General features: G+C 39.3%; 13 protein-coding genes, 3 non-coding genes and 2 pseudogenes across 43 annotated transcripts; 11 read left to right on the top strand and 7 right to left on the bottom strand.

Annotated features, from left to right (window-relative positions):
- Positions 1–39,744: 39,744 nt before the first annotated feature.
- LOC115863947 (U6 spliceosomal RNA) lies at positions 39,745–39,844 on the top strand (annotated as a pseudogene).
- A 9,691-nt stretch (positions 39,845–49,535) lies between these two features.
- SLC1A1 (solute carrier family 1 member 1) lies at positions 49,536–112,141 on the top strand. The gene is made up of 12 exons (XM_030877094.2): positions 49,536–49,883; positions 74,086–74,226; positions 90,267–90,359; positions 92,030–92,144; positions 93,817–93,859; positions 95,285–95,383; positions 98,023–98,207; positions 99,328–99,435; positions 101,281–101,403; positions 101,792–101,986; positions 107,630–107,764; positions 109,886–112,141. The coding sequence occupies exons 1-12, from the start codon at positions 49,793–49,795 to the stop codon at positions 110,130–110,132; spliced, it is 1,575 nt and encodes a 524-aa protein (XP_030732954.1). The 5' UTR covers positions 49,536–49,792; the 3' UTR covers positions 110,133–112,141.
- A 4,713-nt stretch (positions 112,142–116,854) lies between these two features.
- Positions 116,855–179,433, bottom strand: SPATA6L (spermatogenesis associated 6 like). 9 transcript variants are annotated; one of them, XM_070045744.1, is made up of 15 exons: positions 178,887–179,433; positions 178,053–178,107; positions 170,352–170,452; positions 164,942–165,079; positions 160,526–160,574; positions 156,175–156,216; positions 146,653–146,777; positions 138,553–138,630; positions 135,866–136,105; positions 133,687–133,789; positions 130,934–130,968; positions 129,993–130,189; positions 123,930–124,023; positions 122,732–122,834; positions 116,855–118,726 (listed from the first exon to the last, which is right to left on the bottom strand). In XM_070045744.1, the coding sequence occupies exons 1-14, from the start codon at positions 178,971–178,973 to the stop codon at positions 122,745–122,747; spliced, it is 1,434 nt and encodes a 477-aa protein (XP_069901845.1). In that variant the 5' UTR covers positions 178,974–179,433; the 3' UTR covers positions 116,855–118,726; positions 122,732–122,744. The 9 variants fall into 9 exon arrangements, with proteins under 9 accessions (XP_069901845.1, XP_069901846.1, XP_060156874.1 ...); XM_070045745.1 differs by lacking the exon at positions 170,352–170,452 and having other exon boundaries at positions 179,264–179,433; XM_060300891.1 differs by lacking the exon at positions 170,352–170,452.
- Positions 165,342–168,951, top strand: PLPP6 (phospholipid phosphatase 6). Its single transcript, XM_030877110.2, has one exon. The coding sequence runs from the start codon at positions 165,407–165,409 to the stop codon at positions 166,277–166,279; it is 873 nt and encodes a 290-aa protein (XP_030732970.1). The 5' UTR covers positions 165,342–165,406; the 3' UTR covers positions 166,280–168,951.
- A 96-nt stretch (positions 179,434–179,529) lies between the features above and the next one.
- Positions 179,530–204,127, top strand: CDC37L1 (cell division cycle 37 like 1, HSP90 cochaperone). 2 transcript variants are annotated; one of them, XM_030877107.3, is made up of 7 exons: positions 179,530–179,785; positions 185,104–185,385; positions 188,282–188,375; positions 195,239–195,354; positions 195,717–195,839; positions 199,579–199,743; positions 203,524–204,127. In XM_030877107.3, exons 1-7 carry the CDS (start codon positions 179,654–179,656, stop codon positions 203,623–203,625), a joined length of 1,014 nt encoding a protein of 337 aa, XP_030732967.1. In that variant the 5' UTR covers positions 179,530–179,653; the 3' UTR covers positions 203,626–204,127. The 2 variants fall into 2 exon arrangements, with proteins under 2 accessions (XP_030732967.1, XP_060156884.1); XM_060300901.2 differs by having other exon boundaries at positions 179,575–179,705.
- A 2,975-nt stretch (positions 204,128–207,102) lies between these two features.
- AK3 (adenylate kinase 3) lies at positions 207,103–234,910 on the bottom strand. 5 transcript variants are annotated; one of them, XM_060300903.2, is made up of 7 exons: positions 234,597–234,719; positions 233,538–233,631; positions 222,360–222,552; positions 221,586–221,705; positions 220,230–220,402; positions 219,465–219,583; positions 207,103–210,065 (listed from the first exon to the last, which is right to left on the bottom strand). In XM_060300903.2, exons 2-7 carry the CDS (start codon positions 233,595–233,597, stop codon positions 209,945–209,947), a joined length of 786 nt encoding a protein of 261 aa, XP_060156886.1. In that variant the 5' UTR covers positions 233,598–233,631; positions 234,597–234,719; the 3' UTR covers positions 207,103–209,944. The 5 variants fall into 5 exon arrangements, with proteins under 5 accessions (XP_060156886.1, XP_060156887.1, XP_030732971.1 ...); XM_060300904.2 differs by lacking the exons at positions 233,538–233,631; positions 234,597–234,719 and adding an exon at positions 227,953–228,177; XM_030877111.3 differs by lacking the exons at positions 222,360–222,552; positions 233,538–233,631 and having other exon boundaries at positions 234,597–234,910.
- A 205-nt stretch (positions 234,911–235,115) lies between these two features.
- On the top strand, positions 235,116–612,887 carry LOC115863861 (tyrosine-protein kinase JAK2). 7 transcript variants are annotated; one of them, XM_060300897.2, is made up of 33 exons: positions 235,116–235,452; positions 248,302–248,407; positions 279,649–279,720; positions 282,729–282,904; positions 288,433–288,507; positions 289,452–289,576; positions 301,823–301,948; positions 305,998–306,154; positions 311,576–311,679; positions 451,543–451,621; positions 513,663–513,912; positions 539,872–539,995; positions 547,977–548,094; positions 563,469–563,614; positions 573,654–573,975; positions 574,757–574,876; positions 576,713–576,870; positions 578,936–579,047; positions 580,903–581,089; positions 581,775–581,902; positions 583,409–583,543; positions 584,664–584,751; positions 586,334–586,461; positions 587,611–587,749; positions 588,648–588,799; positions 588,948–589,098; positions 589,849–589,985; positions 592,232–592,421; positions 594,043–594,167; positions 594,339–594,511; positions 607,423–607,540; positions 609,078–609,191; positions 609,447–612,885. In XM_060300897.2, exons 4-33 carry the CDS (start codon positions 282,845–282,847, stop codon positions 609,552–609,554), a joined length of 4,149 nt encoding a protein of 1,382 aa, XP_060156880.1. In that variant the 5' UTR covers positions 235,116–235,452; positions 248,302–248,407; positions 279,649–279,720; positions 282,729–282,844; the 3' UTR covers positions 609,555–612,885. The 7 variants fall into 7 exon arrangements, with proteins under 7 accessions (XP_060156880.1, XP_060156881.1, XP_060156879.1 ...); XM_060300898.2 differs by lacking the exon at positions 248,302–248,407; XM_060300896.2 differs by lacking the exons at positions 235,116–235,452; positions 248,302–248,407 and adding an exon at positions 265,250–265,515 and having other exon boundaries at positions 609,447–612,887.
- A 10,303-nt stretch (positions 612,888–623,190) lies between these two features.
- INSL6 (insulin like 6) lies at positions 623,191–636,727 on the bottom strand. Its single transcript, XM_030877117.2, is given in 3 exon segments — positions 623,191–623,257; positions 623,259–623,532; positions 636,454–636,727. Coding segments are annotated over 3 exon segments (615 nt in total).
- A 30,912-nt stretch (positions 636,728–667,639) lies between these two features.
- LOC115863937 (prorelaxin) lies at positions 667,640–673,230 on the bottom strand. The gene is made up of 2 exons (XM_030877195.2): positions 673,020–673,230; positions 667,640–667,980 (listed from the first exon to the last, which is right to left on the bottom strand). Exons 1-2 carry the CDS (start codon positions 673,228–673,230, stop codon positions 667,640–667,642), a joined length of 552 nt encoding a protein of 183 aa, XP_030733055.1.
- Positions 673,231–701,461: 28,231 nt separating this feature from the next.
- On the bottom strand, positions 701,462–751,744 carry PLGRKT (plasminogen receptor with a C-terminal lysine). Of its 4 annotated transcripts, XM_060300910.1 has the most exons (7): positions 751,625–751,744; positions 750,404–750,531; positions 748,460–748,546; positions 706,638–706,833; positions 706,149–706,279; positions 705,467–705,576; positions 701,462–702,073 (listed from the first exon to the last, which is right to left on the bottom strand). In XM_060300910.1, the coding sequence occupies exons 4-7, from the start codon at positions 706,671–706,673 to the stop codon at positions 701,952–701,954; spliced, it is 399 nt and encodes a 132-aa protein (XP_060156893.1). In that variant the 5' UTR covers positions 706,674–706,833; positions 748,460–748,546; positions 750,404–750,531; positions 751,625–751,744; the 3' UTR covers positions 701,462–701,951. The 4 variants fall into 4 exon arrangements, with proteins under 4 accessions (XP_060156893.1, XP_030732980.1, XP_030732984.1 ...); XM_030877120.2 differs by lacking the exon at positions 706,638–706,833; XM_030877124.2 differs by lacking the exons at positions 706,638–706,833; positions 751,625–751,744 and adding an exon at positions 751,488–751,554.
- A 2,394-nt stretch (positions 751,745–754,138) lies between these two features.
- On the top strand, positions 754,139–784,906 carry CD274 (CD274 molecule). Of its 5 annotated transcripts, XM_030877119.2 has the most exons (7): positions 763,903–763,984; positions 769,091–769,156; positions 770,047–770,388; positions 776,851–777,135; positions 779,158–779,265; positions 780,713–780,772; positions 781,862–784,906. In XM_030877119.2, exons 2-7 carry the CDS (start codon positions 769,105–769,107, stop codon positions 781,882–781,884), a joined length of 870 nt encoding a protein of 289 aa, XP_030732979.1. In that variant the 5' UTR covers positions 763,903–763,984; positions 769,091–769,104; the 3' UTR covers positions 781,885–784,906. The 5 variants fall into 5 exon arrangements, with proteins under 5 accessions (XP_060156890.1, XP_030732979.1, XP_060156892.1 ...); XM_060300909.1 differs by lacking the exon at positions 780,713–780,772; XM_060300908.1 differs by lacking the exon at positions 781,862–784,906 and having other exon boundaries at positions 780,713–780,950.
- A 23,016-nt stretch (positions 784,907–807,922) lies between these two features.
- On the bottom strand, positions 807,923–809,050 carry LOC115863875 (thyroid transcription factor 1-associated protein 26-like; annotated as a pseudogene).
- A 2,189-nt stretch (positions 809,051–811,239) lies between these two features.
- LOC115863951 (U6 spliceosomal RNA) lies at positions 811,240–811,346 on the top strand. The gene has a single exon (XR_004043736.1). It is a non-coding gene; the product is annotated as a U6 spliceosomal RNA (small nuclear RNA).
- Positions 811,347–816,077: 4,731 nt separating this feature from the next.
- PDCD1LG2 (programmed cell death 1 ligand 2) lies at positions 816,078–876,579 on the top strand. The gene is made up of 7 exons (XM_030877141.2): positions 816,078–816,197; positions 828,934–829,002; positions 837,796–838,101; positions 854,056–854,322; positions 861,867–862,004; positions 866,602–866,651; positions 876,187–876,579. Exons 2-7 carry the CDS (start codon positions 828,948–828,950, stop codon positions 876,190–876,192), a joined length of 822 nt encoding a protein of 273 aa, XP_030733001.1. The 5' UTR covers positions 816,078–816,197; positions 828,934–828,947; the 3' UTR covers positions 876,193–876,579.
- A 6,348-nt stretch (positions 876,580–882,927) lies between these two features.
- On the top strand, positions 882,928–883,034 carry LOC115863953 (U6 spliceosomal RNA). The gene has a single exon (XR_004043738.1). It is a non-coding gene; the product is annotated as a U6 spliceosomal RNA (small nuclear RNA).
- Positions 883,035–886,377: 3,343 nt separating this feature from the next.
- Positions 886,378–886,450, top strand: TRNAG-CCC (transfer RNA glycine (anticodon CCC)). The gene has a single exon. It is a non-coding gene; the product is annotated as a tRNA-Gly (tRNA).
- A 29,312-nt stretch (positions 886,451–915,762) lies between these two features.
- Positions 915,763–1,052,134, top strand: RIC1 (RIC1 homolog, RAB6A GEF complex partner 1). The gene is given in 28 exon segments (XM_030877129.2): positions 915,763–915,813; positions 915,816–915,869; positions 915,871–915,924; positions 953,228–953,335; positions 976,227–976,306; positions 997,206–997,313; positions 1,001,870–1,002,012; positions 1,002,326–1,002,462; positions 1,007,510–1,007,601; positions 1,012,386–1,012,474; positions 1,017,793–1,017,937; positions 1,018,845–1,018,893; positions 1,020,520–1,020,672; positions 1,022,343–1,022,546; positions 1,027,440–1,027,478; positions 1,027,800–1,027,910; positions 1,028,758–1,028,847; positions 1,029,469–1,029,629; positions 1,030,578–1,030,713; positions 1,035,143–1,035,259; positions 1,035,752–1,036,480; positions 1,042,237–1,042,395; positions 1,042,478–1,042,614; positions 1,044,423–1,044,709; positions 1,045,572–1,045,763; positions 1,048,159–1,048,336; positions 1,048,491–1,048,679; positions 1,049,519–1,052,134. Coding segments are annotated over 28 exon segments (4,266 nt in total). The 5' UTR covers positions 915,763–915,777; the 3' UTR covers positions 1,049,808–1,052,134.
- A 2,963-nt stretch (positions 1,052,135–1,055,097) lies between these two features.
- Positions 1,055,098–1,107,870, bottom strand: ERMP1 (endoplasmic reticulum metallopeptidase 1). 2 transcript variants are annotated; one of them, XM_030877136.2, is made up of 15 exons: positions 1,107,458–1,107,869; positions 1,105,812–1,106,113; positions 1,101,860–1,101,987; positions 1,101,120–1,101,225; positions 1,089,925–1,090,071; positions 1,089,171–1,089,263; positions 1,086,528–1,086,740; positions 1,085,444–1,085,664; positions 1,082,289–1,082,463; positions 1,081,692–1,081,882; positions 1,077,764–1,077,916; positions 1,075,456–1,075,658; positions 1,074,762–1,074,877; positions 1,058,109–1,058,272; positions 1,055,098–1,057,982 (listed from the first exon to the last, which is right to left on the bottom strand). In XM_030877136.2, the coding sequence occupies exons 1-15, from the start codon at positions 1,107,799–1,107,801 to the stop codon at positions 1,057,818–1,057,820; spliced, it is 2,721 nt and encodes a 906-aa protein (XP_030732996.1). In that variant the 5' UTR covers positions 1,107,802–1,107,869; the 3' UTR covers positions 1,055,098–1,057,817. The 2 variants fall into 2 exon arrangements, with proteins under 2 accessions (XP_030732996.1, XP_060156894.1); XM_060300911.1 differs by lacking the exons at positions 1,101,120–1,101,225; positions 1,101,860–1,101,987 and having other exon boundaries at positions 1,107,458–1,107,870.
- Positions 1,107,871–1,153,433: the final 45,563 nt, after the last annotated feature.

Here is a 1,153,433-nt window from a genome sequence, read left to right on the forward strand (position 1 = left end):
TATGCATTTTAAAACAGTATTCTGAGAAGGGGTCCATAAGCTTCACCAGATACCAAAATGTATCTTGGCACAAAATGGTTATGAATCCTTGCCCTAGTAAGAGATATAGCCCTTAGAGAAATAATCACACCAATATATAATTGAAAACAGTGCTAAGAGCTCTTTTAAAAAGTCTAGGTGTGAGAGATCCTTATAGTAGCAGACATGCCCCCCAACCCCCCAGTTTTCTAGTCCAGTGGGACCCACCTAGATTCTGCTTCCATCTCTCCTGTGCCAGGCCCTGTGTGGGCCCTGGGGATACAGCATCTGTGCCTGCCAGTCTAGTGGAGGAAGTCAGAGCCAACCACACATAAGGAAATACATAACTGAGATGATTTCTGTTAGAGAGCAGAGCCCTGAAGAAAATGAACCAGGGTAATGAGATAAAGAGCAAATTCCAAGAGGTGCTATGGGACATCTAAGGGGACAGGGAAGGTCTCTCGGAGGACACAAGTCATGCTGAGATCTGGAGGAGGATATCTGGGGAAGGAATTTTACTGAAAGATAGGACAAAGGACCTGAGATAGAAACAAGTAAACTCTCAGTTCCCTTGAGTTAGGAGTAATTGTTTCCCTGCCATGCCCTGTTTTTTGGAGAAAGAAACAAATCACAGGAATCAGAAGAGGAAATTTGGGGTGGCCAAGGGTATGAGATGGACACAAGTGGTCAGAAACAGCAGTGGGGATGTATATCGAGGGCCCTCATATATGCCATGTCCAGATTCTCCACATGTGGAGTACCGAAGGCAGGGGGCATCACCTTTTTACCTCTGAACAACCCTGAACCTTCCTAGACCAATTCATAAGTCTGCCTTTCAGACAAAAAGTTGCTATAATCAGAGGTCCCGCCTCATTCCTGGAGAGGATCCACAACTATGTTTCACCTGATATCATGGGGCCCACACCCCTGATATCATGGAGCCCACACCCCTGATTTTGAGAGGCCTGCAGCAGTGAAATAACCTCTCTATTATAGGGATTGGGGAACAGCAACTATTTGCCTCTAAAATGCATCTCACTTTTACCTTCCAAGGCCTGCCAGTGGGTACAAGAGTTCTATTCCACACATCTTCACATCTTTTCCCAGCTGGATCCAGGGAAAGCTACTCGTTTGCCCCTATTGCGTTGACCTTTAGGAGAATCACTCTTTCCTAATGAAAAAATGACATCAAAGCTCCTGTCTGTGAGCAGCCTCTACGACATCACTTATAGCTTATTAAAATCTACAAAAATCCTACCCAGTTGCTATGAAACAAGCTCATATAAAGGATTTATTTTTAAAAAACCAGTAATTTCAGGGGATATCACAAGGTCATTGAACATTCAGCCCTATGCCCTATAATAAATGTGGGCTAAATTACTGAACAAATGCTATAAAGGGCACATGGAACCATTTTTATTGAAAAGTGGACCAATTGCTCCTATCAGACTACCTTTCCAGATACTTCTAAACCTTCAGTTGCTTTATTCCTTTTCATAGCGTCCCCCACACACATACTTAAAATGTCACAAGAAAATCAGTGAAAGTTTGACATCTCTTTTAAAGTGTTGCTAATCTCTTTCCTATACAGTCTATATCTCCACTTAAGTCTGTGGTCAGACAATAGACCTAACCCACTGTAAAATCATGCATACTTAAAGAAAAAATAAATTGCATCTTGAATAAAGACAATAAATGTTATAAGTATTTCCTCAAATCAAGAGTTGAGGTAAAAGGACTTTTGGCAGCAAGTTCAGTTATAAGAATATCCCCAAATCCTTACATTTCCAGTGAAACATCAGTGTAAATTTTTTTCCTTCTACAGCAATATTTTAAAAGAAAAGAAGCCCAGGGTAGCAGAAAGAGCCTTGGACTTGAAATCAGTTGACGTAAGTTCCAGAACTAGCTCTGCACCTGGTTCTCTGGGTGAACTTGAGCAGGTTCTACACTGTACTGTTTTGTTTTGTTTTGTTTTGTTTTGCGGTACGCGGGCCTCTCACCGTTGTGGCCTTTCCTGTTGCGGAGCACAGGCTCCGGACGCACAGGCTCAGCGGCCATAGCTCATGGGCCCAGCCGCTCCGCGGCATGTGGGATCTTCCCGGACCGGGACACGAACCCGTGTCCCCTGCATCGACAGGTGGACTCTCAACCACTGCGCCACCAGGGAAGCCCCACTGTACTGTTTTGTCTCTCTGGGCCTCTGTTTCCTAATGTGTAAAATTACTGGGTTAGAAGAGATTATTTCTAAGACCTCTTGCAGCTCTGAAACTCTGCCTTTCTAATTAGAATAGGCACACGTGGCACTAGGCAATAGATTCCTAACAGGAACATAATCCTAGCAAATATCTTCAAACTTCCAACATGGTCCACTAAGGGATGCATGATCACTATGACAATCATATGGGATTTTTAGGCAGCTGGTGGATTTTTCTTTTTTTAATTAGACATTTACTGATTGAAAGAATACATCTGGCATTATATTTTTGATCGTTTCCATGCCACTTGACTTTAGCCTCTCTGGGGTAATTTATATCATTTCTGATGGGACCTCTCCTAGGAATGGAGTCCCCCCAAGAGAAAAGGAAGAGAAAGAGAGGAGCATCGCTTCCCACATATATTCCAGGCAGCCTCACCCCGTGAGAGCTCCATTGTTCTCCATTACACTTTTTTCAAAGGATTTCCAGATCAAAGGAATTTGAGGAGTGCTCCACATGTTTTCCTCTCGTGAAGATTTACAGTGAATACTAGCACGTTAAAGAGTCTGAGAAATCCTGCAGTAAAAATTCCTGCCTAGCTTTAACTCAGAGTTTCCCAAACTCATTTGCCTGCAGCCCTCTTTTTCACAACACCTACTGTCTCAAGGAACCAGTGTTACATGGACACAGTTTGGGAAGGCTGGAGTGCAGATCAGGCTCCCACTGAGAAAGAGCTCAATCAGGAGACATTCTCATTGGGATACCCACCTGCAGTGAGTTCAGTGGTGGCCTCCAAAGGATGTGTCTACCTGAACCTCAAAATGTGACCTTCTTTGGCATAAGGGCTTTTGCAGGTGAATTAAGTTTAGGATCCTGAGATTAATCATCCTGGCTTAGTGTGAGCCCTAAATCCAATGATGAATGTCCTTATAAGAGACAGAAAGGACACACAGAGACACAGGGGAGAAGGCCATGTGAAGACAGAGGCAGAGATTGGAGCTGGGCTGCCAGAGCCAAGGAAGCCTGGAGCCACCAGAAGCTGGATGCAAGGTCCTCCTCTAGAGTCTTGAGTGTGGGCATGGTCCTGTTGACAGCTTAATTTCAGAATTCTGGCCTCCAGGATGGTTAGAGAATAAATTTCTGTTGTTTCAACTTACCCAGTTTGTGGTAATTTGTTACCGCAGTCCTAGAAAACTACTACACCACCCTTACCTTTCTTTGACACCACCCACTAGTTGAGTTATTTGACACAAATTAATGCCTTTGATCATCATTTTCTTCATCTTCAAAGTGACGAAAGAACACCTACTCTGTACACCTCCAGGGTATTTTTGAGTCTTGAAAGGAAAAATGGACACAAAGGTGCCATTTAAAGAGTTCCTGGATATGAGTCTTACCCTCCATCTGGGTATCAGACCCAGCTACTAGGATTGGGACCTCAAGGAGAGACAGGACATTGAATCAGAGAACATTGCTGGTCAGACCTCCCAAATGTTCATGTGTTCATTGTTCCAGGCACTGTCATAGGCACTCGGGATACAGAAATGAACAAAACATACCAAATCCCTGCCCTTGTGGAACTCATATAGTCAGTAAAGGAGTTAGACAGTGAATGTATAAGTAACCCGCTTAATGTGTCAGAGTGTGACGGAAGGTGTCTTGGGTTCTGATGCAGCCTGTAGCCCTCACTTCCAGGTCACCGTTAATTTAGCACATGGTAGCACTTTGGCTACAAAGATGCATGGGATAACATGCTTGATAATAGCAATGTGGTAGAGAAATTAGCATCCCCCTCTGCCCCTGTACACACTTTCCACCTAGAGAAGATCCTGAAAATACGTAATTTAGTGGTGCTGGAGACATTTATCTTTGACAACAAAATAAGCAGGTATCAAAGGCCAGGGTGACCCAGTAATTCCATTCCTTCGAATATACCCAAGAGATATGAAAACACAGGTCCATGCAGGATTGAAAAGAGGTATTCAAAGAAAAAACTCATGCACAGATTCTCATAGCAGCATTATTCACAATAGCCAAAAGGGGAAAACAACCCAAGTATCCATCAATGGATGAATGGATAAACAAAAAGTGGTATAGCCACACAATGGAATATTATTTGGTCATGAAAAGGAATTGAAGTACCGATAACATTTTACAATGTGGATGAACCTCAAAAACATTAAGCTAAGTGGAAAAAGCCAAACACAAAAGGCCATATATTGTATTATTGTTTTATTCAATTTATTTGAAATTTCCAAAATAAATCCATAGAGACATAAAGCAGATGGTGGCTGCCAGGGCCTGGGAGGAAGGGGCACTTGGGGAGTGACGACTTAATCAGAACTACTTAATTGGGGCAAAGAAAATGTTTTGGAACTGGATAGAGGTGATGGTTGCACAACATTATGAATGTACTATATGCCATTAAATTGTACAATTTAAAATGGCTTCTGTGAATTTCAACACACACACACACACACACACACACACACACACACACACACAGTCAGTGTGTTCCTTTTATGTTGCTCCCTGGTCTAGGGATGGGAGGGGCAGAAACATCCCAAAGCTGTCACTACAAGTATGGGATCCACTATTGCTCAAGTTCAAAGCCAGAGCCCTGCCAATAGGGAAATAGGAGACATGTTCTTACTTAAAGGGCACTTAGTATGGGATTTGGCAGGCTCACAGCTTGCAGTGGGAGGGCTGGGGCAGGGGTACCATGAAGTGTCCATGACACAAAACAAAGATGGAGAGCCTGGCCAGAAATTGAGGAGCATCCTTGGAGGGTTGGGGACAGCCCCCTTGGGCAAGCCCAAGTCTTGAAGTACCTTTCCTTGTATGATACAAAGAAAAGTTCATGTTAGCCACACCACCCTGGCCTTTGTCCTTTTTGCACTGTGAGTCCTTTCTGAGATTTTCCCTCCTGTTTCAATAAAGCATAAAAAGGAACGAAATCGAGTTATTTGTAATGAGGTGGATGGACCTAGAGTCTGTCATACAGAGTAAAGTAAGTCAGAAAGAGAAAAACAAATACCGTATGCTAACGCACATATATGGAATCTAAAAAAATGGTACTGAGGAACCTAGTGGCAGGGCAGGAATAAAGATGCAGATGTAGAGAATGGACTTGAGGACACAGTTGGGGAAGGCGAAGCTGGGATGAAGTGAGAGAGTAGCATTGACATATATATACTACCAAATGTAAAATAGATAGCCAGTGGGAAGCAGCCGCATAGCACAAGGAGATCAGCTCTGTGCTTTATGATGACCTAGAGGGGATAGGGAGGGTGGGAGGGAGGCTCAAGAGGGAGGGGATATGGGGATATATGTATACATATAGCTAATTCACTTTGTTGTACAGCAGAAACTAACACAATATTGTAAAGCAATTATATTCCAAGATGACAAAAAAGAAATTCACATGAACGTTGCAACAAAGCATGTTAGGAGTAGGGTATGCACTAGCTTCCTATTGCTGCTGTAACAAACTACTACAAACTTAAGGACAAACAATATACGTTTATTATTTACAGTTCTGTAGGATAGAGGTCTGATATGGGTCTTGCTGGGCTAAAATGAAGGGTTTGGCAGGGCTGTGTTCCTTCTAAGGCTCTAGGGGAGAGTCCATTCCCTGCCTTTTCCAACTTCTAGAGGCTGCCTGCATTCCTTGGCTCATGGTCTTCTTCCATCTTGCAAGCTATAGCAACCTCATCACTCCAACATCTGTTCCATCATCATATCTCCTTCTCTGACTCTCTGTCTCCCTCTCCCATATTTTAAGGACCCTTGTGATTACATTGGGCCCACTTTGGTAATCCATGATTATCTCCCCATCTATCAGTCCTTAACTTAAACACATCAGCAAAATTCCTTTTGCCACGTAAAACAACACATACACAGGTTCCAGGGATTAGGACATGGACATCTTTGGGCCATTATTCTGCCAACTACAGAGTAGCTGGGGAATGAGACATCTGCTATGCAGAATCCCTGATGACCACCAGCAGAGAGACCCACAACCTGGAGGGCACAAGAGAAGAACTAAGTGAGAGAGCCCAAACTTTTTTTTTTTTTTTTTGTGGTACGCGGGCCTCTCACTGTTGTGGCCTCTCCCGTTGCGGAGCACAGGCTCCAGACGCACAGGCTCAGCGGCCATGGCTCATGGGCCCAGCCGCTCCGCGGCATGTGGGATCCTCCTGGACCGGGTCACGAACCTGTGTCCCCTGCATCGGCAGGCGGACTCTCAACCACTGCGCCACCAGGGAAGCCCCCAAACTTTTTGATTGCTCCCTAAATTAGCAAAAGCTACCCTAATAGAATAGAAAAGGAAGAACTCAACAAGATGTGATTATAAGAATAAAAACCAACATGGATGATGCATTTAATAGGTACTAGCCTCTCACAAAAAAAATATTGTATGTGGTATGTGCTATTATTAAGCCACATTTTATAAATGTCAGAGAGATTAGTAGAAATTACCTGAAATCTCACAGCTAGTAAGTACTGCATGTGGCATTGGAATCTAGTTCTATCTGATGTGAGAGCTGAGCCCTCAACCTAGTGTTGTATCAGAGCAGGCTACTTACTGAACACCCTCATACTAGAAGCTTAAGATGATAGAAGTTTATTTCTTGTTCATGTAACAGTCCAGTGTGCATATTTGGTGGGCAGCTTTCCTGGGGTGATTCTGGAGCCCAGGCTCCTTCCACCTGTGGCTCTGCCATCTGATAGGCCTCAGGATCCCTTGCTTCCAGAGGCAGGTAGGAAAATAGGAGATGAAGAAAGCATGCTTGTTTTTTAACCACCTCTTCCCAGAAGGGATGCATCTCCTCTGCTCACATTCCATTGGCAAAATCTGGTCATATGGGCCCACCTCTATGGTACAGGCTAAGTCTAGCCCCTAGCTGGACAACCACTTCCCAGGAGCAACTCTATGCTTTGAATAGGAGGCATAAATGTGGTGAATAGCTGACCATCTCTGCCATGACAGTACTGATACCTGAATGAATGAGTGAGTGAATGAATGAGTGAGTGAATGGAGAAATCTTGCTTCTCACACTCCTGCTAACAAAAATAAAGGATGCTATCTATTTAAAGGTGCCTTTCATGGCAGGAGGAGAACTAACTAAATAACCTAAATACATAGAGGAGTATCCAGGCTTGCTAAGGTCTCTAGAGTTATCAAAACAGCATCAAAACATTTCATCTTTTCTGAGGACACTGTAAGAGACATCTAATTGTCCATATATGTATGTATGGAATAGGGCCCCCAATATTTCACTGGACACTTGGACGCCCATATTGAAGACTACATTCCAACCATCTTCACCACTAGTTTCAGCCATTGTGTTCTGGACAATGGGATGTATATGGAATTGAAACTTCTGAGGAAGTGTCCTTAAAAGAGGGGGCTCCTTTCTTCCCCTCTTTCTCCTTCCTCCAGGCTGGAGGTTGAGGAGCCAGTAGCTCCCTAGGTTTGAGGAAGGAATAAACTAGAGGGAGCCTGGTTTCCTGCTGACCATGGAGTTGCCAAACCAGACCCAGATTGCCCAACTCTAGATTTGGTTTACATGAGAGAGATATCAATATCTATCATGTTTAAGCCACTGTTGTCTTCAGTTTTCTGTCACCTGCAGACAGTCCTAATCGTGACTAATACACACCGGACTCTGTTTCTCTTTATCAAAGAGTATCATTATATAAAAACACAACACTAATGACCAAAGTGGCCTCCACCACAGCTATTTCTGCAAACCAAAGGATTTACCTGGAAACCTTGTTTTCATCACTGGCATTTCTGGCTTCCCACCCTCAGTCGCCTCAGCTGGTGTCACTGATGGCAGGGCCTGCTGGGCAAGCTTTGCAAACAGGAGGAAATGAAGGGTTTTCTCATAGGCCTGGCCCACAAGTTGACAATTGTCAAGGCTGTTTTACTGTTGAGTGACTCCGGTGGGTTGGATTAAAAGTGCAATGGTAGAAATCCTTCCAGACAGCTGTCATCTGCCTGGAAATTATAGCTTCCTATTACCCTTGTAAACATCCAGGGGCAGAAGCTCAAAAGTGACCCAGTTCCTATTGACACTTTCACAATGCGGTTTGCTTTACCTAATACCTTCCTGGTTAGGACTGCTAACCAAGATAACCTGCAATCCTGAGGCAGAGGCTGACACAAGGCAGGCCTCTACTGATTAATGGGGATGATATTTCTGTGGAAAGTTCTGCTTATCAGTGGGGAATTCAAACTCTCAGTTTTGACTTCTGCAGAATCTCAAAGTTTCAGGATACACAATAGGACATTGGTTCCAGTTCCTGACTCCGAGGAAGGCCCCAATGAGATCGTTGCTGACTTTCTCTCCTTAGACCATCATAAGGTCTAAGGACCTTATGAATGCTTAGAGAAAGTGATGCATCTTATGGACCACCTCCCTAGACATAAAGCATATATGTTCATGCAACACAAAACTTTGCCCACGATTTCCTGAGGTGCCAGGCCCTCTGAAGCCTATTCATGAGTCCAGAGCCCCCAGGCTAAGAAGTCTTTTTTTTTTTTTAATTGGGGTATAGTTGATTTACAATGTTGTGTTAGTTTCTGCTGTACAGCAAAGTAAATCAGTTATACATATATCCACTCTTTTTAAGATTCTTTTCCCATATAGGCCATTACAGAGTATTGAGTAGAGTTCCCTGTGCTCTACAGTAGGTTCTTATTAGTTATCTATTTTATATATAGTAGTGTGTATATGTCATGCCTTTGAACCTCAGAGCAGATTTCAAAACCTCTGAAGCCATCCAATTTTTTTTTTCTCCACTTCTGCTCTCAAATGAAAGTAGACCAAGTCAATTCTGGACGCTTCAATTGTTCATGGGCTTTACGTTATTTATGACCAACAATGAAAAGAATGCTGCACACCCCTCCCCACTTCCTGCTCTGAAGTCCTTTATCTGAAGTTCAAGTCCCATCTACCTCTCCTTTCCTGCATTATCTCACACAAACAGCCCATACTTGGCCATGTTGGACTGTTTATTTGCTGTTTCCCAAACATGCCAAGGTGCCTTCTTGTGCCCTCTGCCTTTGCGCAACAACTTCCTACCCCTAGACCCTCTTTGTTCATCACTATCTGTCAAAATGCCACTCATTCTTCAAGACCATGGAAGAATAAACTTCTTTATAAAGCTTTTCCCAAACACTTCCTTTGTGCTCTCAGCCTGAGCTTGAACATCTGTTAAGGTATGAATATCTTCTAACATGGATTATTTGGGCTGCCATACAGCAGAATATTTGAACTCTTGACATCTGAAATCAGAATGATTGGGTTTCAATCCCGACTCAGTGTCTTTCTTGCTATGTAACCTTGTATACATTTCTTAACCTATCTGTGCTTCAGTTCCCTCACTGACAAAGACAATAACAGCCTACTTCGTAGTGTTAAGTGAGCTAATCCATGTAAAATTCTTAACGCAGTGCCTGGCACACTGAAAGCATTTGATAAGGGCTAGTTATTTTTATTTTAATTGTATGCTTTTGTCCTCACCCTCTACCATTAGGCTATAAAGTAGTTGAGGGTAGACCCTGGGTCTTAGTCACCACTTTATACCTCATAGAACCTAGAAAGAAAAACAAACAAACAAACCTTTGCACATAGCAAATAACTACTATATGATATTTGAATTTAAATGAATCATCCATAAACATGTAATCTAAGAACCAGAGATAGCACGGTTGTCATCTACATTTTATGAATAGATTAGATGCCAGGGAACAGTAAGATGGATGCTATATTGAGACTACAAATCATTCTGGGTCTTGAAAAAACATCCTGATTACATCTCTCTCTCCTAATCCCAGGATTTTTATTACACCATGAAGGATATGCCAAGAATTCCCATCTTCTCCAATTAAAATTTTTTCAATTCCTTTTCAATTATACAGACATCTCTTCAGCAACTCCTGGGTGCCATACACTGTGGTAAGGGATCAGAAATGTCCTTCTTGGGCTCCTGCAAACTAGCTGCTCTTTAGCATTGGAATTCAAGCTTAGGACCCAGGTCATATACAAATTTTCATATTCTAGAAGCTTGAAGCCCAATGCCAGATGGCAACCACTCTGCAAGATTTTCCTCTTTTGTGACAAGAGATGTATACTTATGTCAAATGGCAGAATACCGGGCTTCCCTGGTGGCGCAGTGGTTGAGAGTCTGCCTGCCGATGCAGGGGACACGGGTTCGTGCCCCGGTCCGGGAAGATCCTACATGCCACGGAGCGGCTGGGCCCGTGAGCCATGGCCGCTGAGCCTGCGCATCCAGAGCCTGTGCTCCGCAACAGGAGAGGCCACAGCACTGAGAGGCCCGCATACCGCAAAAAAAAAAAAAAAAAAAAAAGGCAGAATACCGTGTCATACTTCTTATAAAATAATTCTAAAAATATAAAATTACCTGGACCACTTGTGACCACCCAGCCCACTGAGCTGACCCAAATAGGCCCCTTGCCACATAACCACATAGAAATACTAGATACAATGTGACAAAAAATACCTTCCATGTAACCAAGTTTGATTTTTAAAAAAAGGAATTTTCAAGTGCCAAGAATAGCATGAAATCAAGTCAGAGGAACAAATATGAGCGGATATCAGGAGGAGGCCACAGGAGTTTCAGGTGGAGTTACGGACACCCTGGGGCAAGGGAGCTAGACTTCTAACACCTACAGAAAAAAAAAAAAAAAAAAGTGAGTTCAGGCCCAAAGGAGGGAAAGAATAGAACTGAACTCCCTGCATAAACACATTATCTGCCTGGGGTTTTGAGAGGGGTAAAAATAATTACCTGTGAAAATCAAAACTCTGGGCCCACATCACACAGGTTTGGGGCCTTAATTTATAAAACATTCATAATGTGGAACCTCTAGCTGATGATTTAACATAGCCTAGGGTCATTCATCCCCCCAGGAATCCAGCTAAAGCCAAGGCAAGATATTTCTGTAGAGACACTTTCAAAGTTCATCTCCTTGGGGTTGTTGTTGCAAAGGCACTTTGAACTGAATGTGGAATCGTCCCTGCTTACCAAACCTGGTCATCTGCCAAAGCACCCTACTCATGAATGACACCACTTCCCATTAAGGCACACAAGTCTGGGAGTTGTCCTTGATACCCTGCACCAACCATCACTAAGGCTCACTGATTTTTACCTTCTAAATATCTATCCGATCTGTCCATTTTTCTCCATTTCCAATGCCCCATCCTAGTCCAAGCCACTAATCATCTCTTGCTAGCCTCCCATCTGGTTTACCCCGCATCCCCTTTATCAGGTGGAATCCTATGAAATTGCCATCTTATAGGACAAATAGTCTACATGTGGCAACTTCATAGGATTCAACCTGATATTCCTTCCATCTGATTTCCACCCTACAAATAGAGTTACCTTTTCATAAAGCAAATTTTATCATGTTGTACCTGCCCCCTGCTTAAACTGTCCACGGCTTTCCTACTGCTCTTAAGATAAAGATTAAGCTCCTAAGCATGGCCTACAATGCCATTTGATCCCTACCTCCCCCAAGTTTTCTGTTTCCCACTCTTCCTCTTTCCCTCTAAACCTGACCCACTGGATCTCTTCTAGTGCCTCATCCCTTCCATGTTCCTCCCCGACAGAGCTTTTATACATGCTGTTCCCACTGCCTAGAATATTCTTCTAAACCCTCTTCAATTGTACAACTCCTTATCCTTTAGATCTCGGAGCCTTTTCTGACTTCCCTGGCCTCATCAAGGGCCCCATCATATGTTCTCTTAATGACAAGTTCACCTCCTTCATAGAGTTGCCCCAATTACAATTTTATGTTTATCTGTATGATTATTTGATTTATGTCTGCCTCCCCCATTAAAGCTGTAAGTTTCATAAAGAGAGTGACTGAGTCTGTTCTCACTGACCGTTGAATCCCCAGCCCAGTGCCAGAGTAGGTGCTCAACATGTAGGTGCTCAACATGCTTTTGAGTAAATGAAACATTAAAAACCATGGAACAGAGGAGTGAAGAGACTGGATGCAGGGTTACCAAGGTGGAGACTGAGGCAATGGTCTTGTAGGAGAAGGTGAGCGACTGAAACCAAGGCCATTTTTTTCACGCATTACCTTGGCTAATCTGAAAAACTATTCTATCTTTTGCTTCAGGCATTTTATAAACAAGGAGACTAGAGATATCAAATGACTTGCCCAGAGTCACAAAATGGTAGATCTAAGATGCCTATCAAGGTTATCTGACTCCAAATCCAGCCGTCTTTCTATTTAAAACAATTGAGATAAGCAGAGGAGACAGCAAGGAACCCTGGAGTGAGAACCAGGAACTCCAGTGCCGACAGGAGCTGGGCAGGTAATGTAAAGGCTGAGGCAGGTCAGAACCAAGATAAGACAGAGTGTTGGGAACCACATCCAGCTGGAACGTGCATATAATTCTAGCTCTAAACTATTATTGGTACACAGAAATGCAGGCCCAGTATTTTTAGGCTGTCCTAATTTTTAAGAGAAGTTCAAACCTTGACTTTTGTGTGCAGTCATTCTGATTTTAAAACACTATGCAGACCAAAGAGAGCATGTCTGCAGGAGGAACGTGTACTGTGGATATCAATTTGCAATACCCAGTCTAGATGCATGGGAGAGTAGCAGGAAAGACGCACCATTGTCAGTACACACTTATGCTTGTACCGTGCATGGAAAATATTTGGGTAGGGCCCTCATAAATAATCTTAGCAATAGTTATCCAACTTGAACTTTGATGGTTCTGCAAAACTGAAAAGTTAGGATCAGTTAATCTATAACTAGCTTTATTGTTCCAAGATCACTATGTTCTGTTAAAGCAAAGAAACAACCACCACAGGAGGATAAACATCTTCCTCCCATGATCCTAAGGAAGGCAATGGGCAAGGAACTCAAATGGCCACTGCTGGAGAATGTATAGATTACTGACTAGGCTACTCTCCTTCCAAAAAAAATATAGTCCAAAGATAAGCTGATAATGGCCCTTAACTTAATTCAAATTCCCAATAGGAATTGCAGTCACTTTCAGTATGCCAGAGATCATGGGAAAGTTCATCTTTATCTCATTCCGGGTTCCTTTCCTAGCATTTTTCATTGAAGGAATAAAAAGATGTAACAAACCGCTCTTCCAAGAGAGAAGCTATGATCAAATAAGTATCTGCTTTTTAGTTTCAGTTCCTCTAACTCTGGAGGGACCTGGCATGTAGAAGAGCTTCACAGATTTTCTCAATTTGACCTTCCCCACTCAAACACCAGCTAAGTACATGCCTCAGAAATTGTTGGGATCTTTCTTCCTATGGTGTTTATTTACTTAGTTAAATCACTAGCAACTCAGTTGCCATGGCGTTTGTGGAAGTTATTTTGTGAAGCATATCCTAATTTGAAGTCCTAGAATTTTTATATTCATTTGTAATTTTTAAAAGGCATCAGAAGTCAATAGAAGAAATCAGCAACACACTTCACATATTCCTGGATCCTGGAAAGAGGAATCATTTGATTGCTGTCCTGGAGAGACAGCATATTTACATCACTTTAGTGAGGCTAGGCTAACTACTAGATCAAGTAACCCAGAACTTTTAACATACTAACAGAATAAAAATTTGTTTCTTACTTCCATCGCAGTTCAATGCGGGTTGGCGAGGCAGGGGAATGAAGAGTTCCGCTCCACATGGTTAATCGGGGACTCAGGACCCTTCCATCATGTGCTTTCACCATCTCTTAGTCCAGGGGTTGGCAAACTTTTTCTGTAAAGAGCCATTTAGAAAACATTTTAGGCTTTGTGTGTCATATGGTCTCTGTCACAACTATTCAGCTCTGCCACTGCAGCACAAAAGGAGCCAGAGACAATATGTAAATTGAGGACTTCCCTGGTGGCGCAGTAGTTAAGAATCCGCCTGCCAATGCAGGGAACATGGGTTCGAGCCCTGGTCCGGGAAGATCCCACGTGCCGCGGAGCAACTAAGCCCGTGCGCCACAACTACTGAGCCTGTGCTCTAGGGCCCATGAGCCACAACTACTGAGCCCGTGAACCACAACTACTGAAGCCCGTGTGCCACAACTACTTTAGCCCACATGCCTAGAGCCCGTGCTCTGCAACGAGAAGCCACTGCAATGAGAAGCCCGTGTACCGCAATGAAGAGTAGCCCCCACTCTCTGCAACTAGAGAAAGCCCACGTGCAGCAACAAAGACCCAATGCAGCCAAAAATAAATAAATTTATATAAAATAAATGTAAATAGATAAGTATGGCTGTGTTCCAATAAAACTTTATTTACAAAAACAGGCAGTGGGCTGCAGTTTGTTGACCCCTGCTCTAGGACCTTGTCCCTCTCTGCATTCAGACAGTAGATAAAGAGTGAGCACCATGGAAGAGGCACATGTAAAATTAATGCCTATCCCCATATAACTGTCCTGAGGATTATATTAAACAATGTTTGTAAAGTGCTTAGTGCAAAGGTCAGTATGTAGGATTTGCTCAATAAATGGCCCCATCATCTTTTGTTTTTAATACAGGAATAAAGTACCTTTGGTATTTATAGGAGGAAGTGGTCATACTTAATTGAGGGAGATTAGGAAAGGTCACAGTTGATTCTCAAAGGTAGGATAGGATTTTAACAAAGAGAAGTGGGGAACAGCTTGAGCAAATGTGTGGCAGCTGGAAGCATTGTAGGTTTAGTAAAAGCACATGTAGTTGAGTTTGGTTGTAACACAGGGTTATTTGGAGGAATCAAGGGACATAAGTCTGGAAAGATAAAAAGGTTTTGAACACCAGGTTTAAAGTTTAGACACATAGTGGCAATAGAGAGCCATTGTAAGTTGTTGAGAAGTATACACACAAATCTTGGGTGCCAAAAATCTGTTTGTAAATTTGTTGTTTGAAACACAGACTGTTTTCTGACACACTATAAGCGATGGGAGTTAGAGGCCCAGATTGGTCTACAGAAGCTTGTTTCTCAGGTGTTTATAATTTTTAAGTATCTGCAAAGAAGAATTGTTTTACTCAACCAACATATACAGAAAGTTATTCAGCTATAGAGGTATATAAATGTTGCTCTGATTCTCATTGTCTTAATCTAAAATAAGCTTTCCTAGGAAAAGTTCCTCAGTTAACATGTACAGAGATTTATAGCCAACTATTGAAATTCCTGGAAGGGTATGCCATGATAAAATATAGACTCAAGTTTTTTGCCAACTCATTTGGATACTGAGAAGTAATTTGCATAGAGGTGGAACCACGAAGTCAGAAGCTTACTTAGCTGGGCCTTCATTTCTAGATCCCTAAAAAGAACTACTTACCCCTAATTGACACAAACCTGTTGGGCTTGTTTTTCAGAACCCATCTGTGTTGAAAGCATTGATTTCAACTGCCTTCTGTGCAGGACTCCCTGCTTCCACCTGCTGCTGGAGAAATCTGTTCTGACATTCATGTAAGGTCTACCTAGACTGCAACTGAATGGAAGCCTCAGAATTGGGAGCACCCAGTGCCAGTGCCTCATTCTGACATTTAATGTTAATAGTCATTTATTCACTCATTTATTCCACAAATATTTATGAGTATCTGCTGTGTGCCAGATACTGCACTGGTGCCAGAGGTAGTAGAGATAGCCCGTGAGAGTCACACTGCAAACAAGTGTTTATACTACAGTATTATACTTTATTTTGTGGGGGTATGTCCAGGTCAAAGTGGTACATAGGAAAAGAGGCATCTAAAATTGTCTATAGGATCAGAAAAAGCTTTTCTGAAAAGATAATATCTGAGCTGAGATGTTAAATATAAGCTTTAGAGAGAATGGGAAGACAGCATCTCAAGTAGTGAAAGTATTTGATTACAGAGCATTGTGTATATTCAATGAATATTTGCTAAGGGAATGGATGGATGGATGGATGGATGGAAGGATGGATGTGAAGAAACCTTTGGAAACCCTGTACTGTCCTCTACACAGAGTAAGTTAGTCTTTCTTCCATACAGACCTCCAGTGTGCATTGAGGTTTAATTCCAATTCCACCTCCAGCTCTAGAGAAGACATTCTAGTTTATCTCTTTCTGTTAAACTAAAAATTTTAAATCTTGAGAATGAGAGATTTTCATCCTATTGCAAATGTAAGCAAATGGGATACTGAATACAACCCCATACTCACTGTGAGCCCAGTGTGCTGGGGAGAGATGCCAAAGGAGATTCGATCCAGGCCACCAATAAATTATAATGTCACTAGAGAATCAAGATTTGCATTCAAGAAATAAATCAGAACAAAGCCAGCAAGTACCAAATTGTATGATTTGTACTCAAAGTTATACAAGAATTTGGGAAGTTCACAATCATTAATACAGCTGAAGTTGAGATTTATGTCTCTCACAATTATCTGAAACAATTTGTGGAGATAAACATCTTTGAGCCTGTTGAGAGGGTTTGAATATGGCCAACCTAAAGAATTTCTCGAGTTTTCTCCCTTCCATGACAGTATGCCTAGCCTGGCAAACACTTTCTTTTCTTGCTTCTTTCCTTCTTCTCCTTTCTCCACCCCCTTCATTTTCCCCTCTCCCCACTATCTGTTTCATACTCAGAATTACTACTGATAGTGCAAACTGAATGAGATTATGAAACTCAATGGCAGGAGGCAGGCGCAAGGAAGGCTGGATAAAATCCCAGAAAGACAAATCAAAAGGTAGAGTTTCCAGGAGCTGAGCAGATTCTCTCATTTCTTCATTGGAGAGTGGGGAGTATGCCTCAGACAAGTGTTTCTTTCCTTCTCTGGGTCTCCTGACCATTGTCACAGGACCCTCAAAAGGCATCCTCTTACAAAGGTCCTTTCATATTAATTTTATCTGATCCTGGGTCTGCCTAGTATTTAATGACAGATTTGCTGTATCACTGAAAAGGCTCTTTAGTTTAAATCTCTGCCAAAAAGGTTAAGACAATAGCCTATAACAAAAATCTCCCCCCAAATTTTCTGTGGATTATAGCTATCCTAAGGATATTCGGTATAAACATGAATACTTGAAGAAAACTCATTTGTGACACACAACACTGGTGCTGATTTTTTTTTTACTATAAAAAAAAAGCCTTAGATATTTGGTATATCCTTGAACCCGATAATGCCTCTTCTAAAAATTTAGATATAGGGGCTTCTCTGGTGGCGCAGTGGTTGAGAGTCCGCCTGCCGATGCAGGGGACACGGGTTTGTGCCCTGGTCCGGGAGGATCCCACATGGCGCGGAGCGGCTGGGCCCGTGAGCCATGGCCAATGAGCCTGTGCGTCCGGAGCCTGTACTCCACAACGGGAGAGGCCACAACAGTGAGAGGCCCACGTGCCGCCAAAAAAAAAAAAAAAAATTAGATATAAACATAGATATAGCTATGAGGGGGCTCAACAAAGCTTTGTTTATAGTAATAAAAACTTGGAAACAACTATAGAGAAATGGGATACTATGCAAAGAAAACGGTGTTATAGAAAAATATCAAAGAAACATTTGTAATACATTACATTAAAAAGTTGGTTTCAAATTAATGTAAACTATGATCTCATGTTAATAGGAAATACGATAAAAATTGTAACATTGTAATATTCACCTTCTTCCTCCCTCTATCTCCAAAATGAATCCAGTCTTTGCCGGCCCAGGTTACCAGTACTGCTGCCTCCATGACCCCCAGGCTACCTATACCATCCCCATCAATGACATCTTACCTTAAGAAAAGAGTTCTGTTTTTCTCAAATTCTTTGGTGTAATCTGGGTAATGGAGACAGAGACAGAACTAAAGAAGAAGAAAAAGGAGGACTTACATCTAAAAGGCAACTGAATCTACATAATAAAGTGCTAATGTAGAGAAAAGGTATCTTGAGCTGGGGAAGAGGAAGAGTTTCCTAGGGGATGTAGAACAGCATCAGGGTGTGAGGAAATGGGACAGAAGATGAAAGTTGTGAAAACTTAGTATGGAAATGTATTTGAACCCCTTCATGGTTTTGTAGAAGTGGCAATAAAGAATTAGATTTCTTAAATATTAATTTTGCTTGCTGGACCCAAAACTGCATGAGGGGCTTACATTTATTAGGATTATATTTATATGCACATCCACAAGGAAAAAGAGATGCCGGTTTATCCACTAAGATATTAATATGATGCAAATGACATGGTTTTATTCTTTTTACATATCTATATTTTCTAAATTCTCTAGCTTTGTGTGCATATATACAGAATTTTTTTCATTTACTCTTCAAGTACCTCTTTGAAGTAGACACCATTATGACAACTATTTCACAGATTAGGAAACTAAGGCATGGAGAGAGAGGTTTGGCAACTTGCCCAAAGTCACACAGTCCCGTAGTTGAAGAGTTAGGAAATGACCCCAACCAATCTGACTCCAGAACCAGTGCCCCAAACACTGACACCAACTACATAGCTTCTTATTCTTTTTTATTTTATAAATTTATTTTCAAATGAAATATTTCCATTCTACAACAAAGTATAATAATGAGACTGAAATAACCAACATTCAGATACCCATCGTGGCACCCTAATAAATCCTAATGTTTTGCCATATTTTCTTTAGATACACATGTTTAAAGAAAAAAAAATTACAGATACAACTAAAATGTTTGTTTTAGTAGTGAAGACCATATTAATTAAAAGCAATGAAAGGCCAGATAACTAGTAGACTATTTATCCATATCCCACTGAAGTCTGCCCACCTCGTAATCAACAACAGGAAGCTCTGAGGATATGGTGACTGACTCTCATTTTCCTAAGGGAGGTGGAATGAGCCAAAGAGAATGTGAGATGGTGGCAATGGAAGTATTTTTTACCCTAACTTCGGCCCCACTTCAAACGAAGCAACAGCTTATCTTGAATCTGGTGTTTATCATTTCCTTGCATATTTTGTATAATCCTACCACACATGTAGATTTTCATTAAATATAGCATTGTCTGGCCTGCCTTTAGGAATTATATACATAGGGTCATAATGTGCCATCAAAATGTACACAATGGTCAGTGTTGGTCCCTCCCTCTCAATCTCAGTCTATTGCCTCTTCAACATGCTTTAATTTTTTTGTACCTTTTTCTCTCCGTGCTGCATTCTGAGTGAATTCTTCAGTACTACTTTCCAATTCATTAATTCTCCCTATAAGTATTTATATAAAGAAATTTTGTATTTCAAAGACTACAGTTTTTTTCTATTTTCCAGGATTTCTAATTCATCCTTTTTCATTTCAGATTTCATTTCTGTTACATTTGTTCTACAATGTCTTATTTTCAGTGAATTTTATTTCTTCATTTTTCTCCTTGAATACCTTAAACATTAGTATTAAGGTATTCAAGGTACTCAACTAACTATTCAAGTTAGTTCAAAGTCTTTGTCAGATAAATTAATAAAATAAAATTAATAAATCTCATCTATAATGAATTCATGTCTTTCTTACCATTAGATTCCTTTATATGTTTACAGTTATTAATTTGCAGGTTTAGTTTAAATCAAATGGATTTTGTTTTCATTTTCTCTTTCTCCCACTTTGCTGTCCCTCATTCTAAGTTTTGAAGCTGCGTCCACATAGTGCTCCAGACCCCAATCCAGAACGCAACCTCATAAGAATAGTTTAGAAATGCCCTGGGGGGCTTCCCTGGTAGCACAGTGGTTAAGAATCTGCCTGCCAATGCAGGGGACACGGGTTCGTGTCCTGGTCCGGGAAGATCCCACATGCCATGGAGCAACTAAGCCCGTGTGCCACAACTACTGAGCCTGTGCTCTAGGGCCCACGAGCCACAACTACTGAGCCCGCGAGCCACAACTACTGAAGCCCGTGCGCCTAGAGCCCGTGCTCCACAACAAGAGAAGCCACCGCAATAAGAAGCCTGTGCACCGCAACGAAGAGTAGCCCCCACTTGCCGCAACTAGAGAAAGCCCGCGTGCAGCAATGAAGGCCTAATGCAGCCAAAACCAAAGTAAATAAATTTATAAAAAAAGAAAAGAAGAAGAAGAAGAAGAGAGCTTCCCTGGTGGCGCAGTGGTTGAGAGTCCGCCTGCCGATGCAGGGGACACGGGTTCGTGCCCCGGTCCGGGAAGATCCCACATGCCGCGAAGCGGCTGGGCCCGTGAGCCATGGCCGCTGAGCCTGCGCGTCCGGAGCCTGTGCTCCGCAACGGGAGAGGCCACAACAGTGAGAGGCCCGCGTACCGCAAAAAAAAAAAAAGAAAGAAAAAAGAAATGCCCTTGGGTGATAATTGGGATATTTCCAATAAAGTCACTGAGTCAGCAGGCGGTTTGGTTCGGTTGCTGGTCAAACTATTCAGCTTGGGATGCCCGTCCAACAATCAGCATCTCAAACATGCAAAATCTCTTCTGCAAAATAATGTATACCACTTATGTTAATTCACAAGAGCATCATAATAACTACTCTGCCTCACATACACAATTTAAAGACAGCTACGTAATGCCTTTCTGTTTTCCCAACAGAAGTGATACATAATCACATGCTAAGCTGTCCTCTCACCTTTCTGTCTGAGTTAGCAACATTTTCTCAAGTATCTTCCGGTTCACATACTTTTCTTGAATGAACTGGAGTGATGAGCTTTTGGCTCTGGTCTCTCTTTCATATGTGAATCATTAAGCCAGACTCCTGTAATTCTATTGTGTATCTGATGTCTCTGCTTTCCAGCAACTTCAAATTCACCGGTATGAAGCAAAACATCTGGTTGCTGGACATGACTTCACAAGTCTGGTATTCTGGTTACCTTGTCAGTTATCATGAAGACAGCAAGCCATCCCATCATTAGAAGTCTGGCTTCCTCTCATTTATTTTTCTTCCCCTCCCCTACCTCTCCTTTTAGATGAACACATAAGAAGAGCCAAAGCCTCTAGTGTATATGAAACCAGTGACATTTGCATTCCCTGCAGGCACACCCTCTTACCTCACTAGCCCTGGCTTTATTGCATCTGAGGATTGAAAACTTGTTTTCAGACTTGATTACAAAATTGTTTCAAAGATGTTATGCTTGAATAAATTGTCTGAAAAGAAATGACTGAAAACCTTCTTAATGGGCACAGTTTTAGCTCCTTCTTCCCCAAGATGCCAAAACATCTTACAAGAAACATGAGAGTTAAGTATATTGTTTGTCATATGGAATCTATCCCATTGCCTTAGAGTTACATTTCATACGTTTTATCTCATGCTAGTGGGTTGCATTTCATTATTTTAATCAGTATGCATCAACCCTGGGGAATACTGGAAAGAAGGAAATTCAAGCACAGCCTTACAGTATAGTGCAGTGTGAGAGAAAGGGCGCAGGATTTCTTAGCCTCTATGGATCTCAGTTTACTATCCATTCAATCAGGAATGTAGTACTTTTCTCACAGGAGCTGTGACAAATGTATACAAAATCTTTGAAAACTAAAGGGCTAGAGCATTTTTCATCACTGTTTTAATTATAATAAAATTATACAATAATGGCGCAGGAAGGGACCTTGGGAATAAACTAGTTAGGATTTAAGTGATGGGGAAACTGGGGACCAGAGGGATTAAACGACCTACTTGTAGACATACAGCATGTTGGGGGCAACTCAGACTTTGAATCCTTCTCAGATACTCTCACTACTACAAGGGCCATGCAGATAAAAAGAGAGAGAGACTGGCTGCCAGTTGAGGAATCAGTGGAGTGTACTGGAACTGGACTGTTGGGAACTGGAAATGCATATGCCCCATTCAGAGAAGACAGATAATATTTGTTTCTGGGTAATTTTTTACCATATCACCATGTAGGTCCAAGATTGCCAGATCTTTTAATTATTTCTAGAAAGATCAGAAATCTAGATTTTTTTGATATGTAAAACCTCCTAATTTTTAAATATTTCTCTTTTTTTTTTGCGGTACGCGGGCCTCTCACTGCTGTGGCCTCTCCCGTTGCGGAGCGCAGGCTCAGCGGCCATGGCTCACGGGCCCAGCCGCTCCGTGGCATGTGGGATCCTCCCAGACCGGGGCACGAACCCGCATCCCCTGCATCGGCAGGCGGACTCTCAACCACTGCGCCACCAGGGAAGCCCTTTAAATGATATTTCAATTTTCTAAATAATGTTGTGTAGGTCAAACAATATCCGAGGGTCAAAATTAGCCCATGATTTACCAATTTGCAACCTGTGGAAATGTCCTAATTCTTTCTCATGGTATCAAAGGCCTTTCGTGATCCAGCCCCTGCTTCCTTCTCAGCTCACTTTCCAACTGTCCTTGCCTGTGCTTAGGCACCAGCAGCACTGAACAGCTTATAATTCTACAAACACACCTACTGATTCTAACGAACATGCCCACTGACTGTCACTTGCTCATGTTGTACCTTATGCCTGCAATGAACCTTTCTCACATATTATATCTTATCTTTCTACCGGGAACTAATCTCTGAACAGTCTCCCCACCACACCACCACACAATGTGTTCATCCATTATATTCTTACAATGTCCTGCATGTATTCTTGCATTTACCTCATAGTATGACAAGTACTTATTTTATGTCTGTTGTTCCAATCAAAATCTCAACTAATGTTGAGAAATTAAACTCTTCATTCTTATTCTAATGTGACCATTGATCACCCTTCCTGAACCTCACTCTGCTTCTTGACTGGCCTTTGACTCAAAGTACTGCTGATCTGCTGAAAGAGATGTTGAAATCTTCTCTCCGTGGATGACTTCATGAGGGACACCCTCCCCAAGGACCCAGGTAACTTTATCTCTTCTTCTGATGGGAGGTTGTGTAAAGCAGTCCACCTCCTGAGCAGAGTCCTCCGTTCAGCACCTGAGGCCAGCGTATTCCATGTTCAGGTCCTGCCCTTTTATGTTGTTTTCACTTTTGTTCCTGTCCTATTTGTCCTCCAAAGTAGTGAAGCTTTCCCTAACTGGTACTGGTCACTAAAGCTAACTCTTGGAGCTCTCATCTGATTCACTGCAGTTTGGGATCTCACACAGAACTATGATCCTTCACTGCAACAATGACAGGTCAATGGAGGGGGGAAGTGGAGGGTGAGGTCAACTCTACCTGAATTGTATGGAGCTATGGGGGATGATAGATTGATCAAAGGAAAATCGTGGTGCTGTTAACTGAAGAAAGGTAAATGAATGCCAGACAGACAAATACACAGATAATCACTGCACTAGATCCTCTTAATGCCCAGTCCAAGATTTCCTCCACAGCTCCCTATTATCCCAATCTGAGTGGCTACTTGATTGTCTACCTTCAGATTCTTGATGTTTCGTCAGAATAAACTCTGATTTGGGTTGTTTATCATAATAAAGCCTTTGATGTACAGTTGGAAATAATTCACTTTAAATTGGCAGGACCATGGACAGCACCCAAGTTTGCACCATAAATTCTTTTTTTTTTAAATTTATTTATTTTACTTATTTATTTTTGGCTGTGTTGGGTCTTCGTTGCTGCGTGTGGGCTTCCTCTAGTTGCAGCAAGCAGGGGATACTCTTCATTGCGGTGCACGGGCTTCTCATTGCGGGGGCTTCTCTTGTTGTGGCGCGCGGGCTTAGTTGCTCCATGGCATGTGGGATCTTCCCGGACCAGGACTCAAACCTGTGTCCCTTGCATTGGCAGGCGGATTCTTAACCACTGCGCCACCAGGGAAGCCCTAAAGTCTACTCTTTATCATCATAAATTGATCAATAATGGGGTGCGCAAAGACTATGTGTTGCTTGTACCTTTTCAGATCTTGAAAATGTGTATTTATAAGGAAAGCGATTGCACCCTCTGCAGATGTTTAGCAAGTTTGGTAGGAAATCATTCACATTTGACACCCTCTGTGTCCTTGTTTCAAGTGGATTTTGGCACTTACATCTTTGGCCCTGTAATCATATAAGGGATTTGAACTGCAGAAATGCCTGGTATGATGCTGGATTAAAAATCCAAGACCTGGATTCTGGACCTGTAGCTCCTTCTGTATATATGACTATGGTGTACAGTACTTGTTAGGACTCTGGTGGATACAGAAACCCAACTCAAGGCCACTTAAACACCAAGGTCCATAGATTCTACGGGAGAACTGAACCACCAAGCTGCAGGAGATCAGAAATGCACCTGAGCACCTGGAAAAATCAGGGACTCAGGCTCAGTCAGGACGCACCTTTCACCTGGTCTCTGCTCCTCCCAGAATGCTGGCTTTGTTCTCCTTTTTTCAGACTGGTTTTCTCTGCCTTTCTCAGCTCTATATTGTTACATTTACTTATTCACTCAATAGTTGTTGCCTTTCAGCCTGACTGCATGGCAGGCACTGCTCTAGGCACTAAGGAAATAGTAGTGACAAGGAAAATGTCTGCCCTCAGGGAGCTCGTGTTCTCGTGGAGTGGAGAAAGTCACAGAACAAACGAATGTACAAATAATATATAAGGTAGTGTTAACTGCTATGGAGAAAAATAACCAGTATAAGGCGTTAGGGAGTGCTGAATGGTTGTGGTGGTAGTGGTGGTGTGTGTTATTTTATAAAAGTGGTCAGGGAAAGTGTTCTAATATTTGGTTATAAATGAACAAACCATGAAGTTAGGGAGAAAGTAGTAAGAATATTTGGTGGAACAGCAAACACAAAGACTCCTAAGTGGGAACATACTCTTGACATGTTCAAGGACAAGCAAGGGGCCAGTGTGCTAGAGTAGAAGTGGGAGAAAAGAAGAGTGCTAAGAGACACAATCAGAAAGGTAACAATGCCCAGACTATATAAATCCAAGATCGTTGTACGGATCTGGGTGTTTACTCTGGGATGGAAAGTCACTGGAAAATACTGAGCTGAGAAGTGAAAGGATCGGATTCATGTTTTAGTAGAACCACTCTGGCTGCTGCATGGAGATGAAACTGTAGGGGGGCCAAGTGGAGGCCTGGGGCCTATTTAGGAGGCTATTTCAATAATCTAGATAAGAGATAACGTGGTAGAGTGGGTGAGACATGGTCAGAGGCTGAATATATTCTGAAGGTAGTCAACATGATAGGCTGAAGCATTGGATGTGGAGGTAAAAGAGGAGAGAACCAAAGGTAGCCCAAGATAGACAGTAGAAGAAGCCTGGACTGAGCCCCAGATGTCTTCAACTGTTGGAGATTGGGATCTGGGAACAAATCTGCAAAGAAGGCTCAGAAGGAATAGTCAGCAAGGTAGGAGGAGAAGCAAGAGACAGTGATATCCCACAAGTCATCTGGAGAAAATGCAGGAGGAGGAATTGATGAACCATGCTAAATGCTGCTGAATGGTGGGGAGAAATGAGGCCTGAGAACTGACTACTGGATAGGACCACAGGGGGTCATAGGTGACCTTGATAAGAGCTGTTTCCAGTGAAATAATGGAGACAAATGCTCTAAAAGCTGTACCACTGAAGAGGTGCTGAATTCTCAGTTCTAGTTTTTAAAATCCTAAAGATGGACCCTGATTAATGTGGCTCAGATCAAGCACTCACCTTTAGACCAATAAACTATGGCCAAGGGGAAAGGTAATTTGATGGGTTAGTGGTAGACTGATCAACAGTGGGGGTTCTCAGGCTGTAATGTAGGAACATGGGCACCTAGGATATATGTGCAGATGGAGAAAGGAGAAAGGAAGGAGGAAGGGGAGGTCACCAAGGCTCTCCCCAATATTGGGTCTGTAACTTAAACTTTAATTATAAAATGGGGTTAAAAGTCCCAGTTTTACAGAACTGGTGTCAAAATCAGATCAAAAAAGAGAATGTGATGAATGAGCTCTGCACATACTGTAACTTCTATACAAGCATGATAGGTTACCACAACAAGCATAATTGGTTACCATCATGATGACAAAATGGAAGTGCAGACCCATGTGGCACATCTTCAGGCATCACTCCCTGGCCACATTGTGCCCCATAAAGAAGCATATATATTTTAAACAACTATAGCTGGGTGTTCTGGCTAGAAGAACACAATTCTTTTCCCCAAGTTTAAACACTGGGAGCTCTTAGGAAAATGTACTCCTACTAGCTCTCAAAGCAGAAAATTGAAAAAGCCATCCCAAGAGTAGCATAAGTCAAAAAAGACAGAAAGACAGAAAGAAAGGAAGGAAGAGAGGAAAGAAGACTGAAGAAAAAGAAAAGAAATGGGAAAAGAAAAAAAAAAAGAGAAATCATTGGCAAGGAGGGAAAGGGAAGAGGCAGATAAAAGAGGGAAAAAAAGTTGATTTCATTCATATATAATATATTATTTTATTTATAATTATTCTTATATATAAATACATGTGTATATATACATTTATATACGTACATGTGTATATGAATAGATATATGTATATATTCATAAATGTGTGCATAGGTAGAGGGGTATGTAATCTGTCCCACACTGGACTATGAAGAAAAAAGATTAAATTTTATGTCCTCCTCCTAAATCATATAACTGAACAGTAAACTGCTTGTTATACTGCAAAATACTGTGTTTACTAATAATATAAATCAATAAGAATGAAAGACAATGAAAAGTAAAAAAAATTAAAACTAAAAAAGAAGAAGAAGAAGAATCCCCTATATGCACTGGGGATTTGTCCTTATTCTTTCTTTCTATTTCTGACAAGGCATTTCAAATCTGAAGTCATTTAAAGATAAAAGAGATCTTGAGGAGCACTAGCTCCAAATGAGCCCAATTACTCCATGACTGTATGTTATGAGCTTAAGGGGGCTTATTAATTCTTTGATATGAATGAGCCCTGTTTTAAGAAAGGTTTGAGGAAACTTCTTTCCTATCCTCAGAGAATTAATAATTTTTAAGAACTGCTAAGACCTGTCTGACTTCTTCTCTGGGAATTGTATTTTACCAAATCAGGAATTCTCTGACAAATTCAGAACGTGAATATGTTACTCTTTTTCTGTGATATTCTCATCTTCTAAAATGAACCACACGGGGACTTCCCTGGTGGCGCAGTGGTTAAGAATCTGCCTGCCAATGCAGGGGACACAGGTTTAAGCCCTGGTCCAGGAAGATCCCACATGCCACAGGGCAACTAAGCCTGTGCACCACAACTACTGAGTCTGCATTCTAGAGCCTGCGAGCCACAGCTACTGAGCCCACGTGCCCCAACTACTGAAGCCTGCACACCTAGACAACGTGTTCCACAACAAAAAGAAGCCACCGCAATGAGAAGCCTGCGCACCGCAACAAAGAGCAGCCCCCACTCACCGTTAACTAGAGAAAGCTCGCGTGCAGCAACGAAGACCAAACACAGCCAAAAAAAAAAAAAAAAAAAAAGAACCACACAAATCAAGATAAAAGACATTGAAGTTTTGAAACCTCAGACATAAAGTGAGTTAGTATCATATTAGACTTTATTATCTTCTGTGTTTCCTTTATAATCATGCTTATTACTATGTCATCCCTATATACCCAAGAGAGATAAATTCCCATGATGTTTCTCTTTTTTAATATAAATTATCTATACTTCTTCCATAGGGGATACATTTTCCACTTATGACACCTAAAGAACTAATCTCATAAGAGCCTTTAAGACAGAGTAAAATAAAGAATTAAACTGTTAAAATGTCCATACTAGCCAAAAACATTTATAGATTTGATGCAACCCCTATCAAGATTCCAATGGCAGGACTTCCCTGGTGGTGCAGTTGTTAAGAATCCACCTGCTAAAGCAGGGGACACCAATTTGATCCCTGGTCCAGGAAGATCCCACGGAGCAACTAAGCCCGTGCACCACAACTATTGAGCCTGCGCTCTAGAGCCCGCAAGCCACAACTACTGAGCCTGCATGCCACAACTACTGAAGCCCGCGCACCTAGAGCCTGTGCTCCCAACAAGAGAAGCCACTGCAATGAGAAGCCTGCGCACCGCAACGAAGAGTAGCCCCTGCTCGCAGCGACTAGAGAAAGCCCATGTGCAGCAATGAAGACCCAGAGAAGCCAAAAATAAAAAATTAAATTAAATTAAAAAAAGAAGAGAAAGATTCTAATGGCAATTTTTATAAAAATAGAAAAAAAATCTTAAAATTCATATGGAACCACAAAAAACCCTGAACAGTCAAAACAATTCTCAGAAAAAAGAACAAAGCTGCAGGCATCACACATCCTGATTTCAAACTATATTACAAAACTATAGCACTCAAAACATTATGGTATTGGCATAAAAGAGACACATGAAACAGAATTTAAAGCCCAAAATTAAACCCATGCATGTACAGGCATCTCATATTTGACATGGGAGCCAAGAATACTCAATGGAGAAAAGATAGTCTCTTTAATAGACAGTGTTGGGAAAGCTGAATATTCACATGTAAAAGAATGAAAGTGGACCTCTATCTTTTTTTGTTTGTTTCTTTTTTTGTTTGTTTGTTTTTTGCGGTACGTGGGCCTCTCACTGCTGTGGCCCCTCCCGCTGCGGAGCACAGGCTCCGGACGCATAGGCCCAGCGGCCATGGCCCATGGGCCCAGCCGCTCCGCGGCATGCAGGATCCTCCTGGACCGGGGCACGAACCTGCGTCCCCCACATCGGCAGGCGGACTCCCAACCACTGTGCCACCAGGGAAGCCCGTGGACTCCTATCTTACACCACTCACAAAAATTAACTCTAAATGGATTAAAGACTTGTAAGACCTGAAACCATAAAACTCCTAGAAGAAAACATAGGGAAAAAGCTCCTTGACATCGGTCTTGGCAATGATTTTATGGATATGACACCAAAGCACAAGTAATGAAAACAAAAATAAACAAGTGGGACTACATCAAACTAAAAAAGCTTCTGCACAGCAAAAGAAACAATCAACAAATGAAAAAGCAACCTACAGTATGGGAGAAAATATCTGCAGACAATATATCTGATAAGGGGTTAATATCCAAAATATATAAGGAACTTAATGGCAAAAAAAACAAATAATCCAATTTTAAATGGGCAGAGACCCTGAATAGACATTTTTCCAAAGAAGATATTCAAATGACCAACAGGTACATGAAAAGGTGCTCAATCAACATCACTAATCATCAGGGAAATACAAATAAAAACCACAATGAAATATCACCTCCTACCTGTTAGGATAACTATTATCAAAAAGACAAGAGATAACAAATGCTGAGGAAGATACAAAGAAAAGGGGATGTAAACTGGTGCAGCCACTATGGAAGACAATATGGAGGTTCCTCAAGAAATTAAAAATATAACTACCATGTGATCCAGCAATACCACTTTTGGGTATGGATCCAACAGAAATGAAATCTCTCTCTAAAAGGGATATGTGTACCCCAGATTTACTGCAGCATTATTTACAATAGCCAAAACATGAAAACAAACTAAGTGTCCACCAATGGATGAATAGATAAAGAAAATGTGGTGCCTATATGTACATATACAATGGAATATTATTCAGCAATGAGAAAGAAGAAAATCCTGCCACTTGCAAAAACACGAATGAACCTTGAGGGCATTATGTTAAGCAAAATAAGTCAGAGAAATACAAATAATGTATGATCTCACTTACATATGGAATCTAAAAAAACAAAAAACAAACTGAAATAGAAACAGCAGATTGGTGGTTGCCGGGGTGGTGGGGTGAGGGAAATGGGTGAAGGTAGGTACAAACTTCCAGTTTTAGGATTAATAAATTCTGCGGATGTAATGTACAGCATGGCAACTACAGCTAACAATACTCTATTGTATATTTAAAAGTTGCTCAGAGAGTAGATCTTAAAAGTTCTCAGCCCACACAGAAAGAATTGTAACTATGTGAGGTAATGGATATGTAATCTAACCTTATTGTGGTAATCATTTCACAATATATACATGTATCAAATCATAACACTGGACACCTTAAACATACACAATGTTGTATGTCAATTATACCTCAATAAAGCTGGAAAAAAAGACTTAAATGTTCTCAAACTGGTATTAAAATTAGTATAAGTAATTTTATCTCTCTTAGTTACAGACTAGATTCCCTACACTTTGAAATGCCTCTCTACCCTTTTTCCCAACTCTCACTCAGATTTTAACAGTATGTGTCATAGGTGTTATTAGTTTGAATTCTTTGCTGCCCCTCCTTCCAGGCCCCTCCCTCTGGAAGGTTATCCCTTGACCCATGGGATCCCTTGACCCATCCCTGACCCCTTGACTTCAGGGTTGGTCATGTGACTTGCTTTGGCCATTGAAATATGAGAGAAAGTAATGTGTACAATTTGGGTAGAGCTTTAAGAGTGATCACATGGCTGCCATCTTCTCTTTTCCCTGACCACAAGACCAGCAATGTTCCACCTAGACTGCTCTCTTACTGTGAGTCCTAAAATGAAGACAAATTGGAGCTGAGCTTAAATGGACCCCTTTTGGATACACAGCATGAACAAGAAATAAATGTTTATTGCTATAAAGCTCTGAGATTTCAGGGACCATTTGTTACTGCAGCATAACTTAACCTGACAGAAAGTGCTTTATAAATTATTTTACACATTATGTTTATGTAATATAAGTATTACAATAATAGGCAAAAATTATAAGATCTCCAAACTTTCTGGGCTCCTAATTTTCTGGTAGAGTTTTTAAAAATGAGAATAGCAATAAGAGTATGCCAAGTGAGTTGGAAAATTTGTGTTACAAACCAATAATTCTTAGATTTTTCTCCATGAACCACACTGTTAATATTACATTTATTTTAGGTCAATAAAAGGACTCCCCAGGGCTAGAGGGGTCTTGTCATTTTATAAGAGGAACTCTCAGAACACACCTACTAGACCAGACTACTCAAGTGTAGTCTGTGATCTTTTCTTCATCATTCTTCAATGAGATAAGCCCAGAAATTAGGAGTGTGTGTTTAGAAGCTGTTATAGCAATTTGACATTACCAGAACATCCAAACTAAAGGTTATTCAAATTGTCTTCTTGAGTGAGGTAATAGAACAGTGTGTGCATTGTCAGAATGATGTGGTGAGTCACATGTGGCACAAGGTGCATACTAAGATTGGTCTTCCACAGATCAGACACACACACACACACACACACACACACACACACACACACATCCCGGCTCTTCACCACAGACAATTTGAAAAGCATTGACCCAGAAGCTGCCTGGAAGTCATCAGAACAATCATTGCACTTAGCGTGATAAGAAACCTAATACAGGACCTAAACCACGCAGAAACACTATAAAGTTGAACTGTCCTCTTGGGAAAATCCATGGCTATACTAACAATCTTCCTGACATTATCTGTCCCACTGGATATTTATAAAGGCAGACAGTAGTAATAACATTTCTTAATTACCCACTGTGTGTGGAACACTGTACAATTCTTAGGTTATGAAATACTGTGTCACAGAATGCAGAATACATTTTCTCTCAGAAGCAATTTTACTAATGGTGGGGAAAATCCTAGCCAGCTGATTCACTTTGCTATAAAGCAGAAACTAACACACGTTGTAAAGCAATTACCCTCCAATAAAGATGTTAAAAAAAAAAAAGTTGACTTGATCTAAGAAGTAGCTGAACTCTATAATTTTTTATACTAATTTAACTTGTGGGTCTCTAGAACAGAAATTAAGGTGATAGGGTAAGAAGGAGGGGAAAGAGAAATTGTTAAACTATGGTAAACTTTTCTTTTAGATTCTCTCACCTTCTTTTATTATCTTCTATCTCTCCATGCCTTCTCAGCCAACCCTCTCTCCTCTTATGTTCCCCTAGTCTTCCAAAACATACCAGTCATCAAAATTATTTCATTCCCTTTCCTTCAGTGTAGGCAATTTCAAGTATTAAGGAAATAAGTAGATTGGATTATTTTACACTTAGGTGTAGATGACTAATGGCCTCTTAATCCTTCTAGAGGTATCTATCTTTTTTAGAGAATATGCTTATTTTAACTCAAACCTCAAAGGAGAAGTAAAAGGAAATGAAAAGAATATGTTTGGGAAAACAGAGGAAACTATTCTAGGTCAAGGAGGCAGGATGACTCTTGTCCGAGTTACCTCCTGCCAATCACTTCCTGCTTTTCACAATTTCCCCCCTTTTTCTATTTCTTACATAGAATCCCCAAGTTCTTTTCATACTGACTCTCAACACTAAAAATGGAGGCAGTCATTGGTAAAAAGGAATCATTTGTACATGAGGTATAAGGCAAGGACAGTTTGCATGAGTGAGAACTGAGGGAGGAAATACACAAATAGTTGGAAGAGAAAATATCTGGAACACCATAGATGTTGAAAGCTGAAATCAGAGACCTTAGAGATTATCTGACCCAGTATATCCCTGAAAGACAGCAGGCCCTGGGCTCAGAGTCTTCAATAGGCAATGATCTCTTTGTAGCATTTAAATTAAAACAAATTGTTTTGTTTTCATTCTTTTTTATTTTTACCACGATCTTGGAAGGTGGTGTTGCTTTTCAATTTGTGATAGTGATAATTTTCTTTTAAAATACATTAATTTAGGAAAAATAAAATTAGTTCAAGGAAAATCTTAGATAAATAGTATAAGTGGTACATAGATGTGGAAAAGAATTATGAAGGTGGTATGCAGAATCTTGAAGCTGGGGAAACAGTGATCTAGCCTGAATGAACTTCACACTTGAATTTAAAACTGAGGAGAGAGATATGCATGCATATGGGGGGGGAAAGGGGCAGGGGTGACCCAGAAATGGTATTAAGATAACACACAAACCTGTCTTCTGTAGGTGGTGTAAATTCCTCCAAACAGCCCCATGTGCAGAAACTATAAAGGAATGTTAGAGCTTATAAGCTGCAGTGACACATCACTTAGGAACCTCTGTTATATTTGCACACTCATCCTACAGCATTACCAGAATCAAGGCATCTTTTTACCTCTTCCTCCTATGAGACAACCCTTAGGGATTTCCCACTATTTACAGATTTTCAGCACACGTTTCTATTTGTGGCCAGAAAAAGGATAATCCTATAAGAATAATACAGGAAGTTTACACATGATATTGTATATATTTTTAGTCTAAATAACAATAATAAACAACAATTCAGCAGGATCTGGCTTAATTCAGGTGTTGCCAATAACTATGGGCATACAGTATGAATTCATACTGAGTCAGTGTGTAAGAGTTTTAACCATTCATGTAAAATAGCTTTGGTTGAGCTCAACAAAGGTTTATTAAAAGCCAAAATATGTTCCAGGAATTGTGCTAGGTGTTGAGGAATCATGATCAAAAAGACTCAGTCCCTGCCTCCAAGGCATCCACAGCTGTACAAATTAAATATGAGCCATGCTATACTCATGACATTTTTCATAGTTCATAAAACAGTTTCACTTTGGATTACTTAATACTTACAGAAGCACTGGGATGTAAAAGATATTACTGTTATCCCCACTTTACAAACAAGGAAACTAAAACTTAGTCAAGTTGACTTGCCCAAGGTTGTTAACAGCACTATCAGTAAGCAACAGAGAAAAGTCTGAACCCAAGAATCCTGCTTCCAAATCAGTGCTTTTCCAGCAATACCAGCCACCTGAAATTATTTCTCTCACGTTTCTGCTTCTGGCTGTAATGAAGCAACATGTGCTCCTGTTGAGAACAACTTGAAAAGCCAGAAAAAAATACAAAAATGAAATCTACTTAAAGGCAGTAAGTCTATTTGACATCATTAGAAAATTGCCTTAGCAGCCACAATTTCAGAGTACAAGATCAGAGAGATGAGGGGACCCCAAAAATGTGGTCTACCAGCCAGAAAAACAGTGTAGAAAAACAATGAACCCAAAATCTAGTTCTACTTGGGGGGGACTGATAAATTCACAAGTTCCTACCCAGACTGATCAAGAAAAATATGAAGAGAAGACACAAATTACCAACATGAGGAGTGAAAGAGAGGACGTCACGACAGACCTAAAAGATATTAAGGATATAAGGATATATTATGAACAACTATTATTGTGATAACATAGATGAAATGGACACATTCATTGAAAGACACATATTATCAAAAATTGACCCAAGGGGCTTCCCTGGTGGCGCAGTGGTTGAGGGTCTGCCTGCCGATGCAGGGGACACAGGTTCGTGCCCTGGTCCGGGAAGATCCCACATCCCGCGGAGCGGCTGGGCCCGTGAGCCATGGCTGCTGAGCCTGCGCGTCCGGAGCCTGTGCTCCGCAACGGGAGAGGCCACAACAGTGAGAGGCCCATGTACCAGAAAAAAAAAAAAAATTGACCCAAGAAGAAATAGAAAACTTGAACAGCCCAATTTCAATTAAAGAAATTGAATTCATAGTTAACAGCTTCCACGAAGAAACTCCAGGCCTAGAAGACTTCACTGGTGAATTCCATCCAACATTTAAGGAAAAAGTAATACCAATCCAAACACATATTTTTGAGAAAATAGAAAAGATAGAAACACTAAATCATTTTGAGGCCAGTATTACCCTGATTCCAAAAACTGACAAAGACATTAAAAGAAAATAGAATTACAGATTATCCCTCATAACATAGATGTATAACTTCTTAACAAAATATTATCAAATTTAATCTAACAATATATATTTACTATATTGGATAATATATATCCAATAGGGATAATATGTCATGACAGAAGGGGTTATCCTGAGGATATGTGTTGGTGTATCATTCAGGGTCTAACCAGTAGAGAGAAATCACACAGTAATTTAAATGGGGAAAGTTTGATTTTAAAAAAAATCACTAATTCAACAGGGGAGCAACTATAAATATATAAAGAGAATGCTAAAGAATAAACCAGCCCTGACAAAAGTACCCAAGGATGGACAAATTTAGAAGGTCCTTTCCCCAAGGCTGGGACGCAGACCCAAGCTGGAGAAGATATAGTTATAGCCTACTCGACAGTGAAAAAGTTCTCTGGGTTGCCCAGGCAAGAACTGGTCCACAGTTACCAGGTAAGCAAGAAACACCCTCCCAAGGTTCAGATGGGCCAAAGCTGGTATGCGGACATGAGGAGGGAGTTCGGCGTTAGGAGCCCAGTCACTAAAAGGGCAGCACGAGGCCTGGACCATGAAGTGTCTGCCCTGGGCCAGAGTAGGATCTAAGACAAAAACAAACACGTTCTTTGAAAGAGAACATAAAATAAAGATACTTCCAGACAAAGACAGTTCATTGCCATGAGACCAACACCACAAGAACTATTAAAGGGAATTCTTCAGGAAAATGAAAAATGATCCCAAGCCAAAATACAGAATGCAGAAAGGCATTAAGAGCACCAGAAAAGGCAAATACATGAGTAAACCTAGATGAATACTGACTATATGAAAAAAATACTAGTATTACTACTATTAATTCTGTCTTGTGGGGTTTTTATGTAAAATTAAAAATGCATGACAACATAAACATCAAATGTAAACAGAGTTAATATGTTCTAAGGTCTTATTATGTGGGAAGTGCTCATTTATATTACACACTAATAACTCAAGAATGGATGTAGTAATCTCCAGTATAACCACTAAAGGAATAAAGACTGTATACCAACAAGTTGATTGGAATGATAAAAAATACTTGATTATACATATATATATATATATATATATATATTCTTTTTCAGATTCTTTTCCATTATAGTTTATTAGAAGATGCTGCATATAGTTCACTGTGCTATACAGTAAATCCTTGTTGGTTATCTATTTTATATATAGTGGTGTGTATATGTTAATTCCAAACTCCTAATTTATCCCTCTCCCTGCCCTTTCCCCTTTGGTAACCATAAGTTTGTTTTCTATGTCTGTGGGTCTATTTCTGTTTTGTATACACGTTCATTTGTATCTTTTTTTTGGCTGTGCCGCGTACCTTGTGGGATCTCAGTTCCCTGACCAGGGATGGAACCCAGGTCCTCAGCAGTGAAAGCATGGAGTCCTAACCACCGGACCACCAGGGAATTCCTGTCATTTGTATCATTTTTTAAAATTCCACATATAAGCGATATCATATTTGTCTTTCTCTGTCTGGCTTACTTCACTTAGTATGATAATCTCTAGGTCCATCTAGTTGCTGCAAATGGCATTATTTCATTCCTTTTTTATGGCTGAGTAATATTCCATTGTGTGTGTATACCACCTCTTCTTTATCCACTCATCTGTCAATGGACATTTAGGTTGCTTCCATGTCTTGGCTATTGTAAATAGTGCTGCAATGAACATTGGGGTGCATTATCTTTTCAAATTATGGTTTTCTCCAGATATATGCCCAGGAGTGGGACTGCAGGATCGTATCATAGCTCTATTTTTAGTTTTTTGAGGAACCTCCATACCGTCCTCCATAGAAGCTGTAGGGAGCTTGTTAAATTAACTGTGGGTTTATTCACGCAGTATAATATTCCGTAGCAGTTCAAAGGAATGAGGAAGATTTCTTTACAATAAGACCTGCACAAAGGAGTATTGAACAGAAAAAGGAATGAGGAAGATCTCTGTACGTAACACTGAGTGAGCACCAGGATAAATGAAAAAAAGTGAGGCCTAGAACAGGGCTTGTAAAATGTCACCTTTGTGTAATAAAGGGAAGGAGACTGTAAATATAAATATTTCTTTCTATTTCCTAAAAAGAAGCAACTAAAGGATAAACCAAATAGTAAGAGATATGTGCTAATTGTTACATATGGTGGGAGGTAGGGGAGTAAAGGAAGAAAGGAGATGGAGAATTCTCTGTGCTGTTTTACAGTTTTGATTGAACTATGTAAAAGTTTTACATATTTTAAAAATTACTGAATTTTTAAAAACCAATTTCTAAAATTTGAAAACCACTTCCCTGGCGGTCCAGTGGTTAAGACCCTGAGCTTCCACTGCAGGGGGCATGGGTTCAATCCCTGGTGGGAGAACTAAGATCCCGCATGCCACGCAGTGTGGCCAAAAAAAATATATATAAAAAAAATTGACACCAAATGGAAACCTATGATTCTAACTGTATATCAAATTGATGGCATAAATACACAGGGCAAATAATTATTTCAAGTGACTTTTTTTAATTCAATTGTTTTATTCAGGTAAAATTCACATAACATACAATTAACCATTTTAAAGTGTACAGTTCAGTGGCATTTGGTGCATTCACAGTGTTGTGCTGTTTTATTATTTTTGACTCTTAGGTCGTTTTCCTTGGAATTCTACCCATGGGGTTTTTTTCCTTCCAGTTTTGTTGAGGTATAATTGACATACAGCACTGTGTAAGTTTAAGGTGTAGAGCATCATGATTTGACTTACATACATCATGAAATGATGACTACAATAAGTTTAGTGAACATCCATCATCTCATAGAGATGCAACATTAAAGAAATAGAAAAAGATTCTTTCCTTATCATGAGAACTCTTAGGGTTTACTCTCTTAAGTTTCACATATAACGCATAGATGTGTTCATTATATTTATCATATTGTACTTATTTATCTTATAACTGGAAGTTTGTACCTTTTGACCACCTTCATCCAATTCCTTTCCCCCCCACCCCCAACGATCACAAATCTGATCTCTTTTTGTATGAGTTTGTCTGTTTGTTTTTGAAGTATGTTGACCTACGACACTACATTAGTTCCTGGTACCCAACATAATAAATCGATATTTCTATACATTTCAAAATGATCACCATGATAAGAATAGTTATCATCTGTCACTAAAGATATTACATAATTATTGACTATATTCCTCACACTATACATTTCATACCTGTGACATTTACTTTGTAACTTAAAGTTTGTACCTCTTAATCTCCCTCATCTATTTCTCTCATCCCATCCCCCCAACCCGAGGAAACACCTGTTTATTCTCTGTATCTATGACTCTGTTTCTCTTTAGTTATGTTTGTTGAGTGACTTTCAAACACAGAAATTTGACTATATATCCCTTGTGGTATATATCTGGGTGACAAAAGAACCACAAAGAATTCTTAAGCTGCATTCAGTGGTCTTATTATTAGAAGTAATATTGATACTTTTTAAAAACTATTATATATACATTATAAGATTAGGAAATAAATACTTCAATTAATGTCTTTGGGAACCACGATTTTCGAAGTAAAGAGAAAATTGATATGAGTAAAATCAAAGAAGTTTAATCAAAACTCTGTAATCTTAAACTTGAATTGATTCATACCCATTAGGATACCTACTATTAAGATAACAAGTATGAGGATGTGGGGAAACTGGAACCCTTGTGCTTTGCTGGCTGGAATGTAAAATGGTGCAGCCAATGTAAAAAATGGTATGGCAGTTCCTCAAAATATTAAACATAGAATTACCATATGATCCAGCAATTCCACTTCCAGATATATACACAGAATTGAAAACAGGGACTCGAACAGGTATTTATACACCCACTATCGCAGCAACATTATTCACAATGACCAAAATTTGGAAACAACCCAAGTGTTCATCAACGAATGAATGGATAAACAATATGTGGTATATACATCAATGTATACATAATTCACCCTTAAAAAGTAAGAAATTACATGCCACGACATGGATGACCCTTGAGGACATTATGCTAAGTGAAATAAACCAGCCGCATAAGGGAAAATATTCATAAATATAGTAAGTAGAATGGTGGTTTCCAGGAGCTGGAGGAAAAGGGAGTGGGGAGTTAGTGTCTAATGGGTACAAAGTTTCAGTTTAGGAAGATGAGAAAGCCCTGGAGACAGATGGTGGTGATGCTTGCCGAACAATGTGAATGTACTTAATGTCACAAACTCATACATTTAAAAATTGTTTACATGGTAAAATTAATTATGAATATTTTACAATAATAAAACAACTGTACAGGAAACATCAGTATGAACTCATTATATATTTGTCTCTTACCATGAAATATGTATTTCTGAGGGCTGTCCACTAAAAAGGTCTAGAAGCATTGACAACCTAGTAGCAATGAGCCCCCCCATCACCAAGATCATAGCTTCTCAATACTATTCTCTACCAAGAGGAACCCGGACTCTTTTGAGAAATGGCTGATTCTAGCTCCAGGGCAAGAAATGTAAGAGATGGTCTTGGGACATCTTGCTGACCCAGAAAATAAGGACACTACTGAAGACAAATAGTTCTGTCAAAAGGACACAGGAGTCAAAATGAAGGGGCTCCCATTGACCAAAGATGGGACAATTTGAGCAAGGAAAAGAATCATGATTATAAATGACTGAAACACATAAAACCATCCACAACGCATAAATTCATGTGTTCATAATAATACTAACAAAAAATAAGAACACAAAACCTCATCAATCACCATTGGATGTTTCTAGTGTACCAATTCATTACTGAGAAAACCAATAAAGGGAGGAAATTAAGCATGAATCCTGCCTTTTCCATACAAACTCTTTTTCAGGGTAACCAAACAGTTGATGAGGTAGAAATTCTTTTTACGGAAGAATCTCAGCAAATGTGTTCAGAAGGAATGATAGAATTAGAATGAATTAAACAAAATGGTATTAAGCAACCATCACCAACAGATGCCAAAACAATATTCAAAAGGGTTGATGGGTGAATTTATCACGGATGAATCAGGCTGGCAACATCAGAAGCCACTGTTCAATCTTAGCATTGCTAAACATCAAACCTCCAGATCTAATCACCAGCTTAGAGGTAAGAGTGGAGGTAGAGAAACAAATTAATTGCCACCATGAAGACACACATATACTAAAATTGGAATGATACAGAGAAGATTAGCACGGCCGCTTTGCAAGGATAACACACAAATTCGTGAAGCGTTCCATATTTTAAAAAAGAAAGGAAAAAAAAGAAAGAAACAACCAGCCAAATCCAGAATATGGGGAATTTTGTAGGACAAATGACCCCTGAACAAATGAGATGAGGAGCATCTGTTGTAGAATAAAAGAGACTATGCAAAATTAACAACCCAGTGTAATGTGTGGACTCATTTGGATCTTGGTTTCCAGAGCACTGTCCTCTGTGTTTCTGGTTGGAACTTGCCCTGTGGGTCTTGTTGGTTGAAATCTGCTGCTGTGAAGATGTATTTCTGTCCTTTCCTTTACTTTGTTAGAGCCAGAGCCAATGGGCATCTACCCACAGCCTCCGTCTCACCTCAGCTATCGCTAAGTAACAAATAAGTGAGTCTCTCTGCATGAGGCCAGTTCACATGGTTTCCCCCCAGACTCTAAGAAGAGTCCCCTCATCCTGCCATGACCATTCTGTAACTCTCAGCTCAGCATCCCTGCCACCAGGAACAGAGAGTGGTTGAGAAGTGAAATCTCAGAGCCTCTTGCTGCCTGATCACACTGTCCTGCCACATTTGCATTGATGTAGTTGCACCCCAGGTTGGTAAAGGACAGCCTGGGAAGCAGCCTCATAATAGGGAGTAGGGGACAGCTGCTACCCCCTTTTCTCTAACATACACCCCCTTCCTGGATGAAGTCTGCCTGGAGAGAGAAAACAGGACCAACATCTCTCCTTCTCTCCGTTTCTTCCTCCCACCATTCCCTTGACTAGAAAGTGGTAAGTTTTTCTTCTAATTCCCCTATGTCTTAACCTCCTGCTCCAGTAGAGTGACAGCTGCTATAGATAGAAGGGTATCGTTCCTACACTACAGGAAAATTCTGTGAACTGGATCTTTTGATATTCTAGTGGGGAGATGAAGGAATATGGAACATTCTTTCTCACAATTATTATTATTAATATTATTATTATTTATTATTATTATAATATATAATGCAGAAGTGTAATGTTAGTACATTTTTATTTCCTTTAAATTCCTTCTATAACAAATCCTAATCTCCTAAGCATATGAACACCTTGGCCTAGCAGGGCAAAGAACATATGCTCAGAAAGGAAAACGAAAAAAGCACATTAATAACTTTCATATCACAACTCTTACACACATGCGCACACACACACAGAGACTTACTTGGAATTATAATATGCATAGTTTAAGTTTTATCTTTTTAGGTTTAAAAATAATAAATGACTACATCTTCATTGTAAAAAGCAACCCACCCACTGTTTATTAATTTTGCTATCTCAAAACATAGTGGTATGTGTGTTTACCATTTTCCCATGTAATTTAATATTCTGCTAAAATATGCTTTTTAATCCCTGAGTGGTGTTCCATTGTCCAGTGTATTTTTACACACTTAATCAATCTTTAGCCAATCCACTATACTAGACAGTTAAGTTGTTTCCAACTGAGTTGGGATGAACAGCCCTGTAGTATTTTTTTGGTATAAATTTCTAGAAGTAGACTGGTTGAATTAAAGAATACAAACACTTTTGATGGAAAGATTACAAAATGCCTAATTATCCTTAGAAAAATCATAGCATTTTCCAGGTCCACCAGCAGTGTGTGACACTGCCCATTTTTCCTTACCTTCTCTAAGTTTATAATTAAAATGTTAAAACTGTAAATTTTATAATTGTGAATTTTAAAATATTTTATGCTATTATATACAATGGAATATTACTCAGCCGTAAAAAGGAACGAAATTGAGTTATTTGTAGTGAGGTGGATGGATCTAGAATCTGTCATACAGAGTGAAGTAAGGCAGAAAGTGAAAAACAAATACCGTATGCTAATGCATATATATGGAATTTTAAAAAGTGATACTGATGAACTTAGCGGCAGGGCAGGAATAAAGACACAGACGTCGAGAACAGACTTGAGGGCATGGGGGGGAAGGGGAAGCTGAGATGAAGTGAGAGAGTAGCACTGACGTATATACACTACCAAATGTAAAATGGATGGCTAGTGGGAAGCAGCTGCATAGCACAGGGACATCAGCTTGGTGCTTTGTGATGACCTAGAGGGGTGGGATAGGGAGGGTGGGAGGGAGGCTCAAGAGGGAGGGGATATGGGGATATATGTATACATGTAGCTGATTCACTTTGTTGTACAGCAGAAACTAACACAACATTGTAAAGCATTTATACTCCAATAAAGATGTGAAAAAATAAAATAAAATATTTTATGTTAAAATATCTTTGTTCAGCTGGTAAACAAATATTTGTTTAAATGTTCATTTCTTCGAGTACTAGTGAGATTGAAAAATTTTTCATATGTTTCAAATACATATTGACCATTTGTATTACTTTAAATGATATCTTCAGATGAGAAAATTGAGGTTGAGAGAGATTAAATGACTTGTTCAAGGACACACAGCTTCTACGAAGCAGATAACTTATTTTTTTCATGTTTTAAAATGAAACGGAATTGCTCTTCAGTTTGTCAGAGTAAGCAATAAAGCCTATGGGGCAAAGTTCTGTTGAATCCAAGAGTTCAAGGATATCTAACTAACATGTAAGTCTCTTCAGGCCAAATCATCTTTATAAAATATTGCTTGGAGAACTATTTCGAAGATTTAATGAATTACAGTTCTTTTACTCCGTAATTTTTAATTCCAAGAGAAATCCAAATCAAGATTGGAAGATAAAAAAGAGATTGCTAAAAAGGGCATCTGAATATGCTGACAGCATCCTTCTTACCATCTATCAGTCATGAATGGCTGCACAGCTGTAGATGCTGAAGGAGACTCTGGTACCCATGACCTCCTTCTCCCCATTACCACAGCCTGAGGACAAAGCATCCAACTGCATATGTTTTATGGTGGTAGAATGCAACCAGCATATTATTTTGAGAGATGCTCAGAAGCTGATGCCTTCCTTTTTGTTTCTGAATGCCCCTTTCCATTTCTATCCCAATTAATATATAAGGCCAGGTTGTCACCTGCTCATTTAACCTTGTGTGGCAAAGTCGAAGTCTCCGTTCTTTAATTACTAACAAGAGAGTCCATGAGTTAACAATTTAAAAGGGGGGGTGGGGAACAATAACAATAAAGGAAATGGCATAGTTACTTAAATGGCAGAAAGAAAGGAAGGAAGGGAGGGAGGGAGGGAAGGAGGAAGGAAGGGAGGGAGGGAGGATAAGAGCAAGCAAGCGCACTGGCAAAATGTAATCTAGTAAGAACTGGCCAAAGGTGTATTTCAGCAGGATAAGGAACGTGAGGGACCTGGAAAAAGGGAGGTGTTAACATCTACTGGAGGGGGTAAAATTCTAACACTTCTTTCTACTTGGCTTTAAGATCTTATCCCAGGGGAGTGAAGTTTTTGTTCCAGGAGCTGAGTGGTCAAGATCCCCTCAGGTAGAGTTTACAAGGGAGATGCCTCTTCACTCTCGTCGAATTTGTGATCATTTGTGTCCATGACTATCCCAGGCTAAGAAAGTAAGAAAGAATGGAACTTGAGCACTAGGGGTCTCCAATTTCCCCCCTTCCCAAAGTGATGCTTCCTACACCATTTCTTGTCTTAGGCAGAGAAATAACATAGAATTATTAAGTTCCAGTAGCAGCAATGGGGAGAGGATTCTAGAGTTCAACCACTGCCCCATAAAATGTATGCAGTTTCCACTTCAGTACAGCACTGTAGGACACCATAGTGTCTCTTGGATGTGAACGGAGGGATTCCTGAAGATCTTGCATAAAGTAAAATTCATGTAACTCAAGAGTAATTTTCCCATAACAATTCTGTATTTGATCCTCATATAAGAGGTGGTGGCTTAATGCAGCAGTCCCCAACCTTTTTGGCACCAGGGACCAGTTTTGTGGAAGACAATTTTTTCACAGACCGGGGTGGGGGTGGAGTGGGGGGGGGATGGTTTCGGGATGATTCAAGCTCATTTATTGTGCACTTTATTTCTATTATTATTACATTGTAATATATAATGAAATAATTATACAACTCACCATAATGCAGAATCAGTGAGAGCCCTGAGCTTGTTTTCCTGCTACTAGATGGTCCCATCTGGAGGTGATGGGAGACAGTGACACATGAACTGTGTTGCTTAAGTCCAGTCTACGCCGTAATCTCGTTTTGGTTGCTGTCACTGCAGAAAACCCTGCTTCACAAAGACAGGATGTTGGAAATGGAAGCAGGCTTTTCAGTTCTTTTGTGGCAATCTCAGGATATTCCGCCTTGACTTTAATCCAGAATGTATGGAGATTTGAAGTTGTCTCAAACATACTTTTAAGGCCACCATCATTTGAGATCTCAAGCAGTTGATCCTCTTCTAGCACAAAGTCGATTCACCTGGCTTATTCACAAACCGGTCGCGGATCCATTCCTTCCCAGTTCGGGGGTCTTTTGTGGTTGGGAAGTAATGCTCAAACTCTTCTGAAAGCTGAGATAGGTGATCATGCACCAGCTGGGAGAAAGAAGGCCCTGGCTCAGTCTCTTTCAAAATCTCTGCTAATGTTTGAAACATGTCAAAAATCCTAATGTTCACTCGTCGGCCCCGTAATTCCAGTTTGGCTTTGAATGCAGCCACTTTATCTGCCATCTTGAACACAGCTGTCATTCTCCCCTGAAGTGACAGATTGAGTTCATTGAGCAGGTTGAATATGTCACACAAGTAAGCAAGTTTTGCGACACATTCTGTGTCACTGAAATGTGAATGTGCTGCCAGGGGTGACTTTATCTAAAAGAAATTTCTGGAGCAGCTCTCGTAACTCAAAAACTCTGGCCAGTGATCTACCTTTAGTAAGCCATTTCACTTCTGTGTATAAGAGAAGACGTGTGTGCTCTGCGTCCATCTCCTCACAGAGCTGCGCGAACAGACGTGAGTTAAGGGCATGTACTTTAATGTCGTTGATAATTTTAATCACATCCTGCAAAACACTGTTAAGTTCAGGTGACATTTTTTGGCTAGCCAGCATTTCTCTATGGATGACACAGTGCGTAGACTCACACTCAGAAGCGACCTCTTTGACCCGAGTAGTGAAATCAAAAAGCCATCCAGTCATAGCAGCCACTCCGTCTGTGCATATACCAACACAAAATGACCAATTCAGTTTTTCTGATATGTAATCATTCAAAGAACTGAATAGTTCTGCAGCTGTGGTGTTGGTTGGCAACAAAAGTGCACATAACATGTCCTCCTGCACATCCTCCTGAAAAATATATCGCACAAAAACAAGCATTGTTGCCTTGTTGTCAACATCGGTAGACTTGTCAACCTGGACTGTGTACCACGGTGACTCATTAATCCTAACAATTGTGCCTCAATAGCCTCTGCTATTTCATCAGTTCGTCTAGTTATGGTGCTATGTGAAAGAGGAACATGTGCCACCTTTTGAACTGCAGCCTCTCCTAAAAGTTCATGACAAATGTCCTTAGCAGCAGGCAGGATCAACTCTTCACCAGTAGTAAAGGGCTTCTTAGCTTTAGCAATGCAGTTAGCCACTAAGGACCATGCTGTCGGTGCAGACACATTTGATGAAGTGGTGGCCTTCAATAATTGCTTCTGTTCTTCGTGTTCACGTTTCTTTCTTTTGAAAAACTCCAAAGGTTGTCTTTAAGGCAGGGTGTTTGGTCTCCATGTGACGAAGCAGTTTTGAAGATTTCTTGGCTTCGTTGGAGAGCCGGTCACCACATATTATACAAAGCGGGCTTGGAGAATGTGAATCACCTGTTGCAATGAACCTGTAATTTAAGTAGGACTCTTGGTATTTTCTTTTAAATGCAGCTTTCTTTTTGTTGGCAGTCTTAGAGTCTTCTGCTGTCTCATCATTGGGTCTTTACCCCTCTTCAAAGAGGCTCTCCAGTGATGTTTGTTTTTTACTCATTTTGGCTAGGGTTAGCTTGTGGGCTTACCAAAACTGTGACTGAGACAAGTGTGAGTGTGGGAAAGAGGCACGGACGGAAGTGGTACATAAAATAATGGGTGGGCCAAGTGTGGACTAAAATAAGTGTCGGATTCTGACTTAAAGCCTGCCACCAGATGCAGCTGTACGCTGAAGTACATCAATTAACTTGCCACTATAAAGCCTGCCACCAGATGCAGCTTGTCACTTGCCCCTCACTGATAGGGTTCTGATATGAGTCTGCAAGCAATTGATTTATCATGGTCGCTGTGCAGTCAAACTTCTCTGCTAATGATAATTTGCATTTGCAGCCACTCCCCAGCACCGCCTCAGCCCCCCCTCAGGTGATCTGGCATTAGATTCTCATAAGGAGCGCGCAACCTAGATCCCTAGATCCCTCGAATGCACGGTTCACAGTAGGGTTTGCCACCGCTGATCTGACAGGAGGCGGAGCTCAGGCGGTAATGCTAGCGATGGGGAGAGGCTGTAAATGCAAATGAAGCTTCCCTCACTTGCCTGCTGCTCACCTCCTGCTGTGCGGCCCAGTTCCTAACAGGCCATGAACCGGTATCATGAACTGGTACCAGTCCGTGGCCCGAGGGTTGAGGACCTTTGGTTTAATGCAGTTTGTGCATTTAGCTTGAGCAAGACCACCTAGTTCAATCCTTGATCCTTCTCTTACTAATGGAGGGAACTTAAGCAAGTTACTTAACCTCTTTTTGCCTTAGATTCCTCAGCTGTAAAATGAAGATAATAATAATACACAGTATCTCACTTGATTCTTCCAGCAGCCCCATGAGGTAACAATAGTCCCTACTTCATTAAGTTGTTGTGAGGACCAAAGTGGTTACTACGTATAAAGTGGTTAGAAGGGTGTCTGGCAAATGTTAAGTGTATTATAAGTGTTTGCTTATTAATTACCTTTTATTACCAGCTAAAGTGGACCTGCCATGTAGCAATAGCATAAACATAGTTTATAATTCACTTGGCCCACATGCTTTGAACTTCTTCGATTCTTGACTTTTATTTTTAATTTAGGAGATTTTAATTATTTCAAAATGAGTGTATATGTTTAGATTCTATTTTTCTTTTTATATTGCACTATCCTAAAATTGCATAATTTAAATAAGCATAAAATGAATATGTACTATATGGGCTTTAGGTGTGAAAGTACAATAGATTCAGGGTCCACTGATTGTAATTCTAAAGGCAATTACTATTGACCAATATACAAGGGTTCTAGTAATTGTGCAATTTGCAGAGATGTGGATGGACCTAGAGACTGTCATACAGAGTTAAGTCAGAAAAACAAGTATCGTATAATATTGCTTATATGTGGAATCTAGAAAAATGAACTGATGAACTTATTTGTAAAGCAGAAATAGACACAGACATAGGGAACAAACATATGGATACGGGGGGGGAGAAGGGGGGTGGGATGAATTGGGAGGTTGGCATTTACATATATACACTACTATGTATAAAATAGATTACTAATGAGAACCTACTGTATAGCAGAGGGAACTCTACTCAGTGCTCTGTGGTGACCTAAATGGGAAGGAAATACAAAAAAGAGGGCGTATATATATACATATAGCTGATTCACTTTGCTGTACAGCAGAAACGAACACAACATTGTAAAGCAACTATATTCCAATAAAAATTAATAATAAAATATATGTATACCAGGGTTCTTGTGGGTGTGAAGTGGCTCAGGGTGTGTTCATGACAGGCAGGCAACGAGAGGAAGTAAAAAGATGCCTGTCCAGGTTGACCCCCAAGTAAAACTCATGATGACGCTTGTATGCCAGACACTGTTCTAAGTCTTTTACATACATTCTAGTATTCAGTTCTTACAATACCCTCATGAGATAAATACTATTAATGCCCCCATTTACCGATGTAGAAACTGAGACACAAAAAAATTTAAGCAACTTGCCCAAGGTAACCCAGCTGGTAAATGGTAGTGCTGGGATTTAAACCTAAATATCCTACTCCCAAAACCCAGGTGTAATTATCTCACTACATACACCTCAAAAAATTGTGATGTACAAAGTCTGCTTAGATTCTTCCACGCTTTTCTCTTTAGGACCTCTTTATTTCTTAAATACAGCCCTAGCCACACTGTAATGGGCACAGGTATGCTTATGGTAAACACTTTAGAAAATACAGAAAAATAGAAAGCAAAAAGATTCAAGTAATAATATCACCCCAAAATGACCACTGTTAAAATTTTGTGTTTCCTTCTAGACTTTTTTCTAAGTACATGGTTTTGCTCTAGGTTTGTTTTACATAGTTGTGATCACGTGATATATACAATTTTCATCTTCCGGTTTTCCCTCATATTATGACATGTGCTATCCTATGCTATTAGAAATTTCATAAACTTCTTTTATAGACGCTGCATAATGTACAGTTACGTGGCAGTTCCATAATATATTTACCACTATTCACCTTGAACATCTGAGTATTTCCAGCTTTTTTACTGTGGGATGGATGTCTTTGTCCCCTCTTTCTCAATAGTTTCCCTTCTTCTGACATTTCTTCAGATCTTTCCCAGGCACACAGTGACATTGGTGTCCCTCTAGCTTTCATTCTCTCAAAATTTATTTTTTAGAAAGGAGCTGATAAACTCATTCATACTAAAGTGTACATGGTTCATAAAACTTATTTTCTCTTCAAGGACACTTCTGTCAATTTAAGCCAAAGGAATGGAGCTCTAATTGTGAGGGGTTAGTCACCAGAAAATCTAGCTGGGAGATTCCCCCACCCTCACCAATCAGAGGAGACTCTACAATAGCAAAAAGGTGCAGGGCTGACTTAACGTTAGGAAAGCTAATGAGAAGGCAGACTGGAGCTGCAGAGGTGGTGGCGTGGTAAAAGGGAAGGAAAAAGTTTTGTATAAGCGAGGGTGAAAAAACTGGGTAGAAGAATGGAAGAGAATTAGAAAATTCACTTAGCTGCACTTACCTAGTTTCTCCACCTCTCCTGTGTCTGCCTTTCCAAAGCATCTGGCCTTAGGGATGGGCCCGCCCACCTTCTCCTCAGAACTGCTCGGTCGGTTTCTCAGTCCCAATCATTCTGCCAAGTCTCACAGCTTTGGGGCCTTGCGCGGCCACGGAGCCGGTCGCAAGGAGCGGCAGTGAAGTTCTAAGAGGGCCCATTCCAAGCCCTGGGTCCACAGACCATCCTGTGGGAGCGTCACCTCCCTCGGCTTAAGGAGGAGAGTTAACAATACCTGTGGGGGCAGGGGAGTTTGAGGCCTCGTGTGAAAGTTCACAAAGTCCTGTCCTGCTCACCGCCCCCCCAGCACTCTTTTTTTCCCCCTCCTCCTAGAGGCTTCTAGGAGGCTTTCCAGGCTGCTGGCCAATCCGAGGCTGCAGTGGAGAAGCAAATGGGACCCAAGACAGAACTCAGTTCCCCACGACTCTCCCCACTGCGATGCTGCACTGGCAGTGGCTGGTATGGAGAAAGAGGAGGCGTGCTGGTGTGCCGAATGAAGTCCAAACCAAAGGGGCCAGCGACTCCGCCCCTCTGGATTAGGGAGAGGAGGAAACCATAAATCCGAAAACCTAGCCTGACCAATTAAAAAAAAAAAAAAAAAGCGAGAGCCTCCAGCCTAAGGCTGGGGAGGAGCGCAGCGGTCCCTGAGTAGCCGTCCCCGCTGCAGCCACAGCGTGGGAGCCCTCCCACGCCTGCTCCACCGGGACCCCCGGGCGCACCACGCACGCACCCACCCGCCCTCCTCCCTGGGCCGGCCGCTCCTCCCTCTTTCCTCGCTGGTTGGCCGCGGCGCCGCAGAGCGCGGCGGCGACAGGAGGAGCCGGGCGCGCCCGCCACGCACGGCCACCGAGCTAGCAGGGGCTGCAGGCGCGGCGCGCGAGCTCAGGTGGCGGCGGAGGCGGCGACAGCGGCTGCGGCAGCGGCCAACGCACACCCTCTCCCCAGCGCGGCCGCATCCCTCCTGCACTGAGCCGCGGAGCCGCCGGCGGTCCCCGGGCTCCACTGGCCCCCGCGCGCACGGCCGAGCCCCACGCACAAGAGCGGCCGCCTCTCCTGTGGTTCGGAGCCCGGGCGCCAGCCATGGGGAAGCCGGCGAAGAAGGGATGCGACTGGAAGCGCTTCCTGAGGAATAATTGGCTGCTACTCTCCACCGTGGCTGCGGTGGTGCTAGGTGAGCTGCGTGGCGGGTGGACGACGCGCGCACCCTCACGCCCTCTCAGCGCCCAGGCCGCGTGCGGGGCGGGCGGGTGCGAGGGTGGGCGCGAGGGTGGGCATGGCGCTGGCGCACCCGATGCTCGGGTCCCTCGGCTCCCCCTCGGCCTCGGACACCACGCGGGGGCTTATCCTCGAGGGTGTTGATTTCTGCGTGCAAAGAACAAAGCTCCTCCGGGACTCCCGTTTGGGTGTTCCGCGAGCTGCGGGTTCCTGCTTTACCCAAAATGGTCAAAGGGGCTTGCAAGGGAGAAAGGGAAGCAAGAGCTCTCGGTTCTTCCCGTGTGTGGAAGCAAATGTGGTTTAATTTTTTAAATCCTATCTGCTCCCCCCTTTTTTTCCTGAACCATGCGTTGTCCGGACAGGGATTGAGTGTGGATGATGGTTCCCGATTGGACTGGAAGAGGCACCTGAACCTCAGGGATGGTCCGGTTCCCGGGGGGAGGGAGGAGGTGGATGTTACCTTCGGTCGGTCACCCTGGGCAGTGCCTGGAAAGTGCCTTCCCACGCGGCTAGCCGCTGCCCGCACTGAGGCACGGAAAACCTGCCAGATTCGTGCTTGAATTCAGGAGTATGTAGTTGTGGCCCGCAGGATGTCAAGGGGAAGAGAGCTATCAGATTTCTCCCTTTCCCCCGTGCAAATCTACCGAGGTAGCCTCCCTGAGCTTCCTTGCTCTCCACATTGGTTTTGTATTGAAAGTAATTTTTAAGTCATATGTGCTTGTTTTTAAACAAGGTGTATTTAAGTGATTCATTCCTGAGAAATCACTGGACTAGGTGAATGTCAGATCCATTGCTCAGAGGTATGAGTTGTTCCTATTTAGACTCTGAATTTCTGCCAGGTTGTCTGTTTTACACCTTGGGCCCTGGGATGCTCCTCTTTGGCGTTGGCGCCTGACTGCCTCCTTTCCTCTTAGAGTTGGCACAGGTGGGGACACCCAGCAGGTGAGGCTCCTTTGAAAACCCCACCTTCCATTTGGAAACTGGAGCTGGGGAGAGAGTTAGCCTGTACCTCTCCCAGCCTCATGCACTTTTCTCTCCAGCTGCTGCTTCTGAATCTCAGAATATTTGGTGTTGCCTGCTCCCCCTCTTGGTGCCCAATCCCCCGCCCCCCCAAAAAACGTCTGTGGAGGTTAATGGATTCCTCAGGGTCGGATTTGTTCCTCCAGATCCTTATGCAAAGTCAAGTCAGGTTTCTAGTAAATAAATAACATTCTGGAATTACCTTAGCAGAGGCCACGTGTGGGAGGAAAAGAGAGAAGTAGAGGAGCAAGTCTTGACTGCTTAACTCTTTTCCCCAAGAAGAACCACATGGTTTAGGGCATTTGTTTTGTTTTGTTTTGGTTGGTTGCGTTGGGTCTTCATTGCTGCACGCGGGCTTTCTCTAGTTACGGCGAGCGGGGGCTACTCTTCATTGTGGTGCGTGGGCTTCTCATTGCGGTGGCTTCTCTTGTTGCAGAGCACGGGCTCTAGGCATGTGAGCTTCAGTAGTTGTGGCGCGCGGGCTCAGTAGTTGTGGCGCACAGGCTTAGTTGCTCCGTGGCATGTGGGTTCTTCCCGGACCAGGGCTCGAACCCGTGTCACCTGCATTGGCAGGCGGAGTCTTAACCACTGTGCCACCAGGGAAGTCCCTGGTTAGGGTGTTTTTAAGGGAAGAGTTATCCCACCCCATCACATTTTAAATAACAGATGCCTCAGAGAGAGTGATTTCTTTTCCCCACAGCCAAATAGATGAGATGGCCTTGTTTGTTTTCCTAGTGACAAGATTCCAGAATTAATTGTTAAATCCCTTTTTAAGGATGGTTTTGGGTAGCCTGGCATTTCCCTCCCAATCCCCCATGGGCGTGAAATGATCCTGCCTTTTCAGCTGTGGGGTTTTCCAGAGATACTCACCTATTAACCAAGTGTGGCACACCAGTGTTGAGTTTACCGATTCACTGGAGGCTGGTTTGGCAAAGATTTTGAAAATTGTCCCCTGGCCTTTGGAACTTGTTGCATAAATACGTCTTCAGAGTCACGGGAGATAACATGTCTGTTTTGCAGATGTGGCCTTTGGTGTCAGATGGGCAATTTCCTCCAGTTTTAATGTGGGTAAGCCCCAGGAGCTTGATTCAGATACTTTGCTCCAGAAAGGAAAAACACCATATAAAAATTGTAAGCGCTCAACTGAAGTCTTTCAGCACATTTGCAAAAGGAGCAACATCGGGCAGTCCCTGAGCATTTCAGCTCCTGGTCTGAGAAGTCAAGCCTACACCACCCTCAATGTGTCCATCACAAGGCACTTCCCAGAGTCCTCCTCTTTTCCTCATTCTTTGGAACACTGGGCTTGAGTGCAAAAATCATACCTCTGTCTGTGTAGTCTGTGCTAACTCATTCTGGTTTAAACCCAGAAGTGAAATTGCAGCTAACTCATAACAGGGATGCTAAGTCCATCCATAAGCCCTTTAGGCCATGATAGTAAGTTTATTTTTATAACAGTCTTGATTGATACAGAAGTCACAAGCACTCTCATGTAGCCTCCTTTCTGAACCTTTCAGTATGTGGATCTTAAAGAAGAAAAAACAGTTAAACTTATTTATTACCCTGACAGAATATCATCTTCTGATTAAAATTGAAATGTTTTGTCCCTGCTATAATTCAGCAGCCCTGACACTTTAAAATATTTTGATTTTTGAAGTGAGGGGCAAAGGTTTTTCCCAGCCATCTTAAAGCCTCTGATTTTTGAAGACAGCATTTGAGGGGAAATGAAATTAAAAGTCATCTTTATTAGGTGTAAAAGTTAATTTCTTTCATGGACAAGGAGATGCTAAAAGCTAAATACTTCCTCATATTCTTATTCATGAGATAAAGGGATTGAATAGTTAAGTGACCATCTTTGTTAATTTCTGTGAAACCCTACAAGGTCCTGGAAATAATATCTTGGATTTTTAGGTGAGAGGCCTTTACTAAAATCTGATTAGGAACAATTTTCATTGCATCTATTACAATTCTTTCAAGCTTTTTCCCTGCTTCCGTAGTGTAGTAGTATGAGCACAGAGCCTGGAGTCAAGAGTTCTAGATTTGAATTCTGATACTGTCATGTTCTACCATTTAGACAAAATCTCTGATTCTCTGGAATCCTCAATTTCCTCATCTGGAAAATAGGGATATAGGTCATTACCTCATTTGCTATTAGAGTTGTTTAAGATAATGTGAAAATATCTAGTTGTGTGACTGGCATATAACAAGTACTCAATAAATGTCATTTTAAGATGATTTGAATAATTTCATTGTGAGGAAATTAATATTTTCTTATAAAATAAGGTCTCTCGTGGTCTTTCTCTGTTCTGCTTGGTGTCCAGCCTAGAATTCTGAGTCCAAGGTGATTCAAGTGTTTTGATGACGTGTTCTGTCTAGGTGAACACCAGCCTCCAGAGAATTATTTACTGTTTTAAAAGGATATGGAAAGGATTAATCATTTTGTTTTGTGCCCCATAGCCTGATTCTCATTTCACTTAACAGGGCAGAAATTATGAGGGAAGAATTTTAGTGCTTTCAGTGGGAATTCTGTGCAAGCAGAATCTGTGTGTGATAATTCTGTGTCCAAGCGTTGTGATTCAAGTCAGCCAGTACTGATCATAGCGTGTATAATGTTGGTAAAGCACTCATGGAACCCTCACCCCGTTCACAACATAAAGCCTGATCTTTCTGTCCAGGTTGTGCTTTATCTCAGTGCTTTATTTCAGTCGTTTGAAAAATCTGATTTCCAGGTTGTGGATTTTCAGGAAAGGAAATAGCTGTTGTTATTTACAGGACAGAGCTGGCAAGCTTATTCATCCGGAATAATTTTCTTTGGAGCACTAAAGAAAGGGGTCATTTACAGATTCAGATTCCATTGTCCAAAATCGAGAACAATTCCTTCATGTTCTTAGTAATAACCCTTGCCCTACCCAGCCTTACGTCTCCTACGCCGGAGCTCTTGTATCTGGCAGTGCTAATTTGAGTCATGGTGTAAGCTCTCTTGCTCAGTTTCTACGTGTCTGTGAAGCTCCTGAAGATCGGGGATCGGGCGGGGAGACGACTGCAGCTCAGCGTTCAGAATGTATTTTGTTATCATGAAACTCGTGCTCTGGCAGGTCTCAGGCCTGGTGCTGCTGGGCGTCTAATCAGCTCAGCCTTGGAATATACCTGTAGAGTAACCGATGCTTAAATCATTCGCTCATTCAACAAATATATATTGGGCACCTACTGTGTGCCAGGGAATGTTCTAGAACCAGGGCACATAACAGTGAACAAAATAAAAAACCCTGTCCTCATGGGACTTATGTTCAAGTGGAGACAAGCAGACAGTAAACCGGAAAAATAGGTAAACTACAATGTAGAGTATGTTAGATGGTGAGAGTGCTCCAGAGTAACAAAGCAGAGAGGGCGCTGGGGGATTGCAGGTTGAAATAGGGAGAATGGGAAGGCCCTGCTGGGAAGGCGAGAATTGAAGTGAGACTGGAAAGAGGTGAAGGAGCACAGATATCTGGGGAGATCCTGATGTGTTTAAGGAAGAGCATGGGGGTGGAGTGAGGAGGTGGGGGGAAGAGGCAGTAGGATGGTGTGAGTTCTTATAAGGACTTTGACTTTTACTGGGAGTTGGGAAACGATTAAAAGGTGTTGAGCAGAGCAGTGACATGGTCTGATTATCTTTTAATCAGCTTTCCCTGGCTGGCTGCTCTTTTGACCACAGACAGCGGAGACAAGTGTGGAAGCAGAGAGACCAGTTTAGGAAGCTAGTACAATTAACCTGCTATGTATTTTTTTTAATTAAAAAAAATGATTTATTTTATAATTGTTCTGTATAAGAAAGTTAGGATCTTGTTCTGCTATGTATTTTACACTTTTCTAATCTCATTTCCATCATGGCTAGTGAAATCTTAGGAAATACTTAAGAAAAAGCAATGAAAAACATATTGCAGCTATAAAGTGGGCCTTATTGTTCACCGTTACATGGACGAGGAAACAGACTTGGAACAGTGCAGAACTCGCTCAGGATCACTCAGATAACAACTGGCAATGCCCAGTCTTCCTATACTTTTCCTTCCTCCCCCTTTGGACTGCTGTCCTCTGTCTTGTTCCCCATCTCCCTGTCATATTTGGTCCTTGCAGACCCTCCTGGAGACCATGGTGGTCTGGCTGTATGCCACATCAGGATAGGGTATGAGGATTGTGTAGTGTGCACTTTGGGCTGTAGTTGGCGCCTTTCTCCCCTGAGACTGAGAAGGGGCTGCAACATGCCTCCACAGGACTCTCGGAATTGCAGTGTGTGCCCTGGAGGAACACTGCTCCTGTGGGATTTGCCAGACTGATCAGCCAGACTGGTCTCCACTCTAGGCTCAGAGCCACCCTTACACCTCTGTCCATGAGGCTGCCCTGCTATTCTTTCCACCTTCAAAGCCTGCCCTTTCTACCTTGTAACTAAGTGGCTTGGTGTGACTGGCACAAAGGGTGTGATTGAGGGACATGGGGGGAGAAAAAGCAAGGCTGCCACGGAGGTTGGCGGCCAGATCCTAGAGAGACTGGAATGCCATGCTGATAAGTCCAGACATGCTCCTGAGGACAAAACTGGACAATGACATAGGCAGGACTGTGCTTAGAAAAGATCCTTGAGGCAGATGGATGTGGAAAATGGATCCGAGAAGGGTGATCTTGCAAGTGGGCAGATCACCCTAGGGGATTACTGTTAAGGTCCAGGCAGAGAGAGAGAGAGATGGGGGCCTTAGCAGAGCAGCAGCATTGAGAGTGGAAAGGAAAGGACAGCTCTGTGAGGTGTTCAGCAGGTTAATCTGATGCGGCTTGGCTAGGTTTAGTCCTCGGGAGAAGGAGGTGGTGATGTCTGGCAGGAGAGGAAGTCCTGGAGGGGGCAGCAGCTTGGAAAAGAACTATCACGCTCTCCCACTGTACAGAACCAATGTCTACTTGCTTTTTGTAACTGTATAGTTAGAGTGTATTCTAATTTCCTGCCTTCCCCACTGACCCATGAGCCCTTGAGAGAAGGAATTCTGTGTTGCCCCTCTCTATACCCACAGCACCTGTCACAATACCTGGTGGGCTCAATACATTTGTTAAATTGTTGTGTCATTTATGACTCAGAGAGATAGTTAGACGTTATCCTTGTTTATTGAATGAGTAAATGAGCCCAAAGCTAAGCTTGAATTCCACCATACATTCTTCTCTGCCTACTTCAGCCTCCTCTGATCTGCATCATTAAGACAGATTAACACTTAGTTTACATATACTTATCAAGCATGTTAAACTTTTCTTCTTCAAAACTAGATTATAGACCCCTAGAGGGCGAAAGCATTCTGATTACCCTTAGCAGGCACTAGAAAATGAAAGGAGACCTTAAAGTAATGAGACTGACTCTAAAACACTATATAAAAAAGTGAATCTTTGTTTCTTGTCAGAAGGAAGAGAGGTTTGGATTAGCTGGAAGATCAAAGAGATTTCATTCATGTGCCAACTCCAATTTATAGGTAGTGGACTGTCTGGCGTGATATGTTTGTTGAGAAAGAAAAGTTCTGAAATTGATTACTGATGTCTGCCAAGGGCTTAAGGTCAGGAAATAGTGGCCTGTGTGCTGCATACTTGTTGACCCTGGGTCAGAAAGTCCCTGAAGTTCCTTCTAGCTTTAAAATCCCTTAGCTCTATGCTTGTATAGTCATTCCTCAGTTCATTGCTGGGAGTTAGAGGAAGTCTTCCTTAGGGAACTAAGGAAGGGTTAAAAGTCATTACTAGAGGGTAAAATGACCTTGATGTTGAGTCATTTGTTCTACATCTGTGACTTGGGGTGTAAAAATGTAAATTGTGTGTGGGACTGTTACCAGGGTAATGTTCTATGTTAGCCTTAAATTATTCATCACAACAGTAATGTGAGGTCTAATAAACTTACGTTGTTTCTATACATGTATATATATCTTGCATGTATCTGCTTAATTAAGTACCTTTGAGAAGCCATCCTTTAGCTGACTTGTCCCTAGTTCCACATATTGAAGGATTAGGGAAACAATTTTGGGCTTTGAATGCCTATGCCTGGTGCTTTCAGTTTTTAAACCAAATCAGAACCCACCAGAGTTGGGGAATCACTGAAAAGATTCTGATTTTTGGCTGATCAAACTTAACCCATCTGTCAAAAATTTGAGCAGTGGGCATAAGAAATAAAGGAAGCTTCAAACGACGACATAAGATGTAGAAAATTATCACATGCCAAATTTGGATTTGGTGGAGCTCATATAGTAGCTCAGATGAGTAAAAACCTTGGGTTGCTCAGACCCGGTGTAAATAAATGGGATTAGGAATTAGCTGTTGGAGAGCATATGCGTGCTCATATGAACACTTGCTTATTAAGAGAGAAAGCTTTCCATGTTAATTACTTGGGAGAAATTGTGATTACCTTTAGCAGAACTGAGACTGAAAATAGCTGTCCTATATAGAGTCAGTGACATGCTGGCCTGGTGCCAGGCAGCTCTGTTCACCTGAGGAACTGCAGATCTCCCCCATGTTGATGTCGCTGGAGATCTGGGGTCACGAGTACCGTGGGGACTCCAGCACTCTCGAAGAAAATGAGCTCATCTTAGACGGAACTGAGTGGCCCACTTAAACTCCCCCGCAGCAATGTCTGTTAAAGTAGCAAGTCTTTTCAATGGCCTTTCCTATTTTGAATGTTAAACATACATCTAATAGAAGACAACATTGAAGACAGTTACTATTAAGCCAATAATTCACTTCGGAGCTGTAGTTTAGCACAGCAGATAGATTTAGAAGGAGCTGATTCATTATAGTTGCTGAGGAAAACAGCCCCAAACTGCGACAAAGAGTGCTCTGTTGTAATTAGAACGCTCCACAGTAACACCTCTGTTAATGGAAAGGAAGTGTTTCAGTGACTCACTCATTGCCAGAAATGTTACTACCCTACCTTTGAAAAATATCTGCCCACTGCCTGTTCCATTACCAGAGGTAGAATATTTCCTTTCCAGCAAATACTCCTGCACTTTCTGGGATGGGCAGACCTTGTCCCAGCTCACAGACACTTCATGCTGTGTGTCCTGGGTGGTTCCTCTCCCAGGCCCAGCCCCAGTTGTGTGAGCTCTGGGCAGTGGTCCCCGCTCTGCCAGGAGAGTGGGGACTCTGTGCCTTGTTCTCTACCACGAGACCCAGAACCAGCACTGAGGAAACAAGACCCTCCCACCAATCCCTCCACACTCAGGCTAAGGTCTTTGTTCCCAGAGCCCTTGTTGGTCAGAGTCCATAACAGGGTCCACAAGCAGAACAGTTGTCACAGCAGATTTTCCTGTGTCCAGGAAGGGTCCTGATACCAGCATCATGTGACTCTGCTAGGTCTGCATATTGAAGCAAAGTGGTGGCCTTTGGGACTGGAACTTCTATTCAGAAGTGACCTCAGCGGGGGTCTGCACTGTGTGTTAATTTTTACAGCTGCATTGAGACAACTATGCTCTCAGGGGGTTAAAACTGTACTTACTTACTTGGCTAAGGAGGAAATCCTTAGAGGACAATGCTTAATTGAGATTATAAAATTAAATTATTTTTCTACCACTTGAGAGTTATCTGGTTACTTATAATTCAGTAAAGAATTAAGTCAACAAAAAAATGCACCATCACCAGAAATGCCAAACCACAAAAAGCCTAATCTCCGAGCATTACTGGAAAATAAACTGATTCTGTTCTATTTCTGTGGCTATTTCATATACTTAATTGTTTTCTGAGCCACGTAACCACTTTACAAGTTTCATATAAGATTTCCCAAATTATGAGACAATGAGGGAGACACATTTTCTCCTTTGAAAATATGTTTTTCTGTGGGTAACCAAGCCTAATAGGTAATATTTATTGAGGGCTTATTATGACTTTTATGCACATTATTTCCCATTTGAGCCTTAGCACAATGAGGTAAGAAGTGTACTTTTTTTACAGAAAAGGAGACTGAAACTTACAAGGCTTAAGTCACGTGAGGTCACAGTCAGAGCTGGGATTTGCACCCAGGACTGACTCCAAAACTGCAGTTCTTAACTATTAAGCAAGGCTACTTCCTAATGAACCTTGATACACCTAATTGATAGTTCAGAGCATTCTTGTAGACTTCACTCTTGTACAGTAGCTAAATAAAGCCTAGTAGCCTCCTTCTTACTCCATCCCTTGTCTGTCTCTTGGCTTTTCTTTATCATGTCCTTCAACCTGAGACATTCTACAGTATTTAGTCCTTCCCCTATTCATCTCCCATATAAACCTTCTATTTGAACTTATTCTAGTTGAGCTTGTCTAAGAGTTGCTTTCCCAGGATGTGTCATACTCTCCTGCCCTACTGCTTTTGCTCATGTGTTTCACCCACTGTTATCCTACCCATCCTTGATGGTGGATCTAATTTTCACTTTTATCATATAGACTTCTCTGACTGCCAGTCAGAGATGATTTCCCTTCTCTGTGCTCATATAACCCTTAATTTATTTTCCCAAATTGTACTGCATTTGAACCACTACTCCTAATCCTGCCCTGTGGCAGACATCACTAATTGACTATAGGCACTCTTTACCTTGGAGCTTTGTTATGACCTCAGAATCCTCAAAACTCTTCTCTAGGCAACTACTGTTAATCAAAGGGAACTGGCATGTAAGACGAAAAATATTGTCCATTGCTGGGAAAATCTATTCATTTTGCAGTTAATTTAAATTGAACAAGTGTTGATGTTAACGGGCAAGAGATGCAGAGTTGAAGTCTGTGTTTTGTCTTAGTCTGTCAGGCAACATGTGCACAGAAATCACTAATATGAGTGTAAGTGTTGTAAATGCTGCAGGAAAGCTACAACACGCCTTGGGCCTTCAAAGAAGAGGGGGAATTGAGAAACAGGTGGAAATGGGAATTGGAGGAGGCCAGGAATGGCCTTGAGCAGGTGTGGTAGGATTTCTGGGCTTGAAGATTGGAAAGACGACAAACCCAGGTAGAGATAATGATATGAGTACAGGGGTCTTTATCTTGTGTCCGATTTCAGTATTGTATGAAACTATTTAATATATGTATTGTTATGTTTTTACAGCTTCTCTTTCTTATCTCAGTGTCCTGAGGGTTAAAAAAAAAAATGCTGTCTTATATGGGTCTGTCACACTCATAGCATCTAACCTGGTACCTGCTTCATAAGAGATGCTCCCAAATATTTTTGACTGATATAGAACCTTCTTCATTGAAGAAGAGGTCAATCCTTGATGAGCCTATCCCATCGACCCCCTAGTTACCCAGTAAGTTGCATGGGTTTTTGAGTGAAGACCCTGAGGAACTCTTATCCAAGCTGGGGTCATCTGAAATATACTTTACTCCTAGTTTGGGGGCCCCAGAAGAAGGGCAAGCCTAAATCACTAACAGTTCTGAAGCCATTTTAGTGTGAGCTCAGCATGACCCTGGAGCTTTCAGAATGGAGAGCATCTTTCTACCCTGAGGAAGATCTGACCTTCTCAGGAAACCAGCACAGGAATGAGCCTGATCTCCAGAGAGTTCTTTGGACTAATTAGACTAACTAATATTTCCATACAATACTGAAACTGGACAGAATTAGAGAGATTGGAAGATCCATCTGGCTTCCCAAAGTTGGGCCATGGCATGGAGCTGAATCACCCTTGGATGGTAGAGTCTTTTTGAATGTGGTATTTGGCAACTCCTATGTCTTTCAGTGAATTTTTTTCTAGGTTTTCCCCCTCCACACATCGTTTCACATCCCTGTCCAAATTCTGCCCATTTCTGTCCCTGTCTGGAGATTATTTCTATGATAAGAGATTAATTAGCCTGTCTGTGCTGCTTGTTCCAGTAGACCTTGAGCTTAAACAGCTTGGACAAACACTAGACTTGGTTGTTAAAGATTCTGAAGATGAGTTTTTACTTTTTTTATTAGCAAAAGTTAATTGTCAACCAGGAGACATAACAGGTTTGCTCCATTTCTGCTTCCGCTTCATTGATTTCTTTCTCACACCTAGAGAATTTCCTGAGGTTTCATCACATGGGAGAAATTCTGAGTTCCACAGAGTAACAGAGGTTGAGCTCTTGTTTGTTGCCAGTGCAGAACACACAGTCCCGGAGAAACATGCCCAGGTCTTCTCTGTAACTGGTTTGCCATTTGCATTGAATGTAAGTATTTGCCAGTAATCTCTAACTAGCTTGTTTTTTTTTGAAAAAAAAATTAGAAGTTTACATCTACTGTTGTTTAAGTGGAAATGATTGGGTAAGGTTTGGCTGCGTTGGGTCTGTGTTGCTGTGCGTGGGATTTTTCTAGTTGCGGCAAGCGGGGCTACTCTTTGTTGTGGTGCATGAGCTTCTCATTGCGGTGGCTTCTCTTGTTGCGGAGCACGGGCTCTAGGTGCGCAGGCTCAGTAGTTGTGGTGCACGGGCTTAATTGCTCCGCGGCATGAAGGATCTTCCTGGACCAGGGCTTGAACGCATGTCCCCTGCATTGGCAGGTGGATTCTCAACCACTGTGCCACCAGGGAAGCCCCCTTGGCTGCTTTTTAAATTGCAAGTAAGTAACCATAGAAGACTAGATTTATTGAATCCAAGATCAAGATCCTGCAGTGCTCATCGCTGAGTTTTTAAAGGCTTTTTGAATCCTGTTCAGGGCTCTGTGTTCTAGGGGAAAGTGTTGGTAGATCACAGTGAATTTTGCAGTGAGGTTTGCAGCTGTGACTTTTTGCTTAGATTCTCTCTCTTTCTCCCCTTTTACAGCCTCTCCCCATGCCCTGGAACATCTGTTCATGAGGGCAATACTGAGAAAGGAGGCTGAAGATCCTCACAAACGTAAAACATTCCAAGATTCCAAGAATAAACGAAATCCTCTAGTATTACTGTGAAAAGATTATACTCACCATGTTTGTTTCTTTTTTTTTTCTTTTTTTGGTCTCTGCCAGTCATCTTAAATGCATTTATACTTATCTCTAGACCTTAAATCTAATCCATTGTTTTTATCAAATGAGCTAAACATGTGGAGGTACTTTATAAAACTATAAAGTGTCTTATAAATGTTTGTTATTGTTTCCCATAAACAAAGAAAAAAGGGAGTCATGCAAATTGTAAAACTTGAGTCCTGGTTACAATGTTATTCCTTGAAGACACTAATATACAATGTTATCTTCGTGTGTTTTCTAGGGCCCAACTCTCATCCCTGTGAAAAGACATCTGGCCCTTTTTAGCTATATGACATGTTTAATATTCTATACATGAGTGTTCTTTCCTTTCAGAGGTAATAAACAAGCTGGTCTGTCTTTGCCTTTTTTCTTTCAGTTAGGGTTAAGAGAAGCATCTGAGGTATTTAGAGACAGAAATCCCTGACCCAAACTTTCAACACTGGGTACCACGTTCATTTTAATTTAGGAAATATTATACAGTTCTTCAAATACACCTTAACTCATTTGAAGATGAAAGTAAATATTTCTGCAGTCCTTCTGGGAGTGGGGAAGGAGAGGTCAGAGTTAAGGCTCCATAGAAGTTAGGAGAAGAGAGGGATAAACAGTTGGCAGGCAGGAACATGGTAAGAATAAGCAGGTGACACAATTTTGAGGCAGAGGTGAGGAATGGGCTGAGAAAGTTGGGGAGTCCCAGTTACTTAGACTTAGCACTCTGGATGCAGGGTTCATCAAGATGGGAATTCCAGGCTTGTGACAGGTCTAGAAAATCCAGGATGACTGGCTCCCTTCTCTCTCGCAGAGGTCCATCTCTTTCCTGCTCTCAAATTGCCCCTGACTAAACCCCACTGTGGGGTAGATGGTCAGATTTCTTTTACACATGGAAAGAAGCCTTCCTAAGATTGTGTAATGAACCAAGAAGGTGTTTATGGGAGTTGTAAAACTGGTTACTGTAAAGAGGTAGGGTTCCCGGATAATCTGGTGTTAAACCCGAAGAAAAGGTGTGTCCTTCAAGCAGAGGATTCCAGGGCCTCTCCAAACTGTGTACGTCTGAGTGAGGAGACTTGTCATTCCTTCAGGGACTTGGAGACCAAATATTTGCCTGGGTACCAAGGAGGGGAAAGAGTGGAGTATGGCCACAAGGTAGATGAAGATCTTTCACAGGAATGTATAAAATAACCTGATCGGTAGAATGACCCATGAGTTTAGCAGATGTGAACCATTTTAAGACGGAAAAAAAAAAGTAGAATAAAAAAAGTCAACCACAGGTAGGAAACGGGAGATTTTAGAATCCACAAGTCAAGTCATAGATAGGTATCTCAGGAAATAACCCAAACACACATATGTGGGACTGACCCATCTTTAGGGGGGAGGGACAGTCTGGTTGTTCCTAGCTTAGAACAAGCTGGGCCTCTAAGCCAGTTGAATGCTTGCTGTAGAGACTGGATTCCTGTGGGTTGGTCCTATAACCAACCTTATCCTCACTTGAACCCAAGGGACTCTTTGGACTCCAGGGGCTCCAGAAGCCTGGGAGAAGTCCCAAGGTGTAGGAACCAGGCACCTAACTTCTCATGGGTACATTACTATACCCATTGTCCATCACTGGAGAGGCCATATTTATGATGCCTCTCTGGGTTTGATGGCCCTGGGACAACATGGCAGAATTGTACCCACATTCCTATAGCCCAGTTTTCACGCTCTGCTAATGGTACCCTATCTCAGCTATTTTCTCCTGCCTTTTGTAATCAGATTTGATGAGTAACGAATAGAAAATGCAGTGGTTTCCTGGGCATATGCATTAAATAGCAAAATGGTTCACTTCAGTGCAGCAGGTATTGGCCAAACATCCATGGAGTGTCAGGCACTGGTGCCTGGGACATTACAGGGGTACAAAAGTGAGCATACAATGCTTATGCCTTGGGAACTTGCGATGAAGGGAGGGGCTGAGATAGAGGTCTTTTAGAGGGGACAATAGATGAAGATGAAGCTCTGAAGGACCCAGAGAAGAGACTCATCTCACCTGGGGAGAGACCCTGGGAAAGGCTTTCTGGAGGAGGTGACTCTGTTTTGAGGGGTGATTAGCACTTCACTAGGCAAAGATAGTGACAAAGGGTTTCCCTTGGAGGGGGATCTGCGAACAAGCGCACAAAAGCAAGGAGCATCTTTAAGAAACAGCAAGGAGTTTATTGTGACCGGACATGATAAGATCAATGATGATGAAGATGTGAGGGCCTATATCAGCTAGGGCAGACCTGGCAGAAAACAGATGATCCACTCTCTCAAAAGTATATAACTGAACAGACTGTAATCAAGGGACTACTTACAGAGTTAGGTGGGGTTAAGGAATGGTGAGGCACCCAGGGCTAGTAACTGTGGGAAGCTGTTAACTCTCCTATGCCAGAATGGTCAAGGGAAGCGGGGACAGTGTTATCACAGTCCATTGGGGGCTGGGCTGCAACAGAGTAGCTGCTTGATAGGACCTGTATGGCCACAGAGGAACATAGCCACTACCAGAACCATGGCAGGACAGGGAAGGAATGAAGACAACATATATCCCAACTTTTCTCTCTCTGTCCTAAGATCCACAGTTAGTGCTTCTCCTTGGCTAAAGCCAGAGGGCAAGGAACCCCAGGTTACATAATTGGTAGAGATCACTCTCCCGGGACACAAAGCGGGGCAGAAAAGGACAGAAGGTAAATCTAAAGGGCAAAGGGAGAATAACGGGCACAGAGCCACATGGCATTGAATGCCATGCTAAGAGGTTTTCTTGGGACACCATTATCAAGTTCTACGAATGATGGTAGAGAAGTTAGTCTGATGGTGTCTGGTAATACTGGAGGCCTCTGCTATGGGCATTTTGAGAAGTAAGTGTATAATGACTCCTGTATCGTCTGTAACCATGTACCAGCATGACCATTCTCCTACCTTGCCCTATCCCACAGGCCCATCCCCATGGCTTCCACAGCTAGAAGGCCTTGCCCTCACATCAACCAGCTTTTCTTTCATGCAAAGAGGGCCAGCGTGGTTGATCGAGAGGGCACCCAGAATATCAGTGACACTTTCGCTCTCCCCACTCTTCTAATTGGAAGTGACAGAAAATCCCAGTTGAACAGGCTTAAGTCAGAAATGTGGGGGGTTGGCATAGAATTTATGGTTCAGAGAATTTAAGAGCTCAGAAATGGTGAGTGGTTTCAAGTACAGCTGAATTCAGGGGTTCAAAAATATCATTCTGTCCTATTCTCTCTTTACGTGTAATCTCTGCACTCTTTGTGTTATTTTCACTCTCAGGTAAGACACTCCCACTGGTGGTGAGATAGCTGCCAGCACAGTTCAAGGTTTCCATATCCCTGCTTCATACCCAGCAGAAAAGAGAAAATGTCTCTCTGTTCAAACAAGACTCTGGGGCCTTGGCCTGAGTTTCACTCAGTCCTAATTGGGTCAATGACCATTCCATAATCAGTCTTGGTACTAAGGAAACGAGATTATCTGACGGACCAGGCCAAAGTCACTCCTTCATCCCACCCTCTTCCCCTAACTTCTGAATTAGTTATAACTTGAGCTGGACCTGAAACAGATTGAGAGTTGGGAGATATGCTATTAACAGCAGAGACAATGGACATTGGGTGGCAGTTACAGCAAATGTTTTGCCTTTTATCTGTTGTGCTCCTGAACTGTTTCCTGAATGCACTTGGTGTATACTCATTGCTAAGCTTTATTGAATTCATAGCATTACAGAAACATTTGAAGTTGTTTAGATAATAAACACATACTTTGAAAATAATTAAGACAGAAACTACTTTAAAGCCTGAGGGAGGAGAAGGAAAATTAAGCAAGGCCCACAATTGAATTTTTGCTTTAAACTCTTAAGAATTTTAAAAAAACAACCCCCCGAACCCCAAAAACCCAGCCTATTGCTAGTGTCATATTTAGTGATGAAAGTCTGAATGCTCTCCCCTTAAAATCAGGAATAATGCAAGGATGTCCACTCTTACCACTTCTATTCAGTATCTCACTGGAAGCCTGATCCAGTGCAATACAGCAAGAAAAAGAAATAATGAACATAGATTGGAGAGAAATAAAACTTACCCTGTTCACAGATGGCACGGTTTTCTACATAGAAAATCCCAAGGAATCTACAGAATAACTCCTAAAACTGGTAAGTGATTTAGCAAGGTTGCAAGATACAAGATTAATTCCCAAAAAAGCATTTGTTATTTCTATATACTAACAATGTAAGATTGGAAATTTTAAAATATTATTTAAAATAGCTCCAAAAAGTAAAAGATCAGGTATATATCTAACAAGATGTATGAATAGGATCTATAGTTGAAAATTACAGAACACTGATGAAAGAAATTCCAGACCTAAATAAACAGTCATACCTGTTCGTAGATTGGAAGATACATCATAATGATGATGTCAGTTCTTCTCAAATTGGCTTATAGTTTTAATGCAATTCTAGTCAAAATCCTGGAAGTATTTTTTGTAGATGTATCAGACAAACTGATTCTAAACTTTATATGGAAAGGCAAAGGAATAACAAGCAATTTGGAAAAAGAAGAAGAAAGTTGGAAGAATCACAGATGACAGTAATCAAGACTTTGTAATACTGGTGAAGGGATAGGCACATAAGTCAATAAAATGGAATAGAGATTCCAGATTTTTGACAAAGATGCAAAAGCCGTTCAAAGAAGAAAGTAAGTCTTTTCAGCAAATGGTATTGGAACAGCTAGACATTCACATGCAAAAAAAAAAAAAAGAAGAATCTCTACCTAAACATCATATTTTATACAAAATTAACTCAAAACGGATCATAGATCTAGAAGAAAAGTAAAAAAAATTTTCAGTCTTTGTGACCTAGAGTTAGGCAAAGAGTTCTTAGATATTATGACCAAATAGAATTCATAAAAGAAAAAATTGATAAATTAGACTTTATAAAAAAAAGAACCTTTGTTCTATGAAAGACACTGTTAAGAGAATGAACACAGCAAATCATAAAGTTGTACACCTTAAATGTATGCAATTTTTAATTGTCAGTTATATTTCAATAAAGCTGGGTGGGGGGAAAGAGACTGAAGAATCTTACATACTAGGAAAAAATAATTGCAGATCACATAGCCAACATGTCTGCACTTGTATCCAGAACATAATAAGAACTTTCAAAACTCAGTAGTGAGAAAACAAATAATCCAACTTTAATAAGTCACTTCATCAAAGAGGTTGTCAAGTAAACACACAAAAAGATGTTCAGCATTATTAGCCATTAGGGAAATGTAAATTAAAACCACAAGGAGACAAGGAAAAATTTTTTTTTCTGTTTATTTAATTTTGTATCTATGTGAGATGCTGGATGTTCAGTAAACATCTTGTGGTCATCATCTCAATGTATGTAAGTCAAATCGCTGTGCTGTGCACCTGAATCTTATATAGTGCTGTATGTCAATTAAATCTCAATAAAACAAGGATAAATTACGAAAAAACACAAGATGCCACTACATGCTTATTAGAATGACTAAAATAAAAAAATCCAGTACTGAGTGCTGGTGAAGATGTGGAGCAACTGGTCCTCTTAAACCTTGCTGGTGGGGATGTAAAATGGTACAACCACTCTAAAAAACAGTTTGGCCGTTTCTTAGAAGTTAAATATACACTTACCATATGACCCAGCAATCCTACTCCTGGGTGTAGACCCTAGAAAGAGAAAAACTTATGTTCACACAAAAACTTATACACAGATGTTTATAGCAGCTCTAGTCATAATCACCCAAAACAGGAAGCAACCCAGATGTCCTTCAGTGAATGAAAAGATAAATACTGTCCACCTATAAGAGGTGATCCATTCATCAAGAAGAAGGAACATATTATTGATATGCAGAAAACATGGATGAATCTCAAGTGCATCATACTTAGTGAAAGTAACCAGTATTAAAAGGCTACGTAGAGTATGATTCTATGTACAAGACATTCTCAAAAAGAAAAAAACATAGTGGAGGAGAACAAATCAGAGGTTGCCAGAGGTTAGGGACAGGGTGTGTGTGTGTGTGTATCACTGTAAAGGTATAGCATAAGGGAGTTCTTAGGGGTGATAGAACTATTCTCTGTTCATATCCTAATTTTGACGGTGGTTGTAAGAATTTTAACACGTTAAAAATCATAAGACTGTGCATTAAAGTTCAGTCTTATTGTATGATAAATACACTTAAACATACACACACACCTTAAGAGTCTGGCTGGTACAGACAGGCCCAGTGTTTCAGGAGGTGTTCTATGTTTAAATGGTGTGAGGAATTCCTTCTTTCTGGTGTCTTTTCATTCCTGTGAAGAGCAAAGCCTCCAGTGGACTGATGCTGCCCTCCTACGGAGGATATCTGATCTGATTGTTTTTGGTATTTGGGGGCGTGGAAGATAAGGGATCTTCTTAACTCCACACCTGCAGGGCCAGCCAGGGCCTGCCTTGTTACCTGGACACACGTCACATAGAGGAAGTTGGGAAGGCTTTCCAAACACCCTTGAGCTGAGGTGTTTTTGTTTTCGTCTTTTAAAATAAATTTATTTATTTATTTATTTTTGGCTGCGTTAGGTCTTTGTTGCGTGAGGGCTTTCTCTAGTTACTGCGAATGGGGGCCACTCTTCGTTGCAGTGCGCCGGCTTCTCTGTGGTGGCTTCTCTTGTTGCGGAGCACGGACTCTAGCCATGCTAGCTTCAGTAGTTTTGGCACACTGGCTCAGTAGTTGTGGCACATGGGCTCAGTAGTTGTGGCTCGCAGGCTCTAGAGCGCAGGCTCAGTAGTTGTGGTGCACGGGCTTAGTTGCTCTGCAGCATGTGGGATCTTCACAGACCAGGGCTCGAACCTGTGTCCCCTGCATTGGCAGGTGGATTTTTAACCACTGCGCCACCAGGGAAGTCCCTTGAGCTGAGTTTTGAAGTAGCTGAAATGGTAACCAAGTAAAGTCAGAAAGCAGAGGGCCTATGTGCACAGGCTCAGAGACCTGGGCACTGGGGTGGGGCTGGGGGTAGGGCGGACCAAGGAGCTTGCATGCCACCCCGTGATGGGAAACCATTGAAAGGGCTTTAAGCAGGAAAGTAACTCAGCCAGATTTGCATCTCGGAAAGATCGTTCTGGCTTTGATTTGGAGGATGCATTGGAAGAGGCAAGACCAGAAGCAGAGAGAGTATTAGGAAGTTGATGAAATAGTCTTGGTGAGAAATGAGGCCGACCTGAACCAAGGTGGTGGCAGTGAGGATGGCAGGGAGAGAGACAGATTGGAGAGTTGTTTAGACAGTAGAATCAGCAGAACTTGGTGGCTGTTCGATGTGGGCCTGGGATGGGATGCAGAGTTGTCTAGAATGTCCCCAAAGTGTACCACTTTAGACCCAGACTGCTTCGGTATCTCAGCTGTGTCACTTATTTCCTGTGGACCTTGGGCAAGCTACTTTACTTCCTTGTGCCTCAGTCTCTCACCTGAAAATGAAGTCACCTCACAGAGTTGTGAAGATCAGTCAGAGTTAATTTTGCTTAGAACAGTACCTGACCATAGTCTACACAGCCCTCAAAAAATGTCTGCAGTTACAACACAATTTAGGAAGATAGGGAACTCTTCCAGGTATCTATTTCTTTTTTTAAATTAATAAGCCAATTAATTAATTTGGTTGCGCTGGATCTTAGTTGCGGCAGGGAGCCTCCTTGGTTGTGGAATGCGAACTCTTAGTTGCAGCATGCATGTGGGACCTAGTTCCCTGACCAGGGATCGAACCCGGGTCCCCTGCATTGGGAGCTCGGAGTCTTAGCCACTGCACCACCAGGGAACTCCCAGGTATCTATTTCTGTGTAACTAATTACTTCCAAAGTTAGTGGATTAAAATAGCAATCATATTATTATCCCTCGTCGTTCTGAGAATTATTTGGGCTCAGCTAAACAATTCTTACTTGAGGTCACTTTTGTGATTGCAGGGATATGGTGGCTGGGCTGGAGTCAACTGAAGGGCCATCACTCACATGTTTACTGCCTGGAAGACTCAGACAGCTGTTCTCTCTCTCTGTCACTCACTCACTCACTCACTCACTCGCTCTCCCATGTGGTCTCTCCAGCAGGGCAGCTTCAGGGTAGCTGGACTTTTTACATGGTACCTCAGGGCTTCAAAGTGAGTGTCCCAAGAAGAGAAACCATCAAAAGCCACCCCTTTTCTAAGCTAGCCTCAGACTCCATGCAGGCTCATTTCTGCTGTATTTTCTTTATTAAGGTCATTACAAAGACCTACCCAGGTTTAAGGGAAGGGGACAGAGACTCCATCTCCTGATGGGAAGAGTGTCAAATAATGTGTGGACCTATTTTAAAACCACCAGCTAACCCAGGAGGAAAAGTCAGAAGTCTTCTGGGAGAAGGAAAGATAGGTTTATTTTTAGTATGTTGGGTCCCATGTTGAGTTATATATATCTAGGTAGAGATTGCCTGAAGACCTGGAACTTGGGAGACAGAATGAGGCAGGAGATAGAAGTGGAAACTGAATCTATAAGAGCAGATAAGATTACCCTAGGAGAGTGGACAGCCCATGAAGAGGTCAGAATACAAACTCCTTGGCAAACACCAGTATCAGTGTGGAGGGGAATGTCCAGAGGTGGGGAGATGGAGAGCTTACTCAGCCTGGCTAGGTTCCTCCAGACATCCATCCGGTTTCACTCGTAGGATGTTGCAGTCTGAGAATTCTTTCTCTGGGTCCTAGCATCCTCTTGGTAAAGAGTTATCTTTTCAGCCAGAATGGACTCTTGGACCCACGTTGAGCATCCTCTCCCCCTCTCCCACCAGGCTGCTACTGTCAGAATCTCCTGCCCTTCCTGGAAGGCCAGGCGGTGCGTGCAGGAAGCACAGCATTCTGATTGCTTCTTTCCTGTACATTTTCAGTATGGGGCAAGGAATTAGATCCTCCTCCCTCCTTCCAGTCAGGTGTTTTCCCTGAACTGAAAGATTACTTGAGCAAGTTGTTAGGAAAGTCACTTCTCTTCAGCCACCTAAAAATGTTTTTTTCTGAATTCAAGCCACGTCCCTGTGACTGGCCTTCAGTTCCAGATCCTTTTAGAGAACCGCTCTGGTACTAGGGCTAGCCTGGTTCCTCTTTGGAGTTGCCACAAGGAAAAAGGAAGTGACTTGCGATTCCACAAAAGAGCCAGGTTCCAAATCAGATGTGTCTGACTTCAGAGCTGAGCCCTTCACCCCAGGCAGCCTTCTAAAGACACCACTGTACACCTACCCTGAATGGCCTGAACATTTGGACAGTTTCCTACGTATCTCAGCCCCTACATACCTCAGCCAGCTTTATCTCCAATCCAGGCCCACCCCTATGCAAACATGTTCAATGGCTTCTCGTTATCTCTACTAATAGCTAATCTTGGTATATTACGTTATAGTGTAACACATGGTTTCTCTTGTTTAATCTGCACAATGACCCAGTTATCGGAAGGGACCTACGCTTAGGGAAGTATAAATTCTCCTCGCTGGCATTCTAGGCCTTTCATTGTGTGCCCCAACTTAGGTTTCTGTCTCAGTTCTCTAAACCACGCCTCGAGCACCAGCCAAACCACTGGCCAAACACATCCTTGTAACCTCTTCATGGAAGGAGCTGCACTTTGGGGTCTGACAGACCTGGTCTCAAGGCTGGCCATATGACCATGGGCAAGTTTTCTAACCTTTCTTGTACGTATTCATTGTGCTACATGATTTTATATAAGGTACTTGAGCATCCTTGGATTTTGGTATATGCAGGGGCTCCTGGAATCACTCCCCTGTGGTTAAGTAATGCAGGGACAACTGTACATTGTAGAATAAAGGCTTGTTAGGTTAGATGACTGTAAAGGTGCTTAGGACAGAGGCACTTGATGAGTGTTTCTTCTTCCCCTGACTCCTCTGTCTTTGGCTGTTTCTCCCACTTTCCTTCTTCTTCAATAATACCTGCCTTTTGAATTCCTATTCTATTATGGAAGGTGCATCGGAACCTCTCCCTTTCTTAATCTAGCCTAATGGGAATTTCAAGAAAGTCTTGAATTCCTACAAACTCTGGGGTGGCGTCCTCTGTAGACTCGCAAGCGCTTCTGACTATCATTATTGTGCATGTCCTGTCCTGCCTTCTAGAATGTAGGCTCTTGATGGCAGGGGCAGCATCCTCTCTTTGGCCTCTCTTCCTGTGTTACGTGCAAGAAGTTAGATAACACTTGCAGGATTCACTCAAGAACATGGGAGGCTGTATGAGGTCATCATGATCATTTCCTGGTCCCTGTGGTGTTTGCTTTCTTTTGAACACAGCAGCTTTCCCTCTTGTGTTTTATCATGTTCCTATACTGTCTTCAGTGGGAAAACCAGAATAAAAGATGACAGCTCAACAGGAAGTTGGCTTGCAGAAGTATTTAGTGTGACCTCACAGAGCTTAACAATTGTTTTTAAGCTTTCATTAACATTTAAAAATTGAGTGGTTTCACACAGTGACCCAGATTCTTAGTTTCTCTGTAAAAAATTCAGAAGATGAGGCCACCCTGGACCCTCACTTCCATGTGACACTGCTTGGCTGGAGCTGTCAGGACCACCACAGGCCCCTCAGGCCTGTTTCTCACACTTCTGCCCGGACTTCTGGCCTTGGACATTTACAACCTTTGCTGTAAACTGTGAAAAATCATTAAAATATATTTCAACTCTATAATTAAGAATGGTGGACTTCCCTGGTGGTGTGCAGTGGTTAAGAATCCGCCTGCCAATGCAGGCGACATGGGTTCAAGCCCTGGTCGGGGAAGATCCCACATGCCACGGAGCAACTAAGCCCTTGAGCCACAAAAAAGCTTTCTGTCAAGTTTTCATTACTAAATATAGTAACCTATTCATTGTGCTTGTCACCTTTGATTGCTTTTAAATGATTCCTCTTGGTGACTTTTATGTCTCCCATAAAAACCCATATCCAAGGCTTCCCTGGTGGCGCAGTGGTTAAGAATCCACCTGCTAATGCAGGAAAATAAAAGGAAGCTAAAGATAAGGTTACTACACAAATGTATCTTATGTGGTTCATCTATTTGGTCTACTAGTGGGCATGAGAAGTATACCAGAATTGAAATGAAAACTCTAGTATTGATTATAATTCACATCTCTTTTCATTTGCCCTAGCATTCTTAACTGTACCCAAATAACTCTAAGTTTTCACATACTAGTTATTTGAATTTGTGAATTAACATATCCAGTGATATCCTCCTTGAATCTTCCTGTCCTCTAGTCATTTTACTCCCAATTAGCATGTCATCCATCAGAGGTTGATGAAGAAAAAAAAGATGTGTGAGTCATCCCAACCCAATTTCTTTCTCGGTTAATAAAAGGTAGTAGGGAGTGAGGATTCCTGGGGATGGGGGGGAGTAAGCCAATTAGATGTTATTAGAACCATTTGGAAGAGGATAAAGAAGAAATATTTATTGATAGAATTTGTGATTTTTAGTTGTCAGAGTCATCACAAGTGAAGAAGTTCATATTAACATTAAGGCAAGCTTTCAGAGAACGTATGTTTCTTGATATGGAACATTTCCTTGCTATATATAAAATAGATAACCAACAATGACCTACGGTATAGCACAGGGAACTATACTCAATGTCTTCTAATAATCTATAAGGGAAAAAAAGAATCTGAAAAAGAATATATATATATATATATATATATATATATATATATATATATATATAACTGAATCACTGTGCTGTACACCTGAAACTAACACAACATTGTAAATCAACTATACTTCAATTAAAAAAGAGAAGAGTATTTCTAAAATTATTATTAAAAGAATATGAGAAAAATACAAACTGATATGTAAACTATAAAATATGTAAAATATCTATAGGTAGACAGAATAAAAGTGGTGTGTAAAAACAATAGTTATATTGGGTTGACGAAGATGAACTTTTTTTTCCTTCTCACAGTATTCTTAGATGTTTTGTCATGATAATAAATATAATTGAAGGGGAAGAAAAGAAATGAAAACAAAAGCTTTCACACGAACTATACTTTTTCCAGATTTGCTGAATAACGTGTACTTGTACTCTTTACCTTTTAAAATGTGATTTGTTTTTTAAGTCTTAACATTTACAGACTCATGGGAGATCATCAAAATTGTTTTTCTTGCCACTAAAATTTGCACTGGGGGTGGTATTTTTCCGTAGAAATTTATACAGAAGAACTCAATGTTGTTCCTTTCTTCTTTCCAATTCTTGTTTTTCTTAGGGATTGCCATAGGCGTTTTGGTTCGAGAATACAGCAAGCTCTCCAACCTGGAGAAATTCTACTTTTCCTTTCCTGGAGAAATTCTAATGAGAATGCTGAAACTCATCGTTTTACCATTAATTCTATCCAGCATGATTACAGGTACCTTGAGAAAACTGACATTCTCCATGATTATTTAAGGAGCCATCCCATCACCTGAGTTGTTCTTTTCTTATTATGGAAAAAGTCAAAATGCACTTGATGCATCACACACACACACAAACACAGACACACAAAACACCCCTCACTTGGAAAGTGTACATTTGCTTGAGTGAAATATTTCATTATTCACAAAGTGGCATTGCTTTGTGGCATTGCTCTGCCTGTAGCACTGTCCACCGCAGCTCAGATCTTCATTTGACCAGCCGTATAATGTCTTATGAGGAAGGAAAAAAAAAGGCATATTTGGTCAATGAGATGTCAGCCAGTGTCCTCAGGGAAAATGTGGTTGTCAGTCTTGATCATGTTTTCAGTAGTTTACTCGTTTGTTTCTCAGCTGTATCCTGCCCCCTACCCTGTCAGCGGCAGCCTGCAGAGTCCTATGTCCCCTCTTCTCACTCACATCCACTTCTCCACAGAACTCAGAACTTGCTACATACTTGCCTTGGAAATTTGCCCAGGGGACCAGCAGTCACATGCTGTGGAAAAGGTTTAATGATGGCTTGGCACCATATTTTAAAAACCTGGTTTTCTTAAATCTGAACTTGTGATGCAGTTGAATTTGGAAATGATTTTTTCCTTATAGATCATTATATTGCAGGGTCTCTTTAAAGAACAAGCGCCTTGATGTAGATAGAGATTAATTTGGCTTACAAAAATGTCATTTGTCTGGGTATGGTAAGCTTCTCTGTGCATTCCATAGTTTCTTGTCCTTATCTTCATTCTGGCAGTAGGTAAAATGTGGCAATCACTAGTGTTGCCAGCTTGAAAATCATGGTTTTATACAACCAGGCAATTAGAGTTCTCGACATGGCCTCTTCTAGAACATTTTTCTCTGCTGCCACTAAAGAGACCTAGGACTGATCTATGTAGAGTACTGGACATTGGCTGGGTTAAGGGAGGGTGGGTGTCAGGATCTTCTGCGTTCAGCAATGCATTGCTTGAGCTGTGGATTTGGCCATTGACCTTTTGAAGTGCCAAACTCCAATCAGACTAGAGTCCCTTGGGTGTTGGTGTTCTTGGCCTATTACAAACCTAAAGAGAGTATAATTATGTTTTGAAATGACTGGCTTCTTTTAGGCCCTGCAGCCAGAGGGCCAAATCAGCAGACCAGTCATTTGTACCATATAATGTTTGTTTATTTGTAGAAGTGATTGTAAGCATTTAAAATTTGGAAGACTTCATGTAAGCATCCAGATTTCTGGCTTCCTCTGAAAAAAAAAATAAGATCAGGAAACATTGGAGCCATGTTCCCACACACCAACAGTGGTTTGGAGCTGAGAAACAGCTACTCTGTTTACTTGGAGCAAATGCATTTGAGGATGCCACAGTCCCCACCACTCCCTATTGCCTAATACCTCATCTACTTCACTCATTTACATTACCTGCCTTTCCCTGTAGACACTGCCATTACAACCCCTTAGAATTTTCTCCATATTGAAGAGTCTTAATCTCTTCTTAGGCTCCTTTGAGAACATGATGAAAGCTTTGGACTCTCTCCCAAGAAAAGTGTTCACAATTGTACATATATACTGTATTTTACATGCGATTGCACGAAGTTCATAAACTACTTAGTGATTGATACTTACGTCTATAGACTAGTTGTAGGATGTTTGAAAATATATACTGCTCTTGGTATTCAATAACTAGTGAGATTTTTGCAGTCTGGCTGTTTTGGGTGCTAGCTCAGCCTTGCAACCCTCAGCATTCCATTCACATAGCCTAGCTGCTTTTTGAAGGTGTAGCACAGGTCTGGAAATTTCTACAATTTTCCTTCACCAAATCCCCAGCAGTTAAACAGGAGTTAGAAAGCAGAACAACTACCCATTCTTTTGACATAAAGTGATAAAATGATCAAAGATTCAAGGGACATGAACAAAGCAGAATGGAAACGATGATGCTATATTTGTGTTTTAAATTGTCAGATTAAAAGGAAAAAATAATAACAATATGAAGGCAAGGTTATGGGGAAATGGGCTCATTCATTCACTTTCAGTTACTGTATAATTGGAACAAACTTTCTGGGGGCAGTTTGGAGCACGTTCTGACCTTTCCACGTAGTATTTCTACTTTGATGAATTTACCGCAAAGAAATAACCAGAGATATGTTCAAAGATTTAGGTACAAGGATGTTCATGGTAACATTTTTTTAATAATGGTGATAAATTATAAGCTGTCTAAATGTATGTTATACCTGTAAGTTAGGATTCTATGCAACTATTAAACACTTTGTTTTGGAAACATAGTTAATGAAGGTGGAAATGTTCCTGATACAATATAAAGTAGAAGGATAAAACAAATTAAACAACAAGATATTGTGTACAATCCAAATTTTATTAAAATGTATATACATTTTAAGAGTTGGGATCAAAACCAAATGGCTAACAATGATTAGATCCTGATACTAAGAAAAAGTGATTCACTGAGCTTTCTTTGCATTTTCAAGGCAAACACACGTTAGTTTTGTTTTGTATTTTCTTTCTTCCTTCCCTTCCTTCCTCTCTCTCTCTCCCTTCCCTCCCTCCCTCCCTCCTTCCCTCCCTCTCTCCCTCCCTCCCTCTCTTCCTTCCTTCCTTCCAGAGGAAGAAAGTAGGATGGATTCTGCTCTGTGCTCCTCCAGCCTTCCCTCTGGTAGTTTCCCTCCCACTCTCCTCCCCAGCTCTGCTCCCTGTTCCTGCAGCTCAGCACCACCTTCACCTGGTGTGTGGTCCTTCCCCCAAACCCTGCAGTGGTCCTCAGCCTCCCCACCCAGCACAGAACCAGGAGAGTAAAGCAGAAGATGGCTATGGAAAATACACAGGAAGAACAGTTTTCAAGTTTTGAAAGCCTTTATAAATCCAGCAGGTCAAGAGCTTATTTTATACATTTATTAGGACAAAGGAGAATACATGTTGGAAGTGGGAGAGAGTTGAGTGAGTGCCCTAAGGATACATAAATTAGTGGTAGAGACAAGCAAAACTGAGACCTAAGACTAATGATCTGTGCTTATGCATAATCTTGCATAACACGTAGGAAAAAATCCTCTGCCATCAAAGCCTCTGCTGATGTAAAACTACTTACTTTATAGCTGTTTTAACAGGAAGAATATCTCTTTATGTGATGATGAGGATCAGATGTCACATTAATCAGGGAAATTTGAATATACAATGGTTATGAGATGGTATCAAGAAATTGTTGATAATTTTGTTAGCGGTGATAATGGCATTTAGTTACGTAAGAAAATGCTCTTTTATCAAAAGTGTGTGGAATTATGTAGGGATGAAATGACATAATGTCTGGAATTTGCTTTAAAACAGAAAAAAGAAGGACTTCTCTGGTGGCACAGTGGTTAAGAATCCACCTGCCAATGCAGGGGACATGGGTTCGAGCCCTGGTCCAGGAAGATCCCACATGCCACGGAGCAACTAAGCCAGTGCGCCACAACTACTGAGCCTGTGCTCTAGAGCCCGCAAACCACAACTACTGAGCCCATGTGCCACAACTACCGAAGCCCATGCACCTAGAGCCTGTGCTCCCCAACAAGAGAAACCACCGCAATGAGAAGCCTGCACACAGCAAAGAAGAGTAGCCCCCTGCTTGCTGCAACTAGAGAAAGCCGGCACACAGCAACGAAGATGCAATGCAGCCAAAACTAAAAAATAAAATAAAATAAATTAATTAAAAAGAAAAGAGAGAGAGGAGGCACAATAGACATAATCTCAAGGCATTTTCAGAGGCGGATAGTGTGGGCACCAACAGAATCCTACCCTTAATTTACATCCTGAGGGACACACTCGTGCCATGTGCAGAATATCAGTGCTTAGGCTCTGTTAACATTAGGGTCTGTAAGCTGTATTTATATCACACCACCAGGGAAATAGCAGGGGAAATGGCTTTTGGCCATGCCTGAGAATTGTGGCTCTGGAAAATCCTGGCTCATTCTTATCAGCCAGTGAGTTTAAATTCAGGTCACATTTTCTTTGATATACAAATTATAATGACTGGAGCCTCCAGCACAGGAATGGAGCAGCTCCTTGGCGCCTGCTCCAAGAAATTCCCTGAGCATCTTTCCAGAATGCTGTCTTACTCCCCTGATGCAGAAGCTGCAATGACAACCATCTGATCTCACCTCCAGGGGCAAAGGTTTTCCATTACTGGTTTAACGAAGGCTTTGATTTAAACAGTATTTATGAAGCAACAGCCAGTTTTTATTAAGGCTTAGATATAAACAGTATTTATTAGAATATATGTGTGAGTAGGTTTCCTTTCAAGCAGGGATCTGGAAGCTTTTATTGTAAAGGGCCAGATAGTGAATATTTTAGGCTTTTGAGCCATACTGTCCCTACCCAACTATCCAACTGGTTATCACAGAAGGGCAGCAGTCAGTAATATGTAAGTGATTGGGCCTGGCTGCGTTGCCAATAAAATGTTTATTTACAAAAATCATAGGAGACCAGCTGGCAGCTGACCTCTGGCGAGATAAATTTAAGACTAGATTCTAACTCTCAAGATACAGTCTAATTGGGATGGAATCTGAGTGACAAACCAACACACCAAGCAAATACTACTCATAAGAAGTGAAGACACACAAGAATGAAGGATGGAGCAGATAAAGTGAAGTATCAAGGTATTTGGAGACTCCTATTTTTATTTTTATTTTTGTTTAATATTTTTTAAAATTTATTTTATTTTTGTCTGCGTTGGGTCTTTGTTGCCACGCAAGGGCTTTCTCTAGTTGCGGTGAGCGGGGGCTACTCTTCGTTGCAGTGCACAGGCTTACTGCGGTGGCTTCTCTTGTTGCGGAGCACGGGCTCTAGGCGCGTGGGCTCAGTAGTTGTGGCTTGCAGGCTCTAGAGCGCAGGCTCAGTAATTGTGGCGCACAGGCTTAGCTGCTCTGCGGCATGTGAGATCTTCCCAGACTAGGGCTTGAACCAGTGTCTCCTGCACTGGCAGGCGGATTCTTAACCACTGTGCCACCAGGGAAGCCCAAGATCCCTATTTTTAAATTCAGAGTTTGCAGGTGGTGACATACTGGGATCAGCTAGGCTGGAGAGGGCATTTTTTTTAAGGATACGTTTTCATTTACTCATAATCGGCTGTGTACCGGGAAGCTGTCCCACACCCTCCAGTGGAAAGAATCATGGCATGTGCCTCCCTGAAACAGGTTCAGTTTAATTCAGAAAACACTGGTTAACTGTGTGAAAACAAACTAACCCTGTGAGAGGCTGAAGTTCCTACCATCCACCTGGTCATGGATCCCAGGTCTTCTGCTAGCCACGCAAGTCCATGAGTCCCCGTGTTGGCCAGAAGGTATAAGAGTTGAAGACTCACATATCACTTGGCTGTACAGCTTGCTGTTAGGTAACTAAGAGCATCCAATATCAGCTTCATCTATGGGGGAAAGTATGCATGCTTTTCTTGAAACATTGGTGGCTTTTTTATATAGTTTAGTCTCTACGAAAATTGCCACTTCAAGATGGATTATAAATTTAAAACTTACTGCTGGAGCTTAAAATCACACAGGCTGAGAATGAACATCTTACCTCATTTGCACCATCTGGAACCACTGGACTCTGCCTGCATTTCAAGAAGTGCCTCCTTTCTCTTTTCCCAGATTTGTTTGGGAACCAAGAAAATAAGATGGCCTAAAGAGCTTTGCACACATGAATTAAACACTCCCCTAAGACCAACAAGAAACTTTTGTCGTGTTAGAACACAGTTATTGAAGCCAGAGGACTTATTATATTAACTGGGTTTCTACAACGTGTTTTCTCCAAAGAAGGAAGGGGTACATTGTATACATAAGGAATGGAGTTCCCATAATGAATGTGCCACTGGCCACAGTAATAAAGAGAAAAGCAGGAAGAGTATTCCCTGCTTCAGTCTCTGACATAGTGAAGCCCAGAGAGTCCACCCTGAATGAGCTTTCCTTTTGCCTAAACCAGTGCTGCTAGACTGGTTCACAGCTCTGTTCAACTGAGTTAACCTGGTTTTGTTTCTTAAAAAAAAAAAAAAAAAAAAAAAAGGAGTGAGCCTCATATACTTGAGTCACTTTTCCACAATTGCCTCAATTGCCTCTCTTTGTCAACCTAATGTGAAAGCAAGTAGGTTTTGCCATTTCTTTGGGACTTCATTCTTTATGAGGGCTTCCATGTCCTGTAAAACTTGTGTTAAATAAATGTGTATACTTTTCTCCTGTTAAAAAAAATAGAAAAAATGAGTGCGAAATCATGCGAGGATTCTAAGGAACCTCCTTTGTGGAGTACATGGATCTGGGAAACGACATTCATTCATTCATTCATTTCATCTTCAATGTCCCAGGCTCTGTGCTGGGCATACAAGATATAAAGAGAAGTCCTGTCCCTCAAGAAAGGGAAACTACATTGCAATGCTATGTGATAAGTGCTTTGTGGGAATGAGGACGGGGAAGGGACATTGGGTGGAGTTTTGAAGAAGAGATAGGAATCAGATGAAGTGAGGCAGGCATTCCAGGCAGAAGAAAATAGCAGAAGGCATGGCATCTTGGGAGGACAGTGAGACTTGGACTGGAATGCTGCAAACCTGGGGAGGAGGCATGAGAATGGAAGGCTGAGGGCATGGCTTCATGTGATTTGTGCACCTTCCTGGGAGGTCACACGAAGCAAGTTAGAGCAGTGACTCCCACCTGTGTCATTATCTCCAAAGGAACACCCTGAACAAGCGAGGAAGTATTGTTTAAAAGAAAATTCAGCGACAGTCCAAGATGGTAAGGCAGACTTTATTCCATCATGGTAGGTAGAGGTACCACTGCAATGGGATTTTGCAGTGGAGGAAAGAGAGTGGGTTCAACTCCAAATGAATACAACATGAGCCACTGGGAGTTGATAGCCAAGAAACTGAGTAGTGAGAACAGTGGATGGAAGGTTACTGTGAGGAAACGTCGGAGGTAAGCGGGATTCTGCCTAAACTGACCTCTAACAGGATTCTTGCTGGAGACAGGCCAGGTTAATCAGATATCCCCTGAGGGGTGGTGGAGAATGAGGAACCTGATTAGATATGGAGAGTGATCAGATATTGAGGTATGGGGGTTCTGGTTAAACTGATTTAGCAGGGTTCTTGCTAAAACTAGATTTTACAGTGAAGTCCACAGTTAGGCCTAGGAGAAGGTTCAGGAGCCTGACTAAAGTGTGGTCAAGCAAAGAATCTTTGTCAGTATCAATCACAGAGGAACAGGAGAGTCTACTGGTTAAGAGCCAGACTGCCTGGGTTTGCATCCTGGCTCTGCCATTTACTAGCTGTGAAACCTTGAACAATTTACTTAACGCGTCCTCAACTGTAAAATAGGGATAATGATAATACTATGTCATAGTGCCCTGGAAGAGCTATATAATTTCTTAACTTACTCTTTTTTGTCTGATACTATCAGAGGTTTCTAGACAGTCCCAACGTTGGCATCAGAAGCTACAGGGTCAATATTAGAATCAAGCCCACACAGGTGAGTTCACACAGTGCGTTCATTCTGGAAATGAAAATAATAGGAAAAGGCTTGCTCTGCCAGCAGTGTTAAGTTCCTCAGCATACAAACAGCCTCTACCCAGATGCCTGAGCTACCAGCTTTGTAAGGTAAGGAGAAGCAAAGAGAGAGCTCGGTAATAATTAGCTTGCGGTAGAAAGCCAAAAAAGTCTCACTGAGCTGTTAGTTATCCTGATGTCAAAGCACGGACTTTGAAGAGAGCAGCTGAGCTCCTTAGATCCTCTGAGGTGTGTTTAATGCTTATTGAACAAGAAGCCTCCTATAAAAGCTCATTGAATCTTCTGAAAAATTGGCCCAACTACAAATACCGCTGTCCTCTATGATATTAAAAAAAAAAAAAAGTTAAAACAGCACCTGGATTGCTGAAGAACCAGGAGACCAGCCCATTGCTTCTTGACAGATGTTTTGAACATCAAATGTGGACCTGCTGAGAAAGGCTGCAAGTGAGAGCCTTTAGTTCATTTGCTGGGGACCTTTTTTTTTTTTTTTTAACTTCAAAGAATAGTCTGGGAGGTGATAGAACCTATTTCAAGGCAGTTCTTTGTATTAATGTCTCTAAGGAAAATAGATGTCATAAGTGAAGCGTGCACAGAAATATATTTTGCATGCTCCCCTCTGCCTTTTCTCTTTCCCCCTTTTAACATCCCAGGAGTATTAATTCAGTCCCCCCTGAATCAACAGAGTGAGAGCATAGCCAGCCTTGTTTTCTCTGGGGAATGAACTTACTTCTTTATCCTCATGGCAACCCAATGAAAGTAAGTAGGACCTTACCTCTCTATCTTCAGAGATGAGGAAACAGGAGATTGAAGAGAGATTCAGCCAATTTTCCAAGATTACACAGATCATAAGGGCAGCACCTAGGACTGACGCAGAGTCTCGGGCTCCATTCTGGAACCTTCTGCTGCCTGGGCACCAGAGCCTGGGAAGAGGTGCCTGGGGGCAGGCAGCCATACATAGGTTTTCTATTTTACCTTAAGTGCAACGAGAGGCTTATACCTGCATGTGAAGTGGCCTGATTTATGTTTTAAAAAGATCTCTTTAGTGGCCATGTGATGAAGGAATACAGAAGGATTATGGTAGGAGTGAGGGAACGAACGAGTTAACACTTGTGTAGTGCCTTCCATGTGCCCAGTGACACATTTCATATTGATCATTTCATTCAATAATAACGGAGGCTATTGACTGAGTAAAATTTAAGTTCTAGGCGTGCTATAGGTACTGTTTCTGACCCTTACAACAGCTGTACAAGATGGGTTGTTCACTTTGCTCCTCACAATTACACTTTACGAGGTAGAGGCATTTAAAACCTCCATTTTAGGGACTTCCCTCGTGGTGCAGTGGTTAAAAATCCACCTGCCAATGCAGGGGACACGGGTTCGAGCCCTGGTCCGGGAAGACCCCACATGCTGCGGAGGAACTAAGCCCGGGTGCCACAACTACTGAGCCTGCACTCTAGAGCCCACGAAGCACAACTACTGAGCCTGCGTGCCGCAACTACTGAAGCCCACGTGCCTAGAGCCCGTGCTCCACAACAAGAGAAGCCACCACAAGGAGCCTGCGCAACGCAACGAAGGGTAACCCCCACTCGCCGCAACCAGAGAAAGCCCGCGCACAGCAACAAAGACCCAACGCAACCAAAAATAAATAAATTTATTAAAAAAAAAAACACCCTCCATTTTATAGATGTGATCCCAGGGGGTCCCACCGAAGCCCATACTTGTTTCTCCATGTGCCGGTGGCCTCTCTGCTGGTGATGGAGAGACAGGAGTCCTCTGGATAAGAGGATGCCCCAGTGCAATGAGTTTCTTGAATGATGTGTCCATTCACAATTGTGAAGCACCATCAGATGCCAGACCCAAAAATCTTCCAGTAACAGTTAATTCTGATACCTTAATGGCAAGGTGGGGAGAGATCATCATGAAATTTTGTTCTCAGGTGGGTGGTAGCTTAATCAGAGAGCTCTCAGAGGAGTCTTTTGCCCTCAGTTGTTTATCTTTAAAACATACTATTGTTTAGCCCACGCTTCCTTTGCAGTGTTTTCATAAAAAAATTCTAGTAGATTGTTACTGCTTTGGTCAGGAGCCAGCACCCCAGCTCATCCAAGCCTCCTCCGGAGGTGAAAAAACAAGTGTGGTTTCTTAAAGAGCTAGCAGGTGCCCCTAAATTCCAAGGACTACCTCTGTTTCTAGGCCACAGCTCAGCCTTAAAACTATCCCTGTTTTTAAAGGACAATCCTGGACTCACTGGTAACTGGACTTGTTAAAGAAAAGAAATTCGGTGATACTTGTTAAAGATGGTAAGGCAGACTTGACCTAGAACCATAAAGACAAGTGTAGGGACCACTACAATGAGATTTTGCAGTGGAGAAGAGAGACTGGGCTCAACTCTGAATAGAGCATGGAAATGGGAATTTATAGCCAAGGAGCAACGGGGGTGGGGGGCACGGGATGGATAATTATTAAGAGAAAACATCAGGGGTAAGGGGGATTCTGGCTAAACTGACCCAATAAGATTGATGTTGAAGACAGGCCAGAGTAATCAGACATCATCTGGGAGATGGTAGAGGATTAAGAGACCTGATCAGATGTCTAGGATGATCAGATATCAAGGGTAGGGGGTTCTGGCTAAACTGACTTAGCAGGGTTCTTGGTAAAACTGTATTTTGCAAGGAAGTACACAGATGGGCCTAAGAGAAGGTTCAGAAGCCTGACTAAAGTGTGGCCAAGCAAAGAATCTCTGTCAGAATCCGGCACATCTTGATGCTGCCTGCTGCGAGTTGCTTCTGGTCACCTCAGCCTGGTGACACCTCTGGCTCCTCTGAAAGCCCATGGTACCAGGTCTCTGCACCAGTGCTTTACAGAGCATCCAGTTTTTAAAGTGGGTGGGAAAGATCCAGTTTTTTAAATTTCCAATCTGCATGGATCAGTAATCTTTGTAAACTATAATAGAAATGAATTACTAGGAAGAAGATATAAAAAACAAAGACACACAAAACACTTGCCCGACTTTTTATTATTACATTCAACAGACATAAAATTCTGTTCAATTGCTATAAACTTTCAAACACTTACCTTTGATTTCTGTGCAGATCCTGTCGCACCTGCTTTGCAGTGTATTAGTGCACAGTTCCCTCTCATTTGTCAGTTGCTAAAGGGCAGGTGTTAGCTTCCAGAAGAATTGAGTTTTGGGAGTGGACCGTAAGGAGAGGCGGTCCTCTAGACTTCACCAGGCATGAGGCGTGGCCTGAAAGCCAGGAATCCAGGAGGCTCTTTAGAGTAAAACCCACCATGCTATGGTGATGTTTCACCTGTAAGAGTTTTAAATTTTTAAAATTATTTTTAATTGTGGTTAAAGTACACATAACATAAAATTTACCTTTTTTTTTTTTTTTTTTTTTTTTTGGCCATGTCCTGTGGCATATGGCATCTTAGTTCCTCGACCAGGGATCGAACCTGCACCCCCTGCTTTGGAAGCGCAGAGTCTTAACCACTGGACCGCTAGCGAAGTCCTAAAATTTACCATCTTAACCATTTTTTAGTGTATAATTCAGTGGCATTAAGTACATTCACATTGTTGCATAACCATCACCACCACTCATCTCCAGAACTCTTCATCTTGCAAACTGAAACTCTGTACTCATAAATAGCTCCCCATTCTCCTTTATCAAGGGGGCCATATTCTCAACCACTGTCTCATACTAGCCCCATGCATGTGCTACAAAATCTAGTCCAGCGCTGCCCAGTAGACCTTCCTGTGATGATGGAATTGTTCTCTATTTTTGCTGTCCACTGCAGTAGCCACCAGCTACATGTAAGAGAGCACTTGAAAAGCCCTGTCTTCGGAGTCCAAGGTCTGGATTAAGTTACCATTTGCAGGACAACATCCATTGAGCTAGACCACACATTCTCAACAGGAGCAATATGGCCTCAAGGCAGCAAAAGCTGGTTCCTAGGGTGGAGGGGGGACTTACTCTTCTCATGTAAAGAGCACTTATATACATTTAGTACGTGAACAGATGAACAGTTTGTGCTATTAAAATTTCATGGGATGGCTATGAGGAAAAAATATCTAAGACTGGAGGAGGGGCGAGTGGGGTGGAGCACACAATAATGAAAAAAAAAGAAAAACACTAAGATGCTAAATATGTTCTCACATGGAGGTCTGTTATGGGTGAAAAGTATTTTTGTTGGCCGCTCTGGGAACCATACCAAACTGCCCTGTATGAGTGGTTTTTAAGATTACCTGCCAAGTTCCTAATCTCTTACACAGGAGTGGATCTTTGAAATGGGCTCCCTTTGTAAGGAGAGGAATACCAATAAGAAGTGCAGTTTTTTCTGTCACATGGAAAGCATCGAGTACAAAATTCGTAAAGCATCTTATTTAATACACAGAGGATCCAGAAAAGAATAAGCCTCTGGCCTTAGAGCACTATGGTCAGCATGGTGATGGAAAAGCACACCAAGAGGTGATGGCTGATCAGGTTTACCATTATCCTCTCCACCGCCCCTGTGCTATCAAGGTACAGGTTGCACTGAATTTCTTTTTTTAATACATTTATTTATTTATTTATTTTTGGCTGCATTGGGTCTTCGTTTCTGCACGCAGGCTTTCTCTAGTTGCGGCGAGCGGGGGCTACTCTTTGTTGCGGTGCGCGGGTTTCTCATTGCAATGGCTTCTCTTGTTGTGGAGCACGGGCTCTAGGCGCATGGGCTTCAGTAGTTGTGGCACACGGGCTCAGTAGTTGTGGCTTGCAGGCTCAGTAGTTGTGGCGCACAGGCTTAGTTGCTCCGCAGCATATGGGGGTCTTTCCGGACCAGGGCTTGAGCCTGTGTCCCCTGCATTGGCAGGCGGATTCTTAACCACTGTGCCACCAGGGAAGCCCTGCACTGAATTTTGTAACATATTTAAGCTTGAGTTTATTCATTCAACATTGCTGAGCACCCACTAAATGCTGGACATTCTGGTAAGGTCTAGAGATTATGCTGATGTCCAGTATGGTAGCCATTAGCCACATCTGGCTATTTATATTGCGATTAAAATTAAGCAGAATTTAAAATCAGTTCCTCGGTCACACTAGCCACATTGCAAGTGCTCACTAGCCATGTGTAGCTGGGGCTACTGCAATGGACAGCACAAACCAAGAACATTTCTATCATCACAGGAAGTTCTACGGGCAGTGCTGGTCTAGAATTTTGTAGCACGTGGATAGACCCAGTATGACATAGTGGTTAAGATCTGGCCCTTGGGGTCAAACCTGGGTTGGGATCCAGCTCCACCCCTCACCAGCTGTAGGACCTTGGCATGTCACTTAGCCTTTCTGAGCCACAGCCTTCTCTGTAAAATGGGAGTAATAAGGCCTAGCTCACGGGGTTATACAGTAAGCATAAAAGGAGATGATGCACTTAACATGCTGTCGTTGCTCAATACACAGTGTCTATTAACATTTTCATTTTTATTATCATTATTACTGGCAGGTGGGGTGTTTAGACCACCCATCCAGACATTTTATATTCATGTTAAGTTCAGTAATGTTCCTGTTATAAAGGTTTTCAAATATTAGGCTGTTTCCCTGCATACGTTCCCTCCCTTTATGGCAGTCACCCACCCCTCATCCTCAACACTGTTAAAAATTGTTGAGAACCTGGATTTGAGTGCGAATGCTGCCCCCAATCAGTGGTGGCTAGAAAGAGTGGTAACTCTAGAGAGGTGGGGAAGTATGACTGTTGATTTGAATACACTTCTGATATATCCAAGAGAACTGTAGGACCTAGGTAGATTTGAGAAATGGGGAACAAAGCTCTTCCTGAAAGTAACTACAAGAGAGTTGCTGTACTCCAGCAGAGAGGAGCTGGCTGACTGCTTTGGAGGCTGTATTTGTTTAAAATATTTCCACCAAGAATCTCATTATTATGAAGCCTTTTATTGCCAGCTGGGATCTGGAATAAAAGCAGAGGCACCAGCCCATGACCAAATCATTAAGACAAATTAAGACATATCCATATATGCCGGAAACAATTACCCACATAGCTTTAATTCGTTTCACTGCTGGAAGAAAATCCTGAGCGGGGCGGGGGGGGGGGGCATGAAACACATACCTGAGAGCAGTTCTGCAGCCACCCTGTGAGCCTGTCACTTGTCAGCGCCTTAGGGACTGGGAGATGCTTAAATTGGATGTCTGACAAAGGACAATATATCTGAAAATACATCTTCTGTTAGATCAGGGATACAGGTGTTTGTACCGGTTACTTGGAGTGCTGTTAAGTTGGTGATTTTCTTTTTTTTAACCCACCATTATTGTTATGAATAATAATTATAATTGTTTATCAAAATAATGTATGGAGCTCAAAAATGGAATAGGAACATTTTATAATCAAATAATACACTTAGCAAGCTTATATATTTGCATTATTGTTTGCTCTTTTTTAAGAGACCAAAGCTAAATATGAGATAGTTCATTGGTTTCTGAGTTGCAGCCTTCAGTGTCTCTTAATTTTTTTTTGTTACTGTTTCTTGTAGAATTATTGTTTTTAATTGTCTTAACATTAGTAAAAGAAAGTCTGCTCAGCCTACCACATTCTTTTTCCCAAAGAAAGAGAATAGGATCTATCATCCAGGTTATTCTAGTATGTGACTGCTGCAGTATACCCATCATATGGTAACTGCACAATCTTGCTCCGGAGGTTGGTTAATGAGCCCTTAACAACATCCTGGGGTGACTGCTAGAGGCCAGAGCCCCTTCTCTCAAAATATTAACTTCATAAGGAGCAATCAACAGCCAGAGGAATGGCGTGTTTAGAGTGAGAGATGACTTTTTCTGTCATCATCATCATGATAGCTTCCTTACAGATTTTTCCTGTACGTCAACTATGTACGATTATATTTGAGGAGCATAATCCCCTAGTCACTTAAAAAAAATGGATAGGCCTTTTATAGCATGAGGAGTGAATATAAAAGCTACTTGTGCTTGCTGATAGCCTGCAGGTTTACGACCTTTTCCTCCGGGTTGTCTCATGACAACCTCTTCGTTTTTCCTGCTACCCTGTACTTCAGGTTTTGCAAACAGTTATGGAACAACTCGTGTGTTGAAGACTCAAAAATCACTTTCTATGGTGATGGTTTGATTCAAAATGTGATTCTCATTTTGGAAGTCGGACAGGGTAGTCTGAAACCTTCAAATGACGGTTTGCTGAAAGATGACTTGGTCGCTTCTGAACCTGCCTCGTGTCCCACGTAGAAGCAGTCCAGTTAGAGAGATGCATCATTTGATTCCATTTATATGAGCATCTTTGATGGAACGCAGAGGTTTCTAGCAAGGAGGGATGTGTGCCTTCCACCTCTACAGCTATCCTTAGCACTCTACACAACCATTTCAAGTCAGGTAACATTCAGTCATTTTACTGGCAGCCAAAGACCATCTGAAACTAGATCTAACAATGTGGTCCTAAGTCTCTTTGATTACCTGTGCCCTCGGAAATTTTTATTTATATCCCAACTCCAACTGGGATTGTAAGGAGTCTCACAATCAAAGCCATACAGAATAAGGTTGTAAACATAAAAGCAATTTAAAAATCATGAAAAGAAGGAAATTTGCTAGCCAGGATGGATAATGAAATTACTGTGATTTATAATTGAATTTGGCCCTGAGATTGTCTAAAGATCCATCATTAAGTAGATGATTAAATACCTGTGGTACAGCCACATGACAGAAGATTATGTAGCCTTTAAAATTATCTGCGGGGTGAATTTGTAACAATAAGAAAAGATGCTTATAATACAGTATTTAGAAGAGAAAGGATTAAAAACTATCAAATTATCTCAGCCATGTTTACAAAAAATTGAGAAAAAAATATGGGGATAAAATTCATCAGAATATTGACTACAGCTGATGACATGAAATGATTTTTGTTTTCATCTTTATGTTTTTTCTTTTCTTCAGATAATTACAATGAACATATATATTATAATCACATGTAAAAGTTATTTTTTTAGTTGACTCTGAGATTCCTGACAAAAAAAGGCAGAAAGGGAAACAATCATGAGTTACATGGTTTTTGTTATGTGATGAAAGAACTTTCTCAGTTCTTCAAGGTAAACTTTTCCTTGATACTGAATCCCAAAAGAATGTTGAGTGATAGAATGTACAAATCTTGATAAAGGTCTTAGAGCGGATGCAGAAGGGGGGACTCCTTTTACTGTCTCATGACCCCCCCCCCAAGAGCAGCCAAAGACACAGCACTCACTATGGGCTAAAGTAGTGGGGATTAGCCAGAGGGGAACTTGCCTCCCACTAGGCTTCTGTCTCTTAATTCTGCATTTGGAATGTTGAAGTGGTTCTTTTGCCCATTGCAGTTATTCAAACAAAATGTGTGAGATAGGCCTAGCAGATGCAGACACAGCTCTCACCTCTTTTTTTCACACCTTGAGGATTGAATCACCACCAGTCCTGGAAATTTTTTTGAGTAATATAATTTGATTTCTCCCCCCTTTTCAGGTGTTGCTGCACTGGATTCCAACATATCTGGAAAAATCGGTCTACGTGCTGTCGTGTATTATTTCTGTACCACTGTCATTGCTGTAATTTTAGGTAAAATTTATTTCTGGATCCTTATTTTTCTGTATAATTGTGACTTTCCAGTTAAAAGTAGTTGGCTTTTAAAAATGCACACTTTTTTAAAATCAGAAAGTACAATTGTCAAACTACTATGAAGCTTTTTGGCTTGAAGTCAGCACAGCACATTTTATATGAACAATATAATACTGACTGAATTTCAGCCGTGGTACTGCTTATTAGTGTCTCTAGTAAGAAACAGAAAGAGGGTGACAGTTCTGTGCCATATCTACCTTATCAGGTAGAAAGAAATGAAGCCAAGATCTAATATAATCTTTAAACTTGATAATTAGTCTATAATAGTGGCTTTGAGTATAATTATAAAGTATTTCCAGAAAGACAGCATTTCATTACATTTCAAATTTCATGTAGTAGCCAGAGCTAACGGAGTCTTGCCAAGTATAAATTCCACTTGAAAGAGGGAGAATGTTCTAATGAGGGAATATGGTTGCTCTTACACCTTTGGCACTCTTTTGTGAAAAAAGTATGGTCCATCCTTCGGGACCTAGCGTAACATCTTAAGAAGGATGCCCGGAGTGGGAAGAGAGGAGTGTACTCAGATGTTGCAGCCAGTTTGACCCTTGCAGCTCTGCTTTAATGAACTGATAAAAGGTGATGAAGATGTGGTGACATTTTAGGGGTATTAGTCCAGGGGACTTAGGAGGGCCTGAACCCCGCCTTAACTCAAAGCTACATCTCCTCATGAGATTCCTGAGGGAGGCCAACGCAAAGAACAAAGCTGGGCTTATCTATTTTCTGCAACCCTGAGACGGAAGAGTGGACCACACCCATTCATTGCCCCTCTATTGCCCAGTGACTCCTCCCATTAGCAAAACTGACCCATTCAGCATCCTTAAGTCCCGCCCCCTTGGACTAGCATTTCTCCTTGGGAAGAGTGATAAAGGGCATGGGGCCTTTTCTTCTTCACTCCCCTCCAGTCAAACAACCTGGTCTTTCCTAAAACCTCCCACCTCTGCTTGAACACCTCAAGAGGAACCCATTACCTCCAGAGGCCAAAATGGGGCTTTCAGATGCTCTCCGTTTAGACATTTCTTCTTTACAATGAGAAGAACTATCTCTCCTTGGAACTCCTGTCCTCATTCCACCCCCTAAGAGTCACACGGAACAACACTTCCTGACCCAAATCCTTTTGTGGGTTACACAACAGCTTTCCAGATATTTGAAGGCTTGTGATATGAAAGGAAGATAAGGCTTATTCTGTATGAGCCTCAGAAAAATAAGCAGCAACTGTGGGTAAAAGTTACAGAAAGATGTTGAGTGAGTGCCCTGAGTTGGAAAATGAATTATTCTCACCCTAACCCCTGCCTAGGCTGATCTCATAAGCTAAAGAAAAGAAAAAAAGCGGATTCTCATCAGCAGGTGTTTCCAGAAGCAGTTCTGGAATGCAGCCCCTTCATTTTTTAAAAACACACATGAAGAGTTCTTTCTGCTTCATTTAGTTGGAAAAGTAATAAAGGCAACTGCTGAGGTCCCCACTGAGGCTTGTTGTTTTGGCTGGACCTCAGGGTCCCCATCCCAGTATTGCCCGGTACCACCAGGCCTATTGCTTCTAAAATGGATCCACGAGGGGTGTCAGGTGCCCTGGGAGGTTCTTAATGCTCTGTGGGTGCTATCTTTGGTCATAGGTATCGTGCTGGTGGTGAGCATCAAGCCTGGTGTCACCCAGAAAGTGAATGAAATTGACAGGACAGGCAGCAGCCCTGAAGTCAGTTCAGTGGATGCCATGTTAGACCTGATCAGGTGAGTGTCTGGCCAGCAGGTGGCTTCATAGGCATGCGACCTATGTGGTCGCACAGGGCCCCATACTTGGTTTAATGCTCTGCTGTTGCTGTCTTGAAATTTTTAATAATTTTTGAATTATTATACATGTTCATTTTGCCCTGGACCCTGCAAATTACACAGCCAGTCATGCTTACCACGTCATGGTTCCGAGAGGGAATGGAAGGAACAGCGTTCTCTGTCAGGGTTTAGGATGGACAGAGATACCTAAAGTATACTTGTTGCGTTAAGATGCCGGGCTGTGTTAGGTGGTCAGTTCTGAAGCATACTTGAAGAAATACATTTATTAATTGTACAGGAGAAACGCTCTTATCTGAAGCAATCAGGGCTGGAGATTGGTCAGTTAATTAAAAAAAAACAGCATTTAAAGCAGAGAATCGTAAATATGCATTACATATTTTGTTTACACTTAAAACTTAAATGCATTTATTTGCCAATTTTTTTATGTCGGGCCAAGGTCTTCTCTTAGAGTGTGTCAGTTGATTTTTCATATTCCTGTTGCCTAGGCTGCCTTTACAAACGCATCATCTGCAATTTCCAGATTCAGTTTCCATGAAGTGGAGAAACAAAACCCTTAGAAATAGCAAAGAAAGCTGAGTGCCGAGTTCTTCCGGTTGTTTTTTATTTCAATTGTCTTTCCTTACCTAATGCAACCACAGAAGTTTTACTCACTTGCCTCGATTGAGTTTCCAGGCATTCCAGCTTAGTTTTTTTTTTTTTTTTTTTTTTTTTTGCAGTACGCGGGCCTCTCACTGCTGTGGCCTCTCCCATTGGCGGAGCCCAGACTCCGGATGCACAGGCCCAGCGGCTATGGCTCACGGGCCTAGCCGCTCCGCGGCATGTGGGATCTTCCCGGACCGGGGCACGAACCCGCGTCCCCTTCATCAGCAGGCAGACTCTCAACCACTGCGCCACCAGGGAAGCCCCCAGCTTAGTTTTTACGGAAACTGCTCCTTCCTTTTCACACTTATAATGCATTGATTTACATAATTTTTAATTCAATAATGATTATTTGCAACTGGCATAAAGAATTTGGGAACAAGTGTAGTGGACTCTCATTATCAATGAAAACAGAAATGTGGAAAATATTAAAGAAGTCTCTTAACTGTGCATGTCTACCTGCCAGTGTGAATTTCACCAAGGACAGCAGGCATGTCAGCTACTCGGTGAATCAGTTAAGCATGACAGGTGGTTAGGAGAGCTTTCTATCTATCCCTGGTTGAAGCTCAGCAGGGAAAAATAAGTCTTAATACAAGGAAGTATTATGTAAAGGAGAGGCCAGAAGAGAAACCAGAGTACTAATTCTATCGCATAATCATTTCCATCGAAGTATTGGGTATGACCAAAAAAACCCCAAAAAACAAAACAAAACACTTTTGCCTTGGGCTTCCCTGGCGGCGCAGTGGTTGAGAGTCCACCTGCTGATGCAGGGGACACGGGTTCGTGCCCCGGTCCGGGAAGATCCCACATGCCGCGGAGCGGCTGGGCCCGTGAGCCATGGCCGCTGAGCCTGCGCGTCCGGAGCCTGTGCTCCGCAACGGGAGAGGCCACAACAGTGAGAGGCCAGCGTACCGCAAAAACGAAACAAAACACTTTTGCCTTAATGTAATACTGCTTGTCCTGTCTCCAACAGGAATATGTTCCCTGAGAACCTCGTCCAAGCCTGTTTTCAGCAGGTAAGAATAATGACTTTTGCCCTCAAGTTGCTCCCCTCTTCCCCCTTGCCAATTAAGATTTTTTTCCTGCTATGACCCAAGAAATGGAATTAGCCCGTCAAAAATGACAGGAAATGCACCTGTGAATGGAGGAATATCAGGTGACCTATTTCGTAACCCTAGTATTTCCAGGCACAGTGACATGCCTGTTGTAGCTCCTCCGTTTTCCCTTAGGCTTTTTTTTCTTTCCTCCAAAAGGGCTCAACTGGAGCAAGTCAGGAACCTGTCAAATAATGAGTGTTTTAAAATGTGGCTTCTAGTACCTATTTTTGGAGAACCACATTATATTTGTGAAGAAACTTAGACTATCTACAGATATAATGCAGTTAGAAAAGTAGCCCTCCACCTCTTCTTTCCTTTCCCTCCCATGGTGGGAAATCAGTATCTGACCCACATGGGTGGTTAGTGTTCCTGGCATTTGGTCTTTTCTTTCATCTTTACATGCCCATTGCTGGCACTCTACAGAGCAATATAACAAAGCCAAGATTTTTTTCCTTTAGGAAGTTTAACAATCTCTTCACTCCATTTCCTTTAAGGCTTTTTCCCTTGTTTATCTATGCACTTTAAGACAGCTGAGTCTATCACAAGCTGCTGAATTCATTTACATAATTACAGGAACACAGACCTCTGTGTAGACCAATAAAAATGGCAATTAAATTGCTCCCTGCCGACCTCCAAGAGGTACAGAACCACCTCTATTTAGGGAGTGCCTTTGCAATTCAGCCACAGTGGTCATATGTAAGGTTCCTGGTGTTGGCAGAGCCTCGTAAGAGTGACATTTATGCCTGGCGTGATGATATACTAGCTCTTTCTTAAACATCTCTGCTGAAGTCCAGCAGAATCAAACAGGGCTGAAGAAATTCAACAGAAATCTCACTCACGTAATAGCCCTAAAGGGACTATTGACTTTGGAACAACCGTATAGTTGTGGATGTTTGTTAAAGTCATGGTGACTACATTTATCCAAATGATGAGGTTTTGTTTTTCCAGATTAAAAATAATAAATGAATGAATAAATAAACAGAAACAAAAATGATTCATAGGATTCCTATAGAGTCTGTCTGGTAAAGCAACTACAAATAAAACCCATGCTTTCTTTCACATTATTGCTCCATTAATTGGTCCCTTATTACAGAAGTTAGAGAGCATTTTGACACCATTGAATGGTGGCTGTGGAGGTCAGGAGGTTGGATTTCTCAATTCCATTTTTGCTTCCAAAGCCTCATGGGAGGTACCATCCAAACCTGAAGCCAACAGAGGCCTCGGAGGTGGAACCTTTCAGTGACACTTGTCTGGCCAAAGTAATACTCCTTTAGCCTCAGAAGCTTAAAAAAAAAAATCTCTTTTTGTTTGTTTCTTTGACCTTTTTTCCCCTCCAACGTGCAGTACAAAACCACACGTGAAGAAGTGAGACGTCCCGATGAGCCAGGGACTAACAGGACGGAGGTGTCTGTCACAGCCATCATGACAACTGCTATTTCCAAGGTACAATTTCCATCCTGTTGTTTGCTCCCTTCCCTGGTAGGCGGTGCCGAGCCATGAGTGAGCAGGAGATGGAAATAAGTAGATCCTCATTGTTCGCAGATGCCACGTTTGTGAATTCACCTACTCACATTCACAGACACACAAAGAGTGGTGAAAGTTTTAAGTTGCCCAATGCACATGTTCCCCGCTGAGGCTGAACAAGGCTACGCTCAGCCTTCTTGGTTCAGCTCTTACACGGTAAATAAGTGTCCTTTGTGCGGTGTGTTTATGCCACATTTTTCACATTTTTGTACTCTGTCTTGGTGATTTCGCTGTTTGAAATGTCCCCCAAGCATCATGCTGCAGTGCTGTCTAGTTAGTTTTCCCAAAGGCAGGCAGGCTGATGTGCCATATGGGAAAATACATGTGTTAGATAAGTTTCATTCAGACATGAGTTAAAGTGTGTTGGCTGTGAGTTCAATGTTAACAACTAAATAATATATATTAAATAAGGTGTCTTTGAACTGAAACACAGAGAAAACAAGGTTTTATGTTGATTATTTGGCAAAAATGTTGTGACTGTGGATTCCCAGAAACCTAATCCTATATTTCCCCTAGGAACATTGATTCAATATTCACTAATTCAGTGTTCACAGCCACTTTATAGAGTGTCACTTCTGAGAATAATGAGAAGCAACTGAACCACGCAGAGAAAAGAATGAGCCCTCTCACTTCTGTATCTCTGCCACCCAGAGTTGAGTTGGGCACCTCTGGGAACTATGTTAGATTTGCAAGACTACTTAAACTGCAGGCCTACAGTTCCTTATCTGAAACTCTTTGCCCATATTTGATACTGAGTTCAGAGCTTTTCACTTTAGAAGGTCCAGGTGGTGTATGTACTATATGTTATACAGCATCCTTAAGTGGAATTGACAATAACATTCTAGAATCAAGCACATCAGTATTTCTGCAACTAACTTGTGAATGTTCTACCAAGTAAGAAAAATAGGCTATATGTAGCCTCATCTCAGTTCGGGATAGGTTTTGCCACCAAGAGTTTGCCATAAATTTATCAATGAAATCAACAGGCTTTGAGAACTTTGGGGATTTCGGCATTGGAGATTAGATCGTGTGGGCCTAAAGTAGTATATCTGTAGTCCTGTAGCTCGCTCCTGAAGGTACTGTGCCTTCACACAGAAAGGAAAGATTCAAGGAAAAAAGAAATACTCAGTAGACTTAAGAGTTCAGGTTAAGTAGGCCACAGTTAGCTCCCTCTTTCTTCCTACAGAAAGCCCTCCATGACCTAGCTCCTCCCTGGTTTCCCAGCTTGTTTCTTGGTGAGCCCAATCTATTCTATCCAGATCCACCTCCTCAATTAGTTTCTATTCCTGCTTTTTGATATGGTTCCATAAAGATTTTCTGAGCACCCTCCATGAGCCAAGCCCTGCTGGGCATTGGGATTACAGTAGAGAAAAGACAGATGTGACTTATGCCCTCATGTGAAGAGTGATGAATATTAAAACAGGGAAGAATAGGGTACTCTGGGGCATTCAGCAGGGAGGTTTAAATTAGTGTGGGGTCCATCAAGGATGAGTAGGAATTATTCAAGCAGGGTACAGGGACCTGGTGCGTGATGACTTTTGCCTTTCCTTACATTTTTCTGGACTGTGCTTTCATCTCCTGGCTGCCTACTGCTCAGGCCTAGCTTTCCCTAACCTCACAGCCCTCATTCATGTCCCCAGTCTCCATATGATGTCTGTAACTCATAGCTTGGCTGTGCAGCTAATTACACACCACCTTGCTATCATTGGCTCCCGTTTCTCACAGTTAGTCTTGTCTATCCAGCTGCGTTTTAAGACTTTATGCTGTAGCCAATGCAGTTAGCACACTAACTGCTCAATAAATATGTTTGATCACGTCAGATCATAAGTAAGAAATAATCGGTACCCCAGTGGCTCGTCCACGTAATTCTTTGTAAACCTGGTTTGCACCACTCAGAATACGTTATCTCCCTGTGAAATCTCTCAGTAAATCTCAGCTGCACAACGCAGATTGAGTTATCTCTCGGTATATCTCGTGCTCTTCTTACCCAGCATAAAACAAAGACATGGTTCACAGTAGTATATGTCTGGTTAATTTTTATGTCTCTAAAATCCTATTGGTCATCCAGGATTAGAGGCAGAAAAGAATATTCCTGTGTTCATTATCAGGATAAAACAGATAGTAAAGTGTCCTAAAAATGTCCACACTGGTAAATATTTTGAGCTTCCTGCATTATTAATCTGTATCTTTTTATGCAGACTCCAAATGTAACTGGTAGTTAAAATAACCCTGAAAAGTGCCTTGATTCTAAAGTTCTTATTAAAAATTTAAAACACCCCAGAATAAGAAATCTTCAAAAGAAATATTCAAATATGGATTTGTTGAAAGAAAGGAAAAAAGACACACTTTAAACTTCAGTGGCAGAGGGTGGGGGGCAGTAAAATTTGACCCACGCGTAGGTGTTTGTGTTTTTAATTATGTTTCCCAAAGTTGTTGATCCAGAGTTCTTGCTAGAGCCACTGGTTTGTTTGGCTATCATATCTTTCTGTTTCAGGGTCTATGCATTCTAACAAGATTGTACTCATGCATCAATGTATTTTCTTGGTTTTGATCCACAGAACAGAACAAAGGAATACAAAGTCATAGGCATGTATTCAGACGGCATAAATGTCCTGGGCTTGATTGTCTTTTGCCTCGTCTTTGGAATTGTCATTGGAAAAATGGGAGAAAGGGGACAGATTCTGGTGGATTTCTTCAATGCTCTGAGTGATGCAACCATGAAAATCGTTCAAATCATTATGTGGTGAGCACACGCCGGTTAATGCCATCTTGCTTCCCCTGACCCTTCAAAATTAGCATGAAGAGATTTATGTTTCTCAGTTGACCTCACCTTAGAAGAGGGTATCCAGACACTGGAGTATTAAATAATTCCATGTATTACTTAGGACTTAGGTCACTAACAGAAGTCTAGATATCAGCCATTGTCTTTTCTACCAAAGTCCTTGATCATCTTGCAACCAAGCAACATTTATGTAAGCAATAACTCTTAAAGGAGTGATTTGAAAGAGTTTCCTGCACATCAGAACACAGGTGCTTTCCTTCCCAGGCCCCAGGCAGAAGGGATATTCATAATATTTACAGTTGGTACGACATGGGCCCTAACACATCCAAATAAAAGCTGCCATTGGTGAGCATAGCAGTGGCACCACCTGAGTATCTGCCCTGTCCCTAGAGATGCCAAAAAGTCCACCTTTCCTAGGAGACCTCTGCCCCGCTTATCTCATAGCAAGTTGGTTCAAAGTATAGACATTGACAGTGACATTTCAGTCACTTAATCCTGCTGAACCTCAGCTTCATCATATGTAAAAAAGGATAATAACGTCTGCCGCTAGAGCTGGGAGAAGTACATTAAGTGAAATGGTGCATGTAAAATTCTTAACCCAACACAAAGCACGTAATGACAGCTCCACAAACAGAGCTATTATGACGACTTGCACGACTAGTTCTACTGCTCTGTTGCTGATACCACTACCTGGGAAACAAGACAACCATGTCCAGAAAGAGCCTAGTGGCCATATTTGGACGGTCAAGCTAAGGAGAGATCTGCAGATGTGACAGTAGGCAGGGTGTTTGTGTACCAGAAGCAAGGCACGGGGTATGTACCAATTTAACCACACCTTCTAACCAAGTGTACCCCTTACAGTAGCTTAGGTGGGTAGAAGTTAAGGTGCACAGGGGTGCTGAAACCTGGTGCCAATGTGGTCCAGCAGGGCTGAAAGTGAGACCTTAGCTTCACTGTGGACTCCCAGCTGAGGGCACATGCCAAGCCCAGGTGCATGCCCTGGCTTGTTTCTTCCCCAGCATTCCCACCCTGAGAAAATACTTGATGACAGAAGTGAGTCTTTCTTATGTTTACTTTCTAGCTACATGCCAGTTGGTATTTTGTTCCTGATTGCTGGGAAGATCATAGAAGTCGAAGACTGGGAAATATTCCGCAAGCTGGGCCTTTACATGGCCACTGTCCTGAGTGGGTACGTCAGACTCGAGGGAAGAAACAGAAACATCATTTGAGCCAGTGGATTTCTGCTGAGAGCCTGGGTTTCAGTTGGTTAAAATTGGCTTCTCTCCCACGTGCAGGGAAAGATGGGGTTCAGAGATAAGAGAGCAGCAGGGAGGAGGGCTGCCCTTTAACGGCTGAACTGGAGGTGGATCACACTGTGCTAATTTCCAGATCTTGGGAGAACAGCCTGGACCATGCTTTGTCACTGCCTTTATTAGTTGTCTTAAAACAAGAGAAAACCCCACTGGTGGCCTCTCTTGGTCTGCTCCTGGCCTTAACTTCTTCAAGGATGTAAACCAACCAAACCAATAAGAACAGGCCCCACGTACCCCGAGTCTGAAAGAAATTAAGCAGGGCCTAAATTAAGTCAGACTGGAGCAAGGAGGAGTGGGATGGCTGGTTGGTTCCACTCCTGTTGGTGGGGCTGGTAGGCACAGTCACAGCCTGCATCATTGGAGAGGGTGCTAGGAGAATCTTTAGATTGGTAGGAACTGTGCGAAGCAGGAGGGCAGTAGGAGACAGGTTGTGTGCATCTTTATTGTGGCCCACTTATTGGTTCTTGAGGGGAGATGTGGTGGGATAGGTTATGAGTGGTGTGCCCAGATATCTAGCCGGGGGCAGGATACATCACATGTGCTAAGAAATGTGGACCAAGGGAATGACTAAACATCATCAACTTGACTCCCATAGGTCCTTGCCCCCAAACACCCAACTGGAGCAATCAGCTCACCTATTGGAACTCAGATGCACTGGGGACTTTCCACGGCACAGCATTTGGTTCTTAATCTGTGTGTACCAAAAGCATAGCCCTGCTGGTCAATGGAGAAGAAAGCCACAATCAAATCCCAGGGCCCCAGTAGTAATGGAGGTGGGACCATGCACCTTACTGGAGGCCAGGGGCTGTGTCCAGGTCACGGTGTGGCTGAGGTTTATGATGCTGAGCTACTTCAGAATGGGGTTCTGCTGGTTTCTGCTCTATTGACCTATCTAGGTTTCTAACAGAAAACAAAGTCAGTTTCTCATAGTTCTAAGCCACAGGCTTTCTGTCTATAAGATCCTCTTTCCTGACCTCCAGGATCTGTATTTTCCATGACCATTTCTTATTATTTCAGCTTCACATAACTGATCTGTAAACTCTAAGCTCCCACTTACATGGCATCTGCTAAATCAGTCTCATTTCTTAAGCCCCCTGGCAAGGAATAGTTTGGAAGGTAGGAATGACAAAGAAAAGAGGGTCAGTCCTGAAGTATGACTGTGGAAAAGCAGGGATTACTTCCTCCTTATTGCACCCTGATTCTCCTCTTAGGTGGTGGGTGCCATCCAGCCAGACAGTGGCGTGGCCCAGGCTGAGTGCTGTGATAAGGGCTATAATACTATTGGCCACAGAGTCACCAAGGAGGGAAAGGTCAGCTTGACCTGGGAAGGTGAAGGAAGGCTTCCCAGAGGAGGGGCAAGTTTTGCTGAGTCTTAGAGGAGGAATAAGAATTCAACAGCAGAAGGAAGTGAAAGCACGTTAACACGTATAGCAGGAAGCGCAGGTACAGGGCTCAGCAGCATGACACAACTTGTTCTGTGAGCTCCTAAACATGGGCTCAGCTACTGGCTTAGCCATTAACTTTGACAAGATATTTGATTTGCTGAGTCTCTTCTTCCTCATATGTGCACTGGAGACATATATTCCTGTCCTCTTTTTCATATTCTCATTGGGTCATTATGAAAGTTGAATGATATATCACGAGTAAAACTGCTGTTTGAAAAAAAGAAGTAGTATGAAAGAATGATATCATCTATGAACCTGTTTCTCTCCTGTTTACAGGCTTGCAATCCACTCCATTGTAATTCTCCCACTGCTATATTTTCTAATTGTACGAAAGAACCCTTTCCGATTCGCCATGGGAATGGCCCAGGCTCTTCTGACAGCTGTCATGATCTCCTCCAGGTAAATAGAAGAGGGGTGTCTGGAAGAAGTCTGTGAACCAAGCCTTAGCAACTCTCACCTCACCTGATGAAGCACTGGCTGCAGCTGGTGGGTTTTGTAGCTGCCTTTAATTTGAGAAACGAAGTCCATAGTCTCTGCCCATGTCCTTACACATATTCCCTCACCTACTGGATATTTCCTGCCCTCTTGGCAGAGCCTGCAGCCCGGCAGGGGTTATAGTGTAGCTGGGGGCAGTGGCAAGCACAGCGCCTTCTGATTCCTGGACCTGCCAAAAGTGCCATCATGCTTGGAGATCTCGGTTTAGTTTTTGGAACAGAGGTATCTCTTCAGGCAGGGATCGAGGACCAGCATTCCTAGACCATCAGTTCCTTTCTCTTTTATCACACAGTTCAGCAACACTGCCAGTCACTTTCCGCTGTGCTGAAGAGAAGAACCGGGTGGACAAGAGGATCACTAGATTTGTGTTACCCGTTGGTGCTACAATCAACATGGATGGGACTGCACTCTATGAAGCAGTGGCAGCTGTGTTTATTGCACAGTTGAATGACTTGGACTTGAGCATTGGGCAGATTGTCACTATCAGGTGGGGCATGAAATCACACTCCTTTTCATTTCTGTTACTGGAATTGCCTCAAGTGAAAATCATCTGTGAAGGGAGATCAAGGATGGTCCAGTGATAGGATGATTTTCTTGGTCTACAAAGTCCCTTCCCAAGATTAAGCACAACTGTATTACAAGTAGTGGGATCGTGGTACATAAAACTGCTTCAGGTCTGGATAGCCAAAGGCATCCCTGTGTTCTCAGTCCAGTGCACCCACTAGGTGCTAGGCACAGAGTAGGTACCAAGGACTCAAGGTGGAATAAGGACCAGTCCCTGCTTTCAAGGGGTTCCTGGTAGAAAGATAAGGTATGAAGATATCTAAATAAGTGCTGAGTGGTATGGTAAAGGCTATAATAGAGGTCTGAGTTGAGGGGGCACAAAGGGAACTGAAGAAGAAAGGGTTGGCTCTACCTGGGAAGGCGAGGAAAGGCTTCCTGGAAGAAGGGAACGTTTAGCTAAGTCTTAGAAGAGGAATAAGAATTTAGTAGTAGAAGGAAGGAAGCTAAAAGCATTTTGGAAAAAGGAATAGCATTAACAGGGGTCTTGATGTAACTATGGCCTAGTTACAGAGTACAGATTATTTGGTATGGTTGACATAAAGAGTACAATGTGAAGGCAGGGATCATATCCTGAAGGGCTTTGTGTGAGGAGCTCATGGAAGGGTCTTAGACAGTCTTTCATATTATGGACAGATTTGCATTTTAGAGAGGTAACTGGTAATATGGTGGATGGCCCCAGTGGGGGCAGGAACCATAAGCTAGAAGACCATTTAGAAGACTATTGCAAGTAAGGTATGAAAAGGCCTACATTAAGGTACTGACACGGGGGATGGAGAAGAGCTAATGAATTCAAGAGGCATTTACTGGATTCAGAGTGAGGGACAGAGGAAGGCTAAGATGACCCCCAGGATTGGTGGATGGTTCTGGATTGATGGATGGTGCTTACCAGAACAGGGACTAGTATAAGAGAAGCAAGTAGAGGTGGGAAGGTAAAGAGATTACACTTTTTGACACATTGAATTTGAAATGCCTTTAAGACATGCAGGTGGAAATATGCGGTGAGAAATGTGGTCACAACTGCAGATACAGAAGTCAGAGTCATCAGCTTGATGGTGCTCATCAAGCATGTGGGTCGTGAGTCAGTTATGTATTTGACCATGATTGGCTGTGACCTTGACCAAGTTACTCGAATTCTCTAAGCTTCTGTTTCTCACCTGTATAAATGAGGATAATAATAGTACCTACATTTTATGCTAGTGATAATTAAGTCAGATGATGCATATAAAATGCTTAGAACAGTGCCTACATCCTGAGCACTCAGTAAATGTTGGGAATGGATGACATTACGTAGGGAGAGTTTGTAGAGAAGAGAAAAAGACGAAGGACTGAGCCCTAGAAAAGCCTGATATTAGAGGCAGGCAGAAAGGGGAAAACCCAACAGGAGAATGAGGAGGAATAGAAAGGTAGTAGGAGAGCCATGAAACCATGGTGTCATGGAAACCCAGAGAAGAGAGATTTTCAAGGATGAAATGGTCAACAGAGTAAAATCTTGCAGAGGATTGTAGTCAAATGAAGACTGAAATTGTCTGCCCAAGTAGATGGTGAAAACGTCATTAGCGAATTTTTAAAAAATTTATTTATTTATTTTTGGCTGCGTTGGGTCTTCGTTGCTGCTCGCAGGCTTTCTCTAGTTGCGGCGAGTGGAGCCTACTCTTCGTTGTGGTGCACGGGCTTCTCATTGCAGTGGCTTCTCTTGTTGCGGAGCATAGGCTCTAGGTGTGTGGGCTTCAGTAGTTGTGGTGCACAGGCTTAGTTGCTCCACGGCATGTGGGATCTTCCTGGACCAGGGCTCGAACCCATGTCCCCTGCATTGGCAGGCGGATTCTTAACAATTGCACCACCAGGGAAGTCCTCATTAGTGAGTTTTGCCAGAGATGTTTCTCTGGAATAGCACTGTTCAATATCGTAGCCATTAGCCACACACACAAATTGGACAAAGCAGACAGCGAAGGTTCTGTCATTGTAGAAATAGATGCCATCATAGTGGAAAACTCTACTGGACAGTGCTGCTTTGAAGTAGTGGGTTGGGATTAGAGTTAATCCTGAGACTTCAGTTTAGAGTAGAAGTTTAAGACTAAACCGGGTCCCCAGGCCTACACACAGTTGAATCCGAACCTTTCAGAGCTAATTCACTCTTGCATCCTCAGCACTTGACATAGGCATAAATCCCAGGCATAAAGTAAGTTCTTGCAGCATTCTAATGCAGTAAATTTTTAAATCTTCCCAACCCTAAGTCATAAAGTATGTACTGCAGTTTGCTTGAAATTAACTGAAGACAAGTACAAACTAGACCATTTGGCACACCAGCCAGGAAGCTATACCAGTGCCTCCTGATCTGTAAAATGTATTAGTGGCTATGGAAGCTAGACCCCAAGGAGCATGGATAAAATTTTGTAATTTGAGTAGCAGCGAGTATGTTAAAATTGAAACCCTGAATCATGCCTGAGAAAGTTCCACAACAACTGTAGTTCCAGCAGTTGTTACTTTTACAAGTAACAAGTGCCTTTTCCCACCTCCCTCACCACAGCCTGTGGAACCCAGTCTGTGCTTAACTTATTTCCAAGGAGTGGTTGTATGAGGTACCAGTTCTTTTGGGTATTTGCCATTTGGGGGATGAATTCCCTTCCTCTGCCTCAGTCATAAGTTTCCTAGATGTTTCTAACCCTTTTTCTTTTTTTTTTTTTTAACCTCACTGCTAGAGAAATAAACTTTGGGCCTAGAGACTAAATAATCAATTCACATGAAAAACCTCTCTCCCTGCTCTGGTGTATTCTTTTTTTTTTTTTTTAATTTATTTATTTTATTAATTTATTTATTTTGGCTGCATTGGGTCTTCGTTGCCACATGCGGGCTTTCTCTAGTTGCGGCGAGCGGGGGCTACTCTTCGTTGTGCTGCACAGGCTTCTCATTGCGGTGGCTTCTCTTGTTTCAGAGCATGGGCTCCAGAATGCAGGCTCAGTAGTTGTGGCACAGAGGCTTAGTTGCTCCGTGGCATGTGGGATCTTCCTGAACCAGGGCTCAAACCCGTATCCCCCGCATTGGCAGGTGGATTCTTAACCACTGTGCCACCAAGGAAGCCCCTCTGGTGTATTCTTAAATCATACTTGCTGATAACTACTGGCCCAGAGCAAGTAACAACAACTGTGAGGCCCAGAGTAATCATTGACTTAAAAAATCCTCTGGCTCTACCTGGGAGAGAATCAAGTAATAAGTGGTTTTTTTTTTTCAATTTTACAAGTTACAGTTGTGGCTCATGTGGTTGATGGTTACAGAGATTTTTGGATCCATAGTTTATCTCTTTCTGTGGTCCTTTTGGACTGGATATCAAAGAAACCATCCACCTAAAACATTCCCTTTTGTGGTTTTATCAAAATATTCACTTATCAAAGGTTACAACTGATTGAAAATGGGATAAAGTTTCTTATAACAAAAGATAATTATGGGATTTGGGGCCTAGAAAGAGCGTAGAGGGAAAAAGTAGCAGCAGTAGTAACAGTAGATGTTTTTATGATAATTTTAATAGTAATACTAGCAGCAGTAGTAGTTGTAACAGCTGCTGACGTAGCAAAATGGCATCAGTTTTAAGCATCTACTACATCCAGGTGCTATACTTGATGCCTTACATATAATACCTCATCTAATCTTAACAGCAGCCCTGAAAAGCAGACATATTCTCCCCATCTTACAGGCAAGAAATTGAGACTCAGAGAAGTAACTTGCCTAAGGACACACCGTTAGTAAAACAGCAGAGCTGGATCTGTCTGCCTCTAAAACCTGTGCTCACTCTAGCTCACGACTCAGTCCCCAACCTGTATGGAGAGCTGAGTTTTAAATGGCCTGACCTAAAACTAGATCTCAGTGCTAGGAAAGAACTTTCTACCAATGATTATTGTGTTTTCTTCTGTGAAACCCTCTTAAGTCAAAGTGGGGTATGTTCAAGAAGAAGAAGTAGGTTTTTTATATTTTTACCCCCATCTGAAGATTTATAGTTCCAAGTTTCAGACCTAAGCCAGGCAAATGGCTGCAGTTTAATCAGCAAGGTCAAGGCTCAAGGGCAGAGTTTTCTTTGACTAAATGGATTTTGAGTTTCAAGCCCAGCCTCAATCCATAGGGACATGGTTAACTGTGATGTGTTGGGTCTTCCAAGAGGGATCAGTGGGTATGGACACAAATCACTTCTGACAAAGAAAACCCACTGATGCATTCACTTTAAATGTTTTCGACCACTGACATAAACTTAGGTTTTCCAAAGACTACTTAAGTCAGAACAGATCTAAAGGATTATGCAAGCCTGAAACTTTTAGAGGAATTGGGACAGCCCCAGAAATCTCTAATTAACTGTAAGTTGGTGATCACAGCCACTGAAGGAAACCACACTTGTCAAAGAACTCTGGCCTGTGTTTGAGCGTGCCCTCAGAGACCACCTGTGACACATCACTAGGCAGATGAATGAACAGTAGAATCAGCTTGGTGAGAACTCTGAGGCTTTTTTAGCCCACAGAGTATAGATTTGTATATCGAATCAGGGATTCTTTTAGTTTAAATTGACAGTGTCTCCATCTTCAGCTTTAAATCCAATGGCATCCTTGGCCCAAGGATGAGAAGGTGTATCCAGAAAATATAGGGGTCCCCTCAAGCTCATTCAAATCCAGGGACATTTCAGGGCAGGGCAAACCCTTGTTTTCTCCAAAATGACCAGATTTAAATCAGGAAGATGTTGCTGATGAAAAACTGCACATTCCAAAGAGAAAAATCCCTATTGCCACATTTGATCTGCGCAAGAGGGATCTTTTTAAATACAAGGTAACGAAGTTCATTTGGCTGCCTCTCCTGGATTCCAGATCTTTCTTCCTTTTGCACAAAGTGCATCCACTGGCAAAAAGGAGCAGTCGGGAATAAACACTTGTACCTTGGACAGGAGTCACAGCTATTTCTCAACTCAGTGCCCTAAAGGGCAGCTCCCAGAGAGGTCAAGAGACTTGTGATGTAAAAGAAAGTACAGTGAAACCTGTTTGGCCAGTGCCTCATTCCTTTGCCTTCACCTGGAATACCCTTGCCCATCCACCCCCATCCCTACCCCTTCATCATCCTTCAAGGCAGTGTAAATTCCTGGCACACATTAGATGCTCAATAAATGATTGCCTGGGTGAATAGATGGAGGAAGGGAGGAAGAAAGCAGGTGGAGAGGTACTTGGCACTTGTTTAGGATGGACGGCTACATGGATGGGTGGATAAAGCCCTCCATTAACACCTCGATTGGTAAACTCTTGCCTTCCTGGTAAGTGTCTCTCTAGCTCATTTTTTGTGTGCCACTCACGCAGTTCCTCTCCACTTCCTCATGTTAGAATGACTTGCCATATCTCCCCCCTGGAAAAAGATCATGCTCTTCTCAGTCTTCCACAGCTGTCTAATGAGGCAGAGCTTGTGCCCAGCCGAGAACAGATTCTGACTGGCCAGTCTAGGGACAGAGCAGTAACAGCCAACAGGACTAACCGTTTTGGACCAGGGCCCTTGAAGGGAGAAATGGGTGTCTGACTCCTTTTGTGTTGGTGTGTTGTGTCTACAGTGTCACGGCCACAGCTGCCAGCATCGGAGCTGCCGGTGTGCCCCAGGCCGGCCTGGTGACCATGGTGATCGTGCTGAGTGCCGTGGGCCTGCCCGCTGAGGATGTCACCCTCATCATCGCTGTTGACTGGCTCCTGTGAGTTGGGATAAACACACTGCCTCTGGCGGATGGGAAGGCAGGCTTCCTAGCCATGCATAATCTAGCCATGCAGTCTGTCATCATTCTCCCCTCAGATTGCCTAATGAGCCATCTGTTGCTGCTTTAATTTCCCTCTGACCAGGCCGTCTGATAACATGCTTAAAAACTAACTCCTCATAACTGCAAGCAGTGATTTTATAAAGCTTGTGATCTCCGTTAACTCATTATACCTGGTAATGCTCAAGGTTAGGAGCTGGGTGTGGGATGAGATAAACATAAAATAATAAGGTGAAGAAGCTGGGCAAGGCCCCAGACATTCCAAACCCAATAGGCCACCCTAGCCTATCCCAGCATCATAGGTTCAGAACCACCTGGTTCAACGTCAGCCTACCTTCCCAAGATCGTCAGCACCATCAGGGCAGTAGCACAAGCAAAGGCTTTGGGATAAGACTAATTTGGATTTGAATCCTGGTTCAGTGTCTTACTGGCTCTTTGACCTTGAGCAAGTTCCTTAACCTCTCTGGGGGCCAGCTGCATTACCTATGAGATGGGAAAGATTCTGTCTAGTTCATGGGGTTGGTATAAGGACTGAGTGAGCTAAAATGAGAGGAGTGTCCAGAACAGTGTCTGGCTGGCAGTATGTATTCAATTAACAGCAAGTTTAATTGTTATGATTAGAATGAGTTGGACCATTCAGGCCTGAACCAACAATTCATTCTCTCTCTCTCTAACAACAGACACACACACGCACACACCTACCTAAGGAACACAGCAGAACATCTGGGTAAGAACATGCCTTTTGTGACCCCCCCAAGGTTAAAGTTAGAATGAGCCTGGTTCCTGGCTTTAACCTTGACACCCACTCTGTGCAGTGGTCTTCCAGCATCTGGGTGTGGCTCTGTCCCCTGGCCATCAGGGGATAGTTTGCTCCATATTGAGCCTTCACTCAGAACCAGCCAGCTTTACTGGGGAGTACAGTGCTATGTAGTTTGCAAGTAGCAGCTGAAATAGTAGAAAGGGAAGCAGAAACATTCCATGTGGCTTTGAAGATACCATTACATCCCAGAAGGCAGAAGCTTCTGCACTTGGGAAGCTGCTATGGGGCCCCCTCAGCAGCTAGCTGGTTCTTCAAGGCCCAACTGAGGTGGCACCTTTCTTGCCAAGATACCCTACCATTGAGGCAGGTGCTTCAATTTTTCTTTCTAGTGGTGATGGTGGATTTGCACTTCTCTCCTTTCCCTGGTTCTTCCTGAAACACAAGTGACCTTCACTTCCAAGACATCCAGAGAAGTCAAAGGCCTGACCTGATCCACGGACAAGAAGACACTAGCTGGTCCACACCAGGGTCTAGTTCAATCCATGTTCTAAATAGCAGGAGGGCACCCAGAATGGACGTGTGTAAGCACGTGCGTAAGCGTTTTCCGTCCTGCAGGTGTAGCTTTCACAGTATTCATGTACACATTTCCTAGCAACAGTGCTCCAGCATCCAGGATGCCTCCTTCACCTACTCGGCTTCCTGCCACCAGCCTCTCCTCTGGGCTGTCTGGGGGGTACCACTGGCTGAGAGTGCCACAAGGAGTGAGCTTTTCCCAGGCTGGCTGGGGTTTTGACCCTGTGCTCAGTGGTGTCCCTGTTGGCTTGCTCATGGAGTGACCTTGTGTGGGAAAGAAAGGAGCACACCGGGGACACACACACCACCCACAAAACATCCAAGTTCTCTCATCTTAGCCAAAAGAAGGCTCAGAATTGCCCATAAGAAAGAGGTTGGGTGAAAGACTAATGAATCCTGACCCTCCCTCAGCTCCCCCCAAATACCTGTGAAGACGGTGTTCACATTTCTTTGGGAGGAGAGGAGGGAATTTAGGGAGCTCAGTGCTGAATTCAGGAGATTCACTGTGACTGACGGGGACCCAGGGCAGCCTGTGTGCTCGTTCTGTGCCTTTACAAACCACCTCTGGCCCAGGCCTGTGAAGTGGAGAGCCTCTGGTCAGCCAGCCCTGGGGACAGCACTTTGTGCTTTGCTTAATTTGTAATTGAATTCCTTGGGTCCTTTCCCATCTCCAACTTGAAGGAAAATGAAATCCGGGCCTTCTGTCTGACTTCCTCTGTCCTCCCCAGGGATCGGTTCAGGACCATGGTGAATGTCCTCGGCGATGCATTCGGGACTGGCATCGTGGAGAAGCTCTCTAAGAAGGAGCTGGAGCAGATGGATGTTTCATCTGAGGTCAACATCGTGAACCCCTTTGCCTTGGAATCCACGACACTCGACAGTGAAGACTTGGACACCAAGAAGTCCTATGTCAACGGAGGCTTTGCCATCGACAAGTCCGACACCATCTCATTCACCCAGACCTCACAGTTCTAGGGCCGTGGCTTTGGAAAACTGGGAGTGGTGAAGGACCTCTCCAGGAGAGTCATCTCTTAGCAAATTCAAACATTAAGTAAGGAAAAGAAAAACACTAACAGCCAACTGTACATTTGATTTGATATACAGACCTCTGGATTATTTTCTATATTTGGATTCACAGCTTTTGCTCTCCAAGTTCTGGGATTTGGGGGTGGGGTAAGATGAGAGAAAATTGATTGAAAGGAAAGCTGTATTATCTGGAATTTTTAAATCCTGTGGGAGACAGAGTTAGGAAGTATTTAAAGTAGTAACTGTTTTAATTAGGTAATATCAATAGATGTGAAAGAGAAACTGCTTTCTCATGCACAGACCAGTGTTTTGGTTTTTTTAAAAAAATATTCTGTCATTACTCAGGCTTTATTGCCATGGATTTCCTTTGACCTCTCACATTTTTATAGATTATAATGCATCTAAACACCCCGCCCCCCCGCAAGTTAATGTGCCAAATTGTCCACTTTGAACTCATCTCAGGCCAATTTCAAAGAAACTACTCTGAAAGAAAACAGACCAGCACGGTTCTGCAGTAACAGTTTTAAGATGTATATGAGGTCTGGGGAGAAGAGAGAAGGGTTCTTTTTTTCAATGTACTGTATTGGGACGCTGGTAACTATTAACCCAGTGTTCAGTATAGAGCTAGATATAGATATATATATATATATATATATATATATATATAAATATGTATATATTTATTATTTTCATATAGTTTGCCAGACAGAGATCACAATTGAACTGTCAACGTGAAATACAGAGCTCTCCTTGTACTTGAATAATAACTACAATTTCAATCCAGATCTGCTTTGGGGCTTAATCAGAACCCCTCTCTCATAAGCATAAGAATGAGAAATCATGTTGTTTGATCGTTTCACGTTTGTGTATCAGCCCCAAAGCAGAGATGTTATTCTGGTGATACTCTGAGGTGGCATGGCCCACTCATTTACAACTTCCAGATTCTACTTCTGGGAGGGAATCCATATCAGCTCTATATAAGACTATATACAAAGTTGTCACTCATATAAGGTTGGATGTGTTTTTATCCAACTGGATGTGTTTAATATAATAATTATATTATCCAACTATAATTCTTCCAAAGTCAATTATACCTGCTTAAAAAGACAGTACTTTGCCCTTTCCTACCCACCAGGCCCAAACAACAATGGCAAGCTACCAGCTAAGTTGTATTTTAATATGGGTTTGATGGACTGAACAAGCCACATTGGCCAGAAAAGCACTGTCCCTACCCTAGATTCTTGCAGAGTAAATCCCACAACATGAGACATTGGTATCAGTGGTTCAGGGAAATTCTTCCGTTGTATGAAACTTGTGTCCTCCTCCAGGGAAGTTTGTTCTAACTAACTAGTAGTCTAGTAATCTTGGCCCCTGCTCATTAAAATCCGTTGCCTGTCATTCTTCTGCTCATTTGTGAAGACAGCATATTGAAGTCTGTGCTCGGCTCTCATCTTGTAAATAATGCTTACCATATACTTGTGTTTACACCGAGATCCAAAATAGTCCTGTTTCTGCAGTATTGCGTAGCCAATTTAAGCCTGTGCTTTTATATTTAAGAAACCAGAAACTGTGCCAAAGATCATGGAATAGTAAAACAAAATGCTCAGTATTGACCACCTGCACCTGAAATCTACAAGAGGATGATACCAAATGGGTCATGTACACATAAATTATGGACCCATGATTCAATGTGAATTTTAACATGCAAATATTGTGTTGTTGTTTAGGAAGTAAATATAAATACAGTTGAATCAGTAATTTATCTTGGGCTGAATGGTTCTACCCCCTTGGCAGCCTGCTCTGATTTGAGGCACTGGAGTTGACAGCCATTCGTGAACTGCAGGTCATCCTTATTTTGGAGTGAGTTTGTAACCAGCCTCTTAACACACTGTGCTGTTAACTCATAAAAGAGAACAATGTTCCATTTCAGTCTCAATAAACATTTCCATCATTCTTTCTTCTCTGCCTTTTCCTTCCCTAATCTGTTCTTTTATCTCATGCACTCCGATGGGTGTGGGAAGGGAGAGACCTGGTCAGTTGATAGTCACACGTGAAACATCTCATTGCCCTAGTAATTCCAGAGACTGCAGGAGGCACAGGTTGTATCTTACACTCCTTAGCATATCTCGTCCCATACCCCCCAGGGCACATTACAATACTGAGCACGTAGTATTACTAAAAACAAACTGATATCTCATTGTAGTTTTGATTTGCATTTCTCTAATGATTAATGATGTTGAGCATTCTCTCATGTGTTTGTTGGCAATCTGTATATCTTCTTTGGAGAAATGTCTTTTTAGGTCTTCTGCCCATTTTTGGATTGGGTCGTTTGTTTTTTTCATATTGAGCTGCATGAGCTGCTTGTAAATTTTAGAGATTAATCCTTTGTCAGTTGCTTCGTTTGCAAATATTTTCTCCCATTCTGAGGGTTGTCTTTTGGTCTTGTTTATGTTTTCCTTTGCTGTGCAAAAGCTTTTAAGTTTCATTAGGTCCCATTTGTTTATTTTTGTTTTTATTTCCATTTCTCTAGGAGGTGGGTCAAAAAGGATCTTGTTGTGATTTATGTCATAGAGTGTTCTGCCTATGTTTTCCTCTAAGAGTTTGATGGCGTCTGGCCTTACATTTAGGTCTTTAATCCATTTTGAGTTTATTTTTGTGTATGGTGTTAGAGAGCGTTCTAATTTCATTCTTTTACATGTAGCTCTCCAGTTTTCCCAGTATCACTTATTAAAGAGGCTGTCTTTTCTCCACTGTATATTTCTGCCTTCTTTATCAAAGATAAGGTGACCATATGTGTGTGGGTTTATCTCTGGGCTTTCTGTCCTGTTCCATGATCTATATTTCTGTTTTTGTGCCAGTACCATACTGTCTTGATTATTGTAGCTTTGTAGTATAGTCTGAAGTCCAGGAGCCTGATTCCTCCAGCTCTGTTTTTTTTTTCTCACACCAGTCAGAATGACCATCATCAAAAAATATACAAACAATAAAGGCTGGAGAGGGTGTGGAGAAAAGGGAACCCTCTTGCACTGTTGGTGGGAATGTAAATTGATACAGCCACTATGGAGAACATGGAGGTTCCTTAAAAAACTAAAAATAGAACTACCATATGACCCAGCAATCCCACTACTGGGCATATACCCTGAGAAAACCATAATTCAACAAGAGTCATGTACCAAAATGTTCAGTGCAGCTCTATTTACAATAGCCAGGACATGGAAGCAACCTAAGTGTCCATCGACAGATGAATGGATAAAGAAGATGTGGCACATATATACAATGGGATATTACCCAGCCATAAAAAGAAACGAAATTGAGTTATTTGTAGTGAGGTGGATGGACCTGGAATCTGTCATACAGAGTGATGTAAGTCAGAAAGAGAAAAACAAATACCATATGCTAACACATATATACGGAATCTAAAAAAAAAAAAAAGTCATGAAGAACCTAGGGGCAAGACGGGAATAAAGATGCAGACCTACTGGAGAATGGACTTGAGGAGGATATGGGGAGGGGGAAGGGTAAGCTGGGACAAAGTGAGAGAGTGGCATGGACATATATACACTACCAAATGTAAAATAGCTAGCTAGTGGGAAGCAGCCACATAGCACCGGGAGATCAGCTCGGTGCTTTGTGACCATCTAGAGGGGTGGGATAGGGAGGGTGGGAGGGAGGAAGCTGCAAGAGGGAAGAGATATGGAGACATATGTATAACTGACTCACTTTGTTATAAAGCAGAAACTAACACACCATTGTAAAGCAGTTATACTCCAATAAAGATGTTAAAAAAAAAAAAGTGATTGCAAGCAAGGCTACAGAACCAGTTCAGTTAATCGTCAGGGCTGGGACCATATGACTCAATGAACAAAGGATGTCATCATTCGCCATGTTGAACTCCCCTCATGCAAGGACAAACGAGCTTTCACAACAAGGAGTTCTCACCATGAATCCAGCACTTCCAGCAATGACACCTATTACAGTCTTTCCTAGAAGTCGTCCCACTAAAATAGGTGTGATATTTACCTCAGTTCAAGATATCAGTCTAAATAAGTGCCAGTTCCTGGAGGAAAAGGAACAGGGATGTTGATTTTGGGGTGGGGGAAGGGGGGGTGGTTTCCTAAAAATGCTGTTTACAAACATAATACTCCAATGACAGGAAATGAGAGTAGAAAGCATCTCTTGTTGGCCTAAGCAAGAAGTGATTAACCTCATCCCAACTCCTGTCAAGAGACCTTAGTTGCCCTGTCACTTTACTGAAGGACTCTGAATTCATTTTTTTCAAACCCTTGAGGTTGAATTATCCAGCATGCACCAGCCTCAGGGACAATCAAGTGACAACCAAGGGGTGGCAGAAAGTAGCAGAAAGGTCATGAGGTTTGGAGACAGGACAGACCAGGGTTTGGAAACTGGCTCGGACACTCAGCTTTTCTGAGCCTAAGTGTCCTCAGCAAAAAAAAAAAAGGGGGGGATGGGGGGAGGGGAATGCTTTCCTCAATAATTAAATGAGATGAGCATAATAACAGCTAACACTTACTGAGTGCCTGTTTTGTGCCAGGCACTGATTTGAAGGGCTTTAAATGCATTAACTCATTTGCTTATGACAACAACATTATGAAATAGGTGGTACCATTGACTCCATCTCACATAGACGGACACTGAGGCGCAAAAAAAGGTTATGTTATTTGCTCAAGTCACTCAGCCAGTAAATGGTAAAACCAGGATTCAAATCCAGGTGCTCTCACTCCAGGGCCCTCAACCTTAACACCGCCTACTAATGCCCTTGGGAATCACCTGATACAGCACCTGGCAAACTGAGGCAGTAAATACAGGAATAAAAGAGAGAAAAAGAGGGGGCAGGAAGAAGGAAAAAGACCTTTACTCCATTTCTCTCCTGGGATTCCAGGTCTCCCAGAGTTAGTTGGTAAGGTCTTTAAAAGACTGTAGCTCGGGGCTTCCCTGGTGGCACAGTGGTTGAGAGTCTGCCTGCCGATTCAGGGGATGCGGGTTCGTGCCCCGGTCCGGGAAGATCCCACATGCCACAGAGCGGCTGGGCCCGTGAGCCATGGCCGCTGAGCCTTTGCGTCTGGAGTCTGGGCTCCACAGCGGGAGAGGCCACGACGGTGAGAGGCCCGCATACCGCAAAAAAAAACCAAAACAAAACAGACTGTAGCTCTCCCAAGTCCCTGGACGTTGCCCTTGTCCTGGCCTCCTCTGTGGAAGGACCTAGAATAAACCACTCCACACCCCCACCCAGGCTGAGCAAGACGTGCAGTGACATACCTTGGCTGAGCCAAAAGCAGCTCCAGCCAGTCAAAAACCAAAGACCCATCACATATGTTTCAGCTCTCCTACCTTAGAGCGAACTCCGCCCTGCCAGAGGTCTCCCTTCTTCCTCTTCATTTGAAAATCCTAATCCTGGTACCTGAGCCGCCTAGCAGCCCCCAGTTCCCCACACCGTCTCTGAGCAGGCATGGTGGCCCTCAGTGCTGCCATCTCAGAGCTTCTGGAATTGAGACACACAAAACAAACCCTGCCACAGAATATACTGTATTCCTTCTGCCCACAGCGTCTTGGAGAGGCAAAGCTGTGGTCACCACAGAGAGCAAATAAATGAGCCCTGGCAGGTGATTCTCATGGTGAATGATGAGGAGGGTTGATATTATACTATGGGCTACAGGGTACTTTTAAAATAAAGATAAGAGAAAGAAAAGTACATAAATATACATTTATGAATATAAAAATACACTTACGGGGGTGCTGCAGGATCACTCTAAAAACACAGAAGCCCAAGGGAGAAATTTCGGACTGCTGAAGAAGCTCCGACAAGCCAGCCATCCATTTGCACCAGGGTAAAGCGCCTGTCCTAGGTATGACCCTGCTTTTGCCAAATTTCCTAGTTCTGAAGGTGAAACCAAGCACAGGCTCTTTCCTCTGATGATCGAAGTAACTACTGCTTCCCCTAGGCCCCATGTGGAGGGGCCGGGGGAGCAGACCAAGGAGCAGTAAGATTGCAGCTCCGCTCACTGTCAGCAGGGTTCCCACTCCATGGGAAGAGGCGACGGAGTTCTCTCCAAGACCTGCACATCCCCCAGGAGTGCTGGGATGGGCCCCCCATTCAGGGAAGGACAGCAGTCCCGTCAAGCAGTACTAGCAGGTTCACTGGTCACACATGGATTAGAGAGCACGTCCTTTCCTCGGGCTGCCCTCAGAGAGGTCAGAGGGCTCCTTTAATGGAACTAATCAAGAACAGCCATGACTATTAGTAAGAGCGGCCAGGCATTCAGGGGCTAGGTGAACTTGCATACATAATCCATCAGTCCTCCCCAATTATGCATTTAAAACCGACCAACTTCTCTTATGTTAAACATATCATGTACACTCTCATTTTTAAAATCTTATTTATAATTCAGGGTCTATAGGCTTCAGCTAACTTTGGGTCAGTCCGGTGACAATAGGGAAATGGTCTTACTGTATGGTGGCTTTTGCTTGGAGGGCCCAGGCTCCACCAAGGAGATTTTCCCAGGAGCCTCTGTAAACCCAGACCCTGTAAAATACATTTGTAAAATACGGTCCAGGCTTTGATAGATCTGCCGCTGTGAAAGTCAAGAAAACAGTAATAAACTGAAGCAAGACAGGTGGGGATATTTATTATGTTTAATGACACAGATCTTCCCAAAGTAATCCCCAATAAGTCACAAAATTATTCACATTTTTATATATTCCAAAAGCAAAATCCTGCTGCAATCCTGGCCCCAATGTAAGTCCTCAAAACTGAAATAACTCCTTGAGAAATAAAAAGATAAAATAGGAATAACTTAAACAATAGAGTTAGCAGATTAGAAAGTGAGCAAAAGGCAGATTGATTTGCGAAAGAAAAAAAAAAGACTTTAAATAAGAATGGGCATTTAAGATCTTATCCCTAAACTGAATTAAGGAGTTATGCTCAAACCATAAAAAAAGAAAAAAAGGACAATGAGTGTCACAGTGGGTATCTGAACAATAACTGCCACTGGATACCAATTCATTAGAACTGATTTCCTTCAGCTGCTTATATCCTTCCTAAGTGGCCCTTTTCTGAGAACTCTACCATAGTCTTAATGTAATACAGTATTTTTTATTATTGATGACTACTTAGACCTCAAAATAACAAACTGACAACTATAGTTTCAGACACACTGAAAACATACAAGCAGGTGTAATTTAAGCATACTGTCTGTCTTTCAAAGGTGGAATACTTGTTGTGATATATACCTTTATTAGGCTGAAATTCTGAGAAGGGATAAATGAATTTTGTTTTATTTTGGCTTTTGGACTTTTTTTCTCCTTTAATTTTAAATTTTGTTTTCTTAATTTACCTAATGAACCAATTCCTGTGGTAATAATGAGAAAAGGAAACTTGATTCTCACTGAATCTTGTAAAAACTGAAAGGGTTTTAGGGCATGGTAGAGGAAAATGCTCAGGATATAGCATGAAGGAAAGACAAAGGTTTCCATTTTCAAGCCCTCTCTTCTCTGGGTCTGTAGACCCATGAAGACAAATGTCCACTTCAATCCACCCCCATCCTCTTCTTGATCCTCAAACTGGGTAACCATTTCATAAAGGCACCCTTCTACTAATTTTAAATCTGGTTTTGACAGTCATTTCTGCCAAACTTAGTGTAGTTATTTATTTCAGAAAAATATTTGAAGGTTTTGTTCCTCATATAAATTTATTTAAGAATTGTTGGAAAAAAGGAGGGGTAGGTGACAGAAGGAGTGGTTTAAACAACAAACAAAAGAAATTAGCCTCCTCTTACAAATGCAGCATGGAAATTAAACCCTTAAAGCAAGACCTGAATTCTCCAGAAGTAATGCTCCCTCTTCCTAGGTTTTCAGTTGATATCATGTAAATCAAGCCTAACACTAAAAAGCAAACAACCACAAAAAAACAGATTTACCAAAAATGGAAAATCAGGTGACAGTCTTTTTCTAGAGGATATATCAGTTTATTCCTCTAGATAGCAGCTTCCTCGAGCTTATGGAAAATGTAAGAGGAAAGGGAAGGAACAGGAAGGGACAGGAAGGAACGGGAAGGAAAAGGAAGGGAAGGGAAGGGAAACAGGTAGAGGTGGGGGAGGGGTGAGGACAAGCGGGAAGGAGAAAAAAATGAGGAAGGAGGGAAAGAAAAGAACTTTTCAAGAACACATCCACTGCCCAAAATGAGGAACACCTGAAAAGGCATCTTGACGTCTTCATCAGAATTTTAAGAAGCGCTTTCCAAATGAAAAAGCACCTGCCACCCAACTATTATTTTCGTTTTCAAGCTCAAAACAAGCATACAAACAAACTAAAACACAAATTTTCCAGCTTGACAAGAAAACTTGAGCCCCAAAGAGCAGACACTTTAATCAATGGCTCTTACCTGGGTACAAAAGACTGGGTGGGTACAGGTTTGAGTTAACGGGGGTTAGACACTGGTGCTTTGATACACGGGACAAAAATTGTTGTTCAGTTGGCTTGATGAGTGAGCTCTTCATGATGCTCCTCCAGCTTTCATTCAGTCTCCCCTGTGAAATGTGAAGACACTTCATACACTACATGTGGTACCGAGAAAAAGCCCATCAATAAACACAACCAAGGAGAAGAAGATGGTTTCCCTCTATCCAAATCTTGGCATGTAGCTCTACGTGTAGGAATGAGGCAATGTTAGGTTAGCAAGACAAACACTTGTGTGACCTTGGGCAAGTTACCTGGCCTCTTTGTATACTATCAGGATGATGACAAGCAGAGTATCTACCTCTTAGTGTTACTCTGAGGAGCTAGTACAGTCCTTGGCACATAGTAAATGTGCAGAAACTGCTAGGTGTTATTGAGCTGAACTGTTAAACATGACCAAATCAATTCTATTCCATGGAACAATTATTTTTCAGAGTGGAGGGGGTCAGTATAGGATTTGGGGGTGTTCTGAGTCCCCCATTCTCAAGACATTTGCAGCTTACTGCAGAGATTCTCGGTGCTAAATGTGCATTAGAATCTCCTGAAGAACCTTTATAGAAATACCGATGCCAGGCACCACCCACAGAGATTCCAATTAAGTTGGTCCAGAGTGTGACCTGGGCATCAGTATTTTTCAGCACCCCCAGGTGATTCTAATGCTCATTGAGGATTGCTGACCCAGGAATCTGCCATGTGATTTGGGTGTATGGCCACTGCCTGTGTGGTCTGTCTGTTAGACTCTGACAGGACCAGGAGCCCCTGGGATGAAGGGAGGTGTGTCAGTATCCATGTGTCAATCACCACAAACCATCAAATGACAAATCCCTCCGAAGCTGGTGAGCAAATCAGAGAGGGAGGGCCTCGAGGTTGGAGCTTGGCATCTGTAGGCTGGTTTGCTTTTTGCTTTGGTTGTAAGGGAGGTGAAGGGGCCCCGTGGGAGGAAGTAAAATGGCTCCTGCCTGCCCAGCAGAGACGGTAAGGTTGGAAGCCACAGCAGCCCCTCCCTTTGGAGCTGGAGGCCTAGGGAGCTGTGACAGAATCAGAAACCGGCATTTTAATTCACTGTTGTCCTTTTTCTTTCCTTTTCTTGGTTTATTTCCTTTTTGCTATTCTTTAATTTTAGAAAAGGTTTTGTGCTACAGTTCTTGTCTGTGTCTGAGGACGTCTGGGCCTGGGTTCTTTGCCCTTCCTCAAGTTGGGAGCATTACAAGTGGACCAGCTCCCGCTGCAGGCTGGCCATGGCGGCAGCAGCTGGGATCACGGGAGCTGCTCACAGGGATGGGAGGGTCGGTGGGCCAGAGCTGGTGCCATCTGCTCAGTCTCACATCCCTTTGCAGAGACCTCCCTCCAGTCCTCTGCCCTCTTCTTGGGAGAGTTTTCATAAGGAAAACCAACTACAATACAAGGCTGAAGGAATGAAGTCCTTAGTGGAGGCATGTGGAGGGGCAGAAGGCAGAGGGCCTGAGTCTGCCTGAGGGACCAGCAGGTTTCACAGAGGAGGCCTTGTAAGCCCAGCCTTGAAAGTGGAATCTCAGTGAGCACACACCAGACGTGGGCAATCAGCTCTTGATAAGGACGGTGACACCGAGGCAATCACACCTCACAGGAGAACTAGGGATAACGGGTGTGTGTGTGTGTGTGTGTGCACGCTTATGGGACTTTTTTAATGGTAAAATTCATATAATCTAAAATTCACCATCTTAAAGTATACAAAGGATCATCTGTTTTACACCAAAAGTATCAAGGCCCAAACCATCCTGAGTAAGGAGAAACAGATGTATTCCAACCCCTTCCACCCATCTCTTCCACACATTCCCTGGTCAGACAATTGGACTCATTGTTTCTGGTCCAAGCATCCCTAACTTAATCCCTAAGTGCTAAGAATCTACTTTTTCATTTCCCCTGGATCTTGAGGTCACCAGAAAACCAGGAAAGGGAAAGATGATGAACAGTGAAAGAGCAGAAGTGTAGAAGGGAAGGACAAGCACTGGTGCTGTAAGCAGGAGAGTCCTTGAGAAAAGCAGGGCAGGGGACATGGAGTGGAAACTCACTGGGTCTTCTGCCGAATGCTCCTCTCTGTTGCTGTCTACCCAGCCCATAGGCATGACGGTCCCGTTTTAGCTGCTTGACCTTGCTTGTTTGGATCTTCCCTGGATTCACTGAGACAGCTTCATTCTACTAAATGCCCTGTTTGCTTAAGATGAGTCAAAGTCACCTGGGTTCTTTACAACCATGAAAACTTTCACTGACAGTCCTCCAGGACCCCTGCCTCACCAGGAATCCATGACCCGAATTGGGACAGGAAGAGAATGGTATGGAGAGCTTTCATAGAAGGCCTATGAGCATATTCCAAACCACTGAGTAGGAACTCATGTTACAAAGGAAACCTATTTACTAAGACGGATTTTTTTTTCTTACCTTCTATCTCCTCACGTCAGGGTCCACATATCTGCCGGTTCAGGGCTTTATGTAACTTGATGTTAGCCATGTTGAAATTCAACACAATTTGGCATTTGGTAATTACGTGGGCCACGTTCCCTAAGTGGTAATTAAGTGGGCTGTGTTCCGTATAAACACCTAATAACTGCCTAGATGACTATTTTGGCAACCGGAGATTATGTGGCCCAGAAGCCATCCCTTAATCTACCAAGCAGAACGTTCTAAGGTAGAAGCCTGCAAAGTGGGAAATTACTGAGCTGTCCTCCACATTCCTCTGTGCTGAAGGCGGGAAATCCTGGCCAGCCCTGGGCAAGGCGATGTGTGCCCTAAAGCATGAATGACCCTCAAACCAGAATTTCAGGAGCCTGAGGACAGTGAAAACCTAGCACATCATCCCACACTCCTTTATTGTTTAAAAAGATTCGTTAATTATCTTGATGTTGTTAGAATGAGGGACTACATGATACAACACCATAGGACTCTCTGGGGGATGTTCAAGGGCAATGTCCACCGATTCTGCTTAGGTTCCAAAGGGCTCTGCTCTTTCTCCCCAGGGTTCTCCTATCACACACTCCAGTTTTGGAGAAAATGGAATGTAATGGTTAAAAGCCAGATCACCTGGCTTCAGACAGCAGCTGAGCCATTCACTAGCCATGTTACCTTGAGCAAGGCACTTAACCTCCCCTTGCCTCAGTTTCCCTGTCTGTGAAATGGAACTGGTGATAGTACCTACTTCACAGAGTTGTTGTGATAATTAAATATTAGTTCATTTAATACAAGTGAAGTATTCGGGCCAGTTCCTGGCACTCAGGAAGCACTTAAAAAGGAAGAGCTATTCTTATGCTGGGCCTGGGTAGGAAGGGAAAGAAGAGAAAACCTGAGAAATGACGACAGCCCTGAAAATGTCAAACTTCTTACCACACACCTGAATTCAAGGGTTGCCTCATCACCTCGTTCAACAGCCTCCCACAAAAAAATATTTACTGAGCACCAACCGCAGTGGAAGGTCATCTGATGCAAGGGTGGCGACAGGGTGGTGGAGGGAAGGAAGGCTCTTGTTCAGGGCACACACCTGGCATGTGTGGTTCAGTTCACCTAAGTTAAATGGGATCCCACTGTAATTCCGGCTGTAAAATAGTGAGCAGGACGGCAGAGTCCCTGACCTCGGGAAGGTGTCATTCAAGTAGAAGGAGCAGACCTTTAAGCAATCAACCCACATAAAAATATAACAACAAACTGTGTCATACTGTATGAAAGAAAACTGCAGAGGGCTAAAAAGGTGTACCTCAGAGCAGGAGGGGGTGTCATGGAAAGTCATGAGACCCGAAAGGTAAAGAGAGTGACCCATACAGGGTCAGGAAGAAGTATTCCAGTCAGAGAGCACATGTAAAGGCCCCACAGCCGGAAGGAGCCTGTGTTTGAGGAGCTGAAAGAGGGACCATTAGGTAAGGGGGTAGGGGGAGCATACAAGAGGCAAGACTGCTGGCAGACCCGCATATGTGCTGTCTGAAGGAAGAATGTGGCTCTTATCTCCTCCTTGACTCCTGTCCGCCACATTTTCTAGGTACTTTATATGGTAGCAGGAAGCTGAAATTATTTGAGCAAATCAACAAGAAGCACTTAAGCTGCTTACTTACACAGGACAGCAGTTTAAAAATATCTCTGTTTATGCACCGGATATTTCTTCAGAGGGTAGTTTGGTCTTTCAAGGATATTCTTTACTTCAGAGATGGAGTCTTCCTATATAACAAAAACAAATCCAGCAATTGCATTACTCATAATGTAATACAGATCAAGGATATCTGGATGTGTAGTTTTGCATTTAAGAGGTCTATGAATCCCATATATGCCGTATATATTGTGTTCATGATACATGTGTGTATACAGATACTATTCCTTTTTTCCCCCTCCCTCCTTCCCTTTATCGCTCTTTCTTTCTTTCCTCTTCCTTCTTCTCTCCCAAGCCCCCTCCCTCTTCCCTTTCTTCCTTTTCTTCTTTTTACATTTTAAAGGGATTCCCTTACTTGAAAAAACTACGAATTAACAAAGCAAAGCAAATGACTGTGCAGACAGACGTAAAGTAATCCACGACCCTGGTGATTAGGGGAATCAATATTCATTTAAATAATTCATTTAAATGCCAGCATTTAAATAAGTCAAGATGACCAATTCAACTACATGGTATAGTTAAATCCAACCAGAGGGGGCACTGTCAACCTTCCATTTGAATTTTTTTGAACTGGTGACAGGTCACAGCTAATGGCTGTACATCTGCAGTAGACAAAGTGCTGGGTTTATCTATCTATGGATCAGAAACACTCCCCTCACCCCCATAAAAGTCAAACAGTGAAAAACACCTTATTCACTTTGAGGAAAACTTTTTGCCATGTTGTGAGCTCATGCAGACCACACACGTCCCTAGATTCTTCCCTGGACAGGGATTCCTGTCCAGAGCAGAAGGAAATGTGCTTCGGGCCAGTTACACTATCTTCTCTAAGTTCTTTGACAGGACAACGCTCCCTCTTGCTGTAGGACCTCTGCTTGATGTGTGCTGTTCTCCAAAGTAGCTGCTACTCATCACTCGTAGCTACTACTCATCACTCAGATTGAAGCTCCACTGTCTCTTCCTCAGGGAAGCCTGCCCTGACTGCCAACCAAGTCCAATACTCCTTTTCATACACTCTCAGGATACCATGTAACCTCCTTGATGAGCATCACAATTTTACATTTATTTCTGTGGTTACTTGATTAATGTCTGTCTCCCCTGCTAGACTGTGAGACCCAGTCCCCATATTATTTTGTCAGCAAAGATCTAATTCCATCAGAAGCCCTGACCTTGTTTAGGTGTTGCTGAGATCTGTGGGACGTCAGACGACTGCAGACCCTTTCGTGGATCTTCTTCCACATGGACTGGGACGCAGGGTGGAACCTGCTCAACAGAGTAAACAGGGTGGAGTATTATGCAGCTGATAAAAAGGACACTTAGAGTGCATAACAATAAGGGTCGATATTTATAACTTAAAGGTGAGAAAAAAAAGCAGCAACATGCAAAACAGTGTGCATAGCATGGTTTCAATGTCTTTATTAAGCCTAGATATAGGAAAAGCACTGGGAATAAAAACAACCAAGATGTTAAAAGTGGTGTGTGTCAGGGTGTGTGACTCTTTTCTTCTTTGTAATTTACTGTGTATTTTAGATATTTCTCTAAAGAACAAATCCTGCTTTTACTTTTAAAACATGTAACCCCAAAATTTTTAATACAAAATTTAATCCCAACTTTTCTACCAGGGGTTTTTTATGTGTCATTTACTTTAGGCCACCCAGACCCAAACTTAACCACAGATCTTTCAGTGTCTTTCAGTTCCTCAAACAGGCTGCATTTTCTCCCTTCCATAGGCACTTGCCAGCACTGCTCCCTCGAGTAGAATGCTGCCACCCCCAAGCCCCATCCCCGCTCATGTTGAGTCCTACCCACCTTCAGAGCTCAATTCAGTTACTGATTTCTCAGGAAGATCCTTCCTGAGCCCCTTCCTGTAGAGCAGTGGTCCCCAACCTTTTTGGCACCAGGGACCGGATTTGTGGAAGACACTTTTTGGCACCGGGGTTGGGTGGGGGGGAGTTCAAGCGGTAATGCGAGCGACGGGGAGCGGCAGATGAAGCTTCGCTTGCTCGCCCGCCACTCACCTCCTGCTGTGCGGCCCGGTTCCTAACAGGCCATGGACTGGTACCGGTCCGTGGCCCGGGGGGGTTGGGGACCCCTGCTGTAGAGGGAGCTGGCTTCCCTATTTCATGCACTTGGAATCCATTCACCTCTCATTCATAGCACTTCCCCCAGTGGACATTTTGTCATTATTTGGTTAATGTCTGTCTCTCCTCCTAGACTGAAATTGGGACTGAGCCTCTTGGGCTAATAGCTCATCTCAGGGCTTTGAATATCACAGTAGGAATTTAATACATATTTCTTGAGTGACTGAATTCATCCATTCATTCATTCATTTTGGGGAGGGAAGTGAGTACCAATTCTTAAGTTGAGGCAGAATTTGCAGTTTGATTATGAAAAGCACAGATATTGTTTTCTTAAAATGCCTAAAACTTTTAGCAATTTGGATAAAATCGTTCTCTTTAACTAATATACAGTAAACACTGGAAATGACAGAAACATGTGAGAATCAATCCAGTTGTTGTTATGGCCACCACACTAATGAGTCCCTGTGCAGTTGCCCCTCTGCTTGGTTTGGGACCCACATCCAGGCCACCCATCCTGGCTCCCTGTAACAAGCATGTACCCTCTGGTTTCCAGGGAGACAAGACCAAGAGAATGACTGGATCTACACAAATCCATTACCAACCCAGGAAAATGACTCACAGCAAATGAACGAACCACCAAAAGCACTGCCCATGTTTAAGAAAAGGCCAGGTACATCATTTCTACACTCCTCTAAGAATTTTTAAGATGAAGGAATAGAAATATTTTGAAGCTATAAATAAAATTGGCATTTAAAAATAGCCACCAAATGGACACTGCAAATGCTTTTTCATTGGTCTTGAGTAACCAGTGCCAGAATTATCCGTACACTTGTTACCCTTATTACTATATACAATCAACACTATATTTGAAGACCTCTGAGAATGATGAGTCAACAGGCAAGAGCAGTGCTCTGCCTCCTTGTGCAGTGGGACAACTGCGGATGGATGCTGAACTGAGGATGGATGCTGAAGGGATGTGACTCTATCCGGACACTGGAGCTAGGGAACCGGCTTGAGAGTGTTTCTCCCACGTTTGGGACTACCATTTCCCATGCTGCTAGTTAAAAGGGTTTTCCACTTCCTCCATTAAAACCTTGGGCTGATTCTCACTCCAAAACTTGCCTCGCATCTCATCCTTGCAAACTTGGCCCTTGCTGATTTCAGTATTAAGTCAGCAGAAACTCAAAAGGTATTTCTCATGCACTTCTGTGATCTGAGCAGAGGGAGACTGGTCCCAGTGGCTCATGTGAAAAGAACGGTGAGTGAGGCAGAGCCTAAGCACTGGTAGTGAAACTACGCCCCTTATGGTTGACTACCAGAAATTCTTGAGCTTGACTTACAGAAGATAAGGAAGCAGCTTGTTAAAAACCCCTCTTCTTACAAACTGCCTTTACTGATTAAGCTTGCTTTAGTTGTTTTTATTCTTTTTTCCTTTCTTTATTTGCATACCCTCCAAGCTTCACATAGCCTAGGGTAATATATCACAAGACTTCTTAACCGTCCCTATAGATAAAGCCTCTGACATCACAGGTCACTATAGTAATGGTGGGCTTAAGTTGTTTTACAAGAACATGGAGTTGGATCCTGTCTAGTTCAAGCTGGCTAAGACTGGTTGGGATAACTAACCCTAAAACTGTGTCTGCACAGTTATCTGATGAACAATTTTTTGACTTCAGAGGGCCAAAAACTCCACCCTCAGATCATGCTAAGTACCTCCATTTTTGAACATGCATCCCATGAAGAAGGATGTAACCCAGATATGCCTGGGCAAAGTACCGATTACTTCACCTTTTTTCTACCTCCAATCACATTTCCTCATGCCTAAGACCACCCTGCTTCTTTATCCCATAAATATCTCAAGCCCCTTGCCTTTGGGGAGGTGGAGCTGAGACTTGTTCTCCCATCTCCTTACTTGGCTGCGTTGTGAATAAACTTTCTCTGCACCTCAGCATTTGGCTTGTTGTGCATAGGGCAAACGAACCTGGTTCGATAACAGTAACACCTAGTGTTCCAAGGGCTACCTCTGTGAGGTCAACGGGGAATGGATTCTTCCACAGGGGCTACACTGAGGTCAATGGGGAATGGATTCTTCCCCAAGGATACAAAGGGATATCCTTTACTCAAAACAGCTGCCTTAAAATTATTATCTTCAGTGCCACTTCCCTGGAGGTTAAGGTGACAAGCTCTCCTGGATGCCTGGAACTAAGAGGTTTCCCACAGTGCAGGACTTTCAGCTATAACCAGGACAGTCTTGGGCAAACCAGATAGCCTTTGTGTGACCATGTTATACTTTGTCACCTTATTTACAAATTCATAGTTTGATTAGTTCCAAACTTATCAGTTTAGAGTGACTTTGGACAGAGAATTTGCTGACTCATCAGAGATAAATGATTAAAACTCTGGTCTGCAGCCAGAGTCATCATTCTACAGTCAACTGTGCTAATTCCTGTGAATGACTTGCAAAAGCTCCCCACTGCCTTCCAACTGAGCCCAAATTCCTTAGCTTGGTTTCCACAGTTCCCCTCAGACCCTCAGCCTTGGCACCCACTTCTCCCCAAGCCTGCTCTAACTTTTAGAACCTGACAGCACCCGCTGCCTTCTCACCTCCCATCCCTCCCCTCCATTAACTATCACAATCCAATCCCCTCCCCTCTGGGCCCCCATGAAAATGCCACCTCCTCCATAAAACATTCCAGAGTACTTTCCTTCTCCTTTATACTCTGATAGCATTTGGTCTGTACTGTTCTCAAAGTTCTGCCTTGTAGAAAACTCTCTGTGTACATTTTTTTTTTTTAACATCCTCTGCAAGTTCTCAGAGATCAGAAGAAATGTCTTAAATGTTAGCATTTCTATTCCAGGACTAGCAGGTTGACTATCAATCCTGTTTTCCTTCTGAGGCACTGTTTTTTTCCCTTGTGTCAGCAAGTATTTATTGAATGTCTACTAAGTGCCATGAATTGGTAACTGATTCTTCATGTGTCTTTTTTTTAAATTGAGGTATAATTGGTGAGGCACACTTTTAATCACAGAGATACTACATTCCCCTCCACACACCCAGTACTAATCTCAAGGATTCTGACTCAATATGAGGCAATTCTTCAGTGAGCCAGAGTTGAGAATTACTGTCCTGCTGCATAAAGATACTCAGGAAAGACTGGTTGAATGAATGCATAAACCATCTAACAAAGTTATTTAAAAAGAAACGAGGCCTTCCTAGATCTCCTTCCTAATGGAATTAACCTCCTCTTGCTCTGCCTTTCCCCTACATTTCGATTATACTTCTGTTAAGTGCACATCATAATCCATCTCAAATTTAGTGACATGGGGGTATGCCTGCCACCCCGTCTAGTGTGTGAGCCACTGGGAAGCCAGGATGTGTCACGATCACATACACTGCACATAATAGGTTATCAATAAATGGATGCTCAATTCAGTCCCTCAGAAAAGCTTGCTATGCTGATTATAAGGAGTTTGGGTGATGTACGAAAACAAGGCACATGGGCAAAATCCATGAGCTTCTTCCAGTTCTGGCAGCAAAGAAGCACTTTGGGCTGCAAGAGGATGGATCTTTGATCACTAAACCCCTTTTACAGATGAGGAAACTAAGGTCTAAAAGGCTGAGTACTTGTGTGAGATCACACAGCACTTGGAGACAGGTTGAGCAGAGCTCAAGTGTCCTGACTACCACCAGTTGAAGGTTCCTCCCCTTCTCTGTTTAAAATAAATTCTAAGTCTTTACATCTGGGGTAACCCCCTACCTGCTCTGTCCACCTGTTAAGCTGCAGGCTGGTAGAAAGAGAAGAAGCCAGAAGAGAAGGGAGACCAGGCCCAGAGACGGGTGTAAATGTGTCTCTCACCACCTGTCTCTGGGAGCCAAGGCCAATTTTTAAAAATCTATGTTGTGTTATTTTCTTCCAATACAGTAACTAATCAAGGACTCACCATTACTTAGTAGATTTTATCAAAATATTTTACTTGGTTTCCTCAAGTCCATTTTAATATAAAGGTATTCTATCATTTCTGAAAAATGTCTAAGAATGCATTGTCACTTTCTTATAATTCCTACTAAAAATTCAGTGCCACTTTTGTTCTGGGATATTTACTACAAGTCTCTTTGTTAGCAACTGTATTATTTTTATGTGGAGATTTCTTATTCTCATCACTAACAATGCAGGGAAAAGCAGGCCGGCCTATCTTTTTTTTTTTTTTTTTGTGGTACGCGGGCCTCTCACTGTTGTGGCCTCTCCCGTTGCGGAGCACAGGCTCCGGACGCGCAGGCTCAGCGGCCATGGCTCACGGGCCCAGCCACTCCGCGGCATGTGGGGTCTTCCCGGACCGGGGCACGAACCTGTGTCCCCTGCATCGGCAGGCGGACTCTCAACCACTGCACCACCAGGGAAGCCCAAGACTGGCCTATCTTTCATTCAAAACAACTATCTTAAAACTATTATCTTTTGTGCTACTTCACTGGAGTTGTGACCAACTGTCCTGGTTTGCCTGGGACCAAGAAGTTTCCCAGAATGCAGGATTGTCAGGGTTAAAATTAGGACAGTCTGGGGCAAACCGGATGGTTAGTCACATCAGCTGGGAGCGCAGTTTGGAAAATAAAGTTTCCTGCTCTCAATCTCTGGCCTGCCCTCCAGACATAGGCAATTGTGGGTTTGTGTGTGTGTGTGTGTGACAATAATATAAACAAGCCAACAAACCATGTCTAGAAAAAGAGAAAGAAAATACACCCACATATTAATCATGCTTGTCTTTGGGTGGCAGGACTATAGGTGATTTTTTTTTTCACTCCTTTTCATTTGTCTATAATTTCTAAACTTTCGATAGTGAGTTCTTTTATACTGGTGAAACCAAAAGCTTGAGTTCTAAAATTTATGACCGATAATAATGGATAGATAAATAGTACCTATGCCAAGTTAGCTGTCTGTCCCATTTTCAACAAGCATTCTGAGATATGCTTTCCAGGGTAAGAGAAAAGTCTCAATTCTTACTTTTGGGATTATTTTTCAAGGAATAATAATTTTTCATATCAAGGTGTCCCCAGGTGAATATTCCTAAGGAAGCAAACTGATGAAGTGACCTGACTTTACTCCTGCCAGACCACAAGGCACTCTTCTAGCAAAGAGATGGGTGCTTGCTGCTGACCTTTCTCGGAGAAGGGGCTGATCCAGAAGAGGGCTGGGAGTTCTGGAGTGTTGGGAGGTGGCAAATGAAGTTTCCCAGTGGAAATCGGCATCCCCTTGATGACTGTAACTGGCCGAGGGCTTTCCAAACTTACTTGAATCTAACGATAATGGTGATTCATTCCTTAAAACAATCCGTTCATCTGGCTCTTTGATAACCTGAGTGACAATGTGCATTAATCGTTAGTTGTAGTTTTTGCTTTGGTTTGCTTAATTTAGAGCTGGGGGCCGGGTGGGACAGGGAAGAGAACTGGGGGCAAGATGATAGAATACCTGCCGCAGGGATCTCCTGCAAATAAAAGAGGGGTGGGAATAGAGAAGACTAGAGACAAAATGCTCAGCAGTCAAGGGCAAGGAAAGATAACCAAAATTCTGTACATTTGGCATATATTCACAAGCCAAAATCAACTCATGCTCTGAGCTTTGGTTTGTGAGGATTGGAGATTATTGGGTTTGGGAAAGACATAATTTTTTAGACGAAATATTTAACTGCTATGGCAAAGGAAGCTCAGTGTACTCCATTTTCTTTGCATATATCCATTCTCATGTTGTAACATGGAAGTCTGCACCTTCACGTGAATAAACCAATCAAACTTTAAGAACAAGTGATTTACCATCGCATATAAAAAGGTACTCGACTAGAGAAAGAGTAATGAAAATCCCTACTGATAGAGTAGATATTGGGCCTACATACACCCTCACTGGTGATTCATCCTACAAATGAAAAGAGTTTATGTGAGGGGAATAAACCAACTAAAGCAAAGCAACTCAAGTTAAACTACAGGAATTCCATAAGCAGCATTAGCTAGAAATATACTTTCCACCACTCATGGGAGAAAGCACAATAATTGACATTAGACAGCTGGAAATAAATCAGTTTACAAATGCTACTTCTAAAATTACCTTTACGTTAGCTGCAAGGCTGTCAAGAGAAGAAGCTAGAAGAAAGAGGAACAGGTGTTTCAATGACTCATTATTACCAGTTACCCCTAAAGCTGCTGTTACACTTATTCCACAGCAGTACAAAAATATTACACAATGAATGAATTATCAGAGAACTTAAATGCTCCCTTGTAAATTATACCATCACCTTTAAGTCTTCCTGAAGTCACAGCAATTTATCTATTAGTTTTACTGTCCTCTTGAGGTCAACAATGAGGTTATATTAATGACAGCATGTATGGATACAGGAAGAGTAAACGGGAGTCTAAAGTGAAGCAATAACTTCAGTAGCCCTTGGGCAGCCTGGAAAACTCTTATTTGCCCAGGTGCCCAGGGCCTAAAAGAAAGCCATTTGGCTCAATGTAAAATTCATACCCTCTGCCTCTTCTGGCATTCCCTTTATATTTGGTTTACATAAAATCCTACTTATGCAGAAACTCTTGAGTGTACTTGTCCAAGGTAGATACAAAAATGAATACATAAGAGCTTGGAAAAACAACACAGCAAAAGTGTAAATCATTATGATTACCCAAGTAATCATAATAAGTAAATAGACCTAATGCCAGAGAATGGTAAGAATTACTAGAAGTAATACACACAGATAAAACCAAGAATAAATGGGATTTTTCCAGGTTCAAAATGCTTTTGAAATGAGTATTTGCAAGACTATGCTAAGGCCACTGTGGCTTCCCCCAGCATGACTGGGGCTTAGGCAGTGACAGGGGTCTGCTGATTCCCCAATGCCACTGGCAATAAGAAGGAAGATATAAAAAGGGATTTTTAAAAGCATGCTAATTGTCATATCCTCTGGGCATGCACATAGGTGTGTGGGCATCTTGTCCTAGAAGCTCTCTTCCACCCAACTCCCAGCTGAGCAGGGAATTGGTAATGCTTAGCCCCTTTTCAGCTATAACCATAAATCTGCCTTGTTGCCTAGGAACCCCCTTGCTACTGATTTTTGAACACTCCCTTTCACGGGGAGTTTGCCCTTGTTTCCTAGCTTCTCAAAGTGTAGTCCATGGACCAGCTGCATCGGTATCACCCGGAAGCTTGTTAGAAAAGAGGGATTCCAGGCCCCACCCCAGCCTTAGGGAATCAGAATCTGCACTTTAACAAGATCCCCAGGTGATTCGAATGCACACTGAAGTTTGAGAAGCACTGCTTTATTCTACCTTAGGCCTGAATGAATGAGCTGACAGGTGACCTAAGGAAAAGTCTGGCTTGGAAGCTACAGGGATTCCAAGGATCTGAGCCCCGAGGTCTGAACTTCTTCTCTAAATGTAAGTACACCAAAAACTTGGTGTGTGACCTGTACACACTCTGTAACCTCTCTGGAACCTTAGTTGTCCACCTGCCAGGATTAAGAAAGACAAAGGCTGAGACCAATGTGATATATGAGTCCCGTTGTAATTGAGCTAGCATTAAGCCCAAATGTCCTCCCTGGGAAAGGACATTTCCTGTTGCTTGATTTCACAGTAATGGGGAAGACAGTGCTGCTTTTATGGGCTACATGGGTGATTTTCAATCCAAAGGACTTAAATGTCAGAGGTGATGAAGCACTTTCTGCTTCAAACCCTGTCTTCTGTCCTTGGTTTGCTGCTGTAGAACAGTCACAGTGATTCAAGGACACCGGCTTGAGTTACCACAAGAGAATGTGCAGCCCCTTAAAAGTATAAACCTTTCAGCCTAACATAGGAAACCCTGTTGTCAGGGATGGTACAGGTCCAGTCTCACCAAGAGTCAAGAGAATGGGCCACCACCATCCCTTTCTAGCCTAAGAATTTTTATTAATTCAGGAATAGTTGAAATTCACTGCCCTGACCTTCAGTATTGACATGGTTCATGTATTTCAATCATAAAGTAAAGGCCTCCCAGGGAGGCCTTAACCCAGTGCCTCTCAGTGTGTGATCCAGGGGCCTCCCCATGGGTCTCTAAGACCTTTCAGGAGCTCTGCAAGATCAGAACTGTTCTCCTATTAATATTAATCTCTTTTTCACTCTCTTTCTCTCACAACTGTATAATGGAGTTTTCCAAAAGCTACATGATATGTCATGATGTCACCACTCTGATGGTTAATGGAATGTGTGCTTGTATATTCTTGTATTTTACAAATTTCTCAGTTTTAATTTCTAACACTAAATATTGATAGATATCATCTGCATACACAAAGTTCATTGGGGTCTTCAATAATACTTAATGCAAAAGGGTACTGAAATCTAAACATTTGAGATCCCCTGCCTTAACCTCACTGCTTCAGACAAATTGCCTCTCCTCCTTTGCTGACATGGAATCTTGTAAAGTAAGTGTTGCATCTCCTGATCTCCGACAATCCCCTGCTGCTTCCTATCCAGAGAAATGGAGAGTCCTGTATGTTAGCTATCAGTGGTGCCTTAGCAAGAAGATTCCACCAGGACAAGGTGCTCCCTGCTTTTCCAGCCCAGCCAGGGAACAACCACAGCTAGAGCACGCTCAGTGGTCACACTACTCAGAGCAGTCTCCTTCAACAGCTAGGGGAACTCTGAAACAGCTTCTCAGCTGACTCTGCTCATGGGAACTCCCTCCCTGGAAACTCCACAGCGGGAGGGCACCTGAGAATTAGGCCCTGAATTTCCAAAGAAACATGTGATTCCTCAGAATGAAGAAGACTTAGAGGTAGGTAGAATGCATTCGTTCCCATGGGGAAACTGTATAGGAATAACAAGAAACTCAAGTACCTCTTCTCACTGGAAATGGAAAGTTTGAAAAGTCAGATTTTCTTCTAGACTTCTGGGAATGATGCTCTGAACTGTTCTCACCAAAGGGCTTTGCACTGTCCACCTGAAAGGAAAGGAAAGGAATGAGACTTGAACCCACTGTAGCTTGTATTACCCTCTCCTCATTACCTGTAATGCCTTTCTCCCCCTCAGTCACAGTCATGCAGGTGAGAAAAGAGGTTGGGAACAGATTAAATCACAGTCTCCAAGTATATAAAATGTTATACCCAATAGGGAAACCTGTCTGTCCCTACCTTCACTGAGGTTAGAACACGAAGACATGGCCTAGCACTAGGCACAACTCATATTCTAACCACTGGTAAGGCTCCAGCCCAGAAAACAGCAAGTGACATTTACTTCACATTCTTTTAGAACCAGACAGAGTTTCATGTTCCTAAACAGTCTGAGCAGTACTGGCCTAGGTGTGGTCCTCCCTGAAGACAAGGGATTTTCACAAGGCGACATTTCAGCCTTCCACATCCCCTTCCAGTCTGAGTGTCTATATTCTTGAAAAAAAAGAATAGTGGTGACTGTATTATTTTACTTAAGGTAACCGTATTTTCCTACACTGGACAACATGCCAAAATACTTGAAATAGAGACTCTTCCAGAATATGTACGACATAGAGTTGCTGGAGTTTCTTTGTAACATTGTTTATTTCTGTTTTTTTTTTTTTTAAATTTCAAGAAAGCATGTTATAATATTACTCTTCAATCTACTTCAAGAAATACTTTGATTAGAATTTACAATCTTGACAACATCAGGTCCTCTACATTTTAATGCTGCTACTTAAACTTCAGATATCAGGAAATCTGGCTAAATAAAAGAGCACTTAGGAAAGAGCTTGGCACATTAGTAAAGACTGTATAAGAATTTGTTAAATAAAAGTATCAAGCAAGTTTTAATTCCCTAAGAAACCTTCCAAGATTTTAAGCTTATTTAGCCCATAATGGCATACACTAAAGTTGTATTTTATAAAAATTTATGTCAAATGATATAAATCAGACTTAGTAAACTCAATTCAGCAATATTTGTATGAAGCCACGTTTAAAGAGTGATTGCTGGATTTTGCCAGACATTTTTACCCAGGTCACCATGAAGAAAACAGCTATCCTGTACTTTCTAGCCAAACAACGTCTCTGTTCTACCTACAAACCAACTCTATATCCAGTCATCTCAAAAGCACCTTGCCTTTGAGATTTACCATGCTTCATTTCTTGTGTCTAATGCACAAACATCATCATTAAGTCAAATTATCAACTTGACAATAATATCAATAGTTAACATTCTGAAGAATAAGTCATGAACTAGAATGTGGAATGGTATTCATGAAAAATATGAACTAATACTGGAAGTGTTTTTAATGTAATATTAACTGTAAATATCAAGAAACAAATCGGTATATACAGTATAATTACAACTTTGTGGGAAAAAATAAGGCATTATGAATACCAAAAAAAGGCAAAAGAAAATGTATCAAATTAAACAATGATTTTATTATTCTGGTGAACCTGTGGGCAATTTTTGTCTTGAACTCTTCTACATTTTCCTTTACTTTTATAGTAGTCAAAAAATCTTGAGACTATGAGAACAAGTGTGATTGAATTTGCCTACTATTTCCTGAGGGCTAAATCTAAAATAACTTTAATTAAGGGCTTTGACTGTGGCACATCATTGCATCTTCCTGCAAACATATGTTTCCTGCTCTTAAAAGTGTGGCCATTAAGCAACGATCTCACTAAGAAAACTCAAACCAGTTTTCTTAAAACAGATGAGGCTTTGGTTTCAGATTGGTACAGAGTATATGCCAGCCTTTGATATGCATCTTCTACCACTGACAGTTCATTGATTTTTCTGGACAGTGGCAGGTTATCATATGTAGATAACACTCTCTATTAATAATTTTCAGAAATTAAAAATAGGGATGGCAGACATTTACTAAGCAAGTCTTCTGCATAAGACATCTTTCCTGACAATGACTCTAGGAAGTGAACATAATTTAATCATAGCTGTCATTCAATTGGAGTTTCCTCTATTTACTTACTTACCCATTTGTTTTCATGGTCCAACCTTCCTTTATTCCACCCTCATTCACACCCTCACCATTCCAAAGGACTGTGAAAAATAATTTGAGGCTCACATGTCTTACTACAAATGGAGGTTTGCTTTCTCCAGGTATTTTGAAACTATCTCCAAGATTCAGTTGAGCTGGCTGGTCCTGAAAGAAACGCCTGGTGAAATATGGAGAGGGCGGCCGGGACTGCATGCCTTGGGGCAGTCTGTCGAGATTACTCTCCCTTGGTTTCATCTTTATACTACTTAAGGGGAATTTTGGTCCATTTGATGTGGATAAAGGCCTTCGTGACTCACATCTTTCTTCCTGAAAACCCAAAAAAGAAACAATATTTTTAAAGAAGAAAACTCAATCAGAATATAACTGTGTTTAATTGAACTTTAACTAAGGTAGAAGACTGAACATCTCAGATTTATAAAACATGAACTTAAGGAAGGGCATTTTAAAATTTTTCTTCAGGTCAGGTTAGTATCACTAGTATATTTCAACTATTAGCAGTGAGATTTATTTGCATTATGAGAAAGTTGGAAAGTATCAGATACCCCCACCCCCACCCCATCATAGACAGATGATTGACAGATGTAGAAATATAGTGAGAGAGAGAGAGAGAGAGAGAGAGAGAGAGAATTTGGCATAAACTTGGGTCCAGCAATTTCACTTCAAGGAATTTATTATAAGGAAATAATTATGGCTATATGTATAGCTACAGAAATTCTTAGAACACTTCAAAAATTAGAAACCAACTATATTGGTGAGTAAGCACTTTCCTTTCAGCTCCAAACCCACCTTTCTACACTCAGCTTTATGATACTGGACCTGGCACTCTGCAAACCCCCTTCGGTTTTTCCAGCTGTTTTGTTAGGCTCCACCACTAGAGGGCGCTAGAGGGAGACCGTAAGACTAGAGGAGGAGGAAAGGACTGGGGACTTCCAGTTTTGCATTCTGTTCTTGTCAGCATCACCCCAGCAACCATTCTTCACCTTGACAGCAGCAAATGGCTCCAGTTTATAGTTTTTTCCTATCATAATCCAAAACTAGCCTCACAGCACCAGGTGGCCAGAGAGCCCCTTGCTCAGAGATTTGAGTCTAGCCCCACAGGATCCTTCCTCCAAGCTCCTGGGACAGCAGCAATGAGCAGTGTCCCTCCTTAGAGATCTGAGTCCCAGCTCATCAGAGTCTCCCCTCTGAAATCATGAGGAAACACCTGGGAGAGAAGCCCCTCCCCACATGTCTGGGTGCCCTTTCTATGGGGTTTCTTCCTCCAATTTCTATGTTCTTGATGATCCAACCTCTTCCCTTTGGTCCCCCAACGCTAGAGGTGGAAGCTGCTTCCTGTAGTTACTATCTCCATCACTTCACTGTTCCCCTTTTCCTTTCAGTCCTCCAACCCTCGTTTAGCCCTCTTTTTTTTTTACATTAAATCTTTCTGTTAAAGTAACAGGTATGGTTTGTTTTCCAGACTGGACCCTGACTAATATATCAGCTTAGTACCCAACAACAGAAAAATGAATTGCCAAAAATTATGGTACTTCTGTACAATGGCATGGTATGAAGCCATGAAAAATTGCCTGGTTTAAGCATACTTAAGGACATGAGAACACGTTCATGACATTCAAAGTGAAAATATGATATGAAATAATATCATATTATTGTAGTATGGTCCTAATCTTCTAAAATTAAAACAATATGTGTATGTGTGTGTGTGTACAGAAGAATATATTCAAAAAAGTAGTCATGCTCATCTCTAGATAGTAAGAATAACAGGTTATTTTTATTTTGTCCTTTTTCTTATCTGTATTTTCTAATTGTATAAAATAAATGGGATACTTTTGTTATAGGAAAACAATGAAAGCTATTATTTTTAAAAGTTAACACTTAAAAAAGTTAATATAGGAAGACCTATATTAGGAGATTAAAACAAGATTAAAATGGTGGAGTAGAAGAAAAAGAATAATAAACTGAAAGATCACTGTGCACACTTAAACAGATTGGAGAAAACAGTGGGTAAATAAGGAGAGACTAAAAAGCAGCTATTGCCTTCCTGAAAATTAACCACTGGCTTCCCATTTATGAGTTATGGTGCCCAGGGGACCGATGGACTTGCACAGATTAGTGACCCTTCTCATTCAGTACCTCTTAACCCAAAGCCCACATTTTCAAGGCATTTTCTAGGACTCCAGGTGAGGTCTACAAACTATATTCATTAACTCTCTATATCATTTTAGAAACGATTTTACACGGTTGCAAAATTATGGACAATAAGGTAAAACAAAAACAGAAAGAAATCAGGGTGAAGGGGAAATTAGGGCTGAACAAGAGAGTAAAATGAAGGTAGTGCTCATGGATGCCCCAAGACCCTCACTGTTACCAAAGGTGGCCCACAAATACAACTCTGAGCTTCAGCCTCAGCACAGGAAAGAAGGAAACACTACTGTTGATAAAATCAAGAGTAAAAGTCATGGAACAACAACAACAAAACCTAACTAAACGACACATCAAGCTTGTGATTGTAGCTTCTGGATCATTCTGTTCCACCAATTATGCCATGATGAATACATGCCAAACATACTCACTCTAATGTGACAGGCTGAACAAACAGTTTAACTATGGAAATTCAAACCTAGTAATAAGTTTCCAGGTTTCTGTTTGTCCAGTTGCATCTAAACTTGGTAAACCGAGTTTAGGCTGAAATTCTTTAAATTTGTGGAGAAAATTTCTATCATTTCTATCACTGGATTCTCGATTATACTTACAAGAAATCTGTGTCTATGCAGAAACACACGTTCTCTGATGGCTGTCCTCGTAGAAAACTCTATTTTGGGAGCAATGCCCTGAAAATAAAACAGCATAAAAGAAACAAATAAAATGGAAAGAGGGTCTTTGCTCATCCTATACTAACTTGAAATCATCCGAGAACCTGAATGCTCTTTTCTGTAGTTGGCATAATCTACACACATTATCTAAAATACATACATAATGAATATATATACAGTGAAATATTATTCAGCCTTTCAAAAGAAGAAGATCCTGCCATTTGTGACAACATAGAAGAAAACAGAGGACCCTATATTAAGTGAAATAAACCAGACACAGAAAGGCAAATACTGCATGTCTCACTTATATGTGCAATCTGAAACAAACTCATAGAAACAGCTAATAGAAAGCTGTTGCCAGGAGCTGGAGGATGGGGGAAATGCGGAGATGTTAGAGGATACAAAGTTTCAGTTAGGCAAGATGAACATATTCTAGAAGTGGAATGTACAGCAATGTGACAACAGTTAACAATACTATATTTTATATTTGAAATCTTCTAAAAGGGTGGATGTTAAGTATTTTCACCACAAAAAAGAAAAGAAACAACAGTTTACAATGTTAAATGATGGATATGTTAATTAGCTTGATTGTGGGAATTCCCTGGCAGTCCAGTGGTTAGGACTTGGCACTTTCACTGTCGGGGCCCAGGTTCCATCCCTGGTCAGGGAACTAAGATCCCACAAGCCACACAGCACGGCCGGAAAAAAAAAAAAAAAAAAAAATTAGCTTGATTGTGGCAATTATTTTACAATGTATATACAAAAATAAAGGTGTATACCTTAAATATATACAGGTTTTGTCAATTATACACCAACAAAGCTGAAAATAAAATACATACATAATAAGAATAGCTAAACACATATAATACTACATATTATGTGCCAGAGCCCAACCAAAGGGCTTTGCATATATTAACTCATCTAACCCTCACAACAACCCTGTGAGGTTGGTCCCAGTAGTATCTCCACTTTGTAGATGTGTGAGCTAAGGTACAGAGAATTTAAGCAACTTGTCCAGCTAGTACTGGCAGAGCTGGTAATTGAATCCAGGCATTGCAACTTGTGTCCCCGCAGTTAGCTACTCTATTTAAAACACTGGACCATGGAACTGAATGAGATTACCTAGGGGGAGGGATGGATAGAAGTTCTCCTTCCCTGCCTACCTGCTTTGAAAACATGCTTTATATCTCATACAAAATATTTATACTCATTTCCAAACTCTTCATTTTGTTTCATTGATCAATACTTCTTTTTCTGCTCGGTACCATCCTATCTAAAACATGGTGATACATACACATACATACACATATATATACATACACATACATATACCCTATCCTACTTAATTCTCATAGTGCTATAAGGAAAGTACAGTTATTAACATCAACCCACTTTATAAATGATAAAACTGAGAACTGGACAAAAACTTGAAACAACTCTAATGTTCTTCATAGGTGAATAAACTATGGTATATCTATATAATGGAATCTACTCAGTAATAACAAGCAACAAGTTACTGATACACACAACTACATGGATGAATCTTAAAAACATTGTTCTACGTGAAAGAAGCCAGTCTTGAGTGGTTACAGACTATGTGATTCCATTTATGTGACATTCTCAAGAGGAAACAAAGTTTTAATGACGGAGAACAGATTAGTGGATTATGGCGGAGGATGTGTCTATAAAGAGATAGCATGAGGCAGATTTGGGGAGTGATGGAACTGTTCTGTATCCTGATTATGATGGTGGTTTCACAAATCTATACATGTGTTAAATTTATAGAACTGTGTATCAAAAAAAGTCAATTTTACTGTATATTTAAAAAATACAATTATGTTTCTTTAAAAAAAACTGAGGCAGAAAGAGATATTAAGCAATTTTCCCAAGGTCACATGTCTTGTAAACGTCAAAACAGGGATAGGACTTGGAGCTGAATTACACTGTCTCCAATTGACCCCATCCAGTCACCTGCAGCCCCTCTGAACATGACCCTTTGCTCTCCTCTCCCCCAGAGAACACCGCCTGGCCAGGTACCCCTTTGTTCTGGGGGCACTTTACCTTCCTTCTTGTTGCCCATCCAAATCCTACCTGTCTCTTGAAGCCTGGCCTAACCCTCTCCCCTCCAGGCACACCCATAGTGACTTCTCCCTCCAGTTGCTAACAGCTCATTTCACTTATATAACATACTCCAAGTACCTGCAAGAAGAATTTGCATCGGCCGAAGCCCTAGAGGGAAAAGGAACCAACATGCACTGCATGTTTAGACAGGTACCAGGTGCTCCTAGAGGCTTTCACATGTGCGATCTCATTTAATCCTCATACAACCTGTGTAGTAGACAATTTATCCCACTTTAAATGTGAGGAAACAGGCTTGAAGAGGTTAGTCTGTCCAATGTCACACAGCTGGGGATCAGTAGAGCCAAGAGTTGAAACTCTGTTGGACAGCAAAAACCATCCTCTTTCCATTACCTCATGCTACCTCTCAGGGGGCTTCATGGATGAACTAGTCAGCGCAATTCCTGTGCATTCATTCATTCCGATGCACATTCAGTCCTGTACATTCATCTTGTCTACAGAACAGGTCCTCACAGGCACAACCTACCTCCTCAGCTCCCCCTCCTCTTTTTTTTTTTTTTTTTTTTTTGCCTCTAGAATGCACAGTACGCCCATAACAGTGTTAGGCCCAGACTGGTGACTCAAGATTTCTGGGCTTATAAACACAAGAGCCCAGTTGCTGCACAGAGTTGAATAATTGGGGCGGGGTGGGGGGCGGCAGGGAGGTGGTGTTCCATAAAGAATGCACAATAACATGGCCGGCACAGCCTCACCTCCAGTTATCAAGACTGCCCACATGAAGAAGAGGGTGGGGGAAGGGGAATTTCGGGGTCCACAGCACCACTGGTGGAAATCCAAAACCTCATGTGTGCGCGAAGCCCCAGGTCCCCAGCGGCCCAGCTGCCTGAGCCTGAACAAGTTATCTCTTAAGCCACAGACTGGTGTAGTCTTCTTAATGCCTCATGGAGAAGTAGTATTAACCCTTGAATGACAGTTTAATAAAATATAACAGCTCACATTATTGTGCACTTAACTATATACCAGATATTATGCTAAAGACTATACATACATTACCTCATTTAACTCTCCTAATAACCCTATAAGGGAAGAACTATTACCAGTCCCATTTTACAGATGAGGAAACTAAGCTACATGGAGATTAAGTAATTTACCCAAAATCACACAGTCATTCAGTGACAAAACTGGGCTTGAACCCAGACCACCTGAGTCCACATGTAACCGCTATACATGCAGCTCCACTTTGCCTAGAGAAGAGGAGGAGGGTCCCCTACCAGTAAGGAATCCACAGCCTGTAACACCATCTTGTTCACCTATTTGACCTCCACTCCTGGCAGTGACTTCCAGACAATACGGAGGAAGGTATTTTTCATAGAAGTACTGATTTTAGCATAACAGTTTAGAGCTGAAATTTACAGGCTCTATCTTGTGCAATCCCCTCAGCAACGGGATGGTGGTGATGATGGTTAGGTCAATAAATGTATTTAACAGTAGGATTTTCCTAGAATCACTGCACTAAAGAAAAATGGAAATTATTAACTAAAAATTAATAATTAAAAAAATATTGTTTCCACTTAATTTACAAATTCAGCCTTTACCTAACAAAAAAACAGATTATATTCCCCTCCTCAGAATTCTTGACCTCAGCAGGAAAAGGAGGCAAAAAAGGCTGTTAGCATAACAAGTGAAATGAAATAAAATATGGAAGTACAAAGAAAAAGTCACATTTTATTGGAGGAAATAAATCTAATTCTTAATGAACTAAGAAGAGAAAATAAATGAAGTGAATGATTTGCCTGACACGCATATGTCATTTATTCTCATATCCTACAACATTAATGAAAAGAAATTGGACCCTGGGCTGAAATAAACATGAGAGAATTAGCATCATGCAGTGACCGAGTGCAAACTTCGAAGCCCGACAGGCCAGCATGAGAATCCCTGCTCCATTGCTCACCAGGTCTGTGACTCTGAGTACCTTTGATAAATTCTCCATGCCAGCTTCCCCATGCCTAAGATGAGGAAAATAACAGTAGCCACCTTGCAGGGTTAAGGAGGATTGAACAAGATCATCCATGTAAGGAGCTCAGCACAGTGCCTGGCATCTAGTGAGCATGCAATGAATGTCAGCTATTAGTAAAGCTTCAGCAATTGGTTTTATTTTGCTTTATAGAACATAGAGAAATTGAGCTCCTCTATCTTTTTACAAATTGTTTAAAATATACTTTCATTAACTTCATTGTAAGAATTGATACTTTACCTCTAATGCATGAAGATGTTTCCCTGCAGTTTTAAAGCTCTTTCACTTATGATTACCTGCATTTATGAATAACTACAAACACAACTTCCGTAGGTTCTTCTCCCTACTTATGCCCATAAAGTTAAACAAAGATAACATTTGGGAAAATATGAGAAAGTGTGTTTCTTCTTGTCTTGATACTTAGCTGGATACCAGCCCAGTGTTTGTAGATAGATTTTATTTAATAGAAAACTTGGGCAAACCAAAGTTAATATAAAGAGTATCTCCCACCTAATTCTCACTAGTTTTTATCCCTTTTTGCTTCTGAAGAGCAAAATCCCAATAACTTAACATAATAAAGACGAGCATCTCACAAGTACCATGGGTATAAGTGATACACAAAGAACATCTCTGAGAAAAAAAAATGATGTCAGTTATATTCACCAAACCTTCAAAGATTATTGGAGGACTTAAAGTTATGCTCATTAGGAATTCAGATTAGGAGAACTTTTGATGAATGCTTGCTGTTTGAAGTATTAGAACTAGAAGTCCTGTCATCATAAACATCCTAGAAACAGGGGTCCTGCATGTTATGTATTCTACACAGTACTCTCAACAAAATGGAGACAATAACACTTTATTAAATTTTAATAATGGTGATTCATGGGGCAGTAACAGAAAAGTTGAGTATTAAGTATGCTTTTTATAATTCACAAGGATGTGGCCCTTAAAACAGAGGTCATCCAAGTGACATAAAAGTAAAGAAAATTGTCAGAGTTTCTGCAGTGTTAAAAATCATCCCAGATAACATCAAAATGAATATTTTGGGGCTTCCCTGGTGGCGCAATGGTTGAGAGTCCGCCTGCCGATGCATGGGACACGGGTTCATGCCCCGGTCCGGGAAGATCCCACATGCCGCGGAGCGGCTGGGCCCGTGAGCCATGGCCGCTGAGCCTGCGCGTCCGGAGCCTGTGCTCCGCAATGGGAGAGGCCACAACAGTGAGAGGCCCGCGTACCGCAAAAAACAAAAAAACAACAAAAAAAAAACCAACAACAAAAAAAATGAATATTTTGAATTTGGGTTCAGATAATGCCCCCCAAACAGTTAGATAATCAACTAAATAACTGCTGTATCTTTTAAGATCCTTCAATAATATCAGTCTGTGAACCTCTGACAGTTTCCCCTCCATTAAGTAGAGACCATAATATCTGCCTTGGCTGACTTAAAAACTGTTATGAGGAAAATAAGATATCACATGAAAAAACCCAAGCACAAAATAAATGAGAGGTAGCATTATTAATATCACTACTCTATTTTACTATTATTATTACTAAAACAATAGCTATGATTAAATAAACTGATATTAAATCTTTCAGTTAGTCTGCATTAAGAGGAGATGAGAAAACAGACACAGAAAACAAATTTATGGTTACCAGAGGGGAAAGGGGGTGGGGGAGGGATAAATTAGGAGTTTGAGATTAGCAGATACAAACTGCTACATATAGAATAGATAAACAACAAGGTCCTACTATATATAGAACAGGGAACTATATTCAATATCCTGTAATAGGGACTTCCCTGGTGGCACAGTGGTTAAGACCACCTGCCAATGCAGGGGACACGGGTTCGAGCCCTGGTCCGGGAAGATCCCACATGCCACAGAGCAACTAAGCCCATGTGCCACAACTACTGAGCCTGTGTTCTAGAGCCCGCGAGCCACAACTACTAAGCCCACGTGCCACAACTACCGAAGCCTGTGTGCCTAGAGCCCATGCTCTGCAACAAGAGAAGCCACCGCAATGAGAAGCACACACACCGCCATGAAGAGTGGCCCCGCTCACCACAAGTAGAGAAAGCCTATGCGTGGCAGCAAAGACCCAACCGAGCAGATAATAAATAAAATTAATTAATTCAAAAAAAATCCTGTAATAAACCATAATGGAAAAGAATCTGAAAAATATATATATAAATAATAACACATTATTATATATAATATATATAAATAATAACATATTATATATAATATATATAAAACTGAATAATTATATATATATTATATATATAACTGAATCACTTTGCTATACACCAGAAACTAACACAACATTGTAAATCAACTATATTTCAATAAAAAAATTTTAAATTAAAAAAAAGAGGTGAAAGAAGCAATGTTTTTATAACTATGTGATGGTGTGAATATGGCAGTGACTTAGAATGGTTAGATAAGACTCCCACATCTCATGCCTGACAGACCTCCATGGCTTACGTTATACAAGGATAAAAATCTGAACCAGTGGAAGACTTCGGTGCGTGGATTCTGCAAATTCCTTTTTCTAAAGTTTAAGTTCCCTATTTAACAGAAGAAGACTATGTAATGCTTAACTCTTTCGGAAAACCTTGGTGATCTCTTCTGGGTGGCTGGAGAGATCAGGGAGCCAGTGCTGAGTTAGGCAGTAAATTAAGACATGGGCAGGGGCTTCCCTGGTGGCACAGTGGTTGAGAGTCCGCCTGCCGATGCAGGGGACACGGGTTTGTGCCCCGGTCCGGAAAGATCCCACATGCCGCAGAGCGGCTGGGCCCGTGAGCCATGGCCACTGAGCCTGCGCGTCCGGAGCCTGTGCTCCGCAATGGGAGAGGCCACAACAGTGAGAGGCCAAAAACAAAAAGACATGGGCAGCTGATGATTAATACCTGTGTGATCCAGTTAATAACTTGGAGCCATGAGAAGCACAAAACTAAACTGGTTTGGCTGCTCCCACCCTTGGTAGCAGTAGCAGTAGGAGCAAGGTAGGCTCGGCCATGACCAGAAGGGATGTATGCGTGTGTATGAATGTGCCTGCTCACTGGCCTGCAGTCACAAAGTGACGTCTTTAAGTGTGTGAGGTCCCACAGCCTGAGACCTGGCCACATTTGGGAGGGTGAAGGTGAGCTGTGCCATTTGCTTTTTTTTTCATGGTAAATTGAAATTTATTACTGGGAATGGTGGAATGGGTTAGTAAGTATAATTGAACTATACAGAGTGGTCGTTAAGCCTGGAGATAATAGACAATTATAGTGAAAAGTCATATCAGCAAGCCATTTATTACGTATATCTCTGTTCCCAGGCCTTTATGGCCATCTGTATATTTCCATATTTTGAATGCTCATTAATAGTGAGGGAGAACACTGACCACAGCTTTATCTCATTCTTGTTGATTTCTTGGGTGTAGTTGTGGCACAGGGGTGAACTCGCCAAAACATGGGTAATCCAAGGAAAGGATACGGGGTTGGAGATAACCACAGTCTCAGCAATCTTTTCCCCAGTAACCAGGGGTGGTTGAGCTTAATTTTGAACTTTAAAATAATTTTTTTGTACTTAAGACCTTTTATATAATGAAAAATGCCTTGATCTGTATTCTTATAAATGGTGCTAAAATATGGTACTCCTACAGGAACCAGGGCAATCCACAGTAATGTCAGTTACTTTGAGTATTTCGATGTGGGAAGAAAGCCAAAATGAATGTATTTAATGAAAAAAAAAAAGACTCCCACATCTCAAATCAATAGTGGGAATCAGTATCATTTATTATTTTGAGTGGGGCATCTAATCAGGGCTGCTGAAGAGAACATCAGGGGCACTAACCAAGATGAAGTGATCTGCCCACAAACTGGTTCTGTCAGGAATAAAATGTTCAGGTCCCGAGAATTCCTCTCCCAACAGAAGCCCAGCTGGGCACAGATCACTTACCGGAAAACCTTCAACTGTCTTCATGAGCACCTCCCTACACAGCCCAGGGTACGAAGGTGTCAGCCTGGGTACAGGGAAGAGAAAGTCCCTCGTGTTTTCTTCATAATAGGCCAACTCTTCCCATGCTAGAAACAAAGGAAAAAAGGCATAAGCAGATTTATGTTCTGAAAATGATGTATCTACAACCCTGAGTTCAACAAAATAACAGCTTAGACAAGTGATGGCAGAGATGGCACTCAGATAAAAATAGACATTTTGATCACAGCACCTGTTATTCAAGAGGCAACGACTTCTACTACTTTTTGTCTCATGCATAATTTTTTAAAGCCTTCCCAAGTCACTGCAGAGAAAAAGACTACCTAAAGGGTTGCTCCACAAAACAGAACAAAAGGGAAAATCTTTCCTTCCATCTCTTTCCATCCAACATCGACAAATGTTTTCTAAGGAGACAAATGTTTTGTAAGGACATACCGTGGGCCAGGTCCTAGGGATAGAACAGGCAGACAATGCCCTGTTCACTCAAAGGTTACAGTGTAGACTAGGGTTCCATGTGTTCTGTGATGTAGGAATGTCAGCATCCCAATGGCTCAGAGAACAGCCTGAGCTGTGGTTCTCAGCAGTACTGGTAACAAACCCAGGGACATTTTGGAAATTTGTGGAGAAATTTCACAGGCAGGAACCAAAGTTCAAGGTATCCTGCAATGCTCAAGACACTCCTGCACGACTTTTTAACACCCTACCAGACATTCTTTCAGGCAAGAAAACTTTTTATAGTTATCTGAGCCTGGAATCTAACTGTTACATATAAACACAAAGCATTTTTTTGTACAACTTAAAAATACACTGAATTTTCAGGAATACAGGTACCAGGTAAATTAAGGAACAACTGTACTTTGCTTTGTTTGGATATTTACCAAGATCCTTTTGGCATTTTGAAAATCATATCACATCCAAATATTACATTTTGCTCAACATCTACATATTAGTATACATGTCATTTTATTTTAAATCACTTTCCTTTGTATTTCTCCTTTATATTATGGCTGGAATACTATATATTTTTTGCAGTGACCTATATAATTGGTTATATTAACTGTGAATATTATTTCAGTATGGTAAAAGAGATAGTATGAAATACTCATTACCAAAAGATCATCTTGGGTGTAATATGATTAAGAATCACTGAGCTAGGGCTTCCCTGGTGGCACAGTGGTTGAGAGTCCACCTGCCGATGCAGGGGACACGGGTTCGTGCCCCGGTCCGGGAAGATCCCACATGCCGCGGAGCGGCTGGGCCCGTGAGCCATGGCCGCTGAGCCTGCGCGTCCGGAGCCTGTGCTCCGCAGCGGGAGAGGCCACAACAGTGAGAGGCCCGTGTACCATAAAAAAAAAAAAAAAAAAAAAAAAAGAATCACTGAGCTAAATGATGGGGAAGGTGCCTTCTACAAAACAGGTGCTATACAAGTGGTTTGGACCAAGAGTGGCCCCTGTACAGAGCACCACCAAAAAATTAACTGTAGTCAGTGAGGTAGCTTTGATACTGACCAGGGTTCCTGGCCTTCCCTAATCAATAGCAATTGACTAGAGGCCAGATAAGAAACTCAGGCAAGGCTTTATTGGGGTCCCTGCGACCTCAGGTGGGAGCAAAAACAAATGTTTCCCTTGCTTGCTCGGTCCCAGACGCCAGACGAGCTGGTTCCTTATAAGGGGGTGAGGGTAGGGGTGTGTCCAGGGATCAGGCCAGAGGGTGGCTTAAGTGTTTTGCCCACCCCTCCAGTGGGGTGTATTGAGTGCAGGCGGCATGCTCAGGACCCTGCATTTGCTCCCCGACACCCTGTTTTTGCTCCAGTCTCTTCAGAAGTGGCAGGTGGGTTTTTTGGTCTCTTTGTATCTTTTGTCCAGAATTTGCCCCAACTGCCCATGCACTCAGTTATTTTTAGTCCCATATAGTTTCTTTGTATTTCGTTGCTGGAGGATAGATGTGTCCAGGTGCAGGCATTGTAGCAAAGGGTCCCAGGTCCCAGCCTGTCTCAACTTTACTGTTTTGTGACTCCTATTTTATTTGTCTGAAGAATTCTGATGAGGGTATATTTTGGTGCATCAACTGTAGAAAATAACTGACCTTATATCAAATAATATGATGGATTAATTTCTTCCTACTTATTCCATTTAATATGAATGTTTGGATTCTAACAAGGATCAAAGTGCAAAAAGAATGTGTTCTACATTTTTCATCATATTTCTTTCTCTTCTTCCCTTCTCAGACATGCTCCAGCCACAAAGGACTGATGATGTGTCTTTCCCTCATCTGCTCTGCACTTCCTCAGCTTATGCTATTTCTTACAAAACATCCTTTTTTCCTCCCCATCCTGCTGAAATTCTATTCATCTTTCAAGTTTCACCTTAAGTGTCTTATAGTATCTCCAAAATAACAGGTCCAAAATAGAACTCTTGACTTTTTTCCACAAATCAGCTCTCCTCTACCTTCCCATCAGAGGAACCAGTACTAGTTACTCAAGCCAAAAATCTAGGATTTATCCTTGATTCCACTCTCCTTACATCAATCCATTAGCAAGTTCTGTTGACTATATCTCCAAAATAAATCTAAATTTTGTTCCCTTCTCTCTATTATTACAGCTACCACCATGGTCCAAGCCCCCACCCTCCTCTCTCCTGGACTGCTGCCATGACCTCCTAGCTGGTCTCCCTGCTTCCATTCTTCCTGAACTCAAATCTATTCCCTACACACTGTGAGGTTACATCAGATTGTGACTTTCACGTGGTTAAACCTTCCAATAGGCTTGCCATCATATTAGAATAAAATCTAAGCATCTTATCCTAGCCTTTAAGACTCTGTATAGTCAGGCCTCTAATCACCTCTCCTACTTCCTTTATTATCACTCTCCTCCTTGGTCATTCCATAGCATCCCTGATGCCCTTCTTGCTGTCCCTCAAACACACTGAGGTCATCTCTACCTTAAAGATTTGTCCGTCTTTGGACTTCCCTGGTGGCACAGTGGTTAAGAATCTGCCTGTCAATGCAGGGGACATAGGTTCAATCCCTGGTCCGGGAAGATCCCACATGCCACAGAGCAACTAAGCCCGTGTGCCACAACTACTGAGCCTGCGATCTACAGCCTGCAAGCCACAACTACTGAGCCCGCATGCTGCAACTACTGAAGCCCGCCTAGAGCCTGTGCTCCACAACAAGAGAAAACACCTCAATGAGAAACCCGCGCACCATAACGAACAGTAGCCCTAGCTTGCCGCAACTAAAGAAAGCCCGCATGCAGAAACAAAGAACCAACACAGCAAAAAATTAAATAAATAAATTTATACATATATTTAAAAAAAGGTACTGGATTTAGGGCTCACTCTAAATCCAGGATAATCTCACCTTGAGATTCTTAACTTAATTAGCATCATACATTCAATGATCTGTGATACCAGCTCAGCAGTGCTCCCCACACTACGCTGGTCTGCACAAACATCGTGTGTTTTCGATTGTATGTTCCTATTGGGAACAAACACCTGGTATGATGCTCTACACAGTGGGCTTTTCCTTTTTCCTTTCATATGTTTTTGGCTAGTTCTTGTCACTGCATCCAAAATGATAGCTATTACTTACTATTCCTACATTTAGCAAGAATTAAGATAAAAATGAGAGGTCCGAGAATTGGAAGTGAGTTATCTGCTATATTTGGAATCACTGGAATAAAAAAGAAACTGAAATAGGCTTAGAGAAACAGAAGGTTGTGAAGCTTCTCAATTCTATCTCTCTGGTTTGGTCATTTTCTAAAGATCCAAACTACCACCCAGTGTGAAAATGTCAGCACACCAAGGGGATGTTACAGCAAAAGCCTAGGTTATAAATAATAAATAAACATGTGCACAGGCTGAGCAAGTCTCATAAGCCAAGTAAAATGCCTGAAAGAGCTTGGTGTTCTTAATAGGCTAACGGCACAGACAGGGACATCGTCAATGCCATTAGTGAAAAACTTCTCCCTGAAAAAGGAAACAAATGAGAATTTAAGAGAAATAATAATTTTAATAACGATACTGCTTCTAGAAATATCTAATATTTAGAGAGCATATCAGAATTGACAGCTTGCTTCCCCATATGGAGTCTCACTTGATTCCTTCTTTACAGATAAATGAGGCTCTGAGAGTTGAAGACACTTGTCATGATGCCAAATGGCAAAGCAGGTATTCAAAACCAGATCATCTGAGGCAGGAGTTCTTTCCTTGCTGATGCCTAGTAAACATCACTATGAAGTATAAAATCAAGCTCTGGGGCTTCCCTGGTAGTGCAGTCATTAAGAATCCACCTGCCAATGCAGGGGACACGGGTTCGAGCCCTGGTCCGGGAAGATTCCATATGCTGCGGAGCAACTAAGCCCGTGTGCCACAACTACTGAGCCCGCACTCTAGAGCCCGTAAGCCACAATTACTGAGCCCGCGTGCTTAGAGCCCGTGCTCTGCAAGAAGAGAGGTCACCGCAATGAGAAGCCCGCGCACCACATCAAAGAGTAGCCCCCACTCACCGCAACTAAAGAACGCCTGCGAGCAGCAACGAAGACCCAACGCAGCCAAAAATAAATTAATTAAAAAAAAAAAAATCAAGCTCTGATTCATGGAATGGGTGCCCACTAAAAAAGAGCATTTTACAGCTGGACTGAGCATTTTACAGCTGGACTGAATATACATGACTTATCCCAAAGTAGAAGTTTCTGTGTAAGAGGTCAATAAAAAAAAAAGCACCAAGCTCACTGTCAAACAGAATTATGCTGCCCTCCTGTGTCTATTTGCTTTTTCCCATCTTTGTAAACTGAAGACCCAGAGGAGTCTTTATTACTTCTAAGCCAAATCATTGGATTTCTTCATTCTTTAGAAGTAAAGTTGTATGCAAATCTGAGGTACCTGTATCACAAACTTAATGGTCATAATATGTCTTTTGATTATAGTAAATGTGTTTGAAAGTGCTATGAAACAATATCAAATACAGTAATATCTACAACAAAATGAAAAGGTAACAATTCGGCCAAAGAAGAATTGTTCCCTGAGAACCTAAATGTGGCCCATGGGACCCCACAGCACAGTCCACTTGAGACTTTAAGCAAATCATTTTTACTTAATTAGCTAGTATCAAGAACCAGCAGATCAAGGCGGCTCACCATCACCACTCTGTACCTGGTGCCACTGGCATACCACCAGGAAATGGCACAGTGTAGGGCATTTTCTAAGTACACCTTCAATAAACATATGTTGGACAAATTAATGGATCAATCTGTAATGCATCTGAAGCTAAACAAAATTAATTATATCAAGCAATTCAAGTTTAATTCCACTAAAATTACAATCTGAAACTGAAGGATTGTAGACAAAAGGAAGACAAGTACAATAAAGCCCCCACTTTGTATCTGATTAACTTCTGAGTTATAACCTGTAAGCATGCACCCAGCTTCAATATTCTCCAGTCATCACAATTTTGAACCATTCTGCAACCTTCTCACAGATGGATTTCCGGTCAAGTAAAAAAAAAAACTGGCAGTCAAAAATATACCAAATTTTAAAAAGTTGCAGGAAATATACATTCAACCTATATATATACATATATACATTAAATATACATATACTAAATATTAGACATATTTAATATTTATGTATATATATGTGAGTGTGTGTTTGTGTATATGTCTATATATTTCAGAATTGGTTGAATATACTAAATGCATTATACATAATAAATGCATTATAAAAGGCCTAAGAAAGATATACAACAAATTCTTAATTGTAATTATTGTCAGAGGTTGTTGATGAATGTGAATTTTTACTTTTTGTTTTATATTATTTTGTTATTTACAACTTTTACAGTGAGAATATTTATTATAGATATTGGGTAATCTTTTTAACTCACAAAAAATTAAATAAGATCAAAATGGTCCTGCTTCTATTTTGTTAGCATACTAAAATATAACTTGCCAGTTAACAGTGACATACATTTGAACATAAAATTGGGTCAAATAAAAAACTTATGGAATGGGGCTTCCCTGGTGGCGCAATGGTTGAGAGTCCGCCTGCCGATGCAGGGGACACGGGTTCGTGCCCCAGTCCGGGAGGATCCCACATGCCGTGTAGCGGCTGGACCCGTGAGCCATGGCCACTGAGCCTGCGTGTCCGGAGCCTGTGCTCCGCAACGGGAGAGGCCACAACAGTGAGAGGCCCACGTACCGCAAAAAAAAAAAAAAAAAAAACTTATGGAAGAAAACTCAATGCCCTGATTTTAGCCTGTTACTTTTAGGCTAAAAAACATTCAGTGAGAATTTCTGAAAAGCAGGTAGGAGGCATCTCTGATCTTCCCTCTGTTCTGCCTACCTAAGAAAGCACTGACATATACAAGTGTGTCCATCCCTAGACCCACCGAGAGTGGGGTTCTTATCTGTTTTCAGGACATGCCTCTGCCAACAAACCAAGCAGCAGAAGAAAGAACTACAGACTCCTGGGTCCACTCCACTCCATTGGGGTTCTTGACCTGCTGCAGAGCAGCCACAGTAGGCAGGCCATGATCCTCATAAAAGCCTCCACAGCCACCTCTGCTTTAGCTGAGGCATCTGCCAGACTCACCTTCCTTCTCCTATGCTTTCTTAAGAAAAAGAAAGTTTCACACAATAAAATATCAAAATAATGCAACAAAACAGGGGAAATACATATGTGTTAAGCATAATTGATTTAAAACTTTGGTGAAAATACCAGGAATTTATACCAAAATGCAATGTTAATATGCAGACATCACTCTACAAGTAATCAAAGGACACTGACAGTCATACTATACAGAAGGAAAGAAAGAAAACAAATTATAATATGGGAAAATGGAAAATTTCTGAAGTAAATTTAAAATGTTAAGGTTGTCACAAATCATATCTAAAAAGAAGGGACTGGAAAATATGGTGAAATATATTTTAAAGAATTATTACACACTTTATAAACACAAAAAATCCAAATGATAGCATCCAGCATTAGCTAGGATATGGGGAACAGGCACTCTATACAGTGCTGAATGCAGTAGAAATAATGGAAACTTGCTGGGGATCAGTTTACTCTCAGGTTATAAGATATAGTTCAATCTAGCAATTCTATTCTTTACAAATATATCAAGAGAAAAAAATAATTGTTATAAATATATGAAAGACAAAGAAATCCTAATGAGCAACAATATCAATTTAAGATTGGTAATAACACTATGGAAAATACATACCTATTGAAAATGACAAATAAGTTACCTACAGGTAACAATGTAGAGTGAAAAAGTAAAACCCCAAATATTATTTACAGACTTTTTACAGACCTATAAAAACACATAAGTAAATTCATGAAATTCTTCATGATACCAAAAATAATGCTTTTTGATATGTTTTTAAGAATTACAGTATAACAGTAACATATAATTGGGTAAGTTAGTAAGAGAAGAAAATGTATGTGACATTATTTATGTAAAAATTCCATATCCATGTGTTCTTCTAACCACAGAGAAATAGCAAGAAACATGTTCACCAAAATATAAATAAAGGTTTCCTCAGCATTTGGGGATGGTTTTTACAAGTTAAAACTGTGAAGCTGGGAAGGGAAAGGGCAAAGCTTATGTTAGCAAAGATGAGAAGAGTATTAGAAATGTTTCTGAGTTTTAGGTATCCTCTCTCTCTCTCTCTCTCTCTCTCTCTCTCTCTCTCTCTCTCTCTCACACACACACACACACACACACACACACACACACACACACACACGCACACACACACATACACGCAGACTCTAAAATCACCAGATAATCAGCCACATTGAGAAACTCTAAGAAGTGGTGTCACCAGGTGGCAGTTCCTACTTGCTCTCACTAGCTCAGGTCTCTTGCATAACACAAAACAAAGTCATCACAGAACAGTTTCCTCCTAAAGTCCCATGATTCCAGCACAGAGGTCTCAAACTTTTCCTGCAAGGGCCAGAGAATAAATATTTTAGGCTTTTCAAGCCATATAGTCACAACTACTGAACTCTCATTCCAGCACAAAAGCAGCCATAAACAATACTTCTATGAATGAGCATGGATAAAACATCACAGACGATGAAATTTGAATTTCATATAATTTTCATGTATCAATAAATATTCTCCTTTAAAAAAATTTCTTTCCAACCATTTAAAAATGTAAAAGCCAAAGACAGTTTGGCAGTTCCTTAAAAAGTTAAACATGAAAAAAAAAAAAAAAGTTAAACATGGAGGGCTTCCCTGGTGGCACAGTGGTTGAGAGTCCGTCTGCTGATGCAGGGGACACAGGTTCGTGCCCCGGTCCGGGAAGATCCCACATGCTGCGGAGCGGCTGGACCCGTGAGCCATGGCCGCTGGGCCTGCGCGTCCGCAGCCTGTGCTCCGCAACGGGAGAGGCCACAACAGTGAGAGGCCCGCGTACCGCAAAAAAAAAAAAAAAGTTAAACATGGAGTTACTATGTGACCCAGCGATTCCACTCCTAGGTATATACCCAAATACATACCCAAGAGAACAGAAAACACATATTCACACAACTTGTACATGAATGTTCACAGAAGTGTTACTCATAATATCCAGAAGGGGAAACAACTCTAATGTCTAGCAACTGATGAATGGATAAACAAAATTCGGCATATTCATATAAAAGAAGATTATTTAGTCATAAAAAGGAAGGAAATACTGATATATGCTTCAACAAGGATGAACTTTGAAAACATTTTGCTAAGTGAAAGAAGCCAGACATAAAAGGGCACAAATTGTGATTCCATTTACATGAAATGTCCAGAATGAGCAAATCAATTAGAGATAGTAAGTAGATTAGTGGTGGCCAGGGGTTGGAAGGAGGAGGGAATGAGGAGTGACTGCTAATGAGTACAGGGTTTCTTTTGAGGGTAATAAAAATTCTAAAATCAGATAGGGTGATGGTCACACAATCTTGTGAACATACTAAAAACAATTGAATTGTACACTTGAAAACGGTGAATTTTATAGTATATGAAGTAAATCTTAATTCTTAAAAATGTAGAAGCCATTCTTAACTCACAGGCCATACAAAAACAGACTGCAGGTTGGATTTGGCCTGGGGGCTGTCGTTTGCCAACCCTGTTCTAGCATCAACAGAGAAGATGGCTTTGGGTTTCACACACACACAAACACACACTGGCACTCACTCACTCTACAAATTACAACACAGCCAAAAGCAAACACTTGAAAGAAGCTGAGCCAGGACTGAAAAAATTATTTGATGATTATTAGATAAAATTATGAAAAAATGGAAAGTCAAAGAACCTGTTTAAGCTATGCTTACTGCTTTTTCAAACCCATAAAGTTACTCTTCTGAAAGTGGGCAAAATTCAACAGACTGGTGGGGGTAAAAAGCATGTGTTATATAAAGCACAGCTTTTAAATGCCAGTCCCCATTTTGTCATGCCAAAATCCTTTTAAAATTAAATTAAACTAATTTAGAAATTCATTTATTGGCACATTACCTGGAGGCACTAGCTGTATTAACTCAAACCTGGTTAGAAAGGCTAAAAAGGAAAAATGAGATATTAATACTTTAGAATACTGTCATAGTTTTTCATTAATTACTAAGTTTAAAACTGACATAACACCCCATTTACATTACTACTACTGATAGTAAGTGGCATACCAACAATGATTCAGGTATTTCTAGACCCAGTAAATTGGGGGCATGGGGTGAGAATAACTGAGTTATAAACATAGCATTTAAAACAAACAAACAAACAAAAAACACAGCATTTTGTCTCCTGAAAAATATTGACAAAATATGATACTTTCTCTCTTAAAGATGTATTCATAAATCACGGAAATAACAATATACTACTGTTCATTTAAAAAATTCAAAATACAACTGTTATCCATCAACCTATAAAAGCTTATCTTGCTTAAAACAGTATGCTATATGACTATATAAATTAGACATAAAACATTTTTTTATATTTCCTGAGTTCAAAATATATTTAGAAATAGTGAGCCCAAAGAAGATATACAGATTGCCAACAAACACATGAAAGAATGCTCAACATCACTAATCATTAGAGAAATGCACATCAAAACTACAATGAGGTATCACCTCACACCAGTCAGAATGGCCATCATCAAAAAATCTACAAACAAACAAACAAACAAACAAAAAAATCTACAGGGCTTCCCTGGTGGCGCAGTGGTTGAGAGTCCGCCCGCCGATGCAGGGGACACGGGTTCGTGCCCCGGTCTGGGAGGATCCCACATGCCGTGGAGCGGCTGGGCCCATGAGCCATGGCTGCTGAGCCTGCGCGTCCGGAGCCTGTGCTCCGCAACGGGAGAGGCCACAACAGTGAGAGGCCTGCGTACCGGTAAAAAAAAAAAAAAAAAAAAAATCTACAAACAGTAAATGCCAGATAGGGTGTAGAGAAAAGGGAACCCTCTTGCACTGTTGGTGGGAATGTAAATTGATACAGCCACTATGGAGAACAGTATGGAGGTTCCTTAAAAAACTAAAAATAGAACTACCATATGACCCAGCAATCCCACTACTGGGCATATACCCTGGGAAAACCATAATTCAACAAGAGTCATGTACCACAATGTTCACTGCAGCTCTATTTACAATAGCCAGGACATGGAAGCAACCTAAGTGTCCATCGACAGATGAATGGATAAAGAAGATGTGGCACATATATAAAATGGAATATTACTCAGCCATAAAAAGAAATGAAATTGAGGTATTTGTAGTGAGGTGAATGGACCTAGAGTCTGCCATACAGAGTGAAGTAAGTCAGAAAAACAAATACCTCATGCTAACACATATATGTGGAATCTAAAAAAAATAAAAATAAAAATGTTCTGAAGAACCTAGAGGCAGGACAGGAATAAAGATGCAGACGTAGAGAATGGACTTGAGGACATGGGGAGGGGGAAGGGTAAGCTGAGACGAAGTGAGAGAGTGGCATGGACTTATATATACTACCAAATGTAAAATAGATAGCTAGTGGGAAGCAGCCACATAGCACAGGGAGAGCAGCTCGGTGCTTTGTGACCACCTAGAGGGGTGGGATAGGGAGGGTGGGAGGGAGACACAAGAGGGAGGGGATATGGGGATATATTTATAGGTATAGCTGATTCATTTTGTTATAAAGCAGAAACTAACACACCATTGTAAAGCAATTATACTCCAATAAAGATGTTAAAAAAAAAATAGTGAGGGCTTCCCTGGTGGCGCAGTGGTTGAGAGTCCGCCTGCAGATGCAGGGGACACGGCTTCGTGCCCTGGTCCGGGAGGATCCCACGTGCTGCAGAGCGGCTGGGCCCGTGAGCCATGGCCGCTGAGCTTGCGCGTTCGGAACCTGTGCTCCACAATGGGAGAGGTCACAACAGTGAGAGGCCCGCGTACCGCAAAAAAAAAGAAAAATAATAGCGAGCCCATGTTCAATGTCTATAAGGCCAAGAATAAAATTTAAATATTAAAAGTAATTTAAAATACAAATGGTATAACAAAAAATCAGTAAAGATAATTTCCACAACATATTAGAAAAACATTTTAATATTGACAATAATGGTGATTATAGTTAATACTGTAGTTGAAAGTTACTAAGAGAGTAGATTTTAAATGTTCTCCCCACAAAAAAGAAATGGTAATTATGTAACGTGCTAGAGGTGTAAGCTAACACTACTGTAATAATCATTTTGCAAAATATCTGAGTATCAAATCAACATGCTGTTACCTTAAACTTACACAATGTTGTATGTCAATTATATCCTCAAATAAAGCTGAAAAAAATATATACAATAAAAAAAATATATAAAAAAATAAAAAAATTCTCCCTTTGTAGATTTATGAAAAACATTAATACATGAGGACAGAATTTTAAATGCCAAGAAACTTAAAAGCCAAGACACCCCATAATTTTGGGTTTTCCAAACAGGAAGAAGGACTATATCTTTTCCAACCATCACCCCAATGGTAATGTAAAGCGCTTAAGCTATCTCAGTCTCTAAATTCCTTACACTCAATTAATTCTCACCACGTGTCATGTCATGAATTGGAAGACTTAATATTGTTTAGATGGCAATATTCTCCAAACTGATCTACAGGTTCAATGCAATCTATCATTGCCTATCAACATCCTAGCTGGCTTCTTTGCAGAAACAGACAAGCTGATCCTAAAATTCGTATGGCAAACTAAGGGAACCCAAATACAAAAACAGGCTTGAAAAAGAAGAACTAAGTTGGAGGACTCACACTTCCTGATTTTAAAACTTTCTATAAAGCTACAATAATCAAAATAGTGTGGCACTGTAATAATGATAGATTTATGAATCAATGGAATAGAATTGAGACCCCCCACCCACCCCCAAAAAAACACCTCACATTTACAGTCAATTGATTTTCAACAAGAGTGCCATGACCATTCAATGGGGGAAAACTACTCTTAGTAACAATGGTGCTGAGACAACTGGATATCCAGATGCAAAAGAATGAAATTGGACCCTTAGCTCATGCCATTTACAAAAATCAACTCAATATGTATTATAGACTTAAATGTAAGAGCTAAAATGATAAAACTCTTAGAAGAAAATATAGACATAAATCTTTGACTTGAATTACACAATGGTTTCTTAGTTATGACATCAAAGGCAGAAGTAACAAAAGAAAAATAGATAAAATATAATTCATCAAAATTAAAAACGTTTGTGTTTCAGAGAACACCATTAAGAAAGCAAAAAGATAATCCAAAGAATGGGAGAAAGTATTTGTCAATCATACATCTGATATGAAAGTTATATCTATAATATATAAAGAACTTACAACTCAATAATAAAAACCCAATTAAAATATAGGGAGAGGATCCGAACAGACACTTCTCCAAATAAGATATACAAATGGCCAATAAGCACATGAAAAAATGCTCAACATCATTAGCTATCAGGGAAATGCAAATCAAACCCACGAGGTACCACTTCATATCCACAAGGATGGCTACCAATCAAAAGGATAAACAATAACAAGTGTTGGCCAGGATGTGGAGAAATCAAATCTCATATATTGCTGGAGGAATGTAAAATGATACAACTCCTTTGGTATAATCTGGAAATTCCTCAAAAAATTAAACTGAGTTACCATATGACCCAGCAAGTCCACTCCTAGGTATACACCCAACAGAAATAAAAACATGTTTACAAAAAAAACTTGTACACAAATATTTATAGCAGCATTATTCATCATAGCACCAAAGCAAAAATAATCCAGATGTCCATCATCTGATGAATGGATAAACAAAATGTGGTTTATCCATAAAATGGGACATTATTTGGACATAAAAAGAAGTGAAATCTTGACACATTCTATAGCAAGGAAGAATTTTGAAAACATTATGCTAAATGAAAGAATCCAGTTATAAATGACCACATATTATATAATTCCATATATATGAAATATCCAGAATACGCAAATCTATAGAGGCAGAAAGATTAGTCAGTAGTTTCCTAGGGCTGGAAGGGATGAGGAAGAATGGGTATAGGGTTTCTTTCCATGGTGATGAAAATGTTCTAAAATTGATTATGGTGATGGTTAAACAACTCTGTTAAGATACAAAAACCATTTAATTGTAATAAAACAAACAGAATCATACCATCCAGTAAATGCCATACATATCTAGAAAAGGGTTTGTAATTGAATCAATGACATGATTGAAATTTTACACAGGCTATCTTGAACATAAATATGGGGTAAATGTGGAAGTATCACAACTTAGAAAATAGAATTTTATATCTGTGAATTACATATACAAAATAGTCTCTCTCTCTTTTGTTGGGGGTGAAGGGGGGAGTACCTACTTTCTAAAATGTGTGCTACAGCTCCAGGATCTACTGCATTTTCAAATACCTGCAGGAAAAAAAATGGGGAAAATAAATCTTCAAAGTTTTATTAATATATACTTATAGAAAATCTAGATCATATTCTTCCAAATAATTAACACATGTCAAATCTAGCCATATAATATTTTAGGATTCAACAGGAGTACCTTTAACAGGTATGTGGTTAAAAGTTCAACAAATGACTATAGAATAAATGAATGAGAAGTAACACAACACCAAGTACAAGGAAAATTTAAGTTAGCTGAATCTACCACATGTTCAAAACGTCATCTACTTGACCTAGCCCCACAGTTTGTTGCTAAAAGCACATCTGGCATCTACCTGAAAGAGTCTTGTTTGAGTACCTAGAAAAACATCCTGAATACAACAGATACTTATTACATGTTAACTGAATAAATGACTTCTCTTCCCAAGCCATTGGTCGTGCTAAAAAGGAACATAAATAAAAATTCTATGTGCAACACAAAAGAAAAGCTAAGTACTCATAGCTAGACTCCCACAGAATCCAAAAATAATAAGAGAGAGAGCCTCATAAGTTTTAGGTGTATCATGAAGCACAAGAAAAACACTGTGATACCTGTCTACCCACAGCCAAATATGTTTATTTTGTCCTTGAGATAAAAGGGCCTAGGGGACTGAGGTAAAGGCATAACATGACCCTCTCCCTGAACTCTAGAACCCTGTAAGAAACACAAGTTTTCAGCAGAGTTTGTTTTCAGGCATTAAATTTCTGATTTAAACGGTGTTTAACCTTAGCATGATTAAAATCTGCTCTTGATCCAAAACCAGGTCTGCTTTAACCACAAAAGTGGAGGCTGTCCCCTGTAATCCATTTCTGTCTTACTGACTTGGATTTAACAAGCAAATGTGAGTGAGCTGGGGATTTTCCCAAAATTATTCCAGTAATATTAGTTCATCCCTTCTCTTCATCCATGTCTAAGAATTTTCTCAAGGATGATCGTGGGGAATAAATGATCAACATGAACTGCTCAAACACAATGGCTCATACACTCTTTATGAGTAATTTCTTGTTTATCTGAATGCTTTAGAACATTGAATTCTGAATTATACAGAAGGTCCAAGGAGGAGAAAGTGTTTTCGCTACTCCCTGCAAGTATTTGCAGCTAGAGAATGGACAAGATACAAGAAAGCTAGAGCCAACTGGTAGAAAGCTTGAATATGAACTCAAACAGCTCACACAAGAAGGCAACTTTTCAAAATTTAAAATAAAGCATTTATTTAATTGCACTTTATAAAATGAAAAATGGTCTGTGATATCTAGTAATCTCAAATACACAGCTTTGTGACATCTAGAGTGTGACTCTGACACTCATTCTCCTCTTCTGCAAGTCAGGGAGCTTGGACTAGGTGACCTCCAAGGTCATTTACAGATTGATTTACAGCTTCTACAATTTTACATCCTTGGGCTTCTTATAAAAAGATTTTTAAAGTCTTCTAGAAAAGCAAATTTACAATTGATAAAACTAATAAGGAAATTCTTGGGGGAAAAAAATAGACTGGATTTTCACCACCCACTTTTTAACTATGACCAACATTGAAATGGTTAGAACTAGGTTCCTTTGGATTCAGACTGTATGTTCCAAGGTAATATCCATTTATTCCTCTCTTATCCAACCAGTTTGGAAGACTATTTAAATTAACAGGCTGGCTCAGAAAGAGAAAAACAAATACCGTATGCTAATGCATATATATGGGATCTAAAAAAAAAATAAAAATGGTTCTGATGAATCTAGGGGCAGGAGAGGAATAAAGATGCAGATGTAGAGAATGGACTTGAGGACACGGGGAGGGGGAAGGGTAAGCTGGGACGAAGTGAGAGAGTAGCATGGACATATGTACACTACCGAATGTAAAATAGATAGTTAGTGGGAAGCAGCCACATAGTACAGGGAGATCAGCTCGGTACTTTGTGACCACCTAGAGGGGTGGGATAGGGAGGGTGGGAGGGAGACGCAAGAGGGAGGGGATATGGGGATATATGTATACATATAGCTGATTCACTTTGTTATATAGCAGAAACTAACACAACATTGTAAAACAATTATATTCCAATAAAGATGTTAAAAAAAAAAAAAGAAAAGAAACCAAAGGTAGCAATGGAGGTTGGATTAAAATGTATGTTGGAAAGGGATCAAAGCCTTTGGAAATGATGCCATAAATGTGTATTTAATGATACACAAAGGAAGTAATGATCAATATTAAGTAATAAGGCACATTATAACTGACTTAACAGATGAGAATTTTTTGGTGTTGTTGCCCTATTGTATGTGTGTTTCTATGTTTTAAGAATTGTGTGGCTATAGTTTGTTCTCTCCCCACTCCTTACATAATACTTATATTTTATCACATCTATAAAGTGCATTAATTGAGGTAAAAATAAAACAAGGGAAACATAAAAAAAAAAGGGTACTGATGAACCTAGTGGCAGGACAGGAATAAAGACACAGACATAGAGAATGGACTTAAGGACATGGTGGGGGCTGGGGAAGGGGAAGCTGGGACGAAGTGAGAGAGTGGCATGGACATATATACACTACCAAATGTAAAATAGATAGCTAGTGGGAAGCACCTGCAAAGCACAGGGAGATCAAGTGCTTTGTGACCACCTAGAGGGGTGGGATAGGGACGGTGGGAGGGAGGCTCAGGAGGGAGGGGGTATGGGGATATATGTATACATATAGCTGATTCACTTTGTTATACAGCAGAAACTAACACAACATTGTAAAACAATTATATTCCAATAAAGATGTTAAAAAAAAAAAAGAAAAGAAACCAAAGGCAGCAATGGAGGTTGGATTAAAATGTATGTTGGAAAGGGATCAAAGCCTTTGGAAATGATTCCATAAATGTGTATTTAATGATACACAAAGGAAGTAATGATCAATATTAAGTAATAAGACACATTATAACTGAATTAACAGATGAGAATTTTTTGGTGTTGTTGCCGTATTGTATGTGTGTTTCTATGCTTTAAGAATTGTGTGGCTATAGTTTGTTCTCTCCCCACTCCTTACATAATACTTATATGTTATCACATCTATAAAGTGCATTAATTGAGGTAAAAATAAAACAAGGGAAACATAAAAAAAAAGGTACTGATGAACCTAGTGGTAGGACAGGAATAAAGACACAGACATAGAGAATGGACTTAAGGACACGGTGGGGGCTGGGGAAGGGGAAGCTGGGACGAAGTGAGAGTGGCATGGACATATATACACTACCAAATGTAAAATAGATAGCTAGTGGGAAGCACCTGCAAAGCACAGGGAGATCAAGTGCTTTGTGACCACCTAGAGGGGTGGGATACGGAGGGTGGGAGGGAGGCTCAGGAGGGAGGGCGTCTGGGGATATATGTATACATATAGCTGATTCACTTTGTTATACAGCAGAAACTAACACAACGCTATAAAGCAATTATACTCCAATAAAGATGTAAAAAATTAATTAATGGGCTGTGATTTATAAAAATATTACACACAGCCCTAGCCCTTTCAGAAATCAATCCTCATCTCCTCTGCTACTCTGTTTGAAATAGACAGGTCATTTTCAGGGCACCACCATCCAGACCTTTAAAAGTGACAGGCCCTACCCTGAAGCCTTCCAATTCTCATCCTCTCCCCAATAGAACCACCTCAGTGATATTTTTTGGGACAAAAATCATAGGCTTATCAAGGTTAAAACTGATTCAATCTCTAAATTCCAAAACAAAAACTTCAAGAGATTGTCAGTGATTGGATAGTAATGAAATTAATGTTCCATTAAATATGAAAGTGGGAAGAGGGTTGGTAATGTTTTGGCTACTTATATTATGATCACATTCACTGGAATGGAATCTAGCTTTTATCACTGCAGCTAAATAAACCAGATATGACCTAAGGAAACTCAGTAAATCTAAAAAGCCTTCTTGTTTTGTTACAGGATTTCAGATACAGGATTTAACTAATTTGGTTAGTCTGGGGTATTTTTCTGAGTCTAAAAAAGTTTGTTTCTAAGGTCTGCTAGTTTATTGATAATCTCTGTCAGAATGTACACAGCTGCCTCTAACACTTCCAAGAACATTCAGAAAATGCTCTCTGTTCCAGTTAGAAAATGCCATGGGAGTTCCAAAAATAGAAAACATCTACCAGGGTACTTAGCACTAATTTGACAGAACTTGGCTCAGATCTGGGATGCAAAAGCAAGTCCTCCAACTATGATTCTGCACTGTGCTGAGGTGCCTTCATGTAATTTCTTTTTTAAAGAAAATTTACAAAATAACTTTATAAAAGCCGTGTTCTTTATAAGAACCACTAAATGATCCTCAGACAACAGAATTTGAATTTCTCTATTTAGCAATGAGAAAGTCAAGATCACCTTTTCAAACCTCATGCTCCGCTGAATCATAATAGGGAACACGGAAGGAAAGCAGTGTGTCTCCAGGTACTGATTCAGGAGGTAAACCCCAAGGAACACATCTTGCTTGCCAGGAAGGCACACCCCTGGGCAAGAAATCTTAAAAACAAAGAAAAAAATAGAGAACAGGGTTTGCGTTTTGCTTTGTAAAGGGTCTATTTCCCCTAACCTCCCACAAACAATATCAAATTTCCCCCACCACCGTAACCCTCACCTCTCTCCCATAGCACTACCCTCCCCTCTCCTCTCCTCGCTCAAACTGGAAATTCAGTTTCCTCCCAAGTCTCCGCCAGGTGTCACAATCGTCCTCTCGCTGGCTCCTCTCCCCGCCCCTCCAGGATGGCAGTGCGGAAGCGGAAGAGGCTGCAGGGCCGGGAAGCTGCTTCTTAGGCTGGCCGGGTCCTGCGGTCCGGGCCGCCCGCCGCGATGCCGAGCCCCCGGAGGAACGCCGAGGGACGCCCGCTAGCCGCCTGCGCCCCGAGCAGCAGCGGCAGCCCGGCCCATGGCGGCGGCGGCGGCAGGTTCGAGTTCCAGTCCCTGCTCAGCAGCCGCGCGCCGGGCACCGACCCCACCTGCGCCCGGCTCCGCGCGTCCGAGAGCCCAGTGCACCGCCGCGGCTCGTTCCCCCTGGCCGGGGCGGGCTCCTCGCCGGCGCTCCCGTCCCCGCTGCCCGAGGAGGACCGCATGGACCTGAACCCGTCCTTCCTGGGCATCGCCCTGCGCTCCCTGCTGGCCATCGACCTGTGGCTGTCTAAGAAGCTGGGGGTGTGTGCGGGGGAGAGCTCATCCTGGGGCAGCGTGCGGCCCCTTATGAAATTGCTGGAGATCTCGGGACACGGCATCCCCTGGCTGCTGGGCACCCTCTACTGCCTGTCCAGGAGCGACAGCTGGGCCGGGCGAGAGGTGCTGATGAACCTGCTCTTCTCCCTGCTGTTGGACCTGCTGCTGGTGGCCCTGATCAAGGGGCTGGTCCGCAGGCGCCGCCCGGCCCACAACCAGATGGACATGTTTTTCACCCTTTCGGTGGACAAGTACTCCTTCCCTTCGGGCCATGCCACCAGGGCCGCCCTGGTCTCACGGTTCATCCTGAACCACCTAGTGCTGGCCATTCCACTGAGGGTGCTCGTGGTACTGTGGGCCTTCATCTTGGGCCTCTCCAGGGTCATGCTGGGGCGGCACAATGTCACCGACGTGGCTTTTGGCTTTTTTCTGGGCTACATGCAGTACAGCATCGTGGACTACTGCTGGCTTTCACCGCACAATGCTCCAGTCCTCTTTGTACTGTGGAACCAACCATGACACCATCTCATTTGTTATGGCACCAGCTCTGAAAGTTTCTACACGTGACGATGCTGACATAAACCAGCAGCCATCCTGCTTGCCCCCCTAAGGATTTCAGGCTTCCTTTTGGGATTTCAGGTGTCCTACAATCTTGACGGATTGCTAGGCTAGAGCACAGTGCTGACCATTACTGATGACAGCCATATTATAGAAAGCAACCCCCCCCCATTATATACCTATTCAACAACTTTTTATATCTCCAGGACAACTGCAAAGAAACCAAGTTGAGGTGATTATAATGCTGCTTTTTAAAAGTTGGCATCAGAAAATTTTGTTTTGTGTAATCCTGTAAGTCAACATATCACTTGTAAACTGAACTTTGAAAAAACAAATCACCTTCATTCTGTAAATATACAGGCAGATGAGCCACATACTAATCCTAGTTCTTTTCCTGAGGTAGATTTTAAACAGTACTTTAAGAGTCTAAGACATAGGTTATTCTAATTTATCCTCTGAAGATCTGTTACCACAGTTGGGAAGATTTATTCTTAATCCTAATTTTCTTGGTATGCTTTCTTAGTTTTGTCTCTTATATCTTTGCGCATCAGGTAGTGAGAAGAGAGATTACAGTACATATTTCTCTCCTTTTCCTCTACCTCCTCAAAAGATCTTTAAAAAGATATTTATTTCCCACTAATTGTTTTTCTGCATTCAGAGAACAAACCAAGAACTTACCTGAAGAAGAAACACTTAAAGGCGGGCATATGGACAGTGCCCATAGAAAAGGAAAGATGGGACTATGGCCTCATGCTTAATTCTGTTGACAGCAAATAGCATGGCATGACAGAGGACAGAAAAGCGAAGCTGCTGAGGAGATCAAAGGAACTGAGAGTCTGGGGGTAGGCTCACTACATACTTTGTCAGTGGCCCAACATGGAAGAAGATGGGCCCTGCTGCCTACCATCTCTACTGAATAAAGAATAATGCTTCTTTAATGAGGTAATAAAATGGAAAAATAACTTGATTCTTTGCAATGCAACAGCATAAGCTTTCAAATATATACCACAAGGATGACCCTGTATATTATATTTTTCATATGGAATTCCATTTCCCTGTATACAGCACACTTTAGGTAACAGTATTTAACTTGAAATTCATCAAGTGGAGCCTACTGCTATACCAGGCACAAAGTATAACTCCTAAATTTCCATTTATATTGACCCTCACAATTAAAGCAGTTTATCGATGGTGCCTCCCCGAATCACAAGACCAAAAACCTCCAAATGCAGGGTGGACTCTGCTCATTATTCTTTGATCAGGAAAGATGGAAGAGGGTGTGTGCTTTAAATGCTGCTCTGCCTGAAAATATGAACCTTTAAATTACCTATGGAACTGGTGTCTTTAGATAATCTTAACAACCAATTATTTTGACATTTATAAATAGAAAGGATTATGGCATTTGATCTGTCATATAGAGATGTACATAGGAATCCAGAGAATGGCTGTGACAGGTAGGCTCTGATTGGGTGGAAGTGTGAACTTTCTGAGCGTGAGAGGAACACTGAAAAAGGAATAGCTACTTTTCAAAATGAAGCAAAATTATTTGCATTTCCACAACATCCTGAACACAGACTACATCTTCACTTCCTGAATCAGCCAAACTACGACACTCTAAGTGGTTTCCTTTATTGTTTAGACTTAAAGAGATCCTTTATTTTAATTGCAGCAATATTCAGGCCAGATATTTGGAAGCAGTTTTTCTTCTTGCAGCATCTACAAGTCTGAATACTGGGAGATCAAAATTAGGCTCACCTCCTTTCTGGTTATTTTTCTGGAATTCCCTATCTTGGTTGCTGGGGCCTGAGTTTGCTGGCTTTTAAAGCACAGATCAATTCACCTGATTTTTTTTGAAGCATCGTAAGTACTGTAGAGTAAAAAAAACTGATTCCACTGTTAATTAACTGTACACTGAAGAATACCATTTAAAAATCAAAATAAAATTAACCAGTAATGTTGAATGAAGTGAGATGAAAACTTGTTTAATTTTTGCCTTAATGAGTAGGAAGACAGATTTATCACTCAACGTCTCAAGAATTCCTTCATCTTACTGCACAATTGTGAGAGGTCACAGTTGATATAGCACAAATGATATAGTCTGGTACTATTTACTGTCAGCAAAATCGGTCAAATCCAGGAGATTTCCATCTTTGTTTCAGAGCTGCACTTAGGATGAAATCACAGCATCTGTCACTTGTATGGAGGCTAACCAGATTTTCCACAGCCGTAAACTGTTGGTGTTCTGCTTATAAACCTGGCCAGTAGAGAAGCTCCTTATAGCTTTCAGGTAAAGCTGCCTGACAGTCTGTCACCAACTACACATGGAAGCTGAAATAAGGAATAACTGACCCCAAACAGGAACAATGGAGTCACTCTGCCACAGCACCTCACATAAGCAGGATTCAGTGGATAATTATTAAACAGCTGTTGATTGATCCCTTTTGGAATTAGCAAGCCAGAGCCATCTGTAGGGGAAGTATCTTAGAAAATACTTGATTGGTTTATAGAGGTGGCAAATTATCAGGGAAGTGACCTGGCTTTCTGAAATTAAGATCTTCCCTGGTTATTTAAAGGGGCTTTTTAATCTTCACAAATCTGTATCCCGGAAAAGAAAATAAAATCCTTCTTGGACTTAATGCAAGGTTATTTTAAAAGAACAGAAAAATTCCAGATAAAGCCAAGAAACAGGCTTGGGGGCGGGACGGCGGGGGGGCGGGGCGGGAGGGGTGGGAAGAGGTTGAATTGAACTAAAGGTTAGAAAGTAAGAAAAGACCGATGTGGAGAATCTTAGGGACACAGGTAGGATTAATGATGTGTGTGGGGCGAGGGGTGGTGAAAACGACCCAGAACCATTTTAGAACCCTGGGGAAAGAGTCTGATTTGGGCCAAAGAGGAGAGGTTCGTCGATCTCTCTTACCGCCCGGATATGCAGTTCCACCACCACCTCCAAAGGCATAGTTCCCTACGTGGGCGAAAGGACTGGAATGAAAAGATCCTTTTGCGCTGAGCCTTGGACCGATTTTTCTTAGTTTAACTCAATCCTTGGAGCAAATGTTCCCAGTAGTTTCCCCAGCTCCCCACCCCACTGAACTCCCATCAACTCTCCCACCAACCCAGGTCCCTCCCACCGGTACGGGTCTCATACTGCGTGAGCTGGAGCCAAGGCTTCCAGAAGGCTGAAGCGTCGCGTTGCTATGGACACTCAAAACACGCAACCTTCCACCAAGGAACGCTTGCGAGGCCCCCGGCGCCGCCAGAGTGTGAGCCTCCTGTGCTCCACTTGGAACGACACTGGCTTCCAGACTGTGCACTAACGGGAGAGAATGTCCTAGTGTATATGCCCTGGTGGCCGGATCACGAGATGCTAAGAGCCCTAGCTTCCTTTCCACCATGCTTTCCATCCACTCTCTTTAGGGCCCCAATCACTATGTTAAAATGTTTATTTTACAGTGTCAATTCTAAAAGTCGAATGTGATCATAGCTCCGTTACGATTTAAGCCCTGCCCATTTTTAGTATCTATACGACCCCCAAGCCCTGGAAATTCTGTAACAATTACAATTAAAATAGTAGTATGTCCCTAAAGGTATTCTCATGCTTATAAAAATCATGCTTATGAAATGTTACGTCCTCATGTTTGGTTCAGAAAACATGCCCACTGTCAATAAGAAATGAAACGTGTGCTAATTAAAAATACAAGGACAGGGCTTCCCTGGTGGCGCAGTGGTTGAGAGCCCGCCTGCCGATGCAGGGGATGCGGGTTCGTGCCCTGGTCCAGGAGGATCCCACATGCTGCGGAGCGGCTGGGCCCATGAGCCATGGCCCCTGAGCCTGCGCGGCAGCGGGAGAGGCCACAACAGTGAGAGGCCCACGTACCACAAAACAAAACAAAACAAAACAAGGACAATTCCTAAAGAGGTTTAAAAGTTACGTATCCTGTTTTAGTCCCAATAGAAATATTTTTCAGTCTCTTTACTGGGGTTTAGTTAACTTAAGGGAAGCAATGAATTACATTATCTCCCAATGTGTACTTACCATAGTTGCCAAAGCCAGGGTTACACAGTAAAAACCGTCAGAGGTAGCAGGCAGGGCAAGAGTTCTTAACCAATAGAAGAAATTGCATTTTTTCCCATTCACTGTATTTAACAGACAAAAATGAAGGAATAAAGGAGGGAGTGGCCGCTTCTAGCCAATCAGAAAAATCTGGGAGGGCCAATGCTGTCTCTAAACAAAACAAATTTTATTGGAATTAGTCATTTATTACTAATATTTTGCATTGGAGATTTATGCAGTTGCAGAAATGTGAGTGCAGAAAGATGTCCTGAGACAAGAATTAGGTATTAATTTTGGTAACTGGAGTGCCTTTCCCTGAAAGGGAAAAACTCAGTGTGATGAAGGAAGATGTACTATGTCCTTACCCAATCCTCGATGATCTGTCTGTCAGCATAGCAAGAGGCACACCAGTGGATGCTTGGCTCCCTAACCAGAGCACTGACTTGTCAGCTCACAACAACTTGCTGGCACCCTTACTAATGCATTTATATACAGGGACAGGACCTGCCTTGACCCTTACAAGTACGTCATCAACACCAATGCTAAGACATCAAGGATAGTGACAACCAAAACATAAATAAGTGGTCAGACATAATGGAAGGGAGGAATCAATCTTTATTGAGAACCTACAAAATGGTAGGGATATTGCATATGCTAATTAACTTCATCCCCACAGTAACTCTTTCAGGGAGATATTATTATTCTTATTTACAGGTGCAGAATCTGAAGCCAGACAGTCTTTTGTCCAATGCCACACATCTAAAGGGAAGGAGCCACACTTGAATCCAGGTGTGCCCTACCATGTCTCTGCCATTGCAACATAGACAACCTACTGATTCCGAGACACAGTGTCCCATTCTATGCTCTTCCTAGCCTTAACTGGACTCTCCTTGCTTAACTCTCCTTGATATAACTGGAATCTCCTTGCTTGGCTCCTAGGGCACAGCCCTTTTCTGGTTTCCCTTCAACTCTCTGGCCATTCTTTCTCCTCTCCCTGGCTAAGCAGTGTTTCTAGTTCTTTCTTTTCCTCCCTCTATATCCTTTACCTAGGGTGTCATCCAATGTAGGTATGGATTAGCAAATGTATACAGATTTACATATCCCACCCAAGCCTCTCTTATACTTTCCCAGACAAGGTAGAATCTCACTACTATTTATTTACACACACACACACACACACACACATATATATCCTCTTTTTAGCAACTGTGACAATAGCAGTTTTACATTTGCTCCTGCGATTGTTGATTACTATTTGTCTCTATAAACTGTAAGCTCTGCATGGCTAAGAGTTTGTGTCCTAAATACCTAGCAGAGTAGATGCTCAATAATTATCCTGAATAGATGTTAATTTCAGAGATGGTCAAGCCAGGCTATAGGGTTTAATGTATGTACATGGGTAAGGGGAGGTCCCACCACTACAGTGCAAACTAAATATGCAAAATGAGAAAGGACCAGGCAGAAGCTACTTCTGCTAGTCGGGCATGGGTGTATTAACTGAGTTGAGGAAATATTTACACTCTGTTAATTTCCCCCACCCCAGTCACCTGAGGCACTCAGCTGCCAGGGAGATGCGGAAGTTGCTACATATACAATGCCTCTGGCCCATCTTGCAAAGATTGAGGCTGCCACCTCCACTGGAGGTCAAGCAAAGCCATTGGACTATCACCACTTACAGACACTGGCTTTATTACCTGTGTAGGTACCTGTGTAGGTGGCAGAAAACAAATCTCATTAAACAACTCTTAGTCCCAGAGTATTTCTGCAGTGTAGGCTGATCAGCAGTGACAACAGCATTGCAGAAATGACACATCAGTCACGCATACTGCTCACATCCTGGCCACTGCCAAGAAAATGGCACATGTCCCAGATGGGGATTTTCCAAAAGAGTTAATTATAATGAGAAAAGAACAAAATATTACAGATAATTATAGCTGAGATTTTCCTTTTATCTAAAAAAATACAGGACACTAAATTGTAAACATTTATTTTCAAATAACATTGGAAGGAGTATTCATATGAGGGGAGGACAATATATTAAAAAAAAGGCATCACTAATGGCAGGGATGTGGGAAAATACATTCATACATTGTTGGTAGGAGTGTAAATACATAAAGTGTATTAATTTTCTATGGCTACTATAACAAATTACCACAAACTTAATGGCTTAAAACAAGACAAATGTATAATTTTTGATTTTGTGGATCAGAAATCCAACAGAGATCTTTAAAAGCAAAATGTGAGGGCTGCATTCCTTATCTTTTCCATTTCCTTGCTTTTCCAGCTTCTAGGGGTCTGCCTTCATTCCTTGACTCATAGCTCCCTTCCTTCATCTTCAAAGCCAGCAACATTGAACCAACTCCTTTTCATGCTACCATCTCTCTGGTTCTTTTAAGGACCTTTGTAACCATATAGAGTCCACCAGATAATCCAGGATAATTTCCCTATTTTAAGGTCAGCTGATTAGAAACCTTAATTCCATCTTCAAGTTAATTTCTCTTTGCCATGAAAGGTAACATGTCCCCAGGTTCCAGGTACTAGGGCATGGATATCTTTGGGGGTCATTATTCTGTTTATCACATGTAACTTCTCTGGAGAGCAATTTGTTAATATCTATCAAAATTTTTCATTTTACTCAGGAATTCCACTGCTAGGAATAGGTATATATGGGTATACTTTCACAAGTACAAAAAACATATGCTGCAGCAATATTTGTAGTTTAAAAAAAATACTGGAAACCATCTAAATGTTCATTAAGTATGGTCTGATTAAATCAATTATGGTTAAGCCTCAAGATGGAATAGTATGCAGCATGGGAAAAGAATAAAGCAGAGCTCTAAGTCCCAGCAGTAAAAACTCTCTAAAATATAGAGCTAAGAAAAAAAAAGCATGGAACAAAAATGTGTAAACTGTGCTGCCATTTGGAAGAGACAAAGAATATGATATAGACATATATGCTTAGAATATTTCTGAAAGAAGAAACTAGAAACTGCTAATGGTGGATGCCTCTGGGGAAAGGACCTGGAGTAGAGACACAGAGAGAAAACTTACTTTTCATTGAATAGCCTTAGATACTTTTAAAATAGTTTTGCAAAGTATTTGCATTATTTGGTCTAAAAAGGAAAATGAATTAAAACAAGTAGAAAATATAAAATAATAGAAAGGATAAATCTGGGAGGATAGGAAGGACCAGGAACTGGCTTCTTCAGCATTGGGGCTCCATCTTGTATACCGCATACTGTGAGAATATCCACGCAAGTGTGTCTGATACTTTTGCTTCCAGTGCAGGGTGTCTTATGCTGTGACCCCTGGATGTGTCAGGGATCCTAAAGGCCCTGAGATGATAGGAAACCTTTCATGCATGTGCATATGTACATTTTTCTGGGAAGAGAGCCTGTAGTTTTCATTGGAGTCTGGAAGGGGTAGAGTTAGTCAAATCAGGTTTTGGAACCACTGTCCTGCCCTCAGTTCCCTGCTATAGCAAAAAGAAGGGCCACCCATGTTACCTGACAATGAGCAGATAAGGAAAGAGGGGCTCTTCTCTCCATCACATTCATGCCCACTTATTAGAGCCAGCTGTCTCTCCAATGGCAGCTGGATTCAATAATAAGTGAGAAAGATCTTCAAAGTCCTGTTCTAGGCCATTATTTTATGTCTGGACTCAGACTCATTTGTTAGGCCCTACAATCTTTTGTGCCAGTGAATTATTCATTAGCAAATGTGAATAACACCAGCAAACTGAGTTTCCAAAGCGAGTTGTTCATTAGGATTTGGGAGAAATGCCTCGGTGCAGGGGAACCTCAAGTACCTGAAACAATCTGGATTATTTCAGCCCTAAAGCAATGGCAGATTACTGATTTTTTTTTTTTAAGTGTAGACCCAGCCTCAAGACTCAGGAACTAATTGTGTTTTATGTTTGGCCTTCTTCAAAGTCTTTCTCTGAAATGTTCTTTAACAGTATAGTTTCCTTAGAGTCTGATGAGAAAAGTTTACCTTTCTGACTTTTACTATAAATGTATAAAAGAGCTCAATGAGCTATTTTGGGCTCTTTCCTTGGTTCTCAAAAACTGCATAAAGATGAAGTTTATATTTTTTTTAAATCTTAATGTTAAAATCATATCCTTTGGGGGAACTCCATATTAGAGGGATCAGGGTGTCACCATATGAACCCACTGATCAATCTTAACATCACTATAGGTGACATCACATGTCTTCTTCATATGTGATTCATAGGAAGCACCTATGAAGCACTTTTGCCAAGAAAGTTGAAGTTTAACCTGAGCCACTAGAGCTGCATGATCTAGTAAGGTAGCCACATATGGCTATTTAAATTTAAATTAACTAAAACTAAATAAAATTTAAAATTCATTTCCTCACTCACACGAGTCACCTGTAAAGTGCTCAATAGCCACAATGGCTAGTGGCTACTGTACTGGATAGTGCAAGTAGAATATTTCCATCATCACAGAAACATCTATTGAACAGTGTTGTTCTAGAGCTAATTTCACTTCCTAGAGGATAGAGAAACATGTTGATGACACCACAAGACAGCAAACAGACATATCTAGAATGTGAAACATTCTATAGGACAACTAACCCAGTTAGCCTGCAACAAGTCAAACCCTGCAAATTAAAAAAAAAAAAAAAAGGAAGGGGGGGAGGAGAAATGTTCTAGATTAAAAGATACAAGCCCTGACAACCAAATATAATATGTGGACTTTGTTTGAACCCTGATTCAGACAAACCAACTTAAACAGAATATTTAACACTCTTAGGGAAATTTGATTATGGTTTGGGTATTAGATAACACCAAGCAATTAATTAATTAATCAAAATTAATTAATTTTGATAGGTATGATAATGTCCCTGTGTTTATGGAAGACAAATATCAACATTGTTTAGAGATGCATATTGAAGTATGTAGCAGAAATGATCTAACGCCTAAGATTTTGTTTCCAAATACTCCAGCAAATTAATAAAAGAAATAGATAAAGGAAATGTAGCAAAATCTTGATAATTGTTGATCTGGGTGATGGACATATGGAGTTTACTATAATAATATACTTTTGTGTATTTAAAAATATTTATAATAACAATTTTAAAATCTTTAACACATACTTAAATAAGAAAAGTAATCATATCCTTATGTAAACCTCATTCTGTCTTAAGATAGCCCATCAAGAGGATTCTTGGTGGCATCACTATGAATTTCTTTGACAGAAGTCCTACATACGTTTGGGACTTCCCTGGTGGCGCAGTGGTTAAGAATCCACCTGCCAATGCAGGGGACATGGGTTCAATCCCTGGTCCGGGAAGATCCCACATGCTACGGGCAACTAAGCCCATGTGCCACAACTACTGAGCCTGAGCTCTAGAGCCCGCAAGCCACAACTACTGAAGCCAGTGTGCCGTGCTCCACAACAAGAGAAGCCACCGCAATGAAAAGCCCGCCCACTGCAACGAAGAGTAGACCCTGCTCGCTGCAACTAGAGAAAGCCCGCACACAGCAACAAAGACCCAATGCAGCCAAAAAAAAAAAAAAAAAAAGTCCTACGTACATTTAAAGAAAAAATATGGTGGATCTATTCAACTCAAATTCAGATAACAGAAGAAAATTATTGTGGTGTGTAATACTTTACAAGTAATTCAAAAAAGCAGCAGTGTATTATAATAACTGTGGTCTCTGCATGAATATCCAAAACAGGAGCTGGCAATTTGCTTATTTCTTTAAGCATACATACTTCTTGAGAATTTTCCCCAAGTATCAGGAATGCTTCCAGGGAAGGAATTAACTTGCAGTTGAACAGCTTTTAACAATCTTGAAGTCATTTGGGATCTGGACCCACACATGAAATCTATTTCACAAACTATATTAGAGGTCATGAGTCAAACTCATGTTACTCTTTGGCTTCTGCTTTGACTGACTGGCTTTTGTAGGCTCAATACTTACTTAATGATACCACACAAAACCTTCCACAAGGACTGCCCTTGGGCATTCTGGACTACGTACACAGTGCATATCCTTCCATTTTAAAGTAATTTCTCTTCAGGAAAAATTAATTTGCTCCTTTGCATTTCAGCTGGCTAGTTCTATGTCCATGGGAGTAGTAGGATAACTATGACCCAAAGCAATTTCCAAGGAATTATATTATCCGATATAAGAAAGCAGAAAAGAGTATGACTTAGTTCCAAGACTTGTAAAAAGTGTCCACTGTATTTGGGCACAGGATTCAGGCCCCAAAGTCGGCCATGGCTAAGATGAGGCTACTTCTGATGTCATTATATCCACCCTTTCTTCTCCTACCAAAATATAACTCTTCCCATTCCCGTTTTACCCTCTTCTGTCTGTGTGTAATCCTACACCTTTCCTTTTATCCTTGTTTCCATTCATTTGTTCCCTATTCATCAATTCAACACATATTATTGAGTACCTACTATGTGCTAGGTACCGTTCTGGACCATGAAGGCATAAGAGTGAACAAGAAACAATCTATGCCCTTGTGGACCTTACATTCTAGTGAAGTAAGATATAAAATAAATAGGTGAACATAGATAATAACAGTATGATAAATGCTAGGGAGGAAATATCCAGGGGGGTGAGATAGAAAGTTACACGTTAGAGGGAAGAAGAACCTAATTTAGACCCAGTGGTCAGGTCAGCCTCTTTAAGGGTATGACAGTTGATCTAAGACCTAAAAAGAAAAGCATGACCACTAACAAGACTTTTAAAGAACAAAGAGAAAAGACACCCAGGCAAAAGGAGCAACAAATGTAAAGGGCCATGAGTCAGGAAAGAAATCGATATGTTTGAGGAACTGAAAGGAGGCCAACGAGCATACTAAGAGAAAACTGGGCAGGGGGTAGAGGAAGTTAAGAAATGACACTCAGGAGTTAGGCTGGCACTAGATGGCACAGTTATGGAAGAACTTAAACAGTTATGGAAGACAATGTGATTGCCTCCCTAAGAGCCATAAGCTCTTCTTCCTTGCCAATGGAATCCCGGTTTTGTGCGGGTGGCAATGCATTTAGGTCCAGGGAATGAATCAATTTATTTAAGCCAGTTCTGGCCAATAATATATAAGGGGAAGTCACTGGAAGTTTCTGAGAAATGTTCTTCAAGTAGTAAAAAGCCACAAGTGAATAAAGCTGTTTTTGGCTCCTCTCCCTTCCTGCTTTAGCTGCTGTCATGTTTTCTCCTATGGCTTTCACTCTTAAACTCAAAAGGTTCAGGCACAGTGCTCCTCAACTTTTATTTGTAATTAGTTACTAAGGTATAACGTATAGTCACTGGAAAATACTGGAACAGCATAATACAGGAAAACTAAGAGTAGAAAGTAAAGATGCTCAGTGATTTCCTTGGCAGTCCGGTGGTTATGACTCCCCACTTCCAATACAAGCGGCATGTGTTCGATCCCTGGTCTGGGAACTAAGATCCCACATGCTGCGGGGTACGGCAATTAAAAAAAAAAAAAGAAAGTAAAGATGCTCAGAAACTTTCCTCCCCAGCCTTACCCACTAGGAGTAATCATTAATAATTCTTGTTTACTTTCCAGGAATTTTCTATCACATGTACACACACACACACAGAACTGTTTTTACACAAACTGGATTACTGTCTCTCGACAGATACGTATAGCTATATAAATATACATATAAGAAAGTAAGTTGCCTTTTTTTACTCACATTTTGGAGATATTTCTATATCAGCACAGTTATATATACTTTCTGCTTTTTGTTCCTTGCCACAAAAAAAAGAAAAAAGAAAAAAGCTGCAATAAACACCTTTGCGGATAAATCACTAGTTATTGGTGCAAAAATAACTGTTGGATAATTTCCTGGTAGTTAAATTGCCGAATCAAAGCACTTAAACCTCTGATACTGTCAGGTTACCCCACCCGAAAGATTACCCAAATGACATTCTAACAGCATCTCCTCACATCTTGCCTACACTGGGTATCGACAAACTTCAAAAGATTGAAAAAACGGCGTCTCGTTATTTTTATTTGGGTCTCTAATTATGAGTAGGGCAGCAATGCCTGATTGTTAAACGTGCACGTTTTGAAGTCATACGCCCTGGGCTGATCCTACCTCTTCCCCTTAAAATGTGTGACCTTAGGCATAATGGGGTCTATTTCTTCTTCTCAAAAAACGGGATAATGAGAGCACAAATCTTTACGATTTAAACGAGATACGTAGAAATACACTGAAGCCCTTCCTACACATCCGCTATTAGTGGTACTGTATTTTTTTTATAATTTTTGAACTTTATTTATTTTACACAGCAGGTTCTTATTAGTCATCCATTTTATACACATCAGTGTATACATGTCAATCCCAAACGCCCAATTCATCACACCACCACAGCCCCCCCCACCACTTTCCCCCCCTGGTGTCCATGTTTGTTCTCTACATCTGTGTCTCAATTTCTGCCCTGCAAACCGGTTCATCTGTACCATTTTTCTAGGTTCCACATATACGCGTTAATATACGATATTTGTTTTTCTCTTTCTGACTTACTTCACTCTGTATGACAATCTCTAGATCCATCCACGTCTCAACAAATGACCCAATTTCGTTTCTTTTTATGGCTGGGTAATATTCCATTGTTTATATGGTACTGTGTTTTTTAAAGTCCTGCTCCTTCCAGTACTCTATCTTTGGCATACTCTTCTTCCCAGCCAAGTTTCGCAGAATCCTCGTTGCTCGTAACTCAGAACGAGAGAAAAGTTGTCTCTGTTTTTAAAATTTCTCTCCACTTCAACTGCCGCCACCCTCACCCCCGCTTCAGAAACTGGTTTACATATCAGTAACGAGTACAGGAATGAATTACAGTTTTTACACAATACGCAGTGGACAACACTCGGTCCGAACACCTCCCGGCCCCTAGGACCCACCGTTTACTGCGTAGGAAACTCCAGACAAGTATTTAATACTACATGACCCTCAGCGCCTGGAGGGTAAACTGGCAGCACTGAAAGGCTTCAGAAAAAGTAGTTTTAAACAAGAAACCATTCCAGACCCACACCCGCCTCCCAAACTCCGGGACGCACCTCCCTCGACCTACGCCTTCCTATACGGAAGTGACGTAACAAGTGGAGTACGTCTTTTTCCGCCGTCCGCCGGTGGCGCGGCACAGGCTGGCGCCGGGCGTGCGTCGGCGTCGCCGCCGGCAGAGGGATTCTGGGTAACGGCCCCCCCGGCTGGGGCGGCTGGCTCCGCGCAGTAGGTTCCGCTCACGGGAAGTCTGTTGGCAGTGGGGATTGTAGGGCCGGGGGTAGCCGGACATGGAGCAGCCGTGGCCGCCGCCAGGACCTTGGAGCCTCCCTCGGGCAAAAGGTGAGGCTGAGGAAGAGAGTGACTTGGACGTGTCCCCCGGTTCTCCTCGCTACCCGCAGCTGCCCGGAGGCGGCACCCAGGTGAGAAGGGGCCCGTGTTCTGCGGGGGGATGGAGAGGAGCCGTCACCAGGCCCCCAGAGCCCTCTGTCTCTGCGACCCTCTTCTGTGCCCTGTTCTGAGCCCCCACCTCTCCCTTCTCCCGCCCCTGACTCCCGACCCCCAACCTCGGGCGTCGGGAGCCTGAAGCCATCCCATCACTTTGTAGCATCTACTGAGGTCTTCGAAGAGGGTCTGGCCATATAGCCCCAACCTTCACCTCCACGCACACCTTTTCACCTTGGCTAATTCCTCACCCTTGGAAGAAGTTTCTCCCCTCCACCCGTCTTCTGACGGTACCCAGATTTGGGACAACTCACTCTATAACATTGACCCTTTGTCCTCTTGTGCCTGCTCTAATCCGAGCACTTTATTCTTTTGAAGGCACTAATATTTGTGCACAGTTGATGGGAACAGTGAATGGTTGTGTTTCAATAATTCACTGAGCTCCTGACATAAAGATTTGAGATCCAGTTTATTTCACTGACTTTTGACATCTGAGCAAATTCTGTAAACCTTGCTATTGATGCTGGCGTAAATCTCGCCCATTCGCGTGGCCATTTTCCCCTTACGTTTCTGATTTTAGTTTTGCTTCACACGATTCTTCAGTAAAAATATATAGGCACACGTTTGCCTTTTCCTTCAGACTTCTTCCTCAGATTCCTGCCGCTACTTGTGGTTTTCAGCCCAGCCTTCTTTCCTCTGAAACTTATCCAAATGTGATATACTGCCACTTAGGATTTTCTTGGTCCTATCTTAGGGAGTGCTTAGGTACTCATATCACCTTGTCCCGGTTTTTCTCCTAACCTGAGTGTTTTCGAAGTATATTTCAGGATCACGGACTAAACACTAATAGGTTCAATGAAATGGATTATAGGTATTTGCCTTCTAGGCTTCTTGCAAAATGGGATCCCCCAGGGCTTAACTGAATTAAAACTGTTTTTCTCTAGACTCATCTTGCTAGCTGTTAATGAAAATGAGTGATTTAAATTGTTTGCCAATAAGTGTAGGGTCATCGATCCTATGCCCAGCTCACAGGGTTGGTTGGCTGCACAGAGAAAAATGCTGTTTCATAACCACAGACTGTACTTCGGCCAGCCAGTCACTGGGAAAGTACAAGACATTTTTTTAGGAGGACAGAATGAGAGTTGATAGGTTGGTAGTCACCCACTAATTATGGATCACTGGTGTCATCTTTATATACAAAATGTGTTATATAAGCACATAATGAATGTGTTACAGAGATAGAAAAAGAATGAACAGCAGCTGCCATTGTCAGTTTTGAAGGAGTATAGAGAGGATAGAAAGGTCTCAAGAATTTCACTGCATTGTGGTTGAATCTAAAGAGTAACCTAAGAGAAACTGAATTTTAAAAATAGCTGTATATTAATTTATAAGCTTATTTAGCTGAAAGGAATTTTAGAAATGATTAGGCTTAAATCCTACATTAAAAGTGATTTCCCTGAGGCCATGTAGCTAGGCAGTGGCAGAATTAAAACTAGAATCCACTTCTGACACCTAGTACAGTGTTTTTTCCCACCTACTGTACTGCCCATCCTGTGATGTAATGTAAAATTTTATTTGTCTGAAACTAACTTTGAATGGTACTAAGATTTGCAAAATGATTTCTAATCCTAAATTAGTTCATGTGTTTATAACAAACCTACTTACTTGTCTTGCTGGATTTAAGTTTTAGAACTTAAGTTTTTCTTTTGGAATATTTGGAAAGAATAAAATATTTAATTCAGTTTATAAACATTTTATAATCTTTATAAAAACAGCCTTGGTGTAATTTTACCAAATATAGGGAAACTAGCTATATTAATGTCATGTGTGATATATAGTTCTGAGATCCAGTTAAATGCAGTTTGGAACTTAGAGATCCTGTTTGGGAATTTTTTTTATGTAAAGTTACATTAGTAGACCTTAATGCTAACAGTTCTTTTTTCAAATCTTTGTTTATTAAAATATAATCAATCATCTCAATACATGTTGGATAGTTTACTCAAATGCCCAAACATAGTCTGTGTAGTCTGTGCAGAAGGATATAAACATAAATCATTTTTAGAATTTAGAAATAAGATTTCTGTGTTTGATTTGAGAGGTGATTTGAGAATTTGCTCCCGCATAATTTGACAATGCAAGATATTTCCATTTGTCCTTACCTTTCTTAGTATTTCTTTGTCTTTTCTTACAAAATAAATTATATAGCTTCATTTTTCTCCTCTTCCTAGTCCCTTTTTAAGCATAGCTAGTCTGCAGTTATTCTTAACCCTATTCTAAGGTAGCAAAAAGTAAAAATAAATACCTTACTTGGTTGGTTAGGACCAAGTGGTATCTGGGCTCCAAACCTGCTAAACAAGTAAAACATCTGAATAGCAAGTGTCCACATTCCCTCCAATAGAAATCTAAGTTTGCCTGAAGACTTAGCTAAAAAAGAAGCCTTGCATGCTACTTGTCTTAGAATTCCTAACCACCACTAGTCTATTCCAAGAAGTCGAGTCGTTTATTCATCTAAGATTTATTGCATTCTAGCCCCTCAAGAAGCTGATAGTTAAACAAATAAGCACAGTATTGTGTGAAAACACCACTGTAGAAATATGCATAACTTGGGTGGAGAGGGACAGGGTAAGAGGGAAGGGACATAATGCTGGAATCTGGGATGGAGATAGGAGGTTTAGGGATGGGGGAGTTGTCACATTGAATGGGGTGGAGGGGTGGGAAGGGGATGTAAACAATAAGCAAACAAGTAGAAGAGTGACTAGGACTGAGTCTAGAGAGATAATAGGAAGTGAGATCATGAGGGACCATGCCATGCCACAGAGTTTGCGCTTTATCCCAAGACTCTAAGAATCAGTAAAATTATCATATTTGTTTCTTGGAGAAATCACTCCAAGTCTAGAAGAGTAGAGAATGGCTTGAAATGAGAAGGAGTATATTTATATAATTAAAGTGTGAAATTACAAGGGCTTGAATAGTGATGCAGATAAGGGAATAGATTGGAGTAAAATTATTCTGAATACCTAGTTTGAAATTGATCTACATTTTGGCTAAGAAATCATAAAGAATGTGCCTTTAGCTTTTGTTTGATAGAACTGAGGAATATAAGGAATTAAACATCCGTCACGATGCTTTACACGTGGTGGTTCAACAAACGTTAAAAGTGGGCTTCCCTGGTGGCACAGTGGTTAAGAATCCACCTGCCAGTGCAGGGGACACAGATTCGATCCCTGGTCTGGGAAGATCCCACATGCCGCGGAGCATCTAAGCCCGTGTGCCACAACTACTGAATCCTGTGTACCCAGAACCCGTGCTCTACAATAAGAGGAGCCACCGTGATGAGAAGCCCGCGCACCACAACGAAGAGTAGCTCCCGCTTGCCGCAACTAGAGAAAGACTGCACGCAGCAACAAAGACCCAGTGCAGCCAAAAATAAATAAATAAAATAAGTTTATTTAAAAAATTTTTAAAAATAAATGTTAAAACTAATTACTGTTGATTCTTAGTAGAACAGAGTCACCACCTAACAAAACTTAGAAGCTTTTGCACAGCAAAGGAAACCATAAACAAGACGAAAAGACAACCCTCAGAATGGGAGAAAATATTTGCAAATGAAGCAACTGACAAAGGATTAATCTCCAAAATTTACAAGCCGCTCATGTAGCTCAATATCAAAAAAAAAACAACCCAATCCAAAAATGGACAGAAGACCTAAATAGACATTTCTCCAAAGAAGATATACAGATTGCCAACAAACACATGAAAGAATGCTCAACATCATTAATCATTAGAGAAATGCAAATCAAAACTACAGTGAGATATCATCTCACACCGGTCAGAATGGCCATCATCAAAAAATCTACAAACAGTAAATGCTGGAGAGGGTGTGGAGAAAAGGGAACCCTCTTGCACTGTTGGTGGGAATGTAAATTGATACAGCCACTATGGAGAACAGTATGGAGGTTCCTTAAAAAACTAAAAATAGAACTACCATACGACCCAGCAATCCCACTACTGGGCGTATACCCTGAGAAAACCATAATTCAAAAAGAGTCATGTACCAAAATGTTCATTGCAGCTTTATTTACAATAGCCAGGACATGGAAGCAACCTAAGTGTCCATCAGCAGATGAATGGATAAAGAAGATGTGGCACATATATACAATGGAATATTACTCAGCCATAAAAAGAAATGAAATTGAGTTATTTGTAGTGAGGTAGATGGACCTAGAATCTGTCATACAGAGTGAAGTAAGTCAGAAAGAGAAAAACAAATACCATATGCTAACACATATATATGGAATCTTAAAAAAAAAAAAGGTCATGAAGAACCTAGGGGCAAGATGGGAATAAAGACACAGACCTACTAGAGAATGGACTTGAGGATACGGGAAGGGGGAAGGGTAAGCTGGGACAAAGTGAGAGAGTGGCATGGACATATATACACTACCAAACGTAAAATAGATAGCTAGTGGGAAGCAGCTGCATAGCACAGGGAGATCAGCTCAGTGCTTTGTGACCACCTAGAGGGGTGGGAGGGAGGGAGACGCAAGAGGGAAGAGATGTGGGGACATATGTATATGTATAACTGATTCACTTTGTTATAAAGCAGAAACTAACACACCATTGTAAAGCAATTATACTTCAGTAAAGATGTTAAAAAAAAAAAACAGAGTCACCAGGGTGTACCAGTGACTTTTTTTTTTAAACAACTTTGTCTGTTTTGATTAGGATTAAGTTAAAGGTTATCTATCTGATGTAGTCAGTTTTAAATAGAAATTTCCAATAATAAGAACTCAGATTACCAAGGATTGGGATAACACAGAGAGAAAATAGAAACCAAGAAGTGATTACTTCTAAATAAAAGGTTCTTTGAGTGAAGAACTTGCAAAGCAAAGCTCTATAGAGGTCTGCTTTTCACCATGTTGAGTGATAAGATGATGAACTAGATTTAAGCTTTTGTTCTTATTATTCTGTTTCAGGATTATGAAGACTATAAATCAAATGTTTGTTGAGGTCCCGCTGTATGCAGGACACTGTGCTAGTTGCCAGGCTTTTTGTTGCTGTTAGTTGTCAGGGGAGAGGCACAAATTAACAACGAAGCTTAGAGTCTAGTTGATGAAACAAGGTCTATAATATAAAACTCTTAACTGCAAACACAGAAGGCTGGATACCTGTGTACCAAAAACATTGTACAGAAATCCGTGACTAATAGAAATTTGAACTGTGCTACATAAACATACCTGTTCTGTTGCCTTCTTCATTTCTTAAAAATACTGTTTTGTTTTGTTTTTTAATACAGATATATAGCCATGGAATTGAAATGGCTTGCCAAAAGCAGAAAGAGTTTGTGAAGAGCTCTGTGGCGTGCAAATGGAATCTCGCTGAAGCTCAGCAGAAACTTGGTAGCTTAGCACTGCATAACTCTGAGTCCTTGGATCAGGAACATGCCAAAGCACAAACAGCAGTATCAGAACTGAGGCAACGGGAAGAAGAATGGCGGCAGAAAGAAGAGGCTCTAGTACAAAGAGAGAGAATGTGTCTGTGGAACATGGATGCCATTAGCAAGGATGTTTTTAATAAGGTACTCTCTTTTATTGGACCGTAATGAAAGAAGGAAAGACTGAAGTGTTTGTACAAACCAGTTGTGCATATCTGTTAACAAAGCAACAGAATCTTATAAACAGTATTCAGTGTTGACAGTTTAGGAAAAGTGATTGTTACAGAAATGTGTTATCCCCAGTAGTGTCTAATGTGGGTAGTCCTTAATCCAATTATATGGCTACAGCATAGCACACTGAATATAAGCATGGGTTCTGGAGTCAGACTGCCTCAAATCTCAACTTTTCACAGGCTGGCTTTTGACCTTGGGCAAGTCACTTCTCTAAGGCTCAGTTTCATCAACTATAAAGAGTGGGTATGAAAACTAAATAAGGTAACATCTTAAAAGTAGATAGCATGGGGTCTGGTATGTGGTAAAGTTCAGATGTTACCAGTGCTTTCTCATGTTGCTATGCTTATCAGCTTGCTTTCAATTTTGTAACACTAATGTATAGTTACTGGTTTTATCAAATAAAACAAAGTCTCTCACTGTTATTTACCAGTATGTATTTAGTAAACCTCAAGACAGTAATCTGGTCTTAGTGTTACAAGCATTATTGCTGAAAGGAGTAGTAAAATACTTTTGCCAAGTTAGTTTATTAAGAGCGGTCTTCTGTTTCTCACTGGATTACGTATATAGGCCTTATTCTTTGACTTTTGTATCTGAAAAAGAAGTGGGCAATGAAATAAAGTCATTTTCATCTAATGTCTAAAGTAGTACTCTTTCTATTTGTACTAAACTTAACTCTCAAGACTTAGGTATGGACTGCTCATTCTTGTCTAAGTCCGCATTCAGTTTATCTTTAACCGTCATTATTCTCTACACGTAGTGTTTAACACTACTTGTTTCTGCTCTGGCATCCACTCTCAGCACTCCCCCCGAAGCACCTTTAATTTCCTTCCCCTGGACTAGCTCTGGTCCTGCTACAGCAATAAGTAATACACACAGGTAAATGTCTAGTACCACTAGCCCTATCAGTACTTCTTTCTTTAATGGAGATAAATTGTAAGAGTACAACATGCTTCTTGTAAAAAACAAAAACGTAAACCTGTAAAGTAGAATTGAAAGGCTTCCTTCATTTCCATTTCCCAGAGATGACCACTGTTAACAATGAGTCATATCTTTCTAGACTTTTTCTGTGATTGTACTAATTTATATATTTTTCTTTCCCCTCAACAGAATAATTCTTTCACTGAATGACTCGCTGTCTCTGTATATGTTGTTCTAAGGGATGTGTCATCTTAAGTATTACTTTATTTCTGGTTTGCATTTATACCCCAAAACTATTTAAAATAGTTTTTTTATTCCAGAGGGAATTGTCAAAACAATGTTTCTTTGTTTATAAAGTTAATGTCTCTTCTGTTAACACAGTGGTCACAAAGAAAATATTTTTCTCTCTTCTTTTAATTGTTTTTTTTTAAAGTTGGATTCTAACATAGCTTACATTTATACCACAAATTAATTAGGACTCTCTTTATGTTCCAGTCATTTGCTCAAAATCGTACATTGATTTTGTCTGGGAGCTTGAGACTTGAGAGGACTGGTCTAGGTCTGCGCTGTCCAACTTGATAGCCACTAGCCACATGTGCCATTGAGCACTTGAAATGTGGCTAGTCCGAATTGAGATGTGCTGTAAGTGTAAAATACACGCCAGATTCCGATGGCTTAGTATCAAAAAAAGTAAAATATTCCATTAATAATTTTTTTGTGTTGCTTACATGTTGAAATGATAATATGTTGGATATGTTGGGTTAAATAGATATGTTATTAATTTCATCTGTTTCTTTTGCTTTTTAATGTGGCTGATAGGAAACTTTAAATTACATTTCTGGCTTGGATTATATTTCTATTGGACAGTGCTGGTCTAGATGGAGAATATATAAAGAAAAAAATGCTTTTATTTTGAAATATGTAAACTTGTGTGTTTCCTGATTGTAAACTGTCAGAGAGCTAGTTTTCAATTTTCATTTTTGGCAGTGATGATCTCAAGGTTTAAACGTGATCACATAATGTTCTGAGAAATTGTTCTGCCAGTTTTTCTGGCCAGATAAAAACTTCATCTTCGTCTGTTTTATGACTTATTTAACTGAAAAGAAGCACTTCCTTAATAGAAATTTGTACTTGATTTCAGAATCGAACTGTTTAGCCTCTCCTAAAAAAAGTTTACAGCAAAGGTCTGTTTTAGGTTTATGTCTTATCAGAAATTTTGTTGTAACTATACTCTATATGCTTTGAATTTCTGAGTTTGTTTCCAGCAAGAACTCCAAAGATGACAGTAGAGCTGCAAATATTTGATGGAAATGAATAATGCAAAACATAAATTATGCATGTAAAGGATCTTTCTATACCTGCCTTTGATAGGGAAATTCAGTTTTACAGAAGAGTTAATTCATTTGTTTTTCTCTGTTGATTTCTAAAATAATTGTATAATTTTCTACATATATATCACTTTAAATAAGACTAATGAAACTTCATTACAAGAAAATTTTAATTTTTTTTTTTTTTTTTTTTGCGGTACGTGGGCCTCTCACTGTTGTGGCCTCTCCCGCTGCGGAGCACAGGCTCCAGATGCGCAGGCTCAGCGGCCATGGCTCACGGGCCCAGCCGCTTCGCGGCATGTGGGATCTTCCCAGACCGGGGCACGAACCCATGTCCCCTGCATTGGCAGGCGGACTCTCAACCACTGCGCCACCAGGGAAGCCCAAGAAAATTTTAATTTTTAACAGAGTTTTACAGATGAATTTAATGATGTAATATGAGTTTACTACATCACCTTTTTATGGTGTGTATGCGAAGGATTGCTAGGCATTCAATAAGTGAGAAAGAAAATCCAATTAGAATATAAAATCTGATTTTAACTTCAAAATTTTTTCCTTAGAGTTTTATTAATCAGGATAAAAGAAAAGAAACAGAAGATGAAGATAAATCAAAATCATTTATGCAGAAACATGAGCAGAAAATCAGACATTTTGGTAAGTCTACTACTTGAGTTTCCTTCTTTTGTAATGTTTGGTATCATAAATATGTGTACAAAAGGTGGATTTATAAAATGGGGACCAAAAAGAAGACGAGTGACAAACTCCAGTTGCATAGCTGCTTCTGGCACAGTTGTATAGCTCTTGTTTTAGACTTTTTTTTGGTCGTAAAAAAATAGAGTGACAGAGTAAACTGAATTGTGAAGAAAAGCAAAATTCAATCTATTATTATATAATCCTACCCTCTAAAACATGGTCTTTTTTACTACCTAGATTCTTTCCATTTCCCAACTAGTCTTTGCTTTTGTCTTTTTTCATCTTTGCTTCCTTTGTATCTGATTATTTTATGGTTGTAAGATTAGCATTCATTTTTTTCAGGTTTTGGATATGATGCTATACAATTTATGTAGATCCTTCAACTGTTATTCAGATAAATAATAAGTAATAGAATATAATTTATAATAAATAGTAAGTAATAGAAATACATATACAAAGAACTGAAAAATAGTTTTCTCTGTTGGGGAAAAGCAGTGGGATGGGGGTTGATTTTAGTGAAAGCTTCCCAGAGGAGAAACGTCTGAGTTAGATTATAAGGAACGTGTAAGAGTTCTCCATGTAGATAAGGGAGGCAAGGCAACAGCATGTCCAAAGGCAGAGTCGGGAAACAGTATGCTATGTTCTAAGAATTATAAGCAGTGACAATACTGCTGGAGTGAAAATGCTACTGGGAAGTATATATGTGTCAATTTAGTAAACATAGTTTTTATTTGGAGTATGTTAATAAGCTATTTAAATGACATTTTGAGACCTTTTTCCTATTGGTGTTTCTCTCCCAAAGTATTTAGAATTTCATTCATCCTTATGTCAGTATAACGGATACTACTTGAGATTTTTTTCCTTTTTTTGCAGTTTATTCATAGAATTATTTCATAAAGTTTATTCATAAAATTTATTCATTTTTCTCATACTTTTTATTTTTAAATAAATTTATTTATTTTTGGCTATGTTGGGTCTTCGTTGCTGCGTGCGGGCTTTCTCTAGTTGTGGCGAGCGGGGGCTACTCTTCGTTGCGGTCTGCGGGCTTCTCGTTGCAGTGGCTTCTCTTGTTGAGGAGCATGGGCTCTAGGCGCACGGTCTTCAGTAGTTGTGGCTCGCGGGCTCTAGAGCACAGGTTCAGTAGTTGTGGTACACGGGCTTAGTTGCTCCATGGCATGTGGGATCTTCCTGGACTAGGGCATGAACCTGTGTCCCCTGCATTGGCAGGCAGATTCTTAACCACTGCACCACCAGGGAAGCCCTCATACTTTTTATTTTTAAAAAGTGAAATAAGTTACGTATTCTGTTTAATTCAAGAATAGTGTCTGAAGAAGTAAGCGAAGTTTATTTTTGCAAATATTGTCATTCCAGTATTATTTATAATAGAAAAAATGGATATACAGTCATCCCTTGGGTAGATGTTAAAATCTTTAAATAAGCGGACCCCTGAATTATAAGAATAAAAAGCAAAAATTTTGTAAATGCATCTTAGTTGTGATAATGTGAGTTGCAGCTCCCACCTACAGCCCTTATTTCCCAGGCCTGCGCGTTCTGTAGGAAAAGGAGTACCATGTACTGATTACTCTTTCAGAGCATGATGCATCTGGTAGAATAGCATCCCTCAAGGTGCTTTCACACAGCTCGCATTCTGTAGGCCAGTTGCTTTGGAGCCATGGGAAACCTAGTGCATGTAAAATAGTTCCCTCACTTTTGCTATAAACTGAGTGCTGTGGTCAGAAAGAATTTTATTTGGGAAAATATCCCTACCTCACTAGGTGTAGTAACCCACCTGGCACTATAATTATGTGGGTCTTCAATAAAACATTTCACTATCCTATAAAACCTACTGCTTCTGTGTAGTAATGTTCATAAGACCAGTGAATTTCGTGAGCCTGTTGTCTTCATTTCTTTTGCTGTAAATTGAGTTTGGGGATCAAGAAATAATGTGGTATGGGGAACAACTCATTTAGTAAGACCACAGATGCATTACTGGTAGAAGCATGGCAAAGAGGGAGGGCAATACCAGATCTCAAATGGTCTTGTTCAAGTGAGGAACCACTGGTTCCTCCAAAATGAAACGGGACCAAGATTATCAACCTATTACTTGATGGTTGGCTGGTCCTTCCAGCTTGATGGTTGGCTGGCCTCTTCAATATTAAGGTTTCAGCACTGGTTTCTGCTACTGGTAAATTAGGTATTCAGTGGCTAACCTGGAATACCCTTGATGAAGAGATCCCATGCTGTTGAATCTCTGCATAATCTCAAATATACCACCATGACTCCTTAGTTTATAAAATATTGTACAAACAATCAGATGGCTGTGGAAATATGTGACTAATAAACAGTTGTTTTGCCATTGCATGAGTGGGCTTCCATGTCTCATCCTTTAATACTAACCAGAGCCTTACTGTCTTCAAAGCCAACCAGACCTGACAGCCATTCCCAGATTCACATTGTGCCTGTTTCTTAGTGGAAATACACTTGACTTTTCGCTTTGGGCAAGATATCCTACTTGCCACAGCCCATTGGATCCCCAGAAATGTTACTAAGGTAGTAAGTAGGCTCCCAAAATTTTCCTGTGTTTTTATTTCCCACTTTCTGGCATGTTTGTTTGTATCATACCGAGACAAATGGGATACCTGCTCCTTCTTGCTCACCAAGTTCCATCAGAGTGCAGTAGACCAGTTTGCAGTCATGTGGGATGATGAGATAGTCAAAGTCTCTGGGGACTAAATTATGGCACAGAGTTGATGGAGAGACCTGAGGCAAGACAGTGAAAGGTTAATAATTGTCCCACCTGGGTGGAAGCAGATGTTTCTGGAGTTGTGTGCTTGTTGTAATAGAGGAAAAAAAGGCATTTGTCAGAATAATGACTACATTCATATAATCCTTTGAAGTAAACGCATTTGGAATAGCAGCTGTGATTAGAGCTTCTAGCTGGAGGCTTTCCAAACTTGGTTTGCATTCCAGACTCTTGGAAGACATGGGCCTAGAACATGGGAGGTTGTGAAGGGCTGCAAAGGCTTGACACTGTACTACTTTGTGGTCTCATGCGTATGTATATTCTTCAGACTTCCTCCTAAGTTTCCCTTATGGTATCTTTTGATATTTTTTGACTGTCTTTCTTATATTGCTTTTATTACCCCTTGTAATTAGATGGAATTTACCATCTAATGATTAATGGTACAACCATGTCATGGAATATTGTGAAGTACTGATTTTTTCTCCCATATTTATGTTTACTTATTAATTTAGTTAATTCATGTTTTATAAATATAAAATACCAATTTAGAAATAAAGTCTGTTTTCTTTTAAACTTCACAGAACAGTTTTCTTCAAAGTCATATGCATCTTTGACATCACTGTCTTTATGATGATCAGAGCTGATTTTTGGTGATCTAACACAGTTTTTCATGGCACATCATCTGTTCACTTCCAACCAAAGTTAGCTGTGATTCAGCATTTTTTTGAATCTGTGTGGGATGTTGCCACTGGAGATTTTGTTAAAAGCTGTAAATATTTGCATAGATACTATGTTAGAATCAGTTGTGCTGTAGGTGGATATTCAGTCTCTTCAATGTAATCACTTACATATTGCTTTTCAAAAACACAGCAGTATCCTATTTTTGAAAAACATTTAATAAAAGTACTCTTAGAATGTGAAGTGAAATGAGTAGGAAATTAATATGTATGATATGATTCTAATTTTGTTTCTCTAAAAGTCATTAAAAAATAAGCCAGAGGGAAAAATACATCAGAATGTTAACATTGATTACCTCTTGTAAGCATTGCAGGTGGTTTTTATTTTCTGGATTTTTCGAATTCTTCACAATGAATATACTTTATTTTTATAATCTGAAAAAAATATTTTTAAAGAGTTTATCCTAAGAATTCAAGGATGGCTTAACATTAGAAGACTCATTAATGTGATTCACCATATTAACAGATTGCAATAGCATAACCACAGGACTTAGTGATAAGTTTGATGTGGGAGGAATGGAAATGTCAGAAGAATCTCTGAAATACCTGATTGGGTGACATGGAACCTAGGAAGCAATGTAGATGGGCAGGGAGAGAAGAATGGGTTCATTTTCAAATAAGATGAGTTTATGTGCAGGCATGTAGGTAGAAGTAGCTGTCTGGTGGTAGGTGATTGGGAATACAGGAGATCTGGAGCTCAGGATATATTGAAAAATAGGTCATATATCATTCATTAAGAAGTTCACAACCTAGTTGGGTGGTTTTTGGTATATTGACAAATTAAGATACTTAGTATAATTCAAAGGATTGAAATCTTATCATTCTATCAGTATAATGAAAAAAGGAAAGGGAAATAAATAATGAAGTGTATTTGGGGACCATTTTAGGAATCAGATGGAATATTGAGAGCTAAAGGGTGGATTGGGATTTAGACATTCACCAGAAAAAAATATATGGGTGAAGATACATAATTAAAATATTTTAATTTGTCAAAGTAAGGTTTTTCAAGCATTCAGAGAAGTTCGTTGGCTAGTTTAAATGACTAGATTATCCTTAACCAAAAGATTAGCTTAGGGCTTCCCTGGTGGCGCAGTGGTTGAGAGTCTGCCTGCCGATGCAGGGGACACGGGTTTGTGCCCCGGTCCGGGAAGATCCCACATGCTGTGGAGCAGCTAGGCACGTGAGCCATGGCCACTGAGCCTGCGCGTCTGGAGCCCGTGCTCCGCAACAGGAGAGGCCACAACAGTGAGAGGCCCGCGTACCGCAAAAAAAAAAAAAAAAAAAAGGATTAGCTTAATATTTGATGGATGAATGAATGAATGAATTGTTCATATTGTGTTAATAATACCTAGTATTTATCAGGTGTTTACTTTCTGTCAGGTACTGTTTTAAGTGCTTTATATGTATTAACTCCTTCAGTCCTCACAAAAATCCTATGAGTTATTTGCTGTTTTTAGCCCTCTTTTACACATGGGGAAACGTAGGCATAGAGGTATAATAGAACTTGCCCAAGGTGTGGTAAGGCCAATACTTGAACCTAGGCAGTTTAGTCCTAGAGTCATCATGTTAGATTGTGTTACTCTCCATTTGATTTTAAGTTTCTTTATAAATTCCAAAGTAATATGTGTACTTTCTGGTATGTTCTGTTCCACTAAGCCATTGATTCTCTTGATATATTTTGTTCATAAAATTCCACACTCTTCCCACAGAGGTCTTAATGGACTACCTGTAATGTAACTTCTCAATTTCATAATAATTTAGTATGCATTTTTGAAATCAAGTATTGACAATTATTTTTCAGATAAAGAAAAGCTATGTTAAGTGTTAATTTTGTCTCAGTTATTAAGTAGTTTAAAACCTTTAACGTTTAGTGACACCCTTCTTCACGGCCCCTACAAGTGTCACTAACCCTTTCGTATATATCTTTCCTGCAAAAGAAACCAGAATGGGTAGGAATTTGGTGCCTGAGTAAGTCACAATGCTGCCCATGGAGAAGTAAACGGAGAAGCAGTGATCTCTCTGAATGGTTGATAGAGTTAAAAATATTCCCTCTTCAGAAGTTTAACAAAGCTAAGGCAAAATTGCTTTATAGGATTTATTTTATGGCTTCAGGTATAAGAAATAGAATTATGCTTTCTTTAGCTCTGACCACAGAAATTATTAATTAGATTCTTTATATAATTTGAGAAGTAGTTTAAAGTAACTTAAATAATCATTGTTTCTCAAAATTTAAAATGACCTAGTCACTGTATCCAAAGTGTTGGGGAAGTAACTCTCTAAAGCTTGTAAAACTCTTTATGAGAAAATGCTAAAATGCTTTTTTCCAATTTTTTAAATGAGGAAAAAAAATCATTATTTTTATTTAATTTCCATGTGTTGCTGTGTATTTCTCAGAAAGACATTTGTCCTCAGTTTTGTTTTTACTTGTGTTCTGATGTGGAACTTCAGAAGTTCATTTTGTGTCTAGAGGAAAGATTTATTGCCAGACTATTGAGATAGCCTTATAAAATTTCCATGATGACTCAGTAACTTTCTTGGTTGGACGAGTCTAAATAAAGCTCAACACTTTGCTGGTTCTGTTAATTACTTGGGTGGTATCAACTTTTTGACCAAATTTCTTAACTAATTTGGGTAAAGATGACAGTACACCTTTAGTAGTATTTGGACTGGTTTGGTATTCTGAAGCAAAATGGCAGCTATTTTCAAATATGCTTAACTAATTTTAAAAAGATTTTGTTTTCTATGTATAAACAGTCATCATGACTAAATGGTTAACATCACTAAAATGGTTAGAGTATATTTACTATTATAACACTTACTGGATTGGTTTCCCATGCTGTTGACATTTTACCATATTATCTTAGACATATTTTAATAAATTAGAAGAAATGTAGTTTTTCTGAATCTTTTATTAAGTCTTTGTTTGCTCAGTGTAGTTTCTTGAGGTTTTGCTTTCTTATGCATCTTTCTAACAGAAAAATTTGTATTCTCTGAATAAATAATATTGAATCTCCTGAAATTATCTGTACTTACTTTAGCCTAGAATGACCAGGAGTCTCTATTTGCCTGGGACTTCGGGCATTCCCCAGATGTAGAACTTACGGCTTTAAACCAATCACCCTACTTTAGCCTGACATTATTTGAAATAAAGTTTGCTATGAATTTTGAAAGCTATTTCCAATATGCTGGGTATTGCTTTCTTATTGCTCTTCATTTGCTCTTTTACCATAACATACTGCTATGGTAATGTGAGTTGTCTTTAAAGAGAATCATTTTAAAATACCATTTCTTTGCTTACAAGAGGAAAGTATTTGACATTCATGGTTTAATTCTTTTTTTTACAGGTATGTTAAGTCGATGGGATGATAGTCAGAGATTTTTGTCTGACCATCCATACCTTGTATGTGAAGAAACTGCTAAATATCTTATTTTATGGTGTTTTCATCTAGAAGCTGAACAGGTATCATGTGAAACTTGAATTTCTGGGAACATTAGTGGAATTCTGATTTACTTTTTTCTTTTGTTTTTTCCGTTACTTTAAATGAAAGTAGGAAGGTCATTAAATGAAATTATAATTTTGTTTTGTTTTCACATCTACTTGAGCTTACTGTTGGAATTTTTTTTAGTTATTTCAGTTAGCATAGGGAAACTTGTTTCCAATGTGCTTTCCCTGCCTGCCTGCCCCCTCACCCCTCTTGTTCCCATGTATTGATACTATAAACCTTTTTCTTTTTTAACCTATTTAAAAATCATATTTTAAAAATCCAAATAGTAATCACAATATTAAATATATTTCTTATAATTTTAATCTGTTACTTTCAGAAAGGGGCTCTGATGGAACAAATAGCACATCAAGCAGTTGTAATGCAGTTTATTATGGAAATGGCCAAAAACTGTAATGTGGATCCAAGAGGATGTTTTCGCTTATTTTTCCAGAAAGCCAAAGTAAGTAGCTATTTGGTATTGTTAAATGGGAAGGCTAGGTTTTAGCTGAGACCTCTTTTGTCCATACACATCAATGGAAGCCATCCAACCAGGATGCCACAGGCTAAATTCTGTAGATTTTATAAGGAAAAGAAAAATTATATTGTTGTTTTCATGCTAATATAGATTTAAAGGAGCTATATAAGAAGCTATACTATACAGCATGTATGTGAAATTGAGAGCCATTCACATGAATGTATGTATTCAGGAAAATTAGAGGAATGGTTAAAAAAAAATCTGTAGTACACAGAATATTATGCAGCCATCAAAATTATATTTATGAAAAGTTTTTAACCTGAGAAAATGCTTTGCTATAAAGTCAAAAGAAGTGATACATGTTTATATATACAGGATGAAGTCAGCTATATTAAAGAAAAATAGGTATGTCTAGAAAGATTAAATAACATTTCACACTCACTAAATTTACTAATTTAAATTATTACTATAATTTAAAAGTTGTACAAGAAGTAGAGCAATAAGAATTCACATGCACTGACTCTAGGAGTATAAATTGGTATAACCTCTTTGGAAAATTTCCTTGTAAAGTTGAACAAGACAAGTGCTTACAGCGAGAAATTATCCAAGGTATATACCCTAGAGAAAAATGTCTCAACATGTGGTCCAGGGACACTTGAGGGTTTTCAAGACCCTTTCCATTAGTCCTGAGTCAAAACTATTTTCATAATAATACTAAGATGTTATTTGCCATTTTCACTCTCATTCTCTCATCAGTGTACAGCATAGATTGATACAGAAGCAGATGTGTGAATACAGCTATCTTCTGTTAAGCCAGACTTCTCACTAAATTGTTTGTTTTGAAAATAGTTTTTTTTTAAAAAAAGTATGTTATAAATGTTAACATGTAATGAGTTTGTTATTATATTTCAGTTAATATATATTTAATTCCTCAGTTTTAATTTCTAACACATAAGTATTGATAGATATAGCCCGCATAAACAGGAACTCTTTAGGTTCCTCAATAATTTTCAAGAGTATGAGGGAGTCCTTTGACTATAAAGTTTGAGAACTGCTGCCCTAGAGACACTCATGTATGTGCTTAATAGAATTGTTCATAATAGCAAAAAGTCTGGGAACAACCCAAATGTCTGTTAACAGTAGAATGAATAAATTGTGGTATATTCATTTGGTAATATACTAATCAGCATTGGCATGGATAAAAAGACAAGAAAGCAAAAAAAAACCAAGTCTTAGAATGATATATCTGGTATCATTTTTTTAATTTTATATTTTTTATAAAGTTCAAAAACAAGCAGAACTAAATATATTGTTGATGATACATAAATTTTAAGCAGTAAAACTGAAGAGGCAAAGGAGTGATTAGGACAAGTTACAATAATGGTAACCTCAGAGAGAGATGGAATGCTCTTTGAAACTCATCTCTAAGATACTAGTAATGATCTATTTCCTAATTTTTGTGGGTACATAGTGGGATTTTTGCCCAATAAATTGTACGTAAATATTTTACATGCTCTTTTTTGCATATATGATACATTTTAGCATACACAGTTAGAAGTTAGAAGGAAATATACCGAAAGTTTAATTTTGATTATACCTGCGTCGTAGAAGTATAAGTGATTTCCATTTTCTTTTTCATATACTACAGTCAACATATTTCCTTTTATAGAGAAAAACATTGTGTTTTTAAAATAAAAAAAAGTAGTGTGGCAGCAGTCCTACCTTCTACTTCTACTGTTAAAATACAAAATTTTCCCAAGACAGTAGTTTTAATGAGTAAACAATTTTTTAAAAAAATAAACTTATTTATTTATTTATTTTTGGCTGTGTTGGGTCTTTGTCGCTGTGCGCGGGCTTTCTCTAGTCGCAGTGAGCAGGGGCTACTCTTCGTTGTGGTGCGCGGGCTTCTCATTGCGGTGGCTTCTCTTGTTGCAGAGTACAGGCTCTAGGTGCACAGGCTTCAGTAACTGCAGCACGCAGGCTCAGTAGTTGTGGCACCCAGGCTTAGTTGCTCCACGGCATGTGGGATCTTCCCAGACCAGGGCTCGAACCCGTGTCCCTTGCATTGGCTGGCAGATTCTTAACCACTACACTACCAGGGAAGCCCTTAATGAGTAAACGATTGAGTTGGTATTTTAGTTAGGCTTCTGATGACTATTCTAAATTTTCACTTGACACATAGGCATTAAAAAAAAAAATCATACTTTCTTTTTTCATCTTACATTAATGGATATGTTTGAACTAGTGCTTAGTAAGATAATGGAACATAGTCAAACTATATGTATCCTTGAAATTTACTTTGACAAAATAGAACTGAACAGCTATGCAGTCTTAGATCTTAACATTGTGCTCTTAATAATTTCTTTTAAATTAAGGAATAACTTTCATGAGGTGCTTGCTTTGTGCCAGGTATTATTCTAGGCACTTTACATGGATTAACTCATTAAATCCTCATAACATTTTATAAGGATTTTTATTTCTTTTTTACAAACGAGAAAATTAACATAGAGAAACTGAGCAAGTGACCCATAGGTTGCTTAATAAAACAAAAATCAATCAAGTCTCTCTAGATCTAAATCCCTAGGCCTTAGGCATGAAGTAAGGTCAGCAGTTGTGTCACTTGATTCCTTTAATGGTTTGCTACATAACCATTTCAGAAGGACTACTTTTGGATATGAAGGCTAACATTGCATGTGTCCACACGAGTACCATATATTGACTAAAGTGAAATGCTGTAATATAATTAAAGAAATGATTCCTAAATTCTTAAAAAGACAGAATGGCAGCACAGAACATTGTCTGCATTATTTGTATAGATATTGATGCTAGTAACTAATCCATAGGTTTTAATCCAGTTACACAACGTAAACTACATTAAAGAAAAAAATCGCACTGCAGACGAATGGGCCCATTGATATTCAGGAATGAGACTTCGACAAAATCTCTTCCACCACTTGAACTTAAATTCTGTGATCTATTGTGTAGGATGTGCTCTGTGTCATTTTTTAATCTGCAAAGGAAACGTTTATAATTGGAGGCTACTGCCAAAAGGATGTTTTGCGTTAAGAATTTTGCTTTATATTATATACACCTTGGGAGAGAATTCCCTTCCCTCAGCATAACTCATCGTACTTTTTTCTTTCCATAATCTTGAAAAGAAGGTACTTCCTTAACTAAAACACTAAGGTATTTTCATAACGAAGTTGAATGTTGAGTTTAATTGGCTTTCATGGCTTTTACAAATAGGGATTTTAGGGTCAGAGAATTACTAATAACAATAATAGTGTTCCCTCATTAATTGGTAGAGAATTAGAAGGTTTAAAGAATATCCCTTGGCTGTTGCTTGGCAGTGGGAAGAGGAGAGGAGAAAATGAGAGGTTAAATGAGGACTATTTTGGATCCTGTCAAGAATATAGATAAATCAAGAGAAATACAGAGGAAGCCTACCTTCTTTCATTTTATTAGTGTGTATGTGTAAAGACGGGTTGTTTCTTATTAGTTTGTTTTATTTTGCTGAAGCAGAGGGAAATGGAACAAACCAATCTTTAATATTCATATGAAACAGGCAGTTTTCAGAAATCTGACAGAGATCTTGGTGGTTTTTACGTTGAAACTATTCACCTCATCTTTACTTCTTCCACTTCAGGCCTAATATATGCTTGCTAGAGTTTACTCTGGTCTGGAAGTCTTGAAAAACACAGTCTTTATTTTTTGTGTTTTCTAGGCAGAGGAAGAAGGTTATTTTGAAGCATTCAAAAATGAACTTGAAGCTTTCAAGTCAAGAGTAAGACTTTATTCTCAATCACCAAGTTTCCAACCTATGACAGTTCAGAATAATGTTCCCCATTCTGGTGTTGGATCTATAGGTTTATTAGAATCCTTACCACAGGTAAGTTGGAAAAGTAAATATTTATTTTATAAATGTATTAGTTTACATAATTTTTGTTCTTTTGAACTTCTCTTTCTTCTTATACATTATATATGTGTGGTCATTTTAAATATTCTTGCCTCGAAAGATAACTCTGAGTTTCATCTCATGCCATGTTTTAGCATTAAATCTTGTTCATCTCTTAGGTATTTAGAGAGATACCAAATTCCACTCCTTTAAATACAGAAGGGATGAGGACCACCTAAGCATTCTTAAGGGCAAGTGTTACCTATTGATCATCTCAATCATAAACTTCTCAAGATGGCTCCTGAGGAACATCTCCATTCTAAGTAGAACTATACTGTTAAGATTTATTGAGATGAATTAGCTTCAAAGCATATGTCCAAGTAGCAACCAAGATGATCTGTTGCATGAGTTTAGTAGTATTATCTTTTTGAATGTTGGTGTTGCCTACCAGATGTAACATTTTACTACAAATTAATGTAACTTATGCTAAGCTGTTCTTTATGGTAATATTGGCCAACTCTTTGAGCCCCTTGGAAATCTGCTATTAGAATAAGCTAAAACCATGTCACTAGTGTGAAAGAATTTATGTCAAAGAGGAGGTTGGACCACAGGTCTGCCTGATTCTACTTAGGATTACTGTTTTAAGTTATTAAAAGTTACTGCCCATTTTGGTTCTAGTAGCATTTAAATTGAACCAGTCATCTCTCATTTCTCATTTTCAGGCCCTAAGATTTTAGGAACAGCTTTAGCCAGTTTAGCCTGTTGCCTACACAGTGAAAGGGAAGTCTCACTCAAAAGGCAGTGTGGGGCTTCCCTGGTGGTGCAGTGGCTGAGAGTCCGCCGGTTTGTGCCCCGGTTCGGGAAGATCCCACATGCCGCGGAGCGGCTGGGCCCGTGAGCCACGGCCGCTGAGCCTACGTGTCCGGAGCCTGTGCTCAGAGTGGTAGAAATTGAGATTTTCAATATCTTGACCTTATGTATCTATAATTTCACTATTCTGGTTATATGTATTGTAGGCCAAAGGGACAATTTAAGGAAAGCAATTGATCACATTCAACTCAGCCAAAAATATTATTTTCAAGGATAGAAATAATTAAGGTCCGATTTTTAAATAATTAGTAATGTTAACCCTTAGTTAGACATGTAAGCAATATTCTCTCTCAATTTGTCCTACACATTACCTCTTAATGCTGTTTAAATAAAATGAAAATTTTCTCTTCAGTTCTGTGAGAAATAGCCCATAGGGACGCAGTCTTTCCAAAGGAATTTTATGACTAAGTCTCTGTAAGTTCAACATATAAACCTCCTAAAACTAAGGTGTTACATAATGAATGCAGAGGAAAAGACTTTTGAAGGATGTTGTTGATTCTAAACGTAAGAGGGAAAAGATAAGATTTCAGCTAGATCCACAGAAACACTGTTATTTGAGAGAAGGATAAGATGATAGATAGGATAAGATGAGAGACAACCTGAGGGACTAAGTTGTCAACTGAGAGATTTGGAAGAAGAGCTTAACCATAACAATAACATCCCATTTTTATTATATCAGTTTATAAATTGCAAAACACTTTTACATGGTGTCTCATTTAATCTTCTCAAAAATGCTGTGACACATTTTCATTCATTTTATGGATGAATAAACTGAACCTCCTGGAGGTTAAGTAATCTACCTGAAGTCAATACAGTAAGTGATGGAGCTAATATTGCTAATCCTGGATTTCTGTTCTACTCCATTGCTCATTCATTCTCCTACATCAGGGGTCCTCAACTCCCGGGCCGTTGACTGGTACCGGTCCGTGGCCTGTTAGGAACCGGGCCGCACAGCAGGAGGTGAGCGGCGGGCAAGCGAAGCTTCATCTGCTGCTCCCCGTTGCTTGTATTACCGCCTGAACCATCCCCCCACCCCTACCCCGGGCCAGTGGAAAAATTGTCTTTCACAAAACCGGTCCCTGGTGCCAAAAAGGTTGGGGACCACTGACCTACATCATAGAATATTGTTGAATCATATGCTAGAAATAGGACAAGACACTCAGTTGTGTGCTCTTGGGAGGAAGTGGTCTCTGGGACAAGAAATGTTTTGAGTATGTTATTAGATGAGAATATAGGGTAATCAGTGGAATTTAAGTGTACATTAGGTTAGGTATATTGATTGCTTTTTGTTTTCTTAAGTCTCCTCATGATGATGTCTTCAGTTCTTAAGGAGGTGGGTAGATGAATTCTAGAGAATCTCTTTAGCCAGTTCTAATACTCAAAATTCTCCATGAAAATCTGGAGCCTAGTCTTAATAGAGAGTAATTGTAAGCTCTGTTCTGAAGGCCTTTGGAATTGGGCCTGGATGGTCAGAAAAGATCTTAGCACTCTGTTTCTTTGGAGAATGGGATAATGTAACAAGATTATTAATAATTTTTTATAAAACTTAAATTTGGATAACACTTTAGCTTTTAATCTTTTTTTAATTGACAGCAGTCTCGTGAAATAAGCCAAATACCATTATCATTAGCTTTGAGAGAACTAAACCAAGGCCTCTTGGACAGAGATATAAGTAACAGTTACCTTAGGCTTATCCTGTATACTAGCTTTTAATGTTATTAAATTTTGATGAATTATTTTCTCTTTGAGGATGGCATTATACTAAGTGGAAGAGGCAGGGTTAGAACTGAGGTCCAAAGTTATTTTAGTGTTCCAGACCTCAGTCAGTTATTTGTGCCACTTCCTTCATAAAAACCTGATTGAGAATAATCCAACTAACTTCTGGCTTACTTTTTGATTTTTACAATAAAAGAATGACAAAGTATTGTACTTTATTAAGGAGACCTTTTGAAAACCCTGCCTCCCTTTGGTATGGGGAGGTTTAAGATATCTATGCCCTGTGTGGACTGTTTTCCTCATTGATGTTTATTAAATAAGATAAACAGATGAAAGTAGGTGATACATAATAAAACTCTAAGTATGAGCAGATATTCAGAACAACTGATAAAACTGAATTCTTGGGGAAGAATTTCCTAAAGTCCTAGGTCTTAAGGGCTTTATTCATGGTCTCTATTCATGATGCTGTAATAATAATGGGTTTATTTTTGCATTTATTGAATAAAGTTTTCTGTTCCTAGTTTTAGAAATGAACAAATTAGAATGTTTTTGAGTTCTGCTGTTTAAAAAATAAACAAAACCTAAATTAAACTGTTCTTTTGTTTTCAACTTTTTAAATACGAGTCTAAGTACCTTTCAAAAGATTAACAATTTCTCACTTGGGTTTGTTTTAACCTTTGAGAAACCAAAATAGACTCTGAAGATAGCTATAATATTTACTTAGTAAATATATTTTTTCCTTATTCAAGTGTTTTTGTAATTTTAGTATTTACTGTTATAATTAGTAATCTTCGTAATACATATAATACATTGCTGGCTTAAAGCCATGTTTATCTTTTAAATTATCAGTAGCTATGTACATATAATCATATGGAAGATATAGTCTTATATGATTAAATAATTAAAATTATAGAGTTTTGTTAAACAGAGGAAAAAGGTAGTGTTTATTACATTTCTATTTTTCACATACATCATTCTCTCTTTATCACATCTCTTTGGATTAAGTGGTAATAATCTATTTAATTTTTTTCTTTATCTTCTTGGGTTTCAACCCAAGTCTGACTTCAAAGTCCATCTTTTTTCCTGTTCTGCTATACTGCAGAGAAATAGAGAATGCAAAACTGAATATGCAACTGCATATACTGGCATAAAACTGATTATCATTCATTCATTCTTTTTTCTTTTCAGAATCCAGATTATCTTCAGTATTCTATCAATACAGCTCTCTGCAGTTTAAACTCAGTGGTACATAAAGATGATGATGAACCCAAAATGATGGACACTGTATAATTTGGTTAAGACTGCTGAAGCCAAGTGCTATTTTGTTACAAGAAAGGAAGAACTTGGCTATTTTCTTGACACTTTTATGGGTGCTGCACTTTATTTTTGTTCGGTTTTTGATGGGAGGGAAAACAAAGAGTACTGAAACGTTTTGTAAAATTTTTTTCATGTGCTGCTAGGTTTTTTTTTTTTTTTTTTTTTTTTTCTGAAGAGAGGAGTGGTACCACATGTTGCAAGAAGTCAAACTGGACATTATTTTGGTTTTTTTAGCTACTAAATTTGCCTTTAATCTTATTGTTCTCAATTTTGGAATCAAAGTATGAAAATCTGCACAAATGCAATGTTTACAAGAACTGGTTGATTCTAGGAGGCATCTGCTACAGTCTTTTTATATGGATATGTACATGTCCTACTCTACAAAAATGATTAAAGATAAAAATGTACTTGTATCCTATTGCTAATTTAGCTGTCAAATCTGGTGTTTCATCATATTAAAAGCAATAAATCAGTAGTTGATAATCTACTTTACTAAGTAAGTGGGGTGGTACAAATTAAAACAAAATATTTCTCCTTAAAATAATATTACATTTGTTTTTTCGGCACCATCAGTTAAATCCTTGACTATAATATCAATTTTATATAGATACTAAATTTATCCCCAAGTATTCTCAGAACTATATTCCTTAGTAGTTGATTTTACCCTGTTGACATTTTAATATTAGGGTTATATAGTGATATAAAAAGTGATAAAGCTAATACAGATTTTTTTTTTTTTTTTTACTGAGAGGAACTTCAATCTCACTCTTAATTTCTTTATTTGACATAGTCTGGGATCTCTCAGGGAGCAAGTTTTAAAAGAATACTAATGGCCTGTAAGAACAAATAGGGAAAAATAATCTGATTTTTAAAATTGTGGTTATTGTTTGTTTTACTCTGATATGGCCCAAAGACTTTTTTAAAAAGGCAAGAGAAATCTTTTGGAGCTAACTACATATTTCTAAGAATTTGGTGATCCTTACTGGTAATGATGGCTTTTACTACATTTGTCATTCCTCTCTTTAGCTCAGTTACCATGGAATGCTTCTGAGCTTTACTACTTCCTATATAATTCACTTTAAATATGCCAGGATATTTGATTATTCATTTTATTTGGAATGAGATGACAATGTTAATTATTCTATCCTTATTATTTGAGGATTAACCTTCTGACTTATAGGAACATGAGCTTTGATTTGAAACCAATGTAGTCTTTGGCTCAGTCCCATTGAGACTAGTGCAAACATTTAGAAGATGACTAAATGGGATTTGGACTACGCGTCTCAATTTGAGAAGCCAGGTAACGCCAAGGGACCCACATGGTGATCAGACCTGTTATCTTGGCCTCATTTGCACCTTGTTTTAACTAATCTGAGGTGATAAGGCACTTAGTACCCATAGAAATGGACTGGAATTACTGAATCTACATATGTAACATCACAATCTTCCTGGTTTTAAGAATAAAGCTGTTTTTGTGCTTTTGATATAAATACATACTCTATAATAAAATGTTTGACTAATTTATATGGTAGTATTCATCAGCCTGAATTTTTTTTTAACCAATGACCTAGTTATAGAAGTTTTTTTTGTTGTTGTTTTCTGTTTTGGAGCAAGCTCTTGCTTTTTCCTATCAAATGGAGAATGAACATAGGAATAAAATCCCCAGTTTCACAGAAATGTAACTTGAACCATTACTTTTCATTCTTCTCACTTTTCCCCAGGATTTGCCTGTAAGCTTTAAAATTGTTTTGAATTTCATTTTGCCTTAGGTTAGAGGTATTAAAAACTGAAGACTGGAAGGAGAGAAATTATCAACCAACTGAGTAAACTATTCCGGAAGGATTTTTTGGCTTTTGTTTTCTAAAACAGAAGAACTATTTAAAATTTGGCTATGTGTATTCTTTTACTTTCAAAGGGAAGTGTTGTATCAGTGTGAAAGTGATTGGATTTATTTTGGGAACTACTGACTGATGCCATAATTTGCAATAACTTACAATTTAGCAGTACTATAGTACTCGGAACAATAAATTGATATCCTTTTTATTTTTCTTTATTTTGCTTTACTACTAAGAACTAACTCCTATTAGGAGAAATGTCTTCTGTTTCTTAAATAATAAGAGTATACTAAGCAAAGGAATAATTTATATTTCACGTTAGACAATTTTCTCCAAACTATACAAACCATGGAAAGTCCAAACAAATAAGTGAAACACCTTTGACATCAAAGTGTCCATCAGAGATTATTTCATTTGATAAAATTAATCTTCCAATAAAAGATTTTTTTAAGATTTTTAAAAAATAGTTTTCACTATTCCCTGTTAACTCAGTGTCATTTTATTAATGGTGGTGGAAATAATACTGATTTAAGATTATTCTCTAGGAGAGAAAGACGAGTAACATTCTTATCCAATTGTACCATTAGTGGGCTCTTTCAAATATTGCCTAAAAGCTCACAATCTCCTGTAACTTCTCTCTAGGAAAATCGGGACTTCTGTCCGCCTGGCATTCCTATTACCCTTTTAAAAGTGAACTAATTAGATGATGCCCGAAGAACATGGATATAGTTTAGTTAAGTAGATTCTCTTACAGGATGAAGACATTGTGGGTTTAGGCAAAGTGATCCTGAAGTTAATCTTGGCATAGTTTCAGAGAAAAATAAAAAGATGTCAGTTTACTGTTCTCAAAGTCAGTCATGTATTTCAGTTCTTAAATTGATTGGGACAGAAACGTACTTGTCTCAGCTGAGGGCCAGGCTTTTCATTTCATTGCTGCTATATCATATGCATTTTAAAAGTCTATGCATTCATTTCCCATCTGTAATGGACATGTACGTACTATTTCACAGGTCTTCTAAGAAGCTGACTCATCCAGTAAGTATTTATTTGCTTGCTTACTATGTAAGCTAACTGGGGGGGAGGATACAAAGATGAATAAAAGTTGATTATGAATTGCTTACCATCTAATAATGAAGTTGAAACCATTCTCATAAGGCTTGAAGAATTAGATTTAAGGTTTGATGTTTTCTAAGTATGAAAATGATTTTTAAAGATTCTCACATATTTCACTTGTTTCTTTAAATGGCATGATTTGTCATGCTATTTACTCTTCAAACACTTAAGAGTCCTTTGGTAAAATATGACACCACCAGACTGATTTACACTTTGTCGTGCAATTTGACCTGCACGACAGTTTAACTTTTTACTCAATGCTATATGGAAAAACGTGATCATTAGTGAGCTAAAGAAAAAAAAAAAGCTAGAGCTGGGTGTGGACTCTGCAAAACATATGGGCTTTCACCAGAAGCTTTAAACACAGCTAGACTATTCTGTGTTTAAAATTTTTATAACTTCTAAAATCAGAATCTTGAATTGCAAAGATAGGAAGGCTGTTTCTGCAGTTTACCGGTGTCTTGGAATATTTTCTTCTGTTAATGAAAAGACAACTTATAAACATGTTTTAAAATACAAATTTATTGTTGTTGGTTACAGTATTACAGAAATTTAATATAATCTGAGGTCTGTAATTACCATGATTTATTAACTTACCTTACATAGGTAAGTTTTGTCACAAAGTATGAATGTCCAAAATATTTTGCTCAAATACCATTGTAAATAGCTGGAGGGGAAGCAGCTGTGGGGTAGGGTTTAGAAATCTGAACTATTTCAAATGGAATTAAATAAGATTTCTGGATGGTACTAACCGCCACTTTGCATTTCCCACAGCACATTCTGCTTATGAAATGTGTACCAAAATAACTTGTGGTACTCTAGAAAATAAGGTAATGGGTTGAAGTCTTATTAGTTTTAACTAAGGCATAATAGCTTCTGGCAATGGCATTCAACTCCAGACATATTTTCATGTGACACATAAATCATAATGATAGTTATTATAGCAGAAAACAAATTCTTTTTTTAATAGTGTGGGCGTCTCCCAAAGTAATGGATGTATGTGCAAAACTTTGGGTTGTTTTGGGAGTGGGGAGGGAATGATCACAGGAAGAAGGGTCTTAATTTTCATAGCTATGTTCTTCTATCCCTCTTTTTGATTTCTAAATCTCCTGAAGGTGTCAAGAAGGCCAGTATGGCTGCAGTATTATGGCAGGAGATAAAGTGTAAAATGAAACCAGCCTATGTATCTAAAATAGTACTGTTTTAAGACAATTATTATTTAGAAAGCAGACACTAATTCAGAAGCAAATGAGACATCAGGGCAGCAGAAGGGAAGGTGAGATAGAGTGGGCCCTGTGAATTACCAAAGACAATGTAATATCCACAGTTCTAAACTTTCATTTAATTCTAATACACTGATATTAATGTATGTTTGATAATTCATAAGTTTAGTAGTTCCCAACATTTTTAGAATGCACATAATATTAACATTCAAATAAGGCATTAAAGGAAGTTTCGTGAAGGATGAAATGTTTACCATAATACTTTAAAGCCTTGGTACACTTTTGAAAGATCAATATTGAATTTTTAAAAATCTAAGAAAAGTAAGTTTTTTTCCCCCACAAGATATGTAAGAATCGCTTGCTGGCATTTGTATTTGCAGTGACTAGCATAAAACGGGCCAAATTTTCAAAGGCAGTTAATAATTGTTTATACGATGACTTGTTTCATTTCATCTAGCACCAAGTAAGAGATTGAAGATATTGTCGGATTTCTCCTTCACCTCTCATTGCCCTGCTCTTCCTAAGAGGCCACCGTGTAAGCACGCATCCCGTTGCCCCACTAAGGAATCAAATCATTTTTTGTTTTAAAATGGCTGCTCAGATTACATTCACCGGCAGAATTCTTCCCCATTAAGGTAGGATAGCAGTTAACACTAGTAGCTGTCAACTTCCTTGATTAGGAATAAAGAACTCTTCCAAGCAAAATCAATCAGTTTCCTGTTTTTTTTTTTAACATGTCATGTAAATCCTTTTAATTGCTACACCTTTACTAATCATGATTGTTATTTATATCAAGGGAATTTTCCCCAGGCAAACATGATTGATTTCCTAATGAAAAAGTATGCTTCTTTTACGTAGTGCCATGGGTTTTCTCTTATGCTTCTTTCTTTCCGTCTGTCTCTTTTCTTTCTTTCTCTTTGTTACTCATCAAGGCAGATCATACATTTGGATCAAAAAGAGAAACTGGCAAGTAGATCCTAAATACACATTTCTTAACCTGAGTAACACCTGAAAACATAAGAGTTTAATTACATATTCTATTGAAAATTCAACTTTGGTGCTTTTGCAAGAACTTATGCTGTCAATTTCTAACAAATCATATCCCTCAGTACACAACTATTTTCAAAAGAAAATAAGTCATAGAAAAATATATTTTCCTATATGCTAATTGATACTTTTATAGCAAATCGAAAATCTGGAGTAAACTGAAAGTATGTTTAACAACAAAATATAGCATATATGGCTACTATAAGTTTGCTAGTGTAAAGTATAAAAAAATAATAGACACCTCAATTAGAGTCAGGAGACCAGAAGGGGGAGCTCTCATGACTTGTGAAGATAGTAGAGCCCAACAGAAGAAGACAGACTCTCCTTTCCTGGCAAGGACTCAGCCAATGAAAAGCCACGGACTCTGTTTACTATAGCCCTCCCAGCTTCCTTTTCCCTCTATAAAAGCATTCTCCTTCCCTTGCTGTGAGGAGGACTTGCACATGGCTCACCATGGTTGCAGACCCCAAAATGCAATTATCTGCTGACCTCGATGTTGCTGGAGAAATATCTGGCAGTCTGTTTGTTTTAGGTCAATAAAAGGCAGCAGTGAATTTGCATTCTGCAACTAATCTGTAAATCCCGTTGCTTTTTTTCTGGAATTCTGTAGACACAGTGTCCCACAAAACTGTACCACAGTGCTAGAGATCTCTTTTTTAGCATCAGTCTACACAAAAGCCTCTGATAAGACACTTTGCACAAGTGACATGGAATTTTTTTTTTTTACTTTTCAAGAAAAATAAGGAAACTTTATCAACCACTCCTCTTCTGAACAAAACTTAGATTATTACCAACTGCTCTTTTAATTTTGCTCAGTAATTTTCAAAAGTTGAGACATCTCTGATGTTTTTTAATTGTGCATCCATAGAAGATAACTGGATAAAACACAATAGACATTTCAAAAGATGAATCTTCACGTCTGACTCATTTGGCACATCCTTAATTTCCAGAATAAAATCAAAAGAAATAAAACACAATTTTCAAAGAATTTATACATGCCAGAGTCTTAGGACAATGAACTTCTAAATGCACAGACAAGGAGCTTCTCATCTTACTAGTTATATGCACTTTTCCTCAAGGAGTAACTGATGCATTCTGGTTTATTTGTGGAACTTTTGTTTGTAGGAAAGCATATACACATGGCCAGATCTTGTTGGTTTCTGTTCCGGAGAATGTTTCCAACACCCCTTTTTTCCTAAGGATGAAAAACAAACAAAAAAAAGACAGGTCTGAGGCATAAAAAAACAAAATCACGGGCCAATATCACTGATGAACACAGATGCAAAAATCCTCAACAAAGTATTAACAAACCAAATTCAACAGTAAGGATCATATGCCATGATGAAGTGGGATTTATCCCAGGGATGCAAGTCTGGTTCAATACCTACAAATCAACGTGATACACCACATTAACAAATTGAAGAATAAAAATCATACGATTGTCTCAATAGATACAGAATAGCTTTGGACAAAATTAAACACCCATTTATGATAAAAACTCTCAACAAAATGGGTATGGAGGGAACATACCTCAATGTAATTAAGGCCATATATGACAAACCTACAGCCAACATCATACTCAATGGTGAAAAGCTGAAAGCATTTCCTCTAAGATCAGAAACAAAACAAGGATGCCCACTCTCACCGTTTTTATTTAACATAGTATTGGAAGTCCTAGCCACAGCAATCAGACAAGGGTGGGGGGGGGGGGAAGGAATCCAAATTGGAAAGAACTAAAACTCATTTTGCAGATGACGTGATTCTATATATAGAAAATCCTAAAGATACCACCAAAAAACTGTTAGAGCTAATAAATGAATTCAGTAAAGTTGTAGGATACAAAATTAATATATAGAATTGTTGCATTTTTTTAATATTTAAATTTTACTTTATTCTTTTATACAGCAGGTTATTAGTTATCTATTTTATATGTATTAGTGTATACATGTCAATCCCAATCTCCCAATTCATCCCACCCCCACCCCCACCACTTTCCCCCCTTGGTGTCCATACGTTTGTTCTCTACATCTGTGTCTCTATTTCTGCCCTGCAAACTGGTTCATCTGTACCATTTTTCTAGGTTCCATATATATGCATTAATATACGATATTTGTTTTTCTCTTTCTGACTTACTTCACTCTGTATGACAGTCTCTAGATCCATCCATGTCTCTACAAATGACCCAATTTCATTCCTTTTTATGGCTAAGTAATATTCCATTGTATATATGTATCACATCTTCTTTATCCATTCGTCTGTCGATGAGCATTGAGGTTGCTTCTATGACCTGGCTATTGTAAACAGTGCTACAATGAACATTGGGGTGCATGTGTCTTTTGAATTATGGTTTTCTCTGGGTATATGCCCAGTAGTGGGATTGCTGGGTCATATGGTAATTCTGTTTTTAGTTTTTTAAAGAACCTCCATACTGTTCTCCATAGTGGCTGTATCAATTTACATTCCTACCAACAGTGCAAGAGGGTTCCCTTTTCTCCACACCCTCTCCAGCATTAGTTGTTTGTAAATTTTCTGATGATGCCCATTCTAACTGGTGTGAGGTGATACCTCACTGTAGTTTAGATTTGCATGTCTCTAATAATTAGTGATGTTGAGCAGCTTTTCATGTGCTTCTTGGCTATCTGTATCTCTTCTTTGGAGAAATGTCTATTTAGGTCTCTGCCCATTTTTTGATTGGGTTGTTTGTTTTTTTTAATATTGAGCTGCATGAGCTGTTTATATATTTTGGAGATTAATCCTTTGTCCATTGATTTGTTTGCAAATATTTTCTCCCATTCTGAGGGTTGTCTTTTTGTCTTGTTTGTAGTTTCCTTTGCTTTGCAAAAGCTTTTAAGTTTCATTAGGTCCCATTTGTTTATTTTTGTTTTTATTTCCATTACTTTCGGAGGTGAATTAAAAAAAGATCTTGCTGTGATTTATGTCAAAGAGTGTTCTTCCTATGTTTTCCTCTAAGAGTTTTATAGTGTCCGGTCTTACATTTAGGTCCCTAATCCATTTTGAGTTTATTTTTGTGTATGGTGTTAGGGAGTGTTCTAATTTCATTCTTTTATATGTAGCTGTCCAGTTTTCCCAGCACCAATTACTGAAGAGACTGTCTTTTCTCCATTGTATATCTTTGCCTCCTCTGTCATACATTAGTTGACCATAGGTGCGTGGGTTTTTCTCTGGGCTTTCTATCCTCTTCCATTGATCTATATTTCTGTTTTTGTGCCAGTACCATATTGTCTTGATTACTGTCGCTTTGTAGATAGTCTGAAGTCAGGGACTCTGATTCCTCCAGCTCTGTTTTTTTACCTCAAGACTGCTTTGGCTATTCAGGATCTTTTGTGTCTCCATACAAATTTTAAGATTTTTTTGTTCTAGTTCTGTAAAAAATGCCACTGGTAATTTGATAGGGATTGCATTGAATCTGTAGATTGCTTTGGGTAGTATGGTCATTTTCACAATATTGATTCTTCCAATCCAAGAACATGGTATATCTCTCCATCTGTTTGTGTCATCTTTGATTTCTTTCATCAGTGTCTTATCGTTTTCTGAGTACAGGTCTTTTACCTCCTTAGGTAGGTTTATTCCTAGGTATTTTATTCTTTTTGTTGCAGTGGTGAATGGGACTGTTTCCTTAATTTCTCTTTCTGATCTTTTGTTGTTAGTGTATAGGAATGCAAGATATTTCTGTGCAATAATTTTGTATCCTGCAACTTTACCAGATTCATTGATTAGCTCTGGTAGTTTTCTGGTGGCATCTTTAGGATTCTCTATGTATAGTATCATGTCATCTGCAAACAGTGATAGTTCTACTTCTTCTTTTCCAATTTGTATTCCTTTTATTTCTTTTTCTTCTCTGATTGCCGTGGCTAGGACTTCCAAAACTATGTTGAATAATAGTGGTGAGAGTGGACATCCTTGGCTTGTTCCTGATCTTAGTGGAAATGCTTCCAGTTTTTCACCATTGAGAATGATGTTTGCTGCAGGTTTGTCATATATGGCCTTTATTATGTTGAGGTAGGTTTCCTCTATTCCCACTTTCTGGAGAGTTTTTATCATAAATGAGTGTTGAATTTTGTCAAAAGCTCTTTCTGCATCTATTGAGATGATCATATGGTTTTTATTCTTCAATTTGTTAATATGGTGTATCACACTGATTGATTTGTGTACATTGAAGAATCCTTGCATCCCTGGGATAAATCCCACTTGATCATGGTGTACGATCCTTTTCATGTGTTGTTGGATTCTGTTTGCTAGTATTTTGTTGAGGATTTTTGCATCTATATTCATCAGTGATATTGGTCTGTAACTTGCTATTTTTATAGTATCTTTGTCTGATATTGGTATCAGGGTGATGGTGGCCTCATAGAATGAGTTTGGGAGTGTTCCTTCCTCTGCAATTTTTTGGAAGAGTTTGAGAAGGATGGGTGTTAGCTCTTCTCTAAATGTTTGATAGAATTCACCTGTGAAGCCATCTGGTCCTGGACTTTTGTTTGTTGGAAGATTTTTAATCACAGTTTCAATTTCATTACTTGTGATTGGTCTGTTCATATTTTCTATTTCTTCCTGGTTCAGTCTTGAAAAGTTATACCTTTCTAAGAATTTGTCCATTTCTTCCAGGTTGTCCATTTTATTGGCATCGAGTTGCTTGTAATAGTCTCTTATGATGCTCTGTATTTCTGCGGTGTCTGTTGTAACTTCTCCTTTTTCATTTCTAATTTTATTGATTTGAGTCCTCTCCCTCTTTTTATAGAATTCTGCTGCATTTTTATACACTGATAAACTATCAGAGAAATTAAGAAAATCCCACTAACAATTGCATTAAAACAAAAACAAAAAACCCTGGGAATAAATCTAACCAAGGAGGTAAAAGATCTGTACTCAGAAAACTATAAGGCACTGAAGAAGACCCCAAAAAATAGAAAAATATACCATGTTCATGGATTGGAACAATATTGTTAAAATGACCATACTACACAAGGCAATATACAGATTCAGTGTAATCCCTATCAAAATACCAACGTCATTTTTCATAGCACTAGAACAAATAGTTCTAAAATTTGCATGGTTACACAAAAGACCCTGAATAGCTGAAACAATCTTGAGGAAGAACAGAGCTGGAGGCATCATGCTCCCTGACTTCAGACTATAATACAAAGATACAGTAATCAAAACAGTATGATACTAGCACAAAACCATATATATAAATCAATTGAACTGAATAAACAGCCCAGAAATAAACCTGCACTTGTATGGTCAATTAATCTATGACAAAGCAGGCAAGAATATACTATGGGGAGAAGGCAGCCTCTTCAGTAAATGGTGTTGGAAAAGCTGGACAGCTACATGGAAAAGAATCAAACTGGATTACTCTCTCACACCATTTACACAAAATCAAGAAGGATTAAAGACTTAAATGTAAGACCTGAAGCCATAAAACTCCTAGAAGAAAACAGAGGGAGTATGCTCTTTGAAATCAGTTTTAGCAATATATTTTTTTGGATCTGTCTCCTCAGGCAAGGGAAGCAAAAGCAAAAATAAACAAATGGGGCTACATCAAACTAAAAAGGGTTTGCACAGCCAAGGAAACTATCGACAAAACGAAAAGGCAGCCTACTGAATGGGAGAAGATATTTGGAAATAATTTATCTGATAAGGGGTTAATTCCAAAATATACAAAGAACTTACACAACTCAACATCAAAAAAATAAACAATCTGATTAAAAAAATGGGCAGAGGACCTGAACATTTTTCCAAAGAAGACATACAGATGGCCAACAGACACATGAAAAGATGTTCATCATCACTAATCATCAGGGAAATGCAAATCAAAAGCAAAATGAGATATCATCTCGCACCTATCAAAATGGCTTTTATCAAAAAAACAACAAATAACAAGTGTTGGTGAGGATGTGGATAAAAGGGAACCATCATGCACTGTTGATGGAAATGGAAATTGGCTCAGCCACTGTGAAAAACAGTATGGAGGTTCCTCAGAAAATTAAAAATAGAACTACAATATGATCCAGCAATTCTACTTTTGGGCATTTATCCAAAGAAAACAAAAACACTAACTCAAAAAGCTATATGCACCTCCATGTTCATTGTAGCATTATTTATAATACCTAAGATATGGAAACAACCTAAGTGTCGGGAGAATGCATAAAGAAGATGTAGTATGTATATAAAATGGAATATTATTCAGCCATAAAAAAGAATGAAATCTTGCCATTTGCAAAAACATAGATGCACCTAGAGGGTATTAAGCTAAGTGAAGTAAGTCAGAGAAATATAAATACTGTATGATTTCACTTGTAGAATCTAAAAAACAAAACAAATGAACAAACGTAACAAAAGAAAAACAGACCCACATACAGAAAATAAATTGCTGGTTGCCAGAGGGGAGGGATACAGGGGAATAAGGGAAATAGGTGTGGGATATTAAGAGGTAGAAACTTCTGGTTATAAAATAAATGTCATGGGGATGTGATATACATCATAGGGAATATAGTCAATAATATTGAAATAACTGTATGGTGACAGTAACTAGACTTATTGTGATCATTTTCTAATAAAAAAATATTGAAGCACTATGTTGTACATCTGAAACTAATATAATATTGTAAGTCAATTATACTTCACTTTTTAAAAAATGAAAGAAAAAACCCCCACAGGTCTGAGTTTTCCTAATGAGCTTTTCAAAATGATTCTTAAAAGATGATAGTGTAGATTTAAGGGTGTCAGTAAGTATAGGTCTGTGTGATCAAAAGAGAAAGGCACTTGGCTGGGTGTTGGAAAACCTAGATTTTGGTTTCAGTTGTGCGCTCTGGCTAACACAAACGGTCACTTTTAAGATGCACCTATCATTTTTTGAGCATGTGCTAAGTGCTAATAATTCACTTAATCCTCTTTAAAGCTCAAGTTTCCTTATTTTACTGATAAAACTATGTGTTAGGGATGTAAAGCAATAACCCAAATCACCAAAATGGTAGTAGGTTTCCAAACACAGGTCCTGCCAAACACCAGAACATCCTTGGCTTTCTCTGTCTTCTTACCCCTTTGCATGACAGCTTTCTAATACTTGATTATCCTTCCTTCTTTCACTTGGTTTATTTTTTCTCTATGCTCTCCTTCTGCATTTTAGGGAAAAGGGAATTTTAAAACGTTGTTTTTATTGTTTCCTATTGGGTTTCTCCATTTCTCCCCAGGCAGATTTCTCTGGCTTGTTACCATGCCAGCATCCAAAGTCTATTCACTCCAGTTTCCTGAGGGTTCAGTGGTGAGAAGTATCAGAATCCAGGGGCTGCTTTTCAAAACAGATTCCTGCCAGAGATTCTGGCATTCCTCTTATTTACTGTCCTCCTCCAGATACTCATATACACACTGGCTTAAAGGCTGCAGAAGAGCAAATGAAGAACTCTGGTTTATTACTTTCTAAAAACAGGATCTGTCATACTTCTGCAACCTTTTCACTAGATTTTTTTTTTTTTCTTTTTTTTGGCGGTACGCGGGCCTCTCACCGCTGCGGCCTCTCCCGCTGTGGAGCACAGGCCCTGGACGCGCAGGCCCAGCGGCCATGGCTCACAGGCCCAGCCACTCCGCGGCACGTGGGATCCTCCCGGACCAGGGCACGAACCCGCGCCCCCCGCATTGGCAGGCGGACTCCCAACCACCGTGCCACCAGGGAAGCCCTTCACTAGATTTTAAGATGTTTCACTGGGAACAAAAGCATTCCTTTCTGGATACCTCATAAGATTTGCCAGTTAAGACTAAGTTAAATAATTCCCACTATTTTCTTGGTAAGAAACATCTGCTAAAGCCCTCCTGCTTCTAAATTCACAGACATCTTGTAAAACTTTCAAGAGAACAAGCTTCTTCACTGTTGTAAGCCTCTTGAAGAGCCACCTTAAAGTCAAGCCAATGTCAGAAGTGGGTTAATTACTGAAGGAACAACTATAGGCACCTATTCAGTCCTAAAGCTGTGTACCTTGGACGAATATGTGTCACCTTAATTTCTACGTAATAAAATGGAGCCAGCTTCAGCTATTGTTCCTCTAAAAAGTAAAAGCTTGTAAACGCAGACTTAATTACACTATCAGATGTCCCACAGCTGAGAAGTTTTAAGAGCAACAATACAACTGTCAGTATTTTAAAATAACAATGCAGACTCTAAGGCTGCTGCAAATACCACTTTTAATTGTTGGTTAAGTCTAGTCCTAGTTTTATGTGCAGGAGCTTAGACGGAAATGCTTTGATTGGTGGCAAGAGGTAGCAAAAGCCAGAAGCCGAGAAAGACTAGGTTACCTCCTAAGATAGGGACCCGGGCCATACACTTCATCTCTACGGTCTTCCCCAAATTCCCTTCCCACATTTTACAGAACTAATCCCTACAGCCACTGTATTTCCACTGCATTCTGTTATTACCTCTGTTAATAGCCTCACAGTGTTGTTATCTGCTCAGCAACAATGTGTTCTCCCTTCTTCTGGTTACTTTTGAACGAATAACAAATGCCTTTTAGGGAAACAGCCTTTTCACCAAACTCAGTCTGTGAGATTCAGATGGTACTGTCCCTACTTCCCAGACTCAAGTATGGACATGATCAGAGCTAGTTAGTGCTAACTCCAGGACTTTTGCAGGCAAAGAGGCTCTCTTTTCTGCTGGGGTAAACTGGTAGGAGGTAAGCTGGAATGTTGAGGGGCTCACACAGGGAGAGCCCACCTGAGATTGAAGCCAACATAAGGAAGTGGAGTGACTAAGGCCTGATGACACTGTTTGAACACCTGGACCCAAACTATCTACCTTTGGACCCTTTAGTTACATGACCAATAAATTTCCCTTTTGCTTAAGCTAGGGTGAATTAGGTCTCTGATTCACATAGCACGTATCACATTGTATGATGAATATTGTTTACCCAGCACTTTGCCTCATAAAGAAGGTGAGTTTCTTTGGGGCTGGCAGGGACTGGGTCTAATTATCTGTGTGGACCAGGGGCCTAGCTAGCACAGTGTCAACCGAGTAAATTATAATCATTACCACTGAGTGATTTAACAGTGCCAGGACTGCTGTAAGTCTTTACAGGGGCTCTCTCACTTCACTCCCTTAACAACCCTATAAAGTGGGTACTATTTAATACTGCTCTGATTTTACAAATGAAGAATTTGTGGCACAGAAGTTGAAACACCTTGCCCAGGGCCACACAGCTGGTAATCTGCAGAGCCAGGCTCTTTATATAATCAATCACAAAATTATAGTAACAGCTACTCCCTTGTAATTTCACCCTCCAGAAATAACTATTAAAATAATTTGGAGACTACTGCTTCAGAATTCACTGCATAGTTACCCCATTACAACAACAATAATAATAGCTAATAATCATATAGTGCTTAATGTGTGTCAGACACAATTCTAAGAGTTACACATATTAACTCCATCTTTCAACCCTTTAGTCTCATCCCCCTTTTACAGTGGAGAAAACAGAGGTTAAACAAGAGGTTAAGGTCAAGTTAATAAATGGTGAGCTGGGATTTGAACTTAGGCACTCTGGCTCCAGAGTCTGTGCTCTAACCACAGCACTGTCATGTCCTAATGCTGAGTCATTTTTCAGTAAGTGAATGAATGAAAGGAAAGTGAATGTAATCAATCCTCTGTTAGGAGAGGGGAAGGCTGAGTAAAGAAACGGAATTATTTCTTAGCCTGAGTCAATTATTAATTCAGTAGAGTTCCCATATTTGTGGTGGGATATGACTTCCCTTAAGAGTTAACAAAACTCTGTTTGAATATAAACTTCTAAAGACTGTTTGGCAAATAAATGATCTGAGGATTATGTCCTTTGAGAGTCTTCTGTGCTGTAGTGTCCTCTATTGTCACAGGGAGTGGGCACCATTAGGTTTGCCTCCCCGGCATTCATTCCAGCCCTCCCTCCACTAGATAACAGAGTTTGGGTGAGACTGACCCACTCCCTGCTCTGGGTGTGGACCAATGAGTGTAATCTCTCCCATCCCAGTGACTGGTTCAGGAATGGGCAGTAACCTAGGCCTAGAATACAAAGCATTCCCTGACCACAGTGGCTGTTCAAGTTGGTTCAATCTAAGGCTTTTGTTCACTGGGGGGAAGGCGACCCCTCAGCCTTTCATAAAGAGAATGCTGTGGCTGTTCCTGGCAACCATGTATAACTATGCAGGAAGCCTAAAGACAGAGCCAATACAAAACAGAGAGAAGAGCAAAATTCTGATCAAACCTAGGGGCAAATGAAGCCCAAACTACCTTCTGGACTTCTCTGTTACACAAGCAAATACGTTTCCTTTATTTTTTTTTATTTTATTTATTTTTTTGCTAAGAGTCTATTTTATTGATTTCCACAGCTATTACAATGAAAGCAAATGAAAGCAAAAAACTTTCTTTTAAGCTTAAGCTTTTGTTTTGATAGACAATTTATCAAAGTATACAACATTTTAACATTTCCTTTATTATTTAAGCCAATTTCAGTTGGATCTTCTGGTATTTTAGCATTTTGGCTATAAAGCATGGATAATCAGAAAATGATTTAGTGATTCATCATACAAGAGAAGTTGTGAAAAGTGACCAACTCACCGGTAGTATTCCAGGACGGGCTCTGTTTGGGCTTCGTAAGCCTTCAGTCTCTTGACAACCGTCTCTGGTCTATCATCCTCACGCTGAATGAGAGGCTCCCCAGTCAGATCATCAATGCCCTAAATGGGAGTTAGAAGATGCTGGCATCAAATATCATATTTTTGAAGGATATTTTTATAGGTAGTTAACTGATTTTTAAACAGACATCTATGCAAGCAGCAAACAAAAATGTGTTTTTAAATAAATGGAATCAAATCCAAATCCAGGTCATTGCAACACAGAGCCATGAGACCCCACGATCATTTCCACAGTGTCAATCACCTTCTCTTTAGAGCAAAAGGTTTTCTAAGCAGCCTCTAGATAATTTTATATTATATATTAATGTTATATATTATTATTATATATATTACATTAAAAACATATATATACAAAAAGATTCAGCTACAGACTGGGGATCTCAACTGCAAGCCCTAAATAACCCAAGGTGTCATTAATCCCTACTGCCCCAATTTCTAACACACTCCCTGACACAGAGTAGGAAATCAATACATGCTTTTGAAGGAATAACAACCCCCCGTTGCTCCTGGGGATGCATTTACTACCAAGCTGACTGGACTAGACCAGTTGACTACACCAAGTAACCTGAGAACATGCCCTCAGGAGTTCTGGTCATCCGAAGGTATCCAAGGTCACCTGTGAGTGCAAGAGGACTGGAGACAATTGGCTACGCGTAAGGCCAAGTCAGTTCCCCCCCTAAATACTCACCATGGTTTTGGGAGGGTTGAATTCCATGTTGTAGACACGGCCACTGCCTGGATGGATCCAGCGAGCAGTGAGGCGTTGCTTGATGACCTCAAAGGGCACGTTCAGATTAATCACTGTGTCTATCTGATAAGCTCTATCCAGGGCTTCTGCCTGTGGAAGTGTCCTTGGAAAACCTTTACAAAGTAAATTAAAAATGAACAAAGGGGGCTTCCCTGGTGGTGCAGTGGTTAAGAGTCCACCTGCCGATGCAGGGGACACGGGTACGTGCCCCGGTCTAGGAAGATCCCACATGCCGTGGAGCGGCTAGGCCCGTGAGCCATGGCCGCTGAGCCTGCGCGTCCGGAGCCTGTGCTCCACAACGGGAGAGGCCACAACAGTGAGAGGCCCGCGTACCGCAAAAAAAAAAAAAAAAAAAAAAGAACAAAGGAAGAAAGAGCCATGGGGAGAAAGGGGAGAAGGAAGAAAATTAGTTAATATTGAGCAATCTGAACAAAAGCAGTAACACCAGGAAGGCTGATGACAACCTTGTTGTAGTTGTAGGGCAGCCGTGATAGTTAATTTTATGTGTCAACTTGTCCAGACCACAGGTTGCTCAGATATTTGGTCAAACAGTATTTTGGGTGTGTCTGTGAGGGTGTCTTTTGGGGTGAGATTAACACTTAAATCAGTTGACCGAGTAAAGCAGATTGTTATCCCTAATGTGGATACGCCTGGATAGAATAAAGTTGCTGGCCTCACCAGAAGATTAAGGGGAATTCCTCCTGCCTGACTGCCTTGCAATTGGGACATGGCTTTTTCCTGCCTTTGAACTCAAACTCAAACATCACCTCTTCCTGGGTCTCATCTGCCTTCAGACTGGAACTACACCATCACACCACCGGCTCTCCTGGGTCTCCAGGTTCCTGACTTGCTTTGAAGATCTTAGGACTTGTCCACCTCCATAACTGTGTAAGCGAATTCCTTATAATAAACACCTCTCTCTAGAAACTAAAAATCAACATATCCTCAAGGATCCCGCCACACCTCTGGCTGGGGAATGTTTACAGCTGATTTTAAGTTACTCTCCAGTCTTCCTTCTTCCTTTTGTGATCCTCCCTTATCCTAAATATTCTCAAAAAGCGGGGAAGGAACAAAAAGTCATATCTGAAGGAGCTTAGAAATCATGCAGTCCACTTCCCTCTTTGCATTTAAAAAAAGCAGGCCAGAGAAGATGACTGGCCCCCAAGGCCCCAGGGTGGGGAGTGGCAGCACTCAGGCCCCCTGCCCACCATCCATGTCTGTAGCACATGAAATCCTCACTCTCCTGTCTGCACGCATCCTTTTGGGCAGTTGAAATATTCTCAATATTCCACTTACCATCCAATAGCCAGCTATATTGGGTGAGATTTTTCAGCTCATGAAGGACCAACCGAGTCATGACATCGTCTGGGATGAGCTTCCCTTGGTCAATGAAAGTCTTGGCTAACACACCAATTTCTATAGCAGAGGCGGGAAAAAAGAAAAGTCAGCAAGTGCATCTATTCTCCCCCATTCTAGTCCTCTAGGAAATTGGTTACCTAAAGACACCCCCTGGATAACACACTCATTTGAAAATGTGCATCATCAACTTTTGTGATAAAAACAGAGATTACAAAATAATCTACGCCTATTTCAAAATCTCTATTACATAAAAATAATGGAAAGCTATAAACCAATATGTTAGCAGTAGTCATCTCTGTGACAGAATTGTTCTCTTTTCTTTTTTTTAACATATTTTCACTTTTCTGTGTTTTTCTAAATTTTCTATGGGTAAAAAATATATATACTAACTGAAAGTATTTTCTTTTTAAATAAGAAACTGAAATAGTCATTATTTTTAAGTGGCTCAGTTTAAGTGCCGGCAATCATGTCACTATAGAGATTTTTCTAATCCTCTAAGAGATGCTGCTGTCACAATTCAGTTTTTGACCAGATCAGCACTGTGATCATGTTATATTTTTATTAATGAAATACATGCAAAGAATTTATGAACAACTTTTATATATTACCTATAATTGTATGTCATTCTTACACAACAGTATTTTCATTTCCTCATCATCTCTTACCAAACTATTTACACACATTCAGAATTTTTCATGCCACTGTAACAACCTGTGTACTGGGCTTCCCTGGTGGTGCAGTGGTTGAGAGTCCGCCTGCCGATGCAGGGGACACGGGTTCGTGCTCCGGTCCGGGAAGATCCCACATGCCACAGAGCGGTTGGGCCCGTGAGCCATGGCCGCTGAGCCTGCGCGTCTGGAGCCTGTGCTCCGCAACGGGAGAGGCCACAATAGTGAGAGGCCCGCTTACCAACAAAGAAAAAAAAAACAAACAAACCTGTGTACTTATAGTTTAGTGCTCTTTTTTCACTTAGCATCATTTTGTAAATATTTTTCAGTGATTTTATATAGTCATTTAGTCATTTTTGGTAACTAATACTCCATCAGTATGTATCTATGTTTGATAAAAATATACTCTTTTGGACTTCCCTGGTGGCACAGTGGTTAAGATCCGCCTGCCAATGCAAGGGACACGGGTTCGAGCCCTGGTCCGGGAAGATCCCACATGCCGCGGAGCAACTAAGCTCGTGCGCCACAACTACTGAGCCTGCACACTAGAGCCCGCGAGCCACAACTACTGAAGCCTGCGTGCCGCAACTACTGAAACCTGCACAACCTAGAGCCCATGCTCCGCAACAACAGAAGCCACCACAATGAGAAGCATGAGCACAGCAACGAAGAGTAGCCCGTGTTCGCCACAACTAGAGAAAGCCCACGTGCAGCAATGAAGACCCAACGCAGCGAAAAAAAAAGTCATCAAAAGAACTCTAAAAAAAAAAAATTAAAAAATACTCTATCATGGCAATATATACTGTTAGACATTTAAATTTTTAAATTAGTCTTGATTTTTCCCTACCACTTCCGCTTTTAAAGATCTTAACACTTTTTTTTTCTTTTTTTTGGGGGGGTGCTTCTGAGTTATTTCTGATGGATAAATTCTCAGGATTCAGAGATTAAACAGTCAAAGTTTATGACTGTTTTCATGGATACCAAGGGGGGAGAGGGGGTGGGATGAATTGGGAGATTGGGATTGACATATATACACTACTATGTATAAAATAGATAACTAATGAGAACCTACTGTATAGCACAGGGAACTCTACTCAGAGCTCTGTGGTGACCTAAATGGGAAGGAAATCTAAAAAAGAGGAGATATATGTATACATATAACTGATTCACTTTGCTGTATAGCAGAAACTAACACAATGTTGTGAAGCAACCATAATCCAATAAAATTTTTTTTTTAAAGTTTATGACTGTTTTCATAATTTTTGGTATGGACTGACATACTGACTTCAGAACATATCCTAAATTGTCAAATTCATGAAACTTTAGATTTCTAACTAAGCACATTAACTACATGGAAATTGGCTGCCATTTGACAGGTGTACTGCTTGGGTTTATAAACGGCATCTGGAAGAGGCCCTGGGTTCTGAGAGCGCCCAGGACTCTCTAAAATACCCTCTTGGAAAGGTCCACATACTTAATGTGTGCACCTCTCTGTTGTCAGAGTTTTGACCACTGCTCTGGGGAACATAGAGCTCAAACTCAGTATTGAGGAAAATCGTAATTCTCCAGGGCTGAGTCCCTAAAACGAGTATTGGTCCCTCCCCTCCCCTCTCACTCTTCAGGACAAGCCCTCAACTAATGGCAACAAATGGATTGAGATGATGGGATTAACTAATAAAGTACCTAATTTTATATTAAGTATAAGAATAGCCTTAAGAAAAGATGATCTGTTCTTGCCATTTCAACGCTGTACCAGAGACTGTAGCCAGGGCAATGAGTCCAGAAAAAGAACAAAAGGCATCCAGAAAGGAAGAAGTAAAATTATCTCTATTTCCAGGTGACATGATCTTGTATTTAGAAAATCCTAAGGAATCTACTAAAAAACTATTAGAACTAATAAATGAGTTCAGCAAAGTTTCAAGGTACAAGATCAAAAGTATACAAAAATGAACAATATGAAAATGAAATTAAGAAAATTCCATTTAAAATTGTATCAAAAAGAATAAAAAACTTAGCAATACTCTTTTAAAAAAGCACAAAACTTGGGCTTCCCTGGTGGCGCAGTGGTTAAGAGTCCGCCTGCTGATGCAGGGGACGCGGGTTCGTGCCCCGGTCTGGGAGGATCCCACATGCCGCGGAGCGGCTGGGCCCGTGAGCCATGGCCGCTGGGCCTGCGCGTCCGGAGCCTGTGCTCCACAGCGGGAGAGGCCACGGCAGTGAGAGGCCCGCGTACCGCAAAAAATAAATAAATAAATAAAATAAAATAAAATTAAAAAAAAAAGCACAAAACTTGTAATCTGAAAACCACAACATTGTTGAAAGAGATTAAAGAAGACCTAACTAAATGGAAAGGTAGTTTATATTCGTGGATTAGAAAAGTTAATACTAAGATGGCAAGACTCCTTGAAAATGATCTACAGATTCAATGCAATACTATCAAAATTCCAGCTGGTGTCTTTGTAGAAACTGACAAAATGACTGTAAAATTCATATGGAAATGCAAGGTATCCAGAATAGCTGAAAACAATCTTGAAAAAGAAGAACCAAGCTGGAGGACATACACTTCGGATTTCAAAAGACTGTTTGTACTGGCATAAGGATAGACATAATGTTGCTATGAATATTCATATATAAGTTTTTGTGTGAACACATGGAACAGAAATGAGAGCCAAGAAATAACCCCTCACATTTACGGTCAATTGATTTTCAACAAGGATACCAAGCCAATTCAATGGGGGAAGAAATGGTCTTCTCAACAAGTGGTGCTGGGAAAACAGAATATCCATACACAAAAGAACAGGTTAGGTTAGGTGGGCCTCTACCTAACACCATATTAAAAAATTAACTCACTATGTGTATCACAGACCTAAATGTAAGAGCTAAAACTACAAAACTCTTAAATGGACTTCATTAAAATTTAAAACTTTCATGCTTCAAAGAACACCATCACCAAAGTGAAAATCCAATCCACTGAATGTGAGAACATTCCTGTAAATCATATACCTAATAAGGAACTTTTATCTAGACTACCTAAAGAATTCTTATGACTCAGCATTTAAAAAGGAAATCCATTTTTTTAAACGGGCAAAGGATCTGAATACAAAAAAACAGATATATGAATGGCCAATAAGCACATGGAAAGATGCTCAACATCATTAGTCATTAGGGAAATAACAAATGGAAACCACAATGAGATATCACTTCACACTCACCAGGATGGCTGTAATCAAAAAGACATAACAACAACAACAAAAAAGACAAATGTTGGCAAGAATGTTGAGAAATTGAAACCCTCATATATTGCTTGTGGGATTATAAATGGTATAGACAATTTGGAAAACAGTGTGGCAGTTTTTCAAAGGTTTAAACAGAGTTACTACATGACGCAGCAATTCAACTCAGGTATATTTTTCCAAGAGAAATAAAAATGTAAGTTCACACGAAAACTTGTATGTGAATGTTCACAGCAACGTTATTCACAATAGCCAAAAAGAGAAAACAACCCAAATCTTCATCAAATGACAAGTGGGTAAATAAAATGTGGAATATCCATACAAAATTATATTGTTTAGCCATAAAAAGAAGTGAAGTACTGATACATGTTGCAAAGTGTATGAACTTTTTTTTTTTTTTTGGCTGCGTTGAGTCTTTGTTGCTGTGCACGGGCTTTCTCCAGTAGTGGCGAGCGGGGACTAATCTTCATTGTGGTGCGTGGGCTTCTCATTGCTGTGGCTTCTCTTTGTTGTGGAGCACAGGCTCTAGGCACGCGGGCTCAAGTAGTTATGGCACGCGGGCTCAGTAGTTGTGGCACACAGGCTCAGTAGTTGTGGCACATGGGCTTTGTTGCTCCGCAGCATGTGGGATCTTCCTGGACCAGGGCTCGAACCCGTGTGCATTGGCAGGTGGATTCTGCACCACCTGGGAAGTCCCAAAGTGTATGAACTTTGAAAACATGATAAGTGGAAAAAGCCAGACACAAAAAACCACGTATTACATCACACCATTTATATGAAATGCTCAGAGTAGGCAAATCTAGAGAGACAGAAGGAAGATCAGTGGTTGTCCAGGGCTGGGAGCATTGGGGGAAAATGGAGAGTGACTACTAATGGGAATAGGGTGTCTTTTTGGGGTGATAAAAATGTTTTAAAATTGATTGTGGTGATGGTTGCACAACTCTGAATGTAATTGAAAAAAAACACTGATTCATAGTTTAAGAGGGTTAATTTTATGTAATGTGAATTATATCTCAATAAAGATTTTTTTTTAGAAAAAGTAGGACTTCCCTGGTGGCACAGTGGTTAAGAATCCGCCTGCCAATGCAAGGGACACAAGTTCAAACCCTGGTCCGGAAGGATCCCACATGCCGTGGAGCAACTAAGCCCACACACCACAACTACTGAAGCCTGCATGCTCTAGGGCCCGCATGCCACAACTACTGAGCTTGCATGCTGCAACTACTGAAGCCCGCACACCTAGAGCCCATGCTCTGCAACTGGACAAGCCACTGCAATGAGAAGCTCACGCACCGCAACAAAGAGTAGCCCCCATTCGCCACAACTAGAGAAAGCCCGCACACAGCAACGAAGACCCAACACAGCCAAAAAAAAAATTAAAGATGAAAATTACCTGGTAAGCAAAACAAAACAAAACAAAAAAAGCCACTCATAAAACCAACACTACTCAGGAATAATTATCATCAAAACTGATAATATAGGGCTTCACTGGTGGCACAGTGGTTGAGAGTCCGCCTGCCAATGCAGGGGATGCGAGTTCATGCCCTGGTCCAGGAGGATCCCGCATGCCGCGGAGCGGCTGGGCCCATGAGCCATGGCCGCTGGGCCTGCGCATCCGGAGGCTGTGCTCCGCAACGGGAGAGGCCACAACAGTGAGAAGCCCGCGTACCACAAAAAAAAAAAAAAACTGATAATATAAAAACCTCCAAATATTTTGTTTTATGAGTAGATAGTCCCATGCATAGTCTAATAATCATTTTCATATCACTAACAACTTTCTATACCACTAAACACAATAGTTATCAAAATCTGAAGCCTGTAATACTTCCATTTAAAAGAAAAATAAAAATGATTCAACTCTCTACGTCATAGTCTAAGCAGTTTGTTTATTATATTTCAAGTTTTTACTCCCTCTTAAAATTACGCAAGGACTTTTGTCTAGCATATTCTTTGGACATTTAGTAAATTTTTATTCCCTTGATTGCCAATAATTTAATGTTGTATCTAAATAGACTCCACATTAAAAAAAAACATTTCCTTTTTTATTCAAAAAGTTAACAAATTCGGGAGCTTCCACACCTACAAAACACAAAAAGCTAGTTTAAAAGTAAATCATTCAAAATAAACTGATTTTCTATAAAGTTATTCACAAATAAAAACAGAAAAGGAAGCTTAAAAGGGAATAGGAAGGGTTAAAACCAGCTTTTGATTTTAAGGATAATAATCAGAAATTCTAAAACACAGATACATTAATACAAAAAAACCATTTTTAATTCTATATCTCCTTTTAACATCTGGTCATTCTTATAAGACTACTCAAACCAACCACACCTCACATCCGAACTAACTGGAAACAACTTATTGTTTGAGCAGCTATGAAGTACAAAAGAGGGCCTGACCAACCTGTAAATACAGTTCTCTTTTATATATGCCAAGAGAAAGGGCTACAGAGAATTAATCTAGTTCCTGCCAAAAGTGCTTTCAGCGCTTCCCTGGTGGCGCGGTGGTTGGGAGTCCGCCTGCCGATGCAGGGGGTGTGGGTTCGTGCCCTGGTCCCGGAGGATCCCACGTGCCTTGGAGCAGCTGGGCCCGTGAGCCATGGCCGCTGGGCCTGCGCTCCGCAGCGGGAGGGGCCGCGGCGGTGAGGCCCGCGTACCGCAAAAAAAAAAAAAAAAAAAAAAGTGCTTTTAGCATTGTTATATTATAATGTACATAAAACTTTACTTTAAAAACATGTTGAAATAAAACTAGGAAAACAACAGGAATGAGTCAAATGATAGCTTTACACCCAATCACGGGCTTAAAAAAAAAAAGAAACTTTCTCAAATAATAAAGACTGAGTCAACATAGTGGTTACCTCTGGGGGGGCAGGAAGGAAATGTGATGGGTAGGCACATATGGGGACCCCAAAAGTACTGGTTTTCTGTCTGATGGTGGGTAAATGGGTGTTCATTTTATTCTGCTTCTAACCATCAAAGAAATTATAATACTTTCATGCATAGGATATTTCACAAGAATTATACTGAAAATCAAAACATCCCTTGACCCTGGTCCTCCCTCCAACCATCACTCAATCTGACTCCTCCTCAGTGAAGCACCTAGAAAGAATTCCCATTCCAGGTCTATGTTCCTCCCCTTCCCACTGTGCTTCAGGATAGAATGTCAACTCAAGAACTGTATAAAAGTCCAAGTGGGTCTGGCCTCATCTTATCTCTCCCCCACCTACCTCCCCACCATTTCTACCCAACCATCAAACTATGGCCCCAGCAAGGAGCTCCACATACTCTGGGTCCTCCTAGTCTTTGCACACGCCTCTTTCTCCTCTCTGTTGCCTGATAAGCTCTCACTCACCTTTCAAGATACATCTTAAAGGGTCCTTCATGATGAGGTGTCCCTCAACCTCCGAGGCAACCAAAAGTTCCTCCTCTGGACTTCCATAATGTCACAGGCTTATCTCTGTTTCAGCACTTATCACACTGCTGAAACCACCTGTTTACATGTTGGTATGGACTGCATTGTGTCCCTTAAAATCCATATGTTGAAGCCCTGACCCCCCAATGCGGCTGTATTTAGAAATGGGGCCTTTAAGGAGGTAATTAAGGTTAAATGAGGTCATAAAGGGGAACTTTAATTTAATATGACTGGTGTCCTTACAAGAAGAGGAAGAGGAAAGACCACATGAGGACCCAGTGAGAAGGTGGCCATTTGCAAGCCAGGAAGAAAGGCTACACCAGAAACCAATCCTGCTGTCACTTTGATCTTGGACTTCTAGCCTCCAGAACTATGAGAAAATAAATTTCTATTGTTTTAAGTCACCCAGTCTGTGCTATTCTGTTATGGCAGCCTGAGTAGACTTATGGCCATCGGCCTGCCCATGTTCCAACTGTGAGCACCTGCAGTGAAATATATTTGTCTCTGTATCTCCAGTACCCAGCACACATTGGGTGCTTGACAAATCCATGGATGGATGAATGAATGGATAGCTAGAGAGATGAGCTGCCTGGATTATCCTGGATTCTTTTTTTTTCCCCCCAATAAATAAATAAATAAATATTTATTTATTTTTGGCTGCATTGGGTCTCTGCTGCTGTGCGTGGACTTTCTCTAGTTGTGGCGAGCAGGGGCTACTCTTTGTTGCAGTGTGTGAGCTTCTCATTGCAGTGGCTTCTCCTGTTGCAGAGCATGGGCTCTAGGCTCGTGGGCTTCAGTAGTTGTGGCTCGTGGGCTCTAGAGCGCAAGCTCAGTAGTTGCAGCACACAGGCTTAGTTGCTCCGCGGCATGTGGGATCTTCCTGGACCAGGGCTTGAACCCATGTCCCCTGCATTGGCAGGCTGATTCTTAACCACTTAACCAGGGAAGTCCCTATCCTGGATTCTAGCCATGGAATTTTAGAAAGGCCTAACTTACCTTGTTAGAAAAAAAGAAATGGAGCAATCCTCACAGAAAGCAATATTGTTAAAGGTAGAAAACTGTACTTACAGTTTACTATCACTTGTGTAAAAAAGAAAAAAAGAACAGAGGGAAGAATAGGTAAACTCTGGGTTGTATGTGCATGAAATACCTCTGAAAGGATCTTTTCACTAAATGTCCTTTTAAATTTTTTGGAATTCAAAACCATGCAAATGTATTGCCTATTTTCAATACAAATCAAAATTTTTGCCATTACAAAAAAAATTTGCTCTGTCAATATCATTCTAATTAGGCACATCTATGCTGCCTGTGTCTACATAATAGAAGTTTTGTTAGACATACAGAAACTTGGGAGCTGACAGAGGCTTTGAGGATTACCTACTGAGTTCAACTTCCCCAACTTACAAATGAGAACAAATGAGATCCAAAAGGGGTAGCCATCTAGTCCAGGATTGTCTTTGAGAAGCACTAAGCTGCAGTGCAGTTTCTCAAACTTTGGGCAATCACATGGCAACCTTACAATTTCTGCCATAGCTGAACTATTATTTACTGTATAATTTTCTTTAAGGTGACTCAGCTTTTTAATTTTTTAAAAAAATTATTTATTTATTTATTGGCTGCATTGGGTTTTCATTGCTGTGTGCAGGCTTTCTCTAGTTGCTGCAAGTGGGGGCCACTCTTTGTTGCGGTGTATGGGCTTCTCATTGCGGTGGCTTCTCTTGTTGCGGAGCGCAGGCTCTAGGCACGTGGGCTTCAGTAGTTGAATCACATGGGCTCAGCAGTTGTGGCTCGCGGGCTCTTGAGTGCAAGCTCACTATTGTGGCACACAGGCTCAGGTGCTCCACAGCATGTGGGATCTTCCCAGACCAGCGATATCGAACCTGTGTTCCCTGCATTGGCAGGCAGATTCTTAACCACTGGGCCACCAGGGAAGTCCAGCTTTTTAATTTAATAAGCTATAATGTTCACAAAATTAAAGGGTTGGTGTGCTAGTTATCATTTTTCAAATACACTTTGAAATAAAAAATTTTATTTTTTATTTGCATTTAATTTTTGAGAAAAATTTTTGAGAAATGTTTTTGTCTACCTAAAATTATCTCATGAACCTCAATTTTGGAAATGTTGCATAATGGAGAGAGTAATTTAATTGGCATACAAGGAGACCTGGGTGTCCACTTTTGTCTCCCAGTGACTGAATTTTATTATTGAGCAAGTTCTTTAACCTCTCCTGAACTCGGTTTCCTCATCTCTAAATGAGAGGGCTGGACTAATGACAAAGGGGCAGGCTCAAGTTTCCTGACTGCAGGGTTCAGTGGTGGTCTACAGTTACTCCAGGTTTGCTACAGTCAACAGGTTCCCACATATTTCCAGTGTCTTTATCGCATCTGCTGGGATGATTTTAAACTTTAGCTATAAAATACAGCCATGGGTTATATAATACAGCATCATCATGAAATGGTGGTTGGAAAGTAAATTGGCACCATCCTTCCTTAGCATATCTGATGGTACTGTATTTATAGAAATTCATCACTAGGGAATTTATTTGAAGCAAATAAGTAGAGATGCTGCCAAATGTTCGTGTACAAGGATAGTCATAACAGTATTAATTATAACAAAGAATGGTTAACCACATAAGTGTATAATAATAGGAAAATGTTTCAATTAACAATTGTGCAATCTTGATGAAACTAAAAGACTGCTTAGTGATGTGTGAACATGCTCACATAAGTGTGAAAAAAGGTATCTAAGCAATTATTTAGACTACAACAAGTCTGCAAAGACATACAAATGCAACAGAGAAAAAAAGAGAGGGACTTCCCTGGTGGTCCAATGGTAAATCTGCCTTCCAATGCAGGGGATACCAGTTCAATCCCGGTCAGGGAAATAAGATACCACATGCCACGGGGCAACTAAGCCTGCACACCACAACTACTGAGCTCGCGTGCCCTAGAGCCTGCGCACCGCAACTAGAGAAGAGAAAACCCGCACGCCACAACTAGACAGAAGTCCGCGCACCACAAGGAAGAGCCTGTGCTGCAACGAAAGATCCTGCATGCCTCAACGAAGATCCGGTGTGCCGCAACTAAGACCCAACACAGACAAAAATAATAAATAACATAAATAAATATACATTTAAAAAAACAAAAGAAAAGAAACAATAAGGAGAAAGAAAAAAAAGAAAAAGCACCAAAGGGTTAATTATAATTGTCTCTGGGTGGTAGAACTATACAGGACTTCAATTTTCTTTTTTATACTCCCATGAATTGTTTTCCTTCCTTTATAGTAAATATACTTTACTCTTGGTATCAAAAAACATTAAGCAGTTATTTTTTAAATAAAAGGTTACACGTCTCCTTTGGCTATGATCCTGGGGGAAATATCCAATGCATTCACATATATTTTTTGAGAATATATTCTTAGTCCTGAGATACAGAACATCTGTAATAACAATCTCATGACATCTCCCTCAACTCCATTTTCTGTTTTCTTTGTTAAAGAATTGCCTGTAGAGACTCCAGAAAGAGCAGGCATCTAAAACAGGCTGCACATCTTTCCCAGTGATCCTCTCCTCCCTCCCTCTAGCCTCTCTTTTCATGTTGTGGAGTCAGGAAGAGGATGGCGGGCTTGTCATGGGATGTTAAGGATAAACAAAGAGGGTTGTTTCTTAATTTAAAATAAAAGTTTACTTAATTTGCTTTAAATTTAATTTTTTTCAATGTTTTGTGTTTTCCCAAGTTAACATATCTTTAACTCTTCACTGAAGGTGTTCTCTAACATGCAATTATGCCTCACTGCTGAGTTATTTTTCAGAGAATCGCTTAAGTATTCTTTACTCCTTCCCACTTTGAATAACCTTGCCCCAAGCTGGTGCAGTATCGGGGGTTGTTTATTGTTACCTAATGCAATCTGTTGCATCAAGAATACTACGAAGTGAGCCAAACAGTTTAACCTTCTGAAGTTTAATACTTTATGATTTTTTTAAAGATCAATGTTAGGAGAAAAATAAAAGTAGTAATTCACCAGATTAGGTGATAAACCAAAGAACTCCACAAGACAAGCTAAAAACAATTTTTTCATTTGAATGTCAGTATTCTGAAACAAACAAAAAAAACCCACCTAGAAATAACCTATATAACCCATCAATAGGGGATCGGTTAAATAAACCATGGCAGATCCAGCAAATAGATACCTATACAAATGTTAAATAATGAAATGGATTTCTGTGTTTTCGTGTGGAAAAATATCCTAGATATAGTGAAAACACACTGGTGCAGAACACATATTTAGTAGGATTACATATTGCATAAAACATGGGATATACATATACCCTGTATGTGTTTATACACAAATACAGATTTCTAAAAGCAAGCACGAGACACTGCTCCCCTCTGAAGAATGAGACTGAGGCAGGGAATGAGAGAGAGTTTTACTTTTAATATTATGTACTTCCATACTGTTTCCAATCCTTTTTTACCTTGTGCAAGGGGTTAGTCCTAATTTTTAAAAGGAGCTTCAAAATGACTTTGTTTTGGAAAGTAAAGGTTAACACTTTTGAGAGAGAGAAAAAAAAAACTCACCTTGCTGTTACTTTTGGAAAACAGCTTTCTTAAGATATAATTTACATAAAATCCATCCATTGTAAAGTGTACAGTTTGTTGACTCGATTTCGTGCTGAGTTGCAAGAATTTTTTTGGCATGAGAAACAAAACAATCTTTCAGATAACCATGCACAAGAACAGCTTTCCTGTCTAAAGATCTAAGCCAATTTTGCGACAGCAAGGAGGGTAAATAATATTGGCCTTCAGATTATGGGGGAAAGGTCAAAACCAGAAAATTCCATAGCGTTTAACAAACAAACAAAAAGTTAAAAAAGAAAGCGCTGGGCTTCCCTGGTGGCGCTGTGGTTAAGAATCCACCTGCCAATGCAGGGGACAGGGGTTCAAGCCCTGGTCCGGGAAGACCCCACATCCCGCAGAGCAACTAAGCCTGTGCGCCACAACTACTGAGCCTGCGCTCTAGAGCCCACTCGCCACAACTACTGAGCCCACACGCTGCAACTACTGAAGCTCGCTCACCTAGAGCCGGTGCTCCACAAGAGAAGCCACTGCAATGAGGAGCCCGAGCACCGCAACAAAGAGTAGTCCAGCTCGCCACAACTAGAGAAAACCAGTGCGCAGCAACGAAGACCCAACAGAGCCAAAAATAAATAAATAAATTTATAAAACAAAAAAGAAAAGAAAGAGAGCGCTAACAGTTCTCCAAGCGCAAGGGCTGGCAGAGAATAAGCCACACACAGATCATGGACCCTTAGGAGCAGCTGCGACTGGGGCTGGACATACCTCTCAAAGCCATGTGGTTTTCTTTAATCTTTGAGCTTCGAATGTGTCCTAACTTCCTAGTGCCTTCCCTCAATAAACCACCTGAAGCTATCCACAGAGGCCAGAGGTTTCGGGGAACAGTATCTCAGCAGCTCGAGGACTTCCCCACCCCCACCCCCCGGGCGGCAATTGGGAGATGCTGCGCCCGCACCCCTGGACCCGCATTCCTGGGACCCACTTCCTGAGCCCCGGTCCGTCCGCCCACAAATCCCCACCGGGACGACAGCGCACAGCCACACCTCCCGCCCGGGCTCCCACCTGTGCCCCGAAGCATATTGTCTCGGAGCAGGTCCCCGCTGGAGAGGTGCTTCAGCTCGAAGTGTTTGGTGATGCGCGAGGACACGGTGCCCTTGCCGGAGCCCGGCGCTCCCATGATAGCTGCGCGCACTAGCCGCGCAGACGCCCCCATGGCCGCCGAGAGAGCCCGGGGCCGCGCGGAAGTGGGGCTTCGGCCTGGCTGTGCGCTCACCCGCTCCGCAGGCCGGGGCCGGCTGGCAGCGCTGCAAGAAAGCTACGGCCTCCACGCCCAGGCGCTCCCGGAAGTGAGGCGACAGCCTCCAGGCCAGCCCCACCCAAGCCCCGTCGGGCTGCCGCGCCCGCCCCTGGCGACCCAGGAACCCCCACCCCCCATCCCCCGCGCCTGATCCCGCCCGGCCGCGCAAGCCGCGCCCCCTCGGCACTCCAGCAGCGACCCTTGCGAGCGACTCGGCCGCCCCACGCAGCCCGCGGCCCTCCGCGCCTCCTCCCCACCCGCCAGCTCCCCCCGCATCCCCTTTGCTTTCCTCCGCCTCTGGGGGCCCTCCTCCGTGACCTCTGAATGCCCCCCACTTCCCTCAGATCCACACCTCGCACCTGTCAGTGCCCCGCCCCGTCCTGCCCAGTCCCAGGGGATCGACAGCGCCCGCCCAGGGCCTCTCCCAACCCCAGCGCCGTACTCCGCTTGGCTCCCACTTGCTGCCCCCTCGCCACCACCCGTGCCCCTCGGCTCCCTGGGTCGTCAGAGGTCCCCCTCTCCTCCTCCCAAGCCCGCAGTTCCCTCCCCTCCCTTCCCCTCTCCTCCTCTGCTGCTGAGCGACTTTTCCTGCTCCCTCGCATTCTCACGCAGGCCGTTAAGGTACGTTTGTCTAGGTAGAGTCCCAGTGGGTGGCAATGAACCAAAAGGGCCTTCCTCCTCATTTCACAGAAGAGGAATCCCGGTTGAAAATGAGTGAGGTGCTGTAAGTCACAGGTCTGTTGAGGGGTGTCTCTTACTTCCCAGGATCACACTTTCGGATTCAAAAGGAACTGTTGCTTTTACGCAGCCGAGCCTAAAAGTACTGGCTCCTCCTCAGGCTCCACTGTTTGCATTGATGCCATAAATATTTATTCAGTAAAATTCCTGCTCCTTGGATTTGAAAGTCTAGTGGTGGAAGCAGGTCATAACAAGGAAACAGATAAATGAGCAAGGTAATTTGAGATAGTACTATGAACAAAATAAAATACAATGTGTATATATATGGAATTTAAGAAAAAAAAATGTCATGAAGAACCTAGGGGTAAGACAGGAATAAAGACACAGACCTACTGGAGAACGGACTTGAGGATATGGGGAGGGGGAAGGGTGAGCTGTGACAGGGCGAGAGAGAGGCATGGACATATATACACTACCAAACGTAAGGTAGATAGCTAGTGGGAAGCAGCCGCATGGCACAGGGATATTGGCTCGGTGCTTTGTGACCGCCTGGAGGGGTGGGATAGGGAGGGTGGGAGGGAGGGAGACGCAAGAGGGAAGAGATATGGGAACATATGTATATGTATAACTGATTCACTTTGTTATAAAGCAGAAACTAACACACCATTGTAAAGCAATTATACCCCAATAAAGTTGTTTTTTTTTTTTTTTTTTGCGGTATGCGGGCCTCTCACTGTTGTGGCCTCTCCCGTTGCGGAGCACAGGCTCCGGACGCGCAGGCCCAGCGGCCATGGCTCACAGGCGCAGCCGCTCCGCGGCACGTGGGATCTTCCCGGACAGGGGCACGAACCCGTGTCCCCTGCATCGGCAGGCGGACTCTCAACCACTGTGCCACCAGGGAAACCCTAAAGATATTTTTTTTTAAAAAATACAATGTGTAGAGGGAGGGTGTCTTAGATTGGGTGGTCAGTAAAGCTTTGAAGAAATGGCATTTGCTCTTAGCACTGAATGGGAAGGTGGAGGGAGAGGGACAAAGTCAAGGGGAAAAGGCCCTAACGTGGAATGTTTGTCATGTTCCAGGAATAGAGACACAAAACAAAAATTTCCTACCTATTTCCTCTGTAAAATGGGCATGGAAGATTAGTATGGAGTCGTTAAAATAATGTGTGTAATGCCAGCTACAGGGTAAGTGTTCAATATTACATTAAAGTCATCCACTATTATTATCGTTTCTTTGTGGAAGGACACTATGCTAAGGCAGAGAGAAGGCTCTGTGAAAATAAACACAGTTCCATCCTCCTCAGAAGTTGTCGAATAAGTGGCCCCAAACTGCTTTCAATTTAAAAGATAGAAATTATTTCAGAGTGAGGTGGTAAGGGAAATCTTGCTCCCCAGTGAATCTGAGCTGGGTGAGTGGATGGGGGGATTTAATAGGTAGACAGTGCTGTACTTGGAAAGAAATTAAGTAGCTCATACGTATTTATTACTAAGAAAGAAAGAATGAAAATAAATGAATTAAGCATTCAACTCATATAGTTAGAAAAAAGACATCAGAATAACCCAAGGAAAGCAGAGGAAGGGATTAAGTAAAGAAAAAGAACATAAATGAAAGGATCAGAGAACTTAAGAAACAGAACTAACAAAAGAATGAAAAGGTCTGGACAAGTACAAGTTACAAAACACTAGAGAACTAGGTACATAGAGAGTCCTTCTGATCTCCAAAGCTGGGAACATTTGAGGGTTTAGCTGCAAAAGAAACCTGAAAGAAAATCCTGGGGATATTTGGCTTAGAAAGAAAACCAACAAAATAGCTGAGGAATCATCCCATCACTGGGGAGGAAAAGCTGAGTGTTGTGGTCACATCACCAGGCCCCACAAAATGCCAACTAACTGCAACTTTGCTAAAGTTTGTGGATTATGAATGAGGAATGAATAAGTAACTGCCAAACTGAGAAATCTCCTGGCAGCTGGGCTTGGCACAGTCATTTGGCCATGCACACACATTTGTATGGGCTGGTTCTTCACCCTTGAACTTGCCCCAGTGGTAAAGACACTGAGCTCAAATAATACATTAATACAACAGAAAGTGTGAGTCAAAAAGAGCTTTAAAATGCTTGTATGTTGGGGCTTGCCCTCTAGAACTCCTGAAGAGGCCAGATCCAAAGAAGTCTGAGAGAAGACCATGTGGAGAGAGGGCCAGCGATCTGAGTCGGTCCAGCCATTCCAGCTGAGCTGCCAGTTGTAGCCACAGGACTCTCTAATCCACCACCAGGGGTAGGTGGATTAGAGAGTAGAGAAAGAATTTCTCCTTGAGCTACTAGAAAAATAGAACTGTCATTACCTGAGATTGGAAAAACTGTAGGAGAAACAGGTTTGGGGAGAATATCAGTGTTGTTTGGGGTAAGTTAAGTTGGAGATGCCTTTGGGACATCCACAGGAATTGATAAGGAAACAGTTAGATGTACAAATTTTGACTACATAGTAGAGGTCCAGGCTGGAGATGTAAAATCTGGGAGTTGTTGATATATTTAAATTCATGAGCTAGTACAAAGTCACTTAGGGAGTGAGTTTAGACGAGAGGAGAAGAGGTCTGAAATCTGAGTTCTGGGGTTCGCCAAAATTTTGGGATGAGGAGGAAACACTGAAGGAGTCTGAGAGGAGAGGCAAGTTAATTAGGAAGAAAACAGGTGAGTGCAGTATCTTGGAAGTCGATGGACTGTATTTCAAGAAGGAGGGAGTGATTAAATGAGTCAGATTCTGCTGATAGGACTGAGAACTGACTGAAATTATTTCTAAGCGTAAAAAAAAAAAAGATTATTTTTCATTTACAATGCGTAGATGAAAATATCAGAGAATAGTTTTGCCAAGAATCCCATAGCTATTCAACAACTGAATTAGTAATTTCAAAAAATGTTAGGTGAAATATAGAAAATGCTTTCTCTGAGAGGGAATTCTGGGAGTAGAATTCAAACTGTCCAGAACAAGGATATTAGAGAAAAAAGAAAGAGAAGATCTAGACAAAAGTAGGGGAAGAGAAAAGAAGAGGCACAAAGAAATGAAAATAAAGGGCTCTATTTAACAGCCCTTGAAAGAGCCATATGAAAAGATGTTAAATCATACTTATGACAAAGGAAATGCAAATTAAAACTATAGAGAGATACTATTTCTCAACTATTAGATTGGCAAAAATCTAAGTTTGACAATGTAATGTGTTGACAAGGTAGTGAGGAAACAGGCATTCACATCTTGCTAGTGGGAATACAAAAATGGTACAATCCATGGAGAGAGAAATTTGGCAATATCTAGCAAAATTTCATATACGTGCACTTGTCAATCCAGAAATTCCATTTCTAAGAATCTAACCTAAAGATACACTAGCAAAAATACAAAAAGATATATACATAGGGTTGTTCAATGAACACTATTTGTAATAGCAAAAGAGTGGAAACAATCCCAAAGTCCATCAGAATGGTCAAATAAATGAGGATCCACTCATATATTGGAATACTACGCAGCTGTAAAAGCAAATGAGAAATATCTCTGTAGAGTGCTATGGCATGATTGCCAGTGAAGAAAAGGCAAGGAGGCAAAGCTGAAGGTTATATACTACCACTTAACCAGAGGGGGGAGGAAGATATGAATATATCTTTATGTTTTAGAAAAATAGAAAAAAAATTTAAAAATAAAATAAAACATTAAAATTTTTATTTTATTTAAACAAACAAAAACTGATTACCTCTAGGGGAAGGAAGAAGTGGGGCAGAAGGAATGGGGCAGATGGAGATCAGACTTCTCTGATTGTACTTTGGTTTATACGCGTGACTTTGTTAAGTATGTAGCAAGACTTAATTTTTTTTAATGTTTCCAAAAGCAAGCCTTAAAAGTTAAAGGCAAAATGAAACAAATGAACATGGCTGTGTAATGACTTGGTTCTGTCTATTTTTATAAATTGCTACTGCTCTTTGAATACCTTGCAGAAATCTAAGTTGCTTCCTTTGTTACTGAGGTAACGCATGTTCTGAAGTTTTTTCTTGGAATTTTCCATACCATCTCACATAGCTCACTTTGTCGTTCCTGCCAGACGACAAATACTGTAACTTGGCCATAGAACATACTTCCTCACTGTTTTGTCCTAGCCTGAGGCATTGCTTGTCCTTTAGGACAAAACTACTCCTATCAGAGCACTGACTTCCCTCCAGAGAGGAGACACTGTGTTATTCCCCTAATCATGCCTCGTCGGTTCTGAAGTTGTGGTCCATCCAGGGCATTTCTGTCCCGGGACCCAGGGATAGGGTAATCATATGCCCCTGAGGGTAGTCCTCCTCCTTGAAATTCAAGAGTTTTCTGGGTCACAGGATTTGGAGCTGCACACAGCTAAATTTGACTCTCACAAGCTGAGGGACCTTGAGCAAAATAATTAACCTCTCTTAGCTTCAGTTGCCTCATTTATGAAATAGGGGGAGGGTGATATTAATCCTATGGGGTCGTTGTGAAATTTAAATAGGGTCGTGTACGTAAAATGCCAGGCATATGCTAGGTGCTGCTTCTCTTCTCCTTGCTCTGCTTCCCTCCTCTTCTTTCCCACCTTCTTTTCATTCAATCTTCCCTCCACCTTTTTCTTCATTAAACAAAATAAATTAGACTAGGAAACTTTTAAGGTTCTTCTCAAACTCTGAGGTCCTTAGAAGTATGGATGAAGTGCAGTGCATTCAGATGGAGGCTTGGCCACTAGAATTAGAAATTCAAAGATAAATGTAGTAGAAATGTGGGTGTAGAGGTCAATGGTGATTTTAAGTGAAGAGGCTTTTAGGGGTTAAAAGCACAGAGGAATGGGTTTCTTGGTGGAAATACTTTAGTCCCAATAATATTATAATTGTGCAGATTTGTCCAAGGGAAGAGAGGAAGTAGGGAAATAAGGGAAGGACAGAAGGAAAGAGAAAAATTGGAAAGAAAGGAGGAGGTTAACATTTAAAAGTCAGATAACAACAAGTGTGGGTGAAAATATGGAGAAATCTGAGTTTTCATGCACTGCTGTTGGAAATGTAAAATGATTCAGTCACTTTGGAAAACAGCCTGATAATTCTCAAACAATTAAACATAGAGTTATCATATAACCCAATTTCACTCCTAGGTACACATTCAAGAAAATGGAAAACATATGTGCACCACACAAAAACTTGTACATGAATGTTCATAGCAGCATTGTTCATAATAGCCAAAAGGTGGAAACATTTCACATGTTCATCAATGGATGAATGGATAAATGAAATGTAACATATTCATACAATGAAACTTTTTATTTGGCCATAAAAAGGAATAAAGTACTGATACATGCTATAACATGGATGAATCTTGAAAACACTATGCTAAGTGAAAGAAGCCATATATTATATAGTTCCATTTATATGTAAGTCCAGAGTAGGGAAATCTATAGAGACAGAAAGTAGATTAGTAGTGTTTGGGGCTGGGGAATATGGGGAACAAGGAAGATAGGGTGGTAATAACTAAAAGGTACAGAGTTTCTTTTTGAGGTATGAAAATGTTCTAAAATGGAGTGTAGTGATGATTGCACACCTTTGTGAATATATTAAAAACCACTGAAGTGTACACTTTAAATGAGTGAATTGTATGATGTGTGAAATATACCTCAATAGCCATTAAAAAAATCAATCAATATAATTCACCATATTATCAAATTAAAAAGAAAAACCATATGATTATCTCAATAGAGGCAAAAAATCATTTTATAAAGTTCAACACCCATTTATGATTAAAAACTCAGAAAACTAGGAATAGATGGGAACCATCTCAATCTGATAAAGGGCATTTATAAAAAACATAAGCTAACATCACAGTTAATGGTGAATGTATTCTCCCAAATGTGGGGAACAAGTCCAAGATATCTGCTGTCATCGTGTCTCTTTAACAGTGTTCTGGAGCTCCTAGACAGTGCACTAAAGCAAGGAAGATTGAAGAAGAAGAAACAAAACTGTCTTATTCACAAATGAGCATGTATATAAAAAGTCATAAGGAATCTACAAAAAAAGCTACTAGAACTAATGTGTTCTGGATTCAAAGTCAAATACAAAGCAACATTGGTATCTCTACACACTAGAAACAGACAATTGCAAATAAAAAGTTTTTAAGATGCCATTTGTAATAACATCAAAAAATATTTGGGGGTAAATCTAAGAAATTGAATACAAGAACTGAATATTGAAAACTACTCATTTCAGAGAAAAATTATAGAAGATCTAAATAAATGGAAAGACATACTATGTATATGCATCAAAACACTCAGTTTGGGGCTTCCCTGGTGGCGCAGTGGTTGAGAGTCTGCCTGCCGATGCAGGGGACACGGGTTCGTTCCCTGGTCCGGGAAGATCCCACATGCCGTGGAGTGGCTAGGCCCGTGAGCCATGGCCGGTGAGCCTGCGCGTCCGGAGCCTGTGCTCCGCTACGGGAGAGGCCACAACAGTGAGAGGCCCGCGTACCGCAAAAAAAAACCCAATAAAAACAAAAAAAACACTCAGTTTGGTTACAATCTCAGTTCTCTCCAAATCATCTATAGATACAACATAGTCTCAATCACAATCTCAAAAGTTTTGTTTTTTAAATGAAAATTAACAAGCTGATTTTAAAATTTGTAGAAATAAAAGGAACCTAGATTCGCCAATACAATTTTGAGAAAGAACAAAAATGGAGAACTTTACCTGATTTCAAGACTTACTATAAAAAAAAAAAAGACTTACTATAAGGCTGCAGTATTTAAGACAGTGTGGTGTTGATGTAAAGATAGGTATATGGATCAATGGAACAGAATAGAGTCCAGAAATAGACTCATACATAGGGTCAATTCATTTTTGACAAAGGAGAAAAAGATAGTCTTTTTTTTTTTTTTTTTTTTTTTTTTGCGGTACGCGGTACTGCTGTGGCCTCTCCCGTTGCGAGCACAGGCTCCGGACGCGCAGGCTCAGCGGCCATGGCCCTCGGGCCCAGCCGCTCCGCGGCACGTGGGATCCTCCCAGACCAGGGCACGAACCCGTGTTCCCTGCATCGGCAGGTGGACTCTCAACCGCTGCGCCACCAGGGAAGACCCAAGATAGTCTTTTTAACAGTGTTGCTGGAATAATAGGATATCCACGTGGAAAAACATAAACTCAATTCTTACCTCATGCCATATGCCATAATTAACTCAGAATGGATCACAGACCTCCATGTAAAAGTTTAAAATGATAAAACTTCTACAAGAAACCTAAGAGAAAATCTTTGTGACTTTTGTTTAGGCAAAGATTTCTTAGATAGGACACAAAAAGAATGAACCATAAAAGAAAAACATTATAAACTGGAGTTTAACCAAAATTAAAAATTTATGCTCTTTGAAAAACAATGTTTAGAGAATGTAAAGGAAAAACATACACTAGGAGAAAATCTTTGCAAAATATATATCTAATAAAAGGCTTGTATCTAAGATATGTAAAGACCTCTTACAACTCAATAATAACAAAACACACAACCTGATAACAAAATGGGCAAAAAATTTGAACAAATACTTCATCAAAGAAGCTATATGATTGAAAAACAGGCATATGAAAAGATGCTTAATATCACTAGTCATCAGGAAAATGTAAAATAAAACCATAATGAGATACCAGTGTATACCACCAGAACAGCTAAAATTTTAAAAACCAGGTCACACCAAATATTGAAGAGGATTTGGGATAACTACAACTCTCATACATTGCTGATGTGAATACAAAATGGTACAACCACTCTGGAAAAGTTTGGCAGTTTCTTGTAAAGTTAAATGCACACCTACCAAAAAACCCAAGCAGTCTCTCTCCTAGGCATTTACTCAAGAGAAATGTAAACATACTTCCAGCATTAATCTGCCGGGGTGCCGTAACAAAATACGATAGACTGAGTGGCTTAAATATTTATTTTCTTACAGCTCTGAAGGCTGGAATTCCAAGATCTAGGTGTCATTAGGATTGGTGTCTGGTGAGAGCTCTCTTCCTGGGCTGCAGATGGCCACTTTCTCACTGCATCATCACATGGCCTCTTTTCTGTGTGTGCATGCCATCATGACAGATGTGACATGTTGATTTTTTTTACTTTTCTGTTTCATTTGAAAAAAATTTTAATGAGCATATATAATTTTTACCCCCCAAAAATCACCTTAAAAAAAACCCCCAACAAATCCCATCTAATATATCACCTTAAAAAAAAAAAAAAAAAAAAAAAAGACAGGGCTTCCCTGGTGGCACAGTGGTTAAGAATCCTCCTGCCAATGCAGGGGACATGGGTTCGAGCCCTGATCCAGGAAGATCCCACATGCCATGAAGCAACTAAGCCCATGAGCCACAACCACTGAGCCTGTGCTCTACAGCCTGTGAACCACAACTACTGAAGCCCGCGCGGCTACAGCCCATGCTCAGCAACAAGAGAAGCCACTGCAATGAGAAGCCTACACACTGCAACCAAGAGTAGCCCCCACTTGCCGCAGCTAGAGAAACAGAGAAAGCCTGCACACAGCAACAAAGACCCAACGCAGCCAAAAATAAATAAATAAATTTATTTAAAAAAAAAGACAGTGGATTTTCTTCAGCTTTTTAAAACTTTACTGAAGTATAATTGATGACATCACTCTTTTGTTATTCATGAATTAATTTTAATCCAATTAGCATTTACTGATGTTCTAGGAATGTAGCAGCAGTGAACGCAGCAAAACGTCTATACTCAAGTTTTCTTTCCCGTATATGGAAGGGAAAGAGGATAGTAATGAGTACTGTGAAAAAAATAAAGAAGAAGAATAATAATAAAGCAAAGGAAAATTTAAATCTGCAGGCAATTCTTTTAAATATCACTATCTCTTCAGTGAGCATTTGCAATATCTGCCTCATCAAATACTCTCTACAACAGAATGAAGTGACAAAGAATGAAGTGCAAAGTAGAAGAGCTGGGTCCTAGTCCTGCCTCAGTCACTCATTAGCTCTGTAAACTTCGGCAAGTACTTGACCTTTCTGCGCCTCACTCTCAACAGTAAAATGGAGATCACGCCTGTCCCAGAGTGGTGGTGAGGCTCTTACTTAGGATCTTAGTGATGTGGGCACGTTTTATCATTATGTAAACAAAGACTCTGTCTCCAAATTATCTCTTTAGGCAAAGCTTGTGATTTGAAATTGTAAGTCTCTTTCTCTTTATTCGCTACCACCCCCATTTTCGACTCAAGGTTTTAAAGGTTGCTATTAAAAACAAACGTCTTTTAAGATAGCACATTAAGATACTATCACCTAAAATATATTTATTATAAAACAGGTTTATTAAAAAATAACTTTTTAAAAGTCAGTTATTCAAGTTAGTCTAAGCAGCAGAACTGTGATGCCTCAGGGCACAGTGAGATTGGGGTTTGGATATGGTGGCGGAGAATTCTAAGCTGCTCTGAAGATCCTGTGCCCAGACTAAGCCAAATTGAGGGATGGGAGAATGGTGACAAAGAAACCAGGAGGAAAGTTGTAAAGCAACTGATGATGGAAACCTGAGATAGGGGAAACCTGTAATGCCTGAGGCTCCAAATCCCCACTCTGCATGAAGGCTGCCCCTCAGTCATGTGTTGCAGTTCCTGAGACACGCAGAAGGAGGCGCCATTCCTGAATTATTCCTCCTGCTCCAACCCCCCAGTAATCAAGTTCCTAGTGATAGGACTTATCACTTCTATTTCATTTTACAGTTTTGTGAGCACTTTCTCATTTGGTCCTTATAACTAGGTGATAATTAGAGGCTGGTTCTATTATCCCCATTTTACAGATGGAAAACTGAGAGTCAGCCATTTTAAGTGAATATTCAATGTCAGACAGGCAGAGCTAGTCTTTCAACTCCTGATCCAGTGCCCTTCCCACTCTGCTGTCTAGAGTAAAGGAGGATTGACAAATATAGCTGAGAAATGGAGTTTTATTTTTTTCATTCTTTTTTTAAAAATTAATTTATTTCATTTATTTTTTTATTTTTGGCTGTGTCGGGTCTTCGTTGCTCTGTGCGGGCTTTCTATAGTCGTGGCGAGCAGGGGCTACTCTTCGTTGTGGTGTGCGGGCTTCTCATTGTGGTGGCTTCTCTTGTTGTGGAGCACAGGCTCTAGGCACACAGGCTTCAGTAGTTGTGGCTCGCGGGCTCTAGAGCGCAGGCTCAGTAGTTGTGGCGCATGGGCTTAGTTGCTGCATGGCATGTGGGCAAATGGATTGTCAAATACAAGAGCTCCTGACAAAGGGAAAGAAGACCCACTCTAGTAGCCAACCTATGCAGAGAATGGCTTTGGGAATAGTGCTGTTCTTAGGAGAGTTGGAGGTCAAGTTGAGCTCACCCCCAGGTTTCAAACATACAGTTAAATTTAGCTTTGTTGGGTTATTCTGTGGTCAGGGCCATGAGTTGAGCTTGGTCAAGGGGAAGGAAGGGTATAAGCAGAAGTGGGTTGGGCACCTGCCACTTTTCCGGCTCAGTGCCTCTCTTCTGTGGACATGAAAACACCCAAAGTAACCCCTCGGTGGCTACCACTTGGGAAGCCTCTAAAATGATTACTCTTGACAAAGGCTGAAAAGGCCTGGTATATTGTCAGAGATCTAGGATGCCTAGGCAGCCTCTGCTTGCGAGGAACCTAGTGTAGAGACACAAAAGTCTCTGAAACAGTGTAAAAGTTTGGCCAGAGAATGTTTTCCCACATCAGTGTATTAGTTTGCAATTGTTACCATAATGCTCTGTAACAACAACACTCATATCTTAGTGACACACAACCAGAAACATTTGTTTTCTTGCTCACAAGTCTACAGGTTGGCTTGGCCCCCTCTGGGTTGAGGCTGCTCCCTGGTCTTCATCATTCCAGGCCCAGTGGCTAACAAGGTCATGGTTGGTGAATGACATAAGCACAAAAGAGCAAGCCAAACCTCACAAGCACCTTTAAAGCCTCTGCTTGTGTCACAGTGTCACTAATACTGCACTGGCCAGAGCAAGTCCTGGATGCCAAACAGGGGGATGTACTCTAGCCTAGTGCAAAGTCCTTTAGCAAAGGACGTGGATGTAAAATTCTAAAACATGGAGAGAATGAAGCATTGGGAGCAATGACCCAATGTTACCACAATTAGTAATCTGGCAATAAACATTATTATGAATAATATATAAAAAGTAATAAAACGATAGCTAACATCTACTGAGTCTTATTAAGTGTTGGGCACTTTTGTTAAGTACCTTGCATGTATTAACTCATTTAATCCTCACAACAACCCTATGAGGTAGATACTAATACGATCTGTATTTTACAGACGAAACAACCAAGGCATAGTGGGGTTAAGGAAGAATTAAGATCACACAGTAAACGGCGGAGGAGGGCAATGACAATTATATTAGAAAGGGACACTGTCCATTTCCTCTCTCCCTTTTGTGTCTCTCCTACTCTTCCCTGCCCCTCCCCAACCCTGTCCCTCCTTTTGTGTGTCTTGTCTTGGGAAATGACATCTGGTCACCCAGACCAGAACCCTTGGACCCCTCTCACCTGCTGCCTGCCCCGTGTGTCAGCCATTAGGTTCTACTGTCTGTACCTTCTTAACTCCTCCCGATCTGCTCCCTCCTCTTCATCCTCTGCCATTGCTTCCACTCACAGTCCTGCCACTTCTTTCCCAAGGGACGCCCTGCTTTTAGTCCTGCACCCTGAGTTTGCTGCCAGAGGGATTTTTGCAAAATGCAGATCTGGCTAGGTCATTGTCCTGCTTAAAAAGTTTCTGTAGGGCTTCCCTGGTGGCGCAGTGGTTGAGAGTCTGCCTGCCGATGCAGGGGACATGGGTTCGTGCCCCGGTCCGGGAAGGTCCAACATGCCGTGGAGCGGCTGGGCCCGTGAGCCACGGCCGCTGAGCCTGCGTGTCCGGAGCCTATGCTCCGCAACGGGAGAGGCCATGACAGTGAGAGGCCCGCGTACCGCAAAAAAAAAAAAAAAAAAAAGTTTCTGTATTCCCTGGAGCTTTTAGGATAAAGTTAGCCTAGTATTCCAGGCCTTTCATTTTCTGACACTCTGCCACACTTCAAACCAGCTTCCCACACTACCTGCAGTCCCACGAAGTTTCATGACCTTTTGCCTTTGCATATGCTGCACCCTCTGCCTGGATCCTCTGCTCCCCTTCTTCACCTCATCAACTCCTGTGTATCTAGAGTCTTACCTTTTGGGAAGCCTTCTCCAGTCTCATCCCTGTGCTGATGAGACATCTTTTCTCTGTGCCTCCAGTAGACCCTGCCATAGTATGTGGCATTTACCAGGCTACAATTCAATATTAGATTCCACTGTCTGCTTCTCCATCATTATATATATAATTCGTGGACCCCCTGCTTCAGAATCACCTGGGAAGTTTGTTGAAAATTCAGGTTCCTGGGACCTATCTTGGTCCCACCAACTCAAAATCTTCACAGGGTAGAGCCCAGGAGTCTGCATTTAGAAATTTCCTGAGAAGATTCTGACTTGTGCCAGGATCCTGACCACACTAGACGAAACAGCGGCCATGCTTTCTTGTACTTCCAGCATCTAGCATAGTGCCTGGCACAAAGTAGGCACACAATGAATGTGCTGCGAATGAATGAGTGAAATGGGCAGCACTGGTCAAGGCAACACAAATAAAAAGCGAATATTCGGCTACTGCGATTCCAGATACCAGCAGATGGCGCTGTGACGACATACATGCTTTTACGCCGGGGAAATTTTGTTTTACAGGAATTCAAGACTAAACTGCTGAGTAATTTAATTTATTTTTTCCTACCCAGTTTGTCTACCATTGTCCCACTTGCATGAATAAATTGCTTTCTGAAGGCATGAAGACTTAGACAAGAAAAACAAGTGGAAAGAGGCTGGTCACAGAAAGCTGAGCAGGTAATGAAAGAGAAGGGAAGGATATTCTAATTACCCCTATTCCATCCTCCTGATGGAAAGCTGCTCCCAGCGAGCGCTAAGTGTTGTGAAATTACCCAAAGCATTCAAAAGAATAAGCCATTTCAGTAAGAGGGTGGAGCCATCCTGTAATTCTGTTAGTCATCCACGTTTCCTTTACAGACTGTCAAATGCCTATGTGACTAACCTTTCAAAGTCGTTTCCCTTGCAATGCAACGTCTGAAAGCCTGAGTCTTCCTCCTGGGCTGAATACTTGATTCTCCCGAGGTGTTGGAAGTGAGCCTCACAGTCTAGAAGCCAGGGGCCCCATAGCCCACTCTTGCTCTCCTTTCCAGCCTCCCCTCTCGACCCCCAGGGGCATCCACGTGCACAGAAGTGATAGGGCTGGTGTGGGGCCCTGGGAAGACTATCAGGCAGGGCCAGAGCTAGAGGCTGAGCTGTTTTCCTCCCAGCACGGAGCTTTCCACCGGAAGCCCTCGGCAGGGAGGGGGGCGGGGTAGGGGCTTCTGCCCGAGGCCCTCCGCGGGGAGGATGGCTGGGGAGGGGCTTCCCAGCGCTCTGCAAAGCTGGGGGGAGCAGTAGACACAGTGATAGACGCAAAGACAGAGAAGCAAAACCCCTGCCCTCAGCGCAGTCTCAGTCTTATTGGGAAGGCACAATTTAAAGGCATCACAGTAGTTTCGACACGGTGGGAAGAACTTTCAGGTTCTGAGTGACCCAGCATAAACTAGATGGAAGTGCTTAAAAGGAATGAGAGAAGATACAGTTTCCCTTTCTCTTTCTTTTTACTCCTTGAACTGTCAAGCTCAAAACTCATTAGGTGGGGAGCTAAGCAAGTTGGGACTTCCTGGCCGGCTCCTGGTCACAGCAGCAGGTGGGAGCATCCTCCCAGGTCTCCCACGTGGGTTTGGTTGTCCTCATGATGAGGGGTAGGCCCACAGCCACCTTTGGATGGGGCCAGTGGCTGGGAGGTTGGAGACCACCAAGAAGGAGAGTGTCAGGTGGCAGATGTTCTTGTCTTTGTCCAGTGTCCCCTCCCCCAAACCGGGAGGAAGGGCATGTCTGGGCCCAAGGGAGCTGTCCCCTGGAAGCAGGAGAGCCACGTCTGCCCCAGCTGTGGGCAGCACCGATGGTCTCTGGCCAGAGTGAGCCCTGGGTGTCAGGGAACATGTTTTACAGATTCTGGGCAGCCTGAGTGGTAAATGCAACAGCACTACCAGTAACCTTTCTCTCCAGGAAGTCCAGGGCCTTGCCCTGGTGGCTGAGTTGAGAGTAAGCAGCTGGGGGCAGGTTCCAGGGGCCACACAACACAACAAGTGATGCATCAAGGGAGGCAGATCTGGCTCATGTTGTCCAGGGAGGGCTGCCTGGAGGAGGGCAGGAGGCCAGCCAGCCGGAGGCCCCATCCACACTGGCCAGCGATGCCAGGACTCAGCCTCAGGACGGCCGTGGACCCGTGAGGGGCTGACGTTGGCGCTCTCTGCTCATAGCAGGGAGAGCACATCCTCCAGATCAGAGAGAGGAAGCTAACCGTCCTCCTGATCAACAGGGAATTGTGGAGAGCAATGCTTCCTCCTGGAAGGGATCCTACCCTTGGAAGGTTGGGAGGGAGGAGCTCCCCTTCTGTTGCGCAGCAGTCTAGAGAGGGTGGCCCTGCTGCATGTGGGAGCTTTTGGAGAAATCTTCCCTTAAGCCAGGGGAGGGTTAGGAGCAGGTGCTGCAGGGGAAGCACCTTCCTGCCCTGGAGGCTGTAGAAGAGAAGCTCACCACTCTGTCAAAGCTGCCCTGGGCTGGGTCCCCAGCTGGGATAAGGATCAGCCACTGGCTGCCCAGAGGATTGGGTTCTGTCTGGGAGAGCTGGGTTTAAGGGATGGGGTCACAGGAGCCTGTTGCCCGGTGGCTGTTACTATTGTGATCCTAGGGCTGGTTCCTCCATCTTCTTAGATGGTTGAGTCGCTGCAACATGGAACTCCTTATTTTAATCCCCCAATCCACTCTTCTTTCATATTCCTCATCTCAGAACTGGTACTCCCATCTGCCAAATTGTTTAAACCAGAGAGCTAGACATGATCTTTGATTCAGACCTTCCCTTTCATATCAAATCTGTTAGCAAGTCCTATCATTTCTACTTCTTAATCTCTACTATGACCACTTCCCTCTCTCTCCACTGCCACCACAATAATCCAAACAATTGTCATCTGCTGCCCAGACCATGGGAGAAGCCTCTTTGTTGGTCTCCCCACTTCCTCTTTCAGCAACCCCCTGCCCCCAATCAGTAGACCCTCCCTGTGATTCTTGGGCACCCTGGTCATTTCCTTCAGAGCATCCGTCACAAGTTGCATGCTTATCTTGTCATGCAGTTTATTGTCTGTCTCCCCCACTAGATGCAGCACCAGGGGGCAGGGAATCTTGTCTGTTAAATGCATCCTTGTATCCTTTCTGCCTAGCACAATGCCTGGCACAGAGTGAATAGTTTTAAAATGAATGACATTAGGTCAAATAGTTTAGATTTTAGTCAATAAACAATGAGGAACTATCACACAGTTCAGAAAAAGGACCGATAAAACATAAGGACGTGTTGGGGGAATAATGGAGGCAGCTGGATGGACATTAACTTGAATCCTCTTACTAACATTTTCCCGTTGATGAGGCCTAGTGTGGTGTCAAGATAGAGTTCTAGACAATTTAAAGGAGAGTTCTTTTTTCCCCCAGTTTTATTGAGAAATAATTGACACACATCACTGTACAAGTTTAAGGTGTACAGCATGATAGTTTTATTTACATATGTTGTGAAATTATAACTAAAGTAGGTTTGGCTAACACCCATCTTCTAATAAAGATACAATTTAAAAAAGAAGAAAAGAATAAAGGAAATCTTTTTCTTCTTGCGATGAGATAAAGGGAGAATTTCTATCTTTGTGAATATGTAGGGAAGAAAAGAGAAAGGCATTGATGCTGTAAGTCTGGTGAACCAGAAAAATAACATTACTTCATCTCTTAAAAAGAAAAAGGATGGGACTTCCCTGGTGGCACAGTGGTTAAGAATCTGCCTGCCAATGCAGGGGACAAGGGTTCAAACTCTAATCTGGGAAGATCCCACACGCTGAGGAGCAACTAAGCCCGTGCACCACAACTACTGAGCCTGCACTCTAGAGCCCGCGAGCCACAACTACTGAGCCCACGTGCCACAACTACTGAAGCCTGTGCACCTAGAGCCCATGCTCCGCAAAAAGAGAAGCTATCGCAATGAGAAGCCCGTGCACAGCAACGAAGAGTAGCCCCTGTTCACCGCAACTAGAGAAAGCCCACGTGCAGCAATGAAGACCCAACGCAGCCAAAAATTAATTAATTTTTTTAAAAAAAAAGGAAAAAAAAAGAAGTTTTTTTCCATGACTGGAAAAAAACCTCAGATTTTACTGGAAGAGTTCAGTTTTTAGATATGTTGAGTTTGAAATGACTATAAGTATTTCTTATGGGCCATTGAAAACAGCCAAACTGGGAAACTTCTTTGACAGTTTAGTCAGCCATGAAGTAGTCATCGGGTTTATTAATTAAGGAATTACAATAAATTATTTAATTCTAGCAGAAAGGAGAGAGTTAAAACTTGAAAATTATGAATCCTGTGTTTAAGGACACAAATAATTTTGTGCCATAATTTTGTTACATAAAACATGACCATTAATAGGTATGCTGTTGTCTCTTGACTGTGGAATGATTTTATTGTATGAGTACCTGTCGCATACGATTTAATCTCTACTTATGTATATTTTTTCATGTTTTCCCGTTTTTTTGATAATGTATAGTATTTTATAAATCAGGAAAAAAGTAGGAAACATTTTTTTAACTAAAAAATAAAGACTCACTGTATCTACTTCTGAATGAATATCTTTGGGGTGAGCACTTGCCTTTACACACCAAACATACGTAAATACAGAAGTTACTAAATGTACCCAGAACTCACTGGAGATCTCCCTCCAAGAAGTACGCACATATTGATGTTTCTTGGAATTCCCTACAGCTGGTTTCCATTCTCCGGTTTCCCTTCTCTGGTTTTAGACAGCTTTGGTCCCCAAAATCAATGGGCTGGAATTATGCAATAAGCCCATTGTTCCAGTACTTCTGCCTGAAGGCAAAATTCAGGGATTTGTCCTTTTTTTATTATTCTAGTCCCAGACCTAACTACTAGCTCTTCTACTCTGTGTGGTTTTGATCTCCTAGAGGATTGTCGCAGCAAAAGTGCCTTTTATGGGTTTTACTATGGGAGGGCTTCCAATCCTGCAGCTACCAGCTTGGGAAGGTGGCAGTGGGGAGGAGCGGGCAGGGGAAGTGAGTAGAGACTAGTGCATGTCAAATTCAGAGTCCTCCTGATTATTAGACTGAAGAATGGTCCAGAGGTGAGGGACTGGGAAAGAGAATGGTCTGGAAATAATGACATTGAGGAACAGTGCAAATGAGCTATTAATTGCTGCAGTGTTGCAATAACAAAACCCTGGAAACTGTTGTGGATTGTTTAATAAAATGGCCCATCCACACAAAGGAAGTTGTAAAGAGAAATGAGAAATAACCCTATGTATTGCTGTGGAGTGATTTCTAACATATATTTGTCAGTTGAAAACCGACATGAAGAAAATTCCGTGTGATACGGTACTGCTTATCTAAGAAAGCTGAAGGGAGAGGGAATAAAATTATATTTTACAAAATAAGGATTAACTAAAAACTTTAAAAAAATCAGTCTTTTATAGGGGGGAGGAAAGGGACAGGGTAGAAAGGATGGAGATAGTAGCTACATTTTTATATATATGCAATGTTTTGTAAATTTTATATAATTGTGAAACAAAGTTAAAAAATTTTTTTAAATTCCTAAAAATTGGAAGCAAAATGAAACAAATAAGCCTAAATCTATATTGAGTAGATAGCACAACTACACAGAACAGAACTATTCAAGACTTTTAAAACACAGTAAATTCACTATACATCCCTCCTGGAGTATACTCTGGGGACAAAAAAATATTGTAAACTCTTTTCTGTAACTGTATTGTTGGTGTTAGTATTGTTGTTCTGAGACTAGTTTAGTGTTTTGTGGGATAAAGCAAATGAGTAATTATGTTGGGGTCCTTGGGAACCAAGTTTTTTTTTGCAGTGGGAGCAAAGAGATACAAATGTAAGAACAATGAAGTTAACTTAAATACCTTGAATCCTGAATTTGAATGGGAAGTGCCACTATGAATTCACAGTATATTTTATCTTAAAAAAGAAAATGTGTTTCTCTGCTTTGCCTACTGAAAAAGCCTAGAAACAAGGACAAAGTAGCAAAGAGTGCCCAGATTATGGCCTCTGATTCCCACTAAAAGAAGTCAGAGTTTCTTGGGGAAATGGTTGATTCCAGATTAGAGACAGAAAATATACAAGTTGAGGCTGGAACATCATCTCATCCAAGAAAGCAAGGAAGTTATCAGGATACACTTGAATAATGCAAAAATCCTCAGCAACCAAGTTCAAGAGTCACATCTTGGAGAGAGGGGATAATTTGAACATTATTAAGAATATTAACTGCAATGGATTGAAACACATCAAATATGTTTAACTTAATGAGCTCACACACCCCCAAATCCCCAGTGGACTCCTTTGAAGAGCTCATTATTTTGAAAATTGGTAGATAAATGAAAAGGAACAAACACACATCTTACCTTTCCTCTATGAACTGCACCTCAGGTAACCAAATAGTGGATGAGAGTAAGTTTCTCTTTATGGAAATATTTGAGATAATAAATGAAAAATAAATAATTGAATTTGAATATTAGCATTTTGCAACCTCTAATGAATTAATGGAAGTAGGCAGTGCTCATCAATGGCTGCCAGCAGGCAAAAAGAAGAGACATCTAGACGTTACACGCCTTATGACAGAAGTGCACATCCTACCTGTAAAGTATGCCTCCTGTTTCGTAGCCCCCTCCAAATTTGAACTTGAATCTTCTGAGTCGTCCAATATCAGTTACTCCTAGGAGATATTTAGCAACATCTGGAGGTTGTTTTTGGTTGTCACAATTGGGAGAGGGAGTGCTATTGGTGTCCAGTGGTTAGAGGCCAGGATTGCTGCTAAACATTCTACACCACATAAGACAGCCACCCACAATGAAGAAATATTTGGCCCAAAATGTCAATAGTGAGAAAACTGAGCCTGAGGAAACCCACTTGAGATCAAAAAATCAATTTATATATAATTATATATACTGTGAACAGAGGAACATGTCAACTGACATCTTAGGGATGCAATCGACAAAATCCAGACTGTGGGAAACTCTACATGAAAGACAATCAAAATAGTTCCTTCAGCAAAGAAATTGCAAGGAAGAGGGGAGAGAGAGAGAGAGAGAGAGAGAAATGAGGAGCCATTAAATTAAGAGACCTATGAAACCAAGCAATTAATACTGATTCAAACAAACTAAACAAATTTTAAAACCTTTGAATAGTGACTGGATATTTGACAATATTAAGAAATTATCCTTTTAGGTGTTGTAAAGGTATTTGTTTATGGTTTTTTTAAGTAGATTTATTTATTTATTTTATTTTTGCCTGTGTTGGGTCTTTGTTGCTGTGTGCAGGCTTTCTCTAGTTGTGGCGAACGGGGGCTACTCTTTGTTGCAATGTGTGGGCTTCTCATTGCAATGGCTTCTCTTGTTGCGGAGCATGGGCTCTACGCACGCGGGCTTCCATAGTTGTGGTTCACGGGCTCTAGAGCACAGGTTCAGTAGTTGTGGCACACGGGCTTAGTTGCTCCATGGCATGTGGGATCTTCCCGGACCAGGGCCCAAACCCATGTCCCCTGCTTTGGCAGGCAGATTCTTAACCACTGTGCCACCAGGGAAGCTCTGGTTATGTTTAAAAGGGGGTATTTATCTTTCAGAGATACGGATCTTTTAGAAATATTTACAGATGAAACGTTATGTTGTCTGGAATTTCCTTAGAAATAATTTAAGATGGATATGGATGGATAGATGTGGGTCTAGATGAAATAAGATTGGTTGTGAATTAATAATTGTTGAATTAGGTAGATAAGTACATGAGGGTTCTTTCTCTGGTATGTTAAAATTGTACACATTAAAACGTTAAAAGATTTTAATCATGTATTTTATAAAATGATGGTTATAATAGATGGTAGTTTTTTTTTAATGTCCTTTACTTTAAAATAAAAGGGTGGCATCTTTTTTTGTCAGTGTATTAGCTACCTATTACTGCATAACAAATTATTCCAAAACTTTGCAGGTTCAAACTTTATTATCTCTTATGGTTTCTGAGTGTTAGGAATCTGAGAGCCGTGTAGCTGGGTGATTCTGGGTCAGTATCTGTTACAAGGCAGTAGTCAAGATATTGGCTGGGGCTGCAGTCATCTGAAGGGTTGACTGAGCCTGGATGTTCCTCTTTCAGGATGGTTCACTCACATGGTTGTTGACTGGAGGCCTCAGTTCCTTGTCACATGGTCTGTCTACAGGGTTGCTGGAGTGACCTAATGGCATGGCAACTAGCTTCACTCACAGCGGGCAATCCAAGAGAAAGAACAGGCAGAAGGCTGCAGTGCCTTTTACGACCTAGTCTTAGAAGTCAAACTGTCACTTCTACCATATTTTACTCATTAGAAGTGAGTCAGTGAGTCACTGAGTCCAATCACACTAAAAGGAAGGTTAATTAGGATCTACCTATTGAAGGGAGTATCAGAGAATTTGTGGACATTTTAAAACCACCACAATTGGTCTCCTTTTTCCTTTTAATTTTACAGGTCTGTAACATCCTAAAGTGATAAAACTATAGTCTCAGAAACTCTCCTAATATAAAAAAGACTACAGAGATGGTTTTCAATATATTGAAGGACGGTACCTACCTTTTACTCACGAGGTTAAGGTGCCTTCTTACTTATGATCAGAAGAGTCAATCTAAATGGAACCCTAGTAGTAGATAATAGTAAATTAGTTTTAAAGGTGAAATTATATGTTGAAACAATTTGAAAGGAACATATAAGGATGAAGATTTTCAGTTAAGAAAGTACTGAAGGGTAGGATAAATTCTGAAGGGTAAACTCATTTGCAATATCACTAAAAATGCTCAGTGGAATTACAGGAGAGCAAATATACAGGATTGTTACAAGTAATGAATGAAGCCAGCTCTTAGCTTCTCATCTCTCAGATATCCCCAGGCTCGTCATTATCAGAAACGTTCACAGTAGGCTGGATATAATCCTATAGTTTCCTTTATTGAAAACCCTGTCTTGTGCAAAATGTGTGATATAAGCTAAACAAGGGCACTACTTCCTCTGTACCGCTCAGACATTCGTATTGGTCATATAGCTACTCTCAGATGCCTTGTATTTTCCTTTTTGCATGTCTTTCTTCATCATATCAGAGAATCTCAAAGAGTAGTTCCTGAACCCCGTGCAGCATGAGCACCTGGGAATTTTTAAAGACGTATTTCTAGAGCCAATCCCACACCTAACAAATCAGAAAATCTTAGATTGTGGCCCAGGAGTATGAATTTTTAATAAGAGCCCCAGGTGAATTTTTTGTACAATAAAGTCAAGAATCAATAGATTAGGCTGTGAATATCCTGGAAACAGGGTCTGAGTCTTTCTCATCTCTACATTCTTAGACCTTTATCTTGTATCCTTTTACATTTCTTGGCATGGCCAACCTTGGCACTCTAGTAGGTGTTAGATAAATTTTTATGGAATTGAATTGAGTTGGGAAAATATCCACATATTGTGAAGTTTTAACTCCACAAAGTCATGAAGAGATTCTAGGTAATGAGACTCCTGGGCTTTGCGTGGGTTTGGTGAAGTTGTCATGTATTGTTTTTGCCTATCTATCATCTGTTACCTCTTGTGATAACAGAACTTTAATTTTCCTTAGGGGAGCCACTCCTCTCTCTTGCTCCATTCTTGTAGTTTGAGAGACACTGATACTACTTTTTGTACAAAGGAGATGAGAATGTGACTCAGATTTGGCCAATCAGAGCACCATACTCCTCCAGACAACCGTGGTCAGTTCAGAAATGAGTATGTGATCCAAGCAGGGCCAGTGAATGCTCTACTCCACATTTGCTGATGCTGCTGGGAAAGAGGTGGCTTATTCATAGTGGGTTTGCCAAACTGGTAGAACATGAGTCTGGATTTTCTAATGACCATGTTTGTCTCCATCTAATGCACTTTCTGTCTCTATAGATTTGCCTGTTTTGGACACTTAATTTAAATGGAATTATACAAAATGTGTGTGTGTGTATGTGTATAGCTTCTTTCACTTGGTATAATGTTTTCAAGGTTCATCCATGATGTAGCATGTATTAGTGTTTCATTCCTTTTTATGGCTGAATAATATTCCACTATGGATATACTCTATTTTGTTTATTCATTCATCAGTTAATGGACATTTGGATACCCTTTAACTTTTAATGAATCAATACACTCCTTTTTATGGTTAAGCACTTTTTTTTTTTTTGCGGTACACGGGCCTCTCACTGTTGTGGCCTCTCCCGTTGCGGAGCACAGGCTCCGGACGTGCAGGCTCAGCGGCCATGGCTCACGGGCCCAGCCGCTCCGCGGCATGTGGGATCTTCCCAGACCGGGGCACGAACCCATGTCCCCTGCATCGGCAGAGGGACTCTCAACCACTGCGCCACCAGGGAAGCCCGTTAAGCATTTTTAAGACAGTGAAAGATGTCTTATAGATGGTTCTGAATCAAATATTGGAACATGTGATTTGTTGAGTGATGAGTGTTATTTGATGGAGATAGTGAATAAAATATAGGAACTTAAGACAGTCCTAGAAAATCAGGAATGTATCATTTATGTAACAATGCCACATTTGTGTATTAGGCGTCAATTAACATTTGAAGTTTCATAGTTATAAATCCTAATATTTAATAATTATGATATGATGGCTTCAAGATTGGCAACTTGTGGGACTTCTCTGGCAGTCCAGTGGTTAAGACTCCGTGCTTCTGCTGCAGGGGGCATGGGTTTGATCCCTAGTTGGGGAACTAAGATCCCACATGCCATGTGATGTGGCCAGAAAACAAAAACAAAAACACACAAAAAAAGGATTGGCAGCTGGTGCCTTAAAAATTCTGCTGTGATTGTTTATCACCTGCCGATCATCCACTTCTCTTTCACTCTCACAGTCAATGAAGAGAGTTTATGATTGTGAAACAAGACTGAGGTCCCCCGCCCTGCTCCTCTCCCAAAGGCTCTGAAACAAGCACAGAAACTTTTTCAGCTTTTATCAGTGTTTTAACTCTTAACAATTATAGAAAAACAGAGGTTAAATATCACAATCAGGGTGTCTCTGAGAATTATAAGCATCTTTAAAAGTGTTAGTTATGGTTGTCCCTAGTCATCATATAAATATAAATGGGACTCAGGGTGTTGTCTTATAGTTCCCAACCTGTTGTCTTATGTCCCAACCTTCTTAGACAGGGGTCCACGACCCCTGGGCCACGGACTGGTCTGGTCTGTGGCCTGTTAGGAGCCCGGGCCGCACGGCAGGAGGTGAGCGGCGGGTGAGCGAGCGCAGCTTCACCTGTATTTACAGCCACTCCCCATCACTCGCATTATCACCTGAGCTCCGCCTCCTGTCAGATCAGCGGCCGCATTAGATTCTCCTAGGAGGGCGAACCCTCCTGTGAACTGCGCATGCGAGGGATCTAGGTTGCGTGCTCCTTAGGAGAATCTAATGCCTGATGATCTGAGGTGGAGCTGAGGCTGTGATGCTAGGGCTGGGGAGTGGCTGCAAATATAGATTATCATTAGCAGAGAGGTTTGACTGCACAGAGAGTATAATAAATCAGTTGCTTGCAGACTCATATAAAAACCCTATCAGTAAGTGGCAAGTGAAAACAAGCTCAGGGCTCCCACTGATTTTGCATTATGGTGAGTTGTATAATTATTTCATTATATATTACAATGTAATAATAATAGAAATAAAGTGTACAATAAATGTAATACACTCGAATCATTCCAAAACCACCCTCCACCCCCGGTCCGTGGAAAAATTGTCTTCCACAAAACCAGTCCCTGGTGCTGAAAAGGTTTGGGACCACTGTTCTTTGATGTTCCCTTGGGAGAGGGGCATCTGTTTGTCATAGAGAGGCTGGACCATATGACTTGTGTTTCTTGAAACTTGGAAAGTCTATCACCTCCATCAACTCCTCGGTTAACACCTTTCACAAGACGTTTAATCAGGTGTAGGAGAGAGAACACAGACTTTGGAAGCCAGACAGACCTGGGTTTGAAAACCAGTGTAGTAATTTTTTTTTTTTTAAAGTCGTAGGACTCTGGAGATGGACAGGGGCCTGGGGGTCTCTAGGTCCACCTGCTCACCTTTTATTTATTTATTTTTTTAAGATGTTGGGGGTAGGAGTTTATTAATTTATTTATTTTTGCTGTGTTGGGTCTTCATTTCTGTGCAAGGGCTTTCTCTAGTTGTGGCAAGCTGGGGCCACTCTTCATCGCGGTGCAGGGGCCTCTCACTATCACGGCCTCTCTTGTTGCGGAGCACAGGCTCCAGACGCGCAGGCTCAGTAGTTGTGGCTCACGGGCCTAGTTGCTCCACGGCATGTGGGATCTTCCCAGACCAGGGCTTGAATCCGTGTCCCCTGCATTAGCAGGCAGATTCTCAACCACTGCACCACCAGGGAAGCCCCAGTGTAGTAATTTTACAAAGCTGTGTAACAAATTACCACAAACTCAGTGGCTTGAATGCATACTAATTATCTCACAGTTCCTGTGGGTCAGGAGTTCAGGCATGATTTAGTTGGGTTCTGTGCTTCACAGCCTCACAAAGTTCTCATCAAGGTGTCAGCCAGGACTGGGTTCTCGTCTGGAGGCTCCACTTCTAATAAAACTTCAACTTCTAAAGTAGTGACTTTAACTATTTGGATGTGTAGATTTATGCATTTCATCAAACTTCGGAAGTTTTGCCCACATATTCTTTCTGTCGCTGTCTCTCTCTGCTCTCCTTCTGGGACTCCCATTCTGTGTATGTAAGCGTACGTCTTTTTTTTTTTTTGGCCGTGCTGCATGGCTTGTGGGATCTTAGTTCCCAACCAGGGAATCGAACCTGTACCCCCTGCAGTGTAAGTGTGGAGTCCTAACCACTGGACCACCAGGGAATTCCACCCCCCCCCCTTTTTTTTTAATTTTCTCAAAGTGTGATCCTTAGGCCAGAAGCATCAACATCACCTGGGAAGTTGTTAGAAATGTAAAATCTCAGGCCCTACCCCAGATGTACTGAAGAAACTCTGGGGATGAGGCCTAGCAATATGTGTTTTAACAAGCCCTCCAGGCAGTTTTGTTGCATGATAAAGTTTGAGAACCATTGTTTTAGACAGTTTGAGTTTATTGATTTAGGCTAGCCATGTGTGTTTTAATTATAGTCACACTTACTAAACTAGAATTAATTATAGTCACACTTATTAAACACCTACTAGGTGCTAAGCACTGGGCATACAATGATAAGACGATTTCTGCTTTAAGTGATAGGACACAGTCCTCACACTCACTGGATCACAAAGTATTGTTAGGTAGGCTGCCACATAAACAGGTTTCAAGAGGTTATAAGGGGATATATATGGGGGCTTCCCTGGTGGCACAGTGGTTAAGAATCTGCCTGCCAATGCAGGTGACACGGGTTCGAGCCCTGGTCTGGGAAGATCCCACATGCCGCGGAGCAGCTAGGCCTGTGTGCCACAACTACTGAGCCTGCGCTCTAGAGCCTGCAAGCCACAGCTATTGAAGCCCGCGTGCCACAACTACTGAAGCCTGTGCATCGAGCCCATGCTCTGCAACAACAGAAGCCAGCACAATGAGAAGCCTGCACAATGCAACAGAGTAGCCCTGGCTCGCCGCAACTAGAGAAAGTCCATGTGCAGCAACAAAGACCCAACGCAGCCAAAAATAAATAAATAAATAAATAATTTAAAAAAGGACGATATATATGCAGAAATGTACTTGTGAATAGTTATTGTGGGAGCTCAAAGGAGGAGCACAGGACACAAACATTCATCCTAAAATTGGAGTGGTGTAAGCATTAGTTCCAGGCTGAGGTGAGAAAAAGCCCATTGAACCATTATGATTTGAATAAAGGAGATGATGAGATAGCAGAGTGGGTAGAAGTGTGATGCTGAGTAACTTTCTTTATGGACTGGGAAGAATCTGTTTCTACTCTGGCCCCCAAATCCACTACTGAGCCAAGCACACTTTTATCATTATTAAAGTGCAAGTATTTGTGGAAGTGATTACAAAGCAAGGTATATGTCATTTATCATTTAGTGTGAAAGAAAAATCTATAAGCAGATTTAAAAAATTGTAATGGATGATTTTGAAAATAAACAAAAGTAGAGAGAACTGTATTATAAACCCCTATGTACTTACAACCCAACTTTTGAAGTAGTTGGTGTGAGGACCAAATGAGATCATGTGTGTAAAGCCTTTAGCATAGAGCCTTAATTTCAGTAGGTTTTCAGTAATGGCTTGTGCACTAGTCAGGGTTCAAACAGAAAAGCAGAACCGGGCTTCCCTGGTGGCGCAGTGGTTGAGAGTCCGCCTGCCGATGCAGGAGACATGGATTCATTCCCCGATCTGGGAAGATCCCACATGCGGCGGAGCGGCTGGGCCCGTGAGCCATGGCCGCTGAGCCTGCGTGTCCGGACCCTGTCCTTTACAACGGGAGAGGCTACAACAGTGAGAGGCCCGCGTACCGCAAAAAAAAAAAAAAAAAGCAGAACCACTCACTAGAGGTTTATTGTAGGGATCTGACCTTATGCTATTGTGAGGGCTGGTTTCACAGTCTGTATGAGGCTGTCGTCTTTGCGCCTGGTGATAGAGCCCAAAGTCAGCAGGATGAGCTGGAACTTGCATCAGTCTCTCACTGACTCCAAGCCTCTGACTCCAGTGATGGGAGTGACCAGCAGAAGATGGTGTCCTTTGTCATGGAGGTAGATACGCAGCTGGCCTAGGAATCGGAGTTGCTAAGTAGGATCAGGTGGAAGCTGGAGGAGCTTTGGGCCTGGCTGCTGCTCCATGCCAACAAGGTAGCTACGTGAGCTGCAAGACAGCCTGGTACCCTGCAGTGACCTTTCAAACATAAAAAATGTGGCTGTGACTTCAAGTTTGCCTTTGAAATCTCATGCAAGATGTTTCTTGTGGTTTGCTAACCCAGAATTATGCAGGGAAGGGGATTCGGGGATATGTAGTTTCATTATCTATTACTGTGTAACAAACTACCCCTGAACCCATAGCTTAAAATAGTAACAATCATTTATTTAGCTCAATTTGGGCAGGCCTCAGTGAGGATAGCTTATCTGTGCTCCATATGGTGTCAGCTAGGGTGACACCAAAGACTTGTCAGAGGCTGGCTGGGGACTGGAATCATCTGAAGGCTTCCTCACTCCCATGTCTGGCAGCTGATGCTGTCAGCTGGAACAGCTGGCACTAAATCTTTGTGGTCTCTCTGGCATGGCAGCTTCATGGTAGCCAGACTTCTTATTAGAGGTTCAGGGTTCCAAAGATATGAGATGACAGAGACAGACAGACAGTGACAGAGAGGCAGACAAAGTTTTTATTCTGGTTCTGCCATTTATTAGTGATGTCACTTTAAACAAGTCATTTATTCTCTCTGAACCTCAGTTCTCAAATATTAAAAATCAGAACTTATATTGGAGGTGCCCAGAAGAAGACCCTGAGGCAATAATTTGAGTGAAAGTAGTTTATTTGAGAATTAATCCCACGAAATATCAGAAGGGAGCTAGGAAGGATACGGGGAAGGGAAGGAAGCCAGTAAAAGGTACTTAAGCAAGTAACCCCTGTAGACCAGCGCTCACCAACATTTTTGGCACCAGGGACCGGTTTCGTGGAAGACAATTTTTCCACGGGGGATGGTGGGAGCGGGATGGTGCAGGCAGTAATGCGAGCGGCGCGGAGCGGCAGATGAAGCTTTGCTTGCTCGCCTGCCGCTCACCTCCTGCTGTGCGGCCCTGTTAGTAATGGGTCTCGGACCGCTACCGGCGTTGGGGACCCCTGCTGTAGGCAACTGAAGATTAAAATCTCTGAAGGTCCCTCGGGAAACGCTGTAGAATCTATGTCTCAGAGCTATCTCACTCAAAGTTTAAGGGCGCTGGGATATTTATACATCAACTCCCATCAGCCATTGGTTGAGGACTCTGGGGGTGGGGGGGCGGGGCATTAATTCCCCAGCACCTTTGCCCTGCTGAGTTCCATACAGGTGGGAAAAACCCTCAGACAAAGAGATCTAGGTGCTGTTGGAGGATAATTAAGCACGTTTGCACTGAAAATAGTAAGAGCTGAAGGGATATGAACAGGGCACAGACAGGGGTTGCTACAGAAGATATTAGTTGTTTTTTAAGGTTGTTGAGTAATTAAGATGAGATGATATACAAAACATACACTCCTGGTGTGATGGTTCTTTTCCTTGCTTTGGCATCCTCCACAGCAGGATTCAAGGGAGGCCCTCAGAGGTCCTGGAGTTTTCAATACTGTCAACTTCCTAAAAGAAGTCTCAAGAAATGGCAATAATGTGCATGGATTACCCACCTCCCTCAATGAACTTCAGGGCTGATTCTGTTAAACTCAACATACACCTCTAATAACCTGTCACCCTATAGGAGTTCAGACCTTCCAGTGGTTCCTCATAACTGAGTCTTACCCACATAACGCTAGCCACCTTCTTTAATCTTACTCAAGCTCTGACCCCTTCCAGAACCCCCTCTTCCCCCATGTGTTCTGGAACTCATAATCTGGTGACATTGTCCAAGAATCGCTACAAACCAACCGTATTATGGTATTGGACTCCCAAGTTTGTAATCATTTTATAGATAACTGCGTTATCTTTGAAGGTTGTTGAGCAGAGGAGTGACATAATCCAATCTTTGGGAAGCTTTTGGTGTGCAAGATTAGAAGAGGATGGGAAAGAGGGAAGACCTGTGTGTGTGTGTGTGTGTGTGTGTGTGTGTGTAATTTATTACAACTATCCATTTTGAGGCATGCAAAATGGGAGGACCTGACTTGGCAAAAAGCACAGTGGCTGTAAAGGGAAGCCACTGATGTGAAAAGGGCAAAGCTTGGTGTCTCATAAGTAATGGCCTGGTGTTGGAAGACTTTGGTTCCTGTGCATGCTGCCACTGCCAGCCTTGCAATGTTCCTCGAGTCTTTCCCCAAGTGTAGGGCGGGAATGGCACTACCTCTCAGGATTACAGCGGGCGCGAGGGCATAGGGCCGGCTGCGCGCTCAGCACGGTGTCTGAAACAGGGTAAAGCGCGCCAATCCTGTTTTCTCTTCTATTAAGAAAAAGGCGGGGGAGCTAATAGCATACACATCCCAGAGGTTGCCGTAAGTAGTGTGGCTAAGTACCGGGCATGTAGGAGAAACTCAAACCCAGTCCACCGCCTCCCCTTGCCCCCACGCGGGGAAAGACCCCGCGGAAACTGGTGGGGAAGGCGTGCTCCATCGCCTCCGCTCCCAGGCCGCTCCCCCGTCCCGCGCTCCTCCAGCCAAGCGCTGTTGCCGGGGCCCGGGCACCGCCCAGCTCCAGCGCAGGCCAATGGTAGCGTGGCCCAGGCACCGCCTAGCCCCAGTGCAGGCCTATAGCGGTGCGCCCCGGGCACCGCCCTGATCCTGCACCAGCCAATAGCGGAGTGGCCCGGTGCGGGGTCCGCCCCCAGCCGGGCCGGGAGGCGGAGAGGCGGTCACCGGCTCCGCCCCACTCCCCTCTGACCCGGTGTATCGTCTCTCTCCCTTCCTGTTCCAAACCACGTGGACGCGCCTGGGGCTGCGGGGCTGCGGGAGGGAGCCCGGGCCGCCACTGCCGCTGTCGCCGTCGCCGCCGTCGCCGCGATACCCGCGCCCGTCCAAAGTCGCCTCGCCCCGGCCGCCCGCGCCGTTGCAGAGGGCGTGCACATGGCGACCCAGGCGCACTCCCTCAGCTACGCGGGCTGCAACTTCTTGCGCCAGCGTCTGGTCCTGTCTACTCTGAGCGGGCGCCCTGTCAAAATCCGAAAGATTCGGGCCAGAGACGACAACCCCGGCCTCCGAGGTAACTCCGGGGCGGGCAGCGCGCAGCGTGGGCGTGGGGCGCGAAGGGAGACCTAGCTGATGCCCTGGGGGCCGGCGCACAAGGAGCCTCCGGGGCACGTTGGGGAGGGCTCATTGCGTGTCGCCCCCACACCCGAACGAACGCGCAGGAGGCTGTGTGGGAGGCGGGGCCGCGCACCAGGGGCTGAGCTCTTCTGCGCTCGGCGCTCGGCGTCTCCCGGGAGCTGGTAGTAAACAGCTACACGTTTTTCAGCCTTACGTGTTGCAACATATCCCAGACATCGCCCCCTCGCTTGTCTTGAGTCCCTCTTGCTCTCGCTGTAAACCTCGCAATGGAGAAAAACAGTTTGTTGGACCGAAATGTGGTGAATCGGCAGATGTAAAGATGGAAAGAAATTTGGAGAGAAAAGTACCACTGGTTGGTTTTGTCCCGTCCCAAAACAGGTCTCAGAAGCAGCTGCCCCCTTGGACACCACCGGCTGTCCCTGTCGTCATGATTTCTCGGCAGCCCCCACACATCTCCTTGGGTGTGGATTAAAGAATCTTTTAAAATTATGTGTTTTTTTCCAGCAGTGGCTGTGATTGATTTGTGCAGGACAGGAGCTTTGAGATAAAATTTTAACAATCATGGGCCTAATTGCCTGGACTTTAGTAAAGGATTGGTGACAAGTGCTAAACTATAGGCTTCCAAGTTCTCTTTTTGCCCTGCGAAGGTGGATAGATGAAAAATAAGGCCCCATTTAAACCTATATGAAGTTGATTTGTCTCCGAGTTTCAACTGGCCCCCTGAAATGACTCATATATTTAAAAGCTTCTGTCTGGTTATCCCAAATTGGGAAAATAAGTCCAACAAAAAAAAGGAAAAACCTATCTGCAAATTGAAGGAGGAGAGGGTTTGTGGTTGGTCCTCAAAGCTTTCTGGGCCCTGTTGATGTGTTTAATTTTGCACTGGCTCCTGTACAAGGTGGCCAGCCTATTTCATCATCAGTCTGAATGCACCTTCTGGATGGTTACATTTCTGCTTCTCTTGAATGGTGATTGGTTGCACATAAGCGGAAAATGCCATGTCATTGATGGAGATAGAAGATTAGGAAGGAAAGAATCAGATGAACCTCTGTACCATGGAGAGGAACCAGGTGACAGTAACAAAGGCTTGTTTTGGTGCATGATTGTTACTGCCCTCACTGTACTGCTCAAAAACACTGAAGAAGTTGAGGGACCCCTAGCATGGTTTATGCCAGGTGCTCTTCCTCTCAACATTCCTTGCCTTTATTTTGAGTCTGGCCCTTGGGCAAAGCAATTGCTTGACTGCTCTACTCTCTGGCCTTCCCAGCCAACTCTCCCCTTCACCCCTAAATTAGCCTAGAGAACTCACCACTAGCTGGTTGTGGTAAGAAGACAGGCTTCTACTTCTGTGGAACACTGGGAATAGCTTTTTTTAAAAAAGAGAAATAGAAGTACTTTAGCCTGGAGACCTGCAATTTCTAATGGAAATATAGTGCCCATAAGATACAATTTAGTGATGTTTCCCTTTCTCCCCCGTGCACTGTTCATGAGCATCTCTTCACTGCCACACACATGAACGGGGCTTGGCCACTTGGCATTTTCCTGAAAAGATACCAGGCTCTGGTACCTGGGGAAGGTAGTACTGGTTGGCACATGTGCTGGTATTTTATGAGGAATACTGTGTATAGCCTTATTTGCCTTACCTTATTAATATACTAGGGGGAAAAAAGAGACTCCTAATTTAGACTTCCTTGGCTGGATTCAAGGCCTCAGGAACACTATAGACATTTGCTTAATTTCTAAAGAGGGAACTGAGGTATACGTATATACAGGCGTTCATAGACATATATATGTGTCTTTGTATACATACGCAAGTGTAAGTATAAGTGTATATACATGCACACATATACATAAATACATGTAGCCCCTGACACATGATATGTGATCATAGTCAAACGAGTCTGTGGTAGCTTGATTGGACATGTAGCCAACGGACTGTCTTATCTGTCATATTCCTTTCTGACTCTTCCTGACTCAGATTCTGAGAGTTGGAAAAAACTCAGCATTTGCAAAAAAATCTTCAGCTCAAGTGCAAGAATTATATCTCCTGAAGGTGCTTGCTTAAATATCCCCTCTGGTGTGAGCTTTGGAGGGTGGGGGTGGTACCTCTGGAACAGTCATTCAGAAAAGGTTTATTGAGCCCCAGCATGTGCAAGGCTTTGTGGAGTTGTAAATGAGAGAAGCTAGTTGCCGCACTCTTGAGGAGCTTTCTAAGGAAGAGCTGAGAGAGTAGCCTGAGTACTTTGAAGTAGGAAGTTGTAAAGGGGCTCAGCAGAGTTAGAGCAGAGGCTTCCCCTGAGGTTATGAAGGAAAGCTCTATGGATTTTCTGATCTGAACGGATAGAATTGAGATGGTGGCTGCAGGAATCATTGTTGGTGAAAGAAACAGCTTTTAAGTCAAAAAGTTCTTCATTTTCTTTATTATGTGGAGGTAAAATCTTCATTTGTTATGGTCATAGTAGCTTGGGAGTTAAGAGCTTGAGCTCAGTTAGATCTCAGTTTGAGATGGGGTTCTGCTTTTGCTATTAGCTGTTGGACCTCCTGAGCCTCAGTTTTTCATCTGTAAAGTGGGGCCAATACTACTGACTTCAGAGGGTTATTGTGACGATTAAATAATATTTGAAAGTGTACTCAACAGTGCCTGGCGTGTAGGAAGAATAGATGTGAGCTGATTTTACTATTATGTAGCTTCTGTCCACTGGTATAGTTCTATTCTCTGATATTTGAAATCTTTTCCTGCTTCTATATGGAAACTTTTCAAATATTTAAAGAGAATTACGTCTTTTCTGTTTTCTTTTCAGTCTAAAGGTTTCCTTTTAGGTGATGGCTTCCAAATATTTGTGTGTTATATGTATAATGTAGTGGTTCTTAACCAGGGGCAGTTTTGTTCCCCAGGGGATATTTGGCAGTGTTTGGAGACATTTTTGGTTGTCACAACTGGGAGGCTGCTCCTGGCACCTAGTGGGTGGAGCCCAGGGATGCCACTAAACATCCTACAGTGCACTGGACAGCTCCCCACACAAAGAAGTATTCTGTCCAAAATATCAGTGCTGATGTTGAAAAACCCTGGTCTACTAGACTTAATTATTAACCTTTTTCTTTTCCTTGTATCCCTAATGGTTGGGAATAGCAGCATGAGGTACTAAGAAAACTGCATGAAGATTCAGAAGGGGATGAGACACAGGTCAGACTCTGTGACTTCTGACAGATTTGTTAATCTCTTAAATAAAACTGCTTCCTTTGAAAGAGGAATTGTAAAGAATGAGAAGAATTTGAATCCCAAAGAAAGATGATCCTGGAATGGTTTTTATTAATTATGCAGCCACATGTGTAATTTTTACTTCACTCTTGAGGAACATGAAGGATTATATTGTCTCATTAGACTCTTTCCATCAGTGAGGACGAAATAAAATTTTTTTTGTTGCTGTTTTACTGAAGGTAAAAAAGGCAAGACATAGTTAAGTAAGATAGCTGGTGAAGTTGAATATCCAGTCAGTGACAGAGCTGGAAACAGACGGCAGCCAGCTCCAGCCTGGAAGGCCTGTTCTCCCATCTGACTGCTTGGTGGACTTGAGTGTTCCTCAGATTATAAAGCAGCTGTCCAAAGTGCTTCTGTTTCTGGGTTTCATGAGGGCTGTATCTTGCAGGGTTCAGTTGAGTTAACATTTTCTGGATAAGGTGAGGTCCATATGGAAAGAATTCCACAAGAATGATAATTTTTTAAAGTGGGACTACAGAAATGATGGACTTGGGCAAGAGCCCTGGTTTATCAGTTAGGACGCGGGACTGCTGCTACCCAAGTCCCTGAGTAGGTCACATGACTAAGCCTCGCTGTGAAACTGGAGAGAGGAGTTATTTGGTCTTAAGCAGATGAGATTCTGAAAAAGGAGGGGTAAGTGGAATTTTAATGAAAAGAATCCTTTAAAATGTGCCACACAGAGATCCTTAAAGGTAAAATATCTTTTGGCAAACTGATACATTGTTTTGGGGATAAATCTGGCTGTTCATAAATTGGATCTTCTAAAAGGAGGATTGTAAGGGAAAACTATTTTTATCCTCTACTTTCAATACTTCTGACACCAGATGTGTGGGTTTTTCTCACCACACCAAGTAATTCTCCAATTCTCAGTGGATGTTCACTGGTGTCCTACAAATTTAACTCAATTCTGACACTGTCTCGGTGGTGATAGCATCAAATCCCACAGGTTAAGGGCTCAATCCCACAAGACTGCCCTCCACCCCCTCAGGTGCCAGTCACAAGTCGCAGTCGTAAGTCCAGGTCACTCATACCTCTGGTTTCCCAGACCGCCTCCTGGGATCTGATATTTTGCTAAAATTATGTTTCACGAAGCTCAGGGAAACATTTACTTACGTTTACCAGTTTACAATAAAGGATATTATAAAAGATACAGATGAACAGCCAGATGAAGAGGTACATAGGGCCAGGTCCAGAAGAGTCCTGAAATAGGAGCTTCTGTTATTGTGGAATGGGGTTTTGTTACTCTCCCAGAATGTGGATTTTTTTTTTTTTTTTTTAACCAACCTGGAAGTTCTCTCCTTGTTCAAGAGTTTTTATGGGGCTTAATCTCTAGGCACACCTTGACACCCCCCCACCCCCGCAGAAGTCAGTGAGTAGGACTGAAAGTTCTAATCCTCTAATCATTTGGTTTTTCTGGTGATTGGCCCCATCCTGAGGCTGTCTAGGGGCTCCACCCTAAGTCAACTCATAGCATAAAGTCAGGTGTGCTCAAAAGGGCCTCTGTATATGAATAACTTAAAAGAGACTCCTGTGGCTCTGGAGCTTTCAGGGGTTTTAGGAGCTCTGTGCCAGGAACAAAGACCAAATACATTTCTTGTTATACCACAAGGATGCACCTATACTTTATTTCAGTATTGTTTGGGACTCAAAGTCGTTGATAACTAGAATTGGGGGAGGCCTGACGACTATACTAATGATAAGTGGAGATTTTATATTCCTACCAGCAATGTAGGCATGATTCAGTTTCTCTGCATTCTTGCCAGCATTTGGTGTTGTCACTATTTTTAATTTTAGCCATTCTGATTAGTGTATACTGCCGTCTTCTCGTTTAATTTGCATATTCCTGATGGCTAATGATATTAAACAACTTTTCATGTCTTTTGCTATTTTCTAGTAAGATTGTTTTCTTTTTCTGTTAGGTTTTGAGAGTTCTTTACATATTCTAGTCCTTTGTCAAATATGTGGTTTCCTAGTATTTTATCCCACTCTATGGCTTGTCTTTTTATTCTCTTAACATGGTCTTTTGCAGAGGGAAAGTTTTAATGAAATAGAATTTATCAAAGTTTTCTTTTATTGCTTGTGCTTTTGGTGTTAAGAACTGTTTGCCTAGCCCTAGATCCTGAAGGTTTTCTTTTTTTTCCTAAAAGTTTTATAGTTTTACATTTTATATTTAAGTTAATTTTTTTTGTATGAGGTTTAAAACTTAGGTTGATGTTCATTTTTTTTTGCCTATGGATGTCCAACTGCTCTAGCACCCTTTGTGGAAATGGCTATCTTTCTTCCATTTAATCACTTTTGCACCTTTGTAAAAAACCAGTTGGGCATACTGTGTGGGTCTCTTTCTGGATTCTCTGTTCTGTTCCACTGATCTATATGTCTATCCCTTTGTCAGTACCACAACTGTCTTGATTACTATATGTATATAATAAATTTTGAATTTGGGTAGGCTGATCCCTCCAACTTTATTCTTATTTTTCATGATTGTTTTAGCTATTCTAGTTCCTTTGCCTTTTCATATAAAGTTTAGAATAATCTTGTCTTCATCTCTACAAAAAAATCTTGTTAGGATTTGACAGGAGCTGTGTTAAACCTATATGATAACTTAGGGAGAGTTACCATCTTTACTGTATTTGAGTCTTCCAATTCATAAACATAGTATATCTCTCCATTTATTTAGATCTTTGTTTTCTTTCATCAGCATTGTGTAGTTTTTAGCATATAAGTCCTGTACATGTTTTGTTAATTTACACCTAAATGTAAATTAACTTTTTTGAGTTAATTTACTTTTGTAATTTACTTTACAATTGCTCAACTTTTTTGAGCAATTGTAAAGGGTATCTAATTTTAAATTTTGGTCTCCATGTGTTTATTGGTAGTATATAGAAATACAATTCATTTTTTTTGGATGTTTGTCTTGTGTCCTGCAACCTTGCTGAATTTACTTACAAGTTCATTTTTTGGGGGGCTGCATTGGGTCTTTGTTGCTGCGTGCAGGCTTTCTGTAGTTGTGGCGAGCAGGGGATACTCTTTGTTGCAGTGTGCGGGCTTCTCATTGTGGTGGCTTCTCTTGTTGTGGAGCGTGGGCTCTAGGAGTGCAGGCTTCAGTAGTTGTAGCGCATGGGCTCAGTAGTTGTGGCACACGGGCTTAGTTGCTCCATGGCATGTGGGATCTTCCTGGACCAGGGATCAAACCTGTGTCCCCTGCATTGGCAAGCAGATTCTCAACCACTGTGCCACCAGGGAAGTCCCCTACTTAAAAGTTCTAAGTGTGTGTTTTTGCTGTTGTTGTTGTTAGATTCTTTGGGATTTTTTTATGTAAACAGTCATGTCATCTGCAAATAGGAACAGTTTTATTTCTTCTTTTCTGAACTTTATGCCTTTTATTTCCCCCTTACTGCAGTGGGTAGGACTTCTAGGACTATGTTAAATAAATGTAATGAGGGCAAGCTTCCTTACCTTGTTCCCTATCCTAAGGAGAAAGTGTCCACTGTTTTGCCACAAAGTATAATGTTAGCTGTATATTTTTTTCGATGTTTTTTTTATCAAGTTGAAATTCTCTTCTATTCCTATTTTTCTAAGATTTGTGTGTGTGTGTGTGTGTGTGTGTGTATGTGAATGAGTGTTGTATTTTGTCAAATGCTTTTTCTGCGCCAATTGATGTGATCATGTGATTGTTCTTCTTTAGTCTGTTAATATGGTATATTGCATGGATTGATTTTCAAATATTGAAGCAGCCTTGCATTCCTGGAATAAACCCCACTTGTTCATGGTGTGTAATTCTTTTTCTATATTGCTGGATTTTATTTGCTAACATTTTGTTAAAGATTTTTGGGTATATATTCATAAGTTATACTGATTTGTAGTTTTCTGTTTTGTACTGTCTTTGTCTGGTTTTGGTATTTTAAACTATAATAATACTAGCTTCAAATGAATTGGAAACAGTTTCCTTTTGGTCTTCTAAAAGAGATTGTGTAGAATTGATTTTAGTGCTTTAAACATTTGGTAGAATTCTCCAATGAAACTATAAAGGCCTAGAGATATCTTTTTGGGGAGTTTTAAAAAATATGCTTTCAATTTCCTGAATGGTGATAGGGCTATTTAAATTATCCATTTCATTTGATGAGTTGTGGTAGTTTGTGTTTTTTGGAGAAGTGGTTCATTTCATCTAAATTGTTTTATATATGTAGAGTTCATAGTATTCCCTTATTATCCTTTTGATGTCTGCAGGATCTGTAGTGATATTCCCTGTTTCCTCATGTTGATTTGTGTCTTTTTTTTTTTTCAGTCTTGCTAGAGGTTTGTCATGTTATTTATCTTTTTAAAGAGCCATCTGTTTCACTGATTTTTCTCTATTTTTCTGTTTTCAATTTCATCTGTTTCTGCTATTTTTATTATTTCCTTCACTTCCTTTGGATTTATTTTGTACTTTTTCTAAGTTGAGTGAGACAGATTATTGGAAACCTTTTCTCTTTTCTAATGTAGGCATTTAGTGCAATAAACTTCCCTCTCAAGACTGGTTTACCTGTCTCCCACAAATTTTAATATGTCATGTTTTAATTTTCATTCAGTTCAGTGTGTTTTTTCTTGCCTTTAAGACTTCCTCTTTGAGGGCTTCCCTGGTGGCGCAGTGGTTGAGAGTCCACCTGCCGATGCAGGGGACATGGGTTCGTGCCCCGGTCCGGGAAGATCCCACATGCCGTGGAGTGGCTGGGTCCGTGAGCCATGGCCGCTGAGCCTGCGCGTCTGGAGCCTGTGCTCCACAATGGGAGAGGCCACAACAGTGAGAGGCCCGCGTACCACAAAAAAAAAAAAAAAAAAAGACTTCCTCTTTGATCCATGGATTATTTATAAGTGTGTTGTTTAACTTCCAAGTGTGGGTATATTTTCCAGTTACCATTTTGTTATTGATTTCAGTTTGATTTCATTATGTTTGGAGAACATGCTCTGTATTCATTTCAATTACTTTAAATTTGTTGATATTTTTTAATGGCCCAAGATTTGGTCTATCTTCATATATGTTCCATAGGCTCTTGGAAAGAATGTATATTCTGCTGTTGTGAGTTGGGTGTTCTATAAATGTTGATTGGATTCTGTTGGTTGATGGCATTGTTGAGTTCTCCTTTCAGTTTGAACAGTTTTAGTTTTATATATTTTGCACCTTCGTTGTTTGGTGCATTTAGGCTTGCTCTGTCTTCTTGGTGGATTGGCCCTTTTATTATTGTGTAATGTCCTGCTGCATCTTTAGTAATTTCCTGAGGTGGAGGAAATACTCTAGTGCTTTAGGGTTAGAGAAAGGTTAGGTTAGAGAAAGGAAAGGACTAGAACTGAAGATATTGGATACAAATAGGAAACTTGAAGGTGGTAAAAACAGCATAAATCAGAGAAATAAGTTGCCCTTTGTTGAGTTCACTTCTTTTACAGGTTTTTACATAAGCAAAATAAAATATCTAGGAAAATTTGAAGGTATGGGGCAAAAAAGTAACCTTCAGTGATGGTTATCATACGTAAAGCAGCAGTAAAAAAATTTTTTGTGCAGTAGTCTAGCATATTTCTATTTCTGTGGGATAGAGTTCTAGATGTGGAATTGGCAGGTCAAAAATTATGCTTTAAAATAAAAAATGGGAATGTGGGGTCAAATCAAAGTGTGTGAAATCCTTTTGCTTAATTGGTAAGATAGCCTCTCCCTCAATTGTTATTTCTTCCTTGTAGTGACACTGTGTTTTTTTGAGGTATATTTAATCACATTTCTAATATCATGGTAAATTTGAGAGATGATTGGGTTTCTTTGCTTTTCTCATATTTTAAAAGATGTTATTACTTTGAACTTGATTTTTTAAAATAAACTTATCAAATTATACTACACATTAAGAAAAGTGCACAAGCTTAATGAATTGATGAATTATGACTAAGTGGATATACCCAGGTAGCCATTATGCATGTCAACAAATAAAACAAGACCAGCAACCCACAAAACCCCTCTCATGCTTGCTTCCAGTCACACCATTTCCTCCCATCCCCAGCATAAACATTAAATTGACTTTTTACACCATAGATTAGGTTCCTAAAATATTAACCATGGTTTATATAGGTGGAGTCATAGAGTACGTATTTTGTGTGTGTCTGGCTTTAATTCTGTATTGTTTCTGTGAGATGCATCTTTGTTGTCGCAGCGATAGTTTGTGGATTTACATTGCTGTGTCATGATACTACATTTTATTAATACGTCACAATTTATGTACTCTATGTTTTTTTTTTTTTCTTTGTTTGTTTTTTTGCGGTATGTGGGCCTCTCACTGTTGCGGCCTCTCCCGCTGCGGAGCACAGGCTCCAGACACGCAGGCTCAGCAGCCATGGCCGACGGGCCCAGCGGCTCCGCGGCATGTGGGACCCTCCCGGACCAGGGCACGAACCCTTGTCCCCCGCATCGGCAGGCAGACTCCCAACCACTGCACCACCAGGGAAGCTCCTCTACCTATGTTTAAATAACTTCATCAGTGCTCTTTTCTGTTTATTACTTGATAAATTTTCGCATTCCCTTTGTTTTGGGTTTATCTTTTTGTGCCTGTTTTAAAATTTGTTTTATCGGTTTTGATTTGTTATCTTTTTACATAACCATCCATTTTAATTCCAAATGTGTCAGTAAATAATAGAGAATAGTCTACCATAAAAGCTTTCAATCTTTTGTATTAATTATATTTTTTATTTTATTAATTCACATTTTCTTTCCTTTTACAAATGAATGAGGATATTGATTTGTGTTGTATTTTTTTCAATGAATTAGCTTTTTTTCTGCTATGTTTTCCATTTTGTTTATCTCTTCTTTTGAGATTATTATTGTCATTTATTTTTTAGCTTGAAATTTTGTTCCATTTCTAAAATCTCAGTTCATTGTTCTCTTGCTTTTCTTTTTCTTAATTACTAAAGTGTTTACAGTGGTAAGTTTTTCTTTTGTAGACCCCCATATATTTTGATAAAATTGATATGTCTCTTTAATATATTTTTCTTGACCTATTCATAATTTAGGAAAGATGTTTTGTAAATATTTCTTTAAGTTAAAATATAATTTATTATCTATCACATTATGCATAATTACATAAAATACGTAAATTTTTTATATGTACCTTATTTTCAAGTGAGCAGACATCTTTTAATTTATTCTGAGACTTGGGTATATGTAATTTCTACCTTTTTGGATTTAATGATGAAAATAATGACTCCTAATTTCACGTGGTAATAGTTTGCTGTCTTACCTTTTAGTTATCTCTAACGAAATTGAAGTCACACTGTATATATCCCTTAAAATTTTTTTCCTTAATATAGTGTGAACATTTCCCTATGTAATTAAGCAGTTTAAAAAAATAATGGCTATATTGTATTATAAATATCTTTCATAGGCTATTTAATGAGAGCATTGTTTATTGGCTCTTTAAATTGTTATAATACCTTTATTTGTATTTTTCAATTTAATTTTTATGTATTTTTTTAAAATGCGTACACATGACATGAAATTCAAAGGGAACAAAATGGTTTACAAAGTCTGTCTCTGTTTGTCTGTCTGTCTCTTTCCCAATCTTCTTTCCCTGTGAAGCAAACAGTGTCGTTGGTTTGTTGTGTTTCTTTTCAGGGCTGTTTTTCCCATAAATAAGCAAGTACACACTTTTTCCTTTTGCAAAGACCATCTGCATCTTACTTTTTTTCCACTCAGTATACTATGGAGATGTTTCATATCAGTATATTAAAAAATACTTATTAATTTTATAGCAGCAGAGTGTTCTGGTATGTAGATGTGTCATAATTTATTTAAGCAGACTAATATTTCTAGAATTTGAGTTGCGTTACAATACTTTTAAGTGAAACTGCTTATTGAGATTTTTTTTTAAAAAAAAATCCTTGTTTTTAAAGTATAGATCTTGTTATAAAGTATAGATCTTTAGATTGTATTCCTTCTCTTGTTCCCCTTCTTGGAGACATGGTTTTGCCTTTCTTAGTGAGGAATGGGTCGGGTTGATGACCACCACTAAGTCTTCTAGAAGTTACCAGCCCCTTTAAAGAAATGATGCGTTCACTTCTTTGGGGGCTAGGGAAGCGGGGAGGGCAGTAGGTATGGGAGTTAGTATTTTAAAAAATCCCGAAACTGATGGTCCTGATAGTACAGATTTGTTTAAAATATGAAATACAATAACATAAAAAATTCATAAGACATAAAACTAGTCTTATAGGATTATAAAATGAACATCTGTGTGATCCCATCCAGGTCAAGAAATAGAACATTGTGCACACCTGTGTGCCTCTTTCATTCACCACTCCCTTCCATGCCCCTAATGGTAGCCAGTCTCCTGACCATTATGGTCTTCATGTTGATTCTCTTTCTAGCTGTGTAACCTAATTATGTATTCCTAAACCATCCAGTAAAATTGTGCCTGTGCTTATTTTGGGGATTTTTCCCCCTAATGTTGTTATAGATATCTGACGTTCTGTACTCTTAGGAGCAGTCTTGAAGAAGTGAAGGGGCAAGGAATCCTATACATCTTGTCTTAATGAAGTTAGACACTTCAGTCTGACTCTTATTAGGTGAACTTGAGATCTTTTTCATACCAGGTGATGCAGCTATATCTTCACTGTTACCAGGATTCTGGAACTAGCTCTGTGTTGGTTCTTTGACGTACTGCTTCTGAAGAACCTGTTTACTGTGACCAGGGGATGGTCCTGCCTGGAGGTCTGTTTAGGTGCCCATTCTCTTCCTACTCATGTTCCTCTGCTGGGCATTTTTAATTGTGTTCATGCTCAAGAGCCCCTGTGGATTACAAAAAGAAAAAAAAAAAACAGCCCAAAAAAACTACTTCTAAAGTAGTTTTGTTTTCTTTTCTTTCCTAATCTGTAAAAGCTATGGAGTTGATAATCTTCGGCTTTATCCATAAATGCTTGCTCCTGTCTCCCATTTAGGCACTGTGAAAGCTTGAGCAAATCAAGAGTTTTCCTTTTTTGTGCAGAATACCTTGCATTTTCTGTAAACATAAGTAGAAAGTGGCATTGTGTTATATAGATGATGCCTACTTTTTAAAAACGTAGAATATTCTATATAAAAAGACCATAGAAAGCATTTCTAGTTCGATTTTGTAGTTGAGTTACTTTTGAACTTTTGTGTTGCTACTTATACCACAACCTAATACACATACAAGTATATGTAAAACTGAGACTAAAATTTCATAAACAGCACCCTTACTATGTAACTCTGATATTGTTTATTCTGTTCTAATTTCATTAAAAATAAATGTAGACTGGGAACTTATTAAATCATCTGCAGGGTCCTTCAGTTAAATCATTGCCTACAGTTGAAAGGTACCATAATTTTCTAGAGGAAGAGGTTGGCTCTGAGGGATTAAACTGAGTTATGGTGTGGTTCAGAGCATGGACTTTGGAGAAGGACAGGCTTGGGTTCAAATCCTGGCTCTGCCACTTGCCAGTTGTTTAACCAGGGCAAGCTAGAGGGCATTCTTGGGCCTCAGCCTTCTGTAAAATGGGAAACACTTCCTGCTTACTGGTTATAAGGATTACATAGGTAAGCATTAATACACAGCTGCTGTTATTAGCCATTATGCCTTGTTTCAGGACTTAAGGGAGTTTCTCTGACTTATGGCCCAGTGCTCTTTGTACAGATTGCAGAATCTCCTATGACAGGAGTTATGGGACAGTGTTAAGTAACAGAGCAGGTAGATGGGAATTGCTTAGCCGATCTGCTTCACCCTTTGGGATCAGTTTAGGTGACTTCTAAGGTCTGTGCTCTCAAACTCTACTAGTCTATTGTAGGACTAGGAACTGCCTGAGAGCGTCAGGCAGTCACCATGCCTTCAGTGCAGAAGGCTTGGTCTTCCTTGTCCCCGTTCATGGGAGGGAGGTTGAAGCTAAAGCGTGTGTGTGTGTGTGTGTGTGTGTGTGTGTGTGTGTGTGTGTGTGTGTGTGTGTGTGTAAAATCTACCGAGGAGGACAGAGGATGTTTAATCCTGAGTCTTCACTCTACCCCTTCCCATATTTCACATTTAAAATCTACCCTCCCCCACCTTGTAAAGAATAACCAGCTTTTATATTCTAGATACCAATTTATTCATAAAAGTAATTGAAGCAAATTTACACATTAAAATTTAAATAATAAGACTAAATTCTTATAAAATCCTACTATGAAGAGAAACTAACACTTTGTATTTTTTCTTCCAGTCTTTTTTCATGCATTAAAAAAAGGTGGCAGTAATACTGTATATTCAGGCACCTTTGTAATAAAATTAAAAACTGAACTGATTAGATAGCTTCTAGATCAGTAAACGATAGAGGAAAGGAGCCAGGGATGCTTTGTTGAATGGGAGAGACGGTAACCTCTTACTGCCTCTGAGACTGAAGGGTGGTCCTCGATTTAATTTTCCTTGTCAGGTGTTCTGCAGCAAGTAAGAATTTGAGTTTAAAACTCTTTCCTACTTTCTGTTCTTTCTCCCTTATTTGGCACACACTGCTGAGGTCAGGAGGACAGGTGGGTGTTATTCTGCTAAAATTAATATCCCATTAGATTGCTGGTAGAATTGCTATTTTTTGGTGAAATACGAAAACTGAGTTGTTTCTAATAGTTCTACTAAACATATATATGCTAGTCAGTGCTTTTCAACTGCTTCAGATTCCTTAGCCAGTGAGCCACCCAGGTCCTGAGAAGAACCCAGGTATGATGCAGGAAGTAACCTACCCTGCACTGCAGTACTTGAATGGGATGTGCTCTGGAAATGGTGACCTAGCATGAGGCCAATCTGTTTTCTTTTCTCCCCACAGATTTTGAAGCCAGCTTCATAAGGCTGTTGGACAAAATAACTAATGGTTCTCGAATTGAAATAAACCAAACAGGTAAGCTCCTTTTCTTCCCATTCCTGAAAGCACCTACATGTAATACTTAAATATTCCTCTGTTATTCACTCTTTTTGATGGTATAAATATTGTATTTGGATGGAAAGACCCAGTTTCCTATCTGTGATACAATTGTCTGGAGATGGTATGTGAAATCTGCCAATTTAAGGAGAATACACTTGATTTAAGTAAGTTAGAAGAGTGAAAATTTCAGATCAACAGACGAGCACCTCTTCTTTTTAAACAATAAAAACACTTTATACCTAACATTTATATACAACTTTTCAATGTCCATTTAACTTATGTTGTCACAATAAAATCTTCTAACAAACTGTCTGAGGTAGTTGTATGTGCTGAATTTTTTTTATTTTATTTTGTCTTTTAAAGCAAGTTTATACAAGTATATGCAAAAAATGTGAAAAATCCCTTCACCCTGTTTCCTCTTCCATTCTCTCTCCCAGGGGCAGCGGTGGTCACAGTGTGGGGACTGTGTCCTGGTCTCCTTTATGTGCATTTGCTTACGTGGGCACTTTTGTATGTCAAACCCATCAACAGGGTCATGCTCTTCATGTTGTTCTGCAGCCAGTTTTTTTCATTAGCACAGGTGTCTCAGGGAATTTTCTTGCCAGGCACATGCAGGTCCATCTCAGTATTTCAGTGGGCCTTATATTGTATTCTACTGTATGGAAGCATGATAACTTATTTAACTGTTCCCTACTGATAAACATTTAGGTTGTTTCTAGTTTTTTGTCTGAGTGGTTTTTTTGTTTGTTTGTTTTTGTGCTGTTGGAAACTCTTTTTTAAAAAAATAAAATTAATTAATTTATGGCTGCATTGGGTCTTCGTTGCTGCACGTGGGCTTTCCTTAGTTGTGGCGAGCAGGGGCTACTCTTCGTTGTGGTGTGCGGGCTTCTCATTGTGGTGGCTTCTCTTGTTGGGGAGCAGGGGCTCTAGGTGCGTGGGCTTCAGTAGTTGTGGCACACGGACTCAGTAGTTGTGGCTCATGGGCTTAGTTGTTCCACAGCGTGTGGGATCTTCCTGGACCAGTGTTCAATCCCGTGTCCCCTGCATTGGCAGGCAGATTCTTAACCACTGCGCCACCAGGGAAGCCCCCTAGAAACTCTTTTATCTACATTGTTAGACGATCATGGCAAGCATCCTTTGGCTCCATTTACTATGTGCCTTTGCTCATATATTCAACAAAGGAAACTGAACTTTTCTGTGTGTTGGCTCTCTTAAGAAAGGAGACAAGCTTGGCTTCATAAGTGGCCATGGGACTTGTTGATCTGTAGCAGGTTTCAGGCATAAAACATCAGATGCCCTTTGCAAGCTATGATTCCCTTAGTCTTCCTTGGCTTGTTTACTTTGAAACTGCTGGGGATTTTTTTCAGCTATTTTTATTGGTGATTCAGAGAGAAGGTAGTTCTATTCTTTTCTGGTCATTTCTGCAACTTAGGTTGAGAAGTAAGACATTTACATGATCCTGCTTCTTTCCACCTCATGTGTCAGTCCCCGCTCCCCCCACCCCGGGAAGCCTTCATTCTGATGATCTGGTCAGTTTATCATTTGGTTAATTTGCAGGCGTAACAGATTTGCAGAGTTCAGTGGTTATAGAGTCTTTTCTGGGGGGAGGGAGGAGAGATTTTTGACCTAAAAGAAAGATTGTTTTGTGACTTTAATAGTATTTAGAATAACCGATGTAGAGTTTTTCCCACTTTGATCAGAATATGATTCTGATCGTGATGGTTGGGATTTTGGTTTTTAATATAGTAAAACCTATATTTATTTTATGAAACTCCTAAGAGCTGCTTTTCTTTTCTTTTTTTTTAAAGAATGTAGGGATTTTTTTAAATGTGTTTTTAGTTCTTTTTATTTATTTTTAATTTATTTATTTTATTTATTTTTGACTGTGTTGAGTCTTTGCTGCTGCACGTGGGCTTTCTCTAGTTGCAGTGAGCAGGGGCTGCTCTTCGTTGTGGTGTGTGGGCTTCTCATTGCAGCGGCTTCTCTTGCTGCGGAGCATGGGCTCTAGATGCACGGGCTTCAGTAGTTGTGGCACACGGGCTCAGTAGTTGTGGCTCGTGGGCTCTAGAGTGCAGGCTCAGTAGATGTGGCACACGGGCTTAGTTGCTTCGCGGCATGTGGGACCAGGACCAGGACCAGGGCTTGAACCCGTGTCCCCTGCATTGGTAGGCAGATTCTTAACCACTGCGCCACCAGGGAAGCCCAGAGCTGCTTTTCTTTTGGTGACTAAACATAGTTCTTCCTCTAATGTTAAATTTCTTTATTGGTAAATTGTGCCAGAAGACATTGGCCAAAGATTATTAACATCAAAAATACTGTGTTCACTTATTCATACTCCCTGAATCATCTATTTTATTTGGTTCTTCCTCTAATATGTAAACCTAGTAAGAAACTTTTTAGATGATGTGAATATTTGAAAGAATAAATAAAGATAACAAAGAGTTTCCACTAAAGCTGTTCAATAATTTTAGCCATTTCCATTTGTTACTATTAAATTAAAATAGCTACTATTAATGGAAGTAAGTGCCATAAAGTACTTGCCTTCTCTAGGTACCTTGTTTGGTGAGTGTGGTATATGGGGAATTTCATTTCCCGGGCCTAGAAGCAGCTGATTGCTGGCATGATGATTTCAGAACATCACGTGTAAACCCCACATCAGCACAGTCTGAGAGTGTGCTGTTGGGAGACTAGGGTGCCTGTTAGGATATCTCCTCTGTGCCCTGCCACAGCTTTGGCAGTTCAGATGGCTCAGGGAGGGGTTTAATTTATTACTGTTTATTAAATTACACTCACAGTTTATTATTGTTACAGGGGCTTGAGAGTAATGAGTCAGCTTTTGGAGTGAAGTATGTGGACTCTTAGGAATGGCATTTTGAACTCTCTTGGATGCCCTTGCCAGACTTTCCCCTTGGGACTTACTGCCTTCGTTGCCTTTGTGACACTAAGTTTTTTTTTCCTGCTGACTTTCTTTTCTCCGGTGTAAGGAACCACCTTATATTATCAGCCTGGCCTCTTGTATGGTGGGTCTGTGGAACATGACTGCAGCATCCTTCGCAGCATTGGGTATTATCTGGAAAGTCTTCTCTGCCTGGCTCCATTTATGAAGCACCCGCTGAGAATAGTTCTGCGAGGAGTGACCAATGACCAGGTGGACCCTTCGGTGAGTAATGAGGCCATACCAAGATGTGAGTTTTATTTGTCTCTTGTCACAACCCAACATTTGAGAAACCAGTTCCTGATAACACACAGGCGTATTGTAGAGAGTGTTTGTTTTGTTATTTACCTAGAAATTTAGAGGTTGATCACTCCAGGAGGGAGATGAGCCCAGACTCATAATCACCACATTCAGTCACGATGGTTAATGTTCGTCAAGGTGCCTTTCGTTGTCACGTCTAAGAACCTTCAGAACAGATGCTTGCCGTCTCATCGTGGTTGACATGAAATATGACTCTGTTGGCTGAAGTGCATGAGTGGAATTTTCAAAAGGTCGTATGATGGTTGAGGTTGGAAGGCAGCAGACCAACATTTTAGGCCGAGAATAACATCTCCTTGGCATTGCTGCAGCATGATCTGGACTCAGGCTTCAGCCATACACTTTAGGACTTCCTTCTCCTGAGAAGAGTCCGCAGGTGTAGAAAAAGGGCACGAGGGCAGGGAAGGTATATATGAGCGTTGCTAGTTTTGGGGCACCAGCATACTTCTTATTAAGCGTGCTAATTTTCCTGCCTGTGTAGGGAGGATAGCTTAAAATACAGATAGAGTAGTCATTGTGGCTACCACAGCTGTCTTAATGCCAGTCTGGGATGGGTTTGTTTTGTATGTGTGTGGGAGGGTGAAGCAGAAGGTGAGGGAGATTGACTGATTAGAGCAGGCCTGCCTTAGGCCTCTCGTAGTGGGGCAACGATCCCTCCCTTCGGCTGCTCTGCTGTTCAGAGAAGCTGTCTTCAAGCTGAGGGCCGTGATGTGAAGTTCCCACTGAGGATGCTTATCTTCACCTCTGCAGACATTGGACCCAAACCACTGAAGGGGTGGCTTCTGAGGCAGAATGTAAAGTGTGTGGCTTCCCTAACCAGGGAAGTCCAATTAGGTGGTGCAGTTAGCCCCAAAGTGGAGACTGCTGGTATTTACCAGGGCACTAACTAGGGTATAAACACAGTTAATATGTTCTTAGGCATTAAGAGAATTATTCCCCAATTCTTGAATTCAGGTGCATAAACTCTTCTCAGGATCCTGAGTACAGTGCAAGATCTGAAATTCTTAGCTGTATAGGAATGTTGCATAAACTGTTTAGAATTTTAAAGTAATTTCAAATGATTGCTTTTTTCCAGAAGATTCTAGGAAATGCGTCCTTCAGTTAAAAGTATGAGAGGAGATCTCTACCATTTCCAATTGGGATGGGAAGGGGAAGGTGCCTTGAATGTTGGGAAAAGGCCCTGAAGCAGACAGGAGACGCTGGCACTGTGTGTCCCAGTTTTGTTCTCTTTCTGTAATTGCCAGTGATCTTAAAAGCTTTTATCACTGGCAGTATTAAAATTTACATATTAACAGTGACAAAGATTAATTGATGAATTCCCTAGAAAGGGTACTTAATTCTTTTTTTTGCAGAGTATTAAAAATGTTTTTTTGTTTGTTTGTTTTCACATGCCACAGGACTTTCTGCTTTTGCTAGCTGCATGACTAAAATGACCTTGGTTAGTACCTGGCTCCAGCCCAGGATAAAATAAATACATCTAATCCCAGATAAAGAGTAACTTCTTCAACCTGTGGCTTCTTCATTTTGAACTTTCTCTTTAATGTGTGGTTCCCCCATCAGTTTATGTCCACATCTACTGTCTGCACACAAGGATGAATATGATGAGTTCTGTCCGTAGGGAACGTGGTCTCATGGGGTGGACAGCTGTGAACACAGCTAGGGAGGCTGCAAGGCTGAATACCTCTGGGCTCTGGTAGAAGCACAAGCAAAGTGCTGAGGGCTAGGGAGGGCTTTCTGGAGGAAGGGAAGCCCCAGAGTCAGTCATGGTTTTAGGAAGATAACTATGGAGGTTGAGAGAAGGATGAATTGCAGAGGTGCCAACTAATTTGAACATTATGCAGAAGAAAGTGGAAGGGTAGGGACAGATATGAAGGGCAGTGTAGAGGGAGGGACTTCATAACTATATAACTAATTGGAGATGGGATAGGAGGAAGGGATCATAAATAACTCCATGATTTCTGTCCTGGTTGACTTGAAGGATAGTGATCAGAAAGAGGAAAATTGTGGTGGGGTGATGGATGATGTGTTTGATTTTAGTCCTGTTTCCTGAGATATTGGTGGGACATCCGTAGGGGATGTCCAGTTGAAAGTTGGAAATTATTGTCTGGAGCCTCAGAGATAGGTCATCAGGATCTTACCTACTGACATTTCACTCCCTAGGAGACCGAGATTGACCAGTGCCGAGGCTGCACACTGGCGGCTTTTTGGCTCAGTTAATCTGACAGGTGTTTTTCCTTTGGCCTGTACAGTGTGCTGGTAGTGGTGGTGGTGTGTGTATCTGAATTGGTTGTTCATGTTTGAAACCCCAGAGTTTACATGGTAGTAGGTTGGTGTGGCAGTGCTGGATGGCTATTTCTCCACGACAGCCATCTGTTGGAGCTGAGGAGCACCTGCCCTCTTTGGATGAGGCATGAGATCTTCAGCTGGATACAGGTCTTAGCTGACCTCATCATTCATTTACCTTCCCTTTTTGGCCTCTGTGGGCAGTAGAATTTTGGCCCCATGGTTCCAGGGACTGAGAATAATAAAGAAGATGAATGAGTGTGTAAGGTGTCAGTTGGGGGAACAGGAGCTGCAGACAGTGACTGTGGAGATAGAAGTATTTGGAGAAGCCAAGCAGGAGTTGAATTCTGAGAAGCCAGGGATGATCCAAGAGTCAATCTTTGCAGGATTTGAGTTGGAATTGGGCAGGGAGATTCAGCAGTGAGAAGTTTTATTGACCTTTGAGAGAGCAGTGTCATTGGAATGCAAGGGCAGGCACAGGTTCAGAATGAGTAGGAAATAGAACCATGGAAGGTTAGGAGATTCTTCCAGAAGTTAGATAGGATGATTCCTTAAGAGCTGAGGTTGGGAATTTTTAAACGAACAAAACTTGAACTTGTTTGTAGGCTGAGGCGAAGGTGTAATGGAGAAGGAAAGAGTTGAAATAAAAAGGGTAGGGGGGGCTTCCCTGGTGGCGTAGTGGTTGAGAGTCCGCCTGCCGATGCAGGGGACACGGGTTCGTGCCCCGGTCTGGGAAGATCCCACGTGCCGCGGAGCGGCTGGGCCCGTGAGCCATGGCCGCTGAGCCTGCGCATCCGGAGCCTGTGCTCCGCAATGGGAGAGGCCGCAACAGTGAGAGGCCCGCGTACCGCAAAAAAAAAAGAAAAAAAGGGTAGGGGGATTTAATAAGGGTAGCTCTGCAGACATCCAACAAGGATGAGAGTTGAAAGCGGCAGCGATGGGATGTGCCGTATAAAGGGGTAGGGACATTTTTCCTTGGAGGCAAAAAGATAGGAAATGGGGAGAAATTTTGAGAAGAAAACTTCTAGGAGGTCTCCTTTGAATCTCGGTGATTTGATATTAGAGCCCCCAGTAGATATTTACTGGTGCCAACAGCTGGCCAATTGGTGTGCGAAGAGTCCATTCTTTTTTAGTACTGTCCTGAAAGGGTCAAGAAGTCTACTGTGTGCTGGGCACTGTTCTAGGTGTACTTACGTCTGTATCCATATTTATTTGATTTGTGAGGGGAGGTGGGTGTTCTTATCACTGTTTCAGACAGGGAACTGAAGAGCAGGTTGCTTCCCTTTTTCTATTTGGTGCGGCCTGATCATATTTCTACCTGTTGATTGACTGACTGGACTGTAAGGGTGACATCTTTGCCCTGAGCTTCTACTTGGGTCAGACTTCTGCCTTTCCTCTCTGAGCACAGCCCAGTTTCCGTTAAGCAAAACCTACAGACCACCCTCGCCCTGCTAGAACCAGTGTGTGGAGCCAGGGGAGGCTGTGGAACTTGTCCAGTCCAGCCCCTCTTTATACAGCAGGAAGCCAAGGCCTTGGGGAGGTAATGTCCAGGTCTCAGAGCTGGTAAGAGGCAGAGTGGGGCTTCAGCCCACAACTGCTTTTCCAGCCATTGTCACACTGAACCGAGTTGCCTGCCTTCCACGTCAGATGGAGAGTGACTTAGGAGACAGGACCACATCTGGAGTTACACTTGGGCTCCTGGCTGACCCTCAGAGTCAATTTGACCTCATCCTTTATGGCTCCAGGGATATTCTGTTCTCTTGCGCTTCTCTTCCCCAAGAGAGCTGGAGGCTGCCTAGTTCCAGGAGTCATGTGGGCAAGAGTGCCCTGCATTCTTGCAGCCCTCACGTTTTCCAGAATCTGGCTTGGCCTTCTCCTCAGCTGCCCTTAACAGTAGCCTAGACTGATTCATCTTGGTTCTGGCAATCCCAAATGCATATTTTAAGTTTGTGGGTGTGTGTAGCTTTAATATTTAATTGAAATGAGCTCAGCTCATCTTTAATGAATTTTCCCAGTAACTGCTTCTGCCCCACCTCATCCATGCTGAACATGTTCCTAGGCTTCATAGGTCATTGCTACCTCTGGTTAATTTTCTGATATGAGAATATTTAGCTGGGGCGCATTCTCTGCTGTAAAGCCTTGCTGGAGTATCGTTCTATTGACCCTTAGCACATTAGAGTTGGTAGCAACTCGGAGACAGGCAGGCTGAGCTCCTTACCTTAGAGACAAGGAAATTTAGACAGTTGAGATTTTCTTGTTTGAGGCCACGCAGCTAACTGGAGACAGAGCCTGGGCCAGGATCAGGGCTTTTCCCTGCAGCCTCTGCTTGGGCCGCTTGTGCCCTCAGCGCCTCCTGCTATAGAGTCAGCCCCCGCAGGGCCGAGAAACATCTCTTGTTCCATTGGGAACAAGCAAGGGATTGCTGTTCTTTCGCACGTTGCCATTGATTTGAATGTCACCTTCTCCTCTATGAGCAATCCACAAATGAACAAGGGGTTTTAATTGAGGAGGAGATAACAGTTACACTTGGCACTGTCTTGTCATCAACTGTGGATGCTGTCATTGCACTTTGGGGTTTGTGTTGCTTCATGCAGTTTGAGGCTGTCCTTCCCCCGAGGCCCTCACTGCCTTGTAGAATCACCACCTTTAAATACCTTTGTGGTGGGTGTCAGCAGGATTCTTAGGTAGGACTCTTAGGTTGAATAGTTCATTTGATTTGCTTTAGTCTCGAGTGCCACCGGCTCTAAACATTAAACAGTCATGTTGGAAAAAGAATACTAAAACAGGTGATTTTCTTGCGTAGTGTTTATACCTATTAAGACTGAGCACAGGTCTCTGTTTTCTGTATGAGCCCAGCAGTTTCTTGGTGCTTTTTGCCTGATGCACGTGATGCTCATGATGACTCATAAGGTAGGTGTATGATATTGTAAATGTGGAAAAGGGGCCCACAGGAGCCAGTGGCTTATAAAGTCACAGTCTATACTCGGGAGCAGAGCCGGCCCACACCCTCAGTTGTAAGCCAGCCTCTTTTCTCTTTACTAGACTGCTTCATCTACCTGGAGGCTAAGCCGTCCCCTCCTTCGCGGGCTCTTTCTTCTTTCCATCTCTCAAGGTTTAACTAAGCTTTTTTTTTTTCTGAAATAATTCTACAGGTTGATGTTCTTAAGGCAACAGCGCTCCCTCTATTGAAACAGTTTGGGATTGATGGTGAATCGTTTGAGTTAAAGGTAAGAATGTACAATTGTTAGTGGTATATATCAATGTGAAAGATTTTCTTACCAACTCATTGGAAGAGCTATATGCCTCACGTGTGTGTGGCACATTTGCAGTCGCCATTTATTAGAAGTCCCACAGGATTCATGAACCAAACATTGCAGACTTTGAGCTGAAAGGGACCCTTTAGTAATGACAGGAGTAGCCAGCAGTTATACTGCACTTACTTCATGGTAGGCGATGTTGTAAGCATTCTACATGTATTAACTCCTTGGCTCATAACAACTCAGCTAATAAGTAGTAGAGCCAGGATTCTGACCATGCTGCCTCTCTGATCTAGATCATTTATCTTAATTTGTGTCTGGAGCCTCCCAACGTGAATGTTCCTGAGAATTTTTAGTACGTTACTTTCAAAACTTAGTCGAAGTAATTTAAGCATCTGTTTGTTTGCTATTTAAGGGAATTACATCAATCCAATGTGATAACACTGGATATCTTAAGCTGTTTAGCATCTCTATTTTTTAAAATGATGTTTTTAAACAAGGAAAATGACTTCATTTTTATTTAATCATGTAGAGTTTTGATAGATCAGTTAATTCCAGAGAAGGAGAAAAGGGTTCCTGATGGTTAAGAAGTGGGATAAGTTGATGAACTAGGCCAGTCCCTCATTTTAAGGTTGAACAAACAGGTTCTGGTGGTGAAGTGACCTGTCTGGCTTTGACTGGGCCATGCAGGCTCTGTGTCCACTGCTCTTTCCGACATACCACACGGTGTCCTTGTTTAGCACATGCCCCCGTGGAGCTAACATCAGGTGCTATTCATCTTGAAGGGATTGACAAGTTGTGTATGAAAGAGCTTGCTGCTTTCTAATGGTGGTTTTCATTCTTGGTGTAAACCAGCCAGGTTGGGTGTCATCCACTCTACTGAACCCTCACCTCTTCTTTCTCACTTGGTGCAGATTGTGCGACGGGGAATGCTCCCTGGAGGAGGAGGCGAAGTGTTTTTCTCATGTCCTGTAAGGAAGGTCCTGAAGCCCATTCAGCTCACAGATCCAGGAAAGATCAAACGTATCAGAGGAATGGCGTATCCTTTGCATTTGCTTCAGATTTCTTATTTTTTTCTTGCCTCCCTAAGATAAGAGTAACTCATAACAATTTACTTCTTCTCAGGGTTATTTACATTTTAGACAACAATCTTGGAAAAGTCTTAATAATTAATTTATAATTATTGGCTGAGATAGGATATTTTATTACCTGCCTCACCATAACTAGATTGACTGATTGATTCATTTATTTTTTCAGTTAACACTTAAGCAAACAGCTCCAGTGTATGTGACACTGTCCTGAGGGCTTCGATTTGGGGGCCACCAGTGCGTCGCAGTTCCTCCCTCAGAAGAGCTCATCGTCGGGTGAAGGAAACAAATATACAAACACATAATTCTGCTATAATGTGTAAAGTGATATAGATGATGTGCAGTGGGTTGGGGAAGCTAAGAGTAAAGAGTAGCAAATTTGTCTGGAAGATGTGGGAGGAATGAATAATAATGAATAACATCTGCCATTTATTAAGTGCTTACTCTTAAGCACTTAACAATGGACATGTAGGTTGCCTTCATGCCTTGGCTATTGTGAATAATGCTGAAAAGGGTATAGAAATGTGTGTATATTTCTTTGAGATCCTGATTTCAATTCCTTTAGATATACATCCAGAAGTGGGATTGCTGGATCAAATGGTTAGTTCTATTTTTAATTTCTCAAGGAATCGCCATACTGTTTTCCATAGTGGCTACACTAACCTATATTCCCACTAACAGTATACAAGGATTCCCTTTTCTCACCAACACCTGTTATTTATTTATTTATTTTTTGATAATAGCCGTCCTAATGGGGTGAGGTGATATCTCAGTATGGTTTTGATTTGTAGTTCCCTGGTGATTAGTGATTGTTGAGTACCTTTCCATGTTCCTGTTGGCCATTTGTATGTCTTTTTGGGAGAAATGTCTATTCAGATCTTTTGCCCATTTTTAAATTGGGTTGTTTGTTTATTTTGCTACTAAGTTGTATGAGTGTCTTATATTTGGGTATTAATCATATATATGAATTTCAGACATTTTCTCTCATTACATAGGTTGCCTTTTCACTTTGTTGTTTCTTTTGCCTGTGTTTTGGTATTCAAGAAATCATTGCCAAAGCTAAAAAGCTTCCCCACTATGTTTTCTTCTAGTTTTACAGTTTCAAGTCTTATGTTTGTCTTTAGTCCATTTTGAGTCCATCTTTGTATGTGGTGTAAGATGAGTCCAGTTTCATTCTTTTGCATGTAGGTATCCAGTTTTCCCTACACTGTTTATTGAAGAGAATATTCTTTCCCCATTGTGTATTCTTGTCATCCTAGTTGAAGATCAGGTGACCAGATATGCGTAGGTTTATTTCTGGGCTCTCTGTTCTGTTCTGTTTGTCTATATGTCTGTTTTTATGCCAATGACATGCTGTTTTGATTTTTGTAGCTTTGTAATATATTTTGAAATCAGGACCTGTGATGCCTCCAGCTTTATTCTTCTTGCTCAAAATTGCTTTGGCTATTTGGAGTCCTTTTTGGTTTCTTGTAAATTTTAGGATTGTTTTTTTCTATTTTTATTAAAAAGAACATTGGGATTTTGATAGGGATTGCATTGAATCTGCAGATTGCTTTGGAAAATATGGACATTTTAACAATAATTCTTCCAACCCATGAACATGGACTGTCTTTCCATTTAAAAAGTCTTAAAATGTCTTTCATCAGTGTTTTATAGTTTTCAGTGTATAAGTCTTTAGCTTCCTTGGTGAAGTTTATTCCTAAGTGTTTAGGTTCTTTTTTTTTTTTTTTAAGGGACACAGCACATTTATTTATTTTTTTATTTATTTATTTTTGTTGCGATACGCGGGCTTCTCACTGTTGTGGCCTCTCCTGTTGCGGAGCACAGGCTCCGGACGCTCAGGCTCAGCGGCCATGGCTCACAGGCCCAGCCGCTCCGTGGCATATGGGATCTTCCCGGACCGGGGCACGAACCCGCGTCCCCTGCGTTGGCAGGCGGACTCTCAACCACTGCGCCACCAGGGAAGCCCTAGGTTCTTTTTAATGCTATTGTAAATAGGATTGTTTCCTTGATTGTCTTTGCAGGTAGTTTGTTGTTAGTGTGTAGAAATGCAACTGATTTTTGTATGTTGATTTTGTATCCTGCAACTTTATTGAATTCATTTATTAGTTCTAATAATTTTTCTTTTTTTTTTTGATCCATTCTTTAGGGTTTCTACATATAAGATAATGTCATCTGCAAACAGATAATTTTACTTTTTCCTTTCCAGTTCGGATGCCTTTTCTTTCTTTTTCTTGCCAAATTACTCCGGCTAGGACTTCTAGTACTATGTTGAGTAGGAGTGGCAAGAGTGGGAATCCTTGCTTTGTTCTAAATCTTATAGGAAAAACTTTCAGTTTTTCACCATTAAAGATGATGTTAGCTTTGGGCTTTTCATATATGGTCTTTATTGTGTTGAGGTAAGTTTCTTCCATGCTTAATTTGTTGAGAGTTTTTTTTTTTTTTTTTTTTTTTTTGCGGTATGCAGGCCTCTCACTGCTGTGGCCTCTCCCGTTGCGGAGCACAGGCTCCAGACGCGCAGGCCCAGCACCATGGCTCACGCGCCCAGCTGCTCCGCGGCATGTGGGATCCTCCCGGACCGGGGCACGAACCCGCGTCCCCTGCATCGGCAGGTGGACCCTCAACCACTGCGCCAGCAGGGAAGCCCCTGTTGAGAGTTTTTATCATGAAAGAATGTTAAATTTTGTCAAATGCTTTTTCTGCAACTATTGAGACAATGATGTAATTCTTATCCTTCATTCTGTTAATGTGGTGTATCACATTGATTGATTTGCATTTGTTGAACCATTCTTGCATCCCAGGGATAAGTGCCAGTCTATCATGTTGTATGATCCTTTTAATGTGCTGTTGAATTCAGTTTGATAATATTTGTTGAGGTTTTTTGCATCCATGTTCATCAGAGATGTTGGCCTATAGTTTTCTTTTCTTGTATTGTCTTTGTCTGGCTTTGGTGATGCTGGTTTTGCAAAATGAGTTTGGAAGTTTTTCCTGTTTGATTTTTTAGAAGTTGAAGGATTGATGTTAATTCTTCTTTAAATGTTTGGCAGAATTCACCAGTGGATTCATCTGCTGAAGCCATCTGGTTCTGGGCTTTTCTTTGTTGGGAAGTTTTTGATTACTGATTTAGTCTCCTTACATGTAATTGGTCTGTTCAGGCTCTGTGTTCTTGATTCAGACTTGATAGGTATTAGGTTTATTCATTTCTTCTAGGTTGTCCAATTTGTTGGCATGTAATCATTCATAATAGTCCCTTGTGATCTTTTTCAATTTCTGTGGCATCAGTTGTAATGTTTCCTTTCATTTCTGATTTTACTTATTTGAGTCTTCTCTTAGTCTAGCTAAAGATTTGTCAGTTTTGCTTATCTTTTCAGAAAATCAGCTGTTTTGTTGATTTTTTTCCTATCGTTTTTCTGTTTTATTTATATCTACTCTGATCTTCTGCTAACTTTGAATGTGGTTTCTTCTTTTTCTAGTGTAAAGTTAGGCTGTTTATTTGAGATCTTTCTTCTTTTGTAGAAAGAATGTAAGCACTTATCACTATAAAATTCCTTCTTAGTATTCCTTTTGTTGCATTTCATAAATTTTGGTTTGTTCTGTTTTCATTTGTCTCAAGATATGTTCTAATTTCCCTTTTTGATTTCTTTGACCCAATATTTGTTCAGAAGCATGTTTCTAATTTTCATGTATTTGAATTTTCCCATTTTCTTGCTGTTATTGATATCTAGTTTCATTCCATTGTGGTTAGAAAAGATACTTGTGGTGATTTCACCCTCCTTAAGTTTATTGAGACTTTGTTCTATGACCTACCATGTGATCCTAGAGAATGTTCCACGTGTGCTTGAGAAGAATGTGTATTCTGCTACTGGTGGCTGGATGTTCTGTATATGTCTGTTGGTTCTCTTTGGTTTATAGTGTTCAAGTCTGCTGTTTCCTTACTGATTTTCTTTCTGGTTGTTCTATCCATTATTGAAAGTGGGGTACTGAAGTCTCTTATTATTATTGCATTGCTGTCTATTTCTCCATTCAGATTTGTGGATGTTTGCTTTATATATTTAGGTGGTCTGATGTTGAGTGCATGTATTTATATAACTGTTATATCTTCTGGTTCAATTGACCCTTTTACTGTTATATAATAACCTTTGTCTCTAGTGACTTTGAAGTCTTTTTTGGCTTAAAGTCTATTTTGTTTGATATAACTATAGTCACCCTTGCTCTTCTTTGGTTACCATTTGCATGGAATATCTTTTTCTGTGCCTTCACTTTCAGCCTATTTATGTCCTTATATCAAAAGTGAGTCTCTTGTGGACAGCATGTAGTTGGGTCTTGTTTTATTCATTCAGCCACTCTATGTCTTTTGATTGTGGAGTTTAATACATTTATATTTTATATACTTTATTCTTAAGCCTCAAAGTGAGTTTGAATTCTCTTACATCCTGTTTTGTAGATGGGGAAACTGAGGCTTCAAAAGGAATTTGCTCCCACATCACATTGCTAGTAATGGTAGAGCTGGAATTTGAACCCTGTCCCTGTTAAAAGCCCAGGCTTTTAACCTCTGCTTTTTCCTATAGAGAGGACAGGGCATTTGGACTGAGCCTTGAAGAATAAAGGCTTGTAAAATGGGGCAAAGAAGGCGGAGTTCTTCAGGCAGAAATGTGGGCCTGTGTGGAGGGAGCAGTGCACATTGGTTCTGGGGAGTGGCAGGCAACGTGGTGTGGCCTGAATGCAGGTCGGTCAAGGGTGTTTGGTAGTAGAAGATGGGACAAAAAGTTGGGGCAGGAGCCTGTAAAGCTGGGAGGCTGTGCCGAGGAGTCGACCTTCATTCAGAGTCAGTAATTTTCTTTTGGAGAGAGAATTTGCACATCAAGCAGATAACTCTGGTGGTACCGAAAGAACTTTTGGCTATTTTTGGCTCGTTGTAGAAATTTTGGTAGGTGCAAGTTAAAAAAAACAAAAAAACAAACAAAAAACCATCTAATCACCTGATGGCGATCACTTAGAGGCAAAGATAGTGGGGAATTATCATGCCCTAAAGAGAGCCGGTGAGGGTAGGGGCTGGGGGACAGGTGAGGGCTGCTAGTTTATGGAGGTCCTAGAGGCAGGATGGATAGGATGCAGCAATCACCTGGGTCTGTGCTAGAGGAACAGGGAATCCTTGAGTGTGACTTTGATGTTTCTCACTTATGCACCTGAATAGACATATTTTGTTCAGATAGAAGCTACAAATGTTTGGAGTGGGGTGTGGCCGTGTGGGTGGCGGTGAAGATAAGTTTAGTTTTATTCATGTTGGGTTTGGTGGTCCCAGGTAGGTAAGTGGATAAGTCTAGAAAGGACTTATTAGAAGTTAGGAATGTAGAACTGTAACTGAGGGGCCAGGAGAGCTAGAAATGAAAGATTTGGAGTCAGGTACCATGTAGAAGGCAGGGAGGAGGGTGGAACCGTGAGAGGTCACTAAGACTTGAAAGCAAAAGCAAAGTAAGTGCTCCCAGGAAGGAAGACTAGGGAAAATCAGAGAGTTGAGAGGAGAATAAGGAAATCAAATAACTATATTTCATTTTAAAAAAATACATAAAAATAAAAAAAATTTTTTTAAACTACACTGAGGTACCATCTCTCACTAATCAGACTGGTAAAAAACTGAAGTTTGACATCCTATTCTGTTGAAAGGCTGGTGGGAAGGTGAGACAGTATAACCCCTATGGTTAAGAATTTGACAATATCTAGCAAAATTCCCAGAAATCAAGGAAGCTGTCAAAGGCTACTAGAGTCATGTCAACTAGACACAGAAGCCAACTTGAAGAGGCTCCTACTAGCCAAAGGTGGGACAATCCAACCACCAGTAGGAACAATTACAGTTGATCGAAACACATTAAATAAGTTTACATCCACAAATTTATTATGATACTTAAAAAAAATAAACCTTTATTCATCCCGCTTGGAAATCAACTCATTCTTTTGAAAATTGGTAGAGACAGGCATTTATTCTGCTTTTCCTGTACAGACTGATGAAGAGAAGTTGGTGAGGGAAAGTCTGTGTTTAGCAGGGATGTTAACTCTTTGTTTATGAATAAATTGCAAATCGTTTTTTTCTAAAAAGAGGTAAAAAAGAAAATGTAGCTTCTTGGAAGCCCACCCAGGTCAGCGCCTTAGAAGGGCTCAGAGGAGTCAGCATTAGGATGGGGGGCAAGCTGAGGGACTCACAGCAGGCTGCCACTGATACCCCTGGGAGCTCTTTCCAGAGGGTGGTAGAGGCAGAGGCCAGATAACTAGTTCTCGGTTGCAGAGTGATGGAGGGAAATGGTGAAGAGCAGAGGCCACTCTTTCAAGAACCTTGACAAGAAAGAGAATAGAAGGAAAGATAAGGTGGTGACTTGAGGAAGAGAATTGAGAAGATTCCCTTCCTTTTTAACAAAAAGGTTGGTGATGATTTGAGTATTTTTGTAGCTTGGGTAAAGTAGATTTATATATGAGAGAGGGAGACTGATAAAGCAAGGTAACAAGGTGATTAAAGCACAGGTACTAGAGTCACACAGATGTGGATTCTAACTGGCTTTGCCACTCACTGGTGGAGATGTTTGGCCCCAAGCCTTGGTTGACACATTTATCATTGGGCCCGCTTACAACTACTGTATGGGGCTGTAAAGAAGGTTAAATGAGGTAATAGATGTATGATACAAGACACTGGGGTGGCATATAAGTAAGTGTTTGGTAAGTTGTGGCTGCTGTTATTTTTATTATTCTTTGAGAGGGGATGGATTGAAAATGGCAGGTATATGGTAAGGATGGAGCAGTCTGACGATGATTGGAAGCCAGTGGGAGGAGTTTTCAATTTTACTGAGTTAGGGTGGGTTCTAGGATAAGGGGATCAGCACAGGTATGATAAGGGAATGTAACAGGGGTGGTAAAGATGTGCCGTCACAGTGTCATAGGGGCCACTATTGGGGGTGGGGTGCCCATAGGGACATAGTAACTAAAGATAAGAAAAAGGCTGTGGGACTTCAATAAGGGCTCAGCTGAAGCGAAATGTTATCATGGTGCCAGCTGCATGGCCGTGGGTCCAGCAGCAGTTGGCAGCCTAGAAGGAGAAGTAGAGGAGGCAAGAGGGCCATTTTCATCCAGGGCTGGGTGTGGATTGACAGGGTGAGTGGGTTATGCAGAAGGACGGGTTAGAGGGCGTATTGGTGAGCGTGGCATTGGAGTGACAGCCAGTGCACTCCTTACTGAGTAATGCAGCAGGGGCTCACCAGCCTGGAGAAAGCACCTGGTCATGGGTTTGGAATCCTTAGCAGGTTTAATGGAAGTAGATATGTGTGCTGTGTAGAAGAACAAGAAATTATGTTTAGGGAACTGTGTTTTGGGGTTTCAGATATTAAGAGTGGTAGAATTCTAGGTGCCAACAAGATCTGGGTGAGGGCAAGTGTTAGAGGCGGGGTGGGGTGGGGGCTGGATGGGGTTGGGTGTGGCTTTCCTGGTGGGAATTTGACACAGTGGGGTGGACCAGGATGTATGCTTCTTGGGGTGATAGGGGCTTAAAGTCAAATTTTGTATTTCTCAGGAGGTTTTGGGGTGGTCCTTCTTGGAGGAAAAGAAGTATGGAGTGGACTAACTTTTCAGAGGCCTTGAGTAGATTGAACAGTGAGTGGTGAGGGCACGGCATGGGGGCATACCGTGGGCAGAGAGAGCCATTGATGAGATAAAAGATCAAACTTGGGGTGCTACCTGAAGTTCTTTGTAGGCATCATCAAGAACAGAGGAATTTATAACAAAGCTTCTTCCATGGATTATGGGTCAAGACCTGTGTATATGAGGAGAGAATGGGGGAGAAATGGCTCCTGTCCTGGGGAGCCCCCAGGTTGATGGATACTTCCATTGATGACCCAAGGTGATGTTCAACTCTCAAGTTCTCCGATTCAGAGGCGGTAGAAACAGGTTATAGAGAAATGGAAATGTGATGTGAGTAGGTGGGGGTTTTTTTTTTTTTTTTAATATGCCTGTTCTGCTTGACCCGTGTCAGTTACTTATAGCTCAACCTCATTCTCATTAACATTGTATTTCACTATGTAAAGAATTCCAAATTAAACCCTGTTGATGGCCATTGGGGTGTCTTCTGTTTTTCACTGTTGCCAAAAATGCTGTGGTTAATGGGTTAATAGCCTTGTACACGGAGTTCCTACACACTCTCAGGACTATTTCGGTTTGTTTTTTCTCTTTTGAGATTTGTTTCCTCAATGCTACGTTGTGGCAGTGAACTCTGCTTGGAATCCATTCTCTCTAGTTTGGAAATGTGATTTCCAGCATGTGTTCTGTTTGTTTACCACAGTCCTGTGGTAACAACATGGGTTTCACAGAGGCAGTTACAGTGGGATCCCACCTGTACTCGCTATACTGGGTGCAAAAGCCTTGTGAGAGTTTTGAAGCCTTTGATGAAGACGACGGGAAACGGGGTTGTACAGTGTTTTACATAAAAGCTGAGAGAGCTGTTATGCCCCGGGCACCTGGGGTGGCAACATTGTTCCTCCCCGGCTTCTCTCTCGTGTTCTTCGAGCCTTCCCTGTGTAGACTCTGAGCCAGAAGGATGCCAGTGAGGTCCCAAGCCCCTCACCTTCCTTGAGGCCGGGGGTAGGACACCTGAACGCTGCCCGATACAGCCCCGACTCTAGAGCCTTCCTCTGAACTCCCCAGGAGAGTTGACACAGCGCCCTTGCCCAGATCCCTGTCTACAAACCAAACGTTCCAGCCACTGGTCTGCAAAGCTTCCTGTTTCTCGAACACCTCAAAGGAGTGTGGGTTTGAATTGAGATCATCTTCTTGGCCAGCTTTGGAGCCTGGGAAAAAAAAAGCTGCCTTTGGAAAAAGCTTTAGCTGGTTTTGTGGTTTGTTACTTGCAAGGCCGGTTAATGGTTGGGCTGAGCTTGGAGATTGTATTCCCCATAGGAGGGCTCAAGCTGGGAGCCCTGGGAGCTGGGAGAACTAGCACCGCTCTCCGGTGTGTGTTTGTGGTTTTAACTGGGCTCCCCGCTGCCCCCTTCCAACCCCCACCCCAACCCCCCAGCCCACCCACCGCAGCAGAGTGCATCTCTCTGACTGATTGGCCAGGGATTGGGAGGGAGCTGGTGTTCCTGCCAGCAGCTGTGACTGGACAGTGTGGTTGCCTTTTATTTACTGCCACCCACTCTCATTCTCCCCCTGCCTGAGAGAGAAAGGAACACTGTGTTTTAGTTTTGTGATGCTGTCCCAGTAGCTCATGACTGGGTACATAAGAGTTAAGTGAAGAAGCTAGAGTAGAGGCAGAAGAGGGGCGTGAGGTAGAATTTGTTGGACAATCTGGTTTCCTTTCTCTAACTATAGGGAAGATACTTAGAGAATCAGTCTCTTTCTTTGTACACACACACACACACACACACACACACACACACACACACACACACACACACACACACACACACACACACACACACACACACACACACACACACACACACACACACACACACACACACACACACACACACACACACCCCTTAGCTTTCTCCGACTTGTAACACCAGGGAGGGTGAAGGGCAGGAGTTCCATGTGGGCTGTAGCCATGAACTTGTGTTTCTTGGATATGAGTTCTCAGCGTGGTACTCATAAATGGCCTTCAGGACATTCACCATCCCCCCAAATTGTCTGCAAAATTATGTGTTCACGTGTTTCTTGGGGGAGTGTTCATAGCTTTCATTAGATTCTCAGAGAGGTCTCTTACTCCTGAGAGGAAAGAACCTCTGCTTTGGGATTTGAATCTTGGACTACCAGTAGGAAAAGCAATAGTTGACATCCACTGGGCTCCGACCACACACCAGGCACCGCTGAGAACTTTACGCGCATTACTTCATTTGAGCCTCCAGACCCTGTGAGGAGAGTATTATGATTATCCTTTTCTTACTGGTGAAGAGGTAGAGGCACCAAGAATAGCACATTAGTCCCAGAATGATGCAGTTTGCTGGAGCTGACACTTAACACAGATAATCTGATTCTAGAACCCTTAGCCAATCATGGTAGGGCCTCCACACCGAGCCAGATAGCTCCATAATGACTCTGGGATTCAGCCGGCTTTAAAGTCCCTTTCCTTCTTTACTCCACTGCCTGAATTCTAGTATATGCTTCCACTGGCCCTCATTAGCACTGTTGTTAGCCACCTGGTTTCCACATCCCTGGAAGGGTGGGGGAAGAAGGTTGTCTCTGGGAATTCGGATCTGTTTAATTTTGAATCTTAGTTCCGTGACCCAGCTGTCCTAAGTGTGAGCCCTGGAACCAAGAATATGTGGCCCTTGCCTCAGGGTTACCGTGAGCATAAAATAAGATGATCATGTACCTGAAAGAACTTTGGAAGACATGAATGCTGTGGGCTTATGTGTCAGGATAACGACATCTGTATTTTCCCACACAGGGTGGGCAGCTTCAGACCTCAGAAGGATAGCACCCTCCTGGTCCAAAGGGTATGAGACCTGGGACTGTTTGTCTAAGCTGCCTGTGGTCAAAAGTACATTCTGGACAGAAGAGGTGGTGATGTAACTGGGCTCTGTGTGTGTATTGAAAAATCCCTCTTTGCTCTTTCCTCATTTCGGGTTTGTCCTTTGAGTCAAGTCAAATATTTATCGAGCATTTCTGAGTACAAAAGTAGTGTATTAGAGACTTGTGAGGGATACAGAAGTAGAGCCCCTTTCCTTATGGAGTGTGCGGTCTCATCGAAGAGCAAGGACAGCATGAGTGTATACGAAGGGAGACGTGTGGTAAGTTCAAGTGCAGGCCACAGTCGGTGCTGCCCGGAGGATTTCAGGAGAGGGGGGAACTCTGGGTTGAAGAATGAAGGCAGGCAGATCAGGCCGAAGGCTTTGAACACTTTGGTTGGTGGAGCTGGGGGTGGTGGTGTCGGTTTGGGGATGAACACCGAGCAGACTAGGGGGTCCAATCTCAAGATCTGGGAGGGCCCGGAGTTACTGGGAGATTCTCCCTAGCATGAGGAAGCTGGATCTTTTGTGGACGTTCAGGATGGGTCAGAAAGGGGAGCCAGATGCCAGTCAAATGCTTTGCTCAGTCTCTGAGCATATTGCTTCTGCAGCTCAAATGAAAATTAAATGTGTTATTGACAGGAATTTTCGAACACTTGGGCGAGGCTGGGCAGACTACACACCTTGTTTTCCCTGTTGGACTTGCTGCATGGCGTTTGGGTCAGAGTAGTGGGAAGATCACATGTTGTTACTTCTCTGTTTTTGGTAGCCCCTCGTCCCACATACGCAGCTGCCCCTTGACCGTACAGTGAACATCGGAAGTGCTTAGTACATACTTACTTTTTATTTGGTAGGTGGAATTGGGGAGAGCCAGTCTCTGTAACAAAGTCTAATTTTAGGTAATAGTTTCCACTTTCTCAAGCACCAGCCTTTTCATTTGAGTTGCTAATATCTTTCTCCTTTCCTTTCTGAGGGTGCCCTGTTGTAAAAGTGCTAATTACTAATATTCTGACCACAGGGTAGCAGTTGTGAGGAGCCTGTATCATCCATAAATAGAATCATCAACACTTAAGTAACTGAAAGTAGGCTCTTAAGTTAAACACAAAAACCTGTTTATACCTTTATAAACAGCCCCACCATGCTCTTTCACTAATGTTTTTCTGCCTTTCCTGTCAGCCTACCAGGGGGTGGATTGGGTCACACAGGGGCCCAGGTCAGTCCCAGTGTGGTGTCTGTTCTGGCCTTAGGCTCCTAAGAGAAAGACTCAATGGTTACAACAGTGGGGATGGTCAGAGAATACTTCAGAGGGAGCCTGGCTCATGCCCTACAGGGGGGCAATTGCCTTTACTTGTTCCAAAATTGAGGTGAACCATTTCTAGGGGAGGAGGGATGGGTAGGCAGTCTAGAGCAGGGTTGACAGCTTTTATTTTATACTTTCCAAGTGTCTATATTGTTTAGATGTTTTTCACCGAGGGCTTTTTATAACAATACAAAAAATTATATAATAATACAATAATAATAAATAAAAAGAATAATGTAAAAATTAAGTTATGGTACTACAAAGTTAAGTAATTAAATACAGGTGGAGAATAGAATGGATTAGAAGTCCCAGTTTGTTATGACAGTTCTACAAATACTCGCTAGCTTTATGACTGACTTTTCTCTGTTGTGGAGTCCAAGCAGAATGACACCCTTAACTCCAGGTTGCAGGTATTCAGTACGCGTATCACCTCAGATGGCAAACAGGATTGTGGATTCTGCAAGGAGCATCCTCAACAAGTTTATACCCGATATCTATATTTACACAGACCACATGAAAGGAGTCAACTCTGGGAGGTAAGTGTCTGTGCGTTTTTGGAGCCTAATCCCCTAGCCACCCTAGCCTTTGTCATACTCCTGGTCTGATTGAAGCTAAAGTTGCCAGCTCTGAGGTTGGGCAGCCAGAGGAAGAATGATTCACAGTTTTTTTCCTTCCAACTTACCGCCATTGTCAGCAACAGGCATCTTTTGAGCACCTATCACATGGAAAGCGTCACGGTGCCCAGTGCTGGGTGATGAGGGGTTGAGACGCCAGCCTAGGGGAATTAAAGCCCAGCTATTAATAAACAGTGCCACAAGCTTTAAATCCCATCTGTCCTCTGTTCCCACAAAAAATTAAAGTAAACAAGTTCTTCCATCCTGTGTGAATAACAGTTTAGGGGAAAAAATCCTTTGTTGGTTTAAGTGCCAGTCGGCTTCTCTCTCCATCAAGGGGAAAAACACCCCTAGAGCCAAAGAAAGTTGTTATTGCAGATTTGAGTTTGGTTTAGTTAGAGCCTTTGCAGAAGACCTTACTTTAGAAAATAAAAAGTTAATGATGATCTGTGTAATGAAAATACCTGTTTTAGGCTTTGGTTGTATATTTAGAAACCAGCGAGTTAGGGAAGCAATTAAAACCTAATTTTTTATTATGAAAATGTTAAGTATACAGAAAAGTTGAAAGGATAATACAGCGAACACTTGTATATTCCTACTACTTGTAGTTAACAATGAATATTTTGCCAAATTTGCTTTCCTTGTGCGTGGGTTTTCTTTGTTTTTGCCTAACCATTTCGACGTGAATGACAGTATCTTTACACTTTGAATCTGAAGTTTTCAGGTTGTTTCTTCTAAAAATAAGAACATCAGAGACTGACTGTTGTGGGATAAAAAATCAGTTTTTTCCTAAGTTGTACCACAGCTCATCCTTTTTCATAGCTCTTCTGTCTGAGCTTTCTTTAACTTCAGGAAAAGAAGGAAAAAGAGGGTAAAGGAGGGGTGAGTGTGTTATGGGATCTCAGACCTTCATGAAGCCCAAGGGAAAGATGCAGGTGACTCTTCAGAAATGCAGCGGTGGCTCATAGTCCAGAGCAACAGAGGTGGTGATGTCAGAGGTTAGAGTTGGGAAAGGGTTTGTGTGCAGAGCTGGCCCTTTTTCTGGGACTTGGAAACGTCAGTGATGGTCCCAAACCTTTGGTGTATTGCTCAAATACCATCAGTGTTTTTCCTCATTCATAATGTGGGAGTGATAACAACTGCATCCCTAGGTTACTGTAAAGATGAAAAGGTCACATATGTAAGCCACCAGTGCAGTGCCTGGCACACAGTAGGTGCAGCAGAAATGGTAGCTGCTAATGCCGTTATTTCCTTTCTCTTCTCTTCTTGGCCACAGGCCTGGAACTATGTGTCAGCTGTTTTCTGGGGAGAGGGGATTACGAGGGATGGGGGAGGATAGGTAGCGGTAGCAGCTGTCTGAATGGCCTGACTCGATAGTGCCTTGTCGTCCGGCCTCTCACTCTACACAGAAGCAGAGCAGACCTGAAGGCCATGCTGCCTCCAGCTAGAGTGTGGCTTTTTATAATGCCATCGACTCAGCAGACCCTAGTGCTGGTCAAGGCGCATACTTGCTAATAATGAGTAGGAAGCTCACACGTGGATGGAGATGTGGGCATAATGTAGCCTTGTGTTATCAACTCCAAGCTCCACTTTAAAATTTACCTCTAAAACCAATGCATGGTGTTAAGTTTGTGTTCCGTTTTCTAAATCTCAAGCTACAGTTGACTAACGGTGATCTTTCTTCTCCATTATGAAATTATAAAGTCATGGGTAGGTATTCTCTTCTAATTCAGTGAAGTATCCACGTAAGTTAGGCTTATTGAAGTCTGGGAGTGAGAGTTACGTGTGGCCATGGCCTGGAACCTTGGTGGCCAGCAATTTTCGGTGGGCTGTGCCAGCTCTTTGTCCAGTGCACACTTGTCCAGTGTGGTCCCATTTTGATTCTCACAGTCATCTCTCAGTCATGAAAAATCTAGTCCCTCACCAGTTGGAAAGTTTTGGAGGCTGTCATTTGCAAACTGTACCAATGTGCATCTTCAGTGAGGTCACTGGTGATCAACTACATTGTCAGCATAACTTGAAATAGGCCTGATAATACACATACCCCAAATTGGGGGGCGGGGTGGGGATTGGTGTAGAGTACATAGAGCTTAATATGTTATTGTGTTGTTTTCTGTAAAACAAATACAATATCAAATGGAACGGTCTTGATTAAATATGAAGTTCATTGCAGTAAGTACACACGCCTCAAAAATTTCACATGCATGGAAAAGTTTAGAAGTTCTTAGGAAATGCGTGTAAGTGGGTTAGAGCAGTGATGGTGGCTTATCTCCCTGCATTTTCTCCTCTTTATTTTGGCATGCCACAGCCTCTACTGATGAGCTGGTGCCCAATCCCTCCTCCTGGTCAAGTGACTCATCAGCAACTTGAGATTGTGCTTTAAATGTCCCATGATGATGCTTGGTGGTACGGTGTTAGATTGTAAGTGTGACTCAGAGTGCCCTGGAACCGGCATTCTCACTGCACCTTCTTGCCTTGGCAGGTGTTATTAATCCTTGGCTACATAGACAATCACTTTTTTTTAAAAGAAATTAAGGACTGACCAGTATAGTTCCTCCCTATTGTGAGCTCATATATAGTACATTTGAAACATAAATTTTATGCGTCGTTTTTCTGAAACAAATATTTTGGCTGGTTTTGTGCTAGATGCATAGAAAGTGCTTCATGAATATGTATGTTGGATTGTGTTAAAGGAGGCTTTATTAAAGCTGTATTGTGCTTGCATGTGGAGTGTACTGCTGGAAAGTAGGTACAGTCGACCCTGGAACAACGCTAGGGTTAGGCGTGCTGACCTTCCCCGCAGTCAGAGGCCTGCGTGGGACTTAATGCCGTTGACCCTCCACATCCTCGGATTCAACCAACTTAGGATCACGCAGTGCTGTAGAACGTATTTAGTGAAAAAAGTCTATAAGTGGACCTGTGCCGTTCAGACCCGTGTTGTTCAAGGGTCAGCTGTGTGTGTTTAAGAGGCACCGGGCAAGGTAGACGTGAGGTGTCAAATCTGGAAATTTTGTGGAGAGATGCTTGTTTTTATTGTTTGTGGACTGATTTTGTTTTGCATCCAACTGGTTGTCACTAAGCCTCGTGAGAGCAGGGACTCCTGTGCTTACCATGGCGCCCCAGTTCCCGGGTCTGTGGAAGCTTTCCCCCAAATGTTCGTTGGATGTACACGTATGTGAGTCATTTGTGGTCCTGGACAGGAAGGGTGTTAAGGTCTGGCTGTTGGTGGTTGAAACACACAGGCGAGAGCATGGTGCTGGCTTGTTGATCATATTAAGTGAATTCTGAGTTAGAGATGTCCCTTGGGGACAAAAACATAAAAGTGTGCCTTCTCTAGGCCCTTTCTCCTCGTGTGGTATTTCTCATCACGGGGGAACAGCCTGCTGTCTCTCAAGGAGAGCTATAATCAGATGGTCTCCAGGCTGCTTGTACCTCTGGGCTGGTTGTGACTGAGGGCTGAGCGAGTGCCGTGGTGGAGAACTTGCGAGGGCTTTGGAGTCTGGAAGATCTGTGTTTGAAGCGCATCTCAGTCTCTTTCTAGCTGTATGGACTTGGTGCAGGTCGCTTGATTTGTCCATTTCCTCAGTTGTAAGGTGGGGATGGTATTACTCACTCTGCAGAATAGTGTCGAGCCCCTACCTCAGAAACTAGGGGCTCTATATGTTGACTGTTACAAACTGTCACAGCAGGATGTTTTACAATGTAGTGAGTGGGGAAAGGTAAGGGAGAGCTAGGGGAAGGGAGGGCTGAAAAGAAAAGCAATGCAAAATTTGCATCACCTTTGGTTCTGTCACGTGTGTGCCCTCACTGCGTCATGTATATGTCCAGTGTGAGCTGGGAGGGACTCTAATTAATAAGACCTGATGTGACCAGACAGAATGCCATCAAAAAGATGTTTGTCTTCTCTTTTTACTGGTGAATGTGAACCCCACTTCGTGTGCTACTCAGTGTCTGTGCCTTTGAATCCCCAGGTCTCCGGGCTTTGGACTGTGGCTGGTCGCTGAGACCACCAACGGCACCTTCCTCAGCGCTGAACTTGTCTCCAACCACCAGGGCCAGGGGGCAGCGGTGCTTCCCGAGGACCTCGGCAGGAACTGTGCCAAGCTGCTCCTCGAAGAAATCCATAGGGTATGTCCTCTGCTTCTGCAGGTCCGGGAGAGGAGCCATCAGGAAGCAGTTCTTTGTCTGTCACTTTTATTCGTTAGCAACTTTCTTCCTCTTTTAAGGGCTTCAGTCAAGGAGTTAACCTCTTCCTACCCTTTAGACAGTTTAGCATTAACTAGCTTAATGGATTGGCTAAACTAGTCAGTGAGCAGAGGCCCAGCCCCACTGGTTTGTTACATATGGCAGGTAAGTCTTTTTTAATATATAAATTTATTTATTTTAAATGTTTGGCCGCGTTGGGTCTTCGTTGCTGCACGCGGGCTTTCTCTAGTTGCGGCGCGCGGGGGCTGCTCTTCGTTGCTGTGCCCAGCCTTCTCATTGCAGTGGCTTCTCTAGTTGCGGAGCACAGGCTCTAGGTGCATGGGCTTCAGTAGTTGTGGCTCGTGGACGCCAGAGCGCAGGCTCAGTAGTTGTGGCGCACAGGCTTAGTTGCTCCGCGGCATGTGGGATCTTCCCGGACCAGGGATCGAACCCGTGTCCCCTGCATTGGCAGGCGGATTCTTAACCACTGCACCACCAGGGAAGTCCTGGCAGGTAAGTTTTAATGATCGGGAGGGCAGAGAACTGGAACAGAGTCATACAGGAGAGAGAAGGTGAAAAATGAAGCAGGTTAGGCAGTGATTGGCCAATTGAAGAGCACACATCCCCTGGAGCAAAGCAGGGACCTTCTCTCAGCCCCGTGTCGTTGCCATAGGGGGATGGGGGCTCATTCTTTTCAGATTTTTCAAGAGAAGCTGGAAACCTGCATTTGTGTGTGACGTTTAATTCAGATAGAAAACAGTGTCAACAGGCTCGATTTTGTAGGGTGCTTGGGAGCACATAGAAGAGTGTCTAGGGAAGGCCAGCCTGTGTCAGAGCACAGTAGGGGCTTGGGAAGAGGGGACAAAGAAAAGATGACATGATGCTGAGGACAAGACTGCACTGATTACCATTTTGCTTCTGCTGCCCTACTGGTGGGACACGGCGTAGACCAGTCTGGCCAAGCCTGTCCCCTCAGTTGCTACAATCCTTTTTCTCTGTTGATCCGTAAGAGCAACATGCACATATGTACACACACACTTTACTCTGTTTCCCAGGGACAGCTGAGGCAACCCAAAATAAGCAAGGAGGAAATTGGAAGAGAAGGAAAGATGATGGCAGGAGAAGTAAGATAAGCTGCCTGAAAATTCATTCTTTAAGATCCCATATACTTGGTTAGAGGAGCGTCACAAACCTGTCTCCAAGATTTCTGTTAGTCTACACCTCAGGAAGGGGAAACCTTTACCTTGACATGCAGAATCCAGGACAGGCTCCAGGGATGTTCAGTCCTCTGCTGTGGATGCACACTGGGGCCCACATTCTTAAACTGAGCACTAGCAAGAATTGGTGTCCACAGGTGATTGGTTCCAGGACCCCTCCTCCCCCCAGTGGATACCAAAGTCCCTGGATGCTCAAGTCTGTGTTTCATTACTCCCCCCCTGCCCGCCCCCCCCCTCCCCCCCCCCCCCCCCCAGTATCCACAGGTTCTGTATCCGCTGATTCAGTCATCTGAAATTGAAAATCAATCTGGTTGGTTGAAACTGTGGATGTGGAGGGCCGACTGTACTCTGGGTGATTCGCTATTGGATGGTGTAGAGTGTTTGTAAATTGTCTTTTTTCTCCAGCTGAAGAGCTGAAGAGCCTTTCATCTCTCTACTATCTGTGTATTTATTCTCAGTTATTAGACATCTCTGTGGTTCTTTCCTGAAGTCTTCTAGGAAGTTTTGCTCTGTTTAAAGTCGCAAAAATCACACGTGAGCCCAGTGAAATAAAATCAGTAAGGCTGGTACAGTGGTGATTTTGTTCTTTAATTCTTCCTTTTGCCACTGTAATTTATTAATCAGTGTGGCAAGGTGATGCCTGGGTCATGGGTATTGATCCCTGCACAGGCCTCACTAAGGAAAACAGCTTATTGCCACAGTCTACTCCCCGGATCAAAGTCAGCATTTTTGAAAATATCTCATTGGTCACAAGGTGGAGCAAGTAGGAATGAACTGTTTCAAAGTTCATTAAAATTTCCAGCTTATTTAGTGTCTATCTAATTAAATGGAAGAAAAAGGACCTATAACTGTGTCCTCAGTAGAGGGACCTCATTCCCTCTACTCACCATTCAGCTAGGAAATAGTGGAGGAAGGAAATAGTCTGTCACAAGAAATCCCTCTGAGCGAGGAACTATGTTCTAATAATTCTTGAGCAGTCAAGATCTGGCCTCAGCTTTTTCAATGCAAAGTCTTTCCAATGTTTGATGCTAAATTTAGTGATTTTTGAAAGATGGATAGTAACTAAAATTTGGGAGTAAATGGAGTAAATGACCAAGAGGTTGCCGTGCCAGTTACTCAGTTCAGGAAGTTTGTCATCTAGATATTTGTGAAGAAAGACTGCTGGAGACACATGTGGGTCCCTCAGCTGCTATTGACTCATGCGGGTTTCCCTGCCTTGGTCCTGGGGTGGCCGGCAGGCCTTCTCTCTGACTGTGGGGACACATCCCTCTCTTTCCAGTGGACCTGGGGGATTTGGATGTATCCCATTACAGGATAGCCCAGTGGGAGCCCCCGGACACAGCTGGAATATGGGTTTTGTATCTCCGTAAATGGCAGAGTAAAAGCCTCAGGGTGAAAGCACAGCCCACCAGTCCCCAAGAGCGAAAACATGCAATCTGGATTAGGTTATTTTATTTTACTTTTTCTATACTCTAGTTAAGTTCTGCTTTAAACCGTTCAGTAGTGGCTGGACTGAGTTTTTTGTTTTAAGTCATTAAGAAAACTTCTTTTGTGTGTGTCTATGATCTTTAATTGCTAAAAGGATGAAAATGCATGCAGTTTTTATAATAATTCTTTGTAAGTCTGTGATGTGACATGGTTTAAATAAGTAATAAAAATCCATCCCCTTTGGTACCGTTTATTTATGCCAAAGTTTTAATCCTCTGATCTAATTCCTCTTGTTCCATTTTTGTCTCATCAGTTACCAAGCCCTCTTGATTCTGTCCCAGGCTTTCTGGAACTGCCCTTTTCTATCCTTCTCTCTGCCCCCATCTCCCACCCTCCTCCCTTCCGTTCCCCCCTCCCCCGATATAGGTACTGGCTCTCCCTACTTGCAGAGGGGAAATCCTTTCCATACCCTCTCCGGCATCCTCTTCAGCCTAAATCTCCCCCTAAAGCTGCGATCTGGTCTTGGTACTCCTGTGCTCAGAGACCTTCACCAGCTTCTCACTTCCCCAGGATAGAGTCAAAACCCGTGGCCCAGTTAGAAAAGCCCCACCTCAGTCTGCCTACTCCACCTTATCCCTGCAATTCCGCATACTTCTCCGCAGAGAGCAGACAGCCACTCTCAGGCTGGCCTCCTGGTCCTTGCCAGCCCTGGGTTGTATCTCCCCCATCCTCCTGCTCTTCCTCCCTCTCCAAACCCTGCTTATCGCTCCAGGGCCAGCTCAAGTCCCCACCTCCCCAAAGCCTCCCTCTGGTGCCAGGGGAGTGACAACCCCTCTCGCACCACCTTGGCAGTCCCGGTGCCCACAGCCCCCAGCTGCCGCGTAACTTCATCTTCACCTTCACTTGTTACTGGTTCCTGCTCATATTTTGTCTTTGTAATGAGATTGAAGCTACTTTGCACAAGGCTTGTGTCCTGCTGTCCAGGTGGCCCCACCACTTCCTCTGTTGTATCCTGTACACAGACCCTAATATATTTACTGCAGTAAAATCTTGGTTCAGTACATAATAAAAATCAATTGAGGGCTTCCCTGGTGGCACAGTGGTTGAGAGTCCGCCTGCCGGTGCAGGGGACACGGGTTCGTGCCCCAGTCCAGGAGGATCCCACATGCCGCGGAGCGGCTGGGCCCGTGAGCCATGGCTGCTGAGCCTGCGCGTCCGGAGCCTGTGCTCCGCAATGGGAGAGGCCACAACAGTGAGAGGCCTGCGTACTGCAAAAAAAAAAAAAAAAATCATTTGAGAATAGCAACATAGTGCTATGAAGCGGAGACTGAAGAGAACAGTTTAATTTTAGGCAGTCTTATGAAAAGGAGCAAGTTCTGTAAAACAAATAGTTTTGTTAAATCTTCTTATATTAATATATTTTATTATATATTCTTTTATTCTCCATGGGTCAGGTTTTCCGTTTAGATGGAAATATATGTGCTGGAACTCCTCTCGTCCTAAAATTTGCTAAATGAGATAAATATTGTTCTTTATTAACTCAGGTAGATGAGGAAGAGCAGTAGGTTTCATAAAGGCTGGCAGTAGGCTCCACTTCTGATTTTCCTACTCCATTGTCCTCAGTGAAGTCTAACAGCAGAGAATGAGCGTCTGTACCTGAGAATCAATTTATTCCCTACCCTACGTGCATTAAAAAGGAGAGAGGTGTACCCACGTAAGCAGCAGCGGGTGACCACTTATCCCATTCCAAGTCTGGGAGAGTGTAGCCTTGAACAGTGATGTGCCATGGTTAGAAACTGGATTTCTTGTTGTGAAATATGCAAAGTATGTAGACATTCAAGGTCATCCTGCTTTCAGTACGTACAGTGTAAATTTAAGTTGTTGTAAATAAAGTTATCCCAGAGAGGATGATCTGAAATAAAGACATTCTTCAAGGCACAAATGGAAGCAGCAGTAATGCCTGCATCAAGCAGAAGCAAAATGGCTGAAGTGGTTGAAAAATTTGAGAATGAAAGAAGAAAGGCAACCAAAGCAGTTGTACTTCACGAGAAAGTTTTTGAAGAGAATTTTGTCCTGCTTATTGATTTGGAAGAACAGGGAAAATGGGGGAACATAATGCATAAATAATAAGAATGGAGGGATCTGGTCTGAACAGTTCTCCAGTTCTAAGGCACACAGGAAGGGTTAAAGAGGGGAATCTAAAGTGACATGGCAGGCAGTTTCTGAATGTCATCGAATGTGTTGTAGGTAAGACCCTTGAAAGGGAAAGGTCCTCTCATGTCAGATTAGCTGTGGTGTTCTATGACAGATTAAATAAGTAGAAATGTCACTCACTTAACCCTTGGTAATTATGCATTGCCTATAAATGATTATGCTTTTTTGCTTTTATGTCCTGCTATGGCTTTAATTACAAAGGCAAAGTTTCATTTTTCACTAGATATACCTCGGTAAACTTAAATGTCTATTCATTCTGATAGTCTCAGCTCTTACAATTGTTTTGATTAACTGTTAGTTTAACCCCCTACAGTTACTTGATATGAGGATAACTCTTTAAAAGACACTTATTCTGTTTTATTATTGCTTGAATTTTGCCGTCTGCTCTTCTGTGGTTCTGATACTCTGGGCATCTGTGTCTGTTTTTTTTTTTCCCTCTGTTTTGTTGGTTTCCCATTATCTGGTTTGGTACAATGATTAATCCTTAAAGTGTTTGTGTTTACAGGGTGGATGTGTGGACTCGACCAACCAAAGCCTGGCTCTGTTACTCATGACCCTTGGACAGCAGGATGTTTCCAAAGTCCTTCTCGGACCACTCTCTCCCTACACGTGAGTTGTTTTCTTTCAGCCCCCTTATGCTCTCCAGTTTAATCCTCCAGTCGAACAAAATGATGAGCACTATCCTGTTCCCACCTGATTATGCTGATCCTTAAATGCGCTGGAGGTTGTCGCTTTCATCTGGCGTTTAACAAGGATTTTGCTTTCCTTTCTTTTCTGCAGTTTCTTCCTTCCCAATTGTCATTTCTGTGTCATTAAAACTGTGTGATCTATACTAGACAGTTCTGTCTGTGCTTTAGATATTGTTTCCATTTTGGAGGTAAACTCCTGCTTCTGTTATAGCTTGGGTTTTATTGTTAGTTTTTAAAAATCCCTCTTTTTCCTAGCTTTAGCAAAAAGGACTGCCTTTTTGTCCAAGAGGCAAAGTCCATAGTAACACCACTGGACTAGGAGGGAAATGCAGAGGTGAGTTTGAGGCCATGAGATGTTATCAGAGGTTGACTGTTGGGGTATTAAAGCAGGCATTCTCCAAAAAAGAGCAGGTCCTCAGAAGACTTGAATTCTAAACAGCACAGTGAAAGAAGCACTCCTGTTGATAGTCAGTGAGGTTGCTGTGAAACAGCCTGTTTGAGCACTGACATCTCTGTACATGTGTCTATATACTTGAAGATCATTCTGTGGCCACCTGTGGGTGGGAAGCTGGCGGAGGGAATGGGCCTTGGGTTCGAGGACATATTCAGGTAGATATGAGACTGAACTGTCCTTTTTCGGTTATCATGGTACCGATGCTGTATATCTGAAAGGTACAGTACTGTGATAACTGAAGAATGGTGGTGCCATCACATTGAGAAAGGGGCGGGCACTGTAGAGGGGGCAGTGTACCATTGGACCCGGGAGCTGGGAGTGTAGAGACCAGGAGATCCTTTTGGAGGCTTTTTTTTTTTTTTTTTTTCTGTAAGTTGGTGGTGGAAGGCTTTTTGGAACAAGGAAATGGAAGAGAATACGTTGTTAGCATTGCGGGAAGACTGAAAGCAGGAAACTGGTGAGGACCACACTATCTCCCTATAACTTGTGTAAAGTATTTCACAGGACAGGAAACCTGAAATTGAGTAATCCTAAGTGGCATGCTGACATCAGGAATCAACATTGCCCAGAGAGACTTTGTAGTTAAGGCACTTGGAGAGGAGGTGAGGGCTGGGTGCACGGCCCCTTAAGTGTAGAGATTGGCTTCCCAGCGAGTTTGCTGCAAGTGGCTGACAGCCGTGTGGCTGCCACAGTGCCCTTCACCCTCTTAGCTGGTCTCATGGCTGCTGCTTTCCCAGCCTTGGCTTCAGGGCAGCAGAAGGCCTGGCTGCTCGGGCAGCATGAGGCGGTGTCTAGAAATGTGTGTGGTCGTGGGGCATGGGGTTTGGCAGAACATTATGTGAAAAATGGAATGTATATTTTTATTTTTCCTTGACACTTTTTTTTTTTTTTTTTTTTTGCTTTTAGAGATTTTTTTTCAGTTTGGCTACAGGGCCTTGTATAATCTTTTTAAGTCAGCAAACTCTGTGGAGACCATCAAGATGTGACTGGACATTTTTAAAAGTTCCTGTGTCCTTGACACACCCCCTCACCAAACATTAATTGCAGTGTCTTGTCTTCCAGAAACCTTGCCTAAAATTACACATCTCCTGGGAAAACAAAGTGGTCTGCTCTGAATGGAGCTTTACAGGAGTGGGACAAATTACAAAATTTTGTGTTTTGAGCCCTGGGGCTGGGACTTGCAGGACAGTCTTCCTCTGGATTACCTGCCCCCCCAGGGCTTCCTGCAAGAGGGGCGGCCAGAGGCTTGGAAAGGGCAGCCTCCCTTCTTTCAGTAAGCTAGGGCAAGGGAGGAGGAGGGAGTTTCTTTTTGAAAGCTGTATCTATTTGGGACCCTTCTTGCCCTTAATCATTGTGGAAAGCTCTAGAAGCCCAAAGAGATGAAGGGCAAAGGCGGGAAGAAATAGGCGTGCTCCAGGACAGGCAAAATTATCATCGTGCGTTTGCATACAGTTAAGGGTAAAAGGACAGAATCCACCGTCAGGATGATCATGGTGAGGGAACAGCTTATCCTAGTTGGATTCAGGAGCTTTGGAGACCATGATATCACACGTATTTTTATGTGCAATTAAAATCATAAAAATCTGCTTTCTGTAACCTCAGATTTCTAAAGAAAACCAGAAGCAAGACCCTCCTTGGTTTAAAGAAATGTATTTTTTTCTGGCAGTTTGCATGTTTTGATTTGTATAAATAGCTTTTTAAATGTCTATTTACAGAGCACTGGGATTAAGCAGGATAGTGTTTTCTAGCAGTGTTGCTTTCAAACGCTTTCTGGAAAATAAGGGTCTTTCTGTTTTTCCCCTTTCCTCTTCTGTTTTACTGCAGGACGTGGCTGGTAATGGTTTTCTGTGTTCCTTGAGAAAGTAAGTCTATATGTGTGAAATTCTTTGGGAAGGCCAGAGAGGTTTTTTTTCAGTAGAATAAAATAGTATTGGATAACATGCTGGTATGTGGAGAATCTGTTTCTTTTCAATTTGCGGAGTTTTAGGTGGTTTACAGGTAGTGATGGTGGTTCTGCTTGCCCCTGAAAAAGCTTAATTTTACAGTTTAAGGATGATGTATACTTTATTTGAAAGTAGGAGTATATATCAACGAGTGTCTTAATTAGCACTTTCAGAAATTGTTTATGATCAGAGACTGCGGTGACCGGAACTTTCTGCGTTCTGCCAGTGCACAGGTATTGGAGTCCAGCCTATCTGGATTTCAGCTCTGGCTCTACCTTGCAGCACTGGGAGACCATGGACAAGGTCTTTGGCATCTCCGAGCCTCAGTTTCATCCACAGAGAAAGTGAATGGTCCTGAAGTCATGGGCTTGTGAAGGTGGAGCGAGGCTTAAATGCGGTCGGGCACTTAGCTCTCCCAGCAGCGCGGTGTGCCTGGCAGAGCTCCATCAGTGCTGGGCGCACACGGACATCCAGTCTCCTGTGAAGTTCACTTTGAACACCAGGAGGCCTGGTAAACTTGCTTTGGGTAACCTCAGGCCTGAAGTCGGCTGTAAATCGTCTGCTCATCTATCTAAATCTGTATCCACTAATTTTTATTTTTCTTAAAGATTTTTTAAATTTTTATTTATTTATTGTTTTTTAAAATTTTTGGCTGTGTTGGGTCTTCGTAGCTGCACGCGGGCTTTCTCTAGCTGCAGCGAGCGGGGGCTAGTCTTTGTCGCAGCGCGTGGGCTTCTCATTGCGGTGGCTTCTCTTGTTGTGGAGCACAGGCTCTAGGCCCACAGGCTTCAGTAGTTGTGGCTCGCGGGCTCTAGAGTGCAGGCTCAGTAGTTGTGGCGCACGGGCTTAGTTGCCCCACGGCATGTGGGATCTTTCCAGACCAGGGCTTGAACCCGTGTCCCCTGCATTGGCAGGCAGATTCTTAATCACTGCGCCACCAGGGAAGTCCCTGTATCCACTAATTTTTAAATTTATGACTAACTTCCTGCAGTTACATTACTAAACAAACTACACACATCTTATTTACTGTTCCTGAGAATTCTGTAAGTGGATGTTTATTTAACAACACTTAACAGTGTTCGCTGTGGGCCAGATGTTGTTTTATGTACTTTACAAACGCGAACTCTTTCAGGTTTCATGATAACCCCACAAGGGTGGTAAAGTTGTGAAGGCAGGCACACTCCATTTTACTGGTCAGCGGATTGAGACACAGAGTGGTCAAGTCGTGTGCCCAGGGTCACACAGTCAGCACCTGGGGTTCGGACTCTGACGTCTCATCCAGAGTGCACGCTTCCCTGACCCACTGTGCTGTTTAGTAAAAGCTGGGATTTCACACATGTTATTGGACTCCAGGCACCTCCCTGCCTGAGCCCAGGGTGCCCTGCTGTATCTTTTCAGAATCCTCGTTTCAAATTGTCATAAAATGATCTCCTTCTGTCTTTCATTGGAAGTCTAAAATAAACTACGTCACTTTGTTTTATTCTAGTTTTAATAAATGACCTCTTTTCACTTTTGTGACGTGCTGGGGAGCGAGAGCCCAGGGTCCTTGTCAAACACGGACTGATCGGGGTAGTTGGCTCACCCAGTGTGTAGCACAGTGATGTGAAGATCAATGAGATGCTGCTCTTTGGGTTCAGTTGCCCAACTCCTCTCTGGGAGCAAGCACAGCACACGCCACCTTACATCTGGGAAATGGTTTAAATGCTGCAAAGCCCAGTCTCCTTTATTATGTTCTTTGAGCCGCAGGACATATTTGGCATATGGTAAAACAAGTGATATCCTTACTTTTCAGATGACAGAGAGGTCTGTCACCTGCTCATAGTGAGTTCTTGGCTGAACTTGGCCTGGTATCCATGTCTCCTGAGAGTGCAGCCAGCCTGGCTCTCTGTTTCCTGCTGCCTTTATAACGGAATTTAATAACTTCATTCCTGGAGCAGAGGTCAGCTGGTCTTTGGGAAAACAGCTCTTCGGCAGAAAAAGTACCACCGATATATTTAAAAGATGCCGTGTCGTGACTACAGGGAGCCCTGTTGAGCAGATTCTCTTCCCACCCCCAGATCTTCCATCCCCTCAATTTGCAGAGCAACTCCTTAGATCTGAGAAGTAGGTGACCCCAGTGTCCAGGTGGCTTGGTGGAGCAGGAGGCGGGGCCCGCTATCATGGTTTGTTGTTGTAGAGCCGCCAGAGAGAGCGCGTCGTGATCCCCGTCACCACCACGCTCTAGCAGGCTTCAGAGGGGGACCTGGTATGAGGGGCTGTATTTTAAGGGGCAGGGCCGGGCAACCTGGCAAGTTCCAGGCAGTTGGGATCCAATGGGCAGATGACTGTGAGCCCAGTGGCCTTCACCTGTTGACCAACAATGGTGGTGGGAACAACCCACTCTTGGAAAATACACAGGAAGAATTACCTCTGTGCTTCAGGATTCTCTGAAACCTGCTTGTCAGATGGACTGGAGGTGTTCAGGAAAAGTAGGTTGTTGGTGGTTTTTTGTTTTTTCATTTTTTAAAAGATATAAATCACTTTGTTCTGGGGGAAGAAAGCTCACTAAGGATACTTCTCTTAAGTCAGGAGTCCCAGTTGCCTAAAAGGGTTAGTCGGAAAATCTTCCAGTCACACTGTTGCGGGTAGAGGAGCAGAGCTGCCCTCGGTGTCCCGGGGGTGCCTCTTCTGCCTGGCTCTGTGGCTGGGGAGCTGTGTCTAGAAAGTGTGGGTCTACTGTATGGTGTTCGGAAGAGAAAGAAAGGGGAGCGGTGCCGCGTGGGGCTGTGGAAAAGGACACGGACCGGCCCTGGACCTGACTTTGTTCAACTGCATATAGATGTGGGTGAGTTTATTCTGTTTGGTTTTCATTTTCTTAAGGATACTGTTAGTATTTCATATCGCCTGAGGTTATTTCTCAGCTTCTGAGCATGGTTACTTTACGCTATCCGAGCCACAGGAGACTTAGGGAGAATGGGGCTGGCGGTGGAGGGCATCATGAAATGTACCTTAACTCAGTCCTTACACAGTCTTCCTCAGACAGGCTGAAGGGTTGGCAGAACATTATGTAAAAAGTGGAACTGACTTTGCTTTTGCTAACGATTCCAAAGGCTACAAATACCCCAAAGCTGCAACTATGCAGACCTGCACACTCAAGCCTGTGTTTCTCCCCTCCTTCTCCAAGAGATCAGAGGCAGGCTGCGGCCTCTTAGGAATTCTGCCAGCTGGGGAAGGTGTCTGCTTTTTCCAGCACAGTTGAACGATTCAGGGTGAAGTATGAAGTAGGCTGGGGAGGCTCTGGAAGCAGAGCGTGCCTCGGGCCTGTATTAGAACCGAAGCAGCAGCGAGAGAGAACAGGCTGTTTCCTCCTTAGAATGCAGACAAGTGGGTGAGATGGCTGGCTTTTTCTGTGTTGCTGCCAGCCGGAAGCTATGCCCACAGATGTGGACTGTTTATCTATGGTTTTTTTTGATGTGTTTGTTTTCTTTCTTTCCTAGGGCAGGGTTAGGGAGGTTGTGAGGCTGGGACAGAGCAAAAACCTGAAAATTTGAATTGGTTAGTAAAATGAGAAAGCCAGCAGGGGAAGAATTGACTTCCCTTAATTGCTAAGAATGTTGAAGTCATTTCTCAGAAGTATCCCTGGGGCTTCCCTGGTGGCGCAGTGGTTGAGAGTCCGCCTGCCGATGCAGGGGACACGGGTTCGTGCCCCGGTCTGGGAAGATCCCACACGCTGTGGAGCGGCTAGGCCCGTGAGCCGTGGCTGCTGAGCCAGCGCGTCTGGAGCCTGTGCTCCGCAACGGGAGAGGCCACAGCAGTGAGAGGCCCGCGTACCGCAAAAAAAAAAAAAAAAAAGTATCCCTAAACCCTAACCTCCACATTCTGTTGGGTGCCCCATTCCTGAGTGCCTTATATATAGTGCCTAGCAGGTGTAATGGGTTAAGGTCATTGCCCTGGAGGTGCTTATATAATTTACCAAGAGTGGGGCCAGGGCAATTGTGAGACACTTACACATGAGCATTTCATTAGACTCCATAAGCAGAGCCAAGAATGCTATGGAAACCCAGAGGGGTTACTGGCTAGAGAAGGCTTCGTAGAACAGGTGGCAAATGGGACGTTATTTTAAAGATGGAGATGAAGTAGCACAATCCAAGGTGGAAGAGAGAGCAAAGAAGTGAGGAATTTTTCTGTGCGCATGCAGCCATCACCGGGACTCCTACCGTCCAGGCTAGTTACTGTTCCATCTCTTAGCCCATCTCGGGCAGACAGGATGCGGAATTGTTCAGACTTTCTTTCCCCCTTTTTGCTTTTTCCTCCTTTGACTAGATTAACTAGGATAAAGGGACAGGAGAGGGTGGAAAATGCATTGCAGTAGGCTTTATACTTAGTTTGGTATATACTGTGTGAGGACGGGAGCCATGTATCAGTTCTTTTTTTTTTTAACTTCACAAATAAAATAGTTATTTTAAACAACTTTATTGAGATATAATTCACATACCACACAGTTTACCTATTTAAAGTGTACAATTCAGTGGGTTTTTAGTATATTCACAAAGTTGTGTAAATGTAACCACAGTCTAATTTTAGAACATTTCCACCACCGTGGAAGGAAACCCTTTTGCCCATTCACAGGTGTTCCTGATTCCTCTCACTGCCCCCAGCCCTAGGCAACCCCTAATCTGCTTTCTGTCGCTATAATAGATTTGCCTGTTCTGTCCAATTCATATAGACTCAAACAATATGTGGGTCTTTGTGACTGGCTTGTTTCACTTAGCAGAATGTTTTCAGGGTCCATCCATATTGTAGCATGTACTAGTACTTCATTCCTTTTTATGGCTGAATAATATTCCATTGTACAGATAAACCATCTTTTGTTTATCCATTCATCAATTGATGGCCATTTGAGTTGTTTGTACTTTTTGACTGTTATGAATAATGCTCTTATGAACATTTATGTACAAGTTTTTGTGTGGATGTATGTTTTCATTTTTCTTGTGTATATACCTTAGGGTGGAATTGCTGGATCATGTGGTAACTAACTCCTTGTGTAACATTTTGAGGAATTGCCAGACTGTTTTCCACAGTGGTGGTACCATTTTACATTTCTACTAGCAGTGTTTGAGGGTTCCAATTTCTCCTCACCCACACTTTTGTTATTATCTTTTTTTTTGATCATAGCCTTTCTGTTGGTTTTGATTTGTGTTTCCCTAGCAACTAATGATGTTGAGTATCTTTTCATGTGGTTATTGCTATGTGCATATCTTCTTTAGAGAAATGTCTATTCAGATCCTTTGCTCATTTTAAAATTAGATTATTTGGTTTTTTATTATCGAGTTGTATGCATTCTTTATATGTTCCAGATACCAGACCCTTATCAGATAAATGATTTGCAAATATTTTCTACCATTCTGGGGGTTGTCTTTCCACTTTCTTGATAGTCTCCAGAAAAGATTTTAATTTTGATGAAGTTCAGTTAATCCATTTTTTCTTTTATCACTCTGCTTTTGATGCTGTATCTAAGAAATCATAGCTTAACCCAAGATCATGAAGATTTACTCCTGTGTTTTCTTCTTTGAGTTTCATAGCTTTAGCTCTTCCATGTAGGTCTTTGATCCGTTTTGAGTTAATTTTTGTGTGTGATGTGAGTAAAGGGTCCAGCTTCATTCTTTTGCGTGTGAAGCACCATTTGTTGAGATTATTCTTTCCTCTTTGAATTATCTTGGCACCTTTTTGAAAATGAGTTGACCACAAGTGTGTGGGCTTATTTCTTGACTCTCAATTCTGTTCCATTGACCTGCATGTCAGGATCAGTATTTTGAAAGCTCCTCGGGTGATTCCATGTACATTCTGTGTGAGAACTGTTTGTATGGTTTGATTGGGAGGCAGCACAACACAGGTTGCTGAACTACTTCATTAAAGACGTGCAGATCTCCTTAGGTAGGTTTATTCCTAGATATTTTATTCTTTTTGTTGCAGTGGTAAATGGGAGTGTTTTCTTGAGTTCACGTTCAGATTTTTCATCATTAGTGTATAGGAATGCCAGAGATTTCTGTGCATTAATTTTGTATCCTGCTACTTTACCAAATTCATTGATTAGCTCTAGTAGTTTTCTGGTAGCATCTTTAGGATTCTCTATGTATAGTATCATGTCATCTGCAAACAGTGACAGCTTTACTTCTTCTTTTCCGATTTGGATTCCTTTTATTTCCTTTTCTTCTCTGATTGCTGTGACAAAGCGAGAGAGAGGCATGGACATATATACACTACCAAACGTAAGATAGATAGCTAGTGGGAAGCAGCCGCATAGCACAGGGATATCAGCTCGGTGCTTTGTGACCGCCTGGAGGAGTGGGATAGGGAGGGTGGGAGGGAGGGAGACGCAAGAGGGAAGAGACATGGGAACATATGTATATGTATAACTGATTCACTTGGTTATAAAGCAGAAACTAACACACCATTGTAAAGCAATTATACCCCAATAAAGATGTTAAAAAAAAAAAAAGATATGCAGATCATCTGTTCTTAACTAAACCAGTGTTTCGCAAACTGGGCTGGTACGAATCACCAGGGAGGATTCTGGCCCCTGTGCCCTGCGGAGACACGGCTTGGTAAGGGGTGAGGAGGGGACATGTGGCCTGTGATTCTGGGCTCTTCCACATGGACACTTCCTCTCCACCAGTTAGTTGCCAGTTGATTGAAACCTTCAGTAATCTGCTTGTTAAATGAACTCTCCAGGTGAGTCCTATGGTCAGTCTCGCTGGGTTGATGCCAAATCTGCTAGGCCAGACCAGTACCATGGTCCTTCCACGGAATTCCTGTTCCCAAGGTACTCTTGGGGTGAAGCCATCGCTCTGTCTTAAGGGGAATGACAAGAAAGAGCCCCTTGAACCTCCTCTGCATGTTTACTGTGAGCACTTCCCTGGCCACCTTATTTAGTATTGCCTTCAGCCATATACACACAAATATTTTATACCTACGTTTCCTTGTCATCTGCCTTGTTTACTTTATTTAAATTTCTGACTATGGAGGAAGTATATATGTATTTCAAGGATATAGATTGAAAGCTTCATGAGAGAAGGGATTTTTGGTTGACTGCAATATCTCCAGCATGAAGAACAGTGCCTGGCACGTAGTAGGCACTCAATAAATATTTGTTGAATGAATGAAAGGGCTGTCGAGATTGAACAATGGAGAGAGAGACTTCTCTCTTTCAGCATCAGCAGCAGTCACCCTGCTTGGTTTTAATCTCATGATACTGTGACTCATTAAAGCACGTGTTTCTCTCTCTGCATGAGCCTCTTGAAGATTAATGCCATATTCATGTCCACTCTAATGCATGTGTAGGACTAACCTCTAACCTTTTCCTTTCTTTTTTTAAATTTAATTTGTCTTACGTTGTGTGCATCTCTGCAAGCTGTTTAAAATCATCTTTGGAATCTGGCAGGCTGTAAATAAATGCTGTTTAATCAGCATTGATAGAAGTTCTTAATTTCAGTTATTCCTCCTGATCTGGGAAATTAAAAGCTTCAGCTCTAGGCTGGAGAAGAATTTTTTAAAAGCCGAATTCCTCTTTCATTTCTCCCTCCCTTTTTTAAATTTTTATTTTTATTTTTTAGGATAGAATTTTTGCGGCATTTGAAGAGCTTTTTCCAGATTATGTTTAAAATTGAAACCAAGCCATGTGGTGAAGAACTCAAGGGAGGGGATAAAGTGCTGATGACTTGTGTTGGCATTGGCTTCTCCAACCTCAGCAAGACCCTCAAGTGACACTGTCACAAGCTGAAAGGCCCCAAGGCCTCTGGACACAGCAGAAGCTGCCAAGGAACCAAAGGGACCAAGTTCATCCAGGACAGGATGGCCTCTTATATTAAGGACTTAAAAATTTTTCCATTTAAAAACCATCAGCATATCCGAATAAAAGATGTTTCTCTATCTTGTGGTTTCCAGCCATTTCTCCAGGGCAGACATTCCTCAGGAGGCCCATTCTTGATGGGAACTCCCTTGGCTTACCTGGATGAAGAGTGTGCCTTCAGGATACAGTCGTGCTGCTAGAACAACATCACAGCTGCATTTCAGCAATGCTTCCTCAGCCCACATCCCCAGGCTTCTGCCATATGGCTATTTTTCCAGACCTGTGGAGTTACTGTTCGTTCTGCAAGGACTGACCTCTCTGAACCTTGGTTTCTGTGTAGGGATTAAATGAGATAATATGGGTGGAAGCCCTTTATCAGTAGTGCAGTGTGATGCAAATGTCAGAAATTGGTGTAGTAGACTATTTTATCCCTTGTCTTCTGAGTGGACTGCTATCTTGGAGACACACTGCTCCCCATCTGGTTCATTGTATGTGGATTTTGGGGAGGATGAGTGACTAGGGAGAGCAGGAATCTAACGAAAGTTATTGGATATTTTCTGTATCTCAGGTGTGCTATGTGTTTTCTCATTTTATTCCCACAATAGCCCAGTGATGTAGATTTTATTATCTCCACAAGAAAAATTTAAAAAGGGTATTTTATTCTTTTGAAATTGATAATGTAAAGATAGTAGATCTCCTGATTTAAAAGATCTAAGTGTAATAGTGTCAGAGTCTAGAATTTCACCCTACTTGCAAGCTAATAAGTTAGATGATTACTGTTTCATGGATGCTAGCAGAAGAAATGGATATCTCAGGTCAGAGACAAAGAACTTTATTACTCAGAGCACAGCAAGCAGCATGAGCTTCATGTTTGTATTGGTTTCTTTCTCCCCAAGTCCCACACTGGTGATGTGTAGGGGCCGCAGGTAGATGCCATGCATGCCGGGGGTTTGCATCAGAGCCAAGGAACATGCACACTTGGGCACTCCACCTCTTACAGCAAGCCTGCTCTTTGTTCCAGATGGGGACATTACTTCACCTCTCAAGATTGCTTGCTATGAACACATGATGAGAAAGTGTTGTGGTAAAGGCCTCCCCAGCAAGAATGTGCAGGACCTGTGGTAGTTTCGTCTGCAACTAATAGAGGCTACATGTGGTGTGTGTAAGGGGTCAGAATTGGTAGAAGGGGAAATATCTGATTCTTCCTATTAGGATTCCAAATGGTGTTTTCCACCTAGGGTGGGCTTTTTTTTTTTTTTTTTTTTTTTTTGCGGTAAGCGGGCCTCTCATTGCTGTGGCCTCTCCCGTTGCGGAGCACAGGCTCCGGACGTGCAGGCTCAGTGGCCATGGCTCACGGGCCTAGCCGCTCCGTGGCATGTGGGATCCTCCCGGACCGGGGCACAGAACCCGCGTCCCCTGCATCGGCAGGCGGACTCTCAACCACTGCGTCATCAGGGAAGCCCAGGGTGGGCTTTTGAAGTAAGGAAAGGTCTTTACCTCCCCAGTTCTCTTGCTCCCCTTTTCTTTTTCAGTAAAAGGGGTCCAGAAGGAGTCTGTGCCCTCGTGTCTGGGGGTGTGGGAGGATGTGGAGGTGAAGGGCTAACACTGAAGGATTCAGGCCATTTTGAACTGTGGCTCTCTGCTTACTGAGAGCTCTACATAGTGTGTTAGATTTCTGTTGCTGTGTAACAAATTACCACAGACTTAGCAACTTAAAAGAATACCATTTATCATCTCACAGTTCTGTAGGTCAGAGGTCTTGGTAGGCTTGCTTGGGTTCTCTGGCTAGGGCCTCAGAAGGCTGATGTCAAGGTGTTAGCCAGGCTGGGCTCTGGGCAAGAATATGCTTCCAACCGCATTCAGGTTGTTGGCAGAATTCAGGTGGTGGGACTGGGGTCCCTGCTTCTGGCTGTCAACTGGGGACAATTCTCAGCTTATAGAGCCTGCCTGCATTCCTTGCAACTTGGTTCCCTCCATCTTTAAGCCAACAACAATGCACTGAATCCTTCTGTGGCATTGAATCCTTCTCATGCTTGAATCTGACTTCTTGTGATACCAGGGTAATCTCCTTATTTTAAGGTCATCTGATTACAGCAGTACCTAGATTAGTGTTTGAATAGCCAGGGCCCAGACTCTTGGACATCTGAGAATTCTGCCTGCCACACGTACTGCAGTTTTATTTACTGCTGCTGTCGTTTGAATCCAGATCTGCCCATGCTCAGATACAGAACTAAGGGACCACGTGGCTTTGGCTGTGTCCTGCAGGGGCTTCCTGTCCCTCGGGACAAGCTCTGGAAATGGTACTGTTGGTCAGTTTAGGGTGGCATGTAGACTCCAGGCAGATCATTGCAAGCAGTAGAAGGGACGTGTGCCCCTCTCTGCTCTAAACACGGAAGTGTCCCAGCCCTCATCTGGCACAGCTACTTCTGGAGTGGTGGTGGTGATGCTGTTGCCAATAGGAGGACAAATTTAATATTTATTTAAACAGCCTACTGCCAGCCCCTTCTCAGGTGCCCAAGAGAAGCAATTGCACTCCTTGGGCAGAAGTTGCTGGTACATCTTAGTGACATACCGCTCCTTCATTCTCTGCCTTATTCTTAGCTTAGCTCCTGATTGGTTCAGCTACCCCTGGTGCAGTTTGATGGGAGATTCCAGCATTTTGGACTCGGCTTTCTATCTTGACCTGTCTACTCCTCTCTGCTGACAGAGACAGACCACTCTGAGTTCAGCGAGACTAGTGATTTTTTTTTTTTAAGGCATATACATCTGTGATGTTTTGGGGCTCATGGCCGAATCACAGCCTTTGCCTTCCTGTCATGTACCAGGCCCTGCTTCTGTCTTTCACCGTCCTTCTGTGTGAACACCAGCCAGCCTCCCTCCATCATGATTATTTACCATCTTCATCAAGACAGTTGATAAGGGTAGGGGGAAGCTGGGGTATTGCAACATGACGTGCTGATGGGGAAAGAGCAGTTGGAGGCACTGTGATATTCACATTGCCCTCAGAGGGCAGCTGAACCTTGTGGTTTGTTTGTTTGTCTTAATCTTTTCTGATAAAAAGTGGTGAAGGATATCACTGATTACAGACCCAACCAAAAAGCCCCAAAACTTAGGTTGCACCGTGGTGCCTGTCCTCACTGTCATGCTACGATGAAAGATCGTGAGGTGGCCATTCCGCTAGGTCTGTTGTGTCTGGAGGCTCCTAGGTGAGGCCAGTGCTGGCAGTTAGCTTCGTGGTGACCGAGCGGAAGTGTTGAGGGTGTTAAAAGACAGGGAAGGAAGTAGCAGATTGGAGTAGAGGAGGCCTGTGGAAGTGGACAAAATTGAAGGTAGATAGAGAAAAGGAAACACCAGGAAACTAAGGGATTGCTTCAGTTTTAACCATGCCCAAGGTCGGGGTGGGATTCACCTGGGTGAGGTGAGGGGACCAAGGCAGGGTGCCGAAGTGGATTTTTCCAGGGTATTGGTCACGGTGGGAGGATTATAATGTGGCGTTCCACTGACTTTACCTGTTGGTGTTTTGCTGGAGACGTGTGGATGTGCCGGTGGGCAATTTTAGCCAGTCTGTGGTGAATGGGAAAGCAGCACCGCAGCCTGTGTGCCCAGCCTGGACCTCTGTTATTCCTCACCTGACTCCAGAATAGGGGAGAAGTAACTTGCATTTAGTCAGTTTCCATGTTTAGACCACCTGGCGGGTTCTTTAGAAGTGACTAACAGTTAATAGGAATGTCAGTAGGCAAGCCAGGTCTTTCTGTACTCTAGCTGGCTAGGTCTAAGAAGCCATGTGAGGGACTTCCCTGGTGGTCCAGTGGCTAAGACTCCACACTCCCCATGCAGGGGGCCCGGGTTCGATCCCTGGTCAGGGAACAAGATCCCACATGCCGTAAGTGAAGATCCCGCATGCCGCAAGTGAAGATCCCGCATGCCGCAACTAAGACCCAGTGCAGCCAAATAAATAAGTAAATAAATAAACACTAAAAAAAAAGAAGAAGCCATTTGAGTGGGACAATTTATCAGTGTTTGGCATCTTGGATGGACCAGGGCAGAGTTTTTTTCACACATGCGCCACTTCCTCTCTTCCTGGTTCTTCTGATACTGGTGGCTCTGGATGTGGATCCTGCTCTGCTGACACCCTTCTGTTGAGTCTGCAGGGGAGGTGATGGTGACCTCGCGAGCTAAGTAGCCCAGTTTGCTTTCTGGTCCAGTTCAGCTACTAACCAGCTGTGATGGGATAAGTAATTCACCTCCCCACACTTGGTTTCCTCTGGGAAATCAGGGTGGATGTGTGAGATGGTGCCCCACAAAACAGAAAGATGTGCATCATTGCCTCCTCCTCCCCTATCATTATATGTGTTTACTTGGCGTGGCAGATAGGTTAGTTGGCATGAGTATTTTTCTTTTAAACATCAAGATGTTTCTGAGGTCTCAGGACACTCTTTATTTGTGTGTTTCTTCCCCGTTCCCAACCCTTTTAAAGAGCTTTACTTCAAAAATTTCAGATTGATTAATTTGTTAATAATTTCTGCTGTGATTTGGGAAATCATATATTCAAACTGATGAAGGCAGGTGAATTTCCAGAAATTAGAGACCAACTTAAATGAACAAGCCCAGCAATGACACATGTGGCAACTTCACGTGTCTACTCTGTGAATACCCTGTCACCACGGCCGTGAGGGTGCTGGGCCTGCTGCCGGACTCATTGGTGGCTGTTTGGGTAACTGGTCTTGTCTTGGGAGTAGATGCTGCCCCAAAGGAAGGGGAATGGCAGAGGCAGCTTCCTGTTCCTGCTGCATCTGTGGATGGCAGGACACTCCTGAAGACATCTCTTTATAGTCTTCAAGGGAAGATATTGGTGGGGATTGCGTATTTGGAAATGGTGCCTGGCTTGCTGCTTGCAGGGATCCAATTTCAGATCATGACAACTGACCTCAGGTGGTTTTAAATGCTGAGTGTACTTGGCTCCCATACTTCCTGCATTCTCTCTCCGTGCTCTGTTTCCACCTCTCTGCTATTTTACCCGTTAGGCAATTAAAAGCATCGTGCCTAAGATCTGTAAGTTTTGAAGAACCAATGGAAAGGCTTGCAAAAAAAAAAAAAAAAAAAATACTGGCTCCAAATTATGCAAAAAAAAGAGCAAAAATAATTAAATATCCACAAAATGAAACATTTCCAAACTTAAAACGTTGAGAACAATATAGTTGAGAGTTTCTTCACAAGTATTCCCAAGCACATGCAATGATTGCAAGGAATCATTGCTAATCATATATTAAATGGGTTGCTGGTCAACCGAGCAATTTAAAAGGCAAAATTATAAAGAGCCTTTCAGAAATTTGGCACGTGGCTACATTTTGATACGTGTGGTTTGGCGACGCTGTCATAAGAGGCCTAGAAAGTAAAACCACGTAAGCCTTCCCCGCCCCGTGAGCCACCTCTACAATCTTAGCGCCTCAGCAGTTCCTGAGGGACCCGCCCCGACGGGCACCCCCCCCCCCCACTGTACGTTCTCATGCACCCCTGGGTGCCTCCCCTGTCTTCACACTTCACACACTCAGTTGTTGCTTAATTCTCCTCTGTGTTAACCTGTTATGGTGTGGAGCGGATTGATCTTTTAAAGTTTGGTGTGGCTATGATTTTAAAGTTATTTTTGAAAACCTTTATTTAAAAAAAAGATGAATTCAGTCATTTGTGAGGAAAGATTTTGGTTTCTTGAGTTTCACTCGAGCACTGCAGAAGTAACACAGGCTTAGCAGTGAGACCTATGTTTGCATCTTAGCTGAGTTGGTAGACACATGGCATCAGGCCATGTATGTATTAAATGGATTCCTTCCAGCTGTTAACCCCCTGATGAGGATTCAAAGCAGTCTTTTACCTAACAGGTTAATGTCTCCATGAGTCATAGGGTTTACCTTTACATCTGGTACTTGGATGGACTCAGTCAGAAGACCAGAGGCAAGATATGGCACCTGTACATGGGTTGGGGTCAAACTGCCCCATGACAGATGTTACAGAGTTAAAAAGAGACCTACAGGCATCTCTGTGAAGTTCTCCGTGTTCCAACAGGACCCATCTAGTCAGGGTGAAGTGAGCAGTCAGGTGGCCTCAGGGCTGTCAGAGCCTAGAGCTTCTGTGTCCGCCAAACCAAACTGAGGAGCTCCAGTGTCATCAGGCCACAGTGTAGCCTATGACTACCATGTAAGCAACTGCATGTCATCAGAATTCAACTGTCTCCCATCTCCCAGTTCTGCTTTCGGTGTCTCCCTTCTCCAGCAGGCATTCTCTTTAATATTCAATTTTCTCAGCAACCCTCGTGGACAGATTCTCTCTACCCAATTTTTTTTTAAAAAAAATCCCCCAGAATTGTGTCTCCCTCTGTTGACTCCAGAATGCTTTGACTGACCAGATCTGGGTCCTGTTCCCATCCCTGGAGTGGTAGGGATGTCGGCCTCACGCAAATTGTGTGGATTGAGGGGAGCAGGAAAAGTGATTCCCAAAGGAAAATCTGAATGCTTTTACAAAGAAGAGAATGGACACTGGGAAGGCAGAGACGAAGATGTCCACTATAGACTACTTAACCTAATTCCCTGAATACTCTTGAAAGGATATCCTACAACACTGCCTGCCCACCACCATCTTTCACCATCCAAAATCTTCCGGGATTATGGTATAGAATCGGGTGGACAAGGATGAATTCAGTTCAACACATGTTGCCTGACAAAGGCAAGACTGTTGTACCCAGAAGGCCAAAGTTAATATGGACACTGGGCAAAAGTTTATCATTTTAGCCAGTGGGCTAGAAGGGGGAGCATACCCAGGATGATAACACAGAGGGAGGAGAAGTGGCAGTGACCAGTTGGGTGTGGGAGCACCAAGTGGGTTGTGGACCAGGAGGAAAGGTAAGGGCCAGCCTAAAGGAAAGAAGGGTCCCCGTGCAATGTCCATTGATTGTGGTTCTGTCTTTCTCAGCCTCTGGAAAGACAGATTCAGGAGTGGGGAGGAAGATCAGGACTTTTTTTCCATTGCCAGGAATACAAGAATTAAAATGATGACAACGACAATGACGTAAAAAGCTACCCCTGGAAGAGCACTGAAGTCATATATAAGGGATGACAGGGATTAGGATGGGGACATGATAGGTATTTCTATTATTTTCAAATAATTTGCACTATTTTGTTTTCATAGTTATATACCTGTTTCTATGTGTGTATATGTTTACTTATATTAAGAATCTCAGGTACAACTCCTGTGATCTTCCATCAGCTCCAAGGCAAATAAAGATCAAGCATCCCCTTTGTCCCATACCTCTGCACCTTCCCTTAAAGAACACACACACACACACACACACACACACACACAACTTACCTGTGATGTGACTGGGGCCTGTGAAAGGAAGTGCCGCAGATGGAGAGGAATCTCAAGTCCAAGGCCTGCTCGTGATGCTACCTAAGTGGCTTACTTGTACCTTGCCTCGCTTCAGGATTCTGGGTCAGAGCACTATGCTTCACCTCCAAATTAGATCACATTAGGTCTGCTGTAGTGCTTCCCAGAGCATGTTCTGTGGTACACTATCATCATGGGATGCTTTCCCTGAAAAGCACTTAGTAGAGGTGTAGACAGTGCTGCAGTCTCCAGCCCAGGTTTGGAGGTCACAACGTGCACTAACATAGCAGAAGCTCTGAGAAGTCCTGTAGCTGAAATTCTTCTCTTTAGCCTACTGCTTTTCAAACTGAGTTGAGCATAGACCTTTCCATACCCTACCCGCCCCCCACACAAGTATTACATGTAGTGCCCTTATTCTGCAGATCATACTTTGGGGGTACTTGCTCTAGTAGGATTTTTTAGGAAAGTATAAACTCTTCCGTTGTTGATGGGAGTATTTGTAAGAAGCCGAGCAGTTGTAGGGAACCTGGTGGCTAACCCTTCCCCCGCCTTACAGCACCAACACGCACACACAGAAGCTCCAAATCGCTGGCTCCACCCAGTCCCATACCATCTTCCCTTCTTGTCTGGGCTTCTGGGAATTACAGTGGTCAGGTATGTGGTTAGGCTGGGATTTTTTTGTGTGTCATGTGATAAATTACAGTGTCTCCAGTTTCTTGAGTCACACTGACTGTTCTTTCCTTCTTGGCTCAGAACCTTAACATGTTAGTAGAACCCACTTGAGCTCTCAGCAAGAAGGGGTCAGAAGATGTGTGTAGAAGTTCTACTGACTTGGGGGTTCAGGGAGAGGGCCAGAGCCTTGTGGAGGCCTAGCCCAAGTCTTGGTAATAGGGAGAAACCCTTAGGAAGTGAGCACCACGGAGAAAAGGTTGGCCGTACTGTTAGGCCAAGGCTGAGCCCCCAAACACCTGGATTTTCAGAACTCTGACCTGGGCACGTCTTGTCAGCAGCTGTCACCAAGATGTGAAGACAGGGCCCTCAAGGCAGTGAACCTGGGAATGGGGAGAGGAATTGGGCTTTTTAAATGGGCATTTTAAAAGATACATTGCACTTAAAACAAACCCCTACCGGCCCTGCTCCTCTGCTGATGGGCTTTCCAGGAAAGAGCCTGAGTGGATACTCTGAGTGTCTATAAAATTTAGAACTTAAGTGGGTGCTTTTTAAAGCTGTTGATGCTGTGTGTCAAGGAAAAGCTTTTGCAGCTCTTAACAACCTGAGTGGGTACTATTTGCAGTTCTGAGATTTGTCTTTTGGGAGTTCGGAAGGTGAAATAGCAGCAAAGGTTCGGTCAGAGCCCTGAACGTGACCCAGGTTAGGAAAGAACAAAGCAAACTTGAACTCCTGTTCACCCACCTGAGAGGAAGAAGAGTGCAAATGGGAGTTGGAAAACAACCAAACCTCTGATAGAGGGCGTGAGTGGGGAGTGCCTTAGTTAACACTAGCAAGAAAACAGCCTTGGTACAACAGGGAGGGCTGCTGGGAGAACAGCAGGGGTCAGTCCCTCAGGGGCTGTCCTACTTGTCTCATCTGTTTGCTCCTGAACTGAGGGGACTGAACACCAAATGCCTAATACCACTTGTATATTCTTGTGCGACTCCTTTACCAAATGTTAAGAACTACTGCTATTATGAATAATTTACAAATTCATGTTAAAGCAACACTGAATTCATACTTACTCCATGAAGTGCTTTCTCAATCAACAAATTCTATCTTGTAGAAACAGGTCTGCCTGTGAAAATTTTAGATGTTTAAAAGAGGTCCTCATACTTTCTTGAAAAGTGTGGAATGACTGTTATATTGTGTGTAATTATTTTCTGCCCAGTAGTAGTCTCCTGTTGGTTACCTACTTGGTCATGTGATTGTTCTGGAATGTTCTGGAATGTTTGAACTTCTTGGCACAAACCTTGGCTGTCTGCTTGTGTCTGGGGGAGGGGTAGGTTAGGAGAGAGAGGCAGAGGGAAGACTGGAGGCCAGTTCAGTTATTGAGCTATTCTCAATAATCATTCAAAGAGATGAAGTTCCATTTGGCATCACAATCTGCTGATAACTAAAATGTTTCCAAGCTCAGCCTCCTTGCTTCGAGATAAAGAAAGTGCTGCTTTCTTCCCTCAGAATGTTTTCTTCCACAAAGTAGCAGCCTTCCAAGGTGGCAAGTGTTCAGATTTCCTTGACTCACAATTGTCACTCCTTTATGGATTTCAAAACACTTCCACGAACGTTATCTCATTTTGTCCTCACAGGCACATATATTTAGGCTTAAAGACGCTATGAGACTTATTAATCAAGTTCACATGGTTAGTGGAGAAACTGGAACATGAACACAAAGCTTTTGGTTCCATTAGCTCCAAACCATGACATACATGTGTCTCTAGCAGGTCATACCTCTATGCCCTTTCAAATGGGTATTCTTAAATATTTGTCCAGATTTAGAGTTGAAGAGATAACAGAAATAACTCCTGTGAAGAAAGGGTAGAAAAGCAGAATGCTAGAGGTAGCATCCCAGTTTTTTACATCTCAGCAAAACTAAAGCCCTGCTTTATCATCTTTGCAGCTCAAGCATTCCCCTTGGAAGTTATATTAGTCTGGATTTTTTTTTTTTTTTTTTTTAGCATAAGGGACTGAAAACAAATAGGTTTAAGGAAAAAATGGGAATGTATTGATCATTTAAAGATAAAGTCCAGGGAAGTATCTCACTTTGGGCATAGCTGGATCCATGGGCTTGAATGATGTCATCACTTTTGCTCCATATCTCTGTTCTTTTTTCCCTTATTTCATTCTCCACCAGGGTCTTCTCACTGACGGTGGCAAGAGGCTGTCATTTCTTGGCTTACATCCTATCCTTTCAGAAGCCCCAACAGAAAGAATCTCCCTAACAGTTCCCAGCAGTGTCCCCAAAGAGGTGATCATCATGGAATTGACTTGGGTCACTTGCCCAACCAGAAATCACTTACTATATATAACCAGAGGGATTTGCTGCTCTTATTGGCCATGCCTGAGTCGCATGCCAGTTCCTACAGCCAGATGGCATCAAGCCATGTGGGAGTCAAGCTCCCAAACCATTTGCACTGAGAGTGGGGGAGGTGATTCCCCAAGGAAAATATTGCTTCTGGTGCCAATAGACAAGAAGATGGATACTGGGCAGACCAAGGCAAATATGTACTATAGAAACATTCTCCCGGCCCCTTTAAGACCCGGCAGCTTTTCGGTATATTCCTTTAAACAACATTCAGGATGCTCCCTAAGCAGAGTGCTGATCAATACAATTTCCTCTATTCCATTACATTATAGATTAGAACCCTGGGCATCTTACCAACTGGATTCCTCTTATTCCACCTCTGTCTTTACCAGGTGAGGAAGTTGGAGAGCAGAGGGACTCGGCCAGGACAGGGCAGAGTTTAGGTCAGATCCTGGCCCTAGACCATTGCCTGCTGGAACTAGCAAGCACCGCTGGCTCTGCCACTTGGGCAGCCCAGCAGAATAGCTTCCTTTGTCCCACAACCCACCTGGGTTCTGCTAGGACCTGAGGTTGGTGTGGGTTGTAGCTGTTTGAAGAGATATACAGACTTAGAAATTAAGCCATCCTGGCCTGAGGTAATCACAGCCTACTTAAGACTCTGCAGTGGGTGGGTCAGTGTGCTCACTGCACTGGACTCTTTCTATCATTCAAAATATGTGCATTGATTTAGTTAAAAGAGCATGTTTAACAGTCCCCCAACAGAAACCACGTGGGAGGAAACATGCTAGGTGTTACTAGGAGTAGCCTAGGCTTGTAAGATTGGGGAGGGGACTTCCACTTTTTGCTCTATCTCTTCTCTGTTGTCAAAGTGGTTTAGGAGGAGGCACCAAGCCATAGTAGGACATCTGGGGGAATCCCTTTTGGCCCTGAACACAAGGTTTGAGGAAAACTGGCAAAGTACCACTGATGGGAACTGGGTGGGACCTGGGGGTTGGAGAGAAGACTCGGGACCCAAACATGAGTTTGTCACAGACCCAGAAAAGTGAAGGTCTTCAAAGGATAAGGACTTTCCGTGGCACTGACCCTGCTAGGAAATGTACTTGGTCCACTGGACCTAACACTGTCAAGACCCTCTTGGCCGGTGGGCATGATGATCATTGCCCCACCAGCCTGGCCTCCCTCCTTCTGGGCAATTTACAAGGTATAAGAGAAAGATAATTGCTAAGCCAGCCACACCCAGATTTTGACCTAAAAGGGAATTGCCTAGCTTCTTGGTAAGGCTTTACTCCCAATGACTTTAGACTTGTTCCTGTCCTCATATGTGTCCTGAAATGATAAAGATTTGCCATTGCTGAGGACATCAGACATCTAGCATAATAAAGTATAAATCCTATAGGCAACAGAAGGTTTCCTAAATATTTATAACACAGGGCTTCTCTGTTGAAATAAGGATCTCACCTTCACAGATGATTACTTTGGGAAGATCCTGTTCATTTACATAAGCAGGGGAGCCCTTCACACCATTGCTTGAGAGTGTCTGGTGGCTCCAGCTATATTTGGGACTTCTTGCTCTTCTCTCCCTCTGCTGATTGCTTCTCAAAAAGGGCCTGGTTCTATCCCCATCTTTACCTCATCCTTCTGTTGTACCAAGTGAAACCTGCAGAGGCCAGACTGGCAGTGGCCATGGATGTATCCTTTTGAATCACTTGTACATCTAAGGATGCTGGTAATTCTGGACCACTGAGTTTTTTCTTATAGAGTCTACAGGAAAGAAAGAGATGGCAAAGGGGGATAAAACTGAGTCATTTTTTTCTTTCCTGTTTCGTCTTATCAACTGTAAGCAAACCCTTTAGCAAAACACAAAAGAGATGTACCTGGAGTAAAGTGAAACTCTAAACTTTCATGGGGTGGGCACTAGAAGGAGATGCCCAGATGGGTGGGGGTGGGGCACAAGGGTTTGAAAGCAAGCTGGGGACAGAGCAGCTGGTCAAACCGCTACTGTGCCCCTTGGGGTCTTTTGATTAAATTTTCACTGGGCCTACGTTGGTGCATGGCATGATGTGGGAGTGGGTTGTCTTTAAGGATAATTCCACCTTCAAGATTTGACACATTTTTAAGTGGTATATCCAAAACTGAAAGCAATGCAAAAAAAAAAAAAAATCCCAGATCCAGGATTTTATTTCTGCTCCCCAAGACAATCTCCATTGAAGGACCATCTTTGGTAGCCTTGGAGACACCAGCCTTTCTCAAGCTGGTGAAGAACTTGGTGTGATGTGATCCTCTCCCATAGCGCCCTCATCCCTACGCCCAGAGATTTCTAAAAGCTGGGGGCTCAGGTTGGGCTCACAGGTGAGTGAAGAGAAGTGTGCGGGCTGGACAGGGCCGCTGAGGCATGGACAGGTCTGGGGTGGAGTAAGGGAAAGAGAGAAGAGGCTGCTGGTCACTGACAGTGCCTGGGAGAGACATTCTCTGCATTGTGCAGAGAACCTGACCTGTACTCACTTACCGCCTGTGGGATCTCAGTCACCAAAACCCACTTGAACTAAAGGGCAAGAACAGCTTTATCTACTCCTTAGAGCTGACCTCACTTGAATACTAAATCAATAGATGACAATTGAATGGAGCTGTTGCTGGGAATCAAGTATCTGACATCTCCTAGGAGGAGTTTTTTTTTCTAAAGCCACAACTTGCTCCTTGTTTTTCTTTAGGTTATTCTCTTTCAGTAGGAAGGTGGCTTCCCACCCTCTCCCCTCCATGCTCCCACCCTTTGATGAGGCTTGAAGATGCACTCAACAGCTGCTCCCACAGTTAGCTGGAAGGGCCCATAGTGTCCAGGTCAGGGGGTCCTCTCAACCTGTAGAGTGAGGACTTAGCAAATGAGGGAGGAGATTATTGTCTTTTCAGAAGAAAACCTCTAGAGGAGAAGTATTTTGATACCAGTTCATCTTCTGAATCTCTCTCCAGCTCTCTGAGACTCCACCTCCAGTGGAGCCATGTGGCTCTCAGCGTGGTGCCTTTCATCTCCATCTTCCGTTAGTTTGCTGTGGAGAACAGGCAGTCAAGCTGGGTCTTCTCTCTGTTTGTCTCTCCTAGAGACAGAGATGCCAGGTTTCGTACTTGCTTCAATTCTTGTCTGGCCTTCCACTCCTCTCCCTTTCTTGTGCCCTGGGAGGTAGTGTTGGATTATGGGGCTGGCTGTTGGGAATAGAGAAGGACAAGCCCCATGTTCTCCAGGATGGTTACCAGACACACTGCCCAGACAAAGTCTGGGAATGGGGCCTTGGGTACCAGCTGTTGTGGGTGCCTGGCTCGCTGCTGGCTCTGCCAAGGCACGTGGTTCTCATCGTCTCTGTATTCCCACCTTGCAGCCAGTCAATGAACGCCCTCTTCCTCAGATGCTTGTGTCCCTCGAAACTGGGCTCTGAACCCAATTCCACTGGAGATGAACCTAGGCCACCCTATCAGAATTTTCATCTAGCCTTTCAGTTTCCCTAGAGCAAAAGGAAACTGAGAGGGGAGTAGTGGAATAGGAAGGTGGTCTAAGGACAGTTGTTCTGACCTAAATAAAATTACAACCTTGATGGGAGGCAGCGAGTGCAGCACCTTCTGTACCTGCAACCATCAACCAAACAGTGCGTCATGGTTTGGGGACTGGCTTAGTTTCCTAGGGCTGCTGCAACAAAGTACCACAAATTAGGTGGCTTAAAATAACAGAAACTTATTGCCAACCAATAACCAATCTTATTGGCAGATTTGGTTCCTTCTGAGAGCTCTGAGGGGAGAATCCGTTCCATGCCTCTCTCCTAGCTCTGGTGGCCCTAGGCATTCCTCAGCTTGTAGATGCATCACTCCAATCCTCCGTCTTCACATGATGTGCTCTCTGGGTTTCTGTCTTCACATGGCCATCTTACAAGGACACCAGTCATAATGGATTCAGGGCCCACCCTACTGCAGTGTGACCACATCTTAACCGATTACATCTTCAGTGACTGTAATGCCAGATAAGGTCACATTCTGAGGTGCTGGAGTAGGACTTCAACGTATCTTTTTTTGGGGGGGGGTTGTTGGGGAGAACACAGTTCAACCCATAACAGAAACCAAAGGCTGATGGATCTGCAGCAAGTGGACTGGAAGGAGTTATGGGGTTGGGAGCCCCTGCCAAAATAATGGTCTTTTTAATTCTATAGGCACAGTTTTCTAAACTCCAAGACTTCATAAAACCTTGTATTTGCTTATATTGCTCCTTTAGTTAGGATTTTGGAGGCAAGTTAATAGAAATGAACTTACATGGGTTAGGGCTGTTTGGATTGCAAGTGATGGAAACCCAATTCTAGTTGGCTTACACAAAGAAATAAGTATATTGACTTACATAACCAGAAAATCGAGGAATGGATCTGGCTTTAGTCAGGATAGAATCTAAGGTTCAGTGTTTCAGAGGTCCCTCTCTCTCTCTCTCTCTCTCTCTCTCTCTCTGTCTCCCCCCCCACCCCCGCTTCATCTCTTGGGTTTGGCTTGTTTCTGCTGGGTGTCATTCTGCAGGCAGGGCCTCTTCACAAAGAAGGTAAAATGGTGGCTGAGTCCCAAAGGCACATCATCTCAGTTTAGCCACCTCAGCAGAAAGAATTTCTCTTTCCAACTCCCTGTATCAATCCTGGGGAAGACATTGATTGGCCTTCCTTGGGTCATGTGCCCATACACCAACCAATCATTGTGGTCAGGCAGATAGGGTGACTTGATTGGCCACCCTACATCATGTGCTCACCCTTGAGGGGAGTATCCATGATGGTTTATCCTACTGGAACCTCATGAAAATTGGGGGAGGAATTCCCCAGGGAAGTCCAAAGAGAGGGGTGGGGAAACACATTGTTAGACAAACACAATACCTGCTACAATCCACTATATAATTCAAGCTAGCTTAAAGGAAAAAGGGAATTTATTAAAAGGATATAGAGGTGTCTTGTGGAATGTAAGGGAAGGCATATAGCTGGCCTTAGGGCCAGGGCCCAGGCAGCTTCATTCTGCCAATATATTTCATTTTTCTCTCTCTGAAGTCCTCCTTTCTTTGCTTAGTCTACCCAGTGGGAAGAAAGTGGTTTCCCTACAACCTCCCAGTTTTTATCTCCTTCATTCCAGGAGCTAGCCTAGTTTAAAATTCCCAAGGAATAAAATCTGTTTGGCCCAGCTTGAGTCAATTTCCACCCTCAAACCAATCAATTATGCTCTGGGGGTTGGGGGTTGGGGGGAGGTCATACCCTAGAAACATGGTATACACAGAGGAAAAAGGTCCAGTAAATTCCCAACATATGTCAGTTAATCTTTGAAGAGTATACGAGGTCCCTAGAATCATCCTAAAGGTCATTTATTCTAAGACTCATTTTGCAGATGAAGAAATGGAAGCCCCAAAAGGTTAAAGACTCAAGATGTCATACATACACACGGAAGCCAGATAATGACTTGGCTAGATCGTGACTAGTGCGCAGGTCCCAGAACTTCCATTCCAAGTTTTTCTACAACATCATGTTTAGGCTTAATAAGTCCCATCATTCTAGTCCGTAGAGAAAAGTGAGAACAACAAATAAAACCGAAGATGCACACAAAACACTGGCAAACAGGAACCTTGCCTTGCTTCTTCAGAGTCCTTGCTCTTACTGTTCCCTCTGCCTGCACCTCTCACATCCGACCCTTGGCTTACTTGATTCCTACCCATCTTTCAAAACTCTGCTCAACCATAACTTGCAGACGGATATTCTCTTGACCTCTCAAACCCGGTCAGTTCCTACCCTATTTTATGTTTTCGTAGTACTTCTGTTCAGTCCTTCTTTTGTCATTGAATTATTAGGAAGGTTTGTGTAATTTTTCCAGTGGGTGCCTGCCCTTGAGTTACAGGTGCTACAGGAACCAAGACTATGTAATATCCTGTGTTCAGCACAACGCTTCAATGGTAGGTGTGTGATGAGTATTCTTCAGGAAAACCGTAAAGAATGAGAAGAGAAAAACAAGAAAAAGGGAGCCTCTACCTCTACCTTTTCTCTAGGAGGAAAGTTTGCTTCTGAGGAGCTTCAGAAGAGCTAAGGGAATTTTCTGGGACCCTCTAAGCTGTGATAAGCGCTGACTTTGCTTTGGGTGAAAACAGTGGGTGCTTCTATTTCCTTGTAAATTAAAATCCTTTGAAAGGTACAATCACACAAAGAGTACAGTTTATTTGATTTTTCTGAATCTGTTCTTCTTAAATGGGTACTTATGGCCATAAAGCGTGCCACCAGAAACTGGTTAATTTTTTTCAAACCCTTTGGTGCCTAATGTCTCATGTAGCCCTCTTAGCAGCAGCCTCCTGAGGTGTGGGTGATAACTACCAGACAGGGTACCTGCAAGGGTGGACAAGGAAGCTGAGAACCAATAGGACTAGTTTCTGGTCTTACTCTGAGGCTAAGACAAAAACTGCACCTGAATCTAATCTCTCAGCCCAGTGGCCCCAGGACCTCTGGACTCTGCCATCTGCCCATCACAACTGCCAGGATCTTATTTTTTTATCTTGAGCATTGTCAACCTGCAGATTTAAATAGGCAAATTGGTTCTGAGCTGAAAGCACCTCCACAAAGACCTAAGGTTGCCCTGGCTGATGCTTTTCCAATGAGGGTATGAGCATGTATTAGTTCATTTCTTCATTTATAAAAATTCACTGAGCACCTGCTATGTGCCAGGCACTGAGCTAGGTACCAGAGATACAATAATGAACGAGATACACAAATGTTGCTCTCATTGAGCTTACATCTAGTGTGGGAGCGGAGTCTTAAGTAATTATAAATTATTCAATTACAGTTGTGAAAGTGGTTCCAAGGAAAATGTACAAGGGGAAATATAGTAGGAAACCCACCTTAATCTGAGGCATGGGTGCGAGGGAAAGAGTAGTGTGAGATTAGGCCAGAAAACCAGGTGCACACTAGATCACAGGGGCCTTGTTGGCTAAGCTTTTCAAGGGCCTACAATTTAATCCCAAATACAAGGAGAAGCCATTGGAGGGAAGTGATATGATCTGATTTGCAAACTTGAAAGATTTCAAAGTCCCCATGGAGAAGGGACTGTAGCAGGCTAAGAGCTGATGTGAGAGACCGCGTGCGAAGGCTATTGGGCAGGGTTGGCTGAGATCCAACCAAACTGCTTTAGGGCATTTGGCCTCCCTTCTGCCCAGGCCAAGTCTGGTGCCCTTTGGCTCCTTTACCAATCTCTAGTTCAGAGAGCTGTGGCTAAGGCAGCATGTTTGGCTTCACCTGATGGCAATAGCACAAGCCATGGCAAGTTAGGCAGGAAAGAATGAGTTTGGTTGATATTTTTCAAGAGGAGTGTGTATTTGCACCACACACGTAGGCTTTCATAGATTCTTACATCTTGTCCAGTGATATATCCAGCAGAAGGAGATTTAGAACAAGGAATGAGGTGCTTACAAAATCATTGAAAGGGCTGAAGGAGAGGAAGCCACTTGGCTTTTGGTCTCAAGGTCATTCCACCGCAGCTGAGATGCAGATGTCTGCTGACCTGTCAGTCTGCCCCTGTTGTCTGTTAGGCTGTCACTGTTGTCACTGCCACCCACCCACAGTGGAGTGTGGAGTCTGGCCCCTGCCAGCACTCCCACTTGTCAGGGCCCATTTATTGACCTGAAGCTCCATGGAAAGATGGCAAAGTGGAATTGCCTTCTTTCCACTTTCCAAATCTCTCATGAATACACCTAAGTGGCAGAACCAATTCACACCCAGAAGCCTAGCTCTGAGGATACCAGGGAAATATGTTCTCTGCTTTCCAACTTCTCCATATAGGAGATAGAATTTGAGAAAGCCAATTTAAGTATCCAGCCTGGAAGGCAGGCCAAATCTGCATGATTTCTGCCATCTCTTTTTTAAACTGAGGTATAATTTTCAAATAAAAATGCACAGGTTTTGGGTGTACAGTTTGATGTTTTGACAGATGCATGCATTCATGTATCCTACACCCAAATCAAGATACAGAACATTTCCATCGTGCCAGCCTGTTCCCTTATGCCTCTTTTCAGTCAGTCCTTCCCACCTCCCACTCAGAGGTGATCACTCCTCTAATTTCATCAATTTTTTTTGTCTGATAATCACAAATCAATATTGCCCGTTCTGAGACTTAAAATAGATAAAACCATGCAATATGTATTCTTCTGTGTCTGGCTTCTTTTGCTCAAAATAATATCTGAGAGATTCAACCATGTTAATGTAACAGTAGTTCTGTCCATTTTAGTGCTTGGAAGTATTCCATTGTATGAATATATCATAGGTGTTCACCATTGGATGTATGTGTATGTTGACATTGTTTCCAGTTTGGACTATTATAAAAATAGGTGCTTAAGACTATTTTTTTAAAATAAATGTGCCTGGTATTTCTGATGCAGGTGGACCACACTTTGAGAAAGACTGCTCTAATGCAGAAAACTGATGGTTAGAAAGGTTAAGTAAATTATCCAAAGCCCTGTAGCCAAGAAGCCCTTGATGCCAGAGCCCAGGTTCTTCCTTCTTGCAGAATAGACCTTAGCATAGCAGGGAGACCTTCAGGACTGAAATGGAATTCTTCCATGACAGAGTCAGAGAAAGGCCTTGAAAATAAGGCATATGTTTCAGTTATCAACTGCTGCATAACAAAACAACCAAAACTTTGGCTTAAACAATAATTGCTTTTTATGATTCTGTGGCAAGGCTGGGAGGTTCCTCTGTTGGTCTTACCTCGGCTCTCCTGTGGCTGCATTTAGCTGGGAGGACCACTTGATGCTGGGCTCAGCTGGGCTTCTCTCTCCAGGAGCTTTCATCCTCAAGGAGTCTGGACCAGGCTTCCCCACATGGTAGTGGCAGTATTCCAAGAGACAAAGCTGCAATGCTTATCAAGCCTGTGTTTGCATCGTGTTGGATAATGTCCACTGGCCAAAACCAAGTCGTATGGCCAAGCTCAGTTTCAATGTGGGAGGGAGCTATCCTGGGGAATGGTGTGATTCTTTGGGGATCATTAATGTAACAGTCTATCATAGCCCGGAAATTTATGTTTCAGAGGTAGTGGGGAGCTAGAGAGGGTAGAACTAGGGAGTTAATAGTAGAGGATTAAAGAAAATTTCAATGGAGTCAGAAAAGGTCAAAAGAAGTACTCTATGAAGGAAGGGCCAGTGTTCTTCCTAGTCATCTCTGTGGCCCCCACAGCACTCAAGGCAGAGTTTGACACATGGTAGGCACTCAGGAATATTTTCTACATTGAATCAAAGTATCTTTGATACACTGGGGTGTTAAAACCTAGAGGAAGGATGGCTAAATGATAATGCACCAAAAGAAGCCAGACTTCTTTTCTGAATTGAAGTATAGTTGCTGTACAATACTGTATAAGTTACCGGTGTACAATATAGTGATTCAGAATTTTAAAGGTTACACTCCATTTATAGTTATTATAAAATATTCTGTATTCCCCGTGTTGTATAGTATATCCTTGTAGCTTATTTTATACCTAATAGTTTTTACGTCTTACTCCCCTATCCCTATATTACTCCTCCTCCCTTCCCTCTTCGCACTGGTAACCACTAATTTGTTCACTATATCTGTGAGTCTGAGAAGCCAGACTTCTTAAGCACAGAAGGACAAGTGCTAACAGGAGAAAAAATTAAAACTGTGAAATGAAGACAGACATGATAGAGAACATGCACACAAACTTGTTCCATAAACAAACTGTATGTCCACCATTTCAACCAATGTTTATTATTCCTAGATGCTATGCAAAGGACGGGAGCTGTGTTTCTCAAAATGTGGGTCACCAGAGCATGTGGTATACATCCATATAGTTGGTTAGAAATGGCTGAGAGAGGTATCGAAGTGGATGGGGCTAAGATAATGTTCTTTGTTCCGTGATCTTTCCAGAACTTGTAGGGGGATGTGGAAGTCACTGTCCACCCCAACAGGGGACAGCAGATATGTGTGTGCCCTAACCATACCATCTTACTCTTATCACTTCAGTGCAGGACAGAACTTGCACCTGCCAGCAGCTGAACGTTCTGTCTGAGGGCTCTCTGTGGCCATTCCTCAGCCAAAGACTAACAGATGTTGGCGTAGAATATTAAAATGAAACTAATTATTAATTATAAATCTACAGAGAGGCAAAGAGTGCCTATTATTCCACTAATCAAAATACAAGTTCTGGGGCTTCCCTGGTGGCGCAGTGATTGAGAGTCCGCTTGCCGATGCAGGGGACACGGGTTCGTGCCCCGGTCCGGGAAGATCCCACATGCCGCGGAGCGGCTGGGCCCGTGCGCCATGGCCGCTGAGCCTGCGCGTCCGGAGCCTGTGCTCCGCAACGCGAGAGGCCACAATAGCGGGAGGCCACAACAGGCAGAGGCCCGCGTACCGCAAAAAAAAAAAAAAAAAATACAAGTTCTGCTAAAAATACAAAATACTAATGTTCTTCCACTCAGAAAAGTTCACTGAAGATTAAGAACCACCTCTTTCCTTGAATTGCTGAAACTGCTTCCAAGCTAGTTTTCTGGCTCCAATCTTGTTTTCCTCCAACCCACTTTCTGCACATGAGTGACCTTTGAAATATAAACATGATCATTAAGCTTTGTGAGAACAGAGATGATGTCTGTCATTCTCTACTGTAACTTCAGTACCTAGCAATGCCTGCCCGTAGTGGGTACCCAGTAAATATTTATTGACTAGATATTATTGGAAACTTCCAACTCATGAATAGATTATATCCCAAACAATTTCTCTTGTAAGGAGGTCCTTTGGAATTTGGAACACGTTTGGCCTCACAAAGATAGGTGGTTTTTAGCTTGTCAGACTAGCTTATAAAAACCAAGTTCACCCATGATGTAGCTTAACCCTAGTCCCAGCTTTCCTGGTTCCTTTGAGCAGGAGAGCATACAATGAAGGAGGAAAGAAGAAGAAATTAAAGAAGGATAGGCCTTAGGAGTCATTTGGAATTGGATAAGTTATCATTAACATTTCCTTTTTCACACTTCCACTTTTGCACTTCTCTGTCACTGTATGAATGCTCTCTGCCTCTGTTCCCCACCAGGCACTCCCCCAGCTACAGCAACCCTCCCTCACCCAGGGTCCTCTTACTCCTCACACTGCCAATCACAGTCCTATCCCCTGAGTGCAAGTCATTTCAGGTATTAAGAGGAAAGTGGCCTGATTGAGCAAATTCACGTTCCAGATGAATGTTTAATAGTTCTGTAACCTTCCTAGAAATATTTCCAATTTTCTAAAATCAGCTTACATTAAATCAATCTCTAGCGGAATTCACTGTAACAAGATAAAATGAAAACAAAGTATATGGTGAAAAATATTTTGGAGCATGTATCTTCTCACCAACTCTTAAGCCTTTTTTCAGATTCTCCCCTTAGGGCTAACTATCTGTATTATTCTGGATTGTCATAACTTTGTGTGCTTTAAAGATCCCTCCCTACCTCTTAACCCCCATGCCTGTTCCCACAGGCTGGGTTGGGGAGGGGACATTTGAGTGAACACAGCCACAAGTGGGACGGTCTATAAAGTGGAGCCTTATTCATTGGCATCCCTGATGGTTTTGCCCAGCAGTGTGCACCTTTGACATCACTCTTCCTGTGGGGACACTAGAACCAAGCCTAACATCAAACTGTGGTCAGTACTCAAAGAGCAGAAACAGGGACAATGGGAGGGAACTTCTAACTGGACAGTCCGGGGTTTTCCATCCTAACATTTGTATCCTCTTTAATTCTGTGTTATTCAAATACATTTATATTTGGCCACGGCAAAGAACTCTGTGACCAGGGGATTTCTGCTTTTACAGCTATAGGGAAGAAATTGGATTAGAAAGGATCAAAGTAATATTTACCCAAGGTCACACAGCTATTTAGAAGAGAGCACTTTTTCTACCTCCTAATCTTATGTTATTTTGTTCAAAAGTAGATGCTTCATATCACTTAAAATATAAGGGTCCACTTAATAAGCTTGAAGTTCAGCTCTTCACTCTTGAGTCAGAGAAAAATAATAAATTTATATTTGCAGCTTTTTCCCATTGGCCTGAGATAGCATTTCTCAAAGTATGTTGTTCCACTGAACACTAGTTAATTTTAAAAAGGGTTTCAAATACAAAATTCTACTGTCTGCCATCTTACAGACTTATAATACACATTAGCATACTAAAGGTTCTGAGAAGTCCTGCGACAAATAAAATCAAAGTTTGTTGAAATCAGCAACCCCCAAATTTATTTGGTTAAGAATTACCTTCCTTCCATCCTCCCTCCCTTCCTTCCTTCTTTCCCATAAAACAGGATTATCAAGTAATACACTTTGGGAAATATTGGATTGAGGTAAACAGAATCAAAAATCAATCTACGGCAGGCCAATAATTTTCTTCTGAGATCAAGAACTTTCTTATTGCTTTGGCTGTGTCTGTACTGTGAACAGCATGACCAAATGATAACACTGAGGTGTATAGTCAATTTGTATCCTTGGGAAGGCTTTGACTTAACTTAGGATATCTATATGCTGTCCTTTCACTGCATAAAAGACTCCTTGGTGGGTGGTGAACGGGTGTAGGTAAGGCAGATCAGCAGGTGAGATGTGTTTCTGTTGCTTTATGGTAAGTTTTGAAATTCAGTAGTTGAAGTCCTCCAACTTGTTTTGCTTTTTTTTTCTTCAAAATTATCTTGGCTATTCTAGAATTTTTTTCATTTGCATATACATTTTGAAATTAGATTGTCAATTTATGCAAAATATAAGCCTGGTAGGATTTTGATTGTGATTACATTGAATCTGTTGGTCAATTTGGGGAGGGCTGATACCTTAAGGATACTGTGTTTTCCAATCCATGAACATGGTTGTCATATTGTGGTATAATAAATATTTACTTGGTTTTTGTCCCTGGTTCCTGGCACAAGAACTTCTACAGAGGGATGAATGTCTTTTTGCATGCTAATGTGATGACTGGTGGTGGTGGTGGTGGGGGCCTAGGTAGCTTCAAAATGGGGATTTTTTTCCAGAAAGACCAACACATGATTAGAGGGTTGGAACTTTCAGCCTCCCCCGACCTCTGTCTGACCTCCCAGGAGGGGAGAGGAACTGGAGATTGAGTTAATTACCAATGGCCAATGACTTAATCAATTATGCCTATTTACTGGCATAAAAGCCCCTCAACTAAGGAGTTTGGAGAGCTTCCAGGTTGGTGAACACATCCATGTGCCAGGAGGGTGGCACACCCCAACTCCCTGGGGACAGAAATTCCTGTACTAGGGTCCCTTCTGGACCTCTACCTATTTACCTCTTCATCTGGCTGTCCATTTGTATCCTTTATAACATTCTTTACAATAAACTGGTAATAGTAAGTAAAGTGCTTTCCTCAGTTCTGTGAGCTATTGTAAAATTATCAAACCTAAGGAGGGCTTCAAGGGGAACGACCAATTTATAGCAAGTTGGTCAGAAGTAGGAGAGGCCTGGGACTCTGATTAGTGTCTGAAGTGGGGGCAGACTGAACCATAAGCTGTGGGGTCTGATGCTAACTCTGGGTATTTAGTGTCAGAATTGAAGTGAATCATTGGATACCCAGTTGGTGTCTGAAGAGTTGGAGAATTGGTTGTTGGTATGGAAACAAACCAATACACCCTCCTTTCTTCTGACTTAGTGCTTGAGTAATTTCATCTACTCCAGTGGCTTCATCTATCATCTATATGCTTATTCCTCTCAACCTTTCATCTCTAGTCCATATCTCACTCCTGAGATCTAAATAAATGTATCCAACTAACCACCTACTTGATATCTTCACTTAAGATAGATTCCAAACAGATCAGCTGAAGCTAGAAGAGAGACTTTTAGCTACAGTTCACTGAGGGAGAGGCAGATTTGACATGGAGTTCAGCTAAGTTAATTGATAAAATAAACAAATCAGCACAGTTCAGAGGAATATAACAGAATCAAGAGCCTCTACAATGTTCATAGTGTCCACATAAAATCCAAAATTTTTAGACACATAGGAAATGTTATTCCATACTCAAGAAACAAAGAGAATCAATGGAGACTAACTTAAAATGACTCAGATGTTGGATCTGGAAAATAAATGTTTAAAAGCAGCTATTATAACTATTATAACAACAAATAGAGATAGATGAAAATATGCTCATTATATCATATATAATGATATATATGCTCAAAATCTCACTAGAAAAAATAGAAATTATAAATAAAACAAAATGGAACTTCTAGAACTAATAAATGCAATATCTTAAATAAAAATTTACTGGAAATATTAATAGCAGAATAGAGATAGCAGAAGTCAGTTAACTTGAAGATACAGCAAATATCAGACACCAGGGTAAAACTGGTAAACAATGAGGCTCATCTGGGTAGAAGTCCAGTATTATAGACTTCAGGTGCAGTATGATCAGGACTTTCAATCCATTTCTCTTCAACTGTCTTGGCTCTTTCTTCTCATATGTTTGTCTGTCCTGAGGCTGGTTTCCCTCATGGTTACAAGATGGACGCCAATAATAACTACAGCTTCTTTTCACATTCAGCAGGTAAGGGACACTGGTCTCTCTTAAAGCCAAGAAAGAATTTTCCCAGAAGTTCTTCAGCAACCGTCTACTTGTGTTTTATTGGCTGAAAGTCAATCATATACTCATATACTCATTCCTGAACCAATCACTTGTTGGCTTATACTAATAATTAGTTCACCTCTGGGGTCACAAATTATGCATGAGGAAGGAGTAGATACCTGAACAAAACTGAGGTTCAGTTAGAAATGATGAAGGGGAGAACAACGATGGATTCTGGCAAGACAACTGACAATATCCACTTCCCTGTGCCTTATTTTTCTTGTTCATGAAAGAGTGATAACGATCATACCTGCTTCAGAGGATTGACGTGAGGATTAAAAATGCAAGTCCTCAGTACATGGCCCAGCACATAGTAAGACCTTAATAGATGTTAGCTATATTCATAATCAGTGTGTGTTTGTGTGGTTTCTGTCTTTGGTATCATGCCCAGAAAGGTCTTTCCCTCTCTAATATGATATATTCACTCATATTTCCTTTGATGGTTTTATGTTTTACATTTAAATCTTTTTCAAATTTTATTGTGGTAAGGACATTTAACATGAGATCCACCCTCTTAAATTTTTCATTGTATGATACAGTATTGTTAACTTAGGTACAGTGTTGTGCAGCAGATCTCTAGGGTTTATTCATTTTGTTTAACTGAAACTTTATACCCACTGATTAGCACCTCCCCATTTCCTCCTCCCCCAGCCCCTGGCAACTACCATTGCACTCTATGATTCTATGAATTTGACTATTTTAGATACCTGATTCAAATGGAATCATGCAGTATTTGTCCTTCTGTGGCTGGCATATTTCACTTACTATAACTTAGTTAAACTCACACAGCCAGAAAGTGACTGAATTAATATTTGAATCCCAGTAGTCTGACTCAAAAGCCTGAAAACTTAATGAAATATGATACAGAATAGTATTTACTGTGTATACTGTTTATTTCTTGAACATAGGGGTGTTGAGAAAGCCAGCTGAGTTACTGTATGTGCAAGTGCTTTGTAAACTGTAAAGGACTATGTAGTGTTGGTGAGCAGGGATTCACCTCACTGCTTGCCAGGGTATAACAAGGAAGAGCAGCCAACATCCAGCCCATGATTGCCCAGCAGCCTCCTCTTACCTTTCTTCCTCTGGCTTCTTTTGGTCCCTGTCATTTAAAGTGTGAAAAAAAATGTGATGAGAACACTAGATAGATAGATAGATAGATAGATAGATAGATAGATAGATAGATAGATAAAGTATGCTGCTCAGTTGCCCACGTGGAATCCCCTCAGCTAATCCAGCAGTACAAGGTGCCTCCCCAGTCCTGCCAAAAAACTCGGCAAAAAGCCTCCTTCCTGTTCTCTGGGGGTGGGGGGCTACTCTTCCTTGCAGTGCGCAAGCTTCTCATAGTGGTGGCTTCTCTTGTTGCAGAGCACGGGCTCTAGGCACGTGGGCTCAGTAGTTGTGGCTCGCAGGCTCTAGAGCTCAGGCTCAGTAGTTGCGGCGCACGGGCTTAGTTGCTCTGCAGCATGTGGGATCTTCCCGGACCAGGGCTCGAACCTGTGTCCCCTGCATTGGCAGGCGGATTCTTAACCACTGCGCCGCCAGGGAAGTCCTCAAAGCATTTGTTTTGACTTACTGCTCCTAAAGCGTGAAAGAAATAGAAAACCTGCCCACTTCTAAATGCAAATTTCTGTGGTTGACAAGACTTGGCATGGTGAAGAAATGGATCCCTGACAAGAATGGTGGATGGGAATTTCCAAATCTGCTACTTTCCAGTGGATGAATGGTCAGGAGTTATGAGTGGCTCCCCAATGGGAAGAAAGCTGTTGGGATTACTGACCACAAAAAGGAAAATTTCAAAATTTCCAGTTATTTGTCACTTTAGATTGCTTTCTGTCTTTGGAAAATCCACTCTTACCAGCACTAAAGGCAATTTCTAAGGAAAAAAGGAAAAAAAAAGGAGATGCCACTTTGGAAGATGTCATTGCTTCACCCTTCAAATAGCCACATGGGGGAATGTGCAGCAATTTCCTTGTTAGGAAATTCTGTCCTGTGCTTCTCTACATGGAGACTGGAACTCTCCTGAGACCTAGACTGACAAACCTATCACCTGATGGAACTTCACTCATGTGGGCTACGAGGAAAAGTTGCCTAACTCAGAAGTCAGCAAATCTCATGGGTGTTTCTGAGTGAGCTCCAAACCCTGAGGCAAAACAGGTAAGTGTTTGACTCACAAGCTCTTTGTTTTCTTATTCTTTTTTTTTTTTTTTTTTTTTGCGGTACACGGGCCTCTCAGTGCTGTGGCCTCTCCCGTTGCGGAGCACAGGCTCCGGACGCGCAGGCTCAGCGGCCATGGCTCATAGGCCCAGCTGCTCCACGGCACGTGGGATCTTCCCGGACCGGGGCACGAACCCGCGTCCCCTGCATCGGCAGGCAGACTCCCAACCACTGCGCCACCAGGGAAGCCCTGTTTTCTTATTCTTAACACATTTCTCCACAGGTGATTTCATAATATAATGGGGTTATCTAATTAATAACTATGATGTACATCTTTTGGAAAAAATAGTCTATATGTATAGGACATTATTATTATTGGTGTTAGGATTAAGTCTCATTACTTAATAACTATTAGTAAATTAAGAAAAAGTGTGCAGTTCATACCATAGGCATAATATAATACTCATCTGAAAAATCTTTAATTTGAATAATTGCTTGAAAAGACTACTACTTTAAGATTAGATTCACTTTACTATTGTAACCTAGAAAATTGAGAGAAGTTTTCATAACCTAAGAATCACATACCATCTCTGAATGATCACATATTTTAAATAGCTTATTATAAGTGAAGTGTCATTGTAAATTGTTAGAGAACACTAGCCAGTTCCAAAGGGTAGATGCTTTCCTGGAGTATGTCTAATTTCCAGGCTACTGAAGGGGAAGCTGTTGGATTTATTCATTTCATTAAAAAATAATATTCTGTTTTCTAATTAAAAAGCAATACATGTTCATTGAAGAGCATGAGAGAAACATTAAAAAACATGGAGGAAATAAAATAAGGATCACCTATAACCCTTAGAGATAACTCCTATTGATATTTTGCTATTATCACTTGTCTTCCAGTCAATATTTTCTTATCTTTCTAATTGTTTTTAAACTTACAAAAGAAATATATGCTGGGACTTCCCTGGTGGCACAGTGGTTAAGAATCCGCCTGCCAATGCAGGGGACACAAGTTCAAGCCCTGGTTCAGGAAGATCCCGCATGTTGCGGAGCAAATAAGCCTGTGCGCCACAACTACTGAGCCCACGTGCCACAACTACTGAAGCCTGCGTGCCTAGAGCCCGTGCCCTGCAACAAGAGAAGCCACTGCAACGAGAGGCCCGCTCACCGCAGCAAAGAGTATCCCCCGCTCGCCGTAACTAGAGAAAGCCCGCATGCAGCAACGAAGACCCAATGTAGCCAAAAAAATAAATGAATAAATATATTTATTTTAAAAAATACATGCTTATCATAAAATTTTGAGACAATATAGACAAAATGCAGAAGTCACCCTATTATAGGCTGAATTGTGTCCCGCCAAATTCATATGTTGATGTTAACCCCCAGTACCTCAGAATGTGACTATTTGGAGAAAGGGCCTTTAAAATGTGATTAAGTTAAATGAGGCTGTTAGGGTGGCCCCTAATCCAATCAGACTGGTATCCCGTCTGAAAAAGCCACGTGAGGATGCAGAAAGAAGGTGGCTATACACAAGCCAAGGAGAGAGGTCTCAGAAGAAACCTGTGAGCACCTTGACTTCTAGCCTCCAAAACTGCGAGAAAATAAGTTTCTGTTGGTTAAGCCACCCAGGCCGTGGTATTTTTTACAGCAGCCCTAGCACATGGATACACACCCTTTACCCTCTATCCTACTGTTCTCCTCAGGGGTAACCATGACCAACACTGTTCTTCCAGACCTATTTCCTATGCTTTTTCACACACAGAGTCATATATAGGAAGTTTCTTTGTTGGGCTTGTACTTTAAATAATGCTCTGTTGACTTGCTTTTTTCATTTAACAGTACATCATAGACAGCTTTCCACATCAGTACACGTAGAGAACTACCTACCACATTCTTTTTTAAAAAATAAATTTATTTATTTTATTTTATTATTTATTTTTGGCTGCGTTGGGTCTTCGTTGCTGCGTGTAGGCTTTCTCTAGTTGTGGCGAGCGGGGGCTACTCTTTGTTGCGATGTGCGGGCTTCTCATTGCGGTGGCTTCTCTTTTGCGGAGCACAGGCTCCAGGAGTGCAGGCTTCAGTAGTTGTAGCACGCTCAGTAGTTGTGGCTCACAGGCTCTAGAGCACAGGCTCAGTAGTTGTGGCACACGGGCTTAGTTGCTCCGCGGCATGTGGGATCTTCCTGGACCAGAGCTCCAATCCGTGTCCCCTGCATTGGCAGGCGGATTCTTAACCACTGCACCATCAGGGAAGCCCAGAGCACATGCATTTAAAATTTGACAACTGTTTGTCAAATTGCCTTCTACAAAGGCCTAACCAATTTCCAGTCCTATTGACATATATGAGACTCTCTGTTTCCCCATTTAGGCTTTTTCTTTTCTTTTCCTGTTTATAGGTATGAGTGTATGGATATACATAGATAGACTTACAAAAATTGTACTGTCAGTATTATTTTGAGTCATAAGCATGTTTAGGACTCATTTTCAGTTTTTATGTATAGAATAATTTTGGGGGGGAAGCTCTTGTCTACATCAACGACCATTATTGCCGATGTTAGGTATTGGAACTGTGGATTTAGACCAACCTACGCATACCTCTGAAGGGTTTGTCTCTGGGATGAAGACAGAAATGAGAATGCTTTTTCCCTGGAAATAAGTGAACTAATGCTTTGAAATAGTTGGCAAAGTTATCCCTCTGAAAGTTAACTTCCAATTTTCTTTTGGAACCTAGTTAAATTATTAAAATGGCATTCAAACCCTGTAGGCTCCAGCTGCCATAACAAAATACCACCAAATGGGTGGCTTAAACAACAGGAATTTATCACGATTCTAGAGGCTGGAAGTCCAAGATCAGGCAGGGTGCCAGCATGGTCAGCATCTGAGAGCTCTCCCCTCAGACCCAACAATTTCATTCCTATATATTTACCCAACAGAAACACATATATATGTGCACCAAAAGACGTATAAGATCATTTCAGCACTATTTGTAACACTCCTTAATTGGAAAGAATGAACAAACCACAAATATAGTGACAACATAAATTTCACAATCACGATGTTGAGCAAAGAAAGCCAGACACAGGAAAGTATATATTGTATAGTTTCATTTATATAAAGTTCAAAAAAAAAAAGCAAAACCAATTTATACTGTTCAAAGTCAAGATATTGGCTCACCTTGTTGGAAAGAGGTAGAGTCTGGGAAAAGAACATGAGAGGGATTCTGGTATGTTAGTATGTTCTATTTCTTGATATGATTAGTTACCTAGTTATCATATGTTTACTATGTTAAAACTCTTCAAGCCATACACTTATGAATTTTACATTTTTTGTATGTATGCTGTCCATCATTAATAATATACAGATTTCTAAGCCCTATCTGAGCAAACAAGAGAAGTGTAGCTTCAAAGCAAATGAGATCAGAAGAATATACCCAGTATCTCATGAGGATTTTGCCTATATATTGAGAAGTTATGACATGCAGAGCTGATATCATGAGGTTAGTTGTATTACCTTGGTTTCTTATCATTCATGGAGTCATGTTGAACAATATATATATAAATATATTTATAGTATTAGTGCTATACTATTTATAGTATTAGAATAGTAGAAAATAAAAAATATATATTTATGCTCTACTCTTCTATCGTGTTTAATCTCTTAAAATATAATGGTTGTGGCTCACTATGTTGATTTCATAACCCACTAATGGCTTGTGAGATGCAGTTTGAAAAACACTGCTTTAAGCTGTAGCCAGTCCAATTCTAGGAATTGAAACACAGAGAAGTTAAGTGACTTACCCAATGGCACACAGAAAAGAATAAAAAGAAGAGACCCATATTTCCTCCCACCAACTGTTTTCCCTTACAAAGCAGCTCAGTTTTTTCTGAAACTGATTAATTTAGACAGTCACTTAGACTTACCACATTTGGGTAGCTGTCCTTCACTTTAGACTAAATTCATGTTTTTATAATTTAGTAAATAGCCTGTAACCTGCCCCCAGAGAGAGCCATTCATTGGGCCACTGTTTAGTGAAACTGGTAGAAATGAAGTTGTTTTTCGGTCCTAGTCAGGGAGGAGTGTAAAAGGTGGAGCGCTTTAGGGCTCAAAATTTGGAGTCACACACACATGGGCATAAATTCCAGCTCCAGCTTTCTCTAGTTTTGTGATCTGTGGGCAGGAGACTTCTCTATGACTCAACTTCCTCAACTATAAAATAGAGGTAATAATAATAACCTTATAGAATTGAGTGAGGTCATTCATGTGAAGTATACGTGTATTAGTTACACAATGTCACAAGCATAGTAAGTACTTAACATATGTTGACATTATGTTGATGATGCCATCAGGGAAGTCTAGTCTAAGGGAAAATGAGGCAATCCTGTGAATAGAACCCTGAAAATCCAGGAGAGACCAATGGAAACTACCTACAATTAAAGCTGAAAAGAGGGAACTCTACTTGGTTTCCATTGATTTCCAGGTCCATGGGCAATGAATAAGATACTAACAAACCCACACATGGAAATTACTTATGTTGATTTACAATAGAAATGACAATAGCAATCAATTAACAAATGATGGATTTAAATATGAACTGGCATATAGGGACTCAGTGATAAATATTCAGTATCAGTGCTCAACCCAGAATGGACTGGATATGGAGAGAGACTGGGCTTTCTTAAACAGGCAGACTGTAGCAGACGGCTCTCTTCTGTTGCAGTCACCTTTCAGGGCAAATGATACCAGGACATCAGCTGGCTGGAATGCTCAGTCCTTTGGCTAAGGGCTCAACCCATTCCCCTCTTCCTCTTACCTTATTACACTTCATCATAAGCACAAAGCTCCACAGGTAGCTACCTGCAGTGCGTCTGTGTCCAGCTGCCTGTATAGATGGAGAGCCTAATAACAAAACCTGTGACGGTAACAATTTCAAACTGAAGATAGAATAGATACTTCATAGACTAGCTGTATCTGTATCATTTAAAGGGGAATCCAAGCCTTAGAAAAGAGATTGCCAAAGAGTCAGGGGCCTCTGAGCTTTTGTGTTCTGACACACTGTGATAAGAAGCATGAGAGCATCTGTGGAAAATAATCAGCTTTGGTAATTGAGACAACTTTTATGACAATGAAAGAAGCAGATAATCCTGGTGTTCCTGACTTGAGCTGTTTTGGACAAAGGTAAAAATAGTCTGGGTAAGAATGAAAATAAATCTAGTGTGTCTGAACCTCCTTGTCGGAAGTCAGTGGTGGTCTGAGGTCAGCAGTGTGACTAGAGTGCCCACATTATTTTCAAGCCTTAAATCACATTATCACTACACCTGGTAACAGTGCTGCGCCTCTTCAGATGTGCCTGAGCATTGTTAATGGTGCCCCAGAGCTGGATTCTGCAGCCGGAGGGTCTTCTGACTCCCTCATCCTTCTCATGAGGGATGAACTCTGCCCTCTCATGTAATGGTAACGTTGCATTGAGTCTTTGCAAATGTTAGCTCAGAGAATTCTCATGCTTCCATTTTACAGACAGGTAGTGGGGTTAAGTGACCCTTTAGGAGCAGAAATGGGGTTAGAAGTCAAATTTGGCAGCCAAACCCATGATGAAGCCACGGGGGAGGCGGTGAGCACAGAGGTGTCAGAATCAGAGGCCCAGTGTTCATATCCCAGTTCCACCTCTTACTAGCTTAGAATGTTGGAACATTTTCTTAATCTCGGTTTTCCTATCTGTAGAGTGAAGATCATAATAGTAGCTACCTCAAGGCATTGTTTGATCATGTGAGACAATGCATGTAAATTACTTAGCACCATGTTTGACACATAGAAACGGCTCAATAAACATTACCTATCATCTCCTCTATCTTTCTAGGCCTTGGAAACTAAAATATGTCCAAATTGCTATATTCAATCTCTCAAATCCCTTAAGCAGATTATTTCCGGTATATTGCTCCTTGCTTTCTGGTTCTGAGTACATAATATTCTGAAATAAAATATTTTAACTTTTTTTTTTTGCGGTACGCGGGCCTCTCACTGTTGTGGCCTCTCCCGTTGCGGAGCACAGGCTCCAGATGCGCAGGCTCAGCGGCCATGGCTCACGGGCCCAGCCGCTCCGCGGCATGTGGGATCTTACCGGACCGGGGCACGAACCCGTGTCCCCTGCATCGGCAGGCGGACTCTCTACCACTGCGCCACCAGGGAAGCCCAAAATATTTTAATTTTTTGAGAAAAGAAAAGTTGTAAGCAAAATATTAATTCTTGTGGACTTAATAATAAGTAGTGCAATGGACTTCTTGCACTACTTACTTTAAATAGCCATCTAATCACACACAACCACCTCTGCCCTCCTTGAACTGGGTAACTGATAGGTAAAAATATCATTTTGTACCAAGAAGGCTTTTTACATTTTCAGTGTGCTTACCATTAACATTGGTCTGTCATTTATGATCACTCATCTGGTAGTGATATTCCCAGTGTTGGCCTTACAGAGCTTCTGGGCTGGGCCAGAGGTGGGGCTCAGGTGATTCTGATAGGAAAGCCAGACACTGATTTGCACAGGGGCCAAGGAACGTCCTGGAACACAAGACTTGGATCCGGACACCCCTGGCTTCAGGCAGCATGCCTGATGGACTAGAATAGCTCCCACAGAAGCCCGACAACAGGGAGAAATGACTGGAGCACTGGAGCGCTAAGTCACCATAAGGGAAGAAGGAAGCTGCCATAGCAAAGCCAAACCCAGCAGCAAGGCTATAGTGTTTTATGGAGTGGTTGCTCCTGGTGCACCATAGGGATTGCTACCAAAATCCTGACCTTACCAGCCTGGTGAGTAAGGGCTCCAAGGAAAATGGGTGTTTCTAACTTGTGAGTGAGCTGTCCAGAACAATTTGGGGACTGAACAACTTTACTGTGGAACATCCCCAACTCCCTCTCATTTTTCAAGGTCAGTTTTAGGTGACTAGATGTCCAGCATTGGCAGGATGGTGTGACACCCTTGGTGAACTGTCAGTGCCGAAACTGCTAATAAGGTGACAAATGAAAGAGTTTGCTGGACTAACCACTTAACACCTTGAGGCTCAAACAACTTTGCTATGGTGTCTTTCCCTTCTGAGTTCCCCAGCTCAGTGTTTGTGGATGTTTGTGTATGTTTGTAGGTAGCTTTGCAGACTCTAGGAAATGGCTTTAAAGGGGAGAATCTAAGAAATTGGACTTCCCATGGTCAAGCCAATGGGAGGCTTGGAGCTGGTGAAATTTGGGTATTAATGTTATTATTATCCTTGTTCTAATGGTGAATGAAGGCTGAGCTCTTTGGATTGCTTTTTTAAGTCTCAACATCAGAGGATTCAAAGAATGCTGATTTCTTTCTTTCTTTGAGTGCTGATTTCTTGTAAAGAAAATTTCAAGTTAAGCATTCCTTAAGGTCAGACACTATATCCTGTATTTCTAAAAGGAGTATTCACAAATCTTAGAAGAGTGCTAGTACACAGTAGGCGCTCAAAGAAAAAACTTAGAGTAAAATTTGTTGCTAATTCCATTCTCTTGTGGCCTAAAGGCTTGGAGTGCTTATTAGTGAACTGTGGTTTCTTCTTGCAAATCATCAAATTCTTCTCTACTGTGACTCATACTAACAGGAAAACTGATGAAATTTCTTTTTAGCAGTAACCAGAATGTGTTCTTTTCTTTATTACTTAAAAGTGCAGTAGATTCACTAACACTGAAATCAGATATGGCCAAGGCTGAGTGATAACAGAGAGAAGTGAAACATTTTCTTAGGGGACTGTAGTGAAACTTGCTCCCCCCCCACTTTTGTTTTTCTTCAGAGGAATGCTTATAAGTGTAGCAGTAATTATATAGTCAAATGGTGTTTTGAAAAATGTGTCTACCTGCTTTGAAGATGCTTTCCAAATGAATTGCAATTACTTACCACTAGGAATAAATGATCTACAACAGGCATTCATACTTTTTATGCAGAACAAATATTAAATGTTTGGAAAATTCATTATTTAGATAAAATTGCCCCCTCCCCCTCAACCACAGTACCCCCATGGGTTTTGGGGAGTTTGCTTTGTTAGTTATTGTGTGAAAGACAAGAGCTTTTATTACCCTCTGAGAATTTGAAACTGTATTGATATTCGAGTGGGTAAGGGCAGGAATAACATCACCAGATTTCTTTTTCTCTTGAGAAGCCTGTGAGTAATTGGGGTGTGTCAGTTTTGCTGTAATTTTTGTCTAAGAGCATTTTCCTCTTTGAGATTTGTATTCCAAATACAATGTTATTGCTTAGGTAATTTCTCTGGAATAAATGATAAATCCAGTATATGAAATATAAACTGTCATCTCGATGTCTTTAATTTTGATTCAGTAGCTAAATTAAGGATTGAGATTTAAGGTTTAGTATTGTTTTGCCTGCACCCTCACATCCCAGCCTTCTTTCCTCTTCAAACTCCTATGAATTTAGGCTAGAGGGGAGGAAAGTGGGAGAAAAAACTGGAGTATGAGCTTTCTGTTCCCTTCCTTGGTTTTCAACCTTAGTTCCCTAATAGTTATTATTTGCTAAGTGCCTACTTTGAACTAGACATTGTACAAACAATATCTTATTTAATCCATAGAACAACTCTCTATGGGAGCTGCTAGTATCGTCTTTGTTTTCCTGATGAGAACACTGAGGTGCACAGATTATAAGTGTGGAGCCTGATTGCAACCCAGTTCTATTTAATTCCCCAATGCTCACTCTTTCCAAACATGGAATGCACTCAGTAAATATTTGACCGCTTCTGACTCCTTCATTCCTATACCACAGAGGACATGACTGAGTTAGACACAAAACCAGGGCTTCCTCAGCCCCCTTTGACACCAGGCTTAATGGAAGAGAAGGGAGAACCTTCTAGATTTAGAAGAGAAGAAAGGAAAGAGGGTGGGAAAACAGAAGAGAATAAAAGCAAAATAGAGGTGAGGCCAAGGAGAGAGAAAGGGATATTTGGGAGAATTTGTGGAGAATGGGAAAGGAAGAATTAAATTCAAGTCTTCAGAAAATCAGGAAGCCCTCCATACTTTGGCTATTTTGTATGGGGAATATTTCCTAATATTTTCACCAGCAATTCCCTAAATACTGAATTCTCTGCTCTAGAATTTTTATCATTTTGAAATTTAAGAAATTCAGATAATGATGATTTACCCAGAGAAAGGAATGCATAAGAGAGGCTCAAATGACTTGTCTCCACCAACCTTTTCTGACCCTTATCATTCCACTCCTCATTAGTTTGTTTTCCATTTCCTTCTTTCTTACTCATACCATCTTGAATTATCAATTCAAGTTGATAATCATGGTGTATCTACTGCACCCAAAATATTGTGGGGATGGCACACAGAGAGGAAGTTGCTGATCATCTATAGAGGAAATAAGATACACACACAAATAATTCTGATACAAAAAATAATGGTACAGTTGAATAGAAATAGAATGTACTGTGAATATTGTAGGGATCCCTCCATGTCAAAGAGGATAGAGATTTAACAAGATAATTCCCAATGAGGTTCTGGTGACAATTTAAAAGTGTGGCAGATGGGGAAAGAGATACTGGTGGTGGTGGTGAGGTAAATAGAGGCTCTTATGTTTCCATTTCAAATATTAGTTTTCATAAAACATATATTTGTCTGTATTTTGTTCTGGTGGCCAATACTGAGTCCCAAGAATTGACTTTACTTTATATTCTTATTGGTTATTGCTAATGTAGGACAACTAATGAGTTTTGTATTGTCTGTCTTGAATCTTGCTATGTCATTAAATTTTTTTTTAAGTTAATTTTCTTAGATTTTTCAAAGTTAGATATCTGGAACTAATAACAGTTTTTTTCTTCCAAGATATTTACCTTTTCTTGTCTTATTACATTGACTATGAACTATAGTACAGTGTTCAAAGATAGTGGTGACAGAGTTCATTCTCTTGTTTCTCTAATAGAAATGCTTCTAATGATTCATCACTAAATATGATGTTGAGTTTTCTGATTCTCTTTACCAAATTAAGAAAATGTCATTCTTGGAACACTCAATCACAGGGATGGACACAAGATCCAAACAGGGCCAATCAGAATCTTCTCCTGGATTGATATAAGACATCAGAGAGGGGAATTTTTCTTTTTCTACTTTGGTTTTTAAACTAGGAAGATGAAATTTTGTGGCTGTAGATGTCCATTTTCTCTGATACATAGAGAGACATACATGAACTGAGAAATAAGCTGAGCTGAGGGATACAGTGGGGAGAGAGACAGTCTTATGACACTGAGCCCTTGGATCCAGCCATGTTGGGAACCAGCACTATCCTATGGACTTCTCAGGTATATGAATCAATATAGTATGTTTTTTGCTGTAGCTATTTTGAAATGAGTGTCTGTCATTTGTATCCAAATCAGTTTTGACTAATAAACTTCCTAAATTTTCAAATTTATGGATAGAAATAATATAGATAATTCTCTTATAATTTCAAAAATCTCTCCTATACCTGTCATTAGGTATTTCTCAATCCTAAATGGTATTTTTTTGTAGTTCCTTTTAAAAAAATTATAGTTGCCTATAGTTATTGGTTTTTAGGAACATAGTTTTATTTTTTATTTTATTATTATTTTTTATTTATTTATTTTTTTGCGGTATGCAAGCCTCTCATTGTTGTGGCCGCTCCCGTTGTGGAGCACAGGCTCCGGACGCACAGGCTCAGTGGCCATGGCTCACGGGCCCAGCCGCTCTGCGGCATGTGAGATCTTCCCGGACCGGGGCACGAACCCGTGTCCCCTGCATCGGCAGGCGGACTCTCAACCGCTGCGCCGCCAGGGAAGCCCAGGAACATAGTTTTATTGATCAAGACCCCAATGATCTTACAAATTTAATTAAAATTTAATTTTTCCTTCCATTTATATTCTTTATATTACTTTTTAATTTTATGTTATTTATTCATTTATTACTTTACATTATTATTTTTCTTCAATTCTGTGCTCAGTTTATTTCAAACTTTATTATTTTCTAAAGGATACATTTAAGGCTACAAATATTAATTTTCCTCTGCATATTGCTTAATCCATATTGCAGAGCTTCTCAGGTATAATGTACTTATGTTGTATATTTCTAAAGTATTTGTAATTTTTCTTTCCATTTTCTCTTTTACCCAAAAGTTATTTAGAAGGATATTTAAAATTTTCTAACTGTGTAGATATAAAACCTTCAAAAATTTTCAAAAATTTTTATTTTTTAGAAATTTCCAGATTTACAAAAAATTGCAAAGATAGTACAGAAATCCCATATAGTCACCACCTTGTTTGCTCTATTATTAACATCTTACATTAATATGGTACATTTGTTATAATTAATGAATCATTAAATACATCATTATTAACTAAAGTCCATACTTTATTTAGATTTCCTTAGTTTTTATCTAATGCCCTTTTACTATTTCAGAATCCCATCTAGGACACCACATTACATCTAGTTGTCTTGTCTCCATAAGCTCATCCTGGCTGTGTCAGTTTCTCAGACTTTCCTTATTTTTGATGACCTTGACGGTTTTGAGGGGTATCAGGTTTCTCAATTGTAAAGTTACTCTTTTCCCCCTTTCCACGTTGTACTCTTTGGAAGAAAGTTACTATATACTGCTCACACATAAAGAATGGGGAGTTATGCTCACCTCTTTGAGGTTGGAATACCTACACAATTTATTTTGAATTGTTCTGAAAGGGAGATTTGTCTCTTCTTATTAATTAATTCAATCACTTATTTATATCAGTATGGGCTCATGGATATTTATTTTATACTTTGGGTTATAATCCAATAGTACCTTACTTATTTTGTTGCTTAAATTGATTCAGTTTTGGCTGTTTGGAGATATTTTACTTGGCCCTGGTGTCCCTTTTCCAAACACCCATTATCGTGGTATTGTGGATTTTTTGTAGTACTTCCTTACTTTCTGACACTATAAGATGCTGCAGGCTCATTTGCATATTTCCTGTTCTGGTCCTAGAATGAGTCATTTCTCTAAAGAGCTCTGCTTCCTTTGATTGGAGAATGGTGTTAAAAACCAACATTTGAGCACTAGATATGCTTGTTGCTACTGGGGTATCATTGTTTCTAGACCCTCTCAGCTGACTGAACAAGGAAATAGATGTATGTAGATAATCTGTGTATATACACATATAATAAATATTTCTATATGTAATTATTTATATCTATATTAAGCTACACATGAGTTCATATTGATGTCTCTGACTCATAACTATTACCACATGGATCATTCTAGCTTTCTTCCCTTGCTTATCTGTCTGGACTTCTACCATCTGCCATCCATTTCCTTAATTGCTCAGTTACAATATGTAAGTATAGCAGTATCAGGATTATTAACCCATACCGTCATGGACTATAAGTTTAACAACTAAAACCCCCACTGCCCCCAAAAGTCCCCTATGCTTCATCTATTCCGATATCCCTCCTCTCCCCCTCAAGCTCCTGTGAACCACTGATAATTTTTACCTTCTCTATAGTTTTGCCTTTTCCAGAATGTCATATAAGGCATTATTACAGAATGTAGCATTTGCTACTGGCTTTTTTCACTTGGCAATATGCATTTAAGATTCATCTCTGTCTTTTCATGTTTGATGGCTTATTTCTTTTTATTGCTGAATAATATTCCATTGTTTAGGTATGCCGTAGTTTGTTTGTTGATTTGTCTCTTGAAGGGCATCTTGACTGCTTCCAACTTTTGGCTCTTATGAATAGAGCTGCTATACATATTTACATGCAGGTTTTGTGTGGACATAAGTTTTCAAATCAGTTGTGTAAATAACTAGGAGCATGATTGCTGGATTTTATGATAAGGCTTTGCTTACCTTTGTAAGACTGCAAAACTATCTTCCAAAGTACCATTTTGAATAAGTGTACCTGTTACTTTTTGCATCCTCATTAGCATTTGCTATTACCAGGTTTTTTTTGTTTGTTTGTTTTGTTTTGTTTTTGGATTTTGGCTATTCTAATAGGTGTAGTCTGCCTCATTATTGTTTTAATTTGCAATTCTCTAATGACAGGTAATGTTGAGCACATGCATTTTTGCCATCCTTATATATTCTTTGGAGAGGTACCTGTGCAGATCTTTTGCCCGTTTTTAATTAGGCTGTGTTCATACTGTTGCACTGAAGAGTTCCTTGTATATTTTGGATAACTGGCCTTTATCAAGTATGCATTTCACAAATATTTTTTCCCAGTGTGGATTGACTTCCCTTTCCCTTGAGTGTCTTTCACATGGCAGAAGTTTTTAATTTAATGAAGTCCAGCTTATCAATTATTTCTTTCATGAATTGTGCATTTGTGTTGTACCTAAACTAAGTTCATCTTGATTTTCTCCTAGGTTATCTTCTAGGAGTTATATAGTTTTAGGCCTGTGATACATTTTGAGTGAATTTTTGTGAAGGGTATAAAGTCTGTGTCTAGATTCATCTTTTTGCATGTGGATGTTAAATTGTTCCAAGCACCATTTGTTGAAATGACTGTCTTTTCTCCATTGTATTGCCTTGCTGCTTTGTCAAAAAATTAGTTGACTTTATTTATGTGGGTCTATTTCTGGGCTCTCTATTCTATTCCATTGATATATTTGTCTGTTCTTTCACTAATACCACACTGTCTTGATTACTGTAGTTTTATAGTGAGTCTTTTTTGTTTTTAAGTGGATCAACACTTTTTTAGATATTAACATTTAACACACTCATATAGCCACGTATAGGTGATCATTCTTCATTTGGCTGAAGAGAACCCCTTTGCATTAGACAGTTGGCTAAATGTTTTCCTCTTCTGACATTTTTCAGTTAGCACAAGACTAGTGCAAACAGATATGTTAGCTCTTGGCTGGGCTGTCTGACACTCAGGCTTTATTACAGAGTAGGGCACCTAGGGAATGTGAATTATAGTTTGTTTCAGCCTCGGCGTCCTAAACACAACACTCAGTCTAGCCGATTATTGAATTTCCTCCAGAGCTAGGGCCTCAAGAACCCTCTCCAAGTAGGACTCCAGCCCTCTCCAACCCGTAGTAGCTCCTGTGGCCAAAGAGAAATCTGAGGAAAAGGATACAGAGTCTGAGAAGGCAGAGCAGAGAAAGACAGACCCAGCCTCCCTAGAGCTGAGGTTTACAGCTGCTCTGTTGAATAAAACATACTCTGCTCAGCCCTCTACTAAAGAAGATGGTATGGCAGCTGAAATGGGTGATAAAAATTTCTGGAAAATGAAATCAGTACTCACAAAGATTGAGACCAGAATCTGTACACTGAGTATTTGGATACAGAGTGTCCTCTCATAGCTAGAGATGGAAGTAGCTGCATGTGGGGCTAAGATCACTAAAGGTCCAGTCTAACACACCCACTGCATCATGGGGGCCCTTATGCAGATGACCCATGTGCAAATGAGCAGCATGCAAATACCACATGGCAACCCAGTGCTGTGGGATTAAGGAAACTCCCTACCAACCACCGTGACCGCAACTACTATTATAATTACTGTATTACTACTGTATTACAATGATGACTACTACTTCCTAACAGGTAACTGTGGTCATGTAATACTCTCCTAAATTGTCTCCCTGCTTCCTCTACTCCTCTGGTCCCCCCTCCCCCAACCCATTGTCCACACAGCAGCCAGAGTGCTCCATTTAAAACATAGGACATATCACGTGACTTGCCAATTCTAAACCCACATAGCTTCCCATTTCACTCAGAATAAAAGCCAGTAGTTTTTATGATTCAACAACCCATGTGATCTTGGCTTCTGTCCTCTTTCTGACCTCATCTACTACTACTCTCCCCTTACCCACTCCACTCTGACCGTACTGCTCCTGGCCCTTCCTTCCTTAGGGCCTTTGCACGTGTGGCTGCGCTTTGCACCAGTCTTCCCCAGATGCTCTCGTTGTTCCTGCCCTTACTTCATTCTGGGCTCTGCTCAAATGTCACCTGCACTAAAAGTCTTTCCCTGACCCCCTACCCAAACTCACAAGTGCTCTATTTCCTCCCACCCTGTTGTCAGGTTGAGTTCTCCAAAAGGAAGTAGACACAGACATGGAGTTTGGGATGCAAGATATTTAAGAGGAATCAACGCCAGTGCAGAGGAGAGGGTGGAAGTAGGACTGGGCAGAGGAAGAAATGGAACTGTGATTTGGGGAGCTTGGGAACCGGTTTTGCCCATCAGAGATGGCCTAGGGGCCAAAATGACTAGGCTTTTCCAGCTTATCTTGCTTAGTTCCGGGTGGAGGCTGCCCCAGGAACAGTGAGATTTCGGGGAGGCATCTCTCTGCAGCTGAGGCAGGTCCTGAAGGGGCACACAGCTGGAGGCCATCAGCTGACCACACTCCCTCAGTTGGGTAGCAAACCCTTCCCTCCTGAAGGTGGATCTCACCTCCACCACACCTGACTTGGTTTTCTTCATTGTACTTAGTACTACTTGAGATAATATTGGATATTCACTTGTTTATGTGATTACTGTCTTTCTCCAGAAGGGCAGGGCCTTATTCATCTTGCTATGTTCCTTGAGGCTAGAAAGTTGCTCAGTAAATAATTGTGGAATAAGAGACTGCTTACTAAATATCTTCGTATATAGCACTTCATATTATTCTCCCAACGATCCTTAAAGATCAGTATTATTATTTACATTTTACACATGAGAAAATGGAGATTTAGAAAGACAATCAGACCTCAGATCCAGGGGCTGGACAGCATCTGATTCAAGATTTTTTTTACCTTCTTGTGATGAGAACTTTTAAGATTTACTTTCTTAGCAACTTTCAAATTTGCAATAAATATTATTGACTATGTTATTGAACCAATGCTCAGTAAAGCCAATCTGCTGACACCAGATTGTGGTGAAAGGAAGTATAGCGTTTATTTCAAAGCCAAGCAAGGTGAATGGGCTGCTCATGCTTAAAAGACTCCTTGATGGCTTTCAGGGAAGGGCTTTTAAAGGCAAGGTGAGGGAGAGGATCACAGGGTGTGTGAACAGCTCAGGTATATCCTTCTGATTGGCTGGTGGTGAGGTAACCAGGTGGTGTTTCAGGAATCTCAATTATCAATTTTCTGGCTCCAACTGGTCTGGGGTCTATGTAGCAGTGATCAGCAGTTAACTTCTTTCACCTGGTGGGGATTTTAGTATCTGCAAAACAACTCAAGGATATGGCTCAAGATATTACCTATAGCCCTTGAGGAGGAACTAAAGGTCTTTGACTTTGTTTTATGGCTAAACTACTTTATTTTGTCTTGCTTGACTGTTTTCCTTTCTTTCTGCATTTTCTTACTTCTCTGGTTAAATTTGCTCTTTGGAACTTGGCGAAGGCTTAGGATGCTAAAGCTTTTCTACATACGAGAGGCAGATGGATACAGGGGATCTTCCCCTGGGAAGGCCCTGCAGTATCCTGCTCAGTTTCAATTATAGCCCCCATGCTGTATATTACATCCCCATGACTTATTTATTTTATGACTGGAAGTTTGTACCTCCTGATCCCCTTCACCCATTTCACCATTTCACCCATTTCCCACCCCCTTCCCCTCTGGCAACCACCAGTCTTTTCTCTGTATCTATGGGCTTTGTTTTGTTTTGTTTGTTCATTTGTTTTGTTTTTTTAGATTTCATATATAAGTGAAATCATATGGTATTTGTCTTTCTATAGTAAGTATTACTATTGGGTCGTGTCAGTCTTCTGGCTTTCTTCTTTTCCTTCAGTGTTGTTTGGCTATTCTGGGTCTTTTGTCTTTCCATATAAACTTTAGAATCAGTTTGTCAATATCTACAAAATAACCCACAGGGATTTTGATTGGGGTTGCTTTGAATCTGTAGATCGAGTTGGGAAGAACTAACATCTTGACAGTAACTCTCCATGAACATGGACTATCTCTCCATTTATTTAGTGCTTCTTTGATTTCATTTATCAGAGTTTTGTGGATTTCCTTACATAGACCTTGTACTTATTTTGTTAGATTTATATTTAATCATTTCATTTTGGGGGTTGCTACTGTAAATGGTATTATGTTTTTAATTTCAAATTTACCTTTCACTGCTGAATATAGAAATCAATTGAATTTTGTATATTACCTTTGTATCCTGAAAAATTGATTATAGCAACATAATAATTATTAGTTCCAGAAGTTTTGTTGTTGTTGTTGATTCTTTCTGATTTTCTACGTAGACAATTATGTCATCTGCCAACAAAGACACTTTTTTTTTCCTTCCTTGCCAGTGTGTATACCTTTTATTTCCTTTTCTTGTCTTATTCTAATAGCTAGGACTTCCAGAACTACCTTGAAATGGATTGATTGTAGAGGACATCCTTGCCTTTTTCCTAATCTTTGGGGAGAATCATCTAGTTTCTCACCATTAAGTATGATGTTAGATATAGATTTTTAAAAGGTGTTGTTTACCAAGTTGAGGAAGTTTCCTTAGTTCTACTTTGTTGAGAGGGTTTTTTTTAGGTTTTTTTTTAGGTTTTTTTAGTTTTAGGTTTTTTTAGTTTTTAGGTTTTTTTAGTTTTTTTTTAGATTTTTTTTTAGGTTTTTTTTTTAGGTTTTTTTTTTAGGGATCTTTTGTTTATTTTATTTATTTATTTATTTTTTTACGGTATGCAGGCCTCTCACTGTTGCGGCCTCTCCCGTTGCGGAGCACAGGCTCCGGACACGCAGGCTCAATGGCCATGGCTCAGGGGCCCAGCCGCTCCGCGGCATGTGGGATCTTCCCAGACCGGGGCATGAACCCGCATCCCCTGCATCGGCAGGTGGACTCTCAACCACTGCGCCACCAGGGAAGCCCTGTTGTTTATTTTTAATTACAAATGAGTGTTGGATTTCAGGAAATGTTTTTTCTGCATCAATTGATATGATCATGTGCTTTTTGTTCTTTAGCTTGTTGGTGTAATGGATTACATTAATTGAATTTTGTGAATTTTTAAAAATGTTTTTTCACTCAGGTAAAATTTACCAACAGTGAAACACACAGGTGTTAAGTTTGCAACTAGATGAGTTTTATAATTAGTTACAATTATGTAACTAGCACTCCAGTCAAGATACAGAACAGTTTCTTCATCCCAGAATCATTCTCTTGTGTTCCAGTTAATCTTCATCCCTCATAAGCAACTTCTGTTCTGATTTCTATCACTTGAACTTTATAGGAATAATACAGTGTTTGATGTCCAGCTTTTATTGTTCAACGTAGTGTTTTTTGGATTCAATTATGTTGTTGTATGTATCAGTAGTTTGTTCTTTTTTATTACTGAATAGTATCCCATTGTATAAATATACTATAATTGTTGATGATCATTTTGATTATTCCTAGTCTTCAGTTATTTTCATTAAAGCTGCTATTAACATTTTCTGCAAGTCTTTGTGGACATGTTTTCATTCCTCTTGAGTATATAGCTAGGAGTGGAACTGGATAGATACATATTTAGTTTTATAAGAAATTATTTTTTTTTAATTTTTCCATTTTAATTCCAGTATTGGCTTTACAGCTATATCTCTTTATATAATTCTTTACATGTTTGCTCTAGTCATTGAAATATGTATTCTTAGTTTATCACAGTCTACTTAAAGATAATATGGTGCCACTTCACATAAAAAGTAAGAATCTTACAGCAGTAATTTTTCCATCCTTTGACCTATTGTTGCTATTCATTTTATATCTACTTATGTAATAATTTCCACAATAATATCATTGTTTTTCCTCTAAACTGTCAGTTTTCTTTCACAGAAATTAAAAGGAGATAAAAAATCACCTTTTATATGTTCCTACATATTTACCATTTCAGGCACTCTTCATTCCTCCTATTGATTCATATTTCCATCTGATACCATTTTCTTCCAGCCTGAAGAACTTCTTTTAGCATCTCTTGTTGTGTCAGTCCTCTGGCAATGGTTTTTTTAAGCTTTTCTTTATCTGAAAATAGTTTAATTTCACCCTCAGTTTCAAAGCCTATTTCACTAGATATAAAAGTTTACACTGAGAGTGTTTTTCTTACAGCACATCTGAGCTAGGGCCTGAAGATTTGCATTTCTAAGATTTCCCAAATAATGCTAATCCTAGTAGTCCCAAGGATATCCTTTGAGAACATACTCAATTTATTATCTTCTATCACTTTAACACCATTGTGCCCTTTTTACTATTAAATCACAAATTTTTGATGACATTCAATGTCAGTACTGTGTAGAAGGGAAACATGTTTATCACTCAACACCTAGTATAATGCCTAGAGTATAGCTCTTTGATAAAGAACTGTAATTTATTGAATCACAGTGGGAGAATTTAACAACTCTCTCTCTCTCACAAATTAACAACTCTCACAAATTAACAACTCATGCAGTCAAAAATAAATAAGAACACTTCACACACACACTGGGATGGCTATAATCAAAAAGACAGATGATAAGTGTTGGTAAAGATGTGCAGAAATTGGAACCTGTATATACTGCCAGTAGTAATGTAAAATGTTGCAGCCACTGTGGAAAAGAGTCTAGCAGTTCTTCAAGACATTAAACACAGAAATATGACATGATCTGGCAATTTCACTTTAAGAATATATCCAAGAGAAACAGTGGGCTACAGGGGGCAGAGAATGAAATGAGTTTGAAGTTACTAGCAGTCCAGATAAGACAAGGCTTTGAGAACTATGGTCAAGAGTTTAGATTTAATTCTAAGTGCATTGGGGAACCTTTAAAAAGGTTTAAGCAGATAAATCCCATGGTCTGATTTATATTTTAAAAAGATCTCTCTTAACCATGCAATTGTACAAATGAACAACGAGGATTTCTGTACATTATATAGGTTATCTCTAGGATATATTTTAAATGGAGAAAGTAAGATGTAGAACACTGTTTACAGTAGCCTAAATACTTTGTGTAAGGGGGGCATAAACATGTATATCATATTTTTAAAGCAGTTAGTTATAAATAAAAAACTAATAAAATGTGTTGCCTAGGTAGAGAAACAACATTTAGGGGGGCAGGCAAGCATAATGCAAGACTTTTATCAAATTACTTTGACAAAATAGATATAAAAATTGAATCCTTGGGACTTAGATATAAAAATTGAATTACTAAAGAATAAAAAGCAATCCCTAAAAATTGAAAACAAATGGCCATAACTGTAGATCACGTTGATGCTAAACCCACATAAAGAAAATCATTACTAGAAGTGACTTTAAAGTGTAGTATCTTGAGTTTACATCCCTAGTCGGATATATCCTAAGAACAAAACCCACAAAAATATTAAATTGCACTCAGTAGTCTTATTGTTTTAGATAATACTGGTAATGCTATTTTTTAACTATTATAGGTCTGTCATAGGATAAAGAAAGTAAATAATCATGTTAATGTTAGAAACCAAGATTTTCACTTTAGGAGAAAAAGACATATAAATCTAGAGAAGTAAACACTCTGTAATCTGAACTTTGAAATGGATGTATCAGTTTAATTTATGATTTATGAATTTTTTCTTTCAAAAACCAGTGTGTACTTCCTAACTCTGTCCTAACCTTCCTAATTCTGAAAAGACCTAAAAGCAATAACAATGCAGTAGCGATGAGCACCCCTAGTTTCCAAATTGTGGATTTTCAACTAAAAGGAACCTGGGCTTCTTGGAAAAATGGCTGATTGAAGGTTTGTGGTAAGAAATGTATCTAGATAAACCAGGATTATTTTATTGTACCAGAGAATAAGCAAGCTATCAAAAACTAATGGAAAAAATCTAGACTTCAGAAAAAGAACAATAATTGCAATTCATTGCAATTATATCAGATATGTAAAATTTCCTAATAACGTAAAACGTAACAAACCTCACTGGTTGCCACAGAAGGTTAGTAGGGCACCAGCTCGTCTGCAAACTGATAAATAAAAAGAAAGAATCAGCATTTATTCTACCTTTCAAACTTTATTTCAGAATAACCAAACCATTGATGAAAGTTCTTTATGGAAGAAGTCCAAATGATAAATGCAGAAGGAATGATAGAAGTAGAAAATCACCAGTTTGCAACCCTATCGACCTAAGCAACATGTTTGTGAGTGAATATTAAAGCCATAAAGTGAAAATTTAATGAGGGATTTTATAGTAGAGGAGTCAAGCTGTCGCCACGTTAACCCTCTGATTGCTTTGACATTCGTAAAAGGAACAACCAGACATTACATCTCATGATATGATGTGACAGGAAAAATTCAGCATTACCTGAAGTATTCTTATCTATGATGTTAATTCTTAATCTAGTCAAACCCCTTTATCAGTTTACCACCCTCCCTCCCCGCAACACACATTAACTGAGACCAAGAGAAAGCAATCAGCCAAAGCCCCCGCTCACTGCTAGAGAAAACTAGAGAAAGCCCACGCGCAGCAACAAAGACCTAAGGCAGCCAAAACAAACAAACAAAAAACCCCCAAAATGTCAGCAAATCTACAGGACAAATCTAGAAGATAAACGACTCAGTTTTTAAAAAAATTCATGACATGAACTACAATATATCCATACAATGGAATATTATTTGTCAATAAAAAGAAAGTACTGCTAAAACATCAGTGAGCCTTGAAAACATGCTAAGAGAAAGAAGCCAGTCACAATGGATTAAATATTGTACGATTCCATTTATATGAAATGTCCAGAATAGGCAAATCTATAAGGACTAAAAATAATTTGTGGTTGCCTATAACTGGTAGGCAGATGGTAGGATTGGGGGATGATGGTTAAGGGGTACAAAATTTATTTTTTTAAGGGTGATTAAAATATTTTAGAATTGATTATGGTGATAGTTGCACAACTTTGCAAATATACTAAAACCCATTGAATTGTACACTCTAAGCAGGTAAATTGTATGGTGTAATTATACGTCAGTAAAGTTGTTGAAAAATCTAAGACATGAAAAAATAATGGCAGGGGGACTGTTACATAACCAAAAAGGTTTAAGAGACAAAACAATCAAATGTAATGTGAGAACCTTATTTAGATCTTGAGTCAAACAAACTGACTGTAAAAATATACCTTTGAGACCCTCTGGGAAGTTTAATTATGGGCTGAGTATTAAATATTGCTATGGTCTTAATGTTTGTATCCCCTCCAATTTATATGTTGAAGTTCTAAACATCAAGGTGATGGTATTAGGAGGTGGGGCCTTTGGGAGGTGATTAGGACACAATGGTGCAGCCCTTATGAATGTGATTAGTGCCCTTATAAAAGAAATCTTAGAAAGGTCCATTGCTCTTTGCCCTGTGAAGATTATAGTGAGAAGGCAGGCCATCGAGGAAGAATGGGGCTCTTATGAAACACCAAACCTGCCAGTCCCATGATCTTGGACTTCTGAGCCTTCAGAAATGTGAGAAATAAATTCCTATTGTTTATAATCTACCCAGCCTGAATGGACTCAGACAGATTTTAAGAAATAGTTGTCAGTTTTGTTAGGTATGGTCATGTTATGTTGGTTATGAAAAATGTTACCAGATAATGTGCATACAGAAATATTTATAGGTGAAACAATATGATGTTTTGGATTTGCTTTAAAATACTCAAAAAAAATGAGGATTAGGTGAAATAACAATGGCTATTTAAACTGGGTAATGACTCCCTTACAAAGGGACTCATTATTCTACTTTCTTCACTTTTATAGGATTTTATTTTCTATAAGAAAACAATTTAAAAACACTATTTGTGCATTAAAAAGATCACAATGAGTGTTTTTTAAGGAACCTCAATATTGTTCTCCATAGTGGCTGTATCAATTTACATTCCCACCAACAATGCAAGAGGGTTCCCTACCATATGACCCAGCAGTCCCACTACTGGACATATACCCTGAGAAAACCATAATTCAAAAAGAGTCATGTACCACAATGTTCATTGCAGCACTATTTACAATAGCCAGGACATGGAAGCAACCTAAGTATCCATCAACAGATGAATGGATAAAGAAGATGTGGCACATATATACAATGGAATATTACTCAGCCATAAAAAGAAACGAAATTGAGTTATTTGTAGTGAGGTGGATGAACCTAGAGTCTGTCATACAGAGTGAAATAAGTCAGAAAGAGAAAAACAAATACTGTATGCTAACACATATATCTGAAATCTAAAAAAAAATGGTTCTGTTAATAATCGTTTTTTCCTTCATAGCCTTTTCTTGTGTTCATTTTTTCATTTGTCTTCAGGTAATTATTTTGGTCAAAGTTCATGGACTGTAAACTTTATGAGTTCCTTCATATATAAAAACACCTTTGTTTTGCCCATATATATGAGTGATTGTTTGGCTAAGTATACAATTTGCGGCTCAAAATTTTCTTCTCTCAGAATTTAGAAGAAAGTGTGCCATTGTCTTCTGGCATTCACTATGGCAGATGAAAATTCTGACGCACATTTTGTTCTCAGTCCTTCATAGGTATTCTTTTCCTTTCCTGTCCCTTACAGGAAGCTTTTAGATTTCTCTTTTACTTAGAAGTCATATATCTTTCCAAGATAGGTCTAAACGTGTTTTTCTCCTCCTGACTGGTACTTGATGTGCCCTTCTTTCAACCTGAAGACTCAAGTATCCACTAAGGGAAATTTTCTTCTGTAATTTCCTTGATTATTTCTCTCCTTTCTTCAATCTCTCCTCATTTTCTGGGACTTGTGGATATATCTCCCATGTCTTTACACTTTTCTCTTGTACTTTTTTCTCTTTGCCTCTTTGCATTGCATTCTGGGAAAGTCCCTCTGCTTTCTCTGCCAGTATACCTATTCACTCCTTAGCTGTCTCCATTCAGCTGTTGAGCCCAGGGTAGAGTTTTTAATTTTGGCAATGATATATTTGATTTCCATGTACTAGTTTTACTTTTTATAGCATTATGTTCTTTTATATCACCCAATTTCTGGGGATTTGAATTACAATTAAAATTCTCCCTGTTTAATCTATATTGGTAACTAGGGTGTTTTTCCTTATCCTGAATGAGCTCCCTTTTTAGCTGACAGTGACTGCAGATTCTTTTACAAGAACCCTGGGTCCATTGTTCATTTGCTTGTTGTTTGTAATTGTGGTAAAATAAGCATAAGGTAAAATTTACCATTTTAACCATTTAGAAGTGTACAATTCAGTGGCATTAAGTGTAGTCACTATATTGTGCAGCCGTCACCACTATCCATTTCCAGAATTTTTAAAATATTCCAAACAGAAACTCTGTACCCATTAAATAACTCCCTAGTCTCTTCTTCCCAAGACCCTGGTAATCTCTATGATACTTTCTGTCTCTATGAATTTGCCTCTTCTAGGTATCTTATATAAGTTGAATCATACAATATTTGTCCTTTTGTGTCTGGCTTATTTCAGTTAGCATAAAGTTTTCAATATTCATCTATGTTGTAGCATATATCAGAATTTCCTTCCTTTTTAATTTAAGGCTGAATAATATTCCATTGTATATATATAATACATTTTGTTTATACATTCATCTGTTGATGGAATGTTTAGGTTGTTTCCATCTTGGCTATTGTGAATAATGCTGCTATGAACATTGATGTGCAAGTATCTGTTCAAATGTCTGCTTTCAGTTCTTTTTTAAAAAATTTTTATTAGAGTATAGTTGATTCATAATGTTGTGTTAGTTTCAGATGTATAGCAAAGTGAATCAGTTATACATATATCGACTCTTTTTTTCTTAATATATTCTTTTCCCATATAGGCCATTACAAAGTATTGAGTAGAGTTCCCTGTGCTATACAGCAGGTTCTTATTAGTTATCTATTTGCTTTCACTTCTTTTGAGTATATCCCCAGAACTGGGATTACTAGATCATATGGTAACTCTATGTTAAATTTTTGAGGAACCACTCTAGTTTTCCACAGTGGCTGTACCATTTTACATTCCTACTAACAGTGCATCAGGGTTCCAGTGTCTTCACATCCTCACTAACACTTGTTATTTTCCATTTTATTATTTTCTTTATTATAGTCATCCTCATGTGTGTGAAGTGATATTTCATCGTGATTTTGATTTGCATTACTCTAATGACTAGTAACACTGAGCATTTTTCATGTGCTTTTTGGCCACTTGTATATCTTCTTTGGAGAAATGTCTGTTCAAATCCTTTGCCCAGTTTTGAATTGGGTTGTTTGTGTTTTTGTTGTTGTTGAGTTGTAGAAGTTCTTTATATACTCTGGATATCAATCCCTTATGAGATATATGACTTGCAAATATTTTTCCCAGATCCACTGGTTTTGGGGGAGTATGGAGGTAGGAACATCTGACGGGGCAGGCCTCCTATTAGAGTTTGCAATATCTTGTCTTCTGGGTACAGAGGTGGAAGCCACTGCTTTGCTGGGTTACTGTCCCACTTCTCAGGGAGCATCTTTTCTGGGAGTCTTCATCTTCAGAAACTCTACTCTGGAGCAAAGCCCATAATCACTTACTCTGAGAAAAAAGAATTAGATAGCTATTACCACTTATATCATATTAGAATGCTTTCAGTTGCAAATACAGAACACCCAAATGAAACTGGCTTAAACAATAAGGAAGTATATTGTCTCTCTAAGAGCAAACCCAAACAGAGGATGTGCCTCAGAACTGATTGAGAAGTTCAACAGTGTCATCAAAAGCCCAGATTCTGTTGGTTTCTCAGATTTTTCTATATACAATGTTAATTTCATCCTAACCCTCTGTTGTAGGTTGTCTGTCTTTGACAATCAGGTCTGCATACTTTTCTATCCAGCAAATATCCACTTGTCTCCTTGGCCATTTCTGAGTCACATGCTTATTCCCGAACATGAGACATGAGACTGCACTTAGACCAAAGTCTCCCACCCTTGAAGCTGAGAGGGTTGGTCATCCCAGAGGTATATGCCCTGTTTGGGGGAGAAGTGAAACAAAATGGGGGTTCCATTAGGAAGAAGGAGCAAATGAGTGCTGTAGGCAATCAGTAATATTCACTACACTACTATTAATAAATTACCAAGCTCAAAGCTCACTATTTCTCGCCTATCCTATTATCTCTAATCTTGAGGCATTCCAGGGTTCTTTTGGGAGGCTAATTTTGGGGCGAGTGTCTTTTCTGTTGTCTGTTAGGCTTAGTAGTTTTCACTATCGACCTGCTTTATATCTTCCAATAATTTCTCACTCTTCAGGGGTCTAACAACACCCCCATTTCCTTTCCATGTTTGCCTTGAAGTCATTTTTATGTTTGTATTTCCTCTATCATTCTAGTGAGATATTGGGAATGAGAGGAAACACAAGCATTTGGCTAGCCATATTAAACTAGAGGTCAACATACCTCTGAATTCAGGATTTTCCTATCTCTTATTCCTGACCCAATTATTATTATTATTTTTTTGCAGTACATAGGCCTCTCACTGTTGTGGCCTCTCCCGTTGCGGAGCACAGGCTCCGGACGCGCAGGCTCAGCGGCCACGGCTCACGGGCCCAGCCGCTCCGTGGCATGTGGGATCTTCCCGGACCGGGGCACGAATCCGTGTCCCCTGCATCGGCAGGCGAACTCTCAACCACTGCGCCACCAGGGAAGCCCCGACCCAATTATTTGGCTTAAAACTCTTCAGAGGGGACTTCCCTTGTGGCGCAGTGGTTAAGAATCCTCCTGCCAGTGCAGGGGACATGGGTTCGATCCCTGGTCTGGGAAGATCCCACATGCCGTGGAGCAACTAAGCCCGTGAGCCACAACTACTGAACCTGTGCTCTAGGCCCCACAAGCCACAACTACTGAGCCCACGCGCCACAACTACTGAAGCCCACACACCTAGAGCCTGTGCTCCGCAACAAGAGAAGCCACCGCAATGAGAAGCCTGTGCACTAGGGTCATACATCTTGTAAGTGGCAGAGCCAGGAATTGAACCTAGATAGATGAACTCAAGCCCAGATAGCCTCAGAGTCCAGCTGAGGAGTCCTTTCCATTCAGGTTTGGCAAATGCATCATGTTTTTGTGGAAAAACAAGTTTATACTCTCTGTTTGATTTTCAATACCTTTATGACAACATCTAATAGTAGTATTTTATTATTATTATTTTTGTTTTATTTTTCTCTTTGGCCTCAGAAGCAAAATGACTGCAAATTTGCAGCTGATTTTTTCTTAAGAATTAAAGAGGCAGATTTTTTTTAATGAGCTTATAATTAATACCTTTGAGGACACCATCTTATAAATATATTTTGATTCAAAGCCTTGAGACCACTTTCTTTAGTTTATTCCCATCTAATTAGCATTTCATCATGTAGAAGAGTTATACATAATTAATATATATAAAATGTTAAGTAATCAATCTTGGTACTGATCCCTAGGATACAACTAGTGTTGAAACTTCCCCACTTTCTATAATAAAAGAACCATTTAGCTTACTAATTTCATGTTTAATATGTTTTTTTATCCTTGCTCTAACTGCTTGAGAATCCCAAGTGCTGTTTTTAAAAAATATCTTTTGATAGAGAATCTTATTAAGAGTTTCTAAAAATGTAAATAAATGTTTATTCTCTTTAATTTGCATTCTTTTTGCTAAGATGACTTCTCTTGTGTTGTTTTGGAAGAAAATTGATGACATCAGGTATCTGTCCCTGTTTCATCTTTATATCTGTGAATTGCTAGAGGTTTTAAGTTTTTTAAGTTTGTTCATCTGGGGAAAGAGGATATTGAACTGGGATATCTCTTTGGGTATTACTACCCTCCTCCAACATGACACACAATTCTTTACATATCTATTAAATAGTGAAAAGGTAGAAATCCAAGGAAGAAAAAAATATCAAGGAAAAGAACAAAAGCTCTTCTTGGTTAGTTTTCCACTAGATTACTATAATCGGACTGTATTTGTTCCTCAGCTTCATCTAACACCATGTAGTTTCCCTGTTGCAAGGGGAAGAGTCAAGGTAATTTTGATCCAGTTAGCCAAAGGAATTAGCTAGATCCTAATATACATATGACCCAGACTTCCGAATGCTTTTTAAAAAAAATTTATTTATTTTATTTATTTATTTTTGGCTGCATTGGGTCTTTGTTGCTGTGTGTGGGCTTTCTCTAGTTGCGGCGAGTGGGGGCTGCTCTTCGTTGCGGTGCACAGGCTTCTCATTGCGGTGGCTTCTCTTGTTGTGGAGCACAGGCTCTAGGCGCTCAGGCTTCAGTATTTGTGGCACGTGGGCTCAGTAGTTGTGGCTCGCAGACTCTAGAGTGCAGGCTCAGTAGTTGTGGCACACAGGCTTAGTTGCTCTGTGGCATGTGGGATCTTCCTGGACCGGGACTCGAACCCATGTCCACTGCATTGGCAGGTGGATTCTTAACCACTGCACCACCAGGGAAGCCCCCTCAACTCCTTTCTTGCACCAATTTGGTAACTCAAAGAGAAAATTATCTAAGATTATAAGGAAAAACAAACCTTGAAGGACCAGTGAGGTATTGGGAAATACTTCAGTCTGGGAAGAGCAATTAGTTCCAAATTAACTTGGACTTGAGAAATTAAACTAGGAAAAATAAAATGATCTGCAGATATGTCATCCTAAAAACCATAGCTATTTCGAATTTTTTTAACCTAAGACTCTCTTCTCAAAGAAAAACAGAAAGGAGAGGTACCTCTAATTTAGATTCAGAGAAAATTGGCACAGAATATCTCAATTTAAGAGACGTGTAAGAAGGAGAGTAAAAAGGAAAATGTCAAACTCTTGGATACTTAAAACCAAACTGAGTTGCTATAGAGGTGAAGTCAGAGAAAGAATTACAGTCCAGTGAAGCATCATTGTTATAAATTGCTCTCAGCATGCTGGTCCACAAAATTCCAGGCCAGGGGAAGACAGGAAATTTGAAAACAGTCATATTCTCTACAACTAATGCAGTCAGCTCTTTCTCTGAGTTTGTAGCAATACTTGTCTTTAAGTGAAATAAAAATTTGTAGGACAGTGCCTGGCACAGAATCAGTACACAAATTCCTTCCCCTTTTCAGGGGCAAATGGACAATCGGGCCACTTTTAATCTTTTTTTTAAAAAAATATATTTATTTATTTATTTATTTATTTATGGCTGTGTTGGGTCTTCGTTGCTGTGCACTGGCTTTCTCTAGTTGCGGCGAGTGGGGCCTACTCTTTCATTGCGGTGCACAGGCTTCTCATTGCGGTGGTTTCTCTTATTGTGGAGCACGGGCTCTAGGTGTGTGGGCTTCAGTAGTTGTGGCACGCGGGCTTCAGTAGTTGTGGCTTGTGAGCTCTAGAGCGCAGGCTCAGTAGTTGTGGTGCCTGTCCTTAGCTGTTCCACGGCATGTAGGATCTTCCCGGACCAGGGCTCAAACCTGTGTCCCCTGCATTGGCAGGAGGATTCTTAACCACTGTGCCACCAGGGAAGCCCACCACTTTAATCTTATTAAAAGCTATTAAACTTAAGAAGTGCAGTGAAGGGAGACTCTCCAGATAGTATAGTGTCCCTCTTTTCTCTGGGGAAACGGATGATGACCAGGGTACCAAGAGTGACTCTTTGATAGAGTCTAAGTATTTTCCAGCCAGCTCTAGCACAGGTACCCTGGCTTCTGATCTGTGGTGGTCTGCCTGTGGAGATCACTGCTGTGCTACTAGAGACAAAGGATATTAGTCAGTTGTTTCTGAAGTGTTTAATCAGATCGAGAGGTTTTAGTTGTTCCTTCATGGATTTTGTGGTTTGGGGTATGTGTATGCTCTGGACCTAATAGTTCTCCACGTCATCTCTTTCCTTTTCTGCAAACCAGTTCAACATCTATAGCGCACCTACTTTATACCAGGTTCTGTGACAGTACTAGGATTACAAAGATGAATATGATGTAGTCCATGTCCTCTAGGAGGTTAGAGTCTGGGAAGAGCCATATAGACATAGAAAGACCTCACTCTGGTTTTACAATGTGATGAGTGTAATAATCAAGATATAAAAGTTACCATAGGAATTTAGAGATACCACCAAACTCAAATTGGAGATCAAGGATGGTTTCCTAGAGGAAGTGCTGACTGAGGCGAAGCTTAAGGGAAGAATTGGAATTGGTGACATTGGAAGATGGAAACTGAGCCTCAGTTTTCTTATCTATAAAACGAGGGTTATACTGCCTGCCTCCCAAGACTTTTTTGCAAGGACTAATTAAGATACATATGTAAAGCATTTAGCAGAATCCTGTTGCATACTAAACACTTAGAGAAATTGTTGTGATGATGATAATGGTATAGTTAAAAGCCAAACCCTGCATCCTATTCTAATACATACCCCAAGATAGAATTAAGTCCAGCCCAAAATACCAGAAAAACTGATGGAAAATGCTAACTTGTTCTAGAATTACTCAAACCTTTATAGCCTTCAACACACATAACTTTGTTACATGAGCTAAATAAACCTTTTCCTGAGAACTGATAAGAAGCAAAGTGAAAAGTTCCCTCAAAGTAAATGACTCTGTATATTTGATTTTAGAAAGTTACTAGTTACTCCTGATTTTTTCTGTAAAGAATCTGTATCATTTATCTATTGCCACAATAATAAACGATCACAAAACTTTAGTGGATTAATACAATAAATCTTTCCTTAGCTTAGTCTGTGAGTTCAGGTGACCTGGACTGGATTCATGTGATCTTGCCGGGGCTTGCTTGTATATCTGTAGTCAACTGCAAGTTGGCTAGGTGGCTCTGCTGATCTTGGCTGTGCATGCTCATAGGCTTGGCTGGCTATTGGCCTATTTGGTTCATCTCAGTTGGGATTACAGAGATTATTAAGGTGACTTAGGTGAGTCAAGGTACAAGAGAAAGAGCAAACCTGAACATGCAAACTTTTCAAGGCTTTGCTTGTGTCACATTTGCTAATATCTTATTGCCAAATCAAGTCACTTTACTGAATTTGGAGTTAGAGTGAGAGAGCATTACAAACTTATAATACATAGCAAAGGGTGTGGATAGGGAGGGGTAAAGAATTAGGGCCATTTTTATAACATCATGGTTTTCCCTTTGGCCAAAATTATTCAAATATTTCTCACATACAGGATATGTTCAAACCCTTACTAAGACCTCCAAAAGTCTCATCCAATCATGGAAGTGTGCTTGAAGTCCAGGTTCTCGTGATTTATATCAACTCTGGATGTGATTCTTCTTGATGCAGAGACTTGTGCACTAAAAAAAACAAGTTATCTGCTTCCACCTACCTCACCTAAAGTGGTAAGGCAGGGACAAGATAAATGCAATAAACACTCCCATCCCCAAAGTAAAAGAATAGGTTGCACATAGTGGTTACTGGTCCATAGTAGTTCTGAAATCCTGCTGGGAAAATATTGGCAGATTCCCCTAGTCTGGGGGTGGGAAGTGTTTTATAATTAGACCCTGGTTCTGCTATCTGGGAATGGTTTGCCTGTCTATTCTCCACAGTTGCTGGCTCTGCTCTCTGATAGGCCTCCACATTTTCCATTGCTCGCCTTGACCTCTTCTAAAGAGGATATTAGTGAATTTGCCCTCAGAGCAATTTCTTCTGTCTGCTTCCTGTCCAGACAAGGAGGCCGAGAGGCCTTTTTACATTTTGAACAGTCTCCATCCCATTTAGTTTTATCTTGTGGCTACTTTTTCCATTACAGCTCTCTCAATGATTTGTGTGTTTTATATAACTTGACTTAACTCCATGTTTTGAAAAACATACCCCAAATTCTTCTGGGGACATACCACTCTTTTGGATTGAATCAGTGCTAATTTGGGAACATCAGACTGCTGGGAGGCCCAGGTGCCTTTTTGTCCCACTGAGTGGGTCTACTGTGTACTACGTTGCATCTTTCAGAGGTCCCAACAAAAGTCTCATAGCCCCACCCTTGATTTGGCCTATTTCCTGAGGCTATTTCTTAATTTGAAACCCATTTACTGCCTTGAAAAACTGGACATGAAAAACGATTCTACTTCCCAACTTAGCAAATTCTGGCCCCTCTATATTCTATATAAATTCTGCCTGAAAACTGGCTAGTTCTTTTCTGAGTTCTTCTCTTTCTTGAGGTGGCTTATTTATTTATCTTCAGCAGCTAGTAAGAGCCAGTTGATACTACTTTCAACATCCTACCTGAAAATCTCTATGCTCAAGTTCCAGTGTTCATTGGATACATCTTTGTCTTCTAAGTTATCACAGACTGTGCTTTTACCAAATATTTTTCCACCACAAAACACGGGTCACATTTCTCAAGCTAAGTGCCACAAATTTTAGGTTTTGCTACAGCAGTACTACACTTCTGTATATCAATTATCTATTGACCCAAATATGTTTCAAAACAAAGATTGACAAAATCTCAGAAGCATTCAAAATAAACATTTATTTAGTTGCAGGTGTCTGTGTAGTTAGTTACCTAATTCAGGTTGAGTTTAGGTGATCTTGGTTGGGCTTGCTCACATGTTTGGGAGGTCACCAACTCATCTAGAAGGTTCTTGACTGGGGTGACTGGTGTAATTTAGGTGTGCTCCATGTGCCTTTTATCCTCCAGCAACCTGGGAATGTTCTTATGGGAGTCATCAAGGTACATGAGCCAGAGAAAGCTTCCTGTACATAAACTAAGATGGATAACCTATATGGATATAAATAGATGAATAACTCATAGGCCTGAACATGAAAACAGAACTATAAATCTTCTGAAAGAACATGGGAGAACATTTTCAAATCATAAAATAAACAATTTATAAATTGGATTTTATTAAAATAAAAAATTTCTGATCATCCAAAGATACCATTAACCAGAATTCCCTGGCAGTCCAGTGGTTACGACTCCACACTTTCACTGTCAAGGGCACGGGTTCAATCCTTGGTTGGGGAACTGAGATTCCGCAAGCTGCGCAGCAAGGCCAAAAAAATAAAAATAAATAAATAAATAAATAAATAAAATAAACCTCTCTCTTTTTTCCCCCCTCCTTCCTTCCTTCCTTCCTTCCTTCCTTCCTTCCTTCCTCCCTCCCTCCCTCTCTCTCTCTCTCCCTTTCTTTCTTCCTTCCTTCCTTCTTTCCTTTCTTTCTTTCTTTCTCTTTCTTTCTTTCTTTCTTTCTTTCTTTCTTTCTTTCTTTCTTTCTTTCTTCCTTTCTTTCTTTCTCTCTCTCTCTCTTTCTCTCTCTCTCTCTCTCTCTTTTCCAATGAGCTGGAATTAAATATTAGGAAGAATATTATAGAGGAGGGCAAACCACTAAAAGCAGGATCTTTGGGCTGACTAGCACAGTGGGCCTAGGCACCAATGTTATGGAGACTCTAAGAAACCATGTAGAATGTACTTCAGAATTGTCTCTCCAGAAAACAGAAGGCAACCTCATTTGCTGAGGGTTGCCTCAAGAGGTTAATCACCGTGTACTTCCAGTCCACTCTAGGAGGGCTGAGAAAGCTTCTCAGCTTTGATGGAAGCTCTGGAAGAGCACTTGAGACTGCAGTTGATACTTGAGTTGGGAAGCCTTCAGCATGCACGGAAACTGTCCCCACAGCTGCAGCTGAGGTTAGGACTGAGGGGAGTGATCTAGGGCCCATTGATATCTATAACTGATGTCTTTCCATAGTAGCACAGATAGATCTATGTCATTCTTTTTTTTTTTTTTTTTTGCCGTACGCGGGCCTCTCACTGTTGTGGCCTCTCCCGTCGCGGAGCACAGGCTCCGGACGCGCAGGCTCAGCGGCCATGGCACACAGGCCCAGCCACTCTGTGGCATGTGGGATCCTCCCGGACTGGGGCACGAACCCGTGTCCCCTGCATCGGCAGGCAGACTCTCAACCACTGCGCCACCAGGAAAGCCCTATTTCATTCTTGTAAAGGCTGCATGGCATTCCCTGGATGTACCATAATTAAATTAACCATAATTACCCAAGTATGGACATTGAGCATGTTTTCTCTTTCTTTGCTGTTAAAGTTATACTCCTCTATCACATTCTGACCAACCAGGCCAGCTGAAAGTCTTGAGTTGAAGTACCACGAAGCAGCTGAAAATGGTGTGTTGAAGTATTTGTCATTCTTCCCAAAGGAAGAATAAATATCATCTTTGACCGGCCCAGGTATCTGCACGGCAAATATACTGAAATTGAGACCAAAGACAAATCATTCCAATATTCCAATGTTTGCACCAACAAAGCTTCCCCTTTGATTTATCTATTCATTTGTAGAGTATAAGACAGAGTGTCTTACAACCTCTTAATAAATGATAATCTACATCCCTTCCAAGTTATATAATCATTCATTTGGACTGTCCTTTAATGTCTACCCCCAGCTTTTGTCTCTAAGTGCTAATATTTTCTCTCCAGTGTCTATTAGCTTTTAGGCATAAATAATCCACTATTGGGCATATTTATATTCTGATCTACTCTCACTAAAAAATATAAATAAGGAAAGCCCAACACTCTTCACAATATTAATTTGTGTTTTATCAACCAATATTAATCACTGACTGTATGCCAGGTACTGGGCTAGGCCCAAGGTCACAGTTATCTTTTTACTTTAAGAGGTGGAATCAACATTCAAACCTGGGCCCAAGTGACCCCAAAGCTTCTGGTTTATAATTTACCAAGATTTGTCATCTGTGAAACAAGTGATGTTATTAAATTGGGATGAACTACATTTGGAATAAGAAATTGGCTTAAAAATGGATTCAGAACCATGTTTCCAATATTTTCTTTAAAGAATAAAAGTTCTCCCAGCTCTGAGATCAACTGTACCTTCTTGGGTCAGGCACTTAATCTCTCTGGAATTAACTTTATTTATCTATAAAGTAGGGTATTGGACTACTTTAATATTTTATTACTCCTTTTAGGGACCTTTATACTGAACTGAATATATGTTGAAACTGGCAAATAAAGATACTCCAAAGACCATAATCCTCATTAAGAATTTAGGACTTTTTTTTTTAGTATTTTCTTTTTTTTAAGATTTTATTTATTTATTTATTTATTTTATTGGCTGCGTTGGGTCTTCCGTTGTGTGCGCTGGCTTTCTCTAGTTGCAGCGAGCGGGGGCTACTCTTCGTTGTGGTGCGAGGGCTTTTCACTGCAATGGCTTCTCTTGTTGTGGAGCACAGGCTCTAGGCACACAGGCTTCAGTAGTTGTGGCTCATGGGCTCAAGAGTGCAGGCTCAGTAGTTGTGGCACACGGGCTTACTTACTCCGCGGCATGTGGGATCTTCCTGGACCAGGGCTCGAACCCGTGTCCCCTGCATTGGCAGGCGGATTCTTAACCACCAGGGAAGCCCACGAATTTAGGACTTTTAAAACCCAATGTATGTTCAAAAGACATTGCAAAGTTCTTAGATACAGGAATCAAAGATGCATGCTATGTGCCCCAGAGTGTCTCCTAAGGACTTTACATGCATTATCTCATTTAACCCTCACAACATAATGGAGTTAAATGATATTATTGTGATCCCCATTTTTTAGTGATGGAACCTGACACCTGAAGAGGTAAAACAATTTACCCAAGATCACACAGCTAGTAGGTGCTAGAACCAGTAACCATCCCAAGCCCGCTAGATTCCAGATCCCAAGTTCTTAATCTGTATAGTAACTTTATTCCAAAGAATAATTTAGATTAAAGTTTAAAATATTTTGCCTCCAAAGATAATTGTATTCAAATAGAGACAGACTCTTGAAGATGCAAAGGATTTTGTTAGAATGGTGGAATATCAGACTGGCAGAGATTTTTCTTGTTCCTCAATTTACACCAACTCTGATTATTTTCTCCATCTTTTTTTTTACTCTACTTTGCAAATTTTTGGTATTGTGTATATACTATTAACATTAAAAAAATATAATTCATGCCACCAAGCCACCTGATTAGCTCAGGCTTCTGTCCCGTAGGTGCCTGGCACTGGCTGGTGGTAGATGAGCTGGGGTGGGCTTGCCCCCTCCCCACACAGCAGAGCCAGGCTGCCCTCTAGCTCTCCAACCAGGGCCAGCAGCAGGGCATGGGGGCCTCAGGTGTCCCAAGCAAGGGTGGTGCCATCCGAGAGCATGTAGGCATCGGCCAGACCCAGTGCAATGCACAGCAGCTTGTAGCCAGTGCCCAAGGCCTCCCAAATCCCAAATCTGTACAAAGTCCAGTGCCTGCTGCAGACATCTTCTCCCCTCCACTCAGCAGGAAGCACCCCTGCCTGAGCCCACTGGGAGGGGCTGGATCAGAGACCTGCCACTAGCTACATGTTTGGGAGGGAAGTGAATGCTGCACCACCTCCTCTGAGGAAGAAGGAGGTGACACCACATCTGCCCTCAAGGAGTTTGCAATTTTGCTGAGGAAATGACATCAGAGAAACATTTTGGAGAACAGGATATGCCAGAATATGTGGTGAAGTCTCAGTTCCTGTACTCCATGGAACAGATCATCTCTGCAAAGCTCCCCAGCTTGGCCCTCCTCATCCCTACCCAACCTTCTGCCTTCACACCTGGGCCCCCAGTTTCTTCCCTCATTCCAATACAGCTCCCCAGCCCAACTCTCTCCTTACACCCAGTGCTCCATCTAATCCAAAGAGGAAACCAATGTCCCTCTGGTCTGCCTGAGAAGCCCAATCATGTTCATCCATGTATTCAATAAACATTATGTGTGCCAGGAAAAAAAAAATTAAAAAATATAATTCATTTGTTAGAGAGATTTTAGGCTCACAGCTAAACTGTGCAGGTGGTACAGAGATTTCTCATATACCACCCCCTGTAACCACTTGGTCTAACCCTCTCTATCATCAGCACCCCCCACCAGACTGGTACACTTGTTACAATTGATGAGCCTACACTGACTCATTATCATCACTCAAAGTCCATAGTTTACATCAAAGTTCATTCTTGATGTTGTGCATTCTATAGGTTTGGACAATGTATGACATGTTTCCACTATTATAGTGTCATACAGAGTAGTTTCACTGCCCTAAAAATCCTCTGTGCTCCACCTGTTCATTCGTCTCTCCCCACCTAACCCCGGGCAACCACTGATCTTTTTACTGTCTTCATAGTTTTGCCTTTTCTAGAATGTTGTATAGTTGGAATCACACAGTATGTAGGCTTTTCAGATTGGCTTCTTTCACATAGTAATATACATTTAAGTTTCCTCTGCATATGCATTATTTTAAAATGGGAAAATATATGATATTCTTTTTTTTTTTGAAAAAAAAAAGGACCCTTCCTTAGGTGGCTGTTCTGTCTGTAAGATGGGTACCGCTCTGATTTTGCCAAAAGACCAGAGAGATGTCAGGCTAGAGCTATTTGAACCATCAGGCCAAGCCCCCTCTGAAAGGAGTTTGTAAAGTTGCTGTCAGAAAAAGGCAAGCTAGAGGGAAAATCAAGCCTGCTGGTAAATGAGATGGGGTATGTAATCAAAGCTGACTTTAGAAGACCTATTTTTAGAAGAGTTCATGGCTCTGAAGAAGACTGAGTGAATGGCAGTGTTTTACTGAGAATAATAGCAAAGCCAGCATGACAGGAGCCTGGAGAGAAGACCTATGGAACTTTTAGACCTTCTAGAAAACCAGATGATATTCTCTGAGTGGAATACGTTATAGCAATTTTAAATTGTGATACGTGGTGGCAGGTGCAACATGATATCTCGGGCTCTCTCCCAAGGTCACAGGTAGGAAGAAGTTTTTCTTGCCTTTGCCACGTGCTCCTCTTCAGGGGCAGCTGGGTTAGGCTAGGCAAAAAGAGGAAGAAGTCTAGGTGTTTTCCATACCCCCTCTGGTCCTTTCCAGGAAGCTGAAAGTGACCTCGGCTCTCCATGTAGCTGGAAACGCTTTTAGTTTCTGTAATGAATTTCCAGTTCAGTGGCCCACATTTCTGACCGCTTGGCCTGCCAACTCCCTGGCTCTCCTGTGTTATCTTTTCTCTCCTCAGATCCTTCTTCAGCCCTCAGTCTTGTCTTCCTCCCTACTCTCCCCTCGTCCCACACACAGGGCTTGTGGGACCTAGCTGCCAGCTTGTGCCTTTAGCTTATCACTCCCCCACAGGAGCTCAGAAGAAATGAGAAGTTTCTGTCAACCTTAGAGGTGTCCTCTGCTGGTTGTTGGCAATGCAACATTAAAATTAATGTTTGGAAATAGAGTTGTTTCATTTATTTAATAAAAATTTGGGTTGGAGACACTAGTAGGTAGGATAAAACACAGAAGAAAAGGCGGTTATGAATTATAAAAGTTTCTAAATGCCACTGAATTGTGTTTGATTTACTGCGGCGTGCAGTAGAGCGGTGATTCTCAAATGGGAGTAATTTTGCCCCCAAGGGGACATGTGGCAGTGTCTGGAGACATTTTTGGTTGTCACAACATGTGTGGGGGGGTGTCTTCTACTGGCGTGGGGGTGGGTAGAAGAAAGGGATGCAGAAGAGAGGCCTCCCCCCACCCCCCAACAGATAATTATCCAGTAGAGTGGACCTACGTTAGATATGACTGAGAAAGCTGAAATTAGACTTAATAGAATTTTGGGATTTGAAGCGATTTAAAGATTAGTTGAGCCATTCTCAACCTTGATAGCCCATAGGATCACCTAGGAAGCTTTAAAATACTGACACTTGGGTCCCATTCCTGGAGATTCTGATTTAATTTAATTTCTGGTTTGAGTGTGGCCTGGGCATCAGAATTGGTAAATCTTTCCAGGTGATTTTAATATTCAGCCACAGTTGAGAACAATCAGTGTTGTCCACACCCTCATTTTTTTGGATGAGGCATCAGACCCTGGGGGATCAGGTCTCAATGTTCCATAGTGGCAGAACTGGGACTGATACACAATCTCTTGAGGAAAAGAAGATAAGGTGGCACTAGCTTGACTACACATCACACTTCAAAAGCAAAAACTGTGAAAATATCTTATCACTTTTTTGAAAACTCTAAATCTTTTTTATGATCTATTCTTTCTTTAATAGTTTCCAAAAATTTTTCTAAAAATGACATATTTCTTTTTAAAAAATTCATGCTCAGGGAAATGCAAATTAAAACCATGAGATGCCACTGCACACTTATAGTTAGAAATTAAACACACACACACACACACACACACAAACACACCCAGATAACTAACAATACTAAGTGATGATGAGAAAGCAGAGCGAATGGAACTCTCACATTGCAAATGGGAATGCAAAATGGTACAGCCACTTTAGAAAACAGTTTGGCAATTTCTTATAAAGTTAAACACGTACCTACCATGTGAACTAGCCTTCCTACTCTTAGGTATTTATTCAAGAGAACCGAAAACTTACATTCACACAAAAACCATGAATACATTAATGTTTACAGTGTTTTAATTCATGATCACAAAAATAGGAGCAACCTAAATGTTCTTGAACGGGTGAATGGATTAACAAACCATGGAACGTCCTTACAATGAAAATCAGTACTAAAAGTGAACAAACCACTAATAATACAACAGTGTAGTTGAATCTCAAATAGATTATGCTACGTGAAAGAAGCCAGACTCAAAGACACATACTGAATTATACCATTTCTAAGAAATTATGGAAAAGCCAAAATTATAGGAAGAGAAAATGGGTTAGTGGTTTGAGGACCAGAGAGTGGGAGGAGGGGTTGAATGCAAACAAGGCTCAAGAGGGAAGTTTGTGGGGTGATGAAACTCTTGCACGTCTTGATTTTGGTGGCAGTTACATGACTATGCATTTGTCTGAACTCAAAAGAACCGTATACCAAAATGGGTGAATTTTACTCTATGTAAATTTTAAAAGTGACTAAAATAATGCATAAAAGGTTGGGAAATATAGAAATATAAGAAGAGACAAAAGCAGCGATTCACCCCATCCCAAAATGAGGGGGGCATTTGGTTAACTTATTTTCAAATCTCTCTCTCTCTCTGCATACAGATGAGAAACAGAAAAGGATTGATAGAAATAAATACACCTTATACTCTGGAGTTCAGCTCTATAATTGTGTTATAAATAGTATTGCTGTTTAATGTTACTCGAATTATACATAAAACCACACTATAAATAGTACTTTAATTTTATTCGAATTTAACAAAAGCAATAGAAACTGAAAGGGTTGGTAAATTTCAGATAATGATTTTTTTCACTATAAGGAATATTTTCTAGAATATCCCTGTAGGGTTAAGAAAAGAAATTATGAAAATCATTAAGTTGGTAACTTGTAAAATAAAATATGCTTAACTTTAGACAGTACAGATGGACTCTTTGTTGGGGGAAAGGAGGTCCTATGGACGCTTGTATTTGCTCCCACGTCCCTTTGCATTTACCTTCTCATTTTTGTTGCTCATGTATTTCAACATTGTTAAGAATGATAACATTTGCATTCTGGATTACGATTGTAATTCCCCCAGTTGTTTAGCCTTCCTTGTTTATTTTTTGTTTTCCTAAGAATTTTTAAAATTTAATTAATTTAAAATTTTTTACTGAAGTATAATTAACTTACAATACAGGTATACAGGTATACAACATAGTAACTTGATATTTTTGTACATTACAAAATGATCACCACTGTTCAGTCTTAATTTAATATATACAAGACTTCTGTAATCACCATTAACCCTTTTACCATGACTTTTACATTTCTGAATTTAGTTTGAGTCAACTTTGGTTGGCTGGACTACATAGTTAAGTAGTTTTTCCAAGAAGAGTTTTATGGATTCTGTGTGATCTGAGTTCTCTAAAATTTTGAGAAATAATATCTGCCTGTTTAAACAAGAACTTTGCAGTCTGTGATATTTCTGGGTTACCCTTTCCATAGAACTTTGTAAGTATTATTCTCTTAATGTTGCTGAAGAGTTTTTTGAGACTAACTCAATTGTGTCCCCCAAAGTTGACAATCATTTTTCTCTTGGTCTATCATCTTTTGTCTTAACTTCCTTAATTTCTCTGTGTTTTTCTTCAGCATTAACTCTGATTATCTTTTCCTTCATGCCATCAATTCAAATTGTCATTGTTTCCACCTTCACTGGGAAAAGATTATCTTTCCCATTCCACCCCTTTTAGGAGCAACATGTTGCTTTCTATCCACTTTCTGAAAACCAAGAGTGTGGGTATGGGTGTAAAGGAGGAAAGAGCTAGTCTGGACCAAGTACAGTCTTTAGCTGGGTTCTTACACGTCTGCTGAGATTTTGCGGAACCTCAGAAGAGTGAGATCAAAGAGCTCACTCCATTCGGCCAGTGGAATATCCTACTTCCAAGGGCTCTTACTCATTCCTTTGACTCAGCACAGCACCCTGGAAAATGACAAGCCCCAGCAGAACTTCCTATCTCTGCAAACCCTGACTTTGACTTTTCCCAGGACTGCTTATTCATCTCTCACTTTATTTACAAATTAAGGATAATTAGTGAGTTCTTACGATGTCATTGACTTAACTTTTCCTCAGTGCTATGCTTCTGTTTTTCTCTTGCTTACCAACCAAGTTTTGAAGTCTATGGCATAAGATCAATGTTCTGTAAGATTGGAAGTATCCACAGTGCTCTCTCATGTTTGGTACATTTTTAGATTTTCTTCTCTTTTTATTCATTTCAATAATGTTGCCAGTGAAGATTCTACAGTCCTGCTTTGTTGTACCATCTTTTCCTGAAATCTGTTTGTTCCACCACTTAATATCTGAGGTCCATTTTCTCATCTATACAAATAGGAGAAGAGCCATCACTAACTGGTAAAAGGTTAAATGAGACTTAAGAAATTCTAGCTCTCTCTCTAAATTATTTTGGGCCTAGTCACCCAACAGTGGCTCCCACTAAGGAATTCTGTCGTTTACTTATTTGATCTCAAGAGCTTAGAGGTCTGTCATAAATCAGCAGTATATTCCAGATGTTGGCAAACTTTTTCTGTAAAGGGCCATGTAGTAAATATTTTAGACTTTGCAGGCCACACAGTCTCTGTAGCAACTACTTCATGTTGTAGTATGAAACAAGACAAGAGGTAAGTGAATGAGTGGCTGTGTTCCAATAAAACTTTATTTATAGAAACTGAAATTTGAATTTCATATTATTCTCACGTCACAAAGTATTATTCTTCTCTTGATTTTTTTCCAACAAATAAAAATATGCAAAAAAAATTCTTTCCTCATGGGCCATACAAAAACAGGTGGTGGGCCATATTAGGCCCACAGGATATAGTTTTCTGATCTTGGTATACCTTCAGCACTCCAGGATTTTGCTAGAGAGAATAATCTGGATCTTCACAGCTCCTATTAAAATCCCCTTTGAGAGGAATGAATTTAGGAAACAGAACTCAAAGACATACTATCTATACATTCTTCTATTAACTTTAAATTCTGTCTTTGAGTCAGGTTCAACTCCTGAAAGACTATTAACTTGGACCAATTCAGCTCAACTCCGAACAGAATCTCCTTCACTGAATTAAATTTGAATATTATGCTTTCTAATTTAATCAGTTGTTACTACAAGATAAAACAGTTTTATTTCAGCTTTTGCACTTGCAAAACAACTCCAACAAATCACTCAGTTTTCCTGTATACAGTATCCTGCAAGGAATTTGTCTCAGAATTCATTACTAGGAAAACCTGTTTCTTTTCAGGCATTTTCACGGTTTTTTTCTCTCAGCTAACTACACACAATTCTTACCAAGCTCTCCTCTTTACACTGGCTTCTGGGGATCTTAGAGTCAGATTTTATTCTCAATCACAGCAACAATATTCATCCAGGGCCCCTAAATTAGGAGGCTAGTGCAGACATTTAGGTGAGAAAACTGATCTCTGGAAAAGTGAAGAAGGCCTTCTTTCTAATCTGAGTCTGGACCTACTTTGAAGGCCTTCTTCCCTCTACCCCTTACCCAGCTGTCTTTTATGCTTCCCTAAAATAGATTATTATATTCTCTTAGAAAAAGATGGCAAAGGACACTTTCTTAGAGGAAGATGGTAAAGGTCTCTCTTGAAGCTCACCTTGAAAGGACTCACTTTCCATGTTGGGTTAACTGCACAGAGAAGTGCTAGGAAAAAGCTAGAAGAAGAAACACTTGTCAGAACCTGGCAGGCCATTACTCTACTTTCCTTATGTCAAACCTAAGACAGAGGGCACCTGTTATTTGCCCTAGACTCTGAGAGGCCCTAGGTCATACAGGTCCTACCGTTACTATCCCATGAACACATGACTAAGCTTGTGCAAGATCTGATAGTTTACACAGAGGTACTCTGTAAATTTCCTAGGAAATGGTATTCATTGACTCCTCAAGCATTTCACTAATCTAAACCTGTTAGTGGTTAAGGAATAATTTTAAATAGTATTTGGACTAATATCTCCAGAGTTCAGAAGGTAGTAGGGTGTGTGTGTGTGTGTGTGTGTGTGTGTGTGTGTGTAGATTTGAAAAAAAATCCTTCTCTATCCTCATCTACTTTGAATTAACACTGTCTCCACGTCTGGGTGAAAGGCTACCTCTTTGTTTTCTTCTTCCTTTCAAAAGCACCCCATTGTCTGTCCTGAGATCTTTCACATTGGGACTCTGGTTGGTTGCTCTGAATTAGGTATCAGGCCTTCTGTACTTCTGGCTACCTAGGTCAGCTGTCAGTGGGTCAAAGGAAAATTATGATTGGTTTTCCTACTTCTGGGACTTGTCAAATGCCTCTAGGGACTGAGCATTTTTACTTCTATTCCAGTTAGTTTTACTCCATGAATCGAACGTATTGGGACAGTTTAAATCAACGGTTATAAAGGCCTTTCCCCATATTTGGAATTAGGATCTATGTTCATTATCCTTTGAGTCCAGCAGTTTTTCTTGAGCTGTTGGCATTATCCAGCCAACATTTGCTTCATCCAGCCTCTTTGTGGCTCACTAATCTACTTTGGCTTGTCTCTTGGTCATCTGGGCCCCTACATGCTGTTGCACTGAGAGGGGCCTGAACCCTCTATTTGGGGAAGAAGTGTACCCTATACCCACCCTTAGAAAACCAGATCAGAACTAGAGAAATGGAGGTCTGTGGGCTGCAACTCCAAGACTTCCAGAGAATCTCTCTTTTTCTATTTTTCCTTTTGGGTTATCATACCTCCTTTCCATGAGTGGTGGGTCCAGGGGAATCGGGCCAAGAAGATGATTTTGCCAAATTTCTCTCCAAGCCATCCAACTTGCTTCTAGCCTAGACAAATGGACTCCTTTAGGTCTTTAGGTATAAGGGTGTAGAATCAATAACCAGCTAGTAAGAAAAGGCAAGTGTATATTTAGAGTCATCTTCATTTTTTCCTCTAGCATCTGTGGTCAGTAGAGATGTCAGTAATCTGGGATCATCAATCTTCAACCCTTCTACCATCTTTCCCCCTTTCCCTCTTCTTTTCTCTCCCTCTCCCGTTTTCTTCTCCCCCTCTCTCTCTCCTTCATCACTTAGAAACATGGCTCACCCAATGTATCATAATCCCTCCCAGTCGTGCTCCTCCTGTATTGCCTGCCACAGTGAATGGTACCACCCTTCTGCCCAAACCAGGCCCTGCATATTATCCATTCCTCTTCCCTGCCCATGTCTTACTCTTTAGTCATCAAATCTCATCAATTTTACCTCATCTTTAACTCTTACACCCTATATCTCTCTCATTTCTACCAGCTCCCATTTCTAGTTCATTTTCTCTCCTGCCCACAACATCTTCTGTCCTGCCCTGCCCTTACTCATCCTTCAGGTCTCCATTACTCAGGAAATTCATCCCATTCCTGCAAGACACTTAGGGGACTCTTGTCTGTGCTTCTACAACATCCTGTACTTATTCATTTTGTAAGTAGAGTTTCTTCCCCCACTGAACAGCAAGCTCTTTTTTTTCTCCTTCACCCTTGTATCCCTAGTGCCCAGCCCAGATCTGACACACAGTAGATGCTCAATAACTCTTTGATAAGTGAATGAATGAGATATATAAAAGAAATTTGGAAAGTTGTGCTTTTAACTACAGAGAGAGATTGAGGCTAAGATAGTTTGTAATGTTTTTCTTTGCACAGATTTTGAGACATTATTAGCATTTCTACCTGTCTTTATTTTTTTTCCAAGTTTTACACCATTATATGAAACTGATACTTTTTTATAATTATGAAGTGCTTTGTTGGTTGTTTTTCATTCTGTAATCCACATGTTATTGAAAGAGACACTTGGAAAGAAAGCATGTGTTTTGAATTCCCTTGATTCCCATGTGACTTTCATGCTGTCTTCCGCAGTGCCAGGACCAAGGCTGGCTTGATCAGATCTGGGCAGTGGAGGAGAGTTGGCTCTTGGAGGAATTAGCCAGCTTTCTGGATTCACTAGGTGAGAATGGTTCTTAGTAAGGATGCCAGTAAATGTTGGAAAAAGATCAGTGCTGTGGAGCCAAAGTGGAGACAGCAAGCCAGGAACTGGGAAGGAGATGGACCACCTCATTCACACAAGGCCTGTCAGAGATTCGGATTCAAACAATAGCAGCAGGGATTATATGACAGGGTCAGTGAAAGGATCTCACATCTGAACCAGGATTAGGCTGTACACTTTGATGCTGGTTTATGCAAATGCTAAGGAGTCTTTTAAAATCGTGGCCCAGGGAAGCCTGCCTGGCCCTGTCCAGTCTTAAAAGAGCCCATTCTGAGGATGGCCAGGGATTTCCAACAGGTCTGTACAATTTGTTCTATTTTATTAGATGCCATGTTCAGATCTGCGTTTATACTGATTTATTTTTTATGATATACTTTCAAAAAAGGATTTGAGGTGGCTTAGAATAAAAGCACAAATACACTAAGACAAACAACCAATAATACAACTTAAAAGGCAGAAATACAGGTAAGGGGGAAAATTAATACTATATTAAAAAGTTGTGGCTGAAGAAAAATGACATCAATGACATCATTAAGATCAAAGTTTGGTCCTGAGCTTTCTTTTTTTTTTTTTCTTTTTCCTTCTTTTTTTTTTTTTTTAAAGCTATTGCATTTTTGGACTTCACTGGTGGCGCAGTGGTTAAGAATCCGCCTGCCAGTGCAGGGAACATGAGTTTGATCCCTGGTCCGGGAAGATCCCTCGTGCTGCAGAGCAACTAAACCCATGCGCCACAACTACTGAGCCTGTGCTCTAGAGCCCGTGAGCCACAACTACTGAAGCCCGCACGCCTAGAGCCTGAGCTCTGCAACAAGAGAAGCCACTGTAATGAGAAGCCCGTACACCACAACGAAGAGTAGCCCCCGCTCGCTGCAACTAGAGAAGGCCCGCGCACAGCAACAAAGACCCAACACACCCAAAAAATAAATATAAATAAATAAATAAGCTATTGCTTTTTTCATTTATTTATTTATTTATTTTGGCTGCGTTGGGTCTTCGTTGCCACACGTGGGCTTTTTCTAGTTGTGCAACGAGTGGCGGCTACTCTTCGTTGCTGTGCGTGGGCTTCTCATTGTGGCGGCTTCTCTTGTTCAGTAGTTGTGTCTCGCGGGCTCTAGAGCACAGGCTCAGTAGTTGTGGTGCATGGGTTTAGTTGCTCCACGGCATGTGGATCTTCCTGGACCAGGGATCAAACCCGTGTCCGTTGCATTGGCAGGAGGATTCTTAACCACTGCGCCACCAGGGAAGTCCCTGGCCCTGAGCTTTCTAGTAGCTGCAACAAAACAGGAACTACATGGATTTTGTATTTTTAAATTGTTCTGAAATAGCACTAAAGTTTTGTATAGCTAAAAAAGAGTATCTGTTCATCAGGAGAGGAAGTTCCGTCTTGGGTGTGAGCTCTGAGAGGAATTTGCCGTGCAAATCTTTAAGAGGCACTGAACAATATAATAAATTATTTGTATATAATATATGCAGTATCCTTATTAATGCTCAATCTTTTTGATAGTGTTCTGAAAGCAGATGATTAAAATCTTGGTTGAATCTTGATCATGGTTACATTTCTACTTTATTTTTATGTTTTTACTTTAGGTATTTATTACTATATTTGCAACATACATTCAGGATTTTTTTTGCATTATTTATTATGGCTTCTATTAATATTAGGTCCTTATTTATTGCTCTAAGTGCTGACTCTCAATGCTTTTTGCTATAAAATTGACATTATCAAATATGATAATTAAACCCTTAAATTGTCATTATGAGTTTGCTTAAGTTAGCCATATTTTGCGTAATTATTATCACAAATATTTGCTCAGTTGGTTTGATTCTCTTCTGTTCCTCCCATCGATGTTTTTAGATTTTATACCGTCTTTACATGCACATTGCTATCATTCATTCCTGCTGCACATTTCAGGTCTATGAACTTTTGGTGGCTCTTGAACTATGTATTTTCTAGATGGACTCTGCCAGTTAAACTAGGATTGTATGTACCAGCTTCAGGCAAAAGTTAATTTAGAGTGAAGCTCTGAAATTCCTCTTCTATTCTCCTTGGTTTATATGTGATCTGAAAAGTTGATGCTAAAAGTGAACTGTGTTTTGTAATAACTCCTATTTGCCACCCCTTCTACAAATGCCTCACCAATGAGTTTTTCAAACCTCTGGCTGCTAATATTTAAATTCCTAATTGTAATCATTACTGGAGACCTCATGCATTTTGTTTAAGATCCTTTGGAACCAGAAGTCTCTGCATCTTCTCTGTCAACAAAAGTGTGTGATGAAATCACTTTATTTATAAATAACTGGTATCATTTTACAATTCATTTCCTTGCGAGTCTTAAATATACTTTTTCAACTTTATTACTGCTCGATATTGGGAAAGGGAATGATTTTGACATCAGTAGCAAAGCTATCAAGATCTTGTATAATTTATTCTTGTATTATCAGGCACAAGTCTCACTGAAATGTTGATAGTTATATTTTATATACTGCAACCAAGATGTGGAATTAACTTTAGCTCATTAAATGGATATTTCTGGATCCATACTCAGATCTACAGGAACATGTGAAATCAGACAAAAACGGAAGTGATAATAGGAAATATTCAGTAATTCAAGGTAGCTGATGATAACATCTGGGCCTTTGGAGGAAGGCAATGGAGGAATGTTTTATTAGGCTGAAGAAATATAGGTAATGAAAATGTGAATGGATATAAAGACCTTCCTAATAATGAAGGTTGTTAAGTTTTAAAATCACTTTTTAAGTGCTGATGTAATTTTCTTTGTTAAAAGGATAGATACATAACTGGCCAGGATGAGTCTTAGGGAGTTGCTACTCAAAGTGTGGTCCACAGACCAGCAACACTAGTACCACCTGTGAACTTGTTAGAACTGTGGATCCACCACAGGTCTACCAATCAGAATCTGCATTTTAACAAGATGTCCAGATTATTTGTATGCACATTAACATCTGAGAAGCAAATTGCCTTGGAGCACTCTTCCCAAACTTTGCTGCATATAGGAATAAACTGGGGAGGTTTAAAAAATACTTATGCCGGGACTTCCCTGGTGGCGCAGTGGTTAAGGATCTGCCTTCCCATGCAGGGGACACGGGTTCTATCCCTGGTCCGGGAAGATCTCTCATGTCACGGAGCAACTGAGCCTGTGTGCCGCAACTACTGAAGCCCATGCGCCTAGAGCCCATGCTCCGCAACAAGAGAAGCCACTGCAATGAGAAGCCTGTGCACCACAACGAAGAGTAGCCCATGCTTGCCACAACTAGAGAAAGCCCGCGCACAGCAACAAAGACCCAACGCAACCAAAAATAAATAAATTTATTTAAAAAAAAAAAACTTATGCCAACCTCCAGAGATTCTGATTGACTAGGTCTGAGATGTGGTCCTGACAGTGGGAATTTTAAGTGTTCCCCAGATAATTCTAATGTGCAGCAGTTTCCACTGCCTTAGAACTATTTTAGTGGCATATGGAAATTCACTGAAACCCTGGACTCAAGACATACTAATTTTTTTTTAATTGTGGTAAAAAAATACATAACATATAGTTTACCATTTTAAGTGTAAAATTCAGTGGCATTAAGTACTTTCACAGTGTTGTGTAACTATCACCACTATCCATTTCCAGAACTTTTTCATCATCCCAAATAGAAATTCTCTACCAATTCAGCAGTTATTCCTCATTCTCACCAACCTTATTAGTCTTCTGACTTTCTGTATTTATTATTCTGGAATGTTTCATATAAATGGAATCACACAATATGCGGCCTTTGTGTTTGACTTATTTCACTTAGCATAGTGTTTTCAAGGTTAATCCATGATGTAGCACATACCAGAATTTTGTTTCTTTTTATGGCTGAAGGCCACTCTCCCCGCCTTCTGATAGCAGTGTTCTGAACCTCCACAAGGCTGAGGTTGCATGGGAATTTCTTTAAGGTTGGAGACTGCCTTACCTGGCTGGGGCCCAGCAGCCTGTGATGCAGATACAGAGTGATTGGGCTGTTGTTCACAAGGAGACTCACTTGAATTATCACAAGTAAGAAGGAGGGCATTTTAAGGGTACAAGAGAGGTTGCATCCTTCACCATTCAAGGGAAAACAAGACACCTTGATCCTTGGGGAGACAAGAGCTTTGGGTTGGTTCTGCATCCCGAGAGGCTCTGGAGACCTCTCTCTTGAGTGAATGGAGCTCTCCTCTGGCATGCCATCATCAGTGGATCCTAGCTAGTCTTTGTATGCCTGCTTCTTTCTGTTATGCACTTGTATTCTTTCACTTTTTGATGACTATATTTCCTCTACCGCAACTTCTGCTTCTTACAAATTCATTTTGCATAAGGCTTACCAAGGCTTCTTTGAGCTCCTACAGCTGCCATTGCTAACCACCTCGTTCTCTCCAGCAAAATTCTCTAGAGATACCAGAAATCTGATTGGTCCAGCTCAACTTTCTGTACCAGATAATGTCCATTACTGTCAAGCAGTGGTCCTTCTGGTCCAGTGGTTGTTTCATAGTCTCCTTGGGCGGGGGTGGGGTGGGCTGTATAGGGCAGTTGTACTTGGAAGTTGCTGGAGTGGAAAGGCAGACACTATTGGTGTGTCTAGAATAGCATGTGACTCGGAGTTGGCCTGTCTGTACTTATCACTTGTGTGCTCAGGTTGTTAGTGAACATATTTTTACATGGGAAAGTACTGGTTAATCATGAAGCCTGACTTTCCTACCCAGTTATAAAGGCAAGTGTATTCTTGAAAACATATTTAAGAAACAGTGAAAATAAGACACAGGACGCTTCGTTAAATTTGACCTTCAGGTAAACAATGAATAAATTTCAGTTGAGCAACATCAATGTTTGTGACATACTCACACTAAAAGATTATTCATTGTTTTTGTTGTTGTTGTTTTCTAAATCAGGCAACCCTAATGACAGATTTTTCAAAGGAAAAGCTATTCCTCAGGTATGTTATGAAAAAGTCTGAGAATTAGGAAATGGTCTGTGTCTGAGATATTCCAGCTACGTTCTGCAGGTAGGGGAATGTATTGCATTACATTGTGTAGTTTGCAGTGTCTGTAAAATTCATTGGGTGCTTAACTTTATGCTCCAAATAATCTTAACTATGGCTGCTGCTGCTGCTGGGGTTGCTACTGTGGTTCCCTGGCTATTTTATCACATGATGCACGCCAGCTGGGTAATCTAATGAGAGTTTAACAAAGGGGCTATTTACAGTCCTGTGGGAAGTGTGTAGGAAACCACGAGGGAGACTGCAGTAACCCCAGGCAGGCACGGTAACCTCATCTAGGCCTCATGGCTGTGTGAACAGGCCCACTTCATAGGCTTTGTGGCCACCTGTCAAGGGACCTCGACAGCCCCATGGCTACCCTGCAGGTAGGGACCTGGAGAATATACATCTCACCTTCACTCTCCTTCCTTCCTTCCTCCCTCCGTTCCCCTGCCAGGGCTCTCAGGTGACTAAATCCAGGCAGAAGGCACACAGGCCAGCCTCCCCAGTGCACAGGGTGGGTGGAGAGGAGCACAGAGTGTACGGAAGGGCAAATGGAAGACTCAAGCTCAAATCCTTCCTCTGCACAGACCCTGGTAATCATTTTACGTAGTCACCTCACTTGATCTCACAGCAGTTTTATGATGAAAGTACTATTAGTGCCCCTGTTTTACTGATGTGGTTAAAGGATTAGTAATATTGAATAACTTGCTCAGGGTCACATAGCTAGTAAACAGTGTGAGACTCTAAAACTATCTATTCACCTCCATTTCACTGTACAAGACTTCCTGGTGACATCTTTTCATTGTTATTCTTTTTTTTTAACTTTCATGGTGTTTAAAATTTTCATTGTTCACATGTCATGTTGCCAACTATTGAAAAATCCCCCCAGATCTAGTTTAGCAGCTTGTATACAAAACGTGGTCACTCAATGTTTGTTCATTTTCTGTTTGACTTCTGGTTTGGGGTGGCAGCAGAATCAGGGAGCCCAGGTTTAAGAGTTGGGTCAGTCAGTTGTTTCCTTGCAGGAAAGCTGATAAAAGAAGACACCTGACTCAGAATCCATGGTTCCTCTGGCACAAGTGAAGTCCTGACAAGTCAAGACTCTCAGACATCCCAAAGAGTAATTTTACAGAATCTTAGGTTTGGAAGGGCCCTTAGAGGTCACCTACAACCTCGACCTAATGTGTGACTCCTATTCAAGATTCAGTCCATCTCTTCGTCCCTAGGGTTGTCCTCTAAGTAAACACATCAAGAGAGTGTCTGACCAAGAGATTTTGGGAAGGGTCCATAATTCCCTTGAGTGATTCTTTTTTTACTACCTAAGAGTTCCATTTCACTGCTGAACTTTGAACCTTGGTTTGCCCACTGATAAGACAGTGGTGGGTAATATAAAATATAATAATCTCCTTAGTCTCCTTGAAAATTTGCAGTGCTTCCTGAAGAAAGTGCCAAGTTGTGCTGTTGAAATAAGTAGGAGCAAACTTAGACTACCTAAGTTAATTTAGCTAAATTCCTGATATATAAAAGTCAGGAGAAGGAAATGTGGGTTTGAATTTTAATTATGAGACAAAACATGAAAGATGATTCAGTTAGTGTATAATGTAATTCAAAAAGTGGAAATAATGGGCTAGAGACAAGTGTTTACTTCTGGAAAGTGAAACAGAAAGAGATAAAAGCCAAATGACTTTTTTTCTATAAAAAGCCAAGCCCATTACTCTCAAAAGCTGAAATCTTCCCATTTATTTGGATTTTTTGTTTGTTTGTTTTTTGTTTTTTTTTGCGGTACGCGGGCCTCTTGCTGTTGTGGCCTCTCCCATTGCGGAGCACAGGCTCCGGACGCGCAGGCTCAGCGGCCATGGCTCACAGGCCCAGCCACTCCGCGGCATGTGGGATCCTCCTGGACCGGGGCATGAACCCGTGTCCCCTGCATCGGCAGGCGGACTCTCAACCACTGCACCACCAGGGAAGCCCCGTATTTGGATTTTTGAATCATTACACCCCTAGAGAAATAGTTTTTGAGTTTGTAGTTCCCATAGGATTGCATAAGTTATTTACACTATTAAATTTACTTTAATTTTATATAATTTATATATATTTTTTTTCTTCCAACTTGTATGTTTAGGGTTTTTCTAATAGTCAAAAAAGGTAGTTTGAGTTTAAAACTCGGTTTCAGAGGAAGGTTAGGTTAAGTGGGGAGAATTCTGCTGTTTGGATATGGCTTTCTCTCTCAGTCTATTATAGGAGCACAGGTGTCGTGGGCCTAAATTCTGTGTTTGCCGTGACTATCCTGCCACCCCTGACTTCCCTCAGCTACTATCAACCGGGGTTCCCCCTTTCTGCTCCTGTGACACCTTAGGCATGCGTCTTTATGATACTTGTATAGGTCCTTGTACTTGTACAGTACTTGTAGAGGGTCGTGTGTGTAGAAAGGGCATCTCATTGATCTTAGTAACCGCATGTAGTAAATGCTTAACAAATGCTTGTTGAAAGAATGAATGGATTCTTTCACTCTCTAATGAAGGCTTCCTACCTGCAGGAGCTCCACAGTACCCTCTGCATGATTGTGGGGGTGGGGGGGGTGGGGGTGGGGGAGGTAGTTGCCTGAGTGAACCTGGGCCACTGCAGATTTTCTGCTGCCAGTACCTGTGCCTGAAACTTCTCCCTTTGTTTCTATTTTCTTTGACTTAAGACAAATAGAAGTTTTAGTCCCACTTAAAATGCATATGTCCTTTGAAGAGGTAACTCTTTAAACTTTATGAAGATGTAAACCTCATTCTAAACCTTACAATTTAGTGTAAGTCCACTTGTGACCTCCAGTTCTTGGAAGAGGGTTTGTTTTAGGAGACAGGAGAGATAGAATGAAGATACCAACAGCCTGAAGAGGGTGCAGAGAAGGGGAGTCAGGGGATACAGCGGGAAACCTCTAAATAATTTTGTGTCATCCTCACCAGACTGGTTTTTTATGTTTTTCAAAAGGTTCTTTGGGTTATGCGATAAGAAGAAAGTCCTAAAAGCATCTTCCTTTCCAGGTTTGGGCTTTGTAGCAAAGTCCTTCTAAAGATAATGCCTGGGCCTTTGATGTCTAATTCTAGTTGAAAAGAAAAATAATGTAAGGAATGACTCTAATGGTGGAAATTGCATGTCAGTAAAGAGGATAGTGCTATTAGAGTCTGGGGTAATTTGGGAGACAGAAAGGCCTTTCTGATAGCTCTTAAATTGTACAAAGTCAATGGCAGTTAGCTTAATCTGCCTGCTTGTAAGATCGGCCCTGGATAATGCCGTGACTTATTGGTGGGAAATAAGTAGAATTGTCTTGGTTTGTCTGGGACTGTCTCCATTTTAGCACTGAAAGTTCTCCATATCTTGGGAAACCCCCAGTACAGGTCAAACCACAGCATTTGGTCACTCCAAAGGACTCAAATGTGAAGGTGCATTATGGTCTCTTAATTTTAACATTAATACAGCTTCTAACTTGGTCTCCAGTACCTGTGGGAAGAAGATAACGTTTTTAAATAAGTAAACAAGTCACACAGTTTGGGAGGATGTCAGCTCTCCTATCTCATTTTGATAAGGCAATCTCATAATCAGCAGAGAACTCCCAAATGTGGCTATAAAAATAACAACAGTTACATAATTATACTTACCTGGTTTAAACCACTAATAAAACATTGCCAAATTTTAGCTTAGTGTGTGAAGATAAATATTTTTATCTGCAAAGATAAATATCTGCAGATGAAATATCTTCATCTGCAAAGATGTTGCATTACATGCACAAGAAGAGTTTTATTTTTCTGGCTTAGCATACTTTTGTTTTAATTACGGCTTCCATCATTTTTCACCACATTAACAGAACACAGTTGATTTATTGTTGCAGGATATAATTTCAATGGACACCTATTGCTTTTGTTTACTGAAAGCACTATACTGTGTTATTTATTTTAAAATATATTTAATGAGGCATCCTTTCATTTATAGATCACCTGTACTTAATATAAACTTTTAAGAGTTAGTGTCATTTACAGAGCTCTAAATATATAGAGAAGAAATAGAGAGGGGAGAGAGAGCCACCAGATGCCTGCTGCCTTCTAACACCTAAAGTGCTACATTTATTTATTATGTGAATATAGAGACAGTAAGACTATTCATGAATCACAAATCAATAATATCCACCAAAGCCATGCATTAAAAACAAATTGGGCTTCCTTGGTGGCGCAGTGGTTGAGAGTCTGCCTGCCGATGCAGAGGACACGGGTTCGTGCCCTGGTCCAGGAAGATCCCACATGCCACAGAGCGACTGGGCCCGTGAGCCACGGCCCCTGAGCCTGCGCGTCCGGAGCCTGTGCTCCGCAACGGGAGAGGCCACAACAGTGAGAGGCCTGCGTACCGCAAAAAAAAAAAAATCAAAACACATTACTAAATAACTCTTGGGTTAAGGAGAAAATCAAATGGAAATTAAAAATCATGTAAAGATGAATGGACACAGAAGCATTACAAAATCTGTGTAAAATCTTTACAAAATCTGTGGTTTATAGTCAACATGCTACCCAGAAGGAAACCTATAGTGTTATGTATATAGAAAATAAGGGATATTGAAAATAAATTAAGGGGACTTCCCTGGTGGCGCAGTGGTTAAGAATCCGCCTGCCAATGCAGGGGACATGGGTTCTATCCCTCGTCCAGGAAGATCCCACATGCCGCAGAGCAACAAAGCCCACGAGCCACAACTACTGAGCCTGTACACCACAGCTACTGAAGCCCGTGCGCCTAGAGCCTGTACTCCGCAACAAGAGAAGCCACCTTAATGAGAAGCCCGCGCATTGCAATGACGAGTAGCCCTCACTTGCCGCAACTAGAGAAAGCCCGTGCACAGCAACAAAAGTAAAAAATAAATAAATAAAATAAATAAATTTATTTAAAAAAGAAAATAAATTAAGCAAACTGTCAAATCAAAAGTTAACCTCCCAAGTCAGCAGTCAAACAAACAAACAAAAACCCCAAAATGAACACAAAAGAGAATGGAAAAATGTAAAAAATGTAATGGCAGAAAATAATGCAATAGAAAGTGATAGTAGAGGCAGCTGAACTTGAGAAAGTTCTCCTTTTACATTAGAATCTCAGCTGCCTGTTCTCTGATTTGGATACTCACCTCCCGGGCCAAGGAATATGGATTATGGACATTGAAACAGAAACAGAAGAAAGAGAGCAGGAAATCCATGATTACCTTTTTCTGGGAGACTGCAGAGGGGAGAAGAATAACTAACATTTACTAAGATATATGTCAAACATTATGGTATGCAGGTTATATACATTTTTTGGTTTAATAATATATCGTACTCATTTACAGATGAGATATTGAAGCTCAGAGTGGCTTAGTAATTTCTTCAACTTGACCAGACAGTAAGTAATGGTGCTTGAACTTGAATTCTAGAAAGGTTATTAATTGGAGTTTAATTTACCAAGTGTTGTCAGTTAAAGATGCCATTAGTTTTAGAAACACCTTGTTTTGAAAACTCATATCTGTCTGGGACGGTCATGGGGCTACCAGTCATTCACATTTTAGAGTGAAGTGGTTTAAACAAATTGCTTTCCTCTCAACACTTAGCTGAGGTTAGCTTAGCTGTATTAAAAGAATGGGACATTTGAAATGGTTGGAGAGGGAGGAGTAATGAAGTAGGAGTGGTCCTGCTTGGAGGCTGAGGTCTGGATGAGACTGTAAGCAAAAGTACAGAAAGGGAAGTGGGAAGATGCCAACGATAGAGTCTGACTATTTCAAAATTCTGGCTAGGGTCAGCCCCACCCACAAGAAGAGCAAGATAGGTTCTTCCTCTTCTCTCTCCTATACAAATCAGTCCCTATTCCTGGGACAAGAGGTCCAGGTCCAAGGGCTGCTCTAGGGAAAATAGAGTCGGAATGGACTTTAGAGGCTCTGCATGCTACTCCCCATCAGGCTTCCCCGACACCCATACAGTACCCCAAACTATCCCTGACATCCTTGCTGGACCAGAGTGATAAGAAACTTGCTCCCTCAGAGGACAGCTCATATCCACTTTGAGTTTGAGTTTATTGTTAGAAAATCCTTCCTATCATTAGCAAAAATCTTGTCTCCCTTCAACTTCCCCTCATTGGTCTTACTTCTGCCCTCTGGAATTGCCCAGTCTGTGTGGTATTTGTTCAAATGGAATTTGATCTGTCATGTACTGTTGTCTTTGGCTGATTTGCTAAGCTGATTAGATTCCTCTATAAACTCAATGTTTCGGATCAAGGTAAATGTGGTAAAATGTTCTAGCAATTATTTTTTCAGAAAGACTGCCACTGCTTTCTTAAAATGAGAATGCTCCCAATTTACAGATTCATTTTGTGAGAACAGGCTTATATACAAATCCATAGACTAACCCACATAAAGCATCCACATAAAAAAGAAACAATCAGTATATTTTTCCTGTTGATAGGCACTGCCTGAAAGCTACCTCTGTTCTTGTGTGGCAAGGTAAAATAACTAGATATTGAGAAGAGATCATCTAGTTAACCAGCTTGGGAAAATGTTCCACTTCACTTTTGATTTTAAAAAGTAACAATTAAAATGATAATGAGGTACCTTTTTTCTTCCATTCATTTAGCTACAAAACAAGGCAACACCCATAGTAATAGTTAATATTTGTTGGGAAGAAGTAAAATTAGTACTCTCATCCATTACCATTAGTATTGTAAAAATCTTCTAGAAATCAATTTAGTAGTATCTGTGATTTAAAAATATCAGATCCTTTGGCCCAGTAGAATCTTCTGGGAACTTGTACTAAGGAAATAATCAAAAGATTTAAAAATATGTGATGAAAATTTGCAATCTGTTACAGAACAATTATTTGTAATGGCAAAAAATGGTTCACAACGTAAAAATCCAACAATAGGAAATGGTTAATTCGATTATGGCACATCCGCTCAGTGGGAGATTAGGCAGCCATTACAAGTAATGGTTACAAAAACAACACTTGGTGTAATCCAGATGGTCCTAGAGGAAAAATCTTGAGTAAGTCATTGGGGTGGAAGCAGAAAAATGCTGAGACTCACTAGTTTGTAGCCACATAAAAAATTCTTGCAGTATATAAAAAATCATGTATACAAAGAAAAACACTGAAATTATTTTTAGGATAGAAAGATGAGAGAAGAGTTTTATAATTAATCAAGATAATGACCCAGTGCCTCATTTTTAAACCAAAAAGTGCTGTATAAATTAATTTTCATCTGGACTGTTGCCAAGAACTGCGTCACTAACCTTGAGCAGCAGAAATATACAACTATTACTATAATCTTTTGGGGGATGTGTCAAGAATATAAATGTAAAAGCCTCTCTCTGAAAATAAGCATCTTAGGTATATACCCAACCCCTTATTTCTTCCCGTGCTACTCCTCTAACAAAACTGGAGGAGACCACAGAGTAGAAAAGGAGCTTTTCCAGAAGCAGAATTTTGAAGTATCAATAAGATGCTAACAGATAAAGCCCTCCTCTTCTCTAGGATACCCTGCTTACTGCCCTGAGCTCTGGGAGGAAAAAGTACTAATGTGGCTAGTTACAAATGAAGGAGAGGAAAAGGGAGGAGTTGCTGGGAGAGTAAAACACTCCGGGTCCTCTGACACCCAGAGGAAAATTCAGAGCTGGACTACATCGCTGATTCTTTGGCCAGTGGAGCAGAAGGCAGATTGCTTGGTTAAATACAAACTTTCTTTCCTGCTCTTGCTGTTTCTATTGGACTTTTACAGAAGCTAGGATTTTCGCACATTTTGGCTGACTTCTTTATTCTGTTTTTCTTCTCCAACTTTATTATGGAAGGTTGTCTAGTGTTTCCTGTTTGTCTGAGGTCCCCATTGGTAGTAGCAAGAAACACTAGTTATTGGGATGTGCTTGATTATTTGAGTCTCCAAAGCTCCTGGTCATTGCAGATTGTGGGACCAAGAGTTAACACAAGGATATGACTGTCAGTCAGTTTTCAGATACGTGTGTGCCACTGGGCACACCAAAATGTGGGATATATTAGTCAGCTGTTGTTACACTAAATCTGAGTAACAGCCTCACAACTTAGTGGCTCATAAAAAACAAGAATTTATTTTCCTTGTTCATGGCTCCTAGATGAGCTAGCACTGCCCTGTTTCTGCAGGTCAGCTAGGCTTGTATCAAAGCTTCAGGTTGGGATCAACTGTGCTCCATGTGTCCTCAAAATCCCATTAGCTACAGGAGGTACATTCTTTTCCTGATGGGTCACCAAGCACAAGAGGCAGGCCAAGTCACACCACTCATTTAGGGCCTGTACTCACATTTGCTGTTATTCAGTGGCCAAAGCAAGTCACATACATGACTATACCCAACGTCATTGGGATGGGGAAATAACTCTCATTAGATGTTCATATGGCAGAGGGAGGGGGTGAAGAATTGAGAACAATTATCTAATTTACTATAAGGAACAATGTGTAAACAGATTAATTCAGCTACTTCAAAAGGAAAACCCACTGACTTGCAGAATAAATAGCATTATTGCCATGTGTGAAAAATATTCCATTTTTCTAATTAGACTAATGAAAACAATAAAATATCTCAGTTACCTCGTATTTCTTTTAAAGAATGTACAGGCTCACTACATTTTAATGACAATTCCTGCTTATGACTATGTTGGGTGTCTGGCCAAGTAGGAGTTGGTTCACTTGTAGGTGGGTTTCTGATTTTCAATTTTACACACAGCAACCCACCCACAAACACACACACACACACACCCCACTTGTTTTTAGGAGTTTGTAATCAGTGAGTAAAATGTGCCCTGAAAGGAAATCACTTGGTAAGAACTGCTATATGGTAAGTAAAGGTGACTCAAGAAAAGAAGTTCCTTGTGGTTGTAAACTTTACTATGTTGTGGATCTCTACAAAAATAAGCCTTCTTTTAAAAAAGAAGCTGATTTAGGCAAAAGTTTTAAACTGGAGGTTTCTGTTTTAATTTTTCAAAATGAGAACACTTCTTAAGAAATTTTTGCATTTGTTTTAATGTAAAAAGCAAAGGCAAGGGATAAATAAAATCTGAGTTCAAGCTAGATAGGTTTCAAAAACAACTGTATTTATTATTTTTTTTGAAAGCTAAATTCTTTTAAGATATTTTATTTATTTATTTAGGTTGCGTCGGGTCTTAGTTGCAGGCACATGGGATCTTCGTTGAGGCATGCGGGATCTGTTTGTTGTGGCGTGCGAGCTCTTCCTTGAGACACTTGGGCTTCTCTCTAGTTGTGGCGCATGGGCTCCAGTGCACATGGGCTCTGTAGTTTGCGGCTCTTGGGCTCTCTAGTTGAAGCTCAGTAGTTGTGGCACACGGGCTTAGTTGCCCCGAGGCATGTGGGATCTTAGTTCCTGACCAGGGATCAAACCTGTATTCCCTGCATTGGAATGCGATTTCTTTACCACTGAACCACCAGGGAAGTCACACAACTTTAAACTCTAGGGAAAAAGAGCTGATAGCTCAGAGTAAAAGCAAGTAATAGATTCAAAAAAACTGGTTATGGAATTTTTTTTTGTCTGATTTTTTTAATTAACAGCAGCCTTTCTCCATATTTTTCCTGTTTTTTTAGATTCAGATTAGAAGTTGTATAGATATGAAGGATTAGAGAATTGGTCAATAACAGAGAAAGATGGAGTAATTTCAGTTTCAGAAAGTTCATCTAGCTTTGCCTAGATGGATAAATGGGGCCACTAAAGCATGAGTCTGACATTTCTTGTCCCAGCTTAGTGGACTTCCTCCTGAAATGGAACTGGCACTTTAAAGCACATCTCTTTGCCTTTTTTTCTAAAGAAAAAGGAAATTACATGTTCTAATTAACCAGCAATTATCCCTCATTAATGAAGAAAGCACAATTTTCAACACTCCCGCTACTTGGCACTCTGGAAGCAATCAAGTGAGGCAAGATCCCTATAGCCTTAAGGGCTTTTTTTTCTTGAACAGACAAAACTAGGGTAATTTAACGAGTAATAGCAATCATTTTTTACAATCAAAAGGATTGCAGGGTTTAATTAAATCTTTGACTAATGCATAAAAGTAATATTTATGCTTTTCCAAAGGCCAGTATTCAGCATGGACTAAGAGAGGAATGTGTTTTAATAACGTCTCAGCAGAGTTTTATGACTTTAATTTTTTAAAGTGTCTTTATATCCATCATTCTATTTTATTTCATAGTATTTTGGAAAGTGAGTCAGGCATTTTAATAGCCATTTAAAAGATATCTCTAATAGGTTACATTTTCTAAATAAAGTGACAACTGCTTAGTATTAGCGCCATAGTCGGAATGTGAAGCTCTTGAGGACATCTAAAGACTGACCCCTGAAATTCATATAATGCCCTATGACTGCTCAAAGAAAATGTGCTTCAAGTAATTTATCCTTATTAAAATGATTTAACTGTGACAATAAAGTTCATTTTCTCATGTCTTTAACATTTAAAATGGATTGTTTAACTAGAAAGTTGTATTACACTGATTAGTATAGGATGAAAAAACACTTATTTGTTTCTTCCTCAAGGAAATGTAGGAAGTTTTAAAAATACGAAGTACATTTTTTTGTTTAAGATTAATATGCAACGTTATAAATAACTTGAAGAGTCTTCCAAAGTTGCAACATCTGAATTCAATTGTGTGTTTCCTATCAGGCTTTTTTATACATAGTTTTTTTCCAACATTTTATTAGGAAAATTGTCAAATATGCTGAAAAACTGAAACATCTACCCAGTGAATTATATATACTCGTCAACTAGATTGTACAATTAGCAGTTAATTTGCTTTATCACATATTTATCCAACCATCTATTTATTGATCCCTCCATCCATCAATCCATCTTATTTTTTGATGCATTTCAAAATAAGTTTAAACATCAGTGTACTTCAGCTAGTACTTCAGCATACATATTATTAATGAGTTCAATATTTATTTATGGGGTTTTTTTTAGCTAAGATTTACATATTGGGAATTCACCATCTTAAGTGTACCACTCAATGAATTTTGACAAATGCATATGCTTGGGTAACCTAAACCCCTATCAAAATTAAAATATTGCCACCTTACCAGACAGTTCACTCATGCTTCTTCTCAGACAGTCCCCACATACCTATCCCTCAAAAGGCAACCGCTACTACGATATTTTTCAACACAGCTTAGTTTAGTAGCAGTATATAAGCATTTCAGTTGTTATACATCTTCACTGATATTTGGTATTGTCAGTCTTTTTATTTCAGCCACTCTTATGCATTTAGAGCAGTATATCACTGACTAATGATTTTGAGCACTTATTCGTGTATTTATGGCATTCCTATATCTTCCTTTGTGAAATCTCAGTTTAAATCTTTGGTCATTTTTAATTGGGTTGTTTGCTTTTTTAATATTGAATTGTAGGATTTTATATATTTTGGATAAATCTTTTGTCAGATATATAATTTGCAAATCTTGTCTCCCAGTCTGTATCTTGCCTATTCATTTGCTTAGCAGTGCCTTTTGATGCAGAATATTGTTTTACTGATTTATGTAGATCTTTCAAATGCTGACACATCTGATTATACAAAATTTAAAAGATGACATTTATTCATAGCGCTGTCAGTCTTATCAGAAAAGTTTTTAAGTATTGAAAAGCCGTCAAGCTAATAATGTTGGCAGATACTAGGGTTCCAAAATTCAAGAACATGTCTGCCATTACCCAATTCCAAATAACCATAGTTTATTAGTCATTCATTTTTTTATATACAATTTTATTTTATTATTATGTTTTTGACTGCGTTGGGTCTTTGTTGCTGCGTGCAGGCTTTCTCTAGCTGTGGCGAGCAGGGGCCCCTCTTCGCTGTGGTGCACGGGCTTCTCCTTGCAGTGGCTTCTCTTGTTGCCGAGCATGGGCTCTAGGTGCGTGGGCTTCAGTAGTTGTCCCGCACTGGCTCGGTAGTTGTGACATGCGGGCTCTAGAGCACAGGCTCAGTAGTTGTGGCGTACGGGTTCAGTTGCTCCGCAGCATGTGGGATCTTCCTGGACCAGGGCTGGAACCCATGTCCCCTGCATTGGCAGGTGGATTCTTAACCACTGCGCCACCAGGGAAGCCCTGATTTCTTTTTTGATGTAAGCATTTACAGCTATAAATCCTACCCTAGGTCGGGCACCCGCTCTGTGGCTGCTCCCCCAAATCCCAGGGAATCCCTAGCTACCAGCCAAGGTTCTGATGGCCTTGGTAGGAGAGGAATACAACTATTTTAGATTGACAGAAAAATTGAGTTGAAAGTACAGAAATTTCCCATACACCCCTGTCCCCATATAGGCACACAAAACCACCCCATTATCAACATCCCACACCAGAGTGATGCATTTATTATAATCAGTGAGAATACATTGACACATCATCACCCAAAACCTATAGTTTACCTTAGGGATAACTCTTGGTGTTATACATTCAGTGGGTTTGGACAAATATACAGTGACATGTATCCACCATTTTAGTATCAAACATAGTTTCACTGCTCTAAAAAAATCCTCTGTACTCTATATCTATTCATCCCTCCCCCTACAATCCCCTGGCAACCAATGATCCTTTTATTGTTTTGTCTTTTCCAAAATGTCATATTGTTGGAATCATACAGTATGTAGCCTTTTCAGACTGGCTTTTTTATTAGTAATATTCAAAGTAATAGTAATTTCATTAGTAATATGAATTTAAGTATCCTCCATGTCCTTTCAGGGCTTGATAGCTCATTTCTTTTTATCACTGAATAATATCCCATTGTTCCAATGTACCAGTTTATTTATTTATTCACCTACTAAAGGAAATTTTGGTTGCTTCCAAGCTTGGGCCATTATGAATAAGGGTTCTGTAAACATTTGTGTGCAGGTTTTGGTGTAAATTTTCAACTCATTTGGGTAATACTAAGGGTCATGATTGCTAACTATTTGGTAAGGGTATGTTTAGTTTTGTAAGAAAATGCCAAACTGTCTTCCAAAGTGGCTGTTCCATTTTGCATTCCCACAAGCAATAAATGAGAATTTCTGTTGCTTCACACCCAGTATTGGGTGTTGTTAGTGTTTTGGATTTTGGTCATTCTAAAAGGTGTGGAGTGGTGTCTGATTGTTGTTTTAATTTGCAATACTCTAGTAAATCTATGTGTCTTTGGATTTAAGATGGGTTTCTTGTGGACAGCATGCATTGGATCTTGTCTTTTGGTCCACTTTGACACTGTCTATCTTTTTAATTGGTATATTTATACCATTGATGTTTAAAGTTATTTTTGATATAGTTAGATTAATATCTACAATATTTGTTACTATTTTCTATTTGTTGCCCTTGTTCTTTGTTCCTATTTTTGTCTTCCATTCTTTTTCTGTCATTTGTGGTTTTAACTGAGCATTTTATATGATTCCATTTTCTCCTCTTTCTTAACATGTAGGTGGTACTTTTTTTTAAAACTATTTTTAGTGTTTCCCCCTAGAGTTTGCAGTATACATTTACAACTAATCCAAGTCCACTTTCGTATAACATACCTCTTCATGTGTAGTACAAGTACTTTGTAATAACAAAATAATCCTAATTCCTCCCTCTTATCTCTTGTATCATTGCTAGCATTCATTTCACTTATACATAAACATGCATAAGGATATACATATATATGTTATATATTACATATATGGACTTATATAGTCAAATACACTGTTGCTATTTTTATTTTGAACAAATATCTATTAGATCAATTAAGAATAAAAAAAATAAGTTTTTATTTTATTTTCACTTATTCTTTCGCCAGTGCTCTTTATTTCCATATGTAGATATAAGTGTCTGACATATATCATTTTCCTTCCCTCTGGGGAACTTCTTTTGACATTTCTTGCAAGGCAGACCTGTTGATGAAAAATTCCCTCAATTCTGGTTTGTCTGAGAAAGTTTTTATTCCTCTTTCACTTTTGAAGGAAAATTTCACAGTGTACCAAATTTTTAGCTGGTGGTTGTTTTCTATTAACACTTTAAATATTTCACTCTACCCTCTTCTGCTTCAATGGTTTCTTTGGCAAAGTTGTATATAATTTTAATATTTGCTCCTCTCTATATAAGGCTTTTTTTTTTCTGGCTTCTTGTAAGATTTTGTCTTTATCTTTGATTTTCTTCAGTTTGAATATGATATGCCTGGGAGTAGGGTTTTCTTGTTTATTTACTTGTTTGTTTTGGCATTTACCCTGCTTGGTATTCTCTGAGCTTCCTGGATATGTGATTTGATATCTGACATTAACTGAGGGGAATTCTCAACAATTATTGCTTCAAATAATTCTTCTGTTTCTTTCACGTGTTATACCTTTTATAGTTGTTCCACAGTTTTGGTATATTCTGTGCTGTTTTATTTTTTCCAAATCTTCTTTTTGTCTTTGCTTTTCCATTTGGGGAGTTATACTGACATATCCTCAAGCTCAGAGATTTTTCTTCAGCTGTGTGCACCCGACTAATGATCCCAGCAAAGGCATTCTTCAATTCTGTTACAGTGTTTTTGATCTCTAAAATTTCTTTTTGATTCTTTGTTACATTGCCCATATGTTCATGCATGCTGTCTACTTTATCCATTGGAAAAATGCTGTCTACTTTATCCTTAGTGTATTAATCATAATTATTTTCAATTCCCAGTCTGGTAATTCCAGCATCCCCACCATATCTGAGTTTGGTTCTGATGCTTGCTCTGTCTCTTCAAACTGTGTTTTCTGTCTTATAATATGTCTTATAATTTTTTGTTCTTGTTGTTGACAGCCAGACACAATGTATTCGATAAAATAATCTCTGGTAAATAGAGCTTTAGTGGTGTAGTGGTAAGGTATGGGAGGAGGGGAAGCATTGTATAGTCCTATGATTAGGTCTTAGTCTTTTAGTGAGCCTGTGCCCCTGGACTGTGAACCTCACAAATACTTCCCAGTCTCTCTCCCTACTCCTGCCATGTTAGGTGGGACAGGATGGCTAGAGTGAGCTAGAATTGGGTATTTCCTTTCTCCCACGTGGAAGGCTACAATGGATTGGAATTGGGTATTTCCCTTCCTCAGGTCAGTTAGGCTCTGATAAAACCCCAGCAGTTTAGGCTCTGGTAAAATAGTTCCTCTTGAGGGTAGGCCTTGTTAAGAACAGTAGAATGCTGTGCCATATTTGAAAATGGTTACTTTCTACCTGCCAGAAGCTAGGGGGGACTTTTCTCCAATATTCGCTGTGAGAACAAAGTTAAGCTCTTGGAGGTAAAACTTGCGAAAATGTGGTGGCCCCCTGACTGAGTTTTGTCCCTCAGGCTTGTTCACACCGAACCTCCAGCAATTTGTCAGTTACAGTTTAGGTTTTCCTAACCTGGCACTGGTTCCCTTGAAGGTTTCTACTTGAGAGTTTCTGCTCTAGTAAGCTTTGATTGTCTGTATCTGCCTCTCTGTCACTCCAGTGTTTTGGGTGGCAGTTTGCTCTGTGAGTTCACTTCTCTGATGGGTCAAAGAAGAGTTGTTGGTCTTTTGTTTGTTCAGCTTTTTACTTGTTGTTAAGATGGAATGAGGACTTCCAAGCTCCTGGAAGTTTCTCTTTCATTTTTGAAGCATAGTTTTGCTTTTTTTTCCTTTCAGCACTTTAAATATGTCATCCCACTGCCTCATGGCTTCATGGTTTTCAGTGGAAATCAGATTATCAGATTAATCAGATTATCAGATTATTATGGATTCCTTGTACATAATGAGTTTCTTCTCTCTTGCTGCTTTCAAGATTCTCCCTTTATCTTTGGCTTTTGACAATTTGACTCTAATATGTTTCTGTATGGAACTCTTTAAGTTTATCCCACCTGGAGTCACTGAACTTCTTGGATGTGTGGATTCATATCTTTCATCAAGTTTAGGAGGGTTTTAGCCATTACTTCTTCAAATACTCTTTCTGCACTTTTCTCTCCTCTCACTCCAGGACTCCTATTATGTGTACACTTGATGCCCCACAGGTCCCTTAGGTTCTGTACATTTTTCATCATCCTTTTCTCTTTCTGCTCCTAAGACTGGATAATTTCAAATGACCTATTCAAATTCACTAATTCATTCTTCTTCCAGTTCAACTCTGCTGTTGAACCCTTCTAGTGAATTTTTCATTATGGCTATTTTAGTTTTTAGTTCCAGAATTTTAACTTATATTTCTGCTATGAATTGAATGTTTGTATTCTTCCAAAATTCATATGTTGTAATGGAATCCCCAATGTGATGGTATTTACAGGAGGGGCCTCTGTTAGGTAATTATGTCATGGGAGTTGGGCCCTGTGAATGGGATTAATGCCCTTATTAGAAGAGGCCAGATAGCTTGCTCACTCTCTTTCTGCCATGTTGAGGATACAATGAGAAGTTGGCAGTCTGCAGCCTGGTAGAGGTTTCTCACCAGAACCTGATCATGCTGGCACCCTGATCTCAGACTTCTAACCCTCAGAACTGTGTGAGAAATAAATTTCTGTTGTTTATAAGCCATCCAGTCTATGATACTTTGTATAGCAGCCCAAACTGACTAACACAGTTTCTTTTTATAGTTTCTACCTCTTTATTGAGGGTCTCTGTTTGGTGAGAAATCATTCTCCTAGTTTTTTTTAGCAATTTGAGCATATTAAGATGTTGATTTAAAGTCTTTGTCTAGTAAGTCCAATGCCTGGGCTTCTTCACAGACAGTTTCTATTAATGTCTTTGTTTCCTTGAATGAGCCATACTGACTTGTTTCTTTCATGCCTCATAATTTTTTAAAAATTAATTAATTAATTTATTTTTGGCTGCGTTGGGTCTTCGTTGCTGCATGCAGGCTTTCTCTAGTTGTGGCGAGCAGGGGCTACTCTTCATTAGGGTGCACAGGCTTCTCATTGTGGTGGCTTCTCTTGTTGCGGAGCACAGGCTCTAGGTGCACAGGCTTCAGTAGTTGTGGCACATAGGCTCAATAGTTGTGGCTTGCGGGCTTTAGAGCGCAGGCTCAGTAGTTGTGGCGCATGGACTTAGTTGCTCCGCGGGATATGGGATCCTCCTGGACCAGGGCTCGAACCCGTGTACCCTGAGGCTTCTTACTGCATCTGTGAGGTGGAGGTGGGAGAGAGGCAGGTGTGTCTTTGGAAGGCACTTTTGTCCTCTTTCCCTTGGAATTAGGATGGGAGGGGAAAGGAGAGGATCCTAGATAATCCCTCCCAGTTTGCTGTGGAGGAAGACCAGGCTCTTTTCCAGCCTCTTCTCCCAGGCCTCAGGGCCTCAGCTTCTGATTTTTCCGGAACTCACGGATGCCGCATAATTTTTTTTTGTTGAAAACTGGACCTTTTGAATATTATAATATGGCAACTATAGAAATATGATTCTACCCCCTCTCCAGGGTTTGTTGTTGTTCTTTGTTATGGGTTGTTGTTATTTGCTTATTATCTGACTCTTCTAAACTATTTTTCTAAAGTGTGTATTCTTTGTCATGTATGGCCACTGAAATCTGTGTTCTGTTACCTAGTCATTGGTTGTGTTTTTACAGAATTACCTTAAGTGCCTGGAACCAATGAAAGAAAAAAAGAGGGAAAAAGTCCTCTTCTAGTCTTCATAGATTGGCTGTGTGTTGGGGCATTCTGTCAATGCCTTGCCACATGATTTATAACCCTGCCTTAGCCTTTAATTTTTGCTTGCATAGAATTTGCAGGCCAGCTGAATGTGAAAGCTTTGGATCTTCTTGGGCCTTTCCTGAGCATGTGTCTTGCCCTGTGTATGTTCATGGTCTTCCTGATTCCCCAGTATACATGGGAGCCTTTACAATCCCTATTCTCCCATGTATCTCCTTTCCCAATCCCTTTCTTTCCATGGCTCTCATTCTATTTCTTATCCCAAGTGTTGTCCCTTTCTCAAGGTTGCTGTGTCTAATACCTTTGACTTTAAACGCTTTCAGCAAAAACTGCCCACGAAGTGGCCCCAGCCGAGGGAATGCTCTGAGTAGGATGAAACAAAGGGAAGCCTTTGTGTAGGTCCTTGATGGAGCCATCAGAGAGGTCAAGACCCATAACCATAGAAGTTTGAGAATAAGGTTTATACTGCTCCCTCTGGCACTAGCAACCTGCACCAGGACTGCAGGCTGCCATCCTCACCACCATTTTTCATTTGTTTGTTTTCTTTGTGGAAAGACTTTTGAACTCCAGAATAAATTTTGTATGGACATTGGACTATTCAGTTTACTCCTTCTTGAGTGACTTTTGGTAGTTTTTTCTGTTTCATCTAAGTTATCAAAATTACTGGCAGTATGCTGTTCATAATATTCTCTTAATACCCCTTTAACTATGTGGTATGCAGTGATGTCCCCTTTCTTATCAAAATATTGGTAGTTTTTGTCTTCTGTTTCTTCTTTTTTATTCAGTCTATCTACAGGCTTATCAATTTTATTTATTTTTAAAAATAACCAGCTTTTGTGTTTATTGGTTTTCTCTGTTGTCTTCCTATTTTTAATTTCATTGCTTGAGAGTCTTATCTTTATAACTTTCTACCTTCTGTTTGCTTTGATTTTAATTTGCTCTTTTTTTCCTATTTTAATAAAGTGGAAACTTCTATTATTTTTTTTAAACTATAATTTTTCTATTCACAATCAGACCTTTTTAAAAAAATTTATTTATTTTTGGCTGTGTTAGGTCCTTGTTGCTGCACATAGGCTTTCTCTAGTTGCAGTGAGTGGGGGCTACTCTTCGTTGTGGTGCATGGGCTTCTCATTGCAGTGGCTTCTCTTGTTGTGGAGCATGGGCTCTAGGTGCACGGGCTTCAGTAGTTGCAGCACATGGGCTCAGTAGTTGTGACTCGTGGGCTACAGAGCACAGGCTCAGTAGTTGTGGTACATGGGCTTAGTTGCTCCGGGCATGTGGAATCTTCCCTGACCAGGGCTCGAACCCGTATCCCCTGCATTGGCAGGCGGATTCTTAACCACTGCACCACCAGGGAAGTCCCAAAACTTCTGTTATTTATTTGAGACCTTTTTTCCCCCTAATATAATCAACTGATGGTATAAATTTCCGTCTAATAACTGCATTCGCTGTACCCCACAAATTTTGATATGTAATTTTAATTTTCAGTCATTAGGTTATTTTCTGATTTCCCTTGTGATACTTTTCATTGTTCCATAGATGTACTTAAAATTGTGTTGGTTAATTTCCAGTTCTTCAGTGGTTTTCCAGATAGTTTTCTGTTACTGATTTTTAGTTTTAATAGTTCAAAGCTTATTGATTTTTCTTTATATGAGAGAAGGGTGTGGGTATGTAGGCACGATTTCATCTGTTCACAGGGGATGCCGATCACCGTGTACACATCTATCCCACCAAGGAAGACTCTCTCAATTTCCTACTGATCCTCAATCATTTATCACTGTTAATCTGGGGCATGGGGTGTGGTTGATGGGCAATTTAAAACATTGCAGCACTCTCAACATAAAGGAGCAACTTTTTTCTTCACTAAGTTTTCTGGTTGTTGTAAGTTTTTGACTAGGTTACAGAGTTCTGCAGAAGTTGATTATGACTGTTATTTTTTTAAGGTTTATTTTTTACTGAGGTAACATTGGTTAATAACATTATATAAATTTTATGTGTACATTATATTTCTACTTCTATATACACTATAGCATGCTAACCACCAAAAATTTAGTTTCCATGCATTAACATACAGTTAGTCCCCTGTACCCCTTTCAGCCTATCTCCTCCCCTGCCCCTTCCCCTTTTGTTTGGTTTGTTTTGTTTGGTTTGATTAATTTATTTTGTTTTTTTGTTTTTATATTCCACATATGAGTGAAATCGTGTGATATTTATCTTACTTCATCTGACATTTCAGTTAGCTTAATACCATCAAGGTCCATTCATGTTGTTGCTAATGGCAAAATTTTATCTTTTTATGGCTGAGTAGTATTCCATTGTATATGTATACCATATCTTCTTTATCCATTCATTTATTGATGGGAACTTAAGTTGTTTCCATATGTTGGCTATTGTAAATAACACTGATGAACAGATAGGAGTGCATATGCCTTTTCAAATTAGTGTCTTTGTGTTCTTTGGATAAATACCCAGAAGATAGTGGTCTAGTTCCTTCCATCCATCCTTCCTTCCTTCCTTGCTTTTTTTCTTCCCTTCCTTCCTTTCTCTCTCTCTCTCTCTTTCTTTTTTTTTTTTTTTTTTTTGGTATGTGGCTGTCAAGATTTTCAACACCATTTACTGAAGAGGCTATCCTTTCTCCATTGCATTTGCTTTGCTCTTTTGTTGTAAATTAATTGTCCATGTATGTGTGGGTTTATTTCTGGCCTCTCAATTCTGTTTCATTGATCTGTGTATCTGTTTTTCTGCCAATACCATGCTTTTGATTGCTATAGCTTTGTAATATAGTTTGATTCAGGGATACCTCCAGCTTTCTTCTTTTTTCTCAGGATTGCTTTAGCTATTCAGGGTCTTTTGTGGTTCCATATAAATTTTAGAATTTTTTGTTCTATTTCTGTGAAAAATGTCCTTGGATTTTGATAGAGATTGCATCATATCTATAGATTGCTTTAGGTAATATAGGCATTTTAACAATGTTAATTCTCACAATCCATGAGAACAGAATATCTTTCCTTTTATTTGTGTCTTCTTCAGTTTCTTTCAACAGTGCCTTACAGTTTTCAATATACACATCTTTACCTCCTTGGTTAAGTGTATTTCTAAGTATTTTATTCTTTTTGTTGTGATTGTCAGTAGGATTGTTTTTCTAATTTCTCTTTCTGCTAGCTCATTGTTAATGTATAGAAATGCAACAGATTTTTGCATGTTGATTTTGTGCCTTTATTATATGCATTTATTAATTTCTAACAGTTTTTTGGTGGTATCTTTATGGTTCTCTCTATATAAAATCATGCTATTTACAAATAGTGATAATTTTACTTCTTCCTTTCCAATTTGAATGCCTTTTATTTCTTTTTCCTGCCTAACTGGTCTGGCTAGGACTTTCAATACTAGGTTGAATAAGAGTGGCGAGAGTGGACATCCTTGTCATGTTCCTGGTTTTCGAGGGATAACTTTCAGCTTTCACCATTGAATTTGATGTTAGCTCTGGGCTTGTCATATATGGCCTTCATTATGTTGAGGTATATGTCAAACTTTGTTTTTTTGATTAATTAATTTATTTTTGGCTGTGTTGTGTCTTCGTTGCTGCCCACAGGCTTTCTCTAGTTGTGGCAAGTGGGGGCTACTCTTCGTTGCGGTGCATGGGCTTCTCATTGCAGTGGCTTCTCTTGTTGCAGAGCACGGGCTCTAGGCACACGGGCTTCAGTAGTTGTGGCACGCAGGCTCAGTAGCTGTAGCTCATGGGCTCTAGAGCACAGGCTCAGTAGTTGTGGTGCATGGGCTTAGTTGCTCCGTGGCATGTGGGATCTTCCTGGACCAGGGCTCGAACCCATGTCCCCTGCACTGGCAGGCAGATTCTTAACCACTGGGCCACCAGGGAAGTCCCTGTACTCATTTTGTTATTGAGAGTTTTTGTCAAAAATGTGTGTTGAATCTTGTGATTCTGACTGTTTTAGCCAGCTCATAAGTTGCTTTTGCAGAAGGACAGAATCCTGGAGTTCTCTACTTTACCATTTTCACTCCATGATATATATTTTAATGAACAGAATTTTGGTTGTTGAATAATATTCTATCTGGTAGATTGCCATAATTTATTTATCATTTTTCTATTATTGGATTGGACTTTTAATTTGTTTCTAATTTTTTGCTGTTTTAGATATATCTACAAGGAACATCTTTTGTACATAAAGCTTTTATCATTTCACTGGATTCTTTCTTTAGGATACATTTCAGAAGTGTAGTTACTAGGTCTGCAAGTATAGCCATTTTAACATTCCTGATACTATTACTAAATTGTCAAAAGGATTATACCAATTTGTACTCCAACCTCATAAGTAATTTTAAACTTTGAATTTTTCTGCAGTGGTTCTGTAACTGACAAAAGACTTTTCGAGAAGTAATATATACTTTTACTTTCTCTTAATGTTTTAGAGAAGTGCTTCTCAAACTGCAAAAATGTGCCTAAAAGTTACCCTCAGATCTTTTTAAAATGTGAAACCTGATGCAGTACACCTGTGTGGAGACTAAGACCATGTTTTTCTAACAAGTTCCCAAGTTGTTCTGATGCTGCTGGTCTGATCCCACTGTGAGTACTAAGGCTTGAGGCTTAAGCTGTGACAGAAAAGGAAGTAGGAGAGCCTTTCCTGAGTTTTAAAAAATAAAGCAAGTTTGAAAAATCTCACTTAAGAAAATGTTCCAAAGAAAGTAATCTCCCCAAATTATCTAAATTAGTTTGAAGATTAGGAACAGGATGAAAGTTTGTTATTGATATTAGTAACGGCAAAAGAAAAAAGAAGTAAAATTAGACATACTGCCTGTGGTTATGACTAAAAAACCCAGCTTGAGAGCTCCTCTCTTTAAGGAGTATGTTGAGGCTTAAAGCCTGATATTAAAATTAATGTTAAAGATAGTCTTTTATCCAGATAAGCAATATTTTCAGTTTTGTCATTCATGTGCTTAGGCCTCTTTGGTATCATGGATTTCTCTGCAGAAATTTCACATAGTATACAAATGTGTCTAAGAATATCTTTTCCATATTAAACGTGTTCATCAACACCTTTATTTTTCATTAGTTCAATTTTAAAGATTACTACTAGTCTAAATAACTCAAATTTCTTAATAGGTATTTAGATATTTACTCAAGGTATAAAACCCACCCTCACTCAAGGCATTGGATAATTTAATCATTTACTTAATGTCCTGGAAAATAAAGGATAAAATTATGTAGAAAATTATTTTAAGTTTATATAATTGAGCCTCATAATTTATTTATCCATTATCATCATTAACATGATAGAGGAACTTCCTTTTTTGTCCTCCCTGATGGGAGTGCTGGAAAAGTCGGGTAAAAGAGTTCTGGACATGCCATTTGGCTTTTCTGTATCTCAAGTCAATTCACTAAGTATGTATTGAGAGAGTGTTTATTGTTCTAGCTTTGTGAGAACTACAACAACTATAAGATAAAGTCCTATTTTTCAGTTGCTTCCAAATTACTTTGTGAAATAATTACCGTGTATTCTTGTTCAGAGAGAAACTTGGCAAACAAATCACTGTGACAGTCCACCTTTCAGTATTCTACAAGTTGTTTTAAGTTGGGATTTATATGAAGCACTAGAGATTTCAAGGTGAAAAAAAATTGAATGCCACTCTTTACTAGCCGTATTTCTGATCACAAAAACAAATGTCAAATGTTCATTCAAGAAACAGCTGTGTTTAGATGCTCAGCATAAGTAGGCTTAATACTGTGCTGCAGTGGTGAGGACAGATTCCCATGTAGAGTAATATTTCTCAGCCTGTAATCTATGCCTCTTTTAATAAACATAACATTCACACACACACACATATACATATATCCAGTGAGGTTCTGATACTAACCTCCTTTCCCTCATTGACAAGGGTCAGTCTAGAAAGTGCTGGACCAAGCATGATATGATAACAATGGTTATTTCTTCAGTAGCCAAGAGGCCTGGCTCCTTGAGGATTGCATATTATGATCAACTATTTCAAACATGTAAAAAAATCTAAGTAACTGCATCTAGACCTAATTTCAAGGGCCATGTCAATATTGAGTCATACCCTTAAAGTAGTGTTAATTTGTTGGTATTGGCATTGATACCTTAGAGTTCCATGTAGTACAATTCATCCCCCATGTTTGGATGATAAATGAAGGTGAGAATGCTTTTGCTCTGTTTTAAAATTTGGTCGATGATTCTATGGAAGGTTCTGCTTCTTTCTTGTGCTTTTAATTATTTCGTGGTTCCTTTTCCAGGTACTCCTAATTTTTACCTTATAGACCTGGACCTTCATAGGCAGGGATGCTGAGGATTCTCGTGCCGAGGCAGGCAAGGTGCTGAAAGGTGAAGGAAATGGCAGAAGGGCTTTGTTAGAGTAGGTTCTGGGGAAGTATTTTCCAAGTTGAGTGGCTATCTTTACACAAACTGTGTGTTCTCCGTCTGAGCCTTCAAGCCTTTTGAGGGCTGCTAAATGAATTGGGCTTCACTCTATGCCACAGCTATAGATCTCCAATAGAGCAGAAATATTTAGGGATATCGCTGGCTATGCAAGGCCCCAGAAATTAAGTATGAGTATTCACGAGTATCTTTTTTATGCCTGCTGGATTCCTATATCTTATGGGGCAGGAGGTGGTGAGGGTGTTTTATCAATTCTAGTCTAATATTATGAATTTCACCTTAATTTGAGAATGGGTTTATCAGCACTATGTAAAGTTGTGTTTCAACTCTAGCTGTCCATTGGGACTAACTGGGAAACTTTCAAAAACACCAGTGCTTGGCCTTCTCCCTAGACAAATTGAATCAGAGCCCCTAGGGTAGGGTCCTCAGCACTGGTATTTTTATTTTTAATTTAATTTAATTTATTTTTACATCTTTATTGGAGTATAATTGCTTTACAATGGTGTGTCTGTTTCTGCTTTATAACAAAGTGAATCAGTTATACATATACATATGTTCCCATATCTCTTCTCTCTTGCGTCTCCCTCCCTCCCACCCTCCCTAGCCCACCCCTCTAGGTGGTTACAAAACACAGAGCTGATCTCCCTGTGCAATGTGGCTGCTTCCCACTAGCTATCTATTTTACGTTTGGTAGTGTATATTTGTCCATGCCACGCTCTCGCTTTGTCATAGCTTACCCTTCCCCCTCCCCATATCCTCAAGTACATTCTCTAGTAGGTCTGTCTTTATTCCTGTCTTACCCCTAGCTTCTTCATGACATATTTTTTTCTTACATTCCATATATATGTGTTAGCATACGATATTTGTCTTTTGCTTTATGACTTACTTCACTCTGTGTGACAGACTCTAGGTCGATCCACCTTATTACAAATAGATCAATTTCGTTTCTTTTTATGGCGGAGTAATATTCCATTGTATATATGTGCCACATCTTCTTTATCCATTCATCCTATGATGGACACTTAGGTTGTTTCCATCTCCTGGCTATTGTAAATAGAGCTGCAATGAACATTTTGGTACCTGACTCTTTTTGAATTATGGTTTTCTCAGGGTATATGCCCAGTAGTGGGATTGCTGGGTCATATGGTAGTTCTATTTGTAGTTTTTTAAGGAACTTCCATACGGTTCTCCATAGTGGCTGTACCAATTCACATTCCCACCAGCAGTGCAAGAGTGTTCCCTTTTCTCCACACGCTCTCCAGCATTTATTGTTTCTAGATTTTTTGATGATGGCCATTCTGACTGGTGTGAGATGATATCTCATTGTAGTTTTGATTTGCATTTCTCTAATGATTAATGATGTTGAGCATTCTCTCATGTGTTTGTTGGCAGTCTGTATATCTTCTTTGGAGAAATGTCTATTTAGGTCTTCTGCCCATTTTTGGATTGGGTTGTTTGATTTTTATTATGAGCTGCATGAGCTGCTTATAAATTTTGGAGATTAATCCTTTGTCAGTTGCTTCATTTGCAAATATTTTCTCCCATTCTGAGGGTTGTCTTTTAGTCTTGTGTATGGTTTCCTTTGCTGTGCAAAAGCTTTGAAGTTTCATTAGATCCCATTTGTTTATGTTTGTTTTTATTTCCATTTCTCTAGGAGGTGGGTCAAAAAGTATCTTGCTGTGATTTATGTCATAGAGTGTCCTGCCTGTGTTTTCCTCGAAGAGTTTGATAGTTTCTGACCTTACATTTAGGTCTTTAATCCATTTTGAGCTTATTTTTGTGTATGGTGTGAGGGAATGATCTAATCTCATACTTTTACATTACCTGTCCAGTTTTCCCGGCACCACTTATTGAAGAGGCTGTCCTTTCTCCACTGTACATTCCTGCCTCCTTTATCAAAAATAAGGTGACCATATATGTGTGGGCTTATCTCTGGGCTTTCTATCCTGTTCCATTGATCTATCTTTCTGTTTTTGCGCAAGTACCGTACTGTCTTGATTACTATAGCTTTGTAGTATAGTCTGAAGTCAGGGAACCTGATTCCTCCAGCTCCGTTTTTCGTTCTCAAGATTGCTTTGGCTATTCGGGGTCTTTTGTGTTTCCATACATATTGTGAAATTTTTTGTTCTAGTTCTGTGAAAAATGCCACTGGTAGTTTGATAGGGATTGCAATGAATCTGTAGATTGCTTTGGGTAGTAGAGTCATTTACACAATGTTGATTCTTCCAATCCAAGAACATGGTATGTCTCTCCATCTATTTGTATCATCTTTAATTTCTTTCATCAGTGTCTTATAATTTTCTTCATACAGGTCTTTTGTCTCCTTAGGTAGGTTTATTCCTAGATATTTTATTCTTTTTGTTGCAGTGGTAAATGGGAGTGTTTTCTTGATTTCACTTGCATATTTTTCATCATTAGTGTATAGGAATACCAGAGATTTCTGTGCATTAATTTTGTATCCTGCTGCTTTACCAAATTCATTGATTAGCTCTAGTAGTTTTCTGGTAGCATCTTTACGATTCTCTATGTATAGTATCATGTCATCTGCAAAGAGTGACAGCTTTACTTCTTTTCCAATTTGGATTCCTTTTATTTCCTTTTCTTCTCTGATTGCTGTGGCTAAAACTTCCAAAACTATGTTGAATAAGAGTGTTGAGAGTGGGCAACCTTGTCTTTTTCCTGATCTTAGTGGAAATGCATTTAGTTTTTCACCATTGAGGACGATGTTGGCTGTGGGCTTGTCATATATGGCCTTTATTATGTTGAGGGAAATTCCCTCTATGCCTACTTTCTGGAGGGTTTTTATCATAAATGGGTGTTGAATTTTGCTGAAAGCTTTCTCTGCATCTATTGAGATGATTATATGGTTTTTCTCCTTCAGTTTCTTAATATGGTGTATCACGTTGATTGATTTGCGTATATTGAAGAATCCTTGCATTCCTGGGATAAGCCCCACTTGATCATGGTGTGTGATCCTTTTAATGTGCTGTTGGATTCTGTTTGCTAGTATTTTGTTGAGGATTTTTGCTTCTATGTTCATCAGTGATATTGGCCTGTAGTTTTCTTTCTTTGTGATATCTTTGTCTGGTTTTGGTTTCAGGGTGACGGTGGCTTCGTAGAATGAGTTTGGGAGTGTTCCTCCCTCTGCTATATTTTGGAAGAGTTTGAGAAGGATTGGTGTTAGCTCTTCTCTACATGTTTGATAGAATTTGCCTGTGAAGCCATCTGGTCCTGGGCTTTTGTTTGTTGGAAGATTTTAATCACAGTTTCAATTTCAGTGCTTGTGATTGGTCTGTTCATATTTTCTATTTCTTCCTGATTCAGTTTTGGCAGGTTGTGCATTTCTAAGAATTTGTCCATTTCTTCTAGGTTGTCCATTTTATTGGCATAGAGTTGCTTGTAGTAATCTCTCATGATCTTTTGTATATCTGCAGTGTCAGTTGTTACTTCTCCTTTTTCACTTCAAATTCTATTGATTTGAGTCTTCTCCCTTTTTTTCTTGATGAGTCTGGCTAATGGTTTATCAATTTTGTTTATCTTCTCAAGGAACCAGCTTTTAGTTTTATTGATCTTTGCTATCGTTTACTTCATTTCTTTTTCATTTATTTCTGATCTGATTTTTATGATTTCTTTCCTTCTGCTAACTTTGGGGTTTTTTTTGTTCTTCTTTCTTAATTGCTTTAGGTGCAAGTTTAGGTTGTTTGTTCGAGATGTTTCCTGTTTCCTAAGGTAGGATTGTATTGCTATAAACTTCCCTCTTAGAACTGCTTTTGCTGCATCCCATAGGTTTTGGGTCGTCGTGTCTCCATTGTCATTTGTTTCTAGGTATTTCTTGATTTCCTGTTTGATTTCTTCAGTGATCACTTCATTATTAAGTAGTGTATTGTTTAGCCTCCATGTGTTTGTATTTTTTACAGATCTTTTCCTGTAATTGATATCTAGTCTCATAGCATTGTGGTTGGAGAAGATACTTGATATAATTTCAATTTTATTAAATTTACCAAGGCTTGATTTGCGACCCAAGATATGATCTATCCTGGAGAATGTTCTATGAGCACTTGAGAAAAATGTGTATTCTGTTGTTTTTGGATGGAATGTTCTATAAATAGTAGTTAAGTCCATCTTGTTTAATGTATCATTTAAAGCTTGTGTTTCCTTATTTATTTTCATTTTGGATGATCTGTCCATTGGTGAAAGTGGGGTGTTAAAGTCCCCTACTATGAATGTGTTACTGTCGATTTCCCCTTTTATGGCTGTTAGTATTTGCCTTATGTATTGAGGTGCTCCTATGTTGGGTGCCTAAATGTTTACAATTGTTATATCTTCTTCTTGGATTGATCCCTTGATCATTATGTAGTCTCCTTCTTTGTCTTTTGTAATAGTCTTTATTTTAAAGTCTATTTTGTCTGATATGAGAATTGCTATTCCAGCTTTCTTTTTGTTTCCATTTGCATGGAATATCTTTTTCCATCTCCTTACTTTGTCTGTTTGTGTCTCTAGGTCTGAAGTGGGTCTCTTGTAGACAGCATATATATGGGTCTTGTTTTTGTATCCATTCAGCCAATCTGTGTCTTTTGGTGGGAGCATTTAATCCATTTACATTTAAGGTAATTATTGATATGTATGTCCCTATTCCCATTTTCTTAATTGTTTTGGGTTTGTTATTGTAGGTCTTTTCCTTCTCTTGTGTTTCTTGCCTAGAGAAGATCCTTTAGCATTTGTTGTAAAGCTGGTTTGGTGGTGCTGAACTCTCAGCTTTTGCTGAAAGTAAAAGTTTTAATTTCTCCATCAAATCTGAATGAGATCCTTGCTGGGTAGAGTAATCTTGGTTGCAGGTTTTTCTCCTTCATCACTTTAAATATGTCCTGCCAGTTCCTTCTGGCTTGCAGAGTTTTTGCTGAAAGATCAGCTGTTAACCTTATGGGGATTCCCTTGTGTGTTATTTGTTGTTTTTCCCTTGCTGCTTTTAATATGTTTTCTTTGTATTTAATTTTTGACAGTTTGATTAATATGTGTCTTGGCATATTTCTCCTTGGATTTATCCTGTATGGGACTCTCTGTGCTTCCTGGACTTGATTAACTATTTCCTTTCCCATATTAGGGAAGTTTTCAACTATAATCTCTTCAAATATTTTCTCTGTCCCTTTCTTTTTCTCTTCTTCTCCTGAATCCCCTATAATTCGAATGCTGGCACGTTTAATGTTGTCCCAGAGTTCTCTGAGACTGTCCTCAGTTCTTTTCATTCTTTTTTCTTTATTCTGCTCTCCAGTAGTTATTTCCACTATTTTATCTTCCAGGTCACTTATCCGTTCTTCTGCTTCAGTTATTCTGCTATTGATCCCTTCTAGAGTATTTTTAATTTCATTTATTGTGCTGTTCATTGTTGCTTGTTTCATCTTTAGTTCTTCTAGGTCCTTGTTAAATGTTTCTTGCATTTTGTCTATTCTATTTCCAAGATTTTAGATCATCTTTACTATCATTATTCTGAATTCTTTTTCAGGTAGACTGCCTATTTCCTCTTCATTTGTTAGGTCTGGTGGGTTTTTATCTTGCTCCTTCATGTGGTGTTTGTTTTTCTATCTTCTCATTTTGCTTATTTTACTGTGTTTGGGGTCTCCTTTTTGCAGGCTGCAGGTTCGTAGTTCCCGTTGTTTTTGGTGTCTGTCCCCAGTGGCTAAAGTTGGTTCAGTAGGTTTTGTAGGCTTCCTGGTGGAGGGGACTAGTGCCTGTGTTCTGGTGGATGAGGCTGGATCTTGTCTTTCTGGTGGGCAGGTCCACGTCTGATGGTGTGTTTTGGGGTGTCTGTGGACTTATTATGATTTTAGGCAGCCTCTCTGCTAATGGGTGGGGTTGTGTTCCTGTCTTGCTAGTTGTTTGGTATAGGGTGTCCAGCACTGTAGCTTGCTGGTCGTTGAGTGAAGCTGGGTGCTGGTGTTGAGATGGAGATCTGTGGGAGATTTTTGCCGTTTGATGTTATGTGGAAGTGGGAGGTCTCTTGTTGACCAGTGTCCTGAAGTTGGCTCTCCCACCTCTGAGGCACAGCACTGACTGCTGGCTACCGCACCAAGAGCCTTTCATCCACATGGCTCAGAATAAAAGGGAGAAAAAGTAGAAGGAAAGAAAGAAACAAAGAAAGAAAGAAAGGAAAGAAGGAAGGAAGGAAGAAAGAAAGGGAGAGAGAAGGAGGGCGGGAGGAGGGAAGGAAGGAAGGAAGGAAGGAGGGAAGAAAGGAAAGAAAGAAAGGAGATAAAATAAAATAAAGTTATTAAAAGAAAAAATAATTATTAAGAAAAAAAATTTTTTTTTGAAAAAAAAAAAACGGATGGATAGAACCCTAGGACAAATGGTGGAAGCAAAGCTATACAGACAAAATCTCACACAGAAGCATACACATACACACTCACAAAAAGAGGAAAAGGGGAAAAAATCATAAATATTGCTCTCAGAGTCCACCTCCTCAATTTGGGATGATTCGTTGTGTATTCATGTATTCCAGAGATGCAGGGTACATCAAGCTGATTGTGGAGTTTTAATCCGCTGCTTCTGAGGCTGCTAGGAGAGATATCCCTTTCTCTTCTTTATTCTCACAGCTCCCGGGGCTCAGCTTTGGATTTGGCCCCTCCTCTGCGTGTAGGTCGCCTGAGGGCATCTGTTCTTCGCTCAGACAGGACGGGGTTAAAGGAGCAGCTGCTTCGGGGACTCTGGCTCACTCAGGCCGGTGGAGGGAGGGGTATGGAGCGCAGGGCGAACCTGTGGCGGCAGAGGCCGGTGTGACGTTGCACCAGCCTGGGGCATGCCGTGCGTTCTCCTGGGAAAGTTGTCCCTGGATCCCGGGACCCTGGCAGTGGCGGGCTGCACAGGCTCCCCGGAACAGGGGTGTGGATAGTGACCTGTGCTGGCACACAGGCTTCTTGGTGGCAGCAGCAGCAGCCTTAGCGTCTCATGCCCGTCTCTGGGGTCTGCGCTTTTAGCCTTGGCTCGCACCCGTCTCTGGAGCTCCTTTAAGCAGTGCTCTTAATCCCCTCTCCTCGCGCACCAGGAAACAAAGAGGGAAGAAAAATCTCTGGCCTCTTCGGCAGGTCCAGACTTTTCCCCGGACTCCCTCCTGTCTAGCCGTGGTGCACTAACCCCCTTCAGGCTGTGTTCACGCCGCCAACCCCAGTCCTCTCCCTGCGCTCCGACCGAAGCCCGCGCCTCAGCTCCCAGCCCCGCCTGCCCCGGTGGATGAGCAGACAAGCCTCTCGGGCTGGTGAGTGCCGGTCGGCACCGATCATCTGTGTGGGAATCTCTCCGCTTTGCCCTCCGCACCCCTGTTGCTGTGCTCTCCTCCCTGGCCCCGAAGCTTCCCCCTCCGCCACCCGCAGTGTTCGCCCGCGAAGGGGCTTCCTAGTGTGTGGAAACCTTTCCTCCTTCACAGCTCCCTCCCACTGGTGCAGATCACGTCCCTATCCTTTTCTCTCTGTTTATTATTTTTTCTTTTGCCCTACCCAGGTACGTGGGGACTTTCTTGCCTTTTGGGAGGTCTGAGGTCTTCTGCCAGCGTTCAGTAGGTGTTCTGTAGGAGTTGTTCCACGTGTAGATGTATTTCTGGTGTATCTGTGGGGAGGAAGGTGATCTCTGTGTCTTACTCTTCCGCCATCTTCCCCTCCTGGAGTGGTACTTTTAAAAAGCTCCTTAAGTGACTCTCACATGCAACCACACATTAGGAACCTTTAATTTAGAGAAATGATTCTCAAACTCAGCTGCACGTTAGAATCGCCAGGGGAATTTAAAAATATCCAGATACTCAGGCTTCACCCTGGGCCAATTGAGTCAGAATCTGTGGGAGTGAGACCCAGGCATCAGTATTTTTTTTTTTACTCTCCCCAGATAATTAAAATGTGTGGCCAAGTTTGGTGAACTTTTGAAAACATCCTCCTCTTCGCCATGTAAATTAGTTCATGCCTAATACGGATATGCTCTTTGCTCTGAATTAATTATATCAGTGCTTCTCAAACATATATGTTCTTACATGTTCATATGTTCATATATGTTCACATGTTCATGTATGTATACCTTGGGATCTTGTTAAAATGCATATTCTGAATCAGCAGGGGTGGCCCTGTGATTCTGCGTTTCCAACGAGATCCCAGGTGATCCCAGTGCTACTGGTTACGTGGACCACACTTTGAGTAGCAATGAGTCTTGCCATTGTATGGCCATCTGGATGAAACTTCAATTAAAAAAATAAAAAGATAGAATATAGGATTTTATATAGAGGTCTGTACTTCAAGTTAGTTAATTATAATTAATTAGCCTACACTTAAAATTCTGGTAAATGATATTTTATTTGGGAAACTTAATTAAACAATTAGGGAAAAATGTGTTGTTCCAGATAACATTGAAATGTTTCAGATAGAACCACTTGTCAGACAGGTTTTAAAAAAGATTCAAGCATTGGGTGGTTCACTGTACTAGAGCAGTGGCAAAGTTCTTTAAAAATTTATCTGCAAAACCCATTGTATAAAGCAGACATAATAATTATACAAATTTTACAATGCTGTTTAAATTTTTTTTCTTTGATGGGAAGATATGCCACTGTTTCTGGAAAGCCTGAACCGTTTCCATACAACCTGTGATCCCTCTGAGCACAGACTGGAATCCTTTGATTCAGTGTACAGAGAATACAAGAAATCTATTCTAAGGAATTCAATTAGACTTAAGTGGAGCATGCATTTGGAAATCTTCATTTATATAATAGCTTGTAGCCATTAGGTAAATTTAGTTGTTCATGATTTATTACAAAAACTTTCATTGTTGACTTTTTATGAGTCAGCCATAATTCTAGGAAATGGAAATACCAGTGAGAAGATCTATTCAAAATTAACAGAGAAAATAATTTTTATTCCCAAATTGAAATATATGTGATTATGCAAAAATTCAGAAGAACTTGCATTAAAGTACAAGGTGAAGCAGAAAGCACTGATGTAGAAGCTGCAGCTTATCCAGATCTAGCTCAGATGAAGGTGGCTACACTAAAAAACAGATATTCAGTGTAGATGAAACAGCCTTACTTTGGAAGAAGATGGCATCTAGAACTTTCATAGCTAGAGAGGAGAAGTCAATGCCTGGCTTCAAAGCTTCAAGGACAGGCTGACTCTCTTGTTAGGGGCTAATGCAGCTGGTGACTAATTTGAAGCCAGTCTTAGTTTACCATTCTGAAAATCCTAGGACCGTTAAGAATTATGCTGGGGACTTCCCTGGTGGCACAGTGGTTGGGAATCCACCTGCCAATGCAGGGGACACGGGTTCAAACCCTAGTCTGGTAAGATCCCACATGCTGCAGAGCAACTAAGCCCGTGTGCCACAACTAGTGAGCCTGTGCTCTAGAGCCCGCGAGCCACAGCTACTGAGCCTGTGCGCCACAACTACTCAGCCTGCATTGTAGAGCACAGAAGCCACAACTGCTGAGCCCGCGTGCCACAAATACTGAGACCCACATGCCTAGAGCCCATGCTCCGTAACGAGAGAAGCCACCGCAATGAGAAGCCCATGCACCACAATGAAGAGTAGGTCCCGCTCACCACAACTGAAGAGGGCCCGCACGCAGCAGTGAAGACCCAACACAGCTAAAAAACAAATAAATAAATATTTATCTCTCAAACCTATACACTTAAAAAAAAAAAAGAATTATGCTAAATCTACCCTGTCTGTGCTCCATAAATGGAACCACAAAGCCTGAACAATAGCACGTTATTTACTGAGTACTTTAAGCCCTCTGTGGAGACATACTGCGCAGAAAAAAGATACCTTTCAAAATATTACTGCTTATTGACAATGCAGCTGGTCACCCCAGGAGCTCTGAGGTACAATGAGATTAATGTTGTTTTCATGCCTGCTAACACAACATACATTCTGAAGCCCATGGATCAAGCAGTCACTTTGACCTCAAGCCTTATAAGAAATACGTTTTGTAAGGCTATAGCTACTCCTCTGATGGATCTGGGCCAAGCCAACTGAAAACCTTCTGGGAAGGATTGACCATTCTAGATGCCATTAAGAACATTCATAATTCATGGGAAGAGGTCAAAATGTCAACATTTACAGGAGTTTGGGAGATGTTGATTCCAACCCTGATGGATGACTTTGAGGGGTTCAAGACTTCAGTGGAGGAAGGAACTGCAGATGTGGTGGAAGTAGCAAGGGAATTAGAATCAGAAGTGGAGCTTGAGGATGTGAGGGACCTGTTGCAGTCCCATGACAAAACTTTAATGAATGAGCACTAGCTTCTTATGGATGAGCAAAGAAAGTGGTTTCTTGAGACGGAAGCTACTCCTGGTGAAGGTGCTGTGGAGATTGTTGAAATGACAACAAAGGATTTAGAATACCATACAAACTTAGTTGATAAAGCAGCAGCAGGGTTTGAGAGGACTGACTCCAATTTTGAAGGAAGTTTTACTGTGGATAAAATGCTATCAAACATCATTGCGGGCTACAGAGAAATAGTTCGTGAAAGGAAGAGTCAATCAATGCGGTAAACTTCATTGTTGTCTTATTTTAATAAATGGCCACAGCTGTGCCAACCTTCAGCAACCACTACCCTGATCAGTCAGAAGCCGTCAACATCGAGGCAAGATCCTCAACAAGCAAAAATATTACGACTTGCTAAAGGTTAAGATGATGGTTAGCATTTTTTAGCAATAAAGTATTTTTAAAATAAGGTACATACATTGTTTTTTTAGACATAATGCTATTGCATAATTAGTAGACTACAGTATAGTATAAGCATAACTTTTACATGCGCTGGGAAGCCAAAAAATTTATGTGACGTGCCACCACAGCCAAAACCTCAGTGTCTTAGAGGTATGACTGTAATCGTGAAGCAAAAATATGAGGAGGGACTGTGTGAGAGAAGACTCCTCGTGGCTGCTGAACTCAGACTAGGTCAGCAGACGATAGCTCTCCAAAGCATGAGGCACAGGCAAAACCTGTTTGGAGTATAGTCGGCCCTCTGTATCCATCGGTTCTGCATCCGTGGATTCAACCAACCGCGGATTAAGAATATTAGAAAAAAATTACCAGAAATTTCCAAAAAGCAAAACTTGAATTTGTCACATGCAGGCAACTATTTACATAGCATTTACATTGTATTTACAACTATTTACATAACATTTAGATTGTATTAAGTATTATAAGTAATACAGATGATTTAAAGTATACAGAAGGGTGTACATAGGTTATATCCAAATTCTGTGCCATTTTATATAAGGGACTTGAGCATCCACAGATCTTTGGTATCCGAGGGTGTCCTGGAACCAATCCCCCTTGGTTACTGAGGGATGACTATAATAGGAATAGAGCTGGAAAGCTGACAGCAGAAGCTTCCCTGAAACACTACTCCCTCTGTAGTTCCACCTCCTCTGTTTCTAGGTCACTCTCTCAGGTACCCTAACTCCAAGAATTCTTCAAACAATCCCCTACTGGACAAACCACTAATTCTTTTCTGTTGCTCTCACCTACCTCAGATCTTCACTTCCTTGCTTACCGAATTAAAATTCCATGATCAACTATTATAATCAGTTATTTGCATACACCCCCAACTTCCTTGCCTCTTTTTCACTTCCTCTTACTCATCCAGGAAAACTTCAACACTGTTTTAATTAAGCTTTCTCTATTCTGAGCTTTGTCTCATGCAGCTGAATGTGGGTGGAGAAAAACCCATAACCATGCTGAAGAGTCTAACTTTGAATTCTTGCCGTCTAGTGGGCTCTTAACACTTCCTGGTTTTCAAAATACATCTCCTTGGTCTTTTCATCCTTCTATTCTTGTAGATGACTTCTTCGTGCCTTCTCTTTTATCTTCAAACCTCAACATCTCTACCTCCTCCCACCCAAATTCACTGTCGGTTGATGATCTTGCTTCCAATGCATAGGAAAAAAAAAGAGAATCAGTTGGTGAACAGAAGCCTCAGCTGTCCGTATTGTACCCATGTAACCTGCTTTCTTTTACTTTGGGCAGCCATGGAGGTGCTCTGCTGAAGGGAAACTGCTGGGAGGTGTGGAGTTGGCTTATGGCCTCCAGTTGGTCCACTTTTAGTTTTACTGCAGAGTTGACACTGAGAGCCCTCCCCTCCAGCTCTCTCAGGTTTCTCCTAGCCAGTGACTCAGCATGGTAGGAGTACCAGAGATGGGTCATTTTTGCTCCACGTGCAATTCCTCTAATAGGCAGTCTCTGCTTGAAGACTCGCTATTGATCCGGTCAAGACTTTCTGAGTGGTACTGCAGTTTTGAGTCTTGCTACCCAATCCTCTATTTTTCTTTCTCATTTAAAAAATCTTTATGGGGCTTCCCTGGTGGCGCAGTGGTTGAGAGTCCGCCTGCTGATGCAGGGGACACGGGTTCGTGCCCCGGTCCGGGAAGATCCCACATGCCGCGGAGCGGCTGGGCCCGTGAGCCATGGCCGCTGAGCCTGCGCGTCTGGAGCCTGTGCTCCGCAACGGGAGAGGCCACAACAGTGAGAGGCCCGCGTACCTCAAAAAAAAAAAAAATCTTTTTGGAGATATAATTCACATACCATACATTTCACCTATTTACAGTGTACAATTCGATCATTTTCATTCTATTCACAGAGTTGTACAACCATCACCACAATCAATTTTAGAAAATTTTCGTTGCCCCCCCGCAAAGAAACCCATACCCTTTAGCTGTCACTCTCCAAATTCCCCATCCCCCACAGCCTTAGACAACCATTAATTTACTTTTTGTCTCTATAGATTTACCCCTTCTGGATAATTCATATAAAAGCAGTCATATACTACGTGGTCATTTGTGACCGGCTTCTTTCCCTTAGCATGTTTTAAAGGCTCATCCATGTTGTAGCATGTAGCCGTACTTCCTTTTTATTGCTGAAAATATTTAATTGTAGGGATGCACCACAGTTTATTTATTCACCCATCAGTTGATAGACATTTGGGTTGTTTACACTTTTTGCCTATCATGAATAATATTTTTGTGAACATTTGTGTACAAGTTTTTGAAAGGATATTTGTTTTCATTTCTTTTGTGTCTATACCTAGGAGTGGAATTGTTGGTCCATATAACTCTGTGTTTAACCCTTTGAGGAACTACCCAATCCTCCTTTATTCCTTCTATTTTTTTTCTTTTAAGAAAGTCATCAGTAGTGAATTCGCCTCTTTATTTTACTTTTTAATTTTTTTATTATTATTTTTTTTACAGAATGGTTTTTAATTTTATTTATTTATTTATTTATTTATGGCTGTGTTGGGTCTTTGTTTCTGTGCGAGGGCTTTCTCCAGCTGCGGCAAGTGGAGGCCACTATTCATTGTGGTGTGCTGGCCTCTCACTATGGCGGCCTCTCTTGTTGTGGAGCACAGGCTCCAGACGCGCAGGCTCAGTAGTTGTGGCTCACGGGCCTAGTTGCTCCGCGGCATGTGGGATCCTCTCAGACCAGGGCTCGAACCCATGTCCCCTGCATTGGCAGGCAGACTCTCAAACACTGCGCAACCAGGGAAGCCCCATATTCCTTCTATTTTTCACCAGGTCTCAGGCTTTCATCATTGTCTGAAGGCTCTTCCCATCTACTCCTGCTCTCTTTTCCCTTTACCCCTCACAAATGTTTCTCCTAATAAATCTCTTGCACATCTAATTTTACCCTGGCATCTGCTTCTCATAGGACCCTAACTTATATATCCTCATTCCCCTGAGCCCTTCTAGGGTGTTTTTTTTTTTGACCACACTGCACAGCTTGCAGGATCTTAGTTCCCTGACCAGGGATCGAACCAGGCATCAAACCTGGGCCCTGGCAGTGAAAGCACCAAGTCCTAACCACTGGACTGCCAGGGAGTTCCCTCCTGAGCCCTTCTAGAAGAAACTAAAGGATGAACTGAGAGATGAAGAAACTATGGCAGAATGACTGATGAATGTTGAATCTCTTTTACTGTAGAACTAAGAATAGAGTAAACATGAAGGTTATAGCTATAGAACATAATGTAAATTTTTAAAAGAAACAATATAAGTTATGAAAATAGTCCAGTACTACCCACTTTTTAAGCTCAAATGACATCCAGTTTAAGAGGACATCTTTGTGAGGAGACAGAGCTAGCTTCAAATAGCAACTTTACTATTGGGTTGGCCAAAAAGTTCGTTTGGGTTTTTCCGTAAGAGGTTATGGGAAAACCCGAATGAACTTTTTGGCCAACCCAATACTTAGTGGTTATGTTACTTTGGGCCACTTAACTTTGCTGAGTTTCATTTCTTGTCTGTAAAATAGAGATATTACTTACCTAATAGAATGTATAGCAAAAATATACATGAATGAAAAGTCCACTCATTCAATAGATATTTATTGGCACCTACTATGTACCATGCACTGTCCTAGGTGCTAAGGCATATAGTATGAATATAACATACATGGAACTCACTTTCTACTTGAGGGAAGACAGACAAACAAATAAATGAAATATATTATATGTGAACTGGTAATGAGTGTCACGGAGAAAAGCAAATCAGGGTACTGGTGTAGGGAGTGCTGGGGGCTGGGAGATATTGCAGTTTCAATTACATCTCACCTGAAGGACATGATGGAGCAAGACATGTGGATATAGGAAGGTAGGGAGGGGCTCAGGGAAGGTCACTACCCCGATTCCTGGCTGCAGCTATGGTTACTGTTGTAGCTCTTGTAATGACCCATTTTGGCTTCCCTGAAGCAGCAACTCTGACTTCCACAACTTCAGACCAAGGTCTTCCAGTGGGATATCTCCCTGGTTGTGATCTGTAACTGAGCCACAAAAAGCTCTACCTTGAGCTTTCAGTTTCTTAGAAAGGCCCTGGATATATAAGTATTTTATTTGCCATGTTCTTGATTACAGTCCTCTCTCTCCATTCCCTTCCTGACTGTGACACAGGTGCTGGATGGCTGGGCTGGAGGGCAATCTAGAACAACAGCATCCTGTGCTTAACTCAGTTATCACTCATCACACTTCCTGATACTCAGTCATTTTCTCCAGACTAAACTTCTGAACCTCAAATTCTTTCCTTAAGGTGAGTTACTTCCATATCCAGACCTCTGCCCAGGGAGTAAAGTGGTAACTATTTTCCTGATAGCTTAGGGTATTATTGGTACAGAGGATTTGGTCACTGAACGCTCATATTTGTCCTGCCATTGTTCTTTTTCATTAATTCACTTATATGACAAGATTTATTTAGCACCTATGACATGTCAAACTTTGATTGATACTGGATATGTGGTGGGGAAAGAAACAGATATATTTCCTGCCTTCACAGTCTACAGGTGTACCTTTGAGTGCTTATGCAATAGACTCTTCCTACCCTACTGTCAAAAAATAGGTACGTTGCTTGGGCTGCATCATCTTTGCAGCCTCTGTAACTTGTAGAATATGATATTTAGACTTGATGATTGTATCTTCTCAGTGATCTATATGATCTGTAAGGTTATTCAGCATCAACCCTTTCTGATTTTAGAATTTGATTTGTATTGTTTACTCAATGCTATTGATTTAAATTCATTGCATTATAACAATGTAATCTTAATAAAACTAGGGGCTCCTATATGGTCTAGGCACTATATAGTAACTATATTCAAATAAGTACAAGTTAATAGCCAAGAGTAATTGAAGAGAAAATTTGAGGGTTTTTTTAAGGGTATGAAAGTGTACCCAATTTATAACATAAAGCAAAATGTTTTGAAATTCTCTTTGCCATCCATCTCTTATTTCTTTCCACATACTATAGAAACTTGAAATAAAGATCTCTTCTTTTTGTTCATCCCTCAAGTCAGATACTGTACCTGGGCCTCATGCATCTTTCATCTTTCCCCGCTCCCTCTCTTCTGTGCATGACTTATTATGAATGTCATCCTAAGCTCTCTGGCTTACTTTTTTTCTTTCCATTTCACCCATTACATGGATTCTCTACAGTAGTGGTTTGTTTGTTTTTTTGTTTTGTTTTGTGTTTTGAGTGGAGAAAGCATTGCTTCCAATGCTAAGCAAGGAGAACAGAACAGCTCATGCTCAAAAGACCTGGACTCAGTGGTTCTTAACTTTAGCATGCCTCAGAATCATTTGAAAGTCTTGTTTAGAACACAAGTGACTGGACTTCACCTCCAGAGTTTGATACAGGAGGTCTGAGTTGGGGCTCAAGAATTTACATTTCTAACAAGTTCCCAGGTAGCACTGTTACTGCTGGTCCAGGGATCACATTCTGAGAACTAGTACTCTACAGCATAGGAGCCAGCAGCTGTTCCAGCAAACAAGAATTTATCCCTGGGTAAAGAAGACTTTGTTATACATTATATATAAATAATGTTACCTGATTCCTTATATGTTAATACAAAGCTTAAGAATTTAATGATTCTCAAACTCTTCCAAAATATAGCAGAGGGAGGAACACTCCCAAACTCATTCTATGAGGCCACCGTCACCCTGAAACCAAAACCAGACAAAGATATCACAAAGAAAGAAAACTACAGGCCAATATCACTGATGAACATAGATGCAAAAATCCTCAACAAAATACTAGCAAACAGAATCCAGCAGCACATTAAAAGGATCATACACCATGATCAAGTGGGGTTTATCCCAGGAATGCAAGGATTCTTCAATGTTTACAAATCAGTCAATGTGATACCCCATATTAACAAATTGAAGGAGAAAAACCATATGATCATCTCAATAGATGCAGAGAAAGCTTTCAACAAAATTCAACCCCCATTTATGATAAAAACCCTCCAGAAAGTAGGAGCAGGCCATAATAAAGGCCATATTGAAGGCCATATGACAAACGCACAGCCAACATCATTCTCAATGGTGAAAAACTGAAAGCATTTCCTCTAAGATCAGGAACAAGACAAGGTTGTCCACTCTCACCACTATTATTCAACGTAGTTTTGGAAGTTTTAACCACAGCAATCAGAGAAGAAAAAGAAATAAAAGGAATCCAAATTGGAAAAGAAGAAGTAAAGCTGTCACTGTTTGCAGGTGACATGATATTATACATAGAGAATCCTAAAGATGCTACCAGAAAACTACTAGAGCTAATCAATGAATTTGGTAAAGTAGCAGGATACAAAATTAATGCACAGAAATCTCTGGAATTCCTATACACTAATGATGAAAAATCTGAAAGAGAAATTAAGGAAACACTCCCATTTACCACTGCAACAAAAAGAATAAAATACCTAGGAATAAACCTACCTAAGGAGACAAAAACCTGTATGCAGAAAACTATAAGACACTGATGAAAGAATTTGAAGATGATACAAACAGATGGAGAGATATATCATGTTCTTGGATTGGAAGAATTAACACTGTGAAAATGACTATACTACCCAAAGCAATCTACAGATTCAGTGCAATCACTGTTAAACTACCAATGGCATTTTTCACAGAACTAGAACAAAAAATTTCACAATTTGTATGGAAACACAAAAGACCCCAAATAGCCAAAGCAATCCTGAGAAAGAAAAATGGAGCTGGAGGAATTAGGCTCATGGACTTCAGACTATACTACAAAGCTACAGTAATTAAGACAGTATGGTACTGGCACAAAAAGAGACATATAGATCAATGGAACAGGATAGAAAGCCCAGAAATAAACCTACGTACATATGGTCACCTTATTTTTGACAAAGGAGGCAAGGATATACAATGGAGAAAAGACAGCCTCTTCAATAAGTGGTGCTGGGAAAACTGGACACCTACATGTAAAAGAATGAATTTAGAACACTCCCTAACACCATACACAAAAATAAATTCAAAATGGATTAAAGACCTAAATGTCAGGCCAGACGCTGTAAAACTCTTAGAGGAAAACATAGGCAGAACACTCTGTGACATAAATCACAGCAAGATCCTTTTTGACCCACCTCCTAGAGAAATGGAAATAAAAACAAAAATAAACAAATGGGACCTAATGAAACTTCAAAGCTTTTGCACAGCAAAGGAAACCATAAACAAGGCCAAAAACAACCCTTAGAATGGGAGAAAATATTTTCAAATGAAGAGACTGACAAAGGATTAATTTCCAAAATTTACAAGCTGCTCATGCAGCTCAATGTCAAAAAACCAAACAACCCAATCCAAAAATGGGCAGAAGATCTAAATAGACATTTCTCCAAAGAAGATATACAGATTGCCAACAAATGCATGAAAGGATGCTCAATATCACTAATCATTAGAGAAATGCAAATCAAAACTACAGTGAGGTATCACCTCACACCAGTCAGAATGTCCATCATCAAAAATCCAGAAACAATAAATGCTGGAGAGGGTGTGAAGAAAAGGGAACCCTCTTGCACTGTTGGTGGGAATGTAAATTGATACAGCCACTATGGAGAACAGTATGGAGGTTCCTTAAAACACTAAAAATTAAGCTACCATATGACCCAGCAATCCCACTATTGGGCGTATACCCTGAGAAAAACATAATTCAGAAAGAGTCATGTACCACAATGTTCATTGCAGCTCTATTTACTATAGCCAGGAGATGGAAGCAACCTAAGTGTCCATTGACAGATGAATGGGTAAAGAAGATGTGGCACATATATACAATGGAATATTACTCAGCCATAAAACGAAATGAAATTGAGTTATTTGTAGTGAGGTGGATGGACCTAATAACTGTCATACAGAATGAAGTAACTCAGAAAGAAAAAAACAAATACCGTATGCTAACACATATATATGGACTCTAAAAAAAAAAAAAAACGTTCTGAAGAACCTCGGGGCAGGACAGGATTAAAGACACAGACGTAGAGAATGGACTTGAGGACATGGGGAAGGGGAAGGGTAAGCTGGGACGAAGTTAGAAAGTGGCATGGACTTACATATACTACCAAATGTAAAATAGATAGCTAGTGGGAAGCAGCCGCATAGCACAGGGAGATCAGCTCAGTGCTTTGTGACCACCTAGAGGGTTGGGATAGGGAGGGTGGGAGAGAGATGCAAGGGGGAGGATATATGGGGATATATGTGTAAGTATAGCTGATTCACTTTGTAATATAGCAGAAACTAACACACCATTGTAAAGCAATTATACTCCAATAAAGATGTTTAAAAAAATAAATAAAAGTAAAAAAAAAAATTGACCAGAATGTAAAAAAAAAAAAAAAAGTAGGTGTGGCACATATATACAATGGAATATTTCTTAGCCATAAAAAGAAACGAAATTGAGTTATTTGTATGAGGTGGATGGACCTAGAGTCTGTCATACAGAGTGAAGTAAGTCAGAAAGAGAAAAACAAATACTGTATGCTAACACATATATATGGAATCTAAAAAAAAAAAAAAGGTTCTGAAGTATCTAGGGGCAGGACAGGAATAAAGATGCAGATGTAGAGAATGGACTTGAGGACATGGGGAGGGGGAAGGGTAAGCTGGGATGAAGTGAGAGAGTGGTATGGACGTATATACACTACCAAATATAAAGTAGATAGTTAGTGGGAAGCAGCCGCATAGCACAGGGAGATCATCTCGGTGCTTTGTGACCACCTAGAGGGGTGGGATAGGGAGGGTGAGAGGGAGATGCAAGAGGGAGGGGATATGGGTCTATATGTATTCATATAGCTGATTCACTTTGTTATACAGCAGAAACTAACATACCATTGTAAAGCAATTATACTCCAATTAAGATGTTAAAAAAAAAGAATTTAATGAATCATCTTCTATCAGCATATTTAACATCCTGTAGGTAGGGATGTGTATCTCATAGACTCTGGTATAATGCTCGAAGAATAAAGGAAATAATACTTACTGCTTGATTACCTCTACAGGAGACAGTATAGTGGAGTTGGTATGAGAGTTATCTCTGAAGCCAGGTCTTCTGGGATTCAGTCTTGCCTGTGCAGAGTTTCTGGAAGGCCCTGGGAAAGTTCTTCTCTGGTCTCAATTTCTTATTTTTGAAATGAAGATAACAGAGGTAGCCATCTCCTAGAGTTGTTGTGAGGCTCAAATGAGTTAATACCTATAAAGCTCTTGAAGAATGACTGGCGTGTTGCACGCACTCTGACGTTACCTATTACCATCAGGAATTTGTTGTTTTCTCTATGTTATCTCATTAAAACCTGAAATTAGTTCTAAAAGGTAGGCACCCATATTATTCTCATTGTGGAGACTAGGAAACAAAAGTTCAGAAAGGTTGAATAAAGAATCCCTAGCTAGGGGACTTCCTGGTGGTCCAGTGGTTAAGACTCCATGCTCCCAATGCAGGGGGCCCAGGCTCGATCCTTGGTCAGGGAACTAGATCCTGCATGCTGCGACTAAGATCCTATGTGCCACAACTAAGACCCGGCGCAGCCAAATAAATAAGTAAATAAATATTAAAAAAAAAAAAAAAAAAAGAATCCCCAGCTAGTAAAAATCTCTGGCCTTTGTTATTTCACCAGCATTTTCCCAAAGGAATCATTTTCTCCCATAAGAAAAATGGTACAAGGAAGCTAATTTCAAAACTATATTTGAATATGATTGAATAATTGCTTGATCAAGATAGTTGGTGAATTTTATAATTTAATGTTATGTCTACTTTAAAATGTATTAAAGAGGCAAGGATAGGTAGAATAGTGGCTCTGTAACAAACTAGTGTGTGTCTAACATTTGCAGACTACCTGTCATATAATAGGTGTTTTAAAAAATATATGTTGATCGACTGAAATGAATGTTATTTGGAATTTAAAATACCTAAAATTAAAGATTCATGATATCCAGAGTTAGTGAGATTATAGAGAAATGGGCATTGATATACTAGTATGAGATTTTTGAAAGTCAATTTGGCAATAGCCACCAAATTTTTTTTTTTTTTTTTTTTTTTTGGTGGTACACGGGCCTCTCACTGTTGTGGCCTCTCCCGTTGCGGAGCACACGCTCCAGACGCGCAGGCTCAGCGGCCATGGCTCACGGGCCCAGCCGCTCTGCGGCACGTGGGATCTTCCCGGACTTGGGCACGAACCAGTGTCCCCTGCATCGGCAGGCGGACTCTCAACCACTGCGTCACCAGGGAAGCCCCAATAGCCACCAAATTTTAAATATATATTTATTTTGGCTCAGAGAGTCTACTTGTCTATCCTAGGGAATACTTTGGTGCCCATGGAATGTATGTACAATGATGTTCAAATTTAGCACTTTTTTTAAAAAAAATTAATTATTTTTTATTTTTAGCTTCATTGGGTCTTTGTTTTTGCACGTGGGCTTTCTCTAGTTGGGGCGAGCGGGGGCTACTCTTTGTTGTGGTGTGCGGGCTTCTCATTGCGGTGGCTTCTCTTGTTGTGGAGCATGGGCTCTAGGGATGCGGGCTTCAGTAACTGTGGCAGGTGGGCTCAGTAGTTGTGGCACGTGGGCTTAGTTGCTCCGCGGCATGTGGGATCTTCCTGGACCAGGGCTCGAACCCGTGTCCCCTTCATTGGCAGGCGGATTCTTAACCACTGCGCCACCAGGGAAGTCCTAGCACTGTTTCTAATTGTGAAAATTACAAACCTAAGTGTTCATAAATGGGGGAATTATGTGGTAAGTTATGATGACCCATTTTGTTGAACACTGTGTAAAACGTTTAAAAGAATGAGGGAAAGCAATAAATGTTGAACTGAATGGTCTCCAGAAGGTGTTAGGTGAAAAAATGGTAACACAAAAAGTATAGAATTATCCATTTGGTTTATAGAGTTCAAAACTAAATCTATAGGAAATAAGTAGGAAAATGCTTAGTAAAAATTCTGAAAAGTTACACACGAAATAGTTATCAGTGGTTACCTCTGGGAAGTAAAGAGGGCTAGGAAAAGAGGATCAAGAGGAACTTCCACTTTGTATACTTTATCTTCCATATTAGTTGGATTTACCACAAGTAGTATGTATTAATGTTTACTTTGGAATCAAAAAGGAAAAAAGTAGCTTGCTCAACAAATATAAGCCCTTTAATGAGGATAATAGATGCTAAAATGTACAAGACAACCTTTCAAAAGCCTTAAAACATGTCTATTCCAGTAATTAACAGTTATTTAAAAAATTTTCCAAAGTTATCATTCCTACTAAAAACTTTATCACTTGTAGTGCTGTTGATCCCCAGAGCGTTTCCTGTGGGTAGTAAAAGAGCTGAATTGGTATCTAAGTGGAACGCACTCAATGCTAAAATTCTTGTAGCATTAGAATACCTAGCCAGAGAGTTTGCCTGAGGACTATTACATCATTTCATGCTTGATTTATAACAGATGAAGGCGACAGAGGAAAAAAAAACCAAACCAAACCAAAACAATAGTCAAAAAAACAAAACCACTATTACACAAAAGGAGAAACCAAAGAAATAGTATTTGTTTTTTTTCTCCAAATGAATGGTTATATCAGTGTTCAGTGGGAGACAGTATTAGGTGTGGATGAAAGAAGAAAGTTATTCTCCTGGTTTTTCTCAGTTTCAGTTTGAGGAATGTAGGGTAGTATATTAGTATATAGGAGTGGAAGTTAAAATTGAGAACTATGTCATGCAGCATTTTCTGGTCCATTTATGTATTTCATAGGTAACACTGAAATTCAGAGTATTTAACCACATCATTATGATGCCTTAATATCAAATCAGATTTTCCTTTGGTCAGTAGTGTAGATAGCGTGGAGTGACCACAGCAATTATTATAACTATGGCCCAGAAGACTCATAAAATTGTTACAGAGAAGGTAGAGTGAAGCAACTTAGAAAAGAAAATTGAACAGTGGTGACAGGAGTGATGTTTTATAGGAGTAGGTATCTTTATTTTCTGCTAACCCATGGGTTCTGTGTAATGTCTTAGATTGTGACTAATACTTGGATAGTTATGCTTGACCTTATGATTGAAGATCGAATTCCAAAATTGGTGGGTAAATTGGATTTTTAAAAGACATACAGTACAGCACATGGAATATAGCCAACGTTTTATAATAACTTTAAATGGAGTATAATCTACAAAAATTTTGAATCACAAAAAAATAAATGAGAGGAGCTCATATTACAAAAAAATATATACATTTTCCCTGTTGTAATTTGAAGAATATTTTTTTCTTTTCTTTTTCTTTTCTTCTCATCAGTGTACTATAATATCTGTTTCACTCCAGGTTATTTCATTGCAAGTACTCTGACACTACTAGATCTGACACTACTAGATCTGGTTCAAGTAAAAAGGAGAAATTTGTCATAAGGAAGTATTTTCAAGATACCAAATACAGGAAGTTTCTTTGGGCCTTATAAGGAAGAGGAAGCTGAAAAGCTAAGAGGATTCTCATTCCTGGTGAACTCTTTTTTTTCTCTCTTCTGTCTGTGTCAATTCTTTTCTCCCAAAGCAAGTCAGCTTTCTGTGCAAGTCCATGTACATGAATACAGATGGCAGCCATAATTTTAGAGCATGGGTAACTTCACTTTAAGAGAACAAAAAAGTCTGAGCAACTGTCTTTGAATCCCAGTTCCAACTTCCTCAGGAGGGAGATCATGAATGGCTCAGCTTGAGTCAGGTGACAACTCATGGTACAATCAAGGGGTGTGGGTAGCAGGGTCACAAACCGTAACACAGGGGCTAGAGGCTGACTACTCTGGGTGAAGAAGACAGTTCTCAAAGAAAGAAGGCAGAATCCTTAATCTAAATAAGGACTCAGGAATTAACGCTCTGTACACTGATAATTATGCGAGGGGAATTTCTATTTTGAAGAAATAGAAATTTCTTCAAAATAGAAATGGATCCTTCAAAAAGGTATGGATCCTTTTATAAAGAAAAATATTTTTAGTGAATTGGTACTATACCTCAAATGTTTTAAGTTAAATTTTTTTGTAAAGTACAGCATAATTATAATAGACATTTTGCATATTTTGCCAAATAATCATCCTTACCTGAAGGAGGTTATTAATTCCTGGGTTACAGATGGGGAAATTATTTTAGTTTTTATGCACTAACATTAAACTTATTCAGTTATCTCAAGGGAAGGCGGGACCTGCTTGCCAGGAACACCTTTTTCTTTGGGACTATAATGAAGAATGAAAGAATTGATGTAGAGATATACATATGATAAAGGGCAGAGGAAATTTTGAAAAAAATTTTTGCCATATCCAACCTAACTTTGAAATGAATAGTCCTAAAATATCTGGATGATTCAAAGTAAAAAACATTGCTTGCTTGTCTGTCTACCTGATTCACACTCCTGACTTTGTCTTTCGGTCTATATTACTAGACCTGGGATAAATTAGCCTCTCTCCATAGCTGATGCCTTCAGAAAAGTACATCTTCTCTACCCTGGAAGGAAACAATCTAACTTGTGGATCTATCCCCAGTCTTTTGCTTGAGCCTGTTTCCCCTTCCAAGGGGAAGGACTTTCCTATATCTTTTTCTGCTCTCACATTTATGCTCCTCTTGAGAATGTTTTCATTATTTCATCAGTTAATGGCATAGTTTTGTTTTTTAAAAAATACAATTGCAGGTCTTTGCGTTTATCTCTGTTACAACCCAGCCCTTATCATTCCTGCCCACACAGTTTCGTGTCACACAATAAACTGTGACAAATGCTTCAGGATTACTGAGAAAATCCAGCGTATTTCTTATACCCCCCAGCTTGGGGATATCTATAAATTGTCCCCACCACAACCATAATAGGCATTTAATAACTGTGCTAAGGGTTTAAAAATACTTTTTCATCTAATCTTCAAAACAGCTCTTCAAAGAAGATATTCTTATCCTCATTATACTGATGACGAAATGGAAGCTTAGAAAATATAAATGACTTCCTTGGTGAAAACAGTGATTCAAACCTGAGTCAGCCAGACTCTCAACCTTAAGTTCCTAAACGCTGAGCCATGGATTTCCAACCTTTGCACTGAAACCACTTAAGGACTTTAAAAAGAAGTGAATGCCAAAGCCCTATCTAACACATTCTGTCAGTCTTGTTGCAGGTGTGGATTAGGAATGGCAGTCAGGAGCCACTGCCACCATATTCTACTGCAGTAGAATGACAGAACTTGTGGCACAACACCCCATACTTGACAACTGGCTGCTAATTTTTACTTCGAGATATGGCCATACAATCAGTTTTGAATCTGAATGTTTCATCATCCAACCCAACTCACATTTCTTGTTTCTCCATGTTGTGTGAAAGAATGTCTTGAAAGACTTGGTCAAATGTCTTGGAATCCTCTTTTACCATTATCAAAGAATAGAGGAAACTTTCTGAAATATTCGCCCTGGGAGCAAATTTCTAGCTATGTCACTACCAGGGATCACATAAAGAGTTAAAAAGTTCTCCAAAGAGTGAAAAGAGCTAAACATTCCAGGGTAATATTGGCTTAAAATCATAGTATTTTTGGTAAGGAGAGAGGCTTTCACTAGTAGAATGACACTAAGCAAGTCACCTTATCTCTCTGTATGGGTAGATTGATTTCTCGTCTACAAGCCTGTGATTAATATATTTCCCTTGCCCACCCTGTCTTCCCTATCCAAATCACTATTATAAAAAAGAATCCCTTCCCCCACAAGAAAACCTCAATATTTACTATTTCCAAATGGCCTTTCCCTGCAAAAAGGCAGTGGAGTAACAGATACCATGCCTGGTTGAATAAACACATCATTACAAAATATAGAAACATCATTTACTACAATGAATGTATCTGTACTGTTTAGAGTTCTTAAACAGGCTTTTGCCCCCCACCCCTCCCAAAGAGAATGCTTCCATTTCCACAGTTCAGACGACTTTCATTTTAACCCTAACGTTAAAGCCACCTTCAGCACTTTATGTTCTTTACGTGGGTCTGTGTTCTGGTTTCTACTCCAGTTAACAGTTTTTGTTTGCAGGAAAAGGGAACTCTTGTGGTGGTTGCTGCTTGTAATTTCAACCTTAACATTCTAAACAGATTTTAGATTTGCTGTTGAGTCACAACTCCTATTTCTAATTTCTTTTTAGAAATTAAACAACGACAACAACAACAACCAAGAACTCTCCAGCATATTTTGCTTGTCAGACAGTAGCCATAGGAATGCAGTTCTCCTGTAAATCCCTTCTTAGGAGAAAACAGGGCTCTAGTTCACTACTTACTTTAAAGAAGTCAGTGTGAATTCAAGTCATTTCCGATCCTGCTATCATTTGCTCAAAGACCTTTTGCAATGGGTCTTATGTAAGAAGAAATGCAGGAGTTGCTTTGGTGAGGTTTATTTAGAGAAACCATTAAATACAAGCTTGACCTGAATCGCAGCATCATTTGTATGGGGAAACAGGGGCTATAAATGCATGTTTTTTTGTTTTTTTTTTTTCAGATTAACAGAAAGAAGGCTGATGATGAGTGAAAAAGGCCCTACACAGTTGGGTCACAGGCTACTTCTTCGGCCTCACCTCTTACCACTGCCCCTTCCTTCACTGTCCTCCAGCCAGTGACCTCTTTCCCGGTCCTTTGAACTTGCCAAGCACCTTCCCTTCTCAGGGTCTTTGCCTTTGCTAGTGTTTCTGCATGAAACTCTTTTCCCAGATAGCTCATTCTCATCCTTCGGATCTCTGCTCAAACGTTAGTTTCTCTGGGAGGTCTTTCCTGGCCACTATAACTAAAATAGCACACTGCCTCCTCACTTCCTGCTCCTTTACTTTTCCTAGCGGCAGTTATACTCTGGCACATTATACTGATAAATTAAAAGCATTTTTGTCGCGTTATCAGAATACAAGCTCCCGTGGGGCAAAGAGTATGTGGGTTGTGTTCACATATCATCCTTGGGGTCCTACAGCCTGGCACACAGTAGATGCTCTGTAAATATTTGTTGAATGAATGAATGAGGCTCTTTGGGATGGTAGAAGTTGTTTCTCCTCCTTTGCCAGGCCTTGCCGCCATTCCACAGGCATCTGGGCACCTCATTCCACCTTCACCCCTTTCCAGCAGAGGTGACTGGTTGGAATCAGGCGCACGGAATTGCACTGGGGCGAAACGGTGCGTCGGGTTGCCCCAACCCTCGGCGCTACTTCTCTCGGCCTAGCGGCCTGGACTGTGGAGGGGCAGGTTTGCTGCACCCCGAAAGTGGGAGCAAAAGCAAAAAAAGACAACAGTGCGCGGGAGGGGAAAGTCTCTGTGCGGTGCCAGGTTGTGCGCCGAGGGCGCCTTCCCGGCGTGGCTTACTCATTCCCAGCCGCCTCTGGCCACGCACACGGCCATCTGCGGAGGGCCCAGCCCAGCTCAAGTCTCCCCGCCCGCTCACGCCCAGGGGCCACCGCGGGAATCTCTGCGCACGCTTGCCGGCTTCCCGAGAAGCCACGGTCCTGCGTAGCTAGTCCCCGTCGGCCCCTCCGCGCGCGCCGGGGAAAGCGCGGCCTGGGTGGAGAGGCACACGCGCGCACGCGCAGACCGGGGGCGCACGCCAGGCGCCCGCGCCCGCCCCCGCCCCGCTCCGAGGAGGCCTCAGCCAGCCGTGAATCGGCCGCGGCACCCGAGGCCAACTGGGAGGCTGAGTTGGACGTAAATAGGACGTCCCAGACAGTGTCGCCTGCGGCGCTGAGAAGACGGTGTGGCTTGGGAGAGGGTGGAGACGACGACTGTGACGGGCTTCCCGGCTGCCCGAAGTGGGAGTGGTGTGGGCTGCCGGAAGGAGAGAGGAAGAGGAGCAGAAGGGGGCAAGCAGCGGCCTCCGCTAGCGGCCTCCGCTGACGGCCTCCCGGGGCGCTGAGAGGCTGGGCCGGCTCCCGGCTCGCTCGTCAGTTCGTGCCGCCGCCTCGGCCACTCGGCCCCGGGGCCCGGACTTGCGGCGCGCGTCGGGGCGGAGGGCTGCTATCTACGCGCAGGGAGAGGCCCGGTCCTCGCCGCCGAGGGATGTGAGTGGGAGCAGAACCCGCACGGGAGGGCCCCCGAGGGCCCAGCCTGGCGGACGCTCGGACCCTTGCCCGCTCCAGGGGCTTCGAAGATCGTGGCCGGGCGGAGGCGCCGGGTAGGAGCAGTCCCTGCGGCCTCGGGGCGCGTCCTCGTCCACCCGTGCAGCGGGTGGGTGTTATTGCTGCCTGGGCTCCGGCAGCAGTTCTCTCTTCACCCTCCCTCCCACCTCCTGATCCCCGCTTTCCCCTCGCTAGTGGCAGTAAACTTCTCGGCAAGAAAATCCTCCTCTTTAAAAGGGAACCTACAACGGAGTGTCTTGCGTTGATATTTGCATCCTTATGTGTCTGATATTCCTCCTCCCCCTTTACTTATTCCTCTTTAAAATTTTTTAGACATCTGAACAGCCTAGAAAAGAGCATCAATTTCCCCTGGATTTCTGCGGTACTAACTGCTGCTTTTTTTTTTTTTTTTTTTTTTTTTAGGTTTCGGAAGCAGGCAAGGCAACAAGATGTGACCTGTTTCTCTTCTGCAGAAGAGGCCCTTCCTCCCCTTCCCGCGAAGGTGGGTATGCGATCCTGGCTGCTTTTTTCGCTGCAGTAAAGACGAGGGTGTCTCGAGCTGTTGTGCGTAGGAAGTCCAATGGAAGCGTGTGTCGACGGGCAGGGCTCATTGTCGCTTACTCCTTTGAAAATGGCAGTACTGAACTTTGAATATTGCTCTGGGAGGGTAATTTTGGGGGTTATTGTTGCTCTTGGATCCTTTAAGAAACGTTAGTTGTTTGTTTCTCTGCTGATTGTACGTTTTCTTTGCACAGAAAACGTTGTCCGTTACCCTTTCTCCTCAAGCAGCCAAATATTGTTAATCTTTGAACGAGGAACATTTTCAAGTAATAAGAGATACCTATTGAGAGGACACGTTAGCTGCTCTTGCTGGGGTTTCTGCTACCACACTGAATGCTTCGTGAATGGTTTTATCTGCTTAAGTTTGCTGTGTCGGTTGAATTTACCCATTTTGCTTTCCGGTGGTTATTAATCTGTCAGAAGAAACTCCTTTTCTCTGAATGAAAGGATAGAGGCAGCTGAGTATGTCACAGAGGGGAGGAAGAATGTGGAGAAGGAAACTACAAGTGGGAATAAGAGCGATGACGATTGCTTTTGGTTTCATAATAGGTTTGTACAAGTGAGTTGTTGGGCTATTGCAGATATTCTGATATAACACCCAATAGATATGAAGATGAATAATCAACCTTTGGCCTACCTTTGCCTACCCCCTTCACCTTTTACCACTTTAGGTATGAGAATCGCTTGCTTGTATGTGCACATATCTTTTAGTGTGTAACATATCTGCAAAGCAGATGTGTCCAACATTTGCCTTAACAAGTATTTACCTGTACAGGAAAGCTACAGTACTTGCTGACTAGTTAAGCATATAATGCTTGTTTTGGCTCTGAGTGTCCTGTGTTTGGAGTTATTTAGCATGTTTTAGGGACCTGTTAAGGAATAGTTTGTTTCATTTACTGGTTTTTCCTAGTGATTTGAGACAGGTGTCTCAGGTATAGGATGGGAACATGATCTTTTCTCTACTTCACCTGGTTATTGCTGAAAGGTGAGATACTTTTGAGGCAGAATAGGGAAGGACATTGGCTTTGGGGTCAGATCTGGGTTTGAATTCTGGTGTTCCTGCCACTTAATAGTGGTATTATTTAAAATCTCTTTGAGTCTCACTTTCTTATAAGATTGTTGTGAGGATTGAATAAGATTATGCATGCAAAGTAGTACATTGCTTGGCTACTGTGAAAGTCATGGCTGGGCAGGCAAAGGATATTCAGAGAAGGGCACAATGACTGCATAAGGTGATCTGCCAGTGACCAGTGTTTCTTCCTCTTTAGTATAAGGAGAAAAAGGACTTTTATGTCTTGAAGTGGTTAAGGGGTCTTAGAGCGTTTTTATGGAAAGGTTTGACCCTTATCATCTCTCCGCACCCCCCTCCCCCCCACATTTGTGCCGCCCCTACCAACTGTTGTGCTGCCCTCTTGTGGTTAACCATGCTAATAAGAACTTTCTTTTGCTCCTCTCCCATTATTTTTTATTCTTCTCTTTTTTAGGCCCCTTCCCTTTGCTCCCAGTTTCCCAAACTATGTGCTGAGGTGGCCTAGAGTGCCATTGAACCCAAGCATGAACTGATAGTTTGAGGTAGTTCACAGTTTCAACATTAGATTGACACATTCCTTTCTACAATGTCATGTTTTTGCAAAGCTGTATTTTTAGAGGTTGCTCTGATAAAAAGCAACTACTGTATGAAACAGCATACTACAGTGTCATGTTGTCCAATTTGATTCCAGGTTTGAGAGTTTGTACAGTGTCCAACAAGCACTAAGTTATAAGGACATTAACACTTAAGGGGTTTGAACCCACCTACTTAAGTATTTCTTTTGGCCTAAGGGTGCTATGAAAAAATTACTAAGACTAAGAATTTCCTAAATGGAGAAAGTTTGGGAACCTTTGCCTTAGGTTTTGGTTGGCTTTTCTGATAAATTTTTTTAAATGGGAAAACTGCATTTTTTAATGTTGGTCACTAATTGATTCCCCTCCCCACCAAAATTATTCATACAATTATTGATACAGCTGGTTATCAATTTATTGATAAAGCCAGTACTAGCTGATCATAGCTTAGTATATTTACTCTCCTATTTAATATCTTTATAGCTTCTGTCTAGCTCTTTCGTTTTAGGCTAATCCTATTGATTGTCATTCTAGTTACTTTCTGGTTTTTCCAGTACTGTTTTTCTACTAGTATTTTTGACCATCTCCTTAAACATAACATACCTTAAATGAAAATCATCTTTTTATACCCCTTTGTAATTTCCTTCTCTCCTAGCCATATAGGCTTTAAATTAGATGTCATCTTTAAACTACCTCTTTCATTTACCTCATATATTAATCCATTCAACATGTCCTATTCATATTTATTTTGTCATTCATATTTCTGCTTCCCCCACTTTTACCACCTGAATCCCGGGACTCTTATCCTCAGCCTAGAATATTGAAAGTCATATCAACCTCTTAGAATCCAGAGTAGTAAGAAATCAGGTTGAAAATGTGGATTGGAATTAGATTATGGATGGTTTTAAGTGCTAGGATGAGAAGAATGTATCAGCACTTTGCTTCATAGGTAATAGACAAGCTTTAAAAGTTTCAGATTGAGAAGGAACTTGCTTAAAAAAGTATTTTAAGAAAATCACAGTGGCACCAGCACTGGGTAGAGTATGAGTTGGAAAGAGAAGTGATAAAGCTAGGAAAATAATCTGGGCCTGAGGTAATGAGGATTTGGCTTTAGTGAAAATAAGACTGGAGAGATGTCACACAAGGCTTAATTCTGGACTGAATCAGAAAGGAGGATGTAGTGCGGGGAGGGAGAGGAGTAATCAAAAATGACTGAAGTTTTGATCCTCAGTGACAGAGGAAATCAAAGAGTGTTGAAACTCTTAAGATATCTGAGAACATGTGCATTAGGAAACCCAGAGAGGTTTAAAAATGTGGCCAAAGTTACTCACCTAATTGGTGACAAAAAGAGAACTAGGGTTTTATTAATGACAGTACTGACAGAAATAGGTATGAGGTATTAGTAGCTGGTTGACGGGATACGGACAACTGGGCTTATATTTTGGATATGTTGAGTTTGAGGTGACAGTGGGGTAAGTAAGTGAAAATAGATAGCCAGACAGTGGGACAATATGACTAGAACGTAATAGAGAAATTTAAGGCTGGAATTGTGCTTAGAGAGAAGAGCAGTGCATCTGAGATTGAGCCTTGGGAACTGCACATAATTAGAGAATGGGTGAAAGAAGAGGAATTGGCAAAGGCGACAAAGATGGAGCAGTCAGTGTGTGAAGCAGGTGGGTGGGTAGGTTAAGAAGGTGGGATTGATTAACAAGTTTACCATTGTTGATCACTGCCAAGAAGTGAGAAGAATCAGAATTTTAAAAGGTCTTGGGACGTCTCTGGTGGCGCAGTGGTTAAGAATCCGCCTGCCAATGTAGGTGACACGGGTTCGAGCCCTGGTCCGGGAAGATCCCATGTGCCACAGAGCAACTAAGCCCGTGCGCTACAACTACTGAGCATGTATCTAGAACCCTCGAGCCACAACTACTGAGCCCACGTGCCACAACTACTGAAGACCATGCGCCTAGAGCCCGTGCTCTGTAACAAGAGAAGCCACCACAGTGAGAAGCCTGCACACCACAACGAAGAGTAGCCCCCTTTCGCCACAACTAGAAAAAGCCTGTGCACAGCAACGAACACCCAATGCAGCCAAAAATAAATAATTAATTTTTAAAAAAAGAAAGAAAAAGTTCTTAAAAATGTGTACTGCTGTCTTTCCTAATATAAAACCTAGAAAAGCAGAAGAAAGAAGAAAATTGCTTATGGTTTCCCCATGCAGAAATAACCATTGCAAATATTTTGTTCTCTCTAGTATAACAAAAAACCATTGAATTTGACTTTTGGTTGATCAGTGGAGACTTCTATTCAAAACTCTCCATCCCTGGGACTAATGATGAGAATTTTAGACACAATAAAGACTAGGAGGTATTTTTTGACAGAATGTTTGTCATTCATCTGTGTCCTCTCATATCACACTACACAGGGACCCATATTCCTTATGGGCATTAGCCCTGCATTTATATTATTTGAATGAGTAGACATTCAGTGGTTAGCATTAGACATTCATTGGTCTGTCAGTTTAGACAACTAACCTCTAGGTGCAATTGTACTGGTAAGATCTGAATAAAATGATAAGGTATTAATTGCTAAAAGGAAAGAGAAATTCTTGGTTGATAACTTATAAAACTGAAGGTAGTATAATTAAGAGTATTCAGATTAGGAAAGGGCAAAGGAAGTGTTATCTGTTTTTGAAGCCTGTACAGTATAGCTATTCTAAAGGTGAATGAGGTAGAGATAGTCCATGGGCTATTTATTTTGCTTGAATGAGTATTTTGATCTTCACAAGGACACTCTTCTGCCTTTTTTGGTATCAGTCCTTGGGAATAGGGCATTCATTATTGCTTACTAGGTTATTTTAATAAATTCTGATTATGAAATATGCCAGTAGGTAATATTTTTATAATATAAAAGGTAGTGTGATGTGAGGAAGTACACTGTTTTGGAAGTCAGGGGATCAAGGACTGACTGCTGTCAATATGGTGTGTGATTTTGAGCAAGTCACATAATCAGTGAGTCTTGTTTTTTCCTCATTTGCAAAATGAAGGAGTGGACTAAATTTTTTAAAAAACTGTGTACTTTAAAAAGGTGAAATCACATGGTAAAGTGTGTATAAAGTTTAAGAAGTAAATGGTTTAAATGTTTATAACAAAAAACAGCAGCCCCTTGCCTCTGCCCCCCTCCCCGCATCTCTGATTCTTGTTCTCCAGGAAACCACTTTCAAATCTTAAAACAGTGTCTTCTGGTACTTAGCTCCATATGTGTAAATAACACAATCCACCATCAATAGGCCCCTTTCCTCCAATTCTGTATCTGTACCTGTACTCTGCCCTTCCCTCCTTTACAATGTATGTACTATTCAGTGTCCCATGTAAGACTTCTTCATCTATTTGGGTAGAGGAAACCATCCCCTTTTGCCTTCAAGGACTTTAGCACTGTATTTCTCTCTCCTTTTCTTACATTCTCAATTTTTCCCTCTACTGGATCATTTCCATTAGTATGTATTTTAGTTGCTATTACTTTGTGACAAAACCACCCCACAACTTAGTGATGAAAAATAACTACTTTATTAGACTCATATTACGAGTCAGTATTTCAGATAGAGCACACCAGAGATGACTTGTTTCCACTCTACAGTGTCTAGGACCTCAGTTGGGAAGAGTTGCTGGCTGGGGGTAATTTGGAGGTAGAGGGCTAGAATCATCTGGAGGTGTCTTCACTCACATGACTGGTAATTGACACTGGCTGCTGACTCAGATCTCAGCTGGGGCTCTTAACTGGAACATGTACATGTGGCTTGGGCTTCCTTAAAATATCGGGGCCTCAGGGTAGTTGGCTTTCTTACCTGGTGAGTCAGGGTTTAAAAGTGAGTATTTCAGTGAACATGGCGAAGTGGGGGTGGGGAATAGACTGCTTCTTGTGTTACCCAACCAGGTTCCTTTGCCTGATGTGCAGGAAGCCACATGCTGAGATGCTGAGGTTTGCAGCAGAGAAAATGTTTACTTATGGGGCAGCCAAGTGAGGAGACTGGAGAACAAATCTCAAATCTGCCTTCCCGAAAGTGAAGCGCTTGGGATATTTATGGAATAAAGGAGAATGGTGGTCTGAGGCATGGGGAAAGGTGATTGGAAGCAGGAAAAAAGTGCAGTAATTGAAGTTCTGCACAGGCACAACTGAGCTACAGGCTTCTACATGGGGTGCATGTTCAGAAAATGGTGGCATTAGTATGATCTGAGGGTGGAGCTTTGGGTCTTCTGACATGAAAAGGTGATCCAATGGACAATCAGGCAGTCCCAGTTGAATGGGTGGTGGTCTCAGCTGGGTTGAGCTGGTCAAGAACTAGCTCCTGAAAAACAACTTAGGCAAGCATTATTATAGTGACTTGTAGTCTAAGGTGTTATTTATGAGAAAGCTATTGGGAGTTTAGATATATTGCTTGGCTAATGACTGTTAGCTATATGGATTTTAAAATCAACTAAAGGCAGGCGATTAAAAGCAAGTGAGTCAGGTTAGGTTTGGTGGACCTAATCAGGTTAGCCCTCGGTATAAATTGGGGAGTGGCAAGGTCACATTGTGGAAGAAAACATGGGATAGGAGATTTTGTTATGGCTATCTCTGGACAATATTATTGCCATAATTGCCATTTTGCCACACTTCACATCCCTCCTATGTCCAAAATACACTAACCCCTTCCTCAGAGACCTCTAATTCACATCCCATAATGACATCGCTCAAAATCCAGTATCTCATCATTGAAATCAGGTCCAGGTGAAGATGAGTTTCCTTGGGTATGGTTTCTTGAGAATGATTCCTCTATAACTGATGACCTGTGAAAAGACAAGTAATATGCCCCCACATAATTAAACTACAAGATTGGAAAGGCGTGCATTAACTGCATTAGACATTCCTGTTCAAAAAAGAGGGAAAAAAGGAGTCACATGGCATTCTATAGCAACTCCAAAACCTGGCTATGTGCATGATGGCAGTTCCTTGATTAGAGTTCAGTCCTGTTCCCTGGAAGTTGTTCTTAGTGGGCCGTGGCATCTTCTTTTGGTCTTTGGCTTCACCTTCTGAATCATTTTTTTTTTTCCCCAGAAGAACTGACCTTGTTTGCCACTGAGTAAGTTTCTGAGCTTGCTTCCTGCCTGTAGTAGTTTGGGGTCCAAATGCCTCCTTTTATTTTATGTTTTTACTGTCCCTTTCATTCTAAGCTAATGTAACTCCAGTAAAAACTTTGTGGACTTCCTGTGTGTCAGTTCATAGTCTACTCCATCAGACAAAAGTCATACCCACAAATCTGTTTTGAGAGGAACTTTTTGCTACCTTAGGCTTCTGTGAAGCTGCTGTAGAACAATATCCTTAAGATCCTAAGGTAATCTCTTGTTTGAAAGGATCTGTGAGGTACTGATTCAGATCTTCCTGAGGTCTGAACAGTGGTCCCACTCTAGATTTGGTTTTTGCCTTGAGGCCCTTTCTTTAAGAACATTTTGCTGGCTGAAAAGACTGTTTTTAGCCCTTTACATTTCATTGAAATTCCACTCAGAAAGCGAATAGCTCATTTTTTATTTCCTCTTGCTGCTCTTTCACTTATAAAGGCAGATAGAAGAAGCTAGCTGTTCCTTCAACATTCTACCTAGAATCTTCTTAATTTATTAAGTATATGTTTTATTTTCCATGTTACCATAGGTGATAGTTTTGCTAAACTTTACTATATAACAAGGATCTCCTTTTATTTAGCTTTCAATAGTATTTTCCTCTTTTTCCTTTAAGCCCTCACTGACAGCCTCCTTGAGGCCAGTTAAGTTTCCATTAAATCTCTTCAAGGCCCTTTAAATTTGTGAACACAAACTCCAGATGGGTCCCTATCTGTTCCTGGCCTTACTAGAACCGTTCCCTTACCCAGTAGGTCTTTTTTTTTTTTTTTTTGATGTATGTGGGCCTCTCACTGTTGTGGCCTCTCCCGTTGCGGAACATAGGCTCCGGACGCGCAGGCTCAGCGGCCATGGCTCACGGGCTCAGCCACTCCGCGGCATGTGGGATCTTCCCAGAGCGGGGCACGAACCCGTGTCCGCTGCATCGGCAGGCAGACTCTCAACCACTGCGCCACCAGGGAAGCCCCCCCAGTAGTTCTTAATCAGAATTACCTAGAGGTCTTGTTTACACACAGATTGCTGGGCCCTGTGCCCAGAGTTTCTGATTCAGTAGGTCTGTAGTGGGACCTGAGCATTTGCATTTCTGATAGGTTCCCAAGTGATGCTGATGATGTTGGTTTGGGTACCAAACTGTGAGAGTTACTGATTTAAACCAGGATTTGGCAGTATTTCTCTTAAAGAACAGAGAGTAAATATTTTGGGCTTTTCAGGCAAGATTGTCTCTGATGCAACTACTCAACTCTACCATTGTGGTGCAAAAGCAGCCATAAATGAAGAGACATGTAAAGCTTTATATACAAAACAGGCAGTTTTGTAAAGCTTTCTTTACAAAAACAGGTAACTGTCTGAATTTGACCTGTGAGCTGTAGTTTGCCAATTCCTAATTTATACCATTACTTCACTCCATATTGTCTTCAAGCTACTGCCCCATTTCTACTGCCTTTTGGAGCAAAGCTCTTTGGAAAAGTTGTCTCTATTTGTCTCTTCTTTTTATTCTCTCTTAAAATGTTTATGTCCTGCTACCTGGCTCTTTGGTGGGACTAATGGCGGACTCTGGGAGGGCTCACGCCAAGGAGTACTTCCCAGAACTTCTGCTGCCAGTGTCCTTGACCTCACGGTGAGCCACAGCCACCTGCCACCTCTGCAGGAGACCCTCCAGCACTAGCAGGCTGCACCACAAGACTTGCAGGATCTTAGTTCCCCCACCAGGGATTGAACCTGCGCTCTCTGCAGTGGAAGTGCGGAATCTTTACTACTGGACTGCCAGATGAGGACACCATGTTAGTTAAACTGGCAAAGAAGGATTCAGTCCCAGACAGTTGACTCAGCAAGGTCACCCACCATCCTAGAAGTCTTGCTCCTGGTAGCTGCCAAGCCTACATCTGACTAAATTTAATTCATCTTCTAAAATCTTTTTTAGAAACTCTGAGCCCTGGTCTTGACTATGATGGACAAGTCTTCAAGGAGGATTCCAAACAGAACTAATATGGCACTCAATCTCAACTTAAATATAGAAATGAGCTGAAAAATGGTTCCAGTAAAAGGATTCTTCATGTTGAATAATCAAGCTATTATTATAGCATTATGACAAAGTGAAGACTCATCTTGGTCTAATATTTAACTGAAGGTAAAATCAGAATATTTATGATGACTGGAAATTTATTATAGCTAATTTTTTAAGTACTAGGTTCCCAGAGTTCCTTCAGTAATTTTTCTGGGATACCCTCATCCACCAGAGGGCAGACAGCAGAAGCAAGAAGAACTACAGTCCTGCAGCCTGTGGAACAAAAACCATATTCACAGAAAAATAGACAAGATGAAAAGGCAGAGGGCTATGTATCAGATGAAGGAACAAGATAAAACCCCAGAAAAACAACTTAATGAAGTAGAGATAGGCAACCTTCCAGAAAAAGAATTCAGAATAATGATAGTGAAGATGATCCAGGACCTTGGAAAAAGAATGGAGGCAAAGATTGAGAAGATGCAAAAAATGTTTAACAAAGACCTAGAAGAATTAAAGAGCAAACAATACAATAAATGAAATGAAAACTACACTAGAAGGAATCAATAGCAGAGTAACTGAGGCAGAAGAACGGATAAGTCACCTGGAAGACAGAATGGTGGAATTCACTGATGGGAGCAGAATAAAGAAACAAGAATGAAAAGAAATGAAGACAGCCTAAGAGACCTCTGGGACAACATTAAACAGCAACATTTGCATTATAGGGGTCCCAGAAGAAGAGAGAGAGAAAGGACCCGAGAAAATATTTGAAGAGATTATAGTGGAAAACTTCCCTAACATGGGAAAGGACATAGCCATCCATGTCCAGGAAGTGCAGAGAGTCCCATACAGGATAAACATAAGGAGGAACACGCTGAGACACATAGTAATCAAATTGGCAAAAATTAAAGACAAAAATTATTGAAAACAGCAAGGGAAAAACAACAAATAACATACAAGGGAACTCCCATAAGGTTAACAGCTGATTTCTCAGCAGAAACTCTAGAAGCCAGAAGGGACTGTCATGACATATTTAAAGTGATGAAAGGGAAGAACCTACAACCAAGATTACTCTACCTGGCAATGATCTCATTCAGATTCGATGGAGAAATCAAAAGCTTTACAGATAAGCAAAAGCTAAGAGAATTCACCACCATCAAACCAGCTCTACAGCAAATGCTAAAGGAACTTCTCTAAGTGGGAAACACAAGAGAAGAAAAGGACGTACAAAAACAAACTGAAAACAATTAAGAAAATGGTAATAGGAACATACATGTCGATAATTACCTTAAACGTGAATGGATTAAATGCTCCAGCCAAAAGACACAGGCTTGCTGAATGGATACAAAAACAAGACCCATATGTATGCTGTCTACAAGAGACCCACTTCAGACCTAGGGACACATACAGACTGAAAGTGAGGGGATGGAAGAATATATTCCATGCAAATGGAAATCAAAAGAAAGCTGGAGTAGCAATACTCATATCAGATAAAATAAACTTTAAAATAAAGAATGTTACAGGAGACAAGGAAGGACACTACATAATGATCAAGGGATCAGTCCAAGAAGAAGATATAACAATTATAAATATACATGCACCCAACATAGGAGCACCTCAGTACATAAGGCAACTGCTAACTGCTCTAAAAGAGGAAATCGATGTTTAACACAATAATAGTGGGGGACTTTAACACCTCACTTACACCAATGAACAGATCATTCAAACAGAAAATTAAGAAGGAAACAAGCTTTAAATGAAACAATAGACCAGATAGATTTAATTGATATTTATAGGACATTCCATTCCAAAACAGCAGATTACACTTTCTTCTCAAGTGCGCATGGAACATTCTCCAGGATAGATCACATCTTGGGTCACAAACCAAGCCTCAGTAAATTTAAGAAAACTGATACCATATCAAGCATCTTTTCTGACCACAACGCTATGAGATTAGAAATCAATTACATGGAAAAAAATGTAAAATACACAAACACATGGAGGCTAAAAGTACGTTACTAAATAACCAAGAGATCACTGAAGAACTCAAAGAGGAAATCAAAAAATACCTAGAGACAAATGACAATGAAACCACGATGATCCAAAACCTATGGGATGCAGCAAGAGCAGTTCTAAGAGGGAAGTTTATAGCTATACAAACCTACTTCAAGAAACAAGAAAAATCTCAAATAAACAATCTAACCTTACACCTAAAGGAACTAGAGAAAGAAGAACAAACAAAACCCAAAGTTAGCAGAAGGAAAGAAATCATAAAGATCAGAGCAGAAATAAATGAAATAGAAACAAAGAAAACAATAGCAAAGATCAATAACAATAAAAGCTGGTTCTTTGAGAAGATAAACAAAATTGATAAACTGTTAGCCAGACCCATCAAGAAAAAGAGGGAGAGGACTCAAATCAATAAAATTAGAAATGAAAAAGGAGAAGTTACAACAGACACCGCAGAAATACAAAGCATCCTAAGAGACTACTACAAGCAACTCTGTGCCAACAAAATGGACAACCTGGAAGAAATGGACAAATTCTTGGAAAGGTATAACCTTCCAAGACTGAACCAGGAAGAAATAGAAAATATGAACAGACCAATCACAAGTAATGAAATTGAAACTGTGATTAAAAATCTTCCAACAAACAAAAGTCCAGGACCAGATGGCTTCACAGGTGAATTCTATCAAACATGTAGAGAAGAGCTAACACCCATTCTTCTTGAGCTCTTCCAGAAAATTACAGAGGAAGGAACACTCCCAAACTCATTCTATGAGGCCACCATCACCCTGATGCCAAAACCAAACAAAGATACTACAACAAAAGAAAATTACAGACCAATATCACTGATGAATATAGATGCAGAAATCCTCAACAAAATACTAGCAAACAGAATCCAGCAACACATCAAAAGGATCATACACCATGAGCAAGTGGGATTTATCCCAGAGATGCAAGGATTCTTCAATATACGCAAATCAATCAATGTGATACACCATATTAACAAATTGAAGAATAAAGACCATATGATCATCTCAATAGATGCAGAAAAAGCTTTTGACAAAATTCAACACCCATTTATGATAAAAACTCTGCAGAAAGTGGGCATAGAGGGAATCGATGTCAACATAATAAAGGCCATATACCGCAAACCCACAGCAAACATCATTCTCAATGGTGAAAAACTGAAAGCATTTCCTCTTAAGATCAGGAACAAGACAAGGATGTCCACTCTCATCGCTGTTATTCCACATAGTTTTGGAAGTCCTAGCCACGGCAATCATAGAAGAAAAAGAAATAAAAGAAATACAAATTGGAAAAGAAGAAGTAAAACTGTTTGCAGATAACATGATAATATACTTAGAGAATCCTAAAGATGCCACCAGAAAACTATTAGAGCTAATCAATGAATTTGGTAATGTTGCAGGATTCAAAATTAATGCACATAAATCTCTTGCATTTCTATACACTAATGATGAAAAATGTGGAAGAGAAATTAAGGAAACTCTCCCATTTACCATTGCAACAAAAAGAATAAAATACCTAGGAATAAACCTACCTAGGGAGACAAAAGACCTGTATGCAGAAAACTATAAGCCACTGATGAAAGAAATTAAAGATGACATAAACAGATGGAGAGATACATCATTTTCTTGGATTGGAAGAATCAATATTGTGAAAATGACTATACTACCCGAAGCAATCTACAGATTCAATGCAATCCCTATCAAATTACCAGTGGCATTTTTTTACAGAACTAGAACAAAAAATCTTAAAATTTGTATGGAGACACAAAAGACCCCGAATAGCCAAAGCAGTCTTGAGGGAAAAAAACGGAGCTGGAGGAATCAGACTCCCTGACATCAGACTATACTACAAACCTACAGTAATCAAGACAATATGGTACTGGCACAAAAACAGAAATAAAGATCAATGGAACAGGACAGAAAGCCCAGAGATAAACCCACGCACCTATGGTCAACTAATCTATGACAAAGGAGACAAGGATATACAATGGAGAAAAGACAGTCTCTTCAGTAAGTGATGCTGGGAAAACTGGACAGCTACATGTAAAAGAATGAAATTAGAACACTCCCTAACACCATCCACAAAAATAAACTCAAAATGGATTAGAGACCTAAATGTAAGCCCGAGCAGTATAAAACTCTTAGAGGAAAACATAGTCAGAACATTCTTCGACATAAATCACAGCAAGATATTTTTTGATCCACCTCCTAGAGTAATGGAAAGAAAAAGAAAAAGAAACAGATGGGACCTAATGAAACTTAAAAGCTTTTGCACAGCAAAGGAAGCGATGAACAAGACGAAAAGACAACCCTCAGAATGGGAGAAAATATTTGCAAATGAGTCTTCAAAGGATTAATCTCCAAAATATATAAACAACTCATGCAGCTCAATATTAAAAAACCAACCCAATCCAAAAATGGGCAGAAGACCTAAATAGACATTTCTCCAAAGAAGACATGTAGATTGTCAAGAAGCACATGAAAAGCTGCTCAACATCACTAATTATTAGAGAAATGCAAATCAAAACTACAATGAGGTATCACCTCACACCAGTTAGAATGGGCATCATCAGAATATCTACAAACAACAAATGCTGGAGAGGGTATGGAGAAAAGGGAACCCTCTTGTACTGTTGGTGGGAATGTAAATTGATACAGCCACTATGGAGAACCATATGGAGGTTCCTTAAAGAACTAAAAATAGAATTACCATATTACCCAGCAATCCCACTACTGGGCATATACCCAGAGAAAACCACAATTCAAAAAGACACATGCACCCCAATGTTCATTGCATCACTATTTACAATAGCCATGTCATGGAAGTAACGTTAAATGCCCTTCAACAGACGAATGGATAAAGAAGTTGTGTTACATATATACAATGGAATATTACCCAGTCATAAAAAGGAACTAAATTGGGTCATTTGTAGAGACATGGGTGGATCTAGGGATTGTCATACAGAGTGAAGTAAGTCAGAAAGAGAAGAACAAATATCGCATATTAATGCATAGATGTGGAACCTAGAAAATCGTACAGATGAACCGGTTTGCTGAGCAGAAATTGAGACACAGAAGTAGAGAAAAAACGTATGGACAGCAAGGGGGGAAGTGGTGGGGGTTGGGGGTTGTGGTGTGATGAATTGGGAGATTGACATGTATTCACTGATGTGTATAAAATGGATGACTAATAAGAAAAAAATAATTTTTCTGATCTTAAAAAAAAAGTTATGTGCTTTTTGAACAGGTAGCACATTTAAATGTTTTAAAATTCAAAAAGTAGTATTTTTGTACATAAGTCAGTTTGTGTGTATGTGACCATAAATATAGGTTAAATAAATAGAAGAGGAATTGCTTATTTAAAAGTGGTATGTGTTATTAATTTCAATAAATATTGCCAAATTTATCTCCATAGAAATGCCAATTTATACTTTTCTACACTTTTCAGATGGTTTGATCTTTGCCAATTTGAGATTTGAAAAATGGAATCTCATTATAATTTTAACTTTAAATTTTCTTTTTCTGGGAGCTGTTTACTCTCATCCTGGCTCATTTTCTGTTGGGTTGTTGACCTTTTACTTTGATTTGTGAGAGTTTTTTTTATACTAGGGAAAAAGGCTCTGTGTTTGGGAAATGCATTGTAAATATTTTCTCCACGTTGTATTTTTATCTTTTTTGCCTCTCTTTATAGTGTGATTTCTTTTGCCATGCATATGTTTTTTTTCATTTTTTTCAGTCCTTTCTTTCAGTTATCAGTCTTTTATTTTGTTTTTAATCATACTTCATTAGGTTCCTCTCATCCCTGAAATCATGTTTTTGAAACTTTCCCATGTTTTCTTGATTCAGCTGGTATTTATATTGGTGAATGGTATAAGGTGGAATCCAACCTTTTCCTTCAGATCATTGTCTGATTGTTCCAACACTATCTGTTGAATAATCCATCTTTTCTCTGCTGTTGTGAAATGGTAGTGTTTTAAACTGTGTATATAGTTGGGTCTATTTCCTGACTTCGTTTGTTTCAACAAAGGCTTCTGTGAAACTGTACTGTGAGTTCTAGCTCAGGGAATATTTCTATTAGTTTCTTCATTTTCAGGTCCTATATAGTATTTGGCATGCAGGAGGTATTCAAATGTTTGAAAATAAAATGAAGAAGTCAACAATTTAGAGACATAAGCAGATCTTTGTGTCAATTATGCAATTTAATTATTCTATTTAATTTCCCTGTTTATTGTTTTTTTTTAAAAAATATTTATTTATTTATTTGGCTGAGCCACGTCTTAGTTGTGGCACACCAGGTGTTTGTTGTGGCATGTGGGGTCTTTAGTTGCAGCATGTGGGATCTAGTTCCCTGACCAGAGATCAAACCTGGGCCCCCTGCTTTGGGAGCGTGGAGTCTTAGCCACTGGGCCACCAGGGAAGTCCCGTTTTTCGTATTTTTAAACTTGGATCTGAGTTTGGTTTTTCCGTTTCTCTTTTACCTTTTTTTTTTGGATTTATTGTGAGGTCTTATTTTTTGTATTTGATGAATGGATTTTTGCTAACTTAAGATCTTTTCTTCTTTTCCTAATCTATTTTTGGCCTTTAATTATTAATAATTTAACAATGGTTAAATTGTGGTTTTATCTGTATCAAATTTGCATACCAAGAGAAGTTTGTCACTTCATAATGGCAGTCCATAGCCTAGGGTGAATCATTTGAGAACTGGAATACCCAAGGAAAAATTAATTTAAGGACTGATTATTACATCTGTGATAATTGACCAGAACAGAAAAGATAGAATTAAAGGTGAGTCTGGATTTTATAACTTAATATTTTAAAAAACTGAACTTAGAATAATGTTTTTTAAGCTTTTGTAACGGATGGATACTACTTTGTATATAAAATATATATAAACAAGAGAATCAGAGTAGTAGCCTGTCCTGTTAAAAAATATTATTCCTGCTTTTATCCCCAACTCTCCTTCCCACAGACTTTTTTAAGGCAAATATTCAGTGATAATTGGAATATATTTATTACCTGGAACATTTTAAATTATTAATAATAAAATAAGTATGCCTTTCATTGTAATAAGTTTCACAGTGCGGCTGATTATGGTGGTCAGTAAAAATACCATTGTATTAGGAATAGTCTTCATGGTAGGAGTTATTTCTCTCCTTTGATACTACTTTCCTTCCTCTACCTCTCACCCTTTGTTTATAGGCAACCATTAGATATATTGGTTTAACAAAGGTTTAACTTGGAAAGATTTGTTTGGAGAGGATTTCAGTACTTGGGGAATGACCAGAGAAGAAAATAGTAAATTATGGTACAAGTTCGTTTGATTTATGATGGTTAATGTGGAAGTGGAAATCCATCCAAAATAGAAAATACCTAAGTGTCTAGAAAATTAAATTTCATTTCCAGGTTTATGTATTCCTGATTCTTGTTTATGCATAAGTGGTTTATTTTTTATCTGACGCATTATAATCTTTACAGAATTATTTCATTAGAATGTCTAAAATAGTATTCTTCTAAAATGGTAGTATTTTAAAAATCAGTATGAACTTAAATTCATACTGATCTAAATAACTTTAGATTTTTTGAATGTCAATAGCAAAAAATAGTGTTAAGTACTTCAGTAGTAGAATTAGTTAAGTATCCTGTGCAATTTTATTTTCTATAGGCAAACTCATCGCTTGTTAATATAAAAAAATTTCTTGGTAGTATAAGCTTGGAGTATGATGGTTTTGAAATGAAATCTTAAGGGTCACTCCTCCCCTCCCCCACGATGCACAGCACTTTCAGAGATCTATTCAAAGACTTTCCCCCATCTTTATTTTCACCTTTTCCTATGTAGTCATCATGAAGCGTGATTCTGAGGAGTGGCTCAAAATGTGTTCCTAGGACGAAAAATAGGGGAAGGAGATAAATTTGCTGAAGAATTTACATTTTCTCTGCTTTCTGTTCGTATATAATCCATGGCATCAAGTTTCTTAGGAGATCTTTTAAATTATTGCTTGTCATGCATATATTTCTGTGACTGGCCCAGGGTAAAATGATGAAGTTTGACTTCATTGTCCTTTAAATGTGTACCTGTTCTCATCCTTTTCTTCTCTAAAACCTCAAAGTTGAGTAAGTATTCATCTCAAATCCCTTGCTTCTTATGTGAAAGAATCATGATGTTGTTTTAAAATACATACATTTGCATATGTTTTATGTACGGTTTTAAGAGTCAATATTAGAGTAATGTACATGTGTTGAACAATATCTCTTCAAACAGAAAAAGTCAGGGGCATAAACGTGGTCATCTAAAAATTACATTCGTCAATCAAAGGGGAAAAAAAGATTACAGGTCCTTTAGTGATTGGTTTAATAAATTGCTTAATTTTAGTATCTTTCTGGATGTTTAATTTAATTTAATTTTTTTGCACTTAATGGTTTTTAAAAAAAATTTTATTGGGGATATAGTTGATTTACAGTGTTGTGTTAGTTTCAGGTGTACAGCAAGTGAATCTGTTATACATATATCCACTCTTTTTTAGATACTTTTCCCATATAGGCCATTACAGAGTATTGAGTAGAGTTCCTGTTCTATACAGTCGGTCCTTACTAGTTATCTGTTTTATATATAGTAGTGTGTATGTGTCAATCCCAATCTTTCAGTTTATCCCTCCCCCCTGCCTTATCCCCTGGTAACCATAGGTTAATTTTCTACATCTGTAACTCTATTTCTGTTTTGTAGATAAGTTCATTTGTAGCCTTTTTTAGATTCCACATATAAGTACTATCATATGATATTTGTCTTTCTCTGACTTACTTCACTCAGTATGACAATCTCTAGGTCCATCCATGTTGCTGCAAATGGCATTATTTTGTTCTTTTTTATGGCTGAGTAATATTCCATTGTATATATGTACCACATCTTCTTTATCCATTCCTCTGTTGATGGACATTTAGGTTGCTTCCATGTCTTGGTGGCTATTGTAAATAGTGCTGCAATTAACATTGGAGTGTGTGTATCTTTTTGAATTATGGTTTTCTCTGGGTGTATGCCCAGGAGTGGGATTGCTGTATCATATGGTAGCTCTATTTTTAGTTTTTTAAGGAACCTCCATACTGTTCTTCATAGTGGCTGTACTAGTTTGCATTCCCATCAACAGTGCAAGAGGATTCCCTTTTCTCCACACCCGCTCCAGCATTTATTGTTTGTAGATATTTTGATCATGGCCATTTTGACTGGTGTGAAGTGATACCTCATTGTAGTTTTGATTTGCATTTCTCTAATAATTAGTGATGTTGAGCATCTTATCGTGTACTTTTTAACCACGCATATGTCTTCTTTGGAGAAACATCTATTTAGATCTTCTGCCCATTTTTTGATTGGGTTATTTGTTTTTTTGAGCTGCCTGAGCTGTTTGTATATTTTGGAGATTAATCCTTTGTCGGTTGTTTCATTTGCAAATATTTTCTCCCATTCTGAGGGTTGTCTTTTCACTTTGTTTATGGTTTCTTTTGCTTGCTGTGCAAAAGCTTTTAATTAGGTTCCATTTGTTTATTCTTGTTTTCATTTTCTTTACTCTAGGAGGTGGATTGAAAAAGACCTTGCTGCAGTTTATATCAGAGAGTATTCTACCTATGTTTTCCTCTAACAGTTTTGTAGTATCTGGTCTTACATTTAGGTCTTTAATCCATTTTGAGTTTATTTTTGTGTGTAGTGTTAGGGTGTGTTCCAATTTTGTTCTTTCACATGTAGCTGTCCAGTTTTCCCAGCACCACTTATTGAAGAGAGTGTCTTTTCTCCACTGTATATTCTTGCCTCGTTTGTCTTAGATTAAGTAACCGTAAGTGTGTGGGTTTATTTGTGGATTTTCTATCCTGTTCCATTGATCTGTATTTCTGTTTTTGTGCCAGTACCATACTGTCTTGATTACTGTAGCTTTGTAGTATAGTCTGAAGTCTGGGAGCCTGATTCCTCCAGCTCGTTTTTCTTTCTCAAGATTGCTTTGGCTGTTCAGGGTCTTTCATGTTTCCGTATAAATTGTACAATTTTTTGTTCTAATTCTGTGAAAAATACCATTGGTAATTTGATACGGATTGCATTGAATCTGTAGATTGCTTTGGGTAGTATAGTCATTTTGACAATATTGATTCTTCCAATCCAAGAACATTGTATATTTGTCCATCTGGTTGCGTCATCTTTTATTTTTTTCATCAGTATCTTACAGTTTTCTGAGTATAGGTCTTTTGCCTCCTTAGGTGGATTTATTCCTAGGTATTTGATTTTTAATGTGTCAAGTACAGTTTTAAATTAATAGGGTCATCCCATTAATTCTGATTTGTGCCATTTTAACTCAAGAGTGTGTATTGTAGAGACTTTTCCATTTCAGTGATTAGAGATTCATTCATTAATTCATTTATTCATTTAGTCCTTTCCTTATTCAGTCAGAGGGTCACTCAACTCAGTCTGTCACTCATTTGGTTAGTTGATTACTCTCTTGGCTCATCATGCACTCACTCACACATTCATCCTATCAGTCACTTATTCAGCTGGTCAGTCAGTCATTCAAGTCACTCAATGGGTCAGTTGGTCACTCAGTGTCAATCAGTCCCTCACCCACCTATGCACTCAACCATATCAATCAGCATTTAATCAGTCATCCATTAAATAAATAATACAGTCAATCATTCAGTAGATACTTAGTGTCCATTTTAAGCTATGCACTGCATATAATGCTAAGGATAAGTTAATGGACATCATTTTTAATGTCCTTACAGTATTCTCTTCGCTAAGTATACCATAGTTAATTGATCAGATCCCTTTAAGGTCATTAAAACTTCTTTTCATTATTATAACCAGTGTTTCATAGAATTCTTAGTATGCATATTACTGCTCTTGTCCTTTTTAAATGGAAAAAATTTAAATATTATTGTTTTTTTAATATCCTTGCCAACACTGGGTATTGCAGATCTTTTTAATCTGTGCCATTGTGATAGGGAAGAAACAGTATCTCATAATTATTTACTTTTCTCTGATTATTAATCATGTTGACCATGTTTTCAGTTTAGGGAATATTTGTGTTTCTTTTGTGAAATGCCTGTTCATGTTCTTTGTCCATTTTCTTACTGATTTGTAACAGTTGGTTGTATAAATACATTAAACCTTTGTAACACGTTTTTCTTAATTTTACAAAAACTTTTGATTATGATATTTATAATTTTATGTAGTCCAATTCTGTGTCAGTCTTTATTTCCTTTATTTCATTTTTTTTTTTTGCTTAGATGTTGGGTTTGGAAAGGATGTACATATGTGAAAGATTTTTGGGTAAGAAATAATTAAAGTGGTAAGGTAGATAGCTAGTGGCAAGCAGCCGCATAGCACAGGGAGATCAGCTCGGTGCTTTGTGACCACGTGGAGGGGTGGGATAGGGAGGGTGGGAGGGAGGGAGATGCAAGAGGGAAGAGATATTGGAACATATGTATATATATAACTGATTCATTTTGTTGTAAAGCAGAAACTAACACACCATTGTAAAGCAATTATACTCCAATAAAGATGTTAAAAAAAAGTGGATGGATTTAAAATACACCAAAGAAATTAGTGGAAATGTCCAACTTAAAATGTGTAACGATATGAAGAAGAACATGAGGAAGAGTAAACAGCAATGATTTTTTTTTTTTTTTTTTTTTTTTTTTTTTTTGCGGTACAAGGGCCTCTCACTGTTGTGGCCTCTCCCGTTGCGGAGCACAGGCTCTGGACGCGCAGGCTCAGCGGCCATGGCTCACGGGTCCAGCCGCTCCGCGGCATGTGGGACCTCCCCGGACCGGGGCACGAATCCGTGTCCCCTGCACCGTCAGGCGGACTCTCAACCACTGCGCCACCAGGGAAGCCCCCCTTCACTGTAGTTTTGATTTGCATTTCTCTAATAATTAGTGATGCTGGGCATCTTTTCATGTGCCTACTGGTGCTCTGTAGCACATACATATTTTTATGTAGTGGCATTCTTATTTCATCCTAGACACTGTTCCTCTTGATTAATCCAAAGAAGAAGTTCTTTTGCACTATTACAGCATTTTGTAGGTGAATTTCAGATGAAGAAAGAGTCTGTAAATGCACAAGTAAAGAAAGATCAGCAAATAGCCTACTGCTTTCTGTGTAGCATCTTTTGGTTTAAGGTATCAACTTCACAGAGAAACGTTTTCTTTAGCAAACACAAGTTTTGGATAATGAAGGGATATAGCATTTCCCCTCCCACAACCAAATTACTTTTGTTTTAAAGCATTAAAAACCCCTCTGTTTACAAATTTTAGCCTATGGCTTTAGACTAAATGTGCCCCTACATGTGGAGATCCTGACTCTTGATCAGTGATGCTTTCAAGGAAAGATTTTCATCAAAAGGGGAAAATGTGGAATAAATTAAAGAAACTTGAGCTAAAATTGGGACAGGCCTTTAGGGGGAGCTCTCAGGCCCTGCCTTGCATCTACCCAGGTAAAGGGAAAATTGTATGCCCCGTTATTTACACCATTGATAACTCCAAAGACATGCCTATTTTTTTTTTTTTTTTTTTTTTTTTGCGGTACTTGGGCCTCTCCCTGTTGTGGCCTCTCCCGTTGCAAAGCACAGGCTCCGGACGCGCAGGCTCAGCGGCCATGGCTCACGGGCCCAGCCGCTCTGCATCATGTGGGATCTTCCCGGATTGGGGCACGAACCCGTGTCTTCTGTATCGGCAGGCGGACTCTCAACCACTGCGCCACCAGGGCAGCCCAAAGACATGCCTATTTTAATGAAACCAACAACCTTAAGCTAGCTTTCATTAACTAAAATTTAATCCTAGATCATATGAACTTTTAAAAAAAAATTATTTTATTTATTTATTTTTGGCTGTGTTAGCTCTTCGTTGCTCCATGCAGGCTTTCTCTTGTTGCAGTGAGCGAGGGCTACTCTTTGTTGAGGTGCGCAGGCTTCTCATTGCAGTGACTTCTCTTGTTGCAGAGCACAGGTTCTAGGTGCATGGGCTTCAGTAGTTGTGGTACATGGGTTCAGTAGTTGTGGCTCGCAGGCTCTAGAGTGGAGGCTCAGTTGTTGTGGCGCATGGGTTTAGTTGCTCCGTGACATGTGGGATCTTCCCAGACCAGGGCTTAAACCCGTGTCCCCTGCATTGGCAGGTGGATTCTTAACCGCTGCGCCACCAGGGAAGCCTGATCACGTGAATTTGAAAAGGTTTTGGGTTGGTTTCTGTAATATTTCTTTAATTCATATAAGTGCTTGTTTTTCGGGTCTTTTTTTTTTAGCATCTTTGTTGGAGTATAATTGCTTTACAATGGTGTGTTAGTTTCTGGTTTATAACCAAGTGAACCAGCTATACATATACATATATCCCCATATTTCCTCCCTTTTGCGTAAGCCAATTAAATAGAACTCTTTTACAAGTAAATTTTAGCAATACCTTCTGAAGATAGAAAAGAAAAAATACAACACATTTTACAGCATGTATGTATATACACGTTGTAACGATACATATTTACAATATGTATACACCCACATGAACATGCAGGCAGATGCAAACAGGGACCATGTAATTTCATTAAAAATTTTATGTGTGCTGATACAATTTGTATTTGTGTGCTGTAAGGATCTTTTTAGAGCTGTTTTTGGAGTCAATTTGTCTTTTACAAGCTTCTGCTTACCAATCAAAAAATGCATTACATTGTCTCCCAAGAGGTTTGGAATCCTCTCTTTTAAGGGTGCCTCTAAAGGTGGACTTATTTAAAACAAGTGTTTCCCCTTTTGAGCAGGTTGGGTGACTTACCAAAAGACTTTAACAAAGAGAAACAGAAAGCAAGTTTTCTTCTAGGAGTTTTGGAATATATTTGCCTATTACCAAAAATCTGGGGCAATTACTGTTTGAAATTTTTCTTCCAGTTGTTTATTTGCTCAAGTTAACTTAGAAACAGTAATTTGGAGTCTAGCATTTGGATCTTCAGAGGGTCCAATTTTAAAGGGGTAGGTTTTTGAAGAGGAAGAAAGAGAAAGATGGCATGGGGGTGGGGCTGAGCACAAGATGGCTGCTGGGGTGGAGTCTGAGACAAATGGGTGGTCAGGGAAGACACACAAGGTGGCTCCTGACACAAAGAAGTTGGGGGAGGGGAACACAAGGAGCATGAGGCTTCAGAAGCCATTTTGTTCTTTTTAATTTTTTTTTGTTTCATCCAATTTAGAAATGCTGTCTTGCAAAGTAGAAATTTTAGAGTTTTGTGCACATTTGGATATATTTTGTTTAATTTTAGAAAGGCAGTGTTCCAATTTAATCTGAAGAAAAACAAGTTTGGGGAGATTGAATGTTCCCTATACTGGCCATTGTAATTCCAATTACTTGTAGTTTGTTCAGGTTACTTAGTTAAAAATGTGCATGTTGGGGGTCCATAGTTTTTAAACATGAAACTGGCTGGAGTCCTCAGAGGGCTCTGCTCAGAGCATTTAGATAACCAGAATCCCATTTCCCTAATATGACCTGAGAACCCAAGAAGTTTGATAAGAGTCCTAGCCAAGACTCCAAAAGGAATAAAATAAATTCTTGGATCCCAGTTACCTTGATCCCGCCCTCCTCCCCCAAAAAACCCCTCACTACTACACACTGCAGAAAGCAACTGAGTACTCACCAAAGTCAGAGCCTTGAACCAGAAAGGACCAAGCCTTTCCAGATCCTGAGTAAAGTCAGAAAGCTCAAAATGCAAAAAGAGCAGAGCTTGGAATTTGAGAGGAGACTTAGCAAACTGAAAACTTGTAGCAGCTCACGACAGCGATGAGCACAAGGGGCTTGGTGTTGGTACCTCGCTTGATTCTGGGAGTCATCGTCTCTTGGGGTTCACCTTGTTTGGGTCCTACTTCTGACAGCAAAAATGTCAGGTTTAGTCATACAACATCCATTTATTTTACCAGCAAAAGTTGGTTTATTTGGGAAGAGGAATTGCAGTTTGGGAAATGCAAGCTGTGGTGGCCCATGGGCAAATCCAGAGAACAAAGAAGGGGAACTTAATTTTATAAGGAAAAGGGGGAAGCTGGGAGGGACTGTGTTAACCAAAGAGTCCATTGATAGAAGCTGGGAATGCAAAGTATGATTCTCATTGGTTGGGCTGCTACAAGTCTGATTCGTTGAGCTTTTGTGGAGCACAGAGAAGTTTTCTTCTTCCTGCTGGATAGTAAAGAAGAGGCACCTTTCTGTCAGAAATACAGGCATATGGCTTCCTGTTCGGAGCAATTGATGATGCATGGCAGGGCCTCTACAGGCCTGTTGTCCCTACTCTAATTATAGCTGAGATTTCTTTAGTTAATTGCACACTTAATATAATAGTCTATGCCATTTCTAGCAAAAAGATTTTTAATGTTTTTATTCAAACAATGTGTGCAGCATAATGGATTAGATGATGTGAGTGTAAGATAAAAACATTAAAAAACCTATCTCTTAAAAAAATTTCCTTCTAAATTTTCCTCGTATATCTAGAGTCCATTTTTCTTAGGTTGTGTGAGGAGGACATTCCATTTTTGACAAAAGAGAAATTCTCAAAATCTCTTTAATGATCACACGAAATACTTGGAATAAAAAGAAAACATATCTTTATTCAGTTTAATGTAATTAAAATGAATGTAACTCAGTGTTTAAGTGAAAAATTGAGGAAGAACAAGTTCTAGACTAATTAGCCAGTAGAGCTGAGACCATATTGCCTGCTTTTGTTCTCTTTAAATAACAGCCTAATTGTACACTATGGCACTGGTAGCTGATGGTGTTACTCTGAAACTTCCCTGGAAGTTTCACATATTACAAGGTGAGCTGGTAGATTGCTTCATTATTTCATTTCATTAATCCCTTAGTCTTGAAAATAGGTCAGTTCAGCCAAACAGTTGTGTCTCATTTTAGGAGGTGGTGATGCAGCTGGGCTCCCAAAGTTAGTCTTATATTGTGCAATAAATCAGATATTTAATAAGACATTTCTATTGAAACAAAAGAAAAACAATGGTTAATGATTAGAGCAGACTATAAATCCTGGTTCTGAAGGCAGTCATTTGAGAAGATTTCTTGATGTCTGGCTGAAGTATCTTCAGATGGAGTAAGGGTAGACAGTGGCAATGTGATAGATTTTCCTAGTGTGCAGTTTGAACGTCTCTGGTGATCTTTCTGAGTGGTCATATAGCAACAGGCATGAAGATTGTCTATGAAGATTAAGCTGTTGTGTTGATTTCTCTGAAGTTTATATCAAGTTGTTCAAATTTACTCTGTATGGCTTTGGATGCTTCTAAGTCAGAAGGGTGGGAGAAAAAAATCAGAAATGTTAATTTGAAGCGCTGTAGCCAAATACTGGAGGAACTGAGAATTCAGGATTTAGTCCAGTTTACAGGTAGAGAACAAAACCTAAAAGACAATTAACAGAACTAGAATCTAATATCCACAAGTGTGTAGTATAGTTTCTACTGAAACATAATTTTTTCTCTACAGTCACCCCTCCCAATTCTATTAAAGATAACCGTAGTAAGACTAATTTTTTTGCAAATTAAGTCTAGTTTCAATAAACTTTGCTTATTTACATAAGAGCAGCAAGAATAGCAGTTGACTATATAGGCTCTTTTAAGTCTGCTTTGCTGGAACTTTTCATAAAGAATCTGAGATTGAACTTTTAAACGTCTCTCAAGGCTAAGAAGTTGAGCCAAGAACTTGCCATGAAACTTGGCTTGCAATACCTATAGATTTGGGTGACTTTCTCTCTTCTCAAGGTCCCCCAAATGTTCTGAAGTTTTTGTACCTGCCAGGAAGTGACTTTTTTACTCACCTTGTAAGGCTGCTGGGGATTGTGTAAGCAAGGTAGAAGGTTGATTTTTTTTTCCAGAGGGCTTTATTGACTCCATAAAGTCAACCGTAGTTCCTTAAAGCTGTCTAGTCAAAACTTAGTCAATGCGTATCTTTCTCAAGTATGACCAAATATTACCAGTTAAAGCCTTGGTAACATGACCAACGTTTCTGATTGTATCCTGCTACAAGATCCTTGTAGACCAGATCCTTATTGAACTCATGCAGAGAACTATATTGCCATGAAAATAAGTATACTCACTGAGAGTTTCTAAATTCTGGAGGGATGAGGTAGGAAGAAAAAGGTAAGTGTGCCATCTTTGCTTACAAAGGTGTATTTTATCAAATTGTTGTAGGCCAAAATAGTTTAAGAGAAAAGAAGAAGGTTTTCTTAAACCTGAGAAAACAAAACATTAAAGAAAGAGCAATATTTTAAACAAAAAGTCATAAATGTTATAATCATCCTCCTTAGTTTATTCAGTCCTATTTAATTTTTGTTGATCTTGATCTTTTGTCAGCAGTTTCATGAAGCCACCATTGTCTCTATTAGACTTATGGAAATTCTTACCCAGTTCAATGGTATGATTTTTAATTTTATTTATTTATTAATGGTATGATTTTTTTAAAATATTTATTTATTTATTTATTTATTTGGTTGCACTGGGTCTTAGTTGCGGCACACAGGATCTTCGTTGCAGCGCTTGGGATCCTTGTTGCTGCATACGGGATTCTTTAGTTGTGGCATGTAGGATCTTTAGTTGCGGCATGTGGACTCTTTAGTTGTGGCATGCGAGCTCTTAGTTTCAGCATGCATGTAGGATCTAGTTCCCTGACCAGGGATTGAACTCGGGCCCCCTGCATTGGGAGTGCAGAGTCTCAACTGCTGGACCACCAGGGAAGTCCCAATGGTATGATTTTAAAGTTACCAGAAACTTGTATTCTAGAGTACTTGTCAGAGTCCTTTATATGAATCTCTGTGAAGGTGAAACACTTTTACAGGAACACTAAAAACGTAAAAGAGTAAAATGATAACTGTCTGTTCATTTTAAAAAAGACTTAAAAATGCCCATGGTTAAAGATTTGATGAGAGTGTATTATGCAATTGACAAGGAAATTTAGTCAATTTTGTGACATATGTTTTAAGATAGTAAATAGAATTACAAGTAATAACTATACGAGTACATATCAGATTCTTTTTTGAATTTCATATAGTCATTGAACACTTGTAGTAATAACATTTACACATACAATATAAGCTAAGAAGGTTTATCATCACTTACTTGATAATGTCTCCCATGTAATTTAATAACCAAATAAGCTTAATTAGTTTAATATTTCCTTTTATAAGGAGAGAGAACAGATCTTTTGAGATGTTCCAGGGGACTCTGAAAAATCCCAAGTTTGTTCAAGGTCAAATAGACTATTTAGAATTTGAATTTGGGGAATTTTTCCAAAAATACTAAAAGGTTTTAAAACACTAGATTAAATAGGATCATAGGTCACTGTGAAATAATACTTAGTTATCCATCTAACTGCAGTGACAATTAAAAGATTTCAAAGGCAAATACAGAAAGTTACATAGTTGTAGAAAAGCTTAGCTCTCTTAATAGAGAAGACTCAGTTATTTTTTTAAAAGTAATCCAAGACCTGATAAAACAACAAGAAGCACAGGAAATTATTTTGATAAAACTCAGAATCTTTGTTTCCTATGCAGATTACTTAAAGGTAAAGAAAAACCTTTCTTTACCCTTTTTTTCTCTTTAATTCAAGTATAGTTGATTTACAATATTGTGTTAGTTTCAGGCGTACAGCAAAGTGATTCAGTTTTATATATATATTTTCAGATTATTATCTAGTATAGGTTATTACAAGATATTGAACATAGTTTCCTGTGCTATACAGTGAATCCTTGTTGCTTATCTATTTTATGTATAGTAGTTTGTATGTGTTAATCGCAAACTCCTAATTTATCCCTCACCTCCCTTTTCCTTTTTGTAGCCATAAATTTGTTTTCTATGTTTGTATGTTTCTGTTTTGTATATCGGTTCTTTTGTAATTATTATTTAGATTCCACATATAAATGACATCTATATTTGTCTTTTTCTTTCTGACTTAACTTATGATGTTCTCTAGGTCCATCCATATTGGTGCAAATGGCAATATTTCATTTTTTTTTAAGGCTGAGTAATATTCCTCTGTGTGTGTGTGTGTGTGTGTGTGTGTAATCTCACATCTTAAACCAGTTGCTGATGGGCACTTGAGTTGTGTTAATGTATTGGCTATTGTAAATAGTGCTGCTATGAACATTGTAGTACATGTATTTTTTTGAATTAGTGTTTTCATTTTTTTCTGGGATATATACCCGGAGTGGAATTGCTGGATCATATGGTAGTACTATTTTTGGCTTTTTAAGGAACCTCCATACTCTTTTTCATAGTGGCTGCACCAACTTACATTCCCACCAACAAGCATATGAGAGTTGCCTTTTCTCTACATCCTCTCCAGTGTTTGTTATTTATAGCCTTTTTGATGATAGCCATTCTGACAGGTGTGAGGTGATACCTTATTGTGGTTTTGATTTGCATTTCTCTCATAATTAGTGATGTTGAACATCTTTTCATGTGCTTATTGGCCATCTGTGTGTCTTCCATGGAGAAATGTCTATTTATGTCTTCTGCCTGCAGACCAATAGTCTAGGAAAACTTCGTTCTTTTAGAAAACCAAAACCTAGTTTTTCACCAGTATACTTTTGTTATTAAAATTCATTCATTTTTTAAACTCAGTTAAATCCATCCCAATCTTAGCCAGCTTGAGCACACATAAAGTTCCTTTTTCAATATTCCTTTTCCACACACCTTCTGCACCTTTCTGTATCAAAAGGTCCTGTCTTTTTTCTTTCTTATTCTGGAACAGTCATTTTACTTTAGTTCAAAATTGCTTTCTTTTTTCTTCTCCCTTACCAAAAATCCATCTCCATTCTTTATACTTTATATTATTGTAAACACACATTCTGCGTTTCTTATACAGTCATTTTCTCTTACCCTTAGTATTTCTAGTAGTTTTGTAAAAAAAAAAAAAAAAAAATCCCAGGTCTTTTACAGATCAGTTTTGACAGGGGAAGTTCTATAGCAGTCTGTATTTTTTTTAAAAGCCTATTTTTTTCCCTGAAAATTTAAACCTTATTAGTTCAAATATTATTTTCTCAATTTCAGAAGCTTACGAAGCTTATGTGCAAAAGAAATTATGCAAGGCAGTTGATACCGAATAATTACAGATTTAGAGGATAGCATAATTGACTATGTGCTACATTAAATGAGTATAAACTGCTTCTATATAATATAATTAAAACGAGCCGTATGCTTTTTGGAAATTACAATATGAGATTCACTCCTGTCTACAGGTTCATCCTGACATTGCTCTACTACACTGTGATATTATAGAACAGGCAGGGGCAACAGGATCCCCATATTATTGCTGAAGACAAACTCTAAGTTGAATAGGCAGAATAAACATTTGAAAGATGGGACAACAACTTCTAAACTGATGGCAGAGCTATGAATATCTGGGAAGCCACCATCAGAATTCCCAGTCTTGCAAATAGTTGTAAGAAATGGAGGAAGGTCTTTTAAGCAAAGATTGCTGCCTGATTGCAAATCTGAAAAGACAAGGTGACAAAGTATGAGCCTATCAGAGAATGATAACAGCCTGGCCTTAAGGAGTTATCACTGTGTCTGTACCTAACAGGAAGGGTGATCTTGTCCTGGCCTTTCAGCTGGCTGCATAGACCCTTTTGTTGTTCAGTTTACTGTGGTATAAGAGCAGTGGCTTTCAAACACGTTGGGTCATTCCACAGTAAGAAATACACTGTATATTATGGCTCGTCACACACCTACACATGCAAAACCATGTAAGTAACTGAAGTAAAAGTTTAATAAACTGACATGTATTTCCTATTTTAAGTATGTCATGTATGCACTCTATTTTACACTTTGTGAAACTATTCTATTTGTATATAGATAATAAGGGTTTATTTTACCTATCTACAAATTATAGATAAAATTGAAGATATATATTATCCATTTATCTATATAAAATATAGATAACCTGTGCATTTTTTTCAAATGTTAATCATAACTCACCCATATTCCATGACCACAGTTTGAAAAAGTTACATTAAAATTCTAGAAGTTATAGTAAATCCTTCCACAGTAGGAGAAGGCACTCACGGGTGCTCCACTGCTTCTCACCTTCCAAAGATGGCACCTACTCTGTTACATGCACTCTTTCAGCACCAATGCACACAGTCTGTGTAGAGTTAATTTATGCTTATTACTCTGTGTTCTGACATTTTCTCTTTAGTTCACTTTGTAGTCTTAGCTCTTCTTCCAACCTTTTAAACTATTTGTAATCTTTGCTTTCCACTGAAAACTAGGAAGCAGGCAATTGTGAAGTATCCTATATTAACATCCTGTAGTAGTTTAGATTAGCAAAATTATAAATTAAAAAATTTTTAGAAGTGTATTCTTATAATAACTTTTTTTCATTGTGGCCTAAAACGTATTTATTAATGGACCCAAGTATCCTTTGCCTCTGCAAAAATTAGAAAGTTAAAACTAGACAAACTATGTTTAGCAATCGATATCTCTCAGTATACCATCCTATCTGGAATATCCATTATTTAGTTAACTAGGTATAAACTCTTGTCTTATTTAAATTTATTTAAAACACTTGTTTGTAACAATTATGCTTGGATTAGACATTAAATAGTTAACCATCAACTTAAGTTATTTTTCTTGACAAATTTTGAAGACATGCTTGCTTTTCTTAAACCAATAAACTTTTTTAAAAAATTATTTATTTATTTATTTATTTATTTTTTGGCTGTGTTGGGTCTTCGTTGCTGCACGTGGGCTTTCTCTAGTTGTGGTGAGAGGGGGCTACTCCTCATTGCGGTGCGTGGGCTTCTCACTGTGGTGGCTTCTCCTGTTGAGGAGCATGGGCTCCACTAGTTGTGGCATGCGGGCTCAGTAGTTGTGGCTCGTGGGCTCTAGAGTGCAGGCCCAGTAGTTGTGGCGCATGGGCTTAGTTGCTCTGCAGCATGTGGGATATTCCCGGACCAGGGCTGGAACCCATGTCTTCCAAATTGGCAGGCGGATTCTCAACCACTGCGCCACGAGGGAAGCCCTTAAACCAATAAATTTAAGCTAGCTTTTATTATCAAAGATTATCCCAGATCATATGAACATGAAAAATATTTGGGTTAGTTTCTGTATATCTGAGAGTATATTTGGTTTACATAAATGCTTACTTTTCTCTAAATCAATTACGTAGAGCTCTTTACCAATTAATTTTGGCAGCACCATCTGGAGGTAGAAAAATATACCATAATGTACGTACATAGATCAAATATACAGACTGACACAGAGATCTCAGAGCTTTATTCCAAAACTTTAGCCATGAATCAAGTGACTAAAACAAAACTAATTTATACATAATTGTGTCTCTTGTGGAACAAGTTCAAGTTACCTGCTTTAAAGCTTTTTGTTAATGTTTATGAAGAATACTTTTAAGATTTGTATTTGTTCTTGACAAGTGATCTTAAGGAGGCTGCGTTCTAGAGTTTGGGCAAGAGAACTCTTTTAGCAGTTTGTATTTTAAAAAGGCCTCTTTCTCTCTGTAGTCTCAGGTGAGTTTGGGCATTGTTTTATACACCTGGGATATTTCATTCCAAAGATACAGTAAGGTTTACATCTTTAAGGGACAGAGAAAGAATGCAGGTTTTCTCTTGGGAGTTTTGGAGTGTATTTGCCTCTTACCAGAACTCTAAGGTAATTACTATTTAAATTTTTACTTCTTAGTGCATAATATGACCTTAGTCCAATTCACTGTAGGGGAGAAATCCTCTAATATCATTCCTATCATGCCTTGAATATTAACCTCTAGCTGAGTCATTTCCTGGTCATTTGCAGGCAGTCCTGGGAGAGGTTCTGGCTATCTCTTTCCTCCATGAGGGGTGGTATTTAGACTATTGTCCCATAGACCCAAATGGTCTTCTGGAGGGTCAGGGATAGAGCTGGGGACAAGAGGTGTGTAAGAGGGAGGAGAAGGGAGATTTATGTCAGATTTGATTTTTAATTTTGTTCTGAGTTTCATTTCTGTTCTTTTATCTCGTTAAAGGAGTACCTAAGGCTAGTCGTTATACTTCTTTGTATGCACTTTTAACTTTGGTCTTCCCATAGGTACCAATAAGACAGTTAAGATGAGAAAACTTAGAAGTTTTTCCAGTTCAAAGGATCTACTGTCTGGGCATTGACAAGTAGCATCTTCTTAATAGCAACTTAAACCATAAATAAGCATTTTTATGGCTTAACTATGGATGCAAGAGGTGTCCCCAAAGAGAGGGCAAGAGATGCAGCTCTCACATTATCCAGAAAGTTCATACCCCCAAGATAGTCTAAGAAAGCAAAGTCCTTTGTTGCATAGGTGTAAGAATTGTGTAGTGAAAACTGTATCTCTGGTTTCCCCAAGAATGTGAGACACCTCCGATTACAGACCTGCTAAACTGTAACACTAGGCGGGTGTTACTGGAATGGGACTTTTCCAGCACTAACAAAACAACAAAGGTTAGATGACAAAGGCCCCTTATGGACTGTGACCCCTTATGACAGATTACTCTGAGATCTCACACCCCTGGACAGAGTGCTGCTTGTGACTTCATGTCTCAGTACCCCAGTATGTTTGATTGGTCACCTTGGTACACCCTGGGAAGTGTACCTTTCAGTTTGTATGGTAGAGATAAGAGAGAATATTTTCACTGGACACAAAGCCAAGCTCTCAGGATGTAGAACAAGGTGAAATGAAAAACCTCATCTGGTTTTTACATAGGGAACCCACAGCAGAGTTTGTCTAAACAAATACTGGTCTGATGAGAACTGAACTCACTAGTCTGTGAAATCTGGTTCAAACAACAGGCTTATAGGGCTTATGCCTATGTTCTAGCCTGTGGATTTTCCTCCTTAGTACAAATGACACAACAGAGACAAATAAAAATGGTGACCATCTCTGGGAGGAAAAGGATCAATAAAAACCAAAAGTACTCATATTAAATTTACCAGAGTTTCTATGCCAAAGAAACTTGTTACACAAATATTTTCTTCTGTTAATCTAAATTTAGAAAGAAAAGGGCTGTCACCACTTTTGCTTTCGTTGGAACCCTACAGACAGAGATTCAGAAGGTGGACATGGTAAGAATTCTTACCGGCTGCGAGCTCTTATCAAAGGTTTCAGGATTTCTCAGCTGTTGCAGTCCTGGGAACAGGCAGTTTTCCAGCAAATGAAGATCCTACTGACTATACCAAAACTGTTGAGGAAGTAAAATTTCCCCTCTACTTCTCTTGGTTCTTTTGGCTGGTCTAATAATTAAATTGGCTCAAGAGGGATTAACAGGAGAAAAACAAATTTTATTTGATACATATGGAGGTCCCATAGATACGGGACCTAAGAAGTGACCAAAGAAGGCTGTTGATATACCCTTTTAGACAAAGAAACAATTATTTGTGAAGTTTTGGGACAACAAAGGGATTTGGGCTTGGGGTAGCAAATTAATGAAGTAACTGAGTTTATATAGCTTTCTCAACCTTGAATTCCCTGTCTCTGGTGATAAGGATGCCTTCTATCCTCCTAGTGTATGGAGGATACCTTCACATGGGAGATTTATTTCCCGCTTTCAAGAAACAAAGGTGGGTCAGAATGTTCTTCTTATACCAGCTGTTTCTTAAGTAACTTTAATTCAAAATAATCAGTATGCCAAAATGGCATATTTTGGGGTGGCCTGCCCTGAACCCTATTATAGGTAAGAAGCAATCAAACACCCTCTCTTCTTACTCTTATATAAAGTTTCAGTTTCACATATTTCTTGAGGTGTTTTTCCCCCTTCACTTAAAAACACCTGTCATTACCTAATACCATTTACCAATAATTTATCAATTTTGGTGCTTACTGCTGAACCTTAAGTGCTTTCTGTCTGAATTCTCTTCTTATTAAAATGTATCTTTTAATAGTTCCTTTAGTCAGAATATGTGTGTAGTTTAACATTTTGTCTTTATATGGCTTTGAAATGTCTGAAAATACCTTTTTTTCACTCTTGAAAAATAGTTTCCTTGATGGTTTTCCATGTCTCTTAACTATATTTTCATTTTTATTGTCTTTATCATTGTTGCTTTCTGGTTGAATTTCTTAGTACTACCTTCCAATTTACTACTCCTCTCCTCATCTTTTTCTAGGTTATCATTATCCCACATATTCTGCTGAAATTATTTTCTTTTATAGTTCTTCTTTTCATGAATGTTAATCTTTCCCTTGTATCTTTGATCATGACTAATAATTATTGTAAAGTTTCTATGAGACCATCATATCGTTCCTTTGATCTCAGGCACTGGTATTTATAGAGTTCCCAGTGTTATTCTAACTTGTAGCCAGGGTGAGAACCATTGTTTTAAATTATTTCAGTACGATGTACAGTGATTGTATCATTATTTTAAAGATGAAGGAAGTCAAAGAAGAAATGTGGTGAACAACGTGATGAGATTAGACAAGGGACAAGAATTGGGATTAGTAATTCTTAAACTAGATTATAAATTAAATATTTAAGTATAGTCAGGGAAAAGTTTAAAAAGGTATCTTTCATAAGTTCTTACAATGCTTTTTTTCTTGCAGATTATTTAATACAAACTGGTTTTGTAAAGGAGAGTGTTAAGTTTGATCAGATATTTTAGAAATACAATGGTGATAGTAGTGAACATCTTAAAAATATCCTGTTTGGGGCTTCCCTAGTGGCGCAGTGGCTGAGAGTCCGCCTGCCGATGCAGGGGACACGAGTTCATGCCCCGGTCCGGGAAGATCCCAGATCCCGCGGAGCGACTGGGTCCGTGAGCCATGGCTGCTGAGCCTGCACGTCCGGAGCCTGTGCTCTGCAACGGGAGAGGCCACAACAGTGAAGAGGCCCACATACCGCTAAAAAAAAAAAAAAAATCCTGTTTGGGATATTTTTAAGGATAATTAGAGACACTGTTTTTTTGTCTGAATAGAAATAAATTAAACTTTTACTGCATTTAGAGATCAGTATCTTTAAAAGATAGCTTTAGCAAATTTTACAGAGTTCTTTAACACCTGCATGAGAGGTGAATTATAAAATACAAAATAAAATCTGGGACTTTATATTCTGAAATTTTCTTATTGAATAACCTGAAAACATTCTTCTTAAGAAATGCTAGATAAAATATAACAGACATCCTTTAAAAAAATCTTTTTTGTTAGGGAGAATTTTAAACATAAAGAAGTAGAGATAATGTATAATGAACTCTCATACTTTTATCACTCAGCCTCAGTAGTCCTTATAACCTGTGGTCAATTCGGTTCTATCTATTTTCCCCACTACTGCGTTATTTTGAAGCACATTGTAGACATCATATTTTTTTCTTAATATTTCTTTACGTACCTCTAAAATATAGGAACTTTTTTAAAAATAAACGAATCACAATTCCTTAATATCTATAGGTAGTTAGCAAGTAATTAAATTTCTAATTGATATATCATAAATGTTTTTTCTTTTTTATAGTTTTTTTAAAAATACTAAGATCCAAATAGGTCTACAGCTGTGACTTTACAGTTTCTTTTAATCTATTGATATATGTTTCCTTCATCTCTTCTCTTTTTTGCTTTTTAAAATTTTTTTTCTGTACGAGGGCCTCTCACTGTTGTAGCCTCTCCCGTTGCAGAGCACAGGCTCCGGATGCGCAGGCTCAGTGGCCATGGCTCACGGGCCCAGCTGCTCCACGGAATGTGAGATCTTCCCGGACCGGGGCACGAACCCGTGTCCCCTGCATCGGCAGGCGGACTCTCAACCACTTTGCCACCAGGGAAGCCCTTTGCTTTTTTAACTATGTTGGTTCTGGTTTCCCACAATACAGGTTTTGCTGATCATATCCTCATGGTGTAATTTAATGTTTTCCTCTGTTCTCTGCATTTCCTGTAAATTGCTATTTTACAGGCTTGATTGAATTCAAAATTCTCATATACTGCCAGAAAATATTTTACGTATTATGTCTTCTTAATACTTAGTCCTTTCTATAAGGTCCTTCCAAATTCCTTATTCCCTTATAAATTGGGTTTTCTGTAGCATCATTTTTCTTCTGCTTTCTTACCTTCATTGAATGTTGCCTTGCCTGAAGATATTGCATTACATCTACCCTAGGGTCTAGAGGAAGTATTTACACTGCTATTTCTATAACATCTACTATGCTAATACAAAAACAAAAAATCTTGTCCTTTGAAATGATTATGATGCAGCTTATATCATCCTCAGTCTACCCTGATGTTGTCTGCTACTCTTCACTTGTCTACTCCCATGTCATTAATTGAGAATTTTTGGCATCTAACTTAGTTTTTCTTTAAACCACTTCTCCTAACATTATCATAGTTCATTTCATTATCTGCTGAAGAACTCACCCAAGAACACCTTACAGTTTCTATCTTTGACTCTGCAGTGTTGTTCATACTTTACAACAGTAGTCCATCTCTGAAGTTGTAAACTGTTAATTATACCACTCTGGTTATATCCTCCTGTTTTTAGCTTTCTTTTTGCACACTGTGCTCTTGATCTTGTTGTTCCTTTCTATCTTTTCTAGGGCTAACACCTCATTCCTTTGTTTGTTTTTCACCACTTTCTTTGGTATTATCATTATTTTCCCCCTTTAGTAGCTCAAGAATATGTTTTAGCTTATTTTTATATTCTCCTTTGATCTTTAACTATCAGCAGTTATATACCCTTTTTCTTTTCTGCTCTTCACCCTTAAGAATAGCCTTGCCACCTTGATTTTCTTATTTCCTAATTACTCTCTTATTTTTTTCCCCTAGATGTTTCATTTACATTGGTTTAAAAAGTCAGATCACACAGAAGAGCTAATAATCCACAACAGTCCAGTTGCAATGAAAAGCTCTGTTCTTCCAACTTTAATCCTTTTCTCCAGAGGGAGACCATTTTGACTCTGTTAACTTCTGGTATTTCAATCTCTTTGTTACCTATACCACTGTGTTCCTCCTCTTTTCCTCAGATTACACATTTCACTATTTTATTTCTTATATTAGCTATCATTGTAACTTAGGGTAATATATTTGTAACTTTATTTCTTGTTCCAGCAACCATTGGCAATATTTGTTGATTTCTCAATTTCTAAGGTTAACGCTTCTCTCCCAAGCTTCTGTTTAGCTTCCCTCCTTGCTTTCACCTCTCAGCCTCTAAAATTTGTACTTTTATGTTAAGACTAACATCTATGTTCTGTTCAGTAACCATACTTAACACTTTAGTGCTTTGTAGGTAATTTTAAATTTGAAAAACAACAACAATGCTTATATTGAGGATTTTTTGGGATATTATATCTTAAGAAAGTAACTTCTTAAATGCTGCTTTGGAGGTAAACTTTGAATCTTCAAATGTTTGGGAATGCCTGTATTCTTCTGGGTAAGAATTCTAAGTTGAAAGCCTTGCTTGAGATGATAAAACTCAAAATAATGAAACCAAATGAAAATAAAAAGCCATTCTTACCCTTCAGATCCTTTCCCTATAGGTAGTCTTTACTAACTTCTTAATTACCAAGTACAGTGAATTTTTTCCCTTCTGTTTCTGTCTTATTTAACCTCTTCATAGTACTTGATAACTCTTCTCATAAAGCTCTCTGCTCTTCTTTTCTTTTCTAGCCTTATTTTTATTAAAATACAAAGAAAATGCAGTAATCAATGAATTTTTACACAGTTAATTCTAGTTTTCCTCTTACTTCTGTCCGTTTCTTTTCAAGTTCTTTGCTACATTCTTTTTTATGCCCTCCATGCCTGACATTTCTGAGTAGTCCTTAAATGTGTGACCTCAAGGATTTGATCTATGACCTTCTTCTCGTCCTACCTTATACCTTATATCTGGGCATCATATATGTCTATGATTATAGCTACCTTCTTTATGCATAATGACTATGAAATCTGTAGCAAAAGCACATTATGTTCCCGTTAGCCTTCATAAATCTAGTGCCTATAGGATATCTCAGTCTGGATATATTATAGGTAACTCATTTCAGAATGTGCCAAATTGAATTCATCATTCCTCCAAAACTATCCTTGTTCTGTATGTCCTATTCTGTGAATTGTAATACTGGATACCCAGCCTCTCAAATCCCAAATCAAGAAATCCTTCCTAACTACTCATATATCAAGCTGATTGCTACAAATCTTCCTTTTAATTGTCTTGTAGGTGCTTCTGACTCCAAATATCTAAAATTCATCTTTCCTTTCAAGCTTATTCTTCTTCTGTGTCTTGGTGTTTCCTATATACCTACACAGTAAGAAATCTCAGATTCAGGATGGATTCCTCAGGGATCAAGGTATGCAGTGCACAGCCCAGTCATTTTCACCATATATATTCTATTATAGTTTCTGAAATACTTTATGTATTGTTTCATATCTGAGACCTTTTTAAAACAATAGTTACTGAAAAGTAGATCCAAATTCTTATTCACTGATGATTTCTGTTGAAAACATGATGTTCCCATTACCATTGACAAGAAGCTCAAACTGGACTGTCTCTGCCCTTGTGCAATTTATGTTATGTAATTTTCTTGGCTGTCCCCATACTTGGTTGTTTGGTTATAGTTTAGGGAGGGATTGCATTAGATATGATTGATCAAATGTGAACTGAAAAGTATGTTTGGCTAGCCAAATATGTGGTAGAAATGGACAAACTTAAAGTAGAAATGAGAAGAGATAAAGACAACAAATGTTTAGTTATTTTGATGCTAAACAGGTATCTGGGGTAATTGTTTAACATTTCTGTTTTTCCTAAAAATACACATACTCAAAAAAAAAGTTTTATTGAGACATAATTCACATACCATATGGTTCCCCCCAGCCATACATTTTAATTTTAAATTGAAGAAGCAAAACTAGAATCTGTATGAGCATGAATAGTGAGAAATTGTATTCAGATATTATTCCCAACACCTTTAATAATAGAGTTTATATTTTTCTCAAACCATTCTCAAGGAACTTTTTAGGTTTAGTAGTTGAGGGTAAGGGATTATGGAAAAGACAACCATTTGTCTTCTAGAATGGTGTTAGGGACAAAGGAACAGAAGGAAAGGATTTTCCGTGTTACAGATTTTCCAGTCATAACTTTTTCCTCACTAGTTTCTGTGATTTTGCAGTAAATATTTCTGTGCTGTGCTTCAGCAATTTCTTTTGCTTCTGTTATCAGAAACTGCTAAAATCAGACCTCAGGATGGAAACTGGTGAGAGAATGCCTTTTTGAATACATTTCTTTTAAAGAATAAATGTACTTTTGTGTACATTGTAAATCCTTTTGATCTAATCCTGTACTATCTTGAAGATAACATATCTTCTTGACTAGGTTTGAATACAAGTAATATTCAGCATAAATGCAAGATAGAATCCTGGAAGGGCAGCAATTCAAAGAAAAGATTTACTTATTTATTGAAATGTCTTAGGTTGCATGAAGAGTTGAGAGTATATCTGGAGAAGCATATCAGTTAGGATTTGGTTTGGCTGCATATTACCGAATATACAAATAATAGTGGATTTTTGTTTCTCTGAAGTAAAATAAGTTTGAAACTGTATAGATTATGCTGGACTTGGTGGCTCCCTGGTTGTCAGGAAGCTACTTACTTGTGCTCTTTCTCTTCTTCCAACCTTTGCACTGACTTCCATTCTCAGGGTCACCTATGGTTGCAAGATGGTCATTGTATAGCTTCAGCTACTCTGTCTTCATTCTAGGTAGCCTGAAGGAGGAAGGGGCAAGGAAAAAGTATGCACTTTATAGCTAAATCACCAAGGAGTAGAATTGTTGGATCATAGTGTGAATGTATGTATAACTTTGTAAAAAAGTGCTGAACATTTTTGCAAAGTGGCTGTTCAGTTTAACATTCTTACCAGCAATGAGAGTTCCAGTTGTTCTACAACTTTTTAAACATTTGGTATTGTCAGTTTTTAAAAAATTTTCCATTTTAATGGGTGTGTGAAAGTATCTTTGGTTTTAATTTGTATTTCCCTAATGATTAGTGATATTCAGCTGTTATTCATAAGTACTTTTGGGCAATTTTATATTTCCTTTTTAAGTTTGTTCAAATGTTCCCCACCTCTTTTTTTTTTTTTTTGGCGGTACGCGGGCCTCTCACTGTTGTGGCCTCTCCGTTGCAGAGCACAGGCTCTGGACGCGCAGACTCAGCGGCCATGGCTCACGGGCCCAGCCACTCTGCAGCATGTGGGATCTTCCCAGACCGGGGCACGAACCCGTGTCCCCTGCATCGGCAGGCAGGCGGACTCTCAACCACTGCGCCACCAGGGAAGCCCCCCACCTCTTTCTTTATTACTGAATTAGAGGAGTTTCTGTTGTCATGTAGATATTCTCCATTTTTCTCTGGAATCTTTATTCCAGAAAAATGTCTATTCCTTGTTTATTCCTTGTACATATATTCATTTGTATTACTTTTTAGATTCTACATGTAAGTGATACCATACAGTATTTGTCTTTCTCTGACTTATTTCACGAAGCACAACTTTCTCTAGGTCCATCCACATTACTTTAAATGGCAGAATTTCATTTTTTTTTTCTCGCTGAGTAACATTCCATTGTGTTATATACCACATCTTTTTTATCCATTCATCTGTTGCTGGGCATTTGGGTTGCTTCCATATCTTGACTATTGTAAATAGTGCTGCTGTGAATGTAGGGGTGCATGTAGCTTTTCGAATTAGTCTTTGTTTTTTCTGAGTATATACCCAGGAGTGGAATTGCTGGATCATGTGGTCATTCTATTTTTAGTTTTTTGAGGAAACTCCACATTGTTTTCCATAGAGGCTGCACCAATTTACATTCCCACCAACATTGTAGGAGGGTTTTCTTTTCTCCACATCCTCTCCAACATTTATTATTGGTAGACTTTTTGATGATAGCCATTATGACAGGTGTAAGGTGATATCTCATTGTTTTGATTTGCATTTCTCTAATAATTAGCAGTGTTGAGTATCTTTTCATGTGCCTGTTAGCCATCTCTATGTCTTCTTTAGGAAAATGTTTATTCAGGTTTTCTGGCCTTTTTTCTTTTCTAACAATGATTTAGTAGTTTTTATTGCAGAGTTCTTGTAAATATTTCAATAGATTTGTTCCTAGATATTTGACTTTTTGTTTAGTGTTGTTTACTGTTATAAATTATATTGGCTTAGAATGTTCATTTTTTAATTGTTTCTGGTATATGGTATTACAATAGATTTTTATATATTGATTTTGTATCTTGCGACCTTACTAAATTCACTTAGTAATTTGTATTTTTTTTTAAGGGAACTTTATTTTTATTTATTTATTTATTGGGTGCATTGGGTCTTTGTTGCTGCCTGGGCTTTCTTTAGTTGCAGCGAGTGGGGGCTACTCTTCAGTTGCAGTGTGCGGGCTTCTCATTGTGGTGACTTCTCTTGCTGCAGAGCACAGGCTGTAGGTGTGTGGGCTCAGTAGTTGTGGCTCACGGGCCCTAGAGTGCAGGCTCAGTAGTTGTGGCCCACAGGCTTAGTTGCTCTGCGGCATGTGGAATCCTCCCAGACCAGGGCTCAAACCTGTGTCCCCTGCCTTGTCAGGTGGATTCTTAACCACTGTGCCACCAGGGAAGCCCACTTAGTAATTTTTAGATTCTTTTAAGTTTTCTATGTACACAGTCATATCGTGTGTGAATAATGATAGTTTTACTTCTTCCTTTCTAATCATTATACTTTTAATTTCTTTTTCTTGCGATATTGCACTGGCCACGACCTCCACTACAATGTTGAATAGAAGTCTGGATTTTGGACATGCATATTAAGTTTTTGAACTCAAGAAGAACAAGATATATATTTTGCCATTAAGTAATTAATTTTAGGTCTTTTGTAGTTACTGTTAATCAGAATGAAGAAGTTTGCTTTTATTTCTAGTTTGCTGAGTTTTTTATCATGAACTGTTTTATAATTTTAATAGAGGCAATTTTGGCATTTATTGAAATAATCATATGTTACTTTTCTCATTTATTCTAATAATGTGGTAAATTATATTGATCGAATTTTGATTGTTCAGTTAACCTTGCATTTCTGTTGTAAATAACTCAGTCGAGGTTTTTTCTGTTTTTTGTTTTTTTTCCTGCACCACATGGCTTGCAGGATCTTAGTTCCCTGACCAGGGATTGAACCTGGGTCCTGGAAGTGAGAGTGAGTGCCAAGCCCTAACCCCTGGACCGCCAGGGAATTCCCAAACTCAGTCAAGATTTATTATTCTTTTAAAAATTACTGGATTCAGTTTGCCAGTGTTTTTTTGTTGTTGGTTTTTGTTTTTGTTTTTGTTTTTTTTAGTATTTTTTCTTATATGCTTTATGAGAGTTATTTAGCCACAATTTTCTTTTCTTGTCATGTCCTTATTACATTTTGGTATCATGTTTGTGCTCTCTTAAAATGTGTAGAGAAATGTTTTTTAATTTTTGTTTACTGCGTTTGTGTAAGCTCATTGTTTATTTGGTCATCAGATGTTTGGAAAAATTCACCGAGAATGTCACTGGGCATTCATTGAATATTCTTTGTAGAAAAATTTTAAATTATACATTCAACTCTTTAACAAATATTAAAAATTTAGAATTTATATTTTTTCCTGTGTCAGTTTTAATAAGTTGTGTTTCTAAAGAAACTTGCCCAACTTCTTAGAATTTTTCAAACTTATTGCAGAATGTTTTTATACTCTTAAACATTTTTAATATTTAAGTTTTGGTAATGATGTCAACTTTTCAATTCCTGATTTGGGTCATTTATGTTTTCTCTCTCTTTTTTCTTTATCAGTCTTTCTAGTATTTAAAAGCAGTTTATTAATGCTTCTAAAAAGCCAGCTTTTAAAGTTTTCTTTGGTCTGTTTTCCTTTTCACTGATTTCTGCTTATATATTTTTCCTTCTGTGGTCCTTAGCTGATTTGTTCTTTTCCTAGCTTGTTGAAACAAAAGCTCATTAAATAATTTTGTTCAGCCTTTCTTTTTAATTGCATTTCACTCAATTTTTGGTTTTCATTGAATTTAAAGTATTTTCTAACTTTTTCTTTGTGCCATGGATTATTTAAAATTATGTTGCTTAATTTCTGAATATATGGGGATTTTCTAATTATTTTTCTGTTATTGATTTTTAGTTTAATCCCATTGTGATCAGAGAACATTATGGAAAATAAGTACATGTTGTGATACTTTTATCAGTGGCCATATTTTTCATAAGAAATTTTTAATTTAAGTGCCATTAGTAAGTTTACATCAGTTCAAATGCAGATCTTTATATTTTTCGGTGTTGTTTGTTCTTGTTGAAGTATTTAAAATAGCACGAATTTACAGAATACTGAGTATTATTGACTTTTGAAAAATAATTTAATATAGTTTGTAACTGGAAAAATTTTCATCAAACTGTTAGGAGTGTTGATACACACTTTGCTGCACAGCAGAAATTAACACAACATTTTGAATCAACTATACTTCAATAAAATTTTTAAAAAAGAGTGTTGATTCAGAGAATGAAAAGAAATTTTTAAAAAAGTGTTGATTCAGAGAATGAAAAGAATAGGTAGGGATAAAGCTGACTTTCACATTTTTCCGTGGTCCTCTTCAGTGTTCTTATTTCTTCAGTATTTTAAAGAATTACATAAGTTAATCATGGTCTCTAACATTTAATCAACATTATGGGTCTTAAATAGATAAAATAGTTGCTTGCTCTATTGTTTATATTTTGAATGGAAATCATATAGAGTATGATTCCCTTAGTATTTGTTGATAATTGCTTTGTGGCCTAACATGTGGTGTACTTTCATAAATATTTCACCCACATTTGAAAAGGATGTATGTTCATCAGTTGTTAGGTGTTTCCTTTTGATTGCTTGTATTTCTCAGTGAAATGTAGGAAGTGGAAGTTAAGAATGGGGGTTGCAGTTTTGGTGATTGAGGAGACAGGAAAAGGTATGAGTTGTCTAGAATGAGAGTAAATGAACTAAGGAAATATAAAATGATAGGTGAGCAGCACTAAAGACCCATTTGAGGTTATCATTTATGAATTTAAAGAGCGATCAATCTGAATTCATGTGTGTTTCCATCAGCCATAATTATATGTGTAGGTGGAAAATCTGAGTAGTCAGAATTAAATTGAACTCTTCTAGAGTTTCCCCATTGTCTTTGGTGTTCTAACCCTTTGCTTTGATCTGTGCAAGTGTAAGTCTTTTTAAAATTAATCTTTATCTCAGAAGATTCTTTTAATATGAGCCGAGGTATCTTTAACACCAATTAAGTTTCTTCTTTTATTAAAAAATTTTTTTCTTCACTGTGTTCTTTTTCTTTCTCTATCTAGAGGTCTTAGAGTTGTACTTTCTCTGTTGATCCTCTACATTTCTTAGTTTTTTGCCTCTCTTTCTCCCTATCTCTGATACAGGAAACTGGGAGTTTGTTTTGACTTTGTCTTCCAGATTATTACTTGTTCTCTTTAGTTGTATTCAACCCTTTCATTGAAATGTAATTGTTTAAAAAAATGTAAACTGTTTTTATTTTCTGCTCCTTTTTGATGATCATCTAATGATACTTCCTATTTTCAAAATCTTCTGCAATCTCTCTGAGGGTAACAAGTAGATTATTTTTTAAAAAGTTATCTTCCTGTATTATCTCTGTTTCTTTTGGGGTCAGTTCTGCTCTTCATTTAAAAATTTATTTATATTATTTTTATTTTTGGCCGTGTTGGGTCTTCATTGCTGTGTGCGGGCTTTCTCTAGTTGCGGCGAGTGGGGTCTACTCTTTGTTGTGGTACACGGGCTTCTTATTGCGGTGGCTTCTCTTGTTGCAAGGTACAGGCTCTAGGCACACGGGCTTCAGTAGTTGTGGTACATGAACTCAGTAGTTGTGACTCGCGGGCTCTAGAGCACAGGCTCAGTAGTTCTGGCGCACGGGCTTAGTTGCTCAGCGGCATGTGGGATCTTCCTAGACCAGGATCGAACCCATGTCCCCTGCATAGGCAGGCGGATTCTTAACCCCTGTGCCTCCAGGGAAGCCCTGCTCTTCATTTTGATTTGACTTTTTTATGCTTCCTTCCTCTACCCCAGCTCCCAGTAGACGATGATCTTTGATTATCTTTGGATATTTGTACTTTTTGTATGTGTGCAAAAAACTTTTTTTATGCTTGTTGATGCTTTCTTCTTTGTACTTTAAATAGAGTGTATTTCCTCCGCTCTCTGTCACCTGTTCCTATCTATTTTTAATCTTTCAGGAATTCTTCTACATTTCTGATTTGCTGCTGGCACCTTTTCTTCTTTTTCCAAGCTATCATGAATTTATTTGTATAAAGATTTTGTTTAATTCCTTTTCATCCTGTTTAGCTATTGATGTCATCTGTTTTACTTTGACATGTATTGTAAGCTACATCATACCTTATTATCATTAATGCTTTAAACAGTTGTCAGTTGTCCTTTAAAAATTTTAAGAAATGAAAGGAAATAGTCTGATTATCCACATATGTATTATTTTGGGGTTCTTCATTCATTTTTGCAAATATGAATTTGTATCTGGTATCATCTCCCTTTAATCCAGAGAATTTCCTTGAGCATTTCTTGTAGTTTGGGTTTGTTGGTGGTGTGTTCATGCAGCATTCATTTATCCAAAAATAATGTTTTGCCGTAAATTTTGAAGGTTATTTTTTGTGGGTCATAGAATTTTAGGCTAACAGCTTTCTTTCCTCCCTACCAGCACTTTGCCTTCTGACCTCCAGTCTTTCTGAAGAGATGTCAGTTGTATTTCTTATCTTGGTGTTACTGTATGTTTGTGGCTGCTTTAAGATGTACTCTTTGCCTTTTATTTTTAGAAGTTTGATTATGATGTAACTAAGTATGGATTTATACTGATTGGGGTTAGGTAACTTTTTGGATTAGTGGACTGTTGTTTTTTAAAGAAGTTAGAAAAAAACTGGCTAATATTTTTCAAATATTTCTTCTGTCTGTATATATTTTCTCTACATCACATTTTTCTTTTGATGTTAAGTAAGTTTCAACTGATGGTTGTCTACTGTGGGTAATATATTGTATAAGCTCTGGATAGTGTATATTTTAATTTTTCTCTAAAGTATTGAGTTTTGTTCTAGTAGGCAGTTCAGTTAAATCTACTGGCAGATTGCTTGATCCTATGGAAACTTGGTTGTAGGGTCTGTTAGGACAGGTCTCTTTCAGTTTTGCTTTTAATTCTGATGTGGTTTTTATTCCTCAAGTATGGCTTTTCTGGAAGTTTAAACGGAAAGCCTGAGGTATTTACCTTTCAACTCCAAATTCTGCCTCTCCAAGGACTAAGCAGCTGTTGAAATCTCTTCACGACTCTTTCAGGTTTCCAGTTACTGCCTCTCCCTGGGCTTCTTGGATTTTCATCTCATACACAGAGGGGAGTTCAGGAATCAGCCCCCCATGTCTCCCTTTTTTCCCCCCTGGGATGTCTGCTTTCAACTTCTACCTCTTTTAGCAGCTCCAGAGTTCATTCCCTAATACTTCTACCCAATAAGACTACAGCTTTTTACAAGAGCCCTATCCTCTTCTCCATTGCCTACATATACATTACACAGACTGTATAGTCCCCTCAGGATAAAGATGGATAAATGTGGACCTCATTCAGTGTGATTTCATTCTTTCAAGGATCAGTTCCAATCAAGTTTCTCTCTGCTTTTGTTTGCTTGCCAATGCCTTCAAACAGTGTTTTTAAAGATAGTTTTCCAGAGCTTGTAATTCTTCTCAGCAGGAGCATTAGCCCAGGATAAATTACTCTGTCATTACAGGAAGTCTGTATTTTTTAAATGATTTAAAATTATCATTATTATTATTTACTATTTCACTGGTGTTTGGAGCTGAAGGGGAACGCTCATGATTGTTTCAAATTTCTCTTTAAGGGAATCAATACAGTCTTGGTCTTGAGACCTTATCCTTGAGTTTTCCACACACCAAACTCCTGTAATTGTACTGTATGAAATTAATTCATGATTATGAGCATGGTATTCATTCATTAAATATTTAGTAAGATCTACGTTCCAAGACTTTTCTAGCTGCTGAGAACCGATTGTTGAACAAGGCAGATGAGACCTTTTTAAATATTACAAGGTATCGAAGCCTATAATTCAGTGGTGAAAGGAGCACGTAAGAAGAGATACATGGTGAATTGAAGACGTAGGCAGCAGACAGGTAATGTAGGACTCGTAGAGTTTTATTCTAAGTGTAATGGAAAGCCATGAGTGCATTTACAGGACCCTCTCCCAACCCCTGCCTGTAGCTTTAGACACAGGTCTAGTGCAGCACAGGCAAAAATGCCTGTGCTCTTTTCTCCTTGGAAGGGGCTTAATACATACTTTTCCAGATGTTGCCTGAGGGTCTGGCTTCTAATCAGCCTGCATCTAGGGCCTGAATGCAGTATTCCTCTTTGAGACATGATGAGTCTTAGCACACCCTCAAGTACTGGGAACCACTAGGAACAAAGAAGGTGACTTGGACAGCCACAAAGGTTTGAGAGACATTGAGGAGCTTGGGCTGGGCTGATTGATGAGGTTCATCCCCTACACTAGATCGATCTGTCAAGACTGGGCGAGGTGGCTGTTTTATCTGGTGCACAGAAACCAACACAGAGAGTCAAGGAAAATGAAAAAAACAGAGGAATATGTTCCAAACAAAAGAACAAGATAAATCTCCAGAAACAGATCTTAATGAAACAGAGGTAAGTGATTTACCTGATAGAGAGTTCAAAATAAGTTATAAAGATGCTCACTGAGGTTGGGAGAGCAGTGCATGAATGAAGTGAAAATTTCAACAAAGAGATCTTCAGCTCAAAGCTTCACTGAGCTGAAGAATGCAATGACTGAACTGAAAAATTCAATAGAGGGATTCAACAGCAGACTAGGTCACGCAGAAGAAAAGATTAGTGAACTAGAAGACAGGGCAGTGGAATTCATCCAATCAGAGGATCAATTAAAAAAAAAAGTGAATATAGCTTGCGGGCCTTATCAAGAAGACTACTATATGCATTATAGGGTTCCCAGAAGAAGAAGAGAGAGAGAGAAAGGGGCAGAAAGCTTATTTGAAGAAAAAATGGCTGTAAACTTCTAACTTGAGGAAAGAAACAGACATCCAGATCTAGGAAGCCTGAGAATATCAAATATGATGAATTTAAAGAAGCTCATACTGAGGCACATTATAATTAAATTGTTAAAAGTTAAACACAGGCAGAGAATCTTAAAAGCAGCAAGAGAAAGCAGTTACCTAAAAGGGAATCTGTATAAGGTTATCAGCAGATTTTTTAGCAGAAACTTTGCAGGCCAGAAGAGAGTGGTCTGATACATACCAAGTGCTGAAAGAAAAAATAAAGCCAACCAAGGATACTCTACCCAGGAAAGCTGTCCTTCAGAACTGAAGGAGAGATAAAGAGTTTTTCATACAAACAAAAACGAAAGGAATTCATTACCACTAGACCAGCCTTACAAGAAATATTAAAAGGAGTTATTTGAGCTGAAATGTAAGGATGCTAGTTAGTCACAGTAAAACATATGAAAGTATAAAACTCACTGGTTAAGATAAATACCTAGTCAAGTTCAGAATACTGTAGTGTTGCAAACTTGGTGGGTAAATCACTTATAACTCTAGTATGAAGATTGAAAGAAAAGTATTAAAATAACTAATATGTTAATGGATACACAATGTAAAAAGATGTAAATTGTGATATTAAAAACATAAAATGTGAGAGGGGGAAAGTAAAAATGTAGAGCCTTTGTGTGCATTAGAAATTAAGCTGTTATCAGCTTAAAAGAGATTGTTACAAAAATAAGATATTTAATTTAAGCCTCATGGTAACCACACAAAAAAACCTATAGAATATAAACAAAAGAGAAAGAGAAAGGGATCAAAGCATTTCACTACAGAAAATCGTTAAATGTCAAAGTAAAAGAGCATGAAAGGAACAAAGGAATTAGAAAATGACCAGAAAACAATTAACAAAAGAGTAATAGTATATTCATACTTTTCAATAAATACTTTAAATGTAAATGGACTAAATTCTATAGTCAAAAGATACAGAGTGGGGCTTCCCTGGTGGCACAGTGGTTGAGAATCCGCCTGCCAATGCAGGGGACACGGGTTCATGCCCCAGTCCGGGAAGATCCCACATGCCGTGGGGCGGCTAGGCCCGTGAGCCATGGGCACTGAGCTTGCGTGTCCGGAGCCTGTACTCCACAACGAGAGAGGCCACAACAGTGAGAGGCCCGCGTACCGGAAAAAAAAAAAAAAGATATAGAGTGACTGCAGCAAGAGAGTGGCAACCAAGGAGCAGATCACTTCAGCATTGAACTGACAGAGAACTTCCAGCAGTTCCAAGCTGAGCATGACAGACAGGCTAAGGAACTGTTCCTATTGAGGAAGACCTTGGAGGAAATGGAGCTGAGAATCGAAACACAGAAACAGACCCTCAGTGCCTGAGATGAGTCTATTAAAAAGCTTCTTGAGATGTTGCAAAGTAAAGGTTTGCTGTCCAAAAGTCGAGGATGACAGTGAATGGACACGTAGGATGGCAGAGGCTGAGTCTCAAGTCAGCCACTTGGAAGTGATTTTAGACCAGAAAGACAAGGAAAACATACATCTTAGAGAGATGAAGAAGCCAAAGATCAGAGAGAGGAAGTAAGCTGCTCAAGGTCATGAAGTAGGAGCTGGTAGAAGAGCTGATTGACTCTAGGGTGCAAGAGCCTACAGTATGCATGGGTGTGCCCAGTGTTTTCTGTTTCCCCCTTTGCACTGACATTCCTTTAACTCAGTTGTTCTCGCCCCTGGAGCTTATGAGAACATTCCAAGAAGCTTAAAAATGCATGCAAGTTCCACCCCCAGATCTGATTAATTCAATTAGAATCACTAGAAAGGAGGCCCAGGTGATTCTACTGTGCAGAGAAGGTTGGCCGAGAATTCCTCTCCTCTCTGCCCTTTATTCCTGGTCAGTTTTGTTTTGTTTCATTAAAATAAATAAATTTATTTACTTATTTAAAAAAGGAAACTCATTTCAGCTTTAAAGACACACCTAGACTGAAAATTAAGGGATGGGGAAAATATTACGTCAAATGGTAGCCAAAAGAAAGCACGGATAAGTATACTTATATCAGACAAAGTAGACTCTAAACCAAAGACTGTACCAAGAGATAAAGAAAGTCATTGTGTAATGATGAAGGGGTCAGTTCATCAAGAGGAACTAGTAACTACTTATGTACCCAAAAGAGGAACACTTAAACATATGAAGCAAACATTAACTGATCTGAAGGGAAAAATACATAGCAAATACAAAACTAGTAGGGGACTTTGATACCCTACTTTGAACAATGGATAGGTCAGACAGAAAATCAATAAGGAAATACAGGAATTAAATTACAATTAGGTTAAGTTAGATCATATGGTCATCTCAATAGAGGCAGAAAAATCATTTGACAGAATTCAACATCCATTTACGATAAAAACTCTCAACAAATTGGATATAGAAGAAATGTTCCTTAATTATAATGTCATGTATCACAAGCTCACATCTAACATCATACTCAGTGATGAAAAGCTGAAAACTTTCCCTCAAGATCTGGAACAAGACAAGATTACCTATTTTCACCACTTTTATTCAAAATAGAACTGGAAGTTCTAGCCAGAACAATTATGCAAGATAAGAGAAATAAAAGACACCAGTATGAGAAAGGAAGAAGTAAAAATGTCTCTATTTGTAGGTGACGTGTTATTATATGTAGAAAACCCAAAAGACTCCACCAAGAAACTGTTAGAACTAATAAAGAAATTTGTTATAAGTTGCAGGATATAAAGGCAGTATACAAAAATGACTTTTGTTTGTATACACTAAAAATGAACTACCAGAGAAATTAAGAAAAACAATCCCTATTACAATAGCATCAAAAATAATAAAATATTTGGGAGTAAATTTAAGCAAGGAGTTAAAAAACTGTACACTGAAAACTATATGACATTGATGCAAGATGTCAAAGAAGACACATATAAACATAAAGATATGCTGTGCTCATAGATTGGAGGAATTAATACTGTTCAAATGTCCATGCTACCCAAAGTGATCTGCAGATTCAATGCAGTCCCTATCAAAATTCCAATTGCATTTTTCATAGACGAAGAACAAACCTAAACTGTGTATGGAACCACAGAAGATTCCAAATAGCCAAAACTGTCTTAAGAAAGAACAAAGTTGGAGTCATCATAATTCCTTATATTAAACTATGTACAAAGCTGTAGTAATCAAAACAGCATGGTATTAAACAAGCAAACAAACAGTATGGTATTGACATTAGAAACAGATGCATAGATCAGTGGAATGGAATAGGAGAGCCCTGAACTAAACCCATGCATATATGGTCAATTAATTTTTGACAAAGAAGCAAAGTCTATACATGCGGAAAAGATGGTCTCTTCAATATATGGTTTTGGAAAAACTTGGTAGTCACATGCAAAAGGGTAAAACGAACACTTATCTTACACCATGCAGAAAAATCAACTCAAAATGGATTAAAGAGTTGTACTTAAGACCTAAAACATAAGGGTTATGCTCTGTTGCATTCGTCTTGGCAATGATTTTTTTTTTTTAATTTGACACAAAAGCAAAGCAAACAAAAGTAAAAATAAGCAAGCAGGACTACATCAAACTAAAAAGCTTCTGCTTAGCAAACGAAACCATCAACAGAATGAAAAGCCAACCTGGAGAAAATATTTGTTACCCATCTGTTAAGAGGATAATATCTGAAATACATAGGAATTCAAACAACTCAATAACAATGAACCCCCAAATAACCCAATTAAAAAATGGTGGCGGCTAACAGCGCGGACCCCAGAGACGGGCATGAGACGCTAAGGCTGCTGCTGCCACCACCAAGAAGCCTGTGTGCGAGCACAGGTCACTCTCCACACCTCCCTTCCGAGGAGCATGTGCAGCCCGCCACTGCCAGGGTCCCGGGATCCAGAGACAACTTCCCCGGGAGAACGCATGGTGCGCATCAGGCTGGTGCAACGTCACGCTAGCCTCTGCCGCCGCAGGCTCACCCCGCATCATGCCCCTCCCTCCCCCCCGGCCTGAGTGAGCCAGAGCCCCCGAATCAGCTGCTCCTTTAACACCGTCCTGTCTGAGCGAAGAACAGACGCCCTCAGGCGACATACACGCAGAGGCAAGGCCAAATCCAAAGCTGAGCCCGGGGAGCTTTGTGAACAAAGAAGAGAAAGGGAAATCTCTCCCAGCAGCTTCGTGAACAAAGAGGAGAAAGGGAAATCTCTCCCAGCAGCTTTGGGAGCAGCAGATTAAATCTCCACAATCAACTTGATGTACCCTGCATCTGTGGAATACCTCAATACACAACGAATCATCCCAAATTGAGGAGGTGGACTCTGAGAACAAGATTTATGATTTTTTTCCCCTTTTCCTCTTTTTGTGAATGTGTATGTGTATGCTTCTGTGAGAGATATTGTCTGTATAACTTTGCTTTCACCATTTATCCTAGGGTTCTATCCGTCCGTTTTTTTTTTTTTTTTTACTTATAAAAATTATTTTCTTAATAATTATCCTTTATTTTAATAACTTTATTTTATTTTATCTTTATTTTCTTTTCTTTTATCCTCTTTCTTTCCATCTACTTTTTCTCCCTTTTATTCTGAGCTGTGTGGATGAAAGGCTCTTGGTGCTGCAGCCAGGAGTTAGTGCTGTGCCTCTGAGGTGGGAGAGCCAACTTCAGGACACTGGTCCACAAGAGACCTCCCAGCTGCACATAATATCAAATGGCGAAAATCTCCCAGAGATCTCCATCTCAACACCAGCACCCAGCTTCACTCAATGACCAGCAAGCTACAGTGCTGCACACCCTATGCCAAACAACTAGCAAGACAGGAACACAACCCCACCCATTAGCAGAGAGGCTGCCTGAAATCTTAATAAGTCCACAGACACCCCAAAACACATGACCAGACGTGGACCTGCCCACCAGAAAGACGAGATCCAGCCTCATCCACCAGAACACAGGCACTAGTCCCCTCCACCAGGAAGCCTACACAACCTACTGAACCAACTTTAGCCACTGGGGACAGACACCAAAAACAACAGGAACTACGAACCTGCAGCCTGCAAAAAGGAGACCCCAAACACGGTAAGATAAGCAAAATGAGAAGACAGGAAAACACACAGCAGATGAAAGAGCAAGATAAAAACCCACCAGACCTAACAAATGAAGAGGAAATAGGCAGTCTACCTGAAAAAGAATTCAGAATAATGATAGTAAAGATGATCTAAAATCTTGGAAATAGAATAGACAAAATGCAAGAAACATTTAACAAGGACCTAGAAGAACTAAAGATGAAACAAGCAACGATGAACAGCACAATAAATGAAATTAAAAATACTCTAGAAGGGATCAATAGCAGAATAACTGAAGCAGAAGAACGGATAAGTGACCTGGAAGATAAAATAGTGAAAATAACTACTGCAGAGCAGAATAAAGAAAAAAGAATGAAAAAAAACTGAGGACAGTCTCAGAGACCTCTGGGACAACATTAAACGCACGAACATTCAAATTACAGGGGTTCCGGAAGAAGAAGAGAAAAAGAAAGGGACTGAGAAAATATTTGAAGAGATTATAGTTGAAAACTTCCCTAATATGGGAAAGGAAATAGTTAATCAAGTCCAGAAAGTGCAGAGAGTCCCATACAGGATAAATTCAAGGAGAAACATGCCAAGACATATATTAATCACTGTCAAAAATTAAATACAAAGAAAACATATTAAAAGCAGCAAGGGAAAACCAATAAATAACACACAAGGGAATCCCCATAAGGTTAACAGCTGATCGTTCGGCAGAAACTCTGCAAGCCAGAAGGGACTGGCAGGATATATTTAAAGTGATGAAGGAGAAAAACCTACAACCAAGATTACTCTACCCAGCAAGGATCTCATTCAGAGTTGATGGAGAAATTAAAAACCTTACAGACAAGCAGAAGCTGAGAGAGTTGAGCACCACCAAACCAGCTTTACAGCAAATGCTAAAGGATCTTCTCTAGGCAAGAAACACGAGAGAAGGAAAAGACCTATAATAACAAACCCAAAACAATTAAGAAAATGGGAATAGGGGCATACATATCGATAATTACCTTAAATGTAAATGGATTAAATGCTCCCACAAAAAGACACAGACTCGCTGAATGGATACAAAAACAAGATCCATATATATGCTGTCTACAAGAGACCCACTTCAGACCTAGAGACACATACAGATGGAAAGTGAGGGGATGGAAAAAGATATTCCATGCAAATGGGAACCAAAAGAAAGTTGGAGTAGCAATTCTCATATCAGACAAAATAGACTTTAAAATAAAGACTATTACAAGAGACAAAGGAGGACACTACATAACGATCAAGGGATCAATCCAAGAAGAACGTATAAGAATTGTAAGAATTTATGCACCCAACATAGGAGCACTTCAATACATAAGGAAAATACTAACAGCCATAAAAGGGGAAATTGCCAGTAACACATTCATAGTAGGGGACTTTAACACCCCACTTTCACCAATGGACAGATCATCGAAAATGAAAAAAAATAAGGGAACACAAGCTTTAAATGATACATTAAACAAGATGAACTTAATATTTATACAACATTCCATCCAAAAACAACAGAATACACATTTTTCTCAAGTGCTCATGGAGCATTCTCCATTGTTCTCCATGGAACATCTCTCTTGATTTGGGTCACAAATCAAGCCTTGGTAAATTTAAGAAAATTAATATTGTATCAAGTATCTTTTCCGACCACAACGCTATAAGACTAAATATCAATTACAGGAAAAGATCTGTAAAAAATACAAACACATGGAGGCTAAACAATACACTACTTAATAACGAAGTGGGCACTGAAGAAATCAAAGAGGAAATCAAGAAATACCTAGAAACAAATGTCAATGGAGACATGACGACCCAAAACCTATGGGATGCAGCAAAAGCAGTTCTAAGAAGGAAGTTTATAGCAATACCATCCTACCTTAAGAAACAGGAAACAATTCAAATAAACAACCTAACCTTGAACCTTAAGCAATTAGAGAAAGAAGAACAGAAAAACCCCAAAGTTAGCAGAAGGAAAGAAATCATAAAATTCAGATCAGAAATAAATAAAAAAGAAATGAAGGAAGCGATAGCAAAGATCAATAAAACTAAAAGCTGGTCCTTTGAAAAGATAAAGAAAATTGGTAAATCATTAGCCAGTCTCATCAGGAAAGAAAGGGAGAAGACTCAAATCAGTAGAATTAGAAATGAAAAAGGAGAAGTAACAATTGACACTGCAGAAATACAAAAGATCATGAGAGATTACGACAAGCAACCCTACGTCGATAAAATGGACAACCGGGAAGAATTGGACAAATTGTTAGAAATGCACATCATGCCAAGGCTGAATCAGGAAGAAATAGAAAATATGAACAGACCAAACACAAGCGCTGAAATTGAAACTGTGATTAAAAATTTTCCAACAAACAAAAGCCCAGGACAAGATGGCTTCACAGGCGAATTCTATCAAACATTTAGAGAAGAGCTAACACCTATCCTTCTCAAACTCTTCCAAAATATAGCAGAGGGAGGAACACTCCCAAACTCATTTTACGAGGCCACCATCACCCTGTACCAAAACCAGACAAGGATGTCATAAAGAAAGTAAACTACAGGCCGATATCACTGATGAACATAGATGCAAAAATCCTCAACAAAATACTAGCAAACAGAATCCAACAGCACATTAAGAGGATCATACACCATGATCAAGTGGGGTTTATTCCAGGAATGCAAGGATTCTTTAATATACGCAAATCAATCAATGTGATACACCATATTAACAAATTGAAGGAGAAAAGCCATATGATCATCTCAATAGATGCAGAGAAGGCTTTCGACAAAGTTCAACAGCCGTTTATGATAAAAACCCTCCAGGAGCTTCCCTGGTGGCGCAGTGGTTAAGAGTCCACCTGCAGATGCAGGGGAAACGGTTTCGTGCGCCGGTCAGGGAAGATCCCACATGCCGCGGGGCAGCTGGTCCCATGAGCCATGGCCTCTGAGCCTGCGTGTCCGGAGCCTGTGCTCTGCAACGGGAGAGGCCACAACAGTGAGAGGCCCGCGTACGACCACACACACACACAAAACCCTCCAGAAAGTAGGCATAGAGGGAACTTTCCTCAGCATAATAAAGGCCATATATGACAAACCCACAGCCAACGTCATCCTCAATGGTGAAAACCTGAAAGCATTTCCTCTAAGATCAGGAACAAGACAAGGTTGCCTACTCTCACCAGTCTTATTCAACATAGTTTTGGAAGTTTTCGCCACAGCAGTCAGAGAAGTAAAAGAAATAAAAGGAATCCAAATCAGAAAAGAAGAAGTAAAGCTGTCACTGTTTGCAGATGACATGATACTATACATAGAGAATCCTAAAGATGCTACCAGAAAACTACTAGAGGTAATCAATGAATTTGGTAAAGTAGCAGGATACAAAATTAATGCACAGAAATCTCTGGCATTCCTATACACTATTGATGAAAAATCTGAAAGTGAAATCAAGAAAACACTCCCATTTACCATTGCAACAAAAAGAATAAAATATCTAGGAATAAACCTACCTAAGGAGAGAAAAGACCTGTATGCAGAAAATCATGACACTGATGAAAGAAATTAAATATGATACAAATAGATGGAGAGATATACCATGTTCTTTGATTAGAAGAATCAACATTGTGAAAATGACTCTATTACCCAAAGCAATATACAGATTCAATGCAATCCGTATCAAACTACCACTGGCATTTTTCACAGAACTAGAACAAAAAATTTCACAATATGTATGGAAATACAAAAGACCCCTAATAGCCAAAGCAATCATGAGAACGAAAAACGGAGCTGGAGTAATCAGGCTCCCTGACTTCAGACTATACTACAAAGCTGCAGTAATCAAGACAGTATGGTACTGGCACAAAAACAGAAAGATAGATCAATGGAACAGGATAGAAAGCCCAGAGATAAACCCACGCACATATGGTCACCTTATTTTTGATAAAGGAGGCAGGAATGTACAGTGGAGAAAGGACAGCCTCTTCAATAAGTGGTGCTGGGAAAACTGGGCAGGTACATATAAAAGTATGATATTAGAGCACTCCCTAACACCATACACAAAAATAAGCTCAAAATGGATTAAAGACCTAAATGTAAGGCCAGAAACTATCAAACTCTTAGAGGAAAACATAGGCAGAACACTGTATGACATAAATCACAGCAAGATCCTTTTTGACTCACCTCCTCCAGAAATGGAAATAAAAACAAAAATAAACAAATGGGACCTAACGAAACTTAAAAACTTTTGCACAGCAAAGGAAACCATAAACAAGACCAAAAGGCAACCCTCAGAATGGGGGAAAATATTTGCAAATGAAGCAACTGACAAAGGATTAATCTCCAAAATTTACAAGCAGCTTATGCAGCTCAATAACAAAAAAACAAACAACCTAATCCAAAAATGGGCAGAAGACCTAAATAGACATTTTATACAGACTGCCAACAAACACATGAAAGAATGCTCAACATCATTAATCATTAGAGAAATGCAAATCAAAACTGCAATTAGATACCATCTCACACCAGTCAGAATGGCCATCATCAAAAAATCTAGAAACAATAAATGCTGGAGAGGGTGTGGAGAAAAGGGGACACTCTTGCACAGTTGGTGGGAATGTGAATTGGTTCAGCCACTATGGAGAACAGTATGGAGGTTCCTTAAAAAACTACAAATAGAACTACCATATGACCCAGAAATCCCACTACTGGGCATATACCCTGAGAAAACCATAATTCAAAAAGAGTCATGTACCAAAATGTTCATTGCAGCTCTATTTACAATAGCCAGGAGTTGGAAACAACCTAAGTATCCATCATCGGATGAATGGATAAAGAAGATGTGGCATATATATACAATGGAATATTACTCAGCCATAAAAAGAAACGAAATTGAGTTGTGGTGAGGTGGATGGACCTAGAGTCTGTCATTCAGAGTGAAGTAAGTCAGAAAGAGAAAGACAAATACCGTATGCTAACACATATATATGGAATTTAAGAAAAAAATGTCATGAAGAACCTAGGGGTAAGACAGGAATAAAGACACAGATCTACTGGAGAATGGACTTGAGGTTATGGGGAGGTGGAAGGGTAAGCTGTGCCAAAGTGAGGGAGTGGCATAGACATATACACACTACCAAACGTAAAATAGATAGCTAGTCGGAAGCAGCTGCATAGCAGAGGGAGGTCAAGTCGGTGCTTTGTGACCACCTATAAGGGTGAGATAGGGAGGGTGGGAGGGAGGGAGACGTAAGAGGGAAGAGATATGGGAACATATGTATATGTATAACTGATTCACTTTGTTTTAAAGCAGAAACTAACACACCATTATAAAGCAATTATACCCTAATAAAGATGTAAAAAAACACAAGCAATGGTCAAAGGATCTGAATTTTTTCCAAAGACATACAAAAATGGCCAACAGGTACATGAAACGGTAATCAGCATCATTAATCATCAGGGAAATTCAAATCAAGACCATAGTGAGATATCACCTCACACCTATGAGTATGTCTATCATTCAAAGGACAAAAGATAAAAAATACTGGAGAGGATGTGGAGAAAAGGATCCCTTGTAAGTTTTTGGTGGGAATGTAAACTGGAACAGCCACTATGGAGACAGTATGGCATTCCTCAAGAAATTAAAAATAAAGCTAGTACATGATCCAGCAATCCCACTTCTGGGTATATGTCCAATTGAAAGTTAAACATTATTCTGAAGAGATATCTGTACTTCCACATTCATTGCAGCATCATTTGCAACAGCCGAGGTATGGAAACAACCTAAGTATCTGTCAGCAGACGAACAGATGAAGAAAACGTGGGGAATGTATATGTGTGTGTGTGCACACGCTCGCACACATACACAGAGGAATATTATTCAGCTTTTAAAAAGGAATACTTGTCATTTGTGACAACGTAGATGAGCCTGGAGTACATCATGCTAAGTGAAATAAGCCAGCGAGAACCACAAATCCTGCATGTTATTACTTATATGTGGAATCTTAAAAAGTTTAGGAAACAGACAGTAGAAAAGTGGTTGCCAGGGTTAGTGGAAATAGAAATGGGTAAAAGGGTAGATTTTCACTTATAAGATAAATAAGTTCTGAGGATCTGTGTATAACGTGACTGTGGTTGATAGCACTGTGTTGTAGAATTGAAATTTTCTAAAGAGTAGAATTTAAATGTTCCCTCACCCACCAAAACGGTAAATTTATGAGGTTGATGGAGATGTTGACTTAATGGGGGGAGCCTTTCACAATGTATACATATATATTAAATCATCATGTTTTATACTTTAAATATTTTATTTGTTAATTATACCTTAGTATAGCTGAAAAAAATTTATTTCAAAGACTACAACAGAAAAACCCTTAATGCCGCATTGAGAGATCTACTAAAATACATATTTCAATAAGAAAAAGTGAGTCCAAAAGGAAGGCATAGGATCCAAAATAATGGTAAGCACAAACTGATGGAATTCTAACATATTTGCTCTTTAATGGCTAAGAATTCATCTGATGGCTTTCTATAGCTGAGTAATAGAGATGGTGTAATAGAGTACGAGAAATATTTTTAAAAATTTCTATTTTTGAACAAATGAAAATTGTTTAAATTTGCGTATCCAAATGCAGAGGAACTTCAAAAATCTGGCAGTTTTGCTCACAATTGCCAGTTTTTTGTTTTATTTTTACACACTGGTAGTTTTATATTATTTGAATAAGTATTAACTCTAGTATTATCTCTAATAGAATAAGGTTCTTGTAGTTGAATGTAGAACTGTGTTTCATATTGCAGTTCACTTAATAATCACTTTATTTATTTAATATCTGTATTTAGAACAGTGCCTGGCATATAGTAGATGCTGTGCAAGTGTGTTTGCTATTATTCCCGTCCTCTTCCTTCACGTAGCTCATGATTTAAATGATTACGTCTGTGAGGAAGGTTGTCAAATTTTCAGGTCTTCCAAATATCAGTCTCATGTTTTAGCTGCCAGCTAGATTTTGGTCTAATTGCCCTGCTTTCGTTCCTAATAAAAGTCTGTAAAACAGTAGTCTTTATTCTCCTCACCTTCCAAAGTCAAGGGACAAAGTCCTTCTAATAATGGTATTACAGATCTCCCAAGTTTGAAATCCTCATACTATCTTTTACTTCTGGCTTCTATATTCAGTTAGTCCTCATGGTGCATCAAGTCTTCCTCTTTTATTACCTCTAACCATCCAACTGTTGCTGTTTCAGTTCAGGATCTTAGTACTGCCTAGGTTATTGTAATAGCTTTCTGACTATATCACTTCACCTTTCTGATCATTATTGACTGTGGGATAAAGTTTAAATTCTTTGGTCTGACATTTGGACCTTCTTTTATTTCGTACTGTATCAGTTAGGATTGCACTTACTTATACATAATAAGGTGTCTGGTGGTTGGTAGGGGATTCCTGACATTGATTCAGCTACTTAAGGTTACCAGGTCGTTTATTCTCTTGGCCTTTCCTTCATGGTTACATGGTGTTAAGGTGACTGCCCTACCTATATTCATGCTTAGATTCAGACAGAAGGTGAAGGGGAAAAAGTAAAAGGAGACATGCCAGCTACGTCAGCCTTTTTTTAAGGAGTGGTCCTGAAAGTACCACCCAGCAACTTTCACGTAAATCTCATTTGCTTAAACTGGTTCACATGGCTATCCATGGGGAAGTAGAGGTTTTTTGGGGGGGTACATTGGTATATCCCCCCATTTGGGCTTTTGTATCCAGGAAGAAGGGGAAAATGCATACTGGGTATGTAGCTGCAGTTTTGTTACAAGTATCCAGGTCTTAGTTGTGGCGTGCAGGCTCTTTGTTGCAGCATGCAGGCTCCTCTCTAGTTGTGGCGTGTGGGTTTTCTCTCTCTAGTTGTGGCGCACAGGCTCCAGGGTGCGTGGGCTCTGTAGTTTGCAGCACACGGGCTCTCGTGTTGAGGCGTGGGAGCTCGGTAGTTGTGGCGCGTGGGCTTAGTTGCCCCACGGCATGTGGGATCTTAGTTCCCTGACCAGGGATTGAACCAGCGTCCCCTGCATTGCAAGGCAGATTCTTTACCACTGGAGCACCAGGGAAGTCCCTATCCATCTGTATTTTTAATCTTTTCCTAAATGGTATAATTTCTCAAATACTTCACTCAGACCAATAAATTATTGAACATATCTTGTATCTTTCTACTCTTCAGAACAGTTCCACTCTTCCAGAACGTTCTTCCTCTTCCATCCATCAAAATCCAATCCATGCTTCAAGAACAGTTTTAAATATGACCTCGTCTAATAAAGCTCATCAGTTAATCCCAGCTTGAAATGTTATTTTTCCCTTCCAGATTCCAATAAGCAATTGTCAGAGTAATCTGTTGAGAAATCATGTTGCTTTGTGGAATCTCTTCTTCTGTTGTCTGTAACTGATTTTGTTTGTTCTGTTAGTGTTATATATTTATATTGTGGTTCCTCAGTGTATAAGCTTCAGTTTTATTGTCATTGTCCACAGGAAGTTTATAATTTTGATATCTCTCACTGTGCTTTGTATATAGTAGTATAGGCATACCTCATTTTATTGTGCTTCCCCGATACTGGTTTTTTACAATTGAAGGTTTGTGGCAGCCCCGTATTAAGCAAGTCTATCAATGCCAATTTCCCAAAAACATTTGCTCACTTCACGTCTCTTTGTCACATTTGATACTTCTTGCAATATTTCAAACTTGTTCATTATTATTATATTTGTTATGGTGATCTATGATCAGTGACCTTTGATAATACTATTGTGAAAAGATTACAAATCGTTGAAGGCTCAGATGATGGTTAGCAATAAAGTATTTTTAAATTAAGGTATGTACAATTTTTTTTTAGACATAATGCTATTGCATACTCAGTATACTACAGTATAGTGTAAATATAACTTTTATAGGTACTGGGAGACCAATAAATTTGTGTGACTTTATTGCACTGGTCTGGAACAGAACCCTCAGTATCTGTCTGAGAAATGACTGTACATGATACTTATTCAGTTAATGGATTTGACAGAGTCATTGCTGTCAGTGAAGACTTCTTTATATATGAAGGATAACTTATGAATATCACTTCCATTTGTAACTTTGGTTTCTCTTACAGGCAAATGTTCTGAAAAAAGACTGCATGGGAATGGCATGCCTTACAATGACAGAAATGGAAGGAACATCCTCATCTCCTGTACATCAGAATGGTGATATTCCTGGAAATGCTAATTCTGTGAAGCAAATAGATCCAATCCTACAGGTCTATCTTTATCATTCCCTTGGAAAAGCTGAGGGGGATTATCTGAAGTTTCCAACTGGAGAGTATGTTGCAGAAGAGATTTGTGTTGCTGCTTCTAAAGCTTGTGGTAAGTGTTAAAAAGCAGTGTTTTTCTTCTTATTAATATATCCGTACTTTAATTATGCTACTCTTAACACAATGTACATGTATAATGTATTTTTATGCTTCTGTGACTGACAAGTGTTTTCATATGCATATAAAATGAGAATATCACTAAAGTAGAATTTAAGGTAAATTCTGTGTTGAGCTAGTGGTATAGACTGAATGTTTGTGTTCCCCAAAATTCGTGTTGAAACCTACTCCTCTAATGTGATGAGTTTGGAAGTGGGGCTTTCGAGAGATGAATCAGTTATGAGGGTGGATTCCTCATCAGTGGGACTGGTATCTTTGTTAAAGAGACCACTGAGAGTTCCTTTGCTCCTTCTACCACGTGTGGACATAGCATGAAGATGAATAAGAAGATGAACTATCTATGAACCAGGAAATGGGTCCTCATTAGACACCACATCTGCCAGCACCTTGATTTTGTACTTCCAAACCTCCAGAAATGTGAGAAATACATTTCTATTTTTTTTATAAACCACCTTGTCTGTGGTATTTTTGTTACAGTATCCTGAATGAACTAAAACAAAAATTGGTACTGAGAAGTGGAGGGGTGCTGTAATAAATTCCTAAAAATGTTGAAGTGGCTTTGGAACCTGGGTAATGGGTAATGGAAGAGTTTTGAGGTGCATGCTAGAAAAAGCCTACATTGTTGTGAACAGGAGATTCTGGTGTGGACTCTAAAGGAGGAGAGGTGTACAGAAAAACCTCAATCTTCTTAGAGAACACCTGTGTAATCCTGCGCAGAATATTGGTAGAATTGTGTGCTGTAAAGACCATTCTGATAAGATCTCGGGTGGAAATGAGGACTGTGTTATTGGAAACTGAAAGAAAAGTGATCCTTGTTGTAAAGTGTCAAAGAACTTGGCTGAGTTATGTTCATGTTTTAGTGCTTTGTAAAATGTACAGCTTGTGAGCAGTGAAATTGGATATTTACTTGAAGTAATTTCTAAACAAAGGTTTGAAGGTGTGGCTTTGAGCCCTCCTAACTGCTTATAGTTGTAAAAAGTTAATAAACAGAAACCTCAATAAAATAGAATCAGGAGACCAGAAGGGGGAGTTCTCATGCTCTGCAAGGATACCAGAGCCCAAGAGGAAGAAGACTCCTCTTCTTTGCTGGCAAGGACTCAAACAATGAAAAACCTTGGGCTTCTTGTTTACTGTAGCCCTCCCCTCTAGGACAGTGTTCTCCTTCCCTTGCCTTGGGGGAGCTTCCATGTGGCTCACCATAATTGCAGACCCCAGATTGCAGTTCTCTGCTGATCCCAAATAAATCCATCTTTTCTGGAAAAATACCTGGCAGCCTGTTTGTTTTAGGTCAACATAGTATAATAAGAGAGAAATAACTTACAGGCATAATTATAAATGTTAAGCAAAAAGGAAGCAGGACTTAAAAATTTGGAAAATTCCCCACCTATCCAAAAGATGAGAAAGCCTGTTCAGTAGAGAACACTAAGGGTGTGGCCAAGCAACCATTTGTTAAGATTAGTGTGGATAAGCCATCTCAACAGGAACCAGATGCTGCTACCTAAAACAATGGAAGAATGACCCTGAAGACAGTTCAGAAATCACCAGGACTGCTGTCTTAGCACAGGGCCTGGAGGCAGAATGATTTCAAAGGAGGAGATGCCAGTGTTTGGAGACCTTGAGCTTGCTGCTTGGTGCTACCTCACCTTGAGGGCTCTGCTGGTGCACTGCCGGTGCTGAGCTCCTTGGCTGCCCCAGGTGTGATTCTGGCAGCCCCTGGTGCAGCAGCTGCCTCTCAGCAGGGTGCAGGCAACAAACTGGTGGAATAAGCCATCTCCACTAGTGGAGAATGCACAGGCCCAGGGGGCATGTCTGACTCCACCTAGATTTCAAAGAACAGGAGCCATCCAAATCCACTAGGGCAGGGCCGCCAGGAGCCTTAGGTGCCCACCCTCTGCCCAGCAAAGCTGAAGGGGCAGGAATGCTGCCCAAGTGGGTCCTGTAGGTAGGACCTCTGCTTCAGTGGGCCTGGAGGGCAGAGTATCAAGTTAGAGGATTATTCATGGACCTTAAGGTCTAATGGAATTTGCCCTGTTGGGTTTTAGACTTGCTTGAGACTTGTCAAACTTTTCTTCTAAATATCTGTTCTGTGCCTGTTCTGCCATTGTATTTTGGAAGCACATAACTTGTTTAATTTCACAGGTTTACAGCTGGAGAACCTCAGGATGAATTGTACCTTGAGTCTCATCCAAATCTGCTTTAGATGATATTTAGATGAGACTTTGAGCTCAGACTTGGAGTTGATGTTGGAATGAGTTAACACTTTTGGGGCCATTGGGAATAGAATGAACATATTTTGAATGTGAGAAGGATATTATTTTGGGGGGTCCAGGAACAGAATGCTGTAGATTGAATGTATCTCTTCTCCCTCAAATTCATATGTTGAAACCTAATCTCCCAGTGTGATTGTATTTGGCGGTGGGGTGATCAGGATATAAGGTTAAGTATCACCTTCTCTCAGTTGCTTTTCTACCCATTTGTGGCTCAGTTATAGAACTTGTCTCTTTGGATTATGGATATTCGTGTCTCTTTTTTCAAGATACAGTCAGTTGTGGTATAGTGTGACATAGGTGTTCCTAAAATGCACTATGCTCTGCAGAATTGTGCAATAAAAACCATAGGGCTTAGAGGAAAAATGAGATTAGTGGCATAACATAAACTTCGTGACATTAAAAAAAACAATAAAAACAGCACATGTTAAATGGTAACAAAATATATAAAATCTGAAATATATTTGGCACTTTACCTTAAAGTCTTGAAGCTTGCTTGTGGAAGTGGGCGCTGGAAAGGTTGCATCTTGTGAGTTAGTGTGAGGCTGTAGAAGGAAAGTATCTGAGATCACATGAGAAGTTGTAACACCACATATAGATGGCTGTGGCTCATAACATACATGGTAAACTGTATGTTCCACGTATGTTCTCAGTTTGGACGCCAGGCTGAAGGAGTACCCCCTATGTGAGACATGATGTTCTCCTGGTAAAAGGCAAAAGAACATGAGGACTGCTGGAAACGAAATACCTCCCTACTGCCTCTGCTTGGAACTAACACACTCTCAGTTCTTCTCAGATTCCATTGGCCAAACCAAGTCATATGGCCAAGCCAGTGTTAGTCAGATGGGGTGGTCCTCTCAGGGACTGGGAAGAGAAAAGTGAGTATTTGTGAGCAGTGATGTAGTCTGCTACACTTTTCCCTCTTGACCACAAATAATTTCTTTCTTCAGTATTGAGAATAAATTTTCTCCTTCCCCAGTGAGGATACCCAAAGGTGTCATTGAATCAGGCTTAAAATCCAGGCTCTCCCTGTATTCTCTCAGTCATGTCCAGATGTTATTCTGCTTGATTCAGAGAATCTGTGAACTGAAAAGACAATTATTCTGATATCATATCTACAGCCTTGACAAGTTATATTTCAAAGATATGATATGAGATAGTTTTCCCTAGCATAGAGACAGCAAGGTTTAGACAAAATAGCTATGTAGAGTTATCTTTTGGAATCCTCCCACCTCTCTCTGAGCCCTATGCCAGTTACTCTTTCTTGACTGAGGTACTCACGTATCTAGTATCCTCATATTCCTTTCCATTCCCATCCCCAATGCCCTTTATTGTATCTAGCTGCAATCAGAACTTACGTTGATGACCCTTTGTTAAGTATGGTTTTGATGATAAAATAATTTGCAGTAAGTTATAAATGACAAATAGTTTTAATATTGAGATATTTGTATTTATTGAAGAATCTTGATCTGTAGTAACCTCTAATTGTAAAAAATGTTTAGGGGAAATGTATTCCTTTAAAATGACCTTTATTCTTTTCTCAATCCCCAAAGAGTAGAATATTGAGTTAATGTTATAGCTGTACCTCATTCACCTCTTTCAGCTAGCTAAAATTTATTGACACTGTGTTAAGTGCTTTATGTGTGTTACTCAATTCTTACAGCAGCACTAGGGTGTGTAGATGTTGTAGTGTAAGCACCTGACAATTAGCTTTTAAAAAAAGTTTTTACTTTATATTGGAACATAGTTGATTAACAATGTTGTGTTAGTTTCAGGTGTACAGCAAAGTGATTTAGTTATACATATACATGTATCTATTCTTTTACAAATTCTTTTCCCATTTAGGTTATTACCGAATATTGAGCAGAGTTCCCTGTGCTATACAGTAGGTCCTTGTTGGTTATCTATTTTATTTTATTTTAAAAATTTATTTATTTTTATTTTTGGCTGTGTTGGGTCTTCATTGCTGTGCGCGGGCTTTCTCTAGTTGCGGCGAGCGGGGGCTACTCTTCATCGAGGTGTGTGGGCTTCTCATTGCAGTGGCTTCTCGTTGCAGAGCATGGGCTCTAGGTGTGTGGGCTTCCGTAATTGTGGCACGTGGGTTTCCGTAGTTGTGGCTTGTGGGCTCTAGAGCACAGGCTCAGTAATTGTGGCGCACAGGCTTAGTTGCTCTGTGGCATGTGGGATCTTCCCAGACCAGGGCTCAAACCCATGTCCCCTGTGTTGGCAGGCGGATTCTTAACCACTGCACCACCAGGGAAGCCCGGTTATATATTTTAAATATAGCAGTGTGTACATGTCAATCCCAAACTCCCAATCTATCCATCTCCCCCATCCTTCCCCACCGGTAGCCATAAGTTCTCTAAGTCTGTGAGTCTGTTTCTGTTTTGTAAATAAGTTCATTTGTATCATTTTTTTTAGATTCTGCATATAAGTGATATCATATGATACTTGGCTTTCTCTGTCTGACTTACTTCACTTAGTATGATAATCTCCAGGTCCTCTATGTTGCCACAAATGGTATTATTTCATTCTTTTTTATGGCTGAGTAATATTCCACTGTATATATGTACCACACCTTCTTTATACATTCCTCTGTCAATGGACATTTAGGTTGCTTCCATGTATTAGCTATTGTAAATAGTGCTGCAATGAACATTGAAGTGCATGTATCCTTTCAAACCATGTTTTTCTCTGGATATACGCCCAGGAGTGGGATTGCTGGCTCATATGGTAGCTCTATTTTTAGATTTTTAGGGAGCCTCCAAAATGTTCTCCATAGTGGCTGTACCAATTTACAGTCCCACTGTTGTTTGCACAACAGTGCAAAAGAGTTCCCTTTTCTCCACACCCTCTCCAGCATTTATGGTTTATAGATTTTTTGATGATGGACATTCTGACTGGTGTGAGGTGATATCTTGTAGATTTGATTTGTATTTCTCTAATAATCAGCAATGTTGAGCACCTTTTCATGTGCCTCTTGGCCATCTATATGTCTTCTTTGGAGAAATGTCTATTCAGGTTTTCTGTCCATATTTTGATTGGGTTGTTTGCTTTTTTGATATGCCTGAGGTGTTTGTAAATATTGGAGACTAATCCTTTGTCAGTCACATGGTTTGTAAATATTTTCTCCCATTCTGTGGGTTGTCTTTTCGTTTTGATTATGGTTTGCTTTGCTGTGCAAAAGCTTTGAAGTTTCATTAGGTCCCATTTGTTTATTTTTGTTTTTATTTCCATTTCTGGAGGAGGTGGGTCAAAAAGGATCTTGCTGTGATTTATGTCATAGAGTGTTCTGCCTATGTTTTCCTCTAAGAGTTTGATAGTATCTGGCCTTACATTTACGTCTTTAATCCATTTTGAGTTTATTTTTGTGTATGCTGTTAGGAAATGTTCTAATTTCATTCTTTTACGTGTAGCTGTCCAGTTTTCCCAGCACCACTTATTGAAGAGGCTGTCTTTTCTCCATTGTATATTCTTGCCTCCTTTATCAAAGATAAGGTGATATGTGCGTGGATTTATCTCTGGGCTTTCTGTCCTGCTTCCTTGATCTATATTTCTGTTTTTGTACCAGTACCATACTATCTTGATTACTGTAGCTTTGTAGTAGAGTCTGAAGTCCAGGAGCCTGATTCCTTGAGCTCCATTTTTCTTTCTCAAGATTGCTTTGGCTATTAGGAGTCTTTTGTGTTTCCATACAAATTGTGAAATTTTTTGTTCTAGTTCTGTGACAAACGCCATTGGTAATTTGATAGGGATTGCATTGAATCTGTAGCTTGCCTTGGGTAGTATAGTCATTTTGATAATATTGATGGTTCCAGTCCAAGAACGTGTTATATCTTTCCATCTGCTTGTATCATCATCAATTTCTTTCATCAGCATCTTAATAGTTTTTAGAGTACAGGTCCTTTGTCTCCTTAGGTAGGTTTATTCTTAGGTATTTTATTCTTTTTGGTGTGATGGTAGATGGGATTGTTTCTTGAATTTCTCTTCCTGATCTTTCGTTGTTAGTGTATAGAATGCAACAGATTGCTATGTGTTAATTTTGTATCCTGCAACTTTACTGAATTCATTGATGAGCTCTAGTAGTTTTCTGGTAGCATCTTTAGGATTTTCCATGTATAGTATCATGTCATCTGCAAACAGTGACAGTTTTACTTCTTTTCCAACTTGGATTCCTTTTATTTCTTTTTCTTATCTCATTGCTGTGGCTAGGACTTCCAAAACTATGTTGAATAAAAGTGGTGAGAGTGGACATCCTTGTTTTGTTCCTGATCTTAGAGGAAATGCTTTCAGGTTTTCACCATTGAGTATGATATTAGCTGTAGGTTTCTCATATATGGCCTTTATTATGTTGAGGTAGGTTCCTTACATGCCCGCTTTCCAGAGAGTTTTTTTATCATAAATGGGTATTGAGTCAAAAGCTTTTCTGTATCTATTGGGATTATCATATAGTTTTTATTCTTCAATTCTTTGATGTGGTGATTCACACTGATTGATTTGCGGACATTGAAAAATCTCTGCATTCCTTGGGTAAATCCCACTTTGGTCATGGTGTATGATCTTTTTAATGTATTGTCGGATTCGAATTGGTAGTATTTTGTTGAGGCTTTTTGCGTCTATGTTTATCAGTGATATTGGCGTGTAATTTTCTTTTTTTGTGGTATCTTTGTCTGGTTTTGGTATCATGGTAATGGTGGCCTCATAGAATGAGTTTGAAAGTGTTCCTTCCTCTGCAGTTTTTTGGAATAGTTGCAAAAGTTTAGGTATTAACTCTTCTGTAGATGTTTGATAGAATATGCTTGTGAAGCCATCTGGTCCTGGACTTTATTAGTTGGGAGTTTTTAAATCACATTTTCAATTTCAGTACTTCTGATCCATCTGTTCATATTTTCTATTTCTTCCTGGTTTAGTTTTGGGAAATTGTACCTTTTTAAGAATTTGTCCACTTCTTCCAGGTTGTCCATTTTATTGGCGTATAGTTGCATGTAGCAGTCTCTTATGATCCTTTGTATTTCTGTGATGTCCATTGTAACTTCTTTTTCATTTTTAATTTTATTGGTTTGAGCCCTCTCCCCCTTTTTCTTGATGAGTCTGGCTAAAGGTTTATCAATTTTATTTAACTTTTCAAAGAACCAACCTTTAATTTCATTGATCTTTTCTTTTTTCTTAGTTTCTATTTCATTTCTTTCTGCTCTGATCTTTATGATTTCTTTCATTCTACTAATTTTGGGTTTTGTTTGTTCTTTTTGCTTTAGGTGTAAGGTTAGGTTTTTCATTTGAGATTTTTTCTTGTTTCCTGAGGTAAGATTGTATTGCTATAAACTTCCCTCTTAGAACTGCTTTTGCTGTGTCCCGTAGGTTTTGGATTGTCGTGCTTTTGTTTCCATTTGTCTGTAGGTATTTTTTGATTTCCTCTTTGATTTCTTCAGTGATCTGTTGGTTGTTTAGTAGCATATTGTTTAGCTTCCACGTGTTTCCATTTTTTACAGTTTTTTTGGTCTCGTAGTTAATTTCTAATCTCATAGCATTGTGGTCGGAAAAGATGCTTGATATGATTTCAGGGTTCTTAAATTTACTGAGGCTGGCTTTGTGGCACAGCATGTGCTCACTCCTGGAGAATGTTCCATGTGCACTTGAGAAGAATGTGTATTCTGCAGCTTTTGGATGGAACGCTCTATAAAAATTAAATACATCTGGTCTAATGTGTTATTTAAGTCATGTGTTTCCTAATTGATTTTCTGTCTGGATTATCTGTTCATTGATGAAAGTGGAGTGTTCAAGTCCCCCACTATTATTTTGTTACTGTTGATTTCTCCCTTTATGGCTGTTAGTACTTACCTCCTTTAATGAGGTGCTCCTGTGTTGGATACGTATATATTTACAATTGTTATATCCTCTTTTTGGATTGACCCCTTGATCATTATGTAGTGTCCTTCTTTGTCTCTTGTAACAGTCTTTATTTTAATGTCTATTTTGTCTGATATGAGTATTGCTACTCCAGCTTTCTTTTGATTTCCATGTGCATGGAATACCTTTTTCCATTCCCTCAGTTTCAGTCTGTATGTGTTCCTAGATCTGAAGTGGACCTCTTGTAGTCAGCATATATACGAGTCTAGTTTTTGTATCCATTCAGCCAGTCTGTGTCTTCTGTTTGGAGCATTTAATTTGTTTACATTTAAGATAATTATCAATATGTATATTCTTATTGCCATTTTGTTAATTGTTTTGGATTTATTTTTGTAGGTCTTTTTTCTTCCCTTACTCTTTTGTTCTCTTGAGATTTGATGACTAACTTTAGTGTTGTGTTTGGATTCCTTTCTCTTTTTTTTTTACGTGTATCTATTGTAGATTTTCAGTTTGCAGTGGCCATGAGGTTTTGATGTAGCAGTCTGTATATAAACAAAATTGTTATAAGTTGCTGATCTTTTAATTTCAAATGCATTTCCAGTATCCTGCAGTTGTGCTCTCCTCTTCTCACAACTGCTGGTTTTGATATCATATTTCTGTGTTGATGACTTCCTACCTTTACTGTATGTTTGCCTTTACTGGTGAGCTTTTCCATTTGTAATTTTCTTGTTTCTAGTTGTGGACTTTTCTTTTCAGCTTTGAAACGTTCCTTTAGCATTTGTTGCAGAGATGTTCTGGTGGTGCTGAATTGTCTTAGCTTTTGCTTGTCTGTAAAGCTTTTGATTTCTCTGTCGAATCTGAAGGAGATCCTTGCTGGGTAGAGTATTCTTGGTTGTAGGTTCTTCCCTTTCATCACTTGAAATATATTGTGCCACTCCCTTCTGACCTGCAGAGTTTCTGCTGAGAAATCAGCTGATAACCTTATGGGAGTTTCTTTGTATGTTATTGGTTACTTTTCCCTTGTTGCTTTTAATATTTTTTCTTTGTCTTTAATATTTGTCAGTTTGATTACTGTGTGTCTCGGCGTGTTCCTCCTTGAATTAATCCCGTATGGGACTCTCTGTGCTTCCTTGAGTTGGGTGGCTGTCTACTTTCCCACGTTAGGAAGTTTTCAGCTATTACTCTTCAAATATTTTCTCAGATCTTTTCTCTCTCTCTTCTCATTATGGGACCCCTATAATGTGAATGTTGGTGCTTTCAGTGTTATTCCAGAGGTCTCTGAGGCTGTCCTCATTTCTTTCATCCTTTTTACTTTATCCTGTTGTGAGGCAGTGATTTCCACCATTCTGTCTTCCAGCTCACTTATGCATTTTTCTGCCTTAGTTATTCTGCTATTGATTCCTTCAGGTGTATTTTTCATTTCAGTTATTGTGTTGTTGATCTGTTTGTTCTTTAGTTCTAGGTCTTTGTTAAACATTTCTTGTATCTTCTTGATCTGTGCTTCCATTCTTTTTCCAAGATCTTGGTTCATCTTCACTATCATTACTCTGAATTCTTTTTCTGGTGGATTGCCTATGTCCACTTCATTTAGCTGTTCTTCTTGGGTCTTATCTTATTCCTTCATCTGGGACATATTCCCCTGCCATCTCATTTTGTCTAACTTTCTGTGATTGCAGTTTCTTTTTCACAGACTGCAGAATTGTAGTTATTGCTTCTGCTGTCTTCCCTCCGGTGGATGAGGGTGTGTAAGAGGCTTGTGGGAGGGACTGGTTCCTGTCCATTTGTGGGAGGGACTGGTTCCTGCCCATTGGTGGGTGGAACTGGGTCTTGTCCCTCTGGTGGTCAGGGCCATGCTCAGAAAGACTTTAAACCCTGTTTGGTGATGGGTGGGGCTGTGTTCCTGACCTGTTGATTGTTTGGCCTGAGGCATCCCAGCATTGGAGCCTTCAGGCTGTTGGGTGGGGCTAGGTCTTGGGGAGAAAATGGCAGCCTGCAGGAGGGCTCACATGGATGAGTACTCTCCAGAACTACTGCTGCCAGCGTCTCTGTCCCCGCAGTGAGCCACAGCCACCCCTTGCTCTGCAGGAGACCCTCCAGTACTAGCAGGTAAGTCTGGCCTGGTCTCTTAATGAGGTTACTGCTTTTTTCCCTGGCCCCTGGTATGCACGAGACCTTGTGTGCACCCTTTCAGAGTGGAATTTCTGTTTCCCCTAGTCAAACCCCACTGGCCTTCAAAGCCAGATTCTCTGGGGGCTCCTCCTCCCATTGCCTGACCCCCAGATTGGGGAGCCTGACATGGGGCCCAGGAGTTTCACTCCTGTGGGAGAACTTCTGTGGTATAATTATTTTCCAGTTTCTGGTTCGTGCACCTGGTGGGTATGGGATTTGCTTTTATTGCGATTGTGCCTCTCTTGTCGTCTTGTTGTGGCTTCTTCTTTGTCTTTGGATGGAGGGTATCTTTTTTGGTAGGATCCAGCATTTTTTGGTCAATGATTGTTCAGCAGCTAGTTGTGATTTTAGTGTTTTCGTAAGAAGGGGTGAGTTCACGTCTTTCTCCTCCACCATTTTGAGACTTTCCCAGGAAGATTAATTTGGAAGAGGGTTCATCTTTAGGAAACTTCTTGCACGAATGGCTACCAGCAGAGAAGAGCTTTCTGCTCACCACACTCCTAGTTAGTACTGTAGCCAGGAATTCCAGCTGTAGCTATTTCTTGGAAATCACAGTGAGGCCGAAAGTCAGGGTCCTGAAGGATTGTTTGCTCCTGGAGTTATCCGACAACTAGCTTTGTTGATTGCAGTGTGTCTGGTATTAAGCTTTTGATTGTCTAGGTAGCCACTTGAAAGACATCCATTTCAAATAAACAAATTGCCAGCTATAGGACTAGATAAAGAGCCAGGCCACCCCACCCATGAAGTTCCTTTTTTTAAAGAGGTCTGACTTAGATAACTTAGATACTGACCATTTGACCTCTTGCTTTTCGCTTCTTGTGCTTTCATTCCTGCTTTATGTTTTAAATTCATCAATAAAAAGAAACCTGTGAAACCCTAGGCACCTCACTCTCAACCCCAGGAAAGACAGAACCCCGGGTTTGCATTCACTAGCTCTCTACCTGTGACCTTGCTGTGTGGCCAGGACTTGTGAATAATAAACGTTGTTTATTTTTCACAGTTCCCCGGTGGTTGTTGCTGAAGTACGTCTTGTAATCATAGTAAGATCCATAAGGGCTAGTCCAGCATCAGTATTGATTCTGGAAGGGGAAATGTCTGTGGGGGTTGCCTTAGTTCTGGGTGGGTCTTTAGGTACTTCTGGCCAGTAGCAACGTTACTGCTAGGCTGAGACTGACACAGAACAAGGTACTATGTTTATTTCTCTTTTAAAGTGAGGAAATTGACCAAATGACTTTTATTCTTTAATTTGATCTTAGAATTCCTTTTGGAAGTAGAGTTTTCAGGGCCCTAATCTTTTTTTTTTTTTTGCGGTACGCGGGCTTCTCACTGCTGTGGCCTCTCCTGTTGCAGAGCAGAGGCTCCGGCTGCACAGGCCCAGCGGCCATGGCTCACGGGCCTAGCCGCTTTGCGGCATGTGGGATCTTCCCGGACTGGGGCACGAACCCGTGTCCCCTGCATCGGCAGGTGGACTCTCAACCACTGCGCCACCAGGGAAGCCCCTGGCCCTAATCTTAAATACTGAAAAATGTGACCAGTCAAGAGGTGGTTCAGGCATTCATTCAGCCAAGCCAACACCCATGGAGCCATCTAACCCTGAATCATACCAGTGGGTGTGAAGTAGTATCTCATGTTTATTTTTTGTAGAAGCTGTATTGATATGTAACTCAATATCATACATTTCAAGTAATACATTTCATATATTTTTGCAAAAGCTTTATTGATATATAATTCAATATCATACATTCCAAGTCATATATTTCACGTTTTAAATATGTACAATTCAGTAGTGTGTACTATCCTCACAGAGTTGTCCAACCATCACCATAATCAATTTTAGAACTTTTTCTTCTCCCCCAAGAAAACCCTGTGCTTATTGGGTATCACTTCCCAACTCTCCATCCCTCCCCAGTCTTAGGCAACCACTAAACTACTTTCTGTCTTAGTAAATTTGCCTTTCTGTCTCAATAAATTTGGATTATATAATATTTGGCCTTTTTTTACTGGCTTCTTAAACTCATATAATGTTTATAAGTTTCATTCATGTTGTATCATTTATCAGTACTTAATTCTTTCATGGCTGAGTAATATTGTGTTGATATACTACATTGTGTTGTGTTGATATACTTCTTGTTTAACCACTGATCAGTTGATGGATATTTGGGCTGTTTCCAACTTTTGGCTATCATGAATAATGTTTCTGTGAACATTTGTGTACAAGTTTTTCTGTGGACGTATGACTTCATTTCTGTTGTGTATAAATCTAGGATTGCTGGGTCAAATGGTAATCTTTTTTTTTTTTTTTTTTTTTTTTTGTGGTACATGGGCCTCTCACTGCCGTGGCCTCTCCCATTGCAGAGCACAGGCTCCGGATGTGCAGGCTCAGCGGCCATGGCTACTCCGTGGCTTGATAGATCCCCTATCAAGTATATTATTTGGATATATTTTCTCCCATTTTTGTGCTTTGTCTTTTCATTATCTGGATCTGGATGGTGTCCTTTGAATCAAATATTTTTAATTTTAATGAGGCCCAGTTTATCAACTTTAGTTATTGTTGCTTGTGTTTTTATGTCATACCTAAGAATCCATTTACCAAATCTAAGGTCATGACAAATTCCCCTTGCATTTTCTTTTCTAGGAGTTTTACAATTTTTGCTTTGATTCATTTTGAGTTGATTTTTGCAGATGGTCTGAGGTAGGGATTCAGTGTTATTCTTTTGCATGGGAATATCCATTTATTACTGACTTATTCCATTCTGTGTAGTGTTTTTAAAGTTCATCCATGTTGTACCATATTATTAGTACATCATTCTTCTATGGCTGTATAATATCAAATACATGGTACAACATGGATGAACCTTACAAAAATTGTGTGAGGTGTAAGATGCGAGTAACAAATAAATGTTTACATGTAGATCACAGCACTCTTTGATGAAGAGACTTTGATTTCCTCACTCAGTAGTCTCAGATCACTTGGCAAAATCTCGTTGGTCCATAGACAAATTGGCTTATCTCTGGATTTTCAGTTCTATTCCATTGGGCTGTATTTCTCTCCTACTGCCAGTACCACACTGTTTGGATCATTATAGCTTTGTAGTAAGTGTTTTTTTTTTTTGCCCATTTTTGGATTGGGTAGTTTGTTTTTTTTGATCTTGAGCTGCATGAGCTGCTTGTATATTTTGGAGATTAATCCTTTGTCAGTTGCTTCATTTGCAAATATTTTGTCCCATTCTGAGGGCTGTCTTTTTGTCTTGTTTATGGTTTCCTTTGCTGTGCAAAAGCTTTTAAGTTTCATTATGTCCCATTTGTTTATTTTTATTTCCATTTCTCTAGGAGGTGGGTCAGAAAGGATCTTGCTGTGATTTATGTCATAGAGTGTTCTGCCTGTGTCTTCCTCTAAGAGTTTTAAAGTGTCTGGCCTTACATTTAGGTCTCTAATTCATTTTGAGTTTATTTTTGTGTATGGTGTTAGGAAGTGTTCTAATTTCATTCTTTTACATGTAGCTGTCCAGTTTTCCCAGCACCACTTATTGAAGAGGCTTTCTTTTTTCCATTGTATATTCTTAGCTCCTTTATCAAAAATAAGGTAACCGTATGTGCGTGGGTTTATCTCTGGGCTTTCTATACTGTTCCATTGATCTATATTTCTGTTTTTGTGCCAGTACCATACTGTCTTGATTACTGTAGCTTTGTAGTGTAGTCTGAAGTCCAGGCGCCTGATTCCTCGAGCTCCGTTTTTTTTTCTCAAGATTGTTTTGGCTATTGGGGGTCTTTTTTGTTTCCATACAAATTGTGAAATTTTTTGTTCTAGTTCTGTGACAAATGCCATTGGTAATTTGATAAGGATTGCATTGAATCTGTAGATTGCTTTGGATAGTTTAGCTATTTTCACAATGTTGATTCTTCAAATCCAAGAACACGGTGTATCTCTCTGTTTGTATCATCTTTAATTTCTTTCATCACCATCTTAATACTTTTCAGAGTACAGGTCTTTCATCTCTTTAGGTGTGTTTATTCATAGGTATTTTAATGTTTTTGATGCAGTGGTAGATGGAATTGTTTCTTGAATTTCTCTTTCTGACCTTTTGTTTTTAGTGTATAGAAGTGCAACCGATTGCTGTGTGTTGTTGTTTGTTTTTTTGTGTGTGTGGTACGCGGGCCTCTCACTGCTGTGGCCTCTCCCATTGCAGAGCACAGGCTCCGGATGTGCACGGTCAGCAGCCATGGTTCACGGGCCCAGCCGCTGTGCGGCATGTGGGATCTTCCCGGACCAGGGCACAAACCCGTGCCCCCTGCATCAGCAGGCGGACTTTCAACCACTGCGCCACCAGGGAGGCCCTGTGTGTTAATTTTGTATCCTGCAACTTTACCGAATTCATTCATTAGCTCTAGTAGTTTTCTGGTATCATCTTTAGGATCCTCTATAGTATCATGTCATCTGCAAACAGTGACAGCTTTACTTCTTTTCTGATTTGGATTCCTTTTATATCTTTTTCTTCTCTGATGGCTGTGGCTAAGACTTCCAAAACTATGTTGAATAATAGTGGTGAGAGTGGACATCCTTATCTTCTTCCTGATTTTAGAGGAAATGGATTCAGTTTTTCACCATTGAGAACAATGTTGGCTGTGGATTTGTCATATATGGCCTTTATTATGTTGAGGGAAGTTCCCTCTATGCCTACTGTCTGGAGAGTTTTTATCATAAATGGGTGTTGAATTTTACTGAAAGCTTTTTCTGCATCTATTGAGATTATCATGTGGTTTTTATCCTTCAGTTTTTTAATATGGTGTATCACATTGGTTGATTTGTGTATATTGAAGAATTTGGAATAAACCCCACTTGATCATGGTGTATGATCCTTTTAATGTGTTCTTGGATTCTGTTTGCTAGTATTTTGTTGAGGATTTTTGCATCTATGTTCATCAGTGATATTGGCCTGTAGTTTGCTTTTTTGTGACATCTTTGTCTGGTTTTGGTATCAGGATGATGATGGCCTCATAGAATGAGTTTGAGAGTGTTCCTTCTGCTATATTTTGGAAGAGTTTGAGAAGGATAGGTGTAAGCTCTTCTCTAAATGTTTGATAGAATTCACCCGCATGTGAAGCCATCTGGTCCTGAGCTTTTGTTTGTTGGAAGATTTTTAATCACAGTTTCAATTTCAGTGCTTGTGATTGGTCTGTTCATATTTTCTATTTCTTCCTGATTCAGTCTTGGCAGGTTGTGCATTTCTAAGAATTTGTCCATTCCTTCCAGATTGTTCGTTTTATTGGCATAGAGTTGCTTGTAGTAATCTCTCATGATCTTTTTTATTTCTGCAGTGTCAGTTGTTACTTCTCCTTTTTCATTTTTAATTCTATTGATTTGAGTCTTCTCCCTTTTTTTCTTGATGAGTCTGGGTAATGGTTTAGAAATTTTATTTATCTTCTCAGAGAACAAGTTTTTAGTTTTATTGATCTTTGCTATTGTTTCGTTCATTTATTTTCCATTTATTTCTGATCTGATCTTTATGATTTCATTCCTTCTGATAACTTTGGGGTTTTTTAGTTCTTTTTCTCTAATTGCTTTAGGTGTAAGGTTAGGTTGTTTATTTGAGATTTTTCTTTTTTCTTGAGGGAGGATTGTATTGCTATAAACTTCCCTCTTAGAACTGCTTTTGCTGCATTGCATAGATTTTGGGTCGTCGTGTTTTCATTGTCATTTGTTTCTAGGTATTTTTTAATTTCCTCTTTGATTTCTTCAGTGATCTCTTGGTTTTTTAGTAGCGTATTGTTTGGCCTCCATGTGTTTGTATTTTGTACAGTTTTTTTCCTGTAGTTAATATCTAGTTTCATAGTGTTGTGCTCAGAAAAGATACTTGATACCATTTCAGTTTTCTTAAATTTACCAAGGCTTGACTTGTGACCCAAGATATGATCTATCCTGGAGAATGTTGCATGAGCACTTGAGAAAAAAGTGTATTCTGTTGTTTCTGGATGGAATGTTGTCCTCTAAATATGAAGTCCATCTTGTTTAATGTATCATTTAAAGCTTGTGTTTCCTTGTTTACATTTTGGATGATCTGTCCATTGGTGAATGTGAGGTGTTAAGTCCCCTGCTATGAATGTGTTACTGTGCATTTCCCCTTTTATGGCTGTTAGCATTTGCCTTATGTATTGAGGTGCTCCTATGTTGGGTGCATAAATATTTACAATTGTTATATCTTCTTCTTAGATTGCCCCCTTGATCATTCTGTAGTGTCCTTCTTTGTCTCTTGTAATAGTCTTTATTTTAAAGTCTATTTTGTCTGGTATGAGAACTGCTACTCCAGCTTTCTTTTGATTTCCATTTGCATGGAATGTCTTTTTCCATCCCCTCACTTTCTATCTGTATGTGTCCCTACGTCTGAAGTGGGTCTCCTGTAGACAGCATCTATACAGGTCTTGGTTTTGTATCCATTCAGCCAGTCTATCTTTTAGATGGAGCATTTAATCCATTTATATTTAAGGTAATTATTGATATGTATGTTCCTATTACCATGTTCTTAATTGTTTTGGTTTTGTTATTGTAGGTCTTTTCCTTCTCTTGTGTTTCCTGCCTAGAGAAGTTCCTTTAGCATTTGTTGTAAAGCTGATTTGGTGGTGCTGGATTCTCTTAGCTTTTGCCTGTCTGTAAAGGTTTTTATTTCTCCGTCAAATCTGAATGAGATTCTTGCTGGTTAGAGTAATCTTGGTTGTAGGTTTTTCCCTTTCATCACTTTATATATGTTCTGCCATTACCTTCTGGCTTGCAGGGTTTCTGCTGAAAGATCAGCTGTTAACCTTAGTGGGATTCCCTTGTATGTTATTTGTTGTTTTTCCCTTACTGCTTTTAATATTTTTCTTTGTATTTTATTTTTCATAGTTTGATTAATATGTGTCTTGGCGTGTTTCTCCTTGGATTTATCCTGTATGGGTCTCTCTGTGCTTCCTGGACTTGGTTAACTATTTCCTTTCCCATATTAGGGAAGTTTTCAGCTATAATCTCTTCAAATATTTTCTCAGTCCCTTTCTTTTTCTCTTCTTCTTCTGGGACCCCTATAAGTCAAATGTTGGTGTGTTTAATGTCATCCCAGAAGTCTCTGAGACTGTGCTCAATTATTTTCATTCTTTTTTCTTTATTCTGCTCTGCATTGGTTATTTCCACTATTTTATCTTCCAGGTTACTTATCCATTCTTCTGCCTCAGTTATTCTGCTATTGATTCCTTCTAGAGAATTTTTAATTTCATTTATTGTGCTGTTCATCATTCTCTGTTTTCTCTTTAGTTTTTCTAGGTCCTTGTTAAATGTTTATTGTATTTTCTCCATTGTATTTCCAAGATTTTGGATCATCTTTACTATCATTACTATGAATTCTTTTTGAGGTAGAGTGCTTATTACCTCATTTGTTTGGTCTGGTGGGTTTTAACCTTTCTGCTTCATCTGCTGCGTACTTCTGTCTTCTCATTTTGCTTAACTTACTGTGTTTGGGGTCTCCTTTTCGCAGGCTGCATGTTCATAGTTCCCATTGTTTTTGGTGTCTGCCCCCAGTGGGTAAGGTTTGTTCAGTGGCTTGTGTAGGCTTCCTGGTGACGGGACTGGTACCTGTGTTCTGGTGGGTGTGGCTGGATCTAGTCTTTCTGGTGGGCAGAGGTGTGTCTGGTGGTGTGTTTTGGCGTGCCTGTGAACTTATTATGATTTTAGGCAGCCTCTCTGCTAATGGGTGGGGTTGTGTTCCTGTCTTGCTAGTTGTTTGGCATGGGGCATCGAGCACTGGAGCTTGCTGGTTGTTGGGTGGAGCTGGGTCTTAGCATTGAGACAGAGATCTCTGGGAGAGCTCTTGCCAATTGATATTACTTGAGGCTGGGATGTCTCTGGTGGGCCTATGTCCTGAACTCAGCTCTTCCACCTCAGAGGCTCAGGCCTGGCACCAGGCTGGGGCACCAAGACCATTTTGGGAACTCTGAGGTCTTCTGCCAGCCTTCACTAGGTGTTCTGTAGGAGTTGTTCCACATGTAGGTGTATGTTTGATGTACTTGTGGGGAGGAAGGTGATCTCATGTCTTATTCCTCCACCATCTTGAAGGTCCCCCTGATTCTTTTTTAATATAGGTGTTTACAGCTATAATTTTCCCTCTATCCTCTGGTTTTGCTGCATCCCAGAAGTTTTGATATGTTGTGTTTTTGTTTTCAGTCGTCTCAGTGCTTTTTTCAATTTCTTTGATCCATGGTTTCTTCAGGGTGTGTTACTTAATTTCCACATATCTGTGAATTGTCCAGTTTTCCTTCTGTTATGATTTCTACTTTCATTCCATTGTTATCAGAGAAGATATTTTGGATGATTTAATTCTTTTTAAATGTGTTGAGATTTTTTTTGTGACTTAACATATGGCCTACCCTGGGAAATATTCCATGTACACTTGAGAAAAAAATGTATGTTTTGCTATTTTGTGGTCGTGTTCTGAATATGTCTGTTACATCTAGTTGATTTATAGTAATATAAATCCTCTATTTCTGTATAGTTTTTCTGTCCTTTATTGGGAATGGGGTATTGAACTCTCCAACTGTTATTGTTGAACTGTCTGTTTCTCCTTTCAGTTTTCAATTTTTAGTCCATATATTTTGAGGCTCATTTGTTAGATATGTATATGTTTATAATTGCTGTATCTTCTTTAAGGATTGAGAATTTCATCAATACATAATGCTCTTCTTTTTCTTTTTTAACAGTTCTTGACTTAAAATCTATTTTGCCTGATATTAGTATAGCCATCCCAGCATTCTTTTGCCTGCTCTTTGCATGGGTTATCTTTTTCTGTGCTTTCCCTTTCAACTTAAAATGTCTTTAGATTTAAAATGAGTATCTGGTGGACAGCATATAGTTGGGTCATTTTCTATTTTTTAACCCATTCTACCAATCTCTGCCTTTAATTGGATAGTTGTATTCATTTATGTTTGTAGTAATTCCTGGTAATGAAGGCTACTTTCTGCTATTTTGCTCTGTCTTTTATATGTCTCAGATGTTTTTTACTCCTTGGTTCCTCCATTATTTCTTTCCTTTGTGTTTAATTTTTTTATTATAACATTTTGATTCCTTTCTCATTTTCCTTTCTGTGTATTTTTTAGTTATTTTCTTAGGGGTCACCCTAAGGATTTTAATTAATCTCTTGAAGTATGATAATCAATTTTTAATTAATACCACCTTAGCTTCAATAGTATGCAAAAACTGCTTACATACACCTCTGTCCCACCTCCTTTTTGTTGTTATTTTACAAATTACATCCTTATATATTACATGCCCGTTAAGATAGATTTGTAATTATTGGTTTATGCATTTTTATATTAGAGCATTAAGGGTTAAAAGAGGAATTACCACTTAAAAATACAGTAATATTGGCTTTTGTATTTATATATAGATATCTTCATAACAGTTTTAAAATTTTTTCTCATGACTTTGAGTTACTGTCTGATATGTTATCATTTCCACCTGAAGAATACTTTTTAGCATTTCTTGTGGGGCAGGTCTATTAGCAGTGAACTCCCTCAGCTTTTGTTTATCTGAGAATGTCTTCATTTCTACTTCATCTTTAAAGGATTATTTTGCCAGATGTAAAAGTCTTGCTTGACATTTTTCCCTTTGAGCCCTTTAATTATATCATCCAGTTTCCTCATGACCTCAGTGGTTTTTGATGAGAAATTGGCTGTGAGTCTTACTGAGACTGCCTAATTGAGGATTCCTTGTATGTAATGAATCATTTGTCTCTTGCTGTTTTCCAGATTCTCTTTATCTTTGGCTTTCGGTGGTTTGATTTTAATGTGTCTCAGTGTGCGTCACGTTGCATTTATCATCTTGGAACTCACTGAGCTTCTTAGATTTGTGGGACTTGTGGTTCTCATCAAACTTGGGGAGTTTGGAGCCATTATTTCTTCAGATATTCTTTCTGTCCTTTCCTCTACTTTCTCTCCCTCTGGAACTCCCATAATATATCCTACAGGTGTGTTAGTTTTCTCCATTTTTTTTCCTTTCTATTTTCTTTTTCCCCCCTGCTCTTCAGAGTAGGTAGTTTCAATTGACTTGAATCAGAATCAGTTAGCTGATTCTTCTGTTTAAACATGCTTTTGAACCCCTCTAGTGAATTTTCAGTTTCAGTTATTGTAGTTCTTTGCTCCAGATTTTCTCTTTTTATACTGTTCATGTCTTAGTTGATTACATCCTTCTCCTGGTTTCCTTCAGTTCTTTGTCCATGGTTTCCTTTAGCATTTTTGAGCACGTTGAAGGCAGCAAATTAAAGTCATTTTCTAGTAAAACCTATGTCTCTGTTCCTCAAGGTAGTTTCTCTTAATTTCTTCTGTGTATGGGAATTCTTTCCTCTTTCTTTGCTTGCTTCATAATTTTTGATTGAATATTCAACAAGTTGGATCTTTCAAATCTATAATGTAGTAACTGGAAATTTGAGTCTTCTCTCTTCTGTGTTTTTTGTTGCTTGCTTTAGGTGGCAGTTGTTTGTTTACTGACTTTTCGAAACTATATTTATAAAGTCTGTATTCTTTGTCATGTGTAGTTCTGAAGTCTCTGTTCCTTTAGCTTGTGGTCAGGTTTTATTATCAGAGATTTCTTTGAATTCCAAGAACCAAAAGAAAAGAAATGAGGACCAAAAACTCTCCCAGTCTTTGCAGATTGGCTCTCTGTTTGATCATTCCTTCAGTGTTTATTCAGTCTGTGTACAACTTTGCCTTAGCCTTTTCTTTCTGCTTGTGCTGAGACTGAAGATCAGCCTGAGGTGAAAGCTTTAAGGGTCTTCTCTTAACTGTCCTTCCTTGGGCATGAATATGGCTTTCCTCTTCTCCAGTATATAAAGGTGCTTTTCAATGCTTTAATTCCCCAAAGAAACTTTCTCCCCATCATTTTGTCTTTAGCTTTCAGCATGTCTGTTTTGGGCCTCAACTTTAGAACTTTTGCCCCAGGTGGCAGCACATTGGTCATTTGCCTTAAAACATTTTGGAGGAATTACCTCTATGAAGCTGCTTTTCTGCTCTGAGAAAGTTCCAAATTTGTTGAAACATAGGTATGTTCTTGCAACAATTCTTCTGTCAGTTTCCAGTCAGGTCAAAAGAGACAAAAATCAGTTCCTTGAGATTAAGGTTGGCTCTCTTCACTCCAGAGCCATGAACCAGAGTTTCACATTGGGAATACCAGCTGCCATCTCTAAGCCCTTCATGAGCAGAGAGGAAAGTAGAAATGCTGCCAATTTTTCCTACCATTTTAAAATTGTCTTTTTCCTGGCTCAACAATTGCTTGGTTGTTGCATATCTTTGACTGTTTTCCAGAGTTCTCATGAAGTTGATTCTGACAGTTTTTACTCAGTTTTTCTTGTTGCTGTATAGGGATATTCCATTTTCACTGATGTCACTCTTCCTTTACTTCTGTAATCATGGTTTATTCTAGTTCTTTGAACATATTTATAATGACTGCTTTGAAGATTTTGTTAAATCTCACATCTGGGTCTTCTCACAGGCAGTGTTTGTTGCCTTCCTTTTTTCTTGCCCAAGGATTAAACTTTTCTGTTTCTTTGCATATCTCATAATCTTTTTGTTAAAAACTGGACATTTTAGGTAATATAGGAGATCTGGATTCTGATTCCTTTTGGAGATTTTAAAATTATCCATCTGTTACTGATTTTTTTGTTTGTTTAATTTATTTGGTCATAGTGTATACTCTATAATTTCAATCCTTTGAAATTTTTTGAGACTTTCATTGTTACTTAGGTTATCAACTGTCTTGTTTAATATTTCACATGCATTTAAAAATGGTGTGTATTCTGCACTTGCTAGGTGTAGTGTTCTCTAAATTTGAATTGGTTAGTTTTTAAACTTTATGTCTTTTCTCAGTTTCTGAGAGATTTTGAATGTGTTTCTCCTTCTGGTTCTATGTTTTTTTGCTTCATGTATTTTGTAGCCATGTTATTAGTTGTACACACATTTAATATTATTATGTCTTCCTGTTGAACTGACCCTCTTATCACTGTGAAGTGTTCCTTTTTATCACAACTAATGCTTCTTCCTAAAGTTTATTTCATCTGATGCTAATGTTGACTCATCACGTTTGTTTTGGTTTGTGTTTGCGTCGTATATCATTTTCTTACTTTTTAGTTTCAGCCTATCTGTGTCTCTCATTTAAAGTATCTCTTGTAAATAACACAAAGTTTTTTTTTTATAATCCAGACTGATAGAGCATGCATTTTAATTGGCTCATTTACATTTATGTAATATAATCAGTAATTACTGATGTATTTGTGTTTAAATTTATTATCTTGTTTGTTTTCTGTTTGTCTTCATTTTCTACGTTTTTTAGGTTGATCAAGTATATTTCTTTTCTTTACTTCCTCTCTTCTATTGGATTTTTTGTACTAGTTTTGGTATTTTTCTGTTGGTGGCTACCCTAGATATTATAATGTACATTTTTGGCTTATTACAGTCTTAAACTAGTATGTTATTTTTCAAACAGTTCAAGAACTTTATAACAGTTTAACTCTGTTTACTTCTTTTCATATTTGGTGCTATTGATATAGTATATTTTACTTTTGTATACATCATAAACACACAGGGCACTTATATTATTATTGCTTTAAATAGTCATTGTTCTTTTATCTTTACCCTTTCCCAAGTTCTTCATTTTTCCTACAGTTCCATGCTTTCATCTGTCATCATTTTCCTTCAGTTTAAAGAACTCCTTTTAATATTTCTTGTATTGCAGATCTGCTGGTGACAAATTCCTTCAGCTCTTGTTTATCTTTACTCCTCTTGAACCTCTTGATAAATTTTTTACCTCTGTTAAAGGAAACCAGAGCCAAACAAAAGTTAAAGTGGTAAAGATGGACTTTATTTAAACAACTATTGTAGTAGGGGAAGCTACTCCAGTAGAGGAGTGGGCTTAATTCTAGACACAGTCTGAACAAGTGGGAATTTATAGACAAGGAGCAAGTAGGGTGGGGGCATTGGTGAATGGAACATTACTAGAGGAGACATCAAAGTCTGGGAATATTTTTGGCTGAACCAACCTAACAGAGGATTCTTGCTGAGCAGGCCAAGGTGATCATCTACCACCTGGGGGATGGTAGGGGTGAAGAATTTGATCAGATATCAAAGGTGGCGAATTCTTGCTAAAAGGACTTAAGCAGGATTCCTACAAGGAAATACATGGTTGGGGCTTGTTAAGGAGAGGGTTCAGAGGAGCCTGACTAAAATTTGATCAAGCGAAGAATCTTTGTCACCTCTCTGTACTTTTGTGTTTTCTTGTTGTCTTTACTGTCATTGCACTTAATTCCTTGAATTGTAATTCTCTAATGGCTTCTCTGTGTCATCTACTACATTGTGAGATCCTTAGAGTTAGTCACTATTTTCATTTTTGTATTTTCCATACCTATCTTATGCATATTATAGAATAGGGACTCTGTTAATATTAGTGTAATGATGACTATTCTTGGTCTAGAATGATACAGAATTGAATCACAATTCTGGTAATGGCTTGAAAAAGAAGAAACATTTGAACTAATTAATATTATTTTATTAATAAATAAAAATAAGAATAATTTGGACTTGGTGTGTAGGGAAAGAAAGGGAGTTAAAAATGACTTTGAGGTTTCTTTGAGGTCCGACCTATTCAATATAATGTATATCTCAAACACAGTATCACTGCCTTTTCTTCCTTCGTAAGACAGTCCAATTAACATGAACTAGTAAGAAAAACATGAAATAAGTATTAATATATAATTGCCATTTTGGAATAAGGTAGTGTGACTGAACATGACTATAAGCACTGTCTTCTGCTTTTTTTTTTTTTTGCGGTACGTGGGCCTCTCACTGTTGTGGCCTTTCCCGTCATGGAGCACAGGCTCCGGACGCACGGGCTCAGCGGCCATGGCTCATGGGCCCAGCTGCTCCACGGCATGTGGGATCTTCCTGGACTGGGGCACGAACCCGTGTCCCCTGCATCGGCAGGCGGACTCCCAACCACTGAGCCACCAGGGAAGCCCTCTCCTCAACTTTTTAAGTGCTTAGATTGTTTCTTTAATAGTTATTTTTCTTTTGAAGTTTTAAAATTCTTGAATCCATTTTTTAAAGTAATGTAGATTTTCAAAAATTGTCCAGTTGTCTGCATTTTCAAATTTACTGCCAAAATTTATTCTAACACTTTTTGTCTTTATAACATACACTTGTAATTATACTTTAAAAAATTCTTAATGTTTATCTATGCCTCCTTTTTTTCTTTTTCTTGATCAGGCTGGACAAAGGCTTATTTATTTTGTTAGTAATTACAAATAATCAGATTTTATTTTGTTGATTCTCTTTATTGAATCTTTATTCTCTGTTAACTTCTACTCTATCATGTCCTTCTTTCATCTGTCTTTGGGATTAGTCTGTTGTTTTCTAATGTATTGAGTTAGATAATTTAGGTCATTATCTGTGATTTTCTAATATAAGCAGGTTAAAGCTACAGTTTTCCCTCTTGAATATCACTTTAGTTATATTCCATCATTTAATACATGGTATTGGTCATCATTCATTATAAGTGCTTTTTAATTTCTGTTATAATTTCTCCTATGACCTGTGAGATATTTAGAAGTATTTGTAAATTCAAAAATGATGCAAGGATACAGTTTCAAAGTTGTTACTGAATAATGTTTTTATATATAACTAATTGAAATTGTTACATATTTATGAGTAGACATTTACGTTAATAACTTAAATAAAAAATTTAAATCTTCGTTGTCAGTGTGTCAGGTTGATGTCATTTTGCCTACAGTGGAAAAGAATGAAAACATCAGTAGAGTAAACATACTTTCTGTGAGGCTTATGTTTACAAATATATAGGATTAAAATTTTTTTCCTTAGTATTCATTTCTGATTTAATTGAAGTGTGATTAGAAAACATGGTATGTATGATCATTCTCTGGCATTTTTGGAGACTTGTTTTTAGTTTCCATATGATTGGTATTTATTTGTTTGGGTGAATGTACGTGTGAATGTTCTGTATGTGCTTGGAAATAATATGCGTTATTTAATTGTGTGACTTAGGTGTTCTGTATGTTTTTTTAAAAGTCCACTGTCCTTCAGCCTTTTGTTAATGTACCTCCTAAAATATCTTTGAAAACAATTCTTGCATTTTAAGTTGGTGTTTAAAGTATTTCATTGTAAGTTTAAATAGTGCAGAGGATATAATGACTGGTATATTGTGTAAAACTTGACATTTAAAAATAAAACTGTTTCACTGTTCTCTTTAAAGCATCTGATGACTCCTAAATATTTTAGTTATTTGGTACCCTCATGATTATTTAAAACACACGTAACTTTGTATCAACCTTACTGTACAGGACAACTAAAAAACTAGATAAAATATATTTTATAATGTGCTTGAAAGAATCGTAGCAATCAAATTTTAAAATATAGGGGAAAAATATATTTAATTAAGAATTCAGTTGTAAGTCGTGTTGAACTAGAAGATTTTGACTGCTACTGCATTTTGTGCTGATTTTAAGTGTTGTTACTTCAGCCCCATTGCAGATTATAGATGTTATGTAAATGTACTTCACTATCTAATAATTTTTTTTCTGCTTCTTTCCTAGGAGTCACACCTGTGTATCATAGTATGTTTGCTTTAATGAATGAAACAGAAAGGATCTGGTATCCACCCAACCACGTCTTCCATATAGATGAATCAACCAGGCACAATGTACTCTACAGAGTCAGGTACTTTCTCCAGTAAAGTGACTAATTAACTTAATAGTAAAAGGGCAAAGTGGGAGAAATTATCAACCATATTTTTTAATTGCAAGGTCTTTAATATCAGAGACCAGAACCAATTAGCATCTAATCTTCTTCAATTAAGACTCTCTTTCCCCACTAGAGAAAGTGTTCATACATGTTCTTTAACTAGAATGCTCTGAGAATAAAGCTGTCCTGGTGAGATGCTACTTTACCACTTAAGATTATAGTTAAATTTTGAACAGGGCAAGAATGGCCTTTACTAGCAAAATCCTAAATGTTTGGAATATTGATAGTTTCCCAGGAAATTTGATGTTTTGTTCAATAATATGTAATCTCACATTTTTTCTTTTTAATAACTTTTTTTTTAAGTTGAAGTGAAGGAAAGATAAGATTTTGCCAATGATTATTTACAACCTCAAATTATAAGTTACTTTATTGGATAATCTTTGGTAATATGTAGTACCAATTTAGAGAAATCCAGAGGTACTTTTCCATTCAAAAGGATGAAACAAAGAAATAAGTTTGATCTCTGGTTCTTAGTTATGAAATAGATCCATTCCATACAGAGTCAGTGTTGCATAGTAAAAAAGAAAATGGACTCATTCATGTTTTTAAAAAGAAAAGAAAAGGAGACCGTAATAAACTAAGACTTAAGAGAGGCATCCTTACCACGACAAAGGATATGTGCAAAAAACATGTGGCAAATAATATTCTTAAATGGTAAAATGTTAGAAGCATTCTCTTTAAAATCAGGAACAAGATGTATAGAAAACAAAGATAGCCGTGATCACTGCTTGTATATAGGATTTTGGTGGAGTTCCTAACCAGTATAGTAAGACAGGAAAAATAAATAAAATATTTCATAATTGAGAACAAAGAAGCAAAAAGTCATTATTTGGGGATGATATGATTGTTAACATAGAAAATATGAACAAATCTACAGGCATCAATAATAATCATTCAGCAGAAGGCTAGATTTATGTGATCAGTATGTTAAAAAATTAACTATTTCCATACACCACAAACAAACAGAAAGAGGTCACTTAAAATAATGACTAATAACAACAAAAAACATAAGGGACCTAGGATTAAATCTATTCAAGTTATATAAGAGTTATACAGATTTTAAGACTTTTCAATTTGTGTTATTTAAAGAAGCAGGTAATATGCATATGTTTCACAAGATATCAGTATCTGATTAAGAATATTTTCTTTATCACTTTCTATAATTACTGTACTTTCTGCAATCAGCAAGTAGTATATCTTTTTATTTTAAAATGTTTGTAGAGCAGTGGTCTGCAGTCTTTTTCTGTAAGAAGACAGATAGTAAATATTTTAGGCATTGCAGGCCATTCTGTCTCTGTTGTAGTTATTCAACTCTATTATTATAGTGTGAAAGCAACCATAGACAGTAAGTAAATGAATGACCATGACTGTGTTCCAGTAAAACTTTATAAAAATTGGTAGTGGACCAGATTGGGCCTGTGAGCCATAGTTTGCTGACCTCTTCTTAAGAATTAAAAAATATGTCCCGTATCAAATTCATGACTTTCTCGTATTTTTAAACTAAGGGGGCACATATCCATTGCTACCTATAATCAAAAGTTCCTAGGATAGTCTAACCAGAAACTACCCAAAAGGAGATTTTATATAATTAAAAAAAAAATTCCACCTGTCTTTTATTCAGAGGCTATTCTTCATTTCCTCTATTACATATTTATGGGTTATTTCAAAATCAACATAAAAGAGCAACAATTATAAAACTGTGTTGGAGGGCTTATAATGTATAAAGATGTAACTTTTATGACAAATATAGAATAAAGGGAATGGAACAGAGTTTCTGTATTTTATTGAAATTAAGTTGATATGAATAAGAACTAGATTGTTTAAGTTAAAATGTCTGTTGTAATCCTCTGGGAGACTCCTATGAAAATAACTCAAAAATATATAGTAAAAGATAAAACAAGAGACTTAATGTATGTAATACACTAGAAAATATCTATAGCAATAATGGAGGAATATATGAACAAAAAATCGAAAAAAAGCCTAATAGAAGCAAAATGACAGACATAATAAATACTTTATTAACAGTAATTACCTTAAATGTAAATGAATTAAACACTCAGGTCAAAAGGCAGAGATTGGAGGACTGAATTAGAAAAAAACATAAATTACATGCTGTCTATAAGAGGCACACTTTGCATTCAAAAACACAAATAACTTGAAAGCAAAGGGTTGAAAAAGATAAAACAGGCATTCAGTAACTGAAAGAGAGCTGGAGTAGCTGTATTAATATCAGACAAAATTGTCTTTAAGATATATATTGTTGCTAGAGACAGAGGAGGGACATTTTATAATTATCAAGGAGTTAATCTGTTAGGAAACATAATAACATTTGTTTAAAATTGTTATAAGTTGGATCCAACTACAGAGCTCCAAAATAAATGAAGCAGCAATGAAAGAATTAAAGGGAAAACTAGACAATTCAACAATAATAGTTGGAGACTTCAATACGTCACTTTCAGTAATGGACAGAACAACTAGACAGAAGATCAGCAAGGAAATAGAAGACTTGACCAACACTGTAAACCAGCTAGACATACATAAATAGAACACTGCACCCAACCACAGCACAATACACATTCTTTTCAAGTGCATATGGAATATTCTCCAGGATAGATCATATGTTAGTCCACAAAATGAATCTCAATAAATTTACAAAGATTGAAGTCATACAAAGTATGTTCTCTGACCACAGTGGAATTAAATTAGGGATCATTAACAGAAGGAGATCTGGAAAATTCACAAATACATGGTAATTAACAACACATTTCTAAATAACTGAGGGGTCAGAGAAGAAATCACAAAGGAAAATGGAAAATACTTTGATATGACTGAAAATGAAAATGGATCATATCAAAACTTATGGTATGCAGCTAAAACAATGCTTAAAGGAAATTCATAGCTATAAGTGCCTATATTAAAAAAGAAAGAAGTTCTCAAAGCTATTAACATTCCACTTTAACAAAGTAGAAAAAGAAGAATATATTAAATCCAAATCAAGCTGAAGGAAATAATAAAGATCAGAGTAGAAATAAATGAAATAGAGAATAGGAGGACAACAGAGAAAATCAAGAAACCAAAAGCTGGTTCTTTGAAAAGATCAACAATATCAGTAAACCTTTAGCTAGACTGACCAAGATAAAAAGAGAGAAGCTTAAATTATTAAAATCAGGAATAAAAGAGGTAACATTACTGTGACCTTACAGAAATAAAAAGAATTATAAGGAACAACTGTATGCCAACAAACTACATAACCAAATGAAATGGACAAATGTTTAGAAAGACACAAACTGTAGAACTGACAAAGCAAGAAGTAGAATGTCTGAATAGACCTTAACAAGTAAAGAAATGGAATTCAATTAGTAATTTAAAAAAACTTTCCCGGGCTTCCCTGGTGGCGCAGTGGTTGAGAGTCCGCCTGCCGATGCAGGGGACACGGGTTCGTGCCCTGGTCCAGGAGGATCCCACATGCCGCGGAGCGGCTGGGCCCGTGAGCCATGCCTGCCGAGCCTGCACGCCCGGAGCCTGTGCTCCGCAACGGGAGAGGCCACAACAGAGAGGGGCCTGCGTACCTCAAAAAAAAAAAAAAAAAAAACTTTTCCACAAAGGAAAGCCCAGGCCCAAGTGGCTTTACTGGTAATTCTATTAAACTTTTAAGGAAGAGTTGATACTAGTTATTCACAAAAAGTGAAAAGGAGGGAACACTTCCTAACTCATTCTGTGAGTTCACCATTACCCTGATACCAAATCCAGACAGACATCTAAAAGAAAAGAAAGCTACAGACAAATATCCCTTATAAACATAGTTGTAAAAATCATCAAGAAAATACTAGCAAACAAAATTCAGCAATATATAAAAAGGATTAAATATTGACCAGGTGGACTTTACTCCAGGAAATACAAGGTTGCTTTAACATATGAAAATCAATCCATCTATATAATGTACCATATTAGTAGAATAAAGAATCAAATCTTATTATCATCTTAATAGAGACAGAGATAAACATTTGACAAAATCCAACATTCTATTGTGATCAAAATATTAAACATAATAAGGATGGAAGGGAACTTAGTCTGATAAAGGGCATCTGTAAAAAACCCAAAGCTAACCTTATGCTTGATAGTGAAAGGCTGAATGCTTTCTTCCAAAGATCAGGAACAAGACACAAATATCTGCTCTCACCACTTCTGTTTAACACTGTACCATAGATTCTAGCCAGGGAAAATAGGCAAGAGAAAGAAATACAGGGCATCTATATTGGAAAAGAAGTGGTAAAACTCTCTGTTCACAGATGATATGATCTAGTATATGAAAAATCCTAAGGAATTAAGAAACTGTTAGAACTAATAAATGAGCTCAGCCCAGTTACAGGATAGAAATACAAAATCAGTTGTATTTCTATATGGTAACAATTAGAGAAGAAATGTGAAATTAAGAAAATACCATTTACCATGGCATAAAAGAATACTTAGGTATAAACCTGACAAAAGAAGTGCACAGTTTGTGTACTGAGAAATATAAAATATTATTGAAAGAAATTAGAGAAATACCTAAATAAATGGAAAGATAATATAGGAAGACTTAATATTGTTAAGATGGCAATGTTCCCATAATTAATCTGTATATTCAATGCAATCTCCACTGAAATTCTAGCTATCTTTATTGCAGAAATTGAAAAATTTGTCATAAAATTCATAAAAAATCAAAGGGACTTGGAATAGCCCAAACAGTCTTGAAAAAGAAGAGTTAGAAGATTCACACTCATTTCAAAACTTCATCCACAACCACAGTAATCAAGACAGTGTGGTGCTGACTTAAGGTTAGATAATAGATTAATGGAGTAAAATTGAAAGTCCAAAAATAATCTCTCATACTATGGTAATAGACTTTAGACAAGGGTGCCAAGACAATTCATGGGGAAAGAATAGTCTTTTCAACAAATGGTGCCGGGACAACTGAATATCCACATGTAAAGTAATGAATTTAGACAACTCACACTGTTTACAAAAAGGTAACTTAAAATGGATCATAGACCTAAATCTAAGAGCTAAAACTGTAAATTCTTAGGAGAAAACAGGATCATGTGTTTGTGTACTTAAATTAGGCAGTGATTTCAATATGGCACCAAAAACCTAAGCAACAAAAGAAAAATAGGTTAATTGGGATTCATCAAAGTATATGTTTGTGCATCAAAGGATACTGACAAGAATGTGAAAAGACAACCTATAGAATGGAAGAAAATGTTTGTAAATTATATATCTGACAGATGTCTTATATCCAGAATATATAAAGAACTCTTACAGTTCAGTACAGTGACAACTAACACAATCAAAATAGGGGCAAAGTTTTGAATAGCCCTTTCTCTAAACAAAACATACAACTGATAAATAAGCATGTGAAAAGATACTCAAAATCTTTATTCATTAGAGAAATGTAAATCAAAACCACAATGGGATACCATTTTACCCACTAGGATGGCAAGCATTAAAAAGATGGACGATAACACATTGTTATAAATTTGTCAAATTAGGGATTTCCCTGGTGGTCCAGTGGTTAAGACTCCATGTTGCCAATGCAGGGGGCACGGGTTCAATCCCTGGTTGTGGAACTAAGATCCCACGTGCTGCGCGATGTGGCCAAAAGATTAAAAAAAAGAAATTGTCAAATTACCTCTTATTAAGTGGAACATAGGGTGCCAGATGGTGAGCCACATTTCAACAACAGACTACAAGAGGAATTGAAGTAGAAAAAAGTTCATTACTCACAGGTTCTTGAGGAAGTACCCACATGCCTTAAGGGGTCACATGGAGAGGTCAAGGCACAGTGCAGATAGAGAGAGTCAGGACCTGGAGCATGTGCCTTTATTAGGGTTTAAGTGTAGAGTGCCTTGAGGTTCCTGGACTAAGGCCAGACTGGTCAATTCAAAAGAGTTGGGTTTTGGTAAGCCACGTAGGGATCTTATTGAAGAGGTGCATAGGACTAGGCACTGGGAGGCAGGGATGAGTGTTGATCACAGAGGCTGTTGGGGAAGTCGTATAAGGAACTTACATTTGCTTGTGACTCTGCAAGTTGTTCTCTAGGGCATGCGTTTGTGTGGGAGCTAATGTCAGTTTAAGGTCACTACAGGACTCTTGACGAAACAAAATGAATGCTGAGTCAGCAGCACCATAGAGTAACTTAGCTAAACTCTCCACCCAAGTGTTGGCAAGGATGTGACCTATTGGGACACTCATACATTGTTAGAAGTATAAAATAGCGCTGCTTTGAAAGACAGTTTGGCTACTCCTTTAAAAGATAAACATAGAATTATCATATGATTCAGCAGTGCCACCCTAGGTATATATGCAAGAAAAATGAAAACATACTTCCACAGGAAAGAAAACTTGTATATGATTATTCGTAGCAACATTATTCACAATAGCAAAAAGATGGAAACAAACCAAATGTCCATGAAGTCATGAATGGTTAAGCAAAATGTGGTATATCCATACAATGGGAATTTAATTGGGCAATAAAAAGAAATGAAGTACTGATACTGCTATAAATGTGGATGATCCTTGAAAACATTATGCTAAGTGAAAGAAGGTAGAAAAAGCCACATATTATATGATTCCATTTATATAAAATATGCAGAATAGACAAATTTATAGAGGTAGACTAGTGGTAACTTAGGGCTGAGGAGTAGATAAAGGTGGCTTGGGTAGGGAATTTCTTTTATGGAAGATAAAGATGTTCTAAAGTTAGGTTGTGGTGATGTCTGTACAGTGCTTTGAATATACTAAAAACATTGAATTGTATACTTTAAATGAGTGAACTTTATGTGAATTTTATCTCAGTAGAGCTGTAAATTAAAAAAGCAATATAGAATTTTTTTGTTTCTCTGAAGGACAAGTTTGTAACCTCCATTTTTTTTAACTGAAGTATAGTCGATTTACAATGTTGTGTTAGTTTCTTGTGTACAGTAAAGTGATTCAGGTATACATATTTATATATATTCTTTTTCATATTCTTTTCCATTATAGCTTATTACAGGATATTGACTATCCCTGTGCTATATAGTAGGACCTTGTTTATCCATTCTATGTATAATAGTTTGCATCTGCTAACCCCAAACTCACAATCCAACCCTCCCCCACTCCCCTTCCCCTTTGGCGACCACAAGTCTTCTCTATGTCTGTGAGTCTGTTTCTGTTTCATAGATAAGTTCATTTGTGTCATATTTTAGATTCCACAGATAAGTGATATCATATGGTATTTCTCTTTCTCTTTCTGACTGGCTTCGCTTAATATGATAATCTCTAGGTCTGTCTGTGTAGCTGCAAACGGCATTATTTCATTCTTTTTTATGTAATCTCTGTTTCTTTAAAGAAGAAGCAATTATTTGTTTTCACACCAAATTAGCATTTTCACATTCCTCTACTGATGTTCCTAGAATTACATTAAAAATTTTTTTTGAATTTTATTTTATTTTTTTAATATAGCAGTTTCTTATTAATTATCTATTTTATACATATTAGTGTATATATGTCATTCCCAATCTCCCAATTCATCCCACCACTACCACCCCACCCCGCTTTTCCCCCTGGTGTCCATACTAAAATTTTTTTTGTTAATGTTTTATTTCTACATTTCTCTATTTTCTATTATTTGCTTCTATGTTCTGTTCATGGAAGAAGGCAGAATATGGATTTTAAACTTATGTTTCTTGTATTTTCTGGCTGTATGATTACCATGGCTTTACCCATATTTCCTTTTGTCCTCACTTTGTATTTAACACTGTTAGTTGTGTTTTCTGATTATGGGATAATACCTTTTGGTAGATCGGAAGTGGTTATATATATATAGTATGTTTATATTAGAACTGTTAGAGGCTGACTGATTGTTTTAATTGTCTTGTAGATTTTACTTTCCTTACTGGTATTGTAATGGCAGCAACAGAACCTATAGGCATGGAATATCTCGAGGTGCTGAAGCTCCTCTTCTTGATGACTTTGTCATGTCTTACCTTTTTGCTCAGGTATGTACATGTGTTAAATGATAAATATCTGGCCATGTAAATGTATCTCTTAATCAGAAAAATATTCACATATGGGAAAATTGATGTTCTGTCTGCATAGCAGGTGCAGAAAGGTAACAAAATTGAGTCTTTTATCACTAATTTTTAATCCCATGGTTTATGGATAATAGAATCTATCTTATAAAGATTCCTAGAATTGCCCCTTTTGAATTTTCATTTTATTTTAGTGCTTTAGATCATTTTAAGGATTTCACAAGTTTAGACTGAGTTTTACAACATGATTCATGTAGACCTAAGTGGCTGGAATATAGGACAGTGAAATTTCTTTAGAGAAAAATTTTTTTAAATTCCTAAACAATTTCAGACTTAATTAGTGGGTTGTAAAATGTGAAGCATGTAAGTAATTGCATAAAAAATGAACTACAGTAGTTTGTGTAGCCCCTCATAGGAGGGTGGCTGGTTGTTGATACTTAGTCTGAGAACTGTGTTCCAGTTGTTTATTAATATTGTTAAATTTTTGTGGTGTTTTTGAACATTTTTAAATGCTTTTATCTATTGCCTTGATTAGTGCTTTTGTGTAAAGATACACTCTTGATATCCCCAGGGTATCAGATCAAGGAGTTCTAAATCAGATCTGCTAATATCATGGGAAATAACCTCACAGATCCTCATAGCTCACATTTCTAACATGTGTAGTAGGGCTAGTTCAGTTTGTGAGCAACAAATTGAAAAATATTTCTCTTTTGCAATATGAGAGCAACCAACTTTTTTGTGTGTGAGGGGGTAAAATGTACTTAATAAAATTTACTATTTTAACCATTTTTAAGTGGTCAAATCAGTGGCATTAATTCAGTACCTTCATTTTTTTTTTTTTTCTTTTTTTTTCGGTACGCGTGCCTCTCACTGTTGTGGCCTCTCCCGTTGTGGAGCACAGGCTCCGGACGCGCAGGCTCAGAGGCCATGGCTCATGGGCCCAGCCGCTCCGTGGCATGTGGGATCTTCCTGGACTGGGGCACGCACCCGTGTCCCCTGCATCAGCAGGTGGACTCTCAGCCACTGCGCCACCAGGGAAGCCCAGTACCTTCATATTGTTCTGCACCCATTACCACCATCCATCTCCAGAACATTTTTCATCTTCCTAAATTGAAACTTTATACCCATTAAAAAATAACTTCTCATTCCCCTCTCCTCCTGACCCCTGGCAGCCACCTTTCTACTTTCTGTCTCTATGAATTTGCTTATTCCAGGTAGCTCATATAAGTGGAATTATACAGTATTTACTCTTTTGCGACTGGCTTATTTCTCTTACCATAATGTCTTCAGGATTCAACCATGTTGTAGCATGTGTCAGAATCTCATTCCTTTTTAGGGCTGAATAATACTCTATTGTATGTACCACATTTTGTTTACCCATTCATCTCTTGTTGGATAGTTGGGTTGCTTCTACCTTTTGGTTCTTATGAATAACACTGCAACAAACATGGGTGTACAGATATCTCTCTGAGATCTTACTTTCAATTCTTTTGGATATCTATCCAGAAGTGGGATTACTAAATGATATGGTAGTTGTATATTTAATTTTTTTGAGGAACTGCCATACTGTTTTCCATAGCAGCAGCACCGTTTTACATTATTACCAGCAGCACCCAGCATTCCACATCCTCACCAACACTTACTTTCTGCTTTTCTGATGATGGCCATTCTGATAGGTGTGAAGTGGTATCTCGTTGTGTTTTTTTTTTTTTTTTTTTTTGCGGTACGCAGGCCTCTCACTGTTGTGGCCTCTCCTGTTGCGGAGCACAGGCTCCGGACGTGCAGGCTCAGTGGCCATGGCTCATGGGCCCAGCCGCTCCACGGCATGTGGGATCTTCCTGGACCGGGGCACGAACCTGTGTGCCCTGCATCGGCAGGCGGACTCTCAACCACTGTGCCACCAGGGAAGCCCTGCATGTATCTTTTTGAATTATAGTTTTTTCCAGATATATGCCAGGAGTGGGATTGCTGGATCATATGGCAACTCTATTTTTAGTTTTGAGCTACCTCCATACTGTTCTCCATAGTGGCTGCACCAACTTACATTACCTCCAATAGTGTAGGAGGGTTCCCTTTTCTCCACATCCTCTCCAGCATTTGTTATTCGTAGACTTTTTAATGATAGCTATTCTGACAAGTGTGAGGTGGTATCTCGTAGTTTCGATTTGCATTTCGCTCACAATTAATGATGTGGAACATCTGTTCATGTGCCTGTTGGCTACCTGTATGTCTTCTTTGGAGAAATGTCTATTTATATCTTCTGCCCATTTTTCAATTAGGTTATTTGTTTTGTTGTTATTGAATTGTATGAGCTATTTGTATATTTTGGAAATTAAGCCCTTGTTTGTCACATCATTTGCAGGTATTTTCTCCCATTCTGTAGATTGTCTTTTCATTGTGTTATGGTTTCCTTTGCTATGTAAAAGCTTGTAAGTTTGGACTAGGTCCCAGTTGTTCAGTTTTGCTTTTATTTCTATTGCCTTGGTAAACAGACCATTGGTATGATTTATGTCAGAGAATGTTTTGCCTATGTTCTCTTGTAGGAGTTTTCTGGTATCATGTCTTATATTTAAGTCTTTAAGCCATTTTGAGTTTATTTGTGTATACAGTGTGAGGGTGTCTTCTAATTTCATTGATTTACATGCAACAGTCCAACTTTCCCAACACCACTTGCTGAAGAGACTTTTTTCCATTGTATATTCTTGTCTCCTTTGTTGAAGATTAATTGACTGTAGGTGTGTGGGTTTATTTCTGGGCTCTATATTCTGTTCCACTGATCCATATGTCTGTTTTTGTACCAGTACCACACTATTTTGATTACTGTAGCTTTTAATATTGTCTGAAGTCTGGGAGGGTTATGCCTCCTGCTTTGCTCTTTTTCCTCAGGATTGCTCTGGCAATTCTGGGTCTTTTATGGTTTCATACAAATTTTAGGATTATTTGGGAATTCCCTGGTGGTCTAGTGGTTAGGACTTGGCACTTTCAATGCTGGGGCCCAGGTTCAATCCCTGGTCAGGAACTAAGAATCCTGCAGGCTGCATGGCACAGCCAAAACTAAAAAATAAAAATTAGGATTAGTTCTGTGAAAAATGTCATGGGTAATTTGAAGGGATTGCATTACATCTGTAGATTTCTCTGGGTAGTATGGCCATTTTAACAATATTAATTCTTCCAATCCAAGAGCATGGGATATCTTTGTATTTCTTTGAATCATCTTCAGTTTCCTTTATTAATGTTTTATAGTTTTCAGCATATAAGTCTTTCACCTCCTTGATCAGCTTTATTCCTAATTATTTTATTTTCTTGGATATGGTTTTAAAAGGGATGGTTTTTTAACGTTCCTTTTCTGATATTTCATTTTTAGTGTAAAGAAATGCAACCGTTCTGTATGTTAATCTTTTATTCTGCTACCTTGCTGAATTCGTTTATCAGTTCTAGTAGTTTTTGTGTGGAGTCTTTAGGGTTTTCTGCATCTAGTGTCATGTCACCTGCATATAATGACAGTTTTATGTTTTGAGGTAATTTTTGTATGGTGTAAGGTAAGGGTCCATCTTCATTGTTTTGCATGTGGATATCCAGTTTTTTCAGCACCATTTGTTGAAAAGACTATCCTTTCTCTGCTGAATGGTCTTGTTGCTCTTGTCAAAAACCATTTGAAAACCAACCAACTTTTTACAGCTTCCTTTGTTTCAGTAGTCATTAAGAAAAGAGAGAGGGCTTCCCTGGTGCCTCAGTGGTTGGGAGTCTGCCTGCCGATGCAGGGGACATGGGTTCGTGCCCCGGTCCGGGAGGATCCCGCATGCCGCGGAGCGGCTGGGCCCGTGAGCCATGGCCGCTGAGCCTGTGCGTCTGGAGCCTGTGCTCTGCAACACGAGAGGCCACAGCAGTGAGAGGCCCGTGTACCGCATTAAAAAAAAAAGGAAAGAAAGAAAAGAGACAGGCCTCTGAGAAGAGTGTACTATGAAGTTATGACTTTATACTGCTTTTAGAATTATATTATTTCATCTATTCTGCAGATCTGGTTTATTTTGATGGAATGCTATTAAGTTCCATTAATAAGGCAAGTTTTCCTAAACTATTCATTGATCTACTTTACCCTAATATTACTACTATGACATCTCATACTTCTTTTTCTTTTTTCTTTTTTTTTTTTAACATCTTTATTGGGGTATAATTGCTTTACAATGGTGTGTTAGTTTCTGCTTTATAACAAAGTGAATCAGTTATACATATACATATGTTCCCATCTCTCTTCCCTCTTGCGTCTCCCTCCCTCCCACCCTCCCTATCCCACCCCTCCAGGCGGTAACAAAGCACCTAGCTGATCTCCCTGTACCATGCGGCTGCTTCCCACTAGCTATCTACCTTACGTTTGTTAGTGTGTATATGTCCATGACTCTCTCTCGCCCTGTCACAGCTCACCCTTCCCCCTCCCCATATCCTCAAGTCTGTTCTCCAGTAGGTCTGTGTCTTTATTCCTGTCTTACCCCTAGGTTCTTCATGACATTTTTTTTTCTTCTTAAATTCCATATATATGTGTTAGCATACGGTATTTGTCTTTTTCTTTCTGACTTACTTCACTCTGTATGACAGACTCTAGGTCTATCCACCTCATTACAAATAGCTCAATTTCATTTCTTTTTATAGCTGAGTAATATTCCATTGTATATATGTGCCACATCTTCTTTATCCACTCATCCGATGATGGGCACTTAGGTTGTTTCCATCTCCGGGCTATTGTAAATAGAGCTGCAGTGAACATTTTGGTACATGACTCTTTTTTAATTTTGGTTTTCTCAGGGTATATGCCAAGTAGTGGGATTGCAGGGTCATATGGTAGTTCTATTTGTAGTTTCTAAAGGAACCTCCATACTGTTCTCCATAGTGGCTGAACCAATTCACATTCCCACCAGCAGTGCAAGAGTGTTCCCTTTTCTCCACACCCTCTCCAGCATTTATTGTTTCTAGATTTTTTGATGATGGCCATTCTGACTGGTGTGAGATGATATCTCATTGTAGTTTTGATTTGCATTTCTCTAATGATTAATGATGTTGAGCATTCTTTCATGTGTTTGTTGGCAGTCTGTATATCTTCTTTGGAGAAATGTCTGTTTAGGTCTTCTGCCCATTTTTGGATTGGGTTGTTTGTTTTTTTGTTATTGAACTGCATGAGCTGCTTGTAAATTTTGGAGATTAATCCTTTGTCAGTTGCTTCATTTGCAAATATTTTCTCCCATTCTGAGGGTTGTCTTTTGGTCTTGTTTATGGTTTCCTTTGCTGTGTAAAAGCTTTGAAGTTTCATTAGGTCCCATTTGTTTATTTTTGTTTTTATTTTCATTACTCTAGGAGGTGGGTCAGAAAGGATCTTGCTGTGATTTATGTCACAGAGTGTTCTGCCTATGTTTTCCTCTAAGAGTTTGATAGTTTCTTGCCTTACATTTAGGTCTTTAATCCATTTTGAGCTTATTTTTGTGTATGGTTTGAGGGAGTGATCTAATCTCATACTTTTACATGTATCTGTCCAGTTTTCCCAGCACCACTTATTGAAGAGGCTGTCCTTTCTCCACTGTATATTCCTGCCACCTTTATCAAAGGTAAGGTGTCCATATGTGCGTGGGTTTATCTCTGGGCTTTCTATCCTGTTCCATTGATCTATCTTTCTGTTTTTGTGCTAGTACCATACTGTCTTGATTACTGTAGCTTTGTATAGCTTTGTATAGCTTGTGTATAGTCTGAAGTCAGGGAGCCTGATTCCTCCAGCTTCTTTTTTCGTTCTCAAGATTGCTTTGGATATTCAGGGTCTTTAGTGTTTCCATACAAATTGCAAAATTTTTTGTTCTAGTTCTGTGAAAAATGCCAGTGGTAGTTTGATAGGGATTGCATTGAATCTATAGATTGCTTTGGGTAGTAGAGTCATTTACACAATGTTGATTCTTCCAATCCAAGAACATGGTATATCTCTCCATCTATTTGTATCATCTTTAATTTCTTTCATCAGTGTCTAATTTTCTGCATACAGGTCTTTTGTCTCCTTAGGTAGGTTTATTCCTAGATATTTTATTCTTTTTGTTGCAATGGTAAATGGGAGTGTTTTCTTGATTTCTCTTTCAGATTTTTCATCATTAGTATATAGGAATGCCAGAGATTTCTGTGCATTAATTTTGTATCCTGCTACTTTACCAAATTCATTGATTAGCTCTAGTAGTTTTCTGGTAGCATCTTTAGGATTCTCTATGTATAGTATCCTGTCATCTGCAAACAGTGACAGCTTTACTTCTTCTTTTCTGATTTGGATTCCTTTTATTTCCTTTTCTTCTCTGATTGCTGTAGCTAAAACTTCCAAAACTGTGTTGAATAACAGTGGTGAGAGTGGGCAACCTTGTCTTGTTCCTGATCTTAGTGGAAACGCTTTCAGTTTTTCACCATTGAGGATGATGTTGGCTGTGGGCTTGTCATATATGGCCTTTATTATGTTGAGGAAAGTTCCCTCCATGCCTACTTTCTGCAGGGTTTTTATCATAAATGGGTGTTGAATTTTGTCAAAAGCTTTCTCTGCATCTATTGAGATGATCATATGGTTTTTCTCCTTCAGTTTGTTAATATGGTTTATCCCATTGATAGATTTGCGTATATTGAAGAATCCTTGCATTCCTGGAATAAACCCCACTTGATCATGGTGTATGATCCTCTTAATGTGCTGTTGGATTCTGTTTGCTAGTATTTTGTTGAGGATTTTTGCATCTATGTTCATCAGTGATATTGGCCTATAGTTTTCTTTCTTTGTGACATCCTTGTCTGGTTTTGGTATCAGGGTGATGGTGGCCTCGTAGAATGAGTTTGGGAGTGTTCCTCCCTTTGCTATATTTTGGAACAGTTTGAGAAGGATAGGTGTTAGCTCTTCTCTAAATGTTTGATAGAATTCACCTGTGAAGCCATCTGGTCCTGGGCTTTTGTTTGTTGGAAGATTTTTAATCACAGTTTTAATTTCAGTGCTTGTGATTGATCTGTTCATATTTTCTATTTCTTCCTGATTCAGTCTTGGCAGGTTGTGCATTTCTAAGAATTTGTCCATTTCTTCCAGATTGTCCATTTTATTGGCATAGAGTTGCTTGTAGTAATCTCTCATGATCTTTTGTATTTCTGCAGTGTCAGTTGTTACTTCTCCTTTTTCACTTCTAATTCTATTGATTTGAGTCTTCTCCCTTTTTTTCTTGATGAGTCTGGCTAGTGGTTTATCTATTTTGTTTATCTTCTCAAAGAACCAGCTTTTAGTTTTATTGATCTTTGCTATTGTTTCCTTCATTTCTTTTTCATTTATTTCTGGTATGATTTTTATGATTTCTTTCCTTCTGCTAGCTTTGGGGTTTTTTTCTTCTTCTTTCTCTAATTGCTTGAGGTGCAAGGTTTGGTTGCTTATTCGAGATGTTTCCTGCTTCTTAAGGTGGGCTTTTATTGCTATAAACTTCCCCCTTAGAACTGCTTTTGCTGCATCCCGTAGGTTTTGGGTCGTTGTGTCTCCATTGTCATTTGTTTCTAGGTATTTTTTTATTTACTCTTTGATTTCTTCAGTGATCACTTCATTATTAAGTAGTGTATTGTTTAGCCTCCATGTGTTTGTATTTTTTGCAGATCTTTTCCTGTAATTGATATCTAGTCTCATGGCATTGTGGTCGGAAAAGTTACTTGATACAATTTCAATTTTCTTAAATTTACCAAGGCTTGATTTGTGACCCAAGATATGATCTATCCTGGAGAATGTTCCATGAGCACTTGAGAAAAATGTATATTCTGTTGTTTTTGGATGGAGTGTCCTATAAATATCAATTAAGTCCGTCTTGTTTAATGTATCATTTAAAGCTTGTGTTTCCTTATTTATTTTCATTTTGGATGATCTGTCCATTGGTGAAACTGGGGTGTTAAAGTCTCCTACTATGAATGTGTTACTGTCGATTTCCCCTTTTATGGCTGTTAGTATTTGCCTTATGTATTGAGGTGCTCCTATGTTGGGTACATAAATATTTACAATTGTTATATCTTCTTCTTGGATTGATCCCTTGATCATTATGTAGTGTCCTTCTTTGTCTCTTCTAATAGTCCTTATTTTAAAGTCTATTTTGTCTGATAATTAGAATTGCTACTCCAGCTTTCTTTTGGTTTCCATTTGCATGGAATATCTTTTTCCATCCCCTTACTTGAGTCTGTATGTGTCTCTAGGTCTGAAGTGGGTGTCTTGTAAACAGCATATGTAAGGGTCTTGTTTTTGTATCCATTCAGCCAATCTGTGTCTTTTGGTGGGAGCATTTAGTCCATTTACATTTAAGGTAGTTATCGATATGTATGTTCCTATTCCCATTTTCTTAATTGTTTTGGGTTCGTTATTATAGGTCTTTTCCTTCTCGTGTTTCTTGTCTAGAGAAGTTCCTTTAGCATTTGTTGTAAAGCTGGTTTGGTGGTGCTGAACTCTCTCAGCTTTTGCTTGTCTGTAAAGGTTTTAATTTCTCCATCAAATCTGAATGAGATCCTTGCTGGGTAGAGTAGTCTTGGTTGCACGTTTTTCTCCTTCATCTCTGCAGTATGTCCTGCCAGTCCCTTCTGGTTTGTAGGGTTTCTGCTGAGAGATCAGCTGTTAACCTTATGGGGATTCCCTTGTGTGTTATTTTTTGTTTTTCCCTTGCTGCTTTTATTGTGCTTTCTTTGTATTTAATTTTTGACAGTTTGATTAATATGTGTCTTGGAGTATTTCTCCTTGGATTTATCCTGTATGGGACTCTCTGTGCTTCCTGGACTTGATTAACTATTTCGTTTCCCATATTAGGGAAGTTTTCAACTATAATCTCTTCAAATATTTTCTCAGTCCCTTTCTTTTTCTCTTCTTCTTCTGGATCCCCTATAATTCCAATGTTGGTGCGTTTAATGTTGTCCCAGTGGTCTCTGAGACTGTCCTCAGTTCTTTTCATTCTTTTTTCTTTATTCTGCTCTGCAGTAGTTATTTCCACTATTTTATCTTCCAGGTCACTTATCTGTTCTTCTGCCTCAATTATTCTGCTATTGATCCCATCTAGAGTACTTTTAATTTCATTTATTGTGTTGTTCATCGTTGCTTGTTTTATCTTTATTTCTTCTAGGTCCTTGTTAACTGTTTCTTGCATTTTGTCCATTCTATTTCCAAGATTTTGGATCATCCTTACTATCATTATTCTGAATTCTTTTTCAGGTAGACTGCCTATTTCCTCTTCATTTGTTAGGTCTGGTGCATTTTCATCTTGCTCCTTCATCTGGTGTTTGTTTTTCTGTCTTCTCATTTTGCTTATTTTACTGTGTTTGGGGTCTCCTTTTTGCAGGCTGCAGGTTCATAGTTGCCGCTGTGTTTGATTTCTGTCTCCAGTGGCTAAGGTTGGTTCAGTGGGTTGTGTAGGCTTCCTGGTGGAGGGGACTAGTGCCCGGTTGTGGTGGATGAGGCTGGATCTTTTCTCTCTAGTGGGCAGGTTGACGTGTGTTGGTGTGTTTTGGGGTGTCTGTGGCCTTATTATGATTTTAGGCAGCCTCTCTGCTAATGGGTGGGGTTGTGTTCCTGTTTTGCTAGTTGTTTGGCATAGGTTGTCCAGCACTGTAGCTTGCTGGTCGTTGAGTGAAGCTGGGTGCTGGTGTTAAGATGGAGGTCGCTGGGAGATTTTCGCCATTTGATATTATGTGGAGCTGGGAGGTCTCTTGTTGACCAGTGTCCTGAAGTTGGCTCTCCTACCTCAGAGGCAGAGCCCTGACTCCTGGCTGGAGCACCAAGAGCCTTTCATCTACACGGCTCAGAATAAAAGGGAGAAAAAGTAGAGAGAATTAGTAGAAGTATGAAGAAAGAAAGAAGGAAAGGAGAGAAGGAAGGAAGGAAGGAAGGAGGGAAGAAAGAAAGAAAGAAAGAAAGAAGTAAAGAAGAAAAGAAGGCAAGAAGGAAAGAAAGGAGGGAGGGAGGGAGGGAGGAAGGAAGGAGGGAAAGAAGGAAAAACAGAAAGAAAGAAGATACAGTAAAATAAAATAAAGTATAATAAAGTTATTGAATTAAATAATACTTATTTAGAAAAAGAAAAAAAAAGGGACGGATAGAACCTTAGGACAAATGTTGGAAGCAAAGCTATACAGACAAAATCTTACACAGAAGCATACACATACACCCTCACAAAAAGAAGTAAAGGGGAAAAAATCATAAATCTTGCTCTCAGAGACCACCTCCTCAATTTGGGATGATTCGTTGTCTAAAGGAGGGAAGGAAGGAAGGAAAGAAAGAACGAAGGTAAAGTATAATAAAGTTATTAAAATTAAAATTATTAAGAAAAAAGATTTGAAAAACCATGGACGGATAGAACCGTAGGACAAATGGTGGAAGCAAAACTATACAGACAATAACTCACACAGAAGCATACACATACACATTCACAAAAAGAGGAAAAGGGGAAAAAATCATAGATCTTGCTCTGGAAGCCCACCTCCTCAATTTGGGATGACTCGTTGTCTATTCATGTATTCCACAGATGCAGGGTACATCAAGTTGATTGTGGACCTTTAATCCTCTGTTCCTGAGGCTGCTGGGATAGATTTCCCTTTCTCTTCTTTGTTCGCACAGCTGGGGGGCTCAGCTTTGGATTTGGCCCTGCCTCTGCATGTATGTCGCTGGAGGGCGTCTTTTTTTTGCTCAGACAGGACGGGGTTAAAGGAGCCGCTGATTCGGGGGCTCTGGCGCACTCAGGCCGTGGGGGGAGGGAGGGTAACTGTGTGCGGGGTGGGCCTGCGGCGGCAGAGGCCGGCGTGACGTTGCACCAGCCTGAGGCCCGCCGTGCGTTCTCCCGGGGAAGTTGTCCCTGGATCCCGGGAACCTGGCAGTGGCAGGCTGCACAGGCTCCGCGGAAGAGGGGTGTGGATAGTGACCTGTGCTCGCACACAGGCCCCTTGGTGGCGGCAGCAGCAGCCTTAGCGTCTCCCGCCTGTCCCTGGGGTCCGTGCTTTTAGCCGCGGCTTGCGCCCGTCTCTGGGGTCCACGCTTTTACCCGCGGCTCGCGCCCGTCTCTGGGGGTTCGCGCTTTTAGCCGCGGCTCACGCCCGTCTCTGGAGTTCCTTTAAGCAGCGCTCTTAAACCCCTCTCCTCGCGCACCAGGAAACAAAGAAGGAAGAAAAAGTCTCTTGCCTCTTCTGCAGGTGCAGACTTTTCCCCGGACTCCCTCCCGGCTAGCCGTGGTGCAAAAACCCCTTCAGGCTATGTTCAAGCCACCAACCCCAGTCCTCTCCCTGCGCTCAGTCCGAAACCAAAACCCGAGCCTCAGCTCGCAGCCCCGCCCGCCCCGGTGGATGAGTAGACAAGCGTCTCGGGCTGGTGAGTGCCGGTCAGCACCGATCCTCTGTGCGGGAATCTCCCCGCTTTGCCCTCCGCACCCGTTGCTGTGCACTCCTCCACGGCTTCAAAGCTCCTCCCTCCGCCTCCCGCAGTGTCCGCCCGCGAAGGGGCTTCCTAGTGTGTGGAAACTTTTCCTCCTTCACAGCTCCCTCCCACTGGTGCAGGTGCCGTCCCTTTTCTTTTGTCTCTGTTTTTTCTTTTTTTCTTTTGCCCTACCCAGGTACGTGGGGAGTTTCTTGCCTTTTGGGAGGTCTGAGGTCTGCCAGCCTTCAGTAGGTGTTCTGTAGGAGTTGTTCCACATATAGATGTATTTCTGGTGTATCTGTGGGGAGGAAGGTGATCTCCGCGTCTTACTCTTCCGCCATCTTCAAGGTCCCCCCTCATACTTCTGATCTAGAAAAATTATGGGTTATTTCCAGTTTTGTCTTCCTAGGAGGAATTTTCTTATTTAGGATGGCAAAATAATTTCACAGTAGAATCCTAAATTGTGTCTACACACTACCACATGCAATTTTCTATTACTTAATGTTTCTATTTCTCTAAATCCATGCCTAGAAAATAAATAAGGTAATAATTAACTTATTCTCAGATTGTATTGATATCAGGTTAGACTTTATGCATATTATAGACTAAATATAGCAGATTTGATCAGTGATATCACCAGATTGTAAGAAAACGTTGACATTATAAAATAACTGAAAAAATAGTTCAGCCACTAAAGTTTTTAAAGCACAGTATAAAAGACAGTATTGTAGAAAGATAGATTTGGAAGCAGTAAGCAAATAAAAGCTAAAAGTGAGATGGTCCTTTTTGGCGCTGTTGGGTCTTCGTTGCTGCACATGGGCTTTCTCTAGTTGTGAGCGGGGGCTACTCCTCATTGCAGTGCACGAGCTTCTTATTGCAGTGGCTTCTCTTGTTGCGGAGCACGGGCTCTAGGCGTGCAGGCTTCAGTAGTTGTGGTTCACAGGTTCTAGAGCGCAGGCACAGTAGTTGTGGCTCACGGGCTTAGTTGCTCCGTGGCATGTGGGATATTCCCGGACCAGGGCTTGAACCCGTGTCTGCTGCATTGGCAGGCATATTCTTAACCATTGAGCCACCAGGGAAGTCCCGAGATGGCCCTTTTAAATTCATATTTCTACTGAAGATTGTCTTTATATCATCAACTTTGTCTACTCAGCCGATAAATATACTGTTGCCATGTGAGTAACCTTTAATTAATTCATGTATGTTCAGCCAAAAAGTGGATATTTACTTTGTGTTCTTTCTTGGTTCATCTTTGATTCTGTGACTGTAACTGTTTTCTTATTTTTCTGGCTGAATGCAGATAAAATTTCTTGGTTCAAATGTTGTTTTCAGCTACCCATATGAAAAACTACTTTTCTACAGTTTTAATTAAACAAAATTTTTATTGATACATACTGTAGGAAGTAAGAAGGCTGGTTTAAGATAATATGCTTTGGCATTTGGGACTGTATTTCATTTGTAACTTTTCTCTAATGGATATTTGGTTGATTATCTTGTTAGCACTGCTCTCACTAATTTTATCTTTGGGTCATGAGTTCCACAGAATATCCTCATAAACAGAATTTATTATCCTCTGGTCCTACATAGTATATGAAACAAAAGCAAGCTATTAAAAATAATCTACCTAGTCATTACTAATCTGTAGCTCTTTCTTAATCAGAATGACTTACTTACATATTTTCAAATATGTGGTGAAATAAGTATTTGAAATTGAGCAAAAAGAAATCTAACTCCTTCTATGAATTAATTTTGTATTACAAACATTTAGGCCTTTGTTTGGTTAATACTGGTTATTTCATGGTTTGTGTCTTTTAAGTAATATATTTTCTTATACAAAAATGTTTCTAATTTGTTAATAGAAAGTTAAATATATTAAAAAAATTGTTTTATTGGAGTATAGTTGATTTACAATGTTGTGTTAGTTTCAGGTACAGCAAAGTGAATCAGTTATACATATACATATAGCCACTCTTTTTGGATTATTCTCCCATATAGGCCATTACAGAGTATTGAGTAGAGTTCCCTGTGCTATACAGTAGGTCCTTATTAGTTATCTATTTTATATATAGTAGTGTGTATATGTCATTCCCAGTCTCCTGTATTATCCCTCCCCTACTTAGCCCCTGGTAACTGTAAGTTTGTTTTCTACATGTGTAACTCTATTTCTGTTTTTGTAGATAAGTTCATTTGTACCCTGTTTTTTAGATGCTACCTATAAGTGATATCATATTATATTAAACAAATATACTTTTAAATGCGTATTTATTTCTTTCAGTAAAATTTTTTAATTCATGTAAAACTTTAATTTCATGAGATGTTTTCATAGCAAAGAAGGGAGATACCTATATAAAATATAGAAGATCCTTTATTTCTCTTATTTAGTTTAAACCTTGGTTGGTATTTCAGCCAATATTATGGCTTTTACCTTTCTTATAAAGAAAATTGCTATTATTTTTAGAATATTGGTGCTTTTAACCTTCTAGCCCTTTCTTTCTCCCCATTACATGTCCAGTCTGATTTTATCCATGCCCCTAAATCATCCAGATCAAAATCTTGGAACTTCTCTTTTCTTCATTCTTTATATATAATTAGGAAGTTAGCAGTTTTTTCAGACTCTTTTACTGTCTTCTGTTCTCTACATCAGATCCTTACTATCTCATATCTGAACCGTTACTGCAGCCTCTTACAGAGTCTCCTTGAATACTTTAGTTTCTTAAAGCACTTCTGTCATTGCTACTTCTACCAATGAAACAGGCTTGATGCTTTAAGAAAAGATTCTTTAGAAACTGCTGCTTTGGGAATTCCCTGGTGGCACAGTGGTTAAGAATCTGCCTGCCAATGCAGGGGACACGGTTTCGAGCCCTAGTCCGGGAAGATCCCACATGCCGTGGAGCAGCTAAGCCCATGCGCCACAACTACTGTGCCTGCGCTCTAGAGCCTGCGAGCCACAACTACTGAAGCCCGCACGCCTAGAGCCCATGCTCCACAACAAGAGAAGCCACCGCAATGAGAAGCCTGTGCACTGCAACAAAGAGTAGCCCCCGCTTACCGCAACTAGAGAAAGCCCGCATGCAGCAACGAAGACCCAACACAGCCAAAAATAAATAAATAAATTTATTTAAAAAAAAAAAAAAGAAACAGATGCTTTTAAGAAAATGGTTCTGTGTTGCTTCTAGGATCAAGTCATTGAAGGGTACCTGCAGTCTGACCCCAACTTACTTTTCCAGGTTTTAATTCACTCTGTTCCCTTACAGGTGTGTGCCCCAACCAAACTACTTCACATCTCTGAACATGCCTTGTGCTTTCTTTTTGTGTCATTTCTTCTATTTCCTCATCCTCTTTTGTGCTCATCAAAAATGTCTTCATGTTCAAAGAATACCTGAAATTTAAAATTTTCTGTGAAACCTTCCCTAATTACCCCTACTGGATATAATCTCAATTTCTTTTATGTTCCTAAGGTATCTGTTGTGTGGTACTTACTATACAGTGTCTGTCATTATAATTTTTTGTTTACTTGTTTCACGTCCCTCCTACATTTTAGTCTCCTTGGAGGCTGTGGCCACATGTTACTAAGGCCAAAACAGTCCTTAGTAGAATGCTTTGAGCATATTTGGAACTCAGTACATATTTAATTAATATCTATTTTAATTTAGGTAATTTTGATGTAGAAGTTATAATTGAAAATATAAGCAGTGAATAGATTGATGTCATAAATATATTCTATAATTGGGAACCCAATTTAAATCAGTTTCAATTTGCAAAAGAACTTATACTAAAATTTTATGGCAAAATGTTTCAAAATCAAGGGAGGAGTTTTTGTTCTTTTTAAATGCATATATTCTGGAAATTATGTTATAGGTTAAAATACAACAGTAGATTAAACTGTGATAGTGAAACTAATGAGATATTTTCTTCTAAATTTCTTTTCTTTTTACTTTAGTGGAGGCATGATTTTTTGCATGGATGGATAAAAGTACCTGTTACTCATGAAACACAGGAAGAATGTCTTGGGATGGCGGTGTTAGATATGATGAGAATAGCCAAAGAAAAGGATCAGACGCCCCTGGACATCTATAGCTCTGTCAGGTAATTTCCTTATGTAAATCCATATTCATAAATATGAACAGTTACAGTTTTTATATAAGTTATTTGTGTTTTCTGTGTTTGCCCATACTTTTTTTTGGTGTGGGTTGTTTTTGTTTTTATTGAATGATTCTTTAAATTCTATAGTGCTTTACAATTTTCAGAAGTTCCAAACACATGATTTCATATAATCCCATAATCATTTTTTTCCCTCTACCCCTATAGTATCCCCTCCTCCTTTCCCTCTCCCAACTGGTAACCACTAGTTTGTTCTCCATATCTGTGAGGCTGCTTCTTTTTTGTTTCATTCACTAGTTTGTTGTATTTTTTAGATTCCACATATAAGTGAAACCATACAGTATTTGTCTTTCTCTATCTGACTTATTTCACTTAGCATAATGCCCTCCAAGTCCATCCGTGTTGCTGCAAATGGCAAAATTTCATTCTTTTTCATGGCTGAGTAGTCTTCCATTGTGTGTATGTATGTATGTACGTATGTATATACCACATCTTCTTTATTCATTGACCTGTTAGTGGACACTTACATTGCTTCCATACCTTGGCAATTGTAAATAATGCTGCTGTGAACATTGGGGTGCATGTATCTTTTTGAATTAGTGTTTTTGTTTCTTTTGGCTGTATACCCAGGAGTAGAATTGCTAGGTCCTATGGTAGTTTTAATTGTAATTTTTTGAGAAGCCTCCATACTATTTTCCACAGTGGCAGCACCAATTTACATTCCTCCCTCTCCAACATTTGTTATGCATTTTTTTTTTTTGGGATGATAGCCATTCTGATGGGTGTGAAGTGATATCTCATTGTGGCTTCGATTTGCATTTCCCTGATGATCTGCAATACTGAGCATCTTTTCATGTGCCTGATGGCCATCTGCATTTCCTCTTTGGAAATATGTTTATTCAGTTCTTTTGCCCATTTTTTAATTGGGTTGTTTATTTTTTGATGTTGAGTTGTGTGAGCTGTTTATATATGTTGAATGTTAATCTTTCATCAGTCATATCATTTGCAAATATCTTGTCCCATTCAGTAGGTTGTCTTTTCATTTTGTTGATGGTTTCCTGTGATGTGCAAAAGCTTTTAAGCTTAATTAGGTCCCATTTGTTTAATTTTGCTTTTATTTCCTTTGTTTTAGGAGATGGATCCAAAAAAATATTGCTGCAATTTATGTCAGAGACTGTTCTGCCTACGTTTTCCTCTAGGAATTTTATAGTATACGGTCTTACATTTAGATCTTTAATCCATTTTAAGTTTATTTTTGTGTGTGGTGTTAGAGAATGTTCTAATTTCATTCTTTTACATCTAGCTGTCCAATTTCCCCAGCACTGCTGAGCACTGTCTTTTCTCCATTGTATAGTTTTGCCTCCTTTGTCATAGATTAATTGACCATAAGTCTGTGGGTTTATTTCTGGGCTCTCTTTTCTGTTCCATTGATCTCTGTGTGTCTGTTTTTGTACCAGTGCTATACTGTTTTGATGACTGTAGCTTTGTAGGATAGTCTGAAGTCAGGTAGAGTGATTCCTCCAGCTCTGTTTTTCTTTCTGAAGAATGTTTTGGGGGCTTCCCTGGTGGCGCAGTGGTTGAGAGTCCGCCTGCCAATGCAGGGGACACGGGTTCGTGCCCCGGTCCGGGAAGATCCCACATGCCATGGAGTGGCTGGGCCCGTGAGCCATGGCCGCTGAGCCTGTGCGTCCGGAGCCTGTGCTCCTCAACAGGAGAGGCCACAACAGTGAGAGGCCCACGTACCGCAAAAAAAAAAAAAAAAAAAAAGTTTTGGGTATTTGGGGTCTTTTGTGTCTCCATACAAATTTTAAAATTATTTATTCTAGTTCTGTGAAAAATGCCATTGGTATTTTGATAGGGATTGCATTGAATCTGTAGATTGCCTTGGGTAGTATAGTCATTTTAACAGTATTAATTCTTCCAGTCCAAGAACCTGGTATATCTTTTCATCTGTTTGTCATCTTCATTTTGTCTCATCAGTGTTTTATTGTTTTCTGAATACAAATCTTTTACCTCCTTAGGTAACTTTACTCCTAGGTATTTTATTTTTTGATTTCATAATAATTAAGTATTGTATGAGTAACTTTTCTTCCTTATGTAACGCGGACTTTGTGAGATAAAAGAAATCATTATTTTTTCCTTTTTCTTTTTCCTGTTTTATTGAAATATAGTTGACATATAGCACTGTAACAATGTAAGGTGTACAGCAAAATGACTTGACTTACATAATAATGAAATTATTATCACATTAGATTTGGTTAACATCCATCATCTCATGTAGATGGAAAAAAAAGAGAAAGAAAAAGTATCTTTTCCTTCTGATGAGAACTCTTAGGATCTACCTTCTTAACAGCTTTCAAGTAATACCATACAGCAATGCTAACTGTAGTACATTACATTCTGAGTACTTATTTATTGTATAATTAAAAGAAATTACTGAAAGAGTTGGAGTACTACAGAAAATATCATAGTGTTAACTGAACTCGGGTTTGGCTGCTCACTGCTTGAAAGCCAATACTTGAGAGACGAGTGCTTGTAGGAATGGAAAGATTGCTTTATTCTGGAGGCCAGCAACCTGGGAAGAATGCAGATTCGTGTCCCACAACCACCTCCAAATATTCTGCTCGGCCATGAAAGTTTTTAAAGGGAGAAAGGGGAAGTAATCTCAGTCTGTCATTGAGGCAGGAGTCACATTCTTCACCATCTCCCACTGCATGTGAGTTTGTCGACTCCTAGTGATCTTTCTTTAGATGCTTTCTTTTTCACACAGTTTCCTCATGAGATTACTGAAGGGGAAGCTGGGAAAAAGAGCTTATCATCTCTTAATTACTTATTCTTCATTTCTTCTTAAATCTAAGAAAAGTATCAACAGGTTAGGCGAGGCATTGGGTGATCAAAAGATTTGAAAGATGTGCTTGGGCTGGAGGCTAGTTAAAATATAGCTTTGCTAAAGTGGCAATACAAAAGGGGTCCCCTGCAGAGAGCTGCTTCCTGCAAAGGGTTGCTTCCTGCAAAGAGCTGCCTACAAATCCCCACTGTCAGACATCATTCCATTTCTATGGGATTATGGGTGAAGGTCTGTCTTCTGTAACTTCTTCATGCTGACATAGGGTGTGCTGTATTCTTAGAGTAGAAGATGTCAACATGGGTCTGTAGCATCTCTTTGCTGGCAATTTTAGTTGCCCACTTACATATACGGGTAGAACAAGCTACAATTATTTTGAAGCCCACAAAGATACAGATGATTAAGAGCAGTAGTGTTATTCCCAGTCTCTTGAGGCTGGTTCTTGGAATTGTGCTAGCCATAGATTCAGTACATCTCAAGATGGAGCAGCTTATGTCATGGTCACAGTCTGGTCATCATACAGTTAGCTCTTCCCCTCTGGTGGCAGTTATAGTATCTGTACAACTCAGGAATGTACATCAGACACTGAAAGTTCTGTGACTCTATTGTCCTAATTATTAATTTCTTGGGCCTGCTCTTTGTGACTGAGGGAGTCCTGGGAGACTTAAGCTTTTTTATATACAAGAGGAGCCTTTGTACTTGGGTGGGAGCCCACAAGGTTCTGCTTGGTTTCAATAGGTGTTCAACACCTATTTATTATTTAGTTCATTCATTCTGAAACGACTAGGTAAATTCAAAGGAATGAAAAAAACACCTGGAGACATAATTTCTGGTAAGCACAAATTGTATAAATAATTGAGTCAGTATTTCTCCATATTTTACTTGAATTAGTATCACCTGAGGTGCCTGTTAAAACAGAAGATTCTTGGGCTCTAACCCAAGAAGTTGGAATTAGTAAATCTGAGGTGATGCCTACAAATATGAATTTTTACAAGTGTTGTAGGAGATTTTTTAAAATTTCAGCTTTATTGAGGTGTATTTGACATATAAAATTGTTAAGATATTTAAAGTGTACATCATGGTATATATACATATGCATTGTAAAACGATTCCCTCTATCTAGTTTATTAACACATCCATCACCTCACATATTTTTCTTTTTTTTTTCTTTTTGGTGAGAACATTTAAGTTTTACTCTCTTAGCAAATTTCAATAATAGACTACAGTATTATCAGTTATAGTCACCATGTTTTACATTAGCTCCTTAGACCTTATTCATCTTATAACAGATCCAGCAGATTCTTATACAAGTGATCCACATTCTCCAAATTATTCTTCTGCAAATTGAATTCTGACAGTCAAGCCTATATGATTTTTTGAAACACTACTCCTACAGCCCAGCTTTAATGGCTATAAAACTTCCACTCTTTTTAAAGGTATATATGACTATTATAAGAATGCTTTGATTGTTTTTTTGAAGTTTGAAGACTAAACATTTGTTTTACATATTATATGCTTACCTGATTAGAAGTTTGAGGACGTCATGATCTGGTTAAAATTCCTTTTATTCCTAGAAATCCTTTTCTCAATAACTGGCTTCAGTCCCTCCTTTGCTGAGTGCCCTCAAAACAGTTAAATACCCAATTTACAGGTTATCAGTTTCTGTGTTTCCCTCTTTGGTTTTAGGTATTCTTGTTTTATTTTCAGATGTCTGGTAGTCCTTAACCTAAGGGTGCAGGCCATAGGGTATGATTTCAGGAACTCAATGAGGTGTCTTGAAGATTCCAACATCTAAAGGAAAAACGAAAACATTTCTGTTTTCCACTAATGCCTTGATCTTTATTAAAATACAGACAAACACCTCTTAGGATAGTAACTTATTCATTCGTTCATTCATTCATTCATTCATTTAACAACTTTTTATTGAATACCTGCTACAGCAAGACCATAGTAGAACGGAGTGAGGGAAGGAGTATCTCAGATGTCGTTAATAGACACTGAAGGGGCTTTGCTGGTGGTGCAGTTGTTGAGAGTCCACCTGCCAATGCAGGGGACACGGGTTCGTGCCCCGGTCCAGGAAGATCCCACATGCCGCAGAGCGGCTGGGCCCGTGAGCCATGGCCGCCGGGCCTGCGCGTCTGGAGCCTGTGCTCCACAAATGGGAGAGGCCACAACAGTGAGAGGCCCGCGTACCGCAAAAAAATAAATAAATAAATAGAAACTGAAGGAATTGAAAGGAACACAGTTGAAGAACAGAAACTTTGAGCCACTGAAAATGAGTTTTTAAATATGAAGCCATCTCTAGGCTTAAGCTATGATAGAACACTTATGCTTTGGAGACCATAATATTGTCCAAAACCTAGTGTCCTAAAACAAGTGAATGTTTAAAAATTGTATTTCTCTGATTATCTTTACCAGGATATAAATGCATCTGCAAAATTCTGCATCATTTTTCCTTTATTTTACTTTTAAAACTGTGAAGATATTCATTATATTGATAAGATTTCATGATATTTTAAAACAGTTTTATTCAGGTATAATTTACATATCATAAAGTTCACTCATTTTAATTGTACAGTTCAATTTTTTTATTGAGTTGTAAAGGTTCTTTATATATTATGAATACAGGTCTCCAGATATAGGTTCTCCTGTTTATGATTTGCAAATATTTTTCCCATCCTGTGGATTCTTTTCACTTTCTTGAAAGTATTATTTGCAGCACAAGAGTTTAAATTTTGAAGTAATCTAATTTATCTGTATTTTCCTTTGTCTTTGGTACCATGATATTTTAATATTAGATAAATAATTTATGCCTCTACTGAAGGAAAAACATGCCTGATTTGCTTGACTTCTTAATGTAACTTAACTCACTGATGTTTTCCGAATTTTCACTTCCAGCTCATTTCTGAGAAATAATCAAGGAACTCTACTCATTTTTAAAATTTTCAGGAATAATGGAAGAACAGATGAATGATTAGTTCTTGGCAGAATGAAATAAGCTTCTTTGTTCCTAGAAATATCCAGTAGAGTATGGATCTCTGACTAGTATAACTAAAAACATATTCTTTCCCAGACTTAAAAAAAAAATACGTGTAAGATAACATCTCTGTGTGTCTATGCCTGTGTGTTAGGTGCATCTGTGTCTGTGAGCACATGCCTCTGTGTGTACATATGTACCTGTATATATCAATATGTCTTTGTACATCTCTTTGTGCATGTGTATGTATAAGATACTTACTCTTTTGTATGCCAGTTCCTAATTGGACATTGTGGCTTAGGTATTGGAGTGCAGAAAATAAAGGAAACAAATAAGATTTTTCTGTTTTCATTCTCCATCTGCTCTTTAAAATCCTAGGTTTGCTAAAGGGTGGGAAGAAGAGAGCTGGAAAATGGAAAGAGTTTAAAGGAGACCCTGCTGAATTTGCAAACACTAGGCCAGGGCCAAGGCCACTTACATAGCAACTGAGGTATATTATATACCTCATATCACTAGACTCCCTTTCTAGACAACTAAGCAAATATTAGAGTTTCCAGTGGCCTACTCCAATTGTAATAATAAGATGCAGGTTTCATTTTATGGTACAAAAATAGTATAATAAGGCAAGGCTTAATTTCAGAACTTTTAGAGCCTGAATTTTAGGCTACTTTAAAAATTCAATATAAGAAAAACATCAGGAAAAATGTTTTTATGCTTCAAAAGTTAACAACTATGTCTCTTGAAAAATTTTAGTGTTTCTAACAAGTCTGGTTCGGATAGCATGACATCAAAGTGGATTCACTATATTTAAGAAATCATACATTACTGTGGTGTTAGCAAAGGATGTATGTCTGGTCCTTTATTCCAGGGATCAAAGTGGAAAGACTTGTAGTTTGTTATCTTAAGCTCTTCTTTTTATGTCCAGATAAGCTTTCAAAGCCTTGTTAAATCAAGTAGCCATTGGTGTTTATGTAAATTGTAATCCAAATTTATTAAGGCTCTTGGTATAACTAAAGTTTTTGACAGAAGTAGATAAAGTAGGAATCATTTGTATTCTGATTGTATTTTTAAACCTTTTCAGTTTTTTTCCCCTACACTTACTGAGGCTCTCCTATATCCTATCAAGACTTTCATTAAATTTTATATATCTGTTTATCTACAAATATATAATTGCCATGAAAAGGAAAGGAGTGTGACTTTTGATATCTGAAAAATGAGTAGAATTTAGTGGGTGGAGAGAGGTAAGTGTTGGAGGTGGAAAGTAGATGCTCATGGAAGAGGCCTTGTAGCAGAAGGGACCATAGGAAGAATGAAGAGAGTCAGTATGGCTAGAGCTCAAAGAGTTAGTAGGTGATGAGGCAGGGACTAGACTATGTAGAACCTTAGCAACGTGTTGATAAGGGTAAGAACACTAAGAAACTATTTAAGAGTATTAAGCAAGGGTAAAAAGATTAGATTTGTGTTTTTAAAAGATCCCCATGACTCCACACCAGTGTAGAAAACAAATCAGAGGGTTGGAAGAGAAAATGGAAATGTGGGTCAACCAGAGAGTAAGGCCATTGCAGTAGTTCCTCCAGGAGATGCAGTTGATTGGGTTAATAATGAGGAAAATGGGCAAATTAGAGAAATATTTAGAAGGTAAAATCAAAGGAAAATGGTGATGGATTGAATAGTGGGGGTTGATAGAGAGGTGGTATGAGGATGATTTCCTGAGTTTCTAGGGCTTGTGGAAATAGGGGAACTGTAGTGCTGTGTACTCGGATAGGGAATGCTGTAAGAGGATCTTTCGGGGAGGACGTTAGGGGGACTCATGAGTTTGGTTTGACACATTGTTTGAGGCACTTTTGAGACATCCATGTTATAAGGGTAAATTGACTTGACTGTGGAAGATATGGGTCTGGAGCTTAGAGATCTGGGCTACAGCTAGAGATATCACAGTCATTTGCATATAGAGTATCTAGTGCGAAAGAAAGTGTAGATAAGAAGAGAAGAGGGCCCATAATTAAGTCTTGAGGAACTCCAACAATTATCACCAGCTAAAGGGGATTGAACCTGTAAAGAAGATTGACGAGTAGCCAAAGAAATAGGAAGAAAATCAGGAAAGCTAAGGGGAGACAGTTTCAAGGAGAGCATGATCAACAGTGTTGGATGCTGCTGAAAAATGACAAGTAAAATGAACAAGGAATTTGGTTTTAGCAACATGGAAGTTTTTCTTGATTTTAGCAAGAGAAGTTTCTACGGAATGATGGAACAGAAGCCAGATTGGGGTGAGTTAAGGAGTAAATGGAAGGAAGGAAAATAGAAATGGCTATATAAACTTCAAAAAGAAGCCAGATAGGCTGTAGCTGGAGGAAGATGAGGGATAAGGAAATTTTACATTTAAGATAGGAAGAACATTAGTATTTTTAAAACTTGTGGATAGAAGAGAAATAATATATAGGGTAAAATTCCCCAGAGGGTGGATATATATTAGAGGAAAAGAGGGGGTATAGGTAAGTACATGTCAAAGGAATGGCTTTAACAGATTTATACCTTATTTATTGTAACAAGTGGGAAGGAGGAGAGAATGAGTGCAGATGTATGAAAGTTTGCTAGCAAGATACTGAGGGATCTCTGCTTAGAGAAGCTTTTTTTACTTTTTCTCCCTAAGAAAGAGGTGAAGTCATTTGCCGAAAGTGAAGAGAAATGTAGCTGAGGTTTAAGGCAAAAGAAAGCTAGGAGGTTTGAGGATTTTGGAGAGGGTTGGACATAGTTGTGGGACTTGGGAAAATTAATTAAACAGAGAAATGTCATAAAAGTGATGGCAGTGATAAAAGCCTATTTGAAATTGGTGATTACGAATTTATGATGCAACCTACCTACCTTGTCAAATGACTTTCTCCAGCAGCTTTGGCTACTTGAGTACAAAACTGAGAGTTCCTTAAGTGGATTAGGGTAGAGAGGGAAAGGGAGTAAGTAAGCAGTGGTATGCTGGTAAATGTTTAACAACCAGTTCTTAAAAAAAAAAAAAAGTCTGATTTGTTTGTAATTTTTGCTGATATCCATGGTTTAAAAACCCTCTCTGTGGCCAGTTTCAGAGTATCAACCTGACATTACTGAATGCGGAATTGAAAAGAGATGAGGAATAGCAAACCTTTTCCACCACTCGGATATGATAGACATTTATACCTCAAAAGCATAGATAGTAGTAAAATGTAAAATAAAATTAAAAATGTAAAATAATTAGGAAGTGATGCCTTTTGAGTAATCGTTACCTATATTTTAAATATACTTAATTTGTAAGTTTATTTAAGTTAAATTTTAATGATCACTGTTTAATAATCAGTGCTATTTAACAAATAATCCTTAAAATGTAACAATAATCTCTAAACATTAGCCAGCTCCATCACTCAGGTACGGTAGAATGTGGTAAGTGATATTATGGAATGGTGCACAGAATGCTGTCATACAAAGGGAGTAGCATCTAACGAGGTTATAGAGGTCCAGAAAGGTTTCCTGGATTTGATGATGCTTGAGCTGAGACTTGTAGAATGAGTAAGAGCTAACCAGATAAGAGATGGGTGATGGGAAGGAGGATTAGCATATGTGAAGGCATGGAAATTTAATATAGTTGTACCTTCAGAAATAAAATGTTTTTCATTTGTGAGACATTGGAGCAGGAGAGAAATAAGTTATCTACCTTCCTTAGGATATTTTACATAGAGATGGAAGTACAAAAGATTCAGAACATTTCCAAATGGAATGTTTTGATTGCAAAGGAATTATTAGGAGTTATTGAAGCTTGCCTGAGAAAAATAATGCATACAAAAGAAGTGTGTTTACCTAATGTATATCGGTAGCATCTAACAAAATGTAACAATTTCCAGAATTCAGATACATTTTAGAGTACAGCCAAAAACTGGTATATAAGATAATCAGAGAAAATAAATTTTTAGACTCCAATGTTAACTAGACTATGTCTTCATTTCATTATGGAAGAAAATGTTATCTCTTGCTCTAAAAATTTATGGTGACTCAGAATTTGTAAAGGCATTCACATCATCAAACAAAACCTTAAGGTTTTATACTGTATGGATGGTGGCTGTGTCACTTTTTTCCATTTGACTACTGTGCTGTTTACTTATTACGGAGAAAGTTGGTGACTTCTCTTTTAATTTTGTTTTCCAATTTGTTCTGCTCTTGTGTGTGCTCTTTACCCCTAGCTACAAGACATTTTTACCAAAATGTGTTCGAGCAAAGATCCAAGACTATCATATTTTGACAAGGAAGCGAATAAGGTACAGATTTCGCAGATTTATTGAGCAATTCAGCCATTGCAAAGCCACTGCCAGAAACTTGAAACTTAAGTATCTTATAAATCTGGAAACTCTTCAGTCTGCCTTCTACACAGAGCAATTTGAAGTAAAAGAACCTGGAAGAGGTCCTTCAGGTGAGGAGATTTTTGCAACCATTATAATAACTGGAAACGGTGGAATTCAGTGGTCAAGAGGGAAACATAAAGAAAGTGAGACACTGACAGAACAGGTAATCCTCAATGATATGTTCTCATTCTTTGTTAATTTAAGTAGAATGGCAGTAGAAGCAAAGTACTTTTAGTCATTTGAAACATGGTCTTGCACTTCTCTTCTCCCATTGATACAAATGGAAGTTTTTAATAACGTGATGCCAACAAGGTCATACCCTATTGTTCTTTTCCCATTGTTCTTAAATGGCATTTAATTTAATTTTTTATGACTAAATAATTAGTAATGGTGTTCTTGTAGTTTCACTCTTGAATTCTAAGAGTGATGTTTAAGGTAGTTTTCTTCCTTTTTTCCTTTTACTATTATTGATAGTATGAAGCACAATCATGAAATTTAATTAGTTCGAAAAGATTAATTTTCATTGATTTTATGATGTATACTTGTTAAATAATTTAGTTTTTGTTTGCATTACAAATTTTAAGTTTGTTCATATCTATGTGGTTCTTAGGATGTTATCTGATATATATATATTTTTTATCTTCATTCTTTGGTAAACTCAATTTTCTGGCAATGGTTTCTATTAATGTTGATTGGATTGAAGGGTACTATAGCACTCTTTAGATTCCTGGCACCCTTTAATGCTCTCATTTTTAAGTGAAAGCAAGATACAGTGTAGTTTTAGGGTTACATTATTGGGGGAGAGAATCCCATTTAATGCTTAATCTATTGGTATCAATATTTTTAAAAAAGAATTTGGAATGAAATCTCCTTCATAAGAGTCTTGTTTTAAAATGGCTCCATAAATTCTACCTGTTTTTAATATCAACTGCTCTTAATTACAGGATTTACAGTTATATTGTGATTTTCCTGATATTATTGATGTCAGTATTAAACAAGCAAACCAAGAAGGCTCAAATGAAAGCAGAATTGTAACTATTCATAAGCAAGATGGTAAAAGTCTAGTAAGTTTGCTTTATCATTAATAATGGTTATGTCTTACAGTTGTCAGAAATAAGTATTTCAGAATCTTAATACCAAAGTTACTTTCTTGTAGGGATGTTGATTATAGTTTTAAATAGAGCTGTAAACATAAACAACAATTTAGTAAGCTTTTTGATTACATCTATCTTTTTGTATCACTACCAACACTATCTTCCCGTAGACTATCTTGTACGTTAATGTATTTTTCAGTCATTTTCATAATTAGAAAAAGCACCAGTTACCTCCTGCCCTCTCCTCCCCCACCCCCAGCCTCAATTGTGCTAGTTCCCTGTTGTAATGCTCATTCCTCACTACAGTCAACCCTTTGTATCTGTGGGTTCCATATCCACAGATTCAACCAACCGCAGATTGAAAATATTCAGGAAAAAAAATTCCAGAAAGTTCCAAAAAGCAAAACTTGAATTTACTATGTACAGGCAACTATTTGCATAGCATTTACATTGAACTTACAACTATTCATATAGCATTTACATTATATTAGGTATTATAAGTAATCTAGAGATGATTTAAAGTATATGGGAGGATGTAAGTAGGTTTTATGCAGATAATATGTCATTTTATATAAGAGACTTAAGGATCCACGGATTTTGGTATCTGTGGAGGGAGAGATAGATGCAGAGGGATGGAGGAACAACTGTATAATCTTTTTTACCAATAGAGATGTACGTAATTCTGGTCATACCACCTCTTTATATAACAAAATGTAAACCAATCCCAAGTGATCCCTACCCAAACTGTGAGACATGTTTGACTCTAAAAGATTAACCCCTTCTCTTTTTTAAAATAGCTTCAGAGGGAATTCCCTGGCAGTCCATGGTTAGGACTCTGTGCTTCCACTGCAGGGGGCATGGGTTCAATACCTGGTTGGGGAACTAAGATGCCCCATGCTGCATGGCGTAGCCAAAAAAAAATAATAAAATAAAACAGAATAGCTTCAGACACCCCACTTACTTTAATTGAAAGGGAAGAAATGAATTCCTTTATACTCTGCTCTTAAATTGCTTATTTTTCTGGCTCTGTTTTCTTTCTAACTCAGATATTTCTTGTACTTGGGGCTTAAACGTCATATTAATGTTATTTGTTTATTTAACTTAAGTATCTATATAACTTACCTACCAGGCCATTTCAGGGTTTTATGACCAAAATTATAAAACTTGCAACTCACTTTCGTCAGCATGCCTTCCTTTTCTTAGGTATTAATCCTTTGTTGTACAGGTTTGCAGTTTGCCAAGTCTTTTAACATTGTTTATGGTATCTTTTATAGTACCTATTTTTATGGCCTATTTGTGTTAGCTAGATACCTTTTGTAGTTCAGATACCTCACACAGTTCTCTCCTTATTATAATTTTTGATATAAGTCCATACTCTGTGTTCTCATTGTGACTAAATATTGCTGAGCCAAGCATTATATCGTGATCACATGTCCATTCTTGTACATACAACTTTTTGTTTTTCTGGGAGTTGATCATACCTTCAACTTTTTTCAGTATTTCTAATTAATACAAACTTTTATATCAGATTAGATAGATTTATAATTAAGATGACTAGCACATTTGTCTAATAGGTGTATTGGAAAATACAATAAAATTATGGGTGTAGAGTGAACTATAACTAGAAAGGCATGATAAACTCATATTTGAGAGGGCCTTAAATATCAGACACAAGAATCTGTAATTCACTTTGGGTAATTGGGAGCCTTAAAAGACATTTGAGCAATTTAGAAGAAACCAATTTAGAAGAATTATCTAACAACATGGAGTGAAAATAATTTTCTTCTTTTTCTTTTCTCCTCTTAGGAAATTGAACTTATGTCATTAAGAGAAGCTTTGTCTTTTGTGTCATTAATTGATGGATATTACAGGTTAACTGCAGATGCACATCATTATCTTTGTAAAGAAGTAGCACCTCCAATGGTGCTTGAAAATATACAAAGCAACTGTCATGGCCCAATTTCGTGAGTAATACAGACTTTAAAAGTAAAATTTTTTTTAAAGTAAATGAGGTATTTACATAGAAGAGTTTACACAACAGAATGATATACCTAGGTTTAGGAAGTTTAGGAAAGAAATATTATCTTAATCTGACAGAAATTGTTTTTCTTTTAATGAAAGCCTATTTCCAATCAGACTACATAATAATTAGAATTATTTAGAATATAACTTACCATCTGTATCCCAATCTATAATACTAACTTGCTGTATAAGTTTGATATTTAGTTCCCTAGGTGTGTTTAATTAATTCTTCGGTGTTAATTTTTTTTAAAACCTTCCAATTTATGTTTCATTAATTTGGAAATACTGCAGAGGAGCCACAGTGCAAAATTTGATAATCATCATTATTTTTGGATAATCCATCTCCTTCTACTGAAAGCTTTGAACACAAAATGTATATGATGTCCATATTTCTAGACTAGTTCTGTGCAGTATGTTCCACAGTGATGAAAATGAAAATGTTCTATATCTGTGCTGTTTAATAATTGCTGCTAGCCACATGTGGCTATTTAGTATTTAAAATGTGGCTAGTGCAACTAAGGAACTGAATTTTTAATTTAATTTAATTTTAATAACTTTACATTTACAGTTGACCCTTAAACAACACAAGGTGTTAATCCACATATAATTTATAGTCCATCCTCTGTATCAGTGGTTCCTCTGCATCCTTGGATTCAAACAACCACAGACTGTGCAGTACTGTAATATTTACTATTGAAAAATATCTGCGAATAAGTGGACCCTTGCAGTTCAAACCCACGTTGTTCAAGGGTCAACTGTAAATAGCTTCATGTGGCTACTAGCTACCGTGTTGATACACACAGTTGTAAACCTTTACTTTAACACTGATAAAGCCAGCTATCATGCACAACATCTATTTACCCCAAGTCCTAGTTATCTTTCAGCCAGGATGTGCTTTATGATTGGCACCAGGTCTGAAGGACTTGAGCAGAAGAAACAATCTGGGATTTTGAGCATACGTTTTTTACCTTAACCTATCCTTAACTATTTGAGAAATCATGTCCTGACTGGTATTTAAGACTGATTTGGCCTATACCTAATGTCTGTTTAAGAAGTACAGTTGATATGAAAAAGTTGCACTACTTGAACATTCTATAATTTACATATTCAGTATTTTTTAAAATCCTACATCCATTCATTCATTATCCATTCATTCATTATCCATCCATCCATTCTTTCATTTATTTGTAGAACATTTACTGAGTACCTGATATGCACCAGGCACTGGTTTAGGTATGAGAAATACAGTAATAAGTGAAACAGATAACTCTTGCTTTCATGTAGATTGCATTTCTTTCAAGATGTGCAGCTTCAGTTAAACATGTAGCAAATTTTAAAAATTTGTAGTCTTTGTTGCTTGTCATGGGTCTTCTATTAGACTTTGGTATTATATTAAAGATGCACAAATTTTTATATTAGCAATTGCTGTGGTAGAAGAGACATGAGTGTTTTATGACATATTGTTTGTATAGTTTATGTTTTTTTTTTTGTGGTACGCGGGCCTCTCACTGTTGTGGCCTCTCCCGCTGTGGAGCACAGGCTCCGGACGCGCAGGCTCAGCGGCCATGGCTCACGGTCCCAGCCGCTCCGTGGCACGTGGGATCTTCCCGGACTGGGGCACGAACCCGTGTCCCCTGCATCAGCAGGCGGACTCTCAACCACTGCAACACCAGGGAAGCCCGAGATTATGGTTTTTAAAATACTAAATTTGAAATCAGAAGGCAGAAAATTCATATGAATGAATTGTTCTTTGTGATTTTGTATGTCTTATAATACCTTTTGTTTTTAAAGCAATATAATTGCCCCTTGAATCGGTTTGAATTTATTGCAAAATAGCTTGGTACTTTAATATTTTTCCTTGTAAGATTATTGATAAAAATATAAAGTAGAGGAGACTTCTAAAAATTCTGAGAGTTTTAGATTTGACTTTCGACTTTTAGATGACATTTTGGTCATAATGTCATGGTTCTTGCTACATTATCATGCAAATTACTTCTTTACCTTTAGAATGGATTTTGCCATCAGTAAACTGAAGAAAACTGGTAATCAGACTGGACTCTATGTACTTCGATGCAGTCCTAAGGACTTTAATAAATATTTTCTGACTTTTGCTGTTGAGGTTAGTATGTCACACTAATTAATGGTAACATCTTTATTTAGTGCATATAATTTCCCTTTTGTAATATCTACCATATTTCCTTTTTAATACTCAGAATGATGGCTTTGGATATGATGGCTTTGGATATGATAACTAGCAATTAAGTAAACTTAATTTACCTCAGCTATTCTTCATAAACAAGATATAATTTCTAGGACTTATGTTAAAAATTATTTGTAATATCTTACTATCTTCTGGAATTTGTTTTTTTGATGTTTGGGTGTTACCAGTGTGTTAACTTTCATCAAGTCTCTTGAAGTTTCTTTTTTCACAAAAATGCATATCTTTACCAAAACATGTAGAACTAAATAAATCAGAAGTAAACTTTCCTTTTACAGATAATGGTTATAGGATTAGAGTGAAATAGGGTAATAACAAAGAAAGAGACATTATTGCACTTTTAACTAGTGGTTTTCCAATATTAAGAATAATGATCTACAATGTATGTTTTAAATGTAAAACTGCAAGGAAATCTCACTGTTAATACAGATCATTTTGGATCTCAGCTAAGATTGTTTACTATCCAAAATTATCTAAAAAGATACTATCACTTATAAGGCAGTTTCATGGTATAAATCTTGAGAAACTTTGTAGCTGCTTACAAAATTTATCTTTTTAAAATTAGAGAATGTAAGGATTGTGTTTTTAATTTTTATAAAAAGCAGTCATCTTATATTTAGCATATGTAAAGTGGAGTAATTGTCCATAAATACAATACATAAAGTAGGTTGCTCCATGACTTTAACATTGTAAAATACTGATAATCTATCCTAATTTCACAGTATCTTTACTGTCATATATGACAGTCTATTATATTCAATTATCATATCAAAATGCATATATTTTTTATATTTACTGTATTTGCCCAGCATAATATGAGGGCTAAATATCAGGGAGTCTATGCTATAACTCTGCTTCAAGAAATTTATCTTTTGGAAAAACAAAAATAAAGTATACCAGAAAATACTAAATCGAGTATTGTTTATTACCCAGTATATCCAGTGTAAGCAAATATTGACAATAAGAGAAGGGATTACAATTATTAAGAAAGGTCCTTTGGAGTAGGAAGCACTTGAGACTGACTGGAGATAATGAGTCAATTTTATAAAAGTGGTTCTAAGTCAGTTGAATATGTTTATAAGAAGCAGTTCAAAAAATAGATGGTTGAGCAAGTTCATAATAGAGCACATAAGACAAACATTGAAAAACTGAAAAATATTAAAATTGCCATGTTAGACATCATTAACAAATACAGTAGAGGCACAACAGGTAGTCACCTTTGCTTATGGAATGGGGTCAGAGTTAGGGAGGACTTCACAGAAAAAGTGGAAATTGAACTGAGTTTTAAGGATTGAATAAAAAGTACATTGCTCAAAAGGAAAGGATGTACATTCTGTAGAGAGACAGCACGTACAGTTATCAAGGCATGAAACGTCATGGCATTTGCTTGAAAAATTTTAGGTCACCTAATGTAGCTAGAGCATGGGTTGTGGAAGGCCTTATATGCTAAAATAGTTTTAGACTTTATTCTGTAAATGGTGGAATGCTGTTAAGGATGGTATTATTATTGTTTATTATTATTGCTTTCTTCCTTGCCTTTCAATAAAATAACTTTTAAGCCATTTCTGTAGGCTAGGCAGTTGTAATTAGATGCCTTTTTGAGGAACCAAACACCTCTCTCACCTTATGCTGGTATTCATGGTTCAAATGTCTAAATGTTCTTTTGGTTGTTTTGTGATATCATTTTTGTCACAGTAATCACTATTATGACCGTTGAGATTTTTCCTTCCCTCTCTTTATAATTAAACTTACATAGAGAGAAAACGTCATTGAATATAAGCACTGTTTGATTACAAAAAATGAGAATGGAGAATACAACCTCACTGGTACTAAGAAGAACTTCAGTAATCTTAAAGATCTTTTGAATTGCTATCAGATGGAAACTGTTCGCTCAGACAGTATAATTTTCCAGTTTACTAAATGCTGTCCCCCAAAGCCAAAAGGTAAAATAGATTTCTAGTTATTTTTAAAATATTGGCCATGGATGGTGTATATGGTGGGAGCTATTTTCAGCATGTTGATTTCAAAAGAAATAGGAAAGAGGAAGCTCCAAAAACAAATTAATTTTTTCCTGATATGTTGTACAGGCATCCTCTAATAGAATTGTTCAGTTTGGTTTGTGTTTTCTAGAAGTGACTTAAAGTTTTGTAATTCTAAAATGTACTTAAAAAAAATAATTTCATGGTATCAATAAGTCACTTATTTATTGAACTGAAAGACCTCAGTACCAAATTCTCATATGTTATTCTAAGTAAAAACTTTCAGATTCTTTTAGAATTTTAATTTCTTTTAAATTATCTTTTAAAATAAAAATAGTAAGGTTGGAAATCCTTTAAAGTAACAGGCATATTAAAATTATTATTAAAGTTCCTGAAAAATTATACTAGTTAAGGAAGGGATTATAATTTTGAATATATAAAATAACTGGTTAGAGTACATCAAAGTTCAATGAATAAACTCCTAAAATAATTTTCTATGAAAAAAAATGAACAATAAGAGGCTGTTAAGCATTTCTTGTATATAGAACACATTTTATTTTATCCCTTTGGAGCAATTTATATCCTCAGTGTGTTTTGATTTTATATATATATATATTTTTTCATTCATTCTGTCCTTTTTTTTAAACAGATAAATCAAACCTTCTAGTCTTCAGAACCAATGGTATTTCTGATGTACCAACCTCACCAACATTACAGAGGCATAATAATGTGAACCAAATGGTGTTCCACAAAATCAGAAATGAAGATCTGATATTTGTAAGTCATTAGATGCTGATTATTGTCTTTTTGTCTTTTTAAAACAACAACTGTTTTCTTCATTTTCTAACCCACATTACATTCATATGACATTTGGAACTCTTTTATTATAACCTATGTTATAAAAATTTTATAGCAGTTCACATATTTTTATTTCTTGTGAAAATGTGATACCGAACTTAAGTTAATTATTTTAAGAATGGAATTGTATTCTCTTTTCAGGAATTAAAAAAATTTTTAATAAATTAAAAATTAAAAGTCTTCCTCTAAAAAAGTATCTTAATTCTCAAGTTCTCAAGAAAGTAAGGGAAGTTCAAAGAAGGTACTGAAAACAAAGTAGTACATAAGAGCTGATGTTTGGCCACAGAACATTTTGGGGGATCAGGATTACCAGGTCCCTCACGTAAATACATCCTCAGTGAAAAATATTTGGATTGTGAAAAATTCACCTGCTAGCAAAAAGAGAAGAGTGTTGTATGTTTTAGTTGAGCTCTTAGTTATGAAAAAGTCTGTCCTGAGAATTTGTAATTATAAACTTTTGAGTTTGGGTTTCTTTATATCACCTGCATGGTTTGAGAAACCCTAAGCCAATAAATTAAATTAACAAGTGGTATTCCCCGAGTAACACCCTGTGGTGGTTGGCAGAGCAAATATAAAATCTTTTTGGAAGAATATACTCTTAATCTAGGCCACCGAAGATTCCCAGTTAAAATGACTCCAAACATGAGCTTTTAATTGAAAATTTTAAAACATACAGAGAAATAATTCCGGATTAAGCAAGAGTCAGAAGACCGACAAATATCAAATTATACTTCAAGAGCTTCATATAACAGACTTTTCAGATAGAGATTATAAAATACATATATATATGTGTGTGTGTGTGTGTGTATATGTGTGTGTGTGTGTATATATATATATATATATATATGTTTAAAAATAAAAAAGGAGTTGAAAACATGGGAAAAACCAAGACATCAAAACAGCCCAAAAAGATTTGGTGGGGGGGGAAGTATAGAAATGAAAAATACACTCATTGACATTAAAAAAATGAACAAATTAAAAAGCAGTTACTCATAGTTGAAGAGAAAACTAGTGAATTGAAAGTTAGATCTGAAAATTATTCAAAGGCAGCAGAGAGGGAGAAAGAAATGGAAGTTATGAAACAGAACTTAAGGGACATGGAGAGTAGAATGAGCAAAACCAACTAATGTCTGAGTTCCTTAAGGAGACAATAGATAGAATTATCCAGAATTATAAAGATATGAATCCTTATGTGAGTAACAAGAAGCAGAGAGTTGCCAGGTAACCTGACTAACGTTACAAAACTAATAATAATAGATTGCAGGCAGCCCTGCTTCAGAGTGCAGTCTTTCAACAATTATTCTGTAAAGATATGCAAGAAGTACTAGTGGATTTTTTAAGACTGTTTGTCATTGAACATATTTCCTTATTCCCACTTCTTTCTCCATCTTTATTCATTCTTTCTTTCCATTTTTTCTGTTAAAGCATGAAAGCCTTGGCCAAGGAACTTTTACCAAAATTTTTAAAGGTGTAAGAAGAGAAGTAGGAGACTATGGTCAACTGCATGAAACAGAAGTTCTTTTAAAAGTTCTGGATAAAGCACATAGAAACTATTCAGAGGTTTGTATATTCCTTTTGTAGTTCATGTAGTTTATGATATTTAAAGATATGCTCTCATATGTACACAACACATTGATGTATGCAGCTTTTCAAAATTGTAATTTTTATAAGTATATATGTCAAGAACCTTTCTGAGGATGTATTCTGGTGGGTCTAAAAAAATATGGAATTTTTTCGTAATAACTAATTTCCAAACTAAATATTAAGCATTGTGTTATGTGTATTATTACATCTTTGTATATACTAAAGCAGTGGCTTTTAAATTTGGCTCCCCAGAGCTTCATGGGTTCCACAGGTTTCCTCTATAATTTCGCCTACTTAAAAAAAAGTTTGAAAGGCAGTGTACGTGAGGAGCACTCTAGGTGAAATGTTGTTACCTCTGGGCATCATCCAAAGATGCTAGCCAACAGAAACCCAGCTGCCAGTTGCCAAAGTCCTTAGTATAGTAAGATATCACCAAACATGATGTAACAAACATTTATGATACTTAAAATGTCTTAAAGGATGTTAGTAGAAGATAATGTGAAACATAGAAGCCGAAGAGTTGTTCTAATCCAGAACACCACAGTGTTGGTGATTGTGATCTTCAACAGCCATACCCAGAAGTTCAAGGCAAAGTTTAGTTGAGTTGGAGTGATGTTAATACCATGCCAGTTTCCTGACATAGTTGTTACACTATTTTATCTGCACAGCGATCATTCTTAATTTTTTAGGAAGTGTTACTTGAAGCTCCCATCCATTTACTGCAGTCCCACATCACTGTCTTTGGTGTCTGTCTCTGTTCGTACCTCTGTTCTCTATTCTAGGTGCTATGGGTCTAAGCCTGTTAATCTTGCATGATTCATGTTGCTCTGTACCAACCACTATTGTTCTTTCACATTGCTGTCCGCTTGAACCAAGCTTACTCAAGGTTTTCCTGAGAATGAATTCTAACATCAAGGTTGATGGCAGTTGTAACTCCATCTGAAGGGACCAAAGCACATTGTAACCTTATCTATAGTCCTGCTAATAGGAGAAAGTGCATTTCTCTTATGGCAGAGAGAATCTTTCTGAATTATGAATGCTTTTAGACACAAAAAATAATTCTTTTGCATCTTTTGTATATTTTTCTTTTCCTTAGTCTTTCTTTGAAGCAGCAAGCATGATGAGCCAGCTTTCTCACAAACATCTGGTTTTAAATTATGGAGTATGTGTCTGTGGAGAGGAGAGTAAGTAAAACGACTGGCTTCCTTATGTTAATGTTATGCCTTTCTCAGAACATCCATTTTTATTTATATAGAAAATTCAATTTCAGGTTAATAGATATCAATATAAACTATAACAGGAATTAAATATTGTTGAAACCAAAAACACTGTGGAACTGTTCAGTTATATCTTCTTATAAAGGAAACCAATGAATGAAATTAAAATGCAGTAAACAGTTTAATATGGCTTATGTTAAAATGCCAGAACAGTACAGTATTATAGTAAACAAAAGCAACCTTTTCTGTTAACCATAGCAATACAGATTATGGCTGGTTCAACATAACATTGTAATAACTGGCCATTTCAGTACAGATCTCTTTGAAATTATTAAGACAAAGCATATAAATGTTAGATTGAATTGTAATGGAACTGACTGAAATGATTGGATGTTGATATAGATATAATTTATGGCTAAATTTAAACTGTTCATAAAAACCCTCAAAAGTTTACATTCAGAAATTACTTATGTAATTAATTTCCCATTTTCCATTAGTAATGTGATTAAATATGCATCCATACTTATATAACATTTTTTCATGTTTTTGAAAGTTGATAGTCTTTTCAGAGGCAGTGGTTTTCAAATCTGTTCTGTAGAGGTATCTCAGGGGACTGATGAAATGGGAGTAAATCTAAATGCAGAGTGGAGAGTTCTGCCTCTCACCGCCAACTAAAGTGGTTCTGTATTTCTCTTTTTTATTTATTGATGTTTCCCATAAATTTTCATCTAGGGGAAAAAAAGAATATACTTCTTTACAAAGTTTGAAAACAATGTTTTAGAGCAAATAATCCCAGATCTTACATTTGCTTTTATACTTATTTCATTGATTCTGTGATACCTTTTTTTCACATTAAAAATATCTGAAATTAGGAAGTGTGATATAATTGATGGCATTTCATAATTTAATTGGCAATTTTTAAAATTTTATGACACATAATAATGGGACATATGACAGTCAGTGGTATCTGTGAAATATAGTAGGTCTTACATGCCACATAAAAAAGTTTTACTAAGCTCTTGCTCATTGTAACTCTTAGATCTTTTTTTTGACACTTGCCCTGATGTAAATTTCCCTGCAGTCAGTTCTTTATTATTGACATGTTGACTGTTCTCCAAATTAACTATAGGCATAAAAACTTTCATAACATTTGTTTTAGTTACCCAGCAAGGTCCTAAGGTAGTCTTGTCACCAAAAGTTGTTGTATATCATATGAAAACTAATTTTAATATTAGATGAAGCGGAATCACAATTTGGGATTCAATCTACATACATCTACATATTATTATACATAATGTACAATTATATATAAATTGTGTTTATATGTAATTGTTTAGACTTTACCTCTTTCTGTTGTGAATAAACTAAAACCCCAATATACATTTTATATAGCTGTTAACCTTTCTTTAAATTAGTGAATTTTACGTAGTTTAATCTCTTTACCTATATCATCACATATAACTATAAATATAATTATAAAAGTTTAAAATTATATATATTTTACTGTACTGTACGTGAGCCTTATTATTATCATTATATTTTAATGCAGATATTCTGGTTCAGGAGTTTGTAAAATTTGGATCACTAGATATATATCTGAAAAAGAATAAAAATTCTATAAATATATTATGGAAACTTGAAGTGGCTAAACAGCTGGCATGGGCCATGCATTTTCTAGTAAGTAATTATTATATTCTTTTGTCAACTTACTGTTTTAGATTATGAAGCAATGTGAAAGGATCTTGACGTGGGACCAAGAAATAAATCTGTAAATGGATGCCGAGTCATTTAAAATAATCTGTGTTAGTTGATGAAAGGGATTATTTTAGGCGTATATTTATGTGAAATCAATTTTGAAAGAAATAGTTTTGTCATCCCATCAATCTCTTAGAACTGCTGATAGACAGTCTGTAGTTTGTGTATCTTGGCTTCAGAGAATTTAACGAAAAATTATCAAAAAAATGTTGTGCTAACTATGAATAGCAAAAAATCCCTGCAGAAAATACCTTGTTATGGTATTTGTGGGTAATTGGACATTATGTCCATTGAGAAAGCAGTTTTGCCAGAGAAGCAGAATACCAGAGGGCCAGCTAGTGATCAGATCCTTAAGAATGCACCTACTGAACAGAAACAGTATTTCTTGCTGTTAACTACCACCTACAAATATATACTATTTAAAATCTCAGCTTAATAAAGTGAACTGGCATTAAGTAGTTTTAAAAAGTATTCGTGGGACTTCCCTGGTGGCGCAGTGGTTGAGAACCCGCCTGCCAATGCAGGGAACATGGGTTCGATCCCTGGTCTAGGAAGATCCCACATGCCCCGCAGAGCAGCTAAGCCCATGCCACACAACTACTGAGCCTGCGCTCTAGAGCCCGTGAGCCACAACTACTGAGCCCATGTGCCACAACTACTGAAACCTGTGCGCCTAGAGCCTGTGCTCTGCAACAAGAGACGCCACCGCAATGAGAAGCCCACTTACTGCAATGAAGAGTAGCCCCCGCTCGCTGCAACTAGAGAAAAGCCTGCGCGCAGCAACGAAGACCCAATGCAGCCAAAAATGAATAATAAATAAATAAATTATTTTTTTTTAAGTATTTGTTTCTTCGTGGGTATAGAGCATTGTTTCACTTAAAATGTAAAACACAAAGCACGGTGATGCCATAAAATTTCGTTTTATTTTCTCAAAGTGCGCCTCCAATTAATGTTTATTAATACTGTTTTCTTATTTTTACTTTTTAAATCCATTTTGGGGTCTTGGACATATTAAGTGCTCAAATTATTTGTGGATTAATATTTGAATGTATATGCATTTAACTTTAATAGGAAGAAAAAACCCTTATTCATGGGAATGTGTGCACCAAAAATATTCTTCTTATCAGAGAAGAAGACAGGAAGACAGGAAATCCTCCTTTCATCAAACTTAGTGATCCTGGCATTAGTATTACAGTTTTGCCAAAGGACAGTAAGTTCTACAAGGATCGAATTTAACTTTATTAAGCTTTGCTTAGAAAGAGGCATAAAGATCAGACTGTTAATTTTTCTCAAATTCTATTTTATTGACATGTTCTTGATTAATAATAAAATTTAGTTACCATTTTTAGCAATCTAAATTAAGTTATAGTTACATCCTAGTCTCTGTTTCTCCTTTCTTATAAGCATGTTTCTATGTACTGTAAGATGATTTTTTTAAAACAGTGTTAATCCCTAATTATATATGGAATATTGGATTTTATCCAGTTTTATTGTGAAATTTTTAAGTATCATTCTTTGAGCCACAAGTAAATTCTTCTAAATTTTTCTTCTCTTTAGTCGTTAAATAAAAATTTGAGAAGATATATTATCAAGTTTGAATTTTTTATTTAGTTTAATTATTCAGCTAATTTATGACTTCTTAGAACTTTTGTGTTGATAACCTTCTCCTTAACAAAATTAATTAAAGTAAAAAATTCAGTCAGATAATTGAGAGGCATTTTTTTGATCCAAATAGTATTGTAATTGTATTTCATTACATTAGCTAATTTCTCTAATTGAATGTCTAAACTTAGAATCCAAAGTTATCAACTTTTGTACACTGATGCATGGTTTCCTATTTCAGCCAGTAGTACTTAAACTTGGTGCCTTTTTATGAAGTGAAGACAGAGACTGTAGGGCAGAAAATGTTATAGGATCTTAGTTAGATCTGATACTCAGGGGGACTTTACCCTTTGGAATGGGATGTGAAGAAAGAGAATATATATTCATATGGTGAAGGAGAAAGGACTCTGTACTCTCTTAATTATACAGCAAAAATTATTAACATATATAAGAATTTTTTAATTGTGGGAACTCTTTAACCATACTTTGTTCCTATCATTTGAAAGTTCTGCAGGAGAGAATACCATGGGTACCACCTGAATGCATTGAAAATCCTAAAAATCTAAATTTGGCAACAGACAAATGGAGTTTTGGTACCACTTTGTGGGAAATCTGCAGTGGAGGAGATAAGCCCCTGAGTGCTTTGGATTCTCAAAGAGTAAGTTCATGTAAACGGTGAAGTTGGAATTACCTTGTGATCCCTGATATTTTTTGCACATGATTTGATATTCTTTAGCCCATTTTATATAAAAAAGGTTGATACGGCATTTATAATTTATTATCAACATGTGGTTCTTTAATTATAGAAACTACAGTTTTATGAAAATAGGCACCAGCTTCCTGCACCAAAGTGGACAGAATTAGCAAATCTTATTAATAATTGTATGGATTACGAACCAGATTTTAGACCTTCTTTCAGAGCCATCATACGAGATCTTAATAGTTTGTTTACTCCAGGTACGTACTGATGGAGCAATCTTAATGAGTCTCCAGCTATCTTTCTATCTTTGTTATATTTAATAAATCCTTACTAATTTTGTAATCCCCTCTGGAAAGTTCCCTGATATCTTTTTGACCCTCTTAATTTCTTACGTTCATTTGACTTTTCCTACTTTATACATTTTCTGGTCTCACTGATTGTGAAGTATTTCCATTTTTAAAAAAGGCTTTTTCCCTTTTAATAACCTCATTTTAGTTTGCCAGTTAATGAGTAGTAAACTATAGAAGTTTATTTGACTTATTTGACTTTTTAAAAACAATTCTTTGTTTTTTAACTAGTTCTCATATATTCTGTAATTGATTAATTTTGTAAACATGAGGTAGATTTGTTTTTGTTTGTCCTCTCCTCCTTTAAAATACATAGCTAAATATACATGTGTCTGACCTATAAGTATTTCCTGTTCCAATATTATTTACTCTTCTCACCACAAAAATCGGCATATAATCTTACTTTATAACTATTAAAACTACCTATTTTGGAAAGTATTCATTTATCCTTTGCAAAAATCTTTACTGAAAACATGTTAGATTATGGTTATAATTCAAGGCTTCCATTAACATAATCAAAACTATTAGAGTTGCCCTGTATTGATTTGTATTTAGTATTTCTAACTCATTCTGATTATTTTGGTCAGCTTGAATATGTATTATTTTAACCTAGAGAATGGATTTGCCAGGTTATGGTAGAAATATTCTTTATTTCTCCAGATTACGAACTATTAACAGAAAATGACATGTTACCTAATATGAGAATAGGTGCCCTAGGGTTTTCTGGTGCTTTTGAAGACCGAGACCCTACACAATTTGAAGAGAGACACTTGAAATTTCTACAGCAACTTGGCAAGGTAAGATGTCAGAAGATTTTTAAATAGTTGAAATATAATCGTAAAACATTTTATTTAGGGAAAAAAAGGCTTAAGAGATTCTCTAAAGTTCACTTTCCACAAAATTTTAAAGACTGTTTGTATAACCAACAAGGATCTACTCTATACCACAGGGAACTCTGCTCAATATTATGTAACAAGCTAAATGGGAAAATAATTTGAAAAAGAACAGATACATGTATATGTATAACTGAATCACTTTACACCTGAAACTAACAAACATTGTTAATCAACTATACTCCAATATAAAATAAAAAGTTAAAACAAAGTGTTTGTAGAAAAAAGGTTTAGTTGTCAGATGTTGAAGAAATGCTGTGTTAAATAAACAGCTGTCTTTACTGAAGAACTTCTCAGAACCTTTAACATGTACTGTGCATTGAACATTTTCAAGAGATGGATAAATTAGGCAGTATTTTCCCCAATTAATTTGACCATGAGACTCTTGGTAGAGGGCGCTTTGGTTATGAGATACAGAAAGGAACAATTGATTAAGCCTCTCCACCGATGTCCTTTTTCAGTCATCTCAGAGAGAAATAATTAATCTGCTTGTTCAGAGTCTAGATGTTGACTGGACCATGTTTACTAGCAGACAGTCTCTCCCTGCTGAAAGGTCACACAGTCATGCATAGCCTGACATATTTTAAGTAAGACCAAGAAAACCTTAGTTCTTAGCAGGTCCAATCATAGTGGTAAAGCCCTCTTTCTTCCTCTAAGCTTGCTAGTATAGGGCTCTGTACCATGTAGCTTTATGAACTGGATTTTGGCTTGGATGTATTATGAAGGCCTCACTTAGGTATTGAATCTAAACTAAATGTTCTGATCCAGCTTTACCAGAGCTAAACATTGGGTGTTATATTATGTATTGGCTTAGTTATATTAATACCTTGCTGTCATTCCTGGTTTGTAAAATAGTCTCAGGAATGTTTCAAAGTATGTAGCAATGACAAAAAAAAAAGTATGTATTTGGGTGTATTAGTTATCTATTGCTGTGCGACAGATCACCCTAAAACGTAACAGCTGAAAACAAAAAAGCATTTATTATCACACAGGTTAGGCGAGTCAGGAATCTGGGAGTAACTTAGCTGGGTGGTTATAGCTCAAGGTCTCTCACTAGACTGTAATCAAGGTGTCAGCCAGGTCTTGCAGTCTTCTCTGAAGGCTTGACTAGGGGAAGGCTTACTTCCAAGCTTACCACATGGCTATTGACAAGGCCTCAGAATATCTGCTTCCAAGCTCACTTACACGGGCCTCTCCACAGACTGCCTCACAACACGGGAGCTGAGAGCAAATACCCAAGATCGAAGCCATTGTGTTTTCATATCCTAATCTCAGGAGTGGCATCTTATCACTCCTGCCATATTCTGTTCATTAAAAATGAGTTAATAAATCCAGCCTACACTCAAGGGGAGGGGATTTTAAAAGAGCTTGAATGTCAGAATGTAGAGAACATTGGGAGATAATCACAGAAGCTGCCAACCACACAGGCTGACCTTGGCTTAAACAGCAGACATTTATTTCTCGTAATTCTAGAGGCTGAAAAGTCTAAGATCAAGGTTCCGGTAGGGTTCAGTTTCTGATGAGGGCTCTTTTCTTGGCTTGCACATGACCACCTTCTCACTGTGTCCTTATATGGCAGAGAGAACTGGTGTCTCTTCCTCTTCTTATAAAGGCACCAGCCCTACTGGATGAAGGACTCACCCTTATGACCTTATTTAATCTTTATCACCTCTTCACAGGCCTTATCTCCAAATACACTCACATTCAGGGTTAGGACTTTATCATATGAATTTGGGGGGATGGGCATGGACATTCAGTCTGTAACATACCCTTATTCCATATAGCTCACTGACAGTGACATCAAAGGCTATATTGTGAAGAAGAAAAGTTCTTCCTGGAAGTTAGTGATAGAAATTTAGGAATTCCCTGGCATGTCCCTTGGCTTATCTTAAAAATTAATGTTAATGATTTGTTTAAATGCTTTTTTGAAGTTTTTATATTTCAGCCTGTAATTCCTTTTGAAGAAATTAAATATTTAAGTTTACTACTCACCTATTGAAATATTATCTCCTTTTCTTGTTCTGAAAGTTGTTTAATGTGAGTTTCGAGATACATCTTCTAGCTGCTGAAAATTGCCTGTATAATCAGAATTTATTAGTACTTTTTCTAGAAAACTTGCGATTTCTATCTTAATGTGATGTATTATTTAGGGTAATTTTGGCAGTGTGGAGATGTGCCGGTATGACCCTCTACAAGACAACACTGGAGAGGTGGTGGCTGTGAAGAAGCTCCAGCACAGTACTGAAGAGCACCTCAGAGACTTTGAAAGGGAAATTGAAATCCTTAAATCCTTGCAACATGACAACATTGTAAAGTACAAGGGAGTGTGCTACAGTGCTGGTATGTTGCCCATTGATACCTTTTTTGAACTCAGGGTATGTCTTTGACATCCTGGGTAATATTGTAGAAACTTATAATGCCTCCAGATCTGGACTTAAAATATTCCAGTACCCAGAGAAAGAAGCATTCTGTATGACTGGAGATTGTACCTGGTGTTAGGAAGTCCTTGACTACTTGATTGATCATTCTCTTCACTGAGGATGGTGGTTACCATTCTTGCTTAAACTTACCAAGGGAATGTCATTTTTAAAGAAAGAAATTTTCTGTGAAAATATTATTTTTTTAAATTAGATGCTTTTTATTCAGTATAGATGAAGAGAAAGGAAGTTTTCTCATCAGCTTATTTTGGTTTGCATAATGGGTTACAGAAGATTAAAACATAACTATTTTTAAAACTTCTATTCAAATCTTTTTGATTCAAAAAGTCATTGTTCTTGGGCTTCTCTGGTGGCGCAGTGGTTGAGAGTCCGCCTGCCGATGCAAGGGACACGGGTTCGTGCCCCGGTCCGGGAAGATCCCACATGCCGCGGAGCGGCTGGGCCTGTGAGCCATGGCCGCTGAGCCTGCACGTCCGGAGCATGTGCTCCGCAATGGGAGAGGCCACAACAGCGAGAGGCCCACGTACTGCAAAAAAAAAAAAAAAAAAAGTCATTGTTCTTAACTACTACATCACCTTTAATTTTATAATCAGGTTTTGTCATCTTAGACTCAGATTTTTTTTTTTATTAATGACTCCAGGACTTCCCTGATGGCACAGTGGTTGAGAATCCACCTGCCAGTGCAGGGGACGTGGGTTCGATACCTGGTCCAGGATGATCCCACATGCTGCGGAGCACCTAAACCCGTTTACCACAACTACTGAGCCTGTGCTTTAGAGTCCGTGAGCCACAACTACTGAGCCCACACACCACAACTACTGAAGCCTGCACACCTAAAGCCCGTGCTCCGCAACAAGAGAAGCCACCACAGTGAGAAGCCCATGCACTGCAACGAAGAGTAGCCCCCGCTCACTGCAACTAGAGAAAGCCCCTACGCAGCAATGAAGACCCAATGCAGCCAAAAAAAAAAAAAAACCTCCAGTCATGCTTTATTATTATTTTTTTTTTAGGTTGCACTGGGTGTTAGTTGCGGCTCCAGGGCTCCTTAGTTGTGGCACACAGGCTCCTTAGTTGTGGCATGCTAACTCTTAGTTGCAGCATGCATATGGGATCTAGTTCCCTGACCAGGGATCAGACCCGGGCCCCCTGCATTGGGAGTGTGGAATCTTATCCAGTGCACCACAAGGGAAGTCTCTTAGACTCAGATTTTATATATCTTTTAAGTCTTTTTTTTTTTTTTTGCGGTACGCGGGCCTCTCACTGTTGTGGCCTCTCCTGTTGCGGAGCACAGGCTCCGGACGCACAGGCTCAGCAGCCATGGCTCACGGGCACAGCCACTCCGCAGCATGTGGGATCTTCCCGGACCGGGGCACGAACCTGTGTCCCCTGCATTGGCAGGCGGACTCTCAACCACTGCGCTACCAGGGAAGCCCTTTATGTCATTTTTATACGGTTGTTTTCTAATAGTTCATCAGTAAAGTATAGCAGAGTAAAACGTTACGTTCTCATTTGTGTGTTAATAGGCCGGCGTAATCTAAGATTAATTATGGAATATTTACCATATGGAAGTTTACGAGACTATCTCCAAAAACATAAAGAACGGATAGATCATAAAAAACTTCTTCAGTACACATCTCAGATATGCAAGGTACCTAATATCCTGGCTGTTTGTTGTAGATGAAGAGAATATGTTGAAGTAATTATTAAGAAATCCTCTAAGGTTTTTCTTAGATAATTAAGGGAGTAGAAAGATACAAGACTATTTAAATTGTTTATGTTTATAAAGCTAGCTGAAAGAAAAATGTTATTTTATTCATAGGGTATGGAGTATCTTGGTACAAAAAGGTATATCCACAGGGATCTGGCAACGAGGAATATATTGGTGGAGAATGAAAACAGAGTTAAAATAGGAGATTTCGGCTTAACCAAAGTGTTGCCACAAGGCAAAGAATACTACAAAGTGAAAGAACCTGGTGAAAGTCCCATATTCTGGTGAGTATATTTTAGTACAGTAAAATGAAGTTTTGGAGCACAAACTTCAAACTTTATTTTTACTATTAATAGTTTGTCATTTATATATTTATAGTAATAATCAATGAAGTTATTTCCTATGTTTTCCTCTGGGAATTTTATGGTTTTAGGTCATACATTCAAGTCTTTAATCTATTTTGAGTTAATTTTTGTATGTGGTATAAAATAGTGGTCTAATTTCATTCTTTTGCACATGTCTGTCCAGTTTTCCCAACACCCTTTATTGAAGAGACTGTCCTTTCTCCATTGTATGTTCTTTGCTCCTTTATTGTAATTTAATTGTCCATATATATATGGGTTTATTTCTGGGCTCTCAATTCTGTTTGGTTGATCTGGGTGTCTGTTTTTATGCCAGTACCAACCTGTTTTGATCACTGTGGCTTTGTAGCATATCTTGAAATCAGGGAGCATGCTACCTCCAGCTTTGTTCTTCTTTCTCAAGGTTGTTCCCTTTCTCAAGGGATCTTTTGTGGTTTCGTACAAATTTTAGAATTTGTTCTAGTTCTGTGAAATATGTCGTTGGAATTTTGATAAGAATTGCATTAAATCTGTAGATTGCTTTGGGTAGTATGGACATTTTAACAATATTAAGTCTTCCAATCCATGAGCATGGACTGTCTTCCCATTTAATTGTGCCTTCTTTGATTTCTTTTATCAGTGTCTTAAACAGTTTTCACTGTACAGGTCATTCACCTCCTTGGTTGAATTTATTCCTAGGTATTTTATTCTTTTTGATACAGTGGTAAATGGGATTGCTTTAATTTCTCTTTCTGTTAGTTTGCTATTAGTGTATAGAAATGTCACTGGCTTGTGTATATTGATTTTTTTGTTTTTGGTATCCTGTGACTTTACTGAATTTATTAGTTCTAAAAGTTTTGTTTTTTTTAATTTCGTGGAGTCTTTAGGGTTTTCTCTATATAGTATAATGCCATCTGCAAAGAGTGACAGTTTTACTTCCTCCTTTCCAATTTGGATGCCTTTTCTTTCTTTTTCTTGCTTAATTGCTGTGACTAGAATTTCCAATACTGTGTTGAATAAAAGTGGTGAGAGTGGGCATCCTTGTCTTGTTTCTGATCTTAGAGGAAAGGCTTTCAGGTTTTCATTGTTGAGTATGATGTTAACTGTGTGTTTGTCATATATGGCCTTTATTATGTTGAGGTAGGTTCCCTCTATACCCACTTTGTTGAGAGTTTTGATCATAAGTGGATGTTAGAATCTTATCAGTTGCTTTTTCTGCATCTGTTGAGACAATCATATGGTATTTATCCTTCATTTTGTTCATGCAGATGTTGAACCATCCTTACAGCCTTGGAATAAATCCCACTTGATCATGGGATATGATCCTTTTGATGTATTGTTGAATTCAGTTTGCTAATATTTTGTTGAGGATTTTTGCATCTATATTCATCCAGGTATTGGCCTGTAATTTATTTTTTTGCGGTGTCCTTGTCTGGTTTTGGTATTAGGGTAATGTTGGCCTCATAACATGTTTAGATGTGTTCCCTCCTCTTCAGTTTTTTTGGAAGAATTGAGAAGGAAAAGTATTGAATCTTATTTGAATGTTTGGAAGAATTCATCAGTGAAGCTGTCTGTTTCCTGGACTTGACGTTTGTTGGAAGTTTTTTGATTACTGACTCAGTCTCCTTACTATTCAGGACTATTCAGGCTTTCTATTTCTGTTTTCTTCACGATTCAGTCCTGGTAGATTATGTGTTTCAAGGAATTTGTTCTTTCTGGGTTGTTCACTTTGTTGGCATATAATTGTTTGTGGTATTCTCTTATTATCCTTCGTATTTCTGTGGTATCAGTTGTGACTTGTCCTCTTTCGTTTCTAATTTTATTTATTTGAGCCCTCTCCTTTTTTTTCTTGGTTAGTCTAGCTAAAGACTTCTTGATTTGTTTATCTTCTCAGAGAACCAGCTCTTGGTTTTATTGATCTGTTCTATTCTATTGTCTTTTTAGTCTCTATTTCTGCCCTCATCTTATTATTTCCTTCCTTCTGCTACCTTTGGGCTTTGGTCTTTTTCTAGTTCCTTTAGGTGCAAATTCAGGTTGTTTATTTGAGACTTTACTTGTTTCTTGAGGTAGGCCTGTATTGCTATGAACTTCCTTCCTAGAACCACTTTTGCTGCATTCCATAGATTTTGGTGTGCTTTATTTTTGTTTTTATTTGTCCCTAGGCTTTTTTTCTCCTTTGATTTCTTCATTGACCCATTAGTTGTTTAGTCGCATGTTGTTTAATCTTCTTGTTTTTGTGGTTTTCCAGTTTTCTTATTGTGATTCCTAGTTTCATACCATTATAGTTGGAAAACATGCTTGATATGATTTCAGTCTTCTTGAATTACTGGGACATGTTGTGGGCTAACACATGATCTATCCTGGAGAATGTTCCATGTGTACCTTAGAAGAATGTGTATTCTGCTGCTTCTGGATAGAGTATTCTGAACATATCTGTGAACTCCATCTTATCTAATGTGTCATTTAAGGCCAAATGTTTCCTTTTTGATTGATTTTTTTGTGAATTATCTATCCATTGCTGTAAGCGGGGTGTTAAAATCCCCTACTATTATTATACTGCTTTTAATTTCTCCCTTTAGGGCCAGTAATATTTGCTTTATATATTTTGGTGTTCCTACGTAGTGTGCATATATATTTATAAATGTTTTATCTTCTTGCTGGATTGACCCCTTTATCATTGTATAGTGCCTTTCTTTATCTTTTATTACAGGCTTTGTTTTAAAGTCTGTTTTATCTGCTGTGAGTATAGCTACACCAGCTTTCTTTTCATTACTTTTTCCTCACATCCAGTCTGTGTATGTCTTTACTTCTGAAATAAATCTCTAGGCAGCATATAGATGGGTCTTTTTTTTTTTAATCTATTCAGCCACTATATGTCTTTATATTGGCTAATTTAGTCCATTTACATTTAAAGTAATTGATAGGCATGTACTTATTGCCATTTTGTTTATTGTTTTCTGGCTGTTTTTATAGTTCCTCTCTGTTCCTTTCTTCTTTCTGTCTTCCCTTTGGTTTGCTGGATTTTTTACAGGCCAGTACCTGGATGAACATATATGCAAAAATCCCATGTGGTTTGCTGGATTTTTTTAATATTATGTTTAGATTCCATTCTCATTTTCTTTTCTGTGTGTACTGTAAGGTTTTTCTTTGTGGTTACTGTGGTGTTCACATATAACATTGTATGTATATAGCAGTGTCTTCTAAATTGATAACAACTTAAAATGTAAAGCAAAGCTTTACATTTTTACTCTCCCCCCTGCCACATTTTATATTTTTGATGATGCCTTTTTATTTTATTTTATTTATTTATTTATTTTGCAGTACGCGGGCCCCTCACTGTTGTGGCCTCTCCCGTTGCGGAGCACAGGCTCCAGACGTGCAGGCTCAGCGGCCATGGCGCACGGGCCCAGCCGCTCCGCGGCATGTGGGATCTTCCCAGACCGGGTGCGAACCCGTGTTCCCTGCATTGGCAGGCGGACTCTCAACCACTGCGCCACCAGGGAAGCCCTGATGATGCCTTTTGCATATTCTTATTTTATGCTTCCCTTAAGTATTACTGTAATTTGAGTTAACTTTACTACTTTTGTCTTCATACTTGCTTTATAAGTGACTGAGCCACTACCTTTACTATATGTTTTCCACTGAGATTTTTATTTTCATATATTTTCTTATTATTAATTAGTGCCATTTCTTTTTTAGCCTAGAGAAGTCCCTTTAACATTTCTTATAAGGCCAGTTTAGTGGTGATGAAATCCTTTAGCCTTTGCTTATTTGTAAAATTCTTCATCTCTTCTTCAGTTCTGATTGATGATCTTGACTGGTAGAATTGGTAGAGAATTCTTGGTTGGAAAGTTTTTCCTTTCAGCATTTTGAATAGGTCATCCACTTCTTTCTGGCTGATAAAGTTTCTGCTGAAAAATCTGCTGATTTAGGGATTTCCCTTGTACTTAATAGGTAGTGTTTTGGGGGTTTGGGGGGCTTTTTGTTTGTTTGTTTTTGCTGCTTTTAAGATTCTTTATCCTTAACTTTTACCATCTTAATTGTAATGTGTCTTGGTATGGTTCTCTCTGGGTTCATCTTACTTGGAACTTTCTGAAATTCTTAGACCCAGAATGTCTGCTTTCTTCCCCAGATTAGGGAAGTTTTCATTCATTATTTCTTCAAAATTTTCTGACCTTTTCTCTCTTTCTCTTTTCCTCTGGGACCTCTATAATGTGAATGCTGTTCTGCTTGATGTTGTTCCAGAAGTCCCTTAAGGTATATTCACTTTTTTAAATTCTTTTTTCATTTTGCAACTGTGTCTGGGTGATTTCTATTTGTTTCATTTTCCAGCTTGCTGATTCGTTCTTCTGCTTCATCAAGTCTTCTGTTGAAACCCTCAAGTGTATTTTTCAGTTCAGTTATAACTTCTATTTAGTACTTTCTTATATTTTCTACCTCTTTGTTTAAGTTCTTGCTGTGTTTATCCAATCTTCTTCTGAGTTCAATGAGCATTTTTATGACCATTGCTTTGAACTCTTTGTTGAGTGAGTTGCTTAGCTCCATTTCATTAATGTCTTTTGTCTTTTTCTTTGGTTTGGAACATATTCCTCTGCCTTCTCATGGTGCATAACTTTCTCTATTTGTCTAAATTCATTAGGTGAAACAGCTACCTCTTCCAGTCTTGTTCTTGTGTAGGAGATAATCCATAGGGCCCAGAAGCACAATCTCCCTGGCCACCAGACCCAGGCACTCACGGGTGTTCTTCACGTGGACTGTGCACACCTACAAGCTGTGGTGGGGCTGCTGCTATGATGTGGGATGTGTGGGATTTAGGGTGCTCACCTGCTGGTTGTAGTGAGCTGTTGCATAGTGTGGACTGGGTTTGAGGCACTTGCTCATCCCAGTTATGGTGCAGCTAGTGTGTGGGGAGGGTGGGGTATCGTGTGTTTGTCCAGCCCAATTGTGGTGTGACATCTGCACTGGGTAGGCAGGGCACTCAAGGTACTCGCTTTGCCTCAGTTGTGGTTCAGGGTGGGAGGAGCACACCTACTGGTGCTAGGAGGCTAGAAGAAGGGCACCAAAAATAGTGCCCACTAGCTGTATCACCAGCAAGTTAGAATGAGATTTGAAAGATGTCATCTACCAGTGCTTTTGTCTCCAGAGAAAGTCCTGTTAGGTTCCTGCCTCTCTAGCAGCTGCTCTAAGATCAGTAAGTAGGTCTCCCTCTCTTATGGTGTAGGTGTTTTCACACTGTTGCTTTTGTGCTGTTTCTCATGGTAGATGGGTCTGTGTGAGCTCTTTAAGAGTGGGTTCTTTGTTCCCTACAGTTATGTGGTTCTCCTGGACTTAATCCCCATTGATTTTCAAAAACAGATGTTTTAGGGGCTCGTGTTCCCAGTGCTGCACTCAAGGGTTGAGGTACATTATTTGGAGCTCAATCCCTTTACTCCTTCTTTTTTTTACTCCAAAAAGTTACATATTTTTGTTATCCTTCTGATTTGCTCCTGGGATGGGGTCCTGGGTGGGACTGTCTCTCTGCCTCTCCTGCCTGTTTCAATGAGTCTCTTTTATCTTTTGTTGTGGAGGTGCTGTTCATCTAGTTATCATACACTTTTCAGAGGAAAATTACTTCATGTGTAGCTGTAAATTTGATGTGTCTATGGGAGGAGGTGAGCTCAGAGTCTTCTTAGGCTGCCATCTTGAACCCCTTACACAGGAGAATGATTTATAATGTCATTGTGAATGTGTTTTAAAGAAGACTTCTTATGTTTTAGAGATGCATACTGGGATAGTTATGGTATGAAATATGGTTGAAATACTGTCATATCCAGAACTCATTTCATATAAATACTGTTGTGTGCAGGTCGGGAGTAGTAGATAAAACAAGGTGGGCAATGAATTTAGCTAAGTGACAGGTACATGGTTGTTCATTGTTCTCTAATTTGTATATGTTTGAAGTTTTTTATAATACTAAAAACATTTTAAAGGAATATCCTGATGATAATTATGAGCATTAGCATTATCTAATTATTTTTAGGGTTTAAGTGAAACTAGAAAATAAGACTTATCTAAACTTGACTGTCTTATTTTGGTCATGTCCCCAGTGATACATGAATTTCATTCTGTTTTTCCAGAATGAGAAATTAGAGAAGTTAAATGGAATTAACTAGCAATCCATAATGATTAGTTATATGGATTTCCAGTGATTTTGGCATACTTAGTGAATACAATTTAATAAATACTTATTAAGCACCTACATATAAAGCACCTACTGTGTTCCAAACATCATACAAGGAAATTGGAATAAGAAGATAGGATCAGCATCAGAAAAAAAAGAACTGTCCCTTACAAGGAAGGCTGAACTAAGTGGAAAAGTTTGATATGGCGTGGAAATTCAACTGACAGGTCCACTATCCATAATCCTTTGCCTTTTAAGGTCTCTTAGTTTAGGAAAAATCAAATGTGTAATCCAGTCATTGCAATGCAGTATGTAAGTGCAATAATGAAGAAGATGATGCAAAAACATTAGAGTGCAGTAATTCTGCTGAGGGTTTAAATTAATCAGAGAAAACCACAACTAAAAGATGACATTTCAACTATTGATTAATAGTTCACCAGATGGACAAGAGGAAGGGTATTCCATGAGGAGGATGACAAGAACAACAGGATAAGCAGGGTTGTAAGTGAATGGTGTTACCACAGAACAAACGGAATAATACTGCGTTCTGTGTGCCATGTTAGTGCGTTCAGACATTATTCATTAGACAGTGTGCAGGTGGGATATTAGAGGCTTTATCCAGGGATAATGGTGAGATTCGTATTTTAGGAAGATAGCTCTACTTTTGGTGGAGAACAGCAGTTCTCAAAGTTTGGGGACCTCTGGTACACCCTTTAGGGAGTCTGTGAGGTCAGAAGTATTTTTATAATAATACTAAGATGTTATTCCCCTTTTTCACTCTCATTTTACACATACAATGGAATACTACTCAGCCTTAAAAAATAATGAAATTTTGCCATTTGCAGCAACATGGATGGACTTAGAGGGTATTGTGCTGAGTGAACTAAGTCAGAGAAAGACAAATACTGTATGACACCACTTATATGTAGAATCTAAAAAATACAACAAACTAGTGAACATAACAAAAAAAGAAGCATACTTACAGATATAGAGAACAAACTAGTGGTTACCAGTAGGGAGGGGCAATATAGGGATGGAGGAATGGGAGGTACAAACCATTGGGTATAAGATAGGCCAGCAGTCCCCAACCTTTTTGGCACCAGGGACCGATTTCGTGGAAGACAGTTCTTCCACGGTGGGGGGAGGGCAGTGGATGGTTCAGGCAGTAATGGGAGCAATGGTGGGGATGGTTCAGGCAGTAACGCTAGTGATGGGGGATGGTGGGGAGCGGCAGATGAAGCTTCACTCACTCACCTGCCGCTCACCTCCTGGTGTGTGGCCCGGTTCCTAACAGCCTGCAGACCGGTAGTGGTCCACAGCCCGAGAGTTAGGGGCCCTTTGAGATAGGCTACAAGGATGTATTGTTCAACATGGGGAATATAACCAGTATTTTGTAATAACTGTAAATGAAGTATAACCTTTAAAAATTGTATAAAAACTTTTTAAAAAAAACCACTCACAGAAAATGTCTTCTATTAAACCAACATTAAACTTACAAAAACGTAAAACATACTACTCTAAATACAAAATTTTTTGTTTTGGAAAATAGTTATTTTTTTATAAAAATGTTATTTATGCTACATTACTGGGTTTATACTTTTACATTTCCTTAATTTTGAAATCTAATATGGTAAATATTGGTAAATACAACCCACATAAATGAAAGCTTTTGGGGCACTTCAATAACTTTTAAGAGTATAGGGGACTTCAGACCAGAAGTTTTGAGAACTAGAGGTATAGAGGGTACATTGTATTGAGAAGAGGCTAACAGCAGAGAGAAGACTAGTTAGGCAACTTTTGCAGGAATCTAGGTCATTGATTTTCAAACCCTTTGTGCATATATACCCATTGAAAGAATTATCAAAAGCTATATTCTTTCTGGCACATTTTTAAATTGATAGCTAATTTTTTCCTTTGTAAATTTAGATGGTTGTAAATAATATATTTTATAAAGTATTGTAAATAATGACATTGAAGTATGGTACATCAATCTTTTAAATGTATACAAGGAAATCCAGACACCACAGCAATTTGATACCCATTGTCACCCAATTAAAAATGTATAGGAACAGATGTTCTTCTTGATAGAAACTTTGCATTATTCCTTTTTCTTCTTAAAATTATATTTCCACTTCCCATCTCAAAATTTTGTATAATGTATTATATTTTGTACTTGGAAAATCTTTAGATTACCTATCTCCGTTGTAACCAAAATAAATATATAAATTTAAATTAATTTTAAAATTTCCTATGACCACAAAAAAAGTATTCACCTTTTTATTCCAGATTAAGTTATCATTGAAGTTACTGCCAGGATGAAATTTCCAAAGCAATATAAATGAATTACTAATTTGAATAATTCTTTAAAATTTTTTATTGGAGACATTTCTTTTTAAAAAAAAATTTTTAACATCTTTATTGGAGTATAATTGCTTTACAATGGTGTGTTAGTTTCTGCTTTATAACAAAGTGAATCAGCTATACGTATACATATATCCCCATATCCTCTGCCTCTTGCATTGGAGACATTTCTTAATAAATGGAGCTTTTCTTTCCCCTCCAACTAGTCCATATATCCTTAGATAAATATTATTTACTTCTATAATGGGACCAGATTCCACATAAATTCTAATTTTATTTCTGTATTTGTAAACATGGAGAAAACTTTTTTGTATAAATAAGGAGATGGGAAAGAAAGAAAGGAGTTTTGTCATAACAATGTCACTCATTTCTGTGACTCCTGATACGTACATAGCAAAACAGTATATAGTGATCTACCAGTAAAATTTGTTAGCTGGCAATTTCATTAGATCCATTCTTTTTTCAGTTTCATTGAAAACGAAGAATTAAACCCACTTGATTTTCAAAAGTGGATTTACTACCAAATCATTAGAGTCATTCATTTTCTGTTTCTGGGAAGTATACCAAATATCTTTTAAAATTAGTTCAAATTATGATATTACTCTCATTTAGAGGCATCTTGTTTAAACTGATACATTCATAAAATAGAATATTGTTAGTTTAAATACGGTAGTTTTTAATAACATCTTTTATCACATTTTAAATATGTGATTTAAATATGGCAAACCCTTGCACTGCCTCAAAGATAGAGTCACTTAATGAAGAGTGTCCTTCATTACAATCTATTTGGCAATGCCAGGCCTCATAAACAAATATACTTAATTTCCAACAGAAAAGGTCTTACTTCATTTTCAATTCAAGTAAGTATATTAATGTTATGAAATATTATTTTAAAAAACAGATTTAAACTGCAGAACACATGTGCCAGAGGCATGTTTACAATGAAGCTAACAAAGCATATCCACCAGAGTGCCTTCCTTTCAAGATTCCTTCTTTTCTAATTTTAAATATTTGCTTTCACACCTCATTTTATATTTTTTGTCATAAAGAAAGCCCCTAAAACTTTGGGCCCAGTATTTCTCCCTGCATATCTGTAAAGATTAACCACAAGGGCAGTCAGGATAAGCTTAAGATGATATATATCTAATATAAATAATTTCATAATTAAGTTATGAAAATAAGATAAACCACTTCTCATTACTTAATTTCTACTAAATAATACAGAATAAAATATAGTTAAGATTATAATTTATGAAGTAAGGAATATGGTAAAAGGCCTGTTATTCCTTCAGTAAACGTTTTGGGGAGATTGAACTCTGATGTTTGACTTTGGGGAATCACTAATAAGCTTGTATAAAAATCAGAAAGAACATTTTCATCTTGGTCAAAATTTTCTTATGTATTTATTTAATGAAAAAAGAAAGCTATATACTGCTAAAAACTTATCAGATGGAGAGTTGACATACAGTTTTATTTTTATATTAGCAAGTAAAAAAATGTTTTATATAATGAAATGAGGTTAACTAATTTTTATATAAATATTTCAGAATGAGTTGATAGATTTTACCTAACTTGTTGAGTAACAAACACTAAATCTATAGTCTGAAAGAAATCACATAATTTTTATCCATAGGATTTAGCCATCATATCTTTAAAAAAATACAGTTTCACTTAAAAGAATCACTGTCATCTACATTGCGTTTATTGTTCAAAAGTATTCTTTGTTTAGCTAACAGCATGTCCTGTGGGGTGGTATTAAGAAGAACTGCAGGGAAAATGCTTCTGCTAACGTATTTTTTTTAATTGTTCAGGCAGGGTTTTGGACTCATGGAGAATCCTTATACGGTTCTTGCTGTAGAGCCCCTTGGAAAATCTTTGTATATCCTTGGGCTTATTACTCTTCACCTGGTTTGAAGATCTCTGTACTAGTCATGAGATAAGGCTCTAACCTAAGACTGTAATAGCAGTATTGGTTAGGAGACTGATTTGAGACATTTTTAAGACATACTTTAGTGGCTCAGTAGACTTGGGAGTGAAAGATGAGTCAAAAATAATTCTTAAGATTTCCATTTTGGGGAGTTAGATAGATTGTGATACCATTCATTGCATAGAGAAAATAAAATAATCAGCAAGTGTCAGAGAGGTGGGGATGGAGTTCTTTTTGCCTGTGCAGAACTTTAATATGGAAATGTTCAATAAGTCTGAAACACAAAAGAAAGGTCAAAGATAGGGTGGTTGTAAATTTGGGAGACTGTAGTATATAAGTGAATGATACTACCTAAGGGAAATTTTTTGACAGAGAGGAAGAGATCTGGTGATGGAACCTTCGGGGAAAGGTTAACACAGGAAATGAACCTCTCCACAAAAGCAGAATAGAAAGAAAACAGTTTCATTACTGAATAAGCAGTAATCCAGAAAGTAATGTGCATCATAAGCAATCTGCTAAGAGATTACAAAAACAGAAAGAAATCTCACCCTTTTATAAAATGGCCAAACAGATTCAACCCGTTTACATACATGTTCTCAGGATAAACAGTAACTAGTCCTCAAGTAAGAGGACTTGACAGCACCATCTGTCACACATTGTTCATCCTAAATTCACTTAGTAATAGGAGTGCCCATCTGTGTTAGCTAATTGGCTTTATCCAAAAGAAAAATAAACTTCTCATATCTTTATGATAGGAGATAGTTTTGCAACTTGAAGGATACACCTGCCCAAGTTAGGCTCCTGCCCTGCCATTGAAACTGTGAGGTAAGGGCATGATAATCCTTAATGATTACATTCCAAAGAGGTAGTTCCCAAGTTCTTGAGAAAGACATTCCTGTATGTAAACCTGGCAAGAGGCTTTTAAGCAAAAGCTTTTAAAAAGATTTTTACATAAATTTCAAAGAGACAGAGAATTCACAATTTTAAATTTTCTAAAGTAAATGCTCTAAGAAAAGAGGAGAGTCTTTTCTCTCCTTTTCCACATGGACTTTTTTTTTTTTAACTTTGTATTTATCCTTACATAAGTAATGGGAAAGAGAAAAACAGCCTTGGAGATGAAGGGGGAAATTACAAAGAGTGCTTTCATGAAAGCCACAGCAAGAGAATATTTTTCAAGGGTTGAGGGAGTAGTACTGCCTTCAAGGAGGTTATGTTATTTTAAAATAACATAAATATGTAACTTTTTAAAAAAACTAAATATAAAAAGAATATAACATTACATGGTTAATTGTATAAGTATAGACTATAAGTACTTTAGAATTTCAGTAGCATGAGGTCATTATGACCTTAAGTAGTCAGAGGAGGATTTCTGGAAGTTGGATTTTGAAGGAGAGGTTCATTTTATGTAATTCATATTTTAAACCTCAGTCTAAAACAGATCTCCATTGCAATTCTCTATAATAGGATAAATTTAGCAATGGTACCATGATATTCATAATCCATTGGCCAAAATTCTCAGTTGGGTAGTGTTGATACTTGAGTAGAGGATGACACCATTTTCCCCTATGACTTTCTATTTTCTGTGCTCTCTCTCAAAATCACCCCCTTTCAGATTAACAGGTTATTTCTTTTATATGTTAGTAGCTTCAAGTCTTCTCCAGCTTAAAAGGCACTTTTTCTCTAGGATTCTTATCTGGATTCATTTTAAGCTTAACTTGCAAAGATCAGCTATTTTTCAGTTCTTGGAAGGTACTTTGCAGTTAACCCTGATGTTACTGAGCCAAACATTATTTTGTTTTGGATTTTAGTTATCTTTGTGTTTTGGAGGTTCCCAAGCCCACCCTCAGGTTTGATGATTCACTAGGAGGACTCATAGGACTCAGCATACAGCCATAAGCATGGCTATGACTCATTATAGGAAAAGGATGCAAAACAAAATCAGCAAAGAGAAAAGGCGTCTGGGGGAACACCTGGAAGAAACCAAGCACAAGTTTCTAAGTGTCCTCTTAATTCCCCCAGCAATAAACTGTGACAACATGTGTGAAATGTCATCTACTAAGGAAGCTCATTAGAGACACAGTGCCCACAGTTTTTATTGGGACTGGCCATGTAGACATTCTCTGCCTGGCACATTAACAAGATTCTAGACTCATTTGTTTGCAGAAATGGTTTAGGTACAGTGAGCCACTTTTATTATCATTTAGGGAATTGTGGAAACCCTCTGGAAATCTAAGATCCCAGGTACCGGTCAAGTGTCAACATTGCAAACAGACCTTTTTGAAGATGGCAGCCTCAGGCCTGCTGTGTTAACCCTTTTCTCTACAGCTTTTTTTTTTTTAATCCAGTGATTTGCAGATAAAATCAAGAATTGACACATCAAGTAACTGTCTTTTAAATATACTACAGGTATGCGCCAGAATCACTGACAGAGAGCAAGTTTTCTGTGGCCTCAGATGTTTGGAGCTTTGGAGTGGTTCTGTATGAACTTTTCACATATATTGAGAAGAGTAAAAGCCCACCAGCGGTCAGTTTGCTTTTTATTTACTCTCAAGGTTTTTTTTTTAACATGAGAAAAGCTTTTTCCAAAGAATAATATAGTAAGCTTAGGGTTATTTTAGAGCTCCTATTGCTTATTTGTAAGACAGCATCCAACAGAATAATCCCAAACTTACTCATTAAATTAACTTCATGTTTTAAAAAGTGGGGATTGGAGTACTATTTAGTATATTCTCTTAATATTATCTTCAGTAAATCCGATAAACTCATTCATTCCAGGAATTATTGCAAAAGTTAAACCTTTTAAAGTAATATTTTTTCTGTTCATTGTATAATTTTAATATAGGAAAGTATAAAAAAGAAAATAAAAATAATCTCTAATTCAACTACTCAGAAATAACCACTTTAATACCACTTTAATAACCACTTTAATGTTTTCTTACAGGCTTCTTTTAATTTTATATATAAAAGCGAAATTTTATTAAAAAGATTTCTTTTATAACAGGTCATACTGTACAGTTTGCTATCCTGCTTTTTCATTACATATTATAGCATGGATATTTTCCTATATTAGTAAATATTTACTGCAAATATGACTTCTAATTCCTTGGTAGCATTTCATCATAAGGATATAATTTCTGGACAATTATTTTTCAGTCTTTTAAGTAACACTTCATTGAACATAGTGCACATCCTTATATATATTTATGTTCATCTCTGGTTGTCATCTTAGAGAGTAAAAGTATAATTATAGGTGAAACGTTATGAACTCTTTCATAGGATTTTCATTATTTCAAAATGCTTTGAAAGCTGTACCAGATTAGACTCTCAGTAGCTGTGCATAGGGGTATACGTTTTATCATTTGCCAGTGTTGACTATTATATTTCTACACAGTTTTGCCAAATTGATGGGAGAGAAGTTGTACCTGTTGGATTTTAATTTGCATTTCTGCTATTAGTGTGATTGAATACATATTTATTGGGTATTAGGGGTGAGTCTGTGCGTGTGTGCATTGTATCTTCATGTACTTTGCCCATTTTTATATTGGTAATTTTTCTTACAAGTATATAAGAGCTCTCTGTGTTTAAATAAACGATGTGTTCATTGTAAATACTTCTCTAGCTTATGGTTCAGACTTCAATTTTATGAATTTTAAACATAGAACTTTTTCTCTCCGTTCCATTTATGCTTAAATATTCATTCTGTATTTTCTTTTTATTATGTCTTCTTTTACATTCAACTTTTTATTTCACCTGAAATGTAATATGATGTGTTAAAACAAAGTAAGTGTTTTTAGTTCACTGGTTTTGAACCTTTTCAGGGAATTTGTGCTGAGTATGTTACAGTTATGGAAATGGCATTATAGACGTTCCACATTTAACAATCTTTTCTGAACTGTGACTGAAAACAAAGTTTTTGAAGTTAAAATAGTCTGTTTTTAAAATGTTTCAAGGTAAGGAAACATACAGGATTTTTCCCATTTACTGGAAGAAGTTGAGAAAGAATTCTGATTCAAATTAAATGTACCAAAAATGTGTCATTGAAAAGTGGGTTTGTGTTTCAGGAATTTATGCGTATGATTGGCAATGACAAACAAGGACAGATGATTGTGTTTCATTTGATAGAACTCCTGAAGAATAATGGAAGATTACCAAGACCAGATGGATGCCCAGATGAGGTAACAAAAAATTTTTTTTATCCACAGTAATCATGCATTTTCTTTCTCTCTTTACCCAAGGATTTCAGGTCAGTTTATGTAATTTAATTTGCTGAGGTTGTAGAAAAATAGCATGATCATGACTGTGGATATAGGTATATCCATGACACATGCCTGTACAGGTAAATTAAGTGGGAGTTCTGAATTTATGTCTTCACCAATTAAAAGATGGCACTTTGTGCTCATTGTAAGTTTGGTTTATTTTCCCTTTTACAGATTTATGTAATCATGACAGAATGCTGGAACAATAATGTAAACCAACGCCCTTCTTTCAGAGACCTAGCTCTTCGAGTTGATCAAATAAGAGACAGCATGGCTGGATGAAAGAAATGAACTTCACTCTGAGACCAAAATAGACTTACAGAACAAAGTGTTGTATTTCACATTACTGTGGACTGTTACTACATGTATCATTATTATGTATATCATGACTTTAGCCAGCAAAGGTGTGGAAGTATCTGCTCAGAGCTTTCAAAAGTTTAGTGAGTTTTTCTTCATGAGGACACCAGCCAAAGACACTGATGAAAAGTCCTTAGCAAAGAGTTTTGTAAAAAGTTTCGTGAACCTAATCAGTCAGTTAATATCACCTTTGGCAAAAGAAGAAACAGACTTTTTTCAACTCAGAATTATGAGAGATGAAAAAATTGTAAATGTTTAATATGCACAGAATACGTATGTACAGTTTTTACCACAGTGAATGTATAATACCTTGGCATCTTGTGTGATGTTTTACACAAGAGCTGGTATTCATAAATAATGTTTTCTAATTTTTCCATAGTTGATCTGTAATAACTTCACTGTACAAATTAAGATGCTCAGATAATTGAATAAGCACCTTTGTGTCCTTGTTCATCTATATCACTGGCCAGCAATATAAGCAGGTGTATACTTTTAGCTTGTTCTATGTACTGTAAATATTTTTCAAAGCAAAGGGAACAAATGTTTAGTTTTATTTGTATAGGGAATTTCCCTGACTCTAAAGAATACATTTTGAGATGGAACAAGTTTACAAAGATATAACACAATCTATTTTCTTATTTCTCTCCCTTGTATCTGTTTGTGGCGAGTATGTTTTTTAAATAGAACTGTCTCCAGGCTTTTCTAAGACTACAGTGAACAGTTTTCTTTTAAAATTTTGAGATGACGAATGCCAGGAATATTGTCATCCCTTGAGCTACTGGCTGCCAATAAGACTCTTCAATCCCTGGGACCTATAGTCATGGATTAAATTTAAGTGTAAGCCATAAAATAGATTGTTTTTCATATATATATGCCTATTAAGATGCACAGTGGGTTAGGAATTTTTTCTAAAGAATTTATATTTTAGGGATTTCAGAAATCTATTGCCGCTATAAAAGAGATTTTCTTCTGTTAGATTCTTACAAGGGGGAAATGAGAGTAAATTGGTAAAAAAAAAAGAAAGTATGCTTGTTAATTTTATTCAAGAATGCCAGTAGAAAATTCATAATGTCTTGAAGAAAAATCAGCATTTTTCAACTGAGTATACAGGGTCGTTTGTTACTGTTGTCGTTTGTTTTAGTGCTACTCCATTTTAGACACCATACCTAAAATTTGGTGGGGTTTTTTGTCTGTGTGTTATTTATACAAAGTTTAAAATACTTGGCATTTTGGTTAAAAAGAAAATAGTTTCTTTATTTTCAATGCTATATGCTTTTTTTCTTTTAACTTGAACTTAAGACTTTTGATTATCTTTCTATTTTTTGGAGCTGGTTTTAAAACGAATATTATATAAGAAAAAAATGCCTCACATATAAAGTTTGAGTTTTTTGTTGGAAGGAAAGGGAAGAAATGCTTTTTATGCTATCTTTAAAGCATTTTACCAAATAGTAGTTACACCAAATGCACAAATCATCTAAAATAATATATTAGATTTTAAAAAATTTCTAGTAAACATTATATTTTGATGAAAGTTGAATATAATTTTTGTTTAATTTGTAAAGACTCCTCCAGGATCTCTGTATGTAATGCATTTAAGAGATCTTCTGTTCTGCTACTTTTCATGTCCAAAGTAGCATATCATATAATATGTTTGATTGCAGATTTTTGTACTAAAACTTAAGTACCTAAAAGTAGATTCTTAAAGGTTGATAACATTTTGTTTATAAAAACAAGGATGGTAACTAGGTTTCTTTTTTAAAAGTTTTTCTTTTAATGTTTCCATTTTTAGTTTTAGGAGAAAAATCCCACATAAACATCTTAAGTTTTTAGAATGGGATGACAGCCTTATTGTAAAATTCTAAGTTTTCAAGAGAATTATTATTTATTGAGGGTTTGTGATGTTTTAAATTTTGATTCTGACCATACTTAAAAGGAAATTAACCATGCAGCTGTTTAGTTGGTTCTGCACAAGACACAGGTAAGTCAGTATTGTACCAGTTAATGCCAAAATGTTTCTTCAAAGTAATACTCTTCAGAAATGAGCGTAAAGATTTTCTTAAAATTCTGCAATTCTGTAAATATTCCAGTATTTTAAGTTACACAGTCTTTATATAAATAATTCCCTATATCCATGACTACCTGCTTTGGGAAATAGTCACTTTTTCATGTTATTTATGTATGCTGCCAGTAGCACTATAATTTGCTATGGAAGAGTGCTTTCTTACAACCCAGGACTTCTGCTTTAAAGTCAAGTGAAATTTTTATCAAAACCATAACTCCTGATATTTAAATTTTATTTAAAGAGTTTTGCTATAGAGTAGACTTTAGAAAATACCTATAGTTCTATACCTGGGGAGCCATTCTTTTTGGGGTGGCATGATGTGGTCAGATTGAGACTGTATTATTTTCTTCATTGTGCCTTTAGCATGTTCCCACAAAACTGAAATACTCATGTAATAAATATTCAGAAGTTATTTTCTTTTGTATTGTCACCTAACCAAGGAACTGCAGGTACACACATTGATTTAGGGATATGCAGAGAAAGACTTTTATAAAGTAAACTTACCTTTCAGTTTAAAAGAAATGCTTCCTAAGAGTGCTATCAACTACTTTGTGCTGCTTATGAACACTGCTATATCCACCCTAGGTCTGGTATGTAAATTATTTCTAATGAAAGTTTCTCTAATTTTCTAGTACAACTTACTAAAGATCTTTAATCTCCTATATTAGAATAAATAATAACAGTAAGTCAGCAGAACTATCCAAACAAAAGACTAGGTTATATGAGATAATCTTCATTTTATTTAAGAAAAAAAAAAGTATAAATATCAGAAAATACTTTATATTGACACCCTGATTTGGGTTGGTTGTACTTAATTTCAAGATAACTAGCTGCTAACTGTTTTATGATACTGACAGTAACATTAGAGAGATTTCAGAATGACAGTGAGAGAATTTTTAAACTTTCACATTAGTCACATGCATATGATATGCACATCACATTATATACCTAAATATTAAAATTACCAATTTTGTTTTACTTTATTACAGTATGTTCTTCATAGGTTAAGAAATTAACTTCTACTGTGCTTATGCTAGATGGCATTGCTTAGTGCAGGCCCTAAATATTGTTCTTTTCCAGTCTTATAAAATTTATAAGGAAAATCCTTATCTCCAACTGAAACACCAATTGTTATTAATATATCTTTAAAAGTTTTTAATTATCATTTTCTATTATAAGGCCTTTCTTTGCATAGCAAATTGCTTAACATCTTATTTTGAACTGGAACAGATTTACAACATGAGATCATTAAAAGAGCTTCTAGGAGTCTCTGTTCCAGTTATCCATATTCTTAGTTTTTGTGAATATGTGTTATGTTTTTAATACCTGTACTAGGAAGCACTCCTATAGATGCTATTTATTGGGGTCAAGCAAGTCAACTTTGAGCAGTGTGAACAGACAGTAGCATAGCTTTTAAGTCTGACAACAGGTAAATAGCATTAATAAACAAAACAAGGTGGTAAGGAAAAGGCATATAGCAGGATTTTATAGAGACAGCAGGCAGCTGGAAAGGCAACTTACCAGTTGCAGATGATAAGCAGAACAAGTACACTAAAAACACAAATGAAAGTATGCAATAGAAAGGTTTGTTCATCAATTATCCTTTCAAGATCATAGTTAAAAATGTTTAGGTGCTTTTCACACGCAAAAAAGATAAGTATTTTTAATGAAAAAGTTTAGGGTGTTTCAAATGCTTGGAATATATGTGAATCTCAGAGCGTGAATTTTCTAGTAGCATGGAGTATAAGCTTGTGAGTTGCAATTTATTTACTGAAACTAAAAACGTTAGAGATTAAGAAAGTCATAGATACTAAAGAAAATGGAAATAAAATGAGAAAGATAAACCTACACTCAATTATGAAAATATCTACTTGAAATTTCTTTCAACTTCAACAACTTGAAATACACATATGATACTTTCTTCTTCTGCAATAATAGTTTTGTTGAAAGTTGCTGTAATGAACCTTTATAACTATCCCAAATTTTAAGTATATAAGAACAAAATTTATTTTATGTCCTTAGTAACATTTAGGATGTTGGATTAATTTTGGTTGGAGAGGAATGAAAAGAAAGTTGTTTGTAGAATCAAAGATTTCACCTTGATTCTTAAGAGCAAATAACTGAATTTTCCAACAGTACTGATTAAAATACTTTTAATCTGCATAACCAAGGTAGCCTAAGCCCTTGAGTGCAAGCTGCAGGTAGCGCAGATCTAAATGACAAATTTGAAGTAGTTTGTGTCAAATGATAGCACTTATTGTCTACTGTTTACAAAGCATTTTAAAAACAAGTCACTGTTTCCCACAAATTCTGCCAGAATATTGTTTTTCTTCTTTCTTTCTTTTAAAAAGTGTTTTAAATCCTTGTTTCTATCAGTAATTTGAGGATAGCGTGAATCCCATGGTACCACTTCTTTTCCTTCCTGTTACTAGTTTTGTAACATTATCATGCAGCTTACTGAATAGGAATTCTTGATAATAGAGTAAAGGTATTGGTGACAAAGAAAAAAAAATTGAAACAAAGTCTTACCTGTTATTGAAGGACTTTGAGAAATGTTGAAGTTGAATTCTAAAACTCGAGTATACCATTATAATTCTTTAAGGTGGCCCAGTTTACTTCCAAAGCTACTATTACAGAGGAAGAAATTTCCAAAAATTTAGAGAAACTTTAGAGAAATAGAGGATAATCTTTTTCCTAAAAATGATTTGGAAATCTGAGACCTAAGGAACAATGAGTGTGGTGATGGGAAAAGGGAATTTCTAAATTTCTGTCAGATCTCAGATTAAACTCACACTTAATGGGAATTTTTTTCTAACATCTTGAATTACTCTTATTTTAGGATTACTATGATAAATGTAGAAGGTTAGAGTATGGATAGCTCAGTTAAATGCCAACGACTATGGGTCTAGTAATTCTCTAGGTCATTTTCTTATAGTTGCTCCAACTTGGCCACTTAAGGGTCAGATTCTTAGTAGAGTCATTTTTCTTTTCTAAACTTAAAAAAAAAAAAAAAAAGACCATATCCACATTGTATACCACTTCAGACCTTCCTATATATGCACTCACTTACCAATGCTGACAAATGCAAGCTCCCTACGACTTTCAAGTTGCATCAGATAATTCATGTTAATGGTTGTAGTAATGAAGCCATCACCTCTTGATAAAATCCTAAATCCCATTCACATATTCAGAATAAAGAAGAGTAGATAGTGCAGTTGTGGATATAGACAAAGGAATCCTGGGTAATCTTATGGGAGGGTTAATCCTGAAGGTATTTCACCTTAGAATTTCCTGTTAAGTAAATATTCAGAGAAAACCAAGAGATTTAAACTTTCAGTTCTGCTGCAGCTTTGAGGATATGAGCCCTAATCCTGGTGTTTTCAGGGAATCTAGTTTGGTGTGGCCCCAAATGATCTCAAATATAAAGGATCCATAGAAAGGATATCTTGGGCCTGGGCCTAATATGAGAGTTGGAGTTTCATGTATTACTTCTCTTTAGAGCATGCTTTTTCAGCAGAGGTGATATCAACTCTCGGGGTGAGTACTGATGAAAAACCTTGTTCTTTTTATGTATAAAGCACAGACATACATACAGTACATAAACAGGTATGCAATGATATGAAAATTTCATGGTGAAAGAGATTAGGAGAAAATGTCTAAAAACCTCCTTCCAAGGATGGGGGATAATGCAAAAAAAGTAGAGAAACACTGCTCTGAAGTGTACTCGTGGACATGGGCCAAACCAGCACTACCTCAGAAGTGACTTCAGTAAGAGAGGGAAGATACGTCAGTGTGAGGACACTGAGAGTATTATATCTTTTTGTTTTTTATTTATTTTATTTTATTTTTTGGCTGTGTTGGGTTTTCATTGCTGCACACGGGCTTTCTCTAGTTGCAGCGAGTAGGGGCTACTCTTTGCAGTGCGCAGGCTTCTCATTGCGTTTTGGAGCACGGGCTTTAGGTGTGCGGGCTTCAGTAGTTGTAGCACGCAGGCTCAGTAGTTGTGGCTCATGGGCTCTAGAGCACAGGCTCAGTAGTTGTGGCATACAGGCTTAGTTGCTCCAGGACATGTGGGATCTTCCTGGACCAGGGCTCGAACCTGTGTCCCCTGCTTTGACAGGTGGATTCTTTTTTTTTTTTTTTTTTTTGCTGTACGTGGGCCTCTCACTGCTGCAGCCTCTCCCGCCACGGAGCACAGGCCCTGGACGCGCAGGCCCAGCGGCCACAGCTCACGGGCCCAGCCGCTCTGCGGCATGCGGGATCCTCCCAGACCGGGGCACGAACCCGTATCCCCTGCATCGGCAGGTGGACTCCCAACCACTGCGCCACCAGGGAAGCCCGACAGGTGGATTCTTAAACACTGTGCCACTAGGGAAGCCCTGAGAGTATTAGATCTTTAAGCAAATATTCTAAATAGTGTATCTAAACTGAAAAAGAAAAAAATCAGTTAATATGTAATCTTTTTAAAGTCATCCAATTTTAATATCTCTAGAATTTAAGGACTTTCCTTAACAGATACAAAAATTAAGTCTTCTTCAGTGGAGATACACCCCTTAGTACCATTCTGTTGTCTTGTTTTTACATTTCACAATAAATAAGATACAATAATCTTCTCAAAAAACTTAGGGTATTTTAATGATATGCAGTGTATTAGCAGTTTTTCTTCTTGATCATAAGAGGTGATAAGAAAGATACTAAAACCATGGCATATTACTGTATATTAAAGTCAAAGGAAAATTTCCACAGAAATAGTAAAGAAACTAACAATACCAAATGAAGATCATATCTGTGCTATGAAATTACCCAGTCAAGGCATTCATCTTTGAAAAATGCTGCAGCTTTTATTTCTTCTCTTTTATTGTATCCATCTTAATGGATGTGACGTTGTTTAGAATTGTGGTTTTCATTTACATTTCACTAATGATTAATGGTGTTAAGCATCTTTTTTTTTTTTCTTTTTTTTTTTGCGGTACACAGGCCTCTCACTGTCGTGGCCTCTCCCGTTGCGGAGCACAGGCTCCAGATGCGCAGGCTCAGCGGCCATGGCTCACGGGCCCAGCCGCTCTGCGGCACGTGGGATCTTCCCGGACCGGGGCATGAACCTGTGTCCCCTGCATCGGCAGGCGGACCCTCAACTTCTGTGCTTGGGAAGCCCAAGCATCTTTTAATATGCAATTTTATTGGCTATTTTTTTAATCTTTGGAGAAATGTTTAAGTCATTTGCCCATTTTAAAATTGGGTTCTTTTTTTGTTAAGCTATAGAAGTTCTTTCTATATTCTGGATATTAACCCCTTATCATATATATAATTTGCAAATATTTTTCCCATTCTGTGGGTTGCCATTTTATTCTGTTGATTGTATCCTCTTATGCACAAAAGTTTTTAATTTTGATAATTCCAACTTATCTACTTTTACTTTTGCTGTCATATTCAAGAAATCATTGCCAAATCCATTGTTAGAAGAAAACATTGGGAAAAAGCTTCAAAAGTGTTTTATGTCTTTAACTCTTGACGTTTAGGTCTTTGACCCATTTTGGGTTAATTTTTCTGTATGTTGAAAGGTAAGGGTCCATTTTTTTGCATGTAGATTTATAGTTTTCCCAACGCCGCTTCTTGAAAAGAGTGTCTTTCTCCCATTGAATGATCTTGGGGGTACCCTTGTTGAAAACTGTTTGACTATATACATTAGTGATTATTTCTGAGCTTCCTGTTTTATGCCATTAGTCTTTATGTTTGTCTTTATGCCAGTACCACACTGTTTTGATTACTGTAGCTTTTGTAGTAAGTTTTGAAATCAGGAAGTGTGAGACCTCCAATTTTGTTGTTCTTTTTAAAAATTGTTTTGGCTATTTGGTGTCCCTTGAGATTGCATATGAATTTTAGGATGGGCTTTTCTATTTCTGCAAAAAAAATCATTGGAATTTTGATAGGGATTGCATTAAATCTGTAGATTGTACTTAGGGTCGGGGTAGTATCCTCCTACATAGATTACCTCATTTTATCCTCACAACTCTGAGGTAGGTACTATTATTTTTCTCATTTTAAGCATGTAGACATTGAAATTTAGCAAGATACAAATTTCCAAGTCCCACGTTTAGAAAGAAGGGATGTTGGAATTTGAATTTAGGCAGTCTGAGTCCAATGCCAGAGTTCATAACCACTTCACTATGCTGCCTTTCACAGCTTTGGCAGCATGCATATAAAGCAGCAATAAACTAGATAAGCTTTCTGCAGTGATCCGTGATTGTATTTCCCAGGTGGCAAGATGACAGAATCAGTCATTTCAGTTCCCAGTGAAAATTATTTGAATATATTTTTACATGTACTCTCACATCCTATCCTCCAAAAAAGATTTAAGTGCACAACAATTTGATAAAATGTAGAAAAGTAAATCTTTGTAGAAGGAGCAATGTAAGGGATAATAATACCTTTTGCTAGATGACAAGAGAAAGTTGAAAGTAAATAAACTTTAAAAAAAAAAAAAGGTTTGGGAGGTACAACATGACTGAGCTAAACAGGAAGGAGCAGGTGTAGCAGATGCCAGGACAGCGCACAGAAGGTCTCTGGGACCCAGGGTACCGGGACCCAGGGTACCTGCACCCAGGGCAAAAGCAGTGACTTCATAGGAGCCTGGGCCAGACATACTTGCTGGTATTGGATGGTCTCCTGGGGAGGCAGGGGGTGTCTGTGGCTCTCTCTGGGGTCATAAAAGCTGGTGGTGGAAATATTTGGGGAGAGTTCATCTACTGGAACTCTTGCTGGAGGCAGATATTTTGCTTGGGTCTATAGCACCAAGACCTGGCATCACTCAACAGCCTGTAGGCTCTAGTGCTGGGATGCATCAGGCCAACCAACCAACAGGGCAGGAGCACAGCCCCACCCATTAGCAGACAGTCTGCCTAAAAACTTTCTGAGCCCACCTCAGACATGGCCACCTCAAGACATGGCCCCTGACACGGCCCAGCCCAGCAGAGGGCCAAGACCCAGCTCTATCCACCAGTGGGCAGGCATCGGCCCGTCCCACAAGGAAGCCTGCACAGGCTTCTAAACCAGACATCTGCCAGGTGGCAGACAGCAGAAGCAAGAAAACTGAAATCCTGCAGCCTGTGGAACTGAGTCTGCAAACACAGGTCAGAACCTACCCTGGGACCAGGTGGTCCCTGGCCCTTGGGCAACAAGAGTAGAGTCAACTGCTAGGACACATGGGACATCCCCTACAGAGGGCCACTTATTCAAGGTTGGGAAACATAACTAACCTTCCATATACATAAGAATACAAATATAAATTTAGACAATGAGACAGCAGAGGAATATGTTCCAGATGAAGGAACAAGATAAAACCCCAAAGCAACAACTAAGTAACATGGAGATAGGCAGTACACTCAAAAGAACTTAGAATAATGATCGTAAAGATGATCCAAGAACACGAAAAAGAATGGATGCACAGAGCAAGAAGTTACAAGAAGTTTTTAACAAAGAGAAAATATAAAGGACAAAAAGAGATGAACAATAAAATGAAAAATATACTAGAAGGAATCAGCAGACTAACTGAGGCAGAAGAATGCATAAGTGAGATGGAAGACATAATGGTGGAAATCACTGCATGGAACAGAATACAGTAAAAAGAATGAAAAGAAATGAGGATGGTCTAAGAGACCTCTGGGATAACATTAAATGCACCAACATTCGTATTATAGGGGTCCCAGAAGGAGAAAAGAGAGAGACGACCTGAGAAAATATTTGAAGAGATAATAGCTGAAAACTTCCCTAACATGGGAAAGGAAACAGTCACCCAAATTCAGGAAGCACAGAGAGTCCCATACAGGATTAATGCAAGGAGGAACACACCGAGAGTAATCAAATTGACAAAAATTATAGACAATAAATAAATAAAAGCAACAAGGGAAAAGCAACAAATAACAGATAAGGGAACTCCCATAGGTTATCAGCTGATTTCTCAGCAGAAACTCTGCAGTCCAGAAGGAGTGGCACAATATATTTAAAGTGATGAAAGGGAAGAACCTATAACCAAGCATACTCTACCCAGCAAGGGTTTCATTCAGATTCTAAGGAAATCAAAAGGTTTACAGACAAAAGCTAAGAGAATTTATCACCACCAGACCAGCTTTGCAACAAATGCTAAAGGAACTTCTCTGGGGGAAAAGAAAAGGCCACAACTAGAAACAAGAAACTTACGAATGGGAAACCTCACCAGTAAAGGCAAACATACAGTAAAGGTAGGAAATCATCTGCACACAAATATAACAAAATGAGCAATCGTGAGAAGAGGAGAGCACAAATGCAAGATATTGGAAATGCATTTGAAATTAAAAGACCAGCAACTTAATCTTGCTTATGTATAGACTGCTATATCAAAACCTCAGGTTAACTGAAAACTGAAAATCTACAAGATATACACAAAAAAGAAAATGGAATCCAAACCCACACTAAAGATAGTCATCAAATCACAAGGGGAAAAAAAATCACAAGAGAACAAAAGAGGAAGGGGAAAAAAAGCCTACAAAAACAAATCCAAAACAACAAAATGGCAATAAGAACATACATATTGATAATTACCTTAAATGTAAATGGATTAAACTCTCCAACCAAAAGACACTGGCTGAATGGATACAAAAACAACACCCATATGTCTGCTGTCTACAAGATCTGGATCTGAAGACCCACTTCAGATCCAGGGACACATACAGACTGAAAGTGAAGGGATGGAAAAATGTATTCCATGCAAATGGAAATCAAAAGAAAGCTGGAGTAGCAATACTCATATCAGACAAAATAGACTTTAAAATAAAGACTATAAGACTGTTAAAGAAATAAGACTGTTACAAGAGACAAAGAAGGACACTACATAATGATCAACAGATCAATCCAAAAAGAAGATATAACAATTGTAAATATATATGCACCCAACATAGGAACATCTCAACATACGAGGTAAATACTAACAGCCATAAAGGGAGAAATCAATAGTAACACAATAATAGTGGGGGACTTTAACACTCCACTTATATCAATGGACAGATCATACAGACAAATCAATAAGGAAAAACAGGCCTTAGATGACACATTAGACCAGATGGACTTAACTGATATTTATAGAGCATCCCATCCAAAAGCAGCAGAATACACATCTCAAGTGTACATGGAACAGTCTGCAGGATTGATCACATGCTGGCCAACAAAGTGAGCCTTGATAAATTTAAGAAAGTTGAATCACATCAAGCATCTTTTCTGGCCACAACACCATGAGATTAGAAGTCAACTACAAGAAAAAAATTGTAAGAAAACACAAACACATGAAGGCTAAAAAATATGCTACTAAACAGTCAATGAATCACTAAAGAAAGAGGAAATTGAAAAGTACCTAGAGACAAATTAAAACAAAAGCACGATGATCCAAAACCTATGGGATGCAGCAAAAGCAGTTCTAAGATGAAGTTTATAGCAATACAGTCTCACCTTAGGAACAAGAAAAATCTGAAATAAATGACCTAAACTTATACCTAAAGCAACTACAGAAAGAAGAACAAAAAAACCCAAGTTTCGTATAATGAAAGAAATCATAAGGATCAGAGCAGCAATGAATGAAATAGAGACTAAGAAAACAATAGAAAAGATCAATGAAACTAAAAGCTGATTCTTTGAAAAGATAAACAAAATTGATAAACCTTTAGCCAGACTCATAAACTAAAAGAGGGAGAGGGCTCAAAACAATAAAACTAGAAATGAAAAAGGAGAAGTTAGAGTAGACATCACAGAAACACAAGGGATCATAAGAGACTACTACAAGCAACTATATGCCAATAAAATGGACAACCTGGAAGAAATGGACAAATTCCTAGAAAAGCACAACCTTCCAAGACTGAACCGGGAAGAAATAGAAAATATAAACAGAGCAATCACAAGCACTGAAATTGAAACTGTGATTTAAAATCTTCCAACAAACAAAAGCCCAGGACCAGATGGCTTCACAGGCGAATTCTATCAAACATTTAGAGAAGAGCTAACACCTATCCTTCTCAAACTCTTCCAAAATATAGCAGAGGCAGGAACCCTCCCAAACTCATTCGACGAGGCCACCATCACCCGGATACCAAGACCAGACAAAGATGTCACAAAGGAAGAAAACTACAGGCCAATATCACTGATGAACATAGATGCAAAAATCCTCAACAAAATCTGGCAAACAGAATCCAACAGCACATTAAAAGGATCATACACCATGATCAAGTGGGGTTTATCCCAGGAATGCAAGGATTCAATATACGCAAAAAAATTCAAACATATTAATGCATTGTAAGTGTATATTATATAGATATGTGGAAAAGAACCTTTGTCCTAAGAAATAACAGAGCCAAATAGGAATTTAAAAATTTAACTAAAAAGAACATTACAGTACATATTTGGGAAAGAAACTAGAAAAAGATTTCAAATGATACTTACCCCCTAATTAATGGCAGAAAAGTAGGAATTCCACTTTTGATTCTATGTATAAACTTTATATGTAGCATTAATATGTAGCATTAAAAAATTTTCACATGTGGACATAAAGTGGAAAAACACACCAAAAACTTAAGTGTTATAACATCTATATTGAGTTGAGATACGAAAGCACATAAATAGCAGAATTTCTACAATATTCATATAGTGACTCTATTACCAGTGGTTCTCAACCTTTAACCTACTTCAGAATGACCCAGAAGGCCTATAAAAACGCAGACCACTGAGCCCTATACCCAGAGTTTCTGATTCAGTAGGTCTGGGGGAGGACATTAGAACTATATTTCTAACAAGTTCCCAGGTGATGCTGACACTGCTAACCTGGTCAGCCCTCTATTCTGACCAAGGCAGAATAAAATTTCACATTATATCAGTACCTTCAAAGCAAAGACAGAGGATCCTGGAGAGAGATTACAACCTAAAGAAAGTCACTGAACTCTAAGTCCTCAATAGAAACTGAAAAAACTTCTGACTGACCAGTTACTATTATAAAACACAAAGAATTTTAAATGTACCTACTATTGCAGTATAAGAGCTCCTACTAGGAGTAGTAGTTGAATAGTTAGTTTTAAATTGGTAGGACAGATGTATTAGCATACTGGAGTGAGCGTAATAGTCATGGGCACCAGTCTGTATATCATACACATGGAATGCAGAACATTCCATAATCCATTTAAATGTAGCTTAAGAGAGTTTCAATCATACTGACAAAAATAAACAGGTTAATTCTTAGATGTCTACAATGATCATGCCATGTCCGGTAACATCTTCTTCAAATATAAAAATATATGAAAAATAGGGCACCAAAGAAAATACTAAGATTCCTATTACCACCATAAAATATTGTCAAGTGCTTGCAAGTACATTCAGATGTTGTTCACAGTAGAGAACTTACAAGGACAATCACCAAAAAAAAAAAGTAAAATATATTAAGCTATTTATTAAGTTAGTATAATTCCTATGATGGTTAGTACATCTCAGTCACAACTGCTGATGCTTCTTTAAGTTTTTATAATCAATATATGGAAGGCATGCAATAATAAGTTCTTTTTGTACATCCCTTCAGACAACATTTTTCTGAGTATCCTCTGTACTTTCTTTGGGGATGATTCCCCCAAAACAAATTGCTTAAGGTTTTAATTTTGTTTGTATTTTTCTTCTGAAATTCTACAATCTCATGAATATATGGACTGATATCTTGTGATGAGGAAAATATCTCTTGTCTTGTCTTAAAAGGCAAGTTGGCCTTTTTGTACTGATGCTCAGACAGTGACTGCATCTTCAAATTGTTTAATGCTTCTTCCTGAGAGGCAAAAGTAGAGACTGTTGAGAGACAAGAAAAAAATCCTACTTTATTAAAATCTTCGTTTAGCTGAAAATTTAATCATAATGCTGTAATACTAGAGTCAGCTAATTTTGAAAACACAAGTAATCACATTTTAACTAGTAAAATGGTTATTTGAAAGCAATGTATATTTTTAACTAAAATAGTTGTAGGTATTGTTTTCCTATAAAAAAGGCCTAGAAACATTTGCACATTTTTATGCAAAAAATATTGAGATATAACTCATATGCCATAAAATTGAGCATTTTAAAGTATACAATTAATATATTCACAGGGTTGTGCAAACATCACCACTACCTAATTCCAGAACATTTCTATCACCCACAAAAGAAACCCCCACCCATTAGCAGTCACTCCCATTTCCCTCTTCCTCCAGCCCCTGGCACCTACTAATCTACTTTCTATTCTATGGATCTGCCTAAATCATACCATATGTGGCCACCTGTGTCTGGTTTCTTTCACTGAGCATATTTTCAAGGTTCAACCATGTTGTAGCATCTCTAGCAATACTTTATTCTTTTTATGGCTGAATAATTTTCCACTGTATGGATATATCACATTTTGTTTATCTGTTTATCAGTTGATGAACATTTGGGTTGTTTCTACTTTTTGACTATTATGAATATGCTCTGAACACCCACATACAAGTTTTTGTGTGAACACATTTTCAGTTTTCTTGGATATATACCTAGGAGTAGAACTGCTGGATCATATGGTAAATTTGTTTAACTTTTTTAGGAACCGCCAAACTATTTTCCACAGTGGTTGTACCATTTTACAGTCCCACCACTAGGCTTCCAACTGCTACACATCTTCACCAACATTTGATATTTTTCATATTTTGATGAGAGCCATCCTAATGGATGTGAAGTGGTATCCCATTGTGGTTTTAATTTGCAATGACCTTGCAACTAATGATGTTGAGCATTTTTCATGTGCTTACTATATATCCTCCTTGTAGAAATGTCTATTCAAATCCTTTGCCAATTTCTAATTATTTGTCTTTTACGCACATTTTTAACTAAGTGGTTAGTAGAAGCCATTTTGGTTTTTGTTGAAATATAAAGAAATGGAAAAGTAGTGATACGCTCAATGAACTGATTATTTCTATTATACTGCTCTTACTCAATATTACTGATAATAAATTAAAATAACACCAGAAGGTAATTAATTGGCGGCTTGTTGGATTTCCATCATTGCCCTTGCCCATCTACAGTCCCTTTTGGGAGATATATTTGCCTCTAACCATTGCTGTAGAGTCACCCTTAGGCAGTCATAGGGTGATTCCACCTTATATCCACAGATGAATAGTCAGGAGGTTGGCACCTGACCCCAAACAAACCAATCTACTACAGTGGCCAGCAATCCATGCCATGTGAAAAGTAAGTTGGCTCAATCAGATTTCCTCTCTTTAAAATTAGAACTAAGAAGTAATGAGAACAAGATGAGTTAGAACCAAAACTGAGAGGATACTATGAAGCTTATCATGACAAGCTAAAGTTATAAAGGAACATAGATATTAGAGGAGAAAAGATTCAGAGAGAGAAAGAGAGAAGGTGATTTTTAGCACTGACTTGATTCCTTAGGCTTTCCAGGGCCTTTCCAGATCCATTTACAGATCTTGTTTTTATAATAACTATCCTCCACTTTTTTCTTGAGGGTATTTAGGAGAAACTCTGTCTCTTGCAGTGACAGTCCTATTAGAATACTCTGTAATAACTTTGTATTTAATAAATGCCTAAGACAAAATGTGGAATAGTAAAACTTTAGGACAGATATTAATCTATTCTAAAGTAGCAAATAATGTCATCTAAGACAGATAAATATGTGATCAATTAAAGTGTGTCACAATGAACAGAGTACACTGAAGGGAAAAGTGAATTAGGTTGTCTACTCAGGTTGAAGAAAGACCTTCCTGGATGAGATGTGCCATGTTCTGCCACTTAAAGGGAAAAAAAAGGCAGACAATAAGAAGGAAACTTGTTCATGAATGAAGGCAACTAGGGACTAGTTAATGAAAAGTACATGTCAAATTGGAGAGGGAACTTAAAAGGGAAACAAGCTGTACTCATCAGGAAACAAGAAAGGTTAAAAATGAGTATTCAAATCAATGAATTTGAAAAAGAGCAACAGAGATAACCCAAATAAGTAATAAGGAAAGAAATCAATGAATTATAGAAACAAAACAATATAAAGATTTAGAAAACCAAAAGTTGGCTCTTTTAAAGGATTAATAAAATATAACTTTAGCCAGACTAATCAAGAAAAAAAGATGAATGTGAACAAAATACACTAGGAAAAAAAGGACTACAATACAGATACAACAGTGGTTCATACAAATCAACATCAAAAAAACAAAACAACCCAATCAAAAAATGTACAGAAGAACTGAACAGACATTTTTCCAGAGAGGAAATGCAGATGGCCAACAGGCACATGAAAAGATGCTCAACATCGCTAATCATCAAGGAAATGAGTCAAATCAAAACCACAGTGAAATATCACCTCATACCTACCAGAATGGCTATCATCAAAACTAACACAACCAATGTTGGCAAGGATGAGGGGAAAAGGGAACCCTCGTACTGTTGGTGAGAATGTAAACTGGTGCAGCCACTCTAGAAAACAGTCTGGAGGTTTCTCAAAAAACTAAAACTAGAACTACCATATGACCCAGCAATTTCACTTCTACGTATATATCCAAAAGAAACAATACACTAATTCGAAAAGATACAGGCACCCCAATGTTCATAGCAGCATATTTACAATTGCCAAGATATGGAAGCAACCTAAGTGTCCATCAACATATGAATGGATAGAAAAAGTTGTGAGATATATATATATATGTATGTATGTATATATAATGGAATATTACTCAGCCATAAAAAAGAATGAGATTTTGCCTTCTGCAGCAACATGGATAGACTTGGAGGGTATTATGCTAAGTGAAGTAAGTCAGACAGAGAAAGACAAATACTGTATGATATCACTATATGTGGAATCTAAAAAATACAACAAATAGTGAATATAACAAAAAAGAAGCAGTCTCACAGATACAGAGAAGAAATGAGTGGTTACCAGGGAGGAGAGGTAAGACAGGGGTGGGGGATTATGAGGTAAAACAATTATGTATAAAATAAGCTACAAGGATATATTGTACAATACCAGTAATATAGCCAATATTTTATAATAGCCAATATTTTATAATAACTATAAATGGAGTATAAAAATTGTACACCTGTAACATATAATATTGTACCCCAACTATACTTCAATTAAAAACATTTTTTTAAACCATAAGCCCATTTCACTTACAAATGTTTGTTTGAAAGTCCCAAATAAGGTATTAGTTAACTGAATCCATGAACGTATTTTACAAATATATTAAGAAAGTGTTTATCCCAGAAATGCAAGATCACAAAATCTATCAATGCAATTTACTATATTAATAGACTCCCATGCTCACTCTCAGCTGGTTTTGCTTTCTACTTTATAAGAAAATGAAGGAATCAGAAGAGAACTTGTATTTGCTCCCTTCACTGTCTTTTTACTCATCTCTTAACATCTGTACCCATAATTCTGCCTTCCTAAGTATTTCCATAGATGAATTATCCACTCTAAAACCAATTCCTCCACTTATGGACTAGATCTATTTCCTCCTGCCCACTCTGGGATATCACTCCAGCAGTGCTTCTCTTTATCTTTCTTTCATCATTATTTTTTCACTTCTAGCGAACCACTCCTATCAGCAAATGTGCTATTTCTCCCACTTAAAAAAACAAAAAAAAACAAGAAACACTTCTCTTGGCCCTGCTTACCATCCAATTTCTTTTCTCTCCTCTGTAGCAAAACTCCTTCTGTATTTATTAATTCACTTCTCTTCTCTTACTCGGTCTGAAATGCATTCTATACAGGCTTTTACTCCATCACTCCACCAAAACTTCTCTTATCAAGCTCACAAACAACCTCTATATTGCTAAATTCAACAGCCAACTCTCATCTTATTTAACTAATAAAAACCACTCCTTCTTGATATGCTTTCTTCACTTGGTTTCCAGGATACCACATTCTCTCTCCTTCCCACCTAACTATTTGCCCCTTTCTACCTCCTTTACAAGTACTTCCTCTTCAGTTTTTTTTAATGTTGATGTCTCCCAGAGCTCAGTCCTTGGTACTCTTTTCAATCTATACTTACTCTCTTCATGATCTCATCCAGTCTTATGGCTTAAAAAATTATCTATATACCTGTGGCTCCTTAATTTCTTTCTTCAAGCAAATTTTTTCTTCCAAACTCCAGATTCATATATCCTACTTGCTACTCAACATCTCCACTCTGATGTCTCAAACTCAACATGTTTAAAACTCCACCTGAACTTTTCAAACTCAAAATGTCCAAAGATGAACTACTAATACTGTTTTCCAAACCTGTTCCACTTGAGGCCTTTCCTATTTCAGTTGATAGTAACCCTATCCTTCCAGGTGTTCAAAGCAAAAACTCTGAAATCACATATTTTTTTAACATATTGGAGTAATTCCTGATTTTTCTTTTTTCTCATATCTCACATCATATCTGCCCAAATATATCTAGATTATAACAGTTATCACTGCTTCCACTCACTGCTACCATCCTTATCCAGATGCTATCCTCTCTAATACCTTCCTAACAGGTCTCTCTGTTTCTACTCTTGCTTCCCTACAGTCTATCCTCAACACAGTGGTCAAAGTGATCCCTTTAAAATGTCAATTATGTCACTCCTCTGCTCAAAAACCTGTAATGACTCCTCGCAAATGCTGTAAGAATAAAAAAAGAAGAGTGGTATAAAGTTTAGAAAGTAAGTGACAAAAAACTATTAAGATAGTTCCACATAATTACTGGATTAAAATCAACCTGTAAAACTCAACTGCATTTCTCTAACCAATGATCACTAACTAGAAATATAATTAACAAGTATTTACAATAGCAACAAAATTAAAGTATTAAGCATTAACTTAACCAACAATACAGAAAGTCTCTATAGAGAAAACTTTAAAATTCTAATGACAGAATACAAAGATATTCCATGTTTTTGGCTGAGATGACTTTTTGTTAAAAAGATGTCAATTCTCTTCAAATTATTCTCTGTAATTCCATGCATCCCATTTAAATTCCAGATGGGTTTTTATAAAATAAATTCAATAAGCTTACTCTTAAATGTATATATAAGGATAAAGGCAGAGGATTAGTTCAGTCAACCTTAAGGGAAAAAAATAATTGGAGACTTGCTCTCCAAGATAAATGACACCCTACAGAGTCATAGTACTAAAACAGTGTAGTAATAATACAAAGTCAAACAAAAAGACCAATTAAATAAGAATCTCAGACAAACTTAATAAACAATAAAAGTGGCTCTACAATCAATGGGAAAAAACCGATTGTTCAGTAGATGGTATTCAGAAAATTATTTCTTCATGTAGAGAAAAGTAAGACACTGAGAAAACTAAGATAGTATCCCTAGCAGAACAGAACCAAAAATGGGCCCCAGAATTAAGGACCTAATGAGAACAGTAAAACTATAAAATTAACAGAAGAACAGAAAAGGAACCTCTAAAACTTTTGAAAGTTTTGTTCATACTTTTGAAAGTATGAACAATAAGGCAAAACACTTATCGTCTAATTGTATAAAAATTAAGACTTTCTGTCAAACACCAGTAGACAGATGACAGAATAGGAGAACATATTTGTAATATCTAAAACCTACAGCTGATTACTATTGTATCTAGATTTTGAATAACTCTTACAAATCAACTGGAAGATGACAATTCCAACAAAAAGTGAGCAAAATGTATAAACAGGAAATTTTCAGAAAAAAGGAACCCAAGAGGCTAATATGTATATGAAGAGGTGCTCAAATTCAGAGCAAATTAAGACAAAAATGAGACACTATTTCACGCCTGTGGCACTGGCAAAAGTTAAAAATTGTATAATGTTAATTCTTGACAGGGATACAGAACACAGGAATCCTCATGTACTAGTGGTGCAACTATAAATTGGTGTAGCCATTCTGCAAAGCAATCTGAATGCACCTCAAGTAAATTAAGCGTAATATATTTTATGATACATCAATTCTACCCCTAGGTATATATCCCAGAGAAATGTCCACACAGATCCATAAGGGGGCATATACAATGATGCTCACTGCAGTGTTATTTATAGTGGCAGGGAGTTGAAGGCTATATAGGTTAGATGTTCATCACTAGGAGAAAGAATAAGTAAAATGTGAGGAATGCGTATGAATATTATGCAGCAGTTTGAAGCAATGACTAAAAGTTCACATAGCAATAATAAGATATAGATCTCAAATACCATTTAGATATATTTTTAAAATACATGCACAGGAAATAATGCACAATTTGCAATAAAACGTATAAAAACAAAAATACATAATAAAACATTGGAATGGATGCCTATGGGAGGAGGAGAATGGGCATGAAGAAAGGAGATATGTGGAGACTAATTATCTTCTAACATACCATATAATTTATTTATGTTTATTGTCTATCTTTACTATTCTGTAAGCTTCATGAAGGCAAGAACCTTCACTGCCTCCTGAGTGAAACTGTTCACTCTTATATCCCAAGCAGCATGAATACTAACTAATATACAACAGGCACACAAATTTTGTTGAATTAATATATAAATAGAGAGGTTCTGCATAGCCAGTTGTGATAATGATATCTAAAGAAACAAGAAAATAAACAAAAAAACAAGAACAAGTGAATGAAGACCAAGAATGGGGGAATACAGCCTATCTAACTGGAATAGTGGTTATGGATTATGAAAAACTGGTGATGAAACTTTGATGATTTCACCTGGTACTAAGAGTTAGGCAGCACCATACTCAGCCAGAATTTAGAAATATGACGTTAGCTTCATGGTGCCACACTATGAGGTAAGCATGAGACATGGCCCATACATTCAGGATCCACTAACAAGAAGTACACATCTCAAATTCAAGTTATGCATGAGTAGTCCTGAAAAAAAGCATTTTTGAATATGAGTGTATCAAACTATCTTTTCCTGTGTCAGACTCAAATAGATCATCAGAAGATTAAAATTGTTGATAACTGACTTGATCTAATATAGAAATATATTCTGCTGATATAAGCTAAATAAAAATCAATCAACTTTACAGCAACATTCACATGTAAAAGAAATTGCATACTTATATATTCTACGTTGGAATTCTATATTGGAAACACATACCTCTCTACAACTTCTAAATTAGTCACTAGAAATTAATAGGACTACATGTCGTCTTTCCTTATAGATTAAGAATTCTTTAAATTTTAATACACATTCATATTGATAACCTAAATCCATTTTTCGTTCTTCCATATATTTTAAAACAACCATGGTTTTATTGCCACATGATATTTCCACTTCAGCAAACGGCCCTTTATATAGCTCCCATAGTAACATGTTTAATGGGTATGAGAACTCTGAAATATTATCAGATGTATTTTCATTTCCTACGAATCCTGTTTCATTGCAGATCCCTCCTCATTGAATTAGTGACATGTCCTCCTTCAGGGGATTGTGAATAATACCTGAGACAAAGGAGTGATTAATCAGCTCTGAGTTTTAAAGTTGACTTTTTATTAATGAGAAAAGTGTTTCCTCCAGAGTAGGCTTTGTCGAGAAAAAGGATTCTAAACTCTTTTTCAATAATAAACTCAAGCTTGGATGACTGAAGGTAAAATTTTGACTAGGTTATAGGTAATGAGAGCACAGTATTTGATGTGAGAGAAATGCCCACTGAACATGAAGTAGAAAGGGTAGGTCCACCTTGCATTTCTGGGAGAAAAGAGTAATGAAGAAATAGAGAAGTGAACTATTCCCTTGTTACTCAAAGAGCAGTGTCCAACTAACAGAATAAGCATCACCTGGGAGCTTATAAAACTGTAGACTCTCAGGCCCCACCCCAGACCTACTGAATCAGAATCTGTATATTAACAGTATTCCCCAGGTGATTCATATACACATTAAAGTGTGAATATCAACTGAACTAAGGTACAATTTAGAGACTGGTGAGAAACAATTCCTTCTTTATAAGAGCAGGATAAAGTGAGTTTATATGTAGGCGGTTTTGATGGTGGAAAATGATTAAGATTCAGTCTGATGCTTTCTGTTGTTTCTGTCTTTAAAAGTTTTCATTCCCCTTATATGCAGATGGCATGATACTCTATATAGAAAACCCTAAAGACTCCACACAAAAACTACTAGAACTGCTAAACAAATTTAGCAAGGTAGTAGGATACAAGATTAACATACAGAAATCTGTTGCATTTCTTTCCACTAACAATGAGATATGAGAAACAGATAGTAAAAAAAAAAAAAAAAAAATCCCTTTTAAAATCACATCAAAAAAAAAACAAACAAAAAAAACCTAGGAATAAACCTGACCAAGGAGTGAAAGACTTATACCCTGAGAACTATAAAACATTGATAAATGAAACTGAAGATGATTCAAAGAAACGGAAAGATATCCCATGCTCTTGGATTGGAAGAAATCTACAGATTTAATGCGATCCCTGTCAAATGACCCACAACATTTTTCACAGAACTAGAACAAATAATCCTAAAATTAATATGGACCCACAAAAGACCCAGAATTGCCAAAGCAATCCTAAGGAAAAAGAACAAAGCTGGAGACACAACCCTCTCAGACTTTAGACAATACTACAAAGCTACAGTCATCAAAACAGTGTGATATTGGCACAAAAACAGACATAAGGATCAACTGAACAGAATAGAGAGCCCAGAAATAAACCCACACACCTATGGTCAATTAGTCTTCAACAAAGGAGACAAGAATATACAATGGAGAAAAGACAGTCTCTTCAGCAAGTGGTGCTGGGAAAGCTGGACAGCCCCACGTAAATCAATGAGGGTAGAACACTCCCTCACACCATACACAAAAATAAACTCAAAATGGCTTAAAGTCTTAAATATAAGACATGACACCATATAATTCCTAGTAGAGAACATAGGCAAAACATTCTCTGACATAAATCATACCAATGTTTTCTTAGGTCAGTCTCCCAAGGCAATAGAAATAAAAGCAAAAATGAGCAAAGGGGACCTAATCAAACTTATAAGCTTTTGCACAGCAAAGGAAACCATAAACGGAATGAAAAGACAACCTACAGAATGGGAGAAAATATTTGCAAATGATGTGACCAACAAGGGCTTAATTTCCAAAATATACAAACAGCTCATATAGCTCAATATAAAACAAAACAAAACAAAACAAACAACCCAGTCAAAACTGGGCAGAAGAACTAAATAGACACTTCTCCAAAGAAGACTACAGATGGTCAATGGGCACATGAAGGTGCTCAACATCGCTAGTTATTAGAGAAATGCAAATCAAAACTACAATGAGGTATTACTTCACACTGGTCAGAATGGCCATCATCAAAAAGTCTACAAATAATAAATGCTGGAGAGGGTGTGGAGAAAAGGGAACCCTCCTACACTGTTGGTGGGAATGTAAACTGGTACAGCCACTATGAAGAACAGTATGGAGGTTCCTTTAAAAATTATTGGGTTGGCCAAAATGTTCATTTGTTTTTGTTTTTGTTTTCCGTAAGATGGCTCTGGTAGCGTTTAGGTGTCTTTAACTTCATTCGAAACAATTTTGTTAGTTTGTATTGTGACAGCTGTCATATCAGCATATTAAAAAAAAAAAAACACTTATTAGGGACTTCCCTGGCGGTCCGGTGGTTAAGACTTCACCTTCCAATGCAGGGGTTTGGGTTCAATCCCTGGTCAGGGAGTTAAGATCCCACATGCCTCTCGGCCAAAAAACGAAAATGTAAAACAGAAGCAATATTGTAACAAATTCAATAAAGACTTTAAAAATGGTCCCCACCAAAAAAAATCTAAAAAGAAAAAAACCTTATCAAAATTGGTGAATTTTTGTGTAGCCATTTTAATACTGAAGATGGAAGAAAAATAGCAACATTTTCGGTATATTATGCTTCGTTAATATTCCAAGAAAGGTAAAAATGCAACTGAAACGCAAAAAATTTGTGCAGTGTATGGAGAAGGTGCTGTGACTGATCGAATGTGTCAAAAGTGATTTGCAAAGTTTTGTGCTGGAGGTTGCTCACTGGACGATGCTCCACAGTCGGGCAGACCAGTTGAAGTTGATAGCGATCAAATCGAGACATTAATTGAGAACAATCAACGTTATACCATGCAGGAGACAGCCAACATACTCAAAATATCCAAATCAAGCAATGAAAATCATTTGCTTGGTTATATTAATCACTTTGATGTTTGGGTTCCACATAAGTTAAGCAAAAAACCTTCTTGACCATATTTCCACATGTGATTCTCTACTGAAATGTAATGAAAACATTCCGTTTTTAAAACAAATTGTGACAGGCGATGAAAAGTGGACACTGTACAATAAAGTGGAATGGAAGAGATCATGGGGCAAGCGAAATGAACCACCACCAACCACACCAAAGGCCGGTCTTCAGCCAAAGAAGGAGATGTTGTGTATATGGTGGGACTGGAAGGGAATCCTCTACTATGAGCTCCTTCCTGAAAACCAAACGATTAATTCCAACAAGCACTGCTCCCAGTTAGACCAACTGAAAGCAGCACTCAGTGAAAAGCGTCTGGAATTAGTCAACAGAATACACATAATCTTCCATCAGGATAACACAAGACCACATGTTCCTTTGATGGCCAGGCAAAAACTGTTACAGCTTGGCTGGGACGTTCTGATTCATCTGCCGTATTAACCAGACACTGCACCTTCAGATTTCCACTTATTTTGATCTTTACAAAATTCTCTTAATGGAAAAAATTTCAATTCCCTGGAAGATTGTAAAAGGCACCTGGAACAGTTCTTTGCTCAAAAAGATATAAAGTTTTGGGAAGATGGAATTATGAAGTTGCCTGGAAAATGGCAGAGGGTAGTGGAACAAAATGGTGAATACATTGTTCAACAGTTATGGGTGAAAATGAAAAATGTGTCTTTTAGTTTTACTTAAAAACCAAAGGAACACACACAATGGAATATTACTCATCCATAAAAAAGAATGAAATAATGCCATTTGTAGCAACATGGTGCAACCTAGAGATTATCATATTAAATGAAGTAAGTCAGACAGAGAAAGACAAATATCATGATTATCACTTATATGTGGAATCTAAAAAAATAATACAAATGAACTTATTTACAAAACAGAAATAGACATAGGAAACAAACTTATGGTTACTAAAGGGGAAAGGGGGGAGGGACAAATTAGAAGTATGGGACTAACAGATACACACTACTATATATACAATAAATTAAAAAAGGACTTTCTGTGTAGCACAGGGAACTATATTCAATATCTTGTAATAACCTATAATGGAAAAAATCTGAAAAAGAATATATACAAATATACATATATAACTAATCTAATAACTAAACTAATATTATATATAAATACAACTGAGTCAATTTGCTGTACACCCGAAACTAACACAACATTGTAAATCAAATACACATCAATAAAAACAATTTTATTCTCTTAGCAACAATAATCTTATAAGATTTATTCATTCATTCATTAAAGAAGAATAAGTGCTTATCAGAATATAGCCAATACTTTATAACTTTAAATGGAATATAATCTATAGAAATTTTGAATCACCATGTTATACACCTGAGACTAATATTGTAAACCAACTATACCTCAAAACAAAAAAAAAGAATAAGTGTTTATAATGTGCTAGGCAATGTTTTAGCTTGTTTCAGTCATCTACATTAGGGTCTCTCTTTTGGCACGATAGTCTAACTCCTTTCCTTAATTTCAGAAATCTTGACTTTTGCAAAATTTGTCCAAATAGAATCAACTGGATTACTATAAAAGGCAATAACTTCAATGACACTACACTCTATAGACCACAGTCTACAAATAAAGTGCATTTTCTTTTAAAATGGCAAACATATTGGGACTAAAATGTGTTAGTCACAAAATGTAAAAACAGAAGAATGGATCTGAAACAAAAATATTCTTCCTAAAGACTGCTTAAAAGCATTAAGTATAAATTCAATACATATTAAGCACATACCCTGTGCTCAGCCCTCTGCTAGACATTTCAGATAAAAACATACATGAGCAATCCCTATAACATGGTATGGCATACAGGGCTGGCATTAAGAGATTGAGACTTGCCAGTAGCACAAGCCTAGTGCTTAGAAAGACCCTGCATTTTGTTTAATGCTCTGTTGTCCCAGTCTTGAAATTCTCAATAATTTTATCTTTTGACTTGTATGTGAAGTCTGATGGGACAGAGGACCATGTGTTTGAGCAGAGGAGATACGCACAAGAAAGGTAAAAAGCTTTATATTTTAGTACCTTTAACAGTTTTTCCTGCTTTTTGAACAAGGGGCCCTGCATTTTTATTTGCACTAGGCCGGGCCAATTATGTAGCAGGTCCTCATTACAGTTAAATATTACAGTTAAATATAAATAGTTAAATAGAATTATGTGTTAGATATTGCGGTAGAATGGAGAATGGAGTGAGTAGCTATGAAATGGTCAGTGATGAGTTCACAGGGAAAATGATACCTAAATCAGGCTTTGAAGGGCAAAATAGTTTGCCAGGTGACAAGGGCACTGCAGAAAGGGAAAGCGAGGGAAACAGCATTATTCTTATACAAATGTGTAGACTTACATGTGTACGCTTCTTTCCTCCAAGTTACAACAAACAAAAACAAAGACTTCATGGCTTTTGTATATGTATTAGGCACAAATTCCATTTCCTGCAGAAGTTCCATGCCTGGCAGGGCAAATTCGGGAATAAGAAATGTACAAAGATGAAAAAACATGCCTCTGGTTTAGATTTTTACCTGGGTTTGTCGCTCTCCTCCAGACCGGGAAAGTGGTTTGCGAGCTTTCTAACCGGTCAGGGATAAAGGTTTCGACCTTCTCCGAGGCCTGGGAAAGCAGCTGTGTGAAAGGCTTTTCCTCCTCACTGTGGCTCCAGTTAACAGTGCCACAGGGTTTTACTATTTCTTGCAGCAGATGCCTGCCGCACAATCTCCTGGCTCGACTAATGTTGTTCAGCTCACGGGAGACCCGAACTAGCAGGAGCCCGACACACAAGCAGAAGAGCCACGGCATCCCTGGACCCCCAACACAGACAGATCCGCCGAGGGCCCTAACTGCCGTCTGTCCCACGACTGCGCGTGCGCACCTGGCGACCTTCTGATTTTCGCGTGCAGACCTCGCGAGAACTTCAAGACTAGGTGAGCAGCGCCGGCGCCTAAACTTCCCGTGTTACGCGGGGCTCTCAGGCCGTCCCAGGTGGCTGCCTGTTAATTTTTAAAATGATTGATTAGTTTTTCTTGCCATCCTCACTAGGGAGACTCATCAAATGAAATACGGGGCCGTAGTTAACGCATCCCTCTAGTGGAATGCGTTTCCCGCCTCTTTTGCCTGTTGGGACGTTGCTTCCTTCGAGAAACCTCTCATTTTCTTCATGGCGTTTATCTCGGTAGGTTTCCTCACATTTATTTTTGCGCCTGTTTGATAATTTCTTCCCCTAATCCCCGGGTTTCACGAAGGCAATGCCGGCGTCTGTTCTTGCTTCCCATTGTACCTCAGGGCCTGACGCATAGTTGGCAATCAAATATGTGGAAACATGTGTGCACGTTTTAAAGTCAGATGCAAAGCTTTCTGAGGAAATTCCTACCAGTTCTGCAGGGAGAAATGGGCCTTAGCCTCAGTCTCCAGAACAAAGAGAGGATTTGGGATAATCTAGTATTTTTGTTTATAGATTATAGAGGATTGCCCATTGCCAAATTATTAGTGCCAAGTTTAGTACTAGCCGGTTATTTTATCAGCAAAAGTGAGTTTATTCAGGAATAGCCAGAGGAATGCAATTCAGGACATATGAACCTTGACTGGCCGTAAGCAAATCCAGAGAACGAGGAAGAGAACTTGCTTTTATAGAGAAAAGGGGTGGAAGGTGGGAGGGAGTGTGATAACCAGAGTCCACTGAGGAAGCTGGGAGTCCAAAGTATGGGGTTTTCTCCTTGGCTGGACTGCTTAGTTTCCGATTGGCAGGGATATGTGGGCCGGAGAGAAGCTTTTTTTCTTCCTGCTGTATTATAAGTAGAGGTGCCGTCCTCTTGGTTATGTAGGCAACTGTCTCTTCCTGTGTGGAGCAATTGATGATGCATGGCAGGGCCTGAGAGTGCCCCCTTCAGGTCTATCTTGGCTACAATATTAGTTGATGGTGTGACAGGGCCTTGTAGAGGATTTGTCTTGTAAGAATATCAGCATTTCGCTAAACTAAGAGGGAAGGGGCAGGGAAGTGCAGCATAATCGGTATAGGTTGCCTTGTCATTTTCAATGAAATTTTATTTTATTAGAGTGTGTCGGCGCTGAAGGGTGTGCTAGTAGCCACAAGGGGGCAGTCAGGGGCCGTCTCAGGAGTAGTCAACTTCAGGATGCCAAAGCTTCAGAGGCTCCAGCAATTGTCAACGCTATCCTCACCTCTTTGCTCTAAAATGTTATTTTTTTCCCCTTCTCCTTTCTGCCTTCTGCCTCTATGCCTTTTTCTCCATTTTCTGTTCGCCCAGCTTTGCCCTGCTTCCCAGGGGAATCCGTGAGTGCTGTTACATTAACTGGCAGTCGGATTTTTTTAAAGATTGATGTAATTTGATTAGCACAATTTCATCACCTACTTTGAGAAACAGTTCATGTCCAAACTATAGTGGCCATGAGTCCTAGGCAGAACTTTATCTGGGAAACCCTGTGAGAAAGGAAAATTATCATTATACTGAGAGGAAGATTTTTTTTTAAAGCAAAAAAAACCCCAAAACCAAACCAAAAAACACCTCTCAAGCAATGTATGTCAGAACCAAGCAAATTTATACTCCCATTCTCTTTGTACTCTCTATATTCTCACCCTCCTTTGTACTTCTTCATACCATTCATTAAAGACTGACATACTATATATTTTACTTCTCCATATTTTCTGTCTCCTCCTACCGATTGTAAGCTCCATGCAGACAGGGATTTTTGTTTATTTTGTTTACTTTGGTATCATCTTTGCCTTTAAAGACAAAGACATTGTTAACAGTGTCATAGTAAGTTCTCAGTAATAATTTAATGTAAATAATTATAGTGATTAATATGAACAAATAATAAGTAAAATGTTAATATCAATAATCATATAATATTTGGTAAATGAATAAACTCCCTGAGAATTGACTACTTGTTCCTTTATACCCTATTTCATACTTATGTCATAATTATTCTTTATTGCACTATGGTGAATTTTTTTAAAAATCACGTAATTATCTCTTCTCTACTAGTTGTAAGCTCATTAAGGGCTGGAACTATTTTTGTTTCATATTTATTGATAATATCCAGTGCCTGGGACAATACCTGCTAAGTAGACCCTTAATAAACATTTATTGAATGAATGAACACATTCTTAACTACTGCTACTACTTGTTATCAAGAGTCAATTAATTTATTGAAATGAACAAATTATTAGTGAAATGGCTTATTTTGAATGAATAAGTTACTATTATTACTGAATGAATTCCTGACTTATTTGTTAGTATCCTATCCTAGCTACCTTATTCCAGAACATTGTCATAAAATTGGAGCTGCCCAATAAACCATATTTGAGTATTTATAAATGAAAATTCCATTTATGCAAGAAAAATATGGAATTGTTAGTAATTATACTGGAATATTTGTTTTTCAAGTTATTTTAGCATTTTATATTGATATGGGAACTAGGATTCCCGTGATTGAGTCCTTAAAATTTTTAGCTTAACGATATTAATTGTGGGTACAATTAATTATAGTAACTATAATTAATGCTTGATTATAAAACAGCTAATAGATAATATCTTTTTTATTTACTTTTCTGCTTTCTGTTCAATTTGTTGTCTGTCTTCCCCACTATAATGTTGGTCTTGTTAACACTTTATTCTTGGTGTTTACACCAAGTCTGTACATACAGATAGTACAGAAATAGTAATAATAGTACTATTGCTTTTGAAAGAGCAATAATAATAACACATCATTTGTTGTGTGATTACTGTATGTCAAGCATTACTCTAAGTGCTTGTACACAGTTTACCCTATTTAATCCTGTAGTAATCATATCAAATAGTATTGAAATTATTTCTAGTTTATAGATGAGGGAGCTCATCTTAGATAGATTAAGAAGCTTGCCTGAAATTAGAGGGCAAGTAAGGGGCAGAAGGCTGATTAAAAATAGTCAGTCTGGGGCTTCCCTGGTGGCGCAGTGGTTGAGAGTCTGCCTGCCGATGCAGGGGACACGGGTTCGTGCCCTGGTTCGGGAAGATCCCATCCGCGGCTGGGCCCATGAGCCATGGCCGCTGAGCCTGCATGTGTGGAGCACAGATAGTCAGTCTGTCTCTGGAGACCAAACTCTTAACCTACTTTATATAACCATAATTTGTCAAAAAAGTTACAAAAACAAAGAATCTGGTTTGGTGATGGCAGTACATGGCATCATAATATCAGAGCAAATCTTTTTAGACCAAAACCTTAAATTAGAGGAAATAATAATTTGGACAAAAAAAAAAAAAGCATACACACACACACTAAAGTAATTGCCTCAGAATGAGTTTAAAAGTTCACTCCATTGGTAATAAAGACACTTAGAGGCTGGTCCCAGGCACAAGAGTAGGTAGCTGTACAAACTTTTACAGAAATCTTATACCCCAGTTTACTTATGTGTGTCATGAATACAAGAACATGTGGTATATGTTGAAGGTAGATCATAATAGTACCTTCTGACAGTGCTGTTAAAGGATTATATGAGATAATATGTTAAATAACACATGAGATAATAAATGAGAAAATACAATGCCTGACACATAATAATAAGTATTAGCTGTTATAATTATTGCCATCTCTATTTTGTTGGAATGTGAGCATCAAGTGAGATAATAGGTTCAATGTTCTTTAAAATAAATGTTGCATTCTTTTGTATATCAGGTACCAGACTGTTAATTTGGCAAGAGCTTGAGAAATGCATTTAAAATCATTTTTCATCTTTTTATTTCTAGTACATAAAGGATAGTATGCAGTCAATATAGGCATGGTCCAGTCCTACAAGAAGAGGTTTTCCATTAAGTCAGTTGGGGAAAAAAGTCTTTTGTGTTTAGGAGTTATAAATGAAATAAGTGAAATATCTTTAAGCACCAGAAGCTTAGACTTCTTATTCTAATTATGTTGAAAACATATTGGAGTAAAAACATCATTGGTTAAATGTTGAAATGAATTGTGGAAAATTTAAGTAAAATAATTTATAGAAGGGGGAGACTGGTATGAGCTGCAGTGGTCTTGGAAGACTTCATCTAGGAGACAGAACTTAACCAGGCTTTGATGGCAAGGTACGTAGTACAAAAGTGGGGCTGAAATTTCAGGAAGAAGAGAGGATGGCAGGTGCAAACGCATGGAAACAAGTGAGCAAGGCATATTCTAGGGAAAAGAACCTATAATAGTGATGTTAGGGATTAGTAGAAGATGGAATATTGCTAGCAGACAAAGGGGACTTTAAAATTCAGACTAAGGAGTATGAATTTTATTGTTTTTATCCTATGGAGAGTAGAAGGTTATAAAATAGTTTGTGGATAATGTATGGACAAGATAGAAATTGAAGCTTAAGTCAAGTTAGTAACTTGACTCTAGTGTATACAGAAGTGGAAGGAGAAGAATTGAAAATGGAGAAACCAACTAGAAGTCCACATTTTTGATCCGTGAATTGTCAGGAGCCAGCAGTAGTATGGAAAGAGTGGGAATAAACAAAAAGGACCCATAAAAGTGATTTTTAAATGAACCGTCATTGGATTTGGTGACTCATTATGTGTAAGCTGTATGTGGGAGAGAGAGAAAAATTTAAGAAGACCACGGCTTTTTTAAAATTGAAATACAGTTGACTTACAATGTTGTGTTAATTTCTGCTGTACAGCAAAGTGACTCAGTTATACATATATATAAAAATATATATACATTCTTTCTTATATTCTTTTCCATTATGGTTTATCTCAGGATATCAAATATAATTCCCTATGATATACAGTAGGACCTTGTTGTTTATCCATTCTATACATAATAGTTTGCATCTCCTAACCCCAAACTCCCAGTCCATCCCCTCCCCACCTCTCTTCCCCTTTGGCAACCACGAGTCTGTTCTCTATGTCTGTGAGTCTGTCTCTGTTTCATAGATAGGTTCATTTGTGTCGTATTTTAGATTCCACATATGAGTGATATTATATGGCATTTGTCTTTCTCTTTCTGACTTACTTCACTTAGTACAATAATCTCTAGTTGCATCCATGTTGCTGCAAATGGCATTATTTAGTTCTTTTTTATGGCTGAGTAGTATTCCATTGTATATATGTACGACATCTTCTTTATCCATTCATGGATGGACATTTAGGTTGTTTCCAGGTCTTGGCTATTGTAAATACTGCTGCTATGAACATAGGGGTACATGTATCTTTTTGAATTATAGATTTGTCTAGATATCTGCCCAGGAGTGGGATTTCTGGATCGTATGGTAATTCTATTTTTAGTTTTCTGAGGAACCTGCATACTATTTTCCATAGTGGCTGCACCAACTTACTTTCCCACCAACAGTGTTGGAGGGTTCCCTTTTCTCCACACCCTCTCCGGCATTTGTTATTTGTAGACTTTTTAATGATGGCCATTCTGATTGGTGTGAGGTGGTACCTCCTTGTAGTTTTGATTGGCATTTCTCTAATAATTAGCAATGTTGAAAATCTTTTCATGTGCCTATTGGCCATCTGTATGTCAGGGAGACCAGGGCTTTGAGTTGTAGAGAATGAAAAGCTGATGACACTGAGAAAAATCATGAGGGGAATTTAATCCCACAGTAAAGTTTTAGACATGATGAATTTTAGATAACAGTTAAATATTCAAGGAATTCCCTTAATAAAGCAAATGGAAATGTGGGGCTGGAAATATGCTAAGATGTCTAACCTGGAGGTCCAGATTTGGAAGTCAACAGCAAAAGAGTTGTGAGTTAAAGAAATAAAATTAAATCAACTCTCTGACTGATGGACAGGCATACAGTTTCAAGGCAGCAAAGAAGAGGGAATTTCATGTGGTAAGAAGCAAGAAAAGAGATAAAGAAGGAGAAAAGATAAGCATTAAAGAGGATGTAATCAGAATAATGTCATTTCAGAAAAGCAAAAAGGGAAGAGAATTTTTAGAAGATGGGGTCATCAATGGAGCAAAATATGAAAGAGAAGTAAAAGAGAAAAGAATTAAGATTAAATTTTGTGATTGGAGGCCAGTGTGGAATCTAACAGGATAAGAGTCAGTTAGGGAACAGTTCATAGCGGATCCCAGAGGGAATGAGGGGTGAAGAACTAGGAGCAGTTCTATTGATTTGGCAGAGGAAGAGTTGATGCAAAGACAGTTTTATTTGTTTACTGAAAAATATTAGAAACAGAGGAAGATTCCCATGCAGAAGGAAAGGTTGATAATATGCAAGGTCAAAGAGTGTGGCAAAATAATTGAGACATTACATTTTCTCAGTATATTTTTCTGTTTGGCCTCTCACACCATCACGCCACAAATTTAAACCAGTATCCAGAGCCTAAGTGTTTCCCTACCTGATGGACTTTTTCAGGGCAGAAAGCAGAAGTTGCTTAAAGTTGCTCTTACCATGACCCCTAAATACTGGAAGAGGCCAAAATTATGCAGGTGTCCCCAGTGGACAAGTAAGAGAGAAATGGAGATGGGGAGGGAGAGGGAGAGATGGTGGGGGGTGGGAGGGGAGATTTTCCTTATACTGGAAAGAGGTTGAAGGTCTGGAGTCCTGAAATAAAGGATTATTTCTGTTCAGTGCTCAGTGGCAGTGACCAGGAGAGGAGAAGCATCAGAAGGGATGGCCGTATGGTATACCTAGGGAAACAGGACACTGAGTAGAAGAACAACTACACTTGGCAAAGTTCTGCTGACCCCCAGCGAGGGAGGCAAGACCTGAATTGAGGGGACAATGCAGGCTAGGATAGTAGGTGTCATGATGGTAGCCATTGAAACTATGGGTCCTGGAGACTTAATGCTTTGGTGCTAAGACCGTGAGTTTCAAGTACAGCTTAAGGGGAAAGTTCCATTAGAATAATGTCTGATGCTAAATTCCAAATTCAGTGACAGAATTTAAACATATCAATTTGTTAAGAATAAAGTAGTTGGGTATTTGTTTCACACTAGAGACTGTGCTTGCAAATTCATACCTGTTACACATAGACACAGTCTTTTAGGAATAAGAAAGGCATGGGTCATAACTTATACAGGCAGGTGAAGAGGTTACATTTGGGGGGTACTTTTCCATCTAAAATGGAGGAAGAGATAGGCTAGGAGTAGTGGTATATACTGGAAGATGAAACTTAACTGGGTCACCAGATAATGGTGAAAGACTTCAGTGTTATTCAAGTATGATGTGAGAACTAGTCGGATGGGGAGCAGACCTCAGAGCAAATGGAGTTCTGGAATTGACAATGAGCAATGTGCTGGGGAGTAAGTAAGATATGAATGGGAGTGTTAAAATCAGCAACAAAGATTTCATGATGAAAGTGTAACTCTTGGAAAATGTTGACTTTCTCTCTGAAGAGTTACATTCTGTTGGTCTCTGCTTCCCTAATGAGAAGGAGCTCTTTGGGAGGTGGCCTTGGGGAGGACATGATGAACTTCAGAGGTTTGGTTATGATTAGCCATGTCTGGGGATTTGTAGTATAGGAAATGCTGTCTTCATCTTCTGTAATTCTTCATCGCCAGACATTTGATGGAGGAGATTAACTTGTTATAAGTACATTTTCTCTACAAATGCTAGCTAACAATGTATTGATATGTAGGTTAAAGAAACTGACTAAATACTAAGATGATACTGCGCTGGTTTACCATTCTAACAAATGTTCATATCATTTCACAGTTTATTTTGCTTACGTAAATGTTCCGTAAATTCTAAAATGGTGAACCTGAATGCATTTTTTTTTTTTACCAATCTAGTTCTTTTCTAAAAAAAACCATTGACTTATTTTTTCAGTTCTCTATATGACTGTTCATTTATGTCACTTAAAAATATTTACTTGAATCTCTTAGAAGCATGAAAGTACTGTAACTTGAAAAACAATTGAGTTCATTTGGGCACAAAAATCCAAATGTATCTGGTGTTTAATCTGACTGTTTTCAAACATTATTTCAACAAGACAAAAAACAAAAGAAAACACCTGCCATGGCTCAAGTAGAAAATTGCTAGGTTTGTGGTTTAATGTTCACATAGTGTATATTGACAAGATCAATTAAATTTTTTTATTACTTTTGTTTGTACCTGGTGTTAGGTGTGTATAAAATGAGTTATTATGCCAGTTAAATAATAAAACTTTTAAAATCATTATAAAGTTAATAGGATACAAAAGTAATTGATGTAATGATACCATTAATAAAAAAGACAAAGACTTCTTTAGCAGGAAAAGGATTAATTTTTGAGAGAAATTATGATGTGGGAAGATAATACTGTTCCAGGACACTTGAAAAATGTAAACACTAGTAATGATTTCTCATATTCTAATAATCAGTGGTGACTGATTTGGACATTGGTAAACGCATCATTGAGAATATACATGAAGGTAAATGAAAAATCAATAATTACTCTATATTGTGCATATTTTAAGAAAAGGTTTTTGTTGTCGTTGTTGTTACAACATTTTTCACAACATAAGTTAATTATATTGATTGCTTCCTTTTCCTTTTGTTCAGAAAGTAGTACCTCCATCAAAGACGGCTGCCTTTCAGACAGTGTTGTCTTCAGCTCCTGTGGCAAATTAGGAATACTTTCTGACATTGTATTTAAGGTTTCTGCATGTTTATTGATGGAGGATAACAAAATTTCTGTTAAATTAAAAAAGAGAGGTGGGAGGTGTGGAAAAATATTCATGTCAAGCAGAATCAGGAAAACTATAAAATTTTGCATAGACCAAAAGGTAACCATTGCCTCAGTGTAATTAAATATGAAACAGAATCAGCAAGTGTCCCAATAGCTAAACTTAGCTTACTTAGAGTTGAAGCATTACATTACCAACTTCTGCCTCCTCCACCCAGTCCCTCTCTGGACTCATCCCAAGACTGCATTAATGCTGGTCTCGTGGTACTTTTGACTCTCCCTCAGATTATTTGATAGATTACTTCCATCTGCGTCAGCAGGGTGGAGCTGAGCGCAGGCAGCTAATGAGCTTTTGAGCTGGTGGTGCATATTGCCATTCCAGTTGGTTGGCAGCCTGATGGCAACCAACGGGAGTTATGGACCAGCAGGGGCAACAGAGTTCACCTGCAGGGGTTTCAGTTCCCAGTAGCAGCTCTTCCTGGATGTTGGAAATTCTCTTGTGGCATTTCTCACACATAACCATCACAGATTCTAGGAATTTGATGTCACATAACTTTACCTTTCATCACTCACCCACTGGGTCGTGCTTTCTCTAGAGAGTTGGCTCAGCATCAGCCAGATTCCTAGCAGGTGAAAAAAAATAGGCTCCACATCCTGGATCTGGTCTCTCCTGCTCTGCCAGTTCAGTTTTTTCTGGTGACTGCAGCTGCCATTGCTATGGTCTTCGCCCTGTATGCCTGTCCTGAGCTTCCGAATATTTTTCCTCCCTGACTCCAGGTAGCTTTTAAAACCCTCGGGCTATCACTCAGCTCTTGAGTCAGTGGTCCCAACCCTTTCCGAAACAGCTTCCAAAGAATTTTCTCTCTCAGATCTTGTTCACCCTCTACCCCTCTCCTCCCCACATCCCATTTCCTTCCATGCTCTCAGTGTTTTTCTACTTCCGGCTTGTTTTAAAATTTTAATTTACCTCTTCTTCTTCCTTTCCTCCTCCACAACTATTTTTGTACTTACTTAAATATTTGTAATTTTTAATGTCATTTTCTCATGTAAAGGTATGGCATGGTCATTATAGAAAATATAGTTAAAATAAAAATAAAGCTGACCTGTAAACTCATCAGCTTGAGATTATCTCAGTTGGAACTTGCTGTATAACTTATTATTTTTCCAAAGTATCCCTGAATTTATTTGTATTTCTTCTGCAAAGCATTAAAAGACTATAATTAGATTGGTTTCTGTAGTGCCTTGTGTATCCATCTATAGTATTATGATGGGTGGATGGAAAATTGTTCACAAAAGAAAGAAAACTGATTATGTTTGAACCAAGTTATGTGAAAAGTATTAAAATTTCCTAAATATCACTTTTAGTTTGTACAGTGTTTAAAGGTTACCCAGATTTTCTTATTCATTATTGCAGAGGACCAGAATCTTAAGGCTGGAGGGAACTTCAGCTCTCTAGCGATTCTGACAAGGATTAAGAAAACACATGGACCTCTAGGGTTGCCTTTTTTTTTTTAACATGTATATACTGCAGTTTTATTTCAATTGCACAAACAAAGTTCGTGTGTAGGAAATTTAAATGAAACAGTACAGTAAAAGAAGCAGAGAACCAAAAACTCTAAAAAGGAAGTACACCTAAAGCATGAGAATTTAACATTCAATAGTGTTTCATCTTCAGTTTTGATTGACACTTGACGCTTGCAAATTTTGAAACAAACTTTGAGATCATAATGACTATCCTGAAGAGATTTCAGCACCAGCACTAAGATTTGTATGTTCAGTTGGTTTGCAATTGACTTGTTAGCCATTTACATAGTGTATAGTAGGTAATCAGACTCTCACTTTATACCAATTTTTTATTTTCTTCTAACTTCCCTAGGTGATTGGTAAATTGTTACCAGCTATCTGAACTTTTTAATTTGAAATTGTTATCTCTAGAGACTGGAGGACATACACACACACACACACACACACAGACACACACAAACACACTCAAAACCAAAAGGCAAGGAAAAGCAATAGAATTTCACAATCCCAGGAAGAATAGGTTGGTAACACATGTTCGTGTGCAAAAACTTATATCTTTATGATGGATTTATGGTATTCTATGTTTGTTGTATTTTGTGATCCGAAGTTTGTATCACTGTTTAAATTTTTAAGCAAGTCAATAGGGTTTGGGGTGCAATGAGCTCACTAAATGACTCTCAAAGTATACATAAACTTTTAAATGCAAATAGGCCCACATATCTATAAACCTGATTAATTTGTGTTCAAAATCTAGTCAAAATCCACTGAGGTAAGCCTGAGGGCTTGATGGAAGTTATGATATTTTGGGGTTTTTTTTAATGTTTTGTAACTTTTTAAAAAATAAACTTATTTATTTTTGGCTGCATTGGGTCTTTGTTGCTGTGTGCGGGCTTTCTCTAGTTGCGGCGAGCGGGAGCTGCTCTTCATTGCAGTGTATAGGCTTCTCACTGTGGTGGCTTCTCTTGTTGTGGAGCACGGGCTCTAGGCGTGTGGGCTTCAGTAGTTGCAGCACGTGGGCTCAGTAGTTGTGGCTTGCAGGCTCTAGACGCAGGCTCAGTAATTGTGGCGCATGGGCTTAGTTGCTCCGCAGCATGTGAGATCTTCGCAGACCGGAGCTCAAACCCGTGTCCCCTGCATTGGCAGGTGCATTTTTAACCACTCTGCCATGAGGGAAGTCCAGAAGTTATGGTACTTTTGAAATAAACTAGTAAATACTCTTAGATTCCAATAAAAAAGATATGATCTAGGTCCCTCATAATTGGAGGAAGACGTAGTCATCATTCATCAAATATTGGGCATTGTGTAAGTCCACATAATACCTGTCTAGAGCTACAGAATGGGGTGGTCGGAGTAGTCATTCTAGGTGCATTTTTCATTAAGACAAGCAGTTTGGGAGGGTCTTTTCAAAACTGAGGTTTTGAAGGTATTTTATGGGTTAACTGATTTTGGAGAACATTCCACGTGCAATACTGTTCTACAAAGTAATTGATTATTTTAAAAATGAATTTCCAGGTGTCTGTTCATGTCATGCTCAAAATTCTTTCTAAACATTGTTTTCTATTTTATATGTTCTGGATATTAAACTTTTATCTTGTATTTGATTTGAAATTGTTTTCTCCCATGTTGTGAGTTTCCTTTCACTCTTATGATAGTGTCTTTTTTCCTTAATATTTTATTTTATTTATTTACTTATTTTTGGCTGCATTGGGTCTTTGTTGCTGCACATGGGCTTTCTCTAGTTGCAGGGAGTGGGGGCTACTCTTCATTGCAGTGCACGGGCTTCTCATTGTGGTGGCTTCTCTTGTTGCGGAGCATGGGCTCTAGGTGCGCAGGCTTCAGCAGTTGTGGCACGTGGGCTCCGTAGTTGTGGCTCGCAGGCTCTAGAGCACAGGCTCAGTAGTTGTGGCACATGGGCTTAGTTGCTCTATGGCATGTGCGATCTTTCTGGACCAGGGCTTGAACCTGTGTTCCCTGCATTGGCAGGTGAATTCTTAACCACTGCACCACCAGGGAAGTCCCTTATGATAATGTCTTTTGATATACAAATGTTTTAAATTTTGACGAAGCCCATTATATCTTTCTTTTGTTGCCTGTGCTTTTGGTGTCATATTTATTAAATCATTGCCTCATCTGATGTCAAGAAGATTTTCCCTATGTTTTCTTCTAAGAATTAGAAGAAAGATTAGAAGAACTAATTAGAAGATTATTTTTAGCTCTTACATTTAGAGTTAAATTTTGATACATTTAGTTAACTTTTGCATATCCTGTGATGTCAGCATCCAAGTCCTTCTTTTGCAGGTGGATAATCAGTTTTCTCAGCACCACTTGTTGAAAAGATTGTCCTTTCCCCATTAAATGTCTTGACACTGTTGTCAAAAACCATTTGACCAAAAATGCAAGTTTTTTTCTGGGCACTTTGTTCTGTTCCACTGATTTACATGACTGTCCTTATGCCAATACCTCACTGTTTTTATTACTGTAGCTAGAGCTTTGTAGAAGGTTCAAAATCAGGAAGTCGAGTCTGCCCACTTTCTTCTTTTTTAAGGGAAAAAAAATTTTTTTCTGATTGATCCTTGTTCTATTTCTGCAAAACAAAAAAAAAAGTCATTGGCATTTAAATAGGAATGACATTGAAAATGTAGATTGCTTTGAGTAGTATTTACCTTGTAACAATATTAAATCTTCCAATCATGCATGTAGTATGTGTTTCCATTTATTTATGCCTTCTTTAATTGCTTTTTACCAATGTGTTGTAGGTTTCTCCTAATTTAACTCTACTCCTAAGTATTTTATTGTTTTTGATGCTCTTGTAGATGCTCCATTTCATTTATGGATGTTCGTTGTTAGTATATATAAATACACCCAATTTTTACATGTTAATTTGGTATCCTACTTTACTGAAATTGTTTATTAGTTCTAAAAGTTGTTTTGTGGAATCTCTAGGTGTTTCTACATGTAAGAGTATATCATCTTCAGGCAGAGAATATTTTACTTCTTTTACAGTTTGCATGCCTTTTAAAATTTTTCTTGTCTAATTTCTCTGGCTACTACATTGAACTGAAGGTGTGAAAGCGAGCATCTTTGTCTTGTTACTGATCTTAAGGAATAAGCTTTCAGTCCTTCATCACTGAGGATGATGTTAAGTGTGGGTTTTCCATACACAGACTATCATGTTGAAGAAGAGTATTTCTATTCCTAGTTTGTTGGTTGTTTTTTAATCATGAAATGGTGTTGAATTTTGTCGTTCTTTTATTACATGTTTTTTCTTCCATCATTCTATTAATGTGGTGTAATACATTAATTGATATTTGTATGTTAACCTATCCTTGCATTCCAAGAATAAATCTCACTTAGACACGGTGTATCATCCTTTTAATATTCTGTTGAATTCAGTTTGCTGTTTTTTGTCAAGGATTTTGGCATCAATATTCATAAAGGATATTGGCCTGTAGTTTTCTTTTCTATGTAGTGTCTTTGTCTGGCTTTGGTATTACGGTAATTTTGGCCCTGAGAATAAGTTAGGAAGTGTTCTGCCTCTTCAGTTTTTTCTATAAGTTTGAGAAGGATTGTTTTTAATTCTTCTTTAAATATTTGGTAGAATTCACCAGTGAAACCATCTTGTCCTGGGCTTTTCTTTGTTGGCAGGTGTTTGATTATTGATTCAATCTCCTTACTAAGTACAGTTATTTAGATTTTCTATTTCTTCACGATTCATTCTTGGTATAGTTTCTTTCTAAGAATATATCCATTTCATCTCCTTACTCCTTTTGTATACATACAATAGTTAATAGTATTCTGTTATAATACCTTTTACTTCTTTACAGTCAGCAGTATTGTCCCTGGTTTCATTTCTGATTTTAGTCAATAGAGTCTTCTCTGTCTTCATTAATTAACCAGCTAAATGTTTGTCAATTTTGTTGATCTTTTCAAAAAAAATGGAAATCTCCAACTTGTGTGGTAGAGCTGTATACTTCTCCATTGAATTCTATCCATGTTTGCTTCATATATTTTGGAGCTCTGGAGAATGTTATATATATGTTTGTAACTGTCATATATTCTGAACGAATATGCCTGTTTATTAATATATAACATTCTCATTGTCACTTGTAACAGCTTTTGACTAGGGGGGTCTATTTAATCTGATATTAGTATAGAGTCTCAGTCTGTTCAGTCTGCCATAACAAAATACTATAGGCTGGGTGGCTTATAAACAACAAACATTTCTTTCTCGCAGTTTCAGAGGCTAGAAGTCTGAGATCAGGGTGCTAGCATCGCTGAATTCTGGTGAAGGCTGTCTTCTGGGTTTCAGACTGTCAACTCCTCGCTGTGTCCTCATATAGTGGAAGGTAGTGGAGAGCTCTCTGGGGTCTCTTTTATAAAAACGTTAATTCCCATTCATGAAGGCTCCCCCATCATGACCTAAGCACCTACTAAAGGCCTTACCTCCTAATACCATTACATAGGGCATCAAGCTTTCAACATATCAATTTTGAGGGCACGCAAACATTCAGACCATAGCATAACGCTTTTATTTCAACCTTAAGGACTCCCTTTACTATTTCTTTTAGGGCAGACATGGTGGTGGTAAACTCCCTCAACTTTTGCTTATCTGAGATGTCTTTTATTTTTGAAGGACAGTTTGCTAGATATAGAATTCCTAGTTGGTGACTTTTATCTTTCAGCACTTTAAATATGTCATCCCACTGCCTTCTGGACTCCATGGTTGTCACTGAGAAATCAGATGATAAATAATTGAGGAGCCCTTGTAGATGATAAATAGCTTCTCTCTTGCTTATTTAAAGGTTCTTTCCTCACCTTTGTCTTTTGTTATTTGCTTTGCTTATAATGTGTCTGTTTGGTTTACTTTGTATTTATCCAACTTGGAGTTTGTTGAGCTTCTTGGGTTATACATTTTTGTCTTTCATCAAATTTAGGAAGTTTTGGCCATTATTTTTTCAAGTAATTTATCTTCCCCATCTCCCTCTTTCTCCTCCTTGTGAGATTCCCATAATGTGTATAATGGCCAGTTAATGGTGCCCCAAAAGTCCCTTGGGGTCTATTTATTTTTCTTCATTTTTAATAGTTCTGTTTCTCAGACTTAGTTATTTCAATTGTCCTTTCTTCAAGTTTCCTAATTATCTCTTCTGACTGTTCAAATCTGCTGTTGATCCCCTCTAGTAACTTTTCAATTTAGTAATTTATTTTTCAGCTCCAGAATAATAAATTCATCTTCATTAATATATTTGTTTGGCTCCTTTTAATAATTTCTATTTCTTTGTTGATATTCTCATTTTGTTCACATATCAATTTATTAATTTCCTTTAGATCTTTGCACATATATTCCTTTAGTTCTTTCAGCATACTTAAGAGTTTTATTAAAGTGTTTGCCTAGTACATCCAATGTTTGGGCTTCCTTGGGGTTGTTTTTTGTCTATATTGTTCCCTTGAATGGTCTGTTTTCCTCTTTCTTTATATGCATTGTGATTTCTGGTTGGAAATGAGACAGTTGGAATTACAGTCACCTCTACCACTTTTTGCAGGTTGTCTCCATACTGGTGCAGTCCTTCACCAATGAGTTAGACTTGCTCTGAGCCTAGAGATCAGCCAAAGATGAAAGGTTGTTCTTTTCAGGTCTCTTCTAAGCCTATGTCTTGCTTTGGTCTTCCTGTACTTTTCTTAATTTCTTTGTATACACAGCTGCTTTGAAATTTACTAATTTCCTAAACAGTCTTGTCCCACTCTTGTCAGGGCCTGAGTTTGTCTGTTGTGTGTCTGTGCTCATAATCTTTTGCCCCACTTGTCTGTGGGTCTGTAGTGTCATTGCACCTTTCTTGAGCAGTGCCTTCTATTTTCCCACCTGAGATCTGAGTTTGGTTAAACAAATGTCAGTCCTTCAGATAGCTGTCAGACATACATGATAATTTATAAATAATGTCTGCTCTTCACTCTGGTTCAAGAGAGGGAAAGGGTTACTGGACTGCCTCCTTTTCCAGACCAACACTAGCACTCCATGTAAGGGTGGGGTAAGGGCAATTAAAACATCACAAATCTTCCCTACTGTTCTGAAGGTGGCTTTATCTTTTGGGGCTTTTGTTAAGTTACTCTAATCCAATTTTTTTCACGGTTTTCCAGAATTATTCTGAAGTTCTACCAATTTCCACACAGGGGAACAAGATCTTGTAGCTTCCAACTCTGCCATTTTGCTCTGTTTTCTATTATTCAAGGACATTTTGTAAAATATCCTTAATCTTCCTTAGCTGAAATAATGCAGTGCAAAAATAGAAAAATACTTTACAAATATACTGAAGTCCTTATATTGAAAACAACATGATAGCTATAACTTATTTCATGTTTTTACACATTTTATGTTTTTTCATGTATATTTCATGTATTTTTTCACATCTTTATCTGAAGACACATCTTGTTTCTTCTGCAATGCGGAAAGATAATGCTCATTATTTTCTTTTCAATGTAGCATAAATTTTTTCAGGTACTTTTACTTTTTCTTTGAAATTCTTTCAACTCTGGCAAGAGAAACTAGTATCAACTCATCTGTGTAAGAAATAATTGAGCAAAGCAGCAAAGAATTATTTGTTCAGACTATCATTTGTGGTGTACCTAGTACATAATAGGCACTGTCATAGGAGATTCAAAGAATATGAATATAAGATTTTCAACTCAAGGGGCTCATAAACTGTTTAGACATATTTCCTGAGGCCTGACTGCCTTGATGAATGAGAGTTAAATGGATCATAAAGCATCCTAAGCAGACCATAGATTGGAATTGAGAAGAGGAAAAGAACACATATAATGAGTGCTTAAGTGGTTTGCGGTTACCCTACAAGGGTGGTATTATGGAGTCCTCACCACTGACCACTGATATGTTCATTTTTCCTACTTTACAAAGACAGGAATCAAGTTAAGAGGGATGAAGGAACTTTCCAGTGTAACTTTGACTTGTACATGTGCAATATATGTGCTTACCTTCTAGTTAAGGGTCACTGAGAAATTCAGGATTCATGGCCCTTTGGGGTACAGCTAAAGTGCTTTGCAGGTACTTAAATACTAATATGTATAAAACAGATAATGAGAACCTGCTGTATAGCACAGGGAACTCCACTTCGTTGTACAGTAGAAACTAACACAACATTGTAAAACAACTATACCCCAATTAAAATAAATAAATAAATAAATAAAAGATTTGTAGTAAAAAAAAGAAACCAAAAAACTATTTAAAGAGAAAGTATAAATGTGCCAATGAATATAGCTGGTGAGTTCTGGACCTGGGATTACTGCATGTCTATTGGATTCCAAAACCCCTTTTTTGTTGCCATTGTATCCCTTGAATCCAGCTCCAGTTGGAGTTAACCATAACAGTGAAGGTAAGTAGATGCAGATTAATGCCTTTGAATGGGTAATTGGTGGTATCAGAGCAGCAAGCATGAGCAAAATTTTAGTTAGGTTGGCTGACCCAATCTCCTTTTTAGCCTCTTCTCCCCTGATTATTTCAACTCTTGAGGCTGTTGGTGATAGAAGTGATTTCCCAATGTCTCTTGCAGTGTTAATGGACTTAATTGTGTTCACCCCGTCCCCAGATTCATTTGTTGTAGCCCCAACCCCCAATACCTTACGATGTGATTGTTTTGGGAGATGGGGCTTATCAGGAGGTAATTAAGTTTAAATGAGGTCATAAAGGTGGGTTCTTAATCCAGTATGACTGATGTCCTTACAAGAAGAGAAAGGGTCACAGAGATGTGTGCAAACAGAGAAAAAGCCATGGATATAGCAAGGAGGCAGCTTTCAGGAAGTGGAAGAGAGAGGTCCCAGGAGAAATTAAGCCTGCCAGCACCTCCAGCTTCAGAACTGTGAGAAAATAAATTACTGTTGTTCAAGCCACTCAGACTGTGCTGCTTTAATATGGCAGCCCTAGCAAACTAACAGATTTTGGTACTGAGAAGTGAGTTGCTGCTGTAACAAAAACCTAAAAATGTGCAAGTGGCTTTAAAACTGGGTCATGGTTAGAGGCTGGATGAGTTTTGAAAGTACGCTAAAACAAGCCTAGATTGCCCTGAAGAGATTGTTGGTAGGAATATGAATGGTAATGGTGTTTCTGTGTGAGATCTCAGACAGAAATGAGGAATGTGTTATTGAAACTATAGGGAAGGTGATCCCTTGTTATAAAGTGGCAAAGAACTTGTCTGATTGTGTTTTAGTGTTGTGTAGAAAGTAGAAGTTAAAAGTGATTAATGTAGATAATTAGCTGAGGAGATTTCTAAGTAAATTATTCAAGGTACAACCTGTTTTCTCCTTACTGCTTAAAGTAAAATGCTAGGGGAGAGAGATAAAGTGAAGGAATTGTTAAGTAAAAGGGACCCAGAATTTGAAGATTTGGAAAATTCTCAGCCTATCCATATTGAAAAAAATGGAAAGTGTATTCTGGAGAGGACACTAAGAATGTCTCCATAAAGAGATTACCTGTGGATCTAGGCACCCATCTCAGCAGAAACCAGGAATAAAGATGGGTCTATAGTAGCAGAAATACATGCAGCTTGGACAAAAACGACAAACACAAAACAAAATGAAGGAAGACTCTCAGACTTCTAGGAGTCTACAAAATGGAACAATAGAGCTACTCAGCTGTGAATATACATTATTCTTCAGGAAAATGGAAGAATGATCCCATGGGTGATTCAGGGATTGGCAGGGCCGACCCCCTGCACCACAGGTCCAGGGACAAGACTGTCTCTTCTCTGGTTTCAAAAGACCAGGCTGCTACTTCCCATTGCCTTGAGGGCAAGGCTGATGTTCACAGTTGTGGGGCAGTCCACTGCCCAAAGTAGAGCCCCAGTGGGCCTGAAACAGCATTGAGCCAAAGAGGATTACACTCTAGCATTAAAATCTAATGGAATTTACCTTGACATGTTATAGACTTGCTTGGGACCTATCACCTTTCTTTTTCTTTCTTTTTTCTTTTCTCCCCTCCCTCCCTCCCTCCCTCCCTCCCTCCCAACCTCCCAACCTCCCAACCTCCCAACCTCCCAACCAACCTCCCTCCCTCCCTCCCTCCCTCCCTTCCTTCCTTCCTTCCTTCCTTCCTTCCTTCCTTCCCTCCCTCCCTCCCTCCTTCCTCCGTTCCTTTTGGAATGAGCATGTCTATTCTATGCCTGTCCCATTGTTTTCCACCATTATATTTTGGAGGCATACGAATTATGCGGTTTCACAGGTTGTCAGCTGGAGAGGAATTTTGCCTCAGGCTGAATCATACCTCAAGTCTCACCCATACATGATTTAGAAGATATTTAGATGAAATTTTGGAACTAGATAGAATTGAGGCTAGAATGCGTTAAGAATTGGGGGCTGTTGTGATGGGAGTGAATGTATTTTGCATGTGAGGATGACATGAATTTTGGGGGTCTAGGGAGTGGAATTTTACAGACTGAATTGTGTTCCCTCAAAATTCATATGTGGAAGACCTAAGACCTAAACCCTAGAACTTTAGAATATGACTGTATTTGGAGATAGAGCTTTTCAAGAAGTAATTAGGGTTAAATGTCATATAGTGAGGCCCTAATTTAAAAGACTGGTTGCCTTATAAGAAGAAGAAGAGACACATAGAATGTGAGCACACAGAGCAAACAACATGTGAGGACGCAGGAAGAAAGCAGCTGTCTGCAAGCCAAGGAGAAAGGCCTCAGGAGAAACTAATTCTGCATAAGCACCTTAATCTTGTGCTTCCAGCATCTAAAACTATGGGAAAAGACAGTTCTACTCTTTAAACGATCCAGTCTGTGGTATTGTGTTATGGCAGCCGTAGCAAACTGATATATGCAGGTAGCAGTGTTTGTGTGACACAGTTCTGCCCAATACAACATAAGTACATATATGGAAGTTTCTGGCAAAGCCTTTGCTTTCCTGATCCAGGCACTAAGCCTTCTTGTGTCTTCGTCTTTCCCTGCTTATAATGCACACTGATACTTGAAAATGCAGCGGTCATCTTGGAACCATGAGGTGGGAGCATATGGAGGAATGCCTATATGGTAAGCATAGCTGATAGGAAAAGTGAGAGGAACCTGCTGGCATCACTGAATTGCTGGACCAGGGTTGGATGTTTACTACTTAGGCTTATTTAAGTCACTGTGGTATGGTATTCTATTATTTACAGAGAACACAATCCTAACCAATACAAATATATAAGTGGTGTCAATTTTTTATGTGAAATAAATTAAGCATACATTCATCAGTTTCTCATGAGAGTTTTAGGCAAACTTTAGTAGAACTTGAAATAGATATCTAAAGAGTGAATCTCTTGTTCTTTTATATTTCACAACCAATATCTTTCCAACTACTTTATATCTTCCATGGATTCCTACCCTTTTGCCTGAGTGTCCACAGCAAACAATTCACAATGAATCCCTAAGGGTCTTAGGGCTTTGAGGAATTTTTTTAATTAATTTTTAAATTTTGAGATAATACAAATTCACACATGTGAATGAATGTAAGAAATCATGCAGAGAGATCCCTTTTCTCCAGTGGTAACATCTTGTAAAATTATAGTACAATATCACAACTAGGATGCTGACATTGTTATAGTCAAGATATAGAACCATTCTAATACCACAAAGTTCCTTACAGTCATACCAACTTCCCTCCCAAACAACTCCTCCTGGCCTTAACCTTTGGTGAAATGGTTCTCCCTTTGCATAACTTTATCATTTCAAGAATGTTTATAAAGAAGTCATACAGTATGTAAACTTTAGGACTGGCGTTTTTCACTCACCCTAGTTCTGTGGATTTTCACCTAGGTTATTATATTCATCAATACTTGCTTGCTTTTACATGCTGACTATTATTCCATAATATGTACCATGGTACCAACACTCTAACTTTATACCTTAATAAACTAGAAAAAGAACGAACAACTCAAAGCTAGCAAAAGGAGGAAAATAATATTAGCAGAGATAAATAAAATAAGGAATAGAAAAACAATAAGAAAAAATTTTAAGGTAGATCTTTGTAAAGATCAACAAAACTGACAAAATGCTACTAGCTATATTGACAATGATAAAGAGAAGACAGATTACTAAAATCAAAAATGACATTGGAGACATTACTACTGATTTTACAGAAATGAATTATAATAGTGTACCATGAACAATTGTATGTTATCAAATTGCATAGCTTACAGGAAATGGACAAATTTCTAGAAAAACAAAACCTCCCTTAATGTATCATGAAGACATAGAAGATCTGAATAGACTTATAAACTAGTAAAGAGATTGCATCAGTAATCAAAAACCTCCTAACAAAGAGAAGCCCTAGACCAGTTAATTTCATTGGTGAATTCTACCTGACATTTAGGGAAGAATTATCAATAACCTTTCTCAAACTCTTCCAAAAAATTGAGGAAGAAGGCACTCTTCCTAACTCATTCTATGAGGTCAACATTACCCTGATACCAAAACCACACAAAGACACTACAAGAAAAACTACAGACCAAAGCCACTTATGAATATGGAGTCAAAAATGCTCAACAAGGGCTTCCCTGGTGGCGCAGTGGTTGAGAGTCTGCCTGCCGATGCAGGGGACGCGGGATCGTGCCCCGGTCCGGGAGGATCCCCCGTGCCGCGGAGCCGCTGAGCCTGCGCGTCCAGAGCCTGTGCTCCGCAACACGAGAGGCCACAATAGTGAGAGGCCCGCGTACCGCAAAAAAAAAAAAAAAAAAAAAAAATATGCTCAACAAAATATTAACAAACAAAATTGAGCAGCATATTCTAAGGACCATATACCAGGACCAAGTGGGATTTATTCATGGAATGCTAGAATGGTTCAACATCTGAAAATCAGCGTAGTATACCACATAAACAGAAATGACAGAAGAAAATCCACATGATCATCTCAATTGATGCAAAAAAGCTTTGACAATATTCAACACCTTTTCATGAGAAAATACTCAACAAACAAGAAATAAAAGGAATACTTCAACATAATAAAGGCTATGTATGAAAAACCCACAGCTAATATCATGCTCAATGGTGAAATACTGAAAGCTTTTCCTCTAAGATGAGGAGCAAGACAACAATGCCCATTTTTGCAACTTCTTTTCAACATAGTATTGGTAGTTTTACCCAGAACAATTCAGCAAGAGAAAGAAATAAAAGGCATCCAAATTGGAAAGGAGAAGTAAATTTTTCTCTATTTCTAGATGATATGATGTAGAAAACCCTAAAGATCTCACACACACACACACACACACAAACACACAAACTGCTGGACTAATAAATGAATTCAGTGAAATTGCAGTATAAAAAATCAACGCGAAAAAATCAGTTAAATTTCTATACACCAACAGTGAACAATCTGAAAGGGATATTTTAAAAACTAGTCAATTTAAAATAGCATCAAAAAGAATAATATTTAGGAATAAACTTAATAAAGGATGTCAACGATTTGTACACTGAAAACTACAAAATATTGCTGAAAGAAACTAAAGAAGGCATAACTATGTGGAAAGACATCTGATGTTCATAGGTTGAAAGACTTAATATTGTTAAGATGTCAGTACTGCCCAAAGCAATATGCAGATTCAGTGCAATCCCTATCAAAATCCCAATGATTTTTTTGCAGAAATAGAAAAACACATCCTGAAATTCATATGAGATCACAAGGGACCCTGAATAGCCAAAACAATCTTGAAAAAAAGAATAGAGTTGGAGGTCTGATACTTCCTGATTTCAAAACTTACTACAAAGATACAGTAATCAAAGCATTGTTATAGTGGCATTAGAAGGGACATATAGATCAAAGGAATAGAATACAGAGCCTAGAAATAAACCCTTACACATATGTTCAAATTATTTCTGACAAGGTGCCAAGACCATTCAATGGGGAAATGACTTTTTTTCAATAAATAATGCAGGAAATCTGGATATCCACATGAACATGGATGAAGTTTAACCCTTACCTTATATCATATAAAAAATTAACTCAAATGGATCAAAGGCCTAAATGTAATAGCTAAAACTATAAATCTCTCAGAAGACAACACAGGGGAAAAACTTCATGACAAATGATTTGGGAATGCTTTCTTGGATGTGACACCAAAAGCATAGGAAACAAAGAAAAAATAGATAAATTTAACTAAAACTTAAAATCTTTTATGCATCAAAAGACTATCAACAGGGAGAACTGTCAACCCTCTGAAACCTGGTGCAGATGCTACTAGATTATCTGTGTGTTTTGAAGTTTCTGCCAAATCCAAATTGGAAAGAACACTTTTCATACAAATAATGCACAACATTGAAAGTTAGGCAACTGGTAAGTTAGAGCTGCTTTCCTGGGGAGGAGGTTTGACTTCATTAAAAATGGTGGTTGTCGGGCTTCCCTGGTGGCGCAGTGGTTGAGAGTCAGCCTGCCGATGCAGGGGACACAGGTTTGTGCCCCGGTCCGGGAAGATCCCACATGCCGCCGCTGGGCCTGCGTGTCCGGAGCCTGTGCTCCGCAACGGGAGAGACCACACCAGTGAGAGGCCTGCGTACCACAAAAAAAAAAAAAATGGTGGTTGTCATAAAGAGAACATAGGCAAAATATTCTCTGACATAAATCGTACCAATGTTTTCTTAGGTCAGTCTCCCAAGGCAATAGAAATAAAAGCAAAAAGTTTAAATCAGACCTTGTCAAACTTACAAGCTTCTGTACAGTAAAGGAAACCATAAACAAAATGAAAAGCAACCTACAGACTGGGAGAAAATCTTTGCAAGTGATAAGACCTACAAGGGCTTAATTTCCAAAATATACAAACAACTCATACAACTCAACAAGAAAAAAACAAACAGCCCAATAGAAAAATGGGCAGAGGATCTAAATAGACATTTCTCCAAAGAGGACATATAGATGGCCAACAAGTACATGAAAAGATGCTCAACATCCCTAATTATTAGAGAAATATAAATCAAAACTACAATGAGGTACCACCTCACACCAGTCAGAATGACCATCATTAAAAAGTCTGCAAACATATGATACAGCAGAAACTAACACAACATTGTAAAGCAATTTTACTCCAATAAAAAATAAATAAATATTAACAAAAGGTCTGCAAATAAAAATGGTCATTATTATGGGTTGAACTGTGTGTCCCCACACCCCCCTTTCATATGTTGAAGTTCTAACCTGTAATGTGACTGTATTTGGAGATAAGGCACTTAATGGAGATAGTTAAGGTTCAAGGAAATTGTAAGGGTGGAGATGTGATCCTTGTAAGAAGACGAAGAGACACCAAAGATCTCCCTCTCTCCATGCACTTGCAGAGAAGAGGCCATGTGAAAACATGTGTGAAGGTGGCATCTACAAGCCAGGAAGAGAGGACTCACCAGAAGCCAACCCTGATAGCAACTTGATCTTGGACTTCTAGCCTCCAGAATTATAAGAAAATAAATTTTGTTGTTTAAGCCAAAAAAAAAAAAAAGACTGTCAATAGAGTGAAAGGCAACTCATGGAATGGAAGAAAATATTTTCAAATTACATATTGAAAAGGTATTAACATCTAGAATATATAAAGAACTCCTACAACTCAACAACATAAAAACAAATAAACCAATTAAAATAGGTGAAGGACTTGAATAGACATTTCTCCAAAGAAGATGGCCAATAAGCACATGAAACGATGCTCAATATCACTAGTTGTTAGGGAAATGCAAATCAGCACAATGAGATTTCACTTCACATCCATTAGGATGGCTATTAACAAAACAAAAATAAGTGTTGGCAAGCATGTGGAGAAATTGGAACTCGTGGGCACTGCTAGTGGGAATGTAAGATGGTACAGCTGTGGAAGACAGTATGATGGTTCCTCAAAAAGTTAAGAATAGAATGATCATAGGCTCCAGCAATTTTATTCCGAGGTATGTACTGAAAAGAACTCAAAGCAGGAACTTAAATATTTATACACCCGTGTTCATAGCATTATTCTCGAAAGCCAAAAGGTGGAAACAACCCAAATGTCCATCAATGGATGAATGGATAAAGAAAATGTGGTACATACATACAGTGAAACATTATTCCACCATAAAAAGGAATGAATTTCTGATATGTGCTATAAGATGGATGAACCTTAAAACATTATGCTAAGTGAAATAAGCCACACACAAAAGGACAAATATTGTATGATCCTACTTATATGAGGATCTAGAGAAGCAGTTTCATAGAGACAGAAAGTAGAATAGTGGTTACCAGAGGCTTGCAGGGGTGGAATGTGGAGTTTCTATTTTGTGGGTACTGAGGTTCTGTGTGAGATAATAAAAAAGCTCCAGACATGAATAGTGATAATTGCACAACAGTGTGAATGTACTTAATACCAGTGAACTGTACACTTAAAAATGGTTTTGAAATGGGGGACTTCCCTGGTGGTCCAGTGATTAAGATTCCACGCTCCCAATGCAGGGGGCTCAGGTTCAATCTCTGGTCAGGGAACTAGATCCCGCATGCCGCAACTAAAAGATCCCACATGCCACAACTAAGACCCAGCACAGCCAAAAAAAAAACACCTTCCACAGAGGTGGATGCTATTTTTAAAAAATCGTTAAAGTGGTAAATTTTATGGTATGTGTATTTTATCACAATAAAAAGAAATGCAAAGCTATAAACCTCCTAGAAGATACCATTGGAGAAAATCTGAATGATGTTGGGTTTGTCAATGACTTTTTAGATATAATACCAGAAGCATGATTTATGAAAATATAAATTGGTAAGTTGGACTTAATTAAAATTAGAACCTTCTCTATGAAACACACTCTTGAGAGAATGAAACAATAATCCATAGACTGGACAAAATATTTGTAAAACACATATCTAATAAATGACTGGTATCCAAAATATACAGAGAACTCTTAAAACTCAACAATAAGAGAACAAACATCCCAATATAAAAATGGACAAAAGATCTAAACAGACACCTCACCAAATAAGATATACAGATAGCTAATAAGATGGATTTGAAAAGATGCTCAACATCATACATCATTAGGCAATTGCAAATTAAACAACAATGAGATACCACTACCTATTTGTTTGGCCTAAATCCAGAACACTGACAGCACCAAATGCTGGTGAGTTGTGGAGTAAAAGGAACTCTCATTCATTGCTGGTGGAAATGCGAAATGGTTCAGCCACTTTGGAAAACAGTTTAGCAGTTTTTTCAAAATTAAACATATTCGGACTTCCCTGGTGGCTCAGTGGTTGTGAGTCTGCCTGCTGATGCAGGGGACGCGGGTTCGTGCCCCGGTCCGGTCCGGGAGGATCCCACATGCCGCGGAGCGGCTGGGCCCTTGAGCCATGGCCACTGAGCCTGCGCGTCTGGAGCCTGTGCTCCGCAACGGGAGAGGCCACAACAGTGAGAGGCCCGCGTACCAAAAAAAAAAAAAAAAAAACTAAACATATTCTTACCATATGACCTAGCAATTATGTTCCTTGGTATTTACACAAATGAGTTGAAAACTTATGTCCTGCACAAAAAAACCTGCACACGAAGTTTATAGCAGATTTATTTATAACTGCCAAAACTTGGATGCAACCAAGACGTTCTTTAATAGGTGAATGGATAAACAAGCTGTGGTATATCCATATAATGGAGTGTTATTCAGTGCTATCAAGAAATGAACTATATGAGTTTCTGGAAAGGCAAAACTGTGGAGACTAAAAGGATTGGTGGTTGCCAGGGTCTGGGGGGAAGGAGGGAGTACAGGGGATTTTTAGGGCAATGAAACTGTTCTGTATGATACTATAAGGATGGATACATGTCATTAAACACTTGTCAAAATCTGTAGAATGTACAACACCAAGTTTGAACCACAATGTAAACTATGGGCTTTGGCTGATAATGATATGTCAGTGTGGTTCATCAATCCTAACAGATATACCACATGAAACAAATATACAAATGTTGGGGGGAAGCTGGGAAGATGAACCTTCTGTACTTATCACTCAAATTTTCTGTGAACTTAAAAACTGATCTAAAAACAAATAATTATTTTAAAAAACACAGAATGTACAACAAAGAATGAACCCTAATATAAACCACAGATCTTAGTTAGTAATAATATATCAATATTGGTTCATCAGTTGATGCAATTTTACCACACTAATACAAGATGTTAATATTGGGGAAACTGTATTTGTGGATGAGAGGGCAAATTGGAACTCTATACTTTTCACTATATTTTTCTGTAAACTAAAACTGCTTTAAAAAATAACGTCTATTAAAGAGAACCCTCAAACACTGTTGGTGGGAATGTAAATTGGTACAGCCACTGTGGAAAACAGTGTGGAAGTTTCTCAAAAAATTAGAAATAGAACTACCATATTACCCAGCAATTCCACTCCTGGGTATATATCTGAAGAAAACAAAAACACTAATTCAAAAAGATACATGCACTCCAATGTTCATAGCAGCGTTATTTAAAATTGGAAGCAACCTAAGTGTCCATTAACAGATGAATAGATAAAGAAGATGTTGTATAATACATACACACACACACACAGACACTAACACACATACTACAGGAATACTGCTCAGCCATAAAAAAGAATGAAATTTTGCCATTTGCAGCAACATGGATGGACTTGGAGGGTATTATGCTGTGAAAAGTCAGAGAAAGACAAATACTGTATGATATCACTCCTATGTAGAATCTAAAAAATACAGCAAACCAGTGAATGTAACAAAAAAGAAGCAGACTCACAGATATAGAGAAGAAACCAGTAGTTACCAGAGGGGAGAGGGAAGTGGGGAGGTGCACTGTAGGGGTAGGGGAGTAAGAGGTACAAACTATTATGCATAAGATAAGCTATATAGAAATATTGTACAACACAGGGAATATAATCAATATTTTATAATAACTATAAGTGGAGCATAACCTTTAAAAATTATGAATCACTGTATTGTACACCTGTAACATAATGTACAGCAACTATAGTTCAAATAAAAAATAATGTCTGTTAACTCAGAAATTAAAATGTTTTCAGTCCAAACAAAAGAAAGACAGCTTTTTAAAGAGATATATTAAATGTGCCCATGCATGTAGCTAATAAGTGCTAGAGCATTCCTACCCATGTCTACTGGATTCCAAAGACTTCTTTCTTTTTCTCATACCATTTGGATCCAACTCCAGTTGGAGTTCATCTTAATGGTGAAAGTTAATAAATAAAGATTAATGTATTTGAAACAGACATTGTAGGTACAAGAACAGCAAGTATGAGCAAAGCTGTAGGTTGACTGATCCAATCTCCTTTCTAGACCCTTCTCCCTTGCCTACCTCAACTCTCTAGTCTCTAAGTGGTAGAAATGATTTCCCAATGTCTCTTGCTGGTAGTAGTATCCATGTGACACAGTTCTGGCTAATGTGAAATAAGCACACATGTGGAGGTTTCTGGCAAAGCGTTTGCTTTTCTGATCCAGGCACTAAGCCTTCTTATGTCCTAAAATGTACACAGATCTAGATGTGCAGCAGCCATCTTGGGCTCATGAGGAGAAAGAAGTGTATAAGGAGGAAGGCCTATGTGTTAAGCAGAACTGACTGGAAAGGTGGTAGGAGCCTGCTGGCATCATTCAGTGTTGGATGTTCACTCCACAGTCTTCTTTGAAGCCACTGTTGTAGGGCTTTCTGTTATTTACAGGGAACACAATCCTCACTGATACATATATATAAACAGTGGGTTTTTTTGGCTGCATTGGGTCTTCGCTGCTACGCACGGGCTTCTCATTGTGGTGGCTTCTCTTGTTGCGGAGCACGGGCTCTAGGCACGTAGGCTTCAGTAATTGCAGTACGTGGGCTCAGTAGTTGTGGCTTGCGGGTTCTGGACGCAGGCTCAGTAATTGTGGCGCATGGGCTTAGTTGCTCCGCAGCATGTGGGATCTTCCCAGACCAGGGCTTGAACCCGTGCCCCCTGCGTTGGCAGGTGGATTCTTAACCACTGTGCCACTGGGGAAGCCCCCTGAGTAAATTTTTTATATGAGAAATAAATTAAGCATACAATCATCAGCTTCTCATGAGTGTTTTAGGAGGACTTTAGCAGTCCAAGAATTAGATATCTTAAAGATGTTAACTGATTATCGTAGTATTTATAGTAGATGGTTAACCACAGACGGTCTTTGTAGCACTTAAAAAGTGATATCATCAGAGGTAGTGAATACAGATTCTTGGGCTAGGAGCCCTGTTTTCAGGGCTTTTGTGGAGAAGCAGATGAGGGACATGGGCCAGGGCAGGGTCTGGGGAGATGCCTCTTGTGTCTGGGGATGCCTCTTTGTCCTTTCTGGGCTGTAAGCTTCCTGGTCACTGCCCTTGTTCTCCTGTGTTGGGTTTTCCATTTCAGACAGCACTCTTCCAGGCTTTGTCCAAGGTGGCTTATGGCCTCTGAGGTTGCACAGCCTTTTATGAAGTTTTACAAGGTGGCCTTAGTTGGAGGCCTGATTATGATTAATCATGTATGGGAATTTGAAATATGGGAGTTGCTGTTTTAATTCTTTTAAATTCTATTTACAGACATATGATGGAGATTAAATTGCTATTTAAGTGTACTTTTTTCTATAAATGCTGCCTAAAAATTTAAGTGTATGTAAATCAAAGGAACTGGCTAAACACTAAGATGATAACTCTGTTAATTTACTATACTAATAAGTTTTCATATCATTTCACAGTTATTTTGTTATAGAAATGGTTTGTAAATTCTAAAATAGCAAACAAAGTATGTTTCCTTGCTAATACAGTTTTTCTATAATATATGACACGAAATTGTTTATTCTCTTTTATATGTATTATATATTCATTTTTCTCCTTAAAAAATTATAATTTACTTTTTAGTGTTTTAGACAGTAGAATTAAGGTAAGAACCCTAGTTTGAAAAATACTTGAGTTTATATGGCCTCAACTAAATTAAATTGATTTAGGGTCCAATCTGATTTTTTTGCAATTAATAGTTCAGTAAGACACAAAAAATATTTTAAAATCTACTAGAAAAGTTCAAATCTTGTGACTGCATATTCGAACTAAGAGTTAATTTCAATAAAAAAGTTTTGGTCCATTTTATGTACCTGGTGTTAGGTATTGTGTAAGTTATTTTTAAATTTTTATTTATTTTTTTGCTATTAAAATAATTCATTTGATATTAAGTTGTGAAAGAACATTTGGGCATTATGTTTGGAGGGAAAATGGTGACAGATTATAATTTATCAGATACAGATTTCAAAAATAGACTTGTCCATTCTCACTTATGCAAGACATAGCATTTTACTAAGCTATCTAGTTCTAAAATTTTCTTTGAGTTATTGTGTGTGGCTAAAGTGATAAAGATTTTATTGTCATTTTAAGTTAATAGCATTAAAAAAGCAATAACATAATTATATCATTAATAAAAACCAAAAATATCTTCTCACATAAAAAGTATTATTATCAGAAACTACAATAATGCAAGGGACATTTTCTTACACATCAACTGAAAAACCTAAACACTAATTTCTCATATTCTAGTAATCAGTGGGGCGACAGAGGCATCGGTGAATGTGTCAGTGAGAATACATGTGAACATTAGATGAAATACACAGCTTCATCTCAGCATAATCTAGCAATATCTTTTCTGATACAACCTACTTGACAACATTTCTCACTCAGTGTCATACGGAACAGTCTCTTTTTTCGGGAATGTTTATCTAAGCCTAAGTTTTTTAATTCTGAAAGACTTTTGTCTTCTGCTTCATTTTGTCTATTAAGAATAATTTTCTTAAATTCTTCAAAGTTAAAATTTGAATCCTTTAATGCAGATTGTTGTAGCTCTCTCAGTGATGGCTGCCTCTCGGACAGTGTTGCCTTCAGCTCCTGTGGCAAATTAGGAATGAATTCCAACAGCATCTTTAAGGTTTCTGCATCTTTGGTGATGGAGGGTGGCATGATTTCTAATTTAAAAAAGACGGGGAAGAGAAAAAATATTCATGTTAAAGTACATCAGGAAAACTATAAAATTTTGCATAGACACAAAGGAAAGCATTGCCTCAATAGAATTCAACAATAAAACAGAATCAGCAAGTGTCCTGATATCTAAAAAGCTTAGTTTATTATAGTTGGGCAGGTTAAACAACATTACCAAAGTTCTGCTTTACTCCACTCGTACCCTTGTCATCTCTCCTCATGTCCCTTTAATGCTTTCACCATAGCACTTTTTTATCTCTGATACTTCTGAAGTCATCTTGATCCTCAAAAACACTCAGTTTGACCACAGATGAATTTTTATTACCTGAGTAATTTATTTCCATGACTAAGCAACTTCTGAGTTATGATAGTAATCCTTGAAAAGTATATTAATTATTTTAAACTATCAACTGTTCCATGGTGGCAAGTTACTGCTTCAGGATAAAGTTAAAAAGCAGAATTTCCAACTGCTCTGATCTAGCAGGCAGGAGATACCAGTCTCTGATGCTCCTCATACATGTATTAATAATTTCTCTTCCCTAGAGTATTTACTGCAAATCAGTAATGTTTTACTTTATGAAGAAATGGGTTAAAAGAACACTAAGCAACAAATCACTGACTATAAGAGATTTTTAATCTGTTGTGGTGTGTGTCTACTGACTACTGTGTATGGTTTTTGTTCCAATGTTGTAGATCATAAACTATGCAAGTTCTGTGTGTTCCCTAGGAAGGGAGCCTGGTCTTAAGTAGCATCCCAGGATTGGGTATACATGAAGGTTGAGACTTGGGCTGGCAACTTTCAGGGACCAGCTGACATCTTCCTTCTTTACACCCATTCAGTTCAGTTGAACATCCTTTGATAGTTTCCATGTCTCTGGCTCTGCCAGATTAGAGATATAAATAAAAAGAAAACAACTTTCCTGCCCTCAAAAAACTTCCAGGTAAATTCTATCCTAACCTTACCTATCCCCATTACACAATTTTGAGAGTTACAGCACCAAAAAAAAGTTGAAACACAGATGAAGTTTAAATTATAGTGTAAACCTGGATCACTACTTGTTGTTTTTCATGGACAGCAAAACTGTCCATTTCAGCTTATAATAAGACATTCCTCCTGAAATAGTGGAAACAATGAGGTCAAGAGATATAAATCTAAGCATGGAAAGTGGATTCCTGGGCAACCACTGATGCTTACAGATCAGAGAAAACCATGCCCCCTCACCCAGGCAGGAATGGTCTCAGCTTGTTCACTTCCTATGAGTTCTGTAGCAAGGATCTCAGCCAACAACAAACTTCAACGATTGGAGTTTTCAGTGGAAAGAAAACAATATTCTAACATTTTATTTTTCCTCCCAATGTTTTCTCTCATTCAAGTTCCAAACTGGCAATGACAGATGAGAATTTATACCATTTTTTGGTAGTCAGAAATGTTCACATTTTCCCTCAGTAAGACATCCTAAGTTCAATTCAATCTCTTCATAAAAACTCTCCTTGCTCTAACTTAAACCTTTTCTAATTGAAGCTTTATTGAATACAAAGAAAAGCTGATTGTAACTTTCCATATACTTGAAGTCAGTTAATGAATCAGGCAAAACATTTGTAGTTTCTATTACATTTATTCATAGGTTGTTGTTTTTGGCACTTTTTATTTTCAATTTAAAAACTTGTTATTTTGAAATACTTTTAAAGTTACAGAAAATTCACAAAAATGTGACAGAGTTCCCAGAGTTCTTTTTTTTTTCTTTTGGTAAGAACATTTAACGTGAGATCTACCCTTTTAACAGAATTTTAAGTGCCCAATACACCATGATTATCTATAGGTACAGTGTTATAAATCAGATTTCTAGAACCAATTCATCTTGCATAATTGAAATTTTATACATGATAATTAGCAGCTCCCCATTTTTCCCTCCTCCCAATCCTGGTAACCACCATTTATTCTTTGCTTCTATGAGTCTGACTATTTTAGATACTTATAATAGTGGAATCAAGTAGTATTTGTCCTTCTGAGACAGGCATTTTTCACTTAGCATAATGTCCTCCAAGTTCATCCATGTTGTTGCATATTTTAGGATTTCCTTTTTTAAGGCCAAATAATACTCCATTGTATGTATATACCACCTTTTCTTTATTCATTCGTCTGTGGATGGACATTTAAGTTGTTTCCACATCTTGGCTATTGTGAATATTGCTGCAGTGATTATGGAAGTGGTAATGTCTCTTCAAGATACTGATTTCAGTTCTTTTGAATAAATACCAGAAGTGGAATTGCTGATCATATGGTAGTTCTTTTTTTTTTTTTTTTTTGAGGAACCTCCACACTCTTTTCCATAGTGAATGCACAAATTTGCTTTCCCACCAACAGTATACTATACATGGGTTTCAATTTCTCCACATTCTTAACCATACTTTTCCTTTGTTTTTTGATAATAGCCATCCTGACAGGTGTGAAGTGATAGCTCATTGTGGTTTTGATTTCAATTTCCCTGATGATTAGTGATATACAGCATTGCTTCTTATACCTGTTGGCCATTTGTATGTCTTCTTTGGAGAAATGTCTATTCAAGTCTTTAGCCCATTTTAAAACCAGGTTATTAGTTTTTTTGCTATTGAGTTGTAGGAGTTCTTTATATATTTTGGAAATTAACTCCTTATCAGGTACATGGCTTGCAAATATTTTCTCCTATTTCATAAGTTGCCCCTTCGTTATTGAGTATGTCCTTTGCTGTGCAGAAGTTTTGTCTATTGATGTAGCCTCACTTGTCTAATTTTGCTTTTGTTGCCTGCATTGTACTCTTTATTAAGATTATTTTTTAAATTTATTTTGAAACATTTTGCAATTCACAACAACTTTAGGTTCTGGAGTCTAAAAGATAATATCCTAATCAACCTGAATTCATACAAATGCCTCCTAATCAGTATATTTTGGACTAAACTCTTACTAACATAGACTTCTTCTAATTAAAAATATCTATCTTATTTTTAAAACGGTACAATGAGTATTATTTCTGCACGCATTGTGGGAAAATAATTTAATAATGTACAAACAGAAACTATCGAACAATAGAGGCATGAATCACAGATTATTGACATGTACTTCCAAAGTGATTCTTAATTAGTAATTTAAACACTTCCCTTGATCCTCACTTGCAGGCAATAGTTTGTTAGATTATTTCCAGTTAAATTATGTACTGAGCAGTGACAAAGACAGTTCTTTAAAAATATTTTAAAATCACTAGCCTTTTCTACAGAAATAGAAATTTGGCCAAATATCTAGATAGGTATAAATGTAGTCAGAAAACCATTTTTAAGCAACAATCTGGAGACAACCTAAATGTCTGCTAAGAATGGTTAAATATGTATGGTAGATTTATGACGTGGAATACCAGAAAGAAATTTTAAATCATCTTTTTGGAGTCTAACAATGTGAGAAGATGCTCACAATATAATGTTAAATGAAAATGCAGGAGATACACATACCTATTGCCAAATATTAATATTGCTTTCCATTTCCTCATTTAATATAGATATTTTCATTTTATCATTAAATTCACAGATTTTTTTCAGTCTTTAATATCTAATGGTGCTTTTCATTATTGTATTTATGTATATTTTTCAGTCTTTAATATGAGCATATTATTTATTCAGAAAAAGTGAAACAATGAAGCAAATGCAATCTGCTCTTGCCTACTTTGAATCAGTGAATTCCTAAACTCTGTGGTACTCTTCTATTAATATTATACAAGAAGTATGTAAAAACTTGCATTAAATAAATCAGTCTCTGACCAACAATGTAGAAAAGTTAGGTAAAAAACTTTATAATCATATTTTAAGTCCCATAAAAGGACAGTAAATGTACTTAGTGTGCACAATGATTTTACATGAGGGTCACTTATATAGAGGATATGCATATAGCCTATAAATATAGTTGTGATTTATCATAAATTGCATGTGTTATGAAATATAAAACAATTATTCATAATTGAGCTTGCCCTCTCTGATTTTAACATGACCCATTACAGTGATTAGACTAGGCTATACCTCAGTGAAAGTTTCCATTGTTACTTAAACTTAGCTTCCAATTTATCTTTATAAATCCTTTATAACTTAACAGTGATTTTTTTAAAAAAATTCCAGATTTGATTCTGAGATCTTGCTTTTTTAAAGAAAATCCATTGCAGCTTCTAAATGCTTGAAGCATCAATCACGTTTTCTGCTTTGTTTGGCTGAAGGGCAAACTTCCCTTGACTCTTGTTCCCCTTCAGTTTCTCTTGCAGACCATCAGGCCCTTTTCCTTCTCTTTAATCCCTTCTCTCGCACATGAACTTCAAGACTCAGTTCAAAGAAGTGGGAGGCTAGGTCCTCCCCTTTGGTGAAGTTAACAAATAAAAATAAAAGAGTAAGTTTTCGATGGCATGGGCCACAGCCGAGATTGCTTTTTTTAAAAAAAAAAAACAAAGGAGGGTCGTTAAATTTAAGGCCCCCTTTTATGTTTACATTTCAGGACCCTATCATAGGTCTCTGCCCTATGCCCTTTGGTGCGCAAATACGCGTGATAACCAGCTCACACCTCACTGTTTGCCCCCTGTCATCTCAAGTTAAGATGCCCTGTCCAGTTGCCCCATCCATCAGCAAGCCTTCAGTCCTGCCCTCGGACTGATCCTCTGGCCTGAGTACGGATCCTCCGGGCTGAGTACGCCCCGCCTACTGTGGGTCTTTGAGCACTTACCTCCCTCTGTAGCTTCCTCCTTCTCCCTCCCTGCCCCGCCACCCGGACTGCCAGGAGGTGAAGGCACCAACTGCCTCTCAGGTAAGGCCACTTGCTGTTCCCGCTGCTTTCTCTCCCTGTGGTGAAATCCCGGGTGAAATCCTGCCTAGAAAGCAAGTTACGAGGCAAAATCCCAAACTTTTAGGCACCGGCAGCTTCAGAGTCATGTGGGCAGCCCTTCCCATTGCTCGGCAGCCGGACAGCAACCAATGGGAAGTGCAGAGCGGCTGGTCGGGGGCGGGGGTTGGGTGCTCTCACCTGCGGGCGGTCCGGATCCCAGCCAAGGCTCCTCCAGGCTCAGAGCCGTTCTCCCCCAGGAGACCGAGCCACAGATCTCGACCCAGAGGCGGACTAATTCTCGGCCGCATGCCTTAATAAGGTCGTTCGTCCTCTGGCCTGAAATCTCTCTGGGAAGTTGACTCAGTAGCAGCCAGACCCCTAGCAGGTGGGACAAGAACTGGCGCGGCATCCTGGACCTGATCTCGTCTGCTCTGAGCGTTTTAGCCTTTCTCGAGATACTGCACCTGCTGTAGCCTACCGGCCTCCGTCAGTGTGCCAATCCTGGCCTTTAGGTTGCTTTCCCTGCCTGGCTCCACCAAGCTTTTATAGCCCTCTGGCTACCGCTTAGACCTTGAGTCAAGGGTCCAAGCTCCACCCCTTTCCCCACCCACCTGTTTGAAATACCCCCTTCCCCCACCAGCTCTGGTTTACCCTTACCAACTTTTCTCCATTTGTCCATCCTTTTGTTCGTGGCCCTTTTACAGTTGTTTAGGGTTTTTTTCCTCTCTTTTTTCTTTCCCTCTAACCATTTTGTATACTTGGGTAGGGTTAGTCAATATTTGAAGTCTTTATTATAAAGCTAGGCATGGCCACTGTGCTAAATTATATCAAGAATAAAATTGAAATCACCCATATTCTCACAACCCAGCGTGAGCCTTCAAATCTAAATAAGATTATAGTTAGGTTAATTAATATTGTGTCTGGTATATCAGTAAATAAAAATATGATGAATGAATGGTTATATCATTGACAAGAGAGGGAGAACTGATGACTTTTTATCTAAATTCTGGTGAAAACATTAAAATCCTCAATGCATCGCTTTAGGCTTGTACAGTGTCCTAAGTTTACAATGCACTTTCTCCACTGACTTTCCTTGGACTCCTCTGGAACATAGCTTGATTGTAACCAGTTACTTGAGTATTTTAATTTGAGATTGTATTCTGTGTCTCGAGAGAGACCAAAAAAGAAAAGAAAAAAAGCAATGGAATCCCACAATTCCAGAAAGAATATTTTGGAATATAATGCAGATTACAGCACAAAAATTATATGATTATTTTATTTTTGCTGTACTCTATGTTTGCTGTATTTGGTGAGGTAATTTTTAACACCTTCTAATTTAACTTTTAAAGAATTCAATATAATTTGAGCTGATATGTTCATTAAGGTTTTCTAGATGGACAGTAAACTTGTAAGTTCAAATAGGTTCATTTTTCAATAATTTATTTGCTTGTTTTCATAATGTACTCAGATTACCTCAGCTCCACCAGGTAAATCAGAGACCTGGAAGAAGTTAGGGTAGCTCTGAATTTGAGTAAAAAGTCAACAATCACTTAGTTACAAATATAACTATGGAATAGAATAGTTCTAATTTGTAGATTGCTGCTAATTTTAACAGGGTGCACTCAGCACTGGTCATATGCTATGCATTGCATAATTGCTCAAAAAAATCTGACCAAAGCTGTGGAATGATCACGATAGTGCTTTTAGATGGGTTTCTGCTAAGACAAGCAATTTGGGCCAGGCTTCTCAAAACTGAGGTTTGACGGTATTTTTGTGGGTTCACAGTTATTGCAAAAAATAATCCATTTACAGGGCTGTCCTCCAAAGTAACTGCTCATTTAAAATATAAATTTCCAGGGGAGTGTAATTTTTTACCTTACTTAGGTAATCTTATAGAGTCCTCACAACTGTCCAGTGAAGTGGCCATTTTCTCATTTTACAGAGAGAGGAAGCAAGCTGAGAGTAGTCAAGTTAACTTGTGCAACCTTGTCTAGCACATGTGCCAGATGTGGGCTTGCCCTACTGTTAAGGGTAACAGGCAAATTCAGGATTCATAGCTTTTATAGACACAACTAAATGGTATTTCATATTCTTAAAACAAACGCAACAACAAAACCCAAAGAAACCTCTTTAAAGAGAAAAACCAAATGTGTGCCATGCACACACCTGGAAAGTGCTGGAGCTGGGATTCCTACCTATGTCTACTGGATTCCAAAGCCCCCTTTCTTTGATTCCACTGTATCCCTTGGATCTAGCTCCAGTTAGCATTAATCTGCATGGTGAAAGTTAATGGATAAACAGTAATGTCTTTAAAACAGCTGTTGGAGGTACAAAGCAGTAAGCAAACCTATAGTAACAGTAAGTGAAATTGCCTCAATCTCCTTTTTAGACCCTTCACCCTTAACTACCTCAAGTCTCTCTACCAAGCTCAAGCTGTAAGTGGTAGAAATGATTTTCTAATGTCTCCTGCAGGTAACAGTGTCCATGTGACACAGTTCTGGCCAGTAGGACATAAGCACACGGGTGGACGTTTCTGGCAAAGCCTTTGCTTTTCTGATCCAGGCACTAAGTCTTCTTCTGTCCCCTTCTTTTCCTATCTGAAACACGTACACTGAGCAGCTGTCTTGGAACCAAGAGGTGGGGAAAATAGGAGGTAGCAACAGGAAAAGTGTGAGGAGCCTACTGGCATCATTCAGATGCTAAACAGGGTTGGATGTTTACCCCACAGACTTCTTTGAAGCTACTCTTTTAGCATTTTCTGTTATTTACATTTCTAATTGATACATATATATAAGTGGAGGAAATATTTTATACAAGAAATAAATTAAGTTTACATTCATCAGTTTCTCATGGGAGTTTTAGGTATGCTTTAGTAGTGATTGAATTAGATATTTTGAAGATTGCAGTAATTATTTAAGTGCTTATGCTAGATGGTTTACCACAGATTATTTTTGTACCACTTAAAAACCCGTCATATAATAAGAAGCAGTGAATGCAGATTCTGGGACCAGGAACACTGCCTCCAGGGATTTTGTGGAGGAGGGGATGAGAGACATAGGTCGGGGCAGGGTTTGGGGAGCTGGTTTTTGTCTCTGGGGCTGCATCTTTGTCCTGCCCAGGGTATAAGTTTCCTGGGCACTGCCATTGTTCTTCTGGGTTAGAATCTCCATTTCCAATAAACTTTGTCCTGGGTGGCAGACACCCTCTGAGGTTCTATAGTCCTTTACTGAATTCCCTTGCTCGTGGCCTTCTATCTGCATTACCTTCCAGCCTCCACTATATCCAGTTGGTGTTGGCCAGTGGTTCTCAGAGAAACTCACTTTTTAAAAGATATGAGACTCTGCTCTTTTATATTTCACCACTAATATCTTTCTACAAGCTTTATGTCTTATAATAAATTTTCATTGTTTTCTCTGATCTGTCAATAGCAGATAACCCCACTCAATCCCCATGGTAATCAGGACTGCACTGGATCTATTTTTGCTTGTATATTTCTTCTGTCATTTAACTGGGATTTGGGGAAGGAGGAGAGGTAAACCTTTGTAATTTTTCGAGCATCCTGGTCAGAAGTCATTGCTGACTCTATATCTCATAGAGATAAGATGTTTTGTGCTTTCACTTCAGGTTATCATGCTGCTTTATCAAGAAGACTGAAACAAAAAGTAAAGGGAAATTGAGGTCTTCAAAAAGTCCTCTGGTCATCAAACCTTTGGAAATCTCTTGGTTAAGAGATTAGAAAAAATAAATAACTTCATTTTTTTCTTTCTTCTTATTTCTACACAAATAATAATACATGTGCTAAGGGAATGTTCAGAAAGAATCATGCCACCTGATAGAAACTCCATGTGAGTAGGGATCTTAGTTCTGTTCACTGATGATACATGCTTGTCATGTGGTAGGCACTCAATAATAGGTCTGCAAATATGCTAGTTTTTAAAATCAACATAAATGTTAATATACTGAGTCTAAAATTAAGGCCTAATATTATATGTTGCCTTAATATCTGGTGAAACTAGGAGGGACTTAAATGGCTTAACCACAAGTTCCCCTCCCTATTCTGCTCCCACAGATGGAGTCCACTAGTCCCTCCTCAGCAAGAGGACCAGGCACAATTCCTGCTTATCTCTGAGTAATGGGTTTCATTTCCCTGCTAGCCAATGGAATTATTCAAAGCCAATTACATTTTCTCACAGTAACCAGGGTTACCTCTCTCTCTTGATACTACAAGGCCTGCCTCCCACAGCCCCTGGTTGTTCATTCTGTTCTGAATACAGCTCCCATGTCACCTTGTGTGGCATGCAGTGTCTTCCTACCCTGGGCTGCGAGTATATGACTAATAAACTGCTGCCCATCTCATCTCTCCAGTGTCAGGTGTTGAATGTTGTATGTGGCCATCCTATAACTCTGGGGTGGAATTCCCTCCTTACCAACTGGATAAAAAGGAGGCAATTAAAACAATGGCATCATGAACAAGATGGCCAGTCATCACCAAGGACACTTGTTCAGCTTTAATGAACTTCTCTTGGCTAACTAATTGGTTCCATGTTATGGCAAAGGCCACCTGAGACAGAACTACCAGTTGCTGTAGTCCTATGCTTTGGGTATACTTTTTGTCTTTGTCGGTATTGCCAACTCTTTCGACCCTAAAATACTCTCATTCCCAAGACAAGAATTGTCATTAATTTACTGTACCACAGCTTGATATGTTGTTGGGTTTGGCCCATTTTTAGCAGGTGGTCTCCGAGGCTCCTACCTGTTAAGGTGGGGACAGCTAACCTTAACTGATTGGCTCTTGAGTTCCAATTTTCAAGGATCCAGCTAGAATGATCTGGTCACTGCATCTAGCCTGGTGATCGTAACTGGCAGCTTGGGGGCAGCCATATGGATATTGTTTGTGATTTTGCTCCTCTGAGACAGGCTCAGGGATGGACCTCTGTGAGGTTTGTGAAAAGGAAGGACACCACCATCCCCGGGAGAATTAAGCATGGCACCCCAGTTGCTTAAGAAGAATTGTTGCTCAGGCAAAGGTAGTGCCTGTCTCCTGTGCTGCTGCTTCCCTTGCTTCTGTCATATGTACTCTTTTGACCCCCAAGTGTATCAAGGTGTAAAGCCATAGAGGCCTGTGGCCAGGGGCTGAGGAGAAAAGAAAAGCAGGGGAGCATTTGGTACCAGCCCCTCCCAAAACACCAGAGGATGTAACTCAACTGCTCTCCTATTGCAAAATCCCTGCCCAGTGTACCTCAGCTTTGCTCAGTGTTGCTGATTACCAGGATGCCAAAGGGCTAATCTGACAATCCCAGAGCTTGATGGCCCTCAAACAGGCCATAGACAAAATTACTTTCTTGGATGTGGACCCTGACTCCTGGGAGATTGACTGGTATTCCCTGGAGGAAGAGGTGGCCACCCACAAGGCTTACTGCTCAGTTCCTGAACTTTTCCCACAATCACCCAGAAGATCTGCAATCTGGGTGATTGGATGGAGACAGAAACTGAAAGCCATGACTTTTTGTAGCTAGAAATACAAAATGTTCTGAGGGAAATTGAACAGAGAGAGAGAGAGAGAAGCCAACAGGTTTGGTGCTGTAGTTCACATACCTAATAGCAGACAGCGCAGCAGGACCCTTAAATACCTCTTCTGTTGCTGCTGCCGCCTATGCTTCTGTGACAACAAACATCCTGAGCCTCAGGGTTATAGGGAAAAATATCCATAGCATCCCTGTGGCACAGCAAAGGAGTTAATTCAAACCTGACTTAAGCCTGGGATCTTTAAACCCTAAAAAGCAACCGCTGCCATGGAAGTGGCCCCTAAGCCTGATGATTTGAGACTCTGGAGGAAGAAATTTATAAATAAGTGCAGGGTAGAGAGCACCCCCTCCCCGAAAAAAAACTGTATCTAGTGACCAACCAAAAAAAGGGAGAGGGAGAAAGAAAAAAATGGAGACAGGGAGAGAGGGAGGAAGGAAGAAAGGAAGGAAGGGAGGAAGGAAGGAGGGAGGGCAGGAACCTAGGTATAGGGGAAGGAAAAAAAGAAAAGAAAAAGAAAACAGAAGCAAAGATCCATAATTTGACCTAATTAGAAATCCAAATTTACTCAAATAATGTGTATAGCAAAGATATACAGGTGTGCTGGTTGGCTCTTGAACCTCTTACAACATCTGCTGAAATGCAACTGTTGGCAAACTTTCATGGACTTAATCAATACTGGATCTCAAATTACAGTTATACCTGGGGATCCCACTAAATATTAACATGGCACCGCCTATGATCATAAGGGAGTTACTACATATGAAATAGAGAACCAATAGGTATGACTTGACCATTGGAACTAATGTTTTGCCTAAATTCCCCATTGCACCCATTGGCCTAAAATAGACCATAGTAAGCATAGATGCTCTGACCTAATGAGTGATAAATTAAAATTAAGTCTTTGGCACTTACAAATTGGCCTTCACAAAATGGGACCCCACTGACCACCTCCCTCCCCAATTAAAATAGCTAATATGGCCCAATGTAAATTAAAACAGGGCCTTCAAGAATTGAAGCTTATAAGATCTAATGAGGGAAGGGGTGATTATCCCCCCTGCTTCTCCATTTAATAGCCCAATTTGGCCTGTTCTTAAACCCAGAATGAATGAATGAACGCACCTCATGGTAAATTATCGCAACCTTAATGTAGTACCATCCATTAAGGCCCCAATAGCCAGTACCCAATATTTTTGAAATTACTAATTCCATCTAATCAGCAACTGGTAAATATTTCACTATTATAGATTTAGCTAATATGTCTTATTCAGTGTTTATTTCAACAGCCTTTCAGCTGTAGTTTGCCTTCACCTCTGAAGGGATACAATGCATATTTACCTATGAGGTACCTCAGCAGCCTTGCTATCATACACAATCTTTGCAGGCAAAATCTTAACATCTCCTTCCTCCAAGAGCACAGGTATGACATCACCTTGATGACATTCTCCTCTGAGGAGACTTATTTGACATACTCATTAAGAACATAACAAATACAAAGGAGCTCATGAAAGGGATGGGCTGTTGCTGCACACATAATGCAAGGCCCTTCCACCTCTTTTAAATCCCTGAAAATTATTTAGTAAACGGAGGGCTTCTCCACCCCTGACACTGTCAAGAAACAGCTGTTGACATTCTTAGCACCCACAGTGTTGATACAAATCCATCATGTTTTAGTCCTTGTTGGGTTATGGAGTAAACGTATTCCTTATTTACAACTTTTACTTAATCACACTGATACTGTAACTTACAAATCATCCCACCTGGAATGGGCCACCCTCCATAAAATGTCTCCAGAATCGGTCCAATTTGAAATCAAAGGGTACTCCAGTTAGTGCCTTACAAGATGCCTTCACTGTACAGGCTTTAATAACCTCCTTTTGTGCCTTCTGGAGTCTCTGGAGTCTCTGGACCACCTATGTTGGTAAATTGCCCATGGGCTTCTGATGCAATACTATACACCATTAGAACAACAGTTGCTGGCCACATATTTTCCTCTCCTGGAAACAGAGGTTCTTAGAGCCCCTGGTCCTGTGACCCTCCATACCCAGCTGCCCATTATGTCTTGGGTCATGGAAGCAGCACCCCCACAAGCTGTAGAATGTCACCATATCTGGACCTGAAGAAAGAGATGGCCTTCCGTGTCCTCAAACCCTTGCAAGATGGCATGATGCTGGAGGAGGGCACCCCTCTCCCAGACCCCTTGGGTACCTGGGGAGTCCTTTGGGATCAACTGAGTGAACAACAATGGAGTTAGTATACTTTATGGATGATATGATCTCCGTATATGTGCTGAAGCAACATTCAGTGGAATCCCTTAACTTGGATTTCCCTCATAAAAGGAATCCAACAATCAGCACAGTTGGCCAAACTTCAGGTAGTCATCTTAGCACTGGATGCCTTGGCCAATAAATGGCTCCATCTGCACATTTTTACAGACTATTCAGCAATTGTGTGAGAGTTGCCCCAGGACACTACTTATCCCCATCCCCCTACTTATCCCCATTCCCCATAATCTAGAATTTTTTCTTGAATAGGATGACTGATCATTCAGATTAGCCAATGGTCCGTGGCTCCCACTCCCAACCTGGGCCCTTACCTCACCCCAAAGTTTCACCAACATTGTAGCACATTAGGATCACCTGGGGAGCTTTAAGAACCCCACCCCCACCCCCACTAGTGCTTATGTTGCATGCCAAAACAATTAAACAGGATAGCCTGGTGTGGGAACCAGGCACCAGCCCTTTTAAAGATCCCTAGTTAAAAAAAAAAAAAAAAGATCCCTTGTTGTCTACAGTGCACCAAATAATTGGTAAACTACCACGTAGCCACTGGCCAAAGACTCTGGTGAATGATTTTGGGAATAATTTCATTGAATTTGTTACTTAATGAAATCCTAAAGAAATTAATAGAGTTAAAATTCCTAAATACAGCAGTCTTCAGCATAAATGGGTTATGCAGTACTTTAAATGTGTTATAAAGAGCTAATGTCAGTAATACAAGGATATGCTAATTAATATGGTGAAAAACAAAAACAAATGTGTATGTATGGAAAGGGAAATATATTTTGTAACTAGAACTTCTAAGGTTCTAGCCAGTGTTTTATAGAAACACATTAATTACTCTACTTCAATCTTACAGCAGTGGAATACATGAAAATTTAGTATGAAAATGTTTACTCATGAATATAGAACCTGAACAATCATACTTCATTCCTTCCTCCTTGACTTTCAACATTAACATTTTATTATGCAGGGGCGTCAAATGTCATTTATAATTTGCATATATTTGAAGAAATTAACAAGTTATATTTACTTGTACCTGGCTCAACATACCAACCTTGAAAGATCTCAGAATAATCCTTATTAATTGTTCTCAAACAATTCTCAAGCACTTATTAGCATGCCAGAGATGACATTTTAAGGCTTTAGAAAAACATACAATTCTGTTGCTATTCAAAAAGTATTGTTTTCATAGCTGCATTTGAACAGAATTGTAAGTTGTGAATTGCCCTTCTTATAAATGAAGTTTAATTCTACTTTTTATATTGACATTGAGTGATAGGTGTGATTGGCTATATATGTAATTTTTTAAGTGAGGGGGCTACCCAAAAACATTTGACAAAAGAAAATCATTCTGAACTAAGCTGACCAGTGGAGAAGAAAATTGATTAAGAATCTAGGGAAAGTTGTATGCATTTATATGATTATGAACTCTCTTCATCTATGATTCAGTGGTTTCTAACAAGTGATTTATTAATTTTTGATGAGGGTGATCTTCCTACTGTTTGCTGTGTGTGCATAATATCTGCTCATTTCATCACAATGAATGGAGATACCTTCTTCTTACTTCTAGGGTTTGAGTCTATTGGTCTGAAAAACCAGCTGTTTTAAATGCCTAGGACTGCTTCCCTAAAAGACACTATTTTCTCTGAACACACCATTTTCCTGTTTTCAGGGTTTTTTTCGTCCACAGGGCCAGATACCTCACATTCTGGATTTTCCAAGACAGCTGTGATTTCAGTTTTATTCTTTTCTGTAAATATCATTTGTTTAGTGCACATCTAAATGTTAGTTGAATTTATACCTTTTTTGTGGTTTCATCTAGATGTGTCAGTCAAATACGGTCCCCTGTCACATCACTCACTGTAGTTTTAATGATCAAATATGTTCACTGTTTCCATAGCATAGTCATTTTCTGAGAAATAAGGTATACAGTCAACTGCTTAACAGAGAAGGGTTTGCAGTCAGCTATCAGTTTCTCCTGTGTAAAGTAGAACTCATCAAGTTGTAGGGTGGAGTGAAAATAGCAATAGACATGGAATATGTCTATTTTGGAGAATGTCAATAAACATAGCACAATACTAGGAAATATTGAGTTCTTATCATCTGCCAAACACTATGCATTATTTCATTTTTATCCCTCTCAGCAGCCCTCTGACCTGAGTAATATTTGTATCATCAAACTACAAATGAGGTGATAGAGGAACACAGATTCAGTCACATGTTCAGGTCTTGTGAGCTGAGAGAGGGGTGAGGGTTCAAACAGACTGTCTGCCTGCAGAGCTTGGGCTCTTAACACTTGGCTGTCAGTTGCAGTTTCCTGAGAAATTTTACAAACATGATTTAATTTTGCCCACACAACAATCATGTTACATGGGTATTTGGTCCATTTTACAGGTAAAATTCAGAGTTGCTTTGCCAGAGATCACACAATTAGTAAGAGTGTATGGTAGGACTCAAGCAAAGACTTCAGACATCAAGTTCAATGACTTTTCTGACACACCAAAGTGTCATCTCCCCTTAGTGCCTACTTGGCAGTCAACACAGCAATGACATGTTGATTCGATTTTGAAAATTAACTATAGTTTGGATTTTTATAATTAACATACACACCTATATAACACACATCTTCATCCTTTGAAGCTGAAGGATGTTTTCTAACCCTTTAATTCCTTCACCCACTTAAAGCAAATCAACAAGTTTAAAATACCAGTTATAAAACTCTGCCCTACTTAAGATCCCAGTGGAGGGACATGGGCTCTTCCTGTTTACCCTCTGAAAATTTGGAGCTTGAGAAATGAATTAATAAAGAGAATAGATCATAAAGAAAAATGCCTATAATATTAAAATCATAGCAAGAATATTTTAATTTAGTATATAGCAAAGTACCAGTCAAATGTTGGTACATTGCACATATGAGACGTGAACATTGCCAAAACAATTTAAAGTACAATCTTTTCGTCCAAAATGATTTTGAGGTTAGAACCTTTCATATGACTCCAAGCTAAGTAAATAAATGAGGATCTGAAGCACCAATGAAATAGTTTTTAAATTAAATAATTTGTTTCAGAAAGTGTTGACAACTTGAGTTTGACAGATAAACTTTCTCCCTGGAATATATTTTTAAAATCCAATTCCTTTTTGTTGCTCAGTTTTTGCTTTCAGCCACCTTTTAATATGGTTACTTAAAAACCTGTGAAATAGGAAGTCTTAGAACTTGAAGAGGAGATAATAGTGGAAATTAACATAAGCTGAGTACCTTTTAAATTAGCATTTTATATTGCTACCATCAATAGCAATCTTTCAATAATCATCTGTTAATTTTGTGTAGCTGGGAAGCTAAAAAGCAATGGTTGTTCATCACTTTCGGGGAAAAAGATACATTTTGAACAAAAATAGAAGGGAGTCTAAATGATTAAAGTATAAATTCAAAGCAGTGGTTCTCACCTAGGGATGATTTGGAGACATCTTTGATTATCCAACTGGGATAGAGGGGGGTTGCTATTGACATCTTGTGGATAGAGCCCAGGAATGGTGCTAAACATCCTACAATGCACAAGACAGCACCCCCCCACCCCCGCCAAAGAATTATCTGACCCCAAATGTGCTGAGGTTGAAAAATCCTGGATTAAAGGAACAGAATAGTTTCATTTACACTATTAAAATTTTACACTGATATACACTATTAGAATTATTCAAGTAATTACAAATGCTGAAATGGTGATGCATTTAATAAGTAAATTTATGAGGCTAATGATTGGGCATTTAATAAGTAAATTTATGAGGCTAATGAGTTCTAAAATATGTTGCTTTAAGGCTAGTGTTTAGACTTCAGTTCTCAATTAATTGCCAGAGTACTGGATATTCAAATATTTCAGGGGCAGCACGCTTCCTGAGAGTATTTGCATCCCATACAGAATCTGGTCAATGGCTCAAGACTCAGTCCTCTTTTGTTGAGGAGGGGGTTCCTTGGTTGCTTTGCCCTTGAAATCCAGCTCTCTGCTCTCTGGCATTGCTAGAACTGGAGTACTTTTCTCCAGTTAGCTTGAGTACTCTTTAGTGAAAACCTCTATATCTGACTTCTAAATAAAAGGATCTGGCCTGTAAAATCAATACCATTAACATATAATTTTAAAGTAAGTTTTTTGTTTCAAAAATTCTAAAATATATATATATTAGGTGACAAATGTTAAAATTCAGTTATTTTACTCTTCCTCTTCCCTTTTCTTTCTGAATAATTCCATGCTAAAGACTTTAGGAAGGGCAGAACAAAGGATGTGTCCATACTGGTAGGGGTTGGGGAAGGCTGTGGTGGCTCAGAGGTGGGTGTTGGAACCTGAGAAGAGTGAGGAGGGCATTCACACTGGGGTCAGAGAGAAAGGGAAGGTGGTCCAGTGAGACCACCTCCGGGTCTGAGCTGGTTAAGGAGGGCTTCTGCACAGTGGGGCTAGTGTGTCAGCATGTGAGTGGGATGAGGAAAACATCTGTCTGTGTGATGAGTAGCCAGAGTGAGTGGCTAGAGCTCAAGCAGGGTAAGGAGGGGGATCTGTGTAGGAGGGCTTCCTGGCAAGGGTGCTGACAAGCAGGCTGAGAAATGCGAAAAGAAAATGAGATAATATCTTAGAAATCCTGATGGAAAATTATTAATAACCAGAAATTTTGTACCCAACCAAACTATCAAGTGTCAGAAGAGAATAAAGTTACTTTTAGGTATGTAAGGTCTCAACATTTTTCTTCCATTCACTTTTTCTCACGAAGCTATAGGAAGATAAGTTCCAGCAAATGAGGGTGCGCAACATAGAATGTAGGAAGCAAAAGGCCCAACACAGGGATAACCTCCACCATGGTGGTGAAGGGAGAACTCTGGATGAGAGCTAAGTACCAGATGTAGAGGGAAAACAGTCCAGGTGAGAGCATGTCAGAAGTCTCCAAATTTCTTCAAGAAGATATTGATTAAATAACTGATTTGAATGAATGTCTTGGGAGGAGATTTAGAAACGAATGAAGAGTTAGAGGTTAAGGAAGTGATAAATGCATAGAACATTAAGCACACAAAACAGGAACAAGACTAATTCCAGAGAAAGCAGGAAGCTGAGCAAGAAAGGAAAAGTAATTATACTTTATTTCATGGCACAGCTGTGAAAGGTGTTTTCATCATCATTATAATGTGAACATTGAATATTTATCTAACTAAAATGATTATCTACCAGCACTTGAAGGATGGGGGAATGGGAAGGATGCAAGTGTGTGGCAGTTGTGGTGGAGTTGGTGTGGTGGGAAAGCTAAGAGAGCAACTTCTTCATGATCAAAATACTATGTCAAGAAATAGTATCAAAAAAATATTTTGAAACATTAAGAAGTAACTACAGGGACCTCCCTGGTGGTCCAGTGGGTAAGACTCTGTGCTCCCAATGCAGGGGGCCCGGGTTCGATCCCTGGTCAGTGAACTAGATCCCGCATGCATGCTGCAACTAAGAATTCGCATGCCACAACTAAAGAGTCCGCATGCTGCAACTAAGAAGTCCGCATGCCGCAACTAAGACGCATCACAGCCAAAATAAATAAATAAATATTAAAAAATAAATAAAAGCATTTAAAAAAAAGAAGTAACTACACTGGAGTGTTACTTAAAGAGGTAAAGTTACACGAAGTAACACAGTCATTAACTAAAATATGAGTGCTTTCCACCAAAGGAAACCATAAACAAGACGAAAAGACAACCCTCAGAATGGGAGAAAATATTTGCAAACGAAACAACCAACAGAGGATTAATCTCCAAAATATACAAATAGCTCATGCAGCTCAATATCAAAAAAACAAAAAACCCAATCAAAAAATGGGTGGAAGACCTAAATAGACATTTCTCCAAAGAAGACATACAGATGGCGAACAAACACATGAAAAGATGCTTAACATCACTAATTACTAGAGAAATGCAAATCAGAACTACAATGAGGTATGACCTCACACCTGTCAAAATGGCCATCATCAAAACATCTACAAACAATAAATGCTGGGGAAGGTGGGAGAAAAGGGAACCCTCGTGCACTGTTGGTGGGAATGTAAATTGATACAGCCACTATGGAGAACAGTATGGAGGTTCCTTAAAATACTAAAAATTAAACTACCATACAACCCAGCAATCCCACTACTGGGCATATACCCTGAGAAAAACATAATTCAAAAGAATCATGTACCACAGTGTTCATTCCAGCTCTATTTACAATAGCCAAGACATGGAAGCAACCTAAGTGTCCATCAACAAAGGAATGGATAAAGAAGTTGTGGTACATATATACAATGGAATATTACACAGCCATAAAAAGGAATGAAATTGGGTCATTTGTAGAGACATCGATGGACCTAGAGTGTGTCATACAGAGTGAAATAAGTCAGAAAGAGAAAAACAAATATCGTACATTAACGCATATACATGGAATCTGAAAAAATTGGTATAGATGATCTTATTTACAAAGCAGAAATAGAGATACAGATGTAGAGATCAAACATATGGATACCAAGGGAGAAGGGGGGTGGGATGAATTGAGAGATTGGGATTGACATATATACACTACTGATACAATGTATAAAATAGATAACTAATGAGAACCTACTGTACAACACAGGGAACTCTACTCAATGCTCTGTGGTAACCTAAATGAGAAGGAAAACCAAAAAAGAGGGGATATCTGTGTACACATAGCTGATTCACTTTGCTGTATAGTATAAACTAACACAATATTGTAAAGCAACTATACTCCAATAAAATTTTTATAAATATTATGACATAGTATGAGTCTGTTTCATGTTTGGTAATTGCAATCATTGTTGCTTTTGTTGTGGTCATCCATTTACAGTGCTTGGTGTCAGTTTATTATCTCTTGTAAAAATAAAATACAGTGTGTGTGTGTGTGTGTGTGTGTGTGTGTGAAAAAATTTTTTACAAATAGATAAATAAATAAATATGAGTGCTTTCAACAACTTCCCATTGGCCCTTACCATTTCAGTTTGACTGGATCTGACTTTCAACTTCTAGCACCTGCAATCTTTTTTTTTTAACGTCGCTATTGGAGTATAATTGCTTTACAACGTTGTGTTAGTTTCTGCTTTAAAACAAAGTGAATCAGCTGTATGTATACATATATCCCCTCCCTCTTGCATCTCCCTCCCACCCTCCCTATCCAACCCTTCTAGGTGGTCACACAACACCAAGCTGATCTCCTTGTGCTATGCAGCTGCTTCCCACTAGCTATCTGTTTTACATCTGGGAATGTATACATGTCCATGCTACACTCTCACTTTGTCCCAGCTTACCCTTCCCCCTCCCCGTGTCCTCAAGTCCATTCTCTATGTCTGCATCTTTATTCCTGTCCTGCCCCTAGGTTCTTCACAGCCACATTTTTTTTTTAGATTCCATATATATGTGTTAGCGTATGGTATTTGTTTTACTCTTTCAGACTTACTCCACTCTATGACAGACTCTAGATCCATCCACCTCACTACAAATAACTCAATTTTGTTTCTTTTTATGGCTGAGTAATATTCCATTGTATATGTGTGCCACATCTTTATCCATTCATCTGTCGATGGACACTTAGGTTGCTTCCGTGTCCTGTCTGTTGTAAATAGAGCTGCAGTGAACATTGTGGTACATGACTCTATTTGAATTATGGTTTTCACAGGGTATATGCCCAGTAATGGGATTGCTGGGTCATATGGTAGTTCTATTTTTAGTTTTTTAAGGAAACTCCATACTGTTCTCCATAGTGGCTGTATCAATTTACATTCCCATCAATAGTGCAAGAGGGTTCCCTTTTCTCCACACCCTCTCCAGCATTTATTGTTTGTAGATTTTTTGATGATGGCCATTCTGATTGGTGTGAGGTGATATCTCACTGTAGTTTTGATTTGCATTTCTCTAATGATTAGTGATGTTGAGCATCCTTTCATGGGTTTCTTGGGAATCTGTATATCTTTGGAGAAATGTCTACTTAGGTCTTCTGCCCATTTTTTGATTAGGTTGCTTGGTTTTTTTCTTTTTTTTAATTTTATTTATTTATTTATTTTTGGCTGTGTTGGGTCTTCGTTTCTGTGCATGGGCTTTCTCTAGTTGCAGCGAGCGGGGGGGCCACTCTTCATGGCGGTGTGCGGGCCTCTCACTGTCGCGGCCTCTCTTGTTGTGGAGCACAGGCTCCAGACGCACAGGCTCAGTAGTTGTGGCACACGGGCCTAGTTGCTCCGTGGTATGTGTGATCTTCCCAGACCAGGGCTCAAACCCGTGTCCCCTGCATTGGCAGGCAAATTCTCAACCACTGCGCCACCAGGGAAGCCCGGTTGCTTGGTTTTTTCATATTGAGCTACATGACCTGCTTGTATATTTTGGAGATTAAACCTTTGTCAGTTCTTTTGTTTGCAAATATTTCTCCCATTCTGAGGGTTGTCTTTTCTTCTTGTTTATGGTTTCCTTTGCTGTGCAAAAGCTTTTAAGTTTCATTAGGTCCCATTTATTTATTTTTGTTTTTATTTTCATTTCTCTAGGAGGTGGGTCTAAAAGGATCTTGCTGTGATTTATGTCAGAGTGTTCTGCCTATGTTTTCCTCTAAGAATTTTATAGTGTCTGGCCTTACATTTAGGTCTTTAATCCATTTTGAGTTTATTTTTGTGTATGGTGTTAGGGAATGTTCTAATTTCATTCTGTTACAGGTAGCTGTCCAGTTTTCCCAGCACCACTTATTGAAGAGGCTGTCTTTTCTCCATTGTACATTCTTGCCTCCTTTATCAAAGATAAGTTGACCATATGTGCATGGGTTTATCTCTGGGCTTTCTATCTTGTTCCATTGATCTATATTTCTGTTTTTGTGCCAGTACCATACTGTCTTGATTACTGTAGCTTTGTAGTAGAGTCTGAAGTCAGGGAGCCTGATTCCTCCAGCTCCCTTTTTCTTTCTCAGGATTGCTTTGGCTATTTGGGGTCTTTTGTGTTTCCATACAAATTGTGCAATTTTTTGTTCTAGTTCTGTGAAAAATGCCATTGGTAGTTTGATAGAGATTACATTGAATCTGTAGATTGCTTTGGGTAGTATAGTCATTTTCACAATGTTGATTCTTCCAATCCAAGAACATGGTATATCTCTCCATCTGTTTGTATCATCTTTAATTACTTTCATCAGTGTCCTGTAGTTTTCTGCATACAGATCTTTTGTGTCCTTAGATAGGTTTATTCCTAGGTATTTTATTCTTTATGTGTCAATGGTAAATGGGAGTGTTTCCTTAATTTCTCTTTCAGATTTTTCATCATTAGTGTATAGGAATGCAAGAGATTTCTGTGCATTAATTTTGTATCCTGCTCCTTTACCAAATTCATTGATTAGCTCTAGTAGTTTTCTGGTAGTATCTTTAGGATTCTCTATGTATACTGTCATGTCATCTGCAAACAGTGACAGCGTTACTTCTCCTTTTCCGATTTGGATTCCTTTTATTTCTTTTTCTTCTCTGATTGCTGTGGTTAAAACTTCCACAACTGTGTTGAATAATAGGGGTGAGAGTGAACAACCTTGTCTTGTTCCTGATCTTTGAAGAAATGGTTTCAGTTTTTCACCATTGAGGACGATGTTGGCTGTCGGTTTGTCATATATGGCCTTTATTATGTTGAGATAAGTTCTCTTTAGGCCTACTTTCTGGAGAGTTTTTATCATAAATAGATGTTGAATTTTGTCAAAAGCTTTTTCTGCATCTGTTGAAATGGTCATATGGTTTTTCTCCTTCAATTTGTTAATATGGTTTATCACATTGATTTCCGTATATTGAAGAATCCTTGCATTATTGGGAAAACCCCACTTGATCATGGTGTATGATCCTTTTAATGGGCTGTTGGATTCTGTTTGCTAGTATTTTGTTGAGGATTTTTGCATCTATGTTCATCAGTGATATTGGCCTGTAGTTTTCTTTTTTTGTGACATCTTTGTCTGGTTTTGGTATCAGGGTGATGGTGGCCTCGTAAAATGAGTTTGGGAGTGTTCCTCCCTCTGCTATATTTTGGAAGAGTTTGAGAAGGATAGGTGTTAGCTTTTCTCTAAATGTTTGATGGAATTCACCTGTGAAGCCATCTGGTCCTGGGCTTTGTTTATTGGAAGATTTTTTTTTTATGGTTCTGGCAGCTTTATTGAGGTATAATTATCATACAATCAATGTAAATATTTAAATGTATAATTTGATAAGTTTTGACATATGTATATACCCATGAAATGACAGCCACAATCAGGATAATATTCATCATCTCCCAAAGTTTCCTTGTCCCCTTGGTAATTCTTACACCTGCCCTTCCTTGCCTTGCCCCTTCCCTGTTCCTATGTAACCACTAATCTACTTTCTGTCATTATAGATTTTATGAATTTTCTAGAATTTAAAAATATGGATTCATATGGTAGGTACTCTTTTGCCTGGCTTATTTCACTGTCTGGCCTAATTACTTTGAAGTTGTGTGCACCAATAGTTCACTAATTTTTATTGTTGAGTGGTATTTCATTGTGTGTGTATCCCATAATTTGTTTATCCACTCACCTGCTGAGGGACATTTGGTTTGTTTTCAGATTTTGTCTGTCACAAATAAATCTGCTATAAACATTCATGAAGAAGTCTTGGGACTTCCCTGGCAGTACAGTGGCCAAGAATCCACACTTCCAATGCAGAGGGCACGGGCTCGATCCCTGGTCAGAGAACCAAAACCCCATGTGCTGTGCGGCATGGCCAAAAAAACAAAAACCAATCCAAATAGTTTCAATTTCACTGGTTGTGATTGGTCGGTTTATATTTTCTGTTTCTTCCTGGTTCAGTCTTGGAAGGTTGTGCTTTTCTAAGCATTTGTCCATTTCTTCCAGGTTGTCCATTTTATTGGCATATAGTTGCTTGTAGTAATCTCTCATGATCTTTTGTATTTCTGCAGTGTCAGTTGTTACTTCTCCTTTTTCATTTCTAATTCTGTTGCTTTGAGTCTTCTCCCTTTTTTTCTTTTTTCTTTTTATTAATTAATTATTTTTGCTGTGTTGGGTCTTCGTTTCTGTGAGAGGGCTTTCTCTAGTTGTGGCAGTGGGGGCCACTCTTCATCACGGTGCGCGGGCCTCGCACTATCGCGGCCTCTCTTGTTGCAGAGCACAGGCTCCAGACGCACAGGCTCAGTAGTTGTGGCTCACAGGCCTAGTTGCTCCGTGGCATGTGGGATCCTCCCAGACCAGGGCTCAAACCCGTGTCCCCTGCATTAGCAGGCAGATTCTCAAGCACTGCACCACCAGGGAAGCCCTCGCTTTTTTTCTTGATGAGCCTGGCTAATGGTTTATCAATTTTGTTTACCTTCTCGGAGAAGCAGCTTTTAGTTTTATTGATCTTTCCTATTGTTTCCTTCATTTCCTTTTCATTTATTTCTCATCTTATCTTTATAATTTGTTTCCTTTTGCTAACTGGGGTTTTTTTTTGTTCTTCTTTCTCTAGTTGCTTTAGGTGTAAGGTTAGGTTGTTTATTTGAGATGTTTCTTGTTTCTTAAGGTAGGATTGTATTGCTATAAACTTCCCTCTTAAAACTGCTTTTGCTGCATCCCATAGGTTTTGTGTCATTGTGTTTTCATTGTCATTTGTTTCTAGGTATTTTTTGATTTCCTCAGTGATCTCTTGGTTATTTAGTAGCGTATTGTTTAGCCTCCATGTGTTTGCATTTTCTACAGGTTTTTTTCCTGTAATTGATATCTAATCTCATAGAGTTGTGGTCGGAAACGATACTTGATACAATTTCAATTTTCTTAAGTTTAGCAAGGCTTGATTTGTGACCCAAGATATGATCTGTCCTGGAGAATGTTCCGGGAGCACTTGAGAAGAAAGTGTATTCTGTTGTTTTTGGATGGAATGTTCTGTAAATATCAATTAAGTCCATCTTGTTTAATGTGTCATTTAAAGCTTGTGTTTCCTTTTTTATTTTAATTTTGGATGATCTGTCCATTGGTGAAAGTAGGGTGTTAAAGTCCCCAGTATGATTGTGTTACTGTCCATTTCCCCTTTTATGGCTGTTAGCATTTGCCTTATGTATTGAGGTACTCCTATATTGGATGCATAAATGTTTACAATTGTTATATCTTCTTCTTTGATTGATCCCCTGATCATTCCGTAGTGTCCTTCTTTGTCTCTTGTAATAGTCTTTATTTTAAAGTCTGTTTTGTCGGATATGAGAATTGCTACTCCAGCTTTCTTTTGATTTCCATTTGCATGGAATATCTTTTTCCATCCCCTCACTTTCCATCTGTATGTGTCCCTAGGTCTGAAGTGGGTCTCTTGTAGACAGCATATATATGGGTCTTGTTTTTGTATCCATTCAGCCAGTCTATGTCTTTTGGTTGGAGCATTTAATCCATTTACATTTAAGGTAATTATGGATATGTATGTCCCTATTACCATTTTCTTAATTGTTTTGGGTTTGTTTTTGTAGGTCTTTTCCTTCTCTTTTGTTTTCTGCCTAGAGAGGTTCCTTTAGCATTTGTTGTAAAGCTGGTTTGGTGGTGCTGAATTCTCTTAACTTTTGCTTGTCTGTAAAGGTTTTAATTTCTCTGTCGAATCTGAATGAGATCCTTGCTGGGTAGAGTAATCTTGGTTGTAGAGTTTTCCCTTTCATCACTTTAAATATGTCCTGCCCTCCCTTCAGGCTTGCAGAGTTTCTGCTGAAAGATCAGCTGTTAACCTTATGGGGATTCCCTTGTATGATATTTATTACTTTTCCCTTGCTGCTTTTAATGTTTTTTCTTTGTATTTAATTTTTGATAGTTTGATTAATATGTGTCTTTGCATGTTTCTCCTTGGATTTATCCTGTATGGGACTCCCTGTGCTTCCTGGACTTGACTATTTCCTTTCCCATGTTAGGGAAGTTTTCAACTATAATCTCTTCAAATATTTTCTCAGACCCTTTCTTTTTCTCTTCTTCTTCTGGGACCCCTATAAGTCAAATGTTGGTGCGTTTAATGTTGTCCCAGAGGTCTCTGAGACTGTCCTCAATTCTTTTCATTCTTTATTCTGCTCTGTGGTAGTTATTTCCACTATTTTACCTTCCAGGTCTCTTATCCATTCTTCTGCCTCCATTATTCTGCTATTGAGTCCTTTTAGAGAATTTTAATTTCATTTATTGTGTTGTTGATCATTGTTTGCTCTTTAGTTCTTCTAGGTCCTTGTTAAACATTTCTTGTGTTTTCTCTGTTCTATTTCCAAGATTTTGGATCATCTTTACTATCATTACTCTGAATTCTTTTTCAGGTAGACTGCCTATTTCCTCTTCGTTTTTAACTTACTGTGTTTGGGGTCTCCTTATCGCAGGCTGCTGGTTCATAGTTCCCATTGTTTTTGCTTTCTGCCCCCAGTAGGTAAGGTTGGTTCATTGGGTTGTGTAGGCTTCCTGGTGGAGGGGACTGGCCTGTGTTCTGGTGGGTGGGGCTGAATCTTGTCTTTCTGCTGGGCAGGGCCAAGTCTGGTGGTGTGTTTTGGGATGTCTGTGAACTTAGTATGATTTTAGGCAGTCTCTCTGCTCATGGGTGGGGTGTGTTCCTCTCTTCCTAGTTTTTTGGCATGGGGCGTTCAGCACTGGAGCTTGCTGGCTGTTGAGTGGATCTGGGTCTTAGCGTTGAGATGGAGATCTCTGGGAGAGCTCTCATCGAATGATATTATGTGGCGCCGGGAGGTCTCTTGTGGTCCAACGTCCTGAACTCGGCTCTCCCACCTCAGTAGCTCAGGCCTGACACCTGAGCACCAAGACCCTGTCAGCCACGTGGCTCAGAAGACAAGGGAGAAAAAAAGAAAGAAAAATAAATACTAAATAAGTAAAAAAATTTTAATTATTAAAATAAAAAAGTAATAATAATTTTTTTAAAAAAAGAAGGGAGCAACAAAACCAATAAACAAGTCCACCAATGATAACAAGTGCTAAAAACTATACTAAGATAAACATAAAAATCAAAAACGAAATAGTCACATACAGCAAGCCCCAAGTCCACAGTTGCTCCCAAAGTCCCTTGACTCAATTTTGGGATGATTCATTGTCTATTCAGGTATTCCACAGATGCAGCGTACATCAAGTTGATTGTGGAGATTTAATCCACTGCTCCTGAGGCTGCTGGGAGAGATTTCCCTTTCTCTTCTTCTTTTTGCACAGCTTCTTCTTTTCGCACAGCACAGCCAAAGCAGGTCCTATCTCTATTCTTTTGTCTCTGTTTTTCCTTTTTTCTTTTGCCCTACCCAGGTACGTGGGGATTTTCTTGCCTTTTGGGAAGCCTGAGGTCTTCTGCCAGTGTACAGTAGGTGTTCTGTAGGAGTTGTTCCACATGTAGATGTATTTTTGATGTATTTGTGTGGAGGAAGGTGATCTCCACGTCTTACTCCTCTGCCATCTTGAAAGTCCCCCCACCTGCACTCTTGTCTGATGGTTTTCTTTGGCCTCTAGATCCCATTTTGCCTGAACACCATTTGTGCTGGAGAAATAACATACCAGGAACTGCCCTCCACCAATTAACTCAAGAGTGGGTTATAAATACCCCAGCTCTTTCACTCCTTGGGTGGGATAACTCTGGCCTGAGGGGAGGGTGTGTTCTAAATCATTTCTCAGAGTTCCCCAGCAGGATTAAGCTCCAGTTGCCCACAGAGGTAATTTCCTGGGTCAGACTTCATTTACTGGCTTCCTTTTCTTCCCCAATTCCCCACAAGTGTTTTTATGAGCATCTCCCAAATAAATGCCTTGATCAAGTCATTATTGCAAAATTCGCTTCAAGGAGAACCTACACTGAGACAGCTAAAAGAGATAAAAGTGAACATATCTGAGGAAAAGAAAATGGGAAGGAGAACAGAATGCCTTTTAACTATGACCCATGAGCCTGTTTGAATTTCTCCTTTTCCTAAAATACTCCTGTTCTAGTAGGAAATTGATGTCTCTGCTTGAATTGCTGAAAAGAACTTACGAAAGTCAGAACCTGAACAGAACCTCCTTTGCCTGCCTAGTTAGACTTTCAGGCTGTTTCAGAGGTAGTGGGCTTGTCCTAAGTCTGCAGTTCAGAAAAGGAAACTGGCTGGAAGGTCAGTCCGGCACCCTGTGTTTTCCATGGCTATTGAATTCAGAGAAGTAACTATCCATAGGCACAAACTGTATTCAAACCCCAGGTATCTTTTTATTATTGCTAGTTTGAAATAGGTAGCATTAGTTGGACTCTTTTCAAAAATTTTAGTTCTTTGAAGATGAAAAGAAAAGCATTCCAGAGGCCAGTTTTTCTCTCTGTTATTTTAGGAAGATGTAAAATTGTCAATATCTCAGAATCCATATTGGGTTCCTAGCACTCTCTCTGCCTCTGTCTCTCTTTCTTTTACAAAATCACCTTGGTGGATAGAGTTGGTGCTACCTTCTACTCAAGTCAGATCTTCATCAGCAGTACTTTAATGGTGTGGGGATGGTGGGAAGAGAAGGAAAAATAGTCACCTATATTCCTCAAAGCCCAACCATATTATCCTGACATCCTGACAGCTTTTCACAGAGTTCCCTTATCACATTTCAGTGTCTACTAATATCTCTAGTCTGTTGACTTTCACATACATTCAATAGCTGAGTCCTTACAGTTTTTTGAAACCGTCAAGCTATGATAGATCTCTGATTGTCAGTCTTCCATGGGACTTAACTTCATTTGGGCACATTCTTAACTCTGTTCTCCTAACACCAAATGAAATGCCAAAACCAACTTGGGTTCAGGGTCTGTCTGTCCCTTATCTCCAGGCAGGGCAGAAAACACCCACAAAGTGCCGCTGACCATAGATGAAGTCCTCCAAAAAAAAACCAGGTAAACTGAGGTTAGCATTGCATCATTCAACCCTGTGACACTTGTGGATTAAGAAATTGTATACCAAAAATGTCATCCAAACCTCAGACTCAGCAGTACTACTGAGTCGTTATCAGTGGAGTACAGATTTCCATTTGCTTTTATCTGTGGTCATGATGAATTTGTGCTGCCCCAGGCACACTTCTTACTGTCTTCCAAGTAGCCAGAGGAACAAGTTAGCACAGCAAAATAAACTGGCCTGTGAGGGGATCCCATGGGTGACTTTGGTCCCTGGGGGGCTCAGCTCCCCCAAACAAGCTAGTAACTGAACCCTGGCAGCCATTCTTGAGCTGTTTACTGTGAAAGGCATTTGAGTCAGCTCTATTCCTTCATGATACTACACTTCCTTGGTCCTATTCTTATTTTCTAGGCCTTTCTCACTTCCCCTTCTCTGCCCCTGGCCATTCTGGGCTTCCTGGTGCACCTGTAGCCCAGGTACTGCTCCAACCTTCATAAACTCCAAGACTGACACAAAGTTACTGTAGAAAAATCATCAGAGATGCTAAATAGTTAGCCCTGAATGTTAGAAACAACTCTCTACAAATTGACAGTGGGTAGTATGCAGGTTATTCCTGAAATCTCCTGTAGGCATCCACAAGGCCAAACCTAAGGAAACATTTCCAACCCTCATGCAAAACAGACACACTCGAAGGCCAAGAGAAACCACACCGCCTGAGTTACAGGCTTTATTTAAAAATATTTTCTCAAAAAAAATTAATATTAAAAAAAATATTTTCTCAGTAAGAGTTTGTTCCTTTCCCAGAATAATGGAGCACAATAGGTTCTGGCAAGGGTCTCTAGAATATCCCATTTGAACATGTGAATATTAAAATTGTTGAAGTCTATAAAAATGTTTTCAATTTCTTATTGCTCATATTCCTATTACATTGTTGTAGATTATTTTTGCAATCTGAGTCTGATTCCTCCCCATCCTCTTCTAACTCATGCCCTTTTAACCTCACTTTAGGACACTTTCTAAGGCTCTGAGACTGAGCATATGTGATAGTTTTTAAAAATTATTTCTGATTTTGACTTTGTCATTGTCCTCTTAGAGTCAGGCAGCATGTTGCATTGGAAAAACTCCTGCCAGTGATACCAAACACCAAAGTTCTAGTACAAACTACCATTACCAGATGTGAAACTTTAGGTAAATCACTAAGGGCCTCCATTTTCTCAACAGTAAAAATGCGGACTTAGACTAGACCACTTCTAAGGGTCTTCCCTCCCTCTTTAACATCTTGACAATAATTTCAGTATTTGTCATTAAAACTGTTTTGAGTAGATTTGGGACACTGCTATAATCTTTACAAAGTGCAGTTGAGTACTGCGCCACTAAGGACCATTCAACATTACCCCCAAACACAAACTGAATTGGGTGGAACACCATATAAACTTTATTTATTTGTAATTTTAGTCCCCAGTTGTCTCATTTAAATATGAATTTAAAACATTCAAAACACTTAGGTACTGTGATGTCATAAATTGCATTTTTAATATTACAATATTATTTACTATTGTAAAGTGATTTCCAAAAAGGGTCATTCTGCTGTAGAGAATTTCTGGACCCGTATTTATTTCCTTTAAACTATGACAACCTCCACATACACTAAGAGAGTCTCTGTGTTGCTTTAGTTGAACCAACAATGTTTGGGGAGAAATGGGTAGCCACATGGACTGAAGATGAGATTTTTCCCCCCAACTTTGTTCCTAATCACTGACAAAGACACTGGATGAGGCTACCATTATTTTAATCTCTAAATCTTTGCTCATAATCAGACAATAGTTTCTCATCCTTCTCCTTATACGCTTTCTCAGAATAATTTCCTTATTCTTCTTGTAATATCACAAAACTTTGTGGTTATAAGCTAGCTGAACAAAGACCCTATCAGGCTCAGTATTTGGAAATGTCAGATGTCTAGTTGTTAATCAGGGCTTATTATTAATGCAAGTTTTAATTAACATAAATGACTAAGGAACAGCTCAAGAATCAGGGCATAAATGTTTGTCTTTTCAATTAAATGATACTGTAAATAATAAATTAGGGGGAAAGCTTTGGATAATCAGTAATACCAAAGACAATTGGGATATATTTTAATATAGTCGAGTTGCAAAGCCATTAGTTAATAGCTCTGCTTTGATTTTTGCCTCACCACACATTTGGGAGCAAACAAAAGTGTGAGTATGTGCATGTGTTTAGCAGAGGCTCTATTCAGTAACAATTATTAACTCAGGGTCAATGCCAAGAAGCCAAGACAAATGAATGGCCTGGTGGTTCAGAGGGGGCTCAGGGCCTGGATATGTTTCACAGCAACACAAATCCCATGTAAGTTATTTAGCCAGTCAACCCTTGCAGGGGACTCAAACCCACTCTTGGTAAGCCCTGGCTAGACTATGTCAGGAATATTTGGACAGCATGATTGAACTTAAGGGGAAAGAAAGACTTACAATTCCAGATTCTGACATGGTCTACAAACCAATGCTAGATATTAGATATCCAGTAGACTACCAGTATGCCTCCCAATCACTTCTTTCCCATGTTCTCCAGAGGCCCCAGATAATCCATGTGGATTAAATGAAAGGAAATCACCTTCTCCCTCTACAACCTCAAACTGGTTTCCTAGTCCTGTTATTATTCCTTTTCATTTTCCTGAATCCATCCCCAAAGCCACGCCTTAGCCATATTTGGGCCCTGGTGAATGCTCAGGTGGATCATTGCAGCAATTGATTGGGCGCTGGGATCTTCCCCCTGCAATGGACTAATCCCGATCCCAATTCAGATTCTTTCACGCCCATCACCCTGAAGATAGAGTGCAAACTATAGAGTGTTACACCCAAGGTCCTTCAGGAGTTGAGCTGTGCCTCCAGGCTCACTTCTTAAAAAGTACCCCATGTAAGGAACCTCTTGCTCGCGGCAAACTGAACAACCAGCAGCCGATCCCCGGACTTGACACACATGGACGTGCCTTTAATCAGTCTTCTGACCAAGATGCCCTTCCTCTTCACTTCCTTATCTTCCTGGAGAAATTCAGTGGATCCTTCAAGATCTGGCCCAAGTTCTCTACAGCTTTTTTTTTTTTTTTTACATCTTTATTGGAGTATAATTGCTTTCCAATGGTTAGTTTCTACTTTATAACAAAGTGAATCAGTTATACATATACATATGTTCCCATATCTCTTCCCTCTTGCGTCTCCCTCCCTCCCACCCCTCTAGGTGGTCACAAAGCACCGAGCTGATCTCCCTGTGCTATGTGGCTGCTTCCCACTAGCTATCTATTTTACGTTTGGTAGTGTATATATGTCCATGCCACTCTCTCACTTTGTCACAGCTTACCCTTCCCCCTCCCCATATCCTCAAGTCCATTCTCTAGTAGGTCTGTGTCTTTATCCCTGTCTTACCCCTAGGTTCTTTATGACTTTTTTTTTCTTAAATTTCATATATATGTGTTAGCATACGGTATTTGTCTTTCTGACTTACTTCACTCTGTATGACAGACTCTAGGTCCATCCACCTTTAATTGTTTCAAAACCATATCTTGCTATGCTTGAGGGTAGTGGCCATTATATTCATAATTGTTTCCCCCCTTCAGATTTCATCTTCCACTATTCTCTCTGGCCTTCTTTCTATTCTCTGGCCATGCCAAGTCTCAGAGCTTTTCCTCTGGCTCTTCCCTTTGCCTAGAGATCTCTTCCCTGTCCCCATATGTGCTCTTCACAGGACTGCCTCATTCAAGTCTTAGCTCAAATGTCACCTCTGCAGAGAGGCAGTCCCTACTGTCCCACATCTAAAGTAGCCTCCCCCAATATTCTTCTAATCATTCTTTTATTATCCTGTTTGCATTTGTCTCCATCAGAAATGAACTTGTTTATCTTCATGTTTATTTGTTCTCTCCCCAGCTCTCCCACTCCTCACTAGAACATATTTATCTGCCTAAGATATAGCAACCTTGTCTATGCATTCACTCATGTAGCCCCAGTGCCTACAACAGTGGCTGACACATAGCAGGTATTAATAAATATCTTTGGAATTAGTGTATGTAGGGTTTGCAACTGTAGGAATGGATATAAATAGGATTATTTTATGAGTATAGGTTTCCTGGTGAGTGGAAATAAAAAGGTGGACATCCTAATCAACCTTCCCCTCCTTCCCACCTCTCTAGAAACTGTGCCCTGAGTCATTATTTGAATGTTTTTACCTTTTGTCTTTCACAATTGTCTTTGCATGTCAAGAATGCATTAAGGCATAACTTTTGCAAGACCTTTTAGAGTATAGACTCTGGAGCCAAACCATTTAGGGTTATGTCCCAGTTCTGTCTGTGTATGACCTTAGGCAAGCAATTCAATCTCTTTATGCCACAGTTTCCACATATATAAAAATGATGGGGGGCTTCCCTGGTGGCGCAGTGGTTGAGAGTCCGCCTGCCGATGCAGGGGACAGGGGTTCGTGCCCCGGTCCGGGAGGATCCTGCGTGCCGCGGAGCGGCTGGGCCCGTGAGCCATGGCCGCTGAGCCTGCGTGTCCGGAGCCTGTGCTCCGCAACGGGAGAGGCCACAACAGTGAGAGGCCCGCGTACCACAAAAAAAAAAAAAAAAAAGGAAAAAAAAAATGATGGGGGCTTCCCTGGTGGTACAGTGGTTAAGAATCTGCCAATGCAGGGGTCACGGGTCCGGGAAGATCCCACATTGCTGCAGAGCAACTAAGCCCATGCACCACAACTACTGAGCCTGCATTCTAGAGCCCACAAGCCAAAACTACTGAGCCCTCATGCCACAACTACTGAAGCCCGCGCGCCTAGAGCCTGTGCTCCGCAACAAGAGAAGCCACTGCGATGAGAAGCCCATGCACCACAACGAAGAGTAGCCCCTGCTCACCACAACTAGAGAAAGTCCGTGCACAGCAATGAAGACCCAACGCAGCCAAAAATAAATAAATTTATTAAAAAAAAAATGATGCCTGCCTCATTGGATTGTTGGGATAATTACAAGAATATGTGCAAAACAATCAGACAATGGCCATAGCAAGTGCAATATACATGTTAATCATTAATATTAGTTGTTTTCTATCATGTGGAGACAGGACACAATTGAGAAATCCAAATAAAAGCAGTATCTGTGGGAGATTACTGTGATGGGGCAAGTGTGTGCAACAGAGAAATGAGAACAATAAAACTTTTGCTTCCAGAAACTCAAAAAAATATAGTTTATTAATTTTACATTTAGATGTTTGTGATACACACACATATAGAGGAAATCTGAAAGTAGAGTACCTCCATGATTTTGTGTTGAATGTTATACATTTTATTTTAAAATAATTTAACAAAGTTCATCTTAAATTTTATTATTTTAAAATAAAAACCATTATATCAAAATCTCAAGCATTTAAAAAATTGTAAAGGCCATGATTCAAGTCAACAATTCTGTATTTTGAGATTTGGTGGGTAAACATGATTTCATTTGTCTATGAAGAATTTACTCTGTTCCCTTCTTGCCTTTTCAAGGTTTTCAAAAGTGATCATTCCTTTTGGCAGCTGCAACTTACTCTTTTCTGTTTCCAGTATGTTCTCGGCTTCACCTTAAATAAAGTACAGAAATGTGCAAGGTGACAAAGGGGTCATCAGCATTTTGTGAGAAGACCTACTTGTTGTGTTCCACTGACATGCTGTAACACTGTGTGGAGGCATGCCCCCAGATCTCACAGTTACATATTTCACCCACTGTCCCCAGTGAAGTGACCTCCCAAAGGAAACACAGTAATGAATTCTGAAGATTCATAAAGAGATAAATCAGATGCCAGAGACTTTGACAGAAGACAGCATTTTAAAATGTAGAAGAGAAAACATCCTGACTTTCCTTCAAGGAAAAAAAATAGTACTTGGTATTCTTTAGTTATAAAGAATACTATTAGTTGTGTTAGGATAACTATTAGTTGTGTTAGGAGGGGTTCAGGGTGGTGAAACCCCATATGGTTCTTCTTGTTGCCCCTTATTATATCATAAGTGATGTGAGAAGAAAATAAAGTTTACTAAAAAACTCTAATTTTTCAGGAAAGCTAATCTTTGACTTGAAACTACTTATAAATACCCCAAATAATATTAAATGTTCTTTAGTCCATATATACATACATACACACACATATACACATTTTTATAAACAATTCCTCTTAAATAATAGCTAGTAATTTCTTGGGCACAGTGACATTTGCCAACTTTTATTGTTGAAGACTAGCGAAATTCTGAAAAACTATAATATATGTTGTTGACATTCCATAAACTTTCCTTGGGAATAAAGGCAGTTGTTTTCTTGAAGTATTCCTCTTTTAATGCACAATTAATTTATACTCCAAACCCAACAGGGCAGGCTACAATTTGCAAATTATCACAGCATTCTAACAATCTGCAAACATTTTTTTTTCTCAATCTTAAATAGTAAGTAAAAATCATTATAAAATTGTATGTAATTGGGCAGGCTATTGATGGACAGACTAGATGTTTCCATGAGAGAGTGCCTTCCATATGGCAGATTCTTAGTATATGTTTACAGAATGGCTGATAATAAAGTCAATTAAACAGGAAGTATATATCTTGGGGTCATCTCTAGTTAACAGGGCTATATATTATAAACTAAACTTTTTAATATGGTAAATTTCCTGGTGGATTCTAAAGTTTTATTTTATTTTTTTTAAACAGGAAATTTCCACAACATTCCTTGGAAGTTAAATTTTTATATTCTATAGACTCTGATGGACCTGTTATAAAATTACTTCCCAATTATACAATCAAAATATTCCTAGAAAATAAATTTGCCCTCCATTAGTAATACATTCAAGTGAATGCTGTATAATAGAGTTGAGATTTCTTAATACTACATACTAACTTTTATGAGGGACTGAGAACTCTAATGTTCTTATAAACAGTGAGACATAGTTGAGCTCAGACTAATGAATTCTTAAGCAAATGAGTAACATGAACCTGAGCAGGTTATTGAAATGAGTTTTAACATAAGTAAATCAGTTTTGTACAGTTAGTTTCCAGCTTAAAATGGAATTGTACTCCAAAAGTTAATTTGTAGATCAGTGTTTTAGAACTCAGAATACATTTTCCCACAGTAATATATGCTATAAATAAATTTCTAGGCCATCAGCAAAACACTGTTTAGCCCACAATATAGCTGAACTATGATACCAATAATGTCTGACCCCAAAGGACATTTTAACATAGTTTCTATGTGGAAAATGTACTTCTATTTTCAAATGGGAATTTTTAAGAACATATAATTCCTCCATTTCCCTAAGTCTGTGCATGAAATGTTCTACTGCCTACTCCCAATACCTGCACCTTCTCCTTTCCCATGCTAAACCAGTCCCCACAGAGCCTCAGGGATAGTGATGCGCCTATAGCCCAGGAGAGAACAGGATGGCAAAAATGAAGGCTTGGGAAAGCACTGTTTCCAGCATGCTCTGGGTTGAAGGCTTGAGGATTAGGGAAATAGGGATCCTCATGAGAGGTGTGTAGTGGTGGGAATTTGGAAGACATGGATATCCTAGACTAATGGGAAACTCTGTCTTCTTGGGACAGGAATGGCATCTGTGGCAGCAGTGCTAGTTTCTAGGGCAATAAAAGCCAGAGTTCAGTGGGAACAGTACGGTACTGGTGAAAATTTAACAACCAGCTTTCCAGAACAAAAACAAATGTATATAAGTTTATTATGTACATAAGTTTATTATAAATTTTACTTCTATGAAATATATGTAGCATACAATTTATAAATGATAATAACATGTACAGTACCCTTTATCATAAATTCTATATAGCAAATTGATCCTCAAAGAATGTTTTTATTGATTTTTGCTGAACTCTTTTATCCATAGCTCACCTAAGCAGTTGATGAGAAAGTATAATTTCAACATGAATGATGGTCGGTGTTTTCATTTACGTTAATGAGTAGGACAAAAGTGAAACAGTGATATTGTGGACTTTGTTGAATCAGATAACAGTTTTTAAATATTAGGACATTTCCTGAATTTTTTATGCTATTCACAACATAATGGATATGGACACAACACACTTTTAAGACTAATATACATCATTAACATTTTCTTCATCATTTTCTTAAGTCTAGACCACGGGTTGGCAGACTTTCTTAAAGGGCCAGATAGTAAATATTTTAGGCTTGTGGGGACTTGCATATCTGTTGCAGTGACTCGGCTCTGTCATGGAAATGGAAAAGCAGAAATGAATGGGTATGTCTGTGTTCCAATAAAACTTTATTTTCAAAAATAGGTGGCCAGCCTGCAGACCATAGTTTGTCAGCCCCTGATCTAGACAATCAACAAAATAGTAAGTCAAGCCTTGATTTGGTATTTGTAGATTTCCATGGTGTAAATACTCCCACCATGACCACCTTCAAGCTGACATACCAATGGGATGTCACTGAAGTCAGAGTTGTATCTGTATTTTATTGTGTCTATATATTGTATCTGCATTGCCACCATACAGATACAGTAGATATACATAACTTAAAAGAATAGATATACATAACTTAAGAGTACAGATATTTGTAAAATAATTAGAAACTAAGTTCTGATTATTAGTGTTTTAATATAATTTAATATTATGTATTTTCTGTAATTTATTTAATTGTAAGTTTATATAATTAAAAAAAATTTTATTGGCGTATAGCTGATTTACAATGTTGTGTTAGTTTATATAATTTAATTTTTAATAATGACTGTGTTTAACAACCAGCTTACAAAATTCCTGAACATTTGACGGTTGGTTCTTGTGAGCTGGTATGAGGTGACTCCAGCATACCACTATGTGAGAGGGGGCAGAAATATCGGTCATTGGTAGCTCAGGGAGAGTCTTGTCAGAATTTTCATAATTCAAGGGGGTGTGAGGAGTGGATCCTGGAACCAGAAAATGAATCAGAAATTGAGACTCTGGTCTAAGACTTATCAAAGACTTACCTTTCATTCTTTGTATAAGGGTCCCGTAGCCCATGTCATACTGGTAGGCAAGGACAAAGCCTAATGGAACGATAGGGAAGAGGAAGGCAGGCTTCTTCTTTTTAATTGCTCTGATTCAAGAACAAAAAAGAATGAATATCAAGGAATAACCTGTAAATAAATATCTTTGTACTTGATGAAAGGAAATAATTTATCTGCTTTTGGGAAGAATATCCTCCATTTCAGAAGTTACTTAATTCTTCTATGGAAATAGGATTTGCTTACCCATAATCCCTCAGCAGATTCTGCAGTTCTTGGGTAGGGTCTATGATTTGTTCATCTTTATTTGATGTTGAGGCTCAGATTACTCATTTTAAAAATATTTAAGTATTGATATCTATCCCTTAGGGACTGTGGAGATGAATTTGTAGAGACTTCCTTCTATCTTGGTGCAAAGTCAGTCCTCTCTCTTACTTATAAAATGGAGAAAAGTACAGAAGAAATCTAAGAAACTAAAGGAAGAATTAACTATTACTATCCTGGTTCTACAGAGTTACCGCCAAGGACTAAAATATCAGGGTTACTTTGTTCGCCTATACGTGTACTATTTGGATCAAAGTCCTATCTTGGCCAACTTAATAATATGATCATGGCAGAGACAAAAAGAAGTAGAAGAAAATTTTAAAGTAAGTAGCAAATATACCCAGCTGTTAAAGAGACGGCTGCAATGCCAAAAAAAGTTCCAAAATATTTGAGGAATTCCCGAGACCAAGCAATCTGCATAGCCATTTGTCTTTCTCTCGTTTCATTCTGCATCATTAGCTGCCTTTCCAGCTGAGGACAAAACAAAAGACAAAGTGTGGTTATTCATCTTTTGAATCCGAGCACAGAGTTAATAATCTGCTTTTCTAGTGGATTTTCTTTCTTCAGTAGCTTTAATTCATGTTTTTTCTTTTTTTAATCTCAGGAGACTTTGACTAAAGTCCTTCTGGACTGCTATCCCCAACTGTAATCTTGGCAGTGAAATCTGGAATATATATGGAATAAGTATGATATTCTTCTTCAGCTCTTGTATGCATGTAGTCTGGAACGTTTATCCAAGCCCAAAATATATGTTCAGCTTACTATATGAAATGTGAGAAAAATATCTATGTGCCTTTAAATACAGAAACACTTTATTGGCCTTAATTACCGTTTGCACTGAAATCATTTTGTCTTCCAAAACCATCCAACTCCACGCTGAAATTCATTTGAAGTATTGGGTCCATATTGCATCATAATATGATGGTAGAGGGGTATTATTTTGAGATATCAATAGAGATTTTTCTTTGCCACATTTTTCTTGTTGCCTCAAGTCCTTCACCACTTTAGTCAGTGCCTTTCACTGCCTTAGAACAGAAAGCAGATACAGCGCAGAACACAGGAGACTGTATTTCTGAATGGATTTTTTAGAAAATACATAGGAGAAGCAACAGTCTGAAAGCCCAAGCCCATTATTTTGAAAGAGTTAGATTCTTGAGAGAGAAAAGAGCTCTTTTTAAATTCTCAAATCTTGGCACTGTGTATCATTAGCAAAGCCTAGAGGATAGCAAGCATATAAACCACAGTGTGAGAGGAATGAGTAATAATGTGACTCAATTTTCCTTCCATGCCTTCTTTCTCCTGTGGGAAGGGACTGGAAGAGGAGAATGAGATTTTATGAAAAAAGATGGGGCTTGGCTCCGTGACCCCTCGTGGAGGTTGAAGCCCCAGGGGATGTAATGGATTTCGAATTTGAGAATCCTCAGACAGAGAGCATTTGTAGTTCTGCCTCCTGTCAAGAATTCTGGGAAGGGGCATCTGTCCGCCTGCCGATGCAGGGGACACGGGTTTGTGCCCCGGTCCGGGAAGATCCCACACACCGCGGAGCGGCTGGGCCCGTGAGCCATGGCCGCTGAGCCTGCGCGCCCGGAGCCTGTGCTCCGCAACGGGAGAGGCCACAACAGTGAGAGGCCCACGTACCGCAAAAAAAAAAAAAAAAAAAGAATATAAAGTAAAGCAGAAATGGTTGCAGAGCAGATCTAGGCTTATAGAAGAAGGCCTGAGAGAGGCCACGCCGGTCTCCCTCAGTTGCCAAGGGTTGTGGATAAAGTCTGCAAGGTTCCCAGGTCAACCTGGATAGGGTCATAGAAGGTAGCTGATAATTGAAAGCATGTGGCTTACCAGAGAGTCACCAAAGCCTAGGGCCCAGGAACCCAATAATAGACACTTGGGTAAAAACTAAGGATATTCAGAAACTCTGAATACCCTAACTTTACTTATCTATTAATCTGAAACTATTCTAAAATTTAAGTTTATTTTTTTATTAAGTTTATTTTTATTATATATTCTAGGTCTCTAATCTCTACCAATAAGAATAGAAGCAATCATCTCCATATATCAGAGAAACTGTGAAAATCAGCTAGACTATATCTGCAATAAACTAAGTCTAGAGGTGAAAAAAAATCCATGCAGACCCTCTCTTTCATGGGCAAAAAATCCTGATGAAGGACATCATTGAGCTATAATGCTAATTATCAATTAAAACTTTATTAATGACCACATACTTTATAAAATTGTATTTAAAGTCACAGGTCTAGGTCCAAATACATTTTAAAATTCAAATTAATTAATAAATTTTATCACCAAACTTTTTCAATAGCCATAAGGAGATAATTACATTAATGTAATTATTAATTTACCAGTAATAGGCATTATTTAACTAAATGTACATTCATTTTCACCCTTCTTCCCCAAATATTGACGCTAATAACAAGAGCAAAAGAGAACATGTACAGTAAGTTTCTGTAACAGTCTTTAACCCAAATCATAAATATAAAATTCTTTATCCTATTTTAAAAGAATTTTACACCTTTTTATAATAATTATTTTCCTATCTCTGTTACTTTTGATACTGCTTTATAGGACAATTTGAAATTAAAATGTTCCTCATTATCACTTCAGACTAAGATGATTTTACAGGCTTAGCTGGTACTAGTTTAACAATTACAGAGCCACAATTAATTTTAAAGAGAATATAATAAAAGAGAGCTAGCTTATTAAAAATTATTGTTCAGGGTGCAGCGGTTAAGAATCCACCTTCCAATGCAGGGGACATGGGTTCGATCCCAGGTCCGGGAAGATCCCACATGCCACAGAGCAACTAAGCCCGTGCACCACAATTACTGAGCCTGTGCTCTAGAGCCCGCAAGCCACAACTACTGAGCCCGCGTGCCACAACTACTGAAGCCTGCGTGCCTAGAGCCTGAAGCTCACACACCTAGAGCCCGTGCTCTGCAACAAGAGAAGCCACCGCAATGCGAAGCCTGCGCACCACAACCAAGAGTAGCCCCCACTCGCTGCAACTAAAGAAAGCCTGCGCGCAGCAGCAAAAACCCAACGCAGCCAAAAGTAAATAATAAATGAATTAATTTAAAAAATCATCATAGCGTTTCTTTAAAAAAAAATCATTGTTCATAGTAGGAGAAACCACATTATGACCACCTTCATAAAACTGTTACATCCACTCTTTCTTGTGTATTTTAACTCTTCAGATTTTTTTGTTTAAAAAATATTAAGGGCAGCCACAAAATTACTGACCTCAGTAATTTGTCAATCTTTTGAGTCTCAGAAGGGGCAACTATGTAAAAATCCACAGACCATTTAATACGTTTCCCTTTAATACAATCTTAAAATGATTAAATTTCATGTGGACACATAAAACATTTTCACAGCACAAAAAAGGCAATGACATTGTCCTATAAATTATCTTCATTGTAGTTTTAATTTTTTATTAATTAGAGCCTTTCCTATTTTTGAGAAATAATTAGGCCAACCTTGAAAAAAATCCGTATACTTCTGTGTTTTTAGTTTCCAACAGTCTTTTAACTTATGCATAATATATTCACATGTAATAGAAAAGATGTCTTTTTATTTGCTTAACTGGACAATGCCAAAAAGCTATTCTGCATGTTTTGTCACAAAAGAGATTTTGTTTTATCAGAAATGAATATTTTATATTTGTCTATGCCTTTTTTAAATTAACAGAGACATTATTGATACCTTCTAAACTAAAAGCAAAATCAGAATTTCAGGTAAACAAACCATAAAGATCATTAAAATAAAGCAACCATAATGAAAGCTGTGACAAGTGGCATTTAAGTTTAACTTGCTCTACAGATGTTTTAAATGTTCAACATCCAGTAAGTAGTTTGGGAAGAATCTGGAACGGGAAATGAATAACAAATTGAAGCTTTTTAAAAATAAATCCAGGGCTTCCCTGGTGGCGCAGTGGTTGAGAGTCTGCCTGCCAATGCAGGGGACACGGATTCGAACCCTGGTCTGGGAAGGTCCCACATGCTGCGGAGCAAGTAGGCCCGTGAGCCACAACTACTGAGCCTGCGTGTCTGGAGCCTGTGCTCCGCAACAAGAGAGGCCTGCGCACTGCGATGAAGAGTGGCCCCAGCTCGCCGCAACTAGAGAAAGCCCTCGCACAGAGACGAGGACCCAACACAGCCAAAAATAGATAAATAAATAAATAGATTTAAAAATAAGTCCATTGTTTAATCAATGACTTATGAAAATAAAAACATTGAAGTATTATTCAGAAGCTTAAAAGCTTTGGTTACAGCATCTTGTTACATACCTTCCAATAAAGATTACAACACAATTAAATCCACTCTTATTCTCAGATGTTTGTAAACAATAAGGTCACCCTATGTAAAAACTAAGAATTCCAGTTTAGCAAAAGCCCTTTATATTACTTATGGATTCTAAAATATATGGACTTTCTCCAGCAAGATCAGAAGATGCTGACAAGATGAGTAGAGCCTGGGAAAGAACGAAAGATCAATGACGTTCTCGTCCGTTATCTAAAATTCTGTAAAGACATAGCTGCTAACAGTGTCTGGTACATTATAAATGCTATTAACTGAAGTTGAAGACAATTCCAGAACTTAAGTAAAAAATGATAATAAGCATATTTTCTTTTATCCTGGATTTCCTCATTTTAAAGAGTACATATTTCTTACTTTGATAATTAACGTTCCTCTATGTCAATCCTAGCTGTGCACAAAGCTAAGACCTCTATTCTATAATACTTAGAACAAAAAATCTTAGAAACAAAATATGCTTCAAAAATAAAATTAGAAAATCATTAAGGTAGTGTAAGATGCTTACTTCTACTTTATTGTGGCAGCTGATGCACTGATAGAAATAATAATGTGGTTCACCAGGTGCTAAGCACTGTACTTAATTTACATATATTGACTTTCCTGCAAAACCCTATGAGGCTGGTCTATGAGTTAAAGATAATGGAATCCACTCCAATTAGTAATTTAAACAGAATGGGACTTATTGCAAGGTATTTGGCAGGTTAAGAATTTCTAGGGGAGCCATGGAAGTTAGTTTGTGTCCTATACTATCAGGAATAACATAGCAGGGAGAAATGCTCAGCCAGAACAGGGGACTCTCCTATGGGAACCCCACAGCTACTGCCTTCTGTCATAGATGCTCAGAACCAAATACTGAAATTCCACCTCCACATTCCCAAATGTCAGCTCCACTACAGTGATTACAAGAAGATCCAACATCTTCTAGAAGCTTTATACTGCCCATGTCCACCTCCCAGGTTTCCTTCAGGTGTGCCTAGATGGCAGAACCATGTCAGATGTGAAACCCAGCTGCAAGAGTCTGAGAAATCTGCCTCTGGCTTTCCAGCCTCTGTTGCCATAAGGGAGTTGGATGGAATGGAAGCTGAGCAGAGGATGTATTGACTCAGTTTACAGTTGAGGAAACTGAGGATCAGAGTTCGACTGATTTTCCCTGTGGCCTCAGTTATCAAATGGCAGATCTAGGATTCAAACCCAGGCCTGCCTGTTCCAAGGCCCAACCTTGCAGTCTACTCTCAGTACACTGGCAGTAATCAAGTCAATGTGGAAAATGGGAGTAAAGCAGGCAGGGTATGTCGTTACCATCTGAAAAGCCTTTGGCCTTCTATTATAATTAATACAAGAATTTTAAAAAGACACTGTGTAATGAGCTCTAAATTTATGGGGGTACAGGCTGACCTGAATTACTCTGTTTAATTCCCCTTAAAAGAGCCTCTCTACACACTGTCTCTGATTTTATGCCCCCATCCCTGTAGTGATTTCAGTGACCAGCACTCTCTGAATGTGAGCCTCCTAAGGCCCCTGTGACCTCCTCCTCGTTGTCATATCTAATTTCTCAGAGAACTGGGGGCAACCACCACATCCAAATAATGACCATGGCCTGGAGACTTGATTTCTAAACATTTCTTGAGATGTGGCCTCTCCTACGCTGTTGTGCAAGCGTGCGTTTGGGGCTCAGGCCAAGGGCCCTGGGAGAGAACAAGGCCAGCCCGTGGCTCTATAAGGAAACTAGTGTCTGTGCTCAAGGTGAGGGCAGAACAGGAAGCTAAGGAAGTTCTGAAAAGTCAAGACCTGCTCCCCTTCCATAAATGAAATACAAAGGGGAAAGGCAACTCCTAAAACCACAAAGGTACTAGAACCTTTTCCAGAGAGGGTCCTTCAAATCCTTTATTTGTTTACTTTCCCCTAGAATTTTTTTCTCATCCATCTCCTCTTGGTCTTCTCAGCTCCTGGTGATATTATCACTTTCCAGGATCCAGCTACCACTTCTTGCTGATGACGTCTGAATTCTAAATCTCTACCCTGGAGCTCTTTTCAGTGGTATATTGTGTTTCCAACTGTCTTCTGAGCATCTCCACGGGGAGATAGACAGCCAAGTCTTACCTAGATGTCTCTGCACACCTCTAAATCCAGCCTTCTTCCTGCTGTACCTGCTCCAGCTCAGAGCATCATTACCCATCAACAAAAGCACTATATTACCACCAATCTGTCTCTATCCTAGTTTCTTCTCCCTCCAATCCATCTTTTATATGGCTCTCTCTATATTTATTTACATTTCTATTCCTATCTCAAAAGCAATCTCATGTTACTTTCCTGTTTAAAAAATTTTACTGGTTCTTTAATTCCTAGACATAACACGGCCTTTAAAAATCCTATTCCAATTTACCTCTTGGGCTTCATGTCCTGACAGTCTTCCCCTAAACCACAGCCAGCAATCCTTACCCAGACTAGGCACGTTCATCTTTCCACAGCTTTTTGCTCATAGAGACAGACATTGGAGTCACTTGGACTGGGTTCAAATTCTAGTTCTGTCACAAACTTGCTATGTGATTGTGCACAAGCCCCCTAAATGTCTTGACTCCAATTTCTCTATCTCTAGGAGCAACATAGTTACCTTACAGGGATGCTCTCCTAAAGAAGATGGCATATTTGAAGGGAGTTTTGCACCGCAGGCATTGGAATGTGTTAGCCCCTCTGTCTTGCTTTCTCCTCTTGTCTCCTGTCCCAATGGTTACCTAGACTTACAGCCTTTTTCCTTCACTATCTTCCCTCTCTCTTTCTAGGACAGTTCACCTGTTTTCTGACTTCAAAGTTTCTCTTTGCTGAAGATGCCCACATCTCTATCCGGAGCCCCATCAACTCACTGAGCAATGCTGCCAGCTGCAGCTGGCTGACTTGTGTTCCTGGTACTACACTGAATTCAGCACTCCCTGCACTGTGACTGTTAGTTCCTCCAGACCAGCCCCCCTGCCAGCTCCTTGTACTCCTCAGAAGCTCCATGATTCTCCCAGAGGAATAAAAACTTTGGTTTCCATCTTCAACTCACTCTTCTTAACTCCCCATGTATCTAGTTAGTCCAGAAATTCTACCACCAGCTTTTTCTCTGAAATCTCCCCTTTTCTCCATTCTTGCTACCTCCCCTGAAATCCAAATCCCTATCACTTTAGACTTTGGGTACTGCAATGGCCCCATGTTATCCTTATATGTCTAGCCTGTGGTATAGATCTATTAACAAAAAAGCACTGTGGCCCAGAAGTTAATACTATGGACACTGGAGCCAGACTGCCTGAAACTGAAGCCTGGCTCCACCACTTGCAAGCTGTGTAGCTTCTGGCAAGTTCTTGCATCTCTCTGTGCCTCAGTTTTCTTATCTGTAAAACGGGGCAAATGACAATGCCTACCTTAAAAGGTTGTTGTAAGGATTAAATGAGCAAATACATGTTAAGGTCTTAGAGCAGAGCTTTAATAAAGATTCAATAAAAGTTAGCTGCTATTATTTGCCTCGAAAATAGACGTAAGGTTGCAAGATTATTTTAAAATATTTTAAATTAAATAAAAGGTTCTGCTCCTGTCATTCCCCTGCTCAAAAACTTCTAAAACTTCTTTTTTCTGCTACATCATGTATAAATGCTCTACTCAGCTTTCTGAGCCCTCTGGACCAGATCTGTGCCTCACCTCATTTTCTACTGTAGCCCTTCTCAGCTTTGGTCAGGTGGACTTCCTGCAGTTTTCCAAATGTGGCTCTATCTGACTCTTCCTGGCCTTGTGACCTTAGGTGAGTCACGGCATGTCTAAACAGCCTGTTTTCTCATCTGTGACGTGGGGATAATAACAGTACCTTCCTGGTGGGTTTTTTTGTTTTTTTATGAGACTAAAAAGGAATTAGAGCATCTTTTTTTAACATGCCTGTAGTTGTTGAGGGAGAGCAGGCTTGTATGGGAAAAGCAGCAGCAGTCTACATAGTGTCAATCAGAAATACATTTCTGTAAATCTTGAAGCCTAGGGAGGTAAAAATACATTTCAGGAGAAAAAGACAAAGTTTCCACAGAAATGAACATAGTATCCTTAAAGGCTAATGGTTATTGAGTCATTTACTCTTTATAACAGTATGTTTGGCAGGTGTCACTAATATCCCATTTTTCCAGATGAGAAAACTGGTGGTAAGAATGATTAAGTAACTTGCCAGTGCCTGTAGCTCTCGTACATCCTGGGTGTTTCTTTTACTTCTTAGTAATACTACTTAACACCTTTTATAATAATAGCCAGGAAATTAATAAAGTACTTATTTTCAGAATACAAGCCAAGGCAAAAGAGAAGTAAAACAAAAAGACAAAACTAAACCCCAATGAATACAACTGTGACCATGTAGAACATTCTTTAATTAGTTTCACTTCTATCTTCTCAATGAGTTGTGTGTGCTTCTGACCCTACATTTCAGTATCCATGGAATCCCCAAAACTAGAGGTTCTTTTTCTTTTTCTTTTTTTTTTTTTTTTCCGGTACGCAGGCCTCTCACTGTTGTGGCCTCTCCCGTTTGTGGAGCACAGGCTCCGGACGCGCAGGCTCAGCGGCCATGGCTCACGGGCCCAGCCGCTCCGCAGCATGTGGGATCTTCCCGGACCGGAGCACGAACCTGTGTCCCCTGCATCGGCAGGCGGACTCTCAACCACTGCGCCACCAGGGAAGCCCCTAGAGGTTCTTTTTAATCCAATAAAAAAGTATTTCTGTACTTTGATGTGCTTTTCTTACATTCATCAGTAATATAAAATAATTCTTCTAAAATGCTTCAGAAGATGAGGAAGCCAAAGCAAGAAATAAGAGGGATTAAAAGCATTGTTGAACAAAGGACTTTCCACCTGGTTGACAGGAATTTTTTAAAAATTTGCTTGACAAACTGATTTGAAAAGTCCCTTGGAGGAGAAACATCCCACAACATGGATGAACCCCAAAAATATTATGGTAAGGAAAGAAGCCAGACACAAAAGACCACAAATTGTATGATTCCACTTCTGTGAAATGTCCAGAAAAGGCAAATCTATGGAGACAAAAAGTAGATTAATGATTTCCTGGGTCTGGAGTTGGGATCAAAGATTTACTATACTTGAGCACAAGTGAACTTTTGGGGATGATGGAAATGTTCTAAAACTGGATTATGGTGATGGTTGTACAACTCTATAAAAATACTAAAAATCATTGAATTGTACCCACACAACGTGTACCCCTACAGTTTTAGAGTATGTGAATTACTCAATAAAGATGTTTAAAAAATAGAAGTGGGACAGAGTAGCCTTTCAGCATCAGTAAGTAACAGCATGCGTTTATTTTAAATCATTAACAAAAATGATGATGCTTTGTGGTGATATAGCTGCCTGACCACACAATTATTCCTGTGTCTTAGTGAGGTTTTTCATGTTCCGCTCTCAAGAACTGTTCAGAAACATCTGAGCCACTTGGTAAGGAATAACTCTATTCAGATGCAGACTTTATAAATCATTTTATAATAATATATTCCATCTTTATATTTATCAAAGAGAGAAGAAAAAACGTTTTAGCATTATATATATAGTCCTTTTCATAAATAATTAGTTTTAAGCTTTATATTCCATACATTTTCTATTTTCATACTAAAACACACCACCAAAATTTTCCTTGCAATGTCAGGAGGCGGGGAGGATATTGTTTTTTTCTCTGTAAATGTTTCTATTTTCTCTTCAAGCATTCCTATCCCTAATACTCATATCACCCTTCCTGGGTATTAGACCTTATTTGCCCTAAAGAGGTGCAATATATACCACAGCAAATTTTTGGTTAAAAGGGTGGGTTGAGCTGATCCATCTTACTTTAAAAAATTGCTCAAATGTCAGCTCACCACCAGTTTTCAAGCTGTTTTGGGAGCTCAGCTTAGATGGCTGTTAATCTAGAGATTCTTTTATTTAGAGGAAAATACATTTATACAGCAGCTAAAATCAGAATCCAGTTAACACCAGAAGATTAACCTAGTGATATAATAATTGTTAATGGGAAGAATTTGTGGGGCAAGTCATTTCCAATTCTAATTAATTTTAGGCAAGCCTTTAAATTAGAAATTTATTTAAACCTGATTTCAATATGAAAACAAAAGTAGATTGTGGAAAGAATTCATTATTTAGTTATCCATTTCTAGGAAAAGATACTTCTGATAATTCATGTTCACATGAATTTAAAAATAAAATATCATCTCACTATTATAAGAAAATAATCATTAATTCCTGAAATGGAAAAACATGTTATTTTTACATGTTGTCCTGTTCTGATTTGTATGGATCTCAGAGTTCTGCAGAAAGGTGAGCCTGACCCAGTCAAGACCAATAAGTCTTAGATTTGCTGCTGTTTAATCCCTGTAGTGACACTCATTTCTTTTTGAATACAAGGCTAAATAAAAACCTAAACTAAATAGCCACAGATAGGGAGAGAGAAGTCAAACTGAGAAATAAACATAAAGGTAATTAGAGTTTTATGTCGTAAGTTTTTTTGTGCTATAAACGTTTTCACACAGGCTTTTTGTAAACATAAATTTTTTTTAGTGGCTTTTTAAAATTTTTATTTTATTTTGGAGTATAATTGATTTACAATGTTGTGTTAGTTTCAGATGTACAGCAAAATGATTCAGTGTCATATATATATATTTTTTCAGATTCTTTTCCCATTTAGGTTATTACAGAATATTGAGTTGACTTCCCTGTGCTATACAACAGGTCCTTGTTGATTATCTATTTTATATATAGTAGTGTATATATGTTAATCCCAAACTTCTAATTTATCCCTCCTCACCACCTTTCCCCTTTGGTAACTATAAGTTTGTTTTCTAAGTTTGTGGGTCTGTTTCTGTTTTGTAAATGAGTTCGTTTGTATCATTTTTTTAGATTTCACATACAAATGGACAAATATCATATGATATTTGTCTTTTTCTGTCTGACTTACTTCTCTAGGTCCATCCATGTTGCTGTTAATGGCATTATTTCATTCTTCTTTGTGTCTGAATAATATTCCATTGTATATATGTACCACATCTTCTTTATCCATTCCTCTGTTGAGGGACATTTAGGTCGCTTCAATGTCTTGACTATTGTAAATAGTGCTACAATGAATATTGGAGTGCATGTATCTTTTTTGAATATATGCCCAGGAGTGGGATTGCTGGATAATATGGTACCTCTATTTTTAGTTTTTTAAGGAACCTCCATACTGTTCTCCATAGTGGCTGTACCAATTTACATTCTGACCAACAGTGCAAGAGGGTTCCCTTTTCTCCACACCCTCTCTAGCATTTATTGTTTGTAGACTTTTTTTTTTTTTTAACATCTTTACTGGGGTATAATTGCTTTACAATGGTGTGTTAGTTTCTGCTTTATAACAAAGTGAATCAGTTATACATATACATATGTTCCCATATCTCTTCCCTCTTGCGTCTCCCTCCCTCCCACCCTCCCTATCCCACCCCTCCAGGCGGTGACAAAGCACCGAGCCGATATCCCTGTGCCATGCGGCTGCTTCCCACTAGCTATCTACCTTACGTTTGTTAGTGTGTATATGCCCATGACTCTCTCTCGCCCTGTCACAACTCACCCTTCCCCCTCCCCATATCCTCAAGTCCGTTCTCCAGTAGGTCTGTGTCTTTATTCCTGTCTTACCCCTAAGTTCTTGATGACATTTTTTTTTCTTAAATTCCATATATATGTGTTAGCATATGGTATTTGTCTTTTTCTTTCTGACTTACTTCACTCTGTACGACAGACTCTAGGTCTGTCCACCTCATTACAAATAGCTCAATTTCGTTTCTTTTTATGGCTGAGTAATATTCCATTGTATATATGTGCCACATCTTCTTTATCCATTCATCCGATGATGGGCACTTAGGTTGTTTCCATCTCCAGGCTATTGTAAATAGAGCTGCAATGAACATTTTGGTACATGACTCTTTTTGAATTTTGGTTTTCTCAGGGTATATGCCCAGTAGTGGGATTGCTGGGTCATATGATAGTTCTATTTGTAGTTTTTTAAGGAACCTCCATACTGTTCTCCATAGTGGCTGTACCAATTTACATTCCCACCAACAGTGCAAAAGGGTTCCCTTTTCTCCACACCCTCTCTAGCATTTATTGTTTGTAGACTTTTTAATGATGGCCATTCTGTAGTTTTGATTTGCATTTCTCTAATAATTAGCGATGTAGTGAATCTTTTCATGTGCTTTTTGGCCATCTGTATGTCTTCTTTGGAGAAATGCCTCTTTAGACCTGCCCATTTTTTGACTGAGTTGTTATTTTGATATTGAGCTGCATGAGCTGTTTGTATATTTTGGAGATTAATCCCTTGTCAGTCACATCGTTTGCAAGTATTTTCTCCCATTCTGTGGGTTGTCTTTTCATTTTATTTACAGTTTCCATTGCTGTGCAAAAGCTTTTAAGTTTAATTAGGTCCCATTTGTTTATTTTTGTTTTTATTTTCATTACTCTAGGAAGTGGATCAAAAAAGATATTTCTGTAATTTATGTCAAAGAATGTTCTGCCTATATTTTCCTGTAAGAGTTTTATAGTATCCAGTCTTACGTTTAGGTCTTCAATCCATTTTGAGTTTATTTTTGTGTATGGTGTTAGAGAATGTTCTAATTTCATTCTTTTTACATGTAGCTGTCTAGTTTTCTCAGCACTACTTATTGAAGAGACTGTTTTTTCTCCATTGTATATTCTTGACTCCTTTGTTGTAGATTAATTGACCATAGGTGCATGGGTTTATTTCTGAGCTTTCTATACTGTTCCATGATCTACATTTCTGAGACACATATTAATCAAATTGAAAAAAATTAAAGACAAAGCGAAAATATTAAAAGCCACAAGGGAAAAGCAACAAATAACATACAAGGAAATCCCCATAAGGTTATCAGCTGATTTTTCAGCAGAAACTCTATAGGCCAGAAGGGAGTGGAACAATATATTTAAGGTGATGAAAGGGAAAAATGTACAACCAAGTATACTCTACCCAGCAAGGGTCTCATTCAGATTCGAATGAGAAATCAAAACCTTTATAGACAAGCAAAAGCTAAGAGAATTCAGCACCACCAAACCAGATTTACAACAAATGCTAAAGGAATTTCTCAAGGCAAAAAAGAAAAGGCCACAAATAGAAAACAAGAAACTTATGAATGGGAAAGCTCACCAGTAAAGACAAACATACAGTAAAGGTAGGAAATCATCCACACACAAATATGATATCAATAGGAGCAATCGTGAGAAGAGGAGAGCACAAATGCAGGATATTGGAAATGCATTTGATATTAAAAGAACAGCAACTTAAAACAATCTTGTATATATATAGACTGCTATATCAAAACCTCATGGTAACCACAAATCAAAAATCTACAATAGATACACAACAAAAAAGAAAAAGCAACTGAAACACAACACTAAAGATAGTCATCAAATCACAAGAGAAGGGAACAAAGAGGAAGGGAAGAAAAAAGACCTACAAAAACAAATCCAAAACAATTAAAAAGATGACAATAAGAACATACATATCAATAATTACTTTAAATGTAAATGGATTAAATGCTCCAATCAAAAGACACAGACTGGCTGGATGGATACAAAAATAAGACTGGTACATATGCTATCTACAAGAGACCCACTTCAGATCTAGGGACACATACAGACTGAAAGTGAGAGGATGGATAAAGGTATTCCATGCAAATGGAAATCAAAAGAAAGCTGGAGACGCAATACTCATATCAGACAAAACAGACTTTAAAATAAAGGCTGTTACAAGAGACAAAGAAAGACACTACATAATGATCAAGGGATCAATCCAAGAAGATATAACAGTTGTAAATATATATGTACCCAACATAGGGGCACCTCAGTATATAAGGCAAATGATAACAGCCATAAGATTTTCTTTTATAATCCTCCTGAATGTTTTATTTTCATAAGAAAGAGGTACATTTTTTATTATGGGCTGATTATTCACACTCACTTTCTTGCAATAAAAGTAAGCCTAATTTGATAGCATTGATAAGCAAGCGAAGATAGAAAGTATTAAAAACAATAGTGGCTCAGTATTGGCCCTGGGTTGGGGGGCAGGGGAGCCACAGGAAAGTCAGAGTGGTAGAAAGGGAAAGGCACGAACTATCAGGAATGACACTTGCATCATTGACTCTTCAGTCTGGAAGAAGACAGTTAGTACTCCCTATCTTAAATCAAATAGAAAATTAGTTCCAGGTGAATCAAAGCCCTGAATGTACCAAATGAAGTGATAAATATATTATAAGGAAAATTTGGAGACTGCTTGTATAACCTTAGGAAGTCAAAGACCTTTCCAAGAAAAACAGGAAACATGAAGGAAAAGATTAACAGATTTTATACACGAAAAATAAAAAAATTCACACCTATTAGGATGGCTATTATGAACAACAACAACAGAAAATAACAAGTATTGGCCCGGGGCAAAGATATGGAAAAACTGGAACCCTTGTACGTTGCTGGTGGGAATGTACAGTGGTGCAGCTGCTATGGAAAATGACATGGCAATTCCTTAAAAAAAATTACAGAATTACCATATGATCCAGTAATTCCACTTCTGGGTGTATACCCAAAAGCAATGGAAGCAGGGACTCGAGTAGACACTTATACACCCATATTCATTGCAGTATTATTCCCAATACCCAAAAAGTAGAAGCAACTCAAATGGCCACCAACAGGTGAATGAATAAACAAAATGTGACATATACATGGAATATTATTCAGCTTTAAAAAGGAAGAAAATTCTAACACATGCTCCAACATGGAAGAAACTCAAGGACATTGTGCCAGTTGAAATAAGCAGATCGTGAAATAACAAATATTATATAATTCTACTAATATGAGGTACCTATAGGAGTCAAATTCATGCAGACAGAAAGTAGAATGATGCATGCCAGGGGTTGGGGAGAGAGGGGAGTGGAGAGTTAGTGTTCGATGCATACAGAGTTTCAGTTGGGAAAGATGAAAATGTTCTTAGAGTTGGATGGTAGTGATGGTTACACGAGAGAGGCACAGTGAAGGGGTTAAGAGTGTGGGCCTTGCAATCAGACTGCCTGCATTTGAGTCTGATGCCACCACTTATTAACACTGTGTCCTTGGGCATGTCACTTAATCTCTCTGTACCTCAGTTTCTTCATCTGTAAAATATAGAAAATAATAGTAACTACCTCATGGGGTTGTCTTGAGGACTACATTATTAAGGAGAATAGCATGTAGAAATAATACAACCCTATGGTTGAATTTGGAAACATCTATTTTAAATGCACCTACCCCTTGATCTAGCAATTCCACTTTCAGGCTGAGTCAATACTTAATAAAAACTAGTTGTTTTTTCTGTTCTTCTTATCATCATCATCATTATTCCTATGCAGCTATATATTCTGATGTGGAAAAATCTTTCAGCCTAATATATATATATATATATATATATATATGTGTGTGTGTGTGTGTGTGTGTGTGTGTGTATGTATGTATATATACATGAATGGCTATATATGTATTTTTTTGCCTTTTTTTAAACATCTTTATTGGAGTATAATTGCTTTACAATAGTGTGTTACTTTCTGCTTTATAACAAAGTGAATCAGCTATACATATATCCCCATATGTATGTTTTTTTTTTTTCCTGACATCTGTTTCTTCCCTTTCCCCCATCACCACTGCTTAATCTTAGTCTTCCCATGTCCTTCACCTATAATTATACTCTGGGTTCATTCTTTATGGGTAAAAAGAAGTTAGCTACCATACTGTGAAATTAAGGTCACATAGTAAGCCGACAACTGGGTCAGGAGAAGAAACTGCTGACCAGGTCCTGCTCACACAAACTCTCAATGATAAGCATGTCTGGGGTATCTAAGGAACAGCAAAGTAACCGGTGTAGCCACAGAGGAATGAGCAAGGGGGAAAGTGGTAGATGATGAGGTCAGAGAGGTGATGGCAAAGGGCTAGATCACCAAGGGCAGTGCTTCTCAGACATGCATGTGAATCACCTGGGGGATATATTAAAAGCAGATTCTGATTCAGTAGGACAAGGAGGGACACATGGTTCTGTATTTCTAACAAGCTCCAGTGCTGATGCTTTTAAAAAGTGGACCATATTTGACAACAAGTCTTGTAGGCCTTTGCTGGAACTTCAGTAAAAACTGTGAGGAAGATGGGAAGCTGCTGGAGGGCTTTGAGCAAGAAGCTGTGTGATATGACATTTTAACGGATCAGTCTGACTTTGAAGAATATGATGTACCCAAGAGACATGAGCACATATGTTTACCACTCAAAGCAGCAATATTCATAATAGACCCAAACTGGAATCAATCTAAATATCCATCAACAGTAGGATGAATACATAAATTATGGTATATTCATATAATGGAATACTACAAAGCATGGAAGAAGAATGAATTACTGCTACAACTAACAATGTGGATAAATCTTACAGACATGAATTTAAAAAAAAATGAAAAAGAGTACATACTGTATGATCCCATATATATGAAGCATTAAAAAGGCAAAACTAATTAATGGCGGCAGAGGTCTGGATAGTGGTTGCTTTTAGCAGTGGGAGAGGCAGGAGGAAGCTTCCTGGGCTGGAAATATTCTATATATTGATCTGGATGGTAATTATATGGGTATAAACATATGTAGAAATTCACTGAGCTCTGCACACAAGATTTGTGCACTTCCCTGTGTCTATGATATACTTCAAGAAAATAAGAAGTTGTAGGGGAGCAAGTGTAAAAACTGCAAAAGCAGCTGGGAGGCTGTAGCACTAATCCAAGCAAAAGCGGGGTATGGAGTAGAGTGACAGCAGTGAAGGTGGTAAGTGGTTGGATTCTGGATATGTTTAGAATTTAGAGCTGAAAATCATTTTCTGATGGACTTGATAAAGGGATGTGAGAAAAAGGGAAGAGTAAGAGGCGATCCCAGGTTTGTAGCCTGACCACAGCATGTTGGTGCCACTTATGGAGATGGAGAAGCCTGCAGGATGATGAGCAGATTTGATGGATAAGAATGGGGTCAGAATGGGTGAGAATGAGGAATTGTGGTTTGCATATGTTAGTTTGAGATGTTTGTGGATATCCAGATGGATATGTCAAGTCAGCAGTCTGTAGTTACAGCCAAAGTCTCGGCTAGCAATAGAAATTTGAAGTCATCAGTTATATACGTGGTATTTGAAATTATGAGACTAGATGAGCTCCCCTAGGAAGTGAGTATAGATGGAGAAGAGAAGACAAGTGTGATCTGAGCCAGGGCCACTCCAGAAATATGCAGGAGTCAGGGAGAAGAGGAGGCAAAGGGGACTGAGGTGGTGTGGTCAGGGAAGTAGGAAGAGAACTAAGAGGTGTGTTTTCCCAGAAAGGAACTGAAGAATGTGTTTCAAGGAGGGAGTCATCAATGGTCAATTGTGTCAAGAGTTGCTGAGAAATTGAGTGTGATGAGGACTGAGATATTAATTATGTTGACTAGTAAACATCTGAAACTATGCCTGTCACATAGTTAAGTGTTCAAATATCATAGGCTATATGGAGAATATCATGGAGAATATACATTAAAACCTATATATATCAAATCATTGTTCTTGGCAGGAGATCATGTTTTGCAGTGAAGAAAATAAAAGTTCTTCAGAAATGAGCTCACGCTTCTACTCTTTCCCCTTGGCCCTTGAGGTTTTGGCTTAAGATGGGCAAGTGGAAAGGATCTTCTCCCCATTTGGAACAGCCCTAGGGAACTAGCCTAGCCTTCAGTCACCTCGGTCCTACAGATCATAGAGAAATGAAGTGTTTTCTTGGCCTGTTCTGTAGTTTAAAGACTGCCCAAACTCATGAGGGAATATCCTGCTTCAGGGAAACAGGACTACCACGTATTCAAACTCCCCGTGCTTCAGTTTCCTCATCAACAAGATGGGACTAATTATCATGCCCATTCCATGATGTGTAACAAGGATTACAGGTATTAATATATACAAAAAGCTTAGAACAGACCTTGGCACAAAGTAAGTGCTAAATAAACAGTAGACATTTATCACATTATCATAGTGATATCAATGTCCTCCAGCTAAAGAATACCAGGAACATACCTATAGTCAAAAAAAGTAGGATTCATGGACTTGTTGCAGTAAAGAAGACACATACTATGGGGAACTGTGGGGAGTCTCAGTGAGAAGGTATTAGAAAAAGATTTATACCATCTGGACTTATGTCAAGTGATTTGGCGGAGGTTCAAAGATCATTTGGATGGGGTGCTGCCAGGAAGTGGGAGTAATTCCATGATTGGAGATCTTAAGTCTTCTTATCGAGAAGGTGAGAGGAACCAAGCAGATCTAAGTGGTAAATAGTAAAGATGCAGTAGCACTCATATTAGTCAGGGTGGGGGCATACTTGGCCATTCTGCAGTTTGGACAATGTTCATATCTTTGTCTGTTTCCTGACATAATTACAGAGTGGTCTTGCCTGATGGTGGTGATCTGTGAAACTACTTATGTTCCACAGGAGAACACCATGGACTAGCTGATAGTGCCAGGTCAGCTCCTAGCTGTCAGTGGGATAGTTTTCTTTCTCATTCTGTGTAAAATGACATGTGCTTTGAGGGGGTGATCAAAAGACTTCAGGAAGGGCTTCCCTGGTGGCGCAGTGGTTGAGAGTCTGCCTGCCGATGCAAGGGACATGGGTTCGTGCCCCAGTCCGGGAAGATCCCACATGCCGCGGAGTGGCTGGGCCCGTGAGCCATGGCCGCTGAGCCTGCGCGTCTGGAGCCTGTGCTTCACAACGGGAGAGGCCACAGCAGTGAGAGGCCCGCGTACCGCAAAAAAAAAAAAAAAAAAAAAAGACTTCAGGAAGACTTTCAATTTCCTCTGACAACACCTGAGTCATGAGTCATCAAAGAGAACCCGGAGAGGTGGGCAGAGAGGGTAAACTGATCAAGAAGAACTCTGATTGCTTAGTCCTAGATGTGCCCATCATCTCTGCTTTGAGCTGCTCTCTGGAAGCTCTCTGAAAAAGATAGAAAATTAGTGGGTGACTCGAGGTGAGCCCAGGGAGAAAATAGAAGGTGATGGGAGTTTGCTTCTGGCTCTTGGAGCGAAGATATCCTGGCACATACTCCAGGATAAGATGGTGTTCTCCTAGGTGATCCAAAGCCATTATGAAGATGAAGTGGAGAAACTAGCTTCACAGTAAGTAGGACTGACCTTCCCTGAGGGACAGAGCCCATGGGAACTCCCAGCCAGAATGTACATCTGGAAAACTGAAATGCCAAGGAGAAATATCAAGGAGGAGAAAGGAGCAAGGGTGAAGTTTTCAGGGGTCTGAAATGTAAACAACCAGGAAAGCTGTTGTAGTGTGGCCAGTAGCACTAAGAAGGAATCTTTTGGGTCAGATATTCATTGTCAAAACCCAGTGGAATCAGGGGACCCAATGCAAGCTGTCTAGAAGGTTTCGAAATCCTTCATTTGACTCAGGCTAGGGGGGTGTTTTTGTTTAGAATCCCAGCAGTTGCCCACTCGTACCTAGTTAGGTCCTTGTTTATATTTTGCTTGCCTTTCTCCAAGTAAAATTATCCTGTAAAACTGTGGATTGCCAGGGGTAGACCTGAACATGTTGACAGAATTAAGGCAGCCTGATGTTGGACCAATTTCAGAATCTGAAAAATCACAGGAGAGGCCAAACAGAGTGGTGTCAGGCAGAGAGGGTCAAAGAAGCAGGCTGTGGAGCCTGGAGACCCTTCTTGCCTGGGCTGTATCCCTACAGGGTCCAAGGGCACAATGTGAATACTATTACATCATTCTCACCTTTACTCTACAATGTTTATTCTCTGTGGCATTACATGATTCACCAAATCAAGTTGGGGTCTGTGGCTCTGGAGCCAGAGAGACCAGATTATCAGCCTCCTTCGGTTACTAGTTATCTGATCTCAAGCATGGAACTCTACACCGCAGTTTCCTCAACCTGTAAAATGCAACCAGTAATACCTCCCTTGCAAGGTTATTGTGAGACTTAGAGATAATATTTGTAAAAAGGCAGCCCAGCGTGTAGGAAACAAAGGATGATGATAGCCAGTCAGATCTACATCTCTGCTGCCTTCCACATCTCATGTTAAGTGGGAATATTTTCAGGGAGGAATTTTTAAATGTCTTCCAAATATAAAATGACTTAAAAAATCTATTGACTAACGTAATGCTCAACTGTCAGAAAAATTGTAACAAAGGGACATTTGTTCTTTTACACTACTAAGTCTCTCTACCCTAAATACCAAAGTAGCAAGATTTTCTAGGAACAGCAATTGAAGGATATATAGCATATCCTAATAGCCAGAAAAATAATTTGCTGAGCTGATGTTGGCCACAAAAGACCTTAAATTTGTCTCAGATGGTTAAATGTTTGTGTGTGCGTAAAGCATCATTAACTTTATCTAAAATCATTGATTTGCGTAAACTCTGGATGAAGCAATATGATTTTGATTTGTGCTAAATCAAAATAAGATTACTTTCTTTGAAGCAATCGCAATTGATGACATTTGTTTACTCATCGTAGAAAAGAAAATAGCCAAGATGTCTTAAAACATTGTCTGGGGGGAAAGGTTAAGATAAAAGAAGGAAGTCATAACCTACTGCAATACTAATTTTATCTAGATTATCATAGTATTTCTCATGAGGGTAGTATACTTTAGTTTTCTATTAGAAAATTCCACAGAAGTAGTTTGTCACATGTAGGAAACAAAGGATGTGCTGTTGGGCACAAAGGTGATTCGCATTGACCAGTTCTTAGAGCTTTGGTCAGAAGCAGTGAGAAACTGGTGTTGATTGAGCTCTGCCTTCTGTGCATCATCCTGTGATCAGTGGCACACATTTCTGAGATTGTCCTCCAGAGTCAAAGGCAGGGTCTGTGGCCTTGAAGCAAGGGTAAGGTTGGCCCTAAGCTGTCGAACCATGCAACAAAGCAGGCAGCCGCATAGGTGTTCTGGTATGTGCATTGATTTTTGTGCTTTGTCCTTCTCAGCTGTCCTCAATCTTTTAGCTAGCCAAGACACCCTGAAGCTGGTGACTTACTAGGTTCAGTATAAAATTTGGGGAAAGAAGGGTTGGTTGGAAAGCCTCACAGGTAATTTGGATACACTTCCCCCTTACCCACTGCTAACATGCTGAAGGGTGTGGGCATGTTCTCCTCAAGTGGGCAGTCCTAGGCCAACCTCCTTAGCTGCAAGGATGCTCAGAGGTGAGAAGTTGGCCTGGCCTGGACAGCACTGAACGCATTTCTTAGATTTATGACATTGGTACTATGATATCCAGAGGGGGAAAGGCAGCAAATGTCTTAGAACAACAATGCTGGGGAACTGGGGTTTAATCAAAATGAGACTTAAGCAGGCTGAACACTGTGGAATAAATCTCCTGATTTTTCCTTGCCTTTGGTTTTTTCCCATTTCTGTTTTAGACATGGCAATAACTGTTATATAATCTGCTTTCCTCAGGACTGCTCCAGAGAGGAACTCTTAGAATAAATTAAGTGACACTTGCCAAGTTGTTATAGATGCTTACAATAAAGATGATATCATAATTCAGATTAATTGCTTAGGGTTGATATGCTCAAATAAATTAATTTTCATTGACAGTAAGCCCCAGGAGAGTGTATTTCTTATTTCCACGGCTTATGCTAAATTTTATCTTAAAATTCCTGCTCACACTTCCTGTATCATTACTGTGCAATTACTACATAGATATTCATAAGCCAAACTGTTTAAAGTTAACTCACCTTCTCATATTAGGTAAATACCCTGGGCTTTTGTATATGTTTTGTGAAAAACTACTTGAAGCAGAAAGAGACAAGTATTGTTATGTAAAAGTGCAAATGCTGTAGTCAGACTCCCTGGTTTGAATCTTACTATATACACTATATACTGACTGTGTGACTTCAGGCAAGCTACTTAACCTCTCTGGGCTTCAGTTTCCTCATCTATAAAATGGGAATAATAATTGATCTCCTTATTAGGTTATCATGAAATAAAATAAGAGAATACATAAAATGCTCAGAATAGTGGCTGGCATTTAGTAAGCACTCAGTAAAAATTAGCTATTAGTTTTATCGACATGTTTCTTTATTAAAATAATTCATGGATTTAAAAAATAATTTGCGGGCTTCCCCCGTGGTTCAGTGGTTAAGAATCTGCCTGCCAATGCAGGAGACACGGGTTCAAGCCCTGGTCTGGGAAGATCCCACATGCCGCAGAGCAACTAAGCCCAAGCACCACAACTACTGAGCCTGTGCTCTAGGGCCCACGAGCCACAACTACTGAGCCCACGTGCCACAACTACTGAAGCTCATGTGCCTAGAGCCCATGCTCCACAACAAGAGAAGCCACAGCGATAAGCCTGTGCACCACAATGAAGAGTAGCCCCCGCTCACCGTAACTAGAGAAAAGCCCGCGTGCAGCAACGAAGACCCAATGCAGCCAAAAATAAATAAAATAAAATAATTAATTTTAAAAAGTAAAATAATTTGCCATGTTATAGTAAAGAGACTTCATCCTGCCATTTTCACTTCTCTCTTGATTGGTGGAAGTTGGGGCAGGGGGTGATGAATAGTATTCTTTATTTTTCTCCTATCATCTACTCAGTAATAAGAAATAGCTGGTTTGAACAAGGAACATCTCATAATAATATGAAACAAATTTTAAGGCTTCTGTGTATACCTTATACCTCCTGTTGATTGTTAGCATAGTTACTGTGAAAGGTATAGATTTTTTAAAAATTGGCTCTAGCAGTTAAATAATGTTGCTGTAAAAATCTCACTAAGGCATGTGTAAATAGGTATAACTGTTTTTTCATAACCATACCCCTCAAAGCAGTTTCTTCTATAATTTAATATGGTCTTTCAACATTAATCTTTTTTACTTAGCAACAGATAATATGTGCTTTCTCAAAGGGAACTGTCGATTAACAGAACTAACAATTTTCTTTTTTTTCTTATCTATTATTTTCTTTTGGTTCCAGATATTCTGTTACTAGTTTGTAGTTTATATTCAGGTTTTTATTGCTTTAATAAGCTGATAATAAAGACCAGCAAACTCAAGGAATCAAGTAATTTCCTTCTAATAATATTTAACCATTTGTTGATTTAAAGTAAAACTAGTTCTTCCTGGGTAGTTTCCAAAGATAATATATTTCTGTTTTAAAGATTTATATGATTGGTAATAACAAAAAGGCTAATCAAATACAAACCTGTGCCTTCATGGAAATGACCATAAAAAAAAACTGAATTGTGACAACTGTACTTAGACATCTGATGATTTGGGAAGGAAAGAATCTTATATTTTATAGAAATTCATTCTCCTTCAATTAGTAAATCTGTAGAATGACCATCTCCCTAGCTCAGTATTCCAACTAGTGTTGCTAGTTTTATTATTAACACCAAGTTTCATATATATGAACACATTCCTAAGGAACTGTGAACACATTAGTTATAATTTACTTGGTTAAGTGAACTTTTCAAAGGCTTAATGGTCTAGACTTTTTGATATAATGACTGAGGTTTTTGAAATTCTTGGGAAGTAAGAACATGCAGCCTTTATCACTTACTGATCAATGTGGGATGAGGAGACAGAAAGTAGAGGAGGCAACATAGTCACTGAGAAAAAAAGCAAAACAAATGGTCAAGATGTAAGGAAATAAAGAACAAGGGGGAAAGAATTGGAAGTAATATAACTGTATGAAACTTCTCAATGTAACTTCTCTTTCATGAAAGGTTTTTTAAAAGTAACTTTTCATTTAGAAAAAGCCAAATATTGGATGCTGTAGACAAAATACACCATCAGTTCCCTCTAGCACCAATTTAAACACATCTGTTTTTCATCAACTCTCTTTTTGCCTGAGATAGAGCCTAAAGTTGAACTATTTCCAAACAGCAACCTGAGGTGTTGCTGGCTGCAACAGACACCTATGTGAAGGTGGTGATTGCTTAGTGGGTAGAGAGATCGGGGCAGAGGCCCTCCCATTCTGCCCATTCTGCAAGGCTGCAGCAATGACAGATTCAGACATGTTTTAATTCACTAATTATTTTATTAGCAAACTATTATTACAACAAAACATTATACTCAAAACATCACACTTAGATTTTCCTAGCTGTGAAAAGATTTTGCTAAAAGAAAACTTTGTGAAAGATTATCTTCAAATAGTTGCTGTATACAAAAGTTGGGAGGGGGGCTTCTTTCTTATCAATTTGCATGAGAAGTACTCAAGAAATAACAGTACTTAAGTGCCTGCACACACACATTAAGTGGACAGACTTGTATTAAGATTCAGGTTAAATTAGTGGGTTGGCCAAAAAGTTCTTTCAGGTTTTTTCTGTACTTATGTAAGCTACAGAAGCATGTAACTGAAAAAAGAATTTTCCCTGACTGTGTGATCATTACTCTGCGGCATGATATTAGTTTCTGTAATAATTGGCAAGAAAGCTACCCAGTCAATTACCTAAACCAGAAGTCACTGAAAGCCTGGTTAGTGGTTCTAACCATCTCTCTGTAGATAACTTCACAGAAACATGGAGCAATTTTAGAAAATAAGGGCAGTGATCATTAGGGGAAAAAAAGTATGAACTCATACAGCAGAAAATAACATAAGAGAAGGTGAAAAGAAAAGTTCAAATTTAAGAACATCTTTAGAACAGGGCACATTCCTTTGTATAATAATCTCTATTCACAACTTCAAGAAATTTTTGTCCTCCTGTGTGATTGCATTATAATTTGGAAGCCTGTCTCTTCCCTTTTATCTGTCACATGGGCAGATTTTTTTTTCCCTTTTTTTCAGAGGTGTGCATTTTGGGTTTCCGGTTCTTGAAAATGAGTTATATTGCAAATGAAAGTTCTAATTGACATACTTATTAAAGAGGCACACCAACAGAGTGTTACTTATATCAATTTTAACACATTTAAAAAAAAAAATCTAACCTAATTGAGTTTCCTTTGCTTTCAAGTTCCTAAAGGTTTTAAATATGCAAATATTTAAATACTAAAAACATGAGCAAAATATTCTATTAAAATATACATTCCCAATCAGCTTTTATGGTGGAATTGATTTTTATTATGATATGTGCAAAAAACCTTTTACCAGAAGCCTTGTGGGTAGACTGGCAGTTGCTAATGCTAAGGTACAAGGTCAACAACTGCAGCTCTCCCTGTTTACTTGTTTGTGTATATTATAAAGATACATATAATCACAGAAAGATTTTTCAAGAGAGGAAAAACACTGATAATCACCTATTCTAATATAATTTTTTTTAAGGTTTGAAGTCTTCATGTTCAATTTTTCCTCAAAACAAACATGGCTTCAAAATAATATTTTTCTTTTTGGGTGCATAACTGAAAATAAATATTTCATGCTATATAATTCAGTGTCTGAGCCATGTACAATGGTTTAAAAATCAAGTGAATGTGCTCATACATAACAAAATTTCAAAGTCTAAATTATATATTACCATTAATGTAATAAATCTAAAATATAATAGCCTACACATTTCTAATTTTTCATCAGTAAATATACCCAAGCTGAACCTAACCCCAAACCTAAAACTATCGTTAATTTACCGAATAGATTCAAAGAGAACACAAAATTTTTCTTTCCTGAAAATGACCCAACCATTTCTTCTTCCAAGAAAAGCACTCTGAAATAATATGAACCATTTCAGAACATAATACAATTACTCAACTTTGTCTTTGCATCTTTATATCCTCATTGACTAGCACACGGCCTGGCATGTGGTCAGTGTTCAATAAGCATTGAATTAATAAAGCAGTATCAGAATAGTCTCTTTGGAGTTCTATTCTTTACATAAACATTAATGAGAACCAAACAGAAATGACAACATGTCAATTACAATGCTAGGCAGCAAAGTTAATGTAATTCTAGCAAATTTTTCTAGAAACATTCTGAGGCATTGCTTTGCAAATGCCTAAGTTTCTGGACAAATGTAGAAGTTGGGTATTGGGAGAGTTTATCTTTAAAAACCCCAGAAACCAAGTTAGAGAGATCATAAAATTGGATTAGAGTTTTAAAGTCATGTTTTGATTTAAAAACTTTATTTTCGAAAGGAAGGAAAATTTGCTGCTGCTGGAGTTGACTGTACCTCCGTGTGTGTGTGTGTGTGTGTGTGTGTGTGTGTGTGTGTGTGTGATTGATATGAGCTTTAAAGGCTGTCATTTTCAAGTACAGAAGTTTAGTGTTCTATTTTCCAGTCTGTACAATAGACATTACTATAAGTTCAAACATGAAAATTAACAGATGTCCATCAAAGACATGAAGAATAACTTATGCAATAAGAAGTTTAAGTGTAGGAAGGGCTGTAAAAATTGTTTCAGAACCACCTCCAGAACTCACTGCCTTCCCACCCTCCAGGCTCCTGCTGGTGCCTCCCAATGAATGGTCCAACCAGAAGCCAGAGGGGAAGGGAGTCTGGGAGATGCAAGGCCAAGGGTCAGACCCCCAGTGCAGGGTAGACAAGGGCAGAGAATGGATCTAGGTGGGGGCAGGGTAAGGGGTGTCGAACAGAGAATAACCAACAAAGTGGTGACCTGATTTATATGAAATAATGATGTGATTCTGTGTGAAAGAATGTTTTCAGAGTTCTGGTTTAGATCAGATCCAAAAGTCTTAGAAAGTATTAATAAAGATGGGCAACAAATTGCAAATCACTTTTTAATTTTTTTATAGATAATATGGTCATATACAAATCAATATTAGTTGTAAAGTAAATGCTAAGTATTAGAATAGGTATCAGATCTCTTGACAAGAAAAATTAGATATAAGAAATACTTTTTTTTTTTTTTTTTTTTTGCGGTACGCGGGCCTCTCACTGTTGTGGCCTCTCCCGTTGCGAAGCACAGGCTCCGGATGCGCAGGCTCAGCGGCCATGGCTCACGGGCCTAGCCGCTCCGTGGCATGTAGGATCTTCCCAGACCGGGGCATGAACCCGTGTCCCCTGCATCGGCAGGCGGACTCTCAACCACTGCGCCACCAGGGAAGCCCAAGAAATACTTTTATTCAATGATTATAATAGAAGCAATTATACTTTAAATTGCTATTATAGTCAGTCAAATTTAAATAAATGGCTCTTAAGAGAGAGAAGCTAGTTTCTCCCCAATTACTCTGGTTCTTCAGGACAATGTCTACTCAGTACCTATCTAAATCTGTGCTGTTTCCTTTGCAATATTTCACATACATCACAACTAAATTGGTATTTAGTGAACTCACTTTAAACTGGGATTCTTTTTTGTTCAGAAATTTCCTGGGGGAAAAAAGCATAAAAACCCTGAAATATCATATGTGCAAAAGAAATGAACAAGAAGTGATTCCTTTTTGTACCAAGGTGGGCACACAGGAGTACATCCATGTCCTCTGGACCAGGTCACAGGGATCTTTTGGAATGACTTAGGTTCTGCCATGGCGCTGGAGGGGACACTTGCTAAGGTCTCTTAGTGTCTCAAGGCTGAGCATACTTAGTGGGATCAGGAATGCCTATGAGAGTATGTGGGGCTAAAAGGCTAATTAGTTCCCTTTTCTCATTACCAGAATTGATTTTTTAAAGTGCTAAACATCCTGCAAGACAGAGGAGAAAGAGAACTAGAAAAGCATATGCCTGACCACAGAATTGAAGAGATGGGGAAAGATTAAAAAATGATAAAGAATGAAAAATGGAGAATGAAATTAGAGATGCCAGAAAGAATGAAGTAGAGACTATGAGTAAATAAGAGAAAGCAAAGTAGAAAAATTGGACATACGGGAACATTTATTGAGCATCTCCTTTGCCATACAAGTTAGTAGTACTTGGGTATCCTTCTCCCCATTTTAGTGATGAAGCTGAGGCTCAGAGAGCCTATGTCATTTATCCAAGGTTAGACAACTAGTAAGTGATGGAGCCAGGGTTGGCCCTAGATATTTCTGTCTCCAATGCCTGTGAACATCTCATTGCAAGAAGATTAATTCCACAGTCCTTAGCAGCCATAGCCTGGCCTTACATCCAGCAGGCAACAGTCCGGGGCCCAGTTTTTCTTTCTAGATTTCCCACTGTGCCATCCCAACCTGCCTGGAGGTTCTGCCATTCTCTCTCTTTCTAGTCTTCAGTCTCACACATTTCAGAATAAGAATGTCCCTCCCTCACGTGCACTGGTAACATAGTCCCTTACCAAACAGGTAAGGAATCCAACTGTAAGAATATCTGTATGATCATTTACAGGAAATTTTAACTTAAATTTTTTCCTTTTTTAACCAAAAACACTTTGTTTAGTCTGTAATTCATTTATAAACTCCTGGAAGACATAAAAATAGACTCAAACAAATGGAAAAACATTCCTTGTTCTTGGATAGGATTACTTAACAGTTCTTCCTAAATAAATTTATAAAAGCATGCAATCCCAATTTTAAACATTGACAAACTGTTTTAAAGAGTTGGACAAGTTGACACTAAAGTTTCTATGAAAAAGCAAGCATGTAATAACATTGAAAAGATAAACTACAAGGGCATACTAGCTTAACCAGGCATCAAAACATATTATAAAGCACCTTTAATTACAATACTGTGGTACTGGTACACGAATAGACAAGTAGGCCAGTGGAACAGCATGTCCAGAGACAGATCTAAGTACATATAGAAGGTTATTAAAGGTGACATCTCAAATCACTGAGAGTAAAGATGGAGATTTTAATAAATGTCGCAGGTACCACTAGGTAGCCATTTGGGAAAAGATGAAATTAAAATCGTATCTCCCACCATGTATGGAACAAACTCCACATGGATGAGGGATCTAAATGCAAAGGAAAAAGAATGAAGCTATACAAGTACTGTAGGGAAACATGGGTGACTGCCTCTTTAACTTTAGTACAGGAAAAGGCTTTCAAAATAAAGACTTAAAATGCAGAGGCAATAAAGGATTGTTCATTTGAATACATAAAAATTTTTAAATTTTTTCATGGCAAAAAAAGAAAACCATCATAAACGAAGTCAAAGACAAATGATAACCTGCAAGAAAATATTTGCAATATATTCCACAGGCAAGAGATCAATACCTCCAATGTATAAAGAACTCTTAAAAGTTGAGACAAGGGACAAAAACCCAATAAACAGACAATTCACAAAAACAAGGTATATAAATGGCCCTCAAACATGTGAGAAAATGTTCAAGTTTACTCATAATTAAAGAAATGCAAATTAAATCAAGACTGAGATTCCATTTCTTGCCTATCAGATTGGCAAAAATTAAAAAGCAAGTACATATTCTGCTGGGGAGACTTTGGGAAAACAGGCACTCTCAAATTGGTACAACCTTTCTGAAGGGAAATGTGGCAATACCTAACAAAACTACAAGGCACGTGCCGTTGACCTAACAATCCCACTTCCAGAATTCTACCCTGAAGGTATACCTCAAACAGCACAAAAATGTAAAAGCACAAGGTTATTCACTGAAGGACTATTTGTAACAGCAAAATATTGGAAATAACCTAAGTTCCTGTGGTAGGCAGAATAATGCCTCCCCCCAAGAGAAGTCCATGTCCTAATCCCCAGAACCCATGAATATATTACATTACATGGCAAAAGGGACTATGCAGATATGATTAGTTCAGGAATTTGAGATGCAGAGATTAGCCTGGATTATCCAGGTGGGCCCAATGTAATCGCAAGGGTCCTCATAAGTGAAAGATAGAGGCAAGAGAGTCAGAGAGAGATGAAGATGCTACACTTCTGGCTTAAAGAGTGAGGAAGGAGACATGAGCCAAGAAATTCAGATAGCCTCGAGTAACTGGAAAAGGCAAGGAGAGGGATTCTTCCCTAGATCCTCCAGAAGGAATGCAGCCCTGCTGACAGCTTGACTTTCTTCCAGTGAGACCCATTTCAAACTTCTGGCTTCCAGAACTGTAAGATAATTATTTTGTGTTGTGATAATTTGTCATAGCAATAGGAAACTAATACAGTGCCCATACACCATTTGAATAAATGATATATTCACACAATGGAGCATTATGTAACTGTTAAAAAATGAGGAAGAGCTCTATGAACTGATTGGAATGATTTCCAAGATATACAGTTAAATGAAAAAAGCAAGGTACAAAAGGGTACAATGGTACACTACCCTTCATGTAAGAAAGAAGGGGACATAAGAAAATAAACGTGTATCTGTTTATGGTACAAAAGATATGCAGGAATGACAAACCGAAGACTAGAGAGATCAGACACAGAGACAGCATGGGAAAGGGTATATAAAGAGAAGAATAGGAATAGGTTAGCAAGGATGAGGAGGGAGGGATGCTTCTTGGAGTGTATCTTTTTGTATAGCTTTAATGATTAGAACATAGTTTTGTTTCATATACTCCCCTACCCTGTAACTAAACTCAAACAGGATGTGGAGAGAATACAAAGTATAACTGTATTTTAAATGAAATTACCACCCTGAAGTAGCCCAGGAAGAACTACCCTAATTTATAGGAAAACAGTATTTTGAATTGATAGTGTAAAAGGGAAAAGAACATACAAATAATGTATGCTGGTTAGTATATATTGGCAATCCTGTAACTGTTTCTTGTTTCTACTAGGATTGAAGTGAATATATTGTAGAAAATGAGAGCCAGGCTTTTCATTGTCTGAGAAAGAACTTAAAAATAAAGAAAAAGGAAAGGCCAGAATGAAACATTATAATGCATTGGAATTAGAGGTATCAGTATGAACTCATGGTTTATAGTATGAAATACTTCGATGTATAAGTCTGTGTATATACATGGGTTAGTATATAAGTACATGTCTTTGCTGAAAGGATCTAGGAACAGTGGCCACAGCAATAAGCACCCTTAGAGCCCAGATCTTGATTTCTAAATATCATTCTCTAATTAAAAAACTAGGACTCCTTGAATGAGTGATTAATTCCAGGCGTGGGCAATATATATGAACTAACTTATGATACAGAAAATGAGCAAAAAAGGATGGGATACGTCAAAGGGACATAGGGAACCAACTGGAAGGAATTCCCAATAGCCAAAACAACTTAGGCCATAAAATAAATAATGATGGTACTAAATTATAACCCACAGAATAGTAGGTCCATGTGTCCATATTGATATAAATAAATGAATAAATAAATACATGGAGAAGGGACAGCTATTCCAATGAACAAATATAAATGGAATGAAGGAAATACAAAAATTACCATTAGGCAAAAATTACCACAGTAATAATTGTTCCATATAAGATCCCACCAATGGATGCTAAAATCAGTGGTTAAAAGTTTAACGAGAAGCAAGATATTAACAGAGTCTCAATGTAACTCCTCAAAGATATTTATCAATAAGAAATAGTAACTTTACAGTAGGGAAACCTGGTGTACACCACCTTAACCAAGTGACCAAGGTTAACATCACTAGTAATAAGTTATACCAACAGTATCCTCTGGTATGATGTAATGAGAGAGACATAACAGCATCCTGTGGTTTAAGAATAATATGTAAAAAATGCACAACCTCAATCTAGTCATGAGAAAATACTGGAAAAACCCAAAGTGAGAGAAATTATACTAAATAACCAGTACTTATGAAAGCCAAGGAAAGAATGAGGAACTGTCACAGACCAAAGGAGACTAAGAAGAAACAACAGTTTAATGCAATGTGAGATCTTGGATCCCTGGAACAAAAAAGGAATATTAGGAGAAAAACTGGTGAAACTTCAGAAAGATCAGTAATTTAGTTAACAGTATTGTACTGATGTTAATTTCCTGGTTTTGATCATTACTATAATTTTGTAAATTGTTAATATTAAAGAGAGCTAAACAAAGGGTATATGTGAACTCTCTACTAGTTTAGCAACTTTTCTGCAAATATAAAATTATTTCAAACTAAAACATTTCTTAAAATCTGGATTCACTATTATTCTGCATTTTAGTAAATTTATTCAAGAATAATGACACTTAAGCTTGTTCCCTTTTATTAATTGTATATTAAGGATGTTTATGGGGCTCTTTTTCTCTCTAAAATCCTTTTCCCCCTGCTGCCCTATATCGTCAGTTATCTTAAGGAAGAAAATGAAGTAGAAACAAGACACATATGAGAAGTCTAAAGATTTTAACAGCAAGCCTACTTTACATTCTTTTCAAAATAAGATGAAGTGAGTGTGTATATGTGTACACATTATGTACATATTATGAAGATTTATAGAGGGAAGTGAAGATAATTATTAAAACCATAGGATCATTTTTTAATTAATAGTTTTGGGCCCAAAATCTTATATACTAGGCATTCAGTAAACGCTCAAGTTAATGAATAAGTAAAGTAACCCTCCATCCCCTGCTTGCTCAAGCAATGAAGAACTAGAAATAAATTAAAATTGACTCTGATTATATTTATGAAAATAGAATTGTAGCTGAGGGAGGAAACTAAAAGGAAAAGCTTTCTGATCATCTATAACTGGATTTATTGATCTCATTTAAGTTTGTGAACAAACTTAAAACCAATGTCCCCCTTGGAGAATTAAGTGTGGGAAGGGTCCTGGACCAACTTGTCAGCATGGAAGGACTAGGCAGCAAAGGATCAACTTGGGGGTTTGACCTATTACCAATGACTTTTATTAATTATTTTACTTTCATTTCCTACCATTTCTCAACATAGACAATATACAGGAAATCTTAGTGTTTTTATTAACTCTTCTAAGTGATTCCAGACATATTAATATCTTGTCCCACACTTAAACAGACTTAACATTTTTAGAAGTCTCTTTAAAAGTCAGGAAATTCATTAAGTATATTCTTTGCATTTAGACCCAATCCTTCATAATATCGTTAAATTAACTTATTTCCATTCGTTCCAACTTTGGTAAAGAAAGACACTAGCAGGTTACTACCATCTTGAAGTTCAGGCACTTGAAGGCCACTAACAAGTCAAGATGCTCATTTCAGAGGGCCTGGACCCAGGTGAACAGCTTCTTCATCTGCGTCAGTAACAGACTTACTATGTGATTCCTAATCTTTACTGTGCAATGTCTAACTTCATGTTCATAAAGAATGAACATCGTACTGAGATAACTGGGTATTCACATTCAAAAAAATGAAAATGGACCCTTACTTCACTTCATATACAAAAATGAACTCAAAGTGGATCAAAAACTTAAATATAAAAGCTGAAACCATAAAACTCTTAGAATAAAACGTAGGTACAATCTTAATGATCTTGGATTTGGCAACACTTTCTCAGATATGATACCAAAAGTACAAGCAACAAAAGAAAAAATAAATTTGACTTCATAGAAATTAAAAAGTCGCATGCATCAAAGGACACTGTCAAGAGAGTAAAAAGACAACTCACAGAATGGGAGAAAATATTTGCAAATCTTATATCTGATAAGGATCTAGTATCCAAAATATATAAGGAACTCTTACAACTCAACAAGGAAAAGACAAACAACCCAATTTATAAATGAGCAAAGGACTAGAAGAGATGTTTCTCCAAAGAAGATATGCAAATGGCCAAAAAGCACATGAAAAATGTTTAATGTTATTATTAGTCATTATGGAAATTCAAATCAAAACTACAATAAGATACCACTGTAAACCCACTTAGAATGGCTAGAATTTAAAAACAAACAAACAAAAACTGAAAATAACATGTATTGGTGAGAATGTTGGAGAAATGGTAACCCTCATACATTGTTGTAGGAATGTAAAATGGTAAAGCCACTGTGGGAAACATTTAGTGGTTCCTGAATAGATTAAACATAAAATTATCATATGATCCAGCAATTCTACTCCTAGGTATATATACTCAAAAAGAATTGAAAAGCAAGAGTTCAAACAAAAACCTGTACAAGAATTCCCATAGCAGCACTATTCCCAAAGTGGGAAATAGCCCAAAGTGGAAACAATCTTAATGTCCTTAAACCGATGAATGGATAAAGAAAATGTTGTATATTAATACAATGGAATGTTATTTACCTATGAATGGGAATGAAATACTGATTCATTCTACAACACAGATGGACTTTGGAAAGATTATGCTAATTGAAATAAGCCAGACACAGAAGACCACATATTGTATAATTCCATTTGTATGAAATGTCCAGAACAGGCAAATCCATACAGACAGAAAGCAGATTAGTGGTTGCCAGGGTCTGAGAGGAGGGGGGATGAGGAGTGATTGCTTAATGGGTATGGGTATGGGGTTTCCTTTTGGGATGACGGAAGTGCTATGGAATTAAATAGTGGTGATGGTTGCACAACAGTGTAAATGTACTAAATATCACTGAATTGCACACTTTAAAAATGTGAATTTTATATTATGTGTATTTTACCACAATTAAAAAAAAAAGAATCTCAGAAGAGGGAGGCTAAGAGCAGGTAACCAGGATGGGGACATGGGCAGAAATGAGTTTCAGAGGGGTAAGTTGAAGACAGTTATGAATCCAGGCACAAGAATTAAGCTGTTGTAGCCTTCCTTGTAGCTCCCACTGTAGGTGAACTTGTGTTGATCATGCTGCCTTTTTTTCCAAGGCACTTCCTAGTTAAGTCTGCTGACACTTCTAGTTCTTGAGCCAACTCCCACTTGGTCATCTTTTTGCTATAGATGGAGTTGGCTGCTTTCCTCTCCTCTTCACTACCTACTCTACATTTTGGGTTCCTTGTCGCCACAAGACTCTATACAAAGCAAACACTGTACTTTCTTGCTTTCCTCAGAACATCAAGCCCTTTTTATTCTAAGATGTTGGTACAGCTTTCACCTCAAAAAAACAGATGGGAGGGCACAAGAATTATAGATGTTGGGAGTTATAGGGGTTTAAGCAATTTCAAGTTCTCATAAGTTATTTGCTATTATTTGCTGTTTTACTTTTTAAATATTTGAAAAAGCATTTATTGAGTCTACACTATATTTTATGTTGTAAAAATAACCCTAACATATATAGCTGTACAGAAAAATTACTACCATCTTAGTGGCTTAAAACAACACAGATTATTATCTTGTACTTCTGGACATTGGATGTCCAACATAGGTCTGAATGGGCTAAAATCAAGATGTCTGCAGGGCTGTGTTCCTTTCTGGAGAGTCTAGGGGAAAATCTGTTTCCTAGCATTTTCCAGCTTCTAGAGGCCACCTGCATTCCTTGGTTGGGGGTGCCTTCCTCCATCTTCAAAGCCAGCAACATCACATCTCTCTGACTCTTTTGTCTTTAACTCTCTACTTTAAGAATTCGTGTGTTTAGATTGGGTCCACATTGATAATCAAGGATAATTTTCTCATCTCAAGGCCTGTTCCCTCAGTCACATCTGCAAAGTCTGTTTGCCATATAAGGTAATATATTCACAGGTTTCAGGGATTAGGGTGTGGACATCTTTAGGGGGTCATTATTCTACCTGTCACATTCATACCACAAACATCTGGTTATTTGCAGCATACCTCACCTTCTTCCCACCAAATAAGATGAGAAGTTCCTTGAATATAGAGCCCGCACCTTATACACGTCTGAATCCTGCTTAGCATGTAGCACATTATTTCATATATATTAAATAACTGTATTTTTGGTTTATAACTATACCCTATTTTCTTAACACCAAACACTACATAGACTTACAGGTCAAAGGCTCGCTGTTTCTCTAATTGCGGCGAGCGGGGGGCGCTCTTCATTGTGGTGTGTGGGCCTCTCATTGTGGTGGCTTCTCTTGTTGCACAGCACCGGCTCCAGGCGTGCGGGCTTCAGCAGTTGTGGCATGTAGGCTCAGTAGTTGTGGCTTGTGGGCTCCAGAACACAGGCTCAGTAGTTGTGGCGCACGGGCTTAGTTGCTCCGTGGCATGTGGGATCTTCCCAGACCAGGGCTCGAACCCGTGTCCCCTGCATTGGCAGGCTGATTCTCAACCACTGCACCACTAGGGAAGTCCCTCATGTATTTTTTTAAATCTTTAGTTTGTTGCCTGCTCATAGTGAACAATGAATAAACTGCCCTACTAATCTTATACATGGACCATGACTGCTTTTCCTACAAAGCACTACAGCACAGCAAAAACCCATGGAACCTTCCCTCATTTTTTCTGCTTTATACTTCCAGTTTCTATCCTATTTTATAACATCAAAATGCTTTACTGGCCACTTAGGTCATATAAAATTGGTTTAGGTGTGCCATCTAGTGGCATTTTTAAGGAAGTATTCATTTTTACCTGATTGATACTTGGCTTAATGAATACAGCCATCCATCCACCATCCTCAGTAACAGAGGCTAGACAGAGCAGTGAGAAACTGACTTTTGCTGATGATCTGAAAACATTATTATACTGAGTAGTATGAATCCCCTCTAGCTCATCTGGAACCAACTTGTTAATAAAAAAGAAACCATTTTGATTTGAAGCCTTTTATAAATTTTTATTAACCAGACTCCAGTGATTGATTTAATTTCATGATTAACTTACCTAAATTGAAAACTTACTTGGGTTTATCTCCAATGTGTGCTATATTAAATCACTGCCAATCACCAATTACAATTATGTAGCAAAAGGAAAGGGCAAAGGTTCTCAACCCAGGCTGTGCATTATAGTCCCCTGGAGAGCTTAAAGCAACTACGTGTCTGGCCATGAAGAGATCTGATTGGTCTGGGGTGGGACCTGTACATTCAAAAGCCCCTCTGAATCGAATATACAGCCAGAGGCGGGAACCTGGTATAAGATGTAGCTGAATCTCTAATTCTGGTCCTTTATTCTGCAAGATAAGCACCAATAATATGGAATTATCAAGTTATGATTTATCTTTTTTTACCAAAAAAAAGAAGTAGAGCTTAAAAAAAAAACACTGGGAAAAGGATTATAGTTATTAGGCTTCTTTTTAATAAATGTTTTGCTTTATTTCTTCTATTTATCCTTTTTAATTGAAGTGCCATCAAATAGGAAAAAAGCCAAAAGACATCACAGGCTAGAGATATTAGTAGGCCTGGTGTTTCAACGGGGGTTTTTTAAACCTCCCCTTTGAAGAACTGACATGCCATCTCCCACCCCAGTGGCCCATTCCTTCCATTTTCAGAGTCCTGCTTAGTTCTAGGAACTCTGGGACATTCCAGCCCAACTTTAGCTGTTTGGGTTCATTCAGCAGATAGGGAGGAACCCATATGTAGCTTCAGGGGTATTGTGATAATATAATTCTTCAATTTAGTGATGGGTTCATTGGTGTTCATTTTATTATGCTTCATAATTTATAAATATATTCTCTTGTATATATAAGATATTTCATGATATTTCTTATATATATAAAGGAGAATAGCCCTAAGCCTTAAAATGATGCTAGATGTTTAGTTTCTTTAAATGAGGAACATTCAAGGACCAACCCAATCTTCCAAAACTGCTACAGATGAGTATGTTTCTCCCTTGGCTGCCCCAGTTAGGATGAGAACTCAAGCAGCTTTAGGGTTGGAAGGCTGCTTCAACTGTATTGATCTATATTCTTTTTGTCATCCTTCCTTGAAATTAAAAGATAATTAATAAAATATATCCTGCTCAACAAGGAAAAACTAATCATCTTAACCAACACATGTGTTGGAAGAATCAATCTGCCATGGGGCCTAAGCATTCTTGCTGAGTAGGCCAAGGATGCAGGCCCTGACTACTCTTTGCCCAGGCCATTTGTCAGGGTTGTGTTTGCAGTAAGCAACTTTGAGGGATGAAGTAACATCTCTTCCCAGTCAAAGAGCAGCCTTGCTCACCATTCATGACAAAGGTGATAGATTCTATAAGCTCACTGTTCCTCACCCATGTCACAAACCCAGGCATCCACCTAAGCATACAACTAGGCCCACCTCCATCACCTCCACGGGACTTGGAGTGCATAGAAAACTGGCAGCAACACCATGCTTATGCTCCCTGTTGTGCTGTGAGTAACAAAATCTTCTGCCAGCATCTGTGAAACAGTAACAGGCTAACTTGTTAATTTGCAAGTAGGGTAAAATCCCAGACCCTTCATGCGGCCTGCCAGTTTGGGTGACAAGGATAAGATGCTGATAGAGATGGCGTTCTGGAAGAGGGCCCTTGTTGGTCAGGTTAGAGGATATCAGAAGGCTCCCTGAGATCTGGAAGTAAATGCTCTTGCATAGGTGGTGGTGAAAGTAAGAGGGTAGAGTGAAGATCTCTCACTATCTTATGTGTTAAATGAGGCTGAGAAACAATAGGGTCCAAACAAGACTCCCAGATGGTGCTTTGGTTGTGGCACATTCTCCTCTGGAGTGGGAGAAGGAAAGGATGTTTTCATGACATCAATGGGACAGCAAGCCCCACACCCCAGCCAAAAGTCATGCAATGTGGCTATGGCTGATGGGTCAAGGGTTACCCAAAGCTGAAATAATGGTGTTAGCAATGAAGATATAGAACTTTGCATAGGCTAAATACGTTAGAAATTTGTTTGTTGAGTCCAGCGACGGGAGGCCCTTTGAAACAGAGTAAATTCAAACCCTTGCTGACTGGCACCGAGCTGCTCTTTCCCTCCTCCACTCCTCCAACTTGAGCTGCTTTAGGGAAGAAGGCTGAGTGTGCCAAGGAATTTCAGGGAGGGGAGAGGAGGAACTCAATGTTTATAGCTTTGTTGGATGTGGGCACCCATGTCTACTTGGTCCAGTGCAGGGAGGATGTGCTAAGTGCCAGGGTGGCCCAAAGTGCTGAGGATACAGGGCAGAGCAGTGGCACCAGTGTTGGCTAAAACAATGATGCCCCTGAGCCCCAGTGCTCTCCAGAAGCCAGGGGAGCCCAGTGGAGGAAGTAATACCAATTCTGGGATGAGAAACCAAAGGGCAAACACACATTTGTATTCTCTATCTCCCCCAGCTGGGAAACAGCCTAATCTCCTGAAACTATCATGATAACCCCTGAAGTACCTATGTTAATATCTTTGATCTGTGTTCCCACAGAGCAAAATTCAACTGATAGGGTTTGAGCAGTTTGCAGTGAGAAAGGGAAGTTAAAGAACATTCAGCTGATTCAACGTACTGCAGTTGTGTCCCCTGAATATAAATATATAATGTATTCTGTGTTGCTTGCTTTTATTGTAAACATTCATAGTGATGAGAGGACATTCTCCCATTCAGGGGTTCTCTGACCCCTTCCAAGTGGTCCAATAGAAACAATATAGAATCCCAGGCGAAAAAGAGAAAATCACAGCCATCTCCAGAGGCCATTGCCCAGTACAGCAGCGCCACACGCTGGACACAGGCACCAGATACATCCTGTATTAGTTTTCTGGGGCTGCCATAACAAAGTACCACAAACTGGGTGGCTTAAGCAACAGAAATATATTGTCTCAGTTTTGGAGGCTGGAAGTCCAAAGTTAGGGTGTCAGCAGGGTTGGTTGTTTGTGAGGGCTGTGAAGGAAGGCTCTGTTTCAGGACTCTCTTCCTGGTTTGTAGATGGTGTCTTCATATTCACACGGCCTTCTCCCTGTATGCACGTCTCTGTGTCCAAATTTTATAAGGACACAAGTCGTATTGGATTAGAGCCCATCCTAATGACCTCATTTTAACTTGATTACCTCTGTAGAGACTCTATCTCCAAATATGGTCACATTCTGAGGTAGTGGGGGTTTGGACTTTAACAATATGAATTTGGAGCAGGGGGATGGGACATAAACCCATAACAGACCCCTTTCAAAATGGGGAGGCAGTTATTGGCCTATTACTGAGCTCCTGTTAAAAATGAACACCTTACCCCTGGAGAATTTATGACTCAGGCCTGACATCCCCATTTTTGAAGGGTGGGTCAACTAGGAGATGACAACTACAAGGAAAGCACCCATTTGCTGGTCAAATGAAAATGATGTATTTGAGGATGTGCCTAGCCTGGCCCTGATGTCATCTCAGTTTTGCATAAAGGAGTAGTAGCTACCCTTTGGTGAAAACTTTATCCCTGACTCTGCCACCTGAAGCAAAGCTACTGGCTCAAAAGGCCCTTGGGTTCACAGAGACTGTCCTAAATGCCTGGGCCTGGTTCACCTTTGGTTCAGCTAAGCTGAAAACTAATGGTGCTGATAGTGTTCCGGCCAGTTTGACCCTCAGCACCAGCTATAATGGTCGCTTGGATCAGTGGGCAGAAGTCAAGGCTGTTCTCAAAGCTCTGGTCAACTGCACTGAGGGGGCAGTCTGCCACAGTCCCTGAAGGTACCCCCACATTCTGGGTAAGCCAAGAATGCAAGGCCCACACTGCTGCTTATTCAGGCCATTTCTTGAGGTTATGTTTGCAGGGAACAACCTTCAGGAAGGGGTTAAAGTTCTCCCCACCTCAACTCCACCAGCTCCTCATTAACTAGAAAAGCAGCAGATTCCCAAAGTTCAAGGGTGCCACAACCCACTGAGTGTACAGCACCCATGTGAACCCATCTTTGTCACCTCTGTGAGACTTGAGAGGCATGGGGAATTGACACGAACCTCATGCTTATGCTCTTGCTGTGCTGTGAGTAATAAACTCCTCCGTCTGCTGTAGGTGTCTCCTGTGTTCTGCCAGCATCCATGGGATAGTAATAAGCTAATCTCTTAGCTTGCAAGTAGGGTAAAATTCCAAACCCTTCACAGACCCTGACTTCTGACATAAAAGTAAAAGCCCTGTAGTTTCCAGGGGTCTTGGACAAGGACTCTCTGAGTATGTGACATACTTTGCTGGTTCATAAACCTAATGTTTGGTCTCCTCTAGGTCACTTTCTTCTGTTAAACAATTCAATTGCCTATTCTTTCAACAGTTCCATTCCCCCCAAAGAGATCTTTATCCTGCACAAGACAGTCTTATCACTCTTTAGAAGCAATAATAACAGCAACAACTAATGCTTATAGAGTGAGAGACATTGTTCGAAAGACCTGACGCGTTGTTCTACACATTCTCTATATACCGTCATCTTTACTCCTCATAGCAACCCTCTGAGGGGGATACTATAACCTCCAGTTTATAGGTTAGGAGACTGAAGCAGAAGCCACACAGTTAGTCAGGAGGTGGAACTAGGATTCAAACCCAGGCTGCCTGTCCTCACTTTTAACCACTCACTATATGTCTCACAATAGGACCGTCTATTCCCAGGGCCATAATGAACCACAGAGGCCTAGAGATCTTTGTTAGACGTCTTAGAAAAATAATTTCAGTCAAACTTTTAATACTTGATTGATGTACAACATTTTAAAATACCTTTTGATAACCTATATTAGGCATTTAGACAATCTTCTACTTTGCTTTGATCTTTTTATCCAGCCATTGTATAAATCCAATGTCGAATGTTCACACTGTATTAAAATTTCCTATTGCTGCTATAGCAAGTTATCAAACTTAGTGGCTTAAAACAACACAAATTGATTACCTTACAGTTCTGAAGGACAGAAGTCCAGAATGGACTGGAGGGACTGCATTCCCTCTGGAGGCTCTAGGGGAGAATCTGTATCCTTCCCTTTTCCAGTTTCTAGAGGTTGCCTGAATCTTTTGGCTCATGGCCCTTTTATTCCATCTTCAAAGTCATCAATCAGCATAGCATCTTCAAATCTCTCTCTCTCTCTGACTCTGACCCTCTTGCCTCCCTCTTTCCCTTATAAGGACCCTTATGATTACACTGGGCCCATCCAGATAAACCAGGATAATCCAGGGTCTCCCCCAATTCAAACTCCTCAGCTTAATCACATTGTAAAATCCCTTTTGGCATGTAAGGTAACATATTCACAGGGATTAGGATGCAGATGTCTTTTTGGCAGGGTGGGGAGGGGCATTATTCCACCATACACTCTAAGCAGTTATCTCTTCCTGCAGTATGGAAATTTTTACATTAGATATCTAGATTAGAGATTTAAACAAGCCCATTCACCAGATAATTAGTAGTCTACTTCATCTTGGCTTTGAGGGTAGAGCACCGAGGGCATTTTACCTTTTGGGAGGTTAAGGAGAACATAGTGCTGGAGCACATGTGACAGAAACTTTAACCACCGTAACAACATAAAAGCTTAATTATCTAAAAATGTATCTGAAGGACTTCCCTCGGTGGTTAAGAAACCCCCTGCCAATGCAGGGAACTCAGGTACAAGCCCTGGTCTGGGAATATCCCACATGCCACGGAGCAACTAAACCCACGTGCCACAGCTACTGAGCCTGCACTCTAGAGCCCGTGAACCACAACTACTGAGCCCACATGCCACAGCTACTGAAGCCCATGTTCCTAGAGCCCATGCTCTGCAGTGAAGACTAGCCCCCGCTCTCTGCAACTAGAGAAAGCCCACGTGCAGCAACGAAGGCCCAATGCTGCCAAAAATAAATAAAATTTTTTTTTTTAATTAAAAAAATAAAAATGTACCTGAAGTCGGGCATTCATAAGCATGAACTCCTGCTGGCTTTTCATGTTCTCATTCATAGATTTTGAAAATATAAACCCCATCTTGACCTAAAATGTAAAAAAGCAAAGTTTAAAACAATATATTCTACATGCATCCTCATATGCTCTGTTTTCAGGCTACCATGAGCTTAAGACAAAGTAAAAAAAGAAAATTTTCTGACCTGGGAACACAGTATGGACACTAGTCTTTGCTCCTAACTAGCTGTCTGATCTTGGACAAACTTAACCAGTCTGGCCATCATTTACTTACATAAGAACAGCTGATTGAACTGGATGATTTCCAAAATCTTTTCTTGCTCTATAGTTTATGTTTCCTGATTTTTCTTCCCACTGTATATCTTGAAGAACTGAGCACTTAAAAACAAACAAACAAACAAAAAACGCTCTCATTTTTAGGAGGGGCAGGGTGAATACCATCCACCCTCTTACCTTCTGTACAGCTGGATGACAGAACCTTTGCTTTTGAGGAGTGATTTAGAAGATGCACTGTACAACTTGAACACCGATTTCTCTGTGCTCCTTGCATTTGTATTTTAGGACGTTTTAGGTATCTCAAGGTTACTATATCAATACTCTTCCTATAATCCCTACCCCTCTCCTACCCACTTGCTCTTTCCATCCACCCACTGCTAACATCCCTTGGCCATCCTCCTCTAGCCTCACTTTTTTCTTCTTAAGCTACTACTGAAGTTCTCAAAAGGGGGAAAACCTAAGGATACTTAAATGTTCTGGGAAACACAAATTTTAAATGAATACATGGTTATCATCTATCTTATTTATCTTACTTAAGAAGTTCTTAAGTGGGCTGGCAATTCTAGATGGTCCAGAACTCCAATTTTTGTTCTTAAGTCAATTGGGTAGGTACAGAAGACCTCAGTTAGTTGTTGATTCTACCTTCAGAAGACTGCAGAACTCAGGGAAGTTATGACTACTCTACCCGCTTCAGCGATGTTGCTGATTCTCTTTGGTAGGCTGTTGAGCACTTTGTGAACATCAGGTCAGAGTGGCCATTCCTAATGCTTTCTGCCCAGAATTCACAATATTCTGTGGGAAGCTCAGACAGAGTTCCTATTTTCCATAGCCTCAGCAGAAAATCTTGGGATCTAGGTAACTGGTGAGAAGATGATGGGAGAGGGAGGATATTTCATGCCAGACGCAATGGGTTATCCCTGCTAATGGGGCTCCAAGTGAGTGTATACTACAAGCCAGACTTCACTGGCTTCCCTTTATTTTGGCCAGAGATGCACCCTGGATTTATAGGGGTCTCTGAGCCAGAGTCAGCTTCAATGCTAGGCACAGGAGGCTGAGCCAGAGGAGGAGAGGCAGAGTCCTGAACAGGCCTGGGAGGTCATGAGATTTCCCTACCCACCCCACCCCTCAGCCGCTGCCCTCCTCCATCCTGTGAGTGACCAGAGGCAGAGTCACCCAGGAAGGGTGGGCAGATCTAGCAGAAGTTCTCTGCTGTCTCCAGATTTGACAGCCCCAAGTCCATTGTCTCCAACAGCAGAGCAGAACTTGCCTGAAGGCAGAAGCAATATATTATCCATTTTGGCAGTCACCAAGGTGTCTCTTTCCCACAAATGTGCAGAAAGCATGAGTGACACAAGAGAAAGTGTAGCTCAGGCAGTTGCCATTCCTTATTTTTCTTTTGCGTGTAGGAGTAGATCATTGAATTTTTACATATGCAGCAAACATTTATAAAGAAAACAGCTGTCCTCTAATCCCATTTACACACACACACACACACACACACACACACACACACACACCCTGTATGTCAGAGTTATGTCCCTTAGAGTGCTCCTATTTATAAGGGGGTGGACTCTCCCCTGAAGCGGAGTGACAATCCTCGTGTCAGTGATCCAGGGAAGAGAAACCATGTGGAAAGTTAGGACTTAGGCTTACCTTGTTCTTGTCCTTGCTCTCTTGGGTCTGGATTGTAGTTTCGATGTATCAGGGGATATTCCCACGGGTTAAAGGTAGAAGCCAAGCAGGAAGGAGAGCTTTCCCTTGGTTCCCAAAGGAGACCACACCTGAAAATGAGTGCACCACACCTTGTGAACTGTGCCCTGGAATTCGGTATTTTCAACCTTCTTCTCCTTCTTTTCCCACCCTAAGAAAGCCATTTTCCAAAGTCTGGGAGGTTCCTTAGGGTATCCACAATACTCTGAGCTTTCACTCTCCCACTCACAAAATATATATCAGAAAATAAACAGGAGTGACGTTGCAATAGGAGTAACTTTGAATTCACCAAATTGTATAAGGTGAGTCTTTCAAAAATGCTAACACTTTGTCATTGGTGACAAACGCCTTGCTACTTAAAACTTTGATACCAGCGTGTGTCAGAGGGCTAAGAATGCTGATTTGGGTCCTTTCTGCCTTCGTTTTTCCTTCAGTTACTCCTGAGACCTTAGAAAGGACTCTTTAATGCTCCAACCCTGCCTCAACTGTGCTACAGATTACAACAGGCATGGGTATTTCTGAGGAAGAAGTGTTGGGACCGCAAGTTCCAGGCAGCCCTTCTCAGGTTGCATCTAGGAGCCAGGATTTGATTTTACTTTAAAAAGAAAAGAAAAGGATAATTCCATGACCCATAACCTCTGTCATCCAAGTTTCTGCGCTGACTCATTTCCTGATCGAATGACACATTAACTACCTACATTTCTGACTGGTTGCATAATTACAATCATTTTCAATAAGTCTTTGGGTTCCATTCCAACTAGCCCATTTCCCCTGCAAATTCCAGCCGAGAACTCACAGCTTCAGGTAGGTTTTCTGTAATTTATAACTCCACCCGCTCATCCTGGACCCAATCACAGTAACTTGGGAATTCCTGCAGTGGTATGCTGATTTCCGTTGATAACGCTCTGCCTACTTCCCCCAACTTAATTACAATGGTATGGGAGAGGTCTGGAGTCTTTAGCACTAGAAGCGGTTCCTCCGAAACGAGGTTGGCGATACTAGGAGCGGGAAAGCCAAGGGCACTCACAAGGAGAGGGCACCCAGCGCGGCCCGGCAAGCCCAAGGCCCTGAGCTCGGCGCCGGCAGACGCAGACGTAGCCCCGCGGACCCGCCCTCCCCAGCAGCCTGCGGCCGGCCTGGCACGCACGGCCGGCGCTCACTCACTGGGCAGTGGGCAGTGGAAGTGCGGGGACACTGATCAAAGCAGAGGCCTCCAGGCCGGAGTCCGAGACCGCCGCACGGACCGGGTCTCGCCCCGCAGAGCTTTGGGATTGGCTAGACATGGCAGGGATTCCGAGCCTCAGCCCATCAGCGCAGGTCTCGTCTTCCTTAAAGGGCCCGCTTGCCTGACCGAGGAGGCCTGGTGTTTTCTTTCCCGCCTGGCGCCTGGAAGGGGCAGGTTAAAAAGGCAAATTCAAAATCCAGCGACTCAAATTTTGAGGGGAGGCAGAAGAAGCATAATGGAAATCTCACTTAAAGTCCTCAGTGAGGTTTGTCAGTTACCCACGAGGAGCCTGAGCAATCCATGCTCCCTCGCAGAGCTAAAACCTCCATAGAGCTTAATGAGCCGTCTCACAGTTGTTCACATAGGATGTCAACCACCACTTGTAGGCTCTGTTTCTAGAAGAGAATGTGTCTCGTGAGCGGTTGTCACTTAAGCATAATCCACAGTTATAAACATATGTAAGGGCTTTTCTTCTTATAGAGTAGGTTTATGTTGAGCGTGGACTTTTTTCCCCATTTGAATCTCAGCACAGACATAGTTTATTTAATTTGTTAGAGCCTCAGCCTACTCCATCTGTTGAGCTGCCACCATTAAAGTGGCAAAAAGATTAAGATAGGAAACGAAAAAGAGCAGACTTGACCAGAGTTACCAAATCAAATTTCTTTTTTTTTTTTGACAGAGCTATCTTTCTCCCCTTCTGTTCTGAGAGATTCATTTCTTCTCACCCCACTAGTAATTTCTGTCTTGAGTAAGTCAAGCCTCTCACCCAGCTTCATTGAGAGAATACTTGAGGAACTGTTGGCATTCTGTTCTTTGTTATTAAATGGCTTGGAAGAATACCATGGACTTCACCAGGCTCTGGCCTTGAGGAAGGTCAATGAGGAAGGTCACTGCCCTTAGCCCTGGCTGACCATCACACCTGTGGAGAAGGGATCTAACCTTCCCCAGGCTCTGTATGTGAGCGAACACCACACCGACCTGTTGCCAGAGTGACTGGGGCACCATAGAAGCAAAGCCACATGGAACTTTGACTCTTTAAGAGGGGATAACAATTGGTATGATAGCATTTGAGTGCTTGGACTCTAGCATAAGCACACCTATATTTGATTTGATTTCCAGCTCCATCACTGTCACTCTTCATCCTCTCCAAAACTTACTTTTATCATCTCTACAATAGGACTAAAGCCATCTAATTTACTGGATTGTGAAGACTAAATGAGATAATATATTCAGGCACTTAGCACCATGTCTGGCACACAGTTAGCATTAAATAAACAGTAGTAACCAGCAACAATGGGATCCTGTTACTAACTCTAGGTCTGAAGGGACAAAGGTAAGGGAGCAGTTACTAAAACCAGGCGAGAGCCATAGCTGTGGCTGTATAAGAGGGCTACCAACAGGAGCTATGTTGTTCAGGAGAGGAAAGCAGTCGATGCTGACCTTTGGCCCAGGAGGGTAAGATCCTATAGTTGTAGCCACTGCTAGCACCTCAGCTCCAAGTGGGGATAGGGTGGAAAAGAAAGATACATCCTTCTGTCCTTCCATGCTCGGAAATCCTGCTGAAATCTTCCTTTGGCTGGATCCACAAGAAAGCCAGAAGATAGGGGAGCCAGGTCCATACAGTCTGTAGAGGTTCCGGACAAATGAAAATATCCAGCACACCATTTCTACAACCTTGGGTTTATCATACTTTGAAGTACTAGTTCAAAAGGAAGAAATGTTTCCACTAGAGGACCCAGCCATAGCTCCATTGAATTGGAAGCTGAAACTGCCCCCGATCAGTTTGGTTCCTCATCATGATGGAATTGGAATAACTGATCCTAATTACCAAGAGGAAATTGGGTTGCAGCTATACAATGAGGGCAAGGGGAAATGTGCATGACTCCCAAAGATTCACTGAGCATATGTTAATACTCCCATGTGCAATAATAATGATCATTAGATAACTACAGTAACCTGATAAAGTCAGGAGCACTTAAATTTCAGACCATACAGGAATTAAAGTGTTGTATCACCATACCAGGTAAAAAATCCTAATCTACTAAGATACTGTATAGAGCAAGGGAAACAAAAGTGAATGAAGTAGGAAATTATGATTATCAATTTTAGCCTAGCAACAAGCTATAGAGGCAGGGACTACTGTAGCTCTGTATATAAAACGTTAATTGATTATTTCTTCCCTGCCCTTCCTTTCCCTGTTTCCTTGGATGAAGAATACTGATGGAGACAAACATTATAATTTAGTTTCTAGGTCAGAGTATTGCCGTCACCTCAAAGCAATATAGTACTTGGTAGGACTCTGTGATTCTCATGTTTAGGGGATGCGTTTCTCTCCATCTGAGCAAAGGGAAAGAATAAATACTGGGTGGCAAAACAGGTAGACTATCCCGGTCTTCTATTTGCCTCCCCTCATATCCATTCTCCCCCCTTCCTTGCCCTATTCTATACCCCAGCAGCTGACCTCTTTGGAAAACAGCACCTGGGCTCTTCTCAGCTGGCTTCCATTTGGGTTGGGACTTTGGAGGCATCCACAGGAGACAGGAGGCAGGAGAAAAGAGAGGTAGGGTATATTTTATCCATTCTTTCTCTGTTTGAGGATCTGGCAGTGGTTGTGTCTCTCCACAACTTCAGCTCTTGACCCGTGGCCCCTCCTCTGTGGCTCCAGCTCACAGAGCTCTGGAAATGCTCTCCTCCCTTGCTCTTCAGCCTAGAGATGCTATGGGTTTCCCGCTGCTGTTATACTCTCAACCTGATGGTTCTTCACCCCAACTTGGTGGTTGGGAGCTAGATGGTTCTCTTAACCCTACCCCCACTCCTTTAATTAGCATCTAAGATCTCTTTAGTCAGACCAACTGAGTAGAATTCTGATTCCTGATGGAAACCCAATGGATACACTTTATACACATACATTATAAATACTCTTGTATGTATTTTAAAATATAAGTGAAAAAAGTGACTATGAGAATATCTACTCTGGGAATTGAGAGAAATCTTGGTTTAGATATTGAACACATTTTATAGACTGTGGGGTGAGAAGATTAAAGGAAAATTATTTCAATATCAAATGACATATAACTAACTGGTGTGTGCATTATTTCTAATTGTATGAATTTGTGAATGTATGTATATATGCTTTATACACACATACAAATAGGTACTTTTAAAAATCATTTTGCATTATAGCATAAGGATTTTCATGTTGTTAAATGGAATTCATATATACCATTTAACATATGTAAGATTTTCAGCAAGTATGTATACAATTTCCATCATTGGATATTTCTGATTTTTTTTTGCTACTGTCAGTAGCATCATTGTTAATCAACTATGCTCCAATATAAAATAAAAAAGTTTTAAAAAAGAATTAGATGGCTTCCCAGACCCTAAAAAAAATAACATCATGATGATCGCCTCATATATGTATAGCTTTTTAATATTTTGATTGGAAATACTGGATTAAATAGTATACATATTATAGAAAGAATTGATGTAAAATCCATAAAGTTCTCAACTCATTTAAAGTCCCCTACCTCACGACAGTAAAATTACTCAATATTTCCCTGTATATCCATAAAGTAGTTTTTTAAGAAAACAAAGTTTTTAATTGGGGGATTGGGATTGACGTGTACACATTACTATGGAATGGATAACTGATGAGGACCTACTGGGTGGCACAAGGAACTCTATTCAGTGCTCTTTGGTGGCCTATATGGGAGGGGAATCTAAGGAAGAGTGGATATGTGTATGTGTGTAGCTGACTCACTTTGCTGTGTACCTGAAGCTGGCACAAAACTGTAGATCAACTATACTTCAGTGAGAATTTATTTTTTTAATTTAAAAAATATTTATTTGTTTATTTATTTGGCTGCATCAGGTCTTAGTGACGGCATGCATGATCTTTGTTGTGGCATGTGGGATCTAGTTCCCTGATCAGGGATGGAACTTGGGCCCCCTGCATTGCGAGCATGGATTCTTAGCCACTGGACCACCAGGGAAGCCCCAGAATTTAAAAAAGAATATTTAGAATAATAAATAAAAGTTTATAGAGTAATAAATTTTTTAAAAGTTTTTGAAAGTTCAAGATGTGCTTAGAGGTATTCCCTTTTAAAGGGATGCTTTTGAAAGGAGTGTGAATTTCTTCATTAAAATGGGAAACAGGTTTAGCCAAGAACTTCAGTCTATGAAGAAGAGCATGTGTGGGGATAATGATAGAAGTCTTCAGTATTAAGCTATTCTGGAATTGTGTTGCGCATACTCTGGAACACAGTCTGAATTTTAACTTTAGACTTCATTCATGGGGCATACTGTAGCCTGGGCGCAATCTGAACCAGCAGAGCATCACTGAGCTTTGGACAGCCTTCTCTGGACTTTGTCCATTCCTCAAGTGACACCATATGGCACTGTAATATAATGGCAGCAGTGGACTCAAATCTTGTTTTCTCCCTACCTAGAAAATTTTATATTGAGATATAATTCACATATCATAAAATTTTCCGTTTAAAAGAGTACAGTTTAGTGGCTTTTAGTATATTCAAAATGTTGTTCAACTATCACCCCTACCTAATTCCATAACATTTTCATCACCCCAAAAAGAAACCCCATACCCTTTAGCAGCCACTCCCCATTGTCCCCCTTCCCCCACCAGCCCCTGGCAACTGTTAGTCTGCTTTCTGTCTCGATAGATTTGCGTGTTCTAGACATTTTATATAAATAGAATCATACAACATATGGCCTTTTGTATATGGCTTCTTTCACGTAGCATAAGGTTTTCAGGGTTCATCCAAGTTGTAACATGTGTCAGTACTTCATTCCTTTTAATGACTGAGTAATATTTCATTGTATAGATATACCACATTTTGTTTATCCATTCAAAACTGATGAACATTTGGATTGTTCCTACTTTTTTGCTATTATGAATAGTGCTGCTATGTACATTCATGTACAACTTTTTGTACCTATGTTTTCAATTATCTTGGTTATATACATAGGAGTAGAATTAGCTGGGTTAAATGGTAACTCTATGTTTAATTTTTTGAGGTTGAACAAATACATGATGCCACCAGCAGTGAACAAGGATACACTTATATGGTGGTTAAGGGCATAGACACTAAAGCCACAGTACCTGGGTTTGAATCTCAGCTGTACCACTTCCTAGTTATACAAGCTCAGACACGTTACTTCAGTTTTGTGCCTTGGTATCCCCATGTCTAAAATAGGGGTGATAGGGACTTCCCTGGTGGTGCAGTGGTTAAGAATCCTCCTGCCAATGCGGGGACACGGGTTTGATCCGTGGTCTGGGAAGATCCCACATGCCTTGGGGCAACGAAGCCCAAGCACCACAACTACTGAGCCTGCACTCTAGAGCCCGCGAGCCACAACTACTGGGCTCACACGCCAGAATTACTGAAGCCCATGTGCCTAGAGCCCGTGCTCCTCAACAAGAGAAGCCACCGCAATGAGAAGCCCACACACCACAACAAAGAGTAGCCCCCGCTTGCCGCAACTAGAGAAAACCCACATGCAGCAATGAAGACCCAACGCAGCCGTAAATAAATAAATTAATTAATTAAAAAATAAAATAGGGGCGATAATAGTATCTTCTTCATAGAATTGTTGTAAAATGTAAACTAGCTAATGTAGGTAAATCATCAAGACATGGTGTCTGACAAAAAATGCTATATATTTTATAAAAATGCTATATTTATAATCTTTATTATAATTATTGCATTTTGTTTTGTTAACTTGATAGTTGAAAAAGTGATGATATAGTTTGTTGAGGTTTGCCATTGAAATGGAGTAATCAGAAATGATAGTAATTTAAGGAGGCAGCCAAGTCAAGGAAAGCTTTTTTGAGCAGTGGGCGATTGTATTTCAGAGTGTAACCTAAATAAAACTGAAGCTTCACATGGTTCAGTACAAGCATGTAACAGCAATCTAAGAAAACATCAACTGACAGCTGAAGCACTTAAGAATAATACATAAGCTTTCTTAAGCAGTCCCTGCAAATGATCTGCACAGCATATTTAACAGGAAACGCCTAAAATCTTCCCTAGATATTTCTCTCTTTCCAAATATTTTTTCCACTTACAGTAGCTGCTTATATTTTTCCTTCTTCTCAACCATGAGGTTTCCATATCACTAGACTAAACCCCTGATAAGTTCCTTCACCTACAGCCCATGCCATTCACATAACCCTGTTCCTAGCCGGTGACTCTCAGCCTCCTGCACCTCTGAGAAATTCAGCCTGGTCTCCTACCTGCAGTCCCAGGTAGCATTTCAATTTAAGTTGAAAACAGTCCCTGAACTCTGATGAATAAAATTATCTACCTTATTATATATTCTCTCTTTTGCAGCTCTTCACAAGAGGGACACAACATCTGTTTGGGCCATCCAGGGACATCAAAAAACCATACCCAGAGTTCATTCTTCATTCTTTTTCTCGACAGTGTCCATTAAACTTCTTCTAAGCAAACGTGGGAACAAGCATGTCAATGTTAGACTTTATTCTTCCCCATGCCAACTCCCCATCTTCCTCTTAGGATCTCCAAGAACACACGAAAAATGATGAGTTCACTGGGTTAATTTTTTTGTGGTTACAGCAGGCATTAATTATCCCCATTATCAAAACCAAGCAAATGAGGGTTATCTTCATAACTGTTGGAGTCTGTGACATACAGAATAATGGATACCCCATGATTTTGCTTGATATCAACCCTACAATATATCAGCTGCAAACTAGAACCACCTTGTCCAATTCACACCTAGGCCAGGCCTCACTGGGTTTGGGGAAACTGCTTATCTTCACCCCCTGGGGCCTTGCCTTGAGAGAGTTGGACTTCAAGAGGTAGAAGTATGCCTATGTTGCTTCTGACTTTCCAAGTCTACCTCAGTGTTTGAGGTCAGTGTGTCACTATCCTATCTTACTCTTAAAATGCTGCTATGGTCTTCTCTTTTGCTATGTCAGCTCTGATTAACACAAAATTAGCAAGAGATTCTGGGTCGGGGGCCTTTGCTTGGGGTTGTAAAATGTCTATTACTCTAGTCTATAATTCATGTTTCTACTTGGCTTGTTCATGCACAAGCGCGGATGAAACCTATGCTTTCCCCTTACTCTCCACTTTGCCATATTCTGTAAGAAGTAAACCAATTCATGCCTAGAGTACACACAAACACACACCTTAATGCTATTGCCTTAGCTGATGGCATTTCTCAGCCTCTGAGGCTTTCCCTCTGCATACTTGTCAAAGGAATGCTCTAACCATAACTCAGAGCCTTTTCCTCTCATCTCTGGCACAGTGTTCCCAGTGAATTTCTTCAGCTTATGATAGCAAATGACCTAGACCAGTCATGTTGTACCCTGATTAAATCCCATAAGCAGGACCAAGGCCTTGGACCACTTCCAGCATACTGCCACCAACTTTCCATTTCTACAAAGGATTGTATCAATAATTTCTTCTTAATAAGTTATGAGTCTCTTGATGGGTTACAACCAGTTTCCAGTGATAATTTAATGGGAGAGTTTGTGTTTCATTTTTAGATATCCTTAAAGAGCTCACATTGTGAGCTCTAAGTCTAAAATATTGTGAAAGCCTGTAATTCTGGCTGTAGTATCCTACCCTGAAATAGCGTATTACATCGTATCTATCATCCTTGATTCCCTTTTCTCTATTAGTACTAATATCCTTCAACAAGTTCTGTTAGTTCTGCTTCCAAATTATATTTTGAATGTACTCTACAGCAATAGCTCCTAAAGGACTCCCAGCTTCCATGCTAGCCCCTCTATACTCCATGCTTCAGACCACAGCTAGAGTGATGTTTTTGGAGCACCAATCAGGTAACCCTACTGCTTTAAATTATCCAGCAGCTTTCCATTGCAATTAGAATCCAGCCCTCTTCCCTTGGTCCTCAAAACCATGATCTGATCTGATCACCACCCCTTCTTTCACTCTGTACTCCAGCCACAATGACATTTGTTCAATCCCTAAAACTTGCCAAGTTTTTGCATCTGTTGCAAAAGCCTTGGTTTTTGCATCTGTTGACCCCTCTACCAGGAATGTTCTTCCTGCAAATCATTTCATGTTTGTCTTCATAATTTGTTTCTCAAATATCGCCTCTTAGAGAAGACTTCCCTCGCCACCACACTAAAGGAGCCTCACATCTACGTATTCTATCATATTGTCCCACCTCTTTTTCTTTCTTTTTTGTTTCTAATAGGACTCTCCAGTATCTGAAATTTATTAGTTTATGTTTGGAATCTCTCTCTCTCTCTCTCTCTCTCTCTCTCCAGAAACAGAAAGGCCTTGCTGTCCTTTCAGGATAGGGTGGGGAAAAGAAAAAACTATATCTCATTCTTTTATGATGAATCTATTATCATGAATGGCAGATTAATTAGGTTCTAGATCCAGTAACCTGGATGTGACTATAATTGGCCTTTGAATAACTACTTATACCAGAAAACAAAAATCAGTTTTTCCCTTTCAAGTAGAGATTCTGAAGACTTTTAGACTCTTAGAAGTCATATTGTTCTTAGTTTAAAACCAAGAATGAGTATAAAATAATACTCCTGGAGGCAATTCTACAGACACGTTTGAACTAAATCATGTTCTCGAACCAAGTAAAATGACTCACAAGGGAACTGTTTCATTTGTACAACATTCACTTAGGTTACTTAGTTCTAAGATATTAAATCTATAAAATATTTCCCAGTATCTCCCAATTGTAAATTCTATTTTTAGCAGTCTTCAGTTCATTTATTGAGATTCCTTGGAATTAAATTATTTACCATAGAGTGTTCCCAACTTCCCACAGCATTTACCTGGGTCATAATTATCTATGTCTGGGTTTATGAATTCCTTGAGGACAAGGGACATTGCTGGAGGCCTCATCTTTGTTTTAAAGAACCCACAGTGTGGGAGCTGCCCTTTGTAGCCAAGAGCTCTTCACCTGACCAGCTCTCCTCCAGCTCAGGACAGGAAATAAGAGACAAATACAGCCCTTGTTAAGAGAAGCATCTGATCATGGGTGTCAAGTGATGAAAGCTGCTACCACTTGGCCATCCACACATGTTAATTGCTCCTGTATTTTAAACAGTTGTATTGTATAACCAGAGCAAAGTGTTCTGCTCCATGAAATCTGTTTGGCACCAGTCTATGGGGGTGGATGGCAAAGGTGGAGGCAACAGAAGGTGAGAGTTGGTGGATGGGGACAGAGAGAGAGAAATGGGCATAACATACGGCAGTGGTTTACAACCCTACACAATCAAAACTAGAACATGGGGGAAAATCTGGATGTTGTCTTTATATATAATAATAAAATGCATTTCTACATATTCAATGAAAACAAAGCAGTTTGTTAATATCTTTTTGTTTGTTTAAGTATCTTTATTATGTCCTGTTCTTGATGATCAAGAAAGTATACTGGAAATTGCTCCTTCACCAGGAAATTGCTAGTATCACTTCAGACCCACTTGTAAGAGCCTGGAATCTCTCTCTCTAAGGTCAGGACAAACAAAGATCATCTCTCTTGTTTTAGGGGCAAAAGTGAAAGTAGAACAGGCAGAGGTAGAGTGAAGAATGGTGTTGATACCAATTAAACCAAATTAGTTGGAGGAAGGAGAGTTATAACTGTACTTGCAAAGAACTCTTCGTTCAGTTTTTTCCCTTAAACATTATATCATCAATTTAAAAAACTTCAGTGTGCACATGACTCATGTGGGGATGGTTTCGAAATGTAGACTCCCAGGACCACCCCCAGGAGAATTGGATTTAACAGGTCTGTGGCAGAGACGGGGAATCTGTATTTAAACACCTATCCCAAGTCAACTGTGATGCAAGTGACCCTCAGAAACACTCTGAGAAATAGCACATCAGCAATGATGAGTTTTTAACCTCTAAAAATGAACAGATTAAGAGGGGTGTGAATGGGACATGGCGATACTGGAGATGATCAGGTGTCTAGTTCTATAGCTCTGGCTTCCCACTGCTCGTCCCATATCTCAGCACTCCTCCATCCACTTCACCCAAATCACAAAACACGAACAAGGTTTTGGGACTGATGCCCCCCTGGCTGTTAGATTTTCATATACTTTTTTGAAGTGATAAAATCTCTTTTTTTCTAAACACATCCTGTTTTTCTGTCTCCAGACGATATAAAAACATTAAGAAACTTGATAAACAGTATAGGAAAATGGATGGCTTCATTAAGAAACTTGATAAACAGTATAGGAAAATGAATGGAAACAGGTGGGTGAGATGAACAAAATCACAAATCCTCAGATTAGTAATATGTAAATCACTGAGGAGAAAGCTGAGTAAATACCTTCCATTCCCATCAACAACTTCAGAGAAAGGCAAATTCCGTTCACCTCCTGCCTTGCCTGCTGATCATTATGTAGACCTTGAACATTGCTTTGGTAAAACAAATAAACAAGCAATTAAACATCCCCCCCCACCGCCCCCAGTTTTAAAAATTATTCATGCATCATAGAGACCATCTAAGAGGATATCACTTATTCCTGCCTACTCAGTAAATTACTTGCTCAGGAAAACTCAGCTAGTTAGTGGTAGGTGGCTCTAGAGCCAGCTTTTCCCCACGTGATGGTCATGACCCCACTAGCAGGTCTTGAAATCTATGTCCTGGGTCTTGAGTGTCATTTTTAGAAACATGAAACTGGTTAAATAGAAAATATCACAGGGAATAAAGTTGAGAAAACGCGGCTCTATTTCACCATGTGGCCTCAAAAAGAGATTTGAGCTAATCTCCAAGTCTATTACAATTTTATTGAGGCTAAAGAGAATTTCACACTCCCCACCAGATTGTAAAGGCAGTATCTTCTGTATTTTTCCAAGTTAAAAAATAAAAATATGTGGGCTTCCCTGGTGGCGCAGTGGTTGGGAGTCTGCCTGCTAATGCAGGGGACACGGGTTCGAGCCCTGGTCTGGGAGGATCCCGCATGCCGCGGAGCAACTAGGCCCGTGAGCCACAACTCTGAGCCTGCGCGTCTGGAGCCTATGCTCCGCAACAAGAGAGGCCGCGATAGTGAGAGGCCCGCGCACCTCTATGAAGAGTGGCCCCCGCTTGCCACAACTAGAGAAAGCCCTCGCACAGAAACGAAGACCCAACACAGCAAAAATAAATAAATTAATAAACTCCTACCCCCAACATCAAAAATAAAAAACAAAAATAAATAAAAATATGTGATATTCTAAGAATGTGAAAATTCTTACTTGGGAAGCAAATGCCGTATCCAAGACAACAGACAGCTCAATATTCATTCCTTATGCAGTAATTTGAATTGCAGTTGAGATGAATAAACAGGAAAAGCAAACAATGAAGAGTCCAATATATCAATTTAAAATTAAAAAGAAAGAAGAGAGGGAGAGCGAGACTGCGCTAGAGAGCGAGAGAACGAAAGAGCAAGAGAGCCGCATCTAGAAGTTCAGTAGTGGGGAATGCTTGACACAATTCTGCCGCCGCCTCAGTATGAGTGACGTGGTTTCAGCTTGGGCTCAACCATTGATCTGGAGTTACCAGAGGATTTTCTTAACCCTCACCTGTGCTACCCCAACGTGGATCTCAAGGACGGCAGGATAGCAGGGATCCAGAGCATTCTTAAAAGGTTTAAGTCCTGATGGGAAGTTATTTTAATGACAAAGCAATGATAGTTTCACTAGGTCGAGGAACTTTGAGGACGTGACAAAGTCCACGTTTTAAAAATATGTTTCCTATCACACACACCTACTTTCTAGAATAAAAACCAAAGCCATATGGGCCTGTCGTTTTACTTTCTTTATGTTGTAGATTTATAGCAAGTTATCAGGATGATCCGTTATCTTGTAAAAGCTTTTATCAGAAAGAGGGGAAACCGCATGGCAGAATTTAGAGTGTGAATTATGAAGGTAAAACCAACGTCTGAAATCTTTGCGATGATTTCGGACGTTGGTTTGTTTTTAAACATTGTTTAAAACATCAGATATGATTTGTTTTAATCTTTGAAGCTTTCCTTTTGAAAAGCTGATTTACGGGAAGCCGGACTTAAGTTTCACTTTTGGTTTCACTTATCTAACCTTTTATTCCAAAAATGAAAAATCCGCTTGTTTTCCAGATTACAAGTTTAGCGGCAGCGTAAGAAAATCCAGTCGGGGGCGTGGGGTGCTGACCCGGGGGCGGGACTGTCTGGCAGGGGTGGGCGGAGAACTCATCCACGCTAGCTCTTTAGCTGAGGGCCGCCGCGGGTGGTCCTCGCAGTCCCGGGCGCAGTGCCGAAGCCTCCCCGCCAGCCGAGAGTCTCCCGCCCGCAGGTAGGGAGCGTTCTCGCTCACTGGCCAGCATCTTTGGCCATCTCGCTGGGCACTTTAAAACGGAACGTCAACAGACCCTTTCTTTGGGATGGAGAGAGGAGAAGGGAAAGGGAAAGCGTGATGGTTTGAGTGCAGTAGAGCCGATTAAGGTTAATTGGAACAAGTAACAAGTTTAGCCTTTAGCTAGGGGGATTCAGTTTTGCTTATCCTGTAAGTACATATATGTTCCTGCGCGTTCACGAATGTGGTCCTGAGGTGGGTAACCGGGTCTAGAGGGAAATTCCTGGGTTAGAGGTCGGGACACCCGGGTCCCAGTCCACCTTTAGCTGCTCACTAGCAGTCTGATCTGTGTAAGTCATCACACCTGCAGCATTTCTTAAGGTCCTTTCCTGCTGTAAGAGCCAGGATACCCGAGCCCGAGTTCTTTGCTCTATCTGCTTTGAGGACTAAAGGAGTCCTGAAGGTGGAAGAGAGGAGCCTAAGGAAAAAAATGTTAAACATTTCTTAGCCACATTGAGCTTAGCCTATGTCAAAGTTCAGTTTGGATTTGTCTTAAAACACAGGGAGTCTTCACGTATCATTGTTCCACCTTGTTTTGTGCACCTAATGTGGCTGATTTTCTATGGATTAAATTGCTGTCTAAAAATGTGATTTTTTTTAATGGCTACATTCCATGGTGCTGGATAACCAAACAAAATTAATCCCCCATGCTGGACATAAAGATTATTTACAGTGGTTCACTATTTTAGCCATTCACTGAACATCATTGCATATAAATATCTGGGACATTGTTGATTATTTCTTTCGGATTAACTATTACAAGTATAACTACTTAATCAAAGTCTGAATGTTTTAACAGCCTTTTGATACAAATTGAAAATTTCCTTCCAGAAAGGTTGTGTCAGTTCACATTGACAGTTACCCAGCAGTTTTTAAGAACTGTGATACTCTAAAGAAAAAAATAGCCTTTTTTTCAGTTAAGTACAGTAGGCAGAGGTTACAGGACAATAGTTAGAGTGTGGTCTTAAAGGAAGCCACAGAAATACTATTGGGAATTGAAGTGACACCTGGGAAATGTACAAGAATATCTCAGTGTGACTGAGGGGAAGGAGAAAGGACACAGGGTTTAGTCGAGTTTAATAGAGTTTTGTATTTCATAGAGGTTTAAATAGATCAACTCGATCTGTTAATTGGGTAGGTTTTCAGCTTACTTGGAGACACATTTTCAAACTCTAGGAATTTTTAAAAATCAAATCATAGTACATATACATCAGGTAACAATCAAAGGAAACCCTGAACTAACAGATATCAAGACACTCCTTGCTTATACTTTTGAGAAAGAAAGCTTCAGTTCTTTTCCCTGTCTTTTCGTCCTACCCATCCTACCTTAGCAAGCTAGAGAAGTAGTATCAGCTCCATAGTGTTACACTGGGTTCCCCTAGGGACAAACCTGCTTCCCCATCCTGAATGAACCATCGCTTCTTCCCTAGTTCACATTTTCCTTGCTCTTTAAATGTCTCACTTCTTGTCTGGGAATTCAGATATACTGTCAGAGTTTCTTCCCTGAAGAAGATGTCAGTGTTCTCAGACCAACTGCCCTAATGTGGAGTTTAGAGGTCAAAGACCATGTCTGTTTACATGGTCCCTATCTATCTATCTATCTATCTACCTATCTTCCCTCCACTAACAACAACTGCACTCCAAGGGAATGGAGCCTTGGAAGAGGAGCTGTAATGAGGAATTAGGTAAATATCAGATCTAATCCATCACCTTCCAGTAAACTTTTATTACCTCTAAAATTTTCAACTAAATTCGTTAAGGGGTAGGAACTCCACCAGGGTATGCCATAAACATTGGAAAAGTTAGTTGAAATCCATGAGTGGATTTAATGCCCCTCTGTTTTATTCAGTTCTTTACTTGGAGTTAGGGGCATCTTAAGTTTTCTTCTGCCCAATAAATGTATTTGTGTTTATTATATCACATTAGTATTTTATAATTGTGGTATAATCAACTCTGGCCCAAGTAAAGGATAGGCAGATAGCTGCTGCAGCCTCATTTCAGCAACCTTTGTGTTCTCACAGTCCTGGCTGCCATCTCTGTTTCCAATGTACAGGGCAGACAGAAAGGAGTGAAATAAGAATTATGTACCTAACACTAGCAAGAGGATGATGATGATATTTTTTATTTTACCGTTTTTGTATGTGTATATCTATATGAACATGAAGGATTCATACAGGTTGATAAGAAACCAGTAAGATAAACAGGCCAAAAAATGATCATATAATTCATAAAAGAACTAAAACAATCAACAAACTTCAAGTTGTACTTTGTAATTAAATTAGAAAAAATATATATTTTAAACAAAACCAAGTGCTAAGTGAAGACCCAATGTAACTGGCACCAATTATCCACATGTATCAAGAACCAGGAAAATGTTCTTTGTCCTTGATCAACAGTTCCGCTTGAGGAAAATCTGTCCTCAGGGCCTAGCCTGGGACCTGGTACACAGTAGACACTTAACAAATATTTGCTGAATACACAAATACTTATATTTTTAAAACTGGAAACAATCCTTACCTAACAACAGGGAAACTAAACATTACGGGACCACTAAACAAGATACTTACAAATATCATGCAGTAAAATGGAAATTATTTGTCAAAATATTCAATGAAAAAATGGGTGTTATGTGTATAATTGTTCTTAAAAACTTCATGGGGAAAAGATTGGAACAAAAATATATACCGAAATGCTCACAGTGGTTGCAAGGTTTCTCAGCCTTGGCACTGTTGACATTTTGGGACAGATAGTTCTTTGCTGTGGGGGCTGTCCTGTGCATTGTAGGAGGTTTAGCAGCATCCCTGGCCTCTACTCACTAGATAGTAGCAACCCTCTCTCCACCCTATTTTGACAACTAAAGATGTTTCCAGGCATTACCAGATGCTCCCTGGGTTAAGTGATGGAATAGTGGGTGACTTTCCCCTTGTTTTCTTATTTGCCATAATGTGGTAATATTATTTTAATAATGAAGAAAAAACAGAAAAATAAACACATGCCATTATTCTACCTCAACTCTGATGTTTGGGGTTCTGGGGTTCTTTCCATTATACTACTCCATCTGCCAAACTCTCTGCCGCTTGGCAAGATGAAATGGTTCATTAAATTTTGTTTTTATTTTTTTCTAATAAAAATAAAACATATTCATTGGTTTGAAAATCTGGACACAGGAAAACACCAAAGAAGTCATTCACAATCTCATCTCCCTTTTCTTCTTTTTCTCCCATCCTTTCTTCCTTTCGAAAACTATAAAGAGATAAATACCTGACTATTCTTCCTTTAATTTCGTTCCTAGATATAATTACTGTCAGCATCTTGGTATGGATTTTTCTGTAAATTTCCATGTCTAAATATACACACACAGATTATTTCTTTTTTAAACAAAAGTGGATTTCTGCTACATATACTGTTCTGCAACTTACTTTCTACATCTTTACAAAGTCAATACATCTACATGTATTCTTTCCTTAATGGTATTACATTATATGGACATACCAAAATTTATTTAACCATTTAGGCTATCTAGGGTTTTCCCAGTTTGGGGCTGGTATTAGCAATGCTAATCCTTTGGCGTCTATTGTTACATGCATGTGTTTTTGTTTTTGTAAGATATATTTCTCAGAGAGGAAGTGAAAGCTAATATGACATATACATTTAAGATTTTAATGGAGATTACCAAATTGCCCTTCCAAAAAAGGTTATACAACTTCACATTCCTACCATTAGTGGGTAAGGAAACCCATTTGTTCATATCCTCAGAAATGCTAAATATTAGGAAACTTTATAATTTTGATCAAGCTAATAAGTGAAAAATGGTGTCTCATATCTTAAACTATTATTTTTTTCTTTATTGGTAAAATTGAGCATCGTTTCCTATGTTTAGATGTCATTTGTATTTCTTATTCTCTGAACTGTATATTAGAACCTTTGGCTCATTTTCCTGTTGGGTTGTGTGTACTTTTCTTGATTGATTTTTAGGAGCTATTTATATATGCATGACATAAATCTTCTGCCTTACATATGTGTAACATTGATTAATTGATCAATTGTGAGTTTTTGTATGTACACAAAGGTCGAAGAGACCCTAAGGCAGAAAGCTGGCTTTCTTCTCAAAATGTAAATGTATGTATTACATGAGAGAGAAAATACATTAATAAATAAACAGATTTGCTGAACTATAGAACAAATCTCTATTTACTCCTCTACTGGAATATATGCTCCTAGAGGAGAGTGACTTTTCTTTCCTGTTCACTGCTGTATCCCTAATGCCTAAATTAGTGCCTGGCACAGAAAAACTACTCAATCAATGTTTGCTGAATCAAAGAATTGGTAGAATTTCAAGCAGGATGACACAATGAAGTGTAGAATCTAGGCAGATACCCCTGAAAGAGGGCTGTGAGTGAGTCACATCTTAATGTGAAGTGGTTGAATCCAACTGTTTCTCCTTCTCACTCCCCCTGCTACTAGTGGAATCAGTTTATTGAGGAAATGGAATTTATAATTTGGGATAAGCAAAGGACGAAAGAGGAGATTTTAGAAGGATGGAACCTGAGGGAGAACTGGCATGGTTGGGATAATAATGTGGAAGGCTTGAATAGTTAAAGGGTAGGATGAAAGCTGCTAGTGGGGGGAAGAGGCATTGAAAGGTGGGAGATAATGGAAGTTAGATTCTCCTTGCTTTGAAATTTTGTATAGGGCAGGCTTGGATTTCTAGATATGTTACACTGCAGGAAAAAAACAAAAAGTAATTGAGAGGATTTGGGTGCAATATTTTCTTCTTGGTTTCTTTTGAGTGTACAAGTTTTTTTACAGGCCTTGTAATTAGAATTCTCATCATAGTACCTTTTTTTTTTCATTTAGCTTTATGTGGCTGTGGGATATTAAGTGAAGGTATTGAACTTCTAAATTCCCTGCTGTATTTCAGCACTTACAAATCAGTCATTGTCTGGTTATCAAAAGACAATTTCAATTACAACTGCCAAGTCCCATAATGTCTGGATATTCAATTATTGAGTAAAGCAGTTTTCTTTTTGTGTTTTCCATAATTAGGTCATTCCAGAAAGATGAGGATATACAGTATCTTTACATTCATGGCTTACTGTTGTTTGCTGAAAGGTAAGACACCAAATCCTTTCATTAGGTTCTATAATTTAAATATTTTAACTATAAGATAAAAACTGAAATAATAAAATAGATATAATTTTTGTAGAGAAGACATTCTATTTTTCCTTCATTATAATTCATAAACATATTTCATAGACCTATTTCAATGGACAAAGATATAGGGAGTATGGACACATCTAAAGAAACAAAATTAACCCATATCCATTTATCCATTACTCATTATCCATTATCCATTTCCCAAGGGTAATTACTTAAAATATCTGAGGAAATGGCCTATGTGTATACTTTTATATGCTTGTTTTAAACAAGCAGGATCATTCTATCCACCTTGCTCTATGACCTGCTTTTCCCAGTGAGTATATTCTAAGGAAGAATTATAGTGTACATGCAGTGTCAGGGTAACACAGTACTGGCATCAGCCTGAGACCCTCCCTAAATCTCTGTACTCATCTACCTCTGGCCAGACAACTGATTAAGAGTTTCAGGCAGTATGTAGAGAGGACTATTGGAATCTATGATTTAGACTATGTAAAAAGCAATGAGTGTCCAGTCAAAGGACATTCTGGGGATGTCCACATGAAACAAAGTATCCCTTGTTATAAACACCCCATTACCATGTAATATTTCTACAGTAGTGTATGTTTATGAATTTGGGGACTACAACTTGTTTAGCTAATTTTATTATTTTAACTCAGGAGTGAGATATACATCGTAAAACATGTCTCAAGCTCACTGGATAAAATATGTATTTCAGGGAAGTAAGTCCTTAAATGTAATTATCACATAAGTGATCAGATAAAGCTTTTATAAACCCTGCATTCATTCTATAAATTTTTTGAGGAATTTTCCGTCTTCTAAAGATTGGTCATCTTTCTTTTCAGCATTTACTATCACAGTTCCCAAGGACCTGTATGTGGTAGAATATGGCAGCAATGTGACATTGGAATGCAGATTTCCAGTAGACAAACAATTAAACCTGTTGGCATTAGTTGTTTACTGGGAAATGGAGGATAAGAAAATTATTCAGTTTGTGAATGGGGAGGAAGACCTGAATGTTCAACACAGTAGCTACAACCAGAGGGCCCTGCTGTTGAAGAACCAGCTCCCCTTGGGGAAGGCCGCACTTCAGATAACAGATGTGAAACTGCAGGATGCAGGAATTTACTGCTGCTTGATCAGCTATGGCGGTGCCGACTACAAGCGGATTACTTTGAAAGTCAATGGTAAGACCTATTACAGATAGACACAGCCTTTATTAAAACCATATCTCAGTGTTGAGAACTTTTCAATCTTGGAAGTCCAGCCTCACTTTCCACAGCAGCAGTCTGTTCATTCATTCATTCACATACTCATCCAATGAGCGTTGCTTGAGCACATCCTGTTTGATAGTCCCTGGAGATCCAGAGCCAAATGTGGCAGTCATGTTTCACAACATGTTCAGTTTTCCTAAAAATAAATTCCTAGGGCTTCCCTGGTGGTGCAGTGGTTGGGAGTCCGCCTGCCGATTCAGGGGGCACGGGTTCGTGCCCCGGTCTGGGAGGATCCCGCATGCCGCGGAGCGGCTGGGCCCATGAGCCATGGCCGCTGAGCCTGCGCGTCCGGAGCCTGTGCTCCACAACAGGAGAGGCCACGGCATGAAAGGCCCACGTACCGCAAAAAAAAAAATTAAAAAAAAAAATAAATAAGTAAATAAATTCCTAATCTTCACTTTTTTATTATTATAAAAGTAATATATATAAATATATTTTTTTTTTTCTTGCAAATAATTCGGAAACTGTGGAAGAGAATAAATGAACCACAAAAGTGTCTCTCCTCCCTTCACCACTATCTTCCATGGCATGCAAGGATAATAGTCACTATTTGTGTGTCCCTCCAAGAATTTTTAAATTCAATACTTATTTCTTAATTTTATGAGGTCTGCCAGCATTTTTTCTTTGAACCTCTCTATGTCAAATCCAAATAAATATATTAATGACAAACCCCATTGTAAGGTTCACATTCAAAAAGACTTGAAGTCAATCTATGAAGGCAAAAAATAATCATGTCAAGTATTGAATAAACTATTCTTCCTCAGAGACAGTATAAACTATGCTCACTAGGCATAAATTCATCTTAAAAATCTGTACCATTTTTATCTTGGAGTATTGAAGAGGAACTGTGTCAAATTCCTGGGTACTGACCTATAAATATGACATCAGGTCACCTGGATTCAAAGTTTTGGATTGCTTCTAGCTCAGTAAAGGAAAACACGTTAGCTGACCACCTCTGCTTTCACTGTTAAGATTCATAAAATTGAGAGCTGAAAGGATCCCAGGCAAGAGCAGCTAATCCAAACACCCAAAGAACAGCAATCCCCTGAAAGGATCTTCTACTCACATACTTCCTACAATGATACCCCTGTCATTTGGACCTTCCTTCTATAGCCTATTGTAATTACTTTCTGATATTGAGCTGAAATCTGCCATCTCTAGTCATAGTTTTGAGATTATCTGCTTGCTTCTTTTGTTTACATGGTGACCTTTTAATATGTGACTAGAATTAAATCATCATCCCCTGGTGTTTCTATTCCTGACCTAAGTACCATCAATCTGAATGTCAGGAATATAAATAGAAAAAGTTTACACTTATCATAAAGGGGTAACTAATCATTATAAAGTCAAAATCAAAATTATATAGGAATTAGGAGAAATGCATCTGTTTTATGGTACATTGCTGGGTCTCTAATTCTGGCTCAATTAATGCTACTGTTGTCAAAATGTCACTTGTCTTGTGAGGTAGATTTAATTTAATTGTATCTTACCATATGCTTCTCCATAACAGATATTCATGAAAGCAAGCTGATGGGATCCCAAGTTGGGATTTTTAACTTTTCTTCAGTCCATCAGCAAATATCAGGCATACTATGTTTCAAGGCATTAAAGAAATTATCAAGACTTAGCTCCATGAACAGCCAGCATTGCTGGATCTAGGGTAGGGAGGAAGAGCATAAGCCTGGCAGTCGGTTAGAAGGAAGTATAGAGTATATGTCTCTGCTTCCAGAAGAAGAGTCTCTCATCAGTCTTAGAGAGTATGCAGAGAGTGGAAAAGCTGTCCCTGTAGTGAAGAAGGGTGTTCTTCCAGGTTATCTGGGCTCTGTAATGTCCCTTGTGGATTTGTGATTTCCTTTGCTGTGGTTTGACACAATGGGAAATCTCTTGGCACTGATGGTTTTTCCAAGGAGGGGTCCTTGATGGAGCAAAGCAGATGACCAACCAGATTTGAGGATGTGATTTGTCTGACCATTCCATTTTGTACTATAAATTACTAATTTGGCATCCTAGTCCCACTCCATCTAGTTGTCATTTGCACATAGTGGTCTTGGAGGTCAAGTTGAGCTGCACTGAAAGCAAGTCAGCTACCAAGCTTCAATTGCACTGAGGCAGTGTCACCAAAGAAGTGTGGCCAGCTTGCATGAGCTTTACAACTCAGGGAAGTAGAACTCCTGAGTCACCTCCATATGCAAACGATTTCACAGTAACGCTGTCGGGCTTCGCTTCCCATCACTGCAAACATGTGGTAACACAGCTTCCCCATAGGGAGTTTACTCACCATGGGATTTTAAAGGTGAAGCATTTCAAAACTGAAATTTGAAAGAGTTTAGCTTTAGATTAACTCAATTATTATCCCTTTGGTGTTATTGCACCTTTCATGTTTGTTTAAATACCAGACTCTCAGGCATCTGACTTTCAGTTGAAAATGTTATTTTTCCTTAAACACTGAATCTAATAGCAGGGAAAATGAAGTGCCCATTTCTACTTTCAAGAACTTAAATGGGATGAGGCATTGAAAGAACAGAGTATGTATAGTTACCCTGATAAAGCCAATTTGTTCATATGGACCAAGGATTAACTGCTATCATTCTTCACCAACCCCATCTCTCCTCCAAATTCACCAACCAGCCCTGTTTAAGTTTTCCCTGTAGCATTAAATCCCCATCTAATATATCATGTAACATATCATATAAATGTACCTACATATTTTGTTTATTATCTCTCTCCTTCTTCTAGAATATATAGTCCACAAAGGCAGAGATTTCATCTATTTTATTTATTACTGTATCCCTAGGACTTGGCATATAAGAGTAGTAGGATGATAAGAACCCACAAAAATATATATGTTGAATGAATGAATGAATGGCATATTTCCTCAAATAGGATAAGCCTAAAAAATTTGAAACACGAACAGGTTTGGATACATGAAAATTTATTTCCAAGACTGTTCATCAGGAACTGTCAGTACTTTCTAAAGAATACCACATGAGTGCACTTTGCTAGTAGTAAGAAGAGGAAGAGCAGCTCTAGCAGTAAAAGCAGTAGTAATTAACACTTATATAGTACTTATGTGCCAGGGCCTATCCTAAGCACTTTGCCTATATTATCTCATTTAATCCTCAAGCGACTCTATGGAGTAGGAGCTTTATCATGTCTAAGATGCATGTTTTTCACATTTTACTATCTCTGAAATCTGAGTGTGTCTTTCAGTAGGTGACATCTTAAGAGTCAGTGATATGTGGTGGTATTCTTCTCATTTCATGGCTGAGCAAACTGAGGTCCAAAGAAATTAAGTAATTTGCCAAGTTCATTAAACTATTAAGTGATGAAGCCAGGTTCTAAACTCAAGCAATCTGTCTCTGAAGTCTGTGCCCTTAACAACCAGGTTTATTTCCTGTATTTGTACCTCCAAAGTGTGTATTGAGTTGTATTTTTTTTTTTTTTGCGGTACGCGGGCCTCTCACTGTTGTGGCCTCTCCCATTGCGGAGCACAGGCTCTGGACGCATAGGTTCAGCGGCCATGGCTCACGGGCCCAGCCGCTCCATGGCGTGTGGGATCTTCCCGGACTGGGGCACGAACCCGTGTCCCCTGCATTTGCAGGCGGACTCTCAACCACTGTGCCACCAGGGAAGCCCTGAGTTGTATATTGACTTCAAAACTACTGTTAGCTTTTCGTTGTCCGGATGTAATAGTTGCATTAGAACATGTGTACGCTAGATCTAGTAAACCAGGAGTCTGCAAATGTTTTCGATTACCTACCCCATTAGTAAAGCATGTTAAACTAATATATGTATGTGTGTGTTTATAAAGAATGTACTTGTGCTAATATATGTTATATCATCAGAAATTGACATTTTTTAAAGGCAAAAGAAATTGAATATCACCAATTTCATATGGTTCAACATAATACATTGCACATTCTATAAATGTACAAAAATAGAAATTTTAAAAATATGAAATGAAAATTTAATAAACAATATTTTCAGTCTTACTAATTATGATGCTTCACTATAGTTAGCTAATATTTCAAGGCATAATATATCTTAGGTGAAATTTCGCATTAACAAAAATGGATGGTCTTGACAATCTTAAGGTTTTTTTAACCAATGCCTTGTCAGATCCAATTAGGTACTTGTTGTTTTACTTCATAAAGTCATGGTAAGAAGTATCACTCTTGCCATTTCCTTTTGGTTTTTGCTTGATTTATTGGTAATATATCCAGTCCTCAGTTTCTTTGTGGGAAACCTTTTAATTAGTTGTTCATTTTGTAAGCAGGTTAGTTTAGTTAAAATTAGATGAGAGAGACTTCCCTAGTGGTCCACTGGCTAAGACTCTGCACTCTCAACGCAGGGGGCCCAGGTTTGATCCCTGGTCAGGGAACTAGATCCCGCATGCCACAACTAAGACCCGACACAGCTAAATAAATAAATATTTAAAAAGAAATTATATGAGAGAACCTGAATATCTGTAATAATCCCAAACAAGTCACTGTCCTCCCTTAGGTGTTATAAAACTCCCCTATTCCTTTAAGACAAAGTGAGGCCCAGTGTCAATCAGTAAATCTCATTAAGCTTAGATTATTTCTTAATTCTTTTGATAAAAATACATATAAGTGGAGGTTCTAATATTTTCTTATTAAACCCAAATACATGTGCTCCACTTGAGAGACTAATAAAATGGGTATTTAATCAGTGAGTAGAATGAATCCGCTAATTTGTTGGGCCGTTAACGGTATAGTACATTTATACATATGCCCAGGCATGAAACAACATTCTTCTTTATTCTTATTCCATTAAAAATAATAATCAAAGGGTAAAAAAGCAAACATTTTACCCTTAAAGTTTACTATTCACTCTGATTTTAGGCTTGGAATTTTAATTGTCCAAAAATCAAGCTATGTGCTATATGAATTAGAACCTGTTATGGTAATATTATTTCATGAGGTATAATCAGTGGATTCCTTTTTAAAAGAATGCTTAAATATAATAGATAAAGGTTGAGGATTCAAGTACTCATGAGAACCATTATTTATATGTTTTGAAATTGTAATTATGTTGATTTCCAATGTTTTCATTGAACATAATATCATTATTTCAGTTTTGTTTGATCCTGGCTGTATTGTATTAAAGCTCTGTGAATATATCATATCACAAAGCCATTGTTGTGTCTTTAGTAAAGGAATGGAAAATTAAGGCTCTAGGTGGACCATTAGTGGTTACACTAAAATATTAGGAGTAAAATAAAAATTGTGCCAACAGAATAATAACATGTTAACATACTTATCATGAATAAACATGAAAAAGTTCTTAGGCATTGTAAATGCACTAAATAATCTACTAGAATATTTAGTACATCTACTAGAATATTTAGTACATTTAATCCTAAAAGGGTCCCAAACTTACGATCTAAAATTTAATCTAAGTTTCTTCCTTGAGTATAATTAAATGATTTATTAAAATAACCAGCATAAAAAGTTTAAAAAATAAGTATCATAATATGGTATTCTAGATGAGCTCCTAGAACAGAAAAAGGACATTAGGGAAAACTAGTGAAATGGAACAAAGTATAAAGTTTAGTTAATAGTACTGTACTAATGTTGGTTCCTTAGTTAGGATGAAAGTACCATGGTAATGTAAGATGGTAACAATAGAGGAAACGGGAGAGGTATGTGGGCACTCTGTACTATCTTTGCAACTTTTCTGTAAATCTAAAACTATTGTAAAACTTTTTAAAATGCATTTAAACTTTAAAAATTATCATGCAGGGAACACGTATCCACTTTTACAATGACGTTATACTATTTTCATACCTAATTTCTTATCATTTACCTAAAATTGGAAAAGTGAATGGCCCATCAAAATGAGATTTTCTGTTTATTAAATAAAGTCTAAGAAAACAGTACTGACCAGCTGGAGATGTTCATGTTTATAAAGACAGCTTTACATCAACAAAGAGATAATAAATTTAAGTATTTGGCCCTTTGTAAAAACTGTAAAACTTTACTGCGAAACATATAAAGACTTGAGTAAATGGACAAACATATTTTATATTTAGATAGAAAGACTACTGGTTTAAAGATGACAATTCTCTTTTAATTAATCTATACATTTATCAATACTTTGAGCTCAATAAAAATAGCAATATGTTTTTTATAGCAAGGTAGTTGTTCCTTTAAGCCCAAACTTGGCCCAAGTATGAGTGGAAGAGTTGAGGCAGAACTACCAGGCATTCCCCACTGCTGAAACATCTGAAAATTAAGCTTATTTCTCTGAGAACAGCCTGGACTGGTATTCTTTCTAAGGTAGACAAGACCAAGCCACATGTCTAGTTCTGTGCTAAGTGAAAGCCATGCCTTCTTTTTGCTCATGACCTAGCTTCATACCGCAAAATCAACCAAACAATTTCTGTGGATCCAGTCACCTCTGAACATGAACTAATGTGTCAGGCTGAGGGTTACCCTGAGGCTGAAGTCATCTGGACAAGCAGTGACCACCGAGTCCTGAGTGGCAAAACCACCATTACCAGTTCCAAGAGGGAGGAGAAGCTTTTCAATGTGACCAGCACACTAAGAATCAACACAACAGCTAACGAGATTTTCTACTGCATTTTTCGGAGATTAGGTCATGAGGAAAACAGTACAGCTGAATTGGTCATCCCAGGTAATATTATGAATGTCTCAATTAAAATGTGCCTAGTACTGTCCCTTGGTACCTAGCCTGATGCCTGCTCATTGTAAGCTTTCATTGTTTGTTGAATGAATGAATAACACTGTATTTACAAAATGCATCCTACTTCCTCACCTCCATTCGTCCAAGTCATATTGCAACTTAATAAACATTCAGCAAATATTTATTGAATATGTGGTACGTGCCAGGCATTGGGGACTCAGTTAACACTCTCCAGGAAGTAGATAATAAAACAGGCAATCTCATTTTATGTAGGACATGCTCTTGTGGCTGGGGGATCTAGGGCAGCACCTGAGAGGAAGACTCAACTCAGACCAAGTTTCAGGAATCCAAATCTGAGCACATCAGAGCTGTTTCCTTCTTTCCAGGGTTTCTGTGGCAGGAAGCAAATGGAATGTACTTTCCTATCTTATTCCAAATGGGAGAGATCCTTCCTCCCCATCTGCCTCCTCCAAGGTAGTCTGCTTAGTGCGTAAGATATAAGGCTGTGTGTCCCTTGACTTCTGTGTGTTTCACTTTTCTTATATAGTTATAACCTATTGGGCAATACCATCATAGGAATACATGAGCTACGGTGTATGAAAATAATTTGAGACTCTTGTTTGCGCAGAATCAACTATTTTATTTTTATCTCACTCTCCTATAGAAGTGGGTAAGGCAGGATACAGTCTAGTGAGAGGCTCAGACCTTTAGAGAAGGCGAGCTTGAGAGCATGATGTTAATATTGGTTTGGCCAAAAAGTTCGTTCGGTTAGTGAATCCGTTGTTCAATGAAGTTCTTCGTGAAAATGAAAAATGTGTCTTTTATTTTTACTTAAAAGCGAGTGAACTTTTTGGCCAACCCAATATAAACCCAGAGGTTTATATTGTCTGCTTCTCAGAGGCACTTCTCACCACTCTCTCCCCCACTAGATGTTGAAAGTAAAGCTTAGGTACTTCAGAGAAAACAAATAAAAAATTGAATAGAAAAGGTAAACAATAGGAAAAAATAATCCAGGGTGGTCCTATGAACAAAAAGAACAAAAGAAGTTTAGAAAATTAAAGAGATGCTCTTACTGGGGTGTGAATCACTTTGGTAGGAGCTGCATTAGTATAATAGGTTCCTGTCATTTAAAAGCTATTTTATGATAACTTACTTGTGGGAAGACCTAGGGTTAACTCACCTAACTGCTCAGAATCTGTTTCCTCATCTGTAACCTGGGGATTTAAAAAATAAAAAATGGCACACCTAATTCATAAAGTTATTAACAGGCTCTGTAAACTGCAAGCTACTAGAGAAAAGCTGACTACAGCTTTAAAGCTTGAACTAGGTAGTCATGGATCATGGCTAATGGTGGGAGGTGGGAGTTAGCAGTCTCTGAGCATCATGTGCCATAAGACCCCTTTTCTTCCTGCATGGGACTGGAGACAGGTTGGTGAGAGGTGCCAATGATTAGATGTCCCAAGATGTTCAAACTGTGGAGAAAGAAAAGATAGCAAACAATGGTCCCAATCATGGCCACAGATATGGGGAAGCAGGAGCTCTTTGACAATGCCAGTTGGCCTTCATGTTCCATCTTTGCCATGTGCAGTAGGCTGCTACCTTTTATATTAAGGAATGCAGGAAGTGAAATAATAAAGGCTACCATATAATATTGAGTTGCCACTCCCTGTGAAAAGCACTTTATAAACATTAGCCTCACAAAAATTTCATTAGCATTTCCATTTTTTAGGCTGGTTAAAGGACTTACTGGAGATCTCAAAACTAGTGAGTGGCAGCGGAACTTAACCCCAGGTTCATCTTTCCAAAACTTGGGCTGCTTCCACTTTTCCATGCTGCTCCCATTTTCATATCTGAGGTATCTCACCATTCCAGCCACTCACTGGAAAGGAACTTATGGTATTTAAGAAAATTAACCTCATACTATCCTAAATTAAGCTTCAAAGATGATTATTCTCTTGCCCTTCCAAAGAAGATTTTATCTTTAGTTTCTTTTTATTTTGTTTTGTTTTTCAGAACCATATCCAGATCCAGCAAAAAAGAGGACTCACTTGGTGATTCTGGGAGCTCTCCTGTTGTTCCTTAGTGTAACCCTGACAATCATCTTCTATCTAAAAAGAGATGGTATTTCCTTTATTGTAATAGTCTGCATTGGGGTTGAGGAGAAGTGTATGAGAGTGCTACTGTTGTCACAATGGCACTTAGTGGGCAGAGCCAGGGATGCTAAATCTCCTGTAATCTGCAGAACAGTCCCATGTAACAGGGAGCTTTTCTACCCAAAATGCTAGAGGTGCCCCCAGCAGGAAACAGTGATTTATCAAATGGTTTCCTATTAGCTTTCCCTTCCAGGGCCAACTTTCAGTTATGCAAAGTAGGTTTTTAGTTACTGTTCTGCAGTATCACTTTCATTGAAGGGCGGCAGTGAACACTTGTAGTAACCTTTCCAAGGGGGTGAGAATTGGATCATGGCTGCAAGCAAACCTGACTTGCCTCTGCAAGGTAGCACAAAGACACTCCACTGTTTAATAGCAATTATAGTGAAGCTGTACAGGATTGCTGGGTGAAGATCGTGAGAGAAAGGTTGTGTATGGAGGTTGAAGAAGACCAAGTGTTAAACAATTTCTTTCCGTCATGCAAATAACCACAGACTTACAGAAGAGAAAAAGCTAAATGCCTGTTGGTTTCAGTTCAATTTGTCAAGCATTAGTTGCACTGTTATATTGAGCTGGTTTCTGGGACCTTTAAATAATAAAAATAGTTCTTTATGGAGAGCAGTGATACTTTTACCATAGAGTAGTTTGCAAGATTTCTGGCTGAGGGTGTTATATAGATTTTAAAATAATTTTGATGTGTGTATTTCTCTATTTACCCAAGGGGGCAATTAAAATTCAGGGAAACGTGGCTATTCAAATAATTTCCTTTCATTTTAAGATGATTCAGAGCGAACATTTCCCCAGTACTTTGAGAAGTACACCAAAGGATCTGATGATGATCTGTGTATAGAGTTATCTGATGACAAATAGGGAAGTGGAAAATGGAAGGGAATTCCAATAGTCGTTGAGAAATTCCCTACAACCCCTTAACAGGTGGGTGGATCTGGGAAAGTGGTGTAATTGAGGGAGTGGAGGTCAGCTTCTCCTAATGAACAAGTACTTAACAGAACTGAGACAGCCAGAGTATAAGGATCAAGTTTCAGTGATAGGAAGACCTGAGATGGCTTTGATTTGTCCAAGGAAGTGGCTGTGGCCAACTTGCATTTCCATGTGAAAAATAATTAGTTGGCATTAGAAACGACTAGATAACCAGCGTATAATAAAGTATCTCAGAATATGGTACATCTCTGGGGGAAGAATGGAAAATATAAGTATATACTCCTGAATAAAATCTAGAAAATTTTGAATTAATTAAACTGTTGAATTTACCTCAGGGGTTGGGACTCCTGGAATATGGAAGTCTACCAGATTTCCTAAGGGATTAAAAATGTTTCATAGGAACCTGGGATTTAAACTTGAGTCACTGTGTGGGATGTAGAGTTGTGTTATATGGAAATAAAAATAATTTTTTTTTCAAGTGGAAGTGATGGATATGGAAAAATGTGGCACCCGAGATATGAACTCAAAGCAGCAAAATGGTAAGAATATTAGCAGGGATCGGAAGTTGAAGGAAAAGTAAACAAAAAGTTAAAGAACAAGGAGAAGGCTATCAGCCATAATCTCCCCTCATTTTACAGAATGCTGACTGTTGGAACTGCCAGCTCCTCTTTGCCTCACAACTCTGATATAAGAACTATTCCCACAGTCTGAGATTTAGGGATGGCAAAGGAGAGTAGAGGGATGGCTCTTTGCGGAGGTGGGGGAAGGAGGCAGCTTCTCTCTGTTAGGTTTCTATTGCTCTGCATCCTAACATCTCCCTGCAACAGGGGACCGAAGTGATTTATGTGGATGGGTGATAGATAGATGGATGGATGGATGGATAGATAGATAGATAGATAGATAGATAGATAAAACGTGTATCAGGCACTGTGTGTACTGCTTCATGTGCAGTACTTCAATCTCCTCCCTCCACAAAATCAAAGAGAATTTATTTATTTATTATCCTAGGATAATACTAGGATTATTCCCATTTTATAGTAGAGAAAACAGAGCGTCAAGAAGATAATATAAATTACCCAAGAACACAAATCTGGCAAAAATAAGGCGTTGGGGCCCACTAGCCTGACTATAGAACCTTACTCTTAACCTGTTCACTTAAATCCATTCCACAACAAATGTCTACATTTGTAGAAGTCCACAAAGACCTCACCCAGATGATTGAACTAAGAGGAAAGTTATATTAAGGTTTCTAATTCTTATTAATGTAATTAGAAACCACACTTCACAATGAGCCCAAGTTTAAAGTAGTCTAATTACCTTGGACAAGCTCAGGCATGTTTCGTTATATAGTCCATAGCACTCATTTGTGTTGTAAAGCTAATTAATGAGTGTTGTTTGGAGCATCCTAGGGTGACAAACCATCCCAGTTTGCCCAGGACTAAGGGTTTTCTCAGAACATGGGTCTTTCAGTTTCACAACCAGGACAGTTCCTGGCAAACCAGGATGGTTGGTTACACTTTATCATGTAAGGGGAATTGGACATAAATATAATATGCTTCTTTCTCTTATTGCAAGTTTATTATATCATCTAGCAAATATAACTTATGTTTCTCATTTTCACTCTCCAGATACACAATTTGAGGAGACGTAATCCGACGTTGAAACTTCTGATCTTAAAGCAGGGATTCTCAGCCTGTGGTTTGAGTTCGTCAGGGCTAGGCATGACCAGAGGCATGCAATGGGCCAGTGGGCTGCAGATGATGTAGAACTTAAAAGGCCCAAGCTCTGAAAATGGAAGCTGGGAAAGAAGAAGAGAACAAAGGAAGAAGGAGTAAAAAAGGTAGCCTTAGCCTGGAAGGAAACCTTGGTACTTCAAAATGACTGGGAGACTCATCAATGCATATGAAAAGGAGAAAGGACACTTCTGAATGATAAATCTCCATGCAAATTATCCATCACTCATCCTAGGAAAACAGGTTGAGATTCCCTGATTTAATGGTCAGTTCCTGCAGAAGTGCCCTTTGCCTTCACTCAGTGTTGATTTGTCTTCTGGGTAATTGAGAGTCCCAGTGTTGCAACAGTACTTAAGTATGAGTTATTTTTATTTATTTTAAGTCTGTGGGGTCTTGTCATGTGAGTGTGGTTGTGAGTGATTTCTTTTGAAGATATGCTGTATTAGAAGTTAAAATTATGTCACCAGACCAAACTTACTGCTTGATGACTTGTGTGTGTCCAGCAAAATATAGTATTTGTAAGTTGCTTGATATCCTCTATAACTATCAGTACATAGGAACCATAGAGAACAAACCATTGGTTTGTATAGGATATTACCTTATTTAACCCATTGATACTTTGACTGACTTGGATAATCTTATTCTCAGACCTCAAAGTAAGATACATTACCAAAATATGTTACGTTTAAGTATCAGCTTTACAACTATGTGTACACATAATCTCATTTCATTCCTGTAGCAGCTGTGTTGTAGCAAGCACTATTCTACCCATTTCACAGCTGAGGGAGCAAAGATAAAATAACGTGCCCAAGACAATAAACAGCAGACCTCAGATATCCGAGACTGTCACCCACTGTCCTTTTATTTCTTTCTTTTAATTAAGGTGTAGTTGATTTACAATGTTGTGCCGATCTTTGCTGTACAGCAAAGTAACTCAGTTATACACATATACACATTCTTTTTAATATTTTTTTAATTAAAAAATTTTTTTACCCACTGTCCTTTTAGAATACAATTTACAGCTCTGTTTTACTTTAAGAAATTCATTCATTCAGTGAACATTTAGGAAGCGCCCTACCATGTTAATCACTGTGCCAGGCAGAGTATACAGATGTGAGCAAGATAAAGCACTTCCCCTCGAGGAGCTCATAGTATCATGGGGACAGCAGTAAGAAAATGTATTGCTACAACATGGTGCATTATCATAGTATACGGTGTTCGAGGAGAATGCTTGTATGAGGAGGAAAGTCTAGAAATGCTGCCGAAGGAGGGGACGCTCTGGGTAGCCAGCCAGTGTGTTCCTGGACAGTTGAAAATACTTAAACATTTTAATAATCAAAGCAATTTTAGTTTATGAGATGTCAGATTTTTTAAAACTGTGGAAAACAGCTCTTGAATTCCTTTTCTATGACTATATTTACCCCTGATTTGTTTGCCTTTGCCATGCAATTTGATGTTTATTTATATAGTGCCTAGTATTGTCTAGCAGTTTTCTTTTTTATTTAAATGCAATTGAATTTTGAATTCATACTTTTTTATGATTCAAATTCAAAAAGTGCAGTAGGAGACATTAAAAAGTCTCTATTCCATCCTCCTACTCATCTAGTTTCCAGAAGCAACAACACTTGTCTTTTGTTTATTTGTCTTCTAAAGATATTCTATGAACATATGTGGAAATGTTTGTAAAATGTGTATATATTTTTAGTTTTTGCTCTTTTTCACATAAGTAGTAATGCATTATGCGTCTTCTGTGCCCTTTGCTATTTTTATTTAATATACTATTTCTTATGTAGTAGACAGAACAAATTTTAAGTTCCCAGTGGCTGGGTACTATGTCTTGTTTGTTCTAGGTCATCTTTTCCATAGTCTCTTAGTATCTTTCATATGATGTAGTACATACTAAAGAGTTACTACATCTACATTTAGACAACCAGCATTTGTCGAGTACTTGCTCTATGACTGTGTTTGGATTTGGTTTATTTTGTGTTTCTCAAAGAGAGAATGTGTTTCTCAAAATGGATTTTCCAGGGTACATGGGGTCAACCTGGCTCTAAAGGATGACTTTATTGCTAAGTCTGTATGACAGAATCATGTCTGGAACTTGTTTTTTTTCTGTTTTCTCTTGAGTATAAACTTGAATTCGGGGCTTCCCTGGTGGCGCAGTGGTTGAGAGTCCGCCTGCCGATGCAGGGGACGCGGGTTCATGCCCCGGTCCGGGAAGATCCCACATGCTGCGGAGCGGCTGGGCCCGTGAGCCATGGCCGCTGAGCCTGTGCGTCCAGAGCCTATGCTCCACAACGGGAGAGGCCACAACAGTGAGAGGCCTGCGTACTGCAAAAAAAAAAAAAAAAGAAACTTGAATTCAATGTTGCACTTGCAAAATTACATGTTCTTTTTGGAAATTCCAGTCAAGTACCTTGACCCTAGACCTTCATCTGTGCCAGAAAAGGCCTGTGATGCCTGTGAGCTGTGCCTGAACCCTTGAGTCCCACCAGTTCTCACCACTACACAGACCTCCTAATACATTGCTTTCCAAAAGTTCAGATGCCCTCTCAGGAGGTCCCAGAGTATTTCTTCCCTCTTGGCCATTTACCTGGATCACTGACAAGGAAGACCGTCTTTGCTTTGCCACATGTCAAGGCTGAAGAAACAGAATCTCCAATAGAACTTTTCCTGTTATCTTTTTGTACATGTTCATTTGCACAATATCCCTTGTTTGAGTGACAGTATCCTTTGTTTGAGTGACAGTATCCTTTGTTTGTGTGAAGTACAAGTGAGGATTCTGGTTCAGCAAGACGTAAAGTCTATTTACTCCATTCCTAAATCTTAATGCCTTCTTGTGGTATGGGATTTGTAAGGCACTTTATCCCTTTGTCTTGTGTTTCATTGTAAATGATACAGGCAGAGATGATATCTAGTTCTGCAGTGGATTGTCACTGTTTACACCTGCATTAATTTAATAAAATATTCTTATTTATTTTGTTCTTCAGTGCACCCACATATCTATTTTCTTGTTTTCTATATGTTTTATAAGACCATTCCCAGTTCAACATCCCGATGGAGACAGTTACTTGTAACATCTTCAGCTACCTTCCTAGTTCTTTTTTTCATAGCTTCTATGTTTATACAGCATACTCTTGCATCCTGTGTGATGAAAAAATATCAAAAGAATTTTTTAAAGAATGCATTGAAAATTTTCATCCTTTCTCACTTGATAGCTTCCTTTAGGACAATACCAAGAAAAGAGTCAAAATTGTGTTGTCCAAGTTGAAGATCTGAGGGAAGGGAGATGGGAGAGGAGTGGTCTTCAAGAGAACTATAGGGAAATGAAGGGGCTTTCCTTTACGAGAGTACTCTTCTCAGATCAGTAGATATGGATATGCAAGCCCATGCATACGAAGCTGGATGTATTTCAATCATGCGGTTCTGAAAAGGAAGTGAGAAACCTAGATTGAAGTCAAGTTGAGGATTAAGGCCTGGTTCAGGGTGGGACAGTATGAAGATTTAATGTCAACTAATTTAATTACTTAGTCATCAGGCTTACTTTAAAGAGACTTTTGATCATTTCTCTAAACCAGACACTCTCAAAAGATAATGATGACTATTTCTAAGAATATGTCAGATTCTAGATGGTTCTAAAGAAAGAGTATCAGTATCTTTGTAGAAATGATGATGATATAATGTTTATGCCACTGCTGGGCAATGAAAGCAATAAAAATGCATGGTTGGCATCAGTATATTTCACCTTTCTGATCAATCTTCCTGGCTGGCTTTGGTGGTCATGGTTCTGGATGGACTTTTGTGACACTGGAAGGGTCCATACTGTAGGAAAGTTAGCTTGAAAATGTACCATAAGCTGTCATTAAGCTTTTACTCCAATCCCTTTTACAAGCATGTGACTATCTGCCATAAGTGGACCAAATATATTTTTATCTAAATATTTTAGAAAATTATAGATTATTACTATTTTAAAACTTAGAATTCAAAATTAGCTTTTTCACTGTAGATATCCCTGACCAAATTTGTGAAGGTAGATACATGCCATTTTCGTACTTTTTTCCTACTCCAGGCCCACAAAGTTTCAAGGGAATTAATACTACAAATCAAATTACCCCTATATAAATTAAATATTTCCAGAATTATTTATATTTTAAAAGAGGTTAAAGTTTGACTAAACTGAAGCAATTGTTAGTGGTGGGGTTTTATCATTAATAATTATAATAATTACCATTTATTGAGCATGTACTCTATGTCAGGCACTGGGATTACACATATTATCTCATTTAATGTCATGGGCTGGTGATAAAGTGTACCAAAAAAGTGCATCATGTTTACCTGGAGAGCTACCAAATCCAGAAAGTTAATGAAAACCGGAGCATTAAAAAGGCGAAAATAAGTAATTGCATAATTACAGTGATATTATGGGAAGCTTTTATTTATTTATTTATTTGTTTGCACCAGGTCTTAGTTGCGGCAGGCAGGCTCTTTAGTTGCAGCTTGTGGGCTCCTTAGTTGTGGCACATGGATCTCCTTAGTTGCGGCTCCAGAGCTCCTCAGTTGTGGCATGAATGTGGGATCTAGTTCCCTGACCAGGGATTGAACCCGGGCCCCCTGCACTGGGAGCGTGAAGTCTTATCCACTGTGCCACCAGGGAAGTCCCAGGAAGGTTTTTTTTTTTTTAAAAATAGAGTTTTTATTATAATTCTTGCTGATTATTTACTTAAATATTTTCCCTCAACAGAAAAATATAAAATGGCCATTTAAATGTTATATATATAAGACTATGACATTAATTTTGAATGGAGAGTAAGTTGTGGAACACTGGCTAAGATATACACTTCTCAGTTTCTTATTGTTGTGAAGCTATCATATTTTGACTCCATTTTCTACCAATTTATGATCTGCCTGCAGATATTATAGTATAAAGATGCAACTTGGGGGGCAGGAGTTCTGAATATGCATTTCCATTCAAGGAAATATTATCAGTAAACAGATCCCCAACCTCCCCCTTCCAGTCAATGTGACCTCTCTAGGAGATCTCTTTTTGTAGAAAATGAAAGTGGCTAATACAATCTCACCAAGGAGAGAGTCAAGCTGGGGAGATGGGCAGCAGCCTCGAGTGTGGAGTGAAATCTCATCCATGACCCCAGGATTTAATTCCTCATCAGAGCTTTTCAGTCCATGTGGCAAACCAGGGGATGATCCAGAGGGGGATGGGAGGTCAAAAATGTTAAGAAGAGCTACCCACTTCAAGGATAGGCCTGAGGAAATAGGCAGCAGCATCCTGGTTGAAGGGGAGGTAAAGGGAGGTGAAGATCCACCCTGTCTCCAAACTTGCAATAATCTCTAGGCTGGAGACCAGCCAAAGGATCACACACTCTCACATTCACACTTTGAGACCCCTGGGGATATCTGCAATGGTGGCAGAACTGTGTTAGGACAGTGTTCCAGAGCCTACATTTTGGGGCAGGAAAATTCTCAAGAAATAAGTGGTTTACCAGATTAAGATTTTATGGCAGGATTGTGTCATACCTCAACATATTAATCTGATTTTTCTCTGTGTATGTCCCTCCACCTCTTCTCTCCCTCTTTGTTGCCTGAGGGTCGATTTTCCTCCCCAAGCCCATGCCAAAGCTGAAACCTAGAAAGTACCACTTTATTCCCTGAAATTCCACTCCCATTTCCCACAGTTCCATTACAAACATCTCAGTGGGTCAGGTAACTCATTGGACATCTTCTACATGCCAGGCATTTACAGGGCATTGTAGGGGAGTCAAAGATATTTAGTGTGGCTCATGCTATCATGGAGCTTACAGTCTAACTGAGGAAATGATATATAAATTTAGGAAGAATTAAGTAATAAATCAAGTGTTAGAAAAGATGAGACATTTTAAAAATGTCTCAAGACAGTGAGAAGAGAGGACAGCAAATGCTGTGAAATAGAGGAGGGAGGAAATAGTAAGGGTTAGAAAGCCTTCACCAAGGAAGGAAGCCAGATTCAACTTGGACGCTGGAGAGTGGAGAAGATGCCTACCTCTGATGTTTTGTGTCTTTGTCCATTTGGGCTGCTATAACAAAATACCACAGATTGGTAGCTTATAAACAGAATTTATTTCTCATCTTTCTGGAGACTGGGAAGTCCAAGATCAAGGTGCCAGCGTGGTTGTGTTCCAGCCAAGACCCTCTTCCTGGTTCACAGCTGGAACTTTCTCACTGTGTCTTCACATAGTGGAAGGGGCAAGGGATCTCTGTGGGGTCTCTTTCATAAAAACACTAATCCCATTCATGAGAGCTCTACCCTCATAACCTAAGCACCTCCCAAAGGCTCCATCATCCTAATAACCTCATCTTTGGGGGTTAGAATTTCAACGTGAATTGGGAGGTGGGGCACAAACATTCAGATAATAGCAGTGTGGAAAGCAGTTTCTTTTCTTTTCATACAGGTTAAATTTAACAATCGAAGAAAATCTGTGATCCCTTACATTTACTTGATACAACCCTGAAAAGGATAATTTGGCAATATCTATCAAGTTATAAATGACCCAGAAATTCTACTTGCAGAAATTTACCCTACAGCTGTATTCTCATATGTGCAAAATGGCATATGCATAAGGATATTTATTGCAACTTTATTTATAATAGCAAAACACTGGAAACAACCCAAATGTCCGTCAATAGGGAACTGGTTAAATAAATGTGGTGGCACATCCAAACAACAGAATACTGTATTAGACAGCCACATCAAAAAATAAGGAAGAAAAAAAAAAAATAAGGAAGTTCTTTTCTGTACTGACATGAAACAGATCTCCAAGATAGAGTACAATACGCTACACTTTGTAATTATATTAATTAGGTATACAACAACACATATACTATGAGCATTTACTTTCACAATAAGTAATATGTATACTGTGTACACTTATTTTGTATATTATGTACACTATGCATCCTTTCAGATACAAATTTTGCACTTTTGAAAGGAAAAAATTAGATACATATTTCCTTGTATATGCAAAAAATATATATCTGAAAAGATGCATCTGAAACTGTTAAAACTGGTTGCCTTTGGGGTGGCATATTAGGTTTATAGTGGGAGAATTTTATTGGTTTTGACTTTTGAATCATATTATTACCTATTCCAAATAAACAAATTATAATTTTAAAAAATCTGAGCTCAATTATTTGCCTTCCAGGAACTTCCATGTACTTTTAAGGAAATGATAACTCTCATTAATGTATAAGGCCAAATACAAACATCAGAGGTGAGGGAGTTTGAACAACTGAATTCAGCCACCGCTGGATTTCAATCTGGACTTGAGCCCAGCTGTATTGAATTATTTTCTTTCATTTAATTTTTCCCTGTTTTTCACTGGTCTCACTCCCAGAACAGCCTCTAGTATGTGAAAGCATGATCAATTTATTTATGAGCTCTGATTAAGCAGCTATGGGTTTGGATCCTCATGATAATAAAGGAAACTGTTATGAAAGAACGAATAGGCCAGGGGCTTCCCTGGTGGCACAGTGGTTGAGACTCCATGCTCCCAGTGCAGGAGGCCCGGGTTTGATCCCTGGTCTGGGAACTAGATCCCACATGCATGCTGCAACTAAGAGTTCGCATGCCACAACTGAGGAGCCTGCATGCCACAGCTAAGAAGGCTACAAGCCGCAACTAAGGAGCCAGCGAGCCGCAACTAAGGAGCCCACATGCCTCAACTAAGGAGCCCACAAGTCACAACTAAGGATCCCACCCAGTGCAACCAAATAAATATTAACAAAAAAAAGAATGAATAGGCCAAATCAACCCATTGTTTATAGTGCCATAGACATGAAATATGCTTCCACAGATATGAACTAACTAAAATATTTGAACCTTGGGAAAGCTTGCAAGAATGATCCCAACTTATAATTTATCCAGTCAGAGAACTGAGTTTAGCACACGTGAAGTTTCTGCATAACCACAAAGAAAAGTTTGGTCAGCATTTTGGGGGCTATTGGTGACTATCAAAATCCCCAAACCATAGGCTTTCCCTTTCATTATCTTGGCTTCACCATGAGGAAGTTTGGCTGTCTGCCCTAAGATCAAACATCCAGCCTTTGACAAGACACAGAAAGCTGTTTTCGCCTCAGTGCTCTGCAGTGGTGAAAAATGAAAAAGAGAGATCATAGAGGAGTTACTCAATAGACAACAAAACTTACATATCTGAAACTGATTAGAAGAACTGTTTTTGCTGTGAGAATTAAAGAAAATGCTGCGTCAGGACTGAGTAATGAAAAAACTAATATTAGTAACAGCAAATGACTGAGAGCAGCCTTCATCTGTCAACCATCTCTCTTCCTTTCTGGATACAGATGACTTAGCAAGAATAAAATGGTCTCTTTCTAGGACACTGAAGGTGTTTGGAGACTTAAAAACTTGATTTAAATGATTCACGTATCTAGGAGAAAAAATGCAAAACCCCACAAAAGACAAAAACAACAAACACCTGTTTATACTTACCACCAGCTCTTCTCAAGTTGCTTCATTTCAAGTGACTATGAAAGAAAGGAGAAAAATCAATTAGCTGTTTTGAGAAATGTATGTACATTTGGGAAGAGTGAGAGTGCTTTTAAACACCTGGAATCCTTCAGACCCAAGTTCCAGTCTTCTTAACACTATGACCATGGCTATGTTATTTAACTTCACCGAGCCTGTTTCCTTGCGACTAAAATGGAGTGAAGATTAAATGAGGCAGCGTATCTAGAATGCTTAGCACAATGCCTGGTGCTCTAAAAGCCTGCAATCAATTTGTGTATTGATATTACTGATGCCAAGAAATGGTTTATTAAACTATTTTCCAAGAGCTATGAATCCAGCCAGACTGTTATTGTTATGGATGACTTAAAAATTTTTTTTTTAATTAAAAGTATTTACTATTAAAATTTTATTTATTTTTAAAAATAAAAAATTGAAAGCTAAAGTGTTTAATTTTTCTATCTTAAAAGTTAAAATAACTGAATTAAAATTGTGCCAAGTTAAAGTCTAAATTGATAGACTTTATAATTTTTTATCTTTCATAATGTCAAAATTAACTAGAATTCCTTTTTCTTTTCAATTTGCACATTTAAAATTCTGGCATTCCTTTTTGATTCATCTGGGCCCCTCGTGTTGGTAAATTTTGAGCTATTATAAAGCAGAAGTTACTTACATAAGATAACTTAAAACTTATTTAGGGGAAATTTAGGAAATGTTTATTTGGATAAACCATGTTTTGTTTGTTTTTAAAGAAAGATGCTTTGTTCTTTGCTAGTTTCAGAACAAACAGCTTTGTAGTGGAAAGCAATTCCTCTTTTTACACCTCAAGTTAAATATTTGTCTATTCTTCAGTCAAACTGAAAACATAACAAAATAATGACCCAGCTTGGTTTCTAACTACACAGAGATGAACACACGGTAAATGATAATGTATCCTCTTTATTGAACATTGGTTGAGTGCCTACTGTATCCACTAGGCATTATGGAGAATACAGAGATGATCCAGATATCCAAGCTGCCTTAAAAACATGAAGAGTGAAACATACTGTCATTAGTTATGGGCATAGGCCCTCCTCTTCCAAAAACAAAACAAACTGAAAGACACAAATAACATTGTTATAAATAATAACACAAACCATTGAATCACCAGAAAATAATTAAAGCACTTTGAACTCAACCTTTACACTCTCTACCATTCGAGTTATATTTTATCAAACCTTTGCAAGTTAATTCATATATTTTGGTGCCCCAATGACTCTAATCCAAATACAGTATTTTTGTAGTTCCATGTGTTCTAGTGTGTAATCACAGTGCTAGAAAACACATGGAAGAGAGTTAATAAATAGTATTAAGGGTTTTTTTTTTTTTTTTAGTATTTACTGCATGCTGGGCAATGTTGTGAGGGCTTCATGTGTATTTATTTAGTCTTCCTAAAAACCCTATGAGGAAAATACTACTATTATCTTCTCCTGGTAACAGATGAAGAAATTGAGGAAGAGAAAGTTTAAGTAACTTAGCCAGAGTCACGCTGCTAGAAAGTTAAGGCCCCAGGATGTGAAGAGTTTGGCTTCAGAGCTCATGCTCCTAAACTCTACACTAGGCTACACCTGAATAATTGACTGGGTCATGTTAACTGAGGTTTCAAAGTTTAATACTGTTGGAGGAGTATAGTACAGTGATACCTGCCTGGGTTGAACAACTCCGAAGCAGTCAGAGGTTTGTTAGCCTGTGTATTTTTGTTTTTCTAGGCAATGGGGGCTAATCTGACTAGCACAACTATAGATATTCTAGTATGGGTCTTCCAATGAATCTTTAAATTCATTTCTGTTCAGTATATACCTAATGGTACAATTGCTGAATCACTGGTATATACGTAAGAGTGGAATTTCTGGGGCATAGTGTAGAAATTGCTGGAAAATGTACCAATTTGCATTCCTAACATCAGTGTATGTGAATTTCAGTTGTTCCACATTCTCAGCAACATTTGGTACTTTCTGCTTCTTTTATTTTAAGCATGCTGGTAGATCCGTAGAGGTATTACATTATGGTTTTAATTTGCCTTTCCCTGATGACTAATGGAATTGAGCTCCTTTTTGTATGTCTATTGGTCATTTGGCAATAAACTCCTATGAAATGTCTTTTCAAGGGTTTTGTCCACTTTTCTATTAGGTTGTCTATCTTACTGATTTTGTAGGAATTCTTAACACATTCTAGATATAAGGCCTTTGTCAGATATATGAATTGAATATACCTCCTTCCACTCTGGTCTGTCTATACCCTCTCTTAGTGGGTCCTTTGGATGAACAAGAGTTATTAATTTTACATAGTGCAGTTTATCAATTGTTTTCCTTTATGGCTAGTACTTCTTTTTTAGATTATAAAAATCCAATTACCAATACTTAATTCAGACCAATTCAGTCAGACTTTCTGGAGGTGAGATAAAAGTATCAATAATATTTTAATGCTTCTAAGATGATTCCAATATGCAGCCAATTTTGAGAATTGTGGATACAGAGCCACCTGCTAAGTTGTTAGCTATGATGTCCTTATGGGATAGAATTATGATATAGTTTGTCTATTCTTTATATGTGTTTTCAATTTTAATATATGAGAAATTTTTTAACATCTTTATTGGGGTATAATTGCTTTACAATGGTGTGTTAGTTTCTGCTTTATAACAAAGTGAATCAGTTATACATATACATATGTACCCATATGTCTTCCCTCTTGCGTCTCCCTCCCTCCCACCCTCCCTATATATGAGAAATTTTAATGATGATAATCGTACTGGGGGCATTGGTATGTGTAATGAGGAGTCTGACTCCATTTTTTTGATGTCTGACTGTTGACAGCTTTGAGCCTCACCTCTCCCTCTTCCTCTGGTGCCCCACATCTGATCAAGCTGATAAGGAGACCTGGGTTGCCCTCCTTTGGCACAGGTGAGAGATTCAAACCATGCAAGCCTCTTCTTGCACATGAACCACCACTCCAGCCCTACCCCATAAAGATGATAAAAACCCAGGCTAATCGCCTTTCTTTGCCTTTTAAAGCCATTTCAGACCTGCTTGAGAGTCTGCCTTGTTCTCGCCAGGGGCCTCAATTATGTAAGTAATAAACTTTTTCATATCCTTTTAATGGGTGTGGCATCAGTCTCAATGTGAACCAAATTTTGAGTAGGGGTCCATTTGACTTTTCAGGGAACTATAACAGCATGGAAAACAGCCACTTTTGAAAATTGTCATTGCAACTCCTCGTAAGATCACATGCCTTCATGTACCACCAAATACTCTCTTTACTGCATGGTACTAGGGCTTTTTTTGTCCTCAGCTGCTAAAGACTCCTGCGTTGTCCTCTGGGAGCAGACTACGGGTTTTTAATCTCTATTCTCCTACCAGACATAATTCCCAGGGGATTTTGCTACAGACTCTGCCTATTCTGGCATGGCTACTGTCTTCGCTCTGTTCTTCTGATGTAACATATCAACACTATCCTTTGATTCAAATTCCTCTTGAGTTTTGATTCCATGACAAGAAATGGACTGATATTTCAACATCTCAGTTTTAAAGCCTCAGAGTTGATTATATTTTTTGTATCCTTCCCTAGAAGAGTCACTTCTACTGTAGTTTTGACTTTCTTTTTGTTTTAAGCAGTCTTTAGCTATGTCTCTTTTCTCATCTCGCCACGCTCCTGGCAACGTTATTGAATCAGAGAATCTTTTTATATTTATTAGCCATTTGTTAGCATTCTTTATAATCTTTGGTATCTAATACGTAATTTAGTAGTTACAATGGTAAACTAAATTCTACATTCTTTCCTCTATTTTTCTACTTTTGTGTCCCATTTAAGCAAACTTTGCCTGCGCTCAGGTCATGAAGACTCCCTTCATGTTTTCTTCCAAAATTTCTTTGTTTTGTCTTTCATATTTAGATCTGCAATTCTTTTGGAATTAATTTTTTTGCATATCATGTGAGGTAGGGGTCAAAGTACGTTATTTTCATATGAATATCCAATTGTCCCTACACCATTTATTGAAAAGACCATACTTTCTCTCCCTGTACTGCAGTCTCACCTTTATCATAAACCAAGTGACTGTATCTATATCTATGTCTCTCTAGTTATCTCTCTCTCTCTCTCTCTCTTTCTGCCTCTGAATTCTGTTCTATTATGTTGATCAGCTCCTTTGTTTCTACACCTAGAAAATTTTGTTAAAGCTGTATTAATTTTGTTAAAGCTGTATTAATTTTGTTAAAGCTGTATTAATGTTAAAGCTGTATTAATGAGTTTGAATTTTGCCTCTTGGGGCTAGGACAATACTTGAGCTTGTGATTTTTTCATCTGCAGCCCTAGCCATGCATTTGCACCCACTGAGACTTCCATCCTATGTGTATCCATGCTGTGCAAAAGACACCCCCATCTCTTTCTCCCCCGTTTACCCTTCCCACTTTCACCCTAAGTCTGTATTCAGTCTCTATCTTTCTCTCTGAATGTGTTTGTTTCTCCAGAAGTATAAAGGTATACTCTTATCATTTATTTTACTTATTGGATATCTTCTCTTCTTTGTGCATTATTTCAAAAGTAGACTAATAAGGGATTTAAATATATTTTTTAAATAAAAAAGAAATTAAATTACACTTATCTATGGGCTTCAATGAAAATGTTTTCTACTATAAATTCAGTGGTTTTTGATTTTAGAAAAATATTTTCCACTCACCCTAAAACAACATGGTTATTTGAATTCTACAAAGAAATGATTTTATTCCAACCTAATAACCACTACAAAATATGTTCTTTCTACTATAATTTTAAAATCTATAATAAAAATGAATATTGTGTATTACTGTGGCTTCTGAGAACGTTTGCCCACAGCTGCAATATTGTAGGATCAAATAAACTTTATCTCATATTCACAGGTTTGGAGTAGAGTCACATAGCAACATGCAAAGCAGATCTCCTGTTGAGATGTCTGTGGGACTCACTGGCTCACTTGCAGGGCGATGACTTGACTAAAACAGAGACTGTGGGCCATGTCCAGTGGTTTCCCATTTCTGTTAATGGTTTATCAAGTTCCCACTCACCAGAGCTAAACCTCAGGACCATCAGTTCACTCCTCCCTCTTCCTCATGGCTCAGCTTCAGTATTGACCTAATTCCCTTTCACAGAATCTCTTGTTCCAATTACTTCTCTTGTGAATTCGCTGTTACTATCCTCTCTTGGCCTTTATATCAGGATGTTCATATTGGCTGAAATAAAAAAGATCATTATCTCATGTAACAAGAAATATGCAGATGGAAAGGCTCTGTCTCTGTTTCTCTGCAATTTCCTTGGCCCCACCATGCTGGTGGGTTGGCTTTATACCCAAGCTTGTATCAAGGCAGCTGTGGCAGTTCTAGGTTCCTATCACACCTCATGTCTCATCAGCCAGACCAGGTCACATGCCTATCCCCCAGTTGCTGGCAAGGAGTTACCCAGTAGCCAGGGATGAGATCACCTTTTTCTGCATCACATGAGGAAAGATACCTGAACAAAATCAGGGTCTTTTTACCATGGAAGATGAGGTTTGAATGATGGTAGATAACCAACAGTGTCTGCCTTACTTTGAATAATTGCAGCCACCTCCTGTGCTCCCTGCCTTTTGTTTTTAGCCCCCATGTTCTCAACATTTATAATGAAGCCAGTACAATCCTTTTTAAACACATTTCTGTCACCATAGACAGACGTTCTTGGTCGGGGGCCCAGGTGTCTCCCCTCTAACTGAAGGATAAAGTCCAAACACCTTGGCCTCCTCATTCAAGATCCCCACAATCAGCCTCTACCCTATGCCTGTTTTTTTCTTTTTTTTTTTCAAATTTTATTGAAGTATAGTTGATTTACAATGTTGTATTAATTTCTGCTATACAGCAAAGTGATTCAGTTATACATACATATATACATATACATATATGTATACATATACATATATATATTCTTTTCCATTATGGTTTATCACAGGATACTGAATGTAGTTCCCTCTGCTATACAGTAGGACCTTGTCGTTTATCCAGCCTATATATACTAGTTTGCATCTGCTAATCCCAAACTCCCAATCCATCCCCCCACAACCCGCCTCCCCCTTGGCAACCACAAGCCTGTTCTCTATGTCTGTGAGTCTGTTTCTGTTTTGTAGATATGTTCATTTTTGTCATATTTTAGATTCCACATATAAATAATATCATATGGTATTTGTCTTTCTCTTTCTGACTTACTTCACTTAGTATGATAATCTCTAGGTCCATCCATGTTGCTGCAAATGGCATTATTTCGTTCTTTTTTATAGCTGAGTAATAGTCCATTGTATATATTATATATACCACATCTTCTTGATCCATTCATCTGTCAATGGATATTTAGGTTGTTTCCATGTCTTGGCTATTGTTAATAGTGCTGCTATGAACATAGGTGTGCTTGTACCTTTTCAAATTACAGTTTTGTCTGGGTATATGCCCAGGAGTGGGATTGCTGGATCATATGGCAACTCTATTTTTAGTTTTTTGAGGAATCTGCATACTGTTTTCCATAGTGGCTGTACCAATTTATATTCCCACCTACAGTGTAAGAGGGTTCCCTTTTCTCCACACTCTCTCCAACATTTATTATTCATAGACTTTTTAAATGATGGCCATTCTGACCTGTGTGAGTTGGTACCTCACTGTAGTTTTGATTTGCATTTCTCTGATAATTAGCAATGTGGAGCATCTTTTCATGTGTCTCTTGACCATCTGTATGTCTTCTTTGGAGAAATGTCTATTTAGGTCTGCCCATTTATCAATTGTTTTTTTTTATTATTATTATTGAATTGTATGTGCTGTCTGTATATTTTGGAACTTAAGCCCTTGTAGGTCGCATCATTGGCAAATGTTTTCTCCCAGTCTGTAGGTTGTCTTTTTGTTTTGTTTATGGTTTCCTTTGCTGTGCAAAAGCTTATAAGCTTGATTAGGTCCCATTTGTTTATTTTTGCCTTTATTTCCATTGCCTTGGGAGACTGACCTAAGAAAACATTGGTAAGATTTATGTCAGAGAATGTTTTGCCTATGTTCTCTTCTAGGTGTTCTCTTTATGGTGTCATGTCTTATATTTAAGTCTTCAAGCCATTTTAGGTTTCTTTTTGTGTATGGTGTGAGGGTGTGTTCTAACACCCTATGTCTTTATCCTTCCTTCTCTCTAGTCCCTTATAAAAGGCTGGACAAATTTTTTTCTATAAAGGGCCATAAAATAAATATTTCAGGCTTTGTGGGCCATGTGGTTGCAACTACTCAACTCTCCCATTTTAGTCAAAAGCAGCCATACATAATAGGTAAATGAGTGAGTGTGGCTACGTTCCAATAAAGCTTTACTGACAAAAGAGTCATAGATACAGAGAACAAACAAGTGGTTGCCAAAGGGGCAGGGGAGGAGAGAAATAGGTGAGGGAGATTAAGAGGTAAAAAGTTCCTGTTGTGAAATAAATGGCTGGAGAGTAGGGCATAAGATGAGATGGAAACCTAAGGGCCGTGGTGAAGAGTTGGATTCCATTCTAAGTGTAGTGGGAAGTTGTTGAAAGTTTTAAGCAGGGGGATCATTGATCCAGCTTGTGTTATGAAATCAGTTTTGCTGCAGTTGGAGGAAGCATTAAAGGGGCATGGAAGCAAGGGGAACCGTTAGGTGACAGGTGTCATAAGCTGATGGTATCTCAGCCATGGAAAGCCTGCGCAATGTGGCAGGGAGTGTGTGTTCCTGGCGTGTGCTTAGGGAGAAAAGGAGACTCTGTGGTTTGGGGTCTATTCTTATTTCCCTCCCTTTCTTAGCCCACTTTTTATTTTTGCTCCTTTTTTTGTATGTTATAGACCCTTGTGAAGAGCCTTAAATCCTTTCTGGATATCCCACATCATCCTAGAATCCTAGGATATAGATCTCTCTTTGTTCCAAAAACAATTTCATTATAGTGCTCAGGAAGAACAAATACTGCTTCTTATTGTTTCTCAAGAAGATTGGTGTTTCTGGGTGGATTAATTAAGTTCCAGTTGTGAAGATAGTTGGGACTTTTAGAGAAAGTGGATCCAGAAAAACCCAAATTGCTACTAAGAACAATTTATGAATGTTGGTCATGATGCTTGGAATAAAGTTTTTCTGATATTTTTCTAGGATTATGTGAAAGGACAACACTTGGAAAGTCTATGGACAGTCAGGGAAACCTCAAGTTTGGTAGCTATGAAGAGAGTAGTTACAACTGGGGAAGCAGGGGTGAACATAGAAAGAGTGAAGTAAGACAGGAGACTACTTCCTCAAAGTCAGGATAGTTATGAGAATGGTCTGGTTTGAAATTCAGGAAGTTACTGGAAATCAGTAGTTATATACACATACATTTGACACACATGCACATCTATCGAAAAGAAGACATAACAAATGTCTTATGCAAGTGAGCCTGTGTCAAGTTAAAGTAGCATGACTATCCTTAAAATCTCCTACTAGGTGTTCACTGCCCAGTGTGGGTGTGGATGGGGAGCAAAAATCCTGGCTGCTGTACCCATAATGGAAATGCAGAGCTCCCCCTCTTGAGGCCAGACCTCCCAGCCAGCCCAGTGTCCTTCCTTCCCATCCACTGCTTGATGGCTTGCTGATTCTGGCCACTTTTTGATCACTTCTCCCAGCATCTCTGTCTCTTCATTCTCAGTATCATATAATGGCTCAGGCCTCTGACTGGGCATCTGGCTATCTTGGGTACCTCATTTGACCCAACTATTGTCCTGTTTTCTTGAGCAGTGAGGTCATAATTTCATGACCTTATAAATACAGTACATGGAGTAAAACATTTCCTAAACCTGATGACTTAATAACATTTTTAGAAAATTAACAATTTGTGGAGACAAATTGTGTGTGTATGAAATATATATGTATATATACATAGATATGGATATATAGATGTATAACTGTATAATCTATATATGCATGTGCACGAGTGAGAAATGAATAGTGTGTGTGTGTTGGATACAAAGCAGCTGCAGCCTATGAGGAAGGGACAAAAGGAACAAGGAGGGAAAAGTAAAGAAACTAGAGTTGACAAAGAGTAAAAGCAAAGATGCTCACATTTCTCCTACTTTTAATGCAAAGCATGTGGCTGTCAGATAATGTCATACATCCTCCAGCTAGAATCCCCAGGGATCTGCCACTAAAGACAGTGTTTTCTTTCCCAGTCCCAGGCCTGGAGGGGCTCCGTCGAATCTTCTTTTATTTATTAGCCTTTGATTAATCTAAAGAGGTTTCACTTTGACCAACAGGCTCAAGAACTCCCATTAGCTTCTCTAAGGTTACCCCTGATATGTATGTATGTGTACATATGTATATTTTTTCTGATTATTTTGGGAGTGTCTGGTTGAAGATAGAATCATAGATACCCATTCGTACAATAATGAAGAGAAGCAATAGTAAATAAAGGAACCCCGGAATTAGACATGAAAGTTAAACCTCAATTCTCCCATTTACCTGATGTGTGACCTTCAGCAAATTGTTTACCTCCTCTGGCCCTCAGTTTCCCTATTTATAAAATGGGATCCACGAGAGTACCTACCTCCTGGGGTTGCTGTGAGAGTTAAATGGGTTAATACACATAAAGTTTTTGGAACTGCCCTGGCAATACTTTGGCTTCTGTGAATGTTAGCCTGTGTTACTGCGTTCCACTTCAGTTAGGAATTACTAAAAGTCATAGCAGACCGCACGCTCCACTAATTCCTCCTGATCACTCCTCACCCACACCAAGCCTGTGTGTTGGAATGTCCATGCTAGGACAGTGTCTGAAGTGGTCAGGAAGGGAGACTGGAATAAAATGGGTAGAATGGGAGATCCCTGGTTTAGGGTGGAGGGCCAGACATTTTCCTCACCTTCCTCCACCTGTAAGAGTCTGACCTGGCCCACCCTTGATGCAGTTCAGCCTGTGTCCATCTCCTTTCCACCCTCTCTTCATCTTTCATTACTCTCTGGTCAGTAGAAGGCACTGAGTCTCATGGCCACCACTCTTGTTTGTTGCCTCGCATCTCAGCTTCATTTGCTAAGGAAAATGCTCAGGATCACTGGCCAAGCGATGAGGAAAGTTTGGGGCTAGGAAAAATCTTCCCCAAGCCTGATTGGCACAAAATACCCTTGGACGTTATACCCTTAAAAGGTTCCTTAAAAGTTAAGTGAGATTATCAGCCAGTTGAACTTCCCTAACTGATTTCCTAGAAAAGCCAGATATTCAGAGAAATTCTACAGCACTGGTGCTCTAACAAAGAGGTCAGTAAATTCTCCCACAGAATTCCTTCTCAGGCCTGAAAAATTACCTGCTAGCGTAGGAACATGTTTGAAACCCAAGGGCGGGGACTGCCTCCACATATTTGCTCTCCCACAAACTGACCATTAGCCTAATTGTCCTCCCACAACAAGTTGCTGCAAAAGCCAGCCTGTCAAGCCAGCTGACTAGCCAGTCTCTTTTCTCGCAATATGAGTTACTTTACTGAGACACATGTCTTCAGTTTAATACCCTTTGATCCAGAGACTCCACTTACAGCAAGTTGTCCCAGGAAATAATCAGACAAGGGCCCACAGCTGACTGTGTAGGGTCATTCAGTGGTGCCACTGTTGTGCAATATCAACAATATTAGAAATAACCTAACTGACCAACACTAGGGGATGGCATAAATAAATTATGGTATAACCATACAATGAAATACTTACCAGTTTTTACAAATAATTATGGGATCTATAATTATTGACATGGAAAGGTACAATATCTTTGATGAGTAATAATAGCCATTCACTGAATAGCATCCTGATACAATGCTACTTACTAAAGTTGCATTCATATAGACGTGTCCAGAGAGCTATAGAGAATTATGTTTACCAAAATATAAAAGCAGTTATCTCTGGGGTTAGGTAGGTAGGTATCTTTACTTTTTTTTCCATTAAAAAAATACTTTACAATGATACAATGTATCATTTTGCAATATAAAAACTAACCTTTTTACATTTTGTGAGGGGGAAAAATGAGCTAGGTTTTAGGTTGAGCTTGGATTGGCCACACCAACCAGGTAACAGCATAAGAATAATATAATTAACGTTTACTGAGCACTTACTACGTGCCAGCAGGCCCCGTTTTAAGCACTTTCCCTGTCTCAGATCATTTAATCTATATAACAATCCTATGAGGCAGGTCTTTTATTATCCTTATTTCTTAAAAGATGAAACAGAATCCAAGAGAGAAAGTCATTTGTTCAAGGTCTCACACTAGTACACGATGTAACAGAGATTTGGGCAGAGGTCTCTGGTCATGACCCCTGTGCTACTCTGAGTATGGCTCACCCGCTCCTTCTCTGCAGGAAAGAGTGAGGGTGCTGAGGTCTGAGAAGGAGTGGGAAGGTGATGAGAGCAGGACTCTGTCCTCTTTCCCCTGCTGTTTCTGAAGGCTCTTCAGCCTCCCACTGTCTATTTGTTTACTGAACCCCTCTAAGCTTCATCTTTCTCTTTTGTAAAACAAGGAAGCCTTCTTAAGCCATCCAGCCTAGAATTAATTAGTCTCCCCTCTATACTGTGTACCAGCCTAGGAGCTACTTCTGTTGTGGCACTTATACTGCCCCCCCACTGTCACCACCAACATCCCATCTCAGGCTGAGAGGGTTTCCCCCGGTGGACAAGTTGTCAGAGAGGCTGGAAGACAGCTGCACACTCTCTGTGCCTGCATTTATCACCCTCTACGAGAATTCTGCTCATTTGTCTTCTTCCCCACTGGACATGAACCCCTTGAGGCAGAAACAATGTCTTGGGTACCTCTGCATCCCTGGTGCCTGGAACATAACATTGTTCAATTAATAAGCATTCTTTGTGGACTGAATATTTGAAAATTACAGCCATGTGGTCTTAAGATTCCAGAGTAATAGTTAGGGAAAGAAGTGCTTGCATATTAATTTCTTTATTTTTTGTTTTCTGCTTTCCACCTCATCTGACACCAAGTTCAGAGTAAGAATGGTCATTAAGTAAAGAAGTCACTAATTTTTAACATGCCACTTAAGCAAAAGGGACCAGCAGGCCCTATTTTACTTTAATCACCTAATGCAAGAAATTCTGGGTATTCTATGTAAATTACAAAATATCATTAACAGAACTCCTTCCCTTGGTTCAGGCATTTTACCACCAATGCTCAGAGCAGTCAACTCACACAGCTGGTGAGGAGTGGATCCTGATCCAACTTTTCAGCCCCCTGTGTCAACTGCTCTCCACTTTCCACACAGTGCCACCCCTCTAACCAGTTACTGTGGTTTCTAAAAGCCAACCTGCCACTGATTCTGGCCCCTTAGGAGAGATAAACTCATGTCTGAGTGCTTCCACTTTTCTCCCCACTGGTAACCTGAGGCTCACAATATCAGCTCTTCTTAGCAAAAGAAAATCAGAGGCACAGACAGACAAGCCAAATTTATTTATTTATTATTTATTTATTTAACATATTTATTGGAGTATAATTGCTCAGTTATGAATAAACATATATTCCCATATCTCCTCCCTCTTGCATCTCCCTCCCTCCCACCCTCCCTATCCCACCCCTCTATGTGGACACAAAGCACTGAGCTGATCTCCCTGTGCTATGTGGCTGCTTCCCACTAGCTATCTGTTTTACGTTTGGTAGTGTATATATGTCCATGCCACTCTCTCACTTCGTCCCAGCTTACCCTTCCCCCTCCCCATGTCCTCAAGTCCATTCTCTACGTCTGTGTCTTTATTCCTGTCCTGCCCCTAGGTTCATCAGAACCATTTTTTTTAGATTCCATATATATGTGTTAGCATACGGTATTTGTTTTTCTCTTTCTGACTTACTTCACTCTGTATGACAGTCTCTAGATCCATCCACCTCACTACAAATAACTCAATTTCATTTCTTTTTATGTAAGCCAGATATTTAAATAGCCCCTGTTTGTCTCTGGGTTCTCACCTTCTTTTTCTCCCTTTTACTTACTTTTCTTCACAAATATTGTTGTGACCAACGTCATCAAACCTAGGGATTCCCTAATGCTGAGTAACCAATTAGGACAGGCAGGTTAATTCAGAACCACCTGATCAAAATTTCATAAAATACAGATTTTTGGACCCCAGCCCTGGAGATTTTGAATCAGGAGGTCTGGAGTAGTGCCCAGGCATCTGTATTTTTTTTGAAGTTCCCCAGGGGATTCTGCTGTGCAGCCAGGTTTGGGAATCACTGATCTGACCCCAAAACATGAGTCAGCAGTCTCCTCCTGCCCCTGACTGAATTTGAAGAGATAAATCATCATTTCACTTTTTTTTTTTTCCCGAACAGAATTGAAACCAAAGACCAGTGTGTGAACCTCAGACTTCCTTTACGTGACAATGAATTCAGGTGTCCCCTCCACTTGGTCCAAGCACTGCATCTGCTTCCCCAGGTTCAGGCTTCAGGTGATAGATTCCCTCCTCCATTTAGTCCTGGGAACATATTGTAGTCTTGATCAGCCCTGGTTAGGAAGTCCCTGGGTGAAATGGCTGTGTGATATTGTGATATATAATGAGAAATATATATTTGGTCTTTTGTCTCCATTTGTGGCGCAGAGTTCCTAAAATTTTGGGACTCTGGGGACCCTTCAGCCTGAGTTGCAGGGATCACACCAGGTTCATCTTACAGCAATCCTAGATCTGGGTTCAACAGTTTTGCCTCCCTCTCTCCTCCCAGAGATGAGTCAGGACGAGGAAAAAGGAGAAAATTTAGAACACATGTAGATTATTTGGTTCTGTAGGTCTACCTTGTCCTTCTCCTCCCAACCACCCTAAAAACGAGGTCAGGCCTAGTCGGCATGCAGGTAAATCTCAGGCATTTTTGATCCTTTGTGTTCTTAGAACTGTCTGATGTAGCAGAGACCCACTTGAGCAAAAATCATAATTCCATACAGGTATCTGGCCAAACCTGACGCTGGGACCACAACCCAGACTGTGAAAGGGCCTGAAACAAGGACCAAGATTCTAGTTAGGGCTGTCCCTCTTTCTCATCTGCTTCTTTCGTAGGTTCTCTCTGAATAGCTTATCTGGGCTACATGGTTGAAGATGCTAGCAACTGTTTTCTAGTAACTATTGCCAACAGTATCCTGTCAAACCTCCTAGCCCATTGGGCAGAGTGACCTCCATCACATCTCAGTCCAGTTTCATAATTTGCAGATCATTTATTACGACTCAATCCAGCCCCATGTTTTCTAACAGCTTTTTAAAATATAATTTACATACCGTACAATTCACCTATTTAAAGTGTACCATTCAGTGTTTTTTTTTGTATATGTACGGAGTTGTGCAACAATCACTACAACCAACTTAAAAACATTTTCATCATCTGGAAATGAAACCCCACACCCTTTATCAGCCATCCATCTACCTCCCCACCATACCCCTAGTTCTAGGCAACCACTCATTATTTTCTGTTCCTATGGCTTTGTCTATTATGGACATTTCATTTAATGGAATTTTACAATATGTGCTTCTTCTATTTAGCATGATGTTTCCCAGGTCCATCCATATTGTGGCATGTATCAGTACTTCATTCCTTTTTTAAGCTGAATTATACTGCATTGTATGGATATAACACAGTTTATTTGTACATATACCAGTTGCTGGACAGTTGAGTTCTTTCCACTTTTTGGCTATTATGAACAATGCTGCTATGAACATTCATGTATACATCTTTTTTTTTTAATTTAATTTTATTTATTTTTTTATACAGCATGTTCTTATTAGTTATTTGTTTTATACATATTAGTATATATATGTCAATCTCCCAATTCATCCCACCACCACCTGCCCCCCGCCACTTTCACCCCTTGGTGTCCACACGTCATGTATACATCTTGTGTAGACATATATTTTCATCCTCTTGGGTATATACCTAGGAGTAGAATGCTGGGTCATACAGTAAATCTATGTTTAACTTTTGGGGGAACTGCTAGAATCCAGTCCCACTTGAAATTCCAATCATATGTGCTTTTCAAATATCCCCCCCTTCTCCCAGAACAGGCTAAACTGTGGCTCTGTTATCTTGGAGTGGGGGAGGGAAATATTCCCAGGCTCACCCTGGTCAGTCTAATGTCAGTGGTCCTGATAAGGGCCCAGGACTCCTGTGCCCCTGATTTCCCTCCCTCTGTGTCGCCTGAAACCACAATAACTTTTGGGGTGTTCAGAGGTCACTAAAGGCTCAGGGTCCTGGAATGAGGGGTGCCTGAATTTTCTTCATCCCTGAAAACAGCCCTACAGCCCTTCACACCCTCACCCCCCTAAACTCCAGTGAACCTCTCCCTTCAGAAATTTCAGGCAAGAAGCAGGTATTAATCTCATAAGGGCACTCTCAAATGTCAAGGATGTGTGTCCCGCATCTCCTTCTTCTCCCCAAGAATGAGAGAAGAAGAGGACAGGACACATTCCTTCCAGGCCTTCCAGAACCTCCTCCTTGTCTTGAATCCCTCTCTTTTATTTTTCATTGTTAAAGGCCAGTGGAGCAGTTCAACTTCTCCCATACCCCTCTCTTCTCCACCCTCATTTCCTGCCCCCACTCCTGCACTTGGGAGATTTACCTGAGGAATTTGACCTTAATGAAACTTGACCTTTGTGACTTTAGTAACTTTTTTCTCAACAAGGAGCCATCTCCCCAGTTATTTCTTCTCCATTCAGTAACATGGGGGTTGCTAGGGCAGGAAAAGTACTTAATCATCAGTTTACATCAAACCATAAAACTCTCTTTTATATGAGTGCCTTTCAGAAAGTGAGCCAAACCTGGACCTCCTTCCTTCTAAAAACAGCCACCTCAGTTGCTCTGGCCAGAATATCCATCCACACTTTCCCTTCCCTCACTTTGAGCAAAGGCCTTCTTTGGCAGGTGGAGACCACATGGGATTCCAAGCCAAGTATGTGACTTCTGGTATGATGGCAAGAGACCAACCTCCAGCCCCTGGGTTGACCACAACTCAAGGAAAGCCAGTGTTCAGGGTGGCCCACATGTGGACTCCTCCCTCCTCTATCTGATCCCCTCTGCCCTGACTTTCTCCCCACCTCTGAATCCCCTATCCCCATTTTCAAGACAGGGGGCTAGCAATCATTCCTTTTTGTCACATTCCAGGTAAACTCGTATCAAGAGTTTGTTCCTGACTTTAGGAGGGTTGCTAAGGCTGGTTCTAGGTAAATTGCTGGCTTCTTGGAGTTCTCACCCCTTCCTGAGCTCTTCCTCTTTGCCCATGTCCCAAAAACCCTGGGTTCATTTCTTTCTCACACTTAGGCTGTGTTCTTTTTTTTCTTCCCTGTAAGGCCTAACAGAGTGGGAAACACTGGACTTTTTTTTTGGACCTGAAATAGCTAACACTGATTTAGCACCTGCTATGTGGCAAACACTGTTCTAGGTACTTTATGTGAGCATTTTTTTTTACTTCCAGTTTTATTGAGACATAATTAACATACCACACTGGATAAGTTTAAGGTGTACAGCATCATGATTTGACTTACATACATCATGAAATGATGACCACAGTAAGTTAGTGATTATTTATCTCTCATATAAATACAAAATTAAAGAAATTAAAAAAAATTTTCCCTTTCTTAGGATTTACCCTGTTAACAACTTTCATATGTAACATACAGCACTGCTCATTATGTTTATCATGTTGTACGTTACATCCCTGGTACTTATTTACCTTATAACTGAAAGCTTGTACATTTTGACTGCCTTCATCCAATTCCCCCTCTACCCACCCCTAACTCTGGTAACCATAAAGCTGATCTTTTTTTTCTATGAGTTTGTTTGCTTTTGAAGGTTAATTGATCTACAACACTATGTTAGTTCCTCGTATACAACATAGTAACTCCATTTTTTTTAACATTTTATTTCATCTGAATTTCATATGGTGCAAAAGTATTATATGCTTGAACCTGTCACTCAAATAGGAGGTTCTTTCAGTTCTCCAGGCCAACCTTCCTTCAGATGCCAATAAATTTTTTTTTTTTTTTTTTTTTTTTTTTTTTTTGCCGTACACGGGCCTCTCACTGTTGTGGCCTCTCCCTTTGCGGAGCACAGGCTCCGGACACGCAGGCTCAGCGGCCATGGCTCAGGGGCCAGCTGCTCCGCGGCATGTGGGATCTTCCCAGACTGGGGCACGAACCCATGTCCCCTGCATCGGCAGGCGGACTCTCAACCACTGCGCCACCAGGGAAGCCCCGCAAATAAATTTTTAAAACAAGAATATTATGTAGAACATACATAGAAAATTTTATCTTACAAAAACAAGAATATTTGGACATTTTAAATTTAGTATAGCTTAGCAGCCCAGTTTCTGCCGATAAATTTAGTTAATTGTTAGGAGGTTTAGTACGTATACAGAGAACTCAGTAAACAGCAGATATTTTAACCCTTGATTAAGGATAACATGTCTGACTTAATTTTGTTCTTGTATTTTTTTAAGAAGCTACTCCATTTGTAAATTCAAGTTTGGTTGGCCTTTTATAGTCTTTTTGCTCAATATTTTGAACACTTTTTCTTCTTATTGTAGAGACTTTGAGCTTCTTCTCTCTCTTGTTTTCTACTCTCAAATTCTTGTTTCTTAGCAACACACTTAGCTTGTACCTGTTCATATTCTTCCTGTGCTTTTTTAAAAATATTTTTAAAATAAATTTATTTATTTTATTTATTTATTTTTGGCTGCATTGGGTCTTCATTGCAGCATGCGGGCTTTCCCCAGTTCCGGCAAGCGAGGGCCACTCTTCGTTGTGGTGTGCGGGCTTCTCATTGCAGTGGCCCCTCTCGTTGTGGAGCACGGGCTCTAGGCATGCAGGCTTCAGTAGTTGTGACATGCGGGCTCAGCATCTGTGACTCACGGGCTCCAGAGCGCAGACTCGGTAGTTGTGGTGCGTGGGCTTAGCCACTCTGCAGCATGTGGGATCTTAGTTCCCTGACCAGGGATCAAACCCGTGTCCCCTGCATTGGCAGGCAGTTTCCTAACCACCGTGCCACCAGGGAAGTCCCCTTCCTGTGCTTTTTGATTTGATGTTTTCTTTTATTTTTCTTTGGCATAGTAATGAAGTTTACTCTTATGCTACATTATTTCTGGCTGAGGTTGTTCATTGCTACAGTGTTCTTCAGACAATGCCTGGTCAATGTTACATTGCTCTTCTGACAAAGGCTGATTAACTTGTTCTTCTGACAAAGGCCAGTCAACTTGTTCTAACAAAGACTGGTCAACTTTTCTAAGTTGATTCTTGAGTCTTTCCTCTTCATCTAAATAGAGATGTTTCAGATGATCAGGGTACCAATCTGTGAATTGGGACTCCTGTGTGGTTTGAGCCTTTTTTACCTTCCATAGTAATTTCTTGTAATTTTGCTGAATCTTTCATTTCAAAATGCAGACTTGTCCCTCAAGAACACTCCCCATGAAGGCTTGCAGATGGTTAGATTGCAATATCATCTGTTTCACATTCTTATTCTTGAATCCTACCTGTGAAGCTCCTTCACCACGTGTCCCAAAATTCCCTGTCTGCCACCTTGCTGCCAGCCTCACCAGTGCCATGGCACACCAACCATGTCACCAGAAAACCACGAAGGACCCACTCAATAGTTCTATACATTTTAAAATAATCACCATGATAAGGTCTAGTTACCATCTGTCGCTGCACAAAGATATTTCATAATTATTGACTATATTCCCCATACTGTACATTTTATGTCTGGGACTCATTTATTTTGCAGCTGGAAGTTTGTACCTCTTAATCTCCCTCACATATTTATAATGCATCGCATCATATCACATTGCATTGTATCGCATTACTTTTGGAGGAAAATATTTGGGAGGAAAAACCAGAAATGAACCCTGCCCTGCACTCACAAGGTGATCAGTCCTTGGTTAAGCCACGTAATCTCTCTTCACCTCAACCTTCCCTTCTAGAAAATGAAAAGAGCTTTGTAGACTGATTGTGCACACTAGTGAGATCATTATTATGCAATATTTATGACCTAAATTCCAATTTCCCATTACTAAGTATCAGTGCAACTATGCCAAGTTCTAAAAATGTTTTCTTGTTGCTGTTGTTTAGCAATTTAACTATACTCTCCATTACTGATTTTTAAAAAATTATTTCTGTTTAAAAAGCAATGTGTGTCCATGGCAAGTTATTTAGAAAATAAAATAGAAGGGGAAAAGGAGAAAGTAAAAAAACCTGTGCAAGTCCTCCACCCAGAAACGCCCCTGTTAACACCTTGGTATCTACTGCTCCAGTATTTTTTTGAGGCATATAGATTTATGAGGCAGGAAAATGTACTGAGATATTAGTTTGAGTTTTATTTGGGCCCTGTTGTGAAAACCCCAGGGCTTTCCTTTGTGCTGAGATGAGTCTGTTTTCTCAAGCCTAGGTGTGGAGGAAAAACTGAGCTGCCCAGAGGGAGGGGTGGAGAGACGTAGACTGAGACAGGAGGGAGCCCAGATGAGGTGGAGGAAGGGAAACAATGGGCAAGTGTATCTCCCTTCTAAAGAGGAGCAGGAGCTCTGGTCGGTGGTGTATGGACCCTATAGACACTAAGCTCTTAGAGTCTTGCAGAGGACATATGCCCATTCCTCAGCCAATCACGGTAGCTGAGGAAGGGAGGTCAAGTAAGAGCAGGCAACGCTTATTGAAACCACATGCCTGGAGTTATGGGTGGAGAAGCAGTTCCCCACACAGCCCCATTCTTGGGGCCTAGGCAGCCACTCCCATTTGTAGCTACTACAAATTTCACCCCTTCTTCTTTAAGGTATAAAGTAAAAAGAATGAGAAGGAGGAAACGAGAATGCTGATTTTTCAGAATAAAAACAATTAGGTTGGGGGAGGATTTAGAGGCAAGGCATGTTAAGAGGACTAGAACACATTAGAGAAATATGGCTTAGAAAACCTACCCTGTCTCTTCTGACCCCACTCTTATGAGCCCAAGAGAAATGAGGAGGTTGGAATTGGATTAATAATCAGGACTGCATGCAAGTTGGCCTTTTCTTGCCATCAGGTTTGAGTCTCACTATTGAAAATATTGAAAAGCCTCGTGGTGTAATGGGGCCGCAGAGGGCTTAGTTCAAGTACAACCATGCAAATGAAGAAAGGCTTCTCGATGTCAACTGTTTCCTCATATGTAAAATGGGTCTAACAGTATCTAGACCACAAGTTGCTCCAAGAATGAAATGAAGTACTGTAGCAGCTTGCATAATGTTTCCTCCAAATTCCATGTCCACCTGGAGCCTCCAAATATGACCTTATTAGGAAGCATTGTGTTTGCAGATGTAATTAGTTAAGATGAGGTCATACTGGAATAGGGTGGGCACTAACCCAATGGCTGGTGTCCTAATAAGAAGAGGAAAGACATGCAATGATATGCACAACGAATAAGATCATGAAAAGATGAAGGCAGAGATTGGAATGACCTGCTGCAGCCAAGATATGCCAAGGATTGAAAGGAGCCCCCGGAAGCTAGGAATAGACAAGGAAGCATTCTTTCCTGGAGCCTTCAGCAGGAGTATGACCATGTGACACCTTGATCTCAGACTTCTCGTCTCCAGAATTGGGAGAGAACTATAAGTACAGTGTCTACTGTTTTAAGCCACCCAGTTTGTGCTGAATTGTTATGGCAGCCCCAGAAAACAAATAATGATACCTGTGTAAAGTTCTTGGTACGTAGCTAGAACATGCTGGTATTCTTCTTTCCCTTCCCTTCTCCTACTCCTAAATGTGCACATGTGTGCTTACTTTGGCAGCACGTATACTAAAATTGGAACGATACAGAGAAGATCAGCCTGGCCCCTGCACAAGGATGACATGCAAATTTGTGAAGCGTTCCATATTTTTTCAATCAAGTCCAGGAAATGCAGAGTCCCATACAGGATAAATATAAGGAGAAACATGCCAAAACACGTATAAATCAAGCTATCAAAAATTAAATACAAAGAAAAAGAGAAGGAAAAGACGTACAATAACAAACCCAAAACAATTAAGAAAATGGTGATAGGAACATACATATTGATAACTACCTTAAATGTAAATGGATTAAATGCTTCCACCAAAAGACATAGACTGCCTGAATGGATACAAAAACAAGACCCATATATATGCTGTCTACAAGAGACCCACTTCATACCTAGGTACACATGCAGCCTGAAAGTGAGGGGATGGAAAAAGATATTCCATATAAATGGAAATCAAAAGAAAGATGGAGTAGCAATTCTCATATCAGACAAAATAGACTTTAAAATAAAGACTATTACAAGAGACAAAGAAGAACACTACACAATGATCAAGGGATCAGTCCAAGAAGAAGATATAACAATTGGAAATATTTATGGACCCAACATAGGAGCACCTCAATATATAAGGCAAATGCTAACAGCCATAAAAAGGGAAATTGACAGTACCACAATCATAGTAAGGGACTTTAACACCCCACTTTCGCCAATGGACAGATCAACCAAAATGAAAATAAATAATGAAACATAAGCTTAAATGATACAATAAACAACATGGACTTAAGATACTTATAGGACATTCCATCCAAAAACAACAGAGTACACTTTCTTCTCAAGTGCTCTCCAGGATAGATCATATCTTGAGTCACAAATCAAGCCTTGGTAAATTTAAGAAAATTGAAATCATATCAAGTATCTTTTCTGACCACAACGGTATGAGACTAGATATCAATTACAGGAAAAAATCTGTAAAAACTACAACCACATGGAGGCTAAACAATACACTACTAAATAACCAAGAGATCACTGAAGAAATCAAAGAGGAAATCAAAAAATACCTAGAAACAAATGACAATGAAAACACGATGACCCAAAACCTATGGGATGCAGCAAAAGCAGTTCTAAGAGGGAAGTTTATAGCAATACAGTCCTACCTCAAGAAACAAGAAACATCTCAAATAAACAACCTAACCTTATACCTAAAGCAATTAGAGAAAGAAGAACAAGAAAACCCCAAAGTTGGCAGAAGGAAAGAAATCATAAATTTCAGATCAGAAATAAATGAAAAAGCAATGAAGGAAACAATAGCAAAGATCAATAAAACTAAAAGCTGGTTCTTTGAGAAGATAAACAAAATTGATAAACCATTAGCCAGACTCATCAAGAAAAAAAGGGAGAAGACTCAAATCAAAAGAATTAGAAATGAAAAAGGAGAAGTAACAACTGACACTGCAGAAATACAAAGGATCATGAGAGATTACTACAAGCAACTCTATGCCAATAAAATGGACAACATGGAAGAAATGAACAAATTCTTAGAAATGCACAACCTTCTGAGACTGAATCAGGAAGAAATAGAAAATATAAACAGACCAATCAAAGCATTGAAATTGAGACTGTGATTAAAAATCTTCCAACAAACAAAAGCCCAGGACCAGATGGCTTCACAGGTGAATTCTATCAAACATTTAGAGAAGAGCTAACACCTATCCTTCTCAAACTCTTCCAAAATATAGCAGAGAGAGGAACACTCCCAAATTCATTCTACAAGGCCACCATCACCTTGATACCAAAACCAGACAAGGATGTCACAAAGAAAGAAAACTACAGGCCAATATCACTGATGAACATAGATGCAAAAATTCTCAACAAAATACTAGCAAGCAGAATCCAACAGCACATTAAAAGGATCATACACCATGATCAAGTGGGGTTTATTCCAAGAATGCAAGGATTCTTCAATATACGCAAATCAATCAATGTGATAAACCATATTAACAAATTGAAGGAGAAAAACCATATGATCATCTCAATAGATGCAGAGAAAGCTTTTGACAAAATTCAACACCCTTTTATGATAAAAACCCTGCAGAAAGTAGGCATAGAGGGAACTTTCCTCAACATAATAAAGGCCATATATGACATACCCACAGCCAACATCCTTCTCAATGGTGAAAAACTGAAACCATTTCTTCTGAGATCAGGAACAAGACAAGGTTCTCCACTCTCACCACTATTATTCAACATAGTTGGGGAAGTTTTAGCCACATCAATCAGAGAAGAAAAAAAATAAATGGAATCCAAATTGGTAAAGAAGAAGTAAAGCTTTCACTCTTTGCAGATGACATGATACTATACAAAGAGAATCCCAAGGATGTTGCCAGAAAACTACTAGAACTAATCAATGAATTTGGTAAAGTAGCAGGATACAGAATTAATGCACAGAAATCTCTTGCATTCCTATACACTAATGATGAAAAATCTGAAAGAGAAATTAAGGAAACACTCCCATTTACCATTGCCACATAAAGAATAAAATACCTAGGAATAAACTTACCCAAGGAGATAAAAGACCTGTATGCAGAAACCTATAAGACACTGATGAAAGAAATTAAAGGTGATACAAACAGATGGAAAGATATACCATGTTCTTGGATTGGAAGAATCAACATTGTGAAAATGACTCTACTACCCAAAGCAATCTACAGATTCAGTGCAATCCCTATCAAACTACCAATGGCATTTTTCACAGAACTAGAACAGAAAATTTCACAATTTGTATGGAAACACAAAAGACCCCGAATAGCCAAAGCAATCTTGAGAAAGAGAAACGGAGCTGGAGGAATCAGGCTCCCTGACTTCAGACTATACTACAAAGAAGCTACAGTAATCAAGACAGTATGGTACTGGTACAAAAACATAAATATAGATCAATGGAACAGGATAGAAAGCCCAGAGATAAATCCACTCACATATGGTCACCTTATTTTTGATAAAGGAGGCAAGAATATACAATGGAGAAAAGACAGACTCTTTAATAAGTGGTTCTGGGAACACTGGACAGCTACATGTAAACTAATGAAATTAGAACACTCCCTAACACCATACACAAAGATAAACTCAAAATGGATTGAAGACCCACATGTAAGGCCAGAAACTATCAAACTCTTAGTGGAGAACATAGGCAGAACACTCTGTGACATAAATCACAGCAAAATCCTTTTTGACCCACCTCCTAGAGGAATGGAAATAAAAATAAAAATAAACAAATGGGACCTAATGAAACTTAAAAGCTTTTGCACGGCAAAGGAAACCATAAACAAAACAAATTGGAGAAAATATTTGCCAATGAAGCAACTGAAAAAGATTGATCTCCAAAATTTACAAGCAGCTCATGCAGCTCAATCTCAAAAAAACAAACAACCCAATCCAAAAATGGGCAGAAGACCTAAATAGACATTTCTCCAAAGAAGATATACAGATTGCCAACAAACACATGAAAGGATGCTCAACATCACTAATCATTAGAGAAATGCAAATCAAAATTACCATGAGGTATCCCCTCACGTTAGTCAGAATGGCCATCATCAAAAAATCTACAAACAATAAACGCTGGAGAGGGTGTGGAGAAAAGGGAACCGTCTTGCACTGTTGGTGGGAATGTAAATTGATATAGCCACTATGGAGAACAGTATGGAGGTTCCCTAAACAACTAAAAATAGAACTACCATATGACCCAGCAATGCCACTGCTGGGTATACACCCTGAGAAAACCATAATTCAATGAGAGTCATGTACTACAATGTTCACTGCAGCTCTATTTACAATAGCCAGGATATGCAAGCAACCTAAGTGTCCATCGACTGATGAATGGATAAAGAAGACGTGGCACATATATACAAATGGAATATTAGCCATAAAAAGAAATGAAATTGAGTTATTTGTAGTGAGGTGGATGGACCTAGAGTCTGTCATACAGAGTGAAGTAAGTCAGAAAGAGAAAAACAAATACCGTATGCTAACACGTATACATGGAATCTAAGAAAAAAAAAAGTCATGAAGAACCTAGGGGTAAGACAGGAATAAAGACACAGACCTACTAGAGAATGGACTTGAGGATATGGGGAGGGGGAAGGGTAAGCTGTGACAAAGCTAGAGAGAGACAGGGACATATATACACTACCAAACGTAAAATAGATAGCTAGTGGGAAGCAGCCACATAGCACAGGGAGATCAGCTCAGTGCTTTGTGACCACCTAGAGGGGTGGGATAGGGAGGGTGGGAGGGAGCCGCAAGAGGGAGGGGATATGAGGATATATGTATATGTACAGCTGATTCAGTTTGTTATAAAGCAAAAACTAACACACCTTTGTGAAGCAATTATACTCCAATAAAGATGTTAAAAAAATTTTTTTTAACCAATAATAAAAGAAAAAAAAAGACACATGCACCCCAGTGTTCATTGCAGCACTATTTACGATAGCCAGACATGGAAACAACCTAAAACAAGTAAATACATAAATAAATACATAAATAAATAAATATGCACACACAGGTCAATGGGTACTTGCATGCAGAGACGTGCCACTGAAAGTAAAACCAAAACTTGCCAGTAGGTTGGGCTTCAGTCAGTTCCTTAGCATCAGTTTTGGTTTGAATTGTACTCATATTAAGAGAAAGCCTGAGTTGGATGGGGATGATATCTTTTCTTGTCTTGCTCAGTGTACCTTATCCCCACAGTTTTCTGTCATCCATCCTCGTGCGTCCCTCTGCCAGCTAAAAAGAACCCTGGGTTGGAGCTACTACTTGTTGCATTGGTCTCAGCAGCAACCTAGGTTTTGTTTTTGTTTTGGCTGTTTGTTTTGTTGGCTTCTATGAGGGAATCTGACAAAGAGCAACTGTTTGTTGTTTTATTTTCTTTTGCGTCTTTGCCTGAGGAGCCGTGCCAAGGCGTGATGTGAGTATCGAGTGGGTTGAGATTTTCTCATACTTTGAGTTGGTGTTGTAGACCATGATGAGCATGCCATAGTTGGGTAAGCATGGGCACATTTTCTCTCCACACCATTGGAGGCAGGGGAAACTGCCTCAGAAATTGTGCTCAGGTACACAAACAAGCTAATTTCCTCCTGTCCTCAAAATAGTAGGATTTCTCTTGCTGGTCCTATGCTTATTATTCTTCTTGAGCAGTTTTATGAGGTGGGTTATTTTGTTTTCTGCACAAAATAAATCTGCACCAAAAAAAATTTACTCCTAAAGTTGTCTCTCTGCTTAGAATTTTGAAGGGTTAATGGAACTTAAAAATATGGATTTTTACATCTAACACGTGTTTGTGATTATCCCTTTGGCAGGCAGTCAACATTCTAGGCTAGCCTAGCCTGTGTTTACAAGCTATATTCAAGTGTAAGCTGTTAAAAAAAAAAAAAAAACTATAATTACATTAACTTATAATATAGGCAACCATTATTTAACAAAAGCGTGATTTGGGCCTACTAAAATGCTTAATATTCTACATAAAATGATGAAAGAATGTTTAGCAAAATGAAGGAAAACTGCAACTATTGCTATTTATTGGTCACTATCCAGGTGCACATAGTAGAAAAGTGATGACGATGGATTTATGTGAGAAAGGGTTGAAGTGAGGAGGTGAAACTTGAATGAAATTACCTACAAATAAGGTCTTGTGACCCTGAAATTCTGTGGTTCTGTGGAAGGGAGTGATTAACATACATTGACAAAAATGTACAGTAAGAATATTCAGCGTGAGCAGTAATCAGACAGTTGTAGCAGGAGTCAAATGCCAATTGATCTGGATGTTTTTTAAGCTCCCTTTGAAGCCTAAGATTCTATGAATAGATGAAATCTTATCTCTTGCCACTTGGAACTGGTCTATTTGCCTTTATTACCTGAACTCTCACCATCAGCAGGATGTTCCTTTCCCACTCTTCAAGGTGTCTTCTCAGATTTCTTCTGTGAGCCTTTCCATTAAACTGTAGCTCCTCATAGGCAAAGACCACACCTTTTAGGATCTCTGAATCCCAAGTACCCCTCACAGTGCCTCACAATATGCATGGGTGCTCATTGGGTGCTTGTTGAGTTGTTGAATTAATTGATTTGATGAAGTGGCTGGTGAATCACCAGATGTGGGATATTTGCATAATATACAGCGGACATTGGGGCTGATGGAGGTGATGCAGATTTCTCAGGGACAGTATTAGGGATCATGCTTCAGAGCTGACTTTCTTTAAGATGCATCGGACAGTGATCCATAGGTTGTCGTGTGTAATTTTTATTCCACATGGCAACGTTCAAATATACCACATGACTTAACTGTAGCATACTTGGGTTACCCTGTAATGAGGCAACTGCAGCCTGACCTCCTCATGTCCCACACTGCTCTACTGCTGTGGGGCTCTCTCATGTTGTGTTCCCCTAATCTTCAAATCGACTAACAGAATTCCAGGATAGATAAAGGAATCTGAAAGGTTATCCAGCCCCAATCACCTCAATACCCTCCAGCCCTCCCTAATAACCCTGGGGCTGATTCCCAGTTCCTAGTCTCCCGACCTCTCTATTGTCAACCACTTCTGCTTCTTGGGATTTCCTCCCTCGGCTCTGAGATATTGTGATGGGGAAGCTTTTCACTCTTAGGATCATTTCTTCTCTGCTTTTGTCTCTGATCTCTTACTCCCACTCTCCAAATTCTGGGGCATTCCTCAGAGTTCAGATCTTTTCTTTCTAACCTCTCTTTTTATACTCTCCCCCTCAGAGAGTTAATTCATTCCCCAAAGTCAACTAACATTTTATTACAAATAACTTCTTTATCTTTATCTCTAGTCCCAAATTGTGTTCCACACTCCAGACCTACATTTTTCTTGACTGCCTTGCATTACTTCATGACTCAAACCTAGCTCATCATCTTCCCTTTAAAAATCAGCTCTTGGGCTTCCCTGGTGGCGCAGTGATTGAGAGTCCGCCTGCCGATGCAGGGGACACGGGTTCGTGCCCCGGTCCGGGAATATCCCACATGCCGTGGAGCAGCTGGCCCATGAGCCATGGCTGCTGAGCCTGCGCGCCTGGAGCCTGCGTGCCTGGAGCCTGTGCTCCGCAACAGGAGAGGCCACAACAGTGAGAGGCCCGCGTACCGCAAAAAAAAAAAAAAATCAGCTCTTGATCTTATATTTCCTCCCCCCCACCCCCACCCAATGACATCAATATTGTTTTGATAGTCTGACCTCAAAACCACAGTCAACTTGTTGCTTCTGTTTCTTTCCCATGTGACTAATCACTTGTCAATTGTTTTGTCAGTTGTCCTGTCAATTATCTTATTGACAGGAAGTTTCTCCTTCCTCTCCCTTTCTTCCCTCTTCTGATCCTAAATCAGATGCTTTACCAAACATCTGGATGAACACTGTGACCCCCTAATCAAGTAGCTGGCCTCCAATTCCACTCTCCCTCTATTACATACTGAAAAAAACAAACTCAGATTTAATCTTTTCAAACTTCTTTGTTATTGTCACTCAGTTTTTGAGTGACTGTCACTGTTTTTTATTGGCAGCTCTACCTGGCACTAAGCTCTCAATATTCTTGTCCCAAACTTATTTCCAGCCAGGTTATGCTGTTCATTGTCTTCCTTAACATGCCCTGTGTGTTTGCACCTCTAAAACTTTGCTCCTGACTCATCTGCAGTGCCCTCAAGAGTTGTTCTAACTCTCCAATTTCTACCAGTGCTTCAAAGACTCATTTCAAATCCCATCCGAGAAGTCTCCCTTCTTCCAGTCAGCTTCCAGGGTTTTTGCATCGTCATGCAAAATATTTTACACCACTTCTTAGTATTTTTCATGTGTAGGAGTTTTAAACTTCTGACTATGTTATAATGTCTTTAAGGGCAGGAATCCTTTCTTAGATGAATCCTTCTATTGATTCTCCACAGTCTAATGCAAAGACTTGCAAAAAATGGCAGCTCAGTGTTTATTGACTAAAAAGTTGAGATTCAATTTGAATTTAAGTTAAATTGAAGGCTACAGATTGTCTACCTATGTCTAGATGGTTTAGATATTGAATACTGAAAGATTTCTGATCCACCTCTAAAAACAGAGCCACTGTTGTTAAGATTCCCTAAAATCTCAAATGCCTGTAGGAACTGGTAGACAGTAAAATGTGTGATCATACAATAGGGAGTAGCACGGCCTGGGGCAAACTCTGCATTACTTGCCAAAGGCACTCAGATCCAAATTATTTTAAAACATTGCTACTTACAATTCTTGCTTTAGACACTTGGCTTCAAAAACAGTTATTAAGTCAGGTATTTCAGTTCAGTTTGTTGTGTGTTTATCTAGGTCTTCACAGATATCCAGGGCTGTGCTAGACACTTGGGAAGAGGGAGAAGCAAAATGAGTTAAGACTGGCAATGTTCAGCAGAGAATAAAGTGTTATACAAGCATGATCCTTTATGCTGGTTATTATTACACAAAGAAATTATTTGCTAGGATTCTTGAGATATTTCCATAAAGTACCTGTGCCTTGGTTGTTCTAGAGACCAGAGAATTCTGAAAGCTTTGTTTCTGTCTTATTTACCTCTGCATACCAGAGCTTGCCACACAGAAAATATAGAGTAAATGTCTTGAATAAAAGAAAGAAAGAATTAAAACCTCTGTACATAATTTCAGCACCATAAATTTCATTTCATCTATAAATTCACAAATAGCTTTCAGTAGATAGGTGAAATGGCAAGAAACTGGGCCTGAAGCAACCAGAAAGTGAACCTTCTAGCACCTATAGTAATTTTTGGTTCTCTTGCAAATTTTGCTTGGAAAAGTTTTCCTGCTTACATTTTCTGCTTACAACCTTCTCCTCAGAATTTACAGAAATTTTCTTGATTTTTCTGGAAAGATACGACTTCTTAATACAATTGAATAAATTGCTGTTAGTATCTTTTATGGAGAAATAAGCAGAATAAGATCTAAACATCTACTAAGCAGAAAGTTAGACGTAACCTATTAAATACAAGATAGACAAGAAGTACTCTGAAAGGTACAACAGTTCTGTGAACATTTACTTAGGAGGTACAGGGGAGTAGTCGTGAAAGAGGTGGTGCTGAGTGAGTCTTAAAGACTAGGTAGATTTTACCAGGCGAAACCTTCGTGGGTTAGTGAAAGGAGTGGCCATATTAGGAATTCATGGGAATTTTAGACCAAAGATCATCAGTCACCATCCTAAGTAATAATGACAATGAATGTAAAGAACGCTTTGCCATTTACCAAGTATTTTTCACGTACCTTGTCCACAGTCATTTCTGTTTATTGACTGTGGTGTGGTCAAGAGCTTCAGATATTAGAGAACTCGATGATTTCCGATTTCCACCCCTCGCAATCTCACCATGTTAGAAGGACCATTTATGGCTCTTGGACCACAGGAGCATGATCTAATCATTCAGTGAATATTAATGAGGACCCACCATGTATTAGGAGCTGTTTGGGGTGCCAGAGATATAATAAGGAACAAAAACAGACAGAAATTTCTGCCCTTGGGGAGCTTAATCTTCTTGAGCAGGATAGAGAAACAGAGGAAAAAGAGAAGCAGCAGCAGCAGAAGCAAAAGGAGAAGCAGAAGAAGCAGAAGGAGCAGAAGGAGCAGAAGGAGGAAGAAGAAGAGGAGGGGGAGGGAGGAGAATGTCCACTGAAGCAGGAACCTTCCACTTGACGGTATCCATAAACTCTTGAAGGTTTCTCCAGGTCCACGTCTCCCTAGATGAGGACACAACTGACCAACCAAACTTTGCATTACTGGTCACTAGCTCTGCCACAACCTAGGCAACAAAGGTTATGCAACTCCCCACATTACTTTATGTTCCTAATAACAAAGTGCCTAAATTATCAAAAGTTTAACTTTATGTCTATGTACACATTCATATATATACACATTTATAAGTTGAAGTTTTTTACTTATCTCCATGATATCATTTTAACTCACTTTCTTAAATGCCTTTTAGAGGGGAGGAATAAAAGACTTCAGCTGGAATAAGGCCATTCTTACATATCTTAACTTTATCTTAAACACTAGTGATCAACTGTTAGTGATAGGCCAATAATACTTGTGGTAGTTAGAAATGAAATCACACTTTAATATCAAAAATACTAAAATGTTCACGGTTCATCAAAAATCTTGATATGTTACACACTTGAGTATTACCTAACATGGCGAAACAAAATGGTAGAGATTGGTTGTTAGTTGCATAGATGGTACATGGAAGGGACCTTGGAAGTCACCTAGTTCACACCTTCTTTTGTAGAGAGTGGAGAGTGAGTTCCTAAGGCAGCAGGGATAGAGCAAAGACTGGAACTCCTGTCTCCTGATGCCTAGCTCAGAACTGCTGCTTCCACCACACCACCAAGAGAAGCAGCTTTTCTAGTGGCCTGGGTGAGAGCCAAGGGGGCAGCAATTTGAGCAGGACTTTGCACAAATCTAAAAAGAGTAGCTTTTGCTTCTCACTCTCAAGCTTGATTGTCTCCTTACTGAGGGGGCCCTTCTTGACTCCTGGAGCCACCAGAAAAAGTTCTTGAAGCTTATCCTATGCCATTCTGTTCCATTTTAGATAATGACTTGCCCTCAACTGCAATACTACGACATGTTCATAGGCAGAATTATCAAGAATTACCCATAACTTCATTAAGAATTATCCAGAAATTAAGAAATTCAGCTAAACTGATCATTTGATTAAAAACTACTTTTTTCCATTCACATTCCAAAGTATTCATTAGAGCCCAGCCTGACTGATATAAAGATAGCTACAATGAGCACCCTCTGCTTGATGGAAAAGCTAGCAAAACCAAACATGTACATAAGGAATATACAATTAAGATGAAAATGAACAGCTGACTAGGCATAGACAATAAGATATTTATATCCAAAACAAAGGTGAATTTTAAAAGGGGAGGCTAGAGAGAGATGTGGTTGTTTGAACATGTTCATTGTATCGTGGAGAAGAGTCATCACAATGCTCATTTGGCCAAAGGAGTGCCTTACACATGGATACTCTTTAAATGATGCATTGAGTTAATTAATTTTGGCAATGCACTCCGTAAGTTCTCTAAGTAAATTCTTTCAGGCCTTGCCTGTCTGAGTATGAAAGAGTTCATACTTCCCCAACATTAACGCCTTCAAGAACCTGCTCTTTCAGAAAACGTGGTTCTCCTAAAGAACCCAGAGGGTAGAGGTCTTATCCGGATAGCCTAGTCTTTTGAGAGAGGTTGGTGAGGGGCTTGAGATACCTGTGGAAACATTCTTCTGGGAGATAATCTTGTAAATAATCTTGCTGTTAAAAAGGGATCACCTTCCACCTCTTGTGGAAACTCTTGCTTCAACATGCACCTTTTGCTTAAACAATACCAGGGATGATGCCTCCCCACCCCATTAGTGGCCCATTGTGTTGTGAGTGGCTCCATTCGATGGAAAGTTCTTATTTGTGGCAAAAATAAACAACCAAATTAAGGTTTCTGTTTCTCCGATAGAGTGGAGTCAAGTGGGAGCCAGTGATCTCAGATTCCTGAGTATGATGCTAAATTGTCATGCATGCAAGCACTCATTCACTTGTCCATTCAGCACACAGTTATAAGGACCTAATCAAGTGCAGTCCGCTCTCCGTATCTAAAGGGTTCTGCAACCCTACATATACGGCCGACTATATTATGCCATTTTACATGAGGGACTTGAGCATCTGTGGATTTTGGTATCCACAGAGGATCCTGGAACCAATATCCTGCAGATACCAAGGGATGACTGTACAAAGAGCTCCTATTCTAGCCTAGAAAACAGAAGTGTAATAAATCAGCATACCAGTAATGAGTTAAGTACTTACACTAGAGGTGAGTAGCAGATACAATTGAGGCAGAAGAAATAGACTAAGACAGTTAGGAAAGACTTATCCACTTCTGTTGAATGCATGAAATGTAAGGCCACTTAAGGAGTTATTTATGATGCAATACAATTTTTTAAGCTCATGAAGAAATTGAGATAGAAGAAAAATAAGATTAGAAAAAATAAGATGAGATTAGATGTGAGATTAGACTTCTCAAAGCACCTGTGAGGTCCTAGTCATGGAAAGCACATGTGTTTCTCTGTGGCCAAGGCAGGAGGTGCCAGATCAGGAAAGGTTTTGTAGGCCACACTAAAGGAGAACTTCACCTTGTAAATAGTGGGAGTTGTTGAAGTCTTTTAAGCAGGAGTGACATGGTCAGATTTGATTATTCAGTATTCAAGAGATTGTTCTGCCTGCTAGGTAAAGAGATAGTTCATCCAACAAGTATTAACCAAGTACCTACTTATTGCCAGACTCTGTTCTGGGGCTGAAGGCATAGTAGTAAATAAACAGACAACGATCCCTGTCCTTTGAGTGATTATATTCTAATGGAAGATGACAGGTAATAATATAATAAACAAGTACACTATATGGTAAGTTAGATGGTAATGAAAGTTTTGGAAAAGAAAGACGACAAGGAGAATTGGGAATGCTGGAGGAGTGGTGCTGTTGCAGTTTTTTGCATAAGGCAGACTCACCAGAAAGAGCGAAAAAAGCATCCAGGTGTAGGGACAGGCACACTGGCAGCAGAATCCACACTTGAAGGGATGGATTTGGTGAAGACACTACACAGGCCTGGAAGTGGGCTTAGGGCCATTTGGGCAGTGAATTCCAGCATCCCAAGGACCTAGATTATAATGGGTAGTAGTGGGAGGTCCAGAGGTCCAGATGACACCTCTCAACCCAGCAAACAGCCACACTGCAGGGAGGGGCATGGCTACAGTGCACTCATCTAAAGCATGGCAGGGTGACTCAAGACAGAGGCCCCTATTACCTGGTTATTGGAGAGACTTAGGAGTTTATTCTCAGTGAAATACTGAGCCATCAAAAGGTTTTGAGCAGACCTGCTTTGACTTACATTTTTAAAGAATCACTCTGGCTCCTGTGTTGAGAGTCAACTGTAGGAAGGCAAGGTTAGAATAGCCACAAGACACGATAATGGCTTAGGTTGATATGGAAGCAGTGAGACATGGTCAGATTCTAGATATATTTGAAAGAAGGGCCTATAGGATGTGTTAATGAATCAGATGCTGGTGATAGAAGACAGGAGCCAAGGATGACGTCAAGGTTTGTGACGACAAGAGAAGGATGGAGCAGAAGGAAACAAGACTAGGAGGTAAAAATGGCAGTGAGGAGGCTCTGCTATGGTGTATCCAGGAAGTAGAATTAATAGGACTGGGGGCTGGACTGAATGTGCAAGATAAGCGATGTGTAGATTTAAGATGACACCCCCAGGATTCCGGCTTGAAGTAGGAGTTATTATTATTGGCACTTTAGGGAAATGGGACACAAAACGTTTTCATAAACTGTCTAAGTTCTTAGAGGCTAATACTTTGTAGACTCAGAATCTGAACTCAGATGTGTCTGACGTTAGAACCTGAGCTCTTAACCATTCCATGGGGCACTTTATCCCTAGGAGAAAGAAGCCTGCTAGTTGGAAAGTACCTTTACGACAGTGTCTGTCTCTCAGTTGACTCAAGGAGACAGTGTGCAAGGAAAGTCCCCTTCGATGAGCAGGGAAGAAGGGGAAGTTAAAACGAGTGATGGGTGAACCAGGAGTCCTTTCTGTTGCCAGAACTGCATGTTACATGCTATCCTTTTGTACTCTAGGAAAAAAAAATGCTAGGCAAGTGCTAGACTGTAGGTGCAGCTTAAAATGGTATATTTTCTAGATATATTTGTAGTTTCAGTAAGGAAGAGGGTTTTCAAGTCTAGCTAAGGTGTGTCTTGAGCATTTCCTGGTAGAAAGCACTAGATTCTGTTCCTAGTTGTTATCTGCTGTAATATTTCCCTCCCTAAACTAAAAACAAGAATACAGCCCACTGTGGACCTTGCATTCGCTTGTAGCTACTGCCTCATATCTCTGCGCCCTTTTATAGCACTATTCTCTAACAAGTTGCCTATATTCTGTTGTCTCCACTTCCTTATTTCCTATTTTTATCTGTACCAGATCTACTGATACTGTGTTTATCAGGGTCATCCATGACCTTCATACTCTGCTAAATCCTGTTCTCAGAAACATTTGGCTCAACTGATCACTCCCTCCTTCCAGCACTATGTTTTAAACTCTAGGTTTTATTATTATTTATTACTATTATTTTATTTATTATTACATCTATTATTTAGGCATGGTGAGGCCAACAGATCAGGAGGTGACTGCCTTTGAAAAAATAGTTCGTTATACTCACAGATCCCAAGAGAAAGGGGCATGCCACACCATAGTGCGCCATACAGGCAAATACCAGGATCACACAGGAGGCAGAGGGTGAGGGAGAAAAGTACGCAGGAGCCTCTACTGTGGGTTCCACAGGAAGGAATGGGGCTAGTTTGTATAATTTCAGCAGACTTTGGGGGCATAGGGGTATCTGGTAACTGACCCTAGGGTGATTAGGGCAGATAGATAGTGACCCAGAGAGTGAGAGCCCAATAAAAAGGTGATTGGAGGTAGGGCTCTGGACTGGTTGGTTTGCATATGAAAGACACACTCAGGGGACAGTTGTTTACTGTCTCTAGGAATTGGCTAATCCTGAGGGGGCAGTCCCTCTAAAGTCAGCAAGATTCCAGATGTCAAAGCATCAGAATACAGAAAATAAAAGAGATGGTTAATTTACCTTTATATCCCTTCTCTCAATCTTCTTTGCTAGTACCTTCCCTCTCAAAGACCCCTAAGTGTTGGAATGCCCCATATCTCAGTCCTTTGACACCTTCTCTTCTCTATCTCTCTTTAGGTGGTACTATGCAGCACCATGGCTTTAAGTAACACTTATGCATTGATGACTCCCAAATTTATATCTCTGCCCCAAACTTTGGATCACCAGTTGTCCAACCACCTACTAAACATCTTTACTTGAGTGTCTAATAGACATCTCAAACCAAACATATTCCAAATACAATTTTTGATTTCTGCTCCCTAATCTGCTTCATTCTTAGTCTTCTCCTTTTTAATAAATAGTATCTCCATTGCCCTAGTGACTCAAGCTCCGAACCTAGAAATTTTCCTGGATTTCTTTACTTTTGTCAAACTACATTTCCATCCTGTCAGCAATTCCCATCAAATCTTCTTGAGAATATAGAAGACTTAAATAAATGGAAAGACATGCCCCATTCATGGATTAAAAGACTTAAAATTATAAAGATGGTTATATTCCCCAATGGATCTACAGATTCAGTACAATCCCTTTCAAAATTCCAGCTGCTGCTTTTGTGTGGAAATAGACAAGCTGATCCTAAAATTCACATGGAAATGCAAGGGAGCAAGAATAGCCACACACACACACACACACACACACACACACACACACACACACACAAAGTCTTAAAAAAAAGAAAAACAAGTTAGAAGATTCACATTTCCTGATTTCGAAACTTACCACAAAGCTTCCGTGTAATCAACAGTCTGTGATACTGACATAGGATAGACATATAGTTCAATGGAATAGAATTGAGATTCCAGAACTAAGCCCATACATTTAATGTCAATTGATTTTTGGTGAGGGTGCTATGACAATTCAATGGAGAAAGAATACTCCTTTAAACAAACTATGCAGAGTCAACTGGATGTCCATGTGCAAATCAATGAATCTGGAGCCTTACCTCACACCATACACAAAAATTAACTCAAACTGGATCAAAGACCTAAATATAAGAACTAAAGCTATAAAATTCTCAAAAGAAAACATAGACGTAAATCTTTGTGACCTTGGATTAAGCAATATTTTCTTAGAGATGACACCTAAAGCACAAGCAATTAGAAGAGAAAACAGATAAACTGGCCTTCATCAAAATTAAATTAATTTGTACTTTACAATTAAAACATTTGTGCTTCAAAGAACACTACCAAGAAACTGAAAAGACAATCACAGAATAGGAGAAATTAATTACAAATCATATATTTGATAAACAGTTTGGCAGTTTATCAAAAAGTTAAATATAGAGTTACCATTTAACTGATCAATTCCACTCCTACATATATAATCAAGTGATTTGGAAACATGTCTACACAGAAACTTGTACATGAATGTCATAATAGCATTACTCATAATAGCCAACAAGTGGAAACAAATGTCCATCAACTGATGAATGGATAAGAAAGATGTGATGTGTTAATACAATGGAATATTATTCAGTCATAGAAAGGAGCGAAGTATTGGTAATGTGTTACAGTACAGATGAGTCTTGAAAATAATATGCTCAGTGAAAGAAGCTATACACAAAAGACCACATATTGTATGATTCCATTTATATAAAATATCCAGAATAAGCAAATTGATAGAAACAGAACGGAGATGAGTGAATGCCAGGGACTGGTGGGAGAGGGAAGAAGAATTGGGGAGGTTCTGCTAATGGGTATTGGGTTCCTTTTTGCAGTGATGAAAATGATCCAAAATTAGACAGTGGTATGGGTTGCACAGTTCTGTAGAATATACTAAAAACCACTGAATCATACCACTAAATCATCTGTGTCTTAAATATATATGTATACACACACACACATAATCCTGTATTGTATGTCAATTATACTCCAATAAAGATATTAAAAGTTTTAATAAATTTAAGGAACCAATTTTAAAATTTTAATACATTTTTAAAATGTGTAAATATAAAAAACCTTCAACAGACCCCTTCTCACCTCCACTAGCCCCACCACTCTGGTCCAAACTATTATCATCTCTGTGAAAACATTTCTTACTGATCTTTCTGCCTCCAATCTTGCCCATCCCACTCTCCTTCACAACAATAGTCTATTGTCTACACCAAAACTGAATCCTCTTTTAAAAATGTAAATGAGATCGTGTCATTCTCCTGATCCAAATCCTCCACTGGCTTTCCATTGTACTCAGAGCAGCTCTGCTTTTACCTGATTTAGATGTATGGCTTCCCTGGTGGCGCATGGCTAATAAAATTTTGAAAGTCGCTTTGAGGACAAAAAAAGCTGACAGTGGTATACCCTGTCCCTTTTGCCTTCAACTGTGAGAAGTCCTTGGGTGGGAAAGTTTGTGAGCAAAAGTGGAAGCACGAAAGGTGAAGCAGGACTAAGGTTTGGCACCCACTCAACTGGGTTTGCAGTTCTCTGCAATCCCTGTCTGCACCTCTTAGTAACAGGTAGTTCAAGTGATGGGCACACTGGATCACAGCACTCTAAAGAGCTTGACAACTTTACCTGCTCAGTCAACTAGCAAGTATTTATTGAGAATCCAGCTCTGTTCTATTGAGCACTGAGTGTCCAACTCACAGAGTTCCAGTCCAGCTGGAAAAGATGATGTACATTATTCATCTGATGAACAAGACTGGTTTTCAAGGGCCTACACTGAAACTATGGAAGAAACAGAAAGGTACAGATAACCAGCTGTGTGGGTAACTCATGAGCACTGGTTCATATGAGCTTCTAACTTGGATCGATAAAGGGTGCCTCGCTTCTTCTTACCCCATCTCTCCTCTCCTTTAGGCAATCACCCTTTAACTTCTTTTCCCAGCTCTACTCCACCATGGTCCACTGCCTCCCCAAAAGATTTGTTTACCAGTCATTTCCCTGTTCTGTTTTCAGAAGTGAGCAAATGACCAAATCATGAGACCCAGAAAAACTGCAGAAGGCCCTGAGACTTTCAATTGTCTGTTTCAGATCCGGTACAGAAAATGTTCCTTCTCCTGCTAATTATGAGCCTGGGAATGCCGCTTCATCAGACAGCAGGTAAGAAAGGTCCAAGGGAGGAGCCTGAGAAAGAGGAACAGGTGATGACCCCTAGCTGAAGCCAAGGATGAGAATGTAGTCCTTGAGCTGAAGGCTTTCTTTGAGAGGAAGTGTGATTACCAGCTATTATAAGCACAGCCGAAAGAATGGTGCCCAGGGTGGCATGTGCATACCCATGTCCCTGTCTTACAGAAACAGGGACTGAGAATCCATCTATCCCCACTTTCCAATAAAGGTAGTAACAAGAAGACAGGACCATTCAGGCCATGCACCTCTGAACTGACACAAGAGGGCATGGGTTGAGTGTCCTGAAAGGTGAGCTGCCAAGAAACTGTCCTTTTTTCTTCTGTCAGGGACAGTGAGGAGACAAAGGTCAGGGGGACACCTCCTCTTTTAAAAACCAACAGTAGGGCTTCCCTGGTGGCTCAGTGGTTGGGAGTCCGCCTGCCGATGCAGGGGACACGGGTTCGTGCCCCGATTCGGGAGGATCCCACGTGCCGCGGAGCGGCTGGGCCCGTGAGCCATGGGCGCTGAGCCTGCGCGTCGTCCGGAGCCTGTGCTCCGCAGCGGGAGGGGCCGCGACGGTGGGAGGCCCGCGTACTGGAAAAAAAAAAAAAAAAAAAAGCAACAGTAGCAGCCATGGGTCATTCACACATTAATGTGGATTACTTGAATTGGAAACTCAGAGTCTTCCTTGCACCTAAATGAATAATGAACCTTAAAGCTATGCCTTTGGATTTTGGAGAAAGATATTCTACTGGAGGGTGTGGGTAGCAAGGAGGAAAGCAGTTTCAGAGTTTTGCTTTCCTGGGGAAGGTAGTTTAGACTATTCACATATGCGGTCAGGACCATGAGTGCATTATAGTGGGTGAACACCATTTAGGTAACAGAGGAGGACAGAGGTGGACAAAGCGGGTTAGGTCCTCTATGATAACAGCCCCGATCCCATGGGAAGTCATCCAACATTCTGCCTTTCATTGAGAAAGAATGGCTTCTTTGGCACTGATAACTTTTTGAAGAGCTTTTCCCTCTATTCCAGGTGATCCCAGTCACGTTTCTCCCCCTCCCTTGGGCTGCTCAGCCTGGTCTGGCATTAGCGACACTGACTTGGGGCCATCCTTGGAGAACACCCCAATATTCTGCTTACTCCAGGCCTGCCCTTGCAGTGGCAGCTAAAGGAACACTTGATATTTCCTTTCTAAGAGACCCTGCCCTGCTGGGATTTTTAGAGACAGGCAAAATTAACTCTTTCCTTACTTGAGTGCTCTGTGGATGCTCTACCATTTTATCTATAAAATAATTTAAAGATTGAAGCGAAAAGCTATTGGAAAATATTTTCATTTCACTTTTTAAATATTTATTTTTAAATTGACATAAAGTAAAATTTTACTCTTTTTTATAAAAGCATCTATGAGTTTTGACAAACGCATAGTCATATAGCCACCACCACAATCAAGATCCCGAGCAGTTCTATCACCAAACAAAAACCCTCCTCCAACTTTTAAGCCCAGGTACTCACCGATCTATTCTCTATCCTGTCATTGTAACTTTTCCAGAATGTCATATAAATGGGATCACTTATTAGATATTCTTTTTGTCTGGCTTCTTTCGCTTAGCATAACGCATTTGAAATTTATCCATGTTGTTATATGAATCAATAGTTCATTCCTTTTTGTTGTTGAGTAGTATTACTCTGTAGGTACATGCCACATTTTGTTTATTCATTTCCCACTTGAGGGACTTTTGGGTTGTTTCCTATTTTTGGCAATTATAAATAAAGTTGCTATAAACATTTGTATATAGGTTTTTGTGGAAGCATAGGTTTTCATTTCACTTAGGTGAATACCTATGAGTGGGATTACTGAGTCATATGGTAAGTACATATTTAACTTTATAAGAAACCATCAAACCGTTCTTAGAATCTGTACTGTTTTTGCATTCCCTCCAGCAAAGTATGAGAGTTCCAATTGTTCCACATCCTTGACAGCCCTTGGTATTGACATTGTTATTTTTCTTTTTTAACTCATTCTAGTAGGTGTGTAGAAGTTTCTCACTGTGGTTTAATTTGTGTTTCCCCAGTACCTAGTGAGGATAAACATATTTTCATGTGCCTATTGCCCATTCATATATCTTCTTAGGTGAAGGGCATATCAAATCATTTGACTGTTTTTAATTGGGTTATTTTCTTATTGTTCAGTTTTGAGAGTTCTTTATATATTCTGGATACAAATTCTTTATCAGATATGTGATATACAAATATTTTCTCCCAGTCTGTAGCTCATCTTCTCATTCTCTTTTTTTTTTGGCTGTGTTGGGTCTTAGTTGTGGCAGCAGGATCTTTGTTGAGTCACGTGGGATCTTTTGTTGCGGGGAGTGGGCTTCTCTCTAGCTGTGGTATGTGGGCTCTAGGGTGCGTGGGCTCTGTAGTTGGCAGCATGCAGGCTCTTTCATTGAGGCACGCGAGCTCAGTAGTTGTGGTGCGCAGGCTTAGTTGCCCCGAGGCATGTGGGATCTTAGTTTCCCAACCAGGGATCGAACCCTCGTCCCCTGCATTGGAAGATGGGTTCTTTACCACTGGATCACCAGGGAAGTCCCTCTCATTCTCTTAACAGTGTCTTTTGCAGAGGAAAGATTTTAATTTTGGAGATACCTAATTTATCAAATTTTTTCTTTGATGGATTGTCATATCTAAGAACTCTTTCCCTAACCCAAGACCTGAAAGATTTTCTTCTATGTTTTCTTCTAAATACTTTATAGTTGTACATTTTACATTTAGGTTGACCATCCATCTTGAGTTGATTTTTGTATAGTGTGAAGTATAGGTTGGGGCTTTTTTTTTTTTTTTTTTTGCACGTGGACATCCGGTTGCTCCAGCCCCATTTGTTCATTTACTGAAAAGACTATCCTTTCTCCATTGATTGCCTTTGCACCTTTGTAAAAAATCAATTGTCCATATTTGTGTGGGTCTTTTTCTGGCCCTTCTGTTCTATTGATCTATGTATATATTCTTTCACTTATATCACTCACTCTTTTATTACTGTAGTGTTGTAGTTCAATTTTTTCCTTATATTTTCATTTCAAAACCTAAGGACATCTTGTTACCCAGACACATTTAAGGGGAAATATTTATTTTTGTACTTTGTCATGTCTTGAAGGAAAAAGTAACCCCAGTCTTATGTCTTTCATTGATGTCTCCTTCTTTCTTCATCCACCAGAGAAGAATAAAATCCAGGAAGCCCATGACCAGGGTGATGCTTGAGGTCACTCTAGGGCAGGGACCACACCCTGGGTCACTCCACTTAGCCTATAGCTGACCTCCAAAACTATATCTGCTGACCCCTGAGGTATAGAAAGTAGAAGAATCAGGTTGGGGAAGGGATTTCTAATAGACAAGATGTCTCATGCAGCATTCCTGCTAAGAGGAGTGCATGCGTCAAGTGATCAGAGCAGCATCTATTCTAAACCAGGAACTAGAGCTTTCTGAAGGCTGGCTGTGTAAAGCAGTCCCCCCTCCCCTCACTGCCTACACCCATCCTCACCTTTCAAAATACCTTAAGAAGTCTGTAAACACTTAAGCTTCTGTTGTTAATGGGGAAAAAAGGTATAAAATTAGCTTAAAGAGGAAGCTATCTTGGTAGGTAATGCAAATAAATTGTTTTGTGTTTCCTGGAGATGTGACAGGTCTGACTCCATCGGTGCCCCGACTGCAAATAAAAGGCGAACTTCCCCCAAGAACTTTCAGAAAGGCTCCAGCATTACTCAAGCCAGCTATTTTAATCTGTCTAAAGAACGTGCATTTATTAATTTTTCATGCTCTGGCCAAGTCCTTTGCCCTTTAATTTAGTCAAGATGACCAAATGAATGTTTTACTGGCTTAATTTTCAGTTGTGGAAACTTTCCAGTTTTCTCCTTTGTCTGATGACATCAGGAGTTCAATGCTAGGTTGGAGTTTAATTTAATAACCATGTGACATATGAAATAGAAAACAAATGTCTTTTCCTTATTATAAAGCTGGAAAGTATATCTATTTCATTCATGTATGTAGTATACACATGCCAGTAGATATATAGTCCTATCTGTTAGAAGTACAAGCTTTCAACACACAGAGATATGAATTTGAATTCCAACTCCATGAGCTCCCACTTTTTTACTTTGGGCAGGTTGTATCATTTCTTTAAGCCTCAGTTTCCCCATCTGTAAAATGGGGGTAGTGACTCCTACCTTGCAGAGTTTTGGGAACATGAAATGGTGATGTACAGTTTAGCCCAGTGTCTGCTTCATTGAGTTTAATAAATGTTATCTTTCACTCTACTTCCCAGTCACAGTCCAAATGCAAACCAGTGTTATAACTCTGTTTCTCAGATGTCAATGTGCATGTGAATCACCCCAACCTTGTTAAAATGCAGATTCTGCTTCTCTAGGTCCAGGGCATGGGCTGAGATTCTGCATTCCTAACTAGCTCCCAGGGAAAACTGAGGACAACACTTTTGATGGCAGGATGGTAAAAAATGTTTGCAAGTGCAGGTGTTTTATTTGTCCAGCCAATGGTTTCTCAATGCTCCCTGCACCTTAGAAACTCCTAGGGAATTTTTTTTTTTAATTGATGCTGGCCTCACAAAATAATTAGAATTTAATTTTAGAGGATCCAAAGTGGGGTTTGAGCATTAGTGTGTTTTAAAAGCTTCCCAGGTGATTCTTATGATGCAAGGTTGAGGCCCTCTCATTAGTGATTCTAATGTGCAGCCAAGCTTGAGAAAAACCTCTTCACAGAATTGCTTGCAAGAGTGTTTTGATTTCCTCTGTAGTTTACAATAAGTAAGAATATTTTAGTATTGCATTTCCTAAACTTGTCATTTTGTATCGAGTAATCAAGCTCAAAGCTTTGCATGTCTTACAAGCTTTAGTTGGGGCAAAATAGATCAACTAACAATTAATCTTCTAGTTATTCTGAGCGACTCAGATATGTGATTCATCTTTGCCAATTGCTCTTTCCTCTTGTGAACATTAGATGGAAAATGTCACCTGCCTGAGAGGTAGCATACTTTATGCTTCCAGCCTCTGTATATACACACACACGCTGCACAAGGCAGAGGGGAAAAGCAAGCAGAAAATGGATTTTTTTTTTCAAAGGCCCAGACAGTGAAGAGGGAAGTTCTGCTGTATGCTATGGGGAGTTCCAGAGGAAGTTAGAGGCGTTCCTTCTCTCATGAGAAGAAAGTATAAGTGTGGTAAATAAATCTACTAAATAAATTCAATAGAGACTATACCCAAAGTCCTCTGATTCTTGTTAAATCTCAGGCTCAGCAATTAACCTTCCCTGCAAGCCCCATTTCTCTTCCCTGTTTCTTGTTACATCATGTGTAATAAAATAAGAGAAGGAAGTACCATGAGGAGAGTAAAAGTAGTGTAAATTCCTGAACCTGGTGCATAGAATATGGTTAATACATATTAGATAATGAATAAATAAATATTATTCTCCAGGGTAGAGTGGATTTGGTATCAGGCAGCTCTGTTTTAATTATAAGGGGACTTAATAACTCAAGTATTTGGAGATGATTCTAATCATAAAGGAATCTACTTTAAAGAGTATCCTATTACGGAGACACCAATGAGAGTTATTACAAGTGTTCAGGGAATTCCACAAAATGGAATCATGCGGGAAATTCAGAAGCATGGCATCTTTTCTCACATGTATCGTCCCAGAGTCTTCTCAACCTGGCCAAGCAAATGCTGAATTGGCATTGTTTTACACAGAAGCACTCACATTGTAGCCTGCCCCCACCCCCATCCTGCACAAAAGAATACCAGGCAGCTGTGAACTCCTTTTTGTATCATAGATCTCTGTCAGAAAGGCACGCTAATGTTCTAGTTGTGGTTAAAACAGGGGTTGGAGGCAATATATAAGCTCGTCATTAATTTTTGATAAAAACTCAAGTGTGTGCACTACACTCTAACCTGTGCTGTATGGTGATTAAGAATGCCAGTTTGGGGCTTCCCTGGTGGCACAGTGGTTGAGAGTGTGCCTGCCAGTGCAGGGCACACGGGTTTGTGCCCCGGTCCGGGAAGATCCCACATGCCGCGGAGCGGCTGGGCCCGTGAGCCGTGGCCGCTGAGCCTGCGCGTCCGGAGCCTGTGCTCCGCAACGAGAGAGGCCACAACAGTGAGAGGCCCGCGTACCGCAAAAAAAAAAAAAAAGAATGTCAGTTTGTGCAATTTGGGGCAAGTTGCTGTTTGATGAGAGGAAAGCAAAAGTGAATATGGGGAGGCTCATCCTTTTGTTTCTCCCTCTCCCCGTTTTTGTCATTTTATGTTAAACCCTTAACTGGAATTTAGTATGTGTTAGGCACTGGAGACGCCAAAGCAAATTCAACCTGGTCACTGCCTTCAAAGATTTGCAGGATGGTAGGAGGAAAAACTCCAGTCAGAAGAGAATTATGATGTGAATCACTCAAGCAACAGAAAACCCCCGAACTATTTATACTGTGAAATCTGTTATCCAGGGTGGTCCGAATACCACTTTCTCAAGAATTAAAACATTGTACAAAAGGAAGTTTGCTGACTACCTGCCAAAATAAGGCACTTCATATGTGCCATTTTGTCTAGTTTTCCCCACAATGCTGACAGGTAGATGTTATCTTCGACCTTTACAGATAAAGAGGCTGAGACTCATAGAGTTTAAATGGCATGATCAAGATCAAAGGGCTCATAATCCTGATATAGTCAAAATTTGAACCCAGGTTCATCTGTCACTAAATCCCAAGCTCTTTCCATACCACGTTTTATGTGGAAACAACCACTCAAATAGCATATTCTTAGAAGCCATCCCCAGATATAAGTGGATGTTTTGACTGATTAAATGAATGGATTAATGAAGTAAGCTCTACTGAACATAATTTGATCTAATCTTCTGTCACAATTCAGAAGCTACTTCGAGATCTTACACTCAGTCTTAATGACTAACCACTCATTAATAATGGAAGCAGCATAATTTTGTACAATTTATCACAATTTATTCATGCATACACTACTTTCATTAGTTTTGCCATGTTTGACTACTCTTTGTGCTATTGTTTTTATAGAATTATCTAAATCAACTGAGCTTTTATTTTTTGAACAAAACAATCTACCCTTGTGGTAAATGGAAAACCAGTATCACTGGTACAGGTAAATAGAGGATATGAGCAAAAATAAATGCAATGAAAGTAAAGTGGTGCTATTAAATTCTACCCAGATAATAATATCTGCCTGAGAGCTTCTTGTTTTATTAAAAGGGAAAATAGGGCTTCCCTGGTGGCGCAGTGGTTAAGAATCCACCTGACAAGGCAGGGGACACTGGTTTGAGCCCTGGCCTGGGAAGATCACACATGCTGCGGAGCAACTAAGCCCGTGTGCCACAACTACTGAGCCTGCACTCTAGAGCCTGCGAGCCACAACTACTGAAGCCCACGCACCTAGAGCCCATGCTCTGCAACTAGAGATGCCACCACAGTGAGCAGCCCATGCACCGCATCGAAGAGTAGCACCCGCTCGCCACAACTAGAGAAAGCCCACGCACAGCAACGAAGACCCAAAGCAGCCAAAAATAAATAAATAAAATAAAATAAAAAGAAAAATAACCATTGTTAGAGACGTGAGAGTCTAGTTGCAAATTATATGTAATTTGAAGGATTGGAATAGAATTGAAGAGGGAATAAATTCCTCTCCGAATAATCCAACTCCCTTTGGGCCTTGATTCTGCCATATCTAAAATCATTTTGCATACTTCTAGAAGTATGTGCCTCACGTTTTGGGAAATACTGTTTCAAAGACTACAGATTTTGAAGTCAACCATCGGACTAGCTCAGAATTTTAACTTTACTCACTGTACATCCTGGAGCAAACCTCTTTGACCCAGTTTCCTCAACTATAAAACAGTAATGATAATACATGTTTCATGCTTGTATTTTCAGTATTAAATGACATAGGTTTTTTAAAAAACATTTATTTATTTAGCTGCTCCGGGTCTTAGTTGCGGCACTCGGGATCTTCGTTGCTGCATGCGGGATCTTAGTTGAGACATGCAGGGTCGAACCCAGGCCCCCTGCCTTGGGAACGTGGAGTCTTAACCACTGGACCACAAGGGAAGTCCCAATGATATAGTTATAAAGAGCCTAGAACAGTGGCTGGCACATAGTAGGTATACACTAAGTATTAGTTCCATTCTTTCCTCTTATTGACAGAAAAGACGCTTCTACAGTAGACTTGTATGATATGATGGTTAAGAGCGCTTGAACTTAACAATACCTGGGTCTGATCCTGGCTGTGCAATGTTAGGCAAGTTGCTTAACCTTTCTGTGTCTCAGTTTCATTTTCTAAAAAGAAGATAGCTCTACGTCACTGGCTTCCTGGGGGGACTAAAAGAGATCATGTGTTAGCAGAGGCCTAACACCTAGTAAGAACTCAATGGGTGGTAGTTATTATTACTATCACTGGTGAGAGGAGGTAGAATTTGGCAGATAATGATGTAATTTGACCCATATGAAGAAAATGAGCCTGGATAATAGGGGGTAGGAAGGCAGTCAGCTGCACAGGTGAGGAGTGTTGAGAGGTGAGAACTACCTCAGAGCAGATCAAGAATTCTACTCTTTCCCAGAATGGATGGGGGCAAAGGAGAGAAAGGAACCTTCACAAATGCCCAGATAATGACAGGTATCTCTTGGGAAACGGGGGTGGGATAGGTCTCCTCAGGTCCCACTCTGTACAGAACTGAAATGTGAAGGCAGACAATCTGAGAATGTCTTATTTTCTGTTCAGCTTTATTCACAGTGACAGTCCCAAAGGAAATGTACACGGTAGACTACGGTGGCAATGTGACCTTGGAGTGTGATTTTGACACCGGAGGTCATGTGGAACTCGGAGATTTAAAAGCCAGTTTGCAAAAGGTGGAAAATGATACAACCTTGCTCAGTGAAAGAGCCATTTTGCTGGAGGAGCAGCTGCCCCTGGGGAAGGCCTTGTTCCACATCCCCCAAGTCCAAGTGAGAGATGCAGGGCAGTACCGCTGCCTGATCATCTATGGGATCGCCTGGGACTACAAGTACCTGACTCTGAAAGTCAAAGGTGAGTAGTTTCAGGGACTAGAATACATGGAGGCATCTCTCCAACACAGGACCTGCATTAGCTGCAAGTAACAAGCTCAAACCAAAACTAGGAGGATGGCTATAAAGAGACAGAGATACCTCAGAGAAAACAAAAGCACCTGCTCAGAAATATTTTTTGATATCTGAGTATAAAGCAGTGGAGGTTAGGGTAAATAGGGGTAGAGGGAATAAAACTGGTCTAGAGAAAGCCAGGAAAATGAGTCCCTGAAAGGTGGGAGAGTACCAAAGTTAAGTTTTGCCTAATTCACAGGAACAATACTGACTTGATATTAAACTACTCTTTCAGAGTCCAGAGTTTTTTAAACCATGATTTGCCACTCATTAACAGATTAAAATATCAGTTTAATGAGTAGCAACCAGATGGGTGTTTTTTACCAATAAAATGAATGAACCGAATGAATAGAATAGAATATATCAGGGCATCACATAGTAGGGATTAGTGTTGTTTTGTGAAACACAAATTATTTCAGAGGGGTGTGTGTGTGTGTGTGTGCGTGCGCACACGCGTGTGTGTGCATCTTGGCTCATGGTGTGATAATTTTTTTCTCACTCTGGGTCATAGTCTAAAAAGTTTGGAAACTACTCTAGTCCCAGCCTAATCTATTGCACATGAAACAGCTGAAGTCCAGAGAATTGAAATGGGTAGCTTGAGGGAGCCAGTGAATCAATAGCTGTCCCCATTCCTCTGGGTTGAGGGCTCTCTCCACCACAACACGAGCCAAGAACCTAAATCTGAAGAGAATCTTCAAGTTCTTGTTTGTTCTGGGAAAGGTCATTTGAGGAAAGACATATAACAACTGTAGAATAGATTTGGCTCTGTTCATTGGCTTATGTTTTTCAGCCTTCGCTGACTGGTCTGAGTTAAACTATGCCAGTTTTTCTCTGTCCCCTCCCTATTCCACACATTACACTCAGAGGATATGTTCTGTCTTCTGGAGGGTCTGTGGATTTTGGTCCCTAAAGACCATTGACCTTGACAGCAGTGGGGTGACTTTATGATCTGGTATAAAGAAGGACAAACTAGAATAATTAGACACGAGGTTGAATGTTGTTTTCACCTGACCTTGGGCAGGTTATTTCACCTCTCTTAATCTAGCATTTTTCTTATTTGTAAAAGAATAGCAATAGTAGCATCTACCACATAGGATTATTGTAAAAATTAAAAGAGATAATGAACATAAAGAGCTGAGTATGGTGCTTGGCATACGGTGAGTGCCCAGAGGTTTGGATCAAAGACCCTCAATTACTGCAGGGATGGTGCCCTCTTACATCTCAACTAATAGTGAGTCATCAGGAAAGCCCTTAGCTGGATGTAACTGCCTTCTATCTTTATTGCATTTCCTACAAACAGGCATCAACTGGGAGGAACTTCAGAGCATTGAAGTTAGTCTGAGTTCAGTCAACTGGAAGAGAGAGGGCTCTACATCCTCACAATCCCCTAGTGTACTTGGGTATCTGCACCCCTAAATCACTGCCCCATGTTTGTTGATCTCTATTTGAGTGTTATAATGCACCTAGGGTCTTTGGGCAATTTGGTACCAGTCCCCCTCTTTCTCGCTCGGGCTGAGGGATGTCCCTCATCCATGGGAGGGCACTCTGCCTGCTTCCTCATCTAGACCAGGGATGAATCAGGTGAGGAACAGATTTATTCCTCAAACCTTAATTAATTAATTAATTAATTCCTTAAACCCTTAATGATCTTCCAGCTAGAGTATATGGGATCACAAAGACTTTCTATGAGATGCATAGCATAGGCGGTTTTAGGAAATTAGTTTCTAGATCTTCATCTTCCCCTAGTACTCGTTCCCCAAATTGAGTGTGCCTGAGAATATGCCTTCCAGGCAAGGCTCTTGGGGTTCTCCTAAAACGCTTCCTCTTTTATTTGCTTTACCCACTTCATAAAAAGCCTCCCTTTCACCCATCATGAATACAGTGCATTGCCCTGAGGTATAAAATCCTCCATAGTGATAAACAAAAGAATGATTGGAAATATTGATACCATACCAAATTGTAATGACTAACAAATCCTTCTGCAAACCAGGAGGTATCAAATTCTGTTTTCAACAAAATTGAAGGAGGCCCTAATAGAGTTAACAGCTGATAATAAAAAAATAAAGTAATTTTTTGTCATATAAATCATAAGGCTTTCAAAGAATGAAATGATATTACTATAACCGAACTTCTTCCATTCCCACCTATTTATTCATATGAGCAAGATTCCTTAGCCCTTATAGCTACAAAAAATGAAAAATAGAAATAGAATTGATACTGAACCTTGTCTCATTCCAACCATAAGTCATATGCATCCTCAGATTCATGAACAGATTGAAAAAGAGAGCCCCATCCATCCCATTAAAAGATACATTTCCAGTAAACTTTTTTATGTTTAATAATTATCAATATTCATAATATTTTATGTTTCGATTTTACATGTACTGATAATAATGGAAATTAGATTTCAATGCAGAAGAAAACTTTGAACACTTTAAAGCCTCATGGTCACAAAAAAAAAAATTTAATTTCAATAGCTATACATGTTTTGTTGTTGCAAAGAAACAAAAGGATAATCACCAAAAGAGTGTTCAAACATGTTGCATTAGAATAAAATTCTGCAGAAGTGGAATGGGAACTGATATTCGAGGAATAAAAAGAAACAATGTAAAGTTCTGACCATTAGAGAAGAATTTTTATATGTATTTTTCAATGGATGGTGGTGTGTATGAAAGACACCTTCTTTGATTTCTAGGTGACATTGGATGCATTTGTAAAGAGTGAAATAATTGCCTTACTAAAAATATGTGTTTATAACGGTCTAAACATCGTATATTTTTCCAATATAGAAACCTATGATATATTCTAAGAATGAACTTAATAAATGTGTGAGAAGGAGCACACTGCATCACGATTGTTTTAGGAGAAATGCAAACAAACAAACAAAAAAAGATTGAAGACCAGCACATAAGGATATTCTACCCAGATGAGGGGTGTCTGAAGGAAGCAGGGGAGATCTAGGACTCCAGTTAGGGTGCGTTTACATAGAACAAGACTAGAGGAAGGATGTGCTTTGTCCTTAAAATGCCTAAGTTTTGGCATACACCTTGAAAATAGGTTTATAGCATTTTATTTGTTGTCTGGGCAACAGTTCATATTAAATATAGTGAAAAGAGAATTGATTTCATAAGGACAGGGAAAAAATTGCTAGGTAGCATGGCTAGAGAGTCTAGAAGAGACAATAACAGAAGGCTGCAGTTTTTCAAAGGCCAGGTTGCAACCCCAAGGCAATTAGAAATCTGTCGGAAGAAGGCCGAGGAGCACGACTGAAAAAAAGGGTACAGAGGCCCTGAGAAGCCAGGGAGTGAGCCCACAGTTTGAGAACTGGCCTGAGCAAGGATCCCAGATAGACACAGAGCAGGTACTAAGAACAGAAGGGCCAAACCAGCCTGAAGGCGTGAGCAGGCTGAGGCTTACAGACGTACTTTAAATCAACAAAAAGGCCCAAGATAGATAGAGTACAACTTCAACAAGTGGAGGAAGGTGGCAGCATAGTTTCTGTTTCCGCAAGAGAAATGGCCTTCACCCTAAAAGGGGAAGTCAGATGGCAGAGGGCATAGGGAGGAGAACAGCCCGAGAGAAGCAACTCGGTAGTGAAATGATGTCTGTACATTTAGCCTCTAGGCCCAGAGAAAGCATTTGCTAAAAAAACTTACTAATGGGGCTAAATCTGCTCTCAGTGTCTCTTCTCCCTTGGGGAAACTGAAGGGAATAAGGAAACCCTGAGTTAAGAAAACAATATCCTGAATTTTGAAGGGAAGAAAGCTCCTGGGAATTACAAACTGTTTAACCTAATGTTCCTCCCCAGGCCATTTAACAGACCAATTGAGAGCCATCCTAAAAGATTTCTTTCAGTGACTACTAGAAACCTGTCAGGATTCTCTAAGATTAATGCATGTAAAACTACATTTTTTCACCTTAGTTAGGGTCATTATGATGATAAAGCAGATGATACTATGTGCAGTAGTAAAGATAATATAGTAGTAAAACATATAGTAAAGATAATAAAGCTTATCTTTATTTCAGAAATGCTAGAGTTGCCAGTAACATTTGAATTATAGAGACAACTGGGATAACAGAAACCATTTAAACCAATGGAAATTGAAACCAGAAAATAGTAATTCTTTTGATGGAACAGACTGAGAAGCCAAATGGGGACTAGGGAGGCAAATCACCAGTTAGCAAAAGCAGGAAGCTGCTACCACACTGCTGGGTTGGAGGAACAGGGGGAAGGCAGGGTTAATGGGCCCAGGGGTGGAACCCAAGTGGGCCTGTCCAGTGGTATCTGGAGCCAGGGAAGAGCTGTGGCTGCTGCTGGAGAGGCCTTATAGCATAGAGTATGGGGGAGAAACACTCATTCTCCTTCCTCCTGCTAACTCTCACATCTTCCCAAATGCCTGCTGTTGGCTGTCACGAGCCTGGGATACACAGCCTGCAGGAGTCAGCCTTCCCGCCGTATAGAGCAGAAACTGAGGGATTGATCTAAGGGCAAACAGGCCCAGGACCCACACAGCACACACCTTGTGCATAAAATGGTAAAACATGGGATGAATAATAGTGTAGTTGACTGGATCTATAACCGACTGAACAAGTAGTAGTTGTTGACTAAGGGGCAACAAAGGTCTTGGGTCAACCTGGAGACCATCTCCAAGTGATAAGGCGTCTGTTATAGCCAACCTAGCTGGGCAGTAGATCACTCAACAAAATCGATCTTATGACCTTAGGCTGCTTTAAAACCCTGTGTTGGGCCTGAAGTGTACTCAGCACATAGGAAATAATTAGTCACGCTACACTTTGTGCTGCTTAGATAATATCTGGAATATAGGTCATGTTACACTGGCAAAAACAAAGTGTATCCGAAGAGTGCTATCTGGAACTGGGGCTGAAAATTATGTCCTGTGAGATATGGTTGAAGGAAGTAGGCATGTTTTACCTAAGAGGTGGAAAGACTATACGGGGTCTTGCCAGTGATCTTCAGATATCTGAAGGGTTTTGTCACATAAAAGAGATAATAATAATTGACAGTACTAACTGACTATTTAATAAGTTCTAGGTACCTAACTCATTTAATCATCCTCACACCCCTGTTAAGGATAAGTATTATCATACCTATTTTACAAATGAGAAAACTGAGGCTTGACAGGTCACGTAACCACCACTTGGCTTAAGCCTAGTCAAACCTTTCCGACTCTGAAGCCCACGTTCTTAACTACTATGCTTACCATATGTTGTTTTGCTAAACGAGGCAAGTACCAATGGGTTGAAGCTACCATGAGGCAAAATTTGATTTGGCGTAAGGATGATCCTCCCAATGAAAGTTTAACTTTCTTATTGTCTAATTGTGGCAATGACTGCTTCTGGAAGTAAGAGTTTCCATTCACAGATGTGTTTAACCAAAAATTAGTTATCTAGCAGGTTACTAATATCAAGAAGAAAAGTATTATTAAAGATAAAAAGGGGCATTTCATAATGATAGAAAAAATCAGTTCAACAGGAAAATGTAACAATCCTAAACGTGTATACATCTAACCATATAGCTTCAAAATATATAAAACAAAAATTGACAGACATAAAAGGAGAAATAAACAAATCCATAATTATATTTGGAGATTTCAACTCATCTCTGTTATAACTGGTAGAACACACAAAAAAGAAAATAGAAGAGTAGAACAACACAATTAGCCATCTTGATCTAATTGACATATATAAAATTTATACCCAACAACTGCAGAATACACATTGTTTCCAAGTGCATGTGAAACATTCATCAAGATAGTTATCTAGCAAAGCTGCTGGAAAAGATACTTCTCGTTGAGCAGGAAGTTGGGCTAATCAAATTTTAAGATCACTTCCACCTCTGAAATTCCAAAATTTACTCATCTTTTCCTAAGAATGTCACCCTCAGTCCAGCTTCCCCACTGTGTATTGCTGATAATGATGTCTTTTCAGCCATTTCCCTAATAAGAAAGAGGCTGTGGAGACATCTTTAATATTACATAAATGTAGGGTGTGTGCTCCTGTCCCTCCCCCAAACCTTGCTCATTCTTTTTTAAAAATTTTATTTTTCAAACTGAAGTATAGTTGATTTACAATGTTGTGTTAGTGTGTACAACAAAGTGTTTCAGATATATATATATGTGTTCTTTTTCATATTCTTTTCCATTATAGGTTATTACAAGATATTGAATATAGTTCCCTGTGCTATACAGTATATCTTTGTTGTTCATCTGTTTTATATACGGTAGTGTGTATCTGTTAATCCCAGACTCCTAAGTTATCCCTCTCCACAGTTCCCCTTTGGTAACCATAAGTTTGTTTTCTATGTCTATGAGTCTGTTTCTGTTTTGTAAATATGTTCATTTGTATCAGTTTTTTGGATTCCACATATTTGTCTTTCTCTGTCTGACTTACTTCACTTAGTATGATAATCTCTAGGTCCATCCATGTTGCTGCAAATGGTATTATTTCATTCTTTTTAATGGCTGAGTTATATTCCATTGTATGTATGTACCATACAATGGAATCTTCTTTACCAATTCATCTGTCAGTGGACATTTACGTTGCTTCCATGTCTTGGGTATTGTAAATAGTGCTGCTCTGAACATTGGGGTGCATGTATCTTTTCAAATTAGAGTTTTCATCTTTTCTGGATATATGTCCAGGAGTGGGATTGCAGGATCATATGGTAACTCTATTTTTAGTTTTTTAAGGAACCCCCATACTGTTCTCCATAGTGGCTGTACCAATTTACATTCATGCCAGCAGTGTAGGAGGGTTCCCTTTTCTCCACACCCTCTTCAGCATTTATTATTTACAGACTTTTTGATGATGGCCATTCTGACTGGTGTGAGGTGATAATCTCATTATAGTTTTGATTTGCATTTCTCTAATAATTAGCGATGTTGAGTGTATTTTCATGTGCCTGTTGGCCATCTGTATGTCTTCTTTGGAAAAATGTCTATTTAGGTCTTCTGCCCACTTTTTGATTGGGCTGTTTGTTTCTTTGATATTGAGCTCTATGAGCTGTTTGTATATTTTGGAAATCAGTCCCTGTCAGTCGCATTGTTTCTCGCCGATTCTTTTAGTTGAACATCTCTCCCATCTCTTCCCTTATTTATATATCCCAAGTCAAAGACTCAGCCCAGATCCTGATTCATGGCCCTCCTACCTCTGAAATCACCTACCAACTCAGCAACCAAGACCAGCATCTTGTCCTGAGCTACCTTGCTGGAGCAGGCCAAGCCCTCACCTGTAACACACTACTCCTATGAATCCATTTATTCTACTCTATGCCCCTCCAAAGCCCCAGAGCTTACAGAAATAATCTACAACAGAATAGGATTAAATGATTATAAGAGGATATCAAATGAAGGGACAATAAGTGTAGATAAAATAACATAAAATTAGATAAAGTGAGTACTCAAAATGCATGCTTCAGATACTGATGGATTGCTAGAGATAGACCAAAATTGGCTCCAAGGAGACTAATGAGTCTAACTACTTCAAGACCTTCAGTAGGCTGCTTCAGAACCTAATTCTTCTTATCTTCTTCTACTTCTGGGTACTTTGAAGTCCCCCTGGGAAACATATCTCTCTTCCCATGTATGTTGCTTCATCCCTAGACTTTTGTGATTACATAGAGAATCATCCTCTTGTGATGATCCCAGTGCAGAATTCAGAATACTGTACCCATGAAGGACATGAGTTCAAAGCTCCCCAACCACCCCATATTCCAGCTGTTTCCTTATTTATTACTGGAATATGAAATTTTCCTACCTCCTAAGGTCCTTGGGTGGTTTAAGCAAGATAAGGTATATTAAGAGGATGGAGTCAGTAGTTAGAGCTACTCACCCCTGCTCCTCTTTAAGTTCTTGACTAAGTGAGCTGTACCCAGAGGAATCAGTAGCCAAATGGAAATGAACTCCATTTTTTTAAATTAACAACTGGATGAGCACATAATCTTTCCCTTTCCCCTCTCCCCACTTTGGAGATTCTCTGATAATTTGCACTGGAGAACATGACTCAGAATAGGGAATTCTTGTTTCTTGCTCCCTTGTCTTAAACTGAGTCCAGGTTTGCACATCAGTCCCTGAAGTTATCCATCCAAACTCCTAGATAAGAAAATCTGCCCCACCCACCCAGTCACAAGCAGAAGCTGTAATACTGTGGGTGGGGGAAGATGTGAGAGATTTTTGAGGCAGGCAGGCCAGCAGTCCAGGGCAACTACTCTTAATGGCATGGAAAGAACTTCAAGAGAAGGCCACAGGTTATAAGCAGCCCTTCAAGACACAGTCACCTTGCTCTCCAGTGACCCGTGACTCAGTGAGTGACTTTGGCTGTAACTAATCAAATTAGCAACTCATAACACAGAGACGCACAAGGGAGGTTCTCAAAAAGCAAAAATTGTGGAGAGGGAAATGAATCTTTCTTTCACCTCCACAGAATGTAAAAGCACAGGGCATGAGCTCAGCACCTAGAAAACACTTAGTAAATCATACATATTTGATATTTTCCACATGGCTATTAGCATTATTTTAATATAAAATCACTTTTCACAGTTTGTGCTCATTTATACTCCTCCCAAAAATTTAACAAAAAAATGTTTCATCATATCCGTGCCATATATACATCTTTACTTCAAAGATTGTATTGAAATTCTTTCTTAAAGAAGTATTTCCTACCTGATGAGAGCTAGTGCTCACTCCCTCTTCCTTTCACCAAAAATCAGCAGGTTACTTTTTACACTCCCTGGTATCTGTGTACGTGGTTAATATTTATTTTTAGCTATCATCTAAGATAACTGGGCAATTTGTCCTTGTGTCTTCCTGGTGCTCTCAATGTCACTTGTGTCTATTTTAGAGCTCAGTTTTCTAGAGGGCAGGGAGACATATCTGATCAATTCATTCAGCATCCACTGCACAGAAGGGTGTGTGTGTGTGTGTGTGTGTGTGTGTGTGTGTGTTAGGGAGAAGTATAAATATACTCAGTTCTTGACTATTTATAGGCAGAATCTAAGTCTTTAAAAATAATAATAGCATTTATCAAGTGCTTACTGTGTTCCTGCCCTTTTCTGAGCACTTACATGTATTAACTCATTCATCTTCAAAGTGTTGCCAGAGGTGTTCCAGGTCTTTGCTCAAAAGCCATCAACCCCCATCTTTAGCAGGAATGACATATATCTTTAAGTTAAAGTGTCCAGAGATAAGAAAGGAAGCTACAAACAAAAACAAAAAAACCAAACCCAGAGGACCTTCGAGATGGTGGAGGAGTAACATGTGAAGATCACCTTCTCCCAAAAAATATATCTAAAATACATCTACATGTGGAACAACTCCTATAGAACACCTACTGAATGCTGGCAGAAGACCTCAGACTTGCCAAAAGGCAAGAAACTCCCCATGTAACTGGCCGTGTGGCTGACAGGGTCTTGGTGCTCCTACCGACTGTTAGGCTAGAGCCTCTGAGGTGGGAGAGCCGAGTTCAGGACATTGGACCACCAGAGACCTCCCAGCCCCGTGTAATATCAATCAGCGAGAGCTTTCCCAGAGATCTCCATCTCAATGCTAAGACCCAGCTCCACTCAACGACCAGCAAGCTCCAGTGCTGGACACCACAAGCCAAACAACTAGCAAGACAGGGACACAACCCCACCCATTAGCAGAGAGGCTGCCTAAAATCATAATAAGTTCACAGACACCCCAAAACACACCACCAGATGTGGTCCTGCCCACCAGAAAGACAGGATCCAGCCTCATCCACCAGAACACAGGCACCAGTCCCCTCCACCGGGAAGCCTACACAACCCACTGAACCAACCTTACCCACTGGGGGCAGACACCAAAAACAACGGGAACTATGAACTTGCAGCCTGCAAAAAGGAGACCCCAAACACAGTAAGTTAAGCAAAATGAGAAGACAGAGAAATATGCAGCAGATGAAGGAGCAAGGTAAAAACCCACCTGACCAAACAAATGAAGAGGAAATAGGCAGTTTACCGGAAAAAGAATTCAGAGGAATGACAGTAAAGATGATCCAAAATCTTGGAAATAGAATGGAGAAAATAAAATAAACGTTTAACAAGGACCTAGAAGAACTAAAGAGTAAACAAACAATGATGAACAGCACAATAAATGAAATTAAAAACTCTCTAGAGGGACTTCCCTGGTGACGCAGTGGATGAGACTCCATGCTCCCAATGCAGGGTGCCTGCGTTCGATCCCTGGTCAGGGAACTAGATCCCACATGCATGCTGCAACTAAGAGTTCTCATGCCACAACTAAGGAGCCTGCCTGCCGCAACTGGAACCTGGTGCAACCAAATAAATAAATAAATATATTAAAAAATAAAACAACTCTCTAGAAGGAATCAAAAGCAGAATAACTGAGGCAGAAGAATGGATAAGTGACCTGGAAGATAGAAGAGTGGAAATAACTACTGCAGAGCAAAATAAAGAAAAAGGAATGAAAAGAATTGAGGACAGTCTCAGAGACATCTGGGACACAGTAAATGCACCAACATTCAAATTATAGGGATCCCAGGAGAAAAAGAATAAAAGAAAGGGTCTGAGAAAATATGTGAAGAGATTACAGTTGAAAACTTCCCTAACATGGGAGGGGAAATAGTCAGTCAAGTCCAGGAAGTTCAGAGAGTCCCATACAGGATAAATCCAAGGAGAAACACGCCAAGACACATATTACTCAAACGATCAAAAATTAAATACAAAGAAAAAATATTGAAAGTAGCAAGGGAAAAGCAACAAATAACATCCAAGGGAATCCCCATAAGATTAACAGCTAATCTTTCAGCAGAAACTCTGCAAGCCTAAAGGGAGTGGCAGGACATATTTAAAGTGATGAAAAGAAAAAACCTACAACCAAGATTACTCTACCCAGCAAGGATCTCATTCAAATTCGATGGAGAAATTAAAACCTTTACAGACAAGCAAAAGATAAGAAAATTCAGCACCACCAAACCTGCTTTACAACAAATGCTAAAGGAACTTCTCTAGGCAAGAAACACAAGAGAAGGAAAAGACCTACAATAACAAACCCAAAACAATTAAGAAAATGGTAATAGGAACATACATATTGATAACTACCTTAAATGTAAATGGATTAAATGCACCAACCAAAAGACATAGACTGGCTGAATGGTTACAAAAACAAGACCTGTATATATGCTGTCTACAAGAGACCCACTTCAGACCTAGGTACACATACAGATTGAAAGTGAGGGGATGGAAAAAGATATTCCATGAAAGTGGAAATCAAAAGAAAGCTGGTGTAACAATTCTCATATCAGACAAAATAGACTTTCAAATAAAGACTATTACAAGAGACAAAGAAGGACACTAGAGAATTATCAAGGGATCAATCCAGGAAGAAGATATAACAATTGTAAATATTTATGCACGCAACATAGGAGCACCTCAGTACATAAGGAAAATGCTCACAACCATAAAGGGGTAAATTGACAGTAACATAATAATAATAGGGGATTTTGGCACCCCACTTTCACCAATGGACAGATCAATCAAAATGAAAATAAATAATGAAACACAAACTTTAAATGATACATTAAACAACATGGACTTAATAGATATTTATAGGACATTCCATCCAAAAAAAACAGAATGCACTATCTTCTCAAGTGCTCCTGGAACATTCTCCAGGATAGATCATATCTTGAGGCACAAATCAAGCCTTGGTACATTTAAGAAAATTGAAATTGTATCAAGTATCTTTTCTGACCACAATGCTATGAGACTAGATATCAATTACAGATAAAGATCTGTAAAAAATACAAACACATGGAGGCTAAACAATACACTACTAAATAACCAAGAGATCACTGAAGAAATCAAAGAGGAAATCAAAAAATACCTAGAAACAAATGACAATGAAAACACGACGACCCAAAACCTGGGATGCAGCAAAAACAGTTCTAAGAGGGAAGATTATAGCAATACAATCCTACTTCAAGAAACAAGAAACATCTCAAATAAACAACCTAACCCTACACCTAAAGCAATTAGAGAAAGAAGAACAAAAAACCTCAAAGTTAGCAGAAGGAAAGAAATCATAAAGATCAGATCAGAAATAAATGAAAAAGAAATGATGAAAATGATAGCAAAAATCAATAAAACTAAAAGGTAGTTCTTTGAGAAGATAAACAAAGTTGATAAACCATTAGCCAGAATCATTAAGAAAAAAAGGGAGAAGACTCAAATCAACAGAATTAGAAATGAAAAAGGAGAAGTAACAACTGACACTGCAGAAATACAAAAGATCATGAGAGATTACTACAAGCAACTCTATGCCAATAAAATGGACAACCTGGAAGAAATGAACAAGTTCTTGGAAAAGCACAACCTTCCGAGACTGAATCAGGAAGAAATAGAAAATATTAACAGACCCATCACAAGCACTGCAATTGAAACAGTGATTAAAAATCTTCCAACAAACAAAAGCCCAGGACCAGACAGCTTCACAGGCGAATTCTATCAAACATTTAGAGAAGAGCTAACACGTATCCTTCTCAAACTCTTCCAAACTATAGTAGAGGGAGGAACACTCCCAAACTCATTCTACAAGGCCACAATCACCCTGATACCAAAACCAGACAAAGATGTCACACACACACAAAAAAACTACAGGACAGCATCACTGATGAACATAGATGCAAAAATACTCAACAAAATACTAGCAAACAGAATGCAACAGCACATTAAAAGAATCATACACCATGATCAAGTGGGGTTTATCCCAGGAATGCAAGGATTCTTCAATATACATAAATCAATCATTGTGATACACCATATTTACAAATTGAAGGATAAAAATCATATGATCATCTCAATTGATGCAGAAAAAGCTTTTGACAAAATTCAACACCCATTTAAGATAAAAACTCTCCAGAAAGTAGGCATAGAGGGAACCTACCTCAACATAATAAAGGCCATATATGACAAACCCACAGCCAACATAGTTCTCAATGGTGAAAAACTGAAACCATTTCCTCTAAGATCAGGAACAAGACAAGGTTGTCCACTCTCACCACTATTATTCAACATAGTTTTGGAAGTTTTAACCACAGCAATCAGAGAAGAAAAAGAAATAAAAAGAATCCAAATCAGAAAAGAAGAATTAAAAAAGTCACTGTTTGCAGATGACATGATAGTATACATAGAGAATCCTAAAGATGCTACCAGAAAACTACTAGAGCTAATCAATGAATTTGGTAAAGTAGCAGGATACAAAATTAATGAACAGAAATCTCTTGCATTCCTGTACACTAATGATGGAAAATCTGAAAGAGAAATTAAGGAAACACTCCCATTTACCATTGCAACAAAATGAATAAAATACCTAGGAATAAATCTACCTAAGGAGACAAAAGACCTGTAAGCAGAAAACTGTAAGACACTGATTAAAGAAATTAAAGGTGATACAAACAGATGGAACGATATAGCATGTTCTTGGATTGGAAGAATCAGCATTGTGAAAATGACTATACTACCCAAAGCAATCTACAGATTCAGTGCAATCCCTATCAAACTACCACTGGCATTTTTCACAGAACTAGAACAAATATTTCACAATTTGTATGGAAACACAAAAGACCCCAAAAAGCAAAAGCAATCTTGAGAAAGAAAAATGGAGCTGGAGGAATCAGGCTCCCTAACTTCAGACTATACTACAAACCTACAGTAATCAAGACAGTATGGTACTGGCACAAAAACAGAAATATAGATCAAAAAACAGGATAGAAAACCCAGAGATAAACCCATGCACCTAGGGTCAACTAATCTATGACAAAGGAGGCAAGGATGTACAATGGAGAAAAGACAGCCTCTTCAATAAGTTGTGCTGGGAAAACTGGACAGCTATATGTAAAAGAATGAAATTAGAACACTCCCTAACACCATACACAAAAATAAGCTCAAAATGGATTAAAGACCTAAATGTAAGGCCAGACACTATAAAACTCTTAGAGGAAAACATAGGAAGGACACTATTTGACATAAATCACAGCAAGATCCTTTTTTGACCCACCTCCTAGAGAAATGGAAATAAAAACAAAAAGAAACAAATGGGACCTAAGGAAACTTAAAAGCTTTTGCACAGAAAAGGAAACCATACACCAGATGAAAAGACAATCCTCAGAATGGGAGAGAATATTTGCAAACGAAGTAACTGACAAAGGATCAATCTCCAAAATATACAAGCAGCTCATGCAGCTCAATATCAAATAAACAAACAACCCAATCCAAAAATGGGCAGAAGACCTAAATAGACATTTCTCTAAAGAAGATATACAGATTGCCACAAACCCATGAAAGAATGCTCAACATCACTAATCATTAGAGAAATCAAAACTACAATGAGGTATCACCTCACACCAGTCAGAATGGCCATCATCAAAAAATCCAGAAACAATAAATGCTGGAGAGGATGTGGAGAAAAGGGAACCCTCTTGCACTGTTGGTGGTAATGTAAATTGGTACAGGCACTATGGAGAACAGTATGGAGGTTCCTTAAAAAACTAAAAATAGAACTACCATATGACCCAGCAATCCCACTACTGGGCATATACCCTGAGAAAACCATAACTCAAAACGTGTCATGTACCACAACATTCATTGCAGCACTATTTCCAATAGCCAGGACATGGAAGCAACCTAAGTGTCCATCAACAGATGAATGGGTAAAGAAGATGTGGCACATATATACAATGGAATATTACTCAGCCATAATAGGAAACGAAATTGAATTATTTGTAGTGAGGTGGATGGACCTAGAATCTGCCATACAGGGTGAAGTAAGTCAAAAAGAGAAAGACAAATACCGTACGCTAGCACATATATATGGAATCTAAAGAAAAAATTGTTCTGAAGAACCTAGGGACAGGACAGGACTAAAGACACAGATGTAGAGAATGGACTTGAGGACACGGGGAGGGGAAAGGGTAAGCTGGGACGAAGTGAGAGAGTGGCATTGACATATAGCCACTACCAAATGTAAAATAGATAGCTAGGGGGAAGAAGCCACATAGCACAGGGAGACCAGCTAGGTGCTTTTTGTCCACCTAGAGGGGTGGCATAGGGAGGGTGGGAGGGAGATGCAAGAAGGAGGGGATATGGGGATGTAAGTATAGGTAGAGCTGATTCACTTTGTTATACAGCAGAAACTAACACAGCAATGTAAAGCAATTATATTCCAATAAAGGTGTTAAAAAAACGAAAAAACAAACCCAGATGGAACCATCTGGGACCAAGATGGCAATGAATCTGACCTCCAACAGATCTCTAGGTCCTTATTTTTTCTCCTCCTAATCTTAAAGAGGACAGAGGAAAGGAGGACATGGAAAGAAATTTTCTCCTGAAGATGTTAGAAAAAGTACTAAATAAAGTGAGATATGGGGGTTCTCTAGTGATTTAGTTTACCCAGCCTCTCTTTTCTCCAATCCCCAATTGTAAGATAATTTACATTAATACAGGATGCCACAGATTGTGGTAGCGTAAAGCACCATTGAGATTTGGAATCAAACCTCGAGTGTTCATAAATTGGCTCCACCAGTTAAAAGCCCTGTGCCTCTGAGTGAAATCTTGACCTCTCTAGCCTCAATTACCTTCAACAAAAGTTGGGTATATTAACAATGCTGTTTTGATGTATTGTAAAAATTAAATAATTCGATGTATGTAAAATAGCATGATATCTGGGACATAGGAAATGTTTAACAAGTTAAAACTATTAGTACTTAATATTGATAATGATAATTTTACTTCACGTGGCATTGAGTACAGAGATCTACGGGAATCAGAAAAGAGAGACTTATTTCTTTTTCTTCTTCTCTTATCCAGCTTCCTACAAGAAAATAAACACTCGCAACCTTAAGGTCCCAGGGACAGATGAGGTAGAGCTCACCTGCCAGGCTGTAGGCTATCCCCTGGCAGAAGTGTCCTGGCCAAATACCAGTGTTCCTACCAACACCAGCCACACCAAGACCTCTGAAGGCCTCTACCAGGTCACTAGTGTTTTGCGCCTAAAGCCACACCCTGGCAGGAATTTCAGCTGTGTGTTCTGGAATGCCAATATGAAGGAACTCACTTCGGCCATCATTGACCAAGGTAAGAGCTGCCTAGCTTACCAGTCAGGGTTCAGGCAAGAAATGGATGACACATTCAGAATGAGTAATCTGAGGACAGTGTAATAAAGGGACTATTTATGAAGGTGGGATTAGGATTTAGAGAAAGTACTAAAGGTAGTGCAGGACACCTGGGGCTTCAAAGGTCGGGGAGCAATTACCACCCTGGAGAGGCTACTGGAACCTGGAGGAGGGAGCTGTGGTCTCCGGTACAGGGATGCTGCCACCTGCATCAACCCCAAAGAGCAGAAGCTGATGAATGGATACCACAACCTCGTTCTCCTCCCACCCTCCAGTCTCCTGCTGGTGCTTCCCATTAGCAGAGCCCAGGTGGAATTCCACTGACATGTTCATAAAGTCAACCTCTCAGAGCTCAGAACTGAGTGTTGGAGTGGAGAGAATGGATCCAGAGAGGAAACTGAAAACACCCAGCATAAAGGCTCATCATTGTGATTCAGGCACAGTACTACGAGTCAGCAGTATGAATGTTACTTTGCTGACTTTGCTGCCAGCCAAGTGGTTTTAGGGTTTTCCAGGAAAACTGACCTCTTAAAATAATCATTTAGAGGCTTCACTGGCTATGCTGAATCCCATACTTTAGAATTCCGTGCACCAGCAAAATTTCTGACAATTTTGGTAGTCGGACAATTCTTTTATCTGCCAAGAACATTCATTTGCCAAATAAGAGAGTTAACATCTAGTATCATAATCATTTCATAAGAGACAGGTCATTTTATCACCAGAGACATAAGTTTCCTATTGTTCCACAAACATCATGGGCTTAACCTCACTCTTTTTGAGGTCAGAAATCTGAAAACGGCTTCACTGGTCTCAAATCAAGGTGTTGACAGGATTGCACAGGCTCTGAGAATTCATTTTCCTGATTTTTCTGCCTTCTGGAGGCCACCTGTATTCCTTGGCTCGTGGACCTTTCCTACAGCCTTCAACACCAGCAATTGCATTACTCAGATCTCTGCCTCTGTCATCACATCTCTTTCTTTAACTCTCTTGCCTTTTAAGAGCCACCTTTTCCACCTTTTAAGGACCCTGTGATTACATTAGATGCCTCCCCGCAATACATACCTCAACCTGATAATTTAGGATAATTTTCACATTTCAAGGTCCTTAATATAATCACATCTGCAAAATCTTTCTGCTGTGTAGGATAACTCATTCACAGGTTTCAGAACATGGACATGTTTGAGGTGAGTCATTATTCTGCTATCATACCAATAAAGGATATAATCTCCAAGTAAAGAACAGCCCCTAGTTATGATAAATTTGACTTTATAGAAGATTTGCTATGTTGTCATTATATTTCACTATTTGCCCTTTACCTTAGTTAGATAAAACAGAGCCTATGATAAGGACTTGTGTGGCATGCAGGTATTTAGGTGATGACCCCAGGGAGCAGAAGTGAGAGGTTTAGGAAATCAAGACAGGAAAGAAAGAAAAGCAAATAGAAGGGTGCATTACCAAAGTTGTTGGTGTGGACAATAGAAGCTTAAGTACTCAAGGACCACCTGAGAAGTGCATAGATCATCTCCTAAGATGTTTACTCAAAGGGCTTCAGGTGGAAGGACTAATCAATCTGCTTTTACCCCCAGTGGTTAACAGTTGTCCCCAGGAGCGTTAACTGCCTTCTACTGTGAGCTATGCATGCATGTGGGCTGAGTGAGCTCCCCATACCATCTATAGCATCAAAGTCATTCCAGGGCAGAAAGCAATGTATCCACTTGAGGTGAATCACTGACCATGAAGTGAGTCAAGGCCCACCCTGAATTCTACCCAGTCTGTGGCTGAAATCAGGGGTGAAGCTGAGAGGAAATGAGGCAGGACTACAACAGTCTATCCCTTGTGCTGCTCAAATCCCTCCATTCATGCCCTACATTAAGTCCACTGTCTCCGAGGCTTCAGGCAGGGAAGTAGCTACAATCTCTGCACAAGATGCACATACGAGAGTTCATGGAACAAGTTACAGCTTCTGCTGCTGCAACTGATCCCAAGCCGTAAGTGATGTTTGTCATTTCTCTCATCCACCATACATTCTAGATTTCCCTCGCTCAGCATTTCAGATGGAATAGTTTGTTTGCCTGGAAGATGAAGAGAAATAGGGGTTGGGGGTGACTCAGACTTTCAACCCTGAGAGACATGAGCCCGTAGTCACCTTGCCCTTAGCAGACTGAAGTTGTAGCAATTGCCTTTTCATTGTTATTACTGGGTATGGAAGTAACAAGACTCAGAGAATCAGTGGATCCCTGAGTTCCAGACATAGTCTTCCTTGCCTGCATTATGTAGCAGCATTTGAGTTCTTCCTGGTAATCAAGATTGATTACTCTACCAGTGCAATGATTCTTTTCTTTGCCTGCTGGTCTGACAGTGGGTAGAGCTCAAGCTGACTAGGCATTATCTAGATGCAATAGAACATATCCCTTGGTACAGCATCCTTTGGGAGAAGCACTTGCCACTAGGAAGCTGGACCTTTAAGTGGAGCCTAAATTTGTGGAGATGAGAAGCAAAAATTCTACAAATGGGTCACTGGAAGTAATGATGAAAGGGACCAACCCTCAGCATTGGGGGAGCCCTGGCATAAAGTAGCACATGGTTGAGGCAAGACTGTCTGGGGGAAGTGAGTTAGAACCTGCACAGAGCCATCCATCATTCAGCCACATTCAGCCATAGCTGAAATCAGGGGTAAGACAGGCAGAATATGAGTTGGGGCACCAGAGATACCTGCCCTGTCTCAAATTAAATTTTATCATGGATTGGCATCAATCCACAGACCAGACTGAGAACTTTGAAGTGACTCAATGCCCATCTCATCATTAATTTCCTAGCATTTCTCTTTTTTACAAGAAAAGAATCCTCCCTGATATAGTTTTCAGAGGCAGCCAGCTCCGTTGTCATCTTCAAACCCCCAATTCCCCGCTTCCCCAGCTATCCACACTTGGCTACCCAATTTCAGCGCTAAAGTTAGCCCAGCTTCTTTCTAACTAAGTGATTATGATGAAGTGAGGAAGTAAGGAGAGGATTCATGCTAAGGATTTAGCAACTTACCATTTTTAGGGCCAACTCTGAGTGAAAATAGTGAATTAGGCAAGTTTGGACCTTTCAATATTCTCTACCTCTTTTTTAAATCACAGCTAAGACCACCAGACTTGTCACCTTATAAAAATTGAGCTATAACTAATTCGTACCAGAGGTCTAGAGTCTTATATATTACAATCCCAGGGGAATTATTTTTTTCCAAGAATTGTTTAGTAAACTCTCCTTTGTTATGTGGAATTTTCTGCCTGGTTAATTTTTGGCCAATACTTTGGATGAAATGTGGTTTTCTAGAATGACACATATAAGGAGCTTTGCTGGGAAACAGGGGCCTGGGTAAGATGAATTTGGAAATAACTGGAATCTAGACTTCACATCACTGAGTACATCAGTATTTTTTTTCTTCATGGTAGAGAGGTGGAAGAGCAGACTAACCATTCTTCTGGAAGCCTTGGGGTGGTGAGAAGTTAGGAATGAAGTAAGCTGGCTCTTCTCTCCAAGGGAGCCAACAGAGCTGATGGAATAGTCAACAATCGTGGGAGAGACCTGTGGGGTCTGCATCAGAGGTTGGGAGCTCCTAGGATACCACTCATGAATGCGGCTGGCAGGGGAATGGAGGAATCTTTGTGTAGTCAGAGATTTTCAACCAGTCTCTAGAGATATGTTGAGAATCCTTCCCAGCTCTATATTCATCCTATCCCCTGACATGGATCCTCTGCTCCAGGCAGCTCCCCTTCCTTTCCCTGTACTCTCTGAACCTCTTGTACCTCTCCAATCACCATGACTTCTCTGCTCAGTAGTTTCTTCCACATAAAATATCATTATTCGCCCTCTTCACCAGTTCTCCATGGCAGCTCAGGTAACTCCAGGGTACAAGGCATCTTTCCTTCATCTTGTGTCCTAAAACCTATTGCCTGTACCATTTCTTTGTTTGCCTGTGACTGTACTTGTCTTTTCTCTTTCATTGGTATTTTATTTTCCATGTATTTTAATTGTTCACATGAGTCTTCTTTATGTCCAAACTAAAGCAAAACCTCAGTGCTCTGCCCATATAGTGCTCAATAAATGTCAGATTAATGGGTTGGAGACTTAGTCTTGGATGACCCCAGTCCCATCATCCCAGCTGCTAGTCTGTGTGGACAGCCAGATCAGAGCAGTCAAATGATCCCCTAGTTTGTGATACAAACACCAACAAAATAGCAACAAAATAACCAAAGTCACACATTCTCCCACAAAGGCATTCTTGCTTCTGTTTCACAAAGGCATTTTTAAATTGTCTTATGACTGTCCCCTTTCTACTCATTCTCATAAGTTGAGCAGCTCACAGCTGACTTCTGTGACCCACAACATGCTTCTCCAGAAGTCAATGAATAAAACAAATATAGCAGTGAGAGTCTGGGGTGGGAGGTGCTCCAGTGGCTCTAGAATAGATGACTGAACATCCTAATTTTCAATCAGAAATGAAGGAGCAATGAGACCATTTTCCCTTTGAAACAGGGTTCCTTCCACTAAGGCAGTGTTGCATTTTCATTAGGAAATATAATGAGATTGGAACACAGGAAATAATTATAACAAGACCCTTGTAGGGCTGGCAGAGAAGTTCTCCCAGGAGACTTGGAAGTGACTCTCTGGCAGTGGTCAGGAGCATGGGCTCTGAAGTCAGATGGACTTGAATTTCAAATCCTCTCTCTGCTACCTACTAGCTCTGAGAACATGAACGTATGACTGTGCCACCCTAGAACTCAGCCTCTCATTTGTAGAATGAGGGTAAATAATGGTAGATATCCAATAGGGTTATTGTGAGGATTAAATGAAATATGTTTGTAAAGTCCTTAGCAGTCAGAAAGGATGAAACAGGAAAAAAAGTATGGTACCTTTAGTGAGAGGCATGACTTCCTTATGAGTGCATGAGGCTGTAGATAGGATAAATCCAATGTTTTTCCCATTGCATCATGACATCATTGTTAAGTAGCATGCAATTACTATAAAACAATCTAAAAGAAGATGTATTAGGATGTAGGCTAAGTAACCTCAAAATACAGTGACTCAAATAAAGCAGGAGTATATTTCTCTCTGATGTCACAGTCAGAGATAGAAGGTGGTTCAGAGCAGGTAAGTCACTATATTCCATAAAGTTATTCAATAATCCAGGTTCTTTCCATCTTGTTGCTCTGGCACTCTCCAGGATGTTACCCCTGCTGAATTGTCAAAGCTGGGTCACTGCCACATTCATGTTTCAGCCTTCAGAAAGGAAAAGAGACACATTCAGTGTTTGAAGGCCAAGACTCAAAAGACCCATTCTCTAGTCCTGAACTTAGTTCACGTGGCTGGCCACACCTAACTGCAGGGGAGGCTTAGAAATGTAGTCTCAGAGAAGCCATGTGTCCACCTAATCCCTAGCTAATACTAGAGAAGAAATGGAGAATGGATTTAAGGGATAAGCAGCAGTCTGCCACAAGGTAACTAATGACAAGGAAGATTGGGCAAGGTAGACTAGATAGACAGATGGTCAATTCAGCCCAACAGATCCTTATTGACACCTTTCATGTAGCTGGCACCTGGCTCTATAGGGGATTCAGAGATGACTTAGAGAAAATCTTTGCACTTCAGATACTTACAATCTAAGCAGACTGATGTCCTGTTGGATGTTCAATGTTAGAAAGTCTTCAGGAATAAGTAGAGTTTGTGTGTGGAAGGAACTATGAGGGAACCTGCCCAGGACAAGGGTTTGCATAAAGGCACTGAAGTAGGGGCCTCTCCTGTTGTGGGGACAGTGAGAACTCTTTGACTTATGGTGCTACATGTAGCAAGTGCTTAATCAGCATTTCCTAGAAGATATTAATTACTATGGGTTATGTATGGTAAGGGAGGTTAACTAGACGTATTGTGGTGATCAGTCACAGTATATACAAATATCAAATCATTATGTTGTATACCTAAAACTAATATAATGTTATATGACAATTATACCTCAATTAAAATTTTTATATATGGATTATCCAATGTGTAGATGAACCAGACTTCGTAATGCTTTTTATTTTTCTTAATGTTCACCACAAACTTAGGATAGAGACAAATATCTGTGGGGCCTGAGCTTTGGATCAGACAGATCTAGGTTTGCAATCCTGGCTTCGTCACTTACTTAGCAGTGATGACCTTATAGATAATTTAGCATCTCAGAGCCTTACTTCCTCAACTGTAAAACGAAGGCCTCACATCAAATGATATCTGATCCCTCCTCAGCTAAAACTGTCTGTGATTCTCAGACAGCCCTATGATAGCGGAGGGGGAGGGCAGTTGGCAGGACTCAGCCCTTCCTCATGAGCAGTTTTGCCAGGTTTTTCCTGGACCAGGCTGTTATGTTCTTTTTTCTCTTTTGGCCACGCCGCACAGCTTGTGGGATTTTAGCTCCCCAACCAGGGATTGAACCTGGGGCCCTCAGCAGTGAGAGCGCACACTCCTAACCACTGGGCCTCCAGGGAATTCCCTGTTATGTTTATTCTTTATGAGTTACTCCATGAGGCAAAATTCAGCCTTTTGGAAAGGGCACAGTTTACCCTGGATACCCTTCCGTCTCCCTACAGTGGACGCCCCTCCAGGCCTGCCCTTTGTCAGTCTGGGGCCCTCATTCTAACCAGAGCTCTCCTTTACAAGTCTTTCCCCCAACCTCCAAAATTACTCTTCTCATCCACCTCTCTACTAGTTCATCTTTTCCTCACTGTCAGACCTTGATTAGCTGAGACAAGGAAAAGGGCTTGTTGTAGTGATTCATGCTAAGGTATGATATTCTAGTTTTTTCAAAAGGATCCTGTTAATCCTGGAGATTGAATAACTGATGGTAAAAATTCTAAGCACCATGAGTGCTTACCAGTGGAGTGAGGAGACATATTCGGGCTGAGGGACTATCCTACTGGGAAAAGAGAGATGATGAAGGAGGAGAGAAGGAGAGAGAGAGAGAAAGAAGGGAAAGAAAGAAGAAAAAAGGAAGGAAGGAAGGAAAGAAGGGAGGAAGGGAGAAAGAAAGAAGGAAGGAAGGAAGAAAGAAAGAAAGGAATGAAAGAAAAAGAAGAAAGAAAGAAGGAAGGAAGACATAATATGATAGGTGTATCAGAATGATGAAAAGCATGGGATCTGGAACCAGGCAGCCTGGATTATATCTCAGCTATGTCACTGACTGTATAACTTTGGGAAAGGCCTCTGTGCCTCACTTCCTTCATCAGTAAAATGAGGGTCATAGTAAAGCCTGTCTCATAGGATGGTTGTGAGGAGTAAAAGAGCGAATACATACAACATTCATATACATACAGCATTCATATATATACAGCATTCATATACATACAGCATTCATAGGACAGTACCTGGCATGGAGTAAATGCTCAGTGCAAGTTGGCCATGTTGGTTATAACCCAGTCATTTGGCCAACTTGTTGGTTTACCTCTAAGCTAACATGTAATGGGATTCTGGTGCTTTTCTTTCCTCCAGGTGATCTGGAATCCCCCGAGATCCGTCCATCTTCACTGCTTCATATTTTCATCCTCTCCTTCATCATTGCTTTAATGTTCATAGCCACAATGATAGTCCTAAGAAAACGGCTCTGCCAAAAGTTTTATTCTGGAAAAGGTAAGTGAGTTTCATTCATGGTAACTGAGTGGACTGGGTATCTGCAGTGTGAGGCTCTGCTTGGCCTCACTGGCCTACAGCTGCCCAGCTTCAAATTCAGTCCACGCAGGGCTTATGAATTGCTTTGGGCTTTTCCTGATGATTTTTCCCCCGGAAAAAAAATGGCTCCAGTCTTCAGTGAGCTGGAATCTTTACACTGAATATTTTTAAAGGAATGTTTTGTTCCTGTGGCCGAAATTGTTTGCTGTGATCTTTGAGCCAAGAAAATGTCATTAGCCTCGTGAGATCAGTGTTATTTTCGCAATACAGATGAGTATGTGGTCAGAGTTCACTCGTGGGAGGATGCCAGGATCCTTTATGAGGATTCCTTTAGTTCTCATTCCTCCTTTCTCCATTCTGGGTCTGAGCTGGGCTGAGCCCTCCTCCTTCCCACAAGAATCTGAATCTTCTGGTTGGGTAAGGAAAGGAAAAAAGTATGAGGCCATCTGGGGGTAGGGAAAGCACATGATTGGTGGTACCCTGAGGTCTTTCAGCAGCTCCCTCCTCACCCTGTCACATGCTTACCAACCCATTCCTATTCTATTGTGACAGCTGGGACAGAGGATGCCTGTGGCCTTTGAGCCCATGCCAGAATACCTGCAGGCCTATCTGGTGCTTTCTAAAACTATTCCTTTGTCAGCACCCAGTGAGCTCCTCCCAAGATCTAAACATGGCCTATAGCAAAGGAAAATGCATCTGGGAGTAATTCAGTAGGAATTTGGAATGGTCACTATTTGAGAATTGGGGGGCTTTTAGGTGATTGTTATCCTACGTCTACAGTCTAACTTCTATAGTCTCATCTGCCGTGAAATATGGTCATAATTTTTCCTTTGACCTATGTGTGCATTAGCTTGGGTATTAACCACAAAACCCTCTACTATGGAATCCAGCATCCAAGAACTATTGTTAAAAGAAAGAGGGGGGTTGGGGAGGAAGGAAGAAGGGAAGAAGGGAGGGAGGAAAGGAGGAAAAATGGGGTGGGGAGAGAGAGAGAGAGGGGATAGAAGTGGAGGGGAAGGGCAATTCACCATAAAGGAGGAATTACAGGGTCTTGCCCCAAAGAATTTTGACTAAACAGAATCACTTCTGCAAATCTATGATCTCAGAGAGTCATGACAGATGCAGCTCATCAAAATCTTACCTTCTGCATTCTTTCATTACCTCCCTCATACGTACCTCTCACAAACAACTTTATAACCAAGGTCCCAGACGTGGGACCTGAGAGCCCATTAGTCACCTCAGAAATGAGCAGCAGAGTCTTCTGTCCCTACTCTCTTTGGGAAAATGAAATGGAGCAACATTCCTTAAAGATAGAGCAGAAAAAAGAAATCCTCCCCTCATCCCCCATCCCAATCTCAAGAGTAAGTGAAGCTATCAGTAGCTTCAAGCTGGGTGCAAGTCTCAGGCACCAACTGGAGTGGGAGAGATTTGTTACTAATAAGAGGTAAGTGAATACATTTTCAAATGATTCCTTTTCTGTTTTTAATGAACCAGAGTGAAATCACCGTTGCCTATGTAATAACCCCCCTCTCTAACTCTTGTGCTTTGGGATCTGCTTTCTTGCAAGGGAGTAAGCAGATACACGTGTGGAAATGCATCTGCCATGTAGACAAACTCATGTCACAGAAGAAGCTTGAGAAGTTCTGGTACTCTGGATAGAGCTTCAAACCAGTGACAGAAGCTAGGTCTGGACCTGGTGCTCCCACATATTGGTTCTATGATCTTGTACGAATCACTCAACTTCTTTGAGGTGTTTTTCCCATCTGATGCAGGAAGCAATATGAGAACAACATTTTCCAGCTTATTGATCCAACCTCACTGCCACGACTGTGGTTCAACCTGGACTAGGGCAGAACCCTCCTACTTGTCTCCCTCCACCCACTCCTGCCTCCAATGTGGTCTATTTTCAATTTAGCTAGAACAGGCATTTAAATTCTCAAATCTACCATGTCTTCTCTGCTCACACCTCTTCCATGGCTTCTCACTGCTCGGTGGGTGAAGTCCCAACAAATCCCTGGTCCTATGACTCACATCTCGGCTTTGTACCCTCGTTTTCCAAGCTCTAGCCATGCAGAATTGTCTGGTCCACAGAGGTATCTCATTCTTGCAATTCTGAGTTTTCTCATATAATATTCACTCTTTCTAAAATACTTTCTTTTCTTTGTCCACCTGAGTTGGAGTCATCCTTTGAATCTTAGCTAAGCTGTCACTTCATCAAGCCTTCCCTGATTCTACTCCCACCCCTGACTTTACTCCCCACGACACCCATTACTTCAAATCCCCTTGTTAGATATTTCCATAGCACCTACTTCTCATTTCAATGCACTCAGCACACATTACATACTTACGGCCTGTTTTAATAGCTTGGGCTATAAATGGAATTGCATCCCTTTTAATTTTCCAAATCCTCAAGTACCCACCTGCCTACCTCAGCAAGAAGTCCAGTGTCTCCCTCTTACAGTATGTACTTCCCCACCTCCCACAGACTGTCACAAGGCTTGCTTAGCCCCCGGGGTCAGTGCTGCTTCAAAACAGGCAGGAAGGCTACTGGGGAGCTAGGTCAGTTCACCAGAGGGCACTGGTTTTGAGCTGCAGCTGTTTCTACTGCCGTGCAACATCTCTGTTCCCTCTGGGTATCTCTGTCCACCACACAAAGGTACCCTTGCCAGTCCAGATCCCCACACAGACCAGAGTGATGCAGGATGGCAACTCTTCTGGCTCCCCTCACACGTTCTGCCATTGCTCCTAAAGCAAGATTCTCATGGGCTGGTGTGGCAGAAGGGGCTTCCTGCCTTAACAGCAGCTGTGCCCAGCCAGCCTCTTCTGCGCTCAGCCTTTGCATTGAGCCTGCGACATCAGTCCTAACTGCCTTATCTTGAGTTCCTCTTGGCGGCATTGCTGTCCCAAACTTCTAAATCTATCAGAGTAAAATAAACAGGTCCACCCAGAAGGCTCTTTGGCTCCTAAATAGATTTACCCACCTATGTCTCAGCAACCAGCTCTGCACACCAAGGTGTATAGGGAGGCTGTTGACAGTCCATACAGGGTTCTGTTTACCATCTCCACTTAAGAGGAACCATTCAATAGTTTACGGCTGCAGGGTGACTTGCTGGGTTCCAGAAAAGAAGTTGGCCTTCTATTACAAAAACAATGTCAAGTTCTGCTTCATCTGCTAATCTTTAAATTTCCTGAGTTCAGGGACTGTGTTTCTCTTATTCATCAGTATATGTCCAGTGTCTAAAACATTACCTGGCATATATAGACGTTAAACAAAATTTTAGACATTTAACCTCCCATGTGCAGATATGTATGCTAACCTGCTCTGTACAATGTAGCCATATGTCGTTATTTAAATTAAATAAAAATTCAAGTCCCTGGTCATATTTTAAGTGCTCGCATATTGTAGGTGTTCAATAGCCACATGTGGCTAGTAGCTACTCTGTGGGATAGAACAGTATTTCCAATTTCTACTGGATTCAATATAATATGATATTTCAATAAATATATATTTCAACAAATATGATCATTAAAAAACAAAACATATTAAAAGAATTTCTATAAAAGTTTCTAAATGTTTATACTTGATTTTTATATCTATCTCATCATAGACTGTTAACAATCAGTTCACCCACTGGTACCAGCCCATGGACCACATTTTGAGTGGCACTGCCCTAAAAGACTGAGCCAGGACTTTGCAGGGATTTAAACCAAAGGCCAAATATGCTGGCTAATGCTTGCATGAGAACCACAGAGAATGGCAGCACTGACCTCAGGCATTAGAGACCTTCACTCAATCTCCAACATTCAAGGGCAATTTCTATAGGCTAACCATTGGGCTCCTTTCAAATACAAACACTCTTGGAGGAGATTGCCGTGTGGGATAGAAGCCCTCTAAGTCCAGGCCAAGGTCAGGATGGTTATGAGGGAGTTACAAAGAATCTGATGTACAGAGCAAAAGCAGAATTAGGGATGGATTGAGTTCAGGAGCCCAGGCAACTGTAGGACATGGGCATCAAGCCCTGGAAGAAAATCAGAGTGGGAGGGAACATGTGAAATCAGCGGTTGAGAAAGAGATGAAACCAGGGAAACAGTGGTCAGCAGCGTCCCATCATGTGAACTTGTGCTTCTGCCCCAGGAATTACTTTGAACAAGTATGTCATTTATACCTTAGAGTAAATTAATTGATCAGACCATCTGCTCTGTTTAGGGAAGACAGGAAGGAAGTGGTATTCAGGACTAAAGCAGAACAGGGAGAGATAATTTCGGAGACATTTCCTGGGCTGAATACCCAAATTAGCAGCCCCTCAGCCTCTGAGTACCTGGGGGCCAGAGGCAGACAACAGAATAGGAAGTAAGTGGGGGCCTTCTTTCTTCACAATTTTCTCCTAAGAGTATGGTTTTTCGTCGTATTCAGCCTGAGGTCTCAAACCACGGTGGACATTTGGACTTCTATATGTGGATTTATTTGAAGTTACTTTTTGTTCTGCCATTGTTTAGCCTATAAACAGAACTATTTCCTCGTTAATCTTAACCCATCCCTGGATTTTTTCTTTTTCAGGCACAACAAAAAGATATGTCACCACGGTAAGGAGGGAAGTGGACAGAGCTGTAAGTAATCATGATTTTTCTTTTCTTTTTCACCCCCTTTCCTCTCCCAGCGTGAATTAAGAAATAACCTCTATTAATGCACCAAGGGCAACTGAATAGTTTAGGCTCGTGCAGAATCTTCCTGTTAAGTGGCATTTTTAGCCCGTTTTTCTTGCAACCCTGTGTTGTTCCATACCTTTCTTGGAGAACAAGATGGTGTCTTGTATAGCCACAGAACAACTCTGTAGCCTTTCGTCTGTCTGTATTCCTAAGCACCCCTAGAAAATAAGGCACAGGACATCTGGGCTCACAAAATTAGATGCATGGTTAAATTTAACAGTAAGGAGAAGATATTCAACTGTGGCACAATCAACAGCTGATGTTTTTGCAACAGTTGTTAAGTACACTGTTGGGGGCTGTGTGTCAGGGGCATTGCTGGGGATGTAGAAGTATGTCATGAGGTTGACAGGCATGGAGCTGGACTTTGTGGAAGAGAGAGGATGTGATCTGGAGGTTAGGAGAAGTAGGATTGCTGAAATCATTCAGGCTCATTGGATGAAAAGCTTAGACCCTGGGGAAGTGGTGTGTTGGGGACCAAAAGGCCTGGGTCTCATTGTAAAATGGGTATTTCTGGCTTTCTTGGGAAAGCTGCCTTTCCCTGAAATCTAGGGATCACATGGTGTGACACACAAGTTTATGAGTCACCAAAATAATGATAGGCAATTCATAGAAATTTCTAAATAACTATGTATCGGCTAGTCAGAATATTCAGAACTGTTCATTTTCAAATTCTGTTGAATATATCCCCAAAATTCCAGAGGGACCAATTGTGAAAATAACCCTAGAAAACCTTCAGATACCAGGGTCTGTGTCTGGCTTATGCATCAGACATGGCAGCTTAGAAGCACAAAATGAAACTTAAAAGAATGAAATGAAAAGAGGCTCCTGCACCCTCCCTGTCTCCACCACTTCCCTGAAAGCGATTCTTGAAACTACATCCTGTGACTGTATACGCATCCCTGGGCACAGCACCAGGAAAGAATTGCAGCTTAGGCCGGACTGTTACCCTGAGCTTTTCTGAATCAGCAACAAGATTTTCTTGACTCAGAAAACTTTCAGATCAACACTGGCAGGCCTGATAGAAACATTCATTTCTTGAGAAACAAAAATCCTATATTCCTATAAATTGATCTGCTTGGCCTACATGTGAGTTTCCATGGGAGAGGCCCAAAATTTGTCTGAATTTCACGAGGTCAGAGTGTATAAGCGACTCCTTCAATGGCTCAGCATAAGGAAGAAAGCATAGTGGAAGTCCTGAGCACAGAGGTAATAAACTCAGGTGCCTACTAGGGCCAGGAAGGAGATGAAATGAGTAAACACTGTCTAGTATAACCTGATAGGGAGTGGGGGAGGGATTTCAACAAATTGGAGAGTATATTCCATGTCAATTTAGTACTAGCCTAACATTGCCTGAGAAGATGGAAATCCATATTTTTATATAAAAACAACCTAATTACTAAATGCTGGCTGAAAGTATTTCAAATACCAAACAAACTAAATAAAATGTGCCCGTAGGCTAATTGAGCCTGTCAATGACCAGTTTTCAAGCTCTTTCATAGAGAGAAAATATTGTCAGGAAAGAGCCTAGGATCTGAGTAATGAAGGCAGAAACACTTATTTGGAGAACTGAACACTCAAAGGCTTGCTGCCAACCTAAATGTCTATCCTATGGCCTGCCACATGGTCTGCATGTTGCACTGTTATGAAGTGACTTCTTTGGATTAACAGTGTATCACAGTCATTTTTAACCAGTACAGCTCCTTATAAACAGAAAAATTTCAAACCCTCTTTTAATGGTGTCTGAAATTCAAAGTAGAGTAACTATCTTGATCAAAAATCAAGTTAAAGAAATGGGACTAATTCCCTCCTCCCCCTGCCTGGCCCCCCGCCCCTCCACAATTATATATAGTCACAGTCTCTACCTTTTAACCTGGAGGAAGGGAGAGTCAGGGAGGTGAGAGAGTGATGCTTCTCCTCTTTCTCCCTCACCCCTCCTTGGCACTTACCTGAGAATATGTGGTACAGTGTAAATAAGTCAGGACCACTTAGATATACATCATAGAAGACACACATAGGAATGTACACGGTACTATTACTTATAATAGCAACAAATTAGAAATAATCAAATATGAATCAATAGGAGAAAAGATGAATAGGAAGACTAGACAGTAATTAAAATGAAAGCACCAAAACTAGATGTATTTTTGAGATGAATAAATCTGAACAATATAATTTGGAGAGGTAATATGCTTCTCAACGTGAGAAGCATATTACCAATGACAGAGAGTTTAAAAACATGCAAATAGGGCTTCCCTGGTGGCGCAGTGGTTGAGAGTCTGCCTGCCAATGCAGGGGACACGGGTTCGTGCCCCAGTCCAGGAAGATCCCGCATTCTGTGGAGCGGCTGGGCCCGTGAGCCATGGCTGCTGAGCCTGTGCGTCCGGAGCCTGTGCTCCGCAACGGGAGAGGCCACAGCAGTGAGAGGCCCGCGTACCGCAAAACAAACAAACAAACAAACAAAAAAAAACACATGCAAACAACCCCTAAGTAGTGTTTATGGGAAACAGTCATGTGATATAAAAGTACAAAAATAGTATGGAAGTGATAAACATCAAATTTAACCTCAAACTGGGTAGTGGTTATACAGATGTTCGTTACATTATTCTCTATATTTTATGCCTGAAATATTTATTTTTATAAAAAAAGAGGTCACAATTAAAATTCAAGACATTTAGATTTAAGTTTTTCTGTGAGCTAGCTACACAACCTTAGGTAAGATCTGCCCCCTCTCTGTGCTTCAGTTTTGTCAACTGTAAATTGAGAAAGTTGGACCAGATCCAGAAGGGCAAACAGGCCTCATGTCAGGTGCAGGGAATGCCTAGAGTAGAGATAAGGATGGTTTGGGAGACTATTTCTAGATGGAAAGTGTGGTGATTGATGAATGAATAATGTCTGCCTTGGGTGTGGGGTGGGAAAAGTCATGGTCCTTGACAATATATTAAAAAAAAAAAAATTATGCATTTATCTGTATTTCCATTCATCTTTGTCATGTACATACATACATGACATTATTTTGTGTTCTACATGTTTTAGTTGCATTCAGAGTTATTTTCAGATTGATCCAAGTCTTTGTAATCATGTTTAGAGCTGCATAAAATGTAGAACTTGACTGATGATCACTAGTGATGAAGTATTAAAGGAACAAATTACTCATTTTTACTTAGCATAATGTTTTATGGTTTTGTCAAGACAAATACCAATGTGTTAGATTTTCAGTAGATGCTTTTTAATTTCCTCCCTAAAAAGTTGTTCATCAGTTATTAACTCTTTATTTAGAATGGATTTAATGCTTTGGATAATATCCCCTGGGAAGAAGAGGGAGCCAGACATGGAGATACTGATTTGAGAAATAGGAAGAGGCTAGGTCTGGGGCCCAGTGTTTGGACAGCCAAGAAAACTTGGTACGTGTTGTTGGGGGTGAGGGGTACTTCAGGCTTCTCCAGAGAAACAGAACACAGAACCGCTAGGAGACCAAAAAGTATGAAATCTGTAGGGAAGGCTGGCAGGCTGGGAACGCAGGTAAAAGCTGAAGGTGCAATGTTGAGTCCCAGATCTATAGATCAGGCCAGCAGGCTGGGGACTCAGGTAGGATTTCTACATTACAGTATTGAGGCAGAATTCCTTCTTCTCTGAGAAACCTCAGTTGTTGCTCTCAAGGTCTTCAACTGTTTGAATGAGGCTCATCCACATTATGGAAGGTAATCTGCTTTATTTAAAGTCAGTGGACGGTAGGGACTTCCCTGGCGGTCCAAGTGGTTAAAGACTTTGTCTTCCAATGCAGGGGGTGTGGGTTTGATCCCAGGGAGCTAAGGTCCCACATGCCTTAGGGCCAAAAAACCCAAAACATAAAAACAGAAGCGATATTGCAACAAATTCAATAAAGACCTTAAAAATGGTCCACATCAGGGGTTCCCTGGTGGCACAGTGGTTGAGAGTCCGCCTGCCGATGCAGGGGACGTGGGTTCGTGCCCCGGTCCGGGAAGATCCCACATGCCACGGAGCGGCTGGGCCCGTGAGCCGTGGCCACTGAGCCTGCATGTCCGGAGCCTGTGCTCTGCAACGGGAGAGGCCACAACAGTGAGAGGCCCGCGTATCGCAAAAAAAAAAATTGGTCTACATCAAAAAAATCTTAAAAAAAAAAAGAAGTCAGTTGACGGTAAATGTTAATCACATCTACAAAACACCTTCACAGCAACATGTAGACTAACATTTCACCAAACTGGGCACATTAGTCTAGGCAAATTGACATATAAAATTAACCATCATGGCATCAGGAGTTGAGGGGAACATTTTGCCTGGAATAAGTCAAGTTATCAGACCTCTCAGAGCCTTTAAAAATAGAAGTATGTGGCCATCTATTTTCTGGTCATTGGAGTTGTCCAAATGACCAGGGCTCTGTCTAATACCTGCTCATCCATGTAGCTGTCACCCCAGATTTTCATGCAGACTAACTATTTAGGGTTTTTTGTATATTTCAGCAGGAGTTTTTTCTCAGCTCACTGCCTCTCAACCTTTCAGCAACAAAAGAACATCTGTGGCATCAGACTCTGCCACTTTATGTATTTTGAAATAAAGAATATCTGAGTAGATCTAGAGGGGGAAAGAAAAACAAACTTGTAGTCAAATGTTACTTGATAAAATCAAACTACAGTTTTTGGAAATTACTTCTCAGTAAAATGAAGAGATTACATGAAATAGATTTGACTTATCTAATATCTTGTTTCCTTACCAACTCCCAGTGAGACATTTTAAAATGTACAGATAGCTTTGGAAAGTCCCCTTGAGTGGAGCCGGCATACTCTGTGAGGTCCGATTCCCCCTACACTGTTTTCATCATCATGCCAGTCTCCTGTCTCTAGACTAGATCTAAACTCCTTTGCATGGCTTTTCAGGGCATCCTTCTCCCTCTCCTGTTCCCATGCCAAGCTCATTCCTACCTCTGTGCCTTTGCTCATGTTGTATCTTCTGCCTGGAATGCCCTCCCCATTCCTTCTTGCTGACCCAAATTCAAACTTCTTGCAGGATCTATCTTAATATAGAATAATAATTAGCATTATTATTGTTATAATGCCAGACCACTGTTCTAAACACTTTAGAGGTACTAACATTTAATCCTCACGGTAGCCCTATGAGGTATATACTTCCCCCCGCCATCTCCAATCTTAGAGATGAGGAGATACTTGTGCAAGGCCATATGGCTAGTAAATACAAGGTCCAGTAAATGGACCCATGTATCCCAGTCCAGAGCCCACGCCTATACACTACACTGTACTCCCTTTCTTAATCTGTAAGACTCTCTCCCCCAACTCACCCATCTTTCTTTTTCCCTCTGCATTGTACACACAGTCTGTACTACTCTTAAGCACATGGTCACAGCATTATTTTCTGGCCGCTTCCAAGTGTACATATTTTATGTCTACTTAGTCAATGCAATGAAGTGAGATATTACTGTTAATGAAAGTATTGGGTATTTGGTGTTTGTTTTATTGTCCATTTGTCAGTACTTCTTTTAGTTTATTCTGTGATAAATTTAAAGAAGGTGACTGATATGGACCAAATTTGGCTCACTAATAAAACATCTTGTTTTAGTTGAGTTTTCCAGCTCAAAAGAGAATAACTTGTCATGATTTCTAGAACATCTGTAGTACTTTTAGTAGGCATCTATTAATGAGAATCAACCACAGTTAACACTCTACTATCCTACCTCTTTACCTAGTTTACCTATCTTTTTGTTGTATCAACAAAAAAAAAGGTAGGTAAACTACAGCCAGGGGTCAAATACCCTCTTGTTTTTATAAACAAAATTTTTATTGAATTTTTATTGAAACTTAACCATGCTCATTGTTTTCATATTGTCACCCTCCCCCAAATTTCACACCCCTTCCTCTGCTTCTGATGGCAGAGTTGAATAATTGCAACAGAGACCGTATAGCCCATAAAGTTTAAATTTTTTATAATCTGGCCCTTTACAGAAGACGTTTGCTGACCCCTGACCTAGAGGCTCTTCCAGGCTTTGCACCTCCTCCCACCTCGATGTACTTTTCCTGTACTAAGAGACCTAAGGCCACCCCCACTCTTACCTCAGCTTCATGAAGTCTGAAGACAGAGCCCACCGGGAAGTGCTTAGGCCCAGCCAGTTCGGGGCTGTCACTCTCCCACACGCATTCTCTGTCACCCCAACTCTGCCTCACCCCCAAAACTACCCCTGTGGGGACAGTGTTAGGTTCCAGGCTTTCCAGGAGCCATCCTGGGCCCTCACATTCTTACTCAGCATCACCTCGGGAGATGAAGTCTTGGGACTTGCTCTTGCCCTTTCCATTTGTGGAAGTTCTTCTTGCAGCTAACTTTACTCACGTGATGCTGTTCAGGCCCATGGCTTCTTGCTATTATGCAGGCAACCAAGCTGTCAAGCAGTATAACTTGAGGAGTGGATTCTGATACCATAGATATGTATCATGCTTCCTTTAAAAAAAAAAAAAGAGTTATTCTAGTCATCAAACCATGCTTTCTTAGAGCTTCCAGACCATGTAGCCTGACTTCTCCACTTTAGAGATGGTGAGACTGGGGCTAAGGGATGTTAAGTGACTTTCTTGATGAAATAATGACAAAAAATAAATAAATAAAAGATCTTGTGATCCCCAGTATAACACTATTTATTCATTCATTCGCTCTAAAACATGTACTGTGTCTGCTATTTGAAAGACTCTGTGTCAGGTAGGCCATGTGAGAATTATAAGGATGAATTAAGCACATGAGTCATCCAAGAGTCTTACAATGAAGTATTGGAGATGAGGTACTCAAAACCCTGTTCTCATTGCCATAGTTTGGGTTAAAATTAAAATAAAAGAGGCCAGCTTTCTATATATTCCCTAGTAATTGATCCAATCTCTACATTTTGTTTTATTTTGTTTTTTTACTTGAGTCTCTTGTCTTCCCCCTAAGAACTTCCACCTGAGAACTGACCACAACCTTGGCATTCCATCATGGCACCATGGATGTGTCTCCTTTCCCCCTTCCTACTCCAGTGGTTCCCAATCTTTTTTTATAAGCCTTTAAAAAGGAGATATTAGAAAGAAAACCTATATATACTGAGTAGGAAAAGTTTGAGTCGTCTTCCTATGTTCCTCCTTTACTCTCACACTACTATCACACTCAAACACATCTGACACCAGATGTGTGGAGGTTTTCCCCACACCAAGCAATTCTCTGCCTCACCAGGTGAGTGTCCTACAATTTAACTCAATTCTAACACTATCTACCTGGCGATAGCATGAGATCCCACAGGTTAAGGGCTCAGTCCCACAAGACTGCTCCCACCCTACTTCAGATGCCAATCATGAATTCAGGTTGTCACCTGTACTTCTGACCAATCAGCTATAAATCTGAGATTCTCATGCCCTTCTCCTTGGGTTCAACTAATTTGCTAGAGCCATTCACAGAGCTCAGGAAAATAGTATACTTAGGTTTACCAGTTCATTACAAAAGGATATGATAATGCATACAGATGAACATCCAGGCGGAAGAAATGTGTAGGGCAAAGTGCTTGGGAAGGGGCACACACGGCTTCCATGCTCTCTCCATGTGCCACTCGCCCAGCCCCTCCACATGTTCACCAATCCAGAAACTCTTCAAAGCCCTTCCTTTGGGGATTTTTAATGGCATGATGAATCATTAACTCCGTTTTTAGCCCCTCTCCCCTCTCTGCAGAATAGGGGGTGGCGCTGAAAATTCCAAACTTCTAATTATGGCTTGGTCTTTCTGGTGACCAGCACCCATCCAGCAGCCCACCAAGAGTCACCTCACTAGACCAAAAGACACTGCTACCACCCAGGAAAGTCCAAGGGATTTAGGAGGTCTGTATCAGGAACCAGGACCAAATATTAGAAGAAAAGATGCTCTTAGTGCTCTTACCACTTAGGAAATTACAAAGGTTTTAGGAACTCTGTGCCAGGAATTGGGGGCCGAGACCAATATATATATTTTCTATTATCTTACAAAAGTAGATTAAAACAGTGGCAGAATTGGGATAGAGGATATAAAGACCCTTCCATAGGTCCCTGCAAAGACTTCCAAGGTACCTCGTGCTTCTTGGAACATATTTGGAAAATCATGTAATAGAAGTGATCTTCTATGATCACTTTATTCTGAAGCCCACCTTATTTATCTGGCCACAGAATCCCCAGAAATGCCCACCCCACATCATGCTTCCTTTCCACACAGAGCACAGCTGTCCCAGGGAGGGAGAAGGGGCTGGGGGCATCAGGAATGGCCTCACTCACCAGTGCTCATAGATTTTTACTGGTGTGAGAAGTCTCTGTGTTTTTTATGGTTCTCTATGGCTTACAAGAGGTACACATAATGCACAAAAGTTCAGAGATGGGGGGAAGAATATCACTTTGGGCTGGGGATAATCAGGGAGGAGGAAAAGTTTCATGGAGGAGGTGACATTTGAGCCAGGCAGAAACAGAAATAGCAGACTATTCTAGATAGAGGGGACACGGGAGGGAAGGCAGAGAGACCGGAAGACATGAGGCATCTGAAGGAGAAGGCATGTGATCCTCATTTGGCAAGAGCCAGGTATGGGATAAGGGGAAAGATTGTTGGGGGCCATATCGTGAGTCATGAATTCTGGGCAAAGGAGATTATATTTTACTCACCAGGCGTGGGTGCCTTTGTCAGGTCTCAGCAGGAGACAGAGGGCACATACAGAGGGGTAACTGAAGCAAGTTTACAAGTTTTTACTCTTTACAAAGACATGAGCAGGATGAGGGGAAACCAGTGAGGGATATTAGGCATCCTGAGACTAAAAGAGCAGGGACCAGTGACTGAGCCTCAGCCTGAAGGGGAAAGGGGAGGGAGCAGTTACCAGAACACTGGTGAAAACAGCAACAGGAAAGGGCTGCCCCCTGGAGCTGTGGGCTTTAACGGAGGAATAAAACTGACCTGCAAACTGTCCAGAAGGTGGCTGAGGAAGAGATACTCCAACCTCACCCTCCTATCACCGATGCAATCTCCTTTCTCCCCTGAACTGAGGGAATGGAAACCAGAGGGAAGAAAGGCCAGTGAAGCAATCCTGGGGTATGAACAGGACAGAGCAGGGTGGAGAGAGCATCTACATGAACAAACAGGAATATCTGGCACAATCGGAATTCTAAAAGGTCTGAATAGGGAAGCCCCAAGAACTTTGCTCCAGTATTGCTGAGCTGACTACAGGCCAGAGTACGGAGGAGAGAAGCCTCTTGCCACAGGTCTGGAGAGAAAGGCTGAAGATTTGGACTAGGGCAATGATCGAGGGGGTGGAAAGAAAGATTTAAGCCATGCTGCCTTTTGAGCGTTTTTTTCTAACTCCAGTTTTCTCACTCCAATCTGATTTTGAGAGGTTATGTATTTTCTAGTCAGAAAAACGATTTTCCTATTTGTGGACTTTTCTCCCCAGATTTGAATCTGTGGCCTGATGAGCTGGAGTGACCTGATGGGACATCCTCAAGAAACTTCTAGACTCTGAACAAGAATCCCTTGGCCTGCAGATCTTGTTGTGTGCACTTTTCAAATGCCTTTGTGTGAGCCAGCACTTTAATCTGGAGACTGCAGCAAGACTAGGCAGCACCTGCCAAGGTGTACTTACAGAAGTCAGGCAGCCACCCCTCCACTGATCCGGGCTCTCACTCCTGCAGCCCGTGGCTCCAATCACACACTACTGCAGTTTAGAAAAAGACCACACCGGATGCTGGACCCCAGTGAGTGTCCTCAGGCTCTTTGTTGCTTCTGGACGGGAAACAAAAGGAATTATTTCCCCCTAAGTTTCCAAAGTGATTTCCAGAAGCAGAGACCAGTGGAAATTTCCAGTTACAGACGTGGACAGATTGCCAGTAGAGATACTTTTATCTGTAGTTTCCTCTGGTTACTGGACAAGCCTATTGAGACTGCGAGCTCACAGACAGGGCTTTATACAAAGTCAAACCATAATTGACATGTTTTATGACTTACAGGAATCTTGAAAGCATCTGAGTTGTTCTAATGAAGTATTTAAGCATTTAAGTACACAGAGTGGTCAACTACAAATTGTGGAAAAAAGCCATTAAGTATTATTGTGAGGTCTGAATCACAAAGCATTGGTTTTAACCTGTAATGGCACCATATTGAATGGTGCTTTTTTTTTTTTTAATTACATCCTTCCTTCAAAAAATTCTGTCTCCTTAACCTCAGAAGCCAATGATACACATTTTAAATTTTGGCATGCTAATATGCTACTTCTGCAAAGATTTCAGATGAGTAGCCATGATGATCAAAGCTCCAGACTAAGTCTCCTTTCCTAGCCCTCTATATGACTTTAAACTTAACCTTTCAGTGGCTCAGTTTCTAGGTCTGTGATATGGTGATACTCACAAGCTGAGGCCTTTGATGTCAGCACTAGAAATCCTGTGAGATCCCATTATGGGTGTGTCAAGGAGGAGGGTAACTGGACATGGTGACATCGGGCTAATCACGTTAAATTTGGTCTTTGTGCTGGGACCACAAAGCTCAGGACATTAATTGACCCCTAAACTATCCAAATGTAAACGTTATCAAGCATAACAGATGGATGAGTGGGCCTGAAGCAAACTCTTTAACTGGTGTACAGACTAATTTTAGGTTTATGGGAATGAAGGGGTGTGAAAGTGAGTAACACACAAATAATATAACATCTCAGTTTCTTCTATAGACATCAAAGAATGCCATTGAAGAATAAAACTCAATTGTTTATTCTTCAGCGTGTTCTGATGTCCTACTTTTGGCTAAGTGATTTCCTCAGGGCCCATCCAGGTCAGTAGGTTTAATGTTCCGTCAGGCCAGTTGGCTCCCATAGGTTTAAAAGCCTTTGAGGCACACTCGGATGCCCTCTTCAGAAGGGCAGGGTCCCATGGTTTGGTCTGGGGTCCCTGCTGGAGAAGCAGCACCTCCTAAGGCTGCAGAGATCAGAGCAGGCAGGCAAGGCCTTCTCCCTGAAGAAGCAAGTCTCTCCATCCTGGGCCCCACCTCCCCACAGATGTGTGGCTGGCATGCTGCATCCTTGGGTGGTAATATTTAACTCTTTTAGGAACCCGGTGGCATAATGATTTCTGTCAAAATACCACCATCTTTAGTCCTAGATTGGGGCTATTTTCTAAAATACCAAATAGGGACAGGGCTGCCTACCTCCAATACCCCAAAATTCAGCGTTCTTTGGGGAAGAAGACCATTAGGCATTGTGTCCTAGCAGGAGGAACGTTCTACACTACAGCCTACAGTCATAATGTCTAACATTTACCAAGTACTTACTACATGCCCGATATTGTTTAGCATTCTATACATGTCATTGGAATGCGTTCTCTCAAAACCCTCTGAAAAAGGCACTATTTATGTCTCCATTTTAAAGATAAGGAAACTGAGGCACAGAGAAGAAATTTGGTTAAGGCTGCCTGTTTAGTTTGGAAGGGATAGAGCTAGGGCAGTGAAACCATATTCATTATACCCCACCATGTGTCCTGATTTCCTACCCGATGGGACTTTAAGGTGGGATTTTACTGGTTACATACACCATGTGGTCTTTTTTTGCTGGCCTAGGATTAATTTCACTCTTACTTTTTCCAAAGAGGCACTACAGGAGGGTGGGTGGAGAAGAGGCTCTGACATGAGAGATTCCAACTCCGACTCAACTATATATGAATCATACAACTTTGCATGTATCATTTGATCTCTCTAACCATCCGTTTCCTTATCTAAAAGATGAATACAGTCGTCCCTTGGTATCTGCAGGGGATTGGCTCCAGGACCCCCTCAGATACCAAGTCTGTGGATGTTCAAGTCCCTTATATAAAATAGTGCTGTATTTTTGTATAACCTATGCACATCCTCCCACATATTTTAAATCATCTCCAGATTACTTATAATACCCAATGAATGTAAATGCTTAAGTGAATAGCTGTAAATACAAAGTAAATGCTATGTAATAGTTGCTGGTACACGGCAAATTCAAGTTATGCTTTTTGGAACTTCCTTCAATTTTTTTTTCTAATATTTTCAGTCCTCAGTTGGTTGACTTCCTAGATGTGGAACCTGTGGATATGAGGGGCCAGCTGTAATATAAGAAAGGTTGTTAACATCTTCCTTTATCAGGCACTTAGCTTATACAGCACATGGTAAATACCTGTTAAATAACAAGTATCATTGGTAATCCCTGATGTACCAGCCACTATTTCTTGCCAAACAGGCAGTGTCGTGACACTATTAAGCTAATCTGTCTGCAGGATATTTCTCCTGAATCCTAGCCCTAAGGGAGAAGTGAGTTATGCTCCAAGGATTTCCAGCCAAGGGGTTTTTTGTCCCCAGGCTCTTCTGTACGTGCCGAATTCTCCAGCTAAGTCAGAGGGCTCACCAGTTCTCCAGTATGCCTTCTGCTGTCCCCTTCACCTGGAACATCTCCTTTCTGGGACCTCAATTCTCCCTTGCAAAACCCTATCTGTCCGTCAGATGCCAGCTCTGCCAGTGAATATTTTCTGTTTTTCTCCAGTTGAATATGAGCTCTCTTTACTCTGGGCAGAGCAGTGTTTTCTTTGTCCCTCTCTAAAGCAGTTATCTTTTTCAGTTTTGAATCATGAGGATTTGAGCACATTTTATATCTTCCCCTTAGACTATAAGCTCCTGGAGGACAAGGAGAGAGTGAGATTTTGTCATTTCTGCAGCATCTTTTATGTGATAGATGCCTCATGCATGATTGGCTCTGAGACTCATTATAATATTAGAGAAAATGGCTGCACTTAACATTCTTACTTATTATGACCTTACTATGATTGGCTGAAAAGTATATTACGGCAATCCTCAAAACAAAAGAGCTAGATGAGTTCTAAGTCTTTTTTTGAAAAAGTACCTTCTACAAAGAAAGCAAAAATAGCATTTGGGAGAGTTTGAGGAATTGAGAAAGATCAAACAAACAAAAATCACCTATGATCTCATCATCCAAGCACAAGTATTTTCATTTTTGTTGTTGACCTTTGCTCTTTGTCCAGACATGTACATAATTTTGGCTATTGTTGTTAGCATGTCATTTTCTGTCCTTTTTTTCAAATTTGTCGCTGTGTATAAGTTCACAGCTATGTGGCTGACTAGTCTTCCTAATTATTTTTAATGGCTGCATGGCTTACAGATCCATGATGAACTGGAACTGGGCCCAAACTCCACTTATCACCTGATCACTCTAAACCCCTATTTTGACCACTGGACCACAGTGGTATTTGGGATTCCTAAGAATTAGTGTCATTTCAGAGCAGTGTTTTGGAATTCCTGAAAAGTTTGGGTATTTCCATTTCCCCCAGTGCACAGACCCCTTAGTAAATGACTTTACATTCCTTTGGGGATGGCTTGGAGGAGGATCTATGCCAATTATTTGCGACATTGTTGCACAGTCCTTTCTTAAGGGGTCCAATTCTCCTCTTCATCCAGGAGCTTCAGATCTGGCCATCATGAGGTTAATTGTTTATCATTATAGATAACTTTCAAGCCATGTGCCAGACATTGTTCTATTTGCTTTACACGTATCACCTCATTTAAACTTCACAATTCAATGAAATAAAGACAATTAATGTCTCTATTTTACCCGCAAGCAAACTAAAGCCCAGTGAAATTAAACAAATTGCTCATGTCACGTAGCAGAGCAAGATCTTAAAGATTCTGCAAGCCAGCCATGGTCCTAGACCTGTAACACAGTCAAGCTCTCATCGTGTGGTATTTTGTAATTACATATGTGTTTGGTTTTCTCCAAAAGCCTGCATTGTACCTAGGAACAGGAACTGGATTTTTATTCATTTATGTAGTCCCAGAACCCAATACAATAACTGGCACATAGAAGATACTTGACAAATACTGTGGAATTGAATTGAAGGCAAATGCATGGAATCTAGGAAAGAGAGGCCAGTGTGGAAAAGTGTGATGGTGAATCCCAAGCACATCCAGCGGAAAGGGGTCCCCGTCCCTCCAGCACATGCATTGCTACCACCTGTCTGGTCTATCCCTCCAGTGGTGATGGATGCATCCGATTCACATAGCTTGATGACATCAGCCATTAAAATCATCCCAGCCACCGTCCCCCCTTCCTACCCCATCCTGATTCTCTGGTTACTGAGCAAACTGATTATAATTTGACTTTTCATATAGATTCTGTATGGGAATAGAATGTTCTGAAGCAATTTCTGATCTGCACATTAGTAGTATTTCTTATTATAGAAAAGTCCTAGGAATTTGGTTAGCATGATCCAGTTTTTTAGTCTGATTCTGAGTGTCCTGACAATATCAGTTTTCTGGACCTTTAAGGTAAGACCTTGGTGATGCCAATAAGAAATTTTTTTCTGTAAGGATGCTTATGCTGGTCATCAGCTGCATCTTGTCTATAACTGTGTATTCTCAAAAGCAGGCTCCACTTAGGAGAAGAAACTCAAAGACAGCAGCATGTTTTCTGCTCATTTCTGTTTGTTCTATAAAAATAGAATTCCATTTTAAAGCAGAACAGCTGCAAGAAGTACAGAGGAAGCAACTAATGCCTGAAATTTTGTGTTGTGCAGATTGAAGTGGAATATAATCAGGCTGCTGGTCAAATCAGGCAACATGCCAGTGTCTCAGTTCTCCTTGCTTTAAAATTCAAAAAATGAAAGGCTCAAACTTACAGGTCATTTAAAATTTAAATCAAAGCAAAACTTAAGTGGGCCTTTTAAATCATTACATTGGCAAAAGCTTTTTAAATTTATAACGCATAATGCTCCAGAACACGTTAAATTCATAGTCTCATAAGTTGTTAGTGGTCATATAAATCAGTACAAATGTTTTTGGAAGGTTATTTGTCTATAGAACAGAGGTCTTACAGTTTGTCATACCATTTGTTCGAGGAATTCTACAGTATGTAAATCTACTCTAATCTGAGAAAATAGCCAAAAAATATAGAAAAAGTTATAGACGTGGAGAGGTTCATTGTAAATATAAATATATATTTTTTAAAAGCTTTGCCATAACACTGAAAGAAAAAAGAAACATACAAAATTCTATACTTGCTTAGATTACTCTTAAGTTTTAAAAAAATGAACTCAAAAAAAAAAGTGCTTGGATATATAGCAAGAATCATGTCAAGATTCATACTTTTACCCAAAAATACCATTCCAAGGATCTTCTTAAAGGAAATCCATAGACTAAAGTGAAATAGGTATTATATGAAAAAGTACATTACAGTGTTATCTATGGCCCCAAACTGGAACTAATCTGTCAAACAAAACAGAAGTGAATTAGTCATAGTGATTGGTATTTGCATTACAGACTAAATAGTAATCTAGTCATAAAAATGACAGTTATAAAGATTATATAGGAATATGAAATAATTATATATATATATTTTTTTTGGTACGCGGACCTCTCACTGTTGTGGCCTCTCCCGTTGCGGAGCACAGGCTCTGGACGCGCAGGCTCAGCGGCCATGGCTTACAGGCCTAGCCGCTCCGCGGCACGTGAGATCTTTCCGGACCAGGGCACGAACCCGTGTCCTCTGCGTCGGCAGGCGGACTCTCAACCACTGCACCACCAGGGAAGCCCATATGATATAATTTTAAGTAGAAAAATAGTTTCTATACAGTGAACACTTACCATGAGCCTGTCACTATGTTGCTCATTTTATACACATTATCTCTTTTCGTGCTGACAGAACCTGAAGAGTAGGTAGAGTGCTATCCTCAGCGACAGAAGAAAATTGAGACAAAGTTGCTTAGTAATTTTCCCTAGTTCACAGAGTTCATACAGCAGGTATTCAAACCTAAGCTAACTGATATCAAAGCCATTTCTCCTTATCCAACATGCTATAAAAGCCCTAGACACCTGAAGATAATAAGCAAACGTTAATATAAAATATATATGGAGAGAGAGAGAAAAAAATCAGAGTGGAGCAATGGTGTGGGTGGTCTTATAATAACTGGTTCCTTTCTATTACAATGTTAAGTCCAAACAAACAAACAAAAAAGTAAATAAATAAAATTTTAAAAGTGAGAATGATACAAAAGGCTGGAAAGAAGTATACTAAAGTATTAATAGGGTTTTGTTAAAGAGGTAGGGTTTGGTGTAATTTCCCCCTTTTCTCTATTTTACAAGATTTTTTGGTAATGTATAGTACTTTTGTAAAATATTTTAAGTGCTCACTTCAGCAGCACATATGCTAAAATTGGAAAGATTCAGAGAAGGTTAGCATGGCCCCTGCACATGGATGACACACAATTTCATGAAACATTTCATATATAGATCGATATCAATATATATCGATATATATCTATATGTCCTCTGTGATATGGAATCCAGAGCTCTGTAAAGCTTATTGATCATTGAAACACTGTGATGTTCAGAAACAGCAGTGGTATTCCTGGCAGTATAAGTGTTATTAGGAATACAGTATATCTGTCATTCCTTTCAAAAATTCTGTGTGTTAATTTCCACAGAATCCTTTTTTATTTTTAAAGGTTTGAGAAGAAAATCTAAAAGCTCATGTTCCTTCCTTCTTTTTCTTCCTTCCTCACCTTTGCTTTCTTCACTGTAAAATTAGTATGGTGATAACAGTAACCTGCTCTGTTGATGTGATGAGTATATGGGCAATTTTTATTTTCATTATATTCTTCCTGTGTTTGAAAGGTTTTGAAAAACATATTTAACAATTTTAACCTAAAAAATAATCTTTAAACTTAATTTTTTAATTATTAAATTTAAATTAAATTCAAAAGATTTTTTAATATTTTGAAATTTTAGAAATTCAGTGTTTATTGAAAATCAAAATGTGGCACAAATACCAAGTATAACGGTATTTTGGGAAAAATTCTTATATGCGCTACTCGTGTTTTTCCTCTTTCTGGTACATGCTTTCACCTGTGTTTTAAAGAGACTCTAAAGAGAAACTAAAAGGAAAGTTTACTAAGTGAAAGTTTGAGCAGGTTCTGGGGTTGCCACCATACTGCCTGCTTCATTGAATGTCACATGGGCCTCTGCACACAATGCATGACTGGGCTGTGACAGAGCACATGACACACATGTGACAGGACGGGCTGCTCACGTCCTTTCCAAATAATGCTCTGGGGAGTAGTCCTCAAGAACCACTCTCCTAAAAGCAGAAAATTCAGGGGTGGGGAGCAAGAGGGGTCTTCCCAAAAACACAAAAACTTTTCTGAGTGTTCTAAAAATGAAGAGAAGGAAAGAACAGTGAGTACTAGATGTTAAAATGTGACATTTGAAAGCTGTTAGGAAAAATGCCAGGCTGACAGTCTCCAGCTATATCCCCCAGAGTCAAAATGAAAAGTGCAAACCCAGGCTGACAGAGGCCCTACTTTTCTGAGTGTTCATCGGTGAGATGGGGAATTCATCGGACTACCCGGAAAGCATCTCCTCCCTTTCTGAGCTGCTGAGCATTAAGGTTTAATCCCCAGGATCTATCAGATTCTGTCTTGGAAGTTTGAACCCCAGTCAGCATTGTATGAGATGTTGTGAGAGATACAAAGTCTATATTAGGTATGCTTCACCCTGGGGAATTTATAGGAAGTGGGAGGAATACATCACACACAGGAAAAGTTATGTAAAAAACAAGGCCACGTAAAATTGTCTTTTTAATTTTTAAAAAAATTTTATTGGAGTATAGTTTGCTTTACAATGTTGTATTAGTTTCTGCTGTACGGCAAAGTGAATCAGCTATGTGTATACATATATCCCCTCTTTTTTAGATTTCCTTCCCATTTAGGTCACCACAGAGCACTGAGTAGAGTTCCCTGTGCTATACAGCAAGTTCTCATTAGTTATCTATTTTATACATAGTAGTGTATATATGTCAATTCCAATCTCCCAATTCATCCCACCCCCACTCCCCCCTTGATATCCATAAGTTTGTTCTCTACATCTGTGTCTATTTCTGCTTTGCAGATAAGTTCATCTATACCATTTTTCTAGATTCCACATATAAGCAATATTATATGATATTTGTTTTTCTCTTTCTGACGTACTTCACTCTGTAATGAGTGGAACAGATCATAAGACAAAGGAATTCAGAGTGGGTGTAGGAATTCAGAGCTCCCATGGGAGGGAGAAGAACAAGAGACCGGGGTGGGGGGCGGTGATGAGGAATGCACAGGGCCTGGAGGATTTTCCATGATGGGTAGGGAGTAGCTAAGTCATGGGGGCAGGGATGATATTAAAAAACCACCAACTTGCTCAGCAGTGGCCCTGGCTGATCAGAATGGATACTGGTCCAAATGCTGGAAAACATCCTGGAAGCTCCTTGCTGAGCCAGGAGTTACTTCTGTAGTTGTTAGATTGTGGGAATATCAGGGGGGTCCTGGAGGAGCAGGGAGTCCTGGGACATGGCCAGGGTGGTGCTGGGGCACTCAGCGTGCTTGAGGCAGTGGCTATTTTCTATTCAGTTCTATCCACTACAATCATGCAACCATACCTGTGAGTATCTGCTGAAAATCAGCCTTGAATGAGGGCAAATGGTATAACAAGAACATTTACAACTTGCTTTTGCATATGGTATTTCATTTGATCTACCTATCTCTCAGCCTATCTATTTATCTACCCATCTGTCTAACTAGCCATCTATCTGTGTCTCTCTGTCTGTGAAACCAAACTCAGTGTCCCTGGGTGCTGGACACTTAGCTAGGTACCAAGTTGAGGAGCCTGTCCAGAGTTGCAGTTGTCACATGGGCCTTTCATTTATTTTACCACTGATTTAGTGTAAGCACTGTACTAGGCACTAGGGATACAGAGGTAGTAGAACATCATCCCTGTCCTCAAGGGGCTTGCAGGTCACAGAAACCCCCTTTCGAACCTTTTACACAGGTGATAACGTATGCAAAAAGAAGAGATGTCACAAGATGATTAAAATGGGGAAAGCAGCGTGGATATGTGTGGGTGGAGCCGCCCATGAAGGACCTTTACCCTGGTGATGATGCCAACCCCTTTAGTCACTAAGGGCAGTGGCCAGAACCTGCTGGTTTGGCCAATGGGGGGCACCAAACCAAGGGAGGGAAAAGTAATTCTGTAAGGACTGGAAGGAAGTCAAACACAACCTCTCAGCCAAGTGTTGGGGCCATGAATTTTTGCTGCAAGGTTTTATGTTTTCTGGAGGTCATTTACAGAATTAAGTAGGAGTCACCCTGGGCAATACTGGTAAGGGCGAAGAGCTAGAATTCTCAGAAACTTTCTTTTGGAGCCTGAGACAGAAGAAGGCAGATGAGAGAAATAGCGTGCTGTGGTGGTTCTCAGACTTTTAATCTCAAAACACTGAAGGATAATTCAACACTCTCCATTAGTAACAGCAGCTGACTTGTGCAGACATTCACAACCATTAGGGGTACATGGCAGAATACTGTAGAGAAGTGGGAAATGGGATGTAATTTCATAAAGTTACCTAGTTGAGTCTACATGTCTATATTTACAACCAGCCTTGAGGCTCAGAAGTAGAGGCCTGAGTTGAAGGCAGCTCTGCCACTAACCAGCTACATCATCAGAGGCAGTTCACTCTCTCTCAGCCTTAGTTTCTTCATATATAAAATAATGAATCTTAACTGGCAGCATTATTGAAGGGATTCAAGATAATAAACTAGGGACTTCCCTGGTGGTCCAGTGGCTAAGACTCTGCACTCCCAATGCAGGGGGCCCAGGTTCGATCCCTGGTCAGGGAACTAGATCCCACATGCTGCAACTAAGAGTTCTCATGCCACAACTAAAGACCCCGCATGCCGCAACGAAGATCCCGCATGCCGCAACTAAGACCCGGTGCAGCCAAATAAATAAATAAATAAACATTAAAAAAAAATACACTGAAGTTCCTATCACAGTTAGTATATAGCCATAGAGCCAGTGCTTAATGAATGATTAGCTACTAGTATAAGTAATTTGTCTTAAAAGCTGTATTGGGAGATAACAGAGTCTGCTCAGCCAGCCATCATGCAGAAGTGAAAATCCTGGGATTTGCAGGAAATACACTCTTAACAGTAAATGCCCTCTGTAATGAGGTATAGCAGCTTAGACTTGAGGGTAAATATTTCATTAAATGTTAATTGCTATAAAGAGAAAGATGGGTGCAGAAATGGGGAGAAGATGCTATTTCAAAGCTAGCAGATTTTTTTTTTAGTTGTTCTAGAAGGAAGATTTTAAATTTGCATTTGAGATTGATTATTTCAGGGTAAAAAGATTAATAATTTTTTTAATCACATAAATGTAAAACCAGTTCCTGATCTGGAACAGGAAGGTTGAGACCATTCATTCCTTTATTCACTCAACAAATATTTATTGAGCACTTGCTACATATATTACAAAAGGTACTGTACATAAAAGGCACTGATTATGCAAAAAGGTTGCCTTTACTGTGAGTAGAATTGCAGCCCTGAACCTGCATTTCCTTGGGGTCTGGGAAGAGGAGTCATGGTTAATGGACTCTTGTCTGTAGGAAACTTGATCCCTCCCACATGGCAGCAGGAAAGGCACTGAGGGAGAGATACCCTTCCTTTGAGATGAGGGGAGGAGATGTTGTGGAGAGCCCAGTCTGATATTTCTTTTTATGCATTGTCTTTTTCTTTCTCCTTCAGTAAAGTTATATTAAATGTTGCAGTCTGTTCTCTGTTGTGGAGGATTATGAGATGGGCTATGCTTGGGGCTCCAGGTGGTTGACTGAAATAAGCATTCTTTGGGAATTCCCAGAAGTGTTGGGGGAGGAGAAGTCAGGGACTGGCTTTCTTGCAGTCACGTGAGAGGTGAAGCTCAGGTATTTGGGCATTAATGAGAGGTGTGATTCTTTGAAGGCAGGACACCACTGTTATACATTGGTCCTTGTGGGCAGCTTGAATGATCCTCACAAAGCAACTGGACACATTCCCATGACAGCAAGCCACTGGGCACAGTTTCCAAGAACATCAAGCCAGAGCAACTCACTCTCCACTAACTCACATAACATGAAACATGCAAGTTACTTCACATGCTGGGGTACAAATGTCCTGAGCATGTGGACTAGAGATTGCTCATCCAAAGCTATTTCCTTTTATTCCTCTCTTATTCTTTCTTACCTACCATCCGTGCTTCTCCCAAGCTCCCTCTTGGGCCCTGTTGCCCAAGTGAAAGCAAAGAAGCAATTAACACTTATGGAAATCTGCTATGCTAAACACTGCATGTGCTGTTCTGCATAAACTGTGTCATTTAACCCTTACAACAATTTGGCAAGATAGGTAAGATTATCCCCTTTTTCTGATGAGAAACGGAAGCTGAGAGTCCTATGTCCAAAGTAACACAACCAACAAGTAGGTAAGAGTTCTGGGGTCCAAGTACAGGTTTATGTAACTACAAAGTTCTTTACACCAACCACAAAGGAAAATGTATTTTGGGGACGAAACATAATTAAAAAGAAAAATGCATTGGGAGAAATGCTTTCTGCTTCCAAGCAAACATAAGTAATTGCCCATCAGTGGACATTGACCTCCAGTTGTAACTGAAACCTGAGATGCAGAAGGGCCAGGTTCAGACTCTTCCTCTCCACTTAGAAAACTGTCACAGAGGAAAAAGAAGTGGTGAAAGGCAGTTTCAGACAGATCATGACAAAGTCGACTAAGTTTTCTTGGGTGATAGGAGTAAAGAGGCCATATCTATCTGTCCTGGGGAATCAAACAGTTGCCTAGAACGTTAATACAAATCTGTTGTTTAAAACACAAGTTGTTTTATACATCTGGCCCCAAAATTTAAGCTTAAAAAAATATCCCTCATTCATGCAAAATCATGTTGACATATAAAGGCACATCTGTGGTCTACAGTTTGATCATTCATAGCCCTCTTATAAAGCACTGACCACACAAGCCTTCACAGACCAGTAACAGTTGGTGGGTGGGCACAGATGCACGGATCACACTTTGACAGCACTGATACTTTCACTTTCAGCTACAACAGCCTTACCATGGGTTACTTCTAAGAAAAACCTAACCATTTGAACCTCAACACGGTCTCCGTGTATCAAATAATTGCAAATTACTTCTTTCTTCTTTCTCTTTTTGCCTTTTTTTTTAACTCAAGCAACCCATGGGGCTGCTTAAAGCAGTCTTAAGTTCCTGTAGACTTTCTGAAGGAAATGAGAGGCATTAGGAGGTCTAGATTATATTTTCTTGCCGGTGATTGCTGTATAACTCTGAGTAAGACTGTTATCTTTATCATCTCAGAGATTAAAGTTGCCTCTGGCAGCACAAGGGTAGAATCTCGATGTTTGCATGTTTCTTCCCCTGTTTTTCTCCTCTTCTGATCCTGCACCCACACATAGAGAAAACACATAAGCAAAGCCACTTACTCACGGAAAGCATCTAAACTGGTCTTACAGTCTTATTGTGGAATCTGTTGTAAAAACCAAACCAGACACCACCACACCACCCCCTTTACCTTTCCTTTGTCATCCCTGTTTTGTGGGAACATGGTTTTCTATCACAGAATGATGACACTATTACCTTATGGGGTTTCTATGATGAATTCCCAGAAAGAGTTTGGGGAAGAAGTGTTATTTCTCTTTTGCTTCCCCTACCCCAAAGGTCCCTTCTGTGCACCTCAAACTCTTCAACCTACCCTTCTTTTGAGGGGAAATCAGTCAGTGGCTCATAGGGATATACCCCAGCTCTGACCTCAGTGGCTTACCAAAACCAGAGCCAGTCCCTCACTCAGTCAAGTCCAATAATGATCTTCCACAGATGCTGAAGCCCCACTTGAACCTGGATTTTTTCCCCCCTTAGGGTTCCTCTTGGAGAAAAAGAACCAGGAAAGCCACAGGCAGAGGGTTGAGCAGAGAACAGAAACCCCAGAGCCTTCCAGCTTCAACTGTTCCTACTGTCCTGATGAACCACCTGGGGCCGGAGAGGAAGAAGATCTAGCACAGGGAAGAGTGGCTTTTAGAGGATTGGGGAAGGGGTCTCTTGGGATCTTTCAAGAGATCTGAAAGTGTGTAGAAAGCCCTGCAGTTACCAGGAAAATGCAGATATCAATGCCTGACAAACAATAGGTGCTCAATGTATACACTAAGTAATTGAATGGTTGAATAAATAAATAGGCGAAAGGAAAGAAGCAGAAGAGAAGAGGTAAAGCAGTGCTTCATAGATGACTTTCACCTGCCTTTCTTCCTGGGCTCTTTTTTACAGTTGTTTTTGTTTTTCCCAGTTGCTCCAGGATGATGCTCAGGCACCACCTCCAGGCTGAAGGCTTCTCCATCATTTCACCTTTCCAACCTTAGTGACTGCTAGACCATGAGTTCCACACCTCCCAAGCAGAGGCTTAAGATAAGCACACCTGGATAGTAAGGAATAAGAGAGGAAAGGGAAGGGCAAGCAGAGGAATCTGCCTTCCCTTCCTTCTGTTTTAATTTGCTGGTGGTTATGAGGTTAACTTCCTTGGGCCTCTGTTTTCCTTAACTCTGAATTATAGGTACTGTCACTGAGACACCCTGAAGGTAGATCTACTGATGGTAGATTTGTGAAAACATAAGGAAAACACCATGTTTGTTAATATCTAGAGAATATGCCTTCGAAGCAAACCCTTAGTTCTCATCAGCTCTCACCTAAACCACTGTTATTCAGACTTTAATGTGCACATGAACCACCTTATTAAATATTAAGCTTATTACCATGCAGGTTCAGATTCAGTAGGTCTTGGTGGGGCCCAAGATTCTGCACTTCTAAAAGTTGCCTGGTAATGCCAAAGCTGCCCTGCAGAGGAGTCTAGAACTTTGAGTAACAAGGACCTAGACAATTGCTACAGTGTCATCCGGCTTCAGTTCTTGCCAAATCTCTCCCACACTCATCACCCCACTCGGCACTGTGCCCTCATCAAGGACTTGCAGAGCCTCAGGCGCGCCATGCTCTTCAAAGCTGCGTGGCTTTGTACATCTTCCCTCTGCCCTTCACCCCCCTTCACTGGATGAGCTTCTCCGTGTCTCAGCTCACATGTAAGCTCTTCTATGAAAATTCTCCCGCCTCCCCATCCTACCAGATGGCCATGCCCTCTCTCCTCTGTGCTCATCACACTGTACTATAACATGCTGTCTCCACGTCCAGGGCTGTTGCATAGGGTTGCTCAGGTTGAGTCCAGGGACAAGGGCCCCTGGTCAAGGCGGCAAGAGGGGCTTGAAATCCATCCTGTTCTCCACTTGCCCATTGGTGGAGCCCTGGTGCAGAGCTGCCTCCACCAAGAGGGAGGGATGACCTCTTCTATTTCACACGTGGCACCATATGGGCTGATTTTCTGTCTTTTCTACCAGATGTGGGGTCCTTGAGGAAGGAATCAAGTCTCATTCATCTTTATGTTTTTATCTGCTAGCATAGTGCCTGTCACTATTCAGTGTTCAATGAAATGTTTGTTGAATGGATAAATGATGAGAAAAAGAAATGAGCTACTGAAAGCAATGCACAGACAATAATTTCATTCAATTCTAAAGGTAAATTAACTGAATTGTAAGCAAGAAGTCTGGGATTTGCTAATGTGCTGCTAAAAAGGCAAGGTCTCCAAAACCCCATTTTTTTTTTTTTTTTTTTTTTTTTTTTTGCGGTACGCGGGCCTCTCACTCTTGTGGCCTCTCCCGTTGCGGAGCACAGGCTCCGGACGCGCAGGCTCCGGACGCGCAGGCTCAGTGGCCATGGCTCACGGGCCCAGCCGCTCCGCGGCATGTGGGATCCTCCCGGACCGGGGCACAAACCCATGTCCCCTGCATCGGCAGGCGGACTCTCAACCACTGCGCCACCAGGGAAGCCCCTCCAAAACCCCATTTTACTAAAAGGATTATAATAGGTATTAGTGAAAAGATGTAAAGGCTACAGTCAGCACCTTTAGAAGACTCATCAGTACCAGCAAAGACATAGGCTGCCCAGAATCAATACTAAATTGTCATGTCTTTTCAGATCTAGGGGAGGACGAGGGAGATTCTGAGGATATTATTTGGTCATAAGATTTAGAGGCTACTAAAATCAGCAAAAAGGTCCTGAGAAGAAGAAGAGGTGATGACAAAACCATGTATTCACATAGAAGGGATGAAGTCAGAAACACAACAGAGAATGTGTTGGATTGTGAAAATGAGGATCCCACAACTGCTAAGGGCCTGGGCTTTGTTGAGAAAGGCACAGCCCAGATGAATAAGCGTCTTGATACAAATCTTTAAAATGGGTTCGTTTGATCTTCTTTGCATGAGTTCCTCAGGTGTTTCCCAAGAGAGTCTCTCTGACAAGACTGTAAGCTCCCAGAAGTTGGGACCAACGCTTAGACACCTTTTATCTTCCTGAGAGTGTGTGATACTCCGTGAAATGAAGTAGGTGCTGAATTTGCAGGGAGTTTACAGCTGTCACTGACGATAAACTAAGCAAGCACAAAGTGCTAATCATCCTCAGCCGAAATATCCAGAATTTCACCTCAGCACTGAGAAGGAGATTCCTCTGAGAAACGTCCTGATACGCTGCAAAAACCCAACCTGGGCTTTGCCTTCTTACATCATCTTATTCTCATTAAGGCCAATTTCCGAAGTTACAGCTGTGGTTCTGCAGTAAGGGGAACTGAGAATCTTGAATACTGTATGCTACCACATGACTTCAGGATAAAATGTTATTCAAAACAAAACCTCATTTAAACACACACACACACACACACACACAAAGTAGGCTAAGATCACCAGACTTCCATTTACCTCTTAACAAAATTTAATCCCAGATCTCCAGCAAACAATTGGGAGGCATTTGAGAGCATTGGGGGCCTTATCTTTTCATCTAAGGGACCAGCATTTGTGATCAGGGTGATAAGGAGTCATTACCAAAAAGAATAGAGATGAGGTCTTTCTGACACATCACCATCATGAGACTTACCACTGATAACTGCCCAGGACCCATGGACTATGCTGGAGTCGAGAATTGGGTAATTGCAAAGATTCCTCTTTTTAGAGCAATAAAAAGTGCTGACTTCATGCCCTTATTCCCTGGGTCAGTTCTAGAAGAAAGGGAAGCTAGTTAATTTATTTTTTTTCATAAGAAAATAGGCCAAATAGCAAATACTCATTTTTAAAAGGCTTTTAATTCTTAAAAAATGCATTCTCATTTTAGAAAAAATTTTAAAGCATAAGAGAAGTCACCCCCGCCCCAAAAAAAGCATCCCTCCAATTGCCACCAACTAGCACAACCTTACCAAAAGCTTACTGTAGCTTTTCAAGCCATAGAGAAAATCAACACATGAAAACTGTGTTCATACGTTCACTAAATGAAGCAAATGCAGGCTATGTTCCTACACTCTGAGAATCAGTGGAATTGTGCAAGTAAAATAATCTGGAAATCTTAATGTCAAATTCAAAAATTAAGAAAATATGTGAATATTGATCACTTCTTTCAATGGATGCGAGTGCAGATTTCCTGATCTGTCACATGGCTTTTTTTTTTTAAAAACCAAACAGGAAAGGTTTTGACATCCTTGTTTGCTGTTTCTGCATCTCGGAGAAAAGCTAAAAGCACCTTCTCAGATACTGGCTGGCACACAAAAAAAAAAACATTCAGGAAAGTTAGAGAAGTCCCAGAATGTTATTTATCAAGCAATTCAGATGTATCCTTCTGAAAAAGATTAACTCTGGAAACTTTATTACTTAGAATGTCACTTAAGATATTACAAGACATTTCTTCTGTGTCCATAACATTTTTTACTTCTTTTTCTTTAACTAGAGTATAATTGCTTTGCAATGTTGTGTTAGTTTCTGCTGTACAACGAAGTGAATCAGCTATATGTATACATATATCCCCTCCTCTTGGACCTCCCTCCCACCCCCCCGATCCCACCCATCCAGGCTATCACAGAGCACCGAGCTGAGATTCCTGTGCTATATCACAGGTTCCCACTAGCTATTTCACATGTGGTAGTGTATATTTTTACTTCTTATATAGCTCTTTTTTCTTAGCTCCTTTACCCAGTTCTCAGAAGAAATCTGAAGTGATCTGACTCCTTTGGATACCACATAGTAGGCTGCTAAATTTCTTACTCAATGATATGAAATTGCTTTCAAACTGAGTCCTGAAGCTGTAAGCTTCAAACTTTGTTTTAAGCACCAAAAGCGTTTGGGTCATTATGTGTGGCTTGGCATATAAAATAACTGCAACAATAACAGTCACAAAGATCTTACCGTGTGTCAGGAAACATTCTTTGTGTTTTACAACTACTACTAACTCATTTAAGCTTCATAATAAAATCCTCACATACATCCTTTGAGCTAGATACTATTATTATTCCCATTTTACATATGAGGAACAGAAAGCGATTTGCCCAGAGTCAAAGAGCTGTTAGGTGGCAAAGCCGTGATGGGAACCTGGCCGTCTGTCTCAGAGTCCACACCTCTAATCCCTATACTTGATTGTCTCAACTAGCAGTCTACTCCCCCCAGTTGAAAAATTACATTGACTCCTTCTAGCCACCCTCCTCCAACATTATACCCACTTGAGTAACGGAACGCCAAGTTCAATAAAGCTGCATTCTCTAACAACCCCCTTTCCCAAGGTCCACGGGAGGAGCTGGCTATTTGCCCGTGAAGCCTGTTCACTCCCAATCTGAAGAGGCTTAATGGAGACTAACTCTGTCTGTGCTACTGGAGGAGAGGAAGATGAGTTTTCTTGTTCATTTAGCATGAAAAGTCTCTTAAATTGAGGCATTTCCTTCCCCTTCCATCTGCTGCTGCCAGCTACAGGTGAGAAGGTCTCCTGGGTATCAGTTTCACATGACCTGCCTCAAATAAAGACAGGTCATCTGCTCCCAAAAAAAGGCAGCAACTTCTCACCTCAGCTTTACTGCTAACTGCAGGTTTCATCTACAGGAAGAGTTTAAGGGAAATGAGCAGGAATTATAAAAACGTTGCTAGTTGGTGACGCAGATAAACCTCATCAGCTTTCATTTTCTCAGCTGGGAGTGCAACCAACATGATTAAAGCCAAGAAAGAAACCCTCAAGTTATCGTATTAACAATTCCATTCTTTAGATGAGACAACATAAAACCTTGGGAGGGTAGAACTAAAGTTCAACATCATTCCCCACATTTTACAGATAAGGGAACTGAGACCCATAGGGGACTCCTGGCGTACTCATGATAACACAACTAATTTGTGATTTAAAAATATGTTACCTTTTTGGATTATTTTCTTTTAAAAAAAAAGAAAAGAATAGAAATTAATCAGCCTCTCTGGCCTTCTAGAAATGGCTCATAGCATAAGGCTCATGACACAAAGTCAGAATTTTATTGCCTTACACAGAGGAAATTGCAATTACTACCCCCAATCCCCAAAATGGGTCATTCTAGGCCCTAGGGCTTACATATTGGCGTGAAGATGGGGAAGTGTCTGGTCTTTGGTCTCTTAGCTACTGTGCCTCTCACTATCCATTGCTGGCTGGTCCTTTAGCATCTGTTGGGTCTTTTGCCCTTGGCAGGATACAGAGATGCTCCCACAGTGTTTCTCTATTTTGATCACAGGTCTGCTGTAAGGGATTCTTGCCACTGCTCTTGGGGCCAAAGTGCTCAGGGCAGGCTACCACAGGCATCCATCCAAGCTTCCCCCACCAGAGGTCTCATCCTCTGTGGAGTAATGTGCAAAATTGCAATCAGATCCCCAGCTCTTTATAGAGCCTACTGCAAATCTCTTCCTCGCAGTTCCTTATCCATGCCAGTCTCATGCATTCTCCCTTCTCCTAAGGGTCAAGCCACTTCCTTTCCCCTCCTCCTGCAAAACTCCAGTTCTTACCATCCCAGAGGCTTTCTAAAGCAAGGGTTATAATGCATCCCTGAGACTCGGAAGCCCTGACCTCCTAGAATGGAAAGCAAGATCCCTGTCATCGTGAACAAATTATTTGTGTATGTTTAATGTCTGACTCTCTCTCCAGACTATAAATTTCATGAATTAAGGATTAGGATTAGGTTAAAGTTGGAGAGAGATTTAGGATCCTTCTGTCTTGTTCACTTATGCATCCCTTCTGCCAGCTCAAGGCCTGGTAAATAATGGTCATTCAATACATATTTTCAGAGGGAAGAAAGGCAGGGACCAGGGAAGGGAGGGAGAGAAGGGAAGGAGAGAGGGAGAAGGCTGATTACAGCGGCCCACTGAAATAACAAGAGCCTGATTTAAGGTAGTCTCAGAGAACATAGAGAGGAAGGGGTGGGAATGAAGTTGAAAACTATTAAGAAGAAATAATTTACAGGGTTTGATAACAAATTTGCCATGAAATATGTGAAATACAGCAGTCATAGATGATTCTGAGATTTTTTAAATTGACTCACCTAAATGTGAGGTGGAGGGCTTGTGAACAGTGAGTCTAGTTTGGAAACTGTAAGGTGTTTGGGGAGGATGTCCAGTAGGCAGATAAACCTGTGTGGGTCTCACTGCTTTCAGTACCTGTGAACAGGAAAACCAAAATCAACTTGTGGGGTGGGCAAAGTTATCTTTAGAAAGTCCCTTCTCTTTTAAGACCCATTTCAGGCCCCAAGTTCCCTATTCTTTGCCTATCTTTCTTCATCTATGTCTGCTTTTAAGAAGTGATCTGATAATCTCAGATAATCTCAGTTTAGAAGATAAACTATTGATGAGACACAATGAGTTATCCCTCTCACCTTGTACTGGGAGCATTGCCTCAAACCAAAAGAATGATAATAACACCACTAGTAAGAGCCAGTGCTTATGTGGCTCTTAGTATATGCCAGGCACTATACCAAGCACTTCATGCTCTCAGCAACACCATGAGGTAGGAATCATTTTAGAGATGAGAAACTGAGACACCGAGAGGCTAAGTGACTTGTCCAAGGTCGCACAGCCTACTAGTAAGGAAGCAGGAAACATACCCTGGTGCTGTGGCTCTGGAATCCATTCTTGTATAAGGGTGGAAATTTCAAAGAGTGGAAATGTGCAGTAAATTTTGTGGGGGGGACCCTAGCAAGATTCAGAGCCCATTGTGCAGGTCACTGCAGTTTCACCCTATAAACTGATGACCATGATGACACGGGCTCTGCCAAGAATTAACCTTAGACAATGTACTTAATCTCTTTCAGTTTCATTTTCCTCATGGACAAAATAAGGAGAAATGACCCATGTAAAATGTTATTCCTTATAGCAGCATTTGTAATAGCAGATAACTGGAAACAACCTCAATGTCTATTGAGAGGAGACTGGCTATAAAAAGGATTGTACGCCTATAAAATGGAATATAATGCAGCCATAAAAGAGTGAGGTAGAGCTCTATATGCTGTTTAGAGTGATTTCTAGGATATATTGTTATAGAACTGGGTATAGAGTATGCTACAATTTGAGTAAATAAGAATGATAGGAATATATATACATTCTTTTAAGCTTGTATGTGCATACATACAGGAACCCTATAGAACTGGTTGCTTCAGGAGAACTGGGCAGATGGGGAACAGAGATGTGAGGAGGAAGCCTGTACCAGTTAGGGTACCAGCAGGAGTACACGGCACACTCAAAAGCGTAATTAAAGGGAGTTTATTGAAAGGACGATTTGCAACAGTGTGGACAGGGGTAAGCACCCAGCAAAGGATTGTGATGTGTCCACCGTTGGGCTACAGAGCGGAGTCTGGGCCCGCATTACCATGCCTGGGCCCTATGGGACAAGGGGAATAAGTGGTTTCCTGAACCCAGAGAGAGAACTGTAGGTGTAGAAGGAGCCACTGGACAGCAGACACAGCCTTCCCCAGATGAACCCACAGCCCAGCAGGGAAGGAGCTGGGGTTTAAATAAAGACCCTGACCCCATTCTTCTCCTGCCCTCTGATCTCTTGCCAGTACTGCCCCAGGGAAAACCCTACCAGAAGCCTGAGAGCAGAGGACACTGTAAGTGTACCCTTAGAGAAGAGCCTCTTGGGGCCCAAGGCAGGTGGCAGTGGATCTGGAGAGCAGAGACTATCCACCACAGAAACTGCATGCATAGCCTTTATCTTGTACATTTAGAACTATGTGAATCTATAATTTATTTGAAAAGTAATAAATTTTGCACACACAAAAAATAAATTAAAAATTAAACGTAATATGAGGGACTAGAGCAAATGGTTGCAAAGTCTCTCCCCCTCTCCAAATTCTACCTATTTCTTTGACGTGTGACTTTTTCATCTAATCACAATCCATGGCTCCACCTAGCGTCAAAGCAATGCTTCACTGAGTTCAGAGCACAGACTCATTCAGGAGGAATTCCGGGGCAGACATGCTCTCTGCTCCAAATCACTGGTGTGTGTAAGCAGTTTTCATTGGGAATTACACCCACGTGGCGAATGATCTTATCCCCTAAAAGTAGAAAATAATTATTTTGAGACACAGAACATTTGTTGTTTTTTCTTTTAAAGAGATAGTGAACCTTGACTTAAATTCAATTTTGAACTAAATAGTTAAGATTTTTCCCCCCATATTTCAAACTATTAAATACACTTAGAGGTAAACAGCATGTGATCTAAGATAGTAAATCTTCCATAGCCCACTTTTGAGCTTATCACTCCTCTGTTCATATGTCCTTAACGCAGCAATTCTCAACCCTGGCTATAGAAAATATCCTTTGGGGAGTTTTAGGAAGCTCCTACTGGAGATTCCAATTTAATTGGCCTGAGGTGGCACTCTGGCATTAATTCTTTTTTTTTTCAAGATCACCAGTGTGTGTCATGGGCCGCCAGGGCTGGGAGTCCCTGATTTAATGATTCAATACTGTCTGTGAGGTGTATTTCCCTCACTACTCAGAATGTGCTCCTTTCACTTTAGACAAATTACGTCACTTGTAAGACAATTTTCCACTCTCCATGCCTTGCTCATGCTACATCCTCTACACTGCTCAGGCCTTGAATATTTTGCTCCTGCCCCCCTGCTCCCGCCGCCTGCATCTCGACTGCCATAGTTTTACCTATTATTCCTGACCCTGCTTAAGGGCTACCTCCTACAAGAATTCCCCTGCCTCTCATTCCCAAACAGATGTTTCTTCCTCTTTTGAATCCCTGAAGATTTTTTAAATAACTTCTATGATACTTTTTTTCCTTAATAGAAAACTAACACATTTATAGAGTATTCTTTTCTCTTATCAAATTGACAATAATCAAAAAGTCTAATACAGGACTTCCCTGGTGGTCCAGTGATTAAGACTCCACGCTTCCAATCTGGGGGGGGGCGGTGGGAAGGGGACGGAGGTGTGCGGGTTTGATCCCTGGTGGGGGAACTAAGATCCCACATGCTGTGCTGTGTGGCCAAAAAAAAATTTTTTTTAATTATTTAAAAATTTTTAAAAACTCTGATACAGTAGTACCCTCTTATCCATGGTTTCGCTTTCCATGCTTTCAATTACCTGTAGTCAACCACAGTCTGAAAATTTTAAATGGAAAAATCCAGAAATAAACAATTGATAAGTTTTAAATTATGCACCCTTCTGAATAGTGTGATGAAACCTTGTAGCACCCTCCCATCCCACCTGGAACATGAATCATCCCTTTGTCCAGCATATCACCCCAAATAAAATGCTAATTTTTAAAAACCCAAGAGTTCATTTTAAAAAGATAAAATATCGTAAACAATTTGGGTTTATCCAGAAATGCAAGGGTAGTTAAACATTAGAAAATAAACAGATATAATTCACTACATTAACAGATTAAAGGGGAAAGAACATATGATCATCCAAAATATGCAGCAAACAATATTCCTAATGATGAAAAACTGAGAAGCAGACCCTAAAAATTCAGGAACAAGATAAAGAAGTCCATTTACTTCTATTCAGCATTATACTGGATTTCCTAACAAATGCAGTAAGACAAGAAAAAGAAATAACAAACCACAAAGACAGGAGAAGCAGTACCTGGTAGAAGTATTGGAATGGTCTTTTTTCATAAAGATATAGTCGTCTACATTCCAATGAATCTACAGGCAAATGATTAGTAATAATAGCAGAGCTCAGCAACATGGCTGAATAGAAGACCAATACACAAAATCAAATATATTTCTAAGCACTGGCAACAAAGTGTTAGAAAATACAATTTTGAAAAACAATGCAGTTTACCATAACAATAAAAAATATATAAGCTACCTAATGAAAGTTGTATAAGGTCTATATGGAATAAATTCCAAAACTCTATTTGATGAACATCAAGGAGGACCTATCACAGAATACATGGTGGAAGATGTTCAATAGGAAGACTCTATTGTAAATTTGCCAGTTCTCCCCAATTTGATCTATAGATTCAATATAATCTAATTCCAAATCCCAATGGGATTCCTCCCCCCCGACCAAAAAAAAAACTGATAAGCTGATTCTAAAATTTGGACAGATAAACAAATTTCAATATGTAACTAAGACTCTTTTGGAGGAGAATTAGGTAGGAGGACAATTAGGTAGGAGGACTTGCCCTACCAGGTTTCTAGATTTTAATTATAAAGTTATAAGAATGAAAAGAGTGTGGTACTGACTGATGCTGCAACAGACAATTGGATTAATGGAATAGTGGAGATTCCAGAAACAGATCCACATATTTGTGGACATAATATGTAAGAGAAGTGGTATTGTACGTACCGTGGAAAGGGAGAATTAGTCAATAAGTGGTGCTGGGGAAATACAGGGAAAGAAGCAAAATCAGATTCCTACCCCACAGGTATATTGGAAATCAATTCTAGGTGTATTAAAGACTAGGATGGGAAAGCTGATATTTTTAAACATCTAAGAGGAAAATATAGAATAGTATCTTTATATCTTTGGGGTAGAGAAGAATTTCTTAAACAAAACACACACAAAATCTTATCCAAAACTGAAAACTGAAAAGATTGACAAACTTGACTCTACTAAAATTAGGGATTTCTGTTCTTCAAAAGACCTCACAAAAGAATTTGCAGACAAGCCACAAACCAAGAGTAGATATTTGCAACATATATAACTAGTGCTGTGCTTGTAAATGTTTTAAAACTAGCTTTCCAAGGGAAAAAGCCATGATTTGTAGGGTTTGATGATTACCATGGAGGAAATAATCCCACCATGGCTTATTTCAAGCTATCAACATGGTGTCATTACACACAGTTTGGAAGAGAAGCACAAAATCACTCTTGTGAGACTGTATAAGCCAGCTCCAGCACACCACAGCATAATTACCCTAAAGGATTTGTTTCCAGAATGTATAAAGAACTCTTTCTGTATATCAATAATTAAACATCAAACAGTGCCATACAAAAATGAGTAAAAAAAAAAAAGATAAACACCATATGCTAACACATATATATGGAATCTAAAAAAAAAAAAAAAGTTTCTGAAGAACCAAAGACGCAGACATAGAGAACAGACTTGAGGACACCGGGTGGGGTGTGTGTGTGTGAAGGGTAAGCTAGGACTTAGTGAGAGAGTGGCATGGACTTCTATACACTACCAAATGTAAAATAGATAGCTAGTGGGAAGCAGCCACATAGCACAGGGAGATCAGCTCAGTACTTTGTGACCACCTAGATGGGTGGGATAGGGAGGGTGGGAGGGAGATGTAAGGGGGAGGAGATATGGGGACATATGTATACATATCGCTGATTCACTTTGTTATAAAGCAGAAACTAACACACCACTGTAAAGCGATTATACTCCAATAAAGATGTTAAAAGAAAAAAAAGAAAAATGAGTAAAAGACATGAATAGTTGTTTTACAGGAGAGAAAATGTGGAGAATAGAAATATACAAAGATTCTCCACCTTCATTAGTAATCATATTAAGATTAAACATTAATCTTAATGTTAATTAAGATTTCAATAAGAAACCATATTATACTCTACAGGTGGGTTAAAATTAAGAAGTATAACTCTACTAAGTAATTGCAAAGACTTGGATCAAAAGGAGCTCTTGAACAATGCCGGTGTGAGTATAAACTGGCACAACTACTCAAGAATAAAATTCAGTACTAGCTTATAGGTTGAATATTTGAATACCCTACAATCCAGAAATATGTACTCTTAGGTATCTATTATAGAGGAATTCTTGCACAAGTATACCAGAAAACACAAACATGAATGTTCATAGTGGCATTTTTATAATAGTAAAAAAAAAAAAATCTTTTTCAACCCAAATGTATCAGTCAGGATTTGTTCAGAGAAGCAGAACCTCTGTGAGAAATGAACACAATAAAGGATTTATTATAGGGAGTTAACTGTATGCAATTACGGAAGCTGGTTGTACCATCTATGTGAGGCTGCTGTTCCTGTGTCTGATGCTAGAGCTAAAGTGCGCAGGACAGGAAGTCAGGATGTGAAGTGGGGGAAGCAAGGACACACTGGAACCCACAAGGATGGACTGGAATCTGCACTAGTCTCTCCCCACTCCCAAATCCCTGGTGCCATTCACCGTGGGGTTAAACACACACCTTACCCAAGAGTTAGAGAAGCTGAGCAGACAATTTGAAAGGAGTTGGGTGAGCTATAGGTCTGCAGGGACATCCTCAGTGCAAGGAACTAGGGTCATCCCTTCACTGCCACTTCTGTACTGGGCACAAAATGTCTCTTGTCTTTTCACATAAGTCTAAGAGGCCCAGAGAAATGAAGTGACTCCTAACCTAGAAGCCTATTTTTAAGAAATATCCTTATGCATCTGAAACTCTTCTCAAGAGAGCTCATGTCAGTATATTTTGGATCTGAGTACATGCTATTCCTCCTCTCCAAAAGACATTCCTGACGCGTGTACTTGTGCCTGTTGCCTCTCATGATACCATATAAGCAGATTTAGGTAGCTTTGCAATTACAGATCTATCGATACTTATTAGTCTCCAAAGGAAGTTCCTCATTCCACTGTAAATACACGTCATCTTAGGACTTATTTCCTCCTGAATCTCTTTAACGTAATCTTATCTAAATTTGAGCACTGCATCCAAATGTGCATTTTATTTAAATGTGAATTGCTGACTTTGAGGTAAGGACAAGTTTTCAATCCTCTATCCAAATCTGGTACCAAATTATCCATGGTTACTCTGCAACTACTAATCTAGGGGGAAAAAAAAACACTCTTTGGCAGAAGAGGATAAGTAAGTTCCCAACCTTCATTTCTCTGTTCTTAAAGACTTCCAGAATGAAGTTTAAGCCCATTACCAAAACATAGCATTAGGGACTTCCCTGGTAGTGCAGTGGTTAAGAATCTGCCTGCCAACACAGGAAACACGGATTCGATCCCTGGTCTGGAAAGATCCCACGTGCCCTGCTCGCCACAACTAGAGAAAGCCCGCGTGCAGCAGTGAAGACCCAACGCAGCCAAAAATAAATTAATTAATTAATTTAAAAAAAAAACAACAAAAAAAGTAGCATTAGAATTAAAATTATTTAAGGGAGAGAGTGATAAGTCTTCGCCAATGCATTTATTTTGAGCAATAATAATACAATAAAGTTGCAGTACTGGGAAAGAATTTGGCTAATCTTAAGAACAATATCACAATATATAACTTGAAGTGACTTTTTCTCCCTCTCTATCTAAAAACATTGGGCCAAGAGCAGTTAATTAGAGTTGAATGCAATTTTACATTCGATGTTTTGCTGTGGCTTTAGATTTGGAGTAACAAATACTTTAAATCATTTCAGTGAGTGAAAATCTAGTTTCATAAAATAACAAATTGGAAGCTGGTGATTTAATTTGCAATTTTTTCTCTGCAAAACTATTCGTCACAAAAATCTCTACATGGTGAGTTCTGCTACTGACTTTAAAACATAATTTAATTCACCAAAATGTGATTCATAGTCCATTTTTTCAGGAATGTATTTTTTTTTTACAAAGTGAGATATATAAGTACTTCTTTCATTTCTAAGTCTCTTTCTCTATTCTTTTTTTGCTAATTTATTTTTACTCTATTTCTAAGACAGTTTACAACAAAATGTCCCCACAACCCACATTTTTATAAATATTGTACTTATTAAGTTATATTTTGATATGGTTATTATTCAGAGACCTCAAAAGAGAGAGACGGGCAAACTTCCTCCTGCAAGGGAGTAATCGATCACTAAAACCACCGATCACCTGAGCATGAGACAGTTCTACATACAGGCAATAAGAGGCTGCTTTGATTTTCTCTTCCTATACTCCTTTGGGTCTAGACTTGAGGAGTTAAGGTGTCTAGATATTTGCACCTGGGCTGTGGGTACCTGCCATGAATTGGGTTCCCAGGGAAGCAGACTCAGACAGAGATTAGGGTACAGGAAGTTTATTAGAAAATGCTTTTGAAACCAAACCAGTCTACTGCCCTGGCTTAGGCCAATGTTAAAGGAGGGAAAAGTGCCCTCCACCCAGGCCAAGGAGAAGATATAAGATCCAGCTATTCCTTTCCATGTGGAGATTCTCTTTCGAGTGTCGACTTTGGAGGATATGTGTTTCCTTTAATTAAAGAGGGCAATATTTTTTATCAAGCGTCTGTAAATATTAGTGGCTAAACATTTTCAAAACTGGAATTTCAATTACAGTCTTCATTATCAATGAGCGATTTAGAAAAACACAGCATTGTACTGAAACAAATTTGCTATATTTTTCAGACACTAAAGAATTGAAAATTTTGGTGTTTTTTGGAAAATATATGTTTTCTTCTCAAAGTTTCCTTTTGTTTTCGTCTTTATGTGACCTCACTCTCCATGCCCTCTGTATCTCTTCCTAAAATCTGTTCTTGCTATCAGGTAGAGATATTTAGCCACAAAGAAAAATCTAAGTAGGACCCACCCAGCTTTTATATCCTGCATGGCTGAACTTTAATGAAAGTTTGAGTTTTTCCAAAAGTCTGGTCTTCACTGACTGGGAGGAAAAACAGTTGGAAAAATATGCCTTGGGCATGTGAACCATGTAATTTCATTTGAACTAAGGAATTCCAAAAATACTTGCTTATTGAAAGGGCAGTTATATTTTTGTGTTGGAACTTGTTAGGAAGAAGGATAAGTACTAGTTCTTTCCTCCTCTACTTTTTCTCATAAACATTAAAAAAAAATTAAAGACTGTCTGAGTGGCTGGGTAGAAAAATAATGTGGAGAGGGTGAGTTGGACCATGTCCTGTCCTGGAACCTATGCCTTCCTTGGGAGATCTATTTTGTGGGATCTATTGAGCCCCACTCAGCTTCAGATAACCCTCTCCCACTCTGATGAGAATTCAGGGCTCCATCTGGCCAGGTCTTCAAGACTAGTTGGGTTGAAACACAGAGGTTTTGCCAGTTCTGTTCACTGACACCAGCATAAATGCTGTGCCAATAGCAAGACTGGAATTTTTGGGTTCCTGCTGGGCAAACTGGTCAAGCAGAACATTTTTAGGTCTGGTCTGGTTTAAGGGGATCCAGTGTTAAGAATAATATTAATCACTAGCGTTTTGGGGAGTATGTACCATGTGCCAGTCACAATACTGGGTACTTTTACATGAATTACATTATTTAGTCCCCACAACAATCCTTCGTGGATTTTTGAAGCTTAGTGAGGTTAAGAACCCAGATTTTGAAACCAATCAGTCTGTCTCCAGAGCTTTTGACCTTCTTCACTATTCAGTGAGCCCTGACTTTTGATAATGGGTCTCCGTGTAGTACTAGGTTGGAATCTCAGACACTAGTGTAGCAGGGGCTATTGGTGCACCATGTCTCCCTGGGGCCTTACCACCTGCCAGCAACTGCCTCACCTTTCCATGGCTTTCTCTAGTGGCTAGAGATCCAACCGTGAGCGTGGAGGCTGGGTGTGCGGAGATTTAATGCCTCCCAGGAGCAGCCCTTAACTAATGGTTGGTAAGAGTTGGTGCATAAATCTCCAGCTCCCTTGCTTCTCAGGTGCAATAACTCAGAGGCATGGGTTCTACACTGGTTCCCAAAATTCCCCAGAGGGACTAAGCACTTGTTACCCATACTGCTAATGTGCTTGAAAACACTCCCCTTATTGGCTGTCTTCCCTCCCTTGCTTATTTCCCCTGCTGGCATTTCCTGTTACCAACACGCAAATAAACTATTGGCATATGTATTCTTGTTGGCTTCTGGGGGAACAAAACGAAGACAAAGGGTAAAGGAAAGGTGGGTCTACAAAAGAAGGAGAACCCAGGTGGAGGAGGTGCCGCATTGCTGGAAGGAGAGCAGGGGATTGCTTCTTTAGGAAGCAGCCTCATAGATGGTTCCCTGTTCTTGAAGGTAACAGTGTCTTTGGGCGACAGGAGAGAAAGATTTTGAAGGATTGTTGAATATTGACACACTAGATGGTTCTTTTTTTTTTTTTTTTTTGCGGTACGCGGGCCTCTCACTGTTGTGGTCTCTCCCTTTGCGGAGCACAGGCTCCAGACGTGCAGGCTCAGCGGCCATGGCTCACGGGCCCAGCCGCTCCGTGGCATGTGGGATCTTCCCGGACCGGGGCACGAACCCGTGTCCCCTGCAGCGGCAGGCGGACTCTCAACCACTGTGCCACCAGGGAAGCCCACTAGATGGTTCTTTTACTGCTTTGTTGGTGGACCTTTTTTCAGAAGTCTCTTTTGCTCCATTCCTTTTAAATTTATATTTGTCTAAAGTTTTAATAAGAAGAGAACCCAGGAAATGCATGCATTAATAAGTGGAATAGTGAAACAGGTATAAATGCAAACATGTTCTCAATAGAACATTGAGGAAGCAGTCATAAGTAAATGAAAGATAAAAAGTACATACATAATTTTGGAGGATTTATAGCTTACCCATGGCCTGAATATAATAATGTTACGTACTGTGTTTCAATGTGACAAACTCTTTCACCAACTTGTGACTCTATGGCCTTTTGCTGATTAACTGGACTTCCAGTGGTGTCTAATATGTTTTCAGGGACTAACATGGGCTTTGGGAAACTCTTGCTTTGTTAAGGTTAATGGCATTGTAAAGTGTTAACTATCGTGTTCACACATTTTAATTCCTTGACTGTCTTTGATTTCATATACTCAACTTCATGTCTGCATTAACTGAGTTTTGACATCTTTAAAATTTATTGTATGGTAGTTATATGGTCTGAATAAGTTTGTTTCGGACCTTTTGCTTGGGGGTATTGTTATTAGTGCTTTCAAGGTGAACAAACTTAGAAATGCCCATAGTTGTTATAAAATCTGTAGAGTAAGAGAGGATGATACAAAATTGAGTAGTTTTTTTTTCTAGTGACTACTTTAGCCACAAGAGGGAACTGTATGAGCAATAATAGCATATTTAGGGATAAGCTTTAGAGGATCTCAGCACCCATTTCCCCATTCCTTGAGTCTTGGAGCTTGCCCCATTTTAGACAGACTTTTCACCAGAGATCTGGGTTACAGAGCTGGATAACTCTTTCTACTTTTTAACAGACATTAACAGGTAAACTGTTTTTTATTTCTGTGATCATGGAAGGATGTGGGCTTAATAACAAAGTATATGCAGGCAATGGCCAAGTTCCTTTTCTAATCCACACACTTGGCTGATATAAACCCATGTGTTTCCTTCCACCTGGTCAAGGTAAAAACCTGGAGAGAGCTGTTGCCATCTTTGTCAATTTTTTGTATTTACTGCAGAGGAATTCTGAGACAACCTCTGAGAACAATGTGCTTGCCTGGGGTTGGGTAAGTGTAGGTTGAGGGGAGAAACTGGAACAATATGCTCCCTTTCGCAGGGTCCTACAGAAGATTCCTCTCTATCGGGAAGCCACAGGCAGTGCAGCACACGACAGGAACACAATCAAATCCTAAGGACCTTCAGAGGAAAGAGCCTGCAGTGCATTCCAATGGGCATTTTTAGGAAGTTACTTGGGTAAGGGGAGAGTCTTCCTTTGGTGAATCATGTATTGAACGATGTGGGTGGGTTAATGTTGTTAAACTATTATCCAATTTTTAAAAGACTAATTCCTTGATTCACTTTATAGCCTTCAACATCCTACCTGAGTGATGTGATTTCTTCTTCCCTCTCTTCTGTCCACTGCTAATTTTTAAGAATTCACATGACCTTTTGGATAAATTATCGTTTTCATTTTTGCTGAAGATACAAATGATGTTATTTGCTAGGTGAATGTGAAAATGGCAATTTCATTCATTTTCTTAGCAATTTTTCTGCATGAAGGATTAATAAAAAATATTCTTAGGAATTAAAAAAATAGTTAATAAGTCAGGCTGACATAAAATATGTATATTTAGTTGGTGAGAAAATGAGTTTGTAGAAAGAGACAGTATTGAAGTTGTTAAGTGTCTGGGTTCTGGGTTCAAGTTTTGACTCCACCACTTCTTAACTCTGTGAACCTTGAGTCTTTCTAAGCCTCAGGTTCTTCACCTGTAAAATAAGGATAATAATAGCTACCTCATATGATTGTTAGGACAATAAAAATTAAGTGTTTAGAGCAGTATTTGCACAAAATGAGGGCTGAATAAATACTAGTTGCTGTTGTTATTATTATCATTACTATTATTATTATTCGTGTAATAGCATTAATCATTAGGAAGTTCTTTGTGTCTAATCCAAAATATACTGCTAAGGGCACAGATTACTCTGAGCTCTTGGTTTCCAGCATTATGAAAAAAAAAGAATCTGATAAGATAGTTATTATCATTTCCACTCTACAGATGAGGAACAGTTAAGTGTAGCTCAGAGGGCTAGGAGGGCAAAACAAATATGATGAGCACGGGCCAGGTAGTCCATAAGCATGGGCTCAGCTCACTCATGATGATTGCTATTGAATGACCTAAGGTCACTTCAACAACTTGGTCTCATCTGGTCTCTACAGCAGAGTTGTTACACCCTTTGGATAACTCTTTCATCAGGAAATCAAGAAAATTCGGATTTGCTGGAAGAGGGTTCATGCCCACACTTCCTAGGAATCCAGTGCACCTGGATTCTGACTTGTTTGCATACTGACAGGAGAATTGGAGATTCAGTGCAGAAATTCTAGCCCACATATAGAGTACAAACAAGAGGCACTTTAGCTTTTTAACTTCTAATCAACTCTTTATCAACCTTATTAATATGCATGAGAATCATGAGGGTATTTGTTTAAAATGCTAATTATTGGGCCACACCATCAAGGAATTCTGATTCAGGAAGCCTGGGACTTGGCCAAGGAATCGACATTTTATTTTTGTGTGTGTGGCAGATTCTCTTTTTAATTTTTCTTTGTTTAACTGAAGTATAGTTGATATACAATATTATATGTTGAGGTGTATAATATAGGGATTTTTAAAGGTTATACTTTTTAAAGGTTATATTTTTAAAGGTTATACTCCATTTATAGTTATTATAAAATATCAGCTATATTCCCTGTAGCTTATTTTATACATGATAGTTTGTAGATATCTGCATTTTAAATTGTATCTCCAGACAATTCTGATGCAGTGATGAGTGGACCACACTTTGGGAAAACTGATCTCCTCAATAACAAATTAACATATTAAAAAATAGCACTTACTATTTTTCTGATTATAAAAGAAAAAAAACCCAGAAAGTGCCGAGAATGAAAAAGAAAAGAAAAACCATTCGTAATTATATTTTCTAGAGATGACTGCTGCAAATATTTTGATGGCTGTCCCTTTAGTTTTGTTTTTTTTTTTAAATATGTAGCCACTTTTCTGTATCTCTCAGGTACTTACAATCAAGTGTATTGAGTGTTGTTTCATAGATATGTTCGTTTTATATTAATTCTTTAGTGGTTTTATAAATTATTTCTATGTTTTAAATATATGTAAACTTACTCTATGAAATCCATTTATATTCTTATCAGGTCTAGAGATTGGACTGGATACTATTTAAGGCCCATTCTGACTAAGATGTCATACTTGTAAGACTCCTGCAATTCTCTGAATGTAAGGATTAACCACATTCAAACTTGATGGAGAACCTAAAAGACATCCTCCAAAACTTAAGCTCAAAGATTTGCTCTTGAGTTTTGTCTTTCTGTGCAGACCTGCTGATGTGACATTGTATCAAAGGTAATAATAACATTTCTTCAAAGATGATATACAAATGTCCAACAAGTATATAAAAAGCTGTTCAACATCACTAATCATCAGAGAAATTCAAATCAAAACCCAAAGTGAGATATCGTCTCACATCCATGAAGTTGGCTACTATTAAAAAAACCCCAGAAAATAGCAAGTGTTGGTGAGAATGTGGAGAAATTGGAACCCTTGTGCACTGTTGCTGGGATTGCAAAATGATGCAACCTCTATGAAAAACAGTATTGGATGTTCCTCAAAAAATTAAAAATAGAACTGCCATATGATCTAATCATCCCACTTCTGGGTACATTTCCAAAGGAATTGAAAGCAGGGACTTGAACAGATGTTTGTACACCAAAATTCTCAGCAGCTTTATTCACAGTAGCCAAAATGTGGAAGCAACCCAAGTGTCCATCAATGGATGAATGCATAAACAAAGTGTGTTATATATATACAATGGGATATTATTCAGCCTTAAAAAGGAAGGAAATACTATCACAGTCTACAACATGGATGAACCTTGAGGACATTACGCTAAGTGAAATAAGCCAGTCACAAAAAAGACATTGTATGGTTCCACTTTCATGAGGTGGAAACTAAACTAGTCAAACTCACAGAAACAGAAAGTAGAATGGTGGTTATCAGGGGCTGGGAGGCAGGGGAAGAGAGAAGTTATTGTTTAATAGATATAGAGTTTCAGTTTTGCAAAATGAAAAATTTCTGTTGATCTGTTTCACAATAGGGTGAATATACTTAGGCTACTGAACTGTTCACTTAAAAATAGTTAAGATGGTAAATTTTATGTTATATGTTTACCACAACACAACAGCTAAACCATTAAAAAAGGTAATAAAAAAAGAGTGTTGCCCTTTTATAACATTTTGAACTGTTACAAAACATAAGTTATGGGCTTCCCTGGTGGCTCAGTGGTTGAGAGTCCGCCTGCCGATGCAGGGGACACGGGTTCGTGCCCCAGTCCGGGAAGATCCCACATGCCGCGGAGCGGCTGGGCCCGTGAGCCATGGCCGCTGAGCCTGCGCGTCTGGAGCCTGTGCTCCGCAACGGGAGAGGCCACAACAGAGAGAGGCCTGCGTACCGCAAAACAAAAACAAACAAAAACAAACAAAACATAAGTTATACAGTTAATATTAAGGTTTGGTTTGATAAAAATTTTTCATGTAAACTGTTAAGTTTCTAGAATTGTACTCACTTGGGATTTGTAATTCTCAAAGTTGTCAGATTAAACCTAGTGGAAAACCTAAGACTAATGGATGAGAATAGCGCAGAAGACAAAACTATTATATACCAGAATGGTTTGTTACACCTGGGCACTAAACATGACTCTAAGCTTACTGGTAAATACAGGCAATAAAAAAGATAATGCAATGAATATGAATTTTTCTCCAAATTAATGAAGGGAAATTTCTCTGAATATAGAGGGAAAAGAAGGAGGAAGAGATGGAGGAAGAAGGGGGGAATGAAGAAAGGGAGGTGTCATTAGAATTATGGTGAACTCTGTTGTCTCACATTATGGGGTTAAACAATTTCTCATTCGAACTCCTCTTGCTATTTTAATAAAGAATACACACAGAAAATTCAGGTTGGCATTTTTTATACTGGAAAACTGGATGAGACATGGTCAAACATAACGATTGTTATTGTTTGCTATTTGAATGGAATCAGGTCTGTTTCCAACGATTTTTTAAAAATTTCTAAAAAGAGCAAAGTGAAGGGAAAGAATAGTGACTCTTTTCCCATTTTGCTTTATTAGGAACAGCAGACTTCCTCACTTTATTTTCTAGTTTGTGTTCAAGTGCCAGCCTAGGGAGTCTCATTTGCATCAATTAAGGCTTATTAATAATAAGCCATTCTGCCTTTATGGTTAATTAAATGATTCTAAGTAAAATTTAACACTATTTACCATGAGGATTGTGGACAAGGTAGACTGGTTAATCACACATGATGGAGTTCCTGATTTGTTTAAAATTTAAATGTTTATACTTTTTTAGTGGAAATTTCAACCATATGGAATAACAAGATGAGTTCCCAAGTTCCCATCATTTAGCTTCCTAGATTATCAACTCACGGCCAACCTTGTTTCATATATATTTCCACCTTCTCCACTCACCCCCGGATTACCTTGAAGCAAAACACAGACATTGTATCATTTCAGCTGAGATATTATCAATCTTCAGGAGGGGATGAATAATAATCAAGAATCTATCCCAGAAGCAAATACATCAGTTGCACATAACAGAAGTGTCATAAAGTTGAATGTTAAAGGCATATTAGGGACTTCCCTGGTGGTCCAGTGGTTAAGAATCCGCCTTCCAATGCAGGAGATGCGGGTTCGATCCCTGGTTAGGCAACTAAGATCCCACATGCCGTGGAGCAACTAAGCCCGAGAGCTGCAACTACTGAGCCTGCATGCCATAACTAGAGAACCCACGCACTTTGGAGCCCGGTGCCCACCCCCTTGTGCCACAACTAGAGAGAAGCCTGCGTGCCGTAGGAAAGATCCCACGTGCCATCAACTAAGACCCAACGCAGACAAAAATAAATAAGTATTTTTTAAAAAAGCATATTAAACAGTCAAAAACTAAAGCAGTATCACTTTCGGTGAATACTGTGATAGGTTATTATAGAGCTCCCCCCATATTGGGAGCGGTGTGTGAAGGATCAAATTCCAGTCCAACTGTGTACTGTTATAAGAAGTCTGTGAATGTCCGAAGGGCAGAGAGCCTACTTTCAGTCCGATGACTCAGGGTGCTTTTCCTCCTAATCCTCCTCTCACCAGTCTTGGGACAGTGCCTGAAGCTCCACGTTACTACATTCCACCCTGATTTGCCAGCACTGCAGGCCCCACTTAAAGCAGGCAAGTGGGTCATTATCAGTCATGAGCAATTTAACTTTGTTTTACGTAATTGTTTTTCATTACAGAAGTAACATGTGTTCGTTATAGACAATTTGGAAAATACAGAAAAGCCCCCAAAAGAACATAAAAAGCACCATAGTCAGGGTAAATACCAGAATTTTAGTGCATTTTCTTCCTTTTTTTTCTCTAGGCCTTTTTATACTTTTTTTTTCATGAACATGGGATACTGCCTTTTTCCTGCTTTCATTACTTCATAATAGTGAATATACTTCTATATGATTACATATTCTTCCCCAACATAATTTTTTATTTTTGCAAGATATTCCATTGTAAGGAAGGACTATAATTAATGTCTTTTGGGGGACATTTGGATTACTTGCTCTTAGCTACACCTTTGTGGGGTACATTCTTAAAGCTAAACTCTGTACATATTGGTGTTCATTTCTTAGAAAATAATCATAGGAAAAGAAATAGTTGGGGCCAAAGGTGTGCATATCTTTACGATCTCTCTTTCTTAAATGTAATGCCAACTACTCCTTAGAAAAACTGCACCAAATTATACTTCCACCAACCGTTTATAAATGTACCTCTGTTTCTGTGTACGAATATTTTTTCTAATTAAAAAAACCTGTTAATTTGATACATGAAAACACATACCTATCAATGTTCACTTACACCTGAGTCTTAGAATAGAGTTCATTAAGTTTGACTTGAGAGTGACGGTGGTGGTGTAGGGAAAGGAAGAGAAGGAACATTCAGGGCACAGGAATTGCTAGTGTATTTAGAGTAACATTACACTGATATTTGAAAGCTGGAAAGTCCAGTTCATAAGGTTTCTATCATAATGGGGGAACTCTTAAGTAAGGGATTGTGGAGAGTCAGATATTTCACTTTTCCCCCCACAGGGCGAAAGGCCTACAGGGTGTCACTGCCTGGAGCAGCTACGACAGTTCAGTTCAATCCAAAGATCACTAGGTCTGTAGAAGGAAGGCCAGTTTTCTTCAGGCCATGTGACTTTAGGCATGTTCACCACTCTGGTCCTGTTTCCTCATTAAGAAAGTGAGAATAACATCACACCAGTATTACCTACCTTGAAGATTTACTGTGGAACAAAATCAAGTCATGCATTTGAAAATATTCTGCAAACCTTAAATACTACAAAGGAATGTGGCAGGGAAGTTAGATTCTAAAGCCAGCAAGTAAAGTTAAAACTGAGAGCAATGAAAATTACTTAGAAGTTCCTTAAAATGTGCTTGAGTGCAGTTAAATGCTAACATTTAGGAAGCACGTGAGAACAGAGAACCTCTGAAGGAGAGCTGGGACGAATACACTCTCAGGAAATTTTGCCAGTGGAATTGGTGCCCTGTAACTTATTTTAATTTCCTCTCTCTTTCTGCCAAGTGCATAACTGAATCTGAGAATGTTAGATGACAGTATGATGCCACTGTTATTCTTCTACAATTTTATATTGGCAAGTCAAGAAACCACTCTGGGCCTCTTTATTTGTCTAATGGTACAGTTCCGCTGGATCACGGTTTCATCCAAAGTTTCCTTTGACAAATACTTTGAGTTTACTATTCTTACTACGTTCCAGGCTGCTTTGCTGTTTGTCAGAAAAAAACACCAGGAAGGAGACACGGTCTGACCACAAGAGGCTGGTGAGCGGTGAGGCAATTTCAACTTTGATTTGAGGAATCCTGGGTTCTTTGATCGCCTTCTGGGGAATGCACTGAATGTTTAGAAAATTATGGAAAGTTACATATTTTGTTATGAATACCAGCTACAATACTACATCTGATACGGATTAAGTTACTTTGTTTCCTCTTTTGCTGTTTATCTTGCTACTTTTTCATGTGAGCTAACTTTTTTTTTAAAACCTGGGCTAACTTAAAAATCCTTTAATTGAAAAAGTAATAGAAACACGTGGAAAAATTCAGACGGTACAAAAAAGTAGATAATGAGAAGCAAGTCTTTTAATCCAGACCCCCACCCTTCCCCTACTCCGTATTCCCTCGCCACTCCTGCCATCCTATTCAGAGGTAGAGTCAACACTTAAGAAAACCCTCTTATTGTTAAGGTGATCCCTGGGTCCAAAAAGTTAAACATTGAACTACAGAATCTCTAAAGTCTGTTCCAGCTCTAAAATTAAATCTTATACCCTACTGAGAGTGCAAAAGAGAAAGCCTCGCCTTGTTTAACATTATGGTTGGTAAAGGGACAGAAAAATGCAAACTGAATTCAAAAATATACACTACATTTAGAATTCCTGAAGGACAGAGAACAGGATTCAGGCACTTCCATGGTGGTTTATTTACGAATTGAAATAAAGGGCTCCTCTAGGGTGTAAACTCCATCAGGGCAGGAAGTTCACCAGCAGGTTTCACCGCAGACCTTGTCACACAAGAAAGGCTCACTGGGCGAGGGACACGACAACCCAGCACAGAGATCACGGCCCAGAAGCCAGGACCGGAACTAGAGCACGGAGCGTCACGTGACTCGTCCTCCTCTGCAATTTCCCCCACCCCCACCCCCGCTCGGCGATGCAGCTCCGGGACCGCCTCCATCAGAGGCCGCACCAATCCGCGAGGGAAGTCAAATTTGGCTAGGCCAGGCAACGGGCGGCTCCAGCTCGTAGTCGCCTTGTAGCTGCGTCTCGCTGGCTCGGCCCACTTGTCGCCGAGTCTCAGGCGGTAGTCCCGCCTTCCATCCCAGACTACACGCTCTACATTGCAAGTGGGAGGTGCAAAGGAGCAAGGGGCGGGGGGGGGGGCAAGGCGCATGCGTGTTGAAGTGAAGCCCAAGGCGAAGCTTCAGAAAGCAGAGGGAGGGGGAGGGGAGAAGTCTCCAGTACGCGCGCGTGCTCAGCAGCCCTCCCTGGCCAGACACACGCGGCGCGGCGTGGTGACGCCAGGGCGGCCCGAGGAAGGGGCGGGGCCGGGGCGGGCCTTCCCAGCTTTTCCAGCTCCTCCAGCTCCTCCCGCCCCCTCCCGGCCCCGACTCGCTCTCCCCCTCCCTACCCTACACTGGGCCCCGTCTGCGCCGGGGTGCCTTAGTCGCTTAGCTTCGCGTCCGGCCCGGCCCGGCCCGGCCAACGGGGCAAATGCCCTGAGCTGCCACCCCCGCCGCCGCCGACTCGGCCGGTGGCGGTGTGGGAGACGGGCGTCCGGCCCCGGGCCGCTGAGTGTGACGGGACGGGGCCGGGGGCCGCGGGCGCCGCGGCGTCGGCGGCTCCGCGCGGACCATGTATTTCCTGAGCGGCTGGCCCAAGAGGCTGCTTCTGCCCCTTTGGGGAGCCCGGCCGAGGCGCCTTTCCACGTTCAGTCCGACCCCCAGACGGACTTTCTTCGCCGTGCTGGCCCCGGCCCGCCTCAGCATCTGGTACAGCCGAGTAAGTAGAGCCGCCCGCCGTCTCTCGCCTCTCCCTCCCCGGCGTCCCGGCACCGTCTCGCCCCCAACTTCCCCCCAGAGTCTGGGACCCCTGCCCCTTCGCGCCGGACCCACTCGTCTTCGCCGTCGGCGTCCTTGTTCCACCTACTCGGCCACACGAACCCCCGGTCCTAACACGTCCTCCGGCCAGGGCTCCAGGGTGGATGTCGTCGCTGCTGCCCCAAATCCCCAGCGCCTCCCTGCGTTGGACCGACTGCCGCGCACAGTGCGGACCCCAAGCGCTCCGTCGGCAGAGCCCAGACTTTCCCTCCTCTCCTTTCCCCCATTCGCTGAGGAACAAATTTGTTTAAACTTTCCACAGTTAGGAATCTGGCCGCTGTTTTGTTCCTAGCCCTTCCTTGCCCTAAAGGCCATTGTTTTGAAGTTAGGGAAAGCCTGTTGGGCTTTACCCAGTGTCAGACTTTACATGCTGTGATAACTTATTTCTGGCAACTACAGCCAGAGTTATTTTTTACTAAAGTTTTGATAATCCAACTCCTCGCCTCACCCCAACATCTCCTTTTCACTTTCAGGCCAGTTCTTTTTTCTGCTGCTCTTGGACTCTTCTGTAGAGAATTCTAGGGGGTTAGTAGGAGCGGAAGTAGAGCTCAAATCTGTTCGCGCTGCTCCTGGTATTCACACCTGGAAGTAATAAGATTTGGGAAGAGCGTGAACCGGTGTTCTGTTTTTGCTTTCTGTGAATCTTGCTTTTTTATTTCTTGTATCTAATTACAGAGTAGATAACTTCAAAAATAAGTGGTGGATAGGATACTCCTTATTTTCCGTAACGGTTCTGTTTATAAAAGCAACAAAATAGAGTATAAAAATACCCCCCCCGAAGGCCGTACTAATCGATGTCAGAGTAAAGTCGTTCTCTTTTCAAAGCTAATTTTACCAAGTGGAAATAGGTCGTGACCTTAGCTTTGTTAGATCTGTGTGAAATACTGGCTTTAGTTAAATTAGCTAAAACTGTCACATCTGTGTATCTGACCATTTGAATGCCTGTGAGGCCCTTGACTACCCTCACACACAGCCCTGGTAAAAGTGATGATGAGATTTAGATATTTCTGGTATCTCTTTTATATGACTATCATAGTTAGTGTTTAAATCAGACTATTTGCCGTTAAGTTTTAGCTGATTTAATTTTTATATATCAGAACAAAATAGGCTGTTATAAAACAACAGTGTGACTCTTCTGTCTGGTGCTTGATGGCATTTTTTGAATATATGTATTGCATATCATTTGGTTCTTAAATGAGATACTAATTCATTTACAGCGTGTATGCCAATTGAATAATATTTTATTTGGTTGTATATAACTATTATACTTAAAGCATATAAAGAAAAAAATAATTAGAACTTGAATTTTAAATTGCCTTCTGAATTTAGTACATAATTTCACTCTAATTTAACAAATTGTTCGTAAAGCCTAAAATTTAACTTTCCTTATCTCTATAAAGGGCAGACCTGACTTAATTTTAGGCGGAACTAAACTTAATTTGTAGGAGGAAGAGACCAGAAGCCTGTAGGCTACTATTCCTCTGTAGAAGAAACAAAAATGCACCTTGACAGGGATATTGTGACTATTAAGAATATCAGTTTTTTTTTGCTTTTGGACTTAGATACTAAGTAAATCAAAGGCAGTCCTGGAATGTAAAACTACTCATACTTCTTTCCTTCAGATTCCTACCGTGCACACAGATAGCTACTTCCTACAGAAGTGCTGGGGCCACTACCATTAAGATCCACTGTGCAAAAAGTTAGTTTGTACAGAATCTGTGGGCTCAGAAGTATGTGAAATGAGATGCAGGAAAACCTTAGAGGAGGCTCCATGGTACTGTAGGTTTACGAATGGTTAACTTTGATCTCTGGCATCAGTGTCACTTTAAAGATCAAGTATTGGACCAGGTGAATTTAAGGTCTATAACTGGGTGAATGGGGGAACAGGTGCCAGACCCCAGTTTCTATTTTGATTTTTTAATTTCTAAACTTAAATTTATTTTAACTTACATAATTTAGGTCAACAGACTTCTTTTAGAAGTGAAAACACCTCTAGCTAAATTGAGTAGCTATCAGTTATTTCTATATAATTTAGAGTGAATTGGTTTAAAATGTTTGCGTGAGAACATGAAAGCTTTGATTTTGGAGACATTGTATATGCAAGTAATTTTACAGAATAAAGTGAATTTTGAAGATCTGAAGAAGGGTTTTATGGAGTTTGAGGTCTTAAAAGCAGCTTGAGGGCATTTGGAGACAGGGAGAAACATGCTCAAAGAGATGAGAGGATATAACACGATTGGCTTACTTGAAATTTTGTTAGGGCTCTCTTAGTAAGTTAAACTCACTTAGGAGGAATGCATTTTTAAAAAGAAAAAAACTAGCCTTGTGGGAGGATCGCGCATTTGATAGTCTAGCTGTTTTTTGTTTTTTAATGTCTAAAAGAATTGCTGTCTGGAAAATGTTGATTAGACATGAGACAATGGAAACATTAAAATAAAATCTCTAAGGATAACTTGGGTACATTTTATTGGTCTTCTAGTGAGCTTATATGTATCAATACCTCTTATAGCTACTATTATAAACTCTAAGTAGCTATTTGGAATCCCAGTGTTATAGAATCGTATCTCTTCAAAATTCTTTCCTGACTCCAAGTTTGAGAAATGTAGTATAGTGCTTTTCAGATGTGTTAATAAACAAAAGAGTTTCTGTAGATACTCACTTTGCTTTTTGATTTCATTTTTAGTGTGAGGATGTGACTTGTTTTCATTGTAACGTGTTGATGTAAATTGCTTTCTCTACTTTGTGATTCTACTTAGGAGTTTTAAAAACTACTTGAGCTTACAACAGGGATCATCCATATATTTTGGAACCCAAAAAAGGTTTGGTATGTATGTTAGATTGGGATGCTAGAGGTGGTACTTACTTGATGGAGCAGTTGCTGATGTATTTCTGCCAAGGGTATTGTAAAAGGACTAGTTTCAGCTTTGAGGATGAAGCTGCTGTTTAAAGCACATTATGATTTATGATTAACATGTGTGTTGTGTGAGATGAATTGTGTTTTGTATTGTATCAGAGAGCCTAGAATTATTCCTTTAATATACTGCTTAACTGTGAGTACAAAAAGTCTACATATGTGAACCACAAAATGATACCTTAGAATGCTCTAATTCTAAATTAGTCTTATCTCAGTTTTCAGGTCATTGATTATTTCAAATACATGAACACCTCCTGTGAAAAAGGTAGTATAAATAGGCAGTATATGAAAGGGATTAAGAGGCACATTGTATGAAAAAAACATTCTATCCAAAGATATTAGTGTGTTACTATAAATGAAAATTTTGTGAGTTATCACTACTAATAAAAAGCTGAAATAGATAAATAATTACTGGCCTTATGAAATAAATTGTCTTTGAGTAACCCTGAATAGAAACTTATCCTCTTGTTGCTGTATACTAATAATGGAAAACAATGAGATAGACGTTCAAAGAATCAGGTGTATGGTTAAATGTGTGACCTTAGGAAAGTAACTTAATTTGGATGGTACCTGTATTTTTCCAGCTCTCCCATTTCTCACCTTTTAAACCCTATTCTGTTAATGCCTCCAAAGAGCCTTCCTTATAAACTCACTGGTTGGAAGTCATTTAGGGTTCACTGTTGGTTAAAGAATGAAGTTCAAACTCCTTAGTTTGATAAGAGACACTCCCCACTTGGAATGCTCTCTTGCCCCATCTCTGCCTATCAGAATATTATTCAAACTTTAGCTACTGTTGAAATCCTGCTCTGAGTCATTCTTTATTTACTGTAATTAGAAGTGTTCGTTTTTTTGATGAACTACTGTTTGTACTGTAGTTTTGCACACATGCTTTATTTCTCCAACTAGATTGTAAGTTTCTGGAGTGCAGAAGTGGTCTTATTTATTTATTTAATTGAAGTGTAATTGAGTTACAACATTGTGTTATTTTAGAAGTGATCTTATTTTGTATTATCCATAACACTTTGCACAAAGCACATGCTTAATAAGTATTTAAAATAAATTAATGAATTTAGGGTATCTGTCCTATGCGTAGCACAGAATTTTTTCAAGTTTTAATAATTGGAAGATTTTTAAATGTTGACATGTAACTTAAAAAATGTGGTAATACTAAATTACAACTTAAAATCAGAAAAATTTGATTAGGGAGGGTTATATAAGTGAAGGTGAATTAAATACTTTTTTATTACACACAGTCCAAATTATATTAGAAAAGTGGTACATGTTATTCACAATAGCCAAGATGTGGAAGTAACCTAAGTATCTGTCAATGCATGAATGGATAAAGGAGATGTGGTACATATACACAGTGGAATATTATTCAGCCATGAGAAGGAAGGACATCTTAAACCATTTGCGGCGACATGGCAGGACCTTGAGGGCATTATGCTAAGTGGAATAAGTCAGAGACAATTCATGTATGATATCATTTACATATATGGAATCTGAAAAAGCTGAATGCATAGAAACATTCTAGAATGATGGATACGAGGGGCTGGGAAGGGTGGAAAAAGGGAGATGTTGGTCCAAGAGCATAGACTTCCAGCTGTAAGATGAGTAAATTCATGTACAGCATGGTGATTATAGTTGATAATACTGTATTATATACTTGAAAGTTGCTTAGATGAGAGTAGATTTTCAATGTGTTCACGACAAAAAAGAAATGGTAATTATGTGACATGATGCAAGTGTTAGCTAAGACTATGGTGGTAATCATTTTGCAATATATAAGTGTATCAAATCAACATGTACATCTTATACAGTGTTATATGTCAGTCATATCTCATTAAAGCTGTGGGAAAAAGTGGTACGTGATAAAGGGTCCTTCTTTAATTATTAGATAATCTGCTGTTTGCCAAAACTTAAACTACTGTGTAGTATTACAGCTAGTTGAAATCCTGGTTCCTAGTATGTGTTTATATTGATGTGATCTATGGAAAAAGAAGGTCACACACACAAAAGAAGCAGAATAAGAACATTAAAGACATTTTACTTATCTTCGTGCTTGTGAATTATCGAAGTGATCCATTTTACTCATGAACATTCATTCTGAGTTTACTGCGGACTGTGTGCTTTACAACATGGGAATCAAAGTTTCCTGAATTTAGGTTCTTAACATACCTCACTCATGAATTTTGCTCTGTCCTCATAGTACCTATCCAGTCTTTTAGACTTGAAGTTCTCTTTCAAAATAAATTTATATCTTTATTACAAATGGAAAACTATCACCACTTGTATGAATAGAGGGTTACTGCATGAGGGAATACAATGAAAAGAATGTTATGAAAATCTAGTTTCCTGCCAAAGGCTGTTACCTTTTTCTTTAAAAGGGCAGTTTGCAGATTACATGAGAGGTATTTAGAAGTAAACTAGCCCCTCATGCAGATTTCCTCCGTACCTAAATCAAAAGGATTGAAGAATTGAAAAAAATTATTTTCTCACATATGATTAAATATTTAATACAGAGTTTATATGTTACCTAAAATAGTATAGAAAATATTGCCTTAAAGCATTCTATTTACTGCTAAATAAAGCATTTATTATGCAGTTTCAGGTTAGAAAAGATAAATTTACAATTTAAGTATTTAAAAATGTTCTAGAATTCAGACTTGCTACAGAGTGAGACAATTGCTTAATTTTCTTGTTTTTTTAAAAAACTGACCAGCAAACATCAATTGTTTGAAATCAAGGTATCTTACTTTTCTTTTAAGTTCATTATAATTGCTTTGCTTTGAGTTGCTATCACAAACCTGTCTCCCCAATTGATTGCCTTATTTCAATCATAAATCATACCTAAATTTTCATACGAAATTTTGGGTATTATTGTAAATATACAGTAGAATTTGCTGTGGTTTAATTTTCAAACAGCTTTATTGAGGTGTATAAAATACATCTATTGTAAGTGTATAGTGATTTTTAGTAAATTAATAGCATTGTGAAGTCATCATTACAGTCTAGTTTTAGAACATTGATAGCAACCTCAAAAGTATTATGCCCATTTGCAGTCAACCTCTGCTCCCACTCCGGCCCCAGGAAATCATTGGCTGGCTTTTTGTCCCTTTGGATTTGGCGGTACTCCTTTTTATTGCTGAATATTATTCCATTATATGGATATACCATATATTTTTTTTAGTCCATTCACCAGTTGATGGGTATTTCGATTGTTTCTAATTTCGGACCATTATGAATAATGCTACTGTAGACATCTGTGTATACTTTTTTGTGTGTGAGATTATATATTATCATTTCTCTTGGGGAGATACCTAAGAATGGAAGTGCTAGGTAGTATGGTAAGTTTGTTTTTAGCTTTTTAGGAAACTGCCAAAATGTTCAAAGTAGCTGTCACATTTTGCATCCGCACCAGCAGTGTATGAAGGTTTCTGTTTCTCCACATCCTGTTAACACTTGTTGTTGTCAAGCTTCTGTCAATCTTCTTTATTATAGCCATTTAGTGGGTTTTTAGTGGTATCTGATTGTAGCTTTAATTTGTATATTCCTAATGACTAAACATGTTTAACATCTTTTCATGTGCTTATTAGCCATTTGTGTACCTTATTTGGTGAAATATCTATTCAACTCCTTTGCCCCCTTTTTTTTAAAAATTGGAGTGTTTGTCTCATTGAGTTGTAAGAGTTCTTTATATATTCTAGATACAAATTCTTTATCAGATATATGACTTGCATATATTTTATCAGTCTTTGGTTTGTCTTTTCAGTTTCTTAATGTGACCTTTTGAAGAACAAAAGTTTAGTTTTGATGAAGTCTGGATTATCATTTCTTTCTTTTATGAATCATGCTTTTTGGGTCTTATCTAAGGAACCTTTGGCTGGTCCAAGGTCACAGACATGTTCTGTATTTTCTTTTGTAAGTTTTATCATCTGAACTCTTATACATAGGTCTGTCACATGTTTTGAGTTGATTTTTATGCATGGTTTGAGGTAAAGGTCTAAGTTCGGTTTGTTTTTTACATATAGATCCAGTTGTTTTAGCATTATTTGTTGGAAAGACTCTTTTCACTATTGAATTGCATTGGCACCTTTGTCAAAAATCAGTTGACCATAAATGTAAGGGTTTATTTCTGTATTTTCTATTCTGTTCTGTTAATCAATATGTCTATCATCAGGCAGACATCACACTATAGCTTTTATGGCAAGGTGGTGAAACTCCTACTTTTTGATTTCAAAATTACTTTGCTATTCTAGATCCTTTGCATTTCTATATCAATTTTTAAGATCATCTTGTCAATTTCTACCAAAAAGAAAAAAGAAAAAAAAAAAAACCTTGCTGGTATTTTCAGGAAATGGCACTAAATCAGACACACATAAACATGAGTGTTTCTCCTTTTATTTAGACTGTAAAAAGTTTCTGTTGTTAATCGGCTATACTTCAGTATAAAATAAACAAAACCAAAGTTTCTGTTGACAGTATTTTTTCGTTTTCAGTGTACAGGTCTCTCACTTTTGTTAAACTTATTTCTAAGTATCTTATTTATCTTTTATGATGCTGTTTTGAATGTAATTTCATTTTCAGATTGTTACTGGTATATAGATATAAAATTGATTTTTGTATATTGTTCTGCAACCTTGCCAAAGCTTGTTTACTTCACTAGTTTTTTTTGTAGTTAGAACTAATAAATTCAGCAAAATTACAGAACATAAAATCAAGACGCAAAATTCGGTTGCATTTTTATACAAAAACTATGAGCATCCAGAAATGAAATTAAGAAAAAAGTTCCATTTACAGTAACATCAAAAAGAATAAAATACAGGCTGTGGGGGGAGTTTGAGGTTAACATATACACACTACTATGTATAAAGTAGATAAAAAACAAGGATCTACTCTGTAGCAAAGGGAACTATATTCAATGTCTTGTAATAACCTATAATGGAAAAGAATCTGAAAAAAAAGTGTGTGTGTGTATCTGATATAACTGAGTCACTTTTCTGTATACCTGAAGCTAACACAACATTGTCAATTAACTAAAAATGGTTAATTTAAAAAATGGTTGTTGGGGAAAAAAAGAGTAAAATACTTAGGATTAAACTTAACTAAGGAGGCGAAAGACATAGTCTAACAACTACAAAACATTGCTGAAAGAAAGAAGATGGAAATAAGTGGAAAGACGTCTCATCTTTGCGGGTTGGAAAACAATATTGTTAAGATGCCAGTAGTACACAAAGCAGTCTACAGATTCAGTGCAATCCCAACAGTGTTTTTTTGAAGAAATACGAAAATCACTCTAAAATTGATACGGAATCACAAGGGACTCCCCACATCAGTCTAGCTAAAATTTTATCAATTTTTTAGATCTTTACAGAGAACCAGCGTTTGGATTTACTGATCTTAGTCTATTAATTTTGTTTTCTATTTTATTGATTTCTGCATTGAATTTTCTTAAAAAATTATTTTCTTCAGCTTGCTTTGGGTTTAATTGTATAAAGCAAATTAAAAGTAAAGTAGGGCTTCCCTGGTGGCGCAGTGGTTGAAAGTCCGCCTGCCGATGCAGGGGACACGTGTTCGTGCCCCGGACCGGGAAGATCCCACATGCCGCAGAGCGGCTAGGCCCGTGAGCCATGGCCACTGAGCCTGCGCGTCCGGAGCCTGTGCTCCGCAACGGGAGAGGCCATAACAGTGAGAGGCCCGCGTACCCCCGCCCCCCACACACGTAAAGTAAATTTTGCTAGGTTGAAAACAGGTTATTAATTAGAGGCATTTCTTTTTTTAAAATAGGCATTTTAAGCTCTAAGTTTTCTTCTAAGTACTGTATTAGCTGTATTCCATAACTTTTTTCTTGTTTTTGAGCAGTTTCAGGTTTACAGTAAAATTGAGAGGAAGGTACATAGATTTCCCATATCCCCCCTCTTTACACATGCACAGCCTCCCCCATTATCAACATCAGTCATCAGAATGGTACATTTTTTTTTAAACCAAGGATAAACCTACAATGACACATCGTGCTTACCCAAAGTTCATAGTTTACCTAAGAGTTTACTCTTGGTATGTGTGTTCATTTTGGTTGGACAGATGTCTGATGACATATCCATCGTTGTAATATCATACAGAGTATTTTTCCCTCCCTAAAAATTCTGTGTTCTGCCCATTCATCGCCTGCCCCACCATAACTTTGATACGTTCCAATTTTGTTTTCATTTAGTTCAGAAGTGTTGTGGTTTAATTTCTAAATATTTGAGGATTTCCCAAATTCTTTCTGTTATGATTTCTAACGTAATTCCATTGTGGTTGGGGAATATATATTTTGGGTGATTTTATTCTTTTAAGGTTATTAAGACTTGTTTTATGGGTTAACATATGGTTTGTGTAAGTGAATGTTCAGTGTGCACTTGTAAAGAATGTGTTCTGCTGTTGGCAGAGTGTTCTCTAAATATTAGGTTAAATTGGTTGACATGGTTGTTAAGTGTTCTGTAGCCTTGCTAATGTTAAGTCTAGTTCTGTCAGTTATTGAAAGTGAAGATTGAAGGCTTCAGCTCTGTTGTTGAATTGCCGGTTTCTTCTTTGAGTTCTGTCAGTTTTTGCTTCATGTGTTTTTGGGCTGTGTTGTTAGATTTGTATACATTTATAATTGTTTTATCTTCCCTTTGTATTAACTGATTTATCATTATGAAATTCCTTCTCTCTACTAATGTTCCCTTTCTTGAAGTGTATTTTGTTTTGCCTTAACATTGCCACTACAGTTCTCTTAATATTACCACTTGTGTGACATATCTTTTTCCACCCTTTTACTTTCAAACTGCTTATGTCCTTCAGTCTGAACGGTGTCTTGTATAGGTATCACATACTTAGATCTTGCTTTTTTGCTATTGTTTCAAAAATCCAGTCTGATAATTCCTGCATTTTGATTGGACTGTTCAGTCCGTTCACATATAATGTGATTACTGATGTGGTTGGATTTACATTATCTATTTTGCTATTGCTTTTCTACACCTCACATGTTTTTTGTTTACCCGTTATTCCTTTAATTGCTTTGATTTCTGAATCATATTTTCTGAGTTATATTATTAATGGTTGCTCTAGCAATTAAAAAATGAATCTTATTACAGTATACTTCAAGTTAATACTGAATTAATTCCAGTAAAATATAGCAAATTTTTCATCCCTTCGTTTTACTTTTATGTTTTTAAAGTGATGAAATGTACATAAAATTTACTGTTTTAATAATTTTTAAATATACAGTTTTGTGACGTTAAGTGCGTTCACATTTGTGCAGCCATCACCACCATCCATTTTCAGAACTTTTTTCATCTTCCCATATTGAAACTCCCTTCCTGGTAAACAGTAACTCCCCATTTCCCCTCCTCCCAGCCCCTGACAACCACTACTTTACTTTCTTTCCTTATGAATTTCCACTAGTGTGGAAACACAATATTTGATCTTAAGTGATAGACTTAATTCACTTAGAATGTCTTCAGGGTTCTTCCATGTTATAGCATGTACCAAAATTTGCTTTTTAAGGCTGAATAATATTTCATTGTAGGTGTATATTATAGTTTGTTTATCCATTCATATGTTCGTGGACACTTGGGTTGCATCCACTCTTTGGGTTGCTTTCACTTACTGTGAATGGTCCTGCTGTGAACATTAGTGTGCAAATATCTGTTTGTGTCCCTGCTTTTGATTCTTTTGCATATATACCCCAAAGTGGAATCGCTGGATCATATGGTAGTTCTGTGTTTAATATTTTGAGAAATTGCTTTTTTTTTGATTGCTGTACTGTTTTTCACAGTAGCTGCACCATTTTACATTCCCATCAGCAATGTACAGGGATTTCGATTTTCCCACATCTGTGCCAACACTTTCTTTTTTTTGTTTGTTTTTTGATTATAGCCATCCTGAAACGTGCAAAGTGGTATCTCGTGGTGTTTTTTTTTTAACATCTTTATTGGAGTATAATTGCTTTACAGTGTTGTGTTTCTGCTGTATAACTAAGTGAATCAGCTATATGCATATGTATATGCCCATATCCCCTCCCTCTTGCATCTCCATCCCACCCTCCTTATCCCAGTCCTCTAAGTGGTTGCAAGGCACCCACCTGATCTCCCTGTTCCAAGCAGCTGCTTCCCTCTAGCTATCTGTTTTACATTTGGTAGTGTATATATGTCAGTGTTACTCTCTCACTTCGTCCCAGCTTACCCTTCCCCCTCCCCGTGTACTCAAGTCCATTCTCCATATCTTTGTCTTTACTCCTGTCCAGCGCCTAGGTTCATCAGGACCTTTTTTTTTTTTTTGATTCCATATATATGTGTTAGCATACAGTATTTGGTTTTCTCTTTCTGATTTACTTCACTCTGTATGACAGACTCTCGATCCATCCACCTCACTACAAATAACTCAATTTCATTTCTTTTTATGGCTGAGTAATATTCCATCGTATATATGCGCCACATCTTCTTTATCCGTTCATCTGTCAGTGGACACTTAGGTTGCTTCCAAGTTCTGGTTATTGTAAATAGTGCTGCTATGAACATTGTAGTACATGCCTCTTTTTTGAATTATGGTTTTCTCAGGGTATATGCCCAGTAGTGGGAGTGCTAGGTTGTATGGTAGTTCTATTTTTAGTTTTTTAAGGAACCTCCATACTGTTCTCCATAGTGGCTGTATCAGTTTACATTCCCACCAACAGTGCAAGAGGTTTCCCTTTTCTCCACATCCTCTCGAGCATTTATTGTTTGTAGATTTTTTCATGATGGCCATTCTGACCTGTGTGAGGTGATACCTCATTGTAGTTTTGATTCACATTTCTCTAATGATTAGTGATTTTGAGCATCTTTTCATGTGTTTCTTGGCAATTTGTATATCTTCTTTGGAGAAATGTCTATTTAGGTCTTCTGCCCATTTTTGGATTGGGTTGTTTGTTTTTTTGATACTGAGCTGCTTGTAAATTTTGGAGATTAATCCTTTGTCAGTTGCTTCGTTTGCAAATATTCTCTCCCATTCTGAGGGTTGTATTTTCGTCTTGTTTATGGTTTCCTTTGCTGTGCAAAAGCTTTTAAGTTTCATTAGGTCCCATTTGTTTCTTTTTGTTTTTATTTCCATTTCTCTAGGAGGTGGGTCAAAAAGGATCTTCCTGTGATTGATGTCATAGAGTGTTCTGCCTATGTTTTCCTCTAAGAGTTTTATAGTGTCTGGCCTTACATTTAGGTCTTTAATCCATTTTGAGGTTATTTTTGTATATGGTGTTGGGAAGAGTTCTAGTTTCATTCTTTTACATGTAGCTGTCCAGTTTTCCCAGCACCACTTATTGAAGAGGCTGTCTTTTCTTCATTGTATACTCTTGCCTCCTTTATCAAAGGTGACCATATGTGTGTGGGTTTATCTTTGGGGCTTTCTAACCTGTTCCATTGATCTATATTTGTGTTTTTGTGTCAGTACCATACTGTCTTGATTACTGTAGGTTTGTACTATAGTCTGAAGTTGGGAAGCCTGATTCCTCCAGCTCCGTTTTTCTTCCCTCAAGACTGCTTTGGCTGTTTGGGATCTTTTGTGTTTTCATACAAATTGTTAAATATTTTGTTCTAGTTCTGTGAAAAATGCCAGTGGTAGTTTGATAGGGATTGCATTGAATCTGTAGATTGCTTTAGGTAGTATAGTCATTTTCCCAATGTTGATTTTTCCAATCCAAGAACATGGTATATCTATCCATCTGTTTTTATTGTCTTTAATGTCTTTCATCAGTGTGATAGTTTTCTGCATACAGGTTTTTTGTTTCCTTAGGTAGGTTTATTTCTAAGTATTTTATTTTTTCTGTTGTGGTGGTGAATGGGAGTGTTTCCTTAATTTCTCTTTCAAATTTTTCATCGTTAGTGTATAGGAATGCAAGAGATTTCTGTGCATTAATTTTGTATCCTGCTACTCTACCAAATCCATTGATTAGCTCTAGTAGTTTTCTGGTAGCATCTTTAGGATTCTCTGTAGTATCATGTAATCTGCAAGCAGTGACTGTTTTACTTCCTTTCCGATTTTATTGGATTTTTAAAATTTCTTTTTCTTCTCTGATTGCTGTGGCTAAAACTTCCAAAACTATGTTGAATAATAGTGGTGAGAGTAGGCAACCTTGTCTTGTTCCTGATCTCACAGGAAATGGTTTCAGTTTTTCACCATTGAGAAGGATGTTGGCTGTGGTTTTGTCATATATGGCCTTTATTATGTTGAGGTAGGTTCCCTCTACGCCTACTTTCTGGAGAGCTTTTATCATAAATGGGTGTTGAATTTTGTCAAAAGCTTTTTCTGAAGCTATTGAGATGATCATATGGTTTTTCTCCTTCAATTTGTTAATATGGTGTATCACATTCATTTGTGTATATTGAAGAATCCTTGCATTCCTGGGATAAACCCCACTTGATCATGGTGTATGATCCTTTTAATGTGCTGTTGGATTCTGTTTGCTAGTATTTTGTTGAAGGTTTTTGCATCTCTGTTCATCAGTGATACCGGCCTGTAGTTTTCTCTTTTTGTGACATCTTTGTCTGGTTTTGGTATCAGGGTGATGGTGGCCTCGTAGAATGAGTTTGGGAGTGTTCTTCCCTCTGCTGTATTTTGGAAGAGTTTAAGAAGGATAGGTGTTAGCTCTTTTCTAAATGTTTGATAGAATTCGCCTGTGAAGCTGTCTGGTCCTGGGCTTTTTTTTGTTGGAATATTTTAAATCACAGTTTCAATTGCAGTGCTTGTGATTGGTCTGTTCATATTTGCTCTTTGTTCCTCGTTCAGTCTCAGGAAGTTGTGCATTTCTAAGAATTTGTCCATTTCTACCAGGTTGCACATTTTATTGGCATATAGTTGCTTGTAGTAATCTCATGATTCTTTGTATTTCTGCAGTGTCAGTTGTTACGTCTCCTTTTTCATTTCTAATTCTGTTGGTTTGAGTCTTCTCCCTTTTTTCTTCATGAGTCTGGCTATTGGTTTGTCAATTTTGTATATATTCTCAAAGAACCAGCTTTTGGTTTTATTGATCTTTGCGGTCGTTTCCTTCAGTTCTTTTTCATTTATTTCTGATCTGATCTTTATGATTTCTTTCTTTGTGCTAACTTCGGGGGTTTTTTTGTTCTTCTTTCTCTAATTGCTTTAGGTGTAAGGTTAGGTTGTTCATTTGAGATTTTTCTTGTTTCTTGAGGTAGGATTGTATTGCTATAAACTTCCCTCTTAGGGCTTCCCTGGTGGCGCAGTGGTTGAGAGTCCGCCTGCCGATGCAGGGGACACGGATTCGTGCCCCGGTCCGGGAAGATCCCACATACCACGGAGTGGCTGGGCCCGTGAGCATGGCTGCTGAGCCTGCGCGTCCGGAGCCTGTGCTCTGCAACGGGAGAGGCCACAACAGTGAGAGGCCCACGTACCGCAAAACAAAAAACAAAAAACAAACTTCCCTCTTAGAAACGCTTTTGCTGCATCCCATAGGCTTTGGGTCATCGTGTTTTCATTGTCATTTATTTCTAGCTATTTTTTTGATTTCCTCTTTGGTTTTTTTCAGTGATCTCTTGGTTATTTAGTAGTGTATTGTTTAGTCTCCATGTGTTTGTATTTTTTATAGTTGTTTTTCCTGGGATTGATATCTAGCCTCATAGCATTGTGGTTGGCAAAGATACTTGATACAATTTCCATTTTCTTAAATTTACAAAAGCTTAATTTGTGACCCAGGATCTGATCTATCCTGGAGAATGTCCCATGAGTATTTGAGAAGTGTATACTGTTGTTTTGGGATGGAATGTCCTATAAATATCAGTTGAGTCCATGTAGTCTAATGTATCATTTAAAGCTTCTGTGTCCTTATTTATTTTCATTTTGGATCATCTGTCTGTTGGTGAAAGTGAGGTGTTAAAGTCCCCTATTATTATTATTATTTTTTTTTTTTTGTGGTACGTGGGCCTCTCACTGTTGTGGCCTCTGCCGTTGCGGAGCACAGGCTCCGGACGCGCAGGCTCAGCGGCCATGCCTCACGGGCCCAGCTGCTCCGTGGCATGTGGGATCTTCCCGGACCAGGGCACGAACCCACATCCCCTGCATTGGCAGGCGGATTCTCAACCACTGCACCACCAGGGAAGCCCAAGGTCCCCTATTATTATTGTGTTGCTGTTGATTTCCTCTCTTATGGCTGTCAGTATTTGTGTTATGTATTGAGGAGCTCCTGTGTTGGGTGCATAAATATTTACAATTGTTATATCTTCTTCTTGGATTGATTCCTTAATCATTCTGTAGTGTCATTCTTTGTGTCTTGTGATAGTCTTTATTTTAAAGTCTATTTTGTTGGATATGAGAATTGCTACTCCATCTTTCTTTTGATTTCCATTTGCATGGAATACCTTTTTCCATCCCCTCACTTTCAGTCTGTATGTGTCCCTAGGTCTGAAGTGGGTCTCCTGTAGACAGCATATATATGGGTCTTGTTTTTGTATCCATTCAGCTGGTCTGTGCCTTTTGGTTGGAGTAATTAATCCATTTACATTTAAGGAAATTATCGATATGTATGTTCCTATTACCATTTTCTTAATTGTTTTGAGTTTGTTATCGTAGGTCTTTTCCTTTTGTTGTGTGTTTTGCCTAGAGAAGTTTCTTTAGCGTTTGTTGTAAAGCTGGTTTGGTGGTGCTGAATTCTCTTAGCTTTTGCTTGTAAGTAAAGGTTTTCATTGCTCTGTCCAATGTGAATGAGATCCTTGCTGGGTAATCTTGGTTGTAAGTTTTTTCTTTTTATCACTTTAAATATGTCCTGCCACTTCCTTCTAGCTTGCAGAGTTTCTGCTGAAAGGTCAGCTGTTGACCTTATGGGGATTCCCTTGTATGTTATTTGTTGCGTTTCCCTTGCAGTTTTTAATATTTTTTCTTTGTATTTAATTTTTGATAGTTTGATATATGTCTTGGCGTGTTTGTCTTTGGGTTTATCCTTTATGGGATTCTCTGCGCTTCCTGGATTTCATTGACTCTTTCCTTTCCCATCTTAGGGAAGTTTTAAACTATAATTTCTTCATACATTTTCTCAGACCCTTTCTTTTTCTCTTTTTTCTTCCGGGACCCCTATAATTCGAATGTTCATGCGTTTAATATCCCAGAGGTCTCTGAGACTGTCCTCAATTCTTTTCATTCTTTTTTCTTTATTCTCCCTGCCAGTTATTTCCACCATTTTATCTTCTAGGTCACTTACCCGTTCTTCTGTCTCAGTTATTCTGCTATTGATTCTTTCTAGAGTATTTTTAATTTCAGTAATTGTGTTGTTCATCACTGTTTGTTTGCTCTTTAGTTCTTCTAGATCCTTGTTAAATGTTTCTTCATTTTGCTTTGAGATTTTGGGTCATCTTTACTATCATTACTCTGAATTCTTTTTCAGGTAGGTTCCCTATCTTTTCTTCATTTATTTGGTCTTACAGGTTTTTACTGTGCTCCTTCATCTGTAACATATTTTTTTGTTGTTTCATTTTTCTTGTTTTTGATGGGTGGTACTGTATTCCTGTCTTACCGGTTGTTTGGTCTGAAACGTCCAGCAGTGGAGTTTGCAGGCAGTTGTATAGAGCCTTGGTGCTGAGATGAGTACCTCTGGGAGGCCTCACTCCGATTGATATTCCTTGGGGTCTGAGGTTCTCTGTTAGTCCAGTGTTTTGGACTTGGAGCTCCCCCCACAGGAGCTTGGGCCCAACCTCTGGCCTGGGAACCAAGGTCCCACAAGCTTTGTGGCATGGTGTTTAAAAAAAAAGAAAGGAGCAGTATGATATCAAAGAATAAAAAAGAAAATAAAATTAGAAAGATAAAAAATATATTAGGAAAAATTAAACTATAATTGAAACAATTGCAATTAGCTAAAATAAAGCTGCAACAGGAAAAAGAATGGAAAAAAAATGGGGGGTGGGAGAAGCCAAAAGGAAAGAATAATAACAAAGTATAAAGAATAAAATGAAATTAGAAAAATGAAAGATTTATTAGGAAAAATAAGAATATAAAAGAATCAACAACAGTGAACCAAAAAGGTAAAACAGAACCCCAATCTAAAGGAAGAAAAAGGAAAAAAAAAATGCCTTGGCTGTAGGAGCAGAGTTTAGGCAGGGGTGGAACTTAGGCAGGGGAGGGGTTTAGCATGGGGTGGGACCTAGGCGGGTGGGGGATGATGTTTGAGTGTGGGGCGGGGCCTCTGCTTAGGACCTGTGTGGAAGGGAAGAGGCAGCCTTCCACGAAAGAAGGGCCTCTGGAGTGTGGAGTTCCAGTGTTTAGAAGTAGGGCCCTGAGTGAGGGTGCGTGGGTGGGGTTTAGGCCCATCGCGTTGGAGGGGGTCTCTGAGTGTAGAGGTAGGGCCCTGGGTGGGGGTATAGTGGTGGGGTTTGTGTTCTGCACAACAGGGGGGAGGCTCTGAGGGCAGAGGATTAGGCCTGGGAGTCTAACAGGCTCCTCAGTGCCTAAGTGGACAGGAAAGCACTGGCCGTGTTCCCTTCTGTTCCTTCGTGCCCCTCCCCCACCATCTCCCCCAGGGTCTCCCCCATCGCCGCTGGACCCCTTACAGTGGTTGGGTCCCTCTGGGTGTAGGAACTCCTCCCCTCCCCTCCCTCAGCTACCCCTCAGGGGTGCTGGTTCCGGAGGTCTGGCCTTTGTTTTTGCTCCACTTCCCTCCCTCCCACACCCTCAGGACCCGCACGGCTGGAGGGGACCTAGGTGGGCAGAGGATCTGTCCTGGGATCTCAGCAGGTTCCTGGGGGCCCATGTGAGCAGGGGAAACCTGGCCACACTCCCTTTTGATCCGCTGTCCCCAGTGGTTCCCCTTTTCCCCCTTTGGGCATGGGAACTCTTCCCCTCCCCCAGCCACCTCTCAGGGGTGCCAGTCCTGTCTTGCCTCCACTTCTTCTCCCCCTTCACTCCCCCCCCAACATCCCACGTCCTACCCAGTCGCTGGGGGTTCCTCCCGTCTCCTTAGGTGTCCGTGGTCCCCCACCAGTGCCTGGTAGGTGCCCTAGTTGTGAGGAGACACAAATTCTGCATTCTCCTAGTATGCTGTCTTGACTCTGTCCTCCTCAGTGTGGTTTTGATTTGCATCTCTAATGACAAGTGATGTTGAGTACCTTTTAATGTATTTATTGGCGGTTCATGTATCTTTTTTGGAGAAACATCTGTTCCAATTCTTTGCCCATTTTAAAATAGGGTCATTTTTCTTTTTGTTGTTGACCTGTAGGAGTTCTGTATGTACAGTTGACCCTTGAACGTCATGGGTTTGACCTGCATGGATCCACTTACATGTGAACGTTTTTCAGTAGTAGATACTATAGTACTACATTCTATGTGGTTGCTTGAATTCTCAGATGTGGAGCTGCAGTTATGGAGGGCCAACTGTTAAGTTATACTCAGATTTTTGACAGATGGTCAATTCCTGCATTGCAAGGGTCAACTGTATTCTGAATATCAATTTCTTATCATATATATGATTTGCAAATATTTTCTCCTATCATGTGGGTTTCCATTGTACTCTGTTGATAGTGCCCTTTGATGTCCAAAAGCTTTTACTTTTGATGAAGTCCAACTTAACTAATTTTTCTTTTGTTGCCTGTGCTTTTGGTGTCATATGCAAGAAATCATTGCAAATCCAAAGTCATGAAGTTTTTGCCCTTTTTTTTCTTTGATAAATTTATATTATTTTAGGCTGTGTTGGGTCTTCATTGCTACACGTGGGCTTTCTGTAGTTGCGGAGAGTGGGGGTTACTCTTCATTGTGGTGCGCGGGCTTCTCATTGCAGTGGCTTCTCTTGTTGCGGAGCATGGGCTGTAGGCGTGTGGGCTTCAGTAATTATGGCACGTGGGTATAGTTGTTCCGTGGCATGTGAGATCTTCCTGGAACAGGGCTCGAACCCGTGTCCTGTACTTTGGCAGACGGATTCTTAACCACTGTGCCACTAGGGAAGCCCCACCTTTTGTTTTTCTTCTAAGAATTTTATAGTTTTAGCTTATATGTAGGAATGTGATCCATTTTGAGTTGATTTTTGTATGTGGTGTGAGATAAGGATCAAATTTAATTTTTTTCCATGTGGGTTTTCATGTTTCCTGGTGCTGTTTGGTTATTTTTTTTTTTTTTTTTTTTTGTGGTACGCGGGCCTCTCACTGTTGTGGCCTCTCCCGCTGCGGAGCACAGGCTCCGGACGCGCAGGCCCAGCGGCCATGGCTCACGGGCCCAGCCGCTCCGCGGCACGTGGGATCCTCCCGGACCGGGGCACGAACCCGCATCCCCTGGACCGGCAGGCGGACCCTCAACCACTGCGCCACCAGGGAAGCCCCCTGGTGCAGTTTGTTAAACACTGTCCTTTTCCCCCATTGAATGGTTTTGGCACCCTTGTTGAAAATCATTTAGCCATATATATGAGGGTTTATTCCTGGGCTCTGTTGTATTCTGTTGTTGGGTATGTCAGTCTTTATGCCAGTGTGGTACTATTTTGATTACCATAGCTTTGTAGTAAGTTTTGAAATCAGAAAGTGTGACACCTTCAACTTCCTTTTTTTTTCAAGTTTTGGCTATTTGGGGTCCCTTGAGATTCCATATTTTAGGATGAATTTTCATATTTTTGCAAAAAACTGGTGTTGTGATTTTGGTAGGGCCTGCATTGAATCTGTACATTGGTGGTTTGGGTAGTACTGACATCTTAGCATTAGTTTTTACCCCATGAGCATGAGGTGTCTGTCTTTTTTTTTTTTTTTTTTTGCGGTACACGGGCCTTTCACTGCTGTGGTCTCTCCTGTTGCGGAGCACAGGCTCCAGACGCGCAGGCCCAGCGGCCATGGCTCACGGGCCCAGCCGCTCCGCAGCATACGGGATCCTCCCAGACCGGGGCACGAACCCACGTCCCCTGAACTAGCAGGTGGGCTCTCAGCCACTGCACCACCAGGGAAGCCCATGAGGTGTCTTTTTATTTATATGCATCTTCCTTATTTCAGCAACATTTTCTAGATTTCAGCATACATGTCTCTCACTTCCTTGGTTAAGCTTAACTCTAAGTATTTTATTCTTTTCTATATTTACTTATTTATTTTCTGTATATTCTTTTTATTTTCCACTATAAATGGAGTGATTTTCTTAATTTTATTTTTAGATGTTCATTACATAAAAATGGAATTGATTTTTGTGTGTTGATATTGCATCCTGCAACTGTGCTAACTGCTTAATCAATTCTAACAGTTTTATGTGGAATCTATAGGGTTTTCTACATAAAAGATCATGTTTTCAGAGAACAGAGATAATTCTATTTCTCTTCTAGTTTAGATGCCTTTTATTTCATATTCTTGCTAATTGCCCTGGCCAGGACTTACAGTACTGTTTTGAAGGGAAGTAGTGAAAGTGAACATCCTTGTCTTATTCCTCACCTTAGGGAAAATGTTTTCAGTTTTTTACCATCAAGTATGATGTTGACTAATTTTTTTATGTATTGGTTTTACTACATTGAGGTAGTTCCCTCTATTCCTAATTTGTTGAATGTTCTTGTTATGAAAGGGTGTTGAGTTTTGTCAAATGCTTTTTTACTGAGATGGTCATGTGGTGTTTTTCTTTCATTCTGTTAATGTGGTGTACTACATTGATTTTTCTTGTGTTGAACCATCCTTGCATTCCAGGAATAAATCTCACTGGTTTATAATTCTTTTCATACTGCTGTTAAATTTGGTTCGCTAGTATCTTGTTGAGGATTTTTGCATATGTATTCTTCAGGGATATTGACCTGTAGTTTTCTTTTCTTGTGAGTCTTTGTCTGGCTTTAGTATCAGGGTAATGCTGGGCTCATAGGATGAGTTACTAAGTGGTCCTGTTTCAGTTTTTTTAAAGAGTTTGAGGAGAATTGGTGTTTATTTCAATTGTTTGATAGAATTCACTAGTGAAACCGTATGGACTTTTCTTTCTTTGATTACTGATTTAATCTTATACATGTATTCAGATTTTCTATTTCTTCAACATTCAGTTGTGGAATTTGTCCGTTTTATCTCAGTTTTCTGATTGGTCAGGATACAGTTCAGAGTACTCTCTTATAATCATTTTTATTTTTGTAAAATCAGTAGTAATGTTTCCCCTTTCACTTCTGAGTTTAGTTAATTGAGTCTTTTTTTCCTTAGTCAGTCTACCTAAGGGTTTCTCAGTTTTGTTGATCTTTTAGAAGAACCAACTCCTGGTTTCTTTGATTTTTCTCTATTTTGCTCTTTTTCACTTTATTTCTGTCTGCTCTAATCTTTATTATTTCATTCTTCTAGGTTTGGGTTAATTCATTCTTCATGTATTTCCATAAGATGTAAAGTAAAATTGGTTTGAGATCTTTTTCTTTTAATGTAAGCATTAGTTGTAAGTTTCCCGCTTTGCACTGCTTTTGTTGCATCCCATGTGTTGTAGTGTGTTGTGTTTTCATTTTCATTTGTCTCAGGATATTTTCTGATTTCCTTTGTGATTTTTTCTTTTCCATGGATTGTTTAAGAGTGGGTTAATTTCCACGTTTGTGAGTTTTTTGTTTTTCCTTTTGCTGTTGATCTTCACTTTCATTCCACTGTGATCAGAAAAAATACTTTGGATTGTTTCAGTCTTTTAAAGTTTATTAAGACTTGTTTTGTAGCCTAAGCTATAATCTGTCTTGGAGAATATTCCATGTGCATTTGACAAAAATGTGTGTTTTTCTGTTGTATGGAGTGATCTGTGTATTTCTTTTAAGTCAAATTAGTCTGTAGTGTTGTTCAAATTCTCTTTTTGATTTTTTTGGTCTGGTTCTGTTCTCAGGTGCTTTCTTTGAGGTATTATTGTCATGTATGTTGCATGTTATAAGCCCAATAGTGCAGTGTATTTTGTTTTTAAGTTATTGTCTTATAAAGGCTGATATATTTTAGAGAAATTAGAAGGAGGAAAGATAAAAATACATTTATTCAGTCTTTTACCTTTATCCATTTACCATATCTTGTGCTCTTTGTTTCTTCCTTTGGATTTGAGTTACCATCTTTCTCAGTAGTCCCCTAAATTACCCCCGGTTCAGTGATTTGCTAGGAAGACTCACAGTACACAGCATATAGTCACATTCATGACTGTGATTTATTACAACAAAAGGATACAAAGCAAATTTGCCAAAGGGAAAAAGTTTAGTGGGCAAAATCTGGAGGAACCAGCTGCCAGCTTCAAATAGTCCTCTTTCAGTGCAGTCATATAGGATGTGCTTATTTTCTCCATTAAATTGTGACAACATTTGTACAATGTTGAATACCAGGGAAGCTTGTTATAGACCTAGTCCCCAAGGTTTTTACTGGGGGCTTTCTGCCTAGCACATACTGAATTTCACATTCTCTGAAAGAAAACAGGTGTTTCAGCATAAGCTGTTTGATTTGTATAAACAGTTTAGATACAGTCAGCACTCTAATTAGTTTTGGAATGGTGGGAACCCTCCCAAAATCCAAGTTCCCAGATGCCAGCTCAGGACCAACCTTGCAGGCAGGCGGGTTTTTTTTGTTTGTTTTTTAGTACAGCAGTCTTAAGCCAGTTAACTCTTTTCTGCATACCTTTTGATGTCCTTTCCTTTTTTCCTGAGGGATTTCTTTTAGTATTTCTCATAAGGCAGGTTCAGTAAGAACAAATATTTTAATCTCTGTTTATCTGGGATTGTCTTTGTCTGTAGTTCCAAAAGATAGTTTTGCTGGATATAGAATTCATGGTTGACAGTTTTTCTGTTTCAGCATTTAAATATGTCCTTTCAGTGTCTTTTTGGTTTCCATTGTTTCTGACAAGAAGTGAGCCATTAATTGTATTTTTGTTGTCTTGTGTGCGATCACTTGTTTTACCTATATTCTTTTAACATTTTCTTTTTGTTGAGTTTAAGTAGTTTTGTGTATGATGTATGTGTGCATGTGTTTATCCCACTGGGATTTTGTCAAGCATTCTGAATCTGGGGCTTAATGTCTATCATAAAACTTGGGACATTTGCAGTCATTATTTATTCAGATATTTTTTTTATCCCATGTACTATCTCCTGGAACTTCCCATTATACGTGCGTTAGTGCACTTGATGTCTTAGGGGTCTCTGAGGCTCTCTTCACTTCAGTCTTTCTTTTCTGTTTTTTATATTACTTAATTTTATTGAAGTGTTTTCATGTTTTTTGATCTGCCATCTCAAATCTGCCGCTGAGTCTGTATAATGTTTTCATTTCAGTTATTGTATTGGGTCGGCCAAAAAGTTTGTTCGGATTTTTCCATAAGATGTTATGGAAAAACCTGTGTGAACTTTTTGGCCAACCCAATACTTCTAAACTGTAGAATTTCTAGAATTGGTTCTGCTTTATTGATTTTACTTCTTTTTCGAGATTCCCCACTTGTTTAGGTGTCATCATATTTTTTTTTCATTATTTAAACATACTTTCCTTTATTCTTTTAATATGTTTTTCATGACTGATTTGAATTATTTGCCTGCCATTCTGGGCCCGCTCACAGGTAGTTTCTTCTTCCTTCAGTCTGAGTCACTCATTGTATATCTTCAAACTTTTTTTGTTGATGATTGGACATTTTGGATAATTTATTATAATAACTCTAGAGTTTGTTTTTTTTTGTTTTTTGTTTTGTTTGTTTCCTGAGGGTCATTGTTGCTGATACTTGTTTTAGTATTGTTTTTTAGTAAGTTTCCTGGACTTAATCTGCAAAATTGATCTCCCCTGCAATGTGCAGCTACTGACTAATGTCTCTGCTTATTTTTTCTTATTTTTATTTTTACAATGGCTTTCTAGGGGTTGCCTCCATATCTGCATAGTGTTTAGATGTTCAAACATCTTGAGCCAGTAAGGCATCTGTTCTCTGTTGATTGTGGGATGATGTGTGGGTTTGGGAGTACAGGCAAAGTTCAGGACGTTTTAATGTCTGCCCCAGCTTTTACTTCCTGCCAGGCCTTTCTGGAACTTCCTTGCAAACAGCTTCCCAGTGAGCTAGTGATGTGTGGGGAGCTTGGCCTTTCAAGTGCCCTTAGCTTTGCATGTACACAGCCTCCCTGACAGACAGGGATGAGTGGAGAGCTTGGGTGCTTCAGCGTTTTTCCCTTTTATAAGTCTGCCTCCCGTTGAACCAAGGATATGTGGCAAGCTTATCTGTTCCCTCTTTGACTCTCTGGTTTCCAGGATTTTCCTGTTAAATTTCTTGCTGGTTGAGGGATGTGCTGCTTGCCCAAAGCAGGTCTGCAAACTCTGGCTAGCAACACTGTTAGCTTTTTCTGTTTGTTCTCTAAGAATTTGCCACTTTAACAGTGCTGCAGGCTGTATTGCACTCTGCTCCATGTCAAGGCAGCAGCAAAGCTGCTGGTTTTTCACCAACAGCCCTACCCTGGTGGCACTACTGCCTACCAGAGTTTGGTGAGGGGATGGGAACAGTCCTGGCAAGAACATCATTTATTGCCACTGTTCTTATCTGAGGTTCAGAAGTTTCCCATGCATAAAATGTTCTTAATTTGTATGCCATCACTTTTCAAATACAGTACAGTTGACCCTTGAATAACACAGGGGTTATGGGCCCTGACCCTCTGTGTGGTCAAAAATCTGCGTATAACTTTACAGTCAGCCCACTGTTTCCCTAAGTCTTAATGGGGTAAAACTGAGCAAATTGGCTCTTTGTGTCATAATTCTCAGTCATTAGAAGAAATAATTCCTTAATTTTTCTCTTTAAGCACATGTAATTGTTGATATAATTTCTGCTTTCTTCTTAAAGCAAGACTGAGCTGTTTTGAGTGTGTGTTTGTGTGTGTGTGTGTGTGTGTGTGTGTGAGAGAAGTGGTAGGAAGAGAATATGTTTGAAGCTTGGTTATTTACAGTACAGTATTCAGTAGCTTTGGGGTCTCATTTGTCTTACATTACCATTATTGTTATCACTTTCTTTAAAAACCAGATCCACTACCATCAGCTCTGCTGCCATCATCAGTATCACTTGTTTTTGAAGCAGAAGAGTGATAGAATTTTTGTTAATTTTTTTTCGCTGTCAGTCACATGAAATATATATCCACTGACCTTAAAACTAAAAACCTAAAAGAGAACAAATATAAACTAACAAGTATTGAGTGCATATTGTATGTCAGTCTCTATTTAAGTTTATTATGTATATTATTTCATGAAATCCTTACAGTAATTTTGGGAGATTGGTCTTAGTTCTGTTTTCCAGATAGGGAAACTGAGGCTCAAATAAAGTAATTGTGTGACCTAGAGGAAATTATTTAATAAATGGCAGAGCTGAGATTCAAACCCACGCTTAATGCCAAAGCTGATTTCGGGGGGATTGTCCCGTGCTGCTTCTCCTATAAAGTAAGAACAATAACAGTTGAGACAATCTGTTTGAAAGATATCTTAGCAACAACTCAAGTAAAACCATATTCAAATAGTTCTGTTCAGACTTAAAGATTGTTTAATAAATGCCCACTAAATTTCAAGCACGGTGTCTAATAATCTTTTGGTATATTCTGTTTAAATGAAATGATACTGTGAAGTAGAATGGATTTCTTTCCATTTTAGGCCTTTTCGTAAGCCTGGGTTCCACCAATTCTGAGGTTGAAATGAACTAAAGGAAGATTATGAAACTCAGCTGGAAAGATGGCGTATAGGAAGAAGAAAAGTCTTAAAACATGGATGTATATTTCAAACCAGAAAACTATATTGTTTAGTGTATTTTAAAATGTTTACTATTTTTCTGGAATAGGGGAATTAGGTAGTCTCCCTAAGTCTATTTTCCAGATAACTGATTCTACTTCTTTAAGTCCAACTTATAAATCTTAGTTAATTATTTTTTCTAAACTCTTTCTGAAGTTCTGTTATTTGTTTTTTCTTTATCTGGCATGTAAGTAGTATGTAATAGTGAAGACTCTTAAGTCAAATAGTACATAAGACTTCTAGAGTCTCTGTTGTTGATATCATGGTGTGCTGTTGAGGTATGTTGGTCTGTGACCCACAGTTTGCTCTTAACTATATGCTAGGAAATGGAGATAAATTATACAGGTTGCATACCTTCAGCTCTGTACAGTTTGTTTCTAGAAATTTCCACCTCTAATTATGTCCAATTGTGTATACACATAGGACTAAACTGGTGCTTCTTTAGAGGGACTAGTGTGGTTTCCTTAATTCATGAGATTTAAGTATTGTTTCCCAATTTAAGAATACAACCAACTCCTTATTTTCTTTATAAAGTTTTATAAAAGTTTTAAAACATACAGAACACCTGGATACTCACCACCTAGAATCAGCAATTGTCAACATTTTCTTTCTCATTTATTTGCTTGGGTGTATATATGTATATGTCTGTGCGTGAAGTTGGAGACATCAAGACACTACACTAATACCTAACTACTTGGTGTTCATCTTCTAAAAGTGACTTAAATATACATAGCCATAATATGAAAATTAATAATTCCCTAATCTGTTATGGAGTTTAACTTGAAAATTTCCCCAGTATTCCCCAAATTACTTGCATAGCCTTTTTCTTATTTTAAAACAGATCTACTCAAGGATCACACATTCCATTGGATTGTTGTATCTTAGAAATTGTTATCGCTTAACCTAGGATAGTCTTCCTTCCTTCTCTTACTTTCAGTTATTCAATATGTAGATTTATTTTGTTTTTAATAGATTAGGTCACTTTTCTTGGAAGATCACCCTCACACTCTGGATTTGCTTAGTTGTTAATGTTTTCCTTGAATCCGCTATATTTCTTGTAAACTGAAAGTTACGTTTAAAGGTTTGATTAGATTAAAGTTAAGCATATCTAGTGTGAATACTTTATGCGTGATTTTTGTATTCATGAAATTAATTTTAAAAGTGTTTCCATTCAAGAGTACTTGTTAATTGAGGTAATACTGCACAGGCTAAAGAATAGTAACATGGTAGGAGGTAAACAGTCTGGTTTCAGGAGCTTGAAAGTGGGAATCAGGTATTTCTCAAGTATTACTCATTTCGTAAAGGAAAGAAAGAAAATAACCAAAGTTTATTGGCTGTCCTTTTCCTGTACATGAAGGTGATCATCTCAGTTTAATGCCATGAGTATTGGTGTTGAGCTTGAGTCATCAGTCACAGTCATTAGCTGCTACCCTTAAGGAAAATTGCACTTTGGAATTCGAGGAATGTTTGAAGCATGGAGTTAATTACTTATCACTACTGACATGGTATCAGTAGAAGAAAGTGCATGTTACTGATAGAAGTGACCTGTGTACTCTGAAAATAATACCTAATGGACTGTCAACAATTAACCAGAAAACCTTTTTTGAAAATCATCTTAAACATATTAGTAATGTTTCCTGTGTTTGTAAATAGTATTCAGTATACTTAAATGATGGCTTATTTATTTATTTACTTTTAGACTTTTGTTTTTTAATGTACAGTGATGTGTTGTTCTTAAGTGGATATTGACAGGCGTATATACTAATGTAATGACTATTCCAATCAGGATTCAGAATATTTTCATCACTCCAGAAAGTTCCCTGTGTCTACTTCTGGTCAGCCTGGTTCTTCTCCCCATTCAGGTATCTGGTGGTCCAAGCCCTATACTGCCAGAGAGTTGGGCTGATCTTGTCATTGCTTAAGCTGTAGCAGAAAGCAATATGTTACTGGTGTCTTAAGTAGGAATTTCAAATACATTATCTCAAGGAAGCAGTTGGGAGTTTTGTTCTGTAGTATTTTTAATAATGTGATCCTGGGACATTAAAATAATAAAACAGCAACAAATAATATCTACAGCACTTGCTGAGCTCTAAGCACTCTGCCAAGTGCTGTTATTTATTTATTCAATTTTTGCAGAACCTACCAGTGAGGTAGGTTCTATTGTTAGATTTATTTTAAAGATGCAGAAACTGAAGCATAGGAGAAATTAGTTTGTTCAAGCTCACAAAGCTATTAAATGGCAGAGCAAGTATTTGAACCTTGCATTCAGACTTCAGAGCTTGTATTATTAATCACTGTATTATATTCCCTGTTAGTATATGTGGGCTTAGGAGACCTTCTTGAGCTGGTCAGGGAATCTAATCACCATTTATAGTGAATTTTCCTATATGAACAAAAGAACCCCAGTAATCAACTTAAAAAGACAGATATTGGAACAGTACCTCTTTGAAAGTTGGTGATCCCAGTTAAAAAAATAGGCAATGGATTTGAATAGGTATTTCTCCAGAGACGATGTAAGATAGCCACATGAAAAGATGCTCAACGTGATTTATTCATTAGGGAAATGTAAATAAACCGTAAGATACTACCACACTCACTAGAATGGCTACCATTAAAAAGACAGTAGCAAGTGTTGGCAAGGAGGTGAAAAAATTAGAACTCTCATGAACTGCTGGTGGGAATGTATAATAAAATAGTGCAGTCACTGTGGAAAACAGTTTGACAGTTCCTCAAAAAGTTAAACACAGAGTTATCATATGACCCAGCAATTCCATTCCTAGGTATATAGCCAAAAGAATTGATAACAGGTGTTGCAACAGAAACTTGTGCATGAACATTCATAGCAGCATTTTTCACAATAGCCAAAAGGTGGAAACAACCCAAACATCCATCAACAGATGAATGGATAAACACAATGTTGTATATCGATACAAGGGAATATTATTCAGTCATAACAGGAATGAAGTATTGATACATACTACAACATGGATGAACCTTAAAAGATTATGCTAAGTGAAAGGCCATGTGTCATATGATTCCCTTTATATGAAATCTCCAGAATACGCAAATCCATAGAGTCAGAAAGTAGATTATTGGTTGCTAGGAGCTGGGGGTGGGGGCGGGGGGGAATGGAGAATGACTACTAATAGATACAGAGTGTCGTATTGGAGTGATTTAAAAAATGCTCTGAAATTATATAGGGGTGATGATTGCACAACTCTGAATACACTAAAGCACAGTAAATTAGACACTATAAAAAGTAAAAAGTAGACTTTAAAAGTTGATGACATTTAGTTTATCAGACATAATATACACATATAACTTACTTGAAAAGTGTAGAATAGAATTTCCTGGAGGCTGGTATACAGAACTCTTGATACTGTGTGGTAATCTAGGGAAAGACGAGTTGTTTAATCAAATAAACTTGGGAAATATACGTACTGTATCTATTGAAGATTTACAGTGTACATCAGCCCACTAAAGATTTGGTAAAGCTCTGTGGTAAAGAAACCTGTTCAGTGTTAACACAGGATTTTTGTAACTGAATTGGTCTTCAGCCCTTTAAATGAACAATCACCAGTTCTACAGAACCTACTTTATTATACCCAGCTTGGAAAGCACCGGTCACATATTATTAAAATTTTTAGTTTATTAAGAATTCAGTAAAATAAAATCATTTCCTTAAACTAGCCACATTTCAAGTGCTCAGTAGTCACATGTGAGTAGTATATACTGTATTGGATAATGCATTTCTCTTGTTGCAGAAAGTTTGTACAGCCTTAGTAGACATACACAGTGAGACATACAGTCATAGGATGTTTTTATTTACTCTTAGTGCCCCACTTCTCAATTATTATAGAGCATTACAGAGAGAATGTTATGGGTTGAATCATGTCTCCCACCAAAAGATATACTGAAGTCCTAACCCCCAGTACCAGAAAGTACTTTTTATGCAGAAAAATTCATGCCTACTTGAATCTTTGTTACCATGTTACAAGTTACAAGGAAATATCTGATAGACTTCTTTAGTTATACATATATTTAGACACAGGGGTAGTTTTGTAAGGAGTAAAATTGCCTCGTAGAAAGTATATTTTTTTAATAGCGTCAACAATTAATTGGGGGCCTTTAAACACGTTGATTTCTGCTATTTACAGAGTCAAAGTAGTACTTATTAACATTTATGCAAAATGTAAGTTACTAGAAGAGAGGTGGGACTGAAGACTGCTGGTTGTCTGCTTTACATAAAAATGTAGCAGTTTCATAAGCCCACGTTATTGTACATTATTCTTTTGATATGGATACAAGCAGAATAACAATATCAGGTTTGATACGCTTTCTGACTCCCAAATTAGGGAAGTCATTCATTTCGAGAAATGAAAAGTTTATAAGATATATAAATATTGAAATAGTTAGAAATAAGTAAATACTAAAACATACTATGATTTTAAATTAGTGATTAAATATTGTCACTCTGATTGGCTCTTTTACCTTTATTAATCCAGTTGGCAAATTATCATCATTGCTGATTATAACAATAGAAACCTTTTTAAAAGCCCCTTTTTTGATGGGTTAACGTTGTCTCCTTTGTCATTAACATTAAAAAACAACCTTTCAAATAGATAAGAGATCCCTAAATCATCAAAAATAAAGATGCAATTTACTCTAACTTGTATCTTGCATGTATGTATTGTAGTTGTGAAACAAATTACAATCAGTTTTTGTTGTTTTTGTCTTCTTTCTGTCCCTCCTACCTTCTGTCATAGTTCAGGTTTCTCTTTTAGGTTTTTGCAACAGATTCTGAGTAGGCCTCTGTAAGTATGTTTTTTTTCCCTTTAATTAGTTCTTCAAAAGACCATCTAAGATAACTTGTTTTTAACTTTTTAAACTTTTTTAGGATATACTTGCCATAAATATAAATATAATTGACATACACATAAATTGTACATGTTTACAGTGTAAATTTGATTAAGTTTGATGTGTATGCACCCATTAAACCATCACTATAATCATGATAATGAACATATCCATTACGCCCAGTTGTTTCCTCCTGTCTCTTTGTAGTGGCTTCCCACTGCCCTCCATCTCTGGGCACTCATCTGCTTACTTTCTCTCACTGTAGATTAGTTTTCATTTTCTAGAATTTTATATGAATGAAATCAGGCAGTATGTACTTGTTTATTGGTTGTTCTTTTGTGTCTTTCACTTAGCATAATTATAAAGAGGAAATTAACATTGGTACAGTATTATTAAAGTACAGATCTCATTGAAATTTTCCCTAATTTTTCTACTGATGTAGTTGTTATTTCTTAGTCTTTTCCATTCAGTAATAGTTGTTCAATTTTCCTTGTCTTTTATGACCTTGATCCTTTTGAAGAATACTGATCAGTTCATTTATAGAATCTATCAGCTTGGGTTTATTTGATTTTTCTCATGAATGGAATGTGCTTATGTGTTTTTGGCAGAAATTATCACAAAAATGTCCTACTCAGTATTATATCAAGGAGTTCATGATGTTCATATATCTTACTATTGGTGACCTTTACCTTGATCACTTGGTGTCTGCCAGGTTTCTCTACTATAAACTTTCTTTTTGTAGTTAAAAAGGAACTGGGGGAAGATATTGTGCATATCTTATTTTTCCTGAAACTTGCTCACTGATTTTATGTCCATCACTGGATCTTGTCTGCAGCTAATTATGTGGTGTTTATCTAATGATGATTCTCTACATCCTTCTTCCTTCTCTATTTATTAATTGGAATTCTATGTAAGAAAGAGCTGTCCCTTTGCTTTCATTTATTCAGTTACTTATATCAGTATGTTTTTGTATTTACGTGTTAAATACAATGCTGTAATTATTTTATTTAAATTTTTGCCTATTTTAAAAATTGGATTGTATATATATATATATTTACTGCATTTTAAGAATTCTTCATTTGTTTTGGATACAAGTCATTGATGCAGATACGTGATTTGCAGATATTTTTTTCCAGTTTGTAGCATGTCTTTTATTCTTTTTAGTAGTGTTTTTTTGAAGAGAAATATTTGATTTTTATAAGGACCAGTCTGTCAGTTTTAATAATATTTATTTTGTGAGCCATGAAATAAATACTGTGTCTTATCTAAGAACTCTTTGCCTAACCCAGGACCACAAAAGATTTTCTATATTCCTGAACTTTGATGGATCAGGTTTTACATATAGGTCTCTAAATAGGTGAATTAATTAATTAATAGATATTATACATCTATTACTGTATTTATTAGGTTATTTTGATACTTTCGTCTTTTAACTTTTATACTAGGATTAAAAGGAATTTACTTATCATTATAGTATTCTGTATTTGTCTATATATTTACCTGTACCAGTCGGTTTTATACTTTTTTTTATGCTACAGTGTTGCTGTTCTGTGACCTTTCATTTTAACCTGAAGAATTTTAACCTTTAGCATTTCTGGTGAGTAGGTCTAGTGGTGATGAACTCCGTCAGGTTTTGTTTGTTTGGGAAAGTTTTTAATTTTCCTTCTTTTTTGAAGGATAAGTTGCCAGTTATAGTATTCTTGGTTGGTGGCTTTTTTCTTTTAGCACTTAGAATATATCATCCCACTCCTTTCTGGCCTGCAAGGTTTCTGCTGAGAAATTTGCTTATAGTTCTATGGGGGTTCCCTTGTACATGGCAAGTTGCCTTTTTCTTCTGCTTTCAAAATTCTCTCTTTGGTTTGACTTTTGACAATTTAATTTGTCTCATTGGGGATTTCTTTGAGTTCCTCTTTGGGGTTCTTTGGGCTTTTTGTATCAGGGCATCCATTTCCTTCCCCAGATTTGGGAAGTTTTCAGCCATTATTTCTTTGAAAAAGTTTTCTGGTCATTTCTCTTTCTCCTGAGCATACATTGATCTGCTTGTTGGTATCTCACAAGTTCCTTAGGTTGTTTTTTTACTCTTTTTTTCATTTTTTTTTTTCTTTTTGTTATTGAATGATTCCTGATGACTTTTCTTAGACCTTTTTTCTTTCTGCCTGATCTAGTCTTCTCTGGAATCCCTCTAGTGAGTTTTTATTTCAGTTATTACATTCTTTAACTTTGTGATTTCTGTTTGGTAGTTTTATATTTATATATAATAAATTATATATATAATATGTATATAAAATATGTTTATATATATATTTTTAATTCATTTTATTTATTTTACTTTTGGCTGTGTTGGGTCTTTGCTGCTGCACACGGGCCCTCTCCAGTTGTGGCGAGCAGGGGCCACTCCTTGCTGCAGTGCACAGGCCTCTCACTGTGGTGACTTCTCCCACTGCAGAGCACGGGCTCTAGGCACGCAGGCCTCAGTAGTTGTCGCATGCGGCCTCAGTAGTTGTGGCTTGTGGGCTCTAGAGCACAGGCTCAGCAGCTGTAGCGCATGGGCCCAGCTGCTCCGTGGCATGGGAGATCCCCCTGGACCAGGGCTCGAACCTGTGTCCCCTGCATTGGCAGGCAGATTCCCAACCACTGCGCCACCAGGGAAGCCCCTATTTATGTATGTTTATTTAATAATTATTTATTTAGTATTTTGTCTTTGTTGAAATTCTTACTTTGTTCATGCATCGTTCTCCTGATCTCAGTGAACATCTTTATGATGGTTACTTTGAATTATCTGTCTAGTAAATCATATATCTCTATTTCATTAGGGTCTCTTTCTTTTTTTTTTTAAATTATTTTATTTTTGGCTGCATTGGGTTTTTGTTGCTGTGTGCGAGCTTTCTCTAGTTGCGGTGAGCAGGGGCTACTCTTTGTTGTGGTGCGCAGGCTTCTCATTGCAGTGGCTTCTCTTGTTGCGGAGCACAGGCTCTAGGCACATGGGCTTCAGCAGTTGTGGCATGTGGGCTCAGTAGTTGTGGCTCTCGGGCTCCAGAGTGCAGGCTCAGTAGTTGTGGAGCACAGGCTTAGTTCTGCGGCATGTGGGATCTTCCCGGACCAGGGCTCGAACCTGTGTCCCCTTCATTGGCAGGCGGATTCTTAACCACTGTGCCACCAGGGAAGCCCCATTAGGATCTCTTTCTATAGATTTATCTTGTGTCCTTTGGAACATATTTGCCTGTTTCTTCGTCTTCCTTGACCCTCTTTTTTGGTGTTTGTGCATTAGGCAAAGCAGCCACCTCTGCTGCTGAATAAAGCCTCCAGTCTTTATGGATTGGCCTCATACAGAAGAAGATCCCTACCAGTCAGCCCAGCCAGAGATTCTGGTGGCATCTCAAAACTATATTCTAGTTCAGCATGCTTACTTTATTCTTTGCAGCCGCCTGGTGTCTAGGTTATTCTACATCCCCTCACAGCATCAAAACAAGTGAGACTGAAGCCATTTCTCAGGCAGCCTCTAAAAAAGTTGGATCATTTGATGGTTTAGCCAATTCTTTCCCTCCCTTGGGAGAAGCTGAGGGCTGCGTTTTTTCATCCACTTGCTCTGTGCTGAGCTGAGGGGAGGAGCTTTGGGAACTGGCAGCCCAAACCTCGGTCTCTATTCTCATTAGCATCTGGTGGCTAAATTATGCCAGGTCTCATTATTGCCCAGTGGAAGGCAAGACAGACCCCACCACCACCCCTTTTTTGGGCAGCCCCCAGAAAAGTTGGGGCATTGGAATTGTGGGCTAATCTTTAGCTCCCCAGGGAGAAGTTGGGGTTGGGTTTTTTATCCACTTGCTCTATACTTAGCCAGGGAGAGGGGCTATGGCAACTGCCTGCCCAAACCTCTGTCTCTGTGCTTACTAGCCCCCAGGCAGCTAGATTTTTCCAGATCCTGTCAGCACTCTGAGGCAGGTAAGTCAGAACCCATTCCTTTGAATAGGCCCCATAGAAACCGGGCTTTTGGACGTGTGGATCAACTCTTTTTTTCCCAGGGAAAAGCTGAGAGCTAGAATTATTTTCTCTGCTAACTCTGTGCTAAGCTGTGGAGAGGAGCTATTGGTGACTACCAGTCCATGCTGTTGTCTCTGTTCTCCCCCAGGTAGCTAGATTATGCCGGTTCTGACAGTGCTTCAAGACTGACAAGTTAGAAGCCTGTCCTCTGAGGATCCCTGTGGAAAGGTTGGGGCATCTGACACACAGACCACCCCTTTTCCTTTGTAGGGATTAGCTGGGAGTTGGAGGGTTTCATCCTGATTGTATGGCACTATGTTGGTGGTAGGAATTCTGGTGAGAAGGTGTCCTGAATTTCCCTACCAGCTTTGATGAGTGTGATCTCTCATTCATCCAGCATTCAGGTGCTTTTCAATTCATTTCTGTATTTCTCACAAAAGGGGATTTGTCTGCAAATTGTCGTGGGGGGGGGTGGTGGAGAAGAGAATCTAGGACTTTTTACTCTGACATTTTGCTAATGTCACTGCCCCCAGGGTATTTGTTTTTAATGTTTAATTGGTATTTGAAGTACAGACAACTAATGCCTAGCAGTTTTAATGTGTTTGGAGCTTTGTTAGCTTCTTAGAAACTTTTGTATTTCACTTTCAGAGATTAAAAAAACTTCTAAGGGGATGACCTATGTAACTTTGGAAAATGGCATTGTAACTCGTTATTCTAAGGCTAAAGTAGAAGTTATCCAAAAAAACTGTATTGTATTTGGTAAATTTGTTTTTTTATAGGGGTATAGTTAGCAATTGCAAAATACTATATACATATGGTAAGGTTGAACAAAGAACTAAATTAGTTGTATGAAATGATAGCCAGGTTCTCGCTGTCAGAAGAAAGTTCCAAATAAGTAAGGGAGAAGGCTAGAAAGAACCACATTGTGCTTGATTATAGTCACATATATTTTTGTTTATAAATATATGCATATATTGAAAGAAATATGTAGAGATACGTGTGTATATGTGGGTTATATAGGTTCATATACTTCCTACTGTGTTTGCTGAGAGGACCTACAAGTAATGACACCCCACTAACAGTAAGCATCTTGTTTTCAGGTCTTCTTTTCTAAATACTATCTCTAATAAAAGGGTCAGGAATCCCTGAAAAAATGGCTGATTTTAGGGCAAGGACAGACAGAGTACCAGATGACCTTGTGGAGCTTCTTGTAGTGCCAGAAACTGGATGTCCAGTTGTTCCAGCATCATTTGTTGAAAACTATCTGTTCTCCATTGTGTTGCCTTTGCTTCTTTGTCAAAGGTCAGTTGACTGTATTTATGTGTGTCTGTTTCTGGGCTATTCTTTCATTGATCTGTTTTCTATTCTTTTGCCAATACCACACTCTCTTCATGACTGTATCTTTATAGTAAGTCTTGAAGTTGGGTGGTGTCAGTCTTTCAACTTAGTTCGTTTCCTTCAATATTGTGTTGGTCGTTCTCGGTCTTTTGCCTCTCCATGTAAACCTTAGAACCAGTTTGTCAATATCTATAAAATAACTTGCTGTGATTTTGATTGGGATTGTATTGAATCTGTAGATCAAATTGGGAAGAACTGAACATCTTGACAATACTGGGCTTTTTAATACATGAATTTGGGATATCTCTCCATTTATTTTTTATTTTATTTTGTTCATTGAAACTTTGTAGTTTTCCTCACATAGATCCTACACATATTTTGAATTTATATCTAAATATTTTTTGTTGAAAATTCCACTTGTTCATTGCTAGTATATAGGAAAGCAGTTGACTTGTATATAATAACATTGTATCCTGCAACCTTGCCATAGTCACTTATTATTTCCACAAGTTTTTTTGTTATTGTTGTTGTTCATTCTTTCTGATTTTCTATATGGGCAGTCATGTCATCTAAGAATAAGTTGTATTTCTTTCTTCTTCATCTGTATATCTTTCATTTCCTTTTCTTGTGTTCTCCCAGTATGATTTTGAAAAGGAAGGGTAAGAGGGAGTATCCTTACTTTGTTCCTGATCTTATCAGGAAAGCTAGTTTCTTCCAGTGAGTATGTTGTTAGCTATAGGTTTTTGTAGATGTTCTTTGTCAGGTTGAAGAAGTTCCCCTCTGTTTCTAGTTTGCTGAGAGTTTTTGTCATGAATGGGTGTTGGATTTTGTCAAATTCTTTCTCTGCATCTATTTATAAGATCATGTGATTTTTTTTCCTTTAGTCTGTTGATATGATGGTGGATTATATTAATTTTCAAATGTTGAACCAATCCTGCAGATCTATAGTAAATCCCACTTGATTATAGTATATGATTCTTTTTATACATTGTTGGATTTGATTTGCTAATATTGTGTTCAGAATTTTTGCATCTATGTGCATGAGAGCTCTTGGTTTGTCATTTTATTTTCTAATAATGTCTTTTCTGGTTTTAGTATTAGGGTAATACTGGCCTCATAGAAGGAGTTAGTATTCTCTGCTTTTATCTTGTGGAAGAGATTGTAGAAAATTTGTATAATTGCTTCCTTAAATGTTTGGTAGAATCCACCAGTGAACCCATCTGGGTCTGGTCCTTTCTGTTTTTGAAGATTATTAATTATCAATTCAATTTCTTTAATGGATATAGGCTTATTCAGATTGTTTGTCTTTATGGTTCTTTTTAGTTGATTTGCTTGGACTGTTTAAACTCATTTAATATTGGATTATGTTATCTTTTATTATACTTCTAGAATTATTAAAATACTGTCAGTGTACTTGATGATATCTTTTACTTTTTATGAGATATTAATAAAATAAAACTGTTTTCTTCCAGCCTAGTGTATTAATCATAACCTACAAGGAACCTGCAAAATCATCTTCTCAGTTTGGATCCTACACGCAAGCTGAATGGAGGCCAGATAGTACCATGATAGCTGTGTCAGTAAGTACATTTTTCAACTTTAATGCTGTTTTCTTATGAAATCATTACATCGCATTTAAATTTAATTCACTTAGATGAGATCCTTTCACTTTTTCACACCCATTAGTATTTACCATCTGTGATAGGAATTGCTGTACCGATTCTTCTATTCAGGTTACTCCTACTATATCGTTTTTCTTGATTCTTCTACTTCCTCCCATCCCTAAATGGTGCCTATATCCTTTTCTTTTTATTCCTCTCACTTTACTGTTTTGTCCTTGAAGTCTAATCTAGATTTTTTAAGCTTTCATCTGTATTTACATGGTATTCCCAAATTTATATTATAAATCCTGCCCTCTGTTCCCAAGGATGTCTCATAAAAATGATAAACTTTGTGTTTATGTCATACTACATTCTCATATCCATTTGGGTTTATTTCTGCATTTCTCCTCTATTCCATTAATGTGCTTAGGTCTGGTTAATTTTACCTTTTTATTGTCAGCTCTTGGGCTGTCATCATCACCTAATTCGAATTAGCAATAATACATTTATTGAGAGCACCTTCCATGTAACTATTATTATAACCGCATTAGGTGTATCATGTCTTCTAAGCTTGACACTTCGAAGTAGATACAGTTGTCCTTCGTAGTAGATTAGTGTATTGAGGGTTTGAGAAAGTAAGTTTTATCCAAAGTTACACAGATAGTGTATATTGGAGAGAAGGACTTTAGAATTAGGTACTTAGATTCCATTTACTGTCAAGTACTACACTTGACAGATATCTCTCTGCTTTCGGTCCTTTTCCTGTTCATGCTATATAATGCTGACTGGGTTAATCATCTGAAAGTGGCTCCATAAAATAAAAAATATTGAGTAGTTCCTCACTTCCTGCAGCAAGGGTTTGCAGACTACCAACCATGTGCCAAATTTACTCTGCTTCCTGTTGTGTGTGGGCCATGAACTAAGAATAGTTTTATGTTTTTAAATTATTGGAAAAAATCAAAGAGGAATAGTATTTTTGACAGGTGAAAATTATATGAAATTTAAATTTTATTGTCCATCAATAATGTTGTTTTTGAGTATTAAAATGCTGATTTCTTTGCATGTTGTCTGGCCGCTTTCAAGGGACAACAGCTGAGTTGAGTAATCCTGACAGTGCCCATACATGGTGCTTTATCTCTTCACTCTTCTGCTCAGTGCAGTATAAATTATAATAAAGCATTTATAAATTCATTGTTTCAAGTGCCACGCATATTGCTATATTGTGACATGTCATATTATTTTTATTACTAGTGTATACTGATCATGTCAAAGGAATAAAAAGAGAAAAATAGATTTTGAATTTCATGCTTTTAAAGCACATGTTTATTATTTTATTACCGAATTAGATGGCAAAATATTGTGTTTATTATGGAATGACACTATAGTGATGCCAGAAGAATACAGTATAAGTTGAAATTACCCAGCTACGTACTCATCACAGTATTCCCAGCTCACTGAAATTAGTAGTCAGGAAAAATCAGAAAATTTAAAATGGATTATCTCATCACATCAGATTTTTTTCACAAAAATAAAAAATTAAAATGAAGGTGCAATCAAAGTAAGTTTGCTTGGTTCTTATGATGAATTGACAAATGTTAATACTGCTCAGTTTATTTGAATATCAAGACAGAATGTGAAATGACTAAGAATTACTCCCCATGAATAGCATGTGTGGGACAACTTCAGGTGAAAAAAATTTTCAAAGTTGAGAAAACACTAATTCAATACAACCTGAAGTAGAATCCACTAAGGTGTCTTGATTGATGGTGGTAAAAACATGGAGCAGAAAAAGGCTTCAGTTGGACAAATTTACAAAGCTTATGAATATGTAAACATTTAAAACTGATGGTTATTTTAAGTTTTCGTCAGAAATAGAAGCTGAATATCCTGACTTGCCCAAGACCACAGTCTTTTGATGGCTTAGCAGTTAGTGGTAAACATTTATTGTGAATTTTTTGAGCTCATGTGTGAGGTTGAAATTTTTTGAACTTGAGGAACCACTCTTAATCACCTGTGGGACATTGAATGGCTTTGGAAAATAGCTTTGCTGCAGACTTGATAATGTTTCCTAATGAATTTAAAACTATAAAGCAAAACAGCGCTTGTATGTGAAACTTATATGTGGTTAAGCCATTTTGATGACAGCTAATGTTTGAATTACAAGTAAAGTCAGGCTGTCAAAAGTTAACAAGAAGATGTCTATTTCCAAGAAAAATTAGCAATAGGTATTTTTTCTAAGGTCAAACCACAGTTCAAGTAGTATTTTTTGGATCTTGATGCAGTTGCAAAAGAAATTTCCATATTCATAATCCATTAATTGTGCAAATGAGGAGTGCTTCCACCTAACCTTCAGTTGGAAGTGATTACAATGTAATGACATGTTAATAGGCAAACATAGAAGAAATCTGGTAGACTTTATAATTGCCTACCAAGTGATGAATGTATTCAATTAAAATCATATGCTCATGGGTTGATATCAGTATTTGGCAGTACTGGTTTGAAAACACATTTTCACATATAAATATGTAAAATCACATTACAGACTAGCATTAAGAGGAAACTTTGCAATTGATTTTGATCGTGGGAACACAAACTTTATTTTTAATTGAAATATAGTTGGTTTGCAATGTTGTGTTTCTGGTGTACAGCAAAGTGATTCAGTTATGTACGTATATGTTTATATTTATTTATTTATTTTTCATATCATTTTCCATTATGGTTTGTTACAAGATATTGAATATAGTTTCCTGTGCTGTGCAGTAGGACCTTGGTTTTTTTTTTTATATATATAGTAATTTGTATTGGCTAATTCCAAGCTCCTAATTTATCCCTCCTCCACCCCCATCCCCGTTTGATAACCATAAGTTTGTTTTCTGTGTCTGTGACTCTGTTTCTGTTTTATACATAAGTTCATTTGTATCATATTTCAGATTCCACATGTAAGTGATATAATGTGGTATTTGTCTCTTTCTGTCTGCCTACTTCACTTAGTATGATTATCTCTAGGTCCATCCATGTTGCTGCAAATGGGCATTATTTCATTCTTTTTTATGGCTGAGTAGTATTTCGTATATATATACACAACATCTTTATCCATTCATCTGTTGACGGACACTTAGGTTGCTTCCATGTCTTGGTGATTGTAAATAGTGCTGCTCTGAACATTGGGGTGTATGTATCTTTTCAAATTAGACTTTTCCTTTTTTCCAGACCATATGCTCAGGAGTGGGCTTGCTGGATCATATGGTAAACTCTGTTTTCCATAGTGGCTGCACCAGTTTACATTTCCACCAACAGTATAGGAGAGTTCCCTTTTCTCCATACCCTCTTTGGCATTTAATATTTGTAGACTTTTTGATAACGGCCATTCTGCCAGTGTGAGGTGATACCTCACTGTAGTTTTTTTTTTTTTTTTTTTTTTTTTTTGCTGTACGCGGGCCTCTCACTGTTGTGGCCTCTCCCGTTGTGGAGCACAGGATCCGGACGCACAGGCTCAGCGGCCACGGCTCATGGGCCTAGCCGCTCTGTGGCATGTGGGATCTTCCCGGACCGGGGCACGAACCCATGTCCCCTTCATCGGCAGGCGGACTCTCAACCACTGCGCCACCAGGGAAGCCCCTCACTGTAGTTTTGATTTGCATTTCTCTGATCATTAGCGATGTGGAGCATCTTTTCATGTGCCTGTTGGCCATCTGTATGTCTTCTTTGGAGAAATGTCTGTTTAGGTCTTCTGCCCATTTTTTGATTGGGTTGTTTGATTTTTTGTTATTGAGTTGTATGAGCTGTTTGTATATTTTGGAAATTAAGCCCTTGTTGGTCACATCATTTGCAAATATTTTCTCCCATTCCATAGGTTTTCTTTTCATTTTGTTCGTGGTTTCCTTTGCTGTGCCAAAGCTTATAAGTCTGAATAGGTCCCATTTTTTAATTTTTGTTTTTATTTCTATTGCCTTAGGAGACTGACCTAAGAAAACACTGCTACAGTTTATGTCAGAGAATGTTTCGCCTATGTTCTCTTCTAGGAGTTTTATGGTGTCCTGTCTTATATTTAAGTCTTTAAGCCACTTAGAGTTTGTTTTTGTGTGTGGCGTGAGAGTGTGTTCTAACTTCACTGATTTACATGCAGCTGTCCAGCTTTCCCAGCACTACTTGCTGAAGAGACTTCTTCAGCAAGAAGTAGAAGAAGAAGAGACGACTTCTTGCCTCCTTTGTCAAAGATTGACTGAGTGTGGGTTTATTTCTGGGCTCTCTGTTCCATTTATGCATGTGTCTGTTTTTGTGCCAGTACCATGCCATGCTGTTTTGATTACTGTAGCTTTGTAGCATTTTCTGAAGTCTGGGAGAGTTATGCCTCCTGCTATGTTCTTTTTCCTCAGGATTGCTTTGACACTTCTGGGTCTTTTATGGTTCCATATAAATTTTAGGATTATTTGTTCTAGTTCTGTGAAAAAGGTCATGGGTAATTTTATGCTAGGGATTGCCTTAAATCTGTAGATGCTTTGAGTAGTATGGCCATTTTAACAATATTAATTTTTTCAGTCCAAAAGCATGAAATGTCTTTCCATTTCTTTGAGTTATCTTCAGTTTCCTTTATCAGTGTTTTATAATTCTCAGCATATAAGTCTTTAACCTCCTTGGTCAGTTTTATTCCTAAGTATTTTATTTCAGTTTTTGGATGCAGTTTTAAAGAGATCTTTTTTTTTTAACTTTCTGATATTTCATTGGTAGGGTAAAGAGGTGCAACTGATTTCTGTATGTTAATCTTGTATCCTGCTACGTTGCTGAATTCGTTTATCAGTTCTAGTAGTTTTTGTGTGGAGTTTTTAGGGTTTTCAATATATAGTATCTTGTCATCTGTGTATTATGACAATTTTACCTCTTCCCTTCCAATTTGGATACCTTTTATTTCCTTTTCTTGTCTGATTGCTTTGGCTAGGACTTCCAATATTATGTTGAATAGAAGTGGTGATAGTGGGCATCCTTGTCTTGTTCTAGATTTTAGCAGGAAGGCTTTCAGCTTCTCCCCATTGAGTATTATGTTGGCAGGGGAACATTAACTTTAAACCTCAATTAAGCAAAAAATATTATCCCCACAAAAAGAATTTCATTCTCTTTAGTGGATATATATTACAAAGAAAAATTGTACTAAATTTTCATCACTATTATATTTAGAATTTTGTAACAGTAAAATTTATGAAAATTTGTTTTCTCTCTGTAATCTTGTGTTGTTGTTTTTCTGTATTTTGATGCTTTGACGCTGGCCCTGGAGAGACTGCCCCTCTCAGGGCTAGCCAATTTCTAGAGATAGTAAAGGATTACCTGCTAATGTTCCTTTCATGTGCAAACCAAACACTTCACAGCCTGTACCCTCAACCACATCCTTTATGGAGCTCTTTACCTAGGGCCACTATTCCCCACTCCTAATTACCCCAGAGCCAGTTACCAGATAACTAGAAACAGCCTCTACAGAAACAATTTCACAATAATTTATTAACCTTTGCATATACTAAATATTAAGAAAACAAAGAAGTTAGGAATTATTTCTGTTCTCAAGTTGGGGGTGGGTAAAATACATATGTAAGAGAAGATAACAAACAATTTACTCTTTTTGGCTACTGAAAGTCCAGTTTTTATTTTACCTGGTTATTGCTTATAGTCTTTTTCTAGAAGATACATCTCCATACAACTGGAGATGTCATGATGAACATAAATTTAGCTGTTGTAGTCTGGTTTATGTTAAATAGGCTAAGTAAATGCTGACCTGATTCAAGTGATTTAAGTTAATTCATCTCTGTTTGTATAATTTAAAACATGAATTTATGGTTTAGCTTATATGAATTATAGTTCATAAATGGACTTTATGAAAAATAGACTTTTTTAGAGCAATTTTAAGTTAACAGCAAAATTGAGAGGAAGCTATAGAGATTTCTTGCATTACTCCCTGCCCCAACACATGCATAGCCTCCCCCCATTATCCTCCACTAGAGTGATACATTTGTTACAATTGGTGAATCTACATTCACCATCATTATCACCCAGAGCCCATAGTTTGCATTACGGTGCACTTTTGGTGTTGTACATTGTGTGGGTTTGGATGAATTTATAATGACATGTATCCACCATTATAGTATATAAAGAGTAGTTTCACTGCCCCTCAAACCCTCTGTGCTTTACCTATTTATCCCTTCATATCCCATAACCCCTGGCAGCCACTGATCTGTTTTATTGTCTTCATAGTTTTGCTTTTTCTAGAATGTCATATAATTGGAATCATACAGTATGTAGCCTTTTCAGATTAGCTTCTTTCACTTAGTAGTATGCATTTAACGTTCTTCCATGTCTTTTCATGACTTGATAGCTCATTACTTTTTAGCATGAATATTAAATCATGGGATGTATTACAGTTTACACATTCACCTACTGAAGGACATCTTGGTTGCTTCCAAATTTTAGCAGTTATGAATAAAGCTGGTATAAACATCTATGTGCAGGTTTTTGTATGGACATGTTTTCAACTCCTTTCATGCGCTGAGGTGCGCTTGCTGGGTTGTATGGTAAAACTATGTTTAGTTTTGTAAGAAACTGCCAAACTGTCTTCCAGAGTGGCTGTACCATTTTGTATTCCCATCAGCAATGAATGAGAGTTCCTGTTACTCCACATCTTTGACAGTGTTGTTAGTGTTTTGGATTATGATCATTCTAATAGGTGTATAGTGGTATCTCCTTGTTTTAGTTTGCATTTTTCTCACGACATATGCTCTGGAATATCTTTTCATATGCTTATTTGCCATCCATATATCTTTGGTGAGGTGCATGTTAAGGTCTTTGGCCCATTTTTTAGTTGGGTTGTTTGTTTTCTTATTTTTGAATTTTAAGAGTTTTTTGTTATTTTGGGTAACAGTCCTTTATCAGATATGTCTTTTGCAAATATTTTCTGCCAATCTGTGGCTTCTCTTTTCATTCTTTTGACAGATTTTTTGCAGAGCAGACGTTTGTAATTTTAATGATGTCAAGCTTATCAGTTTATTTCATCGATTGTGCCTTTGGTGTTGTATCTAAAAGTCATCACCAAACCGAGGTCATGTAGATTTTCTGTTATGTTATCTTTTAGGAGTTTTATAGTTTTGAGAATTGGATTTTTAAAAGTTTTAGTTTTTAATAAGGGGGATAAATGTTCGATGAAGAAAATCTGAGAATTGTAGAGATAAACAAGAAAAAATAAATAACTTCACTACTCACAGATAATCATTAATTTTTACTTATGTTCCTATACCTTTTTAACGGTTGTTTGCAGATACACTTATATTTAATAGTACATAGAATTTGAAAGGCTATTGAAGTCTGTTTGTTTTTAAATCCAAAGTGATATTACTATAAGTGACTGTTAATGTCACCTGTTCATGAGGAGCACATTTGATAAATCTGTGAGTTTTCATAGGTAGAGCATTATTGAAAACATATTTTTTTCTTTATAGAAAGCTACTCTACAGCTTTTTTGACATGTTATATCATGAACATTGTCTCACTTCAACATTTTTCTGTAACTTGATTTTGAATGTTTGCATAGGATTCTAACTTACAGATGAGTAGATTTAAATAGATAAATATGGAAATTTTCATTATTTTCACACAAAATTAACATCTTAATTTACACAGTACTCTGCAATTTGATTTTTTTCACTTAGTATATTATGACTACCCTTCTAGATTAATACATACACTCTAACTTATTAGTTTTAGTATTTGTATAATATTCCATAGTGTGGAAGTTTCTTATACTCTTTGCTATTCTTCTAATGGACCTTTGGCAACTATAAACAGTGCTACAGTAAACATCGTTATACATATACCCTTTTGTATTGGCGCATTTATTTCTTTAGGGCACTTTTCCCTATGTAGGATTGCTGGGTCAAAGTGTGTATGTATATTCTTTTTAATGAGTATTGCCAAATCATTTTTTCATAAAATTGTGTCAGTTTCCAGAGTCACTCCTATGTGTTCTTAAGATTCCTGTTTACCTACATTGTGCCTGCATTGGATTGGTGAAAAATGGTCTTGTCATTTTAATTTCCATTTGTTTAATTTCTATTGCTAGTGAGGTTTGGCATCTTTTCCTATATTTATTGGCCCTTTGCAGTTCCTCTTCTGTAGGTTGCCTGTGTTTGTCCATTTTTCTTTTTTTCTTTAATTTATTTGGTTGCACCGGGTCTTAGTTGTGGCTCGCGGGCTCCTTAGTTGTGGCACACAGGCTCCTTAGTTGTGGCATGTGAACCGTTACTTGCGGCATGCGTGTGGGATTTAGTTCCCTGACCAGGGATCGAACCCAGACCCCCTGCATTGGGAGTGCGGAGTTTTATCCACTGTGCTACCAGGGAAGTCCCTGTCCATTTTTCAAACCCAGAATATTAGTTCCATATCTTTTTGCTTGTTATTTTCACTATAGCTTCAATGCCAAGAGCATTTTCTGCACACAGTGGGCATTCATATATTAAATAATATCTGAACGTACTGTTCTTTAAGCATGGTGAAGGATATCCTGTCTAGGTACAGGATTCTTAGATTGAGATTCTTTTTTTTTTTTTTCCTAGCCATGAGGTAATGTTCTAGTGCCCTCTGGTTTCTAGGGTTATTAGTGAGAAGTCTAGTGTTAATCTGAGTCTTTTCCCTTTTCAGGCAACCTATTCTTTTTCTATGAAAGATTTTTCTCTTTGTGATTGAAATTAAGTTATTTTTACTTACAAGATTGTATCTTTTTTTTTTTTTCATTAAATTGTCTCCCTCTGCCTGCCTCCCTCCTTCCCACCCCGGGCCAATCCACCCAAATTAAACCTGAGTCTTAGGCGTTTCAATCTGAAGACTTCAGTCTGTTTCTGCAGCTAGGGATTTTTTTTTCTCTTTTTCCTAAATAAGAGAAGAATAGAACAAGGTTTGTCTTGTTTTCTTCCCTTTTTTTTTTTATTGGAGTATAATTGCTTTACAATGGTGTGTTAGTTTCTGCTTTATAACAAAGTGAATCAGTTATACATATGTTCCCATATCTCTTCCCTCTTGCGTCTCCTTCCCTCCCACCCTCCCTATCCCACCCCTCCAGGCGGTCACAAAGCACCGAACTGATCTCCCTGTGCTATGCGGCTGCTTCCCACTAGCTATCTACCTTACGTTTGGTAGTGTATATATGTCCATGCCTCTCTCTTGCTTTGTCACAGCTTACCCTTCCCCTTCCCCATATCCTCAAGTCCATTCTCTAGTAAGTCTGTGTCTTTATTCCTATATTACCCCTAGGTTCTTCATGAAATTTTTTTTCTTAAATTCCATATATATGTGTTAGCATACCTGTTTTCTTTCTTTAATTCATTATTTGCAGAGCTCCTGAATTTGTCTTCCAAGTCTCTTACCTTTCAGTAATGATTTTATCGAGAAGGGACAAGCTGTGAAGATGGCAGCATAGAAGGACGTGGAGCTCACCTCCTCCCACAGATACATACAATAATACATCTACAAGTGGAGTAGTTCTCACAGAATACACACTGAAAGCTGGCAGAAGATCTAATACAACCAAAGCTGCAAGAAAGATGCGCACGTAACTGGTTAGGATGAAAGGGGAAATAAAAAGGAATCAGGACAGGACCTGGACCCCTGGGAGGGACCTGTGAAAGAAGAAAGGTTTCCTCACCCTGGGAACCTCCTTCACCAGCTGGGAGGTCCACTGGGACAGATAGGGAGCTTCAGAGACGAATACAGGAGCCAGCTTATAGCCAGGTAGGGTAGAGGGAGACCAGCATAGACGGTCCTTGCACATTGGTGCACTTTCCAGCCCGACATGCAGGCCTGCCGGTATGTGCAGGGGCTGGATGCTGAAACTCGGGCTTCAGTGGACAGACCTGGTGAGGGGACTTGGTTTGGCTGTGCAGAGATAGCCTGAAGGGCCTGAAGTGTGGTCTGGGATGCAACTGGCACGGAGCGCAGGTCTGCCATAGGAGCCCCATTGTCAACACACGAAGGGAAGGGTGTGGGCCCACCATGGCAGCCTCATTGTCAGCATGCTCCCAGCAGGGCATGGCTGCAGCCACTGCGGACTTTAGAAATGTGCACCAGCAAGTTTTGGGAGCGTGCAAGCGCCACCAGAGTGGGTGTGCACGTGCAAAGGCAGGGCTGAAATCTGAGCAGATTACCAGCACTCCGATAGTGGGTGCAGGAGTGACTTTGGTGGGTTTTCGCACCAGTGGCGTTGTGAGCATGCACATCCCTGAGAAATGTATGAGTCTGTTGTTTATTGATGCTCCTGTAGCGGAGGCTGGTTTGAAGGCAGTGCCAGCAATATTGTACTTTGTGGGCGCACACACCGGGTGGCAGGTGATATCACGGAGTTGCACGTCCTGGTGGACAGCTCCTGGAGAAAAATACACAGAGGCCCCTTTCCTAGTGAGAGCTTTCCAGTCCTGCCTACCTCACACTGTAGCTTAGAACTGGATCTGGGGGCTTCTACTCCAACAATTGGGGAGCAGACCCTGCTCCCAACAGGGCTGTGACAACCACAGAGCAAAGAAGAGGCCCCGGCCAACATCCAGTGCAAGCTCTGGTCACCACAACACAACCCGTCTGTCAAGGGGATAACGGCCAGAACATGGCAGGCATCCATACCAAATACAGGCCTTGCACCAAAAACACTGGACTCACACGGGCTACACAGGGATGCTCCCAAATAAAAAACAGCCCTTTAAGACCACAGTAGATAACTGTTTCTCCTAAATTCAGAGAGAGAAATATGAGTAAAGTGAAAAATTGGAGGAACTACTCCCAATTAAAAGAACAAGAGAAATCCCCTGAAAGAACACAAAATGAAAGAAACCTCTCCATTCTACCAAACACTGAGTTCAAAAAGGAGGTAATAAAAATGCTAAAGAAATTAAGAAAGATTATTGATAGAAATGCAGATCACTGTAGCAAGGAACTAGAAACTATAAAGAGGAGCCAGTCAAAATTAGACAGTTCAATTGCCAAGATAAAAACTGAGCTAAAGGCAATGAACAGTGGACTAAATAAGGCAGAAGAATGAATAAGTGATCTGGATGATAGAATAACAGAAATCACCCAATCAGAACAGCAGACAGAAAGACAAGAGAAAAAAAAAATTGAAAGCAGCATACGAGATCTATGGGGTAATGTTAAGCCTTCCAATCTACGCATAATAGAGATCCCAGGAGAAGAAAGAGAAAAGAGGATTGAAAGTGTATTTGAAGAAATTATGGCTGAAAACTTCCCAAATCTAAAGAAGGAAACATATCTAGGTACAGGAAGCACAGAGGGTTGCAAACAAAATGAACTAAAACAGACCTACACTGAGACGTGTTATAATTAAAATGTCAGAATTTAAAGATGAAGAGAGGATTCTTAAGGCATCAAGAGAAAAACAGTCAGTCAGTTACAAGGGAACCCCCATACGGCTATCAGCTGATTTCTCTACAGAAACTTTGCAAGCCGGAAGGGAGTGGCAAGATATATTCAAAGTCATGAAAGGGAAAAATCTGCAACCTAGGATACTGTACCCAGCAAAATTATCATTTAGAGTAGAAGGGGAGATAAAGAATTTCCCAGACAAGCAAAAACTAAAAGAATACAGCAATACTAAACCTATCCTAAAAGAAATATTGAAAGGTCTTTTCTAAATAGAAAAGAAGCAAGACTCTATAAGAAAGAGAAATCACAATAGGAAAGGCAAGTACGTAAAGGGATTGTTTGATCACCTAAGGAAGCCAGTACATAGATTTTTTAAAAAATCAAAAAATTTTGTGAAAGTGATTATAATTACAATGAACAGCAAGAGGATAACATGAAGATGTAAAATAGGACATCAGAGTCACAAAATGTAGGGGAGGGGAGTAAGAAAATATAGATCTTTTAGAATGTGTTTGAACTTATATGACTACCTGTCTAAAGCAAGGAGATATAGTAATGGGTTAACATATTTGAAAATCAGGGTAACCACGAATCAAAAACACACAATAGATTACAAAAAATAAAAAGAAAAGAACTCAAGGATAATACAAAAGAAAACTGTCAACCCACAAAAGGAAAACAAAAAGAAGAAAGGAACAAAAGACAAATACAAAATCAACTGGAAAACAAGGTTTAAAATGGCAATAAAGACATATCTACTTATCAGTAATTACTTTAAATGTCAATGGACTAAATGCTCTGATCAAAAGACAGAGTGGCAGACTGGATAACAAAACAAGAACCTATAGCATGCTGCCTACAAGAGACCCACTTTAGGGTAAAAGGAACACATAGACTGAAAATGAGGGGATGGAAAAAGATACTTCATGCAAATCGACATGACAGGAAAGTGGGGGTAGCAATACTCGTATCAGACAAAATAGACTTCAAAGCAAAGGCCATAAAGAAAGACAGAAAAGGACACTATACAATGATAAAAGGATTAATATAAGAAGAGGATAGCATATGTTAACATGTATGCACCCATATGGGAACACCTGAATACATAAAACAAACACTCCTCTAAAGGTAGGTAATTTTATTGCTTCCACCATATAGTAGAGCTAACTATGGTAGACAGGTTAAAGCACCTGCCCCAGATTACATAAATACTATGTGCCTAAGATCACATCACTGATAATGGAATTCTAACCCATGAAGGCTGGTTCTAGAATTTGAAAGTCTTAATAATTTTGCCTTGCTGCCTTTCTCTGTTAGCATGGTTGTTTAATCTTACTAGCTATTATGGAATAAAGCTGAATCTAGGAGACGCTTTGAAATTTGCTTCTACAAAAAAAATCATTGATCGACTGTGTGAGAAGGATATACAGTTGTATGACCTATAGAGCAATACAGCATCACTCTCTGCACATTAAGTCAAAGCCAAAGCAGTCATCCCCATTTAATTTTCTTATGGCCTTCCCCCTGATCCCCAGGTATAGTCATTGTATGCTCTGACATGTCAGTATTAAAAATTCTAGTACTGTATCATCAACAGAACCACAGTCACCTCCTTATCAACTTGTACCTTAGAAAGAAATCTCACTGACACTGTTTTTTAATGGGGTGTGAGAAAGAAAATCCTTTACCATTTTAAGAATTGGCCCATAGCTTTTGGGAGTGTGCATTCTCTGAGCATCAGAAGTAGAATATCATTTTTGTAGACATGTTACCAGACCATAAATATCCTTACAGTTTTCCTCAGTTTTAGACAATTGATCTATATCCATGCGCAAGGAACATTAAAATGAATTTGAAGTACTGTCTCATTTCTAGGACTGTGTCTGGCAAATAGTAGCACCAGCATATTTAGGCATATGCGTAAGTATTTTTATTGAGGCTTTGCTTATAATAGGAAAAAACCTGGAGTCCCTTGGTTCTGTGTTCCCATCCAATCACCAGTATTTTGCTAAGTCCTGTCTCTAGTTTACTGCCATCCTCTTCTCTTTATTCTCATTGTCATTGCCTTAGCACAGGCTTTTAGTATCTTTTGTAGATTGCCTAGAACTCAAAACTTCCAGTTACATTTTTTTGTCTACTTGAAATGCATCTAAATTATGCATAGCTATTTCTGAATCACAGCTTTTATTTTTTAAAATATTTATTTATTTATTTGGCTGTGCCGGGTCTTAGTTGTGGCACGCGGGATCTTGGTTGCAGCATGTGGGATCTTTAGTTGCAGCATGCGGGGTCTTTAGTTGAGGCATGCGAACTCTTAGTTGCGGCATGTGGAATCTAGTTCCCTGACCAGGGATCGAACCCGGGCCCTCTGCACTGGGAGCTTGGAGTCTTAGCCACTGGACCACCAAGGAAGTCCCACTTATATTATTCTTACTTTAAACCTTTTGGTGGCTTCCCATTGCATTCAAAATGTGTTCCAAACTTCTTAGCCTAGTATTCAGAGCATCTTGTGATCTGGCCTCTACCTGCCATTCCAACTCTATTTCTCATTGCTACTCTTAATATTCTCTTTCACACCCAGCTAAATGGAAATGTAGATTGTTTTGCCACAACATGAGTTACTGTGACATGAATTAGAATATAATTTATTTATAAATAAGGGAAAGACATCAGTTTAATTTAGAATTCCTGTTGTTTCATTGTGATTTTTTTTCCTGTTCCCAGCATGTTAATGTATTGAGTCACCAAATAACAGCTGAAAGCAAAGTATTATAAGAGAGTGGAATACAGCAAATTGTAGAGGAGTACAGTGTTCTAAATAGTACCCATTCATCTCTCTTTTTTTTTTTTCTTTTTTTTTCCCATCTTGGTGTGACCAGACACTGTTTTGGAAGTGATTACTCTGCTATTCTCCTGGATCTCTTTGAATTTTGCTCTTGTCTCCATAACTTGGTGTCTTTAAATCATACTATTTATACTTCCTTAAATTATACTATTTTTGTTAGGGTTGTTATTTTTCACAGTTAACCATTATCTTCAAAATGGTGGCTCAAAACAGCCATTTGTTTACTCTCATTCTGTGATTTGCACTGGGTTTGGTCAAATGGTTCTCCTGATCTCACCTCTAGTACTGATGTGGCTACAGTCATTTGACAGCTCCACTGATGCTGGATAGCCCCTTAGTTACATATCTGGTAGTTGACTGTAGCTGTCTGTTCTGGTTTCTTTGTGACCTCTTATTTTCCAGTAGGCTAGATAAGGCCTTTCTTGTGATGGTAGAAGCTTTTCAAGAAGCAGAAGTTTCTAAGTCGAACCATCACTTCCATTCCTCTTTTCTAAATAGCTTTATTGAAGTACTGTTGATATACAATAAATTGTACATGTTTGAAATGTACAATTAGATAAATTTTGAAACCATAACTACAGTCAAGATAGTGAACAGATCCATCACAGGTTTCCTTGTACCCTTTTGTAATTCCTCCATCCTGCCATGATTCACCTCCCTCTAAAACCAATTACTGATTTGCTTTCTGTCACTACAGATTACTAGAGTTTTAAACAAATGGAATCATACAGTATGTGCTATGACATTTTTCTAATTTCTTTTACTCAGCATAATTTTGAGATTCATGCATGTTGTCATGGATCAGTAGTTAATGCTGAGTATCTTATTGAATATAACACAGTTGGTTTATCCATTTATCTGTTGATGGGCATTTGAGTTGTTTATAGTTTTGGGCTATTTTAAATAAAAGTGTTATGAACATTCATGTACAAATCTTTATATGGGCATATATTTCCTTTTATCTTGGGTAAATAGCCATGAATGGAACAGCTAGATCGTAAGGTAGGTCCCTTATGTTTAACTTTTTAAGGACACGCTAAACTTTTTACGAAGCAGTTGTACCATTTTACATTCCTACCAGCAGGGTACAAGAGTTCTCATTCCTCTTTGCCAACCTAAGGTGTGCCTTTTTAATTTTAGCTATTCTAATGGCTGTGTGGTGGTATCCCATTATAGTTTTAATTTACATTTCTCTAATAACTAATGATGTTGAACATCTTTTCATTTGTTTATTTGCCATGTGTGTTTTCTGTGGTAAAGTGTCTTTTCAGATCATTCGCCCATTTTATTTATTGGGTTCTTTGCTTTCTTATTGTTGAGTTTCTAGAGTTCTTAGTGTATTTTGGATTCAAGTCCTTTATTACACATATGCTTTACGAAGAATTTCTCCTAGTATGTTACTTGTCTTTTCATTCTCTTAACACTATTTTTTGAATGCGTGAAGTACTTAATTTTGATGATGTCTGGTTCATTAGTTTATTTTTTAATGGCTCTTATCTTCTTCCTATGCTTTCTTCTAGAAGTCTTATGATTTAGGTTTTATATTTAGATCTCTGATATATGTTGAGTTAATTTTTATATATGGTGCAGGATATGGATCTAAGTTAATTATTTGCATATTGATATTCAGTTGTTCCAGCACCGTTTGTTGAAAAGGTTATCCTTTCTATATTGCATTTCTTTTGCATCTGTGTCATAAATCTGTTGTCCACATGTATGTGGGGTTTTGTCTGTGTTCTCTATTCAGTTCCATGATATATTTGTCTGTGTTAATACAGTATTACTTTTGATTACTCTAGCTTTGTAATAATTTTTGAAATCACAGTGTGTTACTTTTTCAACTTTGTTTTCAAAGTTGTTTTCAGTGTTTTAGGACCTTTTGTTTCTGTATGAATTTTAGCATCAGCTTGTCGGTTTCTATGAAAATACCTGCTGAGATTTTGACTGGCATTGCATTGGATATGTGGATCCATTTGGGGGGAGTTGTCATCTTAGCAGTATTGAATCTTCTGACCTATGAACAACATATATCTCTTCCTTTATTTAGATATTTTTAACTTTGTCAATGTTTTGTTATCAGTGTACAAGTATTTCACATCTTTTGCCAGGTTTATCCCAAAGTATTTTATATTTTTTGATGTTTTTGAAAACAGTATTTTAATTTGCTGATTGTTCACTGATAGTATATAGAAATGCAGTTGATTTTTCTATTGATCTTGTATCTTGCAACCATGCTAAACTCAGTTATTCTAGTACTGTTTTTGTAGATTGCGCCAGATTTTCTGTATAGACAGTGACGTCAAAAAACAGTTTTACGTTTTTCCTTTCCAATCTGGATCCTTTTATTTCTTTTTCTTGCCTGATTTTATTGGTTAGACTGTCCAGTACAATTTTGAATAGGAGGAAAGCATTTAGTCTTTTACCATTAAGAATCATGTTATAGGGGCTTTCCTGGTGGCGCAGTGGTTAAGAATCCACCTGCCAATGCAGGGAGCACAGGTTCAAGCCCTGGCCCGGGAAGATCCCACATGCTGCAGAGCAACTGAGCCCGTGTGCCACAACTACTGAACCTGTGCTCTGGAGCCCACAAGCTACAGCGACTGAGCCCGCGTGCCACAACTACTGAAGCCCGTGCGCCTAGAACCTGTGCTCCTCAACAAGAGAAGCCACCGCAATGAGAAGCCTGCACACCGCAATGAAGAGAAGCCCCCGCTCGGCGCAACTGGAGAAAGCCCATGCACAGCAACAGAGACCCAGTGCAGCCAAAGATAAATAAATAAATAAATATTAAAAAAAGAAGAAGAATCATGTTATAGATATTTTGTAAATCCCCTTTATCAAGTTGTGGAAATTAACCCTCTCATTAATTTGCTGAAAATTTTTAATTAGTAATGTTATATTGGATTTTTTCTAATGTCTTTCCTGCATTTATTGAGACTATCATACTATTTTTCTTTTTTAGTTTGTTAATATGGTAACTTACATTTATAGATTCTTGAATGTTAAACCAACCCTGCATTCCTGGATAAACCCCATTTACTTATGATGTATTAATACATTGTTAGATTTAATTTGCTAAAACTGTTTATAAATTTTACATCTGTGTTAATAAGCGATATTGGCTGGTAGTTTCTTTTCCTCATAATGTCTTTGTCTTCTTTTAGTATGAGGGTAATGCTGGCCTCATAAAATGTGATCAAAAGTGTTCCCTCTTTGTTGGTTTTCTAGAAGAGTTTGTGTTGAATTGATATCTCTTTTCTAAGTATTTGATAGAATTCACCAGTGATAGCATGTGGGCCTAGAGTTTTGTTCTGCTTTGTGGAAAGGATTTTAATTGAAATTTCAATTTCTTTAGTAGATATAAGCCTATGTAGGGTACCTCTTTCTTTTCAGTACGATTTAATAGTTTGTGTCTTTAAAGGAACCCATCCATTTCATCCAAGCGGGAAATTTACTGTCATAAAGTTATTCACAGTACTCCCTTGTTATTTTAATATCTGTAGAATATGTAGTGATGTCACCTCTCTCATTTCTGATAGTGGTTATTCTCTTTCTTTTTTTCCTGGACAGTATGACTAGAAGTATATCGATTTTAATGGTCTTTAAAAAAAAAAACAGATTTTAATTTCATTGATTTTATTTTTGTTTTCTACTTCACTGATTTCTATGCTGATCTGTATTATTTCCTCTATTTTTTTTTTAATTTGTTTACTTTGGGTTTCATTTGCTCATCTGTTTCTTGTTTAAAGTAGAACCCAAGGTCACCGATTTGGCATTTTTCTTTTTTCCTAATACAGGTATTTGAAGCTATAAAATTTCCCTTAAGTACTGCTGTAATAACACCCCACAAATTTTAGTATCCTGTATTTTTCTAAATTTCTGTCTTGATTTCTTCTTTTATTCATGAAGTATTTACAAGCATATTATTATTATTATTATTATTTTTCGGTATGCGGGGCTCTCACTGTTGTGGCCTCTCCCGTTGCGGAGCACAGGCTCCGGACGCGCAGGCTCAGCGGCCATGGCTCACGGGCCCAGCCGCTCCGCGGCATGTGGGATCTTCCCGGACCGGGGCACAAACCCATGTCCCCTGCATCGGCAGGCGGACTCTCAACCACTGTGCCACCAGAGAAGCCCTACAAGCATATTATTTAGTTTCCAAATATTTGAGAGTTCTCCAGAAATCTTATGTCATCAATTTCTAGTTTAATTCTGTTGGGGTGAAGGAACATATATTATACATGTTTTATTTTTATATATGGTAAGACCCCAACATAGATTGCTATTATTCTTGTTTAAAAAGTCAGTTTAGGGCTTCCCTGGTGGCACAGTGGTTGAGAGTCCGCCTGCTGATGCAGGGGACACGGGTTCGTGCCCCGGTCCGGGAAGATCCCACATGCCGCGGAGCGGCTGGGCCCGTGAGCCATGGCCGCTGAGCCTGCGTGTCCGGAGCCTGTGCTCCACAACGGGAGAGGCCACAACAGTGAGAGGCCTGCGTACCCCCCCAAAAAACACAAAAAACCCCAAAAAACAAAAAAAAAGTCAATTTACCACAGCCATACCTGAGGACTACCTTCCTGAGCATTCTAATCAATGCCCTGTGCGTTATGAGTTTCCTCAGTCTTGCTGGTGGGACAGGGACTGTTTTCTGGACTGTTGGAGCACCATGCACTGTTCCCTTTACTAATCCTTTTGGTTTCTCTTCTGCCTTGGTAGTATCCTCACATGCATGTGCTTATTGGTGCTCTTTGATTCTTTCTCCATGCAGCTCTCTTGACTCTGGTACTCTGTCATATAAATTTTGTTAGTGCCTTGTTCTTCCTGGACTCTCAACATCGTCTTCTCAACTCAGGGAGTCTGCCAGGCTCTGTCTCTATTCCCCTTCTCAGTGCTGTGACCTGGAAACTCAAGAGAGTAAGCTGGAACAATCATAGAACTCACCTGAGTTGTTTTCCATGTGTCAGAGATCACTAGCCTTCATTGCTTGTCAGTGTTTTGAAAACCATCGTTTCATATATTTTGTTTGGTTTTTGGTTGTTTGTTTCAGATGGAAGCACAAATTGACTTCAGCTTAATCCATCTTCGTTGGAAGCAGAAGTGTTTTTTTTTTTAAGTATTTTGATATAAAACAATGTGATAGAACTAGTAATAATATAATAATTTTTGATGACTATTTGTATCAAAAGATATTCTTCACCTATCTTTGAGAGAATATGTTATTTATAACCATTTTTGTTATTTTTCATTTAACTATATTCATAGGTATGGATGTACAAAGTCTGAAAGAGTATACAAAAGTGTTAGATCATTATCTTATTATGCTTTGGGGTGAGTAATTTTATATACTTGAACATGTATAACAAAAAAATAAAGCTAAAAACAGAGAGCATCATTTATAAACCAGTGTAAAGAATTAAAAAATGCTAGTCTGTTATCAGCCTTATTTGAAACCTGATATGACAGTATGTTGGGATAGAAGATACATCTCTAAATCATCGAATCCTTCTCTCTTAAGTTATTACAGAAATCTCTGTGATGCCGTTATTCAAGTCATTGGAGCCAGATGCATAAATCTGTCCTATTCTTTATGGTAAAAATGGTATATGCTGAGGAAGAAATGCACTATGACTTGGAATTCTAAACTATCTGGTGAATTCATGTACAAAAAAGTATTTGGGTTGGTAGAGGAAAGTATTGGGATGCTGCCTACAGGTTAAGCATTAGTTATATATAGCAGTTGATTTGTCTCATGACACGGTTAGATTTAAATTACTCCTGTTTACAGAAGTTTACTATTTGTAATATATATGTCATGCATCAGTCATAAAATAATTTAAAAATACATTTAATTTGGGGTGGCAAGTGAAAACTTCCCAAATGCCCAAACAAAGCAGAATAGAAACAGGCAGTTAATAATAATAATGATAACCGTATCAACTACCACCACCACCTGTAGAATTCAATCTCTTCTTTTTAAAATGTGGAATTAGGTGAGGTAGTTTGCCTGGTTTTTTAAAAGCTCTGTTACTAGATTTGCAATTGAAATAAATGATGTGAAACTTTAATATTCATACCTCTCTGACTGATAATTTGTTGCATTATTAATATCCTTTTACATTATTGTTTCTAGTTCTTCTAAGTAGCATTAGTAGAGACAAGGCTGTCTCTTCCAGCCTCTATTTAAGTAGTGATTTTCTTTTATCCTCTCAATACCTTTATCCTTATGACCTTATGGCCCTAATTCATGGATAGACAAAAGAAGGGGACATAAAGACTTGTCATATAAGTTGCCTACAGATTGTTGGGCCTCTGTAATTAAAGGCACATAATCCAGTAATATACCTTGGAGAAAGAAAAAAATATTGTTAAGATAGGGATAACAGGAAAGAGAACTTCGAAGTTCTTTATTTTGTCTTTTCATTAACTTAGAAAAGTTAGTTTTGGGGTGTGTGCGTGTGTTTATGGATGTATACTCAAAGAAGGTATTGGTATTGTTGCCTACAGAGTAAGCAGTAGTTATATACTTTTTTGCAGTATTTTAGGGATAGGAAGAGAAGGGCCATCATAACACTGCATAAAAACAGTTTTGGTATGGATACACAAAGATGCTACTTTTTAAGGATGATCATGTTTTTGCTACCAAAACTTTTTAAGTTGTTCAAAGGCAGGACTGTTCATGAAATTATCACTGATGAATGTCATTGAGATCTGGAAATAAATAGCATTTAATATACATGCAAAGCCATAGAAACTTGGTAAAGATCATTGATACAGAATACCAAAATAGTAAATCAAGCCATTATTTGTAATCTGATCTAGTATACTGTCTATATAAAATTTCTAAATGCTGGTACAAAGTGATGCTGTGTTTTTCCTGGCATTATAGTCTTCTAAGCACTTGTTAAAATTCTGAGTACATTATTAGCATTTGATATTCTGAAATGTTGAACTTTTGACCTTGAGTGACTGATATTCAGACAGTGGTTGTATGTTATTCATCTAAGTACTAGACCGTATTATTTTACTTTTCTAGCCCCTGTAACAGTAGAGTTTACACATTTTAAACAGTCACTAATCTATATAGGGGTCATGATGTCTGAAACTTTCAATATGGTTTGATTTGAATCCATTTTCTTTTTGATCCCATAGTTTTCACATTAGGAGAATAAAAAATTGCACATGAGTAATTAGAATGATGATCTTTTCTGAAGGATTTTAACCTTTTTTCTTTTGTATCCCAATATGTTGAATTAGAGTTTTGGAATACATTAAAATATTAAAGTTTATAGCTTAGAAACAAAACACCTGGCTTTGCTGAAGAAATTGAGTATTTCCTCTGGCATTCCTTTATGTGAAAAACAGAAAACCAGTACTGGAAAGAAACTTGAAACTTTGAATAATTTTTTCAGTTTCTTTAGTTCTACTTTGGGTAAAAGCCCTCCTGCCTCTAAAATGATAAGAATTCAGTGTGAATATAAAGAAGTTTGGGTAAAACATTGCCACTTCACTCTGTTAATGCCTGAAAATGTTTGTTTAGAAAAAGCTAAATATTGTATTTATATAAATGTAAAATGGTTGTTTGAGCTTTACAAGTCAGATATGTGCCATGATCATATGATGGCACTGTTTGTTTTAATATAATTTATATATATATTTTAATTGAAATATAGTTGATTTACAATGTGTGTTAATTTCTGCTGTACAGAAAAGTGATTCTTATACATATACATACGTTTTTTAATATTCTTTTCCATTATGGTTTATCACAAGATATTGACTATATTTCCCTGTGCTATACGGTAGGACCTTGTTGTTCATCCATTCTATGCATATCATGTTTGCATCTGCTAATCCCAAACTCACAATCCATCCCCCCCACCCCCCCATCCCCCGGCAGCCACAAGTCTGTTCTCTATGTCTCTGAGTCTGTTTCTGTTTTGTAGATAAGTTCATTTGTGTCATATTTTAGATTACATATATAAGTGATATCATATGGTATTTGTCTGTCTCTTTCTGACTGACTTCACTTAATACAGTTTATATTTTTAAAACATTTTATTAACTTAGAAAAATTAGCTGATGTTCAAATTTTTTAAGTTGGAGGTTTGCTCTGTTTTTACTTCTGTCTTGATATATTTTGTAGTAAATCAGAGGCTAATTGATTGATTTTGAAATGTATAAAATATGTTATTCTGAAGTTACACTATATAAACTTTGAGTAGAGTCAAGAATTTCATCATACTTACTATTTGGTGACATAATTGCTTTAAAAACTCAGAAAAATTATTTGCCGTATTATTCCAGAGTTTAAAACGTTCTGTATATTTTGCAAAATAATCATCTATTATTGAATAATAAAGTTATTTTAGAATATTAATGTCTACAGCATGTTATGAACTATTGATTTCAATTACCCATGAAATATTTTGAAATCTGTAAATCCCTTTCATGAGTTACTTTAAACAAGATGGATTATATTGAAGCAAAGTGATTTTTTTATTTGCATAATTAAGCTGTAGCTCTTCAAAAGGGGGTTCTTGAAGTGTTTTCAAAGTAACAATATATAAAATTAAGATTACAGTCATAGCCTTACCCTTTAATTCATGGTAAATAAAATTTATCTTTCAGACGGCAAATGGCTACATCTTGTTTTTTCATATAACATCTACAAGAGGGGACAAGTACCTTTATGAACCAGTGTATCCCAAGTAAGTTTGTTGTCTTTCATTTTTTAAATATTTGATTTGCATACTTTGTATTCACAAAACATTACAGTTTGGGGTTGTCTCAAGTGCTAAGCCAGCATTTCCAAAACACTGTTTTAAAGATTACCAGGTCTTTGAACTGCTGTCACTTGAATAAAGAATTCTATAATTAAATAAGTCTGAAAATCTTGGATGGATGTACTATCTCCAGAATTACTATTAAAATACTCCAGATCTAGCATCCTTTAGTCTTTATTGGGGATGTATGAGCTAAGATCATGAGGGGAAGAGGTGAAGTGTCAGTAAGCTATACGTACTTTTTCCTGTACATTTTAGTGTATGCATAGAAAAAATATGTACCCCAAACAGTGGGTTACCTCTTGATTAGAATTTGAGGGAACTTGGACTTTTGATCTTTAATCTGTGTTCTGTATGTTTTGCATTGTTTTTTTTTCCTTTTTTGTTATTTTCCTTACTTGTGAAACAAGAGAACATTTTATTGAAAGACCTTTTGAAATAAAAGAACATGTAATGTAATTTTCAAGTATTTCACCTTTTTAAAAAACGATCAAGCCATTAAAACTGGATGAAAATATAAATGAATTATTTATCACATTTCTAGATGATAGAAGACAGAGGTTATTAGTTATATAAGTAATTAAAGGGAAAATAGATTACATTATATGAAAGTTTAAATTTCTGAAAATTAACAGAAAAAAAAAAGACCAACATTAAAAGGGCAGATAACAAACTGGGGGAAAATTTTGCAGTAAACAAGACCAAGGCTTACTGTTTTTTATATGAAGGGGTCATATAAATTGCTAAGAAACACAAAGATTTCAAAAGATAAATACGTAAAAGCAATCTCATAAGAGGAGATGTCATCCATTTTAATTCTCAATTTAGACATACTCTGAAAGATTTCAAAAGATAAATAGATAAAAGCAATCTCATGAGAGGAACTATCTCCATTTTAATTCTCAATTTAGACACTCTCCTGTAAATAAAAAGCAATAAACAGAATCACCTGTACTTAACTTGATTATTTTTTATACTATTATAGGTGGGCAGGGGACTATTATAGGTGGGCAGGGGAGGGAAATAACATCTCTTGAAACAGTGAAAAATACAATTTTCTTCCATTTGCCAACATGATTTACATATATTTAGAGTGTTTTGGAGTAGTATTTTGAGACTCACTTTTTGTTTTCCAGAGGTTTTAAAAAGTTTCTTACCTTTTAATTCTAAGACTCCAGGGCACACTGCTTAACTAAGTAGTAGTCCCAACAATGCATGAGCTATGCTGTGTTTGACTGTATATGTTAAGCTAAAGAACTAAGTAAAGAGCATTATTGTTTTGTTTTGTTTTTAAACTTGGATGTTCTTCCACTGTGTTGAAGAGTTTGAGTTTCAGTATGTGGGCTCAATAAAATGTGTATTGCCTTAGAGCAGCATAAATAGAAATTAAGGGGGGATATAGGCTTTGGTGTCAGATAGACCTGGAATTGAATGTCAGTTCTGCTGCTTTTCAGCTGTATGTCTCCTATCAAGTTAAAATACCTCTAAAAACCTGAGTTTCCTCATCTGTAGAATGAGATAACAGTAGTAATTATTTTATAGGATTAAATGAGACCATGCATGTTAAATGTTTAGGTAAGTGCCTAGCTTGTGGAAAAATTAATAATGGACAGCTGCTATTATTATTAATATATTTTTTCCCTCATCAAATTTTTACTTTATTTCTAATGTTTTAAGTGATTATATATATAAAGTGATTTTATACATTACATAAATTGTATATATTATATATATTTTTTGTTTTTAACTTGATAATATACTTTTTTCAGAGTTTAACTTCTAGTAACTGTTACATAAAATCAAACAAAATCTCTTATATGGAAACAGTTTCACAGAGCAGATTAGAATCAGCCTATTATGCATTTGTTTGCTAGACTACTTTCTAGTTCGGCTTTTTAGTCTAGTAAGTTTCTTAGTTTTTCTGTAGAACCTGTTTATAAAATGGGAATAAAAATATTTTCTTCAGTTGTTTGGAGGGTTATGTGAGTTTAGGTTTTTAAAACCTGATTTGAGGAGAGTTTTTTTTAAAATTTAGTTTTTATTGGGTGTAAGATAAGCTCAAGGATGTATTATACAATATACAATGTAGCCAATATTTTGTAATAACTGTAAATGGAAAGTAAATTGTATAAAAATTTTTAAAAACTAAAAAAATTTAGTTTTGAGAGTGTATCATCATCATCTGTGCCATTGTAAACACTTATGCAATTCAAGACACTATTCTAAGCACTTTTTCAAACTAACTTAATCCCTGTAGCAACCTGATGAGGTAGTTATGTACAGTAACTATACAAACTGCAGCACAGAGATGGCCAAGTAACTCACCCATAGTCATACACTAGTAAGTGACACAGTCAGGATCTAAACTTAAGTGTTGTAGCTTCAAAATCTGTGTATTTAAATTAACCACCAATACTACACTTCAACCCCGTGTGTCCATCTAGCCATCTACTACTTTGGGTTTTATTTGGGGAGTTAGGGAACCAAAAATGGATAAATGATCTGGAGTGGTTTATAGTAGTCCTGAAGAATAGAGACAGCATAATTGAGGCCAGTGGTTAGTCATCCTCTTCACAGTTTTAGAAACGCTATTGTCTCTTGCTTCTCTTCTCTAAATCTTATAAGTTCCTCCCATGAGTTTTTCTATAGTATCTCAACTTCCTTGTATTATGTGACAGCATCTTAACCTCAGACTGCCTCTTTTCCCATAGTGCTTCATCTTAGAACAGGTCAGATGCCCCCATAATCTTTCAGAGTTTCCACATAGTGTTGTTTCCAACATCCTTCCTGTTGATGGTGGGAGTCAGGCTTCAGCAATGGTTACAGTCTTATATTAAATGACTCTTTATGCCTCAAAGGTCATTTAGGTCATTTATTGTTTGATTAATGAATTTTCCATTTCTTTCATCCTTTGCATCTTTATAAATTCCATTCTATATTAAAATATTCCTTCATATTGGTTACACAGGCCAATGGATGGACTTATCCATTGAAGGGGTCATCTTGATGGCTTTTTCTTTCATGTCTTGTAACTTACAGTGCAATTAATGAAGGAAACTCTGTCAGGGATAAATCAGAAATAATTTGTGTTAAGCTTTAGAATATGTTCACGTGTTTATTTTTAAGTATGAGTTTGGTATATCTTGAAACTGCAAATCATATTTAATTTCATAATGAAAATAATTTCAACAAACATTTCATCATTATGTATACTACTTTGAGAGCAGAGATTTTTTTCTCCTTATTCTTTCTATCTTTCCACCTTATTGAGACCAGCCTTATTGAGGTTAGTGGTCTTTTAAAAAGAAAAGTTACTGTACTAAAATTCAGTATATTTAATTGTCAACTATTAAAGATGAAGATATTATCTTCTTCACTGAAAAAAATCACTCCAAAACAACTATCAAAATTCAGACATCCCACTCCCTCCCCAAGGCCAATATTTTTACCATCTGTTATGAATTAGTGCTAGGTGGGAAGCAAGAAGAGAATAATTAGTTGAAGTTAGCAATTTCTAACTTCAACACAACTTGCCTTTTCAAAAATCCTGCTTCTTGGGAACTATACTCAATATGTTCCAATAACCTATAAGAGAAAAAAATCTGATAAATAACATATATATGATATATATATATATACACATATATATTATATATACAACTGAATCACTGCTGTACACCTGAAACTAGCATAACATTGTAAGTCAATTATACTTCAATAAAATAAAGCTTCTTGCAGGAGAAACCTGCAAGTAAGGGAATATAAACATTTACTCAGTTACATCAAAGAGAATAAAAGAGGTTTGAATTACTTACAGATGTGAAAGATTCCCCTCAACATTTGTTTTTTTCTTTTTGCTAGTAAGTTTTGAGTGTTAGTTTTCTGGAGAATAAACTTTAACTGCTTTTTTCCCCTTAAGCTTCTATAGATTTAGAAAGTTATTTCTAACAATATATCTTGGTCTAAGTTCAGTTTTTGAACTTGACAAAGTGTGTTAGTTATCCTAACATTTTTGATTCCCTTTGATCTTCTCAAAACGTTGCATGTGTAATTTGATTTCAATATGTATGTATTCTGTAACAGTACATGTGTAACCTTTAGCTGTTCAACTTTGTGTCTTTTATGTATCCATTAGCTTACATTATAATTGCATGAGCATTTACTAATAAGATTAATTAGCAACGTTATTCTATAAATTCTGGACAGTGAAAACCACTCCCTGTTGGCCACACTTCTAAGACTGGCACCTGAATTCAAAGAATCACAGAATTGTTAAGAAATCTGCCTGATTCAAAGAGCCCTGTGCATTGTTCTTATCGGACTCAAAGCTGTCTGATTTTGTGATAATGTAAATAAAAAGCTTTTTTTTTCTTTTTAAGAAAAATGATATAAAATGCCTGGTGATAAAGAGTACTTACCTCTTTCAGAAAACTCTTCTGAAAAATTGTTGTCATCCATCTGTCCATTTAAGTATTAAATTTTGTCAGGCTCCAGGACCGTTTTAGATACTGGGATGCAGCAGAGGAAAAAGAAAAAAGAAGAAAAACAACAACAACAAGAAACTCTACTCATACAGCCTGCATTCTTGTAATAGATGATGATAAATAAGTAAAATACATTACAAATTAGGTGATACATTCTATGGAGAAAAATAAAGCCGGGAAAGGGAATGGGAAGTGGGGAAACAACTTGAAATAGAGTGGTCAGGGTCTTTACTGAGAAGATGTTGTTTTAAAAGTTCTCAATGAGATGAGGAAACAAAACATACACCCATGGCCAGAGCATTCTGGATTGGTGAGATTTAGAAGGTAAGAAAGTTAATAAGAAGAAATTACTGTGACTAAATCCTAGGTCTTATCTAATAACTTACAGTGAAAAAATCAGAAGGGAGAAATTTTTTATTAAATATAAAAAGAAAAATTACATTCTGCTTTTAAAATAACCTAATCCTGGGAAAGCCTACAGTTTATTCTCTTTTTTTTGTAAATGGCACCATCATTTGAGCTTATTTATTCTTACGACTTAATAACTCCAATAGCCAGTCTATATCAAGTCCAGTATATTCTACCTTGTATCCCTCATGTCTTTGCCTTCTTCCTAATTCTCAGCAACACTACTTTAGCTTGGGTTCTGTCATTTTTCTCCTGGATTATTGTAATATCTTATTAATTAATCTTTTGTGGTTTACCCCTAAATGAATTTTTCTAACATAAAATTAACTTGCCATTTTTCTACAGTTTTTCAGTGGCTTTTCTTAGATTTCAGGATTAATCGTGTTGCTTACTTTTTTTGAGTTTTATTTTACAAATCTGAAGAATGGATTTAATATCCACTTCATGAAGATGTCATTAGGTTGTTTTTGTTTGTTTGTTTGTTTGTTTTTTGCGGTACGCGGGCCTCTCAGTGTTGTGGCCTCTCCCGTTGCGGAGCTCAGGCTCCGGACGCACAGGCTCAGCAGCCATGGCTCACGGGCCCAGCTGCTCCGCGGCATGTGGGATCTTCCCGGACTGGGGCACGAACCCGTGTCCCCTGCATAGGCAGGCGGACTCTCAACCACTGCGCCACCAGGGAAGCCCTGTCGTTAGGTTTAAATCAACACCTTAAATTACACTGTAGAGTACCTAAAATAATGCTTTACTGTTGCCCAGGATTTTGTTATGCGTTCTCTTGTATTCTACATGCTCTTCTTACTGGCTTTAATTATCCAGTATATATGGATGAGGTTCAGACGTTTCTGTAATATAGTACCACTTTCTTAAGCTTCTGGCCCACCTTTCTGGAACAAATCTATTTAGGTGTCTCTAGGCAGCCTCAAACTCATCATGTGTAAACCTAACTCATTTCCTCTCTACCAAGCCAAACATGTTATTGCTTTTCTAAAATTTATTGCCATTACCATGATCTTTTATACAGTGTGTGATGTTGAAAACCTTGGAATCTTTATTTCTTCATTTCTCTTCTTTGTTTGGTAATCAGATTGTATTGATTGATTACAACTCTCTAGTGCCTCTAAAATTTGCTAATATGTATTTTACTCTCACTTGTCATATTAAGGGCATTCATGGCCTCTCCTTGCCTATTGAAAAGCTTGTTTACTAACTCATTCTTGTCCTCTAGTCTCTTTCTCCTCCATACTGAAATCCATTCTTTGCACTGATAACCAGATTTATTCTTCAAAGCAGAAACTTGATGATGTGATTCTTGTCTCAGAAACTTTTTTTTAAAGTCTGGATTTACTTTGTTCTAAATAATTAACACCTGGATCTAAAGATACAAAAAAGCTAGCATTATACATCAGTACTTCCTGGAATATTATTTCAGAAAGATCATATCAGTAAATTTTTTTATTTCTAATTTTTTTATTGTGGTAAAATACACAATGTAACATTTATCATCATAATGTTTTAAAGTATAGTTATATAGTTGGCCCTTTAACAACACAGGTTTGAACTGTGCAGGTCCACTTATACATGGATTTTTTTCAGTAAATATGTACTGCAGGATTCTTGGTTGGTTGAATCCAAGGATACAGAGCCACATATATGGAGGGCCAACTGTAAAGTTATGCACAGATTTTCAAGTGCATGGAGGTCTGCATCCCTAACCCACAGGTTGTTCAAGGTTTAACTGTACTTCATATAAGTGAAACCATATGGTATTTATCTTTTGTGACTGACTTATTTCACTTAGCATAATGTCCTCAAGTTTCATTCATTTTGTAGCATATGTTAGACTTTCCTTCCTTTTAAAGGTTGAATAATATTCCACTGTATGTATATACCACATTCTATTGTGAATAATGCTGCTATGAACATGGGTATTCAAATGTCTCTTTGAGACCCTGATTTCAGTTCCTTTGGGTATATACCCCAAAGTAGAATTGCTGTATGTTACGGTAATTCTCTTTTTAATTTTTTTGAGGAACTGCCATACTATTATCCTCAGGGGCTGTACCATATTCTGTACTTAGTGCACAAGGACTCTAATTTCTCTACATTTTTGCCAACACTTATTGTTATATATGTATTTTTATAGTAACTTGTAGGTGTGAGGTGGTATCTCACTTTAGTTTTGATTTGTATTTCCCTAATGATTAGTGATGTTAGGTACTCTTCTAATGTGCTTATTGGCCGATTGTGTATCATTGGAGAAATGTCTGTTTTGAGTCCTCTGCCCCTTTTTGAATCAGGTTGTTTTGGTTTTTTGCTGTTGAGTTTTAGGAGTTCTATATATATTCAGGGTATTAATTCCTTATCTCATAAACTTCTGTTGCTCTCCAGTCCCCACAAAATAAAGTCCAAGAGATCTGGCTTGGCATTTAGAACTTACTTTTCCCCTATCTCTAGCACACTGAACCCACACTTCCTATGTATTTTAATTCTGTTCATTTGCTATTTGCTTTACTTAGTATGCCTTTACCGCTATCTTTTTTTATGTAAGAAAGCTATCTCACTTGGTTTTCAAGCTCAGGTCAAATGTTTATAAAGCTTGACCTCAACTCTCCTATCTTCCCTTGTACCCAAGAAATAGCTTATCCCTCATGTATAATCCCATGGCACTTAAAAAAATTTACACTGGTAGTCCATGAATTTATTCTTATAAAAACAAACAAGTACTATGTTGAGGTATGTTCCTGCTGTGCCTGCTTTCTGGAGAGTTTTTATTATAAATGGATGTTGAATTTTATCAAAAGCTTTTTCTGTATCTATTGACATGATCTGTGGTTTTTATTCTTCAGTTCATTAATGTGATGTATCACATTGATTGATTTGTGGATATTGAAAAATCCTTGCATCTGTGGAATAAATCCCACTTGATCATGTTGTATGATCCTTTTAATGTATTGTTGGATTTGGTTTGCTAGTATTTTGTTGAGGATTTTTGCATCTGTGTTCATCAATGATATTGGCCTGTAATTTTCCTTTCGTGTGATGTCTTTGTCTGGTTTTGGTATCAGGGCGATGGTGGCCTCATAGAGTGCGTTTGGAAGTGTTCCTTCCTCTGCAATTTTTTGGAATAGTTTCAGAAGGATAGGTGTTAACTCTTCTCTAAATGTTTGGTAGAATTCACCTGTGAAGCCATCTGGTCCTGGAATTTCATTTTTGGGGAGTTTTTAAATTACTGATTCAGTTTCAGTACTGGTGATTGGTCTGTTCATATTTTCTATTTCTTCTTGATTCAGTCTTGAGTGATTACACCTTTCTAAGAATTTGGCCATTTTTTCTAGGTTGTCCATTTTATTGGCATATAGTTGTTTGTAGTAGTCTCTTATTATCCTTTGTATTTTTGTGGTGTTGGTTGTAACTTCTCCTTTTTCATTCCTGATTTTATTGATTTGGGACCTATATTACAAACCAACAGCTAATATCATCCTCACCGGTGAAAAAGCTGAAAGCATTTCCTCTAAGACCAGGAACAAGACAAGGGTGCCCACAATTGCCACTTTTATTCAACATAGTATTGGAAGTCCTAGCCACGTCAATCAGAGAAGAAAAAGAAATAAAAGGAATGCAAATTGGAAAAGAAGTAGAGCTGTCACTGTTGGCAGGTGATATGATGCTATACGTAGAAAATCCTAAAGATGCCACCAGAAGACTACCAGAGCTCATCAGTGAGTTCGGTAAGGTTGCAGGACAGAAAAGTAATATACAGAAATCTGTTGCATTTCTATACGCTAACAATGAACTATCAGAGAAATTAAGGAAACAGTCTGATTTACTGTCACATCAAAATGAACAAAATACCTAGAAATAAACCTACCTAAGGAGGCAAAAGACCTGTAGTCAGAAAACTGTAAGATACTGATGAAAGAAATCGAAGATGACTCAGATGGAAAGATATACCATGTTCCTGGATTGGAATAATCAATATTGTTAAAATGACCATACTACCCAAGGCAATCTACAGATTCAGTTCAATCCCTATCAGAATACCAATGGCATTTTCCACAAAAGCAGAACAAATAATTTTAAAATTTGTATGGAAACGCAGAAGACTCCAAATAGCTAAAACAATCTAGAGAAGGAAGAACAAAGCTGGAAGAATCACATTCCCTGTCTTCAGACTATACTACAAAGCTACAGTAATCAAAACAGTATGGTACTGGCACAAAAACAGACACATAGATCAATGGAACAGGATAGAGAGCCCAGAAATAAATCCACACACTTATACTCAATTAACCTGACAAAGGAGGCAAGAATATACAATGGAGAAAAGACATTCTATTCAGTAAGTGGTGCTGGGTAAGCTGGACAGCTGCATGTTAAAGAATGAAATTAGAACATTCTCCAACACCATATATAAAAATAAACTCAAAATGGATCAAAGACCTAAATGTAAGACTGTATACTATAAAAGTCCTAGAGGAAAACGTAGGCAGAACACTCTGACATAAATCACAGCAATATTTTTTTGGATCCGTTTCCTAAAGCAAAGGAAACAAAAGCAAAAATAAACAAATGGGACCTAATTAAACCTAAAAGCTTCTGCACAGCAAGGTGCAGGAGTAAAGACGTAGACGTAAAGAATGGACTTGAGGACATGGGGAGGGAGAAGGGTAAGCTGGGACGAAGTGAGAGAGTGACATGGACATATATATACTACCAAATGTAAAATAGATAGCTAGTGGGAAGCAGCCACATAGCACAGGGAGATCAGCTCAGTACTTTGTGACCACCTAGACGGGTGGGATAGGGAGGGCGGGAGGGAGATGCAAGAGGGAGGAGATATGGGGATATATGTTTATGTATATCTGATTCACTTTGTTATAAAGCAGAAACTAACACACCATTGTAAAGCAATTATACTCCAATAAGGATGTTAAAAAAAATAAAAGCTTTCTGCACAGCAAGGGAAACCATTGACAAAACAAAAAGACAACCTACTGAATGGGAGAAAATATTTGCAAGCAATATGACTGATAAGGGATTAATATTCAACATACATTAACAGCTCATATAACTCAACATCAGTAAAACAAACAACCCAATTAAAAAACGGGCAGAAGATCTGAATAGACATTTTTCTGAAGAGGAAATGCAGATGGTCAATGGGCACATGTAAAGAGGCTCAACATTGCTAATTATCAGGGAAATGCAAATCAAAACCACAATGAGCTATCACCTCACGCCTGTCAGAATGGCCATCCTAAAAAAGAACATGAATAACAAGTCTCGTCAAGGATGTGGAGAAAAGGGAAGTCTCGTGCACTGTTGGTGTGACTGTAAATCAGTGGAGTCACTGTGGAAAACCATATTTTTAGTCAAAAGACTAAAAATAGAACTACCATATGACTTAGCAATTCTACTCCTGGGTATATGTCAAAAAAACCCTAAAAACACTAATTTGAACAGATACATGCACCCCAGTATTCCTAGCAGCATTATTTGCAATTGTCAAGATATGGAAGCAATCTAAGTGTCTATCAACAGATGAAAGGATAAAGAAGAAGTGGTATATATATATATACAATGGAATACTACTCAGCCATAAAAAGGAATGAAATTTTGCCATTTACAGCACCACGGATGGACTTGGAGGGCATTATGCTAAGTGAAATAAGCCAGACAGAGAAAGACAAATACTGTATATCACTTCTATGTGGAATCTAAAAAATATAACAAACGAGTGAATATAACAAAAGAGAAGTAGACTCACAGATACAGAGAACAAGCTAGTGGTTACCATTGAGGGGAGAGGCAATACAGGAGTGAGAGAGTAGTAGATACAAACTATTGAGTGTAAGATAGGCTGCAAGGATGTATTGTACAACACAGAGGATGTATCCAATATTTTGTAACAACTGTAAATAGAGTGTAACCTTTAAAAATTGTATTAAAAAGCACACAGATAATGAGAGACATACAAAAAGTAAAAAGTGAAATTGGGAACCTTGTCTGCTTTTTCAGATTCCAGTCTCATTTCACTCTCCAGTTAGCTTTATATCTTTTGAGTAAATAAATACCTAAGAGTTGAGTTGCTGGGGCATATCACATGTCTAGTGATTTTAGGTTGGATCATGGGCATTGTATTAGATATCAAATGTCTGATTTTCATTCTTTTGCTTTAAAGAATGTTGAGTTTTGTTTTGGATGGCAGTTAAGTTGGAGAGCTTCTTGATCCTTTTGAAGCTTGTTTATGTATTTTTAGGGTAGGTTCAACCTTTACTGTAGACTAGCTTAGCGCTTCTGAGCTCTCTGCTAATGTCCTGAGTCTTTAATGAGGTCTCTTTTATGTGGTCAGAACTGGAATGTCTCTCAGCCCTATATGAACGGTACAGCTTAAAACTCTGGTAGTTATTCTTTGGCTGACCTTGTGGGGTTTCACCATATATATGCATAGCTTAGTATTCAGCAAGACTTAAGGGGAATCCCTTAAGCTCTAGGTTTCTAGAGCTCTTTCTCTGTATCTCTCACCTGTCTTGTACTCTGTTCCACAAATAGCTGCTTCTGCTTCCCTGAACTTTAATCTTTTTCTCCTCAGCTTAACAAGACTGCCATATTATGCTTGTGTCTTCCCACCATACATGGTAGTCTAGAAAGTGACTTCTATCAGAAAACCTTGTTTGTCTCCCTTCACTCAGGATTATAGTCCTGTTCTGCCTGTTATGCAGTGTCTGAATATGGTTGTTTTATATATTTTGACCAGTTATTTTTTTTATTGTTTCTGGAGGGCTAATTTGGCACCAGTTTGCTGTTAGTATAATAATAACGTGACTGATGACCACCTATGTGTCCATCAGTCAGCTTGAACAATTTTCAGTCTTTTTTCACTGAGTATGTTTTAGCACATTCAAGATATCATCATTTTATTTCATGCCCAAATACTTTCATTATTGATATTCTGGTAACAATTAGGTTAACTGAAAATGATGAAACAGGAGGTATGGAGTTTGATGAAAGAAACCATCCTGAGCCTTTCCAGAACTATGGTTGGAGAACCAAAGCCTTTTGGTCCAGAATTCACCTAGGATTGCCAGAACTTCCTGGATCAAGCCTAATACATTCCAGAATCATTTTAAAATTTGATAACCTGAGTTGTAAGAGAGTAGATCTTGAAAGTTCTTATCACAAGGGGAAAAAAATTGTAACTGTGAGGTGTTGGATGTTAACTAATCTTATTGTGGTAATCATTTTACAGTGTATACATATTGCAAATCATTTTGTTGTGCACCTTAAACTCATACAGTGTTCTATGTCAATTACACCTCAAGAAACTGGGAAAAAAATGTGAAAATCTGGAATGAGATTTTTTTCCATCATCATCAAACACTTATTGTATGCTTTGCTATCATTTGTAAGGCACTAGCTATTCTGTTGCTGAAAAGGTATAAGATGCTAATGAAGAGAGACATATTTAAAATTAATGGCAATATGCAATGGCAAATGCCAAGTGAATGAACATCCCTAAAGGTGTTAGTAGCATTTCAGGGGAAAATTCTTGAGTTGTCAGGGAAAGGTTTGTAGATAAGGAGATTTGAGCTATACTTGGAAGGAAAGATAGGCCTTAGGGTAAGTAATGTTGCTAGGAAAAACACTGTATAGTTAGCTGTACTTCTGAAATTCCTATCCGATGTCCCTGGGTTGTTTGCTGCCCACCCCACCCCCAGCACCACCAAATCCATCAGGTTATCTGCTATGTTACTGTTTTCTTTAGCTGGCACTTAAAGTATTTGAGATGTCCTGCACACTAGACTTTGTTGAAATCAATGCCTGTTGAATTTAATTGCATAGTGACAGTTTTCTGTATCATCTTGTTTAGCCCTCCAAAGCATACTTGACATATATATTAAAGGCAGTTTTTTCTCTTTTTTTTTGCGGTACGCAGGCCTCTCACTGTTGTGGCCTCTCCCATTGCGGAGCCCAGGCTCCGGACGCGCAGGCTCAGCACCCATGGCTCACGGGCCTAGCCGCTCCGCGGCATGTGGGATCTTCCCAGACTGGGGCGCGAACCTGTGTCCCCTGCATCGGCAGGCGGACTTTCAACCACTGCGCCACCAGGGAAGCCCATTTTTTTCTCTTTTAAGACTTCTTTGTAATTTTTATGATACGTTTTTGAGTACTGTAGTTTGCTTTTTATTTTTATCAATTTAGTGGGAAACTGCTCCCTCCTCAAGGCTATGGGAAGTTTGACTAGTAGTTGACCTACCCCTCATTTCATTTTTCATTGCCCTTTGGGGGCTGTGCATTGCATTCATTAGAATGGAAAGCTAGGAAACTTTATTTAAAAAATAAATTTATTTTTATTTTTGGCTGTGTTGGGTCTTCATTGCTGTGCGTGGCTTTCTCTACTTAACGGCGAGCGGGGGCTACTACTCTTTGTTGCAGTGCACGGGCTTCTCATTGTGGTGTCTTCTCTTGTTGCAGAGCATGGGCTCTAGGCGCGTGGGCTTCAGTAGTTGTGGCATGCGGGCTCAGTAGTCATGGCTCTCGGGCTCTAGAGCGCAGGCTCAGTAATTGTGGCGCACAGGCTTAGTTGCTCTGCGGCATACGGGATCTTCCCAGACCAGGGCTTGAACCCGTGCTCCCTCTGTTGGCAGGTGGATTTTTAACCACTGGCACCACCAGGGAAGCCTGGAAACTGCTTTTAATTCATGAAAAATACATCAGTAAAGCAAAACTCTTAAACTGGCTTAATTTCATTTTCCCTACTTTCTTACGATATTGGACTTAATATTACTACCTCTGATAAATATACAGCAGTTTAGAGATGTAGAGAAGAGAATTTGAAGAGCATTTGAAATTAGAGCCACGTGGGTTTCAGTCTGGGCTCTACATTTTATAGGCAATAACTTTGGAAAAGCTGCTTGTTCAGTTACTTTCTGTGTTTTTGTGCATCTATAAAATGAGAACAATGAGTTAGTACGTTCTTAGTAAGTTGCAGTTGTTGTTGTCTAGGTTGCCTTTTGAATTATTAAACATAATCTGCTTCCACTGGATATTTAAGACAATTTGTGTGTGTTCAGGAAAGAAGGAAATTCAAGTTCACTAAATATATGGATTCTCTTATAATCCATTTGTTTCTCTAAGGTCAGTAGTAATGTCCCCCCTTTCATTTCTGATTTTAGTGAGTTGAGTCTTCCTTTCTTTTTTCCTTAGGTTTTTCAATTTTGTTGTTGTTTTCAAAGAACTACCTTTGCTTTGCTTGATTTTCTCTATTGTTTTCCCATTCTCTGTTTTTTGTTCATATCCGCTCCAGTCTTCATTATATCCTTCCTTCTGCTAGTTTTGAGTTAAGTTTGCTCTTTTTCTAGATCCTTTTAAGGTGGAAAGTTAGGTTATGGATTTGAGATTTTTCTTCTTTTTTGGTGCAAGCATTTTAGCTGTAAATTTTCCTCTGATCACTGCATTCACTGCCTCCTATGGTGTTGTGTTTTCATTTTCATTAGTCTCAAAGTATTTTCCAATTTTCCTTTTGGTCTTTTCTTTGACCTATTGGCTGTCTCAGAGGTGTTGGTTAATTTCCACATATTTGTGAATTTTCTAGTTTTCCTTCTGTGATTGCTATCTAGTTTCATTTCATTGTGGTCAGAGAAGATAATTTCAATCTTTTTAAATTTATTGAGGCATTTTGGTGGCCTAACATGTTCTATCCTAGAGAATGTTTTATGTACATTTGCGAAGGAACGTGTATTCTGCTGTTACTGGGTAGAGTTTGGTATACATCTTAGGTCTGAGTGGTTTGTAATGTTCAGATTCTCTGTTTCCTTACTAATCTTCTGTGTAGTTGTTCTATGCATTATTGAAAGTGCGGTATTGTCCATTCGTTACTTTAGAACTATTGTCTAGTCGTTACTTTAGAACTTTTTCTCCCTTCAGTTGCTTCAGTATTTGCTTCATGTGTTTTGGGGCTCTGTTGTTACATGTGTTATCTGTTTATAATTGTTATATCTTCTTGCTGGATTGACACTTTCATCAATATATAATGTCCTTTATCTCTTTTAACAATTTTTGATTTAAAGTATTTTGTCAAATATTACTGTAACCACTAAGCTCTTAGTTATACAATTTGCATGGAGTATCATTTTTCATCCTTTCACTTTCAACTTATTTGTTTCTTTTGATCTAAATTGAGTTTCTTATAGAAAACTTAGAAATGGAATCATATGTTTTTTTAATCTATTCTGACAATGTGTCTTTTAATTGAAGTGTTTAATCTATTTACATTTAAAATAATTGCTGATAAGGAAGAACTTCTGCCATTTTGCTATTTGTTCTCTGTGTGTCGTATCTTTTTTGTTCCTCAGTTCCTTCATTACTGTCTTCTTTTGTGTTTAATTTTGATTCCTTTTTCATTTCCTTTTCTTTGTATATTTCAGGTTTCTTTAGTGGTTATTTTGGGATTACGTAGTATCTTACACTTACAACAACCTAGATTGAATTAATAACAACTTGGTTTCAGTAACGAAACTATATTCCTCTACATCTTCATCCTTCCCCTTTTATGTTCTTATTGTCACACATTACATCATTATACATTGTGTGCCCATAATGTAGATTTAGAATTATCTTTTCATTCATTAGTCTTTAAAATCATATAGTTAAAAAGGTGGATTTCCAAATCAAAAATACAATATTGCTGGCTTTATATTCACCTATGTAGTTACCTTTACTGATGTTCTTTATTTTTTTCATATGGCTCTGGATTACTGTATAGTGATCTCTCATTTCAGCCTGAAGGACTCCCTTTAGTGTTTCTTGTAGTTCAGATCTGCTTGTGACAAAATCCCTCAACTTTTGTTTATCTGAAAATCTCTTAATTTCTCCTTTATTTTTGAAGGATAGTTTTTCTAGTTAAAGAATTCTTAGTTAGCTTTTTTTTGTCTTCCAGCATTTGCATTGTCATCCCACTGCCCCTGTCCTCCATGGTTTCTGATGAGAAACTGGCTGCTAATGTTATTGAGGATCCCTTGTATATGATGCGTCACTTCTCTTGTTGCTTTCGAGGTTCTCTTTGTCTTTCAGTAGTTTGAATACGATGTATCTTGTATGGATCTTTTTGAATTTATCCTTCTTGGGAGTTTGCTAAGCTTCTTGGATGGTTAGATTGATGTTTCTGTTAGATTTGGGACATTTTCAACCATTATTTCTTCAAATATTCTTCCTGCCTCTTCCTCTTGCCTTGCCTTTGGGACTCCCATTATATTTATGTTGGTATGTATGGTGGTATCCCACAGTCTCTTAAGCTGTGTTCATTTTTCTTCATTGTTTTTTCTTCCTGCTCCTCAGACTACATAGTTAATAAAATCACTCATGAATAATAATCACAAACTATTAATTTGTTGGGTTTTACTGGGCCACAGTCTAACAACTCTCAGTTATTTGATGTGGTATACAGTCGACCCTTGAACAACATGGGTTTGAACTGTGCAGCTCTGCTTATGCACGTTTTTTTTTTTTAGTAAACGCAAATAGTACAACATGATGCACGGTTGGTAGAATCTGTGAACGCAGAACCACAGATAAAGAGGACTGACTGTGGGACTTGAGCATCAGCGGATTTTGGTATGCATGGTGGGTCCTGAAAACAGTCCCCTGCACACACCAAGGGACAGCTGTACTGTGTAAGTCAGCATAGGCTAAGTCCCTGCGGTAGAGGATAAAAGCAGAGCATTGTGTACCAAGTGTTGGCTCTTTAAAGTCTCTGCCCAGAAATGACCCAAGTCACTTTCCCTTGTGTTTTATAGGCCAAAGTAAGTCACATGGCCATACCTAATTTTAAGTGGTGAGGAAAGCACAGTTCTCTCTGTACCCCAGAATGAAGAATATATTATGTTTCAATAGCTTGAATGACAACCAGGTATGCATACAATGTGATTGTATGTGTCTGTTTCTGAGAAGTCTCTGTTAATGACCGGGAACTATAATTCTCAATATGCTTTTATCATATCCCTTCAGAAAAGATTATGATAAAATTGTCTGAAAAGACATTTCTACTGCCACTGCTAGTAGATGCCTTTGTGTACTCTTATTAACAGTCTCCTAATTAATTTACACACTACTCCCTCCCCACTCTATCACCAGTCCATTCTTTAGCATTCATTGTAATATTTCTTTGTGTACACAAAGGTTATTATTAGTCTCTTTAACTCTCCTAGTTTTCAGTTTAACTCCTTCACCTTACTAGCTCTGTGACCATAAACAAAATTCTTAATAATAAACTGAAGCTTCAGTTTCTTTTCTGGAAAGAAAGATAATAGAAAGATAATAACGCCTGACTCAAAGGATTGTAATCAATCAGTTGACATAATGTGTGCAGAACGTTTTGTACACTCATACTTGGTAACTGCTCAATTTATTGCTTTTTTTCCTCCTGGCATTCAGTGCTCTTCATAGTTTGGCTCTCCCTTCCAAAAATCTGATGCAATACTCTCAAATTACTGTTGAACTATAAGTAATAATATTTTTGATCAGAAAGTTAGATTTTTTTGTTAATGTAATTTTTAACAGTTTACTGCATTTTAGTATGTTTGGAGGAAGGGGTGGAAATTATACTGTGAAGTTTATCTCCTAATTTTATAATGGAAGTCATTGCGAAGTCAGGATTTACTTAAATTTGCTATAAAATTCTTATCATAATACTTTTAGCTCTAATAAATGGTAGTATTTATATAAAGGAAAATAGTTTCCAGTTTCAAGATGGGTAATGAGGTTTCCACCTTTTTCTTGAAAATCACCAACAGAACAAAAAGTTGAAATACTGTTTTCATCTTTAATGAGAGCTGGAGGTGTCTCTAACCCATGACCTAAAAATTGGATGAGAAAAAATAAATGACTTAGGAAGAATATCAAACCTGAGAGCCTAACGTTACATATATGATATTGATGAAAAGCAAAACCCTAGAACCCTAGAATGTTTGATCTGCAAAACCCTAGAATGGCTCAGGTACTAGTACCACAGAATATAGGAATGAACCAGGGGCCATAAATGGGGATTGTTTGAAAAATCTGAATAAGGAATAGGATTTCTATGTTCTCACCTCACAGGAGACAGGATGTCTGATTAAACCAGAGGGATTCCAGACACAGAGTAGGGCAAGGATGAGATGCTAAAGATGGGGATTAAGTGAAAGTTGTTGTACTGAACAGTAGGATGTCAAGCTTTCTTCCCCTGCTTGGCTCCAGACTTCTGGCTTCTGTACTTGATTGAGGGATTCTTCCTAGGGAAATTAAATCACTCCCGATGAATGACCCAACAGCCTCTCATATTGGAAGACCTCAAACAAAAATGCCTACCCTGAGGTCCACCAGTTGACAACCCAACTTGAACACATAAAACTTATAATTAGTTTTTTCTCATTAACCTCTTGAACATGAAGAAAGATGTTATCCATCTTAGGAAAGTTTCTAACGTAAAATAGAGACACACAACAGAAAAAAGGAAACTCAGAGGAAATAGGCAATATAGGGAACAAAAACGCTTTGGTGAAATGAAAATTAACCACCTTAAACAGGTATTGCCTAATTAAAAAAAAATTGTTGCTATAAGAAAAAAGGGGAGGTGGGTGTGAGAAAGTTCCTGGAATGAAAAGTATGATAGCAGAAATTAAAAATTCAATAAAAGCATTAAAAAAACATTTGACAGACCCTCCCAGGATATAGAACAGTGGCAGAAGAAATGTCTTCAGACAACTTTATCATAGTCTTTTTTGAAGGGACATTCATTCAAGTGTCATAATAAAATAGAGACATTTCAGACTTGAGAGTTCTAAGTTTACTTCTCATGCACCTTTCCAGAAAGCCCCAAGAATATGTGAACCGAAGAAGATACAGGATCTATAAAATAAAGAGTTCAACATAGGAAAGAAGCAAAGAAATCATAAGGATGATGACAAAGTAAATATCATGTTGATAGCTGTGCATTAGACTTAGTAGGGCAATGGGCATAAAGAGGGATGCCTCCAAGGGCGGGGGTGAAATGGAAATCATAAGCTATATAGCAGGTTTGACCACATAGAAGATTGTTTTGAGAATTGTTTTGTCAGACCTATTAAGGAGTATGAGATGACTTAGGTATAAGTTTAAAGAAAACCAAGCAGGGCTTCCCTGGTGGCGCAGTGGTTGAGAGTCCGCCTGCCGATGCAGGGGACGTGGGTTCGTGCCCCGGTCCGGGAAGATCCCACATGCCGCGGAGTGGCTAGGCCTGTGAGCCATGGCCACTGAGCCTGCGCGTCCGGAGCCTGTGCTCCGCAACGCGAGAGGCCACAACAGTGAGAGGCCTGTGTACTGCAAAAAAAAAAAAAAACAAGAAGAAGAAAACCAAGCAAATGAAAGCATGTGGAAAATTACCAAGTTATTTAAGGAAAGATTACTGAACACTACTTGACCCAGAAGTGAAAAATATTTATGTAATCATCATAATGAAAACAGTTTGGTATAATTATGTTAGGAGGATGGGAAAAAATGGGTAAATGAGAATAAAAAGCTAATGTCTAAAATTAATGATGTTAAAGCAGTGTAAACACATGGTTTAAAAAATACGCAGGTAAATAGAAGAAGATAACAGCTCAAAGAATTCAAGCTGGTTGCCTCCTCACTGAAAGAAGACTACTTCAGTAGTTATTTTTGTTTGTCATAAGCCTTCTAGCACTGTTTGACTATTTATGTGTATGTATTACTTTGAATAATAACTTTAAAACTAGATGTACATGGAGAACATCTCAGAAAATTCATCACAGTGTCTTGTGTGGTTAGCAATTCAGATATGACTCCTGTAAACTAATAACTCATGATGTCCTTTTAAGGGCTGTCATATCAAACATACTAATTGAACATGAACATGTTTGCTTAAAAATTAGCCAATTTAGCCATTCAGGCACGTAGAAGGAATCAAATATTCCAGGTCATGGCAGTAGCAGAGCAGGATAGTAATAAAGCACCACCAGGTTTCTGTATGGAAAGTAATCTAAAACTAATAAGCATCTAAATAATTTTCTGAGCATCCAGATAATTTTCACAAAGCTAGGAACCTTAACTTGTTAGATTCTTTGCACTTAGTTTTAATAGTATTGACAAATTGGTTTCTAGGATTGTAGGTGATGAGAAGGAAAGATGATGTAGGCAGGCTAATTGTTGCCTAAAGTAAGTGATAGCTGATAGTAAGAGAAGAGACAGATAGCTGTTAAATTCTAGCACAGGCATTGAGAAAGAATGGTCCAATGCCATATGGATATAAAGATTCCAAAACAGCTTTATAGTCCTTTTGAGGGCTTGTATGTGACAGCTCAATTATGTTGGCATTGACCTAGCCACTCTAGTGCAGCCATTTAGTGCCAAGGAGTTTTCGAATTTACCCATTTTGCCACTTAATGTAAAACATCTCCTAATTGCATCCCTGAATCTGACCTTAAGTCTGATACATACCTAAAGGATAGGAATCAAGAATGAGGTGTGGAGCAAGGGAAGATGAAGTGACGATTTGACACTTCGGACATGCACTGTATAATAGAATGGTATATAAGTTTCGTAGTTGCTCAACTCAGAAAGGGCTGTCAGTCATTTTAAATGCCTGTTGGTTCCCTTGAGAATTAACTTCTATCTTTACTGTTTTTTTCCCTAAGATTCTTTGCTCCTCTCTCTCTTCTCCCTCCATTCCCACTCCCCCCAATATAAGTTACACTGGTCAGACACATTTATTTCTAATTGATAAATAGATATGTCTGCTATAGTGGAATTTAAGTATGTTTTTCATTTGAGAATCTAAAGGATGAACACCTGATTTTTACGTTTGATTGTGTTACTTTATTTGATTGGCTATTAGTCACAGAGTGGAGGAGAATTCAGTATCTTTCTCTTTAATCCTGTGTATTTGCTTTTTTTTTTAGAGGAAGTCCACAAGTGAAGGGGACACCCCATTTTAAGGAAGAACAGTGTGCTCCAGCATTAAATTTAGAGATGAGGAAAATATTGGATTTGCAGGCACCCATCATGAGGTACAGTACTTTGGTTAAATTTAGCATTTTGTGATGACAATATACAGTGTAGTTTGTTAATTGCATGAGCAGTAAGAAAGTTGATTTTATTTCTTTTCATTGAGGATCATTTTTTTTAGTCCTAAAAATTCTTGATTAGCCCTTATAAAAATGTAAAATTTTACAAATGGTACATTATTATACTTAAATTACTGTAATAAAGCCCACAATTTGGGTATACCAACTGTAATTTTATTTAGAAATTTATATTTTTTGATAAGATCTAGAATTGTTTGAATGGTATAACATAGTACATGTTACTTAAAAAGATACTCATATGCATTTGTAAAAACATTGAGGGCACTTTCTCTTTTCTTTTCTTTTTTTTTTTGCGGTACGCGGGCCTCTCACTGTTGTGGCCTCCCCCATTGCGGAGCACAGGCTCCGGACGCGCAGGCTCAGCGGCCATGGCTCATGGGCCTAGCCGCTCCGCCCCATGTGGGATCTTCCCGGACCGGGCACGAACCCGTCCCTTGCACTGACAGGCTGACTCTCAACCACTGGGCCAACATGGAAGCCCGAGGGCACTTTTTCTTGAAAAAACTCCCCAAATACGTTGTTGGGTTAAGAAAAGTGAGGTATACTGTACATAAAAATGCTACTATTTTATTTTAAAGCGAGCTGGTGGTGGTAGTTTATGTGTTGTTCTGGAAGAATACGTAAGAAACTGGGCATGAGAACTGAGTGGCTAGGGGGGACAGTTTTGGAAAAAAGACTTTTTACTATGTAGTCTTATTAAGTGTTGACCTATACAATACGGATACAATACGTGAATATATTAAACTATATGAATGTAATACATATGTTTCTTAAATTCTTCTGATTCGCAGTTCTAACTAAAGGCTTCCTTCATCATTTCTCTTGTTAGAATACAGTACAGATACTAGAACATGTTAAATAGAATTGTATACAAGTGGCTGGCTATTGCCTTAATCTATCTTTTTTTTACTTTAAGTCTCCTCAGAGAAAAAGAATGCCTTTTTGTTGTTGTTTTTATTTGTTTAAATGTGATCAGGGCTACAGGAGATTGAGTTCAGGTTACTCTTTATCTCAGATTTTATTTCAGCATAGAGATCCTTTTCAAGAGTGTAACTTGTGTAAGGAATTTTGAATGTCTGGGTTCCAAGCTGGATGGAACTGTACAAGCATGGCTTTCTATCTCCACCTGGTGGCAAAAACTGTGTGGTTCATGGATATAGGATAGAAAAAGAGCCTTAAAAAAAAGAATTCCTGCTGTCTTGTACAAGTTTAACTTGTCAGGTGCTAGTTTTTAATCTACTAATTTAGATGATTGGAAATCTCTCATTTTCTCTCAGAACTTCAGTAAAATGATCGCATTTCAGAGCAGTGTTATTATTAGCACCTGTAACATGTACCTCCTGGAAATTTGATTGGAGAATTCCTATATACTTTTGAATTGAGTGAGGGGGCATGAAACTTGGCCTTTAAACCAACTGTTTTCCCTCCTACTACCAAAAATTAGTCAAATAAAGTTAGGGACAATGATTATGCTGTTGCTTATAGGCATAAGATTGCAAGAGTCTGCCATCTTTTAATTTTTGATTGAAGAAAGAATTGGATTAATGTTAAGCATCTACACCTTGTTATTAATTGAGGGTAGAGAATATATAGAAAGTTTAAAAGTACTGGGACTTCCTGGTGGTGCAGTGGTTAAGAATTTGCCTCCCATTGCGGAGGATGCAGTTTGATCCCTGGTCAGGGAACTAGGTCCCACGTGCATGCCGCAACTAGGAGTTCTCATGCCACAACTAAGGAGCCCGCCGGCTGCAACTAAGACCTGGCACAACCAAAAATCAATTAATTAATTAATTAAAATTTTTTTAAAAAGAACTGATATAATTTATAATTAAAACTCTTAGTCTATTTCTAACTAATACTAATAAATGCTACAGTTTATTATCTTCCTTCTTCCCAGGCACTTAGAAAGACCCATGTAGTATATATAGTATTTAATGTTAATTAGGTATTAAACATATTTACATATTTGAGAATCGGTAATTGTGAATTATTCATTTTATATTAAGAATATTTGATTAATCAGATTCCAAAATCCTATTATTCTCCTCCCCAAATCCTATTATTCTACTTCTAAGATCCTAAATTAAACAACGGCAATAACAAACACCTGTGGTATACCACATAGCTGTTAATAAAGCCCATAGAAGTCAGTGATTGTAGAGGGCATAACTATGCCATAACTAGAGGCATAGTTATGCCTCTCTAAGGGCATAACTTAGAGTATCTTTATGTGTATTTTGTGTGTACTTACACGTAGGGGTGATTTTCAATAAAAGTCAGTACAACATATGAAGACATAGGATATAAATTATTGGTACAGGGTCCTAACATCCCCCAGGTGGCAAGAATTAATCCTTTAGTTCTTAAGTCTTTGTGAGAATGGGAATCCGTGGGGAGAGACCCTTGGGTGACTTGAAACAAGGCCTATTTACTAAACTTCATGGAAATATTCAGTACTTTAACATCTGATATCAGCCTTTAATTGAAAGTTTGTTTACTTTCAATTAAACGGGGAGAATCTATCCTTTTTATAGATTGTTTATCATTTTTGTCACAGTTATTTGTTAATTCCAACGTCAGGATTGTTTATGAGTCTGTTTACATTGATGGATTTTTCTCGACTCTGGGTCACATTTTCCTGTTTATTCAGACATCTGGTCATTTTTAATCACAGTACTGTGGATGATGATGATGTAGAGATTCTGAATTCTGTTAACTTTGTCAGAGAAGTGTTGAGTTTTGCCTAGAAGGCAATTAAATTACTGGAGGGTAACCTTGATCTTGTTCCTAATCGTCATATGCAGTGATTCTTCCAGGGAGATACAAGCTGGGGAGAGGGAGAATGTGGTTTGAAAAAACCGAGGCTGACTCCTGCTGAATGAAAACCACTGGTAAACCAGTGACTCCTCCACTAAATTGCCTCTCTTATATCAGGTCTAAAACAAAGTTTTTATATTCTAGCCACCACATGCTACACATAAATTTTACCACTAAAATATAAATTTGAAATAAAAGAATATAATTTTAAAAGATGAACTTTCATTAAACTGGGAATTGTAGTTGACTGCAAATGCTCTGAAGTTCAAGAGATGGAGCTCAGTAAGGGGACATGTTATTCTTATCTTTTTTAATATTTTTATAGTTGGGAAGAAAGTACAGTAAATTCTTCATCATCTGAAATATATGGTGGAATAAGTCATTGAACTTAACTTTCCAAAGAATTAAAAGTTAAAGAAAACATTAAAAACGTTCTTTTCACCACTATGGATTAAAATATTTCTGAAATAGACTCTTAACTTCTAAAGTATGAAAGGAAATTTAACAGTACATAATAGAGTATATAAATAGACATTACATTTTTCATTCTTTCTTACACTTAAATTTTCTTTTTTTACAGCATTTGATACTCTTTTGAGTACTCTTTCTTAAGTCCATCTTATTCCCTTGGCTTTCTTGATACCAGTTTCCACTGGTTCTCTTTCTTTCTCTCTGCCATTATCTTTGTAGCCTCACTTTTGGATTCCCCTTCCCTCTTGACCTTCCTCCCACAAACATTTGGTGCCATATGTAACTAACATTGCCCTAGGGACTTGGCATTATAGGAGTAAACAAGTCAGGCATTTATTGCCCTGCAGTTGTAATTGTTAAATCTCTTTGCAAGTATCAATAAGTGCTGAGATCATACTACATAATTACTTTTCACTACTTAGTCAGCTGAGAGGTCTTCTGCAGGGATAAACTGTATTTTATTCACCTCTGAATCTCCAGCCCAGCATAGTGCCTGTCACAGAGCTCAGGCTTAATTAAATGTTTGTTGAATGGATGCACAATGTGAGATTCTTTGATACCCTAGAAATACTGTGGTCTAGAACTATGCTCTCCACTACAGTAGCCATTAGTCAAATGAAGTGATTTAAATGTAAATTACAGATAAAATAAACAGAATTAAAAATTTAGGTCTTCTGTCACACTAGCCATGTTACAAGTGTATAATCACCACATGTGGCTAATGGCTACTGTGTTGGATAGTACAGATACAGAACATTTCCATTACTGGTGAAAATTCTGTTGGATAGGGTTAGAGGATTGTTACCTCTACACTCCATGTCTCCGGATTGTCATTCTGTCATTAGTTCTTTTCATGGTTTCTCTGTCTCTTTCCTTTCTTGTCAGCTGTCACTTATCCTTCCATCTTCTAATTTGCTGTTTCAGTACGTCTAGTTTTTAAACATAATTCATCAGGTTTGTGACTACAGCAACGCGTGGTCTTTCATTTTTTTCAGAATTTCTGATTCTAGATTGAATTATACATTGATAAAGCTGATATATAGCTAAATTGTAGATAAATGGCAGTTTTGTTAAGTGGTTTTATGATCTTTGCATGAATATTCTCCAGAGCAGTTATACTCATATTCATTGCTTACCCAATATGCTTTTCTTAAAAGGAAATTGATTCTAAATTGCTTACTTCTCTACAGTTTGCAGTCTGTGCTGGAAGATCTCCTGGTTGCTACTTCTGATGGACTTCTTCATCTTATTCACTGGGAAGGAATGACAAATGGGAGGAAAGCTATTAATCTTTGTACAGTACCCTTTTCAGTAGATCTCCAGTCATCTAGAGGTAGTTACACTTTTTTCATGAGACAGAACCAGATGTTTAATATTTTATATAAACTAGTTAGATATTTCTTATGGATGAACATTGGTTTATCTACTTTGGAATTAATTATGCAAGGGAGGAGGGTGTGTGTGTGTGTGTGTGTGAGAGAGAGAGAGAGAGAGAGAGAGTAGGAAAGAGTAGTTCAGTTGTTTAGTGTTGTTAGGTCATTATGTTTGCCCTTTTAACTGTCCTTAATATGGTTTGCAAGCAAAAATACAAGAGAATTAATTTACTATATTTATATTCATATTTCATGTACTTTTTTTTTCATCAGCAGGTTCATTCCTGGGCTTTGAAGATGTGCACATTAGAGACATGGAATACTGTGCCACACTTGATGGGTTTGCTGTTGTGTTTAATGATGGTAAAGTTGGATTTATCACACCAGTGTCAAGTAGATTTACTGCAGAGGTATGACTTATTTACTTGGAATGTTTATTTTTTAATTTTGCATTTATTAATTTTAGTCTTTATTAAACTCCTCCCCTATTTTCCTTATTTAAGATTTTTTTAATCAAAACTATACATATAAATAGTGTAAGTAGACAGTTCTATTGACATGTTAATGAAAAATGATAGTTCCTTTCCTCCTGCTTGTTCTCTTCATGCCGTTTTCATTCTCAGAGGCAACTACTTTTTATTCCTTCACTGGTGATTTTGCTATTTATCTCCACTACTCTGAGTATTTCCTGTAATTTTTAGTTTTTAGGCTGTGTTCATTGACTTCCCATTGTGGAAAATGATCATGTACTTCCCACTTCCCTGTTCCCCCACCCTGTCTGTAAGTTCTTCCCATCTTCCCAATATAGTTATTGTGATTTTGATTATGTTAGTATCCGTTTCATCTTGAATAAATTTCTCTTGGAGCCTTCTGGACGATTGCTTACTATACATACCTATTTAACACAGTTGCATTTTTAGGCTGTCCATCATTATCATCCTGTGGATTTCCTATATTCCTTTATTTTTAGATCCTTTCAGAGTTAATGGTTAATTAATATTTGATTCATTAATATATGAATTTGGTTGCTGTGACAGAGACCCAAAATAAGAATTTGGATTCACTGAAGGCTGTGTGGGCTTTGGTGGGTTTGGTTGACTGTGATCTTCATCATAGGGTGAGCTAACTGGGTTATTTCTTTTCCTCCCCACTCCATATCCAGTGTCTGTTGGAGAAGAGTCCTGCAGTCTTTCTCAGAGAATATGTACCTGGCTGGCCCAGTATTTTGGGATTTGAGTTATGGAAGAGTTAGACTAGAGGGTCCAAATTCAGGATGTAAACTCCCATGTATCCCTATTTTTGGTGTGGTCTAGAGACCACTGAGATTTTTTTGTTTTTCTCTAAAGAAAAACTCCAGTTTTCTATTGGAGTGGAGGTGGGATATTTCTTAGCTGCTCAGACTGGGAGGTAGGCAGTGCCAGCTACTGATTAAACAGGCTTTAAACCAATCCTACTGCTTTTAGTTCAGCTTTTGAGAGACATTTAAATTCCAAGGCCTTTTGTGTACCTTACAATGTAAGTGTGGCTGTTTTTCAACATCATTACTGCTGGTTAAGGATTCTACTCATCCACTTGCTTCCCAGCGTCCAGAATTTTCTGAGACCACCTCCTCTCCCATTCTTTGTCCTTGCCAACATATGCATTTTGAAAAAAATCTTTTCTGTTATAAAAGTTGGGGTTTTAAGAGTCAGAGAAGCTAAATATTCATGTTCAGTGTGTTTAATGGAAAGGATTTTAAGTTTTCAAGGGCATATTTTTCTATATGGTATCAGCTTTCTGTCTGATTTATTTCACTCAGCATAATGCCCTCAAGGTCCATCCATGCTGTTGCAAAAGGCAAGATTTCATTCTTCTTTATGGCTAAATAATATAGTTGACCCTTGAACAACATAGGTTTGAACTGTGCAGGTCCACCTACACCTGGGTTTTTTTCAGTAAATACATGCCACAGTACTCTACGATCTGCGATTGATTGAATCCACAGATGCGGAACCAAGGATATGGAGGGACAACTGTAAAGTTGTATATGCCGGGGGTAGATGCCCCTAACCCCCATGTTGTAAGGGTCACCTGTATATTCCTGTGTGTGTGTACCAAATTTTCTTTATCCATTCATCCATCAGTGGGCCCTTAGATGTTTCCATATTTGGCTATTGTAAATAATGCTGCATTGATCATGGGAGTACAGTTATCTTTTTAAGTTAGTGTTTTCTTCTTCTTCTTCTATTTTTTTTTTTTTTGGATAAATACCCAGAAGTGGAATTGCTGGATTATACGGTTGTTCTAACTTTACTTTTTTTTTTTTTTTTTTTTTGAGGAAGTTCCATACTGTTTTCTCTAGTGGCATACCAATTTACATTCCCATCAACAGTGCACAAGGGTTCCCTTTTCTCCACATCCTCCCAACACTTATTATTTCTTGTCTTTTTGATAATAGCCATTCTGACAGGTACGAGGTGATACCTCATTGTGGTTTTGATTTGCATTTCCCTGGTGTTAGTGATGCTGAGCATCTTGTCAGGTAGTTTTTGGCTCTCTCTGTGTGTTCTTTGGAGAAATGTCTATGCAGATCATCTGCCCATTTTTTAATCAGAATTTTTTTGCTATTAAATGTGTGAGTTTTAAATATATTTTGGATACAATCTTTTCTCACATATATGATTTGCAAATATTTTCTCCCATTCAGTAGATTGCCTCTTCATTTTGTTGACATATGTTTGGGATTTAAATGTTTTTACTGAAAACAAAAATATTAGAGCTGGAAAGTGAGTGACTGATTTCTGAATATCAGCTTGTATTAGTATTTGGTTAAAGAAAGTTTTCTAGTAAATTAAGGATTTAAAATAATGAAAAGTAGACGAAACATTATTAAATAAGTTATAAGTAGAAAATATAAATTACAAGAAAACAATACATATCTATTACTGGTAATTGGGAAATACACTAATGCCGTATTTATATCAGACATTATTTAAGTGCTTTATAAAAATCCTGTTTGGCACTGCCTTCTTTTTTTTTTTTTTGGCTCTGCCGAGCGGTGATGCGGGATCTTAGTTCCCTGACCAGGGATCAAATCCACGCCCCCTGCAGTGGAAGCGTGGAGTCTTAACCACTGGACTGCCAAGGAAGTCCCCTGTTTGGCACTGTTCAATACAGTTAGGAAATGTATTAAAATATGTCAGATTATGCCACTCCTCTGCTCAGAACCCTTCAGTAGGACAAGATATTTAGGACAAAACCTGCTGAGGACAGCTAAAAGAGCTGGAGAAAAAATATTTTTTGAATGTGCTTAACGGCTTTGGAGAGCTAAAAAGACTGTAAAGAGCTAACAAGACTGGTTAGGGGAGGCCAGAGGCCCAGTGAGCTAAAAGCCCAGTGTTTGACATGACAATGAGCATGAACAAACAAGGCTGTATGCAACAACATGGATGAATCTCACAAACATGTTTAGTGGGAGCGGCTAGACACAAAAGAGTACATGCTCTGATTCTATTTTATATAAAATTGAAGGAAAACAAAAAACATAGGCAGCTCTGAATCAGTTCTGTGTGGACGCATGTTTAAGTGTTAATGGTTTAAAGGAAAAGAAGGAAGTGATTACTATGTAGGTCTGGATATTGTTTCTTTTGTGGTAGAGGTGAGGATAATATTGATCAGGAGTGACACTGTTGGGGGACTTGTGGGTACTGGTAATTCCTAGCCTGAGTGGTAATTTCACAAGTGTTTACTTTGTGATATTATTGTGATGTACATTTTTGCTTTTGTATTTTTCTCTAATGTATTATAATTCATAATAGAAAGGGTTAAAAAAAACTAAAGACACTCCAAATGACTCCCCATATATGAATTGGAGAAAAAGCCAAGGTTCTTATGGTGACTTTCAAAGCCCTATAAATCTGGCCCCCTATTTCATCTGTTACCTCATTTATTCCTTCTCCTTCCCCCATTCCACTCCACTCCACTCCATCTGCACAGGCCTCTTTGATGTTCTTTGAACATGCCAGAAATGCTACTGTGACAGGGCCTTTCTACTGCTGTATCTCCGAAAGTACTTTCCTCAAGAGGCACCTTCATAGGGCAGACCTTTTAATATTACATCTTCACCCATATACTCTCTTCTCCTTAATTGTTTTATTATTTTTTTCTGTAACATTTACTAACCTCCCACGTGATACTGTACAGTTTTTTAAACTTGTCAGTCTCTTAACAAACGTAAAGCAGGGATATAGCTAGGGATTTTGGTATGTTTGAATATCTGCAGTATCCTTGGCACCTAGAGCAGTACCTGGTGAATAGTAGGCACCTGGAAAATTTTTGTTATAGGGATGAATAGACGAATTTCAGTCTAGGCAGCAGTCCAAAGAAATAATGCTCAATGCTGTCTTTGCCATTTTTGTTAACTAAAATAATGTCTAGTTTTATTATTAAAATTGAAGAATAAAATTCTTACAAAAAAGCAAATATTCCATATTTAGATAGTAGATTCTATAGTTAGGAATTAAATAAAATCTATAGTATTATATTTCAAACAGTTTAATTATATTGGATCATCTAATTTTACTATCGTGATAATCCAGAAATAAAGTGCTGTATTGTAGTGTGCTGATTTTTTGTGCTTACTAAACAGTCATGATGACCTTTGCCTTAGAAATTTATGATCTAGGATGCCCTTGATTTGACAAATAAAAACAGACAAGAGAGCTGAATCTATTCTGTGTCTGTATTCAGAATTAAGTAGCATATAAAGCTTAATAATAATGTCATTCATTTATTGAAGCTTAACTTGTTGAATTCCAGGCATTGTATTAAGTGGGTTACTTGTATGTAAGTTCTCATTTAATTTTCAAAACACTCTAAGAGGTAATTTACAGATAAGAAAACTGAAGCTTGGAAAGGTCAAATAATCATTTTAGCAAGTCGGGTAGATCTGAGATGTTATGTCAGGCTGCCAGATACCATGCTACTAACCACTGTACTATAAAGCAAAGGAGTAATAGAGAATAGTCAGCAATTGACAAATCATTAATCACTTCCAAAGGATAGATGAAATAAAATCGACCATTTTCGATTGATCAGAAAAGTTCAACACTATATGCTAGGTGACAAGAATAATAATAGTGAGCAAATTAGATGCAGTTTCTACCATTAAGAGGTTTACATTTTAATAGGAAAGTTGTCTTCATTTAATTTGAATTTACAGGTCAGATATCCATTTTTTAGTGTTTTATGAATAGATTAGCACTGGACTGAGCTCATTTGGGAATATGTATTGAACCAGTTAATGAAATTGAGGTTTTTAAGGGAGAAAATCCAGATGGTAGTTCTGATGGGATGTTTTCCTATCCAGATCAAACCATATAAAGCCTTATAAAACTGTGTTCATTGAAGGAGAATTTTATTGATAAAAGTATATTTGGGGAACATGCTTTAAATCTTAACTATTTTTCTTAATTTTAGCAGCTTCATGGAGTTTGGCCACAAGATGTTGTTGATGGAACTTGTGTAGCAGTAAATAACAAGTATCGACTGATGGCGTTTGGTTGTGCGAGGTAATTGATACAGATGTCTATATTTTAAGACTTACTGCCAAAAATAATGGGTTTTTTTTAAACCGTAAGATATTCTTAACACACTTATGAACTTTATTGTGCCTTTCATAATTTATGAATCAGCCTTAATATAAAATTTAAAAGCATTTTAATAGATTGAAGCAAACAAATCTAAAGGGCAGATTTTGGAGATTGGGTGTTTAAGTTTGTAAAAGTGAGCTTTTTTTCAGTGGTAGGAAATTGAGTCACAAGTTGAGAAGATTAAATCAGTTAAAATTTAGGTTCTTTATTGTTTAAAAGAAGATCAGGAAGAATGTTTTCCTTTTTTGGAAACAGTCCTTTCTTTTTAAGACATCAGTGTTGACTTGCCTTTGAATTAGTGGGTGTGCCTTAGTTAACAAGCAAATTAAAAGCTTATACATAAAATCAATTTCTTGCTTTAATTCAAATAATTCAGGTTTTAGAAGTAAAATTGAATACAAATTATTCATTCAACAAATATATTTGTGTCTACCATGTGCCAGGCACAATTCTAAGCACTTGGGATACATTAGAAAACAACAAATATACCTGACTTTTTTGAGCTTTATGTTTTAGCTCAAATAAAAAGATCATATCAGATGCTGAGAGTAATGCCTTAAAATGTGTATAGTGCTTTTTAGTCTTCAAAACTCTTTGTTAAATATAAAATTCCATTTTGACCTCAAAATGTGACTTAGTGGTTCTGTAGAACATAACATCTAATATTGTTTCCAGCTACATCAAGGTAAGTATCAAAGTATTTCTATCAGTATAAGTAATACACTGATAGTGTTATAAATCACTGCCTTCATTATACTGTCAATAATCTGTTTGTGAAGTAGGAAATTCTTATCCTCAACACATTGCTTCTCACTGAGGAGATAAATGTAGAAAGTAAATTTAACTTAGTGTAAGGAGAAAAGGAAAGCGTATTTTTCTTCATCATTATGGATTTGATTTGGTCACATTTTGTTTAGAATTTTTAAATCTATGTTCATGAGTACAGTTTGCTATAGTTTTTTTTTTTTTCTCTCTCCTGGTTAACCAAGGTTATGCTTGTCTCATAAGACAAGTTGAGGAAGGATTTCTCTCTTTCCCTTCTTTGTTCATCTTTGAATGTGTGGCTGAGTTTGTCAGTGAAGCCACCTGAGCCTAGAATTTTCTTGATTACTAATTCAATTCAGTTTTAAAATAGACTGAAGAACATTTAGATTTTTTGTCTCTTAGTCATTTTGGCAGGTTGTGTTTTTCTAGGAATTGGTTTCTTTCATATACACTGTCAAACTTATTGGCATAGAGTTTATAATATCCTTTTTAACTTTCATATTGTAAAATAAAAACAAACAGGAAGATGCATAATCCAGATATTCACAGTTTTACAAATAATTATAATACAAACATCCATCTTTTCACAACTCAGTCAAGAAATAGAACGTTGCCAGCCAATATAAGTTTTACTCCTGCCACTTCCTAATCATGACTCCCATCCCCCCCTTAACACTTAAAGGTAACCAATTTTGTCTTTCATGATAATCATTTCCTTTTTTTTTTTTTTACAGTTTTACCACTCAAGTATGCATTCCTAAAAAGCATAATTTAGTTTTACCTAATTTTGAACTTTATATGAATAGAATCATATTCTATGTTTTGTGTCTTGATTCTTTCAGTCAACGTTGTGAATTCATCCAGCTTATTTGCCAGTAACTGAAATCATTTATTTGGGATTGATTTATGAGTAGTGTTTTGGTGTATGAATATATCATACTTTGTCTGATTTCCTGTTAAAGGACATTTACATTATTTCTTGGTTTCCAAAAAAGGAGACATTCTCTTACATAAATGCATCATCTTTAGTCAAACACTTGGGAAAATTAATGATAAATCCCCAATAAGATCTAATATTGAATTCATATTCATACTAACCCAGTTGTCACCAAATTTCCTTCATCTCTTTTGTTTTAATCAGAATCATTCAAAATTCATGAATTATATTTGGTTATTATTTCTCTTTAGTTACCTTTTGCCTATAAAAATCCTTGTATCTTTTTTCTTATTTTTATGACATTAACTTTTTTTTGAGTCTAGGTCAGTTGTTTACAGAATATCCTACATTCTAAATGTGTCTCATCGTTTTCTCATATTGGCATTTAATTAGTTTCTGTAACACCTGTTTGAATCTTGAAGGTGGTTCTTATTGAGCCAGTATAGTCAAATGAGTAGGAAGCTCACATCAGCATTTAGAGGAAACTGACAGAGACGGGAACAGTGGTAGGTGTGCAGTTCTACATCACCTACATTTAGGACTAGCACCCAGGGGTCTAGCAAGGCCAGATTTTAGAAGCCAGGATTCTAGCCCTTCTTCCAGGATAATGAAGGTGGAATCTTGGCCTTCAGCCTTTTAGTTACCTCAGTTTTCATGAGTTGGGAGAGGATCAGCCCTTCTTATGGCATGATCATGGGTTGGGGTGAAAGTTTTGTGATTATAGCTATGTGACATAACTGACCTAGTGGCTTCTAGCCCTGATCTGCCAGCACTTACCAGGATTAATTGACTTGAACACCTCATTAGAATTCTATAAGAAACCAGCTTTCTTTTAGGATGACAGTTTACAGCCTAATTCTTCCCCTTATATTTAAAGGTTTGATTAGATTCTGGTTAAACATTTTTGTCATAGGTGTTTTGTACTTCCTATGGCATCATGCAGCAATAACATTGAGTGGTCTCAGTATTGATGATGCTAAATTTGATTACTTACGGTGGTAATAGCCATATATATCTCTATTATAGAGAGATGTTTTTTGCTTTGAGATTAGTAAGTAGTGTCTTTTTAATGAAATATATTTTTCTTTTATGGTGGGCTTATGAGAAATGGAAAGAAAAATAATTTAATATAGGCACTATAAATACTTAAAACGTTAATTGTCAGTCTTTTGTAACTATTGACATAGCACCTACTTCTTATATTAGAAATATCTGGACTCCTCACTGACTTGTTAGAGTTCAGCAACCCAGAGTTAGCACTTGACAGTTGTTAGATGCAAAGCAAAAATAAGTAAATACCTGCTAGCCACTTAGTGCTGTCTTTTAGCAAGGTATCTAATTGGGCAGGTAGTCTGGATAGATATCTGTTCCAGGCATTTGGCTTCTAAGTTAGAGTAACAGATCAGATTTTTCTCTCCCACCTAAAATAGCCAAGAAAATGGACAAAACTATGAAACAAGTGTTTTGAATTCAAGACATAGGACATCAGGCAACAAAGGATAGTGATCCCTGAAAGATGAGAAACTAAATAAGAAAACTCTTCAACTGCCCCAGCTTCAATTACTTTGAGAGAATCTCCAGCACAAGGATAGAGAGACAGGGCCTGGCAGATTCCCTGGGTTGAGTGTGTGGAAAGGAAATGAGAGTCTGGGAGACCAAAGCAGCTGGGGCTCACAGGCCAGACATCAGAGGAGAGAGTGGCACAAAGAGAGAACTCCAGAGAGCTGTAGAGGGTTTCTTTTGAGTATTGAACTGAAACATGGAAGACAAAAGACCCAAATCAAACATTACAGAAGAAAAGATTAATAAGCTTGAAGAACACAGCAAGAGAAATGATGCAAAATGAAACACAGAGAGAAAAAAAGAATTTAGAAACAGAGCATCAGTGAGCTGTGGGATAACTTCAAGTGGCCTGTTATTGCAGGTATTTTATTTAGTCCCCATCCTGATCCTTGAGAAGGGTGGGGCTGGAAACTGGAAACTGGAAACTGATCAAAGCTGCTGTGAGGAGATCATCTAACTTCTCCTACCTTGAAGGAGTACAGATAAGGGTCAGAACATTCTGGCAGTCATAAGCTAGTATCATCCTGATGTGTGCAAAAGCAGCCTTGGATTTAAATTATTTTTAAAACAACATTTATGTTAAATTTTCGATCTGAGAATGACTCTGTAAGCAGAAATGATATTTTTTGTGATTATTATAATTCAATTTTGAAATATAGCTTAGATGTAATATACAGATTCTTTGTTTTGGTTTCTGGCCCTTTGTAAGTTTGACCCTTGTAAAGATTTTTTAATGGAATAATGATACTTACCATATACATAAGAGTATGTATCATGTGTATACATACAAAAGATAATATAAGGTAAAAAATAACAAAATGAAGATTTCTGAAAGTTTCCAGTACTGCACTGATGTAGCCCCCGTTTGTCTCTCTTCTTTAATATTCCCCTTTCTCCACCAGGGCAGTTACTAATCTGGAATCTGTGTACATTAGGTCCTTGTTGTATTTTTACCACAAATGTATTTAACTATGTTTTGAATGTTTTTCACAGTATAGAAACAGAATTATACTATTTATGTAGATATATAGATAGATGGGTGGGTAGATAGATATGCTGTCCATTTTAATGCACATGACAGAAATTCATTTTCAGTGCTATATGGTATACTACTATATAAATATACCACAGTTTCTCTTTCCTTTGTCTTATTGCTGGACATGTAGATTATTTCCATTTCTTTGCACTTATTCCCAGTACTATAATGAACATTATACATGTCTCAAAGACAAGGATATTTCTGGGTTATATCTGTAGGTGAAATTGCTAGATTACAGAATATGCATTTGTTTAAATTTAAGAGATGACTGCAAATTATTTACAAAATGGTTTTGTTCTAGTTTACACTCCTATCAGCAGAACATAATATTTCCTGTAGTCATGTTTTTTTATATTTGTATTTGTCTCTTTACACTAAAAGTCTTTTTGATTTTTACAGTGGTTCTGTACAGGTTTATACAATAGATAACACCACTGGAGCCATGCTACTATCTCATAAACTAGAGTTAACAGCAAAACAATATCCTGGTGAGTCCTCTTCTTTTTTTTTTTTTCTTCTTAATTAAAGGTAATAGAGTCTCTGTCTCTATTCCTGCCCTGCAAATAGGTTCATCTGTACCATTTTTCTAGATTCCACATATATGCATTAATATACGATATTTGTTTTTCTCTCTCTGGTTTACTTCACTCTGTATGACAGACTCTAGGTCCATCCACATCTCTGCAAATGATCCAATTTCGTTTTAAATTAAATGATGGAGGTTTTAAATTAAATGATGGAGGCCAAAGGCCAAATACTGTTAAAATATGTAACAATGTTCTCTCTGACCCAAGGATTTCTGTGTCACTAGAGGCTCCTGGGATATCTCTTCATTTAGTTTTCTCTGTCCTCACTTAGTTTTAGCCCCTATATTCCTTGTCTGGGTTTTGCTTTAGACTCTTGCCTGATTTCATCGCCTCTGTTATTTTATGCCTTCCAATTCCATTTGTTCATTCAATGAGTAATTATTGAGTACATACTGTAGGCCAGACACTGTTCTAAATGCTGGTTACACAGCAGTAAACAAACCAGAAAATCTCTTTCTGAACCCCCTTAGTGACTGTTGATTGAATCCTGTCCACAGATGTAAGTCTAAAGTCTGTATCATTGGAAATGTTTTTGAATGAAACTAACAGAAAACCCAACTTACTATTGCTTAGACAAATAGGATTTATTTTCTGTAATAGCAAGAAATCCAAAGGTAAGCTGCTGTTGGCATTCATTTGGCCTTTCTGTCATGATCACAGGGTAGCTTCTGAGCTCCAAGCATTACTGCTGCATTTGAGTCAAGAGGAAAGGAGGAAAGAAAGCATCTATATGCTTTTTGATCAGGAAAGCAAAAAAGCTAGATTGAATTTGAGTTCTTCCAGAGAAGATTTCTGTTTGTTTCTTCCAATCACCTGGGAAAACTACATCAGTCTGGAACCCTTTGCATTATATTCTCTGTTTGAGATTTTTTTGAATCATACAAGTTACACAAATTACAGATCAGACTGAGGACTGGTTTCTGGTTGCAGATTCTCAGGGGAACTTCTTTATTTTCCATTCAATACCATGGACAAAAACAGGGAAGTGTTCTTGCTATTTTTTCACCTTCCATGTGGTAGAGTTTATTTCTCATTCTCCCTTGTTCATGGAATCTTTGTAGTCCCAGCTTTACGTGGGTATCTTCTATTAGATTCCTTGCCTTGGCCAAGCTCTGAGCTTTATCTCCTGTTCCTCACATGCTGTGAGTCGTCAGATGTAAAAGTCAGGTCTCTAGGGTTTGGCAGAAAAATTCAGGGCAAGAGCACTTGGTACACTCACTTACCTCCCAGTATTTTTGGATATTTTGATGTGTTTAAGTATTCTGTTTAACATTTTAGTTGTTTCAGTGTGGAGAGTCATTCAAGGTGTCATTTCGCTATACTGCCAGAAACAGAAATTTGCTCCTTAAGTTTTTATCATTCTTACTGCATAGCCTTTAAAGGCTTGCATGTATTTTTTTCTAAGGACACTTTTTGCTGCAACTGACAAGAATAGGGTGTTGTGTATTTTGATTGTGTTTTCTAACCCTTTTATCTGTTTAATTTTCTATCCATACTAATGTTGTGATGTGCAGTACAGTAGTTACCAGCCACATGTGGCTGTTTAAATGAAACTAACTGACATTAAAGAAAATTAAAACTTTTCTCAGTTTCATAGTCACACCTAAATGTTGAATAGCCACATGTAGCTAGTGACTGTCTGTTAGACCAAGCAAATATAGAACATTTATCATCATTTCAGGAAGTTCTCCTCATTGCTTCTATTGATTGATTGACAGCACTGTATTGAATTTTTTAGATTGTTTCCTTTTCTCATGTTCTTGGAATGCCAATTCTCCCTTTGGTTATCTGCTAACTCTCACTCTTGCAGTTTTTCTTATGGGAGAGTGCTGCCTTCTTGAGTTACATAACTTTAGACTATAAAAACTGCTTAAAATGTCAGGAGACTTGTGCTGTCCTGCATCTTGAACACAGACAAGCTTCTGTGTATTTTTCTGGCTCCACTGGCTGATTTTTACAGGTGGCAGCACTGCAGGAGTCCTTACGTGATACAGCGGCTTCCATTCTGATTCCCAGACTCACGCCAGCCTGAAACCCCTTTCTTGTCTTTGTATAGGATGTGAGACCCCAACTCCCTAGTCATTGCTAGGTCCCATTCCAACCTTCTGTCCCTATATTTCTAACCTTTTTCACCTCACCACTCCCCACTCTTCACACCTCCGCCCCCTGGGCTGCCTTAATTCAAACACTAACCAAACTCACTTTCAGTTTTCTCCTTTCTTTCTTCAGAGTTCAGCTCTGTAACAGAAAGTCTTTGGATTACGTTTTACATTTTTCTCATTATGCAGGTTATCACAATCTATGTTTATGGTAGGTTACCAGCTAGATAAATTTTCCATATTCCTGCCACTTGAAGATTTGGTTAACTGTCATTAACATTTTATTGTATATCTCTACAACTAGATTTTAATGTGTGTATAATACTTGGAAAATAGATATGCATATTATGTACATATGTATATATATATGTTTACTTGGGATTAATAGGAATACTGTTTATAACCATTCTGTAAGCTTTGATTTGAGTTTGTATGTTTCTTCTTGGTTTGGTTTTAAATTTCGCTCTTAAATGTGTAAAGTATACTAATAAGATACGAGGTTTCTTATGCATGTTACCATTTATTTATTTGGTTATTTGTTTTGTTTTAGTTTCGTCATTTGATATGGCTTTATTGGGCATTTTTTTTTCTATTTTAATAAGAATTTTTTTTATTGCAGTAGAATTGCTTTACAATGTTGTGTTAGTTTCTCCTGTACAGTGAAATGAATCAGCTATATGTATACATACATCCCCCCCACCTTGGTCCTCTCTCTCACCCCCCCATCCCACCCATCTTGGTTGTCACAGAGCACTGAGCTGAGCTCCCTGTGCTATACAGCAGGTTCCCACTAGCTATCTGTTTTACACATGGTAGTGTATTTATGTCAAACCTAATCTCCCAATTTGTCCCACCCTCCCTACCCCCTGCTGTGTGCACATGTCCGTTCTCTACGTCTCTGTCTCTATTCCTGCCCTGCAAATAGGTTCATCTGTACCATTTTTCTAGATTCCACATATATGCATTAATATACGATATTTGTTTTTCTCTCTCTGGTTTACTTCACTCTGTATGACAGACTCTAGGTCCATCCACATCTCTACAAATGATCCAATTTCGTTCCCTTTTATGGCTGAGTAATATGCCATTGTATGTATCTACCACATCTTCTTTATCCATTCATCTGTCATTAGACATTTAGGTTGTTTCCATATCCTGGCTATTGTAAATAGTACTGCAGTGAACATTGGGGTGCATGTGTCCTTTTGAATTATGATTTTCTCAGGGTATATGCCCAATAGTGGGATTGCTGGGTCATATAGTAGTTCTGTTTTCAATTTTTTAAGGAACCTCCATAGTGTTCTCCATAGTGGCTGTATCAGTTTACATCCCACCAACAGTGCGAAAGGGTTCCCTTTTCTCCACACCCTCTCCAGCATTTGTTTGTAGATATTTTGATGTTGGCCATTCTGACAGGTGTGAGGTGATACCTCATTGTGGTTTTGATTTGCATTTCTCTAATGATTAGTGATGTTGAGCATCCTTTCATGTGTTTGTTGGCCATCTGTATATCTTCTTCGGAGAAATGTCTATTTAGAGCTTCTGCCCTTTTTTGGATTGGGTTGTTTGTTTTTTTGATATTGATCTGCATGAGCTGCTTATATATTTTGAAGATTAATCCTTTGTCAGTTGCTTGGTTTGCAAATATTTTCTCCCATTCTGAGGGTTGTCTTTTCATCTGGTTTATGGTTTCCTTTGGTGTGCAAAAGCTTTGAAGTTTCATTAGGTCTCATTTATTTATTTTTGTTTTTATTTTCATTACCCTAGGAGGTGGGTCAAAAAAGATCTTGTTGTGGTTTATGTCAAAGAGTATTTTTCCTGTGTTTTCCTCTAAGAGTTTTATAGTGTCTGGTCTTACATTTAGGTCTTTAATCCATTTTGAGTTTATTTTTGTGTATGGTGTTAAGGTAGTGTTCTAATTCCATTCTTTTGCATGTAGCTGTCCAGTTTTCCTGGCACCACTTATTGAAGAGGCTGTCTTTTCTCCATTGTATGTTCTTGCCACCTTTGTCATAAATTAGGTGACAGTATGTGCATGGGTTTATCTCTGGGCTTTCTATCCTGTACCATTGATCTATATTTCTGTTTTTGTGCCAGTACCATACTGTCTTGATTACTCTAGCTTTGTAATATAGTTTGAAGTCAGAGAACCTGATTCCTCCAGATCTGTTTTTCTTTCTCAAGATTGCTTTGGCTATTCGGGGTCTTTTGTGTTTCCATACTATTTTTTATATACATAAATAATACAGTTATTCATATATCTGAATTATGGTGGGAAATGCTAATGTGAGGATTCAAACACAGGCAGAGGAAAAAAGTTTTACTTACTCTATTAACAAAGGCTGTCTTCTGTAGGCTAAAATCTGTATACAAGCCCTTTGTGGCAAAGGTACTTATAACAAAAATTTATTAATACTGCAGATGTAAAGAATTTTAATTTTAAAGAGGTGAAAGCTATAGATCTTTTGAATTGCTGATGGGAAATGCTGCTATGTTTCATTTAACTCTGCAGTAAAGAAACTTGGATTTTACTACACAATGAAATTTTCTCCTTTAATAATTACATATGAAGAACTATTATTAGTTAAAAGAAGATATAAGCGCCTATGGTACTGAGGCTGGAGTTTACCTACTTAATCCTAATGTAAGGTTAAGCTTTGATTTATTTTAACTTGGATCTCTTTGATATTGCTGATGGAACATGGAGATCATGGTAAAATATTATTTTACATTTTAAAACACCCTCATACTTTGCAGAGTAGTTTGACATTCAGTGTTGAATCATTCAAGGGAAATATTATTCCCATCTTACAGAAACTGATTTGCCCAAATCCAAAGCCTTTTTAAGACTACACAGTTATAGTTATTTAAGCTAATAGTGGCCAGAAACGGTTTTTGGTTCATATAAATCACTTGGGTACTGACTTTGTTCTGTTTAGATCGGGTCAAGGCTAATGACCATACTGATTTTAAATAGCCCTAAACGAACAGAATTCATCTCATTATTTGAAGCAGGCATGCCTTTCTGCTTGTTTCAACTTGAAGGTATAGGCTGTAAAAAATACTAAGTATTTATGAAGCAATCATTTATTTTTAACTCTTCTCACAATTTCTTAACAGACATTTGGAACAAAACAGGAGCTGTTAAATTGGTCAGATGGTCTCCTGACAATAGTGTTGTAATAGTGACCTGGGAATATGGAGGCCTTTCTTTATGGAGTGTATTTGGAGCTCAGCTGATTTGTACACTTGGAGGAGATTTTGCGTGAGTCAATAAAGAAATTTTAGATGAAATAACTCCATTTTCTCCAAGACAATACACATACACAGAAACTTTGTTATACAGCTACCATTTTGCCTTGACTCTGAACCCAAAACAATTTGTAAGGTTCAGAATTAATGTATTCAGAATGTATTGTTTCCTCATACATCCATCCTCTTTCCATCCTCTTAAAACTGACCATTCAGTGAAAGTGCATTTATTTATTGAACCCCTATTGTGTATATGATAACATGTTAGATTCAAAGCTAAATCAGACATGAATCTGCCTTCAAGTAGCTTTTTTTTTTTTTTTTTTTTTTTGCGGCACGCGGGGCTCTCACCGCTGTGGCCTCTCCCGTTGCGGAGCACAGGCTCCGGACGCGCAGGCTCAGCGGCCATGGCTCACGGGCCCAGCCGCTCCGCGGCATGCGGGATCTTCCCGGACCAGGGCACGAACCCATGTCCCCTGCATCGGCAGGCGGACCCCCAACCACTGTGCCACCAGGGAAGCCCCTCAAGTAGCTTATTATCTAATAAGAGTGGTAAGCTATATACATAAATAACTAGTAGGAAATGAAAAATTACATTATCTCATTGGGTTAATGTAGATTAACTCAGTGGGTTGATAGAACTGGGTTAATATCTCTGTCCACTTCATATACTACCCTGAACTTCAGTCCTGATATAATGAACACACCTTCCCAAACTGCATGACCCTGTTAAGAAGTTATTTAGTAACCGGAAGACTGTATCTCAGTGATATACCTAGGTGTATTAACCAGGAGTCTCATATTTCATACAGTATTGTGTATTTCTCATTCTAAGGAACAAAATCAGTTTTTTAAAATTAAAGCTAAATATTACATGCAATTAGAAGACTCTTCTTAATTAAGTTTCTGTTGTGTTTCAGTTATAGGTCTGATGGTACCAAAAAAGATCCCCTTAAGATCAACTCTATGGTAAGTTCTTTCTATAAAATATTGATACAGTGTGAAAAACTTGGTTTTTTCTTCTTCTCTCATGTTGATCTGATAAAATTACAAAGCTATTCTAGTCTCAGCAGACTCTTATACAGTTCTTGCTTTGATAAAAGTATTATCTTTAAAAATCAGGAGGCTGCCCAGTTTTCAGTATTTGATTTTGGTTTTGTTTAGATGTGTCCAGCAAGCCCTGTCATCTCTGTGAACATAGTAACTGTTGAAATCAGGCCTTTGTTTTTCCAGAGCATACCTACATTTCTTATGGGACTCAATAGCACCCACTTCCCATGGCCTCCTTTCTTTTAACATAATGTGAAATGCTCATTGGGTCTTCTTCCTGGAAGACATGTGCTTGTACGTTATTTGAGCATATTTAAAATTTTTTCCATAGATGTATGTCAAAAGAATTGTAGTCCCTGTTGTAACAGTATTTTTACTATCAATTTTCAAGAGTTTCTGTAGAAAGCAGTGAGGTGTAACCCCTGTCTCTACATACAAACATTTTCTTTCTATAGCCCTCTGTGTACCATCTTTGAGGAATTAGTGGCTGTGAGGCTTATCACTACCTTTCTCTGCTGCTCCACAGAGGAAGGCATTTTCTGATCATGGGTTTCTCGAAGAATTAAGACCACCATGGTTGCCTTCAGTAGGGGTTCCCAACCTTTCACCACCAAGGATCCCATTTGATGGCTCTCCTCACCTCCATATTTTAAAATAAGTTTTCAAACACCATTTCTCTGACTGCCAATCAGTGCTTATGAATGCCATGCAGCAACCAGTGTTACCTGCCTCACTAAGTTAATATTTTAATCACAGCTAAGAATCTAAGCATTTTAGTTAACTTATGCAACCAAAACTTTTCATGGGAAAGCAAAAGTTCTATTCAACTTCTGAAATTTTGGAACAATTCATGGACCTCTTCTCCCCGCATTAGTATTTTCTTGGCCTTGCAGATTGGGAATTACTAATGTTAAAAAAAAATTTTTTTTTTTAACTCTCATGGAATCTCGTTAATAGAATATTAAAATGAACTGGGCCTGGAGAATTTATTTGAACCCTCTCATTTTACAGAGGAAGAAACTTATACCCCAAGAAACCAAACAGCTTGGCCAAGGTTGTACAACAAAATGGTAGCCAAGCTGGAGTGCAAAACCCTAGTCTCATAGCCTCCAATCCAGTGTTCTTTGTTCTGTACAAAAGTGCATCTGTTTGGGTGCTTCTTTGTAAAGCTTCAGCTATGTAACATGGGTCTTCTCTCTGTAAGGAATTTCTTTGTATTTGAGAGGCAGTTAAATTAATGGTGAAGTTACAGAGAGCAGTAGGCATTTCTTAGGTTTTGGAGCTAAGATTGGTGTGTAGTGTTTTCACTCTTCTAAGTGGAGAGCAGTGATGGTTTCTGCTGGAGATCTAAGATGTAGTAGATGTAGGTATAATTCTTGTCTGTGTTGTTTGTCATGGTTTCTCCAGCCTTCAGAAGTCATTAATAATGCTGTTGTTGGTTATTTCAGAATTTGAATATTTCAAACCGGGAAAAAATAACAAACTTTTTATTGCTTTGATTTTCTTTCCCTGACTCCCTTCTTCTTTCCCCCTCCTCTCTCCAAGAGCTGGGGTGCCGAAGGCTATCACCTATGGGTAATCAGTGGATTTGGTTCTCAAAATACTGAAAATGAGTCTGACTCCAAGAGCATAGTTAAACAGCCTAGCATTCTACTGTTTCAGTTTCTCAAGAGTGCACTCACCGTAAACCCTTGTATGGTAAGTTTATTTAATTAAAACTCCATTAGTTTTTTTTAGTGGCTTTCATATTTGAATATGACTCTTCCTTATGACAGTTTTATTTCTGAGCAGGTTTTGCTTTTTTTTGGCCTTGTGGCATGCAGGATCTTAGTTCCCCAACTAGGAATTGAACCTGCGCCCCCTGCAGTGGGAGCGTGGAGTCTTAACCACTGGACCGCCGGGGGAGTCCCATGCTTTTTTTTTTCTTTTTTTAATAGGATCACAAGCAATTTGAGGAAAAGCAGTGTTTACAGATTCATTTGAGTAACCTGAATAAAATTTAGTCTTTGTCTGAATAGCATTTCTCAAAGTATGTTCCACCAGGCACTACTTGTGAGAAATATCAAGAGCAATTACGTAGGACAAGAAGAATTTCTGTTGTCTCTTAAGTGTGAAATAAAGGAGTTAAACAAAGCTGTAGAGATTTCTTTAACATAGGACTCGAGTCTTTAATATGCTGATGTGCATCATGAAAGTCCAGGAGTTGGTATATAAAAAGCATTGTTTCCCAAGCTTATTTAACTATGAATTTTTAAGGAATGCCTAGAAGAAAATAAGCTTAGAATCCTGCTTTGGGAAACACTGCCCCAAATTATAACATAAACTCATGTTTTATCAGTCTGAAATAAGATATTAATATGATATATTGTTGATATATAGTAACAGTGATATGTTATATGATAGGGGTGCATATCTTAGTATCTACCACCAATGGGTTTTTAAATATTTGGTGCAACCAATTTCTAATTAAAATTTATAACACATTGAGGAAGAATGAAAATACCCTGGATCTCAGACCTCATTACTATAGCTGAATAATAAGAAAAACAAGAGTAGAGGATTTCTCCTCTGCTTGCACATCCCAAATAAATAATTTAAAAGCACTCCGAGTTTTATATCAAGACAACATTTGGACTACAATGGGAAGGTGAGTGGCTGGAGTGCTGATCTAATTTAAAGAGTGAGTGAATAATCTGCCCACATTCGAAAACACTCGCCTTTAATTAAAAACCAGGGCATAATCACAGAGAGTTGAAACTATATTTTTGTCTAAACATCCTCAGAACCTGGTACACTCCTTGGTACTAACCAGGCTGTCACCAAGCAATTATTGAATTGTTCTGAACCAGGACCACAGATGTAGGCTACTCTTCCTCCTCCCCATGATTTAAAAGATCCTCCTGTATCCAGTTATCCCTGTTCGTAATCCACTCCCTCTTCTTACCACGTGGGCACACGGATGAGCGTATACACACAAACAGTTTGACCAGACATGTTTTCTTACTACCATTCATGAGGTATCTTATATGAAACTAGTTTGTAAACTGTAGACATTGAATAGTCTTATTCAGTTTTCAGGTGGAAAATCTCTCATAGCACTGCCCTGGGCATGTTTTGGAATCTGTATGATAAAACAGACTTTAACAAAGATTTTATTTACACTGGGAAGTAATCATTAAAATGTTGTCTGTTAAATATAACAGTGTGTGAGATTACTAGGTAGTCTTGTCCTCTGTGAGGAAAATCAGCATTGAGATGTGTGGTACATTTCCAACAAGTAAATTAATGTATTACTTACTTTCCCCTACCTTATACTAACTTGTTTTTATTTGCTTCCCTCCCCTCTGCTTCCTTTTTCCCTCATCTAGAGTAACCAAGAGCAAGTGTTGCTTCAGGGGGAAGATCGATTGTACTTGAACTGTGGAGAGGCCTCACAAACCCAGAATCCCAGGAGTACTTCGGCACACTCTGATCATAAGCCCAGTCAGGAAAAGAGCCCGTTTGCAGATGGCAGTTTAGAGTCTCAGAGTTTAAGCACTTTACTTGGTCATCGGCATTGGCATGTAGTGCAGGTAAGTCTTCAGATGCTGTTGACTGTGGACTTAGCCCTTGGTAAGATAGCACCCTGAAGCACATATTTAAGTATTTCATTTGTTGCTTTAGAAAACTGAGAAAGTTTGTAAACTTTTTGACTGTCATGTCTCTCTTCTGCTGTTCTGTGCTCTTGTCCTCTTGTCTTCTCCTTTCTTTCCACCTGATGTAGATTGTATGCCCACCTGCTTTAAGTCCATTAGTAAGTGAATAGTTAAAAAAAACTAGAAGTTTATGCTTTGTCCTCTTATTGTGCAAGACTGTTTATTTTACTTCCAGCCTATTTTTGGTATAAATTTAGCTCTGGATTTGCATAGGCTAAAGTGTAGTAATTTAATGAAAAGTGACAATATTGATTAGTACCTTGTGCAGCTGACCTTGTAGTCCTAATGGGGACACATTGAGGTTAATTGCCTGACTTTGGACCCAAATTGCAGACTTCTGATTAGTCTAGAACCTTAGTGTTAATAATTTTATTATTACTCAATCTTGTACCAGATTATTATTAAATTAGCAGTTTCTTTTAGTAATTCTGATACATTGACATTTAATATAGAAATTAATTCTGAGTTTCGATACCAAATAAAATTAATTTGGGTAAATCAGTAAATTGAAGTTTCTTGAAAGAAACTTTCACACACATTTCAAAGTCCTGAGTGTTTTCTTCCCACTTTTCATGCCAGAGTGTCTTAGGTACATCAGAGCCTACTCTTGGATTAGTTTCTTTTAGTCATTTTCTATTTCCACAATTCTTTGTCTTACTTCTACATTCTGTACTTTTACCTTACTAGCTTACTTCAGCTCCCATGTTATTTTCGGTTGACTTTGAGAGGAGATAATGAGAGACATAAGAATGGTCATTGTGTGAAAAATTGAAGGAGGAATATCTCCTACATTGACATGTGGTATACACTAAAAGAAAATGTATTTAACTTACATTAAGAAATTCATAAAATCAAAACAATGTGCATACCATTTTATAATTAGTAACAGTTATTAAATAAAACTGCATCAGCTACTTCCTTGACTAAAATTTTCCACTGCTCCCTTCTCTCCTATAGCCATTTCTCTGCTATTTTCATTTCCCCATACTTTGAACTATTCATTCTACACTGACCTAGCATCAATGCCAGTTCTGCCTAGCCAGGTCTGTGTTGCCAGAGAGCCAAGTAGAGCAGAGGATCAAAGAAGGTAGGTCTGGAACTCAAAAATCCATCAGGCAATAACAAAAATTGAATTTCCTTCCAGCTCAAAAATTCAGTGATTCTGTGATTCATAGCCATCTATAAAGTATCCCATATTAGAAGCATATAACACTGATTTTACAACTTCAGGCAAAGTAGATACTAGCAAGATTCTTCTGTCATCCTGTTCTTTAGGTATCTAAAATATTTAGAAAGATAAACTTGTTTAAGTCTAGCTTTACGTAATTTTTTCAGTTTCCTTAAAACTAATAAAAATAATGCTAGAGTTGTACTCCCCCCAAATTAAGTTATAATGGACTCATAGAATTTTTAGAGCTGGAAGGACCTTAGCAATCATGTAGTCCAACTAGGTTTTATACATGAGGAAATTGAGGCTCAGGGAAGTTAGGTGACTTGCCCAAGGTCACACAGCAGAATAGTGGCAGACTCTATCCTTACCATGATATAAATTAAAGTAATAATCAAACCTGTTTTAAAACCTAGGTACTAAATGTTGAAGCATATAATATACTGCTGACCTTGATCTAAAACTGAGAATGTGCCTATTTGACATTCTTTTTACTTGGAGTTGCCCTATGCTTTGTTTGCTGGCACTCCAGCCACAAGAGTCAGTGCAGCATTGTGGTGGTGTTCGTTTGGTAGTGTGGTTTACAGTGTCCATATAATGTTAATGCTTTTAACTTCCAGACATTTTAGCCATTAGTAAGTATTCCCTGAAGAAATGTGGGTGCCTGTTTAATTCCCCCTTCAACATATGCTCTTGTCTAGGATAAGTGCCCGCATCCTCCATCACAATGGCTTTGTTTGTGTGGTTTATACTTTGTATGCTTCTTGTACAGCTTAGAGTTCATCACATGAGCTCCAACTAATTCTGCTCTGTCTGTTCCTCATCTAGACTACTGGATTTTTTTTGTTTGTTTAAGCCTTCTACCTTACACTCGTTAGTTTCCTGGTCAGAAGATTCTGTGTTAACCATGTTTTCTCCTTTAACAAAAATAACACAAATACATACTTGTCGGAAGCAGGGTAATGTATCAGGCACTATGTTAGAGAGGTCAACAAAGAGGATTGTAAAGGCTATTTCATTTATAAATGATTTGCTCTCATTCCTACAACGTGTATCAAATGTTCTGGGTATTTGGCACAGATCATATCTCCTAGGGTGATGGCCCTCACAGTCTCACCAGTTACAGAAGAAAGTAGGCTAGGTAGGAGACATGGTTTTAGCAGAATGACTTCAAGGGAAAAAAGGTAGATTTAGGTTCTCCAAGAGACTGAAAAATCCTAAGATGTTCAGAGTAGAGATTCTGTACCTTAGCACTGAGTTTCCCAGTGGTATGACATGACTTTTGTGCCCTGACTATGCATTCCTAACCTGAGTTTCTTCATTATTCATTAGCCACCTCTTTTCTTACTTCTGCCATTTCCTGTTCTCAGTATTAGGAGTGGAACTCAAAGTTCAGGTAACATATACATCTCCTGGGGCAAAACCAAGTTTTTGTTCTTATTTCATAGCATCTTCAAGACACAAAACCATATGAGAAATAAAGCTTCATTTTAAGTTTTGAAAGTAAACCATTTGTGGCATCTCATATACTTTTGGAGGGTAAAAGAATTTGTTTTCTCCTAGAGATAGTCATCAGAATGTGATCGTATGATAAGTTAACCTTGGTTCCCATGATTAGAAACTCTTCATGTTGGAGTCCACTTTGGCAGTGAGATCTCACTTCCCACTTTACCTGCCCACACATCTCACAAATACTTATGAAACACTAAGGTTTGGGGAAAGTTGGGGGCGGGGTGTTTAGTGTCATGGATGGCTAGCTCAGTTGTGCTCCAGGAACATCCTTCTTCAAGTGACTATTTTTATTTTCTTCATCCAAAAAAAGAATTTCACTTACAGTGTCCTACAAAACTACTTTCAAATTTTACTTCGCCACCTGATCATTACCTCAGATTATCATTATTCTGAACTAATTCCACCCATCATAGTAAATTTTACTGGTTGGCCTGAATAGTACAGCATATCTGTTAAGATACAAGTTAAGCATTCTTCAAGCGTATCTATCCTGACACAGTTATTTTTAATTCTGTAAGGTAGGCTTCCACAAACCAGCACTGGGGTTAAGAACTTCCTAATGTACTAAAAGCTGTTAATTTACTTAGATTTTAGGTTGACTTACTGGATAATAAGTGAAGTCTAACAAAAATAGTTTTATAAATAAATTTTATCAAGGTTAATACAGATGTTTTCACTTGATTTTTGCTTTGTCTTCACATTACACAAAGAATCTTATTGGATTTGATTGCATTTACTTGGCTTTTTAATTTGACTTTCTCTTTTTAAATACGTAATCATTTTTCTTTGAGTAAACGGAAACTAAATTAAATTGAAGGTTCTCTTATTCCAGGAACAGAAGATTTTTCCTTTATTCTGTTGTTCTGTTAATTTTCACATTGCATTCACCATGTGCTCATGAAAACTATTTACTCAGCAGGCTAATAGATCACAGTCTCAGTAAAGCTAGACTTAAGCTACATTGATACCTCACAGAGGATTTTTTAAGTTTAAAATTCTCAGAGTGACACAAAGACACTGTGTACAAAGATGTAAGACAGACGACATGGAAAGATATATTTATTGCTTATGTTGCAGATAAAGAGTTAATATCTGTAATATATTAAAAGTACTTGTAGGTGAATAAGTTGAACGCCCCAGTAAAAAGCAGTAGCTTATACACACTTTTATATATATATGGCTGTTTGTTTAGAGATAGCAATGATATAACAGAAGAATTTCACTTTGTATTTTGTGTACTTTTATACTGTTTAAATTTTATAAGCATGCATTGCTTTTTTATTAGAAAATGTAAAAATAATAAAAGAGAGTTCTACTAAAAAAACATAAACAAAATTCTTGCTGAGGCTCTGATTTTATTAGATAAGGGTTTTTTGGGATGGTTCATATCAGCGGACCCAAACTGTTCCATCTACACAATTCTTGGCTGCCTTAGTAGATGCTTCTCTAAATATCTTTTGTCATTCTGTATTTATTGAGTGTTCAATATTTAATTTAAATCAAATAAAAACAGTGTAGAGAAAAAAGAGGAAAGCCTGATGTCTAGAAACATGTAATGAAATGGTTAAGACAGGAGTTGTGAAATATTGGCTGCTAGTGTAATACTCATTATTTGGGAGCACTTTTTAAAAAACAATTTATTTTATTTTTGGCTGTGTTGGGTCTTCGTTGCTGCTTGCGGGCTTTCTCTAGTTGCAGTGAGTGGGGGCTACTCTTTGTTGCGGTACGCAGGCTTCTCATTGCGGTGACTTCTCTTGTTGTGGAGCACGGGCTCTAGGCGCGCGGTCTTCAGTAATTGCAGCACGTGGGCTCAGTAGTTGTGGCTCGCAGGCTCTAGAGCACAGGTTCAGTAGTTGTGGCGCACAGGCTTAGTTGTTCCGCGGCATGTGGGATCTTCCCAGACCAGGGCTCAAACCTGTGTCCCCTGCATTGGCAGGCAGATTCTTAACCACTGCGCCACCAGGGAAGCCCTATTTGGGAGCACGTTAAACATTACAAGAAAATTAATCTCATGATGTTAATGCTTTTACTTGCTTTACTTTAAAATATATTTCAGAAGTCTTACCAAACTGATGTGTTATTTTCTATAGATTTCCAGCACCTATCTAGAGAGCAATTGGCCTATACGGGTGAGTTATTTGTTACTTTGTTGGTGTTAACTTTCATTGGATAGCATTTGCTGCAAGAGGTATTCTGGGAATTGAGCCTTTCAGTGGGTGCACTGATAAAAGTAAAATTTCAGTACTTGCTTCCTTGTACATTGTTAGTGTAACTCTATAATTTGGTCAAATGTAACATGTATAAATGTTAAGATTTTTGAATTTAGCATTGTACATTTAATTCTCTTAGCAAATGTTTATTAATAGTCTGCTTGCCTGACATAATCCTCAGCTCTTTACGCCTAATTAAAAAACTCAAGGAAGCGCTCTTAATTTTTTTTTTTTAATCAGTTTTCAGCTATTGATAAGCTTGGACAGAATATTGCTGTGGTTGGCAAGTTTGGTTTTGCACATTACTCTTTACTCACCAAAAAATGGAAGCTTTTTGGAAACATTACCCAGGTTAGTCTTTTTGAAATTAAAAACCTATTTCTCAAAGTATGAGAGAACTACAATATGAAATAAGTATAAAGTAAACCACTGTTTACTTATTAAAAAGTAAAATCAAATATTAAAAAGTGACACTGGATTATACTAAGGGTCAGTTCTGATGAAGTACTTGATATTTGATAAAAGATTTTGTATTGAGATAGTTGGTTTGTTTTTAATTCTTGTTAAGATCAGACACTATAATCCTGTAACTTGAGGATTTACTCTTACATTCCAGGTAGAGTTCATCAGATATGATCGGAATAAATCTCCACAAAATTTGAGATCATTTCCTGCTTGTCTGTGTATGACATAAATATTTGGGTAGCATACAAACATATGCAGTTGGATTTTGCAAGAATCAAATAGGAGGAAAAGAAGGAAGTTAACATTTAATAGGTGCCTACCGTGTACCAGGCACTTCCACATATGTTATCTCATTGTTCTTCATAACAACCCAATGAGAGCACTATTGTTACTCACCATTTTATAAAAGAGAAACTAGGATTCAGAGTCAAGCAGCTGATAAATGATAAACCCAGAATTTAAACCAAGGTCTGTTGAATGTGGAATAATGATGCTACATGGTACCCAGTTATTTTGAATGATGTATTTTATGTCTTACAGAAATATTTATTTCTTTCAAAGTAGGATGTGAATCATTATTAATAAAGGCCCTAGAGTAATACTTATTGTTGAGGGGGGCGGGAAGAGAGTAGAGCAGAAATAATTAGAGCTTTCATTGTCTGATTAGGAATATTTTACAAGTCTGTTACTGGCAGGAATAAATGTAAATATGTTTTTTATATTTTCTTTTAAGGAGCAAAATATGATTGTGACAGGTGGCTTAGCCTGGTGGAATGATTTTATTGTCCTTGCATGCTATAACATAAGTGATCATCAAGAGGAGGTATGTTTTTGTTTTCTCAGAAATAACAAGATTTTTCCATTTTAAAGATATTAAGCACAGTTTGGTTTTTATATAAAAATAACCTATTGAAAATGAACAAAACGTTTTACTTTTTAATCAAGAATTTGGCATTTTTAACAAATGGGATTTTCATTTCAGGTTACTTAAAAATTTAAAGGGATAATCAGGATTTCTGTGATAACTTTTTCTAAGGATTTTAGCCATTAGACATTCTCTATAAAGTTCGTAAATAATAAAAAATAGTTAAAAGTTGAGAAGTTTATAAAGATAGCTGTCCTTAGAGATTTATTAACTTACTTATTTCTATATTTATTTTTTGAGAAACTACTGATCTCCCTGTATCAGGTCTAAATGCGCAGGTCTAAAAGGAGTATCTCGTAAGGGTACATCACAGTTTTGATCACTTCATCTTTTAGTTATTTGTAGAATGAGCCTACCCTGTCAAAATATAAACATCCATTTTTTATTAATGCTCAGATTAGTCTTTAACTCCTCTTACTTGAAAAAGTCAGTAGATAATAAAACAGCATGTCTAAGGTATTTAGTCATCCATGGTAGGTATCTTGTTTTTACAGTTTTCTTTATTTTTGTTTTCTATAGCTCAGAGTATACTTGAGAACGTCAAATCTGGACAATGCTTTTGCTCATGTCACCAAAACACAAGCAGAAACATTACTGCTTAGTGTCTTCCGGGACATGGTAATAGTATTTAGAGCAGACTGTTCAATATGCCTTTACAGTATTGAAAGGAAATCTGATGGGTAAGTATATAACGTATGACAGGTCACTTTTTGCTCCTATTTATCATGTTTCCTCTGTAGTTTTTATTTCTCAAAACAGTTATTCTAATTTTATATTTAGTTTCCTTTGTTTTAGGAGTTAAAAAAGCAAGGAATTTTAATTAGTGATATTCATATAGTAGTTATTTTTTAGCTACCAAAATAATTAAAGAGCCTGTACCAAGTTCTTCAGCTAATCTTACTGGACTCATTTGAGAAAAATCTAGTTCGGGATGGGGTAAAGCTTTAAATACTAATTTTTTTTTCACAATCTTGAAAACAAGTGGTTACTAACTATCCTGGTGTTCTAGAAACTTGGGGAAATTTGTAGGAGTTTACAGCTTTAAGGCCTTAGGAAGCATGACCTTAGAAGACTCATTAATATTTTAACTGAGCTAGATGGCTGTAGTCTGGGAAAGGAAAAACTGTCAGACCTGTTGGAGCTGCGTGTTGCCTATATTCTTGGCATCTGGCTGGCTTGCGGCATTTAGACCATTCTTCTTGAGTTTTATTTTGTTCTCAAATGGTTTTTGTTTCTTTTTTTAAACAGCTATGAAGTGCATATTTGCTGAAGTAGCTTATAATTGAGGAGTAATATAAAAATAAAAATTAACAAATCTACTAGCCTCGGAACGCATGTCTTTCTCAACCATTTCTCAACTGACTAAGCTATTTCTATAGCTTCTTCCCAGTTTATTTCTTCCTTTCTACATCTTACTCCCTTTTTTTCCCTCCCTCATTTCCAGATGTGTTCTTGGGTGCCACAACCTTGTTGGTCTGCTGTTTAAAGGATACTTGGGGAGGAGAAAATGATAGGTAGAAGGCATTTGGGCCCATAAACATAAAATCTCATACTATTAGTAGTGGAAAAGGAAAAAACCTCATTAGCATTGTTGTTGAGGTGTATGGGTTTCTTTCTCTTTTTTGCAGTCCAAATACTGCTGGTATTCAAGTTCTTCAGGAAGTCTCCATGTCACGCTACATTCCCCACCCTTTCCTGGTAGTATCTGTCACTCTGACATCAGTGAGTACAGAGAATGGAATCACCTTGAAAATGCCACAGCAGGTACCATTCTATTATCAGAGCTCTTTAGAGTTTTCATTTCAGTTTTTTGTGTTTTAATTTGATTTTAGGAACTATTAATTGTTCAGCAAATACATACTAAATGTCTAGAATTTGCCTTGCATGAAGCTGCTGGGTTACAGTGGCAAACTAAACAAACATGGTTTCTGCTCATACTATAAAGAAATAATTACATACATAATTAATTACAATTGTGATGTGTATACCAAAAAGTAATATGGCTTACTGTGTATAACAAAAACCTGGAGTAGTCTAAGCAATCACAGAAGATTTCTAGATCATTTAAATTGAAACCTGAAGAACAAGTGGCAGTTATCTAAGTAAAGAAGGGGAATTTCAGGCAGAGGGAACGGTATTCAAAGGCCCATAGATAAGAGAGAACATGACACCTTCAGGGAATTGGAAGTAATTTCAGAGTGACTGGAACATAGAGTATGAGAGGATGAGAGTCTTATTGATAATACGGACTTTGGAGTTTGTCTTAAAGTCTAAAGTGTTTTAAGCTGGATGTTATTAGATCTAAGCTTTATAATGTTAGAGAAAACATTACAAAGGAGGAAAATGAAACAGAGTGGGACACCACTGGATGTAGGGAGAGCAGCTGAAAGGCCATTGTAATGATCTAGGTGAATGGTGTCTGTGGCCCAAACTTGGGTAGGGAAAAGAAGATGGAAAGAAGTGGAAGGAATATGACATATAGAGGACTCCATGATTAGTTAATTATGAACAAAGAGAAGGGATAATCCCATAGCTTCTGGTTAAAGTAGCTGTGTAGGTAGCAGTGTCACCAGGACCCAGGTATTATAACTTTCTATTCCAAGCTGCCTTCCATTATACCACTGGTTTCCAAACTTCATGTCAATGTGGAACCCATTTTCAAAGGAAAGTTCTGTGCGGATTTATTTGTCATCCCTGTCTGCCCAGTCTGTCTTTTACTTCCTATTAAGGCACTTCCACTGAGTGCCTGTAAAATACAGGTCCCATTTTTCTCTGCAAACTCTATTTCATGTAACAAGATAGTCCTAGTTGATAAGGGGAAGTTATCTTTTACAGAAGAACTCTAGCTAAAAGATACGGAAGGGATGTAAGAATTTAAGAATCACGATTTTGCAGCCCGTGAAGAAATGAGTGATTCAGGCAGTGATCATTGGATGAAACCAATGAAAGGTTGATGGGAAGTTTACAATGAAGGTATCAAGTTGTCATGCCCAAGCCTTATTAATCAATTTTAGCATCACTAAAAGTGGGAGAACCAGATGTGGCATGCTTCCTGGGGTGAAGCAACCTGAAGTTCACTTGAAGAATTACTAGCAAAAACATTGAGCCTGATCTGAATCAAGCTTCTAGAGTCATCTTCTATTCACAGAAAATACAGAGAAAGAGGTTTAGTTTAATAATATTTTATAGGAAAGCTGCAGGTCAATAATGTGGGGGAAAAAAGAAAAGATTCTTCTAAATAAGACTTTCGAGCTATAACAACAAAATGCATGCGTAAGTTCATTTGTATCTTGATTCAAATAGGCTATATATAGAAAGACACTGTTGAAACAATTTGCAGTATTTAAATGTGAACTAAGGAATAGTTGTAAGTTTTATTACATTTAGATGTGATATTGGCGTTGTGATTATATAAGCAAATATCCATATATTTTAGAGATGCCTATTAAATGTATAGGGGTAAAATGGCATGGTATCTTTTAAAATGCTTTGGCAAAATAAGTAAAAAGAAAAGAGGGATAGGTGGAGCAAACCTTGATAGTTGTGAATCTGGATGATGGGAATAAGGGGGCGCTGTTCGTTGTACATTTTACATACTTTTGATCATGTTTGAAGTTGTCATATTAGAAAAAAAAGGACTCCTTGTATATCCTAGATACTACTATTAGGCAATCAGTGGCATCAGTAATACTGGGTGCCCCATTTTAAGAGGGCCCTTTACAAAGAGGAGATACTTAACTTGGTAAAGAGCACATTAAGAAGTAAGTTGAAATACAATAGGAAATAGACTGATTACATCTTGCACAGAGGGAAGACCAAGATTTAAAGCAAAGCAAGTCTTGATTTAACAACAAAAAACTAGCAGTAAGAACTGTTCAACAGTAAGGTGGCCTTCACTCAGGAGAGAGGTGAGCACCTTGTCTCTGAAGCTTCCAATGAAAATTATCTACCAGGGATTTTTCAGGGTAAGAGATGGTATGTTGGGTTCCTTCAAATATAGGATTTTGAGGATACATGTAGTCCCTGCTTGTATGTTACAGTCAGTTTCTGAAAAGTTCATTAAAGTTGCCTGAGAGGGCTGTCGTGGTCACCGGTTCTTACGTATTGTAATATTATCAGTAGAAAATGTTGACTGCATGTAGAGCTGAAGGAAAAAAAAGAATTTTGCTTTTTTAAAAAATGAAGTAGTATAAAATGTGAATTTATGGTGAATTTAGTGGTGAATTTACCATCTTAAAACTTAAAAGTGGTCATTATGAACATTAATCAGATTTTAGTGAACTTCAGTAAATGCTTTTTAGGTCTTTTGAAGTGTTTGAGGAGTTTGTCCCTGTGCCAGTCCCCAAGCAGTCATATTGTTTGATTCTTGGCATTGCATATTCATTTTCCTCTACTCTCTAGCGCTTATAATTCCCACATAGCTTTTAAATTCCATTTTTCCTTCTCTTACCTCCAAGTTATTTGCTTTTTCTCGTGTGTTAGGACAGATGTTCAATTTTTAGTTTTCATGTCATTATGTGCTAAGTGGGGAAATGAAGATTTCTTTCCAAATAAAATTCTTGAGTTTTGTGACAGTTGCTTGGAGATTTTGTAGGGTTATTTTTTAAATTCCTACTTTGTAAATTAACAGCAGTTCATATCATGCTTACTACCTACCTGGATATGATCTAAAGCAAAAAAGAATAACAAAGCCTGTGAGTATTCTGTACCCTTTTGCCATTTCTTTATACACAATCCCTTGTGTCTTAGAGCAGTGCAAAAGAGCATTTCATGTATCTGAATATTTTTTGCAAGTAGAATACATAGGGTGACGTTGTTTTCTTTACCAAACCCTAAATGATATCGGCAGCTTAAATTCATCCAGCCAGCAAGAGTCAAAGCTGGGACATAATCCATGTCTTCTGAATAATCATCCTTTCCTTCTTAAAACTCTTTCCTTCTCTAGTCTGTGACATCATGCTTGATTTCTCTTCTTGCCTTCAAAAGCTTAGACAGTGGCCCTCTGCTCTTTTGCCTCCCATATACTTTGCCTCAGAAAACTCATCTGTTTCCTTCAGCTTACCAGGTTTGCCTTTATGGTTATGATTCTGGTATTCATCTCCAGTTAAGTCATCTCTCACAACGTTTTTACTTGAAAGTCTTAAGATTCTTTCTAATTTATAATGGGCAATAGAAGGAAACTCTTCAGTTTCCCTTCCCTAAACTATTTTCTCCTCCTAACTTGTATCAGTGACAACTGCAACTTCTCTAGCATCTCGCCAAGATTCAGTTCCCTGAAATCATCTTTGATTCAGCTTTCTTTTCCTACCCTTCATGTCTAGAATATAAGTAAGTTTTTGTTTTGTTTTGTTTTAATCAAAATGCTTTTTCCTCTTTACAAGTGAAAATGACTTGATGTCTGAGATTCATTTTAAAACAGTGCTCCTGAAACTTAAAGCTGGGTGATAGGGTTCAGTGAAAATCATTATACTAGGTTCTCTACTTTGGGGTTTGATTGAAATTTTCCTTAATAAAAAGGCAGACTATTTCCTTCATTCTTGAAGTCACCACCCATGATATCTTCCTCTCCTCAGTAATCCATCCTGAATAACTCAGAATTTTTAATAACTCCCTTATTCAAGGACCATACATGGTGGCTTTTTTCCTGCTATATTTTTACCTGACTTTCCAAGCCCTCTTTGAAGGTCTGTTACCATCAGCATTTTTTCTCATAACATCCCTAATTTAGCCAGATTGTTCTCACTTTCCCAGTAGAACTATTTTATCCTACCTCTGTGTCATTTATATTGCATTCTTCAACTAAAGTACCAACGCTTTTTCTCCCACCCGTGTAGGTTAACCTCACCTTTCAAGTCCCACCTCATCCTTTAAGCCCTGTCTAGCTGTGCCGGCCAGGTCACTGAAGCGATGTCTCATTTTTATGAACTTCTGAAGGTCTTTTAGTTTTTCCAGGATAATTCAGCTCTGCCCTCAATTTTATGTTCACTTGCATTGTTCATTAATTACATTGTGTTAAGCTTGTTCTACCCTAGCCAGACAGCTCGTTGTACTTCCACAGAGCCTAGCAGAATGACTGTACATAGTACACACTCAATATTGTTGTTTGCTTAAACTGTAAACCTTATGCATTGGCGGGGGAAATGCTGAAAACATACCTATTAATTTTTATAAATACAATTTATTTTTCTTTCAGGCTCGTGATGCAGAGAGCATTATGCTAAATCTTGCAGGACAGCTCATCATGATGCAGAGGGACAGATCAGGCCCTCAGATCCGGGAGAAGGACAGTAACACTAACCAAAGGAAACTTGTGAGTAAAGTGCAAGTCATTTAAAACGTTAAGAATGTATGGGAGGAGGATGAAGGAATAAAAGAATTTAAGAGGAGAGTATTATCTTGTGATTTGGAAAGTGAGTAAGTACATAAAATAAGTTTTAAGCCTCTGGGTACAAGACTGTTTGTGAAGAGTGGAAGATGAGATCCTAAAATGATAATAAAATGCTCTGTATGCCGGATGTTACTGCTTAGGCATTATTATTTACAAATTCTAATGGGAAAACAGGATAAATTGGTGAAGTTCCTTGGGGTGGGGGGGGTGTTCTTTTGGGGTTTTTTTAGATTTAAATACACATACTTTGAAAGTCAGGGTACTGTTATTAACTCTGACTCTAAATAAATTCCCCTAATTTTCCCCAAAATTTATACTGTCATTTTGAAAGATTTGGGAAACTAGTATCTAGGAAAACTTAGGAATCTGCAAATTTAATAGGGGAAAAACTGATTTCTGTCTCTCGTTCTCCAGCTGCCATTCTGTCCTCCTGTTGTACTAGCCCAGTCTGTTGAAAATGTCTGGACCACGTGTCGAGCAAATAAACAAAAGCGTCACCTTTTGGAGGCCCTCTGGCTGAGCTGTGGAGGTTCAGGGATGAAAGTCTGGCTCCCTCTCTTCCCTAGGGATCACCGTAAGCCCCATTCCTTCTTGTCCCAGCGGATCATGCTGCCTTTCCACATAAATATCTACCCCCTGGCTGTTCTGTTTGAAGATGCATTAGTCCTTGGTGCTGTCAATGACACTGTACTGTATGATTCCTTGTATACTCGGAACAGTGCTAGGGAACAGCTGGAGGTGCTCTTCCCTTTCTGTGTTGTGGAGAGAACCTCTCAGATCTACCTCCACCACATTCTACGTCAGCTGCTGGTGAGGAACCTTGGGGAACAAGCCTTGCTCTTAGCCCAGTCCTGTGCCGCGTTACCTTACTTTCCTCATGTGCTGGAGCTCATGCTCCATGAAGTGCTGGAAGAAGAAGCTACCTCACGGGAGCCCATTCCCGACCCTCTGCTTCCCACTGTGGCAAAATTTATCACCGAGTTCCCACTCTTCCTGCAGACAGTTGTTCATTGTGCCAGGAAGACTGAATATGCCCTGTGGAATTACCTTTTTGCAGCCGTTGGAAACCCCAAGGACTTGTTTGAGGAATGTTTGATGGCTCAGGATTTGGATACTGCTGCCTCGTACCTTATTATTTTACAGGTAACAATTCTCTTCTTACAAAGGTATAAGAATTGTTGAGCGTAAACCTAGAGGAAAAGGAAGGCAAATGTCCTGTGTTGGCACTGTGATTGTGTTTAAAGAACTATTACAGTCATGTTTTCTGTTCTTTTTTTTTTTTCCGGTATGCGGGCCTGTCACTGCTGTGGCCTCTCCCGCTGCGGAGGACAGGCTCCGAATGCACAGGCTCAGGGGCCATGGCTCAAGGGCCCAGCCGCTCCATGGCATGTGGGATCTTCCCGGACTGGGGCATGAACCCGTGTCCCCTGCGTCAGCAGGCGGACTCCCAACCACTGCACCAAGAGGGAAGCCCAACTTTGGGGTTTTTTTGTTCTTCTTTCTCTAATTGCTTTAGGTGCAAGGTTAGGTTGTTTATTTGAGATGTTTCCTGTTTCTTAAGGTAGGATTGTATTGCTATAAACTTCCCTCTTAGGACTGCTTTTGCTGCATCCCATAGGTTTTGGGTCGTCGTGTCTCCGTTGTCATTTGTTTCTAGGTATTTTTTGATTTCCTCTTTGATTTCTTCAGTGATCACTTCGTTCTTAAGTAGTGTATTATTTAGCCTCCATGTGTTTGTATTTTTTACAGATCTTTTCCTGTAATTGATATCTAGTCTCATGGCGTTGTGGTTGGAAAAGGTACTTGATACAATTTCAATTTTCTTAAATTTACCAAGGCTTGATTTGTGCCCCAAGATATGATCTATCCTGGAGAATGTTCCATGAGCACTTGAGAAAAATGTGTATTCTGTTGTTTTTGGATGGAATGTCCTATAAATATCAATTAAGTCCATCTTGTTTAATGTATCATTTAAAGCTTGTGTTTCCTTATTTATTTTCATTTTGGATGATCTGTCCATTGGTGAAAGTGGGGTGTTAAAGTCCCGTACTATGAATGTGTTACTGTCGATTTCCCCTTTTATGGCTGTTAGTATTTGCCTTATGTATTGAGGTGCTCCTATGTTGGGTGCATAAACATTTACAATTGTTATATCTTCTTCTTGGATCGATCTCTTGGTCATTATGTAGTGTCCTTATTTGTCTCTTGCAATAGTCTTTATTTTCAAGTCTATTTTGTCTGATATGAGAATTGCTACTCCAGCTTTCTTTTGGTTTCCACTTGCATGGAATATCTTTTTCCATCCCCTCACTTTCATTCTGTACATCTCCCTACGTCTGAAGTGGGTCTCTTGTAGACAGCATATATATGGGTCTTGTTTTTGTATGCATTCAGCCAGTCTGTGTCTGTTGGTGGGAGCATTTAATCCATTTACATTTAAGGTAATTATCGATATTTATGTTCCTATTCCCATTTTCTTAATTGTTTTGGGTTTGTTATTGTAGGTCTTTTCCTTCTCTTGTGTTTCTTGCCTAGAGAAGTTCCTTTAGCATTTGTTGTAAAGCTGGTTTGGTGGTGCTGAACTCTCTCAGCTTTTGCTTGTCTGTAAAGGTTTTAATTTCTCCATCAAATCTGAATGAGATCCTTGCTGGGTAGAGTAATCTTGGTTGTAGGTTTTTCTCCTTCATCGCTTTAAATATGTCCTGACAGTCCCTTCTTGCTTGCAGAGTTTCTGCTGAAAGATCAGCTGTTAACCTTATGGGGATTCCCTTGTGTGTTATTTGTTGTTTTTCCCTTGCTGCTTTTAATATGTTTTCTTTGTATTTAATTTTTGACAGTTTGATTAATATGTGTCTTGGCATGTTTCTCCTTGGATTTATCCTGTATGGGACTCTCTGTGCTTCCCGGACTTGATTAACAATTTCCTTTCCCATATTAGGGTAGTTTTCAACTATAATCTCTTCAAATATTTTCTCAGTCCCTTTTTCTCTTCTTCTGGGACCCCTATAATTCGAATGTTGGTTCATTTAATGTTGTCCCAGAGGTCTCTGAGACTGTCCTCATTTCTTTTCATTCTTTTTTCTTTATTCTGCTCTGCAGTAGTTATTTCCACTGTTTTATCTTCCATGTCACTTATCCATTCTTGTGCCTCAGTTATTCTGCTATTGATCCCTTCTAGAGCATTTTTAATTTCATTTATTGTGTTGTTCATCGTTGCTTTTTTCCTCTTTAGTTCTTCGAGGTCGTTGTTGAATGTTTCTTGCATTTTCTCTATTCTCTTTCCAAGATTTTGGATCATCTTTACTATCATTATTCTGAATTCTTTTTCAGGTAGACTGCCTGTTTCCTCTTCATTTGTTAGGTCTGGTGGGTTTTTATCTTGCTTCTTCATCTGCTGTGTGTTCTTCTGTCTTCTCAGTTTGCTTATCTTAGTGTGTTTAGGATCTTTTTGCAGGCTGCAGGTTCGTAGTTCCCATTGTTTTTGGTGTCTGTCCCCAGTGGCTAAAGTTGGTTCAGTGGGTTGTGTAGGTTTCCTGGTGGAGGGGACTAGTGCCTGTGTTCTGGTGGATGAGGCTGGATCTTGTCTTTCTGGTGGGCAGGTCCACATCTGGTGGTGTGTTTTGGGGTGTCTGTGGCCTTATTATGATTTTAGGCAGCCTCTCTGCTAATGGGTGGGGTTGTGTTCCTGTCTTGCTAGTTGTTTGGCATAGGGTGTCCAGCACTGTAGCTTGCTGGTCGTTGAGTGAAGCTGGGTGTTGGGGTTGAGATGGAGATTTTTGGGAGATTTTCGCCGTTTGATATTACATGGAGCTGGGAGGTCTCTTGTGGCCCAGTGTCATGAAGTTGGCTCTCCCACCTCAGAGGCACAGCACTGACTCCTGGCTGCAGCACCAAGAGCCTTTCATCCACACGGCTCAGAATAAAAGGGAGAAAAAGTAGAAAGAAAGAAAGAAAAAAAGAAAGAAAGAGGATAAAATAAAATAAAGTGAGATAAAATAAATGTTATTAAAATAAAAAATAATTATTAAGAAAAATAATTTTTTTAAGTAGAAAACAAAAAAAACGGGCAGACAGAACCCTAGGACAAATGGTGAAAGCCAAGCTATACAGACAAAATCTCACACAGAAGCATACACATACACACTCACAAAAAGAGGAGAAGGGGAAAAAATAATATATCTTGCTCTCAAAGTCCACCTCCTCAATTTGGGATGATTCGTTGTCTATTCAGGTATTCCACCGATGCAGGGTACATCACGTTGACTGTGGAGATTTAATCTGCTGCCCCTGAAGCTGCTGGGAGAGATTTCCCTTTCTCTTCTTTGTTCGCACAGCTCCCGGGGCTCAACTTTGGATTTGGACCCGCCTCTGCGTGTTGGTCACCGGAGGGCGTCTGTTCTTCGCTCAGACAGGACGGGGTTAAAGGAGCAGCTGCTTCGGGGGCTCTGGCTCACTCAGGCCGGGGGAGGGGGGGAGGGAGGGGCACAGAGTGCAGGGCGAACCTGCGGTGGCAAAGGTCGGCGTGACGTTGCACCAGCCTGAGGCGCGCTGTGCGTTCTCCCGGGGGAGTTTTCCCTGTATCCCGGGACCCTGGCAGTGGCGGGCTGCACAGGCTCCCCGGAAGGGGGCGTGGAGAGTGACCTGTGCTCACACACGGGCTTCTTGGTGGCGGCAGCAGCTGCCTTAGTGTCTCATGCCCATCTCTGCGGTCTGGGCTGATAGCCGCGGCTCACGCCCGTCTCTGGAGCTCCTTTAAGCAGCGCTCTTAATCCCCTCTCCTCGCACACCAGGAAACAGAGGGAAGAAAAAATCTTTTTCCTCTTTGGCAGCCCCAGACTTTTTCCCGGACTCCCTCCCGGCTAGCCGTGGCGCACTAGCCCCCTTCAGGCTGTGTTCACGCTGCCAACCCCAGTCCTCTCCCTGGGATCCGACCTCCGAAGCCCGAGCCTCAGCTCACAGCCCCGCCCGTCCTGGCGGGTGAGCAGACAATCCTCTCAGGCTGGTGAGTGCCGGTCGGCACCTATCCTCTGTGCGGGAATCGCTCCACTTTGCCCTCCACACCCCTGTTGCTATGCTCTCCTCCGTGGCTCCAAAGCTTCCCACTTTGCCACCCGCAGTCTCCACCCGCGAAGGGGCTTCCTAGTGTGTGGAAACCTTTCCTCCTTCACAGCTCCCTCCCACTGGTGCAGGTCCTGTCCCTATTCTTTTGCCTCTGTTTTTTCTTTTTTCTTTTGCCCTACCCAGGTACGTGGGGGAGTTTCTTGCCTTTTGGGAGGTCTGAGGTCTTCTGCCAGCGTTCAGTAGGTGTTCTGTAGGAGTTGTTCCACGTGTAGATGTATTTCTGATGTATCTGTGGGGAAGAAGGTGATCTCTGTGTCTTATTCTTCGCCATCTTCCCCCTCTCCTCCTCTGTTCAGTTTTTATCTTTCCTTTTGAAGAACTCAATCTTACCATATGATGGCAGAAAATTTCTTTACTATCATAAAGTAACATTGCAGGGTTGTGTTTTTTTAATCCTGTTTGTCCATAAATAGGCCTAAAACAAATTAATGAGTTTACAGTATTATTTTGAATAATACTGAAGAAGTGTATGTATACATATATGTATATACATATTATATATCATAGTACATATAATGATATGCACATATTACATAAGATTATTGAAATATGTAAGAAACATAATAATAAAGAATTATTTTGAATATCAGTGGGTTTGTCTGAGCTCTCCACAATAATCTCTTTCCTTATAGTGTGGAATTGCTGAGGGGACTCTGATTAGAATGTGGGTTACAACAGAGTACCTTACGTTAGGCTCCCCATAGCACGCAGGGAAGACCCAAACCTGCCGCAGTAATTACACAATTTTTCTCAAAATAATGGGTTCTTTGAGACTCCTGAAAATTTGTTTCATTATACATTTGACAAAAGGGCTTGATAGTTTGCTTTCCTATTAGTCTGATGTGAATTTGATAGGTTACATTTAAAAGTTCTTTAAAATTACTGCAGAGTTGCTTTCATTGATTAAAGAAGCTAACCATAGACCTTGTTTGAAATTCTGCCTGAAGCAGTTTTCCTGTCAGTTTATTTGCTTCATGGCAACTGATTGAAACCAGAGGGGATATTCAGGCAGAAGCTAAGTGGCCCTGAGATTCTGTGATTCCTTGGGTATTCTTAAAAGGCCACACAGTCATAAAAACAAACAATAAATGCAGCTGTGTTTTGTTTTAGGTCACTCCTTAGACTTTCAGTGATCTCCCAAGCAATGGAATTAGAAACTTGATCTGAATTCCTAAGTTGCTGTGGATTGACAGATAATAATTACAGTTGAACTTGCCTGTTAGGCACCTTTCCATGAAGGCCAAGGCAAGCAGCAAGTTTAAATTTGTGAAAAAATTACAGAGAATGCTCTTTGTGTAGCAAGACTACATACTATTGCCTAAAGCAAAGATTTTTTTTAGTCACATTTTCAGAAAACTCTCTGTCGCAGGAAATAGACCTGAGCTTTTTTGGAGTCAGGGAGACAAATTTATATTCTTTTCTGTTGATCTTTAACAGTTATTTAACTCAGTTTTCTCATCTGTAAAATGAGAATGAAATACATATTTTGAGAGTCACTAGGAGAAATGAAAGAATATGTAAGGTTTATGTAAGATATCTGGCAATAATGGGAGTTCAAGAAATCATAAATTATATTACACCAGCAGAGTATTTGCCTCACTTTTCCTTGTATGGTACTTTTTAATGCTTCTTTTAATTTTACTGTTAAACTATTCCCATTGTTGTAGCTGCATTACTTCTCTGGGTTTAGGGAACCGTGGAGATAAAGAATTGCTTATATCTTCCCAAGTCATTTGTAGTATAAAAGGAATTCTTGTCTTCCTTGGTTGTTTTTCTAGAACATGGAAGTACCAGCAGTAAGTAGGCAGCATGCCACCCTTCTGTTCAACACAGCCCTGGAACAAAGCAAGTGGGACCTGTGTCGACACATGATTCGATTTCTTAAAGCCATTGGCTCTGGAGAATCTGAGACACCTCCATCCACACCTACAGCTCAGGTTAGTTGCAGAATTGCACAGCTTCTCTAGGCCATTACACCCACGTGGCATCTTCCTCTAACTGTACGGTGTGTAATCATAGGAACCCAGTTCAAGTGGTGGATTTGAGTTCTTCAGGAATCGAAGCATCAGTTTATCCCAGTCAGCTGAAAATGTACCTGCTAGTAAATTCAGCTTACAGAAAACACTAAGTATGCCGTCTGGCCCTTCTGGAAAAAGGTAAAAGAATGAAGAGCTGTTACTGGTTTTAGGGCATTCTGCGACACATTGCATTTCAGGGTATTTGTAGAATTGCATCTTGGGAAAACAACTGTTTGATCCAATTGCAATTCCTTTGTACATTCCCAAAAGGCTTCCCTTTTTTCCTTCTCCAAAGTTCACTTCTTTATTCTTTGTACAGTTTCTGCCCTTTGTACTGGAGTAGATCTCGGTTTGCCCATGCTGAATGCCACTAACTTTAAATTACCTCTGATAATAGAGGACCAGAATAAAAAGGAAGACAGATAAATCTGCAGATAATTCAAAAGCCTTCTTACAGGGCTTCCCTGGTGGCGCAGTGGTTGAGAGTCCGCCTGCCGATGCAGGGGACACGGGTTCGTGCCCCGGTCCGGGAAGATCCCACATGCCGTGGAGCGGCTAGGCCCGTGAGCCGTGGCCGCTGAGCCTGCATGTCCGGAGCCTGTGCTCCGCAACGGGAGAGGCCATGACAGTGAGAGGCCCGCGTACCGCAAAAAAAACAAAACAAAACAAAACAAAAGCCTTCTTACAGTCAGCAGTTTTACCCTTCTTTCCAACTATACCTCTTGACAAAAAGTAAAATTTAGTTCTCATTGTACTTGACTCTCCTGTGACTCTTTTGAGTGGAGAAGTCATTAAACAGTGGAAGCCAAAAAGAAGTGTATCCTGGAGCCTGAAACCTACATTACACGTAGATGGGTTATTTCTCCTGAGAGGTAACTATGAACTCATACTGAACATTATAAAATAGAATTTCCTCCGTTTTGTGAGGTCCTTGTATTCCTTCCTGTGTTATTTGGTTCTGTGTGTATTCTTACTACAGTGCCTGACACATAGTGAGAGCTTATTGAACATTTTTTATTGTGATGTTTTACTGCTTTTTCTTATCACAGCCATTAATACAGCCCCATTCCCAGTGTGCACACACACACACACAAACACACACAGTCATGGACTATAAACAAGTTAAATGCAACCATGGAGGATTGTAAACAATTGCCAGGCAAACAGTAGCTTCTCAGCCATGCCCCTGAATTTAAAAGTGCTGGCTAATATATACTAAGCACGCACTATGTGCTAGGCATGATTCTAAGCATTTCCATGTGTAGGTCTTTCAGTCCTTACAACAGCTCCATCTGGGTAGATACTGTTCCACATTACACAGGTGAAAAACAGAGGCCCAGAAAAATAAATTTGCTTTATGTTTGTACAACTAATGTGTGGCAGAGCCAAGATCTGAATCTAGGCAGTCCTGCTCCAATACTGCCTCTTGCTGAAAGCACCCCGTCACCCAGTGACCAGACCAGTTATACCATGTCAGTTCATGTGAATAAAGGACAATAGACTATATTTAGCAGTTAATTTTTAAAAATCCGTTTTGATGTGTCTGTAAAACTCACATTAAGAGACTTCATTTCACTGTGCTTCTCTCTCGTTAGTTCCTTTGATCTGATCTTCCCTCTTTTCATTGGTCTTTCCAAATACAGCATTTTTTTGCTCCCTTTCTTTCCTTTATCCAGCTACCATCCTCTTCCTGGTTTGACTTAGTTTCCTGTTCTTTCCTATTCTATATTTTCATTATACAAATATGTTTTAAGAGGCTACTATGATCGAGGTATTGTTTAATAGATTGTGGTATCACATGGAGAAGCCCTAATACTTTAGCTTCAATCAGAATTAGATCTTAGATGTCTTACCTCCTTGTCAGCGTTTTCAGTGTTACTTCATAAAAGTATTTGAAGTCCTCCAGTGAAGATTGTTCTGTAGCTTTCTTGTATTCCCACTTACAGATGGAGCAAAGACAGTGACTGTGCTGAGAACATGTATATTGATATGATGCTCTGGAGACATGCCCGGCGTCTCTTAGAAGAAGTTCGGCTAAAGGATCTCGGCTGCTTTGCAGCCCAGCTGGGCTTTGAACTAATTAGTTGGCTATGCAAGGAACGTACCCGAGCTGCCCGAGTAGACAACTTTGTGTTAGCCCTGAAGAGACTCCACAAAGATTTCCTGTGGCCACTTCCCATCATCCCAGCTTCTTCTCTCAGTTCTCCTTTCAAAAATGGAAAATACCGAACAGGTAATGTAGGCTTTGTGTTCCTTGTACAGGGAGGATTGTATTTTGCTCCAAATATGTAGACATTTTGCTGTTAGTTGATATTCAAGGAAGTCTTTTCATTCCAAGGTCAGAACAGATAAAAGCTAACTTTTTGTGCATCACTTGGAACATCCACCATTTGACTCAGGATGTAAATAAAGTAGAACATATGTCTCTAGGTCTTATGACCTTTAAGTCTAATTTATGAATCCAACCAATTGTTGTATCAGATGATCAGCAGGTTGAGCATTGACTGAACATAGAAGCTCCCACATTTGTTTTTTGTAGGAAGGAGTTATTAATCACAGACCTCAAAATAAGCTAAATTGTGACTTATCTGACAGGACTCATTCCAGAGAAATGGTAAAAATGCATCTTGAGAGCTTGGGCCATCTTCTAAATTAGGAGAGGACAAAGTGAAACTGTATTTTGATAAAAGAAAAAAGTTTTTTAGTTCAGGTCTTTTAAAGAAGACTGTTGTAATTATTATCACTTATGAAAATTCAAACAAAAACCTTTATTATGGCATTTGGAAACTTCATGTCATGTTAAAACCAAGGAAAATCATTTAAAGATGAACAGAATGAAGTTTTGCCTAGTTCTAGTAAGATACATGATGATATAAGATGACTGCTGGGTGGCGTTATATAGTCAGTCCATTCTGTTACAGTCCCACATCCCTGGTTCAGTGGATGGATGATGCAGTGTAGGGACAGTAATTAGCTCTGAACTTTTAGTATTTGGGGTTGGTGAGGGAAGAGAAGCTGAAAGAACTGAATTGGAAATGGCAGTGTGTGCACCTTTAATTCCCATTTTTTTCTTTGTTTTTGGATCTACCTTGCAGTGGGAGAGCAGCTGTTAACATCCCAGTCAGCTGACCCTTTTTTGAACCTTGAGATAGACGCTGGCATCTCTAATGTCCAACGAAGTCGGAGCTGGCTTGGCAACATTGGCCCCACGCATCATGAAATAGACACAGCCTCATCCCATGGACCACAGATGCAAGATGCCTTCCTTTCACCTTTATCTAATAAAGGTAGATATCATTTTAAACCCTAGCTCCTCTTCAGTTCCTGTGGAGGAAAGTTTATATGCTATAGCACTTCAGAGAGAGAGCTTCACTCTTTTCTTTCAAGATATGTCCTTGAGGATTAGCCATTTGTATCTGCTGGAGAGGTGGATAGTTACTAGAACAAGGCCATATTGGCCTTGACTATACTTTGCCATGTTTATTTTAGATAAATGAAATAGGTAAATTCTCATTACAGCTCAGCACTAATAAATGAACCTTTGTAATCAACTTTGATGATACAGAAACACTAACTTTGAACCTCAAGTAAGCAAAATGTTATCCGTGTGTAAAGAATTCCATTCTTCTCATAGGTAGACCCGTATCATAAAATTGTACCCAGTTATCTTCTATTTTTTTATTTCACTGCTACAAATTTATGGAAAAAATTTTTTCTCTCATAAATTCCTGCATGATATCCTTAATTTTGCCTCTTAGCCTTCAAAGCCTAAAATATTACTGTCTGACCCTTTATCAAAAAATGTGTGTCAGCTTCTGCAATTATAGTAATGGTTACATTACAGGTTGAAGAAGTTTTAAAGTGATTTATGTTGTTTAGGTTTATATAAGAACTTAAGTAGCAATTGGTCTGATTTTCTGGAGTTTTTTAATGGCCAGGCATTCACCTGATGTTTGATTTTCAGTGTGTCATCACTGTTACCGGAGCTTCTGCTATGTGGAGAGGCATATAGCTGCCATGACTTTCTTTTTAAATTTTGGTAGAATACATGTAAAATTTACTATCTTAACCATTTTTAAGTGTACAGTTCAGTGGTATTAACTACATTTTTATTGTTGTGCAACCAACCTGCAGAACTCTTAATTCTTTTCATCTTGCAAAACCAAAACTCTGTACTCTGAACAATAGCTCCCCGTCCCTCTCTCCCCCAACTCCTAGCAACTACCATTCTATTTTCTGTCTCTGTATTTGTCTTTTTGTGTCTGGCTTCTTTCACTTAGCATAATGTTCTCAAAGTTCATCCCTATTGTAACATGCATGGAAATTTCCTTTCTTTTTAAGGCTGAATAATATTCCATTATGTGTTTATAACACATTTTATCCATCCATCAGGGGACATTTGCATTGCTTCCACCTTTTGGTTAATTGTGAGTTATGCTGTAATGAATGTGGGAGTACAGTGAACATGGGAGTTCTCTTCGAGACCCTACTTCCAGTTCTTTTGGGTATATACCCAGAAGTAGGATTGGCAGATCACATGATAATTCTATTTTCAATTTTTTTCCCATAGCAGCTGCACCATTTTACATTCCTACCAACATTGGCAAGGATTCCAGGTTTGCCACATCCTCACCAACACTTGCTGGTTTTGTTGATAGCAGCATCCTAATGGACGTGAGGTGGCATCATTGCTTTTTTTTTAGAAAACTTTCTAAAGAGGTCACTTCAAACATATTTAAAAAGGAGAAATAATAGTATAATGGACACCCTTCCCCCAGCCCCCACTCCAGTTATTACCAAGTCAGGAACAAATTTGTTTTATCCACTTTCCCCTTCCTGTATTATTGAACTAAATCCGAGACATGATATATTTTATCTGTGAACATTTCAGTATATATTTCTGAAGACTCTTCTTGAAGATAATGATAATTACACCATTAACATCGCTTTAAAAATTTAATAGTAATTCCTTAATACCATCAAATATCCAGTAAATATTCAAATTCCAACTGTTTTATAATGTCATAATTTTTTATGGTTTGAATCAAGATCCAAATAAGATTCACACACTGTGATTATGTTTTTTAATTTTCTTTTTAGTGATTGTTCCCCCTCCCCATTTCTCTTTTTTTTCCACTTGCAGTTTATTCATTGAATAAACTTGATTCTGTGGATTTTCTCATGATGTGGATTTTAGGTTATTGCATCTTCATGGTTTAGACAGTTTCCTCTGTATTGTAAATTGGTAATTGAATCTAAAAACGTGATCGAGAATTCCCTGGCGGTCCAGTGGTTAGGACTCTGTACTCTCACTGCGAAGGGGGCCCAGGTTTAACCCCTGGTCAGGGAACTAAAATCCCACAAGCCACGAAGCATGCCCCCAACCGCCACCCCCCCCCCCAAAAAAAAAGACAAATTATTGCTAGGGTTTTTTTTTTTCAGAGGTGGGCAAGACTACTTTTTAGGTAGTATGAAGGCACATAAGGCCTGGTTACCTCCTAATAATTTTTTTTATATCTATTATTATTAATGTAACATGGGAGTTTTAGTAGTGGATTTAATGTTTTGGTCTCAAAATCCTGAAGAGAAATCAACATCTGAGAGACAGTTAACATTTATAATGAAAGGAAAACATATTTTCTACATGAAGCTAGTTTGTAACTTTTGGCAATTCTTCATCAGGTGATGAATGCAGTATTGGTTCAGCCACAGACTTGACTGAAAGTAGCTCCATGGTGGATGGAGACTGGACAATGGTGGATGAAAATTTCTCCACACTCAGTTTAACTCAGTCAGACCTAGAGCACATCTCTATGGAGTTGGCAAGTAAAGGACCTCACAAATCCCAGGTTCAGCTTCGGTGAGTTTCTCAGCATTTTGAAAGCATAGAATGCCTACTCAGGAAATCTGGGCAAATTGGGTACAGAGGCTACTTTCCCGATAATGACTGCCCTTATGTACATCTGTAGATCATTTTTAGCATCAGTCATTTGTGTTTCTGCTTATATATGTAGGTATTTGCTACACATCTTCATGGAGGCAGGATGTCTGGACTGGTGTGTTGTTATAGGCCTGATTCTCAGAGAATCCTCAGTAATCAACCAGATTTTGGTTATTATACAATCTTCAGAGGTAGATGGAGAGATGTTACAGAACATAAAGACAGGGCTGCATGCTGTGGACAGATGGGCCTCTACAGATTGGTAAGTGCTAGTTTCATTAGGTTTGTTATCTTCACGGTCCTTTGGTGAATCCTGTCCTTTCACATTAAGGCTTAGTTCTGGTTCATTTATTTGGAGATTTTTTAGGTTGTTAGAGATAAAAACTCCTTTTGTATATTCATTTTAAAGGCTAGTTTCTTTAGTTACCATTTTATACCAGTTTAGATGAGTAATATCCATTGAGATAGTGTTGGTCAGTGAATACATGTCACTGACTCAAGACTGATGCAGTACAAATGATCTTAGATCTAGGGTGGAACTTGAGATTTTTAGTTCTGTCAAGTAGAAAGTAATAACCTAAAAACATCTGCTTGAGAAGATAAAAATTTAAGGTCTGTGTGAATTTAACATTCCATGGCAATTACTAACAAGCCCAAATTAAGAGTAGTGAATGAAGTTAAAAGAGCCTGGGATTCTACCCCTTTGTCACCAGTTATGTGTGGATTTGGGATTTCCTTTACTTGGGTCTAGTTTTCCTTAATTGGTAGATTCATTCATGTTAAATGTTCTCTGAAGGTCCTGTTTTTCAAGTCTAAAATCCTATCGGTGCTTAGATTATAGAATACGATTTTTAATCGTAATACTGGATAAAGAATATCAGTCTTTGCTCTTTGTGCTCACACTTACATTACGTGCTGCTCCCTCAATGGTGGCCTTGGCACCTAAAAAGCCTTTCCTCCTGACCCTTCTGTGCCTCCTCCCCTCGCCCACAATCTCATTGACCTTACTATATCAGTGCTTAGTAGGAATTCATCCATAACATGCTATGGAGCCTTTTGAATGTGGCAGAGGAGAGCTAATTTCCGTTTTCTTCTACTTAGTCCTGGATATAAGCCATTTTTGAACATCATTAAGCCACAACTGCAGAAGCTCAGTGAGATAACAGAAGAGCAGGTCCAGCCTGAAGCCTTCCAGCCAGTAACTGTGGGTAAGACTCCTGAACAGACAACCCCCCGGGCAGAGGAGAACAGGAGCTCCTCCAGCCACGGGAGCATCCCCCAGGGCGAGGTTGGAGGTAGCAGTCTGGTCAGCCGGAAAGAGGAGGACACAATGCGAGCAGAGGAGGAGGAACCTTTCCAGGATGGGACTTACGACTGTTCTGTGTCCTAACAACATTGGGTGCCGTCACCACGGGCAGTATTAATTAGCAGCAGCATGCAGCTGAGGACACTGTGACCTAGCTGGATGATTTAACCAGGGAGAGAACTCAGCTCTGAGACTCTGGTAAGCTATTACTAAATTTTAACTAACTCTTTCTCCTCTAAGAAATCTCTTTGAGTCCATAAAAATGTGATATCAAAAAAAATCATCTTTCATAAAAAAAATTTTTTAAGCTGCAGTGGAAGTAATAAAGAATATTGTACAGATGTACACGAGAATATTTTGGTTTTATTCTTAAAGGTTGGTAGCTCTTAAACCACAGGGATTGTTTTGCCCCAGATGAGCAAAACACTTTTCACTACTTACAGCTTCCTATGTTTTCTGGTTCAGCGTGTGTTCAGACTGCTTTTTAAAAACAAATGCTAAGGTGCTTGCTATAGCTCATCAAGTACTTGAGCTACCTGTATGCCCCCGTGGATCAAGAGCACTGGCCTCCCTAACTGGGCCTCTGAATAGATGCCTGCCCTAGCATAAGAGGTGCCTGTGTGAAGGAGACATGCTCCTCTTCTAGCCTGTTAAATCCCAGTGCTGAATTGATGGAAGCTATTTAACCTGTGAGTCAGTGTGCCTGCTTTTTAGCAAGCTTGGTTCCTGCTAGGTCAGCGTGGGCTGAGGTCTGAGGAGTTTTTATCAATTATGCTATTAGATACCACTAAACTATTTTGTATCAAAGAATTGTTATCTTTTTGTGAGTACTCTTGTGTAAGTATACTCAAAGGCACTGTTCATATTTTTAGGGCTTGTACTATAATTTGTAAGGTTTTATGCTGGATTCTGCATGGCTATAGATACTCACTCTTGGAACAAAGACAGGGCTTGCTCTTCTTTCCAAATATAAGCAGTCTTCATAGAGGAAGACAGGTTTATTGGCTTGGTCATAAGGTAACAGAAATGGTCACACTGATCATGAAATGAAACAGGTTTTGTGCAAATTAATGTAGTTTCTTATTTATTGCTTTTATAAATTGAATAAAAATGGACTTTTATGTAAATAGACTGCTGAATCCTGTATTATCACAGCTACTAAAAATTAGTATGTAAAGAATGCATTCTTCATTGTAACTTTTTAAATATTTTATGTATTTCTAGAAATAACAAACTTTAGTTTTCATACATTATGAAAACATGACTGCATACTCAATTGCTTTAGACTGAACACATATCCACTGTATGTACATCAATTACCTTATAACAGTATTAATTTAGATAGCTTGTTTGTACTGTGCAATTTGAACAAAGGAATGCAATGTTATTTTTTACAAAAATGAACTTATTTTTATAATAACAATGTATTTGATGTGGACCAAATTCATACCACTATGTAAAACAGCCTCTCTTCTCATAGTGCAATTACAGTTTAGAAATAAAACTTGGTCCTCTATCCTTGCTTTTTAAAGTAAATGGCTAGCTTTAGTTGTCCTAGCCAGGTTTCCTCTGAAGGGAAACCCAAAACCATTTTGAAAATGCTTTGTTCATAACTCATCAAACGGTTTTAAATTATTGAGTTTGGTAATTTACTATCACTTACTTTTCACATTACAAGTGCAATAATTTCACATACAAAAACTCCTGAATGGGTGGAATATGTGATTACTGGTACCTGGTCCTTCTGGTGCTATGTTTATTTAAGCCTTTGTTTTAACCACCTTTCTCTGAATTTTAAGATAGAAAATGTTTCCCATGTGAGTACATGCAGCCCAGCAGGAAACTAAACTGAAGAATTTCTTCTCCTGTCCTAGTCCATTAGGAGAAGAACTAGCATTACTTTTGTGTTTGGTGTATTTAGTCAATAAAAATGACTTACCATTGTAAACAGCTATGATCTTTTTCAGGTATCCTAATGTGCTGCTGGGTTCATCCTGCACTCTTAAAAGCAGGGCACCAATAAGTTAACTGTATTCCTGTGGTTAATGCCATGAACGAAACTTTTCTTGTATAAACTACTTGTTTTTCAACTAAGAGATATAGGTGGCCCCAAGGCAAAAAAATTGGCAACTTTATAGAAAATTTCTCTTTGGTAATGTGTTACATTAATTTTTTTAATTCATATTTTAATTTTGCCTTGTTTGGATCACATATCGACTGTTTAAGCCATAATTTTAACCAGTGAATTTAAATATTCAATATAACTATTTGAAGTTTAAATTATTTGCTGATACCAAAACAAGAAGTCATTTGGGGGTAGAGTCAACCTTTGCTTGTAATTAAAGTTGCTGCTACTTCTGTAATGTGTATTTTTTTACTTGGTAAAGGGCAATAAAACCATTACGTGAACTTTTGTTTATTCATCATCTCAAGTTAACAGCAAAAAGTATATGTATTGAGAGTCATAAAAATATTCTTTTCATTATATAATTCTATCTCTTAGAATTTTCCTTATGAAATAACTAGAAATTTAGATTTAAAATGTGTATGCAGAATTATTTAGAATAGGAGCATCAAGAGTTGGCAGCATCCTAGATGCCTGGCAATAAATAGGCAATTGGAACAGACGGTCCATATTGATGACATGGAAAATACTCAAAATATAATGAAAAAATGATATAAAAGTACACATACCAGAGGAAACTAGTCATCTCTAATACGTGTGACTAAAATAATAGGTGGAATTTTGACTTTTTCCTATTTTCCTAAATCTGCTTTCTGTCTCTGAATTTGCCTGTTCTGGACATTTCATCTAAATGGACTTATATGTGGCTTTTTCTGTCTGGCTTTCACTTAGCATGAGGTTTTCAACTTTGTATATTAGTAGTTTATTCCTTCTTAAGGCTGAATAATCCATTTTACGGATATATATACTACATGTTTATCCATTCATCAGTTGAGGGACATTTGGGTGGTTTCCACTTTTTGACCATTAATAATGAACATTGATGTACAAGTTTCTGTGTGGACATATGTTTTCAGTTCTCTCTAGCAGTGGAAATGCTGTGTCATATAACTGGTTAATTTTTTTGAGGCAATGCCTAATTGTATTACCAAGTGCCTGTGCCTTTTTTTTTTTTTAAACATTTCCACTAGCAGTGGAAGAGGGTTCTGGTTTCTACTATCAGCACATGTTATTGTCTGTATTTTTGGTTATAGCCATCTAAGTTATGTATGAAGTGGTATCTTATGGTTTAGATTTACATTTCCCTGATGGCTAATGTCTTTTCATATCTCAGGAGAAAAATATGTATTCACATCCTTTGCGCATTTCACAAATGGGTCGTTTATTTTATTGTTGGTTTGCAAGAGGTCTTTATATATTCTGGATACTAGACTTACCAGAGATACGATTTGCAAATATTTTCTCATTCTGAGGGCTTTTCACTTTCATGATACTGTCTTTTGAGGCAAAGAAGTTTTTCATTTTGGTGAAGTCCAGCTTTTTCTTTGGTTGCTTGAGCTTTTGGGTGTCATATCCAAGAAACCATTGCCTAAATCCTAGGTTATGAAGATTTATGCCTGTGTTTTCTAATGAGAGTTTTATATTTTAGCACCTGCATTTAGGTCTTTGATCCATTGAGTTAATTTTTATATATGGTATGAAGTAAGAAGTCTATAACTTTGTTCTTTCGTGTGTGAATGTTCAGTTCCAGTACCATACACAGAAAAGATTTTTTTCCTGTTGTCGAAAATCAATTGACTATAAATGTATGGGTTTATTTCTGAAACTGTCAGTTGTATTACGTTGATCTCTGGGGTCTTTCCTTAATGCTGGTACCAGATTGTCTTGATTACTGTTGCTATTTAGTAGGAGATTTTGAATGTGTAAGTAAGTCATAAGTTTGTTTTTTTCAGGACCATTTTGGCTCTTCTGGGTCCTGTGCATTTCCATTTGAAATTTTACAGCCAGCTTGTCAATTTCCGTGCACACACACATAAGGCAGCTAGGATTTTGATAAGGATTGTATTCAGATGAATTTGGAGAATATTGCCGTCTTGATAATATGCCTTCCAGTCCATGAACATGGGTTGTTTTTCCAGTTATTCATGTCTTCAGTTTCTTTCAGTAGTTTTATAGGTACTTTTGTTAAGCTTATTAGTATTTTATTCTTCTTGATGCTATTGCAAATAGAATTATCTTTGGATTGTTCTTTATAAAAATACTATGCTGTAATTGGATCCTACAGCACTGCTGAATTCATTTACTATTGGGTTGGCCAAAAAGTTTGTTCAGGTTTTTCGTACGATCTTAAGGAAAAATCCAAAGGAACTTTCTGGCTGACCCAATATAGTTTTTTGTGTGGACTCTTTAGGATTTTCTGTATAGAAGATCATGTCGTCTGCGATTAAAGCCCTGGCCAGAGCCTCCAATACAGTATTCAAGTGGCAATAGTAGATACGCTTGTCCTTCTGACGTTAGGGAGTAAGTAAGTATTGAGTCTTTCATAAATTAGGATGTTTTAGCTGTTGAGTTTTGCATCTGTTGAGATTATATTGTAGTCCTTTATTCTAATAACCTGGTATGTGACATTGGTTTTTTGAGGTGTTAAACCAACATTCCATTCCTGGTATACATCTATTTGGTCATGGTGTACGGCCAAACTTGGAGAAAAATTATCAACATGCTTATTGTATTTTTTACCAATCAATCAAATCAGGAAGTAGTGGTATCAAAAAAAGTACTGATGCACTTCAAAAATGCCCAAGATGTTTTTTCGAACAAAAACAGAGGTAAAGAGGCATAGATGCATTTTGGCTTTACTGGCCCTAAAAGAAGGCAAGGTGTATTTAAGAATAGAAGTTATTCGGAGGGAATTCACTTAGGAAAGGAAGTAACTTGCACAGAGCTCTGGGAGCTCACAAGTGGTACACTGTTTGGGGACTGGTGGTGACCCTTCCTTGTGTGAAGATTGGAATGTGCAGTGGGTTACTCTCTGGCTGAAAGACCATATTTTCTTCCCTCCCTCCTATCCCTATCAATCACTTAAAGAATGAAAGAATATCATTTATTAGCCCTTCAGTGATTTTCTTTGCCAGTGGCAATGCTAAAACTGCTAAGTATGCTGTAGCTCAATATTTACCAAATGATTGATTGATAGGCCATTGATTTCTGTGAAATTCAGATGCACAATTTCATTCCACAGTAAAATGGATTCCAGTTGAAGCCATGTTGAGTTCTTTGCTCACATGACCCATTAAAATATCAATGATACCACATGAGCCATCTAGGTCTTTTTAAAAGGCTCTATACCCTTCAAATATGGGGGATACAGGAAAACAAAATAAAGATCCATTTCTCTGTTAAAGATACTAACTTGTATGTTAAAAAGTTTATTTCAGTTAAAGTGTAAGGCAATAATTAATCTTAGCAAACAAGTTGAAGGAAAAAGACATAATCATTTTTTTCTATAGCTTCCTGAGTCAGCAGTCTGGCTTCGTAAGTAGTGGCTCCCTCAGTGGTGACATTTTAGGACTCTATAGTGCTTATTTACATCTGCTAAAGTGTGGAAACAGAAAAACTTCATGCAACAATCTTAGGTCAGACACAATGTAAATTTTAAGGATTTCTTCAAAATCGCAACCCTTCACACTTTCCCTGAATGTGCAGTACTGTACATTTTAAATTCTGTAGGAAATGCATTAGAATTTGAAAAGACCCTTTTAGAAATGAGTCATTCAAATCAGATACTCAAGAAACTAACAAGTTCTTTAATCTCAGAGATTGCTGATCTGACGGTGTTCTTAACAGAGCCATGATATTGTGTATAATTACTTAACCACTTTTGGCATTAAAATAGTCCCCCAGAATATTAAGCATGCCATGAGACTAGTGAGCATTTGTACGATAATCAGAGCTTTATAATGCCAAAGAAAACCAAAACAAGAGAGAATTGTTCGCATAGGAAAATAACTCAAAGGCAAAAAGAAAACCATAATTATTACTGAAATGGAGTAACAACAGGGAACTATTGGTTTCTCACGTAATGTCCTTCTTCAACACTTGTGATTTTGCTTTTCTTTTTCCTATAAATAATTTCCATTAATCTATTTCATATTAACCACAGGAACAGAAAATATGCCTGTATTTTGAAATTTGTTTAGATGTTTTTTCCTCCACAATTGATGAGGCTATAAAAGCTATAAACACTGCAAACCTTATGTGTACTGCCTGACATGTGAAGCACCCAAGACTAGTGATACAGCTGACCCTTGAACAACATGGGTTTGAACGGTGCAGGTCCAATTATACACAGATTATAAACGGGTATTACAGTACTACATGATCCGTGGTTGGTTGAATCCATGGCTGTAGAACCTTGGATACAGAGGTATGACTGTAAAGTAATATGCAAATTTTCAACTGCACAGTGGTCAGCACCCCATATCCCCAGGTTGTTCAAGGATCAACTCTATATGGTTCCTACAGAGTCCAGGAAAAGCAATGGTTCCAGTGTCCACGCATGTGACAGCATGTTACCATTCAGCTCTGGCTGCAACCCTGCTGTCTGTGTGGGCTCGGTCAGTTTTTAAGGAGTCACAAATGAGGCAGGCAGTATATGAGGAGCATGATTCAGAAAGCACACTGTATACATCCCACAAGCAGCTTCAAGAAGTATTTTCTTCCACAGCGCACACTTACTATGTATGCTCCTTCTGTTCAGGCAGATCCGAGTGCCACCTTTTTTGTTTTACTCTGGCTTTTCTTTAAAATGTTTTTTTTGGCCTAGGCTTGCTAAATGCAAAAATTGTCTTTTTACATTTTTAATGGAGAAAAGAAAGCTAGCAGAATTTACCACTGCTCTAATCAAACTCTTCCACTGCTGGAGCCAGGAAGCCAACAGCCATCTTCCTCAACATGAAAAGTACCTCTAAGTCCTAGAGCTGCCATCATGCAGGATCTGAACACCGACAACTCTAAGGACAGTTACAGAAGGACATTCCAGTACAAGCCACAGCCTCAAGTCTGAGGAAAGCCAGCTCTGCTGAACACAGTAAGTTAGTGAGAGACTAATCTGTTCAACTGGCTGGAAAACAGACAAAAATAAGGACCCAGTGCATCAATAAAATTATGCCCTAAAGGATTAACCTTGGATAACAGAAGACTCCTAAAAAAGTGAGAATAAATATAAAACGCCCAGCCACTCCCGACCCCACTCTCCTCCCACCCCAGAATAGCCACCATGGCAACTAGTGCTCTGAAGAAGGAAGTTAACATCATATACTTGCACGAACAATATTCTAAACCAAAAGGGCCTGTGCAACTCAGAGGGAAAGTAGACAAATACTCTTCTCACAATGGTGAGGTGTGGAGAGGAGGAAAATATATGTTTCAGAGGGAAACAGGCATTGAAAAAGCAACCTCAGAAAAACATTACAATGATGGAGCTCAGTGACCACTTGTCAGAAGGACAGGAGTCCCCAACTCACACAGGTTTCCACATCAGAGGACCGGGGCTTCAGAGGTGCAAAGCACACTAAAGGCTGCATGCAGAAGCAGAGCTCTCGGCACAGGCTGGGGCCTCAAAAGCCCAATGGTGCTTCCCCAGTCTTTACTGCAGTTACCTTCTAATGACCTACAGAGTTAGGCCTCAAGGGGAATCATTACTCCTGTGAATGATGTTTAACCTACCATCCAATGACACAAAAAAAATGCTCTTGGGCTTTAACTGGAAATGTCATTTGTCTCATTAACAGTGGACTTACAGTACCTTCTGCATCTTTCATGATCCTAAGGGGACAACTATTAAAGTAGTTTGTTGGCTTTCGTCCTTAAGGTCATACAAAATGACCTATGTAGGTAAGTGGCAGTACCCACATGTGCTTAAGTGCCAGAAAACTGGTATTTTCAAGTGTCAGAAGGGCCATGCACACTACCCCACAGCATAACCATTACAGACAGTGCTGGGCCCTGAAGAGTGTTAGACCACAAAGCTCTTTGAACATATGCTCATTAATTCATTGACTTACATACAAACATCCATGAAACACCAGGAGAAACCGTGGGCATGTACTTAGAGCTCATCCACAAGACTAAAACACAAAGAGATGGTAGGTGCACACCCAGGCAGAGGGAAATGTCCAATCTGGGAACTTCTCTTTCAGAGCATCCAGCTGGGAGGATCTCTTGTCTTCCCCAGAAAGATAGTGGGCAGCAATGGCCACAGTGACCGCTCCTTCAGGCTGTTCTTCCGAGACCTGGAGGAGAAAATTAGTTACTTCTCTAGTGCTAGGAAGGCAAGAACACTGACTGATCCCAAGATTCTTGCCAAATACCACCTGGAAACCTGATCAGTAATATCAGCAATACTGGGAAGTTCCCACCTGTACTTCTATCCAGAACTGCCATGCAGAGGCCTGGAGTCCATGGGAATAAAATACAAAGTAGTCCCCTCCTTTACTCGTGACTGGGGTGCCATTGCCAAGAGACCACTGAGAAAGTGTAGACCCTTTGTGGGTTCGGACATAGAATGACATATGGCTTGGTCCTGTACGATAAGAGGAAGGAAGAATAGTTAAAACAATCTTTGAAAAAGCAACAAGAAAAGAAACCCACCACCCAAAGCAGACTACGAAGTTCAATGCTTTATATCACTTTTAAGACACTCAGTACAAACCTAAAAAAGGTGCCAGGTTGGACGTTCAGTGTGTATCAACAAAGGTAAGTAATGAGGTGCGGCAGAAAAGGCACAGAATTTATAATGAGAAAACCTCTGTTTACATCTTGGTCTGGTCATTTAAACATGGAAGAACCTTACCACTCGCGAGCCCTTCTTCAGAAATCTAGAGAATAAGCTTCATCTAACCCAAGAGATAACTGCAAAAACTATAGCAAAAGAACTGACAGGATTTTAATATATCCACATACATTATTAAGACAAACAAATATTGAGGTGAGGGTGGAAGGCTAATGGGCAAATGTTGCATGTAACAAACACAGAGGGAAAGGGCAAAGCAGATAAACTGTGGTATAAGCTAATAGAGTTAAAGAATACAATTAAACACTGACACACAGATAGTAAAAGGTTAAATAACAGGCAATCAAAACAAAAATATAAACATTATATGCCAGAAACTACCTTTTTCAAGAGCAAGACAGCACATCATAGAAAAAGGAATATAGCAGATAAAACACACGTAATTATAAATATTTTTGAGACCAAAAGTATTATACAGTAAAAATAAATGTGAAAAGACCTAACCCGGCTGCTAAAAGAAAAAAAAGTTTAACTTAGCTTACAAAGCTAGACCTAATCACATACTGTAACATACTTAAAGAGATTCAGAAAGCGTAAAAAACGAAGGTTATTTCAGGCAAGTGGACAGAGTTTTTAAAAAGACAAGAAAGGAAAAACTAGAAATCAATGAAATAGAGAATAGAAGAAACAGACCTAATAATCAAAAATCTGTTATTTTTTTAAATTAACAAGACAACCACTAAGTAACCTGATTGGAAAAGAGACGGAGGGAAAGGAGAGTGGAGCAGAGAAAACAAGTATATACACAAAGAGAAATAAGAAAAATAAGCAGAAGTTGTTTAAAAAAACACACATAACCACTCTGCTGCCCTCTGTAAGTTTGAAAACCCACATGAAATGGCTATTCTGCTAGGAAAATACAGATTATCAAAACTGATAAGAGATAATAAAGCTAGAGCAGAGATAATAAACAGATAATAAAGCTAAAGCAAACCAATTTCCCTAGAAAAATTATTAAGAAACTACCCTAAGGAAAAGCACCAGGCCCAGGTGAGTTTAGAAAGGAATTCAAGCCAACTTTTCAACAAAATAGTTCTAATGCACCATAAACTTTGCAAGAAAATGAAAACCAACTGTTTTTATGATGTATAACATTCAATACATTTATGATATATACCTAAATCTGATAAGGACAGTACCAACCCACCCCCCCCAAAAAAAACCCCAAACAACACAAACCAATATCACTCATGAACACTGATGTGGAATTTCTAAATAATATATTTGCAAACAAATCCAATATCACATTAAGAAAATAATAGCCTATGTGTGACCTGGTAAGATACACCATTTACTTAAAAGACCCAAGGAAGAAAAATCCCATCATCAGTTTTGTAGATGCTAAAAAAGCTTTTCACAAAATTAAAATCTAAAATACATTCCCTAAAAAAAATTCAAGGAATGACAAGTGATGAATACTTGTTTAACATGATTAAAAAATATATACCTTAGTCCTAACGTCAATATCTTATATAATAGGAAAACACTAGAGACCTTGGTTCTAATATCAAGAACAAGGCAAGGATGCTCACCATCTCCACAACAGTTATCCTATGCTAGAAATATTAGCTATTTAGACAGAAATCAATTAGAGGCATAAGAGTTGGTAAAGAAAAATTATCTGCAGATGATATGCAGTAGTAAACAAACTATACACCTGAGGTCTGTATTTGTATGGCTCTCAGGCTAAGCATGGTTTTTACGTTTTTAAAGAGTGGTTAACAAACAAGAATCTATCATGGAAACATATGGCAAAGCCTAAAATATTTACTATCTGGCCCTTTAAATGTTGGCAATTCCTGGTATACCTGGAGAACCCTAGTATCAGTGGTTAACTAAAACAAGATTCAGAAAGGTAGCAAGATACAAAATTGACATACAGACGTCAACTGCCTTCATACATAAAAAATATAGCCAGTTTGAGGACATAATGATAGTAGCAACAAAACCTTTATAGCACTCCTGAAAGACATGAAAGTAGAACTGATCGAACAAATGCAAAGACATTTCCAGGTTCAGGATAGGGTGATTCAACATTGTATGTCAGGGTCTCCTTAATTTATAAATTTATTATGATACTCCCCTAAATACCAATTAGCAATATGTTTTATATTAGATGATACTAAAATTCTAAATACTAAAATTATGGAAAAATAAGCATGCAAAAAATGGCAAGGAAGATACTAAAAAACAAAAACTACAAAGGATCTTAACTCTCCCAATCATTAAATTATAAAGCTTCTGTAATTAAAAGTGTGGTAACTGATGCACAAACAGACCTGCACACGTACAGTCAAAAAATAATTTTTTTACAAAATGATTTCTTGTCATTTGTAATCACAAAACACAGGGCAGTAGGTGTACAACCTGCCTGCCAGGAACCTGAATTTTAGTGGAATTCTCCAAATGGTGCATAAAGGATAGAGAAAGGTTTGAATTTTTCTGTGCTTCCTTTTTATAGGCTGGCATTTAAATAAAATAAAAAATTACTGGCATGAACAAGAAAACCAATTAGTGCAAAATAAATTTATTTCTAATTAAAATTTTAAAGCCTAGAAAACGGAAGTATTCACCTTCAGAAGTGTCAGCTAAGGCACTTCCTTCCCATAAGTGCTTCATCCCACTGGTTAACTACCAAATATTATTTCACTACTACCATCTTGTGTCCTCCAGCTTCCCTCACTTACAAGATTTTCAAGTCCCTGCTGTGTTAAACTGAATGAAAATACAAAAACCAAACAAACTACTTGTAGAAGAGAAATTTCAGTAAAAAGTGGGCAAAGCTGAGGTATATACTGTCAAATAATTTTGTGTATGGTGTTAGGGAGTGATCTAATTTCATTCTTTTGCATGTAGCTGTCCAGTTTTCCCAGCACCACTTATTGAAGAGGCTGTCTTTTCTCCATTGTATGCTCTTGCCTCCTTTGTCATAAATTAGGTGCCCATATGTGCATGGGTTTATCTCTGGGCTTTCTATCCGGTACCATTCATCTATATTTCTGTTTTTGTGCCAGTACCATACACAGTCAAATAATTTTGACAACGGCACCAAAGCAATTCTGTGAGCAAAGTCTTTTCAACAGATGATGCTAGAACAACTGGATATCTATAAAGGAAAAAGGACCTTGACCTCTACCTCACACCATATACAGAAATTAACTCAAGGTGCATCCTAGGCCTAAACATAAAAGCTTAAGGCTATAAAGTTTCTAAAAGGAAAAGTCTAAATTCATGATCTCTGGGTAGGCAAGCTTTTTTTGGAAGATACATAAAGCATTAATCCTGAAAGAAAAACCTGATAAAATGGACTTCATAAAAATTTAAAACTTCTTCACATCAGAAGACATCATTAAGAAAATGAATGGGCAAGAAATCTTGATAACACCAGTTATCTGATAAAGGATTTTATCTAGAATGTATGAATGTATGTCCTATAAGACAACAAGCTCAGTTTTTAAAAGGGAAAAAGACATGAGAAAACAGGTGAATGGCCAGTAAACACTTATAAAAGTGTTCCACATCTTAATTATCAGAGGAATGCAAGAGGTACTACTACTAAACACCCACAAGAAATGATAAAATGAAAAAAAACAGTAAATTCTGGTGAGAATGTGGAGTAACTGGAACTCTCGTATACTACTGGTGGGAGTGAAAAACTGAAAAAAACAATTTAAAAAAGTTAAATGTAAGTCTGTCCTATGAACCAAACAATTCCACTCCTAGATATTTATCCAAGAAGAGAAGTGGAAGACATATTCCCAAAAAGCTTTGTACAAGAATGTTCATAATAGCTTTATTCATATTAGCCCCAAACTGGAAACTGCCCAGGTGTCCGTCAACAAGAGAATGATAAGCTGTGGTATAGTCATGCACTGAATACTACTCAGCAATGAATAGGAACAAAATACTGATACTCAAAAACAACACACAGCTCAATCTCAAACACATTATGCTTAATGACCAGACACAGAATATTACATACTGGATGATTCCATGTATATGAAGTTCAAGAATGAGCAGGCAAATCGAATCTGTCAATGTAGGAATCAGAAAGTTGCTTCTCCAGGGCAGGGAGACTTTAGTGTAAAGGAACTTTCTGGGGTGATGGAAATGATTTGTGTTTTGATAGTGGTTACATGGGTATATGTATGCTTTTATCAAAACTAAAGGAACTGTACAAGATCTGGATGTGTCAATGTATGTAAATTAGGCCTTAAAAATATACATATATATGTGTATGTACATATATATATGAATGAATAAAAATAAACAAGGGGGAAAGTTACGTATGAAGATACCTTTCACTCATAAAATCCTGGGCAACTTTCTATCAACTTTTTTTTTTTTTTTTTTCAATTTATTTTTGGCTGCATCAGGTCTTTGTTGTTGAGCATGGGCTTTCTCTATTTGTGGTGAGCAGGGGCTATTCTTTGCAATGTGTGGGCTTCTCATTGTGGTGGCTTCTCGTTGCAGAGCATGGGCTCTAGGTGTGCGGGCTTCAGTAGTTGTGGCACACGGCTCAGTACTTGTGGCTCACAGGCTTAGATGCTCCGCAGCATGTGGGCTCTTCCTGGACCAGGGCTCAAACCCATGTCCCCTGCACTGGCAGGTGGATTCTTAACCACTGCACCACCAGGGAAGTACCTCAACCTTTTTTTTTAAACTCAGTAATTAAAGTACAGAGTGAACAGTAGCAGGAACTTTTAAAAATGAACTTCCTGTATTAGGGTTCTCTAGAGAAACAGAATAGGATGTGTAGAGAAAGAGAAAGAGAATTATAGAACTGGCTCATGTAATTTGTAGAGGCTGGCAAATCCAAAATCTGCAGTAGGGGCTGGCAGGCTGGAGACTCAGGGACGAGCCGAATTTGAATTCCTAGGCTGTGCTGGCAAGACCCCCCCTCCTTGGAGGAGGAGAGTCTTTTTTTTAAGGCCTTCAACTGATTGGATGAAGCCCACCACATTATGGAGAACAATCTGTACTCAGAATTTACTGATCTAAATTAAATGTCAATCCTATCCACAAAATACCTTCACTGGAAACATCTAGTATGGTGTTTGTTCACATATCTGGGTACCATCTTAAAAAGAAAAAAGCTGACTAATTTAATTTAACTCAACACATTTGAGTGCCCATTATGTGTCAGTGATTTCACTGGGCACCAAGAATAGAAGGATAAGAACCCACCATGTCTGCCTCCCTTGACTAAATAATCATGATACAAGGAGGTCAGCGCTACAATCAAGATATGTACAAAGGAAAGAAAAAGGGTAGCAGTTGCTTAGTCTGTTGGAGAAGATGGGAGAGAAAGGTCAGAGTAATCTTGGCATTTTGCCTAGGGGAGAAACAGAGTTTGGGTGGGAGGTAGTAGCAAGAAAATCTCTCTCTCACCAGGAGTGAGTGTGTGTTTGACTGGACAGAAAGGAGCAGTTGGATGTAGCTAAGGAATGCACCAAGGGAAGTGCTGAAAAAAGTTTAAATGGGTACCTGGGCCAAACTCCCGAAGACCACACATGCTTTGCCAAAGAATTTGGATGTATTCTGCGGCAACAGGAAATCGTTAATAGTTCTTTAAGTAGGGAAGTGACGTGATCAAATGTATTTTTGAAAAATAATATGAGAGACAAGACTTAGAAGCCAGAACACCAGTTGAGTAGCTCAAGGAGCTAACTACTAGTTTTAAACATAGTAAATATACCAAGAAAGGTAAATAAAGTCACACTGTCTACTAATGCCAGGCCAAATGCTGTTTTGGATCTACCTGACAACTAATATCTGACACTAAAAGTTTTTCAGTAAGGCTCCTTAAAAATTATTATCTGCCTCAGTTTGTTTTTAGAAACACTATAAGCTCTCAAGTTGCTGGTCACGATAATAAATCTGAGGGGAAAAAAGCTCACATGCAACATATTATAAAGTTGAAGAAGTGAAAGAGAAAGAGAAAAAAAAAATGTTGTCTGACTTACCCATTGCTTCAAAGGTCAACTTTACAGAATCCCAGGGAGGGAAGAATTGGGAATATTACATTATAAAGCATCTGTACTACCCATGAAGCAGTACAGTGTTACTTGAAAGTGAACTTATTGAAAGCTCTAAACCACTTGAAATAATTTTTAACAAGTATAATCAAAATGCTAATATATCAGTTTAATCAAACAAGTATAATTGCTATGTGCCTAAAAAGCAGACCAAAATAGGTGAGGCAAAAACTGACAAAATGGAAAGAGAAAAAGACAAATTCACCATTATAGTTGGAGACTTCAACAACCTTTTACAGTAACTGACAAATCCAGCAGGCAGAAAATCAGTGAGGATATATAGCTGAACTAAAACACCACCATCAAAAACATTCATAGAACTTCATCCAACACCAGAATACACATTCTTTTCAAGCTCACATGGAACATTCACCAAGAGAGACCATATCCTGCATCATAAAACATACCTCAACAAATTTAGAATAGAAATCATATAAAGTATGCTCTCAGACCACAATGAAATTGTAGAAATAAATATTGAAAACCAGCTGGAAAATCCAAAATATTTGAAGATTAAAGAACATGCTTCTAAATAACAAATGAGTCAAAGAAGCCTCAAGAGAAATTTTTAAGTAAATTGAACTAAAATTGTAAATTTGTGAGATGCAGCCAAAATAGAGCTTAGGGGGGAAAATGTAGCATTGAATGCATACATTAAAAAAGATGATCTAAAGTCAATAATCTAAGCCTCCACTTTAATAAGCTAGAAAAAGAAGAGTATTTAAATCCAAACTAAGCAGAAAAAAAGAAATACTTAAAAATAGGGCAGAAATTAATGAAATTGAAATAGGAAGTCAAGAGAGGAAATCAATAGAACCAAAAACTGGTTCTTTGAAAAGATCAATAAAATTGATAAACCTCTAGCCAAGCTAAGAAAAAAAGAGAGAAGACACAGATTACTAATCTCAGAAATGAAAGAGGTGACATCACTACAGATCCCATGTGCAGTAAAAGGATAATAAAAGAATATTATGAACACTGTAGGCCCCAAAATTTGATAACCCAGATGAAACAGACCAATTCTTTGAAAGACACAATTTGCCAATATACACACAAGAAGAAACAGACAATCTGAAATAGTCCTTTATTTATTAAACAAAATTGAATCAATAATTAATGACTTTCCAAAACAGAAAGAACCAGGCCCAGATGGGTTCGCTAGTGCATGCTACCAAACATTTAAGGAAGAAATTATACCAACTCTCTACAATCTCCTCCAGAAGACAGAAGCAGAAGGAACACTTTCTAACTAATTCTGTGAGGCCAGCATTACTCTAACACCAAAACCACACAAAGACATTACAGGAAAACTTAAAGATTAGGACTCGGGCTTCCCTGGTGGCGTGGTGGTTAAGAATCCGCCTGCCAATGCAGAGGACACAGGTTCGAGCCCTGGTCTGGGAAGATCCCACATGCCGCGGAGCAACTAGCCCCGTGAGTCACAATTACTGAGCCTGCGCGTCTGGAGCCTGTGCTCCGCAATGGGAGAGGCCGCGATAGTGAGAGGCCCGCGCACCACGATGAGGAGTGGCCCCCACTTGCCGCAATTAGAGAAAGCCCTCGCACAGAAATGAAGAGCCAATACAGCCAAAAATAAATAAAATTTAAAAAATAAAAACAAAACAAAACAAAACTTAAAAAAGATTAGGACTCCTTCATGAACACAGACGTAAAAATCCTCAACATAATATTAGAAAATCAAATCCAACAACATATAAGAAGAATTATACACTATGACCAAGTAGAATTTATTCCAGGTATGTGAGATTGGTTCAACATTTGAAAATCAAGTAATGTAATGCATGACATCAACATGCTAAAGAAGAAAAACCACATGATCATATCAAAAGACAGAAAAGTATTTGACATAATCCAACATTCATTCAGAATAAAACTCTTAGCAAACTAAAAATAGATGGGAACTGCCTCAGCCTGATCTGACGAACATCTACAGAAAACCTACAGCTAACATTATACTCAGTTGGTAAGAAAGCTTTCCCATTAAGATCAGGAACAAGGCAAGGATTATCCCTCTTACCACTCATTTTTAAAACCATACTGGAAGTCCTAGCTAATTGCCATGAGATAAGAAAAGGAAATAAAAAGTATAAAGATTGGGAAGGAAGAAATAAAACTGTCTTTGTTTGCAAAGGACATGATCATCTATGTAGAAAATCCAGAAGAATCAACCAAAAAAAGCCTGGAACTAATAAACAATTATAGCAAGGTTGCAGGATACAAGATTAACATACAAAAGTTAGTTGCTTTCCTATATACCAGCAATGAACAATACTATTTACATTAGCACCTCAAAAACGACATACTTAGGTATAAATCTCACAAAGTATGTACAAGATCTATGTGAGCAAAACTGTGAAACTACCAAAAAAAATCAAATAAGATACAAATAAATGGAGAGGCATTCCATGTCATGGATAGGAAGAGTCAATAGATGTCATTTTCCCAAACTTGATCCACAGGTTCAATGCAATTCCCATCAAAATCCCAAAAAGTTATTTTGTGGGTATTGACAAACTGATATATAGAAAGACAAAAGACAAGCAATAATCAGTATACTGAAGAGAAAGTTGGAAGACTGATATACCCAACTTCAAGAAATACTATAAAGCTAAAGAGATGAAGACAGCGCAGTAATGGGAAAAGAATAGAGAAATAGATGAGTAGAACAAAATATAGAGTCCAGAAATAGCCCCACGCAAATATAGTCAACTGATCTTTGACAAAGAAAGGCAACTCAGTGGAGACAGGATAGTCTTCAACAAATGGTACTGGAACAACTGGAAATCCACATGGAAAAACATGAATCTAGACACAGAACTTATACCTTTCACAAAAATTAATTCAAAATATATCACACACCTAAGTGTAAAAGGCAGAATTTTAAAACTTCTAGAAGGTAACATCAGAGAAAATCTAGACACCCTGGGTTTGGCAATGATTTTTAGACACACCACCAAAAGCATGTTCCATAAAACAAAAGTGATTAAGTTGGACTTCAATAAATTAAAACACTTAATGCTCTATGAAAAACACTGTTCAGATATGAAAATACAAGCCAAACTGGGAGAAAATATTTGCAAAACACTTACATGATAAAGGACTTATACCCATATATACAAAAATCTCTTAAATCTCAACAATAAGAAAACAAAATTAACAGACAAAAAGATCCAAATAGACACCTTACCAAAGAAGTTATACAGATGGCAAATAAGTATGAAAAGCTGCTCAACATCATATGTCATTAGGGAATTGCAAATTGAAAAAGTAATAAGATACCACTACGTAAATATAAGAATGGCTAAAATCCAAGATTGGTTCAAGATGGCGGAGTAGAAGGACATGTTCTCACTCCCTCTTGTGAGAGCACCGGGGTCACGGCTAACTGCTGAACAGTCATCGACAGGAGGACACTGGAACTCACCAAAAAGGACACCCCACATCCAAAGACAAAGGAGAAGCCACAGTGAGACGGTAGGAGGGGCACAATCACAATAAAATCAAATCCCATAACTGCTGGGTGGGTGACTCACAAACTGGAGAACAATTATACCACAGAAGTCCACCCATTGGAGTGAAGGTTCTGAGTCCCACGTAAGGCTTCCCAACTTGGGGGTCCGGCAACAGGAGGAGGAATTCCTAGAGAATCAGACTTTGAAGGCTAGCGAGATTTGACTGCAGGACTTCGACAGGACTGGGGGAAACAGAGACTCCACTCTTGGAGGGCAAACACAAAGCAGTATACGCATCGGGACCCAGGGGAAGGAGCAGTGACCCCCACGGGAGACTGAACCAGACCTACCTGATAGTGTTGGAGGGTCTCCTGCAGAGGCGGGGAGTGGCTGTGTCTCACTGTGAGCACAAGGACACTGGCAGCGGAAGTTCTGGGAAGTACTCCTTTGTGTGAGCCCTCCGAGAGTCCACCATTAGCCCCACCAAAGAGCCCAGGTAGGCTCCAGTGTTGGGTCACCTCAGGCCAAACAACCAACAGGGAGGGAACCCAGCCCCACCCATCAGCAGTCAACGGATTAAAGTTTTACTGAGCTCTGCCCACCACAGCAACAGTCAGCTCTGCCCACCACCAGTCCCTCCCATCAGGAAACTTGCACAAGCCTCTTAGACAGCTTCATCCACCAGAGGGCAGACAGCAGAAGCAAGAAGAACTACAATTCTGCAGCCTGTGGAACAAAAACCACATTCACAGAAAGATACACAAGATGAAAAGGCAGAGGACTACGTACCAGATGAAGGAACAAGATAAAACCCCAGAAAAACAACTAAATGAAGTGGACATAGGCAACCTTCCAGAAAAAGAATTCAGAATAATGATAGTGAAGATGATCCAGGACCTCAGAAAAAGAATGGAGGCAAAGACCGAGAAGATGCAAGAAATGTTTAACAAAGATCTAGAAGAATTAAAGAACAAACAAACAGAGATGAACAATACAATAACTGAAATGAAAACTACACTAGAAGGAATCAATGGCAGAATAACTGAGAAGAACGGATAAGTGACCTGGAAGACAGAATGGTGGAATTCACTGCTGTGGAACAGAATAAAGAATGAAAATAAATGAAGACAGCCTAAGAAACCTCTGGGACAACATTAAACGCAACAATATTCGCATTATAGGGGTCCCAGAAGGAGAACAGAGAGAGAAATGACCCGAGAAAATATCTGAAGAGATTATAGTTGAAAACTTCCCTAACATGGGAAAGGAAATAGCCACCCAAGTCCGCGAAGTGCAGAGAGTCCCATACAGGATAAACCCAAGGAGAAACATGCCGAGACACATAGTAATCAAACTGGCAAAAATTAAAGACAAAGAAAATTATTGAAAGCAGCAAGGGAAAAACAACAAATAACATACAAGGGAACTCCCATAATGTTAACACCTGATTTCTCAGCAGAAGCTCTACAAGCCAGAAGGGAGTGGCATGACATATTTAAAGTGATGAAAGGAGAGAACCTACAATCAAGATTACTCTACCTAGCAAGGATCTCATTCAGATTTGATGGAGAAATCAAAAGCTTTACAGACAACCAAAAGCTAAGAGAATTCAGCACCACCTAATCAGGTCTACAACAAATGTTAAAGGAACTTATCTAAGTGGGAAACACAAGGGAAGAAAAGGACCTACAAAAACAAACCCAAAACAATTAAGAAAATGGTAATAAGAACATACATATCGATAATTACCTTAAACATGAATGGATTAAATGCTCCAACCAGGCTTGCTGAATGTATACAAAAACAAGACCCATATAGATGCTGTCTACAAGAGACCTACTTCAGACCTAGGGACATATACAGACTGAAAGTGAGGGGATGGAAAAAGATATTCCATGCAAATGGAAATCAAAAGAAAGCTGGAGTAGCAATACTCATATCAGATAAAACAGACTTTAAAATAATGTTATAAGAGGCAAGGAAGGACACTACAAAATGATCAAGGGAACAATCCAAGAAGAAGATATAACAATTATAAATATCTATGCACCCAACACAGGAGCACCTCAATACATAAGGCAACTGCTAACAGCTCTAAAACAGGAAATCAACAGTAACACAATAATAGTGGGGGACTTTTAACACCTCACTTACACCAATGGACAGATCATCCAAACAGAAAATTAATAAGGAAGCACAAGCTTTAAATGACAGAACAGACCAGAAAGATTTAATTGATATTTATAGGACATTCCATCCAAAAGCAGCAGATCACACTTTCTTCTACAGTGCGCACAGAATATTCTCCAGGATAGATCACATCTTGGGTGCCAAATCAAGCCTAAGTAAATTTAAGGAAATTGAAATCATTTCAAGCATCTTTTCTGACAACAATGCTATGAGATTAGAAATCAATTACAGGGAAAAACATGTAAAAACCACAAACACATGGAGGCTAAACAATATGTTACTAAATAACCAAGATATCACTGAAGAAATCAAAGAGGAAATTGAAAAATACTTAGAGACAAATGACAATGAAAACACAATGATCCAAAACCTATGGGATGCAGCAAAAGCAGTTCTAAGAGGGAAGTTTATAGCAATACAAGCCTACCTCAAGAAACAACAAAAATCTCAAATAAACAATGTAACCTTATACCCAAAGGAACTAGAGAAAGAAGAACAAACAAAACCCAAAGTTTGTAGAAGGAAAGAAATCATAAAGATCAGAGCAGAAATAAATGAAATAGAAACAAAACAGTAGCAAAGATCAATAGAAATAAAAGCTGGTTCTTTGAGAAGATAAACAAAATTGATAAACCATTAGCCAGACTCATCAAGAAAAAGAGGGAGACGACTCAAATCAATAAAATTGGAAATGAAAAAGGAGAAGTTACATCAGACACCGCAGAAATACAAAGCATCCTAAGAGACTACTACAAGCAACTCTATGCCAATAAAATGGACAACCTGGAAGAAATGGACAAATTCTTGGAAAGGTATAACCTTCCAAGACTGAACCAGGAAGAAATGGAAAATATGAACAGATCAGTCACAAGTAATGAAATTGAAACTGTGATTAAAAATCTTCCAACAAACAAAAGTCCAGGACCAGATGGCTTCACAGGTGAATTCTATCAAAAATTGAGAGAAGAGCTAACACCCATCCTTCTCAAACTCTTCCAAAAAATTGCAGAGAAAGGAACACTCCCAAACTCATTCTATGAGGTCACCATCACCCTGATGCCAAAATCAGACAAAGATACTACAAAAAAAGATAATTACAGACCACTATCACCGATGAATATAAATGCAAAAATCCTCAACAAAATACTAGCAAACAGAATCAACAACACATTAAAAGGATCATACACCATGATCAAGTGGGATTTATCCCAGGGATGCAAGGATTCTTTGGTATATGCAAATCAGTCAATGTGATACACCATATTAACAAACTGAAGAAGAAAAACCATATGATCATCTCAATAGATGCAGATAAAGCTTTTGACAAAATTCAACACCCATTTATGATAAAAACTCTCCAGAAAGTGGGCAAAGATAGAACCTACCTCAATATAAAGGCCATATATGACAAACCCACAACAAACATCATTCTCAATGGTGAAAAACTGAACAGGAAGAAGACAAGGATGTCCACTCTCACAACTATTATTCAACATAGTTTTGGAAGTCCTAGCCACGACAATTAGAGAAGAAAAAGAAATAAAAGGAATACAAATTGGAAAAGAAGTAAAACTGTCATTGTTTGCAGATGACATGATACATACATAGAGAATCCTAAAGATGCCACCAGAAAACTGCTAGAGCTAATCAATGAATTTGGTAAAACTGCAGGATACAAAATTAATGCACAGAAATCTCTGGCATTCCTATGTACTAATGATGAAAAATCTGAAAGAGAAATTAAGGAAACACTCCCATTTACCATTTCAACAAAAAGAATATAATACCTAGGAATAAACCTATGTAGGGAGACAAAAGACCTGTGTGCAGAAAACTATAAGACACTGATGAAAGAAATTAAAGATGATACCAACAGATGGAGAGATATACCGTGTTCTTGGATTGGAAGAATCAATATTATGAAAATGACTATACGACCCAAAGTAATTTTTAGATTCAATGCAACCTCCATCAAATTACCAACGGCATTTTTTACAGAACTAGAACAAATAGTCTTAAAATTTGTATGGAGACACAAAAGACCCCGAGAAACCAAAGCAGTCTTGAGGGAATAAAACGGAGCTGGAGGAATCAGACTCCGTGACTTCAGACTATACTACAAAGCTACAGTAATGAAGACAATATGGTACTGGCACAAAAACAGAAATACAGATCAATGGAACAGCATAGAAAGCCCAGAGATAAACCCACGCACCTATGGTCAACTACTCTATGACAAAGGAGGCAAGGATATACAATGGAGAAAAGACAGTCTCTTCAACAAGTGGTGCTGGGAAAACTGGACAGCTACATGTAAAAGAATGAAATTAGAACACTTCCTAACACCATACACAAAAATAAACCCAAAATGGATTAGAGACCTAAATGTGAGACCAGACACACTATAAAACTCTTAGAGGAAAACGTAGGAAGAACACTCTTTGACATAAATCACAGCAAGATCTTTTTTGATCCACCTCCTAGAGTAATGGAAATAAAAACAAAAATAAACAAATGGGACCTAATGAAACTTCAAAGCTTTTGCAAAGCGAAGGAAACTACAAACAAGAGGAAAAGACAACCCTCAGAATAGGAGAAAATATTTGCAAACGAATCAACATACAAAGGATTAATCTCCAACATATATAAACAGCTCATGCAGCTCAATATTAAAAAAACAAACAACCCAATCCAAAAATGGGCAAATGACCTAAATAGACATTTCTCCAAAGAAGACATACAGATGGCCAAGAAGCACATGAAAAGCTGCTCAACATCACTAATTATTAGAGACATGCAAATCAAAACTACAATGAGGTATCACCTCACACCAGTTAGAATGGGCATCATCGGAAAATCTACAAACAATAAATGCTGGAGAGAAAAGGAACCCTCTTGCACTGTTGGTGGTGGGAATGTAAACTTGATACAGCCACTATGGAGAACAGTATGGAGGTTCCTTAAAAAACTAAAAATAGATTTACCATATGACCCAGCAATCCCACTACTGGGCATATATCCAAATAAAACCATAATTCAAAAAGACACATGCACCCCAATGTTCATTTCAGCACTATTTACAATAGCCAGGTCATGGAAGCAACCTAAATGGCCATGGACAGACGAATGGATAAAGAAGATGTGGAACATATATACCATGGAGTATTACTCAGCCATAAAAAGGAACGAAATTGGGTTATTTGTAGAGACGTGGATGGATCTAGAGACTGTCATACAGAGTGAAGTAAGTCAGAAAGAGAAACAAATATCGTATATTAACGCATATATGTGGAACCTAGAAAAATGGTACAGATGAACCGGTTTGCAGGGCAGAAATTGAGACACAGATGTAGAGAATTAATGTATGGACACCAAGGGGGGAAAGCCGCAAGGGGGTGGGGGTGTGATGAATTGGGAGATTGGGACTGACATGTATACACTGATGTATATAAAATAGATGACTAATAAGAACCTGCTGTATAGAAAAATAAATAAAATTTAAAAATTTAAAAAAAAAGAAGAATGGCTAAAATCCAAAAGGCTGACAGCACCAAATGCTGGTGAGAATGTAGAGCAACAGGAACTCACATTCATTGCTGGTGGGAATTCATACTGCCTTTGGAAGACACTTCGGCAGTTTCTTACGAAGGTAAATATATGCTTACTATACAGTCCAGCAATTGCACTCCTAGATATTTATCCAAATGAGTTGAAAACCTATTCTACACAAAAGGCTGCACACAGATGTGTACAGAAGCTTTATTCATAACTGCCAAAACCTGGAAGCAACCAAGATGTTCCTCAGTAGATCAGAAGATAAACAAACTGTGGTACATTCACAGCAATAAAAAGAAATGAGCTATCACGCCACTAAAAGACATAAAGGCACCTTAAGTGGAAATTACTAAACAAAAGAAGCCAATCCGAAAAAGCTACAAAGTGTAATTCCAGCTATATGGTATTCTGGAAAAGGCAAAACAATGGAGACAGTACAAAGATCAGTGGTTGCCAGAGGGAGGGAGGAGAGAGGGGTGAATAAGTGGAGACAGGGGATTTCAGGGCAGTGAATCTACTCTGTATGATACTGTAATGGTAGATACATGACAATATGCATCTGTCAAAACCCATAGAACTAAACAACACAAGGAGTGAACTAAGTCTAATGTAAACTAAGGACTTTAGTTAATAATAATGTATCAATGTAGGGCTCATCAATTAAAAGAAATGTACCACACTTAATGCAAAAGGGATAATAATAAGGGAAGCTAGGGGGTAGAGAGGACAATAGGGAAATCTCTGTACTTTCTGGTCAATTTTTCTGTAAACTTAAAACTACTCTAGAAAATAAAGTCTATTAAATTTTCTTTTAAAAATCATAACCAGCTTCAATTGCTTTTAAAAACACCAAGTTCTTCCTAAATTGCTGGTCACTATTATACATTTGAGGAAAAAATATACACGCGTATTAAAATTTTTAAGAAATGACAAGAGAGAAGAAAAAACTACCATATGACTTACCTGTTGCTTCAAAGGTCAGCTTTACAGAATCCCAGGGTGTCTGTTCTTTGGATACAAGTCTGAAATGAGCAGGTTCTTTTGGAGAAACTTCTGGGGCAGGAAGATACCAGTTTTTCCTATTTGGAAAGGTAACTTCAATATTCAGGTTGCTTTATTAGTTGATTTTGAACTATAATTCATGGAAGTGCTCAGAATATATAATAAACACATAAACTGATGAATATGATAAACAATGTCAGTTTCTCTGAAGCCCAGGTTATTGTGTAATAAAACCTTCCCAAAGTTAAGAACAAGGATCCTAGGTGATCTTGATTCCACTACCCATCCTATTTCTTCTCATCCATTCCTTCACAGCCAAACCATAAAAACTCCCCAGAAATAAAACAATTTGAAATTGATGCTTAGCTGCTTGCTATCTGTTAGACCAGTTAAGAGGGCTACACTTTCTAACTATTCAGCTTTCTAGAGGAAAGACTTCCTAATTTGAAAAAGCAAAATTTGGGGGAGAATAAAAAACTTCTGAGTGCTTTATCCCACAAAGAAATACAACTTCTGTAGTTATATTAAAAAGAAAAATAGTATAAACAGCACTCAACTTCTATGTTAACCAGTTAAAATAATAAAGTACTGATACAGTGATAGGACTTGAGAACAAACTAACCCCCAACTAAAAGCAGAAAAGTAATGAACCAACCTGATGAGAAAGTGCACTGGAAGATACCAAGGGAAACCACATAGGGGTGCGTTCTCCTCACAGTGAGCTCGGATGGTATCGTTGATCTCGGGAATGTGAGGTGTTATGTGAGACATTCCGGTATAATCAAACCCGTTGATCCATATTCCAGAGTCTCGTTTAACTACGTTTCCATCCAAGTCATGAAATGTTCTAGTCATATGCTGAAAAGAACAAGACTAATGAGGAAACTACTGTTTGAACTCCTTCACCCACATCCCCACCCCAGATTAACAAAAATGACTACGTGACAATACCAAGAAATGATGAGGCTACTGAGCAACAGGAACCCACCGCTGGCACAATCACTTTAGGAGACTGCTTAGATTACCTAATAAAAGTTAACATGCGCATAACCCTTCAAGTCAGCAACTCCACTGCTGAATATGGACCTTAGAGAAACTCTTGCAAGGTACAAAAGTGTTGGTTCAGCATTGTCCATATTAGCAAAAACTGGAAACAACCCAAATGTCCATTAACAGTAGAATGGGCAAATAAATTGGGGCATCCTCCTATGACAGAAGTCTATTCGGCAATGAAAAATAACGAACTACAGTGACACAGATCAACCTGGAAGACTCTGACATGCTGTTGGGCAATAAGAAGTAAGCCACCAAAGAGTATATGGTATGGCCTTACCTGTAAGAAGCTCAAAAACAGGCAAAACTATATGTTGTTGTTTAGCGATTAATACATATGTGGTAAAATAATGATTAACTCCAACCTTTAAGATAGTGAGTACTTTGGGGGTGGTAATAAGAGAGAGAGGAGCAAAAGAGTTGGGATCAAGAAGGGAATACTGAGGTTTTCTAAGATACAGCTAATGCTCTTTTAAACTCAATAGATACTCACATGATTACTTTATTATTTCTTACAAATATGTTTCTAAATTTAAATTTCATATAAAAAGTTTCTGAAAACCTACTATTTCAGATATAAAAGACATGAAAACTAGAACTCTTAAAAGTCCTAAAAGGACTTAAATACATTCTAAAAGAAATACACACACATTTCCCTTTCGGGGTGTTACATGCTAATTGATGTGCAGAGAAAAATAGGAATCACAGCTCACCACTGTGCCTAACAGAATTCTCTGAAAAGGCACCATGCTCCATCTGGAATAGCTCTATTAACAACGGAAACCAGCCTGAAGAATATCAAATAGGAAAAGAAAAAGGATTGCAAAGGGCAGGGGTAAACCACAGCCCACAGGCCAAATGGCCTGCTGCCATTTTTATAAATAAAGCTTTATTAAAACATGGCCACATTCATCTGCAGGTGTCGTCTATGGCTCCTTTCACTCTGTAGAAACAGAGTAGCTGCAACAGAGACCACATGGCTGGCAGAGCCTAAAGTATTTATTTTATGGCCCTTTATAGGAAAAGTTTGTCACCTTCTGGCACTGGGGAAGAAGAGAACCCCAAAACAAATCAGAACAGGAGTTTTTAAAAATAAAAATCTAGCTTTTCCTAATGACTACTGATGTGACTGTAAAATTTGTCACATAAAATGTATCACTGTGTCCTACAGGACTGGAAACAAAAACAAGGAATAGTTGGCTCTTTCTCAAAATCTCCTCTCTCATATTTAAGTTCAAATATATTATTACTACTTACTCAAGTCCTTGAATAATTATCTAGGTTATGACTGTTGGCTTTTCTGTTTGGCCACTCCATTCCCTCTAACAGACAGGAAGACTGGAAATAAGGGGACTTAAATTCTTTTTCCTGTTTTACACCAGCTCTAAAAAGTTTGCAGAAAAACCTGAAATCTAAGAAAGTTCTAAATCTCATTTTATTAATATCTAAGTTATTATATTTTCACTATCACATTACCTTGAACATTACCTAAGATCAGTCTTACCGCATTTTAAAGAATCTGTTTCATTTTGCCAGTTGACAGGAGGTCATATTTTTACTCAGCCCACAAACAGTTTTACAATCTGTACTTCTGACAGCTCATTATTCCATGATACATATTTGCTCTCGTTTTTCCAAGTAGGTACATTTTTGTAATTTGAACAGTAATAAGAACAACAAGCAGACATTTCTGATTCAGGCTCTTAGGAGAAGTGTTTCTAGCTGATAAGAATGCCTCTTGATGGTCTTTTCCTCACTGCCTTACACAAAATAGTCGAGGTACCAACTAACAGGTCAACAGTAGAAAAGTCACTTATGTGTTTCGAGCTTCACTGTTGACTAGTAAGCTCAAAACACCATAAGCCTTTCCTCTCCAGGATCTCAAATAGCTCACGCAAGATCGCTCTTACCTGAAGAAACACTCTCTTTGGCTTTGGACTGGCAGGGTTGGAGCTGTATGGGAAAAAAGTTCCACTGCAAACAAGGAGGAATGCAATTGCACATACCAAAGTTAAAGTTAGCATAGTTCTTTTTGTGCTTTTGGCAAGGTAGATGAAGTTAATCTAAAACACAAAACACAAAAATAGAAAAATTACCATTGGCAGAAAGGTGGCTTTACTGACTTGACATTGTAACAGGTGTTGTCAGACAGGTAATAAAGGACATGTATCAGCATGTGCTACCATACTCCCAACTCCCAGTACACAAAGCACTAATTGTAAGGGATTTCCATCACAAGCCAGAGCCTAAATAAATGAGAGATGCCCCCATCTGCATGATGGTGCCTCTCTGACAGGCAGCCAGACAGTAAGAGGGAAAAAGGCAACTGAGACAGTGTCTCTGCTCAGCCAAGAGACTACTAGAGGATGTACATCCACCATCAGTCAAACCGTGAACTTATTTTATTTCCAATTCTATCAAACCCTGTAAGTTAACTGCACAGCAGACACTATTTAACCGTACCAAACATCATGACATCAGGCTTTTATTAAAGAACCAGAGGTAAGCTTTTAAGCAAGTAAGCAGGCCTATTTCAACAAAACTCAAGTTCTAATAATGCTTTCATAATGTGCCTATGTGCTGGATTCATCTTTTAGATACACCTACAAGACTCTGCCTGTGGACCTGCACATAAGGAAAAACTGCAATAAAAGTAATTCTGCACCTGAGACTCACACAATATTGTAGATCAACTTATAGTTCACTTGGAAAAAAACCAAAAAAACTATGAAAATTGAAACCAGGGGAAAAAAGGTAATTCTGCCCTTGTCACTGCAGAGTTAACCAAGGCCAACACAATCAAAATAACAAATCTGAACTTGGGCAGGAAAAGCAAGTGGCTCTGTCTCAAGATGGGCATCCAGGAAGTCCTAAATATGTTTATATTTTTTAATTGTAATAAAGTCACTGAATTAAAAATTGCAGGGGACACATGATTATAGAATATGTCCACAGATCCCTTAGGGGTTCTGAAGGAGCCACTTTGAGAAACAATGACCTAGTCCCTGCTCCCCCTTTTGCCTTCTCCCCCTTATTGCTCACCCTCCAGGGTCAATAAGTAGAAAAGTGAAGAACATAAATGTGAAAATATTTTTACTGAGATGGAAATGAAAAATTAAGCAGATATTCATAACCTACCTTATACTCTACTATATGAAACTAAGAGATTTTATATCTACAGTGTAACGATATGCCCGCCAGGGTAATCTCCAGCAAAACAGTACTGGTCTTAAGTCGAAGATCTTAATGTTTTTACACTGAAGGACAGAAATAAGAGAGTACCCAAGGATTTATGGCAGTGAGTCAGCAAAACACAATTTGTTACCCTGTCCGTCCCTCTTTCTCCTGACAGTCACAATATTTAAAATGTGGCTCCTTAGAACAGGGTCAAATATCCTGCCAAGTAATAAGTTTCGCCTCCACTGGGAGACTGGTTAAGTTTAGGTATACAGAGTTGTTTGGGTCCAAATAAAACCTCCCTGTCATAATGCTGTGGTTCCTGCCATTCTCAACCCTGTTGCTACCCAAAGTTGTCCTACAACTTCAGGTTAAGCTACAGTTTCCACATCCATATTTTTCTCTTCTCCAGGTCATGAGGCTCATCTTCTGCCTCTTCCACCCACCTTCTGGAAGAGCTTTGGTAATGGTGATAAATGAGAAGGTGATCAGAGAGTGGGAGAGAAGGAAGAAGAGAACGGCCTAGTGACAGTGTGTTTGGATCCCACTGTATCACATTTTACTGTTTTTTGTCTTAAATGTTACATCTGATACCACTCTAGGTTCCGAAATGGGTGTGAAATAAAATGAAGAGAAGCATGAAAAGGGACTATGAAGTGTCCCGTGTGCGCTGGCTCTTTCTCTGTTTCTCTCTGAGAATCTCCTCCTGATCCCGCTCCTACCAGCAGTCTCATTTAATCAGTACAACCATGATGGCCCCAGCACAGGGGAACCCCAGGAAACCTGTTAACCGATCATTTGACAGCAATTTAATTGCTTCCTAGCAAATATATTTAATAAATCCCCAAGGACTAAAAGACAGGCTCTCTGAAGTGTGCATTGTGGTTCAATTCTCCATTACCCAAGGAGAAAAGTCTCACTCTAGTAAAAAGCCACTATCTGTAACACAGCTACACATAAGTAAGAAAATAGCGAAGAGAATGATAACCCACAGCATCAAAGGGCAGCAGAGTTATTTCACATTATAATGAACATTAAAGTATTCCAAGAGCCACTCTCCAAAAGTAATTTAGAAGGTAATAAACTTTAATCTGCTTGCTTATGGTTTCCAAGATTTCCATGCTTTTGGGGTCATTTTCAATTTCCACAGTGAAGTTTTCAGGGTTCATTTTGTCCCCTTCCCTATGGAACAGAACTGAAATGCCCCACATTCTGATCATCTTTTATGAGCATCAGTAGCTTTCATTCATTGACTGTGATTTAAATATACTGCAGGGGCGGGGGGGGGGGTCCAGTTCATAACTCAGCTGACTCTAGATTACAACCTAATCTACATGTGATGAAACTACATCTCCTTTAGTCCTCACAACAGCAAACCATCTATTAAGATATACAGAGGATTTAAAGCCTTAATATTAAAACCAAAAGAAGTAAACCCTGAAGGCAACAAAGAACATTTTAGAATTTTCCATCTATCCCTGCAAATACCAGTAAGGACTAAATCATAATATTAAAAGTAAGATGGCTGCAATGCTCAGATTTCTTTCAGAACTAGTACAGCTGATCTCAAACAATAGCGTGCATAAGAATTACTCTACAGGGCTGTATACGCAGTCACACATGCAGCTGTTTATTTGCCATTTAAGGGACTTGCATGGACAGCACTGACGACGCACGTGGTACTTGTATCTGCTGTCCCTAGACCCTAGTCCCCACATGAGATGCCCTTTACTATATCAGTGTGAAAAAGCTCACTATTCTCTCCATGAAGGAAAGAGCTATAATAGTCATAGCTACTTTTTCTATTTGGTACCCTAGCCTCAAATCTCAGAGTGTACCTACAGGTATTCAATAAATACTTCTTACTCTTAGGGACTGCAATGAAAAGAGCCACAAAACAGAGCAGCCAGGCCTGAGTCCTGGAGAGTGCCGACACCACGCCAAGGGCAGCACTCTGCCTGGAGCTTGCTCTAACAGAGGGCAGTCTGGTTGTCAACTCTACATCATGTCTTTTCTTCCCTCCGGAGAGTCCCAGGGAGGAGAAGCAGGGATGGCACAGGTAGGACTCGCCCAGTGAGGGCAGAACACTGATACAGTAAAATGACAAGGCCTGTAACATGTATTCATTACTTGGTAAAGGAAGGCGTGTTTGGGTGTTGTAAGTGTATGTCGCTCAAGGACACAGGCTCATCAGTGACCTTGGCTGCGCCAGCACCAAGGCAGGTGAACGACAAGGGAAAACTCCTCATCAGAATTAGTCTTCCTTCACTAGCTCTAACAGCACCAATGAAACTACCATGTATTTATTAACATTTGCCTCTAATTAGTAAGTTCAAAACACACTCTAAAAATTCACCACCAAGCAATCTCTACCACTTCTCACTTGGTATTCGTTCCACACATTCAAATTCAGGTAGTTTGAAAGCTATTTGAAAAGAAGTATAATCAGAGGATTTGGGAGGATGAGGAAGCAAAAATAACAACCACCCCCCCTTCTACATTTTATGCCCATACCGAACCCACAATATGCAGAGTCATTCACCATTTCTTTTGCTTAATAGTAGAATCAACACTATTTCACAGGATCTAGCATGGCAAAACTCATCATGTATTTATATATAAAATGAAGAAGGAAATTTAAAAAAAATTTTTTTTCCTTACAAAATAGGATGAGAGAATCATTGTACAACCAGCCAAAATAGAAGCCAGCACGACATCAGGTGGAATTTCCGAACCACTCCTCCCAAGGATAGGGGTAAACATCTCAAATACGGCCCAGATGAGGTACAATGCATAAAGATAAGGAATAAACATCCCCAAAAGGTAAAAGGCAATAAATTTTCCTCCAGCACCTACAGAAAAAGAGAAAGAAAACACATCTCTGAAATTCTCCAGTGAGATAACAGCTTTTCATAGTCCTGGTATACCTTCGCACCTAACAGAAATTAGGTTAGCTCTGACTCTTGCCCTTTTGGTACATGTTATCTTAGTGAGATAAAATACTTTGACTTAGGGTAGAATACAAATAAGAAAACAAAGTATGTAATATATTAGCATGTGCTCATTTACGTGAGAATGATGGGGTAGGTATAAGGTGTAAGATAAAAATCTGTGTGATCTGAAAGTTAAAAAAAAAAACAAACAGCAACAATTTAGAAAGCCTACCCAAAAGGATCAAATATGGAAATAGTTCCTGGAAGCCTTATCTTATGTATTTTAAGGTATTTCCCATTTGTATCACAACCAAAAATACCCTACCATGCCGCTTAAAGTCCTTGTGCACGCAAAGCTTTGTGAGCAACGGGAATGCCACCCAGACAGCGCTAATAAATGCCGAGCAGAGCCCTTGGTAAGTGAGAGCTGTAAGGAACCCACAGTGCACAAACAGAGAGACATCAAAAAATACTTCTCCCAGATACTGGTCACTGGCATTCTGAAAGAAAGAAAATATACAGGTCGTCTCATTCATGGGCCATTCATAAAGATCTTCTATTGTAGTGTAACTTCCACTGCTCCAAAAAGCTATATTTTGTTTGGAGCAGGGTCTATCCTTTAAACTTTAAAGTAAACACTGACAAAGCTACCTCCTATCATAAAGTAATAAATTCAAATTACTGCACAGGAAAGGGGAATTTAACAAGATGGGGGTAAAAACATCATTACTTGTATATAATCTGTGCTCTCCCTCCACCGGGCTGAAAGACCTTTGGAAATGTTCTAAAATAGAAGAAAGGACTCTCCTAAAAACATTCACCTCTGTAAGCTCTTTTATTCATGCAACTTACAAGGAATGTCAAGCAAACTGGAGAAATGACCTATGTGAAGGCGGCTGCAGCGCCACCAACAGCACAGCTTGAGAACTGCAGGACCTTTAGAGCACACAGCCATGGGGGGTTTTTGCTCGATTCCTGAGTCTTTTCTATCTCCAACTGGTCTTGTAGCACAACTTTGCCCCCATCCTGGATTCCTGGTGGTTTCACGTTATAAAATTTGATCTACATTTTTTGAGCTCTGAAGTCTGAGGATTCCTGTGCAGCACCTTGAGTTCTTCAGAAGAAAGTTGCCATATGAACTTAATACATTTTAACGTCTGCACCAGCGATTCTATTAATGTAAACATGAAAGTTATAATTTTAGTGCAGAAATACCAAAACGGAAATAGATATATTTAAGCTTTTCTCTCTCCTCTGCCTTCTCATTTCTGTATAGTCCAGGGCATGTTTGTTATAAGGGTCCCTAATTCAAGAGCTCAAAAGAGTTTGTCACATGTTTTCAAAACAAGTTAAAGTTCACTTGACAAACCTCCTTTGGACAATGAAAGACAGGCTATCATCGTTAAATAATTAGATGTTCAACACTGTTAATCAAGAGTCATGGTCTTTAAAAAGAATAAAATAATCCTTAGGATTCAATTTGAAGCCAAATTCCACTCAGATATTTAAAAACAAAGATCTCAACAATGAAGACTGTAATAACTGAAAATGTTTTACATTGTTCCCACATTGTACCCAAGTCCAAACATCCCTCAAATCTAGTTCCCCTCTCCCCGTCTCTATTATCCCTCCACCCCTTCCAATCCATTCTGTACACTGTTACCAGTGTGTTCCTACTAAATACAAATTCTCACACTCAATATCCTGCTTAGAAATTTTAAATTGTGGCCCCACTGGTTTTTAGGGTCATGCTCCAACTTCACCCTGGCCTGCTTTCTCAGTTATTATCTTATCAACCTCATCTTCACCACACTGAACTTTTTACTGACTGTGAGCCAAATGCATCTTGTACATTCCCACCTTTGCCCATCAACCTGTTCTCTATCTGGCACACTTCTACTCAGGCTTCAGAAACCCAGTTCAAATGTCACCACCTCCTTCATGAAGCCTTCCTGACTTCCACAAACAGAATTCATCTCTCCTGGCCCTATATTCCTACAGCACTGTTAATATATCACTCTACTTCACTTCGTCCCAATGTACTGAAACCCCTGTGGTTTCTCCATCATTTCATCCCCAAATGAAACTGTGAGCTCCTTAAAGAAAAAGACTATGTCCTGAATCTCTGTACCAGACCTTAGCATGGAAGCCCACTAGATACTCAAAGACCATTTGTGAAATGAAAATAAAACACACTATTCTTTACATTGTGCCTTCAGCCCGAAGTTTTGTAATCAGACAACTGAAATCAGTCAAAGTAGAACTTTACTAAGCATTTCTGTCTTACCCTCTACTGCACCCCAATGCCGTATCAATGACAGTCAGCCACACTCTGACTAATTACATACCATTGCACTAAGAATAAGCATGTGAAATTGAGCCCCATGGTATCATTCTTTTGGAGACAGAAGCCACTAAGATACAAGCATTGGCTCAACCATAAACAGATGGCTAACCTCAAAGAACCTTTCTTCAGTAGGGCCCGAAACACAGAAGGGCTCCTCAGATCATATCCCAACATGAACTGAAACTGAGACCAAGGTTCAGGTACCAAAGACATCCTTGTGAAAGGATGCTGTATTATAGCCTTCCATGTCTCCATTCTAATCCCCAGCAGTACAAACCGAAAAAACAGGTGTACACTGGCCGTCTTGAAAATGACGGAACTAAGAAAGATTTTCCCTTTAACTCTCTTAGAAAATCAGAAACCACTGCTTGCTCTCTCACTGTAATTTATTTTTAGTCCTATTATCTCATAACCCTAATACCTAATTTTGTTTTTACCAAACAAAATACAATGGTATACAGTTGAAACCACAACAATATGGCTATATTCTCTAAGTCAGCATAAATCATTTTGGAACCCTATGTACCTCCCCTTATTCTCCTTAGCAATATGTCAGTATAACCCCCAGACCACAGAGGCATGCTGACAGAATCTGCATCAACAACATAAAAGTTAAAAAAAAAAAGTGAAGGAAACTGAAAACTTTAAGCGCAGTTTTAAGCGCAACGTTCATTCACACAGCAAACACTTACTGTGTGTTAGTGCTGTTTCAGACACGGCCTAAGCACAGGGGACAATGAACAAAACAATCCATGCCCTCAAGGAGCTTACAGTCCAGTGGAAAACAGAGCTATTCAAATATAAATAATTGGGTGATCCCAAGGAAGGCTGGTAGATTAAAGAGCATGGTTACAAAAACCGCAGACTCAGGAGAGGCAAAAGGCTATGCTAACACACCTTGCTGTCACCAACACCGCAAACTGTTTGCAGCTTTATAACCTCATTTGAAGTCTGCTACCTGCAGATTGAGAAGCCTTCCAGAAAGTCAACACAGATCTGGGAGTCAATTATCTATAGCCATGCCAAACAATCTGTGATAGCTCAAAAGGCCAATCACAAGGAACACCCACCTGAATTTGTCTTCAATCCTAGAAGGCAGCAAAAAGAAATCAATAAATATGCCCAACACTTACCACATAATGAAATCTTTTTGCGAGGGTATGTATGAATATTATTTTGGCAACAGCTGCAGTTCCATACAGACAAACGGAGACGTAGAAGTGGTTATACCATGCGAGAGACTGTCCAATAAGAGAGACGAACACTGCTATAATGAGAACTGTAACCAAGCTAGTGAACCAGCTTATCAGAGTGATGCCAAGTCCACAGAAGAAGTCCTTTGTGTAGGTAGCAGCTAATTGAGAGAAAACAAAAAGTAGAGATCACCGTCTTTATCAAATCAATTTCATAACCAGTTAGTAGAATTAAAGGAGCAAACATTAAAATAAAATTCACCATTGTAATTGAAAATACTGAAATTTCCTAGGGGTAAGGTTTGTCAAACACTACACAGGGAAAGTATCAGTGAATAAGATTCAAGTATTGACATCTACTCAGAGTCCGTGCGTACAAACGACTCAAAGAGATAAGTCTTCAGGAGCAGTTCAGATATATTCCTGGCTAGAAAAGTGGGTCGTCTTAATCTTCATCACCTTTGGGATGCTTTGTGTATTGAAATAACAGCAGAAATGGAAGGCAAAGTTCCATGTAAAATCTTACTAAAAGAAGCTAACACAGGAATAGAAGTAGCATGAGAAAATAACCAGTGATAAATGAGTATTTAAATTGCTGCTAAATATTTTATCTGATAACAGCACACACCAACTTAGAGTACAAAACATAGTAGAAGGAGACCAATTTAACCAGAAGACGCTCATTTATATTCCAGAACAGTGTGCTATTGGTCTGTAGTGTGGACAAGACTTTTTAATGGGACTCTTCACTAAAAGTCAATCTTTACAAACCATTTTCCACAAGCTTTTGTGGTACTTCTATGAAGTGCATAAGTACGTAAAAATTGCCTGCTTCACCATGACTAAAAGTATAATGAGCATATCAACCTGATATTCATTTACAAATTTCTTACAACAGTATAAATCAAATATTATTTTTCTTAAGATTTTTAACTTCTTGGAAAGATATAAGCAAAGTGACTAAAAAACTTCAGGCAAATTCCATACCCGTGCCAGTACAGTAGTTTTAAAGGAAAATACTTACTCTTATGTTGGGGCTGCAATAATTTCTTTCCCAGGTATAAAACAACAGCCATTACCACCATGTAGTTAATTATCAAGCCAACACGAGAGGGGTAGGCAATGACAAACAGGCCAAGCACATCAAAGAAGACCATGTTTCCATGTTGATACTCAGAAGAAGAAGCCAACATATCAGATGTAGCTAGATATTTAAGAACTGCTAAAATATTGTCACCTATCAGTAAAAAAAAAAAAAAAGAAAGAAAGAAAAGAAAGGTAACAAAGTTGAATAAACCATCCACTGTTAGAGTAAAAAAATACCTAGAAAGACTGTGAACAGAAATAGCTTTCTACCATCCTACTGCTCTCCCCCACTTTTCTTACTAAATATCTCAGATAAGGTCCATGCCCCCTACTCTTGTTTCCTCTCCACTTCAAAGCTCAGTGACCTGGTCTTCATCCTTTCTCTTCTATTTATAACAGCTACTCCCTGATCAGTTCTACCCTCGCTGTTGACAAATCCAGTGGCTGTTTCTTAGTCCTTCTTCATTTAATATATACTTAATGTAGCAGACACCGCTCTAGATACCAAAAATTCAGTGGGGAACCAAGAAACTCATGAAGCTCACAAACACCAAACAAGTTATTACACGTGTGTTAAGAATTAATAAGGAATTTCAATGATATCCCAATTAAAAAAAGAAATAAGAAGGAGAGAGTCCCCTAAAAACATATCACGGGAGACTAATGGAGTGGAGTTTGAGAAGTCAGGGAAGCACTCGAGGAAGTGAAATTTACAGCTAAAGGATGGACAGGAGCTACATCGGGGGAGAGACTGTCCAGGCTGAGACTGTTCATCTGTGTAGATGAAGGCTCTGAGGAGGGCCAGTTCCAAATACAGGGTGGAAAAAAAGTCCGGAATGAGTAGAGAGAGTATTCAACAATGAAACTGGAGAGCTGGGAGAGCCATTATCAGGCAGAATCTGGCACATCAGATGCCGTCACAAATATCTGTTATATCAATCAATGACTAAACGAGTTTGAACTTAATAATGAAGAATTACAAGAGGACATGAATGATTGGCATTCCTTCCTGCTGCTCATCCCATTGACTTTCTCTTTCCACTGAAGACACCACCTCTGTCTTACTGCGGGATTTCTTTCATTGGCTCCTCTGTCACACCTTAGAATGTGTCTTCCTCAAAGCTCAAGTTTAGTCCTCTACCTTTGCTTCCCTCTTCCAAAAACCATTTCCATTCTCCATACTTCTGTGGTTTTCTCTATGCCTTTAATTTCCAAACCCAGAAATCCAGTTCTGTCATGAGCTCTAACAGTGTATCTATATTTTCATCTGGTCAGTTCAGACACCCTCCGTCTTACATCTGACAGACTTCAGTCCCCTTCCCCTCTTCATGACTGCTCTGGATGGGGGCCTCCTTCCCGTGTTCCCATAATGGTCAATGGCATCATCTTTCCCACAGCCAGCTAGGGCTGATGCTGCCCCTTGCTGCCCCTTTTATCTAATCTGTCAAGTTCTGTTGAATTTACATTCAAAATATACCTAATTTTCTATCCCCTTGCTTTCATTTCTATCTTTGGTCAACACCCCAGTCTATGTCCCTTACTATTCCACACGAAAATTACTGTTGGAACAGCCCTGACTCTTGGCTCTCTCCCCGTCTCCACCATCCACTCCACACTGCATCACCAGACTGACAGCATTTTAAACCATCATTCATCGTGTACTCAGGCCTTTAATGAGTCCTTATTCCTACAGCGTCTTCTTGCTGATTTTTAAAGCTTTCTACAATTTTCTCTACCCTATACACTTATACCTCATTTCCCTCTATTTCTGAAAATGCAACCTCCATTCTCTGACAATCTACTCACCAACAGCCCCTCATACACAAACACACCCTACTCGTGCTGTGCTCTTACTTGGGACATCCTCTCTTTTCCACTGTGCCAAATCCCACCAACTCTTTTTAAGGCTCAGCAACAGACTCACCTCCCCTGACTACTATGGATCTCTCTGGAAAACACTTTAACTCCCTTGCCCCTTGTCCTGACACCTGTCCTATAACCCACTCACTGGTCCTCACCACTCAACCTTGGATCAATGTAACTTTTCCAGACCTCGGCAAGTTGCCCAAAGATGTGCTTGTGCCACCTGCAACGTATAGCTTCCATTTTGGCTACAGGCTCATCACTCAGCAATCCGACCAAAACCCTGGGTCAACACCCTTTCAAATTCCTCATAATGAATAGTCTTATGTTCTTAACTGCTAAACTAGATTTCAAGGCTAAAATTCAAAGCCTCATCTAACTCCAAAGCCCCACCTCATTTACACCATACACTGCCTCCCTAATGCACAAGACACAGAATATTTATAGGTTTACAGGTCATCCATTGTATTCCATCTTAATATCAAAAGTCTAAATTAGGGGCTTCCCTGGTGGCACAGTGGTTGAGAGTCCGCCTGCCGATGCAGGGGACGCGGGTTCGTGCCCCAGTTCGGGAAGATCCCATATGCCGCAGAGCGGCTAGGCCCGTGAGCCATGGCCACTGAGCCTGCGCGTCCGGAGCCTGTGCTCTGCAACGGGAGAAGCCACAACAGTGAGAGGCCCGTGTACTGCAAAAAAAAGTCTAAATTAGAATACCAACCTGCTCGCTGAATGGAATCTGTTAGAATTCTGTCCGCTGTGTCATACTTGGTGTGATAAATGTATCCATTCTCAATAAAAGCTAAGTCTATTCCTAAGACATACAGAAAAAAAAAAAAGTCATTTTAAAGATTAACCTTACTTTAGGCCCATTTGTTTAATGTATTAAATTCCTGAAAGACAAAACATCAAAGCAGTGACATGATTGCTTTGTCACATTCATGAATGCATGATGTAAATTCTCTTCCAAATTCTCACAGAACCAATAGTTATGGTACATAATTCAATACATAATGACTGGGGCATTACAATTCACACAGCAAGGGGTAGGAATATTGAGCACGGGAGGTCATCAAAACTTTGCCATCGACATCCTTGCCAGGCCAGACCCAAATTTTAACTTCAAATAAGCTGTACAAGCCCCCAGGGCAGTTGGCACAGCAAGATAACAATGAAAAAGACCCCTGAAGGATCTATTACCATCTTTGGGGAATGAAGTGCTAACCAGTTCTCCCCTGTTCTGTCACACTGTGAGCCAAGATGACATGTTCTAGAAAAGGGAAGCATTTAACTTAGACTGGAGTTTAAAAGAAAAAGAAACTATCAGGGTCTCTCTTTCAGTAAGTCAAAATATGCAGTTTTCACATAGAGAATTTGCTCTCAGAAAATGCTGCTCACTCACAAACTTCCAAAATGTAAAACTTGTTTTTGATTAATCATTGTCACAAAAAAGCCCGTAACGACTGACAGAATACCTGGAATGTTCCCAAAATCCCTGTAGATACGAAAGTCAGTATCTGAAGGAATGATTCCACTCTGGAAAACCTCCTGAGCCACCACGGAAGCAAAAGGGTGTTTAGCTGCTGAAACATAAGCTTGGACCAACCAAGGATTTTCAGGACCTGAAATGAAACATGACAACATAATACAAGGTTAATCTGGTAAATATTTTTAATATAGTAATTTTTTAAACACACCTGAAATAGTTACTGTGGTGATTTGGGGAGATAGGTCAAGAGTTTGTTTTTTTTAATCCTATTTTCTGTATTTTCCAACATTTCTTTGATAAAAGTGTATGACTTTTTAGAATGAAAAATAACCTTTAAGAAAACAAAATTGCTTTCAATTATAAAATAACAGCACTAGGGCTTCCCTGGTGGCGCAGTGGTTGAGAGTCTGCCTGCCGATGCAGGGGACACAGATTCGGGCCCCGGTCCGGGAAGATCCCACATGCCATGGAGCGGCTGGGCCGTGAGCCATGGCCGCTGAGCCCGTGTGTCCGGAGCCTGTGCTCCGCAATGGGAGACGCCACAACAGTAAGAGGCCCGCATACCGCCAAAAAAAAAATAATAAAAAATAACAGCACTATAAAAACTTTAAGTTTAAAAATGAAAAACCACTAAGATAACTATCATCATTTTTCTATTTTCTTACAAATGTATGACTGTGTGTACATAGCTGTACTGATAGGGTATATATACTCTCTACATTGCTCTTTCACTTAACAGTGTACTAAATGCATTTTCCTATGTTGCTAGATATTACAATGATCATTTTAAGAACTGCATAATCACTGAATATATCATAAAGTTCCTTACTACTATAAATTTTTATCATTGTTAATAATTCTGCATTAACATCTTCATGTACATACAGCTTTCTTCAAATGTGGGAGTTTTTTCTTTAGGATAGCAAGATAAATTGTATTACTGTTCCCAATTATTCACTCCTCCCTCCCATATAACTTATAATGCCTCCCTGGGGAAGTAGCACATACATAAATTGCTTCAGTCAATTGATTGTGAATGGGAGAGAAATGAACTTCAACTGACAAGACTCTGAAGAACCATCACATGGTCCATCTCTCCCATTAACTTTGGCCCTGAGATTAAAACATCCCTGATAAGGGCTTCTCCTTCAGCCTAGGTCTCAGAATGAATAAGACACATGCAACATAATAACCATGGGATGTAGCTGCAGTTACTCAGGAACCAGAATGTAATGCAAGCAACAAATAAGCCTTTGCTATTGTAATCCACTGAGATTCAAGGGTTGTATATTACAACTAAATTTACCAAAAAGTTGTCTGCTGTAGACAGATCAAGTAACTGTATTTCAGGAAATCTAAGAATATTAACATTTTTATAACTTTATAAACAGATAATCAATTTGCTTTCCTACAGAAAAAAATAACCATAAACGGTGGGGGAGGGAAGGGGTGGAGAAACACTACAGAACCAGACACCCAAGTGACCCAGAGACTGGAGTTACCAGGCATGGATTTTAAAATAAATACTATTAATTATTCAAAAACACAGATGATAGCAAGAATTTCACTAGACAACTACAACCTATTAACAAAGAGAGAGTGAGAGACATAGTCAAATGGAAACCCTAGAACCGAAAAGCATAATAATTGATGTTAAGAATTTTAATACATATATAGTTTAATACAAAGTTAAACACAACCGAAGAAAAAAATATAGATCCAGCGAATTAAAGCACAGAAGGAAATAGGGATGGAAAACATAGAAATGCTTATAATACATATGGGATACAGTGAAAAGGTCTAACATGAGTAACTGGAATCTCAGAGGAAGAGGAGAAAGAATGGAGTAGAAGCAATGTTTAAAGAGGTAAAGGCCAATAATTTCCCAAAACTTAAATACCAAGCTATGAATTCAAAAAGCCCTACAAACCCCAAATAGGATAAATATTTTTAAAAAAACCTACTCAGCACCAAGATCTTTGCTTCTGAATACAATTATCCACTAAAAGAACCAGTTCTCCCTAGAGACATGCCCAATTCCAGATCTGAGCCCAGGAAAATACTGATAAGTGGGATCATCTTGTGCCAGAAAGTAAGAAGGTGCTCAAACAAACATGTCAGAGACATGTCAAAGAGACAGGCACCAGCTGAAGGGGCTGCCACTGGCCTAAACTGGAACAATTCATGCATCAAAATGATTATAACAGAATATAAAATCCATAAAATAAAACATACATGAAACACTGAAATAAATACACAGAAGAGAGAAGAGAAAGCCTTCCTTCTAGCGAACTCCAACTATTAACTACAGACGGAATGACAGACCCAGAAAACAGCATCTGGCTAACATTATAGTAAAAATGCTTTGGGGCAAGAATCATCAATGACTGCTAAAACTAGGATCAAAGTTTCACAAGAAACAGGATATCTACACAGCTTCAAACTATTTATTACAAAGGTGTAACTTTACAAAGTACAAAAACCTGGCAAATATAATCAAGTGATAGAAGGTTAACACCGTCAGTAATCAGACACACATTACATGCTTCTGATGTGATGCACTGAGAAGAACACAAATGTAAAAGGAAAAAGAAAAATGATGGTGGGGAAGATTATCAAACCATATCATGTTAAAATATTAAAATATTGTTACTATTACAATTAGATATTAATAAAGTTTTATGATTAAAATATTAAAACCACATTGAAAAACAGGTAAAGCTAAACTATAAAGGAAAGAAAGTAATGATCATAAAAATTAGAATAATGGCTAACTTTAGATGAGAGGGAGGGAGTTGTATTTGTGAAGGGGCAGGTGGAAAACTTCTGGGAGGGTGTAGCAAGAGTCTATCCTCGGGCTCCCCTGGTGGCGCAGTGGTTGAGAGTCCGCCTGCCGATGCAGGGGACACGGGTTCGTGCCCCGGTCCGGGAAGATGCCACATGCCGTGGAGCGGCTGGGCCCGTGAGCCATGGCCGCTGAGCCTGCACGTCCGGAGCCTGTGCTCTGCAACGGGAGAGGCCACAACAGGGAGAGGCCCGCATACCGCAAAAAAAAAAAAAAAGTCTATCCTCTTTCACACGTGGGGGTTAGAAGGGTATTCACTTTATAATAATTAAGTTCACACTGATATTTTTTATGTGCGTGTTATATAATGACTGTGATGTATCAAAATACATCTGACATTTGATCCTGGATTGGAACTCAGACTAAAAAACAAAACAAAGGATGTTATCAGAACAATAGAAATCTGAATATGTACTGTTTATTCACTAACAGTTTGTTTTTTTGGGTTTTTTTTTTTTTGCACTACGCGGGCCTCTCGCTGTTGTGGCCTCTCCCATTGCAGAGCACAGGCTCTGGACGCGCAGGCTCAGCGGCCATGGCTCACGGGCCCAGCCGCTGCGCGGCATGTGGGATCTTCCCGGACCAGGGCACGAACCCGTATCCCCTGCATCGGCAGGTGGACTCTCAACCACTGCGCCACCAGGGAAGCCCTAACAGTTTTATATTAATGTCACACTTTTTGAGTGTGATAAATGTACTGTTATTGAAGGAACATATCCTTGCTCTTTATCTACTGAGATGATTATGCTGAGATTATCAATTGAGATGGTTTTTCTCCCTTACTCTGATAATGTGGTGAACTACATGGAGTGACTCAAATATTAAGCCATCTTCATTTACCATTAGTAAAACTGCAGGATGTAAAATCATTCCACAAAATCATTTGCATTTCTATACACTAATAATGAACTATCAGAAAGAGAAATTAAGAAAATAATCCCATATCCAATTGCATCAAAAAGCATAAAATACCAAGGAATAAATTTAACTAAGGAGGTGAAAGAAATGTACACTGAAAACTTTAAGACACTGATGAAAGAAATTGAAGATAACACAAATAAATGGAAGAAACTGTGTGCTCACAGACTGGAAAAATTAATATTGTTAAAATGTCCGTGCCACACAAAGCATCTAGAGATTCAATGCAATCCCTACCAAAATTCCAATGGCATTTTTCACAGAAATAGAACAAACAATCCTAAAATTTGTATGAAACCACAAAAGACCCCAAATAGCCAAAGCGACTTTAAGCAAGAAGAACAAAGCTAGAGACATCACACTTCCTGATTGCAAACTATATTACAAAGCGCTAGTAATGAAAACAGTATAATACTGGCATAAAAAAAGAAACAGATCAATGGAACAGAATAGAGTTCAGAAGTAAACTCACATATATATGGTCAACTAATTTACAACAAAAGAGCCAAGAATACACAATTGGTGAGGGACAGTCTTTTCAAATAAATGATATTGGGAAAACTGAACTGCCACAAGCAAAATAATGGAAAGGGACCACTATCTTACACCATACACAAAAATTAACTCAAAATGAGTTGAAGACTTGAACATATAAGACTGAAATCAGGGACTTCCCTGGCGGTCCAGTGGTCCAGTAGTTAAGACTCCGAGCTTCCAATGCAGTGGTGGCGGGTTCGATCCCTGGTTGGGGAACTAAGATCCCGCAAGCCATGTGGCCAGAATAAATAAATAAATAAACTTTAAAAGACTGAAATCATATAATTCCAAGGAGAAACCATAGGCAGTAAGCTCCTTGACACTGGTCCTGGTGATGATTCTTTGGTTTTGACACCAAAAGCAAAGGCAACAAAAGCAAAAAACAAACAAATGGGACTATTTCAAACTAAAAAGCCTCCGCGCAGCAAAGGAAACCATCAACAAAATAAAAAAGGCAGTGTACTGAATGAGAGAAAATATTTTCAAATCACATTTCTGATAAGGGGTTAATATCTAAAATATAAAGAACTCATACAAATCAAGAGCAAAAAACCCCCCAAACAATCTGATTGAAACATGGACAGACAACCTGAATAGACATTTTTTCCAAAGACGACAAACAGATGGCCAAGAGGTCCCTGAAAGGTGCTCAACATCACTAATCATCAGGGATATGCAAATCAAAACCACAGTGAGATATCATCTCATACCTGTCAGAATGGCTATTACCAAAAAGACAAGAAGTGTAAGTGTTGGTGAGGACGTGGAAAAAAGGCAACCCTTGTGAATTTGGTGGGAAAGTAAATTGGTGCAGCCACTATGAAAAACAGTACTGATGTTCCTCAAAAAATTTAAAAATAGACCTACTGTATGATTCCACTTGTAGGTATTTATCCAAAAAAAATCTAACTCAGAAAGATATCTGCACCCCCATGTTCACTGCAGCATTATTTACAATAGCCAAGACATGGAAGCAACCGTGTCATCAATGGATGAACGGATAAAGAAAATGTTTGTGTGTGTGTGTATACACACACGCACACAATGGAATATTATTCAGCCTATCCTAAGTGAAATAAGCCAGACAGAGATAGAAAAATACCATACAATCTCACTTATATGTGGAATCTTGACCAAAAAAAAAAAAAAAGAGGACTTCATAGATACAGAGAACAGGCTGGTGGTTGCCAGAGATGGGGAGGTTGGGAGATGGGTGAAATGGGTGAAGGTGGTCAAAAAGTACAAACTTCCAGTTATAAAATAAATAAGTCATGAGGATGTAGTGTATGTACAGCATGGTGATTAAGTTAATAATACTGTCTTGTATACTTGAAAGTTGCTAAGAGAACAGGTCTTAAAAGTTCTCAGCATAAGAAAAAAAATTTGCAACTTTATGGTGATGAGTGTTAACTAGACTTACTGATGATCATTTTGTAATATATACACATTGAGTCACTATGTTGTACACCTGAAACTTAAAAAATCTTGTATTCCTGAAATAAGCTCAACTTGGTTGGAAAGCATTATCTTTTTTGTATGTATATATATGTACACATATACACATACACATAACTACACATATATTGCTGGATTCAGGACCAGTGTTAATAATATTTTATTTAGGATTTTTGCATCCAAGTATGGCATACATCTACCAAAAGTTATCTACCAAAGTTGAAATTACACACACCTTATGACTCAGTAGTTCCACTCAGAAACGTGCATACACAAACATGTGTGCTAAAGACACTCATAAGAATGTTCCTAAAACCAATCATAAGAGCCAAAGCCTAGAAGCAACCTAACATCACTAGTAGAATGGATATCCTTGTCAATGGAATATTATTCAGCAATGAAAAAGAATGAACTAAACACAACATAGAGGAATCTTACAGACATAATACTGAGTAAAAAAAAAGGCCATACACAAAAGAAAACATAGCGTGTGAGTCAATTTACAGAAAGTTCAAACACAAGCAAGATTAAATCTATCAAGGCATAAGTTAGAATGGGGTAATCTTGGGGAAAGAAGACTGAGAAGGGACACAGAGGAGGCTTCAGGCTTCTGGAGTACTCACAATACTCTCAATCTTGAGCTGGGTTCTAGTTACATGACTTAGTCTGTAAAAATTCATTAAGCTGAGCACTCTCAGAGCTGTGTACTTTTCTTAGTTTATAATAAAAGATGAAATAAAGACACCTAAGGATATCATCAAGTTTAAGTTCACTTTATGCATTGTACCATAAAAAATATTTGAGAAAAATGTAAGCTCCATCAGTAGGAAAGGGTTTTGAATAGCCACGACCTGGCCTTTGACCCCTTTCAGATCACACTGCTGCACAGTAGTGCTCCATCCCTACTCCATCCTCTCACTGATTGTCCACTGAGGCCTACAGGTCACAGACAGGTCAAGTGTTGGTGAAAAAGGGAAGACTGGGGAGACTGGGATGGGGAAGGCAGATGAACTACTAAGTAAGATACTCTCTGTGATATAAACAGGGCAAAGGCAGCTCTTAAACAAGAAATTACAGACTTGAGGATTCTACGCACTGGTTATTAATCCTATATTATCCCAGTTTTACTGATGAGGAGCTGAAGCATGGAGCTCCAAGGTTGCAATGCTACAGCTGAGATTGGAACTTGGGTCAGCAGAACACAGAGGCTGTGCTCTTAATCACCACCTATCCTGCCTCCCCCAGAAAGCTCTTATCTTAATTATCTCACAGAGGAAGGTGGGAGGCACACACAGAAACATTTTCACCTTACAGTCTTTCTCCTGCCATCATCTAAATCCCATGATGCTTCCAGTTTCCTGTGTACCCATTTCTTCTTCAAGAATGCATCCCATCTTTCTTAAAGCAAAGGGCATGAGCATGTGTGATATTGAGGGGAGGCAGATCGCAATGTCAACAATGAAAAGTCAAAGTTCCCTGGAAGTCCAGAACCAACTCACACACAGCATCATTCCCTCTGCTCTGCTTTCTTCTAACTTTAGTTGGGAGCATCAATGCCCAGAATAAACAAAAAAAGGAGGAACTAAAAAAGGAGACTGAGAGCAGAGAATATTATTATGGAAGCCAAGTAAGATGTTTATTAACTCAACACTAATATAACCAGTCCCTTATGCATGGACGTGGAAGGTGTTTTCAGTTTTTCATTCTTATTAAAAAAAAGCTGAGAAGATTATGCAGTACTTAGACCTATGCGTCTATGTGCAACTATTTCTACAGGATAAATTCCTGCAAGTGGACCTGCTGGACAGAAGGGTCTGTACATTTTTTAAAGTGATACATATGGCCAAACTGCCCCAAAACTGCACCAATCTATACTTCCACCAATAGTGTTTGAAAATGCCTGTTCCTCTGTATTCATCAGAACTGGGCATTATCATTCTACTTACTTTTTGAAAATCTAGTATTAAAAAAATTCTTACTGTTATCTGAATTTACATTTCTTCTAAAATAAAACTTATTTGGTTTAGCAGTTTCTTAAGAAGTTAAAACATAAATTTACCATATGACCCAGGAATTCCATTCTTAGGAATCCACCCAAAAGAAATTAAACTATATGTCCACACAAAGACTTACACACAAATGCTCATAGTGGCATTATTCATAATAGCCTAAAAGTGGAAACAATCCAGATGTCCATCAGCTGATGAATGGATCAATGAAATGCAGGATATCCATACAATGTAATATAATCTAGCCATAAAAAAGAATGAAGTACTTGGGAATCCCTGGCAGTTCAGTGATCAGGACTCTGCGCTTCCACTGCCAAGGGCTCGGGTTCAGTTCCTGGAGGGAACTAAGATCCCGCAAGCCGCGTGGTGGGAAAAAAAAAAAGAAAAAGAATGAAGTATCGATACATGCTACAACATGGATGAACCTCAAAAAATACTCTAAGGGGCTTCCCTAGTGGCGCAGTGGTTGAGAATCTGCCTGCCAATGCAGGGGACACAGGTTCGAGCCCAGGTCCGGGAAGATCCCACATGCCACGGAGCAACTAAGCCCGTGTGCCACAGCTACTGAGCCTGCGCTCTAGAGCCCGTGAGCCACAACTACTGAGCCCGTGTGCCACAACTACTGAAACCCGCGTGCCTAGAACCCGCGCTCCGCAACAAGAGAAGCCACCGCGATGAGAAGCCCGTGCACCACAATGAAGAGTAGCCCCCAGTCACGGCACCTAGAGAAAGCCCATGCGCAGCAACGAAGACCCAATGCAGCCGAAAATAAATAAATAAAACAAATTTTTAAAAAAATTAGGTAGTAATGATTATTCTAGTCACTAAAAACTCCCCAAACGAATGTCTCTCTGAAGTGACAATGGAGCACTAGAGAGGACAAACTGTTTTAACGGAAACGTTCCCAGGGCAGGACAAGCGCTACTGTGTAGGATAAAAGCGCCTGTTGCAGAAGCTGAGGACAGGGTGGTCTGGCAGAGCTCCCCAGGACTCCAGACCCAGGAGGCCTCATCCTCCCTCTTCAGACATGGAAGCAACACTAACTAGCTTTCTGAAAGCAATCCCCACAAGAAAGCTAGTTTTTTGTAGGAAGGGCATCTGGAAGTGAGAGAAATACTGGGAAAGGTATTAGACTGTCAGAAAGTGCCCAGAAAGCTTTCAGGTATACAGTTTAGCCACAAGAATAAGCTACCAAAACCTAGAGGGAAAACAGCATACAAAGACTCAAAGAAAGGGGAGAAACATTCTTTACAAATATTTGTAGGATGCCCCTCTAGAAAAAACTTAATTTTGAAATACGAGGATTTTAGAATGAGTAAAACATTTAAATTGTATATATATTGCTAAGTAGTAACAAGTCTGTTTTTATTATTAAAGTAATCATATGAAATGCAAAAAATTTAAACAATACAGAAAACTATAAAGAGTATCAGTAAAGCTGTAATGGCAATTCTGATTGTAAGTTTATGAAGCAGTGGAGAGTTCAAATTGGCTTTTCACATTTTGCCCCATCCTCCACTCTAGTCACACCCACCACAGCTCTGACAGCAATGCCCACCATCCAGTAGTGACTGTTATTAACAGTTTGTTTATATCCTTCCAAATAATGCAATTATATCTAAAATGTAAACTGTAGAATTTTTATGTCTAACTGTCCGCATTTAGTAAAAAGAGCAGGGACTGTAAATTAGACCTAGCATAAATGAGTACTCAATAAATGTAAATAAATAAATGAAATGACTTGGGTCTAGCCCTTGCTAACCCTAGGTAAGTATTTTTTTTTAAACGCAATTTTTAAAGGTTACTTTCCATTTAAAGTTATTACAAAATATTGGCTATATTCCCCATGTTGCACAACACATCCTTGAGCCTGTCTTACACCCAATAGTTTGTACCTCCTACTCCCCTACCCCTATAGTGCCCCTCCCCTCCTCCCTGGTAACCACTAGTTTGTGCTCTATATCTGTGAGTCTGCCTCTTTTTTGTTATATTTACTAGTCTGTTGTATTTTTTAGATTCCACATATAAGTGATATACAGTATTTGTCTTTCTCTGACTGATTTCACTTAGCATAATGCCCTCCAAGTCCATTCACATTGCTGCAAATGGCAAAATTTCATTCTTTTTCATGGCTGAGGAGTGTTCCATTGTGTACACACACACACTATCCATTCACCTGTCGATGGACACTTAGGTTGCTTCCATATCTTGGCAATTGTAAATAATGCTGCTAGGAACATTGCAGTGCATGTAATTATTCAAATTAATGTCTCTGTCTGTTTTTGTTTTTGAATGTATACCCAGGAGTTAGGTAAATGTGTTTTAACCTCTCTGGATTATATGTACGAAAGATATATTAATATATACACACAGAATATGTCTGCATTAATAAATATGCACAGAAAAATTCAGGAAAGGCACACACTAAACCTTAGACTGGTTCTTCTTTGGGTCCTAGAAGTACAGGGGCAGGGTCCAGTGATAACAAATTAAAAAGTATGGATGTGAAGGTACTTAAATTATAGTACGCTTCCAGTAGGGAAAATATACAAAGACACACTCCTGCCCATGTGCAGCCCTAGTATTTTCACCAGAGAAAAGAAAGACACAGTGTCCTCTTTGCTTACAGAATGTTCTCTTGCTGCTTTTTGATCTGGTGGTTGTTATATCAAGTGTTCCTCTTACCCTGACGGACATCCAAGAATTAGAGGAAAATGGATAATAGTGTTGCATCCACCGACCCCTATAGATATTAGGTACCAGCTTCTTCTCATTATTCAGATGAAGAGTAAACAGAAAGGTTTGAGGTGAAAAGAAGGGAGAACCTTGCTTCTGACCTCATAACCTTGAGATGCTCATAGGTTTGGCTGAAGTTAAAATACACATTCATTTTGAGTGGTAAAAGTCTAAAGTAAGTTGGATGGAGAATATTAAAATGTGGGACTGTTTAGGTTATGAAGACATACTTAGCATATCTCTATAACTTAAGCAATATCATGTCTGTGAAGGGTGCTAAAAAATAAAAAACAAGTTCCCATATCACCTTCCTCACTTCCCCTAGCCCACCTAATACCTCAAAATACTCCTCATTATTAAGCTTCTAGCAAATGCTACATCTCTGGCTAAAATACATTACCCAAATTTCTAATAGAGCAGGAAAATGGCATGAAACGACCAACATCAGATTTTAGTATGCCCTAACCAAACAAATCTGAGCTTTGAACTCTGATTCATATTACTGGATTTTTATGACATTAACATTAATATTATTTTGTTAAAAACTTCAAAAAGACAAGCTAAAACTGTCTCATGATTTTAAAAGAATGTTCATTTCATTAGATTATTTACATTCAAAAAACTTCCATTTTATAAAAAACAAAAATAGCATTAAAATATACAACGTACAGCCTCACACACCTGTTTGGAATACAAGTTCTTTCCCTCCTACACCCGCGGCCTCCAGGTTAATAAATGCACGAATCAAGCTGGCCCACGGGTGCTGGGTAATAAAACCATGACTGGCCTGAATGAGAAGGAAAGAAAACAGATATCAGTTAAACAATCTTATACTATTAAAGTCTTTATTTTGCTTTTTTTAAGGACGTCTATGTTGATGAGGGGAAGAATAAAAAAAAAAAATCATATTTTTCAAAGGCAGGATCTAAAGACATCTATCTGTGTGTCTCTCTCTGCCTAATGGCCATGTGCAGTTTGCTCAGCAGAAAGTCACTCTTCACAGAAGGCAGCCTGATTTCCATGAGTGGAGCCAAACAACATCTTTAGTAAGTGTGAGCCTGTGCAAAACAATAGAAGGGAAGGCGCTATCCCTGTGGTTGGGCATTCATGCCGTGTGCCTGCCTCAAAACATCTCTGAAACTCTAGAAAACCTGAGGTGAAAAATTATGCCATCACAGAGCCCTTTTATGAAAAAAACACTGACAAGATGATCTAAGTTGAGTTTTCAAATATTAAACATGTATACATAAGTGGCTGTAGATTTTTTTAAAGTACAGCCCAGTACAGTATCTCTTTTGCATGTCATTTTATGATACTACTCGAATGAATAATCAAAATGCATAAATGTTAGCTATTGTTATTATTATTATTCTCATTACCATTATTACTCAAGCCTAGTCTTTAAAACAGTAAAATCTCACTTGCAAGACATTTTCCTCAGCACCATTAAAGAGAAATATGACAGCATGATGTAAGGCTTCTGAAGATGTTGACAAGACACGAAGGACTTCCAGCATCACTGAACAGCTAACTGCATCATCACTGGCACCTTTAAATCAGAAAAACAGATTTGCTTCTCAGATTTTAAAACCTTTACAGTATGAACCATTATGGCAAGAAACAGAGTTTTCTCATCAAGGAAGCATCACAATAGCTGCAAGTAGCATAGCTCTGTCATCATCTGGTGATAACTACACCCACCAGCAGTAAACTCCAAGAGAACGGGAATCTTTGGTTTGCTTGCTGATTTACTCTCAGTATCTGGAACTGTGCCTGGCCCCGCAATAGTTGCTCAATTAATACCTGTTGAATAATCAACCAGAAGGAACCTAAGGCAATATTGAAAACTGGCATTCTCATCGCCCAAAGCAATTTTTAAAATTCTTCATCCTTATTCCACGTCCTCTGTAGTATCCTCACTTCTGGTGTTCACGGTTTCCTATGTCATCTCCAACTGTCACCCACTCCCTTCCTGCTAGTTTTCCTGCTAAAAATCATAAGAGGGGTCAGTATGGATAGTGTAGCATTTTTTAAAGTTTCTCCAAGGGGATCATGTGATGAAAAAGTACAAAGAGGACACCCAATCTAATAAGATACAGGAAAGGAGACTAATGACCTGAGTAGTAATCTTTGGTCCCAGCACTGATAAAGCAGAGAACCTCATCAAATCACTTAACCTCTTAATTCAGAAACTTTATATATTAATTAAAGGTGATTATAAAGATGATTTTAGGGCCAAGACTTTTCTTTAAAGTACCATAAGAAGTCATTAAGGAACTGACTGGATATTTGATGATATTAAGGAATTATTGTTAAGTTTTTCATGGTGTTATGAGCATGTCAAAAAAAAAAAAAAAAGAGTCCTTATCTTTCAACAATACAGCCCAAAATACTTACAGAGGAACTGATATAGCTGAGATCTGCTTTAAAATAGTCAAGGTCGGGGTGGGGGGTAGGGCAGTAGAGAAGAAGCAAGATTGAACTGTTGAAGCTGGGTGACTGGTACACTCAGGTTCATTAAACAATTCTCTTTCTGTATATATTTGAAATTTTCCATAATAAAAAGTTCAAAGAATAATCAAAGTAAATAGGCACAGTAACAACCCAGGCAACAGCATTTCTGGGTTTACACGTGGGAGGCAGGGTGCTACAGAGAATAGTGTGGGTTTTAGAGTAAGAAAAGACTTGGATGTAAATTCTAGCTCTGCCCCTTTACTATTTCCTGGTCTAGAGAGCAGATTAATAACATCTATATTTCACAGTTGTGTTGTGAGGATTACAAGGTAATGCACAGTGCCTAGCCTGTGGTAGGCATTCAGTGTTAGCTTTTCCTTCTCTTTGCAAACTTAAGGAAGGCTCTGCAGCCAGCTAAAATGCTTGTTTTGGTGCTGTTAAATTCCAGACCCCATTCCTACTTGAGAGGAAACTACTTATTAGCTATACTTGTCTCAGTAGTGATTACTGGATTGTATTTTAATCGAAGTGAAACAAAGTAATAATTACCTAAGTACTATCAAGGAGGAAGTATAATGTAGCTATCAGTAAAAAGTGCCACCTTTCAAAAACCAAAGGAAACAAATGATTTTTAACTTTGAGACTGTGACTTACTTTAAAATAAAAAGCAGTAAAATTTTTCTTTATTCAAAGGAAGAGAAATGGAAATTTAAAGATATATATCTCTATAGAGTTGATTAAAAGTTAAACTGTCCTTTTATCTTCCTTTATTTTAATGGTTCTGGTGTCTGAGAATAAACCTAGAGAAGGGTTAGACATCTTTAAGAAAGTGAAGGAAAGTTAGAGGACAGTATCTATAAGGGCTGGATGCTTAACCAACATCCCTTTCCATTTAGAATTAACCCTGAAACTGAAGCCAGCCCCAGAGTAACAACCTGGAACCATGCAGCAAACCCAAGAAGATATTTAAGGCCTTCTTCTGTGGGTAACATTACTCCTAATTGGTATCAGTTCCTAAGTTCCAGATACCTTGCTGAGAAGTACCCTTAAAAAATAACCATGTTTCAGTTTGTTCATCCACTAAAATAATTTAGGTGACAATCTATTTTATGAACGTTTTTAAAACTATTTTTAACAATTTATTAATGACAGAAGTTTCCCTGAGATTGTTGGCATAGGTATCCTTACAAAATTTTAGTTAAAAATGGGTTCCAGGGGCTTCCCTGGTGGCGCAGTGGTTGAGAGTCCACCTGCCGATGCAGGGGACATGGGTTCGTGCCCCGGTCCAGGAAGATCCCACATGCCGCGGAGAGGCTGGGCCCATGAGCCATGGCCGCTGAGCCTGCACATCCAGAGCCTGTGCTCCGCAACAGGAGAGGTCACAACAGTGAGAGGCCCGCGTACCAGGGGGAAAAAAAAAAAAAAAAAAAAAATGGGTTCCAGTAACCCACAAAATGCCATCCTTTCATTACTGGACTTCATATATATGATTTCTAACATTTGGTACTGTTTGTTTCTGATACTTGTATAGATGTCTTTCTTATATAATGCTCTTAAATAACCATGATGTTAATTTGTCCCTTCCTAGATTTTAAGCATCAAAATAGTGGGCACAGGGTGATGCTTATTTTATTACCGCTTTGAAATGGACATACAAGACCACTAATTTCCCCAGCACACACAAAGGTATTTCTGACTTTATAAAACAGATGAGTGTATACTAATTTTTGAAAAAGCATGTTACATTCTAAATGCAATTGGCAAGATTCCTAATTAAAGATATCCTAGTATGAATAATTTTATCAAGCACGCAAATTTTAATTTATAGTTTGTATAACTCTAGATGTTCATATTGGGGCTGGTTTAAGTTTAAGCAATCCGCAAGTACTTAATATTAAATAACTACTAATTGCAAAAAAAGGATTTTTCATGCCAGTTGCTATTCTACTATTTTACTCGTATTTAATCCGCATTTAATCCTCTAAGCAATGCCATTAGGAAAGTACTGTTATATCGCCATTTTTCAGATTAGAAACTGAGGAAAGAAGTTAAGTAGTTTGCCAAAGGGAACATTAACTACATCCTAATACTCTCCTTCCTTTCAAATATAGCTAAAAAAACTGACTAGCCAGGAAACCCAGGTCCTGGCCCTGTCTCAGATCAGTGGTGATCAGCTAAGAGTACTCCTGTGTCAAATGAGGGGATTGAACTAGATGCCATCTCATTGCAAATTGCTATTATTTTCTATTCTTCCCTATTTACAATTTCTAGCTACTGAAAACCTTTTTCTGAGGAATCTTACTCTAAAAAATTGAAGTTCAATTTAGGAGATACTGAATTCAACAAATATTTACTGGTCAGGCACTGTCCTAAACATCAAGTACTCTATTCTGCCGAAGTATTTTCAGGGCAAGATTTATGGATTAATGAGGTACTCTACCAGTATGGCATCCCCAATGGACCAACATTCTCACATTATAGGTCGACAGAAACTGCTAGGAGAGTGAGCCTCCAAACCATGTGTCCCTTGAAGGCCAGTACAGTTCCTTCATCCCACAACCCCAAAGCCTAGCACGACACCTAGCTGAGCAAACACTTGAAGTGGCAGGACCTAACTCCATGACTGAAGAACACACACTGGTAACACTGATAAGGCTATTTCAGTCTGCCAGAAATACTCGATGCCCTGTCGCTGGGCTGCTGGCACTAATGTTTAAAAATTAAGTAAACAAAGCACTTGAGAGAATACTAAAAGGTAGACCTTAAACTAAATGATAATTATTCTAATCATCCTATCTTCCATCGCAATGAAAAGAAGATTTGTCTAAGAAAATAGTGCCCACAGTTGCTCAAGCAGCTTGGAGTTAACAAGCTTCCTTGTTGTGAGGATTTCAAAATGACTAAAAAACAGGCACAAACCTGGTGAGTTTGCCACTGAGTCAAAATGACAGTTGGCCAGGACAGCATGCTGGGCTCCATCTCTGGGTTCCAGCTTTACCACAACGTTGGTGATGTTGTCATAGTAGCTTGTAAACCCTCCCAAAAAGTCAATGCTAAAGGAGCCTGTGGGCCGTTGTACATCTACTGAAATTCTGTGAAGGCTGTTGCTCTGAACTTCAATCAGTTTAATCTGTTCCAAAAGGTAACGCACTGTCAGAATTTCATTTTCTGGACTTCCTGTAGTCCTGGGGCCAATGGATGTTATGTGTTCAAGATAATCCCTGGAAGCAACCAGAAGAATCATGATGACAAGGCGTCCTAGACTTAAGACTAACACTTCGCACAGAGCAACTCTTCCTCCACACTTCCCCTTTCCAAAGAACAAGTTCTCTGACTTCTCACATAAAAGAGGCTGCCTTTAGTATTTCAGGTAACATGTGAAAATCACTTGCAAAGTTCCATCATTTTATTTGGCCTTCCATGAGTTCATCCCTTCAGTTTTCTACACTCACTCCACTCCCAACTTCTCCCAACCCCCATATCGAATCAATACAAAGACAAGGGATTTTATTCAAAACGTATAACTGCTGATGGCTAGACAGAACAGAATACAATTTCATTGTGTCACACTCTGGAGGGTTACTGATGCTCCGTTACTGATTCTAAGTAGCAGAAACCAAGAGCAAAAACAATTAAGTCAAGAGGTTAAATAAGCAAAGAAAAACTTTTGAAGAATGGACTCAGCCCTCCCATTGTGCACACAAGGCCAAGTAACTTCAATTCAGGCCAAAACCAACTCTACCCCTAAAACAAACAAAAAAATTTTTTGTCTTTTCACTGCATTCCAAGTGAGGAAAACAGGGGGTGGGGAGGCGTGTTTCAGAAAGCCTTTAAGAAAATAAGCTTCCAGCACTTTGTACTTAAAAGTTTTCTAAAACACCAAGGCTGTTGAAAAGTCTGCTAGCTTATGATTTTATGAGCTTTGACACATTTAGGTCACAATACCTTTGACTTAATTCACATTTCCTAGTATACGTAAAGGTCTCTTGTGTTTTTTTTTTTTTAAAGAAAAAGCCAAACCTCACACACCAAGGACCCAAGGACAAACTCCAGGAAACTGAGAAGTTCTGAAATAGTAAAATTTTGAATGTGCCGTCTTCCAGGGAGAGCCTCCATAGCTCTCAGGTTTGAGACCTGTGACCCTCAAAGATTTAGACCACTGCATTAGCCCCTTCGGACCCTTCCCAGAAAACCGAACTGGGTCCACAAACCTCACAGCCTTCCATCTCACTTGCAAAGTAGGAGAGCTAGTAAAAAGCGTAAGTTGCTCCGAAAGATGGGCGATTACTAATAACCAAACCATCTGCAGGTGAGGCAAAAAAGGGATGGAAAAGCCGGCGCAATCACCCTGGCCACCCGCACGTGTACCACGAGCTTAATAGGGGGCCGCGCGACCCCAGCGTCCCGCAAATTGGGGCTCCAGAAGGGGGACGCGCCAGGCAACCCCACCCCACGTGCAGCCGGGCGGGGGCGGCGAGCCCAGGAGGCCCCGCGGGGTCAGGTGCACACAGGTGCGGCATCCCGCACCGAAAAGGGACGCCCGGGCCCGGCGGAGGCGGCGGTACCTGGCTTGGCGTGCGTCGAACTCTCCGCGGTGCCCAACAGCGGCCCGACGCACCACGAGCTGCTGCAGCGAGAGCTGCACGAGCGCCCGCAGCGCGAGCAGGTAAAGCGCCAGCCCCAGCGCGGCGCGCGCCTCAGACAGTCCGGTCCCCGCGCCCCGGCTCGCGCCGCCGCTCCCCTCCCCGCTCCGCTTCCGCGTCCTCGCGCCGCCGCCGCCGCACGCGTCCGCCGGGGGCTCCTGCGCCAGGGCCTCCCTCTCCAGTTGCGGCGCGGCCGCCGGGCCGTCCCGGCGCTCCCCTCCGATGCGGTACCGCCTCACAGCTCCCGACTCCGAACCCCACTCCATGGCCACGAGCGTCAGCCGCCAGTCCAACCACCCCGGCCCGCGATAGTCCCGGGAGCCGCCGCGGCGGCCGCAGCGCCTCCTAGTGAGCGGACGGAAACTGCAGAGGGCCAAACTTCTTCTGATTGGCCGGTCCCGCCGCGCCGTGACCCAGGTTCTTCGGGCAGATTGCTGGCGGGCTCCGCGGCAGGGCCAACACCCGGCTGGGCGTGATAGACGTACCTTCTTATTTCAGGGCTTCCCTGCCTGGTGTGGGGACAGAGATTAATAAATGGAAAGATAAGCATAAACCTAGAAACGTGAGAAAAGAGAGATTGTTTTTAAAAGAATGCACGAGGGGGCTTCCCTGAGGGGGCTTCCCTGAGGCGGCTTCCCTGGTGGCGCGGTGGTTGAGAATCTGCCTGCCAATTCAGGGGACACAGGTTCGAGCCCTGGTCCGGGAAGATCCCACATGCTGCAGAGCAACGAGTAGCCCCCGGCTCGCTGCAACTATAGAAAGCCAACGCGCAGCAATGAAGACCCAAAGCAGCCAAAAATAAATGAATAAATAAATAAATTTAAAAAAAAGAATGCACGAGGTTCATCATTTACACATCATGAAGAAGGCAATGGCCCAGCTTTCGCAAGGAGCATTAGAATACGCTCTGGAAAAAGTAGGCGCCTGGCTCTTCATATTAGCAACACGACTGCGCAGAGGAGGCCTAGCCTCATGCTTCCACGTACAGTGATCTAATCACAGGTCTTCATAACCATGTGAGGTAACCATTGTCTCCATTTAACAGACTAAGAAAAATAATAGTTGTTATTTCTTGAATACCCTCCATAAGCCAAACACTGTGCTAAGTGCTTTAATACACTCATTTGATTCTCATAAGAATCCTGAAGAGAAAGTATTTTTATGTCCTCTTAATAGCTGAAGAACTTACAGGTAACAGGTGAAGAACTTAAATCTAATTCAGTGGGCTCCCAAAAGAGCATATTGAATATGGCACTCTGGAAAGGAAGATTCAGAAAAGACATTCCTCCCTCCATGTCGCCCTGGGTGGGAAGAAGCAGAGCCTTGGTTTTAGTGTAGACCCTAGTGAGCATCTAGTCTTCTTCCTGCTGATGCAATGAGCCTCTCTGCCTCAAATCTCTGTGTCTCCAGCATGGAATTGCTGCGGTACCCTGTCTATTAACCTAGAGACCAACTGGGAATGTGCACTACCTGACCGGTCTGCCCCTGCCTACTGCTCAGGCCCACCTGAGACCAGGGCACTCCTTATTTCCAACTCTCTAGTCACAGTGACCTCTTTCAAAGTCCTTCCTGCTCACCATCCTTCCTTCTACAGCAGGATCTTTTTTTTTTTTTTTTGCGGTACGTGGGCCTCTCACCGCCGCGGCCCCTCCCGTTTTGGAGCACAGGCTCCGGACGCGCAGGCCCAGCGGCCACGGCTCACGGGCCCAGCCGCTCCGCGGCACGCGGGATCCTCCCGGACCGGGGCACGAACCCGCGCCCCCCGCATCGGCAGGCGGACTCCCAACCACTGCGCCACCAGGGAAGCCCTACAGCAGGATCTTATACACTGAGTTGTCTGGAATGTTCTTCCCTCCCCTCATTGCCTAGTTTTAACTCCTGTTTATCATTCAAGTCTCAGCTTAAGTGGAACTTCCTCAAGAATCTCCTAATCTGATGAAGTCAGTTTCCCCTAATTGTAGGATCTCATAGCACCTTGTATGTGTGTAATTATTTAACATCTTCCTCATTAGACTGTAAGCTCCATGAAGGCAGGAATCATGTCTGGTTTTGCTCACCATTTTATTTCCTTCTCTTACCACAACATGTAGTATGTAATCAATAAATATTTCTTGATTGTGTGAGTGAATGAAATCATAACAGTTTTATGGCAGCAGCATAATTTTAGCTCAGTAAGATCCTTTTTAGTCGTTAAGATCCATGAGACCAACGACAATGTCTATCTTATTTATTCATTACTATGTCCTCAGTGCTTAGTTCTGTGCTTAGCCCGTGGTCACCACTCAATACATATTTATTAAATGAGCAAATGAATATATATTGTCTTTTTATAAGAACCAGCTGTCTTACTGTCTTGTCTCTTTCCAAAAATTCAGCACCTCCACCATCTTTGGAAGGTAAAACCTCAGAAATGACTCTGTCCACTGCAGCATAACAAGTTGTGGAGGTCTCTAGTTCCTAGGGGTAGGGCACAAATGTCTCATGGTCTTTTACACTTTACTTATTTTATGCTGTGACTTGCTAGGCTGGGTGGGTGTCAGAAAACCTAGGGATGAGTTACACTTCTCAGGAGCTGTGTTACTGGTTAAGTCATCTGGGCTCTCTTTTTCTGAATAGATAATGTATGTTAAGCATCTCTGACAATATTCCATGGGAGGCAGTGTACCATAGTAGAAAAAAGACTGGAAAAAAGAAAAAGAAAAAAAGCCTGATCGTTGGAGTCAAAAAGATCTGAGTTCCTGAATCATGTACCTTTAATACACATGGCATTATGCAAGGTAAAGTTTCAGTGTAAATGTCCTTATCTGTGATAATGGAGATAACGGCTGCCTTAAAGAACTTCAGTGAGGATTAATCAGCTAATCCATGTGAAAGATCCTCATACATAAATCTCATTAAATACTATTTTCCAGAATTTTCCTTCTTATACAATCCTTGGCAGAATGGGTTAAAAGCCAGTTTCCTATCATGATACAATCATAGAGTCCTAGGTGGTGAAAGTTGAGCTATTATAGTTGGGGTCTTGGAAGGCAGTCTTTCTCTAGACTTATATAACCTATGCTATTCACATTTGAGTATTTTTAAGCTACCAGTTGTTGGCTGTCTACTCTGTGTCAGATGCTGATCAAGGTGGGTAAACATCTAGATGAACAAATCAGTGTTTCTGCCTTCACAGAGCTTACATTCTAGTGGGGAGACAATAAATGAAAGTGCGTGCGTGCGTGTGTGTGTGTGTTTCTGTGTGAATAAAATGTCAGATAAACTGTTATGGAGAAAAATAAAGCAGGGAATTGAGAGTGACCGAGGCTGCTCTTTTAAGTAAGGTGATCAAAGAAGACCTCTCTGAGGAGATGACATTTGATCTCTCTCTCTCTCTGCATGAAGTCAGGAATAGGGCCATGAAAGCCTGGGGAAAGAATGTTCCCAGCAGAGGGAAATGAACTGGGGTGTTCTGAAGCAACACTGAGCAGGGCATGTGGCTAAAGCAGACTGAGCATGGGGGTAGGGAGTAGTGATAGAGATGATCAGAGAAGTGGGCAGGGGCCAGTGCAAGGAGGGCCTCCTGGGTCACAGCAAGGACTCTGGAGTGGTTTTGAGCAGGAAAATGTTATGCTCTAGGTCATGTTTTATGAGATCACTCAGTGTCTCAGTGCCAGGCAGAGCAGCACAATGACCATACCTAGATGACAGAGGCTAATAAAAGACTTTGCTAATTTCTGGCCTTTGAAGTATTTGAGGTCATTTATCTGTAGTTTTAATTGCTGGGAAGTAGACCACAGTCAATTGAAACACACATTCTAGTTCCTACATATCAAATTGCTGATGAGGACGGAATGGGATGTGAGAGTCTTCGGCTGCCCCATCTGGTGAGCTATTGATCAGTGGGGTTGACTCAATTCATCTGGCTTGGCAGATAATTGTGTTTTTCTTATGTGTCCCTTTATGACAAAGTGAGAGTTAAACCAACTTGACAGGCATTGAGAGTCCCAAGTCCCTGTTTTGCCATCTCTCCAGTATTTCCTAGTAACCCGGCCAAGGTGAATGGAAAGGCATGCAAGCTGTCAGGATTCAGGTAAATTGCCAGACTCTGTCTTCCACAGAGGTCATCCCACGGCCTACGTGCCTCCTTCCTTGGAAGAGGGGCTACTGGCGCACTTGGTGAAAGTTCTCTGAGACTGACATTAAAATCAAGGGAGGTGCCAAGCCAAGAGTTGAGAAGAGAATCCAGGGAATTCCCTGGTGGTCCAGTGATTAGGGATCCTCGCTCTCACTGCCAAGGGCCCAGGTTTGATCCCTGGTCAGGTAACTAAGATCCTCCAGGCCGCGTGTGGCACGGCCAAAAAAAAAAGAGAGAGAGAGAGAGAGAGAGAATGCAAACCGGTTGCAAAAGACAGAGAAGATGTCAAAACTTGACAGGCAGAGTGAATCAAAGATCGAGAAATCAAGAACAATGATTCCAAAGGCAAAAAAGATCTTGGATAAATATTGTAGACAGGTCCTGTTGCCTACAGCAACAGGGTTTAATGTACTCACTGAGGTGGTATGAGGATGGGCCGACTCTGTTTAAAGGGCCAGGGATGGAGCTCATGCTCAGGTTCAGGGGACACCATTAGTTTTTTGGTTTTGGGTTTTGTTTTTTCGGGGGGCAGAGGGCAGGTTTAGGTCCCTTCAGTGTTAAGCAAGGGCCTCAGGGTGCCGGTAGACAACTGGTCTTCCTAATTATGGAGCTCTGCAATGGAATATTTGGGAGCTGGTAACAATGGTCAGCTACAGTAAGCACCTGCAATAAGCCAGGCAGTCTGGGAGCTGACAGTGCCGGTGGAAAAGGGCTTTCTAAAGGAAACAGAGGGACTTCCCTGGTGGTTCAGTGGTAAAGAATCTGCCTTACAATGCAGGGGATGAGGGTTCGATCCCTTATTGGGGAACTAAGATCCCACATGCCGCAGGGTAACTAAAGCCTGCATACCACAACTACTGAGCTCGCACGCCTCAACTAGAGCCCGTGTGCCGCAAACTACAGAGCCCTCATGCTCTGGAACCCGCGCGCCACAACTACAGAGCCCACGCACCCTGGAGCCTACATGCCACAACTAGACAAGAGAAAACCTGCAGGCCACAACTAGAGAGAAGCCCGTGCACCACAACGATAAAAGATCCCACGTGCGTCAACGAAGATCCCATGTGCCGCAACTAAGACCTGATGCAGCCTAAAATAATAATAAATAAATCTTAAAAAAAAAAAGTAAAATAAAAGAGACAGTGCTTTCTAAATAAATAAAGGGCACAGAGGCCAGATCTGTAAATTCCCCTTTTGTTCAGAGCTTTTCTACGCCCATGAGCTGAGCTGTCCTTGGAGCCTAGGGAGAGGGTGACGGTGCACCACTCTTACCGCCCCTTCCAACTCCAGGCTGGTCCCTCCTACTCCTTTAGTATCCTGTTGCTGGTGGCCACATAGGAGGTAGAAAACCAGTCCAGTTTCATTACCAGCTGAAGTTACCATGTCCGATAACCCTTTTCCATGGCCAACTGGAAAGGAGATTCTCTGATTTTGGAAGAACCCATATCTGGCTAAAAAGGCCTTCTGAATGGGCAGAAAACCTAAAGAGACATTTCTCCAAAGAAGATATACAGATGGACAGTAGGCACATGAAAATATGCTTAACATCACTAATTAGAGAAATGCAAATCAAAACTACAATGAGGTACCACCTCACACTGGTCAGAATGGCCATCATTAAAAAAGTCTACAAATAACAAATGTTAGAGAGGGTGTGGAGAAAAGGGAGCACTCTTACACTGTTGGTGGGAATGTAAGTTGGTGCAGTCACTGTGGAAAACAGTATGGAGGTTCCTCAAACTAAAAATAGAACTACCATATGATCAAGCAATCCCACTCCTGGGCATATATCTGGACAAAACTATAACTCAAAAAGATACATGCACCCCTGTGTTCATAGCAGCACTATTCACAAGAGCCAATACATGGAAACAACCTAAATGTCCATCAACAGATGAATGGATAAAGAAGATGTGGTACATATATACAATGGAATACTACTTAGTCGTAAAAAAAGAATGAAATAATGCCATTTGCAGCAACATGGATGCAACTAGAGATTATCATACTAAGCAAAGTAAGTCAGAAAGAGCAAGACAAGTACCATATGATATACTTACATGTGGAATCTAATATATGACACAATGAACCTATCTATCAAACAGAAACAAAACCAGGGACATAGAGAATAGGCTGGTGGTTGCCAAGGGGGACAGGGGTGGTAGAGGGTAGGAGTGGGAGTTTGGGATTAGAAGATGCAAACTGGCATATATAAGAATGGATAAACACCAAGGTCCTACTGTATAGCACAGGGAAGTATATTCAATATCCTTTGATAAACTATAATGGAAAAGAATGTGAAAAAGAATGTATATATGTATAACTGAGTCACTTTGCTGTACAGCAGTAATTAACACAATGTTATAATTCAACAAAAAAATAAATTTTATAAAAGGCCTTTTGGAAACAAATGGGGTGACAAAATTGGCTCTTTTGAGGGAAAAAATAAAATTGGAAACTTATGCCATATTACACCCCCCAATCAAGTAGAAATCAGAATTAAATATCATTTAATTATTTTTTTAACTGATTAAATAATTTTTAACTGATTAAAAAATAAGGTAAACATAATTAAATAATTATAATAATTAAGATTCGAAATGGCCAAGGACACTTTAATCAAAAAGGAAGTAGAGGAAATCATAAAGTGGAAAATCACATGTTGAACACACAAAATTTAAAACTTCTGTATGTCAAAAACAATCACCAAAAAAATGAAGTCAAATGACAAATTTGAAACATTATTTTCAACAAATTTTTAAAACAGGAGACTAATTATACTCTGTCTCTCATTCTGTCTTGATAGATAAATTTAATGTACATATTTATATTTTATTATATATTATTTTATATTATATAATTTATTATAAATAGTTATATTTAACTTAATATATATATTAACATCAGCAAGAAAAATATCAATGCCTCATTAGAAAAATACATAAACCATTCACCCTTTGTATCAAAGGAATACATGTGAAAATGTAGGCCATTTTAAACTTATCACATTGAAAAAGGTCTCTGTGTTGTGTTTTTAATTATAATATGCACGCTGGCAAAAGTTTAATTGATAAGCACTTACATGATGCAGATAGAATATATATCTGAATGCCTTTCTGGAAAGCAATTTGGCAAGATGTACCAGGAGCCTTAAAAGAATCTGCAATTTTTGATGTAGTATTTTCACATGTCAGAATATGTTGATATGATAAAATTAAAAAAAAAAAAGAAAAATGCAAAAGAATGTTCATCTATAAAAATCAAACATGTGGAAATGACTTCAGCATATAAAAATCAAGGTCAAATAAATTACAGTACATCCGGAGTATGGGACACCATGTAGTATTAAATACAACATTACCGAAGTCTATTCAATAATATGGGAGAAATGCTCATGTTGTAAATATTAAGAGGAAGGAAAAAATATACAAAATTGAGCAAAGCATATACTTCTGAATATTAAATATGTGGCAGGAAATACATTGATGCAATGACAGTGGTTCTCTGTGGGTGATTTTTCTCTTCTTTATTCATTTCTCTCCCACCTTTCTTACCATGATCTCAGTGTTCTCTTTAAAGAGCCTCAGGCTGTGAGGTCAGGCTCCTCAACCCTGTGTCTAGGAAGACGCTTAATATCTGCCAGATTTTAATCCTTAGGAAGGCAGTTTTTAAATTGATTCCAGCATGGATATGATCCAACAGGGGAATGCAATGTCAAAACCTCATCTCTGACCTGAGCTCAAGTACATTTCTAGACTAAAAGTTTTAGGGTAAAGACTCAGCAATTAATGAATAGCTGAACCAATAAAAAAATTTTTTGGAGAGAATTTTCACTTAATTCTCATTCTTTAAATTCAGTCTGTGACACTAGAGAAGAACTGGTGCTTAGACTTTTAAATGGCTTTCGATTTTGCATTTTCTCTTCCCTCCATCCATAGTACATTCTTTGTATTAGAGGAAAAGAACCCAGGAAGCCAGAAGTCTCCAGGGATTTATTGGTACTTGAGGGCCACGTGCCCAGGGTTTTATTTGCCTTCCTTCCGGGGCTGCAGGGGCAGGTGAGCAGGGACAGAGGTGGGTGACTCAGCAGTTTGGGGGTGGGAGAAGCTGACTCCATGCTGAAGCTCAGTTGTTTTAGACAACCCAAAAATTAATGAGCATGGACTTCCCTGGTGGTGCAGTGGTTAAGAACCCACCTGCCAATGCAGGGGACATGGGTTCGAGCCCTGGTCCGGGAAGATCCCACATGCCACGGAGCAACTAAGCCCATGTGCCACAACTACTGAGCCTGAGCTCTAGAGCCCATGAGCTATAACTACTGAGCCCATGTACCACAACTACTGAGCCCTCACGCCACAACTACTGAAGCCTGTGCACCTAGAGCCTGTGCTCCACAGCAAGAGAAGCCACCACAATGAGAAGCCCACACACCACAACGAAGAGTAGCCCCCGCTCATCACACCTAGAGAAAGCCCATGCGCAGCAAAGAAGACCCAATGCGGGCAAAAATAATTAATTAAAAAATAATAATGAGCATGAGTGTTGCCAGGGCTCAGCGCATCTAAGAGAGCACACCCAGAGACCCCATCTCTAAGCAGCTACCTCCTCCTGCAGCTGCCTGAACCCCTCTCGCGGGCTCTGTGCTGGGCCTGGTTCACTTGCCCTGTGAGCCTGTGACCTTCATCTGGACCTTACTGGTTGAAAATAGCCTCTGCAACTGTGCTTCTCCAAGACACCCAAAGGAGAAAAGGGACAACAATGGATCTTGGATGAGAGTAACAAATATCTCTCACAGTGTGGTCTGAGGACCACGTGGCATGAGAATCACTTGGAGACCTGCTAAAAAATAGTTTTCCTGTGTCCTACGCACCTACTGCATCTGACTGTCTGCAGGCAAGGCCCTGGAAATTGTGATTCCTACGTACGCCAAAATGGTAAACCACGGTGCAGTCAAGGGCCTTCTGTCTGTGGTCCACAAGCCCAAGATGGCACACGGGCCGACTGTGAGTGGAGCCTGGGCCAGATGGTCCCTCCCTCACCTTTAGGAAGATTGAGTCAGCATTGCTGCTGCCACCTTCTTCCAACCTGCCGTGCCCACCCCACCCGCAATGGCCAGAAGAACAGTGCAGCACTTTGCCACATCTCGTTAGAAAATAGGGATGCCAGAGGCGGAAGGTGCACTGGTTAAGAGCATGGGTTCTGCACTCAAACTGCTTCCATCTGGACTCTCTACCACCAACATGCTGTGTGACCTCCAGTGAATTACTTAACCTTACAGTGCCTCAGCTTCTCCAACTGAGAAGTGGGGCTAATAGGGCTGTTTTGAGGGCCTAGACCGGAAGACCTGGCAAGAGCTCAAGGTGTGACAGCTGTTGCTCCTATTCTGTGGTTTGAACCTTATCTGTAGGACATTCGGAAGATGAAGAGATAACATCTCTGCGTCTCTGACTCAGTTTCCAAATTCTCCAATCACTTTTTTGCAGGTGGCTATGTGAGTGAAAGGAAATCAGAGAACTCGGACAGACCCCTTTACAGCAACTTAAAATTGTGAAAGGCAGTTTGCAACCTTAGCCTGAGGGAAACTTGGCTTCTATCTTTACTGGAACGGCAACTGCTCTGCTCTCTCCAACCCCTTGAAATACACGCATTCACATCCTTACAAGTACATTCCTCTTTATTCCTACCTTCTTGGTGAGAGGGTTTGTGAAAAACCTGTTTTCTTCTCTTATCTCAAGTCTTGGTCTCCCTTGGTACATAAGAGGTTAATGAGCAAAAAACCAGAAGTATCAAGAATAGGTACTGGGGCTTCCCTGGTGGCGCAGTGGTTGAGAGTCTGCCTGCCGATGCAGGGGACACGGGTTCATGCCCCGGTCTGGGAGGATCCCACATGCCACGGAGCGGCTGGGCCCGTGAGCCATGGCCGCTGAGCCTGTGCGTCCGGAGCCTGTGCTCCGCAACGGGAAAGGCCACAGCGGTGAGAGGCCCGCGTACCGCAAAAAAACAAAACAAAAACAAAAAAACAAACAAAAAAAAGAATAGGTACTTTCTTTTTTTAAATAATAAAAACTTATTCACAATATTATTCAGTCACAAAAAGAAATGAAGTGCTGATACACGCTACAATGTTGATGAACAGACAAAACATTATGCTACATGAAAGAAGCCAGACACAAAAGATGGCATACTGTCTGATTCTGTTCATATAAAATATCCAGAATAGGTGAACTCATACAGACAGAACATAGGTTGGTGATTACCAGGGATAACGGAAGGGGGGAATGGAATCAACTGCTTTATGGGTACAAGATTTCCTTTTGGGCTGATGAAAATGTTTCGGAACTTGATAGAGGTGGCATCTTGCACAATATTGTGAATGTACTAAGTGCCACTAAATTGTACACTTTATATTATGTGAATTTTACCTCAATAACAATAATTTAAAGTTTTATTCACTATAAATTACACACTGCTGACTAGATAGTAAGTGGAATTTAAAAAGAATTCTTAGCTCCAGAGACAGGTGCCTGCCCAAGTTCAGTTACAGTAAAATGATTTGTGACTCCAGATCTATTGTTATAAATTGTGATGATAATAATGAAGTCCGTGGGTTTCAATAGCTTCTTATTTCCGAGCAACTTAAATTAGGATTTCTGCTCCAAGGTGTTTTGGGTTTTTTTCCCTGAGAAAATGAATGAACAGATCTGTGACAGAAACGCTGATTCTTTAGAGAAGGCAAAGGAAGGAGCTTAATTCATGGCCTCAAGTTTTTAAAATCATTTCCTCCCAGATTCCTCCATGGTTCTAATTTCACTTAACATAAAGGGCTAGCCAGAGGTAAGGCTAATCTTTAAGGAACTCCTGCAAGATCGGGAGCCCAAGTTGAGAGATTCAGAGATAAAAATCCAAGAGAACTGTGCTATTGTGTCCACAAGGTGGCTTTGACTTATTTGGGGTGACAGAAAAGAGCATTCACCTACCATTTTCTGATATGGGCAGATAAGGTAAGAATAAAACAGTTCAGATTACAGTTGTAGGGGGTGGTAGGAACTGGGGTGAACTGTGACCTCAAGCCCCACCTGAATCTGTAACTATTGCTCTGTGGAATTTGGGGCTCAGCATAGCCAGGTCTTCTAGTTTTTCCAGAAATGACAGAAATTCAGGTATTTATGTGAAACCTTCTGCTCTGTTAATGTTGAGAACTAATTTTAAAAAGAGATCATTGTACATGCCAAACAAAACAGGTCTGCAAACTGGATCCTGCCCTCCAGCTGCCAGTATGGAACTTCTGAGCCCTCACCTTCAAGGACACACTTGCTAAAGATAAAATATTTCCCTGAGTGACAATCAGATTATAAACAGAATTCTTAGCTCTCGATTTAGGGTAAAGTTTACAGGGCTAGGGTGGGTCAGATATAGCCAGTATAGCCAGGCCTCTTTCCTTTCTTTTTAGGTGACAGGGGAGTCTTGTCAAATGCATCCCCCTTCTATTCCTCTTCCCCCGACACCCCATCTTTATTTTGCTTTGAACATACTGGAGCATGAAACTGACATGTAGTTACAGCCCTCTTAGATTCTGGACCAAGCTGGGACTATGCAGCTGTTATTTACCCTCCCTGTGTGTCCCGTGGGGAGGAAGGAAGGGAAAAGCAGAGAGCGAGTGGGCCTAGGATAAAGCCCACGACTGTGGGGAACACGGAGTGTTCCTCCACACCGGGGCCAATACCAGGAGCACCGACTCTTAATTTGAAGTGTAATCCTCTGTGAACTAGGAGGGCATTTCCAGGAGTTGAGACTCAGTCAAACCTACAAATTGGTTCTGATGTTAAGAAAAACACTTTCTTCTTAAAATTAGATACCCTGTCCTGGAAAACACTGGCATCCTAAATCCCGGGACTTCCTTCCTGCACCTTTGAGCTCTTTCCTCCCAGGCTCAGACATAAGTGGCCAAGGAGCCACAGTGACCCAGCAGGAGAGATTAAATTCAACTTTTGTAAGAACTAAAGAGAAACCTCTGCAGTCCACCTTGCCGAAACCTGACAAAAATCTACTTGGGTCAGACGGAAAGGCGCTCCTCTCGAAGAAACCCAGGCAAACTACCTGCACCCCTCCTTTCCCCTGGGTTTTTCAGGTTTATCAGCCTTGCAGGAAACCATAGACTTCCAGTTGACACTCATGCTTTCTGGTTACGTCAACCCCAGTTCTTCCTTCCAGAGACACCGTCCTGGTTGTAGAGAGAAAAATCAACAAATACCACATTCTTTCCAACTGGTTTACCCATAAATTACAATTGGTTTGAGCATGTCAGCCTTCTGGTTTTCTCCAGAGTGTAAGATGTTCCCTGGCCTCACTGGTGGCTTAGCTGGGTTTCCTGCTGACACGAACAGGAAAAAATGGCCCCCTCCACGCTGTCCAGGCCTCTCCCTGGGAACAGCATCAGGCCTTTGAATCTTTTAAAACTTCACTTGCTGAGCCTAAAACCTATATCTTGGTATTTTACTTGTTTCTGTTTTCATCAGGCAACCTTCAGCGCTCCTTCTGTGTTGGCTTAAAAAAAAAAAAATCATTGTTTATTTTTAAACCTGTAATGTCCCTGACCTGTGACCCTGAGGGGATTTGACAATTATCTGTGCTCTTAAAAAAAAAAAAAAAAAAGTTTCTTAAACTGTGGAGGAGCGGGGAGGAGAGAGAAAGCATTAGAGTGAGAGAACAGTTTGTTCAAGTTATTTATCTTCTCTGTTTTCTGTCTCACAAAACCAATTCCCAATTGACTGATTATCTGTGCTCTTCCCGGCCTGTGGCTTAATTACACGCCCCCCTCATATCTTTCCCCTTCCTTTGCTGCCAAGTGTCTGTTGTTTCTGCTACAGAAGAGGGAAGAAAAAACTCAGATTAGTTCTCTTTGATTACCCAAGAGAGGTTGGTGGGGTCCAGGCCTTATCTTGGTCTCTCTTAAAGCAAACAATGGGGTCAGCGCTCGCCTCTCAGGAGAGCACACCATGCTGAGGGCTCTTTGGGCATTTTATGAGAAAACTTTCTTGAGTGAACTTCTTGCTAGAGTGAGCCAGGACTCCAAGGTGGAAGGGCTTAACAGAAAAAAATATGGGGAATGAACGGGCCTAAGGAGTTCTTTTGAGGCCATAAAGCCATCAACTGGTACGGGGAAAGTTCCAGAAGGAAAGAGGAAATTAGTGAAATTACACTGTTAAAACCCTCGTGGTGCTTGGCTCAGGAAAAAGGGAAAAGGAGGAACCATTCTGGAATACCAGGTAGGCCTGGGTGCAGATGCGGCACAGTAGGGCTTCTTGAACTTGACTGTGCCTAGGAGACACCTAGGATCTGAGTCTGGAGGTCTAGGGTGGCCAAGATTCCGTGTTTCTAGCAGGCTCCCTGATACTGCCCAGTGCTGCTACTTTACCACACTTTTAGAAGCAAAATGGTAGAGTATTTTGGGAACTAGGGACAGCATAAAGGTGAGGTGAGGGGCAGAGGCAGGAGAGAGCAGACAAAGCAGTCTGCAATCACTTCACCATGAAGGCAACAGATGGACAGTCTTACAGTGAGGCAGCCAAGAGGAAAACGAGACTACCAGTGGCTGATCAATCTGGGTTCAAATTCTGGCTCTGCCACTACTCTGCTGTTTGCCCTTAGAGAAGTCATTTCATCCCTTGGTGCCTCAGTTTCCACATCTGTAAAAGCAGGGATAATAAAACCTACGTTGGCCAATTCCCAGGGTTGCCCTGAGGATTACATGAAAAAAATATGAGGAAACTCTTTACAGAGGCCAAAGTACTTTGCAAATGTAATCTGTGATTATGCTGACACCATTGCAAAGTTTCACCCACATATGATTAATAGCCAAATCTAACTGCATTTCTCAGAGCACTGGGTGGAAAGGAGGAACTTCTATCTGTTTCATCATCCTTCAAAGCCTTTGCGACTAGATGTTAATTGGTCTGTGTCCCGGGCCTTTGCTATCCCTCTGGTTCAACATCAATCACCTCACTTGTTTCATTGGATGATTATTCCCATCTGAAAAGATGAAGGAAGTGTTTGTGTTGACCGAAACTCTTCTTTTCTAGTTGGGGCTGTCTCACATTTACACTCGTGGGCAGAATAGTTGATTTTCCTGTTGGACGTGGAACTAGAGGCCCTTTCTTTAAGAAACTCCAAATGGATAGGCTACAAAGATACATTACAGATGCCTTCTCCTGAAAACAGAGCTCATTTTCCTTCCATTTTTCCAGACAGTGTGATGGTGCCCCTCACAGCAGACTCGGTACATTTCCTACTGCATTCCCTCAGCACCAAGGCAAGGTACCCCCAGGCAGGCCTCAGGGACCATGAATATCCAGGAGAGAGGGGAAGAGACTGGCAAATGGAATTTTCTGTTTAACTTACCATTATATCTAGGAAATATGGAGTTTCCCTCCCAATTCTTACAATTAAAAATTTCTCTAAAACAGTACTCTCCAATTCACTACCTTAATTAGCAGAATATCCCAAACAATTACTTAAAGTTTTTGAAGATTAGGATTTTGCAGCATCTGAGTCATCATCCTGAATATCATCACTAATTACACATGATACCAAGATGTAGATGACGGTAGACAAGCTCCAGATTGATTTTTAAACTAAAGCCCTAATTTTTTTCCTTCTCTTATAACACGTAGCAGGCAGGCAGTATGCCATGTGCTTAACAAGCTTTACCTTATTTAATCCTCAAAAAACCAACCAATTAAAACAAAACAAAAACCCTATGAAGTAGATTTGTTATTAACCCACTTTTATTGATGAGGAAACTGAAGCTCAGAGAAAGGATACAATTTAACAAAAGTCACGGGGCTTCCTTGGTGGCGCAGTGGTTAAGAATCTGCCTGCCAATGCAGGGGAAACGGGTTTGATCCCTGGTCAGGGAAGATCCCACATGCCGCGGAGCAACTAAGCCCGTGTGCCACAACTACTGAGCCTGCGCGCTAGAGCCCACGAGTCACAACTACTGAGCCCACGTTCCACAACCACTGAAGCCCGCGTGCCTACAGCCCGTGCTCCGCAACAAGAGAAGCCACCACAATGAGAAGCCCGCACACTGCAACAAAGAGTAGCGCCCGCTCGCCACAACTAGAGAAAGCCCGCGCACAGCAATGAAGATCCAACACAGCCAAAAATAAATAAATTTATAAAACAAAAAACAAAAGTCACATGAACAGTAAGTGGCCACGGTGGGATCTGAAGGTAAATCTGCAGGTTAGGCAAAATAAGAGCCCACCCCTCCCCCAGCCCCAACTATGTCCACACCCTAATCACAGAACCTGTGAATATATTGCCTTATTTGGCAAAAGGGACTTTGCAGATTGCTTAAATTAAGGACCTTGAGATGGGAGATTATCTGGATGGGCCCAGTATAAACACAAGGGTTCTTATAAGGAAAAGTGGGAGGTGAGAGAGTCAGAGAAGAAGTGAAGACAGAGCACAGGTTGGAATGATACAGAGCCACAAGCCAAGGAACGCAGACAGCCTCTTGGAGCTAGAAAAGGCAAGGATGTGGATTCTGCCCTAGAACCTCCAGAAGGAACACAGCTCAGCTGACCCATTTTGGACTTTTGACCTCCAGAACTGTAAGGTAACATATCTGGGTTGTTTTAAGCCACGAAACTTGGAGTAATTTCTTATAGCAGCAATAGGAAACTAATACACATGCAGGCATATCTTGGAGATATTGCAGGTTCAGTTCCAAACCACCACAATAAAACAAATATTTCAGGACTTCCCTGGTGGTCCAGTGGCTAAGACTCCCCGCTCTCAATGCCGGGGGCCCGGGTTTGATCCCCGGTCAGGGAAGTAGATCCCACATGCTGCAACTAAGAGTCTGTATGCCGCAACTAAAAGATCCCACATGCCGCAACAAAGATCCCGCATGCCGCAGCTAAGAACCGGTGCAGCCAAATAAATAAACATTTATAAAACAACTATTGCAATAAAGTGAGTCACACGAATTCTTTTGTTTGCCAGTGCGTAAAGAAGTTAGGTTTACACTATACTGTCATCCATTAAGTGTACAATAGCATTATGTATAAAAGAACAACGTATATACATTAGCTTAAAAATACTTTATTGCTAAAAATCATCTGAGCCTTCAGCGAGTGGTCATCTTTTTGCAACCGTAACATCACAGGTCACCAATCACAGATCACCATAACAAATATAATAATAATGATGAATAAGTTTAAAATACTCCAAGAATTACCAAATGTGACACAAAGACTTGCTCGACACAGGGTTGCCGCAACCTTCAATTTGTGAAAAATGAACTCTCTGTGAAGTGCAATAAAGTGAAGCACAATAAAACAATATCTGAAAACAAAAAACAGAAACAATATCTGCTTGTACCGATAGGAGGAATAGTGGAAAGAAAAGTCTGGTTTTGTCAATGAGTCATATATACGTTGCTATTAGACATTTCTGGTTTTCCATGTGGATTTAGGGAACTGTAATTATTTTTTAATGCTCAGAGCCTTAACTCTTAACCACAGAATGAGATGGCCTCTCCCCATCTCCACACCCAAATAAGCCCTTTATTGTTTGAAGGTGGTTGTTTGTAGATAGAATTCTGGTTTAATAGGGATTATTAAAGAAATAATGACTCTAAAGTTTATTTGCATTGGAAATTATTGGTAGACTTCTTGAGTATCACCTTTCCAAAAGAGTGAGTAGTGTGGACTGGGTTACAGGGGTGTCAGTTTGAGTGCAGGTTGAATGCCAGAAAAGGGAAGGAGAGACCCACTTGGTTTACTCTGATCAGATGGGGTGACTCTGACTGAGTAGAGAGAATGAACGGGGAAGCCTTTCCGAGCTGCAGTCTTGCAATCAGATAGTCACAGCCTGTGGGGGACAAAAGGGGCCCTCAAGATAATCATCCAACCTCTTCATTGTACAGATGAGGAAGTTAGTCCCAGGGATGAGAGCTAACTTGCCCAAGGTACACAGTGAGTCCTGGGTCAGGACTAGAGCCCAGACTGGTCCCTGGCCCCAGTCTTTTGCTCTGCCCACTCCCCTGACTTGGCGCTTGGTGCAGTTTTGGTACACTAATTGGGTATTTCACATAAATAAGATCAAAATTTGGGCACTGTTCAGAGGATGGTATTTGTAGACACTCTCTTTTTTTTTTTTTTTTTTCGGTACGCAGGCCTCTCACTGTCGCGGCCTCTCCTGTTGCGGAGCACAGGCTCCTGACGCACAGGCCCAGCGGTCATGGCTCACGGGCCTAGCCACTCCGCGACATGTGGGATCTTCCCGGACCGGGGCACGAACCCGTGTCCCCTGCATCGGCAGGCGGACTCCCAACCACTGCGCCACCAGGGAAGCCCTGTAGACACTCTCTTAAATCACCAAGAAATGTTCATACTTCAATAAATTGTCCTGTTATACTTGGCCAATAAAACCCATGCTGTTATAACAGGTTTATTTCAGACCTACATGTATCACAAAAATAAATCATTCAATTATAGCATATCTTTGGCAAGCTCAGTTCTTGCAGAAGTGCCTATGCCAGCAGCGGCAAACTTCCATCTGCCTGTTGTATTACATCTAAATCCACCCAAATTCTGACATAAGATAGACGAAACCAGGCCAAAGGGCACCCCTCCACCCATGTCCCAAACTCACACATACAGGCTTAAATGAATGAACCCAGAGACCCAGATTTCCATCGTGGGCTTGTGGATTTCAATCTAGCCCTCTGTACACATACCCTGCCCCCCATACACACACACACCCAATAAAAATGCATACCTGGTGGCCACAGACATACTTAATCCTTTTAAAATCTGCTTTCCCAAATAGGAGCACATCTTCAATTTGGTTGAGTGTTTACTCTGTGCCAGGCATTGATCTAGGTTGGGGGGACACAAAAATTAATAGGTCTCAATCCCTGACTTGGTGGAGCTTGGGAGATGCAGGTATAGCAGATTATTTCTATAAACATTTTACCAATGAGGAGCAAAACTAGAGTGCTTAATAATAGGTCCAAGGTCACATAGCCTGCTGTTGTCAGAGCAGACTAGATCCCAAGTCTTTCCCCCTTTAAACTTCATGGACTGGTGTGAATCTGTGGATGGGCTGCCTCAGAATTACCTAGGGTTCTTGTTAAAAATACAGAATTCCCTGGCCTTCTGTGTCAGAAGCTGGGTGGACTAGGAGACAGAATGTGGCTGGGGTATTTTAATGTTTAACAACCTCCCTAGGTGACTGATACATACTCAGGTTTGTAGACCTCCAAGTAGACCCAGTTGTCAGCGGGTCTCTACTCAGCTGGTTGTACATAAAAATGAGCTGGAACATTTAAAATCTATATGAATTCCTGGGCCCAATCCTAGAGATCTATATTCAGTTCATCTAAGTGGTGCCCAGGCAATTAGCTAATTTTGGAAAGTTGCCCAAATTATTCTAACGTGCAGAGTTTGAAACCCACAGCCCTGTGAGCAGTGATAACAAATGCTTCACCCCAAAGTCAGGGTAACTCCTCAGGTAAATCAACCCTATCCTTCTGGCTGTGTCCTAGCTTGCAGGGTCCCAGAAGGAAGTACACGGCTTAGAGAGACTAGACAAGTCAAGGAATGAGGAACGAGGTGGAATCCCCTGAGAACACCGGGGTTTTGGATCAGCAACCTCATCCCCAAATCAGTGAGGAAGGAACTGCCCGAACCCTGAGGTCCTCCCCTAATGGCCTTTCCCCAAAGATTCCCCCAGTGTTCCCTTTTTGCTGGTATCAAGCAGAGCCTCTGGAGTGTTTCCATTTTGTGGATACTGTGAATCTTATAATTGATTTGTTCTTTCCTTCGTTCTACTCTGAACCTCAGAGCCAAATTGGAAGCTCACTTTCAGCAACTATACAGCACATGTGGCATGCATTGTGTATACTCTCAGCCCTGGGCCACTTCTTATTTTCCTTCCTTGGTTTTTTCATCACTTGTTTCTGCGTTTCCCTTTTTTTTTTTTTGGACAAACGTTCTCAATTTATTTTGACATGCTGTAAGTGAATAAATTACACTATTTAAAGAGTTATCATCAATACATTTTTCTTCCTCTTAGGTCAGAGAGAGAAAAATAAAAGACCATGCAAATAAGACTGAGAAAGGAAGCACCTGCACAGGTAACTTACAGATGTGGGTGGGGAGAGAGGCTCAGGTGAGAACCTTGCACACAGTGATACTCACCAAGGGTGAGAGTCAATCTGCTCAGAGCCAATTCACAAGGGTTTTTTAAAACTTTCTTTTGTGATCAAACCTTTTAACACTTTCATTCTTATTCATAATCAGGCCACTTGTTACATCAGTGGCAGCAGGAGTTACAATATGAAGGCCTGGCAGTTGGGATACTAGGTATTATGTCTATGAGTCATTTAAAAAAGAATGTGAAAAAAAGAAAGAAAATGAAAGACTGCCTTTGAACCTTCACACACACACACACACACACACACACACACACACACACACGCACACCCCAACATTTATTTTAAAACAAAAAATTAAGAAAAAGTTATAACACTACATCTAAAATAATTTGCAAAGGAATATTTCCTTTACAAAAGGCTTGAAGTAGTCTAGTAACAAATTAGGGATATTTTGATTTCATAGTGAGTCAGCAAGGCATTTTTGTTATTGTCTAAAAAAAAAAACTCATTTCTTTACAGAAACACTTTTTGGTTTTTAATGACCTTGTATACAAAAAAAGCTCCCATTTCAAATAAAAACTAAATCCCAGATCATATTGACATTTACAGCAATTGCATTTATCTAAGTGACATACATAATCAGTTGTAAGATGTTAACTAAATTTCGGTGACAAGTATGCTTTCTTTTTTAATAACCAAGAACAATAGAGAGAATGCAGCACCTGAAGGATAATTTTGATGTCACCAAGTTTTTCTTAAGTCTTTACTTTAGATGCTGTTACTTCTAGCAGAGGTGACTATCAGAGTCTTTCATATGCTCAAACACTGGAACATTTTGTTGCTATCATACCAGCAAAGAAGCCAACCATTTTAAGAACGTTTTAAATGAACAATTTACAAACTCCAATGATATCTACTTTTTTTTAGATTTGTATTATGTATATCTTAATAAGTTGCCTCAAATCTGCATTTTGAAATAAGGGAGATTATAGAAAAGTTAATAACAGCAACAGAAGAGATTCCATTCACCACAGAGACATGTTTTTATAAGTGGGATGAAAAATTTTCCTTTTTCAATGACATGCCACATGTCAGTTCTTTCCACTGTAGCAGGCGGGGAGGGGGGGACCTTCTTCACTATTCTCAGTTTAGTCACTGAGACCTGCGAATTAAACTGACAGAAGAAAAGGCAAACAAATTTTATGTGCACAGGGGCTTCACAGAAAAGAGGTGAAAACTCAAAGAAGCAGTTAGAGTTATATACCATTTTAACAAAGTGATAAATAGTGGAGAAGTGACTAGACAAAGGAAAGGGGGTTCGGGCTTGTAGGGGCAATAAACTATGTGAAAGGGACTAGGAAATGCATGGGGGAAACTACTAGAAGGTAGAAGATAAGGGTTATATTAGTAAGGTCTGTTTATGCAGACGCAACTTGGTGCCAGCCCTCCATCTACAATGATAAGGGTCACTCTCCCCATCCTAGGACAAGAGGTGAGGTAAATTACGGCCACCTTCAAGAGGGAAATTTATACCCTGCTTTATGAAGGGGGGAGGACAGAGCTCTTCTTGCATTTGCTGTTTCTCAGTTGCCTTCAGCTCAAAATAATCAATACGCCAAAATGGCATCCTTGGCATAGCTCATCCTGGGCCCCTTCACCACATCACTTGTCTTCCCTCTTGCCCTGTGGCTGCACTCAGAGTTGCCTGAGGTTTCAGGGCTGAGCTCCCAGGATTGTTATACTTGTCCTGTTAGGAATCATGCTCTGCCCATTAAGAAACAGCCACCACATGGGGTTCAAATGATTCTGCACCCCAGCTTGTGTGTGTTCTTAAATGTGCTTCAGCCTTGAGAAACAAGGGTTGGGAAACCTTGGAAAGCCACGTTCTCAAACTTGAGTGTGCGTTAGAATCATCTGGAAGCCTTATTAAATTGCAGATTCCAGGGCCCTGCCCCAATTCTATCCAGCAGGTCTAGGAGGCCCAGCAATTTGCATTTCTAACAAGCTCCCAAGGGATGCTGGTCAGGGGACCACACTGAAGAGCACAGCCCCAGAGTTAGGACTCTCCAGTCAGGCTGACATGGAGAAAGAGGAACTGCTGTGGGTGAAGATCCACTCTGAACTGGAGGGAGGAGAGGGGGCCACGGTCACGTGGGTATCTAGGTTCCAAAAAGAAAACAGCTGGGATTTTCCATAAACTGTCAGTACTGGTTAGGATTCTGGCAGGAAACTGATAGCACACTTAAATGGGAGATGAAGGGAGTTTACTACCGGGATTATTTACAAAGGTGTGGGCAGGATGCAGGGAAATCAGCAACGGTCGGTGAAGCACCCCGGGGCTAGCTTCAGTGGGGACCTGTTTCCACCCCAGGCACCTAAAGGGACAAGGAGAGGGAGCTGCTACCAGAATTCTAAGACAATAACTATAACTCCAAAGAAGCTGCCCTGATGGGAGCTGTGGCTTTTGACAGATGGATGGAATCAACCTCATGTCAACCCAGGAGGTAGGAAGCTTCCTGGGGAATAAATACAGTTGATTCTCATTATTCAAGGCAGTTATGCTCTATGAAGCTGCAGCTGACTCTGAATTAGTGAGTGCTGACCCATTGCTCCTGAGGCGATCCAGAGTTAGGGTCCTGCAATCTCTGGCCACAACATCTTCATCAACCAATCAATACATATCCTTGCTTCACGTGTGTTTCTTTTAAAGACACATTATTTAATACATATTGTTGATTCATTAACTTTGGACTCATAGTCAAGAGCACCTGAACTCAGCTTATGTAACACACATATTTTTTCCATAAGGAACACTACATAGCACTTCAGCTCTAAGCTTGGGGCCATTTTAAACAGTGAAGTCACCAGCAAAAACCACAAACGTGCAAAAACATGGTGCTCAATGGACGGTAAAAGGGACGATTGTTCACAGTATGAGAACTGAAATAAGAAGGCAGAGCAGTTACCTTGTCTGATCTCAGCTGGGAATGTGCACATCAGGCAACAGAAATTTTTTACCTCTCTGTGTGTGTCTATGAACGACCACAAAAGCACCGCGAGCATTGATTTGGGGGTTCCAAATAGATTTTAGCAAGTAGGCAAATTTGCAGCTGCAGAATCTGCAGATAAGGAGGATCAACTCTACCTACACTTCACTCTTCTCCCTCCCTCTAATCTATTGGTGCCTCCAACTGACTGAACCCAACCAGAGGGCACAAGGACCGGTTGATACAGTCTTATAAAGGTCAACTTTCAAGGATACTGAAAAGGATGGGACAAGGTAGAGAGTAGATCTGGGAAGGATCTAGAAAATATTCAGTGCATCACCCCTTATTATTTATAGACTTGGCTGAGACCCTAGGGGTTATGGTTATTTTACAACCCATTCATTCATTCACTCATTCATTCATCAAGCATTTATTGAGCACCTAGCACTAGGCTATGCACTCTCATCTGTATAGGAGAAGGTTGAAAAAGTTAGAAGATACAGTTTTCCACCTGGAACTAACACAATATTGTAAATCAACTATAAATAGGTAGGTAAATAAATAAAAGATACAGTTCCCATTGAGCTATTTGAGCACCCCCTACATTCTAAACCCTGTTTTAGGTGCCCAGGATATAGCAGGACCCAAGAAACATCCCTGCCCTGGCAGAACTTATAGACCAGAGAAGAGGAAAGACAACTGAGTGAAGGACCCTGCTCTGGGATGCTAAGTGGAATAGAGGAGCCTCTACTCATCAGGGGAATTAGGGCAGATCCAATTAGGGAAGAAAGAATGACTGTGGAATAGTCAGGGAGAGATTTCTAGAGGCAGGAAAGAGTGGCTTGAAGGACTCTGAGTCAGCGCCAGGAGCCCAGAGCAGGGGAAGTTAAGAAAGGCGAGAGGTGAAGCCATGTCTGTGCACAAATGTGATTACATTGTGTCTCCAAATGCTGAGAAGTGCCGATGAGAGGAAGAGATAAAGCACTGCAGGAGCTCACAGTAAGGCAAGGTCACACTGCACTGGCCCTGAAAGGATGAGGCGGACCGTGATAACTTCCTAAAAGCACGGACTCGTCCTCTGTGCTGGCCACACACAGTGCCCACATGGCAGCACTTGATGGCGCTCATTCTTCTAGCCCGAGCCTCCTTGAATTGCCCAGGGAGGCCCATCGTCTCTCTGGAGCTCAAAAGTCAGAGTCGTAAGCAAAGTTCCCTAAAGGGAGACTCAAAAACTTAAAAGGGGTAAAATTGTGGGGCAGTTGGGATACTGGGGAAATGTTCAAATCACGTCATGCAAAAGGGCCTTCTTCACCCCTATGGTGACCCTGAGATCAGAGAAACATTCAACAACATTACACGGATTCGCTCTGCTCAGCTTCAAGTGGGTGCACTCAGTAGAAGGAGGGAGGAAGGAAGGAAGAAAGGAAGGAAGGAAGGAAGGGAGGAAGGAAGGAAGGGAGGGAGGGAGGGAGGGAGGGAGGGAGGGAGGGAGGGAGGGAGGGAGGGAGGGAGGGAAGGTGAATGGATAGATGAATGGGAACAAAGTAAAACCTAACATTTTCTACCCTTGTGGCACTCGGCTGGCTCCAAGCTGTGGTTCCTTCTACTCACCAAGGCAGGGAGTTCACCAAGTCCCTCCTGTGTGCCTGTTGCTGAGCTAGGCCCTCTCACAGACATGGACTCACTTCATACTTCCAATAACCCTGAGAGGGAGCTCAGGGTTATTGGAAGGTAACTTTCCCCATTTAATGAGTGAGGAATGTGAGGCCCAGAGAAGCTTAGTAATGTATTCCAACTCCATGCCCTGAAGGAGACAGAACGGAGACCTGAATCTAAGCCTCTGCCTCCAAGTTGTGTCCTTTTTCCTTGTTCCTTTTCCATTTTGCTTCCTCTTCTCCTTTCCTTCTCTGTGTTAGTAAGAAGGAAGTCCTTTTGAAACAGTATCTTCTCTGTTCTAAATAGGAACTGAGCTCTTAATGGAGCTTTGTCACCTGGCAAAGATGCTATTTTTGTTTTTGTGAATTCTGGGAGCTCTTGCTGTCCCCTTGGGAGTACCTTGCTCTTTTAACCTTTCAGGCACTTTCCCACCCCTCTTACCATTTAAATCTCCTAAGTGCTGTATAGGGTAGTTAGGGGAAGCTATAGTCTCCATTCTACAGATGAGTAAACACATGCTCAGAGGAATTTAATGACTTATCTCAAAGTCATGCATCCTGGGGTTTCCCTAGTGGTGCAGTGGTTAAGAATCCGCCTGCCAATGCAGGGGACACAGGTTTCAGCCCTGGTCCGGGAAGATCCCACATGCCGCAGAGCAACTGAGCCCGTGTGCCACAACTACTGAGCCTGCGCTCCAGAGCCCACGAGCCACAACTACTGAGCCCACATGCCACAACTACTGAAGCCCGCGTGCCTAGAGCCCATGCTCTGCAACAAGAGAAACCACCACAATGAGACGCCTACACAAAGCAAGGAAGAGTAGCCCCCCACTCGCCACAACCAGAGAAAAGCCTGCGGGCAGCAACAAAGACCCAATGCAGCCAAAAGAAGGTAAAACAAAATAATACAATAAATAAATTTATATATATATAAAAAAATGTCATGCATCCTTACCTTGAGACAAAATAAGGAAGAACCTCTAGGCTCCTAGTCTCTTTCTCCTAGCCTAGGAATGGGAGTGGCAAATGGGTTATATCTTTGACTGAGAGAAGGATTCTGAGGCCATCTTCAGACTCAATGGGAAAGAGACCTATAATCGATTAGCAATGTCTGCCATGGGAGGGGGAATGAGGTAAATGGAGGCACACGTGCTTAGTATTTGCTATCCCAACTTACCATAACTATTTCTAAGCCTTATGTTCTTTCTTTTTAATTATTTATTTTAATTAATTAATTATTTGTTTTTATTTTTGGCTGTGTTGTGTCTTTGTTGCTGCGCGCGGGCTTCCTCTAGTTGCGGCAAGTGGGGGCTACTCTTCATTGCGGTGCACAGGCTTCTCATTGTGGTGTCTTCTCTTGTTGCAGAGCACGGGCTCTAGGTGTGTGGGCTTCAGTAATTGTGGCACGCGGGCTCAGTAGCTGTAGCTCGTGGGCTCCAGAGCGCAGGCTCAGTAGTTGTGGCGCATGGGCTTTGTTGCTCCATGGTATGTGGGATCTTCCCGGACCAGGGCTTGAACCCGTGTCCCCTGCATTGGCAGGCGGATTCCTAACCACTGCGCCACCAGGGAAGCCCTGTTGTTTCTTATTTAATGAAGAATTTTGTTAATTCTCTTAGCCTGACACAAAGTTGATGCTCAGTACAGAGAGGTACTATAATTTATTGAGTGACTACTGGTTATCAGGCACTGAGCCAGGCTACATAGCTACATTTGTAGCCATTCAAGTTGATCATAAACATTCTGATTCAGCTAAATTTAAACATGGTGAGCTGTTTTTACTCCCAATACTTCTAACCAAAGGTGTGGTGTTTATCCCAAGAGCGACCAATTATGCAGTTCCCTGAACACCAAATGGGTGTCCAACAATTCAATTCAACTCTGACACTAACTACCCAGAATTAGCAGAGGCCCCACAGGTTAAGGGCTCAGCCCCACAACACTGCCTCCACTTCAGATACTAGTCACAAGCCCCAGGTTACTACCTGTACTTCTGACTGACTGGCTCTAAACTGAGATAATGGGGACTTCCATGGTGGTCCAGTGGTAAAGAATCCACCTTACAATGCAGGGGACACGGGTTCAATCCCTGGTCAGGGAACTAAGATCCCACATGCAGTGGGGGAACTAAGCCTGTGAGCCACAACTACTGAGCTTGCGTGCCTCAACTAGAGCCGGGGTGCTGCGAACTACAGAGCTCACGCGCCCTGCAGCCTGTGCACCACAACGAGAGAGAAGCCCGTGCACCACAACGAAAGTTCCTGCGTGCCTCAACAAAGATCCCACCTGCCGCAACTAAGACTCAACACAGCCATAAATAAATAAATAATAAACCTTAAAAAAAAATATTGAGATTCTCATGACCCCCTCTTCAGGTTTGGTAATTCACTAGAATGGCTTATACAAGTCAGGAAAACATTTTACGTACATTACTGATTTTTAAAATAAAGGATACAGGGACTTCCCTAGTGGCGCAGTGGTTAAGAATCCACCTGTCAATGCAGGGGACACGGGTTCGAGCCCTGGTCCAGGAAGATCCCACATGCCGCGGAGCAACTAAGCCCGTGCGCCACGACTACTGAGCCTGCGTTCTAAAGCTGGCGTGCCACAACTACTGAGCCCCTGTGCTGCAACTACTGAAGACTGCGGGCCTATGGCCCGTACTCCACGAGAGAAGCCACCAAAATGAGAAGCCCGCGCAACACAACGAAGAGTAGCCCCCGCTTGCCGCAACTAGAGAAAGCCCGCACTCAGCAACGAAGACCCAACACAGCCAAAAATAAAACAATAAAAAATAAAAGAAATTAAAAAAGAAAATCATAAAAAAATAAAATAAAGGATACAACTCAGGAACAGACAAATGGAAAAGATGCATGGGGCAAGCTATGGGGAAAGGGGGTGGAGCTTCCATGCCTCTCTAAGAGCGTCCCCCTCCCAGCACCTTGGTGTATTTACCAACACAGAAGCTCTCCAAACCCCATCATTGACGGGTTTTACGGAGCTTTCATTACATAGTCATGATTGATTAAATTATTGCCCATTGGTGGTTAACTCAATCTCCAGCCCCTCTCCCCATGCCAGTAGTTGGGGGTGGGGTGAAAGTTCCAATACTCTAATCATGCCTTGGTCTTTCTGGAGACCAGTCTCCATCCTGAAGCTATTTAGGGGCCCCCAGCCACCAACCATCTCATTAGCATACAAAAGACTCTTATTGCTCTGGAGATTCCAAGGGTTTTTAGGAGGGATGTGCCAGGAACCAGTGAAAAAAGACCAAATATGTATTTGTCACACATGGCCTTAGACACCGATGTCAATACCATGATTAAAAGAACCCTAATAAAACTTTCTTAGGCACCAAATAAGCTTACATTAAGTTTATAAAGACAGCACTTACACATGTGATAAATGCGACTGTCAGTATTTTAGGTGTGAAGTTTACTGCCAGTGAGCACAGGGAGTGTTCTATTCATTTTTATGTCTCCAATGTCTGGCCAACCCTGGGCACAAACAGAATAAATGAGTGAGTGAGTGAAGCTGAGAGCCATTTGCTGATTTTAACTAGTGACATGTCACATGTCCTCCCTCTAGTGGCCATGAAAGGTTGCCAGGACAATTCCTACACCTTTGATCCACATGTTCTTTCAAAATTCTCTCAATATGGACACTTTGAACATCTAAGACGATGTCACTGGTGATTGCTTTCTGTACTTATGTGTGGATGTGGATGCATGCAAATGTGGTTACAAATACCAAGGAGCAAATAGCCACAAGCAAGGCCCAAAAGTCAAGGTGTCTTCCAGTGTTCAGACCCCCAGTTATTATACAGGAACAACAGCCTCTGCCCCCGGGGAGGGAGAGAGGATGTGGGGCTCTAAGTCTGGCATGCTAAGTCTGGCACTCTAAGGTGTTAAGTGAGGGCAAGAGAAGACCATCCTCCCTGAGATAGTGATTCCAAAGCACGAGTCTTGCTTGCTGAGAGCAACAGGAGGAGGACGTCCCCAAATCATGCTTGTGAGAAACCTGGACAACCCTGAACTTGTTCTCCATCCCATTCCATTCTTTCTTCAGCTCCCTGTCTGTGACACTGGGACAACCTGCTTTCCTGAGAGAACACTAGATAGAGTGGTGCAGGGTGTGTCAGCCCAGACTCGGGAAGCAAGACGTGTCATTTGCTTTATTTTTCTGTTTCTCAATTCAATTTCTGTGTCAAGTGCCTAATTCCCAGGAGTACCGGAAAGAAATCTCATTAAATGGGAGCTCTGTCAAGGCCCTGTGACTTGTCTTTGCCAAACCCTGCTGAGATGTTTGAGTTCTTGCCCTCCTGGAACCTTCAGTTAGAGGATATTTCTGCTCCAAGTCTGCCAGCTGGGGGCACAGGGGTCATCCTGCTTTCTTGTGACCTTGGGAAGTCATCAAAGGCCCTTCCTGTCTGAGCCACCTCTGGAGTGGTACCCTCTCTGAGGTCTCGCCAGGGAAGCAGAGGCCAGGGCCCCATCTGGAACCCACCAACTTTATCACTTCCCTTCTGTCGTTCTGACCCCATTTTAGGTCAGGGAATCTTCTAGTCTACGGGAAAGTGGGGAGTTTGATAAGCAGGTGTGCTGTCCGGATGTTTCTGCATTTTCTAAGACAATGAACACACAATAGCCTAGAGGTGTGTGTGTGTGTGTGTGTGTGTAAAATCCAAGGAAATATGAACTACGGTGGGGTGAGGGCAAGTTGCGAACTCGAAGTATCATCCCAAGATGTTGTTATTGGCCTGAGGCTGTGCTGGACTTGAGTAAAAAGGGAAGATTTAGGGAAACATATTCTAGCCTCTTTGTACTCAGGGTACATGACTGAGTTTTCATAATTTGCTTTAACTTCTTTTTGAAGCACTTAGGGAGGAGGAAGCAGGAGCCATGTGTGTCAGTCTTGATTAAAGACCCATTTGTCTGGTTCCAGAGATGGCGTTAAATGCAGGTTCATTTCCCCCTAAGGAGTGGACAGTTAACTGGAGACTCAGACCCACAAGGGGGGGCCTCTGGAGACCTGGCAAGAAAAGGTGGAGGAAAGTACTGAGCCAGTGGAGGGAGTCAATGGTATGTTCTCTCCCCAGTGCAGACAGAGCTCACGAGAGTTGACCCTGGAGAAAGGATGAGCGTCCAAGGACCTCGGTAGGTGCAACAGCAGCATCGGGGTGGGACACTGCTCATCCCCTTTTCCTAGACCACCTGTGGAGATGGCTCCTGGCCCCTCTTTTTTTGTGTGACCAGTTGAGTGTAGTTCTTCCTGTTACTAAAAGTGGCCAGAGGTTTAGGGACTGCCTATCTAGACACAAGCCAACCACCTTAAAAAAAACAATCCTTTAAGAAATACAGATGAACAATAGGCACATGAAAAGATGCTCAACATCACTAATTATTAGAGAAATGCAAATCAAAACTACAATGAGGTATCACCTCACACTGGTCAGAATGGCCATCATTAAAAAGTCTACAAATAATAAATGCTGGAGAGGGTGTGGAGAAAAGGGAACCCTCCTACACCACTGGTGGGAATATAAGGTGGTGTAACCACTGTGGAAAACAGTATGGAGGTTCCTCAAACTAAAAATAGAACTACCATATGATCAAGCAATCCCACTCCTGTGCATATATCTGGACAAAGCTATAACTCAAAAAGATACATGCACCCCTATATTCATAGCAACACTATTCACAATAGCCAAGACATGGAAACAACCTGAATGTCCATCGACAGATGAATGGATCAAGAAGATGTGGTATATATATATCATGGAATACTACTCAGCTATAAAAAAGAATGAAATAATGACATTTGCAGCAACATGAATGCAACTAGAGATTATCATACTAAGCAAAGTAAGTCAGAAAAAGACAAATACCGTATGATATCACTTATATGTGGGATCTTAAATATGACACAAATGAACCTATCTATGAAACAGAAACAGAATCATGGACATAGAGAACAGACTGGTGGTTGCCAAGGGGGAGGGGGTTGGGGGAGGCATGGAGTGGGAGGTTAGGGTCAGCAGATGTTATGCTTTTATATATAGAATGGATAAATAACAAGATCCTATTGTATAACACAGAGAACTATATTCAGTATCCTATGATAAACCAAAATGGAAAAGAAGATTAAAAAAAGGATATGTATATATGTATAACTGAATTACCCAGCAGTAATTAACACAACATTGTAAATCAACTATACTTCAACAAAAAAATAAAATAAAATAAAATTCCACCTCCTAAGAGGCAGAGAAGGAAAAAAAAATCCTTTAAAAACAGCGTTAAAAGACAATCACCCTTTTCATTTCACATACAGCATTCATTGGTGGCTAAACCAAAACTCCTGTCTTACAATCAAGGGTTATTACCTACCTCAACCCTGAAGGCCTACAGCTTTCAGTCTTTCAGAGCATGGGCTGACCACCAAAGCAAGTTCTTGTTTTAAAGGGGTATGTACTTGTTGGGGTCATGGGATGGCTCTTGGGCCCTGCGAAGGGATTTGTCCCAGGAACTCCAACCAAGACAGTGTGTGACGATCCAATGAAATGTAATAGGAAAGCCAGAACCTGAGAGTCTCCCTTGAATGTGGGCGAGTTAATGGAGGAGAGGTTGGTGCACCAGAGGAAAAGACTGAAAGAAGAGAAGGAGACTAAAATGTCTGTTTCCTGTAGCACATGGATTCAGAGAAAGACTTTTCTGAGACAATTCCTCCTATGAGTTTGAAAACCCAGCTCCTGGGGCAATGGAAATAGCAGTAGTATCCCATAATTATGGGCGTGGGAAATCCAGTCTCCACAGGGAGAGGACCAAGACAATGCTGTTTTACACTAGTGTCAGTTTAAAGCCCCCATTAGACATATAATGTTAGAAATGTCCCATTTCTGAGACTGGGCAGCTGCAGGGGAGTTTAAAAGCAGTATTTCATAGCAGGAGTTTCTGCAAATGTCATCCAATCACTTAAAAATACACTGGGCCATAAACTGGGACCTGGAAAATTCCAAGGATTGCCTTTCCATCACCACCACTTTTTTATGACCAAACCATTGAAAAGTCAATTTCCCATTTCCACTCCTTACACCAAGACTACTGTTGTTTTAATGAGGTAAAAAAAAAAAAAAAAAGAAAAAAATGAAAGTGATAAGAATCATGGGGCAAAGCCTGCTCCACCAGCAGTGATAATAATGAGGGTATGCTGAGCTGGAGGGGCGGTGCCCAGATGACCTTCTTCGGGGCTGGCACGTGTTCCCCGCCCTGGCTGGGTGCAGCTGCATGCCAACAAGTCTCACTGTTGGCACATTCTGTAAGGACCAGGGGAAGGTCAAGGGCATGCGTGCGTTTGGAAGCCAAGCAGAGATTCTTGGAGCCTTCAAAAAATAATTTTAAAATATAATTTTCTTATCACAGAAGCCATACTCATTCATCAAAACTTAGCACATTAGTTATATCTTTCCATATATATATATGTTGTTGTTTGTTTGTTTGTTTTTTGTTTTTTTGCGGTACACAGGCCTCTCACTGTTGTGGCCTCTCCCGTTGCGGAGCACAGGCTCCAGACGTGCAGGCTCAGCGGCCATGGCTCACGGGCCCAGCTGCTCCGCAGCATGTGGGATCCTCCCGGACCGGGGCATGAATCTGTGTCCCCTGCATCGGCAGGTAGACTCTCAACCACTGCACCACCAGGGAAGCCCTATATATGTTTTTTTATAACAAAAATGGGATTATTCTATTCTATAATTTACATCTTTCACTTAACAATACAGTATGGGCATTTTTTTTTGTGTGTTAACAAATACACATCTACATCATTTTTAGTGACTTATAGTCCAGCAATATATCCCAAATACTTGATTTGAATTAATAATGTTATTAAAGTTTTTTTCCCCACAAATTAGACAGATGATGAGAGTCAGGAGATGAGATGACCAAATGAGGGAAGAGAGGGTGAAAAGAGGCAGAGAGGACATGTACATGTATTCCTGGGGTATTTCCTCTTTCTTTTCTAAATGTGGGCCTGTAGGCAAAGGTATACAATCTCCCCAACCCTCATCTGTAAAATGGGACTAGTAAAAAGAATGGGTTGTTTTGAAGACAAAATGAGTTAATTTATATATATATGTGTGTATGTGCAGAGTGTGTTCATTAAGTGATGGGTGTTGTATTTCTTTTTTTTCCCCAAACCAGGAAAGTAGTGCTTTCTCACTTCAGAATAGGGGGCCCAAGTGGGTGGGAACCCCTCCACCCATCAACTTATCTTAGGGAGTCTGGGCTGCAGGGGGCGGGCTTCTGCCATCCTTGCATAGTTGAAGAGGAAGGAGAAGGGTGGGGCAGGGGTCCCTGGGACAGCTGAAGGACAGGGAGGGTGGGATTCATCCACTTTGCTGTTTTGCTGGTGAGTCGCTGTGTTTGACTGACCACCTCTGGCCAGGTTTGGAACGAAGGCAGAAAATAGGATGAACAGAATTCACATCACAGAGAGGCAGAAGAGAAGAAAGTTAATGGCCCAGATTTGATGGCCAGTTCAGCGGAGTTTGAATCCCTGTCCCTCCATGCCCTGGCTGTGTGCACTTGGCCTCACTGTGCCTCAGCTTTTCATCTACTAAAAACAGATGATAATGGTGGTGATGATGATGACAATGAAAATGATGATAACCGAATGTACATTTCAGGGTTGTTTTCAAGATGAAATGAGTTAATATGTATGAAGCATTTAGAATTGCGTCTGGTACATGGCAAGGGTTCACTCTCACTATTAGCCGCACTCTATGAAACGAACAGAACAGTTTGGGTCAGGAAAGGTGTCCGAGATTGTGTGTTTCCCCTGCATCATGGTTTGTGCCCGTGGACAGGTGGCAAAGAGCTTCAAACAGAGGCTTGTCCAAGTTCACTTAGTCAGACAGCATAGGGAGGCCAGGAAACTTCACTCGTTGACCCTGGGTCCTTTGTGTTCCTTGTATAAACACACACCTGTGGCTTCGAGCAAAAGTCTGTCCTGGATCTCAGACATGAGCTCCTCAATTGCTGTCACCTTTGTGGGACCCAGGAATCTGTAGGCTCCCTACCTTGGTTGAACAAGAGGTGGAATAAGGCAGGTAGTATCAGCCAAATTACCTGGGGTAGTTTTGGGACTGCAAATAAGCTCATGTGAAAGGCTGGTTACAAGTTTGATTCTAAAAGCTACCAGCCACTAAAGAAACAATCCTGCCCTGGGGGTGGAGTGGCAGGCCCCTCAGCCAGGCAGGCATCGCATTCCAGGGACACAGGTGACCCCAACGGCGTCCTGGAGGGAATCGTATGGCAAAAAATGGGGCCTCACAGTTCCTGCTGGCCATGTCGCTGTCTGGTAAAGGCTCAGAGCAAACACCAGAGAGAAAAATCTGGTTTTTCTATAGGGAAAACCAAAATAATATGTTAAAGTATAATACCATAATTAAAAAGTAAAACATGCTCATCATAAACAATTTAGAAAACAGAGAAAACATAATGAAGAAATAAAATTATCATTTTTGTGTGGTGCTTTTTTTTTGTTCTTTTATTTATTTTTTGAAAGAAAATTATATTTGTGATGAAATTACTCAGTATTTGCAGTACAGTTTTGAAGTTGTCATCATCATCATCATAACCATCCTGAAAGTTATTTTTTAAGTAACTGAAAGCTATGCTAAATGCTGTAAAAAGAGTTTAAATATAACACCCTAACTCACACTATATAAATGCATTATCAACATAGATACACCTAAGATATATCATCAGCAAAATAAAAATATTAAGCCTATACATGAAAAGACAGTGAAGAATGTACACATTACTGGAAAAAGCAGTTAATGGCATTTTGTGTGGTTCTTTTTGGCGTTTGATTATGTATCCATAGTAGTATGTAATTTGATATAATTGAGATTATAAAATATATTGAATTTTATATCCTGATTTTCACATATTATATTATGAGCACTTTTGCATGTCATTAGGTATGTTCTTCAAAATATCATTTTTAATAGCTGCAAAGCATCCTAGTAGATGGCTGGACCATAATTCTTTTTTTTTTTGCTGTACGCGGGCCTCTCACTGCTGTGGCCTCTCCCACTGCGGGGCACGGGCTCCAAATGCGCAGGCTCAGCGGCCATGGCTCACGGGCCCAGCCGCTCCGCGGCATGTGGGATCCTCCCGGACCGGGGCACAAACCCGTGTCCCCTGCATCGGCAGGCGGACTCCCAACCACTGCGCCACCAGGGAAGCCCTGGACCATAATTCTTTTAACCATTATTAGACATTTACGCTATTTCCAATTTTTCCTTTTTTTTTTTTTTTTTACAGCTATGAGCAATGCAGCCTTAAGCCTTTTACAGTTAAATATGTGTGTATATCCCTGATAATGTCCTGAGGTTAAAATCCTAGACAGGGACTCACTAAGGTTCCGCATTCTCCTACTATTAGGGAGAATGCAAAGCTTCCCTTGCAGGGCCCCTTAGGAAGGTAGAGCAGGAGAGGGACAGCTGACATACATCCAGGCAAAATCCTTATCAGGACTTGGTGCTAAAAGGCAAAGCTCTCAGTGATGACAGATGGGACACTTTGGTGTCCATGTGGGGACTGCTCCATTTAGGCTCTACTTTTGGGGCCTCTGTTCTGTAGGCTCCTGGTCTGCTATATTAGAAATGCATCTGAAATTACTTTTAGCAAAAAGGTAGTCAATTGGAAGAATACTGGAGCATCTCAGGTAATCAAAAGAAGGGCGTGTAACCAAATTGTGGGAAGGGCAGGGACACAGCTGAACCTCACAGGAAACAGGAACCAGGGAGTCAAGTATGTCAGCACTTTCCTTATCAGGTACCTACTCCAGACCAACCAACCAAGCCAGGAGGGTAGGCTCTATAAGAACATGAAAACTCCCAAATACGGGCTTCTCAGAAGAAGGGGTTGCTATGCCATGGAGAGAGGGAAGGGTAATGGCCTTCGGGGTCTCTTTTTTCAAGTTGCGATGACATGATGGACTTGGCACTGCCTCCCACTGGGACCTGGGCCGGGCCCTGGAAGAGTCTAGAAGTGGGTTATCTTTAGCCGTTTTGCTCAAGGCTTTAGGGAGGAAGATTCTCTTTCTTTTGCGTTTTCTTTCCCCCCCCTTTTTTTTTTTTTCCTGCTCTAAGGTGGTGAGTCCTCTAGGACCAAGATTAGGAGGTGGGCCTTGGGGACAAAGGTGAAGGCAGTCAGTTACAGGGTAAGTGTTAGCTCAAAGGTAAAATTAGCACTCTGGCTCCCATAAGCTCCAGCCCAGCTTAGCAGGACTGGAGGGTCCATGCAGGGGTCTGGGACCAAACACTAGCAGCAAATGCCAAGCCCTGGTGTGGAGTGTCCCCAGAGTACATCTCCCTCCTGTACCTATGGCAGCAGAAGCCTGAGGATGTGTAGGCCAGGAGTCCTGGCCAAACAGCTGTCCACTTCTTCATGACAAACAAAAAGGGAAGCACATTTTTAGGGCTTTCGAGACATATTGCCAAATTACCATCCTGAAAATTGCACCAGTTCACACCCTGTCTGGAAGCCAGCAGAGTCCAACCCAGGGGGAGCTCTTGTCAATCCTGTACACAGCACCATCTCAATCAACTACAATTAGCACTCAATGTCTGCACAGGGTAGAGTTTTCCTTAGAACCAATCCATCACATATAATAATCACTGTCATACAATGCCACCTGATAAAATATCGTGTTGGTTCCTTCTGTGCAAAGTTCCTATACCATTTTCCTATGGTTTTTTTTTTTAAGATAAATTGCTAGGGGACTATTTTCAAATGGTATAGAATTCAGAAAGGTTTCTTTGGGAAACTTGTTTGGCTGTGCTTTTTTCTCACACTGAAGTTCCTGTCCTGAGCACAGGCATTAGTGTTTGGGTGTAGACTTTCTGCTTTTTTCAGGGCTTGGGATCCATTTTTTGAAGACTGGACAAATGTGGATGGATGCCTCATTGGGAGCGCTGCCTGCCACGACTTCCCTAAGCAAACATGGTGTGATGGCAGTGGGCCACAGGGCATGTGAAGGGCACACGCCAGTACACACAGACTGGTACTAGCTGGCACACCATGCCCTGTTCATAGTTGCACAATTGGATCAAAGCGTGATAGAGCTGCAAGGACCCTTGGAGACCATCTATTCCAACCCTCTCCACCAAATCTACCCAACTTACAGAGGAGGGAAGGGCTAGAAGTGGCTTGTCTGTGGTTACACAGGCAGAATAATCAGTCAAAAATGAGGTCTGGGTCTCCTCATCCCCAAACCAGAGCTCTGGTAAAAGGTAAATATGCATTTAAGGAAGAATTTAAGTTTTGTATTGCTTGTGTCCAAATATTTTAATACACATGGAGAATGATCAAGTAAGTCAAGCCCAATAGAGCCAGGAAAACCTGTGTGCAAATACTTTGCAATTTCAGTACTTCCAGCTCTTAGTGAGGAGAAGTCAAGCTTGAAGGAGATTTCACTACAGACCAATGGTAAATACACAAGTGTAAACACAGCTCTGATTATGGTATTTGTTAATGATTGTCCTTTGTTAGTGGCTTTTGGCCCAAATGCATCCTGTATCAGGTAAGGCTGCTAAATTCGAGGTCACAAGACTGAGTTCAGTGTAATGCTCTACTTCTTTGCTAACTATGTGACCTTTGATAATGACCTCTCTGAATGTCAGTTTTCTTATCTTTAAAGTAGGGATAGTGATACTTGCCTCATAGGTCAGAATATAATGTATTTAAATGTATACAGTCTTGTGACCCCCAAAGATACCCTGGTCCTAATCTCTGGAATCTCTGAATGTTACCTTATATGGAAAAAAAGTGTGTTTGTAGATGCGATTAAATTAAGGGACTTGAGACGGGTAGATTATCCTGGATTACCTAGGAAGGCCCTAAATGCTATCATAAATATCCTTATAAGAAGGGGGCAAAGGGAGATTTGACTCCAGATAGAAGACAGAAGGCTGTGTGACCACAGACGTAGACATGAGAGTGATGAAGCTACAAGCCAAGGAAAACCAGCAGCCACCCAAGGCTGGAAGTAGCAAGAAAAAGATTCTCCCCTAGAGCCTCCAAGAGGGAGGGTGGACCTGCCAACACCTTGACCTTGACCCAAAATGGATTCTGGACTTTCAGCCTCCAGACCTGTGAGAGAATAGGGTTTCTGTTGTTTTAAGCCACTGAGTCTGTGGTAATTTGTTAGAGCAGCCACAGGAATGTAATATCGATCCCACTGAGATACAAGAGATGGTTAGAGTTACAGGTCCTATGGTTTCTTAGACTTCCCCCAAAGTCCAACAGTTCCATGAAAATGAGAAAAATGTAAATTCTCATGCTCCTGTGCTAGAGAGAAGCAGAGGCAAGATTTAGGAGAAGCCAGGGGCCCTGGTTAACTTCAGGGCTGAGGTGGCTTTATGGGGGCTTGATGGTTCTTCACAGGAGACAAATAAGATGTTTGCAGATACCTTTCAGGCAAAGCATTGCTTCTCTAGTGGCCCTACTACAGCTGGAGAGTGAGGCTCCAGAGGGCTTTAAGGGGTGGGTGGAACTGCCCTGCTTGGAAGAGGGGCAGAATTCTGTTGGTTTTGCTGGGAGTGAGGGGGCAGAATGAGCAAGTTGCCAGAGGCTGAATGTCTATGATGCCTTTCCTTCAACCCCTTCCCTCTTCATTCAAGTTACAAAAATCAAAAAACGCTGGGTGTAGTGGATTTTTCCTCAAAGATGTTATTGTGAAAATTTTCATATATAGAGAGAAGTTGAAAAAAATTAAACAACAACCAGTCGTATACGCACTACCTGGATTTTCCAACTAACATCTTACTACATTTATTCCATATCTACTCATCTATGCATCCTCTAACCACATCAATCCATCTTATTTTTTGACGCGTTTCAAAGTAAGTTGCAGACATCAGTACACTTCTAAACATCTCAGCATGTATCTCATTAGCTAGGGTGGCTTGAGTGGATTTTTTTGGTGCAAAGCACAGAAGGTGCTTAAGCTTGTTCCTGAACTGACACAGGGAAGAAGCAGGGCACCAGACGTGGACACAAGTGTACGGGGCAGAAGCATGAAGAAGTAAAGCCTGGGAGGGCACTGAAATTTGGGGAGAGGCTGGTTTCCCACAGGCCAGGGGTTGGATTTGGAGATAAGATTAACCATGTCCCATCTGATGTCCAAACTGCATTCATACAGGCAAAGGCCCAGTGGTGAGGCTATCCATGCGTGGGCAGAGGAAGCTGAAATGGTGCTTATAAGCCCAACAATCTTTTCTGTGCTGGACACAGAGTAAGCTCATCAGTGCAAAAGTTTAAAGGAAAAAGATCTCTGATTTTTATTTTAAAAAATATCACCAGAAGGAGAAGAAAGAGAGAAAGAAATAGGAGAAATATTTGAAGAAATAACGACAGGGAATTTCCTCAAATTAATGTCAGACACCAAACCACAGATACAGGCAGCTCAGAGAACACCAAGCAGGATAAATGCCAACAAAAGCTACACCTGGCATATCATATTCAAACTACAGAAAATAAGAGATAAAGGAAAAATCTCTAAAGAAGCCAGAGGGGCAAAACATCTTACCTATAGAGCAGTCAAGATAAAAATTATATCCAACGTCTCCTCGGAAACCATGCACACAAAAGAGAGTGGAGTGAAATATTTAAAGTGTTGAGAGGAAGAAAACCACCAACTTAGAAGTCTGTATCCTGTGAAATTAATTTTCAAAGGTGAAGGAGAAATAAAGATTTTCTCAGGCAAACAAAAATTGAATTTGCTGCCAAGAGAACTACCTTATAAGAAATGTTAAAAGAAGTTCTTCAGAGAGAAGGAAATGGTACAGGGAAGAAATTCAGCTCTAGGAAAGGAAGAATGTTAGAAAAGGAATAAATGAAGGTAAAATTTCACATTCCTGAAGTAAAACACACACACACACACACACACACACACACACACACACACGTGTGTGCACGTGATCCCCAGGTCTTATGCTTTTAACTGAGTATCTTGCCTTGAAGGATGATGACTCTGAGGAAGTCTCCCAGGGAGCAGGAGACCTGGGGCACAGTGACTTGGCCCAGACCTGGATGAGGGGTGCTTGCTTCTGCCTGAGCTCTCCTGGGTGGGGGGAGGGGAAAGAGAAGACCCAAACCTGCCTACAAGATGACATCCTGTCCAGCTAGCAGCTGGACGCTTAGCTTTCCAGGTGGCAGAGTTGCTGAAGACCAGAGGAAAGAAAAAAGCCAGGAGGCCACCTGAGGGAGGCCTCTGGCCACAGGAAGCAGCAACATCACTGAGGCAATGAGCCAGGGGCCACCAGAGATGCCGTGAGAATTGGGGATGATGAAGGTTTCAGACACCCCCAAGATGGCTCCGCATCAGAGCTATGGACCAGGAGCTGCAGACCCAGCCACCTGCCTGAGCTTGCCACCATGTTGGCTTTGCCTGCACCTCTAGCTTGAAGCAGCCTGGGGTAGGAGAGGGAGGAAGAGTATACGAGTCATGGCTTTCCTCCCTGTTTTTGTGGCTTGTTAGCCAAAACAGAGAGATCCCCAGGCTAGAGATTTGAATTTCAAAGTTCTATGCTCAGGAGAACTGAAATGGAGCAAGAGGACACAGGTCACCATATGAGGCAGAGGCACGGGAAACTGGGAAACGGGAAAGGCCTGCCGGGTTGACCTTCTGGAGACCCACACACCTGCCCTCCCTCAGTGCTGAACACGTTTGCAGAGACAAAGGCAGGCTGGGTACTTCCTGCCAGGGACTCTGGTGCCAAAACCCAGTCTCCCTCTGTTTGGTCAGGGCTGCTTAGTTCAGAACCAATATGATGGTTTAGGCATTTGCCTCAAGAAGAGACAGGACCAGCTAACCCAATGCCAGGGATGGAGTTTGCAACAGCAGGGGAAAGGACTTTTGAGTTGGGTCTGGCTCCGCCACAGACCTTTGTGTGACCTGGGTGGGTCATCTCTTCCCTCTGTGTCTCTGCCTCTGCTCTCAGAAGAGACCATTCATCACCTTCAGATCATTCACACCAGCCCACTCTTTCTGTGGAGGGTGCAGAGGGCAGTGAAAGAGAGGAGCAGGCTTATGTCTGGTGGAAGGGTGGGATTGCCGCTGTCCTTAGAGCTACTATCCCCAGATTGTGGGTAGAGAATGTTCCCAGAAAGGCATGATCGCAGCAGACCAGATGTGGCCCAACATGTGAGGGTGTCAAGAGGCCAGGGTGGAATGGGCTGGCCCAAGGCCAGGGAGGGGTGGCCAAAAGGACATCCCTGGCCTCTAAGGAATAGCAGGCCCAGGCCTGGGGGTGCTCAGATGGCCTTCCTGGGAAGCTGTGTGTGGGCTCACCAGCTGGGCTTTTCTCCACCAGCCAGTACTTCTGCCCAGGCCAGAGAACTGAATGGAGCCAGCGGTTCTCAAACTCTGGCTTGTGTTAGAAACACCTGGAGGAGCTGTTAGAACATGGATTGCTGGGCCCCACTCAAGAGTTTCTGATCCAGGATGTCTGGAGTGGGGCCTGAGAATATGTTTTTCTAACCCATCCCCAGGGCCTGTTGCTGCTGTACAGTGTGAGAACATCTGAACCATGGGGAAATGATTATATTTTATGTGACATCATGGTAGATGCTATATGTATATCATCTCATGTAACCCTCACCATGACCCTGCTGGGTAGATGCTGGGCAGTCTGTGAAACTCTCTGTTATGGGTTGAATTGTGTCCCCCCAAAGATACATTGAAGTCCTAACTCCTAGTATGTGACCTCACTTGGAAATAGGGTTGTTGTAGATATAGTTAGTTAAGATGGGGTCCTATCGGTGTAGGGTGAGCCTTTAATCTGACTGGTGTCCCTATAAGAAGACACGGACACAGGGCTTCCCTGGTGGCACAGTGGTTGAGAGTCCGCCTGCCAATGCAGGGGACACGGGTTCGTGCCCCGGTCTGGGAAGATCCCACATGCCGCGGAGCGGCTGGGCCCGTGAGCCATGCGCCGCTGAGCCTGCGCGTCTGGAGCCTGTGCTCCGCAGCGGGAGAGGCCACAACAGTGAGAGGCCTGTGTACCGCCAAAAAAAAAAAAAAGACACGGACACAAAGAGAGGGCACAACACCATATGAAGAGAGAGACACAGAGAAGACAGGTGACAGTGAGGCAGAGATGGGAGTGATGCATCTACAAGTTGGGCAGTGCCAAGGATGGCCAGCAAAACCAGAAGTTGGAAGAAGCAAGGAAGTGTCCTCCCCTTCAGGGTTCAGAGGGAGAATGGCCCTCTGATCCTTTGACTTCAGACTTGTAGCCTCCAGAACTGTGGAACCATACATTTCTGTTGTTTAAGCCTCCCAGCTTGTGTTATTCTCTTAGAGCAGCATTAGGAAACTGATAGACGCTGGAGCCAAACTGCGTCCTTGCTGTTCCTCAAGGGCCATGACTCTAACTGGCAAGACCAGGGAACCCTTCCTGAGCCAAAGAGAGCTCTGGACATGAGGTGGCCTGCTGTGAAGACATCGCCCAATGGGGATGCTCCATTCTGGACAATGACCAACCAGCCCCATCAGATCCGTCAGGTAAGGACTGCAAGAGTGATGAGGAGGTAATAAGAAGTATCAGAAGGAGTGGTGGGTACTTTTGCTGACGAGTCACTATAGCCACAGTCACCTCCTTAATGAAAATGGGGCTCTCTCCAGCCTCCATGAAGCAGTGCCAGCTCAGCCTTGGAAAAGTCCTGTCCTTCCTAACACTATACTTCTCCACCTCACCTGAGGCCGCCTATGGGTCTCTCTTTGTAATCTGGAAGAAGCTAAACAAATAAGAATGATCCTAAAAAGAATGATTGTGCCCACCTTACCACTGAGCAAACTGAGACTAAGAAAGGTCAGGTAACTTATCCAAGGTCCCATGGCTAATAAATAGCAAAGATGAGACTTGAACCCCTGGCTTCTATTTTAGCACTGTATTCATTTGTCCCTCATGGGAAAGGCCCAAGCAGAAGCTCTTGGGGTGAGGTAGATTCTAGTGTTAGCATTCCACATTTTAGTCAGTGCCCCCTGAAGAGCACAAAATGGCCACACCATGGGCCCCCGGGAAGGTTATCCAGCAGGTAGTGACCTTGACAAGCTGCTTATAGGTGATCACTCCCTCTCTGGCTTTGGGGCCCAGAATGGGACTCAACCCTGCATGTCTGCATGCATTTCTCTAATAAGCATTTATTAAATACCTTCTGTGTTTCCCAGCCTTTGAATGTTAATTGTCTATGAAATTCTTACATTTGAGGCATTATCCTTCCAACTCTTAACCACTAGCACAGTACCCCTCTCCCCAAGCAAACAATGTGATTTATACTATCAAGGAATTCATACAGGAAAGGGGTGTATACCTCATGTTGTCCACGCATAGTATGAGAAGGGCATACTCCTCACGTGTCATATAGCTCTCACATGACATAAGAGGTTCAGAAAGGGGAAAAGCAACTCAAAAATTTTTGGTGACTACTGAGTTCAGTCCTTGGCATATTGTAGGTGCTCAAGAAATATTTACTGACTAGGTGAAAGAATTTGGGCAGTGTTTCTGTTAGGAAACACTTATCATCAGAATCAGTTGTAAAGCCATCTCTTCATTCATTATTTTATTCATTTATTCAAGAAATAGCTGTATACATCAACTACACGTCAATTAAAAAAAAAAAGAAATAGTTGTGAGCCCTTGCTTTGGGCCAGCAGCTGATAATGCAAAGGTGAATGAGACACAGTCTCTGCCCTTGAGAAGGTCAAGGAATAATCCACATGGAGAGTTCCTGGACACATGTTCTAAGTAAATAACTGACTCTGGGGAAGGGGAGCCAGTCTTATAGCTGTCCTATGCCGGACTGTGTTTAATTCGTGGGCAGTTTTCCTCTGGGGGAATCTCCATGTTTAAGCATGGGGGTTTGGCTATCTCCACTCTGCCAATTACTAACTAGTGACCTTAAGTAAGTTACCCAAACTTCCTGGGCCTCAGTCTCCTCTGTTAAGTGGTGGTAATAATAACACCCACCTGACAGTGCTGTGTGGGGCTTCAGGAGAAAATGAGATAATCCACGTTACTCAATTCATTCACTTTCTGGCACACAATAAGAATACAATACATTTAATATATATTTATGGGCTGAATTCTTTGCGGAAAGGGACTCATTATAGGCTCTTTGTTAAATACTTGAAGGAAAAGGCCAATCACATGAGAAGCTGGACCTATAATGACCCTTCGTGGTGATACAGCCCAAAGGGTGTTCTTGGAGCACCAGGGCCAGCGAGATCTGACTCCACACAAGATGGTTCGAGAAACTCTGCTAGCAATTGCCTTCCCTTGAAGATTCATAATGTGCATTAGCATATTAAGGATGTCAGAAGAGTTGTAGTTAAACAAAAGACATCTGTTTAAGTTTGTTTAGATCAGTGCTTTCCCACCGTATTAGCCCAGTAACATACTCTGGGAAAACCAAAACTCCTGAATTTAGACCTAGAAGGAAACTCTGGGCAGAGAGAGCTGGTTGGGCCCTGAGTGCCTGCCTCTGGGTGTTTTTTCTTTCCCTTTGGGGTCCTCTCACTTTACTACTTTTGCCGCTCATGACTTCCAGGGCTCCGTTAAAACTCTTTGGTTACTCCTGGTAGAGCTGATACTGGCTGAAGTATTACAAAAATTTTACTGAATACCTCTAGAAAAATACAAAGAAACATCAAGAAACACACCAACAGCCTGATCCCACCACAGCCCGATGCGGTCTCCTTCAGACCCTGGCTGAGCTGCCTTCTTTTGATCCCCAAAGGGCTGCACAAACCTGTATGCACAGTAATTGGCAAAAGGAAATCTGCCATTCTGTTGATCAAATTCAACCGTAAGCTTGAAAGCCAGCAGCACCTGATGCTGGTCCCACATTGGTCTTGGGGACTACCACCGCCTCTTTAAAATGAGGTGTCAAGCTTGGGCCCATGAAGCTCCCCTAAACTAACTGACAAATGGACACTGGGTTGGACCAATTGAATAAGCTCAGGGATAACTCACAGGAAGGAAGCGCAGAGACAAGGCAAACAAATGATTTGACTCACAAGGTCAGTCTAAGTTTCAGCTTGTTTACCAGCAGAATGTCAGAGATGATGGATTTATCCAGTCCATGACTATTATCCTAAAAAAAGTCCACATCTGGGATCTCCCCTTCAGATAACTCAAGTCAACCATCTTATTTTTAACATAAGAAACAAAATCAAAATGCTATGTAGAAACTTCTTTTACAAAGTAAATTGGAGTTGAGTTCTTTAACTCTTAAAAAGTCTGACATAGACAACATATCCCTCCATCGTCTCCACAGACTTGGTAAGAAAGAAATTATACAGCGTGGCTCTGACCTTGGGCAATTTCAAGTTCCACCTCTTCCCTTTTTCCCCCAACATTATTCTTAAAATCCCAAGATCTCACTCCAGACGGATGAAACTGCCTAACTCCCCACTGAATTTGTTCTTTTTGCTTCACATACAGAAAACACTCCCTTTGCATGGAGACAGTTGGTGTTTTTATCTGTTTAAGGTCTGTGGGTTATTTCCAGGCATTTTGGGGGAACAGCAGGAAGACAGAGCTGAGTAGGGCTTATGGGAGAGCCAAATGACCCTCTCTTACTGAAACAGCCCAAAGCCTGTTATAAATGGTCACTGCCCCCATAATACAAAATCTATGGGAACATCAAAACGTTAGCCCTTAGAAGCCAGAATTTCTCATGGGATTGTAGATATGGTGGCCATAGAAGAAAGTCTGGAAAAAGGCTCTGTGCCAGGCAATGGAGATACAGAGGTAATGTGAACCTTACCGCCTGGAAGCTCAGGAACCCATGGATACATCAGAGATGAACAGATACGTCAACATCACGTAGTAAGGGGTAGGATGGAAGTGCAAACAGGGAGCACCTGGCAGCCTTCCACAGTCTCCTGCAGGACTTTCTCTCACAGTGCTTGTTAGGAAACAGCAAAGACTTAGGGAGACTTCTCAGGGATAAATCCTCACTTGAGGAGCCCTGTATAACTCGACAGCCACCATTTGCCAAATGCTGTAGAGGTCTATCTTTGTCTCTCTTGCATCCCTTCCTTCTTATTTTCGTAACAAAAAACCAGACTCCCTCTGAACATTTCTCCTTCCCTGTTTCATTCAGCCTTGATGCGGTGTGAAACACTCCCGCCCCCAAGATCACTCCACGCCTAGACAAGGATTTGGTATGAGACCCAAGCAAGATTCTCCAATGAATCTAAATCTCCTAGGCAAACAAGGATGAACATAGTTAGAGCTGATTTCTTCCTGATGGCAACAACCTGAAGGGCCATTCATTAATTAATTCCTTCTACCTGTGTCCACAGAACTGCTCAATTCTGTTCCTTCTTAAGGCCTGGTTTGCTGTTTTTCCTTTTTAATTCTGTGGGACACTTTTATAACCTCCCATTAATTTCCTTATATCCTTAAGTAGCCAGAGTTGAGTTTCTGTTGCCAGCAATACAGGAACCCTGACTGATGTAAGTGTTCACTGCACACCAGGCACATGAGCCCTCACCTAACAGCCCCCCTGAGAGACAGATACTGTGTTCCCATTCTGAAGATGACCAGACTGGTGCTGAGAGCCTTGCATAGCGGAAGACCACATCCAGTCCATGCTGAAGCCAGCATTTGACTCAGAACCAGAATCCAAAGCCCAGGCTTTCTCCTATTCATCCCTCCATGTCACCAATACATTGTCCTGACATTTAAGGACAGACTGCTGCTTCTAGATTTCATGTCGATATGATTTAGTTTACAAACTGTTTTCACACACAATGGCATACATAATCCTCACAGCCACCTGGGTGGTAGATGTTTTCATGACACTGGAAAACAGATTGACCCCAAGTCTGGTCAGCCTCAGTTTCTCCCCTGCTTAAAAACTTTCTGTGACGCAACACAGCCTGCAAACTA

Source organism: Globicephala melas, chromosome 6 (assembly GCF_963455315.2).
Source record: "Globicephala melas chromosome 6, mGloMel1.2, whole genome shotgun sequence".
Lineage (NCBI taxonomy): Eukaryota > Metazoa > Chordata > Mammalia > Artiodactyla > Delphinidae > Globicephala > Globicephala melas.

What these genes read in the sequence shown, in the direction of transcription:
- CD274 (XM_060300907.1), top strand. Translation starts at nt 769,105, where the DNA reads ATGAGGATATACAGTATCTTTACATTCATGGCTTACTGTTGTTTGCTG. An exon ending in TTACTGTTGTTTGCTGAAAG is followed by an intron (nt 769,157 to 770,046) that starts GTAAGACACCAA and finishes CTTTCTTTTCAG; the next exon opens with CATTTACTATCACAGTTCCC. An exon ending in GATTACTTTGAAAGTCAATG is followed by an intron (nt 770,389 to 776,850) that starts GTAAGACCTATT and finishes CTCATGACCTAG; the next exon opens with CTTCATACCGCAAAATCAAC.
- CDC37L1 (XM_030877107.3), top strand. Translation starts at nt 179,654, where the DNA reads ATGGAGCAGCCGTGGCCGCCGCCAGGACCTTGGAGCCTCCCTCGGGCA. An exon ending in TGCCCGGAGGCGGCACCCAG is followed by an intron (nt 179,786 to 185,103) that starts GTGAGAAGGGGC and finishes TTTTTAATACAG; the next exon opens with ATATATAGCCATGGAATTGA. An exon ending in TATTTTTCCAGAAAGCCAAA is followed by an intron (nt 195,840 to 199,578) that starts GTAAGTAGCTAT and finishes TGTGTTTTCTAG; the next exon opens with GCAGAGGAAGAAGGTTATTT.
- PLPP6 (XM_030877110.2), top strand. Translation starts at nt 165,407, where the DNA reads ATGCCGAGCCCCCGGAGGAACGCCGAGGGACGCCCGCTAGCCGCCTGC.
- LOC115863861 (XM_060300896.2), top strand. Translation starts at nt 265,380, where the DNA reads ATGGCGACCCAGGCGCACTCCCTCAGCTACGCGGGCTGCAACTTCTTG. An exon ending in GGTGAAAGTCCCATATTCTG is followed by an intron (nt 594,512 to 607,422) that starts GTGAGTATATTT and finishes AATATACTACAG; the next exon opens with GTATGCGCCAGAATCACTGA. An exon ending in AGAGTAAAAGCCCACCAGCG is followed by an intron (nt 607,541 to 609,077) that starts GTCAGTTTGCTT and finishes TTTGTGTTTCAG; the next exon opens with GAATTTATGCGTATGATTGG.
- AK3 (XM_030877116.3), bottom strand. Translation starts at nt 222,627, where the DNA reads ATGATGCTAAGTGAAAAAAGAGCACTAAACTATAAGTACACAGGTTTG. An exon ending in CAGGGAAGCCCAGTACACAG is followed by an intron (nt 221,706 to 222,359) that starts GTTGTTACAGTG and finishes CCTCTGCTATAG; the next exon opens with AAATTGGTGTGTTAGCCAAG. An exon ending in ATATAGCTGGCTATTGGATG is followed by an intron (nt 220,403 to 221,585) that starts GTAAGTGGAATA and finishes TACTTTGTAAAG; the next exon opens with GTTTTCCAAGGACACTTCCA.
- LOC115863937 (XM_030877195.2), bottom strand. Translation starts at nt 673,230, where the DNA reads ATGCCGCGCCAGTTCTTGTCCCACCTGCTAGGGGTCTGGCTGCTACTG. An exon ending in GGGATCCGGACCGCCCGCAG is followed by an intron (nt 667,981 to 673,019) that starts GTGAGAGCACCC and finishes TTTTTAAATTAG; the next exon opens with AAATCATGCCACCCTCCATC.
- SPATA6L (XM_070045744.1), bottom strand. Translation starts at nt 178,973, where the DNA reads ATGGAATATTACCCAGCCATAAAAAGAAACGAAATTGGGTCATTTGTT. An exon ending in CCCTGGCTTTGGCAACTATG is followed by an intron (nt 165,080 to 170,351) that starts GTAAGTACACAT and finishes TTTGTTTTTAAG; the next exon opens with ATTTCTTGCCCAGGGGTGTG. An exon ending in AATACAGCTAGTGCCTCCAG is followed by an intron (nt 146,778 to 156,174) that starts GTAATGTGCCAA and finishes CTTTGTTTCTAG; the next exon opens with CATGGGAAGAGTTGGCCTAT.
- PDCD1LG2 (XM_030877141.2), top strand. Translation starts at nt 828,948, where the DNA reads ATGTTCCTTCTCCTGCTAATTATGAGCCTGGGAATGCCGCTTCATCAG. An exon ending in CCTGACTCTGAAAGTCAAAG is followed by an intron (nt 838,102 to 854,055) that starts GTGAGTAGTTTC and finishes TCTCTTATCCAG; the next exon opens with CTTCCTACAAGAAAATAAAC. An exon ending in AAAGTTTTATTCTGGAAAAG is followed by an intron (nt 862,005 to 866,601) that starts GTAAGTGAGTTT and finishes TTTCTTTTTCAG; the next exon opens with GCACAACAAAAAGATATGTC.
- SLC1A1 (XM_030877094.2), top strand. Translation starts at nt 49,793, where the DNA reads ATGGGGAAGCCGGCGAAGAAGGGATGCGACTGGAAGCGCTTCCTGAGG. An exon ending in ATCGTTCAAATCATTATGTG is followed by an intron (nt 98,208 to 99,327) that starts GTGAGCACACGC and finishes TTTACTTTCTAG; the next exon opens with CTACATGCCAGTTGGTATTT. An exon ending in GGGCAGATTGTCACTATCAG is followed by an intron (nt 101,987 to 107,629) that starts GTGGGGCATGAA and finishes TTGTGTCTACAG; the next exon opens with TGTCACGGCCACAGCTGCCA.
- ERMP1 (XM_030877136.2), bottom strand. Translation starts at nt 1,107,801, where the DNA reads ATGGAGTGGGGTTCGGAGTCGGGAGCTGTGAGGCGGTACCGCATCGGA. An exon ending in GGATTTTGGGAACATTCCAG is followed by an intron (nt 1,089,264 to 1,089,924) that starts GTATTCTGTCAG and finishes TGTATGTCTTAG; the next exon opens with GAATAGACTTAGCTTTTATT. An exon ending in CAAAGAGAGTGTTTCTTCAG is followed by an intron (nt 1,075,659 to 1,077,763) that starts GTAAGAGCGATC and finishes TGTTCTTTTCAG; the next exon opens with CATATGACTAGAACATTTCA.
- PLGRKT (XM_030877120.2), bottom strand. Translation starts at nt 748,540, where the DNA reads ATGGGGTTTATATTTTCAAAATCTATGAATGAGAACATGAAAAGCCAG. An exon ending in TTATGAATGCCCGACTTCAG is followed by an intron (nt 706,280 to 748,459) that starts GTACATTTTTAT and finishes TTTTGTCCTCAG; the next exon opens with CTGGAAAGGCAGCTAATGAT. An exon ending in GCCGTCTCTTTAACAGCTGG is followed by an intron (nt 705,577 to 706,148) that starts GTATATTTGCTA and finishes TTCTTGAATCAG; the next exon opens with AGCAATTAAAAAGAAGAAGC.